This window comes from Choloepus didactylus, chromosome 1, assembly GCF_015220235.1.
Source record: "Choloepus didactylus isolate mChoDid1 chromosome 1, mChoDid1.pri, whole genome shotgun sequence".
Classification (NCBI taxonomy): Eukaryota; Metazoa; Chordata; class Mammalia; order Pilosa; family Megalonychidae; genus Choloepus; species Choloepus didactylus.
The window spans coordinates 176,710,907-177,864,339 of NC_051307.1; the positions used below are offsets into that span (position 1 = coordinate 176,710,907).

Sequence of the window (1,153,433 nt, forward strand, 5' to 3'; positions counted from 1 at the left end):
CTAAAATCAGAAATGAAAAGGGTGACATTACTAATGATCCCACTGAAATAAAAAGGGCTGTAAGAGGATAATATGAACAACTGTACAACAGCAAACTGGATAATCTAGAAGAAATGGACAAATTCCTAGAAATACACAAAGTACCTACATTGTCTCAAGAAGATGTGGACTATCTCAACAAACCAATAACTACTAAAGAGATAGAATTAGTTTTAATAATGAAAAAAAAAAAAAAAACTTTCAACAAAGAAAAGCCGAGAAGCAGATGGCTTCACAGGGGAATTTTACCAAACATTCCAAGAATTAACTTCATTCCTGTTCCAAATTTCCACAAAATTGAAGATGAAGGAACACTCCCTATTCATTCTATAAGGCTAATGTCATCCTCATAGCAAAGCCAGATAAAAATAGCCACAAGAAAAGAAAATTACAGAAAATATCTCTTATGAATAGAGGTGCAGAAATCCTCAACAAAATACTATCAGACTGAATCCAAGAGCACACTAAAAGAATTATACACTATGATCAAGTGGTATTTATCCCAGGTATGCAAGGGATCAATTAATATAATGCAACACATAACAGAATGAAGGAAAACCACCACTTGGTGCAGAAAAGGCATTTGACAAACTCCAATATCCTTCTTCTTTTTTTCTTTTTTGTAATTCTATTTTTTAACAGTAGTTGAATTTGTTACAGTTGATGAAAGATTATTAAAGTAGTACTATTACTATTGTCTATAGTTTATATAGTGGTACTTTTTTCCCATATTCCCAACCTATTATTAGGATTATTTTTTTTCATGCATGTCTGTATTTTATTACTCCTCTACCCATACACTGGATAAAGAGGGTGTCAGTCACAAGGTATTTACAATCACATGGTCAGTTGATAAAAGCTATGTAGTTATACAAACATTATCAAAGATCAAGGCTACCAGATTACAGTTCATTAATTTCAGGTATTTCCTTCAGGTTATTCTGATACACTAGGAACTAAAATGAATTATCTCTATAATGAGTCAGTAGTCATAATCATTTGTCAAATCCTAATTTCTCACTTACATCTTCTCCCTCGCATTTGATCTTTCTCTCAATCTTCAGGGATATCTGGGCAATGACCATTTTAAGTTCTTTGTGCTGGAAAGGGGTGTCAACCTTATGAGGTAGAGGAACGGAACTGGTTGATGTTCTTGGAGAGACTGGTACGTGTGAGTTTCAGGGTTTAACTGGCATAGGAACAATCTGGAAGCCTTATGTTTCTGAAAAAATAAACTTTCTAAGGAATACATTTATAGAGTCTTAGAGCCCAGGGTATTCTTTAGGGTTTTCAGGAATACTGTTGGTTGGGCCTTGGCACACTGTGGCAATTTGTAATATCTGGTTGAAGCTTGCATAAGAGTAACCTCCAGAATGACCTCTTGACTCCATTTGAAATCTCTCAGCCTCCAACTCATTTCCCCTTTTGGTCAAGAAGGCTTTCTCAATTCCATGATATCAGGGCCAGGCTCATCCATGGGAATCATGTCTAACATTGCCAGGGAGACTTACATCCCTGGGAGTCATGTCCCATGTAGGGGGTGATTCAGTGAGTTTATTTGCAGAGTTGACTTAGAGAGAGAGGCCACATCTGAGCAACAAAAAAAGTTCTCTGGGGGTGACTTTTAGGCATAATTATAAGTAGGCTTAGCTTCGCCATTACAGAAATAAGTTTCATAAAAGCCAGCCTCAAGATCAAGAGCTTGGCTTATTCCACTGAGAGTCCCTGGTGCTTGAGAGAATATCAGGAATTCCCCAGGTGGGGAAGTTCAGTGGTTCCACATGTTTTACTTCAGTCCCTCATGGGGACTTTCCATCATCTTTCTTGATAAAAGAACTTAAAAAACTAGAATAGAGGGAAAGTTCCTCAATAAAATAAAGGGCATATATGAAAAACCTACTGCTAATGTCATACTCAATGGTGAAAGAGTGAAAGCCTTCCCTCTAAGATCTGGAACAAAGCAAGGATACCCATTGTCACCACTGTTATTCAACATTGTACTGGAAGTTCTTGCCAGAGAAATTCTACCACAAAAAGAAAAAAATAAGCATACAAATTAGAAAGCAGAAAGTAAAACTTGGTCTATTTGCAGATGGCATTATCCTCTATGCAGAAATTCTTGGAAAATCCTCAACACATCTCCTAGAGCTAATAAATTCAGTAAAGTGGTGGGGTACAACATTAACACCCCCAAATCCATAGTGTTTCGGTACACTAGCAATGAACAATTGGAAGAAGAAACCAAGAAAAAAAGCCTTTTACAATAGCATTTAAAAGAATCAACTGTCTAGGATAGATGTAAAGCACTTGTACACATAAAACTATAAAACATTGCTAAAAGAAATCAAAGGCCTAAATAAGTGGAAAGACATTCTGAGTTCATGGATTGGAAGGCTAAATATTAAGATGGTAGTTCTACTCAAAGTGATCTACAGATTCAACACAATCCCAATTAAAATTCCAGCACTCTTCTTTGAAGAAATGAGAAAGCCAAACATCAAATTTATGTGGTAGAGTAAGGGGCCCCAAATAGATTAAGCCATCTTGAAAAAGAAGAACGAAGTTGGAAGACTTTACATTTCCCAATATTAAAACTATCACAAAGCCATGGTAATCAAAGCAGCATTGTACTGGAACAAGGACAGACATATAGACAAATGGAATTGAATTGAGAGCTCATAAATCAACCCTCACATTTATGGCCAACTGATTTTTGACAAGGGGACAATGTCCTCTCAATTGGGAAAGAATTGTCTCTTTAACAAATGGTACTTGGAAAACTGAATCTCCTTTTGAATGAAGGTGGCCTCCTACCTCACACCTTATATAAACATCAACTCAAAATGGATCAAAGACCTAAATATAAGAGCCAGAACTGTAAAACTCCTAGAAGAAAATGTAGAGAAGTATCTTCAGGACCTTTTGTTAGCAATAGTTTGTTAGATTTTATAACCAAAACACAAACAACAAAAGGAAAATAGATAAATAGGACCTCATCAAAAGTAAAAACTTTTACGCCTCAAAGAACTTTGTCATAAAAGCAAAACAAAAACCTACACAATGGGAGACAATATTTGGAAACCATGTATCTGAGAAGGGTTTAATATCCAGTATGTATAAAGAAATCCTTCAACTCGACCTCAAAAAGACAAACAAACCAATTGAAAAACAGGCAAAAGACTTGAATAAACATTTCTCCAAAGATATATAAATGACCATAAAGCACATGAAAATATGTGCAACATCACCAGCCATTAGGGTAATGCAAGTCAAAACCACAAGGAGATATCATTTCACACCCTCTAAAATGGCTACTACTAAAAACAAAACAGAAAACAACATGTTGGAGAAGATGTGAAGAAATAAGAACACTCATTCATTGCTGATGGGAATATTAAATGCAGCCGCTGTGGAAGACAGTTTGGCAGTTCCTCAGAAAGTTAAATATAGAATTACCGTTTGATCCAGCAATCCCATTTCTATGTATTTACCCAAAGAGAGTGAAAACACGGTTGCAAATGATACTTGTACACCAATGTTTATAGCAAAGTTATTTACAATAGCCAAAAGGTGCAAACAACTCAAATGTCCATGTTCAAATGAATGGAACAAAATATGGTGCATACATACAATGGAATATTATAGAGTTATAAGAAAAAATGAAGTTATGAGACATGCTGCAACATGGAAGAACTTTGAAAACATCATACTCTGTGAGATAAGCAAGACATATAAGACAAAAGGTATATGATATCACTTATAAGAGTTGACTAGAAATAGCAAATTTGCAGAGAAAGAAAGTAAATTAGAGATAGCTGCACGAACGGAGAATGAGAATAGAGGAGAAGGGAGAGGTTTTTTAAAACTCTGAGAAAAAATAAGATAATCCAGGTAAAACATTTAGCCCAGTGTTTATCATTTGGTATATGATAAACATAAGCAATTATTGGTAGGGAAAAAAAGAGTGAAGGGCAAGTGAGGCCATTTGAGAAGTCCCAGTCTCTTGGTGTCTCTTGTGTTTTATTTCCATGCAAGCAAAGGATCCAGCTATAGTTTAAGTCACAGGAGAAGCAGTATCAATTATGGCAACTGTAAACAGCCATTTTGGATCCCCTTTGTGTTAGAGTGATACCCCCATACTGTTCCCACCTGTCCTCATGGAGTTATACCCAGTCTGGGGTGTCTTCCATGACTCCTAGTGACAGGCAATCTATTTGTCATAGTTATTGTTATTTGAGAGTGGAATGTCCAAACTGCCTTAGGGGAGAAAAAAAACTTGCTCAAGGAAAGTGAAAAAGAGAATAATAAAATGCCAAATTGACTATAATAGGGATTTCAGAAATAGAAAAAAGAAATAAAGATGGGAAAATAAATGAAAAAATAATTATTGAAAATTTTCAAAAATTAAAAACATATTCTTCTCCTGGGTGATTTCATCTAATTTTTTTTTGTCTGTATATTCCAGTCATAGGCTGATGCTTCACAGCCTGGTCTCTTCTCTAAATTCCAAATTTGGATATTTGGATTCTATTTCATGTCTGTACTTATTTTTCTAAAAGGCATCTTGAACTTTGGCATGTCCCAGAATCAAACATACCACAAACCTGCAAATGGAAACTTCGTCCTTCCAATTCCTCAGGGAAAACAAAATAAAAAACATATAAAAACCTCTTTATTTTTTATGCCATGTCTTATCCACCAACAAATGCTATTGGCCCTAAATTCCAATAATCATTGGCATACCAGGTTTTGACATCCAGAGTGAATTTCTTTTTTATCATCCTCTCGTCTATATGACAAAATTGTTTTTGGTAATAATGATGAAGTAAAAAAAAAATGATGATAAAGACCATAAAAGAAATGCCACAGTGATTTTTTTCTTTCATTGAACATCATATATATATATATATATACACACATATATATATATACACACACACACATATATATATATATACACACACAGAAAGAAACATTACAAGAATGAAATAAACATTACATTATAAAAAAATGTAATGGATCAATATGACTTAATTATACAATTTTTCATAAAAAAAGAAAAGGACTAATACATTATTTGTCTCATTAATGAATTGCCTAACTGCTCTGATTTTGAACATCAATGTCTGCAAATTTGTCAATGTCTTCCACAAAGTTTTTCTTCTTCACATATTCAGGTTTAAGAGAGAGTTGAGCCTGAGCCAGATTTGCCAATATTCTTTCATAGTTGATTAAAGAGTACTTTTTTTATAAATTTTAATTTCAAAAGTACTCCTTTACATGAATTAATCATATACAAATAGTCACAAAAGTATTAAAGACAAAAATCCTATTTCACAATGAAACCCGGAAAGTTTAAACACAAAAAGTCCAAGTGATCACATCAAATGACAGAATTGAACTAGTTCAAGTTCTGTTTCTTTAGCTTTAAAATCACTGTGCCATTTTCTATTTTGAATCTGCTGGAGACAAGAAGTGACCCTTTAGTGAGCACAAGCCATTCACTTTTACCAACTTTTTCTCAAAACCAATGCAGGCAGTGAGTCCATGTGTGTCAAAGGCCAACTGTGTAACTGGCAGTTCTCTGAAAAACTTCCTTCTTGCATACAAGATTTATTAAAGGATAAGAAATTTTACAATATGCTAATTTGAAGTTCACACATGTTATTAAAACTCAACAGCAACTACAGCAATTATTTAAAACATAGACTAAAAAGATTTTCTTTGGGAGGAGTAGTTTATCACTGATATTGTTTGGAATTGCTGACTCATAATGACAATAAAAAGCAGATGACTTTTAGTCAGAGTTAATGTTTTTTAGTATTTTTCATACCATATCCTGCTTTACTGTCTGTACCTGGAGTAGATGGCTTCTTCTGCACTGCTCTTGGGATGCAAGTAAAAATTGTAACTAGAATTCAAATTTTCACCACCCCTACTATGACCAACTTAGTCCAGCATTTCTTACCTGGATTGTTGCAACTGCTTCATAACTTCATTAATGGACTTCCTTATTAATCCATTTACCCCTACCCCATCTATTCTTAACATAGTGGCTAGAGCGATCTTTTAAATGTAAGTTGGATAAGTCACCCCTCTACTCAAAACTCTCAAATGGCATTCTTTCTCATTCAGAGTAAAACCCAATGAAAACACACGCCACAGACTAGGAGCAAATATTTGCAAATCATGTATCTGGAAAAGGACTTGAATCCAACACATATAAAGGGGTCTCAAAATTTAATCATAAGACTATAAACATCCCAGTAAAAAATAGGCCAAAGGCTTCAACAGACATTTCATGAAAGAAAATATACAGATGTCAAATAAGCACAAAAAAATGACATTGTTTGTTATTAAAGAAATGCAAATTAAACCTACAATGTGATCCCACTGCACAACTATTAGAATCTGGGTGATAGAGCCGGTGTTAGTGAGGATATGGAGTTACTGGCTCTCTCACGTACTGCTGGTGGAATTGTAAACTGGTTCAACAACTTTGGAAAATAGTTTGTCAGTTTCTTAAAAAGTTAAACATATACGTAACATATGATCCAGGCATTCAACTCCTAGGTATTTTTCTAAGAGAAGTGAAAACGTATGTCCCTACAAAGACTTCTATATGATTGTTCACAACAGCTTTATTTGTAAGAGCCAAAAACTGAAAACAAATCAAATGTCTATCAAGAAGTGAATGGAAAAACAAATTGTAGTTGATTTGCAGAGTGAAATAAAAAGGAATCAACTATTAAAACACATAATATCTATGAATCTCAAAATAATTACCCTTAGTGAAAGAAGCCAGTCCAGAGAGAGAGAGAGAGAACATACTGTATTATTCTATTTATATAAAATTCTGGAAAATGCAAACTAATCTATAGGGACAGAAAACCAATCAGTAGTTAACTAAGGATGTGGCAGGGCTCCCATGTGGAGCCTCTCCTTCTTTCCCCCAGGTACAGCCCCTGCTACCACCACTGCTACTTCTGCTGCTTCTGCCATTGCTGCCAGTCGTCTGGCCCAGCTGACCTGTGGGACTCCTGCAGCACCCCAGACTTCCCCAAGCATGTCCTTGCATGCCAGGTAAACTGCTGTGTGTTTGCTGTCCATATGGGCCTGAACTCACAGATGCATGGGGTTATTTCTGGACCACAACCATAAGCCTGTACTGCTGTAGGTGTATCTCCTCTGCTCCAGGGTATGCTCCATTGTCCCATCTGAATTCACCTACAAAACTCAAGATCAAAGATAAAATCATTAAGAATTTCATGATCTCAACAGCAGAGCATTAAATCAAGCATGGGGCCCTCTCAATGCAGGACAATCTGAGACTACAAAAGTTGCATACCCAAGAAGCCAGCCTGGATTGCAAGTTATATGAGGAAAATAAACTCTTGTGGGAAATGCACTCTTGTGGGAAAAATAAATTATTGCACATATCATGGAGAGGGTCTGGCACTATTTAGTCAGATGCATATATTCAACAGTCCAACAATTCCACTCTGTGTATGTATTCTAGAAAATGTCTTCTCCAGGCCCATAAGGGGACACGTATGAGTATGTTTATTGAAACAGTGCATGCAGTAGTAGAGAACAGGAAGAAAGTGAAGCATCTACCACCAAGAAATGGATGGATGGATGGATGGATGGATGGATGGATGGATGGATGGATGGATAAAATGTGGTAGAGGCCCGCTATTGAGCAATTAGAAGTAATGAATTAGATCAGTGGTTCTCAACCCTGTCTGCTCACCTGGGAAACTTTAAAATTCTTAATAAGTAGGCCCAGGTGCCCAGAAATTGTGAATTAATTGGTTTAGGATGGGTATCTGTATATTTAAAAGCTCCCTGGGTTATTTCAGAATTGAAGACCACCTAGTTAGATGGACATACAGCAACATAAATATAGCTTTAAAAAGTTAAAGTATTTCTTTAAAAATAAGAGTGTATGCAAATTAAGGGCACATATGTACACAAAATAGCACTGTATGTTTTTCTAGAAAACATGTATATCCAAAAACATGCATTAATTTGAGGAGAGTGGTTGTCATAGAGGAGTGGAATATTCTAATGGGGTTATGAGTATCAAAAGGGGAGTAAATAAGAATGTGGTTTTATCCTAATTGATGATGATGCGTTTTATTCTCCGAACCTAGGCCTTAAATATGACAATAGTTACTAAGGACTGGACACTCTTCCAAGTGCTTTAATTGTATTATTTCATTTAATCTTCACAATGACTCTCTGTGGAGGTAGGTACTATTATTATCTCTATTTTGCAGATGAGGATATTGAAGTCTAGAGGGCTTAAAAGATTCATGCAAGATCACATTGCCAAGTGGTAGGGCTGTGTTTTGACCCTAGGCAGAGGGTGCTAGAGCTCTGCTTTTAGCTGCCATCATATACTTTTGCTTCCTCAACAAAGGTAAAGAAAAAAACCCAAAACTAAAAAACTGAAAAAGCAAAGAGATACAGAAAGTCAGAGACAAACATTGACATAGAGAAAGCAGGGAAGAAAGAGAGACAGAGAAACAGACTGAGGCTGAGGGTCTAACTAACAGCCAGTTAAAGCAATTTCTGATCCTAACTTAGTATTGGCACTAGTTATAAGGTGATCACTAAAAGCAGAGCATTTCTCAGTATTTCCACTATCAAGTAGTGGAAGTCTTGGGCAAACCTAGGTTAAGAAGTTAGCAACCCAAAGGTGAAGGTTGAAAAATGTGTTTAAGACAAAAGAAAAATTACAAGAAAATGGCAATAAAACAAGCATAAAATTATGTGTTTGAAAGACCAAAAATCTCCCTAGAATTTGTGAAGACAGAAGAGGCAGGAAGCAGACTCCTTTGAAGAATACTGCAGTGATGATGTGTCCTTTTCAGTGCATTGTATAAGGAAATACCTGAGGTCAATATGTCTTATTACTAGTGATGTTTACCTTGATCACTGGCATTGAAGTGCTATCTGCTGGATTTCTCCACTGTCAAGTTACTGTATTTCACTTTGTCATTAACAGCTTTTCTGGGGGAGGTACTTTGAGAGTACAGAAATATCCTGTTTCTCCTCAAAGGTTCATCAGTGGATCTTGTCTATAACCCTATAACAATTATTATTACTGTGGTGTTCTAATGGTAATTTTCTATTTTCCTCATTCCTCCTACATTCATTATTGGTAATCTTCTGTAAGGAATCTTTCACTGAGTGATATTAGCGGCAGGTTTTATGTAGATGCCCTTTTTATTCCTAGTTTACTGAATGTTTTTAGCCTGAATGAATGTTGGATTTTGTCAAATGCTGTTTCTGTATCTATTGAGGTAATCATTCGTATTTCTGTCTTTAGTCTTATTTTTTTTTTCTTGTTCTTTTTGGCTCTAGCCAAGGTCTGAAAACTTTATTTTAATTTGAACTTTAAATAACTTTTCTCGTATTATTCGACAGCAATTGTTTCAAGAGATGGGTTGCTCTTTCCTGGTAATCTTCTCTTAGTATACTTAAACCAGTGTGTTTCACAAAGAACTGGCAAAAATACATTGATTTTTGTATTTTGACTGGCACTGCATTAATCTAGAGTATAACAAGTCTAGCGATAGATGTACAAGTGTCTTCTTTGCTCACTAACGCCTGCATTGTCAGAGCAAATAAGTGCAGTTATGGCACATATGTGAACACAGGACAGGATTAGCAATCTTATAGTATGGCAAATGATAGAAAATAATACAAGGAAAAAGGATTAGTTCCTATGTGACTTCTCAGAATTGCTTGTTTTGTAAGACAACATAACACTTGTAAAGACAGGAGGCTCTCAGTCTCTGTTTTCTCCACTGCATATTTACTTTCCAAAACTATTTTTTTTTACCTTCCCATGAAATAATTATTCATGTTACATTTCCTGGGGCATAGCTAATTCTTTCCTTTACTTGGTTCATTTTTTTCTTAAATCTTCTTTATGTAGACTTATTTGTGGTTGAGACCTATATATTCAGATGCTTAAAAATCCTTCAGCAAGGATTTTGTGTTTTGTATGTAGATTTATTGTTCCTCTCTTTAAATAAAACACATGAAAATATTTTGGACATATTTAAGCAAGAAGTAGTTTTTTTTTTTTTTTTTTAAACGAACAGTGTCAGTTTTCTTCAAGTTCTTTCATTGATACCTCACAATTAACTAATATAGGAATGGAATCTTAAGTGAAAAGGCCATTCTTGATATCATTAAGAACATTTGTGGAGAGGCGGGGCAAGATGGCAGACTGGTGAGCTGTATGTTTTAGTTACTCCTCCAGGAAAGTAGGTAAAAAGCCAGGAACTGCGTGGACTGGACACCACAGAGCAATCTGTCTTTGGGCATACTTCATACAACACTCATGAAAACGTGGAACTGCTGAGATCAGCGAAATCTGTAAGTTTTTGCGGCCAGGGGACCCGCGCCCCTCCCTGCCAGGCTCAGTCCCGGGGGAGGAGGGGCTGTCAGCTCCAGGAAGGAGAAGGGAGAATTGCAGTGGCTGCTCTTATGGGAAACTCATTCTACTGATTCAAACTCCAACCATAGATAGACTGAGACCAGACACCAGAGACTCTGAGAGCAGCCAGCCCAGCAGAGAGGAGACAGGCATAGAAAAAAAACAACACGAAAAACTCCAAAATAAAAGCAGAGGATTTTTGGAGTTCTGGTGAACACAGAAAGGGGAAGGGCGGAGATCAGGCCTTGAGGCGCATATGCAAATCCCGAAGCAAGGCTGATCTCTCTGCCCTGTGCACCTTTCCTTAATGGCCCTGGTTGCTTTGTCTATTAGCATTTAAATAACCCATTAGATCTCTGAGGAGGGCCGTTTTTTTTTTTTTTTTTTTTTTTTTTTTTAAATCCTTTTTGCTTTTTCTAAAACAATTACTCTAAGAAGCTCAATACAGAAAGCTTCAAAGAATTGAAATTTGGGCACGTCAAGTCAAGAGCAGAACTAAGAGAGCTCTGAGACAAAAGGCAATAATCCAGTGGCTGAGAAAATTCACTAAACAACACAACTTCCCAAGAAAAGGGGGGTGTCCGCTCACAGCCACCATCCTGGTGGACAGGAAACACTCCTGCCCATCGCCAGCCCCATAGCCCAGAGCTGCCCCAGACAACCCAGTGCAACGGAAGTGCTTCAAATAACAGGCACACACCACAAAACTGGGCGTGGACATTAGCCTTCCCTGCAACCTCAGCTGAATGTCCCAGAGCTGGGAAGGGGGAGCAGTGTGAATTAACAGAGCCCCATTCAGCCATCATTTGAGCAGACTAGAAGCCTCCCAACACAGCCCAGCAGCCCAGAACTGCCCTGGGGGGACGGCACTCACCTGTGACATAGCACAGTCATCCCTCAACAGAGGACCCGGGGTGCACAGCCTGGAAGAGGGGCCCACTTGCAAGTCTCAGGAGCCATACGCCAATACCAAAGACTTGTGGGTCAGTGGCAGAGACAAACTGTGGCAGGACTGAACTGAAGGATTAGACTATTGCAGTAGCTTTAAAACTCTAGGATCATCAGGGAGATTTGACTGTTAGGGCCACCCCCCCTCCCCGACTGCCCAGAAACACGCCCCACATACAGGGCAGGCAACACCAACTACACACGCAAGCTTGGGACACCAATTGGGCCCCACAAGACTCACTCCCCCACTCACCAAAAAGGCTAAGCAGGGGAGATCTGGCTTGTGGAGAACAGGTGGCTCGTGGACGCCACCTGCTGGTTAGTTAGAGAAAGTGTACTCCACGAAGCTGTAGATCTGATAAATTAGAGATAAGGACTTCAACTGGTCTACAAACCCTAAAAGAACCCTATCAAGTTCAGCAAATGCCACGAGGCCAAAAACAACAGAAAATTATAAAGCATATGAAAAAACCAGATGATATGGATAACCCAAGCCCAAGCACCCAAATCAAAAGACCAGAAGAGACACACCTAGAGCAGCTACTCAAAGAACTAAAGATGAACAATGAGACCATAGTACGGGATATGAAGGAAATCAAGAAGACCCTAGAAGAGCATAAAGAAGACATTGCAAGACTAAATAAAAAAATGGATGATCTTATGGAAATTAAAGAAACTGTTGACCAAATTAAAAAGATTCTGGACACTCATAGTACAAGACTAGAGGAAGTTGAACAACGAATCAGTGACCTGGAAGATGACAGAATGGAAAATGAAAGCATAAAAGAAAGAATGGGGAAAAAAATTGAAAAACTCGAAATGGACCTCAGGGATATGATAGATAATATGAAACGTCCGAATATAAGACTCATTGGTGTCCCAGAAGGGGAAGAAAAGGGTAAAGGTCTAGGAAGAGTATTCAAAGAAATTGTTGGGGAAAACTTCCCAAATCTTCTAAACAACATAAATACACAAATCATAAATGCTCAGCGAACTCCAAATAGAATAAATCCAAATAAACCCACTCCGAGACATATACTGATCACACTGTCAAACATAGAAGAGAAGGAGCAAGTTCTGAAAGCAGCAAGAGAAAAGCAATTCACCACATACAAAGGAAACAGCATAAGACTAAGTAGTGACTACTCAGCAGCCACCATGGAGGCGAAAAGGCAGTGGCACGATATATTTAAAATTCTGAGTGAGAGGAATTTCCAGCCAAGAATACTTTATCCAGCAAAGCTCTCCTTCAAATTTGAGGGAGAGCTTAAATTTTTCACAGACAAAGAAATGCTGAGAGAATTTGCTAACAAGAGACCTGCCCTACTGGAGATACTAAAGGGAGCCCTACAGACAGAAAAACAAAGACAGGACAGAGAGACTTGGAGAAAGGTTCAGTACTAAAGAGATTCGGTATGGGTACAATAAAGGATATTAATAGAGAGAGGGAAAAATATGGCAAACATAATCCAAAGGATAAGATGGCCGATTCAAGAAATGCCTTCACGGTTTTAACGTTGAATGTAAATGGATTAAACTCCCCAATTAAAAGATATAGATTCGCAGAATGGATCAAAAAAAATGAACCATCAATATGTTGCATACAAGAGACTCATCTTAGACACAGGGACACAAAGAAACTGAAAGTGAAAGGATGGAAAAAAATATTTCATGCAAGCTACAGCCAAAAGAAAGCAGGTGTAGCAATATTAATCTCAGAAAAAATAGACTTCAAATGCAGGGATGTTTTGAGAGACAAAGAAGGCCACTACATACTAATAAAAGGGGCAATTCAGCAAGAAGAAATAACAATCGTAAATGTCTATGCACCCAATCAAGGTGCCACAAAATACATGAGAGAAACATTGGCAAAACTAAAGGAAGCAATTGATGTTTCCACAATAATTGTGGGAGACTTCAACACATCACTCTCTCCTATAGATAGATCAACCAGACAGAAGACCAATAAGGAAATTGAAAACCTAAACAATCTGATAAATGAATTAGATTTAACAGACATCTACAGGACATTACATCCCAAATCACCAGGATACACATACTTTTCTAGTGCTCACGGAACTTTCTCCAGAATAGATCATATGCTGGGACATAAAACAAGCCTCAATAAATTTAAAAAGATTGAAATTATTCAAAGCACATTCTCTGACCACAATGGAATACAATTAGAAGTCAATAACCATCAGAGACTTAGAAAATTCACAAATACCTGGAGGTTAAACAACACACTCCTAAACAATCAGTGGGTTAAAGAAGAAATAGCAAGAGAAATTGCTAAATATATAGAGACGAATGAAAATGAGAACACAACATACCAAAACCTATGGGATGCAGCAAAAGCAGTGCTAAGGGGGAAATTTATAGCACTAAACGCATATATTAAAAAGGAAGAAAGAGCCAAAATCAAAGAACTAATGGATCAACTGAAGAAGCTAGAAAATGAACAGCAAACCAATCCTAAACCAAGTACAAGAAAAGAAATAACAAGGATTAAAGCAGAAATAAATGACATAGAGAACAAAAAAACAATAGAAAGGATAAATATCACCAAAAGTTGGTTCTTTGAGAAGATCAACAAGATTGACAAGCCCCTAGCTAGACTGACAAAATCAAAAAGAGAGAAGACCCATATAAACAAAATAATGAATGAAAAAGGTGACATAACTGCAGATCCTGAAGAAATTAAAAAAATTATAAGAGGATATTATGAACAACTGTATGGCAGCAAACTGGATAATGTAGAAGAAATGGACAATTTCCTGGAAACATATGAACAACCTAGACTGACCAGAGAAGAAATAGAAGACCTCAACCAACCCATCACAAGCAAAGAGATCCAATCAGTCATCAAAAATCTTCCCACAAATAAATGCCCAGGGCCAGATGGCTTCACAGGGGAATTCTACCAAACTTTCCAGAAAGAACTGACACCAATCTTACTCAAACTCTTTCAAAACATTGAAAAAAATGGAACACTACCTAACTCATTTTATGAAGCTAACATCAATCTAATACCAAAACCAGGCAAAGATGCTACAAAAAAGGAAAACTACCGGCCAATCTCCCTAATGAATATAGATGCAAAAATCCTCAACAAAATACTTGCAAATCGAATCCAAAGACACATTAAAAAAATCATACACCATGACCAAGTGGGGTTCATTCCAGGCATGCAAGGATGGTTCAACATAAGAAAAACAATCAATGTATTACAACACATTAAAAACTCGAAAGGGAAAAATCAATTGATCATCTCAATAGATGCTGAAAAAGCATTTGACAAAATCCAACATCCCTTTTTGATAAAAACACTTCAAAAGGTAGGAATTGAAGGAAACTTCCTCAACATGATAAAGAGCATATATGAAAAACCCACAGCCAGCATAGTACTCAATGGTGAGAGACTGAAAGCCTTCCCTCTAAGATCAGGAACAAGACAAGGATGCCCGCTGTCACCACTGTTATTCAACATTGTGCTGGAAGTGCTAGCCAGGGCAATCCGGCAAGACAAAGAAATAAAAGGCATCCAAATTGGAAAAGAAGAAGTAAAACTGTCATTGTTTGCAGATGATATGATCTTATATCTAGAAAACCCTGAGAAATCAACGATACACCTACTAGAGCTAATAAACAAATTTAGCAAAGTAGCGGGATACAAGATTAATGCACATAAGTCAGTAATGTTTCTATATGCTAGAAATGAACAAACTGAAGAGACACTCAAGAAAAAGATACCATTTTCAATAGCAACTAAAAAAATCAAGTACCTAGGAATAAACTTAACCAAAGATGTAAAAGACCTATACAAAGAAAACTACATAACTCTACTAAAAGAAATAGAAGGGGACCTTAAAAGATGGAAAAATATTCCATGTTCATGGATAGGAAGGCTAAATGTCATTAAGATGTCAATTCTACCCAAACTCATCTACAGATTCAATGCAATCCCAATCAAAATTCCAACAACCTACTTTGCAGACTTGGAAAAGCTAGTTATCAAATTTATTTGGAAAGGGAAGATGCCTCGAATTGCTAAAGACACTCTAAAAAAGAAAAACGAAGTGGGAGGACTTACACTCCCTGACTTTGAAGCTTATTATAAAGCCACAGTTGCCAAAACAGCATGGTACTGGCACAAAGATAGACATATAGATCAATGGAATCGAATTGAGAATTCAGAGATAGACCCTCAGATCTATGGCCGACTGATCTTTGATAAGGCCCCTAAAGTCACCGAACTGAGCCATAATGGTCTTTTCAACAAATGGGGCTGGGAGAGTTGGATATCCATATCCAAAAGAATGAAAGAGGACCCCTACCTCACCCCCTACACAAAAATTAACTCAAAATGGACCAAAGATCTCAATATAAAAGAAAGTACCATAAAACTCCTAGAAGATAATGTAGGAAAACATCTTCAAGACCTTGTATTAGGAGGCCACTTCCTAGACTTTACACCCAAAGCACAAGCAACAAAAGAGAAAATAGATAAATGGGAACTCCTCAAGCTTAGAAGTTTCTGCACCTCAAAGGAGTAAAAAAAAAAAAAAGGTAAAGAGGCAGCCAACTCAATGGGAAAAAATTTTTGGAAACCATGTATCTGACAAAAGACTGATATCTTGCATATACAAAGAAATCCTACAACTCAATGACAATAGTACAGACAGCCCAATTATAAAATGGGCAAAAGATATGAAAAGACAGTTCTCTGAAGAGGAAATACAAATGGCCAAGAAACACATGAAAAAATGTTCAGCTTCACTAGCTATTAGAGAGATGCAAATTAAGACCACAATGAGATACCATCTAACACCGGTTAGAATGGCTGCCATTAAACAAACAGGAAACTACAAATGCTGGAGGGGATGTGGAGAAATTGGAACTCTTATTCATTGTTGGTGGGACTGTATAATGGTTCAGCCACTCTGGAAGTCAGTCTGGCAGTTCCTTAGAAAACTAGATATAGAGCTACCATTCGATCCAGCGATTGCACTTCTCGGTATATACCCGGAAGATCGGAAAGCAGTGACACGAACAGATATCTGCACGCCAATGTTCATAGCAGCATTATTCACAATTGCCAAGAGATGGAAACAACCCAAATGTCCTTCAACAGATGAGTGGATAAATAAAATGTGGTATATACACACGATGGAATACTACGCGGCAGTAAGAAGGAACGATCTGGTGAAACATATGACAACATGGATGAACCTTGAAGACATAATGCTGAGCGAAATAAGCCAGGCACAAAAAGAGAAATATTATATGCTACCACTAATGTGAACTTTGAAAAATGTAAAACAAATGGTTTATAATGTAGAATGTAGGGGAACTAGCAGTAGAGAGCAATTAAGGAAGGGGGAACAATAATCCAAGAAGAACAGATAAGCTATTTAACATTCTGGGGATGCCCAGAAATGACTATGGTCTGTTAATTTCTGATGGATGTAGTAGGAACAAGTTCACTGAAATGTTGCTATATTATGTAACTTTCTTGGGGTAAATTAGGAACATGTTGGAAGTTAAGCAGTTATCTTAGGTTAGTTGTCTTTTTCTTACTCCCTTGCTATGGTCTCTTTGAAATGTTTTTTTATTGTATGTTTGTTTTCGTTTTAACTTTTTTTTTCATACAGTTGATTTGAAAAAAGAAGGGAAAGTTAAAAAAAAAAAAAAAAAAGAAAAGAAAAAAGACAAACAAGGAAAAAAAAAAAAAAAAAGATGTAGTGCCCCCTTGAGGAGCCTGTGGAGAATGGAGGGGTATTCGCCTACCCCACCTCCATGGTTGCTAACATGACCACAGACATAGGGGACTGGTGGTTTGATGGGTTGAGCCCTCTACCATAAGTTTTACCCTTGGGAAGACGGCTGCTGCAAAGGAGAGGCTAGGCCTCCCTGTATTTGTGCCTAAGAGTCTCCTCCTGAATGCCTCTTTGTTGCTCAGATGTGGCCCTCTCTCTCTGGCTAAGCCAACTTGAAAGGTGAAATCACTGCCCTCCCCCCTACGTGGGATCAGACACCCAGGGAAGTGAATCTCCCTGGCAACGTGGAATATGACTCCCGGGGAGGAATGTAGACCCGGCATCGTGGGATGGAGAACATCTTCTTGACCAAAAGGGGGATGTGAAAGGAAATGAAATAAGCTTCAGTGGCAGAGAGATTCCAAAACGAGCCGAGAGATCACTCTGGTGGGCACTCTTACGCACACTTTAGACAACCTTTTTTACGTTCTAAAGAATTGGGGTAGCTGGTGGTGGATACCTGAAACTATTAAACTACAACCCAGAACCCATGAATCTCGAAGACAGTTGTATAAAAATGTAGCTTATGAGGGGTGACAGTGGGATTGGGAATGCCATAAGGACCAAACTCCACTTTGTCTAGTTTATGGATGGATGTGTAGAAAAGTAGGGGAAGCAAACAAACAGACAAAGGTACCTAGTGTTCTTTTTTACTTCAATTGCTCTTTTTCACTCTAATTATTATTCTTGTTATTTTTGTGTGTGTGCTAATGAAGGTGTCAGGGATTGATTTAGGTGATGAATGTACAACTATGTAATGGTACTGTAAACAATCGAAAGTACAATTTGTTTTGTATGACTGCGTGGTATGTGAATATATCTCAATAAAATGATGATTAAAAAAAAAAAAAAAAAAAAGAACATTTGTGATTCATGAAAGGAGGTCAAAATACCAACATAAACAGGACTTTGGAAGAAGTTGATTCCAGTGCTCATGGATGACGTTGAGGGGTTCAAGACTTCAGTGGAAGAAGTAAATGCAGATCTCCTTGTGGCCTTCCAAAATAGGTAGTGCTCACCTATGTGGAAACTACAGCAAAACTAACACCAAGTGCTGGAATCTCAGATGTGCAATTGGTAAGTGTTCATGTTCTAGTGAACATGGGCTTGTTCTGGAACAAACACTAAAACAATTCGAATAAAGTCTGCTGGTCATCTCAGTGACGTGAGGAATCCCAGGCAGTTCTGGAGGTCAGAAATCCAAAATGGGTCTCACTGGGCTAAAATCAAAGTATTGACAGGGCTGTATTCCTTTCTGGAGGCTCTAGGGGAGAATCCATTCCCTTGCCTTTTCCATCTTCTAGAGGCTGCCTGCATTTCTGTGTTCTCAGACCTCTTTCATTTTCATTTATGGATCTTGAAGTCAAGCTGCTTCACTCTGAGACTGTCTTACCTCCCTCGTGCACTTATAAGTACCCTTGTAATTACATTGGACCCACCTGGAGAATCCAGAATACTCTCCCATCTTTAGTCCTTTAATATGATGAATTACCTTGATTGATTTTTGAAAGTTGAAGCAGCCTTGTATTCATGGGATAAACCCATTTGTTTGTCATACAGTCTTCTTATATATTATTGGATTTGCTTTTCTAATTGTTGAGGACATTTGTATCGTTATTCATGAGGGACAGTGGTCTTTAGTTTTCTTTTCTTGAAATGTGTTTCTCTAGTTTTGACGTTAGGGTAATTCTGGCTTCATTAAGATGTGTTTAGAAGTGTTTCCTCCTCTTGTATATTCTGTAAGAGGTTTTCGTAGAATTGGTATCATTTCTTTCTTAAAGTTTTGTTAGAATTCACCAGTGAAATCAACTGAGCCTAGAGTTTTCTTTGTTGACAAGTATGGTGATTTGGAACTGCACCCAAAGAAAAACGTGTACTCCAGAAAAACATGTTCTTAAACTTAATCCATTCCTGTGGCTGTGAATCCCTTGTAAGTAGGACTTTTTGATGAGCTTACATTACTTCAGTGAAGGTATGGCCCAGGATGGGTTTTAATTCTACTACTGGAGTCCTTTTTGTTACCAGAGCTCCATTCTATGCTCACTGTCTCATTGCAAGAAAGAATTCAAGGATGAGACAAGCAGGTATAAGCAAGTATGAACAGTTTATTGAAGAGAGAAAGAAAGTACACAATCAGGCAGTTAGCACAGGTGTGCTTGAGAGATGCACACATGTTGTTTGGCACATGGGTTTTTTAACAGATTAAACAAAGGAGATGGGGTTTGTTTGAGATGTTGGTACATTGTGATTGGTGAGTAAGCATTCAAATTAAATATTGTAAGTAGGCTATTGTGATTGGTGTTTTATACATTCTTATGATTGGTTAGTAAACATGTAAATTAAGGTTTGTAAGTAAGCTATTGCAATAAAATAAAGCTATTGCAATAAAAATAAATTTGAATAAGAATTCAAATTAAGGATTGTGAACGGGTTATTGTGATTTGTCCATGCTGTGTGGTTAAACAATATATCCTGTTTTGCTCAAACTTTGGTTTCAGGAGTCTGACTGTTCTCACCAGATGCTCCCTCTCCCCATCCCAGTCCCTGCACCAAGTCCAAAGATTCCTCAGAGCTTGCAAATACTTTTTCTGTCTAATCTGCTTCAGTTTATAAGCAGAATGAAATTCAGACAGAGAGAAAGCCACAGAGGGAGCTACCAGAAGCTGAAAATCAATGAAACCTAGAAGAGAAAGGAAACACCAGAAGAGGCTTCCAAGGGCCTTGCAATGTGACAAGCTAAGGATCAAGGATCACTAGCAGCCAGCGAATGCCATACAGTCTTTGGGGATATAGCATTGCCTTGATGATACATTGATTTGGAAATTTTCCTGGCTTCAAAACCACAATCTAATAAATTCTCATGGTTTGAGCCAACCCATTGCATTGTATTTGTTTGAGCAGCTAAGGAAACTAAAACTACACGATTTAAATTATGAATTTAATTGTTTTATAGATCCTGGATGCTCCAGTTATCTATTTATTTCTTCAGCAAGTATTGCCACTTTGTATCTTTCAAGGAATTGATTCATTTACTCTAAGTTTTTGAATGTATGGGCATACAGATGTTTGTAGTATTCCCTTATTATTCTTTTAATAACCATGTGGAGTATGTAAGATATCCTATCTTTCATTTCTGATATTAACACTGTGTTTTTTTCTCTTTGTAGACTGGCTAAAGCTTTGTAAATTTTACTGGTTATTTTTAAACAATCAGTTTTTAGTTTTATTGAGTTTCTCTATTACTTTCTAGCTTCAATTTCACTGATTTATGCTCTTATCTTTATTATTTCCATCCTTCTGCTTGATTTAGGTTTAATTTGATCTTCTTTTTCCAGTCTTTTAAAGAGGAAGTTTAGATAACTTTTCTGATGTAAGCATTTCATGCTAAAAAATTACCTCTAAGCATTGCTTTAACTAAATCCAACACATTCTGATATGTTTAATTTTTATTTTCATTGAATTCAAAATATTTTTTCCATGAAGTGTCCTATTTGACTGAAGTGTTATTAAAAACTGTCTTTGTTAAATTTACAAATATTGGGGGATTTCTAGATATATTCTATTATTAATTTATAGTTTAATTCCATTATTATCCAAGAATTTAATTTTTTATGATTTATATTCTTTTTCAGTTTGTTAAGGCCTGTTTTATAATACAGAATGTGGTCTGTCTTGGTGAATGTTCCATGTACGCTTGAAAAGAATATATATATATTGCTGTGGTTGGCTAGAGTGTTCTATAAGAATCAGTTAGGTCAAGTGGGTTTGTAGTGTTGTTCATCTCTTCTATATGCCTACTGATTTTCTGTCTTCTTGTTCCAACAATTACTGAGAGAGGAGTGTTGACATTTTCAGTTATTATTGTGGATGTGTGGATTTCTCCTTCAAATCCAGCAATTTTTGCTTTATGTATTGAAGTTCTGTCATTAGGAGCATATTTATGTAGGATTGTTATGTTTTATGGAAAACTGACCTCTTTATCATACTGTAATGTTTATCTTTATTCTTGATGATCTTCCTTATTCTAGAGTCTGATATTAATTTAGCCACTCCAGTTTTCTTTTCCCGTTCTTTTATTATCTATATCTTTACACTTAGAGGGGATTCCTTACAGAGAGTATGCAGTTGGATCTTACATTTTTTTACCCTATCTGAAAATCTCTGTCATTTAATTTGTATGTTTAGTTTATTCATAGTTAATATAATCATTGACATGATTGGCTTAAAATCTATCATCTTGATAGCTATTATTGATTTGTTCCATCTATTCTTTGCTTATTATTATTATCTGTTTTTCTACCTTCTCTTTTTAATTGAGAATTTTTCATTATTCTATTTTATCTCAATTCTTAACTTGTTATTTATAACTCTTTTACAATTTTTGTAGTGTTTATTGTAGGGATTACAATACAGATTAATCAGAGCCCACCTTTAAATACTGTTATACTAGTTAATGTTTAATTTGCGGACCTTAAAATGGTATATTCCCAATTCTTCACTCCCAAACTTTGTGTTATTGATGTCATACATTTTACTTAGTCTTTGCTATAAATACAAAATACATTGCTACCATTTTTTGCTCTAAACAATGAGTTACTTTTAGAGTCATTAAAAATAAGAAAAAAAAATGAATTCTATTTTATTTCATTTATTCAATTTCCAGTGATACTCATTTCTTTATGCAAATTCAAGTTTCTAGTTGTTATCATATTCCTTTTGCCAGAAGACCTTCCTTAAATCATTTTCCTTAGTGTAGGGTTAGTGTTGAATAGTATAGGTTTTCTGGCAATAAATTCTCTCAGTTTTTGTTTGTCTGAGAAAGTATTTCTCTTTTCATATTTTATTTTGAAACATACTTCACTGGATATAGATTCTGGGTAGAATTTTTCATTGTTCATGTCTTTCCATTATATTCTGGCTTGCACAGTTTCTGGCCAGAAATTGGCTCTCATTCTCATCTGTGTTCTGGAATGAGTAATGTCTTTTGTCTCTTGTCTCTGGCTGCCTTCAAGATTTTATCTTTGTCTTTTGTGTTGTGCAGTTTGACTATAATATGCTTGTGTGGTTTTCTTTTTTTTTAATACTGTCTTGGTTGTGTTCTCTAATCTTCTTTGATCTGTAATTAATGTCTGTAATTAATTTTCATTAAGTCTAAGACATCACTTTTTTAAATACTTATTTTACCCCATTTTCTCTCTCTGATCCTTGTTTGACTGCTGGACTGTTTGATGTCATCCCCCAGCTCTTGGATGTTCTATTCTGTGCTTTTATCACACTCTCTTTCTGTTTCAGTAGGATAATTTCTAATGACTTCTCTCTCACTTTACTGTCAAGTCTCATTATGATCCTGTTGAAGGAATTTTTCATCTTTTTTTACTGTTTTTTCATTTCTAACTTTTCAATTCTATTATTTCTTATAATTTCCATCTCTCTTCTTAAGTTGCCCATTTGATCATTCATGTTTTCCTCCTTTTCCATTAGAACCTTTAACATATTCATCATTGTTTTTCTAAATTACCTCTCAGTTGCAACACCAGTGTCAAATCTGAATTTTGTTCTGTTGATTGCTTTGTCTCTTGGCAGTGCACAGTTTTGTATTGCCTTTTCATATGCCTCATAATTTTTTGTTGAAAAGAGGATATCTTTGTGTCTGAGGTAAACAGATTTTATTTCTGCAAAAGAGCCTGCATTTCCTTCTGGTAGGCCTTCAATTTGCGAGTTTAAGTTAATCCAGCCAGGAGTTGAGGTATATTTCAGATTTGTTGTTACAGTGGCTATCCTTTTCTCCGCAGGCTTCAAATTCCTCTGATAATAACTTGTGTTTTGGGTTGGGGCTGGTTTGCCAAAAGGTTTTCTTTAATGTCTGCTCAGCCCTCAGTTTTAGGCATTCCCTTTGCTCTTGACTCAGAGAGTGTCTCTCTCCATACTCTTGCAATTCTCCCAGAAGTATTCTATTGTTACTTTTTACATTATACCTGTTAACCTGATGTTCTAGTTCAGCCACGGTCTTAAAAAGGCACTGAATCCCTGGGTCCTCAGTTGACCTTCTCAATGGCCCTTTCCATATCCTCAGCTGTAGTCCTAGGTCCTGAATATACTCCTGATCTTCCCCTAAGGATAGAGGGTTGTATTTTCTATTTCATTCCCAGGCTACAATGGATTTTCAGCAATGTCTTAATGGTGAGTGTTGGTTGTCCATCACTGCATAGATTAAGTAAATCCATGTGGGAGATGGGGAAGAAGATCCAATTATACTTTCTGCTCCTCCCACAGGCGTCTCCCAGGCCTGCACTGTGATGGATGCTTTCTCAGGACTCTTACCAATCTTTGTGTGTGTGAGAGAGAGACAGAGCCTCATTGAGTCTGTGGAGGAACAATGGCAAAGTTTGAGAACATCTGTATTTCTGCATCTTCTAGGGCTCCCTGCCATTCCCTACTTGGCTTCCATCAATTTGTTAACTATTTTAGGTGAATTCTTCTTACCAGTGTCCAGCTGTGTCTGTCCCAGTAAGGAAGTACTCACTCTCACCTCTCCTTTCACGCATCTGTCTCTCCCTAGGTTTCAGTCAGAAGGTTATCTAGCAATTTTGGCTTTCTGGTGGATTCACGAGAAGTTATGAACTTGCAGTTTGTTTGTTTGTTTTTATTGTTATTCAAATACTGGAAGCATAGTTTCTGGACTCCTTTGAAACAATTTCTAAAATTAGGTTTAGTTTTGGATAGATAGCATTCTGAACTGTTGGAGAACTAGAACCTACAAAGACAAGAATAGGGCTACATGACTTCCAGGGTTGTAAATCTCCCTGGCAATGCAGAATATGACTCCTGGGGATGAATGTGGACCCAGCATCATGGGACTGAGAGTATCTTCTTGACCAAAAGGGGGATGCAAAATGAGACGAAATAGTTTCAGTGGCTGAGAGATTCCAAATGGAGTCGAGAGGTCACTCTGGTGGACATTCTTATGCACTATACAGATAACACCTCTTAGGTTTTAATGTATTGGAATGGCTAGAAGCAAATACCTGAAACTACCAAACTCCAACCCAGCAGTCTGGACTCCTGAAGACAATTATATAATAATGTAGATTACAGGGGGTGACAGTGTGATTGTGAAGACCTTGTGGATCACACCCCCTTTATCTAGTGTATGGATGAGTAGAAAAATGGGGATAAAAACTAAAGGACAAATGGGGTGGGATGGGGAGATGATTTGGGTGTTCTTTTTTCACTTTTATTTTTTATTCTTGTTCTGGTTCTTTCTGATGTAAGGAAAATATTCAGAGATAGATTGTGGTGATGAACGCATAACTATGTTATCATACTGTGGACAGTGGATTGTATACCATGGATGATTGTATGGTGTGTGAATGTATTTCAATAAAACTGAATTTAATTAAGAAAAATTATGTATGAATTCTAAAGGATAACAATGACATAAACCTGTAATTTAGAGAAAAAAAAAAAAAAAGAATAGGGCTACAGCTTTGACTCCTAAAAAAGTAATAAGGTTCTTCCATGGGCCACGGATCTTCCTTTGCCCTCTAAACATAAAGGTTATAAGATATGTTCTAATGTACCATGGAGGAAAAGAGGAATAAGCAAGGCCAATTACTTTTATTTAGCATAGGAAATCAGAGAAAAAGTCCTTATAAAAATGAATCCCTATGTTTATGTAATAAGATGTGAAATGTTCAACTGTCACCATTTTTGCCTTGTACCCACCATTCTTTACATTTTCCTTGGATGATCTGATCACACCAAAATCATTACTGAGGGGTTTAAAATTTCCTAAGATTTCACAGGGGAGAAGGAGAAAGTTTATATTGCATGTTACAATTACATATTCTTCACAAATCCTATTAGGCATCTATCTTTCATAGCCCTTTCTTCTTTCCTGCATTTTCTTCAAACAATTTTTTAGGGTATCCCCTATTAGTCAGAGCATTTCTGCTCTGCTCCCATATGTGTGGGTTCCATTCAGCACAGTGCTCAACAAACAAAATGTCCCTTCCTTATAAGGAACTCCTTCCCAATTCTCAGAATACATTTTGTTGCCTTTTGGATCTTTCCTCAACTTTAATTTGCTTAAAAAAGGATCTTTTTCAAATACACATGGTATCCTTCCTGAAAGGAATTCTGGGAAACAGTTTTCTGTATTGTTTTATAGGTACATGCCAAGAAACAGGGAATTCAGAAGAAAGAAAATTGGTCTCTTTTATTCTTGCATGGTTTCTGGCTTACACAAATGAATTAGAGGCTCAGTATCAGCTATTGGGAATATAATAATCTCATCTATGCATATGTGAAAGTTTGATGAGTGCCACTGATTCATCCAATAAATGTGGCACCTGACAAATGGGATAACCAAGTTTAAAATTTGTCCTCATTGGCATCATCATAGGGTATTATTTGCCAGAATAAACTTTCATATCAATACAGGCTCTTGCCCCTTCCCACCTTCTCTCAGTCATTTGGAGGACTGGAGTTTCTTTGTAAAAGTCTGTTGTGCTCTTTAGAAGAAAAATATTACAAAAATGAAAGGTAAAGGGGAGGCAGGGCAAGGTGGTGGCATAGGGAGGTGTGGAATTTAGTTAGTCCCCCAGAAAACTAGCAAATAGCCAGGAACAACTAGTAAATAATCTGGAACAAGTATTCAGGGACTTCTGTGACTGGACATCATATGCCAGTCTGGAAAGGGTGGAATGGCTGAGATTGCAGCATGGAACTGTAATTAAAGCTCCCCAAACTGCAGAGTTCATGGCCCTCCCCCTTTGGCAAGGCAGGCTGAGTTGGAACACTTCTTGTGGAAGAAAGAAGCAGGCTATTAGGAGTGAAGGAAAGTAACCCAAGGAAGCTTCAACTGCAGTTTTAATTAACAAATTTGGACTGAATACAAGCTACAAGCACAGATAAAACCTGGAGCAAGCATGAAAGGAACCCAGAGGTTTCTCCCAGCAGAGAGGAGGCAGGGCTGATAGTAAATAAAATACATAAATAAAAACAGAGGATTTTGGAGTCAGCTGAGCTCAGAATACTGGAAAATGGCTGTATCCCAATAAAAGGGGCACAGAGGACAAGGTACCAACTCTGGTTCTTGACTGGTGACCTGGAGGGCTGGAGACTGGCTCTGAAAAGGGGAATGCTTTCTTTTTTCCTTTTTTTCTCTAATTCTCAGTAGCTCATTTAGAGAAAGCTTCAGGCATTTTCAGTTGCTAGCACTGACCCAGGCAAGGGTGGAGTTCAAATAGAGAATCAAAGGAAAACCTCAAATGTAGGAGATAATTCCCTAAAGGGCTTATCTTCCTTAAGAAAAGGGAGGTCAGGGACCAGCTCAACTGGCAGCCGTCCCTCAGAGAACTAAGACTCCAGGGCCTGGGTGTGGGGGAGACAGAAACAGCTTACGCTTGGCTTCTGACACCCTCGGTACCTGACTGGGACAAGGTCCACTGAGAATTAAAGGTACAACACCTCTTTATCATAGCGGGGAGCTGCAGGCTGACAAACAACACCTGCTGGGCAGGATAGGAAAAGCACAAAGTCTTTTCCTGTGTCTGACAATCTTCTTGGACTCACCCTCAGGAAACCTGATACTGATTACAACCTCTTCCTGAGACCTGGGCCCATCTGGTCTGGGAAAATCTGATTGGGGTAACCAAGGAAACCAGATGCCTAAACAATAAAAAATTATGAATCACACTAGGAAAAATGAAGATATGGCTCAGTCAAAGGAACAAACTTACACTTCAAATGAGATACAGGAGTTGAAACAACCAACTGAAGATCTTCAAACAAATACACTAAATCAATTCAAAAATCAAATCAATGAGTTTAGGGAAGATATGGCAAAGGAGATGAAAGATATAAAGAAGACATTGAGCAAACATAAGGAAGATCTTGAAAATTTGAGAAAAGAATTGGCAGAACTTATGGTAATGAAGGGCACAATAGAAGAGACAAAAAATACAATGGAAACATAGAAAAGCAGATTTGAAGAGACAGAAGAAAGAATTCATGAACTAGAGGTCAGGACATCTGAAATCCTGCACATAAAAGAAGAGATAGGGAGAAGAATGGAAAAATATGAGCAGGGTCTCAGGGAATTGAATAACAACATGAAGTGCACAAATATACATGTCATTGGTGTTCCAGAAGGAGACGAGAAGGGAAAAGGGGCAGAAACAATAATGGAGGAAATAATCACTGAAAATTTCCCATCTCTTATGAAAGACATAAAATTACAGAACCAAGGAGATACTTAGTAATCAGATTATCAACTGTCAAAGACAAAGAGAGAATTCTGAAAGCAGCAAGAGAAAAGCAATCCATCACATACAAAGGAAGCTCAATAATACTATTACAGATTTCTCAGTAGAAACCACGGAGGCAACAAGGCAGTGATATGATATATTTAAGATATTGAAAGAGAAAAACTGCCAGGCAAGAATTCTATATCTGGCAAAACTGTCCTTCAAAAATGAGGGTGAGTTTAAAATATTTTCAGACAACAGACAGAGAGAGTTTGTGAACAAGAGACCTACTCTACAAGAAATACTAAAGGGAGCACTACAGACAGATAGGAAAAGACAGGAGAGAGAGGTTTGGAGAAAAGTGTAGAAATGAAGACTATAAGTAAGGGTAAAAAGGGGGGGGGGTGATAAAAATAAAATATGACATATAAAATCCAGAAGACAAAATGGTAGACAGTAGACATTACGTTGAGTGAAATTAGCCAGAAACAAAGGATTGATACTGTATGGTCTCACTAATATGAATTAAAATTAATGAGTAAATCTGAGAGTTGAGAACACAGGTTATCAGGAAATAGAGGTTAGAGATCAGCATTTGATGCTGAAGGAGTACAGTATGTTAAGCAGTATTGATGTATAGATCCAGAAATGCAATAGATCGCATAATACTGTGTGATGCTTATACAATATTGTAAGTACCCTGAACAAGAAATACTAAAGGGAGCACTACAGTTGAAAGAGGAAGGGTAGGGGCATGTTTGACACCAGAAGAAAAGATAGAAGATAATAACTGGGATTGTGTAACTTAGCAAAACCTAGAGTGGTCAATGATGGCAATTAAATGTACAAACATAAGAATGTTTTTAAAAGAGGGAGGACAAATGAATGTCAACATTGCAAGGTATTGAAAACTGGATGGTATAGGGGAAAAATACAATCAATGCAAACGAGAGTCTATAGCTAATGGTAACATTGTAAGATGCTTCCACTGATTGTAACAAAGGCAATATACCAAAGCTAAATGACTATAAGAGGGGGATATAAGGCAGTGATAGGGATTCTGCGTGTTGTTATCTGACTTTTTCATTGCAGTTTATTTTATTTCTATTTTTCTTCTATCTTTTATATTTTTCTTCTTTTTTCTCTTCTTTTCCTCTTTCTTTGTTGAAGAAATGGAAATGTCTTCATATAGAGTGTGGTGGTGAATGCATAATTATGTGATTTTACCAGGAATGGTGGTGAATGCATAATTATGTGATTTTACCAGGAATCGCTGATTGTTTATACTTAGGATGGGTTGTATGGTATGTGAATAAAACTGTTTAAAAATAAATAGAGGGATAAAAGTGCTGGAGAAAATGTGAAGAGAGAGATGTACCTATTCAATGTTGGTAGGGAAGTAGATGGTACAGCCCAGCTGGAGGGCAGTGTGGTGATTCCACAGGAAGCTAACTATGGGGTTGCCACATGGTTCTGCAACCCCATTTCTGGTATATACTTGGAAGAACTGAGAGCAGGGACATTAGTGTACATTGAACACTGGTGTTTATGGCAGCAGAATTTATGATTTGCAATGGATAAAGGTGACCTAAGGGTACATCAGCTTATAAACAGATTGGTGAACTGTGGCATATACAAACAATGGAATACTGAGTGGTGGCAAGAAGAAATGAAGGTATGCAACTAGGTGCAACTAGGTGAGTGGACTTGAGGACAGTATATTGAGTGAAATAAGCCAGAATTAAAAAGACAAACATTATAATGCCTCACTAATATGGACTAACTAAAATGTGCAAACTCAGAGAATTGAATCTGAGAGCATAGGTTATTAGGGGAAGGCTTATGATAAGAGTTCCTAGGTTGAAAGCTCTTCCAGCAGCCACATCTATTCATGAGTTGTAATGTTTATCTCTAAATTCTGTGATGCAGAGCTGTTTGTGTGTAACTTGGTCAGTCCCTGGAACTTTGGTATCTGTGTAATATGTGAGACTCAGAGTCAGAGTTGGGCAGTTATGAATGTCAGCATTACCCCATACAGCAAATGTTAAAGAAGCTGAAAAAGAGATCAGACTGATTAGGATCACATTGATTAGGACTAAGGTAAACCAGACTAAAGGGAGAAGGATGATACTGACTGTGTTTTAAAACCACAACTTCTGTGTGAGACTAAAGGAAGAGATGTTTATTTGGTGCAAAATCTATATTTTCTGTAGCATGCTATATAACTGAACTTGTATGGTCAGTTTATTCAAACACCATAATTACATGGAACCTTGAATAGGGCGTGAGATCTGGTTGGTTTGTACAGCTTAGCGTGAAACCCCAATACATCCCAGAGTAATTTGGGCAAAGAATAAGAAGTATTTGCAGACTCCCCTTGAGGGCCTGGGGAAAAATGTAGTAATATTAAACTTCCCAACCTGGGGAATTTCTGATATTCTCGCAAGTATTGGGAACTACCATTGCAGTAGGCCAAGCCTTTGATCTTGGGGCTTGCCCTTATGAAGTTTGTTACTGCAAAGGAAAGGCTAAGTGTACTTACAATTGTGCCTAGGAGTCATCCCCAGAGAACCTCTTTTGCTGCTCAGATGTGGCCTGTCTCTCTTTAAGCCCACTCCTCAGGTAAACTCACTGCCCCCCTCCACATGGGACATGACTCCCATGAGTGTAAATCTCCCTGGCAAAGTGGGACATAATTCCCAGGGATGAGCCTGGACCCAGCATCATGGGATTGAGAAAGACTTCTTGACCAAAAAGGGGAAGAGAAATGAAACAAAATAAATTTCCAGTGGATGAGAGATTTCAAATGGAGTCGAAAGGTCACTCTGGAGGGCATTCGTGTGTGCTATATAGATATCCCTTTTTAGTTTTCAGTGTATTAGAATAGCTAGAAGGAAATACCTGAAACTGTTGAACTGCAATCCAGTATCCTTGATTCTTGAAGAGGATCATATTTTGTAGTTTATATAATGTGACTGTGATTGTGAAAACACTGTGGCTCGCACTCCCTTTATCCAATGTATGGACAGATAAGTAGACAAAAGGGGGATAAAAAGTAAATAAATAATGGGGGGGGGAGTATGAGATGTTTTGGATGTTTTTACTTTTATTTTTATTTTTATTCTTATTTTTATTGTTAATTTTTGGAGTAATGAAAATGTTAAAAAAATGATTGTGGTGATAAAGTCACAACTATATGATGATACTGTGAACAATTGAGTGTACACTTTGGATGACTGTACAGTGTATGAACATATCTCAATAAAATCGCATTAAAAATGCAAGGTAAAAATAGCTTAGTAAAAGGCAACAACTGAAATTCAAGGTTTAACAACCTTTCTTCCTCTAACATCCTGTAAAAGATATAGCACTGCATCACTGACCCAATAACATACCCCAAAGCATGTGAATCTTTTAAAGATGATTTTGGGATAAAAGAAAGTCATTGTGCATCATCACTTGGGATTGTTGGTATTTTAAAGATCATCAGAAAAGCATCTTCCTGACATAGAACATCAATGGCAACCTCTTGGTATATGAGCAGATGATGATATGTTGTTAAAAGCATTGTGTGGAAAGTGGAAATAAGAATGTTTGTCATCAAATATTTCTGTGGCAAGTACAAATAGAAAAGATAAAGTTCATAGTATTTATTCCTCTATCTCCAAGTATATATGGACATTCCTATCAGAGCTTCATGTTTATAGATGTCTATCCTGTCAAGATATAACTACCTTGAGTGGAGTTTTTAACCATTGGTAAGGTAAATCTTACCAATCATCAGTGACAATAATAAAATATACTTCTGGCATTGGTATGACAAATAAAAAAGTTTTAATTCATAAAATAAAGTAACCACATGGTATCACATATAATTGTATATTCCATTTTAAATTTAAAACTTTGTAAGTTCTGTTTAACAAATAATATCATTCATTTCTCCAGATGCAGTTAGGATGGAACAGGAAGGTTGTGAGATCTCACATCCCACAAGGGTCATCTGAGCAAATTAAAATTGTGCCTTGCCTCTGTGATGCACAATTCCCCAAAGTGTAAATCATTTAGCCCCTCTGTATTAAATAATATTGTTTGTAATATGAAGCATTTAGATTGAGTTCTGATTGCTAAGGATGTTTCCAGTTCTGAAAACTCAGCAGTTCAATTAGAATCTAAAATATTGTTAAATATCTGGTTATTTAGTATTAGGTACCAAAATATTTTATATTTTCCTTTATATTTCATTATTTTTCCCTCTTTTTTTAAATTAAATTCAGTTTTATTGAAATACATTCACACACCATACAATCATCCATGATATACAATCCACTGTCCACAGTATGATAACATAGTTATGCGTTCATCACCACAATCTATCTCTGAACATTTTCCTTACATCAGAAAGAACCAGAACAAGAATAAAAAATAAAAGTGAAAAAAAACACCCAAATCATCCCCCCATCCCACCCCATTTGTCCTTTAGTTTTTATCCCCATTCCTCCACTCATCCATAAACTAGATAAAGGGGGTGTGATCCACAAGGTCTTCACAATCACACTGTCACCCCTTGTAATCTACATTATTATATAATTGTCTTCAGGAGTCCAGACTGCTGGGTTGGAGTTTGGTAGTTTCAGGTATTTACTTTTAGCTATTCCAATACATTAAAGCCTAAGAGGTGTCATCTATATAGTGCATAAGAATGTCCACCAGAGTGACCTCTCAACTCCATTTGGAATCTCTCAGCCACTGAAACTATTTCGTCTCATTTTGCATCCCCCTTTTGGTCAAGAAGATACTCTCAGTCCCACGATGCCGGGTCCACATTCATCCCCGGGAGTCATACTCTGCATTGCCAGGGAGATTTACACCCCTGGGAGTCGGGTCCCACGTAGGGGGGAGGGCAGCGAGTTCACCTGTCGAGATGGATCAGTTAGAGAGAGGGCCACATCTGAGCAACAAAGAGGTACTCAGGGGGAGACTCTTAGACACCATTACGTACAACTTTAGACTCTCCTTTGTGGTAATGAGCTTCATAAGAGCAAGTCCCATGCTCAAGGGCTCAGCACATCAAACCGCCAGTCCCAATGTTTGTGACAACATACGCTAGGGGATCAGCATCTCAAAGTTTAGAGATAGGCCTTACAATTCAGGGATAGAGTTAACTGCTGTAAGAGCTTACAATCTAGGGACTATTATAATTATTGTGTCCACGTTAGGCTATGTTCTAAGATTCAATTCTGAGTTTACACATTGTAGTTAGTCCATATTGGTGAGGCATCATCCCTCTCACCATGTTTTCTCCAACACTTTAACTCCTATATATATAGTTTCCTACAATTTTATAGAGTTATATTCACATACCATACATTTATCCACAGTGTACAATCAGTTGTTCATGGTATCATCATAAAGTTGTACATTTATCACCACAATCAGCATTTGAACATACTGATTACTACAAGAAAAATTGTTTTTTTTTTTTTTAGCAATAAGAAAAAATGATAAAAAGAAAAATAACATGTCATACAATACAACATACTACTAAGGACAGCAAATAACACCACTACCAAGAATCCCATATTACTCCCCTATATCCCCTTCTCATATATATTTAGCATTAGCGTATTGCCTTTGTTACGTTTAATGGAGGTATATTACAATGTTACTGTTGACCATAGACTCCAGTTTGCTTTGATTATGTTTTTTCCTGAATACCATCCCTTTTTCAAATTTCTACATGGTTGACATTCATTTGCTTTCCCACATGCAAAAACATTTTTATATTTGTATATTTAGTAACAGTCATTGGCCACTCCAGTTTTTGCCACGTTATACAGTCCCAGTCTTTATCATCTATCTTTACCTCTGGTGTCATACATTCTCCTATCCCACCTTTCAGCTTTACTCACAGACATCTTTGTTCAGTATACTTACAATACCGTGCTACCATCACACAGTATTATGCTATCTATTTCTGGATCTATGCAATCAATCCTAAACATTCTGTAGTCCTTCAGCATCGAGTGGCTGATCTCTGCCCTCTTTCTATCTCCTGGTCGCCTGTGTTGTCAGCTTTTAACTCCCAAAGTTTGTTCATTAATGTCTGCTCATATTAGTGAGACCATACAGAATCTGTCCTTTTGTTTCTGGCTAACTTCACTCAACATAATGTCCTCAAGGTTCATCCACATTATTACATGATCCATGTCTTTGTTCTGTCTTACAGCTGCATAATATTCCATCATGTGTATATACCACAGTTTGTTTATCCACTCGTCCTTTGATGGACATTTGGGCTGTTTCCATCTCTTTGCAATTGTGAATAATGCTGTAATAAACATTGGTTTACAAATGTCTGTTTGTGTCTTAAGTTTCAGTTCCTCTGAGTATATACCCAGCAATGGAATAGCTGGGTCATATGGCAAATCTATATTTAGCTTCCTGAGGAACCTCCATACTGTCTTCCAGAGTGGTTGCACCATTCTACATTCCCACCAACAATGAATAAGTGTGCCTCTTTCTCCACATCCTCTCCAGCACTTGTCATTTTCTGTTTTTTGGATAATGGCCATTCTGGTAGGTGTGAGATGATATCTCATTGTGGTTTTGATTTGCATTTCCTTGATAGCCAGTAAAGTTGAGCATTTTTTCATATGCTTTTGAGCCATTTGTATTTCCTCTTCAGAAAAATGTCTTTTCATGTCTTTTGCCCATTTTTCAATTGGATTGTTTGTCCTTCTGTTATTGAGATGCAGGATTCCTTTATATATTCGGGATATTAAACCCTTACCTGATATGTGGTTTCCAAATATCATCTCCCATTGTGTAGGTTGCCTTTTGACTTTTCTGACAAAGTCCTTTGATGTACAAAAGTGTTTAATTTTGAGGAGATCCCATTTGTCTATTTGTTCTTTGGTTGCTCGTGCCTTGGCTGTGAGGTCTAAGAAACCACCTCCTTTCACAAGATCTTTAAGACATTGCCCTACATTTTCTTCTAAGAGTTTTATGGTCTTGGTGCTAATGTTTAGGTCTTTGATCCACTTTGAGTTAATTTTGGTATAAGGTGTGAGATGGACATCCTCTTTCATTCTTTTGGAAATGGATATCCAGTTCTCCAAACACCATTTATTGAACAGGCTGCTCTTTCCCAGTTGCTTCGGCTTCACTGCCTTATCAAAGATCAGTTGTCCATAGATGTGAGGGTCTACTTCTGAACACTCAATTCGATTCCATTCATCAGTATATCTGTCCTTATGCCAGTAGCATGCTGTTTTGAGCACTGTAGCTTTGTAATATGCTTCAAAGTCAGGTAGTGTGAGACCTCCCACTTCACTCCTCTTTCTCAAGACATTTTTGGCTATTCGGGGCACCTTGCCCTTCCAAATAAATTTAGTTATTGGTTTTTCTATTTCTGTAAAGTAAGTTGTTGGGATTTGAATTGGTATTGCATTGAATCTGTAAATCAGTTTAGGTAAAATTGCCATCTTAACTATATTTAGTCTTCCAATCCATGAGCATGGTATGTTCTTCCATTTTTTCAGGTCTTGTTCAATTTCTTTTAGCAGTTTCTTATAGTTTTCTATGTAAAGGTCTTTTGTGTCCTTGGTTAAGTTTATTCCTAAATACTTGATTCTTTTGGTTGTTACTGTAAATGGGATTTTTTTCTTGATTTCCTCTTCTTGTTGCACATTACTTGTGTATAGGAACACTACAGATTTTTGCGTGTTGATCTTGTAGCCTGCTACTTTGCTGTATTCATTGACTAGTTCTAGTAGCTTTGCTGTAGATTTTTCTGGATTTCCTACATATAGAATCATGTCATCTGCAAATAGTGAAAGTTTTACTTCTTCCTCTCCAATTTGGATGCTTTTTATTTCTTCTTCTTGCCTAATTGCTCTAGCTAGAACTTCCAGTGCAATGTTGAATAGCAATGATGATAGTGGGCATCCCTGTCTTGTTCCTGATCTTAGAGGAAAAGCTTTCAGTCTCTCCCCATTGAGTGTGATGTTAGCTGTGGGTTTTTCATATATTGCCTTTATCATATTGAAAAAGTTCCCTTCTATTCCTATCCTTTGAAGTGTTTTCATCAGGAAAGGATGTTGAATTTTGTCAAATGCCTTTTCTGCATCAATCGAGATGATCATGTGGTTCTTCTGCTTTGATTTATTGATGTGGTGTATTACATTAATTGATTTTCTTGTGTTGAACCAGCCTTGCATACCTGGAATAAATCCCACCTGGTCGTGGTGTATAATTCTTTTAATGTGCTGCTGGATTCGATTTGCGAGTATTTTGTTGAGGATTTTTGCGTCTATATTCATTAAAGAAATTGGGCTATAATTTACTTTTTTTGTAGTATCTTTGCCTGGTTTTGGTGTTCAGGTGATGATGGCTTCATAGAAAGAGTTAGGTAGCTTTCCCTCTTCTTCAATTTTTTTGAAGAGATTGAGCAGGATTGGTACTAATTCGTTCTTGAATGCTTGGTAGAATTCACATGTGAAACCATCTGGTCCTGGGCTTTTCCTTTTTGGGAGCTTTTTGATGACTGACTCAATCTCTTTACTTGTGATTGGTTTGTTGAGGTCATCTCTTTCTTCTTGACTTAATGTTGGTTGTTTATGCTTTTCTAGGAAGTTGTCCATTTCATCTAAATTGTCTAGTTTATTAGCATATAGTTGCTCATAGTATCTTCTCATTATCTCCTTAATTTCTGCAGGGTCGGTAGTTATATTTCCTTTCCCATTTCTGATTGCATTTATTTGTTATTTTTCCCTCTTGATAACTATCCTGTAAACATAGGTTGTGAAACTGACTCAGGTAGTTAGGGTCTTGGGAGAAAACATGTAGCACACCCAAAAAGTTAATTGAAGAGAGTTAAATGAGGGGAATATTTAGAGGGGCTAAGGGAATAAAAGAGGAATGATCAAGCACCCAGCATTAATCCATTGCTATCCCAAGGCCTGTAGGCATTAGGATAAGAACGAAGTATTATAGGAACTTTGAGAAAGCTCTGAAGTGTGAAAGAGAATGAGAATGGGGTAGGGGAATAAATACTCCAACTTCTGTCTCACCTACTCTTCACCTTGGTAGAACCCAGACTGAAGCCACAGGGCTTGGGAACCTGAGTGATACAGTCCAGAGATCAACCTCTGCTGGGCACAGAACAGAACAGAGAATGGTGGGAAACAGATGTGAGGGAGAGAGCAAATGAATGAATAAACATATTATCCACATATAAATATGATCGCATGATTGTGTGTTTGTGTGTGAATGCTTATGAGTGTGTGTGTGTGTGTGTGTGTGTGTGTGTGTGTGAGGTCATTCTCTTTGATGACTCTGGGGACTTTGACTTCAACATCTCCAGCAGTCATTTGCTCTGCCTCACTCTGCCACCACTCCCAGAGTCATGCATAAGAACCAGTCATCATCAATAATGACCCTACTTCTTGTATTCCAATTTCAAGCGTTCTATATTTCCAATCTGTATGCTCCAATAGACTTTCTACAAGAGTTCTTTGGCCTCATTAAGACCTCTTTGGATGTCACCACTTTACCACTCCCTCCATGTTCATTTTCTTCTTCATTTTCCTTACATTCCATGGTTTTCATTATAATCACTTCTTTGCAAACACCCTCAACTCTTTGGTCCCCTCTCCCTTTGTTGCACTTACCTGATAAAACCCCAACCCTGAGTGAACCCAAGCTTCCCCATTCCTCACATCTACACTGACTCATCTGAACACTGCTGGAAAAAATACTAGACATATGACCTAAACTTCAAAAAGTCTCTCAAAAATTTCCTGATAATCCTACTAGGTTTCTCTAGTGAATTTTTTACTCCGCAATCATGAAGAATTCTTTATTTGAAATTTTATGATGGTAACAATAGGGCATGTTGAAAGTGACAGATGCCAAGTTTGGAAAAAGAACAATGTGTCTTCTATTATTTACATGTCATGGTATCCAAACAAGTGTTCATACGACCCTCTGGAATTCTGATATTAATTTTCCTGTTTTTCTTATTAAGGTCTGTTGAAAACTCTTAGGGATATTCCAAGATATCTCTTCCATTCCTCCCATACCGTCTCTTCATACGATGATATAAGCCATGTCATATTTCTTTGAAAAACTAGAAACAATTGACAAAATTTCATTATCTTCCAACCATCAATCTATGCACTTGCCTATACACTATACACACTACACTACACATCTACACACTATACCCATGTTCTCTGTTTTTCACTCCAGAAATGGCAAAAGAGTTGCTACTCTCATCAGAGGCCAGCCCCTCCTCCTATGCTTCTTTTTCAGAAGATACCCTCTCATATCACATTGTCCAGAACTGGGCTCATGCCAATCTGCAGACCAGGGGAGGGAAAAACTTCTCTGAAATCAAGCCTTCTCTGCCTAATTCCTGAACATAAATGAGTGTTTGGTTAGTAAAGATGAAGGAGATGGGAATGACTTATGTGAACAAACATATGATGAGATTAGACAATTTCTGAAATAAATTGTCTAAAGTATAATTCGTTACTTCTGGGACATACACACATATCCACCCTCATATTCAAACTGGCAGTGTCCAAGTTTTGATAGTTTATAATACCTGTAAAAGAGAGTTATAAGGATTAGGAATTTGGAGGGATCATTACAGTAAAAACTTATGAGCACCCACTTTTTGTCTTAGGTGCTATAGGAGATAAGGAAAATTTCTTTCATAGTTAGAATTTGACTCTAGAGGAAAATCTCTAAAGGTGATCTTAGAGTTTATGAATCTAAATACTACTTGCGTCTCTTTTTTCTTCCTTCAAAATGTGTGAAATTAATTTACTGATAAATACTATTGATTTTTAATGAAGTTTCAGTAGTTAATTTAAAGTAGAAAATAGACATATATACAAAAGCTCCATATTGAACCTCCCTGAATTAGTGTGCTAATTGTTGTTGCCTGTTGTTGCTAACATCTGAACATTTGCCATGAAGTTAGTTTTTATTTTACCTACTTATTGTAATATTAAGATTGTAAAATACTTTGTTAAAATTATTGATACCTAGAGAAGATAGCAGAGTCTCCTTGAATATCAGTGGAAGGAATTGCATATTCATTTTTTACTGGCAAGTGAATTCCCACTGGTGCCAGTCTTGCCTAGACATCTCCAATGCCGTACCACCTGTTATCAAATTAAGGGTAAGTCTAAAGCAAATGCTAATTTCCTAAAAGTTACCTCAGGTAAGAGGAACAGATCAGGTAAAAATTCATTACTTGTTTTGAATTCTCCCAATAAATGAATATCAAATAAATGTTGCTTTTTCTCTTGGCAAAGATTTGTAACCCATAATTACATTGATACATGTGCTATGTCAGTGGCAGCAGTGAAATTCATAGTATTTTTACGTGAAATGCACTGTTTTATTGCATTAATTCACATTTAATGTGTACACAGTAATAACCATAAAGTATGATAACCAAAGTTATATATTTTCTTCAGAACCTTCATTTAAAGAGCTTTCAAAAGAGTCTCAGGAAATTAAAATATCAGTCAGTTTACCTGCAGGATATAGAGCAAAAAGGAGAAAGCAGTATAATATCTTTTACAAGCCAACTGTTCCCTCCACATAATGTCCTTACTACTGGCTGGTAAAATACAATAGTCATAACCCTGTACATATTTTTAAACTATGGTACACAAAACAAAGGTTTCTGAAGTGAACGAAAATATACCTCTGTCAGTAAAATTGCATTACTCACATGATTACAAGCAGGAGGGTTGAAAGCAAGAGCCAGCAGTGAAGGTGGGAAATCCCAAATCCCTTTTGCTACTAATGGGCCACAGAAAGATGATGGCCATAAAGGCAAGAAGTCTCATATAAGAGGTAGTAGAGGCCCAGGGGATGTTGAGAAATAACAAATGAGCAGGTACCTAGAAAACTGAACAAGAATGAAAGATCTTGGTCATATTGAGGGCTGAAAAAATAAAACAACACAGCAGGATATAATGTTCTAAAATCTGTGAAAGAGGGAAATCAAGTAATGGCCAATTTAAACTTGGTGAACACAAAAAGGATCTAGAAATACAGGAGGCTGCCAGTATCTTTTAAAAAAAATCTAGTATTTGAATATTCTTCCTGCCCACTACTTTGCCCTAGTATTCATACAAAAGTCAGATGCTCCAAATTAAGGCTACTTCAAGACTTGAATACCATGCAATCATTAGGAAGGCTCTTGGGACAACTCCAGCACCTACTGATCCTTCCCTTACTTGAAATCTTATTGCTTTCACATCAGTTTTACAGTTTGTTCATTAATTCATTCTCTCATTCCTTCAATATTTATGAGCAATTTCCATGGACTAAACACAATTTTAGTTTATCACTGATCCATGCTCTAATTAGACATATGTGACAGTATTGTGTCTACAAGTGGATATTTTTGCCCTTGCTTAAACTCACTTTTAAAAATGCATCATAGAAACACGTTGTTTTAAAAAAATTAACCAAAAATAAAGGCATAACACAAAGAGTAAAGCCTCTTTCCTCACCACAACCCTAGTCTCCTTCACCAAAATCACCATTTATTATTTTCTAGAGTATTCATTTCAAAAAACAGAATACACATATTGATTAATATATGGTTTTCTAAAAAATATATTAAAAAATCTAAAGAAATGAGATCTATAAACACATATACATACATGTATACACACATAAATATACAATTCTGTGCACTGTATTTTTCTCTTGGCTTTCTATTTTGGAAGTTTATTGACATTGGAACATACAGCAGACATCGTGAATTGGTCTTCACCATCAAGCCCATTGCCTTGCCTTCCTGGGTTCACAGCTGGACTACGTTTCCCAGACACCCAAGCAGTTAGGTGTGGCCAACTGAGTGAGTTCTAGCCAGGAGAATGGGGGTAAAAGCAGAAGTGATGAGTGCTGCTTCTGGATCTGGTTCATAAAAACACCCAAGCATGATCCTCTCTTCGTTTCCTATCTGTCTGTTGGATGTTTGTGTCTAAGGTGACCAATGAAGCCACATTTTGAGGATGGCAGAACCTTCATCAACCTGGGCTGATGCACATCCCTTGAGCTCCTGCCCCTGCCACTTATCAGAGCACCCACATTGGGGTAGAACATGAGTAAGAAGTCAATTTTATTTTGTTAAGACACAGAAATTCTAGGATCATTACCAGCAGTTATTGTTATCACATACCTAAACACATATGCAGAGATAACTAATTGTTTTTAATAACTGAGGAGTATATAATTCATGATTTGCAAGAAACATTATCTAGTTAGGCTATCCCTTATTGATAGACATTTAAATTGATATTGGTTTTTGCTATTAATCATACTATGAACCATCTTGTATATTTCTCTTCATGTACACTTATGAGTATCTCTGTAGGGTAAAATCCTAGCAGAACAGTGGAACAAAGATACACACATTAAAAAATCTTTGGCACTTTGGGAGCCATGTCAACTTCTCCTTCAAAATATTTGTACTAATTGTGATTCCTCCAAAAGTATGTGAGCATACCTCGTTCACATTTTCATGAACTCCAGATTTTATAAAATTGTTAATTTTTTTCCAATTTGGTAGGTGAAAAATATATTTCATTGTTTCGATTTGCATTTTTAAAATTTTGAGTGACATTGTACGTCTTCTTAAATGGTTTAAGCAGTTTTTGCATGGTTAAAGATATTTATAGTTTGCAGTACTTACCACAGCCATATAAACTGTTATCTTCTGCATTTTATGGAAGAGGAGATAGGGCTGAAGGGAGTTAAATGGCTTGCCAAGGTCAAATAACTAATAAGAGGCAGAACTTGGCTTCAACCTAGATATCCACTGTGAGATCCTGCACTTTTTCCAGAATTCACTAACTTTTATGTGTGTTTTTTTCTGTGAACACCCACTGTATTGCTAAACCAAAAGTTCCCAATATAATCATCTATTTATCAATTATCAATTAATATTTAATTAATTGATATATTATAATAAAATATAATTCCTCCACAGACAAATGTTACTTACTACTAAGTAAAATGGCTTCCAAAAGGCCATTCTTTACAGGCACTTGCAGAAGATTTTTAAAAATATAACCTCTTTTAAGAAATGCCTGGCATTGAGATCTAAGTAAATTTCTAATAGTAGTCACTTGTTGATTACAGATTGTATTAGTCGATGTTCTCCAGAGACACAGAACCAACAGGAAATATTTATATATAATATTATATTTGATATGTATTACAGACTGACCATGGTTGCTGGCAAGTACAAATTTTGTAGGGCTGGCCACAAGCTGGAAACAGATAATGGTGAAGTTGAGTTCCCCTGGGGAAGGCTTTCTGATTTCTGAAATCCCCAGTTCTGGCTTTTAAGAATCCAGCTGATTGGATGAGGAAATTTGCCACATTGCTGAGGGCAATCTTATATTGGTTGTAGATACAATCAGTCATAGATGCAATAAACTAATTATAGATGTAAATCCATCTATGAAATACCCTCACAGTAACAATCAGGCTAGTGCTTGCTTGACTAAACAACTGGACCCCATAACCTAGCTAAGCTCACACATGAAGTTAACTGCCGCACAGATGTTGTAAAACTTGAACGAACCAGTGAAATCTATTTCAATCATTCATATGCCTTATGGAAACACACTTTTTGCGCTAGGTGATATGCTAGGTGATGGGGTACAATGAAGAACAGGTAAACTCCTGCCCAGGAATAGTTTGCAGTTTCCTGGAGAAAATTTTGAAGGAAAAATAAATAAAATACAACCCAGAAGTCCTTTTCTATAGTTACCCATGGAGTACCAGGGAATACCAAGTAAGAAGTCACTATTTGCTTTGGGATTTCTGGGAGCAGCTTCATCTAAGAGCTGACATTTGATCTGGCTGTTGGCAGATGGGTAATTTTCCTGGTTTCTTAGTTTGGGGGCTGCTATGGCAAATATCACAGAATGGGTTGACTGAAACAACAGGAATGTGTTGTCTCATGGTTTTGGAAGCTCGAAGTCCATCATCAGGTATTTCCAGATCATGCTTTCTCCCAGAAGCTATAGTGTCCTGGTGGTTATATTGCCAGAAGTCATTGGGTTTCCTTGGCTTGCGTCTTTGCCTGTAGTTCATGATGATCTGCTTCATGATTCTGGTGCCCTCTGGTTTCTTGCTTCTACTAACTGACTGACTGTGCTGAATTTCCTCTGCCGATAAGGACTCCAGTCATATGGATTAGGCCCACCCACCCCAATTCAATTTGGGTCTTCTAAATAGACCTTTGAAGATGCTATTCAAAAATAAGTCTACTACACCCACAGGACCAAGTTTAGGACTTGAACATGTCTTTGTGGGTGACATGATTCAATCTACCACACTTGGCAGAGGAAACTTTAGATGCTTTGCTAAAAATCAAGATGCAGTTTTGATAATTAGTAATCATCTGTATCAGTCAAAATGTCCTGAGGCACATGAAGCTAAATATAATATTGCATCAGTGATAGAAAACATTTAGATGCCAGCATTTAGAATTTAGTAGGTGACAGAGTTTCCTATTTATTGTTGTATCTCCAGTGTCTATAGGTACAAGGGACTCAGTAAATATTTGTTGACTTGAATTAAATTGAATTGAATGGGTTCCTGGGATACATATACACTATTCCTGGGAATAACTAGAACTTAGAGTGGTTAAGAAGTGCCATGTCATTAGTTATATCTGATGATAAAATAGAATCATTTGAGAAGGAAAAAAAAATGAATAGCAAGGATGACATCAGATCCTTCCAGTGGCACTTGTTCTTTTTAGTGGCTCTCAGTAGGTAAAGCAGAAGTTGCTTATGGTAAAGGATAGCTGTTCGTTAAAAATTTATGCCTCCTTCCCTCTCCCCAAGATGTAAAGTTGTCAGAGGAAAATGACTCCCCAGCCAGGGACTATATATCCCAGGCTCCTTTGCATCTAGGAGGGACCACATGGCTAGTTCTTACCAATGGAATGTGAATGGAAGTGATGTGCATCACCGCTGGTGCCTCTTCCACTTATGTACACATACATCCAATTTCCAACTGCTAGCACCTGCATTTCTTTTCCTGAGGACTTTCTTTGATATCCACGGTTTGTTTTGCCCACTCACACAGGCAGATTGGAAGTACCTGAGACTTGACACCCCCCAGAAACTGCTCTAAATAAATGATTGACATGATAGAGAAAAAACACAATTTCTCTCATCTCTCAATTGGAATAACTCTGAACATGTTTCACAGAATTTACCAAACAGGATAAAGCTCTGGTGGCCCTGAGTAACTTGATGGATTATGTGTCTGTTATTAGTTGCCTTTCCTTCTCTGTTATACTTCCCAACTCACTCCCCCAACTGCCACTGGAATCCCTGACTCACAGTCTACTCTGGACAATACAAGCTAAGACAATAAAATTTCCACCTAGAGCCATGTTCCTTTCTCTTGTTTTACTCTCTTGATTTGTTGGAGAACAACCTCTAGTTGTTTTCCAAAAAGGAGCCATAGAAGGAAAAATTTCTAAGTCTTGTATATCAAAAATACCTTTTAAGCTGGATTTACAGTTTCTACCTCTGACACTAGAATTACAGTTTCTATCTTTACACCAGATTTACAGTTTAGCTATATGCATAAAATTATGTATTGGAAATTATTTCCTCTTCAACTTTCAAATGCATTACTCAACTGTTTTCCAGCTTCCAAGGTTGCTCCTGAAAAGTTCAATGTCATTATAATCCTTGATCTATTGTATGTGATATATTCTCTCTCTGGAAGATTTTAAAAATCATCTCCTTATATTGGGTTTCCTGAAATTTGATGATTATGTGCCTTGGTGTCATTTACATGATTGTTTCATGATTCATTGATCTGTACAATCAAGGAACTCTTGCAACCTAAAAACTAATGTCCTTCAGATCTGAAAATTTTTCTTATATTATTTGTTTGTAATTTCTTCCCCTTTGTTTCTTGTTCTCTTTCCCTGAAACTCATTATCTGGATATTTGAACTCTTGATTGGTCTAAAATTTCCCGTATTTTTTTACTTTCATATCTTTTTTTGTTACATTTTATGGAATAATTCTTCAAAACTATTTTCCAAACTTTCTATTATTTTAGTTTAAATATGTTATCATATGTTTGATTTAAAAATCTGCCATTATAATAAAAAGTTATGGAATTATAACATCTAACAAATATTGTTTTAGGAGAAGATTAGCGGGGTAAAATGGCAAAATGTAGTTTCAGCTTACACATCTCCTATGGTCAAAGATTCGGTAGTCCTGCTACTTATCTTTCCCACCTCATCCCCAATAAAGCCCAATAAAATGGTTACTGTCAATAATAATGGTACCCATCAGTGTTTAGATAGGAAGATAGAAATCACTCTAGGTATTTCAATCAGAAGAACTTTAACAAAGGGAATTGTTTTCAAAAGTGTTGAAGGGTTTGGGGATCAGGAAGTTCAAGGAAAAGAGATGTTATTGAGAGATTAGTACCTGAAAGCCACTATACCTCCAGATTGGAGGACTCCGTGGTGTTTGATGTAACCCATAAGGGTTGTGCTTCTGAGGTTGCTTGAGTGTCATTAGCAGCACAGCTGTAATCAAGACCACCACAACTGTTGCTTTGTAGGAGTCAGGAGTCTATATGCCCTGACAGGATCCTTGAAGCCCATAGACTTGCTGGGCTTCTAGAGCTGACAGTTTGTTTCTGTGGCTCCAGCTGCCATAACCATGACTTTAATGCAACACCTGGCAGTCACCTACAGTTTCTTGCCATTGCCATGACTGCTATGGCTGCTGCAATCAGAGCCAATAATCCTATGTTTCTGAGGCTTTTAGGAGTCTGCTGCTGCTACTTCCAGAGCCAGATACAAAGAAAGGAAAAAATGGCATATTTTTTCTCCTGTTTTTAATCTCCTACCAATTTCTACCATTGGTTAGCAGAAGCTAGCTAGAAACTAGCTGACAAGGGAGTCTGGGTCATACTGCTTTCAGGTAGGAAGGTTGGGAATGAAGCTGAGCAACAAAAGGCAAATGACCAACATCCACATTTCTTGAGCACTAAAAAGATACCAGGACTATACCTTCACTATCTCATTTAATCTTCACAACAACCATTGAAAATAGGTACTGTTATTATCCAAATTTTATAGATGAAGAAACAGTTGGAGAAGTAAAGAAGCTTACCTAAATTTATTTAGCTAAGAAGATGAAAGACCCAGAACTCTAACTCAGGTCAGTCTGATACTGTCTTGAGCTCTTAACCAATTTGCTTTCTGCAAATCTTCAGTGAACTATTCTTCATTCCTCCCAGGTACCCTTGGAAGTATATTCTTTCTCTGGCTTGGTGATCACTACTGGTCTTCTCCCCTCTGGCCAAAGGAAAGTCCATTCTGCTTTTTATGACCAGCCCTTTCACAGAGGTTTCCAACGGTAGGGCTGTTGTCCTAAGTGACCCAGCAATCTTCTTGACACTTGGTACTCAAAGCCCCAAAATGACCCTGGTGACTCAAAGTGTGGTGTGGGTTTAACCGCATCATTGGCATCACCTGGAAGCTTGTTCAAAAAGCTGAATCTCAGGCTTCAACTCTGATCTCCTGAATTAAAATTTGCATTTAATCAAGAGCTCCGGGTAATCCTATGCTTCTTAGAGTTTGAGAAATGCTGTCTATACCACATCCCTCTCCTTCCCAAAAGATACACCCTTTCTGTGAGGGGCATGAGATGATGGGATAGGAGTCTTAGTCTCAACACTGTCCTCGTATTCATTGCTCCCTGGTAACTCCTGCCTTGACCGTTAGATTTGTTCATAGTGCCAGATTTTTTTCTTCACTCTTGCTGGTTTTCTTTCAGGGCCCTCATTGTCTCTCTCTTCCATCTGGCATGTTTAGTGAACCTCATTCCATAAGATGTGTCTGACTCCAAGTATGAACTGCTCCAAGGTCTGTCCTACAAGGCTCCAGACTTGGTATGGATTGATCCAGGACTCCAGAAATCTGTTTCTCTATGTCTGGAAATTCCATAATAGAAGTGAATCAAGTCCCACCTCCAGCATTCTAAAATAGTAGGAAGCTTTCTTTAGCCTGCTCACATTAGAACACACAAGCTATTCCCCTTACCGGCTCCAAATTCTCATTCTAATTGTGTTATTCATTCCCTAAAGAAGGTAAACAGATGTTTGTATGCTAGCAAGTAATGAGAAATGAGAAAATATGTCCCCAACAGCTTTTATTCTTTCATATTTCTTACTCTTTTCACATGTAATGCCAATCCCTCAAGCCCTGCCTGCCCCTCCACCATGGGTGACGAAATTATTGCATTCTACTTGTGTGATAAACTTCACTAGGTTTCTGAGAGCTGTTGACAAAATTCAGACATCTAGGTAGCATGATATGAAACATTCAGGGAAACAATAGTCATATTTCCAAGCATTCATCGATGTTTATTTTGCTTCTGAAACAGTGCCTTAATTTTAGTTGGAGTTTATTGCTCACCCTTGTTCTCAGTTGATTAAATTTGCTTGTGGTTGCCTGCAAGATTATATTGACATATACTCATCTTTACAATTTAATAGCAATGTTGTTTGCAGGGTATTAGCTGGTACAATAAGACAAATTGAAAAAGTGAACGCACCACACGGTATAGATCTGATTCGTCTTTCTCCCCATCTCCTTGCTTATTTAATTTGGCCGTAATTGGGAACTAAATGAAAAGGGTGACATTTGGTTTCAGTAAGATAACTCTATTACTTGTGATTATGGGTTCATATTTTTCAAAGCAAACACAATAAAAGTGAAGATAAAAGTTAGTGGTATAATTTGTAGTGCCACTATATTTTATGAGTTAATTGTTTTAGGGTGCCTTATGACTGGTACAGATTAAAACAATATGAAGGGAAAGTATGTTTCCTTTAATGATCTATTTCTGGTTAAATGTAATTGATTCTTTTAAAATCTGGACATTTCTGAGGAGTAGGAAGTATATGAGATGTAGCATACAGCATGAGAAAGGATGATTTGCTGAACAATTCTGATTTAATTTACATTATATAGTAGATGAGTCTACAATGACCATTACTTGGTCATTGATAAATAATCTTTGTAAGGTTGCAAGAAAGAAACAAAACCAAATTACCTTTAGTAGAATCAAATAAAAATTTTGACTCTTTTTTATGGTCCTGTACTCACTTCGAGTCACAGTGCTTCCAAGGTTAGGTTGCATATTAGGCCTTGGGGAGAACCCGGATATTAGCTCAGCAACACTAAGTCGTCACTCCTTTCTCTTTGCTCTCCTAGTATGTAGACGTCCACAAAAGGTATACCAGTGAGGGGCTCTCTTCTATTCAGGGAACAATGAATCCATTTCCCTCCAAGTAGAAGAACTTTAAAAATTTGATTAAAAAAGAGCTCCCATTTGGGTTCTGCATGTATCATCTGAATCTAAACACAATGTAAGTTCCACGAGGGAAGAGACTTCTGTCTGTTTCATTCACTGCTATAGTCTCAGTGCCATGACCATTGATTGGTTATGATGGGTACTCAGTAAACATCTGTGGGAGTAATGAATAAGATAGAGCAATAGTTATATCAATGCTGTTGGCTTAAAGACAAGGGTTAGGATGTATGAGGTAACCTCAGTAAATTGGAGAATGTGTGCTCTGGCTGTTCTAATCTAGGATGAAGAACATTTATAATTTCCTGACTTGTAGGTGCATGGAGAGGATTATTTATTTGCTGCTTTTCAGTACTACAGAATTAGAAAATACTGTACTCAGTTGAATTCTGCCTAATTAGTGCTTATTGGATTTGCTAAGTTCTTGGGGGTGTAGAGAAATACAAGACCCTCGTGCTGCCCTTAAGGAGAATTTAATCATGTCATTACTCTGATATATATACCCCTATTTGTCAGTCTTTCCTCAGTTCTCTCTCATGGAGCCAGAACAAGTTGGGTAAGAGCACAATCCTGATAGCTTGTGTGTGGTGTGGGTGTTGCAGGGGAAGGCAAGGGGAAACAGGTCCTGGGGCTGAATCAAATAGTTTTCCCTGTTATAGTAATTGCCAAAACAGTGCCTGGCAATATGATTCATCTGTCTGAATATTGAGCAAAAAAAAAAAAAAAAAAAAGGGAAATCAAGCTTCAGATTAATAGCTGGGAGGTCCGAAGAAGGGCAGACACAATTACTAGAAACGGTGCAAGGATAGTGGCTGGAAGTAAGGTTTTTAACAGAGGGTGTGAGCTGATATTTAGGGACAAGGGTACTGTTTAAAGTTTCCACACATGGTTGGTGGTCACTATTCACTTCTCATACATTTAGAATTTGGGTTCCACACCCATCAATCCGAATAAACTGTTCTCCCAAAGTTTTCCAATGACTTTCATAATGCAATGAACATTTTCTTTTTTGTGCACAAGGCCCTTATTTCAAAAAACTTCTCCAGATTGCCTCCTGGATGTCTCTCTGGCACTACATAATGATTATATCTAAGATGTCAGCCAACTTTTCTTTGCTCAAAAATTAATTCTTGGGCTTCCAGGAAAAGGGGATTAATTGAGAAAGTGCTTTTGCCTCCTATCCCTTCATATTAAAATTATAGTAAAGTATAAAACCAGAGTAAACCCGCAAGAGCAAAAAGAATGGGAGATATAGTTGACTAAAAAAAAAAAGCATGCATTAGTTTCTGTAATTTAAAAGCAGGTGGAATAATGACAACAAATGAAACAGAGTGGAGGAAGCCACAATCTAAAACTCACACTGAGGAGTCCAAAGTGACAGAAAGGACAACTTGCCCAGCAGAATCCTTAGAGGATTCACTATAAAGAGCAGAAGTAAGATAGGTACTTAAGGAGAGGGAAACATTTGAAAGTTTGAACAGGCAACCCCCTAAGTCCCTTTACAACTTCCAGAGGTACAGCAAAATTACTGCCAGGGCAAAAATTCAGAGAAATATTTTCTTAAAAAAACAAACAAACAAACAAAAACTATATGACTTAAGTATGAGCAATGAGTGGTTTACCTTAGATTAAAGCTTTTCCTACTCTAGCATTTGGAATAGGCACCAGAGTAATTATAGATTGCTCCCTTACCTACTTCTGAGAAGCTTGCCTTGGACAAGTCTGCACAGGTCCCAGAGCCACCAGCCAGGCCTCCAATTCCATCACTCATAGCTATGACTGGATTCTCATGGAGCAGTAAATGTTTGAGGAAAAACAGTGTCATGGAAGAGAAAAGATCAGAGGCAACAAACTGACAAACTGACCTCATAAAATCTTTTTATAATTCTAGTTACTATTTTCAAAGAAGGTTTAACAAAACAGGGCATCCATAAAACAATGGAATGATTTTAAGAAGTCAAAAAACAAGAGCTTGTTTTTTATATATAATATAATATATAATACATATATATTATGTATTCTATGTTATATATTAAAAAACAAAAATAAAGACTTTTTAAAAAATTAAAATTCAATGGTAATTTTAGAAGACAGACTATCCATGAAAATAGCTATCCATATGAAACTCGACCCCTACTTGCTACCATATACCACAATCAACACCAGATGGGATTAAAGATTTTCCCTAAAGATGTTCCTATCTATGTAATCTATAGGTATGTATACACACACACACACATAAACACACATCTTTTACTTTACCCAAATTATTTCATACTATATAAATTTTGTGGCCCTTGCCTTTTTTTTTTACTTAAAAATATAGTTTTACAATCTTTTCATGTTAAGATATATTGATGAACCACATTCTTTTCAATATTGAATAGTACTCCATTGTTCAATGTGTCATACTTTATTTACCTAGGACTTTATAGAGGCACCTTTCTGTTGCTTTCAGTGTTTGGTGTTACAAACAATGTTTCAATGAACATCTTTGCGTATGGATAACAGTGAGCTTTTTAACAGTATATTCCCAGCTGTAGAATCGCTGGGTCAGAGGCTCTGTGCATTTTTGACTTGTACAGCATTGTTATACTGCCATTCAGAAAGACTGCACCAATTTAAAATATCAGTGCAAGAGACTGGGTTTCCTCAATCTTGTGCCTATCACTAACCTTTACTTTTTGCCAATCCAGTGAGTGTAATATGATCTCATGGTTTTGATTTGTATTTCTTTATGAGTGAAAAAATGCACTTTTAAAAGTTTCACTTGTAATTTTTCTATAAATAGTCTGTGTATTTTGCTCATTTGCTTATTGAATCACTTATTTTTTATTCACTTGATGTAACTCTAAAAATTGAGAAAATACAACATTGAACTATACTATTGTGATAAATATTTTCTCTAGTTTGCCCTGTGTCTTTTTTTGTCAACTTTATTGAGGGATAATTTACAAACAACAAACCATATCCTTTTAAATACAAACTTTGATGAGTTTGACAACTATATGCACTCATAAACCACTGCCATAATTGAGATACAGAACATTTTTACTATGCTTAAAAATACTCTTGTACCTCTTTGCCGACCATCCCTTCTCTACCCTCAGCTCCAGGCAACCATTAATTTTATTTTTGACACTATAATTTTCATTTTCTAGAAATTTATACAATGGAATCTTAGAAAGTGTACTCTTTTATATCTAGATTCTTTCTCTCAGCATAATGATTTTGACATTCATAAATGCTGTTTGACAAAAAGTTAGTTCATCTCTTTTAGAGCTGAGCGGTATTCCATCATATGGATATACGGCATTTGTTTATTCATTTACCTGTTGATGGACATCCAGGTTCCTTCTAGTTTTTGATTATTGTGTATACATACACTATGAACATTTGTATGTAAGTTCTGTGTGGCCATGTTTATGCCTGTCTTGGGTAAATAACTAGGAGTGAAATGGCTGCGCTGTTAGGCAGGCTCATGTTTAACTTTATGACAAACTGCCAAACTCTTTTCCAAAAAAGGTTGTACCATTTTACATTCCCACCAGCAGAATTTTAGTTGCTTCATATTTTAGCCAACACTTGGCATTATCAGTCTTTATAATCTTAGCTATTCTAATAGATAGAAATCATATTGTGGTTTAAATGAGCCTTTCCTTGATGATTATTTATGTTGAGCATCATTTTATGTGCTTAGTGACTGTTCATATATCTTCTCTTATAAAATATTCAAATTTTTTGCCTGTTTATTTGATTATTTGTCTTGTTTTTATTGAGTTGTAAGAGTTCTTCATATATTCAGAATATAAGACTTGTCAGATTGCAAATATCACATTATATATTATATAATATATATTATGTACTAGTATGAAAATATAAATGTATAATGTGTAATATATATCCTATATAATACATTATATCTTGCATATTATATTGTATATTGAAATATAAATATATATATATAATATGTATAACCTCTTGTTTTCCAGTCTATGACTTGTGTTTTCATTTTCTTGTTGGTATCTGTGATGGTTAGGTTCATGTGTCAACTTGGCCAGATGATAGTACCCAGCTGTCTGGTCAAGCAAACACTGGCCTAACAATTGCTGCGAGGACGTTTGTGGCTGGTTAATAAACCAACAGGCTGGTTTATTAAATTGTCAGTCAGTTGGCTGCAGCTGTGACTGATGACTCACCAAAGGGTGTGTCTTCCACAATGAGAGAATGCAATTGGCTGGATTTAATCCAATTAATCAGTTGAAGACTTATAAGCAAGACAGATAGAGGACCTTCACTTCTTTGGCTGCCCAGCTAAGCATTTCCTGAGGAGTTTGTCGAAGTTACCGGTTCATTTCCTGAGGAGTTCATTGGACATCTTCCTTGGAGTTGACAGTTTGCTGACTGCCCTACAGAATTTGGACTCGTGTATACCCACAGTTGTGTGAGTCACTTTTATAAATTTTATAGTCATAATACCTCTCATTGATTCTGTTTCCCTAGAGAACCCTAACTAATACAGTATCTTTGAAGAGCAAAATTGAAGTTCAGTGATTCCTTCCTCAGTCATCTCTTTTCTGTTGTAAAGTGCTTCTAATAGTTTTCTATTTCAGATATTGTATTTTCCAGTTCTAGAATTTCCATTTGTTTTTTGCCTGATATTTACTTGTTTCTCTCTGCTACAATTTCCTGTCTGCTCATTCATTATGATATTTCCCTTTAACATCAATAAGTACAGTTATTTAGCTGTTTTGAAGTACTTACCTAGTATTTCCAACATCTGGTTCAAATTTGGGGTTTTCCTCTTTTGGTTGTATTTTCTCTTGAGAATGGAGTACATTTTCTTGCTTCTGTATATTTTGAATGATTTTGGATTATATCTTGGACATTATGACTATTATTTTAATGACTCTGAATTTTGTTATATTCTTCCAAAGAAAGTTGATTTTTTTTTTTTTAGGGATCATTTAACTTGGTTAGAATCAAACTGAAAACTCTGTGTTGCTTATGATGGGTAGCAGATCAAATCTCAGCTCAGTTCTTGTAGCCTTGGCTGCAATCTGAATTCAGTCTTTCCTACATAGATACAATTTAGGTATCAGCCAGAAACTTGGGCAGAGCTTATATTCAGAATTTGAGGCTTTTTACTCTGACTTTCTTCTCTGTATGATTTCCTCCTCCCTTTTTGATAACAATTGTTTCCCCAGATTCCTTCCCCTTTGGGAAAGGAAGATGGTGGGTTTTCTACCAGTTTTAGCTGCCTCATGTCATAACTCAACTCTAGCCTGTTCTCAGACTAAATCTTTATAAATGGAAACTTCATCCCATTCCAGGTCCTTCTTCCAAGTTTCAATCCTCCTCCAAAATCTGCTGTTCCTTTCACTCTCCAGAGGCTGCAGATAGTTGATTTGGATTTTGTGCAGAGGTTATGTTTGTTATGTGCAGGCAAATCAATCTCATGGAAACTTGCATAAGAGCTTGAGTCCCCTGATTATCTTGCATAGATGAAGAGTATAAAATACAGAAGCTCATTGTTACCTATGTGTGGGTGACTCCAACGTCCAAATTATCCACTATGTAAAGAAGCCCCTCCTGGTAGCAGATCATTTAACAGTACTTTAGTGAAGAGTGTAAAGAGTTAGTTGCTAGGTAGATAATCTCACTTCTCACCAGAATAGAGCATTTAGGACTGTCTGAGTTATAGCGCTATCTGCTGGTAGCTTTGTTTTATTGCTGATGACAACCAATGGCCATTGGTGATGGGCTTCTTTGTATCTTTCATTCATAAATAAATAATCATATAGTCACACATAGCATGAGTTTGCACCTTTAGAGACCTCTTCAAGGATCATTTACATAATTTTATTTTTAAAAAGTTATATAATACAGCAAGCTGCATCTGTCTTCCTTAGCAAGTAAAACTTGTCTACAGAACTTGCCCCTTTGATCATGGCACAGAAGGAGAGCTGATCAAAGCGTGGTCCGTCATTTGCTGGTAAGGCTCTGAATGAAATCCTGGAAGATCTAAAGAGAGAGTGTGGGAAACAGGTGTTTGATGAAAGATGCCCCACAAGAGACATGCCTATATTTTCCTACTCTAAGAAGCAAAATGTAATTCATTGGCAAGACAGTTACTTATCAATAACAGAAGATGTTTCACAGTTTCAAAATAGATGCTAAAGTGTCCAGTATATTTTGGTAGTAAAAGAATTGATGGTGTTAGCCTCGCCTTCTCAGCAGCTAGTGAAACTGTCTTTTGTGTGTTTAATGGAAACAAGATTCCATCCATGCGAAAAAGACCTGCTAACATTCTTAGCTATCTGCCCTTTCCTTAGTACCCATCTTCTCTTGCTTGTTCCTACCCAGTCTTTCCAATAATGTTATTACTATGGTGTTGAGATGGAAAGTTTCATTCTTGTGTCTCTGCATTTGGCCTGTGCTAATGGTATTCATTGCATGTGGTGAGAGAACCTGGGATCCAAATAGCTCTGGCACTCCCTTGGCATTCTAAGAAAACTTGCCACCACATTTCAATCTGCCCAGCACCATGTGTTAAACCAAAATACCTTTCATGCTGCTACATTATTTATTGACAAAAGAAGTGCAATTAGTAGGTTTTAATATAAATAGGCTCAGGGATTCAGAGACAAATACCAACATAAAAAATTTTTAATCAGAACTTCTTACATCTTCCGTATGCAAGAAGGACACACACAAACTCTGTATAATTTCATCTCTTCAATAATTAAAGGCATGCTTTGAAATAAGTTTTAAGAATCCTGTCTCAAAATAAAAGCTCTGAGGGGTTCCTGACCTATTTAAGATATGGTGGTATGAAAAGGAAGAGAACAGTGCTGTCATTTGGCTATAACTGAGAGATGGACTTTACTTTGATTCTCTCCTTCAAGAAATGAGCTGCAATAAGAACATGGTGTTTAAATGTAGCAGAATATTTATGTGTGCAGAACAAAAAAGATGTATAATAGGATGGCTTAATATTTTCACTAAGAATCTTTAAGCTGTATTTAAGATACTCATTTGCTTTCTGTATCTTTCCTAAATGCTGTATTCATCATGCTATAGTGCTCATCATGCTATAGTGCTCAAGAATGTTAGTGGCTCAATAAGGTCTAGATAAAATATCTCAACTCTAAAATCTGGCCTGCCACAAATTGCCTCAGTAGCCTTTCTGCATGTCCTTCCCTTACTATCCCTGCATCAACCTTCCTGTTGGTTACATGGCCTATATACTCCCATCTGGACAGATCATGCCCAGTTCTGCCCCTGAGTCCACATCCAGGACTTCTCTATCATTTTCTTAGTGAATCTAACTCCCATGAGCTGCAGAATGAAGCTTTGCAGTCAAATACACTAGGTTTGATACTGACTAGCATCTCCAGGCATAGGAACTTGGGCAAGTTACTTAACTTGGCCAGACATTAAATTTCTCATCTGTAAGATGGAAATAATAGTGATCAATAATGCCCACTGAGATCATGCATATACAATAGGCCAGCAAAGGGTCCAGCACACAGTGTAATAAACCCTACTTTGCCTTTTCAGTATATTCCTTTGGGTTTAAAACAGTTTCCACCTTAGCTGTGTTTATATTCAACCCCCACTCTCACTTCAGTCCCTGTCAATTTCTCCACCTCTTCTGTCTTGGGGCAGTTCTTATCTGGTACCTTTATTTCCTTTTTAATTTTGTTTTAAATCTTGGGCTCTATTAAATGACAAAAAACATGAACACACACGTCTTTTGGCAAACAAGACTTGACACATAGTAGTGCTCCATAAATATTTGTGTGGCTGCTGCTGCTGTAGGAAGGCAGTCACTCATACCTCTGTGGTGACAGTGACTCCACTGGTAGGTTATGTTTGTTCCTGAAAAGTGGCAGTAAAGAGTCATGGCTAAGGGCACACACTCTAGACCTATTCCACCAGGATTAAAATCTCAGCTCTGCAATTCCCTAGCTGCATGACCTTTGACTAGTTACTTCACCTTTTTGCTTCAGGATGCCCATAATAATTATCTATTTCATAGAATTGTTAGAAGGGTTAAATGAATTAAAACACAGAAAGAACTCAGACAAGTAGCTGGTAAAAACAAACTACTCTATATGCATTGGCTATTGCTAATACATATTTTTAGCGTTTTCAGTTCTTACCCTCAAGTATTTTGAGAGCTCCTGAGGGCAGAGATGTATATTTGTATTGATCTTACCATTTCATGAGTACTAAATGAAATAACAAATACCATAAGGTAGATCTTGTACAATGCCTGGAGCACTGTAAAAGCTCTATAATAGCTAGCTTCCTGCCCTTTACCTTACCTACCATACCTAGTAGTTCTAGCAAATGCACATAGGGCATTTTTTGAAGGAATAAATGAATATTGATTTTTTCCTATATGCCAAGGAACATCGTTAAATATAGAGAGTATTATAATTCAAAAACTGCCTTTCATTCCATAGAAATCTACTTTGGTGAAATTATGTCATCTTCATTTTATTACTAACATCATTTAATATACCCTGACTGCCCTAAGCTTCTTGACGCTATATTTTGGTCTGGAGCCCTGAGTCATAGGGCACTGTTTGAATCTGACCTTGCCTTAATTTTCTTTTAGCTTCATCTCCATTTCCTTTCTGTTTTCTCTTTTTCTTTCCTTCTGTCTACAGCAGACTTGAATTCACATTTAAATCATTGAACTGTCACTAAATGGCAAAATAGCTTTCCTTTACAAAAGGCTTGCTAGAATTGTCCTCAGCTGCTTCCATCTGCAACATTTCAACTTTTCACTGGTGAAGCTGTAAAATCAGTACAGAGGGGAAAAAACTATCATCCTTCATGTCTTTGATATTGAAGTCATCGCCAGTTTGACATGGGTAATATAAAGTAGGCCCCTGAATAAATCTGGAGGGTGATGATGTATAGGGTGACTAAAATCCAAACTGTTAGGTTGACTCCATAATCTTTTATGTCAGCAAGAGTAAAGAAAGGCAGTGGGTATGACTCAACTACCAAGGGTTGGGTTTAAACCTTTGATTTACTACTTGCAAAGTATATAATTAAGGTCAAGTATTAAACTTCTTAGCTTCTGTTGATATATCTGTGAAATGGGCATAATAATTGTTCCTATTGCATAAGGTTGTTGTGGGAATTAACCAAGATTATATGCATTTATAATGTCTATAAAGCACTTAATACATTAACTGTGACATGGTAGGTGGTATACAAATGAAAGTTCTTATTGTTATGATTAAACAATACCATAGTAAGGAATTCATTCCAGTGCAATGGATTTTTAGATAGGCTCTGGCTTAGGTTAAATTCCTAGGTTAAATCTGAGGTGGATATTTGCATGCAGAAAGTTTATTAGAGAATGCCCAAGGGATCCATACTTATAGGGGAGGAAGGAGGTAGGATTCAACAAGGTGATGCAGTCTCAACAAAGACTTCAGCTCATCTCACGGGAAGTTCTGGAGTTCAGTGTTGTCTCCACTGATGAAAGGGGATTGGGCCTTTGTACCCTTCAGGGACCAGTATTTACTGTGGGCTGCCCCAGGGAGGGGACTACTCTTGGGCAAGGTGTTTCTCTACTGCTGAGGGCAAGTCTCAGAGACAGATTGAGCTGAGAGATTTCAGGCACCAAAACTCCCAGCAGCTGGGGAAATGAGGGTCACATCCTGAAGAGGGATTGGACGGAGGACTACAGTGTCCAATATAGGTACCTAACTATAAATATGCAACAGTTGTTTATGGCATATTATTTATATTGTCTTACTTTTCCTGGACAGTATGTTCTTGGTGGGTAAGTGTTATGATTATCTGACTGTCTGAAACATAGGAGATCTCAAAAAGTATGTGTTAAATATAATGGAATTGCTTATAAAAACTACCTTTTTAAAAATATATATTCTTACCTCCATTTAAGGATTAGAAAGTCTACCCTCAGATATGCAGAAGTTACTGATATTTTCATTCTGTAGTGCCACTTTTTTCTTTATAATTGAACTAGACCAGTAATTACAGAGAGCAAAACAGTGCTCTAAAACCACTTATTTGGGTATATTATGGAAAAAGATAAGCTATAAATCTTCCCAATTTATTATCAAATTTGGTAACTGAATCCCATTTGTAATATTGTTTGCTAAGATCTCTATCTTGTTGATGAATAGTTGGAAAGGCAGACAAATAATAATGTGATATCATAAAATGTTAATTGAATAATCTAGGAAGTGTATTTATAGTACATCAGTATGCCATTCTTTCATCTTCTGCAATGTTTGAAAATTTTCATAATAGAATTCGGTGGGGGGGAATTCCTATCTTCGTTAAGTTGGCTATGTGTTTAGGAAAATACTGGGCTACTATAGTCCTTAAGTGAAATAAGGGATAGCTTGCATGAGTCAAACATTTTGATATAGGGAAAGGCTATAAGGAATTAAGGACATCTCCAGTTGAACAAACAAATAATCTTATTTTCTATTAGTTGCTCCTTTTTGAGGCAATAGATGAAGGGGCATCTTTTAACAGTAAGATATATATAATGGAATGAGACAGTGAAAGACAGTGTCTCTTTGTTTAGAATAAGAATCACAAGATTGAATAAAGATCTGTAAGATGGGTCAAAGATAATTGGCCTTAGCTATCTCATTTTACATGTGAGGAAACAAATCTGTGAGTTGAAGCAACTTGTTCAAAATTTCCTAACTAGTTAGTGTAAGAGTGGGACTTTATTTTTTTCCAGAAACACTCCTACCTCCTGATTCCCTTAACACACATGCAATGATCATACTGTCACAAACTATGTTATATTCTTTATTTGCGGCAGTAGCAGAGATTATGGGGAGCTATGTCAGGTTTTCCCTTACTGAATATTTCGTTTCCTGACCTTCCATTATTTCTTAAATTACTTAAATGTTTTCTAGGAATACAAAGCCTGACATAAATATTTGTTGAGTGAGTTAGTCCATGAGTATGTGAATGATTGAATGAACAATTATGCTTAATTTGTTACCACATTAACTAATGAGTCATATAGAAATGTTTTGATAAGGCAGAGGGAAAGAAATTAGGATATGGTGGAAGCTTGGAGTTCTGCTGGATAGAAATAGGTAATGGAAGGCTTTGAGAAGTGTGGGTGGTAATGGTGGGCCTAGGGCAAGGATGAGAGAAAGTTACAGGGCTGGTGGGGCCAAAGGTAAGGGGAAGGACTTCATCTGCTTATTTTCCAGAAATCTCGCCGTGCCCCAGAATGTTCATTGAGAGTGCATGGGAGAATGGTAGGTATCTTTTGGGCACTTGTGGTGGAGAAATATCTGACTTTCTCATAGCCAGAATTTGTCATAAAGACAAACTCTAGAATAGGTTGCTTTCCTTCACCCTTTCTACTCTAACATCCAAGTGGTCTGCTTGTTTTATGTTTTTATTTTTGTCTCTGCCATTGTCTGGGATTAATGACCTTCAAACTTGTTTTCAGCTGTGGAGTCCTTTGTTCACATGACATCTTACTTGGAAGCCTAACACATAAAAGATACAGTTGTGGTGGTTCTTCTTGGGGTACAACAAGTTGGGGTTCAGGGGCCCAAATTATGCCCCTTCTTGAAGAACTCTAAGGAACCCATGGACTCAAAGAGCATGGTTTGAAAGGCAGTGTCTTTGAAAATACAGACCACATTGTGGTCATCTTAGAACAGTAGAGAAGCAACTACAGTGTGATTTCTTTATAGAACCTTGTGTTCTGTGAATATAAAAATGTTTTCTGCTGGGATTCCATCCTGTTCTTTCAGAATAGGTCAGATGTAACTGATAAACTTGAATTGGTTCATTTCCTACCACAATGAGACCAAACTGATATTGAAAAAATATTTTCAAATATGCCCCATTTTGTGCTTTCATGTAGGTGTAAGCATTCCCTAGTTAACAGGGCAGAAGAGCATCTTTTATACCCTTCTCAGATTACTGACTTCAGGTCTCATTTCTGCCTTTTCAGAGGTAGCTGTTAAGGTTATTATTTTCTATGTATGAGTTCTGCCAGAAATTTCAGATGATGCGAGATCAGATAGGTGCCCTTCTCAACCAGGTCTCTTTACAGTTCAAAACCTATATCCTTTTGAAAATATGTAGATATAGTAATGCAGATATACTGATTTTTTTTTTTTTTTTTTTTTTTGCCATATATGGGTATGAGAAATTCCCTCCCTCTTTTATTATATTTTAACTCTTTCCCACAACTTCAAGAAAACTTATGTGGACAAGAAGATTAAACATTGACTATAACTCTTCCTTAATATTCATCCTTCAAAAATCACTTACTCCAAGTAATAGAAAGTTCTTTCTTTTACTTTTATTGTCTTTGCGACTGACAGATTCTTGGTGAAGTAGATCAATTGCTCATTTAATATTTGTAGAATTGAATTATTGATGAGATATCTGCTGCATGCTTGGTATTACTGAGTTGTTCACCTCACTCTTGATCACAGTGCCAAGTTCTGGGTTGTGTATACATCAAGGAGAGTAATGTTGCAAAAATTTCTCATGTTCTTAAAGGTTAGCTGTGTCAGTTCAGAAGTAATTTTAAGAAGATTTTTTTCATCTCTAACATAAGAACTGTTTTATTGGTGGTAGATTCATTTCAAGACTTTGTAATAGAAGTATGTTACTACTATTTGAAATACACTTGGAAAAGGAAGCAACTTAATGAGCAGTTACACCTTAAGCCCAGAGAAAGTAATGGAGAATGGAAATCCATGGTTATATAAGATGGAAAATCTAACTATGCTTGAGATATTGGATTGAAACATAATATATGAGGTCTAAATCTTATGAAAACTGCTAGTACAGTGCTAGCTAAAGATTATATAATATGATATAGAGCTATATTTGACATAAGTTTGCCAAATTATATTTGGCAATTAATTTTTTGTTTTGTGAACCTTTTCAAATTTGCTGCTGTCATATATTGTGGATATTTATTGTTTTTGGAATGCCTAATAGCCAAACCCCTGGTTTTACACAAATCAAAATCATAAAATGTTTATTTCATTGTTTGCAATTTTAACGAAAATGTAAACAAAGATGTCTTACTACTCCCTCACCAAAGGGTAGATCCATGAACAAAATATGATAATTCAGCCTCCCTTTACTTCAATTTTTACCAGGGTGATACAAAATCAGAATAAAATGTTTGGCTAGTTTGTTGTGATGCAATCCTCTGCAAAACCTGCACCACCATGTTGACAAAGCCACATTGCTTATTCTACATGTTTTTCTCTCTTGGACTTCCATAAAGGATTTTAATTAAAGAAAAGGTACTTTTGCAAAAATAAAATATAAAACCACTTTCACTGATGGCTTTTATAATATATATGAACAATATAAAAGCATCATAATCCCAATCTCTGTTTATGTTATTCTAGAAGTCAGATATTTGCTTGACAATGGACCTACCATTGGCCCTTTTTAAAAAACAGTTGTACTTTATATGGCTTTAAAAATCCCAAACTGGATTTATGCACTAGCAAAACTTGCCATTTGCAAGCAAGCAAATCTATCCTGAAATGCATATGTTTCTGGATATGCATATACATACACACATGCACATATACATATATGTCTTTATTTGTTAACAGTCTGCAGAGATTTATGACCTTTTTTCTTTTTTTTTCCTTACCTTCTGGATTTTATGATTTGAATTTTTGTAGTTTTCTTCCATGCAATTCAAAGTAAACTCCAAAATTGATACTTTTGCTATACCTCTGTATTGTATTTAATGACTATTCTAGAGACAGTTCTCATTACAATCTACATTAATATTACACTGCTTTGCATAAAATGTGTAAACTTTGCAACAGTATAGTTTCACCTATTTCTGTCCTTTGTGATATTATGTATGTGCATGTGTGTATATAACATTTACATACAATATAAGGCCCCAAATTCTGTTATACTTTGCTTTAAATATGTCTTTTACAAAAATCAAGAGAATAGGTGCATTGTCTTTTATATTTGCTGACATATTTAATGTTTTTGCTCTTTATTTCCTTTCCGTTGATCTGATTTTCCATTTGGTATATTCCTTCAGCATATAGAAGTAATTAGAGCTTCTTTCAGCACTTTCTATAGCATAGGTCTGCTGCCGATGAATACTTTCAGTTTCTATTTATCAGAAGATTTCTTTATTTAACCTTTTCTTTTGAATATTATTTTTACTGGATATAGAATTCTATTCTTTCAGCAATTTAAAGATTCCTTCCATTGTCTTATGTATTCCATTGTTTCAGATGACAAGTAAACTGTCATGAAACTTTGTTCCCCTGTATGTAATGTGTCTTTATTTTTTTATTGCTTTCAAGATTTCCTCCTTATTTTTTGTTTTCATCAGTTTGGTTAAGATGTACCTAAGTGTGGTTTTCTTTGTATTTATCCTATTTAGTGTTCCCTAAGCTTCTCAACTCTGTAAATTAATGTTTCTCACTAAATTCAGGAAAATATTGGCCATTATTCCTCAAATATTATTTAATACTTCATTCTCTGTTCTCTCTCTCCTTCCCTCTCCCTCTTCTCTCCCCTCCTCCATTCTCCTCTCCTCTCCTCTCCTTTCCTCTTCTGTCTTCTCCTTCTAAGATTCCAACCACATATATGTTATACCTTTTGATATTTTGCACAGGTCCTTGAAATGCTGTTTATTTTTTCAATCTTCTATTCTCTGTGTTCTTCAAATTGAACAATTTCATATTTATCTGTCCTTCAGTTCAATGACAATTTTGTATGTTGTCAAACTGTGATTACAGCTATCAAGTGAATTTTTTTATTTCAAACATTATACTTTTCAGTTGTAGAATTTCCATTTGGAACTTATTTACGGTTACCATTTTTACTCTTATATATTCCATATTTTCATTCATTATGATAATATTGTCCTTTAAACTATCTATATAAGCTTCTTTAAAGTCCTTGTCTACTAATTCCAACATCTGGTTCATTTAGTATATTGATTTCTGCAGACGTTTTTCTCTCAACTTGACTCTTATTTTTCTGTTTTTGTTTTCTTTTAAAATACGTCTACTAGGAGGCAGGGCAAGATGGCGGCGTGGTGAGGAGCAGAATTTCATCTCTCCCCTAGAGCAGCTGGCAATTACCCAAGAACTATATGAAACAGTGTTTTCGGGGTCTCCAGTAACCAGTCACACATTGGACACAAGTTTGGAATTGGAGGAAAAGCTGAGATCGCAGCGAACATTGTAAGTTCCCCGGACCAGGGGTCTGGCGCCCCTCCCCACCCAGACCTCACAGACTGTCTTGCTGCCAGCTCCCTGAAAGGGGGGAAAAAAAAAACCCAAAAACAGCAATCTGCTGAGGGCAAGAAGGGAGGCTCAAACCAGCCTCAACTGCAGAATTAATTAACAAATTAATTAACTAACTTTGGGAGCTGAGGTGCTAAAGAAGGGCTGGCCTCCAAGAAGTGGGGGCACGTAAAAGCAGGCACCCATTCCCAGACTCCATTTTTTTTTCCCTTACATTTTGTCGCTTCTGGCTTCTCACTGATCCCTTATCTTTTTGCATTTCAATAGCCCCCGGCAGGGGTGGAACTGAAGCGGTTGGAGAGTAATTATCAGACAATAGCCCAAAGCATATCTTTAAATGCTCTATTCTGACACTGACAAAACTTCCAGGCTGGGGAAAGACCTTTAAAAGAGACTCTTTTTTTTTTTTCCTTTTTTCTTTTTCTTGATTTCTTTTCTACTTTTTTTTTGTTTTTTTAAATCTAAAAGTAATTTATGTGGTTATTTTCTATCGGAAAGCCTAGGTTGAGGGACTAGGCTGGGTTTGAGGGGAGACAGAGTACCCACAGTGTCTTTGAATTCCGTATTCACTACTGAAGGCCTCCAGCCCCGTCTTTAATTGGCAACTCAGGCTGACCAAGGAATCTACCTGGAGAGGCCCCAAAGAGGAGAGAGGAGAAGGGAATAGTGCCTCTGAGAGACAACTGGAGTTCTGAGGATTGGGAGAGTGGAGGGAGGCCCAGCTCAACTGGCAGTCCTCCTTCTGGGAATTCAGACCCCAGGGGCTGGAATTCAGATTCTGGCTTCAGTCAGCCATGCCCCTGACAGGATCAGAGTCACCAGGAGAACTAAAGGCTCCACACCTCCTTACACCGGTGGGGGAGCTGCGGGCTGGCCAGCGCCACCTGCTGGACAGGAGAGGAAAAGCACCAATTCTAAAGGCCTCATAGGAGGGTCTCATTCTCAGGAAAACTCCATACCCTCCCAATGAGACCTGGCCCTCACTAGACTGGGAAAAGCTGACTAGGGTCGACCATATCTGAGGAGACCCACTCACAAAAAGGTTACATAGAGGCAGAGCAAGAAACAGAAAAAACAAGAGGGGAAAAATTCTGATCAACTAAATAGAACCTAAGTTAGAGGTCTAGAATAAGTTGAACTGAATAACAGAGGCCAGAAAACAAAGCCAACCAACAAGAAAACCACTAGGTGAAAGACAGAAAACAAGCTCCAAAATAAACTAATCAAGAGAATCAGATGCCTAGACAACTTAAGATAACAAGCCATACCAGGAAACATGAAAACATGGACCAGCCAAAGGAACAAACTAATAGCTCAGCTGAGACACAGGAGTGGAGGCAACTAATGCTAAATAAATTTGATGAAATGAAGGAAGATATAGCAAAAGAGCTGAAGGATATAAAGAACACACTGGCTGACCATAAAGAAGAATTCACAAACTTAAAAAAACAAATGGCAGAACTCATGGGAATGAAGGCCACAATGGAAGAGATGAAAAACACAATGGAGGGACACAACAGTAGATTTGAACAGACAGAAGAAAGGATCAGTGAACTGGAAGACAGGTCATTCGAACTCATACACACAAAAGAACAGATGGTGAAAAAAATGGAAAAATATGAGCAGGGTCTTAGGGAGCTGAGTGACAACATGAAGTGACAACATGAAACGCACAAATATATGTGTTATGGGTATCCCAGAAGGAGAAGAGAGGGGAAAAGGGGCAGAAAGAGTAATAGAAGACATATTCACTGAAAATTTCCCAACTCTTATAAAAGACAGAAAATTAGAGATTCAAGAAGTACAATGTACCCCAAATAGAATAGATCCCAATAGACCTACTCCAAGACACTTACTGGTCAGATTGTCCAATGTCAAAGACAAAGAGAGGATTCTGAAAGCAGCAAGAGAAAAGCGATCCATCACATACAAGGGAAGGTCAATAAAACTATGTACAGATTTCTCTGCAGAAACCATGGAGGCAAGAAGACAGTGGCATGATATATTTAAGATACTGAAAGAGAAAAACTGCCAACCAAGAATTCTATATCCAGCAAAACTTTCCTTCAAAAATGAGGGAGAGATTAAAACATTTTCAGACAAACAGACACTAAGAGAGTTTGTGAATAAGAGACCGGCACTACAAGAAATACTAAAGGGAGTGCTACAGGCTGATAGGAAAAGACAGGAGAGAGAGAGCTGGAGAAGAGTGCAGAAATGAAGATTATCAGGAAAGGTAAAAGGAGAGGAAAAAGTAAGATATGACATATAAATTCCAAAAAACAAAATGGTAGTAGAAAGTACTGCCCTTACAGTAATAACACTAAATGTAAATGGATTAAACTCCCCAATAAAAAGACACAGACTGGCAGAATGGATTAAAAAACAGGACCCATCTATATGCTGTCTACAAGAAACTCACTTTAGACACAAGGACAAACACAGACTGAAAGTGAAAGGTTGTAAAAAGATATTTCATGCAAACAACAACCAGAAAAAAGCGGGAGTAGCTATGTTAATATCAGACAAGTTAGACTTCAAAAGCGAAACAATTAAAAGAGACAAAGAAGGACACTATATATTAATAAAAGGGTCAATTCATCAAGAAAACATAAGAGTCATAAATATTTATGCACTAAACCAGAATGCCCCAAAATTCATGAGGCAAACACTGCGATCACTGAAAGGAGAAATAGATACCTCTACAATAATAGTTGGAGACTTCAATACACCACTCTCATCAATGGATAGAACATCCAGACAGAGGATCACTAAAGAAACAGAGATGTTGAATTTTATGATAAATGAACTAGACTTGACAGACGTTTATAGAACACTACATCCAACAACAGCAGGATACACATTTTTCTCAAGTGCTCATGGAACATTCTCTAGGATAGACCACATGTTGGGTCACAAAGCAAGTCTCAACAAATTTAAAAATATTGATATTATACAAAACACTTTCTCAGACCACAATGGAATGAAGTTGGAAATAAATAAAAGGCAGAAGGTCATAAAATTCACAAACATATGGAGGCTAAACAACACCCTCTTAGAAAACCAGTGGGTAAAGGAAGAAATTACAAGAGAAATTAGTAAATACCTCAAGGCAAATGACAATGAAAACACAACTTATCAAAACTTATAGGATGCAGCAAAGGCGGTGCTGAGAGGGAAATTTATTGCCCTAAATGCCTATATTAAAAGAGAAGAGAGAGCAAAAATTGAAGAGTTAACTGCTCACCTGGAGCAATTAGAGAAAGAACAGCAAAATAACCTCAAAGCAAGCAGAAGGGAAGAAATAACAAAGATTAGAGCAGAAATAAATGCAATTGAGAACAGGAAAACAATAGAGAGAATCAACAAAACCAGAAGTTGGTTCTTTGAGAAAATCAATAAAATCGATGGACCACTGGCTAGTCTAACAAAAAAAGGAGAAAGCAGATGCAAGTAAATGCAATCAGAAACGGGAAAGGAAATATAACTACCGACCCTGCAGAAATTAAGGAGATAATGAGAAGATACTATGAGCAACTATATGCTAATAAACTAGACAACTTAGATGAAATGGACAACTTCCTAGAAAAGCACAAACAACCAACATTAACTCAAGAAGAAATAGATGACCACAACAAACCAATCACAAGTAAAGAGATTGAGTCAGTCATCAAAAAGCTCCCAAAAAGGAAAAGCCCAGGACCAGATGGTTTCACATGTGAATTCTACCAAGCATTCAAGAACAAATTAGTACCAATCCTGCTCAATCTCTTCAAAAAAATTGAAGAAGAGGGAAAGCTACCTAACTCTTTCTATGAAGCCATCATCACCCGAATACCAAAAACAGGCAAAGATACTACAAAAAAAGTAAATTATAGACCAATTTCTTTAATGAATATAGACGCAAAAATCCTCAACAAAATACTCGCAAATCGAATCCAGCAGCACATTAAAAGAATTATACACCATGACCAGGTGGGATTTATTCCAGGTATGCAAGGCTGGTTCAACACAAGAAAATCAATTAATGTAATACACCACATCAATAAATCAAAGCAGAAGAACCACATGATCATCTCGATTGATGCAGAAAAGGCATTTGACAAAATTCAACATCCTTTCCTGATGAAAACACTTCAAAGGATAGGAATAGAAGGGAACTTTTTCAATATGATAAAGGCAATATATGAAAAACCCACAGCTAACATCACACTCAATGGGGAGAGACTGAAAGCTTTTCCTCTAAGATCAGGAACAAGACAGGGATGCCCACTATCACCATTGCTATTCAACATTGCGCTGGAAGTTCTAGCTAGAGCAGTTAGGCAAAAAGAAGAAATAAAAGGCATCCAAATTGGAGAGAAAGAAGTAAAACTTTCACTATTTGCAGATGACATGATTCTATATGTAGGAAATCCAGAAAAATCTACAGCAAAGCTACTAGAACTAGTCAATGAATACAGCAAAGTAGCAGGCTACAAGATCAACACGCAAAAATCTGTAGTGTTCCTATACACAAGTAATGTGCAACAAGAGGAGGAAATCAAGAAAAAAATCCCATTTACAATAGCAACTAAAAGAATCAAGTATTTAGGAATAAACTTAACCAAGGACACAAAAGACCTTTACATAGAAAACTATAAGATACTGCTAAAAGAAATTGAACAAGACCTGAAAAAATGGAAGAACATACCATGTTCATGGATTGGAAGACTAAATATAGTTAAGATAGCAATTTTACCTAAACTGATTTACAGATTCAATGCAATACCAATTCAAATCCCAACAACTTACTTTACAGAAATAGAAAAACCAATAACTAAATTTATTTGGAAGGGTAAGGTGCCTGGAATAGCCAAAAATGTCTTGAGAAAGAGGAGTGAAGTGGGAGGTCTCACACTACCTGACTCTGAAGCATATTACAAAGCTACAGTGCTCAAAACAGCATGCTACTGGCATAAGGACAGATATACTGATGAATGGAATCGAATTGAGTGTTCAGAAGTAGATCCTCACATCCATGGACAACTGATCTTTGATAAGGCAGTGAAGCCGAAGCAACTGGGAAAGAGCAGCCTGTTCAATAAATGGTGTTTGGAGAACTGGATATCCATTTCCAAAAGAATGAAAGAGGATGTCCATCTCACACCTTATACCAAAATTAACTGAAAGTGGATCAAAGACCTAAACATTAGCACCAAGACCATAAAACTCTTAGAAGAAAATGTAGGGCAATGTCTTAAAGATCTTGTGAAAGGAGGTGGTTTCTTAGACCTCACACCCAAGGCACGAGCAACCAAAGAACAAATAGACAAATGGGATCTCCTCAAAATTAAACACTTTTGTACATCAAAGGACTTCATCAGAAAAGTAAAAAGGCAACCTACACAATGGGAGATGATATTTGGAAACCACATATCAGGTAAGAGTTTAATATCCCGAATATATAAAGGAATCATGCATCTCAATAACAGAAAGACAAACAATCCAATTAAAAAATGGGCAAAAGACATGAACAGACATTTTTCTGAAGAGGAAATGCAAATGGCTCAAAAGCATATGAAAAAATGCTCAACTTTACTGGCTATTAAGGAAATGCAAATCAAAACCACAATGAGATATCATCTCACACCTACCAGAATGGCCATTATCCAAAAAACAGAAAATGACAAGTGCTGGAGAGGATGTGGAGAAAGAGGCACACTTATTCATTGTTGGTTGGAATGTAGAATGGTGCAACCACTCTGGAAGACAGTATGGAGGTTCCTCAGGAAGCTAAATATAGATTTGCCATATGACCCAGCTATTCCATTGCTGGGTATATACTCAGAGGAACTGAAACTTAAGACACAAACAGACATTTGTAAACCAATGTTTATTGCAGCATTATTCACAATTGCCAAGAGATGGAAACAGCCCAAATGTCCATCAAAGGACGAGTGGATAAACAAATTGTGGTATATACACATGATGGAATATTATGCAGCTGTAAGACAGAACAAAGACATGGATCATGTAATAATGTGGATGAACCTTGAGGACATTATGTTGAGTGAAGTTAGCCAGAAACAAAAGGACAGATTCTGTATGGTCTCACTAATATGAACAGACATTAATGAACAAACTTTGGGAGTTAAAAGCTGACAACACAGGCGACCAGGAGATAGAAAGAGGGCAGAGATCAGCCACTCGATGCTGAAGGACTACAGAATGTTTAGGATTGATTGCATAGATCCAGAAATAGATAGCATAATACTGTGTGATGGTAGCACGGTATTGTAAGTATACTGAACAAAGATGTCTGTGAGTAAAGCTGAAAGAGGTGGGATAGGAGAATGTATGACACCAGAGGTAAAGATAGATGATAAAGACTGGGACTGTATAACATGGCAAAAACTGGAGTAGCCAATGACTGTTACTAAATATACAAATATAAAAATGTTTTTGCATATGGGAAACCAAATGAATGTCAACCATGTAGAAAGTTGAAAAAGGGATGGTATTCAGGAAAAAACATGATCAAAGCAAACTGGAGTCTATGGTCAACAGTAACATTGTAATATACCTGCGTTAAATGTAACAAAGGCAATATGCCAATGCTAAATGTATATGAAAAGGGGATATAGGGGAATAATATGGGATTCTTGGTAGTGGTGTTATTTGCTCTCCTTAGTAGTATATTGTATTGTATGACATGTTATTTTTCTTTTTATCATTTTTTCTTATTGCTAAAAAAAAAAAAAACAATTTTTCTTGTAGTAATCAGTATGTTCAAGTGCTGATTGTGGTGATAAATGTACAACTTTATGATGATACCATGAACAAGTGATTGTACACTGTGGATAAATGTATGGTATGTGAACATAACTGTATAAAATTGTAGGAAAATATATATATAGGAGATAAAAGTGTTGGAGAAAACATGGTGAGAGGGATGATGCCTCACCAATATGGACTAACTACAATGTGTAAACTCAGAATTGAATCTTAGAACATAGCCTAACGTGGACACAATAATTGTAATAGTCCCTAGATTGTAAGCTCTTATAGCAGTTAACTCTATCCCTGAATTGTAAGGCCTATCTCTAAACTTTGAGATGCTGATCCTCTAGTGTATGTTGTCACAAACATTGGGACTGGCGGTTTGATGTGCTGAGCCCTCGAGCATGGGACTTGCCCTTATGAAGCTCATTACCACAAAGGAGAGTCTAAAGTTGTATGTAATGGTGCCTCAGAGTCTCCCCCTGAGTACCTCTTTGTTGCTCAGATGTGGCCCTCTCTCTCTCTAACTGAGCCATCTCGACAGGTGAACTCGCTGCCCTCCCCCCTACCTGGGACCCGACTCCCAGGGGTGTAAATCTGCCTGGCAACTCAAAGTATGACTCCCAGGGATGAATGTGGACCCGGCATCGTGGAACTGAGAGTATCTTCTTGACCAAAAGGGGGATGCAAAATGAGACGAAATGGTTTCAGTGGCTGAGAGATTCCAAATGGAGTCGAGAGGTCACTCTGGTGGACGTTCTTATGCACTATATAGATAACACCTCTCAGGCTTTAATGTATTGGAATAGCTAGAAGTAAATACCTGAAACTACCAAACTCCAACCCAGCAGTCTGGACTCCTGAAGACAATTATATAATAATGTAGATTACAAGGGGTGACAGTGTGATTGTGAAGACCTTGTGGATCACACCCCCTTTATCTAGTGTATGGATGAGTAGAAAAATGGGGATAAAAACTAAAGGACAAATGGGGTGGGATGGGGGGATGATTTGGGTGTTTTTTTTCACTTTTATTTTTTATTCTTGTTCTGGTTCTTTCTGATGTAAGGAAAATGTTCAGAGATAGATTGTGGTGATGAACGCATAACTATGTTATCATACTGTGGACAGTGGATTGTATATCATGGATGATTGTATGGTGTGTGAATGTATTTCAATAAAACTGAATTAAAAAAAATACGTCTACTAACATTTGGTTTCACGCTGAACATTGATAGATTATAGGAAATATGGATTATGTGATTTTCCTTTAAACAATGTTGACTTTTTTATGGCTGACATTTAAGTCAGTGGGGGATACATTTGTCCCAGTCAGGCTTGGATCTATTCTTTATTAGAACTGGTATATTTAGTTTTTAAATTAATCCTAGGACATTCCTTTACTTTAGAGCATATGCTTACTCCTAAGATATCATCTTTTGAAATCTCAGCTGAATGATGAGTGAGGTCTCCTCACTTTGCCTGGGCTGGAACTCCAATGTACTCCAGCTCTACCTGCCTTCTGATATTATTGTTCAGCACTCAGTTCTGAAGAAACAATTTTTGTAGGTCCTATGAAGTGTTCTCTGCTAAATGCAGCATAGTCCTTGGCCAAAAACCCATAGTCAACCACCACACTTACTTCTGGGTCCCCCTTCTGCACAGCAGCCTCTTCTCAGGTAACATGTCTTGAAAGTTCCAGATGTCTCAGCAGACTGTTACTTCCTCTTCAGATCAGTGGGGCCACCAATCCTCTTAGCTCTATTTTCCTGCCATTGAAAGTTGAGGTGATTGGGGGCGATCGTGGGACTCACTTTTATATTTATCTTCTTCCAAGGATCACAGTCTTGTCCAGACTATTGTTCAATTTCTGGAAACAATGACCTCATATTTTTTTTTTCCAATTTACTTGTTTTTGGTGAGAGAGCAAGTCTGGTACCAGTAGGTTACCCTGTCATGCTTAAAGGTTGAAGTCAATTTCAAACAGATACTTTAATCCAGTTTACCCTCATAATAGTAAAATCAGATACCATGTTAGAATGTTTTAAATAGGCCTTCCAAAGAAACAAACAAAATCCCAATAGCCCCCAATACACAAAAAAATAAAGAACTCATTCAGACTTTTTATATAGCATGGATTAAATTTATTTCAGTAAAAATAGATAAATCTACTTTTGCTTCACGATTTGTTAAATGTTAACATTGTGGATATATACACATACAAAGATGGAACCATTTGATGGTATCTCCATATACTTCTATCATATTTATGTACTATATTAAGCATTGTTTCTTGCATTGTCAATATCTTTCTATAGGGAAGAAAAACTCAATTATTTTGATATTTCAGCAAATCACCCTGTATAGGCTAAAAATTATGTCTAATTCAGGTAGAGATTGTTGTTTCTTAAAGACAGAGTTCAACTTAACCAAACCAATTTCCACTAGAACCTTTACTCTCAGTGGAAAGAAACTCAATAAATGACTTTGCCATTAAGTTTTCTGTATTTTTATAATATAGTAACAATCTACTGAAAATTTAAACCTATACTAAAATGACAGAATATGGTATCCTAGGTATTATAACTAAAATTTAAGTTAGATCATCACTTAAAGGGGTTTTAAAATTATTTATATTTTGTAGATTGTAACTAAGAAGTTGCCATTGATTCATCTTCCAGACACAGACACATTAATGAATTTAAGTGTATTAATTTTCCCTCTAGCATTTAAAATTTATTGTTGGCTTGTTTTGGCACTAAGAAGTTAAAAGGGGTTTAAGGTCCAAGTGAAATGGTTTTTAAGTGCATTGGGAATGATGAGTTATATTCATTTTAACATCACCAAGTCCTTTTAAAAGCTCCATATTGTCAGTGACAAAGTTTTTAAGTCAGAATTTTCTTTGATAAATGCCTCACTGCCTCAAACATAGAAAAGACTAGAACAGGTATTTCACAAACAAGGAAGTGCCTTAGTCCAATAAACTTATGAATAGTACAATATTTAAAATATCCTCATTAATAATCAGGGAATTGAAAAATAAGGCCACATTGAGGTACCATTACTTGCTCTATAAGTAGGGGGAGAAAAGGTTGGCAATACCAAATTTTGGCAAGTATATTGAGCAACAGAAACTGTCACACACTGCTTTTAGGAGTAAAAATTAGTACAATCACTTTGGAAAAGAACTGGGCATTTTTTAGTTGACTGTATACATACCCTAGCAAATCCACTCAAAGTATATACCCTTGAAAAAGTGGTACATATTGACATCAGGATAAATATACAAGAACAGTCATAGCAGCATTATTTGTAATAGGCAACAAATAGAAAAACTTCAATATCTATCCATAGTGTAATGTATAAGGAAATTGTGTTATATTCATACGGTAGAATACTGCACTAAAAAGTAATCAAAATGAATTAACTGCAACTACTCAAAACAACATGGATGGGTCTTACAAACATTGAGTGAAAGAAAGCAGATATAAAGTAATACATATTCTATATTTACAATCATATAAAATTCAAGAGTCAAATCAAACTACATTGTTTAGGTATGCATGCATAGGTGGGAAAATTATAGAGAAATGCAAAATGTGATTATTATAGAAGTTAGGAGAGTGGTTATCATCAAGGAACAGGACAAGGGTATCTGAGCGGTGTTTACGTAGTGCTTCCTTTATGACAATTCATTATGCCTTATATTAATATTTTTTCCATTTTATGTAAATATGTTATATTTCATAATAAAATTTTAAAATTATATCCAGAAGATTCAATATAAATTATTAGAAGCAAAGGAAAACTAAGAAAATGGATAAAATAGCATTAAAAATTAAATTGTAATGCTTTTGATCTACAAGTAGAATACAAACTAACTGAAAATAATTGAAATAATAACTTATCCTACATTTTAAAACAAGAAATCTGGAGGTAAGATGGATCCAAGTTAGATTACTATAGAGGCCCAACAACACCATCATTGACTTAAACCAATTTTGTTTCTCCCAGTGTAGTGCTTGGACTCCCACCTCCCCTGAAGTACATAGTTTTGGAAAAGATACAGATAACTGAAGAAAATCAAGGTGCTATTAGAGAAAGCTGAATCTACAAATTTAAAAATATAGAAAATTTCCCTGAAAATCTTGAGCCTTGGGATAAAAGCACCCTTAGAGTATTAGTCAACATTACCAAAAATAACCCAGGCCCAAGCATGTCCTGATATACTATTCCAATTTAAAGAATAAAGAAAATCAGTACAAGAATCATAGCAGGCAAAGACCACATTACCAAAGAGGAAACACAATCAGGTTCTGTCACATTCCCAATGCTAGAAAAAGAGGGGGGGATGTCTACAGAGTTTCAAAGGGAAGTACTCTTTGTTTCTAATCACACGTATTTCCTGGTATGCCATTTTTTATGGTTAAGGCCAACAAAAAGATGCAGTCAGTCATGCATGGAGTAGTAAATATCACCCTAAGAACCTCGCTGAAAACAAACAAAAAATGCTTGAAAAGAATGTTCCTGGTTTCCTTGTCATGAAAGAATAAATCAAACAAAAACTTCATGAACTGAGAAGGAATTGTAATAAAATGACATTGAATTGTGAAACTTAACATTTACTCAGTACTTTACTTATAAGGATATTTTTGTATTAAATAAGAAAATACACATAAAATACTTAGCATATTTGCTGTTCCTGGAAACAAGGGAGTGACTAAATATTAGTTATTTTAATAATTGTTGTTAATCTAATTTTTAAAATAAGCTTTACTTTTTTAGAACAGTTTTAGTTTTACAGAAAAACTGTGAATATAGTACAAAGAGTTCCCATAAACCCTGCATCCAGTTTCCCCTATTATTAGCGCATTATATTAATATGGTACATTTGTTATAATTAATGAACCAGTATTTATACATTATTGTTAAATAAGGACATTGTTTATTCTAATTTCCTTCATTTTTATCTAACGTTTTTTCTGTGCTAGGATCCCATCCAGGATACCACATTACATTTATTTGTCATGTGTCCTTAGGCTCCTCTTGACTGTGATAATTTTGCATACTTTCCTTGTTTTTGATGAGCTTAGCAGTTTTGAGAAGTTCTGGTCAGATACTTGGTACAGTCTCTTGAAACCGGAATTTGGCTTGTGGTTTTCATGATTAGACTGGGTTTTTGGGAGGAAAACCACAGAAGTAAAGTGCCATCCTCATTACATCATATCGAGGGCTATCAATGTGACATATCACTGTTGATGTTAACCTGACCACCTGGCTGAAGTAGTGTTTGTCAGGTTCTTCACTGCAGAGTTACTATTTTTCCTGCTTTCCATGCTGCAGTCTTTAGAAAGAAGGTAGGCATAGCCCACCATTAAGGAGATAGTTATGCTCTACCTCCTTGAGGCCAGAGTATCTGCATAAATTATTTGGAATTCTGTTGTATGGGAGATTTGTCTCTTTATCCCCATGATTTATTTACTTATATCTGTGTGGACTCAAGGATATTTATTTTATACTTTGGGTAATAATCCAATAATACTTTGTTTTGTTGCTCAAATTTTTCCAGGTTTGGCCATTGGGAGCTCTTTCAGTTAGCTCCTGTGTCCATTTGACAACCTCCTATCCTAGTGGGGTTTTCCTTTTTCTATTTTTTCTTTCCTTTCTTTCTCTCCTTCCTTCCTTCCTTCCTTCCTTCCTTCCTTCCTTCCTTCCTTCCTTCCTTCCTTTCTTCTTTCTAGCACTTCCTTACTCTTTGTCACTACAAGATGTTCAGGATCATTTTGTGTATTTCCTACCCCAGTCCCAGAATTAGACAATTCTCCAAGGGACCTTGGTTCCTTTTATTGTAGAATGATATTAGGAACCAATATCTGGTGCTAGGTGTGCTCACTGCAGCTGGTGTATCTGCTTCTAGGCCCTCTCAGCTGACAGACCAAGAAAATACATATATGCACACTAACACGTGTATATACTTATCTATAAGTATTTCTGTATGTAACCATCTGTACCTACATTAAAGATGAGTTCATACTGATGTCTCCAAGTCTAATCCATGAACACATGGATTGCTCTAGCCTCTTCCTTCCCCTTGCTTATTTGTAAATTCTCACTGCAACAGTGAGAAACTTAGCTCCCACCATCTGTGATCCATTTAACTAATCTTTGGGTTTCTGTGTACATGTATAGCAGTATCAGAATTGTTAGCCCTTATCCGATTAACAGATTTTAAAATTTGATACAAATGTTAAATATACTTGGTTGAGCAGGTACCAAATTCAAAAAGTAATGACAATATATATCTGCATCTCACATTTCTATAATTTTTTTTGGTTTTAATTGGGATACTTTGGGGGTAATAAAGTATACAACTATCTCTCACAGGTAGTGTAATAGAGATGTCTAATTCCTGATAAATATAATGAAATATAGGTTAAAATGTAATGTAAAGATGCATAATAAAAGTTGGTTGAATAATTTCCAAATCACTAGATTAAAAGAGAAGAAAAATACTTGATCTCTTTAGTGAAGAATAGGAACTAAAAAAGTTAAAACAATATTTAAATTTTAAAACTCTTTTGTACCAAATTAATAAGTATAATTTTAATTAAAAGAGCCAAAGTATTATTTTTTGGTAATTTACAACTATAATTTTAAAGTTCATTTAAGAGAAAACCTCATTATAACAGTAAATGTAAGAGTTTAGGGATATGCCCATTGTGAAGAATTACTGCTTTCATCTATATAAGAATTATACACTCTGGGATTATGACCCTAAATCAAGTGAACAGGGAGGGCTGTATTTTGTTAATCTTGTTTGTATGTTTGATAAAAGCTGCTAGTACACAGGAGCACTCAGTGAATGTTGAATTGATGATGGTCTTCCTTCACTTCTAATTTAAGCAAAGGTACGTGATTTAATCATAGCCTGCATGTAAAATCCAGGGACTGTTGTTGTGGATACACAGATTGCAAATAATATATATTTTAGAGTCACTGCAGATTGTTGATGGAATCTTATCCCCTTTTAAAACCCAAATAGAAAATCTTTATATCTTACAAGTGATTATTGACATTAAAAAGGAATTTACTACTGGGGCCCATTAACTTAGTGAATTACTGAATACTTCACAAAGAAATTTGATTGGGTTGCAAGCAGACATCTGAGAGGCTGAGGAGGAGAAAGGGAAAAGAGTTACTTAACATTGAAGCATTAGGATTTGAATATTGACTTTTAAAATAGACATTAAAACACCTCTGTAATTGTAATAGAAATCACACAAGTTGCGTAAAATTTGTAGTAATTTAATAGATGTGAATATTTTCAGATACCTCTTTTTGTGTTAACTGAAGCTGATGTAACTTCAGACATTTCTTTAAAGTTAAAAAGAATAGAAATAAAATTTTTGTGTACTAAATCTTTGGATGTTTTATATGTACGCAAACACGCAGATTTAATTTTAATATAATGCAACATCTGCAATTTGGGAAATAATCACTATGTTTTTAAATTTTGCTTTATTTATACATATGGCATATGAGTTTACATTAGAAAATTTGTATTATATCTTAGTTTTGTTGGTTTGTAAAATATCTTGAATTTTAACTTTCAGCATATTCTGGAGTTTTTTCTCAATCTGTTTATAGATTTCATTAAATATTAATAAGCACTCAGATCTTCTCAATGTACCTGATTTTTTGAATTATATCTGATTAAATTCCAAATATTCTTTTCTCAAAAATTATAGCTTTATCATCTCCAAACTCCTACTTCCATCATCTTTGTGTTTGTTGCTCCCTCTGACCAAACATGCTACTCAAAGAGTGGTGCCTGGACCAGCAACAGCAGAATCACCTGGGTTCTTGCTAGAAATGAAAAGGATTGGAATCCACCCTAGCTAGCAATACTGTCACAGACACCACTGGGGGTGCAGCCTAGGAGTCTGTCTTTTAACAAGCCTTCCAGGTGATTCTGATGCATGATAAAATTTGAGAAGCACTGGCTAGAAAACTTTTTCCCTGCCTTTTTGTGTATCTGGCTCTTTTCTGAACTTTAGGTATCAACATAGATGTCACCTTCTCAGAGACCATCCCTGACCACCTCATCTAAAGTAGGCCATCCCAAATGATCTCTTTTTGTCTGTTTTTTATTTTCAAATAATTTCAGCTTTTCAGAAAAGCTGAAGTATTACAAAAATTCACATACACACCCAGATTCTCCAATAGTTTATAGTTCATTTTACCATAATTGTATATCATTTTATATATGTGTATATATATAACCATTTGAGAGTAATTTGTGCACATAATCCTCCTTTATCTCTAAATAATTAAATATTCAGCATGTATTTACTAAAAACAAGGGCATTCACTTTAATGACCACAGCACTACTATCAAAATCAAGAAATTAACATTGATACAATACTACTATTTAATCAACAGGTCTTATTATTTTGTTACTTGTCCAAATAATTTCCTATAAAGCAAAGAGAAAAGGTCTAGTCCAAATAGAAACAGGATCACACATTGTATTTAATTTTCATGTCCTTTTAGTCTTCTAATGAACACTTCCTCAGTCTTTTTTCATCTTTCATGACTTTGAGACACAGGCTGGTTATTTTGTACAAAGTCCTCACTTTGGGCTTATCTGATATTTCCTTGTGACTAGAACAAATGATGCATTTTATGGCAAGAATAAAATTATGCAAAAGTGATGGTGTAGCCTTCTCAGTGCTTCACATCAGGGGGGACATCATATCTATTTGGCCAATTACTGCGGAAGTTAACCTTGATCACTTGGTAAAGGTGGTATCTTAATTACAAATGGAAAATAATGATACCTTAAATCTTTTTTCCTTTGTAATTAATGAGTAATTGCAGTTCAATACTCTGAGACTATGTATGTAGATTTTATATTCCTCATCAAACTTTCACCCACTTGTTTGATACACCATTGATGATTCTTGCCTGAATCAATTATTACTACAGTGCTTGTGATAATGGTGATTTTCTAATTCCATCTTTCCTTCTACACTTATTATTTGACATTCTGCTGAAGGTAATAACTTTTCTGTCTCCTCCATTGGTTTGTTTATTCATTTATTTATTTAAATCCACACAGACTCATGGAGCCCTATTATATTCAATGGGTTATAATTCATTGTTCATCACTATTTAGTTTGATGCTTACATTTTCCTGGATTTCACAAACTGACTTTGTATCCTTTGGATGCATACTCATTTTTCTTTGATACTTTCTGGCAAAGATGGTCTAGGCTTAGCTTGTCCTTTTCCTGTCTCAGCCCTGGAATCAGCCATTTCTCCAAGGCTATAGGTATGCTCATTGCTACAGGGAACAAAGCTATAAGTATGGGTCTGTGTGTGTGTGTGAGTCCTTGTATACCTCTGCATAGTGTGTGTGTGTGTGTGTATATATATATATATGATTATAATATGATTATATCTATCTTTCTATTAAGAGTAATCATTATAAAGGACAGTCTGAATAATTTTATTTACTTACTTGTTTGTCTGTGCACACTAGAATATGAGCTGTTTTCTGCTTTCCCCAGAGCAGAAAATAGTGTCTGGCATAGAGAAATAAATATTTAGACAAATAAAATTTTGTTTTTTTATGTAAATGAATGTAAAAGTAAACTTTTGAAGAATAAGCTATCACCTATTGGCCAGTTTCATCATTTTGTATGCATAATGACATTTTTCTAAAATATGTACTTACAAACAGTTATTGAAAAAGGGTTACCTATTTTGAGGATCACCCAAGCACACTGTATTTCCCCCTTTTCCTCTGTTCATGCCTCATTTGCTCCTTCCTTGCTGGTTTGATTCCTCCTCTGAGAATGAACAGGGAGGAGAAGCTGATGAAACTGCTTTTGAAACTCCTTCACGGGCAGCGCCAGCCAACTCTCTATTGGTGAGGGGGTTGAAAACTCATAACTTAAATCAGGTTTTTAGGCTATAAATATATTTCAATTATCTCCATAGCCACTGTCCCATGGATAATTGAGCCTGCGGAGTATGTTCTGGGATAGAACAAAAAAGAAACTGTAATTCAAAAAATGATTATTGAGCACTTACATGTATAACACCATTCCAGAATACATTGGTAAATTAATTGCACATTTTAATTACAGCTGTATGTTTTTCTCTAGGGAAGACATAACCATAGAACCAGGAAAGGCAAACTTTATGCAAAGACCCACTTACACATAAGCATCACATTCACCAGTAGAGTAAATAATGGGATGGTCATCAAAAACAGACAGGTGCAGTGGGTCCTGGAGGACCCAGGATTGTTTAAGACACAGAAGGACTTGAGATAAGTGTCAATGCATTATAATATCAGCTTTTTCCTTTCAACCTTATAGCAACTCTGAGGAACTTGCTGTGCAACCTCACAGAAGTTGTTTCGCCTTTCTGGGCCTCAGCCTTCTCATTTATCCAAGTGAAAGAGTTTAACTATTTTGCAGTTATCCAAATGTGGTTCAGGGATGCTCATGGCATTTCAGGGGGTCCACGAAGTCGAAACTGTTTTCTTAATAATGCAAATATGTTGTTTGCCTTTTTTACTCTCATTTTCTCATGAGTGCACAGTGGTGATTTCCTGAGGCTGCATGATGTGTGATATTGCAACAGTTTGAATGTAGAAGCAGATACAAGGACCCAGCTATCTTCTTTTTAACCAGACATTAAAGAGTTTTGCAAAAAAAAAAAAAAAAAAAAAGTAAAAAAAAAAAAAAAAGTCTTATCACTATTTGGGTGGGTGGGGGGTTAGAAACTATAATTTCTATAAAAATATATTATTTAATGTTAACATGTACTGGCTTTGTTATTGTCATTTTAAGATGAACTAGTAACTAAATACTTAAAACATTTCAGTTTTTATTCCTAATACAGAAAATATTGATAAACATAACCAGTAGTGTGCTGACTTGCACTGGCTTCTAAGAACTTATTATGCATACTTCTTCCCAATTCTGCATTCAGTGATATCACATTGTTGGTTTGAGGCTGGCCATGGTGGGAATGTTTGCAGTTTGGAAATTGGCTGGCAAATATTTATCAACCTATCACTAGAAAACTAGATATAACTCACATAAACAAAACTCTCTGGGGTCCTCAATAATTTTTGAGATTGTAAAGGACCCTGAAAAGTTTCAGAAAGATTGAACTACACTATTTGCTTTCTGATGTCTTTTTCTGCTCTGACAGTGTATGAATTGTTGAGTAGTCAGGAAATTTACGTTTGTCACATTAAATAAGTTGCTGAGGGCTGGATTGAGTGTGTTCATTTCAACATTCATGTCATAGATTTTAAATCCCTTATTTTTCCAAATTATCAACAAGTAGATTGGAACTGAGGTGAGAGACACCAGAGAGAACATGAACTTTCTCTCAGAGGCCTAGTTATAGCAGCATAGGTGCCTGGTGTCCCCCAGGAATTTGCAGAGCAGTGATGAATAGTCACATAATGGGATGAGAAGTGTGACCCTAAAACTGCCTGTTTTTGTCGAGGTCACTCCATCTGGAATTGCCACCAACATGGTTTCTTCATAAAAAGTGGCAACTTGTTCTCAGCACCAGTAACATTACTATTTTATGTAATGAAAAAGGAGCATTGTTCTCAAGAGAACCAGACCATTAAAGAACCCAAAACAGTTTAGTTTCCCCTACACACTTCCATTAGTGCTATGACAGACAGGACTAGAAATCTAGCACCACAGGGATTAATCTGATGAGAGATAAAGTCAGGAGGGAAAAGACAGAGAAGGAAAGAATGGGGAAATAAAGTAAAGGTGGGAAGAAAGCAAGGGAAGGAAGGAGTGACAGAAAGGGAGGCAGGAAGAAAAAAACAGAACATTAACTGCTACTCGGGACTTTGGGGTTAATCAAAATGTAAATTGGCAAGAGATGGCACAGTGAAGAGGAGGCCAATGGTGGCAGAGCTCCATTGTTACCCAACCATGTGTCAAGGGTAGGTGTCTCAGGTGAGGTTCCCCAGGAGCAGTACCTGAATATGGAGTCGTGTGCAAGTGATGTGTTAAGGACATGCTCCCAGGAGAAACCAGCAGGGAAGAGGAGGGGAGCAGAATAGGAAGTAGAGGAAACCAAGCAAGGATCCAAACTCAGGCAAAAATCCCACAGCAAGTAGGGTTTGGCCTGCTCCTTCAGGGAAGCTCTGTGGTTTAAGTGGTCCTAACCTGAGGGAAGAGAACTAGGCATTCTTATTCCCTTGTTGGGCAACTGTTGGCTAACAGTCTCCCAGGTGAAATAAACTTTTTCACACGTTGGGAGGCTCTAGTAACCTGAAGTCAGCCCTTCGAAGAAGAGTCAAGTGAACTAGCGGCTGAAAGCATCGAAACCCAGAAAGCTGGGGGAGATGGGGTGTTGTTGAAAAATAGTAAAAAGGAATTGAGAATGTCTGAGATGAGCACTGACTTTGTTGGCTTTAATATGTGAGTTTCTCATTGTGGGCATCAGGCATAAGCTGACTAGCTGAAACCCCAAGAAAAGAGGCTAAGCACTGAGGGACAGTATCATGGCAGCAAGTAGCTTTGGTATGTACCATGGGGTGGGGTAGGGGTGGTGTTGAGGGGGCTTGGCAAGGGTCAAACCATTCCAGGGAGCTAACTGGTCTGTGGGCAGACACCTCAGTGACCTCAGGACATTGTCACTTAAGAGAATCTGCATTTGGATACTTGGCACAAAAATATACAGGCAACCAGCCCATCTTAGTCAGAGAAGCCATGGCAACCCACTCAAGGGCAGTTACATAAAGACAATTTGCCCTTCTTTCTCTCTTCTCTTCCCAGGCCCTAAGACCAGAAGAGAAGGGAGTTGTGCCTTGAAAATGGAAGGGAAAGAGTTATTATAGGGCTAAACTTTGCTTCTCCTTGGATCCTGGGAAGTAGAATAAGAAGAGGAACAAGAATAGTCTGTGGCCCCCTACCCAATTAAGTCTCCTTAGATCTGGCCTGTGATCAGAGAAAGAGAGCTTTGAATTGGATATGAAACTGGAACTTTAAACTTGATGGATTTTTAATAGCTTACAGTGATCCAGAAGTCATGGAATCTGCTCAAGGTCATGATAAGGGGTCTTCTAGCTGGCAGAGAAGAGAGATTTGATAATACATTTGAGACCAGTGGTTTGAGAAAAATTAAATATTTTCAAGTTTGCACTTCAGTTTGTACAACAAATTGGTTATACTTGGAATTATTTACTCCTTTTGGATACCTCCCATGATGTGTCCTCAAGTAACTCCCCCTACCTCAGGTAAGCCTCTACAGCAGTGTTTACTGGGATGGTTGTGGCCTGGCGAGGCTCATCCACTGCCCGAGGACACGTTCTGCCCTGCCATCATGCACCTGGAAATACTGCAAATATTAGCAACACAAGACAGAGGGGAAAAAACTATAATGTAACTGTATGTGGTAAAACACTATGAATAAACCTAATTATTTTGCTCTATTTTAAGGAAAAGCATGAGCTTAGAAATATGCATTTCCTCTCCTCATATAATTTCCTTTAAAAATATATATTTAAACATTTCATTTTTATTAAGGAAGAATGTTTGTCCCTGGTTATAAGCACATTGTTCAACACTGGGAAATTGTTAGGACCATCAGTTGTAAACTGATTCTGATGATGATCTGAAGCTGGGGGATCTGGTTTTATGGACATTGCCGTTTTGTCACTATGCAGATGGCAGGAGCTCACTGTTTCCACCAGGGTTTGGAGTGCTCTGTGAAGTTCCAGCTAGGCATTCCAGTTCAATTCTGTATCTCTTCCTCTTTCCTGTCCAGCATTTCCTAACCTGCCTTCCAGTCAGATTCTATGCCCAAACCTTACTTGCTCCATTTTCCACTTGGCCCACAAGTCGAAGATAAGATACAGAGCATATCCTGTGCTGAAACAGTGTGTGATAAATATGATTCATTACACAGTGTACATCAATATCAGGCCAGGGTAGAAAATACACAGTATAATGAATGGCCTCCGGTTTGAGATTCAAGAAAGTATAGTCATTCCATGGAAGGTTTTCAGTGGCATCATCAATCACAGAAGTAAAAGTAGAGTGGTTTGTGGTATTACTAGAATGCCATAAACTTAGGCAGTTTTCCCTTCCTGCCTCATTCCCCCCACCAACCCTCACTTCCTTTTCTTAATGGTGGTAAAATCAAATGGCTGCCTGTCAGTAACTCACAGTTACCAATTTCCCCTATTGATGTTGCTTTTTAGGGTATCAATTGGTGTCATATTATTGTCCTAAAGTTTTTCCAAGAATAATGTAATATAGGTTGCCAGACTTATTAACTGACCCAAGCTATTTTAGACTTCAACATCACAGAAGGGACTTAGCTACCAATCCCCCAAAGATTAGGATTTCTTTGAACAAATAATACAGTCTAATTCAAACTGCCTACTTGAAAAAAAGAGACTTCTTTCCTGTATTTCAAACTATTTCTTAAAGGTTCAGTTTTCAGGAAATTAATATGGTGATGAGGAATAATGTGAATCTACTCAGACAATCAATATTTATAGAGGGTGTAATATGGGTCTAATAAAATGACTCATGGAACTTTGTAAATGTAAATAGTCTTGCCTTGTTGTATTCAACTAGATTGAATAGTTTGTTTGAAAGAACAATTTTGAGCTACATACAACACAAGTAAGCTCAAATTTTTCATTTGCAACTGAGCAATACAAAATTCATTCCAGGAAACATTTATTGAGTGCCAACTATGTACAATAAGCCAGGAGTTCAAAAATAAATCTTTCCCTTAAAAACTTCAAGCATATTTTCCTTGATATAAAATAGCATAAAAAATAATAGAAGGTAAGGGAAGACAGCTGATAAAATCATCATCCTAATGGCAATCCCTTTATTTCAACTTTTTGTTCATACTTCTTCATATCAGAGTATAATGTAATCTTTATTCATCATTGTAAGCATTTCTCTATGGTACTAAATAATATTCAATATGTTGCAGTGGTTAAGAGCACAACTTGCCCAGCTGCTACATTTGCAAAAATAGACAAGCTGATCCTAAAATTAATATGGAAGTGCAAGGGATCCAGAATAGCCAAAACAACCTTGAAAAATAAGAACAAAGAGAACTCAAACGTCCTGATTTTAAAATTTATTAAAAACTACCATAATCAAGACAGTGTAGTACTGGCATAAAGATAGACATATAGATCAATGGAATATATTAGACAGTCCATAAATTAAACCTTACATTTATGGCCAATTTATTTTTTATAACAATATCAAGACCATTCAATGGGGAAAAATAGTCTAGTCAACAAATGGTACTTGGACATATACAAAAGAATGAACTTAAACCCTTACCTCATACCATATATAAAAATGAACTCAAAATAGATCAAAGACCTAAATGTAGAAGCTAAAACCATAAAACTCTTGGAAAAAACTGCTGCTGTAAGTATTTGTGACCTTGGATTAGGCACTTTTTTTAAGATATGGGACCAAAAGCAAAAATAACAAAAAATAAACAGATAATATGAACTTCATCAAAGTTAAAAACTTCTAGCATGTAAGGACACTATAAAAAATTCAAATACAACCACTGAACTTCATCAAAGTTAAAAACTTCTAGCATGTAAGGACACTATAAAAAATTCAAATACAACCACTGAATGTGAGCACATATTTGCAAATCATATATCTGATGAGGGACTTATTTCCAAAAGATACAAATAACTTACAATTCAAAAATAAGAAGACAAATAATTCAATTAAAAATTGGCCAAAGATTTTAACAGACACCTGTGCAAAGAAGATAAGCCAATAAGCACATGAAAGATGCTCAAAATCATTAGTCATCAGAAAAATGCAAACCAAAACCACATTGAGATACCACTTCACAACCATAAGATGGCTATAAACAAAAGTATGAACAATATCAAGTGTTGCTGAGAATGAAGAGAAATTGGAACCCACATACATCACTAGTGGAGCTGTAAAATAGTGCAGGTGCTTTGGAAAACAGTTTTGCAGTTCCTCAAAAAGCCAATCATAGAGTTACCAAATGACTCAGAGATTCCATTCCTAGGTGTATACCTAAAAGAATTGAAAACAGATATCCATGCAAAAAGAATTGTACATGAATGTTAACAGAACAATTATTCATAATAGCCAAAAGGTGGAAACAACCTAAATGTCCATCAACTGATAACGGAAATAAAAGATATTTTGATACAATGGAATAATAGTCATCCATAAAAAGGAATGAGAGAACTTCCAGGAAAGTTCACAGAATATGGCACTTCAGGACTCACTGCTCCTCTCAAACAGCTAGTGGACAGGCAGGAACTGTCTGAAACAACTCTTCTGGGGCTCCAGAGGCCAGGGAGCACTTTACAGCATCCAAGGAAGAGTGGGAGGAAGAGGCTGAGAAAGTGCAGTAAAGAACTGTGAGTAGCTTGCTTTGTGATGATTGCTGATGCCCATTCCCCATTCTTGAGGTGGGCTGCCTTGGGATCCAGTCCCTGGCTGGCTGCTATGGATGGAGAGGGACTTGGAAGTCCTCTTCCCCCAAAATGGGGGAGCACAGCCAAGAACTGATAATGACTTTTGATTAGCAAATTTGAATAGTTGGGTCCCAGCTCTGAGCTGCTATTTCAGTCCACCAGGACAGGGACAGCCACGACCATTGTTTCAAACCCACCCTTGAGTATCAAAGAAGAGCCTTAACACAAAGCCAATCAACAATAAAACCCTGGATGGATTGTATGGTATGTGAATATATCCCAATAAAGCTGCTTTAGAAAACACAATGAGATACCAGCTAATACCCACTTGAATGGCTATTATCAAAAACAAAACCATGGAAAATAACAAGTGCCAGTTATTGCAGAGAAATAAGAAGCATAATACATTGTTGGTGGGAATATAGAATGGTGTAGCCACTGTAGAAAACAGTTTGACAGTTCCTCAAGAAGTTAAACATAGAGCTACCACATGACCCAGTATCCCACTTCTAACCATATACCCCAAAGAACTGGAATCAGAAACTCAAACATATATATGTTACATATATGTTAAGACAAAAAATAAATACATATTTGAACACCAGTATTCACAGCAACATTATTCATGATAGCCAAAAGGTGGAAACAAACCACTTGCTCATCAACAGATGAATGAATAAATAAAATGTGGTATACACAGTCAATGGAATATTATTCAACCCTAAAAAGGAATGATATTCTGACACATGCTACTTCATGCATGAGCCTTGAGGACATAATGCTGAATGAAATAAGTCAAACACAAAGGGATAGATATTGTATGACATAGCTGAATATGCAAGTTCAGAGAGACAGAAAGTAGACCACAGGGTTCCAGTGGGGAGGAATAATGGGGAGTTAATGCATAATGGGTGCAAAGTTTCTGTTTTGGGTGAAGGGAAAGTTCTGGTAATTGATGGTGGTGAGAGTAGCACAACATTGTGAATGCGATCCATCCCACTGAATTGTATGCTTGGCAGTGGTTAAGATGAGAAAGTTCATGTTTATATTTATTTCCACAATTAAAAAAAATCATCAATGAATGCTAATCCTAAACAGAATATTTGCAGGTGTGAAAGTATTACTCTACAAGATACTAATTATAAGGGGGAAAAAGTAATTTTCTAGAGGATAAACTTGCTAAGTTTGGTGGTAATATGTTATGCAGCAAATGATAACTAATAGAGTTAATTTTTAAAATTGTGTTTGGACAATTTTCTATATATTTATTTTTTGTCTTAACATATATGTAACACAAAATTTTCCATTTTGCCATTCTTAAGTGTACAGTGGCATTAGTTACTTTTATGATGTTGTTCTACGTCAATACTTTCCATTACTAAAACATTTTTATCACCTAAAACAGAGAGACTCTACCCTTTAAGCATAACTCCCCATCCTTCCACCCCCATTCCTTGGTAACCTCTAATCTACTTTCTGTCTCTAAGAATTTGCTTATTCCAGAGATTTATAAGTGGAATAATACAATATTTGTTCTTTGGTTTCAAGCTTATTTCACTCAGCACAATGTTTTCAAGGTTCATCAATGTTGTAGCATGTATCAGAACTCATTTCTCTTACGCCCGAATAGTAGTCTGTTGTATGGATATACCAAACTTTGTTTATCCTTTCATCTGTTGGTGGACATTTGGGTTGTTTCCACCTTTTGGCTATTTTTAATGCTGCTATGAACACTGCTTTACAAGTATCTACTGAGTCACTGCTTTCTATTCTTTTGGGTATATACCTAAGATTGGAAACGCCAAGTCATATGATAATTCTATGTTTAACTCTTTGAGGAACCACTAAACTGTTTTACACAGTGGCTGAACCATTTTATATTACCACCAGCAATGCATGAGGGTTCCAATTTCTCCACATCCTTGCCTGCATTTATATTCCATTTTTAAATTAAGGCCATCCTAGTGGGTGTTAGGTCACTGTGATTTTGATTTGCATTTCCCTAATGACTAATGATAGTTAACATCTTTTCCTGTGTCCGTTGATAATTTGTCTTTGGAAAAATGTCTGTTCAAATATCCTTTACCCATTTGTTAAATTGGTTTGTTTGTCTTTTGATTATTAAGCTGTGGGAATTCCTTATATATTCTAGACATGAAACTCTTATCAGGTATGTAATTTCCAGATATTTTCCTGTTATGGAGGTTGTCTTTTCACTTTCTTGGTATTGTCCTGTGTTGTATAAAAATCTTTAACTTTTATGAGGTCCAATTTATCTATTTTTTCTTTTGTTGTTCATTTGTATGGTGTCATCTTTAAGATTCCGTTGCCTAATACAAGGCCCTAAATATTTTCCCCTATTTTTCTTCTAGGACTTTTATGCTTTAGGTTCTTTTATTTTGAGGTTTCATTTTATATTGTTTGAAGTAGGGGTCCAATTTCTTTCTTTTGCATGTGAACATCCAATTTTCCTAGCACCATTTTTTTGAAGAAATTGATGTTGACTGTTATTGACTTTAAAGGGCCAACTAATTCCAAATCCGGAGAAATACTTAAAAAGATCTTTAAGAATGTAAAACAATCCTTGGAATTTGGTAGTTTTCTAAGTAAAATAGTAATGCAACTATATTGGATCATGGAGGTTTTACTATTTACTCTGTTTCTATCTGTCCTTTTGAAAAGTATATGGAGGTAGTTTATAATGAAATCTATAGAGTTAGTTCAATAATTACTGTTAAAATAGAAATAGAACATCAAAAATATGAAAAAGTGCATAATGAAAAAATTGTTGTGGTTATTAAAACACAAAGTTAGTTTTAATTTCCCCAACAGGCCCTAGAGGGAAACATTCCCATTATCTGAAAGAAGCATAAACTGTTAAAGAAATACAAATATTTTCCTGGTACTAAACTCTAAAAGCAGTTTATCACGGGGTCTTAAAGAAGAATATTGAGAATTTTGTGAACAGTGTTTTAGATAATAGTATTTATGGCTATTGAAGAAGCACCTTTTTTCTGGTTATCCTTGTATTAACTCTCCATAACAACAGAGGGCATCATATTTAAAGAGACTTTAGTGAAAGTAATAGCTTTGGAGAACTTGATTAATGTAATCAGTTATATAGCTAAAGGCAATCTTTTGTGATTCAAAGATAGAACATAAAAGTACTTATAATTGTGCCTGTATAGCAGGTCCCTTATCTATCTTCCCTGGTCACCACAATTCTCAGCTAGAATCTTGATGGGAGCTACAGTGTTTCAATTCATTGCCAAAGGACTGAAGGACTCTATTTTGTGTTTGTTGGTAGATTGTAGACTTGCACTCATCTTTGCATCCCTAGCACCTGGCCTAGTACCTGGCACATAATGCTTGCTCAACAAATGTTGCTTTGCCACAGAATACAAAGAAAAAATCTTCTCAGGTGATAATTGTTTATGAAACTTGAGAAACAGAATCAAGTTTCTGGCTTGGGATGGAAGGCAATCACAACTCCACAAAGAAGGGGACTTTGGGATGGGGTTGGGGGTGGGGTAGCACCTGCTGACCAATTTAAGACTTCCCAGAAGGCACCTTCAGGCTCCTGTGTGGGTGCTTTCCCAATAGCCTATCATGATCAACTGGTTCAGAGTCAGCAGAGACAGTTCCCAGTGCCTTTTTGTGTCCTTTCTGAATGGAGACCCAGTCAGGGCCTGAATCAGGGCTCTTCCTGAAATGTCACAGGACATAAATAGCTATTGCAGATTCTTTACTCTCAGATCCAAAGCAGTTTTACTGCTTATTTTTTGGTCCTGTAATTATATTGGCATACTTAGGATCTTCTCTCCTAAGTTGGAGTCTGTCTCCTGGCATCTCCACTTGGATGTCCCTCAAGCATCTCAAATTTGTCCTGCCCAAAACTAAATTCATCTTGTTGCTCCCTCAGCCTACCTGTCTCTGCCTTCTCCCTATATGGACAATCCAGTCACTCAAGCCTGATCTTTGGGAATTGTCCGTGTCTTCTACATCTTCTTCATTACATCTTGTTGATTTTGCTTCTTAATTGACTCTTGAATTGATCCCTTCTGTCTCTCCCCATGAACACTGTCTATTTTGCCTGCATTTCTGCATTCTTGTGATAACCAATATCCCTGTATCTGGCCTTGTCCATTTTCTAATCCATCTTCTGCTCTTTTCTTGAAAAGCTCTCCCTAAAATAGAAATGGAAACATGTCACATTCCTGCTCAAACTCCCACAGTGGCTCCTCATAGTCTTCAAATTCAAATTCTTCAAAAACTTATGTTTACTTTGGGATTTCATGTCCAACCACTTGTCAAATCTCATAAATCCTCTCAATCCTCTTCCCTCCATCTATAGTGAACCCCTTGTAGTTCCCCAGTCTTGCCAGATGCTGTCACTCCACCATGCCCTTGTACACACTGTGCTGTCTGTGTAGAGTTCTCCCTCTCACCAAACCAGCCCCAACTTGTCTAATGGCACTCACCTTGGCTGTGTATCGGGTTAAAACACTGGGAAACTTCAAATAATATTCACAACTGATTAATTTTAATGCACAACTAGATGCAAGATCCACTGTACAGAAAGACTCAGGTCAGAAGCCTACCTTTTGGGAGCCTACTCTGCCCCTTCTGTTCTCCCACACCACCCTGCCCAAGGTACTATCTTCTGTGAGCTAAAAATAGGGCAGGGGCTCTGTGTTCCCACCACCCAACCAAATACTTGACCCACTGACAGGACTGAACACATCTTTGTCCAAAGAATGAATAATAAAACCAAACTTTTTTTTTTTTTTTTTGCAGAAGACAGTTTTAAGAAAATGCCAAGTTGACCTCAAAATGCAATGAATATAGAATTCTGAATTCTAAATATAGAATTGCTGAGTATAAGAAGGCTGTACTTCTCTCTCTCCAGGATTCCCATCATTATACATAGTAGGAAAATTGTTTATTCAAAACAAACCCAAGCAAGTTACAAGAGTGCATTTGAGATGTATCGGGTTGAATTATAACAAATCTCCTCAGGTTTGCCATTAGAAATAATGATAATGGAAATCATTTTCTATTTGGTTAGTTCAAAGAAGGACATTTTCAGCTTCCGTCCTTTGGTAAATCCAGCTTTCCAAAAAGTGCAGTAGGACAAAAAGGGGCTCGGGGCTAGGGAGCGCTACAAATAAAATGATAAGGAGAGTGAATGGCTGGCATTTATTTGATTTTTAGTCTGAGCCAGGTGATGCCTCAGGAAGTTGAAACAAGAAACCTGGATAACAACTGCATAATTACAATGGCTAAGTTGGCAGGGGATGGTTCCCTCTGTCTCTGATACATAGCATTTATGAATGAAAGTGCTCAGCATCCCAGTGGCTCTCCTTTTGAACTGGCTCATCCATTACTGGGATAATGATTTTCCGTCTGGGCAACAGCAAAGCCAAAGGCCTATTACACAGGCACATAAAGTTAAAAAGACATTATGAATAAAACGTTGGTGCATGCTGGCTTTTGCCAACTCTTCTCCAGACAAGATTGCCTGGTGCCGACACGTGTTTATTACACTTAATAATGTTTACATAATTCTTCCTTGAGCTCATTAGAGCTGTCAGATCAGAAGCAAATGTGTTCCCCTCTCTGTTTATCTCTAAAGACTTCGCAGTCAATAAAATAAGATGAATGACATCCAGGGCACAGACAACCTACTCTCCGGCTTTGCAAACACTGCCAAGTTAAACCCTCCGCAAGGGTGGGCTCCTGGGTTTCGGGGCTCACAGGGTGTGAATCTGATCAGTCCCTTAATTCTCGAGCTCTGCTTTGATGTGCTTGGAATTACTCTTAGAACTTGTTAAGATATATGTTACAGACCCCATCCCCGGAGATTCTTATTCACATCTGGAGTAGGGCCCAGGATGTTGCATTTCTAACAGGCTCCCGGATGATGCTGATGTTGTAGGTGCCTGCATCATACTTAGAGTAGCCCTATTCTAGAGGTCATTTCCAATTATGTCGTTTGTTGGATGGTACCAATTGGCAATATAGGGCATCCTGCCCTGTGCGATGCCACGACGGTGGCAGCGACGGTGGCTGCAGCATTGCGAGCGGTAGCAGCCACAGCAGTAGCAGCTGTAGCTCCCTGGGAAACCCCACTCGGTCGGCGGTGCTCCGCGCGGTTGCAGCCAGCGTGGAGAGGCGGAGCCTGGAGTCCGGGGGCGGGGCCTGGCGCCCGGGGGCGGAGCGCAGCGAGCCGGGTTCCCGCTGTCTGCTCTCGGCAGCCGCTGCAGGGGCTGAGGGCACAGCCAGCGGGCGGCGCGCGGCGGACTCCCAGGCAGTCGGCCGAAAGGTAAAGCCAGGAGAGCGCGCCGGCGGGTTTCCCTGCCTGGCGTCTGCTATCCGAACCTTGGAGTGTCTCCGGCGCCCAAAACTGCGTCCGGGCGCCCGGGGCATTTGCAGTGCATCCCGGGACCTGCTACTGAGTGGGGATTTTGTGTGTGCCGAGGCGGTGCCCGGAACGGGGTGGGGAGGGTTGGGTCTGCAGTGGGAGCCAGCAGCCGGTCCCGGGACATCGAGACTCAGAGACAACTTTGCGCAGTGATCCTCCCCCAAGTTCCCTTTATTGCTATTGTCTTAGAACCTCTCGTCTGACATCCCCCCCCTGCCCGCCCCTGGACTCCAGCTTTGTTCTCATCAGACCCAAACCGCAGTCCCTAAGGGCATGAACCCGGGAGTTGCTGGCAAGTTGCACCTGCCGGTTGGATCCGCCCGGGTTCCCTTCGCATCCATTGGAGCTGGGCATAGCGAGACCTCAGCACTCACTGGGGCAGGGTTCCTCATTCCCGTTCCCTCCTTAGCTCGGGGCTTAGGTGTGGGACCTCCGGGATGCGCGTGCTTTGGGACCCGAGGCAAGGTGAGAAAAAGTTTGGAACCTTGGCTGGGGCTGGGGAGCACGCAGCGCAGGGGCTGCACAAGGAAGGAGTTGGAGAGAGTGCCCGGCGCTTGGCAGCAGCCAGGGGGACCGGGGCAGAGACGGAACCTGGAGGCTGAGGCTCCAAGTCCGGGTTTTCAGCAGAGATGCCGTTGCTTATAGCGTGCGCTCGTTGTCAGGGAAAAGGCTGTGTGATTGCAGAGAAGATGGGAGAAAAAAGAGAGGCATTAAGGATATATGAATTTTAGCGTACTGTGTGTACTTTTTTCCCCTCTCTCTTTCTCATCAGATATTTTGAAAAGCAAGGGATGCATTGTACCAGAACTCCCCAAGATGTGTGTGTGTGGGGGGGGTAGGGATAAGTTTTATCCAACACAAGAGCTGGCTTTCAAAGCGAACAGGTGACAGGAAGACTTCTCCGTTTGTGTGTGTGTGAGTCCGTGTGCGTGTGTGCGCGCGCGCGCGCAGTGGTGAGGATGCTCCTGGTTCTGTACCGCCCGCGGTGCCTCCACCCCTGTCCAGCCTGGGGCTGTCAGGCGACAGGCAAAGCGTTGGTCGCGGAGTTGAGAGGACAAAAGGGTGCACTTGGACGACGCTCCGAGGGCGAGGCGGCTGCTGCTGTGTGAGGGTGGGGAGAAATGGGGAGTTCTTTCCGTGGCAGTTAGAGAGAGAATACTGCGAAGAGAGGGATAAAGGTAAGGGCGGGAGAAAGACAGGTGAGGCTGAGCAGAGAAGAAACAGAACTGGAGGAAGAGACCCGAGATTTAAAAGCATCTTGTCTGACAGGCTGTAGAATTATGTCAATTTAAAAACAAAACAAAACAAACAAAAAGATGTCAGACCAAAAAAACAAAACAAACAAAAAACCCAGAAGGTGAAATGTTAGAGGATGAGGGCACAAGTTTGTTTATTTAGTAAAGATATTTTAGGACGTGTTGTTAAAATAAATCTGAAATCCTCTCCGAAGTTCATTGCTGGTTTTAAGTAATCTCCTTGACTCCTCTTTACAGCCCCTACTCCGGAAGTACCTTTGACTATCAGAAAGAAGTAAAAGGCATATATACACAAATAAAAATGCAGCTAAAATGAAGTTTAAATGAAGCTTTGAGCAGGATTAAATGGCTTGTGTAACTGCTGAACGTTGCTAAAGTACTGTCGGGGCTATAAAATAGCCAGACAAAAATACAGGAAAAAAATAATTGTAACAGGAAAATGAAGGCTTTACAAGAACTTCAGTAATGAGCACATAACAATTGATGGTATGATGCAGTAATTATTTTCGTATTTACGCCATTAACGATTGTAATTTAACGTTAATGTCTTGGTATTTTATTCCTTCTCATTTGCAGACAAAAGCACATCTGAGACACCATCAGGGAGTAATTTGGTAATATAAAGTCATGAATAGAAAACACTAAACCATGCTCAGAACTCCGACAACATAAAGCGTGGAACAAAATAACCTCATTTGCTGTTTATTATCTGTCTTTATAATTCTGTTTACCATCATTTGCATAAACGAACAGCTAAATTGTATAGTACATCCCTTTTTGGAGAAAAATACTTGATGCTTATAGAGATATTGGGGGAAAACTAGTAGGTGATACAGTAAGCATGAAGAAGATAAATAAAAACAACCCAAACTTTAGGGGATTAGAAATCATCTGCAAATAATCAGAATGCAAATTCAACTTACTTTAGAAATCCTTATTTATTTAACTTGGTTCAAGTTAAATAAATGTGCAGACTCAAAACTTCTTTTTCAGCTAATCTTAACCAAACCAAACCAAACCAAAGTTCTTTATCTTTCATCATGAAGTAATTTTGTTAAATTGGAAAGCATTTTTTTTTGCTATTCAAACTTTCAAGAGGTAAATACTCTTGAAATCAAGAAGGAAGGAATATATTGGAGGCAGCTTAAATCAAAATTATTTCAGTAGAAACTTAAGTTGTTAATATTTTAAAACAAATATTAAACATTAGACTCCACACATTTTAAACCTATTATGCATTATTTTAATCTTAAGATCTTTGTCAAAATTGCCTTATTCATATGATAAAGGGAACGATTAATAACTGTATTAAAAGGACTCTGAAGTAATATGCAAGCAAAACAGCTGAGCAAAATGTGTGCTGGTTGGGAGGGATCAGTCAATCACATGAATGGTTTTAAAAATCCATTTATTAATACCAGACACATGAAATACCACAATGATTGAATGCACCTTTTTCTTTCCATACAAATATGCTTCTCTCATGTGTAAATGTGTGATGAAATCAGTATTACCTGAGAATGGATTCCATGTGGGAATAAGGACTTCATATGTATTTTAAATGCCTAGCAAAAAAGAATGTGACAAGTAAGCGATTCATTACAGTGGAGACTGGAGACTGTATAAGACTGGATCAAGTTCTTCCAGTTTGCTGGTTACAAACTTAGAAAATGCATGGTTAAAGAAAGAACGTTTTGAGTACAAGTTTAATTACTATATTCACCCTTAAAAAAATTCACTACTTTGTCATCACTTTTAAATTCCAAATGTATCAAAGGCTGTCTGATTTCTCTATATTTCTATTGTTCTTTGTACCATTGTTCTGTAGAAACATTCTATAGTTTTCTTTGTTTTAAATGCCAAAATCTGATTTTAGGTTGATTCATTCATTTATTCATTTCTTGCAACATGGGTTTATTAAGTGCCCATTATTAACTGCCAGACATCGCAGTAGGTGCTTGGGATTCAGGGATGCACTTAGAAAGTGAGGGAGACAGTTATGTGAATAAATAAATTCAATAAAATGTATTAAGTGCCAGTCTATCCTAGGGCTTTGGAGTGAGAGAGAGACTGGGTTCAATTTTGGCTGTGCTTCTTATTGTAACTGTGGGAACTTGATCAAGTTACTTAATAAGCCTCAGTTTTCTCATCTGGTTAATGGGGGAAAATAATACCTCTTTAGTTCACAAAGTTGTTGTGGAAATTACATGTCAATATTTTTTAAGGCCTTTCATCTTGAAAACAAACTCTGGATCCCATACTTCTCAGCACTCCCCACCTCATTTTTCTGCTTCCTGACATCGACACATTTCTGGAGAGGCTAGTATCTCTATGCTATCTACATGTCTTCTCTCTTTTACTATCCATTCTACTCCAGTATGGCTTCTGCCTCCATCATTTACTGAAGCGACTTCTGTTGAGATCAGTAGTGACAGCTGTGTGGTCAGATCCAGTGAACTGCATTCTTACTCAACTTCTTAGAGCATTGGCAATAGTTGACTAGTCCATTTTCTTTCATGGACTCTCCTCTCTTAACAGCAGTGACTTTGGGAGTTTCTATGACACTACACTTCCCTAGTTTTCCTCCTTCATTACCTAGTCTCTAGATAAAAGCTGGATTATTCCAACTTTAGAGCTCTATCTCGGGCCCTCTTTATATCTCTCCATCTCCCCCCCCTTCAGTAATTTCATCTATTCTCATGGTTCTAAATCTTATCTATACAATGACTCTTAGCTTCAGAATCATTATCCAACTGTCAACTTGATTTTTCCTCTTGGATGTTACACAAGTGTCTCCATTTCCTTACTTCCAAAATTGAAGTCTGCATTATCACTACCATCTACCTCCTAAAATTATTCTCCTTTCAGTCTTTTTCATTCTGGGAAATGGTACCATCTTACACACAATTACTTAATCCAGAAACATAGATTTATTCCTTTACCTTAGACATACAGTATTTCTTAATTCTTCTTTATGTACTTTGTGTTGAGGGTGGATGCTTACCTGAATCTTTTCTGATTGGCCAGTACTCTGATGGATTGGCCTGATCTGATGGATTTGTGTGTAAATTATTACCACAATTTAAAGGTAAACTGACTTTCTATATTTTACATATTATGTGAAATAAGTTTCATACAATTTAACATCAGGAGATTGCACACCAATAAAGAAAGGGCTTCTACCTTACAGAGTATTCCACTATTTAATACTAAGTGAATGGATACCTCATAAGGGAGAAGTCCTTTTTGGGAGGAGAAATATGTTTGATGGACTATACACCAAAGAAACAGATTATGGAATTTCAGTTGTCAACTGTTTACCAATTTTGGCATAATATGACTGCTTTTAATTTTAAGAATATGAAGTCAGATAAAGTTCTAGCACTTAAAAATGGTGATTTAAGTAATCATAATCTTGAATGGTCTTTTTTTCCTCTTGGCCAACTGTCTTAGTTTCCTAGGGCTGCCACAACAAAGCACCACAACCGAGGTGGCTTAAAACAATGGAAATGCAGAGTTTTAGAGACTGTAAGCCTGGAATCAGGTTGCCAGCAAGGCCATGCTTCCTTTGGAGAATCTGTTCCATGACTCTCTCATGGCTTCTGATGGCTTGGCGGTGATCCATCTGTCTGATTGTCAGTGTTCAAATTTCCTACTCTTATAAGGACTTTGGTCATATTTGATTAACAGCCCATCTTATTCTAGTATGACCTTATTTAAACTTGCATAATTCCAAATAAGTTCATATTCTGAGGTACTGGGAAGTAGAGCTTCAACCTATCTTTTTGTGGGACAAAAATACCAACAGTGTACATTTAATCAAAGTCCTAATCTAGAAATATATGTGAGACTCAGTATCAAGCATGTTAAATGTTGGTATACAGATTTTTTTTTGACACAGTGGGAAATGAAAGCAAAATAATTTGAGTGAAATGTATCATCGTTGTCAACTCCAGAATTGTGTTTGCTGTACCAGGCTTCCCCTCTTTCACTAGGAAACCAGTGTTCTTAGCAAAATGGGCATTCTTGAGAACACTTTACTTTGTCTGCTCTGTATTTGTGAAGCATAAGATCTTACCTCAAAAAGGCAGCAATGACATCAGTGTAACCAAGTAAACAAGACTCAAGTGATCTCTTGATGATGTCATTGGAACTCAGAGATCAAGAAAAGTCTGTTTTGATTTTCTAGAAATAGAGGCATTTTTTGTTAAAAAAAAAAAAAGGCATAGGAATGCAGGGGGGATTTTTTCAATTGCAAACGTGCTTCATATTCTCTGTTAGCAATTCAGAGCTAGTCCTGGCTTTTACCTTTGGATTGCCATTGGGCTGTAGACCCAGTCTCCTTGTAATTTTCTTATCTCCTTTTCTTTTTCTCCTTTCCTTCTTCTTCTTCTTCCACTATTTAATTCTTTCTTTATTCTTCATTTTCTCCTCATGTTCCTTTTCTTTTTCCCCTTATCTTTTTTATTGTCTTTCATCATCATCCCTATATAAGTAAAAACAAACAAAATGGAAAGATCTATAGGGGCTTTTGTCTTAGCGGTTTCCACTAAAATAGGATTTTATCTACCACATTGCCTCTGCCTTTTGTGAACTTTGCATTCATCACTTTGAACTCCTTTTAAGAAGCTTAAAATTTGTGCCTCAGCTTTCCCTATGTCAGCAAATACACTTTTAAGAGGTGGAAGAAAAGGAATTGGTAAAATTGCATTGTGCATCTATCTTACATACCCTAGCATGACAATTTCCAATAAGTAGTCTTTACCACCACATGATATAAAGGTAGCAAGGCAGGCAGATAACAACTCCCTGGTCACAGGTATCCATTGAAATGTCCATATCCAATCTCACAGTGAGGATGACAAGGATGACAATGGTTTAAATGATGATAACTAATACTTAATTGAATGTCTGCTATGTGCCAGGCTTTGTGCCAAATGCTTGATACATGTTATTTCAGGCACTCCTCACTCCTGGAAGGCTCACAGTATAGATGAGGAATAGGCTGAACAACCATCAATGACTTGAGCAAATGTTACAGCACTAATAAGAATGGGAGTGGTAACTCAGATCTTTGTAACTGCTGTGCTCTATACTATAGTAGAGCACCTCCTCAGCAACACCTAGATTCTGTATCTATAAATATATTCAGGGTAATGGTGAGCTGCAGGGATGCCCTGAAGCCATAGTATTTTCTTTAATAGAAGCAGACCTCAAAGAGATGGTAGGTGGGTAGGGTGGCATTCATTGGCCTTGTAGGCTCAAGTTGTACAAGAGGTCAGTAGAGTAGATCTTAAGGTCAGATCCTTCATTTTAAAGCATGGTAAAGGCATGCTATTGTACTCTGTCCCTCCAATGTGGTTACTGGGAAGCCTAAAAACTAGTGGTCTCTTCAGTTTAGGCTTTGGAAGCATCTCGAGTGGCTCCCCAGCATTGCTCTTCTTTGCCTCTTAAGATAATGTACTTTTTACATTTTTGGATAAACATTCTAAAATTTGTCTTTTGTGAGAGTGAATGGTATAGAACATTGGTTTAAGTAGAGGAAAAATAAGATGGTATTGTGTAGGTGAAATGAGCCTTGTCCTGGAAGTGAACAAAATGGAATTTCCTCCTTTGTATACCGAGGCAATTTTAATTAGGTAGACTCTGATTTTTTGCAGTTCCAATGCCCCAAGAGCCTATGCATGGGAAGGGACTAGGTGAGAAAGAGAGGACAGCTGGCAGTCGTTGCTGAGTATCTTCCCAATGGCTTCCAAAATGGATCCTGTTTTCGAAAGAAGAATCTAGTTTGAATAAACAAGAGCATGGGCAGTCAAAAAACATGACTGTATTCCAGTGGCTTCCTGATTGGTGAACCTGTATCCACCCTTTCCTTAAAAAAAATAAATAGACTGTTCTTATTAAAATGTTAACCAGAACATATCATTTACCCTCCCAGGATCTTCCAGTGACCTTCCCTCTCACTCTTACTAAAGGCCTAAGACTTTACAATGGCCTATGAGGCTCTTTAAAATCTGGCCTCCTGTTACCTCTCTGACCAAATCCACTGGCCTAATTTGCTTAATGAACGAATGAATGAATTCCTCCTGAGTGAGCCTGGGAATATCCAAGGTGCTCAACAGTGTTTGTTGAATAAATAAAGAAGAGGAGGACTTAATGCTTTAGAGGAGATTTTGATGGAAACTTTGGAGAACTTAGGGTTAGAAACAAAAGGTATACAAACAATTTAGTGAGTGAATGAATGAAAATAAAAGCAGTATGTCATTATTGCTGGATGCTTACTTAGAATTTTCATTATTCATTTATTCATTCCAAAATATTGAGTATCTACTATGTACCAGATACAATTCAAAGGCCAGATGTCTATCAGTAAACAAGAAGGCAAAGTCACTGACCTCTTTGGGCTGACATTCTATTAGGAGACATGCATTCGAATAAAGTAGGCAAATAATGCTCTTCAGGTTTACACTAGCAAAAGGGATAAGGATCAAGTGTGATGAATTATCTACTGAATTTGAAGGAGTGTGAAGGAACAATTTGCATCATTCAAGCACAGATCCAGACCTTCACAAAATTCCATTTGACTTTAGAAATAGGGAAAATGTCCTTTTAAAATGCATATTGAGTTAAAAGAAAGATTTTGTTTACAATATAACAAAGTACACAAAGAGGCTCAGAAAAGTTATTCCAGAAATTAAGTTTGAGGGTCAAAGTTTTTGTGAATGTCTCCAACCATGTGGGAGCATGGGAGATGTAATGGTCACCATACATCCTATGAAGGAAACCTCAGCATGAAGTTGGGAGTAAGCCACCTTTAACTGCGTGTCCTATACCCTTCTGGTATTAAACACTAAGAAATATAATCATCTCTTCATCTCGTGCTGCAAATGCTGCAGGCTACAGAGATGAGTACAATTTAAAGAGCTTTGTATTGAGTGAATGCATAGTCTTGCCCTCCTTAAGATTTTTCCACTAGGGAAATAAGGCTTACTTTCAAAATTTTATTTCAAAAACAAAGAAACACAGTATGACAATGGCAGGTCCTAAATTGATGGCCTTAGTGAATATATGCTGCATTTAATTTTAAAACAGCATTAAATGCTTCACTTATACAAATGCAAGTGCAGTATTCTTTAATAATTTCATAAAGAAATCATGTATAGGGTAGATAGCTTTTCTTGCCTCACACTTCAATACATTCAATGTAGTATAATTAAAACAGACAATGCTAAAAAATTTAAATTGAATAATTACTGTTACTATGTGATTTACATATTACTTAATTTCTTTTCTCGGTACTGATTTTGGCCCATTTATTTTCTGGTTTGTGTTAATTTGTTATGGCAGTGATAGAAAACTAATACAGGATCCAGATCAATATGATTGGCTTAAAAACAAATGATTAATGGAAAAGCCATATCAACAAAGAAACAATAACTGGATGAAGCATAGGGAGCTTCTCTAAGATGGCTCTCTAGGGTCACTAGTGATGATGGGACCTGTATTCGTTCTCTTTTGCTGCAGTAACATGTTAACCTGAACTCATTGGCTTAAAACATCACAAAGTTATCTCACAGTTTCCATAGATCAGAAGTCCAGGCAGGATTGGTTAAGTGTGAGACCTGTGTAAGGTCTCACAGGGCCAAAAATTAAAGTGTCAGTCAGCCTGGGCTTTTATCTGGAGGTTCTCGGGAAGAATTTCCTTCCATTCAAGTTGTTGGCAGAATTGAGTTCCATGTGTTTGTAGGGCTGAGATCCCCGTTTCTTTATTGGGGCTCAGCTGGGGGTTGTTCTTCGCTTCCAGATGTTGCCTACATTCCTTGGCTCATAGCCTCTTCCATCTCCACAGCCTGCAGTGGCAGATGAGTCCTTCCTGTGCTTTGAATCTCTCTGACTTTCTCTTTTCTGCATCTGCTTTACCTCCAGTCACAGAAAGTTCTCTGCTTTTAAGGGTTCATGTGATTAGATTGGGCCCACCTGGATAATACAGACTAATCTAGGGTAATCATCCTATTTTAAGGTCAACAGATTAGTAACCTTAATTACATCTGCAAATTCACAGGAGTAATACCAGAGGGTGAGAGGTTATGGTGGTCAAAATTTTGCCTGTCACAGGGTGCATGAGGTCAACCTCTGAGAATATACTTATCAACTGGAACAAATCAAAGGACCTGACAACTATATTAATCAGAAAGCTATAAACTTTTTGCTAAGGAGGAAGTGGCAGTCGTTTAGTACATCCTGTAAGAAAGTCACATTAGATTAAAAACACCTACAGGATTAAACACAACAACAACAAAACAATCAATTACTGTGTTTTGAAAAAGTGGCCTCAAAAAGTAAGCTTAAACACACAAAAATGCTTTCAGGTGTCAGGAATCCAGGAGGAGGCAGGCTGGATGAGAGGTAAGAGGGAGCCCTATGGATGAAGAGCACAGACCCTGAGAGAGGGCAGTCCCAGCTCAGTGCGAGACATGCTTTGCTCTGGAGCAATTTCAGCCCCATAATGACAATTGTCTGAATTTAAACTAGGGTAGAAATCTGGAAATATATATATATATTTGCATATGAAATCTCCAGATTTTTTTTTAATGTCAACTAAATCAGAAGTTTTAATGTGAGAACCAAAACCTAATATACTGGGGGGACTAAATTTAGCTTGTGCACTGCCAGTTAGTAATTTATGATTTTAGTCATACAAGGAAAGAGAGTGAGTAAAAAAAAAAAAAAATCACTGTGGTAGAAATACTCAATCTAGGAGTTGGCATTGACAAAAATATTAAATTGCTCCGATATTTGAGATATAGAAGTTTTTGGTTTCAGCTTCCAGATGCAATGGCGGGACTTTAGTAACAAAGCAAAGCAAAGCAAAACAAAACAAAAACAAGGAAGATAAACAACTCTATAATGCTGTTTCCCAAGTGTTTAAACTTAAATTAGTGTCTAGAAACCCACTTTTTCTTGGTTTATACTCTTCAGGTTTACACTAGCAAAGGGGATGAGGATAGAGTGTGATGAATTATCTACTGAATTTGAAGGCGTGTGAAGGAACAGTTTGCAGCATTCAAGCACAGATCCAGACCTTCACAAAATTCCATTTGAGTTTAGAGATCGGGAAAATGTCCTTTTAAAATGCATATTGAGTTAAAAGAAAGCTTTTGTTTATAATATAACAAAGTACACAAAGAGGCTCAGAAAATTTATTCCAGAAATTAAGTTTGAGGTTCAAAGTTTTTGTGAATGTCTCTAACCATGTGGTAACATGGGAGACGTAATGGTTGGAACACAGATTTATGAGTCAAATAATCTGATATTGAGTAGAGGCTCTGCCACTCCACACCAGAAGTGTGTCCTTGGCAAGATTATTTCACTTCTATGAGGCTCAGATTCCTCACCTGCAAAATGGGATAATTAGCATCTAACTCAGAGTTTGTTGTGTCCATTAAGTGGAATGCTGCCTTTAAGGTACTTGGCTATTACTGCTACTATTCTTACTGTAATGTGCTTCCAGATCTGGGCACCCTGAATTTTATCAACTAGCATCACTTCTCATGTTGTGGATTTACTGCTTAGAATAGGATTAGTATTATTTGTCCCTCATTAAGTAAACAGTGAGGACATAAAGGCATGGGGCAGTTAGAATCCAAACGCCGCCGTTGCCTTAATCACTTCTGTGGCCCGCTGCTCTATCAGTTGAGGTGAATGGAAGTTTCCTCTTTCTCAGAAATTCCTGTCCTGGAACATTGCTCTGGTTTCATAGCATTGCTTTTGGACTTGATGCCTGAGGATCTGGATACAAGTACTGCTTTTACAACATTCCAGTCATATGATTATGGATAATTCATACCATTTCTCTGAGCTTTAGAGTCGCTTTGTATGACATAGAAAGTCAAGTGTTCTAACTCACCATGGGCTTGAAAGGATTACTTGAGCAAAGTATTTAAATAACTTTAATGGACTTGGAATCTAGATGGCTAGTATTTGCTACTGCCTCTACTGGGCCATTTTCTTTCATCTGGCGCAAATAAGAGGAAAGAAAAAGGTGAAGATGATCTGGAGTACAAATATCAAAATGACACCTAGCACAGCCACTACTGAATAATTAAATAAATATTTGCTGAGCATCTCTTCTGTTCCAGCCACTGTTCTAGGTGTGGGGAATGAAAACAAAGTCAAACAAACAAACACAAGTGCCTGAAACAGTCATGCTCTAGTTAGGAAGACGAGCTCTGTAATACACCGTGTTATATATGCACTAATGCAGGTTATTGCAAAATATTTTGGAGAGAATGGGGCAGTGGTACATTGGGGGGGAGATTTCTGGAAAACATCATAAATAAGCTGTCATTAAAATATTTTTGGTTTGAAATCAATACTCAGGAGCTGCTCTAAAAGACAAAAACAATCGACGAAACAAAACTGACTGTTTCCCATTTTCTTCTTGAGCTTCAGTTATTATATACGATTTCAAAAATTCCACGGAAGTTTACCTGTTTTTTTTTCCCCCACCTAACATGATGTCTCTAAAAATATTACATAAGATTTCAAGCTACAATTAGAAAAAGATAAAGGAATTACCTGGAATAATCCTAGTGATAACAGTACTCATAAAAAAGGAAATCACAAACCCTTGTCGTCAGCACACAGAGATGAGATTGTGTTCAGCACTGCTGCCTGGGTGAGGGTTGCTCTAAACCTCTCAAATGACATTGTGAATCAGCCAGTCCTTGTTTAATTTAGGATATTCCAGAAGGTGTCTTGCAGTTTTGATGTCTTTAAAATACCACGTATAGTAAGGTCATGCTGAGAGCTAGATTTCAAAGAAAAAAACTTAAACCAAATTTACATTAAACTCTTACATCAAAATTGAAAGCTATTCTACCCATCTGACATTTTGCATGAAAAAAAAAATTAGACCAAAAGAAGACAGGCTCATTACATTAATTTTAATCCTAATAGTCTTTTTAAAGCAGTGCCTCTAATGTAACAACTAATAAAGTGGTTTATTATTAATGAAAGTTAGCAAACATTTCACAATTATAAACTGGAGATGTCTGCTCATTAATGATAATGGATGTGCAATAGGTTTAGAAAGTATAGGTAAACAAACTTTTGAAATTATTATTTCAAAATCAGCACAATACTTATTAATGCATATATTTTGTGAATTGTATAGTCTGTCTTTCATATCATTATATGGAGCTAACAAAATTATTTATGAAAGAACCTACTGAGAAATGACCTTTTTTTATTTTTAATAATCAGAAGACAGAAAATATACTACTGGACCCAACCCCCCCAACTTTTTAAATTGATATAGTCTATTTTTGTGTTCCAAAGACCTAATAATGCATTAAGAATTCTCCGTAATTGTTGGTTAAATTTTCTATTGAGCAACATTCTTGAGAGTAAGAGAACAACATAGGGAAGGAAAAGATTGAGAACTGCCCAAGACTTGCTATAGTTGTGGAAATAAGCAAATCATGGGAAATAATTCCAGTTTTCATTTTTAGTTCTTATCAAAGATTCATTGTATTTTGATATAAAACATGGAAACTATCCCATTATAAATTCAAAGCTATAGTTAGATCAGCATATTAAAAACTACTTTGGAATGGAATTATTTTATCATTTTGAATTCTTTATTTCCCTTATAGAATAATAAATGCCAATTGGGCTGCAAATTATAGAGGATTATCATCTTTCCTTAAAGGGTGAGTAATATGAATATTATTTTGTGAGGAATTTGATTTGGGGGTTTAGGGAGTGATCTTATTAGCACAAGACTCCCTTGGATGCTAATCTCAAAGCTATGGGATATATATTAAATCCTTTCCTATTTATATTCTTTGGCATGCCATTATTCATTGTTATTGTGGAGATTTTGTTAAGTGATAGTCCTCTTGAGAAATCATGGGTGCTTTTTTGAGGTCACAATTTCCTCTGAGCTTAAATAGTGGGCCATACATCCTCTCTTCAGTAAAGAACGTGCTCTATACCCATTTTCGCTAACACGTTCTTTATTTGTAAGGTTTCTGACACTCCTTTCTTCCGAGAACTTAAGAGTGATATATTGCTCTTTACTTTGTGAAGTAAAATTGATTAGAGGAAACAATAACATAATTCTTTAACCACGAAGCTCAATATATTTTGAATACTTGTCTGGGATGCCATAGTGATCGCCACACGTCCGTTCTCCGGAGACTGCTGGGCTGTGTCAGAGGCCTCCTGGTAAACAGCCTTCACAGTATTTCTTCTGACAGTGGAAGGAATTTCACCTTTGGCCTTTATTATTTGTTTTTTTTCTGACATGACAAAAATCCGTCACTTTTTAGATGTTCATATCTGTTCATTGCTGTCAGGCCATTGCCAGGAGGCAAAATGCAACTAATTTGATATTTTTTTTTCAACATCCACTGAGGGTTTTAATGATAAACCTGATTTAAAAACTTGGATTAATCAAAATGAGCAATGCTGCTGAGTAGAGAATTACGTCTTAGGTTTTGCTGAGTTTCATGGGCCACTTGATGGCAACTCACTCCCACTTCTGAATCTGTGACCTTTAAAAAAGTCTGTCTCAGACAGCAGGCCACCTAACTGTGTGAGGGAGCAGCTTAGGAGAGTGGGAAAATCATGGACTTTAAAACAGAGGAGGACAGCTGCAAATCTTACCTTTATTACTTATTCAGCTCTGGGAATTTGGGAGTTATTTCATCACTCTGAATTTAAGTTTTATTACCTATAAAAGAGATGTAGCAGCACCTACCTGTGAGAATTGGTTGCATTTACATAGACAAAGTACCTGGGACATTGTAGGCCTGTTATAAAGTAAGTTCCATAGTCTCATTCCACTCACTGGCACATGTAGATTTAAACAAATATATACCTCCTACCTGTCCACACAACACCGAATGAGGATATCAGATCAGCATGAATATTAGATAAGCCTGTGCTACTGTAAATATGGTCCTCAGCTGGGCAGCATCAGCATCACCTGGAGCTTGTTAGAAATTCAGACTCTTGGGCCCAACCCCAGACCTACTGAATCAGAATCTGCAGTTTAACAAGGTCTCCAGGTGATTTGTGTGCACAGCAAAGTTTGAGAAGCGCTGAGATAGACCACGGCATTTCTCTCATAACAAGGTCTCTCAGTTGTGCCTTTGGTTGTTCATTCCTTCCCTCCATTCACCTGTTGTTTTGATGATGTTTGGAGGGGCAAGTTAATACACTCTCACTTCCACACAACATCAATGGAACAGCACCCAGCATTGGGCCTGGCACAAGTAGACCCCCAATAAATGTTTATTGAGTGAAATAAAACTGCCAGCAATCAGACAAGCAGACACCCCATCTGTTCTGCAGACACACAGCAGCCCAAGAAGAAGGGCCTGGAGAGAGATGAATGTACTTGGGGCCTTTGCCAGGAGGCATTACCCCTGCCCAGTGGGAAGGAGGAGCTTGTTCACTGCTGTTCTTGCCAGGAGATCTTCTGGGGTTCTCAAAGCCTATCAAATGTGTGCATCCAGAACAAAGAAGGGGAGCTTCCTGCTTGGCAGGGCTGGTGTCACAATGCTTTGGGAGCAGTTTCCATTTTGTGATACTTTTTCTTGCTCATGTGGGACAAAGGAGTAGGTAAAATGGCATTTTCCCACATCTGTGGCTAACTGGGCTATGTCTCAAAAATTCTATATATGCTATAGAGGAAAACTGGGCAGCAGATATTATCCAGAAAAAGATGCAATGGCTAGAGATACCTTGTTGCCTTGGGGAGGGTGAGATACAGGAAACTGTAGACTCTTGAAGGTTTGGAAGTGAATTGTATGGCATGATTTTTGGCAAATCAAATATGGCACTTCTTTAATCTGTAAAACTGTGATAAAAATATTAAAATTGTATCAACCTCTACTTAGGCTATGTTTCAGAGTTTATTTCAGTGAAGTCAAGACCAATGGTCCTTGGATCCCTCCTAGATCCATCACCACCCTTGAGATCTGGAGTCTGCCAGATCTCTTCTCCCCAAGGCCAGATTTGGCAAAATTGTTAAGCCAGCAAGACTTCTTTTTGGTGCCATTTCACCTCTCTTTCTGACTCTGCCTTAGTCTTAGAAATCTGGTGAACCCAGAATGGGCAAAGTCTTCCTTTCAGCAAACTCCTCGTCCATCCTTACTGGAAAATGCCTTTTCCTCTTCTATTCAGCAGTCAAAACTCACATTTACTCAGCGTGGCCAATCCCAGATAGGAGTTAGGAGAAAAAAGAAAACAAAACAAAGCAGATTAGCACACATAAAACTGTAAAATCTCCCCTAACCCTACCACAGGATAACACAGATGGAATTTTTATAAGCAGGAATTTCCAACAATGGCAGTGACATGTTTAAAATAGCATAGAGTAGATTTTTGGATGAAGGGGCCATTGATCAACAGTTTAGATAACACTAGCTGCTGTAACAAACAAATCTCCACATTTTAAAGGCTTAATAAAATTATATTTTATAAAATATTTAGATAACAGTTTACTAAAGGTATACTTGGACTGGAGAGGAACAGTGTGTGAGAAGTATTGTTCCATGGAGTCATCCAGGGACCCAGGCTGACAATGGCTCTGCCACCTTCAGTGTGTGGCTTCCTAGGTCACTCTGAGTATCAGCATCCAGTTGGGTGTCTCATCCAGAGAGAGAGGATCAGGTATGGGAGGTTTCTGTAGGCAAGAGCTGGAGGAGGTTACACTTGACTTCTGAGCACATCCTGTTGTCTGGAACTGAATCACATGGCCGTGCCTGACTGCAAAGGAGCTGTGTGCCAGGAAGAAGAGGGAACAGGCTTGGTGACCACCCATGTCACTGCTGAACTCCACGTACATGTAGAACACCCCTGTTCCTTTTCTCTCTTTCTCCTACAACTTCCTGGGGAGGAATGACATTCCCTCCCCTCTCTGAGTCAGTTCTCTACAGCAGAAATCCCCTTTCCACCCACTTGGAGCACGAGAATAGAATCTTGGCATACTGTATTCTAACAGTTGCCAACAATTAATCCAGACTCAATTCCTGTGTTTCACAAAGATGTAAGTATTAATAAGTTATTTTGGGTGATTATTTTCTCTTTGATCATTGCCTTTGCCCTGTGCTTTTACAGTTTAGATAGTGCAGGACAGACTTTGACAGGCCTTCTGTGAGAGGCAGAGTGGTCATTATCCCATTACCATAGGAGGACTATGAGATGCAGAGAGGGTAAAGGACATATTCTGTCTGGTGCAACAGGGTTCTTGCTGCATGCAACACCCTTTCCATTATCACAAATTAAAAAAGAATATAGAATTTTCTGGAAAGAAAAGGTAAGGCATGGTGATTTAAAAAAAAAAAAAAAAAGATGGTTTACGTCTTTTTTATTAGTACCTAGCTCTGGAATCTGCTTGCTGGGTGATCTTGGGCAAGTTAATTAGCCACTCTGTGTCTCCAACTTCCTTATCTATAAAATGGGACTCATGAGAGTAGCTATACCTCCTCTGGGTTGCTGTGTGGACTAAATAATAAATATTGAGTGCTTAAAACAATATCTGGCACATAACAGGTGATTTGTGAATATTAGCTACTACCTTTCTTTTCTTTTCTTTTCTTTTTTTTTTCCCAGGAGAATTGAAGTCAAGTTCAGGGAATCCAAGAAGAAATAATAGGAGGCTTAGCCTTTTGTTACTGGCAGAAGTGAAGTGGAGGTAGAAAATGTGACTGTAGCATTGTCTATTTGCAGAAAGGGATTTGCTGATTTTTAGTAAGCTAATCAGGTGGGAATCAAAACTTACTGTAAGTCATAGACCACGGATGCTGTCCCTCATTCAGAAAGCAGAACTGTGCAAAGGGGAGGATTTACAGATGTGTCTGCCCAGCACAAGGTGCTGACTGTGTCCAGATGTCCTTAGTGGAGTGTGGTGGCTTCCCCTGAGTGGCTACTCCTCTAGAGAGAAAAGAAAATCATAGGTTCCTTGAGCCAGTGCAAATGCTCCTTCATTGTCAATGATAGATGTTTCTATTCTTGACGTTGAAGTTAAGTCATTTTATTCATTCTGACCAATGTATTTGTGCAGCCATGAGGAAATGAATTTTCTAAGGTTAAAGTAAAAAAACAAACAACAAAACAAAACATAAGAAAAAAGAGGCAATCTGCATTTATATACAGGATACAGATTTAGCTCCATTCCTTTAACAGTGTCACCTATATCAGTGCTTCTCAAATTTTAGTATGCAAGCAAATCACCTGGGGATCTTATTAAAATGCACATTCTGACTAGGGAGGTCTGAGGTGGGGCTGGAGAGCCTACATCTCTGACAAGCTACCACATGATGTGGAAGCTGCTGGTAGAGGATTACCTTGGAGTAGCAGAATGCTACCTTGCTTTGTTGTTGGGGTTTTGGGTTTTTTTGCACAAGAGGACTTGGAATGAAAGCAGTATTTGCTGGCCCATCTACCCAAAATGGGGAAACTGAGACCCTCTAGAACAGAGTTTCTCAAAATGTAGTTCGATATCAGCATCCCTTCCCCATCATCTGTGAACTTCTTAGAAATGCAAATTCTCAGGCCCCACCCTAGACCTGCAGAATTAGTTATTCTGGGCTAGAGGCCCAGAAACCTGTGTTTTAACAAGCCTTGCAGATGATTCTGATGCAGCCAGTTTGAGAACTGGTTTGAGAATTCTCCAGCAGCTGACACTGGCTTAGAAAGTTCTGGTAGTAAATAACGGTCATATAGAATGGCTGTAGCCCCTGAAGATTATCTCCTGGTCTCTTCCTGATCAGTTTCAAAATGGATTCCTTGGGCTGTCCTGGAGTGGAAGGATTGGGTGTGGAAGAAGACTGTTCTCTGAATTCTTACTTTTAAAATGGAATCCTTCCACCCTTGTGCTGCTTTCCTTACATGCAGAGTACACAAACCAAATGCAACTCCAAAATAAAGTCCGGGATATTGTTTCAGGGTGCAGTGATCCTTAAGAGGTTGTGAATCTCAAGTCTTCCCATTGAGAATTTCTTTTGTTTGTGAATTTGGGATAATAAACAGGGTGACCAACTATCCAGGTTTGCCTGAGACTGAGAAGTTTCCCATGATACCGGATTTTTCAGGGCTAACATCAAGCCCTGGGAGGTAGGGCATCCTAAACATAGGCCATTTGCTTCTCCAGTGTTAAAGTGTGAATCATCAGGGGATCTTATTAAAATGCAACTCTGATTAATAAGTCTAGATTAATAAGTCTAGTTGGAGCTGGAGGCTCTGCATTTCCGACAAGCCCACAGGCCATGCTATGCTGGTGGTATGTGGACCACACGTTGAGTAGCAAGGCAGTATATAACCCTTGAGATGCACAGATGGCCTATGTGCAGATAGGCAAGGGGTGCCTCATAAACACTTAAAATGTAGATGTGCTGCTTGGCCTTGCTAAGCTCAGAGAGCATTTTAAGGCCACCCCAAGCATTTAGGAATGTGGGTTTTGCCTTCATATATATCATAGCAACAAATCCCTGTTTCCCTGGCTTGTAAATCTTTAACCCATCAAATCCAAATACTCTGTTTTTAAAAAACAGTGTCCTTATAAGGACAGGTAAATTGCTGTTTAGCCACTAATACACAATTCTTAAGTCTGTTGGCTCCTCTGTTCCCTTGTTTGGGCTGAGCATCTGCAAATATAGATGGCTGTAAGCCTCTGTAATGTGTGTACTTATCGTTTCTGGCCTTGTCTCTGCCTCATGAATGGCCCTTTTTTCGCTTCGTTTACAGATGTGGTCGACCACAAGGTCTTTTGCTGTTTGCACTTCTGATTTTCAGCATCATGCGTTTCACTTTATCCATATCCCCCTTTTACTAATTGCAGCACAGCAGCACATTCTCTATCCCATCTGTTTCCATGATTGATTGTCTTTTTTTTTTTTTTTTAATCATCATTTTATTGAGATACATTCACATACCACGCAGTCATACAAAACAAATTGTACTTTCGATTGTTTACAGTACCATTACATAGTTGTACATTCATCACCTAAATCAATCCCTGACACCTTCATTAGCACACACACAAAAATAACAAGAATAATAATTAGAGTGAAAAAGAGCAATTGAAGTAAAAAAGAACACTAGGTACCTTTGTCTGTTTGTTTGCTTCCCCTACTTTTCTACACATCGATCCATAAACTAGACAAAGTGGAGTTTGGTCCTTATGGCATTCCCAATCCCACTGTCACCCCTCATAAGCTACATTTTTATACAACTGTCTTCGAGATTCATGGGTTCTGGGTTGTAGTTTAATAGTTTCAGGTATCCACCACCAGCTACCCCAATTCTTTAGAACCTAAAAAAGGTTGTCTAAAGTGTGCGTAAGAGTGCCCACCAGAGTGATCTCTCGGCTCGTTTTGGAATCTCTCTGCCACTGAAGCTTATTTCATTTCCTTTCACATCCCCCTTTTGGTCAAGAAGATGTTCTCCATCCCACGATGCCGGGTCTACATTCCTCCCCGGGAGTCATATTCCACGTTGCCAGGGAGATTCACTTCCCTGGGTGTCTGATCCCACGTAGGGGGGAGGGCAGTGATTTCACCTTTCAAGTTGGCTTAGCCAGAGAGAGAGGGCCACATCTGAGCAACAAAGAGGCATTCAGGAGGAGACTCTTAGGCACAAATACAGGGAGGCCTAGCCTCTCCTTTGAGCAACCGTCTTCCCAAGGGTAAAACTTATGGTAGAGGGCTCAACCCATCAAACCACCAGTCCCCTATGTCTGTGGTCATGTTAGCAACCATGGAGGTGGGGTAGGCGAATACCCCTGCATTCTCCACAGGCTCCTCAAGGGGGCACTACATCGTTTTTTTTTTTGTTTTTTTTTTTTTTCCTTGTTTGTCTTTTTTCTTTTTTTTTTTTTTTAACTTTCCCTTCTTTTTTCAAATCAACTGTATGAAAAAAAAAGTTAAAAAGAAAACAAACATACAATAAAAGAACATTTCAAAGAGACCATAGCAAGGGAGTAAGAAAAAGACAACTAACCTAAGATAACTGCTTAACTTCCAACATGTTCCTACTTTACCCCAAGAAAGTTACATACTATAGCAACATTTCAGTGAACTTGTTCCCACTACATCCATCAGAAATTAACAGACCATAGTCATTTCTGGGCATCCCCAGAACGTTAAATAGCCTATCTGTTCTTCTTGGATTATTGTTCCCCCTTCCTTAATTGCTCTCTACTGCTAGTTCCCCTACATTCTACATTATAAACCATTTGTTTTACATTTTTCAAAGTTCACATTAGTGGTAGCATATAATATTTCTCTTTTTGTGCCTGGCTTATTTCGCTCAGCATTATGTCTTCAAGGTTCATCCATGTTGTCATATGTTTCACCAGATCGTTCCTTCTTACTGCCGCGTAGTATTCCATCGTGTGTATATACCACATTTTATTTGTCCACTCATCTGTTGATGGACATTTGGGTTGTTTCCATCTCTTGGCAATTGTGAATAATGCTGCTATGAACATTGGCGTGCAGATATCTGTTCGTGTCACTGCTTTCCGATCTTCCGGGTATATCCCGAGAAGTGCAATCGCTGGATCGAATGGTAGCTCTATCTCTAGTTTTCTAAGGAACTGCCAGACTGACTTCCAGAGTGGCTGAACCATTATACAGTCCCACCAACAATGAATAAGAGTTCCAATTTCTCCACATCCCCTCCAGCATTTGTAGTTTCCTGTTTGTTTAATGGCAGCCATTCTAACCGGTGTTAGATGGTATCTCATTGTGGTCTTAATTTGCATCTCTCTAATAGCTAGTGAAGCTGAACATTTTTTCATGTGTTTCTTGGCCATTTGTATTTCCTCTTCAGAGAACTGTCTTTTCATATCTTTTGCCCATTTTATAATTGGGCTGTCTGTACTATTGTCATTGAGTTGTAGGATTTCTTTGTATATGCAAGATATCAGTCTTTTGTCAGATACATGGTTTCCAAAAATTTTTTCCCATTGAGTTGGCTGCCTCTTTACCTTTTTGAGAAATTCCTTTGAGGTGCAGAAACTTCTAAGCTTGAGGAGTTCCCATTTATCTATTTTCTCTTTTGTTGCTTGTGCTTTGGGTGTAAAGTCTAGGAAGTGGCCTCCTAATACAAGGTCTTGAAGATGTTTTCCTACATTATCTTCTAGGAGTTTAATGGTACTTTCTTTTATATTGAGATCTTTGGTCCATTTTGAGTTAATTTTTGTGTAGGGGGTGAGGTAGGGGTCCTCTTTCATTCTTTTGGATATGGATATCCAACTCTCCCAGCCCCATTTGTTGAAAAGACCATTATGGCTCAGTTCGGTGACTTTGGGGGCCTTATCAAAGATCAGTCGGCCATAGATCTGAGGGTCTATCTCTGAATTCTCAATTCGATTCCATTGATCTATATGTCTATCTTTGTGCCAGTACCATGCTGTCTTGGCAACTGTGGCTTTATAATAAGCTTCAAAGTCAGGGAGTGTAAGTCCTCCCACTTCGTTTTTCTTTTTTAAAGTGTCTTTAGCAATTCGAGGCATCTTCCCTTTCCAAATAAATTTGATAACTAGCTTTTCCAAGTCTGCAAAGTAGGTTGTTGGAATTTTGATTGGGATTGCATTGAATCTGTAGATGAGTTTGGGTAGAATTGACATCTTAATGACATTTAGCCTTCCTATCCATGAACATGGAATATTTTTCCATCTTTTAAGGTCCCCTTCTATTTCTTTTAGTAGAGTTATGTAGTTTTCTTTGTATAGGTCTTTTACATCTTTGGTTAAGTTTATTCCTAGGTACTTGATTTTTTTAGTTGCTATTGAAAATGGTATCTTTTTCTTGAGTGTCTCTTCAGTTTGTTCATTTCTAGCATATAGAAACATTACTGACTTATGTGCATTAATCTTGTATCCCGCTACTTTGCTAAATTTGTTTATTAGCTCTAGTAGGTGTATCGTTGATTTCTCAGGGTTTTCTAGATATAAGATCATATCATCTGCAAACAATGACAGTTTTACTTCTTCTTTTCCAATTTGGATGCCTTTTATTTCTTTGTCTTGCCGGATTGCCCTGGCTAGCACTTCCAGCACAATGTTGAATAACAGTGGTGACAGCGGGCATCCTTGTCTTGTTCCTGATCTTAGAGGGAAGGCTTTCAGTCTCTCACCATTGAGTACTATGCTGGCTGTGGGTTTTTCATATATGCTCTTTATCATGTTGAGGAAGTTTCCTTCAATTCCTACCTTTTGAAGTGTTTTTATCAAAAACGGATGTTGGATTTTGTCAAATGCTTTTTCAGCATCTATTGAGATGATCAATTGATTTTTCCCTTTCGAGTTTTTAATGTGTTGTAATACATTGATTGTTTTTCTTATGTTGAACCATCCTTGCATGCCTGGAATGAACCCCACTTGGTCATGGTGTATGATTTTTTAATGTGTCTTTGGATTCGATTTGCAAGTATTTTGTTGAGGATTTTTGCATCTATATTCATTAGGGAGATTGGCCGGTAGTTTTCCTTTTTTGTAGCATCTTTGCCTGGTTTTGGTATTAGATTGATGTTAGCTTCATAAAATGAATTAGGTAGTGTTCCATTTTTTTCACTGTTTTGAAAGAGTTTGAGTAAGATTGGTGTCAGTTCTTTCTGGAAAGTTTGGTAGAATTCCCCTGTGAAGCCATCTGGCCCTGGGCATTTATTTGTGGGAAGATTTTTGATGACTGATTGGATCTCTTTGCTTGTGATGGGTTGGTTGAGGTCTTCTATTTCTTCTCTGGTCAGTCTAGGTTGTTCATATGTTTCCAGGAAATTGTCCATTTCTTCTACATTATCCAGTTTGCTGCCATACAGTTGTTCATAATATCCTCTTATAATTTTTTTAATTTCTTCAGGATCTGCAGTTATGTCACCTTTTTCATTCATTATTTTGTTTATATGGGTCTTCTCTCTTTTTGATTTTGTCAGTCTAGCTAGGGGCTTGTCAATCTTGTTGATCTTCTCAAAGAACCAACTTTTGGTGATATTTATCCTTTCTATTGTTTTTTTGTTCTCTATGTCATTTATTTCTGCTTTAATCCTTGTTATTTCTTTTCTTGTACTTGGTTTAGGATTGGTTTGCTGTTCATTTTCTAGCTTCTTCAGTTGATCCATTAGTTCTTTGATTTTGGCTCTTTCTTCCTTTTTAATATATGCGTTTAGTGCTATAAATTTCCCCCTTAGCACTGCTTTTGCTGCATCCCATAGGTTTTGGTATGTTGTGTTCTCATTTTCATTCGTCTCTATATATTTAGCAATTTCTCTTGCTATTTCTTCTTTAACCCACTGATTGTTTAGGAGTGTGTTGTTTAACCTCCAGGTATTTGTGAATTTTCTAAGTCTCTGATGGTTATTGACTTCTAATTGTATTCCATTGTGGTCAGAGAATGTGCTTTGAATAATTTCAATCTTTTTAAATTTATTGAGGCTTGTTTTATGTCCCAGCATATGATCTATTCTGGAGAAAGTTCCGTGAGCACTAGAAAAGTATGTGTATCCTGTTGATTTGGGATGTAATGTCCTGTAGATGTCTGTTAAATCTAATTCATTTATCAGATTGTTTAGGTTTTCAATTTCCTTATTGGTCTTCTGTCTGGTTGATCTATCTATAGGAGAGAGTGATGTGTTGAAGTCTCCCACAATTATTGTGGAAACATCAATTGCTTCCTTTAGTTTTGCCAATGTTTCTCTCATGTATTTTGTGGCACCTTGATTGGGTGCATAGACATTTACGATTGTTATTTCTTCTTGCTGAATTGCCCCTTTTATTAGTATGTAGTGGCCTTCTTTGTCTCTCAAAACATCCCTGCATTTGAAGTCTATTTTATCTGAGATTAATATTGCTACACCTGCTTTCTTTTGGCTGTAGCTTGCATGAAATATTTTTTTCCATCCTTTCACTTTCAGTTTCTTTGTGTCCCTGTGTCTAAGATGAGTCTCTTGTATGCAACATATTGATGGTTCATTTTTTTTGATCCATTCTGCGAATCTATATCTTTTAATTGGGGAGTTTAATCCATTTACATTCAACGTTAAAACCGTGAAGGCATTTCTTGAATCGGCCATCTTATCCTTTGGATTATGTTTGCCATATTTTTCCCTCTCTCTATTAATATCCTTTATTGTACCCATACCGAATCTCTTTAGTACTGAACCTTTCTCCAAGTCTCTCTGTCCTGTCTTTGTTTCTCTGTCTGTAGGGCTCCCTTTAGTATCTCCAGTAGGGCAGGTCTCTTGTTAGCAAATTCTCTCAGCATTTCTTTGTCTGTGAAAAATTTAAGCTCTCCCTCAAATTTGAAGGAGAGCTTTGCTGGATAAAGTATTCTTGGCTGGAAATTCCTCTCACTCAGAATTTTAAATATAACGTGCCACTGCCTTCTCGCCTCCATGGTGGCTGCTGAGTAGTCACTACTTAGTCTTATGCTGTTTCCTTTGTATGTGGTGAATTGCTTTTCTCTTGCTGCTTTCAGAACTTGCTCCTTCTCTTCTATGTTTGACAGTGTGATCAGTATATGTCTCGGAGTGGGTTTTTTTGGATTTATTCTATTTGGAGTTCGCTGAGCATTTATGATTTGTGTATTTATGTTGTTTAGAAGATTTGGGAAGTTTTCCCCAACAATTTCTTTGAATACTCTTCCTAGACCTTTACCCTTTTCTTCCCCTTCTGGGACACCAATGAGTCTTATATTCGGACGTTTCATATTATCTATCATATCCCTGAGGTCCATTTCGAGTTTTTCAATTTTTTTCCCCATTCTTTCTTTTATGCTTTCATTTTCCATTCTGTCATCTTCCAGGTCACTGATTCGTTGTTCAACTTCCTCTAGTCTTGTACTATGAGTGTCCAGAATCTTTTTAATTTGGTCAACAGTTTCTTTAATTTCCATAAGATCATCCATTTTTTTATTTAGTCTTGCAATGTCTTCTTTATGCTCTTCTAGGGTCTTCTTGATTTCCTTCATATCCCATACTAGGGTCTCATTGTTCATCTTTAGTTCTTTGAGTAGCTGCTCTAGGTGTGTCTCTTCTGGTCTTTTGATTTGGGTGCTTGGGCTTGGGTTATCCATATCGTCTGGTTTTTTCATATGCTTTATAATTTTCTGTTGTTTTTGGCCTCGTGGCATTTGCTGACCTTGATAGGGTTCTTTTAGGGTTTGTAGACCAGTTGAAGTCCTTATCTCTAATTTATCAGATCTACAGCTTCGTGGAGTACACTTTCTCTAACTAACCAGCAGGTGGCGTCCACGAGCCACCTGTTCTCCACAAGCCAGATCTCCCCTGCTTAGCCTTTTTGGTGAGTGGGGGAGTGAGTCTTGTGGGGCCCAATTGGTGTCCCAAGCTTGCGTGTGTATTTGGTGTTGCCTGCCCTGTATGTGGGGCGTGTTTCTGGGCAGTCGGGGAGGGGGGGTGGCCCTAACAATCAAATCTCCCTGATGATCCTAGAGTTTTAAAGCTACTGCAATAGTCTAATCCTTCAGTTCAGTCCTGCCACAGTTTGTCTCTGCCACTGACCCACAAGTCTTTGGTATTGGCGTATGGCTCCTGAGACTTGCAAGTGGGCCCCTCTTCCAGGCTGTGCACCCCGGGTCCTCTGTTGAGGGATGACTGTGCTATGTCGCAGGTGAGTGCCGTCCCCCCAGGGCAGTTCTGGGCTGCTGGGCTGTGTTGGGAGGCTCCCAGTCTGCTCAAATGATGGCTGAATGGGGCTCTGTTAATTCACACTGCTCCCCCTTCCCAGCTCTGGGCCATTCAGCTGAGGTTGCAGGGAAGGCTAATGTCCACGCCCAGTTTTGTGGTGTGTGCCTGTTATTTGAAGCACTTCCGTCACACTGGGTTGTCTGGGGCAGCTCTGGGCTATGGGGCTGGCGATGGGCAGGAGTGTTTCCTGTCCACCAGGATGGTGGCTGTGAGCGGACACCCCCCTTTTCTTGGGAAGTTGTGTTGTTTAGTGAATTTTCTCAGCCACTGGATTATTGCCTTTTGTCTCAGAGCTCTCTTAGTTCTGCTCTTGACTTGACGTGCCCAAATTTCAATTCTTTGAAGCTTTCTGTATTGAGCTTCTTAGAGTAATTGTTTTAGAAAAAGCAAAAAGGATTTAAAAAAAAATAAAAAAATAAAAAAAAAACGGCCCTCCTCAGAGATCTAATGGGTTATTGAAATGCTAATAGACAAAGCAACCAGGGCCATTAAGGAAAAGTGCCCAGGGCAGAGAGATCAGCCTTGCTTCGGGATTTGCATATGCGCCTCAAGGCCTGATCTCCGCCCTTCCCCTTTCTATGTTCACCAGAACTCCAAAAATCCTCTGCTTTTATTTTGGAGTTTTTCGTGTTGTTTTTTTTCTATGCCTGTCTCCTCTCTGCTGGGCTGGCTGCTCTCAGAGTCTCTGGTGTCTGGCCTCAGTCTATCTATGGTTGGAGTTTGAATCAGTAGAATGAGTTTCCGGTAAGAGCAGCCACTGCAATTCTCCCTTCTCCTTCCTGGAGCTGACAGCCCCTCCTCCCCCGGGACTGAGCCTGGCAGGGAGGGGCGCGGGTCCCCTGGCCGCAAAAACTTACAGATTTCGCTGATCTCAGCAGTTCCACGTTTTCATGAGTGTTGTATGAAGTATGCCCAAAGACAGATTGCTCTGTGGTGTCCAGTCCACGCAGTTCCTGGCTTTTTACCTACTTTCCTGGAGGAGTAACTAAAACATACAGCTCACCAGTCTGCCATCTTGCCCCGCCTCCCATGATTGATTGTCTTTTACTTTAGGGTGTCCTAGAGGGTAACCTTTCAGATCATCATAAAGTGTGTTTGAATCTAGGTGTGCCTTTCTACACCTCATGGCCACATAAGGCACAAGAAATAATTTGGTATGTGTTATGTAATTTCTCCTACACCCACTCTGTATGGACTTGCACTGAGCTTTGGTATATTGTGACATCTGCATCAGTCGCCTCATGCCGTAAATCACCCTTTGTGGCTACATCCCTTATCTGTTCATGGCAAATTGAGAGTGGCTGTGCTGGTGGTAGAATTTAGTAAGGGCCCTCAAGAAGCTGGTGGTCATAGGAGTTTCTGATAATGTGCAAAGTCTTTTGATGTATATTGTTATATATTGTTATATAATCGGTTTATCATTTGATAGCTGCTTCTGCTTACTCTGCCAAAGTACAACTCACTCGATATTCTAAAACCAAACAGGGCAACAGAAATTCATTAGCCAACCACCTGCATCAAATAGGTCAAAAATGAATCCAAAAGGGAATGAAGACACCCATTCTAAAATTTGGAGCATTTCAAGTCAGCATTCAGGGAAACTCTAAGGGAGACAGGAGCTTGGGTTTGAGAGAACAGGATGTCCTTCTTAATGACAAAGTACAGAACATATGGAGTCATGATGGGTAGTGGGAGAGTAGAACGGTCACGTCATTGTAGCTAGAAAAGGGATGAGTGAAAGATTTCGAGCTGGAGTAGTTCCACCCAGTACCTTATGCCACTACCCTGCCAGCAGCTTATTTGTAATGGAATATAAGCCAGACAAAACATCAATACTCCTCAATCATGGGCGGGACACCAGAAGCTGGCAGTAAATGTTTTCTGAGCACTCAAACATGAACAGCAGTTGTCAGAAACACATCTTTAGATGGTGGCAAATGATTCATTCAGTATGGTTAGTAAAAGCCATTCAGCAATTTCATTGCCATGAAGGGTGTTTCATTTGAGTTTTTATTGTCATAAATATCTTGCTAGTTAAATCCTGAATCAACTACAACTGTGGGATTTGACATTTGTGAGAAAATTTTGAGATGAAATTGTTTACTAGAACTTCAGTGTAGATTCTTCAATGGAAAATCTACAGTTATTTGAGACAGTTGGATTTCTTGTTTGTTTAGTCTTCTTTTTAGTGACATCAGCATAAGTTTTGGCCATGATTAATAAGATGAAGCCCATGCTTATATTTCAAATGTGTCTTTACTTATGCATGAATAAATTTTTGCGTTTAAGTTCTGTGTCACAACATCTGGCATTGAATTGAGATACTGCCTCAGGTGAGCTGGGATTCCATGGGCAAATTTTTAACCTTTCTGAGCCTTATTTCTTCGTTTGTAAACTTTGGATGATATAGCATTAAGGAAGGGATAATGGTAACATATTTAAAACTATTACACAGATTAGGTCATCAGTAAATGTTAGCCATATTTTTCATGGTGCAAATTCAAAAGCAGTATTTCAGCATTAAAAGTGACCTATGTATAGCTACAATCAAAGATAGTCAATAGCAGCTGTTGGCAAGGATGTGGAGAAGTTGGAACCTGCATACATAGCTGGTGGGAATGTAAAATGGTTCAGCCACTTTGGGAAATACTTTGGTGTCATCTTAAAATGTTAAAAACATAAAATTAGCATATGACCCAGGAATTCTACTCTTGGGAAACCACCCAAAAGAGATGAAAATATGTCTACATAAAGACTTGTATACAAATGTTCATAGCAGCATTATTCATAATAGCCAAAAAGTGGGGGGAAATGGTGAATGGATAAACAAATTATAACATATCAAAACAATAGAATACTATTTGGCAATAAAATGGAACAAAGTACTGATATATGCTACAACCTGGATGAACCTTAGAAACATTTTGCTAAGTTAAGAAGCCAGACACAAAAGACCACATATTGTATGCTTCCATTTATATGGAATGCCCAGAAAAGCAAATCTATAGAGACAGAAAGTCTCTGTAGTGATTGACTGGTGCTGCTGGTGGAAATAGGGAGTGCCTGCAGATGGGCCAAGAAGTTTCTTACTGGGGTGATAGAAATATTATAAAATTAGATGGTGGTGATGGTTGCAGAACTGTGTAAATTTACTAAGTCATTAAAAATGAAAATTGTACACTTAAAACTGGTGAATTTATGTATGTAAATTATACCCCAGTAAAGGCGTTTTTTAAAAAAGAGTAAACTATGTTCATTGTTTAAGATTTTGATCATTTCTGTGTAGATTCTCACTGTTGTAAGATGAAGACAAACAGTGAAATATTTTTTCCCCAGCTTTCTGAAATGTGTTGGATTTTCTGAGCTATCATATATGCTTCAGCTTTCTGAATTCAGTGGAGCAGTCTTTGGTTTTAGGACAACAACTTAACCTGAAACTAATAGCCCGCAGGCACCAGCAGAGGATACTAACATCTGAAAACAATAGAAAGTCCAGTCAGTAAATGCAAATCGATAACACCAGCTGATGATTCCGCATGAGTAAAAAGAGATTTGTAAGATGGAGTGTCTTCGCTTTAGCCATTAAACTTCTCATTCAGCAGTTCTTCATTAAATGCCTTCTTAAACAGGGCAACTGAATCTAAGGTATCAGACATGTTTGAAGTATGGAGATCAACCACTTCATTACTGGCCTTCGGCACAGGATAAAAGGAACTGAATTTAATATTCCCCCAGAAAATGATGTAAGGAGAGGTAATTGGCAGCACCTGGAAGATACCATCTCAAGGAGAATGACCGCTGGAGACGGTTATGGAAGCACAAGTACATTCACATCACACCAATTCTCTGTGCTAAGATGCTATGGACTTCACTCAAGAATCAGACTTAGGAAACAAGTATGTGTTATTTCTCTGGGCTTACTTTTTGAAATGGAAATTGTGTGATAGATGATTGTAAGACCATGTACTTCCATTGTGTGTAAATAGAAATGCAGGGACTTGAATTGGACAGTCGGTTGCTTTTGCACAGACCTGGACCGTGGGGATGTGATCTGAGTGTCCCCCTGACAGACTGTTAGGCAGTCTGGGCTAACACGTGAACTCGCCTCAGACTTCTTTGGTTGATAGTAAATGACCTGAGGGGTCAATAGGAATAGAAGCTTCCTCAAAGTTGCTGCCAAAACAACAAATTACAAAAAAACCCACAAACGAAGAACAACAAACATAAATAACTCTCTTGTTTCTCAGCATGTAATAAAGATCATTGGCATCAAAATCGCTTGTGTGTGTTAGAGGTGGAGGTTATTAAAGTATCAGAAACTTGAGTAACTATGCTGTGCCACTTTCTGATGCTGAGAAGGCGGCAGTGGGTAAAGGAGACCCAGATTCCTGCTTCAAGAATTCTTGGGGATTCCCAACTCATGAGGTGTTCTGTATTTTTCATGACATTTTGTCCACATGCTTTTAATATAATTGTAATAAAGAGTAAATCATTTTTCTGTAATAGTGTTTCATTTTCCTATAAAAGTTTCAGGGCTGTCCCTAAAAAAACGATATAAAAATAAATGTAGTGCATAGTGAATGATTATCATGAAACAATATGTTGTGACAAGAGTATATATTTCAGTAATGTGTGAAAATGCCTCTCTACCTGATGAAGACTTTTGATAATGGAAGACATTAAATAAATGCCAAATAAAAATGATTTTAAAACTTGAAAGAAAAAATAAAACCATTCATTCGACTGCAGTAGTTCTCAAAGTGTGGGCCTTGGACCAGTAGTATTTCCTTCACTTGGGAACTTGCTACAAATGTAAACCCTCAGGCCCCACACCGGACCTAATGAATCAGAAACTCTGGGGTGGGGGCCACCAATATGGGTTTTCACAAGCCTTCTAGGTAATGATGCATGATAGTGTTTGAGAAGCATTATTCTAGGGCAGAGTTTCTCAATCTTGGCACTTTTGACATTAGACACTAAATAATTCTTTGTTGTGGAGGGCAGCCCTGTCCACTGTAGGATGTTTAGCAGCATCTCTGGCCTCTACTCATTAGATAGAAATAGAACCCTCTACCTAAGTATGTCTCCTGATATTGCCAAATGTCCCTTTTTGGAAGCAAAAATCATCCGCAAATGAGAACCACTGCTTTAGGGCAAGGGATTCAAATTCGTCTGCTGACCAGCATGATTAGCATCCCTTGAATCAAATCTTTGGAGGTGAGAACCAGGAATCCATATATTAAAAAACCCTCCTAGTTATGCTGATGCTGCTAAATTTTGAGAACAAGTGTCCTAGTGGGAGAGACAGAAAAACACATGTATATACATGTGTGCACAAACATGCATGTAAATTATGTGAGAGAGTGATTAGTGTATAGCAGAGAAGATTTGTAAGATGCAATGCCTTCACTTTATCTATTAAACTTCACATTTTTGAAAAGATAGGGAAGATAGAGTAGGGGACATGGTGTTCAGGGGAGAGTTGTCATTTCAAATAATGTGGTCATGGAAGTTCTCACTGTCTTATCAAAGCCTGAAGGGCGAGAAGGAGTTAGTCAGGAGATAACCAGAGGACAAATGCTCCAGGCACAGGGAGGCATAAAGGCAAACGTCTGAGGCAGGGATATATGTGCCGCACCCAAAGGACAGGAAGGAAGGCAGAGTGTCAGAGTAGAGAGATCCAGAGGGAAAGCAGTGCAGATGAGGTCGCGGAAATAATGAATGAACTTAGTTGGTGACTTGACTTTCACAGGTACTAGCTCTGTGTCTTTGAGTATATTCTGTGGTCCTTTGAACCTCAGCTTACTCTTCTGTGAAATGGGATTGATACCTGTCCTTTGTAGGTCTGCTCTGAGAAATAAGATGCTTAAATGGTGATAAACTGAGTATATTATTTATATTTCAGAATTTGCAGTGCTTAGCATATTACATTGCTCAGAGTACTTAACCAGTAAATACATGTATTATGAAATAAACAAAGAAAAATTTAGGCCTAACATCAAGAATCTCTGTGATAGAAACAGGGTGTCTACTTAACAAGTTCCCCGGGTGATTCTTGAGTATGCACAATATTTGGGGAATCATCATCTTCTCATATATTTGTATCTTGGCCCCACTAAATGATTTGAAATGCTCCCGCAGTGGAATTTTCCAGTTGTGAAAATTAACACATGAGTTTCTAAGGCCTTCCCAGGGATAGGCCACATTTCACATCTACGTTTATACTGAGGGGCTTTTAACTTCTCGTTGAGCCTTTCTGGATTGCATGTTCAGGGCTTCTCAGGGTGAGCTAATTCCTTTATGGTTTGCTCAAGCCAGTCAAGGATATTAGGAAATACAAATGTTTCCTGATCCACTGTGTGAAAAAGTAAGTCTGAGGTAGACATGGTGTTATAGACGCCATCATGTCCCTGAGGTTTGTAGAAGTCATCCAAGGCCCAAGAGTCCTTCTACCTAAATATCTGTTTTCTTTTGCTTTTCATGGACTCATCTCTCTCTGATGAGTTAACCTGTGTTATTATGCTTTGGTAATTTAGCATGATGACCTTAAACTCTGTAGCCTCTTCCCTCCTAAAGGCTCCCCGTGTTGGGGGCCATATTCAGTCCTTAAAAACAAACCATTCTTCAACATGTTACTCTGGCTATTTTGCTCAACCTTATTTGCCTTTGGGAACTTCAAAGATTAAATCTTACCCAGTCTGAAAGCTGCAGTGGTTGAAATGCTACGCTTTTCTGCCTTAATTTTCCCCCTGTAAGTCCAGGAGGTTAGACATGGTCGGGGCAACACTTAAGGAGTCTGAATCTTGAGAAAGCAATTGGATTAGTTGTTTTGAATCTCCCTTCTTTTCACATTGAGATGATGTGGAGGGGGTGTCTAGATGCGCTTTAAATTGATTTATTTGGTAGGAAAATACACCAAAGCTGAAGAGAAAATGCCTTCTCATTATTCGGTTGTTAAACTACAACAGATAGTTTATGATGGGGGTTAAGAGTGGAAGTGAAAGCACCCAAACAGTTGTTGTTCATTTAATTCATTGATATATTATAATTGTTATAAATTAACTAATCAGTAGGATTCATATACAAGCAATTTAAGGACGTTAAAAAATAAAGTATGTTTCAATTTCTCTTATCATGAGTGGACTATCATTACTTTTAATAATTTCTCACTGCCTGCCAATGCAACATTTAAATATAACACCTTGCATTTCACAGATTGGAGAACTGAGCCCTAAAGGTATTTGTGTCTATAACAAAATGTCTGTGAGAATTTTTATCAACCTGGACTAAGCACAATCCACTCACCAAATTTTTTCTCCAACTGCTGGTCCCAGCAAGTAGCAGTTTGATTTAGAAAGTTACTCCTTTGGTTGTTAAATAAAATACAGAGCACCTAGTTAAACTTTAATTTCAGAAAAACAACAAATAAAATTTTAGTATAACTATGTCCCAAATATTGCATGGATATATTTAAACTGAAAATTTTATTTGTTGTTATCTGAAATTCAAATTCAACTGGGTGTCTTGTGTATTTCTTTGTTAAATCTGGCCATCTTAGTTGCTCCTCTTTGGACTAATGCTCTTGGACTTCAGGAATATCCACTTGCCATCCTTAAACTTCAATGTAAGAGACTCTCTGAGGTGAGTTATTTAGCCTCTCTGCCAGAAAGAAATTAAGAAAGCCTAATTATGTTCTCCTAATAAAAGACTGTTTTTTGAACAAGAGCCAGGGTTAGAAGCTGTCATCATATATCCCTAACTAAGTTGGCTGAGGCAATAATTAGGGGTATTTCTGAATACACACCAGGACTTATTTTATCATTTTAAAAATGAAGAAACCACTGAGATCACAATACTTCTCCTTTTCTTTTAAATCTTCATGGTTCTGGATTGTGGAAGAACTGCTATTCAATCTACTTTTAAATTGCTGTTGGGTCAAAGGTCCATCCAAGCGGGGTGTGTGCCGTTATGGCTAACACTTGTCACCTGTTTGAATTCCTTTGCGTGCTAAAGCACCTGAGATCACAGCTGAGCCCAGTTATCATAAAGCTCAGTATAAAGAGGCCTGCGCCCATCACGTGATTTTGTCCCTTTAGATGGTTACAGCTTCAGGGGCGATGTTCCCATATTCTTTTAGAGTTAGCAAGGGAGCTTGGTGGTCTCTCCTCATTTTGAGAAGAATAAAAATGTCACTTTATAAAAAGGAGGTATTAGGAAGAAGCAGACAAAGACTCCGAAAAATCAAGTCTACTTTAATTACTTTACCTGCATAAGGCTGCTAAATGAAGATAATTACTATTTCAGGAGGCTGAACATCACAGTAAAGAGGCTGTCACCCATCCTTCTCATCTAGAGGACTTTTCTCAGGATCTACAGACAAGAGGTATGTTCAGACTTGGAACTTTTCAAAGCCGTTAATGCTCTTATTGGAAGCTATGTGGAGCAGTTTTCTATGTGATCAGCTCTATCTGGTTTCTGGGATATTTTATTTTATTCCAGTTAATCCCTTTGATCCATAACAACAGCTTTTTTTCGGAAGGAATTCAGAGGAGATTTCATGTTGATGTCCTGCTATATTTTGAAGCGAGGTGGTTCTGGGGGCTTGACAGTTTGGTTGCTGCTTAAGGCTTTTCTACTGTGAAAGGGGTGGGGGTGGAATTTTTGTCTTAAAGCTATGTGATGAAACTTGAATTTTTTATTACAACTTTCATGCAGTTGTAATAAATGGTTAAATATTTGGTTGCCTTTAATTTCCATGTTGTTGTACTCACCTGAAAGTGAAACAATCTTCAGTTCTTTGGCTTTACAGGATTTTGTTCCCAAACCACGGTGTTCTACAGCAATTCGAAGTGTGCTAATGTTTCTGGTTTGTCATGTCTCACAAAATCCTAAATTCAACCAATATAATAGTATGTTTTGCTAAATCATTAAGGTTTCCAGGATGAAGTATGGCAAAGATGTTAAAAGTTGGAAACGGACACTATATATTTTATGTTGGGGATGGGGGAGTTGGAAGTTTAGGTCAGGGGTCTGCCAAGTAATAGCCAGATAGTAAACATCTTAAGCTTTGTGGGCCACAAGTTCCCCTCACAAGTTCTCTGTTCTGCCACAGTCACAGTAAAACAGCCATAGACAACATGTAAATAAGTGAGTGTGGCTGTGTTAACTTATGGACATTGTAATTTGAATTCCATGTTGTCTTCCTATGTTGCAAAATATTTTTTTCTTTTGATGTTTTTTATTTTTCTGCAGCTCAAATACTGGGGATAAAATGAAAAAATCAGGTGGCCAGCTAGATTTGACCCACAGGTTGCAGTGGGTAGACCAGTGCTTTGGATCCATTAACAAGGCAGATTCTCCCTGGAACCTCCTTGTAGTTTGTACTCACTGACTACCTTATGCTTGTGTGGTGGTAATGCTTTCCCAAAAGAACTGGTTCTTTTTCCGGGAGATCAATGTCTCCTAGGGTCAGGCCTCATAACTTCAGCTGTTTCAGAGAAGGAGTATTGTCAAATACTGAAGACACCTGGGACATCCTGGGTGTTTATTCTGTTTGATCTAGGGAGGAGCCTGTACCTTTTGTAGCTGGGTCATTCTGTCTTCCCAGTTAGTAGCCTTCTACCCCCTTCTGCTCTCTGCCAGCCTTCTTTTAGCTCCCAACCAGTTGCAGGATGTGAGGGAATTGTCTTGGCAGCTGCATTTCAACAGATCATATAGCAGATTTCCTTATATTTGGTTTTGTTGCTTTTCTGTGATTAAACGGTTTCATTTCAAACATTTGCAAAGATTGTTTGAACACAGGTATGCGTTGATGTAGGCAAGTCTAAGCATAAGAAAATAGCAGATTCATGCCACCCTGCCCGTACACACCTGAATAAATGAATAAATGAATGAATAAATAGAGGGTATTTAACCTTTTGAAAAACATAATCCTTTATAAATAAAACAATTACAAGTAATCCTTAAATCATATTCCCTTAAGTTCACTGCAGGCTTTCTCTAAATAACATACTCCCCAAATAGGTTAAAAATTAGAAACTTAAAAGTTAAAGGTGTAATAAGTTACTTGTCAGCTAATAATGTGCTGTGTGACCTTAGACAAGTTGCTTCACCTTTCTGTCCTGAGTTGCTTCATTTAGTAAAATGAGGAACTTTAGCTACATGAACTCAAAAGGCTTCTTGTCTACTCATGATTTAGGTTGTATAGTAGAGTGTAGAGAGGTGCTAGGTCTTTAGAAATCATAAATGGAAGAGTAAGTCGTCCTTACTCTGATATTAGGGGTGTGTATAGGGGGAAATGGAGCAGAGGCAATAGAAACTGGGCATTACTTCCCCCTCACTCCTTAGCCCATGGTTGGGAGAGATTGGTGAGGTTGGATTTGAAAGCAGAGGTGATTGGATTATGTAGACCTCACTGCTGTCTGTGGATAGAAATCTCATAGTTAAACTTATACATTTGGCAAATATTTATCTCATATCCTCTTTAATATAGAGAAGCAGTTCTCAAATGTTTTAGTGTAAAGTGTCTCTTGTACTCTTGTCATTTAGTAACTCAAAGAACTCTTATATATGTGGGTTATATCTCTCAATATTTACCACATTAGAAATTAAAACTGAGGAATGAAAAAAATTCTTATTGCTTTATTTAATAATGTATTTCATGCTAACATCTTTTTCAAAAATAACTTTTCCAAAATAAAACAATTAATGAAAAACACAGCATTTTTTCACATTTTTGTAAGACTTTTTAATGTCTAGCTTAATAGACAGCTAGATTCTTCTATCTGCTGCTGCATTCAAGCTGTTGTGGTATCACGTCACGCAGCTTCTAGAAAACTCCACTGTATACTTCTGAAAGAATGAGAGAGAAAAAGATAGATAATATCTTAGTAGCATTAGGAAAATAGTTTTGCCTTCAGGGATGGCTCACCAGGCATCACTGAGGTTTGACAGCAGTAACCCAAGAATAAGGAATTTGTGGTTCCTTCAGTATAACTTGATCACTTGCCCTATTGACCATACACAAACTTTTCACTTTAATTTCCCCTTTGATAAAATTGTAGCCTAAAGAGGAAGGAAAATATTGTTGTCAACTGAATGCCTTTAAAAATGCAAGTTAACATTGTTAAATTAGCACCATGACGTTGTGTATGAAATAGGCTGCTCTTCACAATTTAAAATGGTATGGCTGAAAACGTGATTTAAAAAAAAAAAACATTTGTTCTGACCCATGTTGCCAAAAGGGCTTGGGTTTTGTTTGTTTTTGCACTCTGGTTATAGATTTGTATTTAGCTATTTATAGGATTCCACCCCATCAGTCATCAAGCATTTGACTGCTACTAAAGACTGGCATGATAACAAATATAATGCAGAGAATTACAGTTGTACAGCTTCTCAGATGAGGAAATATGTCCAGAGAGGTTAAGTGAATTGCCCAAGATGACCCATCTAGTTATCTGTACTTCCGAGTTAGGAAGTACAGAACTTGAGGTAGAAATCGGATCTCCTCTTTATACCACTCTATTTCCCTGGTGCTTGCCCTCAGGCAGCTCAGTCTCAAACTGGATATGATTATGAACTGAACTGGAGAGTACAGAACCTTAGGGTGGCCATTCAGATGTAGAGAATTTGTGATCCTGGAGTCACCTGAAAGAAATACTGGGACTTCAGTGGGATTGAGGCCAACTTTGAAGTACAGAGTTTGGATGTAAACAAGGACAGAAAGAATCATCAAAGTGGAAGGAATATCTTTGGGAAGGGCACAGGCACAAGGTTGGCCAGGAGGGAGAATAGACTCATTATCGTGGAGGGTATCTGAAGGAACAAGGAGAGAAGAGGCTGGCTGAAGGGTGAGGACAGTAATACCCTCTCTGAATTTGTGGGATATTTATCTAACTTAGGCTGCAGATATATGGCTTGCAAACAGAGCTATACTAACAGGGATTGAAAAGGATTCCACCCAAGATTTCAATCATTTAACTTCGTGGATGAACACACCGAGCTAACCAGACACAGATGCTTTGTTTATAACCGGAGGAATTCATGTGAGCTCAGTGATGACACTTCCCTGTCTATAAAATGCTTATAGTTATACAGTGATACTGTGTGAGGCACTTGGAATCTCTATCTTGAGAGGCAGTTCTTAAATGTAATGGTTTAATGGTCATTTAGCATGATGGGCCTTCGGAGTGTAATAGCATTTGCCTGCCAGTTAAAATGAACACTTCTCCATGGGAAGTCAAAGATCATGTCAGCGTAACCTGGATTAGGTGAAGGAGAACATCCAGAAGCAAATGCCAAAATCTAGAAACAAGAGCCTATGCCAGAGTATTATAGGGAACAAAACCTGTCATATGCCTAGACTGTGCATAAATCCACTGTAATTAGAGCACAACACAAATTCTAACTAATTAGGGGTAAATACACAGTGGTTGAAGACTTTTTTTTTTATTTAAGAATTGCTGCTTTATTATGTTCTTCACTTTTCTCATGTCCCCAGTCCTTCTTTGTTGATAAAATTGATGTTATCGTAAATGCAGCTGAACTTCTTCCCCACCCTAAAACTTCTGTGTCTCCATTCCTGCTGGCGTGTGGGGGGAAAGGGGGAGGGAGGTGTGCCTGCTCATGTTCAAGGCTAGTTCCTTCCATCTCCCCAGCCATCCCAGGCTATTTGTACCTCCCTTTCCCAATTCCTCAGGACCTCAATTCCCTTAATTAACCCTCTCTTTGTCCTCTATCTACAATTTCTCTCTGTTCATGAATTTTTCCCCTAAGCTTAGAAACTTCTTCTCCCACTTTCTTCTTCTTTTACTACCCTTACTTTGAACTTGTTTCATCCCATACTTAGCTGTAAGTACACACACAGTCACCAGCAAGGTCCTTGTTGCAGGTGTGGTCCCACTGCTCAATCCTTTTAATACCGCAGGTGCTGGATCTGCTCAGGTCCACATTCTCTCCTCTTGAACATCCGCATGCCATCATCTCCCTGACTCTTCTTTCCTGCTGTCTTCTCTTCCTTTGTGAAGGGTATTGGTGATCCTCTGGATTCCACCTGAGATCATCTTCCTTGCTCATGTTCCATATGCTATGTGGACAATGTTTAAAAACATTTTTAAAAAATGAGCATTCTGCTCTTTTTCAAATCCACAACTTCAGCCATTTCTTTTTGTCAAGCTCCAGAACGAGATATGCAACTGAAAATTGCTCATTACTCCCTCAAACTCATCATCTCAAACCTGAACTTAGTTTTCTTTTCAACCTTTTTCCTTCTTGATTGCCAGTCTCAGGTGCTGGCATCAGCATCCTAGAACAGGGGTCTGCAAACAGTGGCCAGTTGGCTAAATCCAGGCTGCAGATAGCTTTGTGGATGTGGATGTATGGCATATGTTGGAACACAGCCACACCTTTTTGTGTTGTGAAAAAGACCATGTGACCAGCAAAGCCTGAAATATTTCCCTTGTCCCTTTATGAAAAAAGTTTGCCTACCCCTATACCAGGGAATCAAAATCACTTGGAAAGCTTGTGAAAACACTTATTGCTGGGTCCTATCGCTAGAGTTTCTGGTTCAGTATCTAAACAATACTTGTTCAGGAACCACACTTTGAAAAGATTGAAAGAACAGTGTTTCTGAATCATTGTCATTCATTTCTATTTCCAGATTTGAGGTAGAGAGTTGAATCTCTACTATCGCATCTATCCTGTCCAGTGTTGCTAGGAGGATTTTTCATAAATACACTTCTATCCTATTATATAAGTTCCCAAGGTCTTCCTCTTACCTACAGATGTATTTTAGCAGCTTAAATAAGTTAATAGAATAAAAGAAAAATGACAGAGACCACAATAGTAAGCACTGTGAGCATGAGCTGCATATTTTTATTTGAGAAGATAATTTATTTAATAAGCTGTTTTTATGTTATGACAAAAACTTCACAGCATTAGCTCACTGAATCTTCACAGCTCCTTGTGGTAGGAAATTCAACCCCATTTTTTAGATGAGCAAACTGAGGTTCAATAACAATGCCACACAGAAAGAAGATAGTAGAATCATAATTTGAACCCAAGCAGTCTGGCTCCAGAGCCTATCCTATATTGAGTCTCTCATAACCACTCCCCCATCCCCATGCTGAGTTTGTAACTTGTTCTGGTGTTACCTTAACATGTGCAAATGTAGACCTAAATATATTCTCCTAAGCTAATAGTTCCAATGCAACTATAAAACCAAACCAAAGTGAATATAAACACAATTCTAATAAATTGTAAGTTAACATTAAATTGAAATAACATGTTATGCTGCTTTACTGAATATTAAATTGTGTTTTGCATCATGGATTGGTATCAGTTTGTTACTGTGATGTTCTTGTGAGCTGGACCTAACTGTGCAGACTGCGGCATGTTATATCTGTTATTAGGTTTCTCTCTTCAAACACCTGTGAAGCCTTCAGTTCTGCAGCATAATATGCCATTTGGCCTGACTATGCCATAGAAATAACAAGTTGACCTGTTTCTCCCTCATTAACCTGTCTCTAGATAATACAGTTTGTCATATTGCCCACACAAAGGGAAAATGCTGGTCTTGAATCCCACAGAGACACTGGATTTTACGGTGGTTGGCCTAAGACTCCATTGGCCCCAGGATGAAATCCAATTTTTAGGCTTGGCATTCAGGCCTCTTAAAGCCTGGTCTCTGCCCACCTTTCCCCATTTCATCCCCTACCATTTTCTGTTGTACTTTATATTTCATCAGTACTAAACTGTTGGCAATTATAAATACTCACAGAACTGTTTCATTCCACTAGGACTTTGCATGTGCTTTTCCTCTGAATGACTTCTCTGAGTCCTTAAAGCCACCTCTTGAATCCACTCTCTCAACTTCTCTTCATTCTTTAAAATCCTGCTTTGGCAGGGATATCTCGTAAATGAGCAAAGTGACATTTATCCAGTGAAAAAGCTAATGACACTGTAATGCAAGGAAAGGTCCTTCTGGATTGCCTCCTATCATGTACCATGGTTCAAGATGAATTCCACAGTGCCAACAAGCATGCATAGTTTAAGAAATAGGCTTTATAGAAAAGGGAAAATTTACAAAGTCAGGTGCTTCTGGGTCATAGTTACCTGCTAACCTCAGCATGTAGATTTGTGTTCATTCCAAAAGGGGAGAATTATTCCCCTCTTGCTTTTCAGCGGACGAATAATCAGACCAGCTTGACCCCAGGCAGATTGTATTTTGGAGTAGCTACTATTTATAGAGTGATCTTGGAAAGCCAGCTGCCCAGCACCTGGACACCTCAAAGCCCGTGAGAGGCTGCAGATCCCATCCCCACCCCCCAGCCTTGTTGAGGGATGGTATGCCATTTGGTCCCGTGGGAATCTGAGTTTGGGTGCAGGCCCCTTCCCTGGCAGAAAGGGGAGATAGGTCAATACCCAGGCAACTCAGAATTAGACCTCAGGATTGTTTTCAGATAGTCTTGCTCACTCTGCTCTTAAGTTTTCCAGTCCTGCCAGATCTTCGGTGGTGAATTAATTTAAAAAATCAACTTTGGATATCCTCTTTAAAAAAACCCACAAAAATAGCAAAAGGGAACAGGTAGAAGCTTGGGAAATTTCCGTTGTCTGCCATTGAAATCAGTATCGCCAGGCAAATTTCCAAAGCGAGTGCCAGAAAACGATTCACCATTGAGATAAAAGTACTCAATGTGAGATAAAAGGTGCCCATAGGAGTGATTTAGGATTGGAGGTAACTAACTCATCGCTACTGAGGAAAAATGCTATTCCATATCTCTGGATGGGTTGCAAAGAGAGAATAAGGATTGGTATCTATGAGCTGTAAGAACTATCCAATTAATTTTGCTGGGGCCATGTTGCCACTCAACAGAAATTCAGTTTTAATGCTGATTCAATAAAACAGTATGAAATTCATGTGTTACATGTGGGTGTTAGTCTCTTAAAATATATCCAGATGATGTTGTCTACAGAAAACCTAGGTTTTTGAGATTAAAGTAATTCTTTCAACACACAGCAAGAATAGAATATGCTTCATAAACACATTTATAACAAATGATAACAAACTTAACCAGTGTTTAATCCATTTATATGGCTGATAAGGCTTTTAAAAGTGAACCATTTTCAAAATACTTCATATGTTAGCTCCATTTGTGGTAACTTTCCTTTTTTTTTTTTTCTGTAAAGCAAGAAATCAACACTTTTCATATCTCCCTTTTGTCCAAGAAACTGAATAATTTATAATGAATTCATAATAATTCATAATGAATCATTCATTTATGTAGGACATTTTAAATGTCTTACATTGAATGTGTAATTAAAATAGCTAATTGCAATTAGTTTACATATGTCAGATTTTTAGAATAGTTTGTTGTTTATAAATCTGGTCAACTTTGGCATTTGTGTGCAGTATTTTGATATATTGGAGAAAGTTCTCTTAGGTGAAATCAGTACATTTTTTTGAGTTGTTAATATGACTCTTACACAAGTATAAAATTAAACCAACTCAAATCATGTTTCATGATCCTTAGAAAACTAATTCATTAAACTTACGTCTTAATGAATTAGGATATGCTCATATTAATTTGTCTTCCTCATAGAATCATACTGTAAACTGACAATTCTGTAAGCAGTGACATGTTTCCTGTCACTAAATATTCTTTGAAAATGTGATTTTTAAAAATGTCTGCATAATATTGCACCAAGTGGATGGATTGTATCATATATGTAAACCATTCATTCTCTTTTGTTAGACACTAAAATATTTCTAATTTTTGCAGTTGATAAATAGTAAACATAATTTTAAATGTATATATCTGGATTATTCCTTTAAGATGACTTTCTAGAAATGGAATCACTAGATTACAAGGTCATAAAAGGAGTTTTATTCATATTGACAAAATATTTTTCCGATAAGGTACACCAATCTACATTGCTCTCTGTAGTATATGAAACTGCTCATTTTACTGCTCCTTGGCTAGTATAAAATATTATCATTTTAAAAAATCTTAAGTCACTTTTTGCCTACTGTGAAATTTTACATTTTATCATTTGTGTGCATTTCTGATTTCTATATTTGGTTCCATAGATGCTATCTGTTGATTCATGCAGAGTTGCTGAATATACTAATTACTGTAACATTATAACAAGCTTTAATAATTGGGAGGGTTAATATCTCTCAATTCTATGTTGCTGGTGTTTTCTGAACTTTCTTGGCTAGTCACACTTGCTTGGTTTTTTTCCTCCTATGAACATTCAAATCAAATTTGAATTACAGTTTTTGTTCAGAGAGAATTGCCGTCTCAATATTGAATTTTTCTAACCAAGAATAGATTGATGACTTATCTCTATGGATCGCTGTTTCTATCTTCATCTCTTAAGTCTGGTGACTTTACCAACTTATGTCCTAGTGTTGATTATTTATTCTATTTCATTTCCCACCCCCTCCCACCAGCACAAAATTCAGGAGAGTGCTAATAATTCCCTTGTTTTCCTTATGATTTTATAATTGGTATGCTTTCTTAAACAATATATTGTGTATGAATATACCGATTGTTTTATACTCAACACTTTGTATTGCTAGACTTCATTTTTTCCATCCTTGGTCAGTGTGGAAAAATAGATCACTGTGATTTTAGTTGGCATTTGCCTAATTTAGCAGTGAGGTTGTATATCTTTTCATAGTCAATGAAGATATGTGCTTCATCTTCTATGAAATACCTGTGATGTTTTTCTATTGATGTCTAGAAGGTTTTTTATGTATCCTGGATTCTAAGTCCTTGTTAATTATGTTTTTCCAATCTACCCCCAGTTTGGAGAATTTCTTTTCACTATCTTTATATCTTTTGATGGACAGTTTATTTTAATGTATTCAAATTTATCTTTATGACCCATCCCAAGGAAATAAAATAGTCTTTTCTATTTTCTTATAGTATCTTAAAATTTTGCCTTTCAAATTTTCTTTCATTCATTTGGAATTGATTTTTGTGACTGATCCATTACAAAAGGGATACAATTTTCTCCTAATATGGAAACCAATTTTTCCAGTATCATTTATTTTATATTTTATCCTTATGTCATTGACAAATATGTTTTCTGTCAAATCAAGTTTCTAAATGTGCATGTGTTTCTGGACTCTTAGTTCTATGCTGTTATTTGTTTACTGTATACCAAATCCTCTCTGTCTAATTACTGTTCCTTGTACTAAGGCTTGAATTCTGATAGTAAACCCTCTGCTTTGTAGTTCTTCAGGAATCTTTTGTATTATCTTTTTCTTTGCTTTCCTAATAATTTTAGGAATCAGCTTGTCAAGTTCCATGAAACCCTATAGGGATTTTGATTGGAATAGTTTTATCTATATGGATCAATCTAGGCAGGCATGATATATTTGCAATACTGAGTCTATTGATCCAAGAATATAGTATTTCTCTCTATATATTGGACTTATTGTATTTCAAAAATGTATATTCTTCTATATGACAGTTATATAAATTTTGCTTGGCTTATTCTAGATACATGATTTTTATTCACATTGTAAATGACAGCCTTTTAAAAAACATTCTCTGCTTATTCATAGCACATGAATACAGTTATTTTTGTATTCAGAAAACTTCAGAAAGTTATACGAATTTTTAATTTGTAGCTTCTTTGGGATCATATTTGTTTCTTGTTCTCTTTAATTTTTTAAAAAAATCATTTTTCTCTGTGTTTGTGTGTGTGTGTGTGTTTTACAGGGTGGAGGAAGGGTTGCTGGGGAGGACAGTGCATCTCACCACACTAATTAAAGCCCTAGTATGTGTTTTGTTAATAGAACTTGGGATGGTGACCAACCCTATCTTGTTCATAATTTTTAAGGGAGTATTTTAACCAGTTTGTTTGGTGTTTGCTGAAATTTTTGTATAGTAACTCTTTATTAGGTTAAGGAAATTCACTTATAGTCCTCATTTTCTAAGAATTTTTATTTATGGTAGTTTTTTAAATAAATGTCTTTTTTTTTTTTTTTTTTTTTTTTTTAAATTTACGTTGAATCCAGTGGTCAGTTCTCACTTCTCATTTTATTTCATAGCTTATCAGCCTGTGACAAAGTCAGTCACTCCCTCTTCTTTGAAACACTTATTTCACTTGGAACACTTTTGACCAGATGTCTAGGGCTAATGCCCTCAACTCTTTGAAGTCTTGGCTGAAATCTCACCACCTCAGTAATGACTACTCTAACTGCCCTATTAAATACTTCAAACTATGTACCCATGCGTACCCCTCACTTCACCCTGTACTCTAATTTTGATTTACACTTCTTGACTCTTCTTTTCTGCAAAAACTGTTTTCTAGCACTCTATATCAGGGGTTGGCAACATCTCTGAGACACGATAGCAACAATTTTCAGCCTGTGGATCTTACCGTATGGCACAACTACACAGTTATGGCATTGTAGCATGAAAGAAGCCATAGGCTATGTAAATTTAGAGTAAAGTTCAGCAAGCACTGCTTTGTGGGCCAGATCCCACCTGTCACCTGTTTCTGTAAAGTTTTTATTCTTTTTAATCTCCCTACTCCTAGTTGTGTGTTCTATTATTCTAAATATAATTAATTCCTTCTTTCATTTTCTTAACTATTTTTGCCAGAGATTTTACTATTTAAATAGTTTATCCAAAAAACCAAACAAATCTTGTTGATTCTCTCTTCTTATTCTTTGAAATTGGTTGAGACTTGCTTTATGAACCTGTTTTACAGTTTTCCATGTTTACCTGTGCTTTGTTGTAACAATGTTCGTTAAACCAAACTTACTAGTTTTGTTCTTTGTAACTGATTCTTTTCTTCATCTGCTAATCTAGATGCTGAGAGATTAGTTAGTCTTCCAGAATGATGTATTTTTTTTCATATAGTTGTTTTAATGTCCTTCAAGTATTTTGAAGTTATGCTAACAGGTATAGATCAATTGACAACTTGTATATTATCCTAGTGAATTAACTCTCACCATTTTCCTGTGGTTCCCATTATTGCTAACAGTGCTTACCGTGAAGTCTATTAATATAGTCTTATAGATCATTTTGATTGGATTTTGACTACTTTTTCTATTTCTTGATTTCTTTCCATGTTTTTTTCACCCTTTTTAGGTGTTTTTGGTGTGTAAATGTCATAACTGGAACTTTTTTTTTATATTTTGTCAGTCTTTTCTTAAAATCTAGTACATTTATTTTTATAACTATTTAAATTTCTATTTTATATTGTCAATTAGTCTTGACATTGCTGTTTCTTTTATCTTTTGTTTTCTCTTTTTTTTAATTATTTCCCTCATATTTTTTAATACACTGTACGATATATATTCATTCCCCTCCTTCTAGAAATGAACAGTTTTACCCAACTAATCAAAATGTAAAGTAAATCAAAATCTTTATCTCCTCTCAAATAATATGTGGAACTTAGAATGCATTAGCAGGGATTAAACCCTTTTTGAATTTATATGCTTTTGTTATGAGACATTAGTGCTCTACTAATTTTTCTAATCCCACACATTGAGTATTATTTCTTTTTTTAAGATTCTCTTACTTGTAAGTCCTTCTTCATTCCTCTCAGACTTCCTTTTGGAATCATTTTTCTTCTTGAAGTACCTTGTTTTACAGATTTTAGCAAAGCCAGCATTAATTACTCCAGTTGGTTTTGTATCTAGGAACTTTTTTCTATGTTTAGGATCAGTCCATCCAGAGATGAGCAAACCACTGATTATTGTCCAGGTTTAGGCTGTCTGTAAGTGTGGTGGTATGCGTAGTAACTCAATGCTGGCTCTGGGCTCAGACTTCCTAGGAGAGCATGGTAATCATATGATTGTAGGTGAGTTCCATATGTACTTTGAGCCTCAGATGCTTTGTCTGTAAAGTAGTACTGAGCCATAGGTTTGTGAGATTTGAATAAGTTAATGCATGCAAAGCCTTGGATAAAGTAAGCATTCAGATGGAATGTATTTATATCTGTATCTTTTATTACTTTTAGATTTTTTTGGTCTATGTTAAATTATTACTGATTTACAGGAAAGTTGCAAAGCTATTTCAGAGTCCCCATGTATTGTTACCTAGCTTACCCTGATGTTAATATCATACATAACCTTAGTGTAATTATCAAAACCAAGAAAATAACTTTGACAAATTACTGTTAACTAAATTAAAGAATGTATAAAATTTTACCAGTTTTTCCATAATGTATTTTTTTCCAGCATATAATCCAAGATCCCACATTACATTATGTTGCCATGTCTTACTCTCCTCCAATCAGTGACAGTTCTTCAATCTTCCCTTGTCCTTCAGGACACTGACCCTTTTAAAACAAGTCAATTATTTTTTAGAATAGATGTCCCTCAATTTGAGTCTGATTTCTTCTGATTCATTTGAAGTTATACATTTCTGATAAGAGTACCACAGAAGCGTTCTTGGTCTCTTTTTAGTAGGGGTCCATGATGTCAGTATTATGGCTCATGACTGACGTTAACCTTGATGATTTTGGTTGAGGTGGTGTATGCTGGGTTTCTCCACTGTAAAGCCACAATTTTCCCTTTGTGATTAACAAGTATCTTGGAGAGGAGATACTTTGCAGCAATGCGAATGTTCTGTTTCTCCTCAAGCTTTCAACCACGAATTTTGGCATCTATTATTGGATCTTGCCTGAAACAATTATTACCGTAGTGTTTGTTTAATGGTGACTTTCTATCTCCCTAATGTCATCTATATTTGCTAATTCATATTCCTCCATAAGGAAAAGCTGTTCATTTTCCCCCACTCATTTATTTAATTCAATTTTTATTATGAGTTATACTCCAATAAAATTAAGTTAAAACAATATGAAAGGAGTGAACCATGGTCAGTCAGGTAGCTCAGTCTCATAAAGCACATCACCTTCAGTCAAATCTGAAATGTCTGAGTATGTCAACTTATTACATAGCAAGTATTTAACATTTTAATTTAACATGTAGTATACTGGGAACAGGTCCTGATAATTCTGAACTAAATTTTCTCTTCTCAATTTCATGTTGTATAAACCAAAATCATATGTTGCAATTTTATAAGTATGGTGTCTTAAATACCCACAATATACTCATTGCTCGAAAATTTTTAGCTTTGGTAAACAACTTGCCATTTTGTAGTATACCAAAACATAGCAGTTTTTCTCATGAGTAAAAGCACAATACCAATTAGAAAAAGGAATTTAGAATGTGGCATTTTATTAAGTATTTATTACTATAGATAGATGTAAGAATTATAATGTACAATCTCTTTCCCAGGAATAAGCATGTTCAGACATAAAATTTACATAAATTTACCATAAAATAGTAAGTAGCAAGAGAAAAATAATCTATTAACCCTGGGGCTATCTTGAATATTAATAAGAATATTAGGACTGATTGAAATGACAATATATGTATCTACTTAAATGTAAATGCATTTCTTCCATTATATGTATTTCCTCTAACATTTATTAGCAGGGCCCTAATTTGGAATAATAGTTAATTTAATGGTTATATATACTATATAAAAGTAATACCTATATAATTATTGAAAACTATGTGTTTCTATTAAAATAGAAGCATTTCTTAGCTGCACAGTGATTCTTACATAACCCCTTTCTTTACCACTTAAATATACTCCTGTAAAAAGAAGATAAATACAGTAAATGCTGAAAGTTGATTCATTTCCTTATGGAATTGGTCATAATTTTATGACTGTGATCTTTTTTTTTCCATAACTCTTACTATTTTTCTGAAAATTCACATTGGTCTTTCTAAAACTCGAAAAAGACTTTGGAATAGAAGGCACCCAGAAACTTTAAAACTAAGTGCTGGCATGGCGAAAATGGAGGATTTATGGGAAATCTATAAAAGAAGCAGTTATGATGATTTCACCCACCTCAGTAAAATCCAGAAGGTTCATTTGTGAAGTGGTTGAACTAACAAGACTAAAACCCTCCTCAAGGCAGGGTGTTTCAGTGAAAACCTGCGTACAAAAGAGGGAAACATCCAAGTTAGTTCTTCCACTGCTCTGAGAATGGCAGCAGGTGGCTTGTGTCCCTCAGGAGGGAGACTGGGGGCCTCCTTTTGGATATGGAAATAAAGACCTATAGGTATGACAACTGATGGCCTGTTAACAAAATAACCCAGAGATCACTCCACAAGCTATTCTACCTGTCCATAAGCCCCCAACATGCATTTGGGCTCTACAATCACCTTTTTTTATAATTCAGTTTTATTGAGCTATATCACATACCATACAGTCATCCACAGTGTACAACAAATTGTTCACAGTACTATCATATAGTTGTGCATCATCACCACAATTTTTGAATGTTTTCATTACTACCCCAAAAAAAGAATAAAAATTAAAAAAACACCCAAAACACCCATTCCCTCATCCCCTACCCCTATTATTCATTTACTTTTTGTCCCCATTTTTCTACTCATCTGTCCATACACTGGAAAACCTCATAAGCCACAAGGTTTTCATAATCACACGGTCACACTGTGTAAGCTACATAGTTATACAGTCATCTTCAAGAATCAAGGCTTGAAGTTCAACAATTTGGGTTTCAGTTCAACAGTTTCAGGTATTTCCTTCTAGCTATTCCAATATACTAAAAACTAAAAATGTGAATCTATATAGCAGATAAAATAACCTCCAGAATGCCCTCTTGACTCCATTTGAAAGGTGTTATTTGCAATCACCTTTTAAGGAATATTATCAGATTTTCTTTCCATTTACTTAATTTTTGAAATATCATTTGTTGTGTGTTTTTACAACTTTGAGAATGCTTTAAGGTAGATTTTCTCAGTGTTGGCACTATTGACATTTTGGGCTGGACAATTTGTTGTGGGAGCCGTCCCATGTATTGTGGGGTGTTTAGCAGCAGCCCTGGCCTCTACTCTCTAGATGCCAGTAGCAACCCCCCACCCCCTCCAATTCTGGTAACCAAAAATATCTCCAGACAGTGCCAAATGTTCCCGGGGTTGGGGGGCCTCATGGAGAGCAGAATCACCCTGGGTGAGAACAACTGTGGTGAGGTGAGCTGCATGGGCCATTTGCTGAGGAGCCCCTGGTGTCAGAGCCTTGTGGTTCTCTTGGGCCCACCATGTTGACAGAGGAAGACCGTGTAATCTCACATCTGTAGGATTGTGACCAGGTTGGAAATAGTTTTTCATTTGATAATTCTTTAAATGTATTATTCTTATGGCTTCCTCATCTTGCAAAATCTCATTTACTTTTCATTTTTAAAAACATAACTTATTTTATGTTGTATGTCGACAATTGTTTATCCTACAATTTTAGTATCTGGTCATTGTGAGTCTGATATCCACAGGCTCTCATTCCTGAGGCTTTTTTTTTTCTTTTGTGTTCCATGGTTTTTGGACAATGGATTTATGATTTTGGAGTTTTATCTGTGGTAATGTTTGAAGCCTGGGTCAAAGTTCTGGGTATCTCCAGAAAGAACCTTCTTCCCTTTGCTGGGAGGACCACCAATGAAGAGCCATTTTAAACTGAATTCTGACTATAAGGGTTTAGGATCACCTTGATAGGGGATAATTGATTCTATAAACATGTTTCAGGTTCTGCTTGGACTGATTTCTCCCTCGAGAGGTTTTCTCTTTCACATATTACCAAGATTCAAGAGAGATGAGTTTGTTGCAGACCGCAGGGTTAGTGGGTGAGTTCCATTTTTAGTTTGCAGTTACACTTAATTGTGGATTTTGGGGTGCCATTGTTCGTTCAGGCAGTTTTCTCCTCTTTGAATTCTTATCTTGGAAAGCTCTTGAGCTTGTCTCCTGCGTTCTTTACCCCACAAAGCTGTGACTACTGAAGCGCAAGGGCACCTAACACAGTAAATGCTTTTAAGACAAAAACTGGACAGGGTGCTTCACTTACCTCTGTGTTACAGCTTTATAATTTTTGTGCTCTTAATATTCCTGGATTTCTTGGCAGTTAATGAATCCTTAATTTTATAAAATTTTATCTAGAATTTTTAGTTCTCAATGCAAGACATTCATGGATGCTAGTGTGCCATGCCACCCAAAATTTAAACTCCATTGGCATTTTACCCTTTAAAAGGAGCAGCTATAAGCCACCAGACATTTGAGGAATGATTATAACACATGAGACAATGACCAAAAGAAACAGATAGAAAAAAAGGATCTTTGAAAAAACAAAGGTAATGTAGGAAGAAGAGGAAACCAGTGGGTGAGTGGGGGGAATCTGTAGTCAGTATCTTTGGGTGATAAAAGAAGATAATTACTCTATGAAATAATCATATGGGGCTACAAACATGAAATTTTCAAAGTTTAAAAAACAATGTTTAGAAATTAAAAATTTAATTATATAAATGAAAGAATTAAAAAGAAATTATTTCTAGGAGTATGAGTCTCCCTGGCAATGTGGGACATGCCTCCCAGGGATGAGCCTGGCCCTGACATTGTGGGATTGAGAATGCCTTCTTGACCAAAAATGGGAAAATAAATGAAACAAAATAAGGTTTCAGTGGCTAAGAGATTTCAAATAGTTGAGAGGTCATTCTGGAGATTACTCCATGCAAGTCAGTTGTTGCAAATTGCCACAGTTTGCCAACCCCCAAACAACAGTATTCCTGAAAACTCTCAAGAATACACTGGGCTCTATTCAAGACTCTATAGAAGTTTAACTTAGTAAGTTATTTTTTTCAGAAACTTAAGGTCACCAGATTGTTCCTATGCCAGATAAGCCTTGAAACACAGAGGTACCAGTCTTGCCAAGAACAAAAACCAGTTTCATTCCTCTATCCAGTAAGGTTGACACTCCTTTCCAGCAAGAAGTTAAAATGGTCACTGCCCAAATATCCCTGAAGATTGAGAAAAAGATCAAAGGAGGGAGGAGGTATAACTGAGAAATTAGGATTTAACAAATGATTATGAATACTGACTCATTATATAGATATTTCTTTTTAGTTTCTAGTGTATTCAAATAGTCAGAAGGAAATACCTGAAAATTTTAAACTGTAACCCAGTAGGCTTCATCTTTGATAATGATTATATAACAATATAGCTTTTATTGTGTGACCATCATTATAAAAACCTTGTGACTGGCACTCCCTATCCAGAGTATGGATAGATGAGTAATAAAATAAAGACCCATATAATAATAATAATAATAATAATAATAATAATAATAATAATAGGTTGGGAATATGGGGAAAAATACCCCTGTGTAAACTATGGACAATATCTATAGTACAACTTTAATAATCCTTCATTAATTATAACAAATGTAACTACTGTTAACACTTCTTTTTGTAATTCTTTTTTTTAATCATCAATTGTAACAAATTTTCTACACCAATGCAAGTGTTGGTGGTGGGGTGATATATGGGAATCCTATATTTTATGCATGACTGTTCTGTAAACCCACAACTTCTCTAATAAAAAATTCTTTTAATTAAAAAAATAGAAATATGGAAGATAGTTTAAGATATGCTTCATTAAGAAGTAGAAATAGGTAAAGAGAAAATAGGTGAAAAATTAAACTCAAGATTCTCAAAGTAGGGTGCAAGGACTACTGAGAGATCTTAATATCCTTGAAGGGGTTTCTTGAGGCCTCTCCTTTTCTACCCACATGTGAGAGGCTGGATTTTCTTTATAGACACTAACCAAAACAGCATATCCTAACAAATGCAGAAGCGGATATGAGAATTCCATTTTCTTTTAAATCAGACATTAGAGACCTTAAAAACGTAAAATGATGCCACTCTCCTCACTAATTTTATTGTTTGGGAAAAAGTTATGTTTCATAAAAATATATTAAATATTTTAAAAATTCTGTTAACTTTTAGTATGATATCTATAAATATAACCCCACAGAACTTTTTTGGATCCTCAATTTTAAGAATGAAAAGAAATTCTGAAATCAAAAGTTTGATAACTGCTGAATTAAGCAATTAGACTAGGGGAGTTCAACATCTGGAAAATAAGACTTGAAAAGATAAAATGGATGAAGAGGAATTTATTAAAGAAATAATTCAAAGAACTTCCTGAGGGTCATGTACAAGAGTTTCCAGATTGAATGGACTCATGCAATCTTAGCAAAATGGATTAATGTGAACACATATGGCATTTCATTTCAAAACCCTGGGGGACAAGAAGAAATCCTGAACATTTTCATAAAGAAAAACAAATGAATTCCATAAAAATGAGAATCATAATGGCATTGATATTTTCAGGAGCAAAGCTGTAAGCCAAAAGACAACGGAACAGTAACTTAAGTTCTGAAGGAAAATGAGGGGCCAGCACAAGAAAATCAGAGGGAGAGCAAAATGATGGCTGGCAGCAGGCATGAGGTCCAACTGTGCAGAGTCTAGGCAAAAAGTGTTTCAGGAGATATAGCTCTAGAGAAAAGATGAAATGATCAGTTATCTGAGTTTTTTTTTTTTTTAATGCGTTGCACTTTGGCAGAGTTTATGGATGAATTGGTGCTATTAAAAATTAAAAAACAGACTCAGTTTTTGGATCTAAGGAGAACAGTTTTATGAAAAGAGAAATGCATTCATATACCACATGGCTCAGCTCTAAATATATATATATATAGTGCATTACTAATGAAAACACTGAGTACTGATTAAACAAAAATTCAACTAATATATTTTGAGAATGATGAGAGAGTTGTATGTATGGTGGATAGTAGGTAGAATGGCAGGCAGGAGTTTAAAGAACTAAATCATCTTCTTCCATGGTAGGAAGTTAGTATGTGATATTCAGAATTAAACTCAAAAGCAATATAATTTTTAGAAAGAAATATGGAGGGAAAGAGAAGAAATAACTATAGGAGTTGAAAGTGTATAACTTTTATTGTAATCTATGGGGAAATAACCATATCCATTTCAACTTAGGTATTTTCTTAGCACAACTTTACACCCCAAACTTAATACTGGTAGAGAAGAACAGAGTTGCCTACATTTTCCCAGAGTTCCACTACTCCAACAGTCAAGTCTGTCTAGAAGGTCTAACCCAGTCATTTCTCAGTCAACTTCCTTCATGATGGCAGAATGGCCATTTTGTTCACTCTCCTTCCCATTGCCATGAAACCAACTCCAGATTAATTAAAAAAAACAAAACAAACAAACAAACAAACAAAAAAAACAAAAAAAAACCTTGGAGTTTAAAAAAAAATCCCCTTATTCAAGCCAGTCAAATGAATCTGGGTATTTTAACTGCAACTGAAGTCATTTTAATTCATATTTTTCCAAAATCAAGTTGCATTTAATAGTCCTGTTTGTCTTCTAATAATTAAATCCCTTTATATTATATAGTTGGAGTCCTTCATTATTCAGGAGTGGGAGACAGAAATTTATTTGGGCATATTTGAAGCCAGGTTTTCAACTCTAGTAATGTGGTATTTTTAAACCAGTAAAGGAACTCTTTTAAAGTCAAAGGAATGGTGGTCTGTGCAGTAAACAAACTTAAATACTGTAAGAGTGAAGGAATCAAGGAAAAGGGCAAGATGGGAACACTATTGTTTTGACATTCTAATTATAAATACATTAGACTTGGTACAAAAAAATCATCAAACCATCAGTCTTGGCGATGTTTAAGTTAATTCACTTTTTGAAGTTCAATAATTCATCTGTGAAGTGTCAGCAGCTGGGTCTTGTTAATGGTAAGCCTTTCATTCCTGTTAAATCAATTGTAAATAATAGAACCCCTCAGAGAAAAATGATGAAATAAGCATTGATTTCCAAATTGGGTGTCAGATACAGAGCATGAATAAAACACATTGCAAGCAAACAAGTACCTAATATACTCTGATCATTGAAATAGTAATCAGAGGAAAAGAGTCAATGATTTTTGTGTAAGTTACTAGTCTTTTAACATTTCATTTGTATCTATATATCGTCATATCAAATTTCTCATTGTTGGTCCTGTGTGACTTTTTAAATTCCATTATCTTCACCAGAAAAAACAGGTTACTGTTTAGTTTTGTATAACATTAGATTCACTTCCGCCTTATAAATAGGTACAAGCCTCTGGTCACATAGTGTCCTGGCTGCCTGACACCAAAGATTTTGTTATATTTAATATGATACAATCATCATTTACAACAAGTCACATAAAACACTGCAGAAAAATGTAACACCTCTAATAAAACTTTTAAGGAAAATAAAGCTCTCTAGCAGTTGTCCATAAAAGTGCTTTATGCCTACAGACTCCATTGAATGTTAATACCAGTGTCTCGTGAATACCACATAAGGAGTCTAAACTGAAAGGGAAATGCATCTGTGAAACCGTGTGTTGATTTTCTGGCAAAGGAGGTTGAAAGGGCAATGCCATTATTATGCATTGGACTGAAATATGAAAGCAATGAAGGACTCTATGCTTGCATTTTGTGAAGGTCTAGTTTGAGGGAAAGTATATGAATTTTTAAAGTAATATGTGGGACAGGGGTGGAAACTCTGAGGGCTCAACTTTCAAAGCTTCTCAAAGTTATATAGCACATGTTTTTTTTTTCCCCAGGTGGTTTCTAAGGATAAAACAGCAGTGACATATTGATGATAGATGTTACCTTGATTTTGTCTAAGTGCTGTTTCCTCAAATTTCAAATTGCATTCTGTCTTAGTCCATTGTGCTTTCCTTTTTCTTATTTCTAGATTTCATAAAACCTCTTAAGTTCTTCAAATACCATTTTAACCATTACCAAGTGATTAAATATCTTTTTGACCTCAATAACCGGCTAATTAACTCTGTGTAGGAATTCCATTATGAAGAGTAGACAGACTCTTAATGGTCACTGCAAAAATAGTCAGAAATAGAAGCTCTTACAAGAAAGAAACCATGACCTAAATACAAGGTGCAAAGTGACTGCCCAATGTAAAACAACATAGTTATAGATACAGGGACATGAGGTCTGGCATAATTTGCCTGCACCCACACAGATACCAACTACTGCATATTCAAAAGAAGATAATCAGGGAGGGGAAAGAACTTGAAATTATCACAGGTGACAAATATTTGAAGGACCTGAAAGATTTTAGCCTGAAAATAGGTAAGATTCTACCAGCTAGGCAAGATCTGTTCTATTAGGATGGCCGTATAATTTATTCAGATGGGGACACCTTTGAGAGTAAAAGGGATGAGAGTAATGATTAGGTTGGGACACACAGCATACACAGGAACTGCACTGGGCAAACAGGATGTGTGGTCGTCTTTGTTTTAAAAAGAGGCATTTCACCGCTAGCCTCAAGGAGTTCAAGTATGATCAGTGATCCATAGCTATAAAAAGAAGATGGCAATATAAGAAAGATTTCTAACGAACTGTTGAGTGGCTGAAATAGAATGCCTTTGGGAATTTGGGAATTTCCGGTTGGTCAATGGAGTAACTCAAATGGAGGTTGGGGTGCCATTTGGCAAGTATTGTAGTGGGAATCTGAGCATTGGAAATATGGTTGAACCAAATAAGTTTTAATGTTGTTGCAGGCTTAGGGGATCTGTTTAGGTTCTAAATTTTAAATGAAGAAATTTCATGGAGAGCTTCAAGTTCTAAATTAAGTTGTTTTGGGAGCTAGTCACAGATCTGATGTCTGTGTAGCTCTAAATCACTGATATCAGAATGACGCTAAATTTCGTATCAAGAACGATCTGAGCAAAAACCTTAGGATCCTAATTCTGAGTAGCAGGAACCAGTATTATGACTGCAGAGCTAGGACTGGAATTATGTAAGACACAAAATTGAGGTATAGATTAGAGACGTTGGGACAAAAGAAAATTCTCTTTGAAGCAGTCTGCAATCCCATAGAATGCCCTTCTGTATTTCTGGTAAGTGCGATTGACCTTTAATATATCGTATAATAGCCTGTCTGCAATTGTCTACATTGAAGTTGCATCACATGTGCATTTAATCTAAGCAATTTGAGCTATGTGCATATGTATTAAGTAGTTCTATAAAATTGTGCTCTGCATTTGTATGCATTCTATATGAACTATTATCTTACATTGCACTTTATAGGGTCATTCAGAGAGTTTTCAAGGGTAATTTTGTCTTTGAATTTAGCCTTATTTTCTGACTTAGGTCAGAAGGTACAACCACACAGTGCTTCTGACTTCTACCTGTCCAACAACTCCTTTCTTCCAAGCCAGCTTAAGGCCCATGTTCTCTACAAAACCTTCCCTGATAGCTGTGGTTAATTAAGACTGTCCCAACCCTCTCTTGAGGTCTGGTGGTACTTGTCTGTCTGTGCAGCATATTTTGGCACTTACACTTAACTTTATTCTCTAGTTGTACCTCTGGTATGTCTGACTTATCTAACTAGACTGCAAGCCCCTTGGTGGAAGAGTCTGGGTCATTGATCTCCTTGGATCCTCCAAGAGTATTGTACAGATAATACACACTCCACAGATTATTCAGTTGAGCTGGGTTCAACTCATCTTTTTTTGAAAAGTGGGCCTTGGAGGAGAGGAAGCCTCATGATGCCTTCAACCCCAAGTGAAAGTATCTAAGGTTGACATTGCTCTTAAGGCAGCCTGATAACCTGTAGAAAGGCTAAAGTCACCTATAACAAGCATTGAACAAATGAGACATTCTATTTGTTAAATCTCTTTTAGGCCACTGTCCTATATTAAGCTTTCAGTGTCCATGGATACTGTGCCGGTTTGGATATATTATGTCCTCCAGAAAAGCCATATTCTTTAATGCAATCTTGTGGGTGCAGACTGATTAGTCTGTTGATTAGGTAGAACCTCTGAATTATTTCCATGGAGGTGTGGACCCTGCCCATTCAAAGTGGGTCTTGATTAGTTCACTGGACTACTTAAGAGAACTCCAGAGCTGACAGACACTTAGAGATGCTTAGAGTTGGGGACAGAGGATGTCTGGAGATGTTAAGCTAAGGGATGAAACCCAGAGTTTGCCCTGGAGAAGCTAAGAGAGGACCCCCAGATACTTAGAGAGAAAAGCCCTGGGAGAAAGAAGCAAGGACACACAGGAGCTGAGAGAGAGGAGCTAAGACAGAAGACCACAGACATTTTGGAGAAAGCCATTTTGAAACACAGCCTGGGAGCAAAGGACGAGCAGATGTCAGCCATGTGCCTTCCCAGCTGACAGAGGTGGTCTGGATGCCATCAGCCATCTTGTTGATGCCTTAGTTTGGACACTTTTATGGCCTTGGAAATGTAAATGTGTAACCTAATAAATCCCCTTTATAAAGGACAATCCTTTTCTGGTATTTTGTATAATGGCAACATTAGCAAACTGGAACAGGTACAGACTTTGTGCCCATGGAAAGCTTTGAATTGTTTTTTTTTTGTTTTGTTTTTTGTTTTTTAATTTTTTATTTATTGAGATTATTCACATACCATACAATTATCCAAAGATCCAAAGTTTGCAATCAGTTGCCCCCGGTACCATCATACAGCTGTGCATCCATCATCACAATTAATTTTTTTTTCAATTTTTAGAACATTTTCATTACTCCAGAAAAGAAATGAATTAAAAAAAGGAAATTCAAATCCTACCATACCCCTAACCATCCGCCCTCCATTGTTGACTCATAGTATTGGTATTGTACATTTGTTACTGTTGATGAAAGAACATTAAAATACTACTAACTGTAGTTAGTTTGCAGTAAGTATATTTTTTTCCTATATGCCCCTCTATTTTCTTTTAAAGCTTCAGAATAGTATTTAATTTTCAGATATTTATAGTCATCTTATTTGATATCACAAAATAGTGGCCATGTTATAAATTTTACAGATGAGGATAATGTTGCACTATTCTCACCATACACAGGTTGCAGAATAAATCTGAATACAGATCAATACTTCCCCTTCTTCCTCCTTTGTATATTTACAAACATGCCTACACATAACACTTGCTATTCAAATTATTTTTATATGAACCAAGGAACTAAATGCATTGAGATAATTTTGTTTTGTTTATAAGAATTCTCACTGTAAACTATACATGCTTAGGAATCAGAGAGTAAGTAGATTTTTATTTTTTTGCCAACCCTCTATCTGAACTCAGAAGCTAAAATGGTTCAGTATTTTCCATTAACTATGCAATAAATAGCAAATCTTGGGTCCACAATTAATGTTCTTTTGTTTCAGTGTATGAAATAGAAGTTAATAACTGCCACTTAAATTTAGTGGTTCAATGACTACAATAACAGATGTCTCTCCATATATAAATAGACATTTTCACCCACTGCTCCCTATATGCCTTTGCTCTATATATCCCATGCCTAGCTCCAGACAATGGCATCTAATTTACTCCAACCAATAAAGCATAATTGAGAATACACATTTTTCAATGCTCTCAAAAAGTATGAGAGTATTCCTTTGGATTTTCAAAAGAAGTCTATGTTTTCAGACTTAAATTTAATAGTTTTTAATTATTCTTAGTCTAATTCCTGTTTTATCAATTAGGAAACTAAGAGTCATCTTTACAAGTTAAGTGAGATGACCACATTTGCAATCAGCAAGTCAGAAAAGTGAGGCAAGTATCTTCATCTTTTGACTTCTAGTGTTTCAGAAGGAATGCCATACCATAAACCTGACTTATACATTTGAAATAGAGTGAAAGAAACGGTAGCATGGAATAAGATGTGATACCAAGTATGTTTTCTCCTTCATAATGTCACCATTCTGCAATGTCTGTTTATTACTCTCTGAAATACAGAATTAAAAATAATTTAATATAGGGTTGTGTCTTATGACTATGATGATAATAAAGGCAAACTTATATTCAGTGGTCAGTATATGGCTTAAAAAATGCATCTTCATCTAATATTATGGAACCTTTCTCCATCTCTCTCTCTCCTTTCTTTGTTTTTCTGTCAGTAGGGCTCCCTTTAGTATCTCAAGTAGGGCAGGTCTTTTATTAGCAAAATCTCTCAGCATCTGTTTGTCTGTGAAAAATTTAAGCTCTCCCTCAAATTTGAAGGAGAGTTTTGCGGGATAAAGAATTCTTGGTTGGCAATTTTTCTCTCTCAGAATTTTAAATATGTCATGCCACTGCCTTCTCGCCTCCATGGTGTCTGCTTAGTAGTCACTACTTAAGTCTTGTGTTTTTTTCCTTTTGTATGTGGTGAATTGCTTTACTCTTGCTGCTTTCAGAACTTGCTCATTCTCTTCAGTCTTAGTCTGATCAGAATATGTCTTGGGGTGGGTTTATTTGGATTTATTCTATTTGGAGTTCTCTGGGCATTTATGCTTTGTGTATTTATGTTGTGGAAGGTTTGGGAAATTTTCTCCAACAATTTCTTTGAATACCCTTTCTAGACCTTTACCCTTCTCTTCCCCTTCTGGGACACCAATGAGTCTTATATTTGCACATTTAATATTATCTATCATATCCCTGAGGTCCATTTTGATTTTTTCAATTTTTTTCCCCATTTTTTCATTTTCCATTTTGTCCTGCTCCAGGTTGCTGATTCATTGTTCAGCTTCCTCTAGTCGTGTACTATGAGTATCCAGAATCTTTTTAATTTGGTCGACAGTTTCTTGTATTTCCATAAGAGCATCTATTTTTTTATTTACTCTTGCAATTTCTTCTTTATGCTCTTCTAGGCTCTTCATGTCCTTTATATCCTGTGCTATGCTATTCTTCATGTTCTTTATTATATCCTGTGACATGCTCTCGTTGTTTGACTTTAGTTCTTTGATTAATTGCTCCAAGTCCTGTGTCTCCTCTGATCTTTTGATTTGGGTGTTTGGGTTATCGATATCATCTGGTTTTTTCACATGCTTTAAAATTTTCTGTTGTTTTTGGCCTCTTGGCATTTGCTTAACTTGATAGGGTTCTTTTAGGATATGTAGTATTATTCAAAGACTAATCTCTAATTTGTCAGATCTAAAGCTTGATGGTGTACACTTTAACTAACCAGCAGGTGGCATCTGCGAGCCACCTAATCCCCTCAAGCCAGTTCTCCCTAACTTTGTCTTTATGGTGTATGGTGGTCTGATTCTTGTGGGGTCCAATTGGTGCACCAGTTTTACGTATGTAGTTGGTGCTGTCTGCCCCGAATGTGGGGTGTGTGTGTGAGCTGTGAGCTGTTAGGGAGCGAGGGCGGCTTTAACAATCAAATCTCCCGGGTGTTCCTGAAGATTTAAGGCTGTTGCAAGAGTCTAAACCTTCATTTCAGTCTTGCTACAGATTGTCTCTGCTGCAGACCCACAAGTCCTTGGTATTGGCGTATGGTCCCTGGGATTTCCGAGTGGGTCCCTCTTCCAATCCATGCTCTTCTAGGGCCTCTGCTGAGGGAAGGCTGTGCTATGTCACAAGTGCACGCTGACCCTCAAGGGAAGTTCTTGGTCACCAGGCCATGTAGGGGCATTCCCAGCCTGCTGAAAGGATGGCTGAATTGGGCGTTAATTTCCCTTTTTGCACTGCTCTGGCTTCCTAGCTCCAGGACAATTAGCTGCAGGTGTGCAAAAGGCTGTTGTTCATGCCAGATATTGTGGCGTATGTGTGCATTGCTGGAAACACTTCCCATTGCACTGGGTTTTTTGGCACTTTCCATTGCAGTGGGTTTTCTGGGCTGTGGAGGGGTGCTGGGAAGGAGTGTTCCCAGCCTGCCGGGAAGATGGCTGTAAGGGGCGTTTTTTTTTTTCCCCTTTTGGCTAACCTCTGCCTTCCTAGCTCTGAGACCATTAGCAATGGGTGCGTGAAAGGCTATCGTCCACACCAGATATTGAGGTGTACTCACAGGTTGTGAAGATGCCATTCCTGCCACGCTTCCCTGTGTGGTTTTCACTGCCATATCCGCAGCCGCTTTTGGGTTTGTATGAAAGAACTAGTCCAACTCCAAATGCCAACCCATGGTTTCCCCACACCGCAGTGTGGCTGCCGGATATTCAGCGGCTTACTCACTCGTTTCAGAACGCAGACTCCGGGTTTCACCAAGTGCATGGACCCTGTGGATTTAGCAGACCTTGTCCAGCTGGTGCATCGCTGGAACTGGTGTTCTGGGTCACTTTCTGGCTTTTATCTAGTATTTTTCACAGAGGTGTTTTTTTGCCCTGTCTCTCCTAACTGTCGTCTTCTGGAAGTCCTGAATTGTTTTTTAAACTTTCTCCCTGTGGGAGTTTTGTTTATAAACTGGATGACTTCAAAGTTATGGATTCATATTTGAGAGTTGTTTTGATTATAATACAGTATTAAAAGTTTGAAAAGTATTTCTCAGCTAAGAACCATAGAATTCTACTTTTCTACTCATTCCAGCTTTTTTTTAAATCAATGCCACAGAGGTGTGGAAGTTAGTTATTCTGAACACCTGCAAATTCAGGTTTTGTAAGTAAGGGCTATCAGTTACAAAATAGTCTGTGAATAACGGGCTTGAAAAAGGACAAAGTCACATTTCTTCTGTTAACTGGTATGCATGGGAAAAGGTAGTGCATAGAGAAAATGTTCAGGGGGAAGAAAAACAAAAATGCAATGGAAAAGATTTTTTACAAGTTACAATTTCAATGAAAGATTTATATCTAATACATTGGAAGGTAAATTTTGACTGAGAGCAAATTATTGTAGCACATCTCCATTGTATATTAATTTTGAGCAGTGCTGGTGAATGGAAACATTGAGACTCACTCCCCTGAGTTCCATTGCTCCTTAAACGTTAGGGTAGTAAGTGCCCCTTCTTTGCAGCTTAGCATTATTTTACGATAAAATAATATCATGGTTGTGCTTAAGTTAATATTTATTAAATGGTTAATAAATATTTTAAGAGACACAGACCAACTGAGCAGATAGTTTTCACTTGTGGTAATGAAAGAATAAGATCTGTAGTCCAGCTTCTTGAATCATATTCAACCTGCACATCTGCTCCTGCTAGAAACAATGCTCAATATTATGGTTGGCTGTTCATTGTGACCTTGAGGCTTATATTACCTTTTCCTTTCAATCTTTACCTTGTAATGGACCTGGCTGCTGACCACTTGGGAGGAGGGCATTGTTTATTTTTTTATTAGAGAAGTTATAGGTTTACAGAAAAATCATTCATAAAATAAAGAGTTCCCATATACCACCCTATTAGCACCTGCAATTGTGGTGGTACATTTGCTACAATTCATGAAAGAGCATTTTTATAATTGTACTAGTAACTATATTCCATTGTTTACAATAGGATTCACTGTGTTGTACAATCCTGTTTATTTTTATTCTAGCAACATGTATATAACATTCAAGTATATAATTCAGTGCTGTTAATTACATTCATAATGTTGTGCTACCCTCACCAGAGGAGGACATTATTGACTCTCAGTAACTCTACCAGGTTTTGGTTTTGCCAGCAGTGGTTTGACTGTGGCAATTGCCTTCTTGATACTGGAGGAGGAAGTTGACAGCCTTGGGCAAAGAGGGCACTGCAGCGGCGATTGAGGCAACGTGTTTCCCTGTGTCTTTTTTCTGGATCCTGTCCCACTCATGCGGTTGACTAGCTGTCCCATCGGCATCCTTTGAAGCCTGACATGCAGGCACATACTGGATACTCTTACAAGGATGTAACTCTTGGTTAGTGATTAAACTACCATGGGTCTTCATTTATGGGGCTAAGAAACCCATCCTTGTTGCATGGAGATGCTGGAGTAGCAGATATGACATTTTCCCACACATCCTGAAACCTGAAAGATGGACTGTTTCTACAAAGAATGTCAAATTATTTTTTAAAGAATAATGATAGTGATAATAGCAAACACTTATGTAATTTTGTTTAATGTTATGCAAATATATATATTGATTTTAAAAAAAAAAATTTGAACAAAAACCCAGTGAGAGAGTTACTGTTTTTGTCCCTTATTTTAAAGATAAGCCTTTATTCTTAACAACCATGAATGATGGCTAAAAACCAGGGCCCTGCCATCAGCCAAAGTTAGCTTAAATCCTAACAATGTGGCACTTTTTTTCCCCTCCATCTGTAAAATGAAAATAATAGGCTTAGCTCTATAAAGTTGTTTTGAGAACTACTATATTCCTAGCATATATTAAGTGCTCAGTAAAATGTAAGCTTAGTATTCTTTTTAACAATGGAAATAGGACTGTCAGTTGGGCATAAAATGGCCTAGTGTATATTTTGTATTTTATTGGCATACATGAGAAAGGGACTGTAGAATGAGATAAGAAAAGTGCCCATATTCTTAGAATGTGTATTTAATCTGCTCTGTAGGGTTGCTATAGCAGGAATGTGTCCTGCTGTAGCAGGAATGTGTACAAAAGGAAACTTCTGTACACAGTTTCCTTCATTTTTAGCAAGTTCACCTCACTTTACAGCTGACAGTCCTGGATCTTATTTAACTGGAAAATAGCAACTGTCAGACTAATTTCCTCTTGATAATCTTGTGAATTTCCTTTCCTAATTGGATAATGGAATTATTGAGAACTTTGCAAATAAAAAATGGGACGATCTGCCGAGGGCAGGAAGTGATAGCAATGGGTGACACTCCATGAGGACTCACTGCTCACAGCTCAACCCACAAAAGTGTGGATTCATCAAATCCCTGGAACTGCCACCTCTTTCCTTTTGTTTTTACTTCCTTTCACTGCTGATTGTGTGTATTACCATGAATCATAATCCTCACATCTTTTAGGAATTTTGCCTTCCTTTACTAATTCATCCTATGGCAGCTAAATTTCACTAATAAGGGAGTCAACTTAAATCTGGGTTTTTAACTAGTGAACTAACACAGAAAAAATCTTGACTTTTGGAAAAATGTTTTAGCAACTACTACTTACTGCAGTGTTTACACTTTTTATTACCTTATGTTCATTAAAAGGAAGAAAATCAGCTCAGGAAATAGCTGGAGCAAATCTTTATTACTTCCAAGGAAAGTTTTTACATTGATGAAATTATATGGTACAACTTGTTGCCAATTTTGGTGCTTCTGAAATCGTCATAACAAACATTTGCTTAGAAATAGTTTTAAGTTTCAAGTTTAACTATAGTATCTGGGTTCTCTCTTAATGTTTCTCTTTCTCTCTTTCTTTCTGTGTGCTTGTGTGATTAGTTACCTCATAGCTTTGAAATACGTGTTTTTAATTTTATCTACAGTGAGGACAAAAACTCTAATTTTTAGAGTTTAAATTAAAAAAAAAATTGGTCCAAGGTACTGAAAGTCTCTGGAAATAGAAAAGTTTCATGTTAAGAGCTGTTGAGAATTTTGGCAGACCATTCAAAGAAGTTACCTTCAGGCTGAGAATAGGATGGAAAAATATCTCAACTCGAGAGTTTCTTGGATCACCATGAAAGAAAACCTTGATAATGAATGTTTGTGTAGCACATTCATTATTATAATGGGATCACCAGTACACACAGTAATTACTTTTATAACAACTCTCTGTTGCTGGATGAAAATGGTGAAGAACTAGGGTAAGCTTGGTGTGACTTGGTGTACTGCTATTTGTGTTAACAAGGATGTACTCTTTTTTTTTCATTCTTTTCCTAGAGTTTCTTTATCGTTTTCCCATCATCTCAAAGCACTAGTCTTTGTGTAACAGTTACTGGCTGGTGCTGTTTGCAGTGCTTCAGTGAGAACTGAGGTGACTCTTCCCAGTTGGTGCTGAGCCTCACTCTCCATGTGTTTCTGACTTGTAGAATCTCTGACCATAGTTGGTGTTGAAGTTCCTTAGCCCAGGAAACGCATGGCCCGCTTTCATGATGAACAACTGTCAGGCTCTCTGAGAATTTGGACTTGTATTTCTTGGGCAGCACCATGGAGAAATATGACTTTTACCTTATTTCCAATTGACTGAAACCTTGATGTGTTGGTCCCCAGAGGATATAGGGAAACCTGGTCAAATAGCAAACCTGAAAGATCTAAGGAAAATGTAGCCTCACACCATTTCTTGAAAAGAGACATTTCTCTTCTCTTTTCCTGGGCCAGTGGTTGTTGGAGTAGGTGCCTCCTGAACTGCCTTGGCAGTACCACATGTCATATAAGTGGGGGCTCGAGTTAGACCGATGTTGTGTGAATTCAAGTTTATTTACCAGCTGTGTGACCTTGGGCAAATTACTTAATCCTATTAGGCTTCAGTTTCCTCATCTGAAGAATGAGGGTAACAAGGGTATTATTGGATGGGCATCCTTCAACAACTTCAGTAAACTGTGGCACAACATTGTAAGTAAAATAGCACTGAAGGTTAAATGCATGTGGAAAGCTCAGTGCATTTAAATCTGTGTGGAAAATTGTGATAACAGCTTATAAAATTTGATTTTAAGAAAATGTCCTGAACATAAAAAATAATTCTACCAAGAATTGTAAGTTTAAGTTTCCATATTATCCCATGATACTTTACATTTGAAGTCCCTATTGGCACACATTTCTGTCTCTCAATTACATTGCCCTCATTGCTGCCCTGTGTGTGATTCATGCTAGAGGTGGTGTATGGAGTCTAGAGCCCAGGCCACCTGCATTAGGATTCTGGCTGTTCCACTTATGGATGTTACCTTGGGCAAGTTTCTTAACCTTGCTGTGCCTCAGTTTTCCCATCTCCTAAATGGGAAGAATAACCACAGCTCCCTTATAGTTGGTTGTAAGCACGAGATACTGTTCTAAGGTTGGTTGTAAGGACTATGACATCTTGTTCTAAGTGCACTATGTGCATTTCTCAGCATATAGTTAACATCTAGTAAATGTTAGCTGCTACTTACTGACCCTCATCCATGTTAGTATATTTTGTTAGTGCTTAATAAACATTTGCCTCATCAGAATTTCTCTCTATGGTTAAATAAAATATCGACACTGATAGTGACGGTGGGTGGGGTGGCAAACACAAACAGGCATAGGGGATAGATACTAAACAAAAACTGAATCATTTTCCAGCCTGTGAGAAGTGGGGAGACCCTGGGGAATAAAGTGGTCAAACATTTCAGAATAGGTAAGACGAGGGAGAATTGAAGACAGGGCTTCTAGCCTGTTGAGCTATACAGGATGCCCAGAACACTCACCTCCCAGGCTGCCAACAGCCCAGGGCATCACCCTGAGGTTCAGCTTTCCTGAGACCTCCTTGACCTGGAGCTGTGCCCATAGAAGGAGGTGAGAGAGTGGCTGATAGTTTGCCAGAGGGAATTGCTGGAGCTTGGGGAGTAGAGGGCGGCTCATGAGAGTGACCCCAGGCCCAGTGGCAGCCCAGTGAGACATGTGGGGCTGGCCAAGGTGAGAGAGTTAGCCCTTGAGGCCTTGCAAGGGAGATGGCAGGTTAAGCTATCCCTCTACCTCGGTACAGAACGTTACAGAAGCCGGGTAGATGAGGACATGGCCTTTAAGGATCCTGGCCCTTTCTCCTTGGCAGGAGATAGAAAGTGACGTGCCATCTCTGATACCTTGAATGCCATCGTAGGGAAAAGAGGAATGGGTGTGGCCTTCTGTCCCCCAGGCACCTGACACTCTCTGGGAGAAAACAGTTTGGGGTGAGGCTGAGGGCTGGCTGAGAGATGGCAGAATTTTATCCAAGGGAGTCGAGTTCTACCACCAAGGATTAGTCAAAGCTTAGTCTAACTGGTGGTTTAAGTGGCTCAATTATTTCCCTCCACCAACAAGGCAGAGAGGTCTTATAGAGGAGGGTAGATTCTTGAGAGACAAAATAAGAGATTTTCTCAACAATTTCAAACTTACACTGTGGACTAAATTCTGCAACCTTAGTCCATAGACAAAATATGGTTTTTGTAAATGTCTATGAGCATTTTATGGGGAGAATATCCATAACACATTCATTTCCTTCTTAAAAGGGCATGTGGGGGGCAGGGCAAGATGGTGGATTGGTGAGGTGTATGTTTTAGTTACTCCTCCAGGAAAGTAGGTGGAAAGCCAGGAACTGCGTGGACTGGACACCGCAGAGCAATCTGACTTTGGGCATACTTCATACAACACTCATGAACACGTCGAACTGCTGAGATCAGCGAAATCTGTAAGTTTTTGCGGCCAGGGGACCCACGCCCGTCCCTGCTAGGCTCAGTCCCGTGGGTGGAGGGGCCATCAGCGCCGGGAAGGAGGAGGGAGAACTGCAGTGGCAGCTCTTATCGGAAACTCATTCTGCTGATCCAAACTCCAACCATAGATAGACTGAGATCAGACACCAGAGAATCTGAGAGCAGCCAGCCCAGCAGAGAGGAGATAGGGATAGCAAAAAAACAGCAAGACAAACTCAAAAATAAAAGCGGATGCTGTTTGGAGTTCTGGTGAACATAGAAAGGGGAAGGGCAGAGCTCAGGCCCGCAGGCTCATTTGGAAAACCCAAAGAAAAACTGATCTCTCTGCCCCTTGGATCTTTCCTTAATAGCCCTAATTGCTTTGTCTCTTAGCATTTCAATAATGCATTAGATCTGCCGGGAGGGCGCTTTTTTTTTCTTTTTTTTTTTTTTAATCTTTTTTTCATTTTCTAACACAATTACTCTAGGAAGCCCAATACAGAAAGCCTCAAAGACTTGCAATTTGGGCACGTCAAGACAAGAGCAGAACTGAGAGCTCTGAAACAAAAGGCAATAATCCAGTGGCTGAGAAAATTCACTAAACACCACAACTTCCCAAGAAAAGGGGGGCATCCTCTCACAGCCATCATCCTGGTGGACAGGAAACACTCCTGCCTGTCACCGGCCCCATAGCCCAGAGCTGCCCCAGACAACCAAATGTGGTGGAAGTGCTTACAATAACACGCATACATCACAAAATTGGGCGGGGACATTAGCCTTCTCTGCACCCTCAGCTGGTTGTCCCAGACTTGGGAAGGTGGAGCAGTGGGAATTAACAAGCTCCATTCAGACATCATTTCAGCAGACTGGGAGCCTCCCTACACAGACCAGCAGCCCAGAACCACCCTGGGGGGACGGCACTCACCTGTGACATAGCACAGTCACCCCTCAACAGAGGACCAGGGGTGCAAGGCCTGGAAGAGGGACCCAATCACAAGTCTCAGGGGCCACACTCCAATACCAAGGACTTGTGAGTCAGTGGCAGAGTCAAACTGTGGCAGGACTGAACTGAAGGATTAGACTATTGCAGCAGCTTTAAAACTCCGGGAACACCAGGGAGATTTGGTTGTTAGAGCCGCCCCCCTCCCTGACCACCCAGACACACGCCCCTTATACAGGGCGGGCAGCACCAACTACACACGCAAGCTTGGTACACCAACTGGACCCCACAAGACTTACTCCCCCACTCACCACAGAGGCAAAGCGGAGGAGAACTGGCTTGAGGGGAACAGGTGGCTTGCAGATGCCACCTGCTGGTTAGGCACTGAAAGTGTACTCCATGAAGCTGTAGACCTGACAAATTAGAGATAAGGATTTCAATTGATCTACAAATCCTAAAAGAACCCTACCAAGTTAAGCAAATGTCAAGAGGCCACAAACAACAGACAATTTTAAAGCACATGAAAAAACCAGACGATATGGATAACCCAAGCCCAAGCACCCAAATCAAAAGATCAGAAGAAATACAGTAATTAGAGCAACTAATTAGAGACCTAAAGATGAACAATGAGACCATGGCACGGGATATAAAGGACATCAAGAAGAGCATGGAAAAGGATATAAAGGACATCAAGAAGACCCTAGAAGAGCATAAAGAAGACATTGCAAGACTAAATAAAAAAATAGATGATCTTATGGAAATTAAAGAAACTGTTGACCAAATTAAGAAGATTCTGGATACTCATAGTACAAGACTAGAGGAAGTTGAACAATGAATCAGTGACCTGGAAGATGACAGAATGGAAAATGAAAGCACAAAAGAAAGAATGGGGAAAAAAATTGAAAAAATCGAAATGGACCTCAGGGATATGATAGCTAATATAAAATGTCCAAATATAAGACTCATTGGTGTTCCAGAAGGGGAAGGAAAGGGTAAAGGTCTAGGAAGAGTGTTCAAAGAAATTGTTGGGGAAAATTTCCCAAATCTTCTAAACACCATAAATACACAAATCATAAATGCCCAGCGAATTCCAAGTAGAATAAATCCAAATAAACCCACTCTAAGACATATTCTGATCACACTGTCAAATACGGAAGAGAAGGGGCAAGTTCTGAAAGCAACAAGAGAAAAGCAATTCACCACATACAAAGGAAACAGCATAAGACTAAGTAGTGACTACTCAGCAGCCACCATGGAGGTGAGAAGGCAGTGGCACAACATATTTAAAATTCTGAGTGAGAAAAATTTCCAGCCAAGAATACTTTATCCAGTAAAGCTCTCCTTCAAATTTGAGGGAGAGCTTAAATTTTTCACAGACAAACAAATGCTGAGAGAATTTGCTAACAAGAGACCTGCCCTACTGGAGATACTAAAGGGAGCCCTACCAACAGAGAAACAAAGAAAGGACAGAGAGACATGGAGAAAGGTTCAGTACTAAAGAGATTCGGTATGGGTACATTAAAGGATATTAATAGAGAGAGAGAAAAATACGTACGACAAACATAAACCAAAGGATAGGATGGCTGATTCAAGAAATGCCTTCACGGTTATAATGTTGAATGTAAATGGATTAAACTCCCCAATTAAAAGCTATAGATTTGTAGAATGGATCAAAAGAAATGAACCATCAATATGCTACATACAAGAGACTCATCTTAGACACGGGGACACAAAGAAACTGAAAGTGAAAGGATGGAAAAAAATATTTCATGCAAGCTACAGCCAAAAGAAAGCAGGTGTAGCAATATTAATCTCAGATAAAATAGACTTTAAATGCAGGGATGTTTTGAGAGACAAAGAAGGTCACTACATACTAATAAAAGGGGCAATTCAACAAGAAGAAATAACAATCATAAATGTTTATGCAACCAATCAAGGTGCCACAGAATACATGAGAGAAACACTGGCAAAACTAAAGGAAGCAATTGATGTTTCCACAATAATTGTGGGAGACTTCAACACATCACTCTCTCCTATAGATAGATCAACCAGACAGAAGACCAATCAGGAAACTGAAAACCTAAACAATCTGATAAATGAATTGGATTTAACAGACATATATAGAACATTACATCCCAAATCACCAGGATACACATACTTCTCTAGTGCTCATGGGACTTTCTCCAGAATAGATCATATGCTGGGACATAAAACAAGGCTCAATAAATTTAAAAAGATTGAAATTATTCAAAGCACATTCTCTGACCACAATGGAATACAATTAGTAGCCAATAACCATCAGAGACTTAGAAATTTCACAAATACCTGGAGATTAAACAACACACTCCTAAACAGTCAGTGGGTTAAAGAAGAAATAGCAAGAGAAATTGCTAAATACACAGAGACAAATGAAAATGAGAACACAACATACCAAAACCTATGGGATGCAGCAAAAGCAGTACTGAGGGGGAAATTTATAGCACTAAACACATGTATTAAAAAGGAACAAAGAGCCAAAATCAAAGAACTAATGGAACAACTGAAAAAGCTAGAAAACGAACAGCAAACCAATCCTAAACCAAGTAGAAAAAAAGAAATAACAAGGATTAAAGCAGAAATAAATGACATAGAGAACAACAACAACAAAAAACAATAGAGAGGATAAATACCACCAAAAGTTGGTTCTTTGAGAAGATCAACAAGATTGAAAAGCCCCTAGCTAGACTGACAAAATCATAAAGAGAGAAGACCCATATAAACAAAATAATGAATGAGAAAGGTGACGTTACTGCAGATCCCGAGGAAATTAAAAAAATTATAAGAGGATACTATGAACAAGTGTATGACAACAAACTGGATAATGTAGAGGAAATGGACAATTTCCTGGAAACATATGAACAACCTTGACTAACCAGAAAAGAAACAGAAGACCTCAACCAACCAATCACAATCAGAGAGATCCAATCAGTCATCAAAAAGCTTCCCACAAATAAATGCCCAGGGCCAGATGGCTTCACAGGGGAATTCTACCAAACTTTCCAGAAAGAACTGATACCAATCTTACTCAAACTCTTTCTAAACATTGAAGAAAATGGAACACTACCTAACTCATTTAATGAAGCTAACATCAATCTAATACCAAAACCAGGCAAAGATGCTACAAAAAAGGAAAACTACCGACCAATCTCCCTAATGAATATAGATGCAAAAATCCTCAACAAAATACTTGCAAATCAAGTACCTAGGAATAAACTTAACCAAAGATGTAAAAGACCTATACAAAGAAAACTACATAATTCTATTAAAAGAAATAGAAGGGGACCTTAAAAGTTGGAAAAATATTCCATGTTCATGGATAAGAAGGCTAAATGTCATTAAGATGTCAATTCTACCCAAACTCATCTACAGATTCAATGCAATCCCAATCAAAATTCCAACAACGTACTTTGCAGACTTGGAAAAGCTAGTTATCAAATTTATTTGGAAAGGGAAGATGCCTCGAATTGCTAAAGACACTCTAAAAAAGAAAAACCAAGTGGGAGGATTTACACTCCCTGACTTTGAAGCTTATTGTAAAGCCACAGTTGTCAAAACAGCATGGTACTGGCACAAAGATAGACATATAGATCAATGGAATCGAATTGAGAATTTGGAGATAGACCGCCAGATCTATGGCTGACTGATCTTTGATAAGGCCCCCCAAGTCACTGAACTGAGTCATAATGGTCTATTCAACAAATGGGGCTGGGAGAGTTGAATATCCATATCCAAAAGAATGAAAGAGGACCCCTACCTCACACCCTACACAAAAATTAACTCAAAATGGACGAAAGATCTCAATATAAAAGAAAGCACCCTAAAACTCCTAGAAGATAATGTAGGAAAACATCTTCAAGACCTTGTATTCGGTGGCCACTTCCTAGACTTTACACCCAAAGCACAAGCAACAAAAGAAAAAATAGATAAATGGGAATTCCTCAAGCTTAGAAGTTTCTGTACCTCAGAGGAATTTCTCAAAAAGGTAAAGAGGCAGCCAACTCAATGGGAAAAAATTTTTGGAAACCATGTATCTGAGAAAAGACTGATATCTTGCATATATAAAGAAATCCTGGAACTCAATGACGATAGTACAGACAGCCCAATTATAAAATGGGCAAAAGATATGAAAAGACAGTTCTCTGAAGAGGAAATACAAATGGCCAAGAAACACATGAAAAAATGTTCAGCTTCACTAGCTATTAGAGAGATGTAAATTAAGACCACAGTGAGATACCATCTCACACCAATTAGAATGGCTGCCATTAAACAAACAGGAAACTACAAATGCTGGAGGGGATGTGGAGAAATTGGAACTCCTATTCATTGTTGGTGGGACTGTATAGTGGTTCAGCCACTCTGGAAGTCAGTCTGGCAGTTCCTTAGAAAACTAGATATAGAGATACCCTTCAATCCAGCGATTGCACTTCTCGGTATATACTCGGAAGATCAGAGAGCAGTGACACGAACAGATATCTGCACACCAATGTTCATAGCAGTGTTATTCACAATTGCCAAGAGATGGAAACAACCCAAATGTCCTTCAACAGATGAGTGGATAAATAAAATGTGGTATATACACACGATGGAATACTACACGGCAGTAAGAAGGAACGATGTTGTGAAACATATGACAACATGGATGAACCTTGAAGACATAATGCTGAGCGAAATAAGCCAGGCACAAAAAGAGAAATATTATATGCTACCACTAATGTGAACTTTGAAAAATGTAAAACAAATGGTTTATAATGTAGAATGTGGGGGAACTAGCAATAGAGAGCAATTAAGGAAGGGGGAACAATAATCCAAGAAGAACAGATAAGCTATCATGGGTAAATTTAATGTTCTGGGGATGCCCAGAAATGACTATGGTCTGTTAATTTCTGGGGGGTATAGTAGGAACAAGTTCACAGAAATGTTGCCATATTAGGTTACTTTCTTGGGGTAGAGTAAGAACATGTTGGAAGTAAAGTAGTTAGGTTAGTTGTCTTTTTCTTACTCCCTTGTTATGGTCTCTTTGAAATGTTCCTTTATTGTATGTTTTTTTTTTTAATCTTTTTTAATTTTTTTTAATTTTTTATACAGTTGATTTAGAAAAGAAAAAAAAGTTTAAAAAAAAAAAAGGAAAAAATATGCAGAGCCCCCTTGAGGAGCTGGTGGAGAATGCAGGGGTATTGGCCTACCCCACCTCCATGGTTGCTAACATGCCCACAGACATAGGGGACTGGTGGTTTGATGGGTTGAGCTCTCTACCACGGAATTTGCCCTTGGGAAGACGGTTGCTGCAAAGGAGAGGCTAGGCCTCTCTATAATTGTGCCTAAGAGCCTCCTCCCGAATGCCTCTTTGTTGCTCAGATGTGGCCCTCTCTCTCTACCTAAGCCAACTTGAAAGGTGAAATCACTGCCCTCCCCCCTACGTGGGATCAGACACCCAGGGGAGTGAATCTCCCTGGCAATGTGGAATATGACTCCCGGGGAGGAATGTAGACCTGGCATCGTGGGATGGAGAACATCTTCTTGACCAAAAGAGGGATGTGAAAGGAAATGAAATAAGCTTCAGTGGCAGAGAGATTCCAAAAGGAGCCGAGAGGTCACTCTGGTGGGCACTCTTATGCACAATATAGACAACCCTTTTTAGGTTCTAAAGAATTGGGGTAGCTGGTGGTGGATACCTGAAACTATCAAGCTACATCCCAGAACCCATGAATCTTGAAGACAATTGTATTAAAATGTGGCTTATGAGAGGGGACAGTGGGATTGGCGGGGCCATAGGGATCACACTCCCCTTTGTCTAGTTTGTGGATGGATAAGTGGAAAGGTGGGGGAAGGAAACAAACAAACAAACAAACAGACAAGGGCGCCCAGTGTTCTTTTTTACTTTAGTTGCTCTTTTTCACTTTAATTATTATTCTGGTTATTTTTGTGTGTGTGGTAATGAGGGTGTCGGGGATTGATTTTGGTAATGAATGTACAACTATGTAATGGTACTGTGAACAATCAGATGTATGATTTGTTTTGTATGACTGCATGGTATGTGAATATATCTCAATAAAATGAATTTAAAAAAAAAAAAAAAGGGCACGTAACCCCCCAAACCAAAGTACTTGAAATTACGATTTTGTCAGACTAACAAAATTTCTAGGAGTGATTTCTTATGTATAAATACATAAAAGGGCCAGTCATTACATCCATATTTTTTTCAGCATGTATTCCTGATTAACTCATGCAGTTAAAGAAATATGAAAGTCACACACCCAAAGCACAATGTTAAATTTGGTTGATGATGCGACTTAACGTGCAGACAGTTGATGGAGATCTGAAGCAGTGGGTAGTTACCAGCCTCTTGGCTGCCTCTCTGGAATATGATGATATAAGTAAATTTTTGGCAATTGCTTTACATTGAGGATGGAGTTCTGAGTTTTCAGAGTGGCCACATTCAGAGTAGCTGACTAAAGAGGAATCCCTGTGTGTCCCGTAGCAAACAAGTACACCACCAGGGTGACATTCCGTTGTAAAGGGCCAGAGGCCTGCCCATATCTCCTTAGAGAGATACTTTGAACAAGCTTCAATAATGATGGGACACCTGCTTAGTGAAAGCTTTACAGAGTTTTCTCAGCAAAAGCGTGGGATTAATTCACACCTGAACCATGTTGGGACACTGAGTTACCAATTTGCTGTCTTGACCTTGACAAACATTGGAGTGATTCCTGAGAAGACCTCTCTTTTAAGGTGGATCATATTTACATTTGGTAGTTCATATTTGTTAGGTAGACACAAGGTCAAAATGGATGAAAGGAACATTTAGAATGGATTATCTAATATTCGTTTAAATATTGAGACATTATTCATAGCTTTAATTTTTTAATTGCCCACTCTGGGAAATGCACTATGGGACACAGAGATGAATAAGATGTGTCTCCTGACCTCAAAGGGTTTACTCTAGTGAAATAAAAATACCTGCATATGTAAAATTGTTTTTATGCATGTAATAATATGCATTTTCCTGGAAGAACATTTATAGTACTTTGATTTGCTTTTCAAACAAGTCAGTGACTCCAAAGGTTAAGAACAACTGTAGTTTTAATCTACTTAATGCAAGTTGCACTTTTCAGTGGTAATTATTCAGGATGTTCTGTGCCTTAGCCAGTCTACTTTTGGCAAGTGATGATAAAATCATCAGTAAGAAGAATTCAATTATTCAGCATATTTGTAGAGTAGCCACAATAAATCAAGAATATGTTAGATGCCAGAGAAACAAAGATAAGAAAAATATAGTTCTTGCCCTCAGGGAAGCCAGCATAATAGGAGCAAAACAATATGTTACAAGATATGGTGGATGTTTGAGCTAAGTGTGCAAAATAAAAGAGTCTGGGGAAGTATCTCAAAGGAAGTGTCATTTAAATTGGGTTGGAAAACATGTACGAAGAGGCTTGTTTTCCTCTTTGCTTTCTCCAGGGAGATATATTTAATTTATCAACTTGTTTTACTGAGTTATGCAAGATGAAACCAATCCTATAGGACTTAAATCCTCTTTCGGACATTTTGGAAAGTAAAGCTAACTATTGAATAACAAGTGTCGTGTTAAGTGCTTTTAAGAATTATTTGACTTAACCATTTAAAAGGTGAATATTATCTCCATTTATTCAGATGAAGAAACTAAAACTCAGAATTCTGTGGCTTGTTTAATATCACACAGCTAATTCATTAAGAAGATTAAAAGTAAATTTGACCCATCTATTAGATTGCAGGCAGCTCCCAGTTAGATTTGGGATCGTGTTGTTCAAAAGCCACTTCTTGTCTATCCTGAGCTCTGGATTAATCTTTCTCATATTTTGGCTGCCTCAGAATCGCCTGGAGGGCTTGTTAAAACAGACTGCTGAGTCTTATGCCCAGAGTTTCTCATTCACTATGTCTGGAGTGGAGCCCTAGAATTTGGGTCTGCAGACCATACTTCAAGAACCAGTGATCAAGATTAAAGAAGGCTTATGTAAGTGTTAATGTTTGAAATGCAGTCATGGATCAATGCCAAACTTTCACTGTTTTCCTCTTTTCATGTACTAATCATCTGTATCCCATTTGCTTCTTATAATTTGGGCTTTTCAAAAGGGATGGGAAGCACACTGCACACACCATTTCCCTCTTGCTTTTCCCGTTATTTCCCTAAAGCTTGCTAGAATAGTCTAGGGAGTTTTGTTTGGATGACTGATAAACTTGGAAGGGGGAAGTATATACTCCTGCAATGGAAGAACGGGCTTCTCTTCTATATATTTCATACCAAAACTTGATCTTTTATGGAAACGGACGTAGAAAAATAATGCATTCATATTCTGGACTTGCCTAGAAGTTAACCATTCACATCCAGTCACTGGCCAGGCTTCTAAGAAAATAATATATCTCAATTTGTCTGAATGGGAAGCCATTGTCTGTAAGTTTAGCCCTTAGAAAATGGCTGGAAGTCAGAAGCTGTCTGAATTGGCATCCCTGAAGTCTGTCTCTGACACTTATGTCTAAATTAGACTGCTGCTAATTAAATAAACGTGTAAAGCCAGCACCATGCCCTGTCTCTCCTCTTTCATAAAGCAAGGCATTGCCATTCTGGGTAGTTGCCTGTATCCATCATTTTATAATTTCTAACCTTAGGCAGAGCTGTTTAACTCAATTAAACATGACCAAAGTGAACTTTGCTGATAAACCTTTAAGATAAATACATGGAGAGAGATGCTTGGGGTGATTTCTGCAACTCAAGTTATGACTATTAATTTTGGGCACTTTGTGTAGTTCTCAATCATGACATTTTTCAAAGGAAATTTCTTCTGTCTGTATTATGCTTTTGTAAAGGGAAGATTTAAACACCTCTCCCATCTCTAATTTTAATACAAGTTTCATCACAGTGATGTGCTCAAGTTTCTTATTCCTTGCAAATGACATATAGAACTTAACTACAAAATTATTTAGTTCAGTATTGTTGGGTACAAAATGAATACTTGATTAAAATTGTAACTTTATGCATTTGTTCATTCTTTTGCTGGGTCTTCTATTGCTTTTATTTAATGCAATCTTAGACCAGCAGTGACCTTCATCCAGAGACCCCCAAAATATGTTCCATAGAACACAGTGTTCTGAGAGATGTTGAGTTTTTCCTTAAAGAAATTATTCGGTCAATTAGGATGATTATCTGATTATAGTAACTAAAAAATAACTCTATGTATAGAAAAAATACCATTGGAAGGCACTATGCCCTAATCTTAGCAATATTTTGTTTTTGTAAGGGTTTGGGATAAGAGCTTTTCTTCTACTTTTCAATTTTCTATAATAATTCTAGGGCACAGGTTTCTTTTTCTGACCAGTCCTATCTTCCAGAAATTCCTCCTTTCCCTATACTAGTCCCATAAACCCCTACTATGGTGGCTGATGTTAGCTTTCTGCTCCTATATTTTTTGTCCTCATTGTTGCAAATTGGCTGCTGCCATGCCATGCCCTACAATTGCATTCCAGGCAGGGAGAGCAAGGGGAAGTGTGGAAAATCTACTTTGCTGGAGAGTTGTGATTTTATTCAGAATGAGGGACTCTTCCCAGCAAAATTCCATTTATAACTCATTGGCCAGAACTATGTTTGATGGCAAGGCAACCTCTTGCTTTTGAAGGTGGGTTGGGAAATCAAGTATTTAGCATTCCAGTGTCTACCACAGCACACTGGTTTTCAGAGCATGATCTCCAGATCAGCAGCATTGGCACCACCTACAAATTTAGAAAAGCAAATTCTTAGGCCCATCATTTGACCTTCTGTCAGGACCAGCTATTTAATTTGTGGGGTCCAGTACAAAGTGAAAATGTGGATCCCCTTATATAAAAAAGTATTAGAAGTTAAGATTACAAAAGCAGAGCATTAAACCAAGCACAGGACCCTTCTAAGCATGGGTTCCCATGTGACTCCAAATGTTACACACCCATGAAGGTGGTCCTACCTTATGTACCAGAAAGAATAATGAGCCCTCCATGCATTCCAAGGTGTGCTCTGGTTCAAGAACCTCAGAAGTAGATTTGGCAGCCTAGAATAGGTACTTACTTCCCAGACCCTCCAGCTTCTTCAGAAATCTGCTGGGCTGTTTGTAGAAAGGTTCAGAATCACTGCACAATCATGTGAAGGTCAGAACATTGTGTGATTTTCTTTGCCATTGCTGAAAAGCTTCTTTTGACATCTGTTTCTCCTCCTCACTGGGGGTGGAAGCCCAGTGGGATATGGGCAGCACCCGGAGGAGCTTCTGCGGCCAACAGCTGTGGCCAAGGATAGATTCCAGACTAATAAGCTGGGTAGTGTTATTCTTCTGATGAATGGTTGTTTATGGGGGGTAGGGGGGAGAATTGCAGATGAGCCTTCAATGAAACTGAAATTAAAGTCATTTATCCCAGATCATTTGGAAATATCCACTCCCTTCTTAAAGAAGGAAAATATAATAAAGCTCCCTCATAAAGATATAAAATATTTAACATGTGACTTCTGCTTTGTACCAGCATCACCTCTTAATGGTCCCATTATTTTGTTATGTTTAACTCCAGTGAAAAATTTAGGAGGAAGGATGGGCAAATGTTTAAACCAAATCAGGATTTTTCTCCTGAAATCTGTGATTACATCATTGGCACATTTATATTGTAAGACATTTTTACGATATAAGCACTTTTTCATTTGGACAGCAACCATAATAAATTGAAATAAGATTCAGTCTTGATTGATGTTGTAAGTGTCATGTATAGGGCAAGTCCCATCTATTAAGTGTGGTTTGCCAGGGCAGCAATAATAGTAGCATTTGAATGTTTTTCTTATTAAGGAGAAAAATGGCCAGTAACCATCAGTTGGTGGACTCCAAGGACTATGGTAAATGGAAAATGCCTGCTGCATGTGGAAGTCATTCGCTGGCTTCAGGACAAAGGTGGTCAGAAGCCTGCAAGAATGTTTTTTCCTTTTTAAAAATTAGGATAAACTATTATAGTTTGTGGAATGAAAGAGAGAGGCTGATTACAACATAATGGAGTGTACCATATTCATCTCTTTGAAATATGACCTCATCCGGCCTTTTCCATTTTACAATCGATTCCCTCATTCCCTTAATGAACCTTTGCATTCATGAGTCTTCCTTGGAAGTATGCACATGAAGTATTGCTGGAGCAAAGAATAATTGTCTGCCAAGTAAGTAAGAACAAAGTGCTTCTCTTGTCGTTCAGTTCAATAACATTAGAAACTGTTAATACATCATGTTGGGCACTGTATTGTTTTGCTTAATAATTATCAAATTTGCCAAAGCTTGCTGTAAAAACTGTTTCTTGAAAACTGGCACAACAGAGTCATTTGCCTGTATCTCTGAAGATGGGATGATGGGATTGATGTAAATGCATTTAAGCACAATTTTAGTTCTTAAAAATATTGCTAAGCATGTCTAATTTGAGCGAAGTAGCACATTTCAGTTTAAGCAGCAATACCGTGAAAGAGGAAATTGAGGGTTGTAACAGAAAGGAATATGAAACTAATAAAATAATTCCTGGGTTTTTGAATAATAACTCATATATTTTGGAATGCATATAAACAAGGTTCATTTATTTGACATTAGAAAACAATATTGTAAATGGCACATAACCCAACCAAACTTAAAATATATTCAAGTTCCATCTTTTGATTTCTTCCTCCTCTATCTTCCTGACTGGTAGAAAGTTAACCATGCTCTGTTACATATGCTACTTGGGTATACTACTGTTGATGTGAATTGGACAATATTCTTGGTATGAATTGATAGCAAATGGCATTAAAGGAAAAGAACAGGATCTAACTGTGACTGTACCTGTCAGCCACATAACAATTTCTAAGACTATTGATGGTCTTTCCTGGATAGTTGAATTAAGCCCAATAGTATTTTGGGTGGATGCAAACCATTGAAAGTAACGATTTTCTAAAATAAAATAAAAAGAGGAGGTAAATAATGGGCATTAACATGGGGATCCCTATCTGAAAGGAGACTGATAGAACAAAACCAAATCTATGGGGCTTATACAAATTAAAATGTAAGCATATTTTTACCAAAGCCCATGGCAACCAAATCTTAAACATATATGAATTACACTCAGATTTTATGATAGCGAATAAGGTTCTATATACTAGTCCAGCATGCCCTTTAGTTCCCTTTTCTCCATCTAAAGTTACCCTTTTTGTGATGCCCAGTTCACCTTCCTTCAAGGACCTTCTGACTGATGGGAAGGGAGAAATTGTTCTCCAAGTTCTCACTTTCCTGAACAGCTCTTTTAAACTATAGTCACTAGGCCTTTATGTATAGCAGATATTTTATTGAGCATTCACCACACCAGGTGCTAATATGTCTTCATCTAACCCTCTAACCATCATATGAGTTTGATACTGTTAGCTGTTTCACAGATAACTGAGATTCAGGTGGTTTAGTGGCTTGGACAAGTTTCTATAGCTGAGAATTAGCAGGCCTAGAATTTGAACACAGGTTGATCTGTCCCCAGAGACAAGACCATGGTGAGCAATGCATCTAAAACACATTTCCTTGTACTCGTCAGATTGTTATGAATGTGGAGTGCCTCTCTGCCTACCCTATAAACTGGAAGGTAAACCTTCTGAAGGTAGGTAAAAGGGCAGAAGGTAAACCAATGGGATGAGATAAGAGTGAGTTTTCAGTGAATTGACTTTTAGAGCCTCACACCCTCCCTCAGTTGAGCCTATTTCTCACTTTTCTTCCCCTTTTCAAAAGAAAGTTCCATCTTTCTCCCTTCCATTTGCTGTTGTGGCTCATTGGTAGGGCTTTAGGGTTGAGACATATCCTGTTATGGGGAACATGAGATGATAGAAATGGGTCATTTGGCCTGTGATGGGAATGTCTGGGTTTAGACGTATTATAGGGTGAACTCAGGAAGATGAGGACTGGTCACTGACCTCCCCTTTCCGTCTCCTGACATGTCAAAGAACGGTCAGCTCTGGTTGGTCACCCTCTACTCTCTCCCAGAAACAGAGAATGAGATGGTCATCATAGAGATGTTTGACAGGTTTGTTTGCAATGAGAAATGAAGGTGTACCTTTTCCAGTAAAGTAAGTTTAATTTGGCTGATTGGTTTGATAATGGGGATTGGCTTTGCCTTTGCCAATCCAGTTATATGGTAGATTTTTTTACATAAGGTACATGCACTAAATCGGTAGCTTATAGTTTTTAACAATAACATGGAGTACATGATAACATGAAAGCATATGATCATTTTTTTATTTAGTAAAAGCTGATTTAAGTTAATACTTTTTCCAAGCTTCTCAAAGTATACTAAGATAAATAATTGTACCACTAAGCAGAAGAGTTATCAGGCATAATTAATAGTAATTAGTTAAGTTTTTAAAAAGCCTTTTTGGGTCCCAAAGTTTATAGAAAAACCTAAGAAAAAGCTTCATCACGAAAATGAATTTCTAATACAATTTCTCACTATGTTTAATAGTTATCTTTTTTATACTTAATTTTTAAAATTGGGTAATAGTAATGGTAACATAAGGATAATTTTGTCCAGAAGTTTTTTGTTCTTACAGACTTCTGGTCACAGAAAATAAAATTAAAAAAAAAACAAAAAAAAAACAAAAGACTGTGCCTTGTGGTGGCAGAGAATTAGGTTGAGATCATAAGCATAAAAATACACTAAGACTAAATTCTGCATTGAGTAGAGGAAGGGAAATTCTAGTAAAAGGAGAACAAGTAACAAAGTGAAACTTTCAGTGATTAATATGGGTACAAAGTCCCTCTAGTATTTAGTCTATTGGTACATTTAAAAGTAACATGTTTCATTGTATTTACATTTATAAAATTTAAAATCACAATATATTTGTATTTACTATGATCTTTATAATTACAAATATATTTTATATTCCTGACTATTTAAATTTATTCTAAAAACTTTTGGATGTCAACTTAATATGCAAGGGTGATACATGGTTTTTCAGAGTGTTTTTTTAGGGTTTATGTGAAAAGACATTTGGAAGACAGCTGCCCCATACTTCTTTGATCTCTTCCAATTCCCAGCACAGGTGTCTGCAGGTCACCTGTAGTAGCACAGTAACTGCTGGTCCAGTGACTGAGAACATGTGTAAAATACTTTTTCATGTAAATAATATATATCTCTGAAAGTGTTCAAGTGATCTGACATATGTACTTCATCTTTCTTCAAAAATCCCTAGAAACCTTTGGACGGGTGGTGTAATAGGTGTTTTATAGAAGGGCAACTGAGGCCCAGAAATGCTCTACTTGACCAGAGTGACTTACCCTGTGACTGAGCTCAGGACTAAAAGCAGTGACTCAAATTCTTCAACTCCATCTCCAGGAGAAAAAAAGTTTGGCTTTAAAACAATGGAATAAAGGAAGAAAATTGCTTTAAAGTAATTTTTTTTTTTAAAAAAGGCATAGGTTATGTAACCATAAAAATTATCCAGAAGGACAAGTGCTTGAAAAAAGTTTCAATAAATTAATAAAGCATTGGAGATGTGACTGTTTTGAGACCATTTTATAGAAATTCTTTACCTTTAGGATCTTGATATTCAAGTGGAATGTGTCATACCTCTGGTAAATTTTGAGGTCAGGGTCAGTAAAGGGAGCATATTCTGAGAAACATCAATATTTTGGACCCAGTAACACAGGGGAACTTAAGTATATTCACCATACAGTTTTAAATGAAACTTTGAACTTAATTTGAAACAATAATTTACCACTAAATGTAAAATAGTTTCAATGAGAACTCTTATTTCTAACTTTAGTTACCAAAGCCACAAGTCCTAAAAGAAACATTCTGAAGGAATGCTACCACTCTGTAATTTGTTTTTACAGGTCATACATGAAGTCCGATTATAAAGTTTTGGCATTGGCTTCCACCTGTGTCTTATGGGATTTGTCTTTTTCCTTAAGGTGGAGGAAAATTGGATATTGATTCCCAAAAACATAGTTGGAGTCATTGCTCTGGACTTTACTAACCAAATCGGTTAGTAAGCAAGTTCTTGAACTTCCAGCTGCCTTTACTCATCTCTAAAATGGGGAAGATAATATTGACCTCCTAAGACCCTTTTGAGGATTCAGTGATAGAATGTGTGTATGTTAGTCTGAGTCCTCTGAGGAGCAGATGCTGAGATGGGATTAAATATTTAAGGATTTTATTAGGTGAAATATCTATGAAAGAAATGGGGAAGGAGCCAGGAAAGGCCAGGAGATCCAACAGACTGATGATGCAAGACTGATCCCAAGTGAAGGAGAGAGGGATGAATGGCTGGGAGAAGTGTCCCAGACCTTTCTACAGTTTAAGGAAAGTTTGGAAAGACTATTGGGGAATCCTGAAGCTGAAGTCCCCAGTTAGAAGTTCCTGTGTCTCCCAGAAGTGGGCAGGCTGTAGCATCCTTGTAGCACTGAGTCTCAGAGCAGCCTGTAAGAAGTCTGACCCTGGCGTAATTGCAAGGGGGCATTTCAGAGCCCAGCAACAGGGCCTTTGGACAATTATGCTCCCTATAGTCAAAGGTCTGGAGGTATGTTCTTGTGGCTGCCACAATAGATAGAGATATCTGGCGTGGAACTCTTGTCTCCATTTTAATTTGCCTTTTATGCTTTTGGGGCCATGGCTTGTTTTTCTGTGACTTTAGTTTAGCCAAATTATTTTCTTATACCATATTTCCTTTTGTTTCATTAAAAAAAAAAAATAACTGAAGCTCTTACAAGAGGGCTAACAGCGAAGGGTGAATCCACAGCTTATTCATTTCACAGTTGCTAGAGTGAAAAGCCATTTCTTGTTTACACTGGGCCATTGGGGATTCCTGGTTTGGTGGTTTCAGAGCTTTTAGAATCATAGTAAATTAGAGTATTCTGAAATAAAAATGCAACTATACGTCCTTATTTTTTCATATCATCTTAAGGCTAAATCCACCCTTTTTTAGGATGACTTGAAAATGCCCCTGCTTATTTTAAGCCTCTGACCACATCTGTTGTATTCTGCTCCAGTGAGACTAGGATGATACTCAGTATTGATGAGCTGGCTCACTCCCATCCACAACCTCCTCCTCCCTGGGCATGGCCAATGAGACACTGGGGGCGATTACTGGATGGGACTTTTGGGCATGCTTTCTCTTTCCTGATTTAAAAAAAAAAAAAAAAAGTCTCTCCTGGCAAGCATTTTGTCCCTTCCTCCTCTTTTCTTCTTTCTACCTGCAGCACAGGCTTGGAGTCTGGAGATACAACAGCCATCTTGAGTGAGGCAACAAGGATGAGCACCAATACCACATAGTAAGGATGGTAAATCATAAACATAGTTAGAGCCTGGGTCCCCAGAAGCATCACAGAGCAACTGCATCAGCCATGGGTTCCTCTCCTCAGACTTCTTTAGGTGATTTAAGGGGTTATGTTAAGAGGACTAAAAGAATTCACATGAAGCTCGGTGCATAGAAGAAACATTCAGTGTCATTGTTGTATCAGGTTAAGTGAAAGAAGAGAACAAGGCCATTTTGGGTAGGGTGAAGTAAAGAGGCAAAGACAGTGAAATAACAATATCCAGTAGGAGCATATAAGGCTGGCATAGAGATGTAGACTTGGCTGATGAATGAATGAATGACTCCAACATTTATGGAGCGCCCACCATGTGACAGGTACGGTACTTGGCACTGGTATGTTAATGGTAGTTGGGACCAGGAGAAGAGGGCTAGGGATAAAGACGCCTGGAAACACCAGAATATCTAAGAGCTAGCACATTCGTTCCTAAAGTTTAGAATCAGAATCATCTGAAGGGCTTGTTAAAAAATGTTTCCTGGGACCCACCCCAGAGATTCTGATGCATTGGGTCTGAGATAAGGTCTAAAGTTCTGCATTTCTCACAAGTCCCTAGGTGATGCTGATGCTGCAGGTCCAGGGACTCATTTTTCATAGTGCTGGATTAGAAGAGAGACTAGGCCATAACAAGACTAAGAGGGAAGCGCTGAAAGGATACGGGAAGAAGCCAAGGAAAACTAAAGTTTTAAAAAGGAAGCAATAACTCTTAAATGCTGCTGAAAGGTAAAATTAAATATCTCAAAGATCTCTTGTATTTAGTAAAATGGGCAAGAGAAGCTGAGCAGATGCGTGATTAGTAGGACTCCATGAATGCGAGCAGTAAGAATATGGGATGGCAGGTGTAGTCAATATAAGAAATTTGCTTCTGTCCTGAACATAAAGAGCTTTTGAACACTTTTTCCCAAGGTTTTGAGGGTATATGAGTTGTAAATGAAAAAGGGTTGTATGGATAGATGTTGGGTAAACACTGGCTGAAGGGAAGCTCTTTGTTTTTGGCAGATCTTCTCTGTGCCATTAATGTGCAAATGAACTTTGTGCATTGTGGATAAAGGAATTCAGAAGCAATGTTTCCCAAAATTATTTGACAATGAAATACTTTCCTGAATGACTTTCTTAGGGACAGACGGTTCAAAGAGCACCCTTTGGAAATGGTCCCTCTGCAATCCTAAACTTGACCAGGATTTGGGGGATCACCAGGTGCATCTCATATCTTTTATAGACCTCTAAGCATAGCTTTGGATTTGAGCAGTGTCCCGTGCTTGAATCTATGACTATGCCTAAGTCAAAGTTACCACCCTTGCTAGGTATGCAGCATTATAACACATCCCAAGCTTTTGGATAATGGACAGTGAAGGAAAATGTACTGATTCTTTTTGGTTTCCTGGAGGTTTACTTGGATTTTTATTGTCAGAGTGATTGATTTAAGGCTCTTTCTCCCTTAATTCTATTTATAAAAAGTCTACTACAGTTAAAGATAATCTTTGCACAACATACAATAGCTGTGTATTTCAGTGTTACTTTTTTGCAAACACCTATTTTCTTTAAAATATGTAGCAGTAGAATCTATACTAGAAGACAAGATTGCAGTCACCAGATGCTCTGTACATTGAAAGCCAATACACCCACAGCTTCAGTCAAGAAAAATCAATGAAGCAAAAACCTTAACAGTGTGGATCTGCTCATTGATAAGACTAATGCATGCAGCTTAGTTCAACAAACTGAACAAAATTCAGCTGCTTTGGTTGGGAAATGTTTTCTTGCAGAGCAGAAACAAGGTCAAGTTGAGGGCCTTAGTGGGAGGAGGATACACTGATTGGATAAACATAAAGCCTTTTCTGGCTCTAAGATTTTATAATTCCAAGTAAGCAGTTTTATGTTTGGGGGCTGACATTAAAATTAATCCACATTGTACAGAAGATCTAAGGAAAAGCAAAAGGAAATGTATTGACCTGTACCGGCCCTTCATGAAGTAACCCCATCTTACCTTTCTTGTCCTGTGGTCCGTCAATGTTAATGTATCTACCTTACTCACTATTATTTGAGTACAGCTTAACATTTCTGTGCCTTGACTCGCACTTTCTGCCTTCTCCCACCTTCAACTCACCAGGTACCACCCATCCATCATGGTCTGGCTTGAATCTAATTTTTACATGAAGTGTTCATTTGCTTAGTATTCCAGCAGAAAAGAATACTATTAATATTAGGAACTATTATTTGCACAATGCATTAACAACGTCAGCATAGTTTTACAAAAATTATCCTTTTTACTGTTCATGATAACCCTGGGAGGCAAGTTGTTATCATGTTGACCTGTTTGTGAGAGAGAGCATCAAGAAGCCTGAAGTTAAAAGTCAAGTTGTAGATCAGAATCCAACACAGGATTTCATGCTATGAATTTTTTTTTTTTTTTTACTATAGGAAAAATTGTGTTTTTTTTTAGCAATAAAAAAATGATAAAAAGAAAAATAATGTCATACAGTACAATATACTAGTAAGGACAGCAAATGACACCACTACCAGGAATCCCATATTCCTCCCCTATATCCCCCTCTCATATACATTTAGCATTGGCATATTGCCTTTGTTACATTTAATGGAGGTATATTACAATGTTACTGTTGACCATAGACTCCAGTTTGCTTTGATTATGTTTTTTCCTGAATACCATCCCCTTTTCAACTTTCTACATGGTTGACATTCATTTGGTTTCCCACATGCAAAAACATTTTTATATTTGTATATTTAGTAACAGTCATTGGCCACTCCAGTTTTTGCCACGTTATACAGTCCCAGTCTTTATCATCTATCTTTACCTCTGGTGTCATACATTTTCCTATCCCACCTCTTTCAGCTTTACTCACAGACATCTTTGTTCAGTGTACTTACAATACCGTGCTACCATCACACAGTATTATGCTATCTATTTCTGGATCTATGCAATCAATCCTAAACATTCTGTAGTCCTTCAGCATCAAATAGCTGATCTCTGCCCTCTTTCTATCTCCTGGTTGCCTGTGTTGTCAGCTTTTAACTCCCAAAGTTTGTTCATTAATGTCTGTTCATATTAGTGGGACCATACAGAATCTGTCCTTTTGTTTCTGGCTAACTTCTCTCAACATAATGTCCTCAAGGTTCATCCACATTATTACATGATCCATGTCTTTGCTCTGTCTTATAGCTGCATAATATTCCATCATGTGTATATACCATAGTTTGTTTATCCACTCGTCCTTTGATGGACATTTGGGCTGTTTCCATCTCTTAGCAATTGTGAATAATGCTGCAATAAATATCGGTTTACAAATGTCTGTGTCTTAAGTTTCAGTTCCTCTGAGTATATACCTAGCAATGGAATAGCTGGGTCATATGGCAAATCTATATTTAGCTTCCTGAGGAACCTCCATACTGTCTTCCAGAGTGGTTGCACCATTCTACAATCCCACCAACAATGAATAAGTGTGCCTCTTTCTCCACATCCTCTCCAGCACTTGTCATTTTCTGTTTTTTGGATAATGGTCATTCTGGTAGGTGTGAGATGATATCTCATTGTGGTTTTGATTTACATTTCCATAATAGCTAGTGAAGTTGAGCATTTTTTCATATGCTTTTGAGCCATTAGTATTTCCTCTTCAGAAAAATATTCATGTCTTTTGCCCATTTTTTAATTGGATTGTTTGTCTTTCTGTTATTGAGATGTAGGATTCCTTTATATATTCGGGATATTAAACCCTTATCTGATATGTGGTTTCCAAATATCATCTCCCATTGTGTAGGTTGCCTTTTTACTTTTCTAAAAGTCCTTTGATGTACGAAAGTGTTTAATTTTGAGGAGATCCCATTTGTCTATTTGTTCTTTGGTTGCTGGTGCCTTGGGTGTGAGGTCTAAGAAACCACCTCCTTTCTCAAGATCTTTAAGATATTGCCCTACATTTTCTTCTAAGAGTTTTATGGTCTTGGTGCTAATGTTTAGGTCTTTGATACACTTTGAGTTAATTTTGGTGTAAGGTGTGAGATGGACATCCTCTTTCATTCTTTTGGAAATGGATATCCAGTTCTCCAAACACCATTTATTGAACAGGCTGCTCTTTCCCAGTTGCTTCGGCTTCACTGCCTTATCAAAGATCAGTTGTCTGTAGATGCGAGGGTCTACTTCTGAACACTCAATTCGATTCCATTGATCAGTATATCTGTCCTTATGCCAGTACCATGCTGTTTTGAGCACTGTAGCTTTGTAATATGCTTCAAAGTCAGGTAGTGTGAGACCTCCCACTTCATTCCTCTTTCTCAAGATATTTTTGGCTATTTGGGGCACCTTACCCTTCCAAATAAATTTAGTTATTGGTTTTTCTATTTCTGTAAAGTAAGTTGTTGGGATTTGAATTGGTATTGCATTGAATCTGTAAATCAGTTTAGGTAAAATTGCTATCTTAACTATATTTAGTCTTCCAATCCATGAACATGGTATGTTCTTCCATTTTTTTCAGGTCTTGTTCAATTTCTTTTTGCAGTTTCTTATAGTTTTCTATGTAAAGGTCTTTCGTGTCCTTGGTTAAGTTCATGCTATGAATTTTACACTCTATTTTCTAATACTTCCTTGCTGAACTCCTGGGGCACTTATTCTTTTATTCAGGAAATACTTATGGAGTACCTACTGTATTCTGCTATCATATGTATCTGTAAATTAGCACGTGTATAACTGTAAATAGGAAAGTCATGTCAGTAAAACTTGGGCTCATCTTGTTTTCTTCCAACACATTTTATCTATGAAAGTTCACTAGCAAAGGTGAATGCAGCAAGCTGTGAGGGGATAGTCATGTACATGGTGCCCATATACCCATTTCTTCCTTATGACTCAGTTTGACTATGTGCTTTTCTTATAAGCATTTATTACACAATTCTCCCTTGACTTTTTGCATTTTTACACTGCCTCCAAGACTTGGCAATGTTAACTTTTTCTTACACCTACTTCTGTCGAACCACCCCATTTTTTTTTTTTATTTTCAATAAGTTAAGGTCTTTATATATATGTGTGTATGTGTGTATGTATATGTATATTTTCTTTATTTAGGGAGTCATGTTTTTTAGCTGTGCCAGTATTTTTTATTAGGATTGTTATTTTTGTTTGTGTTCTGGTCACAAGGTATGTATGTTTCAAGTGTCTGCTCTGACCTACTTTTATCCTAATCTCTCATTTTTAATGTGAAATTTTGCAGGGCATATGTTATTTAATAATGTATATATTGCATGTTAGCAGGAGGGCCTATATTTGAGTAACAAATGAACATGTGTGTGCTTGTGTCTGAATGTATTCTCCACAGTAAAGTATCTAAATTCCATTTATCTTTCCCTGAAATACTTGTGTCACAAAGATAAAATAAAATCTTCTTTTAGTTGTAACAGCTGGGGATTATGAAAAAGCTATGTGTACTTTACAATTTCCTTTAATTCTCATAGCAACTATATGAAGTCTGGGTCTTTCTCTCTCCACCTAGTCCAATCCCCCTGATACCATGTCTGTTTTGTTTTGTTTTTCACTCCAAACTCTCTAATGGACCTCTTTAGCAGAAACCCATTCAAAGAGAAGTAAACACAAGAATAACTGGATGACATGCAATGATAAATATAATTAAAATGAATATAAACTTTGCAATTTTTCTATGCTTACAAGGGAGGGTTATGCTAAAAGAATGCTAACTGCTGTCACAGATAAACCTAGCCGATTTCCAAATCTTAGAAGCTTAATGTAATACAGTTTGTCACTCACCTAAGAATCCAACTTGGGTGCTCCAGGTCTAGCTGTGCTTTTCCAAGCTTTACCTCATTTTGCGACTCTATAATTTTCATGAATGGGTTTCAGACTGCCCTGGGGGTGTTGTCACCTTTACAGCCAACCAGAAACAGAAAAGACCGTGGAGGTTGGGAGGGAGGCTTCTATATGGAGACCCACAAATGACACACAAAACTTCTGTGTCATTGCACCAGCTAGAACTCAGTCACTTGACCTTTCCCAGCCACAAGGGAAGCTGGGAAATGGAGTCTATGTGCCTAAAAGGAAAAGGAATTGGGTTTTGTGAACAGCTAGCCATTTTACACCACAAGGGTAGACATAAGTTCTTTAACAACTCAAGCTTTCTGTCTAAAATTATTGTTTCCAGTAGAAAAAATTCTTCTTTAGCAAGCTGTGATAAATTTTATGACTCTCTATTTCATTTTATAGCACCATTGCTCCGTTCCTTCTAAATCGCCTTATTGCATTTCATTATGGGCACTAATGATGAATTAAGTTGGACTAGTTAATGATTAAAACTATTTCTAGGATAAAACCATCCTTTCTTGTGGAGGAAATCTATCGGGCTTTGTTCAGAGCTATAACACTAAGTATAAGAGAATTAGGATTCATAAGAAATGAGTAATCAGACTTCTCAAGAAATGACATTGACAAGATTGTTTAGTTTTGTCTGATTACAAAAAAAAAAAAAAACCTGTATAAAAACAGAAAGAGGAACTTCTTACCAAGGTAACATAAAAATGCGTGGTGCAAACTTAATTACTTTGGGGATTCTAAATCCCAGAATGAACTGACATGTTTCAAAGAAAACTCGAGAAACAACAATTTCAGACATATATTTGGAGAAAGATGATGGAATTATAGCTGTTATTGTTTGGGATTGCGCATAAGTATTGTCTTATTCAACCAAAGCAGGGTTAGGAAGTTTTTATTTTTATCTGCTTCTGCTATTAACTGGTGTGTTTGTGTTCTCCAGAGAAAGAGAATCAACAGGGTATGGCTAAAAGGCTTAGAACTCTGCTGTTGTAAGAGGATTTGAATTTTAAGATTAGTCATATGCTGTGTTTTCACCAATTTAAAGAAGTTCAAGCCACTAGGTCCAGAAGATGACATCTCAAAATGCTCTAAAAACAAAAACAAAAACCCACACATGGGACCAACCATTTTTACTAATACTTACTCATGTACGTATTTACCAAAAAGAATGCCTTTTCTGTGCCTCATGCTGTGCATAAATATCGTAATGGGTAAGAGGAAAGTTGCTAGAAATCTGAGATTTGGGGAAATGAGGAAGGGAGGAAACAAGTAGTGTTGGGTGTGTTATGGAATATTTTTATGCTTGCTTTTGTTCTATAAAAGGGGGATTAACATACTTATTTCTTAATAGTATTACAAAAAATTAAATACGTGGAAAATCCTTAGTATGGTGCCCGGTATAAAATCTCAATAAATCATTGTAGTTATTTGGTGCCATTAAAAATGTGAAGTTCTTTCACAAGATGAATTAAACTTATGGCCCTGTGTGTGTGGGGGGCTGGAGGATAGAAATCAGTGGATCTGGAATATATGGAGATACAGTTCAGTGTAACAGAATTTTAAAATAATTACAGAAATGATAAAAATACCACCAAGGTGCTGGACAATGAACTCCCATCACTGGGAGTATTTAAACAGAAAAAAGTCTACCATTTCCCATGGGGAAGAGAGTATCTTTCTATATGGTTGAATTCAGTTGCCTCTGACATTCCTTCTGAAGTTACTTTTCCACGACTGTCTGCAATAACTACCCTACAGATAAGGTAGATAGAAATAACTTAAATCAGATGATGGTTTTGGGGGATGTCTTTGTATGGGAGGGGTTGTGGTGGAAGGTTTTTGTAAGAAAACCGTGTTTTCCAAAGAGTAACATTACATTTCTCAACTCCAGAAAGAGATTAGAAGATAATCAGGAAAAGTATTGCATGCTTGTGTGTCTTCTTTTAAGAAAACTTGACCAGTGAATACCCAAATTGACAATACGCATATGAAGTAGTGATTCTTTGCTTAACAGAAGGATTCTCCCAGTGGGTTTACTTCAATTAACAGACAGCTCTGTTAGAGACACAAGTATATGAAGTTTCCTATATATATATTTTTTTAAATCAGATCATCATAGTATTATGAATCCATAAATACAGCCAGCCTATGTTTTTGTCTCTTAACCCAAGGACAGATTGAAAAAAAATGCATCTTCAGAAAGGATTTTTGCATTAATTTCTTTCTAGAACACACAGGATTGGAAATTAAATAATATGTCAGAAAATATTGTTTACAAAAAGTGGTTTCCTACTGTGTCTGTCACAATTAACTGACAACAATATGCCAGGAATATCTTCCATCAAAATGAAGCCACATATTTTCAAGTATAGTGATGTATGCATCTGAGTCTATTCAATAGTCAACATAAAACTAAATCTGTCATGGACACTGGCTTTTATAGTCCCATATTTAAAACTTATTTGGGAAAAGAAGTGCTGAGATTAATTTTAAAGATAGGGGTCAATAATTACATTTTGATAAATATACCTAAAAGCAATATAAGATAACATTGGGTTTCAGATATAAAACAGTACTTTATCATTACCACCTCACATTCTGGTTTGCTAACTATGTCTTAAAAATAGAAGAATTTATTTTAAGAATTAAGCTCTAATTCTAAAGCCAACATTTCTGCCTCTGTTGTGCATTGGAAATGAGCAAATATGCTAAGTCAGCAAAATGCATCCCCAGGGAGACGGGCAGGGCCAAGATGGTGACAACCATGCATGGTCTCATGAGTTCCATGAGCCTAGTTTTGCAATGCAAGAAAGAGAGGGTGTCTAAAATGCTGTCACCCCAAGTTATACACCCATCCCCTCTATGTCCCCAAACCATATTGCTCCAGGATCTGAAGCCCAAAATGCTTAAATAATTTTTCTGACATCCTTAGTTACACAGAAAGGACCCATTCAGGCTTGGGTCTCTTGACCAGTATCTTTTTTTCCAGGGTTTTTCTGTGGTATCGCAATGAAGGGAAGGTCATAGGTCCCTGGGATGCTGCCACTTATTGAAGCTTGAAAACTTTTGAAGGTGGGAGATGCTGCACGATTCTTGAGGGCAGGTCCACATAGGTGTTTTCTCAGGGCTCATCCTGCTCAGAGGAAGAGGCAGGTGGAGTCTCTGGATTTGACATATAGCCCCTCCTGCCAATTATGTGTAAGCATACAGTGGTCAGAATGATGTGGTAATCCCAGTACTAACATACATTCCACTAACCTGTCTTCGCCATATGCATGGTTACAAGTATACCTCTCTGTATTCTTTTTCTATGACATTTAAATTTATTTTCCTGCTTACTAAAGTGGATATGATACCTTTGCTTTGTATGGTAGACTCAGCTATCCTGTGACCCTGTGTAGCACTATGGAGATGCAAATTGCTTGGCTTTAGAAAACTGATTTGAAAGATAGAAATGGCTGTGTATTTGGGGGTGGGTGTGTGTGTGTGTGGCATTTCTGAAGCACTCATGATGGTTTTAGATGGGAGATGCTAAAATTTTAGTAAACAAAGATGGGCTGTTTTCAAAGAGACTTTTAAAATGCTCTAGATCCACTCTCTGGTAAGGATGTGATGTGAGCTAAATATGTAATTCACATTTTTCTAGTAGTCACTTTCAGAAAAGTAAAAACATGGTTGAAATGAATTTTAGTAGCTTTATTTGTTAGCATACCCATCCTTGGTGGACTCACCAAAAAGCATTCTTCTGAAGTTGCTAATATTTTTTCCTGGATCTGTATAAATATAGGTCATTCATTAAACTGAATGATCAGCCTGTAGAGAGACCATCTCAGTGGAAGGAATGGAATTTCTGAAGCCAGAAAGTGATGTTATGAGGACCAAGCTGGAGAAGGAAGCCATCACTTATCAAGAGAGAGAAGGGCGGAACAGGACACGTTCAGAGGAGGAGGAGGAGGGAGGGAGGGATGGGGGCAGCAGCATACAACGCCTGACCAGGGGGCTCAACACTTCAGAAGGATAAAGCAGAAGCTTTACAGAGGTTTGTTGACTCTGATAGATGGAGAACTAATAAAAGCAAGGCCTGTCCATATTAAAATATTAGTTTACTTCTGTGTGATCTCTGTATCTGAGCTTAAAAAATGAGGGGGTACTTTCATATATAGCAGTAGGACAGTGAAAAGAAGGCCTTTTTAATGATATGTAGGGTGGAATAGCTTTCTCCTCCACTCCAGTCACAAGTGCAAAGAAGAAGAGGAGAAAGCTGGAAAGAACCTTATTTATAACCAACCTTGCTTCTGTTCTACACCCATAGAAAGGTAATAGGAGAGCAAGACGAATATAATCCCAGTCCTCTTGACTGGTGATGTTTTATTCTAGTGATTTCTCCGGCATCTTAGTGTCCTTAAAGCTGCTGATGAGTGGGTCCTGCTTTCTGTTTGCAAAAATGGAAGCCTGGCTTGGTTAAACTACCCACTCCTGCTTGGCACATTGTAGAGCTATTCTTTTACCCTCTGTGGCACTCATGATGTGTGATGTTCTTGTGTTTTCTGTATGTTTGAAAGTTTCTATAATGAAGCCTTGGGAGAAAACAAAATTTTGTAAACTCTGCTACTTCTGTGGGAACAAATTACTTTAGATTCTTTACTATACCTCAAACAAAAATTAATTCAAAATAGATTATAGCTCTAAGAGTTAAAACTACAAAACTTTTAGGAAAAAAAATAGAAAATTTTTATGATGGGTTAGGGAAAGAAGTTTTAGATATGACACTAAAAGCACAATGCAGAGAAGAAAAAATATCACAATTAAACTTTTGCACTTCAATAAACAATGTTAAGAAAGAGGCAATTCACAGACAGGGAGAAAATGTTTGCAAATCACATATCTGATAATGGACTTGTATCCAGAATATATGAAATGCCTTACAACTCAAGGCAACTCAAAAAATGGGCAAAAGATTTGACAACATACTTGGTCAAAATGATCAATTGGTTAGTCATTACAGAAATGTAAATTAAAAGCACAATCCACTTCACACCGACTAGAATGGTTATAATAAGAAGACAAAGCAAGTGTTGGTGAGGATGTGGAGAATCTGGAACTCTCATAGGTTGCTTGTGGGAGTTTAAAGTGGTATACAGTTACTTTGAAAAACAATCTGACAAATTTCTAGAAAGTTGAATATAAATCTACCATGCAACCCTGCAAGTCTATTCCTAGTATGCTATGGAAGAGAAATGAGAACAATTGACCACAAAAGATTTGAAAATGAATGTTAGCGTAGCATTATTCATAATTACAAAATGTAAGCAACCCATGACAGTCTGTCAGTTGGTGAATGGCTAAATAAACTGTGGCATATCCATATGCTAGAATATTATTCAGCAATGAAAAAGGGATGAATACATGCTATGACCTGATTGAACGACAAACATTTTGCTGAGTGAAAGGATCCAGCTGCCAAAAGACAATGTCTTGAAAGCCTTCATTTATGTGAAATATCTAGAGGAGGCAAACCTGCAGAGACAAGGAGGTAAACAATTGCCTGGTACTGGTGGAGTATATAGGGATTGACTGCAAACAGGCAGGAAGGATCTTGGGGCTATGGCAAAGTGGATTGTGGTGGTAGATGTACAATTTAAGTTTACTAAAATCATTGAGTTGAGCAGTTACAACAGGTAAATGTTACAGTATGTTAACTATCAATAAAGCTGTTAAAAATAGTATATGACATTTAAAGACTGAAAATTAAAAAAAAAATGGATTCTCTTTCATTATGTAGTAGAATTTTGTGGTTAAGAGAATGAGCTCTGGTATGCAATTCTTACTGTGTGACTTCCGGAAGTTACTTAACATTTCTGATTTATTTCACTCTTCTGTAAAACTGGAATGAATAGTAGTATCTACTTCAAAATATGAAAATTAAAGGAGATCAAAGGTACTTAGCACAGGATTCAACACTCTGAGAGGTTAATAAATATCACCTCTTATTACTATTATGTGGGGGGATTGGCCATAATTTCATTGTTTCTTTTGGGCTCAAGATCTTGACCCTGAATAAATGTTTGTTCCCAAGATTTGACACTGGGATGTATAGATCTCTTTGCTAAAAGAGCTTAGAATAGTATGCTCTTCTAATTCCTTATCTGACTTCTAATTTTACTCATCTCCCTCTTGTCTATGGTGCCTTTCATTTCTTACTAGAGTTTTCAAAGGTCTGAATCTGTCAGCTTTCTATTTCTCCTGCTCATTTGCAGCTTCCCGTGGTGCAGCTTAACTCCATGAACAGTTTCAATACAATTATGTTTAACAGGAGTCCAAAATGACTAAATGAGGGTCTTAAGTCTTTGCTCGTAAAGTAAAATGCATGGGTTTTTATACAGCCGTTTTGTGATACCAATATGCTTATTTTTCTGGCCTGTGGTAATATTATTTCTGGTTGACTTAAATTGAGAGGTAATCCCCAGCTAATAAAAATTCGGTATTTGTTACTCTTTTCTTTCTCTGGAATGGGAGGAGGGGGAGTCTCCAATTTCTGTCTTCAGAAGTTGGGAGAATGCCTGTCATACAAACTGAAAGACTGAATTTAAGACTATTTGAAAATAAAAAGCAATTTTATTACTTCTCAATAACACTAACAATGTGAGCTAGCTGTTAACCAAGTGTTTTTATGAAGGGGTCCTGCTGGGACCTCTTTTAATTTGGCAATTAGCACAATTTAAATACAAATAAAGACTGTTCTGGAGTCCTTAAAATACCTATCCCTCACCCCCACTCTATTAGGGTCAACATCCGAAAGAAATCTTGTTAATCCTATTAATTTATGGAACAAATATTTCTTTAATACACAGTGGAAAGATAATGTTAACAACCAGTCCAAAAAGGGTAATCACAGATTTAAAATTGGATAATTCAATTTAAATACTGTATCATGTAGTCTTTCCCATAACTATTTTCACCTCTAATTTTCCAGGTCCTACCTAAACATTCCAGTTTCAGCTGTTAATTTCAGGAGGCCATGAAACCTAGTTTAAATTTGGAGGCTAAAATAGTCTCCAGTCCCTCTTTTTCAGATAAAGAACTAAGGTGATGGTGACATGACCTTGCCCAAGGTATCATAGTTGATTGGCAGCTGCCCTGGACTGAAACTTATTTTCCCTCACTCTCGATTCCATTTCATGCCTAATACATTGTATTGAGTTCTGTTTCTGGTTATGCCGTGATCCATTTCCATTCTGTCTTCAGCTCTATGAGTCATAAACTTCTCCAAAGAGCCAACTTCATGCCCATGGTATAGCTTTTATGAAAGGAAGCATCAGTTCTGCTCACATTGGTCAATCATCTTTTAACTAAGGGCCGCATCTTTTAACTAGGAGCATCCTTAAGAAGAAGCAGAGTGAGATAGCCCTGCTTATGTAATATGGTTTTAGTGGAAAATCAAAGTCCCTTTTGTTCCTAATTAGTTCTTTTAAATAGCCTTCCATAGCATCTCCTTCCTTCCTACTGGCCTGTAATTCCCTATATTATTTTCATGCTTTTAGGTCAAGGCTTCCCAGTGCAGATGCCCATAAGACCCAAGCAGGTCAAAACATGTCAAACTGGTACCTGATTGGTCTATAGGGGCAGTCACTACTCAGCTCCGATTAATTGCTACCAGCACTGCTAGATCTTCTTATTTTTGAAAAGAAATGGGAAGTCCAAGTTCCTATGTAGAATCTCCCTATCAGTGAATGCTGGAAGATAATTCAGTTTTTTTTAAACACTGGGTAGTCCAAGCAATTAATGAATATAGCCCCATTAGCTATCAGTTTGTGACTTTAATTTAGGTTCATTATTGTTGGAAAGAACTCTGTGCCTAAAAGAGAATAAGACTCACATGATTGTGGAGGAGAAAATAATTTATTCACAATCTTGCAAGAACGGACGCACAGCCAAAAAACATGGCAGGCATGCCGAACAATAGAACATAGCAATATTTATACCCTAAGTCTAACATGCAAGTCCCTCCCCTGTTTCTCCATTGGCTGGATACTCCAGAGGATACAGCCTATCTGAGAGAGAGCTAACTAGCCCGTCTTTGGGATTTTAAATTGTACAGCCTATCTGAGAGAGCTCATCCAGTTTAAATTTCCCGCCGAGAGTTCCTACTTTTGTTTATACCGCCTATTAGCTAGTGCCAATTCTAGGCTGACGTCAGGGGCCCTTTCTTTCCCTTTAACCACAGAGCCCGTTTGAGCCAGTCTTGTCTAGTTTCCGTTTTCCCTACTCCACGTTGCCTTTATGTGAAAGCTAAACTTAATCCTTTCTTACAATTATTACTTCATTCCAAAGGTATATATTGAAATCCTGTTGTGTATCTGACACTGTTACATGCTTTTATTCTGAAGTCAATGGAAAGCCAACTTAAAATTGTTGATTTTTCCGCATTGTAACTTATCTCTGAATTACTCTGCTCCCAGAGCTGAAGTTACTGGAAGATTCTACCATTCTTCCCTTTTTCTTCCAGCCTCACATAAGGTTAGCCCTGGCCCAGACTCCAGAGCCCATTTTGTCTTTGGTTAGGTTAAAATGAAGCATTCCTGTATGTTATTTAGGGGACCTTGTGTTAACACAACCCACCTCTGGTCCTGCGGAGGATGTGCCCTGCTTTCAGCAGTGTGCTTTCCACCTTGTTCTTCAGCTCAACTTTGGTTCCTTCCTCCTCCTCACTCCAACACCCAGTCAGTGAAGAGGTCCCCGCAGCTCCCCTGTATAACTCTCTGGACCCCTCATCTCCTCCTTCCAAATGATCTACTCCAGACCTCATCAACTGTGTCTGGAGAACTGTTAGTCTGCTGGCCATCACCTCCTCCATTCCTCCTCACACTATCACCACCCTGATCTCTGAGATACACTGACAGATATTTTTAAAAATAATTTAAGAGCAAACTGTTACAGTTTGATTTTGTGTTAACAAACCTTGCCTTTTCCTGATACTGAGATTTATTGAAAAGTTTCTGGGCCTAGACCAGGAAGTAAAAATCACAGGAATACAACTAATTTGCTTAGAATAATCTGAAATTAGAAATCAGTGCAACAATTTTTCGATGATGCAACACTTCGAAGTAACAGTACATTTCAGATGTCCTGATTCTAGGATTCAGTGATTTAACATTCATGGGTTTGCTGGCTTGGAGAGTCTCAGATTTCAAGCAGCCTGCTGTTACCTGTTCAACATTTTCTTTTTTCACAGACTGTAACAGGCAGTCCTGCCCTGTGGTATTTACCCTGTGGTTTTCAGGAGATGACAGTTGAATTCCTGGTTCTGCACACTATGATCCTGTGAACTAAGCAAGTTAATTTCTCTAAGGGGCCATTTCCTCATCTGTAACATGAGGACACATCACTCTCCTTATACAGGAAAGTGTTTTATAAAAACACTTCTAGTGTAAAACGTTAAGAAAATAGCCTCTAGAGTTCAAGAACCTCAGTTCAAGTCCTGCTTCTGCCACTGCTGTTTGTGTAAACTTGGGCAAGCCTGTGGAATGAGCATAAAAATGATTAGAAGAGATAATGTTTGGAACATGCTTAGCACAGTACCTCTGTATGAGGGAAGATGATGCTGATGATGTTGGTGACGAGTGTTTACCTCTGACTGTATCCCTCATCTGCAGGGAGCAGATAATAATGAAAGCTAACTGATGCTTTTCCAGGTACTGTGCTGAACACATTAAATGATTAAATCCTCACAATAATCCGTGCCATGGTTATTTGTAGGTAGACTTTTATTATTCCCGTTTTACAGATGAGGAAACTGAGTTTAACAGAAGTGTCCAAGCTCACACATGGGAAAGCCAGGACACATGACCAAGGAGTCTAACTTCTAACCCACTCTCTTCACCAGTAAATTTTACAGCCTCACACAGGTGGTGCAAAGAAGAGATGTGTAGAAAGTGAGTCAGTTTAAAGGTGGATCAGGGGAAAGGAGAGTTATGGTAGGCAGGTAGAAATTTGAGTCTGAAACACAGAGCGCTGAGTTTCAGAATGGCAAGACCAAGGGCTGAGTGCTACAGCTGGTGGCTTTCAGCTCTGCTGGGAAATCTTTCTCAGAAATGTGCATGTGGGGGGCGTGTATCAGGGTTGTAGATCCTTATGGTCTCCATGGTCAGCTTGGCCAGGGAAAATCAAACCCTGGGACACCTGGAGAAGACTCATTTTACCAGAAAAATAATTGAATAATTTAAAATTAGAAAACATAACTCACAAAGAGACTATATCCTTTCTTTGTTCTTGGATTCTTTGTTTATATGCCACCGACTTCTAAAATGATGACTTGCTGCAGGTTACAACAAAAGATACACAAACAATAGAAATGTTCAGGCAAGGGTAAAAGGTCAAGAGCCTTGGTATTTGAGCTGTTCATTTAGCACATTATTTTCCCAGTTTGGAAATCTGCAAAACTGAACTAAGATCAGAAGGGTACTTCATAATATATAGGTTAATTCTAGCAATATACCTAAAGCGCTTAGCAAACCTCTTCGTATTTCACTATAATGGCCCAGCTTAATTTGTCATCTTTTTTTCCCCTCCTTTTAAAGCATTGCTGAGACTTTAAGATACTCATTGTGAATTAATTTGGGATTTGGCATAATAACATTAATCATACTAAAAGAACTCATTTGACAGTAATGCAGTATAATTAGTGATGTACTAAATCCATTGAGATCTACCAATAATTATAGAATCGTTATTTTAAAACCTTATATAGACATTCCTTTTTTTCTTTTTTTCTCCTCCTGTTCTCAATCTGCAGCATGTAAAGGGAAAGTTTCAGTTCTGTCAATTTGCTTTTTGAGATATTTGGCAAAGGTATCAAGAATAAACCCTATTAGACTTTGTGCTAACCTTAGAGGACTTTTGCTTAGGGCAGGGTGTAAGAATTGCCTTGACGAGTACTATTTAATCCCGAAGACAGCTGTTTAAATCATGTGGCATTATGGTGAAGGCTTGGGAAAATAAATGGAATTGCGCAGACCTAGAGTTAAATAGCCTGCAAAGCTTAAAGAAGGGTAAAATATGACAGAATGCCTAGAAATTCCTATTCCTAGATTGTGGTGAGTGTTTAGTCTTTCTTAAAATACCAACAGTCTATTTGCAGTGGGAGGAGGTGAGAAGAAGGTGGTTTCTGTAGTTGTGGATTTTAGAAATCTCAACAGAATGAGATTTTAGAAATCAGTGGGTCCAGGTGTATCATTTTACATAGTAACTGAGGCCCATTGAGGTTTGATGGCTTGTCCAAGTGCAAAATCTGGTGACCTGGCTGTGTCTGCACTCCAGTCTTCTCAGTCTTACTGTCATCTGCTCTCCTTTTTCATGCGGGAGTTCAGAAGCAGCTCTTCTCCACGGGGTTCCTAAGGAGAATTAGGCCCCAATGTTCTAAGGCATCCCTTCCATTTACAATGGTACTAACTACATACCTTCTTTGAGAAAAGACTCACTCAAATTATTTTCTACATTCTGTGGCTAAGATGAGGAAGCACAGTTGAGAAAAGCTTGTGCTCGAGAACAGGACAGTTCAATGGGACTTTCTGCCATAATGGAAATTTTCTTTATCTGTGTTGTTCCATATGGTAGCAACTGCTCCATATGGCTACTGAGCACTAGAAATGTGGCTAGTGCCGTGGAGGAAGTGCTTTTTTTTTTTTAAGTTTTGTTGAACTTTACTTACTTTCAATTCATTTTAATTTTATTTTAGAGACACATGTAACTAGTAAATACCATATTGGACAACACAGCTCTACATGTTTTACCAAGTCAATACACAGAGCCATAAAATAATTGTTTGTTGCCACTGATGTTACACTTTTGTATTTAAATGTGTCTGAACTTCTTAGTCCCATGCCTCTATTTTGCAAGCAGTGTATCATTGTGGTTTACAGTGCATGATCTCCAGGATCTGGGTTCAAAACCCAGTTCTCCCAGCTGCGTGTGAACTCAGGCAGTGCTTTAGCTTCTTGCAGAGTAAAAATGCTTAGCCTATAGGAATGAGGTGAAGAGTAATGGAGTTGATAGACAACTGATGAGAACAGTACCCTGCCCTTACGAAATGCTGCATGCTTGGGGGTGGACCACTACTCCTTGATTTCAGTGACTCAGATATGGCATTCAAGTGTATAAGAAAAGAAAAGCAGCACTTAATTGTTCTGAGTAGCTATATACTGAGGAGGGGGAGGGACAGTGAGAGCAGTCCGCTCAGTGACAAGGAGTATTTTATCACTGAAATTGTTTAGAATTGCTGGAGCACGGAGATAATAAAAAGGCAGATGGATTTTTAGTCAGTTTTTTTTTAAATCATTTTAAAATTCTCTACAGAAAATGCAACCCCTTATTAACTGTAACTGGGGATGAAAGCTACCACTCCTCCTCCCCCACCAATATGCTTTTGGCACAGATGACACAGATGAATATATGGTAAGAAAGGTCTGATCTTGTCATTTTCACTTTTCTCTTCACAGCTCTCTGATATGCATTAATTAGTGAAACAAAGCAAAAATATCCCTGGAACAGCGTTACACTGTACCTGGCAAACCCAAGCACTCAAGCATTTACTAAAAAACTGCATGACTCTCATCTCTCATTTATTTTTGTTTTTTTTGTTTTTGCTTTAATTGTAAAATACTCATAAAATACAGAAAATGACAGACTTCATTTACCCACAACTAGATTTAAAGCGATGTTCATGTGACGCCATATTTGTCTTAGATGTCTCTTTTGAAAGAAATCTCATGATGGTATATAGTTTTGAAAGCCTCCCTTCACTCTTTCTAGAAGACAGCAGGTTATTGATAGAAAGGTCTCTGTCTTGACATTTTCATGTTCAAATCTTTCTGTAGCAAATTATTGCTTACAAAATAAATTTTATTCTAAAAGAGAGCATTTGGATTCCTCTATAGTGCTATCCGAATTTTCCTTTCTCCGCTTTCTTTTCCACCAACCACAGGAGTATTCAAGGAACTTATCTCTTAAACAGCTTGCATTTATACCAACATGTGTTTTTAATTTTACGATGATTTGTCCTTCAAAGTTAATGTCTACTGTCTCACTTCAAACTAGGGACACAAATGGTGCTAACTATAGTATGAAGCACTCAGTAAGGTGATCTGAGAACACTTCCTTGCAAAGTGAATTTATTGTTGGATAACTCACGAGCTTTTGGCAATTACAGAAAATATATAGTTTTTAGCATATTTTAAAACTTCATTTTCTTAATCTCCTTTCATTTGTAGTACAATGGGAGATTAATAATATTGGGTCTTGTTTAAGAAAAGAGCATGAGGCAAAAGTATTGGGATATTAGTATGTTAAAAATTAGGGGAGAGGAAGATGATAGTAAGGTTGAGCCAGATTGCAGTGGAGATCATATGAAACTGAACCTACATTTAGGATATGGGGTACTCTGAGTGGGTGGGAATTGAGTGGTGTTTCACAGCAACTAATTTATTCTCAATAATTTGCTGTCTTCTGTGGTATTTGAATACAAATGGCAAAGACCTTTCTTTCAAATGCATGTTCAACTGGAGAGATCTCCCTGATCCACAAGTGTCTGAATTAAGAAATGGAACAGTTGTCTATGAATGGTGCTGAAATATCACAGGAAATGTAGGCAAGTCTCCAAGACTTGGTGACTTAACTGGATATGGCTATCAAAGTAGAAGGATGAATTAGTGATGCCTTTGTGGTGTTTGAGACCAAGTAAGAAAATGAAGGTGCCAAGAAAAGGCAAGAAGATTTAGAATTAATTTGTAGTAAGAATGAGGAGTTTGGTTTTGGATATATCAGAATTGAGGTGACAACAGGGTAGACATATACAAATACATAGTAAGCTCTTAGAAACCAAAGCCCTTGGGTGTTACGGTCTAGGCTGCTATAAGAACAGATTATACTGTTCAAATATTTGTATTGTTACATCAGGATAAATTACCCAAATGAGCCTTAATATGATACTCCCATCACTACCTTGTTTTCAAACCAAACTGATGAGGCTTTGTTTGCTTGACTTAAGAAGTTAAGTGGAAAGGCCAAGCCCAATGTTTTCTTGCCATAACTCAGCTGAACTTCCAAACAATAGCTATTGAGGGTTGACTCCATTAATTTACAAAGTACACACCAGACTCTTAACGATGAAGAATAATGGATTCCTGTCATCCTCCCCTCATGACTAACTCAGCAGAGTAGCTCAGTCCAGCAATGTTGGTAGCCTTACCTTCCTCATCCTTAAACTGTACTTTTCTTGCAGAACCTTTTTTGTCTCTGTGGTACCAAATCACATATGTAGTCCACTGATTGTGATGTTTTACTAAACTCTTGGGTTTGCACAGAAAAAATTAAAACCTGGAAATTTCCAAGAAGGGACTTAATTATTAAACTTATCACTGTGTAAAAATGGCTTACTATTTTCTGAAATACTCAGTTCTGAGTCCCCCAGGTAAATGTGTTTTCTATTGTTCCCAAAAGGATAATTTAAAAAACAAATTAGATACACGTAGTGGACCTGTCTTTTTAGGAAGCAATCTTGAAATTTACATGGTTTCTTCACAACAATGAAATATTATTACTTCAATTTTTGTCTTTGATTAGGGATGTATTGGGGTTGAAAGTTCTATGTGACATCGTTCATTTATCAGATATCAAACACTGGGTGTCTGCAGTAGTTCTGATAAGCACTGAAGATATTTGGCCACAGCCCAGGAACATGTGAAGACACCTGTAGCTTTCAAGAGTTCTGTAAACAAGAACCTTTCACACCCTGAACACATACGAAGAAATATTGTGAACCTCAATTGATCTGTACATTATGATATAGACTCACCAATCTCTATTATTATTTTATCAGCATACTAATCTTGTTAAGGTGTATTTTTAAAGAGTATATCCCTGAAGCTGAATTTAGTGTGCATTCAAATGAATGGGTGTGCGTGAATGCTAGAAATTTTGCACGTGCTCTTTACATACTAATGTCGGCTGATGGTAAATAAGAAAATTTTCTGTGCTCTGCAGCAAAAGTGACAAACATATATCGACACACTGTTTCCTATAATGTAGGGTTATTCCCAAACCAGGTCCTAATCTTTCTTCTACAAAGTGATTGCTTTATTGATGGATCTAACAGGGAAAGCAGAGACCCAAGGGATTATAAATGTTTTTAAACAAGAGCATTGTAAGTCAAAGGTATTCTTTGTTGAGAATAGAAAATCAATTTGCAAAAGCAAAACTTACTTCATAATAGAAATATAAGGTATAGGTGGGTTTATGCCACTGAAAGTCAGTGGATAATGAAGAATCCATGTCAGGTTTGAATATTCTCATTGCTTATACAGTGTCATCAATAAAGAGTTAATTAATCCCTTATAAAAGAATCTCTGGTCTCAGTAGACTGGATTTGAAGGATCAAATGCTTTGAGCATTTGTAGTCTGTATCAAAATATGACCTGTCAAATAGCTATACCTTACAACTTTCGGTATATCATCAAATATAAAGATAAAAAGACCAGAGTGCAATACATGATCTTTAATTCTTGAAATGTTTTTGGACATAAAAGAATCTTTCTCAATGTTAAAAGACTTTTCTTTAAACTAAGGGATTGTTCCTTCTTTTCATATAGCCTCAATGGTTTTTAATTTAGACTCAGTCTCTGGAAGTTCTTGTTTTGTGGTTGTGGTTTTTCAGCTCTAAATTTCTCAGCAAAAAATGCTGCTGACTCTCTGCTTAGGCTTTTCAAGGTTTTCTAGGAGCCTAGGAAGGTCTACATGTCCCTGCATAGACAGATACTGATGGTTAATTTACATCCTCAGACACTAAAACCTCACTTGGATTCTCTTAAATTATAGGAACATTTTCCTTCCTTTTAGATTTTCTTACTTCTTGACCAGATGCAGTGATTCTAAATATCTAAATTCTAGCTATATCCTAAATAAAGCAAATTATTTTGCATTAGTAATTCCTATAAATTGGGTTAGTTGGGTTAGTATCCAGATACAGCAAACCTTAAAACAGTAAAGAAAGTAAGAAATCAAATAGAAATTCATTTATTATATGAAACTTTATAGGAATTTTTCTGGAAGTTACTTTTAGTTTCACTTCCATGATGGTTTTACTCCAAAACACTGCAAAATATGTGGATACTTCTGAAAACTATTCTTTATTTGTTGCAAATGATGAAATATGTATTTTAAAAACTTTTTCATGTATTATTTAATTTAAAATGTACTTATTTTATAAATTTTGGAAAATACAGAAAATCACAAAGATAATAAATTTATTAAGATTATTATCACCCAGAAATGATTGATGTTAATATTTTGGTGTTTTCTCCTAATCTCTATTACATTTATTGAAATACCCATTTTGTTTTGAAAAGGAGCTTTAGAAAAGATGTGATGTAAAATCATTGATTTAAATATTTCCCCCAATATTATCCTCCGTAATATCCTTTTAAATAATATATTTGATTTAATTAACAACCAAGTTTATAAAGAAAAAAAAAGTATTTTCAAATATTTCAGCAGAAAATAGAGAACAACAGGTTACTGATGGGACCCCTTAGGAAATGAACCCAAGTGCTCTCCTTACTTAACATTTTAATAAATGATTTGAAAGTTAGAGTGTGAAGTAAAATCTCTGCATTCGCACATTACACTGGCTATTCCTATAGATAAATTATAGGATGATCTTACCATTCTCTGAGAGTAAGCAGAGAAGTGACTGATGATTTTCAATAAAAATGCTTTTTACGGGAAAAATGTCCTGAGCTGTAGTTTATAAGAAGATGGTTTTGGAGCTATCATCTGTGAATGAGCAAAGAGGAGTGGGTTTATTTTGCTACCTGAAAATGATTCTAAGCAAAAAAGAAAAAAAAAAGCCAACAAATCATTGATCATACGTTTGTTCCACAAATAATTGCGTTCCCTTACATCATTATAAACACTATGCTAGATTCTGATTATGTAGGGTTAAATTCACATACATACACAGTAATTTGTGGCTCATTTGTTGCAGCTAAATTGCTAAACTCTTAACTCCTCTCTCTCTTTATACCATCTCTAGGATCTTCTCCCTAGCGCTTTGGGAAAGAGCTTCCAAACTTAAACTTTATAAATTTCCTTCCTTGCTGGAAAACCTGAGGCAATTCACACTAAATGCCAATCCACACCTTTGACCACCTTTGATTTCCACCTTAAACAGGATATCCCAATTTTTGAAGCCTGCTTGAAAGAACATTTTATTGACATTTTGACCTATTAAAACACCATGTTCTCTGATCAGAAAGAAGTGATGGGCCTCAGCGTGTGGCCCTTTTTTCTAGCATTGTCACAGTCACTTCCTGGATCTATGTGGGAAGGAGGCGGGGAGAAGCAGGAGAAAAAGGGCAAGAAATTCCTGGTAGTGTCTCAAAGTCACAATCCTTAAAACTGGCCTAGGTCTTTCTTCCATTTTTAACTTACCGGATCAGGGGCCTGGAAAGATCTGTCACTGATAGAGTAGTGTTCATTTGCATAATGTCTTCTACCTGCTAGCATCATTTTAAGTAGCTAATACATATATTACTTTAATCCTTTTAGTGGATATTAAATTCATATTAATTAGCAGCTCAAAAGACGTCAGAGTTAAATGGATATTTTTAATATCTTTCTCCCTGTCAGTACATACATATGTATAAATTTATATGTACACATGTATCTATTTGTTGAATACTCTTGTAATTTTTCAGTAACCCCAATGTCTTCTAAATATTTATCATAGGTTAGTGGTTCAGATTTGTCTAATTTGATGTTATTAACAGTTTTTTAAAATGGGGCAAATGGCATTGTAGTCAACAAGTTATTCAGAGAGGACTGTATAGAGAGGGATTTTGATAAGAAGCCAGGAAAATACTATTTATTAATTAAGAAGGAACTATCCATTGGGATTGAATCATAATTGTTATGCTGGTTAAGAAAACTTAACACTGACAGAATTCATGGAAGTGCTAATCTCTTTTCCATTTTTATTTCTCTCCCTGCATAATTAATGATTATGGAAGAGAGGAAGCCCATATAATTTATTTACCAATAAAATATCCTTAAATGAGGGAACTGACTGATTCATTTAGATAGGCCAGAGAAATCTGTTCTTTCAAGAAATTTAAATAAAATGTGACTCAGATTTTGTGACATTTCAATTTGTGGCTCTTATGTCATAAATGAGAAAAAAAAATGCTAGGAAGAAGGAAGAAACATAACTGAATAGGAAAACAACTTGAGGTTATTCCCTCTATAGGAATCTATTAAAATAAAAAAGAAGAGGTAAAATATGCAAATCCTGCAAAATATTCTTTCAAATAACTGCATCTTTTCAGCTTCTTAAATGAGAAGCTAAGATTTTGATTTGAAGAAAAAGATCAATGGAAATCATTTTTCATGATACATTTTCTTGACACACCTTCATGAAAAAAATGAATGCTTGAAACATAAAACTATTAGGAAAAATATTTTACATCTTTTACATTGTTTTTCTAAGCCTATTTAAAATTTTTTCCTGAGTGTTGTTTTTGAATACTGATAAGGAATTCTTCAAGAAGCCAAATGAAATAAAATTGTTTCAAATTTGCAGGTGTTCGACTCACATCTTTTGCAGTTCAGTCTGGTTAAATTAGTTTATTTTAAGCAGAGTTTTGCCTTTTCAAGTCCTGATCTCTTCCAGTGGACTGATGGTTAGAACAGATCCAGAGTGTACACTAACATGCATCTGTATTGAGCTCTTCAAGCGCAGAAATTACTAGGACCCTTCAGAGAAACAAATGCTCTAGAAGGCCAGAAACCTAATGCTTTATAAAATGGAAACTATCAGTTTTTAAATAATTTACTCGAGAAATAGACAAAAATCAATAAATATATTTTTCTTGATCACTTTCCCCACCATTCCTTTATCTTTGTGTTGTAGTGTGTGCTAAGATGTTAATGCAGTGGAGAAGAGAGCAACAGATGCAGCCTCGACTGTTTTAAAGACCATACAAAAAAATGTTGTATTGGCATCATAAACTCAAGTACATGTAAAAATGTATGTGCATTTGTACTCCTTTGTATTTGCTGATAAGGTAATAAACTACATGTATTCACTAATAAGAGAATAGAAACTTTCTTAATATCCTTGGAACTTGAGCAAACGTTTTGTTAAGCAGACTTCCCACAGCTTCTCAATGAAGTTCCCTTTGAAGAGCATAATGATAAATAATGGAGCTTTTTCAATTGTTATTTTGCCAAAAGGTATTGTCTGAGTTTTTGTGTTCATCGTGACTTGTGAAATTCAGCTGTGTCCTTGGGACTAACTAGCCAGAGGAGGGAAAAAGGCAAAGCCATTCCATTGTAGCACTTTCTAGAGTGAAAACGCAAATGCCAGGCTTTTATAGTTGTTAATCTGATAACATCTTGCCTACCATTCCAACTGAGGGGTGGAAAAGTTACCGGCACATCTCTGGCTGAGTCAACATAGCCCAGAGATAATTTTGCAGGCCTTTCTGGTAAGAATAGCCCTTTTTTGCATGTGTTGTTTGTATGAGTTTGAAGATTTAAATTGCTTTTGTCTTTCTTAGTTACATATTTGCTGAGGGATCTATACCATGCACTATGAATTTCTTTTGTTAAATTGGATTTGGTCTTAGTCTCTAAGTTATATCTGAATAAGTCCCCAAGTCTCTGTTGATAGCAATTTCTGTCCTTTTGTCGTCTTACGTGTGAAACTAATAATTTCGTACTGCTTATGTTACAGCTATAGTTAGTTTCAATAAAAGTTTTCATTGCTTTCATAATCAAAATATGAATATTTTTCCTGCCATAAATAGTTATATCAATTTTAATGTAAAGGAAGAAAGTGTCTAGTTGTTTTCCTATATTGTGACCAAACACCATTTCATTTCCAAGTTTTTTATGGAGGAATTTGCTGCACTGGAAAAAATTTGAGTGAGTTATCATAAAGCATAAAATGAATTTAGAGACTATGAATGATGAATAAGATTTATCAAGCAGCAAAAAGCAAATTGGTGCATTTAAAAGTTAATGGTATTTTGGAGTACCGAATTACAGTGGGGATATGACAGAAATATTTTTGCAATTCCAAAAAGCACCCTAAAGACTTGAAGTGTTTAACGAGCCATAACATGTGGTATTATAATATTGGTTTACTTTCCTTTTGGACTATGATTGCATTAACGTATGTTTTTCAGAGGTAGGTATTTTTGAAAGGCAGCTTCTTATTAATGTTTTGTCATTTTCTTCATAAAGCTCAGTAATGGGCTGTAGCTGGATAATTTAATGCGTAAGGCACTTTCATACTCTATTGCAGGTTTTAAACAGAAATTGAATTCCATTGTTAAATTTAGGTAAAGAACAAAGGCATTATGTCATTGTATATGTATACATAACACTGAGTTCCAGTAATTACAAAAAAAATGTCTTCTTTTCCATCTCTGGTATGCCATATGTGTATGACCACAAAGCAAACATAAACCATCAGGACTCAAAACAAAACAAAAACTATGGCATTATAGGAATGCCTGATAACCTTTCTTATTTAAGCTGTTATTTCATTCCTCAACTTTCTTTTCAATCACTTCCACCCTTACTCCTACAGTAGTCTGTTATGATTTCATAGCAGAAGTGAATTTAATTTTAAAAATCTGTTTTTAATGTTCTCAAACATTCACACTCCTAATACTATAGGCAGATATTGGCAAACTAGGTTTGTGCTGACTTTTCACAATTCTGAGAATGTGGAATGCACTGCCATATGTTAGAGCAAGACGACTTATGATGGGAAATCGGTGGAGAGTTTTCAAGGAGGCCTGGCAGAATGAGGGAATCTTGTTACGATTCAAGAATAGGGTTGTTTGTTTTCACTTTCTTACTTGATTACTCTAATCCAGCATAATCCTAACTGAATTGCAGTAACGTGGCAGTCTGCTGGCTTATTTTTATTGTAGCTCCGTTGGCAGAGAGCTGTGTCCCATTGTTCATTGTTCCTAGTCAATTTTAATCTTTTCTTACTTTAACTACTGACGAATTGGCAAAGAATAGGTGAATTTTTGTTTCAGGATATGTTAGAATATATGAATTGAAAAAAAAAAAAATTCAAGGGATCTGTATGTATGCTGGGACTTACACATATTTGGAGACAGTGTGGTAGTTGAAGAGCCAAATGTACCTTCTCAGAAAAGCCTCTTAGACTGTCAGAATTTTATTCTAGAGATGCTCCTCTAAATTTGTTCTCATATTGTAAGTTGTATTACCCTGCTTATATTTGTATGGGATATGCCATGGGTTCAAATGCTTTGTAGGTAGCATTATATTTTTGAGAGGTATGATGGCGATTATTTCTGAGTTTCTCTTTATTTTACAAGGTAGTAATTGGGTAAGGAGGTTTTCTGAATTTTATGTGTTGGAACCTGAGGTCACAAAATGAAAATGTCCCACAATTATAATCTGTAATGCAATGTCATGCCTTCCCAGAATACCCAACTTCCGATAATCTTTGTTTAAAAGTCACAGAATAGTATAGAAGACTGAAATCCAGAAAGGTGTTTCACACATTAGCTTAACCAAGAATCTTAACAGAGGCAGCTAACAATCAGCCTGAATGACTAACTTAATTTTCTGCTTTTCCTTAATCAGAATTCTGATGGAGGTATTAATTAGCAATAAAGCACCGTGAGGAAGAAGGAAAGAAAATGAGCATAGATAATCCACAAACTATATATAATCATCCCTGAGTAATCAAAAGTTAACTGTCATTAACATGATATTTGCTTTTAAAGCCAGGCAGAAAATTATAATTTTTGGCATTAACCTAATCTTTAGTTATAGCACAGTACCATTCTTTCTTTGGCTTAGTTCAGATATCTATAAATTATATTAGTCTAGGGCTTTTGTGTCATTTCCTTTCTTTTTCCATGATTTATATAGTCAGAATACTGACCTATAATTAAGTGTACTTGAATGGTCGCTTGTTAATTAAATGCTGTGGAGTGTGGAGTGTGTGCTTTGCCAAAATTCCAATGGAGCAGGCCATTCCTGGGTTAAATATCTATGAGAAGCCTGGATAAGTCTTCAGTACTGACCATATATGGCTACTGAAGCTGTCATGAGAGGTAAAATAAATCTTTGACCATTGTCTACAATTTAAGACTATCACTTCAAAAAAGTGACTGTCTCATTTGAAGTATGTTCCAGTTTTTAACAATTGTTAAAACAGATATTCATTCCTTTCTCTCTTTATTTTTGCCCTTTCATCTGTCCTCATAACAAATCTCCATTCTGAGCCAGAAGCAGTCAGTTGCCGCTCAGTTTGCTTCAATATATATTCACCTGTGTGTGGTGCAGTAAGCTGAAGGAGCCTAGCCTTGTGCCAGAACCTACCCTTGCTCCAAGGTTAGCTCTGTCCTACTTTATCCCATGTCCATGCAACTCAAGATCCCAAGGCAATTCTTAGGACCTGGACCAACTAAAGATGAAGCAAGTAGCAGAGGGTGGAGGAAGGGAAAGGCCTTCATTTCTCTTAGTTTGACTTAGCAAAGGAAACTCTAGAACTGTTCAGAGGCTGCAACAAAACATTTAATCAGGCCATTTCTCATTGCAATTGGAGCATAAGTGTGGTGGCTTGGAGCTGTATGTACCCTGGAAGAACATGTTCTTAAACTTAATCCATTCATGTTGGTATGAACCCACTGTAAGTAGGATCTTTTGATGAGGTTACTTCAGTTAAGGTGTGGCCTACCTTGATTAGAATAGGTCTTAATCCTTTTACTGAAGTCCTTTAAAGCAGAATGAAATTCAGACAGACAGAAAGAAAGCCACAGAGGGAGCAGCCAGAAACTGAAATCAGTGAAACTAGGAAGATAAGAGAGAGGCCAGAAGAGGCCATCGTGTGCCTTGCCATGTGACAAGGACCAAGGATTACTGGCTGCCAGCCCCAGAATGCCATAGTCTTCAGGGAGAAAGCATTGTCTTGGTGATGCCTTGATTTGGCCTTTTTTCCTCAGCTGTGATCCATTAAATTCCCATTGTTTAAGCCATCCCTCTGCAGAGTATTTGCTTGAGCAGCCAAGGAAATGAAAACAATATACAGCAGAGTACACATGCTGGCAGCAGGGTGAGGGGAGTTGGGCACACAGATGTTTTACTTGGCATGCAGTATGTTTTTAAGATATGACCTAACATTTTAAAAATTAAGAGATTTCAACCCCAAATCCAGATTTATGGCTTGTTTTCAAAAATTAGAAAATTGGTAACACTGAGTTTGTATTTTTCAAAATAGACCTGAGTAGACTGGACATGAAAATGGCAGCCACATTTATAGATGATACGTTTGATTGATTATGTTATTGTCTGTATAAGTTTGCATTCTAATCCCCAAACACCCACATACCTGCATAACAAATGGCTTTTAGGTTGTTGGTGATGACTTTTTGGAGGAAGAGATGGAGAAGTAGAGGTGATCAAAGTTAACCTTGGCTAGGCCAAGATTAAGATGAGGGTAGGAGAGTGGCAAGACAGCCTTCCACATATTTAGTTAAGGCACACAAAACAGACATTTTTGTAGGTCAAAAACAATCAAATATCAGCAATTTTATATTTACAATCTTCCATCTTTTAAAAATATTCACTACAGCACTAGAGTTTTCATAGCTTAATGGCATTTGTTAAAGAACTGTGTTTTCCATTTAGACCTTTAGGTTCTCAGTGTTCCATACTCCCCCTTTAAGGAACAGCTATCCCTTTCATTACCCTATAGATATATTTTTTATTTCCAGCCTAGGAGATATTCTCTTTCTTCTTAATTTAAAAGTAAAGTAATAATTTACAGACAGACTCACTGCTTTATGATGCTTAGCTTTAGCAACTCCAAACACAGAAAGACTAATATATAAGTAAATATATATATTTAATAGAGGTGACAAAGGCAAACTGCATTAAATTGTCCTTTCAAATTCAGTGTCTTATTCTCTTTTATAATATAATAAAGAACCAGTTCTCTTCTTTTGCCATAGAAAATATATGTATGGTCAGAGAAGAGACAAACTCTTGCTGAATATTCTAATTGAAAAGAGTTTCTTCAGTCGATTTTGATCACCACTATTTGCATTTTTCAAGCCCATATGCAGCACTTCTTGGTTTCAGGTTAACTGTCCTGGTCATGATACTTTAACTTTAATTCTTCTATGAAAACCATCACAGCTGGTAACAAGCCTGTTCTTAGCAAAACTAGCAAAATTATATTCCTCTAGGCTCCCCTTCTTCCAGTACTGTAAGTTAATTTAACATGAACACTTACGCATACCAGACAAATACTTCCATGTAGTCATACATGAATACGTGGGTTCTGACTGAATAATACACACACAGAGGAATGAGTTACCCAACACAATCTAACATGCAAATGACGTGACATTTGACTCTGTGTGTTTCATCATAAGCCAATGCCTTTCATTTTATGTAAATTTTATGATTCTCATAAAAATAATGTTCTCACGGATTTAAGCAACTTTATTGTGTAAATGAGCTTTGGGGATAAGTATATAGAATCAAAATGAGCTCTGAACCCCTTCACTGTTTACTTCCGTAGAAAAGAAACATTGTTAGCTGTAATCTAAACACATCTCCTTTAAGTGGTTGTGGTGGTCTTTGCAATCAAAGGTGTGGTACAAATTTCATTTTTGAAAATGGAGTTTCACTTGACAGGTTCATGCCAAATAGTTCCTTCTATCCAACCGTGGAAATAACGGGAGCAGCTCAGTAGGTGGGAATTTTTTCATTGGCTCAAAAAAGTCTCAGGACTGAGATACAAGTCTGTGTTGTTGACAGTGTGGAGAAGAGGTTCAATGTGGAAAAGGAGGAGCTATGTCTGTTTAAAGATCTAATTAATCCCATCTCCTTTGGCTTTTAATAATAGGAGATGGGGAATAGGAATGTTTTCATACCATTTTAGTTTTGACAATAATCATGCATGTGAACTGCCTGGCTAAGCAAAAACTCGAATTTCCTCTCTATCTGTATTCCTTTCCTGTTTTTTCCTTCTCTTGCATTCCTATGGCAATACCCTACAGGGCACCCTTCTTTTGTTGGACCAAATTGAGTTTCAATCTGTGAGTATTCTCTGAATATCCAGCCAATCTAACCTTCAGCATGCTGGAGCTGAGGCCTGGATCATATATTTTCAGTCGGCTGCTCAACAAGGGTGGGATATGGGTAAATCATCCTCTGGAGTTAATGGGTTTTGGGTCTCATTCATACCCTCACTGACCTTGTGAACTTGGAAAAGTCAGTTAACTTCTTCGAGTGTCATGTTTTCTCATTTTATATGTTCTTTTTGAGAAAACCAGGAATTTAAGAAGAACATGAGGGTGAGGGCCAAGGCCTTGATGAGACACCCAGAGAGATGAACTTGGCCAAGGGACTTTTAGGAGCAGGGCAAGCTGACATTAAATTTTAAATTGCCTAGCTCCCATGCTGTAAAAGAATCCTGTTGCATTACTACCAACTTGCCAGGAAAATATTATTTTTATCAATGACACATTAGAATGGGAATGAGTGAAGGAAAAGGGTTCCACTTTTTAACTAATGGCAGGCAGAGATAAAAATGGCCATAAAGCATAGGATATTGGATGGATAGGGAAAGTCAGCAGAACAGAAAGTTAAACTAAGCAGTTGTTAGGGGAAATGGAGCCTGTCTGGCATTGTTGGAGATCCTGGACTAATAACTTTGGATTGCCAACTTTTTATTATGTCAAGGATATTTTTAAAAAGCACCAAGCTTTCCTAAAAGAAAGGGCATTTTAATGCAAAAAAGTAAGAAATAATCAAAAAAGACAGTCATTTAAATAGAATAAATATAAATTTATGAAAAATTCATCATATTGTCGTTATCTTTGCCTCATTTTGCCATGGACTGTTGAATAATTTATTCACAGAATTATTCAAGCATTTGAGAATTTTGAACCCAGATTTAAGCTCCTTCTTTTAAAGCTAGGGAGATGGATATCTACATGATGTAGCTTGCCCAATTTATATGGTTGGAAGACCAAAAACTTGAAGTTACATTCCACGTTTTGAATTTACAGTTCTCTTCCTCATCAAACCACCTCTTGAGAACAAAGTGTGGCTAATCAGGATCACAGGCTAAAGAATTTAGACTTTTTTTTTTTCCTAAAGGGAAGAAGTTTCCACAGCACAAGAATGATTTGGCCATATTGATGTGGAAGCTTTCTTGGGATTTTTGGTCCCATCTTCTCATTTTCCAGATGTTTTCATTTAGGTTTTGAAGAGTTCAGTGATTTGTCCAAGGTCATACAGCTATTTCATGGTAAAACTTAGATTGAACCCAGGTTTCATGGGATTCCCTGTTCAGCCAGACATTCAACCAGGTAATATTTGAACACCCATATGCCAGTCATTGCATTAGGCACTGGGAATATAGTAAACCAAACAGATATGCAGCTATGTTCATAATTGTTGGAACTGGGAAGATACCATCCAGAAAGCAACAGTTATAGAAGTATCAAACCTTAATTTTGAAGTAGACCTTAAGGTTTATTCACTCTAATTTGGAATTGAGATAATGAGGCCCTAATCTAAAGAGGTAGTTTGGGATGAACAGACATATTTGAGTCATCCTGGTGATAAGAATCAACAAAACTTGAGGGCTAATTAACCATGATGGCTGAAAAATATAGGCACCAAAGATAAACAGAGGCTTAAAAACTAGGAAGACTAGCATAGTGATTAAAAGTCTGGAGTCTGGAGTTTAAGTCCTAGCTCTGCCATTGCTACCTGCTTAACCTTAGTCATATCATGCGATCTCAAATTACTCTTCTGTGAAATCAAGATTTCAATTTGCAGAATTTTGTAAGGATTGTGTGGTATATTTGTTGAATGTGTAACACATTGCCTGGCACATAGTAAGCTCTCAATAGGTTTTGCTCTCAAGAACATTAGCAGCATGGATTTAATGAGAAAAAATGGGTCGTGTTTGTTTAGGAAATTTCTCTATTAACTCACAGATCCAGTTTTGAATCTAAGTCTCTAGAACCTGGATCCATTCTTCATGTGGTTTCCTCAGGCTATCTTGAAGTCTTTAATTATTTAAAAAAAATGTTTTAAGGAAATGATGGTATTTGAGCTATCAAGATTTTGGGAAGGCCAAAACCTGGAACAAAGATTCAATAAGACATAAAGTGGGTGACCTAGGGGAAGTGGTCACTGTGGATTCCATGGTGTAGGACAGGAACTTGGTGAGTAATGCCAGAGGGGTTTCTTAATGTAGATACCCAAATTGGACCACTCAAGGAAGAAATCTTTTGGAGTAATCTTAGTAGTTAGCACTAATTTGTAATATACTTCTGAGTTTGGGGAGAGAAAAATAGTAACCAAAAGCATCACATAAAACAAACTTCTATTTCCTTTTATTGCACTTGGTGAAGGTTATTAAGAATGTAATTCTTTCTGCTTGCTATGTGATTAGCAGCCAAACCTTTTGGGGGTAAATTTCCATTGCTGTGCTCTTGTTATCGTAAATGGAATTTGCATGCCTAATTCTCTTCCCTCCATATTGAATCCATACCCCTTTAGGTCTAACAGCATGCTAAAAATGATTCCAAATCTCCAGTGTTGATTGTGGGACATATGTTAGCACTAATTATATAAACGAGACTTGGTGGAAATGTGACATGCTAAGCATTCCGAGCTTAAGGAATTATCTAAATGAATTCTAGCTTGAGTTAGTACTAGCAGAGGCAAGGAAATGCGAGCGCAGGTTTTGAGCAGATGTTAACAGGTCTGCATGGCTCTTTATTGTCTTTATTTGTCTAGCTATAAGGACTGCTGATGGAACATTGTGTCAGAATATTTTAAGGTGCTATTTTCCTGAAAATTGCATTTTGTACCTACAGATGGATCCATTTTCTGCATAAGCAGAGAGGAATGACAGAGAATCCAAGGTTAGAATCTGCAGTCTTGCTGTGCTTTTGGAAGCATAGGATTTAGCGGGGTCAACTGTTGTGGTCACTATGGCATGGAGGCTGGAGACTCCTAGAGGGACATTGCATTTCTGTACCGAATATTCCTAAATTGTAGTTTTCAAAATGAAAGTGAGAGGTGGAAAGAATAGTTCCCATTCAAAGCAAAGGTGATTTGGCAATATTGTGAATATCTGATGTTTTCTTTATATGTATGACAATTAAGGAAAATAGTATCTAGGTATATATTGATTGAAGTGACCAGGGGAACTTCAGGAATGTAAGTCTTATCAAGATGGAACACCAGCTCACTCCCTTTTTCCTGGATATTATGAAGTCCTCTACCTGTCAGTGGTCATCTGTTTCAGAGTTTATGGCAGACCTAACTTCCATCCCGGTTTCTCTCACTCACAGGTTTCTTGAAGTTCAGTTGGTATGTTGTTTTCAAAAAGTGATGAGAAATCAGTTAATTGGTAATGAACTACCAATTCATATGCATATGTTAAGCATCTCTAGCACAGCATTTATATCCTCTGTCCTGCCTTCTCATATGTTCTTCGAGGACTTTGATCCTTTTGAAAAGGACATAAACTCCACCTTTTATTTCTGAGTTCTCAGCAAACAGTTCAGTGCTTGGCACACAATAAATGTTTCCTGCTTGAATTGTTGTTGAAATCACAGAAGTAGTCAACGTTTACTGAGGACTTGCTGTGTACTAAATACTTGATTACCAGTGTCTCAGTTAATCCTTACCTCTTGTTGCGCTGATGGGAAAACTTCAGGTTAGGAAGATTAAGCAATTCACCTAAATTAATGCAGAAAGAAGTGAAAGAGCTGGGATTTGAATGTAGGGATGTATGACCTGTGCCCTTCCCTTGGTCATATAGGTTATAGATTGGCTTTTGACACTTCCATGTTAAGATAATTGTCATCGAATCTACATATATGTTTGAGAATTGAGGAGTTTCCTCGGGTGAGTTGTTTCACAATTTTTTAAAAAAATTGCAGTGGTAATCTAAGTAGAATGAATGTGAGTGTATTTTTGATCATCTGGGTGACCATATTGTGGTGATGTTTACTATCACATTAGTGCCAGCTACTTTAATTGTAGATCTTTATTCAGGGAGAAACAGAGGCAGACTAAATATGGAGATAATAATGTGCTCATACCAGTGAAGATTCAGTGATATTAAGGGTGTTGGAATGGTTAAAATAGAGACCCAGAGTGGAAAAAATTCATTTATACAGGCACAGAGCATTGGTAATGTGACAACCCCACAGAAACTATGCCATTTCAGTGGGGCCATGTTCGTGTGGAGAACAGTGGCATAGTTTCAATAAACCAATATTAGCCATTATCTCAAAGATGTGTGGTTAATTTTATTGTTTTCTACTCTTACGGACTTGTTTAATTTTCTTTGTAAATTTTTTTGATATTATGGCTGTAGAACACTTTAGACATTAAGTTTACAATTTCATGTTTGTACATATTTATGTAAAAAAAAAAACTTGGTAAGATTGGGAAGGGAATTCTAAGGGTTTCTTTTTTTTTTTTTTTTTTTGCCCCTGCTTCAAAGGGCCATTCTTTGAAGACACTCATATATAAGCCTTTGGACATCATATGATTCCCAGAGATTGAACTAAAACTAGATCAGGATGATAACATGGTATGCCTGTGTGTGTGTGTGTTCATATGTATGAGCAAATGCCTACTTGCTTCTGTGGAACATAGGTGGTGGCAGTGGGAGGTTTTGGGGTGGTTGAATGGCATCTCCTGGGGGCTACTTATTTAGATCTTGATTTCTGCAACAATTCATGAATCAATTTTCCTCTCCCATATGATTCTTTCTCTGGGTATACTGTCTATCCAATTACTGTTGTACCAAATACACACAGCTATATTGAACCAGTATATTTCCAGAATCTTACTCTTGGTGATCCTCTCTTGCCAGGAATTGAAAGGGAATTCCTTTGGCACACTTGGTCATTGCAATATCTTAATATGCTGGCCTCCAGCTATCAGGGAGAAAACCTGAACGTAGTTGTATTTCTTGTTCTCCTAGACACCTTATATAACTCCCTATGGCATTACTGCTGTTTGAAGTCAATGAGGCATCCATGGAGCTTAGGGATGGCAGGCAACGAGGCCATTTTTTAGTAGTTAATGTTCTATTTTTGTTTGACACTAATTCATCCGTGGATCTTTTATCTCCCACTAGTTCTCTTTAGAACTCACAGACTCTACATGTCTCAAGGCACCCTGAGAACCTTATAATGTATTCCGTAAGCATGACTGAAGAAATTCAGGTGGTTGTGTAGTTAATGGATACCCAATAGAAGATATTTTCCAGAGTTGAATGTTAGTTTTACTAAAACTTAGCTAGTTAACAGTGGTAATTACATAATCAAATCTATTGTCTTTAGAAACTAAGAAGGATGGGGATTTAGAGGTAATCAGCACATAGTGAAGCATGCTATTCTTTCTTTGCAGAATGTTTTGCAAATGTGGTTATTACCAAGTTATTGCTAAAATAAACATGTGTTTCTACTATAGTGTATTCTTGGAAAAACCTGGAGCTGTGAAAGATGATATATTACTAATCCCAAAGCTCATGAGAAAGATAGTTAGACCACTCAAAATACATGCAACTTTGTAATTGCAGCATGAATAAGACTAATTAGAAATAACCGGTAGAGTTGAAAAGACATGCTCAGTCCCTCAAAGAAGTGCTATATGTGGGACCATACCTAAAAGGTTAAAAAAAAAAAGTGTAAAAGTAACTTGATGGCAGAATTGAGGCTGCTAAGTTATGGAGATAAGAATAAATGGGGAGAAGAACCACTTAAGTCTTTCCAAGACAAGGCATGTGGCCAAATTGAGCCAACAGGAGGACAATGGATTGTGTATATTACAACATTCCTCCTCAGCTTTCTGAATTAGGGTATTTTGTGTTTAACTGCTATTAGTTACTGTAAAATATTAACATACTGGGAAAAGTCGTGTTTGAAGCTACATAACCTCCTCCTTAAGCTGACATCATTTCTCTATTTACCAATCCCATAGTGCTAATTCGTGTTACAGATATATATTTTGTGGCACAACAGCCACAATAGTTTATCAAGCTATTGGAAAGATAATTCATGTAATTGAATCTTGGACATTTTATGTGTGAAGAGGTGTGTTGTTTCATTTTGAGAAATAGAACATGTGTAAATCATAAAGCCACACTAAAAGAGCCTTAGGCTATGAGCCAACGTCTCCTCTACTCCCTGGAAACATATACATCCTTATTTATGGTGCAGTAGAGGATGCATTTTTTATGGCTGCAAGGAAGGCATGCATAAACAGATGACCTTCAGTGATTGTGGTTTGTGGCAAAGATGCTCCATGCAGTCTATTAGGGTTAGAGTAGAATGGTTGGCTTCATTACTATAATAAAGCATGTACTTAGCCATAGCATACACAGAAGCTGGAAGTAAGTTAAGACTATTAGGGAGACCATGTTCTGAAGTCAAACCTGGTATCAAGTCCCAGCACTGCCATTTAGTGACTCTGTATGACTCTGACTCAATTATCTAAACTCATTTTCCTTTTCAAACCTATAACATATACCTCGGTAAGGTGGTTATTGGGATTGAGACAAAGTTGTAAGTTGTGCTCAATAGTGTTACCTGCCCCCCCCCCCAAATGTGGCTATGTAAAGAACATACATGTAAAGGTCATTGAATTCCCTCTTTGCTACATTCAGAACAACATGTATCCACTTGATAATTTTCCTTTGCCATAATCCAAACACCCTCAAGCCTCTTTCTGATCAACACTGAAGCCCAGTTCACCTGGAAAGTTATGCTTAGATTACTGAGGCAGCCAAAAGGGTCTTTAAGTAGGTAGCACTTGAAGTCTAGATTGGCTCACTGGAGTAGGACCCAAATGTAGAAGTAGATCCCTCTGCTCATAGTGACAAGAAGTCCAGGTAGAAGACAGTCAGGGACATACAGAAAGGGAGAGAAACAGATGTGACCAATATTCTGGGTTCAAATCTTGACTTCTCCATTTACCAGCTTGATGACACTGGTTTTTTTCATCTGAGCAATTTAGAAAGTAAGACCACACAGGGTATGGATGAAAAGAAGTTGAGAAGATGTTTGTTCCCATTTTCTCTGTTGGATTCCTTTTTCTTAGGCTAGAAAAACCCCTATGGCTTTTATTTCTATTAATCAAGACTGAAAAGATTTAAGAGGGGGAAAAATTCTCATTCTGTAATTCAGCGTTATTTAATGTCTCATGCATATAACACATATAATCACTTTTCCTACCTATTACCAATGGGAAACCTCTGCCTTAGTTGTCATCACTTATGCAGGACAAGTTCAAGGGATATGCCTGATGTTTCTGAAGTGTGGGGCCCTTCCGAGCTCAGGTTACCACTTGGTCCATGTCATCTACCAATTGAGAAAACTTCCCTCTCTTCTTCCTCCCTGTCTTTTAGAACCATAGCTTTCCAATGTCAGAGCAAAAGTTGTAATTTCCTCTGTAGAAGGAGAGTGAGCCTGTTCCCTTCTAGTGACCTCAGACAGTGGAGTGTTAGTCCACTGAGAAGATACAGCTGTGATTCTCCCCAGGCTGTGTTGTAGATGGTGCCACCAAAGGGAAAAGTCTTACAAAAACACACTTCTCCTGGTCATAGCTGATGTGGTCACTCCGAGAAACTCCTCTGGGATATGGAAGAAGTATAATTCTCCTCCTGCAGAGCAGGGGTTGTGAAAAGATGGACCCCTGATTCAGCTACTCGGAAGAGAGTACACAGTGAGATTAGGATCAAACTGGATGAAAGACCAATTGTCTAAATAACATTATAGCAATTTAAAGTTTATAAGGTGACTTCACTTATATTTTTATGATCTCCATGAGGACACATGCTATGTTAGAAAATTAAAACCGAAATGTAACTATTAAATTGTGAAGTAAGAATATATACTTCTTGAATTCTTTGGTTCAATTTAAAATTTATTTAAATCTGTCGTTGTAAGCATCCCTGGGATTTCCCTCGGCAGAGCATTGCACTAGAGTGTCTGTGTTGGAATAAAGAACTCTACGATTCCAAAAGCTAGTTTATAAATTGCATGCTTTCTGAAAGGACACAAGATTAATTTGATTTGTTCCTTTAATTTTTCCTCTAATGTCCCACAACCGGGTAGGAAACACTAGCCTAGGTTGGTACCAGGTGTAGGAAACAGGCACAAGGTACACCAGCCATCCATATTTTCATACCTTTGGAATCCACCCAAGATCAGATGGAAGAGTGAAGGGGCAGATTGCAGCAGTTGCAACAATGTGGAACAAAAATATTGTGCCATTGAAATGCTAATGTGGGTGAGCGTCACGTTGTAAAATGCACATTGTTAGAAGGCAAGCCTAACCACTTGAATCACATAGACTGATTTTTATGGGAGGCCTCTTATTTTATTCTTTAGATATTTCATTTTCATTTTGTGTTTTCTTTGGAATTAATAGAGCCTCTTAAAAACTGCTCTCTATAAATTTTCTCTCCTACGTATGTCTTGAAACAGTTTCATTTCTTCATTTAAAACATTACAGCCATTTCAAAATGCCCTATTTTGTATTTAATTTCACCATCTCATATAAAATACATGTTCTTCACATAATTATGTAAAAATGGGTTTGCAAATGCCCTAGAGATCCATATGATGGGCACATTATAGGATTCTAAGTAATAATAATCTCCTGTTTACATGAGACCTGATTTTCATGCTAGTTTTTATACTTTAATGTATCCGGAATGTAGCTTTGCTCAAATACGCTAGTTTATTCATGTCCATGAAATGCATCTGAAATATCACAGATTAGTTTGCCTGGCAGAATGTGGTGCTAAATGTGATGTTTTAGAGGTGAACATAATGGAACCAGAGATGGGAACCATTGTCAGCCTATTTGCTATGAACAGAGCTAAACAAAGCCCAGCAGGGTTACTGGAAAACCTAAGCATAGACAGGAGAGGGGGAAGCAGGGAAATAAAGAAAAAATTGAAAAAGGAAGTAGGAGATTAGGCAAGAAGAAGAGAAATGAAAAGGCATAATATAAATGAGAGCCTGAGCACCCATAGGCAATTAACACAAAGGGAGCACAGTGTAGAGCAGTGGTTTCCAAGGTGTGGCCCCTGGACCAGCAGCATCAGAGTCACTTGGGAGCTTGTTAGAAATGCAAAGTCTCAGGCCCCCACCCCAGACCCAATGAATCAGGAACTCTGACTTGGAGCCCAAGAATCTGTGTCTAACAACCCTCTGGGTGATTCTGAAGCACGCTCAAGTTTGAGAACTACAAATAGACTGGAGGATTTAGCTTCAATCCAGTGTGTTGAATGCTTCGAAGATGCTTTGGGTTCGCATTAGAGAGACACGAAGCCTGATTGTGGGGTTAGGGAGAGTCAGATCTGAAGGACAAGTAGGCGAAGAACAGCTAGGAGAGAAAGATGAAAAGAGTTGTTCCCTCTGGAGCAAATGTTTTGAAAGCAAATAACACCTTTTCAGTGATTTTTTTTTTAAAGTAACATTTGACATGACTGAATTAAAACAGTCATTAAAGGAACTGTGTGAAAGGAATGGAGATAAGCGTGACCAACAGTGGGGTTTATGTGCTCACGATCACCACTGGGTGATGGATATCTGAAAGATATCCTGGTGTGTCCTTGCCTGAGCTCCAGTCCATGGGGTTAGAATTAGGCCACATCTCTAAGGTGGCAACGAGGAAGTTCCAGACAGAAGACAGCCCATGCAGAGGAGAAGCATGGAGCTTTGGGAAACTCTGGAATTGATGCATCTAGAGTATAGAATGGTGGGGAGACCGTGGCCAAAGTCAAAGCTGTGTGAGCAATGCTGAGTCAGGTTGCCTCCTAGAACATTGGGCACCCATGGAGGAGTTTTTCAATCCTGGGAGTAATGTGACCAGGGTCTTGTGAGACTCATAGGGGCAAAATAAAATCCTTGCTGGAGAAGTATAGAGAGATTAGTGCTACAGACTGTCAATGACAGAGGTTTGGGACATTTGGTAAATGGGGTCCATAATTTCTTATGGTCTCCTGCTAGGTACCTTTTGTGGAGCTGTGGGCCCATCTCTGATATACTTGCTCTGGAACACGCAACTTTGATCTGGTCCAAAAGGTCTTTTTGACAGATATTTGAGAGAATTAAAATCATATTTTGAATGAGAAACTGATGCTCACTGTCCATACCCCCTACCCACAAAAATTCAGAAGATGAAAAGGGAAAGATGTGGTTCCTTAGGTTGTCCAGTCCTCTTTTTCATGAACATGAAAATATTCAAGATAATTTTTATCAGTTAACTTTATCAGTAAAGCAAAGAGGGGTTTGTCTTACCTTTGCATTCTCATGGGAAAAAGTTTATGCAAATTTAGATTATAGGAAACATGGTCATATTCTGTTGCTGTATGCAATGCATTGTGATTAACCCTGTACTTAGGAGTAATTATCAAAATATTTTGTCAGTTCAGCTAGTTGCAAATGAGTAATTCATCCTTGTTGATAAAAGGACAAGGAAAGTGGTTTAAATTTAAACAAATGATTAGGAAGTTATATTCTAAAAAAAAAAAATTCTTTTTTATTAATTGAATGGGTTTTTTTCCACCTTTCAGAATTAAAGGCACATATGTTCTCTTGGATTTTTAAGCTTATCTTTGTCCCTCTCTAGGTAGTATTTCCTAGGTTTTCCTTTCCTAAAACATTCTATTCTCTACCAGCCCCCATTCCTAACCACTTATTACCACTTAGTGGAAATTTGTGGAGTTCAAATGGCCTCTCCTTAAGTTCCATGAGGGTAAGACTGTATCCTCCTGGCTCACCCTTCATCTTCTAGACTCTAGCATGGTTTTTGGTACAGAAGGTGTTCAATAAACATATATGAAGCCAATTAATTGCTACTGAAGACTGCTCTGTGTATCTGCATTTTGAAGCTGTTCTCTCTCTGATTATCTCCTGTTTCTTCGTTTCCTCCTCCTTGTCTCCCTGACTGTCTCATTAGAAAGACATTAGACCCAGTCTTCAATTTCTTTAAATTGTCTATGTAACACATCAAATCATGTTAAAAGGTAAAAAGCCCCATAATAAAACTAATTTTATTTTGCATTAGGAGCTGCATAATTTAGGGACATAATGTAGCTCACAATACACGTTAATTATGAAAGAATAGTTATATAGTATATCCTATTGAAATTACTGATTGTGACCAAAAAATCTTTTTGATATGTAGTATCAAATGGAGTCCATTTAGCCGTAGTACCTTCCAGGGAGAAGCTAATAGAAAGCGTGAGCTGGGGTTTGAGGGCATTTAGATGCATGCAGATAAAAGGGTTCATGGGCAGGATTTCATGAAATTTGAATGTGAAGTGGTATTATGCATCTCTTTCATTTAAATAACCTAAAATGAGTAATTCACTCCCTGGAACATTTGATAGAAATCCTTGGAAGTTTGCCAGCAGGCACGGTGGGGGGAAGAAATTCACATTCAAAAGGTGATGAGAAAAAAAAGAAAATTAGAAAGTAAAAACCTGAAAAAGCATCCTATACCTGATTTATTTTCTAAAATAAATTTAAACATTTGATAACAATTGCTTTAAGGGGCCAGGGCCTTGCTTTGCACCCCCAGGCAATGCAGTCTTCTTGAGACATTACGTTTGAAACACCAGTGCATTTAAGAGGGGCCCAAGAACACTTTCTTTGCATTGTGTTCACCTTGGGCGACAGATCCCATGAACTCGAAGCTTGCTTCTGGAGTGTCAAAACACCCACGTGCTTAGTGATCGTTGCCATAGAGATAACTGGATGATAGATAGCTAGATGATAGATAGATGCTGAATAGATAGTAGGTAAATGATCTCATATGTCAGAAAAGGCCTTTGTGCTTAGGAAATTACAGATTTTTTTTTCAAAAACAATTCCTCTGTCAAAATCAAAAATAGAACTCTTTGCTTTACACCCACTCTATATGCATTCCCCTACTCTTCCAAACCTTTTTTCTTATTATCACATTTATGATGTGTTACGCCCATTCAATTGCTACTTAACTTCTTGTCTAGGAGATTAACTTTCTTTAAAGGGGTGAATATACTAATAATGCTAGGGGTTGGGGAGAGGGTAGACCAGATGACCGTTAAGGTTACTTTGTTACAATAAAAAACAAGTTAATTCATTCTTATTTTTTCCTTCTTTCTTAGGCCTTAGAGATCAGTTTTTTCCCTTTTTCTTCCTTACATTTTAGTTATGTTTCTCCCTTTCTTTCTTCTTCTTTTTCTATCCATTCCTCCTCATGTTCCTCTGTTTCCCTCTGATTTTCTTGCCTCTCTGTTTCTGTTCTTCTTATGAATACCTCTGTGATTTTTTTCTAATTCCATAAATTTTAATACTCATGTAGGATTGAATCCACTTAATTCTTAAAGTGACAAATTTCAGCATATACATAAAATGATAGTAAGATAGGACCTTGAAAAGCCCACCTTAAAATTTGGCATGTGCTTGCTGGCCTATATCACAGAATGGACTTTTTTAAAATAAGTGGATAAAAATGAGGACTCAGTCCCATAATTTCCTCTGCAGTATAACCTCTGACAGCTTGCAAAATAAGATCCCATTTTATGTGCCATTAAACAAAGGAGTCCTGCATTGTATTAAAAAGCTAGAGGAATGGGAAGTCAAGGCTTGAAATGTACAGGATTCCTATTTGGGACATGGGAATGTTTTGGTAATGGATGGTGATGGTAGCACAACATTTTGAATGTAATTAACTTCACTGAATATATATATTATATATATATATCTGAATGTGGTTAAAACGGGAAATGTTAGGTTGTATATGGTAACAAAATAAATTTTTTAAAAATCCATGGAACTGTCCTACACAGTGAACCCTAAGTTAAACCTGGGAGTACAGTTAATAGTACAATTATAAAAATATGCTTTCTTCAATTGTAACAAATGTTCCACACCAGTGCAAGGTGTTAATAATAGAGTGATATATGGGAATCCTGTATCTTATTATTTTATATGTGATTGTTCTATAAACCCACAACTTTTCTAATAAAAAGAAAGCCAGGTGAAATCATGAAGAAATCAGAAGTTGAATGTACTCCTTGAGCAGTTGTAGAAAAGCATAGAACTAATTCAATCCCCTGATTTTATAGATATAAGAAATTGATGTACAGAGAGTTTGTGACTTCCTCAAAGTTTGATAGCAATGATAATTCCAAGAAAGGTTATGACTTGCTCAAGTGACTTTTCCAGTCTGTCCCATTACAGAAAGGTGGGAGAGAGGGAGGAAGGAAATATAATAGGGAGTCATTAATGCAGATTTAGTGGAATTCTGGGCCATTCCCAAGTTGAGAGGAAAGTGGAGAAGGGAAATATTTTTAGGATAAAGGAGAGAGACTCAAGTTTATTCTGAGGAGGAAGACAAAGATAACTAGAAACTTCTTTGTACCTTGGTTTTCTCAGTTGTCAAATGATATCTTTGTCATAAGGTCATAGTTATGATGAAATGAGAATTATTTAGAAAGGTTAATATATATACTAAGCACTCAACAAATAGTAACTATTGTTGCTTTGGATTTGTGACTGAACTTTCTTTTCAGACATCCTTGAATTAATAATAGTGAACATAATCTATTAAAGGTCTGGGGTTATTGTAAATATGTGGAAGGTTATCAAAGTGCAAATGGAGTCTACCTGGATTTTAGGCCAGAATCTGAACCCTGGACTTAGGCTGTTTGCTTTGTCGTTGTAGTTTCAGCCACACTCTGTGGTCTGCAGCTGTACCATGGGAAGGTAATTTACGGACACAATGACTGTTTGACAGAAATGATTAATAGATGAAACCAAGGGATTTGCCACATGCAGGAAAACACCTCTAATTTGGTCTCAATTCTGATGAAGCCTGATATATTGGATCTTTATAACACTGTAGTGACTGTGATCATAGGTCACCCATAGACTTAGGAAGCGGTCTTCATTCTGAGTCCCCAGGAGACACTGCCAGGTGAATATTTGTGTGCAGGGACGTTTTGGAGATCAACACCTGTAAGAGAGTGAGGAAAGCTGGATTTGCAGAAGGAGGAGTTTATCACAGTTGTGACAAAGGTGTCAGCCAATCCTTGGCAAGTTATAGAGCTGGGATAGTTCTTTTGAAGTGTCAAAAAAGTGAGGTTAAAAAGGCTGGGTCTTAAACAAAGTACTTGTCTTCTGCTGATGGCAATTGCCACAGAGAGCCTCCGCTGAGAGCCATCAGCAGCCGACATTCCAGGCAGGAAGAGTGTGTCACTTTTCAAGAGGGCTATAGACAGAACATCATTGAATCTACTAAAAACCCAAGCTGTCTTCTAAATTTTTCAGAGCAGATTAGAGAATATTGGTTTGTTGTTCTAAGGTAATAGGAATCCTGGGAGGAGGACTAAGGCCCTTAGAATCCAAAGAAAAATATTTGTCATTTCCTAAGAACGCTAAAACCAGACTTCCTTCAAGTTTTAACGAAAATCATTATTTCATAAATCTCCCTCAGGAAACTAACTGGAACTTTTGGTTGAAGGTTCCACAGAGCAGTCAGTCTGTGAAACTGGGGAGAAGATACCAAATAGTCTCCATGTTTGCTCCAGCCTTCTATTGGCAGAGTGACCAAATGGCAAAGAAAGGTGTAAAGTGTACGCAACCAGAATTGTAAAGAAGATAAGACTGGTTGTAAGTAAAGATTATGTCTAATCATGGAATGTGTGAAAGCAAGGTTGTTATCCAGATAATTTGGGTCTTAAAACTAATCTCTTATCTTGATCATAGTTTCAAGTAAAGTTGTTCATTGATGGTTAGGTTTCCCAAACAGTTTACTCAATTTGGGGCCTCATTTTGTATGCCTGAATTCAAGACCACTTGCTCTAATGTTCTTCCTCTAGATCAAGCCAGTTTTCTCACATATTCACTGAGAGATTTTGCTCCCTTAATGGTTCTTTATATTAAGCCTAGTCTCCATTGTTTTATGTTCCCTGTTTCTGCATCAGTTGGATGGATTTAGCCCAACTCATTCATCCATTGCTTGAGCAAAGTCAAGTTAAGGTAAAGTCTTTGGTATGGATGAGTTAAAGCATGTATAAACTAATGTGTAGAGTACTAAAGATAATTTGGATAATTCAGCCTTAATCCTGCTCTTGAGACCAACTATTTTTATCAGGAATGTTAATCATAATCAGCACTTTTCCCCCTGTGTGACGCTTTGCTTAATAGCCACTCTTTTAGAAAACTATACTAAAATGACTGAAACAGAGCTAAGCTCTTCCACTGCTCCCCATCTGTTCACCTGCTTCTGCACTCTGCCTAGCAGTAAATATTTGTTGAAGCCATTATTAAATTTCATTTCTCATAAAATAGCACCATTTTCATTAAGTTGCCAAAGACAGAAATCTGAGAGTCATCTTTAATTTATTTCTTTCTCGTATCTGTACATGTAATACATCACAAAAATCTGACCATCTGTCTTATAAGTATCTCCTCAAAATAACATATCTGTGTTTTCCTCACAACTTCTGCTTTCACTGTTATATTTTGGACTCGATTGTCTCTTACCAAAATGGTTACAGTTATAGGAAATCCCTATACTTAGATTACCCACTTCCACCCACCTTCCATACAACCAACATAAGAATGATCTCAGACAAACCCTTCAGTGTTTCCCTTTTGACTCCTCAGGATACATTTTAGATCCCTGTGAATGTCAAAGAAGGCTTTTCACTATCTGACCCTTACCTGCCTCATTAGGCTTTTCTCACTCTCCTAGACTCCATGTTCCATTCACCCCAAACTATTTCCTATGTTTTCCCTTGCCATTTTCAACTCCTAGTCCAGTCCTTCATCCTGAGGCCAACTGTTCATGGCCCAAGACTCAGCTTATGCATCACCTCCTCCATGAAGTGCTCCCCCGCTGCCCCTGCACACAACCCCCTGCCCTGCCAGATGGCTTGCCTAATGAGTACTCTCATATCTGTTAAAACATTCCAGTTGTACAAGAAATATAGTGATCTATACATATCTGTCTCCCCATATAGAAAGTGAATAATCTGCAGGGAAGAAATTCCTTTTCTCTGTGTTTATGTTGCCTAGAATAGGGTTTGCACTTAATAGATGTTGAGAAAATATTACCAATTTAGCTTTTGAGTGGAAGAGAATGAAATACAGAATGGTTTTAGCTCTGTAAAGACAGAGAACTTTGACTTTTTATTGTGATGATATTAATTCCTAGGTCAAATGAAACAAGATGAAGAAAAGTGTTATTTTCTGATCAGCTTATTTGTAAGTGTTTTGAGTTCTCATAGCTATGGAATAGTGTAATTTCTCTCTTCTATGCTCTGTAGAAAGAATAATCCATCAAAAGAATTCTATATTTGGTTGATTTTAGAATTTAATATAATTTACTAATTTACTCTCTGGATGATTTGGTTAGATCTATTTTACCACAAATCTTTATAGTTGCTGTTTCAAGTTGAATCTGGTTGTATGATAATGCCCCTCAAGATGGCTCGGATGAAGACTTATTGTAGGTGTGCATATGGAGACTAAGGATGGGAGGCAGGGTGCCAAGAATAGAAGCCGCTGTGAATTGCAGCCCCAGGGACTAATGCAGAAGAGAATGGTTCTAGACACAAGGCAGCTCTGGGAATCTTTCAGGCTATGCCATTAACATGACTCGGGTCTGTGGCCAGCCAGTCAATGGATTGGCTGCCCTTGGTGAGGTATCCATCCAAAGTCCAGTCAGCTGTCATTGGGAAGGTCCAGTCACACAGTACAGAATGTGGCTGGAGTAGGGCAGAGTATACCCTCTTAGAAAACAGTGGGTAGGTCCAAAAAAATGATTCATTTCTACAGGATAGTCACAGTAGTCTTCATTCCTATTATATAATATTTACACTATACACATATAACAAATGTGAATAACGAATAACCCCAAGGTAATAGTGAAATGTAATAAATAATTAACAAGTGATAAGTTTTAAGTATTTATTTATTTATTTCTGTTTTTAAAATAAGTTAATTATAAGTTTATTTAATATTCATTAATGCCTGTGTTTAGTAACTGGCTAACAATTTCCTGAAAATTTAACAACCCGCTCTTGCAAGCCAGGACAAGCCACTCGAGCATACCACTGACGGGCCTCCAGAGCCCTAACTCATTAGCTTTTAATAATCAGATTTTGGAACTCTAGTGTTTACAATAAAGTGTTTCAGGTAAGCTTTCAGGTGTGGTGCTTATTAAAAATACAGCAGGGTGTGAGGCTGTCTCCCTCCCCCAGCAAGTCAGAAGATTTCTTCAGTCATTGTGGAGCACTCGCAGAATTTTAGAGTTAATGGTTTACTCAGAACTCATTCTCCTTATATGCCCTCTAATAAAGGCAAGCATAAAACTGCTCTTTCTGTTCTTAATTAGTCATTTGGTTTCCAGACTTCTGTCAAAGCAACCATAAAGGCAATTTAATTAAACAAAAAACACAGTCATTAAAATTCTCTTACACCCTGGTTTTAGAAATACATGCTGCTATCTTTAGTTTTTGTTTTTTGTCTTTTTTTTCCTTTTTCACTGGTTGGGAGTTTTTCTCTGGTTTCTTCTTAACTTACCATAGGCAGTGCTGGTTTGCATTACACAATGAGGAGTAAATCTCCTCGAAGTTGCTATTCTCTGAAACACTCAACATGTGCTTCACTGAATGGAACATGTAAAGTCTAGGAGTTCATAAAATTTTGGAATTTGCTAATAAGATGTTTCTTGATGCCTGATGGGATGAGGTCTTTGGTCATGTAGCCACTTCAGTTGTGGACTTGCACTGGGATTTTCATTTGAGAATTATCATGTCTGTTCCAGGATCGCTTAAAGTCAAACATGTGTCTGGAATAAAAGCAAACAAACAAACAACTTGGATAATTTGACAGTAAGATCTTTTCTTCATGCTGGCCAAAAAAAAATGAGAGGTTAGAAGCAAGGAACAATGGGCATGAGACAGGATTGGGGGTGCGGACAATGTACCCACTATGTTCTAAGCCCTTTATTTTTATTCATCTTATTTAATCCCCACAAGAACCCTATAAAATCAGTATTATCTTTATTTTTACAGTTGAGGAAATGGGTGTTCAGAGAAGTTAGGACACTAACTTATGATCTCAGAGATGGTAATTGGATTTAGGGTTTAGGTTCAGGTCTATATGACACCAAAACAGTGACCAATCTTCAAAAGAAATCGTGCAAACACCAAACTATCAGCAAATCACAGCAAGAGAAGCGATGGAACTGAGCATGCGGAGAAATTCTTGTCAACTTGTTTATGCAGCTTGTTTTTCTTTCCATTTCCACTGAATTTGAACACCACCTGATAGTTACAATAGGATTATGTTTTCTTATTTTGAGGAAAAAGCTCATTTAGTACCTAAATTTGAGATTTTAGGGCATGTGTCTTTGAATTTCAGGAGATTGCTTTCCAAATTGCCCACCTAATATGGAAATTGACAAATTCCAGGAATACATCCATGTAGCAAAATATGCTAAATTAAGCTATGCATCCCAGTGACTTTTATATATATTGAGATGTGTTCTTAGGAAAAGTATTTTGATTTCCTGAAAAAAAAAGACAAAAAAAAAAAAACCCTCACTGAAAAGGTTTGCTCCCTATGATGAGCCCCTTTCTTTTCTGTTAATTAGATGCCCTCACACTCTGAGTGCATGTGTGCAGGTACATGCACCTGCTTTACATGCATACACAGGTTGCAGGGGGTAGAGCAAAGCAGAGGTGGTGTTGGCAGGAGACACTGTGGGAAATGGAAACTTTTGGAAGCCTTTGGATATTCTAAAATGAAATGTGCAGCTTATTGCTCCTGATTAAAACAAAACCAAAATAAATTGCTGTGGATAGAATTACTTAATGTCTGACAATCTAACTATAACCACAGATTGTGTAAAAGAATAGAATAGAAATAGGTCTTTGAATTTTCTGTTGACTTTGGTGTGTCCCTTAACACTCTTCATTTCTATGTATTTTGGGGTTATTAGTCTAAAACTTGCATCAGTCAGACTCTATTTCCCATTTTAATAAAACCTGGAACAAAATATTACATACTTTTTAGCAGAATACTGACATAAGTGTAGAGAATGTTTGGTGGGATCAGGAACAGTGACTAGGAGAGGAAGAATAGTAAGAGGTCTGGTATGAAATTAGGGGGCTTGGTTTGAAATCTTAACAGTAACCAGCAGTAGAGCCTAGGAGTGGGGTGGGGAGGGGGTTAAATTTAGTTAATGAATATTTCTCATTAAAACTATCAAATGAGAGAAGGCTTGGGAAAACATTTTCGAACACTGTAAAGCACCATTCTGTCATTATAAACTACTATTATAATTATTATTAATAAATAGGAACCTAGAATTTGATTGCAAATTGTAGTTGGGGCACCAAGGAATTTTCTGTTCATTTCAATTCAATCATAAATATTTATTGCACATCTACGGTGCCAGGCACCCTGCTGGGGCAGTTATATAATAGCTCTAATTTTCCCATTTCTAGACCAACAACAAATGTGCAAATATTGCACAATAAATAACTGGAAATGACATATTCACATTGTCACTGAAATCTTTGTAACAAGACTAATGGCTTCATCACTTGGCTTTGTGCGCATTAACTGATGATGAAATTGATAAATCACACTACAACTGGCCATTTTCAGCATCTGAGAGGATTTGTAAAAGCAGAATTTTTTTAGATCAAGTGATCCTCTCCTGGTAATGGTAATAACTCTTGATTTCTGTGGGATGAACCATTTGAGACCCTTCAGGTCATTCAGAGAGATGATTCAGTGAACTGAGTTCTGAAGCTGATCGAGGTGTCTTGGAATGGAGGAAATGAAGGATCAACTCATATACAGGGTTCCTGGGCTGGCCAAGAAACTGGGGCTCTGAGTGGCCATTTGATCTCCAGCGAAGCATATGACTGAAAAGAGAATTGTGCACATGTGTACTTGCAAAAATAGTTGTAGCAGACTTTGTGTTCCCTATACAATGTCTTTTAAAGTATATCCTTAATCAGGATTTTTCAGTGTCGGCCCTATTGATATTTTGGGCCCGATACTTCTTTGTTGTGGGAGGCTGTGCTGTGGATTGTGGGATATTTAGCAACATGCCTGACCTCTTCCTGCTAGATGCCACTAGCGCCCCCTAGTCATCACAACCAAAAATGTCTCCGGATGTTGCTGAAGGTCTCCTGGGGACAAAATCAACCCAGGTTGAGAACCGCTGCCTTGGGTAGTAGCTCAACAATATAAATGCTATCTATCTTGTGTCAGGCACTCTTCTAAATTCTTTACATGTGTAAATTCATTTAATCCTCACTGCTCCCTTATAAGGTGGATTCTGTTATTCACATTTTTTAGATGAGGAGTTGATACACAGAGAGGTTAAATAACTTACTAAGGCCACCTAATATAATTACGTTCAGTCTGGCTACAGAACCTTATCCCTTACTTTTTTGTTCTTCATAAGTGATTTGTGCCTACTAACGAACAATGTGTTTTAATACCCTACAAACTTCTCTCGATTCCTTAAGAAAAAAATTTTTTGCTGCTGTTTTTGTTTTTTTTTTTTGTTTTTTTTTTTTTTTTACAAAACAGAAAAAAGGAAGTTGCGTCTTGTTCCACAGGGCATGGTGGCTCTCCTCTTCACTGTTTGAAATGTCGTAAGCCCTGGGCAAGTTCCTTTGCAGCATCAAGCAAAGGAGGCCGTTAATATAAATGCCAGAGAACTAATTAAGGAGGTTCTCACAGGGGCGAGACACTGGGGACCCATCTATTTTCGTTCTTGGTCGGCGGTGTTATAGCCAAAGCATTAGGGCCTAATGGCTTCCCCTCCGTGTTGTCATGCTCATGGCTTCTTGATCTAGTTTGCCTTCCTGTGCTTGCTTTGGCCTCACTTTAGCCTTCCTCGAGGAAGATATTATTTTCCATTACATTATGATTATTATTTGCCTAATGAACCAAATTCAGGAAGCATAATAACTTTTAGGACTAAACCCGCCAAATCTTGAAAAATATATTTGCTTTGGAGAATTCAAGAAACCTGGCTAAAGCTCACCAGTCGGTCACAGAGACAAGGAACATTTCCTAAACACAAAGTGGAGAAGAACTAGAAAGCATGGACAGAGGTCTTGACCCTCTGAGTACAGTCCACATCTCTCGGTCATATAAATGCACCTCAGAAAAAAATGTCTAACAAAATTAGGAACCTGGAACAAGTGACTCTTCCCTTCGAAAAACTACTTATTTAGGTTCAACCAATAATTAATCTTTGAAAGAAATTTCAAGGCTATGTCCAATTGTGATTTTGAAAAATTCTTTACCTTCCTTTTAAAAAAGTATTTTTTGGGAATTCTAGTGGATTGCCTTCTATAAAATCTTGACCAGCAGAGGGCTTCCATACCTGATAAATGATGCCTAAACAGAAAAGAACAAAAGGGACAGAGAAAATTTCCCAGTATTTTGTTGTTGTTTTCCTTTCTCCTTTTTTTTTTTTTTAATTCTCCAGTTTTTGATTTTCAAATTCCTTCAAGTTGAGTTTTTGATCCCCCACCCCACCCTCACATGCTCTATGGGGTATAGTCAGCCCCATTTAGTTTATAAAAAGTAAGGTTAGAATTGTAACGTTTTCTGTCTATTTGGTTAAATAAAGGCTATTCTTAGAGCAATTGATATTCTATAGGAATTAACAAATCAAATAGATTCAAGGGAATCTGTTCATTACTAACTCCCATTAAGAGAGAAATATCCTCTTTTTCTGATACATGACATAAAGTATTAGCTTCGGAATACTGTTAGTATGTGCTTCAAGCAACTGTTCTTTGATGCCTAAGAAAAATTCTTTTATCAGACCACCATATCCTGATTTTATATTCCAACCCTTTGTAACATATCAGAAAACTTTAGGTTCTGTAAGCACACACATGACTGGTAAGAGTTGGAACATAATTATTCTGAACGTGTAAAAGGAAGTACACTGAGTCAGTGTATGGATGTGTTGATGCTCATGCATGCCTTGCCCACAAGTTTTCTTTCCTGTGTTTTACTTCTTAAGAGCCAGACACTTTGGTGAAACTGGAGGTGACCATTAATCTTTTGAAATCCTCAGTGCAAATGTATGAGTTGGAGATGGCCAGAGGAGACTCTAGCAATCTGTCTGCCACACGTCCTGTACACCCTCACTGAAATTCTCCAAAAACAGCGCCCTCCCATTGTGGTCTCCTTCAGGGGAATTCTCTAATAGCAGGTGCTTTGTCTGCCCTTAGCTTGGTTGGGGAATATTTGTGGGCAGGCGCTTTAGGGTCTTTCATGTAGGTGGATGTTCATTTGTACTGCTATCTCTTATGAGCTTTTTATAGTTATTGGAAATACTGACAACTAAAAATAATGTGAAAGTGAGTTGCTTTTGAGTCTAAGGACAGAATTTGAACCAAATTCTGGCTTTGTAGCAACTGTGTCCTTCTTTTTATGTTGCCTGCTAGGAATTCCAGAGCCTTGTTTACTAGGCTCGCCACCAGCAAGGGTACAGGATCTCACAGTATTAACATGTGTGCTCCCCTCATTTTGTTCCACTTATTTTCTTTTAATGAATACATTTTTGGGGGGTATTTTATATTCCTCTGAGTACCCATGAACATATAAAAACAAATATATAGAAATCCTAAATCCTGGAGTAGAATCTTCTGTGGAATAACTTGAATAAAAAAATATTTCTGGCCTGGTTCAGTTTCGTTAAAGTGTACGAGTTGTGAGACTTATTCAGAAAGATTAAAAAACAAAACAAAACAAAACAAACAAACAAACAACAGCTAACATGATACCTCTATCTTTGAAGACTTTCTTTGTTATTTTAGAATCTTGTTAAATTATATTTTTGGCACTGACCTTTAGCATTTTTAATACTTAATTATAGAGGCATTCCAAAGTGGAAAGTGGACATATATCTATTATTGGAATTTAGGGAAATCAGTAGGAGAGAGAGAAGTTGTTGTACATCAGCCAGGAGTAAGATTGAAGACTGGGGTGGAGAGCTGGAGGAAAGTAGTACCTAAGCACATAGGAGAAATAGATTTGGAAAATGGAAGAAGAAGGGTAGGTGTTGGACTAAGACTTGGGAATTCCTTTTCATATTGTCTCTTTCTGTGTCTTATACGATATCAACAGGTGGCTTGCATTTTTAACCAACCCCTCTATCTTATTTCCCTGGTGATATTTCATGGTTTCCACACCTCAGTGTGTGTTTTTCTTAGCGTACTCCTTGGTCTGATTAAGTACAGGAAAGTCAAAGGTCGCTCCCACCATCATCTGTGTCTGACTTTGGTTATGCTCCACTCTCCCTGTCTCTGAAGGCCCTAACAAGAAGCAGAGCAGTGAAGATATTGGGCAGATGTCTAACAGAATGAGAAGAGTCTAAAGTAATGGCCTCATCACTTTATAGACAACAACAAAATTCAGGCTCTATTTTTACTTCTTTGATTATTAGTATAAATTCTTAAAATAATCTGTAGATAATCCAAGTTCAGGGATTACATTAATGTACATTAATAATACCCTGCACCTTCCAATTACCTTGAATGATGTACTCCTTTCTGAATTCACCCTATACTTTTAAGATTCCATACTTTGCTCATTCTGGAAGGCTGTCTATCATGGATATTACAAACCAGCTGCATATATTAAAAATTCAATCTGTTGATGCTTCATTTTCTTTGGGTAATTTTTAAAAATTTGAGTTAGTTATGCATACTTCAAAAGCAAATGGTTTTATTTAGAATTATGGATTTCAAGATTATATTGAAAAATCAGATCCGGCAACTCTGGGCCCATGTTGCTCCATAGTCGTGGCCAGAGCTGTGTGGTGGCTGCATCCTTTGACAGGGTATAACTTTCTAGTTGGTCAAAGTTGCCTCAACTCCAATTTACTTTTCTTTCCCTTGGCTAGATTCATACCCTTAAAGTACCTGTCTGTCTCCTGTAAAGTTTGAATTTACAACCCAGGAGTAGAGCTCTGCTGATCCCTCAAGTCTTCTTGGGTTGCCCAAGCCTCTCTGTTTCCCTTGGCAAGTTGTTAGGGTAGCTGTTTCTTTCTTCTTTGAATTGTAAGTAGTTGCTTTGTAAATTTCTGTTCTCAACTCAGATGGACAGCTTTTAAAGGCAGAATCCAGTGCCTTCCCACATTATCTCTGCACCAAGTGTTGTGTTTCTCCCACATACACTATTTTTGCCTGGATAGAGAATGAATTAGTTGAGTGATAGTAAGAGCCTAGGAATGAGTTATTACCCTATCACAGGCCTTTATGGTCTCGTCTGCAGTCATGTAATTAAGAACACATTCAGTTTGCTTTATAGCGCTATCAAAGTTTCCAAAATGAATAAAATAGCTTCATCATTAATAATTTGGATTCATCATCTTTGACTGAAAGGGATCCCACACTAGTGACTGCAAATATTATTTTAAGCAGTTTAATGGATTACCGAGCGAGTAACTAATGGATTAACAGGTCAAATAAATTAATGGATAAATTGATGTGAACATGTGGTTGAACGACTTTCCAATTGTAATCGTAACTGTAAAAAGCAGCCACCCTGAGGGGGAATTAAACAGTAGCAACAAACACTATTATCATTAGAGTTTCCGGAAGCAAGTATAGCAGGCAGGATGTTTTCTAATGAAACTGTAAAACAATTATAATAGCTCTTTGGAGCTTTGGTGGCTTTTTTTGTTTGGCTTGGTTTTTTTCCTAGTGTATCCAAAGGAAGAAGCTGTGTTTAGAGTGTCTGCCAGTTAAAGATTCACAATTATTATAAATAGTTATCTACTCAGGGGGGTCACAAATGGACAACAAAGTAGACAGTTAAACATGTGCTACATAAATATGCGTAAATCCAATACCATCTGACACGTTGTCCAACCTGACTTTCTATGCCTACCACATAAATCAGTTTAAAAGGGTTCCTTGAGACTGTGTTGCCTGGAATGACTGGGTGAAAGAGCTTCTTCACCTTTTGTTAAGACTATAGTTCTCATGTTCCCCATGACAGAAATAACATACTTTACTGCTTGGGGGGGGTGGGTTGTCAATTAACTTTGCCACATAATAAACCACCTTACTACTTAGTGGCTTAAAATAACAACTGCCTATTTAGCTCATAATTCTACCTGACAGTTCTTCTGGGCTGGGTTGAGTTTTGGATGATTTTGGCTGGACTCCCTCATGCTTCTGTGGTCTATTCACAAGTCCACGGGGGCTGACTAGTCCCGATGGCATTACTCATGAGTCTGCTGTTCGGCGGGCTGTTACCTGGACAGCGGGAGTAAATGGACTACACGCTGTCCATCCTCCAGCAGGGCTAGCCTGGGCTTGTTCACATGATGACTACCGGAGTTCTAAGAGCAGCAAGAGAGGGAAAGCCCCAGCATGCAAACGCATTTGTAGACTCTGCTTCACAATTGCTTTTGAACTATTGGCCAAAGCAAGTCACATGGCTAAGCCCAGAGTCAGTGTGGGAGTGGACTCCCCAAGGACATGGATACAAGGAGGTATGAGCAAATGAGAGAGGTTGTTTTTCTGATAAGCTATGGTATGTATTCTTTCAGGTTCATATCAAATCACATTTATTGAATACCTCCTATGTGCTGTGCACTTTTCTGGGTAATTTCACATACGTTTGGTCATCCTATTTTTTTTTTAAATAAGGCTTCTTATAATTAATAGCTGCTTAAGCATGAAGAAGGAAAAATTGTAACTTGTAATTCTGATACAATATTTATACTGATTAATTTGTAAAATAATGTGTGAGTGATCTTTTGAAGTTTTATGATTATATATGCATACATGCAAGTATGAAAGTATTTGCGTTTGTCACATTATGTTTTTATGTTTCTCTCACCCTCGGTTTTCTCATCTGTAAGAAGAATATAATAGAAGTACCAACACCCAAGAGCTGTTATGAAAACCATGCCCAACACATAGTAGAGTCTCTCCAAATATTACCTGTGAGGGATGATGTGGTCCAGTAGTGGTGCCTGCTGCTACTGCCACTGTTGCTATTGTTAAATAGAAGTAATAATGTCAGTGACAGCATTTTTCCCAGAAGTCAGATTTTGATCATACAGGAGCCACCAATCCACTGATCAGACTAGCCATTGTTTTCCTGTAACTTGCCACCTTTCAGATGTTAGAATCAATCTCTGCATCATTTTGTATAAGGTTTCCCTGACTCTCTTTTATTTATGTGCTATATCATTTCAACATACCAGAGCTCAGATACTCATTACACCTCTCTAGATACATCAGATTGCCAACTAATTTTGTTTTAAGAAGAGAGAAAGTGGGTTGAATTTCAATTACTGTTTCCTCACTAAGGCTTCTATATAATGCCCAATGACTGTGATGAGGCATGAAGTTCTGCTTCAGAGCTTTGGATAATAGATGTGGAGAAGATGTTTCCTTGGAGAAAGATGTGTCCATTTAGAGCCTTACATTTTCATTGTTAACTATAGTTTTAGCTATGCGTTTCCTTTCAAGCCAAACCCTAGATGTAGCTGAAGATCTTTGTCAACTACACAAAACTCAAAGCTGTCAGTAAAACCGTATGTTGGGCAGGATATTATACACTATGACCTCATTTGAAAGGAAAAAATAAAGCTATCACCTGGAACAGGAATCAGCAAACTTTTTTTGAAAAGGACCAGATTGTAAATATTTTAGGTTTTTCCGTCCATAAGGTCTCAGTTGTATAACTACTCAACTTTACTTTTGTAGCAAAAGCAGCCATAGACAATAGTAAATGAATGGGTGTGGCTGTCTTCCAGTAAAACTTTATTTACCCAAACAACAGCGAGCCAGATTTGACCTGTGGGCTAGCTTGCTGTCCCATGATCTATAAGGAATTCTGAATCTTCTTAGCAATGAGCAGAGAGAAAAGAGCATCTATTATCTAAGAAAGCTTCAGATGTAAGTAAAATTCTTTATGGTGGTGCAAAGTAAAACTACCATCAGTGTTCCAGACTTCCTTCTGTAGCGTGATGCCATCCGTAAACACTTAAGAGAACCAAACAAGATGATGTTTCTGTGTTCTTTATGATTCCATTTTTGTGTGGTCTCTAGGTGTACTTTATTTTCAGAGATGGATGTGGATAATGGGCTTTTGAATTCACAGACCAGTAAATTAAAAAAATGTTAGACCAACACTGGGTTTCCAATTAAAATAATTCTCATAAACAAACACACATGCACACTGTCTGCCACCACCTACTCCAGCATCTATAAGAAAGGCATTTTGTTTTAGTAACCAGAGTAGAGAGAACTTAAAGGATAGCCCTTTGAATTGGATAAGTAGAGCATAGTATAAAATATTATCTATATTTTCTTTATTCCTCATGAATAATTTGTCATGGATCCATTCTACACTTCATACACTTTTATTTCAGAACCTTCTGAATTAAAGCCTACTGCTTTCCTTTCTCTGTTTACTGAGTCAGCTCTCTCCTTTCAGACATGCGTGAGATTTACCCTTCTCTTTTCAACTGCTAGTTGCTTATTTAATGATTCTGATGGAATCTTATTAAAAATCCTATGAGCTAGGTATTTATTAAACCATAATAATAAATGAGGAGCCCCAGAGGAATTTCCTCAACTTCACCTAACTAATCACAGTTTAAGGTGGGGTTTGAACCCACACCTCTGACTCCAGGCTTGTTTCTCTTGCTACTGTCGCCCTTGTTCCCCCACAGCCCACAGCTGTGATGTGACTCTCAGTGTGCAGTTCAGCTTGAAACTGGGCACTTTGGCTGCTGAAACTGTCGGAGCTGTCAGTGCCATTGTTCTAGTGCTCCACTGTCCCCTCTCTGCTCATGTCAATCCAGTACGCCTGGATATCATTTCAAACATGGTAACAATAATCAGAACCTTACTGATAAGGTCATATAAAATAACATCACTACTAAGATTTATCGAGGGCTTATGAAACACTGAGTACTATGCCAGTTTTCTCCGTGCATTGTCATTTATTCTTCACAACATATCTAAGAGGTGCATGTGATTATGATTCTTATTGGACCCTCAGCTATTTTCTTACTTGGGCATATCATTTGTATTCTAGCCTGATGTTATTTGCAAAATAATGTGAGAAAAGCTAAATCTTGCATATTGTTAGCATTCGGGGTGATAATCATCCTTGAAAGTTTTGAACACAGATATAACCCTAGCAGTGGAGTTAGGATAATATTAGTGGTTTAAAGTAGAAATATACCAATACCAGTACTTCTTCATATATCTAATGTCATGGGATATTTCCTGCAAGTGATATATCTAGACAATTGAATCTTACTCTTTAAGTGCTAAAACTTAAACATACTTTTTTAAAAGTGCCATTTTAGAAGGTTGTCTTTCTAGGCAGGTATTAATGAAGGAGGGGCCACCCGATCAAGGCAGTGCCTTCAACTTCCTGAGGAAGTAACAATATTTTTAATCAATTTTTTAATCTGTATACTGTACTTGGTAAGGGCTGATTATTTGGTGTATGAAATACATGTCTTTATCCTATACTCTTCATATAGTTAGTGTATCAAAGGAAATTTGGTGATCCCATGTCAAGCAATGAAGTATTCTTAATACTATGAGTAAGTATTAACTTTTATAATCCTGTTTTTTGAAAAGTCCGTTTGTAGGGTAATTGTTTGTAGAGTAGCTATTCCATTCTTTAATATTTTTCACATACCACCTCCTTGGTCCCAGCCTTAGGAATGCCACAGCATATTTGGAATAAATTGACCTGACTTGGCATAGGCCTCTGAAGGAAGGCTGAAGAAAATTTCCTTATATTATTCACTATCATTTCTATGAAATAATAGTGTCCCCTTCCAGTAAAGTCTCCATGGAGTCTTTTGAACAAGTATGTGATATCAAGAATGAAATACTGGAAATTACAAATGTAAAGCTTATAATGAAGCTTTCTCAGCCAAAGAAAGAGGTAAAAGGAACACTTTCTCAAAATCATTGAAAGTTTTAAAGAGGAAGAAAGCTTTGAGAAGTCTTTAGAGATGTCTGAAGCTTTGTTTACACTCTAGTCAGCACTGTCCAATAGAATTTTATACAATGATGAAAATGTTCTGTAATGTTTGTTTAGCATCTAGAGCTGCACTGCCCAATATGGTAGCTGATAGCCATCTATGGCTATTGAATAGCCACTTGGAATATGGCCCCTATTACTGAAGATCTGAATTTTAAACTTTAGTTAATGAATTGAATTGAAATGAATTACCAAGATCAATTGAATCAAGGATGAACTCATACCCCATTCATAATGAATAGTATAGGGATTTTGTGTTAGGATTCATATCATGACTATCAGCTGGATTACCAAACTTAACAACCTGGCTCTCATGGTGAGAAGTAGATAGATTGGAGGTTTCAATTCCATTCACTTACTTGTTCAATGAATGATGGTTGCTGCTATCATAATTATTATATTATTACTGCAATTAATATTATTTGTTCAAGAAAAATTTTTGATGACCTACTACAAGCCAGGCACTGTTCTTGGATGTGTAACAGTGAAGAAACCTGACAAAATTCCTATCTTTATGGAGCTTACATTCTAGTGAATTTGTATTGGATTAAATAATTGTTAAATAATTAATCAGAGTTGGAATTAACTCATAGTATACTGAGATGTGCAAGGAGAATGTATATGTTTAATTGTTTGTAATTTGATTCTTTGTGCCCTGCCTGCTGCCGTTCCCCATCATACAGGATGGGGGAATGAAAAACTTAAATACTTAATTTGGTTCTAATGAGTAATTTTGTCTGAATCCAATGTAATAATTTAACCAGATTTTTTTTGTGTGTGTGTGGGAAAGTGGGGTGGTATAACATAAACTCAGCTTCTTCGGGTAAAAATGCTGAGCTCTTGTGTTTTTGCCTTCTTGCTTCTAAATTTTCTTAGATGGTGTTGGGGGTCTGGAGGATAAGTGTGGCTAATGTGACCTTGAGACAGTGAGGAGAACTAGAGAGTCTTGGCTCTGCCTTCAGCATCCCTGTGCTGCTCCCTGTGTCCTTGCCAACCTCTGCTGCAGGAGCCTTTTCACAGCGTGCCCTGCTGGCATGTGTGATCAGATGACAGCTGCAGCTGGTGGGGCTTGTGGCACGGGGTTCCTCTCAGCTTGATCAGGGACCCAGTTGCTCTTTCTGGTTGGCTGGTTGGCTCCACCACAGTCTTCCCTGGTTCCACAACCGCCCTGAGATCTGGCTGTGACTTTGGCCCAGCTGGGCTCCCTAGCAGCTCTCTGTCACAGGTTGACTTTGCCCTCCTCACTGTCTGACCTTCCAGCCTAATCCTTAGTCAGATTACCTGTTATTTCCTACATCCCATTTCCAAGTATGTGGGAGTTTCAGGCTCCCATCCAAACCACCGGGGAATGAAGGCTGGTTTGGGAAAGCTAAACTCAGGCATTCCTTCAGCCGACCACATGGTTTTGCCCCATTCGCTTTGATGTGGTCATTCTCCGAGGGGTGGGGGTGAGATGGGGTGGCCTAGGAGGCCATTTCTTTCTGAGTCCTCAATGGGGAGCTGGTTCCCTTCCTCTTTGGCTTTCTTTTCTACTTATATAATACTTTCTTCTCTGGGCAGAAAAAAATGAGAGATCAGAGCACAAATATCTGAACCCCTCCCTTTTCTCCTCTGCCCTTGATTCCTTGGAGTATTTTTTTTTTTTTTTTCTTTAAACTCTCTCTTTCTGCCTATTCCCAACTTCTCCTTAGTGGTTCTTAGTAATAATTACACCATCCCTGGGGGAATTTTATAAATGTGTAGGGTATTTAGGGGTTAGAGTGTCATATGATTGGGGGACTATATAAGCAGGCTTTATTTCCAAGGATGCTGGACATTCTATAAAGCATGAGAGTCTCATCCTGCAACAAATAACTCTGTGTCTCCATGACTTTCAAATGCCCTTTCATAAACTGGCATAGTTAAAAAGATTGAAGTTATTGAGCCTATATTGTAACTCCTTTTTACATATAAACGCACAGCATTTCTGTACAGTTTTAACATTCACTGAATTTTCCAAGAATGTAAACACCAAAAGAGTGTATTTTATTTTGTTGGTAAATTTATATTCATCACTGATAGCAATGCCACTCCTGATATTTCAGCTGCCAATAAAACACACATATGTAGTTAGCATTTGTAGCTGTCACATTCCTGATTATATTGCATATAGGCATACGCATCTGCTAACCTCATTATGTGTTCTAGTGGAGTTATATTTGGAAATGCACATACAACTTTGTTTATAACTTTGCTTTTGTTTCTCCTTAATCCTACTGTTACTGATTTTTTTTAAGTGATGCTTTTAGGTAGGTTATATTTTCTATGAATTTCATTTCAGGATATTTTATAAATATTATAAAAAGGGGATCTTTGGTCTTTCCTATTTCCCCTCCATGACCTCAGCCCCATGCCTAAACCATAATGCCTGATAGAACGTGATTAGCTTATCAAGTATGAGGAGGGTGTGAAGTCTCTATATTAAAATAGCTCAATTCCAATACTTCCTAAATCTTAAGATATAAGGAACATGGTAGATAATTCCAAACAGGATAAATATAAATATTAAAAAAATATATAGTCAATGCAATGAATTAAACCATTTTTTTATGCAAACCAGCGATTCTGAATAATTTCTATTTACTTTCCATTTTTTTTTATGATTTCACTAATTATAATTTAGGCTGTGATGATTGTTCTTCCACTACCCCATTTGTATCATTACAGATAAATAAAATTATTTGGGAAAGCAATTTAGCTATAAGATCCAAAGTCATTGCAGTGTGCATTCCTATTGATCTGGTAATGCTTTTCTGAAAATTTAAGCCAAGCCAAGCAAAAGGGAAGAAATAAACCAAACAAATGAAGGTATTCATTGCAATGTAAAAGCAACTTTAATGACAAAGAACAGATGGGATTGTTAATAAATATCAAGCAATCACAATATGGAAACAAACAAAACAATTACATATGCACTATAAAATCTGTAACTCTCCATTCACTCATTTCTTCATTTATTCAACTAATATGTATTTAGCACATACTCATGCCAAAAACTGTATTAGGTGCTGGGAATGTAAGGACGGATAGGAAAAAAGGAAAATTGTTCGGGATTGTGGGGTTTCCTAAATTCATTTCTGGCTCAGTGAAAATGTAAATTCAAAAATCAATAGCCTGTAATCAGTTCCTAATATAAACTCTGCTGCTAACGACCTTGGTGTAGCTGGGCAAGTCATTTCTCTCTTCTGATGCTCAGTTTTCTTTTCTGTAAAGTGGGGAGTTTGACTTTCAGAATTCAGAGATGTCATCTCATTCAGCAATTCTGCAAATGCCTTAAATATATATTTGATTTTTTCTTCATCATCATATCTTAAACTTGCTGTCCTGGCCAGTGAATCACCAATTCTGCTAGCATGGAAATGCTGAGGGGTTGTTTCGAAATACTTGTGGTTAGTTTGCCTTTCACTTCATGCTCTTTTACTTGTTCATATTCTAACTTAGCAGTTACCTTGTGTTGCATGTTGTAATCATAAGAATTTCCCTTCCTCACCACAAACTATGAATGGGGGCCTTGAGATAGCACAGGAGTATCTTGAAACTTAAGCGTAGCAATGGGACCTGTGCTGTGTTTGCATCACTGCCCTGAAATTTTGCTTGTGCTTATTTTTGACAAGCCTGTTTCCCAATTGAATAGTGTGTTTGGGTTAAGCTAAGGGAACAATTTATGTGACTTTTCTGTTAAACCCGAAAGGAATACACACACACACACACACACACACACACACACACATACACACATCTTTGGTACAATAGGTTACTTAATGGATAATTTTACCCAAAGCAATTTTACCTTGTGAATTTACTTATAAGTTTTCCTTTTGGGGGAAAGAAAACAAGGAACGTGAGTCAAAAAGTCCAAAATACATGCTAAGAGCCCTTTGGCAGGAACCTCCAGAAGGGTAAAATATCAAGAAATAGATGTTTGTCTTTTTGACAAAGGGAAACGTGGGCCTTTTGTTTCCAGAAATTTTATTTTTCCCGTTTTATGAGCCATGCCTTTCTGGACAGCTCTACTCTTTTGTAATTCACACAGCAGCTACAACAGCTGTGTTAATTAAATAGATATGTCACAGCGCGGAGGACGGTGCCTGCTCCACGTTGGCAGCCATGGGCCTCCACGCATGGCAGTATCCTGCTGCAGTCACAGCCGCAGACCAACAGGAAGCACAGGGCAAAACTGCAGAGAAAAAAATAATAAACTCAGAGCAGAGACTTAGCGCTCATCTGTGCTTGTGTCCATATTAAAAATACCATAAAATATTTATGGGATTAAATATGAACACAGTTTCTCCCTGGCCTTGGAATATTTGAATATAATTCTAAGAACCATGGGTAAGATCACCGAGAGCGGTGACAAGCTGTTTTTAAGTGCTAGACTATAAATTGCTTGATTCTGAACACTAGGTAGTACAGTTCATTTACTCAGGAAATATTTATTGAATGTCTGTGTGTTCCAGCCCTGCATTAGGGGCTGGAATTAAAATTATACAGAACCTGTTCAATTCCAATAAGTATATCCATTGTAATAAAAATGCAAAATATATATGTGCGCATATAACTATTCAATGTTACTAACAAAATTCCCAACTTTGATCTCTTCTATAAGAGAGAAAATCTTCAAGAGAAAATCTGGCTAATGCAGATATATATCAGTGATCAAGAATATGAAAATTATTTTAGGAATATACAAATCTCAGTTCTGCAGTAAATTCTTGCCAGAATTTTACTTTTACCTAAATTAGCCTTGGCTGTTTGTTGATTGCTTTGGGATTAATGTCCAAATGGGTTCTGTGGTTTCAGTTAAAGAAATATTAATAGTAGTTAATGTTGTGTCACTGAAATTTAATTTGTCTTCTCTGGATTCTACTTGCATAATGCTATTTTTTTGTTCTAATTGATTCATAAAGATCATTAAACAAGAGAATAAAAACAATTTGTAGTTAATTTCTGGAGATTGCAGCGTGTGTGTTTTATGGTTCAGATAACAGATGTTATTTCGGAAAAGCTAAGCACTACTGTAACTTCACTGGAAATCAGCGTGGTGATTCACATTGTAGGGCTCCCGTCATCTCCGCATAGCTGCACTGTGAACTCCTGTCCCTTTGCAGAAACAGAGGAAAAGCAAGCCTCAACAGTTTTTTTTCTCGCTGGTGGGGCTCTATGCTACAGCTCAGCTGAAGAAACCAAGAGCAGCTTACCAAAACTTCAACCTAAGATCATTCAGAATTCAACTGTGGTCATATTTCCATTTTCAGAAATCTGAAACTCATTCAGAAAAATGCAGTTTTGAAAACAAAACATCTCCATTATAAGTTCTAATTAAACCACCGAACTTTTTAGCACTAAAATTCTTACGAACCTTCAAGAAGTTACTTGTCTAAATCTTTAGGCAGTGAGAAAAACATATATTCTTAGCACAAAGTTGGGAGGAACTTATTCATTAAAGAAAATAAACCTTTAACAATCTGCTATTTCTGTTGTGCTGCAGCCTGTATCTCAAAATCAACATCTGTTACTTTGGTTCCTCTCCCCCATTTTTTATTAAAACATTTCAAGGTAGAGACTCATACCAACTAAAGCATCCAGAAGGGTCAACAGGATGGAAGTGTAACAGGAAAGTAGTTTAGCGGTTGTGAAAAGAAGAGCAGCCAAGAAGAAGAAATGATGCAGTATGAAAAATGATGACCCTAAAGTGGCAGACGGAATCTTTTATCTTAAATAAGTACTGCAAAGGTGGGGGGCGTGTCAGAGAAAGGAGGAGAGAGTTCCTCTGATGTCAAGATCTTATACTATTCACTTGCCTTGGGGCAATGTAAGAAATATATTCCATTTTTATAAGACAAGAGACACATCCCTCCTGAGGGAACGTATTACACAGCTAACGGCTAGGATTTGAGAGAAAAGATATATGGAAAGATTATTTAGGTCTACATCCTGGTAGAAAATGGAAAAGAAATTCCAAATTTGACTCCATAGACATTTTTCTCCCACGGGTCCATGGCCTCTAAGCCCAGGCTGGCCTGGCCTGTACAGGGGGGCCCGCTTGAGCCTCACAGGCCCTCCCCCATACTTGACTGCTGCTCAGAGAAGGGCTTGGCTCCTGGCCCAGTAAGAGGGGCTCTGAGCATTTGCTCACACCCCTCTGTGGCCCTTCCACCCATGCCTCAGCTTCTACTTCTGAAAAAAAAGTAAATATTTGAAAACTTGAGTAGCTTTGCTAGCCCCAGGCACTGACAGAGTCCCTGCCTTAGAAGTCAAGCCTTGGAGGAGGAGTGAGGAAGTGGGTCTGAGGAGGCCATCTGGGTACAGAGAAGGGAGAGTGCTGTGACCCGCAGACCAGGGAGGCTGCAGAGCCACTTTGTGACCCACTTGCCAAATTGGAAAAAACCCCTCGAGATAATGCAGAAAGCATTGCCTGGTAGGGAACCAACCAGAGCCCCATGAACTTCCCAAGATGGTGTCCTCCCTCCGGCCTTGCAGCTACACCAGCTGTTGTATAATCCTGTGACTGGTGAAACCACTTGGAGTTGTTACTTGTGGCAGGTATAGTGGGAGCAAAGGCCCATGGGAGACTGGACCCTTGTGTGGCTTTGAACGTTTTTATTATGATAATTCAAGCATATGCAAAAACTACAGAAAATAGTATAATCAGCCCAGCTTCAAAAACCAATGCTTTCCATGGAAACAGCAAGCAGACTGGTGGTTGTCATGGGCTGGGCTGGGGAATGGGGAGTGACTGTTTAATGGGCTCCATAGTCTTTTAAATTAGTAAGTTGGAGAATGAGGTCATGGATTTGAGTTTCAGGGACACTGTGCTCTTTCAGCCCCCTATCTGAGCCCCCTTCTCCCCCAAAATAGGTATAGACACAAAGGCCACTCATGCATACACACAATAATAAAACGTAGTATAAATAACACAAAGGAGAATATAATCCTAGGCTTCTCTCCTGCCATTTATTTAAAGACCTTTTGCTCCATTTGTCCCTAATTATCACCCTTGTTTATAATTGGAACATTCTACAGTAATTACCAGAGAATGTTTAAAATTGTCTTCACTTTGAAAGGAGCACATGGTTGAAACACTAGATGTAATTGTCCCAAATGAAACCCTTGGCTAAGACATTTTGAACATGATTCTATCTCTGGATCACTTATGTCATACTTTCCTTGGTTACCATGTATTATTTGTATGATGCTATATTTTTAAAATATGATTCTTAAAAAGTTATGTGTTTACTTTTTTGGGCTGATTGAACCTAACTCCAAAGCTGTTCTTTGAATTAAGGACGCTAGAGTAGGTAGGGTTGTAGAGGCCCTCAATGGATTACTCTCTTTCCAGAAAGTTCAAAAACGCAAATTTGCTAGGTCATGTTGGTTTTTTTTCCTTGTTCCTGATTTTTATAATTATAAAATATTTCAAATATGCTGAAATATATCATGGAAAACTTAACATCATGTTCCTATTTACCAAACTTACTAAATGTTAATTAAAATTAAAATTAAAAACTAGGACTCAGGCAAGATGAAGGCATAGAGAGGAGTGGAAGCTAAGTAGTCCCCCTGGAACAACTACAAAAAACCAGAAACAACTAGTAAATAATCCAGAATAACTGTGGGGGGACAAACAAGACCATCCACTCATCATACACCAACCTGAATTGGGAGGAATGCCCGAGAACACAGCATAAAATCTGTAAGTAAAACCTGCAGAACCAAGTCGTGAAACCCCCTCCCCCATAGCCCGAGCTGCAAAGCCTCGTGGTGCCAGAGAGAAGCTCTCTCCCAGCAAGCAAATACAGCTCAGCTTAGCTCCAACTGGGGTTTTAAGTAGCAAGTGTGAACTGCTCACTACAGGTACGCATCCCCAAAAAACAGAGGCTTTGGGTGACGACTGACCTGGGAGAGCCGGAGGGTCACCTTGGACTGGGTCTGAAGGGGACTATCTGTTTCTTTTTTGGCTCAGTGGAGAAAGCCCCAGTCGTTTTCAGTTTCCAGGGCTGTGACTCTGGGAATGCTAATGACCTCCACCTGAGGGGTCTGTCTTCTCTAGGAGGAAAGGGGTGGGGCCCTTTCCATTCAGAACCAGACCCCAGAGCCTGGGGGAACACGGCCACACCTCCTCACACCAGTCAAGAATTATAGGCTAACAGGCATCACCTGCTGGGCAGAAACGCATAGTGACCCGAGGCATCAAAGGATGGAGCAATTTTCTAAGACACACCCACAGGGAAACCAGATACTGAATATTTCTTCCCTCTGGGACCTGAGCCTGTTCTGTTCTGGGAAAACCTGATTTGGATAACCAAGGAAACCATGCCTAGACAACAGAATATTACAACCTACACTAAGTAAAACAAAGTTATGGCCCAGTCAAAGGAACAAACATACACTTCAACTGGGATACAGGAATTTAAACAACTAATGCTAAATCAATTCAAAAAGTTAAGAGAAGATATTGCAAAAGAGATAGAGGCTGTAAAGGAAGCACTGGGCATGTATACAGCAGAAATCAAAAGTTCAAAAATTAAAAACTAATACCATGTATAGTTGAAGATCTGTCCAATCCCATTTCCTTCCTTTGCTCCCCAGGTAGGTAATCACAACTCTGAAGTTGGCAAGTATACAACCTTCTCATGTGTTTATAATTTTACAATTCATGGTTGTTTCCTTAAACAATACATGGTTTTAGTTCTTCAGTTTTGAAATTTTACCTAAATACTATCACCCTATGCTGTCCTTTTACGTTTGGTCTGTTTAATTCTGTACCAGTACCATCATATCTTAATTATTAGTGCTTTAATATTACATCTTGCCCTTTGATTAGTTTAGTACCACCTCATTATTACTTCTCTTCAAAATTTTACTCATTCTTGACCCTTTTCTCTTCTATATGAATTACAACTTAATTTGACAACTTAATTTGATTTTTTTAAATTTGGAGTTATGTACTTGGTAGTATCAAGTGATTGTTAGCTGTAGGATTAATTCTCAATTTAACATTATATAATAATTCTCCATTATTGTAATTTTACAATTTATCCATTCCCCTATGGATGGCCACCTACATCTCCATTATTTTGAAATTGTAATTCTGCGGTAAATGTCCTTGTACTTATCTTTTGAACAATTGTTACTGGGCTGAAAGTCAAAATATTTAACAATCTGTACCGCATGAGCACCAAACACCAGCCATGCACACCCGGTACAGCTATATCAGTGTGTGCCAGCTGAATAGCCATGTGTTTTGGAATTCTTGTCAAGTAAACATTTACAAATAGGAGTATTTTGAGTCATAGAAAAACACATCTTCTCTATTAGATTTTGCTCTCCGATATTGTAGTATCAGTCTCATCCTCAACAGTAATGTAGTAAAGTTCCCATTTCTCTAAATCTTCACCAACACTTGCTATTACAGGATATTTTATTGTTTGCTTAGCTGATTGGTTTGAAATATTTCTCTTTGATGTTTTATATTTTGCTGATTTTCACTGAGGTTGAACATTCTTTCAGATGTTTATTAGCCATTCAGTAATTCCCATCTGTGAATTACTTATTCATGTTCTTTGCTCTTTTTATTATTGTGTTGAATACTAGTCCTTTATGAATTATATGCAAAGCAAATAGAATTGTTCAGTCCACAACTTAATTTTCAACTTTTCTTATGTTGCCTATTGTCATATATAAGTTTTACATTTTAATGTAGCTGAATTTATCAATTTTTTAAATTATAGTTTATCATTTTTGTCTTGGTTAAAAATGTTAATCCAACAACATAAATGTATTCAGTCATACTTTTTGCTGAAATTTTAAGGTTGTTTGTTGAACTATAAGTTTAACACATCTGGAATATTTAAATATGTTATAGAAAAGATATGATTGTTATCTTTCTGTATTTCTATCACATGCTAATTTAAATACATATATACGTCTGTTCTGTTCCCTGTATTCTGATCCATTTGGTCTGTTTAACTCTGTACCAGTACCATTGTATCTTAATTATTAATGCTTTAATATTGCATCTTGCCCTTTGATTAGTTTAGTACCACCTCATTATTACTTCTCTTCAAAATTTTACTCATTCTTGGCCCTTTATTCTTCTATATGAATTTCAACTTAATTTGACAAGTTTCCGAAGAATCTTTGATGGAATTTTGATTTAGAACTGCATTGAATTGTAGACTAACTTCAGACAAATTGCCATCTTTAAATACTGAGCCCTTCAATCCATAAACATAGTGTATCTCCCTGTTTATTTAGGATTTTTTAATATCATTCAACAAAGTTTTATAATTTGCTCTATAAAGGTCTTGGGCATTTTTTGTGTATTCCTGAATACGTTATGGCTTTTGTTCCTATTGTGAATAAGGTTGTTTTAAAAAGTACATTTTCTAATAGGCAGTTTCTACTGTATATGATTGTTATTGCTTGTTTGTTGGTCTCATATCCAGCAGTCTTGCTGAGACATTAATTCTAATAGTCTGCAGTTTTTCTTGAAGTTAGTAATGGCATTTCAAGTCTTTCTTTTTAATCTTTGTTCCTTTTATTTTTTCTTGTACTGCAGAACAGTACAGTACTGAATAGAATGTTAATCATCAGCATCTTTGTACATTTTTCTGATTTAAAGAGAATTTTACTGATGTTTCACCGTTAAGTACAAGCTATGTTATAGGTTTAGGAAACTTATTACTACTAGTTTGATAAAAGTTTTAGATGGCTATGGGTATCAAATTTTGTCAAAAAAGATGCTTTTTATGCGTCTACCGAGTCAAACTTAGTTTTCCTTTCTTTTTTTTTTTTTTTTTTTTTTTCCTTTAACCTCTTTAAATGTGGCCCACAAACCACTTACTCAGCCTTCTCCCTTTTCCCTGGTCAGATTCTGACAGTCCTTGCTGATCTGCCTCTGACACGTGGTCACCCCCATGCCCAGAATGTGCTTCAATACTTCATGGCTAACTCTACAAGTGGACCTTCCTTACCCCGCTCAGGCTCCACCACTCTGTGCAATATCATCTCTTCCTGGGTACCGCCTTGGGCTCTCCCTCTTTACCCAGGCTGTGCCCTGTGTGAACACCTTGTCACCCCCCTAGAGCACTGACACCTGGCCAGGGTTGCCTTGTCTCCCTCCTCCACCACCACCCACCTCCAGGGTGGATGCTTACCTTGGGCTGGCCCACTGCAGGATTACTTTTTGTTTAGAAAGGGAAGAGGAAGAATCACTAATAGATTGTTCAATAGTAAACCATCCTGGTATTTTTGGATAAAAATTGTACTCGATGTTTTTTAAATATGTAGGGTGTTTGCATCTATGTATATAAATAAGGTTGGCATATAGTTTTCCTGTATTGCCTACCCCTCACCTGTTTTTGATATTAAGATTATTATAGAATTGTAGAAAGTGTTGGGGGGTTTGCTTTCCTTTCTATCTTCTTAAACAGCTTGCCTAATATACAGGTTACTATCAATTACTAGCTATCTGTAAGTAACAGAGAGGCTGGTTCTCTTGGCTCTACAACCAAGTAAGGTCTGGTGGAATTTCTGTTGTGACAGATTTTTTTTTTTTTAAACCACTGATCTGTTTTATATTTAACAATCTATTTGAGATTTTAGTTTCTTTTGAGTCAATTTTTGGTAATTATTTTTTATTAGAGCACTTGTAGGTTTACAGAAAAATGCAGACAGTAGTGAGTTCCTTGTGCTAGTACCACACTGTTTTGAGCTTTGTAATAAGTTTTAAATCAGGAAGTAAGAGAACTCCAGTTTCATTCTTCCTTTTCAAGATTTTTTGGTTATTCAGGGACCCTTACCCTTCTACATAAATTTGACAACTGGCCTTTCTTTTCCACTTCAGCAAAGAGGGCTGTTGGAATTTTGATTGTGATTGCATTGAATCTGCAAATTGCTTCGTGTAGAACTGACGTCTTTTCAATATTTGGTCTCCCAATCCATGAACATGAAATATCCTTCCATTTATTTAGGTCTTCTTTAATTTCTTTCAGCAATGTTTTGTAGTTTTCTGTATACAAGTCCTTTATATCCTTTGTTAAATTTATTCCTAGATATTTGATTCCTTTCAGATGGAATTGTTTTCTTGATTTCCTCTTAGATTGTTTATTTTTAGTGTGTAGAAACTGTTGATATTTGCATGTTGATCTTTTCAAATACTGTTTTCAATCTACTTATGATTTTTAAAATTCTCTATTGGAGTTATGTTATTTCTCCTTTTTTTTAATCCCTGATATCCTTATTGATGTCTTTTCCTTTTCCTTTATAAATTGCTATTTCATTGTATTTTTAAAATATTTTTTTTTGGTTTTGATCCTCACTTTTGTTTTTATTCATTTCTCTATTTTATTAATTTCAAATTGTCTTTATTTCCTTGCATCTACTTTCCTTGAGTTTATTCTGTTATTTTTTTTCCTAAATTTGTGAGTTGACAAATGATTTAATTGATTTTCAGTGCGTATTTCTATTCTACAAATTTAAAGCTGCACATTTACCTTTCAATATTCCACAAATTATGAGATGTAGTATTTTCACTGTTATTCAGGTCTTAAAAATATGAAAATTATGACTTAACCAGTATAAGATATTCTTTGCTCCATGCAATTTAACTATATTTTAATATGCTGAAATATAGGGACTTTTTGCTCTCTTTTTATTGTTTATTTCTAATGACATTTCATTTCTAACCTTTTTAAATTGATTGCTACATTCATTGGACTAGGTGCTATTGATTTATGGGTATTTGTGGGAACTTGCTTTGTAGCCTGTTCAACATGAATTTTAAAGCATTCTGTGGACACTTGTAAAAATTTATATTTAATAATTATTGGGTACAGTGTTTCACATATATGTTCTTGGGGAGTGAATCATGTCCCCCTACAAAAGGCATGTTCAGGTCTCAACCCCTGGTCCTGTGGGTGTGAACCCATATGGAAATAGGACCTTTGAAGAAGTTGTTAGTCAAGGTGTGCCCAGACTGAATGAGGGTGAGTCTTAATCCAATATGGCCAAAGTCTTCATAAGCAAAGGAAATTGGACATGGAAAAAGAAACCACAGGGAGCAGCCAGAAGCTGGAAGTCAACAGAACTTAGCAAAGAAAGGAGATACTGCTGCCATGTACATTGCTATATGATGGAAGAGCCAAGAAACCCCAAGGTGCTGGCCCAGCCAGAAGATGCCGAACACAGGAGGAAGGAATCCTTCTAGCCTCTGAAATAGTGAGCTGATATTTTCTCATTGTTTAAGCCAACCCATTGTATGTATTTATGGAAACTAAAACATAGCATTATCTCCAACTTGTCAATTGTGAATCTATATTAATAAATGCATGGTTCTAAATAATTTTAAACTTACTGGGGAACTATTCCTCTCATCATCATGTAATGATCTTCTGTATCTTTAATATTTTTAATGCCCCAGTGTACTTTGTTCAACATCAGTATAGTTACCTAAATATGTTTTTTGTTTTCATAAGCCTTTTAAATCTTAGAGGGTCACTTCTTTTCAAATCTGCTGTTCCAGTTTGCTAATGCCGCTGCTATGCAAAATACCAAAAATGGATTGACTTTTATAAAGGGGGTTTATTTGGTTACAAAGTATAGTCCTAATGCCATAAAAGTGTCCAAACAAAGGCATTGGCAATAGGCTACCTTCACTGAAAAACACTGACGGTGTCTGGAAAACTGATGGGGAAGGCACAGGCACGTGACTGGTGTCTGCTCTGGGGTTCTGGTTTCAAATATGGCTTTCTCCCAGGACGTTCCTCTCTAGGCATCTGGGGGTGTTCTCTTAGTTTCTCCCAGGCAAACTCTGGGCTAGCAAAAGTCTGCTTCCAATGGCTGTCTCCAATATGTCTCTTGGCTACAGCACTGAGCTCCTTCTGTGTGAGCTCTTACAGGGCTCCAGTAAACTTGTCAAGACCCACACTGAATGGGCAGGCCACATCTCCATGGAAATAATCAGAGTTATCACCTACAATTAGGTGGGTCACATCTCCGTGGAAGCAACCTAATCCAAAGGTTCCAACCTAATCAAGACTAAATATATGTGCCCCCACAAGATTGCATTAAAAAACATGGCTTTTTCTTGGGGACATAATATATCCAAACTGGCATATCTGCATATTATTTTTTCTTAGTTAAACATGGTTTTCAATTTTCATTTTAGCATTTCAAGAATTATAAGCATACTTACAGGCTGTCATAGGTTATTTTAGTTCATTGGGTGCTAATTGTCTCTTGGTTGCCCTCAAATGACTCTCTCTCATGGTGATTAATTTCCTTTTATTTGCAATAATTGGTCAAGTATTTGGAGTCCTTTGCATCCTGGGTTTTGTTTTATTCTGCTGGGGACCCAGGGATTTGAATTGGTTAGTGTGAGATCACATGCTATGTGTATCATTTATGTGGCACAGGTATGATGTTTTTATTTTTCATGGAAAACATTTTGTCACCCACTGAGATCCTCTGATTTGACAGAAGCCTTCTTGACACTTACCAAATGGAGTTTTTATACTATTCTTTTTTGGGTTCAGGAGAGTATTTGAAGACCCAAACTTAATGAAGGTAACTGTCTTAATGGGCCTTAAACCATGTGCTCTGCCCTTGCCTTTTATCCTGAGAACTTAAGTCTAGTTCAGAAGTCCTCATGTTTTTATAATCTGCTAGAGATCACCAATTTAGGTCTACATTCCTTCTTCATTTATGTCTTCTAGGGTTTTCCCTTTTGATCCTTCTTAGAAGCTCAACTAGGTATGAAAATTTTCCATTATATTTTGACCAGAACATATATATATTTTAACAGGGGAATTATTAGTCCAGTACATCACGATGCTAGAATTTTTGTGATATTTCTTATAATGCTTGCAAAATATTTTCATAATGTTTCTAAAATCTTGATTGTTTATCAATTTCATGTCATATCCTTAAAAAGTAACATTTATGTATCCTTACTATGTTTTAGATATCCTACTAGGAACTTCCATGTGTCTAATTGTAGTGTATTGTAAAGGTCACCTGTGAAGTATTTCACTACCCTACAAGTTAGAGAACTTGGATTCAAAGATATAAAACAACTTGTGCAAGACCCCCGAGTCCTAACTAGCCCAACTGCAATGGAATTGTGTCAGTCTAACTCAAGCTTCTTTAGATCTTCCTTTTCCTTTATATTGATAAACAGACTCTACTTTCATTTGTAATGATATATTGAGAGATTAAAGTACATATTTGACAAATGGTCATTTCATGATGTAAAATCAGATGTCTTGCCATATTGTGTAACACATACTGCTAGCCACATTTTAAAAACTAACTTTATATAGCATGCATAAATATCTCCAAAATATTTTCTGCCTGACACTTTTGTGTAAAAGTGCTCAATTCCCATGAGACATCAGATGCAGCTCGTGTGCATGCTAAGTTTTGCGAGGATGCATCAAGAAACCTTTGGGACACCAGTGAAAGCAGCTTCCTGTTGCTTATAGCCCACGTCCCATAGGCATTGTGTGATGAGGCGGATCCAATTAAGGAAACAAACCCTATAGATGCGTATATTTGTACGTCTGCTTAAACTTGTTTAAACTTAGTGGTTGATCACATCATGTAATTAGGCACAGGTAGAGTAGAGAGAAGCTTGGTTGTCTCTTGGACTGTTGTGGTTAAATTAAGGTCTAATATGAAAAGGGCAAATTGAGGCTGCTATCACTCAGGATTTCTTTGGTTGTATGTATTAAATGCAACCTAGACTTGCTTAACCACAAAGGACTTTATTATCTCCTGTTGCTAAGATCTCTAAGGGGGTAGACTGGACTTCAGTCATGGCAGTATCCCACTCTCTGTTGTGTCAGTTTTGATTTCAGAGACAGTCTCTCCACATATAGCAAAAGTGGCCCCAGACAGCTCCAGGATACAGCATTGGATCCAAGGGGGTGGGTGGAAGAGAGATATCATTCCTTCCCACACACAAAATGACACATTATTCTAAGAAAATATTTTGACCAGCTCTGCTGAGATCATGAACTCACTCTTGAGATCTGTAACTAGGAGGAAGGGGGCACATTGACTAGTCAGGGTTACATACCCAGTTAGGCTTCAATCACCACAATGAAAGACATGCAATTTTTAAAAGGAAAGAAGGTGTTACATTTCCAGAAGAGAAACAGGATGCTGAGCAGTCAGAACAACAGATGACCACTGCAAAATTTCTACTTACACATGGTTGCAATGATTTAGGGATTCTGGTAGTTCCATAAATTTAAGATACTGGTGCTGTCCTTACTTGTTTAATGCAGATTTTATTCCATCCCCATCTATCTCAGTATAAATTAATATAAGTATTTCTTAACCTTGTAAATATAGAAAGAAGAGAGGCAAGTAGAACAATACCATGGCCTCTACCAAAATATCTTTATGTACCCAATTAATTATATGCCACAGTCATTTTGACTCAATTCTCTTATTTGCGAAGAGTGAGCCTTTTTTTTTTCCTCATTTTCTTTCATTTGGATTTTTTTTTTTTTTCCCCCAATAGAAGTCTTAAGTACTACATTGGCCACCAGGGCTGATTTTTTTTTAAACAAATTAGCCTTGGCTTTTTAATTTTAATCTTTTGTTTTTTACCTGGTAAATGCAATTTGTTCTATAGCCATGGTCTGTAAGAAACATCTGTTAATTGTGTATATGTGTTGCAAATGAGTACATAGAACATCATCATATATGTGCATAAATGATGCTTTTCTCATGTGTCTCTAGAGGCCTGACTCTAAAAATGTACCCTCTGAGAAAAGTTGGGAGCATATATATATATATATATATATACACACACACACATATATACATATCTACACACACACACACATATATATATTTTAAATATCTATACACCATTTTCTTCCCAATTACAACTTGTGACTGGGGGAAATGAATCTCTCCCTCAGCACCTTTATCCAGCTAACTAACATTCCTTGCCCGTATAGGTCCACAGATGCCACTGCTCCGCGCTGGAAGCCCCCGCCGAAGCCGCAGTTCCCTTCCTTGTGCTTCCCCTCCACCCTTTTTTTTTTTCAAATTTTAATTTTCACATCCCATACAATTATCCAAAGATCCAAAGTGTACAATCAGTTGCCTCCAGTACCCTCATACAGCTGTGCATCCATCACCACAATTAATTTTTGTTCAATTTTTAGAAACTTTTCATTACTCCAGACAAGAAATAAAGACAAAGAAGCGAAAAGAAAAAAGAGAAAAATCCTCCCATACCCCTAACCAACCCCCCTCCATTGTTGACTCGTAGTATTGGTATAGTACATTTGTTACTGTTTATGGAAGAATGTTGAAATATTACTGACAGCAGTATATAGTTTGCAACAGGTATATATTTTTTCCCTGTTTGTCCCTCTATTATTAACTTCTAGTTGTATTGTCATACATTTGTTCTGGTTCATGGAAGAGATTTCTAATATTTGTACAGTTAATAAGCCCCCCCCCCTTTATTTTAAGATGGTTTTGTTCACATGCCATACATTCCATCCTAAGTAAACAATCAATGGTTCCCTGTATAGTCACATATTTATGTGTTCACCACCCTCACCACTATCTATATAAGGGCATCTACATTTCTTCCACAAAGTAGGAGGAAGAGTCAAAGAAGGTAGAGAGGCAAAAGAAAAAGAAAAAAGAATTAGGAAAACAAAACAAAACAAAACAAAACAAAACAAACATGACAGCTAGGAAGCAACAAAAGCAAAGATAACCTTATATCAGAGTAGAATAGAGTCTGACAACACCACCAATGTCAAGTGTCTCACACCCCTCCCCTATCCCCCCCTCTTATCTGCATTTACCTTGGTATATCACCTTTGTTACATTAAAGGAAGCATAATATGATTCTGTTAGTTACAGTCTCTAGTTCATGTTGATTGCATCCCTCCCCCGATGCCTCCCCATTTTTAACACCTCGCAAGGTTGATATTTGCTTGATCTCCCTCGTGAAAGAACGTATTTGTATGTTTTATCACAATTGTTGAACACTCTAGATTTCACCAAGTTACACAGTCCCAGTCTTTATCTTTCCTCCTTTCTTCTGGTGTCTTACATGCTCCCAACCTTCCTCTCTCAACCATATTCATAGTTATTTTTGTTCAGTGTACTTACATTGCTGTGCTACCATCTCCCAAAATTGTGTTCCAAACATCTCACTCCTGTCTTCTCCTATCAGTATGTAGTGCTCCCTTTAGTACTTAGTATTTCCTGTAGGGCGGGTGTCTTGTTCACAAAGTCTCTCATTGTCTGTTTGTTGGGAAATATTTTAAGCTTTCCCTCATATTTGAAGGACAGTTTTGCCAGATATAGGATTCGTAATTGGTGGTTTTTCTCTTTCAGTATCTTAAATGTATCACACCAATTCCTTCTTGCCTCCATGGTTTCTGCTGAGAGATCCGCACATAGTCTTATTAAGCTTCCTTTGTATGTGATGGATTGCTTTTCTCTTGCTGCTTTCTGAGTTCTCTCTTTGTCTTTGACATTTGATAATCTGGTTACTAAGTGTCTTGGCATAGGCCTATTCAGATCTGTTCTGTTTGGAGTACGCTGCGCTTCTTGGATCTGTAATTTTATGTCTTTCTATAAGAGATGGGAAATTTTCATTGATTATTTCCTTTATTATTGCTTCTGCCCCTTTTCTCTTCTCTTCTCCTTCTGGGACACCAGTGATAGTACATTCTTATATTTTGTTTCGTCCTTAAGTTCCTGGAGACGTTGTTCATATTTTTCCATTCTTTTCTCCATCTGCTCCTTTGCGTGTAGGCTTTCAGGTGTTTTGTTCTCCTGTTCCTGAATGTTTTCTTCTGTGTCCTGAGATCTGCTGTTGTGTTTCCATTGTGTCTTTCATCTCTTGTTCTATGCCTTTCATTTCCATTGATTCTGCCAGTTGTTTTTTTGAACTTTTGATTTCTGCCTTGTGTATGCTCAGTATTTTCTTTATAGCGTTTATCTCTTTTGCCATATCTTCTCTAAACTTTTTGAATTGATTTAGCATTAGTTTAAATTCCTGTATCTCAGTTGAAGTGTAAGTTTGTTCCTTTGACTGGGCTGTAACTTTGTTTTTCTTAGTGCAGGTTGTAGTTTTCTGTTGTCTAGGCATCTGGCCTCCTAGGCCACCCCAATCATATTTTCCCAGACAAAGACAAGCTCAGGTCACAGAAGGAGGAAATATTCAATATCCGATTTTCCTGATGGTGCACCTTAGAGGATTGACACACCCTGTGCTTTTCTGCCCAGCAGGTGGCACCTGTCAGCCTGTCACGGGCTGGTGTAGGGGGGTGTGGCCCGCGGCTCTCCTTCCCCAGGCTCTGGGGTCTGGTTCTGAATGTAAGGCAGGTAGTAGAGCTGGGCCCCTCCTCTTTCCTCTTTGGAAACTATGCCCCCTAGAGAGAGGTCATTTGCATATAAATAGATTCTTTGTTTCTCTGACTCTGCTACCTCCACCTTTGTCTGGGTCAGAGTGCCGTTATTTTAAGATGACTGAGGCTTTTGTTACTGCAAAGCACTGCGAGCTGAAAACAGCTGAGGCTTTCTCCACTGAGCCACCCAGGTTGACAGAGAGAGAAAGGGACAGAAAGCTCCCAGATTCACTCATCGGCCAGAGATAGCACCCAATCCTCTGGGCTCCCCATCCAAAGACAGATATGTCCTCTGACTCTCCCAAGGTCAGTCGTCACCAAAAGCCTCTGTCTGCTTGTTGGGGATTTGCTGTCTGTATTGAGCAGTTAACATTAAAACCCCAGGTGGAGCTGGGCTGAGGTATATTCGCTTGTTAGGAGAGTTCAGCTCTCTAGCACTGTGAGACTTCCATGAGGGAGGGCACTTGGCTCTTGGCACATGTCCACAGTTTTTACTTACAGATTTTATGCTGCAATCTCAGGCATTCCTCCCAATTCAGGTTGGCGTATGATGAGTGGACAGTCACGTTTGTCTCCCCGCAGTTATTCCAGGTTATTTACTAGTTTTTCAGTCGTTTATGAATTGTTCCAGGAGGGGTAACTAGCTTCCACTCCTCTCTAAGCTGCATCTTAGCCCCTCTCCTGGAAGCATAATTTTTCCTTAAAAATACAGCAGCAAAAATTCTACTCTTACAGATGCTGCAGAGTTTACACTAGCTTACAAAAGTAATAGAAGTGCTGCATATTATATATACATATATTCATTGAAAGTATTTAGAAAGATTAACTTGTGATTTCTTTCAGCAGTGAGAGACTGTCCCAGTATGTGTAGATTACACAAATATTTGGCTACTTTGGACAAAACTATACTTGATTTTGAAATGAACAGAATTTGGAAGAGAGGTCCCACCAAATCATGGACTTTAAGTCATTAAAAAGTAGATATTTGCAAACAACTCTTAATTTCTCAGTGACAGTGCCATTAATGGTTTGACTAATACTGAGGAATTTGTGAAAATTGGAAGGGTGAATAGGGGCAAATTAATCATCTTAAGTAGATGAAACAGTTTTTCTACTAACATTACTAAAAATAAATAAAGGCAAATCTTAGTGTTTCTAACCAAATTGCACAACACCAAACTAGCTGTGGTGTTTATTTCTAAAGAAAAGCAGTTTCCAGTCACTAGAAATATTTAGTAGTGGCCCTGATCAAGAATGTCAAGGCATTCCACCTAGAATTCTAGTTTGTCCAAAGGAACAAATGACTTTCTTAAGAGGTTTTGATACATCCCCAGACCACTCAGCAGAATAGTAATGTGGTTATTTTTCATCTTTATTCCCCTCAACTGTCCCCTCTCCCTCAAGAAATAAAAAAGATGGGCAGGTCAGGGGATGGGAGAGATCTGTCTTACACATTGAAGTTGGCAAGTGCTTTAATGATTGACTGACTGTGAGCTCTGACCTCCTTGGAGTTAAACAGAAAGCTCAACTAATAGCCATGTGGCTCCACTTATATTCTTCCATGCTTGTTGTTCCTCCACTGTTCAACTGAAAAGAAATCACTCAAAATGGTGTGTCTGATTTGAGAAATGTTGATAAATATTGCTCCATCTCATCTCTGCTGAATACAATTAATTTGGACAATTCTTTTTTTAAATCTCAAATTCCTTTTATACCTATAGCTATTTTGATCACACAGAGTGTTCACTGGGTCCTGTTACTACTATATACAGGATTCATGATGCAGTGAAAACTCCCCTAAAGTCTGTAGGGGAGGCTGGCAGGCAGGAAACTGAGAGAAGAATTGATGCTATAGTCTTGAGGCAGAATTTCCTCTTCTTTGGGAAACTTCTGGCTTTTGCTCTTAAGGCCTTCAACTGGTTGAATAAGGCCCACCCATATTATCAAGGATAATCTCATTTACTTAAAGTCAACTGATTGTAGATGCTAATCTCATCTACAAAATACCTTCACAGCACCGTCTAGACTAGTGTTTGACCAAACAACAGAACACCAGAGCCTGGCCAATGTGGCATATAAAATTACCATCTTGTATGACTGTATTCATCCAACAATTTATTGGGTGCACTCTCTGTGACAGTCATTGTGCCAACAGGGTCTGAAGACACTGAGAACAGGCATAGTTTCTACTTTAAGCAAGCACCTTGACTGCATTGGGAGACAAATGTGATAGTTAATGTCTCAATATGAAATGTAGCACCTTGCATACAACTATTCTTATTTTGGAAATACTTACACACTTCTTTCCCAGTACTTAGAGGAGTACCTGGCACCAAGGAGGCAGCCATAGAAGAATGAATGAATCAACTGTTGGCAATCATACAGCCATACGTTGAGCATCATCTAGACCAAAATGCTTTGTAGAGTTTAATTCACTAGGTCTACAATGTCTCTCTCTTATTTTAATTTTATATGAAAAATTACCTTTCTTCAGAATATAAAGCTTACTGTAGAAAATTGGCTACTTAAAAAAAAAAGTATGAAGAAATATAAAGTCATCTAAATCTGTGGCATATTTCCTGTTTTGCTATGATACATATATAGCTTGCATGTATATATACAATAGAAATTAAATATGTACATAAATACATATATATCTATACATGTAATTTATGCTTATATGTATATATTATGTGTATGTGTATGTATGTATACACAGAATCATATATACACATACGCTTATTCAGAGAAAGAGGGTTATACCATATATATAGTTTGTATTCTGCCTTTTCATTTTGCATCCTAGCTCCAAAATTTACCAGTTTACCACTAGACAAGTAAGTTAACATCTTAATGTGTGTTTTGCCATCTGTAATATGGGAATAATAAGAATATCTGATTCATAGTTGTTCAAGAGTTCAATTGAGTTATACATATAATGCTTAGGAAAGTGCCAGGTGCCTGGTTAGTACTATGTAAATACTTGCTATGATTATACTTATGATCACTTCACACTGATAAAAGATCCTACAGACATACACTTATTGTTTGTGTAATGTCATTTGAATAGGTGTGATATGATGTAGCTGTTCTTCAGTTGTTGGAAAGTCAATCATTTCTGATTTGTCTATATGATATATAATGCTGCAGTGGTCATCCTTGATCTCACCCTTCATCCTTGCTCAGCTTTGATCTTTCTTTGTTTAATGCTATGCTTGAACTGTTCTTCTAAGAATAAAAACTATAAATGCGAGGATAAACTAAGATGGCGGCTAGGAGAGACAGGGCAAAAAAAACACTTCTGCGAAAAATACTAGATAGAGGCCAGAAAGTGACCCAGAACACCAGTTCCAGTGATGCACCAGCTGGACAAGTTCTGCTAAATCCACAGGGCCCATGCACTTGGTAAAACCGGGAGTCTGCATTCTGAAATGAGTGAGTAATTCGGCTGAATGTCCCGCAGCCACACTGCAGTGTGGGGAAATGGTGGGTTGGTGTTTGGAGGAGGACTAGTTCTTTTTTTAAAAAAAAAACCCAAAGCAGCTGTAGATACAGCAGCGAGAACCACACAGTGAAGCGCAGCAGGAAAGGGCTGTGCGAACACCTCAGTATCTGGCGTGGAAGATAGCCTTTCACACACCCACTGCTAGTTGTCTCAGAGCGAGGAGGGCAGAGGAGAGCCAAAAGGGGAAAAAAACCACGTCCCTTGCAGCCATCTTCCTGGCGGGCTGGGAATGCTCCTGCCCGGCGCTGGAGCCACAGCCCAGAGCCACGCCAAGGGACCCAGTGTGATGGAAAGTATTTCTGGCAACACTATGCACATGCCACAGTATTGGGCATGGGCAATAGCCTTTTGTGCACCTACAGCTAATTGTCACGGAGCTGGGAACGCAGAACCATGTGAAAAGGGGGAAGTTAACACGCCCCATTCAGCCATCCTTACAGCAGGCTGGGAATACCCCTGCATGGCCTGGCAGCCCAGGGCTTCCCTTGAGGAACGGTGCACAATTGTGACATAGCACAGCCTTCTCTCAGCAAAGGCCCTAGAAGGGCATGGCTAGGGACAGGAACATACCTGGAAAACCCGGGGACCCTATGCCAATACCAAGGACTTGTGGGTCAGTGGCAGAGACAATCTGCGGCGAGACTGAAATGAAGGTTTAGACTCTTGCAACAGCCTTAAATCTCCTGAACACCTGGGAGGTTTGATTATTAAAGCTGCCCTCCCTCCCTAACCGCTCAGACATACGCCCCACATTCAGGGCAGACAGCACTGACAACACACACAAACTTGGTGCACCAATTGGACCCCACAAGAACCAGACCCCCACACACCACAAAGACAAAGTTGGGGAGAACTGACGTAAGGGGAATAGGTGACTCGCAGATGCCATCTGCAGGTTAGTTAGAGAAGGTGTACGCCACCAAGCTGTATATCTGACAAATTAGAGATTGGTGTCTGAATAATCCTTCATATCCTAAAAGAACCCTATCAAATAAAGCAAATGCCAAGAGCCCAAAAACAACAGAAAATTTTAAAGCATATGAAACAAACAGACGATATGGATAACCCAAACACCCAAATCAAAAGATCAGAGGAGACACAGTGCTTTGAGCAATTAAAGAACTAAATACAAACAATGAGAGCATGGCACAGGATATAAAGGACATGAAGAAGAGCATGGCACAAGATATAAAGGACATGAAGAAGACCCTAGAAGAGCATAAAGAAGAAATTGCAAGAGTAAATAAAAAAAATAGATGATCTTATGGAAATGACAGAAACTGTTGACCAAATTAAAAGTACTCTGGATATTCATGGTGCAAGACTGGAGGAAGCTGAACAATGACTCAGCGACCTCAAGAACCACAGAACAGAAAATGAAAGAGCAGAGGAAGGAATGGGGAAAAAAATTGAGGAAATCAAAATGGATCTTGAGGATATGATGGATGGGGTAAAATGTCCAAATATAGGACTCGTTGGTGTCCCAGAGGGGGAGGAGAGGGGTAAAGGTCTAGAAAGAGTATTTGAAGAGATTGTTGGGGAGAACTTCCCAAGCCTTCTGCGCAATATAAATGCACAAGGCATGGATGCCCAGCAAACTCCAAATGGAATAAATCCAAGTGGACCCACTCCAGGACATGTTCTGGTCAGACTGTCGAGTGCTGAGGAGAGGGAGTGAGTTCTGAGGGCAGCGGGAGGGAAGTGGTTCACCGCATGCAAGGGAAACGGCATAAGACTGAGTGGTGGCTGCTCAGTGGCCACTGTGGGGGCGAGAGGGCAGTGGCATGACATATTTGAAGTTCTGGGAGGGGGAAGTTTCTACTGAGAATACTTTATCCAGCAAAGCTCTCCTTCAAATTTGGGGGACAGCTTAAATTTTTCACAGACGGACAAATGCTGAGGGATTTTGCTAATGGGAGACTTGCCCTGCTTTGGATACTGGGGGGATCCCTACTGATGGAGGGGCAAGGAAGGGAGAGAAAGATGTAGAGAAATTTAATAGACATATAGGGAACATTACATCCCAAATCACCAGGATACACATTCTTCGCTAGTGGTCACGGAACTTTCTCCAGAATAGACCATAAGCTGGGACATAAAATAAGCTTCAATAAATTTTAAAAAAATTGAAATTATTCAAAGCACATTCTCTGACCACAATGGAATACAAATAGAAGTCAATAATCATCAGAGACAGAAAATTCACAAACACCTGGAGGTTAAAAATGAGGGGGAGATGAAAACATTCCCGGATAATCAAAGCTGAGGGACTTCATCACCAGTAGATCAGTCCTATAACAAATGCTAAAGGACATTGAGCAGGCTGAAAGGAAGGGACACTAAATAATTGACTGAAACCACATGAAGAAATAAAGATTTCCAGTAAAGATCACATGGTAAATATAAATACCAATACTAGTGTATTTTTGATTTGTAACTCCACTGTTTACTTCCTACAGGATCTAAAATACATAAAGTGTAATGATAAATTAGTGGTTTTGGACTCAATGTAAAATATGTAATTTTTGACAAGAATTACATAAAGGTGGGGGAATGGAGGAGTATAGGAACATAGTTTATGTGTCCTATTGAAGTTAAGTTGGTATCAAAGAAAACAAAATTGTTATAGACTTAAGACATTAAATTTAAGCCCCACGGTAAACACAAAGAAAGTATCAGAGAATATGATCATAGAGATGAAAAGTAGAGTATGGGTTACGAGAAGTGGGGGAAGGGGCAACGGGGAGTTTATAAGAAATGAGTGTAGGGTTTCTGTTTGGGGTGAAGGGAAATTTCTAGTAATGGATGGTAGGAAAGTGATGGCATTGCAACATTGTGAATGTGATTAATCCCACTAAATGGAATGCTTGGGAGGGGTTGGAATGGGAAGATTTATGCTGTATGTATGTTTCCACAATTGAAAAAAAAGACAGTCTAAATAGATAATGACAATTAAATGCCACAGATGATCTTGAATGAGATCTAAGAATAGAGGAGAAAAGGCTCAAAAGGACACAATTGGGACATAAGGAAAAAATGAAATATAGAATGTAAGCTTTATATCAATGTTAAATTTCTTGAACTTCTTAACTACAGTTAATGTGATTACATAAATGAATATTCTTGTTCATAGGAAATGTATATGTGAATTATATTATTTGTTCAAGGATGTGTGCAGCTGGCTCTCATATGTTCAGAAAACAGAACAATATATGATGGATGATAGGGAGGGAGGGAGGAAGGGAAAGAAAGAAATGGTAGAGTGGCAAAATATTAAAGTTGGTAGATCAGGGTATCAGTGGAGGGGGTTGGGGTATGCTGGAGTTCTGTGTATGTGGTTTGTATTATTTTTGCAACTGTTACTGTAAGTTTGAATTTATTTCAAAATAAAAATTAAAAAACTATAATACAAAACAAAACAAAATATGCTATTAAAGTGAGAATCATTAGGAGTAATTGCATTGGGGTTTCATTTGGGAAAGAAAGGATAATGATCATGAGTTGCATTCAGACCAGCTTGGTAGAAACACTCAGCATGACAGAGTAGACCTGAGACCAAATTCAAATTAGTAATATAGCACAGAAATTACAAAATGGAGTCTATTATTCAATAATAGTAATAATAAACACTGGTAATGATGAGATGGGCTTCTCTCTTCTCTACTTTTAACAGGTCTATATTAGCACTGGTTTATACTTTCATCAGTTCTATAGATATTTCTTGTATTGTGACAGAAATGGTCTAGCTAAATATTTTATTGGGTACATCTACCAGCCTCATTAACATGTCCAACGTTTATTTGATACCTTTGTGTATTAGGTACTCATAGAAGCAGTAGATGAAGAAAACGACCCTGCCTTCAAAGGACTCAAAATTGGTTACAAAAAAATATGATCTGTACTAGAATAAGGGTAATTAGTAAACAAAGTTGTCTGGGGTTAGGGTTAGGAAACCACTCCTTGCCTCTGGGAGATGTGGAACGATAGGTAGATTAGAAGCCACAGGAAGTCTCATGAAAGTTTACTTCCATTTTGACCAATGAGCTCTATACCCTTGGAACCCATTTACTTTGTAGATTGGTGTGGTTTGGGAGCAGCATCAGGCTCCCTTCTGGCCATATCATTAACCTGAGAGAACAGGTTATCCTCATCCCAGCACGGAGTTCAGGCATGGCAGCATAGAATAGACTTTGCGGTGGCAACAGATCAACCTCAAATCTCAGTGGATGAGCCAAGGAAAAGTTGATTTCTTTTTCACACACAGCCCAATGCTAGTTCTTCCATGTGGAGCTTCAGGGATCCAAGTTTCCTCTATCTTATGAGGCCACTATTTCATCAACAAGGGAAGGGAAAACATGAAGATTGCATGGGATGTTTCTAAGGCCAGGCCCAAGATGACTGCACCATTTATAGCCACATCTTATTCACCAGAATGCAGTCACTTGGCCCCAACCTAATAGCAGGTAACCCTAGGAAATATATTTTTCCTATGTGCCCAAGAAGACAAATATAAAATGTGGTTTGTTAATACCATTATTGTCACTTCTACAGCATGCTATTCAGATGCCCATGACACTATCCAGCCTCTGCCTACTCCCAGAGCTACCCTTTCACAAATTTTGAGATGTGAGACAACTTAAAAGTATAAGTAGCAGTTTCATGATATGTATTACATGCGAAAGTCAACTAAGTGGGTTTTTTTTTGGGTGGGGTTTTAAAACATAATCCTAGCTGTCATTGTGATAGAACAATTCTGTATAATCAACTAATTTGAACTTTAATTCGTCATTCCTCTTCTGCAGCTTTTCCTAGTCAGCCAGTTAAAATTGTTCTGCTAGTCATTCAGGCTGAAATCTTAGAATTATCCTTTATTCCTTTGTTTTTCTCATCCCACATCAAATCTATAGGCAAATTCTGCTGGTCCTACTTTCATAATATGTTCAGCATCCAACTACTTCTCACTGCCTGTAACACTACCCATTTAATCCAGATCACAAGGTCTTCTGGATTCCTGCAATAACTTCCTAACTAGTCTCCCCAGTTTTCTGGGATTAGGGAGTAGGAAATCCCTGCCTGTATGAGTTATATTGATGTATAACAAGTTATCCCGAAAATTAGTGCTTTAAAACCATAAACACGATTTCACTGCTTCTGTGAGTCAGAACTTGGGAGGTGCTTAGGTGGTAGGCTCTGCCTCAGGGTTTCTCATGAGGTCACATTTAGCCTGCCAGCCAGGGCTGAAAGTTACCTGGGGCTGAAGGATGGGCTTACAAGCTGATTGATATATGTGGCTGCCCAGTTAGTGCTGGCTCTGAGCAGAAATTTCCTTGCTACATAGGCCTCTCTATAGGGCTGTGCAGGTGTCTACATGACACTGTGGCTGGCTTCCCCCAGAGCCAGTTATCCAAGAGAAGGCAAGATGGATGCTACAATGTCTTTTATGACCTAACCTTGGAAGTCACACCTTTCACCTCCATAATATCCAGGTGGTCATACAGGTCAGCCTGATTCCATGTGGGAGGGGACTCTTCAAGAGAATGAATGCCCAGAGGTGAGCATCACTGGGGGCCCTCTTGGAGGCTGGCTTCTATTTGCTTGTTCTATTCTCTCCAAGGCAGCCAGAGCAGTCTTTTTAATGTTTAAATCAGATTGTATCATTCCTTTGCTAAGAATGTTCTAATGTTTTCCCATTTCAGTCAGCATAAAGCTAAAGTTCTAGAAGGTCTTATATTATATAGCTCATGACTACCTCTTACCTCCTCTGCTCTTTCTCCCTTTCTCATGCATTCCAGCCACACTGGCTTCCTTGTTCCCAGGAGCAAAGACAAGTCCTACTTCAGGGCGTCTGCACTTGAGTTTCTTTTGCCTGAAATGGTCTCCCACCAGCACCCAAAATGTTTACACCCTCATTTCATTTCAGTCTCTACTCGAACATCATATTATCAGAAAGTTCTTTCCTGAAGACCTTATGAAATAGTCTCCCTCTAGCCTACTCTATCCCTTTGCCTTACTTCATTTGTCTTCATAGAACTTAGAAAAACTGATATTTTATATCTTCATTTATTTAGCTCCTTAAACTCAATCAAGCTTTATGAAAGCAGAGATTTGGACTATTTTGTTCTTATTATCAGTACTTGTAATTATGCCTGGTATATTGTAATTCAAACCAAAAGAAATTACCATATCATTCACCTTATAGTAGGAGATAAATAGACATATAACAGATAAAGTCTTGACTTCAAGCTTTCAAATAAGGAAAAACGTTTTTCACTGAATAACTATGGAACTCCAAATTCTTTAATAGTGGTGGTGTTTTTTGTTTTTAACAAAACAAAACCAGAAACATCACTCCACCTATTTGGCATTCCCTTCTGGTGTCTAGTTTGGGAAGACTGGGCTGTAGTTTGGATGATTGGAAACGGCATCTTTGGTGGTAGATTTTATGCCTTGTTCTAATTTGTAAAAATGATGAGACGGAGACAGGTAATCACAAAAATTGATTCAACATTTGTTTTTTTCTGGTTTAATCAAGACCTATTGCAAAACTCCTTAGAAATTAATCCTGAGCAATGAGGTAAAAAATAATAGGTTTTGAACTTGGATTTGTTTCTCCACTCTATGTTCCTCTAGTTGTGATCCCTATTACCTTAAATGCAGATATTACACCTTGGAGTCCTGTTTTGAGTTTTGCTTTCTCAAGTACTTTTTTGATACACAATTTCACTAAATATTAGCAGATGAATTTTTTCAACAAAACCAAATTTTTCTATCTCCTAGAACTGGTTTTATGTAGAAGGGAAAGGTCAGTGATTAACTGTTCTCCAATATAATATTTAGTAATAACCCATAGTATTTATATAGTCCTTTTGATTTTTAGTGTCTTCTGAATAAGAATGGTTATGAATGTTGCAAAGACTCCCAAAAGCAGCTATGACTTTCAACCCTGAGTTTGATTTAGACTTCAGACTTTTAGCATCTGTCAGATCCAAAAGATGAAACATGAATGCAATGATGCTCAAGAAACTGGCAATAAAACAAAAGGGTACAGGGCCTGAATCTTCTGATTAATACATATCGGAAGGTAAAGAAAATTGCAATGTTTGCCCTTTGATCTTGCCCAAGTTAGTGGAAGTCACTGAGAGGGACTTAATTGATAAAGGATGCTATGTTAAATGTAGAGCTTAATGCTGGTGACCAAAATCACATTGGCAGTTTTTAGAAAGCAGTGTGTGAATTTGTTAGGGAAAAAAAAAAAATAGAAGAAAAATTTAAAAGCTCCAGTGAATACTGGCTTAGTAACCCCAAGTACCTACTGTACAATAAATGATTCTCAGAAGTCATATTTCTGTTTTGGTTAAAGCTCAGAGATGCTTTATCTTTATTTCTGATTCTAACACTTCAAGCTCTATGGTGTTCTGCAGTCCACAGACTCTGGGTCTTTGTGGTGGAGACTGCTCTGGGCTTGGGGTTAGATGATAATTTTGATTCCATACCCTGCCGTACTGCCACAGTGTGACCGTGGGCAAATTCTGTAAACTTTTTGAGTGTTGAAGCTCTGTTGAGCATTCTGTGCCTAGTGTACAATGTTGCTGTGGGTGTGTTAAAATAAGATAGTGTCTGTGTAAGGCTTTAGCGCAGCTTTTTTTGGCAAATGAAGTTCTGTATATTCTAATGTTAATTGAATTTTGAACCTCTAGTATACCTACTTGTATTTCTCGCTCTTGTAGTAAATAATCTATACAGAGATACATTTTCCCACAGGCTGAAATATGGCTCCTAAAATTGCTGTATTTGGCCAGTACAGAGTTTTGTTAAAATGTGAATTTGAATGCGTTTGGGCAGACCATTCAACAGTTTTCAACAGACTCTGTGACTCCCTGTAATTTTGTATCCTTTGGTTGAAGCCCACCTTGTGCCTCCCCCCGACCTTACTTATTCCCTCCTGCCCACAGCTCATCACTGCTCTGGCTTGTATGGCCACAGAGGCAGTCGCCTGCTTTGCTGCAGGAGCTTTGCCTCTCAAAACCTAATGGTCTTAATAGCTCTGAACTATTAAAAGGTATTATTATGAGCTTTTGAACTATTAAACTATAAAGTGCCCAAAGGCACTGCTTAGGAGTCTTTGAATGCCTTGAAGGGAGAATTCGTGCAGAATGTTGGGCTCAGCTCAGTGAGGTCCCTTCTCGGTCCCACATGTCCTCGATGCCTTGGCACTTCTGCACATACCTCTGCCTTGAAACAGAGGTTTAGTGTCATCATCATCATCAATTTATCCAGCTTTTCTAGACCTTGTCAGCAAAAAATTCTGCTCTAAATTTGTTTTACATCAGTCTTCCATTTCCAGAAGAAGCCCTCCCTATCTTTTTAACCCTGTCTGATTCACATGTTTATTACCAGCACCCCCGATTTAATGTAGCCAATGGTGAACAGCGGCCTTCCTCATTTATATGCTTCACAAATTCTTATTTGTCAATTCCAGGTTTTCATTATGTAGTACTTATACTAGGAAATTATATTACAATAGAATCCTAAATGTAGCAAGTAGAATCCTCCCTACTGGTTTTAATTTCTTATTTCTAAGAATTTTGAGTTTCCTAAGAATGAAAAGCAATGAAATGAAATCTCTTTACCCAAAGAAGCATTGTGGCCTGTTAAGTCCTTGGTCAGGAGACCAGATTTAGGCCATGCCGCAACTAGCTGGGATCTTTGAGCAAAACTCTTAATATCTGGTATTTGGCTGATTACAAAATATCTCTAAAATTCTAGGACTCTTGAGAAAAAAAGAGACTGTGGGCATGGGGGTGAGAAATAGACTGATAGAAGTTAATCATCTATTTGAGTCCATAATTTCATGGCTTAGTTAATGGAGCAATTTTCTCTTTAAAAATACCATGCATTTCATTTATTTACATTGAAAATATTCCTAATTAACCACATCTACAAACCTACTTAAAGCGGTCCTGATCTTAAGTCTCTCTCCTGTTACCCTTCAATCCTGCTCACAAATTAAATGGTTAATTGTTATCAGCATAAAAATTCAAATTCTGAGGCTCTAGAAGGCCCCTCTAACTTCAGATATTTGTTGCAAGATCCTTGGTTTCAAGTCATCTCCTTAGAAATGGAAGTCTCTTAATGGGCAGGAGGGAGGCCCCACTTACATTTTCCCTTGGTTCATCGCTGGGAACGCCCTAGAACTGTTTGGTTTGCCACAGATTGAGTCTCCAAGAAATTCCTGCCCCAACTCCACCACGGCTGACCTTTCTTCACCATGCTGTCTTGCTGGCTCCTGGAATTGTGATTTGGGATAAACCTTCTTCCATAAGGGTTAGAAAGGGGTTGGGAAATACGCTAGTTTCTCTTTTTCTGTCTGGAAGAGGTCAGAGTGGAATGACTGTGGTGTCAGGGTTAGGGGAAGCAGTGGAAGGGAGACAAACAGGAAGGAAGGGATAATTTAACTGAACCCAAATTGAACCTTTAAGCAGTTCAGTTCAGGGACAGAGCTGACGTCAAAGCTGTTTCTTATTTTATAAGAGCCAGGCTGTCTCATTCAAGTAGGCCTTCTTACCTTTTGCTAGACCAAAATGCTGGGCCATGACCCTTTGGCTGATTGTTTTTTATAACCTTAATTCAGGTAAAGGTTTTCCTAGTGTAACTAATCTTTCTTTCTCTTGGAAGAGAGGGTTTCAGTATTTTTTATACTAAGGAGCAAAGTACAGAGGCGATAAAGAATAATTTTACTTCTTTACTCCAACAGATTCCGTATCTTAAAAAAGAGCCTCTCCCCCATGATTCCATGCTTTCTTCAAACTTCAGTTAAAAATTCCTCTCTGCCCAGTTGAAACTAATGCAATTAAGAGAATAAAAAAAATTAAATCAGATTTAAGTAATTGCCATGACAGTCAATATTATAAGGTATGTATGTACAAGGTAAAAAAAAAAAAAAAGTCTGTATAATTTTAATGTACAGTGAACCCTGTAAGTATGTCAGTCTTGGAAAGTGTGACCTTTTACTTTGCATGCAGAATTTAATTGGATTATTTAATATTTCCACCAATTTAAATTTATGTCCATGACTATGCTTGATACCTTCATTTGGAAGCAACAAACTACTGTAGAGATTCAGGTTCAGCTAATATTTATTTGAGAATCTTTTATATTGTTTTCCTGGGGTAGATGATATGTGTTTTCTTATTTTAACCCCATAGCATCCTTGTGAGGAAGGATTTATTACAGTCTATTTTTTTTTTTTTTTTTTTTTGAAGAACAAAGTGATGCTTGGGGAAGTTTTGTGATTTGCCCAGAATTACCCAGCTCTAACAGGTGGTCAAGCTAGAATTTGAACCCATATAAATTGCCTAACATTCAATGCATATTGTGCTGAAAATGTCCTTTCTTTATAAAAGAGGCAGGATGTTAGAGACGATGCTGCAAATATGGAATGTGCAATTGGCTATTTATTTAACAAATATTTGTTGGGCACATGTACCAGTTTATTCTAAGTTCTGGGGCCATAGCAGTAAACATATCCAAGTTCTTGCCCTCAAGGAGTTTATATTCTAGCTGATTAAGCTGGCAAGGTGACCTAGAACCTGCCTATGGAAAAGTTTGGGTAACATTTAGGGGTGGCCAACCCTGTAGGCTTTGAAAGTGACGTGCATCTGAGAATACTTAAGAAATTAGTTGAAGTTATTACAGAACCTAGTATTTATCTTTGGGGCAGTAATAATCATTGCTATGCCTATCCATTCAAAAGAAAAAGTTTTGTGTTAGAAACTATGGGCTTCTTAGTTCAGCTTCCATACCTGAGAAAAACTAGATATATTTCATTAAGCAAACAAATTGAGCAAAAATCAAGTGGACTTTGGAATGCATGGATCTGATCAGATCAATCTAATGACCTTCTGCAAAGAAGGAGAAATCTCTTAGAGCAGAAGGGAGCAGTATACCCTACCCTGCACACATACCTTGCATCCCATTGATCAGGGTGTTGATTTTTATCTTACCCAAAACAGTCATTTGGAAACTCGAAAATAGGCTTTTTATGTCACTGGTTTTTAAATTTCTCTGATCTACCTCTTCTTTTAGGGCTTGAAAGCCTTCCTACCTAGCTTACTCCAGATCTTGACTGAAAAACAGCACATTGGAGTAGATGGGGTTATCTTGCATTGAATGAGAAATAAATAAGTGATGCTTGTTAATTTATTAATAGCGACAAGAAAATTCTTAACTATTGCCAGTAACGGGAGCAGGGACATTATTTTATCCAAGCCCCCAGATAATCAAAATGACAAGCTAGAGCCTTTTCTCTTGTAGTGGCTTATGGATCATATTTTGAGGACCAAAAACCACTGTTGGAAATCATGCTATCTAGAGAATGAAAAAGACCAAGTGCTCACTAGAACACTTTGTTTTTTGTGTTTTTTTTTTTTTTTTGATAGCAACTCACGTGACAAAGAGCGCTTGCACATTAACTTAGCATGCAACATCAGTGAGTATAATGGATAGTAGCCTATGAAATTAATTAAAATAAGATCAGAAAAGTTGATGTCGTTCATGAAGGCTGGATAATTGCTGAAAGGAGAAAGTCAAACTGCACTGATAGGAGGTAAGATGGCATAGTTTGATATAAGCAGTGCTTTAAACAGTGATATGGGAAAATGTAGACACTAAATTAACTGAGTCAGCTCAAAGCCCATTTATTGTTGGAGAAATTCATCCTGCTTTTTTTGTATGTGTCCATTAAGGTCATGGAGTTCTCATTCCATTCATTTCTTTACTCCAGGCAGCTTTATACCCCATAACTCTGAAGAGATCATGCTTTGTTTGCCCAATCGTTAATACTCAGAAGACTGGCACTTTACCTGAAAGGTGATGATGACAAGGACCAGCCTAGCTTAGGGTGGAAATGTGGACATCTACTTATGGCTTGCATCTGTTCCTGTCACCCTGTTCCACTAGACATGGGCTTCCGTCTTGTTCCCCTGAGCCGTGTAGGAGAAGTTTCCTACCTAGCCTTCTGCCTTTACCTTTCCACCATGTCACAGCCTCTTAAGTTATATTCCTGACACCTAAGGAAGCCACATCTCCCTCCTCCTAAGATAATGTGATGTCCCCTATCAGAATCAAGTCTGCATGCTTGTTATTATGGCCAAAACCACATGCTGCTGCTAAATCGATTATATTTTTCACTGTTCCCCAAAGATGCCTGTATATTCATGCCTATACGCCTTTACTCTTGCCACGTCCTCTGCTCAGAAAATCCTTTCTCCATTGTTCACCTCTGACACTTCTTCAAGGCCCAATTCCTGTGACATCCAACCATGAACACTTCTCTAATTTTTCTTTGGTCAGATTTAACTACTCGTTGCTTCACCCTCACAAAATATTGCTTATGGTTCTCCTTAATATTTGAGTCATTCTGTCTTTTATTGTTGTCTTTCTAACCTTAGTTGTCTCTCCATTCTTCCTTTCTCAATATGACTACCAAGAGCAAAGCTTTGTATCCCGTTTATATTTTCCCCAATGCCTAGCATGCATGATGCCTTTTAATAATAGTAACTCCATTCATGTTCCTTGAATTAAATCAAGTTAACCTGTATCTGTTCCATTACTGTTTGATTCCTTCATTCAACAAATATCTATTAAATACCTACTATGTACCCGACACTGCTCTAGATGCTAGGGATACAGAAGTGAATAAAACAGACAAAAATCTCTGGCTTCATGGAAATCATATTCTAGGGGAGGAGGACAAACAATAAACAGAATAAATAAGTTATATGGTATCAGATAGTGACAGTGCTTTGGGAAGAAAATAAAGCAGATAAGTGGAAAGTTGGGGAGAGGTTGCAGGTTTTTAAATGAAATAGTCATTGAAGGCTTCATTTAGAAGGTGACATTTGAACAAAAACCTGAAGGAGCTGAGGGAGTGGGTCATGTATGTATGTATATATGTGTATGTGTATATGTAAATATATAATAAATATATATTTGATATTTTTTGTTCAAATTAAAAAAAAAATCACAGTAAATCTGAAGTTGAGGACTTTTTCATCCAGTTGTAGCTACATTTAGTTACTATCAGATTATAAAGGACACGTGGAATCATCTTGTCCTGCCTTCTGTTCCTCCATTTTATAGGTGAGGAAACTGAGGCTCAAAGAAGTCATGTACAATATTTTTTATTTGGCCTTAGAGTGCCCAAGGAAATCTTAGAAATATGCTGAAAATCCAGTTGAATGTTAAGATCTAGGTCACACATCCTTCATCTACTTATTTAGCAAACTCTTATCTCATTCCTACTTGTCGATTACTGCTCAAGACACTGGAAATAATGTAAAAGAAACCAGGGTGTCCTTGGTGGAACTTATAATTCACATAGAAACAAGGGTATCTAAGGCAAAAGAAAGGCAACTGTGTGTGTTCAAGTTGAGGGCATAATCACTAAGGCTTGGAGTCAGTCTGAGTCTAGACGCATACCCTAGAGAAAAGAGGCACTATTTTGTTTGGGAGAAGGTCCTAAAGCAAAGGACGCCAGGAGGCTACGATACCAATAGAGAAGGAGTGGGCAGGACTGACATCACCCAAGCCAGATTGGAAATCCCACACCGAGAAATAGTGACAATACTTCCAACTCAACGGATACACCTAATGTCAGTAGGAAAATAGTAATTAAGCTTCACTTAGTTTCAAACTTGGACTGAGGAAATGTCTCCATCCTCTGCTCTGAAAGGAAAGGGAAAGGATTAAATTCACCCTGTTAAACATTGAGGTGTTTCAATGGCATCTTGATGAACATGTTAAATTCTCCAAGCTGATATTAATATCCTAAAATATCACTTATTTTTAAAACATTTTGTTTCTTATTGATAAAGTGTTTGGTAAGTCTAACTGATAAGCAAAATCATCTAGGCAGGGTTTAAAAACAGTTATTTCTTGGTTCCACATACAGATGTTTTGATTCAGGTCTCAGTTAGGGTGACACAATCAGTTTTAACAAACTCCACACAAATTCACATAATCAGACAAGTTCGAAACCCCTGTTGTGGAGGGCTCGGGTGTTTCACAGGACAGCTTGCTGCTCACTTATAGATGTTGGAAACCTGAATTATGTAATGATTTCAATTTTAACTATCTTAATACACACACAAAAGGCCTGAAAAAGAAAATGGCCTGTATCATTGCTTCTGTAGGTTGGCATATTTTGACTTCATAATTAGTGAGCGTCTAAAGGTTAGGTTATTTGAGGTGATTTAGATTTCTTTCCCTCTAGGTATTAGGAAAAATGAAACCCTTCACTGATTCTAGGGAAAAGTAATCTACACAAAGTGATAGATGTACATAGTCCATGCTCATAAAACTGAATAATAATTTGATTAGCGAGTGGTCTTTATTATAAATAAACATTTTAGTGGGAACATTTGAAAAAATGGGAATAATGCCAATTCCATACATCAAATAATTGATTGTAAAGTGCCTAGTACAGTTTCCAGCACACAGTTAGGACACTTCAATAAAAATAATAGCTGCGATTATTATGAAAGAATCTCCTTGATTTCTTCTCAGGCTGAGACCTGATTGGACCAGACACACAAAATAACTGGTGTAAATGGAGGAAGGGTAGACAGGTGGCATGTGAATTATTTCATCTGGCACAGGCCCACTCTACTACTGTAGATGTCATCAGTTCAGCTCTAGCCCTAAGGACTATACCTGAATCCACACAGACCCAGGTGTGGGCTGCAGACAGTAACACCTCGAGGAAACTGCCAAATGGTCACATTAGGTCTGGAGTCCCTTCAGGGTGTAAGAACAACTTTGGGATAAAGACCAAAGTTTAGTTCTGCTTAAGAATCTCAGAATAATCTCTGATGCTTGGATCAATCTGGGAACCACACTTATCTCCTCAAAATGGCCTAGAAGAAAGATGTGTTCGGTCCTTTGTGGTTCCTGTAACCTAGCTGGCACCCTCCTGGGCCATGTCTGCTGTCCTCCCCTAGGTCTCCAACACGCTCTTTTGCTTTTCTGAATTCATGCAGAACTGTTACCCTGACCTGTCTCTTGTTCCACTTCCCTGCCTATTCTTGACCATCTCAGCTTCTGACTTTGTGATTAGTTTTCATATTCTCATCATTGGCCTCCCATGAAGATCCTCAGGCTTGGTACTGTTTCATGGGCCCTGACTCTGACTTGGCCCCTAACCTTCATTCACCCTCATCCTGTTGATGCTATCAGAAGCAGTTCTAGGTCAACAAACGCTCATCCAGTTCTAGCCTAGGATAATCGAGGGAAAGAGAACTAGCAGCCTGAAAGTAGCCTTGTTAAATGGCAATGATAGAGAAGTAAGGACTGAATTAGAGGAGGACCTGAATGCTGTTCAAACAAATAGCTTTCTCTATCACTTCAGGGCTTTAAGCTGGAGTGAGGGAACTGGACTTGTCTTCCTCTCTACTCTACCAGCCTTTATCGCTCAGCATTGTTTCAATCACACATAACAGGAACACAATCAGAACTGGCTTAAACAAGAAAAGTAATCATTTGAGTCACATAATCAAGAAGTCCACGGTAGAATTAGCTTCAGGTATGGCTGGATTGAAGTGCTTAAATATTTCAGAGCTTTGTCCAGCTTTCTCCCTCTCAGTTCTGGGTTGGCTCCATTCTCAGACAAGGTGGCAGTTAGCAACTCTAGACTTGTATTCCACCTCCTTATCAATTCAAAGAGAAACAGAACACTTCTTTCCTGGTTGTTGTCTAATCTTAGGTCTTCGTGTGGTAGAATTTTGTTCCTCCAAAAACAGCCTCCAATTCTACATGCTCCTTTGCCATAAACCTTTGTGTCCCTGCTCCTATCTAGAGGTGGTGTCTGTTTCCCCTCCTCTCAAACCTGGACTGGTCTTTTGTTTGCCTTAACAATAGAATGTGGCCCAGAGTACTTCTGCCCACATGGGTCTTAAGAAGCTTTTTGCTTTAATTTTCTTTCTATCCTGAACCTCCATTTAAAGAAATCCAGGCTATGTGGAAAGAAAGACCATGTGGAGAGACAGATCTCATGGAAGAGAACTGAAGTTTCCTGACTAACTGGGGAATCAGCCCCAGTCATATGAGGAAGGCTATTTTGATCTTCCGGTCAAGCTCCCCACCCCCCACCAGCATGCAGCTGAATGAGTGAGTCTGGTATTGCCACATGTAACAGAGATGGTACAGCCCTCCCTGAATGCCTGACCCACAGAATCATGGGCAATAAAATGGTTGTTATTTTAAGCTACTAAATTGTAAGATAGTGTGTTACCCAGCAGTACAGAACTGGAACATCTTGGACCCAGTCCTACAGGACTTGGACTGAGAGTAGGGGCTGGGTGGCCCCAAGAGAAGTTGGATGTCATCATAGCAATGATTATGCAGACAGAACCCTCAGATGTCCCTTCCCCCGTCTACTTTGGTTATATTTCCCTAACTCTGTACTCCTGTTTCTATTTGCCTTTATAAGGGCCACCAGAAAATAAGACCATTCCTACTTGCATTTCCTTAAGAGTGTGCCACATTCAAGAAAAGAGCATTCTTTATCTACACAAAGATTTGAAGTGATTATTGCAGAATCTTTCCACATTTTGTGTTCTGTTCTGAAAAAATCTGGCTTTGAGAGAGTGTATATAGGAAGATGGTTTCGTATACACAGCATCCTGAAGAATTGAAGTTTTGCAGCAAATAAATATATAACAATGTGATTTCACTTCAAAAATACCCGTAATGCTGACCATAGTAAGTTACATTAAATCATAAAGCACAGGAGGAAAAGAAAAATGATTATAGCTTGAGATCCACTAAATACAAAGAATTTAGCATACATTATTTTTTTAGTTCAATTTAAATTTCTTTCCACTGTTTCATGGAGAGATGTGAGAAATACTCCATACTTTGCAGAAACCAAATCTTTCATGGGGAGAGAATATTATTCTTATAACTTGTTAAAACTGTGAAGTAGACGGAAACTTTTTGTCTTCAGAGTACAAGGGCTGGTTGACACGTATTTGTGTAAGAGATGTTTTTTCACCTTGAATAAAGTATAAAGGGAAATTCCTTAACAGGAACTGTCAGTAATTCCAAGTTGATATGCAAAATTATTTACTGTAATGTTTAGATAGTCTCAAAAAATTGAACCTGCTTCCCATAGCCTTCCTCTTGATGCAATCTAAAAATCTCTAGAAGCTGTTTATTGCTCTTCATGCTGTTAGTTATTCCAAGGAAAGAGGCTGTTTTCTCTGTTTCTTGTTATGGATGAAATAGATTTAGTGCTTTTAGACTATAGTCACTTGGATATGAACTGCTGGGCATTTTAAGAAGTTAATGGACCAACACATGGAGTGACAACAAACAGGTGACTGTAATAGCTAGAGCCTTTTGTTTCAAAATACTGACCAGGTCTAAGCACTTTGACTCCGCAAGCCATATGGTGTTGACTCCTCCCGCCATAGCACAGCTGATCCCAGTGGATTACTTTGATTTTTGCTTTATTTCTGTTTATAGATTGAACAATGTGTTATATAATCATGAGGAAAATATTGACTTCTTCCATGATCTCCTTTTGTAGTCTTCAGCTCTTTGGATAAAAAATGGGTGTCTGCTGTTTGTTGACTGAATCGATAAATGGAGAAGTGTTTGGAGTTGGGCAAGGGGAAATTCAGTCTAGGTGAGACAGGAGTTACCCCCAAAATTGTTACAAACTATTTAGGCAACATGTAGAGCACAACCTATAAATTTGAACATGAAAGAAATTAAGCAGGTCTGGGATTAGATATTTCACAGATATTTGTATTGGTACACATAAGCCTCTCATACTAACTCATGTCCAGAGGAAAACTGAATGATTCGGGATGGAGCAGGGTTTCTCAACCTCAGTACTATTGATGTTTTTGACTGTATAATTCTTTGTAATGGGAGGCTTCCCTGGGGATTATAGGATGCTTAGCAGCATCCTCGGACTCTACCCATTAGATGTCAGAAGCTCCTTCTCCCTAATTGTGACATCCTAAAATGTCTCCAAACATTGAGAAACGTCTTCTGGAACAGGGGGAGAGATGGATCATGTTGAGAATTACTGGGTTGGGACATTCATAGATACCATATTTATGGTTTTTAATTCAATGCCACAAAATACTTTCTTGGAACATCAATAAAAATTTTCATTTGTTATACGAGGACAAGTTCAGAAAAAAGCCACTTAGTGTAGTAGGCACAATTGTCATACTGAAAACTTAGGTGTGCCAGAAATAAAACCTTAATTTTTGGGAAATCAACTTAATTTCTATTGTGATTCCCTCCAGCCTCATTTTGCTACAGTGGTAAAAATTTAATCATGGTCAATGTAGTATTTCTTTTCTCCAGGTATGTCAAACCCTTTACAGACCCAGGGTCCAAGAATCAGGGAGTTTGGCATCATCTGCCTTTTCTGGTAACTTCTGAGATGTCAATAATCCCACCTGGACCTCATCCATTGATCTGTGTTGGTCACTTCTAAATCATTCCCCTCCCCTATCCTCAAGTCTCCTTGAGACCTGGCTGCTCTATCTGCTACTTCTGTACTATTCTTGTACACAAGGAAGCCCACCTGAGAGGTAGGAACTTCTATGAGTTTGTTAAACAATTAGGAATGCTAGAGTAAAAGTGAGTGTTACTGAAGATGGCCACATTTTGGGGTCATTTTCACCTTGCTGGAACCTTCTGTTTGAAGAAGGACTAGCACCACTCTCTATATGACTTTTGCCAATGTTGGGCTGTGGGTTGTTTTCACTTTGTATTCAGTTTCCATAGCAAGCATTTTCAGTAAGTTACTATCTCTACTCTCCTGAATGCTGCCAAGTTTAGTTATCTCCAGGTTTGATCCATATGAATTCTTGCACCCCAAATTTATCTTCCCCTCCCACCTCCCCTCCCTTTCAACATTTAATGTCCTAAATTATCTGTTAGAATCCTATTCTGTGCCACTCTCACTCCTCATGATGGCATTTACAAGTAATTAAATATTGACAATAGCTAGCCAGATACTTAAATGTTATTTACATTATCTCATTCACTCCCCTAATATCTATGGGTTCCAAGGAGCATCCTGAGAACAAGCATTCCAAGAGACCAAGGCAGAAGTTGCAAGGCTTCTTCTCACCTAGCCTTAGAAGTCATGGGATCATATCCATTGCATTGTATTGGTTAGAAGTCAGTCACTAAAGCCAGCCCAAGTTCAGGGGAAAGGGAATTAAACTCTGCTTCTTGATGGAGGTGTGTCAGGGTCACATCACAAAACAGCATGTGAGATGGGAGATAACTGTTGCAGTCATCATTGGAAAATAGAATTTGTCATGTCCATGTTTGGATGTTATCACTGTCATTAACCAATCGACTGTTCTTTCCCTTTAAGAATCTGAACACCAGATCTCTAAAATGAGAGTTGAACTCCATTATGACTAATTTCTCTCCTGGCTTTCAATCAAAAGTTCTGCTTGTTTCCACATAGACCCCACATAACCCAGGCCATGTCTTCCCAAAGTTTAAACAACTTGTTCATCATGTTTAAAAATATGATGAAAAAAGAAATACTGCAATTTTATTGTATCTGCCATAAAAGTTAATTCAGATAAAAAATTTAAAAGGATTCTGAAGGTCAGGGCTTATCTGAAACATATTTTATATAATATTCTAAGAAAGCAGTATATCTAATAACTTTCTGGGTTAGATCAAATACCTTTGTGTTTAAAGATGAATATCTATCTGTATGATAGGAGATAAGGAAGAAGCTGGAAAACAGCTTGTTAATACTGTGTAAAATATAAGCCATTTCTTTTAAGGTAAAATAAGAGGCACTTTTATAAGTACTACTAAACTTAATGCATGTGAATCAGGGTCAGTTATTTCCTTTCTAAATGGAAGATCATGAAGAATAGTATCAACTCTTAACAGGTAGGTAGACTGGAAATTTTAGAAGCCCTGTTTTTCAGTGTTCAGCTGGATGGATGGCATAGTTAGTACAACCACAGAGCATAGAAAATACACAGAGTCTAGTCAGATCGTATTTCTTGAAACTATAGACCGTCTTAAGTAATTAACTGCATAAAGTGTTATTAAAAATATATAAAGTGTAATTTTTCTTCCCCCTCTGGTATCTCACAAACTGGAATCAAAGTTGCCATAGGCTGGAATCAAATATGGCAACCAGTGGGAAGAAAGACAAGTCAGTTTAGAAGGGTAATTTTAGGAAATTACAAAGAATTTTAGTATCTTGGCCATATGTCTTAAAGCCTTAATGATTGGAGGGCATCTCTTTGCTGTCACTAATGATAGGCAATTGCTGAACAACTGTTATACTTTGAAACTTTGGATGCTTGAGCAAAAGACATTCATTTAAAATGCTGAGGTGATGATATCCCATGGAGTTGGAAAAGCTATTGCACGTGAAGTCAGAAAATCTAGGACATTTAGCTTTCAGTCTGAGACTCAGTGCCCTGTTCAGGCTGAAGTTTGCTAATATATAAAACTCATGATTCTGAGTTCTAGCCCCCTTTTATTGTCTTACAAATTCTCTAGGCGAGTGATTTGACAAGACTTTTGTAAGCACTAGCATTGGGAACACATTTAAAAACTGTTTCATTTCAGAAAATTTTCTCCTTGCCATCCTAGCTATAGAGTTTATACGACAGACCTATTTAAAAGCCTAGGGACTCCAGATTACACATGTTCACATTTTTGATTAGCTTAAAAGTATGGTCTGGTTAAACCATGAATAGAAGGAAAAACAGAACTTGTTCAAATATGGAGCTAGTTTTAAAGTTAAATGGTTTCAATCAAGGGGAAATCTTGGGAAATTGCCTTTCATTGTAGCCATGTAGTTCTCACATCATACCTCATCTGAACATTTCACTAAAGCTGTCCACTGAGCTTTACTAGGCAGAGAGAATTTTATGCCTAGTATTGTCAAATATGATTTTCTTAAAATTCCCTTAAAATGATGAATCAAATTTAGAACTGCATTTGACTATAATAGAAATTCGAGAAATCAAAATAAGGCAAAAAGCCTGCAGCTTGTCATGTGTAAACATGTTACAGAAAGAAGCATGATATGGTATAGGAAGGGCAGCAGAGAGGAAAATAAGCCATCCAGTTGTGTCTTGAATGGGAAGGGGAGTGGCATATGAAATCTAGTTTGTATATATTAAGGTGCCAGTGGTGCCAAATTGCCTTCATTTTTTCTTCATAGGTTTATAACCTTCTAAAAATAATTCTTTGTAGCTCAAAGTTCAGAAAGCTCTAATTTGCATTAATACATGATGTGCTGTGAATGTGAATATTAGAGCTTTTTATCTTCACCTCTCAGAGGGAAGCATAGACAATAAGCAAACCTTGTAACTCCCTAAAAGACAGACAGGTAGGGCGCTCATTTCCATTCCCTTTTGCTGCAGGGGGAGGAAGGAGGAAGGAGGAGGCTGAGGTACAGCACAATTATTCTCTTGCTTCTTAGGAAGGTACCTGAAGAGCAAGCACTCAAAGAGATTGGCAGGATGTTTGAGAATCAGTATTACCCAACTCAGCTATGGTCTGAGCTTCATTTGGTGCTGGGTTTTATGAGGTCTTCCGTGGGAGAACCTTTTGCTCCAAAGTCAGACGGGCAGGACTCAAGAGTTAGAATCTGGAGATTAAAGAGACTCAGGTCACTGTGGACTTGGAGAAAGCGACCCTAGAGGAGATGTCCACCCAGTCAGCCCAACACTCACGGGCTTAACTCTGGGGAAATGTTGTTCTTGCATAACTGTCTCACTGACCAGTAGCCAATACCACAGTGTGTGTAACCTTTCACAAACCACTGAAGATAAGTTGGGGATATTACCCAAACAAGCCCTCAGAGTAAAAGTTATAGATTTATACGTGAGTCTTGATAAACATCTCATGTATCAGACAGGCTCAATCACTTTATTTTGAACAACTAAGAATTCTGTTTAGAGAAGACAGGTTAGTCTAAATGTGCTCCAGTAAAACTAGTTTTGAATGCCTATAGAGGTCATATGAAAAGAATTGCTCTTTTAAAAAGAAGCAAAGAAACTTAACATGGTGTTGGGTGTCATTGAATACAAGGTTTTTGAAGATCACTTTCAAAAGTAATATACTGCAAGTGCTTATTTTGTGGAGATCACAAATACATATAGGATGAATAACCCAGTCACATCTCCTGAAGTTTTGTGAATGAGTGCTTGAGACTTGATTTAAATTTTCCAGTGGCATCATTTTACATGGATTCAAAAAGGGTAGTATCCCAAATGTAAATAAAATGATGTATTCTGGAAAATTCTTAGATAAACTGTGGTTCTCTTGACTAAAAGCACTGATGCAAAAGATGCATGTGTAGAGTTTCAGTAACATTGTTTGACATAGGAGGAGAAGTATTTCTGAATGTTGTATATTATAATTTTACATCCTAAAATATGGAATCAAATATCCTAAATCTTTATTTAATCATTTAATCTCCATCCCTGAAAGTTTCTCTTTTAACGTCAGTCAAGGATTTTTTTCTGCTATTACCTCATTGAGAAAGTTGAAGATTGTCTTATTTAAATTTGGTCATGCATGACCTTATCATTTAGAAGTCATAGTTTATACCTTTTCCTCTAATTAGATCAAAATTTCCCTAAGATCTCTGATTATAAGTGAGCTAAGGACCTACCTCCCACCATGTGTAAATTCACCAGAACAACCAGACACTAATAAGGACTTGGCTCATGAGGTGGTGAATAAAGAGGAGCAGAAGCATGGTCTTGTAGGGCTGTAGTCTGAAGATTTTAGGACTGGGTTTATATGCTTAGATTATTATAACCAGAATGGGAGAAATAATATGTAATGATTCATCCTTAGTGTTTTGTTCACTTGAGGGTATTGTAACTGGCAAGGTACTTAATCCAATTTAATGTGCATGCAATTTTCCATTCATTCAACAAAAAGAACCACTAAGAAATTGAAGATGTATAGTGTTTCAAATACTATACTAGGTGTAGAAAAACAGAGAGTCATAAGTCATTCATTGTCTTCCATGCCAGGCACTCCTCCCTCACCAAATATGTGCTGGTCTCACAAAAGGAGTCCTAGCACATAGGTCCGTGGCTCGCCAGTTTCATGCTTTGGATTTCTGAAGCAGGGTTGCATAACCAAATAATGAGAGACATTTTACTCTAGTGCATTCCTGTCTTTATGCACTTTATATTTATCAAATATTTGATAAATGTTGGTTTAGACACTGGGGCTATAATGATTCTTAACTGAGATTCCTGACCTTATGAAATTTTCAGTCTAGACTCTAGAGAATAACAGAGGCTTGATCAAGTAATGACACAAATCAACTGTAAATCCTAACCATGACAAGTGGTACAGAGTATAGGGATTTGTTACCGCCAGAACCTAGAGAATTTTTAAAATTTTAACTTAAGTATATATAAATGTAGAAAAGTGAACAAATCATAAATGTACACATCAGTGAATTTTTAAAAAGAAACAGAGCATGGCCAGAACCTCAGGTGCCTTACTCATACCACCTTCCAGTTATTACTACTTACTCTCACCCCAAGGGTCACCGAAATCCTGCCTTCTAAAGCCATGGATTATTTTTTCTATTTGTGAACTTTACATAAAGTGAATCTCAAAGCTTGCTTTTTTTATTGTATCAGCCTCTGGTTAATCAAGAAGCCAATTTTATAATTTCCAAGCAGTTGAGTAGGAGATTGATTAATTGACTACTGCAATTAAAAACAATGGGCTCCCTTGTCTTTTCATTTACTGAGGCTGAGATGAAGGTTAGCCTTGCCTTTTTATTGATTACATGAAGATCTAGAATGAATAGCTCAGTATGTCTTTATGAGCACTCATAGAATATACTGATGCAACCAAGGTTAGCTTCAACATAAAGGAAATCAAGATGATATGTCCTTCTGACAAAGGAAACATATCCTTTCTGGGTATAAATCAAAAGTAGATTTGCAGTTTCTCAAAGTCTGTAGGCTCTGGTTCACTACTTTAGGGACTTAGGATGAGTCTGTGCCACTGTGATTAGTCGTGAGAGTATGAAACATAAATGTGGCATATAGATGTCTATATAAGGAAGAGCTATAAAAGGATAGAGTGGAAGTTCTTTATGTGAGGTTATCTAGTGAAACTGTGAAAGATCATAACAGCTATCTAAGCAGTCATTAAAATGACAACATAATGATCTAGAGAAATTAATTTAGAGTAAATTACAAAGTAATATGTGCAGAAATCTCCCTTGATATGGCTGTATTGGGGAATGAATAGAGGATATATGAGTGTGTATGTGCATGTGTGTTATCCTGGACTGAAGTTTACTGTGTTATTAGGACAATTCACTGCTCTCTCCAGACAGTGGTTTCTGCATCTGTGAAATAAAGTCATTGACTTTAGATAATCCTTAAGGACTGTCAAGTTCTAATAACTGAGTTTCCCATTATTAGTCTGCATAATAATAGGCTCTCCAATGAGCACTCCATAAAAGCCTAATCCCTGACTCTCAATTTGGAAAATTGGGAAGATTTTTTAAAAATGTAGAAAATATGTAAAAAGATATAGATTTTTCTTTGCAGCTCTGGGAAAACCTAGATAGTTCTACTTTGCTAGTCAGAGTTTGAAAGGATTGTATGATTTGGTTGATAGCCCCAAAGTGCAATGATTTGGTTGCTATTACACATTGACTAGTAGTCAATAAAACCATGAGAGAATACTTTGAAAATATTTCTGAATGTGAAGTACTCTAACACTGAGACTATGGAGAGGCAGTTGTGTTGTACTTTTTAATCCATATAAACTGATATGATTAAAAGTAATACATTAGAGGGTCATTGTAGAGATCATCATGAACATTAATTAAGCAACAGATTTTGCCTTTGAGATCAATTTCTATTTATCTTCTCTGCAGATAAGAAAAGAAGCCTAGGATAAGGTTCCTATCAATAAACTAACCTAAAATTGTCCCTAAATACTAGAAGTAAGCTAACTTATAGACCAGAAAGCCATTAGACAGTGATTTTAGCTGCAGCAAGATAAGCACTTAAATGAAATCTTGAAATTAAAAAGAAATACATATATTGGTTAAAGAGAACCATGTCTACCAAGAAAGTTCTAAGCATTCATATGAATAAAAACTTGATATTCCTCCTTTGATGTTGTCCTTCTGAAATACAGTAATTAAGGCATTTCATCCACATAGCAGTTCCAAGATGAACTTTAAGTGCAATTTAATTGTATTCAGATAATAGCAAATGCTCGTGGTAGTTGCCAGCAAATTATTTCATTAATAACTTTGCTACCAATTGATTTTGGGTCTCAGAGTCATTCTCCTTTTGCTTGTCTGCAAATATGAAGTAGTGTCTGTATCATATGAAGTTTAACCCTGTAGGGCTGTGCTGATCCCTGATGGAACCTATCTTTCTGGGCTTGCTCTCTTGCCTCTAGAAGATTCATTCTCTTTCTTTGTACAAATATGACTGGTTGGCAAGTTGTGGAGCCAGCTAGGAGAGTCAGAGCTGGAGTCCAGTGTTTCAGGGGTTACTCACACCAATGTACCTGGGGGTGGGTGGGGTGGGGGGAGCCTGGAGCAAGTACTCCATCTGTAGGATGTAGCTGCCAAGAGAAACACAGTCATGGTTTTGCCAGATTTTTACTTTTTTCAAAGAAACCAGAATCTTAAGGTTCTTAGGGCAATTTCTTAATTTTTAAATGTTGCTAGCTAATTTAAATGGCAAACAACTAGTGTTTGAATAAACAAAATTGTCAATGAATCATATGTATGCCAAAGCTTCAGAATCATGAACTTATTGTCTTCTGAGAATAAGAAATCTGAAGGAGGATCCTAAGTAAAGCCTACATGGTCAAATTCTATTAGATTGAGCCATTGGAAATTATCATTTTTATAGGTTAAAAAAATGGTCAAATAACAGCAATTTCTTATGATTCAACAGCTTAATAGTTGGCAATTCCAAAATATTGAAACCCATAGTCTGCATTGTCAGAACCAATGTGCAAGTTAAATAAAAGAGAAGAAAAGCACAATGAGAGTTTTAAGTTCTTATGAGTATCCCCACTCAGAAATTTGTTAAAAGCTTTTTACCCTTTTCTTGGACACTTGTAATTTTGCAGGATGGGGGTGAAAGTGAGTTACAAAACCTAGAAGCCAAGAATTACCTTAAGGACATACGTGCTGGGAGGTCCAAATGCAGTGGTAAACAGCTCTCCAAAGAAAGAAATCCTCATTTTTTTGCATGTGTCAATTTCTTTGGTGTAAATACTCCCATTGTGACTGATATCAGGCTACCAACATGAAGTCACTGAATGTAGACTTGGGAAGAAATCTGTAGCAGCACACAATTACATAGCATTTCCATCATACAGATGTAAAAAATCTCAAGGGCATAAATAATAGTAAAATATAGTGAAATAATTAGAAGGAAATGAACTTTTATTTTTTATTCTTTGTTTTCATGTAATTTATTTTATTGTAAATTTATAGTTTTTTTTATTTTTAATAATGCTGTGTTTAACAACCAGCCAGTACTATTCCTGAAAATTTCACAACAGGCTGTCAAGAGCTAGTATAAGCCGGCTCTAGCACAACACTGAGTTGCATAGCCCTTAAGTAGAATTCTGTCTTTAGGGAGGGAAAAATAGGGGAGTTTACACTGAAATTATAAAGGAGGCGTGTACTCAACAGAGTGACTGAGAGGATATGGGAGAAAATAAGCAGGAAGAATCCAGCATGAATGAAGGAGAGCAGAAATGGGGAAGTTTGGAAAGGGGAGCTAGTATTGATGAGGCAGTAAATTAGAAGGACCTGACGGGAAGAGTGAGTCCTGGGTTGAGGTGACCTGAATTCCTCTCCTAGTTCCACCCAAGCAAGCTGGTGATTTGGACAAAACAGCCTCTCTGAGCCTCCTCTCTAAAATATGCCCTTCTCCATATGATTTCTCAGGAGCTTTTCAACTCTAAAATCCTGGGATCCTTTCACTTACTATATAAACCCTTTTCATTTCTTTGTCTCTGCAAGCAAGTTTAAATAAATTCTTAATTGAGGCATGTGTTTGTCTCTTACATACAATACAGTCACCCCAGAAAATGTACGTTATGGAAAGAAAAAAATGCACAATTCTTTCTAATAGCAAGATCATAAGAGACTTTTATCAAAACTGTTTTTTTTTTCCTTATGACCCATGGAAGCAATTATAAGTAACCCATTTCTGTGTACATCTGGCATAGAAGAAGGGGTATATGAAATAAATCAGAAATGCAGGAAACCCAGAGGGACTCTACCTTCAGTTCAGTAGTTAAGCCTGAGTGTATACTTTATGATTTGACTACATCACAGCAGGGGAACTCATTGCTGTACTCTTAAAAAGGTCATTTAAAAGAAAAATGGAGGTTTCATACACTCAAGACCCTCTCTAAAAAACAGAGCTCTTCATTGGCTCATGGATTTTTCAAACTGTTCTGCAAATGTGCCCTCGTAACTATTTCAAAACTGTTTTGTAAATAACTCCATGTTAACCACAAGCCAAAATTATCAGCTTATGATGTGTTGCTCACCTCCACTCACTTCATTTTGTCATTTGAGCCTTACTATAGCATTTCTCAAAATGTGATCACTGGACCAGCAGTATCAGTATTATCTGGAAAATCATTAGAAATGCAATTTCTCAGTCCCCACCACACACCTACTGAATGAGAACCTCTGAGGATGGAGTGCAGCAATTTGTATTTTAACAAGCCCCCCTGGTGCCTGATGTGAGCTAAATGATGGGACGTTCTGCTATAGAAAACTGGAAGTAGTCAAACTTTCTCTCATGTTTTTCATCTTTCAGGCCAGTGGTTCTTAAAGTGGAGTCCCTGTGTCAGCAGTGCCAGCATCACTGGGGAACTTGCTAGAAAATCAAATTCCTGGGCCTGACCCCTGACCTAGACTATCAAAAATTCTGAAAGTGGGGTCCAGAGAAAATGAAAGTTATTAAAAAATATATAAGATAAAGTAATGGAGTTGGGTAGCTCCATCGATATCGAGAAGAGGACAGACAGCCTTAGGATGGCAAAAAAACAGTTTTGCAGACAGAGTAGACTTAGAAGAGAGAGACGAAGGATGAAAAAGAATGACTCCGTTTCAAAAATGGTAGGATAAAAGGCTGTTGTGTAGAGGCAAGCTAGTTAAAGAAGACAGCCATGTATGCAGAAGTAAAAAGTGTGGGCTGTGTTACCACATCCTGACTATATTATCCCCTGTTTTCTACCCTGGCCCCCACTTTGTCTTTCAGCCTCAACCACCTGCTCATAGAGGCCTGGAAGTTGGGGCCAAGGGCAGGAAGGATACTCCTTCCCCATCGCTAACCCAGGAGAGCCCAGACATGTTCCCATGAATGTCCTAGGGTCGGGGTTATTCCACCTTCTCCAAATAAAGCACCTAGAAAGGCACATCCTAGCAGAGATCTCCTAGCAAAATCCTGGCTGCAAGTAGAGCAGTCTAACTTCACATTAGGACCTTCTTTAATAAAACCTTGAGTTGGTTTGAGCACGGATAGTTTCCATATAATAAAGAGGGCATTTTGCAGAAGAGGAAATTGTCTTAGAGAAGTCTTCCCCTTCCTCTCAAAGCTAAGACTAGAATCTAACCCTTCTGACCTCCAGGGCTTTTCCCACTAATATCCTCCCATTTCTCATAAAACCATAGGTCAATGTGAGGGAATCCAAGAGTCAAATGTCTTTTTTTCCCTCTTCTTTGAAAGTAGGAGCCACTAACTTAAAAAAAAAAAAAAAAAAGCCTCCAAGGATGAGAAATAGACCAAACACATTGGTCCTGTGCATTTGGCTCAACTCCATTTGCGTAACTGCTTAAAACTAGTGACCTGGGAATAAATTCCAAGTGGAAAGTATTTCCAAGTTCAGTCTATGGATAAATGGCCCAAGGGAGTCTTTACTTTGGTCTTCATTGATGAACCTTCTTGGCTTTTTAAAATGTTTGTCCAGTGGGGAGTTTCCTTTTCTCCATATGATTGTGACCCATTTCTCAACCACTTCACAGGCACCCTAAAGCACCATTTAGCACTTCAGGATACCTTGTGTATTAAAGATAATCCTCTGAGAGAGCTGGGTTCATAAACCAGTGAATAAGTCACGTGTGATGCTGCAGTGCTGCTTCTCATCTCAGGAATGGGCAATGAGGGTCATGTTACTATTTCATCCAAATGGGAAAAGGAAATTAACGTGGGGACAGAGCAGAAGTCAGAAATCCTTTAGTTGCATTTAGCTGCCACGGAATACTGGGTACAAGAACCCACACCAGAGTGGAAATATCGGCTTGAAGATGTATGGGGCAGGGTTCAGTGAATTTGGGGACATGTGGAATAGAGTGTCAGGTGAAACGAATCACATCCTTTAGCTATAGTGCATTTGAAAAATGCTTTATTCCTCGAGGAGACAGATAGCTCATGCCATCAAACTGAGGTTTCAGGGCTGAGAATGAAGTCATGCAGAGTGATCAAGTAGATTGTATTACTGGTCAATACCTTTTCTATTATTATGTTACTGGAAAATGATTATTACCTTCTGCTTGGAGCCTGGGCAAGATTGAGAAAGATTGAGAAAGAGGAAAAATATTATATTGTTCAGCTTGTTTTTTATACTCTGCCCCTACACATGTTAAAGTCAGCCATGCTAGCCGAAGATTACTTTGTATTTTTAAAATCATCACCCTTGAGTAATTTCTTCTGTCTTCCTTTTTTACAATTGTTAAGCAAGGCTGTGAATGTGATACTGGAATTTATAGTCAAAGCAAGAATGTTGAACATATCAATGTATAACATTGTTTCATTAATTTGGTTTCAGTTAAAAATGTTACATTCATCTCCTTCATTTGCATTGACATCAAAGATATTTAACATTTTTTGAGTGAGGAGAATAGTCCTAAAGTTTAATTTAGTGCACGTGTTTTTTTTTTTAAATTAGATTCTTTCCTCCTCCTGTAAACTATTGAAATAAATAAATTGGAGTCTACAAAAGTTCACCTTTTGCAGTGTCGTAATACCAAAAGGAACATTCAGTGTTTTGCCATATAACTTTGAGGAAGCCCTGAAACTTTCTGGAGAAAACTGTCAAGAATATCAGGCCCTGCTGAAGAGATGACTTTTGCTTGTGTCATTGTCCAGGGCTTTCTTGAATCTTGAATTTATAAAATGTCTGGTGTGTTTCCTGTAACTCTAAATTTGAGTGCCTCTAGAGCAAGTGCCCTGGGGTAGTATTTTTCCTAGCTTGTCCTCTGCATTTTAGATATTCATATATATGTTGGTTAACTAAAAAACAAATCTACTCTGCCCCCTTTAACTGGAATATGCCTCAGAAAATCAGTCTCTTGAATATTCTGATCCCGAGGTTTTTGTCCTGGAGGCTTCCTCCCAACCACCTTCTATGGTAGGAATCTATACTCTTTGTTTTGGTGAGCTACAGCAGGGTTTCTTTCTTAACTTCGGTGCTATTGACATTAGGGGAGGGAAAAATTGTTACAGAGGGCCGTCCTGTGCACTGTAGCATGTTTAGCATCATCCCTGGTCTTTGCTCACTAGGTGCCAGGAACCGCTCACCCATCCACTGTTGTGACAACAAAATGTGTCCAGATATTGCCAAATGTCCCCTGGCAGGGAAAATTTCCCCCCAGCCGCCACCACCGGGTTGAGAACCACTGGGCTAGTGCAATGCTTCTGGGCCCTCATTTTATGAAACTGTCAGGAAACAGATACATGGGGCCAGGCCCTGAGCTATGTTAGTTGCCCTCCTCCTAGCCAATAAGGTTTCCCTACAAATTCCCAAGTGAAGAAAGCTGGTTGTTTTAATGAGAAGACATTATAAGTTTCCTCCCCCTTATTTACCCCTTACCCATGTTACAATATGAACATTTTGCTGATATTTGGGTTAAGAAATTTGAGTAATAAGTGTAGGGAAAAGATATTATGGCAAAGAGAATACAGCGAAAACTGAGTAGGTTCTTTCTTGCTCACCTACTCTGTTTACTTCCAACTCTCCTTTTATCCAATAGACTTTCTCCCACTGCCCTCACTAGGTAGCTAGCGATTAGGGCAGTGTACCAGGGAAGGGACTGTCTGCGGCCGCACTGAAGAATTTTTTTTTTATTCTTACCACCTTATGAAGTGAGACCAACTGAAAAGGGAAGTTGAAAATAATTCCATCTCTTCATATATTTGTCCCAAGCTTTTACTCTAGTTTTAGGGATTAATGTCAGTGGTAAGAAAAATAAATAAATAAATAAATAAAAATAAACAGAAAACCTAGATCTGACCTGAATAGAATCTGTATCAGGAAAAATACAATAAGAAAATTAATAAATTTGACATTTTTAACCCTTTATTGTTATAGTTACTAATTTGTTATTCCTGGCAGATTTTCTCTTGGTTTACGCCATTAGAAAAATTTTTTTCCCTCTAAACATCCACACCCATCTATTAACCCAGTAATCAAGACATAATGTAACAATTAAGCTAACAAATCATTTCCAAAGAAAAATTATTAATAAAGCCACAATTTATAAATTTACTAATTGTTTTACTCTGCCACTGCCACTAGCCAATGTTGGTGACAGTAGTCACCACTGAAACTGTATTGTAAAAGACATCTGCAATCAGTGAACAATCTTAATTAACCCATGGTCTGCATAATGGAGCCTGCCTTTCTGCAACTTCCACTTACCTAGGACAAGAATGGTAAAACAAAGACAGTAAAAGCTAATGTCCCTATGGGCTATGAAAATTAGCAACAGCACTTTTTTTCCCAAAGTCAGTTCCAGTCATTAGTTGAATTGCTACATAAATGCTAATGCTAAGTATCCCTGTTTGGTTTGTGAAGTTAATTCCATCCCAGGATGAGACTGGCTTATTGATTATGTGGATTTGAAGCGAAGCAGAGATGAGAACTTCATACACTATTGCATATTCAAAAGCAAGCTCACTTTAAACAGTGCTTATATGTCATTATTTCCCTATCAGATTTCAGAGGTCAAAAAGTCTGATAATACACAGCCATTGGTCAGGATATATGGGCAAAGGTACTTTGACACACTCCTGATGGAAATGTAAATTGGTAGAATATATATATGAAGGGCCTTTCAGCAGAGAACAGGAAGGTGGGATGTGGGGACAAGAATTAAAACCAAACCCACCCTTTGTTCTAGCAGCTTCATGTTTGAGAATTTATCTTGCAAATATACTTGCAGACGTTTGCAAAGCTGTAAGTACAAGGTTGTCTGGGGTAGCACCATTTATAATCATAAAAATGGAAACAATTCAACTGTCAGTCCATAGGGAGATACCTAATACAATTAATATAATATTTTGCAGTCCACAGGCACCCAAAGAAACCTGTTAAGTTGAATTGAGTATTCACTCATCACATATCAGTTTAAACCATTCTTTCTACTCATTTACTCAAATAATTATTAAAGGTCTTCTGGGTGCTTGGCATTCACCTAATGTTTTGCTACTAATAAAATTTGTGCTTTTGTTTTTAAAATAGGGGGGTGATTTGCTGTTGCAGATCTTATTAATGCTTCTATTTCCTTTATTCAGTATTTGAGCCTATGCTATACTCCTATACTATGTAGGAGGCCCTGGAGCCTCAGAAGGGAGCAAAGGAGTCCTGGCCTCCCAGGAACTTGCAGGCAAGAGGGGTAGACACAAGTAGAGCAGCAATCACAGATCTTGTGAAAAAGGTAGCTGTATCAGTCAGGGTTCAGTCAGGGAAGCAGAGCTCACTGTGACTCATGGGATAGGAATTTATTATAGGAATTAGACCCTACTTAGTTGTGGGATGATCTGGGAAGGGAATGTCTGAAAAGGAGAGATGATTAATCAGGAAAACACCATGGTCTCCACCACTTTGAATTGTCCTTTGACATAAAACTTGAATGTTCCTTGCCATGAGGCATTCAGCTGTGATATATTTTTTTCTTAAAGCAATTAAATATTGATCATGATAGTGATAATATTAATTATGAAGCAGCTACAGTTTATTTAACCCTTATTATGTGCCAGGCACTATGCTCAGTGCTTAACATATATTTTAATTTAATTTTTTCAACCTTACAAGGTAACCATTGTTACCATCTTAGGGATGAAAAACTGAGATTAGAGGAGGTAGGAACTTCCTTGAATTATATCACAAGAATGTGATGCAGCCAGCATTTGAATAATTTGAGAATGTACATTGGTAAACAATATGTTCTGTGTTGTATTTGCTGCCCCTAAGCATGTATCTGCATAGGAAATGGCAAACTTTTTCCATAAAGGATCAGATAGTCAATATTTTTATTGTTATGGGCCATATCGTCTCTGTTGCAGTGACTTAATGCTGCCTCAGTAGCATGAAAGCTGCTTTCATGTAAATGAATGTAAATCAATGTGTGCTCTGTTTTAACAAAACTTTATTTACAAAAACAGTGTCTGGATTTGGTCTGTGGAATGCAGTTTTCCAACTGGGTCTACACTGAGAGCCTGTGAGCCACAGTGACTGCAACAACAGTGTTCAGTAACTGAATGGTGAACTGCCCTGGAGAGCGATGGATGGTGTTACATGATCCTTCGTAATGCAGGTTGAACCAAAAGAAATTGCTGTTTGTGAATATGGGCAATTTTGTATAGTTCAACCCACAAATAATACCAACCTGTGGATGCAAGTTGACTGGTATTTATTTGTGAGTTCCATCTTATTTCTGGTTCCAGTTGACTTGTTGCTGGCTCCTTTTGTGTTTCAAACACTTGACAGCCCAGCAAGGAGGACAAAAGAAAGGAATGAACACTCACTATGAAACAAGAGCAGCATCCTTGCAGCAGTTGCTTGAGATAGAGATCATTAATTCCCTCTACTGTGGAGGGAACTGAGATTCAAAGACCTTATGAAATATGTACAACATCTCACTTCTAAGCAGTAGATGAGGTAGAATTTGAAGCCACATATTCATAACCCCAAAGCCCAAGCTCTTTCCATTTTACCATGTAAATATGTGGAGAGCCTATTCCAAATTCACTTATATTAGGTATATCCCTGAAAAGAAACAAGTGGACCAGAAAGTCATCTTTCTAATTAAATGTTCATTCAACACTATTTATTGTGGACATACTATGTCTTAGACACTGGGAATGGGATGTGGAGTAAGGTAGAAACATAAGCCTACGTGAAGATGACATCCCAGTGGAAAGAGACAACAAAGGTGACAAAACCCAACAGCCAGCCACTTGGATCTCAGGCTCTCTGCTCACACCAGAACCTGAGTGTGTTGCCAAAAACATGAATTGTCTCTGTGTAGAGGGCCACTTTGGAGAGCAATAGAATTGCTGGGATGTTGAAGAGACATCACTACAAAGCCATGCAGCCAGTTAACTCCCAAGTGGGCTTGTTTGTGTTCAGGGTGAGGCATGGGGATCTGGCCAGATTCTTTGGGCTTCTTCAACATCTTGTCCAAGAGTTACATTCTTCTGTCTTATACAACTGAGTTTTGTCTTCTAACCTGTGGCACTTTCAAGGTCATGTTTGAGGGGTGTCAGGTGTGCTTGGTGAGGATGGGATTTACAAAAGTTTGTGTGTGTCATGGTTTCCCCACCTTTCAAAATTACTGCTGGCTTTAAAAGAGTCAAGAAATCAAACTTGCATGAACTCTTCAACACCTCTCCAAATTCAACAAAACTGACATTTATAGCTTTGTTGAAGCGGAGACATGGCATTTGGCTTCAGATTGTTTGGACTGTAGAGTGTCAGTATAAATAGCTTTGATTGACTTTTGTATCGTGCACATCTGGAAGCAATTTATGGCATTCCAGCTAGATTAAAGCATGTTTTAAAGGAATTTTACCATCTCTTTTTTTTTTTTTTTTTTTTTGCTGGCCATGGTGAATAAGGTTTCAAAGAAGGCTTAGCTGCTGTTCTTAATGTAGTCTGTGGTGAAGTCAAATTCAGGGCAAATGTGGGGTGGGGGTGGGAGGGTGTAGGGAGGAGGGAGGTTTGTTTTGCCAAAAGAGCTAAACACAGAAGTGACTTTTCCTCGACTGTTTTGTTCACACTGAAAGGAGAGAGAAAACCTCAGACACCAGGAAGCTGCTATCACCATACAGAAACCATGAACTAAGTCATTTTTAAAGAGGTGAATGGGTTGACCTAAGAGAGGTGAAAGAGCGAAGTATGTGTCACTTGGCTCAACTACCAGAAGTGCTGGGAGGAAGCATGAACATTGCTTTTATCTATTAAATATATACTGTGGCATTCTTTAGCAATTATTTATTGAGCACGTACTATGGGCTAGACAAAAGAGAGTGAGAGCAGAGAAGAAGACAGAATTGCTGCCCTCGTGAAGCTTATATTCTAGTGAAGAAGACAGACATTTCATAGCTAATTACCCTACACATTATTTAATTACTATTGTGATTAAAATTGCAAAATAGAGTTTTCCGAGTACCTGTGGACCTGACTTAATGGGAAGGATCAGGGAAGGCTTCCTGGAAGATGTGAAATTTGACTTGGGGAAATTACCTTTCCCCAAGACTGGGGAAGGGTGGTTCTTAACCTGGGAAAAGGAATCAGAGAGAGAAGGAATAACACTAAAGGCAGTAGGGAATGACATTTCAAACCCTCAGAGATCTTAAGGAGGAACCTTGCAAGGTGGATATTATCTCATATAGATGTGGGGAAATTGAGGTTTGTCATATGCCTCTCCAGTGTCACTCAACTAGTAGCTGTCACCCCCACTTTAAGGCATAACCTACCTTAAAAGCTGCCTAGCCCTTTAGCAGTGATGGTCTGCATAGCTGAAGGCAGTCACATTCCATCTCTGGGGTCAGTTTCCTCAGTTTTGCGGTAAGGGAATTTGGTCGTTAATCTGTGAGTTGAACCACCTAGGAAGAAATGAAGTTGTGTGTAATGTGTAAATCTTAATATATATTGAATGCAATGGGAACATTGTTGTTCAAGACACTTAAAGATGAAAATTCCCTGGTGGACAAACTGGGAGGAACAGTGAAGTCCCTGGGGGAAGAGAAGATACCCTTGAGGTTCTCTAATTTAAATACAAAAATGAAAGATCCATTATTAAATCTGACTCACACTTGGAGAGACCAACCCTACCACACTGTTACGGCTACAATTTATAGGTCATTGTGGCCCTTCTTTTTCTTTTTGTTGCTGAAGAAAAGTGATGAAGTGGTGCCAAGAAAGTGGCAAATTGCCCTAAAAATCACATAAAAGTGCAATTTAGCGCATACAGTTCTGCTGAAGAAAACCACCTTTGTTTCATTATTAGCTTCCCAGGGATTTCTTTCCTTGGTTGGCATTTAAGTGTGGAAACTTGTCCTTTTTTTTTCTTAACATAATGAGACAGTTCTTACGTTTTAAGAACAATATAAAAAAGCAAGAAGAGTGATTGATACATTACTTGAGATTTATTAACCACCAACTGGAGCCTTATTGCCAACCTCTGGGTATGATTTGGAAAGACAAGGAGGCATAAACCTCTGTTGTTTTAAGTAAAAATAGAAAGAAATCTAATCTCTGAGACCATACGATGAAAAATGTTCTACTGGGGATTTGCTTTGCCTTTTTCCCCCCTAATTCAGGTTTGGGCTTTGACCTGTAGACAAAGGAACAGCTACTTTGCTTAAAAGGCTTAGAACTAATGGAAAGGTAAACTCTAAAGTTATTTGTTGACATAATTTCTGACAGTATTTTCCCAGCTTCTGTTTCAGTTCTCTTTCTACTTGTCTGTACAGGCTTGACAAAAATACATCAAAATAAAGCTGTGCTAATGTGATCACATATCATGTTTCATGAACTCTGCATTTGAGTAGAGGAATGCATGCAAGAAAAAGCAGGGTGAGGCAGGGAAGAAACAAGAAGCTTAGAATGTTGAGTCCCCGTTGTCGTAGCAGGAAATGGTTGAAGTTGAGACCAAACTTTAGTGGGAAATGAGCTGTGAATATGACAGAGGGGAGGCAGATAGTAAAGACTTTTTATTCTGATGGTGAAAAATGTGTTGTTCTGTGTAGGCCTGACCAGAGGGAGTTTGCAATTCAAATGATGCATCCATTCATTAATTTATTCTTTTGTTTAGCAATTCTTAAATGCCTTCAATGTGCCAAGAATTAAATGAGGTAATGGGGACACAATAGAGAAGGAGACAGATATGATCTTATGGCTTAGTTTATAAAGGAACATGGACTTTAAATATCTAATCACACAGTGGGTTACATGGTTATAATTATATTAAGTACTAAGATTTATGGAAGCTGAGAAACCTCATGGGGATGAAGATTGTCATGTGAAATTATTAGAAATTGAGACCTAGAGAATAAAAAGACGTTTCATTTTCATCCTTCATCATGGTTATTTGAAGGTAGAACGTTGAGCCCTGTAGATGATTTTTGTCTTCCTGAGTCCTGTCACTATGGGACATTACCCAGTCACAAGAAAATGTCAAGTGCGGACACAGGGAGGTCTTTGGAAAGAGGTGAGGAAAGTGGAGAATCACTGTAGGCTGTTGCATTTTGCAGAAAATTAGATGTGGCCCATGGGCAACTGAACTATACGTCACCCTGAGTATTAGTTGGGTGAAAGACAAACTGGTCTTATAGATCAAGATAGAAAGTGAAGGAGAGGCAATTGTACTGACAGAGTTTTACTTGGCTCAAAAGAGAAAGACATGTTAATTGGAGAAAGTCAACTTGATGCCGACATCCTTCTGATATCCTGAAGGTGAGCCCAGCTGGCCAGGCCTGGGGCATTTATGCTTATGTGGGTTGCAGCTACATTTTTATTTTCTGGTCTGAGGTGATGGTGTAGAAATGATGGCAAAACAATTCTGTCAACAGAGACAAAGTGAATTGGAAAGTGGAGCTCTTTGGGGAGCAAAGTATTGAATTTGGATGCTTCTGAGACGTGATACTCAGTTCTCCACTTGGTCTTTTTTTTAAAATATAGTCAATGGAGCCGCCATTCTTTCAACAGACTTGTCTCAGGTTTGGGTTAAGGTGAAGCCAATGGAAATACTTCATGGTTTGTAGGAGGATGCAATTCTTTACTGTGTTTTCCTTTACATCATGTCTGGCCAGATGAGCTGAAACGTCATTGACATAAAATTTGCAACCACTCTTTGGAGAATATCTTTTGAGGTTACAAGACATTTTTCCTGGCCATTATCTCACTAGATAATCACAACAGTCCTAGGAGGTGGGCAGGTTGCGGAGTCCAAAGTTTGTCTGGTGCCCCTTATACCGGGATTAAGTTCTAAGAGAGCTCATCATTAGAATATGAGCTCTTTAAGGACAAGAATTTTGGTCTGTTTGTTCATTATGTATCACCAGCACCCAGAACACTACCTACCGTGTAGTAGCCAATGAATAGATATGTGTTGAATGTATTGAATTATTAAAATTGTGTTACAATTTTTTCTTGCCTCTCAGAGGTTAAAAAGGGATGGGGTGGTGGCTGCTGGGATAATTGGATGATCTGTATTGTCTTCTGATGTTTTAAAAAATTATGTTTAAACCTGAGATCAAGTTCTGGCTATAACTAATGGCCTACAAGACCTGGGAGATATCAGTTACCCAATCCTGTAAAATGAAGTGTCCAACTGGATGATTCTAAATCTCTTCCAGCTTTAACTTTCTATCCTGGATTAATTTTTCAACTGATAAATTTTCTCCCAGTTTTCTTTTTTTGTTTTCTTCTTCAAGGTTGCCGTTTTAGCGTTTAAATCTTTGAAGCCACCATTAAGAAATTTCGCTTGGAAAGTTTGTGGACCCAGTTTGCTGGATCTGTTTCACAGATTAATTTTTTAATCTTTGCCTCCTATTCCTTATAACTTGCCACAAACCCTTAAAGGGGTAAAAAGACAATAGTAAGCACAGTCCAGAGGGAGGACATTTAAAAAAAAAAAAAAGATTTTTGCCTTATCTTTCTACAAAGTGTAGGAGTTCAAAGTTTGTGAACTCATGTGTGGCTCTCAAGCTAAAGAGTTTTTAAGTCCTTGGTACTCTCCTCAACTCCAAATTCCTCTTTTAGATTATAAAGTTCTTGAGGGTCGAAACTGTCCCTTATACATTAGGTTCTGCATCCCCAATTAATATAAAATAATAAAAATAAATATCTGTTAAATGAATAATTGTATGAGTCAGGGTGGCGTTGGAACTGCCACAGAAACCCAGGAATTAATGAACAAAGGTGCTAAGTGAGGTAGAGATGATGCTAATTCAGCATTTAGTGAACAGGGGAGTGTAAAATAGTGACATTCTGGAGCTGTCTGAAGTAATGATGCAATTAAAGCTTGAAATTTACAAATCAGCCCCACTCCTGTTTCTGGGCCATGCCTATAAAGTCGAGAAGTCAAGACTTACGTGGGTAATAAGATGGAGAGTGGAAGAGACTGTGGTAAAGTGGTTCAACCCCATCCAAAGTGGGAAACTAAATGCCACTGTGTTCCTCCTGATTATGGCCAATATGGAAACATTGTCAGTCCTTCCAATTTTTCTTTAAGGATGGATATCTAGTTGCTTATGTAAAATGTGATTTTAAATATTTGTCACTATTCCTAAGATTTTCAAAACACATTGTGGTTAAACACACTTTTTTTTGATAATTGAATCATTTTATAGAAATTTTTATTTTAGTTATGAAAATGTCACGAGTACCAAATTTTAAATGTTATTAAAATTTAGCAGCTGGTAACTATCATTACTTTAAAATGTTATAAAATCTAAGATAAAACACAAAGCCATTAAATTATTTCTCCCCACTGGAGAATATAGCTTCTCAAAATTAAAATTTACTTAAAACCTACTTAAGATCTTCTATATCAAAAGAAAGGTTGTCAAATCTAAGACCATTTCTGAGAATGGTCTTAGAAAATAAAATATTAAGGTAAGCACTGGAAAAGCCTTAAAGAGTTTCATTTCTATTAAAACAACACATGTAACTATTTTATCCAAACATATTATGTCCTATTTTATTAATTATCTATCATTGTATGAAAAATTTTCCCCAAAACTCCGCAGCTTAAAACAACAAACATTTATCATCTCATGCAGTTTATTGATGTCTGGGCTCAGGGAGCAGATTCACTGAGTGGTTTTGATTAGGGTCCGTGAGGTCTGTGGTAGACCGAATCGCATACCCCAAAAAGATGTCCGTAATCTTAATCTGCGTCTCTGTAAACAGGACCTGTGAAGATGTATCCTCAGTTAAAGGGAGGACTCATTTGGGAAGAGGATCTTCTAAGATTCCATTTAGGTGTGGCCAAACTGAATCAGTGTCAGCTTTAATCCATATTACTGGAAGCCTTACAACAAGAAGCCAGAAATCAGAGAGGGCCAATGGGAGAACCAAGAAGTCAGAGAAAACCACACAGGGGTAGACTGAAAACATCACCACGGGGCAGAGGATGCCAAGTCCAGAACACTACAGACTTTGGGGAGAAAGCAGTGTCTTGCTGACCCCCTGATTTTGACCTGCTGCCTTCAATATCATGAGACAATCAGTGCTTGCTGTTGAGACCAGCCCATTGTGTGGTATCTGTCCTGGCTGCCTGGCAAATCGAGACAAGGTTGTGGCCAGATGTTGGAAGGTCTGATTCATCTGAGGGCTTGACTGAGGCTGGGAGGTCTGCTTTGTAAATGGCTCACCCTCGAGGCTGTTGTCAGGAGACCCTGGTCCCTGCCATGCCGGCATCTCCATGGGGCAGCTGATGACAAGATGCTGGCATGCCCGAGAGCAAACAATCCGAGACAAAGAGAGAAGCTGCAGTGTCTTTTATACCCTAATTTTGGAAATAACATACTGTCACTTTCCATATTCTATTCATCACACAGACCAACCCTGTTAGACCGTAGGAAGGTACGTATAAGGATGTGACCAGGAGGGGGAGCACTGGGGACTGGATTGGGAGCTTGTCTTCCACACTCTCGACCTTTCTCTTTTCTTCCAGCCTGGGATGTTGTTGTGATGCCCTGTGGTACAGCAGTCATCTTGTTAAACACACTTTTGCAAGCTCTACTTTACGTGAAAAGTAAAGTCTACTAATGGATCTACTTCTTTAAGAGAGATGAAGCAACAGTATCTAGTTATTTTATTGATGTTCTTGAAGGCATTAGGAATATAACAAAAGTTCTGTCAAGAATGAAGAGAGGCTGAGTAACTACTAACTGCTCTCTTGCTCATATACCACAGAATACCATCAATGTTTTAACACCCAGTAATTTTTTGGCTCCACACCCGTTTGCTCTGCAGAGGGCCTCAGTCCCTGCTCATGTTCCTTGGCCTGTTGATCTGGGCCCTTATTATGTGAAGCCACCACTTCATGCTCAGACCAGAGAAATGACGTTAAATTGATATCTGGCCAGGCCAAAGGGTAAAGGTCGAAACTGACTGTGTTCTAAAACTTCTACTTCCATATGAGACCAAGGGAAGAGATATCTATTGGGTACAGGATCTAAATTTTCTAAACGGTACAACTCTACAGTCGGTTTGTTCAAACACCACAATTGCATGGAACTTTGAATAGGAAGTGAGATATGGTAGGTTAGTATAGGCTGGAGTGAAATAGTGACACTTCCCAGTGTAATTTGGGCAGATAAAAAAAAATATATATATATATATGTGTGTGTGTGTGTGTGTGTATATGTATGTATATATATATTGACAGCCTCCCCCTCCCCAGCCCCGAGGATCTGGGGGAAGGTGCGAAAGTGTTGGACTTCCTCACCTGGACTGGTGTTGATGTTGTCACAAACATTGGGACTGGCGGTTTGATGTGCTGAGCCCTCGATCATGGGACGTGCCCTTATGAAGCTCGTTACTGCAAAGGAGAGGCTAAACTTGCATATAATTGTGCCTGAGTACCTCTTTGTTGCTCAGATGTGGCCCTCTCTCTCTCTAACTGAGCCACCTCGACAGGTGAACTCTCTGCTCTCCCTCCCTACGTGGGACCCAACTCCCAGGGGTGTAAATCTCCCTGACAACGCAGGATATGACTTCCGGGGATGAATCTGGACCCGGCATTGTGGGACTGAGAGTATCTTCTTGACCAAAAGGGGGATGCAAAATGAGATGAAATAGTTTCGGTGGCTGAGAGATTCCAAATGGAGTCAAGAGGTCACTCTGGTGTACATTCTTATGCACTATATAGATAACACCTCTTAGGTTTTAATGTATTGGAATAGCTAGAAGCAAATACCTGAAACTACCAAACTCCGACCCAGCAGTCTGGACTCCTGAAGACAATTATATAATAATGTAGATTACAAGGGGTGACAGTGTGATTGTGAAGACCTTGTGGATCACACTCCCTTTATCTAGTGTATGGATGAGTGGAGGAATGGGGATAAAAACTAAAGGACAAATGGGGTGGGATGGGGGGATGATTTGGGTGTTCTTTTTTCACTTTTATTTTTTATTCTTGTTCTGGTTCTTTCTGATGTAAGCAAAATGTTCAGAGATAGATTGTGGTGATGAACGCATAACTATGTTATCATACTGTGGACAGTTGATTGTATACCATGGATGATTGTATGGTGTGTGGATGTATTTCAATAAAACTCAATTTAATTAAAAAAATAAAAAACTAAAAAAAATTGATATCTGGACATCTGATTGGATGTAGAAGCTTGATTTGGAAATGACACTATGGAGACCTCTGGTTTGTGTCACTTGACAGACACCAAAACATGAATTTTCTCCTTTCAGATGTCAAGGTTTCATTGCTCTGTGTAGTCACAGCTTCAGATGTCCCTCATCTGATACCTGTCCTCACAAAAGAAAATGTTGAAAAACATAAAAGCAGTTTTGTGACTTGGACGCACGTGTGATGTGCTGTGGAGGTTGGGGAGTGGTCATCAGAGACAGATGGCACTGTGTGTGGTCAACAAAGGCTCCCATGGTTCTCATCCTAGGACCTGATCATTCTCTTGTCTTTTGTTTTGTTGTATGCTTTTCACTCACCAAAGCCACGTTTTGACAAATACTTATTTTAGCATTATTTACATTCGTTTCTTTCTTTAATGTTGAATTCACAAGCTGTACTTTGATGAAACAATTATTTAGCAGTCTCATGAAAGGTGTATCTGGTCATCCTTAACGGGGTCATTTATACACTGGCCACATAAAATTTGCATTCTTCTACCAGAGACTCAGTTATAAATGGTAATAAATATACCGGCAACAGCCCAAGCACACTTCAGAGGCTTGTAACCTGAGAATGGTCAGAATAGAAGTAAAATGTGATGTGTTTTTAAATATATATAAACACTGAAAGAAGGAAAATCTCTTTCAACAGGATTTGGAAGCAAATAAAAAAAGAGGTGTGTGGGGGGAATCGGAGTGATGTATTAATAGATTCAAAAAGAGAATGTCTTTATACAGAAAGAAAGCTTATTCCCACCATGGAGTTCAGGGAGAGGGAAGGAAAAGTAGGCGTTACAGATATTTCCTTTTTAAAAAATACTATTTATAATTACATCAAGATGATTTCTGTCTGAATAGCATATTAGACTTTATAACTGAAGGCAGCCTTGAACTTTTTGTATGCTCCTTAAGATGCAAGAGAGATTCGCCGTGGGTTAGAAAAGTGTAGGAAACCTCAAGACTCTGGTGGGGGATTAGACATATGCAATGAAAGGCATATTCTATGAATATTGGTGAGAATTAATAGCACTTTATTTTGTGGCTCGTTGAGGAAGCGTGTGGTTGACACTGTTCAGAAGTACTTCTCAGTGGTTTTAATGGGAACCGTGTGTGTGGACACATTTGGAGCCCAAGTTGTCTCGACTGGGAACTGATGCTCTGCAGACCTCTCAGGCTTTCCCATTTCTTTTTTAATTAGAGTTTCAGTCCAACAAAATCCTTTAAAGTAAATGAAAATGAATCAACAGAAGGTAAACAAGTTCAGGGAAGAATTTTAAGCAGCAAAACCCTTTCAGTCAATTCTTAATAGACTCTGTCCTCTTCTTTCAGCAAACTTCTCTGTTAGATGCTCTCACAGCACCCTCTACTTCAGCTTCAAGGACTAATGACAGCTGCAATTTTAGACGTATGGGTGATTCTTAGATTAATATCTTATTCCCAAATTGGGCAAAACACAGGAGAAATTGGCTGCGTGTCAACCGTTGTGTCAGGCAGGAACCATGTCTGGGTCTGCCCACTGTTGTATCCTCAGGGCCCACCACTTACCAAACATATGTAGACCCTTCATTTGTGTTTATTAAAGTTATTGAAAGAAGACAGGAACATAGGAAAGCAGCCTACTTTTAAATATTCTAGGACTCCAAATCATCACCGAGTCTTCCTTTATCTGTCCCTGCTGGAGTCATCAGAGCCTGGAATGGGTATGTCAAGGTTCCAAGTGGCCAGCACATGCCTGGTTTAAAATAAATTCTCAAAATATATTTAGAGAATTGAATGAATCCTGTCTCTATTGTTCCCTGTTAATAGTATCTGGAAAATAGTTTGTCCTCAATAACTTTTGTAGATTGAATGAACAGTATATTGAAGTAAGGTTCTTTCTAATATACTGAAATATCCCACAACTATGTAAAAATTCTTCCTAGCAACATTGGGACTTGCAGGAAGTGATCGTTAAAGGACTGTATAAGGCCAATCCTGGAATCTTCAAGCCATTCCTTCCTCCCCCCAACAACAGGCCTATCTTTCTTCATCCATCTCCATTTTTTCTAATAAATGTCCCATTTGCTTTTGATAGTTAACAGCTTAAAGGGGAGTCATCAACCTTACAATCAGAGTCATCCTCCAGGCATTTTAGTTCTAATTGAAGGAATGGACTGTGAGCAGGGACTTTGGAAATACAAATTTCAAAATTCTGCAGTCTCACTTGGTGACACCAGGAGGTTTGAGAGGAGAAGGAGATGTCAGGTCTGTTTCTAAAAAGTCACTGGTCTAAAAGCTAAATAAGAGGTGCAGTACCTCCATGAAAACAAACAGCTTTCCTAGCTGTTGATGGAGAGAGAGAGATGGCATTTATAGATGAGACAGCGAGCTTTCTAACTTCCCTCTCCCTTTCTTCTCTTCCCTAATCGACCAAGTTGAGGAAGACTGGGGTGTGAGATCAAGGTAGGTTTTGATGCAGGAGGCTCTTCTAAGGGAAGATTGCAAAGTAACTGTTGGTTTCTGAGAAATTTAAATTAACGGGAAGCCTGTTGGCTCTCTTCCCAATATTCAAAGTCAGAGCTGACCCCCTCCAGGGGAGTGTGCTACTTCTGTGTGTTTATTGTTTGGGGCCTCTGTTTGTGTTAACTGGCAAAATGACTTCAGGGTTGCTACTTCTACAGAGTGTGATTTGGTTTATGTAACCAGAAGAATCAGACTTGACTGAAAGTTTTTTCTGATTTATTTTCTCCAAATCCTATGACTTTTTTTTTTTTTTTTTTTTTTTAATGTGAGCTGTGAATCTCTGGGATACAAAATTCATTGTCATGAACTAGATTCAATAATTACTTCCGTAAATTACAAGCATATTGAGTTCAACAGTACTAGCAAAGCTTCAGAAGTTCTTTAGGTTCAATATTTTTATTAGCTCTAAAATAAAATTTAATGTAGCCCTTTTCTTAAAATATTTTAATGGATATGAACTGTAGAAAACAGCTCTAAATACAGCTGAATTATGAATAGTGACTTAGTATTTTATTATACACTGGAAAATGGCTTGATCAGATTTAATATCGATTAGGCCCAGCTGTTCAATATCTTGAATAAATATGTTTTCCTTTATTAGAAATCTAGCATACCCAGGGCATAGGCCAGTATGTTGGCACTGTAAATCATGTGGTCTGCCCAGCCCTGTAGTCTCTAGGCCAGAAAGAGGCTTTCTTAAACCCACAAGGGGAAGACCTTGGGCTAGGTGAGAAATTAAGGGAAGAGGAAGGTTGGAAGAGGCATGAAGAGAAGGCTGTTGTGCCTGTTGGTTTCTGAGCATCCCTTAGAAAATCTCCTAGGGTAGGCTGATATCCTCAAAGATTTGCATGACTTTCTTGCATGTCTCTTTGAGAAATGTAGAAAAGAATCAAAATAGGCAGTCCCCTAAATAATTCCGTAAATGAATAAAGACTGGGCACCTATAGGTCAATCAGAGACTTATTCTAGAACATATTGGAGACTTCAGTATTCTGGAAGGCAGTGCTCTCCAAGACAGGTACACTGGTCTTCTGTTGAGGTATGGAAAAATATTATAACTTATCTTTGTATATTGACTTTATCAAAAAATTAATTAAACTTTGCTAATGTCTAATATATGGGTCAACCATAGCAAATACATGTAATTTATAAGTAAAAATGTCACGTATGCTTACAGTTGTTTTTTTTTTTTAAATACCTGATGAGATATGAATTCAACCAAGACTGTTCTGGCTTAGAAACACTTATTTCCTAGAACACAGCAGGGAGAGTCTGCCTCATTAACTTATTCCATGCCTGGGGTCTTACAGTTTTTCTTCACATTTTTTGTGGTATATTATTGGGCCATCCTTGTCACTGAGAGCTCCAGTGCATTATGTGGCAAATGATAATATTATCCTAAATTCTCCTCCATTTACAAAAACTTCTGAGGAATTTCAGGCTTGAGCTTTACAGATTACTGAAAAGAACCCGGGAGTTATTGCTATCCATTGGGTAATTAGGCAGTTCCAAGGAAAATAATAAAACTATTTTGTGCCTGAGAGATTAGAATGGCACACAGTGACTCATATTAGTCAGCTGAGTAATTATGTAATTACAAAAGAAGGGGAAGAAAACCCTTCAGATTGTTTTTCCTAAGAGGCCCTTTTGGAAGTGTTCCAGCCCATCAGGTACTTACATAATTGGGTCGGGGGGCAATCCATAAGGAAAGGCTGGGGGGAGTCGTTGAAAAAGACGTTTATGTGAAAGAACCTGGTGGATAAAGAAAAATGAGCTTTTAAAAGATTCACTGCAGCCACCACACCTCCTATGTAGGACACTAGCATTCCTTTAGGAACATGTTGCTTCTTAGGAACTTGAGTCATGTGTACATCAGTAAAGTACAATGAAGGGCTGTGCCTGTTTTGGAATACTTACCACTACTTACTAAGCCTGCTATGTTGTGTGCTCTCTTCCAGTCACTCAGTATGGTGTGTCTTGCTGTGTTTTCCGTAACTTTAGAGACGAGTAAACTGACAGACAGCAAGTATTTGAACCTAGGTCCTTGGTCCTTCTGATTTCAGCACCTGCATTCCTCCCACTGCCCCATGCTGACCACCAGAGTTTCTGGACTGAAATGTGCAATTGTTTTGCTTGAATAGATTAGGAGTATAATTTCTCATTTCCTCCCTTTACAAAGTGATAAGCACTGGATTGAAATGGTTAATTTGGAGATTTGAGTCATCTAAATTACAGATCTGGATTTTCTGCATGGTTGTTCTGAATATCTGTGGCTTTCAGAATGCTTTTGTACAAAGCAAACTCTCCCACACCATGTCCTGATATATAATATCCCAATAAAATGCATCCAACTTTTTCATGTTTACACATATGGTATAGGTAGAATATTAATATTTTGAAGGAACATATTGTTATAATGAAGGGTTCGTTGTAAGGTTTTGCATCATACATATTCACTCACAGTGTTTAATATGTTTATAATTGTGTTTACATTTTTGGGGCATTCTGTAAGTGTTGATTAATCTTTGTGATAGCAGAAAACTAGTGGATTCTCTGGCTTAAGACACTCTCAGCAATCTTAACTCTTCATCTGATTGTTGTGCTTCATTTAACCATGCTTATTGGTTTGAGGAGGAATAAGTTGCGGTGTTTTGTTATAAGTCTCATAGAACTAATTAACTTAATACTAATAATGCTTAGATAAAGATTAAAAGAAAAATTAAAGGTGTTAAAATTAAAAAGAAGAAAATTCCAAATCTATACCAAAGCAAATTTTTCCTGTAAAACCAAATCACTTCAACTGAAGGGTAATAGGACATAATGTTAATTTTTCTGAAATCATAAGCTTTTAGAGAAGTAAAACTTAATTTAAAAATATGCTAGCTCATGGGTCTCATCTTTGAGATTAAACTTTGTGTAAAATGTTGACCATCTCATAATGACTTATAACAAAACACCGCAATCCCATACTCCATCATTTTCCAGTACTGATTCCTGTTCCCCTGAGGCAACTGTTTTTTACTTTAAAGCAACTTTCTTTTATTCCATTTCTAATATTTTAAACAACTTGGTCACATTGTTTTTTATTCAATCTTTGTATATCCTTTACTGACATCCAATTATAGAAAAAAGATTTAACTCTTTCATGTCACATTCTTGTGCTCAGTTCCTCACCCCATTTTCCAATATAGTTATATCACAATTTTTATTTAATCAACATTTAATATTTACACATGTGATTATGCAAACATTGCTCACATATGATGTAATATACTATGATTGCATTTCTCTCTGTTACATCAATTGGCTTGATTCACATTATTGACTACACACTCCTCTTCAACTCATCCCATAATTTAGTGATTTAATTCTTTCTGGTCTGCTACATTATCCATATGCTTTCCCACTACTAATATTTTGATGACATTTTTATCTGTGGTTATCTATTCTCCCATTCTCTTTAACCTGTGGATATATGCCTTTGGTGAGGATATAGAAATAAATGCATGTCTTCCATATGCCATGTTTAACAAAAGTGGAATAAAGCTTTCTATGTGGGGCCACAAAAAAAGGAGTAAGTGAAAATGTCTAATTATTGCAGAGGAAAAACAAGTGTTGAGATGGAGCAGAGTTTAAACCCCTTGTCTGGGGTATTAAGAAATAAGGATAAAATACTTGTATGGAGGAGGGATAGACAGGTGTAATTGCCATTGTGAACATTCTATTTGTTCATGTGGGAGAGAGGGAGTGATTGCAGCAGTAAGACAAATCTTGACCTAGAATTACAGGGAAAAAAAAAAGGTAGCTTGGAAGAACTGCCTAAGGACGCTTCACTCCTAAAAACCAAAGTACAGTCCAGCCTCTTTGAATCTGAAGTGTATAAAAATATGAGAAGAAAGATAATAAGTCTTTGAATTGCTCAGTAAAGAAAAAGGTTTTATTGTTAATCAGAGCTATGCTCAGTCACTTACCTATTTAAAAATAAGACCGCACTTTCAATTCAATTGATGTTAAGATACTGTTATTAATTCATTAGGAACTGTGAGTTCTCATAGAACAGATACATCAAGGAAGTTAGAGTTCAGAAAATAGGATGAGACATAATGAAGGGTAAATTAACATAAGTACTGAGAGAAAGAAAAAGAACAAGTAGAAGAGAATGCGAGCTAGCTAAGAATTTATACAGATTATAAAACAATCTTTATGCCTAAAGGAGGTAACATCTAGAATTGGCTTTGAAAGAGAGATTTTTCAGGCAAAAAGTTGTGAGAAATGGATTCCATGTAAAGAGACAGAATGTACCATATATGACAGAATGGCAGGAAGGGCTTGGTTCGCTTGGGGGGGGCAACCAACAGTGAACCTGGGCAAGGATCTTCAGGCCAATATTTTGAAAGGGTTGGCTAGCAGGCTAATGAAATAAATTGATGCCAGAACGCAGAGGGCTTTTGTTAGGGTTTTAGAAGCACCAACCATATTCCTTCATCCTTAGGTTCTGAACCTCTTGACTTATAGAAATAGGCATCAGATGCAGGCTACATAACCAGCAGAATTACATAAAGCAAGCTTGGGGAATGTACTTTGGAACAGGAGCTAAGTCAGGCTTCTAAAACTTTCACCCACTTGAATGCAATGGGGCACGTTGACAATCATAAGACTCTACAGCTTCTGCATCCAAGAGGGTTGATTTGGCAGAGGAAAGGACACTAGGGATGTCTCATAGCAGGCTACTTCCCAAGAAACCAGGCCAGTGCTCAGCTATGTTCTGTATACACAGTGATCTCATCTCAGTCTTACCAATGCTAGGCAGAAAATGAGTCTTCTGTCGAACACAGCTGTCTTCTGAAATGTGGAATGGATGTGAAATCCCTTCTACAGAGAATAAATGCCTCCCCTGGCAGCCTTAACTGTTGGTTGGAGAATTTGTTTGGAGCTCACTGACTCAAGGAGACCCTCTACTAACTTTAGAGTAGAATGTGAGGGTAGAGCTACCCTTTAGGAAGAACATTCAGGCAGCTATAGGTAAAATGGATTAGAACAGGATAGAAATAGAGAAAGAGACATTGGTATGCTAAGATAGTAGGAGAAGAAATAAGGGGGAGGTAAATCTAAAGCAGCAGTTGACAGTGAGTATGGAGAGATGGGACAGATATGACTGATGTGAGAGAAGGGGTAGAAAAGCATACATGAGGACAGTTGGAAAAGGAGAACAGACTCAAAGGTCACTGATTCAAATTTGGGTAATGACACTAAGGGTGACTCCATTTGCAGAAATGGGGAAGTTATTAAAAGTAGAAATTGAGAAGAAAATGACTTGTTTGTGGACATGATGAATTTTCTGAGGTATCAAAGGTCTAACCACAGGAAAATGTCCAAGAGAATGTTAGAAATGAGGCTCTAACCTCAGAAAGAGCATCAAAACTAAGAGAGATGAGATAAGGAGCTTGCATGGGAATTTAAATCACTAAGTATACTGTTTAGTTAAGCTAACACGCCCCCAAAAAAATAATGAAAGAAGTGATACTCTAAAAAATGTAAATCAATGTATCATCATTGACTGACCCTTTCAGTAGCTCAGATACCATTACTAAACCTTGATGATGAAGACTTCAATTAATTGAGGTAAACCACTTATTGTGCCTGTCTTCTCATGAGTAAAATGAGGATGTAGTATCTACCCCAAAGGGTTGTGAGAATTAGGTGACTTAATATTTATATAAAGTGGTTATAACAGTGCCTGTGATGTGTTAAGTCCAATAAAAGTGTGGTGGCTCTATTGTGTTTTTGTTTTGCTGCTGTTGTCACTCATAGGATGACTGTATCTTACTGATCTTTGTGTTCCTCGCCACGTTTATCATTGAGCTTGGCATAGAGCAGGTTCTCAGTGAGTGTTTACAAAGCATAATCACCTGTTGGCAATGGCATTGGGTTGAGAGTCATTAACTCCACTTTTCTACTGGTTCTTGGACCTGTGGCAACTTGCCAGACATTACAAAGCTAATAAGTAGAAAGTTAATATTTAAGGACAGGTTATAATTTCAAATTCAATGCTCTTTCTCACAAAAGCTAGTTTATCCCCCAAATTGCACTAACTTAACAAAAAAAAATGTTTTGTCACCAATACTATATGTCTGGTGCTTATTATACACGCTCAAGGACTCAAGCTAATGAAGGCTGCATCTCATCATATGCTTCCACGATCACTGAAGGAGGAAAAAGGAAAGGGGCATCCACACACATTTCACTGGCCAAAGCCAATTCCCATATCTATACCTAACCTAAGTTGGACAGAGGAAGTAGAATTGTATCTTATATACTGAGGAGAGGGGCACCAGAATGTTTCTGAAAGCCCTAATTATCATCAAAATACATGACAGAGCTGGTATGCAAACTGTCTGCCTAATTCCAGAACCTCCTCTTTTGACCATCACAAGTGAAGTGCTTCCCAGATTACATTATAGTCTCATTAAAATTAAATTTGGAGTTACAAAGAGGTACAGTTTATGGATTTAGCAAATAAAACTTAAAAATACAGTATACCCAGTTAAATTTGAATTTCAGATGAATAAATTCTTCTAGTATAACTATATCCCATGTTGTCTGGCAACAGAGGAGCCTTATAAATCTAGGGTGCAAATATCTTAACTCTTTTTGGATGGACAACTGTAGAACCATTATGTTTTGGGAAAAAGTGGAAATTGGTTAGATTATAGTTGCAAGTAGTTTTCTAAAGGTCAGCTCCTACAGGGAGTTCCTCCTTGGAAATATAAAGTTGATTGCAAAGTAAAAATTATATTCTCTCTTACCTTTACAGAAAAGCATCCTTCCCTCACACCATCTAGAATATATATAGATGAGTTTCTTTTGTGCACGATAGGAGAAAAGAAGCTAGGAGTCATAAAGACTGGACCACAGGTAAGATGAAAAAAAGAGGGCAGGGCTCTGAGATGCTGAGAGAGATGACTAACTGTGTAATAGCAATGAGATTATCCTCCTTCTAGGTTACCCAGACTCAAATTTTATTATCATTTTCAATATTTATAGTTTGGGACATTCCCTCTTAATTGGTATGTGAGTTCAGAGAAGAATATTGAAAGTATTAAAACTGGGAAATAGCCTTAATAAGGAAAGAAAAAAGAACTGGAGTAGGCTGGAGAGAGAGATAATAGTGTTTTAGCAAAGGAAGGTACATTTAACCCAGAAAACAGCAGTGCCTCTGGGGCACAGGGAGCATGGCTTATGGCAGAATTTGATTTTAGCGAAGTTTCCTGTCACTAGATGCCAGACCATGATGGCGATAGACCTAATGGGTGAACAATATGGAAGTCTCCTTCCCTCCTCCACACATACACTTAAGAAATTAAAGACTAGATTAGATAGCACAGTTTTGGCCTTGTTTCTTGACATTCTCTCAGTTGTAGGGAAAGACACCAAACCTATCAAAACTCTTTCCAACTCTGTGAAACTATGATAAGTTGTGAAATGAAATTCAATCCTTTCATACAATCATGTTGAGGGTCTTGTTTTTTAAGAAAAGTTGCTACAACTTCTCTTCCTTGTATCATGCATGGTTACTTGCCTGCCTTTCCTCTACACAAGATTGTAAGCTTTCCGGGGAGTAATTATCAGGTTTTATTTATATTTGCCTTGTCATTGATCCAAATGCAGTTTGCTGAGCATATTCTCAGTAAACGTTTTCTGAATGAATTTAGTTGGATCGTCCACAGCTGTCCATCTGACCCAAAAGCAGAGCATTGTGCTGGCGTTCTAGGTGGGAGCTGGGTTAAGAGAAGTTAAACGTCCTTTTCTCTTGGAACACATGATCTGTGGAGGGAAACAATTATAACAGTCTTGCAAATGGCTTGCAAACAGTTAAAGAAGTCTGGTGCCAATGAAATACAGCCCACATCTTCCATAGATGTTGATGGAGTGCCCGATAGGTTAGTGGGCTTGGAAGTTGCCTTGTTTTGGATGTTAGGTAAAAACATTCAAGCTCTCCAGGGTATCTAAATCAAATAGGGCATGGGAGCAAGTTTAGGATTTTGGCAGTAAGGCCAGACAAATACGAGGGAATTAGTATGGCTACTGTCTGTCTCTCTCACACTGGCCTTAAAACATGATCTTGAATACAGTGGTCTATGAAGTGCCCAACTTAAAATTGTCTTTTTTAAAAAAATTTTGGTTATATATAATATAAAATTTGCCCTTTTATCCATTTTTAAGTTTACAGTTCAGTGGCATTACTTTTACAATGTTGTGCTACCAGTACCACCTTCTGTTACTAAATCCTTTCATCACCTAAAACAGAAACTCTACCCATTAAGCAATAATTTCTCATTTACCCAAGTTTTGGAATGGAAAACTCATGAAATCACAGGGCGCCATCATCCTGTTCATTCCACACAGATGTGCCTGGTTCAAGTCATTACCTTGCCTTTGTGGAGTTCCCAGTCTTTTAGGGGCTGGATAGGGGACCCACATGGACACACTTTCATTACAACTTGATGAGGGTTAGAATCAATGAATAAACAGGTTCAGAGGTGAGTTAGTGAAACCTGTGCTGGAAGAACTGCAAGTAGTTTGTATGACTAAACATAGATTCACAGACAAGCCACTCATATCCCAAACACTCATTCAATTAATCCATTGGTTTATTTATTCATTCAACCATTTTAAGGCAATGAACATAGCTAAACGCTATGAAAAATATATACATGAATGGCTTGTGATTCCTAACCTCGAGAAGGTGATTGTCTAGTAAGGGAGAGGCACGTGAGTAACTCTGAACCAATGTAAGTAGATGAACTATAGGAGAAAGCACTGTGATGGGAGCCCAGTGCAGAGCTGCATGCTTTCTTAGCTGGGGAGATTTGCAGAGGCACTGGGGAGGTGGTCATCTTTGATATGAATCATGGGCTCACTTAGTTGTGTATTTGGATATTTGGGAAGAAGGCTACTTTATGCAGAGAGCACAGGATGAATAAAGGCATGGAGGCTGGAAATCTCAATCGTATGCAAACAACTTTCTCCCATTGATATCCCCTGAGGTGGAGGGGACAGGGAGGGGATAACAGCTGGAGAAATCGGGGAAGCAGGGAGACTTTAGATGCCAAAAAAGATGTAGCAAAAAGGCTAGGGGCATGGAGAGCTAACCGTGTCTACTTAGCTGTTTTGCCAAAGGCCAACCCTACTTAGGAATCTGAAAAGAAAACTCGTATTATATATGTGCTACCCCCAGCAATATACTGGAGGCAGAGGGGAATGGAGAATTATTGAGCTGGTTCAAAGTAATCTCGATTATTGAAAATGAATAAAATTGAATTCCACTTCCTACAGAGAGTCATTTATTGAAAGACAAAAGCAATTAATATTGAAAATAAAATAATTGTGAACTTCTGAACTAAATTACCATGCAGATATGATATACTGTCTCATCAGTCTTTAAATACTTCATGTGTTAGAAAATTGTAACACCGGTCTCTGAACCAGATCTTCCCCATGATCAGCATTCATTCTTTCTGCTTTTGTCAGAAAGCAGTTCTCGAGAGTAACCAATTAAAGGCAAAGTTTTAGAAATATTGCTCCAAATTAAAAATATACAACTATGTTGAGGTTTGTGATTTGAGCTTGTAATTGACCCCGCCATTTGGTAAATTAAAAAGAATAAAGCTGACTTTGTAAGGTGTTACATAATTCATTGATAACAACTGGAAGTTTTGCATAGTATTACAAATTTGGCATTGCCATGGAATATCTGTTGCCAAGTACTTGCATACATTTGAGGAATAATTCCACTGTAAAGATCAAGCATCCTTGTGTAATAGATTTATGAACTGAAGGACCTTAGAATTGAAAATTAGTAGACAGAGATGGTACATAAAGTCTAACGCACACAAGTCCCATCTTGCGTTATTTTGTTTCATGGGAACACTATGGGGTTACTGGAATTCGTCACCCATTATCCTTACCCCTTTCCACTTTGGGAAGCTAGCCGTCTTAAGTAGGTTTTCCCAGAAATGGAACCAGGATGAGGATTTGGGATAAGAATTGGGGAGGGGTGAGACTGGAAAGGGAAGGAGGCCAATAAAGAAATGGTATCAACCAAAGTCCCATGGAGAGTAATTTTGGCTTAGTCCTGCCAGAGAGCTCTGAGATCAGAACCCAGTAGTCATGCTAACCAGGGGTGAGGAAGCTGGGGTATTTATACCCCTATGCCCAGTAATCCTCCTGCAGAGTCACTGGTGATGGCCAGGCAGATAACATCAGTGTGAGGGCTTCCCCATGGCTGGTGTGAGGCAGCATGGAAGAGTGGAGCCTATAGAAAGCTGGAGAGAGATCCCATCTAAAAACATTGAAATCCAATATTTTGAAAGTATAGGCAGATGAAACAAAATGTATTTGTGGGCTGAATTTGGCCTGTAGCCTACCAGTTTGCACAACTGTATGTCTAAAGTAAATTACTTCAATATGTGTATATATATGTTTTGAACATTGCTAGGAAACGTTCCAGAACACAGAAAGCAGATAAAGGAGTAGAATGCTTGAATCTGCCCACAGGTTCCTGTCACCTGTTTAAATTTTGAACTTTTCCTCCGAACAATAGACCCCCTTAGAAGCACAGTGACATTGTAATGAAATCTTCAGTATATATCCAATACCTGTTGATTTGTTTAATATTTGTAGATATCTCAAGGTAGACAATTTGAACCTTTATTTTGACTGAGAATTTGCCCTCAGTAGTTTGGAAGGATAGAATTCTTTTAATTTTGCAGCAGACTGTAATTTTGTTTGTCTTTTAAAGACAAAATAAAATACTGTACTGGTGCCATCCTTCCTTTGCCCCTCCCCAGACTCCTGAAGGACCAACAACCCATTGAAGTCTGTATAAATTGATTAAATGTAGTAGCAATTACTAAAGTAAACCATACCATTAATGTACGAGACCTTTGTTAGACTTTCATAAAATTGTATTTTGTGGTGGCACTCTCCAAGGTTTATTCCATGAACAAGGACATTATTGGGGTGTCTGCCATGATTCATCAGTGATGATCAGACAGATCATTGAGAGAGTTAGCTTCTAACCTTGAAGCTTATGGACTGATCTGAATTGTCCCGCTGCTGTCTTTGAGCATTATAAGTGTTTCTGCAGGAAACTTCTGTGCTTGTTGCATTCAACATGCAAACCACGTTCTGTTGGCAGTTATAAACCAGTAGGGAATAAACACTTGAGTGGTCTTTTGCAATAAGCATACTTGTATAGCCATTTTGTCATACTGTAAAATATTCCATCATTAAAGGACTTACAGTTATCGTTACAATTTTTCTAAATGTATTTAAGAATCCGTGTTTTAGTTTTCTAAGCTCCTTAAAGCAAATACCATGAAATGGTTCAACTTAAACAATGGGAATTTATTTATTTATGGTTAGAGTCCAGGAAAATGTCAAAATCAAGGCATCATCAGGGCAATTCTTTCTTCCCAAAGACCTGTATTCATTCCATTTATAAAGGACTCCAGTAAAAGGATTAAGACCCCTCCTGAATGAGGTGGGTCACACCTTAACTGAAGTAGGCTCATCAAAAGGTCCCACTTACAATGAGTTTACAAACAGGAATGGATTAAATTTAAGAACATGTTTTTCTGAGGTACAGTTTCAAACCACCACAATTGTAGTTGGGTTTTGGTAGTCTATCTACTTAAAATTTAAAATTTAAAACAAAAATCCTTAAAAAAATTGAATATTATAAAATCCTAATCCCTTAAAAAAGTCATAAGCAAAAATAGGTATAAAAATAAAGTACTGATTAACCTAGATTGGCTTCCCTCACTGACTGAATTTGCCAGATAATTGAGTAACTTTCCACTTCACTTTTTCCTTTGAAGACTTGGCCTAGGAAAGGCTTCCTCATTCATGGACTCTGTGGAATAAGAGAAGCTTCAAAGGAAGAACGAGGGGGACTTCTATTTCAGTTTCCTGACCTTTCAATTATATTTGTGCTTGCTTTCATATTTCAAAGATATGATGAACTTTTATTCATTCAGACTTACTGGAGGAAGGCTAGTCCAAATAACCAAGAAAGCTAAACTATTAATTATTTCCTAAGAAATGGAATATATTTTATTATGGATGGTGTATTCAGAGCTTGACCAATAAAGTCTTCTAAGATAGCTCTTAGAGAAATTAAATTATTGCCTATTTAAGAATGATTTATATAGATTTGTTTAAAAATAGACTACCTACACTATTAGTTTGCTTGGAAAAATCTATCTTTATAGGTGATACAAAGATATACTTCTGAACAGTATTAGCATTATATTTCATTTTTTCCTGAATTAAGCTATCTTTTCTCTTGGCACTGCTCACACCATTGGTTAATCATGCGCTTTCACTTAGCACAGGTTGTAGAGATTGGCTTTAGAAACTACACTTCCCGGCCATCAACTTTCTCCTAAATGGCAATGGGGTGCCATTTGGTTAATTATATTTGGAGTTCAAAGTTTTGATTATGGCTGATTTATCAGATGTAGTCTTTTAAAGGCATCAAATTAAATAATGGGAATATAAGTTAAGAAGATTAACTTTCATAAATCATCAAGATTGATGGTCTTTTTTTTTCATAAATATACCAGAAGAATATATATCGGGCTTTGCTTGTTTTTGGTTGGGTTACGTATGCTACCAATGGTTAATTGGAACATTTTGGCAACTTTGGGTCATTATAAATTACCGGAACTTACCAATTTAAAGACTTTTGATGTTAAGATATTATAAACCTTTAGTGTTTTGTTCCTTCTATTTCCGTTGAAAAAAAAAATTGAGATCTGTGCTAAGCAAACCAATTAGATATGATCACTGTCCTCAGGAGCTTACAGTTGAGTAGGTTGGAACATCAAAACCAAGTAAAAATGAAAACAAACACAATTATTACAGGTTAAAGAACAAGCAAAAAAGCTTGGAAATGAAAGACACAGTGTCCTAAGACAAAGAATAAGAAGGATAAGAGGGAGAAGATTATTTTATTCCCTTATTTTCTTTATTGCTAATTACCACTCATTTCAATTTTCTTCTGCACAAATAAAAGGCTACCAATTCATTATACAGCAGATCCAAATTATTTACTTTGATTCAGTTAAAAGGATATTTTTCCTGAACTAGTGTATTGAAATGACTGATTATAAATAGGTATAATAATCTAGACATTTAAAAAGAACTTTTCGACTATGATGTACATCTCCTAAATAATTCTTATGATAATATAATGCGATCAATGTAAAAAATTTGGAAATTACAAGGAGGGTTTAAAAAAAAGTTTACCCATGATTGTATCACAAGGAGATAACCAGTGTTTACGTGTTGGCATGTATTCTTCCAGTCACTTTCTGATGCGTGTATAGATAGTATGTGTGCATTCTTACAAAAATAGAATCCTGTACATACTATTTCACAGCCATTTCAGTTTTGAGAATGAGGATTTTCCCATGATACATACATTATTTTATAATTTTAATGTCTATATAGGACTTCATTACATGGCTGCATCTCAGTTGTGTATATTTATGTTGTGTCCAGTTCTTCACTTTATAATTATTACTTTGATCTCTCTTTTTTCTTAATTTAATTATTTCCTTTGGGCATACTCCTAGAAATGGAATTGCTTGGGTAAACTTCCACTACTTTCAAGGCTTTGGATATATGATTAAAAATATCCCCATGAAAGACCATACCCATAACAATCTATACTTCACTACAAAGAAGGATGAATATTCTCTCCCTACCTCACTATTACTAGATACTCATTTTGATTTTTAACTTTTGTAATTTCAGCAGACACAAAATGATTAGAAAATCAATGTATATGCTTTATATTTTGTGTAAATTTTGAATTTTTATTTAATTCTGTAAGATTTATAAAGTTAATTGCAAAATAAAATGAGAATCAAAATCAAGTTTAGAAAAAAATAGGGATTTCTAGGTTATGATCATTTTGAACACAAAGGTCAAGGTTATTCTCTTTGGGAAAGCAAGCCAACAAATTACAAATGAGAACATAAGGAACAGAATAGGAACAAAAAGAAAAAATCCTGTTTAAAGAAAAAAAACACTGAAAATCAGAGTGGAGAATTTTGTTCTCAGTAATCATTTTTTTGTAATCTCTGATGGGAAATTTATTTTTAGGTTAAATTTTGGAAATAGGGTGGCATCTTAGAATACCCGTATCTAATTTTTTGAAAAATATTATACTGTAACAATCTGAGAAGAGTAAGTTGTCTATGAGGACTACATTCTAAAAGAAATAATAAATAGAAAATTTTAAATTGTGGGCTTATCTGGAAACATTTTTCCCTACAACTGGTTGCTATCGAAATTAAATGATACTAAGAAATTTGAGGGTCTGTACTACATATGGTGACAAAAAATGTTAAAATTAAAAGGAATTTAAAAGACCATCTAACCCAGCTCCTCATTTTACAGATGAAACAGTGTACTGCAGAGATGAAGTGACTTGTCCAAGGACTCATATCTGGTGAGTAAAGATATGTCAAAATCTCCTACAATTTAATTCCCCAAATATAGGTACAGTTTGACATATAAACTTTGGAAGATTTTCTCTTTTTTTAATCTACAAAGAAGCAAATGTTTACTTTTTTTCCAAAAATAGAATTATGCTATATGTAAGAATTGCTCTGCAAATCGTTCTTTACATATATCTTGGAAAGAAATACTGAAATAGAGCAGTGATCAGCAAACTATTTCTGAAAAGGGCCAGATAAATATTTTAGGCTTTGTGGACCGTATGGTCACTGACACAGCTACTCAGCAATGCAAAGCAGCCACTGACAATTTGAAAACAATATGTATGTCTGTGTTCTGGTAAATCTTTATTTATAAAAACAGGCAGCAGGCCACATTTGTCCCATGGGTTGTAGTTTGCCAGCCCCTGGAATAAACAAGGGAAAAAAAAATATTTTAGAAAATGATGAGGCTTTAGAAGGCAACATGCTGTGTATCCTGGGTGTAGACGGCAGGGAACTGGTTTTGAGTTTCCATTGTTTGCTGTGGCCTTGGATAAGGTAGGTAACCTCAAGAGTAAAGTTCAGGGTTATTTTAAGAATTAAATGAAATAATTTAGGCATTTCATCTCTTAGAAGGTAAGAAAATTCTCTTTTACTTGTGATGGGAGTAAAAGCAGAATTTTTGTACTTGCATAAATGAACCATTTGGGCAAGGAAGAAATAGCCAATTTACTGTTTTCTCCACAAGTCAAAAACGTGTATTGCATAGATCCCCTTAAAAGTCATGTTTTCAAATTGTTGGCAAAGCATGTGTAGACATGACTATACCAGAATAATACTGAGATTTCCTGAGCAAGGATTAACATGCTTTGTATGGAACTTTTGCAATACAGGAAGCATTATAGTTTAATCCATGTGATTTAAGAAGATGGAAGATTTTGAGACGGGAAATATAATTATAGTGAAAATAAAATTTCATTTACCCATCATTTCCTTCTTTATTCATTATTTTTTATTGGGAAGACATGTACAAGAAATAGAAAAGAAAAACACATTAAAGTGTAGGAGGAAAAAATAAGGAATTAATGTAATGCTGCTTAACTATAAATTTCTCATATTATAATCACATTTTTGTTTAATCTTCAAGTGAACCTATTGGGTAAGTTCAATTGGCTATTTTACAACAGAATTTCTGTAGCAGTTCCAAATTGCTTTATTGCATTTTCTAATTCATTTGAATTTAATGTATTTTTTTATGACTTGGTAACTTTGTTTTCTTCTCTGCTTGGTGTAGTTATACATTCAGTTGAATGTTTTAAGATTTGAACACAGTTTCCTTTTTTTAAACTTTTTATTCAGAGCTAGCTTCTTCTATCCAAATTTAAATATAAACTGGAATAATTTTATTAATGCATTGTTGCAGTCTTAACACCAATATATTCATTCTGTTAATTTTATATTCTGGAGAACAAAGAATTTTATACTAGTTCAATATAACTAATAATGATGATGTCATGCAGTTTAGAGTAAAATAAGTTAAGCTATCCCAATTGATATAAAGTTATGTGTGAGAATATGGACCTGAATATAATCAAGCTACTTTTAAAACTAACTTGCCCAACTTGATATCATAGCATATTTTTAATAAAAATTAAGTCATTAAAACACTTTGGTACTAGTTTAGGGATGCAAAAAGAGATCAAGGTGGAACAGAATAGAGTTTAGAAAGAAATCTAAATATAGGGACATAATGAAGGATAGAGTGGCATTCACCTTAATAGGGAAATAATTGCAGATCATTTTTGTAAACAAAAGTGGAACATGTATAACAGACAAATCCGTGTGAGTAATATAAACGACTCCGTGAGAAAATGAGACAAATGATGTGAACTGGATATTCCTAGAAGAAATATCAATGGCCAATAAACAAATGAAAAAGTATTCAAATGTACTAATATTTAAATACATAAAAGTAAGTGTACTTCGTGCTTTAGACTATATTTTGCCTCTTAGACTGAGAAAATGTAAGCTCGATAACATCCAGTATTGGTGAGGCCATAAGGGAATCTGTACTTTAATACATTGTGGGTGAAAGTGTGAAGTAAAACAACTTTTCTTGGAGTATAATTTGGCCACTATCTATTAAAATTTCAATTACAGACATTCTGTAGACATTGCTACCTCGCTTTTCAGAAAACAGCCTATGAAATTACCCAAGTTCATAAGATATATGTTCAAGAAGTTCACTGTGCTTTGTTTGTATTAGAAAAATATAAAATAGAGGACTGATAAATCATGTTACTTCCATATAATGATATCTGTAATTTTTATTAAAATGACATAAATCTATGCCAAGTGACTGATAAATATGTCCATGGTAAGTGAGGAATACAAGGTATATTAATGGCATGATTGTGTTTTTGTTAAAACAAAACAAAACAAACAAACAAAAAGCTACAGTTTTAAGAATGTTTATCTCAGGGCATGGAGTTGTAGTAGTAAATGGGTTACCCATTTTATTCTTTATAATTTGTAATATGTGTTCCATTTAGAAGTGGTTTTTATTTTTTTTTTATATTTTTCAATTAAAATAATTAAACACAAACATGGGAAAATTAAAAGTGGAACAATAGAAATCATGGACACAGAGGTCTATTTTATTCATGTGCTACCTGACTGCAAAATTATGTTTTGATATATGGCATCAAAAGTCAGTTTTCATTTAAAAATGCCCTTCTCCAAGTAATTCCACTCATAGATGTATTATATCCAAGAAAAATTAAAGCATACATTCATGCAAAAGTTATACACAAATGCTCATAGTAGCATTATTTATAATGTTCAAGAAGTGGAAACAACCCAAATATCCATCAAATGGTGAATGGATAAACAAAATATGGCATATCTGTAAAATTGAATATTATTTGGCAATAAAAAGGAATGCATATAATGAAAACATTACACTAATGAAAAGAAGCCAGTCATAAAAGAACATGCATCGTATGATTCCATGTATATGAAGTGCCCAGAACAGGCAGGTCTGTAGACACAGAAAGTAGATCAGTGGGTGCCTAGGCCTGGGGAAGGGCAGGGAGGAATGGGCATGACTGCTAAAGGCATCGGTATGGGGGCATTAAAATGTTCTAAAATGCTATCACGGTGATGGCTGCATAACTGAATATGCTGAAATCATTTAATTCTATACTTTAAATCAGTAAGTTTTATGGTATGTGAATTATATCTCAACATGGATGTTTTAAAACATCTTCAAAACTAGGAATGATGAGGAAACTTTAGGCAACTCATAGAGTCCATGAAACTTTACTTTGGATTTTCAGATAACCCCAAGAGCTGTATAAATTAGTATAACTGCTGAGATCCCTTCTTAGATGTAAGGGATGTTAAAGGTTATCTGTGCTTCAGTAGCCTGCAGTTGAATCTGAAAATAGAGGTATTTTCCTAGCAAATGGGCTCTATGATCCCAGTGGTATAAGTGATGGTTTAAATCATATTAAATTCAATACTGAGAAAATTACTTTATTCCCCTTCAAATTCTCTTTCAAAACTTCTGATTCTCTTGAAGAAAGCCTCTTTGGTGGTGGTCCACCTTCAGTAGCTCTTTTGACAGAAGGAGACTGGTCCTTGGAATCAGGGCCTTCTGCAGGCCACACCGTTTAACCAGGACTCAATTACATTGTTTAGTTTCCATCCTTTTTATTTTCACTATTTACATTCTCTTTGTTGTAACTGAGGCTGGTTTGCCATTTATGTGAGTATAGAAGTTATAAAATATTGGAGTTCAAAGTGGTCTGTAGACCGTTTAGTTCAAGCCACTTCTGTCACAGATGAAGAAACACGGACCCAGGAGGTTAGGGCCTCGTGCAGTGTCACTGTGGATCACATTTTCACATTCCACAGTTTCAGCTAAGAGGAGCATCAGCAATTCTTCTTACTCTACCTCACTAAGAAGAGGTCTCTGAGGCTGTGGTTTAGGGTGAACAGAACCAGAATTAATAACACCTCTATAACTTGGTGAGACTCAATTAGGGAAGACTCTGATTTCCCAATGCCAAATTACAATAATCTACCCATTTCTGGTTGTACTTGGGTATCCTTGAACTTTTATGGCCAGAGACAGCCATAGAGCTAGAGATAGGGAATTTTAAAAGGGTGGGGTGTCAGGGGTGGGAGAGGGTGGTAGAGTCAAGGTTGCCTTTTTGTAAATGCCAAAGCTAATTTCAATGATTGCCAAGTCATATAACGATAACCAAGATTAAAGCAGGCAGGCATCCACTTAGGATATGAGAGCTGGAATTTTATATTTCATTATAAGATTGCCATCTCAACAAAATTGTAATATGTTGGCAGCAGATTTCCATTTTTTCTCTTTCTGTTGAAATATTATCTCATAAATATACTTTGATACAAAAGAGATCTCTCAGTTTCATGAGAGCTCTATTTTATTCTTATGCTGACTTATCCCCAAAATATCTTTTTGATGTACAGCTTCAATATTCTTGCCAATGTCCATGACATCAGCAATCAAAAACAGCATTCTTTTAGTGTCTTTTTTTCCCCTGCGTACATTTGTTGGTTATCCAAAAAAGGATTTCTGCTTACTGCATATAGTAATATCAAGAAATGTTTATGGCTCAAGTAGTTAATTATTCCAGGGGAGGGTGGTGGGGAAAAATTAACACCGTTCGTTATATATTAGCACAGCATTTACTAGAATGAAGTATTGTTTTCCCAAATTATATTTTAGGAAATTGATTTTCTGAGACCATATAGCTAGAAAGTGGCAGTGCTCTGCTTGGCTCTCTCCCATCACACTCACAGCTCCACAGAGTGACGGCCAGATCACTTCCATGTGGCTCAGCCTTCCAGGTCCGAGAGGTGTTCGTTCATGATGCTGTTAGTTACAAAGACAACAATCAAATATCATGATCAATGAGACCCATTTAGTTGATAATCACAAGGAAAAACAAACTCATTAATTCCACTTGATTTTCAGTACCATTTTAGAAATTTTTTTTAAGTTTTTTTTTAAGTTTCTGGAGCCACTGCTACATGATTGTGAGGACTTTTTGTTACTTAAGTTATTAAAACCCCTTACAAAGAAGTTGAGATTAGCCTGGTTAGTATATAATTCCTTTCTACATCAAATAGTGCTTTAGTGAAATCCTAGCTCTCTTCAATATTGGTTTTAAATAACTAGCTACCAGGTTAATAACTATGCTTTTCCTCTAGGTAGGTCATTTAAAAAGAAAGCTGAATGTATTTTGATATTCAAAGAATGATGTTAAACTACTGCAGTAAGACAAAGGAATTTTCAAAATACGCAAGCAGTGCTAGCTAGAAATAGTGCTGGTAGAGTTATACTGATTCAAACACCAAGGATTTTCATTACAAGTGCCACAGACTCTGGTAAAGTTTTCTGTGGCTATACTCATGATACTCTAGTAACCTTGCTGGAGACATGAACAAGAACGTGACTTTTCTACCCAAAGTGAGACCAGAATTTATAGCTACTCTTTCTGTCTCTCTGGGGAGAGACTAAATCCTTGAAGTAAATGTACAGTTGGGTGATACTTGGTACCATATCTGAGAGTCTGGGATGTGAACATCCTGTACTAACCCAGCTCCCGTGGGCCAAACATGGTAGTGATGTCAGAGGGCTGGTGTGTGGATGGGGGCAGTGGGTACCGTCGGCACTGACCCCAAAGGAGAAGGAAGCCACTGTTACTGGATGTGGCTTTAACACTTCTGTGGCCTTTGACGTTCCTCTGTAGAGCCACTCTCTTTTTTACACATAATGGAAGACAATGGTACTGCTTTCCTACATGATCCATTAACTGGTGCAGAGATTTGTCTTTTTCCAAGCTGAATGCAAAGGAGGGGAATTTGGACAGTGCCGGCAGGTAGAACAGATTTTTTTTTTTTTCCGGAATTACGCAAGGTTCCCTTATTACTGTGCTAAGGAAGCTGCTGCCTTCTTTTCTTTTCCTCTTTTTTTTTTTAATGGGAGAGAAGTAATTTTTCCTGTTGTTTTCCAAGGCTGTTAGATAATAAACAAATGCCTTTGATAAAACATGCCTTCAATTTCTTCAGTGTACTAATTCATTTTTCATTTGCATAAGGAGTTGTTTGTTCTGCGGTCTTGAGTTGGTTGACTAGGATGTCAGGGTCTGGTATTCATCAGTGACAACTGTGGACTGAGTTAAAACCCAGCAGAGCATATTTTACTGTCAAACTCATTATCCATAAAAACTTTTTTGCTTTTACTACTTGAAAAATCAAAAGTGGCAGGACATTTGAGTTCATAATTTCTATTTGTCCTGTTCCTCACCAAAAGTTGCTGAGATTCAAAGGCAATTGGAACACCATAGTCTTTATTGAACTAAACTGTGTCCTAACTCCTGGAATTCCAACTCCTAGAATTCCTGCCAGTAGATAATTTTCTCTTTTTTCATTTCAGTACCCTGACTGGATATGCATGTGTGTGTATATTTACATTTTTCCCTCTTGCCCTATCTGTACATGAAGCAGACCTCAAAATGGCTTTAAAAAATTATTAAAGTGGTGAATATATATTGTAGAAAACTGATAGTACAAAAAAAATAAAAATTCTGTGTTAAACCCTATGTATACTCCTTTGTACTTAACTTATTTAAATTTCTCATGGTTAAGACTGAACAAGTTTTTCTATTAATTATTCCTCTTAGCTCACCTGTCTAGTCATATACTCATGGTACTGATACAGAAGTGACCCAGCAAACCAGTGCCCCAGCATGTGGGGTGATTCTGTGTGTGTTCCCCCCGGAGCCCCACCCCACTTCCACTCAGCAGCTGGGCAAACAGAGAACACCTACCGTTTGCCAGTACTGGTGTTGAACACTGAAGACACACAGCTGAGTAATGTACAACTCCAAACTCATGGCTATAGGTAGACACATGTTCATTGAGAAAGTCCTTCAGCAAGAATGTGGCTGACCCTGATTGGGAACCTGGTCGACGGACTCATTCTACAAGGGTTGTATAGGGAGAGGGCTGACCGGAAAGAGAATTTGAACATTCATGGTATGGTGGAGGTAACTGAAGGCAGAGGTTCGATGATACTGTCTAAGAATAGAGTATGGAGAAGAGAAGTGAATGCAGGATAAAACCTTGGAGAAGTCACAAAATTTAATAGGTAACAAAAGAAAATGAGCTTGCAAAAGAGGTTGACAAGAAATAGTTGGAGAAGTAGTTGGAAAACCAGAGAATGTGGTGCTTAGAAGGCACAAGAAGACAATGTTATAAGAAAAAGGAAGTGATCCATTGGGTCAAATGTTGTTTGTTACTTAGAAGGTGGGAAAGATATTCATTGAGTTTAGCAACATAAGTGTTATGGTGACACTGGCAGGAGCTATTTTCTGATATGATATAGGAAGGAAACCAGACAGGAGTGGACTCACAGCTGTTGGCAACATTTCTTTAGGCCTTTTATTATATTTTAATGTAATTATTTGATTTATAGTTCTAATTTTCCATTACTTAAAATGTTAGTTCCTTATGTACGTGGACTGTCTTATCATTGATATCCCTAGTTCAGTACCTATCCTATAAAAAAGCATCCAATAAATATTTGAACAATAAGTAAATCTTTCTCTGAAAACCTGCTTCACCTTCTGTGCTTGCATTGCTATTTCCAGCGTTGAAACTTCTGGCCTTTGATTCTTCCTTCTTTTTGCTTTTTGCATTTGATAGGCTATCAGGTTATTTCAGTTCTTCTTTGCAACATTTCTCTCCACCACAGTTTGTGGCTATTGACAAATTAACTAACTCCCCTTCCTTCAGGAAATTAAATCTTCAGTTAAGCATTAAAGTTCAGCATTCAGAAAACATTGGGTCTTCTCTCCCTCCCTTTCTCGCTCCCTCTCTCGCTGTATTCTTCTCCCTCTCCCCTTCTCTCTCAGTCTCCCTCCCTTCCCCTCCTTCTCTATCCCTTCCATACCCCACCCCTTCGTCCCTTCCTTCATTCCTCCCTTCCTCCCTCTCTCCCTCCCTTCCTTTTACCTCTTTCTAAAATTTCAAGTGCATGTTTGACACAGACATCTCAGTTAGTAGAACCTATACATTGCAGAAGTAAGGATCACTAATCACCACACTTGTCCCATTAAAAGATATTTGAAAGATGGTTTGAGGAGGAAAGGATAGATTTATATGGAAACTGAGAACAAAGTTTTGATCTGTTAGGATTCAAAGGATAAAATCTGAGGCATAATTATACTACATAAAAAGGCTGAAATTGCTGAATGATGAAGATTCCGTGAGTTGGCTGACTTCTAATTAACGACATCGAAGAAAATTAACATAAGTTATGAAATGGGATATTAGCTATTGCTTTCTTTGGCCCATCCACTGTGATGTTTTAATCCTCAGGCACCCCATTAACTGAAAGGACGTGACGGGGCTCACTGGTTATGTGCTGCAGTCCCTCAGCACAGCGCACGCTGCCTTGGCTGCTGAGGATGAATCTGATGGAGGCGAGCAGCGCCATCCGTAAGGAGACGTCATCCGTAATGCAGGCCCGCCTTTACCTTTTGTAATGCCCAGGGGAGGAGCGGCTTATCTTCAGGATGGCCAATTCTTTATGGTTATTATCAGAAATGAGCCTATCCGTCAGCCACATGAGACCTTTAAAGGGGCACCAGAGCCATAAACTTTATGAAAAAGGCTAGATATTGCATTCAGCCCTGAAGCAGATACACAATTACCCTAAACCCAGTTCAGGGTAAATCTTCTTTAAAAAAAAAAAAAAAAAAAAAAAAGAAAAAACCCTCACAAAGTTAAGACCCCCACAATCATCATGGTTTTAGAGCTAGGAGGCAAGAGATAGCAGTTGTCAGACAGACCTTTCCTCCTATAACTATGCAAAGAAAAAGAATAAGAAGGACAAAGGATAATGGAAGGAATGAGAGGAAAAAGGGACGAAAGAGAGAAAGGAAAGCAGGCAGTTAGGCTGGAGTGGGAAGGGGCAAAAAGGATGGGAGAGAGATTTTTTTTTTTTGGAGTCTGCAAATACTTGCCTGCTTATGAAATAAACTCATTGATATTGAGGGGACTTGAAAAATCCCACTGATTTATTCACTGTAGGCAGAAGTAAGAGAAAATCTCATTTTCATGAGCTTTCCGCCTATCACTCAGTCCCCTGGTGATGCTGAAAGTAAACCTTTTCTAAGGGCTTTCCCAGACAGTTTGACATTTTGCTGAATTAGCTGGCATATAATGTACCAAATTTATATGCTGCATCTTTCCACCCAAGCAAGGAATTATTTTGTATTGAATAGAGTTCTTAGGGCACCAAGAGAACTCTGGAAACTTGCTAGAGTGATCTCGCTTTTGAAATCCGCCTGTCTGGCCCCAAAATCCCCCGCTGTCTCACTGTCTACCTGTCTGGATAGAAAAGGTGAGGGTATTGTAAATCTCAGAGGTGTTGTAAGATGATACCCTATATACCATCCACTGAGACTCCCTCTTTGTATACCGTCATAATGTTTTATCTGGCATATTTCAAGGACATCTAAATAATTAGAAAAAGGGAGGGACTTAGATGAGTGAGCCATCATTTGCTGGGACATTATGACCCTGCAGTAGGAGATACTCTGGATGCAAGTTGAGTCACGAAATGAGCACTGCATTGTGGTGTGGCCTAAATGGGGGAAGCTCATCCAACCCAACTGATATGAAGGACTCAGTGAGGCCAAATTGCAAATACAGGTGATGGTTATCAGAAGTCCTAACTGAACTGACTTAAAGATGCTTTTCCAATTTAATTCAATGAGTACTTAACTAGAAATCATTGCTCTCAAAGACTGTGCTAGATGCTGTTTGAATTTTATAAGATGATGAGAATTAGATCCACACCCTCCAGGTACTCACAGGGGCCTGAATACAACATGTGTCCCACTATTAAAGATCTATCAAATGGAGAATGACATAAAACTTTTAATACTCATAATAGGCAAGGCACAGGGAATAGTGATCAATAATAAGAATGGCTTAACATTTATATAGCACACAAATATTTGCCAGGCATAATTCTATGAGCTTTTACATGCATTTAACCCTTACCAAGCCAAGTAAAGCCCTTTACTTATGGAGTTTACGTCTTTGAGGTTTGCATTTTTAATCCACATGAGCCTCAATCATTTCATCTGTGGAATGAGATGAAATGAACTCTGTGGTCATTTCCTACTGTAACATTCCTGATGAATTAGTTGTGTTGTCTCCATTGCTTTGTTGTCGTTGTTGAAGAGGATGCAGGCATCAGGAAGTGGTAGCATTTAAAACATAGCCAGGATGATTTCCCTTGTCCTGGGCTGCAGAGTTGACAGTTACCAGACTGAGTCCATGTTGTTTGTTCCAAGTGAAAGTGCCTTTGACAGAAATGATTGCAAAGTTAAGACACTAAAATTTAAGGATTAAGACTTTTGAATGTAAGCTCCACGCAAGATAGGATTTTCCTCTGTTCACTGCTATTCTGCATTGACTAAAATTTTAGCTGGTCCACCAGTAGGAGCTCAGATATTTATTGAATGAATGAATGATAGCAACTAGCAGGCAATTCAGTCACCAAAACCAAATCTTGCTAGGGAACTCATACCAGGGAAAATGGTAGACATTGCTGGCTTTGGGTAGTCCAAACAATATAATTTGGCTTTAAAATTTAAGATATAAATATGCTGTGAACTTTGCATACACTGATTTGAAACTTTGCTGAAAGAAAGCCACACTAGGAAGCCAAGCAATTTGCCTTTCCTGCCACACCCAAACTGACACTTAGATCCAAATGTCTTATCTGATCCTGAGCAGTTGGTCTGAGTACATGGCAGTTCTGCTTTAAACTATTTCTTGACAAAGGAGGAAAACATAAACAGGAAGCTGCTTTTCTGCAACTCTTGTCCTTTCACTTCCCGCCCATACCATAAGGTTACATCCCTTTTGGTGACAATATAATCAGTTGACTTGGGGGGTGGGGGTGGGGTGAGATAATGAATTATGGACGCTGACCTCCAACATGATTAAAAAGGTAAATATTACAATTGGAAAATACAGTTTTGTCCTCTTTTAAGATATTGGCATATGGAGGAAGGAAAAGAACTGAAAGAAGAAACTGGGATCTTACAGCATAGGAGAGCCATTTCTGAAATTCATCTTTTAGCCCAAAGTGAAGAAGAATGAAATAAGTGATGGAAATTTTGGTAGGTGGAAAAAAACCCAAAACTTCCCAAAGATGCTTGGTAGTCATCAGGCATTATGTCTAGAATACTTTTGGAATCTATTTTTAAGACAATGCTATCAGTGACATACACTATTTGAAAATACAGGTGGGTCGTGGACAGAAAAGCTCTTACCTTTGCTCTTTAAATGCTCTCATCTTGAACAATTCCTGTTTCTGTGGTTGCCTTCCTTGCTAAAAGGCTCTATAATGATAGCATCCAAAAGGTACTTTGTGGTTTTTCCTGTCTTTCCCAGTTGCTTCAAAATTTAGCAAACTAAGACATGTTTAATTTTTAAATTAAGAAACAATACTAAGTTCTTTTCAGTAACTAAGGCATGTTTATTCACAAAACTGGCCAGTATAGCACATCAGTCCAGAAAAATAAGCATGACATTTTAAAAATGGGGAATAAGAATCCTTTCTGGAGAGCCAGTAGCTTCCTTAGGAAGGCAATCAGCTGTGAAGGCTCAGTGCTGTTTGTCAGTAGAAGAGAGTTTGGTCTGGAACTGCAGGGGACAGCAGAATGGCCAGTCCATGGGGTGTGCGCTTAAAAAAGATACGAAACCTAAAATGAGAAGTGATGCCATCTGGAAGTAAAGATCCATTTCTGTGGAGCACTATGAACCCCTTTATAGTAATAACTATGTTTTATAATTTAAGAGCTTTATGGATTTTCAGATGTGAAGAATGGGATAAATACCATTTGGGAGGGTAAGCTGCTGATACAGGCACCTCCATATTGTGTCCTTGAAGTCCAGCTGGCATAGAAATTACTTCTAGATCAAGAGTGGGGGTTCATCTTATATTGACCTTTCTTTCCCCTGCTCTTGAATACCTCTGAAGGGAGCAGTAGGGACAACGAAATGATTAAATACCCCAGGACAAGAATTCCCAAATCAAATGTCTGCAAGAGCCAGGCTAGTAATGTATATGTCTGAAATGATTTGGGAGTAATATGAAGTGAATGTCAAAGCTCTAATGAACCAGAGAAAGCATGCCCAGTTTGAAGGGAGTAGCAGAACTGGCACTAGGTGAGAACGCAGGCACAGGGTTGCCAGACCTTGCTGACGTTTGTCTCCCTCTTCCATCCCCCTCTTTTAATGTGTGTGATAACTCAGTTTTAAAATGAGACTATCAGTTTGTGATCTCTAAATTAGGATGTTGTCCTAAGAGAATACTAGTTGTCCCTCAGAATGCTAGTTATGCAAGATAGTGAAAGCCATTCAAATGTTTCATGCCATCCCAGTTTGAGAAACACCGGGTTAAACAGAATTAATCAGATTTCTTTATTGCAGGGCATCTCATGACTTCTAAGATGTTATTTACAGTGTGAATCTCTAAAAGGAGGCTCATGGTATGAAAATTTCTCAAACTCATCTTGCCCTTGGACCTCCCACCCCCTTTTCTGTGGTTACTTCATCAAAGTACTTTGGAAGACTATGCAGTAATTAATGTGAGTGTAATTCCTGCAAGTGAAAATCCAAAGAGAACAGATGTTGAAAAATAAATATGATGGCTACAATAAGGATACTTAATAAGTGCCCTTGACAAGTTAAAAACCATGATTTCAGTGCACAGAATAGACACAGAAACAATTGTGATTTTTTTCTTCATCAGCTACCTTGCAAATTAGACATCGTCATTCACAGAGTGTTTGGATTTTCAAGTTTTAAATTGAGAGTGACCACATGTGGTCTAAGATAAGGTCGAACCTGTTCTATAAAATAATCTATGCCCCAATACATGACCAAGTCTTGACTTCTGGTATTCATTCATTCAAAGAATATTTCTGAAGCCCCTACTATGCACCAGGCAAAATGTCTGGTACTGATTAAATTACTGGTCTACTAATGCCCATTTTAACCTAAAATCAGTGATCAATTTAAAGTGTATGTCTCTAATTCATAATTTATCACAATGTATAACTACTAACATACAAAAAAGAAATGTTTCCATCCCCATAAGTTTTTTTTTTATGTTTTGTTAAAGAATAACTTGGTTCGCAGCCATTTACTGAGTCATAATATGACCTGACTTCATGGTTTTGCAGTTACCTCAGTGGCTACAGAGAGTGTTTGCTTCCTCATAGATGCTGTAAATCACAATTATAGGAGTATGTTCATTTTCTCCTGAACAGTTGCTAAACTGAAAATTAAGGATACTATTGCTATTCCCTGTTTACCTTTAGGAATTTTCTATTTCTCTATGCTGCTCTTCTTTGTCCTTCCCTCGATGCTCATTATGAGCATCCAAATGTTTATAACCTTTGAGGCTCACATCACATGCCATATCCTCTATGATGTCATCTCTGACCGTTTTAACCACAAGTAAATGCTTCACCCTTTGAATCCCCACCCCGTATCTGTAACTTCCTTATGACTGTTGTAAATTTCTCCCTTTAATATGAGATATGAATTCATTAATTTATTCAATAAATGCATATTGAGAGCCTACTGTGTGTATTCTATTACTGTCTGTTGGAGACAAAGCAGAGATTAAGTTAGATGTGACTCCTGCCAGCCTGACACTTATTGGCCTAGCATATATATGAGCATGACTTTTCTCGGCTTTGTCTCAGTGATAGGATCACTGAAGCCAGAATCCCATCTTTTATATATATAGTACAGTAGTACAGTGACTTAGATATATCTGCAAAATAATTTATAGTATAGTATACTATATGAATATGGTTTTCCCTATATTCTTCAGTCATGGGTTCCCAGTTCTATAATTTGATGATGCTTCAATGAAAAAGGTTCATTTTCCTGAAGATAATTTGTCAATTCCATTTTGAAAAAACTGTTGATTCCCTCTCTTTATTGCTCTAATTTCAATTCCATTTACAGGTCAACACTCCTCTGTGCTAAGCCATTGGGCACAGAGAATGTGTTACACAGTCTAAAATGCAGATGTGAGATTCTTCCACGAATTCAGCATGTGCTGGCCACTTGACAAGAAAATTACAACTCAATTAGTGTGTCTGTGTGTGTTTTGTCTTCAAGTTTGCTAAGCTTGTTTTCCCATGCAGATCCAGCTTTACTCTCCTATACTCATTCTCTGTTAATGAAAATTGTCCTTCAATCTGTTTATCCTTTAGCCAGAAAACTAGTTTCAGTGGCATCATTATGGTTACAGCCCACAGAAACCTTTTTCTGTGCAGTAATTTAGCTGTCAGTCTGAAAGTGGTAAAGCAGGAGAAAGATGGATGCTGAGCCTGGGGCATGCCTGAGCCAATACCCTGCATGTCCCTACTTGGATGTGCGCTTATTAAAGTAGATAGGAGAAATAGTTCCTCCAATTTCTCCTGGTCATTACTGAATTATAGCTAAGAAAAACTATGTTTTTACTGGAACTCTCCTAATTGCTAAGAATCCTCTTATCCATATAGAAGGCAAAGATGGAGAAGTAGTGAGCATCATACAGTGAGAGAATTGGAAAAGCAAATGACTAAGATATTTGATGTAGCATTGCCTTATACAATATTGCATCTGCAAACTATTTTGGAGTTATTTGTCAGGGAAGAGAAAATAAGACCTTGGGAGCTGTCTGTAGATGAGCTAGTATGCAAAACGATGATGATTTTAGGTGCATCAACTGACTGATGACTAAAGCAATCGATAAATTGATGAATTACCTTTGTTGGCACTTCAGTTTGTAGACCGATGATTTTTAAATTTGTTTTCACCATTAGCTATCTACCAGAGGGTGCTAGAAAATCCACAGCAGCCTCTGATCATCCAAATTTATTTTTTAAAATAATTAATTCTGACATAGTTTATTGCTTTGTAAACTTAATAAATTTTATTAGGATGAGTCAATCCATCCAAGGTTTTAAGCCCTCAGTTAAAGTAACAAAGCCCATGAATTGAGCTCAGTAGTATCTGCAAAGCAGTTCATTTTTTAATTTGAAGGCATTATATATGCTTTACAGCTATAATGACTATTACTACAATTCTGTATCTATTTTATATACAAATTTTCCACATTTAAATTTCTTCCCTTGAGCCCTCAAGTTGGCACCAATTTTCCCAAGCATGTTGTCCTTGGAATTTCTCTCTGCTAAGAGTCTTAGTGAATAAATGGCTCCACGCTCAAGTATGTTCGAAAACTTTATCCATGTATTCTAATTTTGAAGGATCTTGCTGTAAATTTGCATATTAAAGATTTTCAGAAGGTCTTGCAAAAATTATCAGTTTCTAAGTTTTTTTTTCACACACAGTGTTCCCAAAACTTACATAGCCACTGCAGTCTTTATTCAAATCAGACCACTTAAATGTAGAAGAGCAAGAGTTCCTCAACATATTTTGAGATACATGGAGTTACTTTATGAACCAAAGTGCTTCCTGTGAGGCAGAGGCAGAGATTCTAAGAGTGGGATTTCCAATAAAAATCTGATCTAATCTGATGGGAGCATCACCATAACTGTGAGGATATCAGTTCTCTTTGCTTTTCTCAGTCCTTAAGATCTTTGTTTAGGAAATGAGCAATTTATTTTGGGATCATTTGTCCTGTGTTATTTAAATGATCCAGCTCTACTTAGGGCTCAAGAACAAATGTGTTGGTGTTCCCAATATGATCAAACCCAATATTGGTAATCAACGTGCTTCTCAAATAGAATGTGTTTTCCTGTTTTCTTAAATTTTTCCTTAGAAACCAAATGAGTTGGAGCATTATTGTTCATAGTACTATTAATCAAGGTATATTTTACACACAGTGAAATGCAGAGATCTTGCCTATAGAGTTCCATGGGTTTTGGTACTTGAATACATCTATGGAAACCATTTTTTATCACGATATATTTCTGTCACTCTAGAAAGTCCCCTCATGTCTGTCCCCAAACATTCTCCATTCACTCCCAAATCAACTAGTGTTTTGATTTTTACAGTTATAGATTAATTTTCCCTCTATACACCCCAAAGTCAACCAGTGTTTTGATTTTTACAGTTATGGATTAATTTTCCCTGTTCTAAAATTTCATAAAAATGAGTCTGCCCTTTTATATCTACCTCAGTATGTTTTTCAGAATCATCCATATTGTTGTTGTGTTTCAATAGTTTGTTCCTTTTTACTGCTGAATAATATTCCACTGCATGAATACATCTCAATTTGGTTATCTCTTCTTCAGTAGATGGTTATTCCCAGTTTAGGATTTTAAGGTGGATCTGGTATCTGGGTGGGTGATATGTTGGAATTCTCTGTGTGGATTTTATATTATTTTGGCAATTGTCCTGTAAGTTTGAAATTATTTCAAAATAAAAATTTTTAAGTGGAAAAGAAAAGACTATGAACATTGTAATATAGAATTTGTAAATACGCCTTTTCGTTGATCTCCCTTAAATATCTAGGAGCTGAATTACTAGATCATAGAGCTGGTTTATAATTCACTTTATGTGAAATTTCCCAACAAAAGTTTTACAAAAGTGGTTTTACAATTTTATGATTACACCAGAAATGAATGAGAATTTGGTGGTTCCATGTTCTCACCAACATGCGATACTGTCGAGCTTTTTAAAATTTAAGCCATGTGGTTGGTATGAGGCAGTATCTCATTGTGTTCTTATTTGGAATATCCTTGACGAGGTTGACCATATTTTCATGTGCTTACTCATATTTCCTCCTTTATGAAACTTCTGTACAAGTCTATTGCCTATTTTTAATTACACAGTTTGACTTTTAAATTGAGACGCAGTGTTTTATTACATATTCTAGATAAAAATAATTTGTTAGATATGTATGTGTATCTATCTCTATTTGTATCTGTGAATCTATATTCATATTTATATCTACCAGCCAAATACTTTGTCTAAGTCCTTCTTATTCCTTTTTTAATTCTGTTTTTGATAAATATAAATTTTTATGTTTAATGAAGTCATGTTTATTAATTTTTTTCTTTAATGGTTAGTGCTTTCTGTAGTCTAAGAAATCTTTGTTTGCCTAAAGTTACAAAGAAATTCCCCTGTTATCTTCTAGAAACTGTGCTGTTTTATCTTTTACATTAAGTTCTTTTATTCACCTTTTAATTTTTTGTATGGTGTGAAGTTGGGATCTCAGTTCATTATTAAATATTCAGATATTCAGTTTTTCCAACACTATTTCTTGAATAGACTTTTCTTTCCCCATTGAATTATTTTGGATTTTAGTCAAAAATCAATCAACTGTCTAAGTGTGGTTCTGTTTCTGAATTTTTAATTCTTTTATTGATGTACCTGTCCATCTTTGTGACATATGGTCCTATTCCGTCTTCATGACCATTCTGTCTTCATTATTGTAACTTTATAGTAAAGCCAAGTAATATAAGTTCTCCAACTTTGTGTTTCTTTGGCATGTTTGTTTGGTTATTCTAGGTTCTTTGCATTTCCATATTAATTTTAGAATCAGCTTGTAAAGCTCTGGAATAAAGCCTGCTGGGATTTTTAATGGAATTGTGTTGAATCTGTATATCATTTTAGAAGAACTGACATCTTAACAATATTGAATCTTCCAATCCATGTACATCTCTGCATTTATTTAGATATTTTCAAATCTTCTCTCACAATATTTTACAATTTTAAGTGTACAGATCTTACAAATATTTTGTTAAATTCATCTGTAATGGTATTATATTTTTATTTCCATTTCCAATTGTTCATTCCTTATATTTGGAAATAAAATTGATTTTTGTATATTATGTCTTTTAAACTTGCTAAATTCACTTATAATTTTTGTATAGATCTCTTAGGATTTTCTATGTACACAAATCGTGCTTGTGTTGTCTATATATAAAGACCACTTGCCTCTTTTGTGTTTCTTATTTTTTTCTTGCTCTATTGTGCCAGCTAGAACCTCCAGTATAATGCTAAATACAGGTCCTGAAAGCAGACATTCTTGCCTTTTACCCAATCTTGGGGAAAGTGTTCAGTCATTTGCCATTAAGGAGTATGTTAACAGCTATTTAAAATAGACTCCATTCATCAGGTTATGAAAGTTCCCTCAAGTCCTAGTTTGGTGAGGGTTTCTATCAAAAAAATGTGTTGAATTTTAGCATGTTCTTTCTCTCTATCTACTGAGATGATAGTAATGTTTCTTAAGCTTATTTTAATGTGGGGAATTACATTGATTTTTTTTTTTTTAAGTATCACTAACCATTATTCTAGGATCAAACCAAATTAGTCAAGATGTATTATCCCTTTCTATGTTTCCGGATTCAATTTGCTGAAGTTTTGCTAAGAATTGTCAGGTCTATGTTCGTAGGGAATATTGCTCTGTAAATTTCTTTTCTTGTAATATCCTTGTTTGGTTTTCTTACAGGGTTATGCTTGCCTCGTATAATGATTATAAAGTGTTCCCTCCTCTTCTATTTCTTTAAAGAGTTTGTGTCGATTTGGTATTATTTCTTCCTGAAATACTAGGTATAATTTACTTGAAAGCTATCTAGACCTGGAATTTTGGGTGGGAAAGTTCTTAATTACAAATTCAATTTTTTTTTTGGCAGACATAGAACTATTCATATTTTTTTCTTTTTTCCTGTGTATGCCTTGGTAACCTGTGTCTTTCCAGTAATTTATCTATTTCATCAGTGTTGCTGGGTTTATTGGCATAAGTTACCATAATATTTTTTTAGTTTTCTTTTAATGTCTGCAAGGGTCTGGAGTGATACCCACTCCCGTTACGTTCCAATATTTATATTTCATTTCTCCTCCCTCCCTCCTTTTCCACCCTCTTTTCCTTCTCCCTCTCTCTCTTTACCCTCCCTGGCATTTAAAATTTATTCAAACTTTGTTTTATGGCCCACCATATAGTATTTCATGGTGAATGTTCCATGTGTTTTTGAAAAGAATACGTATTTCGTTGTTGTGGAGTGCTCTATAAATATCACTTAGATCAAATGATTTGGTAGTATTGTTCAAACTGTATCCATCCTCACTGATTTATGTTTACTTGTTCTTTTAAGTCTTGAAAGGGGAGTATTAAGACCTCCAAATATGACTGTGTATGTGTTTTTTCTCCCTTTAGATTTGCTATCGTCTGCTTCATTTATTTTGAAGCTCTATTATCAGATTCATACACATTTAGGCTTTTATGTGATCCTGATGAATATATTCTTCTCATTATGAATTACCTATCTCTATCTTTGCTAATAATCTTTGTCTTAAGGTATACTTTACTAATATTAATATATTCACTTCAGATTTCTTAAGACGACAGTACCCCTGGTGTACTTTTTTATTAGAGAATTTACAGGTTTAAAGAAAAATCTTGCAGAAAATACAGTTCCCATAACCCCATCACTACCTGTTGTTTTCATTATTAAAAATGCACATTATTGTAATGTTGCTATAATTAATGAAACAATATTATTATTGTAATAACTATAGTCTATAGTTTACATAGGATTCACTGTTAGTGTAGTCATTTTTTAAAAAAAATTTATTCTAGTAACATATATAAGACATAAAATTTCCCCTTCAAATGACATTCAAATACATAATAAAGTGGTGTTCATTACATTCACAATGTTGTGCTACCATCAGTACCATCCATTACAAAAACATTTCTGGCATCCCAAACAGAAACTCTGTATCGATTTAAGCATTAACTTCTCATTCCCTACCCCCACCCAGCCCCTGGTCACATGTTTTCTAGTTTCTATTTTATGAATTTGCTTACTTTAATTATTTCATGTCAGTGTGATCATATTTGTGCTTTTGTGTCTGGCTTATCTCAAACAACATAATATCTTTAAAGTTCATCCATGTCATGGCATATGTCAGAATTTCATTCCTTTTATCAATGAATAAAATTATGTTGTGTGTATATACCGCAAGTGTTTATCCATTCATCTGTTGATGAACACTGGGGTTGCTTCCATCACTTGGCAATTGTGAAAAATGCTGCTGTGAAAGTCAGTTTGAAAATATCTGTTTGACACCCTGCTTTTAATTTTAGGGGGTATATACCTAGAAGTGGGATTGCTGGGTCATTTATTAATTCTTTTTTTTTTTTAATATTCATTCTATTGAAATGTATTCACATACCACACAGTCACACAAAACAAATCATACATTTGATTGTTCACAGTACTATTACATAGTTGTACATTCATCACCAAAATCAATCCCTGACACCTTCATTACCACACACACAAAAATAAGAATAATAATAATTAAAGTGAAAAAGAGCAATTAAAGTAAAAAACACTGGGTGCCTTTGTCTGTTTGTTTCCTTCCCCCATTTTTCTACTCATCCATCCATAAACTAGACAAAGGGGAATGTGGTCCTTATGGCTTTCCCAATCCCATTGTCACCCCTCATTAGCTACATTTTTATACAATAGTCTTCACATATATTAATTCTATATTAACTTTTTGAGGATCCACCAAACTACTTTCTACAGCAGTTTTACTATTTTACATTCCCACCAACAGTGAATGAATATTGCTTTTCTTCCACATCTTCTCCAACACTTATTATTTTCCAGGTTTTTTGTTTTCAACAGTAGCCATTCTAGTGGTTGTGAAATGATAACTCATTGTGGTTTTGATTTGCATTTGCTTAATGATGTTGTACATCTTTTCATCTGTTTTTTTGGCTATTTGTATATCTTCTTTGGAGAATGTTTCTTCATGTCTTTCCCCATTTTTTAATTGTGTTTTCCTTTTTGTTGAGTTCTATAATTTCTTTACATGTCATGGATATTAAACCCTTATCAGTTATGTAGTTTACAAATATTCTCTCCCATCCTGTAGGTTGTCTTTTTACTTTCATGAAGTCCTTTGCACAAAAGCTTTTCATTTTGATGAAGTCCTATTTATCTGTTTTTTCTCATTTCTTGTGCTTTTGTTGTGCAAAGAAACCAATTGCCTAACACAATGTCTTCAAGATGCTTCCCTCTATTTCTTGCAGAAGTTTTATAGTTTTTGTTCTTATCTTTAGGTTTCTGATCCAATTTGAGCTCATTTATGTATATGGTGTGAGGTAAGGGACTGCCTTCATTCTTTTGCATGTGGCTCTTCAGCTTTCCAAGCACCATTTGTTCAAGAGGCTATTATTTCCCCATTGGACTCGGCACCTATGTCAAATATCAATTGGCCATAGATGTGAGGGTTTATTTCTGAACTCTCAATTTGATTTCATTATTCTATATGTCTGTTCTTGTGCCAATACCATGCTGTTTTGATTATTGTAGCTTTGTAATACATTTTTATATTGGGAAGTTTGAGTTCTCCAAATTTGTTCTTCTTTTTTAAGATGGTTTTGGCTCATCAGGGCCCCTTACTTTTCCAAGTAAATTTGATGATTGGCTTTTCCTGTAAGAATTTTTATTGGGATTGTGTTGAATCTGTAAATCACTTAGGATAAAATTGACATCTTAACAATATTTAGTCTTTTAATCCATGAACACATGTAGATTTATTTACATCATCTTTGATGTCTTTTAGCAATGTTTGGTGTTTTTCCATGTACAAGTCTTTTATAGCCTTAGTTCAGTTTATTCTTAAATATTTGAATCTTTTAGCTGTTATTGTAAGTAGATTTTTTAAAGTTTCATCTTCAGATGGTTCATTACTAATGTATACAAACACTACTGATTTTTGCATGTTGATCTTGTACCCCCCCCATTTGTTGAATTAATTTATTAGTTCTAGTAGCTTTGTCATGGATTGTTCAGGATTTTCTATATATAGGATCATATCATCTGCCAACAGGGGAAGTTTTGCTTCTTCCTTTCCAGTTTAGATAATTTTTATTTCTTTTTCTTGCCTAATTGCTCTAGCTAGAACTTTCAGTACAGTGTGGATAACAGTGGTGAGACTGAACATCGTTATGTTGTTCCAGATCTTAGAGGTAAGCCTCCAGCCTTTTATCATTGAGTTTGTTACCTGTGTCTTCCTCATGTATGCCCTTTATCATGTTGAGAAAGTTTCCTTCTATCCTAGTTTTCTCAGTGCTTTTATCAAGAAGCAGCATTAATTTTTTTTAAAAAAATGCTTTTTCTACATCAATTGAGATGATCATGTGTTTTTTTTTTTTATTTTGTGTTAATGTGATATATAATGTAAATTGATTTTCTTTGGTGAACCGTCCTTGCATACCTGGGATAAATCCCACTTGATCATGGTGTAAAATTCTTTTAATGTTCTATTGGATTTGGTTTGAAAGTATATTGTTGAATATTTTTTTCATCTATATAATGGATATTGGCCTGTAATTTTCTTTACTTGTGATACCTTTTCCAGCTTTGGTATTAGGGTGATGTTGGCCTCATGAAATGAGTTAGGAAGCATTCCCTCTTGTTCAATTTTTTCATTGTCAATCTAGCTAAAGATTTGTCAATTATATTGATCTTTTTAAAGAACCAAATTTTGTTTTGATGATTCTTCCTTTTGTTTCTATTTCATTTATCTCTGCTTACTCTTTATATCCTTCTTTCTGCTCATTTTGGGTCTAGTTGGCTCTTTTTTATGTAGACCCTCCAGTCATAACATTAGGTCTCTTTCTTCTCTTAGAATTTAAGCATTTAGAACTATAAATTTTCCTCTCATCACTGTCTTTGTTGCATCCCATAAGTTTGGAATGTTGTGTTTTCATTTTCTTTTGCCTTAACATGCTTACTAATTTCCCTTGTGATTCTTTCCTTGACCTATTGGTTATAGAAGAGTGTGTTGTTTAATTTCTACCTATTTGTGGATTTTCCAGTTCTCTCACAGTTAATGACTTCTAGATTCATTCCATTTTTCTCTGAGAAGATACATTGTATGATTTTAATTTTTAGAGATTTATTGTGACTTTTTTTGTGTGGTAACATATGATGTATCCTAGAGAATGACCCATATGAACTAGAGAAGACTGTGTATTCTGCTGCTGTTGGATGAAGTGTTCTATTTATGTCTGTTGAGTCTAGTTGTTTTTGAGTATCATTCAAGTCTTCTATTTCATTATTGGTCTTCTGTCTAGATGTTCTGTCTATTACTGAAAGTGGTATATGGAAATTACCTACTGTTAAGGTAGAACCATCTATTTCTTGCTTCAAATATGTCAATACTTCATATATTTTGGGTATGTGCAGTTGGTGCATATATATTTATTATTGTTATACATTCTTTTTGAATTACCTCTTTATCAGTGTATAGCAACTTTCTTTGTCCCTTTTAATAGTTTTTGACTTAAAGCCTATTTCATCTGATATTGGTATATGTGCCAATTTAGATGTATTGTGTCCTCAAAAATGCCATGTTCTTTTATACAATCTTGTGGGGCAAATGAATTAGTGTTGATTAGATTGGAATTCTTTGATTGTTTCCGTGGAGATGTGACTCAATCAACTGTGAGTGAAATGTTTGATTGGATAATTTCCATGGAGGTGTTAACCCACTCATTCAGGGTGTTAATTGGATCACTGTAGTTGTATAAAGGAGTTCACAGACAAGGAACTCAGAGCAACTGAGAGTGCATTTTGAAGAACAGCTGCAGCTAAGAGAGGACAAAACACCCCAAGTGCAACTTTGGAGAACGCCATTTTGAAATGTAACCTGAGAGCAAGCAGATGCCAGTCACGTGCCTTCCCAGCTAACAGAAGTTTTCCGGATGCCATTGGCCATCCTTCAGTGAAGGTATCCCCTTACCTTGGACACCTTATGGCCTTAAGACTGTAACTTTATAACCAAATAAACCCCTTTTATAAAAGCCAATCCATTTCTGGTATTTTGCTTAACAGTAGCATTAGCAAACTGGAACAGTATAGGTATCCCAGTTCCCTCTTGGTTACTATTTCCAAGCTACTTTTTTTTTTTATCCTTTCATTTTCAACCTACTTGTGCTTGAATTTAAGATGATTCTTTTCTTGGGTCCTGCTTTTTTATCCATTCTGCCAGTATCTTCCTTTTGACTGGAAAATTTAATCCATTTACATTTAATGCAACTACTAGTAATTCAGGAGTCTCTTCAGCCTTTTGTCTATTTTTTCATTGTAAATCTTATACCTTTCTTGTTCCTCAGTTTTTCCATTAATGCCTACCTTCATATTTATTTGATTTTTTGGGTAATGTACAATTTTGAGACCCTTCTCATTTATTTCTGTATATTTTTCAAATATTTTCTTTGTGGTTACTAAAGGGTTTGAATTTCACATCCTTAAACTTTAACAATCACATTTGATTTGATACCAATTTAACATCAGTAGCATACAGATATACTGTCCTATACCCCTCCATTCCTGCCTTTTTGTTGTACTAGTTACAAATTATATCTTTATACATTGTATGTTACAGATTTAGCATTATTTTTATACATTTGCATTTTAGAACCTGTTAGAAGTAAAAGGTGGAGTACATACCAAGAAATTTAATACAGAAGTATTGGCATTTATAATTACCCTTATGATCACCTTTACAGGATGACATTATTTCTTTATGCCACTTTGATCCACTGTCTAATGGCCTTTCCTTTCCATCTGAAGACTCCTTTTAGCATTGCTTGTAGAGCAAGTCTAATGGTGACAAACTTGCTCAGCTTTTGTTTAACTTAGTATGTTTTAATCTCTCCCTTGTTTTTGTTGTCGTGCCATATATAAAATTCTTGGTTGGCATTTTTTCTTTCAGTTCTTTAAATATTTCATCACTACCTTCTTGCCTCCATCAATTCAGATGAAAAATTTGTCCTTTCTGTCTTTTCTGAGCCTTTGTCTTATTCTGGGTGCATGCTCACTAATGGCCTTAGACATTCTCCTGTTTACAGGAATCTGAATATCCCTTCTACTCCCTATGACATAGACCCACCCCCACCCCTGGGTGTTCTATTTTAATTCTTAAAGCCAGTAATCCTTTGTCCAAGGTTGTTTTGACTTGTTTCTTACACTGCTTTAATAGCTGTCCACAAGCTTCTTCTGCCTGCAGGGGAAGTTCTGGGAGGGTGAACCAGAGAGGTGCATCCTGGTTCAGTCTTTTAGACTGCTATCCAGTAGGCTGGCACTGACATACAGGCACACCAGTATGCACCTAGTGGTTACTCTGCTCCTCTGTAACAGAGCCTGGAACCCACAATGGTAATACAGGCTGGGTATACACTGTGCTGTGGATGGGGGGGGGCAGTAGGGTCACAAAAAGCTTTTCCTGTCTTTTCTAAAGCACCTTTCTCTTGATTTGGTATACATGCAGTTATTGCAACCTTTTAAATGCTTTCATAGTTTTGGAAAGTTTTACTAGATGTTCAAAGATTCTGTGGGGGATGGTACCCTGGAAGATCTTATGCCACTTTCTTGGCCAATGGAAGTCCATGGCATATTTTTTACATCTTTTTCCTCTGTTAATTTATCTATGCATGCATATTTAAAATGTCACTTTAAAAAGAAATAGATACAGATCTTGCTTATTTTATAATCCCATAGGAAAAATTATTTCTTTTAATTAGCTATTTAGTCATTTACATTTAACTTAATTGGGTTTATGTAGTACCATCTCATGATTTATATTCTCTTTTGTCCCATTTGTTCTTTGTAATTATATTTCCTCCTTTCCTGTCTATTTTAAATTGCATATTATTTTATTATTCTGTTTTATCCCCTCTCTAGGCTTATTAGCACTACCTCTTTTTTTATAAATTTTATTGTAGGGATTATAATAAGTAACTTTAACTCATGCAACTCTACTTTGGATTAATGTTATGTCTTTCCAAGTATTATATTAAAAACCTTACAGCAATGCCTTTCTATTTACCCACTCCTGTCCTTTGTGTTACTTCTATCATATGTTTTGCTTGTACACATTTCATGAAGCTGAGAGCACATTGTTATTTCTGATTAAAAAATTGACTTTTAAGAAATTAAGAAACAAAAATATCTTTTATGTTTACCCATATATTCACAGTTTCTACTGTTCTTCATTTCCTCATGTAGATGCGAATTTCAATTTGATAGTTTTTTGTTTCAGCCTGAAGAACTTCCAATTACATTTATTGTATTATAGTTCTCCTGGTGCTTGAAGTCCTTATGCTTTTGTTAATATAAAAATGTCTTTATTTCACCTTCATTTTTAATATAGCTACTCCTGCTTTTTTCTGGTTATTGTTTGCATGAAATATCTTTTTCCAACCTTTCACTTTCAGTCTATGTTTGTCCTTGTGTCTAAAGTGAGTTTCTTGTAGACAGCATATAGATGGGTCCTGTTTTTTAATCCATTCTGCCAGTCTATGTCTTTTTATTGGGGAGTTTAATCCATTTACATTTAGTGTTATTAATGTAAGGGCAGTACTTTCTTCTACCATTTTGTTTTTTGGAATTTATATGTTATATCTTATTTTTTCCTCTCCTTTTACTTTTCTTGATAATCTTCATTTCTGCACTCTTCTCCAACTCTCTCTCTCCTGTCTTTTCCTATCAGCCTGTAGCACTCCCTTTAGTATTTCTTGTAGTGCCGGTCTCTTATTCACAAACTCTCTCAGTGTCTGTTTGTCTGAAAATGTTTTAATCTCTCCCTCATTTTTGAAGGAAAGTTTTGCTGGATATAGAATTCTTGGTTGGCAGTTTTTCTCTTTCAGTATCTTGAATATATCATGCCACTGTCTTCTTGCCTCCATGGTTTCTGCAGAGAAATCTGTACATAGTCTTATTGACCTTCCCTTGTATGTGATGGATCGCTTTTCTCTTGCTGCTTTCAGAATCCTCTCTTTGTCTTTGACATTGGACAATCTGACCAGTAAGTATCTTGGAGTAGGTCTGTTGGGATCTATTCTATTTGGGGTACGTTGTACTTCTTGAATCTCTAATTTTCTGTCTTTTATAAGAGTTGGGAAATTTTCAGTGAATATGCCTTCCATTACTCTTTCTGCCCCTTTTCCCCTCTCTTCTCCTTCTGGGATACCCATAACACGTATATTTGTGCATTTCATGTTGTCACTCAGCTCCCTAAGACCCTGCTTATATTTTTCCATTTTTTTCACCATCTGTTCTTTTGTGTGTATGAATTCGAATGACCTGTCTTTCAGTTCACTGATCCTTTCTTCTGCCTGTTCAAATCTACTGTTGTGTCCCTCCATTGTGTTTTCATCTCCTCCATTGTGGCCTTCATTCCCATGAGTTCTGCCATTTGTTTTTTTAAGTTTATGAATTCTTCTTTATGGTCAGCCAGTGTCTTCTTTATATCCTTCAGCTCTTTTGCTATATCTTCCTTCATTTCATCAAATTTATTTAGCATTAGTTGCCTCCACTCCTGTGTCTCAGCTGAGCTATTAGTTTGTTCCTTTGGCTGGTCCATGTTTTAATGTTTTCTGGTATGGCTTGTTATCTTAAGTTGTCTAGGCATCTGATTTTCTTGATTAGTTTATTTTGGAACTTGTTTTCTGTCTTTTACCTAGTGGTTTTCTTGGTTAGCTTTGTTCTCTGGCCTCTGTTATTCAGTTCAACTTATTCTAGACCTCTAACTTAGGTTCTATTTAGTTGATCAGAATTTTTCCCCTCTTGTTTTTTCTGTTTCTTGCTCTGCCTCTATGTAACCTTTTTGTGAGTGGGTTTCCTCAGATATGGTCGACCCTAGTCAGATTTTCCCAGTCTAGTGAGGCCCAGGTCTCATTGGGAGGGCATGGAGTTTTCCTGAGAATGAGACCCTCCTATGAGGCCTTTAGAATTGGTGCTTTTCCTCTCCTGTCCAGCAGGTGGCGCTGGCCAGCCCGCAGCTCCCCCACCGGTGTAAGGAGGTGTGGAGCCTTTAGTTCTCCTGGTGACTCTGATCCTGTCAGGGGCATGGCTGACTGAAGCCAGAATCTGAATTCCAGCCCCTGGGGTCTGAATTCCCAGAAGGAGGACTGCCAGTTGAGCTGGGCCTCCCTCCACTCTCCCAATCCTCAGAACTCCAGTTGTCTCTCAGGGGCACTATTCCCTTCTCCCCTTTCCTCTTTGGGGCCTCTCCAGGTAGATTCCTTGGTCAGCCTGAGTTGCCAATTAAAGATGGGGGTGGAGGCCTTCAGTAGTGAATACAGAATTCAAAGACACTGTGGGTACTCTGTCTCCCCTAAGCCCAGCCTAGTCCCCCAACCTGGACCCTCCGACAGAAAATAACCACATGTATTACTTTTAGATTAAAAAAAAAAAAAAAAAGTAGAAAAGAAATCAAGAAAAAGAAAAAAGGAAAAAAAAAAAAAAAAGAGTCTCTTTTAAAAGTCTTTCCCCAGCCTAGAAGTTTTGTCAGTGTCAGAATAGAGCATTTAAAGATATGCTTTGGGCTATTGTCTGATAATTACTCTCCAACCACTTCAGTTCTACCCCTGCTGGGGGCTATTGAAATGCAAAAAGATAAGGGATCAGTGAGAAGCCAGAAGGGACGAAATGTAGGGGAAAAAAAAATGGCTTTTTTGGAGTCTGGGAATGGGTGCCCGCTTTTACGTGCCCCCACTTCTCGGAGCCCAGCCCTTCTTTAGCACCCCAGCTCCCAAAGTTAGTTAATTAATTTGTTAATTAATTCTGCAGTTGAGGCTGGGTTGAGCCTCCCTTCTTGCCCTCAACAGATTGCTGTTTTTTGTTTTTTTTCCCCCCCTTTCAGGGAGCCGGCAGCAAGACAGTCTGTGAGGTCTGGGTGGGGAGGGGCGCCAGACCCCTGGTCCAGGGAACTTACAATGTTCGCTGCGATCTCAGCTTATCCTCCAATTCCAAACTTGTGTCCAATGTGTGGCTGGTTTCTGGAGACCCCAAAAACACTGTTTCATGTAGTTCTTGGGTAATTGCCAGCTGCTCTAGGGGAGAGACGAAATTCTGCTTCTCACCACTCCGCCATCTTGCCCCGCCTCTCACCTTCATTTTTGAAGAATATTTTTGTTGCCTATAGAATTCAAGTAGGAAGTGTAATGGTTAAGTTCATGTGTTAACTTGGCCAGGTGATGGTGCCCAAGTGTCTGGTCAAGCAAGCACTAGCCTAACCATTACTGCAAGCACATTTGTGTGTGGGTAATAAACCAGAAAGATGGTTTATTAAATCATCAGTCAATTGGCTGCATCTGTGACTGATTATATCAATGAAGGGTGTGTTTTCCACAATGAGAGAATGCAGTCAGCTGGATTTAATCCAATCAGTTGAAGACTTTTAAGTGAGACAGATAGAGGACTTTCACTTCTTCTTCAGCTAGCCAGTGAAGCATTTCCTGAGGAGTTCATTGAAAACATTCATCACAGTTCCTAGTTCACTGCCTGAGGAGTTCATCAACCACCTTCATTGGAGTTGCCAGTTTGCTGCCAGCCCTATGGAATTTGGACTCATGCATCCCCATAGTTTGTGTGAGACACTTTTATTAAATCTCATACTTAGATATCTCTTGTTGGTTCTGTTTCCCTAGGGAAACCTAACTAATACAACTTGGTACCAGGAGTGGCTCCTGAGAAACAGCATCTTAAAATTGGATTTTACAATTGGTTTTCTACTCTGATTAGATTCAAAGGCACTGTTGACTCCATTTCCAATAATCAAGATGGCACTGACAGCCCATGTCTTGAGTTGGCAAAGGAGACATGCAAAATATCACCATTTGATTCTCCTAATCATACTCTTATATGAAGCAGGGCTCTGGGTGATAGTGTTTTTGACACCTTAACAGAGCTTTGTAGAGTTAAGAGGTATAATGATGGTGGCTGGTTGCTCTTAGATACATTGGATAAAGTTATAAGAGAAAGGGACGAGCTAAAGGTTTCAAATTCAAAACTTAAATGCTGTATGACAGATGTAAAGGTTTCTATGTATGCCCTGAAAGAAAATCTTATTTCCTGTGGCCGCAGACTTGAGATTTCTGAAAACCAGACCCAGAGTCTTATTGTGCGAGTAGCAGATTTACAAGGTAAACTGAAATCTCAACCTCTCAGGGTGTCTGCTGTTAAAGTAAAGGCATTGAATGGGAAAGAATGGGATCCTGAAACTTGAGATGGGGACAATGGATTGATAATAATGGCAGGATACTGGAGCCCTGGATTCTGCTGAGTCTGTTAGATATACCTGTAGTAGTCTGTTCTGAGGAAACAGCCCACCTACCTCAAGTCTGCTGTGAGAAGACAGCTACCCAACCTCCAGCCTGCTTTGAGGAAACATCTTCCCAACCTCCTTTCTTCCCTGAGGAGCCTGCCATTCAACCTCCACCTAAAAAGATTAACCCTTCAGTGCCTGCTAAACCTATAATCACCTCCCCTGAGGAAGCAGCCCTCACACCTCTGTCTGGAGAGATTAATCTTATTTCATGAGATGAAACTGCCATGGAATGTCCTGAGGTAAATGGCTTGAGGGATACTTCTAATTCTTTTCATGACCCACACCCAGCACCAGTCTTTGCTTCAAGGCCTATAACTAAAGTCCCAACAGGCCCCGAAGGGTGAGGTACATAGTGTGACCCATGAGGAATTATGCTCTACTCCAAAAGAACTGTATGAGTTTTCCAATTTATATAGACAGAAATCAGGGGAGTATGTGTGGGAATGGTTATTAAGGGTGTGGGATAATGGTAGAAGGAATATAAAGTTGGAGCAGGCTGAATTTATTGACATGGACCCACTAAGCAGAGATTCTGCATTCAGTGTTGTAACTCAAGGGGTTAGAAAGGGTGTTAACAGTTTGTTGAGGTGGTTGGCTGAAATGTGGATCAAAAGATGGCTGACATTACCTGAGGTTGACATGCCAGAACTGCCCTGGTATAATGTAGAGGAGGGGATTCAAAGGCTTAGAGAGATTGGAATGTTAGAGTGGATTTATCATGGAAGACCTGCTCACATACCCCTGGAATGTCCAGAGGACACACCTTTTACCAGGACTGTGAGGAATAAATTTATGAGACTAGCACTATCATCCCTGAAGAGCTCTGTAGTCGCCCTTCTCTGTAGGTCAAATATTACTTTAGGAACTGCTGTCACTGAGCTGGAATCCTTAAAAACAATGGGGATAATCAGGTCCCAAGTTGGCAGAAGCCACATGGCACCAGTTAATCATCAAAGACTAGATGGGCATGGCTACCATAATGGAAAACAGGCTCAAGGCAGCAGTCAAAGTAGTCTGACTCATAGAGACTTATGGCAGTGGCTAGTAGATCATGGAGTACCTAGCAATAAAATAGATGGGGAGTATTTTGTTTTTGTTTTTATTTTTAATGTCATTACTTTAAAGATGTTCCATTGCCTTCTGGATTACATTGTTTCTGATAAACACAGCATTTATTCCTATAATTGTTTCCATGTATGCAATGTGTCTTTTTACCTCTGGCTGCTTTTAAGATTTTCTATTTATCCTTTGTTTTTAGTGTCTTTCATATGATTTGCTTTTGTGTTTATTCTGCTTGGGTTCATTAAGTGTCATGAATGTTGACACTTGGAAAGTATTTTAGAATAATATGAAAAATTAGTAACCATTTTTTATTTAAATATATTTCTTCTGTTCAGTCACTCCCTTCTCTCCTTCTGGGACTCCAATTACATGTATGATAAACCATTTTATATTTCCCATAGGCCACTTAGGCACTGTTCATTTTTTTATGTGTTTTATCTTCTCTGTGCTTCTTTTTAGATCATTTCTATTGACCTTTCTTCTAGATTGGTGATCTTTTCTTTTGCTATTTGTAATCCACTATTGATATGAACACTGAAGTTTTCATTTCAGACATTGTGCTTTTCAATTCTGCAATTTTCACTTGTTTTTGTTTGTTTTGTTTGTTTTTTAATAGTTTTCATTTCTCTGTTGTGATTCAATTTTCTTCACTCATAGGTATTTATTTTTATTAAATCATTGAACCTGTTTACAGTAACTTTTTTTATTCATTTTATTGAGATATATTCACATACCATGCAGACATACCAAACAAAGCATACATTCAATTGTTTACAGTACCATTATATAGTTGTGCATTCATCACCAAAATTAATCTTTGACATTTTCATCACCACACACACAAGAACAGTAAGAATAAAAATTAAACTGAAAAAGAACAATTAAAGCAAAAAAGAACACTGGGTGCCCCCCTCCCCTTTTTTTTACTTCCCCTATTTATTTTTCTACTCATCTATCCATAAACTACACAAAGGGGAGTGTGGGCCACATGGCTTTCCCAATCACATTGTCACCCCTCATAAGCTACCTTTTTATACAATCATCTTCAAGATTCATGGGTTCTGGGTTGTAGTTTGATAGTTTCAGGTATTTACTGCTAGCTATTCCAATTCATTAGAACCTAAAAAGGGTTGTCTATATTGTGCATAAGCGCTCACCAGAGTGACCTTCTGGCTCCTTTTGGAATCTCTCTGCCACTGAAGCTTATTTCATTTCCTCTCACATCCCTCTTTTGGTCAAGAAGATGTTCTCCATCCCATGATGCCAGGTCTAGATTCCTCCCTGGGAGTCATATTCAACATTGCCAGGGAGATTCACTCCCCTGGGTGTCAGATCCCACATAGGGGGGAGGGCAGTGATTTCACCTGCCAAGTTGGCTTAGATAGAGAGAGAGGGCCACATTTGAGCAACAAAGAGGCACTCAGGAGGAGACACTTAGGCACAGTTATAGGGAGGCCTAGCTTCTTCTTTGCAGCAACAGACTTCCTAAGGGCAAGTCCTGTGGTAGAGGGCTCAGCCCATCAAGCCACCAGTCCCCTATGTCTGTGAATACATCATCAGCCATCGAGGTGGGAAACCCAACACCCCTGCATTCTCCACCAGTCCTCAGGGAAGCTCTGCATATTTTTTTTAATTAACTCTTTTTCTTTTTTTAAATAAACTATATCAAAAAAATTTTTTAAAAACATAAGATAAAAAAAAATTTCAAACAAACAATAACAAGGGTGTAAGAAAAAGACAACTAACCTAAGATAACTACTTTCCTTCCAAACATGTTCCTACTCTACCCCAAGAAAATAACCTAATATAGCAACATTCCTGTGAACTTGTTCCTACCATACCCATCAGAAATTAACAGACCATAGTCATTCCTGGACATTCACAGAATGTTAAATTTATCCACAATAGCTTATCTGTTCTTGTTGGATTATCATTCCTCCTTCCTTAATTGCTCTCTATCACTAGTTCCCCTACATTCTACATTATAAACCACCTGTTTTACATTTTTCAATGTTCACATTAGTGGTAGCATATAATAGTTCTCTTCTTGCACCTGGCTTATTTCACTCAGCATTATGTCTTCAGGGTTCTTCCATGTTGTCATACGTTTCACAACATCATTCCTTCTTACAGCCACGTAGTATTCTATTGTTTGTGTATTTTATTTATCCACTCATCTGTTGAAGGACATTTGGATTGTTTCCATCTCTTGGCAATTGTGAGTAATGCTGCTATGAACATTGGCATGCAGATATCTGTTCATGTCACTGCTTTCAGATCTTCCGGGTATATGCCAAGAAGTGCAATCGCTGGATCAAAGGGTAACTCTATATCTAGTTTTCTAAGGAACTGCCAGACTAACTTCCAGAATGGCTGAACCATTATACAGTCCCACCAACAATGAATAAGAGTCCCAATTTCTCCACATCCTCTCCAGCATTTGTAGTATCCTGTTTGCTTAATGGCAGCCATTCTAATCGGTGTGAGATGGTATCTCACTGTGGTCTTAATTTGCATCTCTCTAATAGCTAATGAAGCTGAACATTTTTTCATGTGCTTCTTGGCCATTTGTATTTCCTCTTCAGAGAACTATCTTTTCATATCTTTTTCCCATTTTGTAATTGGGCCATCTGTACTATTGTCATTGAGTTGTAGGATTTCTTTATATATGCAAGATGTCAGTCTTTTGTCACATACATGGTTTCCAAAAAATTTTTCCCATTGAGTTGGCGACCTCTTCACCTTTTTGAGAAATTCCTTTGAGGTACAGAAACTTCTAAGCTTGAGGAGTTACCATTTATCTATTTTTTCTTTTGTTGCTTGTGCTTTGGGCGTAAAGTCTAGGAAGTGGCCGCCTAATACAAGGTCTTGGAGATGTTTCCCTACATTATCTTCTAGGAGTTTAATGGATTGTCTTTTATATTGAGATCTTTGATCCACTTTGAGTTATTTTTTTGTGTAGGGTGAGGGGTAGGGGTCCTCTTTCATTCTTTTGGATATGGATATCCAACTCTCCCAGCCCCATTTGATGAAAAGACTGTTATGTCCCAGTTCAGTGGCTTTGGGGGCCTTATCAAAGATCAGTTGGCTATGGATCTGGGTGTCTATCTGTGAATTCTCAATTCGATTCCATTGATCAATATATCTATCTTTGTGCCAGTACCATGCTGTTTTGACAGCTGTTTATAATAGGCTGCAAAGTCAGGGAGTGTACGTCCTCCCACTTCGTTTTTCTTTTTCAGAGTGTCTTTAGCAATTCAAGGCATCTTCCCTTTCCAAATAAATTTGATAACTATCTTTTCCGAGTCTGCAAAGTAGGTTGTTGGAATTTTGATTGGGATTGCATTGTATCTATAGATGAGTTTGGGTAGAATTGACATCTTAATGACATTTAGCCTTCCTATCCATGAACATGGAATATTTTTCCATCTTTTAAAGTCCCCTTCTATTTCTTTTAATAGAGTCATGTAGTTTTCTTTATATAGGTCTTTTACATCTTTGGTTAAGTTTATTCCTAGGTACTTGATTTTTTTAGTTGCTATTGAAAATGTTATCTTTTTCTTGAATGTCTCTTCAATTTGTTCATTTCTAGCATATAGAAACATTACTGACTTATGTACATTAACCTTGTATCCTGCTACTTTGCTAAATTTTTTTATTAGCTCTAGTAGATGTATCATCGATTTCTTGGGGTTTTCCAGATATAAGATCAGATCATCTGCAAACAATGACAGTTTTACTTCTTCCTTTCCAATTTGGATGCCTTTTATTTCTTTGTCTTGCCGGATTGTCCTGGCTAGCACTTCCAGCACAATGTTGAATAACAGTGGTGACAGCGGGCATCCTTGTCTTGTTACTGATCTTAGAGGAAAGGCTTTCAGTCTCTAACCATTGAGTACTATGCTGGCTGTGGGTTTTTCATATATGCTCTTTATCATATTGAGGAAATTTCCTTCAATTCCTACCTTTTGAAGTGTTTTCATCAAAAAGGGATGTTGGATTTTTTCAAATGCTTTTTCAGCTTCTATTGAGATGATCATTTGATTTTTCTTTTGATTTGTTAATGTGTTGTAATACATTGATGGATTTTCTTATGTTGAACCCTCCTTGCATGCCTGGGATGAACTCCACTTGGTCATGGTGTATGATATTTTTAATGTGTCTGTGGATTTGATTTGCAAGTATTTTGTTGAGAATTTCTGCATCTATATTCATTAGGGAGATAGGTCTCTAGTTTTCCTTTTTTGTAGCATCTTTGCCTCGTTTTGGTATTAGATTGATGTTAGCTTCATAAAATGAGTTAGGTAGTGTTCCATTTTCTTTGATATCTTGAAAGAGTTTAAGTAAGATTGGTGTTGGTTCTTTTTGGAAAGTTTGGTAGAATTCCCCTGTGAAGCCATCTGGCCCTGGGCATTTATTTGTGGGAAGCTTTTTGATGACTGATAGGATCTTTTTGCTTGTGATTGGTTGGTTGAGGTCTTCCGTATCTTCTCTGGTCAGTCTAGGTTGTTCATGTGTTTTCAGGAAATTGTCCATTTCCTCTACGTTATCCAGTTTGTTGGCATACAGTTGTTCATAGTATCCTCTTATTTTTTTTTTTAATTTCTTCAGAATCCGCAGTAATGTCACCTTTCTCATTCATTATTTTGTTTATATGGGTCTTCTCTCTTTTTGATTTTGTCAGTCTAGCTAGGGGCTTGTCAATCTTGTTGATCTTCTCAAAGAACCAACTTTTGGTGTTGTTTATTCTCTCTATTGTTTTTTTGTTCTCTATGTTATTTATTTCTGCTTTAATCCTTGTTATTTCTTTTCTTCTACTTGGTTTAGGATTGGTTTGCTGTTCATTTTCTAGCTTCTTCAGTTGATCCATTAGTTCTTTGATTTTGGCTCTTTCTTCCTTTTTAATATATGCGTTTAGTGCTATAAATTTCCCCCTCAGTACCACTTTTGCTGCATCCCATAGGTTTTGGTATGTTGTGTTCTCATTTTCATTTGTCTCTGTGTATTTAGCAATTTCTCTTGCTATTTCTTCTTTAACCCACTGATTGTTTAGGAGTGTGTTGTTTAACCTCCAGGTATTTGTGAATTCTCTAAGTCTCTGATGGTTATTGACTTCTAATTGTATTCCATTGTGGTCAGAGAATGTACTTTGAATAATTGCATTTTTTTTTTTAAGTTTGAGGCTTGTTTTATGTCCCAGCATATGATCTATTCTAAAGAAAGTTCTGTGAACACTAGAGAAGAATGTGTGTCCTGGTGATTTGAGATGTAGTGTTCTATATATGTCTGTTAAATCCAATTCATTTATCAGATTGTTTAGGTTTTCAATTTCCTTATTGGTCTTCTGTCTGGTTGATCTGTCTATAGGAGAGAGTGATGTGTTGAAGTCTCCCACAGTTATTGTGGAAACATCAATTGCTTCCTTTAGTTTTGCCAGTGTTTCTCTCATGTATTTTGTGACACCTTGATTGGGTGCATAGACATTTACGATTGTTGTTTCTTCTTGTTTAATTGCCCCTTTTATTAGTATATACTGGTCTTCTTTATCTCTCATAGCATCCTTGCATTTAAAGTCTATTTTATCTGAGATTAATGTTACTACTCCTGCTTTCTTTTGGCTGTAGCTTGCATGAAATATTTTTTCCATCCTTTCACTTTCAATTTTTTTGTATCTCTGCATCTAAGATGAGTCTCTTGTTTGCAACATATTGATGCTTCATTTTTTTTTATCCATTCTGCCAATCTATATCTTTTGATTGGGGACTTTAATCCATTTACATTCAACGTTATTACTGTGAAGGCATTTCTTGAGTCAGCCATCTTATCCTTTGGTTTATGTTTGTCAGATACGTTTTTTCCTCTCTCTCTTAATGTCCTTTAACGTACTCATACTGAATCTCTTTAGTACTGAACCTTTCTCCATCTCTCTTTCTCCTTTCTTTGTTTCTCTGTCGTTAGGGCTCCCTTTAGTATCTCAATTAGGGCAGGTCTCTTGTTAGCAAATTCTCTCAGCATTTGTTTGTCCATGAAAATTTTAAGCTCTCCCTCAAATTTGAAGGAGAGCTTTGCTGGATAAAGAATTCTTGGTTGGAAGTTTTTCTCTCTCAGAATTTTAAATATGTCATGCCACTGGTTTCTCGCCTCCATGGTGGTTGCTGAGTAGTCACTACTTAGTCTTATGCTGTTTCCTTTGTAAGTGGTGAATTGCTTTTCTCTTGCTGCTTTCAGAACTTGCTCCTTCTCTTCTGTATTTGACAGTCTGATCAGAATATGTCTCAGAGTGGGTTTATTTGAATTTATGCTATTTGGAGTTTGCTGGGCATTTATGATTTGTGTGTTTATGGTGTTTAGAAGATTTGAAAAGTTTTCTCCAACAACTTCTTCGAATACTCTTTCTAGACCTTTACCCTTTTCTTCCCCTTCTGGGACACCAATGAGTCTTATATTTGGACATTTTATATTATCTATCATATCCCTGAGGTTCATTTTGATTTTATTTTTTTCCCCATTCTTTCTTTTGTTCTTTCATTTTCCATTCTGTTGTCCTCCAGGTCACTGATTCGCTGTTCAGCTTCCTCTAGTCTTGTACTATGAGTATCCAGAATCTTTTTGATTTGGTCAGCAGTTTCTTTTATTTCCATAAGATCATCTATTTTTTTATTTACTCTTGCAATTTCTTCTTTATGCTCTTCTAGGGTCTTCTTCATGTCCTTTATATCCTGTGCCATGCTCTTCTTCATGTCCTTTATATCCTGTGCCATGTTCTCATTGTTCATCTTTAGTTCTTTGATTAATTGCTCTAAGTACTGTGTCTCCTCTGAACTTTTGATTTGGGTGTCTGGGTTTGAGTTATCCATATCATCTGGTTTTTTCATATGCTTTACAATTTTCTGTTGTTTTTGGCCTCTTGGCATTTGCTTAACTTGATAGGGTTCTTTTAGGATATGTAGTATTATTCAAAGACTAATCAGGCAGAAGCATTCCCAGCCCACCAGGAAGATAGCTGTAAGGGGATGCTCCCCGTTTCTTGGGAAGTTATGGTGTTCAGCAAGTTTTCTCAGCCCCTGGACTTATTGCTTTGTGTCTCAGAGCTCTCTTAGCTCTGCTCTTGTCTGGGCCCAAGTTGCAAGTCTTTGAGGCTTTCTGTAATGGGCTTCTTAGAGTAATTATTGTAGAAAAAGGGAAAAAGATAAAAAAGAAAAAAAAAGAAGGGCCCTCCTTGCAGATCTAATGAGCTATTGAAATGGTAAGAAATAAGGAGATTCGGGCCAGAACAATCAAGAAAGCAGAGAAACAGGCTCTTCAGACAAGGAAACTTGACTTCTGGATTTGCATATGGGCCTGACACTGTTTGAGCCCTGCCCTTCTCCATTCTATGTTCAACAGAACTCTAAAAAGTCTCTGTTTTTATTTCTGGGTTTTTTTTTTTTTTTTTTTTTTTTTTTTTTTGCTGTTTTTGCTGTTTTTGCTAGCCCTATCTCCTCTCTGCTGCGCTGACTGCTCCCGGATTCTCCGGTGTCTGGTCTCAGTCTATCTATGTTTGGAGTTTGGATCAGCAGCCTGAGATTTCAATAAGAGCCACAACTGCAGTTTTCCCTCCTCATTCCCAGCACCAACAGCCCCTCTTCCCACAGGTCTGAGCTTGGCAGGGAGGGGCATGGATCCCCTGGCTGCAAGAACTTAGAGATTTCACTGATCTCAGCTGTTCCACGCATTCATGAGTGTTGTATGAAGTATGTGCAAAGTAAAATTGCTCTCTGGTGTCCAGTCCATGCAGTTTCTGGCTTTTTACTACTGCTCTGGAGGCGTAACTAAAACCTACACCTCACCATTCGGCCATCTTGCCCCACCCCCCTATAGTAACTTTTAAAATGGTTGTCATCTTTGTGTTTCTGTATTCTGCATTTCCTGCTTTTATTATCTACTAATTTTTGAGTTTATACTGGAAATGGTGCATGCTATGTTTTTGAAAGTCTCAGTTATTTTTCAGGTTAGCTGTTAATTAACTGGAAGTTCACCTTGGTTTTACACTTTATTACAGCAAATATAAAGCAGCTCTTATTTTAGGGTTGTGTAATTGTACTCCTAAGCCAAGACCTTTATGGAGTTCCAGTTGGAAGCTCTCAGTATTCAACAAGGTCTGTCAACTTTGGTCAATTCTAGTACTCTGTGACCTTTGGAATCTTCACCATCTCTAAATACCCCTCTAGCTATTTATTCTCTGTTAGAACAAGCAGAATCACATCCACTGCTTGGATATCTTAGTATTTGCCTAAATACTCTAGGGAACTCCTATGAAGATTCTGAAGCTCGTTCTCTGTGCATCTCCCCCTCTTTTGTACCCTATTCCGCAAATTCCAGCCACCTCAGCAGCTCCTAACTACAGGCTCCTTTTTCTCTGCCCAAATGAACTGCTGCTCTTTGGTTGAGTTCCACTTCCCTGTGCCACAGTTTGGAAAGTTCTCCCAGGCAGGAACTCAACTTATTCACATATTTGGTTTCACTCAAGGAATGCCTGAAAACAGTTGTTTCATGTGTTTTGTCCAGATATTTACAGCCATGTAAACAGGTTAAATTTGATACCTGGTATCAGAAAGTGTGACAAAAAAATTTTTTTTTCTGTTAAATTTGTAATACAGTTGTAAAATTTTTTTTCCATGGTGATTTTAATTTTCTGTTTAGACTATGCTGGAAATGTGTTCAGATCATCAATATTAAGTTTGTTCTTTGCACATAATTAATTTTTCTATATACAACTGTTTGCAGATACTTTTATGACTAGCAAATTATTGCCATATTGGTGGAGGGGTCAACAAAACATTATTTTAGAAAGTGATGTATGAGGTGTTCTTTTGGGATTCATCAGAAAATGTAAGGGGATATTTTTCTATTACTTCTCTGGCTCTACTTATATTACTCTGGCACTTTTTTTCCTGCTTATATTATATCTGTTTTGTTTTTTTCCCACATTTGTATCCAGATTTATGGATATTATTTCTACTTTTTAATATGTATATTTATTCTAATATAAAATTTTAATAGATTTTTTAAGTCAGTTAATTTTGAATACAGTTATTAAAAGAGCATTTATTTGCCAACTTGTATATACCCCACATAAATCACTTTAATACCCTAAATAACTGATTATTGTAATAAAATGTTTATACAAAATACATGACAAACAAGAAAGCATGTGTCTATTGTACTTTCAACATAGCATTATAAAGCAGAGCTTTCAGTTCTTTCAGTTGGATAAACCATAGATTAATAGGATCCATTATTTTGAAGATGGGATAAAGCATGCATCATTCTAAAAACTGAATACCGAGAGGTAGTGATTATAGGTGTGCCATCTGAAATTCAGAAAAACTGGATTTTTTTTATCAATATGAGTTTATTCTTTGGTAAGCAATAGTATCTATTTAAAGTATGAGAATAATGTAGAATTTCTTTAGCAAATGTACCAAAGCTGTAGAAAATAAAATGATTAAGCTTCCTACCAGAAAGCATGAGCTAATCATTCTCAAATTACTTAACTTTCTTTGGGATTTTGATCTTTTTTTCTTTTTTAAATAAGGAGTCTACTTTAATCCATCATTTCATGGGATAACAAAAATCTGAATTAATCATTCCTCAAGGATATTCTAGATTTTTGTAAAGGGCATGTTTGGAGGGATCATTGGTTTAATTTTTGTTTTATTGCTCTTTCATATTTCTATCTTCTCTGCTGTCTTTCTTCATTCCCATATTTTCTTTGTTCTAGGCTCCCATTGTCTGCTCATTGCCAAATTTTCTTTCTAACTTTACCCACGCAGTTCATTTCCCTTTATTTTTTTCTGAACACAGAACAACAGGTAAACACTACCAGTAAAAAAGTCTGTCTTAATTAGGGATCCACTCCTTCCTAAATGCTGAAATAGGAAACACTTGGCTTCATCATTTTCTATCTTGCTTGTTCCTGACCCAGCCTCTCTATAATTGTCCATATTTTTTTCCAAGTACCTTTCCATGAGTTTCGTTATGACTAATCTAATGAAATCATCTAAGCTTAAAGTGTACCTGAAGTTCATTTGCATTGTTACTGCATTCAGTAGAGTAGGCCAGATTGCTGTGATAAATAGACCAAAATATGTAATGCTTAAACTTATGGTACATTTTCTAGGCTGGAGGCAGCCTTGAATCAGGCTCCTTCCATCTTGTGGCTCTGCTACTCCCTGGGTTATGATGGGTTACCACATCCAGGTCTATTGGTGGAAGAGGAAAGAGAACAATAAGGAGGCTCTCTTTTCCTGATGGCCCAGACCTGAAATGACCTGCATTATATTCACTCTCATTACTCTCTGGCTGTAAGATTATTGAATTCTAATTAGATTTAAAATATGCCCACCTTCTTGGTCCAGTTCCCATTAGAAGGACATGGAAGGTTCTATCGACAGAAAAGAGCAGTTCTGTCATCAAGACAAGGAAAGGTAGTTGGACAAGAGGACTTCAGGTGTTCAAAACATCTTAAAAGACTCTCCTTCCTTGTTTGTATATTGTATCGTTTGATTGGAATCTCATAACTGGCTGAGGTGTGAGGGTAATTGGGGGAAGTCAGTAAACTATTCTTAAGGAAAGCTGTGTTTACCTAATGAAGATTTTGAATCAAGTTTCTCTGATTTTTATTCCAATTGTTAGTTTAGGTGTAGTGGTTAAGATCATGAGCTTAGGAAGCCAGAATCCACCATATTTTGCTTGTGTAATGTCTTAACTATATAATCTTAGGCAACTTAGCCCCTTTATGCTACAGTTTCTTCTACCACAGAACAGGGGAGGATAATAGTAAATGCTTCATAGGTTTTTTACGAAGAATCAATGAGACAATACACCTAAATTGCTTTGAAAAATACCTGGCACATAGTAAATGCTCGATAAATGGTAGTTAAAATATTAATAACAATTGTTATTATTAGCATTATTATTCAATGTTTTACCCAAGTATGTACACATTTTACAGGTATGAGCAGTTTTGGGCTCTAAAAGAGAAAACTGTTGACAAATGTTAGACCTGAAAGATAAAAAAAAATCATTAGAAAACCTTACCATTTATTTAATTTCCTGCCTGCTGCTGCTTGCTTTGCCTTCTGATGGTATTTCCATTTGTTTTCACAAAAGTCAATATTTTCCTGTTTCCCCTTTTAAAATAGATTTTTATGTGGAGCATGTAAACAGTATTTGAAACAAGTGAAATGAAATTCTTCCAAGTGTAGGATCAAAATACATAGGAAGGTATGCGCCTGAAACCATAGTTTACAGTAAGATTGTAAAGGGTAGTTTGTTAGGAAAGAAATAAAAAATGAGAGTGGGAGGGAGGAAAGGGGATAGAGGGAGAGAGAATTAGAGACTTCACTATAGAGATCTAAGGCAAGGGGTCAAATTCAATGGAGAGAAACATTATTTAGCCAAACATTTTTGTGAAGCTCAAGGAAGAGCTTCATTTGGTTTCATATTAGCTTCTTCACACTTCTCCTTGCTGTTTTCTCAATCAGTCCTCCAGTGACTTGATATACCATATCTAATTCTTCATAAATCAGCTAAACTTTTGAGTGATATTGACAGTGGCTTTGCCAACTCCATTGTTTTCTGTCAAGAGTTTTATTCGGCTTCAAAACAATTTGCCGTGAGCACCCTTGTTTGCTTGCCACACTGGTCTTTGTTTGGGCTGAAAACTTTGATTTATAACTGTATGTAATTGATGGCTGTGGGGTAGGGGCCTATAGCTCATGCTCCTCCTCTTTTAATCTAGCTTTGCCTAGAAATCCATGTAGTGGAGCATTCTCAAGGGAACCAGTCTGGGAAATTTTCCATATACCCAATGGGAGGCCATTAATCATGGTGAGGAGTGTGTTTGTGAAAGCAAAGAAAACAAAAGTCAGACCACCTCAAGATGGCTTATCAAAAGAATAGATGTTAAACCTAATGTATTCATTGTGGGGCGTTTATAAAGAAACGCCGAGCTATTTGGTGAACCAGATATATTTGCTGCTCCAAAAGCAAAATTTGACATTAGTACTTCTAGTTATTAATACTGAAAAGCTGCTTCCAGAGTCCATGACAAGTCGCAAAGCTGTGGACTGGGGAACGGTTGAAAGCTCTTTTTAAATGGCACAAGTTTCTTTTTGCTAATAATGAGGAAAAAAAAAAAGAAGGAGGAGGAAAATACAGACTTTTTGGCAGCTTCACAATATAGCTTTTGGTACCTGTCATTCTAGTATTTGCTGAATTTGATGCCATGTTCTCTCCCTACTCTGTCCCCTTTAGGTTTTAATAATTCAAAAAAGAATCTGTGAAACTCTGAAGTGCTCATTTCTTTATGGTACAAAAATTGATACTAAATTTCTGAAAGTGATTAGAGACTCTTCTCAAGGTTTGGAAAGACTAGAATGAGACATTTAATTTTTTTTAATGTTCCTTGTGAAGATATAAGCCTTTACAAAAATTACCTTTCCAGTTAAAGATATTTCATTAAATGTCAATAGCCAATACAAAAATATATATAGATATTTTTCAAAGCAATTATAATTCCCAAATTCGAGTAAAGTATCACCAGATACAGTAGATTTTAAATAGATTGCTTATACAAATATTTTAGTGATTGAGAATCAGCAGGGATAAATAAAGGAAGTAACAAAGTAAATCAGAAAGAGTTATAAGAACTGATGGGGATTGGATCTTTTCCCATAAAAATATCTCAGATTTTGAGAAGAACTTTCTTGAAATGCTGCTTAATATTCATTCCCTCTATTTACAAGCAAATAGCTCTTACCATTGAAGGGACACCTAAAGTAGTCTGAAGCAAGAATGTTCTTGATCATTTTTTCATAAACCTATTGATATAGGGATTATTTAAAGTTATTTGTTTTATTTTGTATTGTTTTATCTCAGTGAGTTCCATAATAGCAAGCCTCTCCTTGGAAGAGAAGCCAAGAACATTTTCCTTTCATTTCCTCCTCTTTAAAGGAGTCTGAACTGATAGTTTCCATATGAATGATATTGAAGTCAAAATGGAAATAGTGCTTTTCATAGATTGTATTCCTAGTTAATGTAGAATCCTTTGAAATAAGGAGAAAGACAGTTCCCAGATGCTGGTACATTAGCAGGCAGAGACCCACTAAATGACAGAAGAATCAATGGGCCTTGGAGAACAATCCCTAAACATTGACCTGATGTGAGATGTAACTTCAATCCAGTTCTACTGATTTGACTCATCAGAAAAATATTCATTAACCAAATGACAGAAAGCAGTAATTAAAATCCATAGTTGATCATGAATGAAAACGCAAAATAACACAGACATTGGACATCTTTGAAGAATTAAAAATCCATTCCCTTGAAGGGGTTGAGAGAGAAGCTGTGAGGCCCTCTGGCTTATCTCTTCCCACCTTTATATGCCATCCAAAAGAACTTCACTCCTGATAAACCCCCACATAGAGATGGGAGATATGTACACTACTGTTTTTTAGCTCTTTGGGAAAAAATAAGTATTTGAGGAAAGATTCTAATATAGGATGTTTTTTAAGCCTCTCTGAACTTCTGTTATTTGCTTTTTGTCCTAACAGCTTTGCATTTCAAGACCCATATTTAACTTGTTTTGCACTAATGTTTAATCTTAAGAACTGTTTCATTACCTGTGTTCAATATGGGACTTACCTACCTTTTAAAAAATCCACTGTCATTTTAGTCACAATCCCCTATAATTATGATAAGTTAAAGCTATAGAACAAAATATCCCCTGGACATTTTCCAGTGAACACCTTTCTGTCGTCTGATGCTGTCATATATTGTGGATGTTGTTGCCTTGGGGTACAAGATTTTAGTAGACCTTTGGGTTACAGCCCCTTATTATAGACATAATGAATCCCCTCTCACTTCCTTATTTAAACAGTTCAGATTAGACACAAATATTATATCCGTGGCACTACGGAGATAAAAATTGCACACACACACCCCCCCCCACACACACACACAATAAAGTCTTAACTTTTTAACCATAATCAGAGAAGAATCTCAGAAACAGTCATATGCACTTAAGTGAATAATTGCTCTATGGTGTATCATAACAAGCATCTGTTCAAATCACACTCCATTTATCATGTGGGGGAAAGAGCTGGTTTCCCTCAAGAAATGTTTAAAATAATCCATGATCTCAAAAGTACTACATACATGATATTAAAATAAAATATGCTTATTGGCTGTGTTCCAGAAAAGCTCAACTAGGTTAAAGGACATAATGAACAGCCGTAGCTTCACATGCAATTATTTAATTGGAGAATAGATTTTTCTATCACTGTCCCTGGCAGTAGCAGCCATTTGATCCCGGAGCTTGGATTAAATGTTTGATCAGTGGTGCCTATTTAAGGATCTTTATGGAACAACAAGTCAGTCCCCTGGGCAAGCCCATGTCAACTGCAATAAAGAGATCTGTACAAGTGAGTAAGAGGCATTTTTTTGCAGGATGTACAGGAAGTTGAACACGTACTGGACTTTCTTGATGCTTTCTGATGTTTGGGGGTGTATTGGCTCCTGATGGTAAAGGTTGGAAGCTGAACTCAGTCTGTCCACAGGATTTGATGATTTCCTTAGGAAAGTGAATTCTCAAGTTACTGCACTCTTTCTAAGCACAGGTGAGTCTTTGGGGAGCAAGAAAAGTATAGAGAAGCTGTGATTTGCCTGTCTTTCCTAGGAAATAGTTGCTTCCAAATCAAACCTTGAATTGGACAGCCCGTAGTCCTGTCTTGCTTTATGCCTTCTACAAAACCCACCATCTGTTTCATATGGGGTAGATTTAAATTTTATAGACTTCACAATTAGGTTTTCATTTGGTTGGGTTTTTTCCTGCTTTCTCTCCAAGTGGTCATATTCATAAATGCATGCAGCTAACTATAACTAGAATATTTGTGGAGTGGGCACTAACAGGCATTTGTTACATTAAAGCAGTTGGATGCATTTAAAAGCCTTCTGAAAACTGAAGTCTGAACATCTGTATCAAAAACAGCAAAAAGTATAATCTATTATTGTTGCTACCAATAGTTATGTAAAAAGACTTAATCAGGGGTTTATTTTTCCCTCTGTGGTGCTGTGATCATATTGGTTTGGTTTGCATATTCTGCAAGTTATCTCAAACTTGATAGAAACACATCCTTCAACGTGGCTGAATTAGATGATGTGGGAGATTTATTTTCAGGATTTGGAGATGGCATTGGGGCATGCAGTATCACTCATATTAAGAAACCAGTTGCAGCACAATGTTGTTTTATGGACTTCTAGTATTTGGATAATTGAATGGCTATGCTGTGCCTCACTATAGCTTAAGAGGCATTTTTTTTGTGATTGGGAAAAACGTAGAAACAAGTGCTTTTACAAGCTGGGCTCTGGGAATCTGCTGACAAGGCACTAGGAGGGAGGTGGCAGTTCCCTGTCGGTTGCTTAGGAAAGTTCACAAAATCCTTCCCATCTGTTAAGTGAAAGAAAAAAGCATCCATCGAAAAGCTTGCAAACTATTGTGATGTTTGAGCTCTTTTGAGAACAGGATAGCAAAGCAAATACTTCAAAGGCCTTTTTCTTTAGTCACTTAGGGCTTTTCGTTTGTGTATTTTGTTTGCCAAAGATCTTTAAAAAAAGAAAAATGAGATTGTCTCTAAATAAAACATCTCTTTCCTACTAATTTGTAAGCAGGTATTTCTCCAGAATTTATAGACTACTGAAGCAAAAACTAATCGGTTCTAAATTTTAGTTTTTACAATTGGTTTTAAAGCCACTCTTCCCAATGTGCCAGTAAGGTATGGAATCTTCAGCTCTCTCCACATGCCACCAAAAACAGGCCGCTTCCTGGAAGTTGTAATCTTTGATTCACGTGGCATACTTGCTCTTTTTTTTTCCAGAAGAAAATAACAAGGTAGGACATTTTATAATTGTGCAGTTTTATGAATGCCTCCTTATTTACGATAAATATACCTCTGATGGGCTCTGTAAATGCTAATGGTTATCAAGGCAGTCTTCCAGAGAATGGATTCCCAGATAATAATGTCACCTGAACATGAGTTCCAGGTTTAAGGGAGGATATTTGGTACAAAGGTGATTTTTTCCTTGTGCCCTTATTCAGTATCTAATGTTAATTTTGGAGGTAGGGGGACAAGACAGAACCTACAACTCAGAACAACTAAGACATTTCGCATGGCATTATAGGGATATTGGAGAAAAGGGATTTTAAATTAAAATAATCTGACTGCCGTGTTCAACGAAATGGAATTCAGTGCTCACTTAGATCATAAACTTTTCTCACAATGGAACTGACTATGGATTAGTCTCATGTCATGGCCATTTCTTGCTCTGATAGAAATAGTAGGTTGAATCTTTCTGCTCACAGTGAACAGGTCACTCTTGATGATTTCTTGCTACCCTCTTAGCCAGCCAATCAGGTTTTAGTTCTTTCAGTTTTTAGTTATGTAATCCAACATTACTTAAAGTTCTAGTTCTTTACTGCTTTTATACAAGTATCTGGGTAGGGAGAGATTTTTTTTTCTTGTTTTTACCTTCATTTTTGGTGGTAAAAATTAGTAATACTTCTCAGGACCTCCTGTGAGCACAGAGCTTATAAATCACCCCTACAGTATTACGTAAACTAAAATATAGGACTCTTCATGTCTCCAGCATTGTGCTGAAATTGAAACATATTTAGAGTACCATCCTCTTCCTTGCTAATTTGTGATGAATCATCTATGCTTCCATTTATTTATCTAGCACCTACTGTGTGACTCTGGCGGGAATGTAGGGATATTTAGGACAGCACTTTTCAAATTTTAACATGCATTCAGATCACTCAGCATTCTCATTTAAATGTATACTCTGATGCAGGAGGTCTCTTTAGGGTGGGGTCTGAGATTCTTCCATCCTAAAAAGCACCCGAGTGATGTCAATGCTGCTGGAATATAGAACACCCTCTGTGAAGTTACAGCATGTCAGGTCATAGATGAACTTGCACACATGACTGTCCAACAGAAGACAAACGGGAGGGAGACATTTAGCTAACATCGATCACCTACTGTGTGCAAATCAGAGGCTCTGCTAACTGAAGATGGGATGGTCCCTGACCTTTAAGAAGCCCTTCATTTGGTGTGAGAGATGGGTATATAAACCCCTAATTGCTTTAGAGCATGACAAATAGAGCTTTAGGCCAAAGACAGCAGTGGCCCCTGGGAGGAAGCAGCTTTGCCTGGGTGGGTCAGGGAGGTATCACAGAAGGGGGTGTGCTTCAGCTGACTCTCGAAGTGTGAGTGAGAGGCTTCCAGGCTGATGAAGTTAAAAAGCACCTACCTGTTCAAAGATAAAGAGGCACAGTGTAGCATAGAGTGTTTGCAGAAACTCAAACACTGCCGGGGAAGAGGGTATACATTTGAGAGTATCAGGAAATGCAATTCATAATTATATTTTAAAAGTGTACCTGCCATATGCCAGTCATTTCATATTGATTAGTTGTAGCCTTACAACAAACCTGAAAGGGAGGTGGTATTGTTCCCATTTTGTAGATGAAGAAACAGGTTCCGCTTCTCTGAAGCTGGGCTGGGCTTCAAACAAAAATCCTTGTTACACCAAAGTCCTGGTTTTTGCCCCTCTGCCTAGCTTAGGGAAGTCAGCAGAAGCCAAATCACAAGCAGTTTTGTATATCATACTAAGAAGTTTAAACGATCTTATGTGCAGTGGGAAACCATGCAGGTTTTAAGCAGAGAGATGACATGGATTTTTGGAAGATTATTCTGGAAACTGTGTGAAGGGTAAATTACAGGGGGGCCTTCTGGAGGTAGATGAGAAATCAGTAAGTATTAAGCACCCAGAACTGTCAGCCTAAGCATGCTCTGGGAAAACATGAGCCTCATGAAACACACAGAGCTTAAATTCTGGTTGGGAAGGAGCATTTATATACACAAAACAAAACACAAAAACAAGACCTGAGTGACACACCAAGTTTAGACTAACAGCACAGTATATAGAGTGTCTGAGGAGCAAACTAGCTTGTAAATAGGGATTGTCTGCAGCTGGGAGGAAGGAAGATGGGGATAGGAAAGGAGGTGGAGGGGGGGCGGGGAGAAGGAGTCAGGGAGAAAGGGATGGTGGGACCCAGCAGTTGTGACAACCCTGTTGCTCAGCCACTGAGCTACTTAAACAGAGTTCAATCCTCATGCACCCACAACTGTCAATTGTCTGCATATAGAAAACCTATTTGATGTTGTTTTTCAGCCTTTCCATCACTAACATCATTAACCCCTGTTTGAAACTTTTCCTAATAGGATGCCTTCTCCCATATAAATAGATGGGGATCGTTTGTAGCATATATACATCATATATACCATAAGTCATTTAATGAGCACCTACTATGTCCTGGGCAGATAGCAGAATTGCTTTGGAGGAATCCCCTGAAGATTCCTCCCAATTGTAACGTTTTAATTTTCAAAGGAGGAAGCTGAAGCTCAGAGGGGGTAAATAACATGCTCCAGGTCACAGAGCTAGCAGGGCTCTCATCCAGGGCTTCTTGATGTCAAAGCCTTTGCATTTTTCCCTTGGCAGTGCTGCCTCCCTTGGTATATCTTACATCTCTAGACTGATTTTTTTAATTTTCGAAACCATTTTACTTGTTTGATTTGTTTTTCTTCCTATAGATGCTTGAGAGAATGGTAAGGGAATAGGCATCCAATTGGATAGATAAGAAAGACGGGGGAAATGAAGTGGTTGTCCCAAGGCCACAATTGGGCTAGTCTTCCCCTTTCTGGCCTCTGGTCTAATGCATTTTCCCTTTGGCCAAAAGCCTCATACCAAGGGTGGGTGGTCCCAAACTTGACTGCACATTGCAATCACCTGGAGATATTTGAAAACTTGTGACACCTGCCTTCAACCCCATAGACATTCTGATTTGCTTGGTATGGAGTGCAAGCTGGGCAATGGCATTTTCAAAGCTTGCCAGGGGATTCCGATAGGCTGCAGAGTTTGGGAACCGCTGCTATAGGTTTTGAGATAATAGCTTTGGGATTGAATTAGGGCAGTGGTTTTCTAAGTATTTTCCCTGGACCAGCAGTCTCAAAACCACCTGGGAAATTCCTAGAGATGCAAATTTTGGGGTTCCACCCAAGACCTACTGAATCAGAAATTCTGGGGGTGGAGCCTTAGCAATCTGTGTTTTCACAAGCTTTCCAAGTGGTTCTGATGCATGCCAACCCCCCAGGCCATACTTCCTCCCACCAGGTTTATGGTGTGGAACGTGGTGACCAGCTGTCTGCTATTTTTACTGAGGCCAGAGCACAGGAGAAATGTATTTAAACCCAAATGACAGTACAAGGCATTCAGATTTGTATTAAAAGATGGGTTTCCTGTGGGTGTAGGTTGCTAACTGCAGAAAAGAAAAACCGAGAGAGGATTTCGGAATCTTTCTGGGGGTGGGCAGAGTACTGCACCATCGAAAACATAAAAGGAAAAGGAAGAAATTGGTCTCTGGAGAAAAAAAGAAAGCAATAAGTATTTTCATCTGACTTCGTTTTAGTCATTTATGATCATTCCTTCCTGGACTTTGAAGTTGATAGTGATACCTTCTTAATTGGCACCATTTTTTTTCCTCCTGAAGATCTCAATGTTGAAATCTACACCTTCCAGATAGTTCTGTGCTTGCGGCCGAAAACAGGTCTTCACTGCCTGGGAAGCCAAAGACTGGTATGGATGGCAAAGTGACTTTTCCCCTCCTCTTTCCCATTACTAGGCTACTTAATTGGCATCATTTCCTTGCTACTGCAATTATTTTTTTCCAACATTATAATTTTAAGTAACTTAGTATGTTAGCCAATTTCCTTACTGCTCTTTTGCACGTGTTCATTCAAGATGGCTAGTTTTCATCATAACTTTCAAGTATTACCCACTAGATTTCACTAAGTAACTGCTTGAGTTATTTTTTTTTTTTTTTTTTTTTTTTTGGTCACCCTATTGCTATTCTTATGACAATGGTTTGTGAAAGAATTAAGAGTCTCGGATATTTGGAGGGGGAACGGTGTTAAAAAGACATAGTCATTCAAACTGAGAACTTGTAATGGGAAAGAGAAGGGAAATATTTAGGCAAGGTTAGAGACCTTTGGAGAGACTGTGGGAAGAGTTGGGTGAAATTATATCTAAATTTAATGCACACATTAAAACAAAAATCCAGCTTTGACATCAGTCATTAGTCACCAATTCTAAGATGCTTTATACATATTCAAAATAATCACCTATAATTTAATGAATTACAAGTTCTACCATTTTTTAACCGATAACTGACTTTGAGTTTTGATTTTGACATCATTTGGCACTTTCTATTCCCATCATATGGTGAGGAACCTCTGTTTAAAAATGTAGTGAAAACACTAAGGAACAGAGGCAAGAAAGTGTGGTGAAGAGGGAGATTAGCTGCTTTTACCTGGTCTGGGTGGATATGTTTCACCTCGGAGTATTTCAAGATGATTAATCCAGGAGCAGACCCTGCATGTTAATCATCTGTCAGCTGAGAAAAGAACACTCAGCAGGAGAATGGCTTGGAAAATATCAGCTAAGAAGTGATGTGGAATATGGTATACTGTTTCAAAGTACCTAAAACCTCTCCAAAAAGGTTTCTCCAGCTTGTCAGGGTGGAATATGTAGAAACAGACAAAACTTTATTGCTGGCAGTTGAGAACGAAAGTGATATGTCTTAGCATACACCTCAGTAGCCTGGCTTTATGAGTCGTTTCTTCTGGTTTTTATTTTTGTAGTAATTTAGCTGCAAGGGTACAAGTGATTTGGAAGGTAGAACAAAAACATACATCTGTAAAATTACCTCATGGAGGGCAGTGCAACAGAGTAGCGGTAGACTGCTGAACATTTCCCCAACCAAATTCCAACTCCAGTTGGGCTCACCTCCTCACTGCTGTCATATCTATAGGCTAAGTTTCATATCCATGTTTCAAGTCAAGCAGTTCCCTTCTAGGGAGTATACTTTTTGCCTCCCTTTATTCTCATCCAAATCTTATACTTACTTTAATACATGAATCCTGAGTATGTACTGTGTGCCAACTTGGGGCTAGTCTAGGGATTAAGAGAGAAAACAGTGATCCCTGCTTTTGAGTTCCTCCAGTCCGTTGGAGATTCAGTCATGAAACTAACTGGTACACAGTACCACATGATAAGTACTATTGGTTTTTGTTTGTTCATTCTTTTTTAATGCAGAAAAGTGCACACACAGTGCTGTGGGTTTTCACCAGGTGCAATGGGAGCACTATAGAAAGAACTACTGAGTGTGTCTGAGGAGACTGGGGAGAGGTTCCAGAAGATGTGAAGCTGGGGGTAACCCCTGAGGGGTGAATAGTAAGTTTCAGGTATGTAAAAGTAGGAAGGCATAGGGAGAGTGGGCATTGCAGCTCAGGAATTCTTCCAGACCACCTTCTCCAGAAATGTTTCCAGAAGTACTCCAGCTCTTAGTCTTCAACTTCTCTTAAACACAGCTAGTGACCCAAATTATAGCCTATAGCTTAGAAGTGAGACCTCTGACATGCTGAATTGTTAGTGATTGAGTTCTGTTTGTGTGTCTTTATTGACCAATTAGATAAAGTCAGGGATGTGTGGTGAATTAGAGCAATTCCCGCCTGTGTAACCTTGGGTAAAGTATTTCACGTAGATAAGTCTCAGTTTCTTCGTATATAAAGAATTGCTGAGAAAAATAAACCTAAATCAGGGCCAGCAAACTATGGCCCATGGGTCAAATCTGCCTTGTCACCTAATTTTATAAATAAAGTTTTATTGGAACACAGCCTTGCTCATTCATTTACATATTGTCTATGGCTGATTTTGTGCTGCGGTGGAAGAGTTGAGTAATTGTGACAGAGAACATCTGGCTGGCAAAGTCTAAAATATTTACTATCTGGCAAAAGCTTTTGACCCCTGACCTGTTCATTTAGCATGTATTTATTATTGTTAATCCTGAATAAATCATAGTTTCTCATGCCTGATTTATTATCCCCCTTCTAATCCCCCTCTCCACCAACCAATTTAGGCTTATTTTAAAAGAAAAAAAATTGTTTTCCTCTAAAATATTTACAATGCTATAACTTTGAGGCAGCCCTACTTTAATAGCCAGAATGTCGGCCCCATGTGATCAGGGGCTCAGGTCCATTTCTTGCTGCAGCCTCAGAGCTTGGCCATGTGCCTTAGAATGGAGAATCCATGAAAGAATAATTTGGGGTGAAGTGATTAACTTGTCATGACTGGAGGTGGTGGGCATAAAAGGAGAGACAGTGGTAGAACAGATAGGTACTTCCCAAACCCACTGGCTTAGGGACATCCTTTAAAGAAGGCAATACAGTTACCTGGCACCTCCAAGGGAAATAGTCCCCAGGCTTCTCACATTTTCTGCCTTCTTGACCAAAGTCCATGTCACCTGCCCATGCCTCAGTGGAGACATAAACCTATTGAGGACATCCATAGGTTTCTTACACAGCCCTGGGCAAAGGGGAGGGCTAGATTGCCAGGACAAGCTTTCAAAGGACAATGTTAATGTAATAGAATATGGACATTCTGAGTGAAGCATTTCATATATATTGTCTTAGAAAACACCCCCTTACTGAGGGAAAGTTCATCTGAAAAATACCAAGAATAAGATGCATATGTATCATTGAATCACATGATATCATCTTAGATATACTATTAGCATTTTTCCATTGCTGTCAATTTTTCTCTAACTTTTTCATGAGTATTTCCAAGATAAAAAAGCTTGCATTATGTAGTAGATGGTACCTAAACATTTGTGTAAAGGTTTTCTTGATGTAAGTCTGTCCATGGAAGACCATTGGCATCCTCCATTTTGGCCTTTGTGGATTTTTAGTTTCCCTGTGCTTAGTGATCATGGACAGATCTGAACATTTTCTGAACAGTATGCAGGAAACCTATGGGAGGACATTAGTTGCTGTTTAGTAAATGCTTCCCCCTATGGCTATCTTAGCCCCTTGGCCTTTGGTCTTTATTCAGTTAAAAACATCATTTCCTTGTTTTACCAGGCCTTTTCCTACTAAACAAAAACAATGTCTGATTTGTCATTTTTTCCATCAAAACATCTGGCTTTCTTTCTAAGGGATGATAAGTGACAGAAAGTGTTCATTCATTCTCTCATTCCTCCATGAAATGGTTACTGAACATTTACCATGTGCCAGTAAATATGACAATTGAAACAGAATATTTCTGTTTTTATGACACATTCTAGGGGATGTGGGTTAAACCAACACTAATTGAATAAATAGCAAGTAAAGCAAATAATTGATATGTGATATACAGAGAATTTAAATGCAAAAGCGCTTGCTTTATGCTTTACAATAAAATTATATTGTCTAGAATCTAGGTGACATTTAAGCTCAGCCTTGCAGAGATTAGGGAGAGAGTTTCTAGATAAAGGATTCAGCTAAAGGTGCACTTAGATATAAAAAGAAAGTGTTTGAAAGTGAATGGTTTAGGAAAAGCAAAGAAGACTTTAAACTCAGAATAACAAAATCTAGAGAGTAATTGGGCATCTTATTCTTAAGAGGAGTATAACCAACTAAATTGTTTTTCCTTTTGTGTTTTTCTACTGGACAGAAAAGGTAAGTTATTAAACATAGACAAGGAAGGTGACTTGACTATCTATACCATGTAATTTTAAAAGAGATTTAAATCTTGAATAAATTTACAGAGGTCCATGCAAATTATCATCCTATGATTACTGTTCCAATTAAACTAGAAGACTCCTATCATCACTCAGGGAGTCTTAGAGGGGGCAACACACAGGTCATTATATACCAAGATCTAGACCACTGCTTACATATGGGGGAAGGAAGAGGGGGAGTGGAGATACTTGGATAATTACACGCAGGTTGAGATTCAATTGCATTAATCAAAGGTTCCTGTTGTCTCTTAGCAGCGCACGCATAGCTGAAGCAGAGATCGTGCAATTAGATTAGAAAGGCAAAAACATAGTTAACTTGACTTACATAGGTTACATTTAAGGGACAGTTTGGAGATGATAATTGGATTTATATGGCAGAAAGTCGTATGTGGAATCCCATTATGTCATTTAGGAAGCTTCTTCTTAGCCTGGCAAGTCTTGGATCTGTCTTAAGGGTTAGTGGAGATCAAGTTTAACCAGAAGGTGGCTGGGGTCCTTGGTGGCTGGAAGCATCCCCACATGATACTTCTAGTCTCTAGAAAAGATGATCTTTGACGTATACTGTACATGAGCCTGTGAGAATCCCACAAACCTCCTGGGTACCGATAATAAGAGTAGACATGTATATGGGAAAGAAAAAAATAGTAAGCACATATAATGAAAGGTGAAATCCTCCTTCCCTTTTTCCTATCCCCAACCATAACCACTATCATTTTCCATTAAAAATATAAGTAAGGGAAAAGTTATATTGTCTAGAATATATGTATATCCTTTTAAATTTAAAATATATATAATATTGGTATAGATGCATTATTATATATACTGTTCTGCAAATTGCTTGTTTCACTTACAGATTTATCCTGGAGACTTTTCCATGTCAGTACATACAGATCTTTCTCATTTTTAGAAATGTCTGCATTGTATTACTTTGTATAAATATACCAAAATTTATTTAACCAGTTTTTTATTGATGAACTTTTAAATTATTATTATTATTTTTTTTTTTTTTGGCTATTATAGTCAATATGGCATATCCTTGGTGTGCCTTTTTTTTTTTCCCCACTCTTTCTATGGAATACTTTGCTGTGGGATTGCTGGGTCAAAGGGTGTATGCATCTAAAATTTTCAAAGAATATTGCAGATTGTCTTTCAATAAGTTTGGACCAATATATATTTTTACCAATAGTGGATGAGAGTCCCTGCTTCCCAATATCCTCTTCCACCCTGGTACTTTCAAATTTTATATTTCGGCTGCACTATTAAGTGAAAACCTGTGTCTCTTTGTTTTGATTTGCATATCCAAGTAATTCAGATTAAAGGGTAAACACTCAGAAGACATGGAGTTTGAGAGAAAGGTCTGTCATAAGCCCCTTACAGATTTAGAGTTCTTTAACCTCTTGGGGCCAGACATACTTCAAAATGATTCCAATTTTGGGAAGATAATAATAGGTGCAGATGTCATAAATTAGTAACACTCCTAACCCAGTCTGGGCCAGCACTCCCTAATCAAGCACAGTAATATTTCTGCAACAAAATGTAGAAATGTCTTCACAAAGTGGGCTAAGTAAAGATGGTAAGTAGCATCAAATCATTTCAAGAAGATTTTGGGGCAGGAGCACTTTGCACTGTTGGCCAGTGGTCAGCTTCATTGCTGGTCAAAACGATTTAAGGAGATCTTCTAGGGACAGAATATTTCAAAAAGTATATCAAAAGTGAGGTACACCATTATAAGTAATGGGAAGCTAACCTGGCTGTTTCTCACAATTCCATCATTGAATGCTATGCCTCCTTTTTCATGACTAAAGATGACTTAAATGAGTCAAATGTAAGCATCTTGCATTAGGCAGAAATAGGGAAAGACCTTGTTCTCTTGATGACTTTTAGTCATTGCTAAAGCCCTGCCATCTTCAGCAGGATTTTAAGAAACATGTTAATTCAATAACAGTTGGATTAGCAGAAATCATAAAAGATTTATCCCCAGGAGAAAGAAAGCCATGCTTGAGCAAGGAGAAGGCATCTGGAAGCATTACAGAACTTCTCTCAGTTAATCCTCACATTGACCCTTTCCAGAGATGAATTAACTTGTTGGCACTCAGCTCAATGAATTGAACTATTTATACAAGGTACTATGCAAGCACTGCTATTATGAAGCAAATCACATCCACTTTATAAGTACCATGCACCATGTTCTTTTCTTCCTCATGGGGGACAGCAGATCTGAAATTTGAACCCAAAGTAGTCTAGCTTAGCCTTTTCCACGATACCTGCCTCTTTGCTTTGGATAAGCTTGATCTGGTCAATAAGATTTTTCTTGTGAGTTTATTCTGATTGCTTGGAAATGACTGTGTAATGAATTGTATTGGCAAAGATTTTGAAGCTGCATCTAGGTACGGTGGTAGATTAGCAGTGTATTCCAAAGGTACAGGCAGGGGTGGTATGAGGGCAAATGTGCCATACATTTCTGTCCTTGGCCCGGGTCATCTTTGAGATCCTTTACTCTCTCAGGATCCTGTAAAATTCACATTCATTCAAAATGCTTCAAAAAAGTTTTACTTTTTCAACATCCTTAGTCAGCAAGGAAATGCAAATTAAAAACGTTATCATACCACACGTACAACTGAATGACCTGACCAAAATGAAAACGACAAACAGTGTCAAGTTTTGGCAAGGTCAGGAAGCAACCAGATCTCCCATACATTGCTGGTGGGAGGATGAATTGGTCCAACTACCTTGAAAGACTGTCAGGATCTACAAAAGCTGAACATGCACATAACTTATGACCCAGCAAATCCACTCCTAGTTATAAATCTAACAAAAAACACTAATGTATGTTCATTAAAAGATGGTACTATTCTTAACCCCACACTGGAAAACATCCAAATGCCCATCAATATTAAAATAGACAAATAAATTAGGGTATATCCACACAGTAGAATATTATACACTGATGAGAATGAACAGAGTACAACCATGTACAGTATAGGGATGAATCTCATATATATAATGCAGTCTCCCAATAGTGCATGCTGTTAGATTCCAGTGTGTGTGTGTGTATATAGATCAGAATATGTATATACACACACACACACACATGCAAAACTAACCTCCTGTGTTAGAAGTGAAGGGAGTGGCTCTACCCTGGGGAAGTGGGGATGATGACTGCAAGGAAGATTTCTGGTTTGCTGGTTGTGTTCTATTTCTTAATCTGGATAGTGGTTATACACGGGTGTTCAGTTTGTGAAAACTGATTGAGTTGTACACTTCCAATTGTATGTGTAATTTAATAAAAAAATTGAAGACATTAAAATATTCTTAATGGATGTTGGAAAAGAGTCACTCTGATTCAAGCATTTGCTTATTCTGAAGATAAAATATTTTCATAATCATATTATTTTCAGTGTTAGGGAATTTTTATTTTGGCTCCCTGCAGTTTATACCACATACAAATATCCTGAGTCCCCACAGAGATTCTTTACTTGGCTGGACTTTATTCCTCCCTTACCTAATGAGCTTTAGGATGTGTATCCAGGCTTCTCTGAGACCTACTGTAAAAGAAAAAAAAAAATAAAAAATAAAAACATAGTAAAACAAGTGCTTTGATAGCACTTTTAAAAAATTCGTAACAGGTATAAAAAGAGTGACAACTGTTTAGGGTATACATGTGCAAAAAAAAAAAAAAAAAGATCTGTGGTGCCATAAAGGGCATCAGTCATATGTTTTGCTAAGTAAGACTACACGGCTTCTAATGTAATAGTCATAGGTCTTTCATTGGCCTTAATCTTGTGCATAATGGATTTCAGCTGTTTATAGACCTCAGTGCCTGTGGAGGGAGGGATTGGAAGAATATGAGCACCAATTTTGCACTTTCTTGAAATTTCCTTGGTATGTCAGTAGAAGAAGCTTCCCATTTCTGGTGGTGTTTTTACTAGTCAGTCTCCTTTTTTCATAGGCTCCCTGGTCTAAATCATAAATGTTTATTTGGTGATATGAGCATTGCTGCTATAAAGAAGATCATACCCACTTTATAACATCAATATCATGAACAGGTATTGTCTTTTCTGTGCATTATCAATTTTAATACAAGAAGAAAATTAAAACATGCATTTCCCAAGTATAGAAATCAAATGTAATCTAAATGCAACCTCCAGGTCAATTGCAATGCAATATTTGGTGGTATGGCTATTACTAATCCCAGCAGGAAAGCAACACAAATAAGTTATACAGTTCACTGTATATGCCCCAGAATGACAGCTGTGGAAAGACAACCAACAAATACAGACTGTGAGCCTAGACAACTTGAGAGAATGGACTCTTTTATGTTTCAACCCAATTCATGTCAGCAGAAGAGGCTGTTTGTAAATTATTTTCCATAAAATGGGAATGCATTTTAAAAAGGTGGCTATTTCAACATCCTACATTTTATAAAATCTAAGCCCATCTCAGTTCCTAGAGGATTTATAATCATGATGTTTAAAAGGGGTGGTTTCTCTGATAAATAAATTCCAAGTAATGTCCCATGATTTAGAAATTTGCTGTTCCATACTAGTAAATTTTCCAGCTATATAAAGCATATCCCTTAGGCAGCAGGATTCTTTTTTTTTTTTTTTTTTTTTTTACATGACCATGTCAGTTAGAAAATATTCACAGGCATTTTGTGACATTTTCCTGCTTTCTTAAACAGAACTTAAGGAAGATAATGTAACTTTTTGAAAATGTAGTCATCATTATAAGCATCAACTATTGAACAGAACAATTATACTGGGATTCCCTCAAAGGCTGTGAGAGTTGGTGGGGCCACGGCCCTCCTCCAAATGGCCCCAGATTGCATTTCTTCTTCTTAACGCGGTGTGTTTTCCTTCTGCCTCTTTCTTTGCCATCAGGCTATCAGCTGTCAGTTCTTGTTTTGACCAAAAATCTAATTTACAGATGAATCTTTTTCTGTGTTTTCTGATTTTCTTTTTTTGTCTTATTTGAACTGTAAGAACACCTAACTAGGCTCATCTGTACAACGTACAAAGTATAGAGACGTTCTAATGATGACCTTGCAAGGTCTTTCAAAAATAAATACATGTAATATCCTTAGGCTAGTTCCTAAAACTTTAGAGAGAGCTTAATAAATATTGCATGCTATTATTAGTTTAGTATACCTATTAATGTAATTACTAAAATTCACATGGTTAAATAAAGCAGTGGAAACAAATACACTCAAACATGAAATGGATCAGTCATAATAGAAGTTTACTTCTTCCATACACAACAGCCCAGAGTAAGTATTAACAGTGTGCGGCAGGTGGTTTTCCTTCACTTGGTGACTCAGGTAGCACGGCTTCTTCCAACTGGAGTCACCTTCATCCGCTAGAACCCTGATGTCATCTGCATCCACCCAGAAGAAGGGGAAAGCTATGAAGCAAGCAGGGGAGGTTTCATGTACCAATAAGGAAATGCCACCCATCATTCCCACTGGCAATCCTACTGGCTAGGGATCCTGGTAAGTCTAATCTAATTCAGTGCCCAGGGAGAATGGATTTTGGTGCACAGATACTCTCTGCTTTCAATGTGCTTTTGTATATGGATTTTGTGAAATTTATTTTGACAGTTCTGAAGCCTTTTTATTTCTTCCCTGTAGTTTTCACTATGTCCAAAGAGTAAAAGTTTTAAATTAAAGCTACTTATCAGTTAACTTTAAAATATGTCTCTACAATTAAGCCCCCTTTTAAACATACCATGTTAAACCATTACTTAAAAATTAACCTTCCCATGTCAGAGCAATATTTCTGAATCTCTGTATTTATGCAAATTTCCTCTACCACTTTCCAAGTGGGCCACTCCATTCAAAATAAATCCTGATATGGAAACAGTGTGATGTTGAACAAGGAGCTTTGGCTTTGGAGTCAGTAAGATACAGATTCTGTTCCTGCATTGCTATGCATCATTGGTAGGATATCAGCCATGACAGCTTTTTGAAATTGCCACTTCTTAAGTAAAAAGGGGACAATAAAAGCTCTGAAAAGTATTATTTTAATAATTTAATTGAATGATTTAATTAGAATTAATTAAGAATTATTTATAATTAAAAATTAGTTGGTGTTGCCCGCCCTGTATATGGGGCGTGTTTCTGGGCAGTCAGGGAGGGGGGGTGGCTCTAACAATCAAATCTCCCTGGTGATCCTAGAGTTTTAAAGCTGCTGCAATAGTCTAATCCTTCAGTTCAGTCCTGCCACAGTTTGTCCCTGCCACTGACCCACAAGTCCTTGGTATTGGCGTATGGCTCCTGAGACTTGTGAGTGGGCCCCTCTTCCAGTCTGTGCACCCCCTGGTCCTCTGTTGAGGGATGACTCTGCTATGTCACAGGTGAGTGCCGTCCCCCCAGGGTGGTTCTGGGCTGCTGGGCTGTGTAGGGAGGCTCCCAGTCTGCTGAAATGATGGCTGAATGGGACTTTGTTAATTCACACTGCTCCACCTTCCCAACTCTGGGACAATCAGCTGAGGTTTCAGGGAAGGCTAATGTCCACGCCCAGTTTTGTGGTGTGTGCCTGTTATTTGAAGCCCTTCCGTCACACTGGGTTGTCTGGGGCAGCTCTGGGCTATGGGGCTGGCGATGGGCAGGAGTGTTTCCTGTCCACCAGGATGATGGCTGTGAGCGGACACCCCCCTTTTCTTGGGAAGTTGTGCTGTTTAGTGAATTTTCTCAGCCACTGGATTATTGCCTTTTGTCTCAGAGCTCTCTCAGTTCTGCTCTTGTCTTGACCTGCCCAAATTGCAAGTCTTTGAAGCTTTCTGTATTGGGCTTCTTAGAGTAATTGTTTTAGAAAAAGAAAAAAGGATTAAAAAAAAAAAAAAAAAAAAAAAAAAAAAGGGCCCTCCTCAGAGATCTAATGGGTTATTGAAATGCTAAGAGACAAAGCAATTAGGGCCATTAAGGAAAGGTCCACAGGGCAGAGAGATCAGCTTTTCTTTGGGATTTGCATATGAGCCTCAGGGCCTGAGCTCTGCCCTTCCCCTTTCTATGTTCACCAGAACTCCAAAAATCCTCCGCTCTTATTTTGGAGTTTTTCGTGTTGTTTTTTCTATGCCTGTCTCCTCTCTGCTGGGCTGGCTGCTCTCAGATTCTCTGGTGTCTGGTCTCAGTCTATCTATGGTTGGAGTTTGGATCAGTAGAATGAGTTTCCGATAAGGGCTGCCACTGCAGTTCTCCCTTCTCCTTCCCGGAGCTGACAGCCCCTCCTCCCACGGGACTGAGCCTGGCAGAGAGGGGAGCGGGTCCCCTGGCCACAAAAACTTACAGATTTCGCTGATCTCAGCAGTTCCACGTTTTCATGAGTGTTGTATGAAGTATGCCCAAAGTCAGATTGCTCTGTGGTATCCAGTCCACGCAGTTCCTGGCTTTCTACCTACTTTCCTGGAGGAGTAACTAAAACATACAGCTCACCAGTCCGCCATCTTGCCCCGCCTCATTGTATATGACTCCCAGGGAGGAATGTAGACCTGGCATCGTGGGATGGAGAACATCTTCTTGACCAAAAGGGGGATATGAAAGGAAATGAAATAAGCTTCAGTGGCAGAGAGATTCCAAAAAGAGCCGAGAGGTCACTCTGGTGGGCACTCTTATGCACAATTTAGACAACCCTTTTTAGGTTCTAAAGAATTGGGGTAGTTGGTGGTGGATACCTGAAACTATCACACTACAACCCAGAACCCATGAATCTCGAAGACAATTGTATAAAAATGTAGCTTATGAGGGTGACAATGGGATTGGGAAAGCCATAAGGACCACACTCCACTTTGTCTAGTTTATGGACGGATGAGTAGAAAAATAGGGGAAGGAAACAAACAAACAAACAGACAAAGGTACCCAGTGTTCTTTTGTACTTCAATTGCTCTTTTTCACTTTAATTATTATTCTTGTTATTTTTGTGTGTGTGCTAATGAAGGTGTCAGGGATTGATTTCGGTGATGAATGTACAACTATGTAATGATACTGTGAACAATCGAATGTACGATTTGTTTTGTATGACTGTGTGGTATGTGAATATATCTCAATAAAATGAAGATAAAAAAAGAAAAAAAATTAATTGAAATTAAATTAATACCTTGTTCAGTGTTTGGATTATAAACATTCAAATGGAAACTGTAGATACATAGCAGTATAATATTAAAATAATGTATCTATATTTAATGAATATATATGTAAATAATATAGGTAATGATGTTTCTGTGCGTACAGATATGATTGAAGATGTTAACTGACATCCTTTGCATTCTTAGTTATGACACCTGATAGGGGAGGGTCCTTGTGATTCTCTGCTTTGTTTCCTGTATAGCATAAGACATTTGAAGTATGATCAAAGCGTCTTCAGAAAAGCCACGGCATGTGGAATTATGACCCAGAGGTCAAACTCAAATGTGGTAATAGGGAATGGTAGAACTGTGGTTGATTGCAAAGCATATGCGCAGTACAAAAATACTAAAATATTTTTTTTTAAACAATCACCTGAAAAAGAACGTGTACCTGAAAGTTGAATCAGTCAATTAAGACTTTATCTCTCAGATTCAAGTGCACCCTCCTATCTGTGCTTTGTCATGGGTATATGGACTCTCTAAGCCACCTTTTGTCATTTCCAGCTGCCTCCCTGTTTTGCTTTGCCAATAGGGGGCACAAGAGGTGAATATGAGACAGGAAAAGGAAGAAGCAGCAGGTTTGCTGCGTTTCCTGTGAGCATCAGTTCATCCACACCTCTTCACTCCGGCAGCAATGGTTTGTTTCAATAGCAGTGGTTGATTCCAATTTGTACTTTTCCAACACTCCCACAACCAGCTTCATGGACCCAGCTCCTACCAGCTGGAGTCTTCTCCCAAGAGGTTGGGAATGAGCCCCACAGGGTCCGTCTTTTAAGCTCCTAAATTGTAACAATTCCAATCTCTTCCCTTTATTTACCCAGCCTATGAGTGGGAGGTGCTTCCTACAGTTATCACCTTATAAAACTTTACTGCTCTCTTTTTGCCTTTTCAGTTCTCCAATATTGGTTAATGATTCTTGACATTAAATTCCCTCTGTTAAAATGCCTGGTGTTGTTTCTGTCTTCTGACTGATTCAGAAATTGGTACCAGAAGCGGCCCCAGGAATAAAACCCCTAACAATATGACATGTGGACGACTATGCTTATAAATTGCCAATTTACCATGTCAAGGCTTCATATTTGTCGGTGTGTCTTTATGGCTATGTGATTGCTCTGGTTGTTAGCTTAAAAAAAATGTAAAACTGGCATATTTATAGCATTTCATCTTTTTCAAAGGGCATGTATATGTGTATCTCATTTAATCTTTGCTTCATGTCTCTGAGGAACTTTACAAATGAGGAATCTCAAACTCTGTGATGCTAGAAATCAAAGTTAGTAAGTGAAAAAACCAAGACCTTAAAGTCAAATCTTTTAATTTGATGCTTTTTCTACTACACCACAACTACCTTTCAGAAATGTTTTAGAAGTACCAATTGTTTCATTTGGTTTTAAATATCAGGACTTCACCCAATGAGAGTATAAAGCGCCTGTTGATAGAGTAAAAGGGAAAAAACCCAATATATTTGCTTAATTTTTCATAATAACAACTTCAGAAGACTATAGTTATGCTGTATTCTGAAAAGAAATAATTTTTGGCTTTTTCCATTTTAAAAGAAATTAATTTCAAAATTTGGGGCAAAAGAAGTATGTTGTGTATTGTGACTTAGTTTAAGCTGATCAGGGATTAGTAATAAGAATCTATTCTTAATTACCCGACTCAAATAGAATAATCTCAGCATTGCCCCAGGTATCAAAATATCTCATCCTCATTTCTCAGGAAACAATGTAAAGCATTATGTGAAAGACACATAAAACTCCAAATTTAAGTTTGCTTTGACACAGGGTATACTTTTATAAGTGTGTATGGATGGTGTACACTTTTATGAGTTTGACAGAAAGGAGAACAGTGGGAATGGAGAGAGATTTCTAGCATCTTGGCTCTCTTTCCAGCCTCTCAAGTCTAAGTCTTGGCAGGATTATTTTCATACCAGTTAAATACTTATCCGGCCATGGCAGCAAGGAAGTCCAGAATCCATATCAAATCCATCTTGTTTTTTCAGATGCAAATAATCAATCTCAATACTGTTTTTGATTTAATTTACTGAGATGTGTATTTTTAAAGACACTTTTGGAGGAAAACTTAGTGGCATAATTTTAGGAAGTGCTTAGATTACATTTAAGTCAAAACTACATTTAATTTCAGGAGTTAATTACCAGCACCTATTCTTAAGCTCCCTACCATTTTGACCACTATTAGTAAGTCTCTGTTTTAACCCCTGAGAATACTGTTGACACCTATAGTGGTTTTTTGTTGTGCAGTTGGAAATACTCTCTCTCTAGTGGCCAAACTGCTTTTTTTTCATCATCTCTAAAATACTAACCCTTTCATGAAGTCTTCTTGGATTGACCGGAAGAAAACTGACAATTCTATTATGTATATTGCAGTTTCATTTAAGTCCCCTAATCGAATTTATCTCAATTTCCACCAAATTATATGTTCATTATCCTTCCTTCTTAATCCTAGAACAACAACTAGAACAAATTAAACCTGAATTTGGATGTGATTTGAAGGCATACATAAGCTTTTTTCTGCTATTCTGCTTCTGGAATGGCACATATACACCAACACTGAGGTTTCTGACATAGATTACCAACTCCTAGGGGCACAGGAGCCTGTATTTCCCTTTACAATGAACCTGCCACCCCCAGATACTAGGCAGCTATTCAGTATTTCAATAAAAGGGAGAACAGGCTCCTGTAGGAGTTAAATGTTGCTTGGACATAGGAGACCTTAAACCAAAACCGGCAAGTGAGACCAGATTGAAGATGTTGACATAGTCCTCAACCAGAGGGAGGTCATCCTTCCAGTCCACCCCGCTCTGGGGAGAGGCACCACCAAAGAAGAGGGACCAATATGGCGGGTCTTGCTGCTCCTGTTGTGGACTGCAGTCCAGTGGCATCCAAGTCACCTGCAGCTTGTTAAAAACAGAGCGTCCCAGGCCTTAATTTATACCTACTGAATCAAACTCTGCAATTTCAAACTCCCCAGGTGATTTGTATACACTACAGAGTTTGAAAAGAACTGATACAGAAGATAACATTGGCATAGAAGCACTTTAAGGATATTTATAGTTTTCTAGTATCAGCATCAGGTAACTGCCATATTTAACATAATCCACTTGAATGTATTACGCTACAGTGTTAACAAAATTTCTCTAAGATGCGTTGACTCTTCATCTAAATTTAGATATAAAAATAGAGAAACGTCCTTATATACCAGTTTTCCAAACTGTGTCAAAGGGTTTTAAATAATATTTTCTTATAAAAACTGATTTAACTAACCCTGGTATATAGGAAATTAATACTTAATATTCTATTTCTTAGGCAAAGTCAGCTCAGCCTAACAGTATAAAAAATTGTATGAACTGTAAAGTTTTCAGTGTTCTTTCTTAGATACATCTTTTTTTCTTAATGTTAGTGTGTTATTATTTTTACCAGTAAATAAATGCTCTTGTGGTGTTCTTGATATGGAGATCTTCAGCATCACTGAGAGCCAGTTTGTTTTCATGCGATTTTGTCCTTACAGTTTATTTTTAAAAGCATTATATTAAAAAGTGATCTGTCATTTGATTTATTTTTGTTCTGATCTTTTCCTTCTTGTTCTCATTTGTCACTGATAATTTCCTTGCTTTTGCCCCTTTGTGTCTGTATTATCTGAACTGACACAGTCTGGTACCAATTGTTTCAATTAGCAATTAGCTGCTTTTCTGCATTCTCTTCAGGAATTCTTTTTGGCCTTGGACATTCTGTTCCCGTTTTCTCTTGGGAGTGGGACTGATAAGAAAATTAAATTACTGCTGGATACAATACTTTTCAATGGCACTGTACGTTTCCTAAAAGTCTAATTTTTTCACATCAAGCTTATTTTGATAATCCTAAAACCAAACCTTTCTTAACAATAAATGTACAGTGGAAATAGTTTGGGTTTATTTGTTTTCTTATTTGAGGAAGGAAGTAGTCCTCCAAATAGAAGACCTAATAAAAAGAGAACTACTTTATTTGGTTAAAAGAGAACAGTTTGTAAGATTATTCTTTGCTATACAAATTCCTGGTAATAATTCAGCTGCCACTTAATTTTCCAATGTTTTACTTTGGTTAAATCCTGGTAATCTCCACCGAGTACTAGTTCCAAGTCCTTAGAATCCTAAGGAGACTGCCAGCCAGGGTTTCGCAGACAGTTTTGCTGCCCAGCTGGGATGCAGGCACTGGGTTTAGGAAAGTTCTTGAATTAAAGAATGATAGCTGAAAAGCAAGCCAAAAATTTCCCTTGGCAACAAGCATTGGCCACTAAGGCAGGAAGAAGGAACCCTGAGTGGAGAACAGCAAGAGTTGGTTGCATTGGCAACACCCTTTTTTCCCTCTCGGAAGGCCAAGAACCTGTGTATAAGGGGCCTTCTGTGGGAGCTGATTAGGATGGTCTAGTCTGTGCTCCTAGAAATGATTGCTATCATTTCTAGATTCTATGTTTGACGCAGCTTGTGAATTGAGCTGAAAGATTTGAGAGAGAACTTTGAAGACAGCATATAAAAAGTATTTTGTCAACCCACACACCCAATTAACTAGTTTATTTCTTGGGTGTTTCAGAAGAATGCAGGTTGTATCATCTTTACTACTTGTTTAAGGTGGCCAAGACAATGATGTGTTTAAGCCAGTTGTGTTTCAAGTCTATTTGATTCCGCCAAATACCCCATCCCTCTTTTCTATGGAGCCAAAAGGAGGAGGAAGTTTTACTCTTCTGAAAATTCTGCCTCCTCTGAATCAGCACTTCTTGCACTAAAATTCCTTTTACCAAGGACGAACCATGTGCTTAAACCAGCCAGTTGGGATAGTTGTGGCTTTGGGTTGATTATTCTACCCCTGAGCTGCTGCAACTGCAATAGTTTTCACTAGTTTGTAAATGCGCTGAAAGTATCCTTGAGTTAAAATATTTGGTGTAATAGACGTAAAAAGTGATCAAGCCCACCCTGTCTGGATTTTACTTTGTATTCTGGGGTAAATGTGTAATATATTTCACTGAGTCTAAGATGTACTTTCTTCCCCACATTTTAGTATCTCTAAAATCTAAATCAGAGTGCTGCTTAGAGTTTATAGGTGCTTGCAAGTATTGTTGTTGGTGGTAGTTACATAGTTGCCATTCTCTGCTTGCATGAACATGGTTCTTATTCCTAGTGACATGATAAGAGGGATTGTAAACTTCTTGACATTTAAGACAATCATTTTGGGACGATTTCAGGAAGGAATGTTATGTCGCTACCTGCACATCTTCCATTGAAACCTTCTGGAAAGATCATGAGAACTTGCCAAATGGTGGTTGGCAGCTTAGAGACAATAGTGGAACACTCTTAAAAAGAAGCTCTGCCACCATTGCTCTTGATGTCAGGGAGGATGATATTGTGCAGAAAAACAATGAATGAAAAAGACCAAGTTGAAATGATTTAGAAGAGTTGAACTCAAAGTGCAAAGAAGTTTTAGGAGTATCTTTGCTCAGATATTCCTTCTTATGCATGAGAGCGATAAGTGCTAAAAATCTATGCATACCTTAGTTTGAAAGAGCCCTTTTGAGAAGAGTAAAATAAAAATAAGTGATAAAAAGCATTCTGTACCCATTTTGTTTCTTAGTAGTACATGGGTAACAGTGTACTTTAACATTAATGACATTTTAAATTCTGTAAAATTCAGTTTTTACAAAGGGGCAGATAATTAAGTAGATGAGTGTGTGTGCATGTGCGTGTAAGAGCTGGCTATTTGGGCTGAACCTACATGCAGAAGTCATCATTTCTAATTATGCTTAGTATTCTTCAGCTTTTTATTTTTGAAGATAATCTTTATTTCTCTTTAATGAGGGCATGGTGATTCTCTCCTACAGAGATAATTTTGAGACATGATTCTTGATGCTTTGTCCATAATAGCCTGTACCTCTCTCCACCCATGCATTTGAGAATTTACTTGCTGTGCTAGTTCAGTTTTTCTCAATTGCAATTAACTGAAGCCACTATAGAAAAGAGCACAGGCCACCTTACAGAACCTAGGGATGAGGATGCTGCCCAGTCTCAGAAATCAAGTTCTATAGCAAACCAGGAGTCCCCTCTCCATTTGCAAGTAACCGAGAGTTTTAAGTAGTTTGGGAATGCTTTAGAAGCATTCTTGAGTTGAAATGTTCTTTATAGCAGTGTTAAAGATAATCCAGCCCATTTTGTCTGTATTTTATGGTGGTCTTGACCTAAGTGATCCCCATATATATGAAATAGGAAAAATATCAGAGTTTAGGAACAAAGCAAGAATAGAACATTGTTCAAGAAGTAAAGTAAGTGAAGTCATGGTACCTGTTGGTCCATCTTAGGTCTACATATATACTTTGATCCCAAGAACAGGAGTCTGTGATACTGTCTTGCCTTGAAGTATATGTAGAAAAGGTAATAATAACTTATTATAAGGAAAAAATGGAAGATAGTGATGCCATGAATAGGTTCCATTGTACTGGCTGGGCAAGAAGATAGGGTCTACCATTGACTTTAGGAAATAAAGGGTATTTCTAAATTACTTGATAATTATCTCTCTTCTCTGTTTTCTCTCTCACAGACAACCATAGCCTTCCTTTAAATCTAAATAAATGGAAGTATCCTCTGATAAGAGGAAAGATCTCTGAAGATTAGCTGTCTTTTATTGCTGAGTTACCCTGGGTAAATCAGACTAGGAATTGTAGGCTTGTGTGACATCTCTTCTCTATTTTAAAAATGAAAAAATTAGAAAATAGAAAAGAAGTGAGCCAATATAGTGTTTTTTTAGCATAAAAATAAATAGCAACTTTATAGTGTATTTCATCAAATCTGTAGGTTCACAAAAGATTTACCAAACAGAAATTGATGTATTGGCCTTTCCTTCTTTCCAATGCTTTAATGGTGATTTATTTAATTCATTCATTCTGTCAATCAACCAGTACTGAGTGGGTATAATGTGCCAGGCACTGGGGATCAAGCAGTAGACAGGACATAAGCATTCTCTGTCCTATAGTTTATCAAGGAAAACAGACTGTCCAATAAGTAATTACAATCAAATGCAAGATGCTGTAATTACTAAATAATAACTATTCCCAGAGGCAGGTAACAGGAATGTATAACCAAATCTAAGAGGCCAGGAAAGCCTCCCAAATGAAGGAAATTGGAAGGTGAAATCAAGAACTGAATGAGGGTCAGCCAGGGGTGTGGAGTAAGTGTTCCAGGTAAAATGACTAGCATTTGAAAACGTCCAGAGAAGGGGTGGGGGGAGCACTTCTAATTATGCCTAGTATTCTTCAGTTCTTCATTATTGAAGACAATCTTTATTTCTCTTTAATGAGAGGCATAGTGAGGCAGTAAAGGGTGTTCCATGGGCTATGTCATAGAGTACTCATCCCTGATTTTCCAGGGCCTTGTAAATCTCCCTGGGAATTTAGATCATATTCTAAGGCTAAAGGGAAACCAGTGTACGGTTTCCAGCATGGCTTCAGCTCAGAGAATGGGTTGGAGTGTGGGGTGGGTTTGACATGAGGGAGTAAGACCAGTTAAGTTATTGCAGAGGCCTGGGAGAGAGATGCTGATGGCCTGGACAAGGGTAATGCAGTGGAGAGAGAAGTGGATGAATTGGAAACAGAATCGACTGTGGCATGAGAGAAAAGGAAGAGTCAAGGATGGCTTTCAGGGTTTTAGTGGGAGCAACTGTATTATTGGTGGAGCCAGTCACTGGGGAAAAAAGACATTAATTGCTTATTTCCACCCTACTTTTTTCTAAAACTCTTATTAAAAGGTGTTACTAAAATTGTTCAGCACAGAAAGAGAAAATGAAATAAATAGGTGGAGACAGAGGAAAGAAAAAATTATGATTGGAGGATGAGATAGTCAGTTTAACCTCCCCATTAGAGAATGGTGACACATTTAACTCTGAGCTTTTCAGCAGCCCAAGAGAGTAGGCAAACTTGATTCATAGTGTTCATAAGTGAAATGAAACCAGTTGCTTTGAGAAGCCCCATTCTGCCTGATATTGAGACCAAAGAGAAATTTCTCCAATAAGATCATGAACAACATCTTTGTCATAAACACGGCTATAACTTTCATCAGCTCTTTCCTGTAAGGTCCCTCAGTATGGACCAGTGAACCTCCAAGGCAAAATGAATTGAAAATCAGTCTGTGAAAGAAGAGAGTGTTTCCATCAGATTTAAACTGACGTGGTCCAGATTGGTATCTTTCTGATGGTTGGTCATCAATCCTGATAGGGAACATGGATTATCTTGTTCTTGCCTTGGGCCTGTGAGGTCTCTGGACCTGTATTAAAAAACAAACTTGAAACATGCACATTCAGTGTATTTTTTGAACATCAAAATAGGGAAAAAACCAATGATTCTGAGGAAAAGATGTAACTTTAAGGGAATCCTCCATAAATACATTTTCTCTCAGTCAAGTTTTGGAAAGATATTGCTGGATCAATAATGAGTTCAAGGTTATGTTCCTTGAAAAGTGCATGGAAGACTGCTACTCCTTTTGTCAGTAAGTTCTAAAGCATGCATTTTTTTTCAGCCAAGTTAGGGGTAGAATTAATATCCTCTTGTGGGAGTGGGGTGCTTGGCAATGAGATATGTCTCAGTAGACAGATACCTGATTTTGCTTAGCAGTGAGTCATTGGAGTAATCCGTGAAGCACATGATCCTCCCCAGAAAGTGATTTTGGGTCCATTATAGCACAGATAAATGGGAAATGAAGGTCCCATAGTTCCCTGTCGTAAGCCATAACTTTAGTCTTTATTTCAGAAAAATTTTAAAGCATCTGTAACCAAATGCCCACTTTGGTCATAAAAATAAATAAATAAATAAAAACTCAGTAAATAAAGCATCCAGAAAACATAGGGCCTTGAGCAGTGTCATTCCCAGAGTAGGATGAAAAAAAAATGTTTTCAAGTTTCCATTTACATTCTTACCAATAACCCTGGTTGTTTAAGCCTAGAAACAATAAATCTGTATTATTGTTTAGTTTTTAAACAAGGTAGGAACACGGGTAGTTCTAGAATGCTGTATTATTATGGTTAGGTTTCAATTTGCCAGCTCAAGTAGTAGATTGCTAGCAAAACCTTGGGTTTGAACTTATTTGAACAAGGGTTGTGATTCTGCTTAAAATGGTCATTTACTGACAGCAAGGGAGGGTTGGGGGACTGTGGTGAGGAGAATATGATTTTAAATAGGATTTCCTGGATTTGAATCCCTGCTCTTCCATTTGACCTTGGCAAATTATTTAACTTTTTGTGCCACAGTTTCCTCAGCTATAAAATGAATTCAGTAATAGTATATACCACATAGGTATATTATAAGGATTAACAAAAGTATTTATATAAAATATCTTAGGAAAGTTTTGGGTACAGAAAATGCTCAGTAAATGCTGGGTGCTCTTACTGTTCCTAGTTCAACTACATACTCTGGCTCAATCCATCCATTTCGCAAACGCAGGCTGCAGGACCCAAGGCAGGCCAAACAAATGGGTGTAACTCAATCCCAACTGAGCTCCACTAGTGGGAAAGTAATCACAAGAACATATGCTCTCCTGCCAATAGAGAGGAGGTTATTTTATATATGAAGAACTGCTCATTCACTCAGCTATAGAAAATGCTTACAATAAACCTTCAGATGGATTTTCTAGAAGGACTTAAGACGCTTATTAGCTGGTGCCTATATTTTATCATTGAGAAGTAAATGAGCATTTATGTTTTTTAAAAAAAGAATCTGATAAGTAGGTTAAATTAAATGAGATAACGTGAGACTGTAGGCAATCTGAATGCAGAACCAGGGCCAAAGGAAAGGAGAAATGATGGTATAATTAGCATAGAGCTACAAGCTGCAATTTCAGGCCCTTCAATTACAAAGTTCCTTAATCCAAGTAACTGCTATGTCTACTCTGGGTGTGCAGGAAAGGAGTAAAACATGAATGAGTGCAAGGAAAGTGAAGGATTTGTGGTCTGAAATCATCCAGCAATTCTTAATACCTGTATCAGGGGATGCAAACCTAAATGATAACAGGAACTAGACATGTAACAGAATGAAGGAAGCTGGACAGTTATAAGATGGATGATAAATGGCAACTGACACTGAGACTCGGTGTTGGAGAGAAAATAGAGAGTGGTAGAAAATGGTAGTATACATGCTCCCTAGGATGAGCCTGGACCCAGCATTGAGGGACTGAGAAAGCCTTCTTGACCAAAAGGGGGAAGAGAAATGAAACAAAATAAAGTTTCAGTGGCTGAGATATTAAATTCAGAGTTGAGAGGTCATTCTGGAGGTTATTCTTATGCATTATATAGATATCCCCCTTAGTTTTTAGTGTAATAGGATACCTAGAAGAAAATACCTGAAACTGTTGAACTGCAATCCAGCATCCTTGATTCTTGAAGACAATCTTATAACTAGGTAACTTATATGGTGTGACTGTGTGATTGTGAAAACCTTGTGGCTCGCACTCCCTTTATCCAGTGTATGGACAGATGAGTAGAAAAAAGGGGGACAAAAAGTAAATGAAGAATAGAGGGGATGGGGGATGGGATGTTTTGGGTGTTCTTGTATTTTATTCTTGTTTTTTTTTTTTTTTGGAGTAATGAAAATGTTCAAAAATTGTGTGAATGCACAACTATATAATAGTACTGTGAACAATTGATTGTACACTGTATATGATTTTAGTTTATGTGAATATATCTCAAAACTGAATTTAAAAAATTATTTATATATATATATAAATATATATAATATATATAAAAATATATATATATAATATATACTAAAATAAGTATATATTTATATATGTATATATATAATATATATATATATATATATGTATATATATATATACATATATAAATATATACTAAAATAAGTATATATATCCAGGGTGATTGCTGCCTGCATTCAATGGACTATACCATTAGGAAAGGTGGGCCCAGAATAACTGTGTCTTCCAAGTTGTCAAGAAAAGCAGAAAATAGTGTTTTTTTTTAATTTGAATATCTCTGTATTTAAATATTAACAACCAATTTTAAGACGCTGTGTGGGTCAACACTGTAAGTTAAAGAAAACTTGTGTACCCAACTGATCGTGATTTCTTGAACATGTAGTCCATGCATGTCGCATTGCATGTGAATTATATCCTGCTAACTAAAGCCCTTTCCAAAAATTTTCAGTCAGAAAATGGATCCTATTGTTTGGATATCCTACAGAATTTTGGAAAAGGATTTATGGGAATACAGAATATTCTATGGAGATAAATGACCCAAGGAGACTTGAGGAGTACTGTGGGGCTTATTGTCTTCAAGATTTAGATCAAGGTTCAGCTAATTATTGCTTTGGGGCCAAATCTGGCCTGTAGCCAGTTATTGAAATGCAGCCACACCCATTCATTTACATCTTGCCTATGGAGGCTTTCCCACTATAGGGGCAGAATTGAGTAGTTGCTACAGGGACCCTATGGCCCACGGTCTAAAACATTTACTGACCATTTATAGAAAAAGTTGGCGAACCCCTGATCTGCATAAAAACATCAACCAAAAATGATTATATAATTTTAAAAGTGCTGTAACAGAAGAATGTACATATAAAAGCATGCACATATATTATAAAATGCTGGGAGAGCCTGAAGGAGGGATCATTACTTCTGGGAGGCAGAGAGGAAGGCTACACTGAAAAGGTAATATTAAGTCTTGAAGGACAGGGAAGCGTTCTCCAAATAGAGAAGGGAAGAAATATATTTCAAGGATGACATGTTTGGATCACAGCTAATGATTTAAGCTTATGGAGGAGAGGAGGCAAAAGAGGGCTGAAAGACTCCCAGGAATAAATCATGGAAGCAAGAAAGAACATTGCTCATCTCTCTTTCAGCTCTCAGAATCTCCAGGTCCATATTTAAGTTTATTTAAAGAATACCTTCTTTGACTTAAATTTTTTTTTTTTTTTTTTTTTTTTTTTTTTTTTTTTTTTTTTTTGGCTTTTATAAAAGGGTGTTTATTTGGTTACACAGTTACAGTCTTAAGGCCATAAAGTGTCCAAAGTAACACATCAGCAATCAGGTGCCTTCACTGGAGGATGGCCAATGGTGTCCGGAAAATCTCTGTTAGCTGGGAAGGCACATGGCGGGCATCTACTCCAACGTTATGGTTTCAAAATGGCTTTCTCCCAGGACGTTCCTCTCTAGGCTGCAGTTCCTCAAAAATGTCACTCCTAGTTGCACTTGGGATATTTGTCCTCTCTCAGCTTCTCTGGAGCAAGAGTCTGCTTTCAACGGCCATTTTCAAACTGTCTCTCATCTGCAGCTCCTGTGTTTTCTTCAAAGTGTCCCTCTTGGCTGTAGCAAGCTTACTCCTTCTGTCTGATCTTATATAGCATGCCAGCAATTTAATTCAGACCCACCCAATAGGTGGGCCAACACCACCATGGAAATTATCCAATCAGAGTCATCATCCACAGTTGGGTGGAGCACATCTCCATGGAAACACTCAAAGAATTTCAATCTAATTAACACTGATAGGTCTGCCCACACAAGATTACATCAAAGATAATGGCATTTGGGGGACATAATACATTCAAACTGGCACATTCTACCCCCTTGACCCCAAAATGACATTATCTTTCCATATACAAAATACATTCATCCCACAATATCACAGAAACTTAAATCATTTCAGTAACAATAGTTAAGTACAAAATTCCATCAAAATCAATTACAGGTGTGGTCAGTCCTAAGGCATAATTTTCCTTTAGCTGTGGATCTGTGAACTTAGAACAAGTTATGTGCTTCCAGTATACAAAGGAGAGACATTCATTGGATAAACATCCCATTGCCATAAGGAGAAAGAGTAAGGAAAACAGGGTTAACAGAACCAAAACAGTTCCTAAAACCCGCAAGACAAACTCCATTAGATTTCAGAGTCTGAGAGTCATTTACAGAATGATGTTGCATCCTTGGGGCTTAAGAGAGCAGGAGTTTAACCCTTCCTAAGGACCTTTGCGACAGCCCTTTCCTCTCCAAACTCTTGGGTGAGTGTTCCAACATATCCACACACTGGGGAGACCACCTTCTCACCCCACCCTCCTCAAACATCGGGGCAGCACCCGGATTCCCTTCCATCTCCGGGGCACATGTTCAACCCCTTCAGAACAGTGGGGTGGCAGCCAGGCTCTCCCCAATTCCCTGGGAATGTGCTCCACCCTTTTTGGGGCTTGGGGTGGCAGAACACTTCCTGAACATCGAGGCGGAAGACCCGCCCTCAACTTCTGGGGCAAACTCACCCTTTCCATGCCTGTGGGCCACTCTGCTCTCCCAGCCTGAGACCTCTTGACTCCAGACCTCAACTTCCATGGCTCTGTCTTTGAACAAATTTTTCCTTCAATTTGTTCTTTGTCTGTCTTCTCCAGTCCAGACTGGCAACGGCTCTGTCTATAAAGATCTCACAAAAATTCTGTTGGCTTCGCATGAAGCACACAGGGGTCAAAGCCATCAGACAATAGGACTTCCCACAAATCCTTTCTGCTTAACTCCTTTTTCAATCTTGGCTTGTACTGAAATGGTTGCTGGGTTCCATGTTTGGTTACATATTCACATTGGGCTGTAGCTTCTGGGATTCTGCCCCCTGGAAGCTCATAATTTTCCAAGCCATCAGCTTCTGGTTTCTTTGAACCCAAGAGTTCAATTCTAAGTTTTCCTCTGTCCTGTTGCATTTTACTATAAACTGCAAGGAGAAGCCACGGTACATCCTCCACACGTAGTCTGGAGATCTCCTCAGCTAAGAATTCCATGTTGTCGCTTTCAAATTCTTCCTTCCATCTGACACCAGGACTCAATTTTGCCAAATTCTCTGCCTCTTTAAAACAAGGATCACCTTTCTTCCAGTTTACAACAACATATTCATCATTTCTGTGCAAGGCCTCATCAGAAGTATCTTTAGAGTCCATATTTCCAAACAGTCTCTTCAAAGCAGTTTAGGCCTTTTCTGTCAAGCTCCTCACAATTCTTCCAGAATCTTCCCCTTATCAATTTAAAAAGCCATTCCAACATGTTTGGTATTTGCAAATTCAGCAGCAAAAACATCTCACTTCTGTGGTACCAAAATCTGTTCTAGTTTGCTAATGCTGCCGGAATGCAAAACACCAGCGATGGACTGGCTTTTATAAAAAGGGATTTATTTGGTTACACAGTTACAGTCTTAAGGCCATAAAGTATCCAAGGTAACACATCAACAGTCAGGTACCTTCACTGGAGGAAGGCCATGGTGTCTGGAAAACCTCTGTTAGCTGGGAAGGAACGTGGCTGGCGTCTGCTCCGAAGTTATGGTTTCAAAACAGCTTTCTCCCAGGACGTTCCTCTCTAGGCTGAAATTCCTCAAAAATGTCACTCTTAGTTGCACTTGGGATATCTGTCCTCTCTCAGCTTCTCCGGAGCAAGAGTCTGCTTTCAACGGCCATTTTCAAACTGTCTCTCATCTGCAGCTCCTGTGCTTTCTTCAAAGTGTCCCTCTTGGCTGTAGCAAGCTCACTCCTTCTGTCTGATCTTATATAGTGTGCCAGTAATTTAATTCAGACCCACCAAATGGGCGGGCCAACACCTCCATGGAAATTATCCGGCATCATCATCCACAGTTGGGTGGGGCACATCTCCATGGAAACACTCAAAGAATTTCAATCTAATTAACACTGATAGATCTGCCCGCACAAGATTACATCAAAGATAATGGTGTTTGGGGGAACATAATACATTCAAACTGGCACAACATATGATAGAATACTATGCAGCAGCAAGAAGGAACAAGGTCCTGAAACATGACAACATGGATAAACCCCGAAGACACACGCCGAGCGAAACAAGCCATACACAAAAGGAGAGACACTGTACTTTACCACCAATGTGAACCACTTGAACAATGCAAAACAAGTGTCTTATAATATTGAATAGAGGGGACATAGAGATACACAGAAGTTAAGTGAAGGGGGAATGATAACCTAATATATACAGACATGATAATGAGGGTGAACTTAAAGGTATGGGAACGGACAGGGGTGATGAATGTTCGCTAATGGGATTATAAGTATCAGGGCTGCTTTGAAAGCAAACATGATCGAAAGTGGCTATTTAAAGGCATGTATCCCACAGATTAGCACAACAAATATAAATAAGTGTTTACATGATATAATTCTAAAGTATGACACTGGTACAAAGAGTTAACAACAGAGTGGTATATGGAAAAACTACCTATTACATATTATAGACAATATTTAACAGGAATACCTTACCAGTGCTACGCTAATACTAGGGATGAATAATTAGGGGCTGATAAAAGCTTTGGAATGTTTTGTGTTTTGATAATTGTTTAAAACTGAGAGTGATGACGACTGTACAACTAAGTGAAATTAATGTGGGATACTGATTGTTTATCTTTGAGAGAATATATGCTATGTGAAATTAGGAACCCCCTACTTAGTAAGTCAAGCCCTTGATCTTGAAGCTTGCTCTTGTGAAAATTATGGCTATAAAAGGCAGGCTAAGCCTTCCTATGAATATGCCTAAGAGGCACCTCCAGGGATCCTCTTTTATTGCTCAGATGTGGCCTTTCTCTCTCTAAACCCAACCCAGCAAATAAAATCATTAACCTACCCCGTATGTGGAACATGACTCCCAGTGGAGTGACTCTCTTTGGTGATGTGGGACACAACTCCCAGGAATGAGCTTGGCCCTGGCATCAAGGGATTGAAAATGCCTTCTTGACCAAAAGACGGAAGTGAAAGTTAACAAAATAAGGTTACTGTGGCTAAGAGATTTCAGATAGAGTCTAGAGGCTATCCTGGAGGTTACTCTTACGCAAGCTTCAGCTTATGCAAGCTCCCAAATGGCCACAGTATACCAACAATAGTCCTGAAATACCTAGGTCTGTATCTGAGACTCCATAAAAGTTTTTCTCAATAAGTATATTTTTCAGAAACTTAAATCCACCAGAGTGTTCCTAAACCAGTCAAGTCCTTATACCCAGAGGCAACTGCCTCTTTAAGAACATCAACTTACACAGCCCCTTTCCCCATAATGTTGACACCCCTTTTCAATATGAACAAGTTAGGGTGGTCACTGCCTAGACACCCCTGAAGATCGAGCAAGTGATTAAACAAGAGGAAGGGGTAGCAACAGACAAGCCAGGATTTAACAAAGGATTACGAATACTGAATCTTTCTATAAATATTTTTTTTAGATGCTAGGGTATTAGAATAGCTAGAAGGAATTAACTGAAAAGGTAGAACTGTAACCCATAAATTTCTTTGAAATTTGCTCTATAGCTACTCATTAAATTGTACTTTGGAAGTTATCACCTTTCTGTACATATCTTATATTTCACAATTAAGAAAGAACTGAAACAGAGGAAATGTATCCCATAACATTTTTTGAAATTACCTGTATAACCACTTGTTAAATCATACTTTGAAAGTTATCTCTTTTCTGTATATATGTTATATATCACAATAAGAAAATAACTGAAATTGTGGAACTGTAACCCATAATATTCTTTGAAATTTGCTCTCTAACTCCTTGTTAAAACATACTTTGAAAGTTATCACAGTTCTGTATATATGTTAAATTTCACAATAAAAAATGTATTTAAAAAAAAAGGATGCCCAAAGAAGTCCAATTGATAAGGAGAAAAATATCATTCAAACAACAGATGGTAGTCTGGTGGGCTGTCCCTCTGTCCACAGGGTTCCTGCAGCAACTCTCCCCCTGAAACGGTGATAATTTCCTCCTTGTGGAAATCAATGAGATCTGTGAGCGTTGCATGGCGATTGGGGTCCACTCCCAGGAAGCTGTAAAAATCCCCCGAGGCATCCACAAGAAAGTGCTTGAACCCCTTCTGCAGGCGGTAGGAGAGGGTGTAACCCCAGATTTTATCACTGACCCGGACAAGAAATGCTCCCTCAGTCATGTTCTCGAGGAGATCTTCTGCATCTTCTCGGCTAATAATTCCATGGAACCAGGAGGCATTGGATTTGGTGTTCCTCTCGAAGCCGGCTCGGCGAGGCAGCTGCTCCTCCTTAAACCAGCGGACTATGACTTCTCTGGAGACCGGATGCAGTGGGCGCTCCCAAGCCCTCGGAGGATGAGCGAGCGGTCCTGGGGCCGGCCCCACGGCTGACGCAGCTGGCTCGGACAGGGCGGTTTCCCGACTCCCAGCCGAGGACGCGCTGCCTGGGGCTCTCCGGAGGGACCCGCAGGAGACTCCGGGGAGAGAGGGGCCCCAGTCCACTGCGGGTTCCACTGCCAGATCCACGCCGCTGCAGGGAACGCGCGCGCCACGCGCAGAGTGGAGCGGGGCTTTGCGCCCGCCCTCTGCCAATCCTTGACTTAAATTTATAGTTGAAAAATAATAAAACATAACACAGCTAATCAATGTGTAAATAACCCACTAAAGATGGGCAAAGAACATGGTCCATAAGAAAAATGTTTATTCATACTAATCTAATACTTTTTCTCAGGTGATGATGTTGAAACAGTGAACATTTGATTTTTGACTTAGTGCATTTTAGAACCGAATTTGTCATTGTGATGTGGATTTCTTCCTAAGAATAGTTTATAAAGAGTAAAATTTGAGTATTCCAGATGGAGAGGTACTATATATTTTATATTTATTGTAATACCAGTATTAACCTATACATAGTAGGTGCTTAGTAAATATTTTCTGAATTCTGAGACAAGCTATTCAAAATAACTCATGTATTCAATCTCTACTCCTTATTCAATATTTTCGTTTAAGAATTATCATTTGATAAGGAGACTAGGAATGATAGCACCAAAGATATTTGGAGGCCATTTGGAGGTTCATTCATCACGCGCTTTGGAGGGTAACATCCAGAGTATCTACCGTGCTCTACCTCATGCATCTTAAGCCCTAAGAAAGGATAGAAAGTGTTATAGGCACACCCATACCATATTCTGATCCAGCATGACATTTTCTTATGTTTCTTTGAAGTCCGATCAAAGAGTTTAGTTCAGGTATTAGTTAGGATAATGCTAATTGTTGCAACAAGGAAACCCCAAATGCAAATAAGCTAGATCAGTTTCAACATTAGCTCACACTACAGTCCTTTGGATGATGTTATGTCATTTTGAAGCTAGTTTTTCCACAATTTCTGTGATGATGAAAGCAAGTACTGTGCAAAAATGTGAACAGGAAATGGGGATGGTAGTGTTTGAGAAGTTGTGCATGTTCAATGGATCACAAATCTCATTAGTATATCATTATGGTTATTTAAAGATAAAAAATATTTCTCTCTCAATTTCTGTGTATTATTTTTCCAAAGGATACTAACTTTTGGACATAAATATTTAAGTTTTGGGGAACTAGCTTCTTTTTAAAGTCATTATCAAATATTTCTTTTGGCCTAAGGGTGCTGTGAGAAAATGACTCAGACATAAAGTTACCAGGAACTGAGAGAATTTGGGAACCTCTGCCCTGGGGCATTCTTGTTTGTAGGATGCATGGTGTGCCCATGCTCAGGCTTACAGGAAGACAGTGTAAAGTTCCAGAGAGGCAGGCCCACTCTCTTGGAGGGCCCCTCCTAGTCCCCTCATATCACATTGTTCATGTTCTATTGGTGGATCTTAGTCCAGTGGTCATAAGTAATGGCAAGAGAGCCTGGGAAATGTTATGTAGCTGGCTGATCATGTACCAAGCAACAAGTCTAGTACTACAAAAGATGGGAGAGTAGATTTTGGTTGACAGATAAGCCTCTGCTACAGTCCACCCCTCTAGCCACCAAATTTCCTTGAATACTCTCCTTCACACATATAGAATGCTCTCTCTTTCCTCAAAGGAAGTGAGCAAAATTCCCCATCCACTTACTACATCAAGCTCAAATCCAGTATCTCTGATGACACTTAGTCACTTCCATCAGGGCTGGAGGTGGCTTCTTATAATCTAGGCATCTGTATTATAAAAGACAAGTTCACTACCCTCCCATCCCCCAACACACACCTGATACACACATAAAAAAACACCTGATATGTAAATGGAGCATATAACTGAATTAAAAACTGCAATTCAGATAAAAGAAGGGGTCCATGGCAATAACAGAATTCTCCTACACAAATACTTTGACCTGGCAGTGTGGTGGTTTTCCAGTTATGTAAGAGGCACCCAGTTGCTAGAATCTCTTCATTCCTTTCTATCTGTTTGTAAACTAGGAACTTCTCACCTGAGCTCATCTCTTTCATATAATATCTTTCAAAAAGCAACAAGGAACAGCCAATTATATTAGTATTATGGTTTTTAAAACAACTGCTCTTATACTACAAGTCTTAGTGTTTATAAATCCATCTATTCAACAATGACCTGGAAGATTTAGCTTTTTTCTTCTCTCTCAATTACCATCTATAATGTTGATTTAGTTTTAAGTCTGCTTCTTCACATAACTATAGGAGAGGCTCACTTCCTGTGGCTTTCTCTAGAAGCTTCCAAAAAACCTATAGCAAGTATCTCGTATCTTATTGGCCAGAATATGTCATCCTAAACCAATCACTGCCAAGGATAACTTTTGAATAGATATACACACCTCTTTAGTAGAGGTAAATTTTTCAGATCATGTTAGCAAAACTCAGTCAGGGAGGATTGAAATGGAGAAGTCCACTGAAATGCCTACCACAAATGAGACCTAAGAGAGTTGGAGAGTCCTGGCACAGTGAACTGAGCTAAATAACCTTTCAAAGTCTCCTCCAAGCCCCAGAAGTCTTGTGATTTAGCAATGAAATTTGTGGAAGGCTAGAGAATAAAAATAAATATAATTAACCTTTCATTTTTTTTATTCTGAATGAATTTTTTCATCAATATAAAAATTTTTTAGATCATTATACTAGGATCCTTCTGATAATCTTGGCAAGTAAGTATATGAAAGTTGAATGGAAGACAAACTTTATTTTGCTGCCCATTTGTAACATTATCAGTTAATGTGACCTTTGGTTATTTTAAAGGCTGTGGGTAGTGCCCTTTATTTACTTTTTATTGCCTTGTTTACTTTTATAATGAAAAAGCACATTTAGCAAAATAATAGATATTTATCCTGTACTGGAAATTTAAGGAATGTACATGATAGTCTTCACATCGTTTAAAAGATCTGGGGATTTAAATTGACTATTTAAAATTTTTCCCCTTAGAAACAAACTGACAGTTTCAGAAAATTTCCTAAGTGTTTTTCCAAATTTCTGTCTTGTGCTGTGCAAACCTTCTAAACATATCCGCTGAAATGCAGCTTCAAGGTTTGTTCCTGGAGACAAGTTTAGCTTGAGGAACCTGCTTTCCTTTGCATTTGATTTATCTTCTTTATTTGTGGCATGTTGGCCTTACTTGCCTCATATCTGTTGTCAGTATAAATGCAGCTGTGCTATAGTCCACATGTAAATTGGATACCATTCCATTGCCTCATCTTTATCTTACAGAGTTTCTAGATAGGTAGGTCTTTTGGGAATTCTTCTTTGAAATATATCATTTATTTGGTTATTATCATAAAAGACAAATTATATCAATGAGAAATTTTGTACTAATAACTAACATGTTAGACTGAATTGTTTAACTTTTAGTAACTGAAGAAAATCCTTAATTGTGTGAAATCATCTAGTTTATTACTGGCTTCCGCATATAGATTTAAATGATGAAAACCAGAAACTAAAGCAATAAAACGTTTCTAATTTTCCATGATTATTGAAAAGACAGCTTATCTTTAGGGTTAAAGGTCTCAAAAAAAAAAAAAAAAAACAAAGAAAACCCTCAAAAGCAAAAATAAGACATCATCCTCATCTTTGGGCTCCTTGACACAAATACACTCTACCCAGACACACACACAGTGTTGCTAAGTGAATGAACACATGAATAACAAATCCATAGAAAGATGAGGCTTTATCAGGGCATCAGGAATAAGGAGGAGGTATCCAGTGGAGCTGAGAAAAGATTTTGGCAGGCTTTAAAAATAGACTTACGTATTTATTCAACAGGTATTTTTGTTTGCCTGAGAGGGTACTCCACCAGGCAGCTTATACTCATTGGAGAGCAGATCAGACCAGCCTGTTCTCATGAGTACCGGGCTGATGGGGGAGAACAGAGCACAAGCAAGTAAAGATACAAAAAAATAAAATTGCAAGGTATAGTGAGTGCTATGGAAGGAAAGTACTAGCTTATATGAGAAAGAATAATGAAGGCAAAAATCAGCTTTGGCTTGGGTGATCAGGAAAGGCCTCTCTGAGGAGAGGACATTTAAGCAGTATTTCTAGATTCGTGTATTGAAAAACAAGGGAAAAAGAAGACATGATAAATTTAATGCACCAGAAATAGGAGTAAAGCTTGATAGTTGTGAGTGTTTTAAATTTTAGGGAAAGTTATTCCTTTTGGCTCTGAAATCGACAGTGTGGGAACCTCTTGATCAGCAATTTGAGTAGCTCTATATGCACATAATTCAAAAACTCCTACTTACTATAGGTGTTCAATAAATACTTGTTGACTTGAATTGAACTGTGAGTTTCTCCAAACTTTGATTAATAACCCTCATACAAGCCAACACAGTGATATCAGCACCACTGCTCTGGAAAACATCTTGATTTAGACTTTAAACAGATGGCTTTTGCATTCAGATTTTTAGGTGACTACTCCAGGAATGAATCCCAAATTTGGGGGGAAGTGCCCTTCTCAGCAAGGTTCCCCTGAACTCAAGTAAGACATGAGCTACATATAAATGGTTCCAATCTCAAGAGATTCACTGCTGGTTGAAAATGAAGTCAAGTACACAGATTTTTATTATAATTTTTTGCTGCTCTGGTGTATGTGATATATTGAAGTACTGACTTCCTTGCCTTTTTTTCATTAAAAACATCATAAAACATTTAGGGGCCTGTGCAGAAATTGCCGTGACCTCTATTTATAATTGAAGAAAGTAATGTTTCCTTTAAAATATTACTGGAGAGCAGTATTCCTGACCACAAGATCCTGCAGCTTGCTAACCAGATTTGTGCAGATTTCCATTCTCTTGTGTGCAATTACTAAACTGATGACAGGGAGTCAGACCACTGGAAAGGGGAAGAAGTCTGGGAACCGAGGTAATTTGAAGCAAGCTTACAGAAGCTAGGTTTATTGTTTTGTTTTAGTGTTTGTTGTGATTGTCAGTCCAGAGAAAGCAACCTCTTTTTGCTAAGGCCACTATATAAACATGGTGCCTTTGTATATTTCTCAAAACAAAAGATGTGGTCTCCAATCATTTGGGAGCTCTCTTTTCCCTGCATCTCAAACCTTAGTGTGCACACGAATTACCTAGGAATCTTGTGACAGTACAGATTCTGATTCAGTGGGTGTGTAGTGGAAATGGAGATTCTTCATTCCCAACCAGGTGACACAGTGCTGCTGATCCCCAGGCCACACTGAGTGTGGTAAACTACATTACTGGTCAACAGAACACTAACTTTTTTTACTACTTGGGTAGTTTTCTTCATGTCCTGGGACAGTTTCTTTTGGATAATCTGCTCTTACCTTACCAGGATCTCTCAATTGAGTTACTCAGCAGTTGCTTCTTTCCGCTGAGAATTAGTCCTAAAGGCAATTAAAAGGCAAGAAACACCTTTAGTCATCGTCGATCATTCCCTCGCCCTCACACACCCATGCAGTGCATCAGCAAGATCTGTCAGCTGTTACTTCAAAGTACACCCCATATCCATCCTGTTCTCTCTGTCTCCACCATCGCCACTCTAGTCAGCAACACCATCCTCTCTCAACTTGGCTCTGAAAGACTCTGCTAATTCATCTCCCTGCCTCCACTCTTGCCCCAGAGCAGCTTTCATCTTTGAGGAGTAAAAATCAAACCATGTGTCTGCCTGCTTAAAATCCTCCAGTAGCTTCCCATGTACTCAGATTAAAACCCAAACCCATGACCAGGGCTTTCAAGGGCTCTGTGATCTGGCCCTGCAAACCTTCTCAGGCCCCTCTCCCACTACACCTTTGCTTCAGTCCTGACTTCTGTCTACTCATTGAACAACATACTAACCTCCTTCCTGCCTCAGAGTTTTTCACTGGCTCTTCTCTCGGGATAGAAGTTTCTTTCTATGGCTCTTTGCAGCACTAGTGCCTTCTCATCCTTCAGGTCACCTCCTCCGAGGGGCAACCCCTCAAGGCTTTGTTTTAAAGCTATATTTCATCTGCCTGCTTTATTTTCCTTTTCAGCCTTTATCACCTCCTAAAGTTACCTTTTTTATAGCTCTGTTTACTTGTTTGTTTTCTTGCTCCCCAATACCATATTAGAATATAGGCTCCATGAGGAACCTACCATTTAGTTGGTGGGTCGGGACTGGAAGTGGGGGACAAGGGTGGGGAGAACAGAGGAAGGGAAGAGGGGATGGAGGGAGAGAGGGAGGGAAGAAGGAAGGAAGGAAGGAAGATAATTCAGTCACATTTGATCAAAATGTGTCCCATTTTTCAATACAAGACTGACTGCTACTAGAAATATCCTTCTAGGGAAGACAGATACAAAATTACCATGTATAATTTAAAGGCTTAAAAATAATTTAATTTCTTATAAAGAGTTCGTTTCCGAGCTGTTTTAGTAACATCATTAACTTTTATTTCCAGAAACTCAAATGAGTTGAAAAAAGGCACCATTTGGGGAAATTTACATAAGAATGACACTCTTAATGAAGTTTCTCCACTATGGATGATGGCTTTGTGCTGATAGGGTTTTGGTACTGCTGTGTGGGGACAGAGAGCAAACTTTTGCTAAATGGTCAACTAAGGCTGGTGTGCCCTGTGGTCGTGGGGCAGAGTGAAGTGTTCTGGCCCAGCCCAAGACCAAGGGGAATAGAAATTCCCCCAGAGCAATTCAGTGCGGTGTAAAGAATGTGTACTTTTGGAGTCTACCACCTCTGTGAAAGTACCTGAACCTTTTGGAGCCTCCTTAATCTCACCCGTAACATGAAAATAAGAATCTATTGTGGAGAAGGTTTGGTATTACTTATGTAAAGTTACCTAGGCTTATATTTCTGGGGGTATGAGGGACTGCAAAATTTGTGGAGGCAGGCCTTACTTTGCATTCCATGAAAATGACTGAAGCACCGACTCAGGGACATAATCTTACTTGGAATATGATATGGATGGTGTCCTCTAGAGCTATGCAAGAGGACAGGTCTTGGTGAACTGGATATCCAGAACAGTCCTCCCAATGAAAGTGATTAAATATGTTGGTTAAGTTCACAAGTAAATTACTGATGAAAGAATAAGACACTTGAGGGAATTTAGGAAAGATATTGAAAAAATATATATCGTGACATCATGAACATGGCGACCTAAACAGCTACTGAAAACTCTTCTCCAGAGATTCAACAAGAAAAAAGACAATTCTGAATTGTTTGAAACTCTGAAAGAGGATATAGACTGGAGAAGGACCCTGCAGATGCCGCATTGAAGAAAGAGAAGAAGTATCAGAACTGGAAATGTCCTCATGTAGATAATGGTGGTGAATGCCAAACTATGTTACTATACAGAGAACCTTTGATTATTTGCTTAGGAGGGAATGTATCGTGTGTGAATAAAACCGTCTAAAAAATAAACAGAGGGATACAAGTGCTGGAGAAAATGTGGAAAAAAGGATGTACCTAATCACCATTGGTGGGGAAGTAGAATGGTGCAGCCCATCTGGAGGGCAGTGTGGTGGTTCCACAGGAAACTAAGCATGGGGTTGCCATATGGTCCTGCAACCCTGTTATTGGGTATATACTTGGAAGACCTGAAGGGAAGTACACTAATGGACATTTGCACAGTGGGGTGTATGGTGGCAGTATTCACAATCTGCCATGCATGGAGGTGGTCTAAGGGTATATCAACTGATGAACGGAATGGCGAACTGTGAAATATACATAGAATGGAATCTTGAGCTGCTACAAGAAGAATGAAGTTGTGAGGTATGCAACTAGGTGAATGGACACTGAGGACAGCATGTTGAGTGAAATAAACATGAAATGAAAAGACAAACATTATAATGCCTCACTGATGTGGGCTGACTATGATGTGCAAACTCTTTGAGAATTGAATCTGAGAGCATGGGTTATCAGGGGAAGGCTTATTGTAAAGGTTCCTAGATTGTAAGCTCTTGTGGCAGTTACATCTATCCCTGAGTTGTAATGGCTATTTCTAAATTCTGAGATGCTGAGCTCTTTGTGTATAACTTGGTCAGTCCCTGGAACTTTGGGTGTCTGTGAGACACCTGAGACTCAGAGCCAGAGTCCAGCAGCTATGCATGTCAGCATTACCCCATACAGCAAATGTTAAAGAATCTAAAAAAGAGATCAGACTTCAATTAGAGATATGAACAAACTGGACTTGGTTAGAACTAATGTAAATCACACTAAAGGGTAAAGGATGATACTGACGGTGTTTTAAAACTTCAACTTCTTTGTGAGACAAAGGAAGAGACGTTTATGAGGTGCAAAATCTATATTGTTTGTAACTGCTATATAATTTAACTCATATGGTCAGTTTATTCAAACACCATAATTACATGGAACTTTTGAATAGGGAGTGAAACCTGGTTGGTTTGTACAGATTACTGTGAAGCCCCGATACATTCCAGAGTTATTTGAGCAGAGGATAAAAATGTATTTGCAATACCCCCTTGAGGGACTGGGGGGAAATGTGGAAATATTAAACTTACCCACCTGGGAAGTTACTGATATTCTCACAATCATTGGGGACTACCAATTTAGAAGGCCAAGCCCTCAATCTTGGGGCTTGCCCTTATGAAGTTTGTTACTGCAAAGAAGAGGCTAAGCCTGTTTAAAATTGTGCCTGAGAGTCACTCCCAGGGAACCTCTTTTGTTGCTCATATGTGGCCTCTCTCTCTAAGCCAACCCTGCGGATAAACTCACTGCCCTCCCTCCCTACATGCGACATGACTCCCAGGGGTATAAATCTCCTTGGCAACGTGGGACATGACTCGTGGGGATGAGCCTAGCCCTGGCATCGTGGGATTGAAAATGCCTTCTTGGGCCAAAGGAGGGAAGAGAAATGAAACAAGATAAAGTTTCAGTGGCTGAGAGATCTCAAATAGAGTTGAGAGGTCATTCTGGAGGTTATTCTTATGCTTTATATAGATGTCATGTTCTAGTTTTTAGTTTATTAGAATAGCTAGAAGGAAATACCTGAAACTGTTGAGCTGTCATCCAGTAGCCTTTGTTCTTAAAGACAATTGTGTAACTATATAGCTTACACTGTGTGACCACGTGCTAGTGAAAACCTTGTAGTTCCCTCTCCCTTTATCCAGTGTGTGTACAGATGAGTAGAGAAATGAGGACAAAAAGTAAATGAATAATAGGGAGGGATAGGGGGTATGGGATGCTTTGAGTGTGCTTTTTTACCTTAATTTTTTTCTTAATCTTTTTTTTGTGATAATGAAAATGTTCAAAAATTGATTGTGGTGATGAATGCACGACTATATGATGGTACTGGGAACAACTGAATGTACACTGTGATGATTGTATGGTATGTAAATATATCTCCATAAAATTTAATTAAAAAATATATAGCAAATTTAAAATTGAAATAATTAAATTTAAAAACTCAATTGGTTACCCAAATTAAAAATTAAAAAATATATAAACAAAAATGACTCAATGGGTGAGGTAATCAGCAGACTAAAACCTGCTGAAGCGAGAATTATTTGGCTGGAAGCCAAATCTGAAGTTACCTAATTAGCCAAGAGAGGTAAAATAATGGAATATACAAAAGAGAAATTAAAAAGTATGAAGAATAGGGTCAGGAAATCCAACATTAGTTCTAATGAGGAAAAGTCAATATTTGAAAAACGAGTGTTTGACCCATTGCCGAAATGCAACATTAGAATTTTGTGTTTTGGTAAATAAGTTTTGTCTTTGGTATTGTGTTCGATGAGTTTCTTACTGTTTTCTGGTTTAGGTAATAAACCATTAAAGAAGCAGAGAAGTTTAGTGGAAAGGTATTACACTAATTATTAAATATTTTCAATCAAATTTTTCTTTGTATAAATATCAGCAACTGTAGTTTCTATTTTTGAGTTTTCATACAAAGATGAATTTTTCTTTACTTGTCAATATTTGTATATTTTATAGCATTAATTATAGTGTATCTTTTTGGTGGTGGTGGTGGTGGGAGGGGTGGCTTCAGGTTTCCTGAGCTTACATATTTATGCTCCAGGCTTTGTTTTAAATAAATGTAACAGACAGGTTTAGAATCAGATTATGTAGATCCAATTTGTGTTAAAATAACCAAGCTCAACATCAGCTTGTAATAGATGCAATAATCCTAGCCTTTTCATTTAAATTTCATCTCATTTTAAACCTTCAATTTGTCCAGGATATAGACCAGAAAATATTTAATTGTAAAGTTAGCAGAAAAGACCAGAACTATGACTAATTTCTGGCATATAAGAAATACCTGTCAAATAATAGAACTAATGACCAGTGTAAATTAAATTTCAAATTTTATGAAGATTGATTAAATTTTTTTAGAAAACAAGACATGTTATTACATCTCCAATTAAGCCTTAGCATTTAAAGAAAAATAAGGAGAGATGTGGGCATTTTCCTTTTTTGCTCAAAATCAACACTGAGCATTGTCACTTTGTTTAGTTACCGTTATAAGTGTCTTGACTTCCTTGCAATAAGTTCTAAGAGACCACAGTCCTTTCTCGTTCTTATTACCTCCCACAATCCTGTCCTTACATATAGTAAATGCTTGATATGTCAATTTTGAATTGTTTATGTGAAATCACCTTCTGTGTCTTCTGAAAAGTGAGCTTAAAGTCACTCGAGATCTTAGGATATGCGCAGAAATCAAACCCCAAAGTTACACAAGGTGAGGTACCTGCAGAATGAGCCAAGTTTGGAGAAAAGTTCACAAGCTCACAGTCAAGGACAACAAGACCCAGTTAAACCTGCTGCCTTCCCCCGAGCTCCTGATCACTTTGTGTTTAGCTTGAGTCATTCACTCTTTAACATCAAGTTCTTCAGTGAGTTGGCTCTTTCTGCAGATACTGCACTAAAAATAATGGACTTTGGAAAATAATCTTGGCACAGCCGTGTTGCTTTTTAAACATTTTTGATCAGATGTAGGGTTTTACAGGTCATATTGTTTGTGAAATGCCTTTTCTGTACATTTGTATCATGGCTGTGTTTATGTTGCATGTCTAATTAGCTTCAACATACCAGATGAACTGTTTAAACCCGTCTGGCATGCTGTAATTTTTCAAAGCTCCTCATCGGCTAAGAAAAATATATTTGCAGTGGTTTTAGATTTCAGGAATCAAAAGTCTATGACAGATCATATTCACCATAGAAAATATTTCAACAAAGGTAGGGAATAAAATCATTTGCCAGGCTGGCCAGTGGGAAAGGAGACAAGGCCCAAATCTCTTTTACAATTCTAATTTGAGAATTAGTGCCAAGATCAATAGTTCTTTGCCCTTCCCACTCCCAGCCCCTCCTGAAAATTAAGGGAAGTGAAATACTAAGCTGAGAAGCTTCTCGCCATTACCAGCACTAGATATATTTGCAGCAGAGAAAGGCAGAGGAAATTGGCTCTTGGGAGAAAGAATAGGAAATGGGAATAGGGGTGCAAAAGATGATTGTTATAGAAGAGGAAAGGTTGTGATCCAGAAGTAAAAACGCAGGCATCTGAAGGTTGTGGCTCTACCAAGAGCCAAATTCTCACCTGCTACACATTCCTCCATTTTGACATATCCTACCATATTGATACTCAATTTCAAAAAGTCTTATAAGTGGAAGGGACTTTAGCGATGATTTAATCCCACTTTCTCTTCTTCTCTAACTCCTTGGGAAAGGCTGAAGTCTCTTCTTCAACCTGTCCTTAAAGCCGGGTAGTAAATCTTTTCTGTACCACGGTGCTCATGGCCATGAGAGGCAGCATCTGTGTTGATTAATGGCACTTGTTACTACTCTGATTACAAACAATAGTGTATTTGTGTAGAGGTTTACCATTTCCTGTTTTCAGGAGTATTATTGTGTTTGAACAATAATGTCTGGTAGGAAATTTTAGACCCAACTTGACAATTAAGAAACTAAGCCTTCAAAAATGTTACAATTCCCATATTAACACATATAATAATAGCTGGAGCTAACATGCATAGAGACCTTATTATGTCATAGGTGGTGTGCAAAGATGCCTTATTCTTAATCATTACACACACACACACACACACAAATTGATGGTAGGTGCTTTTATATTCTCATTTAAAAGATGAGGAAGTTAAAATGCAGGGATGTGAAGGAATTCATCCAAAGATTCACAGGTAATAAAAAGTAGAAGATCCAGGACTTATACCAGGTTTGCTTGACTTGTGTTCTAAACCACTATTTTCCTGTATTTCATCAAATCTAAGATGATATCACTTGTAATATATGCCATTATTTTATGTACCGCTAAGAAAAATACTGCAAATAAAAACTATAGCACAATACTTGCTTATCACTTAATTTTTTTTTATTTTTAACTTATTGAAATGGTATTTTTAGACTTAATTTAGGCAGATTTTTAACATATATCACTCTTAACCATATGTAAAAGAGAACATATATGCAAAATAAATTAAGATGTTCCTAAGCTTCTCTACATTCAATGAATGTGATTCTTATCAATTACTTTTCAACTCAGAATCACTGATGGTTTTCCCATGAGTATCAGTTATCCTTTGTGTCACAGAGAACATCGTATGATACATCATACCTTTAAAGAGTGCTCCTCTATTTTTTCAGGATGTTTCTGCAAGCCCCTGGTATCCACTCTGCAGGTTTTGCAGTACATGCACTGGTAATGACAACCAAGTCACAGCAGCACCATGGAGGACAGGAATTGTAAGCAGAGATATTAAAAAGGGAACAAATATGTGGTTTAGAATCAATGAATTGTGGTTTACTACCTCCTTGTTTGAGGCAAAGCTGGGAATAAAACTTCAGCCTCTATCTTGTCTCCTATGTTATCTAGAAAATCCTCTGTATTCATAAAAGACAGCCTTTCTTTTTTAACATATACCCATTTTTTAAGATTTTGCTTTCTGCAACTACACATAATCTACTTACTCCTTTAATATGCAACAAACTTTTAAGAATTCAAAGAGAAGCATAGAGAAGATAAAATAGTTGTTAGCAGAGTTGAATAAACACAAACACACACATACACTTCCAAGTAAAAAAGTTAATCAGCAGTGATGCAAATAAAATGTGTGTGAATGGGGGAAGGAGGGTAACTAGTAGAAAGTTTATTCATACTGCATTAGAACATTTTAGAAAAATGAGTATAAAATGTCATAAATATGTTGATCCAGCTGTGAAGTTAATTAAATATTACAGTCCTGGTTGAAGAAAAACAAAAGCTGAGATTTCCTGGGGAGTACTGTTTTTGAAAAAAAAAGAAAAAGATATTTTCCATGATTAAATAAAACATTCCTTTCTTGAAACAATTCCTGTCAATCCTGCCTTTCTACTCCTATTTTTATATTTTTTGCCTATTTGCAAAGGCAGAGGAGTAAATGAGTTACCTGGCATTTTGTTAACCAAATCTCTTGATTAACTAATGCTTCATAGATCCTTAATTTAATAAAAACTGTTGTGCATAATGAAAATCAGGAGATCTTGCAGTAGTAATGAAGAACTGTTTTGGGAGCCAATGAAGAAATAATTAAATGATGTTTGGTAGAGTTTTGGAATTGTGTATTATAAAATTTAACTGGTCAAAAATTCAAAAGCTCATAAATGGCACATTAGATATAACAGATTGAAGTTCTAGAGCCAGCCCACCTGGATTTCAGTCCAGATTGTGTTGCTCATTAGCTGTGTTACTTGGATTAGTTCCCTGCCTTTTCTGTGCTTTTGTTCCTCACCTGCAAAATAATGATGATCAATGTATCTTCCTAACAGGATTGTTGGGAAATGAAATGAACTGATACATTTAAAATGTGGACATATAATAATCTCTCAAAGGTGTTTGCTAGTATGATAATGTGATAAGATGATATGTGTTTACTTTCTGTTAACTAAAATATTTTATTTCCCTGAAAATATGATTTTCCATTCTTCCCAGTAATAGAATGTTCTTCTTTAGGGGCAAAGAAAATGGCTATGGGTCCCATACTGGATTAGGAGAGAGTGGTTTTTTTTGTATTGGATTTGTTTTTTATTTTCCCTAGTCATTAATTATGTCCATTATAAAAGAATCAGAATTTAGTGAGGGATGGATTCATCCTTAATCGTCACTGTCTCTCCCTGAGTCTGAATCATGAAAACACCATCACATCAAAACCCTGCTTGCTGTTACACTTCTTTGCCCCCCAAAAGTGGATTTTTGTTCTCTGCTCCAAAGTTACAGATGCTATATGAAGGTTAAACTCTGTTTTATGAGATCATTGCTTAAAAATAAAAGTGAAAAAATTGGAACAGACATGATAAAGGTCCTGCATAGTCCATCTATTTTTCTTTTTTCCTTTTTTTTTTTTTTTTTTCAGTCAAAGTTTACATGTTTCCCCAAATCTTCCAAAGCAACACCATCCAGCAAAGCTTTCAGTGGTGGTGGTGATGTTTTCTACAACATCTGATACAGAAGCCATATATGGCTACTGAGCACTGGAGATACAGCTAGTGCTGCTGGGGAGGTGCATTTTAAGTTTTATTTAATTTTAATTTAAGCAGAAATGTATGGCTAGTGACTATCATTGGATGACACAGTTCTAAAGCTGCCTTCTTCATATCATTTCTATTTTCTTGGGAATCATGGGGATAACCTTACTTATCCAAACATCTGATTTTTAGGAAATAAACGCTTTCATCCTTTAGCTGAAAAACCAGAGGTAAGTAGGAAAGCCTCAAAATGTCAAAAACAAACCCTGTGCTTCGAATGGTTCTTGATGATGTAAAAGTGTTGTACTCAACAGGATAGGTTGAGCCACGCTGGGACTCTCATCTAAGCATGCGGGTGAAATAAGACAGTCGGGAAAGCCTGAAATGCATTGATGTCAGTACAAAGATTTAGTTAGGTGGTGGAAAGAAAAGAGTAAAGACTTTTTAAAAAGCAAATATTGTACTTTGTCACTTTTTGAGACAAGCAGAACATGAAGCATAAATAAAAAAATAAAATAAAATACAGAAAGTAGACAGTAGGACTATAAGAACCTATCAGTCTGGAGGCATTAACCAAGGGGAAAAGCTCAGTTCAGTCTTCAGCGTGTTGCAGTTTCATGATCAGCATTCATAATGTTGAAAATGATTCATCAAGGAAAAGCTTAAATTTACTTTGAAAAATTCCTTTTGTAAAGAGAGTAAAGTTTAAATTTTTAAACATTTTGCAAAAGATATTTAAATCAGGGAAGTCTTGGCATTTGAAAAGATAAGCAGCATTCATATGTGGGACCACTCCTTATCTGATCTGACCCAACTTTCTTGGGTTCAGCAGCTTTCATTTCTGACTTTTCCTATAATATATGCAGTCAAAAACCCCAGAATAGAAAGCATATATTTGGCACCCTGTTCCCTCAGCATGCCAGGGAACAGACTGAACCCTTGACAGACATAGATATTGATAGGAAGCTTTATCCTAACTGCTTGTTGAAGATGCCATTGAAGACAGAATGTGCAGGTTAAACTGCGTGATTAGTACATAGCAAAAGCTAGGCATTGGACACGTATGGATAAACCGTTTGCTTGTCTTTATTTATGCTTTTATTTTTTAAAATGTCCTTTCATCCAAGAGATGGTTCTATAAAAATTCATATAATCATCCCTATTTTAATAGGTTTATGGCTTATTGTAAAAACTTTGCTTGGTTTTTACATTAATGAGGATAACAATTTTATATTTCAGTAAACAGAACCCATAGAGCATGTTGGATTGTTTTGTTTTATGAATAAGAGCATTTCTAGATAACTAGATGACTAACTTCATGAAAATATAATGCATGACCAGTTAAATGTTGATGGAAATGGCCATAGAAAACATAATAGAAGAACCAGCACAAAGCCGAATGTAATGTGTGCCATATACTTCTAATTAATGATATACAAAAATAGGCAGTGTGCTAAACTGATAAGGAAAGATGGTTTAATAGATGGGGTGCAACTGGATTTAAATATTGAAGAATGGGGAGAGTTTACAGAGGAAGAGAGAGGGCTTTGGAAGAAATATCGTCGGCTCAGAAGTTGTATTTGGGTAACATTTGGTGAGAGATTGGTGGTGTCCGTAGCAGATAATTCAATAAGGAAGTAGAGGGATACAAATTTGCAGAGTTAGATTAAGCCAAGATTTTTAATGGCATCAAATGCTGGGCAGACTAATTGGAACTTGAGAACACAAAAGAGTTAATGATTTGATTGTACCTAAATGGTTGAAAAAAGAAAAAAGTGTTAAGGAACAGCAGGCAGAATTTCAAACTGTTTGTGTAATCACTGAGGTGCTCAAGCATTTTCAGATACGAAGATACATCAATCTCAGGCTATTTAACGTAGACCAAAGCCCTATTATTGTCTTCTGACGCTGAATATTTCTACCATTTTAAAAGCTTTTTCCTCTCTGATTGAATTGTATTTAGAAGACCCATCTTACACAGCCAAAGAAAACAACTTTAAGAACTTGAAATTTAAGGAATGAACTGGAGTGCTTATAATTTCTCATTTCTCATATAGGGCATAGCCTGATATTGTAAGATATGGTTTCTGTTTCAACAGTAAAATGAGTTTTCATTAAAGGGTGTGATTTCTGTCTCTTCCTTAGCTTTAAAAAGATTGATAATGTTTAAATTCAGTAATACTGGTCCATGTATACAGTGGTTTTTGTTTTTGTTTATATATATACATATATGTATAGCTATTCACTTTGGTCAGGGATGAAGGGAAAAGGAGTTTGGGCTTCAGTGGAAACTTTTCTTATTTTCCATGTGGATATTGAAGTCTGAAAAGCTTTATAAATTATAAACACATTCTTATTGAATTTAACTGTGATTCTCTATTTCCACTGGAAATTAATATCTTAGAGCAAGATTTACCAGACCTGTGAGTACCTCTTAGATGCAGCTTTATTTATTGCCGTGAAAATGTCTATGTAATAAGAAGCCTTATACTCATGTTGAGATCCCACTGTCATTTGACAAAGAATGTTGGCCAAAGAGTCCTCCCTTCCAGTTCCCAATTACGCCTGCCTTATTAGCCCTCAGTCATGACTGGGAGGCGGAACCGTTTTGTGAAACTGGAAGGCAAGGGTTAGTTGGGTTTAAAAGAAGCTTGTGCTTTTGAAAGATAGCAGAATAGCACTAGAATAGCACTCTGTCGGAAGGAGCCATTGTCTACACAGCAGAAAAGGTACTCAAAGCATCCTTTTTACCTAAGATCAAATTTGAGATCTCATTCAGGGAATGCATGGCCAGGCAACTGAAGAGATAAAAGACTCTTACAAGTCAAGAAGGCTTTGTTTTGACTTCAGATGATATACCTTGGGGTTATTGGGAATTCCAGTCTTCAGGGACCAACAAGCCTGCCTTTCAAGAAATTCCCCAACATCTGGCATGGCCCAAGTCAGGAGGTGATTGGAACTGTTGGGGCATACTCAAATTACAGTTGTGCAACGATGAAAGCAGACATATCCGTGAAGAACTTATTAAAGTTAGCTGTTTATATCTTGCCCAGAGGCTATGATACCTCCTTTTAAAAGCAGCACCATAATTGAGAAACAAAACAAAACAAAACAGGCCAAAAGAAAATGCTGCCGGTTTCTGTGATGAACATTGGTTCAAACTGGGCTACTCCTTATATCCTTCCCCTTGGTTTTTGTACCAGGATAATGCAAAACAGACCAATATTCAACTTACATTTACTGCTTAATGTTACTACTTAAGCTTTAAACTGAGCGTTGTAATTAGCAATGTGAATCCTTATTCTTGATAGATTTAACATGATTGGACATTTCAAAAGCAGTATTAGTTTCTGAGAAAAGAAAATAAAGGTAAATATTCAAGATTATTTTGCATTTATTACAGTTATTTTCAATTATCTGTAGAGATTGTCAACATAATGTTTCTTCATAGCTAATTACTTTTAATTGTGGCCAATATAAGCAAAACAATTGAACCATTAGTTTCAACCTTAATTTGATTAAATTAGTATTAGAGTTAACATGAATTCTATATTCAAAAAATTTGTCTCTTTTCTCATATGGTTCTTTAAGAGACGTTTCGAAAACACTGTAGGACCAAATTCATTGTACTAGCAGTTGATAAATGTTCTCAAAAGATCTTTGCCTTTCTCTGAATAACTTTTGACACTGACAAATATACACTCTACCAGTATGTGAATTCAATAAACTAGCTGTGTAACGATGGTACAAATAGAATCAACACTAGGTTCCTTTGGCTTGTTTGTAGCTTAACTTCAGATCTCTAGTGGTTTTGGTAGAAGCACCTGACCTGTTTGTACTGACCCAATTCACTCACTTCTAGGTGGGATGATCTGCCAATTTCAGAGGCTCTTTGGAGGGGCAGCATCCATTGAAATCCTGTCACCCATTTTCTAGAAGTAGCCAAAAGCCTTAGGACAGAGACAGATTTAGATATTCAAATGGAGAGAGTAAAGGGGCTGTCATTTCAGTCCTGTGGCTATAAATCCTTTCCACCATTTCCTAATTTAGGTATCCTCCTGTTTACTCATGAATATCTTCTTTTATTTTAATTAGTACTTTAAGAAATAAATCATATCCTCCTAGTACTTGAGAAATTCTAGGGTGAGCTTATTTTAAAAAGATATAAATCAGTTCAATAGATCCAGATTCTTATAAATTGAAGTGACTTTTATGATAAATAAAGTATGTTCCTCACCTTCCAAAGACAACATAATGGCATGAAAATTGGGTGAGTTTGACATATGTGGGTCAGGGATGGGAGGGTTTTAGACTGGGCATTGGAAATACTAACACCACTAATGATGTCTCTGTATAGAATGCTCTTACAGCCTCACTGTGCCAAGTGTGGTTGGAGGACCAGCCGCATCAGCATCACCTGGGAGCTCATTACACATGCAGAGACTCAGGCCCCACCCCAACACTACTGCTTCTGCATTTTTATTAAGACCCCCATGTGGCTGGCATGCCCATTTTAGCTCATGTATCCCTCACAATAATACTGTGAGTACGAGCTATGGTCTCTGTACTACCCCTTCCACTAGAACTCTCTTCCAAGGCAGGACCACTGGTACTATTTTTTTTTTTAAATATTCGATCGACCGCATGTGTCAGAGCATGGCCATTTGCCACCATCACTAGCTTTGGTGGAATGGTAACTTTGTGTTAATAGGCAGCTGGTAGATATTTCAGCCTTCTGAGGAGGGAATACAGCCTCCCAGAAAACCTACAGGAATCAAGAGCCAGGTGTAAGAGCAAATAGGCCACAGTCCAGAGCTGTCAGGTTGTGCTTTACCTCACGACCTGTGGTCAAGACAAGTCAGGAAAAGGGGTCACTAAGGAATTGGGGCAGCTTAGTAAACAAAACCAGAGCCCTCTCCATGTGCTGGGCCTTTGTTAGAGGAGTGGACCCAACCTCAGAGGTAATGATACATATGTGAAATAGACATGTTTTTTTTTTAAAAGGGTCATGTCACTAGTGTGAATCTCCTGGACTGTTTCTGAAAGAAAAATTGAATGTGGCGGCAGGTGGAAAAGTTGAGCTCTTAGGTGAGCGGCATTTATTCTAAGTAGAACTTAGCCTGGAGTGTCCACTGATATCAGGTAAATCATCTCTTGCCAATGAATTATTTGCCCATTTTGCCATTCTGGAGTCTGTACTTAGAAACATTCTTCCAGCTCACCTTGTAGCCTCTTAGAGGTTATAATTTAGCTAGCAGCTGCTAACACACTAAGTCAAGTTGAAAAAGACAGCTACTAAGCTTCTCTAACAGTGTAGGATGCAGAAGGAAAGCAAACTGCTGTGGAATTAGAAAAATTAGATTTCCTGTACTTCCCAACTAGATTTACCATTTGTCTGCCTTTTTTGTGAAAGCATTTCTAAAACTCATGTAGTGTGTAAGTTAAGCTGTGTAATTAATTTTTTGTCTAGTTTTTAGTTTTAGATTGAGGTTCCCCTCACCTAATCTGTCATAATCCAGAATCCAGGGGAAGACATCCCAAAAAGGTATGTTACATAAGCATTGGTTGGAAAAGGACTACATGGTCATTTGGCCATCCTAGATAGAGCACTATATTCGTTGGCCCTGATCCTTAACCAGGGGTGCCAAAAAATGCCTTGTTAGTTCTCTAGACTTCATCGTTGCTCCATGACAATGAACCCAAGGGTCCTAGTAGTGCCCCGCTTTCATATGTGGAAGGAGGAATGAGTATGTGCACTTTGGAAACAGACTGCCTGGGTTCAAGTATTACACTGGTCCCTGGAATTATGTGACTTTACATAACTTCCCTGGGGCCTCAATTTCCTGATCTACAAAAAATGGGACTAATGGTGATTTCCACATAGGGCTGTTTTGCCTGTTAAGTGAGATACTGCTCGCAAGGTGCATTGTCTCAGTCTGGCACTGTGGATAAAAAGTTAACCCAGTATGCGAAGCCCAGCAGTCAATCTAGGACTTTTCATTTCCTGTCCCTCCAGCTTCGAATGGGAGAAACCCTATCAAAGACGTTCATCTCATTACTTTGCTGTAGGTAACATTCCCAAAACATAATTTTTTATTGTGGGAACAAATTTGCCTACCTCTGAAAGCCATCAACATCAATACATATATTCAGCAAAATTTGTTGAGCAACTAATTAGGCAAATTTTCTAGCCTCAAGGATTGTACATTCTTGCAGGGGGTGATTTTTTTAAAATTCAATTTTATTGAGACATATTCACATACCATTCAGTTATCCATGGTGTACAATCAGTTGTTCACAATGCCACTATATAGTTGTGCAATCATCACCACAATCAACTTTTGAACATTTTCATTACCATGCACAAAAAAGGATAGAATAAAAGTTAAAGTAAAAAAGAACACCCCAAACATCCCATACCCCTATCTCTCCCTATTCATTTACTTTTTGTCCTCATTTTTGTATTCATCTGTCCATACACAGTATAAAGATAGTGTGAGCCACAAGGTTTTCACAGTCACATGGTCACACAATGTAAGCTATATAGTTATACAATCATCTTCAAGAATAAAGACTACTGTGTTACAGTTCAACAGTTTCAGGTATTTCCTTCTAGCTATTCCAATACTCTAAAAGCTAAACCTCCAGAATGACCTCGCGACTCTATTTGAGATCTCTCAGCCACTGAAAATTTATTTTGTTTCGTTTCTCTTCCTCCTTTTGGTCCAAAAAAGCTTTCTCAATCCCACGATGCCAGAGCCAAGGTCACCCCCACGAGTCATGTCCCATGTTGCAAGGGAGATTTACACCCCTGGGAGTCATGTCCCATATGGGGGGAGGGCAGTGAGTTTACCTTGCAGGGGGTGATTTAACATATGTATCTGATAACTTATACAAAGTAGAATATTTATGGCAAGTGTCATAAAAATGGTACCAACCCAGTACAGCATAGATTCAGAATCAGTAAAAGAGATTTCTTTAAGAAAGTGCTAATTGAACTAGGATTCAGAAATGGGGAAGCATGGTTGTGATGGTTTGAGGCTGTTTGTATACCAGAAAATATCATGTTCTTTTAATCCATTCTGTGGGTGTAGTCCTATTGTGGGCAGGACTTTTTGATTAGGTTATTTCAGTTGATTCATGCCCAGGGTAGGTCTTACTGGAGAGAAGCTGAGAGAGGAAGCCACTGAAGCCAGAAACTGAAAGCAATGAAACCAGGGAGAGAAGGATCAGCAGACATCACCATGTGCCTTGCTTATCTGACAGAGAAGCCCAGGCTCGCCAGTTGCAGGTCTTTGGAGAGAAGGCATCATCCCATTGATGCCTTAAGTTGGACATTTTCATGGCCCTGGAACTGTAAATTTGTAAATTAATAAATCCCCATTGTAAAAACCAACCCATTTCTGGTATACTGCATTCCATCAACTTTAGCAAACTAAAACAGATTTTGGTACTGAGAAGAGGGGTGCTGAGATTGCAAATACCAAAAATGCTGGAATGGCTTTATAAATAGGTAAGGGAAAGATTCTGGAAGAATTGTGAGATGCTTGATGGGAAAAGCCCAGATTGCTTTGAAGAAACTGTTGGTAGAAATATGGATGCTAAAGGTACTTCCTATGAGGCCTCCGAAAGAAATGATGAATGTGGCATTGCCAACTGGAGGAAAGGTGACCCTTGTTTTAGGGTGGCAGAAATTTAGCAAAATTGAGTCCTGAGGTCAGATGGAAGGCAGAATTTGAAATTGACAAGCTTGGATATTTAGCTGAGGTGATTTCCAAACTAAATGTGGAAAGTGCAACATGGCTTCTCCTTGCAGTTTATAGTAAAATGCAAGAGGAAAGGAATAAGCTGAGAACTTAACACTTGGGTACAAAGAAACCAGAAATTGATAGGAAAATTCTGAGCTTCCAGAAAGTGAGTTCCCAGGGGATAGTGCCCCATGTGGGGATCTAACTGAGCATGGAACTAGTCAGCCATTTCAGTATGAATCAGGATTGGAAATTCAGTTATCCAGAGAGGATTTATGGAAAGTCCTATTGTCTGACAGTTGGGACCCCTGTATACTTCAGAGTTCTGTATGAATGGAAATACAGCCATCCTGGACTAAAAGAGACAAAAAAGGGACAGAGTGAAGGAAAAATGACTTCAAAGGCAGAACCTTGGGAGCTGAATTCTGGAGCAGAGACATCAACTTGGACCGAGAGAGTGGATCCATCCATGTATGTGGAAAGAATGAGTTTTCTCTGGAGCTTTCAGAGAGCGGGTCTTTCATTCAGTTGTTCCTGGAAGAGTGTTAACACCCCAGTGTTCTCAGATGCCTGGGGGATTGCAGAGAGAATGGCAACCACTCCACTGTCTAAGGGGGTTGATCCTGTGCCCCAGAGATTGGGAGGAGTCTGGCTACCACTCCACTCTTCTAAGGGGTTTTAGCCTGTGCCCTGGAGGCAGAGTTTGGCCACCACACCATTCTTCTGAGGGGATTGAGTCTGTGCCCAGGAGATCATGGAGAGTCTGGTGCTAACCCAATGCTTGATGAGGGTGGAGCCTAGAGTTCGACCATCTCCCCAGTGCTTGGAGATGTTGGAGCCCTTACCCAGTATTTGGATAGAACATGGCCACTGCACAAGCCCTTGGAAAGGGTAGGGCTGCTACTCTATCAAGCTCCGAGGAAAAAAATGTCTTTCCATAGATGACTCTCAGACTTTGAAATCTAATGAAGTAGATCCTGAAATATAATGAAGTAATTAAACAGGTTTTTGGAACTCTTTGAGACTGGTGACCCTGTTTTGTTTCCAGTTTCTCCCTAGGGCAATGGGAATGTGTATCCGATGACTGCCCCTCCATTGTATATTGGAAGCAGATAACTTGTTCCAAGTTTCACAGGTCCACACCTGGAGGGGAACTTTGCCCCAGGTCAGACTACATCTGTATCTGATTTTGATTAGACTTTATATTTACTATTGTTAGTGAAATGATTTAAACCTTTTGATTTATCGTGATGGAATGAATGTATTTTGCATACGGAAAGAACATGTCTTTTGGATCCAGAGGGTGGAGTGTGATGGTTTGAAGCTGTACATACCACAGAAAATATCATGTTCTTTTAATCCATTCCCATGGGTATAGACCTATTGTGGGCAAGACCTTTTGATTAGGTTATTTCAGTTGATGCATACCCCAGGGAGTCTTAATCCTCTTGCTGGCATCCTATATAAGAGGATAAAAGACAGAAAAAAAGACCTAGAGAAGATGAGAGAGGAAGCCACTGAAGCCAGAAACTGAAAGCAATGAAATCTGAGAGAGAAGGACCAACAGACGTCACCATATGTCTTACTTTCTGACAGAGGAGCCCAGGTTTGCCAGTAGCCAGTCTTCCAGGAGGAAGGTATCATCCTATTGATGCCTTAATTTGGACATTTTCATGGTCTTGGAACTGTAAACTTGTAAATTAATGAATCCCCACTGTAAAAGCCAGCCCACCCATTTCTGGTGTATTGCATTTTGTCAGCTGTAGCAAACTTAAAACAGTGTTCCAGATGAAAGAAATGAAGCAGGCTAGGGTAAAGAGGTAGGAAAGACAAGAATGCTGTTTGGAAACTATCTAGTGACCCAAGTTTGGTTTTTCCATTTCCTGAGAGCAACTTGACTTGGAAAGGGAGATACCAAATATAAAGCAAGACTTGAGTATATCCTTGGAAGAGGGGGCAGCCTCTGCTTTGTTTCTTTGTTTCTCTGATGCTCTGTTGTGCTCTGAGAAATGATACCCAAGTCTTGGGACATCCCTTTCCCTCTCCCTTTAGCCTCCATCATTGTCCAGACTTTCTGGATTATACATCAGCTCTGAAGTTTTGAGTCCCTGAGTATTTCTCTACACCCATGACTTCACTTGGAAACCACCCAGATGGGTGACAGCTTCTCCCTTGGATTGTAGAAAAGAGTTTGCCACTCTCCAGGTGAAGAGAGGCCAACAGTCCTTTCCTGGAATTCAGGGAAGGAGAAGTACTGTAGAAGAAGTTCTAGAGTGGGGCTAAGGATAGGTACTGCAAGGGAGATGATTCCAAAATGCATGATGGTGATGAGAAGGTCAGCAACAAATCAAGAGACTAAAGTTCTCTAAGTAAGAATTCAGATTAAATCTACATAGCCCAACATTTAAAAACAACAACAACAAAAAATACTGGCACTGGGATGTAGCAAGGCCCAAAAGAAAAGTTTGATTGACTTAATTCTATACTCTTCAGAAAATACCTGGATACCTGGCATAGTTAACAGACTTGTGTTAACTGACATTAACATTAGGTACACCTAGCGCAGCTCTCCCATTGGTGCGAAATGTCTCTTGTACAATGGGGAGTAATAGAGTTAGATGCAGTAACAGAGCTAGAATGCAATATGAAAAGGAATTCAGGCACCTTAAGGCTACACATGGGCCAATGACCAATAAATGAAGCTGGTGGAGTTTTTGGTGAGTCAGTCTGACTTACAAGCTCTGTCGACCCTTCGCTTACCTTACCTGATTAGCATTTTGGCATATGGTGTACCTACCTTACACAAAAATTTGGAATACACATTGATAAAAGCAACACACAACTTTTGTCCCTGTACCCAAGATGATGTGTGCTCTATTGTTAGTGGCAGATGATCCAGAAAGCTATGCCTAGGGCCCTTTTGTGGACTAGGTTATCTCAGCATATTATTTATTTGTTTTGATTGCTTTATTGGATCCCTGTAAAGCAAAATATTGACCATAAAACAACTATTTTTGTCTTACACGCTCCTGCATGGTCTTTGTTCCTCTGCATTTAATGACCACGTGTTCTTCCCTCCCAGCTGCCTTTTGTGGGCCGTGTACAATCTCCCTGACAAAGAGCCAGAGTAAATGGCTATTCCAGAATAATGTCTGTAATCTTTACCAGCAAACTGTCCTGCTGACCCTGTGGAAAACTAGAAACATATTGAATATATCATGGAACAAATTATGGGTGTGAGCTTAATGCAGCCAAGGAAGTGATCATAATGCCACAAGTCTAGGAGCCTTGAGTGATTCTTGAAAACTTCAGCTTATCGAGTTAGTCATATTGAACATTGTAAATTTCGAAAAAAGAAAAAGAAATTGTACAGTTCAGCACTCACCATTTTTCAAGCTTGATAAAAGAATGAATCTTTTTCAGTCTAACTGCTCCAGTGGACATTATGCACAAGGGAAAAGACAAGTGCTGGTTTATATGGTTCAGACATCTGTCTGTCCTTTGGACATACCACTGGCTAGGAAATTGGAAGAATATTGATCTTTTTTACAGCTTGACACAATTCATGCTTATGACTCATACTGATTAAATGAAAATATGTATATAGGTCCTGAAGTCAATCTGCATTCAAATCTTGGCCTTGACTCTTCCTAGCTCTGTGAAGGGTAGATGAGCTACTTGATCTCTCAGATATTTGTTTTCCATGTTGGTGAGGAAAGGATTAAAGAATTTATAGATGCAAAGCACTTGAACTAGTCTTGTATATAATTAGTGCTTACTGTGGCAATTATTTGTTAACTACCCCTGATCCAGATGTTCATGTACTTCAGGGGTTGGTGAACGTTTTCTATAAAGGGCTGGATAGTAACTATTTTGGCTTTTGTGGGCCGTATACAATCTCTGTTGCAACTGCACTCAACTCAGACATTTTAGGGTGGAAAGCAGTCATAGACAATATGAAAAGGAATAGGTGTGGCTGTGTTCCAATAAAACTTTATTTACAAAAACAGGCTAGAGAATTACGCATGCAGCCCATACTTTCCCTGAATTCATTTGGCTGCCCCAGCTCTTTCCCTGAGCTGTGCTGTGCTATATATGGACTCGTGCCAGAGCCCCTTGCCTTTGACCAAGTGCAACTACTGTCAGTTGTTGCCTCCATAGTAGACTTGCCAGAGACATCTTTAAAAATAATGATGTCTGAGCTGTGTGCTCTGATATTTTGATTGAGGGTGGGACTCTAATGTGCATCGACGTTGAGAACCACTGGTGTAAGAAACAAAACAGAGTCCTAGACCTCTGTCCTGCAAATTCTGATTCAGTTCTGGCTAGGGTCTTAGAAATCTGTATTTTTAACATTCCAGATGATTCTTTTCTGAAGGCACATTTTGGGAAACTTGCACTCCTTTCTCCATTCTTCATTCTCTCCATTAAGTATTACCTGTCCATCAGGCTCTTCCCAATATCTATGCTAGGAGACCCCTACTAGTCAAAGGAGTTACTTCCGGAGTAGAAATTTTGAGGATTTTTCCAGTCCAGAGGATATGGTTACCATGTGATGTAGATTTTCCTGGTTGGTTGAGTTGGAGTATTATGTCTCATTTTTGTTCCAGTTTTGAATTTATGAAAAATGGTTACTATATCTACTGAGGAGACGGTTTGGAGCAAGAAAGACTTTCTGATACTTTTTGTGTATAGAGGATAAACAGAAATTACACAAATTCTGACATTTATAAATGGTAGTAACTGTAGGCTGGTGTAAGGCATACTCGGGGATTCTATAAGTGACAAAGGAAGGCACCAGAAAGCACAGTTCATATGAAATGAGTGTTATTTGGTTAGCTCTTAGTTCATATGGAATGAGCACTGTTTGATTAGCTCTTGTCTCTCATCCAAAGTTTAAAAAAATGATAAAGGGAATGTAGGTGGGACTTGCCTTAGGCTTTGAAGTTTTCTTTCTTGTACCATAGAAATAAAGAAGATAATATGTTGAAATCTGGTACCAAAATAATGTGACATTAACGGTCTGAAACAAAATGCTCTTCTGTGGTCAGTACGTTGGTAGACAGATGCTGCTGATTGTCAACACCCATATCAACCATCTTCTCCCATATCGCCTTTCACTAAAGAGTCTAGAAAAGCTACTCACTTTCTCGGCTTCCTGGGCCATCAGAGCTGACCATTTGACACAGTTATGGCCAATCAGACTTCAGCAGAAGTCTGTAGAGTCCTTTCAAGAAAGCTTGGTTTTCTTAGAAAAAGTATAGATAACCTTCTATACCTTTTTTGCTTCTTCCTGCCTTGAATATTGAGACTCTCTGTGGTCACAAGGTGCAAAGCTAACATAGTAATAAAGGTAGAATGAAGACAGAGAAATCCTGGGTCACTGATGATTTCGTTGAGCCACTACTCCTTTTCCATCCTGCCTTGTCTCCAGAATGTTGTTTATGTGATGCAAACATTTTTGTTGCTTAAGCCACTCAGAAATTGTTATTTGCAGCCAAAAGAATTCCTAACTGAGGTATGTCAGCAACATCTTTCTCTAATAGAAGGGACAGTGATTATCTGACATTAACACCCTAATATATTGATACAGGACTTCTGAATGAGCCAGCCAGGAGTGTCCTTTACTGACAGGTTAAAAAGCACAAACTCTTCAATCCACTGGCCAGAGGCAGGACTGTTTCCATTAACAGTGGATAGAAATTTTCAAAGAAAATTAGATGACTAACATGGTAAGGTGCTTTACAAAAATCATTTTTAAATGCTTTTACAAACAATAGCTTTGTGTTACAAAATCACTGGATTGGTGGATTCAGTAAAAGTGATGCCTTTGGATTAGTGAGAGATGATTCTTCCTAAGATTTTTATGGATCTCTGTACTGGATCTTTTAGTTTGATTTGCAGGGACCATTACTAAAATATTTACAGAGGTAGTCACTAATTACTAAATAATCACTAAGTGTATTACTCAGTTTTATCAGAGAAACAGAACTGACAGGATGGATATGGATATATAGATTGAGAGATTTATTATAAGAATTGGCTCAAACAGCAGTGGGGATTGGCAAGTCCAAACTCCATAGGTCAAGATACAAGCTGGAAACTCCGATGAAAGTGAAGTTGTATTCCCAAGAGAAGCTGGCTGGCTGAAGAAAAAGCAGACATTCTTTCTGGCTTCTGAAATCCTCAGATCCTGCTTTAAGACCTCCAGCTGTTTGGATGAGGAGGCTCCCCTCATTGCTGAGGGGAAGCTACTTTGTTGATTGTAGATGCAATCAGCCAAAGATACAATCAACTGTCTATAGATGCAAATCCTTCTGCGAAATACCCTCACAGTAACAAGTAGGCCAGTGCTTGCTTGACCAAACAACTGGACTCCATAACCTGGCCAAGTTGACACATGAAAGTAACCATCACGCTATGGTTATTCCTTTATGGAAGCAGCTGGTGTAGTGGAAAATGCAGATTCAGACACTGCTCAAAAATTTCTGCCTTTAGGATTTTAAGCATATTATTCTGTGCCTCAGTTTCCTCACGTGTAAAGTATAGATAATAATCCATTGCCTCCCAGTGTTACCAAAAGGATCAACAAAATTGTGTATGGTGCCTGGTGAGTGTTGCCAAATATTTCCTTTTCCCTTTTAAAGTCACAGCTTTTAGAGGTCTACCCTTGCATACTCAGTCTGAAATTAAGACTGTGAGTGTCTTCCTTCCCCCTTCTTTTTGCATTTTATCTCCCTCCTCTCAGCTCACTTCAAGCATTCATCTCTGTGCCTGGCCTGTCTTCCCAGCCTCAGGGCAGTAGAAAGAGAAAAGATAAGAGTAAAGAATTAGTTTTACTCCTATACACTAATGAAAAGGAATGGAAGCCATCTAGCAAAATGCCCATCCCATTACCTTTCACTGAACTTCATCTAGCACTTGAGCAGAAAAGAAAAATTACTTACCACCTGTATACATTTGGAAGAGGGGAGGGAGGATGATTTTAGTCTGGAAAATACATACAGTGGAGTTACAGGAGATCTTCCACCAGAATAAGTTCTAAAATCCATAAAGAAAAAAAAAATTGAATATATTCAAAATTACCCTAGAAGATCGTTTCACTCATAAAGAGGACCGTTCACGTATGGTTTGACATCTACAATCCCTTGCAGTAATATACTTATGTAAATATATAACCTGTATAATAATTATAATATAAAGCTCACATATGCCAAACACAGTTTTGCCAGAAAATGTGATCATGGGCAAGTTACTTAACTTCTCTGAAGCATTTCTGTTATCATTTCTGTTATCTGATGTTCACCCCACCGTGAGACCTGCACAGGGAAAGAGGCTAACTGAAGATACTCCACATTCAAGTCTTCTGTGGCATGCCAAGGCTGGAACACAAACTCCATAGTGGAAAGACAGAATGACCCCTGGTACTTACATTGCTGTTTTACTGTCTCCCACCCACCTCTCACAGACCATACAGTTTAACTGTGCATCAGTTAAATGCTTGTACGATGAAGCAATCTCTCCCTCCCTCCTCCTTCCCTCCCTCCTCCCTCTCTGTTAAATGTTTGTCATTCTTTGGCTTACAACTGTCATGACTCTTGGAAAGAATAGGTTAGCAGAAGAATGATATTTATAAACTTATTCTTAACAAAATTTTAAATACTATGCCCATATTATGAACATCAGAACAATTCCAAAGAATCTCACACTTTAGCCCTGAAAAATCAAGTGCTTACCCTGAAAAATTAGAGCAAGTGCTCAAAAAGGAGACTGGATTGTCTGGGAAGCAGAAGAGCAAGTCCACAGCTGGTTCAGGAAAAAGAGGGGCTCCTCCCAGCCCCCGTTCCCGGAACACCCCCGCTGCAGCCCCCAGCCTCCAGCAGGCACTACTCAGCCTGCTCTCCAGATCCTCAAGTCAGTGACAATGGCCAGTTCCTTGGTTTCTCATATTTCAGGTGTTGTATGTTGGGAGGGGATCACGTACACATTCCTGGAACATTCAGAATGACAGGTGCAAAAAGGTTCTTGTCTATCCTGATTTGTGATAAACTACAGACAAATAGGAAGTTTTCTCCTTTGCTCTCCTAAGAAATGCTGTCCATTATCTTAGAGAACCGTTGCTGGTTATACATGAGTGCACTGGTTTTCCATTCAAAATACCTTTAAAAAAATTCTATGAGACCAGGAAAAGAACTCGGCCTTTCAGGGGAGTGGAGCTGTGTTTTGTGAAGATAATCAGAAATGCTCTATGTCAAGAAAGAACAAAGCCTTCTAATAATTTAAGAGTAACACAACATCCAAGACCTGATGGTGGCTCTAAGAAAGATACCAAGACAGCTGCCTAAATGTGTACAAGTAATATATAAATATCTACTACCCAAGAGGAATTCCCTATTGGAAAAAAAAAGAAAGAAAGAAAGGAAAAAGGAAAAATGCTCATATGTGGTATGCCTTGGGTGAGGACAGGACTGACCTACATAATAATGTTCCATTACAAACTGAGCAGTTGGCTCGGTGGCTATATGTCTCTACTCAGATCTCCTTTTAGTAGATTGGCCTGGAAAAACCATTTTGTGTTCTGTCTTTTATGGTGATACAGCTGGTCACACAGCCCATTTTGCCCCGTGGCTTCCAATTTGGCAGGCACTAAATGCAGGTGCCGCGTGTCTGCATTGAAGCACTGCATTTGGTTAGAGGGGGAGAGGATGGTTGCTGCCTGGAACTGTTTAGAGATACAGTTTGAAGGGAGTATTTTTGTTCTACATAATTATTTGGTTTTGCTGACTGTCTTTGCATTTTCCTGAGGAGCATACAAGAATACCTTTAGCACTGAGCCTGTTTTGGGAATTTTTTCTACCTTTAGTCATTCACAAAGGAAAAAGCCACCTTATACCAAGGCTTGTATAAGTTTCACTTCCCCAAAAAGAAATCCTCGAACATCTTGTAATACTTTTCCTTTAAGAGCATTGTTTCTTTCTCTCCAGATGCCTTCATCTCTTTGATACATAAGGGTACACTAAGTTGAATCTATAAACAGAACCCACTAATTAAGAGTAATTGCATAGGAGATTGGTACAGACGATTCAGCATTATATGCGTGTTCTTCTCAGATCTCCATTAGCTGCTAATAAGATACTACAGATGTGCCAGTCTGTTTCCTGTTTCCGTCTATTGTACCTTTATTGTCATATATGGACCAATCGGATGGGTGGAACAATAAGTGGATGTCCTTTTGCTCCCTGAACATGTCTCAAAGGAATGTTTGTTATTAGATTGCTTTTTCTGTTTAGTTTCACATCAGTATGTTAATATAGAAAACATAACACTGAGAAAGTTTTTTTTTTTTGTTCCTTTTCTTTTTTTAACCTCTGCTATGGTAACCAGTTTATTGTTTAATTAAATCTTTTTGTATAGATTTTTTTTTAAAAGTACATAATGCAAGTATGCATGCACAGTGTGAGTGGAGTGACAGTATTCCTCCTGTTCTCTTGAAAAAGTTTCCATCTAAATGTTTTAAGTACTTCAAAATTCAGCATGAATATCATGTTGCTATATTTGACTGATTTACACTTGAGGCTTGGTAAAAAGCCTATGAATTATTCATTCCCAAGTGATTCTATAAGCCAGAACACCAGAAATCATATCCCCCATTGAAGTTTATAAAGTAAAATAGTTTAAATACTCTCTAGACATGTGTGGATGTCTGTAAAGTTAGTTTTCTCTCTCATTTTGAATAGCCGTGATTTAAACTCATTTACCTTTTTATCTTAAGATAGCTTAGCTAAAATCTTACCTTTTTTGCCCACTAAACCTGTTTAACATATTTTTAAGTTGCTACACATATTATTGTAACGTAGATGAATAATTAGTACCTTTTGTTGGTCTTAAGTCCAGAGATGTTTTGTTTTGTTACAAGGATGGAACAACCAGGGGAAAATAATCACTGACTTTGTCTTTTCCTGTTTATTTATATGGGAAATAAAAGGAGAAGTGAACTACAGTTTATTAGAAAGAGTTAAGCACTACACCTAGGGAAGAAATTAAAGATGTTGTTCCATGAAATTATATGTTTACACATAGGCACAAACACGCAATAATAACAGTCAGCCTGGTCCATTAAAACTATTAGTGGTATTTAAAGTCCTTGCAGAGTCCCTATGTTCTCGAGTCCACAAATGTGAGTCTTGGCAGCCTAATTCTTATGGGAGTATATTAATTTAAAATGCTACTTAGAGCAATAATGCTTTGACCTACATGCTCATCAGAATTCATAAACTAAACAAGGACAGATGAGGTCACCAGTAGGATGACACTTCACAAGAAAATCCAAAGCTTCTAAAAATACATGGGCTGCAGTGGTAGGTAGGAGCTGCCTCTATATGTTATTTCCAGTGAAACCACACAAGCCCTTTGAGAGAAGAGGAGGAGTGAAATTCCTTAGGGAAAAGTACAAAGGGAAGAATTTCAAATCTATTGATGATGTCATATATTATTACTTTCACCAAATTCTTTGTTGCTTGTTCAACATTCATAATCCAAACAGTCCAAGTAATAGAGATGGGTTGGGGGTGGGGGTTGAGGCTGGGGGCTGGAGATTACAGTAGAAGAGAGGTGTCCTGAATTCTGTCCTTCATCAGGAAACATGCAAATTGTACACACATACATGCACATGCAGAAGTGTTTTGTGCATATCATTCCTAGATGTTTAAGAAGTGATTTCCAAATCAGGATAGTCATCAAAATATCACTAGGATGTTATCTGTCTGCTGGAATGTGGCTCAAAATGTCATTCCCCACTGAAAACATGCAAAGATAATTTCTTCATTGTGTTATCAGTATAAAGTACCCTGACTCAAATCCATTTGTGTGACGTTTGCTGTTACCAAAGGACTGTTCAGAATCTGACAATTCAGTGGCATTGGAGTTGGCAAATCAGGCCTTGAGTTTTTGTGAACATTGGGTCAATATAGAACAGTAGTAAAACTATTTAGCTATAATTAAACAATGTGAATATTGTCTGATTTGTTTTAGTAAATACCTTGCTATTGTAGTGGTTAAGAATCTTCTATATTTCAAGACTTCGAAACATGTAAATAAATTGCCTGCATTGGTCCAGACACTAGCCTAGGCACCTTGGATACAGCCGTGCATGTGCCAACAAGGATCTCTGTCCCCATGGAGCTTTGGGTCTGGTGCATGACCCAGCAAACTCCAGTGTTCATGTCTGCTCAAAATATTTTTATTGTGTTCTGAAACGTATAGACCTTTTAGGGGGTGGAGGAAAGGAGTAGTCTTAATGGAAATCAAAATACGTACTAATGTTAAATTTGAAATTACCCTTAGTAGAAGCAACATGTGAAATCTGAGCTGTTTCCCTCATTTTGCTCCTGGTAATTCACTGTAGAGGATTTGTCCTAAAGGAAAGCTCAAAATGTAGCTATTTGTTAAATTGTTTTTTGAGGAGGAAGCTATGTTCATGAGAGACAAAGAGTAATTCAGGTATTAGAGTAATTTAGGGAGAAAAAAAAACCCAACAGTCTACCTGGGATAAAAGTCATGATTTTGCCTGGATGATCCCAGGTTGTTTGTCTGCCTAATCTTAACTATAATGACTTTTCCAGAGCCAGGAAAAGGATAAGGCAAGAGAGATACTCACCTCAGGCCAAAAATTTAAGGGGGAGCCAAAAAGCTCTGTAATCAAGATACTACTGAAATGCCAAATTATTAAATATCAAAATGAATACCCAAAATTCCATAATGAATAGTATCAAAATTTTAAATAAGGACAAGATCAGTATTGTCACCCTCTGTTCTTTTTTACTTTAACTCAGAGTCATCTTTCTCTAAACTTCCAAAGCATTCCTCATCTCCCAACAGGTTTCATTATGGGTTCTGGTCGTTTGCATCCATCTCCTTTGAACCACATGGACAGTGTTTTGCTGTTAGTTAGGGACAAGGCCTTGCCCATTTTGATATTCTTGATTTTGCTTAACATTGGTGTGTTGTACATAGCAGCTGTTCAATAAGTGCTTATTAAATAAAACAGGCAAATTAAAGCTCAGAACCTGTTGACATTTACTGAGATGTCTGAAGGCCATTGTCTCTAAAGAGGTATGTTAAAGACTTCAGAGAATTCATGCATTCGAAACTTTACCTCTGACTGCTTTTCATTTTTAGTACAGCCATTCTAAATTACTCTGTTCTATGATCATGATGATTTTTAAGGAACCAGCTATGTTTCAGATGTACAATTAGAGATACCTTTTTTTTTTCTTTTTCTATAGGATTTTGACATGTTTTAACATCAACTTGTACTAATAATCACCTCTATTAATATACTTCACAGGCACTTCAAGGTAACTCATCCAAAACTGTGTTCTTCCTTCCTTGAAATCCGTTGCTTTTTTTTACTATTCCCTATCTTGATGAAGGGTACCATCATCTTTGTAATTTCTAAAACCAGAATTTCATGAGTGAGCCTTGATTCCTTTGCATGGGAATCCAACCTAGGCCTTTTTCTGTCTCTGCTATCTCAATAATATCCTTTGGATTCATCATAACCATGGAGCACTCTCAGGTCTCTGTGCTGGACCACTGCAATATTCTGTCTGGTTGCCCAATCTGTAACCAGAAGTCTTTGTCACCTTCCATTGCATCACTCTCTACAAGCTGCCAAAGTGGCCTTTGTAAAATGCAATCTGATAGTGCCACTCCCCTACTTCAAACATGCCACTAGCTTACCAGTTATTTTCTTTAGGAGAAAAGACCAGTCTCCATAACAAGGCATGCAAAGTCCTTCTTCATCTAGTTCATTCCTCTTACTACTCCCTAGCTGATCCCCTGCATTTTCTCTGTTCCGTATAGAAGACCCTCCCTGCAACTCAGATATCACCCTTCTCCCACTGGCCCTTTATTGACTTTTCATGCTTTTTTAGTACCAGGTACTGCCTTCATCTGAGCATGGAGTAAAGTCTAATGTAATGGGTTGCCTTTACCCTACTAGGCTGTGAGCTATTGGGGTCGGGGGAAGGAGCTGTGATTTTGTCCTTTATTTTTGTATCCTCAACATTCAACATAAGACCTAATGTGTAGTAGTCATTCAGTATACTTGTTGAGTGAATGAAACTTGCCCAACTCATTCAGTCACTTGTTAAATTATATTATTCTGTCATCCATCCTCCAACCTATACATTCCCATTGCCAACCTCTAGGTTTCTATCACTCAGTTTTCTCTATATGTCTTATATTCTATCTAAACTTGACTCTTCCTACTTCCCAAATATATCTGTCCTCCTTTGTCTCTGCCTGCTGAAGTCCTTCATCTATCTTTCAGTATTCATCATCTATGCTCTGTTCCTACAAATGCAAGTGAGACTTTCCTTCTTTGAACATTTCTCTCTCATCCCATACCAAAGTGCATACAGTTTATTTGCACTACATAATGCCATAATTTGTGTAATTGTTACCAGTTTGTGGGCAGAGGTTGTTCCACCTTCACTCTGTTCCCCTAAGATCTAACTCCGTGCTTTGGTCATAGAAGGGGCTCAGAATTCAATTGGAAATGAACAGAATTGAATAAGCTATCCATTTATGAAATAATTTGCTTTAGAGTTGTTAGAATTAAATGTCTGCTCCAGTAGCAATATTATTCTAGCTCACTAATATCATTTGATCCACTGTAGAGCTGGTTAATTAAGTAGGTGGATTAAAAATATAATCTGCTGGGGGAAGCATGTTTTGGCTGAGACCCTACACTTGGGGGGAAAAAAAAAAAGATGTTATGATCACTCAACTATAATTCCTCCTGCTTTCCACCCGATATAGCAATAGGCCTCTTTCCACATGACTGTTGATGGTTGGTTTAGGAATACAGGGCCATATACTTGTGTGCCAGATGTGCTCTGGCCTGTGTGCTACCCCAGCCCATCTGCAAAGCATACCCCATGCTGCTTCCTTTCTTTAGGAAAGGGGCATTGGTCCCCAGCCTTCTTACAACATGATAGGTTCCCTGGTGCTTGCCTGTTTTCCTTAACTTAAAACCCCCTTCATTGAATTTCAATGTCTTGGATGACCTTTGTTAACACAGGAGGTCTTATTCCATTTGCTTTTGTGTGTTTGATTTTTGCCCGGTGCTTTTTTGACCTGTATCACTGCTTGGAAATGTGCTATTTGGTTTTCTGTAGCCAAACCAGCCACATCAGCATCAATAGTAGTTAATAGCTGATCAAATCCTCAGAATTTCCGTGCGGTGCCTGAAGAGTGTCATCTGATATTGAAAGTAGCTTTTGCAGGAATGAATGGGATTCCATAACGAATGGGTCTGCATTGATGGGCACTGGGGACAGGATAGCTTTGTAATCTTCTTTGTTTCTGTGAGAATGCCTACGCGACTGAATCCAGCCTATTTCTATGCCAATGTGCTAATAGTTGTGGAATCTCATTCATCTCAATGAAGGCCAGTTAGCTCTGGAATCCCATCTGTTTCAGTGGATGCAGTAAAATGTCTTGGAAATGTGACCATTCATTCACATCACCATTGAGAGCTTTCTTGCTATTAATTTCCCTTCACTTTAAGCACCTCCAATCACACAATCTCTTGCAGCAATTACAAAACAAATGGTGTTTGGGATTTTCATTTTTTTATTTCATTTTTATTTTTTCAGTGCTTGTCTATAAAGAGTCAACTAAGCAGTTGTATTAAAAAATATATGTATATGCACAGAGTCCCATGGAGATGCTTTCACCCCTACAACAGATTCAAAAAATGCCTCAGCCAGATTTTTTGAGTTTCTCTTAGGATAAGATGCCCAAGGCATGTTTTGGCCCAGAGGAATTTTTAGCTGAATTTTTTTTCCTCCTGAAAAATAGAGTTTAAGCAACAGAGAAACAGACTGAGTCTTAACTATAACAGGGCAAAGGGCTGCTGTCTCTTGCAGATTGCTGGAATGACACAATAGTTAAGAATGTGGCAGACCTTCCTGGCGCTGAACTGTTAGGGCCAGGTCTGACTAGAGATTGTAGCAGGCACTTGTAAAACTGCCATCAGTGGGAAATAAAGACCATTTTCATCTGTGTGTCATTTCCTTAAGAAATTTCCTAAATAAATATTTAAGTCTAGAAATTTTACTTTTAAAAAAGAATATTCATGTATACATGTATGCATTTAAGCATACGTCTGATTTATTAAAAATTAGTGTTTTGTTCTGTTTCCCGCTAGGTGAGAGCATGAATTGGCTTAATCAAACATGCTTAAAGTATGAGCCATTTTCATGGACTCAACAATATTAATAATAACTAATACTTTAAGTCTTAACTAGCACTTACATAGCATTTCCTAGATGCCAGGCACAAATCGAAGAACTTTGTATATATTAACATTTAATTCTCATCACAAACTTGTGTACTATGTACTATCACCCCCATTTTATAAAACAGAATGAATTATATGAATTGTATGAATTATATGAATTAAGACTTCATTCTTGGCCTCTAACAGTAGCTTTATTGTAATTGCTTGTTACCGAGAATAAAATCTACCTCTATTTGCAAGATGTGACTTCAGAAAGCAATGTGACTAAAACTTTCATTCAGACACATCAGTACAGATACAGCAGACTATTGTTTATCCAGAATGTCTGTAAGTTGACACATTCTGTATTCTGATGACTTTTCTAAAATTTGGATATCTTGCCTTTAGAAGAATGTAACAACTGATAAATGGCATTTTACCCCATAAAATTATATTTACACAACTAAAACTAAATACTTTAGGCATGATTTCCTGCCCAAACACAGAAACTGAGAAACCTTACCAGCCAAACTGTCATGATAATGCTTCTACATTTCTTCACAAATTTCCAGTCTCTTATCTTTATCCTGGGAACTGGGCTACCATAATTTCATCTGGAAGATCATGCCATCACCTTAACACTACCAGCAAACCCAAATCATGCTTCAGTTATTAAAATGATGTGATTATTAAAATGGTATTAATTCCATGGCTTGAATTCTCACTACATTACAATCCCTTATAAACAAACTCTCCTAAGCATTCAAATAAGTGCTGTTGGTTTCAAAGATGAACCCTGGAGAAGCCTAGACTTATTTCAATGGTGTTAGGAATGATCAAACTATCTTTAACATTCCTCTTCTTTTTAATTGCCTTGTAGCAAACATTAGTTTATTTGGGAAGATGGAAACTGTTCATCCTTGGGGACAGATTTGCTTTAAAAAAATTGTAGAAGAAAGTCCTGTCAATTGAGACCAGGGAGATTGAAGTGCAAATATAAAGTCATGAAGTGATTATTTTTTGTATGTATTACATACAATTGAATATATTGAATTTATTAGTCAATCTAATTATAATAACAACAACAAAAAAAAACCCAGATCACAGTGGGTTAACACAATAGAGGTTTATTTCTCACTAATGTCATCATCCATTGCAGGTCAGTAGAGAGGTCTGCTCCACACAGCCATTCCGGGACCCAGCCTCCTTCCATGTAATGGTTCTGCTGTCTCCTAGGTCCTCAGAGTTCTGTACTGGACCCTTTGCATCTAGTCAGAAATCGAGGGAAGAAAGATAGCGTGGAGGATTCAACAGAGGGGTTTAGGGAGCCAGGCCCCGAGATGGTACACATCACCTCCACCCACAGTCCACTGGCCAGAATTCAGTCTTATGGTCCCTCCTAATTGCAGGGGACGTTGGGCAATATTGTTTGGCTGTGTGAAAGGAAGAAAAGGAAATGGGATTTGGGGAGAACATAGTAATGCCGCTGCTGCAATACCTCTAGTAATTCTCCCAAAATTTATTCCCGGAGTGTCTTGAGTAGTAGCAACCTAGGAATGTGTTGTTGAGCCACTTACTATGACTGCCTTGAGAGAGATGCCATTTGGAAATACATTCTTGCCGATTTCTTATATTGGTTTTATGTTCTATCCGCATTGTATATGTAGTTCCTTTCAGATGAGGTAAGCAAAGCAGTTCCTAGATTTGTCTCCTTTGATCTGCCAGTCATCCTTTAGGGATCTTTCTCAAAATCAGCTGAAAAGCAGAGAAGGGATCCATCCATCGAGGGATTGCAGACCATACAACAAAAATGGCAACCTTGGGGAGAAGACAGCATTGAGCTGACTTCAAAAGAAAACAAACCATTCTCTAATCTAGAGGACCAATTCTAATGTGCCAGTGAGGTTAAACTTTTAATTTTTCTTCTAGGTACTTTCGTTTTCTGTTTGGGTTTTGTTTCCCCCAAAGAAAATAAGAGGAGATATTTTAGATACATCTTTATTTGGGAGAAAGGGGTCACCCTTTCTTGTTCCTATCCCCAAGTCTCTTGAGAACCAAAAATAGACTAATTAAGACAGTAAGGAAATTCTTAAGTACAAAAAATTTGAAAAGTCACTCAAATTTGCTATTTTTTTTTTCAGACTTTCTATAAACACGTACTGCGTGCATGGACCCTCTTCGTCTTTCAAGTGCCTCTATCTCCTAATTATTTCAGATTAAAAAGCTCTATCATATAGATTTAGACTCTGGCAGTTTTCAAGAAGACTCTTGAGGCTGCAGATAAATAAATGACCGTGCATTATTTCCACCTGACTTAGGAGAAATGCAAAAAGCACTTTGTGAGGAATGTTTGTACATTCCCAATGAAGTTATCGTACTCATACCTCTCCTCTTGACTTTTCTTTGACTCCTTTCCTCTTCTTAAGCTCACAACTTCTGTAGAATTGACATTATTTGGCTTCATGTCTGTCTCAGGTTTGTAGGAAATTTTACTAGCCAGTAATGAGTGTCTCCCAGTTGTCCCACCTACCAGCAATGCACATCCCCACCCCCCTCAGCAAGAGGAAAAAAAAAATTCCGTTTGTGCAAAATAGGCTGCTCACTCCAGAGTAAACAAGATGTCAGTGTTTGTAGTTTGTGTGCTCAACTACGTCCTTGAAGGCTCAGAGTGGGCTTGTATATTAGTGTTCCATTGCTGTTGTAACAAATTGCCACAAATTTAGGGCTTAAAGTAACACCACTTTATCCTCTTATAGATCTAGAGGACAGAGTCTGAATCACTTTCAGTAGGCTAAAATCAAGGTGTTGGCAGGGCTAGTTTCTTCTAGGCTATGGGGGAGAATCTGTTTCCTGGCCTTTTCCAGCTTCTAATGGTCTCTGTATTCCTTGGTTTGAAGTCCTGTCCTTCATTTTCAAAGTGTATCACTCTAATTTCAGCTTCTGTTATCACAGTGCCTCTTCTGTAGTCAAACCTCCCTCTTATAAAGACTCTTGTAATTACATTTAGGACCCTCCAGGATAATCTCCCCATTTTAAGATTGTAACTTAATCACATTTACAGAGTCATTTCTGCCATCTAAGATAACATTCACAGGTTCTAGGAATTAGGACTTGGACAACTTTGGGGAAACTTATCACAGCTGGCTCAGGACACCTGTTCAACTGAGGCTGAGTTTCAAATCCTACTCACATTAGTGTAGGACAAAACCAACGTGACTTCGGCTTCTCCAGATTGTCATTTTTTTCTCCATTGGCTCACAGATTTACAACTCTCATCATTTGAATTTGGTCTTCCATCCTTTTGTTTTCTCGTCTTTCCTAGTATATATCCTTTTGTGTAGTTCTTTCCAGAGCTAGTTTTGTGTGTTTACATACCAAGGTTACTTACTTTTTCAAAATATTGAATATGTTTTAGGTAGCAAATGCAAGTTTTACCAACAAAATATGTTCCTGGGAAAATAGAAATAACTAAGAGCATTAATAATACTGAATTTTAGATAATTTAGAAGAGGCAAGGAGGGAAAGAAGAACAGCCCCTGAAGATAAGTGGGAAATAGGAGTGCAGGGGGCCTGTAAATGGTAAAAACCCAGACCTGTTCCTGGCAGAGCCCTTGGGAGGTGCCCTTCCATCAGAAAATAGCAGCATGGTACCCTTGGGGAAGTTAGATTCTGTGCCCAGGGCACAGAGGCAAAAACAGCCGACTTCTAGGCCAATCTGGGCTTAGACTGTGGCATAGAAAAGCAGAACGTGTGTGGACAAAAGCCTGGAGAGCCCACCACCAATGGCTTATTTTTGGTGCCTATTTGTTTTTAATTATTATATATAATTCACATGGCATGAAACTCATACTTTAAAGTGTACACTTTAGTGGCTTTTAGTATATTCACAGAGTTGTGCCACCATCACCACTCTCTAATTCCAGAACATTTCCATCACCCTAAAAAGAATCCCCATACCCATTAGCAGTCAACACCATGCCATCACCCCCAGCCCCTGCCAACCTGCATTTCATATAAGTGGGATCATATAATATGTGGCCTTTTGTATCTGGCTTCTTTCACTTGGCATAATATTTTCAAAGTTCATCCATGTTGTATCAGGTATCGGTACTTCATTCCTTTCTATGGCTGAATAATATTCCAGTGCATGAATACATCACATTGTGTTTATCCATTCAGTTAATGGACATTTGGGTTGTTTCCATGTTTTGCTATTATAAATGATTATACTATCAATATTTGAGTACAAGTTTTTGTCTGGACATTTGTTTTCCATTCTCTTGGATATATTCCTAGGAGTGGAATTGCTAAGTCAAATAGTCTAACTCTATGTTTAGCCTTCTGAGGAACTGCCAGACTGTTTTCCAAAGCAGTGTACCATTTTACATTCCCACCAGCAATGTATGAGCGTTTCAGTTTTTCTACATTCCTGTCAGCCCTTGTGATTCTTTTTAAATTATAGCCCGCCTCAGTGTTTTGCACTGTTTAACACCACAGATCCTTGGCATGATCCTTAAGGGGTGAGAAGCACCAGTAACAGTAGACTGAATTTACATTATCTGGCAGAATAGGGATTTAGCATCCAATCTAAATTTGATTTAAAGAAAATAAATAAATGAGGCATTTGTTCCACACCTAAAAAAAAAAGCATTTCTTTATTTGGTCTTCCCTTCCCTCTGTAGTATCATAATTCTGAAACTTTCCAGCCTTTTTTCACATAATGGTATATGCAGAAAATAATAGTTGCACGGTCCATGGTGATAACCAAAGGACTCTGCTTAGGGATGGAAATATTGAGTCAGGGACCCTGTCCCACAACCTCCATCTTCAGGCCCTACCCAGCCACTAGAGTGTGAGGGAATAAAATTCACAGGTATACATTTAACCTACCTAAGGCATGCCAACTGGAAAGTTCTATTCTAGTAATTATAGCTATGATAATTCTTTTGACCTCTGGAATTCAAGGAAGTGGGGAATGAAAAGAACATGGGACAGAAGAAGACTGAGATACTAACAATAAGAGTTGTTCTCAAGAGAGCTAACAATGTGATACACAGTGTCCAAAATAGGCACTGATCCCTCTCTAGGAGGCCCTAGTATGATAGAGGGAGTGTGGGCCACTACAGGAGATTACAGGCAGAGGTGGCCGTTACAGGTAGATCAGGGTCATGTAGTGATAGCTCTAAATTGCCTGTCCAGATTAACATTGGCACTCAGTTGGCACATGGCAGCATGGGGGATAAGGTCCAGCTGTTGAGAGGGCATCCAGGAAGAACTATTTGGAGTATCCTTACCTCAGCCAAAAGGTGGGAGAGTTTTTCATATGACAGAGTTCCCATCTGAACTTGGAAACTAATAGGAATAAGGGTATCCACATCTCACCCATAGCACATTGGATTCTATGCAGCAAGAATAATTCTAGACCTCACCTGCCATCACAAGAAGTTTCAAAAATGTCCTTAACCTGGTCCAGGTAGGTGGGGAGATCAACATTAGTGCCAGGACCTGAGTAGATCTGAGTGAACATGGGTAACCTATGTGTGCAGCATCCAGCCCTTCTGTAGTAGCGCCAACAGTCCCAATTCCTCATTAAGTGGAAGCCAAGTGTTCCCGTTTGCTAAAGCTGCTGAAATGCAATATACCAGAAATGGATTGGCTTTTATAAAGGGGATTGATTAGATTATAAAATTACAGTTCTAAGGCCATAAAAATGTCCAAACTAAGGCATCAACAAGAGGATACCTTCACTGAAGAAAGGCCAATGGTGTCCGAAACACTTCTGTCAGCTGGGAAGTCATGTGGCTGGCATCTGCTGGTTCTTTGCTCCTGTTTTCATACTTTCCATATTAAATCATAAACTGCAAGGGTCAAGGGACTGCAAATGTCTCTTTCTTTAGCTCTTTTCTAGTACTGTAACATTCATAAATGGACACTTACACATTCCATTTGATACCAGTACATTAGGCTTAATTTCAGCATGCAAGCTGACATTCCATCGGTGGTCTATAACTTTACACAATCGACTGAAGACTGGTCACTTTACCCTTCTAAAGGGGACAGTTGAGTCTTGTAAGGTTCTTCTGGGATTTAAGACCTAGAGGTAAAATTTTGGTATTTGTTATAAAACAGAAAGAAGTAAGGGAAAAATATGAACCAGTTTGAACCATTGAAAACTCAGGCTTCACAAAACCTGGAATGCTTTTCTTCACACTAAAGCCCGGCTTAGAAGTTCAGTTGGAGCTATTGTGACTCATTTTCTCTTGATTTCTATCAGTGACCTTGGTTTTATGTTCCACTCTGTCTTGTGCCTCTTGCCTCTTGTTCATTTGTGATTTACCTTGCCTCAAAGCTTCTACAAAATTACATCTTTGTGTATCCTTCCATCTCTATGCCAGTCTTCTATTTGTCTTCCTTGGTGTGTTGGACATTCAAAATCAAGGCTCTAATAGAATAGGTAGGTCACCATCTAATATAGAGACTGCCGTTAGGCAGAGTTCTTCCTCAAGGCCATCTCATAGGCCACTGACCAGCCTGTAGATGACTGACTTTGCCTAGAGAACCAAACTGTAGTCCATTCATTCTGGTTAGCTTGGGTGGATTTCATGGTACAAAGCATGAAACCTTTACACAAGGAGTTACCTGCTACCACTTTTCTCAAAAATGAGCAATGGTATCAGAAGACATTTGGTCCAATATATTCTCTATATGTTATGTTTTGGAACTATATAAAAAGAACTTAGGTGAAAACTGATCTTCAGAGGTCAGTGAAATGCTAGCATATGTAATGACTTTGAGTTGTGTTGACTCCCTGAAAATCCATATTTTACCTTACTGCTCTTATAGTTTATGAAACTAAAATCTTAGAGCTAATGTATGTATATTTCCACCTGTTATTTTCTGAAAGACATATTTTCATTTTGTGTTTCTTTAACAGATGGAATCTTATAAAAATGGCCTAAAAAAGAATATAGGGACACTTACGTATACCCTTTTAAAATTAAGAATTAAAATGTCAAATGATCTCCTCTTCATGCATAGGAAACAAATCAGATTTCACCCTCCACTCAGCAATCTAAGAGACTCCTTTGACTGTATTATCCCTTCTAAATTACTCTTCTATCTCCTTCATTTCCAAATTAAAGGGAGGAAAAAAAATCACTTTTTAGCCAAATTTAAGTCTCTTATTGTGGCTTACCCTCGGTTTAACTTGAACATAATTATGTCAGCAATATTTATGATGAAGATGCTGAATTATAGGAAAGGCTGCAAAACTACCAGCACGCAAAACTGACTTCCAGATAGCCATGTTTCTTTTCTGTCAAGAACAGCAGCAAAAGCAACTGATTTGTGCTGAGCCTGGCATTTTTTTCTGAAAACAGGTATTTGGCTGAATGCATTTGAGAATTTTTAAGTGGCACTTTCTGGAGCCAATGCCTTAAATAGGTAGGCTTGAGCTAAAATACATTGGAAAAGGAGGCAGTAGGCAGGTAGTGTCTATTGAAACAAAGATTTCCCCACAACAAATCCTAAATCAGCCAAGGAAATACAGGAGGATTTTTTTTTGTGCTCCATCACAACACATTTTAAAAGTCTGTCTTGTTCACTTTGGCCTGTTTTTTATGTTAGATATATCAGCCATGGTGCCATTAAATTGCAGTATGAGGAAATGAATACAGCATTTTCTCCAACATTCTTGACCGTTTTGTTGCTTGAATTATATTCAAAGGTAGCACAGTGTAAAATTAACACTTCTCTCCGCATTGAAGTGTTTGGCTCCCATGCCTTAAGGCAGACTCTTTTCTAACATGAGTCCTCTACATCAGAGTCTTCAAGAAAGTACATAGCAAATCATCAATGCATTAAATAGCTGTTCTAATTATCCAGCATACCTGCAGTGCATGGCTAAGGCAGGTCAAATACCATTTTTATTTAACTTATTTATTTGTAGAAAGTTTTTGGTAGAATCCCATGGCTTGTCCATGATAGCAGTCAAATCTCATTTTTTGTTCAATTCCAGATTGGGGCCATTACTGTGTGTCTCTTGCCACTGGGGGATAACAATTTAGACATTGATTGAATTAGCCTTATCTCACCTGGGATCTTCATTGAAACCTTTCCTTGTAGTTAATCTTTAATTTCCATTTCATAGAAGAAATTTAGAGCTGGGATCTTGATTGAAACATTTCCTTGTAGTTAATCTTTAATTTCCATTTCATAGAAGAAATTCAGAGCTGAAAAGAAATTTAGAGCTAAATCAGTCTAGATTTCTCAAAATTATTTTATCACAGATCACTTTTTAAATTTAATGAACGTCCAGTGAAATATGATGGATTAAAGACATGCATTTTTCCCTTTTCCCTCCCAAATACTAAGTTAAAAAAAAAAAAAAGAATTTCACACAAAGGATCAGAAATCAAATATTGGACCTCTCCAAAGTGATGTATGAAACTTGAAAAAAATGATGCACCATTTTGAAACTTCTGAGAAAAAAATATTTTCAATCAACAATTTTATACCTAGCCAAACTATCAAACAAGTATGGGGGTAGCATAAAAATCTTTTAACAGACGCAAAGTTACAAAAATTTTACTTCCCATGTAACATTTCTCAGAAAGCTATGAAAAGGCCAAAAAAAATGAGAAAATAAATCGAGAAAAGAAAAAGACATGAGATCCATAAAATAGGGTTCTAAAACAGAGAAAGGTGATAATAGAAAGCCCCAGTTTGAAATCTATGCAAGAAGCTAGGAAAGCAGCCAATCAGCCCTGAAGCAGGAGAGATATCTTCAAGTCAATAGTGGAACTTATATGACATGTCTGACCAATGGACAGGAGATTTACAGCTCTGCCAGAGAGTTTGGAAAAGAAATATTCATAGTTGCAAAGAAAACTAATTGTATTATGTAAACAAAGCAATTATGAACTCCAGGAAAGAAAACCAAAACTTTAACAAGAAAGAGCCATGAACAGTCTATTATATGGCTCAGCTATAGCAATATTTATCTAGTCATAGCAATGTAAACACAGATTTCCATTTTTTAAGTTGTGGTGAAGTTATGTTAATATTAAGAGAAGAAAGATAGTCTTGTATATGTGGGCAATAGCCTAAGAGAGCTAACTCATTTACAGTCAAAACCAATAAAAATAATAAAGAAAATTCTACAAAATTATGAAAAATAGTTTTTTAAAAACTATTGGTATTTTTAAATAGTATTGTTATATTATAATTTTAAAAACTATTTAAAATAGTTTTTAAGTACTATATAGAAATAGAGATATAAATAACAGGAAAAAAAAAACAAGCAGTTAAAATAGTTTTAAGTAATTTCCTCTAGGTAGTGAGGCTTAGGAATGAGGAAGGGTGGAGCAAGAGATTGCTGTTTTTCTGTGTTAATGTAGTGCAGGGGTCAACAAACCATGACTTGTTGGCAAATTTGGCGGGCTGTTTATTGTTCCATTGGAAAACAGCCATGCCCATTCATTTATGCATTATCTATGACTGTTTTTGTACCATGAGCCATTGCTACAAGAGTTGAGTAGTTGCTACAGAAACTGTGTGGCCCACAATCTAAAATATTCATTTTTTGGAACTTTACAGAAAAAGCTTGCCAACCTCATGTCAAGATCAGTGGTTCTCAAACTGTAGCATGCATCAGAATCCCCTGGAAGGCCTGTTCATTTCTGATTCAGTAGGAAGGTCTGGAATGGGGCCTGACATTTGCTTTTCAAGCAAGTTTTCAGGTGATGCTAATGCTGCTGGTCTGGTGAGAACCACCGATCTAGAGAAAGTATTTGACTTTTTCTAAAATACGTCTTTTGAATATTCAGAAGTATAAGCTTGGGAGAACATGTGCAAATTTGGGCTGCAAAAAGTACCACAAGAACCATATTGGTGAATTAAATGTGACAAGAAATTATTAAAATTTTATTTTTAACTTTATAACAGAAAAAGAGGAATAAAAAAGTTATTAATAATTTATTAATAATAAAATATCACAGATGTAGTCATAAAAGTTAAGATTTATTAAGATCATTGAGAACCCTGCCACTCAATGGGCATATTATCATCCCATGGTTAGTGAATAGATTTATCGTGCTACTTGCTATCATTCTCCACTGTGGCATCCTATTTAACAAAGGCAGAATATTGTGTAATGACATCAACCATGCATGTGGTTATTTTGTCCTTTCTTCTAAAATATTTTCAGCGTTTTTTTCTTTGCCAAGGAACATTTAGTATCTTCTTGTAAAACACTACTTTTCCGGACAACAGTTTTGGAAACTCGGCCCTTTTTACAGATGATGAAACTGTACCCAAGGACTCTCATGGGTAGAAAGCTGTAGAACCAAGACCTCCTGACCCAGTCCCCACTTCCTTCTCCTCTTTCCATCCCAGCTCCTGTTTTCTTTGCCTCCAGTGGTGAAAGATCCAACCCCAGTGAACTCAAACTCAAATTAGGCATGAAGAAAAAAAGAACGCTATTACCAGTGATCATATTTTTTTCTAAAATCCTGAAACAAAGGAAATTCTTTGCTTCCAGGAATAGCTCTAATCAGTCACATATGTGGACATAGACCCAGTTACTGTTCAGACAGTTTTCCACCAACACAACAGGATTTTCCCTGACACGTTGACTTTTTTTTCCTTTTAGCTATTATCAGTGTAAGTAGTTTTGTTTGTTTGTTTGTTTGTTTGTTTTAAAGATCCCAGGCATGATACCAGAGTTTTCAACAAGGCTGGCAAGATGCTGAAAATCTGCAGTGTTTGAAAGCAAAAAGGAAAGAAGGATTATTGAGGGTAGAAATGGTCCTAGTTGGTAAAAGCAAACAAACAGCCTTAAAAATCCAAGAATTGTGCCCTGCGGGGGTGGATTTACTGAACTGTCAGCTCCACCAGTTAATGAGGTAGTTTGTCTAATGGAGATAGGAAGGACCATTTATAACAATGCTGGGCTTTGTGTGTGATTTAACAATCAAATTGAGTGGAAATGCAGCAAATACTAAATGGCATTGTTTATTTTCTAATTAATTTGCTGTAAGCTACAAAAATAAAAGTATTAAATACATTCGATGGCCTGTGATTTTTAGAAGAGAAAGCACTGAAAGCATTTACCTCTGTGATAAAATGAATGCATGGTCTGTTTACTGTCTTTTAATCAAGAAAACATATTGTGATCTGAAAGTTTGAAAGGAGTGTTGATATTTTTGGTGGGTCATCATTTTTGGAGTTAGTGTGTTATATAAGCCAAGCCGGGAATGAATGTAGTCTCCTTTGAAAAGTTCACCAGAGTTCTAGGGAAACTGGGACCATATGGACTCACTGTTGACAATGTTCATTTTTAATATTAATAGGCTGGGAACCCAGGGCCCTGAGTGAGGACAGATGCTCAGATCACAACTGCTCATGGAGTTTTTTCTCTGGAACGTACAGCTAGGACATCACAGGCACTCAATATATAAGCATAGCAGGGTGGAGGGGGAAAGAACGAGAGTGCTGGCACCAGCCAAACCTGGGTTCGAATCCTAGCTTAGCCACAGGCTGACTGTGACATGAGGGCAAGTCGTTTAAACTCACCTGTAAAATAAAGATGATAATAACTACCTCATAGGACTATTGTAAGGGCTAGAGCTGGTGTTTACATGAAGAGCCTGACACATGGTAAGCAATAAATGCAAAGCATTATTGATTAGTACATTTTAGGGTTTGTAATAACCAAACAGGTTCATTTCAAAAACTGAGAAATCAATAAGCCTTATTGGATCTTTGTTCTCAACTTTGCCCAGATTCCACCTTTTCTCCTTTACTTCCATGACATAAGTTTTGGTCTGAGTTCTCTTTCCTAATACCGTGATATGGTCTCCCCTTAGTAGAAAAGTATGTACCATGGCAATGAAGAATTCATATAAAATATTCCACTAACCTTTGATAGCTCTGACTCTGACTTACCTTTCATTAGGTTATATTTTTTTCCTACAGTTATATTTATATTACTGAGTATGTCATTCCAAATGGCTGCAGTAAAATTCTAAGTTGTTTGTAAAAAAACACGTAAAATTTTGGAAGCACATAGGTTAAGACACCATCGAACAACTGATTTCTCTAAAGAAAGCAAGAAACAAATTTTTCATCTATCCTCCCTTCCTTCCTTTCATTCAGCAAATAATTGATTTAGCATTGAATGCCTATCGGGTACCAATAGAAACTTGAAACATAGCTGTTAACAAAACAGAAAAATTCTGCTATCATTGTAGTTACCTTCTAATGGGGGAAACAGAAGAAAACAAACACTCCCATAAATAATGTATCCAGTGGTTCAAGTGTCATGGAGAAAAAATTAAGCAGGGCAAGTAATATAGGGAGTGACAGTGGGAGTGAGGGGTTTTGCTATTTAATATAGGATAGTCAGGGCAATTTTGAAATTATGTAGAAGTTTTCATTCTATATTAGAATGTGAGAATTTAAGATAATCAAGTTTTTTTGAGGTAAAGAGTAGAGAGAACAAACTGGAAATTAGTAGATCTGGATTGATATTAGAGATTTTTTTGCATAATAACTAGATAAAATGGAAAATATTATTGACATGCAATATATATATCTCTTTTTGTTGTTGTTCTTACAGGATTAGCCTCTCTGGAATTTGACAGCGATAGCATCTCCCCAGCCTTAAATTGAGAAGCTAAACAAAAAAAGTCATCCTTCCTGTAATCAGCAAATCAGCATCGAAAAATGGGGGATAGAGAAGCCAGCCTGGGAAGAAGCCAGACCGTGTGTGAATAGTCTTGCCTCTGGCCCAGCAGGCAGTGCAGCCTCAACTTCTGCCCTGCATTTACCTCCCCTATGTTGGATCGCAGCCTGGAGTAATGCCTGCCTGCCCCAGAGCAACTTTTCTTCTGTGAGACCTGAAACATGACCACCAGTAGCCATGCATGTCCCGTCCCCACAGTGAATGGACACATGACTCATTATCCGGCGGCACCCTACCCGCTACTCTTCCCACCTGTCATCGGAGGACTTTCCCTGCCTCCCCTCCACGGCCTTCATGGCCACCCTCCCCTGAGTGGGTGCAGCACCCCATCACCCGCAAGTAAGTGCCACTGGAACTGGCTCTCTTTTTCTCTTGGTTGATGCACTTAATGGACTGGGAAAAAAAGATGGATGGTGTCCAGGGTGGGTTCTCAATTTGTTGGGAAGTTGGATTCTTTTTTCTAGACACTTACCTTTAGTTCTGTGGGCTAAAGTACAAGTTGAAACCAGGTAAATGGTGAAATTTTAGACAGTGGGTCATTTAAAGCCACTTTGATATTTTGTGCTGTTTCATAAAATGCAGATACAGAAAGAGATCAGCAGATGTGGCCAATATACCTCAAGGAATTGGCCAGTTGATAAATAATATGAGCAGTCGATCAGGAGACCATGCCATAAGAATTACCAGTTATAATCCTGGAGTTAAAATCAATTTTGGTTTTGGGGTCTCCTTTACATCTTTTACTCATTTCCTATGTAAAGGAGCTATCTGCAATTGTTCTCAACTTTCCAGAGTCCTTTGCTACAAATTCATATCACATCTGGTCTTTATTTTTTCGTGTTTTTGACCACTTTTGACTGTGTGCTAAGCTGCTTCTTCCTCAGATTTTCCCTAAAATGCTAGGTATAAAGTAGTATAAAAGAAAAGAAGCCAATGTTAGTAGTTCTTCAAGACTCATGTGACTTACTCTCTGAAAGTATCCATATCATGGGATAAAAGTTCTATGGTAGCCAGTGATCAATTCCATCTTATAGAAACAATTTCCGATTAGGCAACTGGAGGTGAAAAGGCATATTGTGAATGCATTCACAGCATTTCCTCCAAATTCTTCCTGGCTCATGGCTCAACAGGAGCGCTTCAGAGCTCTTCCTGATAGTTTTTCATATTCTGCTACTCTTTAAGGTGTCCTCCAAATACTTGCTTGGTACTTAGAAGTTTTTCTTTCGAAGTATTGCTTTAATTTTTTTTTTTTTTTTTTTTTGTATTGTGTTCTTTGTGCCATAACTTCTCCCTCCTACTATGTCCTTAGTTCACTGGGAGCAGGGAACCTGTGTCACCTAACTAGGATCCCTCAGCTCCTGGCACAATGCCTTCAAAATAGTGACGGAAGGAAGGACAGGCAGACAGACTTGCACTGCAGGGATGCTGATTGCAATCACAGTATTATCATGCATGACAAATAGTGGCTTCTTTTCCTTCTTGGAATGACAGGATTATAATTCTTCTCTTTTGTGTTTTGGATTTCTGACCACTGTGTGTAGTCAATGAAGTTTTACTGAATTGCTGGTAACACTCTCCGCTGCTTCTGAAGTTCAAATGGAAATTACATGCAGCAGAAATGATTTCTCGGTTATTGGGAGAGGCAAAGGGCCCTGTACTTGAAATATCTTGCCGACCCAGGTGCCAATTCAAGCCATGTCCACCCACTGTGGAAATGGTATAATGAAGTTACATTCATCTAATGGGTATGGGGATCTGATTAGATGATTATCAAAGCCATTAAATGTCGTCTGAGAGACTCCGTCAAATTCTATTGCTCACACATCCTGGTGGCCATCATATTCTCCAAGCTTCTTTTCTTTTGGTCTGAAGTATATTTTATAGATGTAGCCAAGGAGTCAAGTCATGAGTAGGATTCCAATCCTGGATGGTTTTGTAGATTGCAAATTCTTAGAGAACCTGCAGACCCTGGGTGCCCACCAGCAATTGCCATCAAGTTTGCAGTTTAAAGAATAAATGAAGGCTTTCTTAGCTATTGTTTGTAAAAAAAAATGCAAGGCATAGTGAATGGAGGAGTGGGTGAAATCTTTTATGCCAGATCAGCATCTCAAACAGGCTCTCAATATACAAATCCTTCACCTCGCTGCTTGCAGATATTTTTAGGTCTAAGAACTCTATAGAGCAGGTACTAGCAAACTATGGGCCATGGGCCAAATCCAGTCTGTCACCTCTTTTTGTAAATAAAGTTTTATGGGAACACAGCCACACACGTTTGTTTACATATTCTCTATGGCTGCCTTTGTGCTACGATAGAGTTGAGTAATTGTGACGGGGAGCTCACAAATCCTAAAGTATTTACTATCCGGCCCTTTACAGAGAAAGGTTGCTGACCCCTGCTATTGACATAATAGCCTTGGGATAGGAGTTAAGTCATCTCCTAAATCTAATCCAGGCTTTGTCTCTAGCCTGTGATGTTAGCTCTTCTAATTTCTCCCCCAATCCAAGTCATGGTAGCTCAGCATGGCCCCTGAATGAACTGGGCTACATCACATCTAAGGGTCCTTTCACCTCTAAAATGCAAGGCTGTTCTTTTCATCTCACAGTTACTAATAAAGCACAAGATGCAGTCACTACTGGGTTGAATCACATGCAATTGCTGTTTTTTCAGTATAAAAATTGGTCAAATGTTGGCAATTTCATATGATTCAACTTTTAGAAGGAGAGGATTTGAAATTCAAAAAGGGTAAATAACTGCAGCTCTTTTCTGAGGGTCTGGGGGGAAGGGATGATGAGTAACTGCACATTGAAAGTGGCTGGAGAAGGGGCAGGAAAAAGATACAGAAACTTCAGGCTGGAAACTCCAAAGTTGGATGACTTCATACCCTGGCTAATAACTCGTTTTATTATTTCTTGCCTATAGTCAAAGCATATGAAAGCTGCTCAGATGAAAATCATTAAAGGAAGCCGCTGTTAATGTGTGGGCTATTAGTTGGCCCTTGGAGAGGGTGTTGTCTTTCTTAGAGCCTATGGTTAGACCTTGATAGAAGGTTATGGTATTAAAAGTGATGTACAGATGGTCTCTTGGCTAAAAGTAAATTTAAATTACATTCATGTAGAGATTAGGAAGGTGGCTGAATTCTGTATAGCACCAATAACTAGCAGAACATGTACTTGGTTGGGAAAACTTGCTAATCTGGAATAAAAAAGGGAACAAGCATATTGTTTGGGAATGACTTCATAAGAAGATTGGTGTACTTGAACTACACATTTGTTGCTGTTTCTTTCACAGTCTGCACATGTCTGAATTCTTCAGCTCAGACAGAAAGGATAAATTCTACCCTTGTAAAAAGATTCTGTCAGCACTATGTAATTGTAAAGGTTCAAGAACCTTTTACCTCTTAAGTTAGTGAGAGCAATTTTCATAGCAACTACTGATGTAACCCCAAATCCTAACGTTTCCCTCCATTTACTTCTGAATCTCTGGTCCTTCTGCTCTCCTAGACAAGAACCTGGACTCTGTAAATTTAACCTGGGTGTTAATGCCTATAATACACGTTCCTCTAGTCCCACATATAAAGATGTCCTTGACCCTACAACTAATTTACAGGTGACCTTAGACAAGTCACTTAACCTCTCTGAATGTCAGTTTCAAATCTTTTTATGGATGAAAGTGAGATATAAATTAGAAACAAAACTTGTACTATAAGGGAGTATACTAGGAAAATCTCCAAGGTCTTTTCAACTCTAACAAGCAATGATTCTGTATAGTATAACTCATATTTTTGCTGGTCTCCATGTCATTGTCATGCAATTAAAGAAATGAGAAAACCACCTTTCCTTGGTTTGTCCCAGTGGTGAACTCTGCTCTTCTCCAGCATGGGGAACTTGGCTATTTGTATGACCATTTGTAACAAATCACAATTCAGAGCGAAAGGAAGTCTGCGCTCTAGAACATTCTACTCTAAAGAAAAAGATTTATCTGCGGGAGTGAAGTAAATTTCAATACATCTTCTTTCTATGCATGCCCTTGTCTTTGCACTCAGACTTAATTTTGACAGCATGGAGTCTCAGTAAGCTTAGAAGATAGAAAACATGAGAAAAGGGGGAGTTAAAATAAACAATAAGAAATACTACCATGTATTGAGCAGGCACCTCTTGGACTATCCACTGGGTATTTTATGTATTTTGTTTTAATCTTTTTAAAATAACCTCCTAACATCACTACCAGGCCATTAGCAATGATCCCATTTTACAGATGAAGACCATAAAGTTTAGAAAGGGTGAAGAGCTTACACAAGGTTATACAGCTAGTTAAAGTTGGGGCCAAATTCCAAACCCACATCTTGGAGGCTCAAAGGTCATGTCTTTCCCTGAGTGTTGGACAACAAGGCCAGTTCAACCCCTTGGATTATTCCACAGATTTGCCATGATTATCTCTTTCCTATGATGCTTCAAATTATTCTTGGGGGTAAGAGACACTTAAATTACCTCACCATCTTCAGTTTCACCAACTACTGTGGAAGCAGCTATCACTTTTTAGCAAAATGGGGCATTTAGGGCAGACCATATAATCAGGTAGCCTCTGTAGATGCCTCTGTTCAGCTTTAGCCTCTCAGCAGAGCGCTTCTTAACCTCCACTTGAGAATGGCTTCCAAGGGGAGGAGAGCCCAGTACTCTATGCCAGGAACACTCCACAGTTGATGTTCCAGGGCTCTTTGTGAAAGTTGGACAACTGTCCGTCTATCTCTCTTTATGTTCCTTTCATGGCTGCCTGTTCTGTTTTATTGCTGCACCATGTGCTTTTTTATAGGTTGTTGTAAGCTAGAAAATATTGTTAAGCATTTTGGCTTCGGAGCATTTCTCTAAATGATCTCAGTTTAACTCCAGCATCTTAAAATGAGAGTTCTTTTCCCTTGCTTCTTTAGTGATCAGAAAGTACTATAACATCAAAATCACAAAATAGGGTATTCGCTTAAAAAATCCCAACCTTCTGGAAAGACAGACTGTGCAGTCTCAGAATTACCATGACAGGACATAAAATGACTCTTCTTTCTATTTCTTGTCTTAAACTAAGAGGAGCCTTGCTACCCAGCCTGTCTAGGCAGGGTGTGTGGCCAGATTGGAATTCTTTATTGCTTGTTAAGGACAATTGGCCCAGAGGTGTGGATCCTGTTTTAAATACACACAGATTGATCACAACTGAAACCAACTCATCAGTGCCTTTTATCCACCACTCTTTGTTCTGTATTCTTGTCTTCTTTCTATTGTGAGTTATGTTTATCCTTAAACTTACTCAGTGACCTCATTGGACAGGGATCACATCTAATATTAAAATGTCCAGGGCCTAGTATGTTGCTAGTATTGAGTGAATGTCAGACTTGATAGTATAGTCCATATCTATGTATCGTTACTTTTTTAAGCTAAATGAAAATGAGGTTAAAAAAGTATAAAAGAAACTTCGTGGTAATTTAAGTAGACTCTATTATAACTATTTGTTCTTTTGTCGCCCTTTGGTTATTGGGTATTTCTGAGGCTTGGGGATGTCAAAGGCTTTGTTTGAAAAATAAAACAGAGTTTACATTTTTGACATGATGGAACTATTTTAGTGGTCTTACATAGGTCTAGAGCCACATGTGCATTAGGTAAGAGTCCATTCCTCAAAGATAGACAGGTATTGATGACTTTAGTGCCCCACTTCCCCATAAGTAAAGGAGGCTCTGTGTCATCTTTTACTCTCTCTACAATTTTCCCAGACTCTAGGTACAACATTTCATCTTTGCAATAGTTTTAATGAGGAGCTGGTCTCATTCTGTTTGTTGAACTTTACCCATAAAGTGATCAAGAATATGTGAACATGAATTAGAAACAAAAAGATTATTGTTCAATTTCATCAAGTTATCTACAATGCCCAAAGGACAAGCTCAACCGTGGAAGTGTGCTCTAGCCCAGAAATAGCCTTTAATTCACAAAGACAGTCATAAAAACTGCGATGGGTTTACCTCCAAGTTACTCTTGCCAGTGATTTTTCCTAGGGAAAACATGTTTGGAAGAATATATACAAAGAAGGACCAAGGGTGGATAAGAAAAAGAGAGAGTGATTATCTAATGGAATTCTAATATGAGCTCTAAACAAAGATATTCTGGTTCTATTTATTAGATAAATTAAACAGAGACATTTAAAGAGATAACTTTTGACCTTTTGAAAATTGAAGCTTGGAAAATTAGAATTACCACAAAAGCTCTGAGCTAGCTGTGGTGGTATGAGTTATGAGGCCTCTCATGCTTTCCAAATTTCTGTCTTAATGCATCATTCTATAGTTCCTATACATTTCACATGAGTTATTTTGGTCCTAAGGACAAAAGACCCATTCAGATGACCCTGAGTGACTGGAAGTTAGACTCCATACGGGAGGACTTGAGCAGGTGGACTTGCCACCAGGTGGCTTCCCTCTGAGCCAGCTTCAGGATGTAGCTCAGGATGTACCACAGAAGCTCTCGCAATATATGCCCTATCAATAAAGCACTACAACTCCCTTTTCTGCCTTTGCTTCTGTTTTTCTACTTCTGTTCCTGCTAGGAGCTGGAGTGATTCTTGTTAATTTGAACTGGAGAGAGAGAGGAAATATCTAACTGACCTTGTTATTTGAACTCCATGCCACCTCCAAGAACTTGAGGCCTCTAGACCAACCAGTTGTCGGGTGGTAGCTCTCTTGTATTTTTTAATTTGCTATGTGAGTAAGTACTGAAGATAGTTACATTTATTGAGGATGTTTCATATGTACATAAAACATAAATATCTGGAGATATCTGCATATCTCCACTATCTGACTGGAAAAGGGAAATAGAAAAACTAAGACCCGGGTAAACAACTTTCTTAAGGTCATTCAGACAGAAATGGTGGGATAGGGTTTGAATTCCCCTCACCTGACTCCAAAGCCAGTCTTTCCACAACTCCTTGTTTGCTGTGGGTATAGAGAGAATGCAAAGATTTTTAAACCCTTAATGTGTCTTCAAGGAACGTGTACCTCTATTGGGGAGCCATAATCACCTAAAATCATTTAGATCTAAAACCCTACTTGCTCTTTGCCCCCAAAGACCTAGATTTTGTAAAGTTTATAATATTCCGCTTACCCTGGCAGAATAATAATATCCTCCCCTGGACACCCACTGTGCATTGTTCATGCGCATGGTGTGCTTTAACTTACGATGCATATTTATTTTGCCATCTTTAATTGTTTTCATGGTTTTCCATTTTGGGATTATCAAGCAGGTGTTACAAAATATGTTATTAAAAGAAGTGTTGGGTCCAGAGAATTTAGGATCATGGGAATGAATAAATTAATGTGTGAATATATGAATTAATTAATGAAGCATAATAGCGCCAAGTAAGTTGTCTGGAGAACAAATACTCTAGCTGTTAATAGGAGATGATGAGAGTTTGTAAGTGGAATGGACAGGGAAAGATTACAAAACCAAATCAACTATGATGCTAGGTGTCAGGCTGGACAAATCCAGGCAGAAGACCGATGGGAAGTAACAAAGTTCTTTCAATTTCCCCTCTAGGACGGCATGTGAAGTTAGGAAGGCACCAACCAGCCCCTGCCTCCATTTCTTGATGTGTCACCAATGTCCCTACAGGGGACAGAAGGGGAATCAGTGGTATTACTATTCGTCAGTTCACTTGACCTGTATTTATTTATTTAATGCCTGTGTGCTAGGTATTACATCAGGCACCTCTGAGCCTCCTTGAGGGCTTGCTGGTGGATCTACCAGAGTGATTGGTTCTTTCCTGTGTTTCATGTCAGATTCTGCCTCCAATGAGATGTCACATCAGGCTTTATCAGGAAAAAAGTATGGGACTATAACTTACCACCTTTGAGGAAGGAAAACTTATGCAAAAAAATATGTATTTTTATCCACCTATGGAAATATCTCCTGATTTGGCTGCTTTCTTATAATTTTATCACCATGACGATATTTCCTACTTTATGTGATTCCTTTGGCTTGAACTAATGAATAGCGTTTGCGGAAACTTTTTTTCCTTCATAGCAAATCACTTAAGGATTCTGGGCCTAACTAATCCCTTCCCTGGTTCACTTTCACCCTTCCTGAAGTGGGTTCCTGAGGCCACTTTTTGTGTTTTGTGTAATAAGATGAATGAAGTTTTAATAAAATGCAAGTGTATTGTTTTACCACTTTTCAATGAGAATATATATTGCTAATATAATGTTGAGATATGTTACCAAATGCCCACAAGCTTCGTAAATGTTTAGACAAATAAAAATCTTAGGGCATTTTGTTAGCAAGAAGAGTGCTTATCTGTGGCCCTGTGAGAACTGATGACAGCAACAGCTTATTTAGCAGTTATTCATGATAAATCACATGTGGTGCTGTGACAGGTGCTTTCCAGAGTATTGCCACTAACCTCTAGGAGTTTGTAGTCTAACACAAAAGAACTAATTAGGAAAGATTCATCTAGTTGAACCAAAAATGATTTGCAGATAATGGAGGAGGGGGCAGGTGGTTGGAAATGAGGCAAGAGAGGTTGCTATTTCCAAACCAAACCTATGTCTCTGGGTCCTTGAAACAAGGTTTTTGTTTGTTTGTTTGTTTTTTGTTTTTTTTTTTTTTCATCTTCTCTGTGCTTCAGCTTCCTCACTTGTGAACGAAGGATAATGATGGTACCCTCAAAGTGTTATTGTAAGATTTTCATTAATTGGTACATGTAAATTACTTATAACAGTGCTTGAAACAGAACTCAATAAATAGTAGTAATCACTATTATTATCCTTGCCCTATAATCTGAATCTGTCCACTCAAAAGCAAAAACCTTTGTTGTCACAAGCTCATCACCCCATCAATTGTTCATTCTAGCAATAGCTTCCAAAATGCAAAGTTCTTTCTTCATGCACATGTATTTTCCATTTAAAAAAAAAAAATTATATTAGCATATGGAAGTTTATACTTCACAGAGTTTGTATTCTGCCAAGATCTTGCTTTAAATTTCAAAATTCTCTAGAGAGTGATCTTGAATTTGGATTTTGGAAATGATCTTTTTTTCAGAAGTAACTGTGGTCTGCTGGATAATGTTGTGTTTATCACAAGGATCCACATCCAAGAAATATGCATGGATTTGAGGTTATCTTTCACAGCTAAGTTTTTTTCAGAGCCAGAGACCTAATCAAAGGCTGAACCCTCCTCTTTTCCTAGGGCCTATGGGGTTTGCAGGTCACTTTGTCTTTATAAACAGACTCTAATCATTATTTAATTTCAGTGATGCTGATAATAATGTATATTTCTCAAATATAATGGTTTTGCTTCTCTTGATACCAAGCTACTGTAATGTTAATTGCTTGATAGCTATGAAGTTGGCCAATTCAAAAAAAGATACCTGAAGAAAAAAAAATTAATGCTGACAATTCACACAACTAAATAATGTTTTAATGATAAGCACATGGTTAAAAGTAAAGCTGCCCTTAAGAATATTTAGTAAATCTTTTGTCAGAATAACTTGGTACAGTATTTGAGAAAACAGCCATTTCCATGAGTCCTGATGAAAATCTCACATGAAGTGACTGTCACAGGACTAGGGGCCCTTCCCTGGCCTCCTACAGACAACTTCACTCTTTGTCTTCTCCTTCTTCTTCCACAAGAAATCTTGTTCCCAAACTCAAGCCAGATAAATCAGAGGAAGCATGTACCACTATTGATATTATTTTCTTCAATTCTGAATCCCCAAATAGGTTTAAATCTGGGTTTTTAGTGCAGGATAGTAGAGTGGGGGGGGGGTAGAGTAGGAGGGGAGAGGGAGAGATGTGTGTATGTAAGAGTTAGGCTGCAAAGGTGAAATTTATTTAGTATTTGCCACAATTATTCGATTTCCTACTTTGAGGGAAAAAAAAATGGAGACATATATCTAGTACTGGGCAAGCAGAAATATGCTATAAAATAATGGGAAAAGCCCAAGCCTTTATGCCAGGAATCCCAGCACTCCACTGGAAACATCTTCCTCTTCCTTAGCCTCATTTATTTCATGTGCAGACTGTGGTGGATAACAGGAAACACTCTCTTGTTGTTGGTAGATTCAAGTTAAGTAATCTATGAGAAGTATATACATTTTAGGTACAAATTAACTTTTAGGGTGTAGAAGTTCTAATATTTAAATCCAGTTGTGGAAACATATCAGTAATATATATCTTGTTATTATGGCAGAATAAACACACTGTAGTGTAGTATCCTTGAGCAACAAACTGTGTCTCATTCACTGCAATATTCAGATTTCTCAATCCGTAATACAATATCTGGTGCTTAATGGTCAATGAAGATTTGACAAGAAGGATAGATGGATAAATGCATGCAAATGTGCATCAGTGACGATGTGATATTTGGATATTGTTTATTGGCACTTAACCAGTCCCATCATCCTCTGTGCTGTCCTGTCTGTCATAGGGGATACAAGTCTTGGAAACACATTTCCCAAATTCTCTTTCCAAAAGCACTCTGGTTAAGGTTTAGGTGCTGACAAAAGATGCATTTGCATGAGATATTAGAATTAGAAGCCATTCTTCCTCCAGCAAGACGGCAGAGCTGCTACATGGGCTTTGAAAGATGTGAGCATTTGCATTGACCTTCTGAATTCCACCACCAGTCAATAGGCTGAGGTTTCTGAGATGCTGTAATATGTGGTTGAATAAAGTAAAGCAGGTATATAGTTTTATCTCATTACAAACAAATTTGCAGTATTTTTCAAGTCAAACTTACTCTTTGTTAGAATAAAATTCAGTTACTCTTTCAGTAATTCCATTCAGCCTGTATTGATTTGGTAGACAGCAAAATATCCTTTTCATCCACTTTAATTATATATTATAGTCTGATCAGGTGTTTTTTACCCTCAAGGAAAAGCTCATTTATCTACATTATTCAGTTGTAAATAAATTAACTCAATATTCAATTAAATCAACATTCAAATAGTTTTTTCTCTTTGAGAATAATGGTAGAAAAAAAATTTTTTAAGATACATTTTTCTAAATTGTTGAGAGTCAGGTTTTCCTAATCTCTGGGTTCTCCAAAATATCCTAAACTGATTTTCCCCTATAACCTAAAGACATCTAAAGTAGCATAGACTCTGGGTTTGGAAAAAGCTGATAAAGACAGGTATCATAGTTTGAGAGGATGTTAAATGGCCATTCTTATCCCCTGGTTTCCAGGTGTCTGATACCCCTCTGTCCAGCCTGGAACTTGTTTGCCACAGTATTCAGGGTGTTCCATCTATCAAGCAAATTTCTTATGTTCTAACTCTACTATCCCTTTCCATACTCATTGCTGAAACTCTTTTGAGACTCTGATCTCAGTTATTAGTTAAGAGGAAAGTCTTTTGTATTAGTCAGTTTTTTACTGCAGTAGTGCTACATAACAAACAACCCCAAGATCACAATATCTCAGAACAACAAACATTTATTTCTCACTCATGCATTTATATGTTGCCAATCAGAATAGCTATGCTTTAAGCTTTGGTTGAGCTTCAGGTCTGCTTCATGTATCTTTTATTCTAGGACTAGAAGCTACCCAGAAAGTGCTTATCTCATGGAAACAAGGAAATGTGCAAGAGGCCAAGGAACATCCTACAGGTGCACTTAAAGCCCCTAGTCACATCATGTCCACTCATTCCATTGACAAAAGCAAGTTACATGACCAAGTAAAACATCACTGAGGCAAGATATGTACTCCACCTATATCACTGGGATGCACTGCAAAGTCACATGGCAGAGGTTGTGGGTATATAATCCTATTAAAGGGTAGGATTGAAAAATTGGAAACAATATCCAAAATACCTCATTTTTAAAAACTATAAAAATTACAAACTGGAAAATATAATTCCTGTGGCAAATAATAGCAACGTCCTATTTTTGTCCTATAATGCTATGGAAAACTAGGTACTCTATTGGACCCTTCCCCAACAAAAGAACTAGGCTACAGATAAAATACACTCTTTGATGCATTGCTTGACTGGTGATAGAGAAAGAACTACACCTAAATAAAATGAAAAGGAACCATGATCTAAAAAACTATAATAACGAAAGAAACTTAACTTACATAAGAAACCTGAGAACAACTCTCAGTGGGAAGACTGTGACTGAAATAATTCCCTTTGGGTGAGTGGTTAGGATGAGGCACTAGACTTGGATATTCTCACTGAGCAAGGACCAGTGAAGAAGGCTGAAATATTTCCTGGTTGATAGTAACTCCTGGCTTCCAATTATAAGAGATGAAAATTTTCCCTGGAAGAGAACAATCCCCATTTAGATCCACAGGATCCTTACAGTTTAAGATGCCGCCAAAGGGCTCTCACAATCAAAGATCACATCTCCAAGCACAAAAGGAAATACACACCATGAGAGGCATCCGAGACAACAAACAACTAATTTAGACAAACAAGGGCTGCAGAATCTGATAGAGTATGACACATAGTATAGAATAGGTATTTATTAAATACTGAAGAAAATAAAGATGAGATTGGTAAACCTACAACTTCTCTGATAAAGAAAAAATTATTTAAAGAAATAAAGATGAGCAAGAGACAATCAAGTATAAATTGAGGCAAAAATATAATAAGTAATATTAACATTGTTACCCCCTCCAAAATAAAACCTTCATTCCCAAGATAGATTAAAGGAGTGGAGGGGAAGCATAGAAAAAGTGGAAAAAAGTAGAAATCAGAAAGTCAAATCACTTCCTGGTATATTGATAAACATAAACAAAATGCTATCAGTATGAAAGTGGATAGTTTTATTACTATTAGACAAAATTGACTTTAAAAGTATTAGGCATAGAATCAATACATAATGCTAAAAGATTCAAATCATCTGAAAAATGTAGCAATTCTAAATTTATACACATGTAACAAAACTAGCTCAAAATATATGAAGCAAATTAATCTGCAGGGAGAAATTAACTAATCCAGCATAATACTGGGGGTCTTAAACGTAGCTTTCTCAATTATTGATAGGTGAAGTGATGAAGCCTGATTTAAGGGCATATATAGATTTCTACTCCAAATAATAATAAAAATCACAAGCATCAGTGGAACATTTACAAAAATTAACCCAATGATCAACCAAAAAGGAAAGCTTGAAAATTAATATCATCATGCATACCAAATTCTCTGAACATGCAATTACTTTAAAAGCCAACAAAAATATGAGTTTAAAAATATACATTTGAAATTGACTCCTTCTAACTAACTCATAGGAGAAAAGAAATCCCAATAGACATTAAATAATGTATAAAACTAAGTGATAATAAAAAGGTTAAATTCCAAAACTTAGGGATCCAGATAATCAGACACTGGAGAAAATATATAGACCTTAGATGGTCATTTTATTTAAAATAAACAAACAACAAACAAACAAACAAAAAATAACTTTAAAAGAAGAGAAAAGCTAAGCAAAAGAATTTAACTTAAAAAAATAAATCCCCAAAACACTTGGAAGCAGAAATAATAAATAAAAAACATAAAATTAAAAATAGATCAATAAATCCAAAATTTGTTTATTGGAAAGACAAAATATTTAAAAAAAAAAAAGCTTTGCTGTAATGAGTGAGTGATTAGAGGGGCGAGAAAGAGCACAAATAAACCCTGAATTATTCAGAAAGAAAAGTGGGAATAAACTACATGTACTGAGGGTTTGTCCCAGGAACACAACGGACGTGTGATAGTGAAAAATCTGGAGATATAATTTACCATGTCATCTGATTAAAGGAAAAAAAAGTTGTCAGATTCAGAAAATGTGTGTGATTTATGTCAATACCCATTGACGATGTTAAAATTTAAAAACCTTTTAGCAAACTAGAAATAGAAACGTCCCAATCTAAAATGTGTCTACTAAAAAACCTACAGTGAACTTAATTTTTAGTGAAATATTAGAAGCATTTCCTTTAAAGTCAATCACAAGACATAGATGCCCTCTATTACTACTTCTATTTAACCATTAGCCTAGAATCCCCATTAGTGGCATAAAACAAGAAATTGAAAATGACAGCATAAAAACTGGCAAGAAAGAAATAAACTATTACTTAGAGATGATAGGATTGTCTACATAGAAAATTCAGAATGATTCGCAAATAAATTATTCAGGAAAAAGGTTTCATGCTGGATGTAAAACCAATATACATCATTCATTTGCATGTCTATTATCCAGAAAAATATTTAACATGAAATGTTTTAGATAATACCATTTACGATAGTAAAAACTGTTCTTAGATACCTAGGAATAGAACTAACAAAAGATATCCCAGAGCTATTGAGAGAAAAATACGTAAAAATTCCTTTAAAAGTACAGGAGGTGAAAAGCCTTTATTTGATTTTATTAGGAAGTCAATTCTCCCTAATTGATCTAGAGAGTCAATGTAATTTCAATAAAACTCAGAGTTTTAAATGGAGTTTGACAAGCTGATTCTAAAATGTATTTGGAAGAACAAAGAGCTAAGAATAGTCAAGACATTCTAAGAGCAAGAATGAGGGTGGAGTTGGAGTGGAAGTGCTTGCTGTAATAAATAAAACACCAGTAATAAATAAAATAATTGTATTGCTATAAAGATAGACAAATAGAAAAATGGAACATAGTTCCAAATAGTCACATGCAAATATGGTCACTCAATGTATGACAGAGATGGTACTGCAGGGAATCCTTTCTAGAGAAAGCAAGGAATGTTCGGCAAATGTTAGGACAATCCACCTTTGAAAAAAAAATGAAATAGGTCTGTCTCACATCATACATAACACCCATTCCTTTAATCCATGTTTTAAGGATTCAAATGTTAAAGGTGAAAAATTTTAAACAAAAAAAATTGGTAGTTATCTTTATGAAGCGTAAAAACTCATTAAACAAGGCTCAAAAACCAATAATCACAAAAGAAAACTTGATAAATTTGACATTCAAATTAAAAATAAGACTTTCCATTCATTAAAAAGACCCTAAAGAGTGAAAATATCTCAAAGCAGATATGTGTAACATATCTGTGTAACAACTGACAAAAACTGGTGGCCGGAATAGAAAAGACTCCTACAAATCAGAAAATAAAAGAGAACCCAAATCAAAAACAGACAGAAGACTTCATTTCACCAAAAAGGAATTGGAATGACTCATATTAACTTTACATTAGTAATTGAGAAAATGAAATCAATACCACCATACAATGCTATTTTATATCCATTAAAGTAGCAAAACTTTGGAAGTGTAGTGACACCACCAACTATCAGAATGGATATAGATCAAAAGACACTCTGAGATATGTTGCTGGTGAGAACATAAATCGGTCATTTTAAAAATGACTTAGCTACTATAAAATTGAATATTCGGATTCCTACGAGCAAGTGATTTGACTAGACAAATTTTTTAATATGAATACCAGGATTCATGTTTAAGAATGTTCATAGTAGCACTATACAATTTTTGCAATTGTAAAATAATTGGATACCATCCAGATGTCTATAAGCAGATAAGTACAAAGATAAAGGCTGACATATTCACTACTTGAGTATTATGTATCAGTGAAAATGATGTTACAGGCTATAGCATGTATGCATCATAGATACATGCTGAGTAACAATGCAAATTCTTTAAAACTACAGTACTATTCTTAGTTAAAAAAAAAAAAAAAAGGTAACACAGATGTTCAAGACAGCATTATTCACTTGGGATGGAGCAACCCGAGTGTCTGTCAGCCAAATGATAATAAACAAATGCACTATATACATACAGTGTAATGTTATTCAGCCATGTAAAGGAATGAAGTCTGATACATGTAACAATGTGGATGAACCTTGAAGACATCATGTGGGGTAAAAGAAGCTGGACACAAAAGAACAAATACTCTGTGCTCTCACCCAGATAATAATTAGAATAAGCAAATTCATACAAGTTACCAAGGACCACTGTGGGAGTAAGGAATGAGGAGTTAATGTTTCATTGGTACAGACATTTTATTTGGGGTGATGGAAAAGTTTTGGTAACGGACAGTGGTGATGGTAGCCCAGCATTTTGAACGTAATTAACACCACTGAGTTACATATTTGAATGTGGTTTAAAGGGGTATATTTTAGGTAGTATATATGTTACTAGAATAAAAATTTTTAAACAAGGGCTGTACAATGCAAGCAGTGAACACTAATGTAAACTAAAGACTATAGTTCATAGTGTAATTATAATAATATTGCTTCATCAGTTATAATAAAGTAGACACACTAATGCAAAGTGTTAATAATAGGGAAAGCTGTGAGGGATGGGGGCATATATGGGAATTCTGCATTTTCTGCATGATTTTTCTGTAAACCTACAACTTCCCTAGTTAAAAAAAAAAATTAAAAAGGCTAATGACCAATAAAAATATTTTTTAACTTTCAATCGTAAAAGTAATTCTGCAAATGCAAATTTTAAAAGATATGCAAATTGAAATTTTGTTTCTTATGAGAGGGAAAAGATTTGAAAGAATGATAATTCAGGTTATAGAGAAATGAACACTTACATACAGCCTTGTTAGTGAGAATGAAAATTGATATGTCCTTTCTATGGAACGATTTTGCAGTGAGTAACAAGGGCCGTAAAATATTCATACCTATGCCTTTACATTTTCATTCCTAGGAATTTATTCTTAAGAAATAAATGTTTTAGTGAGCTTGAGAGCATATGGATCTTAGCATAGCTTCTTGATAACTAAGAACAAACAAAAAGCTAGAGACAACCTTTTGGCTAATAAAAAGTGATTGGTTAAAAATATATAGAGACAATGAAATCATAGGAAGCCATTTAAAAGGTTGATGGAGGAATGAATATATTGACATGGAAAAGGTACAATGAGAAAAACAAGTTACAGAATAGTATACTCAATATTGTTTATTTTTAAAATACATATTGTCTGTGTGTTTGGGTTTGTGATACAGTCTAGGAGAATGATAACTGTTTATTTCTGGGCTGCCGGCTTATCTGTGATTTTGTTGTGATTGTTGGTCTTTATTCAAGGGCTATGGCTTATCTTGTTCAACATTGTTATCCTTTCTGCATAGTGCTTGTCGTAGAGTAGGTGCTCACTAAAAATTGTATGGCTAAATGAATTAAATCATATCCTGTGGAATTAATTAAAATAAGAGAAATCTTTCATTAAGCTAATGCAGTTGTATTCAACTGAAACAAAGATCTTACCTAAATCAGGATCATTGTCCTTCAAGAGCTAAGTGTCTCACTAAAGGTATTCATGTCTGATTCCATTTCTAAGTAATTAGCCCTGCAGGGTAACTTTGCATTTTGAAGTAGTAAGTTCAAGCATAGATGCTGGCTCTCCTGTAGCAGAATTTCCTAGGAGATATTTTGGAGTAGGAAAATTATTCTATTAGCTTCATCAAAACTTATACCATGTTAGAATCCCTCTACTCCGTTCATGCCTAAGGCCTTTTCTGTTTTAATAGACTCCAGATAGATTACAAATGTTATCATTACTTTTGATAATAATCACAATTACCACAAACTATATACATTATCTCATTTATTTTTACAAGTGTGAGGTATTTCTTGATGTAGTTTAAATATGTATATAATAGGATACACATATCCCCTATTTTATTCCAAAAATAAAAGATTTTAAGATAACTTAAAAAAATTATATGCACAACTTTTTAAAGATGTACATGAGTTCATTTGGGGAAAGAGAAAGTAACTATGGGAAAAATGGAATAAAACCAATGTCAAGCCAGTGCATAACATGCATCTCATAAGGTAGAGAGTAACTGTTGCTTGAAGAGGACCCACATAGTTATATGGTTGATAGGGTTCATGAAACGAAGTCAGCCAGCTGGCCAGGGAAAGCACAGATGACTATATCGTGAACCACATCCCAATTCAATTTCTACAGTAAATGTGCCTCTGTTTAAGTGTGTTTAGTTTTTAATAGCAACCCTCAATATAGGCCAAATTAATCACTCCAAAGATTGGGCAGTGAGAGCAAGTCCCTCTGGGGGTCAAAAATAATGTCTTCAGGTACATAGCTCTCTAACAGAGAACTTAAACCAAAAACAGAGTTATCAAGAGAAATAAGTGGTCTTCATAGACTTTGGGTGATTTTCCATAAATATTACTTTTCTAAACCAAGGATTGTGTAAGCATTGAGAAGCCCTGCATTTAAGGTTATTCTCCGTGGCCAAGGTTCACCCTACCCCTGGGCAGTACCCAGGAAAAAAAACAAACATAGAACAATTTTCCCTCATAGAACAATTTTTAATCGGCTCCAACAGACAAGATAATGGAAAATGTAGACGAGCATGTTTAAAAAGCATAGACCTTGGAATCAGAATACCTTTGATTTGTGCTGAGGCAGTGACTCGGAGAGGTCACCTCATCTCTCATTTTCCTCTTGGAGTTACTATACACATTTCATCTTTTTCACAGTAGGGCCAACTTTAAGAATGAATGAAAGAATGCAAAGGAAGTACTTTGCACAAACCCTCTATAGGCTCAAATTGTCCCTTAGCATGAAGGTTTGACTGGGAGGAAGGGATTGGGAGAAGAGAAGGAATATAAGGAACTTGAAGATAAAGTAGAAATGGAAAATCATAGTCTGCGGACCAAAGAATCTTTCTCATGGATGGAATACTACCTCAACAAAAGCAAATGGAATTAATTATCTTTGGAATAGTTACTGAGCCATTCCCCTTGGCTCCCCTGCCAACCCAGATGTGTACGTTCAACCAAAACACCTGTGGGAGAAGATGTTCTAGTGTTTCCAAATGATAATGCCTTCTTTTGCATGGTCATTAAGATACTGATATGTGCAACAATGTTTTTGGGTTTTGTTTTTGTTTTTTTAATTTGGGGGGAAATATGAAGTATTTCCTAATCTTATTGTGGGTCTTGCATTACAGAGCACAGCAGGAGATGTTTAACTGGCAACTTCTGTCTGAGGTCACAATGTGCCACATTTTTTCATGGAAAGCTTCAACTACTCAACTAAAGAATGCGTTTCTTTAACAGGCAAATGAAAAAGAGATTGCTGGGTGATTCCTTGAGGTATGCTTAATTAATTCCAATCTATTAATGATGGCAGTTTTCTAGTTTCAAATGATAAATGGCAGCTCCTTCTAAAAGGCATCTTAAAGAGAAAGGACCTCCTCCCCACCCCTGGAGTTTTTTTCTTTGTCCTTGACCACTTCTGTCACTTGCTGCTCAGAATGAGCTCATATCGGTGATATTCATAAATGATTTACAAAAGTAATTCCTGTCTAATCACTTGGGACTTGGAGTTTTTATGGTGTTGCCAGATGTGCCATCAAAAAAGATCATCCACTTCACAAACGTGTTAAATCAAGTCAGAGTCAATTAATTTTCTGAACTGAGTTAGGGGCCTCACCCATCTTCTTCTTCCTCTTCCACCTCATATTCCAGCATGTAGATGACAAAAGGAACTCTGTATATGAGACCCTATCACAACTTGCATATTTCTCTCTTGTGTTAAGAGGCTATTTTAATCCAATGAAGGGGTAGAGGGGAAACCTTGAAAAGCCACAGACGATAATATTTCTCATATAGACTCTGTCACTTCCAATACTAGATGACAACATTGCATGCATGTTCTGGCTTGCATGTTGGATAACACTCTCCCCGTGTGGATAAAAGTTCCTCATCAGAATTCATCTTTACTTCCTCAGGGCCTACACAACATAGGCGCTATTTCTCCAATAAAGAATTTTGTTTATTCCACCTAATAATGTGGTCAGTGGTTTAAATAATTATCCCTTTCATGAAATTGTCTGTTACTTGAGGGCAAGTATTACATTATTCAACTTCATGTAGGATGATACATTTCATCCAGCAGATTCTTAACTAATTTTTTTGAATGAACGAAAGAATCCAAGAATGGATGATTATGAATTTTCATTCCAAAGCATATGGGTGAATAAATTAAAAGATCCATATTGAGCTTTTAAACCACTTTGCTGGATTGCCTTACAGTAACTAAGCTGGCCAAAATGCATTGGGGGAGGACATTAAGTTTATACCATCTACAGAAGGACTTGATGTGGCACCTCCCAAACCAGGAATTTTATGTTCCTAAATTACACTCCCTTATTGGAGATAGAAACATCTATAATCCAGTGTAACAAGGCACAATAATGTGCTTTGATGATAAATTAAATCTTTAGGAGAAAGGTTCCCCATGTTCTCTCTGATTACCTAGTCAAGGAATCCTGTGAATTTGCTGATGTGTACGTTTTCCTTTAATGTAAAGCAGGCAGAGAAGGGGGATGGATGCAGAAAGGAGTCTCTTCAGGGCAAGAGACTGAGTGTTGACATAATACTGAATCGCAGCAGCTATTCTGGAAGTGCTTATTTAAACAGTTTTACAGAAGTGTAACATTGACAGAGAGCTTCAAATGTTCAGAATCTAATATTTACATGATTTGTCATCTTTGGATGTTATAGGACACAAAGACAGTGTTTTTGTTAAATGGCTTTGTAAACACCAGACTACGTATCAGAAACCTTTTTGGTATGATTCTTAAGTCCAGCTGAACAATGTCTCATATTTAAATAATTTATAGATCAAACAGAGTAAAGCAGTGTAGCCTCTTGGGGACCCTCAGAAGCTAATGACTCTCCAGATTTCCTGCTACACTTTTGAAAGATTTTAATTTGTAAAAATCAATGTAATTTTTTTAAAACCTTTAATCATAAGTGTGTGCAGTTAGCTATGTTTTCAGAGACTGAATGTATAATAAAGATAGTTGGATACTGGCTATTACAACTTAGATTACTTAGGATATCCTAGCCTGCAAGTTACCTTCATCATGGATTTATTGAATACAAATAGCTCATAAATATCCCAATATTTAAGATACCAGAATGTAGGAATGAGGAATTTATCTAAAATATAACTCCTGAAAATTAAACTATTTTTCCTCATTTTTATTTTAGTCATGGTGCATATGTATACATAAATTTATATGATTGTAATCATAGATCAAAGACAATTTTTCAATATGATATCTTTTTTATTTACTATTATAAATACAAGCTCATTGTCATGTTGGATGTTGCTCATTTATTCCACAGCACCCTCCTTATGAGTCAACATGAGGAAATACCTTTTCTGATCTCTACAGCAGAAATAACCATGTTTTATCTTATGGTATCAGAGGCTCATTTGACTGATCACATCTCCCTTTTTGGAGAATGGATCCTAGAAGGTTTAGAGTTACATTTGTAGTCTACTTTAAATGCTAGAATTATGATGAGCATTTTGTATACTAACTTTGCTCCATGCATCACATTTTCTTTACTTCATACCATTGTATTTTCTTCAACCAATTTTCTTTGTTCTTGTGTGTACGTTATAAAAGCACTTAAAATCCTTTTTGTTCTTGTGTGTGTGTTATATAAGCACTTAAAATCCTTTTTGGAAGAAAAAATTTCTTTTACTATAGTAATATGTTCCTTATAATTATGATTTTAATATCTGTATGATATTCTAGGAAGTAGATAAACCATAATATGCCTATTTAGCATTTAGGTTGTTTCCATTTTTTTCTACTGGTACAGATAGTAATAGAAGAAATGACTTTTATATCCAACTGTTGTTCTGTGTTTTTCCCTCCCATTCTCTTGAATGAAATGACTAGCTCAATGACTTTACACCAATCCAATTTTTTCCCTTTTTGAAGGCAGGAAGAAGGGTTAATCCATGGTTAATCCATAGTTACAGGTAGACTAAAGGATATAATTATTACTGAAAATTTAATTCTTTTAGGAACTATATGAAGAAAATTGAAACCTCATGCTCCAGTGATCAGTGACTATATCACTCCTCTGCAGTTAGATCAAAATGAGTCTGGGCCTCAAAAGTCTGGAAGCAATTTAAATAGCCTCACCGACTGATGAAAGAGAAATGATTAGAAAAAATAAGATACATCTATTCAATAAAATAATACATAGACCCTAAAACTGAACTTTTAAAGTGCTGATAGAAAGAGTTACAATTTTGTTAGAAAGAACCTATCATGCTATTTCATAATTTAGCATTTAATTACTGCTTCTTTGCCAGTCTGTGTTTTCTACCAGTGGTGTAATTGTTCCCCAGAAAGCATTCAAAACACATAAGGGATTTTGGTTTGTTGTTAAAACTGGAGGCTGCCACTGGCAATTATTAGGCAGTAACTAAGGATGCTCAGCATCTGCACAACATAAGAGACTTGTACCTCACCCCACCCCACCTCAAATATTGTCCTGCTCAAAATGCCAGTAGCCCCCATTGAGAAACACTGATGTCTTTAGACCTGGTCTTATTGACCCAAGGAAGCAGGTTCTTGTCAAGGAGACTGGTCCATTGCAGAAAACACTTACTGAGCACCTTCTGTTTGCCAGGTACACTTCTAGGATATTTACGAGTAAATGAAAACCAGAGCTGGTCCTTCACGGAGCTTACATTCTGGGAAAAGGTTCTTAATAAATGTTGCTTTAGGCCATGTAGGTGAAAAAAAACCAAGGTAAAAAGTTCTATTGGCTATATAACCAAACAAATCTGCAAAAGGAAACTCTGGCTTGTGACCAGGGCTTCAAGTGGTAGCTAACATTCCAAGCAAGGGAGAAGCATTTCATCACTTCTTCTTTTAACCCCTTTCTAACTTGACCTTTTTTGGCTTAGCAGTGTGTATCCCTTTCCTACTGATCTCAGCTTTCTTTCAGCCCCTTTATTTTGCATTCTTCCTAATCCAAAGAAAATTAATTTCTCATGGAACTGAAACAAACCTCTCTTGTGTATTTAGACGTTCTCAAAGATTGTTCCAGTGTAAAAAGAAGTCTTTAAAAAATTAATTTTAAAGCAAAAAATAAATGTTTCCATTGGAGCAAAAAGATAGGAACAACATTAAAACAGTAAGCCTCTTAAAAGTTCAGAAATCACTTCTCTGAGAAAGATCTGTTTCATTGTACCCATGATCTGATTGTGCTTTTTATTGTTTTATATGTTTCAATTAACTCGATTGTAATTGCTTGTCAGCATCTCATTCTAAGCAATAAATTTGTCATAAAAAAGAGTAGAAATTATCAAATTTCATTGTTCTTCATTTCAGTGTTTGTTCCCCTTATCTGTTCCTGTTATGTTGGAATGTATTCCTCTGCAAGCAGCAGTTGTGAAATGTTTTATAGAGAGATGTTTTAAGAATCTCCTTTCTAATTTTCATTGGTTGTATATGTAGAATATTGCTTTTGAGAGTAAGAAAGAAAATGATCAGATGGGAAAGGGAAAGGGGAAATGGAGGGGACTATATAAGTCTGTGCAATGTGTTCATTTTATACATTTATATGGCATATATATACACACATATATATATGCACACACATATATATACACACAAACAGTATATGTTTATACTGAGCTCCAAAATATGTAGTAATACATATTTTAAATTATGTATATGATTAACCAATTAGTGAAATGGTTACTTAGCTGCACAGTTTAAATTAAAATATGTGTGTATTAAGATTACAATGTGAGGTGGTGTTGACATCAGTGAACTCTTCTATTGAGTTGTTATGATGGTTGATCTTGTCTGGGCCCCTGTGAACATTTGGTGTTGCTGTCTATCTGCTTCCCATCAAAGCATACTCCAAGGATTGTGTGGAAAATGACACTATTTTATACTAAATAGTGAATGACTGATATGGCTTACTATTTCTCCTGAATATTATATTTTAACAGAATAGAAATATAAGTTTTTAAACAAAATGATTAAAATGTGACTATAAAAGTGGGTGTTTGGGAGAAACTAAGATGGCGGCTAGATGAGACAGGGCAAAAAAGCACCTCCACGAAAAGCACTAGATAAAAACCAGAAAGTGACCCAGAATACTGGTTACAGCGATGCGCCAGCTGGACGAGGTCTGCTAGTATCACAGGGGCTGTATACTTGGTGAAACTGGGAGTCTGCATTCTGAAACGAGTGAGTAAGCTGGCTGGAAGACCTGCAGCCACATGGCATTGTGGGGAAGCCAGGGCTTGGCATTTGGAGACCAACTGGCTCTTTTAAAAAAAAAAAAAAAAGGAAAAACCCAGGAGCGGCTGCAGTTGCGGGAGTGGGAACCATGTAGTAAAACACAGCAAAAGTGGGTTGGGCCAGCCTCTCAGTGTCTGGCCTGGAGGATAGTCCACTGCAGATACCCTCGGGGCCGGGGGAAAGGAGGGGAGAGCCAGAAGCTGAAAGAAACTCCGCAGCTAGCAGCTGACTCCCCGGAGGGATGGATAAACTCCTGCCTGGGGCCATGCCCACAGCCCAGAGCCCCGCCAGTTGTCCCGGAGCTGGGAAGGAGGAACTGTGCTAGAAGGCGGGGTTGAGACGCCCTGTTCAGCCATCTTTGCAACAGGCTGAGAGTGCCCCTGCACAGCCCAGCGGCCCGCGGCTTCCCTTGAGGGAAGGTGCACACTTGTGACGTAGCACGCATTCCCTCGGCAGAGCTCCTGGAGGATTGCGGCTAGGAGGGGGGACCCACTCGGAGAACCCAGGGACACTATGCCAAGTCCAGTGGTTTGTGGGACAGCGAAATGAAATGAAGGCTTAGACTCTTGCGGCGGCTTTGAATTTCTGGGAACCTGGGGGATTTAAATATTAAAGCTGCCCTTCCTCCCTGGCCACCTGTACACATGCCCCGCATTCAGGGCGGATGGCTCCAGCAACACACCCAAACTGAGTCCTCCAACTGAACCCCACAAGAATCATTTCCCCACACACCATGGGAACAAGGTTGAGAACTGACTTGAGGGATATAGGTGACTCACAGACTCCATCTGCTAGTTAGTTAGAGAAAGTGTACGTCACCAAACTGTGTTTCTAAAAAATTAGACTGGCATCTTTTTTTTGCAACTTGAAAGAACCCTATCAAGCAAAGCAAATGCCAAGAGGCCAAAAACAACAGAAAATATTAATGCATATGATAAAACCAGACAATATGGAGAATCCAACTCCAAACACACAAATCAGAAGAGATTCAGTACTTGTTAATCAAAGAACTACAATCAAGGAATGAAAACATGGCAAAGGATTTAAAGGACATCAAGAAGACCATGGCCCAGGATATAAGCGACATAAAGAAGACCCTAGAAGAGCATAAAGAAGACATTGCAAGAGTAAATAAAAAAAATAGAAGATCTTATGGAAATAAAAGAAACTGTTGGCCAAATTAAAAAGACTCTGGATATTCCCAATACAAGATTAGAGGAAGTTGAACAATGTCTCAGAGTCCTAGAAGTCCACAGAACAGAAAATGAAAGAACAAAAGAAAGAATGGGGAGAAAAATAAAAAAAAAATCAAAATGGATCTCAGGGATACAATAAATAAAATAAAACGTCCAAACTTAAGACTCATTGGTGTCCCAGAAGGAGAAGAGAAGGGTAAAGGTCTAGAAAGAGTATTCAAAGAAATTGTTGGGGAAAACTTCCCCAACCTTCTACACAATATAAATACACAAAGCATAAATGCCCAGTGAACTCCAAATAGAATAAATCCAAATAAACCACTCCGAAACATATTCTGATCAGACTCTCAAATACTGAAGAGAAGGAGCAAGTTCTGAAAGCAACAAGAGAAAAGCAATTCACCACAAAGGAGACAACACAAGACTAAGTTGTGACTACTCAGCGGCCACCATGAAGGCGAGAAGGCAGTGACATGACATATTTAAAATTCTGAGAGAGAAAAATTTCCAACCAAGAATACTTTATCCAGCAAAACTCTCCTTCAAATTTGAGGGAGAGCTTAAATTTTTCACAAACAAATGCTGAGAGACTTTGCCAATAAAAGACCTGCCCTACTTCAGATTCTAAAGGGAGCCCTACCAACAGAGAAACAAAGAAAGGAAAAAGAGATATAGAGAATTTTAACAGACATATATGGTACCTTACATCCCAAATCACCAGGACACTCATTTTTCTCTAGTGATCACAGATCTTTCTCCAGAAGGAACCATAAGCTGGGACATAAAACAAGCCTCAAGAAATTAAAAAAAAAAAAAAAAATTGAATATACTCAAAGCACATTCTCCAACCACAATTGAATACAAATAGAAGTCAATAATTTTTGAACTGACTCCACTGTTTACTTCCTACATGATATAAAATACACAAACTCTAATGACAAATCAGTGGTTTTGAACTCAACGTAAAATATGTAATTTTAGACAACTATATAAAGGTGGGGGAATGGAGGAGTATAGGAACATAGTTTATGTGTCCTATTGAAAAGGTGGTATCAAAGAAAAACAAGATTGTTATGGATTTAAGAGGTTAATTTTAAGCCCCACAATAAACACAAAGAAATTATCAGAGAATATAACCATAGAGATGAAAAGTAGAGTATGGGTTAAGAGAAATGAGGGAAGGGGCAATGGGGAGTTAATAAATGAGTGTAGGGTTGCTGTTTGAGGAGAAGGGAAATTTCTAGTAATGGATGGTGGGAAAGAGCATTACAACATTCTAAATGTGATTAATCCCACTAATGGAAGGCTAAGAAGGGGGTGGAATGGGAAGATTTAGGCTGTATATATGTTTCTACAATTGAAAAAAAAAAAAAAGACAGTCTAAATAGATGACAATTGAATGCCAAGGATGAACCTGGATGGGATTGGAGGATGGAGGACAGGAGGCTCAAAGGAACACAGTTGAGACATAAGGAAAAGGAAATATGGAATGTAAGCTTTGTATCATTGTTGTATCTCTTGTACTTTGTAGCTGCGCTTAATGGGATTGCATAAAAGAATGTTCTTATTCGTGGGAAGTGTATATGTGAATTATAGTGTTTGTTCAAGGGTGTGTGCAGCTAGCTCTCATATGTTCAGAAGACAGAGCAATAGATGATGGATGATAGGGAGGGAGGAAGGGAGGGAGGGAAAGAAATAGCGATTTGACAGCATGTTAAAGTTGGTGGATTAGGCTATCGGGGGAGGGGGGTCAGGGTATGATGGAATTCTGTGTATGGGGTTAGTATTGTTTTTGCAACTTTTCCTATAACTTTGAATTTATTTCAAAATAAAAAAAAAAAATGGGTGTTTGGCTTGAGTCAAGAAAAAGAATATTTCTTGGTAAAGAAGGGCTTTAGAGTAGCACTGAAATCACATCACACAAATAGTTGCCATTCTCCCTGTAGGTTTTGACATAAGAATTTCGCTTCCAAAGAGATTCATTTTCAGATATTTATCTCTTGGGAGCCTGCTAATTCATCATCAATGTAGGTCTTATATTTCCTATCAGATCACTTAAAAGATACCTCATATATATATTCAATCTCTGACATAATAATTTGTAATATCACTTTCTTTTGGTTACTCATGAGCTAAGGAAATAGATTTTTAAAGTCATTGAACTTGGTTGGTATATTTCAGTTATACTATGCTTTTATGTACTATTTCTTAATAAGATTCAAGAATTCAAAATAAGTACCTGTGATATTTGCTCAGCTATCCCCAATATCATATTCAACTTCTGAATTTATCCCTGACAATCCATCACCTTTCATTCCTGTTATTGATCTCTCCCTCAGTAGTGAATACCCAAGCATTTTCTCAGCACCTGATAAAGTTCAACAAATTTAAAATGTTTTTTATGGAACAAAGGTGTGCTGAAAATTTAACTCAATAGTGAATTTCAGTTCAGTAGATTGTATTTGAGCACTGACTTACTGTGAAATTATAGCTGAAATCCCAGAATGAAAATAAGGGGCATTAAGATTACTGTTAAATATTCTGTGTATCTTTAATCACATACTTAAAGGAAAAAACCATAATGTTTTGATAAAACATTGGTACTGACAGAATATCAAAATAAAAGCATCTTGCCTAAAACACCCAAAGTGATATATATTTGAAGTGGGTACAATCTATTAATTTCCTAAATCAGTGTTTGTAGCTTTATTTTAAAAATATATTAGTGAACTAATGCAATTAAGGCTGTTTGGGGGTTTTTGTGGGTGTATTTGCTCTGTTCTCCTGTTTGCTTCAAGTCATTTAAAAACTCATTATTGTGATCAGCATCTATCCATAGAGTGGGATAGAATACTGAACTTAGAATAAGTTGCAAATTTTCTTACACCAATAGATCAAGATTTCTGCACAGTACCTGCCTTTAACAGGGGCTTTCTATTCTATTATTATTATTAGAGAACTTTGGATTTACAGAAAATTCACACATACATTACAGGGTTCCCAGACATCACCCTATTATCAACAGCTTCCATTGGTGTGGTACGTTTGTTACAATTGATGAAAGCACATTTTTATGATTTTACTATTAATTATAATCCATGGTTTAACTTAGGGTTTATGGTTTGTGATGTACAATTCCATGAACTTTTTAAAATTTTACTATTCCAGTAACATATATACAATCTAAAATTTCCCCATTTAACCATATTCAAATAACAACCTGGTACTGTTAATTCACAATGTTGTGCTACCATCACCACCGTCCATTACCGACATTTCCAACATCCTAAATAGAAACTCTGTACATTTTAAACATTAACTCCCTATTCCCTACCTCCACCCTATCCCCTGGTAACCTTTATTCTAGATTCTGACTCTATGAGTTTATTCTAATTATTTCATGTCAGTGATATATAATATCTGTCCTTTGTGTCTGGCTTATTTCATTCAATATGATATCTTCAAGATTTATCCATGTTGTCCCATGTATCAGAACTCAGTTTCTTCTTATGGCTGAATAATACCCCATTGTGTGTATATACCATATTTTGGTTATCCATTCATCAGTCAGTGATTATTTGGGTTGCTTCTATCATTTGGCAATTGTGAATAATGCTGCTGTGAACATCAGTGGGAAAATATCTGTTCCAGTCTCTGCTTTCAGTTCTTTGGGGTATATACCTAGAAGTGGGATTGCCAGGTCATATGGTACTTTCTATATTTAACTTTCTGAGGAATTGCCAAACTGTCTTCCACAGCATCTGCACCATTTTACACTCCCACCAGCAATAAATGAGTGTTCCTACATCCTCCCCAACAATTGTTAACTTTCCATTTTTTTAATAGTAGACATCCTAATGGGTGTGAAAAGGTTTCTCATTGTGGTTTTGATTTGCATTTCTCTGATGGCTGATGATGTTGAGCATATCTTTGTGTGCTTTTTGGCCATTTAAACATCTTCTCTGGAGAAGTATCCATTCAAATCTTTCAGGCAGTTTTTATTGGGTTATTTGTCTTTTTCTTATTGACTTACACTATTTCCTTATATATTTTGGATATTAAACCCTTATCAGATATAAGATTTCCAAATATTTTCTCCCATTGTGTAGGTTGTCATTTTACTTTCATGATAAAGTCCTTTGATGTACAAAATTTTTAATTTAGATGAGGTCCCATTTATCTATTTTTTCCTCTGTTGCTTGTGCTTTGAGCATAAAGTCTAAGAAACCACTGGCTAACACAAAGTGCTGAAGATGCTTCCCTAGATTTTCATCTAGGAGGTTTTTAATTATTATTATTTAAATTTAATTAGAGCTCTGATACTTATAATCCCATTAACTTATAACTACCATCTAAGGGTTTTATAGTTCTGGTTCATATATTAAGGTTTTTGATCCATGTTGAGTTTATTTCTGTATATAGTGTGAGGTAGGGGTCCAGCTTCATTCTTGTGCATATATAGCAATCCAATTTTCCCATCACCATTTTTTGAAGACTATTCTTTCCCAATTGAGTGGTCTTTGTCACCTTGTCAAAAATCAGCTGACATAAATGTGAGGGTTGATTTCTGAACTCTCAGTTTGATTCTCTTGGTCTGTATGTCTGTCCTTGTTTTCAGTACCATGATGTTTTGATTGCTTTGACTTTTTAATCAGTTTTAAGATTGGGGAGTGTGAGTCATCAACTTCGTTCTTCTTTGTCAAGACGGCTTTGGCTATTGGGGCCACTTACCCTTCCACATAAATTTGATGATTGGCTTTTCTATTTCTGCAAAGAAAGTTGTTGGAATTTTGGTTGGGAATGCATTGAATCTATAATTACTTTGGTAGAATTGATATCTTAATGATATTTAGTCTTCCAATCCATGAACACAGAATATCCTTCCATTTATTTAGGTCATCTCTGATTTCTTTTAGCAATGTTTTATAATTTTCTGTGTACAAGTCTTTTACATCCTTGGTTAGATTTATTCCTAGATATTTGACTCTTTTAGTTACTATTTTAAATGGAATTTTTTCTTAATTTTTTTCTTCTGACCATTCATTGCTAGTGTATAGAAACATTACTGATTTTGGGGTGTTGATCATGTACCTTGCCACATTGCTGAATTCATTTATTAGCTCTAGAAACTTTGTTGTATATTTTTAAGGATTTTCTGCATATAGGATCATGTAATCTGCCAATAGGGAAATTTTTACTCTTCCTTTCCATTTTGGATGCCTTTCATTTTTTTTTCTTGCTGAATTGCTCTAGCTGGACCTTTCAGTACAATGTTGAAAAACAGTGGTGATTGTAGGCATCTTTATCTTTTTCTTGATCTTAGAAGGAAGGCTTTTAGTCTTTCACCATTGAGTGTGATGATAGCTGTGGGTTTTTCATATATGTCCTTTATCATATTGAGGAAGTTTCCTTCTATTCTTAGTTTTCTAAGTGTTTTTATCAAGAATGGGTGCTGGATTTTGTCAAATGCCTTTTCTGCATCAATTGAGATGACATGTTTTTTTACCCCTTCATTCTGTTTATGTGGTATATTACATTAATTGATTTCTTTATGTTGAACCACTCTTATGGATAAATTCCACTTGAGCATGAGTACATAATTATTTTAACATGCTATTGGATTCAGTTTGCTAGCATTTTGTTGAGGATTTTGCTTCTATATGCGTAAGAGTTATTAATCTGTAATTTTCTTTTCTTGTGGTATCTGGCTTTGGTATCAAGACTATGTTGACCTCATAGAATGAATTAGAGAGTGTTCCCTCCTGTTCAATTTTTTGGAAGAGTTTGGGCAGGATTGGTGATAAATCTTCTTGGAAAGTTTGGTAAAATTCCCCTGTGAAGCCATCATGTCCTGGGCTTATCTTTCTTGGGAGATTTCTTTTTTCATGGATTCAATTTGTTTACTAATTATTAATTTGTTGAGATCTTCTGTTTTTATCTTGAGTCAGTGTGGTAGTTGGTGTGTTTCTAGAAATTTTTCGATTTCATCTAAGTTATCTAATTTGTGTACAGTTGTTCATAGTATCCTCTTATACTCCTTTTTATTTCTGTGGGGTCACTAATAATGTCGCCATGTTCATTTCTGATTTTCATTATTTATATCTTTGCCCTTTTTCTTTGTAAGTCTAGCCTAAACATTTATCAGTTTTATTTGATCTTTTCAAAGAACCAACCTTTGGTTTTGTTGATTCTACCTATAATTTTTTTTATTATCTACTTCATTTATCTCCACTATACTCTTTATTTCCTTCCTTTTGCTCACTATGGGTTAGTTTGCTCTTTTTTTAGTTCTTCCAGTTTTGAGGTTAGCTCTCTGATTGAAATCTTTCTTCTTAATTAATGTAAGCATTTAGAACTCTAAATTTTCCTCTCAGCACTACCTTTATTGCATCACATAAGTTTGGACATGTTTTGTTTTCATTTTCATTCACCTCAAGATATTTCCTAATTTCCCTTGTGATTTCCTCATTTACCTGTTGGCTGTTTAAGAGTACTCTGTTTAATTTCCACATATTTGTGAATTTCCATTTCTTCCTCTGTCATTAATTTCTAGTTTCATTCCATTGTGGTCAGGGAAGAAACAGCGTATGATTTCAATATTTTTTTATTTATTGAGAATTCTTTTTGACCTAAGATATGGTCTATCCGGGACTATGATTCATGTACACTAGAGAAGAATGTCTATTCTGTTTTTTTTGGGTGTAGTGTTCTATATATATCTGTTATGTCTAGTTGGTTTGGAGTATTATTCAAGTCTTGTATTTCTTTATTGATCTTCTAGATGTAGTATCATTTTGGAAGTGGTGTATTAGCATCTCCTACTATTCATGTAGTTTTGTCTATTTTCCCCTTCAAATCTGTCAATATTTACTTCATATATTTGGGGGCTCTGCTGTTAGGTGCATATATTTTATAATTGTGATGTCTTCTTATTGAATTGACCCCTTTATCAGTTTATAATGACCTCACAACTGTCTATTTTATCATGTATTTTGTCAGATATTGGTATAGCTGCTCCTTCTCTCCTTTTGTTGCTAGTTGCATGGTATATATTTTTCCATCCTTTCTCTTTTAACCTACTTATATCTTTGAACAAAAGGTACATCTCTTGTAAACAGCATATAATTGGGTCATGCTTTTTTTTTTTTTTTAACTTGTTGTGCCCATCTCTGCATTTTGACTGAGGAGTTTAATGCATTTACATTTGAAGTAACTACTGATAATTCAGGATATTCTTCTGTCATTTTGCTGCTTAGTCTTTGTAAGTGTTCTACCTTTGTGTCCCTCAATTCTTCCATTAATGTCTACAGGCCTACTGCAAAGATAATGCGGGTTCAGTTCCAGACCACCACAGCAAAGTGAATAGCACGATAAACCGAGTCACATGAATTTTTTTGTTTCCCAGTGCATATAAAAGTTATGTTTATACTATTCTGTAGTCTATTCAGTGTGCAATAGCAGTATGTCTAATAAAACAATGTACATACCTTAATTAAAAATACTTTATTGCTAAAAACTGCTCTCTGAGCCAGCGAGTAGTCTTTTTGCTGGTGGAGGGTCTTGCCTTCATGTTGATGTCTGCTGACTTGTCAGGGTAGTGGTTTCTGAAGGTTGAAGTGGCTGTGGCAATTTCTTAAAATAAGACAACAATGAAGTTTGCTGCCATCGATGGACTCTTCCTTTCACAAAAGATTTCTCTATAACATGTAATGCTGTTTGATAGCATTTTGCCCAGAGAAGAACTGCTTTCGAAATTGGAATCAATATTTTCAAACTTTGTATGGCTTTATCAACTAAGTTTATGTAATATTCTAAATCCTTTGTTGTCATTGCAACAATGTTCACAGCATCTCCACCAGGAGTAGATTCCATCTCAAGAAAATACTTTCTCTGCTCATCCATAAGAAGCAACTCTTCATCCTTTAAAGTTTAATCATGAGATTGCAGCAATTCATTTACATCTTCAGGCTCTACTTCTAATTCCAGTTTTCTTGCTTCCACATCTGCAGTTACTGTCTCCACTAAAGTTTTGAACCCCTCAAAGTCATCCATGAAAGTTGGAATCAACTTCCTCAAAACTTCTCTTGACGAAGATATTTTGACCTTCTCCTATAAATCACAAATGTAATTAGGGCATCTAGAATGGTGAATCCTTTCCACAAGGTTTTCAGTTTACTTGGCCCATATCCATCAGAGCATTGGTATCTATGGCAGCTATAACCTTACAAAATGTATTTCTTAAATAATATGACTTGAAAGCTAAAATGACTACTTGATCTGTGGGCTGCAGAATGGACATTGTGTTAGCAGGCATGAAAACAACATTAAACTCATTGTATATCTCCATCAGAACTCTTGGGTAACCAGGCAACATTGTCAATGAGCAGTAATATCTTGAAAGGAATCTTTTTTTCTGAGCAGTAGGTCTCAACAGTGGACTTAAAATATTCAGTAAACCACGTTTTAAACAGATGTGCTGTTATACAGTCTCTTATTCCATTTATAGAGCATAGGTAGAGTAGATTTAGCATAATTTTTAAGGGCCCTGGGATTTTTGTAATGGTAAATGAGAGTTGGCTTCAAGTTAAAGTCACCAGCTGCATTATTCCCTAACAAGAGAGTCAGCCTGTCCTTTGAAGCTTTCAAGCCAGCCACTGACTTCTTCTCTCTAGTCATGGAAGTTCCAGATGACATCTTCTTCCAATTGAAGACTGTTACATCTACACTGAAAATATGTTTTTTAGTGGAAACACCTTCATCAACCATCTTAGCTAGATCTTCTGGATAACTTGCTGTAGCTTCTACATCAGCACTTGGCTATTCACCGTGCACTATTATGTTATGGAGACACTTTCCTTAAACCTCATGAACCAACCTCTGCTAGCTTCAGACTTTTCTTCTGCAGCTTCCTCACCCCTCTCAGTCTTCATAGAATTGAAGAGAGTTAGGACCTTGCTCCATGTCAGGCTTTGGCTTATGGGAATGTGCAGTCTGTTTTGATCTTCTATCCAGACGACTAAAACTTTTCCCATATCAACAATAAGGCTGTTTCACATCCTTATCATTCGTGTGTTCACTGGAGTAGCACTTTTAATTTCATTCACAAACTTTTCCTTTGCATTCACAATGTGGCTATCTGTTTGGCTCAAGAGGCCTAGCTTTCGGTATATTTCAGTTTTTGACATGCCTTCCTCACTAAGCTTAATCATTTCTAACTTTGATTTAAAGTGAGAGATGTGCAACTCTTCCTTTCAGTTGAACACTTAGAGGCCATCGAAGGGTTATTAACTGGACTAATTTCAATATTGTGTCTCAAGGAATAGGGAGGCCTAAGGAGAGGGAGAGAGACGGGGAACAGCTGGTTGTTGACTCAGTCAGAACAAACACAACATTTATCAATTAAATTAGCAATTTTATATAGGTGCAGCTTGTAAAACCCCAAAACAATTACAATGGTAACATCAAAGATCATTGATCATAGATCGCCCTAGCAGGTATAATAATAATGAAAAAGTTTGAAATATTGAGAGAATTACCAAACTGTGACACAGACACGGTGTGAGCACATGCCGTTGGAAAAATAGTGCTTGACACAGGGTTGCCACAAACCTTCCACTTGTAAAAAATGCAATATCTGCAAAGCACAATAAAGTGAAGCACAATAAAATGAGGTATGCGGATACTTTCATACTTATTTGATTTTTTTATTGTACCATATTGAGTCTAAGGAAGGCATTCTTTAACTTTGCTATTATTATATCACCCAAGGGGAGCTATTCCAGGCCTGAAAAAAAATTAGCATTCCAGATGCACCTGTCAGTTTCTTAGTTTGGTTCCCTCAGAAACAGACCCTGAGACCAAGATTCAAAGATTAGGAGATGCATGGAACTATGACAGGGGAAGGAGAAAACAGGGAAGAGAAAGAGGTCATTAAAATGTGTGTACTATGCAAACAACTGGTGCTTAATCCCATAGAAGAGCTCTGGGAGATAGTGTAGTATGAGCATCTTGGAATTATCCCACCAGCTGCAAGGAGCTGGGGTATTTATCCACTGACTCACCACTATAGGTTCTGGGGGAGGGAAGGATGTTAATTCCCCCAGCACTGGCTGCTGCTACACGCATGGGCTGAGTGGACTTGGGTGGCCACAGACCCCCCCGCCCCCAGGAAAAAGACGCAGGTGCTGGCAGTTGGGATGCACTTATAGGATCAGTGCCGAGGGGTATGAGCCAGTTTCCTAAAGTGACAGCGACCATGGTGTTATGATAGTTATCTGATCAATGGCCACTGAGTCTTTTGATCATCAGAGAGGTATTGACAGTGCCATTTCCCTGTGAGATATGAAGATTTTAACTTGCCAAAAATATTTTAAAAACAGACTAGATAGCACCTACCCTCAGAGGCCTTTTCTAGTATATCTAATTGCCCAAATATCTATACAATATGGATGTAGTATATAACTAGATGTTTGCCCAGCTCCAATTTACCAGCACTGGAAATATTCCGTCTCAGATGTTGCCCCTCCCTGGTTCTATTTGCCTACAGCATAAAACCTCACTCTAGGATTTAAATTGCTAGTCCTTTTTCTTTATTAAGTTGATATTTTAAGCCTTCTCCAAGCAAAATTTCTAATTCTACAGAGGATATCTCTATTGCTCACTCAACTTTCTACTCCAAAATCATTCCGGTCACATTTTGATATTCAGGTAAAAATATAAATTTCTAATACATTAAGAAGGAGATTTTGCTGGTTGGTCAAGGAAGAATAGTGGGCTCATTTGCCTAGGGATATGGTTCCAGCTCAGATCTACTACATGTGTTTTCCATTTGCACCTTAACTGACGAAATCTCTAGAGTTCAGCTCATATTCTCACCTATCCACTCTAGATCATTTTCTCTAAGCTCCACATTTGCTTGAGAAACCATTTAATGATATTCAGATACAGCACAATAGCTCAATGAGACATGCTGGGATGCAGTTTAGAGGGAGGTATCCCAGAAGTATCTGTATTATTCTTTCTGGAAAAGAATATGGTAGGGTGAGTACTGCCACAGTGCTAAAGCCACCTGACAGCTTCCAGAATATTCTCCAAACCCAGGCTCTACTTTGCCCCCACTCATATTTACCACTCGTACTTGGACAAATGGCTACCCTGAGTGCGGGAATCAGTTGTTAGTGCTATTGCGGTGGTCGGTTGCAGGCACGTGGCATGGGAGAAGGCTAGCACCCAGAGCTACTCAACTGTGGTAAAATGGATTATGATGCGTTTCATTAAAGGAAGGAACTTTGCAAGATTCCCTCTGACACCTTTCTTTTTTGTGGTTTTTTACTTCTTGCTGAATAAGGTGATGGATCATTCTTAGAATCATAGAATCATGAGGTCAAAACAGGAATGATACTTAGAAATAAATGATCAAATTAAATGCCCTTATCCTAAAGATGAGGAAATGGAGACAGGGGTCACATGCTTTGCCAGAAGAAGCACACCAGATCTGGGACATGAACTCATGTCTCCTCTTTCCTGCTTCAATGTTCTTGTTATATATTCTGAATATAATAGGGAAGGTACACTATCAAATCCTTAGAAGAGACAACCTGTCATTTTTGATAAATGATTACTATTAAAATTTAAAAACAAAACAAAAATAAATGAATAAAAATACCAGTATTTCCTCCCCTCCTGCTTCAGTTTTCTATATTATTTAAACCTTGCGATAAATCACATCATTTATTTGCTTTATTTGTCTCTCTTCCCTGACCAGAACAAAAGCTCCAAAAGGGAGAGGAATTTTGTCTGTTGTATTCACCGACTTATCCCAAGCACTTAGAATAGCATCTGACAAGGAGTGCTCAGTAAATATTTGTTGAATGAATGAATGAATGCAGTCAAGACTCTTCTTAGGAAGAGCATATTTTATTGTTTTGAATTAAACCCTAAGGATCCATGTTTCTTCAGCAGAAGCTGATTTTCTTTTATTCTGATATTCCAAAAAGTTAAATTATTAGAATAAATTCCCTTTGGAGATAATGATTCATCAAAAGACTCATTCACTTGTTAAGCAGTAAAATGGAGATTGCTCAACTTTATTCCAGTGATACCATTGGATTTCTTCTACTGATGACTTTTCAGGCTGAATTGCTCTCATTTCACATTTTTTATGTATTTAAAAACTATACCATTAAAGGCATAATTAGAGGCACCTTCCCCTAATCTAGAATGTAGCTTTGGCCTAAATGTCAATGTCACTCTCTGTTGAAATGCAACACTATTTCCCTCCCATTCTTTTTATTTATTATGTATTTTTTTTTCCTAAAAAAGAGAAACAAAATATTCCACTGAGCTATAGATTTGGTGCAGCCCTCCAACCTTACTTTATCTTCTTTTCCTCATTTGTTTTATAGAAGAAATTATTTCCTTGTTTACATAAAACAGTGGGATCCCCTAGCAGCTGCCAACTCCCCAAGCTGCTGAACTTGTACCTTCTCTTCACCCAGCATGGAAAGATGATCTGGACAAGGGCCCTGGGAAGTTCCCCTCTACTTCATTATCCTTAAAGTTCATGAAAAGGTCTTTCCTCTTATCAAGGAACTCTTCACTTAGTAAGGTGAATACATAAGCAGCTAAGTATCCTGGGCTCAATCTAATGTTTGAAAACAAGCATGAATCATGCCTCTCTACTTTAAGTTAAAAGAGAAACATAGAGCTGAAGACGTGTTACCTGTTGTCACTGTTATCCTGACAAGTGGCCACAAATATATGTTAATCCGCAGACCAGTTTAGTCGGGAACTCAGCTTTGCATTTCTGCGTGTCCCAACAACTTGACCCCTTCATCGATCACTGCAGCTCTGTTTTGCAGGAGACAGAATCAGATTATTTCAGCAAAAGATCTCCGGAAACCAGAGCAAGTTACTAATTTCTCCCCCTCATTCTTTGGGGATTACTATTACTTCTTCTAACTTCTCTTTTGGAAGCATGAGCACCTTTTTAGGTTAAAGTCACAGGGTCATTTCTTGGGTGGATGTTGAAGATGCTTTGAAGTTTTTTCCTCTTTCATAGATGCATATATGGATGTGGTGAGATCCTCTAGTCATGTGGGTTAGGAGGAGACTATACTTCAGGTCCCTCAGTCACAACTAACTCAAAGTTATGTCAAAGTCAGTTTTTTTTACAGGGCTGTGGATAAACCACAGGGTGGCTTTGTGAGAAGAGAAAAGTGAAACCTCCTGGAGAAGGTAGACCCACAGATAAATGGCCTGGAGAGAGGATTTCAGCCCTGCCACCCCCATCCTTGGCTGGCCCCCCTCAGCTGGGGGTATAATTGTGCAGAATGGACTTAGACTTTTACTTCTCTCCCTTGCCCTGGTCCTCCCCTGCCCTCCCCACCATATCACTTTGAAAATCTAAGGGGAAAACACTGATTTTTCTGACTTGCAATGCAGTCTTATTCAAAGCAAACTAAAGAGACACTGAAAACAACATCCCCTTCCTTATGTTGGAAGAAAGTTGGTAGGTCTGCAGGATGCCAACTGGACCTTAGCCACCCTGTTTGGTGACTTAGAAAAATATTGCTGGGAAGTTCTCATCTGCCATCTCCATACATTCAATTTAATGTCAAAGTTAAAAATCAAAAACTGTGTATAAGTGAAAGTATATTTGATAGTCCCATTTATTAACATGTTACAGAGCCTACAGTACCCTGCTTAATTCACCCACAAGTTCCTCTCCGATATCTTTTACCAACATTTTCCTCAAGGGCTGGTTTTGCTTTCTGGTGTTGAGATTTCAGAATAGGCTCTTTAAATTCTCAGGTTATGAGTTTGGACCAGATAACAACAGAATTACTTGCTTCAGATAAGGTTTGTGGGGTAGAAAGGCTGGGAGTGATCCTGCATAACAGTCTACATTGCCTTAGTTGATTCTAGAGAACTGTCCTTACTAGCTAGCTCATACCCACCCCAACACACCCAGCATAGTGCTAGGCAGATGGAATAAAAAAAATGCATAGGTTAGTAAAATTATGTGGACCAATGGTGAGCAAAATATGGCACAGGCCAAATCCTGTCCACAGACTGTTTGTATAAAGAAAGTTTTACTGGCCTACAGCCATGCCAAATTCATTTATGTGTTGTCTTTGTCTGCTTTCTCCCTGCAAGGTTGTGAAAAGACTTCATCCAGCCCACAAAGCCTGAAATTTTTACTATGTGGTCTTTATAGAAAAAGTTTGCTGACTCTTGCTCTAGACCCATTACCTAAAAGTCCATTCAATAAATACTATTTTTAATATTGATATGCTTTTGATTTCTGGCCCAGATACTAATTGACTGTGTAACTGCAGCTAATTTACCCTTCTGTGCCTCAGTTTCCTCATCTTGCTAAAATGGACATAACCTCATTACCCACCATTTAAAATTACAAGGATAAATTTAGAACATAAATGTAAAGCACTCAGAACCATGCCTGGGTCATATTAAGCCTTCAGTAAGTGTCAGCTCTTAGTCATCAGATCAATTGATTTCATTGGTCCTGAGGATATGGTCCTGTTACCAGCCACCAATTCATGTTCAAGACACTTGAGTATTTTGTTTTCTTTAGAGTGGCAGAAACATGAGGTAGGACAGGATCCTATAAGCTGTCTGAAGACAGGTGTGTGGAGCAGAGGAGAAAAATTTAAAAGACTTATTTTTGGTGAGTATGGATTTGAGCCATGGATCTGATAAAGCATATACTCTGAACCTACATCATCACAGCACCTTTATTACCAAAGCTTTGGAAGACATAGTACCCTGTATATAGTATATTTTGCAATTTGTAGAAACATTATGGTCTCATAGAAATTTATTAATAATAATCAGTAAAACAAAAGAAACCATATAAAATTTTCCCATAGCATGAAGGGTCCAAGCACAGAGCAGCTGCCTGGTTCATCTGTGGTTCAAATATGAAATCTGAAATCTAAATGTGAGTTTTGTCATGTTAAACCAGGGGTCAGCAAACTTTCTCTATAAAGGGTGAAATAGTAAATATTTTTCAAAGGCTTTGAGTGTCATAAATTCTCTCAACTCTGTTGTAGCACAAAAACGGTCATAAAGAATATGTACATGAATGGGCACGGCTGTGTTCCAATAAAACTTTATTTACAAAAACAGGCAGCAGGCCAAATTTGGCTCACAGGCCAGAATTTGCAGACCCATGATTTTAAAAATTTAAAATTATTTTTCTTTCTCTTCTCTCCCCAACACTCTTCCATTTTCATGTATACAGCCTTGTTTCCCCACTTAAAATATTCCCATTTGGCAGGAACATAAGGTCTATCTGAAGGAAAAGAAATATGTTGTGCTAATTTTCAGTTTATTTTATCAAGTGTTTTTGTGTAGTTGGCTTGGATGCAGTATGTCATTTAAACTTGGAAAAACTGCATGAGTAACTAAGCTCAATGCAGAAATTAATTTAATAATATACAGTGTTTATGCTCAATTGAGCATCAATAATTCCAAAATCTTGCTATTTTTAAAAATATTGCCTATGTTATTTAAAGCAATCTGTGTCTTGTTAAGTGTGGAATAGTGTGCTACCCAGAACTTGTTACTAAATCATCATATCATCTATCAAATTACATCTTAGTCTGGTGCTATTTCCATGAATGTGCCAATTATCTTATTTCCTGCTTTTTATGAGCATGAAGGAAAAAACATAAAAAACACCTCTGCTTATTAGCCTGAAGTATATATCCCTATGAACTGAGAGACTAAAGCAATTTAACTAAGGAAACCTCAGGTAAAGTGATGAACAATAAAACCTTAATTACCAGAGGACATTTACTTGGGAACCAAACTAGGGCACAGAAGACAGTAAAGTATGTCCTGTGTTTCATGGACATTGACTAATGCTCCTGTCATTTACTCATAAGAGAACCTCGCAGCTTTCCTCAGAGTCCATGTGGTTTTAATTTAAATACAATTCTTTACCATTTATCCTTGCTCACTGCAGTTTTTTTTTAACTTTTTAGTGAAGCATGATATACATACAGAAACATACTTACATTGTAAGAATATAATTCAATGAATTCACCTGTGTGACTGATACCCAGGTCAGAAAGAGAACTTACTGGCACCCCAGATCCCTTATTTTCCCCTTCTATCACAACCCACAGAGGTAACCACTGTCCTAACTCTTGATAGCTTGGATTCATTTGGCCTGTTCGTGTACTTTGCTAATGGAATCCCACAGGCTGTACTCTCTTGTATCTGGCTTCTTTCACTCAACGTTGTATTTGTGAGATTTATATTGTGGCAGGGTAGCTATAACTTGTTCTTTTTCACTTCTGTATGGTATTCTATTATTTGACTATACTATATTTTACCCTTTCTGTTGTTGATAGGCTTGGGGGGAGTTTCTTGTTTTAGACCATTGCAAATATGGTTCCTATGAGATTGGTAGCACATGTTTTTTGATCATTTGTGTACATTTCCATTGCATATATATCTGGAAGTGAAATTGCTGAGTTATGGGGCATGCATATGTTCAGATTGTATAGCTTTTGCCAAATGTTTTCCAGAGCCCACAGCAGTTGTTTTTTTTTTCCTTTTTTTTTTTATTAGAATGGCTGAAGGTTTACAGAAAAATCATGCAGAAAGTACAGTTTCCATATCTCCTAACCCTTCTACCCCATGCACACATAGGTAAAGGAAGTGCTCCTAGAGAGATTAACGTGAGATGAGCAAAGGAGCTATGTTGGTGCATTTCCCACCAGTAAGGGAGGCTGAGCTAATGGGGAGCACTTTGCTAGTTTTGAAGAATACAAGTGCTTTTAATATGCATTTCAACTACATGGGTGAAGACGATATAGTGGGTATTAGGGAATTGGTGACATTTTTTTATTTAAAATAATGTATAAGTATGAAGTTAAAGATAAATACAATAAAATATGAACATTTGTGTGTGTATGTCTATACATATTTTTCACATTGAGTTCATGTAACTGCAGAAGAAATTTCCCTACTGTAAGAATCCCAACTATTTTTGGAAAATGTTATAAAATGCCCCATAATGGTCTTCTGGGGCTGACACAAGTTACATGGTGTCTCACAGAAAACACCTCTGTGATTCCCAAGGAATTATAAGATGCAAAGATTCCATTTTTTAAGCTGTGTCTACAGGATTGGTTCTTTCTGACCATCATTTCTAAATTTCACAGTAACCCTGACAGGATAACATTGTTGTTCCCATTTTATATGAGAAGAAACTGAGGCTAAGTCACTTTTCCGTTGTCATGTAACAGACCCTTTCTTTTTCAGTTATCTCACTCCTTACTCGGGGAGGATTCACAGAGGTTCTGAGGATTGATGTAAACCACATACTATAGTAATACAAATGAGTGGGGAGGAAGGGAATGATGGCTAGAATACATATGCACTGAATACCAAGTGGGAAACGCACAAGGAGAAAACCTGTAAAATGGGACTGACGATTTCGTCCAAGTCAGTAAAGAAGCCAGCCAGCGGTTCTCAATCTGTCTGCACCTAGCTGGGCCCCGGCTCCGCCACCCGAGTTTCTGTTTCTTTTGGTTTAGGATGAAGCTTTGAGAGCATATTACTTCCAGCGTGTCCCAGGTGATTCTCTGAAGCAGGGTTGACAGCAACAGATTTAGATTAAATGCCTTTGTGGTCTGAACAATTACATATAAATCATGAATGTGATTTATTAATTTTTTTATAATGAAAGCATATATGGGAAAGGGCTTGAAAACCAACTGTTCTGTATATGGCACTTTAGTGAAAGATAAACAGAGAAGAATATAAATTATGAAAGTGGTCCAATACCTTGTCCAGCTATAGTACTGAGTGTTCAGACCTATGACTAGAGACCTGAGAGAGACAGAGAGACAGACAGAGTGCTCGATGTTATCATTCCACACAAGACAAGAAGATTTGGGGATTGAGGTGCAGGAGGAAGTAAGGGCCACCCTTGGGAAGAAGTGCCTGAGGGACTTGATGGGACTGACAGGGCATGTTGAAGCTACTGAGGGAGAGTCTTCCTTCTGCAGTGGCCAAGTCAGCTTTCCTAGTGGGTGGTCCTTCATGGTCCCTCCAGCCTCCAGTGTATGGAAAGGAAACTTGGAGTGATGGGAGGCCAGTGGTATATAAAGGCAGGAAAATAAGAGGTGGCCTGAGTGTCAGAGTTGGCAGAACCGGGACTACTCCCAGAAGGTTCTGTAAATGGAGCTTCCCTGTGACTTAAATTGTAGTTATTGGCATGTTTTGGTATCAGACTCTAGTATTTTATAAAATAAGCTAAAATTGACAATTTATAAGGAGACAGGACCATAAGATTTTCATTTTACATAAGCCAGGGTTTAAAAGGAATTCTCCTCAAATGCATTTCACTGTCAAAGACATGGCCGAACTCTTTCAGAGTCCTAAACTACTACTTAAAAGTCTATGGTTAAAGTAGATCACAGAGCAGTCATTTCGTGTGTGTGTGTGTGTGTGACAGAGAGAGAGAGAGAGAGAGAGAGAGAGCCTACTTTTAACACAAAAGTATAACTTAGTTATTAAAGGTGAATCCCATTGTTACCACCCATGGAAGGAGCTAGACTTTGCTAATACATCCTTCTCACCTCTGAGAGGAACCACTATACCTTTTTTCTAATTGCATCCTTCCCTCCTTCCTTCCTTATTTGTTTCTCCCTCCCTCCCTTCCCCTCCTCTCTCCCTTCCCCTCCTCTCTCCTTCTTTCCCTTTCTTTCTTTGTCCAATGAAAGTTTAAAGAGAATCCACTGCCACTGTACTGTGCTCAATAGTTAGGATTCAGGCCTTAAATAAAGTCTAGTCTTTGTCCTCAGGGAGCTCTTAGTCTACAAAGGCAGACCCTTAACGTGATAGGTATTAATTGTAAATTAAAGTTATCCTGACTTTTATGGTAATCAATTTTTTTTCATTTTATCACTCAAGTACTAAATATACAGTATTTCTATGTATAATGCAAATCTGTTAATTAGATTTGCCTTTTTAAATTGTTTAATATCATTCAGGTCTCCTTTAATCTTTAGTTTTACCCCTTTATCTCTTTTTTTTTTTACCCCATTGAAATTTATTTGTTGAAGAAACCGGGGCATCTTTCTGTGTAGTTTCTGTCAGCTGGAATTTGCTGATTGTATTCCTATAGTGTAGTTTAACATTTTACCTTGCCCTCTATGTTTCCTGCAAATTGATAGTTGGATTTAGAAGCTTAATTGGACTCAGAATTCATTGTTTTGTGGGAAACTGCCTCTTAGGTGATGATGTGTTCTCCATTATATTTGTGATAAATTGTACTTGTGATTTGTAATCTCTCTTAGGAGATATTGCCATGGCTGCACAATGGCCAAAATTATGTGTGTACAGTTGTTACCTCAGGAATAATGGGGAGAGAAATAAGGGGGCCTGAAAATTTCCACACCCTGACCCTCCATTCTGATCCATGGATATCATATGGCCAAGGGGTAGAAGATGGCAGTGGGGAGAAAGTCCAGGTCTCAGAGCTGCTGACAAGGGACCTGGGTTTGAATCCTGACTCTGTCACTTACTAGCTGTGTGACCTTGCATATGTCCCTAAACTTCCCTGAGACTCCCTTTCCGTGTCTACAAAGTGATAACTTTTGCATTACTTCCATTTTCTTAATAGAGAATGCGCACAAAGCTCCCAGCATGGTGCCCAACACATAGTAGGTGGTCAATACAAGTTTCTTCCCTTTTTCACCTACCCCACAGCAAAGCTCTGAGGACACACACCGAGTCCTAGAAGCACTGAGTTCTAGGCCCCAGCCAGAGGCAAGCTTACCCCCTTTTAACATGGGGTGAGAATGAGAGATGGAAGGGTTTTTAAAATGGGGTCATCCATTGGGCAACACATTGTTCAAAGATTTAAGCCTATAAATGAATGTTGTTCTCTTCTTTCATCCCTCCACTCTTTTTTTTAATCCAAAGGAAGTTTTCATTGTTACAATTTACTAAAGTTTATTTTCAATCCCCTTGTTTTCTGAAGAAAGTTAACTGGTATTTTCTAGAAGACTTTTATTATAACACAAACCAGTGTCTCCAACCTTTGAAAAGAATCCCCTTAGCTACAGCACCACAGGCCATGCAGGGGGCCATAGACACCCCCACTTTTATCTAGTTTGAAGGACTCCTGCTTCCAGGAAGGGCAGTTTTTGTTGGCTCCATTTCAGAAATTCTGCCTTAGAGTCGTCAGCCTTGTACCGCACAGCATGTGGGCGCAGATGCACACACATGAACACACACACCCCACCACCACACACATTGCTTTGTTGTTTTCCTTCTGGATCCCTGTAAATATTCAGAGTACTGTTTCATATTTTCCAAAGTTTTTCCTTTTCACTTGTGGTAGTGTCATGATAAAATATGAACACACCTAGAAATTCACATTTATTTTCAGAGAAAAAGAAACTCTCTTCTCCGGGAAAGCTGTGGCTGAAACTAGATGCAGGTAAGCAGATCCCAACCTGCGGTACACCAAGTCTGGATGGCCTCTACCTACCCAGTAGAAGAGAAGGATTCTGGGGCATTCTGCCATAGTAACATAAGACTTTATATACATTTAGATGTGTTTTGTTTTTTCCCCATAAAAGAAGTGTGAAGTCATTTGCTCTACCATACATAGCAACAGGGTCTGATCATACCTATGCAAATGCTTTCATGTGCACTATAGTCTATGATCCTTACCATTGTCCTATGAGGAAGGCTAAGGAGATGCTTCTATTCCTATTTTATAAAATAGAAAACTGAGGCTCAGAGAGGTAATTAAGGGTGGCAGAGCTGCCAGAGCCGAGACCAATACTCAGCTCCTCTTACTCCCCATCTAGCGGTCTTTGTACTACCCCACCCTGTGTCTCTGCTTATCTCAGGGCACTGTGAGTTGTTACCTTCACACCCACCTTGCTTCCCTGAAGAGATGGCTTGTAATCTCTGCACTTGAATCTCATCACAATCTCACTCCAGTCATCCCATCACAAAGGAGTCCATTCATTCAACTCTAAGTATTTATTCAGCACCTTCAACGAGCCACACTATGGCTAGCACTTGTAGCGAAATAACACCAAAGATGAAAGATTTTATATATATATTTATATACATATATATATATGATATAGTACAATAATAAATATATAATTACATCTGAAGCTTCCTATTAAAATAAAATTTTAATGGTCTTCTCTCTTAAAAAGAAATTGATAAAGGAATTGCCTTAAGTTAAAAAAAATTGTATATCCATACATCATCTTAGAGCAAAGAATAAAGAAGTCTTAAGCCTCCTTCTTCTGATTTTTTTGGGTGCTATTTTAAAAAAGGAGAGCATGTAGGAGAAAACTGGGGAATAAGCATTGAACAGCTTGGAGTTGTTCTTGAACCTGAGCCATTTCAGGTCCTTGCAATCTGAAGTAGCACTGTTGTATTTTTTTGGCTCTAAAATCAACAATTTGCTTTATAAAACCCAATGTTCTGTTATTGCCAAGAGAAGGTTGTGCAGAGGGCTCTGTCCCTCCATTGCCCTCAGTCTGCAGACTGTCCTCACCCCGCTCCCCATGCCCAACCTCATTTTGTAAGAGTCTTCAAAAAAAAAAAAAATCATGTGTTCACTGTTTTTGTTTTCAAAGTTGGGACTTTCTGGACAATTGTGTTAGATCATGAAGCACAACTACAAGACTTTGGGAATTTCCTTTAGATTTGTCAAACCGCTATACTCCTAAATGGTTTTGAAATGTAGGTACCTACATACTCACCTTGACAACTCCATGAAGATTTTAAATTCATACAAAAAGAGTCAAGTGTGATCCTTTAAATGGGGAAAAATAATCTGGGGGCAAAAATAGAAATTAGGTAATATGGCACACATACCTTATTTAAAAACAATTATTACTATGCTCAGAGTAAGACACTTGTGAAATATACATTGAATTCATTTTATTCTAAAGACAATTATGGGAGAGGGATATAAGATTATCTAAAAAAATTCATCTATATCATCTTGCATAACAAGGAATCCTACTATTTAACATGTTTCATAAAACCTTCACATGCAGCCATTGACTAAATATTGTAATTGAGCTGCCTTGGATACCTTCACTATAACTCTTAACCAGTCAGTTTGACAGCTGTGTTTCCCTAACTGCATGGTTCAGCAGAGACCAACTAATAGACAATTTCCTTCTGTTTAGAAAACAGAACAATTTTTCTGCATGTAAGAATCCATCTTGCTATAGCTTAGCTATTGTGTTTTTACCCAATATTTAACAGTTATTGAGAGTCATTTGATTAGTAATGTGATCTTTTGGAGAAAGCATCATACAAAGGAAAGAGAATTAACGAATCTTGTTAGAAGACTCAGGTTCAAATGCTAACTCAACCACTTACTCATGTGATATTGGGATGTCATCTGTTAAGTGGAGATGGTCATTCTTGGTCTAGCTATCTAATGGGGTCATTGATGCAGGTCAAATGAGATGAATAAATAGCACTTGCAGAAGTGTAAAGGAGTTGATAATGTAAGACATTATTATTCTTTTGGTTTTGTTTGTAAGAACCCCCAACACACACCCAGTACACACACAACAGCTTTGCAAATCTACTCTTTTTTTTCAGTTGTAATTTATGCTCCCCTTATTTCCAACAAATTATTTGAAATGGCTTATGATACTAGACACAGATTTAATAAAACCAATAAAACAAAGATGTATGGGGAAAAAAGCCAAGTAATGAAGAGAAGAGAAATTAGGAAGAATTACTAAGGTTGAATATAAAGTTTCCTAAGCTTCCTACCATTAAGGCAAAAGGGAAAACATACTTTTTGCATGGTTTTCCCAGTCTAATCAAGAAAACCCTTTTTGTTTGCACTGTTAGTTCATAATTGAGTGCTATTAAGTTAGCTTTCTATCGTATTTAAAATAGGTTTTATAAATTTTACCAAATACTTTTTAAGACATCAGGGTCTTAGTTATTAAAATGCTTCATTTAGGAAAGTATTGCTGCTGCATGTAAGACTAATTCTTTGTGACTTAGTCTTACACAAACCTATTTTGGAATACTGTTAAATAAAAACCACCTTTCCAGTGCTGTGTCCACACTTTGAATGGAAACTGTCCTTAGAATAAGCACATGTGTTTTCATAATGTCTCTATATTGCAGGAATACACACGTATGTCTGCCACATCTGTATTTGTACAATCCAGAAACAACTCTAGATGTGAGGTGTGAGTGATAACTCTAATTTCTTCTTGCATTCTCTGAATGATACCTGGACCCCAGGAAGTGACATTAAGAAATAGAAAAATAAATTAGATTATTTCAAATTTCAAATATACATTTGGGTTCAAGTTGAGGAGGAACATTCACACTTTAGACTTATCAAGTTTTAGAGGCTGCATTAGTCATTGAATAGAGCACTGTTTTACAACCACATAGGTGTAAGTTCATGTCCTAGCTTTGGTATTTATGGATGGCCTTAAGAAGGTTGCTTGATTATACCTGAGCTTTAGTTTCTTCATCTGCAAAATGCAACCAGCAAATCCACCTTGCAGCGTTACTCTTACTATTAGAGATAACTGGCATATAGTTGGCAATTAACAAATGACACTTGTTGCAGGCCCACTTATCTGCTATTCCAAATTCTAAAATGTTCTGAAATGCAAAGTATATTTCATAACTCATTGGACAACAAAATCTGATCTTGGGCTCTTTGGGCAACATAACTTGGCCTGAACTGATATGAGGCTATATATAGTCTTTTGACTATTAATTGGAACTTTAAAATAATTGTTTCACTGCAAGACTATTTATGTGTTTGATTATGGGAGTGCCGTCCCAGACCCTGCTGCAGATTGTGCATAATAAATGAAATAATGTACTAAATTACCTTTCTTAACTTTGAAAAATTCTGAATTCAACAAATTTATCTGGTTCCAGTGGTTTTGAATGAGGAATTGATGACCTATTTTAGCAATAGGGTTGGAAAATTCCTTAACTTTCATTTTGTCAGAACATGTACTGAAAACGGAAATCCCTTCTACTGGATCTATGATTCACAGTAACCCTTCTCCAGACTCTTTGCTTTTTGTGATTTTCTTGTTTGGGTGAGGCTGACAGTTTGCTAGCAGCCTGGTCCCCTAAACTAATGATTAGAAAGTTCTTCCTTACACTGAACTGAAATCTGCCTCCCTGTAAATTCTATTTGTCCCTGTTCTGCCAGTTTGAGACAACAGAGTATAGGCCTGCTCCCTCTTCCAAGTGACTGCCCCTCAAATATTTGAAGGATGTTACTACCTGCTTCCTTAAGCCTTCTCTTACTCAAGCAAAACAATCCCACTTCCTACAGTCAGTCTTTATGTGACACATTTCCAGCCCTCTTCTAAGAATTCTTTATTTTGTCAATTTTCCCCTTAACATGTGTTATCTAGAATTTAAAATATTGTGGTTTTTTTCCTTTAAAAAATCTGATCCCAACCATTCATGATAAAAATCATCATCTTCAGCCCCAAACAATATCTTGGTAGGCACTGAAGTTTTGTATGGTGGATGACTCAGACCCAACTTAAATTCTGAGGCATCCCTTTTGTAGAAGTTAGGCAAGTTATATAACATCTCAGACCCTCAATGTCCTTATCTGTACAGTGGGAATAATGCTAGCTTCGTGTGTTGCTATAAGGATTAAGATAACACATGAAAAGTGCCATGTCTAGTACATTGCCTGACACAAAGTAGGTAACTAATAAATAGTAATGATTGTTAGAAGTTTAAGAAATCATCCTTCCCTTCATCATCTTTTTTTTTTTTTATGCTTTTAGACCAGTACAAGTACTTTCAAAATTCCATACTAGCCTAAGACATTGGTGGGTTTGTTTTTAGGTCTAATCTACCTGAAAGTATTCTGTCATGTTAAGATACAACTTGTGTAATAAGCAATTTCTGCCAGTCTTAAAAGTAAGTCACAGTACACCCTCCCCATCTCATTGGAATCAAGTGTAGCTTCCAGGACAACTTGACTGACACAAGCACTCAAACCTGAATCTTTTAGATGCACACAGAAAGTTCTACATTGAAAATGTATTTGTTTTTCAGCCTAGGAACCAAATGAATTCCAGGCTGCCTTGCTTCCCAATTTGAGGCTGTGCATCCTGGTTGAATGCCTACAAGTGTGCAGAGTAGGGCTATAAATCATATTTTGATCAGTGCCAAAAACTTGGTGCCAGAGAACATCTTGACATTACTATCAGTGGATGTTGTATCCTGTAATTAAGCGAAATCGGTTTGTAGACGAGTTCTTTTAAAGACAGGGCTCTCCTTTCGTGGGAGCATAATCGGAATGAGCTATTGCTCTCATTAAGTTACTTGGCAATACATCACCCATGTGACCTGTCTTTCTAATGATGCATTAGTGTAATTCATCAACAGGGTGAATCCCACTAATAAGGTGTTACTCCAGAGGCAGAGCTATCCAGTGCAGAAAGCATCCAGGGGCAGATGTATGATGAAGGGCCCAGGTGGCTCTATGTAATGGATTTCCTCCCCACCTCCTTCATACTGTATGCAGTTTAGCTGTTTTGAAGCCATCTAAATCAATGCCCAACTGTCCCCAGATTCTTCTAATTTACCTTTCTGACTAATCCCTGATTCCTTTACTTGTCAAGAAATATCTGACTTTCATGTAGTTGGTTCTTTCCTGAAAAGTTATACTTTGAGAAAACTCAATTTCACAGCTGTCAAAGTCAAAGTACCTATAGATTTCTTTATAATTTGTGTCCTATGTGATTCTAAAATGGATTAATAAAAAAAAAAAGAGATTCATACAATGATGCCACTCCAGTAAAAAAGAAAATAGGAGATAATTATACTAAAAACCAAGCCTACTATATTTAGTGAAATTGAGTATTATCTTTATCTCTGAGCTTTCTGGCAGCAAAATCAAAGGGATGATTGATTGAAAGGATAAAAACCATTTTGTTTGGAAATTTACTTTCTAATATTAAATTCTAAGAAGGATTTTTGATTTGGATCCTTACTTAAAGGACTTTGAAGAATTTAATGGACTTGGCCTTCAGAGGCAAAGTTAATGAAAATGCAGTAATGTTCTTCAAATAGCAAATTTTTATTCTAAATATTTGATAAATCTAAGGTTTATTGTAATTAAGATGTTATTAATTTAAGGCATCTTCTGTTAACAGCAAAGCTAATGTGGTTCGTCTTTATAACCTACTTTTTTTTTTTAAATTCAGTTTTATTGAGATATAGTCACATACCATACAGTCATCCACGGTTTACAATCATCTGTCAGAGTACCATCATAGAGTTGTGCATTCATCACCCCAATCTATTTTGAACATTTTCCTTATACCAGAAAGAATAAGAATAAAAAATAAAAATAAAAAAGAACACCCAAATCATCCCCTCCATCCCACCCTATTTTTCATTTACTTTTTGTCCCCATTTTTCTACTCATCCATCCATACACTGGATAAAGGGAGTACAATCCACAAGGTTTTCACAATTACACTGTCACTCCTTGTAATCTACATTGTATAACTTACTTTTGAAGTAGAGTTAGGAAAACTTAAAGAATGAATAGAACTATTTCTTTCAACTGTTTTTCTCTAGTATCACTTCTGTCCTCTGAACTTGTTTCAGAGGAATAATTTATTTTTCCAGCTTCATTGAGGTTTAATTTACAAACAATAAAATACAGCCTTTGTAATTATACATTTTGATATCACCACCACAACTGAGATATTGAACCATTCCAGTAACACCAAAAAGTTCCCTCATGCCCATTTACAGTTGATCCTATCCTCCTACTGCTAGCCCTTGGCAACTACTGATCTCCTACCTCTCACTATAGTTTTGCCTTTTCTAGAATTTCATATAGATAGGATCATGCAGAGTGTAGTCTTTGGGATCTGACTTCTTTCACTTAGCATCCATATTGTTGTAAAGATTAATATTTTGCTCCTTTTTATTGCTGAGTAGTATTTCATCAAGATTTATTTTTATGAGAAAATAAGCTTAGAGGATATTAAGGGTAGTTGGTAGAAGCAATATCCATATGAATTTGATAACAAGAATTGAGATAGCAATTTGTATTCTTGCCTGAATGGAGAACAAATGCCTTATTTTCCAATGCACTTTTTACTACTTTATAGAGACAAGCTTAAAAGCTGAGTGGTGGCAGGAACTATATGCTCTAACTTGCCATTGTATCTCCAATATCTAGCCTAGGGTCTGCACTCACTAGGTGTTTTATAAATCTTCTTTGAATGAGTGAATGGAGACATTCATAGATGCTCATCAACCACGTATAATTAGTCATGTGTACAGTGAGCAATCCTTCAAAATAAGGAACAGTGAAATATAAAGAGAAAGTTTACGTTAGTTAACACTTAAAGAGCACTTATAGAAGTGCTTGTAAAGTGACTTGGGGACTCATCACACATTTCATGTAATTACCTATTTTCAGCTCTATCACCTGTGCATTTTTAAAACCTTTTGGAACCACTGTATTCTATCTTGAATTCCCAGCTTTGGGCTAACCACTTTAGTATATTTACTATGCACTGTCCTTTTATCAGCCCTAAAAGTATTTCTAAATATTTAGTAATTTCTGAATTATGCTCTCTTTTCAGTTCCAAGAGCTTTTCTAAACATAGAAAAATATAACCAAGGAATGGCATACTTGGAAATAGAATCCTGTAGAATGTCGACACTTGAAGATGGTTTTGTCTAACGTCCTCTTTACAGAAGAAGAAACTGAACTCTTAAAATGCGCTGCCTCAAATCACACAACATTTAGTGGGAAATTTTGTGCAACTGAAGACAAATTTGTAAATATCCTATTAATCCAATAAGGAAGCAGTCAGAATTAAACTGAAAGCAAATGGGAAATCTCTTAGTTTGTTTAATTGTTCATGTCCAAACTTTACTTGGGGAAAATTGAGAGTGTGCATTCTGTCGTATTGAGTGATAGAACATGCCAGGGGAAAAAAAATAACTTTTACAAGTAATGACAACATAGCTTGAATTAGAATACTTGTCAAGTCAAGAAAAATAGATAAATAAAAGGCAGCCAAATTTTCCATGGAATCAGACCAGGCCCCAATTCAACCGGACACCTCAGTGATGTCCAGTTATGTGCCTTGAACTCAACCTTTGTTTGGTCTTTAAGATGAATTCTCTTTGCAACATCACTAAGTATTCCACAAATTAAATTCTCAGGTGGAATTAAAGTTCTTCAAAAATCTTAATAGATTCAGCTTGTGTTATATACCATATCTACGCAGCTTAGCATTCACAGAATTTGAATTCAGCAGATACAGTATCTTCAGAAGCAGCCCTCTAAAGCACTCTAAATTTCAAAGATCTTATGAGCCATTAAGATTAATTAAGTTAATATACCATAACAGAAATGTTGAAGTCTCTCATAATAAGGTATAGAATATCATGGTTTGTCTTTTAAAAGATTTATATGGAATTTTATCTTATACTGTTAAGTTAAATGTGAGGAGAAATGATTTGCCATAAGATTTTTTAAAAAATAGCATGTTTTCCTTGTTCACCTATATAATCAGTAGAGTTACAAATATCTACAATTAGATTTCGTGGTTACTCTATCAAATGAGGTACTTATATTATCTAAGTTTATTTTAGTAGGTATTCTAAGAGCCTTTATTCAAGAAACAGTGGAGCTAGAATATAATTAAAAGCAGTGAACTTGCTCTGACTTCTGGATTATTTGGTTTTACCCCCAAATAGTCCCCCTTGCAATATTTCTGTTAGAGAAAAGTACTATAGGCAATCCTCTTTGAAAGGAAACAAAATTCAGCTTTAAAATGAATTTCTCAAGCATTTTATAGAGTCCTCTACTTAAATTTTCGTGTTTTATCAGAATAAAACCTGTAAACCTGCCAATCCTTGTGTGTTAACATAATCTATACTACATATGTGACAGGTGAACAAGTACAATATCAGCTGAGGGACATGAATTTGATTTTACATTAAACGTGGTGTAGAGCAGGTCGGCTGCTGACAGAGTTTCTAGTGGGTACTCAGTCAAAACTAGCGTCTCCCTTGACTTTTCTGGCAAGTCCTCCCAGGCCCAACGTACCTCCCTGTCAGGCTGCTCTGTGAATCAAGCACACAGAGACACACTAGAAACAGCTTGGGATGTGACAGGCTCAGGAGGGCTGAATGTGGGGATTTTGGAAGTATCCAGATTTATCTGTGATTGCTCTTCAGGAAGATGTCACTCTGGTCTTTCTCACAATTCAGAACATGCCATGCTGGAAGAGAACAGCTATATGATCCCCCATGACATTTAACCTTAGCCTGATCATTGCTGATTGATGGATTTAGGTGTTTGCTTTCCTTAATGACCCCAGATACTCGACTTTCAAGCTTTCATCTCTTATTCCAGAAGCTGATGGTTAGACACTGTAATATGGCTTAAGGAGAGTCACAGTACTGGAATAATATGTCTGCAATTTAAAAGATGGTCATTTGATGGACTCATGGTCTCACTAATGAAGTAATTAGATTTGCTGAAATATTTTAAAAAATAAAGAAATGAGAGAAATCAATACAAGTCTGAGTATTTTACCTTGAATTAAAGCAAACAAAGGAAATGTCTTTGGGAGAATAAGTTATGCAATAAAATAACTCATATCATTAGCTTGACATGTTGGCTAAGCAGGGAGTCTACAATATTTATATGTTCAAAAGGTGAATGTACTTGATATTTACCTTAGTTTATGATCATAAAATACTACAGAAACTTCATACTGTTCATTAGGTGTTAAAAGGCCCCTGTTCATGCCAATTGTCTCCCCCAAAGTTCGCAATTTGGCTCATGCTTCATATATACTTTTGCAACTGCCCCCCACCCCCACCCACCCCCACTTCAGATAAAGCAGATATGCTCCATGGTGGTACATAGTGATACATTTAGAAAGTAACGTGCTATGGAAGATAAAGAAAGTGGCTCCGTCATATTTCTTCCCATTCCCCCAACAATCATATTTTGTTTTATTAGATTTATGTTGATAAAATTTATAACAGTTACATTGTCCATTATCATCATGATTCTCATAGCAGTTTATCCTTAACTTCCCTCTAAATTTAGATGGGATCACTTCTCACTGACAGCCTCTTTGCTTTATAGTTTCACTTTCTTGAATTGTATATCTTCATTCATTAATGGGCCAGATTCCATCATCAACTAGTTTTTTCCAAGTATTCACTTTTTTTTTTTAGAATGGCTTTCTTTGTCTTTAACAGTCACTGAAACCTGGATCTATTAGCTTTATTTTCCCTCAGAAATCAATAGACATTCCCCCAGTGTCTTCTGTGAGTGCATGTTGCCATCAGGAAGTTTAATGCCAGCCTGATTTTTATCTTTTGTAGGTGATTTCCTACTTTTTGTCTCAATGCCTCCGATTATTTTTCTCTGTCTCTGTAGTTCAAAAATTTCACCAGAATTTTTACTAGAACTGATGATGCTGTAAACATTTTTTATGAAAAACAAAATGCTGTGCTATTTGAATTTGTAGATTCAGGTCTTTTCCTTAGGAAATTTTTCTTCTTACGTCTTTAAGGTTTTGGTCTTTTGTTTTTTGTTTTGTTCCCCCTTGGTTTCACTTGGTTTCCAGTTCTCTAGTTCAGGGATACTTACTATCTCTACTCTGTTTGCCGTATCTTGTATTGCTATCATTGATTGTTATTTTTCTTATGTACTTATATTATTTTCTCATGCTTTTCCTCCATGCCATTGCCTCTGTTTTTAGCAATATCCATTCTACTTCTAGCTGCTTCTAATGTGGTTTCCTTTCCTTTAATAATGATTTTGTTGTTATCTTCAGTTTCTTTTGCTCACATGGTGAACTCGCCTTTCATCTCTGTCTCATCTCTTCTTTCATCTCTTGTACAGATTCTTTGATATCCCCTTCAGCCACCAAAGATTCCATGTTCTCTTCAGTTTTTTTATGACTATAGAGGAGTATTTGTTGTCTTCTTCATTTCCAATCCCCTGAAATGTATTGACTGCTGTTCTTGTTCCTTTTTTTTTTTACTTTTTTTGGTGGGGAGCAGGGAAGTGGAATGGTAACCATGTGCAGGCACCATGTTGGATCCTTGTTGTTTACATGGCTTCTGTGTGTGGCTTTCTGTTTGTACGTCAGTGGTATAAACAAATGCATGCACATGGGAAGCATTTGAAAATAGCAAGGATGCTCTCTCACTAATGTTCCCTGTGCTTTAGAAGAATATTTTTTGTCTTGGTAAACAACTCCCTAAAGCAGATGCTGGGATGGTGCATAGTGAAGTTTTCTCACCACCTGGAAATTTGTTTCTTTTCATTTTTCCTCTTGTGCCTTTTCTGTACCTCTTCTCCAGTAAGTGCCTTAGGAGTTCCAAGGAACCAGAACTCTGCAGGGACATTTTCTCTGATGTTCTGGCCACTGAACTTGGTCCTCACTCTTCTAAGTAAAGGACTACTGTCTGGGACCCTAAGAAGTCTCTAACTCACCTTCGCAAAGATCTGTATCCTGCTAGAGAAGACTGAAAAGGTTTATTGGCATTTATTTTTTGCCTCAATTTGGAGCAAATGTCATTGTCTTTGGAAAACTATCATCATAGTCCGTGATTTTTGGTTATAGCTATTCTTTGAATTAATTGTAGATTACAATTTTCTATCCTATTTTTTATTCCTGTTTTCATTTCCATGAATTTCAGGAAAGAGAATATACATACCTTCACTTTATCATCTTTTAATGTACGAGATTCATGTGACTTTTTGTAGGTGTACAAAAATACAAAGATTCCTAAATTGAATTTAATAAAAAAAATTTGAGTCCTCTCAAATCAGTGGTTTAAAATTAAAGTTTTCCATAAATTACCACCATTTGTAATGACTGTTTACAAATTGGTATCTTTTACTGATTTTTGCCCACTTTAATACGGAAGTGAGCATTCCACCCCAATAATCACCAGCTGTCTTGTGCAGTTTTAAAGAGATGTGTGGACCTTTTGGTACTTTTTCCCTATCAAATATAATGTGATGGTATTGTATAGTGATGAAAGTAAATTTTATGTTTTAAATGCGTGTGCCCCCCCCCCCCTTTAAAGCAATAGCCTTTTCCCCAGCAGTCATTGTTAGAAAGCATTAAATTGAGCATTCAAGATTAATTCCCTGGCAGGTCAAAAGGAGAACAGCATGTAGCCAATCCTACCTCAGCGTTCCTTCTTAATAGCTTCGGCACAGTGTGAAAGAGTAAACAGTTGTGACAAGAGATGTAATGGATGAGTTAGGAGTGACGGGTCACCCCAACTGAAGCTCATCCTCTCTTTAAGTATACTCTGTAATGAAGTATACTATAGATTTGAGATCATCAAAGACTTATATTGTAAACCATATTTCTGAAGTGGGGAAAGATCTTGAGTAAATATATTATGAATGATGGTGCCTCATGACACCAAAGAAATAAAAATAAATATTGAATGAAGTATGGTTATCCTGAAATTTAACCTACCAGCCAGGAATCCCTGGTATTAATAAGATAAGATACCTTTCTCTCTTCTCTTTTCCCACCCCTGTGCTCCCCTGTACACATAAAAAACAAAACAAAACAAAACCTTATTCTCTAAGTGGCTTTATTTCCTAATAATTTCTTGGGAAAGAGTAATTTTATAATTATTAAGGACAGTAAGTTTCATGGCATATTTTTTCCCCCTAAACTCAACATATTTTGTGCCTTTTCACACACTGGGAAGAAGAATATAAATACAAAAGAAATAGGTTAGTGATCAAGCTGTCCTTCCTAATTTCATAGGCTTATTAATAAAAATGGGGCACTTGTCCCACTCCTTCTAGTTCCCAAATCTCAGGGAGATAGAATGACAAAATGTTAGATATCTAAATAATTTCCTATTATCCAACATAAATTTTTATTCAACCCTGCATGAGCTATTTCAAAAAAAGTTAAATTGGCCCAGTTGGCTTGTATTTGCCTAGTGGTCACTTTCTAACAATAATTATTATTATAGGTATGTTTACTTAGCACTTACTATATTCTAGACACACTGATAGGCATTTTGCATACATCATCCAGTTCAATCTTCCCACATAGGAAGTATTCTTTCTTCAGCTTACGAGTAGCCGAGCTTTGCCCAAGGTCAAACAGCCTGTATGGAAACCACCATCTTCCTGACTCCAGGGACCCAAATCCTGTCCAGAATGATAGACATGGGCCATGTGCAGCTATTGAGCATTTGAATGTGGCTACTGTGACTGAAGAACTGAATTTTTCATTTAATTTTTAATTTAAATAGCCATGTGGGGCTAGTGGCTATTTAAGTTGAAGACCAACACAGATATAGTCGGTCTTCTATAAGATTTCCATTTTCTCAAATAATCACTGATAGCATTAATAGCTTGGCTTCTCAAGAATAACTACCCAAAAGGTCTTGTTAGCCACATTTTTATCCATCTTAATATGTGGGTAAGTATTCTGCTCCAGTAATCTCTGACCATATGGCATAGTGGCAACGACATTTCAAGGTCTTAGGGCACTGACTGCTTTCTAACAGAGAGTATTGCTCAGCAGTGAGGAAGTGATCTACAAAGATTTCTGGGTTTGACTTCAGATCTGCTGAAGAGGACCAGTAGTTAAAGGGATCTTACTTTTGGTGCATCTAAATAGGGAGGAACAGTGTGGTTTTAAGCTAAATAACTAAAGGTACGTTCAAAACTCGTGTGTTTTCCTAAAAAAGGTAGGCATTGCTTTGCTGCCCTGTGCCTTGATGACTTGATGTCTTGTAGTTTAATGTTCCAGAAGTGTTGAGTTCCTAATTTCAAATGTGTCTTTGGCATAACCCTTAAAGTGTTAACAGCAAAGTGTAAACGCTCTCGGTTATGGGTGCGAAAGATCTTTTTGTTTATATGTTTGTTTGTTTTAAAGAGAGGGTATTCTCAGAACTAGTAATAAAAATTTTTAACGCAAATTATTTATTTTGATAAGATTTTCTTATTTTCATAAGACTTTAGGTATAAGGAAGTTATAGAGATATCTTAGTTCTCATTCAGTGTAATGCTGCATAACAAATTACACTGACTTCAATGGCTCAAAAAAATAAAATCATTTATCATCGTATAATTTGTTTGAATCAGGAATCTGGGAACAGTTTAACTGGATGGTTCTGGATCAGAGTCTCTCCGGAGACCATAATCAAGGTGCTGGCCAAGGTTATAGCAGCCTGAGGCTTGACTGGGTCTGGAGGCTTCACTTCCAGCTCACTCATGTGACTGTTAGCAGGGAGTTTCAGTTCCCCACTACCTGGGCTCTCCTCACAGCTGATCATGGCATGGCTTCCCCAAGAGCGAGTGATCCCAGCTGGAAGCAGCAGTTTTGTGACCTAATCTCTCTCTTGAATCACTCTCTTGAATTCTATCGGTCACACAGACCAACCCTGGTACGATTTGGGAGGGGATTACAACAAGAGTGTGCACATAAGGAAATAGGGACAATTAGGGGCCATCTTGGAGGCCAATGACCCACATCCAGTATCCTCATATTACTGAGACGTTAGTTGTAGTTTATGAAAGCTGATATATTTGTATCAGTTCATATTTTATTAATTAATCCAAAAATAGTTATAGCAAACTGGAATCATAGTACTATTACATAGAAAGGTAGAGTTAAATACTAAACTAAATAACATACTTCAAATGAATACAATGTCTTTTGCCTTCATTACCAAAAATGATTTTTACAATAAAATTCATACTTTTTGGTAAACAGGTCTATGAGTTTTGACAAACACATAGAATTAGATCACCACCACCACAATAAAGATACAGAACAGTTCCATCACATTAAAAAAAAAAAAGAAAAAAAAAGAAAAAAACCCTGGAGTTTTGTTTTTTCCAGAATGTTTTTTTTTAAATGGAACCGTGTACTATGTAGTTTGGCTTATTTCACTTAGCCTAATGAATTTGAGATTCATCCATGCTGTTGCTTGCATCAAAAGTTCATTCTTTTAAATGGCTGAGTAGTATTCCATTGTATTAGTTAATCCATTTGCTATAAAAAGGACATGTACCATCTCTGTGTTTGTCCTTTCATCAATATCAAACTGTGTTGATTGCTGTAGCTTTATTATAAGTCCTGAAATCAGATATTTTGATTGCTCCAATTTTGTTCTTCTTTTCCAAAATTGTTTTGGATACTTTAGTTCCTTGGACTTCTCATTTGGACTTTTGATATAAGTATTAAAATCAACTTATCAGGGTCTAAAAACAGGCCTGTTCAGATTTTGAATGGGATTCTGTTTAATCAATATATCAATTTGGGGAAAATTGGCATCTTGATAATATCAAGATTTACCATCCATGACTATTATCTGTCTTTCCATTTATTTAGGTCTTCTTTGGTTTCTTTTACTAATTTAGTAATTTTCGGCATACAGATCCTGTCCATATATATTTAGATTTATATCTAAGAACTTTTCAATGGAACTTTTCAATGGAATTGTAAATGCTAGTTTTAAAATTTTGATTTGCAAAAATTTGATTTGACCAGCAATTTGTGTATTACTGGTATACAGAAATACAACTGATTTTTTTTTTTAATATTTATCTTGTATACTGTGATCATGTTAAACTCACTTTTTAGTTCTAGAAGGTTTTTTTTGGGGGGGGGGGTTGGGATTTTCTATGTAGACTATTATCTCCTATGTGAATAGGCATAGTTTTATTTCTTCTCTTATTTTTATTTATTTTACTTGTTTTGTTACACTGGCTAGGACAACTAAAACAATGTTGAATAAGAGTAGTGAGAGCAGACTTTCTTGTCTTGTTCCCAGTATTGGTGAAAAAGCATTCAGTTTTTCACCCTAGAACATAATGTAGGCTGAAAGGTTTTTGTAGCTGCCTTTTATCAAGTTAAGATAGTTATTTTTATTCCTGGTTTACTGAGAGTTTTTACCACAGATGGATGTTGAATTGTGTCAAGTGTTTTTGTATCTGTTGAGAGGATCACATGGTTTTTCCCCATTAATCTGTTAATACCAGGATTGAATTAATTGATTTTTAAATGTTGTGACAGCCTTGTGTTCCTGAAATAAATCCCGGTTTGTTGTGATGGTTTATTCTCTTTACATTTTTCTGAATTCATTTTACTAATATTTGGTTTGAGGATTTTGAAGTCTGTCCAAGAGGGATATTGGTCTGTAGTTTTCTTGTCTTCTTTAATGTCTTTTTCTGGTTTTGCTATCACAGTAATGCTGGCAGCATAAAATAAGTTGGGAAGTATTATTTCCTCTTCTGTTTTTTGAAAGAGATTGTGTTCAATTGGTGTCGTTTCTTATTAAATATTTGCTAAAATTCACCAGGGAAACCATCTGGGTTTAGTGTTTTCTTTGTTGGAAGGTTTTTAGCTTTGAATTCAATTTCTTTAATATATATAGAACTATTCAGTTATATATTTCTTCTTGGATGAGTTTTGGTAGTTTATATCACTAAAAGAATTGGTCCATTTTATCTATGTTATCAAATTTAGTGTCTATAGGGTCTGTAGTGATATTCCCCCCTTTCATTCTAAATTTTTGTAATTTGTGTCTCTTCTCATTTTTATTGCTCTGTCTGACTAGATGTTTATCCATTTTACTGATCTTTTCAAAGAACTAGCTTTTGTGTTTAAGTTTTTCTATAGATTTTATGATTTCAGTTTCATTCTTTTCTGCTCTTATCTTTAGTATTTCTTTATTTGGGTATGTTCCAAGCATGCTTGGCTTTAGAGGTAAGCCCAGGACATGTGTGAGATCACATACAGAAATAGAGGATCCCTTTCTCCAGTGCTCTCCTCTTTGGGATTTCACACACTTTAACCCCAGAAAGATCCCTTTTTCTCATTCCTCTGGCCAAAAGAAAAAAAAAAAAAAATTTCTCCTTCTAAACTGTTGTTCATTTCTAAGTGGCTACATTCACCCTTGGGATGAAGTACTAAGAGAAACAATTACAGGGATTCCCCTCACACTCTTCAGACCTCAGGGACCCATTTTTCTAGTTCCTCTGGCCAGAGAGACAGGTTTTTTTCTCTTGGAGTTTTAGGTAACCATGCCACTATTGCTGTCCTTCTCTCCTATCCCCAAACCCCCGTTTTAGGTTCCTAGGCTGCTCAAGCAAATATCATGAAATGGGTTGGGTTAAACAATCAGACTTTATTCACTCATGGTGTGAGGCTTGGAAAGAGTCCAAATGAAGGCTTCATCAAGATGATGCTTTCTCCCCAAAGACTGTGGCATTCTGGGGCTGGCTGCCAGCAATCCTGGGTCCTTAGTTTGTCACATGACAAGGTATATGGCAGCATATTTTGGTCTCTCCCTTCTCTTCCAGGTTCCTTGAATTTCAGCTTCTTTCTTCCTGTGGCTTTCTGTCTGTGTTTGAATTTAATTCCATTTGTAAAGAACTCCAGGAATAGGATAAAACCTGTCCTGATTGGGCTGGACCACATCTTAACTGAAGGAACCACATCACAAGGTCCTACTTACAATGGTCTCATACCCATAGGAATGTATTTTATTTAAGAACATGTTTTTCTGGGGTACACACAGTTTCCAACCACCATACTCCCAAATAGTACAGCTCCATGACTAGAACTATCCTCAGAACCAGGCTGGGAGAGAAAAAAGAAAGGGGGGGGGGGGGTAGGTATTTCCCCTGCAACTTCCTGGTCCTCTGGCCACAAAAAGGGGTTTCTTGAAGTTTTTGCTGGCCATACTCACTGCATAGTTGTGCAACTTGGGCTGCTAGGCTACCCTCAGTAACCTGGGAAACTAAGCAGTACTGGTCATTCTTCAAATTTTGACTTTCCTCACGACTGGCCTGAAACTGTTTACATTTCAGAGTTCTCAGATGTCTTTTTGTATTTTTTTTCTGGGCTCTTTATTTGTAATAAGTAGGAAAGATAGTCTCCAGTGACTGTACTCCATCTTGGGCTGCTACTGCAGTTCTTGACATCAGATTTTATAAAAAAAATTTTACTCAGAAGTCTAGAGAAGCTTCTGAAAGTTGGGCTTAGAGTCACAGTAGATTCAAAAAATGATATTTAAAGTGAGATAGGATACTCAACTATTTTAAAAAGCATCTTTCTCTTCACCAGAAAGAGAATGGTATTCCAGCTAAAGTGAAGGGTGTTCACTCTTCATTATGGATGAATTTCAATTGCCTCTTTCCTCTGTGTCTGTAATAGTCATCATGCTTTTTACTCACTCAAATCACAGACAAACATTACATTGATGTAATAAGCAAGTCTGGTGTTTCATGTGGTTAACCACTTTTCTATTACTTATTACAGTCCTTGAATGAGGTTACAAGGTAATAAGGCAGAGTGAAGAAACACACACACACACACACACACAAACACATGCTGTAGAAACACTTTGTTATAAAAACCTTTCTTTGACTGTTACTCACTTTTTTATTTGTGCATTAAAATATAAATCTCATGATTTTTTCCCACAGTACTTGTATCTGTGAATAAACGTTGCCAAATTTTACTCTAAATAGTTATTCAAATACCCGAGACTTTCATTACCTCTGTTTTTTATATTAAAATCAACTCTGAAATCATATAAATCAAACATCTCTAGATACTTTATAAGACCTTCAACTCCAAGTCTACATAATCTGAAGAAAAAGAGTACATGTGAATTCTGTGTGATCTTATTTTAAACTCTATCTTGGCATTTCTAGATATTCTCTTTGCATATTCCTCAGAAATATCATTCATACTTCTCAGTATTTGTGATGTCCTTATTTCATTGTACAAATGAAGGATTTTATATCTCTGTGCCCTGCTACATTCATAAATGTTAATTGTGTCAAGAACAATGCTAATTGCTAGAATTAGAGTTATATGAACAGAGGCAATGATGACTGTAGTAGATAGAGGGACACCCCCACCTAATTTTACTCGTCAACAGCATTTAATATCCAGATAATTCCAAAGACAATGATATCCTGTTGATTCTTACCTCAAACTAACACATGGATATTTTCTTGCTTTCCATTTCTGTGGCCAAATATCCATTCTATTGACCTCTAAAGACTGAGATGACCTCTTCTAAAAAGTCTTGAACCCTTGAAACAAAAACCATGAACAATATATAAATGGCAGTTATCTTACTAATAAAAAAAGAAAGGAAAGAAGGAACGGGTGGAGGAGCAGATGGAGGAGGGAAGGATGGAGGAAGGAAAGGGATGAAAAATAAGGAAGGGAAAGGAAGAAGAAGAAAAAAGAAAAGGAGCATTCATTTTCCCCCTTCACCATGCGTTTTTAATACATATGAACTGCTGGTGTTCAAACTATTACTATTTATATATGCATGGGTAATAGAGAAAATAAATACTGAAACTTACATCAGCATTCTTCTGCCCTTGCTTTAGTGATCTAACAGTGCATATCCCATTTGGTGTTAGGGGATGTAGGAAAAGAAAGCAGAATTCTTCCTCCCTCAGTACTTTTTCATAAAGAGTGTTAGAACCATTTTTTGAATTTAGATATATTGTTGTTCTTTATCTGGAAGATGCTGCATCAGTTCACATGGTTTATACACTTTTCTAAGATTATAGCTTTCATTTAAAACCCCAAAGATTTTTAGGAATAACATTATTCTGATAATTGTCTGCCCTCTTATCCTTCTATTTCTCTATCTAACTCTAAACAGTGGTTATGGGTCTTTCAATATTGAGCCAATCAGACTGTGAACTTCCCACATTTGCTATTCTTCTGTACTTTTGGTATTGCTTGAAAAAGACTGTCTTATGCTATTATCATAATTACCATCCTTCCATTTAATAAAGTTCTCCTTTTATCTGAAAAGATTTCCTTTAGTAGTTAAAAGCTTTCATGCATTAATATCTCACAACAGAGGGATTCCATATAGAACAATAATTCAGTATACTTTGGGAAATCCATTTTGAAATGTGGTTATTAAAGAACTAAAATGATCTCATAATAAGTTGGCCCCATTTATTACATGGTGCCTCAGTATGACTTCCCAAAACAGCATTATAGAATGGCTTTAAAGTAACCTGCATATTATTTTAATAAATATTCTGTTTCTTTTCCTTATCTGGTCACTTTTGTCATTTATTCTCCTCTTTACACTTCAACATTCCAAATATCATTTGGCATTTTACTGTATCTTACAGGAGAATGAAAACCATAAATTTTTATTAAACAGTTCTTAGTTTTACATAGCCTAGTAATTTTTGTTTAAAATCTTCCTCCAAAAATACTGTGATGTACAAACTTTTGGTCAGTGACCCAGATACTCTTTTTTTATTATTTTAAATAGCAGCTCTATTGAGATATAATTCACATACCATAAAATTTGCACTTTTAAAGTGTACAATTCATGGATTTTAGTATATTCACAGGGTTGTGCAACCCTTACCACTCTAATTCCAGAACATATTCATCATCCCCCCCTGTAAAACCCCATGTCTATTAGCAGTCACTCCCCATACCACCTCCCCTCATCCTCAGGCAATGCTAGTCTACTTTCTGGCTCTCTAAATTTTCCTATTCTGGCTTCTTTCACACAACATGATGTCTTCAAGGTTCATCTATGTTGCATCGTGAATCAGTACTTTGTCTCTTTCTATAATTGAATAACACTTCATTATATGACTATATCACTTTTTATTTATCCGTTCATCAGTTGGTGGACATTTGTGTTGTTTCCCTGTTTGGACTACCATGAATAATGCTTCTATGAATATCTGCATACAAGTGTTTGTCTGGACATATGTTTTCAATTCTCCTGGGTATATATTTAGTAGTAGAAATGCTGAGTCATATGGTAACTCTATGTTCAAGTTTTTGATGGACTGCTAAACTATTTTCCAAAGCAGCTGTACAGTTTTTCATTCCCACTAGTAATGAAAGAAGGTTACAGTTTCTCCACATCCTCACCAACATTAATTGCTATGTAACTTTTTGATTACAGCCATCCTACTACATGTGAAGTTGTTTCTCATTGTGGTTTTAATTTGAATTTCTCTAATGAAATATAGGTGTTAAGCCCACCTTTTCATGTGTTTATTGGCCATTTGTGTATCTTCTGTGCAGAAATGTCTATTGAAATACTCTGCCAGTTTTTGAAGTGGGCCATTTGTCTTTTGTTGTTGAATTATTAGAGTTCTTTATATATTTTTGGTACAAGTCCCTTATAAAAATATGATTTGCATATATTTTCTCCCATTCTGTGGATTGTCTTCACTTCTTGATAGTGTCCTTTGAAGCACAAAAGTTTTAATTTTGTTGAAATCCAAATTATCTATTTTTTTTTTCTTTTTTGGGCATATTCTTTTGGTGTCATATCTAATAAGCTGTTGCCTAATCCAAGGTCATGAAGATTTACACCTGTGTTTTCTTCTCAGAGTCTTCTTCTTTTAGTGCTTACATTTAGGTCTCTAATCTATTTTTAGTTAATTTTTGTATATGGTGTAAGGAGTCTACCTTCATTGCTTTGCATGTGGATTTTCAGTTGTTCCAGTACCATTTGTTGAAAAGACTGTTCTTTCCCCACTGAATTGTTTTGGCACTTTTATGAAAAGTCAATTGTCTATAAATGTAAGGATTTATTTGTGGATTCTCACTTCTATTCCCATGACCTATATGTCTTTACTCATGCCAGTACCACACTGGCTTGATCACTACAGATTTGTGGCAAGTTTTAAATAAGGACGTGTGACTCCTCTTTGTTCTTCTTCAAAATTGTTTTGCTCTTCTGGGTCCTTTGCATTTCCATGTTAATTTTAGGATCAGCTTGCCAACTTCTGCAAAAAAAACAAATCATCTGGGATTTTGATAGGGATTGTATTAAATCTGTAAATGAATTTGGGAAATATTGCTATTTTAACAATATTGTCTTCCAATCCACGAACATGGGATGTCTTTCCATTTATTTAGGTCTTCTTTGATGCACTTCAGTGATGTTCTGTAGTTTCCATTATATAAGTCTTTCACTTCTTTTGTAAAATTTATTTCTAAGTTTTTTTTCTTTTTGATGCTATTGTAAATGGGATTGCTTTCTTAATTTCATTTTCATAGTGTTCATTGCCAGTGTACAGAAATACAACTGATTTTCTGTACATTGATTTTGCATTCTGAAATCTTGCTGAAATCACTGACTTCTAATTTTTTTGTTTTTTTTTTTTTTCTTTTTGTGAGGAAGCTCTTTCAATCTATTTATATTTGAACCTTACTCTTCTCCAAGAGAAGAGTGACATCTCATGTGAGTTATAAGAGTTCAACACACAAAGCATGAGCCAGCATTTACCATCTTTCTTTTGGATCTTCTGTACTCTGGCACAGTGAGCTCCCATTTTGCCTTCTAGTCGGCTTCCAGACTCCATTTGGCAAGCCCACCTAGGCAGAGCCATGAAGAAGAAGAGAGGAATATGCCTTCTGTTCTTCTTTTTATCAGGTACTCAGCCTGTTACTGGTCATCTAAGTAAAGCTGAGCTCTTCTCATAGGAGAGATCAAAGCCAAGGTCATGTATGGGAGGTGGAATGTAGGATGTCCCATTATCCCATCTGCCTCATCTCTAATCTGCCTTCTAGTACTGTCAAAGAGTCATGTAAAGCTGCTAGTACAATCCCTATTTGATATTTCAGTATTCTCTTTGATCTCTGCAGTTGGAACCTAGAAGAAGGAGGGTTGAGTCTTAAAACTATTAACTATTACCAGACATTTGCCTGTCTTAAAAGTATAGCTCTCCATAGCCAGAATTGACAAGGAAGTTTTGCTGCTTCAGGAAATCCCATCAACTTGGCTTAACTTTCTTTTGACCCACTTAGAGATTCCAAGTTGTGTCTGGCTGTTCCTTTATCCCAAATGGCCTAGAAGACTTATTAAGGTTTAATTCAAAGAAAATAGTAAATGGGCCAGTTAATAGGTTTTCTAGAGCAGTGTGCCACTTTATATACTGGGAATGGCCCCAAATAATATTTATGTATTCTCTAGATGGAAATGTACTAAATATTCAAAGAGTAGTAGAGGAGAAGAATAGAGGGGAAGAAAATAGCTAGAGAAATAAGTCAGGAAAGAGGAGAATTTTTTCTTTTCTAGAAGAAATACATCAGGTCACATATACACAGGAAAACAGTTAAAGCTTATAGTCCACCACAAGAGAGGATCATTATTCACTTGTATATAGGTTGCCAATTGACCAGACGGCCATGAATATTATCGTATTTGAAGGGTACTAGAAGACCTTTCTCCTTCTTCAAATTGATTTTATTTTGGAACCACATGATTAGCTTAAGACAATATCTCTAGATAATCCCTAATAAGCAAAAACATATTACCTGAAAGGACCAGCAGGTTGGTGGCAAACTGAGTCCTAAAGAAATGGGAACATTTTAATGGAAAATGTAGTTAGTATATGAAGGGTTCATTTAAGGTGTGTCCCAGTATTTGGCTACAAAGTTAGGGGTAGGTCACCTTCTGAAACTGAAAAATCAACACATAATAGATGAGCTTAAAAAGTGCAGACCAAACAGCCCGAGAAAAGAGCTGTAAAGTTTATGCTAGAATAGTGTGTCTCAAGGAAGATATGGGAGAATTATATGACATAAAATGCCAACCATTCAGTTGTGATTTAGTTGGTTGGTACTATATCACAGGACATGTTATGACTTTCAGAAAAGGGAGATAATATTAAAAATGTATCAGTGTCTCTTGAGCTTTATGCAAAGAAGAGCGAGAGATGTATACTGGTATGGATCACCAAAGACATGCATTTACTGAAGAAGAGAGATTTCATCAGGAACCTCTACAGCCTGGATGGTAGACTTCAGAAATATGTCCTCTATTCTTTGATTTCTCTGGTACCCTATACTTGGAAACAGTTCCTTGGAGAACAGGATTTTACATCTCTGGACCAGTAGCTTTTCTATTTAATTTAGTAAAGGACATCTGTATTAGGAAGCAGTTTCTTGTGAGTTTGGTGACATGAACTTACCACCTTAAGCCTGATCATCTCTGAATAAACTAATTACATTCTGAGTCTGCATCTGCAAATCTAAGAAATCTGTCAAGGATTATGGAGATCATAAGGCAGTGCCGTCATTTGAGGCCCTACATTATTAGCCAGGTGAATTTTCCTTCTTTTCCTTAAATGCATCACCTTAAAGGGGAGTATTGAAAAGGTGTTTAAAATGTTTAAAATCAAGGCATGGCCGGCCTTAAGGTGTGTGTGGGAGTGGAGAGGGTATGGGATGACTTGGGTGGCCAGAGAAGAACATCATAAAAGTATTTGGCACCTAATCTGGGCATAGGTGGGAGAATACGAGAAAGTGAGATAGAATGAAGCAGAAGAATATGTTATGGTGTTTGGAGAGATATAAAACTGGCTTTCACTCTGGATTCTGCCACTAACTAGCTTTGTAAACTTGGGCAGCTTGCATATTTCTATTATGCTTGGTATTCTTGTCTATAAATTGGTCATATTAATCATTACTTCAGTTGGATTCCATGGGAATTATACAACTTATAAGGGACATACAGTATAATGCCAGACACGTTGTACATTCTCACCATTAGCATACTTCTAGTTCTTGTGTAGTCCAATCTAGGGCTGACGTCAATATTGGTCAAGAGTCAAATTTGTTGACAAGTTTAAATTTGCATTTGGCTTTGGGGGTAACACCCATACATTTCTATCACCAGAAGGGAGTGCCTGGTAAGTTCTGTTGTACAACTTTCCCCCACCTCATACACAGAGCATATCAAGACAAATACACATTTTCTCAGGGGATCAGGGCCTGGGCATAATTTAACCTGGGGTTAGACAGAAGGTGGGTCCTTAGATCTACAGCCATCTCAGCGGTGGCTAGTGGTGAGTGATTAGAGATCATCCTTTGTGATGAAAACAATTTCCCTCACACGTTGAACATCATTATGAATTCTTCATGGCGCTGTTATTATCTGCTTTGTGTCAGTTTTGTGAATTTCCTCCCCTGCCTTTCCCATCCCTCAGAAAGGGTACAATTACAAATTCACAAAACAATTGAACTTCGAGTTTGAAGCAACATTTCACCCTTGGCAACCAGAATCTTTCATCATTATGAACCTTGTAAGTGAAAATAAAAGATAATACTTTATCTTGATGAATAAGAGTCAGCACTTGCCATGTGGGGCTCTCATCAAGCTGATAATATGGGTGAAAAAGCTATAATTTTAGTTTCTGGTTGCAAGGAGACTTTACATCATACTAGAGTGGCTATGTGCCATATGGTTCTATTTATTCATTAGTTTAGCCATTAAAGACCAAAGACAACTGGAACCTGATCTTGTTAAATGTATAACTTTGGGGGGAAAATGGTTAAAAAATGATAACTTTTATGACTTTGGTGTAGGAAAGTAAAAATCACTGTAGGTGTGTATCTGTGTGCGTATATTTGTAAAAACATATATAACGTTCATTTCACACAGATTTACTGGTTTTTCAGTGGCATTTTTAAAAGGCAAATGCTTTCTTCTAAACTTGGATGTATTTGTGACTAACTCTTTATCATGTAAACGTCTCTGTGTTTGTAAATATATCAATGTGGAAATGGTGTTCTCGGTTGAACAGCTCTCCAAGAGCTTAATTGCTTCTAACCAGTGTGTGAAAATGTGTGCATTTAAACATCAACCCATGTTGTTGTTGTTCCTGGGAGTTATTTAATACGTTCATTGAGCACCTTTTGTTCATTTGTCACTCCACTGCGCTAGAAGCAAAAATGCTAATATTCTGTAGAAAAGCTGTGGTCCCTTCTTGCCATCAAGGAAATCCCAATCTACTTGGGAGAAATCAACAAAACATATATATGTGCATAACAACATCGTCTCCTAAAATGCAAGGACAACAATTAGGGAAGCATATTTGATGATTCAGAAGGAATTGACTAAAGAAGGATATAAAGTCATGGCCCCTCTAAGGGTGTTCATGTTGTCTTAAATTCTTAAGGAAAGAAACAAGCCCCTGGTACATGCAAGAAACTTATAATCAGACACATAACCATGACTTCAGAGTTTTTAAATATATGAGCAAATAAAAGTAGAAATTCATGGCCAACAACTAAAAGACAGTCTTCTCAAAAAAAGGATAGAAGGGTGTCAGAAATGAAATTCTGACTATGTAATCAGTGGAGATGACAAGAAAAAGGAGACTCAAGAATCCAGTTTAGCTGTTATTGGGGTTCTGTTTTGAACCCAGATACAAAATGGAGCATGTTAAAATATGGGAAAATATCAGAATATCCAAAGATGAAGATAAAATATGTCACAAACAACCTGGTCTTCAGAGGACTTGGGTGTCTTATTTACCAAGTTCTGTCTTAGCCCTGTCTCACCAAACATCATTATCAAGAACGTGGAAGAGAATATTGACTTATCATGCTTGCCTATGATGTTATAAAACTAGAAAGACTACTGCAAAAGCTCTCAGCTTTTTCTCAGGGAAAATGGACCAAATCTGACCAAGGGAAATGTAAATCAATCAATGTAAAGTTATATACTCACATTCAAAAAACATCTGCCCCTAAATAGAATAGGAAATGAGCTTTCCAGCAGCACACATGGTGGTTAACAGTAAGTTCAGCATGACTCAATAATGTGGTATGTCTGCTTGGTAACTTAATTTGATGCTTGCATATAGATCAAAGATCCTGCTGGCGAACCACACTTGAAATTGTGTGTTCCATTGTGGGTACCACATTTTAATGTTGACCAACCAGAATATGTCCAGCACAGAGGAGTGAGATAGGACTGAAAATGGGATTGCAAACTACTTCACAGGTAAACACATATGAAGAGAGCACTTTGCTGGGGAAGAAGTGGCATTCATGGAGATTAAATACCTGTCTTCGGAGTCTGGAAGGGCTGTCATGTGAAAAAGGGATTATGCTTGAATTATGTTACTAGGAGAGTAGAGCCAGAGCAGAAGGATAGGAATAGAGTAGAGTAGATTTTGGCTGAATATTGAGAAGACCTTTGTAACATCTGAAATTGTCCAAATATGGTGTTGCTTTCATCAGGAAATAATGTTCTCTCTCATTAAAGATATTTAAGGTGATTGCCTCCTCTCTAAGTCCCTTCAAGTCCTTAATCTGCCAGCTGTCCCCACTCCCTCTCAGGCTCTGTTTGCCCTTCCTATTTCACAGGAGTCCTCCCAGACAGCTTTCCATACAACTCCTCTTCCATCCCATCTACCTCCATCTTTCCCAGGGCCCCCCATTTCTTTCTAAACCTTCCAGCTCCCCTCTACTCTCTAGTCCCTTGCAATACCTATAGTCTCCCCATGACTTCATAGGGGAATGTTAACCAGAATGGGGACCGTTGGGAGGTTTGCTGGATAAGGTTCTTCTGATAACCTGTCAGAGCAAAAGTTAAAAATTAGCCATCACTTTGAATTCTGAGTATTTGTGATTCTTAGCCAAGGGAGTACCAGTCCTGAATGAGATGTTTGGACATAGTTTTTCCGGTTTACCATGGTGATTGGGAGTGCTTCTGGCATTTAGTGAACAGAGATCAGGGATAAAAACATATAGCGGTATGAGAAACAGCCCAACAAAGAAACATCCCATTCAAAATGACAGTAATGCTCTTCCCAGGAAGCACTAATAGACCAAAGCAGAATATGTTAATTTCGTGATCTTACCTCTTCTCTTCCTATATTTATTATTCAACCAGTCCAATATATAGATGTAAAGAACAGCAAATCCATTGTAAGAGACATCTTGCTTCCACCAATAATTAATGTTCCTTTTCCATAACACAGAGTTTTTGCTGGGAAGTGTTGCTCAGCCAGAGACTACATTTCCCAGTACCCCTTGCATTTCTCAGTTCTGGCCAATGAAATGTGGGCAAAGGTATCATACATCCCTTGACTTGATGAATAAAATTCTTCTGCACAGTCCTACACTCCGTATTCCCTTTTCTGCTAGCTGGATGTCAGTGTCCAAGGCAACCTAGGAAAGCACATATTGCAGATGACAGAGAAACCTTTAGCTTAGGTTCCTGAATGTCTGCCTGGAGTAGAGCATTGGTTCGTCTCCTCCCAACCACTTACTGAACTTGACATGAGTGAAAAATAAACTTCCATTGTGCTAAACCACCAAGATCTTAGGTTTATCAGTTAGAGCAGCTAGCATCATCTTAACTAATCAATACACTTTTTGAATAAATGCTTCCAGATTGACTTCTGCACAGAATTAAAGATGTTAAAGCTTTTCCAATTTTTTTTCTTTTTAAGAAAAACTCATTTTATTTTATGATTGAACCAAAGCTATCTCCTTTCTCAGTAGAGTAAAGCTCTTGATCTCTGTCATTGCTTTCCAAATAAGTCAAGGGGTTGGAGCCACTTTCCTGGGGAGGTCTAGGGAAGCTTTTCTTTCTCAGGCTTTGTCTCTCAGTTTTATGTGGGGACCAGTGAGTGTGGAGCCAGCTTCTTAGCCTGCTTTTTTTTCTCTCCTGCTCAGTTTGTTTTTGGAACTTTTTTATCCTTTCTCCTTCCCCCGTGGTATGAGTTTGTGTGTGGCTGGTTTTCTTGGGCACGAGGCCCAGATGAGTTTCAGTTTTGTTTATTGTTTATACGGACTCTGTTCTGAGATCAACCTCTGATACTCAGTGGGCAATGTTCCCTGGAAAAGGGGACCCTGATTGCATTTCTTTAAGTCCAATTTGAAGACAGTGAGTGCACGAACACTCATGGAGAAGAAACCTGCAGTATTTTGTGTAGAATAAGAAATACATGGATATGTGTTTTGGGATCTCCATGTTCTGTCTTAACCAATAAAGAATTCATAAGCTAAAAGAGGACTCTCCCAAATTATACTGGCCTGCCATTTATCCAGAAAGCAAACAACCAAAAAGTTCAATTATCTGGGATTTGTGCACACTCTCTTTTAGTAAGAGAAAAAAGTAACAAGCCTCCAAAGTACAAAACTGAATCTCCCACAGTTCCATAGGAGACAGTGCCCTGTCCCCCAGGCTCCCAATCAAAAGCCCAGGAGGCCAGATTCAAGGGTAAGGACAAACTAGAATTGAACCAAGTTTTTAAAGACTGCAACCCATTCCATTGAAGCTTAAACCTTGACTGAATTGGGTCAGCCCCTCACCCTATCTGCCTAACAGAGGAAAGGGGAAAACTTCTCTTGTAAGAGATATCACTTGAAGCTTCCTTCATTCAGTTACACTAGTATTGACTAGCTTCAATTTGCCAGCCAGATCATTCAGTCTGATCTTACCAGTTCCCTGGGGCTGGCTGACTTTGAGCAAGTTGGTTGACCTTGCTAATTCTCAATTACTTTATCTGTCTAATTAGGTTGATGGCAGAACCTACTCATTGGTTTATGTATGGTAAGAATTAACTGAGATAGGCCATGAGACAGCATAGCTTAGTGGTTAAGAACATGGCCTCTAGAGAGTCTTGGCTCTTAAGGTAAGTTACCTAACCTGTCTGTGTTTCTGTTTCTTCATTTAGAAAATGTGACTAACAATAGTATCTACCTCATGGGGTTGTGTAGGAATTAAATAAGTTAAAACTTGTGAAGGAACCAGAGTAGTTCCTGGTAGGAAGCAGGTACTATATATGTGTTGGTTAAATAAATCATAGTACCTGATTCATGATGAATGCTAAAGAAGGGGTAGTTGCTATTGTCATTATTATTATTACCATATGGTGATGAAAATCATGACCATATACCAGCAGCAGCAACATCCAGTTCTTATCTTTCTGGTCCCTGCTGCATTTGACCCTATGGATCCCTCCCTTCTTGAAATTCCCTATGCCCTTAGCATCTAAGACCACATACTTGCTAGTTTTTCAGGCTGTTTCCTGCTCCTTCCTCCACCATCTTTTTCAGAATCTTTCTTTTCTGCAGCAGCCTTTCCATGCTGCTCTTCCCCAGGGTCCTATCTTAGCCCACTCTTCTTCTTACACTTAAATAATTCCATCCAGTCCTGCCATTCAAATTATCTCCACTATGCTGATGGCAACTCCCTGTTCTTGATGTCAAATCCATCTCAACAGTCCAGACTCCCATAAGTTCCAGTTGCACCTATTTACCCATCAGCTATGTGTTTCTTTGTACCTGGTCATCCCAGAACATGCAAAAGGAAACTCATCATCTTCCACCTAAATAAACTCCTCCTCCTCCATTCTGAGTTTCATTTGAGGGTACATCCAATTCCTTGGCTGCTCATGCTAGGAATGTAGAGCTTATTCTTGATTCCACCTTCACTGTCAGACCTCACATCCAAGCCATAATAATGCCTGCCAATTTTGCCATCCAGTATTTCCCAAATTTGGTACTTCTCTCTCTTCTGACTCCCATTGCTCTTATTAAGATAACTTCATCTCACATCTCGACTCCTTATGTGGTCTCCTTTCTCTTGGCTTGCCCTTTTCAAATCCCTACTTCATCGTGGTACCTCACTGATGTTTCCAAAATACAAAGCTGACTTTATTCCCTGGATTAAATCTCCTCTGAGACTCCTTTCATTTACGTGATGAAAACCAAACTTTCTATTATGGCAAGCTCTTTATGACCAAACCTCTGAATACAGCCTTACTCTCAATGATTCCACTCCTCAAAATTTGTCTGGATCAAGGGAACTGTCACCTCTTAGACTATATCCATGCTGGACCCTCTGCACAAAATTCCCTCATTATAAATAACTACTATACATCCTCTAATACTCTTCTCATCATGACCCCTCCCAGAAGCTGCTCTAGTCCCTCTCCTCTCCTTTTCTGCCTGCAAATTGGGATCTGTCTGTATTAGTTTTCTATAACTGCTCTAAAAAATTACCAACAACTTAGTGTCAAAAAAACAGCACAAACTTTTTACTTCACAGTTTTGTAGGTCAGTGCAATATGAATCTCACTGGGCTAAATTCAAAGTGTTGGCATGGTTCATTCATTTCTATAGACTATGGGAAAGGATCCATCCCTTGTCTTTTCCAGTTTCTAGAGGCTACCCACATTCCTTGGCTCCCCCTTCTTCCATCTTCAAAGCCAGCAATGGCCAGTCAAATATTCCTCACCTTGCATTACTCTGAGCTTCTCTTCCGCCTCCCCTCTTCCACTTTTAAGGACAAGTGTAATAACTTTGGGTCCACCCATATAATCCAGAATAATCTCCCTTTCTTGAGGACAGATGATTAGCAACCTTAATTCCCCTTTGCCATGTAACATAAGATATTCATAGGTTCTGGGAATTAAGACACACATCTTTGGAAGAGCCTTTATTCTGCCTATCGCAATGTCCCTTTGCATGTTCCCCATAAAACTTTTTTGTCTCTTTCATTCTACATAATAAATATTGTCATGAGAATTTGTGTATTGGTTGGTCTCCCTGACTTAGTTTTGATTTTCTTAAAGTCTTATTAATTTTTTAATCCATATATTAAGAGCAAAAAGCAGACACTCGGTAAATGGTGTCTGAAAGAATGTAGATAAAATTCAAATACCTTGTGACAATCTAGAATCCTTCTAACTACCAGTGCCAAAGACGATTAACCTGTGCCCAGGGATTAGAGTTCACACATGTTAATAATTCCATTTCTATGAAAATGAGTCATCCATTACATGATATTAATAATATAAATTGTATTACTCTTATTGTTATAACTAACATTTATTTTTTCTTATTATATGACAGACATTGTTCTTAGTGTTTTTCATGTGTTAATTCACTGAGCTTTATAAAAATCCTCTGGTGTAGCTACAATTATCCTTGCACTTTTTACAAATGTGGAAACTGAGGCATGAAAGAAAGAATAGTTTACCCAGCTTAGTATGCAGCACCTCAGCGTTAACCATGCTATTCTGCCAACCCAAACAATCCCTTCTGTGGCTAGTCTAGGTAGATGGGGGGTCACCATAGTTAATTTGGAATTTTGTTTATTCCTCGTGAAACTCAATAGCCTTTAGCCTCATGGGTTTAAGAAAAGAACTGACTGAATTAGCTGGCTCCATCTGAGATTTTCAACCAGCCAACTTCTAAGACACATAGACCAAGGGCCTCAAGTGTAAAAATGAGCTGTGTATTATCTTTCAAAGCCTCCTTGGTCTTGGGGAAAATCCTTGGGCCTAACTGTGAGTACACACATGATCTTTTTGTCAGTTTGATGAGAGTCAGTCCCAGGGGAAGGCCGGCATGCCAGGGTGGAGAGATGGAGGGAACAGCACATAAAGTCCGTGGCTGCTTACAGCATCTGCCTTTGATGCTGTCTCTGGGGGACACACTGATCGCATCCTCTCAGTCAACAAATTCTATGTCTTCCCAGCAGTTCTGAAGGGGGAGAGCCCTTTAAGGCATTTTGTACTGACAAGCGTATTTCTCTTAGCACGGTAGAATGTAATAGAAGCCATCAAAGGCAAGGGATATTAGGAGGTTGTTTTGCACGATGGCAACAGAATTCATAAGTTTTCAGGTGATTCGCTCACTTACATCCGTTCAATTAGAGGCGGGGTAAACTAATAATATGTATTTGTTAGTTTGGGTACTATTTTTTTTTTTTAGAGGTTGATTCTGTTTTGTTACAGACAACTTTGTTTAGCAAGGTAATGATATCTTTCACTGCATCCGAAGCTCTTGCTAAACTGTAACCTGGTCCATTTGTAATCTGAAGAAGTGGGGGAAGAAAGCGTGGATGACATTAAGAGGATATCATCATCCCAGTGTGCCTTCAAGAACCCTGAGGTGAAAGGGAAACTGTTTTTCCTCCACTCTATAGACATGGTGGGCAAGAGCCAATATTTTATTTTCTTCTGTGGGGGAAAGGCTGAAGCACAACTTCTTGCCAAAAGCTTGGACCCTGGTGTGTGAATTCTGTGAATTCAGTCTTTCCCTCGGTAGTCTGTGGTGGGTGTCTTTGAAGAATCTGGGAGAACCAACTGAATAACTTCTTCTGATTAACTGATTCTTTATTATTTTGAAGACAGATTTACATATTGTTTTATTTTAGCATGAGCCCCTGTAAGTGTCTTTACCTTCGCAAAATAGAAAGCTAGCATATGTTTGTCAATTTTTTAATTAAACATTATAAAAACCTATAATTATGATAGAAATTGGTGTTCCATTGTTCTCCCACCCACAAGAACACTGCTAATAATTTGGGGTACATGCAGACCTTTTTTCCTTCTGCCTGTGGTGTGTCTATGCCCTTTTTTTGGTTGTTTGTTTAATGAAACTAGAATCAATGGGGACATTCTTTTCTGTAATGGTACCCAGCAGAGTGTTTTTACTCTTTGGATATATATGGATCTGTCCCCTTTCATAATAGCTCTGTAGTATTCTATGGTTACAGTGTGAGTCTTCCTGTTGTATCCAGTTTTTTTCTATCTGAAGGAAAAATCAAAAGAGCACACTTTATATATCTTTGCAAATTTGTGTAATTATTTTCATAGATTAAATTCCTCAGAGTTAGAATTTTGAGATACAAGGGTATTCTCATTTTTTATGTTGATTAAAAAAAAATGCCCTTCAAAAAGAGTTGTATCAATTATCAAGAATTTTCCCGCTTTCTCACTATTTCCTAATGATGCTGTAACAAAACACTGCGAACTTGGTGGCTTAAACAATACACATTTATCTTGTACTTATGGAGTTCTAAAGTTCAAAAGGTGTCTCCCTGGGCTAAAACCAAGGTATCAGCAGGGCTGTTTTCCTTTTGGAACATCTAAGGAAAGATTCCATTTCCTTGCCATTTCCAGATTCTAGAGGTCACCACATCTCTTGTCTTGGAGCACTATTCCTCCATCTTCAAAGCCAGCAATGCCACGCCAAGTCCTTCTCAGGCTACCATCTACCTGGTCCTTCTGATTCCTCTTCCTCCTTTAAGGACACTTATAATTACACTGAGCCCACTTGGGTAATCCACGATGGTCTCTATATATTAAGGTTAGCACTTGCACCCTTAATTCCCCTTTGCCATGTAAGCTAACATACCCACAGGTTCTGGGGATTAGAACATAGGCACCTTTGGAGGCTTTCTGCCTACCACACTCACTGACACTGGGTTCTGTGTCTTCTGAATCTAAGTGAAAATGTTTATATTACTTCTCATTTATTAAAAGTTGATTATAATGGGATTGTGCATTCTTTCATAAATTTATTGTCCTTTTTTGATGAATGGATTGTTCATACCTTTTGCCCTTATCTCTACTGACTTGATTCTTTTTTATTTATTGGAGTTTTTAGTATATTAAGGATATTGATTATATGTGTGTCACATATGTTGTAAGTAATTTTCCCTATTCCACATTCTTTAGGATTATTTATGATCTCTGTACTGAAGTTTTCAAAATTTTTGCAACCACATTCCTTGCTCATTTCCTTCTGGCTTCGGTGTCATATCTTTGAACATAAAATATCACCAACTTGGGAATATTTAGCCATCATAAAGTTGCCTATAGGTCAATCTTCCCCCTCTTTAAATGTCCTATGATTCTGATTCCTTCCTTAAAGCTCTTTAGTACATAAATATGCAAGAAAACCTCCTACAACTTGTTTGCTACAATAGAGTCTTCAGCCAGCCAAAGTGGATTGTGCTGAGTGTCCTATCTTCAAAAAGTTCTCAAGCTGGAGGCCTGATTTGACTTTGATTTAACATTTATTAAGCACCTGCATTTTACTCTTCCTTTGTTTACAGAGTACTTAATATTAGTTTTGAGGATCTTTGTGCATTAGGCATTATAGAGCACAGTAGACAATGGAAAGCCTTTAATTGTTAAAGAAGGGAAGGGCCCCCTCTTAGAGCCCAAAGAACCATCAGCTCCACGCTGGCCCTTAGCAAGTCCTTCTTCCTCCTCAAGCTACCCCTGCTAATTCCCTTCTCCAGAGGTCCTTCTTGACTCTGTTTTTAATCTCTTGTTCAGTTTAAAATGTTACTGACTCTTTCACCTACTTCCTTTTTTATCTATCTTCAATTCTTTACCCTTGATCGGTATCCTCTTGTTTTAAGTGTATCAAGGTATGTATTTGAAAGTGATGTTATAGTTTAGAAATCTACAGAAGAACCCTTCCATCCCCATATTTGACTGAGGTTGTTTCTATTCTGTAGCAAATGTGATAGGCTCTTTTTGGTGAGAGATTTTTAATGTTTTGGTATTATTCTGAAATACAAACTAATTTACATTGTTACACTTTGAGAGTTATCTGGGTGGTGTTCATTTTATTTTAGTTGAAGGGCTATAATTTATTGTTTCTGCAATATTTCGTTAAATATAAAATAAAAATCAGAAATCATATATAATAATGCATAGAGGAGATGGGGCAAGATGGCGGATTGGTGAGCTGTATGTTTTAGTTACTCCTCCAGGGAAGCAGGTAGACAGCCAGGAACTGCATGGACTGAACACCACAGAGCAATCTGACTTTGGGCATACTTTATACAACACTCATGAAAACGTGGAACTGCTGAGATCAGCGAAATCTGTAAGTTTTTGCAGCCAGGGGACCCACACCCCTCCCTGCCAGGCTCAGTCCTGTGGGAGGAGGGGCTGTCAGCTCCAGGAAGGAGAAGGGAGAACTGCAGTGGCAGCCCTTATCGGAAACTCATTCTACTGATCCAAACTCCAACCATAGATAGACTGAGACCAGACACCAGAGAATCTGAGAGCAGCCAGCCCAGCAGAGAGGAGACAGGCATAGAAAAAAACAGCACGAAAAACTCCAAAATTAAAAGTGGAGGATTTTTGGAGTTCTGGTGAACATAGAAAGGGGAAGGGCAGAGCTCAGGCCCTGAGGCTCATATGCAAATCCCGAAGAAAAGCTGATCTCTCTGCCCTGTGGACCTTTCCTTAATGGCCCTAATTGCTTTGCCTCTTAGCATTTCAATAACCCATTAGATCTCTGAGGAGGGCCCTTGTTTTTTTTAATCCTTTTTTCTTTTTCTAAAACAATTACTCTAAGAAGCCCAATACAGAAAGCTTCAAAGACTTGCAATTTGGGCAGGTTAAGACAAGAGCAGAACTAAGAGAGCTCTGAGACAAAATGCAATAATCCAGTGGCTGAGAAAATTCACGAAACACCACAACTTCCCAAGAAAAGGGGAGTGTCTGCTTACAGCCATCATCCTGGTGGACAGGAAACACTCCTGCCCATCGCCAGCCCCATAGCCCAGAGCTTCCCCAGACAACCCAGTGTGATGTAAGTGCTTCAAATAACAGGCACACACCACAAAACTGGGCGTGGACATTAGCCTTCCCTGCCACCTCAGTTGATTGTCCCAGAGTTGGGAAGGTGGAGCAGTGTGAATTAACAAAGCCCCATTCAGCCATCATTTGAGCAGACTGGGAGCCTCCCTACACAGCCGAGGAGCCCAGAACCGCCCTGGGGGGACGGCACTCACCTGTGACATAGCACAGTCATCCCTCAACAGAGGACCAAGGGGGGCACAGCCTGGAAGAGGGACCCACTCGCAAGTCTCAGGAGCCATATGCCAATACCAAGGACTTGTGGGTCAGTGGCAGAGACAAACTGTGGCAGGACTGAACTGAAGGATTAGACTATTGCAGCAGCTTTAAAACTCCAGGATCACCAGGGAGATTTGATTGTTAGAGCCACCCCCCCTCCCTGACGGCCCAGAAACACACCCCATATACAGGGCGGACAACGCCAACTACACACACAAGCTTGGTACACCAATTGGACCCCACAAAACTCACTCCCCCACTCACCACAAAGGCAAAGCAGGGGAGAACTGGCTTGTGGAGAACAGGTGGCTCGTGGACACCACCTGCTGGTTAGTTAGAGAAAGTGTACTCCAGAAAGCTGTAGATCTGATAAATTAGAGATAAGGACTTCAATTGGTCTACAAATCTTAAAAGAACCCTAACAAGTTAAGCAAATGCCTAGAGGCCAAAAACAACAGAAAAGTATAAAGCATATGAAAAAACCAGACGATATGGATAACCCAAGCCCAAGCACCAAATCAAAAGATGAGAAGAGACACAGCACCTGGAGCAGCTACTCAAAGAACTAAAGATGAACAATGAGACCATAGTACGGGATACAAAGGATATCAAGAAGACCCTAGAAGAGCATAAAGAAGACATTGCAAGACTAAATAAAAAAATATATGATCTTATGGAAATTAAAGAAACTTGACCAAATTAAAAAGATTCTGGACACTCATAGTACAAGACTAGAGGAAGCTGAACAACGAATCAGTGACCTGGAAGATGACAGAATGGAAAATGAAAGCATAAAAGAAAGAATGGGGAAAAAATTTGAAAAAATCGAAACGGACCTCAGGGATATGATAGATAATATAAAACGTCTGAATATAAGACTCATTGGTGTTCCAGAAGGGGAAGAAAAGGGTAAAGGTCTAGGAAGAGTATTCGAAGAAATTGTTGGGGAAAACTTCCCAAATCTTCTAAACAACATAAATACACAAATCATAAATGCTCAGCGAACTCCAAATAGAATAAATCCAAATAAACCACTCCGAGACATATTCTGATCACACCGTCAAACACAGAAGAGAAGGAGCAAGTTCTGAAAGCAGCAAGAGAAAAGCAATTCACCACACACAAAGGAAACAGCATAAGACTAAGTAGTGACTACTCAGCAGCCACCCTGGAGGCGAGAAGGCAGTGGCACAATATATTTAAAATTCTGAGTGAGAAAAATTTCCAGCCAACGATACTTTATCCAGCAAAGCTCTCCTTCAAATTTGAGGGAGAGCTTAAATTTTTCACAGACAAACAAATGCTGAGAGAATTTGCTAACAAGAGACCTGCCCTACTGGAGATACTAAAGGGAGCCCTACAGACAGAGAAACAAAGAAAGGACAGAGAGACTTGGAGAAAGGTTCATTACTAAAGAGATTTGGTATGGGTACAATAAAGGATATTAATAGAGAGAGGGGAAAAATATATATGACAAGCATAAACCAAAGGAAGATGGCTGATTCAAGAAATGCCTTCACGGTTATAACGTTGAATGTAAATGGATTAAACTCCCCAATTAAAAGACATATATTCACAGAATGGATCAGAAAAAATGAACCATCAATATGTTGCATACAAGAGACTCATCTTAGACACAGGGACACAAAAAAATTGAAAGTGAAAGGATGGAAAAAAATATTTCACGCAAGCTACAGCCAAAAGAAAGCAGGTGTAGCAATATTAATCTCAGATAAAATAGACTTTAAATGCAGGGATGTTTTGAGAGACAAAGAAGGCCACTACATACTAATAAAAGGGGCAATTCAACAAGAAGAAATGGCAATCATAAATGTTTATGCACCCAATCAAGGTGCCACAAAATACATGAGAGAAACACTGGCAAACTAAAGGAAGCAATTGATGTTTCCACAATAATTGTGGGAGACTTCAACACATCACTCTCTCCTATAGATAGATCAACCAGACAGAAGACCAATAAGGAAATTGAAAACCTAAACAATCTGATAAATGAATTAGATTTAACAGACATATACAGAACATTACATCCCAAATCACCAGGATACACATACTTTTCTAGTGCTCACGGAACTTTCTCCAGACTAGATCACATGCTGGGACATAAAACAAGCCTCAATAAATTTAAAAAGATTGAAATTATTCAAAGCACATTCTCTGACCACAGTGGAATACAATTAGAAGTCAATAACCATCAGAGACTTAGAAAATTCACAAATACCTGGAGGTTAAACAACACACTGCTAAACAATCAGTGGGTTAAAGAAGAAATAGCAAGAGAAATTGCTAAATATATAGAGACGAATGAAAATGATAACAACATACCAAAACCTATGGGATGCAGCAAAAGCAGTACTGAGGGGGAAATTTATAGCACTAAATGCAGATATTAAAAAGGAAGAAAGAGGCAAAATCAAAGAACTAATGGATCAACTGAAGAAGCTAGAAAATGAACAGCAAACCAATCCTAAACCAAGTAGAAGAAAAGAAATAACAAGGATTAAAGCAGAAATAAATGACATAGAGAACAAAAAAAACAATAGAGAGGATAAATATCACCAAAAGTTGGTTCTTTGAGAAGATCAACAAGATTGACAAGCCCCTAACTAGTCTGACAAAATCAAAAAGAGAGAAGACCCATATAAACAAAATAATGAATAAAAAAAGGTGACATAACCGCAGATCCTGAAGAAATTAAAAAAATTATAAGAGGATACTATGAACAACTGTATGGCAACAAACTGGATAATGTAGAGGAAATGGACAATTTCCTGGAAACATATGAACAACCTAGACTGACCAGAGAAGAAACAGAAGACCTCAATCAACCAATCGCAAGCAAAGAGATCCAATCAGTCATCAAAAAGCTTCCCACAAATAAATGCCCAGGGCCAGATGGCTTCACAGGGGAATTCTACCAAACTTTCCAGAAAGAACTGACACCAATCTTACTTAAACTCGTTCAAAACATCAAAGAAAATGGAACACTAACTAACTTATTTTATGAAGCTAACATCAATCTAATGCCGAAACCAGGCAAAGACGCTACAAAAAAGGAAAACTACCGGCCAATCTCCCTAATGAATATAGATGCAAAAATCCTCAACAAAATACTTGCAAATCGAATCCAAAGACACATTAAAAAAATCATACACCATGACCAAGTGGGGTTCATTCCAGGCATGCAAGCATGGTTCAACGTAAGAAAATCAATCAATGTATTACAACACATTAAAAATTCGAAAGGAAAAAATCAAATGATCATCTCAATAGATGCTGAAAAAGCATTTGACAAAATCCAACATCCGTTTTTGATAAAAACACTTCAAAAGGTAGGAATTGAAGGAAATTCCTCAATATGATAAAGAGCATATATGAAAAACCCACAGCCAGCATAGTACTCAATGGTGAGAGACTGAAAGCCTTCCCTCTAAGATCAGGAACAAGACAAGGATTCCCGCTATCACCACTGTTATTCAACATTGTGGTGGAAGTGCTAGCCAGGGCAATCCGGCAAGACAAAGGAATAAAAGGCATCCAAATTGGAAAAGAAGAAGTAAAACTGTCATTGTTTGCAGATGATATGATCTTTTATCTGGAAAACCCTGAGAAATCGACGATACAGCTACTAGAGCTAATAAACAAATTTAGCAAAGTAGCAGGATACAAGATTAATGCACATAAGTCAGTAATGTTTCTATATGCTAGAAATGAACAAACTGAAGAGACACTCAAGAAAAAGATACCATTTTCAATAGCAACTATAAAAATCAAGTACCTAGGAATAAACTTAACCAAAGATGTAAAAGACCTATACAAAGAAAACTACATAACTCTACTAAAAGAAATAGAAGGGGATCTTAAAAGATGGAAAAATATTCCATGTTCATGGATAGGAAGGCTAAATGTCATTAAGATGTCAATTCTACCCAAACTCATCTACAGATTCAATGCAATCCCAATCAAAATTCCAACAACCTACTTTGCAGACTTGGAAAAGCTAGTTATCAAATTTATTTGGAAAGGGAAGATGCCTCAAATTGCTAAAGACACACTAAAAAAGAAAAATGAAGTGGGAGGGCTTACACTCCCCGACTTTGAAGCTTATTATAAAGCCACAGTTGTCAAAACAGCATGGTACTGGCACAAAGATAGACATATAGATCAATGGAATCGAATTGAGAATTCAGAGATAGACCCTCAGATCTATGGCCAACTGATCTTTGATAAGGCCCCCAAAGTCACTGAACTGAGTCATAATGGTCTTTTCAACAAATGGGGCTGGGAGACTTGGATATCCATATCCAAAAGAATGAAAGAGGACCCCTACCTCACACCCTACACAAAAATTAACTCAAAATGGACCAAAGATCTCAATATAAAAGAAAGTACCATAAAACTCCTAGAAGATATTGTAGGAAAACATCTTCAAGACCTTGTATTAGGTGGCCACTTCCTAGACTTTACACCCAAAGCACAAACAACAAAAGAAAAAATAGATAAATGGGAACTCCTCAAGCTTAGAAGTTTCTGCACGTCAAAGGAATTTCTCAAAAAGGTAAAGAGGCAGCCAACTCAATGGGAAAAAATTTTTGGAAACCATGTATCTGACAAAAGACTGATATCTTGCATATATAAAGAAATCCTACAACTCAATGACAGTAGTACAGACAGCCCAATTATAAAATGGGCAAAAGATATGAAAAGACAGTTCTCTGAAGAGGAAATACAAATGGCCAAGAAACACATGAAAAAATGTTCAGCTTCACTAGCTATTAGAGAGATGCAAATTAAGACCACAATGAGATACCATCTAACACCAATTAGAATGGCTGCCATTAAACAAACAGGAAACTACAAATGCTGGAGAGGATGTGGAGAAATTGGAACTCTTATTCATTGTTGGTGGGACTGTATAATGGTTCAGCCACTCTGGAAGTCAGTCTGGCAGTTCCTTAGAAAACTAGATATAGAGTTACCATTCGATCCAGCGATTGCACTTCTTGGTATATACCCGGAAGACCGGAAAGCAGTGACACGAACAGATATCTGCACGCCAATGTTCATAGCAGCATTATTCACAATTGCCAAGAGATGGAAAGAACCCAAATGTCCTTCAACAGCTGAATGGATAAATAAAATGTGGTATATACACACAATGGAATACTACACAGCAGTAAGAAGGAACGATGTTGTGAAACATATAACAACATAGATGAACCTTGAAGACATAATGCTGAGCGAAATAAGCCAGGCACAAAAAGAGAAATATTATATGCTACCACTAATGTGAACTTTGAAAAATGTAAAACAAATGGTTTATAATGTGGAATGTAGGGGAACTAGCAATAGAGAGCAATTAAGGAAGGGGGAACAATAATCCAAGAAGAACAGATAAGCTATTTAACGTTCTGGGGATGCCCAGGAATGACTATGGTCTGTTAATTTCTGATGGATGTAGTAGGAACAAGTTCACAGAAATGTTGCTATAATTGGTAACTTTCTTGGGGTAAAGTAGGAACAGGTTGGAAGTAAAGCAGTTATCTTAGGTTAGTTGTCTTTTTCTTACTCCCTTGTTATGGTCTCTTTGAAATGTTCTTTTATTGTTTTTTTTTTTTTTTTTTTTTTTCATACAGTTGATTTAAAAAGAAGAAAAGAAAGACAAGGAAAAAAATATGTAGAGCCCCCTTGAGGAGCCAATGGAGAATGCAGGGGTATTGGCCTACCCCACCTCAATGGTTGCTAACATGACCACAGACATAGGGGACTGGTGGTTTGATGGATTGAGCCATCTACCACGGAATTCGCCCTTGGGAAGACTGTTGCTGCAAAGGAGAGGCTAGGCCTCTCTATAATTGTGCCTAAGAGCCTCCTCCCGAATGCCTCTTTGTTGCTCAGATATGGCCCTCTCTCTCTAGCTAAGCCAACTTGAAAGGTGAAATCACTGCCCTCCCCCCTACGTGGGATCAGACACCCAGGGGAGTGAATCTCCCTGACAACTTGGAATATGACTCCCAGGGAGGAATGTAGACCCGGCATCATGGGATGGAGAACATCTTCTTGACCAAAAGGGGGATGTGAAAGGAAATGAAATAAGCTTCAGTGGCAGAGAGATTCCAAAACGAGCAGAGAGGTCACTCTGGTGGGCACTCTTACGCACAATTTAGACAACCCTTTTTAGGTTCTAAAGAATTGGGGTAGCTGGTGGTGGATACCTGAAACTATTAAACTACAACCCAGAACCCATGAATCTCGAAGACAGTTGCATAAAAATGTAGCTTATGAGGGGTGACAATGGGATTGGGAATGCCATAAGGACCAAACTCCGCTTTGTCTAGTTTATGGATGGATGTGTAGAAAAGTAGGGGAAGGAAACAAACAGAGAAAGGTACCCAGTGTTCTTTTTTACTTCAATTGCTCTTTTTCACTCTAATTATTATTCTTGTTATTTTTGTGTGTGGGCTAATGAAGGTGTCAGGGATTGATTTAGGTGATGAATGTACAACTATGTAATGGTACTGTAAACAATCGAAAGTACAATTTGTTTTGTATGACTGCGTGGTATGTGAATATATCTTTTTAATTTTGATAATTTCTCAAATTTCTGTCAAATGCCTGGGGAAAGGTTGTATTTTTCTTAAAATATGAGTTGTTCCAGTGCCAAATTTCATAGAACATATAATTGAATAGTAGATTTTTAAAGAAATGTTTACAATTTGAAAGAAAAAAAAAAAAAGTACTTGACCTCACAGTCTAACATCATACCCCTTCCTCTTTTAGAATATCTCAACTGTAGACTTTTTTTCCTCTTCTCTATTAAGGAGACTTGGGTGACCATAATAGGTTTTTAAAAGAGTGGATAGATCCATTATCCATATAAAAGAATGTACCAGTTTGGGTGTATTATGTCCCCCAAAACGCCATGTTCTTTGATGCAATCTTGGTTGGAATCCTTTGATTGAGTGTTTCCATGGAGATATGACTCAGTCAGCTGTAGGCAAGAACTTTGATTGGATAATTTCCATGGAGGTTTTACCCCACCCATTCAGGGTGGTTCTTAATTGAATCACTGGAATCCTATAAAAAAATTTCATAGACAGAAGGAGGTGTGGCAGCCAAGAGAGACATTTTGAAGATGGTTGTTGAAAGTAGACTTTAGCAACTCCAGAATTTGCTTGAGAGAAACTCAGAGAATACCCCCAGATGCCTAGAGAGAAACGTCCTGGGAGAAAGCCTTTTTGAAACACAACCTGGGAACAAAGGAAGAAGATGCCAGCCATGTGCCTTCCCAGACAACAGAGGTGTTCCAGTCATTCTTCTGTGAAGGTACCCTATTGTTGATGCCTTAGCTTGGACACTTATGGCCTTAAGACTGTAACTTTGTAGCCAAATAAACCTCGTTTATAAAAGCCAATCCCTTTCTGGTGTTTTGCGTAACGTCAGCGTTAGCAAACCAGAACAAAGAATCTTAACTTACATTTGGGCTCATGCACGTGTAGGTAAACGCACATGGTATCTTCAATCCAGGCTAAGAAATGCTTTACCCTCTGGATACTTATGTCTTGTCCATAGCACTTCGGATTCACAGAACTAGAATAATAATTGAGACGCCATGTATTCTTCAAAAGCAGATCCATGCTTCTGTATTATTTCCCAATTTAGATCTTAAGCCCACATGGCTCACTGCAATTTGATAAATTCTGTTACCATGGAGAGTTCAAGGCACAGCAGAGCTAATGAATTTCAGCCCCTATTTCACTTGGTTGTATTCACCCTTCCTTCTTTGTTGTAATACAAACATTCCTGGGAGGCTCCTGCCTCAGGGACTTTGAACTGGTTGCTCCCTTTTTCTGAGATGTTCTTCCCACATTGTTCATTTTCTCATTTTATTCCAGTCTCTGCTCAAATATCATATCTTAATAGAGGCCTTCCCAGACAGGCCTATGTATACTATCTGCCCCTCCCCACCCAATAGAACTTTCTCCTCTTACCCTACTTTACTCTTATTCCTAGGCCCAACCACTTCTTGATAAATAATATTTAGTCAATTATGTGTTCACTACCTGTCATATTCCCATGCCGCCCATGATAGCAGGGCTTCAGCTGTTGTTATCTCCAGAAGCTGGAATACTACCTAGCATATGATAGATACTCAATAAAAATTTGAAGAGTAAATGGATGACGTATGAATATTATCATCTATTAATATATAAGAACGCTGAATACCAAAAATAATTAGATTTAACATTTTACCTTCTAGTAAACCATCAAGTCTAGACAGTATGATATTACAGAATATAATTTGTCAGGTATACACCAAAATATAACAACTTTAGGGTATTAAATAATAGCAAATGAATAGCCATATTGCTGGCTCACTTCGGAAGCATACAGAATAGTCAGGGCATGAATCTCCTTATTGTTCCTCTAATACATGTGTCTCATAAGGTTCACCAGTGGATCATTGAATGGCAACCATCATTGAGAGGTAGTTGAAAGCAAGGACTTTGGAGTCGAACTGCCTGGGTTCAAATCCCACTTCTTCCAATTTCTAGCCATGTGTCCCTGGACAAGTTAGTAAAATGGTGGTACTTAAAAGGCTTATTTAATAGAGTAGGTGTGACAATCCGATGAGTTAATACATGTGCACTGTTTAGCACAGGTGCCTGGAAATGTCTAGTGTTCAGTCATGTTAGTTGTGATATAATGATATAAATAGCAGTACAGTAATAATAACAATATGTACCCACAATTAACTTTTTAAGGACCTTATGACTTTGTTGTTAGATCCCAAAACTTTTTAAACAAAAATTTATACGCACTCATTGACATGAAGAATGTTATGTTTGAAGCAAATGGAATGTGTACATATTGGCTCAAATCCACAATAACCTTAAAAGGAAGGGTTATATGCAGGACTTACTGTGGAAGGAATTAGGTGTAACCCCATACTAATAATTAACAACTGGATAATATTTTTTCAGCTTACAAAGCACATTAACCTACATTATAAGTATGAAGTTCTCACAATCCCCTGTGTGGTTATGTTATTCTATTCCTATTGTGCAGATGAGGGAAATGAATCTCAGAAAAGTTAAGTGACATGGTACCCAAGGTTACATTACTGGTAAGTGTGAATTCAGGACTTGAGTCCCAGGCTTCAAGCAGCCACTCTCCTCTGTCACACCATAAATGAATCACCCATTCCACCTTCCTGTAAAATACAAATAACACTCATATCACAGCTGGCAGAGAGATCATGGGTCTCTTGTAACCTTTGGTTTTACAATAGTAAAGTGAGTTTGGTCTGAGGTATTATAGCCACCAAGCATGAGAAATATGGCATAGCTTTGTTCCCTTGATTTTTATTAGTGGTAAATCAAGAATCATTGTCAAGTATTTAAAATGAGATACAATAGAAAGCTAGAGATGGCAACAGATTTGCATATCCATGGGCATGATATGGTTGTTCATATGGAGAATAATTTTCTGACCAAGAATAGCAAAGTGTTGGAATTTCGTATAGGGTAAGCATCCCAGCACACCAAGAATCTCATCTTAAATTCAGGACCTAAAAGAGAGTGTCTATTTCTTGAACTAAAAGAAGTGTCCAGAAAAGTTTTGGCCAAGGGTCTCTGCATCAGGAGGACTTGGTACTCTTTGTGTTTCTTAGTTGATATTGGCATACAACTAACTTGCTTTTGGAAAAGTTTCCATGGAAAAGTGGTCATTAGATGAAACAATAGCTCTGTCATCCCTGCAACATGTCTCTCTTACTTATATCCCAGGAAGGCAGTTGCTCTGAGACATCTGATATTCCTAAAACTCATCATCATCATATACTTTAATATTCCAAGGCAAGAGTTTTCTTGTTCAATTCAGTAATCTTATTTATAAAGGAAAACCAAAACACAAAAGAACTTTTAAAAAATTAATGTTATCTAGGCCTTTATTGACACAAACCATCTGGTGAGATTTTGTTTTACATCCAACCTGGCTGAGTAAGCTAATGACATGCATATAATGAGTGGGCAGGTTAAATTTAAAATATATTTCTTTACCATCTGCAAATTCTATGTGTCCTACCTGGTAGTAACAGTTCTAAGATGCCTTGTACTGTCCAATACAGTGGCCACAAATCACACATGGCTATTAAATTTAAATATAAAATCATTAAAATTAAATGAAATTTAAAATTCAGCTTCTTAGTCATTCTTGCAACATTTTGAGTGCTTAATAGTCATTTGTGGCTAGATTCCAAATTAATTGCTCTAGTTTCTGGCCAAGAATTTTTCAGAAATTCCCCTGGATATTTGATATGCAGCTAGGATTGAGAACCACTGCCCTAAAGCCAATTCCTAGAAACTCAAGTAATTTTATTCTAAAGCATCTCAGCCTCTAGGTCAACCACAGATAGTAATTCCTATGAGAGCACTGAACAGGGATTGAAGAGACTCAGGTTTGATTTCCAGACTTCCACTGACCAGTTGTATGACCTTGGATAAATAACTATCCCATCTGATCATCTACTTGTCAAATAAGAGGATTGGTCTTTTCTCATGCCCAAATTCTATCAGTCTAAGAAATACCAGTTCCTACTCAAGCTAAGCAAATATATCTCTTCATATCCAATTGTGGGAAGAAATCTTTTATCTTTTGACATCCATATATTTCATTTGCATTTTACATCCCCTATAAGCTGATGGCGTGTAAGCCTCAAATAGTCTTGAACTTACTAAAATAGCCCCCAGCCTGCTCAGGATATCTGGGGAATTGGTCGATTGTAAATAGTTCCATACTAGGTTTAGAATCCAGCCGAATATTTAGGTGGCTTTTGTGTGGACACAGAAGTGTGGGATTAAGTGTAGAATGGTCACGGATGTTGGCTTATCTAACAAAGGATTCTAACTGGCCTCAGCTACTGTGCATGATAAGCTCATGTTTCTTTTTGTATCCCAACTCTTTCCAGCTGCTCACTGGGACAATCATTTCATTTCTCTCTCCAGGAGTTTTTACAACTAGCCTCTAAAATCATCACCCAGTGGGCACTAAGGAGAAAGTTGTATTTATCATGGCATTCTAATCTGACTATGACTTGAGTTTCTTCCTCTTGCCTTTTGCCAAAGCCAGCTGGCTTCCTCCGAGGCAGCTGCATACATCTCCAAATGGGCCCATGGCTCATGGTGCTGTTAGAAGTGACATGTCCCTGCTCAGCCCGCCAGAGACAGTGATGGGATACCACCTTTCAAGGTGACAGTGTGTGTGACAGCAGGCAGAGGGGAAAGAGAGCTCACTGGCAAAGATAAGGAATGTGATATAATTCAGTCTATATGTTTCATCACTGAAACTGCTTATGGTTTCAGATTGCCCATGAATCAACCTGTAAGTGCCTTAGAATAGGAAAGCAGTTGCTAGCCGGCACTTGACTCCGCTATAACAAATATTTCACCTCCTCAGTGTCTGCCACTCTCTCTTATCATCCACCACCAAGTGTCTTTGGAATGCCCAGGCATCCTGCTTTTAGAACGATCCCTTTCAAGCACCTTCAGGATGAGGCTGCAGCCCTACATGGTGTCCAGGCCTGTGTAGCCGTGCTCCTGTGGATCCTCCCAGCCTGCCAGCTCCTCCATCTTCACCCTGTGTTCACCAGTCAAGCTGTTCTAGGCAACCTACGCCTGCCCAGAGAAGTTTCTCTCGGTTTTGCTCATATTGATTCATTGGCCCAGAGCTGCCCAGCATAAATATACTCTGAGCCATATCTGTAATTTAAAGTTTTCTAGTTGCCACATTTTAAAAAGGTGAAAAGAAATGGTGAAATTAATTTCAACATATTTCATCCAAGCCAACATACTCAAAATATTATCATTTTAACATGTAGCCAATATAAAAATTAATGAAAGAGTTTGCAATCCCTTTTTGATACTTAAAGCCTTCAAAATTCATTGTGGATTTTACACTTAAAGCACATGTCAATTTGAGCTAGACACATTTTAAATGTTTAGTAGCCACATATGGCTCATGGCTACAGGCTACTATATTGGATAGCTCAGCTCTAGCCCCTTCCCACTGTCGTCACCAGGCTTATCACAACTCCCCTTGTATGACATAGCTCAGGTGCCATTTTTATAGAAACACCTCTGACCTCACCTTTCAGCCCTCCATTGTTCAGTGGTTCTCAAATTTTGATGCACATGAGAGTCACCTGTGAGTTTTTAGAAAGCCTAAAGATCAGACCTCACTCCAGACTTATTAGATGCAAATCTAATTGGAACTCAGTCTTTAATTTTGGGTGTTTTTTCCCCCAAGTTCCCAAGGGATTGCGATGTGCAATCAAGGTTGGGAACCACTCTAGACTGAATCAGTCACTCATTTATTCAACAAAATCTATATTAGTTGAGCACAATCTGGGTGAGATAGAAGGCTGGGGAGGAGAGAGAAAATAAAGACCTCATTTGCCAGATGATCATCATACTATAAAGAAAAATAAAGCAGGGAAGGGAGCAGAGAATGACTGTGTAGTGGAGCTGCCTCTTTATATGGGGCAATCAAGGAGAGCCTCTGTCCTAGTTTGCTAATGCTGCAGAATGCAAAACACCAGAGATGGACTGGCTTTTATAAAAAGGGGGTTTATTTGGCTATACAGTTACAGTCTTAAGGCCATAAAGTGTCCAAGGTAACACATCAGTAATCAGGTACCTTCACTGGAGGATGGCAAATGGCGTCCGGAAAATCTCTGTTAGCTGGGAAGGCACGTGGCTGGCGTCTGCTCCAAATTTCTGGTTTCAAAATGGCTTTCTCCCAGGACATTCCTCTCTAGCAAGCTTGCTCTTCTTCAAAACATCACTCACAGCTGCACTCAGTTTAGTCTCTTTGAGTCAGCATGTTTTATATAGCTCCACTGATCAAGGCCCACCCCCGAATGGGCGGGGCCACACCTCCATGGGAACATCTCATCAAAATTATCATTACCCACAGCTGGGTGGGGCACATTCCAAGCAAATCTCTGCCCCACAAGACCACAAAGATAATGGCATTTGGGGGACACAATACATTCAAACCGGCACAGCCTCTCTTAAGTAAAGAGATTTGCTAGAGGTTGACAGGAAAAGGAGAAAGGAAGAAAGAAAAAGAATGAATGGATAATTGAATAAAAGAAAAAAAGAGTAGGTAAAGGCTGTCTCTTCAAGACTGAGTTGGGGAAATTAGGACAAATTCCTGCAGCCTGGCTTCCTGGAAAGGGAACTGAGGCAAATCCCATGTGCATTTGCTATAATAATACTGTAAAACAACTCCCAAATCTCAGTGGTGTCTGACAACAAACATTTTACCTGTGGTTTGGGCTCTGCAAGACAGCTGGAATCAGTTAGTCTTGACTCAGGCTGCTGGTTGATTTGAATTTGCTCCTCAGATCTCCTTGTTCTGGGACCAGCAGCTGTCTCATTTCATATTCTTATGATGATGATGTTAGAAGTATAGGAGGGGGGTGACAGGAAAGAGGCAAAGCCGCTTAAGACTTAGGCTTGGGACTGCTGCCCTGTCACTTCTACCCACATTCCATTGTTCTAGGCAAGCTGTGTGACCAGGCCCTTTAGGAGTGGTGTGGGGAACCAACCCACAGTGAACCAGGGCAAGGGTAGGGAGGGAAGGAATGGTAGGAGCAAATGATACACTCTTTACGCTGTGTAAGATTTATTAGCTGGTCACATTTTGCTTGGAAGCTTGAAAATGTTTTTTGGGTTTGTAGTTGTTTTTGTTTTTAGTAAGTCCTGAAGGCTTTTTAGGCCCCGTATCCTTTTGTGCTCCTCCATTGTGCTATCTGAGGCCCCTCCCCACTTCTCCATCATACCACATTGTAACCATAGGCTCTGTCTTTGCAGCACTCCCTAAGAACTGCCTAAGTCCTAACTTACTCAGTTCTGTATTCTTAGCAAATGGCTCACTGCCTAAAACATCTAGAAAGCCCCTCTTATACTGTCTAAAGCAAGGGACCTTTTTCTCTGCCCCCTTTCCTAACATGTACCACTTCAGAATCATATATCATTCATCAATAAATGATATTCAATATCTATCTACCCTATAGCCTAGAAGCCCCCATGAGAGCAGGAACTAAACCCCATCTTATTCATGGGCAATTCCCTAATGCCAAGCTTGGTGACTAGCACACCGTAGGCCCTCTTTTTTTTTAATTGAATAGAAATATCTTAGAACAGGCAGCAGGTTTAGAGCCATATAAAGGGGTCCTGTATGAAGCTAAGACATTCCTAGGTCACTACCCTCTCTGAGGCTTAGTTTCCCCTTCTGTAAAATGAGGTTTCTAACAGGAGGTTTACATCATGGGAATAGTGTAAGGATTAAGTGAGATAATCCATATAAAGTCCTGAAAACATGTACATCATAAAAACTCAATAAATAAATAGGTAATCTGTGGAATGGGAGCCTAGGAAACTAAGATGAAGTGAAATATATTGGAAGGAATTTTGTTAGGCTCATTCCACAGCCTCATTTGCCCTCTCTTAGTGTTTCTGTTTGCTAAAGCTGCTGAAATGCAATATTCCAGAAACGGGTTGGCTCTTACAATCAGGATTTATTAGTTTACACATTTAACCATTCTAAGACCATGAAAATATCCCAGTTAAGGCATCAGCAGGATGATACCTTCTCCGAAGAAAGGCTGCTGGCATCCAGGGTTCCTGTGGCAGATAGCAAGGCACATGGCTGGTGTCTGCTGGTCCTTCACTCCCTGGTTTTCATTGCTTTCAGCTCCTGGTTCCAGTGGTCTCTTCTCTGAGCTTCTGTGGGTCCTCTCTTCACATCTCTGGGGCTTTTCTCTCTAAGCTTTCTCAGCTTTTTCTCTCTTTTATCCTTTCATAAAGGTCTCCAGTACCAGGATTAAGACCCATCTTGAATGGGGTGGGTCACATCTCAATTGAAATAATCTACTGAAAAAAGCTCACCGACAGTAGGTCTGCACCCACAGGAATGGATTCAAAGAACATGGCCTTTACTGAGGTACATCACAGCTTCAAACCAGCACACTTAGGGAACTGGGCAAAGAAACTCCCAGCCTATTAACTGCTATTTATAAGAGTTGGGAAAGAAAAGGAGTTGGGAAGAGAAGGAATCAGAACATAAGACAAAAAAAACAGCATTGCCCTCTAATTTCAAAGCATGGTCATGAAAATGAGAGGCCTGAAAGCTTAGCATTGGAAGGACCTAGAGAAAAACAAAGTCAGTTCAAAATCCATTTGTAGGCACCCAGAAGAGAGCGTTATCCTTGGTCATAAATCCAATGGCTACATGGAGATCAAGTTTTGTCAGAAAAATCTCCTCTCTTCCTGACTGTTTGACAGGTCTGAGGATCAGGGAAACTTAATAGAGTGTATCTTGACTGCTCTCAGCATGACAGACCCATTGATAAACTGGAAACTCATGCCCTAGATCCAGCAATGGTCATCTTTTCTTTTTGGTAAGAAGGTTGGATGGGAAAGAAATGGAGAGAGAAAAAGAATGAATGGATAGATAAATGGAGAATTGAATGGTTGAAAGAAATAGGGAGTAGATAAAGGGTGTCTCTCTTCAAGGATGAAGATGATGATGATAATAATACTAATAGCAAACCTATATCAGCATGTTGCCAGGTAAGGCAACAAACTTTTATAACTTGGCTAACTACTTGCCCAAGGAGCAGAGCAGAAGCCCAGAGCTGTAAGGCATAATACAGACACCATCTGAGGTGGCGCTCATAAGGAACAATTCCAGGCAGGTTTCAAAGAATGGACAATCTGCATCGTAGAGGCCGGTGTAGGTGGAATACAGGCAGACGGGGGCCAGTTCCACAGCCTGGCATAGCAACCTAGGGCCTGGGGTCCCGGGCCACCTCAGGCACCCAAAACCATCCTAATCTGCTCTGAGAGCCCCAGTGGGTCACTATTAAGAGGAGCTTCTCATTTGAAGCATAAGTGAAGGAAAAAGATACACATAAAAGCTGTGGATCAGAAACTAGAAGGGGAGTCCCTTCCCAGGTGGTTTTTATCCACATCCCAAAGAGCAGCGATTCTCAAATGACAGTGTACAAATCAAACAGGAACTAGCCTGGGCAGACTGTTTCACAGGTTAGAGTAAAATGAGAAGAGTAAAACTGATATACAGATGGTGATATTTTCATAAAGTTAATTTATGCAATGTAAAAGACTATACGGTTCTCCTACTTCTCAGTGCTATTGTGTCCTTTCTTAAAAAGTTTAGATTGTGATAATATATGGGAGTTGCTCATTTGTTTATTTTTTTTTTAATGTCTCTACTTAGCAAAACAGAAGTTGACCTTCCTGTGAGAATCCTTCTGCCTTTTTTATGTCAACTTTTTATCGAGGTATAACATGTAAGTCTACAGCTATTTTTTACAAAGTGAACATGCTCATATAACCAAAATCTAAGTCAAGAAACTGATCATGCCTTGTAGCCCAAGAGCACTCTCATGTCCCTCCAGTCACTCCCCTGCCCCAAACCTAACCACTCTCTGACTTCTGAGCCTGTCTGTGCACTTGACATAAATGGAATTGTACAGTATATTCTCCTTTGTGTCTGCCTTCATTCACTAAATATTCGGTTTGAGAGATTCATCCCTGTTGCAGATAGTTTAGCTTGGTTCACTCTCACTGCTACAAAGGCTCAGTGTGTGTTTATTCATCCTACAGAGGATGGGCATTTGGGTTGTTTCCAGTTTGGGGCCATCATGAACATTGCAGCCGCAAGTACTAGTGTTTGTGTCTTTTGGGCCACGTGTGTAATGCATTGCTGTGGGGTTACCACACCAAGCTTCTGTTGCTAAAACTGGGAAATGAAATCAATGTTATCAACCTCACGGGTTTGTTATAAAGATTAAATGAGATAATATACTTGAAACTTTTGTGAACTTTAAATGTGACCCGAATATGTATAAGTTGTCCTTTTCAGGAACACCTTCTACCATTTCACTCTCTCCATCTAAAATTCCAATGTCTTTTTTGAAACATTCTCTCACCACTCTCAGGCCTTCCAAACTCATAATAGTCCATAGTGTCTACAACAGTGGTTCTCAACTCTAGGCCAAGGAACACAGGTACCCCAGTGAATCTGCACAGGCACGTTATTAAATATCTGCTGTTATGTAGATTTTATTTCTATTATACCTGAAAATCCATTAGGTGAGAACAGCCTCTATCAGATGCTGAACAGGTCATCTAAATGGGTAGAAACCAAGATACAGATTACTGCAGGTAAGAGGAAAGAGGTATAGCTACATATCAGCCCAGCAACACAAGGAGTTTGTGTACTTACCAGATTATGTGATAACTTGGCCTTGTGAGTGTATAAAAGAACATAGTTGGGGCAGTAGGCATTCTGTTCAATTGGAAATATTTCTAAAGAGAGATCACATATGAGAGCTAAGAATGCTTTTGTAGATTTGGGGTGATATTGAGGTACATGGCTGTGGTTTCATTGTTAGTGATTCCCAACTTGTTTCACATTTAGATTCTTTAGTACCTCCAGTTTTGAAGCAAACATTTTTAGCATCTGAACCTAAACAGATAGTGCACCATGGGAATGCACTTATAACCAATTATTGGATGTTATTTTTTCACACAGTGAGCATGGCAACACTGTGCACTTGTATAGGACTTGGTGGTTTCCATAACCCTTCCATCCAGGAAATGAGGCAAGGAATAGAATGTTTATATCCCCCTACTTAACATGAAACTGAAGCTCAAGCAGATCACATGTCTGGTCCAGAGACACAAAGTTATTAAGTAGTAAAACCAAGACTGAAACTTGGGTCTTCAGCCTTCCAACTTCCTTGTACTACCACACAACTTCCATCCATTGCCCCAGCAGTACTGTAAATGCTCAGAAAGCAGAGGGTACCCCTTATCCAGAGCTCTATTTCTCTTTTTTGCACCTACTCCTGCATCTTAAACACAGTAGATGTTCAATGTAGTTGGCATAGAACTGGTTTTTTAAAAAGCTGATTGCAATTTAAATAAGTTGCTCTAGAATTCAGAACTGCTTGTAAGGGAAAGAAGGGCACTCTTAATTAAGAAGTGATCTTACAGACCTTGTGGATCACACCCCCTTTATCTAGTGTATGGATGAGTGGAGGAATGGGGATAAAAACTAAAGGACAAATGGGGTGGGATGGAGGGATGATTTGGGTGTTCTTTTTTCACTTTTATTTTTTATTCTTGTTCTGGTTCTTTCTGATGTAAGGAAAATGTTCAGAGATAGATTGTGGTGATGAACGCATAACTATGTTATCATACTGTGGACAGTGGATTGTATATCATGGATGATTGTATGGTGTGTGAATGTATTTCAATAAAACTGAATTTAATAAAAAAAAAAAAAAAAAAGAAGTGATCTTACAGAGCTTTTTGATTGTGCATGGAGAGCTCAGAGCAAATCTAGAGAGGAGACTATTGTTGATTTAAAAAAAAAAAAAAAAAAAAAAAAAAAAAAAAGTTATGTCCTGACAGCTTGGGAGGAAGGTCAGGACCAAAAGGGAAGAGATGGAGAGAAGGCTATGGTGGCCTGAGAAATACAGTGGATGGCCAGAGCCAATTAGGAAATGTGGCCAGTGAGCAATTCCCTATGGTGAGGATGGTTGAGCATTAGTGATATCTGATATTAACTTTTAGGCATTTCCTATTCCGTGTGTGCTGTCATGACCCTCTGGAGGATTCTGCCTCAAACTTCAGTGACTCTTTGGGAAATGAAGGAAGAAGAATTAGGTCAGTCTTTGGTCTAAAGTGGGTGGACAAGTTTTCCAGAAGGCAAGACAGGAAGAGGGGGTTGACAGAGTCAAGATCAGGATTGCTAAGTGGAAATAACCTCAAAAACATAAACCTCCTTAGGGAAATACTCAGATATTAGGAAGATCACAACACTTCCCACAGAACATAGGGTACTGGGGGTTCAAATAATTTTGTTTGGATGTTGTAAAAAGCAGTACCCCATAAAGATGAAAGAATTGAAGACATGGAGATTATGCCAATATTTATTGAATAATTCAAATGAGGTTCCAGGCACCTCAATCTTTTAAAAATTTACAATATATTTTTATATTGTTTTCACCTTCTGTTTTATTCTTGCAGTTATTCCTTACTCTTATTCTACTAAGAAATGACTCATTTTGACATTCTTTTTTTGCTTGCTTGATCAACCAAGGACATGTGCAAAGCCAGTATCCTAGTGTTGTAGGACCTGGGTCTCAGTCTCAAGGTGTGTGTGTAAGGGAAGGAATAAGCAGGGTCACAAAAAGAAGGAAGATCACTTACCAGCATAAGGACAAACTTGTTTACTCTTAAATATATTTTTTTCCAGAGTCAGCAAAAGCCAGAGCCATCGTGCCTATGAAACTGCATTTGCATTTATAGTACAAATAAGAAAAATGAATTCTAGCTGGAGAATGTCCTTAAAGAGATTATAAATCCACTCCCTTGACTGTGCAGTGCCGGGCAGTATTTTGATTGGTATATGAGGATGTGTGTTGCACTTGAAAGTTAAGGCAAGTGAGAAATTTGGGAAAGGAGCCAGCAGGAACATTTTACCACAGGAACAATTTAGTAACAAAAAGCAGTCTCTTCTATTGAAAACTGCTTATACCTTGCTAACTTTGTAGACATTTATTCCACAATGGATTTTGGCTTATGGTGGGTTAATGATTAGATACTCTTTGTGTATAGTTCAAGTGAAGGCCACTAGCAATGACTTCACTTTGGCTGGGGTTTCCCTGTAATCCATTTAGCAAATTAAAGAGATTACTTTGATTGGTGCCATTATCTCCTATTCTCTTGCGGGTGAACCACTTAACCTGTGCTTAATTGAAAGAGATAGAGAGGGTACAGTAACAAATACAATCAAAAGGAAGGGGCAATAGGATCTGTAGGCCAAACAAATGATCGGCACTGGGCTAACAATAGCAGATTAGAGGTGAGATCAATTAATTAGAAGCTATTGTAGGCATTGGGTGGTTGCCAAGCTTTCTAATAGCCTAAGCCATCATGCCTCTCTGTTTAGGAGGATTTTAATGACTCGGAGTTGATGTGGTTATTTCAATAATTACTTATTTTTATAATTACTTCATTAGAATACTAAATGTATTACCCCACAAAGCCCAAGGAGGAGGATCTTTATCCCCCTACACATCCAGCCATATTGGAGGCTACATCCTGCTCCAGAGAAGTCTCTTGTTTAGGAGAGGCTGTGGCTTGGAAATAGCTTGCTCGTGCTGTGTTAATCAGATATTAAGTGCCTGCTCTGCAAGGCCCTGTGCTAGGTGTTCAGAGTATAAGATAAATGAGGCCCTGTCTTTGGGGAGATGCAAACACCAAAGCCTAATTTCAATGCAATTTGATAAGTATTTAGGATAAAATTGTGTGAAGGGTGTGCATTGGTCACAGTTTAATAGAGGAAAGAGAGACCATTCAAGTTGTTTCAAGCAGAAAGAGATTTAATATAGGGAATTAGGCACCAGATGTGGCCCTCAAAACCTGATGCACCTCACATTCTACTACCTATTCCCTCCTTTTCCCCACTTCCTCCACCCTGGCCTGGCTGTTCCCTGAGCTCCCCAGTTATGCACTCTCTGAAGGGCCTTTGCACAGACTATTCTTTCTGTCTGGAATGGTCTTCCCTCAGATTTCCACATACCTAACTCCCTCTCTGCTCAAAACTCACCTTCGCAGCAAGGCTCACCCCAACTGCCAGTTTACAATCACTACTCACCCTCACTTCCAGCATGTCCCACCCCCAACACCACTTTACTTTTTCTGTTTCCATAGCACTTAATAATTTTAACACGTAATATTGTTTATTCCCCCAACACACCCTGCTTCACAGGGCAGGAAATGTGTCTCTTGTTCACTGATGAGTCCCAAAAGCCTAAAACAGTGCCTGGAATATAGAAAGTTCTTGATAAACATTTGCTGAATGAATTGGGATCTTATAAAATCACTGGAAAAGCTGGTAGAGCAGAAACCAGGGCACTGCTCCCTAGAGTTACAGGGTGGAGGTACACCACCACAGCTGCTACCCATAGGTGAGGAGACTCCTATGATAGACAACCAATGTACCATCATGACACTTGCCACAGCACCTACTTGTTCATGCCTCTGGGAACTCCCCTGTCAGCCTTCACTGCCACATTGTCACAGAAAGAGGGCTTCTGCTTCACTTCTACCTTCCAAGGCTCACATAAGAGAATCTGGGAAACATAGTCTTTACATTTTTGACCGTTCCTAATGAAATGAGGGCAAAATGGAGGCTAGGAGAGCCTAACTGCAAAGGAACCAGGGAAGTGTAATTTTTAGCTTTCCATCTGCCTCAAATAGAAAGAAGGCGAAATGGAAGCAGAGGGAGCCAATCCAATTATCTTCCACAGGACGTTATGGGAATATGAAGGAGAGACACTGTTTCCCCACTTTGCAGATAAGCAACCTAAAGCTCAGCATGGCTATATAATTTACTTTAGGTCTCAACAAGCAAGCTACCATGCCAGTTCCACCCAGCCAGGTCTCCTGAGTCTGAAGCCCTTATTTTACCCCACATCATCTCTGTTAGCTGCTCACAACATAAGGTTAATAAGGCCAAAATCAGAGGTTTAAGTCCGCCAAAAGGCTTTGCCCTTTTCTAGAACTATGGCAACTTTTACTGACCTGGACCCAACAAGAAAGCATAGCTGGACCAGTGAAACTAATCAGTGGTCCTAGAATAGCAACTCAAAGCATGGATCTTTTTTGTGGCAGGTGGTCTTTGCCATCATACCCAGTCCTCTTAGGTTGAAGGACATTAAATGATTTCCCTCCCCATTTTGGGCCTTGACCCAAGTGGAAATTCTTTGGTTCCTCTGTATCTCAACACTGATGCCACATCTATCTGACAGAAGGCCACGTAATTGCTGAAATTAAAGACTAATACCTGACACCTGAGATGTGGCTCGGCAGGGTCTGTGAATATTTATTTAATGGAAATGGAGTATGGATGACCTTGCTGGGTCAGGCTGACTGTTTCTCTCCCTGACACACCTTAGAAAGAAACAGAAATTTTAAGTTGCAGATCAATAAGGTCATCTTCTGTGGGTCTGCTGTACTGAGCAGCATTATTCCGTCATCAGGAATAGTGAGCAGCAGGTCGAAAGGTCAGTTTGTGAATGGCGCCATGTTAGGGCCTAGTCAAACAGGATTCAGGCCAGGGTCTCGAAGTCACTTATGTTTGGGCACCTGTGTGAATGTAGCAGGCAACCATCTGCTATGGCTCCCAATGAGCCCTGCCTCCTGGTATTCACTCCCTTTTGTGATCTTCTTCCCTTGTGTGTGTAGGCTGGACCTAGTGACTCACTTCTAACAAACAGAATATGGGAAAATGTTGGGACATCAATTCCAAGATTAGGTTATAAAATACTGTCACTTCTGTCTTGCTTGCATTCTCTTTTGCTGGCAATGTCTCTCTCTCTGCCTTGCCTTCTCGTCTTGCTTGTTTTGATGAAGCCAGCTGCCATGTTGGAAAGGCCCAAGTGGCAAGGCACTAAGGCAGCCCCTGGCTGACAGTGAGCAAGAAGCTGAGGTCCTCTATCCAACAACCATCCAGGAATTGAATCCTGCCACCAACAGTGTGGGTGAGCTTGCTACGTATCCTTCCCCAGTCTTACTTTGAGAAGAGAATAGCTCTAACAGACACCTTGATGGAAACCTGTGAGAGAACCTGAAGCTATAACCAGATGCCTGACCTACAGACACTGTGAGATAATAAATGTTGTTGTTTTAAGCCACTAAATTTTGAATAACTTGTTATGCAGCAATAGAGAAATAATATAACGAGGGAAGCAGCTTTCCGACGTAAAATTCAGTGCTCCATAAATCCATGTAAAATGAACAGTAGAGGAAGATCCCAAGATGCTCAGTAAGCCATTCGGATGTGTGTTTAGGATTATTGAAGTCAAAACCTTGACTCTTATTGAATAGCAATTAAGTGTTCCAAGTGTCCTTATAACAGCTGTGTCAGATAGGTACCTCAGTTTTTATTCATGTGTTCATTCATGTATTTACTCATTCATTCCCTCATTTATTCAAGAAATTTTGAGTGTCTGTGCCTCCCCAGGTACTATATTAGATGTTGGAGGATATGGTCCCCACATGGAGATTCTAGGTTAATAGGCAAGAGCGGCGTTACATCAGTGATCCCAACTGTGAGTATATAACTAAAACCTGAGATGAGCTTACTGAAGTAAAAGAATAGTCCTAACAAAGGAGCTTGACCCATATTGGTGTGGAGGTCAGGGGAAACTTCCCTGAGGAAGCTTTGAGGAAGTGAATGTGAACGAATAACTCGGTGCACTGAGAAAGGAGAGGCATTCCAGGCAGAGGGTATAGTATGTAAAGGGGAAGGCCCACAGGAGAGGATGGGGGAGAGCTGAGGTTGGCCATGAAGGTGGGAGCCAGGCCATGCAGGGGTTCGTAGGATGTCCGAACAGTAAGCCACTTAAGGCAGCAGCAGGTGGTGACATGAGCAGATTTGCACTTTGGAAAGGTCACTCTGCTACAGTGTGGAGAAGTAGTTGAAGGGAACGTGAGTCAATCCTGGAGGACCAATAAAGATGTTCTTGCAGTAACCCAGGTGAGAGGCAGAAGGCTAGGGAAAGGTGAACATTTAGAGAAAGACTGATCAGGTGGAAGAGACAATACCAGGTGATGAGTTGGAAGTAATTCAGAGGAGGTGGTGTGACTTTCCCTATCTTACAGATGAGGCATTAAAGCTTAGAAGGGTGACACGTTGCCCAAAGTCAATGGCAGAGCCGAAGAAGAGAGCATGATTATAGATAATAAATTCCACCTTAGACCACTTAGTGAGAGACTTAGCTTTCTCCTTCTCTGTCTCCATCCCTAACCCACCAATTTACACATACAAATATACACACACATGCTCACACAGGTGCAGCAACACACACACACATTTGTGTGCATGTGCAATACACATACACCCAATCCAAATTCAAAAAATTAGAATGCCCTAGTGATTTTTTCTGCACTCCCTTTGTTACCCATCTGTCTCTCTTAGGAACCATTTGCTGGCTATCCCCACCCCATTTGATAAATCGTTAACTCTTGATTCTTCTTTCAGAGTCTCTCTTGAATTTATTTCCTTCCTTCCATCTACTGCCCAGTACTCCACGACTTTTACAGCCAGCTTCTCATGTTTCTCCTCCTCTCTTACCTTTTTCTCCAAAGCGTTTGAAAAATATGGCTACATTGATTTTCTTCAACCACTTCTTTCATTGTAACATACCCTGTTCAACAACATCAGACGCTGCCCGCTACCTACAGTTTAAACCACCCCCCCTTACGCTGTCAATTTGGTCCTCCAGATACCACTCTCTAATTATTCTTTTTTATGCCTCTCAGTTCCTCCAAATTGGCTTACTCTTTACCTACTCCTAACTGGCCATTTATTATTTTCATAGTACCTGAGAATTAGCAAATTCTTTCAAATGTATCAGTCTAATGTTGACAACAATCCTGCAAGGTTGGTATTTTTGCATTTCATGGACAAGTAAATGGAAACTAAAAGAGATTGTCACACACAGTGGATGGCAACTACTCTCCTACTTATTCAATACTTCTCTGTAAATCCGTCTTTGTTTTACTCCAATGTATTTATTTTTCAAGAAACTTTATGTATCACTACCGTAAATGGAGGAAATAACTATCTCGTGGGCTTTAAAGAAGATAACCTTTCAACTAGCTGCAATTGTCTGTGGTCTTTTTGTTAAAGGGAAATTAGAGAGGTGGCAGACACTTTGCAACAATGAAGATTTTCTCTGGCTGAACTGAGAAGCATTGGAAGAGACAATTTGTTTCTCACTGTGTAACTTAGTTTTGTCTTTTGTATTGTGTCCCATATAAGTTAATTCACATTCCACCAGTGGTGCGTGCCTCACATACTGGGGGGAATTACATTGTTAAGCTCCAGATCATCTTGAACAAAGTTCACTGACCAAGGTGCTCTTCTGTAGGCTCTGGTGTTCTCCTCATTCCAGCAGACACTAAATTCATCCTTTTTCCACCTGAAATTCATTTCTGACATGGCTTTGTTTCTCCCGTGTACTCTGTATTCCAAACCACATTTCTTCCTAGGTTTCTATTTGTGAGAAAGAGAAAGAAGCTAAATTTTTGGAATAAGCAATTCCTTCCCAGGGAGTCCCAAGGCTGCACTCATATCAAAGCTAAATAACCTCTCATTCTAAGGGATGTTGGTCCCTCAGGCCAAGGCTGAGGTCATTAGCAGGGCAGGAGAGGGAAGTGTGGATGGTAACTGCTTCCATCCATCCTGGTGCACACACACATAGACACCCTCAGTCTCCCTTACTGTCAGGCCAGCGGCCTTCCCCAGCATCAAAAGACACATCACAGATCCCAACTCCTTTTGTACAGGTTCAAAGAAATCAAAGGATCTCCCTCTGTCGACTGATGAAATGCATGGAACATCCCGTAAAGTGGAAAGTATTCTACATAAACATAATGTTTTACGTATGTTTCACTATTCGGTCTCTTTTGAAGACTAAATTCAGGATGGATACAGATAGACATCCTGAGAAATGATTGCAGTTTGTGATAGGAATGTTTCTCTTCCATTCGTTGTCAGCCATATCCACATAGATTTTGATAAAAGCAGGTTGACTGCAATCCTAAAATTTCAGGCAGTGGCTGTAGGATCACACTTAGACATTCAGTGTGAGTTAAAAAGGGAGACAGAAATTTTTCACCATTGAAATCTCTACAAAGCTGTTGGGTTTTTAAAAATAAAAATTCCTATTTAATAAAAATTAAATATCTAGTGGGTCCATAACACTTAAAAATTTCAAGTTCAGCATTAAAAGCAAGGGTCAAGCATAGCATGATGTCTTCAAAGAAATTCAATCTGCCAGTACTATGCAGCAGTAGCAGAGAATTGTCCAGTGTGGGTAACAGGCTATACTGCATTTCGTAGTCAATTCTGTTTGTACTGGATACTCAGCCTGGAGAGAAAGTTGGGAAATGGGGAAGACATATTCTGAATATAAAAATAAATAAATAAACAATCAAATAAATAGCAGCAAAAGATCTAGAGAAGCTTTGGAACTGAGTTCAAAATCAGAGTATAGCAGTTGATTACTTCTCCCTCCTTTCCCTCAACCCCATTAGTGTCAGACTGGTGGTGGGAATTACCCTAAGACTTCTGGAGCTAATCAAAGCAGAGAGGCCATGGCCAACATGTTATATTACTTTGGTCTGAGTCTTTTGGGCAAAACTCTGTGATTTTGCTGCCCCTTGAAATCAAATCCTAGCTCCGCTATCCAAATAACACATGATCCCAGGAAATGACTCAGCTCAATTTGCATGTGTGAGAAACAACCCTAGGTGGGGTCCATTTGGTGAGTGATTACTCGGCCACAGACAACCTCTTAAAGGAGAGAGCCCTTTCATCATCCTTTCTCCACTTGAGATGCTTCCATTCCTGATCATCAGCAGAACTCTCTATGAAGGAAACAACAAAAGAGAGGATTGAAGACAGGTCACCCCAGAGCCGCCATCTTCAAAATGAATTTACTATCCTTTGGAGTTAATTCTCTCTGATTCCTGGTCCAAGTCCCCTTCTCTTCTTCTTCTCTCCTAAAGATTGAAAACCCTACTTTTCATTGTTCCTGCAGAAATGTGAGATTCTGGTCTCCCACCTATTACCTTGTCCTCCCTTTGAAGCAGGTTTCCCATCCAAAGGCCATTTTCCAACAGGCAGAGAACCAGAACCCTTTATTATTATCCCACCCATTGTATTTCACCTATATTTGGAGGTCTTAACTTCTGAAAGGATAATCCCAAGAGCCAAAGATGATGTTAACTCAGGTATGTCCTACCGCTGAGGAAGTGGGACAGTTGCTTTAACCAGGAAGCCTTTATACAAGTACTGGGTCAGAGCACAGGTTTGAAGCCAAAGTTGAATTCAAACATTAGCTCCGTCGCCAATAAGCTGTGGTACCCTGGTTGGGTTCCTTATTGTTTCTGACCCTATTTTCCTCATTTGCAAAAATGATAAATAATACCTCCCTCACAGGGATGCTGTGAAGTTGAAATGAGATGTTGAAATGTGTGTAAAGCACCATGAGTGATGCTGGACACTTGAGAAATGCTCGATGAAGATAGCTCTATTAACAACAGCCATCAAAGAGCCAGAGAATCCAGCTTCCCATTACTGCCATCTGCCTCTCGACAGCAAGGAGTTCCCTTTTCCTGGCCAGTTTTGTCTGGGATATCTTTACTGTGTAGTTGTATATGTTGCCTGATGAAACAGCCGCAAGGAGGTTTGCATCAACAGGATGGCATGCCATCATTTATTAAACTTCAGCAAAAAAAGGTCCTGTTCTCCATAACTCACACCCATTTGAAGTAATTCCACTTGACTTCATTAAGCTTGAAGAATTGCACTTTTCCTTCACCCCTTTCTTCCTCATACTTACTTAGCCTTTACAACTCATAAGATAATTGCTCTATTAACAAATGTTTATAGCACAATAAAAGAGTGGGAGGGAGGAAAAGGAATTTTTTTTTTTTTGTCTGTCTGGGCCATTCCCTTCAGTTTCTTGGAAGTATTGGACAGCAATGGAATAAACCATAAATAATTTTTGGAACTAAACCAAAGGATTCATTTTTTAGCCACTGGCAAACAGTTCATAGCAAAACAATCTGAGAACTTGTGAGGAATGAGGCTACCAATAATTCCTTGTGGCTGAAAGGATGCCACCACATCTCTGAGCTGTGAAGAAATCCTAGCTTTACTGGAAACCAGGAAGAGGCTCTGGCAGGTACTGGTAGAGCCTGTGGAAATCCGCATTGAGTGCTGGGGTCAGGGGATTTAAGGGAGCCTTCTGGAGAATGCTCTCCTTTCTTCATACTGAGGAAGTCTTGGGCTCTTCAAATTGGAATCCCTTGTAACTATGTTAAGGGACACATATAACATACCCTCAACTGGGGAAGAAGATTCCCTCATGGTCTTCCCCAAAATATTCAGAAGGCTTCACAAGGAGAATCCCTGTCACTAGGGATAACAAGGTTTGGGAGTCAGAGGTAACAGCTCATGCAGTTCGCCTTCTTGAAGTGATCGGTCTTTACCAGTTGACAATGGGTCTCTTGGGCTGTCTTGACCTCTTTCTAGGTGTTGCTCTCTTTGTAAGGGCCTTTGACAGTGAAAAGTATTTTAGCTTTCTCTTCACTCCTCTGCTTCTCCCCATCACTCCCCGTCTCTTACTCTCCCTCAGAACATAAACTTTGATTTGTCTTTGACCCAGTGATAATGTTTTCCTTGTGAATTATATGTGAAATTACCCCATCATCAATGTCCAAGCCTTCTCTTCACCTCTGACCCTGGAATTTTCTACAGTTTGCGCGTATGATAGGGGAATAATAGCAAGCATATTAGCAAAGATATAGTTTCTGCTCTACCACAGATCACCTTTGTTATGCTGGGAAAATCTGTTCTCTTTCTGGAGTACCTCAATTTCCTTTTCTTAAAAACATAAGATTGAGGCAAAATTATCTTTAAGGTCCCTTCTGGCATTAACATTCAAAGATTCTCATCTATCTGTTCAATAAGAACATACACAAATACACATAAAGATCCACAAGTATAATTTATATAGATATAGATAGATATAGATATAATTTCCCCTCAGGTCATGAAGGCTGAGCTCATTCTTGAAGATCAGTTTTCACTCCCACATTAAATATTGCGTATCCTGTAAAATAATTTAAGCGATAAGCCGCACTCACAGAAACCAGTCATTAATGGCACCAAATAGTACAATGAACTTTTTTTTATACTTGGGTTTTTAAAGGCTGTAAAAATGCTCGCCCTAAATCTTGGCTATAATAAGTCATAATTTAAGAGATATGTGTAAAAATGCTTGAGCCAAATTTTTTTAACACGCATAGCTTGTTTGCACACAGCCTTTTACCCATGGCCGCCATTCGGCCTCTGAGGATAACTAAGAAAAACCTCTAAGATTGTTAGAGAAGCTTCACCTGCCAGTCTGAGCTGCAGGATCTCTATAGCAACCAAACATAAATCAAGGAAATGGCCCCTTTTGTAAGTTGGTTAATAGGCACAACATGCTTCTTTAGAAAATCCAACCATTCTTTCAATAGACTTTGATTGAAAGTCAGCCTTTTCTTCAGACACATTCACATTCACATCTAGTAGCAGCTTGTATGGCTGTCCACGGGCTAATTTATTACCCTTTAAAGATCGGGCAAAGAAAAAATGGCTCTCAGAACAATGTTTACATTCAGAGGCATAAGCACAGAGCCACAAAAGAGCATCCTTTTGTTCTGAACTTGGAATATTAATCTTTAACCTAGGACTTTGACTTCCCCCCTCTGATGGGGTTTCTCAGATCCTCTCCTCTTATTAAAAATTTACCAATTTAATCCAACTTTGTTTCTAATACATGGGAAGTGGGGGGCAGTAAGTCTTCCCATTGTTTGCCAAACCTTGATAGAGATTAATTGTTTCTCAAACTACCCACCCTCTGCTAGAATACTCTGCTTCAGGGATTGCTGATGAAGGGAGTTGGCCCTCTTGTCCCCAGGAAGAGAATTTGGCTAATTCACAAAAACACAAGGGATACTCCTTAACTCTCTTAAAGCAGTGAGGTACGACCGTCAGCTGGTGAGGCGGCCCCCTCCCATCTCACCAAAATGTAATTTGGAAATGTAATCAAGAAATACCCTGCATTGAGCAAATTGTCCCAAATGTCACACAGGAAAGGGGAGTGGAGGCACACTCTGAGCCCTTCCTTTCACATCACTAAGTGAATGGTACACTTTCTTTCAAGGGGGAGCCAAACACTATACCCTGTCTTCCTTTGAGGTAGGGAGTAGAGATGGGGAACAAGCCTATAGAAAAAAAAAAAACTTTTTGGTTTTTGTTTATTCAAAATTATGAGATGAAAAAGTGCTTCTAAAACAAGAAAGAGCTCATGTTCTCTGAGGCTTCATAGCAAAGATGGAGTTGGACAAGGGAAGATTTATATCAATGCCTCCCTCTTTAGCTTTAAGTTCTCAGAAATCAGAGTCTTCAGAAACCAGACTCTTCAGCAGCTCATTTCCTTTGATATGGTCAGCTATCCCCACTGGCAAAAGGGGAATAGAGGGCCCTTGGCTGGTTTCAAAATGCACGTGTTTCAACGTGCCCTTTATTTTCATTGTAACACTGTTTGACGAGCTAAAAGTCGTCTCGCCCTATTCAAAGCTGGTCACTTAGAAATAGCTTTTGCCTCAGCATTAGCCTGAAAATATCTTTGGGGTCTGTGAAACTGAAAGCCTTCGCCAAAATGTAATGCAAAATAAATGCACCGTGTCAGAGATCCCCTCAAGAGCAAAGGAGATCCTGGACCCTCAGGAGAGGGGCATGAGCTCTCTCTTCTTGGGCCCAGGATCCCATGGAGCCAAAAGGTCAGCTGTCCTAGTTATTTATATTCTGGCTCTTTGGTCTCACAACCAGACCAAACACTTTACAGATAGTTTTCACCACATGCCTCTGTGTTCTGGCACATCCTGGAGAGGCAGTACAGTTTGGTAGTTTAAAACATGGGCAAAGCCATGAATTATCTTCATTCAGACTCCAGCTCTGCCGTCTTGAACAAGTGACTTCACCTGTCTGTGCTCAGTTTCCTCATCTGTAGATAGAGTGATAAGAGTACCTACTATACAAAGTTGTTGAGAAGATTCACTGTGTTATGATGAACCACTTAGAACAGTGCCTGGTACATCCTGAGTCCTCAAATGTTAGTTATTCCCATCATTGATGCTTTTGTTGTAGCCAATACTGTTATATTATTGGTGTTGTTGATTAAGGGAACAATACATACACCTAATACACAGCTTATTTTCCAGGTTTACATAGTGTTTTGCACAACACTGAACAAAAAGAAAAGAATTTCCCAAATTAATTCATTACGAAAATCCAGAGATAGGAAGCAGCTGTATCTATAACTCATCCCATTTTACTTGCCTGCATCATATTTCAAGGGATTGTTTCAGGCTTAGGAGTCCTGACTAAGGTGCTGTGTGAGTGTGCAAGTGTACATGTGTGAGGGTGTGCAGTCACAAAGGGTCACAATCTAGTTGCACTTCTGCAATACGAGCAGGGAAGGCTGAGGCTCAATTTCACACAAGCCATGGCCAGAAGTGGCTAATTGTCCTCACACTGCTCATTTTTCTATTGGCTTTGTTCCTTTCAATAAGCCTCCTCAGCCTCCGTCCCAAGGATCAAGGAGACAATAACCTCAAAGGACTTAGGGAGGGAATGTGGAGGGAGTTCACCAAAAGATTCACCAAGGGAAATGCAGCTGTTTCCCAGTAAAGAGCCCACATCTGTAAGAATTTCATGAACAAATTGGAACTATCCAAAATGATTAATGGACTTAAATTGAAGGGAACTGAGAAAAAAAAAAAAATGTTTATTTTGTCATTAGTTAAGAATTAAATTTATCAACATTCACTCTATCAACATGTTCTAATATGAAAGGTTAGAGTTTTGAGAAATACACTGAACCCAAGGAACTTAACTCCCCTACTTATGTGGCCTTAGACAAGTTACTCAGCCTACAAAGCCTCAGTTTCCTTTTCTATACAATGGAAATAAGACACCCCAAGGCTGATATTCAGCCCATGCTGTCCTGATGTTAAATCTTTTGACAATCACTATTGCCCGTGCAGGGTTGTTGAAAAATGTTAAATACAATGCCAAGTATGTGGTATGTGCTCAAGAAATAGTATTGGTTGTTATTATTTCTGAATAGGTTACTAATTTACATATAAGGCACTACAGAAAGATGACAGTGAATACAGTTCTGGCCTTGAATTCACTGGATGTTGTCAGTCCACATCCAATAAAGAGAAATAGACACCATTCCAGGTATTTCAAATGGAGGGAATTTAATACAGGTAATTGGATATACAGGTAATGGAAGAGCTAAAAGAGGAAACTGAGGGAAGTGGGGCAGCCCAGACATTAGCTGCAGCAGGAAGCTGTTACTACCCCTAAGACTGAAGGGACAATGGGAAGAGATGGTAACAGTAGAACCTAAGATTGGGGGCATACAAGGGAGCTAGAAGTCACCTGAGGCAGAGTGCAAGAGGGAGAGATGCCACCTGAGGCAGAGGGAGAGGCACAGATGCCCTGACTTCTCCTGTCTTCTGTCCTCCAGCCTTCTGCCAGTGCTTCCTATAGGTGGAAACTTTCTGGAAGCCAGTTGGCAATTTATTTATTCTTTCTCAGTCTTTCTCCTCATGATCTTGTAGAAACAGAAGAAAAAATCACAGGCTTTAATATTTGCTCTCAGATTCCTTCCCTATCCTTCTGTTCTACTCTTTATCACAAGATGCCATGGATGTGTGTAGGTATCAGTACCCCAGTCGACCCTGCACTAGTACCTTATAGTCCTGTACTATAACCTTGTGGGATAACAGAAAATATTTGTATGTGTTTTCCTCTACAGACCATCTTCATCTGTTCATTTTCTCAAAAAGACTATTTATACCCCAATTGGTCGACTTCTGTGTTACCATTTACCATGAAGCTCTCTTGTGCTAAAAAGGCTATATAGTGTAGTTAAGTGCAAGAATCTTGAATATCTGGGTTCAAATCCTGGCTGTGCCACTTATCTGCTATGTGTTGTAGGGCAATTTAGCCTTTCTCTTCCTCTGTTTCCTCATCTGTAAAATGGGATTAAAGATAGTCCCAACCTTGTGACATGTTTTTTTTTTTTAATCTGCCTAATGATTCAATGCTAGATTCTCTTAACTATTAACCAAAAATTTTCCCAAGTGCTGCCTAAAGTTCTCCCATGTCAGTGGCCTGCTTTTATTGCCATGATAGAATGAAAAATGAGACTTCTTTTTGCCTCAGTCTTGGCTGAGGTACTGATATGCTACATATCAGATACCAACCTGCATACGAGGCAGATCTGTTGAGAACAAATTCCACAGCTCTTCAACCCCATCACCACAGGCGCTCCAAGGAGATTACAAAAGTGTCAGAAGGGGAGATGAGGATATGTGGAAAATTTATTTGGAGAAAGGGGAACTTTACCTCATGTAACAAAGGTGTTTCTCAAAAGTTTGTCTTGTTAACCAACCCACTAAATGTTCATGACTTTCTGTATCAGGGACTTAGGGTCCAGTTGCTCTGACTGTCTGAGAAAAGTATTTGCAAGGATGCTTAATCCTAAGTTATAGAATAAACCCAGAGTGGCAAAACTTGAGGTGGGCCTTGAAGGGAAAAATCTTAGAAAAGACTCAGAAGACCAAAAATGTTCCAGAAACAAAGAAAAAAATCTCTCACTCATTGTAGAAAATCCAAAGGGCAAGGATGCCAATGGTGTTCCAGAAAGATTCTTTCTGTCCCAAAGGAGCAGGGGATTAGCATTTTGCTGAAAATTCTGGCTTAAGGAAAATTGGAGTCGCCGTGTCCAACGGGAAAATGAATCTGAGAAGTAACCACCACTTTCTAGCCCTGGAACCTTTGGCAAATTTTGTTCTTGTGCCTCTGCTTAATCATCTATGAAATATTTATTTTAATTGTGCCTACTGCTTGAGGTTGATGTGAGGTTAAAATGAATTCATACTTAAAAGTGCTTAGCATGGTACCTGGCAAGTAGTAAACACTCAAAAAATCTTGGTTGAATTATTTTAATTATTTGGTGGTAAAGGTCTGATAAATTCCTTAAGCAAGGGAAGAATGGGGATGGTCTGGAACCCTGGAAAGCAGAGCTAAGTAAAAAATCTCATTCTACCTGGAAGAGTGGACTTATTTCCTGTCCACATAGATTTACTGTTTCATTCAGTGGCTCTCCGGCGAGGCCTCAAACCTGATCCATGAACCGGTCCATGGCAGCACCCCTGGTTATAATTTGGAAGCTGCTATACTTCTGTTTTCTTGTGTGAATCTATAATATATTTAAGTGACTCTGACATTGCGTAAAGAGTCCATTTTCAGCAGTGCTTTACTTCCCAGATGCTCTGGAGTGGATGTCTTAGAGGGGCAAGGAACTGTGCCTTAGATACCAAGAGGCTCAAGAGGCTTTTTATCTGTCTAGTCAGTGGACCAAGATGGTTCCTGGAGAAGTTGCATTTTGCATAAAATTCCATTCCCTGTATGTCTGTGTTTAGAGAAACAGTTAAAGGGACTCTAAAATGGGTCATGATCGAGGCCCTTGACCCGGCGTCTGTGGGCTCTAGGGGTTCCATGGACTCTGTGACAGGAGGCAAAATGGATGTATCCACGCCACTGTACATCTTTCCTAAGAGACACGTCATTGCTTTCTTCATATTCTCAGACGGTTAAAAACTAACTGGCTTAGGATAAAATTGGGAAACTAAGGTCTATATTTCCCACCAACAGCATAATCAGACCCATGACTGAACCATCGACTATTAGAAAAAGGAGGTTAAAATCAACTCATTTAGCCCCACAGCCTTCCCAGCCCCCACCTCAGATGTCCTATAGTTGAGAAAACTGAGGTCCCAGAAGCCACTTTTCTTCTTCCCAACGTACAGCTTACTGTCCATTTTATTTTGGATTTAGATTGGTCGAAGGCTTTCTTGCCTTCATCAAGATGAAATAAAATATGAACTCTTAAGAATCATGGTTTGTTTTCCTGTAATCTGAAACAGCTTTTATCAAAATTCTAATTCACTAGGAGAAGATAATCATGTGCAGGAAAAAGCAAATCTTAGTGGGTTTTTTTTTCTTCCCTTTAAGATATCAGGAGTATAAAGTATTATTTTTTCCTCTTGTTTTCTCCCCTATAAAAAGCAAGAGTTGATCCAATTTCCCTCCCCCCCCCCTTCCCTCCCACCCTCATCCTCCAGTCTATTCTGTCATGCATGGGATTAATTAGACCAGACAAATCACTGTAAGAACATTTTATCTTTATCCAGGAGGTTGTTTTCAGATTTTTTTTAATGTCATCCTAGCATTTCCACTTTTTTAGTGGCTTTTTGTAATGATGGATGGGATCAACTGCTTTTAATGCCTGGTGAAGCAAGTAAGAACTGTGTTCACTTTTGGATATGTGTGTACATATGAGAAACATTAATTTTTAATTTACTCTGTTTACCTTGAGAAACTGCCAGTGAATGATTCAGATATTCCACAGAAAGGGACTTTTCTTTCATAATATAGGATAAGGGACAGCTAAGCATGTGCTCTTTCTTCAAAGCAGAGTTTTGGAGTGGGGGAGATAGCATTTATTTGTGCAGCTTACAAAAGGACTACTTTGACTATATAAACACTCATATAATTTTATTAAGATTTGCTACCAAATCTTTTCATCTAGTATATGCTTAAAAAATAGGCTTAGATACAGTGATAAAAAGCCAGCGTGGGCTGTTCCTATGTTCCATTAATTCAACAATTCATAGTGTTTAAGAATCAAACCCCAGGGCAGTGACTTGCATGGCAGTGAGTTGGGCTGGCCTCTGATTTCTCATCCCAGGTATAACAGTAACATTGGGGATCCCAGCAGTTCTCTTCCCCTGACTTGGACTTGGTGCCCCAGGAGGCCAGATTCATGGGGTCTGCTGAATCCAAGGAGGAACAGAACTTTCCAGCTTCCTTAGGAAGGCTTAGGAGGGAAAAGTAGGGCATTCCAAAGGGCTTGCCAATAACTGTGCTATGTGCAACCTGGTTCTGGGATCTGAGACCCCTTCATTGCTCTCCAAATTGCCCAGGGCTTTACTTGGACTCAGGAAGTCAGTGGTGATTCCAAATGCTAGGAGAGAAGTGGAGCATCTGAGCAATTCACTGCTGTTGCTGCCATATATTGGCTCGTGTCAAGGCCGCCATGTGTGTTTGTGCTGATGTTGCACATTGTGCACTATATGTGTCTAAAGGGATACCATTCACATCAGAGATACCACAGATTTGTGCAGTTAAAACGGTTTTCTGTCAGATGGCATGAGAGTGACTTCTTGTCACTTTACAAAATCATTGCAATTGGTCATGTGAGAACTGCTGTATTATTAGTACTGCTACTATTTTTATAATTAATAGCTAACATTTAGTGAGCATTTATAGGGGAATGGTGGTTAATTGCTTTTGATCTCTCCCCTTAGGACAGAGGCTCTTAATCTAAATTCAGAGGATCCTTGAGGTTGGATAGGAAAAAAAATACCTCTTCATTAATTACTTACTCCAACTGAAATGGGATTATGAAGGAGGCAACAAACCACAGTATTACTAGAAACGCCTGTGATTTTTTTCCATATCATATTTAAATTTTTGCAATACCTCAAAAATATTGTTTATGCTTATCACTATTTCAAAATTATGCTAATTATTAAGACCTACTGCTAATAGGTTATTTAATGAGTTAAGAACATCTGTTACTATATCACAAATTTTTAATGGTTTGATAACTGTTAATAAAATTGGTTTCTTTGTAATTCTATATATTTTATTTTATGAAACATTATTCTGAGAATAGATCCATATGTCTCACCCATCAACTAAAGGGGTCTGTAGCACCAAAAAATGTATAAAATTGTTAAGAGACTCTACTATAAGATGTTAAAGACTAGGAGATAGTCATTCCTTTATCTCTCCTCTTAAAGAGTCATTTACACGACTTGACTGACTGTGGAAAAGTCATAATAATTGTAGGAATCTACCTGAACAGTTTGTCTTTTATGCCTAATTGCCATGAAGTATAATTATGGCAGTGCATAGCATTACATGTGTCAAATTGATTTTTAGTTCATTGGATTTGATTTCAATACCGAATTCTGTTCATTTAAGCATAGTTTCATAGTTTGTGTCCTAGTAAGATACGGTTGAGGAGTAGAAGATATCACATGAAATAACTTGAGAACCACTGCTCCAAATGTAACCTGTTCCAGTATTGCTGCAGCAGTGTGTCTGATAAACACTCTCTTATATGACAAAAGATGACAGTGTTTTCTACAAAGTGTCCTGGCATCATAATTCGTTCAACACAAACACATACTCCTCAGTGTAGAAAAATGATTAAGATGCTGCGAAAAGTGGTACAACTTCTAGATTGTGCTTTTGTGGAAGAAGGAGAGCAAATACGTGCTGAACATTACTGAGTTTTCCCAGTGCACGTGGTAGAAACCCAGTCTCCCCACAGCTCCTAGTCCACAGCTCTCCAGATCTGAGCATTAACAGAGATGACCTAGTCTCTGAATCATTAATTCCAAATTCTAGAAGAAAGAATATGACTGTCCAAGTCTGATGTTCTCCTTATCCGTTCAGGAAGCTAAGGGTACAAAGGTCTGACAGTACAGACAGGCCTGCTGGGAGCCCCTGTGGGAGGAAGGCAGCTCTCTGAGAAGGAAGGGAACCAGTTGTTCTGTAATGGTCACAAAAGCCTCCAAAAGGAGGGGCCATCATGTTACTCAGGGAAGCCAGGACTACATGTATCTCTGCCCAGGAGGGTTGACAGTACATCCCTTTGGTGGCCCTGACTAGCCCAGAACACTGAGCAGGAAAGACCAGGCCAGGAGTCCTTATCATTTCAGATTTATATCCAGGGAATTTAAGGTCACCTTTTATGTGACTGACTCTGGGCTAGGCAACTTGTACATAGATTGTCTCATTTAATCCCCAGATTTCCCTGGGCCACACCAGCCGATGTTTCTCTGGTGCTAGTCTCATTTGTGGAATTCCTTTTTGAGTGTCTAGCCTTTTCCTTTCAAGTCTCCTCTAACTATTTTTGAGTGTCCCTAACCCCTGACCCCTTATTACACTTCCTAGCATCTGAAGTTGGTGTTTCCCATGTGCTTTCCAGCTTCACCCATGTGGGTCATTTTCCTTTGCTCCTGCTTGACCCCCTTGAATGATGGTAGCTATTGCGCCTCTGCTGTTTCTAGGGCTGCTTGCAATTGCTTCCCACCAAGGCCAGAAGTGCCAGTATTGTGCCAAGGATACTTTTTCTGAGCTGATGTAGGTGCCACCTCCCCATGTGGTTGAAGCCTTTGGTAAGGGGGGCGGTCACCACCAGAGCTTCAGATAGCAGGTGTAGGAGCACAGGGCTCTTTGTACTGTTCATCAGGCCCAGGACCTTAAGATGACTGATAGGCTAGAATCCTAAATGTTCTGAAGCTGTGCGGGATTTCCAATTCAAGATAGTAGATAGAACACAAGAAAAATCAACTCCTAACTCGCTGCCACAGAAAAACTCAGAAATAAGAAATGTAATTAATAAATACATAACTACACAACAGAACAAGAAGAGGGTCTATTGTCCATTAACTAGAAATGGAGGAAGCAGATGGGACATGATGGATATAAGCAGCAGGTGGTCATGACTGTGCCTCTTGCACAGAGTGGGGTTTTTTTCTTTCCTTTAAGATATCAGGATTATCAAGTATTATTTTATAGTAACTCTGCACCTCCAGTAACAGCCTGAGGCCAACAGTGCCACAAGGCCCCTGCAGCAAGGGCCACGCAGCCCAGGACACACAAGGGAGAATCCACCTGTAGAAGATGAACACATAACTGAGAATCCCCAAGTCTTTGAGTGATACAAAACCCATGGAAAGGAAACTAAAGGCTCAGCAAATGGAATAACTAATACTAAATGAATTAAAATGTTTGAATTATCTAAAAAGGCCTGTAAAACAAATACATTCAATATCCTCAGAGAGCCAAAGAAGGGGATCACATCACTAAAATAAGAACAGGATGGTATGGGGGGGAAGAAGAAGAGTTGAGAAAAAAATAATTCTAGATCTTAGAAATGAAAAAAAATGTTATTTTTAAAGTTAAAAACTCAACATAGAAGCTGAATAGCATACTGGACTCAAATGAAGAATAAATCCTTGAGCTGGAAGATAATGAGAGAGAAAGTATAAAAGAAAAGTTAAGGGATCTGGAGGGTAGATCCAGAATGCCCAGCATTCATTGAATAAATGGAACAAAAAGAAAAACTAGAGCATGAAAAAGAAAAGAAACAGTGGCCATGATTTTTTAGGACTAGATCTCAGAATAAGTTGCACAAATGCCAAGCTGAATAGATAAAAGTAAGTCATAACCACAACAGGATACCACTTCAGACACACTAAGATGGCTAAAATCAAAAAGGCAGACAATAATAAGTGATAACAAAGATGTGGGTTTCTTTTTGGGGGTGATGAAATGAAAATGTTCTGGCATTAGATAGTGGTTTTTCACAATTTTTCCTGTGAAAAACCACTGAATTGTACACTTTAAAATAGTGAATTTTGTTTTATGTGAATTGTACCTCAATTAAGTTATTACTTAAAAAAGAAAAAAAGTGAGTTCTCATCAAAGCTGGGCTGTGCCCCCAGGGCAGTCCTCTTCCCCCAGCCCCACACACCCACTCCACACTTTTGTGGTGTGGATGTTAAAGTATTGTTCTCCATTTGTCACAGAATTTGTTTATGTGTCTGAGAGAAAGAGGCAAAGAGCTTTTTCGGTCTTTTTCTTTATATTCCAGTTTCTCAATTTTGGAGGGGGCTGGACTACAAGGTAGTCTGAACAGGTTGGATATCCTCCTTAGAAAAGCTCCAACTCTCGATGGGCCCTCTGACTCATTCCCTAGAGTTCTTTCCCAGGAGACTCCTTGGTCCTTTGACAAACAGCCTCTTGGCAAACACAGCTGTTCCAGCCCCAAAGCCTATTGCACTCAAGAAGAAGTTTGAGAAGTATCATTATCTCCACTTGCAGATGAGAAAACCTAGGCTCAGAGAGATTGTGACCTAAGAAGTAAAGAAAACTGATACTGATTTTATCCTCAGAAGTTCGCCCAGCCCCTTTCATCTGATTCTTTAAGTGCTTTTAACAATGAACTCTTGTTGATGAAATTTGTCACAAGCCTTTCTGTTCAGTAATGACCACAATTAAGCTAGAACATATTCGATGAAGGCAAAGCTGAGCTTCCATTAATTTTTTTGAGGCTTCCCAAAGTATAAGTAAAAACAAAAGGCCGTGACTGAATGAATGCTGAAATGAAGACCCGTGTCCTCATGATTTGTGCATTCTCTGCCCCCTCCTCTCTCATCCTCCATGATCATCAGTTGAGCAGATACCACCAGTCGGCACCTACCACACTATTGGAACCTCATCAGGTAAAAATGATTTCTTTTCTGCCTGATGGTTGTTCATTATCTCTCTTCCCCCCACAAATAGTTTGTTTAGATGCTCAGATTTCCTTCTTTGAGAAACTAAGATACAATAACATACCACAATCACTGGCAAAATTGCAGTAGAGATGCTTTTGAGCCATTAGGGCCAGAGCCAACTTGGCTTTTTTTTTTTTTTTTTAATTTTGTTTAGTTTGGTTTTGTTACTTAATTGCAAACTTCAGAATCCAGGGTTCAAGGATGGAAGTGTGACTGGGAGTGGTCCACAGGTTTAACAAGGCTTGTGAATACTGCCATGTCATACATCACTACAATCCTGAGGCTTGGTGATACCAGGCTGTGATGGTTTGAAGCTGTAGGGACCCCATAAAAGATCCCTTTCTTAAAGCTAATCCATTCCTGTGGGTGTAGACCTATTATGGGTGGGACCTTTTGATTAGGTTATTACAGTAGAGGCATGCCCCAGGTGGGTCTTAATCCTCTTGCTGGAGTCTTTATTAGAGATGAAATTCTGAGAAAATAGAGAAAAGACAGAGAAGCTGAGAGAGAAAAGCCAGAGAATCTAAGAGAGAAAGAGACACAGAAGCAGAGAGAAACCACAGAAGCAGAAAAGAAGCCACTGAAGCCAGAGGCTGGAAGCAATGAAACCCAGGAGAGAAGGGAGAGACCAGCAGACATGGCCACGTGCCATGAGGATTGCCAGCAGCCGGTCTTCAGGGAGAAAGCATTGTCTTGATGATGCCTTCATTTGGACAGTTTCACAGCCTCGGAACTGTAAACTTGTAAGTTAATAAATCCCCGTTGCAAAAGCCAACCCATTTCTGGTATATTGCATTCTGTCAGCTTTAACAAACCAAAACACAGGCTATGAAAAAGAACACAGAACAACTGGAAAGCTACAGACAAATCGAAAAGACTTGGAATCCTGGAGCTCCTCCTAGGTCCATCTCATCACCATAAATACTTAGAGACATGGCAGAAGAAGCAGTTAACCTCCACCTGGCCTCAGTAATTTGGGAAAATGCCCACCTTTCCTTTGCTAACCTTAAAAATAAAATACCCTTAAAATAAGCAGAATACACTCAAACTCTGGTGCCCATTAGAATGATCCAGAGGGATTTAAAAAATTCAGATGCCCAGACCCCTGCCCAGGTCAGTTGAATCAAGATTTATTTCTGGGGGCAGAAACCAGGACATCACTATTTGTCCCCCCCTTAGGTGTTATGTTTTCCTTTTTGATATATATAGAGACACATGAATATGAATGTATATATATTTAGTAGAGAAGTATGTTTACAGAAAAATAATGCACAAAATACAGAGTTCCCCATATATGCCACTCCCATTATTAACATTTGCATTAATGTACCTTTATTACAACTGATGAAAGAATATTATTATATTTGTACTATTAACTATAGTCCATAGTTTATATTACGGGTCGCTATTTGTGTTGTACAGTCTAGAGATTGTGTTTCTTCATTTGTATTCTAGTAACATATATGCAACCTAAAATATCCCCTTTTAACTACATTCAAATATAAAATCCATTGCTATTAATTACATTCACAGTGTTGTGCTACAACCATCCATTACCAAAACTTTTCCATCACCCCAAACAGAAATTCTGTAACAATAAAGCATTAATTCCTTATTTCCTATCCCCACCCAGGCCTCTGGTAAACTCTTTCCTAGTGTCTGATGCAAAGAAGTTACTTATTCTAATTAATTCATATCAGTGACATCATATGATATTGTTGCTTTGTGTCTGGCTAATTTCACTCAACTTGATGTCTTTAGGGTTCATCTATGTCATCACAGGTGTCAGAACTTCATTCCTTCTTTTGACTGAATATTACTGCATTATATGTATATACCACATTTTGTTTATCCATTCATTAGTGGATGGCCACTTGCGTTGCTTCCATCTTTTGGCAATTGTGAATAATGTTGCAAGAAACATTGGCGTGAACTTGCTTTCAGTTCTTTTGGATGTATAACTAAAAATGGGATTGCTGGATCATATGGTCATTCTATGCTTTACTATCTGAGGAACCATCAAACAGTTTTCCAAGACAACTGCACTATTTTACATTCCCACCAAAAATGAATGCGCGTTCCTAGTTCTCATTCTCCCCAAATACATGTAATATTCTGTTTTTGTAGAAGCAGCCATTCTAGTGAGTGTGAAGTGGTATCTCATTGTAATTTTGACTTGCATATCCCTAATGGCTGAAGATGTTGAGCACCTTTTCACATGTTTTTGGCCATTTTCTCTTTGGAGAAATATCTATTCAAGTTTGTGTCCATTTTTTAATCAGGTTTTTTGTCTTTTGTCATTGAATTGTACAATTTCCTTATCTATTCTGCATATTAAACACTTATTGGATATATGGTTTCCAAATATTTTCTCCCATTATGTAGGTTATCTTTTTACATTCAAAATGAAATCCTTTGATGCACAAGAGTTTTTAATTTTTATGAAGCCCAATTTATCTATTTTGTCTTTTGTTGCTGTGCTATCAATATAAAGTCTGAAAAAACAATTGCCTTACACAAGGTCCTGAAGATGCTGCCCTATGTTTTCTTCTAGGAGTTTTATAAGTTTAGTTCTTATATTTAGGCCTTTGATCCATTTGGAATTAATTTATGTATATGGTGTTAGGTAGTAGTACACCCAACATCATTGTCTAAAGAGACTACTCTTTCCCCTATTGAGGGGATTTGGCACCCTTGTTGAAAGTAAATTGGTCTAGAAATGAAGGTTTATTTCTGAACTCTCAACTCAATTGCATTGGTCTATATGTCTGTCCTTGTTCCAGTACCATACACCTTTAACTAAGTTAATAATTATTAAAACCAGCAAATGTGAATTTTCTAACCTTGTTCTTTTTCAAGATAGTTTAGGCTATTTGAGGATCTCTTACCCTCCCAAATAAATTGAATGATTGGCTTTTACTCTTCTGCAGAGAGGGCTGCTAGAATTTTCACTGGGACTGCATTGAATTGAGACGTTGCTTTGCATATAATTGGCATCATAATATTTAGTCTTCAAATCTATGAACATGGACTGTCCTTCCATTATTTACATCTTCTTTGCTTTCTTTGAATGATGTTTTGTAGTTTTCTATGTATAAGTCCTTTACCTCTTTGGTTAGATTTGTTTATAGTTATTTGATTTTTTTCATTACTATTATGAATGGAAATTTTTCTTGATTTCTCTTCCAATTTTTCATTGCTTGTGTATATAAAACACTGCAGGTTTTGGGTGTTCGTTTTATATCCCACCAGTTTGCTGAATTCATTTTTTAGCTCTAGGATCTTTGTTCTGGATTTTTCAGAATTTTCCATAAATAAGATCATGTCATCTGGAAAAAGAACAAGTTATACTTCTTCCTTTCCAATTTGGATGTCTTTTATTTCTTTTTCCTACCTAATTACTCTAGCTGGATCTTCCAGTACAATGTTGAAAAATTGTGGTGACAGTGGGCATCTTTGTATCTTTTCTGATCTCAGAGGGAAAGCTTTCAGTCTTTCACCATTGAGTATGACGATAGCTGTGGGTTTTTCTTATGTGCCCCTTATCATTTTGAGGATGTTTCTTTCTATTCCTGGTTTCCTAAGTATTTTTATCAAGAAATGGTGGTGAAGTTTGTCAAATGCCTCTGTGTAAATTGAGATTGTCATTTATTTTTTTCCTTTGTTCCATTAATTGATTTTCTTATGCTGAACCACCACGGTATACCTGAGATAAATCCCATTTGATAATGTTATATAATTCTTTTAATGTTCTGCTGGATTCAGTTTGCTAGTATTTCGTTGAGGATTTTTCATCTACATACATCTGAGAAATTGGTCTGTAATTTTCTTTTCTTGTAGTACCTTTATCTGTCTTTGGTATTAGTGTGACATTGGACTTATAGAATGAGTTAGGAAGTGTTGCTGCCTCTTCAAATTTTTTTTTTTTTTTTTTTGAAGAGTTTAGCAGGATTGAGGTATGTTCTTGGAGTGTTTAGTAAAATTCACAAAGAAAACCATCTGGTCCTGGGCTTTCTTTTTTGGCAGGATTCAATTACTAATGAAACTCTTTACTTGTTATTAGTCTGTTGAGATATTCTTTTTTTTTTTTTTTTTTTGAGTCCATGGAGATAGTTTGTCTGTTTCTGGTATTTTGTCCATTTCACATGAATTATCTAATTTGTTGATGTATATAGTTGTCCCTAGTATCCTGAAATCCTTATTTCTGTGGAGTCACTAATAATGTGCCCTGTTTCATTTCTGACTTTAGTTAATTGCATCTTCTCTCTTTTTTTCTTTGTCAAATTCTAGCTAAAATTGTCTATTTTATTTTTCTTATCGAAGAACCAACTTTTGGTTTTGTTGATTCTATTATTTTTTTAATAATCTATTTCATTTATCTCCACTTGAATCTTTGTTTTTTTCCCTCCTTTTGCTCACTATTTGTTTAGTTTGCTCTTCTTTTTCTAGTTCTTCCAGTTTTGAGGTTAGGTCTCTGATTTGAAATCTTTCTTCTTTTTTAATGTAAGCATTTAGAGCTGTGAATTTCTCTCTCGGCACTGCCTTTCCTGCATCCCATAAGTTTTGGTATGTTTTGTTTTCATTTTCATTCACTTTCCTAATTTCTGTTGTGATTTATTTGACACATTGGTTGTTTAACAGTACATTCTTGGACAGACTTTTGGGGAAGATTGCAGAGTAGAAAGCTGCAGGACTTAGTCCCTCCAGCAAAACGGCTATTAAACAGGCAGGAACTGACTGAAACAACTGGTCTGGGGTTCCAGACAACAGAAGAACACTGTACAGCATCCAAGGAAGAGTGGGAGGAAGAATCTGATAAACTACAGTAAAGAAGAGTGAGTTTCTTTCTCCACATAGCAGCTGTTGGCATCCATTCCCCACACTCTACAGTGGACTGTCTTGTGATCAGTCCCTGGCTACCTCCCAGGTGGCAGAAAGGGACATAAACATCCTCTTCCCCAATAACAGAGGTGGGCATGGCTGATCACTGATCACAGTTTTTGATCAGCAAATTTTGATTTCTGGGTCCTGCCTCTGAGTTACTAATTAAATCCAACCCACACAAAGAGAGTAGCAACCATTGTTTCCAATCCCATCCCCGGCAGGGGCATAGGCACTGCAGTTTTAAAGACACAGCACTTCCTCAGGGCTAAGGGGAACAATTAGCTGTAGGGGGGGCTGTATTTGCTGGGCAAGCCAGGAAAGCACAGACTTGGAGGGACCATCAAAGAGGTTTTGGTGTCCTTCTTTATCCCCTTCCCAGAGCACTTTGGATCTAGACTGTGCCCCCTTCATGGGTCCCTGACCCTGTTTTGGTGGAAAATACTGCCATGGGAAAGTCCTCTCCAGGGTGACCTGCCTCCCAGAATTTGCCCTTCAGGCAAAATAAGCTAGATACAATGGAAGGAGAGTAAAAACTATAGTGGCAAAAAAATATAATAATAATAACAACCACAGATCAGAACAAGATCCTGGAGAAGGAACAGAGGAAAGGAACTTTCTCCTGGAGGTGAAACAATCGCACAAAAAGTGCAGTCTTAAAATTTTTACTGCATATACAGGGCAAAAATCAGATGAAGAGGTTAAAAATCTGATTAGTTAAATATGGGCTATTCTAAAGTCATATTTCTAAAGTCAAAGAAGAGCTTTAACACAAAGTCAATCAATAATATAACCACAGGCAAGAGAGAGAAACTGTTCTTCAGAGTAAACACATCAAGATAATCAGATGCCAAGATATCAGCAAAAAATTACAAGCCATATTAAGAATCAGGAAGATATGTTACAGTCAGGGGATCAAATTAAAACTTCAGGTGAGACATAGAATTTGGAACAACTAATCAAAGATGTTCAAACAAATCTCCTAAATCAATTCAAGGAAGGGAATGAAAATATGGCTAAAGCAATAAAAGATATTAAGGAGGCATTGTGTGAGAATAAAGAAGAATTTGAAAGTATATGAAGAAACATAGCAAAAATTATGGAGATGAAAGACAAAATAGACAAGATTAAAAATATAGTAGAGCCATAGAACAGGAGATTTGAACAGGCAGAAGAAAGAATCAGTGAACTAGAAGGCAGAACAATCAAAATCTTACAGACAGAAGAACAGATAGAGAAAAGAATGAGAAAAAAATTGAGCAGAGTCTCAGGGATTTAAATGACAGCACAAAGTACACGAGTATACATGTCATGGTTATCCCAGAAGGATAAGAGAAGGAAAAGGGAACAGAAAGAATATTTAAGGAAATAATGGCTGTAAATTTCCCAACTCTTAAGAAAGACATAAATATACATGTCCAAGAAGCACAACATACTCCAAACAGAATAAACCCTAATAGACCCTACACATACTGATCAGAATGTCAAATGTCAAAGTTAAAGAGAGAATTGTGAAAGCAGCAAAAGAAAAGCAACTTGTCATATACAAGGCATTTGCATTAAAACTAAGTGCTGATTTCTCATCAAAAACAATGGAAAGGAGTAAGCAGTGGTGTGATATATATAAGGTAATGAAAGAAAAAAAAAAAAAAAAAAAAAAACCCCAGCCAAAACTTATTTATCCAGAAAAATTGTCCTTCAAAATTGATGGAGAGTTTAAAATATTCACAGATAAATAGAAACTAAGAGAGTTCATCAACAAGAGACCTGCCCTATAAGAAATACTAAAGGGAGTTCTGCAGGCTGAAAGGAAAAGACAGGAAAGAATGGCTTGGAATAGTGTGAAGAAATAAAAATTATCAGTAATGGTAACTAAAAGAGTAAAAAGACACACAGACACACACACAAAAGATATGATGTATAAAAACCAAAAGATAAAATGCTGAAGTAAATAATACCTTTATGGTAATAGGATTAAATATTAACAGATTAAACTCCCCAACCAAAAGGCACAGATTGATAGAATAGATTTAAACAAATATGATCCAACTATATGCTGCTTACAAGAAACTTGCCTTAGACCAAAAGACACAAATAAGTTGAAAGAGAAAGTTTGGAAAAAGATATTCCACACAAATAGTAACCAAAACAGAGCTGGGGTAACCACACTAATATTTGGTAAAAATAGACTTTAAATGCAAAACTCATAAGAAAAAAAGGGCACTATATATCAATAAAAGGGGCAGTCTACCAAGAAGAACTAATAATCGTTAACGTTTATGCACCTAACCGGGGTATCCCAAAATACACAAGGCAAAAGTGAAGGGAAAAATATACATCTCTACAATAATAGTTGGAGATTTCAATACACAACTCTCATCAATAGATAGAACATCCAGACAGTGGATCAATAAAGAAACATAGAACATGAATAATATGATAAATTAAGTAGACCTAACAGACATATACAAAACATTGCACTCCCAAACAGAAGGACAAACATTGCACTCCCAAACAGAAGGACATACATTCTTCTCAAGTGCCCATGGATCATTCTCCAGGATAGACCACATGTTGGGTCACAAAACAAGTCTGAATAAATTTTAGAAGATTGAAGTGATACAAAGCATTGTCTCTGACCATAATGGAATGAAGCTGGAAATCAATAACAGGCAGAGAATTAGAGAATCTACAAATATATGGAAATTATACAACACACTTTTAAACAATCAATTGCAAGGAAAATCGGTAAATATCTCAAGACAAATGAAAATGAAAACACAATGTATCAATGCTTTGGGGATGTAGTGAAGGCAGTTGTTCCAGTCTGCTAATGCTGCCATTATGCAAAATACCAGAAATGGACTGGCTTTTATAAGGGAAGTTTATTTGGCTACAAATTTACAGTTCTATGGCCATAAAAGTGTCCAAACTAAGGCATCAACAAGATGATGCCTTCACTGAAGAATGGTCAGTGGCATCCAGAACACCTCTGTCAGCTGGAAAGGCACATGGCTGGTGTCTGCTCATCCTGGGTTGTGCTTCAGCAATTTTGTCAGCTCCTGTGAATCCTTAGCTTAGTATCTCCAAGTATCCTTCTGTTTGCAACTCCAAGCATCTCTCCAAAAATCTCTTTCAGCTGCTCTTGGGGCATTTTGTCCTCTCTTAGCTTCTCTGGAGCAAACTCTTGGCTAGCATCTCAAAGCGTAAACAAGTGTCTGGGTCTCCTGGCTTAGCATATCCCAGGGCATTTTTGTCTCTCTGCTCTCTGTGTGAGCTCCCTTTAAAGGACTCCAGTAAACTAATCAAGACCTACCCTGAATGGGTAGACTCAAATCTCCATGGAAATATTCAATCAAGAGGTCACACCTTAATCAAAAAAACTAATCAATCTGCCCCCACAAGATTGCATTAAAGAATATGGCTTTTTCTGGGGGAAATAATATATACAAACCAGCATAGAAGTACTGTAAGGGAAATCAATATCCTTAAATTCTTACATCAAGAAAGAAGAAAGACCTAAAAACAAAGACCTAACTGCATACCTGAGGAACTAGAAAAAGAACAGCAAACTAATCCCAGAGCAAGCAGAAAGAAAGAAATAATAAAGATTACAGCAGAAATAAATGAAATTGAGAATAAGAAAACAATAGAATTAACAAAAACAAAAGTTGGTTCTTTGAGAAGATCAAGAAAATTGTCAAACAATTAGCTAGACTGATGAAGAAAAAAAGAGAAAAGATGCAAACAAATAAAATCAGAAAGAGATAGGGGACATTACTACTGACCCCCACAAAAATAAAAGGGGTCATAGGAGGGTACTATGAACAACTGTATGCTAACAAATTAGACAACTTAGATGAAATGGAGAAATTCATAGAAACACATGAACAACCTACACTTACTCAAGAAGAAATAGAAGACCTCAACAGACCAATTAAAAGTAAAGAGATTGAATCAGTCATCAAAAACCTCCCAACAAAGAAAATCCCAGAGCCAGATGGTTTCATAAGTGAATTCTACCAGTAATTCCAGGCAGAATTAACATCAGTCTTCCTGAAACTCTTCCAAAAATCGAACTGGAGGGAAGGCTACCTAACTGATTCTGTGAGGTCAACATCATCCTAATACCAAAGCTGGATAAAAATACTACAAGAAAAGAAAATTACAGACCAATTTCTCTAATGAATGTAGATGAAAAAGTCCTCAATAAAATTCTTAGAAATCAAATCCAAAAGTATGTTAAAAGAATTATACACCATGATCAGGTGGGTTTTATCTGAGGTATGCAAGGGTGGTTCAACACAACAAAATCAATTAATGTAATACACCACATTTACAAGTTGAAAGGGAAAAACCACATGATCATTTCAATTGATGGAGAAAAGGCATTTGACAAAATCTAGCATCCTTTCTTGATAAAAACACTTAGAAAATAGGAATATATGGAAACTTCTTCAACATTATAAAGGGCATAAATGAAAAACCCACAGCTAATATCCTACTCAATGGTGAAAGACTGAAAACTTTCCCTCTAAGATCTGGAACAAGACAAGGATGCCCACTGTCACCACTGTTATTCAACATTGTGCTAGAAGTTCTTGCCAGAGAAAGTAAGCAAGAAAAAGAAATAAACGGCATCCAAATTAGAAAGAAAGTAGTCATCTGCAAATAATGAAAATTTAACATGATCATATATATGGAAAGTCCAAAAAATCTATAGCCATGCCACTAGAGCTAATAAGTGAGTTCAGCAATGTGCAAAAATCAGTTGTGTTTCCATATGCTAGTAATGAGCAATATGAGGAGGAAATTGAGAAGCAAAAATCCATTTACAATAGCAACTAAAAGAATTAAATATCTAGGAATAAATTTGACCAAGGAGGTAAAGGAGTTGTACACATAAAACTACAAAACATCGCTAAAAGAAATCAAAGAAGACCTAAATGAAAGGAAGGAAATTCCATGTTCACAGAATGAAGACTGAAGGTCATTAAGATATCAATTATACCCAAATTGACTTACAGATTCAACACAATCCCAATCAAAATTCCAACAACCTATTTTGCAGAAATGGAAAAGTCAATTATCAAATTTATTTGGATGGGAAAGGGGGCCCAGAATAGCCATAAACATATTGAAAAAGAAGAACAAAAGTGGAGTACTCAAATTCTTGACTTTAAAGCATATTACAAGGCCTTGGTGGTCAAAACAGCATAGTAATTGCATAAAGATAGATATATTGACCAATGGAATGGCCTTGAGAGTTCAGAAATAGACCCTCACATCTATGGTCAATTGATATTCGACAAGGCTGCCAGGTCCACTCAACTAGGACAGAATAATCTCTTCAACAAATGGTGCTGGGAGAACAGGATATCCATATGCAAGAGAATGAAAGAGGACCCCTATTTCACAACTCATACAAAAACTAACTCAAAATAGATCAAAGACCTAAATATAAAAGCCAGGACCATAAAAGTCCTAGAAGAAAATTTAAGAAAGCACCTTCAAGATCTTGTGGTTGGTATGGTTTCTAATACTTTACAACCAAAGCACAAGCAATGAAAGAAAAAATAGATAAATGGGGCCTCCTCAAAATTAAAAACTTTTGTGCATTAAAAGAGTTTGTCATGAGAGTGAAAAGACAACCTACTCAGTGTGAGAAAATATTTGGAAGCGACATATCCGATAAGGATTCAATATCCAGTATACATAAAGAAATCTTGCAACTCAACAATAAAAGGACAAACAACTGAATTTAAAAATGAGCAAAAGACTTGAATAGACATTTCTCCAAAGAAGATATACAAGTGGCTAAAAAAGCACATGAAAAGATAATCAGCCTCACTAGCTATTAGGGAAATGTCAATCAAAACCACAATGAGATATCATTTCACACCTACTAGAATGGCTACTATTAAAAAATAGAATATTACAAGAGAATGTGGAGAAATAGGAACACTCATTCATTGCTATTGGGAATGTAAAATGGTGCAGCCACTGAAGTAGACAGTTGTGAGTGAGTTCCTCAGGAAGCTAAGTATAAAATAACCATGTGATCTGGCAATCCTGCTACTACACATATAACCAAAAGAATTGAGAGCAGGGACTTAAACAGATATTTGCACACCGATGTTCATAGTGGCATTGTTCACAATCGTCAAAACATGGAAGCAACCCAATTGTCCATCAACTGATGAATAAACAAATGTGATATATACATATGATGGAATATTATTCAGCTATAAAAAGCAATGAAGTCCTGATGCATGCAACAACATATATGAACCTTGAGGACATTGTGTTGAATGAAATAAGCCAGACCCAAAAGAACAGATATTGTATGATCTCACTGATATGAAGTAATATTCATAAGGAAACTCATAGCATTGGAATGTGGAATATAGGTTACCATGGGAAACTACAGAATGAAGAGCTGATGCTTAATTTGTACAGAATATCTACTTAGGTTGATGTAAAGATTTGGGAATGGATGATGGTCATGGTTGGAGATTAATGTGAGTGTAATTAACAGCACTGAGATATGTATGTGAATGTGGCTGAAAGGGGAAGTTTTGGGTCATATATGTTACTAGAATGAAAGTGAGAAGATAAAATATGGGACGGTTTAACACAGTGAACCCTGTTGTGGATGATGGAATGGGTTTAACAGTACAATTATAAGAATGTTCTTCCATGAACTAAACAAACGTACATCACCACTAATACAAGGCGTTAATATTAAGGTAGTATATGAGGAAAAATACATCTAAGGTAAAATATTTAAAAAATGCTGGGAGAGGAGGGTAGAATTGGAAGATATAGAGTGTTTGAAATTATCAGAGCTTTTAAAATAAAATTAAACATTACTAAATAAAAGAAAGCTGAGAGTTGTAAAAAAAAAAAAAAAAAAGTACGGCTTAATGATTTCTCACAAATGTAATTGTAATTGCCAGTGTAATTAACCACCCAAATCAAGAAATGAGCATTATCAGTACCCAAAGAAACCACCCTCCTAATTGATGCACTCTTTCTCTTCTCCCAAAAAAGATAACCATTCTGACTTGCATGGTTTTATTTCCTTGCTTTCCTTTATACTTTTACCATCTAAGCATGTGTGGTAGACTATATATAAAATGTACCCCTACAAAGGCATGTTCTTTATCTCAGTCCACATTTTTGTAGGTGTGAACTCATTGGTAAATAGGACCCTTTGAAAATATATTATCAGTTAAGTTATGGCTTCGTTGTAGACTCTTAGAACATCCTGTTTAGGTGTGGCCCAATTGAATCATGGTGGTCCTTACTCTCTATTACTGGAGTCTTTTATAAGCATGAGAAATTTGGATACAGTCAGAATAGGCCACACAGGGCAGCCAGAAGCCAGAAATCAGTAGAAACCAGAAGAGCAGACAAAGAGGGAGAGATCACCATGTGACAGAGACAGAGATGCAAACCCAGGAGCCCCGAGGATTGTGGCAAGCCAGCACTAAAACAGTACAGACTTTGCAGAAAGTCTTACCAGTTCCTTGATGTTGAATTCTAGCCTTTGAAACTATAAGACAATTTCTTGTTTAAGCCAAAATAAAAAGAGTGCATTGTTTAATTTCCACATATTTGTGAATTTTCCTTCTCTCCTTCTGTTGCTGATTTGCAACTTCATTCCATTGTGATCAGAGAAGATACATTATATAATTTCAATATTTTTGAATGTATAGAGATTTGTTTTGTAACCTAACATATGGTCTATCCTGAAGAATGATCCATGTACACTTGGGAAGAATATGTTTTCTGTTGGTTGATGTGTTCTATATATGTCTCTTAGGTCTAATTGGCTATAGTGTGATTCGTCTTCTATTTCCTTATTGATCTTCTCTCTATTATTGAAAGTGGTTTATTGGAGTCCCTTACTATTAATGTAAAACCCTGTATTACTCCCTTCAAATCTGTCAATATTTCCTTCATGTATGTTGGGGTTCTGCCATTGGGTGCATATATATTTTCAATTTTTATGTCTAATGTTGAATTGACCTAATTTATCAGTGTATAGTGACTGTCATTGTCTTTCATAGCACTTCTTGACTTAAGGTATGTTTTATTTGGTATTATTATAGCTACTCCAGCTCCCTTTTGGGTCTATTGGCATGGTATATATTTTTTCAACCTTTCACTTTCAACCTACTTTGAATTTAAGTTTAGTCTTGAATACAGCATATAGTTGGGTAATACTTTTTTTCCATTCTGCCAATCTCTGCCTTTTGACTGCAGAGTTTAATACATTTTCTTTTTGTATCATTCTATGATCTCATTTATATGAAATACCTATAATAAGCAAGCATCATAGAAACAGATAATAGATTACATGTTACCAGCAGCCATGGCAGCAAAAAGGCAGAGGGGAGTGGAGAGAGTGGGGAAGGGGGAGTTATTGCTTCATGGGTGCAGAGTTTCTGTTTGAGGTGATGAAAAAGTTGAGGTAATGGATGTTAATGATGATAGCACAATATTGCAAATAGAATTAATGCCAATGAATTATGTACTTGAAAGTGGTTAAAATGAAAATTGAGTTGACTATTTAGTACTACAAATAAAAAAAAAATACATATATGTATGTATGTATGTATGTATGTGTATATATATATATATATAGTAAATAACCATTCTATGTCCCACTTCAATTCTCTCTTTCTCTTCCCAAGAGATAACTAGTGTTATCTGTTTCTTGAGCATCTTTGAACAGAAATTTTAGACATAAGCAGGTCTCTGAATTTGTGTCCTTTCCCCATATAAATGGTCGCACAAGCTACATACAGAAGATAACTCTTTGGGAGACTTCTTGAGTTAGCATACATTCTCTCCATCTTTATTGCAATTATTCAATCCATTGTTGAAGAGTACAGGTCTGTTGCTTTGTAGAATGTCACTCAATTTTGCTTGTCTGGTGTTTTCTTGTGATTAAATTAAGCATGAGCACTTTTGTCAGTAATACCACAGAAGGGATATTGTGTCTTTCTTAGATGTGTCATTTCGGGAGGCACTGCAAGTCGGTCTGTATTATGTTGGTAAAGTGAATTTTGTGTACTTGGTTAAGGTAGAGTCCATCAGGTTTCTCCATTGCAAATTTACCAGTGTTCATTTGTAATTAATAAGTAATCTGTGTGTAGATTCTTTGAGACAATATATACCTTGTTCTTCATAAAACATTCGCTTTGAGATTTTTACATATACTGATTATTTTTGCCTGAATCAATTATTACTGTGATGATTATGAAATAATGATATATATTCATTTTATTTTCACTGTCCTCAAGCTCTGCTGAACTCTAGATCCAGGCTGGGTCAGAAGCGAGAGCACTGTGGAGTGCCTCTTGGACCTGTCTCTGCCTCCTGAAGTCTTGCTTACCATTTTCAGAATGTTCAACTTGCAGTCTCAGAGGAAGGGTGCCTTCCCAGGAAGAGTGAGAAAGATTTGGGGCTCAGGATGATGACATCAGATACACTGAACTAGTTTCTGTGCCCCCTCATTCTGGTTCCAGAGAAACAAAACAGTGCTAGTGAATTTGGTGATAATTTTTGTTACTTTTATGCCTTGAACTCTCTCATCTCAGAGATTTTGTCCCTTGTCTTGTATTTGTTCTAAGATCTAATCAGGTTCTCTTTTTATCTGAACATGTAATCTAGATCTTTGGTTTTGAAACCGAATTTGGACTCTTGACTCTGGAATCCCAATTTCTTTAGCAACTCATTCTCTGGATTCACTCCCAGGGTAAGGGCTGCTCTTGAGTGCCTTGATGAGAGTTCGTAATTGTGAAGAGGTGTAGGAGGTACAGCACCATCTGACTTCTCTATCTTGAATCTCTGCAGGGGGATCTTGCCTGTTGACTTGGCTTGATTCTAAGACCTGCTCGGGTTCTGTTCTTCTCTGGAATGAGTGTCAAGCTCTTTGATTCTGAAACCAAATCTGGATTCTAGAGTCTTCGGTGTTAATTTCTAAAGCAAGTTTTTGTTTGGTAGCATAACCTGGGTAAGGTTTTTGGCTGAAAGTGTCAGTGAGGATTTTCAACTGGTCTGCTGTGAATTTGGTGTGAATGCAGCTTTGATATGTAGCAATCACGTTGTTTGCGGAGTTGTTCTTGGTCATGTTGAAAGAGATTCCTGGTTGTCCAAGCATGTGACAAGGAGTCTCATTGACTTTTTTTTTTTTTTTAATCATTTTATTGAGATATATTCACATACCATGCAGTCATACAAAACAAATCGTACTTTCGATTGTTCACAGTACCATTACATAGTTGTACATTCATCACCTAAATCAATCCCTGACACCTTCATTAGCACACACACAAAAATAACAAGAATAATAATTAGAGTGAAAAAGAGCAATTGAAGTAAAAAAGAACACTGGGTACCTTTGTCTGTTTGTTTCCTTCCCCTATTTTTCTACTCATCCATCCATAAACTAGACAAAGTGGAGTGTGGTCCTTATGGCTTTCCCAATCCCATTGTCACCCCTCATAAGCTACATTTTTATACATCTGTCTTCGAGATTCATGGGTTCTGGGTTGTAGTTTGATAGTTTCAGGTATCCACCACCAGCTACCCCAATTCTTTCGAACCTAAAAAGGGTTGTCTAAAGTGTGCGTAAGAGTGCCCACCAGAGTGACCTCTCGGCTCGTTTTGGAATCTCTCTGCCACTGAAGCTTATTTCATTTCCTTTCACATCCCCCTTTTGGTCAAGAAGATGTTCTCCGTCCCACGATGCCGGGTCTACATTCCTCCCCGGGAGTCATATTCCACGTTGCCAGGGAGATTCACTCCCCTGGGTGTCTGATCCCACGTAGGGGGGAGGGCAGTGATTTCACCTTTCAAGTTGGCTTAGCCAGAGAGAGAGGGCCACATCTGAGCAACAAAGAGGCATTCAGGAGGAGACTCTTAGGCACAAATCTAGGGAGGCCTAGCCTCTCCTTTGCAGCAACCGTCTTCCCAAGGGTAAAACTTATAGTAGAGGGCTCAACCCATCAAACCACCAGTCTCCTATGTCTGTGGTCATGTTAGCAACCATGGAGGTGGGGTAGGCGAATACCCCTGCATTCTCCACAGGCTCCTCAAGGGGGCGCTACATCATTTTTTTTTCCTTGTTTTTCTTTCTTTCTTTTTTTTTTTTTAACTTTCCCTTCTTTTTTAAATCAACTGTATGAAAAAAAAGTTAAAAAGAAAACAAACATACAATAAAAGAACATTTCAAAGAGACCATAACAAGGGAGTAAGAAAAAGACAACTAACCTAAGATAACTGCTTAACTTCCAACATGTTCCTACTTTACCCCAAGAAAGTTACATAATATAGCAACCTTTCTGTGAACTTGTTCCTACTATATCCATCAGAAATTAACAGACCATAGTCATTTCTGGGCATCCCCAGAACGTTAAAAAGCTTATCTCTTCTTCTTGGATTATTGTTCCCCCTTCCTTAATTACACTCTACTGCTAGTTCCCCTACATTCTACATTATAAACCATTTGTTTTACATTTTTCAAGGTTCACATTAGTGGTAGCATATAATATTTCTCTTTTTGTGCCTGGCTTATTTCACTCAGCATTATGTCTTCAAGGTTCATCCATGTTGTCATATGTTTCACGAGATCGTTCCTTCTTACTGACGCGTAGTATTCCATCGTGTGTATATACCACATTTTATTTATCCACTCATCTGTTGAAGGACATTTGGGTTGTTTCCATCTCTTGGCAATTGTGAATAATGCTGCTATGAACATTGGCGTGCAGATATCTGTTCGTGTCACTGCTTTCCGATCTTCCGGGTATATACCGAGAAGTGCAATCGCCGGATCGAATGGTAGCTCTGTATCTAGTTTTCTAAGGAACTGCCAGACTGACTTCCAGAGTGGCTGAACCATTATACAGTCCCACCAACAGTGAATAAGAGTTCCAATTTCTCCACATCCCCTCCAGCATTTGTAGTTTCCTGTTTGTTTAATGGCAGCCATTCTAACCGGTGTTAGATGGTATCTCATTGTGGTTTTAATTTGCATCTCTCTAATAGCTAGTGAAGCTGAACATTTTTTCATGTGTTTCTTGGCCATTTGTATTTCCTCTTCAGAGAACTGTCTTTTCATATCTTTTGCCCATTTTATAATTGGGCTGTCTGTACTATTGTCATTGAGTTGTAGGATTTCTTTGTATATGCAAGATATCAGTCTTTTGTCAGATACATGGTTTCCAAAAATTTTTTCCCATTGAGTTGGCTGCCTCTTTACCTTTTTGAGAAATTCCTTTGAGGTGCAGAAACTTCTAAGCTTGAGGAGTTCCCATTTATCTATTTTCTCTTTTGTTGCTTGTGCTTTGGGTGTAAAGTCTAGGAAGTGGCCGCCTAATACAAGGCCTTGAAGATGTTTTCCTACATTATCTTCTAGGAGTTTTATGGTATTTTCTTTTATATTGAGATCTTTGGTCCATTTTGAGTTAATTTTTGTGTAGGGGGTGAGGTAGGGGTCCTCTTTCATTCTTTTGGATATGGATATCCAACTCTCCCAGCCCCATTTGTTGAAAAGACCATTATGGCTCAGTTCGGTGACTTTGGGGGCCTTATCAAAGATCAGTCGGCCATAGATCTGAGGGTCTATCTCTGAATTCTCAATTCGATTCCATTGATCTATATGTCTATCTTTGTGCCAGTACCATGCTGTTTTGGCAACTGTGGCTTTATAATAAGCTTCAAAGTCAGGGAGTGTAAGTCCTCCCACTTCGTTTTTCTTTTTTAGAGTGTCTTTAGCAATTCAAGGCATCTTCCCTTTCCAAATAAATTTGATAACTAGCTTTTCCAAGTCTGCAAAGTAGGTTGTTGGAATTTTGATTGGGATTGCATTGAATCTGTAGATGAGTTTGGGTAGAATTGACATCTTAATGACATTTAGCCTTCCTGTCCATGAACATGGAATATTTTTCCATCTTTTAAGGTCCCCTTCTATTTCTTTTAGTAGAGTTATGTAGTTTTCTTTGTATAGGTCTTTTACATCTTTGGTTAAGTTTATTCCTAGGTACTTGATTTTTTTAGTTGCTATTGAAAATGGTATCTTTTTCTTGAGTGTCTCTTCAGTTTGTTCATTTCTAGCATATAGAAACATTACTGACTTATGTGCATTAATCTTGTATCCCGCTACTTTGCTAAATTTGTTTATTAGCTCTAGAAGCTGTATCGTCGATTTCTCAGGGTTTTCTAGATATAAGATCATATCGTCTGCAAACAATGACAGTTTTACTTCTTCTTTTCCAATTTGGATGCCTTTTATTTCTTTGTCTTGCCGGATTGCCCTGGCTAGCACTTCCAGCACAATGTTGAATAACAGTGGTGACAGCGGGCATCCTTGTCTTGTTCCTGATCTTAGAGGGAAGGCTTTCAGTCTCTCACCATTGAGTACTATGCTGGCTGTGGGTTTTTCATATATGCTCTTTATCATGTTGAGGAAGTTTCTTTCAATTCCTACCTTTTGAAGTGTTTTTATCAAAAACAGATGTTGGATTTTGTCAAATGCTTTTTCAGCATCTATTGAGATGATCAATTGATTTTTCCCTTTTGACTTGTTAATGTGTTGTAATACATTGACTGATTTTCTTATGTTGAACCATCCTTGCATGCCTGGAATGAACCCCACTTGGTCATGGTGTATGATTTTTTTAATGTGTCTTTGGATTCGAATTGCAAGTATTTTGTTGAGGATTTTTGCATCTATATTCATTAGGGAGATTGGCCGGTAGTTTTCCTTTTTTGTAGCATCTTTGCCTGGTTTTGGTATTAGATTGATGTTAGCTTCATAAAATGAGTTAGGTAGTGTTCCATTTTCTTCAATGTTTTGAAAGAGTTTGAGTAAGATTGGTGTCAGTTCTTTCTGGAAAGTTTGGTAGAATTCCCCTGTGAAGCCATCTGGCCCTGGGCATTTGTTTGTGGGAAGATTTTTGATGACTGATTGGATCTCTTTGCTTGTGATGGGTTGGTTGAGTTCTTCTATTTCTTCTCTGGTCAGTCTAGGTTGTTCATATGTTTCCAGGAAATTGTCCATTTCTTCTACATTGTCCAGTTTATTGCCATACAGTTGTTCATAATATCCTCTTATAATTTTTTTAATTTCTTCAGGATCTGCAGTTATGTCACCTTTTTCATTCACTATTTTGTTTATATGGGTCTTCTCTCTTTTTGATTTTGTCAGTCTAGCTAGGGGCTTGTCAATCTTGTTGATCTTCTCAAAGAACCAACTTTTGGTGATATTTATCCTCTCTATTGTTTTTTTGTTCTCTATGTCATTTATTTCTGCTTTAATCCTTGTTATTTCTTTTCTTCTACTTGGTTTAGGATTGGTTTGCTGTTCATTTTCTAGCTTCTTCAGTTGATCCATTAGTTCTTTGATTTTGGCTCTTTCTTCCTTTTTAATATATGCGTTTAGTGCTATAAATTTCCCCCTTAGCACTGCTTTTGCTGCATCCCATAGGTTTTGGTATGTTGTGTTCTCATTTTCGTTCGTCTCTATATATTTAGCAATTTTTCTTGCTATTTCTTCTTTAACCCACTGATTGTTTAGGAGTGTGTTGTTTAACCTCCAGGTATTTGTGAATTTTCTAAGTCTCTGATGGTTATTGACTTCTAATTGTATTCCATTGTGGTCAGAGAATGTGCTTTGAATAATTTCAATCTTTTTAAATTTATTGAGGCTTGTTTTATGTCCCAGCATATGATCTATTCTGGAGAAAGTTCCGTGAGCACTAGAAAAGTATGTGTATCCTGGTGATTTGGGATGTAATGTCCTGTATATGTCTGTTAAATCTAATTCATTTATCAGATTGTTTAGGTTTTCAATTTCCTTATTGGTCTTCTGTGGGGTTGATCTATCTATAGGAGAGAGTGATGTGTTGAAGTCTCCCACAATTATTGTGGAAACATCAATTGCTTCCTTTAGTTTTGCCAGTGTTTCTCTCATGTATTTTGTGGCACCTTGATTGGGTGCATAGACATTTATGATTGTTATTTCTTCTTGCTGAATTGCCCCTTTTATTAGTATGTAGTGGCCTTCTTTGTCTCTCAAAACATCCCTGCATTTGAAGTCTATTTTATCTGAGATTAATATTGCTACACCTGCTTTCTTTTGGCTGTAGCTTGCATGAAATATTTTTTTCCATCCTTTCACTTTCAGTTTCTTTGTGTCCCTGTGTCTAAGATGAGTCTCTTGTATGCAACATATTGATGGTTCATTTTTTTGATCCATTATGCGAATCTATATCTTTTAATTGGGGAGTTTAATCCATTTACGTTCAACGTTATAACCGTGAAGGCATTTCTTGAATCGGCCATCTTATCCTTTGGTTTATGTTTGCCATATTTTTCCCCTCTCTCTATTAATATCCTTTATTGTACCCATACCGAATCTCTTTAGTACTGAACCTTTCTCCAACTCTCTCTGTCCTGTCTTTGTTTCTCTGTCTGTAGGGCTCCCTTTACTATCTCCAGTAGGGCAGGTCTCTTGTTAGCAAATTCTCTCAGCATTTGTTTGTCTGTGAAAAATTTAAGCTCTCCCTCAAATTTGAAGGAGAGCTTTGCTGGATAAAGTATTCTTGGCTGGAAATTCCTCTCACTCAGAATTTTAAATATATCGTGCCACTGTCTTCTCGCCTCCATGGTGGCTGCTGAGTAGTCACTACTTAGTCTTATGCTGTTTCCTTTGTATGTGGTGAATTGCTTTTCTCTTGCTGCTTTCAGAACTTGCTCCTTCTCTTCTGTGTTTGACAGTGTGATCAGTATATGTCTTGGAGTGGGTTTTTTTGGATTTATTCTATTTGGAGTTCACTGAGCATTTATGATTTGTGTATTTATGTTGTTTAGAAGATTTGGGAAGTTTTCCCCAACAATTTCTTTGAATACTCTTCCTAGACCTTTACCCTTTTCTTCCCCTTCTGGGACACCAATGAGTCTTATATTTGGACGTTTCATATTATCTATCATATCCCTGAGGTCCATTTCGATTTTTTCAATTTTTTTCCCCATTCTTTCTTTTATGCTTTCATTTTCCATTCTGTCATCTTCCAGGTCACTGATTCGTTGTTCAACTTCCTCTAGTCTTGTACTATGAGTGTCCAGAATCTTTTTAATTTGGTCAACAGTTTCTTTAATTTCCATAAGATCATCCATTTTTTTATTTAGTCTTGCAATGTCTTCTTTATGCTCTTCTAGAGTCTTCTTGATTTCCTTCATATCCCGTACTATGGTCTCATTGTTCATCTTTAGTTCTTTGAGTAGCTGCTCTAGGTGCTGTGTCTCTTCTGGTCTTTTGATTTGGGTGCTTGGGCTTGGGTTATCCATATCGTCTGGTTTTTTCATATGCTTTATAATTTTCTGTTGTTTTTGGCCTCGTGGCATTTGCTGAACTTGATAGGGTTCTTTTAGGGTTTGTAGACCTATTGAAGTCCTTATCTCTAATTTATCAGATCTACAGCTTCGTGGAGTACACTTTCTCTAACTAACCAGCAGGTAGCGTCCACGAGCCACCTGTTCTCCACAAGCCAGTTCTCCCCTGCTTAGCCTTTTTGGTGAGTGGGGGAGTGAGTCTTGTGGGGCCCAATCGGTGTACCAAGCTTGCGTGTGTAGTTGGTGTTGCCTGCCCTGTATGTGGGTCGTGTTTCTGGACAGTCGGGGAGGGGGGGTGGCCCTAACAATCAAATCTCCCTGGTGATCCTAGAGTTTTAAAGCTGCTGCAATAGTCTAATCCTTCAGTTCAGTCCTGCCACAGTTTGTCTCTGCCACTGACCCACAAGTCCTTGGTATTGGCGTATGGCTCCTGAGACTTGCAAGTGGGCCCCTCTTCCAGGCTGTGCACCCCGGGTCCTCTGTTGAGGGATGACTGTGCTATGTCACAGGTGAGTGCCGTCCCCTCAGGGCAGTTCTGGGCTGCTGGGCTGTGTAGGGAGGCTCCCAGTCTGCTCAAATGATGGCTGAATGGGGCTTTGTTAATTCACACTGCTCCACCTTCCCAACTCTGGGACAATCAGCTGAGGTTGCAGGGAAGGCTAATGTCCACGCCCATTTTTGTGGTGTGTGCCTGTTATTTGAAGCCCTTCCGTCACACTGGGTTGTCTGGGGCAGCTCTGGGCTATGGGGCTGGAGATGGGCAGGAGTGTTTCCTGTCCACCAGGATGGTGGCTGTGAGCGGACACCCCCGTTTTCTTGGGAAGTTGTGGTGTTTAGTGAATTTTCTCAGCCACTGAATTATTGCCTTTTGTCTCAGAGCTCTCTTAGTTCTGCTCTTGACTTGACGTGCCCAAATTGAAAGTCTTTGAAGCTTTCTGTATTGGGCTTCTTAGAGTAATTGTTTTAGAAAAAGAAAAAAGGATTAAAAAAAAAAAAAAAAAAAAAGGCTCCTCCTCAGAGATCTAATGGGTTATTGAAATGCTAAGAGACAAAGCAACCAGGGCCATTAAGGAAAGGTCCACAGGGCAGAGAGATCGGCTTTTCTTTGGGATTTGCATATGTGCCTTAGGGCCTGAGCTCCGCCCTTCCCCTTTCTGTGTTCACCAGAACTCTAAAAATCCTCTGCTTTTATTTTGGAGTTTTTCGTGTTGTTTTTTTTCTATGCCTGTCTCCTCTCTGCTGGGCTGGCTGCTCACAGATTCTCTGGTGTCTGGTCTCAATCTATCTATGGTTGGAGTTTGGATCAGTAGAATGAGTTTCCGAGAAGGGCTGCCACTGCAGTTCTCCCTTCTCCTTCCCGGAGCTGACAGCCCCTCCTCCCACGGGACTGAGCCTGGCAGGGAGGGGCGCGGGTACCCTGGCCGCAAAAACTTACAGATTTCGCTGATCTCAGCAGTTCGACATTTTCATGAGTGTTGTATGAAGTATGCCCAAAGACAGATTGCTCTGTGGTGTCCAGTCCACGCAGTTCCTGGCTTTCTACCTACTTTCCTGGAGGAGTAACTAAAACATACAGCTCACCAGTCTGCCATCTTGCCCCGCCTCCCCTCATTGACTTTTATATCCTCAAGAAACCTTACAACCCTGGAATAAACTCTTCTTGGTTATGATAAATTATCCTTTTACTATGCTCCTGGATTTAGTTTGAGGATATTTTGTTTCGAAATTCTGTACCTCTGTTCATGAGTGATTACAGATGGAATTTTCTATTATTTTTCATTCTTATAATGTCATTTCAGGTATGGGTGTCAATGATAAATCCAAAAAATGAATTGGGATGCTTTCCCACTTTCTCTAATTTGTGAAATAGTTTAAGACTTGCTGGTTATTTCTCCCTTAAATGATTGGTAGAATTCATCAGCAATGTCATCTGTGAATTGAGTTTATTTTGGGGATAGTTTCTAAATTATAGATTCTTCATTTTCCTTAGGGGTTAAAAGGATACTTAGAATTTCTGTTTCTTACTGTGTCAGTTACAGGTTTTCATTTTTAGGAATTCTCACATTTCATCTAAATTTTCAAATGTATTAGTGTAAAGTTGTTCATAGTAGCTTCTAAAGATCATTTTATCTCAAGAACATCTGTAGTGGTGTCACCCTTTTCATTCTTGATGTTATTTATTCCTTCTTTTTTTCCTTACTCATTTTCAGCAAGATTTTAATAACTGTGTGTCTTTACTAAAAAACATTTCTGACTTTGCTGAGTGCCTGGCTAGTTAAAGTTGTTATACTTGCATTACTCTTCAATCCCAAAGATTTTGAAGTTCCATTATAATTATTTCTTTGACTGGTGGATTATTTAGCAATGTCTTTTTCTTAATTTTCAAGCATATGGAGATTGTCTGGCTATCTATTGGATACTGACTTCTAGCTTAACTGTACTAGTCAGGAAAAAGTACTCAGTATGGGGAAATAATCCATTTACTTTTAAAGTAACTGCTGATAATGCAGGATTTTTTTCTTCCATTTTTCTATTTGGACATTTTAATTTTTATATCCTTGTTATCCTTCAATTCTTCCTTAAATGCCTACTTCCATATTTATCTCAGTTTTTGTATTTTACAATTTTGAGTGCCTCGTCATTTCTTTCTGTATATATTTTCATATTTTCTTTCTAGTTACCATGGGGTTAAAATTTATTATCCTAAATTTATAACAAACATGTTTGATTTGATACCAACTTAACATAAGTAGCATATATACACACTGTCCCTATGCCCCTCTAACATACATCCTTTTGTTCTACTGGTTACAAACTTTATCTTTATACATTGTGTCTAACAACCATAGATTTATCATTATTTTTTATGCACTTGCATTTTAGAATCTGTAAGAGGTAAAAAGTGGTGTTACATACCAAAAAATACAATACAATTGTAATGGCATTTTTAATTATCTTACATCTTTATTTCTTTATGCTGCTTAAATCCATTATCTGGTGTCAATTCCTTTCAGTCTGATGAACTCCCTTTAGCATTGCCTATAGGGTAGATCTACTGGTGACAAACTCCCTCAGCATTTATCTGGGAATGACAGTCTTGTCAGACACAAAATTCTTAGCTAGCGATTGTTTTTTTCCAACACTTAAAGTATGTCAACCCATTGCCTTCTTGCTTCCATGGTTTCTGATAGGAAATCAGCCCTTAATCTTATTGAGACTTTTTTGTACATAAAATGTTGGTTTTTTCTTGCAGCTTTCAGAACTCTCTCTTTGTCCTTGGCATTTCAAAATTTGATTACTATGTGTCTGGGTGTGATTCTCTTCATATTTATCTTGGGATTTGTTGGACTTCTAGAATGTGCATATTCATGTCTTTCATTAAATCTGGGAAGTTTTCTACCATTATTTCTTAGACTTTTCTATCTGCCCCTTTCTTTCTTTTCCTTCTGGGATTCCCAAAATGCATATATTGGTATGCTTGCTGGTTTTCCACAGGTCTTGTAGGCTCTGTTTACTTTTTTTTTTTCATTCTTTTATCTTTCAGCTCCTTGGCCTGAATCATTTCAATTTTCTTGTCTTTGAGTTTACTGATTTTTTTTTCTGCCAGCTCCAATCTGCTGCTGAAACCCGCCAGGTGATTTTTCATTTCAGTTACTGTGGTCTTCAACCCCAGTATTTCTGTTTGGGTCCCTTATAAAATTTTTATCTCTTTATTGAGATTCTCATATTGATCATTCATTGTTTCCTGCTATCTTTTAGTTCTTTCTCTGTGTTTTCTTTTATATACTTGAACATTTTGAGGAGTATTTTGCTTGTCTTCTTCATTGATGGTTTCTGGATTTTTTCTTGTTCCTTTGATGGGCCAGTGTTTCCTGTATCTTTATTTGTCTTGTATTATTTTGTTGTACACTGTACATTTTAATATTTTAAGGTGTTAAATCTAGGATTTTTCCCTGAGCTGTCTGTTCCTTAAGTTTGTATCCAGTTAGTGACATGACAGAAATTTCTTTGAGTACCAAAAGCTAAAACAAGCAGACAAACCCAAAGGCCTTTCACCATCTTTGCAAATTGACTCTGCATTGGCTGGTGCTGTCCTTCAGAGCTTAGCCCTCCAGTCAAGATTGGCCTGAGGTGAATGTGAAATCCTCGGTCCTTTCCATCCTTTTTGAGACTGTGTATTTTCCTATGCTGGCTTGTGGTCTTAGGAATTCCCCTGTTTAAATGTTCCTCATAAAATAGACTTTCTCCCCCTCCTGGGTACTCTGTTTTTTTATTCAAAGCAGGTAATCTTTTGCCCCAGGCCACTTTGACTTGTTTCTCACATTGCTTTACTATCCACAAGCTGCTTCTGCCTGAAGGGCAAATTCAGGGAGGGCAAGTTTCCTGGTTTAGTTTTTCAGGCTGCCACTCAGTAGATTGGCACTGACACACAGGATCCACAGCATGTTGAGGAGGGTGTTGGGGAGGGGCCAGCAAGGGTACCACAAAGCTTCTCCTAACCATTTTTAAAGTTGTATTTTATTGATTCAGCACTCATCCAGTTACTTCAACCCTTTAACTGTTTTCCAGAGTTTTGAATAAAATGACTCTACTACTTTTTGCTAGTTGTTCAAAGATTCTGTGGGGGAACAGCACCCTGGAGCATCTTATGCTGCCATCTTGGTTGACCAAACCTTGATTTTTCCTGGCATTGCTATTTTTTAATGTCCTCAGGTAATTCCAATGTGCAGCCATGGTTCAAGAACCATTGCTTAGTGCAAATTTGCATCTTACTCAAGGCTTACATTTTGATATCCAAGGAGAAATTTGAGAATAGATATCCTTTAAATTGCCCATGAACTAGAGTATTTGTGGCTTTGTATCACAGCCCTGAACAGTTAATATAATTAATGCACTCAGAAATGTATAGCATATATTGAAGTGTACATATGCAAAATATAATTTTGCTTTATTAATTACAGAACAGAAAGCACACATTGAATTGAATTCAGGTTTTTCATATGCATAGAAGATGAGGTTCCACTGTCCCAATATAGTGGCTCAAGATAATATTGGTAGAAATGATTAATCTTTAAATTTTGGATGACCTGCTGTCGTTTTTAAGATCTGAGAGTTTTCATAACATATATCTGATAGAGACAAGTATTTTTACAAGTTTCCTGGGATTCACACAGTGAAGTGGCCTCTCATATGGTCAACAAAAGCCCTTATAGCTGAAATCAGAACCCAAGTGTCCAGACTCCCAGCCCATTACCAGACAGGATTAAGTCTGGCAGATAATCAAGGCCTTCCAAAACCCTACTGTACCTGACTATTAGAGCCTAAATTTGATTGCTTCCTAGTAAGGTTCCTTTATTCAATTTTGTTAGTCTCCTCTAGAATTAGATGTTCACTCATCTCCACATTCTTGCCCCAATTTTTCCTCCTGTTTAGAAAGCCCTTTAAATCCCCTCCATCTACCCAGTATCCCAAACCTATCCATTGTTAGGCCCAGCTCAAGCTCTACCTCTTGATGCATCTGCCATAACCATGGTGCTGGAATAGTGCTGTAGTGCCCTCTTACGTTGCATTGTATGATCTATTTCTTCAGTGTTCAGTTTTTCTCTCATCTTCATTCTTTCCAACTTCATCATCATCCTTGATCAATTCAGGTTGGTTGGCCCATCCTTGGAATCATCTTTGACACTTTTCCTCTGCCTTTCCCATTATCTAATCCTTCAGTGAGTCCTATGGGCTCTATCTTTAAGGTTGATCAGAATCTAACCACTGCTTACTGCCTCTGCCACCACCACCCTAGCCCAATCCACTGTTTCATCCCACCTCGATTATTCAAATAGCCACTTTTAAGTCTTCCTTCTTCAACTCTTGCCCTTACAGACTATTTTCCACACAACAGCCAAAGTGATGCTTTTAAATAGCAATTCCAGTCATTTAACTCCCGCATCTAAATCCTCCAATGACTCCCATGCCCCTTAGAATGAAATCCATAGCTCACCAGGCTCTCTCATGACACAATAGCAATTCAAGCTTTCTCCTTCTGGTTTTGCTATTAATATTAATAATGATAGCTAGCATTTAACAAGCACTTATTCTATACCAGGCACTGCTCTAACCCTTTTACATGTTCAAGGCTGTGGAACCATGTAGGTGGCATTTCAACTAGGAAATGGAAGTAGGCAGAGGTTAGGAGACTTCACAAGGTACACAGCCACTAAGTGGTAAGCCAGAATTTAAACCTAGCCCATGTTCTCAACCACTGTCCCACTAAGATGAGCTGAAGCCTGTACTCTCAGATCCTCATTTTAATTAAAAATATTTCATTAAGGAGCCCAGTACTCTATTTGTTCTCTGACATTTGCAAATTTATCAAAATGTGACTTTAAATGCAAAAGGAAAGGTTTTAAAGGAGTAAAAAAGAGAGAGAGAGAAAATCTGGAGCCTGCATTAATTAGGGAAGCCCACATACCTCAGAAGGCAATGCTCCAGAGCCAAACTGGAACCAAGAAATTTGTTTTAAAAATATGATATCTCCCAAGCTGAAGTTTACATCAAATATATGGTGCCATCACACCCGAACAGCAAAACCACAGTTTGCTTATTTAAAGGCTGTTTTAGGTTGGCTTGGCTGCTTTTCAGAGCTGCACCACAAGCAGTGGGCTGAAATTTCTGCACAAGGGTTGGAAAGTTATCTTGAAAACAGGAATTGTGGCCTCTGCCCAGAGGCTTTGTCCTTTAGGAAGGACCCAGACCCACCCCCCCACCCCACCCCACCCACATCAGGTAGCCCAGCCTGGCTATTGGCTTTTGTTATGGCCATACCTGTGCTAGCGTCTACCATGCTCTCTACCTCACGAGAGGGAGGAAGTTCTGTTTGATGAGTAGCAGAAAGAGCTTGTGCTCCTGTTGGAAAGACTAAGAAAGACTAACATGTCACCCAGTGGTATTAAAAATAACAGTGAGGGAGAAGGGTCTACAGAGGTGCTGTTGGTAGCATAACAAGAGTGGGGAATAAAGGCAAGCAATTGGTTGTTTGAAACATTTGAGTGGTTCAACCGGTCTGGTACCCACTTCTTCTATTTATTCTGCTACTTGCGAAAGACACCACACAACTTGCAGGGCAGGAGGCCTAACCAGAGCCTTGTAAGTATCTGGAGGAAACAGTTTAGAAGGCTTACACTGGTCTTTCCTCCACTGTATTATAAACAGTTGTTATCTGAAGCAACTGAGAACATCAGAGGGAAAGGCCCAGTTGCACACCAGGAAGCAGAGCACCCAGCTTTTTGGTGGAGGGGAGGGAGAGGGCATTGGGTTTCATTGATTTGGTCTCTGTGGCAGACCAGCTGTCCCCCAGGAAGGCCTGGTATTCCTGTCCTCTCCGTGAACCTGCCTGAAAGGGATACAGGAGTTATTGGGTAATCAGGACTTGTCAGCACCTCGGTTATGCAGGATGGTTCAATCCGATAATGTGAATGGAACCTGTAATAGTGCTGATGAAAAGCACTCCTGTTTCAAAAGGGCCTTGAATGATTTTTTGTTCATTTTCTGTTTACATGTAATGTGTTATTGATGTCATTACCCTATAATACAGCGGCTTGTTTCATAGAAAAACCAGGAATTATTCACTCTTTTAAAAAAAAAAAGACTAAGAAGAAGAAGAAAGAAGGAAAGAAAGAAACCCTGTTGCAAGAGGAAAATTGCATTCGAATGCTGCAACTGAAACATATTGATTTTCTGGCACCAGACTTTTTAGATTAAAAATGCCAATACTAAATTCTTTCATGACCTATAGTTCATATGAAGTTCGCATGTCATTTACTATTATTCTGGGGGGAAAAAAAGCTGAATCTTTAATGAAAACGTGGTTGGAAAGAATTCTGCCGTTTCCATAATTTGCATACCATTATAATAATGCCTGATTATCAGCTAAACATGCTGATAGAAGGGTGGGTTGAACATTTTTCTTATTTCAAATCAAAAGCCATTTGTCTATTTTAATTGCTTGTCTTGGCTTCATCCTTGGTGGGAGTCATAGGTGTGCACAGTTTCATTGTCCAGGCTTGCTAAGGTTGGTGCATTGAGCTCCCCATGCTAAGAAAGTCACATTCCTTCACGTTTTACTAATGCCAGAGAACTATGTCTGGTCTTACTGTAGTCCAGAAATCATCAATAGTACCAATTAATTATTCTTCCCAGTTAGTTAAGAATTAATAATATAGCCACATAGGTTCCTGGCATAGTCTTGATTCTATTACAAACCAGCTGCTAATCTCAAAGTCCCTCAGCCAATGCCGGAATGCCTCGATGACTTCTCTGGTTGCAGAGAAGCTATGAGCCAGGTTTGAAAGTCAAGCAAAAATATTTTTCCTAGAAACCCATTTCCTTTCACTATACTCTTCAGTGTTTTCAAGCCATCATCATAAATATTTATACTTTGTTCAGAGCTCTCTCTACTTCTTCCTAAACCAGGAACTCATTGGTATCCTTGTCTTTGGACAGAGTTAAATAGGTCCTATAACTTCTTGGCCCCAGGGTCCTTTTCACTCAAATGAGGATGAGGCTCTCAGAGGGTGTAGACTTCTTGGATAAGCAGCTTCTCCAACCCGAATCCTACTCGGTGTCTTTGGCAGGATTTGGCAAACTACAGTTCATGAACCAAATACAGCCAGCCATATGCTTTTGTAAATGAAGTTTTATCAGAACTCAGTCACACACATATGTTTATAGTCTATGGCTTTTTTTTGCACTACAGCAGCAGAGTTGAGTAGTTGTAAGAGAGACTTTTTACAGAAAATATTTTAAGTCCTCAAAGACTGAAATATTTCCTATCTGGCCTTTTACAGAAAAAGTTTCCCATCCCTAGTATATCATATCCCACTAAACCCTTCTCTGAAATTATGGTGTCCAACAGTAGGTGCAGCTGCTTTTCAGAACAGCACCATAAGCAGTGGGCACAAGAGTAGGTAAATATTACAGAATTTTAAATTATGGAATTTTTCAATGAAATTGAATCTTAGATATCATCTAGTCTTATTACCATCTGACTCATGTTTAATTACCCTCAATAACATCTCCAAGTACTGTATGAAGATCTTCGTTAACAGGGAAAGTACTAAATCCCAAAATCACAATTCTTTATTTTGACAAGTTCTTAGGAAATTCTTCCTTATATGAAGTAAAAATCTATCTCTTTATGTTCTTTCCATTGGTCATACTCCAGGCATACAGGCCAAATATGAACCCTTTTCAACAACATCACCTTCAAGTATTAAAAATTACTGTTGTTTTCTTCAAGTCAGCTATCCCAATTGTCTGTCTTTGTTCTCTTATAGTAGAGTATTGAGTCTTTTACCACCTCATTCACATTCTTCTGGATGCATTAACCTGTCACCGGGAACTAATGCAATATTCCAGGTGTTTGTCTACCAGCAGAGTTAGGCAGAACTGTCACCTCCATCATTCTAGAAACTATGTTTCTATTAATGTAACCTAAAATCCAGTTAGTCTTTGAGGAGGCCATATCTCGTTATTGATTCAAATTTTGCATGAAATCAATTAAAACACTTGTTTGATATGTAGAAAATTATCTTCCTGCTTTTCCTGTTTTTGTTGTTTTCTTTCCCTATCTTATCTGCCTGGAGTGTGCCCCCTCTTTTTACAGTGAAGCATGATTATTTAATATCTGGTAATTGCTTCTTAATTAGGAAGAAATAAAACAAATGTCTCTAATTTTTTAATCCTTTTCCCTATCCTTTTGTAGAGTGGCTTCTTCCATACTATTTACTTCTCTCCAATCTCTGTACCAACTTCAACAGAAGGTATAAGGCCTAAGAACAAAGACACTTCATGGAATTCACAAATGCTGTTCTACATGATTTCTGACTCTCTTCCTTTTGACAGCATGATAGGATTGCCCTTGCTAGTTCCCTGTGTTTGGATGGGGTCTTTGATTAAATATAGCCAATGAATTGAGTGAAATGATGTGTGTTGCTTCCAGGCTGAGCATTTAACTGCCAGTTCAGAATTCTCCAAAACTTTTTCCCCTGGTGACTGGCAGCATTCAGGATGGTGGTTCTTTCATCACCCCAGGACTCAGAGTGAGAGTACATGGAGCAGACTCCCCTATCCCCCCCACCAGCTAACTCATGGTGGGCATTGAACGTGAATGAGAAGTAATCCTTTTATTTGTAAGTGGCTGAGATTTGAGGGTTGTTTGCTTTTGCAACACAGCCCAACCTATCTGACTAACAGATTTTTTAGACATTTGTTCAGTTAACGTTAGACAAGTATTTGCTTAGTACCTACTATGAGGAAAGCACATGAACCACCTCAGTGAACTAAACAAAAATCTCTGCTTTTGTGAAAATAGAGGATTCGGACATTTAATGTGAAGGCCACATCAGGTCTGAACCTCTTCAAATATAACGTGACAGACAGACTGCAAGATGTCCAGCCTGAATGTCTTCAGCTGTGTGATTATCAGTGAATCCATTAGAGAGAGTGCAGGTGGGGAGTTGGAGTGCCAGGGTTTAAGTGCTAGTTTTACCACTTACCTACTATATGTCTTAGGGCTGACCACTTTACTTGTCTGGGCAACCATCTCCTTTACTCCTTTCCATTCATGCTTAAGTCCATTCTATACCTTTGGTGCCAATGGTTGTATAGCCTCTGCTTGAATGCCCTCAGAAACAGGATGCTCACCACTTCCTGAGGCAACATTTTATTCCAGGCATCTGTTTTGCTGGAATGTTTTCCTCTGGAAGCCTGGAGATAAAGCCAATTATTCCTTGTGGTAGAACCCCAAGAATGTATATGTTATCAATTTTTGACTGAGTTCCTATTCTGTGCCCAACACTGCCTTGGACTAGATACTCTGGAGATTAGAGGAGTATAAGCCGTGGTCCTAATATTAAAGTCCAGCTTGATAACACTGACACTTAGCAGAGCATATAGTGCTAAACTGTGGGTCAGTTGAGGGAAAAGGGAAGGTTAGTGGGGGGTGGGGTAATCAAGAAAGGCTTCATGGAGGGCTTACACTTGTGCCATGCTTGAAGGATGGGTAGATTCCAAGTTGGGGGAGAGTATAAGGGAGAGAGAGAACAGACAGAGAAAACACCCTGAGGGAAGGCAAAGGGAGGCTGAATGTGATGTATCTGTGAAAACAGAATGGAGGCCCACTTGCAAGAACAGAGAAGGGGAGTGAGGACCAGTTTCTGACCAGCCCGGTGTGGAGAGTTATTTCAAGTGTTTGCTGATACAGATTTTGAAGTGGATAAAATCCCAACCATCTGTGCAATCTGAGTATGCAGTGGAAGATAATTTCATTTCCTTTTGGGTCAAAAAAGGCCTCCCATAGCTCTTTTTTAAAAAGCTTTGCAGATCTGAGCCTTTTCCTGATGTCATAGATTGTCCCTGTTAATTTATAGTTTTTATTTAATTAACAGAAGCTACAGCATCGTATATTGAGATGTGCCCTTAGAGACAGCCCTCGTGTTGCTGGCACATTTTGCCAAGTCAGTACATACTGGTCACCTGGGGGCTTCCACCAGGTGAGCAGAGTCACGATTAAGACTGTCTTTGTACTGTTTCACGACTTTCAGAGGGGACATACGGAAAAGAGTACTCTTGCCAAATGAGTTCCATTCTTCATATAAAAGGAATGGGTCTATTTTGTCTTTCCATAAGAATGGCTTTCCCCAGGGTACATCTGGTGCATCAACAGTTCAAATTCATGAAACAAACTCTCAAAGAACGCCAGGAATGACAGTGAGTGGATATGGATGCACACACTTCAGCTGCCCCTGCTGTGCCTCTCAGTTGACCTCCCAAGTAATTCCATCTCCCCATTCGAATGGAGGTCTCCAAGAAAAATGCAAGTTAAGCCAAACACTCATTAATATTGTACTTGGTTTGGGGGTTAAAAGAAAAAAGGAAAAGAAAAGAAAAAAAAGAGAATATGTGAAAAAAATAAATGCCGCATTCAAAATGTGAGTGAGGTGGGGCAGATGGGTTGTTTCCTGCCGTGGTAAGGGAAGTAGTTAATGAACTTACTGAATCAGAGGCAAACATTGTTGAAATGCCAAGGAGGACAGGGTAGAATCAGAGACGGAAGAAATATTAATGTGTTATTTTCTATAAATGGAGAGAAAGAATTTCGGCTGATTACCTTTCTGAAAATTAAGGTTATCATTAACAATAATATACTGACTTTTCTGTAGGTCATGATAGTTTTCAAAGCACGTTCACATCCATTATTTCATCTGATTCCCACAACAACCCTGGGAGGAAGGAAAAGTGGATGATTTTTATTTAATCTTCATTTTACAAATGAGGAAGTAAGATTTCAAGAAATTAAAGGACTCACTCACTCAGCCAGTAAGCAGTGAAGTCAGGACTGAAAACCCAGAGTTTCTAACTCTGGTTCTGGTGAAGTACAGAGGGAAAACAAAGCCCAGGAGTTGTTTATAAAATACAACCCATTTAAGAGAAGAGGCATGACAATGTAATTTAGTGGGCAAGGGCTCACTCTGGAGCAGAAATTGCAAAGAGAAGCCTGAGGTCATAATCTAGCAGCAGACAAACTTGCACAATTATGGCCTAAGCAATATTTGCAAAGGTTTTTTCAAGTTTAAAAATTGAATAAATAAGTCAGGACTTTTCACAAAAAAATCTAGATTTCTGTCCTCTCTTGAAAAATCAGCATATCAGTCCCCACTGATTAAGCTTCCATTTCTGTTTCCATTCTATAAAACGGGGATGATGATGGTGGTACTATAATGGATATTCAGAATATTTTTGCTGCTTTTATCTTTCAACATTCTTCCTTTCTTTGGGAGTCCACATCTTATGGGGAGAGAAAACCCTATAAAAGCCTGAAACGTGTTTTCTCAGACTCCTTTTCATCTAGGGCACAGAGGAATGACCAAAATTCTCAGTCAGCTGTGGATACACCAGACATAGATTTGAGAGCAAGTGGCCCCAAAGAGCACACATATATGGTTCATTTTGGCAAGAGCTGAATGAAGTTTCTGGGGGCAGCCATGGCAGTTGTGTCAGTGGTATTATCTAGAGTCCATTGCCAGTACGTTGGTAGTGCAAACTATGATGCGTGTGCCCAGAGTGAGAAGCCTCTGGGAGGCTTCCCCATCCATGGGTGTGATTTGGGATATTATCACTGTCTCTGCAGGCTGCAAACCTGGTTCTCTGGCACTCGCAGGGAATCTGTGAGCCCCACAATGTCCTTAGTGCTTGTCTTTGCCTGTGGGCTCTCAGATCCGTTCCCCACCCTTCTCCTACTCTGAGCCAGACAAAGTGACCCCTGTAAAATATATTTCCTAAGCTCCTATGTCAGCAGGTTTGTAGAGCCTGAAACTTGTACAATATGGGGGGCATTCTTTAATAAAAGTAACACAAAATTTTAAGTATAAAATTATGTACAAGAGAATATTTGTATGAGAGAAATCAAAATAAATTAATATTTTTTAATTTTACTTGGAATGAAAAAATTAGATCAAATTAAAAGTAGAAAAGATGAAAAATAATATATATTTTTGAGGTAACTGCTTGAGATATCTTTACTGTACTTTTTTCCTAGAATTGTCTGCATACACCTGGACACCCTCTTCCTATAACAATAATATTCTATAGAAAAATAGAAATATAATTGTCTTTCCTTGGTATGTTGATTAAAATTTGCTTTTTTTCATTTTTATTATTATGGTAACACAAAATTTGCCATTCAAACTATGGTTTAAGTAAACAATTCAGTGGGCATTAATTACTTTCACCATGTTGTACAACCATAACCACCATCTATTACCAAAAATTTTCAGCACCCCAAGCTGAAACTCTGCACCCATTAAGGAATAACTCCCTATTCCTTCTTTCCCCTAGCCCCTGACAACCTCTAATCTACTTTCTATGAATTTGTCCATTCTAGATATATTTCATGTAAGTGGAGTCTTACAATATGTGTCTTTTTCTGTATGGCTTATTTCATTCAACAGAATGTACTCAAGGTTCATCCATGATGTTGCATGTATCAAAACTTCTTTCATTTTTATGGCTGAATAATATGCCATTGCATGTATATACCACATTTTGTTTATCCATTCATCTGCTGATGAACACTTTGCTTGTTTCCACATTTTGGTGCTTTGAAAATATTGCTGCTATGAAGAAATTTAATTTTTTTATTATTGGCAATTTAGAAAAGTTTCAGCTTTTAACTCATTGTTAATGTTATAAAGATTTTTGAATCATTGCCAATTGTGGGAAAACCTCTATCAAGTTGCTTTCATATAAAAGCTGGAAGGATTCAAAGTAGTTTAAATTACTTACAGATGACCGACTAGTTTGTCTTCAGTGTCTTTATATTAAGACATTCCAAGTGAATGCCAAGTGAATTGGTTGTGTATTACTGTAAGTCATTCAGACATCGAGGCAGCTAGTAATAACTCTACACAGAAATAACTGTGAACTCCGTATATATTTCCCACTGGACCTTGACTAAATGGATCCCCAACTCAATTTCCCCTACTCAGCCCTTAAATATACCCAGGTCTTTCTGTGCCACCTAATTCATGGGGAAATGTGATAGAGGAGAAGTCACAGTAAAACAAGATAGCAGTCATAACCATCTGAGTTAAAATACTTTACATTTTTTTTCAAATTTCATACAAAATATGACCATGTAAACAAGTTTTCTAAGGTCCTGACCAGGGCCTTGGGAGGGGTCTGCAAAGGTGAGAGGCCCTGAAGCTTGACCTCTCTACCTTACCTCTCAATCCACTTCTTCCAACCTGGTTCCACCAAAGGGATGCACTGGCAGGAGAGTGGAGGGCTCTTAGGCTTTGGTAACACCATCTCTTCCATTTGTCCCTCCAGCCCTAGGACTGGTTGTGCCTTCTTGCCCTTGTTTGTCTCTGTCACCACCTCATTCAGTTTTCAGCTCTTCCAAAACACTTGAAACCAATTGCTGTATTAAGTTCATTCTATTGGATTACCTAGATTGCAGTCATTTTCCTAACTGGACCCTGATCCATATTGTTTTTCCACTTAAAGAAACATGCTCAGAAATGTTTGTATATTTCTGAATTTGGGTCTAATAATTCTGTAGAGATAGATGACTGTTATCTTTACTATCTTATAACCTTTTTATTATCTTTATCTTTTTATATGTGGCACCTAGTTGAACCCACAAGTTAATCTGAGATTTTATATACATATGTATGTGTGTGTGTGTGCATATATATATATATTCCATCATTGATATATATGTGTGTGTGTATATATATATATATTCCATCATTGGCATACCACACAATAGGTAATGTAGTATATTAGAGGAAAGCCTTAATTTTGGGTGATCCCCCTACATGCAAAAAATACGATACATGTAATAGGGTCAAATTATAAAAAGTTTTAGAAAGATGCAAAGTGGTGTCTAAATATTTTAAGCCAAAGAATCTAGATGGATAAGAACTAAGAACACAAAATGAAATTTTATTGCATTTGGAAAATCATGCCTGGAGAAATAATTTATAATTCAGATATATCAGTATTTGCTGCTGAAAGAGGAGTATAACAGTGATAAATAACAAATTTGGTATTAGCACTGTAATCAGATGATGACAGTCTTTCAATAGTATAAATTATACTGCACTCCAATGGGTGCACAGGAAATTTGGTACTAGTAATATGAGTAGATGGTAAAAAGAGAAGACAAAGCAGAGGACTAACAATGTATGACAAATATGACACAGATTTTCTGTATCTTTATTTTTTGTCTTTTTTTTAATCTTGGAAACATTTTTGTAAATGGGAAAGATTATGATAAGGGACATTAAAAATGATCCAAAATAATAAAATTTGAGAATGGACCCTAGAAACTATCCTGTTAACTCCCTCATTTTACAGATGAAGGAATGAGTACTAGAGGAAATAAGAAATTCATGTTAAGTCACTTAGGCAAACAAGGTTCTCTCTTTCACCTGTCTGAATAGAACTCAGAATTTGATTTATGTATGAATTTACAATTCTATAAATGCTGATAGGGAAAAATTATAACCAACTATAAGTATTTGATGATTATAATTGCTGTAAAAGAACACAATATGTTTTCCTAGATAGAAGGAATTATGTAATTTTTGAAAATATCTTGTGACAAGGGTAGTTTACCTGTCTTGTTATTCATTGTATTGTTAATGTCACCTTTTGTCAGGCACAGAGAAGCCATTAAATAGATGTTGGATATCATTAGATGAATCACTGGTTGAAGAGTGGTTGGTTGGTTAGTTGGTTGGATGAATGGGTGGGTGGATGTGTGGATGGACGGATAGAGGGACGGAGTTAAGGAGGAAGGATGGAAGGAAAGAAGGAGGGAGGCAAGGAGGAAGGGAGGGAGGGAGGGGAAAGAAGTACAGATGGGTAGGTAAATGGACAGGTGAGTGATTTTCAAGGCCAAAATTTAATCTGTCCCCCAAGTTCCTGAGGAAATATCTACTACTTTTTCAATTCTGGGCCATGCTATCTCAGATTAAGCACAGCAATGAACATACTTTTTAATAATCCTGAACAGCAAAGACTTCATATTAAGTAATTCAAAAAGTCTAGTCTCATTTTCATGATCAATAGACTTGAGATTGCCAAGAGAGATACCCAGAAGTGGAAATAGCATGGATAGTAATTGCTTACCTAAAATTACAAACAAGACCTAACTATCCATGACTAAGTGGAGAGAGAGAAAATTCATGACAAATTTGAATTATAGAATTTGACTTTATTGCTTTTAGATACCTATAGGAAATAGAACTAGGCTAATAAAATATTATCTGGAAGAGATCATATGGGGAAACTATTTTCATTAATTAATAAGAATATATAATTATCATCATAATTATAAGTAAAAGGTTTCCTTCTACAAACTTAAGGAAGATTTTAAACAGTTTCTTGGTATAACATTCTTCCAGCACCTCTGTTATGTTATTAATAAGATATGCAAAACTTTTTCTTCATACTTCCCAGCCTCTGTCTGAATTTTTATAAATTTGGAATTAGTCTGAATTTATAACGTTTTCCAGTTCATCACTATAGTTGACAACAACAAGCATCCCACTGAATAGTAACTAGAGATCTTGAGCATGAGTTATTTAGAAAGAAAAGTTTCAACTGAGCATGCTTTGTCCAACAAGGATTGTCTGTCTCACCAGCCAATTGTGTAGTTATCAATTATGTACATTTTAAACTAATGAACAGAAAATTGGAGGAAGGTTTGCCATTCCTTTCCTCTTTTTCATGTGTAGCTGAGTTCAGTTACCGTCAGCACATAATTCCATTCTGAGTTCACAGCCATCATGATAGCTAGTGCAGGTTTAGGTTAAGCATATTTTATCCATAAATTGCTATATTTGGTTCTCGAGTTATTATTGCAGTTCCTTGGGGTACATTTAAATCCACCTTATTGTAATAGATTATGGAATATAGTGGCTAATGTGTCTAATGTAAAATAAATGACTATAATGATTTATGATGCGACACTTCAATTTTATTGAACATAAGGATCATTGTACTAAAATGGATGGTGTATTGCTGGTTTAGCATAAAATACTGAATAACATATTCAAGAAAATGAATGGCTCGGCCAGTTCATAATATTCTGCCCCTTCAGCTGAGAGGTCTTTAATAAGCAAGTGTGTCATTACACTTGAAAATGTATGTATAGGCAATCCATTATCTAGAACGATGACAGGGATCTGCTCAAGTGCTTATTAAAGAAGGGACTCTCTAGGAGAAAATGCAGAGTTCTTTGGTCCTCCTGAAAGACTGATTTCCAACAACCATGCAGCAATTGTACCCAGGCTTAGTGGAATTGTAACTAGCCCCCACATTTAAAAATTATCACCTTAAGACTCTCTCATGACCCGTAAGAAGGAGGGGAATTTCAGGAAGATTTTGATTTTTCTTTTCAGCGTTGGCCTGAGGCGATATCCTTAATGTACTTTTCTCTATGTGTCCATTTGCCAATCCTTTATTTTAACTCTTGCAGTGACCAGCCTATATAGGAACTCATGCTACATCTTTCTGAAATCCGTGTCTGTGTTTGACTACTAATTATAAGGTTGATTTAAGAGGACCTGTTTTATCATTTAATTCTTATTAACTATGATATTAAAGATGGTTTTCAGTAACATATTGGGCCAATCTGGGTTCTCAGACCTAGGTAGGAGATGAAAGGAAATTCTTCTATGACAGAGAGTGTGTTGAAATTAATGGTGAAGTTCTCCTCCAAAATGTGGAAAGACATGAGGAATAAGGAAATTGGCATGAGTTTTTTTCTGATCCTCTCATTCTTACTCATCATGCTATCACAGTTCCCATGACCCTCCTGTGGTACAGTTCGATAGCACAGAAAACTCCCCCTAATAACTAAATCCTCATGAGATTATCTTAAGGGCATCCATCTCCTCCCCTGGAAAGATATCCATTTTTCCTCTTGTGGAGTGGCTGTGATGAAAAGGGGTAAGCGAGTCTGAGTATTTTGGACCTAACTGTTGCGTTATGCGTAGGACTGTCGTAAACTCCACTACCCATAATCCTCCTGAACGTGTTCTGAGTATTTGCCCATTCTCCATCTTCAGCCCAGGCACACTCATCTGACCAAACAAAATTGAGAAGCTGTCAAATACCACACAAGCCCTTGACTAGGAAACATTTCTTCAAGGCCTATGAATGCAATTCAGTGTGATCCCAGGCCCGCATAGCAGTTGTGATTGCCTTCTCCTCAATAGCAGATTTCACCACTACCTGAAAAGATGTGGGTCATGATGAGAAAGTAATCTGATGACAAAATGAACACATTGTTCATGGAGTTAAGGAGTTTTAAAAATAATGTTTTACAAATAACGTTTACAGTGAATTTCAGATGTATTTTTTCAGGATAAGCTCTTGTGCCTTTTTTTTTTTTTTTTTGTATTATTATTGTTTTGAGAAGGTGACATAGCCTGGAACTATTCACTGCAGAAAGTAACTACAGATGTCTTGATATCCTAACTTAATTTGGCCAGAACTTTGGGTGGTCAGGGGCTTATTATGAATCAATCTATTTTTGGAATGGTGTGAACATTTTCTCTGTAATCAGTAACTAAAAAGGCAAAGCAATAGGGCCCCTCTTTTTGCTAATGGGAATGTTACATGTGGATTTCTTGATATATCAGTCTACAAAAAAACAAGGCGAAAGCTACTGACTCTAAAAGGTGCCTCAGTCTCTACAACCCACCCACCCCCAACTCCTAAACATTACAGTTCCTTTCCATGAAAATGCTATGCCTTCATAAACATTGTCAGAATGCTTTTGAAAGAATGTTAGGGTGTTTTCTTTTTTCCTCATACCTTTATTATTCTCCCTCAAAATACTGTAATATATTACAATGTCAGACTCTTACCATTGCATTATAAGATCCTGTTTTCTTTGCGTTAGTGCTCTTACACCGGCTTCAGATTTGAATCCCTGTCTAATCATCACTGGAACTGATCCACAGTATTATGACTACAGAAAAGAAGCTTGCCAAAGCCAAAACACACCATCGAAACTTTGGCAAATGAGGGGCCTTTTTGCTCTGACTCCATTCTCAATTAATCATCCTCTCAAAATTCCCAGCATCTTTTCCCTTATGCCATTCCCCCATACTGTGACACCCCATCCCCTCAATATCTTTGTGTCTAAATTGTTCAGTGTCAAATATCTGCTTCAATCCTTCTAAATTCTTGTGTCTTAGTTCTAGCACCAAAGTAATATTTAGAATCCTGGCTTCACTTTATATGAGTCTATGGGTAGAATTACTGATGTTAAAACATCTCTCAAAAGAGTGCTAAAAGGGCTTTTTCGGAAAACTAGGATTTACATGCATTTTTTTTTAACCAGAGAGATGATTTGGCTTCTTTCTCATTGAAGTCATTCAGCTACTTCTTTCTTCAGTCTGGAAGCATATGGTAAGATCCTAGGTAAAGCCTCAATGTTCATCACTTAATCCCTTTAAAGAGCAGAGGCTTATACCTGGAAAATTTTGAGTATTCATCCAACAGTGATATTTGAAAGTGTTTTTTCTCTATACCCTCCTCAAATTATAATCTGTATAAACCCATTAAGGGAGTTTTGAGTTTCTCATTGGGAGCACTGTTTATCTGAGCATTTTAGCCCATGTGTGGAAATCTGCCCAGGTTTGACAGACCTTTCAGTATGGGCACCATAAACCCAGACTCAGTTTGGAAGGCATCAGGGCTGTCCAAGTGCAATTATCCCTGAGTTAAACAGAACAAATGTGCCATTAGAAGTTGTGTGTGACACATTTAGACTTGAGAAACTTGACTAAAATGACTGAAACATATCGGGAAAAGCCTTGGACATTTATTTGGACAGAGACTTGTTGTTATCTGCTTGCTCCAAACCAGAGGTAACTGAACATTTATATTTTAAACTGTCTTTTTCATTGAACAAAATCTTAAAATGTCTAGAGATAAACTTAACAGACACCAAATGAAGAAAAAGTTTAAATTGTACTGTCAGCCATTTATCTATCCTGAATAAATGCAAAGATAACTTGTTCTTGGGTAGAAGGACTCCATGTTGTAAGTTGGTAACTTCTCCCCCAGAATGAGTTATGAATTCAATGTGATGCCCTCTAAAATTATACACACACACACACACACACACACACACACACACAAAATGTATGTATGTTTGGGGAATCTGTGGAGCACGGCAGTTGGAGAATAGATACCAAGATGATATAATGATTCTTAAGTTCATCTGGAAAAACAAAACTGTGATAATAGTTAAAGGAAAAATTTGTAAGGGAGAACTGGCCTCTCCATATGATCAAATGCATTATAAAACAATAGTAATTTAAAAAGTAAGTTATTTTTATGGCAGTAACAAGATCAATGGCACAGCATTTCTTCTAGTAGTGGTCCCAAATTCATACGGAAATTCAGTATGAGAGGTGGCAATTCAAATGAGAAGCGGAAAGATGTACTATTTGATAAATATTGGGCAAAATAAACTGTGGATAAACTATAAAGGGATAAATTATTGTATTTGAAAAAAGTTCATACCACAGAGTTCTGAAAGATATCAATATTTAAGCTAAAGCATGGAAGACCTTTCTAAGAGTGACATGAAATGAAGGAGCTATAAAGTAAAATATTTGTTCACAAAACAAAATTAATTTTTCATTAAAAGTCAAAAGGCAAACAACAGGCTAGTGTAAAATCTTTGCAACACTTATTTCAAAGGTCTGATTTTCTTATTGAGCAAACTAAATTCATTTGTATATGAAATATACATATATACATAGACAAACACACATATGTAAATACACATATACCATTTTAATTTCCCCAAATGGACCCTTAATATTTATATGGTCCATATATGTGCAAAAGTTATCTCAGGATATACACCAAAGTTTTTACCATGACTTTGAGCCAATCTTTTACTTTATATTTCAGTAATCTTATTTTTATGATAGTATAAGTGTGTATTATTTTTCATGAACTAGAACTAAAACCTGTCTTGACACTGTATTTAACTTTAAATGACCTATAAATTAGTGGTTCTTAGTCTCTTGGGGACGAAGACTCCTTTAAGAATCATATAAAATCTGTGGCCCTATCTCTTGACAAGTGCACATAAGTACAGATACCTAAAACACTGTAGGAATTATGAATCCCTGCTCTAAATAGTTCCTCTAAAGTGAGTTAGTCCCAGCTCCTTATTGCTGTTTTACAAACCACCCCCAATTAGTGGCTTAAAACAAGAATCATGTTATGGCTCATGATTCTATGGATCAGAAATTCAGGCAAGACTCATCAAATACAGCTTGTCTCTGTTTTGTGCAGGGGTGGCTGCACTCTACTGGGTCTGGAGGAACCAAGAGGACCTCTCTTAGATATCTGGGGCCATGGTCCTGTCTGCCAGCTGGGGCGATGCAGTGCTTCTCCATGTGGTCTCTCTCCAGCACAACACTGTAAATTTACTTCCATGGGGACTTAGGGCCAAAATGGATGCCACACGATATCTCAAGGCCCAGGCCTGGCAGTCACACAGCATCACTTCCTCCACATTCTGTTGGTCAAATCGAGTCACAGCGCCAGTCCAGATTCAAGATGAGGAAATAGACTCACGTTGGAGGAATGGGAAGGTCACATTGCAGAAGGGCACATTGGATGGGAGGGATTGCTTTGGCCATCTTTGGAAACAATCTACAACGTGTGTACCTCTCAGAAAATGTGCCACTTTTAGCCAAGAGATGGAATTTTCCATCTGTGACCTAACACGCATGCTCAAAAAAAATCATAATGTAGGAGTGACCATAAACTGTAATAGTAATCTCAATTTAAATACCCTTGGATTACTTTTGCAACTTATACAAAATTTCCTCAAATAAGAACTATGACCATGTACATGGAATGGGAAAGTAGATGCCATATATTTGGCTTATATATTGTATTTCATCCAGTTTGATATAAAATATTTTGTCCATAACTTAGAAAGCTATCGTAGGAAACACTTCTGAAAGTGTGTGCTGCCCTATATAATGAAGGATCATGCATTTTACTGTAGACTTCCATGCCCACACCAAAAGAGAGAGCTTGAACAAAAACACAGACCGTGGCTTTAAAATGGATTAATACGTTAAGATTTAGAAAGTAAACAGGGTTTATGATCCTGAAGCACAAGGCAACTTCCAGTCAAATAAAGCAAATGTAACCACAAGTTTGTCTCTTTTCTGAGACACCATTTAGATACTTGTACCTCACTCTTAAATGAGAACAGACAACCAGGGACTACCAAACATATGAGGAAAGCCTCTGATAAAAAATAGAAAACAAAAGTAAACAAAACTGGAACCTAAATGAAGCAAAGATAATAAAAGAAACAGAAGAAAATGATAAAAACTATATTCTCATTTAAATTAGAAGGTATGTATAATAAAGAGTGGGAAAACTAGAAAGAAGAAACAAGAAAGAGTTCTTGGAAATAAAGATAAAATTGCTGGTATAAAATAAGATAGCCACAGATTTTCCTGTTGTTTTAGTTTTAGCTTAACTTAGAGATCAACAGAGCCCAGGTAATCTATTTAATCCATGCAAGAGAATGTGAAATTGGGTTTGTATCCCCTATTATCACCCACTTTAAAGATATATGAGAAAAGATGAGGGGACATAGAGGGAAGCCAGTAGTGAGAGTTTCTTTGGAGAGAGTAATCAATTGTTCTTCATTGCTCATCTCCCCTTGGGGAAAAGAAGAGGAGAGCACAAGTTGAATTTTAGAGAAACACTCCAAGATGTTGACATATGTGCCCCCAAATTTGGGGGGACAGAATGATTGTTATTTAACTCCACCTGAAAAAGTGGGAGTTGGGGAGGGAGGCTGTGTGGCATTGCCACTGACAGTAGAACAAGGAGCAGGGGCTACAGGGGGGGCATGCTGCATCTCACTGAGTGTGGAAAATGTAGAAAGAAGCAGGACTGAGTCATCTTGAAAGGGTCCCCCAGAAAGGCAAAGTGTTCCCAATCATCTGTCAAGAGAGTTATCAAATTAAAACTATTTTTAATACCTGGGACAAAGCAGAATCTCATTCAAGGTGGTGGGGGAGTGGGGATTCAAAATAGCACGGTTGGCAGGCTATGGTATTAAAAATATAAACAAACAAGTGACATTTGTGGTTTTGTAATCTTTCAGCATACCCTCAGTGGCTTTCCTGGCCCCCCTATTCTCAGCCCCTGGAGACTTTCCTGAAACTCCAAGACAATCTGGAAAGTCACATTTCACATCCTCTTACGGATATGAAAACACTTAATAGATAGGCTGGATAACAATGTCAAGAAGCTCTCAGATAATATGGAATAAAAAGACAAAGGGATTGTATGATGAGAGGAGGAAAAAGAGAGATTTAGATCAATACAGAGGGTATAATATTGGGTGATTAGGAATGGGATAAAGAGATGAAATGAATGGAAAGAAATTATAAATAAATAAAAAAAAATTTCCAAGAACTGAGGCAATAAATTTCTAGACTGTAAGGATACAATAAATGCTTATATAGAGTAAATGAAAGATCAATAGATAAAGGATTCACAACAAGGAACATTATTGTAACTGATATAAGAAGGTTCAGGAAGCATCCAAAAAGGGAAAATGAAGTCACACTCAAAGTAATTAGAATCAGAAACACATTCATCTTTTTAACAGCATCATTGGGAGAGAGAAAGACAAAAAAGCAAAGTTTTTATTTTTATGAGAGAGAATGACTTTCCACCTAGGATTCTATACCTGGCTAAACTTTTATTCAAGTGTGAACATGGAATAAAGACATCTCCAGATATTCAAGATCTCAGAATATTTATCTCCCATGTATTCCTTCCTAATATGATCCTGGAGGATTTGCTTCAGCCAAATGAGTCAGTTAACTATGAAATACAAAGACACAGGATCCAAGAAACAAAACATCCAACACAGGAAATCAGAAATGTAAATCAATATCTAGATGATGGGAAAGGAAAAGTCTTAAATGACAACTGTACCACAGGTCTAGAGAGGAACTAATTCAGATTGCAATGATAGAATGGAGGACTCTGGGAGGAAGTTCTCCAAGAAACAAAGAAGGAATATATATCTATAGATATAGATATAGATAATGGAAATGATATTATATTGGTCTATTTGACTATTGGAGAATAGTGCTGATAATGGGGCATTTGAAAGAAAAATTAAGGATAGGTACATAGAGAACTAAACAAATTTAAAAGAGAAACAATTATTAACTGCCAGAAAAATAAACATTTATATAAGAGATGAAACACTCATAGTATACTACTTGGCTCTGCAGTAAATTTTTTAAAAAGTATTTATAATGTAAAGCTGAATGTCAAATTAATAAAATATTTATTAGAAACTATAATTATTCCTAATATATAATTAGAAATATATATTCATGAAGTGGGACAAGAAGAAGGATGGTATAAGAGAGCTAGATCTTTGTTCCCAAAAAGGATATTAGAAAATATAAAATTTGCTACATCAAGAAATAGCAATCTAAGAGATTATTTGGCAATATGGGGATCAAAAGAAATTGCTAAAATAGATTTTGGTGATTGCCTCTGAAAAAGTGGAACGGGGAAGAGAGAAAAGCAGGAATACAGGGCATTGGGAGAGGACTGTTGCTTTTTTAAAATTGTCTTTTATTACAATTTTATTTTTCAACTATGTATGTACAGTTATCCTCTCTACATCATGGGGGTAGGGGCGTAGCACCCCCGTGATCTGGAAAATCCATGTAAAAATTTTTTTCAGGGTGTCAGGAAACTCCTTACCTGCCTCTTGATCAGTAGATGCCGTCTCTCCTGTTACTTTTACGTTGCCATACACTAAACCTTCGTTAAAATTTTTCAAACCAGGCTTTGCTGGCCAGAAAATCCATAGAGGTAGACTCGTCACCCTCATTGTGCCTTAGGGAATCATATAACAACTTAGCCTTTTCTCATGTGATGCTGGAGTCTACTGGAATGCTTTTTTTGTAACAATCCTGCACCCAAAACAATGTTGCACTTTCTACAGGAGAGAGATGTGGATCTCATGTTTATGCAAATGCTTTGTTGGTAGTTGGTATAGCTGCAGCAGGGGTTTTCTGGATTTCCTTCTCTTTTTTCTTGTTACGCGTTAAGGTCAACTCATTACCACCAAAATGGCAGCCAACTGCAGCAGCCATTTTGCCTGAAGGAAGCATATCTAACAATTCTACTTTTTCCTTGAAGTTCATCCCTTTCCTCTGTTTCTTGGTAGCACTTTCTGAAGCACTAGGAACCCTACCATTGGGACCCATGATTTTAATAGTGCTTATTGTTTTTAAATGACACAAGATATGAGAAACTCAAGGTGCAACGATCACTGTGAGATCACTGCAAGAGGTCACATGAGAGATTGCCATAAACACACTTCACATCCCCAAACCAATACATAGAACCACAATTGTTTTACTACAAATTTAATTTTAAGAAAAAAAAATTGTATAGCTGTTCATTTATGTTATTAAATAGTAAAATACATACTGTACAGGCAATGTTATACATTAAGAGTACACACATTTTAATGCATTTGTGAGTTACTAAACTTTTAAAGATATCTTTACATTTCTGGCCTTTAGGTGTCATCTGCTAACTTTGCATGTTGTCTGTGGCCTCCACAAAACTTCCAAAAAATTCCCATTTAATTTCTTATGCTGACCTGCCATATATCGAAACCATGATAGGAAGAGTCGCAATGTGGAAGGGATAATTGTCTATCACTTTAACAAAAAAAAAAATTAAAAGAAAACAAAAACATATTTGTAAAAACACTCTCCAACATGGCTTGATTCTAACATTTCAAATCAATTTAAGCCAACATTATTTATTGATCACCTTCTATTCTCAAATCAATGAGTTATGGAGGATGTAAAGACAGCCGTGTCCTTTGTGAGCATTGCTTAGGAAGGAGAAAGGCAGGGGCATGGAGTAGTAAAGAGCATGTGCTCTGCAGTCAGTCAAACATAGGTATGAGTTCCAGCCTCCACCCATGTTGGCTGGCTGACTCTGGGTAAATGACACAACTTCTCTGCATCTCCATTTCTTTTCAAGCATAATATAGGAATGGTAAAAGGGCAGACATATCTTGTAGGTTTTTTGGAAGGATTAAATGAATGGATGCATATCCAGTGCTTCAGTGCCTAGCACATACCATGTGTTCAGTAAGAAGCAGCTATTACTGTATTTAAGTTAACAAAAACATGCACCATGAAATGCCAAATGCAATGCTAGAAGTCCATCCAAAATGCTTAGGAAGCAGATCCCAAGGAATTTTAAATAATTATTCCCTGATAAAAGATAACTGTTAGTTACAGGGCCCTGATGATGAACTGAAACTTTGCAGAAGCAATCCACAATTTGACAGACTTTCGAAGCATGTCAGTGTGCATTTTCTTTGCTTCTGTCTCCTGCATTGTACATGTCAGGCCAGGTTTGGCACTTAATTACCTTCTCTAGGCTCCACTGGTTCCATCCATGCAACTACCTCTTAAAGATTCTGCCCTAACATAATTGCTAACAGCATTCACCCCATCTTCTGGCTGTCAACTGAAAGGCCACCTTGAGTTCATTTCCTGTGAGGGGCCCTGCTGGAGACCAGATAACCCAGCCAAATAGCCAGAATCCCAAATGTTTATTTTTTGCAAGGGCAAACAAGCAAACACTGAGCTTCTGCCACTGATGGCCTCTAATACATTCTCTTCTATATTCCTTTCCTGAACTGATATTTTATCAACTATGTGACCAGGGACCAGTCCACAGGAAAGCACAGTATACAGCGTGAAGCATCCAAATATAGACATTTTGTTGGAATATGTAATAATAAAGTCACAAATAAGCTAGAAAAGTCTAACTAGTAAACAATAATTTATTTGGATATTATTTAGCCAGTAAAACAGAGTTTTTAAAAACATGCTATGGTCTTAAGAGGGAAAAAGGAAAGAAAATTATGTTTTCCACATGATCCCATTTACGTAAGAAAAGAAAAAAGACAACTGGTTGGGAATAAACCACATGGTTGAGGGGGGTCATTCTGGGTTCAGAGATTATGAATAGCTTTTTATTTTCTTCCTTACTTTTTTTTTTCCTCTTTTCTGCATTTTGGTTTTGATATCGGAAGTCTATTATTTTATCAGTGTATATATAATTTAAAAATAAGTAGTTTATCTCAAGATAAATAAAACAATTGAATTTAATTCCACAAATACTTGTACCTACTATTTTCTAATATTATGTTAGGCACTTTTAGAATTCAGAGCAGTTTGCTAATGAACTGTATTTTACTCATTTAGAATTTCGTGTAACTTATTGCTATTTTTCCTCATTAGATTTTAAACATCTTGTAGGCAAGAACCAAGTGTTAGATTTCTGTAACACAAGCACCTGGCCTAGTTCCTAGTTTCTGACATTAAGTGCTTATAAATATCCCAGCTCTGGTGGGAAAGGGTGGTTCCTCTCTGCTTACCGACAATGACTCACCCCATCAGGAACATTTGGGCAATTATGGCCACCTCTTTCATTATCCAGAACTCCACTGAACTGTTCCTAAGTTTAGTGCCAATTACCTAAAGGTTAATGTGGCCAACCAGTGCTGGAAAGATTGGGGTTTTTCCAAGAAATGGTCTGTGGCTCATTATGTTCAGGATGAGAGGGCATGATTGACGCACTAGAACTGCTCATTTGAGAGACCCAGAGTATCCCGCAGTGTTCCTCTCAGAGTCATATCGTGCCCTGTGAGGCTCAGGGGAGGAAGTCCAAATGACAAGCAAGCAAATGAAGCCGGGCAGAGTGCTTGCTTTCATTCAGTAACTATTTGCACATCACCACGGATGCATTGATGACCAAACCCCTGCCCTCGTGAAAATTACATTCTAATAGTGTGAGACTTTGTTAGGTCCCAGTGGAATGAAATGGGATGACATTGAAAAGTGAGTATGGGTGAAAAGAGCAAGCTTGGGCCTGTGTGCTAAATCCAAAGAGCCAGACATTAGAAATGCATATTTTTGCTCTCTTTTATGAGTGGATATGTCCACCACTAACACCACCATCCCATTCCCTAGCCACCCAGCTACCCCCCAAAAAATATTAGAGTATATACGCTATAGAATAGCATGTGAAATCATGGCTGCTATCAACAACAATAAAGAGGTTTGGGTTTTTTTGTTTTTTTGTGGGTTTTTTTTTTTTTTTTTTTGAGGAAAATGATTCTCCAATTCAGATTCCTAATCGCCACCACTATAGCTAATTTAGAAAGCATTTAGTTTTTTAGGGAGAACTTGCAGCACTTGTTTGAAAAGTCCCCTCAATTTGACTGAAGACTTCATCTTGAGGGGCTTTAGCAAGTGTTACATTTAGCCTTATCCCCTACCTCGGTCAGTCCATTCTGAATACACTGGATTATTTGATGTCACTTAAACACACCAAAATCATTCCCACCTCAAGGCTCTTGTTCTCTCTGCCTGGAATTTTCTTCCTCCAAATCTTTCAGGTTTCTCTCTCACATAGTTCAGCTCCTTGTTCAGCTGTCACCTCTTTACAAAGGCCTTTCTGACTACCCTATCTAACACATCCCCACCCACCTCTAGCCCTTACCCTGCTTTGCTTTTCTTTAAAGTACTTGCTATTACCTGAAATTATAAGTAAATATTTGTTTGTTTATTCCCTGGAATGTGGGTAACATGACTGTAGGTTCCTTGTTTTTCCTGTTACTTTCCACATCCCCAGAGCCTAGAAGAGTGGATGATATAGAGTGGGCACTTGGTGAATGAAAAAGTGAATAAATTTAATTGATGTAAATTTTGTTGGGGAGAATAATTGAAAGTTCAAAAAAATCAGATCTAAAATATGTAGGTTACCTCTACGACTATTTGACACTATATCTTTTAAGGATCCATAGGCTTTAGAATGAAATCACCCATTATTGGGCATCCGAGTACGTGCACACACACACACAATTAAGCAAAGCACTAAAATGTAAGGGTCATCTTGGGCCCTTGAGCTACACTTTGGTCACGCAGGTAGTATAACCCATCATTTCCAAATCCTGGTGAACTTTTAGTTTCAGCCTCTTTTGCAGTAGGCAACCCTTGGGAGAGCTAGCGATAACTTCTAGAGGCTGTGTTTACCAAGGAGATGCTCCGATCTGAAAGTTCTCTGGCTATTGTCACACCATTTGTTTTTCATGATTGGAATGTTTGGCACTATTTGAGAGTGGGCTGGTGTCTAAACTGAATGGCTGAAGAGAAGCATAGAGACATTTTCTATACACCTTTGTGGAAAGGTGGCTGGGGACTATATATACTGAATTCCCAGCTGTCAATTATTGATGGCTTTGACTGGAATCATTTACACTCTCCAATTACTTTGACATGTGGCCAAAAGGCAGCTGCCAACCTGCTTGGTTCTTCACCTGCCTCTTATACATAGAAAAATTCAAAGAGAAAGATTCAACTAAACAAAGTCACCCTTAGTTTCTGCGGATTTCTGGAAGACTTTGGATAACCTGATTATTCATATAAGGCTGGAAGAATGAATAAATGAATGGATACATGAATGATTTATCCTCTTATGAATATTTATTCATTTCTTCATTTACTTTCCTCCAGGAAAGTTAAGCTGATATTCAGAAGTTTTCCCAATACAGTTCTGTTGGTTATTATAATATTGAAATGCTTGTATCATTTAAGGAAATAGCCACTACCATGAGCTTCCACCACGAGAGTCACCTGGGTCTTTCCACAGGGCCCCCTAACCAGACCTTCCCCAGACAACCACTAAAAGTTTATTGTCTGGCACAGCACATGGCCTTTGCACACAGGTCTCCAAGAGAATGGCTAAGGTCTGTTCCAATAGCAGTGCCTTTTGTCTTCTGTACAATAACGATTTTGAATATCACCAGGCCTGAGACTGTAATAGCAATAAAACTTTCATTTTAAGGTTCATTGTCCTTTACTTGATAACAAATCCAAGCATAGTTTAACAGTGATGGAATTCACATAATATGAAAATATTAAACTATTTCGAAGCACCCTAAGGGGGAAGGCTCCTATAATCTTATTCTGTTGCCTTGTCCCACCAAAAAAATCCTCACACCTTCTGCTTAATTTGAGAGAATTTCCAGAGAAAGGACTGTCTGGTTTTAACACACACATCTATAAACTCACAGGAATTTCTTCTCTCCATTTCCGTATTGCAACCCTGGCTGGTCTATATGAGTCCATGGTATTCCATTCCCAGGCTCCATAGCATTGCACTTTAAGAGAAGGTTTGATGACTGAGTCCAACTAATAATATATATTGCAATGCTTGGCAACCTGTTCATTTTCTGGGAAAGAGGTATATCTTTGATAGTTTCCACTTAACACTGATCAAGTCTTGCATATTTCTGGCCATATTTTCTGTGTTGTGATTTATACAATTTCTCAGAAATAAATTAGTAAGAAACCCCTGTGGAGATGGCCAGGAGCTTGAGGCATGCAGGAAGTACTACTGACTGTGGGCATTTGAAAATAAGAATTTCAGCCTATGAGCTATTGGCCAGGAATGTATAAACCGAGAGAGAACACTCAGGACAAATGTCATTGATGTGAAAGTACGGAGACCTGCTGACATTTTTCTTCCTCAGAAGACTGAGAAGCATTGGTGCTGATCTATTCAATCATTATCCTGGACTGATTCCAAAGGATTCAAGGAAAAGAGAAAGGGTGACTTTTTTGTACTACTGTATTTACCTCTTCTCACTGTATTAGTGATTTTAGTTCCTGTAGGGAACCCCCTGGTGAATTGCTTTCATCTCCATGGGATAAAGTTCAATTTCCCAATTGTTCGACTACTTGATTTAACCATCCTTTCATTCTGACCCTGTTTTCTTCAAAAGGTCAATTCTGTTCATTAATTTACAAGTGATGAGCCACCACCATCAGACTCCTTTTATAGAAAAGGACCTAGAAATTCATGTTCGTATCAGTCCTTATACCTCTGGTTTTATTTTACAAGCAGCCTGGATGAATGAATCAATATGTGGTTCTATCCAAAATAAAACATCACTTAGAAAGCAAGAGAAACCTCAACCTCCCCCCCACCTCCTTAAAGTGTCTTGCTCTAAAAAAGCAAGAAAGGAACGAATTACCTTCCCTTCAGTTTTCCTGACCTGGACAGTTGACTTGCCTCAACAGATAACCAACAGGAGAGATCATTTTAGGGCAAAATTCCATCTGGGGGAAGAGAAGAAAGAATAAGGAATTAGCTTGAAAGTCTAGCCAGGAATTTATGGGTGGGAGGCAATCTCACTTTGGGAAAGCTATTAACAAAGCTTAAAGCAAATGAAAACCAAGGCTCACTTTATTCAGCAAATAATTAGAAAGAGTCAAACCTAGTGGAATTACCACTTCAGTTGCAGGTTGTCTGAGTGAGTACAGAATCATTTCATTAATCATTTAATATCAGAACTATCATCAATCAAAATCATCTGCTGAGATTTTCTCTATCATATTGTAGGTGCTGCGCTGTGAATTAAATAGGCATTACCCTTGCCTCTCAAGGGTCTGAAATCTGTTTTCATTTGAAAGGACGTTCAAATAGCAGAAAATAAGTGACTGAAAAGCAAAAGCTTCCCTATACAACTCATTCAATATTGTACCTGAGTGAGCAGAACGGTGTGTTCTTGGAAGCCCCAGGGCTTCCCTTATTCATCTTTATGCACTAGCATCTAGGGCAGACCCTGGCAAAAACAGGAGAGGTCAAAATATAGCAATTAGTACACAGGGTATCTGTCCATAAAGTTCAGAAGCACAGGTGTTTGTGCATAATGTCAGCAAGGAGATCTTCAGTCTGAGAAAAAGTGAAATAACATTATCTGTGCTTCCAGATTCACAGCACCCTGTAGTTTGTGAAATAGTGCATAGGAAAACATCATGGGATTTTATTTATTCAGGATGGGAACTAGAGGGAATTTGCCACCTATTTTCCATTTATTCAGCAAAGACTTCTTAGAAGTGGATTTTTAAAGCTATTTGAATGAAGGGAGAGGGCTTAAAAATGTACCAAGGGAAGAGGTTGGGATGAAAGATGAACACCAAATAATGACCTCTCTCTGTTCATGTGGTTGAGTCTCCTATTTGTCATTTAAGTCTTTTTTTTTTTTTTTTAAATTCATTGCTCCTCAACTGGGGACACTTTTGCCCCCCAAAGGGATATTTGTCAATGTGTAGAGCCATTTTGAGTTGTCACATCTGGGAGGGTAGTTCTTACCGGCATCTAGTTGGTAGAGGTCAGGGATGCCACTAAACATCCTGCAATGCACTCTAGAGTTCTCCACAACACATAATTATCTGACCCAAAATATTATTATTTCCAAGATTGAGAAAACCTGGTTTAAATTTATCTTCAAGGAACTTTCCCCAACTTACTTCAAATTATGCTAATTTCCTGAAATTGCCTCGTCACACTTAGTACTTCTCCTCCATAGCATATATCATGATTATAATTAAATACATTATATTTGTCTCTTCCACTAAAACCAAGCTCCAGAGGAGAAGCTGCATAGCACCTATCAAAATGCCTGGCACACAGTAGGCCTTCAATAAATTTGTTGAATACATGAATCAACAAATGACTAATACTATAAAGTAGATGAAATAGATACATTGTTAAGTAGATCTGTAGTGTCGCTAATCAATGGCAGTTTATCAGATGGTCTTAGAGTTCTTCTCTAATTCAGTTCCAGAAAGTGATAAGTTCATCTGTGGTGTGAAGGGAATGTACAACTCATACTCAAATTCTTCTCTGTATAGGCTTTTAATTCATAGAATTATGTAGTATTTCAGCATTTTAGCTTTTTTGTCGGTAATCGAACTTGGATACCAATCATGAGAAAAAAAATCTTTGGGAACGGCAATGACTCTTCATTGGTTGCCACAATATCCGTGCAAGCTCACTTTCCCATCCTCTCTTGCAGTCATGTGAACCACTCCAGACAATGGGATAAAAAGGAGGTCTGCTGAGACAGAGGCTCTGGAAAATCCTTTGCTTTCCAAATAAAAGGGAAAGGCAAAAGAGGCACCATCCTTCTTCCTTTCTTCTTGTTGGAACCAGCAGCAGCAAGTCCCCTTTACTCAGAGTGATTATTAAATGAGAAAACTAGCCCATCTTTGTTTAAGCCACTATAGTTAGGTTTTCTCTTACCTGAAGCGAAATACATTTCTACTGGTATAGTTTTCTACTTTGGCGGCTATTCTTTCTCCATGGTCTTTTTGATAACACAAAGGCAGAAACAGAGATAGTAACTAGGATGGCTTGGCCTAGTCCTAAATCTCATCTGAAGCACACAAGGTAAATAAAAAAACCCAAGGTAGTAGAGGGTAAGAATTGAAGAATTAATGATGGAGTCCAGTGCTACTTTGTGATGACTACAACAAAGACAGATGCCAGAGTTCATTAGTTAAGAGGAAAAAAAATAAGGCATGATCCCATGTGTATCTGGCTGACTTTCCATTTAAATTTTGCAGACACTTTTTTGTTTGTTTGTTTTTGGTAATGAGGGGTTAGTCAGAAGATTAGAATTCAGATGCAGATTCAAAGGTCCTGCATGGAAGGAAGGACCTTACATGAAGTAGCTACCCTGCAAACTTTTCTGGATAGAGACTGCAGAGCACTTCTGCCTCCTCTGCTCCTTTCTCATTCTTCTCTGCAAAACCGTGAGAAGCTAGGAGATGAAAGTCATGTCTTTTTGCTCTCAGCCATGCCGATAGACCATTCTCAGTCAATATTTTCCTGCAGTTTTCTTCTCCTTGGACTTTAACGTGCATAGCTGTAGAAAAGAAGAGGCATAATTAAAGTCTGGAAGAGGAGATTAATTTTACTTCCTTCCCTCATCTCTGCTTTTATACCACAAGCCCTAGTTCCTATATTTTGAATAGAAGAGAACATGGAGCCCTGTTAGGGAAAATCCTCAAGAAAAAACCTTATTCAAGAAAAAAGAATATTTTGAAAAGGAAAAGGATAATGTATTAGAGAATGTATGCTTCTCAGAACCCAGTTCTTTAGTTTGGGAAATACTGGGTTAAACAATTACTGCCTTTGATATGCTAATATATCTTTCCAACAGAGGTATGTGGTTTGCTACACTTCAAAAACCTATTTAACTGTGTAATCCAAAAGGGTTCCAGGACAAAGTCACAGGGTAATGTTTATCCAATCATTTGCTCACTTGTGACAAAGTTTGGGAACTGCTGTTTTGGATCATAAGGGTTAGAATGAGGAAAATAAAGCGACATGCAGAAAGAAAAGACTTTTATAAGGATAGGAGAAGGCAGTTGAGAAAAATGGGAAATTTAAGGAGACAGACAGACACAAAAGTTATGAGAAGAAAGTTCAGTTTCATGCTTGCCATGACAGTCTCTAAATATGTGACTTCACACAGAGACCAATGAAAGCACGTTAGCAGAAACTTTAAAGCTAAAAATCAGGAGTCTACCAGTGTATTCCAGAAACTTCCTCTGACTGACTTGGCTCACCTTTCTGCTCTATAACTGATTGCCCCAGGAATAATGGAGTATTAAAACCCTTCATTTCTTCTTTCACAAAATCATATTTGGAATGAGTTAGAAGCTCAAGTCGATGGAATTTTTGAGTTATTTCAAGGGCAGAGTCACATAACATAAATGAAAAGACTTGGTATTTTGTAAAAGAAAAAAAAGTTAAGTTTATTAATTTTTGTCTGGGGCCTTGAGAATCTTGGTGAAATTTTCATACTAAAGATGAAGAGGAATTAATTTCTAAGTAATGTTTAGGTCAGAAAGTTTCTTTAAGCAGTTGGGTTAATTAACAAAGAAATGGAACAACTTGTCCAGTGCATCTACCACACCCTGACAGGGTGTGTGTAGTAATCACTGTGTTAACATAGTTGAGTCAGGATTGGGCCCACCATTCCTGTTTCAGAAGTGTTGAGTTTGATATCTGGTTGACAACTTTTAAAATTCAAATAAACAAGCACATGGTTTTCCTTTTGACTGAATTTGAAAGCTCTAAAATGGGAACCCTAAAGCCATAAACATTTACACAGCTTGGCAAGCTCCTCATTATGTAAATACTTTGTGAAAACAACTTTGGTCCATGAAGTATTAATGCTATTTGATAAAAATCAGTTTTTGTTTGGTATGTCTTTTGAAGCTAATGTAACTCCTGGTCATTCTATATGGCTATAAAAGCTTTTTGGAATCAAATCCTAATCCCAGCATGTTTTTCTTGTTCATTTAAACCTTTTATATACATGTGGGAGCCAGAGAGAGTGGAAAGCTTTTAGGGTTTAAGCTTAAATTGTTTGTCATTCTAATACATACTTTCTATAAAGTATTTGGCATGTTTGTGTTTGTAAGTTAAAATATACATTTGTGTTCTTAAGCATTGTCTTTCTCTTTTTTCCCGTTTCTGCCCGTTTGTTTTGTTTATACATATAGACCATCTTAAATGGGAGAGGATATAAGCTGAAGTTTGGATTGCTTGATTTACCACCTTGTAAAGAATATATGTGGGTGTTGATTCGCTTGGTTAGCCCCTAACTTATGCTCACAAAGAGAAGAGTTCTTCAATCCAGACTCAATTATTTTATTAACACCTCCAGGAACAAAAAAAAAAAAAAGCCTAAACAAACAGAACTCACTAAAGCTGTTTGTCCAGTGCTTTAGGAATCAAATTTAACCTCTGGAGTGATTTTTTGGTTTTGTCATTAAAAAGAAGCAATAGAGGCTACTGAGCAGAAATTCATGCACTTTATTTTTCTCCTTTGGATATTATTTCCAATAGCCATAATATTGGCAGACAGGTTTGAACTACATGAAATTCATCAAAGGACTAAATTTAAATGGACAGGGAAAGCTAAAAAGATTTTTCCATCCTGCAAAGCAGATGATTGAAGCAAATAAGTATTTATTTCTCAAAAAGATGGGACAGATTATTTGGGAATAATCGTTGAAAATTTGCGTACAATCTTAGGATGTGTGAAATGAACAGTGTTGGTTAGCTTTTGCTGCATAAGGAACACCTCCAGAACTTTGTGGCTTAAAATAACAACCATTTAATTAGCTCATGATTCTCCAGGTCTGCAGTTTGGGGTGGTCTCAGATGAGTGGTTCTTCTGATCTGGGCAGAGTGTGACTTGATCTTAGCTGGACTCACTCATGCATCTGTGGTCAGCCAGTGGGCTAGCTGTGGACTGGCTAATCTAGAATAGTCAAGGCGGGAATGGCTGGGGCCGTTCTCTCCCTGTGGTCCCTCAGCCTAGTCTTATTCAGATAAAACATCCATATCTTTGCCATTTATATTTAATCTGTTCATGACTCTAAATTCCTGTTGCAATTTCCTTAATCCAGATCATGTTAGAGCATCCCCAGGACACTGTCCTCTCTCCTGGATGCCTGGATTTTCTTGAGAACAGGAGTTGAGAGAAAGCCAACGTATCCTCTGACTTATTTTTAATAAATGTTAAGGTTATTTTATTTGTATTGTTTATGGGCATCAGCCTCAGATGCTTTCAGGAAGGAGCCACAGTTCAAACAAAACTAAGTAGTTAATTAATTAATTAATTAATTAGATGGTCAATTGATAAAAAAAATGGTGACTAAATAGATTAGTATTTTAATCAAATTTACTGTTCTTTATTTCTGCTCCCCATTTCTTATGTGTCTCTGATAAGTTAAGCAGTCCCTGGTAACTTTGTCCTTAGAAACTTCATCTTGTGGCTAACATGGGGCATCACTTATGAGCGCTGCAGCCACTGCAGAGTCTGCCCTACATGTCCCTCACCAATTAATCAGGAAGCTCAAAGTGACTGACTGCAGCCTCCATCAACACAGGATATTTTGACACAGTTGTTTGAACAAGGCTGAGGTCCCCCTCCAAGGCTCGCTGGCATTTGGGAAGGAGACATGCCCAAGGGTCAGGGTTTGAAAGCAGCCACTCATCTCTCATCACACAGTAAATATTCAAATGGTGTATTGGGTCATTTACCCTGTCCCAGGCCCCAGAACGGAGACAATAATAAGCAAATTGATGCTAGCTCTGCTTTTATGGTGATCTCATCTAGTTAGGGAAAGAATTAATTGTTCATTAGTAATCTTCCAAATAGATCATTACAAGCTATAACGAGTGTTGTAAAGGGAAAATATTAGGAATATAGATTTGAGGAAAGGGAAGGTTGAAAGTTGCAGTTGTTGAGAATGAAGGAGCATGTTGACTAGGAAAGCTTACCAGATTACCAGATGTTAAGACTGATTTCCATTAAGCTGCCTGGTTCCCATTATCTCAGCCCTTGGTCAGGCTTAGCTCACTAGATATAAAGCCTAAGAAATTAGATAATTGGATATGATCAGGATTGAATCCCATGCCAGTTTTAAGGATTTATTTTTAATGAAGAAGGGAATCAGTGTGACATTGTGGGAGAGTCAATACAATGACACTTGTGTTTATTAACTCCAGGCATTCACTCAGGTTCATTCATTGCCTGTAAGAAGGCAAATCCCACTAACCAGCACTAGTTATATCATTGGAGTACTTCAATAGAACCAGTAGTACCTTAGAAGAGTCTTCTCAGGAAACTTCTACCTTCTTTAGCCTCACTGTCACCTAGTCTAGATTCCTTGGGGCCACTGCTGGCTCTGTCTTAATAGATTCCATGCTAGCTCTTTGATTTACTCAAATCTCCAATCCCATATGGCCCACCTGTATCTTCCACCATTATCTTCATAGGCTTCAGGGGCTAAAAAGCCACATTTAGGCAGTCACTCACCCGATAGCAATGGACAATGGGATCAGACAGATGTTCCAGAGTTTGAATCTTACCCCAGGATTTTTCATAAATGTATATGACTTCTCTGAACCTCAGTTTCCTCATCTTTAAAATAAGGTTGATCAAGTACATATCTGATATTGATGTTGTAAAAGCTAAATCACTTACATATAAGATATCTTAAATCATACATGTCTGCAAACGTGTCTTTGTAGCAAATTCTGATTTTATGGCATTGGTTTTATAAACTTTAACCATTTTGAGTATTTAATATTTATATAGCACATACAGGTATCCATGCACTGTATTTCTCACATTGTTTCTAATTGTTTTCTACTCACCTTGGACAAAAACTCAACTTGGCTATACAATCTCCCGAACTCACTGTGCAGGTGCTACCAAGGAATTAGATTTAAAAGAGCACTGTGGAGTATATCAGCTGTCTCCAAAAATTTTAATTGATATCCTGTCAACAAAAGGTATTTAAGACTGGGTCCACAAGTATGTACAGGAAATATTCAAATTTGCACCTGACTAATATATATTTATATTATCAAATCACAAAAATATTTTAAATTTCATTTTATTAAACAAAATTTTATTTTGGTACTCACTCAAATATTATTTTCAATCATATCTATAGTGGGAGCAATGTGATTCGAGGCAGATTGTAAAAGCCTCAGCTCTGCCCATTTTCTTGTCTTGGGCTTGGTGGCTTCTCTGTAGGAATTCTTTTAAGCCACTTGGCCATTTGAGACAGATTAGTGAAATCAAAACTAGATAATATAGTTTGTAAATCACACAATGGGGCAAAAGTAAGGAGCAATAGTTTACAATAAGCTAAAAGTGAATAAACAAGTAGATATAACAATCTCAAATCCTTTGGGCTATGGAAATTGCATATCATGTATGACTCAAGATGAATGAATCAGATGATAACAGGAGAGTCAACCACATTTACATTCTAGTAAAGTTAATGCTTTTCTCTTTTTTAGATTAAAAATAAATATAAATAGAAGCTCTAATTTTTTCTTCCCGGATTTCAATAGATTAATGGTTCTCAAACTTGAGCTTGTATCAAAATCAGCAGGAGGGCTTGTTAAAACACAGATTGCTGAGCCCGATCCCCAGCGTTTCTGAATCATTGGGTTTAGGTTGAGGCCCAAGAATTTGCATTTCTACCCAGTTCCCAGGTGATGCAGATGTGGCTGGTCAGAAGACCATCCTTTGAGAACCACGGCAGTAGCCCATGTTGAAGACCTCTTGAGTTTCCACCTCTCTCAGGCCTTTGAGAGAGAGAGGCCACAAATCTAGTTGAGATCAGGGCCATCAAGAAGAGATGTCCTCTCATATCCTGGTTTATTGTCTGTTCACCTCCTAAAGTTTCCTCCCTACCCCACCCCAGTCCACATCACGCACTGCCCCTCCTGGGAAAGGAGGCGGAAAGGGCCCCAAGGACAAGGGAAGGATGGCACATCCTCTTCATGAGTGCAACTGACAGTTTTCACTACCTGGTTGAATTCATGGCCTCAGCATGTTTCCCAAGGGTGAATTAATTGCTTTGCTTTTCCTTTTCCTTTGCATTAAGCCATGCAGATTTGTCCCCTCTGTTTGGACAAGACCTTGCTGCCAGCACTTTGCGAGATGGCCAGTAAGTGGCTGCTGTATGCGGGTGATAGTGTTGTCAGGAATTCCAGGGCAGGGTATTGTCGCTCTAGTTGGGAAATGCTCACTGGGGTCAATTCTAGTTCAACTTCCTACCTACAGAATTATGACAGGACGTAAGTTTGGCCTGCATGAGATGAATAGGTCAGCAGAAATGTATTCTTGTCTTCCTAAGAGCAGACATCTCTATTTTTAAGCCTTAAGTCAGAACACATTTTTTTCCCCTATTTCAGACCTAGCAATTCATGTTCTCAAATGAGATATTTTTAAATCAAAGGCACAAACAAGAAACCAACAAAAATCTAAACCAAAAAACAATTTTCCAAGCCAAAGCTGCACATAAAATTTTATTATATAAGTTCAGCATCCGAAATTGAAAGTCATTGTTTTGGTTAAGTTTTGATGAGTGGCTTAAAGCAACCACCATTTTATGTGCTCATGATTCTGTGTTGTGGGCAGTGCTCAGTGAGGACAGCTTGTCTGTGCTCTGTGTGGCATTAGCTAGGGCAGCTTGACTGGGGTAGGACCATCTACTTCACTCACATTAGCCCATGAGGCAGAAGTGACAAGTTGGTGCTGGGGCTATAGACTTGGGCCTTGGATCTCCTCTTTTCATTGTGACTTCTCTGCATGGCTACATTGGACCTCTCACAGGGTTGGTCTCAGGGTAGTAGGACTTCTTACAAGGTACCTGGCTTCATTCAGCTTGCAAAAGCAGGAACTACCAGGATTTCTTAAAGCTTCAGCCTCAGTCTGGCATAGTGTTGGATACATCACATTCTGTTGGGTAAAATGAGTCACGGGGCCAGCCCATAGGGCTCACAGGGAGGGTCCATGTAAGGGCATGTATGTCAGGAGGTGCAGGTCATTAGGGCTCACCAAAATGGCCATCTCCCATGGTCACTGATGACCTTGGATGTTCTACTCCCTGCTGTTCTGGGGATTTTACAATCCATCTGACAGGCCAGATCAGCATGAACAGAGGCAGGATGTTTGTCTTAGGGTGGGCATCAGTGCTTCCCAGAGAGGGAAATGGGGCTTTAACTTTAAGAAAGTTGTCACAATCCAAGGATATGTATCTTCTAAAAGATTGTCTCCGCTGAACTTCCTGCTTAGCACTCTTCTAGTGACTCCCTCTCCCCCTATGCTGCTGTCTTTTTTCCTTCATAGCACTCACCATTGCTGAGCACATTATTAAGTAGCTGTGTAATTGGTTATTGTCTCTCCACCCTCACTAGAACATCAAACCCCTGGGAGAAGGCCCTCTCTTTTTTGCACTCTGCTGTATGTCCAGCAGCGAGAACAGTGCCTGGCACATAGAAGGCTCTGCATAAGTATTTATTGAGTGAACGAACATATAAATTTCACATTTGAAAATATGCCCATGAGGCAGAATGTGACAACTCCAAAATAAGCTGCTATGATCCAGGGGCCACGGCTGGGGTTTGCGTTCCTCCCTTATGGGGCCTGGGGCCACACCCCCACGCTGTGCATGGAATGTACCCTCTGCTTGTTCCCATGGTGTCTTTGTTCTGAGGTGTCAGTGGACATCAATCATGGGCTTAGAGGGTTTTTTTGTGGAGCCTCCAGCTCCTTTATTTGGCCAATTAGGCTTTGTGCTCCCGTTTCCAAACAGAGAGGTGGGGGAAACATGAACCTGGCTTTATCTAATACCTTAGTTTTAAGGAACAAGCCTCTGGTGCAACGCTGTATTATTTCCAATAAAACTTGGATATCCTCATCCTTGCTAAAACTGGTTAGTGAGCATTAGCTATTCATTCCTAAAAAGAAGCTTAACCAGATAGTTTTTCATCATGTTCTGCCTTTCACTGAGTTGTGGGGAGGGGCACTTTCTTCCTTTCTTCCTTCTTTTCTCACTCTTTTTCTTTCTTTCTTTCTTCTCTCTTTTTTCTTTCTACCAATCTATCTTTAGTTCTTTCTTTGTTTTTTTCTCTCTAGCATTCCCTTGAAAACTTGGTATTATTAGACTTCTTGTTCGTGCTCATCCTTTTGTCCATTTGCTCTTTTGATTGTTTATCGATCACAGAAAACAAATCCGATTTCCTTAATGAATTTTATGTACTTGCATCTGATTTGGTTACAGGTCACCTATATCTGTCTTTCGGTGGGCCTCTCATTTGAATGCTTATTGTGTAAGGAGTCTTTATCTGAAACCAGTTCACCCTGGCTCTGTACAAAGTAGTCCTCAGGGCTGTGGTTTGCTACCACTTTACAAGCCCCAGCCTCATTTGTGTGTTTTCATCCGAGGTTAAGAAATTGCTTTGAGAAAACAGGTTAAACGTTTCTATTGGGTTGTGTCCTTGTTATTTTCCTCGGTGTCCTTTTGTCTGCTCTGGCCTCCCTCAACCCCTCCCCCCTCAGCCCATCACATCTCTGTGTTACTAGAGCATGGCTCCTCCACCCACCCGAGCCTCTGCTCAAGCTGGTTGCAGAAGAGTGGCATCTGGCTAAGAGTGTTCTTCGAAAGCACTAATGTGAGTGTTGTTTCTGATTACTATGACCTTAACTAACTTCTTCAAACATGCTAGGGCTGCGTATCAGAGTTTTCTGAGGCATTTCTGACTCTAGAGTTGCTAGAATATAACTTGTGCTTGAAGTCCAAAAAAGAGATCAGAGATGCCCTGTGAAGTTGGTGCCCTCTATGCAAATGCCCTCTCCCCATCACCACTTACCCAGAAACAGCTGTGCATTGGAGAATTTGGAATTCTGCATTGAGGTGGTCCCGGTGAGCCCCTGAAAGCAAACCAAGGCAAGGCCACAGTTATGGTAGGATCTTAGCAAAAGAGAGATTGTGAGCCCCAGTCGCCTTTGGAATCTCCCAGCTGCCTTTCCTTCTCTATTTGCTGGATCCCCATCCTTTCTAATGTAAACTTGTGCTCTGGCTCTTCAAAACTAGGAGGGGAGAACAATCCCAAATTCTCTTAGGTTTTGCAAGTTTTGAGGCCTCTGATAAAGGAAGTGTACCAAAAGCTAGTTTAAAACCACTTATTATGCATCTTCTCACCTCACTTTTGCAATCAAGGTAGTCTTTGGCATTGCTCGTGTCTAATTTTTGCAGGTTTAGCCTGCCCCAATTTTAAGGAACTTAACATTCTCCTTATTGTCTTTTCCTTTTCTCTCCGTTTGTCTGGTTCCATGTCAGTAACTAATTAGTTTATTATTTGTTTCTCTCGAAACTGGCCCATTGAATGACAGCAGGACAAAATTATCAGGCAGCTCTGTGCAGCACTTGGTACAGTTTGTCAAACCCTCATCTTCCATGATTTACAGCATTCATTTCAGGAATGTATAATCACTCATTACTTTCCAGCTCCCTGGTGAGCTGTGTGTATAGTGGGAAGAACATTAGATTAGGAGTTGGAAAGACTTGAATTCTAGATGTGGATCTGCAATATATGAAGTAGTACCTTTGGACAGTCAGTTTCCCTAAGAGTTGGTTTTCTCATCTGTATAATAGGAGTAATATGATGACTCTGCCTTTTATAGAGTCACTGAACAACCATATGAGAAGGCAAAACTTTCATCTATCTGCAGAGCAAATGCTAACTGTGCATCTATTATGCACAAAATAATATGTGAGGCACTTAGGATACAGAAATAAAGTGAGCTGCCTATCTGCCTTTTGGAGAGATCATCATCATCATAACTGTCCACATAGCTGCTTTTAAAAGTTCAGGCCTATGAGAGCATGGTGCCTACAATTTGGCTTTTGGTTGTCACACTTGTTTCTTTGGTGGGTAGTGATGTAGTGATATCAGCAGGCAGGAAACCCATCTCTGAATCCCCACAACACTTTATTGGCACTTCTGGGCAGAATCTGTGCTGAATCAACTACATGTCATCATACCATAGAGTCTGCTACCCAGTAGGAAACTTGCTTGAATTAATTCATGAATAAATTATGAATGAGTGGCTCAATCACGAAATTTTACCCTGGACAATCTAAATTTCCTTCCTATACTTGACAGTATTAATGTGCATTCCTGTGGAGGTCTTATCCTTTTCCTGTTTTATATAATTCCATTTAATTTTCACTAGAAACAGTTTTTCTCTTAACTTGAAAACCTTATGTCCTTTGGGGAAAAAATTGCTGCTGAGATTTTTCATCTTATCTCAAGTAGATTCAGTAATGTTTGTGAAAAAGCTAGCTGGACATTTCCGTACTTCCTGCCCCTAAATTTCCTTCTTTGGCCAGGTGATTATGGGGAGATTAGAGAGTTGTTGGGGTTTTAGGCCCAGTGGTCTCTGACCCAGTTGAAACAATGTGCTGTGACTGAGTTGTTCTGTACTATCATTTTAAACTGTGGCATTCCAGTAGAGCCTGAAAACATAGCATGGTTTATAAAGGGAGTTAAGAGGTTTTTGATCCCCCTGAAGAAAATGCAATGTATTACAACCATATGCCCATGTATTTTTTTTGGGGGGTGGGGTGGGGGGACTTCCATTGTTTTCAGCAGATTCTCAAAGGGATCCAGGACCCTCCTCCCACAAAAAGAGACTAAGAGTGATTGATTCAAAGCCTCTGGTCCATTTGGAGAATGGGATTTCTTATAACTAACTTATTTTCCTCTTCCCAGAACTGCCATGTAGCAGTAATAAAAATGTAACCCTCCAAACTGCCTGGCAGTAGCCTCCAAATTAGACTTGTCTAGCGTGTGACTCACGGAACTTTCCCATGCTTTTGCATTCAATAATCAGGAAAATCCCATATAATGTTTTCATGCTCCTGAAGACAGTAATAAGGAAAATCCTCAAGGAGACTGTGGTTTTAAAGGATGCTAAATCAGGTTTTGATTATGTATACCCATAGTATATTTTTCTTCTCTGGAATTTCCTCTTGGGGGTGGTCTGTTCTTCTCATTTCCAAAACTTATATCAACATCCACTTGGACCCAGAAGTATAAGCTACTCATTTATTTTATTTTATTTTATTTTATTTTAGACAAAGGAGAAAAAGAACTATCATAGGTCGTGGAAAACTTTCCCGTGGTAGAAGCAAAGCAGATTGTCATATTCCTCATCATATGTTGTCAAACTGGGAAAAGAATATGCTAGTTTCCCGCCAGCACCTGCTTTTCAGCCACTCATTGTAAACCCAACTATGCACTCAGGTTCCCTATTCTGAGTTAAAAGCCCCAATTATTTTGTCTTGTCTTTGTTAGGTTTGATTTATTGGTTACAGAGCTGGACACGCTTCGGGTACATGGAGGTGATAATACGTAACCAACAGCTGGTGCTGTGCTGCTGCTCAACTGTCCGCGAACCCTCCCTAGGATTATTGAGTTTCATGAAGTGGGAAAAGTAGGAGTTTGAACCACACAAATCCCTTTGCAATGTCGTCTTTTCATTTATTACCAGCATAGCATAGAGGCCAGGAGCACACACTCAGGACTCACTGTCTGGGTTTGAATCCCGGCTCTGCCACTTAAGAGTAGTGCAACTTTGGTTAAGTTATAGACCTAGAGACTAGAGATACTAATACTACTTATCTCATAAGGTATAAAAGAGAATTAAATGAGCTAATAATTGTGGCATTCTTAGAATATAGTGTCTGGCATGTGCAAGATACTACAGAAGTATTTTTTAAATAAATCTGATAACAGAGTGTAAAGTCACGGATTTAGATTGGTACATCCAGTCCAGGTCAAGCTTGAGTAGCCTGATTAACTGCCATCATTGGGACTAGCTGATTTCTTTTTTTTTTTTTCCTTTTTTTCTTAATCTTTTCCATCCATCTCTTCTGAGGGCATGGTTTTCCTTGGCTGGCCTCCCCACGCTCTAAGGACTTTTAGATCTGAGATAATCTGATGGAATCCCTGTATTTTAACCTCTTTGTCACATAAGGCACTTCAATCAAAGCCACTTAGCCTCTTCTTGATACCAGCTTCTTTAGCTGGAGGGTTTGTTGTTAGTTTTTTTTGTTTGTTTTTCCTCTCCCTGTGGTTGACTTCCACTCCAAACCATTGAGCCTGATCTGGCTTTTTTTTTTTTTTTTTTTTTTCTTTTTTAATTGTTGTTACCTCACAGTGTCCCCAAATCAGTTTTGAGAAGGGCCTTATAAATCATATAAGGTTTATAATTGACTATATTCTCTGTTTTGAAATGAGAGGAAAAAGCATGACATTGCAAACACAAAATTTTTCAAAACCTCATAATTAGCTAAAGTAGTTTTAATTAAGAATTACAAGATTCAGTTTAGTCATGCAAATTGTATCTTAAGTCTCATGAAATACACTTGAGCCAGAACACAGAGATTAGGTCTCTTTTACTTGTGATTAGCTCTCTTTTTATGGAGTGCATCTATAATAAACTTAGGTATTATTAGTTCAAAAAAATGTTAAACACAGGAACTCAAAAAGATTCTTTTTAACCCTTACATAGAAAGCACTTAATATCATTCATAGAATCTCCTTTTCTTTAAAAAATAATCTCTTTTGTAAGTTAGTCGAAAGAAGGTGTGGTAAAGATTATTACTGTCTGCAAGACCTGTTTCTTACTGGTATTTATTAGGATCACATTTAGTTTTGAGCAGAATAAACTGATTTCTTTAAGTATATCTCCAAGAATGTTACTGATTTAACAGAGTCATTCTTAATTTTTCAAAAAAGAAGTATTTATGGAATTTTAGAATCTTCTAGTCCGGTTTCTTTATCTTTCGGATGAGAAACTTGAGACCCACAGAGATAACTAAAGAGCATACAAGTTAGTGAGAGCACTGTAAAAGGGCTAATTTTTCAAGCAGACTACAGGAATGGAAGAAAAAAATGTTTAAAGTTTGCTTTTGAACATTTTTCCTCAGTTTTATTTATAGGATGTATTTTTAGTGTTTTAAAAATAGGACATTAAAGAAAAAATTGGTTTATAGTAGTTTACATGAAAGAGAAAAAGAAAACAGAGTTTGAACTTTATGGCAAATGTTCATGAGTAATAAGAAAATAAATTAAAAATGTTACTTTCAATCTACCTACAATTCTTGGCAACAGAAATGTGACCGTCTAATGGAGAGGAACTTAAAAAGATGTTTCAATGCAACTTAACCAATGTATTTTGAAGGCAAAATGAGATACAAGGTTGGATAGTACACAATTCTTGTCCTCAAGGACTATATTGTCCAGTAAAGAGGGTAAGAATACTATATAGACAACTATGGTAAAATAAAATAAAATAAAATAAAATTTTTCATTAGGGAGATGCAAGAAAAATGTTGTAGGGGATCAAAGGAGGGATGTAGGCTGGAGGTTCAGTCTGATGGCATGCCATACTATCTATATATTATGGCTCCCAAATATATCTCCAGCTGAACTTTCCCTGGAACTCCTGACTTGTACATACATCTGTCAGCTACACATTTCCACTTGTATATCTAGCTTGGCATATCCAAAGCCGAACTCCCAGTCTTGCTGCAAAATACCTGTTCCACACACAGCCTTCCCCATCTCAGTTAATGGTAACTTCATCCTTCCAATTGCTCAGGCTATAAAACTTGATATCATCTGTGCCTCCTTTCTTTCTCTCCCGCACCAAATATGATCCATGAGGAAATCCTATTGGTTCTACCTTCAGTATACATCCAGAACCTCTTCACTCCTACCACCCTGAACCAACCATCACTGTTTCTTACTTCGATTTTTTGAAGTGACCTACTAGCTGCTCCAATTGGCCTCCAATATTTCCATACCCTACAGTCTTTTCACAACACAACACAGATCACATCATTTCAATTGTTATTCAGAATCCTCTTATGATTCCCCACCCATTTTGCTCAAAGTGTTACACCTGTACCACCCCCAGCCTCATCTCCTGCTACTCAGTCCTTCCCTGACTTGGCCTACTTGCTGTTCTTATTAAATGCCAGGCAGACTGCCATCTCACTGCCTTTCCCCCTTACTCGGGATGCTTTTCTCTCAGATATCCACATGGTTCAGTCCTTATCCTCCTTCAACTCTTTGCTCGAATGTCATGTTCACAATGGGCCTATCCTGACCATTCTATTTAAAATTTCAGTTCCTCCTCCAACACTTCTCATTTTCCTTGTAGGGTCTATTTTTTTCCATAGCACTTATCTTTTAGATTACCATAAAATTTGTTTATTCATTTATATGTTTTTTATGTGGTTTGTGTATACATCCCTCTGATAGAATGTCATTTCCAAGAGGACAGATCTTTATTTTTTTCACTGTTGTATCTCAAGAGCCTGAAACAATGCCCTGCACATGGTAGATACTCAAGAAACGGTGGTTGATAAATGAATAAGGGGACTCATGAAGGAATTGGGGTCATTCGGAAAAAAAGAGAAGGTGATTATATTTTTAAACATCCTTGGATCACAGACCCCTTTGAAAGTCTGATGAGTCCTGTGGACTCCTTCCTAGAAGGGGGTCTCAGAGTAACCAAACTTGTTATTTGGTGGCTCTAATGCAACTGTTACAACAAATAAGTGAAAGCAGCTGGGATTTTATGACCTAACCTCAGAAATCACATGGCAACACTTCTGCCATGCTGAAGCAGACACAACCCTGCCTCCGTTCAAGGAGAACATAGACACCCACTCACCACCCCCACCCTCTATGGTAGAAATAGTGTCAAAGAATAGTGTGGCCATTTTTTTTTAAAACACCACACTATGGAGGTGGACAGGCATGATGGCATCATAGAGAGGTGTGGAATTTAGTTAGTCCTCTAGAGCAACTAGTAAATAGCCAGGAACAACTAGTAAATAGTCTGGAACAACTGTTGGGGGACATCCATGACTGGACACACATCGTACACCAGCCTGGAATGGGTGGAATGGCTCAGATCGCAGCATAGAACAGTAAGTAAAACTCCCCAAACTGCAGAGCTGGCAACCCTCCCCTAACAGCATGGCAGGCTAACTTGAAAAACTTCACTGTGGGAAAAAGAAGCAGGCTACCTGGAGTGAGGGAAAGTAACTCAACTGTTCTAGTTTGCTAATGCTGCCAGAATGCAAACACCAGAAATGGATTGGCCTCTATAAAGAGGGTTTATTTGGTTACACAGTTACAGTCTTAAGGCCATAAAGTGTCCAAGATAACACATCAACAATCAGGTACCTTCACTGGATGATGGCCAATGGTGTCCGGAAAACCTCTGTTAGCTGGGAAGGCATGTGGCTGATGTCTGCTCCAAAGTTCTAGTTTCAAAATGGCTTTCTACCAGGACATTCCTCTCTAGGCTGCAGTTCCTCAAAAATGTTGCTCTTGGGGTGTTTCTCCTCTCTTAGCTTCTCCAGAGCAAAAGTCTGCTTTCAATGGTCGTCTTCAAACTGTCTCTCATCTGCAGCTACTCTCTCAGCTTCTGTGCATTCTTCAAAGTGTCCCTCTTGCTGTAGCAAGCTTGCTCCTTCTGTCTGAGCTTATATAGTACTCTAGTAAACTAATCAAGGCCCATGCTGAATGGGCGGGGCCACACCTCTATGGAAATTATCCAATGAAAGATCTCGCCCACAGTTGAGTGATCACATCTCTACAGAAACATCCAATCAAAAGTCTCCATCCCAATCAACACCAATACTTTCCTGCCCACACAAGACTGCATCAAAGATATAGGCATTTGAGGGAACATAATACATCCAAACCAGCACATCAACCAAGCTCCAACTGCAGTTTTAATTAACAAATTTGTACTACTGAATATATTCTACAAGCACAGATAAACCCCGAGCAAGCAGAAGAGGAACCCTGAGGTCTCTCCCAGCAGAGACAAGGTGGGGCTTCTGGGAAAAATTAATAAATAAAAACAGAGGCTTTTGGAGATGGCTGAGCTCAGAATATGGGAAAATGGCTGTGTCCCAATAAAGGGGGCACAGAGAACTGGGTACCAACACTGGTTGACTGGTGACACTGGGGGGCTGGGGACTGGCTCTGAAAAGGGGCTTTCTTTTTCCTTATTTTTCTTCCATTCTAAATAGCTCAATAGAGAAAGCCTAAGGCATTTTCAGTTGTCAGTGCTGACCCCAGCAAGGGTAGAGTTAAGAGAGTCAGAGAGACAAAGGGGGGCTTCAAGTATAGGAGATAACTCCCTAAAGGGTGTATCTTCCCTAGGAAAAGGGGGGGGGGGGCACAGCTCAAGAGCTGCCCTCCCTCAGAGAATTCAGACCCCAGGGCCTAGGGGTGAGAAAAGCAGAAACAACTTAATCTTGGCTTCTGATGCCCTCAGCCCCTGGCCAGGACAGGGTCCACTGAGAATTAAATGCACTTCACCTCTTAACACCAGTGGGGAGGTCTGGGCTGACACGTACCACCTGCTGCACAGGATAGGAAAAGCACAGAGTCTAGAGTCCTCACAGAAAAGTCTGACAACCTGCTGGGTCTCATCCTCAGGGAAACTTGATTCTGATAACACCTTCCAATACCCGGGCCCATCTGGTCTGGGAAAATCTGATTGGGGTAATCAAGAAAACCATATGCCTAGACAACAAAAAATTATGAGTCACATTAGGAAAAATGAAGATATGGCCCACTCAAAGGAACAAACTTACATTTCAAATGAGATACAGGAGTTGAGACAACTAATTAAAGATCTTCAAACAAATATGCTAAATCAATTCAAAAATCAATCAACATTTGGAAGGAAGATATGGCAAAAGAGACGGATGTAAAGAAGACATTGGGCAACCATAAAGAAGAACTCAAAAGTTTGAATAAACAATTGAGAGAACTTATGGGAATGAAAGGCACAATAAAAGAGATGAAAAACACAATGGAGACATAAAACAGCAGATTTGAAAAGGCAGAAGAAAGGATTCATGAATTGAAGGACAAGACATCTGAAATGCTACACACAGAAGAACAGATACAGAAAAGAAGGGAAAAATATGAGCAGCATCTCAGGGAATTGAATGACAACATGAAGCAGATGAATGTATATGTAATGGGTGTCCCAGGAGGAGGAGAAGGGAAAAGGGGCAGAAACAATAATGGAGGAAATAATCACTGAAAATTTCCCATCTTTTATGAAAGACATAACAGATCCAAGAAGTGCAGTGTACCCTAAACAGAATAGATCTGAGTAGACCAATTCCAAGAAACTTCATAATCAGATTATTGAATGTCAAAGACAAAGAGAATTCTGAAAGCAGCAAGAGAAAAGTGATCCATCACTACAAGGGAAGCTCAATAAGACTGTGTGGATTTCTCAGTAGAAACCATGGAGATGAGAAGGCAGTGATATGATATATTTAAGATACTGAAACCCAGGAAAACTGTCCTTCAAAAATGAGGGAGAATTTAAAATATTCTGAGACAAATAGACATTGAGAGAGTTTGTGAACAAGATACCCACTCTACAGGAAATACTAAAGTGAGCACTACAGGCAGATAGGAAAAGACATGAGAAGAGGTTTGGAGCACAATATTGGATGATGGTAGCACAATAATGTAACTACACTGAACAAAGATGACTGTGAAAGAGGAAGATTAGGGGCATGTAAGACACCAGAAGGAAAGAGAAAAGATAAAGACGGACTGTATAACTTAGTGAAACCTAGAGTGGTCAACAATTGTGATTACATGTACAAATATAAAAATTTGTTTATGTGAGAGAGAACAAATGAATGTCAACTTTGCAAGGTGTTAAAAATGGAGTGGTATTGTGGAAAAATACAATCAATGCAAACTAGAGTCTATAGTTAACAGGAACATTGTAATAAGCATCCATTAATTGTAACAAAGGCAATATAAGAGAGGATATAATGGAGGGGTATGGGATTCTTGGAGTTGGTGGTGTTGTCTGATTTTTTTATTGTATTTTATTTTAATTTCATTTTTTTCTTTTGATTTTAAGTTGTCTTTTTTTCTTTTTTCTTTTTCTTTTTTTCTTTTTTCACTTCTTCCTCTTTTTTGTGGAAGAAATGGAAATGTCCTCATATGGATGGTGTTGGTGAATGCCTAACTATGTGATTATACAGGGAACCATTGACTGTTTAATTAGTACGGAATGTATCATGTGTGAATAAAACCATCTAAAAAATAAACAGAGGGATACAAGTGCTGGAGAAAATGTGGATAAAGGGATGTACCTAATCACCGTTGGTGGGGAAGTAGAATGATGCAGGCCATCTGGAGGGCAGTGTGGTGATTCCACAGGAAGCTAAGCATGGAGTTGCCATATGGTTCTGCAACTCAGTTATTCTGTATACACTGGGAAGAACTGAAAAGAGTGACATAAATGAACATTTTCAAAGTGGGGTTTATGGTGTCAGTATTCATGATTTGCAGTAGATGGAGGTGGCCTAAGGGTACATTGACTGATGAATAGTATGGCGAACTGTGGTGTATATATACAATGGAATATTGAGCTGCTATAAGAAGGAGTGAAGTTGTGAGGTGAACGGACATTGAGGAGCATATGTTGAGTGAAATAAACTGGAAAGGAAAAGACAAACATTATAATGCCTCAATAACATGTACTAACTATAATGTACAAACTCTGAGAATTGAATCTGAGAGCATAGGTTATCAGGGGAAGGCTTACTGTAAAGTTTCCTAGATTGTAAGCTCTTATGGCAGTTACGTCTATTCCTGAGTTGTATTGGCTAGTTCTAAATTCTGAGATGCTGAGCTCTTTGTGTATAATCTGGTTGGCCCCTGGAACTTTGGGTATCTGTATGACACTTGAGACTTGGAGCCAGAGTCCGGCAACTATGAATGTCAGCATTACCCCATACAGGAAATGTTAAAGAGTCAGAAAAAGGAAATCAGACTTCAATTAGAGATATGAATGAGATGGACTTGGTTAGGACTAAGTTAGATCAGACTAAGGGGCAAAGGACGATATTGATGTTGATTTTAAAACTTCAACTCCTGTGTGAGACCAAGGGAAGAGATGTTTCTTAGGTGCAAAATCTGTATTTTTTGTCACACAGTATATAATTTAATTTGTATGGTCAGTTTATTCAAACAACATAATTACATGGAACATTGAATGGGAAGGGAAATCTGGTTGGTTTGTACAGGTTAGTGTGAAGTCCCAATACATCCCAGAGTATTTTGGGCAGAGAATAAAAATATATTTGCAAAGCCCCTTGATGGACTAGGGGAAAAATGTTGAAATATTAATTTTCCCCACCTGGGGAATTAATGATATTCTCACAAGCATTGGGGGCTACCAATTTAGAAGGCCGAAACCCTGATCTTAGGGCTTGCCCTTATGAAGTTTGTTACTGCAAAGGAGAGGCTAAGCCTACTAAAAATTGTGCCTAAGAGTCACTCCCAGTGAACCTCTTTTGTTGCTCAGATGTGGCCTCTCTCTCTAAGTCAACCCGGCAAGTAAACTCACTGCCAACCCCCTCCCCCTAATGTGGGACACGACTCCCAGGGGTCTAAATCTCCCTGGCAATGGGAGACATGACTCATGGAGATGAGCTTGGCCCTGGCATCATGGGCTTGAGAAAGCCTTCTTGGACCAAAAGGGGGAAGAGAAATGAAACAAAATAAAGTTTCAGTGGCTGAGAGATAGCAAATAGAGTTGAGAGGTCATTCTTGAGCTGAATCCTATGTATTATACAGCTATCTCTTTTTAGTTTTTAGTGTATTGGAATAGCTAGAAGGAAATACCTGAAACTGTTGAACTGCAACCCAGTAGCCTTTATTCTTGAAGATGATTGTGTAACTTTATAGCTTATCCTGTGTGACCTTGCGATTGTGAAAACTTGATGGCTCCCACTCCCTTTATCTAGTATATGGACAGATGAATAGAAAAATGAGGACAAAAAGTAAATGAATAATAGGGAGAGATGAGGGGTATGGAATGTTTTGGGTTTTATTTTTTTTGCTTTAACTTTTATTCTCATTCTTTTTTGTGTGTGGTAATGAAAATGTTCAAAAGTTGATTGTGGTGATATTCCAGTTTGCTAATGCTGCCAGATTGCAAAATACCAGAAATGGACTGACTTTTATAAAGGGGATTTATCTGGTTATACAGTTACAGTCTTAAGACCATAAAGTGTCCAAGGTAACATATCAACAATTGGCTACCTTCGCTGGAGGATGGCCAGTGGCGTCCGGAAAACCTCTGTTAGCTGGGAAGGCTCTTGGCTGACATCTGCTCCAAGTTCTGGTTTCAAAATGGCTTTCTCCCAGGACATTCCTCTTTAGGCCACAGCTCCTCTTCAAAATGTCACTCTCAGTTGCTCTAGGGGCGTTTGTCCTCCCTTAGCTTCGCTGGAGCAAGAGTCTGCTTTCAACAGCCGTCTTCAAACTGTCTCTCATCTGCAGCTCCTCTCTTAGCTCCTGTGCATTCTTCAAAGTGTCCCTCTTGGCTATAGCAAGCTCACTCCTTCTGTCTGAGCTTATATAGTGCTCTAGTGAACTAATCAAGGCCCATGCTGAATGGGTGGGGCCACAGGCCCATGGAAATTATCTAATCAGAGTTATTCACCTACAGTTGGGTGGGTCGCATCTCCATGGAAATGCTCAATCAAAAAATCACAATCTAATCAACACTAATAGGCCTGCCCACACAAGATTGCATCAAAGAATATGGCTTTTTCTGGGGAACATAATATATACAAATCCACACAGGTGATGAATGCACAACTATATAATGGCACTGTGAACAATTGACTGTACACTGTGAATGACTGTATGGTAGGTGAATATGTCAGAGGAAAATTGAATTTAAGGAAAAAAACAAACAAAACACCACACTATGACATGTACAAGCATCATTATAGAGGGTGTAGAACAGATAATTTGCTACTGATTTTTTCCCTGTAGGTGTGAAATATACAACTAGAGCCATTTATTTAATGGCTTTGATGTATCAAGGACTGTGCTAGGGCCTTCGCAACCGTTTTTTGTAATTATTTGTTACAGACTTGTAATGCGTGTATTGTTATTTCTATTTTAAAAATGTGGAAAGTGTAGCTCAAAGTGATTAAGAAGCTTTCTACATTTGCAAGGCTAACAAGTAGTGGAGACAGGATTTGAACCTATGTCTGATTAATTCCCAATCCAATACTCTCCCCAATATAATATTATGCCTTGACTTCCACCTCTCAATATTATTTTTTAGGAAGATAATATATGAGTAAATATTATAAAATAATACCCACATGAAAATTTAATCAAGTGCTAATAGTGTGAAACAAATGATAAGATTAACAGAAACTTTTGTTTTAAAGGACTTTAGCATCTATGTAGATAGCACTGATGTTCTCAGAAAACTGCCGGAACCAGACCTTGAAAAATGGGGGGAGGAGAAGGTGCAGGGGCAGGGTGGAGAGTTTGACAGCTAAATATAAATGAGATCATTTACAGGGCACAATTATATTATATATAGTTCATGGCTCATAAACACCACTCTCAGAAAAGTTTATCTTTGGAAGGGGATTGTTCTTATTAATCTACCTTAAAAATTATTATATTGCCTACACATGTCGGGTCTCTGGGATTGCAGATCAACTCTCTGTGGACAGAATGAAAGCGTTCTTTCCAGGGTCTTGAGTGAGCGAATTTCTAAATATTATCCTCATGATTGGAATAGTTCATGGACCGCTCCATACCTCATGAAATAAGCAGATGACTCCCAGAATGGTAAACATATGGTCAGTCCTTTATTACAGCAAAATCCTCAGGGTTGTAGCAAAAGAAATAAATTTGGATTGAGGGAGGAGAAAGAGAGGATTGCGCTTAAGAAGGCGCCTGTCCTGTACCCTCTTTTTGTCAGCCAAGAGTTCATGTGCCGTCATTTTCTTCTTGTCAATCTAAATATGTCAAAATAGGGTTCTGAATATCTTCTCTCCACTATCTCCTCAGTTTAGAATAACTACTAGGAAAAGCAAAAGATAGACATACTTACCAATGTTTATTGAAAAATTGGTAATTTTTCAATTTCAGCAGAGAGCACCATTTTGAAAAGCGATTAGTTCTGAGATATGACAGCATTTGAGCCTTCCCTTTTGATGCCCAAATAAATGGCATCAGCCACACTTTGTTGCAAGAATCTTCTCCCCATTTTCTAGTCCTCACCATTACCTCCTCCCCATGAAATAGCAAAGGGGAGCACAGGAAAGAACACATCTTCACTTGCAAGAGAGATTTCTGCTACTGCAGGCTTTGGTAGAGTACCTACCTCAGGACTGAGCATGTAGTAGGGCCTCAATAAATGTTGGTGGAATTACATAAACCCCCAAAACCACCTGAAATTAAGATTTTAAAGGAGAACTTTAGAAGAATCAAAGTAGCAGTGAATCACCCCTACATTGGATCTTGCTCTGAGGCTTGTAGGCAATCAAGTTCTCCCTGCTCTTGGTGAAATAAGACAAGAAAATCTCTTTATTAACCTAAATTTTTTAAAAACCTAAGTTTCCTCAAGTTGAAAACTTCCTTTTATTTTGAGACTGTCCTTTACTGCCTATATTGGGGAGAGGGGGTCAATATATTTCCTTTTATTAAATGGTGACAGCAATAAATAGTTTTTATTTTTTAATGTCTTAACTTGGCAAAATGAAAAGTTGGTGATGGGAATTGAATCCTGTAGTCAATGAAAGACATGGTCAAATCTTAATCCATGATCCTGTGTTATAAACCCATTTGCAAATAGGGCCTTTTGAAGCTGTTATTAGTTAAGGTGTAGCCAGATTGAGTCAGGGTAGGTCTTAATCAGTATGACCGGAGGCCTTACAAAGAGAGGAGATTCAGATACAGTCAGGCAGTAGAAGCCAGAAGTCAGAGGAAACAAGAAGAGCACACACAAGGAGAGAGAGAGTGCCTTGCCAACATTTTGATTTTGAACTCCTAGCCACAATATTATCAGACAATAAATTCTTGATGTTTAAGCCACCCCATTTTGTAGTATTTGTCATAGCAGCTCTAGCAAACTAAGACAGTTGGCAAACTATAGAAAACCACAAATTTGTTTCTTGGTTTGATGTTTTAATCATTCCATGCAATATGAAGTCTGGGAACTTTCAAAGTAGGCAATTGAGAGTTTTTCTCTTACAGTTTAGAGAAACTAAAGAATTCTTCTAACAGTACAATAGGCAGTGAAGTTGGTAATAAAGAACTCTACCATTTATTTTGAGAGAAAAAAACGGTAATTATCATTTGTATCTGTTATAATTATATGTATTATGTATACAGCATTTACACACAAGCAGATAAGTTCAAAGATATTCACTCTAATACATTATTTAAATACATATACACACAAACAACTCATGCTTTCATTTGGCCAAAGAGCAAGAATATATATGCACACAAATGCAAGAGGTGGTAATCTGCTTATAGGGAATTGGATTTGTTTTCATTGAAAACTCACGTCACAGGCATTCCTGGTTCTGCTTTGCATCTGAGTTGCTGACAAACAGACCTGGCCTTGATAGATGACTTCATTATCCCTTCCTAATTAAAAGCAGATTTCCAGGTGTGTGCATTACATTTTAAATGAAATCTGCCTAATGTTCCCTAGTGCTGGCCAAGGGGTCAGGCAGTGGGATCCTTCACTCCATTTTTGTCCCTTGACTTTATTCCTTACCTGTGAATTCTAGCAGATGACCTGGACCGCTGAGTAATTTCTCACTGAAGAATCAACGGCCCACACCCACTACTGTGGGAAGACAACTAAGGAAGCTGAGCCATGTCATTGTTAATTGCTCTTGAAAAAGTCCTACTTATTTTTACAAAATTACGTATTTAAAATACCGGTGGCATTTTATGTGCAAAATTCTTGAAACTCTCAAATGTTATTGTTCTCAATTTGAGAGGTGATTCTAGAACAGAGTTTCTGTTTTTTAATTGCATAGCCGTATATTAACCTATTCTGATTTTGATAAGCATCTACATGGTAATCTTAAAGAACTGAAAAATAGGGTATAGAGTGTTGAGGCTCTGTTTTCATTAACTCAGCGATCAATGAGCCCTTCTTTTGTTCGAGAGACTGTTAGGCACTGGGCATGCAAAGAGTAATGGGGCATTAATCCTGCCCAGCAGCAGCTCACATCTGGAAGGTGGGGAACCTGAAGTTGAGGCTGAAAAATCAGGCAGAGGACAAATCCAGGAAAGTCTTGAAGGACCTGCTGAAGAACTAGGAGTGTATTGTGTAGGTGCTGTTTTGACAAGCCTAAGCAGGGTGGTAATATCAGATTTGATTTCTTAGAAGATGGTGCTGGCAGCTCAAGCTGAAGGTTTCTCAAAGACCACACATGTTTCTCAGTTGTTTATAAGAGCAAAGCCCTTTGCACACTTTCTGACTTGCTGCTTATCAAATTAATGAATAAATGAATTTTCAAGCAAGTCAGTAAATTTTGCATTACAAACATTTAGAGATGAGGAGAGTACTTGGCCTATAGGAAATGCTCCATAAGTGTTCCTGAACGAATATGAGCCCTGGTGCAAAAAATTATTCTTTCATATAGGTATCACTTATTAGGCCACTCAAAAACATGCAAACCCAGTGAACTCATACTTTACAAACATGAAGTTAATTTATTCAACAAATATTTATAGAACATTCACTATGGATTTGCAAATAAGGGGTGAAAATTCTTCCAAGTCTCATGAGCTAACAACCAATACATAAACAATATGTATACCAGAAAATATCAGAGTAATTTATGCAAATAGAAAATAAAATAGTGTGGTAAATTGAATTATACCTCCCAAAAATCACACATTCTTAATCTTAACCTGCATGCCTGTGGGTGTGAACACATTGTAAATAGGACCCTTTTGAAGATGTTATTTTTAACGTGTGGGCAACTGAATCAGGATGGGTCTTAATCCAGATTATGGGAGGCCTTATAAAGAGAAGAAATCAGAAGTCAGAGAAAGCCACAGGGAGGAGCCAGAAACTGGTTTTTAGCGGAAACCAGAAGAGCAGATACAAGGGGAGAGGAGGTCATGTGACAGGAGGGAGCGATGGTGCCAGGGAACCCCAGTGATTGTGGCAAGCCAGCACCAGAACACTACAGACTTTGAGGAGAAAACATTGCCTTGCTGACACTTTGATTTTGGAATTCTAGCTTTCTAATAAATTCCTAATAAATTCCACCTAATCTTAGTTCCCAACTAGGCAAACTAAGACCAGGTGGAGTGAAACAAAGTGTACGGAGGAGTCTTTGGGGTTGGGTGATCAGGAAAGACCTCACTAAGGAAGTAGGATTTGACATTGAGCCTTGGGAAAGTCTACGTGATGGGCATTGCAGACTCATAGTGACTGCCTACACCTGGTGGAACAAGCCTGGCCTGTTGCAGAGCCAGTGAGGAAGGGAAACAGAGTATCTTAGTTTCCTAGTTGCTAAAATAAATATTATACAATGGGTTGGTTTAACAAGAGGAGCTTATTGGCTCATCAGTTCAAAGACTAGGAGTCTTGCTTCCTCCTGGATTCAGTATCTTCTGGCTAGCCAACATTTTTTGGAGTTTCTTGGCCTTTCCTTCACATGGCAATGCACGTGGCAGCAGCATGTCCTTTCTCTTCTGGGTTCTATTGACTTCCAGCTTCTGGCAGCTCCCATAGCTTCTCCTACTGTGCCCAACTTCCTTTGCTTATACGGACTTCAGTAGCATTCGATTAAGGCCCACTCTCCTTCAGTGTGGGCACACCTTAACTAATAGCATCTTCAAAGGTCCTGTTTACTTATGGGTTCATGCCCACAGGCCTTAGGACCTGATTAAGTCCCCCACACATGGGTTTGCTGTGAGTTCCAAGAAACATATTGGGGCTATGTCATTTAAGACCTTGTAGTCCATAGTAAAATGTTTGAATTTTAAATATAAACATGCCACTGAATGACTTTAAAAAGGAGTATGACATGATCTGATTTATGTTTAAATCAGGGTTTCTCAACTTTGGAACTATTGACATTTTGGTCCAGATAATTTCTTAGTGTGTGTGTGGGGGGGGGGGGGGCTGTTTAATACAGTCCCTGGCTTCTACCCAGTAGATTCCAGACCCCAACTGTGACAACCAAAAGTATCTCCAACATATTGCCAAATGTCCCCTGGGAGGCAAAAATCTACCTTCAGTTGAGAACCACTGACTTAAATAAATCACTCTCTGGCAACTGTGTAGAGAAATGTTATAGGGAAGGTAGTAGTAGACACCAGAAGACCAATTAGAAGGCTTGTAATATGGCCCAGGCCAGAGAGGATGGAGGTTTCTAATTTCAGAGAGAGAGAAATGGAAAGATATGGGATACATTTTAGAGGTAGAGTTGTAGGATTTACCCATAGATTGGAAATGAGGATGTAAAAGAAAGAAAAGAATGAAAGGTGACTTTGGCCTGAGAAATTTGGTGAATAGTAGTATCTTAAGATCTGTATTTTTGGGTATTCTCTGATGATTGAAAGGGAACTGTAAACTCCTTTCTCTTACCATGACAGGGGGGAGTGGACCACATAATCTCTCACAGTCCCTTCTAACTTTGGTGAGTCAATGATTTTATGGTATACCCATCAGGGACTTGGACTATCTCCCGATAGAGAAGCCGTTTTCCTTTGTCTTCATTTGATGTTCAGCCATAGGTGATAGGGTATTAAAAGGCTGGAAAAGAATGAACCAGAAGTCAGAGTAGCTCACAGGTAAGAAGTTAGAGCAATGTCTGGCTATATAGAGTACTTGGTAGGGAAACCATCGCTTATTGAATTTAAAAAAAAAAAGTTGAGGGAGTCTTATGATTATAATATGTCCTCAAGTAGGTTTCAATAGTTCAAGCCACTGACAAAGTCAAGTCCAAATTGGAATCTTACTTAGCCTCCAGAGGGCCAAGCAGAAGTTCAGCAGGGTGAATGTCAAGATTAGCAGGGCTGGGTGAGCATAGCTGGGTGCAGAAAGCAGGTACTGTGGTCACCTGCTAGAGAGCACAGTCGGGCAGGCGGGTACATCCAGGCCCTCTGCCAGGAAACCGTGGGAAACACCACACTGAGCAGTTTTAACCCTGACTTTGGCTCATATGCCTAGGAAAGAATTACAGGGCCACATCCAAAAAAACACCAAGGAAAGATTCCAACATTATTTTATGTTTCTTTTTTTTTCCTGGGTACCTTTTCTGAAACTGACTACCTTCTATTTTGTGCAAGAAGCACTGGTTTTCTTTTAGGCTGAGAGTAGCCTTTACTGAAAATTTAAAGCAGTGAGAAATAAACCTGTTTGTCAACAAACGATGAAAAGTTATTACTACATGGTGCTAGACACCAAAACAGTCTTAGAGGAGATCTGCCAGGGAGAAAATAATGCCTAGAAAATTATCCTCCATATTCCACCTCTGAAAAGTCATTATCTTCAACAAGACAATGTATTTAGGACCCTAGGTGTAGTAGTGACCCAAAACCTTCTCAATGATGATGTATTTCTACCACCCTGTCCATGGCACTAAGTGACTTCATAATGATGATCTATTTTGTGTCCGGCAAACAGTGGGTGTGGTAGGCAACATCACAGCTATCAATCCTTAATGGTGAAGGTTCCCCATATAAGGTGGTATTCTTTTAATACGGGTGGTTACCACCTTATTAGGGAGCTCTGTGGTAATATGGTGATAGTTGAGTCAGGTAAGGTGATCCATTAGTTTGTAGTCTTTAGGTCCTGTGACTAATTGTTGAAATCAAAGACATCCTCCTTGGATGGATAAAGGGACTAAATGGGGCTAATAAGTATCAGCTGAGTAATGGAAACATTTATTTCAAGCAAACTCAGATTCTTTTTGGACCTATATTTCTTTACCTGACAGTTTAATAGATGATCACCACCTACTGGGTGATAGAGAAGCCACACAATCCCTTCTAGCTCTAAATTTTCTTACAATGTATAAACATATGAATGTTTGCTGGACACATGGGCCATGATCAGAACTGAGGTCTTTCTTCTGCTCAGCTGTGATAATTTAGCCACACTATTTCTTTGAGTGGGACTCTGAAGCCAGGCTCGCTGAGTTCAAGTCCCCACCTAGCATTTACTAGCTATGATATCTTGAAGGAAGTTATTTTACCTCTCTGTGGTTCAATTTCCTCATCTGTGAAATGGGGATAATGTTTCACCTGCCTCTTCAGGATTAATGAGGAGTAAATGCATTAATCCATGAAGAGCCCTTAGAACCATGGTTGGCCCATAGGGAGTATCCTGAGAATGTTAGCTTGTGGTGTATTATATTTTATTGCAAGTCTGATGTTGTATTGCACTGTTTAGTAAGAAAAACTCGAAAACAAATGATTATTATTTCCTTGTATAACATCAGCTACATAAAATGGTATTTTGCCCACGCCACATTGCATGTTACCACACCCCCACCCACCACAATGCTGCCTCCCCATAAGCCCCATACCAGCTGCCTAGAAGAATGCCTCATGCCCAACGCATAGTGGGGAGTCCATTAACGCTTATGGAATGCATGTCGTCCAATAGGACACAATTCCAAACTGTCTCAAAATGTTATCCTTTACTAGTAAAGAGTGCACTAAAAGAAGAAGCAGTTTCTGTCTCTGTAATTGCCAGTCCTTACAGTCCTAGATGCAACCTTATCTTTAAGACACCTTGTGATCCTCCTTGCTCTGCGAAACCAAAGTCCTTCTGGGAGGGTCAACAATACACATGCTGTTCCTGAGTAGTAGAATTTTTTATTTGGAAACAGACTTTTGCTGACACGTGTGAAAACGTGCACCTACCCATACAATTCCCCATTGCCTTGACAGCTGTGGATAGCCAGGAAACCGCACTATTTCTTTACAGTTGGCATTAACGGACACTTGAACTTTTCTCCTCAGGTCTACCTGTTTCTAATGGCGTGAGATTGTCCCAATGATTGTTTGGCCCATTCCATCTGTTTGGGTTTCCCACACCCCTGGTAGAAGCAATTCCAACACTAATAGAGCAGTTGTGCAAATCTGAACTTCTGTTTACTTCAGGAGGGAAAGATAACTACCAGGGTGTCCTCGGTGAGGCATGGGTCCTTTTCCGACCCCTCATGGTCCCCAGAGCCCACCAGTAATCCTTGTGTAAAATGTAGCTTTGATGGGACCTGGGTGGGCTTGCTTCACATTAATGAAGTATGCCTTGTTTTTCTTCTGTGTAATCTTTCTTCAAACCATTATGTTAGTTCTTTTTTTTTTTTTTTTTCCTGTGCTGCTTGAGAAACACTGAGTAAGTGATTAATAACCCATCTTGGTTTTGCTTTTTCTCTCACTGGCTTGTAGAGAAATAATGTGACCTACAGATGTTTGGACTAAGTAGTATATTGTGTTAATGACAGATTCCGTTCAGACATGCCCCACACAATTGAGCTTATCAGCAGTAAAAGAACAGGTATTCCTGGACTTTGTTTAACCATCCTGTCTTTTCTTTTCTTGTTAGACTAAATACCAACCAGATTGAGAATAGGACTCGGCAAAACAATGTTCAAAGCTATGTATTGCTTTTATCCCTTACAAAGCAGACAGTGAAAAACATGCAGATAAGCATATGCGAAAGTCCTGTTGACGGTCCTATGAGAAAGGGAGCACCCTTACAGTTAGGCATGGCCCTGTGCCGGGGAGATATTTCTATGTAGAAACTGCTTTTTTGTTTTTACTTAAATTAATGCAATAGGAAATAAGTTCTTCTTAAGCAAATAAAAATTACCAACCAGAGTTAATTAAATCATCTTTTATAGTATATAATTTCGTTTAAGATGGGTAATTAGTCATAACCAAAAATCTCTGGGCTGGTTTATATAACAATTTAGTTGGGATTGTAGATTACAGGAAAAGGGAGGATACACAATTTCCAGATTGGGTCATGTTCCCTAGATAAGAAAATTCAAAGAAGGCTAGAATTACCCATGAGAGGAATATGGATAAAATTTAGAACTCACATTTTAGAGCTAGTGGATACACTTGAGTCATTTGACCCAACACCCCATTTTTCAACTGGGGAAAATGAGATACAGAGAATGCAGTCACATGGTCAAAGTCACATGGTTCACCAACAGCTGAGTAATAACCAAATCCATTTTTTTATCTGAGTCCTGAATTTTTCCCACATTGCAAAAAAATTTTTCCTAATCACAATTTTTTTTAATTCAAAAATATTTGTTAAGTGCATACTATAGGCAAGGCCCCAAGTGTGGCAATTTGGCTGAGAAAACTAGAGTTCATAACGTTAACATCAAGGTTATGATTTTCATCTGCAGGAGAAAGACAGCTGCAACTCATTTGATCTTAACAATGACAATTAAAATGAACCTAACTTGAAATTGCAAAATCACCACATTGCATTAGCACGGGACTCCAACAGGCATGTGCAAGGGCACTTTGCAGATGGCTTGCAGAGGCTTGGTTTATGTAGGCACTTCACAGAACAGATGGAACCCATGGCGCCCCAAGGTAACTGTGGATTTACAGCACCACGGTCACAAGCCAGAGAGTCTCTCTGGTACCTGATGGAGTAGCTGAAGCAAGGTGATGCTTCTGACTGTCAGTCACTGGCAGAGAAGTTCCTAAAGATTTCTTTAAGGAAATTTCATCCCTAATGGTACCAGTGGCTTCCCCCTCTACCCCTGCCAAAGCATCATTAGTGGGTGAATGCTCCATTTTCTGTAAACTTTATAAAGGGTAAAGAAGCATCACCCCAAAGGCTAAAAGTTTAAGAGGGAAACCAGCATAGTCTGCTATTGTCATAAAACTCAATATAAATCATTTTTATTTTTCCTCCAACTCTTGTGTTTAATATGTATAGTAAACACCCCCCCCCAGTTGATCTTTTTCACTAAATGTTTTAAGGGCTTGAGAGTAGAAAATTTAACTGAAATACACATAAACCTGAGTGTCAGGAAGACTCTGCTGTTAGGTAACTTCAGGGTTTTTTAGCCTATATAATACTGATAAGAACGTGTGTATTGGTTCCTCATAAGGTAGCATTTCAGCATCTCATAAAGAAGCTATCAGAGAAGACAGCAGCTTGGGAGGAAAAACCCACACATAATATCAAACAAAAGAGATCAATGAAACGAATGCCGGAGCTATTACAGTGAATGTAGAATATCCTCTGGATGATGGCATCGTCCCTAATTATTTAAGATCGCTTGTAAAATTGATTTTATGTAAACACAACAACGCTCAGCAATAGCCAGCTCCTTGCAGGCAACATAAGTTGCTGGGAATTTATTGACCTGTCGTTCACATGTGTTACTTTACTACCACTTAATGGTCTGTTTAGATAGTCTTGGTGTGTACAAACTCCTCACCATCAGCTCCAAGCACCACACATTGACAGGTAGCTGCCACGGAGATAAAATAAGAGACCCCATGCCAGAGCCTACAGGAAAAAGGAGACATTCATTATTTTCTAATCAAATGCAGGGTTTTCCTCAGGAGCTGGAGTGGGAGGTGAGGAATCCATATCCTTCTACTTTCTACTATTTCTTGACCACAATAAGCATAGAAAAATGCAGGACTCAGACCTGGCTCCAGTTTCAACTCTTATTAGCTATGTAACTGTGGTTATGTCCGTGCACATCTCTTTGTGTCAGATTGAGCAGCTGCAAAACAAGAAAAATAATTCAATTCCTGCCAAGTTGCTGAATATCTTGGGAAAAGTTAAGGACAGAATGGGTATAAAGTGCCATGCAAATGTATGATTAAACACACGTGCACACACACAGTTCAGTCAATGCTGTTAGCAAGCTGACTTGGGAAATACAAACAGCTATATTCTGCCTTGGAGGTGCCTTGAGAGACAAAAGGAGTAAGGCACAGTCGTTATTTTCAAGGAGCAGATAGTCTAATAGAGGAGATACCACGTCATGGATTGTGAGACACTTGCTTATTGTACCATCTCTGAAATTAGAATCCCTATAACTGATGGTTTATCATAGCTTAATAAGCAGAATTTTTTTTTCCTTTCTTAGTGGTACATAATATGATGGTACCTCTTTCTTGCAACCAGTGGTGTTGTAGACTCAATGAAATAAAGTGATAGGGCCTCTCAGAAAATTCTCCTCTGGGAATAAGGAGAGCAGAGGGAAGAGGAATATGGATCTTTGAAGGATAGATTCTGAAAGACTATGTAGAAAATGTAACTTTGTAAGTTGCATGGCTGGAAAATTCATGTGGGACTGGATAGGAACTAGTGATGGGGGGGCAAGTTAATAAATTTTCCAAGCCTATCACATTAAAATCCAAGAACTCCCCCATGGCATTAAAATAGAAATGTAGCAAAAAGAAGATGACAAGTAATGGGAAGGGGTTGGAATAAAAGGGGATGCCGCCCTCTTCATCCACCATCCTTTGCCCCATTTGCTGGAACAACCAACTTCTAGAGAAGTTTCACAGAGTGACGGGATCCTCACGTGCAGGACTCCGGCCATTGGGCTAGAGCTGACATCATCCGTACATTCCCCTACTCTGTACCCCTTGGGTGAACCCAGCTCTTAATCTGAAACAGAATGTTCAGAGTCTCAGGCCCTGGGACTTGCCTCTGAAGCGACCTCAACTCGATCTCAGGGCAGAGCAAAGAGCCTTAACGCAGGGCAGGTTTAGTTTTACACAGGCCTCTGCTTTCAGGAATGCAGTTATGTGGCCATTTTCCTGACCTGGCCCTTGTCATAATGAATCCTTCCTTCCCGTTGAATTATTTCCCCCTTTCCTCTGAAAGATTTATCCCGCATGCCAACCTTTAGTGAAACTTCTTTTGCTCAAGAAAAAATAAACAATCAAGCAATCAGGACTTGAGTGGTCAGAGTTGAGACAAAACCAAATGGTGTTTCTGTGCTTTAAAAACACACAAAATATTTTCAAGATGAAGAGGAATGTTGATATAGCAGAAATGTCCAGTTATGATAACTAGAGTTCAAAATCCAATTAATGGCATCTTTTGTTTCCCTCTTTCTACTAATTTCTCCTCCTCCTTGTTCCCTCAATTATCTCCTTTGACCAGCTTTTCTCTTAGATTTTGGACTTCTATTTTTTCAGGGTGACGTTTCCCCACAGTTTAAGTTTCCTATCATGCATGTTTAGATTTTAGGTTTTTTTCTTCTGTAGAATCCTGTTTCCCATGTTTTACCTACCTTGACCTTTCATCTGGTTATTTTTATCCTTCCTATTGCTTTATTGTTTTCTCTTTCATGTTTATTATTTCTCTTTCTTCATTCAGGTTTCTTTTTCTCTACTTGTCAAGTCTTTCTAAATCCCCTGTAAAGTAATAATTATCAAATCAGGGATACTCCCAAAATGATGGTGTATGTGGGCAAATGAGAAATCATGGTCTGTTATAGTTACTAGGTATTAAAAATAAACTTGACCAAGGCTAACATCAGAAGGCCTCAGGGTTGTTTCAGCATCACATTTAGGGGATTCTCCAATGGAGTACTGTCTTAAAGGAATGTTGCCATTTGCCCAGGATAAGCATAAATTTGGGAGAGAGAGTAGGGTTGGAGGGGAGATGCAGTATATCTAGTGGAAAAAGCATCTGGTGCCAGGCTTCCTACTGTTCACTTTAGCTTTGTAACATTGGCAAAGTTACTTCTCTGAACCACATTTGTAAAATAGAGATGACAGTATAAATTAATATATTTAGGCACTTAGACCAATATCTGTAACGTATTAAGAGCTATGCAAAAGTTAACTATTATCACCGTTTGTTCAAGTTACTCAACTTGATATCTAACATAAGAAAATGGAATTTTCTGAGAAATACACTTCTCTTTGCATGTGTCCATCTGGGATCAAGTTTGAGAAGGCCCTAAAATAGTGGTTCTCAAAATTGATCCTTGAACCCCCAGCCTCAGCATCACTTAGGAACATGTTAGAATTTTCTCAGGCCCATGACCCAAACCAGACCAACAGAATCAGTAACTCTTTAGGGTGGGGCCCAGCAACCTGTTTCCACAAGCCCTGCAAGTGATCCTGGTGATGTTAAAGTCTGAGAATCTCTGCCCTGTGGTGGATATTCTCTTTACTCTAATGGTAAATTTTCAGAATATGGAATACATCCACATCCATCTCATCCCCTCTACCACCAGCAACGTGGCAAGCTTGTGTGTGGTCCATAGTCATGACCTTTGGAGCAACTCGAATAGGGAGCAAACTATAGTGCAAGACAACCACATTCCAACTGAGGAACATTAGAAGCATATCTTTCTTTGGCCTGCAGTGGTGAATGGCTTGTTTCTTTGGGTACAAAGTATATGATCCAAAAGCATATGGAACACAGCGGGCAAAGACAGATCAAAAGAAAGAAATGTCCTCCATTCTCACGGAATAGGTAAGCAAGACTAGATGTCCTCACATACACATAAAAATCAGTGCCTTTCATGTGTCAAAACTGTCAGGTCAACTGTCAATAAATGTATAGTGACCTCTGTTTAATATTTCTAAGTTGTCCCCTTTGGGTTTTGTTTGGAAACTTTTGAACTTAATACTATTTAGGGAAAACACTATATTCTCCTTTAGGAGTTCCTTGGTGGTTGGAGATGGCCCCTTTCAGAAATTTGGATGGGCAGCTTCATCCATGGTTATAACCCCCCCCATGTGGCATTGCCTATGTCCTGACCAGCACTGGGTGACCCACGAGAATCTTGGAAGCTCTTCTTTATTGAATATGTGGGATGGTCACATACAACTCTCTAAATAAATTGCATTAAGAAGGCACAATGACATTTGCTGCTCAGAGGTTACAACTTTCACCCATAGGTAAAGATCCTGTTTAAGAGTGTCTAAAGTAAAGGCTCATTGTCCCCAGCTATAATCCTAGAGTACTAATTCCTGAATGCATGCTACTTCTGCAGTCACTCTGCAACTATAAATTCCATGTGTTTGGTCAGGATATCACACCTTTATATTCACTTAACCAGACAGATTCATTTGGTTCTCATCATTGTATGGATGCAGAAAGTGAGCTTCAGAGAGGTTGTAAGACAAAAGACACAAAACTAGTTGTAGAACCAAGAGTTCACGTCTTCTGAATCTTAATCTGGGGCACTTTCTATCCACCACAAGGCTTTTCTCTGCCAGCCCACAACATGGGATGGAGTGTAGATCCTCAGCATGGAAAGAATGTGGATCCTTGGCGGGGTGGCCCCTTTTTTAATATAAGAAATGAAAAGGTGATTTGGTTCCTAGAGCAGTCCCTATATTCATAGCCTCTGCTACCCCTGCTTTAAATCTCAGTGTTTTCTCAAAGCCTTCAAGTTGGTAGAAGTAGGAGCTTGGCAATGCTGAAGAGGATGACCACCATCAGTATACAGTAATGCTGTCCAATAGAACTTTCTGTGTTGGCAATATTCTATGTCTGTGCTATCCAATGAGACAGCCATTAGCTGAGGAACTCAATTTTTAATTTTATTTAATTTTATTTTATTTAAATTTCATTTTAAACTGCCATACATGGCTAGTGGCTACCGTATTGGATAGCACAGGTATATGAAATCGGCTTTAGTTGGGTATTAGTAGTTCAGGAGATCTATAACATTTCTACTTGGGAGAGGGAAACAAAACGAAAATACAATTTAACCTTTTTTCTTTCCAAACAAATAAACAAATGTATTCTCCTCAAGTATCCAGCATGGCTGCTTAGAATAATCTGGAATTCATGTGCACTGCCACAGAGCCTCCCTCCCATTACTGACTGGTAAACCCTTTTTCCATTTGTTATCTGAAAAAGCAGTACGGTGGCTGTATCTCTTTCTGAGAGCAGGCTCTATTTACTGTTGTTATTTCCTATTAACCAAGAGAGTGGGGTAAGAGCCAGTGTATGGACTAACAATGGAAGAGTCATCCTCTGTGTTAGGCAGATGCCTTGTATTAAGACTTGCAGACTGGACTCTCAATTCCTGCCTCCGTAGTTTTTTGACAGGGTATTAGAAATTGGGGCAGGGACATGTACTTCAGCTTGTTAAAATTTTTCTTTAAGGCATCAGAACCCTAGCTCTGTAATCATGCCAACACATAGGATTGACTCCCATTTCTCTGGGCTAAGGCTGATGTCTTTTCTCTGTTGGGAGTTTACAGTGGCAGGAGATGGGCTGATATGTAATATATTTGGCACTACTGAGTTACAGTTTATTTCCACCATCTCCGTATTCTCAAGAAAAGAACAATTTTAGAAAAGTCCAGCCTGCTTTAGAAAACTAGCTAGCCAAATTCTATTCACTCAGAAAACTTAAAAGAGAAAAAGAAGTAAATTGTTTTCCTGATTAAGTGCATTTCTTTCTTGTTTCAGCATGCTGATAAAAAGTTTTTGTAGATGCAGTTGTTCCAGATTATTACTTACTAGATAGCATCTACAATCAATTTTGCCTTAAATGCATCCTTCACTTTTACTGTAAGGTCATATATTGAATAGTACCACATGCCTCAATAGATACTTCGAGGCAGAATAAAACATACATCCCTCACTCCTATTTCTGTTTTCCTTCTTAACATGTACTTCCCTAAGTACTTCATATACCTGATATTCTTGTCACACACGTCTATTGGATGTTCCCAAGATGTGCAGTGCCTGCTCTTATACCAGATTCAGACTACTCCCTTTGTCTGGAGTGCCCTTTCCTGACTTCTTCTATTGCCAGGGGTCAGCAGAAAGAGAATCAGGCACCATACATTTATTCATTTACTGAGTTCACGAGTATGGAGCACCTGTACCAGATGTCACCCACTAGCAAGGCATTGGTGATGAAAAGGTTCCTGTGCCCAAACCAGGCTCTGCCAACTTCTAGCTGTGTAACTTTGAGCAATCGACTTAAAAAACCACTTGTGGAAAATCACAAGAATGCTATGTCCTTCCTGGATTCCCTGTAGGGGAATAAGAAACCCCTCTAAACTTTGTCGAATGGCAGGCATGTAGTTAAGTACTCAGAAGTTGTTCCCTTTCCCATTAAAGTTGTGCTTAACTCCCACCTATCCAGGGTCACTTCCCGAGTTTACCTAGTTGGAATTCATTCCCCCTTACCCCCCACAACTTGCCCTAGTGTGTTGTTTGAACTAAAATAGCACATATTTCTTTCTGTTTCATACTAGTTACTTATGTGAACCCCTGCCCACCCCACCCCACCCCCCAACTAGATTTCTAGTTCTTGGAGGAGAACAGCCACCTGACCAAAATGGGTTGGCCTCAGCCAACCTGCTGCTTCATGAAAAATAAATGCTTATTGTGGTTTGCCACTGAGATTTTGTGGTTGGTTGTTTTGCAGGAGTAGGTGACCTGCATGCCTGCCCCTGCCTCCACCTGGCCCTGTCCTCCTCCATCCCCCTTCCCTGTACCTGCGGCCTTTAAATGTGATCTGAATGGGGCCTGCAATTTATATTTTCCCAAAACCATGGCAGACAATTTATATTTTCCCTGTCTAGGGCAGTTACATGACCCAAAAAAGGGCCAGTCAGAATTCTTCTCTAGATCTTTCACATTGGAACCAAAGAACTGTGAGCCTAAGCACACCAGGTGGACATGGTTCTGCCCTCCTGGTGAGAGGTAGAGGAGAGAGACTGAGACAGACAGAGGCAGGGAGCAAAAGCAGATGGTTCCATCGAGACCAGTGTTCAAGGCCATGCTGCCAAATCCAGGGGTTCTGGGAGGGCCCCGTTTCTGCCTTCCTGGAGTTTGACTGTTCAACACATTCTTCAGTTTTCTGAGCTGCCCCAAATATCCTTTTTACTGTAAGCTAATTCAAGTTGGTTTTCTGCCTCTTGCAACCCTGAAAAATCGAGAGACAAAAAAATGAACAGGCAAGACAGTGTGATAAGGCTATACTAGAAGCCCTATACCCTGGGGAGTCTGAGAAGGCCTCTTGGGGAAAGGCACAATTAATCTGAAACTTGAAGGATGCGTAGGCATTGGCCAGAAAAAGAGAATGAGAGGGGAAGGAGGGGGAATAGCCTACCATAGACTTAGAAGGTGCAGGGTCATGGTGAGAAATGAGTCTGGAAAGGTTGACAAGGGCCAGCGTGAGGGGCCTGGTGAGTCAACCTACAGAGTTGGGGCTTTTCCGATGGCAGGAGGCAGCCATCGAAGGATTTTAAGCAGTGCAGTAGCCATTGAGAAGACTTGTTTCCTCTGGCTGAGGGGTAGAGATGTATTTAGAGCAGTCAGGAATGGAAGTCAGAAGACAAGTTAGGAGGCTGTTAAAGGAATCCAGGCATGTGATGAAAGCATCAGGTAGAGGCCTTAGGCTTTAAAATAGGGCTGACTTCTAAGAGTCAGTCTGCAGTATTTGTCTGTTGAATTGAAAATTGGGGAATTGAAGCCGTTGTCTTGAAGCTCCCTTTGTGTGAGGGGAGCTGTGCCTCCCATTTGTCATTATAAGGAACTGCACTTTGATGAGGTGATGATTGGCCACTTTCTCCATGTTTCTCCTCCTAGGAGACTCTTCCGAACCTGTGCAGCCCAGGGCGTCACCACCCTCGGGCCCCCGACACCTTCTCATTGTTCAAGATGTGTCGGGTGTTACATTTAACCTGAATAAAATGATTCTCATCTACTTACCTAGCAGCTGTCAAAGCCTGAAATTTCATTCTGTAGGCGTTAAGCAATTTTCTCCCCATAAATGTGGCTTCATCTCTAGTTTATCTGCCAGCGTTAGTGAACAGAGGTGCTATATTCGTTCTTCCTTTCTCTTTCAAGCAACAATTAAAGACCAATTCTGCCCTGAGTACAAATGCATCTGTTAGCGATTGTCACTCTTGAGTCATGTGTTGGAGAGGCTTGATAGGTTTGCTGGAAGACTGTCAGATGAAGAAATGGCTGGGTGAGAGTCACCGGAAACCCAACAGAAGAAACAGTGGCTTTTTGGAGCTAGCAGAGAAAAATAGTTCTTAATCCTAGGCACACAAGTGGACACTGGCTTTGGGAGAACGCAGGATCCAGCTGTTTATTGAGGAAAATGAATTTTACCCAATTTGCCTGTATTCCAATAACACCCATAGATGGAAAATCTATTGGCTGGATTGTATTCCAAGAAAACCATTGAAGTGGGGGAAGGGGTGGGGAAGAGGATATGAAGCAAGAAGGAAAAAACAATCAGCTTCTGGATTGTGTAGGCAATCTTTCCTTCTTTTTATTTATTTATTTTCTTTTGGCTGTTATTCTTTCCTTTACAGTAGCTTCCAAGCATGCCTCTACATGCCTTTATGTAGCAGAAACAAGGTGGCCCAAGCCACCTGTGCCAGCCAGTCTGCTGGGCCAGTCAAGAGGGCCTGGCTTTGAAATCCTGTCTCAGCGGGCCCCTGTGAGTATAAAGTGGCTGACCATCAGGTCCTCTTCCCCATCTCTTTAGGTCTTTTGACCACACACTTAATGAGGTCTCACTTCAGCAATGCCTTTGTTAGATCCCAAATGATGTTCCCACCCTCCCGACAAAGCAGCTTTTGTGTCTTATGTCAAAATAATCACCAAAAATGATGGCAAGGCTCAGAAATATGTCTACTTCATCCTTAGGGGATATAAAAAGAGAGTGTTAAATGTTTAATCTGGATTGATGAGTTTGCAGAAACTATTGGATAAAATGAAAACTTTCTTAGAGGAATAAATCAGCGGGAAGATTCCTCCCACTCCACCCTCTGCCCCACCCCATCCGCCATCCCCTGTTGACTTTGGATTTAGTTAATGATTTCAGCCCTGAGAACATAAGGCTAGGTGGAAGTTAAAGAAATGTGGAAAGGCCACATTAACCTCTAAATTTCAAAAATACGTTCAACTTTGACAATGAAATACTATAACTAACCTGAACTGTTTCAGAAAGATTTAATTTTTTGCTGATGGTTCAAAAGTATCGCAGAAAAGCTGAATCCTAATTATTACATACAGCATTGCATAAATTTCTTCCTAATTAAAAAGCCTCTAAATTCTAAATAATCAATTTAAGAAGGCATATGGTTTTGAAAAATTAGGCATTTAATTTCTAAAGATTTATTAGTAATTTGTTCCATAGCTAATTAATTATGGTTATAATACTATCGCAGTCATAGTAGAGATTGATGTAAAGATATGATTGCAAATTTATTTTGATATGTCTCCTTTAATATCAGAACATTACAATATATCTAGTTTTCCAGCCCCTTCTTAATTATACTTGAAAGCATTAGTTTAATGAAAGATAAAAGGGCTTGATAAGTGTACCATCAGAATTTATTTGAAAAGCTATTTTCAACATGAAACAAACAAATTGTTTTTTGCCTCGGCAAAATGAAATTTGTAGTTGGTAATAAATTAGCAGGCAGAAATGCCTTAAAATTAAATAGTATTTGATACAGATTTTCCCATTAACCATTGTGACAATTCATGGAGAGCTTGGCATGAGAAAGCAGTTAAACTGTACAAGGGAAGCCTGCTGACAAAAATGAATAGAACTCAACATAAACAATGATAGCGTTGTAAATAGTCACAAACGCATGGGGTGGGTGGGGGAGGTTTTCTCTACTTCCTTTGTCGTGCGAATTTCCAGGCATTAAAAAAAAAAAGATCTAGAAACTGTTTTAAATATTACCAGCTTTTTCTTTGAAGTTGCAGAAGGTTTTTGATTTAGTTGTAGAAAATGCCACTGATCTGTTTTGTTGAATAGGGATATGTTACCCTTGTAAATAAACAGGGTGAAGGGGGAGCTGGGGACACAAAATCTTATCGCTGGTTGCAAGAAGAAAGGGAAAAAAAGAGGGTGGAAGCAGCTTTGTAGAATGTGCGGCGGGGGGAGGTGGTGAGATGAGCTCAGAGGGCAGCATGATGAATTTTGGTCGGGAAACAGATACATTTCCACATGGAGGGCCTCTAGAAATGGTTCCTGGGGAGGCGGCAGAATTTCTCTTTGCCTGGGCAACTTGTTGGGTCACTGGCTGCTCGGTCTTCTGTACTTTCCATGGAAACAAGTTTGGATTTTTTTGTGTTGCTGGTTCTTGAGTGATCTGCTGGGCTTGGATTGCTTTTGCAACCGCTGTGGCTATTAACTGACAAGGTCCATTTCGTCTCAAGTTCCTTCTGCTAATTTGTCCACAGCAATTTGAGAGACTTCTGTCACTGACAAGCTGTGTGACTTTCAGCAAGTCACTAAACATCTCTAAGTCTGTTTCCTCATACGTGGATGGGAGCCAGGAATAGAACCGGCTTCTTGGGGGTGTGAGGATAAAATGCAGTGTGATGCATGCTAGCTAGCACTCTGCTTTGCACATAAGCAGCACTCAATAACTGACTATCATAGCACCTAGAGGACAGAATCAGGGCAGAGGCCTGGGTGTCTGGGATATGGGGAGGGCTGGGCATTTGTTTCCATTCATTCTACAGACATTTACTGAACATCCACTCTGTTTCTATTGCAGTGCTTACTTGCTGTGGACACAAATAAATATGTGTGGGCATCAGCCCTCTCAGAAGTCACAGTCTCATAGAAAAGGCAATTGTGTATACACAAATAATTGCAATGTTATAGTAGTTATATTTGAGGTACATGAAAGCAGAAGGGAGAAGGAGACCATTCTCTTTTAGAAAGCCTGAAAAGATCTGAAAGAGAGAATAGTAAATATTTGAGTCTTAAAAGTCAAGACAAACCAGGTCAGAACAAGTACTGAAGCAGATAGTCAATTAGCAAGACTAAAGATTCCAGTAGTACAAGTTTTAAATCTGTGGGGAAAATCTGCTCCAAATAGAATAACCAAATCCATATCCTATCATATTTATCAAGTTTGGGCTTCACAATAATAAAAGTCATCACCCAAGAAAAAATAATATAGCTTAAGAAATAACTTTCCTGGGGTATTTATTACCCATGCTCTAAGTTTTCAACAGACTTCCTTTAGTCAATAATGTTTATTTGGCTCTTATTATGGTAAACCCTATGTGAATATATAGTTTGACTTTTCCTAGTATTTCAGTAAAACATGGTGATAATTTTATCTTAGATTATCTCTCTGTACTTTGCATGAAAAAAATATTGAATTTTTTCAAAGAATATTTATAGACTATGTATTCTGTCCCAGGCATGTGTATATATTTGTCCAGTCATCAGGTTCCACATTGTCATAACATTTGCTATGTTCATGATCAGGGATTAGAAATAACTGTTTGACTTTGGGTAATTATTGAGCCTTAGTGGGCCTCATTTTTCTTATCTATAAAATAAGTCCATGTAAAATCCTGTGATTTGCAAGAAGTAGGTGGGCTCTTTTATTAGGAAAAACATAATTTCCTTTTATAAGTTTCAAGAACTGATATTTAACCCTTAACTGAAGGCTATAACCTTTCATATAAACTTGTACTAAAATTCAAGCTGATGCTAAGGTAAATTATTTGGGTGAAAGTTCCCCTAACTTTGGATTTTGGATATCATACAATTTGACATGTAATTTGTTCTCATTCTACCCCCTCTCAATATATGTGTTGAGTACTAGTTCCTGCTCCAAAAAAGGCGAAGTTCTGAGTTTGAGAGGTAGTCTGAAGGGATGTGGCCAGGCACCCTCCCTCTCCACCCCCACTCTAAGAGTTTAAATAATTGAGGTAGGCTCCTGAACTCCAGGCAGTGATTTCACGGCTGGTCCATCACCACTACCTGCAGGAGGCAGGTAACCATGCATATTCTATGACATAACTCTCACTAGCATCGATGAGAGTTACACTACTACACCAAGGGGAGAGAAAGGCCACAATAAGGCTTTTAAAAAGCTGCTTAATATATAAGCTTTCACAAAGATAGACGGTATCACTAAGAAAAAACAAGAAAAAACGTTCCCAAATTTACAAGATATTAATCATATTTTGAAATATTACTGGCATATGTCTTGGAAAACACAACACAGTTGCCATATTTCCAATGGGAAAGATGACAGTTTTTACGTCGAGCTGTGCTGATAATTCCAGATCCTCTTCTTTCCTCCTGTATGGGATAAACCACAGAAGTAGATTAGGCAATCAGGTGAGTTCCAGAAGCTTAAGTTTTAAAATGGAATATGTAAATTCTGCCATAATCCATTACAAAGATATCCCAAAATTTCATTAAGCAACTGCATACATATGTACATATATATGCATATTTGCTATAATGTTACAAAATAATCTATAGTGAAATATTTTGTTTAAATATACAAAATGTAAAACTGTTATAAAATTATATATATGTAATTTTAAATGGACTTATAAAAAGGAAAGTTTATGAAAATAGTTAGCTGATTTCCACTTATACTTCTCCATTTCTGATTTTTAAATATGGCATAATAAATAAAATGCATAGGTCACTAGATTTCAAAGCCTTTTCACATTCATTATGCTTGCCTTCCCGACTCTGAAGTGGGTAGGACACATGCGATTATCCCCACTTTACAGATAAGGAATGTGAAGTTAATGTCTTTCCCAAAGTCCCCCAAATTATACATAGCAAAAGCAAGATGTCACCACTATTCTTTTGATTGCCAATTCAGGACTCTTTTCACTATACCATACTGGCTTTGGGACATAAGATCGTTTACAGATGATAGATACACAGACTTGATCCAGGAAGACATGGGTTTCTTGTTCTAGCTTCATGTAGCACTGTGATGTTCCACTGAGAAATATGTTTTTTTGGACTTGCTGACCTTTGGTAATGCTCTTTCTTTTCTTCTGACTTCAATTAAAATTTGAATAATGATAGCAGATACTTTGGGTTTCTCCTCTCTCTTTTTCCCTTCCCAAAAGTTTCTTGATTTCATTCAGAGCTGCAATGTGTCCATTAAAATAGTCTATTTCCCAGACTCTTTGCAGCTAGGGGCAGCCATGTGACCCAATCCAAGCTACCTAGATGTAAAGAGAAGTCACCAGATGGGGCTTCTGGGAAAGCTATTTATAAGGGAACAAAATTGGTTGGCTTTATTCTTTATCTTAGTCTTCCTCTTCTTCCTGCCTGAAATATAGATGCAATGCTGAGGAGGTAGCTGCCATCTTGCAGGCATGAGGATGAAGGCTACATATTTGGATAGGAAAATATAAAGTTAGAAAGAGCCTGGATCTCTGATGGCATTGTGGATTCACTGTAGAAGTCTTGATATGCCTACCTCCAGACTTTCTATGCAGGGAATACATAGGCCCCTAGCTTGTTAAGCCACTGTAGCCACTGTAATGAAACTCAATCCTCAGTGATAGAAAAAAACAAACTAAAAATGGGAAGAAGAAAAATGTTAAATGGACCCAGAAGAAATCCAAGGTTTTTCTTCCAGGCAGAGACTGTCGCATATGATCAGCAATATCCCATCAACTAACCACCTCTGGCTGGGGTCCACCACCAGAGATGCCTTGAAGTCAGGGTTCTCAGCTGATAACTCCAGAGAAGCATGCCTTATTTTTGGGTTTTTGTAACTGCACCACTCTGTGCCTCTGTTTCTTTATCTGTAGAATGGGGATAATAATAAAATTCCTACCACTGAGGACTATTTTCAAGATTTAATGAGATAATACATGTTATATGCTTTGAATAATAAACACCTCCTATTTTTACCTTGATCTAGAGCAAGAGAGGTAATTATTGATTTTGCAAGGGAAAGAAGAACTAACATCAAGAGTTACAGTCCCAGAAATTCTCCTCTTTCCATAGACAGGACCCTGTAAAGAGGGTCACCTTTTTCTCACCATACTTTTCCTGAAAAAAAGATACTGGGAGTATGAGAATTTTCCCAGGGAGTAATCATGCTGAAAAAAATAATAATAAACCAATAATATTTATCAGGCAATTTGGAGGTTACAGCATAAGTATCAAATCTAGTTCCTCTCTTCAAGGAACTTGCAATCTAGTGGGAGAGGGGAGGTGTAGGAGTAGCAGGTAAAGAACAGCGTATTAAACAGTTCCAGCATTGTGACATGTTGCTCTGTGAGATGTTGATAATAAGTAGCACAAAGTTTCAGAGAGTAGAGATCTCAATATCTGCCGAGTCTCTCAGCAAAGGTTTGTTGGGGTCTTGAACTAAATGTTAAAAATGAGCAAAGAATAATAATGGAATGGAGTCAAATATACCTCAGAAGAGGCCTGCTAGGATGTGAATACCCCCAGAGTAGGGATATCATCTTATTCATTTGAAAACCCCAATACACATACAGTTCCTGTAACACAGAATGAATTTTCCCAATTTGAGTTTTTATAGTTTCTGCCTCTGGAATTTTGCTTTGCAAAAACACAGTTATTCAACATTTTCACTACTGGCTCTGATAAAGTAGCTTGTAGCAGACCAATGCTCATAGCAAGAATAACTAGAAAAGCCAGATAAAATTAAAATGAATATCTGAGGACATCAGAAATCTGTCAAGGTATCCAAGACTTGAGGGACCAAGACATCTGAGAGAAGGAAGGCCCAGAGAAGTAAGCCCAATGTGCACCACTTTTCCCCCTTGGGCATTTTCTGATTCCTGGTTGCATAAGGCAAGATGTTAAAGAAGCCAAGCAAAAAAGCTGCTTAAAAAGCAGAGTGGAGTTTTCAAAATTGTATGGTGCTGGAAAGACAAAGATTGAAATTCAGGAGGAAAGGCCCTAGTAAATACCCCAGGTTCCTGTTGCCCCTGGAAGGCAACACCTTAGGAGCAGGTGAACCCAAGATAGACCCAGGCTGAAAAAGGTGGAACTCATCTTCTGGTCAGCTGAGCCCCTGAATAATTTGAGGTAAACTTCCCCCTACTGTGAATGTCTAGATATACCTTCAGAGAGGGAACTCCTCCCGGAAGGAAGATAATATCCTGGGTATCTCAAATTTTTCATATACAATGTCCAGCATTCAAACTACTAAGAAACAGGACCAAAAAGAAACAGATAATAGAAGCAGGCCCACAGCTGATCCAGATAAGATAAACATGGATCAAGATAAACTTATCTTGAAAATAACTGTTTTTAGCATATTCGAGAAATTAATGGCAAAAACTGAGAATTTCACCAGAAAACTGGAATTTATTTTAAAAGAATCAAATAGAATTTCTGGAACTGAAAAAATAACTGAAATGGAGAGCTCAGTAATTGGGTGTCACAGTAGGCTGGACACAGCTGGAGAGAGGATTAGTGAACTGTAGAGGGAAAGTATTCAGACTGAAGCACAGAGAGCTAAAGGGATGGAAAATACAGAAAAGAGCAGAGAGACATATGGGACCTATTCAGAAGTTTTAACATATATTTGAACTCTTAGAAGGGGAGGAGAGAGAAATGGGACAGAAGCAATTTTTTAAAGAGAAAAAGGTCATGAATTTTCCAAAACTGAGGAAAGACATCACTACAAGTTCAAGAACATAATTTGAACCCTGAGCTGAATAAAACCCAATTACCCAAAGCCAGCTTTATCCAACACCATTGATTTGTTCATGGCTTAGAAGCAAAACCATGTGAAGCCACTTTAGTTCATGTGACTTGGGTGGGAGAATGGGATATTAATGTTAAATTTGACCTCAATTTCATCTTTTAACCAGAGTACATCTAGGCAGACCAGGCTAGGATAACTTTATAACTGGCATAACTTTATAATCAAAACACAAATAAAAACTTCAGTTCTGTGATTTTTTTTTAATTTGCTCTGAAGTGAGAAGAGACTGCATCCCAAACTAAATTACCGTCCTAATAACTTTTCAACTTCTTAAGATCAATTGTGATATTTTCCTGGAAAATCTTGTCTTCTTTGACATTTGAATGCTGGTTTTTAGCACTGTTATTTCCATTTCTTTTTCTTTTATGAAATCAGCCATCATCTTTCATTAAAGGGGGCGGGGGGGGGGCAAGTTTTAGAAAACTGTGAATTCCTTTTTCTTCTAAAAGGTGTGTTTTTCCAGAAGCTATAGTTGCAGTACAAAGCCTTCCTAATAACTTTTACTGATTATTTCAGGACTTCTTTTTTTCCTGGATAGAATCCACCTGGAGCATATCAAAGGCTGCTAAAAGTCAAGGAGTAGCCCAGTATTGGACTGTGCAAACTCTGTTTAGATATTGCTTATATGTCAACAGCTTGCTTCTGATTTGAGAAAAGCAGAGAAGAGTGATATTTGTCAACATGTCATTGGCTTCTCAGGTGCTTTACACTTTTTTCCAGCAATCTTTGTTACTTCATTCTTTCCAGGGGGTGGGGTCCTTCTGACAGTCTTGGCAAAGCCCTGATGGTGTCCTTCCACATTTACAAGGTATTGGCTGCACTCTGTTTAACATTCCGATAGGATTAGCTTAGCTGCCCTGGACTGTTGTGTAGCCAGCAGCTACACACAGACTCCCTGGTAGAAGGATGACTTGCTAAAGCTTATCCTCCTTTAGGTCCCTGGAACCACCGTGTTTTTTTCTGAGCGTTCCTGCTCTCTGGACCAAAGGAAGATCTTATGACTGACTTAATATCCTCCATTTGTAAGAAGTATATGGTTCTAAGGAAAGGAAGGGAAGCGTAAATATTTCTCAACATTCTCTCCACTTTGTTCCTCTAGCAGACATTTTTATTTTATTTTATTTTATTTTATTTTATTTTATTTTGTTTTATTTTGTTTTATTTATTTATTTGCGCTCCTACTATTTGCAAGGTCCCCAGGATGAAAGGTTGGAGGTGGAATGGAAGAAGGGAGACTATGGTAAGTAAGGCATGGGGTCTGAGTTTCACAGGTTGCCCACAAAAAGAAAAGCCCTCTCTGGTGGAAGATGAATTTATTTTGCAGTTATAAAAAACAAGTGAAGTTTTTCAGAGTTTCTGTCCTAGACAATCACTCCTCATTCCTCTTCCATCCAGTCATGCATTGATTCTCAAAGAACATGTTTTCTTACTACATTTTTTTCAGGAATCTTAATAGGTCTCATGTCCATTTATTCTATCTTATTTCTTCCTGTGGCAAAGAAAATTGATTCTATGGAGACCCGAGAAAATAACACCAGGAATATAGGCCTAAATCCCCTAAGGCACACTGAACATTTGGCTAAATGGCATTTTCAGGTCTGAGAGGTGAGCCTAGCTCATTTCTTTTCCTACTCCCTGACTCCTGAACCCTGTACCCTGTGGGGCTAAGGACTATGTTTTAGCCATCTCTTGCTCCCCAGAGACCTGAGCAGAGACCTGGCATCTAGTGGGAGCTTATGAAAGTCATTAAAAGTTTTTTTGTTGTTGTTTTTAATTTGAGCCACAAGATTGATAAGTAATTTACTATGTCAATGATCCAAGACAAAATGGCAGCCATAATGTGCTCTCAAGCACGTTACTAGCATTGCATATGACAGGAACTGATTTTAATGTTGTGGGAATACAAATTGACCCGAGAGAGAACTCATGCTCTTACTAGCTTACTATTAGTCTGGAGAACTGTGACATGTGCAGAAATATTCTTAGTACAAGGCACTGTAGAATGGGGCCAGGAGGGGCATTAGAGCTCTAGAGCTTGTAGGTTGTAACAGACCAATGCTCCCAGCAAGAATAAATAGAAAAGCCAGAAAAAATTAAAATAAATATCTGTTTGAGGACATCAGAAATCTGTCAAGGTGTCTAAGATGGGGGGTGGGGCAAAAGCTAGAGCTTTACTGTCCAAAAGTTTGCTAATAGCCACATGTGGCTATTACAATTTAAATTTAGATTAAATAAAATGAAATTTAAAATGTAAAATTCTATTCCTCGGTTAAACAAGCTGCATTTTAAGTGTTCAACAGTCACATGTAGCTAATGGCTACAGGATTGTAGAGTACAGATGTATTTCCATCATTGAGGAAAGTTCTATTGGACACCACTACTCCAGAAGTTCAGAGAGATAAGAAAGCACTTCTGTTAGATTGGTCTAGGAGGTTTCATGGCACATGAGGCATAAGAGCCAGCCCTTGGTAGAGGGGCAGGATATTGATGAGAAAGGGGAATGACCTTCCAGAGGTATGGCATAAGCCAAGGGACCTGTTGAAGCATGTTTGGTATTAGCATTAGTAGCAATAGTGCAGTGGTCATTCTCCTGAGTCTATTCTATCTCTTCCTCCTTTGGTTGGCTCCTACCTCCTAATCATGAGTACTATCCTTGGTCCTCCCACTTTTTTCTCAGTACCCTCTTTTTTATGTGATTCCATCCATTTCCATGACCCTAACCTTTATAAACATGCACTGGCATCCTTCCATATCCTGGGCTGACCACGTTCAGTCACAGATGGACATAACCATCTCCAGAACTTCTTTGAGGGTTCCAATAAGGGATCTCAGTGAGTCAGAGGAGTGGTCCTCCTTTACATGGGAAGGGTACTGGCTCTGAGGAAGCACATAGCCTTCATCAATAATGAAGGGAGAAAGGGGCCACCTTGCAGCTAGATCAGCCCCAGCAGTGAGCAGGGTGACAGACATCCCAGCCACCACTATCACACTAGTAGCCCATGCTCAGATGTTTTGCATTGCCTCGAGTCAGAGTATGAAGACTGAACTTGCCTTCAAGCCAAGGCATCTCAATGGCTGTCAGTCATCCCCACTACCTGCTCTCTGCCCCCATTTTGATACCTCTCAGCAGGCTTTGCCTCCCTTCTCTGCCTTTCACATGGAGTGACTTACCAAGTCCTGTAGGTTTTTCTGGAGTACACTGTCTTTCACGACTATCTTTTTTCCCATTTCTACCACCCACAATTTTTTTGACAGTTATTGAATGACCTCCACCACAATCTTTTCAGCATATGTTTGCCCGATTCATCATATGTGTCTTCTCAAAATGCCTCTAGTGATATCTCCATGCCTGTGAGAAAAGAGACCCAACTCCTTAAGTCCAAATTTGAGAGGTGTTCCGTGGCAGAATATATCTTTCTAATAAATGCTGCAGGCCTCTCTGAAGACAAACAAATGGACTTACTAGGCAATGTGGTGGTCATAGAACACAGTCTAGAGTAAAACACACTTGAATTCAAATTCTGGTTTGTCCAATACTCACTGCGATTTGGAACACATTACCTAACTGAGCCTTGGTTTCCTCAGCTATAATATGGGAAGGATAATACCTTGGATATTGCTGGAGAGATACTTCATAATATATAAAAGGTTACTTGCTTGGCATATGATAAGTTCTTAGTTAAAGGCACAATTATCATCATCATCACTGACTCTACTTTGGATATCCTCTTTCTGAACATTTGAGCATATATTCTACCTGCTAGCAGTGACTTCTCCCTTTTTACACCAATCTTAGTTCCATTCTTCAAGATTCATTTCTTTTTATGTTTGTATGTGTGCATGCACGCACAAACACTCTGTAGCAAATATTGTCAGAATCCCATTCATATGCTTTCACCCTCACCTCTACACACCAAAGGCTGCCTACTATGAACTCTTGGAATTTTTGCTGAAGACTTTTTTTCCTGGCCAGGAGAGCATCCTTGGCTCTCATGCAGTATCAAAAGTGTTGGAAAAGTAAAACTCCCAGAAGCAACCCTCAACAAGGACAGAGGAGGAAGTTCTATGCCTTCGGGAGAGTAACTCTGAAGTGCCTTTTACACTGTCTCCTAAGATCCCCAGAAGGACTGAGCACCACTTTCCCACAGTAGTAACTTCTTACTACTTTCATTGGCCTCTTCTCACTTCCCCACTTCTCTATTAGTGCTTCTGGGGATCCCTCATATAAACTACTTTCACTCAAAGCCTTGTCTCAGTGTCTGCTTCTGGGGAAACCCAACTGAAACACACACATAACATATGTTATATTTCATCAACTACACTGATCAGGCACAGTCTCTCTTTTACTACTTGACTCTCTATAACACTTTATAGCATGGGCTACAAGCAACTGGCAGTCACTCTGTTTGTGCTGTCCGCCAGTTGCAACTGGGATGTTGGAGCTATGGTTCATGCAGTGCCTCCAGTGCTACCAGAAGTTCCTTTTTCATTAAAGAATTGTTAAGAGAAGATTTGTCTGGCTCCAGACAGCAAGCTAAGCAAGCAGTGACAGAATAAATGCCACCATGCTGTTTAAACACAACAACAACAAAAGCTATGGTGCTATTAAATTCTCAATTATGAGAGTGTAAGGCAGCATGTTTTTTGCAGTTCTAATTGATGACTTGGGACTCTCTGGCCACAGTGGCCCTAGGCCCATTGTCATGAATGCTCTATTCCTTGGGTTTCTTCCTCTGCTACCAGAGAAAAATATGTAACTCATGAATATCTTTCACTGACATGGCAAAAATTTTTCTCCATTTTTGTTTTCTTGTTTTCCCAAGAAACCCCACAACTCACTTTCCTCTTGTCATTGAGCATCTGCTAGTGAAGACTCTGTGACCCTTCTTTCCCCTCATCAGCTTATATACCATATGCCATTATCTGTTGTGGTTGCAAATTTTTCTGGTTGACAGTTGCCACAAACTTTTGCATGTCTGGAACACATTCATCATAGGCTCATTAAAATTTGTGTTAACTCTGCAGCACCATGAAGCATAAGGACCTTCTCTGATCCACTGGAACCTTCAAGGTTCATAGAAAATATGAATTCCCAAAACTTAATACCTTTTAAGTTAACTGTCCCTTTTAACATTGGTCATTAGACCCTCTAATATAGGACTGTGCATGAAATTTTTGAAGATTTTAAAGCATTAGAAGGACATGCAGAGTATAAAATTTTGCTTTCTATATTGCAAAAGGTCTTTGTGGTGGTACCCCCTCTAATAACATACAGAGTTTAAAGTAGCCAACAGAACTTAGGGTCCATGTCCAAGCCAGCTAACTAATTAATTTCCCTGTGTCTATGCTCCAGAAATTTCACACTTTTCATGCCACCATAGATAGTGAATGTACTTTAATGCCCATATACATTTGGGAGGCTTACTTTCAAATCCTAAGAATTCCTCATGTTCTTTAACATGGAGTTGCAGGAGCAATGGAAACTTTGCTAATTTGGGTCCTGAACAAATTCTAAAAGAGACATGTATTACATCAGAAACTTTCCCATTGCTTCAGAACTTAATCACTTTTTCATGTTTGAGCACCATTTACAACAATCTCGTTCTTGTTTTGGTCCATTCTGTTAACCAATTATCCTTCCATCATTCTCTCTTGATGAGAATTTGTACTCTGGCCAAAACACATTATAAGGATCCCTCAGTCCTGAAAATGACTGATAGTAGAGTAACTGAGTGTAGGTTTATCCTGTCACTCGCGATAGGCTGCCCTTCGCAGAGCTCTAGTGTGTTCATTTAGCAGGAATTTACAAGCTAAGTTACAACCAAGTAGGCCTAGGCTGCCTCCTATGAATGTCCATTGCCTGGCTAATTAAATGGTGCTTTACAGGTGCTGTCCTTAAACAGTTTCACAAATGTGTCTCATGTTTTCTCTCAAGCCAGCAGCAGAATAAATGTGGGGAACATATTGCCCCATCCTCTAGCTCTCATCCAAGCGAGGGGGTTCTTTTTATCCTGGAACTCAACTGATATCATCTGACTTGATTAAGAATATTATAGTTACTTCTTTTCTTCATTCCTTGTCAATTTTGGAGCAGCGAACTAGCTGAGCCTACTGGCATCTGTATTACCCTTGTAGGCTTGGGACTTTTTGTTTATTTATTTACTTACATAGTTTGCTTTATTTGCTTTATGGCCCCTGGAGTCTTATTAGAGTAATCCTAGAAAAAATTTAGGGTGAGCAGAAATTTGATAACAGTGATTCTTCGGATCCCCTTACCTGTGCTGGAGCTAGCTTGTTTATGTTCACAGAACTGATCTCTTCTGGCATCTCTATCTCTATTAAGTCAGGGTTCTCCAGAACAACTGAACCAACAGGATATATATAAATGTTAAGAAATTTATTATAGGAATTGGCTCACATGGCTTGGAAATTGGCAAGCCCTAATTCCTCAGGGCAGGCTACAAGTTGGGATCTCCGGTGAAGGTGACAGTGAATTCTACAGGATATGCTGGTAGCCAAGTTGACACATGAAATTAACCACCACACCACCCAACTCTACCTTCAGTGTCATCACATTAGTTGATTCTTGAAATTGGCCATGGCCAGAGTATTTATACAATGGAAATCAGGAAACACTATAAATCACCCCCCCCACCTCCTATGCAGGAGATTAATACTAAAAGTACACCACTAGGCAAAGGTCAGCCTATATTTGGCATAAGAGGTCAATCCCTCACAAAAGCATCTGAAAATTTTTCAGAAGAATTGGAGCTACTTTTCTAAATCAATAGGTCCCAGCCCTGTGAGACTGAATACCTTCTTTGTATATTAAATATTTTGGAACACAACCTATACCATTCTGAATTTGCTACTTAAGCAAAACTTTTTAAAAATCAGAGTAATATTCCAATAACGTAAAGGAAAATGAAAGAAAAGTAATTTATACTGAAATCATTTATAAGGTAATATATAAATGCTTGGGCATGAATACACTGTACTACATGATGAAGGAGCCAGATGCTTATATCTTTAGACTGAAATAGTATGAAAGCAGCAGCCATAGTGCAGACTGAGAGAAGTGAGGTTTTGTAGAATGAGAAAGTGACTTTCTGAAATAATGAACACCTCTTGTTACATTCTGTACAAAACAAGGTATACTCTTCCCTCAGTTCACCAGGCAAATCCAGCTCAGAAGATCCAGTGCATGTTAAACCATACCAAAAAAAAAAAAAAAAGTGCACATTTGTAAGAAGGAATTAGGTTCTAGGCTCAAATAATTATGAAAGATTATCTACCTGCATGAATGACCTACATTTTAAATTTGTGTGGGACATTATGCAGAACAACTAACATCTCTGACACCACCCACTAAATGTCAATAGTGCCCCCAGTCAAAGAGGCAACCACAAATATCTTCAAAAGTCTCCCAAAGCACCCTAGGAAGTAGTGCCCTAGTTGAGAACCGGTACGCTAAATCAAGGTCAAAGAATCTGCCCTTGAGGGCTTTGGGTTGGTTTAGAACTATTATGCCCCAGAAAATCATGTTCTTAAAGCTAATCCATTCCTGTGGGTGTGGACCCATTGTAAGTAGTATCTTTTGATAAAGTTAGTTCAGTTAAGGCGGGGCCTCTTACTGGAGTCCTTTATAAGAGAATGGAGTTCAGACAGACAGAGAAAGCCAGGGGAGCAAGAAATTGAAAGCAACAAAACCCAGAAGAGAAAGGAGAAACCAGCAGACTCTGCCATGTGCCTTGCCTTGTGGCAGAGGAGCCCAACATCGCTGGCAGCTGGTCTTCAGGAAGAATGAATCGTCTTGATCATGCTTTGTCTTTATTTGGACATTTTCACGGCCTCAAAACTGTAAGCTTGTAAGCGAAATAAATTCCCTTTGTTAAAAGCCAACACATTTCATGGTATCTGCTTTGAGCAGCTTAACAAACTAAAACAGGTTTTGGCATCAGAAGAGTGGTGTTGCTATTGCAATGGCCAAAAATGTTTTAAAAGGCTTAGTAATTGGTTAATGAGAAGAGGCTGGAAGAATTGTGAGGCGCTTGAGAGAAAAGGCCTAGATTGCTTTGAAGAGACTATTGGTAGAAATACGGGCGCTAAAGGTACTCCTGATGCAGCCTTAGACAGGAATGATGGATGTGTCATTGCAAACTGGAAGAAAAGTGATCCTTGTTTTAAAGTGGCAGAGAACTTGGCAAAATTGAGTCCTGATGTCAGATGCGATGTGATGAGCTTGGACATTTGAGAAGATTTCCAAACTAAACGTGGGAAGTGCAGCCTGATTTCTCCTAGCAGCTTATAGTAAAATGTGAGAGGAAAGGGATAAGCTGAGAACTGAACTCCTGGGCACAAAGAAACCAGAAATTGATGGTTTGGAAAATTCTGAGCTTCTGGAAAAGGAGTCCCCAGAGAATTGTGCTCCATGTAGGGGTTTAACTGAACATGGAAACAGTCAGCCATTTCAGTGCAAGTCAGGACTGGAAATGCAGTTTTCCAGAAAGGATTTGTGGCAAGTTCTTTTGTCTGATGGTAGGGACCCCTCTGTATTACATGCTAAACTGATTAAGTTTTTTTCAAGATTTATATGAACAGAACAACTGGCAGCCTGTATTAAAAGGGACAGAAAAGGGACAGATTGAAGGGAAAATCACTTTGAGGGCAGGGCTGTGGAAGCTGAGGCATGGACCGAAGACATCTTCTCAGGCCAAGAGAGCAGGCCCACCCGTATGTGTGGAAAGGTGAGTATGTCCCAATTTTTAGAGAGGGTGGGCCTTCTGCCCCATTGCTCAGGAAGAGTGTCACCACCTCAGTTTTCTCAGATGCCTGGGGATTGCAGAGAGCTTGGCCACCAACCCAGTACTTGGCAAGGATGGAGCCTAGAGTTCAGCCACCACCCAGTGCTTGAAGATGTTGGAGCCTTCACCCCAGTGTTTGGGGAGAGCACGTCTGCTGTGTAAGCACTTGGAAAGGGTGGGGCTGCTGCTGTATCAGGACTGGAAGACAAAACATGGTTCCATAGGTGACTCTCAGACCTTGAAATCTAATGGAATATGCCCTACAGGGTTTTGGAATTGTTTATGACCTGTGAACCCCTGTTTTCCTTCCAATTTCTCCCTATAGAAATAGGAATGTTTATCCTATGACTGTCCCTTCATTGTATATTGGAAGCAGATGACTTATTTTCTAAGTTTCACAGTCAGAACAGATCACAACTATAACTGATTTCAGTTAGACTTTGTACTTAGCATTGTTACTGAAATGACTTAAGGCATGTGGGATATTGTGATGGAATGACTATATTTTGCATATGGAAAGAACATGTCTTTTTGGGATCCAAAAGGTGGAGTGTGGTGATTTAGAACATATGTACCCCAGAAAATCATATTCTTAAAGCTAATCCATTCCTGTGTGTGTGTATCCATTGTAAGTAGGATCTTTTGATAAGGTTGGTTCAGTTAAGGCAAGACTTGGCGGGGGGGGGGGGGGGTCTTAATCCTCTCACTGGAGACCTTTATGAAAGAATGAAATTCAGGCAAAGAGGGAAAGCCAAGGAAGCAAGAAGCTGAAAGCAACAAAACCTGGAAGAGAAGGGAGAGACCAGCAGATGCTGCCACACGCTGAAGAGTCTAGAATCGCCAGCAGCCAGTCTTCAAGAAGAACATTGTCTCAATGATGCCTTGATTTGGACATTTTCACGGCCTAAACCTGTGAGCTTGTAAGTTAATAATTTCTTCTTGTTAAAAGTCAGCACAGTTCATGGTATCTACTTTAACCAGCTTAGCAAACTAAAACAGGCTTTGTCTTGATAGGTTGGTATGAAAAAGGAGACTGTATTGGCTGCAAGGATGGTGATCTCTGGACATCCAGAGAGGAGGTCTGAAGCTACTCAAACTTTCTGAGTCTAAAAGGTGCAGGAATATATTTGGGGGAGACAATAGGAGCCCTGAGGAAATGGGAATAGTTCAGGGAAAAGTTTCCTCTCCAGCAGGGGCAGTGCAGCAGCCTGCCTAAGAGCTGGGAAGGCTGGGTGAGGAGGAGCTTGGGACAGGAGATAATGGGGAATTGGAGATTACAGTGCAATTGCCAATCCTACTTCTAAAAAGTCTTTCATCCAGGCATTGTAGGTGTTGTGAGGAAGAGTCATGATCAAGCATTTCAGAGGTGGGTACTCCCTTGAAATGAGTCTGCAAATTATCTAATAGCTCTTGGTTTTAAGTGTGATAGCATTTCTTTCCAATATTGTGGCCAAGGTGCTTCTTGGTGGGGAAGTGATAGCAGACAGTTATCCAGAGGAAAAGGGATATTTTATTTTCCTTTCTCCTTTGTCCCTCATTCTCTTCCTCCCCCTGCAATTAATTTCTCAGGTGTTTATTTAAAAGATAAAAATTATATCTTAATATATTGAGGTGTTGGTGTTTTTCATTAGATATTGATATCAACAAGGGGCCTGATTACATACATGCTGACATGAAGTTTCATCACAATGCTCTTGGTACTTAGGTTAAATATTTAAAACTAGTTCTATAGTGACTCCTATCCTCCTCACCAGCACCACCTTCAGTACTTGACCTGCTTGTGTTGAGGGCTCCTTAAAGTCTCAAGATTGTTGACTGGAGTAGTTGTTCTCAAACTTTTTCAGTACATCCACTCTCTATTTTTTTCAAGTAAACACTTTTATTAAAGCGTAACATACATAGAAGTACACAAATCAGCAGTGTGCAGTTTGGTAGATTTTATTCCCCATGAACAAATACACTAATTTAACCAGCACCCAGATCAAGGAACAGAACATAACCACAATACCAAAAGTCCTGTGTATCTCCTTCTAGTCATTAAGTGTCCTAACTTCTAACAGCATGAATTAATTAGTACTCTTATTGAACTTTCTCTAAATAGAAAGTACTTTTATGTGTATGTCTGGCTTCTTTTACTTAACATTATTCTGTGACATTTGTTTGCACTGTTGCGTGCAGTTGTTCATTTGTTCTCATCCCTGGATAGGATTCTGTTGTATGAATATAGCACAATGTATTTATCCATTCATTAGAGTATTTGGTAGTTTTCAATCTGGGGCTATTATAACAAATGCTGCTGTGACCATGTTTTGTACATGTCTTATACATGATCATATTTATGCCTTTCTACTGGATATGTATATAGCAATGGAATTACCAAGTCACAGGGTTTAAGGCATGTTTAGATTTCAGTATATATGCCAAATGGTTTTCTGGGATAGTTGTACAAATTTACATTCCCACTGGCAATGGATGAAAATTCGGATTTCCTCACGTCTTCACCAACCCCTTGTTATCATTGTTTTTTGTTGTTGTTATTTGTTGTGTTTTGTTTTGTTTTGTTTTGTTGTAGCCATGCTGGTGGTTGTATAGTGGTAAAGCATTGTGATCTTAAATTTAATTTCTCATATAACTAATGAAGTTGACCACCTTTGCAACCAAGATTGGTTAGTATTCAGTTGTAACACACCAACATGGGCAGCATTTATTCTCAATGGCTAGTGTCTATACCATACTGATTGTTAAATATTCAGTTAAATACTGTTTTCTATAACAACTTTGTTAAGGGACACTTGACATACAATAAACTGAACAAATTTAAAATGTGAAATTTGATCATTTTTAACATATGTAAACACTTGAGAAACCATCATCACAATCAAGATGATGTACATATCCATCAGCCCAGAAGTTTCTTAAAATAGTTTTGTAATCTTTCCCTTTCCTCTCTATTACCCCAACCCCCATCCTAAAGCAACCACTGACTTGTTTTCTGCTATTATATGTTAGTTTGTATCTCCTTGAATTTTGCATAAATGGAACCATACTCTATAAACTATTTTGCATCTAGATTATTTCACTCAGCATAATTATTTTGAGACTCATCTATATTGCAGCATGTATCACTACTTCATTCCTTTTTATTACCAAGCAGTATTTTGTTTTATGGATATAGAACAGTTTGTTCATTAACTCATCTGTTGATGGATAATTGAGTTGTTTCCAGTTATTGGCTATTACAAATAAAGCTGCTATGGACATCTGTGTACAAACCATCACTACTGTGCTGGTTTGGATGTATTATGTCCCCCAAAATGCCGTGTTCTTTAATGAAATCTTGTGGGGGCCGACGTATTAGTGTTGATTATGTTGGAATCTTTGGATTAAGGTGTTTCCATGGAGATGTGACCCACTCAATTGTGGGTAATACCTTTGATTAGATTATTTCCATGGAGGTGTGGCCCCACCCATTCAGCGTGAGTCTTGATTAGTTCATTGGAGCCCTAAAAATGCTTACAAACAGAAAAATCAGGGAGCAGCTGCAGCTTAGAGATACATTTTGAAGATGGCCGTTGAAGGCTGACGCTGACGTTTTGGAGAACACCATTTTGAAATGCAACCTGGGAGCAAGCAGATGCCAGCTATGTGCCTTCCGAGCTAACAGGTTTTAAGGATGCCAATGGCCTTTCTCCAGTGAAGGTGCTCTCTTGTTGATGCCTTACCTTGGACACCTTATGGCCTTAAGACTGTAACTTTGTAACCAAACAAACCCCCTTTATAAAAGCCAATCCATTTCTGGTGTTTTGCAGAATGGCAGCATTAGAAAACCAGAACAGCTACTATCTCTCTTAGGTAAATACATAGGAGGGGAATGGCTGGATCATTGATTAGGTGCATATTTAACTTTTTAAGAAATTTCCAAACTTTTTTCAGAGTGTTTGTATGATTTTACATTACCACCAGTACTATATGAAAGTTTCAGTTTCTGCACATTCACAACAACACAGTTAGTGTTTTTAATTTTAGTGATTCAAATAGGTATATAATGGTATCTCATCTTTTTGACTTGTATTTCCCTAATGACTGATGATATTGAAAATCTTTTCATGTGTTATTTTTGATACATGTTATCTTTGGTGATGTTTGTGTTCAAGTCACTCACCTTTTGTGTTTAGTGTTATGTTATTATTGAGTTTTGAAATTTCATTATGTGTTCTGGATACAAACCCTTTATCAGGTGCATTTCAAAGCTTTTCTTCTCAGTTATTATCATAGTCTTTTCTTTTTTTTATATAAGAAATTTTATTTTGAGATAAATTCAAACTTACAGGAACATTTGCAAAAACAGTACAAACCCCATACATAGAACTCCAGCATACCCCGACCTCCCTCCCCCAATACCCCGATCCACTACCTTTAACATGCTATCACACCACCATTCGTTTCTTTCTTTCCCTCCCTCCCTCCCTCTCTCCCTCTCTATCATCCATCATCTATTGCTCTGTCTTCTGAACATATGAGAGCAAGCTGTACACATCCTTGAAAAAACAATATAATTCACATATACATTTCCCATGAACAAGAACATTCTTTTATGCAATCCATTAAATGCAGCTAAGAAGTTCAAGAAATTCAACCTCGATACAAAGCTTACATTCTATATTTCCTTTTTTTGTTTTTTTTCCTTTATGTCCCATCTGTGTCCCTTTGAGCCTCCTCTCCTCCATCCTCAGATTCCATCCAGGATCATCCTTGGCATTTAATTGTCATCTATTTAGACTTTTTTTTTTTTTCAATTGTGGAAACATATATATAGCCTAAATCTTCCCATTCCACCCCCTCCCTAGCATTCCATTAGTGGGATTAATCACATTTAGAATGTTGCAATGGTATCGCCTTCCCACCATCCATTTCTAGAAGTTTCCCTTCACCCCAAACAGAAACCCTACACTCATTTCTTAACTCTCCATTGCCCCTTCCCCCACTTCTCTGAACCCCTACTCTACTTTTTATCTCTATGGTCATATTCTCTGATACTTTCTTTGTGTTTACCATGGAGCTTAAATTTAACATCTAAAGTCTATAACAATCTTGTTTTTCTTTGATACCAACTGTTCTGGTTTGCTAATGCTGCTGGAATGCAAAATACCAGAGATGGATGGGCTTTTATAAAAGGGGGTTTATTTGGTTACACAGTTACAGTCTTAAGGCCATAAAGTGTCCAAGGTAACAAGTCAGCAATCGGGTACCTTCACTAGGAGGATGGCCAATGGTGTCCGGAAAACCTCTGTTAGCTGGGAAGGCACGTGGCTGGCGTCTGCTCCAAAGTTCTGGTTTCAAAATGGCTTTCTCCCAGGATGCTCTTCTCTAGGCTGTAGTTTCTCAAAAATGTCACTCTTAGTTGTTCTTGGAGTGTTTTTCATCTCTTAGCTTCTCTGGAGCAAAAGTCTGCTTTTGACAGCCATCCTCCAACTGTCTCTCATCTGCAGCTCCTGTGCATTCTTCAAAGAGTCCCTCTTGGCTATGTCAAGCTGGCTCCTTCTGTCTGAGCTTGTATACTGCTCCAGTAATCAAGACCCACTCTGAATGGGTGGGGCCACGCCTCCATGGAAATTATCTCATCAGAGTTATCACCTACAATTGGGTGTGTCACATCTCCATGAAAATACTCAAAGGATTCCAATCTAATCAGCACTAAAACATCTGCCCCACAAGATTGCATCAAAGTACATGGCTTTTTCTGGGGGACATAATACCTTCAAACTAGCACACCAACTTAACTTCAATATGACACATAAACTATGTTCCTATACTCCTCCATTCCCCCACTTTTATATAGTTCTTGTCACAAATTACGTATTTTACATTGAGTCCAAAACCACTGATTTATCATTATAGTTTATGTGTTTTAGATCCTGTAGGAAGTAAATAGTGGAGTTATAAATCAAAAATACAGTAGTATTGGTATTTATATTTACCATGTGATCTTTAGTGGTACCCTTTATTTCTTCATGTAGTTTCAGTCAATTGTTTAGTGTCCCTTCCTTTCAGCCTGCTCAACTCCCTTTAGCATTTCTTAAAGGACTGATCTACTGGTGGTGAAGTCCCTCAGCTTTTTTCTCTGTCTGTAGGGCTCCCTTTAGTATCTGAAGTAGGGCAGGTCTTTTATTAGCAAAATCTCTCAGCATTTGTTTGTCTGTGAAAAATTTAAGTTCTCCCTCAAATTTGAAGGAGAGTTTTGCTGGATAAAGTATTCTTGGTTGGAAATTTTTCTCTCTCAGAGTTTTAAATATGTCATGCCACTGCCTTCTCGCCTCTATGGTGTCCGCTGAGTAGTCACTACTTAGTCTTATGTTGTTTCCTTTGTATGTGGTGAATTGCTTTTCTCTTGCTGCTTTCAGAACTTGCTCCTTCTCTTCAGTATTTGACAGTCTGATCAGAATATGTCTCGGAGTGAGTTTATTTGGATTTATTCTATTTGGAGTTTGCTGGGCATTTATGCTTTGTGTATTTATATTGTGTAGAAGGTTTGGAAAGTTTTCCCCAACAATTTCTTTGAATACTCTTTCTAGACCTTTTCCCTTCTCTTCCCCTTCTGGGACACCAATGAGTCTTAAATTTGGATGTTTTATATTATCTATCATATCCCTGAGATCCATTTCAATTTTTTTTTTATTTTTTTCCCCATTCTTTCTTTTGTTCTTTCATTTTCTGTTCTCTGGTCCTCAAGGAGGCTGAGTTGTTGTTCAAATTCCTCTAATCTTGTTTTATGAGTATCCAGCGTCTTTTTAATTTGGCCAACAGTTTCTTTTATTTCCATAAGAGCTTCTATTTTTTTATTAACTCTTGCAATTTCTTCTTTATGCTCTTCTAGGGTCTTCTTTATGTCCTTTATATCCTGTGCCATGCACTTCTTGATGTCCTTTATATCCTGAGCCATGCTCTTGTTGCCTGTCTGTAATTCTTTGATTAATTGTGCCAAGTACTGTGTGTCTTCTGATCTTTTGATTTGGGTGTTTTGGTTTGGGTTCTCCATATCGTCTGGTTTTATCATATGCTTTAAGATTTTTTTGTTGTTTTTGACCTCTTGGCATTTGCTTTACTTGATCCCTAATTTGACAGAACTGCAGCTTGGTGGCGTACACTTTCTCTAACTAACCAGCAGATGGCATCCATGAATCACCTATTCCCCTCAAGTCAGTTCTCCCCCACTTTGTCTTTGTGGTGTGTAGGGGTCTGATTCTTGTGGGGTCCAATTGGTGCACCAGGTTTGGGTGTGTTGCTAGTGTTGTCCGCCCTGAATGTGAGACATGTGTCTGGGTGGTTAGGCAGGCAGGGCAGCTTTAATAATCAAACCTCCCAGGTGTCCCCAGAGATTTAAGGATGTTGCAGGAGCCTAAGCCTTCATTTCAGTCTTTCCACTGATTGTCTCTGTCACTGACCCACAAGTCCTTGGTATTCGCGTAGGGTCCCTGGGATTTCCAAGCGGTTCCCCCTTCCCAGCTGTGTTCTTCCAGGACCTCTGCTGAGGGAGGGCTGTGCCACATCACTAGTGTGTGCTGGCCTGCCAGGGAAGCCCTGGGTCGCTGGGCCATGCAGGGGTGCTCCCAGCCCGCTTCAAAGATGGTTGAATAGGACGCGTTAACTTCCCCCTTTTTGCACAGCTCCGCCCTCCCAGCTCCAGGACAATCAGCTGTGGGTGTGTTAAAGGCCACTGTCCATGGCCGATATTGTGGCTTGTGTGTAGTGCTGCAGGAAAGATTCTCCGTCACACTGGGTTTCTTGGCATGGCTCTGGGCTGTGGATCTGGACCCGGGCAGGAGCGTCCCCTGCCCGCTGGGGAGATGGCTGCAAAGAATGCAGTTTTTTCTCCTTTTGGCTCCCCTCTGCTCCCCTGGTCTCGAGACAATCAGCAGCAGGTGTGGGAAAGGGTATCCTCCACGCCAGACACCGAGGTGTTAGCCCAGCCCGCTCCTGCCATGCTTCACTGCGCTGATCTCCCCGTCATATCTGCAGCCACTCCCGGGCTTTTTTTTTTTTAAAGGACTAGTCCATCTCCAAATGCCAGCCCACCGTTTCCCCGCACCACAGCACGGCCGCAGGACTTTCAGCTGACTCACTCACTCGTTTCAGAATGCAGGCTCCTGGTTTCACCAAATGCACATTCCCTGTGGATTTAGCAGACCTTGTCCAGCTGGTGCGTCGCTGGAAGTGGTGTTCCAGGTCACTTTCTGGTTTTTATCTAGTATTTTTCATGGAGGTGTTTTTTTGCCCTGTCTCACCTAGCTGCCATCGTAGGTTCTCTCTATCATAGTCTTTTAAAGAACAAAGCTTTTAATTCTGACAAAGTAGAAGTTATCAATTTATTTTCCATGTGCCATAATTTTTCTGTCGTAGCTAAAAAACCTTTGTCAAATCCAAGGTTACAAGGTTTTCTTTTTTTTTTAAGTTTTATAGTTTTATGTTTTACATTTAGGCCCAGTTAGGCCATGATCCATTGAGAGTTAATTTTTTTTTTATATATGGTGAGAAGTATGGATCAATGTTTTGTTTTTAAATAGATATCTAATTATTTTGGCACCGTTTTTTTTTTAAAGACTATCCTTTCTCTACTGAGTTGTCTTTGAACCTGTGTCAAAAAATAGGATGAATCTTACAGAGCAGAAAGCAGAATTGAGAGGAAAAAAAGAAAATGAAACACTTGCTGATGCTGTTGAGTCACTGGATCAAATAAGCCCTGGGGCTCACCCTATCTCCAGACTTTCCATTTTTTTAAAGTCAATTAATTCTCTTATTATTTAAACCAAAAAAATTTAGTTATCCATGTATAAGTGGGTCTATTTCTGGACTCTTTTTACTGTTCCATTGATCTATTTTCTACCTTTGTGTCAAACCCATGCTATCTTTATTGTAGCTTTAAGTAAGTCTTGAAATTGGGTAATGTTAGTTTTCCAATATTATTCTTCTTTTTCAAAATTGTACTGTTTTAGTTCCCTTTACTTCCATATGCATTTTAGAATTAGTCTGTCAATTTCTAAAAGAAAGCATGCTAAGATTTTTGACTGGGAGTATGCTGAATCTATAGATCAATTTTGGGATCTATCTAGATAATCTTAAAAATATTGAGTTTTCTGATCCATTTCTTTCCATTATATTATTATTTCTCTTCATTAATTTCTCTCATAAATGTTTTATAGTTTTCAGAGATCAGGCTCTTTCACATCTTTTGTCAGACTTATCACAAATATTTCATATTTTTGATGCTATATTAAATCACATTTTTATTTCAATCTCCAATTGTTCTTTGTTAGCACATAGATATACAATTGATTTTTATATATTGATTCTGCAACCTGCTAAACTTGTTTCTTAGTTTTAGTAGCTATTTTGTAGATTCCATCAGATTTTCCACATAATCAGTCAATTTTGACATCTGAAAATAAAGATGGTTTTATCACTTTCTTTCAAATCTGAACACTTTTTATTTCTTTTTCTTGTCTAATTGCACTGACTAGAATCTCCAGTAAAATGGTGAATAGAAATGGTTAGAGCTGACATCCTTGTTTATGTCCTCATCTCAGAGTGAAAGAATTTAATCTTCCTATACTAAGTATGATGCTATCTGCCCTTGATTAGGATGAGAACATTACCTTTTATTTCTATTGTGCTGAGACAGTTTATTAGAAATGAACAGTGGATTTTGTCAAATGCTTTTTATATGTCTACTAAGATGATCACGTTTTTTATTTATTGGTTTGTTAATGTGAATTACATTGATTGCTTTTCAAATTTTAAAACAACCTTTCATTCTTGGGATAAACTCACTTTCTCATTATGTATTATTTTAATATATTGTTGGATTTGAAGAGCTAAAATTTTGTCTGGAATTATTACATCCATGTTCATGAAAAAATTGGTGTGTAGCTTTCTTAAAATATTATTGTCTAGTTGTTGTATCTGGGTAATTCTTGCTTCAAAGGATGAATTGGAAGTATTTACTCCTCTTCAATTTTCTGAAAGGATTTACATAGACTTGGTGACATTTCTTCCTTAAGTATTTAGTAGAATTAATCATGGAAACATCTGGGCCTGTAGTTTTCCTTGGTGGAAGACTTTTAACTGCAAATTTGGTATCTGTAATATCAAACTATCTATTTCTTCTTGTGTGAGCTTTGGTAGTGTGTCTTTTAAGGAATTGGTCTATTTTATCTAAGTTGTTGAATGTATGTGTAATGTTCATAATATTATCTTTTTATCTTTTTAATACCTGTAGAATCTGTAAATATTTCCCTTCTCTCATTCCTGATGTTGGTAACTTTGTGTCTTCTCTCTTTTTCTCCTTATCAGTTTAGCTGAACATTTATCAATTGTTCCAGTTTGCTAATTTTGCTGTTAGGCAGAACACCAGAAATGGATTGGATTTTATAAAGCAGGGGTGGGAGGGGGATGATATTTGGTACAAATTTACAGTCCTAAGGCCATAAATGCATCCAAACTAAGGCATCAACAAGAGGATACCTTCACTGAGAAACGGCTGATGGCATCTGGAACACCTCTGTCAGCTGGGAAGTCACGTGGCTGGCATCTACTGGTCCTTTGCTCTGGGTTGTGTTTCAAAATAGCTTTCTCCAAAATGTCTCTGGGCTTTTGTCTTAGCTCCTCTCTCACAGTTCCTGTGCATCCTTGCTCCTTTCTCCCAGGACATTTCTCTCTAACTTCTGGGGGTCCTTTCTTAGCTTCTCCAGGGCAAACTCTAGGCTTCATCTCTTAGCTTAGCATCTCCAAATATCCTTCTGTCTGCATCTCCAAGCATCTCTAAGTGTCAGCAAACATCTGGGTCTGTGTCGGCTCTTAGCTTCTCTCTTATATATGCCAGCGAACTAATCAAGAACCACCCTGAATGGGCAGGGTCCATACCTTCATGGAAATAATCTAATCAAAAGTGTCACCCCCAGTTGGGTGAGTCACAGATCCATGAAAACACTCAATAGAAGGGTTCTACCCAATCAAAAAACTAATAAATCTGCCCCCACAAGATTGCATTAAATAACATGGCTTTTTGGGGGACATAATATATCCAAACCAGCACATCAGTTGTTAAAATTTTCTCAAAAAACAGCTTTTCATTTCACTGATTTTCTCTTTTTTTGTTTTGTTTTGTTTTGTTTTGTTTTCTATTTCTTTAAAATCTGCTTTGAAATTTATTGTTTCCTTTCATCTGCTTACATTGTATTTAATCTGCTTCCCTTTTTCTAATTTCTTAAGATAGAAGCCGAGGTCATTTGAGGCCTTTTTTCTTTTATAATACAGGCTTTTGGTGCTATACATTTTCCTCCAAATACTTTTATAGCAGTATCCTACAAACTCTTATGTTGCTTTAACTTTCATTCAGTTAGAAATAATTTCAAATTTACCTTTTAATTTCTACTTTGGCCCATAAGTTATTTAGAAAAATGTTATTTGGTTTCCAAGAGTTGGGGAATTTTCCCTTTCTTTCACTGATTCCTAATTTAATTCCATGTGGTTAGAAAATATACTTTGTATGACTTCAAAAGTTTTAAATGTATTCAGATTTGTTTTATGGCCCAGAATATGGTCAATCCTGATAAACATTCTGTGTCCACTTGAAGAGAATGAGTATTTTGTTGTTGTTTGGTGGAGTGTTCTAGGAATGTCAGTTAGGTTTACTTGGTTGATAAAATTGTTCAAATTTTCTAAATCCTTACTAATTTTGTGTCTACTTGTTCTATCATTTATTGAGAAGGGATATTGCAATATCCAACTGTAAATCTGAATTTGTCTATTTCCCCTTGCAGTTCTCTCATTTCTGATTCAAGTATTTTGATGCTCTGTTGTTAGCTTCATAAGCATTTAGGATATTTATGTCCTTTTGGTGGATTGACAACTTTATCTTTATGAAATGGCATTCTTTAACCTAGTCAGTTTTCTTTGCCCTTAAATCTAATTTGTCTGATATTAATATAGTGACTCCAAATTTATTTTATTCTGGCTCTTTTTGACTAGTGTTAATATGGTATATCTTTTTCCATGCTTTTATTTTTAACTTATTTATGTCTTAACACTTAAAGTTCTTTTCTTATAGCCAATACATAATTGAGTCTTGTTTTTTTATCCAGTCTGACAATCTCTGCCTTTTAATTTTGGTGTTTTTTGGCCATTTACATTTAATTTGGTTATTGATACATTTAGATTTAAGGGTTTCATCTTGCTGTTTGTTTTCTGTTTGTTGAATCTGGGTTCCTGTTTTCTTCCTTTTTTATGAATTAGTATTTTTTTAAATTCTATTTTATCTCCTTGCTCAGTTATTTGCTATAGCTTTTTATTTTATTTCAGTAATTGCTTTAGGGTTACAGTTTAAATCTTTAATTTATCACAGTCAACTTTCTAGTGATATTATTCTACTTCTTGTATCATCTTAGAAATTTACACTTGTTTGCCTTCATTTTCTCCTCCTCTTGACTTTTTTGCTATTATTGTTATACATTTTACTTATACATATGTTTAAAATCCAACAATATATTGTTACTGTTTTTTGTTTATACAGTCAAATATCTTTTAAAGAGTTTCAATAATTAGAAAAACATTTTATATTTTTCCATACTCTTCATTCCTTTGTAGATCCAGGGATGGAAAACTGCAGCTACGTCTTTTTCTGAAGAAAGTTTATTTAAATACAGTTATGCCATTTTTCTGTGACTGCTTTCACACTGCTACAGGACTAGCAGAGATAGTGAAGACTGTGAGCCTTAAATGTTTACTCTCTAGCCCTTTAAGAAAATATTTGCTGACTTCTATAGATTCATACTTCTTTCTAACTGGTGTAATTTTCTTTTTGCCTGAAAGTCTTCCTTTAACAAATTTTTTAATGTGGATCTGCTAGTGATGAATTCAGCCTTTTTATGGCTGAAAAATCTTTATTTTGTCTTTGCTTCTCTCAGGTACAGAATTCTAGGTCAATGACTTTTTTTTCCTTTCAGTACTTTAAAAACAGCACACTACTGTCTTCTCACTTGCATTGTTCAAGAGGAGAAAGCTGCTGTTATGTTTGTTCCTCTGTACCTAATGCTTTTTCTTTTTTTTTCCTGACTCCTTTTTAAATGTTCTCTTCATCATGGTTTTGAGCAATTTTATTATGATGTGCCTTGGTATAGTTTCTTCAGGTCCCTTGTACTTGAGATTTATTGAGCTTCTTGGATCTGCAGGTTTAGTTTTCATCAAATTTGTAACATTTTGAGTCATTATTCCTTCAGCTATGTTTCTGTCCTGATCCTTTCTCTTAGGGAATTCTATCACTTCCGTTATATATATTAGGCCACTAGAAGTTGTCTCACAGCTCACCAGTTATCTTTTCATATTTTTAAAAATCCTTTTTTATTCTTTGTCTTACATTGCTATGTCTTTAAATTCTCTAATCTTTTCTTCTGCAGTGTATATATAATGTGTCATTAATCCCATCCAGTCTATCTTTCCTCTGAGGCATTGTAGTTCACATCTCTTTTTTTGTGTTTCAAGTCTCTACTCTTTGAACATATAGAATAAAGTTACAGTAATTGTTTTAATGTCCTTGTTTGCTAATTCTGACATCTGTGTCAGTTCTGGATTGATTTCACCTGGTTGATTATTTTCCTCATTATGGGTCAAGCTGTCTTCTCTGTATGCCTGGTAGCTAAACATTATGAATATTGCCTTGTTTGGTACTGGACATTTTTGAATTTCTATAAATATTCTTGAGTTTTGCTTTGGGATTACTTGGACATAGTTTGATCCTTATAGGTCTTGCTATCATGATTTCTTTGGCATGTCTGGAGCAGCAGTCACTCAAGGGCTAATTATTCCTCTCCACAGAGGCAAGACCTTCCCAAGTACACTTACCCAGTGCTCCATGGATTATAAGTTTGTGTAGCCTGGCTGGTGGGAATAGGCGCTGTTCCTGGTCTGGTTTGACAGCTGTTTCAGTTTGCTAAAGTTGCTAAAATGCAGTACATTAGAAATGAACTGGCTTTTAACAATAGGGATTTATTAACTTATAAATTTATAGTTCTGAGGTCATGAAAATTGTCCAAATTAAGACATCAAGAGGAGGACATCTTCTCTGAAGAAAGGCTGCTGGCATCCAGGGTTCCTCTGTCATATGAGAAGGCACATGGCTGGCATCTGCTGGTCCTTTGCCCCCAGATCTCATTGCTTTCAGCTTCTGGTTCCACTGGCCTCCTTTCTGAGCATCTATGTGTTCTCTTGTAACATCTCTGGGGTGTTTCTCTCTCTAAGCTCTCTTGAAGTGTCTCTGCCTTTTGTCCTCTCATAAAGGGCTCCAGTAAAGTCTCACCTTGAATTGGGTGGGTCACATCTCAAGTGAAACAACCTAATCAAAAGTCCCACCCACAATAGGTCTGCCCCCACAAGGATGGGTTAAAAGAACATGGCCTTTTCTGGGGTCCATCACAGCTTCAAATCAGCACAAGGGCTGGGCACTGTGCCCTTTATTCCTTTCAGATGATGCTTTTTCCTAGCCTCATGTGGTTCTCTCATGTACCTACACTAATCAGTACTCTATAGATACTTGAGGGGACCCTCTTCAGATCTCCAGTCTTCACTCTGTGCAGGTCTCTCCTCTTTGGTTCTCTGTCTTGCAAACTCTAGCTGCCTTTGTCTCCCGAGTTTTGCAGCTCTGTCTCCTTAACTCTCATGGAATACACCAGCATGAAGACTCTCTCAAGGCAGTAAACTGGAGCAATTGAAAAACCTACTGTTTAGTTTCTGTCTGGTTTGTCTGTTGGTTTTTGTTGTTTCAGACAAGATGATAATTGGCTGGAAGTGGAAATCTTCAGTAATGTTATGTTGAGTAGTCCCCCGATATCACAAGCAACATCTAGCTACAAGGGAGGCTGAAAAATGTGGTCTGTATCTGGATAGCTAAGTGCTCAGCTAAAATAACCTATCATAAAAGAAGGGGATAATGGATATGGAGGGTGGGGTACGGTAGAATTAGCAGTTTGCCACAGAGTTTATAAAAAGTAACAATTTTTTGTCTCTTGTTACCAAATGTCTGAATAGTGATGTCTAACATTACATAGTACTTTAGAGATGTTTGTTTTGTTTTTGTTTTTTAAAACAGTTTTATTCATACACCACACAATCCATCCAAAGCATACACACCATCAGTGGCTCTTGATATAATAACTGAGTTGTGCATTCATCATCATAATCAACATACTTTAGAGTTTTATAAAGATCTTTCTCATACATTACTTCATTTAGTTCTTCCACAACATCTTCTTTTGTGGTTCACATTATCATTTGAAGTAGACATTTTCTTCATTTACAAATGAGAAGACCAAGAAGACTCGGGAGACTATGAGATTAAGGCTTTGGGTTCCGCCACTTCCACTCCCAGCAACTTATCTTTCTTTACACTTAATCCTCCAAATGTTCTCCTGTGCTTTGTTCACCAAATGGAATATTCCATCCGAGAAAAGGGTCTGACATTTCAGTGTGTAGAGTAAACACCTGTGGACCGTAGTTAAAATGCAGGTGATGAGACCCCACCCTAGGGATTTTCATCAGGTAGCCCCGGGTGTGAAGCTGAAGAATCACACCTTTGGAATCATTGCAGTGGATATTAGATTATATCATTGCATTTTGCTTAAACAGAGAGGGGAGCTATTTGATATTGTGGTCCACTCCTTCCCTCTCCCATCTTGCCATGATTATGTGTTACCTTAAATTTTGGAAATGTTACCTTCTGAAATATCTTTGCTAATCTCTTTTGCAACATCTCTAACTCAAAAACAAACAAGCAAGCAATGACAAAATGCCAAAAACTAATACTGGAATCCACCACAGTGTCTTCTCAAAGAGAAGCATTCAAATCCCTTGGTTGACGTAGTAGGTGTTGAGGGTATGACTTTACACCTACAGATTGAAAGGAGAGAGAACAACTATTTTTTCATCAAAAATATTTATATCATGATGACATTATGTGTATGCTTGTACGCATCTGTATAACGTTTTGTCTGCAGAGCATTGTTTCGCCAACAGAAATTTCATGGGATTTCTATTTGGCTTTGTCACCCACACAATTCCCACTCAATCACATTGGGCTTTTTTAGTTGCCTTTTTCTCTGTTCAGACACCAGGGTGACTTTAAACTCCCGTCCCGTCCCAACCACTACTTTTTACTTTCCTTTCCCTATAGAATCGGATAAAATTCCCTTGGACATTTAGCTTTGTTTTAGAGTCTGAAACTTTTGTGTTGCCAATAGAACTCGGCCTCATTCACATTTCAAATCCTAGGATGCTCTTAGAGACCAGTGTTAGATCTGAGGGGCTCCCCAACCGCTATCTAAGTTATCAAACCTGTTTAACTGAAATCCCAGTGGCAATTGCCTTTGATATTATTTCTGCCAGCACATCTCATCAGAAATCCCTTTCAAACCTGCTTTTTCTAATTGTTCAGGGATTCTAGAGAGAGACGCAAGTATCACCTGAGAAATTCCACTTCCTTCCCTCTCCAAACTCTATATATTGTCTGCCAAAATGTCATTCTTTGCCTGATCACCTTTGGGGGTTAGGTCATGGGTGAATGGGATAAAGGATGGATAGATAGATAGATGGATGGGTAGTTGGTTGGATAGTTGGATGAGTACATGGGCGGATAGACAAGTAGCTAGGTGGACGGATCAGTGGCCAGGTGGGTAAGTAGAAAGGTGAATGGATTATTATATGGGTAAATGGATAGGTGGGTGGATGGGGTGCATGGGTAGATAAATACATACATACATATATACATACATACAAATAAGATAGATAATGCAAGTCTTCTGTCTTGTGTAATGGCCATGCCATTTAATTACTTATAATTGGCCTTATGTTCTTAAGGCTAAACTCCATCTCTGCAGAAAGCAGCAAGTCATTTAATATATTTCCTGCATCTTACAGGAGCAACAGGGTGGGGCTTGCCAAATACTTCATTGCCATTCTGATTCAGTGCCTACAGTTTATATAAACATGCTTCACGGCAGTGGTTCTTAACAAGGCATATGCTTCAAAATCTCTTGGGGGAACCTGCTTAATCCCATATTTCTGGGTTCTCACAGTCTGACATGTGCATACTCTGGTTGAAAGATTCTGCTGCTCTGGTAGAAGATTCTCTGTACCTGGTAGTAGTAATATTTGAGCGGTGTGTTCCTGACTTCTTTACTTTCTCCCTATGGATAGCTGACATTTTTTTTTTTAATATTCATTTTATTGAGATATATTCACATACCACGCTGTCATACAAAACAAATCATACATTCGACTGTTCACAGTACCATTACATAGTTGTACATTCATCACCAAGATCAATTCCTGACACCCTCATTACCACACACATAAAAATAACCAGAATAATAATTAAAGTGAAAAAGAGCAACTAAAGTAAAAAAGAACACTGGGCACCCTTGTCTGTTTGTCTGTTTGTTTCCTTCCCCCCCTTTCCACTCATCCATCCACAAACTAGACAAAGGGGAGTGTGATCCCCATGGCCCCCCCCAATCCCACTGTCCCCCCCTCATAAGCCACATTTTTATACAATTGTCTTCAAGATTCATGGGTTCTGGGTTGTAGTTTGATAGTTCCAGCTACCCCAATTCATTAGAACCTAAAAAGGGTTGTCTAAATTGTGCATAAGAGTGCCCACCAGAGTGACCTCTCGGCTTCTTTTGGAATCTCTCCGCCACTGAAGCTTATTTCATTTCCTTTCACATCCCCCTTTTGGTCAAGAAGATGTTCTCCATCCCACGATGCCGTGTCTACATTCCTCCCCGGGAGTCATATTCCATGTTGCCAGGGAGATTCACTCCCCTGGGTGTCTGATCCCACGTAGGGGGGAGGGCAGTGATTTCACCTCTTAATTTGGCTTAGCTAGAGAGAGAGGGCCACATCTGAGCAAGAGGCATTCAGGAGGAGGCTCTTAGGCACAATTATAGGGAGGCCTAGCCTCTCCTTTGCAGGATAGCTGACATTTTAAAACTAATTTTTATATGTCAGGCAATGTTCTAAGTGCTTTTTACTTATATTACCTCATTTAATCTTTACCACAACCCTTTAATGTAGATGTCAATCCATGAATATCTCCATTTAACAGATGAGGTAATTAAGGCACATAGAGGTTAAGTAACTTTCCCAGAGTCACACAGCTAGTAAGAGGTGATGCTGGTGTTCAGTCAGGCAAGGTCCAGAGTCCCTGCACCCACCTATCACGTACTCTCTAATCAACAAACTGACCACTTAGAGCACCACAGTCCAATAGAATTTTCTGTGATGACTGAAATGTTCTATATCTGTGCTATCCAATTCAGTAGCCACTAACCACATGTGACTTTCAAGCACGTGAAATGAGGCTAGGGCAACTGAGAAATTAAGTTTTTAATTGTATTTAATTTTAGTTAATCTAAACAGCACAGTTTTAGAGCCAACTAATAGCCTCTGCTTATATACATGATTTTTTTAAAAATGAAGCACTGAATAAGGAATTAAGGTAGGCGTCTAGGTTATATTCATTATATTAACATGAAATATTTGCAAAGCACTCTCAGAAACCTTTGCTTCTAGCCATTCTTTGGATCTAGCCATTCTTCAAAGCATACTGCCAAATAAGAGGTACATCTAACCTTAGCTCAGCAAAACAAGACAGGAAAAAATATGTATAAAGATACAGGAAAGTTATGAGGAAGTTGTAGCCCAGAGGTACCATTGGCATTTATTTGCAGGAGTCACTGTTATATTTTCCTTTGTCCAAATACTGCTGTCATATATTAGAATCAACATCATGCTAGTGAGAAAGAGAGAGAGAGAGAGGGTGATGGAAACAGTTGGCCTTAAAGCAAGGTCTGGTAGTGAAGAAGGAAAAGAAAAGGGACATCTGGGCACATTTTGAAGGCCGAGATGCTGTCCTACACCTTTTCTTGTAAAAGGATGTGTCAAAGATAAACTGAGGCAAATTACATTTTTATCAAAGCTTATTTGGGTAACAAACAATTCAAGAATGGGGTACTACCATACTGATAAGGAGCTCCAGCACCAAGGGAGTGGAAAGGGGGTGCTTTTATAGGCCAGTTGTGGAAACAAATGAGGAAATGTTCTGATTGGCTGATGTTCAGTTTCCATTTTTCATAGGGGGTTCTTACAAAGTGGGGAGCCCATATACATTGGTTAGTGTGCTATGTCCATTCTGATAAGCTCTCTCTCCTGGACCAAAATTGGTTTATCACCAGGTATTGCTTATTTGCAATTCTGCAGAATATATTCCATTGTTTCATTTTTCAGAGAGCCCCTGCAGGTCAACTGTTTTCGTTTTCCAGAAAATCCTTTCTCAGAAAGGGGTCCTTCCTGGCAACGTCCAAGGCAGCCTGCCATTTTATTTTACTTAACAGATGTGAAAAGAGTGAAGTTGGAAAGGGGGAAATTATGAATCAAGTAAGAAGGAAAGATGATTTTGGATGAAGTAATATAATAAAAGAAACGTAGTATTTTTCATGTGTCATAGAGGTTAAAACTTGGTAAAACTTTTTAAAGAGAAGGAAATTAAACTGTTAACAAATCCCAAACATATATGGCTGCTTTTTTATAGATATAAATAGACTATGTAGAATTTAGTGAAATTGTTAAATTCTTAGTTTAGAACAGGGTAACTACAGCCCACGGGCCAAATTCAGTCCACTATTGGTTTTTTTTTTTTTAATTTATTATTATTTTTTTTTAATCATCATTTTATTGAGATATATTCACATACCACGCAGTCATACAAAACAAATCGTACTTTCGATTGTTTACAGTACCATTACATAGTTGTACATTCATCACCTAAATCAATCCCTGACACCTTCATTAGCACACACACAAAAATAACAAGAATAATAATTAGAGTGAAAAAGAGCAATTGAAGTAAAAAAGAACACTGGGTACCTTTGTCTGTTTGTTTCCTTCCCCTATTTTTCTACTCATCCATCCATAAACTAGACAAAGTGGAGTGTGGTCCTTATGGCTTTCCCAAACCCATTGACACCCCTCATAAGCTACATTTTTATACAACTGTCTTCAAGATTCATGGGTTCTGGGTTGTAGTTTGATAGTTTCAGGTATCCACCACCAGCTACCCCAATTCTTTAGAACCTAAAAAGGGTTGTCTAAAGTGTGCGTAAGAGTGCCCACCAGAGTGACCTCTCGGCTTGTTTTGGAATCTCTTTGCCACTGAAGCTTATTTCATTTCCTTTCACATCCCCCTTTTGGTCAAGAAGATGTTCTCCGTCCCACGATGCCGGGTCTACATTCCTCCCCGGGAGTCATATTCCACGTTGCCAGGGAGATTCACTCCCCTGGGTGTCTGATCCCACGTAGGGGGGAGGGCAGTGATTTCACCTTTCAAGTTGGCTTAGCCAGAGAGAGAGGGCCACATCTGAGCAACAAAGAGGCATTCAGGAGGAGACTCTTAGGCACAAATCTAGGGAGGCCTAGCCTCTCCTTTGCAGCAACCGTCTTCCCAAGGGTAAAACTTATGGTAGAGGGCTCAACCCATCAAACCACCAGTCCCCTATGTCTGTGGTCATGTTAGCAACCATGGAGGTGGGGTAGGCGAATACCCCTGCATTCTCCACAGGCTCCTCAAGGGGGCACTACATCATTTTTTTTTCCTTGTTTTTCTTTCTTTCTTTCTTTTTTTTTTAAACAAATCGTACTTTCGATTGTTTACAGTACCATTACATAGTTGTACATTCATCACCTAAATCAATCCCTGACATCTTCATTAGCACACACACAAAAATAACAAGAATAATAATTAGAGTGAAAAAGAGCAATTGAAGTAAAAAAGAACACTGGGTACCTTTGTCTGTTTGTTTCCTTCCCCTATTTTTCTACTCATCCATCCATAAACTAGACAAAGTGGAGTGTGGTCCTTATGGCTTTCCCAATCCCATTATCACCCCTTATAAGCTACATTTTTATACATCTGTCTTCGAGATTCATGGGTTCTGGGTTGTAGTTTGATAGTTTCAGGTATCCACCACCAGCTACCCCAATTCTTTAGAACCTAAAAAGGGTTGTCTAAAGTGTGCGTAAGAGTGCCCACCAGAGTGACCTCTCGGCTCGTTTTGGAATCTCTCTGCCACTGAAGCTTATTTCATTTCCTTTCACATCCCCCTTTTGGTCAAGAAGATGTTCTCCATCCCACGATGCCGTGTCTACAACTATTGGTTTTTGTAAATAAAGTTTTAAATACAGCCATGCCCATTCATTTTTTTATATGGTCTATAACTCTTTTATACACAACAGTACAGTTGAGTAGTTGCAACAGAGACCATATGGCTTGCAAAGTCCATAATATTTACCATGACCCTTTACAGAAAAAGTTTACTGACCTCTGATTTAGAACAAAGGGAGCTATGTATCAGCACAACTATATTGGAGTACAATTTTTTATAGCCATCAAAATTTAAAATGCATATAATCTTTGACCTGGCAATACTCCTACTAGGATTTAATCCAGCAGATATATTGGTACACATACCCTTTGGGCCTCTTGTAATACCGAAAAACTGGAAGCAACCTAAATGACCACCAGTTGGGCACTGGTTAACTGAGTTATGGTGCATTGATGTAAAAAGATTCTATTCATTTGTGTGCATGTGTGTTTGTGTTTTAATGAGAAAGATCTATACGTACTATTCTTATGCAAGGATGTTCCAGAAATATTACTAAGTAAAAAATGTTGCAGCATGTATATTATAAGATTACATTTGTGTAAAAGCAGCAAACAATCCTCCTAAAAAGATATGCAGATATTTGCCCAGCACCTGTAACAGTGTCTGGCCTATGGTAGGTACTCCATAATTGATGAGTTAATACATAGAGAACTTTTACATATACATGTATACATTTTTACTTTACATCTTTGAGACTAGGCTCTCTGAATTTTATGAGTATGTATTTTATGAGTAGGCATTACTTTTTTTAAAAAAATTATTGTGCTAACACATGTACAACATAAAATTTCCCATTTTAACCATTTTTAAGTGTACAATTCAGTGGTGCTAATTATAGATTTACAATGTTGTGCTACCATTACCACCAACCCATTATCAAAACTTTTCCATCCTCCCAAAAGGAAATTCGGCACCAATTAAGAATTAGCTGCCAATTACTCAACCCCAGCCCTGCCTCTGGTAACCTGTAATCTAGTGACTATGCATTACTTTTTAAAATATATAAATTATAAAAGGGGAGGGGGGCGTAAGGAAATAGCTAAAGAGGGCTTCCCTAAACTGAGGTTGAGATTTTATCAGCTGTGCCATTAGGCTTAGAAATGGTCGGAAGCTTATTGCTCAGTCCTGAGGCATTCGGGGGGAGACATACTTAAGATTCGAGTTGGGACCTACAGAAACTGTTGGGCTTAAAGAGTTGTCTTAGTGAGTTATGTACAGCAGAAAACATAGAAGCGCGAAAGAAAACAACTCAAGTGTGAAAAGGAAGAGAAGCATCTTGTCCTAGAGGAACAATGTTTGCAAGTAAAGTGTGGGAAGACTTCAGAGAGGAAATCCGAAAGAAGCAGAGAATAGGAGAGAAAAGAACCAAATGAAGGACAAAGTGGCCAAGATTCAAGGAGGAGAGAGAGATTAGAGGAAGAACAAATGTTTCTTGGGGTTCTGCGAAGCCCCAGCCTCTACACTGATGCCTTGAGCCACCTTCCAAGTTCAAATTTGAAAAGTGTTTTTTCTTTTCTGGTATAAGATCTACGAACATCAACAGTCTGTTGCATTAGCAGGTGTTCACATCGAAGAGCCAGAAGCAAAGTTTCCATGCCTTGAATAGTGTTAGAACTTTTCCCAGCTACTGACAGAAACATCTCTGCCTCACATCAGCACTTGCCTTGGGCTGGGCAAAACATCCCTGTCTTCGCTTTTCTTCTGAAATACACACATCACTCAGAACAAGCCATTTATTTTTCTGTCAGAACAGTGGTAAGAAGGGTTTATGTGGGATTAACTGTAAACAAAACAAAACAAAAAAACATGAAAGTGGTAGGCGTGTCTTTTTAAAATGATCAGTGCTCACCTCCCTGCACCCCTCCTCTGTGTGTGTCTACTTTGCACGCCTTGTGCCTGGGTCAGATACGTCTGCATCTGTGAGAACCTTTTTATTTAGACATCACAAGGCATTTGACCAATTTTGAACACGACCAGCTGCAATGCTGTTGTACACTGACGCCTGCTCTTTCTTCACAAAACTCTCTACTTCAAACATGTTTGCAAAGCATGATTCATGGTGTTTCTTTCTGGATTGTCCAGTGGGTAATTGCTGTACAAAAACCAGAGAAACAGATGTAGACCCTGAACCCTGGCTATAAATTTTTGTTTTATGATTATGGGTTTCAAATGCGCTGTGTCACACTGACAAATATACAGTTTCTCTGAAACAAAGTGTATTTCACTCTCAAACTTTTGCTTTTTTTGTTGTTTATGGTTAAACATACTTTTATTAGAGTTTCTATTATCATTGATCAAACAAAAAAAAATAGAGGAGATGACACATATCAGAATGTTATTTTATGCTGAACCAAGAAAGAGGATATTTCTTTCAACATTTTGTCTAATATTTAAAGCAGTGTCAATAACTTAATTTCCTTGTCAAAAAATTAACTAGGCCATTTTCCTAATTCTACCATATTCATTAACCTTTCTAGTACATGGACACATACTTAAAGAATTGTGGCTTATTCAAAGGTCTTTCCTTAATTTCACTTAAGATAAGAATTTGGAGAAAGAATCAAGTTTTTAAGAATTGTAAGGATTAGATTTGCTGCTTGAAGTAATGATAGGTAACAGGTGGCTAAATTGTGGGGTTGCTTTAATAAATTAATACTTGGATTAAGTAATAGCTCTAACAATTGCTATCAGCTTAATTAATTCATAGTGAGAAATGATGAATTGAATAGTGAAAATCGTTGCATTAAAAGAAACCCATAATATTCTATTCACAAGGATTTAAATAGTGATCATTCATTTCAAGGCCCAAGTTTTTCTCTACCATTCAGAGAACTCTAAGGTGATTAAAAATTTTAAATACTCTTTTACAAAAAAAGAAAACACCAAGTATCCCAACCCCTACATCAGACACACACACATTGTGTACCACACAATGACACAGTATTGGGGGAAGAAATTTGGGAGCAGTTAGTCTACCATCATAGATGAGGCTGATTCTCTAGCCCAACACAATGAGAGTGAACAGAATTTGAGGGATGCCCATTCTCATCTTTCTTCCCTGTGGGAAGACCAGTGCCTTCTTACTCATTGGAAAGATCTTCAGCAGGAGAAGCCATGACTCCCCATTGTAACAGATACCTGTACCACACACCTGTCAGTGGTGTCTTGTTTCTCATCTCCAACTTAAGTTCCTCCTGCTGTATTTTAACTATAGCTGCTTCCTCTCTAACAAGTTTCTATCCACCTCCATTACAGAGTGCAAAATGAGCCCAGTTTCCAAGGAACCCTGAGGACCTTAAATAAGCATTTGGAGCTGTTAGTCTCTTGGACCAAGTAGAAAGTGGCACATAATGTGGTGCTTTGTGTATCTTTACAACTATCTTAATGACAGTGTGTTAAATGTTTTGTAAATTCCTCTGAGCTCCCTTGCTAAAAATGTGTGTTTTCTTTGTAGTTAAAGGGTTTCTCATAATAAGGGTTTGTTACAAAATAATGGCCATATTAAAAAAGAGAGAAAGAGAATCACATATTTTCAGCAAAATCTCACTCCTTTATCACCCTGGACTTTTCAATGAATTGAGCTTGCTGGGCTTAAAATTGTTTTAATGTACCTTCATAAAAGGATCTTTGACTTAGTAAGTGTGTGTGATGCATACTTTTCATGTTACACCATGAGTGCCACTTAGCAACTCCGCTAGACAGAACAGAGTTTCAGCATTGGATGGGGTGCCCCCTGACAGGCTTTTAAAAGGCCTGGATGCCAATGCACATTCCAACATAATCCACAAAAAGGAGAGAGGAGCAGCATGCTTCCCTGCAAGGGACAAGGAGGCTCTCTCTCCCTTCCCACCTTGTTTTGTGGGAGAATTGTACATAAATACTAGAGAGGCAGGAGAGGTAGTAGGGTGTTTTAATTCCTCCCTAGAGTTTCCTTTCTTTGATGTACATTGCATCCTTTAAGCAAGTTGTGCAAAATGGCTGCAGGGTGGACTGGCTCTCCCTTTTAAAGCTCTCTGTCTGCCTGAGTTTATTTGTAAATACTGCACCTGTCCTCCTTAGTGTTTTCAGGCTGACTAAGGAGCTTCTCCTCCCTAGGTTGGGTTAGTGTGGGAGGAATTTTTTTTTTTAAGTCATTTACTCTTAAAATTATTCTATTCTAATACATTGCCAGGATTGGGTTAGAGGCTGGAATTTGATGGCTATTTGGTGAAAACTAACCCTTGGAAATATAAAGTCCTTACTTATACTTAACCAGTTTTCAAAATAGGTGTTCATGTGTTGTGTGATGAGCAGGAGCAACCACATGGCTATTTGGTATGTACGGATGTGGGAACTGCGAAGTAATTTTAGTATTGGGGAGCTAGATTCTAGTGGTGATTTTGAACTGTGTGACCTCAGGCAGGTCTCAGTCTCCCTGAACTTCTATTTTCCCAGGTGAAAAATAAGAGGATGAGTCATAGCTAACATTTCTTCCAGGAAGTATACCGAACAATATACAGGCATTATTTCTTTTTGTCCTCACAGCAACCCACTGAGGTGAGTAGTCTATCCTCATTTTGCAGATGAGAAAACAGACCAAGAGAGGTTAAATAGTTGCCCCAGATCACAGAGCTGGTAACCAGTTGGGCTGGAATTAGAATCCTATTCAGTTTGACTCCCAAAGCCATGCTCTTGACCACTCTATTATGTTTTCTCAGATAGGAACTAAAATCCTATATATCTCTGTATGTGTATCTACTCCATATGCTGTATCATAGACTTGACAGATTTTTAAGAGTAAATGAATCCAGAAAGCTGGGTAACTTCAAGTGTAAATGCAACCCCTTCAACCAGGGCTTGCAAGAGGGATAAAGAGCAAAAAGCTATCAAATGGAAAGTTTCTCAACTCAAGGCTTCCCCGGGGGTAGCTGTTCTCTGTTCTACAGTTTAGGGCTTGCATCTGCTTTTTCAGGAGTGGAAAAATACATAAGTTACAAGGAATTTAACAGACAGAGAGGCGCACAGAGGAATTTAAAGGGTGGGCTGAAGGCGAGGGGGTGGGCGGGAGGCATGCGAGCAAGGGGAGAACACTCGCTTCCAAGCTAAGCCGCGGCAAATAAAAAGGCGTAAAGGGAGAGAAGTTGGCGCTCAACGTGAGTCAGGAGCAGCGTCCTGGCTCCTCCCCTAGCTCGTTTTAAAAACACTTCTTGTATTGTTTTTAAGGTGAGAAATGGGAATGAGCGAGCCGACTTCTGCACTCACTGCCTGCTTCTCTGGCTGTCTGCTTTTGCAGGGCTGCTGGGAGTTTTTAAGCTCTGTGAGAATCCTGGGAGTTGGTGATGTCAGACTAGTTGGGTCATTTGAAGGTTAGCAGCCCGGGAAGGGTTCACCGAAAGTTCACTCGCATATATTAGGCAATTCAATCTTTCATTCCGTGTGACAGAAGTAGTAGGAAGTGAGCTGTTCAGAGGCAGGAGGGTCTATTCTTTGCCAAAGGGGGGACCAGAATTCCCCCATCCGAGCTGTTTGAGGACCGGGATGCCGAGGACACGAGCGATCCAGGCAGGGTTTGTCTGGGCACCGTCGGGGTAGGATCCGGAACGCATTCGGAAGGCTTTTTGCAGGCATTTGCTTGGAAGGAGAACTTGGGATCTTTCTGGGAACCCCCCGCCCCGGCTGGATTGGCCGACCAAGCCTGGAAAATGGTAAATGATCATTTGGATCAATTACAGGCTTTTAGCTGGCTTGTCTGTCATAATTCATGATTCGGGGCTGGGAAAAAGACCAACAGCCTACGTGCCAAAAAAGGGGCAGAGTTTGATGGAGTTGGGTGGACTTTTCTATGCCATTTGCCTCCGCACCTAGAGGATAAGCACTTTTGCAGACATTCGGTGCAGGGGAGATCATGTTTGACTGTATGGATGTTCTGTCAGTGAGTCCTGGGCAAATCCTGGATTTCTACACTGCGAGTCCGTCTTCCTGCATGCTCCAGGAGAAAGCTCTCAAAGCATGCTTCAGTGGATTGACCCAAACCGAGTGGCAACATCGGCACACTGCTCAATGTAGGTTTATTTTTTCCCTTCTTATACCAAGAAAAAAAATTAATTGTCTCTCTTGCATGCAATAAAGACATTGGAAATAAACTGCATTGGTAGCAAGACAAAGGGTTTAATGATTTAATGCTGCAGGGGTGTGATATGCTGGCGTGCATATTGATTCCCTCTGCTGAAAATTTCCTGTTACATGTTTTCTTCCCAAACAACCCCTCCCCCACCTTTGCTTTTCTATTTACCAACCTTACAGTCTTTTGAAAACAATTTTAAAAATATGCAGAGGGGGGGAAAAAGTAGAGGGTGACCACAGGACTTTGAAACATTCTTCAAGTAGGGCAATTTGACAACAGTGTGCAGTTTTCACTAAGATGTCTGCAGAGGGGAATTTAACTTTACTGTTCTTTGGCTTCGCTGTTAGCTGTATATTTTTACCACCCCCCCTTGTGTATTTCAACAGCCCAAAGTAATTAAAATATGACATCTTCCTTGCAAGGAATTTAGCCTAATTAAGGTGGCTGCTGCTCCTGAAGTTCATAAACCACCAGTTAAAGCAGCTGCCCTCAATGTTTTCCTTACTGAGGAAAGGCAATATTTCTTAGCATTGACCCTGCTGCCACCTTTCCAAGTCACTTTGTTGCTCTAAGAAGTTGCTGTTTTGCTAGAAAACTACTGGCAATGAACACCCCTTGGGCTGAGCCATCCATTATTTCCATATCTTGCGATTCGGACGTGAACCTAGGCTTCGGTTGAAGGAAAGGAAATATAAGTGTGGTAGCCCAGTTTTTTAAAAAAATATTGACTATTTGGTTATCTGATGCTGACACAGTGCCGAGGCATGCATCTGGTCAACAGTAGTCTGGCCGCAGGCTTGAGAAATGACCAGAAGTCCCAGAAAATCCCACCTTCGGGTGGCTGGAGTGGGAGCCTGCAGGATGCTTCGCTGCCCTGACAGTGATTTAGATAAATGGCTCAGCTATCTATCAAAATGTTTTTAGTACTTTATTTGACAATTCATTGGAGCATTAGCCTGAAAATGACATTTTAAATCTTTGTTTTCAAAGAGGTCAAAGTTTAACTGGAAAAAATTGAGTTTTCCTAATAACTGGGTGGCTTATCTAAAGAGAAAGAAGAAAAAGGAGAGTGGGAACAATGATAAGATTTAAATTGCCCTCTCTGAAACTTTTTCTTAAGAATAAAGGCTTGCTTCTTGGGTCAGGAAAGCAACAGGTTTGCAGCTGAAAAATCAATAACCTTTTGATGTCAACAGTTTGGCTGGCTGATTTAACATTTCATAGAGCAAAAGTAGGGCAAAAAGATTATTGTTTCAGTAGGCATCTTAATCTTCAGCTGCTCCCCAAATGCTTTTTCTTTCCTACTGCCTATTTTCTTTCCGGAAAACTCAAAGAAACTGAGTGTTACAAAATAATTTTCCATCCCACGAACAGATCTTTTAGATCTGTAGCAATTAAAACAGCATGAAACAAGGTTATTTGAAATACCAGTGAACTGGGGCTCTCCGAAACTTTTTCTTGTAAGAGAAAGTTCTAATGGAGCATAATTTTTAGCAGAAAGAAAAAAAAAATGATCAGGATCCTGGCGGAAAGTTTAATAAATCTAATAGAGCTTTTTTTTTTTTTTTTTAAAGCTGTAGACATCCCCCCTTTTGTAATTAACCCTCCAAACATGCCTATTAAGTTGTAGGAGCGGGGCGGGGGGGTGGAGGGGGGACTTTGTTTGTTCTTGGACAAGTTAAACAAGGGATTTGCCTTATCTAGGGAGAAAGAGTGGTGAATGTGTCATTCGCCTAGGGCTAGCCGATAAGAAAGAAGTGTTGATAACAGCAAAGTTCAGCTAATCAAAGAAACTTGCATTAGAAAAAGTAAATAAAGGCATTTGACAAAGAGATTTCAGAAATTCCAGTGTCTTATTTTTGTAAGCAGGGCAATTAGTGCTTATTGTGGTCAATTTCCACATCCAAACTTTAGGTTAAGTGAATAAAATGTAAATATTGTTTGTGCCCCTGCGGAGTTGCTTTATCCTCCATAAACCACTTTATGACTGGTCACTTTAGTTGTTCAAGGATTAAATTTTTAAGCATAACTGAAAACTTAAAAAAAAAATTCTAACACATATCTGCCACGCAGTCTGGTTCAGGTTGGCATAGCTGGTGAAATAAAAGCACATCAGGGCTACCTTTGCATGAGAAGTAAGAACATAAAAGCCACAACCTTTTCTATTTTTTATAATAGATATTTTGACGAGAAGCAGATCTGTTTATGTTCTTAACATAGAGGAAACGGTGGGCAAGGAGAAAAAAAAAAGTACTAAATTCCAACCAAAACTATTTTCTGCTTTGAGATCCTACTTATTTTTTATGGGTTGTGTTTGTGTGTGTGTGTTTATGAAGTAATTAGTGCAAAACCTTTGAACATAGAACACATCAGACGCTTTTCTGAAAGGTGTTAGAATAGTCTCTTTATTTCCTTTTTAATTTTAAAAACAGAAAAATGACATGCTAGCCAGCTGCTGGTTGGAGTAGGGCCTATGAATTGCTTGTTATAAAATTCAAAGTCAGGATTAGAGGGCTACTAAGGGAATGTGGTATAAATAATACTGATTTAAGACTGCCCCTGGAAGGCATCAGCGTCACCAAGTTTTTCTATTCAGATGCCTCCCGGATTATCCTGGTTTTAGGCTGCTCCAGATGTTTTTGGCATTAATTGCTCAGTGGGTATAGGATAAATCCTAATATTTTGGGGGCCTAAACATAGTTGCTCTTGGTGAAACCATGAGTGTGTCAATTTCTTGGCCCTCTTCCCTGTCTTCTCCCTACTTAACACATCAAAATAAAAAAGAAAACAGTATTTTCCTTTCGAAATAGGATTTGGCCCATTAATGGGAAGAAATCATCTATTTTAAAAACACACAGTAGTGTTGCGAACATAAGTCCCCTTCTCAAATCAGTGGGACCCAAATTTTAAGTACTAAAGAGTATCTAAATCCTCTCCTAGTGAGATATAAATTGGGGTCAAAGTGGCAAAATCAAAGATACCCTCTGAAAGAGAGACTAAATAAAGACTGACAGTCACCATATGAATTGAATGGGGTTTTGAATAAATATTTCTGTGAAAAGGCTCAATTGTTTTTCTAAAGTAGGACATAATTTTCTGCTTCTCAGCCACATGACCGTGGTAACTAATACCATCAGAAAGCAGAGACAAGAAGGGACTTTTGCTCAAACCTCAGAGGGCACAAGGCAGGGTCGTTTAAAAACAAGCGGAAGATTAGCAGAGTTTACTTTCCCTGTGAAAAAGAGAAATACTGAAATATTGTCGCTATCCAGATAAATTGATGTTTGTCAGGTAATTACTGATGTGCAGCTTAGAAGAAAAAAATATGAGTTTAAATTTTATCGCTAGGAAAAATGTGAATTCAGAACGGTAGGAGAGGCATAAATCTGTTCACTTAAACTTAAGTTATGGAATTGATTTGGAAACTGTACTTATAGTTTGATCTGCCATCCCAAAATGTAAAGCCATTGCATTGAATCAGACCTTTCTTTCTTAATAGATAAATGACCAGAATGGCAATTTCTGATAGGGTAGCTGACATGAATCAGAAGTTTTCTTCTCGTTTCTGGGAGCCTCTGACCATATATTAACCGGTCAGTATTGTTATTAACTTTTCTTTAAAGGATAAGAGTAAAGGAAATTCTTCTGGATATCGTATGCTTATAATTTACCTTCAACATGTTAAGCCCCCGAGATGACTGAAAAGGAAAGAACACCTTTTTGTTTTGTCCTTTATACATTCCACAAGCATCATTAAATTATATCTCAGAACGGAAATACATGATAAATTATAAAGATTATAAATTAAGCGCTCAAGAAATTTATAATCTTTATAATCAAATTTTTTAAAAATTACAATTTTTTAATTAGGAAGTTACCCTCTGGGAAGAAGATGGAGATGTAAAACCAAGAGGCAAAATATGAACTTTTTCAAGTGGCACAGGACTTGAAAATAAAAACAATAAATGCAGTGCTCGTTTTAGAATACCTTAAAATATTCTGTGCAGTTTGAGTTACATGGAAGGGCCAATACATTTATCCCAAAATGACATTTTTATACTTTAAATGTTCTGATATAAATTCAGTTAACTATCAATTAAAAAGATTATTTCAGAAATGGGAATTTTTGATGAAAATTAATCAGAAAAAATCTTGGCTAAAAACCTTTCTGAAAGATATTAGTGTAAAATCTCCCTTTCAAATTATAGGGAAGTTATGGCAATTACATGTCTCTGATTTTCTAGAATAACCCACTTTTAAATATACTGCCACAGTTCCCACATAAATCATTGAAATATACCAGATATTTCAAAATTACAACATCTCCCTGGCTGCCCTTTGAACCCAGGAGTGGCACAGAAAGTCTCTGCCTGGATTCTATGGTCAATAGAACTACAGCGCTCACAGCTTAATTTTTTCATTATGATTTAGGATCGCCTTGTGCTTTGGGGTCATCTTCTGAATATGAATTCTTTTTGTAGCAAATTATAGATCTGTAAATAGAAGTCATCCCCTGCCAAAAACGATTGGATTTTTTGATTCCAGCACTTGTGTGTGTGCAGGGTTGGCGTGGTGGTGGTGAGGGTGGGGGTGGTGGTGGTGGTAGAATTAAATTGAATAATGAACAAATCTGTATTAGCTCTTTGCCAACTTCTTAAGAAGTTGGGAGTTGGGGGCAATGAGGGGAGGAGGGTGCAGTTAACTCAGGTTTCTGATTTATCAGTATCCTGTCTGTAAGCGGCTTGGCCTAAGTACCCCTTGTTAAATAGGAGATGAGATAACCTACCCCATCTGTAAGATCTAATAACACCATCTCATCAGTCAATATGTTGCCCTGAATTCTCTTTCAATCCCAGCTTCCTTCCTTAAGAAGTATGATTGTCATCTCATCCCACCACCAACCCCTTTTAAATGAATGAAAAATAAAGTTGCCAAAGTTCTCTCTACCTAGGAAGGGAGTAGAGAGAGAGTCTGGAGGCATTTTATTATTTCTTTTGATTTGTCAGTGCCCCTTAGGTGGGAATTCAAACAGGCAATGGAAATGCTGACTTGCTTTTTCTCTGGCCCTGTAGGGTGGGGAGCTGAAAGGGGGCCAGTCAGTAAGATAAGACTCTTGGCCCCCTGTATGATAAGGCGAGGATAACAGGAACTGACATCAGCGAGGCAACCCAGCCTGGCTGAGCATTTCCTCTAATTGGGGCATATGGATTCCTGGAGTATCCAGGCCCTCCACAGCAGCTGATGGGGTAAACCAGCTCAGGGGAGGGGAGACAGAGCTAATTCAAACAGGGGTGGTGGTGGGTGACAATCTCCACAAAGGAGATTTCTCTAAAGAGAATAAAGAATAACTTGGGGGTGATAGAGTGATTTTCATAAAAGCGGATTCTGAGATTATAATTGCAATTTTACATTGTCATATAATAAGTATTTGTTTCCCAGCTGTCAACAATTTCTTTCTGATGTCTCGTAAGACAGTCTGTCCAGCAACACTGAATATTCCATGAACCCTGCCAACTCTCTGTGTATAACAAAATGTGAGGGGATTCACATTGTCGGAGTTAATCCCTGGAACTCCTATTTACTTTTATAAATACAAAGTTCCCACCCCCATCTGCATCATATGACAACATTGTTAAAGCCATTTCACTTTGCCACCAGTCCTGAAACCGCCTAGTGGTTTTTCCTGACCTCTTTCCAGCCTTTTTTTTTTTTTTTCCTCTTAAACTCTGATTGCTTGCCTTGGGACCTATCTTCGATTTGGGTTTTGGAGAAGGAGAAATTCAAATGAAAGGGTACTATTTTATTTTTAAAATGTACAGCTTCTCCTCGGTCCACTCCTATTTTAAAGGTAGCTTTTTATTTTTTAAGGTTTTTTTTTTTTAATTGAACGAGCAGTTACTCTCCTAATTTGACACAGATTTGGTTGAATGTTTGTATTTTGTTATTCATCAATTAGTGTTCTCCACAGATAAAAATTTTTCCAAATCAGAAACAAGAAATTAGCTGAATTCAAAATACTGTGGTAGAAATGCTGCAGATAAGACCAGTGAAGATGAGTGTATCAATTAACTGGAAAAAGAAGATTTGGATCACATTTATCCCAATTTTTCTCCGATTTCCAGAGCAAATAAAGACCTCTTATAATAACGCCCCTTCTCAAACGCATTAAAGCTTTCACAGCTATGATACCTTTGTCTCGTCATCAAAGTCCATAATTATAAAAAGGCTGATGATCTGAAGACCGTTTCAGCTCCAAAAGATTTTTTAGGGTCTGGTCTATTGGAAAGCTTGGGGGTATAATTATCTAAAATGGAAATGGAGGCAAGAGAAATTTAGTGCCTGATGTTTTAATTTAGCTCAGTACTGCCATGTGTTATTGAAGAGAATTCTTAAAGGCAAACATAATTATTTCATTATGGTCCTCAGAACGCTTTCATTGGCTTTAATGACAAGAAGCTGTATAAAAAGGCATACATTTTAATTAGTCCTTCTTATATTTACATCAGATAAATAACAAATAATTGATGAAAAACAAGTCTTTGGAATGGATGGTTTCACATAGTGTGCTGGTTGCAGTTAAATGATGAAACATTTCTCTGTTGCTTTGCATTTTAATTATCCAGACATTACAGTAGTGGTGCCGTGAAGCTAAAATACCATTGTTGCCATTTTATTACGAAAAATCACAATTAATGCCTATGAATCAGAAGCTGAAAAAGGTAGAAGCCCATTTCTGAGGATATAAATTGCCAGTTCCATTAATTTTACTACATTTGTTAACACTGAGTTTGATCACTTTTATCTTCTATGCTTCATCTCTTTGGATTAAGGCTATCAGGAGTTTCGCTTGTGTTTTTATGGCTGCATCTTCTCCTGAACACCTTTCTTTCTCTCTTGTTGCCTGTTTCAAAGACTTGCATGCAAGTGCCTTGCCAAATGTGCACTGGAAGTTCCGAGAGATTTTTTCCATGTTAGAGGCCCGCTTTACCTGTGATTTTATATGAAAACCCATTTCACATGATTCATCCGTTTTGGTGTACAGAACACTAATTGTTATTATTGATTTTAAATTCCGTGACCATTACAAGTAACCCAGATGACTGGCAGATAAAGGGTAATAATCCATGGAGTTCTGGAACTGTTTCATGTTTGTCTGGAGTACTTTATGTGATCAATATTAACTGCCCCATTGAAACTAACTGCTGTATCAAATAACAGTCAATCAAATGAATGTGCTTAGAGATTATTTATTGAAAGCTTTAATTGTTCACTGGGGCCCTGCTTATCAGAGGAAACAATAGGAACTAGAGATGGGATGAACAGGTTTGGATTTGTGGGGGAAGTTGGAGGATGCAGATGAATAGAGCGTCTCTCAGTTACTTGGGAAAGCGTTTCCAGAAACCCATGTTGGGCTTGTAGTGGGCAGGAGTTGCAAATACTCTTGCACAAGTTATCACATCACCTGACATGAAGGCCTCACTCTATAGAGACAAAAGCATAATAATTTTCTTGCCCTCAGATCAGAGACTGTGAAAAGCTGTCAGACTATAGGAGTCTTACTGCTGCTTCTCCCCACTTCTCCCACATACATTAATTACCCTTACGTGCAGCTCTCCACCTCTATCTCCTCACTCCCCTCCCCCCAACCCCGAATCAGGCCTGTTGCCTGAGATAACGGAAATTTCCTGAATTAACACAGGATCAATTTCTACATCTATAAAATGGCAAAAACAACATCTGCATTGCAGGATTTGTGGAAAGGATTGGAGATCATGTAAATTAAGATTCTAGTCTTGACTTGAAAACATAGTTCCTAGGAAGGTAGACCTTCTGCTCTGATTTTAGCAAGATACATGTAGCTTATGTGCCTTTACTAATAGCGAACAGTGATTTTTCAGTCAGTATGTCTTTTCCTCAGTGAAATGGTTTCTCTGTTTCTCAAAACGGAGGTGACAATCCTTCCCATTTGTCACAGGCTGGGTAGTACAATAGTCCTGATTTGAGGGCATCCATTTACCAAACCCTTGATATAGTTTAAATGATTGACTGTTACAAGTGAGTGTTGTCACCTTCAAAGCTGTCACAATACACTTTGCCCAAAGGTGCTGTCATTGGTGCAATACATTTTTGGAGCTCGTGATGGCTTCCATCGTGCAGCGTTACAATCCACAAACGGCTCTTGGGTGTCTGCCGTGGCCCAGGGTCTTTGATGTGTGTGTGGGAGACACCAAGGGGATCCAGCTCTCTCCCTGCTCCCTGCACTCAAAATCTAATGGGAACAACTTGTGTGCACAAGTCATTGTGACACTATTCCTTACAACACAAACACAAAAGTCTCATTAGGACTTTGAACTTGAGTTTGATTATGGAAATAAATAAAAAAAATAAAAAACACTGAGAACCATACTGGTGCATAAGATGATCAAGAAAGTTATACATTTTTGTCGTAATGGAGCAGTAATGAGGGTTTTCTGTGTAAAAGCCTTGTAGGTAACGTCTAAAAGTAGTTCACAAAAACGAGTTTTAAACTTGTCTTGAGCAATGAAATAAGCACATACCTTCCAAACTTGCTTCTTGAAGAGTCTCATGGATATTTCTGGAGTGTTTGCTGATTAATTATGTTCTTTGGGGGTTTGATCTTAATAGATAAGATTTTTAAAAACTATATTATTTGATGGTTGGGTCTGTGATTTATGGCTGTGTAACAAACCACCCCAAAACCTCGTGGCTTAAAAAAATCTTACTCTGTGGAATAACTGGGCTCAACTGGACAAATGTGTTCCACGTGATGTCAGTTGGGGCTGCGTCATCCAGGGGTCAAATTGGACTAGAAGTCCACGCCAGCTCACTCACTGGTTGTTGGCTGGGAGTTCAGGTGGATTGTGGACCACAGTACCTACGTGTGGCCTCTCCAAGTGGCATATGCTACTCAGAGCAGCTAGGTTCTGAGAGCGTCCCAAGAGTGAGCGTTCCAGGAAGCGGGAAGCAGAAGCTTCCAGTCTTCTTAAAGGCTAAATCTAGAACTGGCATAGAGTCCTTTTCACCTTATTCTATTTGTTAAGCAGTTACAGGACCAACCCAGATTCAAGGAAGGAGATGCAAACTCAGCCTCTCGGTGGGGGCAGTGACAAGGAATGTGTAGCCGTCTTTAACCCTCCATAAAATCGTAGCTTATATGTCCTATAATAAGGAAGGAAGTATTGTCTTCTGAAAGAGACTAAAATGAAGAACTGTTGTGGGGTTTTATGTTTGTTTTGTGGCTGGTTAAATGTTTAACAAAATTCTACTCTGACTGTCCATACATTATTATCAGTTAATCCTCACAAAAAACCCTATGAGGAAGATATTATCCTCATTTTACAGATGAGGAAATTGAGCCTCAGAGAAGGTGAGTACATAGACTGAAGTCACATAGATAGTAAGTAGTAGACCTGGGTTTTAAATCCCAGGTAGGCCTTGTCTCTGAACTCCACATGCAGTTGTTCACGTCGGGGTCCTCATCTTCAACAATTTGCTCTCTTACCTCTTTTAGCTGAGTAAAGAATTACTGAAAAAAAAATTTTTTTTTTTTTTGTGAGTGTGAATTTTGGATATTTATATTAAAATTGCCTTTTTAACCATTTTAAAGTATAGAATTCAGTGGCCTTAATTAAATTTTCGATTGTGTGCTACCATCACCTGAACACTTTTTTATGCTCCAGTAATACCCAGAAAGGACTATGGAGTGTTTTGGTTTAGGGGAAAGAGGGAAAAGAAAGAGGTAAAGAATTGTAACTCACACGGTTTCCTCAGATTAAATCATATCTGTAATATAAACCATAGCCTTTTAAATTGTCAAACTAGGAAACCATTTACTCCTTTGCCCTTTCGATTTTATATCCTGTTTGCTATTGAAGTCTGCACTGGCCTAGTCACTGCTGCAGCTCACAGGGGTTGGGTATCAGAATTAGCCTTGTATTTACTGAGAACCACAAGAAGAGCCACTTAGAGAAGGCTCTTATTTCAGTGATTTCAAGTTTATTGTAAATTCAATATATTGTTCTGAAGTTTGGATTTTTATCTGCCACGTTCTGCCTGTTTCTTTTGTTTGAAAGCTAATTGTTGTTGAATTCTGTACTTTGAGTAAATGGAGACAGTTAGATGAATTGAAGTGATTTGCCAGAGGTGACATGGTGGGCTCTAGCTGGAAGCAAATTTCAGTCTACAAGATGCTGAAGGGCACTATGGTGAAACAGTGTGGGGCAGGGCAGGCTCACGTGGACAGGCCCCTCTTCCTGTGTGCCTCATCTGTGAGGACTTGAGATCCCAGTAAAATGGATCCATAACGCTTATGTTGCAAGCTCATAATAGGCTTAAGTAAGGATGTGCATTTTAAGAACCTGACCCATAATACTCAGTAAATAGATGTTTTCCTAATACTTTATTCTGAAAATATTTTTAAATATAGAAAAAATGAAGGAATTTTACAAGGAACACTTGGAAACTCAGTACCATGTCTCCCACTGAAGTCACTTGATTTGCTCCTTTATTTCTACCCATTTCTCCTTTTGTGTGTGGGGGGCGGGTAGAGGGGTGGTTTATTGATTGGGTTTTCTTACTTGACTGAGAAATCTTTGAGCTCAGGTATTGTGTGTTTTATCTGTGTTCCCAGTAGCATAGTACTTGGTCAGCACTCAGTAAGCTGTGGTTGAATCAGTGCATATGTTCACGTGTAGCAGCCTTTCATATATTCGATATTAGTGCTCTCCAGTAGAATTGCTGCAACGATGGAAATGATCTATAATTCTGTGCTGTCCAGTACAGCACTGCTAGCCACACGTGGCTCCTAAGCACTTGAAATGTGGCTAATACATCTGAGAAACTGACTTTTTAATTTAATTTAATTTTAATTAATTTAACTTTCAAGACCTACATGTGGCTAGTAGCTACTGCACTGGACAATACAGCTCAATATGCTTCTACTGTAATTATTTTTTCAATATTTGTTCATTCTCTTTGTTTATCTCCCTTTTCCCTGCAGTCTTTACTCTTTTCTCCTAATGCTGTTAATGAGCTCTAATTATCCTTTTATGTAGACAGTAAATAGACTGCAGGAAAATATATACAGAATACTATAAAGTGGTGATTTCAGTCATTGCCTAATTCATTTTCCTTTTGGGTAGAACTGTTTTTCCTGGGGCCTGGCAACTACTTTGCACTTTGCTAACACTTAACTTTGCAGAGCTAAGCCAAGATTTTCACTGAATCCCATTGGGCTGGACTTCTGTTATGTTCCTTGTAGCAGTTGTATTATGGTAACGTCTGATTTCTGTTTCTGTGTTCCCTACCTGCTTGGTTTGCAAATGGACACAGTATCTTCCAATATTTTCAAAAGTCTTTCAATTCAGTTTAAACATGTTGACAGACTTCAGGGAGGCAGAGAGGAACAGGCCGTACTCTATGAAGCCCCAGTTTGTGTTCTAGAAATGCCTTGCTCTCTCTCTCCCATGAGTGTCTTCTCCCACTTGCATATGTGTGCTCTGCTTTGTAACCCAGTGCCTGGTACCCAGTCATTGCTCAGAAGACATGCTGAGTTTTGAACTTGAAATTCAGAATATCTCAAGGTAGTCTGCTTTTGTTTACTTATGTATTTTCAGGTCACTCAAAACACCGGAAGTGAGCTTGAGGAGCCTGTCAAAAACTTTTGGAGGTTCAAGTTGGCTATTATGGCAACCCTTGCAAATGTGTGTGTAAGGAAACCTGGTGAAAATATTATGAGAATGGCATATTTCCTTGGGTTTCTGGTACTCCCTTTGGTATCACGGGAAGAGATTTTCTGACATTATTTCCTGTTAACCAGGAAATCACTACTCCTTATTTTTGTCCATTCCTAGAACTGGTATAAAGAGAGAAAATAAAAATAAAACCAAAGCAAACAATCAAAATTTTGAACCAAGGCTTGCTTTTTTTTGCCCCCCGAATGGTTTCAAGCTATGATTGCTTTTTATGAAAACAAAACAAATCACCATCATAATTAATATTTATTAAGTGCTTATTAAGTGCCAAATGCTTAAAACACCTTATGTCTTCTAATCCCCACAGCATCCTGAAGAGACATGCACTGTTATTACCCCCATTTTACAGATGAGGATTCCAGGGCACAGAGAGGTTCAACCACCCATCCCAAATCACAGTTAGTAGGAGAAAGCGAGTCACAAGTTCCCAACTCAGCTTTGCATAATGTGTTTTCCTTCTCTTTGCCAACTATACAAAGTAAGTTCTTATTTTCTTTGTGGGGAGAGATGACGGAGAAGGTTGGAAGCTTCAGAACCCACATAATAATACAAGGTTTCCCAAGTGAAAGCTGGACACAATACATTTTTAATAAAATGGGCAGTTACTCTAATTGCTGGGCCCCTACTGTTCAGTTCCTTTTTATGTCCTAATTCATTAAATTATGTGCACACACAGACTTATTATTTACAGATGTATGCACTTTTAACAGGCTCATATGAAACAGATGTTTCATGAAAGGTAACAGAGAGCGAGTGATGTAAACCCTGCTTTAGTGGGTATCAAGTGAGTATTATGGCCCATTACCTGTAGGTCATTGCTATTATTTTGAGTTGCAATGTCCAGTGTGGGGAGGAGAATTCAATCTGTTCCCTGGAGGAACAAATAAAAATACAACAACCCTATAAGCAGACATCTGCATCTCAAAATGAAAGAGAGTGTGTGCAAGTGATAGGCAGGTGGTGTTCACACGTGGGCTCAAATGGATGTGAGTAAGCTTTATAAGCTATTTGAGAAAAAAAGAACCATTGCATTGCAGTCGATCTTGTTTTTTAAGAGCCTTATTCTATGATATTTTGATTGGTACAGTCTTTGAATTCACAGGTAAGCAATTATCATACTCCTTTTTACCTAGAATTTTTTAATCATTATTTTTAGATGGAATTTTTCAGTTGCTCTTGTAACTAGGAGGAATGTATGCATAGTTTAGGACAGTGAATGTGAAATCAAATAACTGTCTATTATATTCTGTAAGAGTGGAGATGGGCCCTGTTCACAGGTTCTTGATGACTCGACAATAAAAAATCTTCTAGTAATAAATATAGACTAATTTTGGTGATCAATTGCTATGTAAGAGCTCAACCCAAAACTTCATGGCTTAAAACAACAATTATTGATTAATTATTAGTTATTATTATTAACTTGAATTTATCAGTCAAAGTTCTGTTTTACTTGGGTGTCTTTCATGTGATTGTAGTGAGGTTGCCATGGGGCTAGAGCCATCTGAAGTCTTGACTAGGCTGGACATCCAAGAGGCTTCTCTATTTACATGTCCAGTACCTCAGTTAAGATTGCTGGAACTGCGGGAGGGTGTCTGAGCATCTCTCTCTCCACATAGCCTTCTCTTTTGGCTTCGGCTTTGTTATAAATTGGTGATCTTTGGTTAGTTGCACTCTTTACATGGCAGCTGACTTTCTTCAGAATAAGCATCCCAAGAAACCCAGGAGGCTTTTTATGACTTAGCCTCAGATGGCTTTACTCCTGCCACATTCCGTTGGCAAAAAGCAAATCACAGGAGTGCCCCAGATTCAAGGGGAAGGACCTACATAGTATTGTGTATCTGGGAGGTGTGGTTCATCAAGCATGCCATCTTCACAGACCAGCTACCCAGCTAACTAACTGTAGAAATAAATCCTAACCTCTTTTTCCAACAAGGTAACATGGCCCAATAAAAGCAGTCATGACCAGGTCATTCACCACATTGCCACAGACGGTTTGGCATATGCCAATGGACAGTTATTTCCATACTTCTTCAGAATATAGGGGAGTAACAATAATCACCCCTCAAAGCCCGCAATTTATTGTTGATGGATTGTCAGACTTCTCTAAACAAACAAACAGAAAAAACTGGAGCAAAAAGATGGCTGAAACTGTGTCACTTTGCACATTGAAAGCTGGAAACTGTCACAACTGAAATATAAAATGGAACATGAAATATTAAATGGCATATCAGGTTTATTGCATAGATGACCATGAGAGTGCATTTTATTTTGTCTTCTGGAGCTCTAAAATATCCATGTAATGGATTAAGGTATTAAAACTCCTGTATTCTGCCTGGCTCTAAGCCAGGGAACAAGGCATGATAAATAATCCCAATAGACGGAATATGTAGGAAGGAATTTTAAAATGTGTTTATGTTAGACATACTGACCTCCCTAATAAAAATGTATACATGAGGTTTGCTTTGAAGAAAATGTGTAGTCCTTACAACACTCTATAGTGTTGGTATATTTAAAATATTTCCCACATCTCTGTTGACATATGGGCATCATACTCTATTACTCTGGAAGCAAGGGAAAGCACAGATTTTCTAATAACACATGCATTTACTATAAAAGGGAGGCAGTTTAATTTCTTTTATCTTACCTCCTCTGTCAACAAACTGGGCCAAATCTGGCCTCTGGTCCACTTTTGTTAATAAAGTTTTATTGGAACATAGACACATCTATTAATTTACATCTTGTTTATGGCTGCTTTCCTGCTACAAAGGTAGAGTTGAGTAGCTGTGACAGAGACCATGTGGGTCACAAAGCCTAAAATATATACTATCTGGCCTTTTACAGAAAACGTTTACTGAACCTGACTTAAAACATTAAAAAATTAATAGGACTATTTTAAATAGAAATGAGGGCTTTCTTTTTCATTTGTAACAATCTTGTATCTGGATTCAGGAGCCCAGTTGTGGATCTAGCCATTTTTTAACCCTGTGACCTTGACCAGGTCATTTAACTTCTCTAAGCTTCAGTTTCCTGATGTGAATACTAGAGATTAAGATACTGGTAATGATAATGGCTCCTGCTCTTCACACTTTTGTCACCAGGAAGCAAGTGAAGTGTTGTGAGTGCAAACACATTTCAAATCATGTACCACCATTTAATGTGTGTTGCTGGTAGATTCTGCTGAATTGGCAGACACTATCATCATTTATTTGATGCCACATATAAAGATTTCTGTGAGGACTTCATTCTTTTCACTTGTTGATTTTTTTTTCCCCAGCCAACCTTTATTAAGCGCCTGCTTTGTCCCAGCACACTCTAAAGCCCTGGTTATTTAAAGGCAAGGCTGGTAATATGACACACCATGAAAGCCCCAGGCACCCTTCATATACTTCCTCTGGCTTGGACCATTTTTGCTGTCTTATATTTTTAGGTGTCTATTTGCGTGGGCAGAGAACAGTGTCTTCTTACTTCTTTATAACCCAGCATTTAGCACAGTGCCTGGCCCCTGCTAGGTGTTCAGTCAATATTTGTCATCAGCTGGGTGATGTTGACTGATAATCACAGCCCTGTCCTGCCATCCCCCAGCCCCCAATTACACATCCATCTGAAGCTTTGGGACCTTGGGTTTTGAGCAGCTATCCAGGGCTCTCAAATGAGAGAGGTATTTAAAGAAACTGTTTCTTAGTTGCTGGGCAGATGGATTGGGGCTTGGCCAGGAAAACCCAGGAGGAGAGGGCAGTGGCAGTGCTTCAGATGCAATGCTTTTGAGGCTGGGAAGGAAGGGATAGTTGACAGAGTATAAGTTTTAGAGAAAAAGATGACAGGACTTGCTTTACTCACATTAATTTGTAGGGAATCTCTTAGGTATGTCAGGAGGGACAAACCTATTTTGAGAGGGAAGATGAGTTCTACATTAGGCTGTTTTCTCTATAATTGGGGGACTAGTGTAGACGAAAGAGCAGAGAAAACTTCCAAATGGAAGTGAAGGTCAGCAAATCAATACTCGAGACCAATGGGTTGGAGAAAAACGGGAAGGTGAGTAACACTGGGTTCATCAGCACAAGGATCACCATTGATATGGTAATTATAACTGTGCTTACATAAGCTTCTGTGCACCAGGCACTGTCCCAAGTGTTTTATGCTGATTTATCATTTAATACTCACAATGGTCCAATGAGAGAGGTACTATTGTTTTACACAAGCAGAAACTGAGGCTCAGAGAGGTTCTGTAATTTGGCCTAAGTCTCACAGCTGGTAAGTGGCAGAGTTAGGATTTGAACCCAGGCAGGCCAACTCCAGAGTTTGGGCTACATGCCTCAAACAACTTGTGTATAAAGGTGGTCAAGTTCCCTGAAGGAGGGACTATTTAAAGGGGATCTTAGCCTTGGAAGTTACCCATATTTGGGATGTTGGTGGAAATTTCTTTGAATGATTTTTTTCTATACTTTCCTTAGCAATTTTTTTATGAAATCAAATGAAAGCAATTTGAAACTACCCCAAGGCATATTGAGAAATCACTGATATGAAAGGAAAAAAAAAATCAATGAATAATAGCATAGCATTTCTATCAACTGAACAATTCCGTATAGAAATATAAGAATCTTTTCAAATAAAATATCACCACTTGTCTCCTTGAACTGTTTAATGCTCAGTGTCAGCAAAACAAAATCATCATATTAATCAGCTAGAAGGTACAGTAAGGATGTTCGGTCTTCCTGATTCTAGTCATTCTTCCCACCCACCTCAGTCCTCTTGGGAAGAGAGTAATTCAGCTCCTCATTTGGAGCAGTCAGGTTCTGGAGACAATGACAGAAGAGCTATTGCACAGCTTCAGAATTCTGCATATTGGTTTCGTTCTTGTGCCAGATAAACTTTGGTTAAGGGAGTGTATGTGGCCCACTGGTGAGGGAGGGAGAGCCAGTGTAGGGGGTAGGGGGCGAGTCCTCCCCTGCTCCCCTCCTCCTCTCCCAGCAGAGCTCCGAAGCTGCAAGCCGTTGGGCCACATTTGACCTGAGCTGTCGCTCCTGTCAGTGTTCAATCACACGCCCTTGGACCACCGCCAAGGGCTTTTGGAACCTTGGTCTTAGCTGCTGCCATTCTCCCTGCTGGGGGTTGGTTTCTCAGCAGGGAAGATGCAGGAGGGGTTAGTGGGTGTGTTTGTGTGTGCCTTCTAAATCCTGTGTTTACTTGTGGGGGACTTTCCTACTTTACTGCTCTGACTGGAAATTAAAAAGGGCATTATTTCTGTCCCCTCTGCTTCTTTCTTTTTAGTTTTCCATTTTCACTTTGGTCCTTATGTTGGGATAACTCTGTGTGTCTGTCTTGCTGTCTGTCTGACTTACACATACTCTATATTCCCCAAAATTTGTTGCCAAGGACAGCCACTTGCCCAAGAAGTTCTAGGTCTTCACAGGAGAGGATGTCATTGTCTTCTCTAAACATCTGGGTCAGACCCGTTCTCTAGAACTCAAGACTATTTGCACTAAAATCCCTTCTCATTATTTAGCAACTGTATTGCCTTGCGCAAGTTTCCTAACCCTGTGCCTCCTTTTTCCCACCTCTAAAATAGGGATACTAAAAGTAGTTATCTCATAGAATCATAGTGGGGATGAAATGAATTAATGTGTGTAAAATGCTTATATTTTCTAATAGTTCATAGAGGCTAGTTCATAGTACATGCTCAATAAATGCTAGTTATTAGTGTTGTAATATTATTTGACTAGATTTTAGAGACGTTTCTGCCATCGTCTATGGTAACAATGTTAGTCACATTGTAAAGATATCAACTTACCTGCCTTTTCCATAATACTCTAATAATAAAATGTTAGTTATTATTTTTATATGTTTTTATATGGTTTTATAGCTTCCAAAGCATAAACCCTGCAATGTAGTCAGCATGTTTGCCACCTCCGTTTTTCAAATTAGGAAATTAAGGATCAGGATAATTAAGTGACTGCTAGTAAGAGGCAGAATTAGGAACTGAATTTATGCATTCTGCCCTCTAGGAATTGTGCAATTTCCACTTCTCCAAAGCCAGAGGATGTTATTTTCTTTGATACCCCCACTCCTTTGTCCCAGGTCTCCCCACAAGTAGCATCCTACCATAGATCTGGGTTTCTCAACCTCAGTACTCTGTCTGATTTGGGATGGATAATTCTTTGGGGGTGGGGGTGGGGCTGTCCTGTGTATTGTGGGATGTTTAGCAGCATGCCTGGCCTCTACCCAGTAGATGCCGTAGACCTTCCCTCAACTATGACAACCAAAAATGTCTCCAGACATTGCCAGATGTTCCTTGGGGGCAAAATCGCTGCTGGTTAAGAGCCTCTGCTTTAGATTATGGGAGGTGGAAGGGGCTTTCATTTATTGAGCACTTATTCGCCAGGCATGTTGCAAACATGATCTCCCTTTCACCAACAGGAATTTTAGGATTATCCCCATTCTCAGGAAGGAGACACTAAGGCTCAGAGAAAATTCTGTGATCATCCAAGTCCACCTAGCAGTAAAGCCCATGCACTTCCCATCAGGTCCTACATACCGTTTTATGCAGGTTCACAGCAGTTTCTTTTTGTAACCAAGAAAATTCACACAGTGAGAATTAAGTTAGTTTCAAAGTTATTTTGAGGTGGCTAATATGAATCTATAACTGTAAAAACAAACAAACAAAACCACCCCAAACAGCAAAAACTTCTTTGCAACAGCTTGGAGCCATGTAAGAAGAACATTATTTTGTTGAGAAAGAAGGGCTTGCCTAAATTCTGATGTAATTGGCACTTGAAGAACTTTCTCAGATCTCAGAGGAGTGGCAAAGTTCCCATGTGTAAAATCATAATTTCCTGAAATATTCCAAAAAGAATTGTCCCATTAGTTTTCTGAAAGGCTGGTACCAACATGGTTTTCAAATATATTCATAGTATATAAGCAAAAATTACATATCTAAGATGGTATACATTTTAATGCTGCTGTTTTAATCCACTTGGTGTGCAGGAAATTTGAGCAGATAAAAGAATATCATTTATTAGAGTGGTTATTTTTATTTTTTATTTTTTATTTGTTTTAAATTGTGGGGCTCCTGATTAGAAACAGAGTATGGAACTGAATTATACCATGTTGAGATAAATTCTTCAGGAGACTTTAATATTGCAGCGCAATTAGCTTCATCTACACATGACTCCTGAGGCCTGTTCCAGCATTTGTTCACTTAATGCAGTTCCCTTTCTGATGCCTCATGGTTCAGATCATTAATAAGTAGTTAGATGTGTCGGCCTCCTAAGTGATTTTAAGGGAGGATTTATTTGAACCCTGTCATAAGCTATCTTAGTATGTCCTAGAAAATAGTGATATAAAGCATCGTCTGTTAATAACGTCACATGAAACAACCTATGAGATAATTTTGGAGTATGTTCCTTGAAGCAAGAAAGCATATTATAAAAATGGAATGTAGGTGTTGAATGTGTCACGGTCCCTTATGAAAATATGACAGCACTTCTCATGGTAAAAGTCAGTCCCAGGAATAATTTCTACTGCTGGCCCTGAGCCCAGGCTGGTGTAGCTAAAATACATAGTGATTAGTGGATCCCTGGCCTTACTCTCTTTCTCTTTTTTTCCCCCACTCTCTTTTTTAAGGCTCAAACCATCTTGTCAAATGTAAGCATATGTTCAATAAAATCATTGTTTGCAAGATTTTTAAAAAAGGTAGTCACACATTTCTCCAGTTCTTAAACTTTAATGAATAGGCCTGACCGGACCATACCCAGTGACTTTTCTTTCCAAGGAAATAAATGAGGGAAACAGAAAATGAGAAGCTAAAAAACCGAGTGTTTTAGTGAAATAATAGTAATTACATTTTAAACCATTTGAACTCTCTTTAGTAAAAGTTGAAAGCATGGTTGTGTTTTTAAATTTCCTTATTCGAAGGTGCAGAAATTCCTCCTCCCTCCCGTGGTTTTAGGGAGAACTAAGTCAATGAGTTAAACACTTAGCCCACTGTCTGGCACATAGTAAGTGCTCAGTATAAAGTAGATACTTTTAGTTCAGGCTGTTCCAGTGCAGCTTTGAACCCACTGCCAACTAAAGTCTGCTAATATTCCATGGGAGAGAATGAAAACTTATGGTTTGTGGTGAACACAAACACACGCAGCCTGAAGGTCTTAAAGCATTAAGTATTCAACATTAAATACTCAATTAAAGCAGGATATTTAGTGAGGACCCATGCAAAGGGAAGCTGACAGAGTTCACTGCCAAATTAACTCAAATTGATTCTGGGGAGGTTGGGACAGTAACAATTCATTTTTATGTCAGTATGTGTCAAGCCTTAAAGTGCATAGGAATCGTTTGGGGATTTTGTTAAAATGAATATTCTGAGTCAGCACTTTACCAACTTCCCAGGTGATGCTGATGCAGCTAGTCCTCCACCACCCTTCAGGAAGCATAAATTTAGATCAGTGGGTCCCAAACTTTGGCTTGCCTCAGTGTCCTGGAGGACTCCTTAAAATACAGAAGCCTGGGTTCCACCCCCAGAGATTCAGGCATTCTGAAGTGGGGCCTGAGATTCTGGATTTGTAATAAGTTCCCATGTGATCTTATGCTGCTGGTCTAGGGACTGCACTTGGAGAAGCAGGCTTTATTTCAGAACCGGAAGATCAGTCTTCCCCCACTCCTCCTTTTGTTCCATGCCTGTGCTCTGCACCTGTTGTGTGTGTGGCCAGAATAGCAGGGATTCTCATAACCCAGCTCTAGCCCTCGGCCAGGATCCCGGGTGACCCGGGCAAGCACACACTTCTTCAGGGTCACGGGCAGGTTACTGAGTCAAGACTGCCAAAGCCCCACGATGATGTTTTCCTTCCCTGCTCCCTCCCTCTCCCCTGCCTGCCCCAAACCGGGGACTAATCTTTGTGCTGCTTAATAATAACAAAGCCAGCAGCAGAGTGAGGCGACACCATTTCAAAGCAGAGTTTTTCTTGTTTGGCAATTACCTAATTTCAGAATGCGATTCACAGATTTGCAAAACCCATGTGTGTGGAAACAAACCGCTTTTCCGGAAAGATAATTAAAAGCAGACCCCCTCATGCAGAGGCGACATGAAAATTAAATGCACATCAGTATGGAGTTGTTCGCCCCCGCCCCCCCCCCAAACGTTTGGAGGCATGTGAATTACATTTTAATAAAATGTCTACACAGGCTTTCGTGTGCGCACGCGCACGCAGTGGAGAATCTGGTTCTAATTACTTGTACTTTGGTTGAACTTTGGCGTTTCCTTTGACTTTCCTCCTAATGTATGTGAGCTGTGGGCCTTGCAATCCTGCAGTGAATCCACAGAAAAAGGGGGAAAAAAATCCAGACCGGCTCTCTTTGGTGCCAACAAAAATGAAGCCCAACTGAATGTTTTGACCAAATGCAACACTCGGCTCTTCCCCCTTAATTAGCTGAAATTGCTCCCTCCCACCAGGGACCCAAAGCTCTGGGCTCAAAATCCCCCCGGGGCCATGCAGGAAATGCCTTTTGCTTTACAACTCCTTTTTCTTTTAAGGCTCAGCTGCCCAGAGAGTACATTAAAATACTGTCTTAATCATCGAAGGTTCTAGTAAAAGGACAGGGCTTTCATAACGCATGATTCCTACTCTCCTCTAATCAGGCCCAACATAAAATCCTGGAATCTGTCAACATGTTTTAGCCAGCAGTAAATTAGCTCCCACAAAGAAAAAAAGTATACTGGGCGCTCTTGCTCTTAAAAATGTTATCTGCTACTTAATCTAACCTTTAGAAAAATGCCAAGCATGTTAGGAATTGTGAAGGGAGCTATTGTTGGAGATTTTCTGTATGTTTAAATGACACTCAGGTGTGTTGTAACAACAAGGACATTCATACTGTGTTTTCTCAGGTGAGTTAAGTTCTTAAGTGTCAATTCCTTTTAACAGGCAGCAGCATTAATTTTTCTTTTCCTTTTTTTTTTTCTTTTCTGTGGCAGGGATAAGAATTACCCCCAGAGTTGTGGTTGTGGCAGTACTTAAGAAAACTCTGTCATGTCAGCGGGAGCGTTGGTATTCTATTTTGTGTCATCCAAGTCTGTGGAGATTTTGGTTTGCTTTGATTTTGTTTTTATTTTGTCTGCAATCAAGCTCTGAGTTTGAAGTTACTTAGAGCAGGCCTTCTCAAATGCAGACCGCGGACTGGTGAGGTCGCCGATTGCCAGTCCACAAAGAGATAAATGCAGAAATTGAGAGCAAGTGTTTAGGAATGTTTTTAGCAATTTGACTGAGTCATCTATGCCTGTCAAAATCTAATTTTAAAAAGAAGTTGGGGCTCATGTTTTGGACTTTTTTTTTTGTAATTCCTTTTATCTAGAGATTCATTTTTATTGAATTTGATCAATCCATGAGGGATTAGAAAAAAGAAAGAAAGAAGTGGTGCTTCGTCATAGAGTCTGAAAATTTGCCCCCGCCCCAGGATTCTGCTGCTGGTCGGGACAATGCTTTAAGTAGCACAGATTTAAAGGCAGAGTCGCTGTCTAATTGTCCTACAAAGATGAGGTTTCTCGCTTTGTTTTCCTGTGGTAGTCAGTCTCTACGTTGTGGGGATGGAGAAGTTTAAAATATGAGCTGGAAGCTTCCATCGGTACAGATGTGTTTCCTCTCTTGTTTTTCCTAAGGTTCGCGTCTCCTCTGGCAGGTGCCCAGCCCAGAGAAGCCCCCTGAGCCCTCTAGTGCTGACGCTGCCCTGGGCAGGGAACCACAGAGCCCAGATCCATCTTGCCTGAGTAGCAGAAGTTCCTCTGACTTGGCCATTCCCTGACAAAGCAAGGCAGCCCATCTGGTTAGCAGTCTGGATGCCACATTGGAGGCTGCTGCTGGGTGGGGGTTGTAATAACCAAACAGTACTGAATAAGTCCATAAGCAAAGCAAGGAAATAAATAAAAGGAAGCAAAAAGCAGATCCAAATTATTCTTCAAAACCTGCTCCCCACAACTGAAATTGCACCAGGATGACTGGAGTGTGGTTGTTTTATTGAATGACACAAGCCTCTTTTCCCCTTGGGAAGTCTAAAAACTGCTTTTTTGGCCTGCCTGAGATCGCTGAATGAGCTAATACTGAACACATTGTCTGCTGAGCCCGCAGAGTTTTCAGGCAAAAATTTTATCATTCTGTAGACTGATTGTGCTTGCCTGGAATAAGGAACAAAATGTTTGAGGCATCTCAAGGGCATTTGATTAATCTAACTCTAATTTAAAGGGTCTAATAGATTATTGATTTAGGCAGGGTGACAGTGAACAGGTCAATGACCAGACACTCTGTACCTACTTAAAATACCAAAAAATGACCAGCGAAAGGGGAGCCACGGGCTTCACCCTTTCTTTTTTTCCTATTGTCTTTATTACAGGGGAGGGCAAAAGGAGGAGGAGCTCTAATAAACTTTCCCAAAGGGGATAAGTATATTTTTGCTACATTATCAAAAAGACAAGAGATTGCATTAAAGTCCATATCTGCTTTTATATTGTTGATACATCCTGGTTGTAATCCTAGAACTTATCTTGGTGTGTCTGCTTGAGGCCGGCTTTGGTGATCTGATTATACTTCTGATATTTTCTTTTCTTTCTATTTTTCTCCCTTGCATTATTCTCAGTGTTATGGGCCACAGAGAGGAAAGAAAGGACCATAGTATATCAATATATTGATGGTGACATTTGAATATATAATCAAATATGTAATTCTTTACCACCAGAGAGAACATTTTTCTAAGTTGGTTATTTCTTGTCATACATCAGACTTTTCAGTTTATGTCTGTGTGGTTTTCATTTATGGCCTTTGTAGGGTTCAAATTAAAGCACAAGAGAAAGAGCTAATTCATTCTTCAAAACGCAGCCCAGTCACCTCCACAGGGAAGCATCCTGTGATTTCTCCCGGGCCAAATAAGAGCCGTAGCTCTCTCTTTCATTATATTTTATCAGTGTAAAATATGCAGCAATTTGGATTCACCTGGGAATATTTTTTAAAAAAAGAACACTGATGCCTGGCTTCCAGCTACAGATTTTCTGACACAGTGGATCTGGGATATAACTTGGGCATCAGGAGGTTTCAAAGCTCCCCAGGTGATTGTAATGTGCAGCTGCTTTGGGGAACCATTGTAAGGATCACATTCGTTGGTTTACTCCCTATTAGTCCAAACGAGTCAAGGCAAAGGGACTGTTGAAGGCACTGTCCACAACACATAACGCAGTGCTTGGCGTGTTAATGGCACTCAGTGAAATAAACGATTGGACACATGAACAGTCAGAAGCAGTTGTACTAACATGGGAAAGTTCACAGCAGAACTGGTGAAATCACCATAGCCTTAACAGAAGTCCAGGGCCCCACTACTGATTGTATGCATTTAGAACATTTTCATTCATAGCAACTTCGGGAATCACTCATTTGTTACAAATGATCCTCATCCATAGAAAAAGTCTTTTATCAACCTCTGTTTAATGGTGTGGGAGTTCTGAGCTCCTACAAGGCCTCCGCTTTTTTATGTCTTACCTCAAGTTTCTTGGATATTACATTGTCCAAAATTCTGTTTGTTTTCTTTGGGAGGATGAAATGCTGGACTCCTTTTCACTGCATGTATTTGACGTGGCATATTTATGAAAATTACCACTCACTTTTGAAATTCAGGCCTTAGCTTTGACAGCTGAATCCAGCCCTAACAGAATTCTATTTACAACTTTCTTAGACAAGCCAGATTAGCTGCTCTATACCAGCGAGGAGAACCTTGAAAAACACACATATCCCCACGTTGCTTCTCTGAAAAATACAATGCAGTAACAATAATGGTGGTGATGACAGGGCTCCCACCAAATTTCTGAAACACACAGGCAGATGTAGAGGCACACAAAACCAATCCAAAAGATTTGAAGGCATGCAGGGAAAGGTTCACTTATGTTGAAATTAGGAATGTAAATTAGCACGGTCTTCCAGAAGTTAATTTATCAACATGAATTAAAAATTAACCACCCTCTAATATTTAAATGACCATACCCTATGAACTAATACTTACACTTCTGAGAATTTATCCTAAGGAAATAGTCAGAATTGTGCTGAGATTACAAACAGGTTCATCATAGTGGAATGTTTTGCAAGAAAAATATTTATTGACAAGGAAATGAATTCATAGTAAAAGTGAGACAGTCCCAAACAGAATCTGCAGTATAATTCCACTTGGGTAAACAAACAAACCAAAAACATTTAAATGCACAGAAACAAAGTCTGGAAGGATATAAACTAAAATGATAACAGTGGTTTTCTCTGAGTGAAAGGGTTTATGGATGATTTTTTTATTGAGATATATTCACATAACATACAGTCCTTCTGGATGATTTTTTATGTGTTCATTTTCTTGGAGTTTTACCAGAGCAATGTTGTTTTGTCATTTTAACAAGTCATGATTTCCTGTTCATGTCATTGTTACTCCTTTGCTGTAAATGAAGCTGATTAGCCAAGTGTGGGAGAATGCTTTCACATTTACAGCTTGCTAGCAGATAAGCTTTCATGACATCTCAGACGCCAACTCTTCTATAGAACTTTTCCCACCACTGTCCCAAGCTGTCCATAGTAAGGACTTCATGTTTGCCACAAGAAATAATGCACCTGAGATTGGTGTCTTTATCTTGGACACCTTGGTTCCAACCAGTAAAGACTGTGATAGATTTCTCTGCTAGAACTTGTACTACGCTAATGAATTCATTCCAAGATTCTCCTGAATTATGAAAATACTATAATTCTAGTTGATTTTATTCCAAAGAGATAATTAATTATGTCTTTAAGGAAGCAAATGAGTTTAAGAAAGCTATTTGGTTTCTAATTTTATAATTTAACAACTTAGAGGGGCACTTAGTACTTGGAATGAGGAAGAAAAATGAACAAGGACAAAAGGATGTCTTCCAGGCCAGGAAAACAGTTGTAAGCAATGCAGGTTAAGTTTCTAGTGGTGAGGAGAGAGGTAGAATATAAAATTTTACAAATAAACTTTCCTAAATTTAAAGCTAGTGTTTTACAACTATATGATGGGACTGTGAACAGTTGATTGTACACCATGGATGATTGTATGGTATGTAAATATATATCAATAAAACTGAATTAAAAAAAAAAAAAGATAACTAAATGATCACAGATAACTCTCCCTCTCTCAGAGCCCAGTGGAAATACTCCACAAAACAGCACTGGAAATAAAGACAAATGTTGGCCACACACACACACACACACACACACACAGCCAGTGTTTTACAGAAAATAACACAAAATAATGGGATAGAGAGTGACCAGAGTGGGAAGAGGCGTTTTAATTAGAGAAGCCATCTCTGAGGAAGCAACATTTGCTCTGAGATCTAAGAAATGAGAAGGAACCAGACTTGAAGACTTAAGTAAAGACTTTTCCAGGCAGGGGAAATGGTCAGTTCAGTAGCATGAAATTGGGAAAAGAGTTTCTCCCAAGAGACAGATTAAGATCCAGTTGTTGAGGACTCAGTGAATGAGGGCAATCATCAAAGGCAACAATGTTGGTAAGAGATGCAGGGCTTTACTAGTTGACCATAGTAAGGAGTTTGACTTTGATCTAATTGACAATTATTGGAAAGCTTTGGGCAGGCAAATGAGGGGTCTTGATTTCAACTTTTGAAGCAATTATCCTGGCTGCTTGATTGATGAATGGACTCTTGGAAGACTATTGCAATGCAGAGGGTATTGCAATAGTTGAGGTGAGAACGATGGTGGACTAGATTGGTGCGTGGTAGCAGGATTGTGAGACGAGGAGGGATTAACAATATCTTTAGGGGGGCAGAGTTGATCTGACTTGCTAAAAGTTTGGCTACAGGATATTCCAGTCAGTAGAGTATCTCATCTGTAAGGTTACAAGCAGTGGCTCAACTGAAAGTTTTATGTTCTAGGAAATATGTTGTGTACCGCTCAGTGATTTGCAGACTGAAAGATTCTGGGTCATTATTTGACAATTTCTAATGACCTTTCCCATTGCCACCCCCCCACCCCACCCCCACTTTTTTTTTTTTTGCATTCTTTGCTGAGAGGAATAAGGCTAGTTCTTGCTTTGACATTGAACATATACCTGGAGGATAGGTGTGGGAGAACACTTAGAGATTGAGTTCTGTAAATTCCCATTTCCCGTGTGATTTTGGTGGTTAGTTAACAAAATGGGGTTATGCTTTTTTAAATTGAGAATAAAGAGCCACATGACTTAGAAGTGCACTTCACCACTCTGTGCCATCATTAGGTCTGACCCAGTGCTTCTCAAACATTAATTGTACATTCACCCACCTGGGAGATCTTGCCAAAATGCAGATTCTGATTCCATGGCCTGGGCTGGGACCTGGTACTATGTTTTCTGATGAGCTTGGAGATGCTGCTGCTGCTGCTGTGTGAGAGCCAGTCTTTGAGTAGCAAGATCGTACTATTATTGTTACTAATGAAGACCAGTTATGGCCATTTTCTTCTTTTTGGGCATTTTCTTCTTTTTTCCTAAGAAAGTTTACTTTTGGTTAAATGGGCAGTGGGGTCAAACAAGTCATTTCAGGGTCTCTGAACAGAAGCAGGGGAAACAGAAGTATAAAGAGCCTGGGGTTGGCAGAGTGAAAATCTGAATTTGTGTCCTGGCCCTGAGTCTGCCCTGTGTGAGCTTGGATTAGTCACTGCACTCCTCTGAGTTTCTGTTTCTCATGAGGGTAAAATGGTTCAAACATCATAGACCTCCCAGTGCTATGGTGAACTTCCAATGAAAGAGACATGTGAGATTGCTTTGTGAATCTAGAGCACCGTGTAAATGTCTACTGCTGTGATGACATGGCAACTGTCATTATTGGCCTATCCCTGCTAGTGTTATTGCTGAATTTGAGATATAGAATTTCACGCTGAAGGAAAAGAAATGAACCTAAACACATTTTCTCTTTGTTTTTCTCTTTCTCTGTCTCCCCCGTCTCCTTTGTAGCAATTGAAACACAAAGTACCAGCTCTGAGGAACTCGTCCCAAGCCCTCCGTCTCCACTTCCTCCCCCTCGCGTTTACAAACCCTGCTTCGTCTGCCAGGACAAATCATCGGGGTATCACTATGGGGTCAGCGCCTGCGAGGGGTGTAAGGTGAGTACCATGCCTCAGTGCCCAGTGAGCTCTCCTTCTTGATGTCCTCTCTGGAGGTAGCCTACCCAGCTCCAAAAAGGGCTGCTTTGGTATCTGTCACTTCACCTCTGGTCAATGTGGTGGGATGGGTTGTACTTCATGGTTTGCATTTTTTCCTTATATCTCTTCAGTTTAAAATTCAGAAACTTTTGAAAATGACTGATTGGGGCCACCTGTTCTAGCCCCAGCCTCTGCTTCCCCCTTCACAACAGTTCTTTTCAGGTAATGAGAATCTTTTGAAGGAGTTCTGAAAGGCATCATCCTGTTTCTCTTTAGAACATGCCGTCTGGTGTCTTTGTAGTTTTATTTTATTTTTAAATATGACCGACAGTCCACTGAATCAACTTGCGGAGATTCCAAGGTTGAAATTGGGATTTATCTCCTGGCTGTTTTCTCAGCCCTGTGGCCTTTGAATTACAGTTTGATTTTCAGCCTGTAGGGACTTGCTACTGTATGTGTGTCATAAATTCAGGGGAGTTGGATTTAAAATTCCAGCCTTCAAAGTACTGGAGGCTGAACATGTGTCAGAGACTATATGGCTGCTTTGAATCAAGTTAGACAATTGTTATCTAGTCCAATTGGCTTAATTGAGTGCAAGAGGTTTTTTTGTTTTTTTAAAGAGAAAAAAGAAAGAATGACTTAATAGGTGAATTCAACTCATCAATAGGAAATTTCTCAAAGGAACTATGGCTGTCCTGAGTCAGCCCTTCCCTAGATATACAATTTCTTTAAACTCTCTCTGGATGGTTGTTGAGATCTGTTGTTTGTACAACTAAATAGCATGATTCATTTGTAATTGTTCATATGTTGGAGTAATATTACAGGTGCTTCCATAATATTTTGTATTTGACCTATCAGCATTAGCACTTATTGTTACTGTAGGTATTAGCTGCTGTTGTGTAATAAACCATCCTAAAACTTAAAATGACAACTTTTTACTTAGCTTACAATTCTGTGGGTCATCAGTTTAGGCCAGGCTCATCTGGGTGGTTCATGGGTCTTACATGGTAGACCACCGTGTGCCTGTGGTCAGATGCAGCTTAGCTGGTTGGTTTGCTTCTGGGGGTTTCTGACTGTTGTTGGGGAACTTCAGGTCTCCTCCATGTGGTCTCGTGTGCTTACTGGGCTGGCCCTGGCTAATTCTCAAAGGCAGGGTTCCAGAAGAGAAAACAGAAGCATATGAGAACTCCTGAGGCCCAGGCTCAGACATAACTCACTGTCACCCCTGTCACATTCTGTTGGCCAAAAAAAGTCACAAGACCAATCCAGACTCAGGAGATAGGAACATAAACTCAACTACTTTATAGGAGTGCAAAGTTAAATTACAAGGGGAGTGGATAAGGAGAGAGGAAATTTGGGGACATTTTTGCATTCAGTCATCCACATTGCCTGTATTATTGCCTGTGAACTCAAAGTGGGTACAGTCACTAGCTCTATTGCCCAGCAACTCACAGAGTCTGGCATATAGGGGGTGCTTAAAGATGGTTGAATAAATGCATAAATGTCATTCAGCCCTCAAAGTGGTTATATGAATTTTCTCTTCTTTCAAGTCATTTGAATTAACATGTGTATTATTTTACAGAGTAAGGACAGCTTTGGGAAATTCATTAGAGACTTAGTAACATCTCTGCCTTTGGGATTACATTGGTTGTTTTAAAGGCTTTGCAAAAAGTCCTTTCTTCCAATAACTTCAGATATAATAGTCAGAAAAGTTTCCAAGGCAACCAATTGGCAGCTGGATAAAAGCAAAATGCTTGTGCATCTAACTATAGTTTTATTATTGGTAATCCCCAGTTGAACCTGCTTAATTTATCTTGGGATTTGGGAAGGCTTCAACAGAATACCAGTTCACTCTGTCCATTTGTTGTACAATATATAAATAAATCATTTTCTAATGCTGATTTGAGAGTCAAAGGAAAAGATTCTCTTTTATTTCAGAAAACTTTTAAGTCTTCTCAATGTCCAGAAATTTTAATGAAGTGTGCTATTACTCAGCTTACCTGCTTTGATGATGTCCTGGGGAAAGCAGTTATCCAGCATGTCTCCTCTTGTGGCAGACGCCAGGAACTCGACATATTAAGCTGTTTCACAATCTGTACAGTACAAACTGTTTTAATCGGCTCTTAGTCAGCTAATTCCTTGACCTCTTGTGTCAGTTTAGGATTCTGACTCTTTAGGAAAAACCCCAACGAAAACAAAACCCATCCCAGCACAAACAACTTTGATAAACTCAGCTAAGCTTCCTGGAGTCATATTATCATACATCTTTTTAACTGAGATATAAACCCATTAAGGTCAGATGAGTGTGCTAGCTATTTGCCTACTTTGATAATTTTTGAATCGAGGGTGGGGCTCAACACATGGCCTCCCTGTCCCCCTGGTTGTTGAGAAGGGCTGCTCAGCTTTTTGGCTTGCTGGCAAAATACAGTGATAAAATTCACAGAACTGGAAAATATGAGAAGATGAAAGTAAAATGCAACAGCTAAAGGAAGAGAAATGGAATTTTAAAACAAATATAATTTTTTCATTTTTAAAAGTTTCTAATACAATGCAGAATTTTTTCGTATTAAAAAAAATAGAAAATTTAAATAACCATAGTTCTACCCTGAGAGAGAACTCCTGTTTAAACTTATTTTTTCTCTGAATATATATGAATGTTATTTGTGTGTGTGTGTGTGTGTGTGTGTGTTTTATAAAAATAGGATTGTATGCTGGACACTGGTTTTAACCTGCTTTTTAAATTTAATGATCTGTCATGACCAAAATTTAAACAAATGCGTAATTTCTATGGTTGTGCCATTAACATAGTGGTTTATGGTTATATCATAATATATTTAACTAATCTACTGTTTTTGGACAATTAAGGTGTTTCTTACTTTTTCTCTATTATAAATAATACTTTAATGTATACCCTTTAGTTATATCTTTGATAATTTTGATAATTTCTTTAGGATAAATCATTAGAAGAGGACTTTCTTGGTCAAAGACTGTATATATTTTTAAGGCTTTTAATACATATTGCCAAAATGTCCTCTAGAAAGGGTATATCAATTTAAGGGTATATCTGATAGTCTAAAAATTTAATCTTATCTATTAGGAATTTCTTCCTTATGCTATTGAGGTAATGAATCAAGAAGCACCTTCTCTTGTGGAATTCTGCCAATATTTAATTCGATTGGCCACGGTGGGCCCCACACATGACACGATTTTGTGCTTCTGGCAGATGCTCCTGGGCCCTTGGAGACCTGGAAGGGCTGGAGATCAAAGGTCACTTCTCTGGGCTGGAAGCTGTGGTTTTAAAGCAGGACTCCCAAACAGAACCCTGTGTGTGTGTCTGTGTGTGTACAATTTTTTTTTTTTTTCCAAGAAGTAGTGCCTATGGTGACTCCTGCCAGTCATGACCAGCATGACGTTATTGACTATTGTTTTGGGAAAAGAGTCATCTATCTTCCTAGGGACTGGGTGGAAGTCTCAGCCTCTGCCGGCAGCCATAAGAGGGTGGTCAGAATTACATGAGAAAGTTGGAGTCCACTGCTGAGAATGGCCAGTGGCTTCACCTTGACAGCCTAACCACTAGACCCACCCTAGGGATGCCCTGTTTGGAGAATTTCCAGTTGAGGATGGCCATTTTTGCAGGGGACAGAGAGTACATAAAATGGAAAGTACAGTGTGGTTAGCCAAGAAGGTTTAACAATATAAAGTAATAAAGCTGACTGTCTTGTATCTTGAGAAATCAGTTCATTGCTCATTGCCATAATCTATACCAATTTTGGATAATTTCAGGCTCAAAATATTTTACGTTTCCCTTTCTGTAGCATTTTAATTCTCTGTGCCTCTGTGTTTTATTCTGGAAAATGGAGATAATAATACCAGCTACCTCATAATGTTGTGAGAATAAAATGAGTCCCTATATATAAAGCATATAGAACGGTACTTGGCACATGGTAAGTGGTATATATGTTTAGTTATTGTTAGTATCGTTAGTAATTTATTATAATGACTTTCACGTACAATGATGTTACAGCAGTTATAATTTCAGTACTCATCTTTGTGATATTCTTTCAGCAGTTTGCCATTTCTTTACATGAAAATAAACATTGCCTCTTTCCTTCAAAACTCAGGTCAAGACTCAACCTGCCTTGAGAACCACTTCTGATTATTCTAGTGCAGGAGGCAGCAAATTGTTTCTGTAAAGAACCAGTTAGTAAATATTTTAGGCTTTGCAGGCCAAACAATCATTGTCACAACTACTCAACTCCGCCATTGTAGCATGAAGGGAGCTATAGATAATATGTAAACAATTGAGCATAGCTATGTGCTGATAAAACTTTATCTACCAAGGCAGATAGTGGGCCAGATTTGGCCCATGGAGTATAGAGATGAGTCCTGCCCTAGCGCATGGCGATATGTCCCTTCTCAGAATTTCTAGACTCAGAAACTGGTGGCCCAAAGCCATCACGGCAAAGGTGGTAGGCCAGCCCGTTTTGGTGGAGTGTGGGCCTGGGACTGCTGCTGTTCTCTCCCTCCCCACTGCTAAGAGTTGTTGATGGCCGCCTGTCCTGTGTTCCATGGCTAGGGAACCTCAAGACTCTTCCTGCCCTGTCATTCCTCCACCCCCTCATTCACACTCAGTTCTACTTCTTTGTTATCCAAAGTCAGAAAAATTAGCAGTCTCCCTATAGAGGGAGCTACTTCCGGAAATACCTGGTATCCCACTTTGGAAAGGTTTGTGCCATGTATTCTATGAGCTGCTGTTTCAGTTAGCTTTTCCTCCTTAACAAATCACCACAATGTTTAGTGACTTATAACAATATTTGTGCGTTATCTGTTACAATTCTTGGCTGGTCTTTTTGTCTGGGCTGGCTCAGCCTGGCCCGGATGATCCAGGGTGGCCTCACTCACATGACTGGCTGGGATGAGTGGATCCTCTTTCCATGTTCTCATCGTCCGTGAGGATAGCTGGCCTTGTTCACCTGGTGGTGGAAGAGTTCCCTTCAGTAGGAGAGGGCAGTCCCCAGTGTTCAAGGGCCTGTCAGCCTCTGCTTGCATCACGTTTAGTAGTGTCCCATTGGCCAAGCAAGTTACATGGCCAAGACCATATTCTGTGGGTAGAGAAAATAGACTCCACCTCTTAAGGGGAAAAGTGGCAAAGTCACACTGCAAAAGGAGATGAGTCCATTAGAGCTGACTTTTAATTCTATACTGTCTTCTATTATTCCCTAGTTTCATGGGTAGGTTATTCTGACAACTGGATCCACCCATTCAGTCATCCTTTAACATGTATTTGTTGAACACCTACTAAGTTTCAGGGCCTGTGCCAGGTGCTGGAGATACAATGGTGAACAAGACAGACAAGGTCCCTGCCTTCTGAGAACTAACTGTCTGGAACAAGGGGCAGCCAAAAAACGAGTTAATAATTCAAAGTTGGAAGGAAATGAACTGAATGCTGTGATACAAAATAATTGAGTGGGATCTGATTTGCTAGGGGTCAGCTGAGATCTCCCGGCTGAGGAGGAGGAGCCAGCTGTGTGTGTATAGCATTTCAGGTTGGAAAACAAACACTTGGATTCTTTGGCCGTTTTGTTTCTACCTCATCTTACCATGTCTGTTAACTTCTGTAGGCTTGAGCAAATCCGCAAATTGAAATCGAATTCACAAGTTTGAACCTAAGCCAAAGCCAAATACAAATATAAAAACAATGAACCCAATAGTTGCACCGATTTCCTGTTGGGGAGGCTCTTGTGGAGTGGGAGTCCCTGGTGTTTGCAGATGCAGGTGTGGAGTAGGAAGAAGAAGAAAACTGCCCTTGTGGGGTGTCTGCTCCACACCAGGCATTTGGAAATTGTATATTCACGTTTCACTGAATTCTCACACCAGCCCTGCAGGGTAGGCTCTCATGACCCCCATTTTATGGATGAAGAAACTACAGTTCAGACAGCTTAAGAAACTTGACCAAGGTCACACAACCGGCCTTTTCCAGAACTGGGTTTGGAATCCTATGCCTGATAAAAAACACCCCAGTGCCTCAAGCACACTAAAACAGAAGGTAGAAAGTCAGAGTGTATTATGGTCTAGATTGGGGGTTTCTCATTTTTGGGATTTCCTGGGCCAAAAATTTAAAACAAAAATCAGGCAAGGCATTGAAAAAAAAAAACAAACAAAAAAAAACTATTGTTGCGATCATTTCACTCAAAGGAATGACATATTTACAACAAATAGTAAAAGGAGGAAGAGCTTAGAAGGCAGTCTTTTCCAAGAAGGGACAGTCAAAAACGAGCACGGTCGAAATGCTGTTTTGTCTTTGTTCTCCCTGCTTTGCCATGGCCTGGTGGAAACTTCCCATCCATAAGCCAGCATTTGGTAGCCCCAGCCCTGCACACACCACAGAAGCCCCCGGGGAGGCCGGGTGCTGCCAGTGTGGCGGCCTCTCCAAGGACTCCGAGGAGACATTGGGTGAAGTCACATCTTCTCCTGAAGGCAGCCTTTGAGAGTTTAAACCCCCTTAGTCCCTCAGGGAAGGGAGGCCCTCAGCTCTGTGACAGTGTTTGGCTGCTGGATGGTTTTTTCCCTGGCAGACAGCAAATAGAGTGTTCAAGTCACAGAAGAGTTTGGCAGTCAGGAAGATGGATGTTTGCACTTAATTTTAGAACTTCTATTAAATACTACAAATGTGCTTAGTGATTTTATTTGACCAAGGCCATTAAAAACTACATTTAAACAAAAAAATTGGCGTGGATAAACATCGACATTATGATCTGTTTGGAGAACATTCTTGGCTTTGCCTACCCTGATAGTTGCTTCTGTTAAGGGTTGGCTGCAGTTTTGAGCCCCCAAAACAATGTAGCATACTAAAGATAATAACAAAAAAAGACCATGTCTGCATGCTGTAATAGCTAATACTCTGAATTAGGAAGCCTGCCATCAAGTTCATTATTAGAGTCTTTGAACCATACAGAGTAGTTTCATTTATAGAGCAAAGGCACTGTTTTCCATGGTTATAATTGGCCAAAATAGAGAATGTTTTATTCACTCATTCATCAGACATTTATCAGCACCTTCTATAAGCTAAGCTCTGGGATATAGAAAATAAAGATTTTTTGTGTGTATTTTGCTCACAGTTGTGTCCTAATGCTTAGAAAGTACATAGAATAGTGCCTGTCAAATAATAAGTACATAATAAATATTTGTTTAATGAATGAATGAATGAATGGGCAAGGAAATAGTACAGCGTGCCATGTACTCCAACACTTAGGGGTGTTGGGGTGATACAGAGAAGGGACCCCAATCCCTCTTACATGTTCAGGGAAGGCTTTATAGACTAGACAAATTTATAGATGTGAAAGCATTTTTCAGATGAGGAAGGGGAGAGAGGAGTATTCCAGGCAAAGTTGAAGGTGGGACAGGAGGGGGAGGGAATTTAGAATAAAACAGCCTATGAATTATGTGGAAAAATGGAAATTACCATTTATTTTGCATATCTCTAGGCAGGCAACTAGGGATCAGGAAAGCACTAAAGTAGTTCAAAAGGACTCATTAAATATGATTTCCTCACCAGAGCCTTCTCTGGAGCCCCCAGATTAGGTCTCCCTCTTTTTAACTTTCAGTTGTTCTCCTTTGTAGCACTTAGCACAACTGTAATTAATTTATATTATTTGTGGAGTCATTTGTTTAAATCAGTCTCCTCCATTAGACTAAACTTCAGGGGGACTACAGCTAGTCTCTCTTGTCACAGCTTTATTACCAATGCCTGTATTACTAATAATTAATACAGTAATAAATGAGGTCTAATGTGGTAATACACATAGAATAATTTTATACATTCTATTTAAATTTATAATGAATTGCATCCAATTATGTAGGCTTTATGTTGATACAGTTATGTAAACTTTTAGGAAGTTTTATAAACAGGAAAATTCCTATGATGGCCAAAGTCCAGATCATTTTTTTAGTGATTTCTGCTCTCTACCTCAGAGTAACTCTTCACTGCAAAAAGTATGTTCTCTTGGATATTGTCTTTAAGCAAACTCGTAAGGACTAGTCACTGGAATAATAAACTCAAGAATACTGTGGGCCTTCAGTCCTTTAAGAAAATAAGAATCTCAACATGTAGAATATACTTCCATATTTAGAAACGTTGAGGTAACTGAAATCACATTCTAGCTTTTCCTAGTAACAGTTCTTAAAGAAGAAAACATTTATTTATTCTCTTGGACAGAAATCTGTTTCATGTTTGCTAATACTGTTGTTATGCGTTACGCAAAATACCAGAAATGGATTGGCTTTTATAAAGGGGGTTTATGTGGTTACAAATTTACTGTCTGAAGGCCATGAAAATGTCCCAATTAAGGCGTCAACATGAGTATACCTTCACTGAAGGAAGGCCAGTGGTGTCCGGAAAACCTCTGTTAGCTGGGAAGGCATGTGGTTGGTGTCTGTTGATCCCGGGTTGTGTTCCAGCTCCTCTCTCAGCTCCTGTGCATTCTTCAAATGTTGCTCTTGGGGCATTTTGTCCTCTTTTAGCTTCTCTGGAGCAACCTCTGGGCTAACATCTGTCTGCTTTCAATGGCCATCTCCAAAACATCTCTCTCAGTTGTTCTCCAAAATGTCACTCACAGCTGTTCTGCTTCTGTCTGTGAACTCTTTTATAGGACTCTAATGTTTTAATTGAGACCCACCCTGAATGGGTAGGGTAACATCTTCATGGAAATTAGCTAATCAAAGGTCTTGCCTACAGTAGATTGAGTCACATCTCCCAGGAAACAAAGGATTCCAACCTAATCAACACTAAAATATCTGCCCCCACAAGATTGCATTAAAGAACATGACATTTTGGGGGACATAATATATCCAAACCAGCATAGCAGATTTGTTTTAAATTGGGAAGTCATTTTGGATTGGAAAAGCAGGAAAATCTTTTTTATCTTCTTTCTGTTCTATCAATAAACAGGAGGCAGAAAGTGAATTCTGAATTAGCCTGTAACCTTGCTTTTTAAAAATTTTTTTTCCCATGAAGACCTGGGTGCAATAGTGATTTAATTTGGGAATTGTAAGTGATTTATACAATTTTTAATGGTTTAAAAGTTCAGAAATGCTTATTTAAGTGGTTAAAAGTTCAGAAATATTTGTTAAAAAAAATGGGCAAACTTAACTAAACTTACAAAGAAAAAAGAGAGGGCACAAATAACTAAAATCAGAAATGAAAGGGGAGGGGCATCACTACTGACCTCACAGAAATAAAAAGGATTATAAGAGAATACTCTGAACAACTGACACCAGTAAATTAGATATCCTAGATGAAATGGACAAATTCCTAGAGAAACGCACTGTTTTGGTTTGCTAAAGTTGCTGAAATGCAAAATACCAGAAATGGATTGGCTTTTACAGTAGGGGATTATTAGTTCACAAATTTATAGTTCTAAGGCCATGAAAATGTCCAAATTAAGACATCAAGAGCTAGATACCTTTTCTGAGGAAAAGGCCAATGGCGTCAGGAACCCTCTGTCAGCTAGGAAGTCACATGGCTGGCATCCACTGGTCCTTACTCCTGGGTTGCGTAGCTTTCAGCTTCTTATTCCAGTGGTTTTCTCCATAAGCATCTATGAGTTCTCACTTAGCTTCTCTGGGGCAAACTCTGGGCTTCATCTCTTAGCTTAGCATCTCCAAATGTCTGTGTCTCTGTGTGATGGTAGGTTCATGTGTCAACTTGGCCAGGTGATGGTGTCCAGGTGTCTGGCCAAGCAAGCACTGGCCTAACTGTTACTGCAAGGACATTTGTGGCTGCAGCTGTGACTGATGATATCAACGAAGAGCATGTCTTCCACAATGAGAGGATGCAGTCAGCTGGATTTAATCCAATCAGTTGAAGACTTTTAAGCGAGACAGATAGAGGACCTTCATTTCTTCTTCGGCTGCCCAGTGAAGCGTTTCCTGAGGAGTTCATCGAAGTTGCTGGTTCATTTCCTGAGGAGTTCATCGAACACTTTCATCGAAGTTGCCAGTTTGCTGCCTGAGGAGTTCATCGAACACCTTCATTGGAGTTGCCAGTCTGCTACTTGCCCTACAGAATTTGGACTCATGCATACCCACAATTGCGTGAGACATTTTATAAATTTTATATTTATAGATATCTCTTGTTGATTCTGTTTCACTAGAGAACTCTAACTAATACTTTGTGTTAGCTCTCTTAAGGACTCCAGTAAACCAATTAAGATCCACCTCGAATGGGGTGTCACATCTCCATGGAAACAACCTAATCAAAAAATACCACCTACAATAGGTCTGCCCCCACAAGACTGCATTAAAAGAACATAGACTTTTATGGAGTACATAACAAATTCAAACCAACATACACACAAACTTCCTACACTAACTCAAGAAGAAATAGAAAATCTTAACAGACAAATAATAAGTAAAGAGATTGGGTCAGTCATGAAATACTTCCTAACAATGTAAAGCCCAGGAGTAGATGGCTTTACTGGTGAGTTTTTGCAAATATTCCGAGTAGAATTAACACCAATCTTGCTCAAACTTTTCCAAAAACTTGAAGTGGAGGGAACTCTCCCTAACTCATTTTATAAGGCCAACATCACCCTAATACCAAAGCCAAATACCACAAGAAAAGAAAATTGTAGACCAACACCTCTTATGCATATAGATGCAAAATTCCTCTACAAAAATACAAGTAAACCAAATCCAATAGCACGCTAAAGGGATTATATTCCATGACAAAGTGGGATTTACCTCAGATATGCAAGAGTGATTCAACATTAGAAAATCAATTAATGTAATACACCACATTAATAGAATGAAGGAGAAAAGCACAAGATCACATCAATTGACAAAGAAAAATATTTGACAAACTCCAGCACACCTTCTTGATAAAAATACTTAGAAAACTAGGAATAGAAGGAAACTTCCTCAATTTGATAAGGGGCATATATGAAAACCCCTCAGCTAATATACTCACTGGTAAAAGACAGAAAACTTTCCCTCTAAGGTCAGGAACAAGACAAGTATGGCCACTCTTACCACTGTTATTCAACATTGTACTGGTAGTTCTGGCCACAGCAATTAGGCAAGAAAATGAAATTTAAGAGGCAATCAAATTGGAAAGGAAGAAGTATAACTTTCCCTGTCTGTGGATGGCATGATCTTAAACAGAGAAAATCCTGGAGAATCCACAACAAAGTTACTATAGCTAATAAATGAAAGTCAGCAAAATGGCAGCATACAAAGTCAACTTGCAAAAATCAATACTGTTTCTCTGTGCTATTAATGAGCAATCTGAAGAGGAGATCAAGAAAAGAAAATCCATTCACAGCAGCAACTAAAAGAATCAAATATCTGGGAATGAATTTATCCCAGGATGTAAAGCAGTTGTACCTGAAAAACTACAAAGCTACTCAAAGAAAACCTAAATGAATGAAAGGACATTCCTCATTCATAGATTGGAAGACTATTGTTAAAATGTCAGTTCTACCTGAAGTGATTTACAGATTCAATAATCAAAATTCCAATGGCCGCCTTTGCCGAAATGGAAAAGCCAATCATCAAATTTACATGGAAGGAGTAGGGGCCCTGAATCGTGAAAATGATCTTGAAAGAGAAGAATGAAGTTGGAGGACTTACACTTCCTGATTTTAAAACATATTACAAAACTACAGTAATCAAAACAGCATGGTACTGGCACAAGGACAGGGATATAGAACAATGGAATAAAACTGAGAGTTCAACTGAGACAGGGGTGCCAATTTTCCTCAATGGGAAAAGAATAATCTCTTCAAGAGGTGGTGCTGAGAAACCTAGATGTCCATGTGCAAAGGAATAAAGGTAGACCCCTACCTCACATCATATGTAAAAATTAAGTCAAACCTGTAAAACTTCTAGAAGAAAACATAGGGAAGCATCCTCAGAATCTTGTGTTTGGGAATGGTTTCTTAGATTTATACCAAATAAAAGAGCAATAAGAGAAAAAAATAGATAAATGGGTATTCATTAAAATTAAAAACTTTTGTATATCAAAGTAAAAAAGACATCCTACAGAATGGGAAAAAATATTTGGAAACCACATATCTGATATGTGTAAAGAACTCCTACAACTCAACAATAAAAGGGCAAACAACCCAGTTAAAAATAGACAAAGTTCTTGCATAGACATTTCTCCAAAGAAGAGAGATAAACAGCTAAAAGCCATATGAAAAGATGCTAACTATTATTAGCCATTAGGGAAATGGAAATCAAAACCACAATGAGTTACCATTTTATACCCACTAGAATGGCAACTATTTAAAAAATAAAAACAATAGAAAATTACAAGTGTTGGAGAGGATAGGAGAAATTAGAACATTCAATCATTGTTGGTGGGAATGCAAAAAGTTGTGATTGCTGTAGCAAACACCTTGGTGGTTCCACAGAAAGTTAAGTATGGAATTACCATTTGATCCGTCAATCCCATTTCAAGGTAGATAACTCAAAACAAACGAAAGCAGGGACTGGACCAACTATTTGCACAGTGATATTCATAGAGGCATTATTCAAAATTGCCAAAAGACAGAAGCTACCCAAGGTTGCTTCACATGATTGGCTATCCATTAACACATGATTGGATAAACAAAATGTGATATATTCATATAATGGAATATTATTCAGCCATAAAAAGAAATGATGTTCTGATATATGAGGCAACATGGATAACCTTGAAGACTTTATTTTGAGTGAAATACTCAGAGCACAATAGGACAAATATTGTATGATTTAGTTGTTATGAAATAATTAGAATAAGCAAGTTTATAGAGTCAGAAACTAGAATCAAGTTTTCTGGGAATGGGTTGGGTGGGTGGGGTGGTTGGAGACTGGTAGTTAATGCTTATTTGGTACAGAATTTCTGTTTGGGGTGATGGAAGTTTTTGGTAATGAGTGGTTGTGATGGTAGCACAAGATTGTGAATATAATTAACACTGCTGAGTTATATATTTGAATGTGGTTAAAGGGGAAAATTTAAGTTGTATATATTTTACTAAAATAAAAATTTCAGGTTAAAAAAAAAAGAAAAAGCCTGGGATGGTGTACATCATTGGCCATAACTGGTCACATGACCAATTCCAGCTGCACAGGAGTCTGGGAGATGTAATCTAGCCACGTGTCTACATGTAAACCTATTACTATCAAAAGAAATAGTGGATTGGTGGAGAACTAACAGTTTCTGCCATAGGCTTTTTATTTGATCTCATAACACCTGGGGAAGTAGATTGAATAGGTTTTATCCCCTTCTTTTCACAGATGTGGAAACTAGGAGTTTACAAGGCCAAGTTCTACCATCCTTGACCTTGATTCGTAGTATGATTGTGTTGCTGAAATGGCTACTGTGGAAATCTCCTTGGATACATTTTTACACTTACTTTTTCCCTGAATCTTAACAAACTATCTTTTCAAAGCCTGTGACTCTAAACATTTCCATATTCCTAGTATCATCTGTTTTGACATTTTGAGATTGTGAAAGCCTTACTAGGTATTGTTATACCTTTATCAGGGGTTAGATTCTAACATCAGCCCACAAGGCAAAAATCACATGTAACCAAAATGATCTCTGAAAATCCCTTTGGAAAGCAAACTGTTGGAGACTGCCATATGTCTCTCATTAATATCTACAAAGCTAGTTCTTCCTCCATCTTTGGAAATAGAATTGCTGTTCCCTTAGAGGAGTACCCAATGAAATATTTGTTTTCTATTTTCATGTTATGCTAAAAATATGAATCCTTAAGCACGAGCATAATATTAGCGCAACTCAACACTAATGGCATGGAAATCACGTATCCTTCTAGATATTTCCTTGTTACTAAGTTTCTCCTACCATAATAGTTTCTTTGGGATTGGAATTTCTCTTGTGCCCTTTATAAACTGTATCTTTTCTCCTCCTCCTCCTCCTCCTCCTTCTTCTTCTCCTTCTCTTTCTTCTTCTTCTTCTTCTTCTTATTCTCCCCCTCCCCCTCCTCCCCGTCCTCCCCCCTCCCACTCCTCCCCCTCCTCCCCCTCTTCCCCCTCTTCTCCCTCTTCCCGTTCCTCCTCCTCCTCCTCCTCCTCCTCTTCTTCTTCTTCTTTCTTCTTCTTCGATTCAGTATTTTTCTGCCTCAGAAAGAAAAGTAGATGTGGCATATGGAAAAGCATTGCCAGAATGGGACATATTATTTTCTATGGACCCTAGAACTCATCCCTGGAAAAATCTAGAGAGGGGAATAAAAATCTGTGCACATCTTCTGTCTGTACAGAGCCAGCATTGTCCGGGGTGAAGGGCAAATGCTGGGGTTCTGGCAGCCATGCCCCATTAGAGCCTTGTCCCTTGTTCCATACTGAAAAGATGACATTCCTTTGCCTGCAACGTCCTGCCCAGATTTCTGGCACCAGTTCTGTGGCCAGCACTGTTGCCTGGGGCATTTTTGTTTGGGTTAGTTTTGTTTTATTTCAAAAGCAGCAGAGTGCAGGCTGTGTAAGTGTACAAGGTAGAGCTGTTTTTATAGAGCTTGTCTTCGAACTTGTCAGTACAGCAAGGTGGCCTGTCTGCCAGGATGTCTGCTTCCTATTCACTAGTGTCAAATTGCAAGGCGGCATATTCCATAAATTTAACTTATTAACTTGTTGTTGTGTTTCTGAGGCAGCCCTTGGGTTTTAACATGGGCCCCCTTCTCCCTCTCAAGACTTTATGTAATGCTTCATTTGTAACAGAGATTAGTGGATTTGCAAAGTAAATATTCCAGTAAGATAAAGTGAAATATTCAGTGACCCTCTCATTTCTGCCACTATGGAGGCTTTTTTGATGCCCAGAAAAAAAAAATCTTTTATACTGGTTGAATCTCTGAACTGGAGAGTGTTCTATGAGTCTTAAGATAATAAGCAGTAAAAACTCTGATATCATTCAGCGAGAGGGAGGATACTTTGGTTTTATAAAGGAAATCATGGTTAAACAAATTTGGAGAAACTAAAATGATCAAACAGCGTTAGTTCCCCTCTGTGCTTTTGAATCTGAAAATAGTAGCATTCTAAGTGCACAACACCACCATTCATATGGGACTGGAAACTCCCCCAAATCATGAAAATTATCCTTATTAATCAAACCCAGCAGGAATCATGTGACTGTTCCTCAGGGAAATGAGAATTTAGTTTGGATCTCACTTCTATATACAGTACTCAAATTGTGGAGGAGCTATGCAATATCTAGGTGGGCATACTTTTAGCCAAGAAATACTTTGAAAGCTACTGCCCTAATCTGTACTGTTTCTCTTTAATATAAATAATTAGTTTCAGAATAATAGAATTTCTTTTTAGGGGAACACATTTTTGATATTTAGATAGTTTCCAGAGGCATGTCTTTATGCATCAAATGTTCCTTCAACTGGCTGGGCCTCTAATCTACCAAATTTATAATCCCAGTACTCCATAAGCTATCTTTTGATGGCATCTATTCCATTTGAATATACAATATGTCATATTTATATTTCATCAAAACCATTATGCTAAAATGCTTGAGTACCTTTTCGTATATTTGTTGTGTTGAATTGTGATAGAAAAGGTATGAGAGTTGTCAGTCCAATGTCAGAAATTATGGGAGAAGGTGTCGGAAGTTAAGTGATTTCTCTAATTTGGAATCATGGGTGCTCTTTCTTTGATTAGGTGCCAGATGAAGTTAGTGGCTTATTCACAGGAGCTTTGTTGTAGGAAAAATATGCTTCTTTAAGCACTTAGAAAGACCCAGGAAAGTATAGAAGTATGCATGTTTAAGTACTGGAAAGTCTTATGAAAAGCAGGTGGGAACTAAGGCGAGCTGAGAAACATGGGTTCCCTCCTCCCATCTTGCTGTACTATGGGGCAGGCACTTACTGAGTTAAATGGCAGGTGGGCATTTAGCTGCCACCCATCTCAGCTGCTGTGAGTGAGCTTTTGCTTCATAGGTAACTGAGAAAAATGAAATTCACCTAGGGTGTACATAATGTGTGTGGCTGCAGAGAGCGAAAAAAGCAAATCAGAAAATCCAAGTGAGACCTGGCTCTGCCAGCTGATCTCCCAGAGAGGTAGTGTTGGATTCAGGCCCCCTGCCTTTCCCTGGCTTATGTCAGATCATGTGATTATCATCTTATCAACTCTAGGCCACTGAGAGAATTTTGTTTTTACTAAATCTGATGTGAGATGCTCTAGTCCCTGCATTTCCAGTGTGCTCCCTGCCAAGACAGTTATTTATTCCTTTTTGGGAGAGCTATTTCTGTGCATGGTCAGGGTGCTGAACTCCCATTGACATCGACAGAAATTCTCTTTGGCCCCAGCTTGGAAGTTGTCTATGGGCCTTTAATTACACCCTCTGGCAAAGGAGAAAGAGCACTTGAAACATGCATAAATTTCTGTACATATTTCCAAGGCTGGGCTGCTTAAAAAAATGCTGTATGCCTTTCTTCTTTTTTTCTTCTTTGAACTTGGACATGAATTTTTGCAAAGTACAGCATGTCAAGGGAAGGGCAATGAGAAAATATGCAGGGGTATTTTTAAAAATACTTAAAAATTACTCAATGAATCCATCATGGTGAGTTCATTGGTTTTAGTGTGGTGCACTGTGTTATGAAATGGGAGGTGTTTTTATTATATTTTGAGTGTTTTTTTTTCCCAAAAATATCAATCTGGTTTTGCATTGGGGTATTATGCAATCCATCCCCATCTCTAACCATGAATTTTATTTTCCTTTATTGCATTTCAACTAAAATTAAAACTCCAAAAGCTATTTATTATTTTGTTCATATTTAAAATTTAAACACAATACCAAGTGAAATATGCTGAATTTTTGTGCAAGTTCTTATAAGTGCATATGAATAAGTACATACAATGAATTTTTAAAGTACTGAATTTCCTGGCTTTTAAGGAGATCCATAGAATAATGGAATTGGTTTTGGTGGCTTTTAATTGTTACTTGGTTAGGCGGAGTTCTGAGATCCTAGGAAGTCTTCAAATCTCTACTTGGTGCAAACATTTCATCATTTGCCAAGCTTCGGTTATCTATTGCAAAGGATTATCATAGATAATAGAAACCGCAGGTAACACTAATTCCACTGTATGTTTTAACAACTCCCTTACTGTATGTTTTTAATAACAGCTCATGGAAGTGAAACAGACTAATTTGACTTTCTTGCCCATTTGTTTGGTTTGGGTGTTACCAGAGTGCAGTGAAAGGGAGCAAGAAAGGAACCTGAGTGAGCCACTGACTGACCATTCCCCCTGAGTAAGGAAAGGTTGGTCGTATTCATTTGGGAGAGAGATTTGTAAACCTCACAGCAGACTCAATTGTAGTGAGATGGAATATTGCAGTGGTGTACTTCCTGCTTTTCCTATGTTGTTTTGCATCCTTGAAGTCGAATGATTTTCATTGGATTGGGAATTGGGTGGGGAGGGTTCGGGTCTTGACTCCACCACTTTCTTGGACAAACCACTGAAATCCAGTTTCACTTTTTGTAGAATGAGGATAAAAACATCTGAGCATCAGAATTATTTTGAGAAATAAGTAATGCAGATATACTCAGGATCTCTTTAGTAATATATGCACTTATCTAGCCCTTACTATGTGCCAGACAACATTTCAGCTCATTTCATCCTCACAACAACCCTAAGAGGTTGATACTATTACTGCCCTGTTTTCAAGGGTGGCGTAGTTCCTGGATAATGGTGTGCTCCCAATATACTCCCCTTTTCCTTTTTGAACAAGAGTCTCCATCTGTGATGTCAGCCAGGTTGGTTTCAAATGGTAACTGAGATCCCTTTTATATTTAGCCATCTCTGATACCTTATTCTTTGAAAATATGGCAAGGATGCATTTGGCCATGCTTCATATAATTCAAAAGGCAAAAGTCACTACCTATTCAATCTATTTAATTGAGTTTAGGGTAAAACAATGCCTGATAATTTTCTGAAAAAATGAGCCCATTGGGAAGTTGTATTTACTTTTTTCTTATTGAAGTTAGTTTTACTATTGGAGTTGAGAATTCAGGTGCCTGGAAGGAATGGCCAGGCACATGGATGAATGATTTAGTCTGATTTGGCACAATAAGGGAGTGGTGGGGAGTTTGGCAAAGAGAGTAGCTGTATTCTAATTATTTTGACCCTGTATCAGTGGAGCTCAAACCTTAGTATTGATCAGAATCACCTGGAGAGCTTGTTAAAGCATAGCTTGCTGGTTCCCACCCCCAGAATTTCACATTCAGTGGGTCTGGGATGGAGCCTGGGAATTGTTTTTCTAAGCTACAAGGGAATGTGGGGTGCACTTTGTGAAGCACGCCCCTGTGAGAATATGTGACCAGTATTGCCAGGTTTTCCAGTTACTTCAAGAGAAGCCTTCTATTACTCGAGGACTATGGCTTTTTCAGTGTCTTTTCTGATTCTCCAGACATTTCACTGCCAAGATCAGACAGTGATTAGGCAAGAAAGTGTTGGGCAAGAACATCAAATCAGTCTCCTGCGATTGAAATCTCCTACTTTTAAAATGTTGGCAACTAATTTAAACGTTTTTAGAAGACTGCCGGCCACCACTGTCTGAGCCAAAATAAACGTGTCTGTTGGCTCAGCTCAGCTTGCAGTTTAGCAGTTCACAACCTCTGCTTTAGATGCTAGAAAGATACAACGAATGAGAATAAAAGAATGGAGTCTTCTAAACTTGTTTTCGTCATAAAAATATTACGGAAAACTCTAGCAGAATGAGAGGAAAGCAAGACCAAAAGCCCACAGCCAGAAGACACAGCAAGAAAGCATGGCATGTACCTTTTTTCCATAATCTGAAAGGAGTATCCATAAACTATTAAATTTAAGACTGTTCTCTTGGGCCATAAGGGGCAGTCACCCATCAGCTAGTGACAGGCATGGCTTGTGTGAATGGCCCAGTGAGGCAGTGCTTCTTCTCATCCTCACCATACTGTACCTTGGTGCCTCCACAGCCTTTTCTCCTCTCAGCTCCACCCACATCCAACCTTTCTTGAGTCTCCTTATGCTTCATTTCATCTTCACTTGCACCTTTTGCCACTTCCGTTTGTGCTATGAAACTTCTATCTACCTTTAAATGTAGACTAGTATTAATCAAAATAATAGGTAACATTTTTTTGAGCACTTATGCTGTGCAGGTGCTATTGGAGGCTCTTAACATGTATTAGTTCATTCCATTGTTCATTTAATCAGTTCATTTAATCGTTCTAATTCTATAAGATAGAAAATGTTACTGTCTCCACCCATTTTAAAGATGAAGAAACAGAGAGGTTTTGTGACTTGTCTGAGATCACACAGCTAAGAAGAGACTGAGATGGCATTTGAACCCAGACCATCTGGCAGCAGGACCCACGCCCACAACCACTAGACAGCCTCTACAGTATGGCTGCCAATCCCTCACCTTTCCTGCGGGACTTAGACAGAGTGGGGAGGCTGAGCACATAGCAGCCCATGGAGTCATTTCTACTTTCCTTCCATCTCTGAGTGAGTATCCAACTCCTCAAGCCTTTATCTCAGTAAAAATGTGATTGCACACAATATGCAGGCTGAGACCAGGAGTGCTGCTCTCTGAGATGTTTGGACTTGCCTGATGGGGTTCATGCAGGATTTATTTGATCAAAAGCTTTACTTGAGTTGAGCTGTTAATGATGATCATTTTGGTCAATAGCAGAGCATGTGGCAGAGCATTTAGGACCCTCTAGACCAACACTGCCCAGTAGAAATCTAATGTGAGCCACAAATGCAAATAACTATGCAGTTTAAAATTTTCTAGCAGCCACATTAGGAAAAAAAAAAAGAAACATGTGAAATGAATTAACAATGTTTTATTAAACTCAATATTCGAAATATTATCATTTCAACAATTCATGTAAAACACAACTAATGAGATATTTTACATCTCTCTCTCTCTTTTTTTTTTTTCCATACTGTGGCCATTTGGGATATCTAGTTGAAGCTTGCATAGGAATAATCTCCAGGACAGCCTCTCGACTATTTGAAATCTCTTAGCCACTGAAACCTTATTTTGTTGCCTTTCTTGTCCCCATTTTGGTCCAAAAGGCATTCTCAACCATTCGATGCCAGGATCAGGCTCATTTCCAGAATCCGTGTCCCACATCACCAGGGAGACTCACTCACCTGGGGGGTTCTGTCGCACGTCAGGGGGGAAGGTGAAGGATTTATTTGCAGAGTTGGGCTTAGAGAGAGAAAGTCCACATTTGAGCAACAAAAGATGTTCTCTGGAGGTGACTCCTAGGCATAATTATAAGTGGGCTTAGCCCCCCCTTTACAACCATAAGTTTCACAAGAGCAAGCCTCAAGATCACGGGCTTGACTAGTAAAGCAGAGGGTTCCTAATTTCACATAGCATATGTTATGTCCAAGGTAAACAATGACAATCTCACATTAATTTTTCATACTAAGTCTTTAAAATTGGAAGGGTATTTACACTCCCCAAATGTTTCAGTTTGGATCAGTTCTCATTTCAAGTGCTCACTAGCCATGTATGCCTAGTGTCTACTATATAAGACCCTACAGCACTAGACCAAAGAGGTGTGGGAGTTACACACAGAGCAGGCAACACAATGAGAAAGACTTGAAATGTCTAGTGTAAATGGGGGAGGAACACAAGGCAGAAGAGATTCAAGAAAGCATCTGGATACCGTTGTTTTAAAGAAGTGATTTTGGAGGAAGATAATGGGAAACTTTGGGGAAATTTTGCTAATTGGCGAAAAGTTGAAAAAAAAAAAAAAATATATATATATATATATATGCCCTTTCCTGATTTATTTAGTTAAGTTAACTTTTCTTTGGAGCTAGGAAAAGGATTGCACATACCGCAGTCACAGATGTCAAATCATAATGAGAAAGAACTTTGGAAAGAATTATTTGAAGTCCAGAGTTATTGCATATGAGTGGCTTAAGCTTCCTGACCCCTAGACAGACCCTTTTCAGTTTTCTAGACCAGAAGGATATAATACGTTTTAAAATTGTATTTTTTTTGTACTGGAAAAAAGAAATGTGTGCCTTTAGCTCTCTTAGAGCCTGGGAGTTGGATGGTGCAAATAAAACATTAGCTTTCTGGCCTGGTTTTGGAAGCACACACATGAAAAAGGACAGAGGAAAGAGCAAGGGAGACCGGAGAATGTATGAATAAAACTTCTCTGGATGCATAATGTCAGCAGCACAAACTGTTTTCATTCTCCCTGTTAGTTAATGGCTAATCTAGAGATTGTACTGCCGTTTGTTGATAGAGCACAGTTTAAAATATTTTATCATTAATGTGACAGGGAGTTGGATAAAGAAAATGAAGCGTGATTATAAAATGCTAATTATCATTCTCAAGTGCGTATTGGGCACACGCGAATATTTGCAGCATAATTTGCTTTATTTATTATTTTTTGGTTATAAATGTTAATTCAGTTGCAGAATTAACAGAGGTATGTTGGCAGATGGTATGTTGGCAATTTACAGAGCCATAAAGTTATTTGGAAATCCTAATACTTTTAACCAAAATGCTCCGTTAATGATGGATAAGCTAAATAAAAAAGCCCCTGCTCTTTAGAGTTAAATACATTAATTGGCAAGTAGGCTACAGGGATTTCCAGATCTGGGCTTGCTGTGTTAACTCTTTAAAGGAGAAGAGGGAATAGGAATTTTCTGAATGGGAATTTTCTTTGTGAGAAGGGGCTGGGAAGAAAGAGGTCTCTTTTTCTTGCCATGCTCCTAGTGTTTCTTTGAGGCTGAGATTTTCTTCATCTTCTGGTCCATAGCAGTATGAAGCTACGTTTTCCCCCCTGTATTATATAAACCATTTCAGGGACGATAATGTGAATAATTAGGCATATGCATACATGCTGGGTGGGGGGTGAGGTGAGGGCTGGGGAAGGCAGATAGATGGTTTCTCAATCCTCATTGATTACCTGAAAATCTGTGTATTTTTTTTCGACTGAAGGCTTGAGTCCTACCTGCCACCTGTTTTTGTAAGGCCTGTGAACTATGAATTTTTTTTATATTTTTAAATGGTTGAAAAACTTTTCAAAAAAAGGAATAATACTTCACAATATAAGAATTATATGAAATTCAAATTTTGATGGCCACAAATAAAATTTTATTGGAAGGCAGCCACGCTTATTCATATAGTATCATCTACAGCTGTTTTTGCCCTGTAGTGCAGCGTTGAGAAGTGGGCAGAGACTAGATGGTCCACACAGCCTAAAATATTTGCTCTCTGGTCCTTTGCAGAAGTTTGCTAACCCCTGACTTAGACTACCTAAGGTATAGCTTACAAATGAAAGCCTTTAATTACTGTTAATTATTATTATTTACTATTAATTAGTACACAATTTATGGAACCATAAGAAATTTGGGGGACAAGTAAGTTCAAAAACACAACTCTTCAGTTTTTGAAGGCAGTGAAGGAGATTATTATAAATGTAATTCTTAGCCTCCTTCTTTTGTGGTGATATTGATAATTAAAAGTAGTGATATGACTATGTAAATAATTTTGTACTTTGCACACATGCAGTATGAAGAAAACATTCTCCTTGCCCCTAAAATATGGATAAAAATAAAGATTTTCTTCTTTTACTGTCAAATTAAAAACATAAACTAAACCGTGTTCCCAGATTGTTCTATTTGTTTTGACAATTAGGAATCTTGCATGGAAGCACAGCAATCCCAGGAAATATGGCTACTTTATATAACTCGTTTGGAAAAGTGTCATTCTTTAGTAAGAAATACTGTGCTTAATTAATTCTTGCTCCTAGGAGGTCAATGCGGGGCACTCATTATGGCCTTAATTGGTGGTATAAATCCTGAGACCCCGGAGGAAAAACACATTGAGTGGTTGGTGGTCTCTGGCCTTTTGGGTGAGTGTGCACCGGTGCCAACCATCTAGAAGAGTGACAGTTTATGGCTTTGATGGCTTCAGGTCTGGCCACATTGATATTAGGTTTAAAGGCCAATGTGCAATAAGAAAAGAAATGCAATGACTTGTCCCGGTGTTTTGCATTAAACAGTGTGAGACAATCCAGTACCTTCTGACTTGGAAAAATGTGTTTCTGTGAACTCCGGTTTTTCGTATTAAATTATATTCATTACACGGCCCATCTGGAGTCTCCTGCCAGGCCAAAAGTCATCTTACAGACATTAGCAAAAGGAAGTTAAATGTAATTTTTTTTAATTGTATGCTTTTCATTTCCATTTATTATTTTTTTCTTTTATTGGAGAAACCAGATGGAAAGGAAGGCAGGATCCTCTCCCTCACTCTGGCTCCCTTCAGGAGCAGAGGCAGAATGTTCCTGGCTGCCGCTCCCCTCTTTGGCTTGAGGTGATGATGGGGCTGTCTAGATTCTGGGGAAAATTGCTGGAAAAGGTCAGGAGTTCAATTTGAAGCTCAAACCGGATTGAGGTGGTAGGGTTTGGGGAGTAAAAATAGTGTGGTGGCTTTCACTGAGTTTCACTGAAGCGGGTTGCCACAAATTACATATGACAGCATGAAAATGAAACTCACAAAAACCACATCTTATGCAGTTCATATTTGTGTCCCTGGTATGGACTTGGTTTTTATTTTGCTGCGATTGTCCTTTTGCCGGATTTTGACTCAGTGTGAAAAAGACCCACATTTGAGAGACTTTTGGCTTTCTTCAGCTGTTTGCATCTTACCAAACCAACCATTTCCTACAAAAGATACAGAAGTAAGGTTCACAGTGGAGCCGTGATGAACGTATGTTCCCTTGTTCAGACATATGGGAATCCGAAACATCGGTATCAGAAGGAACATCGAGATCATGTAAAACCTGTGAAACAGAGCTGCCAGAAGAGTCAACCGTTTGCCCAAGGTCCCAAAGCCAGTTAAAGGCAGGGCGTAAACCAGCCCACCGCCCTTTGGACTTCCACTGAGATGCGATTTCTGTTTAACCATCCTACCGCCCTGCTCATCTGTATGAACAAATATTTACTGAAAGCCAGGGACTGTTTGGGGGCCCGAGGACACAAAGGCTAAAAAATTGTGACATCTTCTACTTAATAAACTCCATCAGAACGATTGTACAATCATTATCTGTATACACCCTACCACTCATCTGTCAATTCCCCCAAATGAATTCTTGAGTTGCTGTGTTTGGAAGGGATATTTTAAGTTCAGATGATGGCAAGATACTTCTTGGCAACTTATTGCCACTTGCAGTATAATTGTGCATTTCTTGGTGAGTGTCTCGGGGAAAAAAGGAAGAAGGGGAAGTAGGGCTCATTTTGAATTTCTAGTAATGAGTCCTTTTACTCTCTGTACAATTTTGTCAGGTTCAAATCACAGATTAATAATTTTATTACCTAAATATATTTTTATTACTCTAGATATTTTCTGCAGATTAAGACAAGATCGTCAACCAAACCTAGAGATGAATCGCATTTGATTGTTGCTTTACAACACGCCTGAGATTTGGACGGGGGAGAGAGGAGGAATGCAAGTCGAGATCCCCTTGTCACAGACACACAACGACTTCCTTTGTGCCTGAGAAGGGCCTGGTGTCCTTGATTCAGAAGGCTGAGATCTTTAAGGAATCTGGCCCTGTCCTAACCTCATTCACATTTGACACGGCAGTAGACACACATTACCAAAGTAAACAGCAACTCCAGGTTTTTCTCTCCTTTGCAGTGTGTTAAAGTTACGTCCACTAAATGGGTTATGTTGGCTTTAAATAATAGACCCCATAGCTTCCTGTTCCTCAGAGTGTGATGTGGTTTCACATACCACTCTCCACTTTCAACAAAGCAGATAAGGTATCAACACAATTAAAAGTGAAAAATAATCTGTCTGCTTTGCTGGTAGTGAATGCTTACAGAACACACACTGATACAATAGATTTTAAATAATTTATCTCCGGCCCTTTTTTTTTTTCAATCTGTAAATGAGGACACCTAATGTGGAATGGCCAGCAAGATACTCTGTCCTTCCCCCATTAAGATAACAAGACGAGGGGCAATGATTCAGATCGGTATATTTTTTGGAGCACAGCATGGATAAAAATTAAAAATTAAAAGAGATGATGCTCTGGAATACTTTGGATAAGCAAGTTCATAAAAGCCATTTGGAAACCTGAAATTACAAATTAATTCAGAATCTCCTTCTGCGTGGCTCCTGAAAGCCTTTTCCGTTTTCTTGGCAGGATTAAAGCATCATTCTTGTGTCACTGCCTGGTGTTTTCACAGGGTCTGCTCTAATGTTCGCTCAGGTATAAAGCTCAGTCCTAGTGTGTCTCTTGCAGCCGTGTTTGGTCTGAACCAAGTAAACCTCAGGTGATGCTGAAAACAAATAGGAATGAATAAATGATGCATTATGCCCTGCCTCTACCTACACGTTAAATCTCAAATTACCAGGATAATGTGATTCACAGCTTATTTGCTAGCCCTGAGGGACGTTTGGTCCAATCTTTGGGGATTTATCCAGCTGCCACAACTCCCATTGTCGTTAAAGGGAATTATCCCCACAAATCCCCGAAGTCTAGGGACAGTGCTGCCCTAAAGAAACAAAACTGCTAAGTTGTTTACAGAAGGTTGTTGAGTCCTTTGGTGCTTAAATGTAGCCTGATCGTGATTTATGGGAGTCTGGCTATTTTTCCTACACCTGCCCGTGGACATCTCCTAATTACTCATTTGAGAAAACTCTGGATAAAAATATCAATCCCAAAAACGTGTGTGTTCCAAGGAAGAAGGCCAGCCATGTCCAAGGAAATTTTCAGGCCTGTTTGATCTAGGGAAAATAGTTCCCAAATTCAGTGCACAGGCAGATGCAGAAGAGAAACTGAAATGCTTCCAGATGAGTTCAAGATAAACACACCCTCCTAAGTTATCTTCTTTGTCCTTCTGGAGGAAATTAGAAGGGTAAATGAACTTTCATGGAATGGTCATCTGAAGAGAGTGAAAATAGGGTGCGCCCCTCTCCCCGAAAGCTCCCAGGTGAGTTTCCTGGCCCCGGGGACAAAAACTGACACCCCGTCTCTTGGAGTGTGTTGTCACATCAGGGGCCACTGTCAGTTAGCAGGTCCATCCTGGGCAGCAGAGAGCTTTGTGAAGCCAGATGGGAAATAGCCACTGAGGAGAAAAACATAATTTTGGTACAGGAAATAGAAGAAGAACAGTACAGCTTTCCACTCAAGATATATGTTTCTTCTGTCTAAAGCCAGCAATTTTAGAAATTGAAGCTAAGAGTTTAAAAATAAGGGCTCTGTCAGGGAAAATAAACCAGGTCCCCCGACATCCATTAGGCTGCCTTTAATTGAAAACTGGAGAACAATCTAACTAATTGGCAGGTACTTCTTTTATTACTGGGACTATTTTTCCTCCTCTCACCAGAGTAATCAAAGGGCTGTTTCTCTTTTTATCAGACTAAGTCAAGTATGAAATATAAAAGTAGAGAAGTAACACTTAAAAAATATTTATATGTATTCTGCCAAAATTTTCTTCTTGCAAAATAGGTTAAGAGAGCACCAAAGTTAAGGTGCTCAAAACAGGAGCAACTCTAGGAGTGTATTTTTATAGAGTCTGGTGCTTAGGTGGATAACATGCTAATTGCAGCCAAGTCTATGTTGTTTAAAAGAACTTTACCTTTTGCATTGGGGACCTATTTGATTTCAAATCTTGGCACTGTGCTGACAGAATATGGCTACTTTAATTCTAAAGATCAAGAAAGTAGAGCCTGTGGGTGAAATTTGAGCCTATGTCTTCCTAATTTAGAATAAGAAAGAAAGGAGGTGGGATAACTCATGAAGTTATTATTACTGCCTGAATTTATGATATTACGGTTTACTATTTAAAATGTAACTTCCTTTTTCCTTGTTCTTATACTTAAAGAATGTTGGTGGTTGTCATATTTGTTGAATTTGGATTTCTTTGCTTATCTTTCTCTTCCTCCCTTTCTACATGGAATATCCATATGATATTTAAAAAGCAAAATAACTTGGAACACATTATGTTTTCATTATAAAGCTACACATGTTCTATAACAAAGACGATTAAGATTCATCTGCATTCTTGCTTGCACAGGACCCAGGTTTGAGGAAGAAGAGATGACAGTTGCAGCATCCTTGAGAGTGAGTGTTACAACAGGGGTGTGCAGGTAGTGCAGGATTCAGGGGTGCCTGAGCCCCCCAGGAGGGTAGAATCTTGGTGCATGCTCAGGCATGAGACAGAGGCCCAGGTGGCGGAAGGACTTGAGCCATAAGGAACAGCACCTGCAAAGGCACAGAGGTAGGAGAGAATATTCTAGGTTTGGAGTGCCGCAAATAAACGTGACTCAACAAAGGGCACATGCAGCTTTGAGGGCACTAAACCTGTTTGTTCTGAGGTGTGGATGTGGGATAATGCTCCACATCAGGTACTAGCCTGCAGTCCCCATGACGTTTCCATACAAGGGCAGAATCCATTTTGGGAGCTGGAGCTTAAGCCATATTTTCTCAATAAACTGTGAGTGAGATTTTTACACTGTCAGAGCACAGTGCCTGTGGTGAGGAGAAGCAGAAGGCTACATCCAATAAATCCCCATTATTTTCCAGTTGTCAGACTCGTGAAGGCTTTAATGTAAATGCCTGACCAGCTTCCCTTCTCCTCCCCCCACATCCTCTATCAGCTCTTCCTTTTCACTTCAGTTTTTTAGGACATAACCACATATAAAATAAAAGAGAAAAAACCCAGTAAGGAGGGTCCCGTGTGACCCTGAAAATCAAGTTTACTTGGAATAAGTACACCACATTGGAAACAAGCAATTTTTTTCTTTACTAATTTGGGTCCTTCTTAACATCTTAAAACAATGTAAGAACTTCATAATTATTGGTGTCTCTGAAAGGCCTTTGAATGATGTGATATGCACAGTTGTCATGGTGATATCACTGTCATCAATCACTGTGTTATGATAGGGCTAAGTCCTGGCTTTGTTGACGGTGAAATGTTGCATACCATACTTCTAAAAGAGTCTTTAAAATTCATGCCCTTCCTCAAAGAGTTTACACACATTTGAGCATGTTTTGGCTCTCTCTCCTTCTGCTTACCTTTTTTTTTTTTCCTCTTCAGTGCAGATGAGGATCTTTAATTTAGGTCCAGATGAGATTTAGTAATTAATGAACAAAGCAGCTGGAGTCTGCTAACTCTCAGGCTGTAGCTGAGGAACTATTTTGGTTCATTTTCTCAGTAAAATAATTGAGAATTAAACAACCTAAAATGCACTGGCTTCTTGCCCTGTTATATTTAGAGTAATCCTGATAATAAATTGGTAACTATGGGTTTCACTGTGGAAGGGCACAAAATAACTGACCCAAGTAATCTAGAAAACAGATGTCTTTACTTGGTTTAAAGTAAATTCTCAAGACCAGATTTAAAGAAAGCTATGTGGAGCCCAGTGAAATCTTCCATTTTAGAGTTTTCTCCTGTCATATAGTTTTTCTCCCTACCATCTCGCTGAATTCAAACTCTGAGAAGAGGGGAAATGGTCCCCAAGATTTACTATTTATCATATTTAACCTGCTGCCCAGAAATTCTTTGGATAGCCAATTAATCTTCCAAACTCATATTTTTCACCTTCCTTTTTCCCTTTATTTCTTTGGCTCCTTAGCAGGGATCCAAGACTCCTAAGAGATTTGTGAATGAGCTTCTGGGGACCTCCAGAAATTGTGTGTCAGTATATATGCTATTTGGGAAGAAATTTCATCCAATTCTGAAAAATGTCTTTGCACCCTCCCTACCTTCTGCCCCCAACGTCCCTTATCCATTTGAGAAATAAAGCATGGTAGTAGATCATAAAATAGCTCCTGACTGGTTTTCCTTTTTGTGTCTTGCTGGGATGGTGGACTTGCTCAGAGGCATCTCAAGGGAATCCTAAGGGGAAAGGGTATAATCTGGGTGGACATGCTAAATTCTGTCTGATCCACAGTCTTAAAACTTACCTTCAGGTCAACCAGAGGAAAAGAATACTCAAGTCTGCTATGTCCTCACAAATGATGGGAACTTTTGCTGTAGTATCCTAGAGTCAGGATTGGCTACGTAATTTGCAGAGGCCAGTGCAAAATGAAAATGTGTGGCCTCATTCAAAAATAGAGAGCAGAGCAGTGAACCAAGCAAGGGGCCCTTCCTAGCTCCCTGGGCTTTGTGTGACAGCACAGGGTGCACATCCCTGAAGTCACCTGTGTGTGGAGCAGACTTCTTTACCTTTTGAAAACAGCAGTGTTTACTTGTCTTATGAAATGCTCTCCACCCAAATTTTGTTTTGAGGTTATTGGACAAAATACTTGATGAATTGTCCGCCCATCCATTACAATAGGGTTATGATAATTGGTCTGACTTGGATAAAAGTGGGTCAATTTTAGAAATTATTACTTTATCCAAGTCATGTTTGGAAATATAAAAAGACTTTTTTTCTTTCTTTCCCTAAATTAAAACACGTTCCATGCAACCGATTAATCTCTGCTTACTGTTGGTTTCTAGTTTATGTGACCAAGTGCATTTCTCCCCTGGATCATGTTCCTCTGAAATAAAGAATGTCGTGAACCGAGTGCATTGGCTCTGTGCCCTTTGTGAGACGTCGCAGACCTTGATCTCTGAGGTTGTGAGTTCAGGTTCTCAGTTAAGAACATGGGACACCTTTTCACTGGTATTCTCAGCAAGTTTTAATTAATTGTGGATTAAAAGGATTGAGAGCTGTGGCCTCTGGGTCTGACAGGGGTTGAGCTCTCAGAGGCACACCTGACAAAGTCCAGGGAGACGCCGTAACCATACTCTTCCGGAAAGATTAGTTCCTACAGACTCTGTTTTTGCCAAATCTGTAATCACTGTCTTCTTTTAAGCCCTCTTTCTAGGCACCTCCCCAAAATATAGGCTTGCCTTTTTTAACCTAAGCAACAGTTAGTGTGCCAAGGAATCTTCTGGCCCACAGGAATTGAAGGAAGACAGGCCTAACATTCACGGGCAGTTTCCAAGCAAAAGGTTGGAAGAGATGCCTTCCGAGTTAGCGGGCAAGAGGCACTGGGAAATGATATGTGAAATGAAATAATTGGACAAGCCATGGCTTTCACTGCTGTCATCCATCCTACTAAATTCCCAACTCTGGGACCCTGTCTTGGCTGGGATTTTCTTTCTTTCTTTTTTTTTTCCAACTGTACCCCTTGGGACAACTCGGCTTTCTTGTTTGGAGTCTGAGTTTTGTGTGGCTTTCCTTTCGTGGCTCCCAGCTTGGCCCCCTCCCTAACTTGACTTGTTCCGTGTTCTTTGCGTTGCAGTCACACACACCCTCCCTGCTTAGGAGGAAACTCTGTTGGTCATCAAAATACTAGGCTGTTTTTTTTACTTTCTCCCTCCCTCTCACCCATTGTATTTCAGTGGGGTGAAAAGGTCTTCTCTTTTCTCTTTCTCCCCCCAGATCTCGCTATTTATAAATTTCCAACATTGTCACGCATAGACTTCCACTCGCTGGGGAGGGTGTTTTTTGTTTGTTTAAGGCAACGTGTTTCCTGGTCTGAAAACCACGTTTCCCAGTGTAGCCGTGATGGGATTATTCCGTGCTCACCTCCTACTGGCAGAATCTTTGATTCTGGCTGGAAATGGGATTTTGGCAGCTCTGCACATGCCTGGGGTCGCAGTTCACTGTGCTCCAGCCTTGCTAGATGGGGGAATAACTACCTAGGGCAGTCATCTGTTACCTTTATTTTTAATTGTGGTGAAATTCATATCACATAAAATTAACCATTTTAAAGTGAACAGTTCAGTGGCATTTAGTGCATTCACACTGTTGTTCAACCACCACCTCTATCTAGTTCCAAAACATTTTCATCATCCCAGAATAAAACCCCATACCCACTAGGCAGTCACTCTTCATTCCCCCCACAACCCCTGCCTCTACCCCTTGGCAATCTGCTTCTGTCTCTATGGTGTTACCTGTTCTGGACATTTCATAGAAATGGAATCATATAATATGTGATGTTTTGTGTCAAGCTTCTTTCACTTTGCGTTTTTCTAAGGGTCATCCATGTTATAGCATGTGTCAGTACTTCATTCTTTTTTTTTTTTTTGACTCTTACTTTAGTAACATATGTACAACTCGGAGTTCCCATTTTAATAACTTTCAGGTATACAATTCAGAAGTATTAATTACATTCAGAATATTGTGCTACCGTCATCGATACCCATTCCCTCAACTTTTTTGTCACCTCCAGCAGAAACTGTACACCCAATAAGCAGTAGCTTCCCCTTCCCCTTCCCATACACCCTCCCTACCTCCACTACCCCTGGTATCCTATCACCTGCTTCTTCTAGGCATTTCATATAAGCAAGATCATACAATGTTTGTCTTTTTGTGTCTAGCTTATTTCATTAAAATGATGTCTTCAAGGTTCATCCATGTTGTGGGATGCATCAAAACTTCATTCTTTTTTATGACTGAATAATATTCCATCACATATATACATCACCCATTGTTTGTCTATTCACCCATTGATGGACATTTGGATTTGGTTACCTTTGATGTGAGGTTACCTTTGATGTGAGGTTAGGTTCATTTTCTTTTAATGAACAAAGAAAAGTGACTAAGTAATGCACCTCACTTTCTTTCCTTTTCTTCCCCTTTGCAAAGAGGAATTACCCCTTTGAACTTCACATGAGATGGAAATTAACTATGCTATAGCCCAATGCAAATAGATGGGATTCCCACACTGTTTCCAGATGTGAATTTCTCCTGACCCAATGCTTTTTGTATGACTAAATATGGTGTCACATTGCCTAAAAAGAAAGAAAAAAGTATTTTACTTAGTGCCTTTCTTCAAAGGTTCTTGATGCATTCCACACGTTAAACATGGTGTAAATGGCTTCCATTTAAAACATCACAGTTTGAATTCTTACATGCAACTTTATGATTAAACATAATTCAACAAATTGCACTGTTATTTTAAAAAAGTAAAGCTTCTTGGTCTATACCCTGCCCAGACACAAGGGCAGGCTCAGGGTTTTATATGTTTGTATTGATGCCCAGTGCTCAATATCTGCTTTTACTATGTGTTAAATGAATGCATGATGAAATCAGTGATGCACAGCTCCCTGAATAATCTTCACAGAATATAATTCTGACCCTCGCACTCTGCTGCACAGAAGAGTGTTATGCCTCCTATTAAATGTCAAATAGCTTGTAAACTCCTTGGAGTGGCCTTCAAGACCTTCTTCAATCTGAACATCAACCTGCTTTTCAAACTGTGTCGTTCACCAACCCCACCCCTATCAGTCATGTCTCTTCCAGCCAGGACTTCTGGCCCTTCCCTAAATTTCCTCACCTCTTCCTGATCTCTTCTGCTTGCCCATGATGTTGCCCTTGGGGGAGAGTCTGCCATTCAAAGCCTACACTTTCTTCAGAGCTGGGATCATACCCATTCCCTTCTACCTCCTTTAAATTCCCATGTTCTTCATTTACTCAACAAATATTTTTTGTGTGCCTTCTATGTCCCAGGTACCATTCTGGGCGCTTTTCACTGTTTGCCTCCATTAATGTTCTCATCACATGGCTTAGTCACATCATCTACTATAGAGTGTTCCCTTGACTTATCGTTCCTGGTAGATTGAAAAAGGGCAGGGACCACACTATCTTTATCTTTGTGTGCCCCGAGAGTGCCCACCAAATCCACCCCAGTTAGTTGGCATTGAATGAATGAATCAACAAGCGAATGAATGCATGGGTAATTACAGAGATGACCTTTGGAATCGTGAGGTTGTCCTTTCTCAGTAGCCTATTTTGTTCAAGGATTCAGAACAATGTTCTATCCTTTTTTGGGAATCTGGAATTTAAACACAAAATGTACGTTGGAAATTGTCCAGAAGAAAGTATTGAGAAAGGGGGTAAGTCAAAACAATAGCTACCATTCATTGGCACTTACTATGTGCCAGGCATTGTATTAAACACTTTGCATGTCTTTCCTAATCAGATACACACAGTAATCCCCTGAAGCATGTACTGTTATTATCCCCATTTTACAGATGAGGAAATTGAGGCCTTGCTATAACTCATCCAAAGTTATGCAGATAGTAACAGGCAGAGAGAGAGTTCAAATTCACATGTGTCTGACTAAAGCCTAATTCTTAACCACTAGGGCAGTATCTACACCCTCCTCCACCAATCATTGTGTGTGGGGGGTGGGGGGTGGAGGGTGGAAAATAGTATGTGTGATAACATTTGAACACTGGAAGTTGAGGCTGGATCCATGTATGGAAAAAAACTACAAGATTTAGAGAAATGATTTGAGAGTATTAGAGGAGAGAGGGTAGCCCAACTTAATCCATATTAAAATATGTAGAAGGAACAGAGATGAGCCATTTTTTCCACATCCCTTATAGATTTGAGATTTAAGACTAGTCTATCAAGGAAATTATTAATTTTTAGGTCTTTAGGTACAAGTGAATATTTAGGCATAGGAGAGAGTTATATTTCCTTTTGATTCAGGATTGTTCTGCACTGTAGGTAATAAGGGATGAATTAAAGCAATGTTGCCCCACAATCTGGGTAGGGTATGGGTTTTCCATGATTATTACTAAGACATGAACCTAATGCTTCTAATGCACATGCAGCCTTCTCTGCATGTGAATTTTTTTTTTTTTTTTTGCATCTTTGTGGACTTCAGTTCTTTGATAGCAAGAGTAGAAGAGTATGAAGTGAGATGGGTTGAAAACTTCATGATTCAGAAACACTTTATTCCCTTTGTGATTCAGAATTATCTTCTTGATCCAGTAACTAGATTGTTAATTGTGTTACTGGTCTTGACTATCACAAACAACAGAAGTCATGATTAAGCAATAGAAGCCATGATTGACTAACCTGATTACAACCCAAATCGGGGGTCTTCTACAAACTTCAGAGAAATCTGGTTGCTTACCTTCTTTAGTACAGATAATATCATCCTCAAGGAATACATTTAATATTGAGGAATATTTTATGGACTTAAGGTATAATAAATCCACAACTATCTCCCTGGCTCTGGTGTTTATAGCTGAGGTCTTCATCATTCATTCATTCAATCAACAATTATATATTGACTGTTCTGTCTCATGTTCTTCTCTGAAGACAGGAGATCCCTGAGGATATTTATCTGGTACCATTTGAGTAAGCGTTGAAATTCTGAAATACTTTCCTACTAGTTGGTAAATAGCCATTTTCTTGGTCCACCCCCCACCCCCACCCTCCATCTCCCTGCCCCATCCAAGTGCCACTGTCCTAATCCCAGGGAAGCCACGTTGGGTTCACCCTAAGGTACACCTGGCCCCCACCAACCTGCTGCTCCAGTCCCTGGGCATCAGCCTCTAGCCCCCCTCTTCTCCTCTGTCAGGGAGGTCTGGATCCTAACAAGAAGACAGCTTGCTGGGTGGTGGCCCTGTGGCACTCTAATGGGGAAGTCACAATGTCTGGGGCTGTGACCACTGGCCAGAGGCTGGCATGCCCCTGTGTTGCCCAGGCAACCTCTGAAGTGGAAAGTTTAATATTTTGAATAACATCCTTGAATAGGTGTAATATAGAAGGAAAGAGCAAACTACTGAGATTGTGTAGAAGATGAAATATTCATTTGTATTTGGATCAGTCAGAGAAGTCTTTTCTAGATGAGGTCATGAAAGTCTTGAAGATTGCATAGAAGTTTCCTGGATTTACGAGGGGAAAAGGATATTCTGGGAAAAGAAAGAGTAAAATTGTGATATCATCAGCCCAAGACTTGGTGTCAGATAACCAGGCCTTAAGGTTTACAGCCACAAGCCCTTGGGCCAGTTACTGGAGCATTCTAGCTTCAAGTTTGTGTTTGTGTAATTCCAGCCATAGATTCTTGAGGTCCCTCACAGAGGTGTCGTATTGGCACAATTCTAAGATAAACTTAAGGCCATCTGAAAACCTTCTTGTTCCTGTCCTTTAAGCCCCAGGCTGGTCCCAGGAAGTGGCCATTCTTGCCCATGCAGGCGGGGGCTGTCGTTCCCTAGTCTTCAAACACCTGTGTCCTCCTTGGCCATTTTCTTTGACCATGGAAACCCTCTCATCTTCATTCTCAAGCCATCCCAACTCATCACTCCTTGGCATCCTGACACACTTGGAATCCCAGAAATTTACAACTGGAAAAGACCTTGGAAATAAGTTGTCCAGGCTCTCATTTAGCCCCATAGTTGTTGTGACCTGCCCAAGCCACGCAGTGGTCCTGAGGCTGCAGCCCGGCCCTCTCAGCTCCCAGTCCAGGAATATTTCTCTACTACATCCTACCTCCTTTCTCCCCTCAACTTGATCCTCCCTTGGAACCAGATCCTTCCTCTTCACATGCTCAGCTTTTCCATCCTTTACCCCCCAGACCTATTCCCACCCCATCCAATGGCTTCAAGAACTCTCACACCTGAACTTAGCACTTCTAAAGCCCATATATATATATATATGGCAAGGTTTTGATCATAGTTTTGTTTCCCAAAGTATGGGGCTCCTAATTTTAGGTGAGACAGGTTCATAGCTTTAAATCACATTGAATCACTTATTGAGAAACTTTTCTCTGAATTCCTTTAAGAGAAAGTTTCAAGTCAGTGCTGAGATGCCTCTAATGCTTGCTAAGCTCCCTTTTTAGCAAAGAGTGAGCAGGCCTTTAGCAGATCCTGTATCCAGTTAGAGCAAAATAACCTCTGATTATTGTACTGCTTTACTTTCATTTTATTTACTTCATGAGTGTCTTCTGATACTGACACAGTTAATGCCAGTTTTCCAATTAACATAAAGATGAAAAATTTCATCTTTAAGTATTATAAGTATTGTTAAAATAAAAGGAGGCAACCTTCATAAAAATAGTAGATAAATACAGTTCAGGGGGGAAGTGGATATGGCCAAACTCACACACACATGGTCCTTAAAACAGTGTTCTACAAGGGAGCAAGGTTTATATAACAATTCATATCGACGGGGCAGAAGAAGTATTTGTAGAATGCAAACCTCTCTCTGGCCTGGGAGGGCATTTCTGTTTACCCAACCCATGTATGAAAATACCTCACAGCATATATTTTAGTCAGCAAATATTCTACCATGGTAGAAATGATTTACTGAAACTTAGACCTTCTCCTGAAATCCAGCCAAAAATCTGATTTGGAAAACCAAGAAGTCCTATTTAGTTTCTGCTGTCATTGTTACTGAACCACCCTGACTGAATAATTAGTAACATATAAAGTTCTTTCATTCTCTCTTCTTCTTTCATTTGAGCATCATGAGATTGTTTTTCTCTCTTCCACAGTCACTCACTACGAATTTGCTGAACTGAAATTCAGCTTTTAATAAATGGAGGAGGTCACCTTTGTCCATGCCTCACTTTCTTCACACATGCCAAAAAGACTGTATCTTCCATCCAGTCAGGTGTTTCTTGGCAGGAGAGCAGTGGAAGTTTCTGTAAATTGAGTTTGTACATCTGACTGCCAAAAGTGTCCTGTAGATATTTTTTGCAGGGAAAGATGTGTTTTGAGGTGACCACTGTACACAGATCCTTTTAGAGTTTCAAAATATTTGTAACATATTATTTTAGATTGTGAGCGTATATGTAGCTCCAGAGCTACAAAAATAAACTGTGTTTTCTTGGAAAATGCTTATGTCTAGGATAGGTGACAGGAGTTGCAACCTTACACAAGATTTCCAGACATTCACCATTGAACCATGTCAGTAAAAATATGTTTATTTAGACATTAAGATCCTAGGGTGCCCACATAAATATCCTAAACAATATGCGTTACAAAAGCTTTCTTTGTTAATGTGCTTTAGTTTTGAATCTTTTTAGTTCTGGCTCCTGGAGTGTTAATGCATTATAGGGAAAGGGGAACTCAGATGTCAAGTCTTATTTTCTGTTCAATACATTTGGTAATGTATTTCTCACATTTAAGAGAGTTGTTTCTAATGTAGGTAAAATTCACATCACAATTCATAAGCTCCTTGCTTTTAATAGCTATATCACTGTGAGGTCCTTTACTGTTGGGCAATTAGGAGATAGAAAAGACAGCAGGTGTATCCTTCACTAGCTATTCATTCATCTTTATACTCAAAAAGCATCACTTGATTATCCATTGTCCGTAAAGTAGAATGGTAGAAATGAGGAGTTCAAAGAGAAAGTCAGGAACCCCAATGCTTGAGGAGCTTAAAGTCTGCGTTTCTTTCATCAGTGTTTCACAAAAATCATGATCAATTGCTTCTTTTGTAAAAATAAAATTTTCAATAAAGTTAGAAAACCTCTCATTCAAATATGCAGTAAGCACATGTCAAAGATTTATTTAACCCATAAATGAGGGAAACAGTAGGATGAAAAAGCTGGTTCAAAGGAGGATATATAAGAAAAATAATCTAGGTAGGTAGAGGAGAGAAAAATAGATAGACGGATATGGTAAAAGGAAAAAACACTGGTATAAGATTGCAAAGTTACTTACAAAATTGGTTAATGTTCTACAGGGCAATAAAACAATAAGCTTTGGGTTATGTTTTCTACTGGATAGAAATCCTAGTAACTTACCAGTCTGCTACAGTCTTTACAGACTGGGTCTAATCAATGGTACAAGGCAAGTCGAAGTTACTTTTCCCTGGAACATCAGATGACTCTTAGGTGGACTTCTCAGTCAGTGCTGTAGGACAGCACTGCCCAAAAGAACTTTCTACAATGATGAAAATATTATATAAATATCTGTGCTGTCCAATATGGTAGCCAGTAGCCATGTGTGGCTACCCAGAACTTAAAATATGACTAGTGCAACAGAGGAACCAAATTTTTTATTTTATTTAATCATATTTAAATTTTGATTTAAATAGCCACGTGTGACTAGTGGCTGCCATATGGTACAGGACAACCATTAAATTTTTCTACCTTGTTTCTAATTTTGGATAATTTTTTCTTAACACTTCGTAAATTAAATCCTATTTTAAATAATGTAACAGAAGCTAAATATGTAAGAGAACTCAGAAAAGACTGCTTTGAAAGGACCTAATTCTTTCATGAAGCAAATAATTTATTTTGCAAATGCAAAGCCTCATATGCAGTTTCTTGATAGTGGGCTGCCTTGAAATCTTTCTGGCCAGCAAGGGAACTGATAATGAAGCTAAGCCTATTTGTAGGGAACCCAATTCTGCATTATGGTTTCCAAGTGAATCTTCTTGGTATTAATTTTCCCTTAGTGGGATAGTAATGACCATGTCAAGTTTTGATTAAAAAGGTCTTTCTGGTTGGCAACAAAGGGAGGGCCGACCGTTAATATGTCACAGGGGTTAAAATAAGTTAACTTTTCTGCTGCCAACATTTTGTTACTCAAAAAGAGCAATCGATGTGTTGATAAGGCTGGCTTTGATTTCTCACGAAACTCAATTGCTTTACTTAGTTTCCTCATCTTCTTGCTTGCTTGCAGGGTTTTTTCCGCAGAAGTATTCAGAAGAACATGATTTACACTTGTCACCGAGATAAGAACTGTGTTATTAATAAAGTCACCAGGAATCGATGCCAGTATTGTCGACTCCAGAAGTGCTTTGAAGTGGGAATGTCCAAAGAATGTAAGTGGCGTCTCAAAGACATTTTTTTCCTATTTGCCTTATCTATAAATATGATTTGCTCCACTTCCAACATCAAATTGTGGAGGACATCATGTGGAATTCAAACATGACACTAATGATACATAGTCAAGGGTAGGTGTCAACAGAGATGACACAAAAATAGAATAACTGTGCAGATTTTCAGATGAAATTTGGCAGTTGGTCAAAAGGCGGGAGTTGGGTGTCATGGATGGCAGATTGGTATTCCAGGGCTGGTACCAACTTACAGTGTGTGCTTAAGCATGTCACACAGCTGGTCAGATCTCCATTTCCTCATCTTCACAATGGGAAGAAGGATTTTGCCCCTATAAGTGAGGATAAAATGAGAGGAGAGGCTTGAATGTTAACATCAGTAGCAATCTGCTGTTCTTTGGCGGGGAGTGGGGCGCGGAAGGACCAGTAACTTTTGTTGTGGAAGAACATTTAGGAAATGGGGCCTTGGTCTTTTTCCAAACTTGACTTAGCCTTTCTCCTTTGAGCTGTCCCCTCTTCCAAACAGTAATCAATTTCTTAATGCAAAGGAAAGTATTTTAATATATTAGAAATTGGTTGGTGGTGCACAGACATCTGAGAATAGAGATTTTAAATGTATATGATTTAATACAGAGTATATACACCAGAAAAAATTTCATTGCTTGTATTATCTCTTTGGTGCTTTCTAATGTAGGGAACCACAAAGTGGTAGGTAAGTGGCTTGGCTCGGGCAGGCCTGAGAAAGACATAGGGGTGTGTGACGGGCGTAGATTTCTGCTTCCTCATTCATTCCATCACTTGGGGGTGCGGTGAAGGCCCACTGGGTGTGAGGCACTGGGCTTGGTGCTGTGTGAGGATTCTGAAGCTACGTGAGAACTGATGCTGCCCTCCAAGCGTGTGGGATGGAAGCCAGGCACCCAACCATGATCCTACAACGGGGCTGGAAGGATTATGTTACAAGTCAAGGGTTCCTAGGCTTTGGAAATAGGAATCATGGCCATGGGGGAAAGCCTGACTGAAGAGGGTGAGCCCCTGTCACCAAGCAGCATTACTGTGAGGGTCTCAGCTGGGAGACTGGCCCTCTACCGAGAGCTGCTATGCAGAGATTGTGGTGGATATTTTTTGGTAGCTTCCTCAGCATCCATCCCAAACTTTCACCTTTCCTAACTGTACCCAGATTTTAGTTCACTTTTTCCTTTCGGGGTTCTGACTTAAGGAAAAATTTCAGGGTTGGTATCAACTCAGCTGACTCAGGCCAGTCAGCATATCCCATGCGCCGACCACAGTCATTGGTCTGAGGCATGGACATGTAACCCAGGCTGCTCCAACAAGAGTGACGTTAAGACTTGCTTAGGACACTGAAACAGAAATGTCCTCCCTTCCAATGCATGTGAACAAGGAGGCAAGTAGCCCCAAGTGCCGCTGGCAGCTGTTCTCCAGCCCTGAGGGAAGTCTCCTGGAGGGTAAAGCAGTCTCTGTGGATTGAAGAGTGGACAGACAGACAGACAGAAATTTGGCCCTTAATGGCATTGCTGAGTTCCTGATGTCTCTGGCTGCAGATCATTTAGCTCCATTTGCCAAGGAGTACCGTTTAAGGAAGTTTGATTTGGAGTAACTGTTCATATTTAGAGTCCTGAGGAACAAGAATGAATGGGGCCATCAGCAGAGAGGCATCCTGCCTGTGCCATCCTTCTCTAGAGGGTCGTCTTCCTCTGGGTGCTCTGTCTGCAGATGATGGTCACTTGACCACATTTCATCCCACTGAACTTTAGAGCTGTTGAACTATTCGAAATCACTGAATGTGGAGATATGAAGCCAATACTCAGTTCAGGCCCCAAATCCTACCATTGAAGAGAAAAGCATGATGTTGACCCGGGTGAGCCAAATTATTTATATGTGTAAGTGAGAACCACAGGATGATCACCTAATGCCTCATTCTTGGTCTGACGTTCCATAGGCATGGATGTCATGCTGCATTTCTGTGGGAGAATTTCAGTTCAGGGTGAAATGATAAACGAGTAAGCCAGATGTGGACTCTAGGAAAATCAGTACTTTTGCATTTATTTTGCGTGGGCTGGAGACCCATTTCCTGCTTACATTACTTAAAACCCATATCCTGCTGCTCTGGAAAAACTGGCAGCTTGGTTGGCAATTAAAAAAAATAACGTTTACACCCACAGGAAAACTCTCGTCTCAACCCTCAAGGAACGTATCACCTTAATTAGAAAATGGGACCACTGTGTCCAAGTATACAAAAATAAATATATTTTTGTTAGAAGGAAATTGGAGGGGAAGAAATAAACCTTTGGAGGGTAGGGATTGAGAGTCTAGTTGAGTATTTCTAAAGTTGAAACAGAAGGAAGCAGGAAAATATGAGAATCAGTAACCAATTATACCATAGTATATGCAAGTGAAACAAACCCAAGAAAAATAGATACTTGTGGAACACTAGAACTGAAAAGGGATCTTAGAGATTGATTTCACTCACCTCTCTCATTTGACATACAAGTACACTAGGACCCAGAAAGATGAAACGTTTTTCCCAGCAATCCGCAACTGGCTAAAGGTAGAACCAAGACAGCAATTCAAGTCTGACCTCTCTTCTTGCAATGCTTTCTCTGTATGATGAGATTAATAAGATTCACATGAGTTTCAAGTATCAGTTCCCTTCATAGGGCACATCAATTCATTTGTATTTGTCAGAACTCTTTTGATGCAAATGACAGAAACTCACCTCAAATTCATTTATACTGTGAAGAAGAAGAAAAAATATAAAACTGGAGGACAAAAAAAAACACCCCACATTCGTATTACAGAAATAATAATAGCTAATGACAGGGTGTTTTCTAGGTCAGGCACTGCACTAACCACTTTAATGCTTTCTCATTAGATCCTCGCAACAATTCTATGACATAAGTTAGTTATGGTCCCCTCCCCCCTTTTTTGGTAAATACAGAAGCTGAGGCACAGAGAGGTTAATTAACCTATTCAAGGTAACACATCTAAATAAGGGGCAGCACTGGGATTTGGACTCAAGTAGTTTGATTGCAAAGTCTGTACTTAAACTGCAGTATATATTGTATCCTATAAAAAGCAGGTTTTAAAAATCTGAGTTCTCATAACTTTTCCACACTGTTTTATTGCCAGTGGTTAATAAAACAATAATCATGTCCCTTGCTCTATATTAAAGATGTACTCCCTAGAAAATCATGTACAAATTTAATTTTTATAGATCAGATTTTATTTTAATGGTATCTGGATGGTATCTGGAGACTTATTAGAAAAAAATCCTTTAGCATGGCCCACTAGAAAAACTTGATTATTTCTTCATTCTTACAATTTCCAAGGGATTTATAGAACCAGGGGAGCCCTTTTGCAGAAGAATAGCTATCTGTCAGACCATGGAATTTGAAAATGGTCACGACAAGTGAAAAAAGTTGATTTTCAGCAGCATTCTAAACATGGTACAAAATTTATAAAGAAGTTGGGAAAGAGGGAAAGGAAGCAAAATGACAAAGTTGAGTGATGAGCTTCTGCTTGTGAGGTGGGAGGCTTGTAACATTGGCAGTAAAGGAAGGTATGTGACGAAACCTTAAAATAAAAATGAGATACAAAAAAAAAAGAAAAAATAAATGACGACATGAAATTGGTGATGGTGTTAAGAGATGTTCAGATAAGGGAGGGAGAAGGTTTAAGAGGATGCTGTTTAGAGACTGTAGGAATAAGGTGCTGGAAAGCTGGAGTTGCAGAAATTCAAATAAATAGTTTAAATCATTAAGCCAGGAGTCAGCAAACTTTTTCTAAATGGGCCAGGTAGAAAACACTTTTGGCTTTGAGGGCTACCCGATTTCTGTCACAATTACTCAGCTCTGGCATTGTGGCACAAAAGCAGTCCCTTATGTAATAAGCCAATGGGTGTGGTTGTGTTCCAGCAAACCTTTATTTACCAAAACAGGCGAGGGGCTGGATTTGGCACACAGGCCATAGTTTGTCCACTTCTGCTTTAAGTAGCTCTCCCAGAGGCCGAGTTTGTCACTTAGGGCCGCTTTGAGATCTCATCCCAGACCTCCTCCCACTCTCATATACTCATCTCCCAGCAGTAGAAACCCCAACTACCAGCCGTGCTGACCCACACCTCCCATGAGCCTCACACCTCCGTGTTTCTTCACAGGCTGATTCCTGGAATTGGGCGTCCACCTCTTCTTCAGGCGAATGCCAGTAGCCTGATTAAATGACACCTTCCCTTTGAAGTCTGCCCTGAATGCGACCACAAACTCTAGTCAGAGTTATTGATTCCTCCCCCCGTGTTCCCATAATGCTTTGCAGATACCCCCTTGAACCACACGCCTATTGTATTTTAGGGTAATTCTTCACGCACCAGTGAATCTCCCTGGCTTGATCATAAACTCCTAAAAAGCAAGCATCATGTCTTCGTCACATTTAGCCCTAGAACCTAGCATGCTGCTTTGCTTGCTGATGTTAAATTGGCCCAGTGGTTAAATACGGCCATTTAAAGGAAGCGAACCAAACCTAGCATCTCCTTGGCTTTACTTTCTGAAAATACGTCAGGCACAAAACAATTCTGGGTGTGCATCTACTCAGATCTTTGTCATTCGCTCACCTGCTGTGGTCCCAGAACAAGTTATTCAGCTTCGCTGGGGTTGTGTTTTCTACCTGAACAATAGGAACATTAGGATTGACTAACAACCCAGGCATGATGTGAGAACTGACGCTTTTAATCCTGTTTAGACAACAGTGTTTCCGCAAACTGCTTCCTGCTTCCAGCTCACTCCCCTAAAAGACATCAGATCTTCTAGTGCATTTGCCAGGAAAAAAAAAAAAGGTTGAGCTGAGCAGGCATCTTGAGTATTTGTGAGGGCCAAAGTACTGGTTAAGGTGGAGGCCCTGCAGGCCCAAGAAGGCTGAAATCGGTGGACAAGGGATGGGGTCTGGACTCATCTTTGCCAAACCTCGGTTCTTAAGAGCTCACTGATGAAAGGAGAAATCCTGGTGGATGGGCTAGAACTTGGGGTCGTGGGGTCAAAAGGACAATGGAGACAAGAATTAGGCCCGAGTCAAGACCCAAGAGCTGGATGAAGGCAGAGCAGAGGCCCCTGCTTGCTGCTAATGGGTCACCACGTTCTCACGGGCCCCTGGCCACCGAGACTGGGTGCCCCCGTTTGTAACAAAAACAGCCCTTCTCAGTCTGGAAACCACTGGCTGTTAACTCACCAAGGGAACCACTTTGCATTGTTCTTTAAGCTGTTGTTTATGTGGACTGTGCTTTTGAGTGATAGGCACAACCTGCCTTTGATTTTGTTTGAGGTGCCGTTGAGCATTTATTTCACAGCATTTTTTTCCTATGACAGTTTCATAAGTGTATTTGCAGCATAGAGCAATTGAATAATCTGATTTTAAGGGTCTCTAAGCCCTCCTTGATACCTTTTCATTTGGGATATATTGGGCTTAGAGAAAGCTTTTTATAAAGTCTCTAAATTCCGATTTATACTTTTGTCATGAACGTCCCCATGGGTGGACTAGATGGAATGAATGTGCCTTGGATGGATACTTAGACACTTCTACAGGAGGATTTTGTTTGTGTTTTTCTGAGTTTCTCTCATTTCCCCTTTAGTGTTAAACTCAAATTAAAACAAATCTTTTGGATTAAAGGCACTTAACCTCAGTTAAAATCACTTTTGTTGGTGCCCAGATTATATTGATGTGCTCATTGGTTCTACTGCTGGATTTTACTGGCTTCATAACAAGGAAATTCATATAGCAGGTTGCCCCGTGTGCTCGGGAAATTACATAAAAATCATCATCAGGGCACTTAATGTCTTTCTAATTTTAGTTTATTTCTTCATTTGTTCCTGTGCTCCATCCTCGCCTGTTACTGTGTTTCAGTGGTTCCTTGTGATCATTTTGTCTCTGCAGCAGGAATCCCCAACCTTTTCCTTTTACCCACCGCACACAAACCCCCCAAAATCCCCCTAACAGTCAACAAAAGGCACAGACTTCTTAGTTTCACGTCTAAGAATATCATAGAAGCTGGAAAATAAAAGCCTGCTGTTCCTTTCCATTTGCCACATGTTACTGTTTTCCTGCATCTGTCCCGGAACTAAAAAAAAAAACAAATTCCGCTTGGGCACCAGCAGCCCAGTGAAGTCAGTGCCACCGTGGGACTCAAAGCCCATGAACACTCAGACTGCAAAGGAAGTATTAAAATTCCTTCAGCTTTACTAACACGTTTCTCCCCCACAGCCTGGCTTCTGGAAAGGGGACACTCAGCACATTCTCACCTTAGAAAAGTGAGAAATTTCCATAACACAACAGGACAGATCAGGGGAAGGAACAAAGGACTTTGAAGGTTCAAATCCGGCCCCACCTTCTAGCTGTCTCATCTTGGGGCAGGATGTGTAACTTTGCTTCAAGTGGACTGAGCTAATTTGCAAAATGAGTATTATCATGTCAACCTTGCAGAATTGTTTTGTGCATTGGTCCTAGTTAAGTGTCATGCATTCAGCACCATGCTTGGCACACAGTAGGTGCAAAATAAATGATAGCTGTTCTCTCAGATTCTTACTCTGGTAGTGACACATGTTCTCTTTTGTGCTGCTGTTGCTGCTGCCTCAGCTGTTTTTGTTATATAACTACAGCCGTGATCCTACATCAGGAGAAGAGTGAAGGGTGGAGGCTCTATTCATTTTGAATTCTTTATAATGCCACAGTGTAGATTTACAACCCCAAAAATTATGTCACAACACTAAAAACAAAGTTCGCAAGCATAGCTTCTAAAATAAATATCCACCTTCCTCTGCTCCTGTAAACTGTGAGGCAAATGGTTCATTTGCCTGGAGATGCTGGGGCATGTGAATCAGAGAATGGGAGGGGATTCTGGTATCACAGAGTTCAGTTCCACGGGGAAACTGAACTGGGGTGTTAGAAAAGACCCCCAGCCCCTTCCTGCGTCGGTCAGCTCAAAGCAAGGCCAGCGGGGTCTCCCAGACGGTGCCACACCGAAGCCGAATGCCATGCCGAAGCCGAATGCCAAGTAGGCAAAGTCCCACCTCCCTCCCAGCAGCCTCCTTTCTCCTCTCATTTAGCACCTTCTATCTTTCCTCATGCTTTATTTGAGACTCAGTGGTCTGCCTTACCTCTGGATCCATCACCTCCCTTCTCCCAGCCAAATCTTGCCCACCCTTTGGTCTGCTTTTGCAGTCAGCCATCTAAGAGGAAAGCTGGAGAGTACATCAATGACGATATAATAGTCGATGCTCACAAAGTGCTTTCCCAACAGCATATCCTTCAAAGACGCAGGTCATTCCATGCAGCAGGTGGGACAGGAATAGCACCCTGGTTCTCAGTTTCCTGCAATTCAGAGAGGTTAACATATCTGCCTTCAAGTCACACTGCAGGCTGAAACAATGGATCTTAATTCCAAGTCTCAGTATCCTTTCAACTATACTTTGCTTTTCTAATAAGGTCTTGCATGTATTTAATGCTACAAAGTTTCAGTGTCTCCATCTGTAGTTACTCTCAAATCAAATATTGTATTGTTTACATACATGATTTTGATTTTGTATATGTACTAGTTTAATGAAGAGTTTCCCCAAGTGCAAACTCTGCACACAGTGTTATGAAATATAGGGTTAGGGAGTATTGAAATTGGTCTGGAATAATATGAGATCAGGTAGCAATAAAGGTGTTCCCTTTTCACTATTCATTCAGTCTTTCCATGAGATAATCTCAGTTTGATGCTAGTACATCCTTAATTAACACCTGTGTATCCTTTGCAAATCTCTCCTTTTAGCAGAGAGAAGACAGGTTAACTACCTACCTAGGGCTGAAGTATGCAGTTGAATTTATTTCAGGGGTCTGCACACTTTTTTTTAAATGGCCAGATAGTAAATATTTTAGACTTTGGGGGCTACTCTGAGTCTGTTACAACATCAGTTCTGCCATTTTAGCGTGAGAACTACAGGAATAAGCATGGCTTTGTTCCAGTAGACTTTATTTACAAAGGCCTGCAACCAACCTGCAGACCTTGTTTACTTTTACCCTTGCCTTCAATTTAAGGCAAATAACAATGCTATTCCTTTTACAGTAGTAATATAAATTTCTCTTTAAAATTTATTTACGAAGAAAAAATAATTTAGATCAAAATGATAAGAGTATAGTGGCTTGTGAATATGAGAAAAGTTGTGGAGGTAGTACAGGAAAGACTGAAGTTTGAGTCTTATGTGGTCAGGTGTTCCTGTATCTTAACAGAGAAACAGAATCTGGAGCCAGAGTCTGGGATCCCCACCCACAAGTGGGTAGATCTGTCATGGGAGGCATTCAAGCACCCAGGTGAACTCGTGGAGGGAATATGAGGGGCAGGGAATACCCTCAGCTTGCACTCTTTATGCCACCCCTGAAGAGGGGCAGTACAGTGCAGTCAGTTAAAGCACAGGCTGAACACCAGCCTCGGTTCAAATCCTGGCTCCACCACTTAATTAGTTCTCAGTGACCTTGGGCAGGTTGCTTAACATCTCTGTGCCTCAGTTTCCTCATCTATAACATGGAGATAACATAGTACCTACCTCATGTAGCTTTTGTGAGGAATAAATGAAGTAATATATAACAGGAGCTAAAAACACTACTTAGGGAAGTGTTAGCTATTGTTACTACCCCTTCTACTATGATAATGACCCATGCTGACCTCTAAAATATATCCTATTTGATTATTAGTATGGTCCTTAGTGACTATACAGAGTGGCTGTGATGGTTGGGTTCATGTGTCAACTTGGCCAGGTGATGGTATCCAGCCGTCTGTTCAAGCAAGTACTGGCCTAACTGTTGCTGCAAGGACATTTGTGGCTGGTTAATAAACCAACAGGCTGGTTTATTAAATCATCAGTTAATTGGCTGAAGCTGTGACTGATGACTCAACAAAGGGTGTGTCTTCCATAATGAGAGAATGCAATTGGCTGGATTTAATCCAATCAATCAGTTGAAGACTTTTAAACAAGACAGATAGAGGACCTTCACTTCTTCTTTGGCTGCCCAGCAAAGCGTTTCCTGAGGAGTTCGTCGAAGTTGCCAGTTCGTTTCCTGAGGAGTTCATCAAACATCTTCATTGGCGTTGCCAGTTTGCTGACTGCCCTATGGAATTTGGACTCGTGCATACCCACGGTTGCGTGAGTCACTTTTATAAATCTTAAATTCATAGATGTCTCTCATTGATTCTGTTTCCCTAGAGAACCCTAACTAATTCAGAGGCAAACATGCCTTCCAGTCCTTCCAGCCAAGTGGTCCATTTAAAAGCAAGAGATAGGCTTAAATTTGCAGCTTGTCCTTTGGGGTTCAGGCCTACATCCCCAAAGCAAAGTGAAGGATAGATGTAGCCAGATATAAAGTGTTGGCTCTGGGTCAAATGAGCCTGTGCTGGGATTCAGGGCCTTTCACCACTTACACAGTCAGCTCTACGCGGATCAGCATGGGCACAGGCCTGCACAGCTGTCCCAGCCTGCTCCAGCCAGCCAGGGGAATCATTTCTTGCCATGCTCCCCAAAGTGCCCTGTGCACCAGCTGCCACGCATCCCTCAGAATGCCCATCATGTGATGTGAGCTCACACCTCAGGGCTTGTCTGCTGTCCCCTCTGCCTGCAGCTCCCTTCCCCGCTTCCCCTCCCTTCTCACTCTTCCTTCAAGCTGCCTTCCTCCCACACACAGGCACAGGAAACCTCTCTAAGAGGAGGAGTATGTGTGGGTCACTCTCTCCTCTCTACAGTGTGATGTGTTGGTGGCACCTCTGTTGGGGCAACTTTCAGAGTCATAGTTATTTTGGGGATCAGGAGATATGTGTGTGTCTGAGTGTGTGAGTGAAAGAAAGAGCCAGAGAACACTAGTGAGCTCCCTGCACTGAGTCCTTTTGGAATAGCTTGTTCATAGTCAAGTGGTACTTGAGTCATGGAGTTGATGAATTAGGAGCTTTAGTCTCATCTTCCTAAGAGTTAGAGATTTCAAGCACATGAAATTAAAAATGAAACGGAAGTTCAAGAAGTCTTCAGGTCCCACTGATATAATGAGTCCATTTTTAACTTTTCCATTTTGCCTCCTTCCCTACTTTATATCTTGTGAGTAATAGTGTGTTACCCCTTTCATGACAGGAAGACCCGACATTGTTTGTTCCATGGTGGATACAGCCAGATGAAACTTGTAAATAAGTCTTATCGAAGAAGGTCTGCCTTCCTCTTATAACCATGTGCACAGGCACACACTCACACACACGCAGTATTTCATCAAATCTTAATTTGTTAGAGTACGCAATTATTTTATATACCTTCCTTTTAGTAGAAGAAACCACCACTGATTAAAATACCACACACCAAGGATTGTAAGACAGGTGGCAACTTCAGAGAGGGAGAGAAGAAAGGAGAGCGGGAGAAACCAGATATCAGCACTGAAAGAAAAAGGAAGTGCTTCACATTGTAGGCAGAAAATATTCTATGTTTTCATGCTGAACTATTTTTCATTCTGCTTTAAATAGACATTGATAAAACCTGAGTGCCCAAAGACAATCCTGAGCAGAGTTGGCTGAATAAATATGCAAGTGCTTCTAAAATAGCTAGCAGAGAGCCCTTTGTTTGGAAACAAATGTCTCTGTGAAAATAGCAACCTGAAATTCTCCCGCAGTCCTTGTATTCTGGGGCGATGAACATGGCCCTTTAAGTACCTTCTCCCAGTGACAGCAGTTCTCTGGAGGGTGGCTCCCTAAATTGCTCAATAAATCCGTGCAGAGTGCAGTTTGGAATTCACTCTTCTTGGAGTGGCATCGTGCACTTGAAACCCGTCTCTTCTCTCTCTGCCATTGCAAAATATTAGTTACTGCAGTCAGGTTATTTTTCTCATTCTTCCTTTAAAGCTGGAAAACAAAGAGTTGAGCAATTACCCAATGAACTAGATTAACGGAGACGGGTATCTTTTCAGTATGCAAACCAAGGAAAGCAAATACCCTATTTCTTCAAGAGAAGTAATGTTTGTGTCCTAAATACACATTTGATTGTCCCAACACTTCATTTTACCAGCCTAAAATACCTCCCTGATTTTTTGGATTCCTGATCTATTTTCAGAATGATTTGAGGACGGGAACATTATGTATCGATGAGGAAGAATGCAAGTCCCCATTATTCTTTGCTTGTTTTATTTTTTTGGCTTTATAACATCACTTGTTCTGACTTCTAAATGGCATTTTGATTCAGCAGCATTGTTTCAATCTTAAAATAGAACTAAGGAATTTCACTGGCTTTTCAAATTGGAGCCACTTAGAAGCCAGTCATGATATGTCCCTTCCAAAGGGAAGATAAAAGTTGCTGCTAGTCAGCTCTGTCGACTCAGGGGGATTAATGACTGGATTAGAATCAAGTGCAAAATGTAATGAGTGAAGAAGTCCCACTTTGTGTCCTGGAAGTGAAGGGACAAAGTGCTCGAGCAGTTTTAAACTGGATGGAAACTTGGCAGTGGCGCCCTTGGAATTTTGAGAGCTAAGAAACCTGAAAATATGCAGGCTCCAATTGTACTCCAATCCTTTCCCCCTGTGGAAGTGGCCCCACTGGAGACAGCCTTCCCCACATTCCCCATGGCGATAATGGGCTACAGGCCTGAAGAATGCCAAGTCCCACTTCGTTTTTGAAAATAGTGCATTCCACTTGGCTTTGGGTTCCTAAATAATAGAATTATGTCCATCAAATTGAAATGTGGTGCTTTTACCCCATGAGAATGGCTGATAGTAAAAGGACTGACAATAACTAGTATTGGTGAGATACGAAACAACTGGAACTTTCATACATGGCTGCTGGGAGTATAAATTGAGCCAAAAGCTGGGAAAACTGTTTGGCAGTATCTCCTAAAGCTAAACGTACCTATATGAGTGTGACCCAGTAATTTTATTTCTGGATACATACTCAAGAGAAGTGAGCTTGTAGGCCCACCAAAAGACACGTACAAGAATGTTCACAGACACTTTATTCGTAATAGCCCAAACGTGGAAACGACCCATATGCCCATAAGCAGCAGAAAGTGAATAAATTGTGATAGACTCATAGAATGGAATATGCTTAGCAATAAAAAGTGTTAACTACTGATAAATGCAACGGCACAGGTGAATCTCGCAAGCATAATGTTGAGTGAAAGAACTCAGAATAAAAGAAAACATTTGATATGATTCTGTTTACATAAAGTTAAAAAAATCCAGCACACCTAATCTACACGATAGATAGGAAGGGGGCATTGACTGGGAAGGGGCACATAGCGGCTTTCAGGGGTACTGGATGTTTCTAACCTGACCTGTGTAGTGATGGCACAGATGTATACATACCATGTATATAAGGTAATCCTCAGTGGAAAAGAAGAAGAAAGATGGAAATGTGGTAGTAGTGTCGGAGAGTGCTATGGGATGGCTATTCTTCCTGTGCATGGAGAAACTGTGTTACCACCAAGTATGATATCCTTTAGTTAAAAGAATCTTCTTCCTTTTTAAGACATGAAAATTCCTCAGGAAGTGTTTTGAGCTCTCTGCATTTTGTCTTTTCCTCTTATTTTAGACCCTTTTCATTTGCAACTTTGAATGCCTAAGGAACACCAAAGATGAGATATTATTCATAATTTACTCTGAATTCTCTGAAGATGGTTATGCAATACCCTTAATCGCATCAACTCCCCTAATGAACTTTTCCCTTTGGTGCCATGCACAGCAAATTAATCGCCATGGATCCATTCACGGCTTGTGTTTCGGAAAACCATTTCAGCCATCAACTAAACAGCTATAAAAAAGATAATATAAGAAATGTTATTTTTAAAATAAATTCTTTTCAGATACATAAGATAATCAAAATAGGGTTTATGGACCTGGGTGGACTCTAGTTTAATAATTAGTTGTCTAACATCTTTTTCCGTAATTAAAAAAAATCAAAGCAAGATGTCTTTTAATTCCAATTCATTGAAGTCAATTGGACTTTATATTAACAAGTGATCAAATTGGGACTGATTTATGAAAGTTAGCAAAAAGATTTGGCAGGTTGGCTAGACAACCTACTTTTTTATTTTTTTTTTATTTTTTTTACAGACATCAGGGTAATTTCTCTGTGGGATTGTTCACATTGACAGAAAAAGTTCTGTATTTATAAAAAGACCATTTTCATTTCCCTGTCCTTTTTGTTAAAAAGAAGAAAGCACTTAATATATATTGACAGCAGAAAAAAGAACAGTAGAAATAGCAAATCTTTTCCTAATGCCAGTTGGTAGGATATGAACAATTTATCTACTATCTGATATTTAGACATAAAGACATAAGACTCTTGGTTTGGTGGAATGATATATTAAAAAGTTGATTCAGAATGTGGAATATCATTTTGAACCTATCAAAAGTAGTAGAAGTCGATTATCTTTGCAAAAAGGTGAATATAAGTAAACATCAAGGCTTAATGTATATATTTTATACTGGCCATGCCATCCACAAAGAATGCCTGGGAGCTTATCAAAGTATTGTTTAGAAAACCATGTGATTACAACTCAACAATGAAAAGACAAATAACCCAATTGAAAAAATGGTCAAAGGATTTGAATAGACATTTCCCCAAAGAAGATATTCAAATGGCCAATAAGCATGTGAGAAGATGCTCAACATCATCGCCATCAGGGAAATGCAAATCAAAACCACAATGAGATGCAAGTTCATACTCTCCAAGATGGCCGTAATCAAAAAGATGGATAACTGTTGATGAGGATGTGGAGAAATTGGAACCCTCATTCAATGCTGGTGGGAATGTAAAAGGGCACTATCACTTTGGAAAACAATCTGTTGGTTCCTCAAAAGTTAAACAGAGCAACCATATGACCCAGTGTTTCAGTTTCATGGCTAATAAAGCAAATGCCATGCAATGGGCTGATTTAAGCAACAGAAATGTATTAGCTCATGGTTTTGAGGCTCGGGGAAGTCCAAAATCAAGGTGTCATCAAGGCAATGCTTTCACCTAGAAGACTGCTGGGGCTGACTGATGGCGATCCTTGGTCTTTGGCCTTTCTGTCACGTGGGAATGTACGTGGTGGCCTCTCCTGGCTTCTCGGGTTCCATAGTTCCAACTTCTCTCAGCTCCCTGTGGCTTTCTCTCTCTCTGACCTTCCCTAAGTTCTTCAGTAAGAGGATTAAGACCCTTCCTGATTCAGCTGGGCCACACCTTAACTGAAGTAACCTCATCAAAAAGTTCTACTAACAAAGGTTTGCACCTGCAGGAATGGATCAAGTTTAAGAGCATGTTTTTCTGGAATACATAACTCTAAGCCACCACACCCAGCAATCCACTTTTAGGTATCTATCCAAAAGATTGGAAAACATATGTCCACACAAAAACTTGCACATGAACATTCTTAGCAGCATGATTCATGATAGTCAAAAAGCAGAAGCAACACAAATGTCCATAAATTGATGAATGGACAAATAAAATGTATATTCATACAATGGAGTATTATTTATTCATAAAAAGGAATGAAGTAATTATAAATGCCACAGTTTGGATGACCTTGAAAAAATTATGCTAAGTGAAAGAATCCAGACACAAAAGACAGCACAGTGTATATGAAATGTCCAGAACAGGCCAATCCATAGAGAAAGTTCATGAGTCATTGCCAGGGACTGGGGAAGGGAGAGATGAGGAATGACTCCTAATGGGATTTCTTTTGGAGGATATGAAAATGTTCTGGAATTAGATAGTGGTGAGGATTTCACAGCTTTGTGAATTTACTAAAAAAACAATGAATCACATGCTTTAAAAGGGTGAATTTTATAGTATATGAATTATATCCCCCCCAAAAAAGCCAAATTAAAAAAATAATAAAATAGGTTAATTGACTCAGGAGAAAATAAGAAAATAAGCCTGGGAGTCAGATTAGAACACAGAGGTGTATATAGGCTGGATAAGAACCTATTTTGTTCTGGTGTTCCTGGTAGTCAGAGCAAAAAGGAGACAAGGCCAGTTCTAAGATTCTAGGAAGGAGTCCAGATGGTGAAACAGCTTAATTGTTCAGAAGTATCTCAGATTTTCCAGATACCAAGGTCTGAGATGAATGACTCCCATGAGTCTTCACAACAAGAGTATTCAGGGTGTCCTTGTCATTTTCCATTACTCTTCCATAGGATACCCCGCCATGTAGTTAAGCCTCATGTGTTTTCCAAATTGGAGTAGGAAGGGCTGAGAAAAGCAAGGCAATCGTTATAACCCTGGGCCTCAAAGAAATAACTATGGACATGAAATTGAAGAGCATATGATAAAGACAGCTTCTTCAAAACAAGAATTGGCTTTCCTTTTCATTCCATTTAAAATTTTGTAATTCAAAAAACTCTCTTCTCAAATAATGCCTTTCTGGGGATCTTCTAATCTCCATTTGATTTTTCTGTTTAAAGGAAACATCATATGCATTTTTAAAAACATTTTTCTGCATGGAACTTGTGTACAGTTTTAAAAGTTTTGTTAACACTCAGGCAAGATGGCGGCATAGAGAGGAGTGGAAGCTAAGTAGTTCCCCTGGAACAACTGCAAAAAACCAGAAACAACTAGTAAATAATCCAGAATAACTGCAGGGGGACAAATGAGACCATCCATTCATCATACACCAACCTGAATTGGGAGGAATGCCCGAGAACACAGCATAAAATCTGTAAGTAAAACCTGCGGAACCAGGTCGGGAGACCCCCTCCCCCATAGCCCGAGCTGCGGAGCCGCGTGGTGCCAGAGAGAAAATCTCTCCCAGCAAGCGAATACAGCTCAGCTGAGCTCCAACTGGGGTTTTAAGTAGCGAGTGTGAACTGCTCACTACAGGTACGCAGCCCCAAAAAACAGACAGAGGCTTTGGGTGACGACTGACCTGGGAGAGCAGGAGGGTCGCCTTGGACCAGGTCTGAAGGGGACTATCTGTTTCTTTTTTGGCTCAGTGGAGAAAGCCCCAGTCATTTTCAGTTTCCAGGGCTGTGACTCCGGGAAGGGTGGAGACACCACAAGCAGAGAGAGAGACCATTGAAATGCTAATGACCTCCACCTGGGGGGTCTGTCTTCTCTAGGAGGAAAGGGGTGGGGCCCTTTCAATTCAGAACCAGACCCCAGAGCCTGAGGAAACACGGCCATACCTCCTCACACCAGTCAAGAATTATAGGCTAACAGGCATCACCTGCTGGGCAGAAAAGCACAGTGACCTGAGGCATCAAAGGGTGGAGCAATTTTCTAAGACACACCCTCAGGGAAACCAGATACTGAATATTTCTTCTCTCTGGGACCTGAGCCTGTTCTGGTCTGGGAAAACCTGATTTGGATAACCGAGGAAACCATGCCTAGACAACAGAAAATTACAACCTACACTAAGAAAAACAAAGTTATGGCCCAGTCAAAGGAACAAATGTACACTTCAACTGAGATACAGGAATTTAAACAACTAAGGCTAAATCAATTCAAAAAGTTTAGAGAAGATATTGCAAAAGAGATAGAGGCTGTAAAGGAAGCACTGGACATGTATACGGCAGAAATCAAAAGTTCAAAAAACCTACTAGTAGAATCTATGGAAATGAAAGGCACAACACAAGAGATGAAGGACACAATGGAAACATACAACAGCAGATCTCAAGAGGCAGAAGAAAACACTCAGGAACTGGAGAACAAAACACCTGAAAGCCTACACGCAAAGGAGCAGATGGAGAAAAGAATGAAAAAATATGAGCAACGTCTCCGGGAACTCAAGGATGAAACAAAGTACAATAATGTACGTATCATTGGTGTCCCAGAAGGAGAAGAGAAGGGAAAGGGGGCAGAAGCAATAATAGAGGAAATAATTAATGAAAATTTCCCATCTCTTATGAAAGATATGAAATTACAGATCCAAGAAGCGCAGCGTACTCCAAACAGAAGAGATATGAATAGGCCTACGCCAAGACACTTAATAATCAGATTATCAAATGTCAAAGACAAAGAGAGAATCCTGAAAGCAGCAAGAGAAAAGCAATCCATTACATACAAAGGAAGCTTAATAAGACTATGTGCGGATCTCTCAGCAGAAACCATGGAGGCAAGAAGGAAGTGGTGTGATATATTTAAGATACTGAAAGAGAAAAACCACCAACCAAGAATCCTGTATCCAGCAAAGCTGTCCTTCAAATATGAGGGAGAGCTCAAAATATTTTCTGACAAACAGACAATGAGAGACTTTGTGAACAAGACGCCTGCCCTACAGGAAATACTAAAGGGAGCACTACAGGGTGATAGAAGACAGGGGTGCATGGTTTGGAACACAATTTTGGGAGATGGTAGCACAACAATGTAAGTACACTGAACAAAGATAACTATGAATACGGTTGAGAGAGGAAGGTGGGGAGCATGTGAGACACCACAAGAAAGGAGGAAAGATAATGACTGGGACTGTGTAACTTGGTGAAATCTAGAGTATTCAACAATTGTGATAAAATGTACAAATATGTTCTTTTACGAGGGAGAGCAAGCAAATGTCAACCTTGCAAGGTGTTAAAAATGGGGAGGCATTGGGGGAGAGATGCAATCAGCATAAACTAGAGACTGTAACTAATAGAATCATTGTATTATGCTTCCTTTAATGTAACAAAGGTGATATACCAAGGTGAATGCAGATAAGAGGGGGGGATAGGGGAGGCATGTTAGACACTTGACATTGGTGGTATTGTCTGATTCTTTATTCTACTTTGATTTAAGGTTATTTTTCCTTTTGCTGCTTCCTAGCTGTCATTTTTTTGTTTCCTCTTTCTTTTGCCTCTCTACCTTCTTTGACTCTCCCTCCTGCCTTGTGGAAGAAATGTAGATGCTCTTGCTTAGTATGAGCAGAATGTTCAATTAGGATGAACTTAAATGTTTGGAAATGAACAGGGGTGTTGGTAGCAAGATGTGAGAATAACTAACAGTGCCGAATGGTGTGTGAATAAGGTGGAAAGGGGAAGCTCAGAGTCATATATGTCACCAGAAGGAAAGTTGGAGGTCAAAAGATGGAAATGTATAAAACTGAATCCTGTGGTGAGCAATGTCCATGATCAATTGTACAAATACTAGAAATCACTTCATGAACCAGAACAAATGTATGACAATACAATTAGAAGTTAATAATAGAGGGGCATATAGGGAAGAACTATGTACCTATTACAAACTATATACTACAGTTAGTAGTATTTCAACATTTTTTCATAAACAGTAACAAACGTACTATATCAATACTAGGAGTCAACAATTGAGGCGGGTTGGTTAGGGATGGGGAGGTTTAGAGTTTCCTTTTCTTTTTTTCTTTTTTCATCTTTCACTTTATTTCTTGTCTGGAGTAATGAAAAGTTTCTAAAAGTTGAACAAAAATTAAGTGTGATGGATGCACAGCTGTATGAGGGTACCCGGGGGCAAGTGATTGTACACTTTGGATCTTTGGATAATTGTGTGGTATCTGAACAATCTCAATAAAAATGAAAAAAAAAAGTTTTGATAACAGATATATATATATCTATACAACAAGTATATATATATATATACTTGTTTTAACCACCTTTCAAATCAAGATGTTAGAAAGAGGCACATGGGACCCTGTGGGGTTGGAATGTTCCATATTTTGATTCAGGTGGTGGTATACACTTATGGTGGATTATATAAGGTAAACTGTTTTAGTGTCTATTACATGGTTAGTTTGCCTGTTGAACTTTATATACATGGAACCACATAGTTTGTGTTCTTTTGTGCCTGACTTTCATCCATCCTTATGTCTGTAAGATTCTTCCATATTGTTGCATGTATCAGTAGTTTATTCCTTCTGCTGAGTAGTATTCCATTGTATGGATTCTCTTTAATGGACATTTGGGTTGTTTCCGGTTTGGGGCTAGCTAGCGATTATTAATAAAGCTACCGTGAAAATCCTTGTGCATGCTTTTTGGTGGACACTTGGGTATGTACACCTGAGTGGAATTACTGGGCCCTGGGATACAGGTATATTTAATTTTATAAGAAACAGCCAGTTTTCCAAGGTAGTTATACATTTTACATTCCATCAGTATGTATGAGAATTCTAGAGTTCCGGTTGCTCCATGTCTTTGCCAACTCTTGATATTTGTGTTTTTAATGTTAGATATTCTGCTGTGAAGTGGTATCTCATTTTGGTTTAGGTTTACATTTTACTTATCATTAATGATGTTGAATTTCTTTTTTTTTTTAAAGTATATAATCCAATAGTTTCTAAAAATTCACGGACTTGCTCAGCCACCACCCCTGTATCTTTTTAGTACATTTTCATCACCCCGAAAAAGAAACTCCATACCCATTAGCAGTCACTATCCATTCCTCCTTCTCCACCAATCCTAGGTGCATTTCTTTTTAACTTAACAAAAATGTGATATGTTTTAAAATTAGTATAAAACAAAACTAGGCACAGTTTGATCACATATTTCTAAAAATACTGTTTGGAAAATATAGCTCAAAATATTAAAAGCTATTATTTTCTTTTATGAGTGTTTGTTTTCTAGGCTGTTCAAGCAAACACCATGAAATGGGTCAGGTTAAACAATGGTAATATATTCGCTCACCGTTTGAGGCTGAGAAAAAGTTCAAAGCACAATGTTATCAAGGCGTCACCAAGGCAGTGCTGTCTTCCCGAAGCCTGTGGTGTTCGGGGGCTGACTTCTGGCCATCTTTGGTCCTGAGCTTCTCTGTCACATGGCAATGCACATGGTGGACTCTCTTGGCCTCTCCGTTCTCTTTTGGGTCCCACTGAATTTTAGCTTCTGGCTGCTCCCGGTGGCTTTCTAGCTCTTTGTCTGAATGTCATTCTCTTACAAAGGACTCCAGTAATAGGATTAAGACCCATACTGATTGAGGTAGACCACACCTTAACTAAAGTAGTCTCTGTCAAAAGGTCCTACTTATTATGGGTTCACAGCCACTCAGTGGATTCACTTTCAGAACATATTTTTCTGAGATACATGTAGTTCCAAACAACCACAAGGAGCTTATCTATATTTTTGTTTTTGTTGGTTGTATGGCGAAGAAAAGACAAAAAGTTATTTTTTTTAGAAAAGAGGTTAACTATTACATTAAACTGGGGTACAACTTCAGTTTTCCTACTTTTGTAACACTTTAGTATAAATAAAGTGGGTATTGACAATTTTCTTGATAGAAGTAGTTGAGAAAGTAGATGCCAGTACTGCTTTGCGGTTGTTTGTTTTTTTCCCAGCAAGGATCAAATCCATTCCTATATGTTTAGTTATCTTGATATCTGAGGATAATATCTATATTTATTACAGTTTAATAGAACATTAACCAGGGGTCAGCAAACTTCAGCACATGGCTGATTCTGGCTTGCCACCTTTGTCAATAAAATAAAATATTACTGTAATACAGCCCAGCCATTCATTTACATATCGTCTGCAGTTGCTTGGGCACTATAACAGCAAAACTGAGTGTTGAACCAGAGACCATATGACACACAAGCCTAAAATATTTACTTTCTCTCGGGCCCTTTACAGAAAAGTTTGCCAACTTCTGCCACAATCCATCCACTCTCTAAATGTTCTGTTGAATTCAAACACTAGTTATGAGAGTTTAGTTGCATGCCAAACTTATGTGCAGTTTCTGACTGCAGACTTCATTTCTATCCAATGCATATAAATCACTCAGTGATTACGTGCCTTACAATCATATCTTGACAATTCAATAGGGATTTCAACTCTGGACTGAAAATATATAAACTGATACCCTCCCAGTCCTACTCTCACATCCTGTCTTTTAAATGCAGAAAAAAATGAGTTTTTCCTGGACAGAAATGCAGCTAAGCCATGCCACTTTTTAAAACACACATAGATGAGCACATAACCATCCAACTAACTCTTTTGAGATTTAAAAAAAAAAGTCATGTCTATGGATAAATGAGCTTGATTTTCTTGCATAGAAATTAGCTCTGAAGACAGTTCTAGAAAAGGAAAGTGGAAAAGCATTTGAGCAGTGATAGCAGAGTTGGAACTGGTAATGTCTCAGGATGACTTCATGACTTCTCTTTATCCAAATGGTCTCATGTTACATAAAGCCTCACTAGTTAATAATAATAATAATTATATATATAGTGAAATGCTTTCATATTTACATCCAGTTTATGACAAACATATTACCCTTCACTAATGCTTTGAAAAACCATTAAAGAGACACGTAAAACAAATATACCTAAATAAACTTGCATGGTGTGCCAGCTTATTTTAAAGATGGACTGCAAGGCAGAAGAACTGCCACTGCCTCTGTTTTGTCATCTGTGATAGGAAAATAGTGATTCTTAGGGAGTTTGTGTGAGCAAAATGGTAGGTATATAAAAAAAACACAAAAAAACATGAAAAATGCTATGATATAGTAAAATGCTTTAGAAACAGAACATATAATTGTGGTTAATTTTCTTAGCCTGAAGGCTGCAGATGAACCTTTGTCTGGGACATCCCTGTCAGCAAAGAGGATAGGGCATTAATTTTCTCCTGAAATCCACAGCACCCAAGACTTCCTATCTGGACAATGCAGTGCCCACCTCCCACAGAGTAATGTGCTCTGTGCATATTTTTCTCTCAGTAGAACTTTCCTGGCCTACTTAGATGTCAAACTTTGCTCATCTAAAAGCTATAACCATCTTTCTTCAAGTTTCCTCCTGGATCTAATTATATGAAAAGGAGGGTACTCCAAACATCTCTTCACTTCCAAACCCATCACAGGCATCCTTGTTTCAAGGGTGAATCATCATGTGAACTTTGCTGCAGCAGGGAGCTGACAGCTTCTTCTTGGGTTATTCCTGGTGCCTCTGACAGTTTCTAGGATGTCTAAAAAAACAATGAGAAATGAGAATGCTCTGGGGGTTTGGTTCTGCTGCACTGTAATTCATTAATAAATGGAAAAGAGATCCGTGCAATAGGCATGAATGTACTTTCCTTAGTCTAATGTAAAAGCAGCCTTTTGAAAAGCACCACACTGAGAAACTGAGGTGAGACCTCATCTTAGCCATGCCCCTAGCTAGCGGGGTGACCGTGGGCACGTCACTTCACCTCTCTGGGTATTGCCTGTCTGTAAAACAAGAGCGTTGAGGCAAAAGATTGGTAGGATTCCTTCCAGGCATTCCATCATCTGAGACAATAAACTGTAACATCCCTTTAATTAGAGAGGGTAAAACCTCTTCATTGAAAATCGTATTTGCTTCCAGGACACAATTACAGTGAAACCTAATTCATACTGTGCTCTGCTCCTAATAATGGAGACGGAGACTTGTTAAGTGGTTTTGGAACATAATGATGTGCCAAGATTGACTTCTTTCATTGCTTTTTCTTCATATATCACCTTTTTACATGGGGATCTCTGAACATTTCTGTCATGGCATGCTATAAAAGAGTGTCACCATTTTAGAGATGAAATACCTGAGACTCAGAGGTTAATTACCTCATCCAAGAAAATATATTAAACAAAATGCTTCAACCAGAAGTATGCTTGGTATGGAGATCATAAAAGAAAAGTTATAATTCTGCACTTTATATTTTCTAGGGGATCTAGCATGAATATGTAGATTTAAAAATCCATCAGAAGATGTGTAATTGCTCTATTCCATGCCATTAGAGTATAGCTGGTAATGGAGAGTGTCTAAACAACCCCTCAGTAGGCACAGGGTTATAATTGTACATTTTACAATTATACACAATTATACATTTTATGAGTAGGTGACAATACACCCATCGCCACTACCCCAAGTCTCAAGCAAAGACCACTCATCCTGGGCTTTCCATCGTTAACATAAAGGTCTTTATTTAATAGTAGGGTTTTCTTTATAATCCCATGGACATATGTTTGCCAGGGAAAGGTGATAGGAAAAGATTAAATCACTCCTGGATACTTCAGAGGAAATACGTGTTGGCCTCTTCTTTGAGGGCACATTTGGAGGAGGGAGGAAAGGAGTAAGAAAGTTTGAGGGCACCTTGGTGGTAGGAGCAAAGTGAGAGAAAACTGGGAAGGTTTAGTCCAGAATCAACCATGGCACAGAATTCCAGTCTGGAACACAGCCCAGGCTAAGTGAGAGGTTGGTGGGTCTTGTGAGAACTCTTGGCATCTCCATTCCTGAGATGCCCTTGCCCTGCCCTCCTGGACCACACCTGGAGCAGAACCTGTGGCATATTTGGGGATTATGGAATATAGCCCTCGATTCTTGGGTCAGGGCTTTGTCCACAGAGCTAGAGAGCTATAGACTGGCTGATCTCCAAGTTCCCATCCAGTGCATGTTCCCCAGTAGACACTGGATGAAGAACAAATGAGCACATGATTAGAATCTAATTCAAATGTTCTACAATTTTATGGGACTCTAGAAAGTTCTCTCAATTATTGAGCTCAGATTTTACACATCGGAATGTTTGATTTGGTGACAAGCTCTTCTAAAAAATGTAGTGCTCGGTGCAGGGAGGGATCAAAATAAACTTGTGCGCAAGTGCTGAGAATATCACTAGTTTCCAATAAGTTCTACCAATGTAATCAGAGCCTTTATCACTTTACATATAAGAAATTGAGGGATATCTGACCAGGCACATAGTTCTCTTGTTTCTACTTGATTTCTGACTTCTGGGGGTGTAAACAAACTCTTATAATTAAGGAAGAACTTTTTTCAGAAACAGGGGGGTGAGCTCTGTTTAAAGGAGGTGAGGGTAAAATTTTTGAAAAGTGAATGATCCTTTTATAACATGAATATCACCTCCAGATAGTTTGGACTTGCCAAGTATCTTGTAAGGCAAACAAGGGTGATTTACTGAAATTCCTATTTAAAGACCTAGCAATATAAAGTTTATAGAACTAAAATGATTTGGCTAATGTCAATGGCTTATAATTGCTTGTGCCAGAAATAGAAACTGATTCTGAGGGGAGGGACTTTATTACCACAACAGTCTGCTCTTTAGAGAGCATTTTCTCCAGCCGAGCTAAATCAATTAAAAATTAGGAGCATCTGAAAATCAGGGACCATTTTTACCCCACGCATGCTATGCGATTCCCTCAAAAAATTATTAACAAATGCTTTTTTTAAAGTAATAGCTTACCTGTAACTCCCCCATTTATATAAAGAATCAGCCCTCACTCACACTTTCAGAATTAAAATAACCATAAAACTTTTACAGTGTTCTTATAAACTCTTTTTCTCCTGTGCAGGGCCTATTAATAACATTGTATAATTTTGAAAATAGTCCATTTTTAGCAACAGATGGAAGAAAATCTTTCATTTGCACTCTCATATAAAGTACAATTTGAAAACCATCTCTTGAAAAGTTGTAGCATTACATCCTATGGGCAATGCCTAAGGCTGGTGCGCATTTAATTTTCTGTGGGGTTTCACAGCTGTGCCCTCAATACAAGATAGGTTGCTCATTGCAGCAGGAGAGAACTTGTTTAAAAAGCAAAGGGAATTCTTGAAGTACGTAAAAAGCATTTTGAAGTCAGAACTAAACACTGCCTTTCCCTCCACACAATGTGTGGCTGACGCAAATGTGCTTTCCGAGAATTTAGAGCTTGGGTACTCACCTGACATCAGAAAGACAGGTATCCAAATCATGGTGGCCTACTTTTGTTACCATGGCACCCAGAATAAACCTTCATTTTAAACTAACTCCTGGAAAATCAGAAGAACAACAAAAAAAGTGCATTAGTATTTATAAGGTTTCTTTAGTCAAAATGTTGGCCAGAAAAATAAGTTCAAAGGATAATTTAATTAAAACTCTTTCCCAGCAGAAATTAAGGTTAGATTTGAAAAGTACCAGCAACCTGCCCCTGCTGTCACCACCATCTTCACCATCTTGGTCAGAATAAGGACAAGGCACTTAAGTAATTTCGTATAAATCTCTTTTGTCTCATAAAGGAAAGGACTAAAACCATAGACTAACAAACACCTTCAAAAGAAGTCCTTTCTTCCCCACCTCTTGGTCTGTACATTTTGAAAAGATTTGCTTTTATGGCTGTGGAAATAAAATTGAAAATGACACCTTATCTGGAAATTTTTCAATTTTCAATTTGTTTTACAGCCTCATAAAGTGTTCTGACAAAGCTCCTCAAAAAGTGCACACACTCAAGGTGGTAAATGAATGGACAGAAAAAAAGTGGAGCACTCAAAGATCTTGTCTATCACCAAAAAAAAAAAAAAATTCCCAAGAATCTGGGGTGTCTTGCACATCTTGGGGTAAAACACCCAATATTGACTCAAAGGCAAAAACAAGATAAAATTGAATTTGGGTGTCATTTTGAGGGAAGGGCAGAGGACAGAAGGGGAGAAAGAGAGAATGGGGAAGGAGTGGACAGAGGATGCGGGAGGACCACAGGTAGATGCTTATATGACACAAACTGAGCCTGTCCCCCTCTCCACAGGAGCAAGCTCCTTGATGTGGGGCATTTTCCTTGTAGACCCACCCAGCAAACACAGTGTCTGGCCTGTGCCTTCATGAGGTCACTCAGTTATTCACATATTTCCTGAGTATTCACCGTTTACTCTTTCAACACCACTTTTTTTTATTGTGCCTGCTATATGCCAGATGCTGTTCTAGGAACTGAGAATTCCATGTGGAAGAAAGAATTCTGATGTCATGGAGCTTATATTTGGGGGTACAGAAAAGGTAGACAAGTATAAATAATAAGACATTTTACGTGATCTATTAGGTGGTCATCACTACTCAGAACTGTGTTGTCCAGTGCTGTAGCCACTAGCCACATGCAACTATTGAGCACTTGAAATATATAAAAAAATATATAAAGCAGTTAGGTAAGGGGCAGAGCATTATGGGGCGGATGGGAGCCACTTTCTGAGGGGTGGTCAGGGAACGTCTGTCTAGCAAGGTGACATTTGGGCAGGGACCTAAATGGAGGAGGGAGGGAGCCAGGCAGGTATCATGGAGGAGCTCCAGGCAGAGGAGACGCAGGTGCCAGCTCTGTGCTCTGAGCTGGAGGTTGAGTGATAAACGGAACAGACACCATCGTGGTCCTTGCTCTTTCAGTTTTCATTCTGCAGGGAAGGTGGATGGAGAAATATATATATAGTTCAATTTGAGAAGTGTATGGAGAAAACAGGCAGGAACTATGATAGAAAATAAGCATGGGGGTGGATTTCAGACTGACTGGTGAGGGAAGGCCTCAGCAAGGTGTGAGGTCTCTGCAAATGAGGGCATTACTGGCAGTGAGAAGAGTAAGTGAGAGGCCCTGAGGCTGGGAAAAAAACCTGTAATCCTCTGGGAGAGGAAATGAAAGAAGACTCCCTGGGGCTGGGGCGTGGGAGTGAGGGCAGAAATGGGGTAAGGTGCTCTTGGCAAGGGCGTCAGAGGCTGGTGGGCAGTATCTCATATGTAACCCACTTGAAGGAGTTAGATTTTTTTTATTTCCAGTGCAATGTGGCACCATTGATAACCAAGAAATGTTGAGTAACATGATCACATTTGCGTTTTAAAATTATTGATTGCTCCGTCTTTTGTATGGAGAATGGGCTGGAAAGCAGCTGGGACTGCAAGTGATGCAGAGACCAGTTGAGAGTTCCAGGCTAGAGATGATGACGGTGCTAAGTAAAATAAAATGGCCGCCTGCCCTGGGTGTTGCTGGGAGGGACCCCTTTCTGAGAAAGGCTTTTCCAGAAGACAAGAACAATTGACCTGTAGGGACTGTCCCAGGTGGTGGAACACAGGCTACAGAAATGCAGATAAGCAACACCTGCTGATAAAACAGTTTCGGTCCAGTAGGGATAGTTTATCAAAGTGGACAAGCACAGTTTACTAATCAAGGTGTAACTGCTCCCCATTTTGTAAGACTCCTCCCCCCATGTAAAATGGAAACTTAATGTCAGCCAATCATAACATTTCCTCATTTCCTTTCACGTTTGCCCTATATGAGCTCCTCCATTTACACTCCCTCAGCAGAGCTCCTTTCTACCTTCCGAGTGGGATGCTGCCCAATTTATGAATTGTTCAATAAAGCTGTGAGATCCTAAAGTGCATGAAAAGATTTTTTTTAACAGTGTCTTGGACTAAGGTCGTAGCAGTGAAGATAAAGAAGTGAAAATTAGATAAAATTAAATTTAAAATAGAGGTGGATGGATTTAGAGAAATAAGTTGGAGATAGAACCAACATGACATACACATAGACGGCACACAGGAAATGTTGGCTGGACTGGGTAGATACAATGGGTGGATGGATGGATGGTTGTTTGTTCTTTCTTCTTCAGTGCAATTCCAGCAGGCTAGTCTCAGTGACCTTTAAAGACCACAGGGTGATATCTACATTGGTGTTTAGACTTGTTAAAGAAGTATAAAACAAGACGTTAATTTTGGAAGTTCTGTTCGAGCAGTTTAAGAGTCATGAATCGGGCAGCATCCAAACTGCACATGGAAAGGAGTTCCACCGAGAGTGGAAAGGGGGAGCTTATATAAGGCACATGCTAACTAAAGTGAGGAAATGTTCTGATTAGCAGATGCTGAGTTTCCATTTTACATTGGTGGGGGGGGGCGTGTCTTACACAATTGGGGAGCAGATATTCGTTGATCAGTATAAGTATGCTATGCTTGTCCATTCTGAAAAGCTGTCTCTACTGCATTGAAACTGGTTTATCACCAGGTGTTGCTTATCTGCAGTTCTGTATGGTGCATTCCATTGTTATATATTCTCAGAAATGCCTATCAGATAAATTGTTTTTGTCTTCTGGAAAATCTTTCTCAGAAAGGGGTCCTTCCTGACAATGACCAATGCAGGTGGCCATTTTATTTTACTTAACAGTTCCTCCTTTTGGTGATTTTCCCAACAATCTCATTGGGAGCTTGACCAAAACACTTCAGCCACCACCATCAAGTAGGTTTAGTCAGTCATTTTATTCCCTTTCATTTTTCATGTTTGTTTCCTTTCTTGATTGCAGTGAGGTATGTTGAGTGGCTGTTCAATTACATTTAAGACCCTTGGAGTGGGGTTACTTAATTTAGTGGATTATAAGTACATCGTCTTTCTGAGACAGGATGTATATATATTTTTACTTTTTGTCTCAGTCCTCTAGAGACAGTCCCATTTCTCTCATTTTCCTTTTGATCAGCTATCTTAAGAGCAACCACCTGTTTGAGGGTGACAAGGAATTTAAACAGATTCTTTTCACACAGTTTGTACAAGAAAAATGTAAACTGATAATCACAGTTAAAAGCATACGTCCAATGCACACAAGTTATCCTCATATTTCTTTAAACCAAGAACCTGGGTCAGGAATAGGACTGCCCATTGAAACATTTGAGCCTGATTGATTTCATAAAACACCTTCACTTGGCCCTTTAGAATATTTAGGTGATTTATCCCTGTGCCAGACTCACTAATATAAAAGCAACATTGTTCATTGTGCCTGGGCAGTCAGGGCATCTAGAGCCCATCTATTTTGCAAGACCACTGATGCTAAGCTGTCAGCTTGTAAGGCCTGAAGAGCATTGAAAGTGGTGATAAAGCTCTGTTTCATAAACTTAGATATATGTATAACTCCTTGTTCCAGGTTATATTTTCCTAGGAAAGGTATAATGGTGAGCATGAAAGAGTGTATTACAGTTGGTCAAGGGATTGGGGGTTGTTCCAGTTTGGTGAGCTGTTAGGCAAAATACAGAAATGGATTGGCTTTTATAAAGATGATTTATTAAGTTACACATTTACAATTCTAAAGCCTTTATAAAAGTGTCCAAACTAAGGCATCAACAAGAGGATACCTTCACTGAAGAAAGGCTGATGGTGTCTGGAACACCTTTGTCAGCTGGGAAGGCACAAGGCTGGTGTCTTCTGGTCCTTTGCTCCTGGGTTGTGTTTCAAAATGGCTTTCTTCAAAATGGCTCTGGGCTTTTGTCTTAGCTCCTCTCTTTCAGAACCTCTGCATCATTGCTTCTTTCTCCCAGGATGTTTCTCACTAAGCATCTGGGGTCCTCTCTTAGCTTCCCCAGGGCAGACTCTGGCCTTCATCTCTTAGCTTCTCTTTATCTCTAAATGTCCTTCTGTCCGCATCTCAAAGCATTTCTAAGCATCAGCAAATGTCTTTGTCAGCTCCTGAGTTCTCTTAAGTAATCCAGTGAGCTAATCAAGACCCACCCTGAATGGGTGGGGTCCACACCTCCAATGGAAATTATTTAATCAAAGGTATCATCCACAGTAGTGTTAGTCACATCTCCCTGGAAACAATCAAGAGGTTCCACCCAACAAGATTGGATTAAGAGATCATGACTTTTATGGGGGACATAATATATCCAAACTGACACAGGGGTGTTATCCATCTTTTGTTGGTTTGAAGCCTGGTATCCAAAAGGTCCTAAATTAGCTTTCTGGCAGTCATTTAGAGTAGAAAATATATGCAAGATCACAGGAGCTAGTCCAATTTACAGGCAGGTAACAAACCTGCAGTTATTTGCACTTTACAAAGGGGATACAAAATAGCTCAGACAATGAACAAGAGCAGAATCTGATAACATGCGAGTGCACTATAGATTCCTATAGAAACACATTTCTCTCTACAGTTACTCTCCTTCTGATCAAAAATAACCCCAAGAAAGATTATTCCTGATCATAAAATAGACTGATTTCATTAGATTTAGCCTGATTATTTACAAAGGTTTAGCAAGAATGGGGATTTACCATGTAGACCTTTTTAACTTTGCTTTACTAGTAGTTTTCATAAGGAACCTCAAGTTAGACGTTTTAAAGCCTGTGAAAGCTAGGAACCCAAGTCAAGAACTTGACACCAGATTTCACCGGCATTACCTGCAGATTTGGGTGAATTACTCTTTCTTGAAGTCCTCAAAGTATCATATGGTTCCTATGCCTGCCAGAAAGAGACCTTCCTTACTCACCTGTAAGGCTGGGAACCCTGGAACCAGGTACCAGACCAGTTTTTCCAAGAGAATTTTGTAAGCATTGGTTCCATAAATATACATTGGCTCCATAAACATAAAAACCTTAGGTCCTTAAAAGTCTCTGGTCATGTCTGATTAAATGAGCATCATTCTCAAACATGACATTCCAGTCAAAACCTTGGTTATATAATCAGTGTCTCCAATTATGCCCTCTTAACAAGCATACTTATTGGACAGATACTTACTGAACCCATGCAAATTGCAAATGATTATTTTGCCTTAAAAATAAAAATGTTCAATAAGAGTTTCCAAATTCTGGAAGGGTCAGGCAGGGAGAAAAAGGTGTATGTTTTATGAATTATAGACAGGTTAAGGGAAAGAGTAGGGGATTCCTTGTATCTAGAAAACAGCACATTAGAAATTTGCAATAATGCAAACAAAACCTATAATCATCCTTTATCAGTTCATTCAGTCCTAGGTAATTAATCCTTATTTTGCTCAGTCTTGTGTTAGCAATCTCATGAATCCATCAGCTTCTTCACTAGAAAATGGAGATCTTGATTCAGTCCAGTGTTATGGTCTCAAAGTTCTATACGAAATGTCATTAGAAGCCTGTGCCCCAGAGTACCTGGCAAAGTCCTTTCCATGGGTTTCTGAGATAATCTTTTTTGTCAAAGACTAAGCGCTCTGGCCTGCGGCTGATTGCAAGTGTTTTCAGGGGAGCATCAGAATAAAAGTTACCTGTAGATGTCAAAAGACTTCTAATGGCCATGGTTAACTTATTGCCGTTTTATGAAAGTGAATAATCGATGAGAGTTCATTAAACATTATTTAAGAACACCTGGCATCATGACCAGTAACACTACTATTGTCTCATATCAGGCAGATCAGTGTAGGACATCTTATGGAGAGTGAGGACATTTGTAAATCCCTAGAAACTTTATTTAGTTTCTCAAATATGTGTATTAATAACATTTTTGCCCCATACAAATTTAACCAACAGATTAGAAAATCCTTTTTAATTTGGCAACACTTCCCATTCAACTCATTATATTTCAAATAAATCTAATTGTTTCTAGCACATCTCTTTGACAGGGTGACAAAACAAATCTTTGTGGTTTTATCAAGGGCCCTCTGGAAATTCCCAAAGATGGTTTGAGATCAAGAAGATGTCATTTTGGGTTTGGTTTAGGGAAGGCAAAATGTGAAAGTTGTCAGGTTTGAGCGTTTTGTTAAATAGGATCATGGGCCACTGTGAAACAATACTAGTTCCCTATTTAACCAAAGTGACAGTAAAAGGGTCTAAAAGTAAATAGAGGGGTTAACATTACTAGGGGACAGATGGGGGACTTAGTTGTTTCAAAAGTGAGAAGAATTGTTCCCCAAAACAATAAAGGATGATAAAGCACAGGAGATTATTCTGATAAGATACAAAATCTTTGCCGCCTAGGTAGATTACTCAGATGGGTAAGAAAAACCTTTTATGTCTCCTACTATAAAGCAGACCAATAATCCAGAAAATTTTGTCATTTTAACAGAGAGAAAACCAAATCCCAGTTTTGCATGAAGATACTGTCAAACATCTTATAAACCTATCAAATCTTAGCCAACCTTGACCACGACAAATAAAATTTCTTTTCTGCAAATCTTTCACAACTTTCCATATCTATTCAGGCTTTATCCTACACATGCCGGTCTCTCGTTCTGCAGCACCCACTCAGTTTTCTTTAGGACAAAACTTCTCTCTTTCTCCTTAACAAAAATGCATCCTGCATACCCTACATATTTGTTACCCAAAAGATCTTGGAAACTGTCTTCAAACCGATATCCTACAAAACACAATTTTTATTTAAATAGTTTGTCATAATAATAACTCAATTTGGTTAAAAACAAATTTACATTTTTCATCATAATAAATAACTATTAGGTATAATGCTAGCTTATTTGGTCAGTAAACCTGTATAAATTCAGGGAGAACCAAGTAGTGTAAGAATATATGCTTGTATTGTACTTCATACAGATAAGTTAGAAGACATAGCTGTTTTAATTTAACAATATTAAACTGGTCTTGTTCACCAAAGGTTTACCTAAATTAGGTGAACTTGAATTTTTAAAAAAGCATTTGGGTTTGGTTCTATGAATGCTCTTTTTTTTTCATTGGAACTCTTAGAAGTTTGGTTTCCTTACTTTCTGGGACTTTAGGATTATTAATTTATATATAAGCACCTGTTTATCTTTAAGCCAATTGAAAGAGCTCCTTTAAAGAGTTTTATAATTTAATTTGGTTATACCATCAAGAGGTGGGAAAAGATCATGCTTCAAACATACAGACAGACACAAATTGAGAGCTTAGAGCTTCAATTTAAAATTTTCAGCCACAAGTCAGACAAAAACCCAGAAACACAAGAAAACATAGAAATACAAGACTCACTAGTTTATATATAAAAGAGCTGGCTTTCTGTCCTTGCCCCACTCTTATTATTTTTATCAGAATTTTGTTTTTGTCAGACAGGACAAGTTGAGGTAAATTGCTTAACCCGAGGGCTAAAGCTTTTCTGTCGATACTTGCAGAGGAGACTTTAAAGAATTTTTTTTGTTTTTGTTTTTGTTTTTTGGCCTGGATGTGTAATCTTACAGAAGCTTTATCCTATTTTTGGGCCTATTTCACCCTCAGAGTTATTGTAGAAAGGGGATCCTGTAGATCCCTTTCTAGGTCAGTCCAATCAGCTTTTGCCTTCTAGGATTTAGCATCTGAAGTTCTGACTGACACGTGTACAAGCTGATTTAGGTCATGCAACCTGGAATCATATGCATCCAAAAGAACTCTAAATTCCTCTATGAATAATTTTGCCTCTGACTTCCATCTTTGACCATGGGTTCAAGGTAGTGGTGCTTGGAATGCCAGAGCCTGTGGAAAGACTAACCTTGAAGGGCATTTATCTAGTTTCTTTTTCTTCCTCCATCCTCAAAGTAAAAGGGCAAATGAAGAAGAGGATTAGTAGATTCAGAGTAATTAAGAGAAGGGGCTGAAGGCACAGTGGATGTCAAGTCCGTTTGTCTACAGTCCTTGTTGGTTGTGTCAGCCCCTCGTTTCTTATGTTTTTTTTTTTGTATTGTCTATTTTAAGGAGTCTTTTAAAAAGCCTATTTTGGAATCACTAATTCTTTTTGATGCCTCCATATACCAATCTAAATCTGTATCCCATTGCTTTTGAGAGATGTGGGATCCCTTATTTTCCAAATATCTTCTGGGAAAAACTGCATCTTAACTAAAACTCCCCCATTGTGGTCACTGCAATTTTAAATTATCCTTCTTAAAGACTGACCACCTCCTGCCTTAAAAAAAAAAAAAAAAAAAAAAGAGACGAGTTTAGGGTCCATAGTTTTTAAACATGTACACAGCTGGCAACCCAACAAGGGCAACCCTGGATTCTGAAAAATGAACTCATGTTACTTACTCAAGTTTGTAAGTGTTTATGGTTGATCCCCAGAATTCATCTGTACTCGAACTGGACCCTTCGCCAGATTCCCAGGCCTGATTTATCCAGATTCTAACCAGACCCAGACTTTGGCACTGCTCCAACAAAGTTGTAAGTCAGTACAGTTAACAGAGCTCAGATCCTAGAGGAGTTACCCACCAACCTCCAGGCACCACAGAGAACAGAGCGCACAAAGGGCTCAGCGGATACCTTCTACCTGTTCTTCTCACTGCCTCTCAGGGCCATTGGGGGGTCTCCTTTGGATCCCACTTCTGAAACCAAAACTGTTAAAAATATTAGACAAGATATTAATTATAGTGCCTTTATTTGAACAGTTTACAATTCATGAATCAGGCAGCATCGAAATCACATGTGGAAAGGAGCTCCACCAAGGGGGTGAAAAGGGGAAGCTTATACAAGGCAAACACTGAAGCAAGCAAGGAAATGTTCTGATTGACTGATGTTAAGTTTCCATTTCACGTACAGGATCTTACAAAGTGGGAAGCAGATATACACAGATTAGTGTGCTATGCTTGTCCATTCTGATAAGCTGTCTCTACTGGACTGAAACTGGTTTATCACCAGGTGTTGCTTATCTGCACTTCTATAGGGTGCACTCCATTGTTCAATTTTCTCCAAAAGGCCCTGCAGGTCAATTGTTTTTGTGTGCTGGGAAATCCTTTCCCTGAAAGGGCTCCCTCCTAGCAATGCCCAATGCGGGAATCCATTTTATTTTATTTAACAGAGTGATCCCCTTCCTCGGGTGGGTCCCTCGTCTCCCATGGTTCCTCACTTACCGATTTTAGTGATGGAGGTCTGCAAGTGAGGGTATTAGATTATGCACCAGTGATATTGTCAGAAGACTTTATTTGTGCTCAGGTGTGTGTGTGTGTGCATGTGTATCTGTAATTACCACTTTGACCAGAGCCAGCAGTGGGAGTGATTGGGTTCCTCAGAACAGTGTTTCTCAAATGTATTCTGCACAGAAATCATCTAGGGATCTTAGTAAAATGCAGATTCTGATTTAGCAGGTCTAGGGTGGAACCTGAGAATGTACATTCGTAGCAAGCTTCCAAGTGATGCTGATTATGCTGACTTCAGACCACACTTTGAGGATCACTGTTTTAGAGCAGTGATCAGCTAAGGGCTAGATAGTGAATATCTTTGGCTTTGCAGGCCACGAGTTGTGTGTCACAAATATGCAACTGTCGGTAGAGTGTGAAAGCAGCTATAGTGTGCCAGTTTGGATGTATTATGTCCTCCAAAATGCCATCTTCTTTAATGAAATCTTATGGGGGCAGACGTATTAGTATTGATTAGGTTGGAATCTTTGGACTGGGTTGTTTCCATGGAGATGTGACCTATCGAACTGTGGGTGATAACACTGAATGTATTATTTCCATGGAGGTGTGGCCCTGCCCATTCAGCATGGTCTTAATTAAATCACTGGAGTCCTTTAAAAATGCTGGCACAGACCCAGAAGCTAGCTGGCTTAACTCAGACGTGCTTGGAGTTGTGGACCCCTGACACTGGCTGCAGCTAAAAGAGACATTTGGAGACTGCCATTTTGAAATGCAACCTGGGAGCAAGCAGACGCCAGCCACGTGCCTTCTCAGCTAACAGAGGTTTCCAGAATGCTGTCGGCCATTCTCCAGTGAAGGTACCCTATTGTTGATGCCTTACATTGGATGCCTAATGGCCTTAATAAAGGGGGTTTATTGGAACCAAATAAACCCCCTTTATAAAAGCCGATCCATTTCTGGTATTATGCATAATGGCAGCATTAGCCAACCAGAACTCATAGCCACTATGTAAATGAATGGGTGTGACTGTGTTCCAATAAAACTTTACTTATAAAAACAGGTAGCTGGCTCGGGCTGTGGTTTGCTGACCCTTGCATTAAGAGTGGTAGTCAAGGGATAGAAAGCATTTATTAAAGATAGAGACAGTGTTAAAAATGAGAGTGAGAGGGGAACAAAAGAGGTAAGAAAATGAGAAAAGATGGAAGAAGGGAATAAAGGGAAAGGGGTCAAGGAGAGCGAAAAAGAAAAGATGGGAAGAAAGGGGTAAGTACCAATTAACAAAAAGAAACCTTGTAATTTAGAGAACATGCTCATGAGCACTCCAAAAAAGTCCAGTCTCTTCTATGCGTGAGGGCTTAGCTTCTGGCAGCCTGAGGGAATGGGTGCATGTGGAGTTGGTGAGAGAGGAGGTGAGTGTGGAGGGTGGCTGTGGGTGTCTCCAGGTAACTGGCTGAAGCAGCTGCTGGAGGTGGGCATCACCTGCCTGCCATGAGCTACCATGACAGACAGCCGAACAAAGCAGAGCATGCTGAAAGCACCCCCAACACGTCCCATTCCCCTCCCAGTCTTCCTCAGCTCCATGCACCTGCCCACCCACAGCCTCTGGGGACAGCCAGGGAAGAACGCCATAGAAATCAGAATAAAGTCAAAAGAGCTTTCCTTGCAAAATTATTTTCCCATTGAGTTTCTTTCCCATTTAGTTATTGCCATATGCGGTGACAGTAATTTGTCATTAAAGAACAGGTACAGTGACAAAATTTGACTAGGGTTTTAACACAAACTGCTTCTTCTACAAAGCAGAGAAGAAGGGGACAACACTTCCTGTCAGGTCACGCGCACTCTTTGCTTTATGAGCTCTTGAATCACAAATTGTTTAATGTAGTACTTGTCATTTCTCAATATCTGATTTCATGATCCCAGGCACTCCTGGGCACCTCAGTTCCAGATTTTTGTGTCCAGCATCCTCAGGTCACAAAAAGGAAGTGGAGAGCCAACTTTTGGGGGAGTTTGCACTGGGCCAGGTGTAGAGTAGTTTTATAGACTACCTCAGCTAACACTTGGGACTGTTTTATAAGGTTGCTGCCATTGTGCCCCTTCTATAGATAAGGAACCTAAATCTCGGAGAAGGCAGGTCACTTGCTTGAGGCTACCATGCCGGTCAGTGACAAGAATGATTTCTTCTCTGACCCAGCAGTGCAGTTGAGAACCTCCAATCTCTACCTTAATTAGCCAGCTTCCAAATTCTGGTTTGCTGCAGTAATTATGGGATCAAAATTTTGTACCTCAGCCCTAAACATTCATTGTTCTAGCATCACTCGTTAGTGAAGCAAAGGCTCCAAAGATTCCCTGCAAGTCAACTGCAGATCTAAACCGAGGGCCAAGCCCTTGCCTGTGACTTGATTTCCTCTTCGAGGAGACCTAGCTGGAAGACTTTCTGACTAAGAACACCGAAAACACCACTTGTGAAAGGTCATTGTATTTTTGAAGTAAACCAGTTCCTTCTAGGAAAGAGGCCCATGGTAGCTGGGCTTTGACGTTGGTCCGCTGTGGGTTCAATTCCAGTTCCAAAATGTCTGTGAACTGGAGCTTTCTGAAGTACAAAATGGTGCTAAGCCACTTCAAGAGTGGATTGCAAAAGGATTAGGTTGCCCATAAAGCAATTCCCAGAACAGGATAAGTTTACCTTACACAGGGTAAGTATAACAAAGGACAACTATTATACTCTTATATCTTGAGGCAAGGATTTTTTTGAGATTTTTGATTAAGTAGGTGTCTTGGCATTCACCTAACAAACTTAAATGTGATTATTTCTCCCTTGGTGAGTAAAAATTAACTGTAGGTGATTATCTTTGCCGCTACAGAACTTAAGGGAAAAAACAAACAAACAAACTCTATAAACCTCAAAAGGAAGGCCTTTTTTTCCAGATTTCTTGCTGTTTGTTTCTTTACCACAGTCTCTCCTAGTCAAAGCATAATGAACACTCTTTTGCTCCAGCAGGAAGGCCCCTCACAAAGCCAGGCGCTCCACAAACTCAGCCAGCTGCCTTAGGAAAATGCTTGCCAACAACTGATGTTTGACTAATTGGTAATGTCTGGGGAGCTGGCATGGGGAGAAAAGAAAGTAAAGAGGCTGGTGAAATGTTGAGGGAGAAAGAAAGAAAGACTAGGAGCCAAGCATTGAAATCTTGGAGAAAGAGCTTGGCCAACATGACGGTCAAGGAAGTTTGTCAAATTGTTTTGAAGTGGTCAATTAAACCCCTGAAGGACAGCATGCTCAGGTTTCTGGCATTAGCTCTAATGGTGTTGGGATGCAGGAGACTGAGGAGTGGTCAGGCGTTAACACGAGCTAGAAGGGACTTTCCTTTCAAGATGGAGCTTCTCAGACCAGGGAAATGGTAATTACCATTTATGTTACCTGGATATAGAGCCAGAAAAGCAGCACATGTAATTAATATGTACTGCTTCATCAGTTTGGGAGAACAAATAAGGACTTAAAAAAAAAAATGTTCAAATTAATGTGACCCTGGTTCCCCATTTTGGCACTTTAAGAGTCACAATGGCTTTCTTCTCTCCTCAGTCCAAAAGAGGGGTAGCCCTGTGGAGCTAAGTCTCAGGTGCACCCTCTTGAGTCTGGAGAATGCCACAGCATCCTAGGTGCTGGGAACTCCATGCAAAATTGGCCTCAGACCCAGTCACAACATTTTAGTGGCAGAGAACTAGGAGTGGTGGGGTCTGCAGGAATTCCAGCATCAGCCACATGGTGTATCTGGAACCAGCCCTTCTCTGGTGTTGAGCTGAGGTATGCCACCCACCCACCCACCCAGATGTTACAGTGGTGGATCTGGGAGGTCTCCTTTCCTGCCATGTGATTCACTATTGGGTACCTCCATCCATTAGATATGATCCAATAATGTGGAAGCTTAAAGCATTTTCTTTCTCTTTCCCTTTCCTCCTCCTCCCATGAAGAGGTGCCCTTGTCTCCAGGGGCTCTCATATTCCCCATGTGTTATGGGTTGAATTGTGTCCTCCAAAAACCACATCTTCAAGTCCTAATCCCCATTCCTGTGCATATGACCTTATCTGGAAATAGGGTCTTTGAAGATATTGTTAGTTAAGATGAGGCCAGTCTGGGCTAGGGTGGCGCCTTATCCAATACAACTAGTGTCCTTATAAGAAGGGGGAATTGGACAGAGCGACACAAGGGAGAAGCCTGTGATGACTGAGGCCGAGATCGAAGTCCAAGGATTGCTGGCCAACACCAGAAGCCAAGAGAAAGCCATGGAACAGATTCTCCCTAACAGGTTTCAGAAGGAGTGTGCCCTGCTGATATATCTTAATTTCAGACTTCTAGCTTCCAGGACTGCGCGACAATCCATTTCTGTTGTAATTCATCCAGTTTGTGGTACTTTGTTATAGCAGCCCTAGGAAACCAAGGTTGGAGTTGGATGGGGAGTTCTATTTCTCTTTTATTTGCATATCTCCAGTGGCTCCCCTGACAGAGAATCACCTAATGTGTCCACCTCCAGAAGTGGTCAGCAAATTTTAAAATGCATCTTCTCTCCTTAAAATAGAAATGTAAATAATCCCTCCCTGGGAAGCCTTCCATGGATCTGATCCAATCTCTTTGAGTTCAGATTTTCTCTCTCACACATTCTTTAGCTATGTCACCCTCATATTCTCTATTGCTCAGACTTATCCTCTCCAAATGCTTAAATACCTGGTTCTCTGCCTTGGTGGTCCTTCCATGCCCTCTGCTCAGCCAATTCGGCCCTTGACTTATGCTCAGCTTGATTACACATCATAATCTACAAGTGCTTTGGAACTTCTCTCAAACCTGCTGAAGCAATGTGACTCTAAAGGAAGAGCTCCTCTGTCTCACCAGGAAGTAAAGTTTGCTATTATGGCAACATCTAAAAGATGCAAAAGGTAACATGAATACAGTTCAGAAAATGATTCAGTCCACAGCACTGTAAACCCCGAACTAGACTTGCAACATGCTCCTCAGCTCTTCCACTTAAGTTCCCCATCTTCATGAATGGCAGCAACAGCTGTAGAGTAACCTTAAGAATCATGCTCAACTTCCACCCCACCCCCCCCCCACCTGCCCTCTAATCAATCACCAAGGCCTGTCCTTGATGTCCCTTGAACCCTTCCACTACCTGCCAGCACCGTGGTCATCCCTCTGGCCCCAGACATCATTTTCTGTTCCCAGAACTCATGGCCACACTGCTGCCTGGAGCTGCCTGTCTCCTCGCTTCTACCAATCCATAAACAAAATGGCCTAATGTGTCCACTTCCACAAGTGGGCTGGCAATGTTTAAAAGGCAACTTTTTACCTTAAAATAGAAACAAAGACCCACCTCACTAGGAATCCTTTAATGAATCTGATTCAGTTGTTTTAATTAGAATTTTCAATCTTTCACTTGTTGCTCAGTCATATTTTCTCTTGATCCAAGTGGTTGTTCTGAAGCAAAAAAATCCAGTTGTGCCCTTCTCCTGCTTAAAGTAATTCAGTGGGACAATGGGATGAGGAGTAATTGGAATATTGTTCACAGCTTGTTGGAGCCTGAATGGATGCAATGGCTTTGAAAAACAGTAAACAATGTAGCATTATTTGGCAAAGTGGAAGATGCATATATGTGGTGACCCAGCAGTACACTCCTAGGTATATATGTGTGTATACATACACACACAAACATCCTAGAAAAACGTGTACAAGAATGCTCATAGCAACATTATTCAAAATAGCAAAATGCTGGAACAACTCAAATTTCAACAGCAATACAATGCATAAACAAATTCAAACAATGGGATACTATGGAACAATGAAATTGTAGTTAAGAGCACTGATAAAACTTGGAACATATGATTGAGCAAGTCACAGAAAAATATGCAAGTATGTTTACATTTATATAAAGTTCCAAAAAAACCGCAAAACTAAACAAATCTATTCTTTATGGATAGAAATGTAGTAACATCAAAAAGGAAATCAAGGTAATGATGAACAAAAAAAATATAGGATAGAGTTACTTCTGAGGAATTAGGAAAGGGTGGAATGGGGAGGACATCATTCAGGGGGACTTGAAAGGAAGACAATATATTTTATCTTAAAAGTATGTGACAATAATATAAGTGCAATTGACAATGCTGAGTATGAGTACGGTTGAAAGGGGCAGTCTAGGACCATGTATGTCACTAGAAGGAAAGCTAGAGGTTAGAAAATGGGACCGTGTAACATAGCGAAACCTGTTGTGGATGATGACTGTGCTTAATTGTGCAAATATAAGGAAGTTTTTATGTAAACTAGAACAAATGAATGTCACTATTACAAGATGTTAATAATAGAGTAATATGGGAAAATACCAGTAATGCGAACTAAGGACTATAGCTAACAGTAACACTGTAATATTCTTTCATCAGATGTAACAAAGATACTAGACCAAAGCTAAGCATAAATGATGGGGGGTGGGGGTTGGGGGGTGGGACATGTGATTTTTTTATTTTTCAGAAGCAGTGAGAATGTTCTCAAATGTATTGTGGTGTTGAATGCATAACTATGTGATTATACCAAGAGCCACTGATTGTAAAAAAAAAAAAAAAAAGAAAGAAAGAAAGAAAGAAAAGAAAAAAGTATGTGACAGAATTTCAGGGAGTTATGGAGGTATTCTGTATGTTGATTATGGTCTATGGTCTATATGTTGATTATGGTGGCGGTTACATAACTGTATGCGTTTGTCCAAACTCATAGAGGTATACACCAAAAGGGATACTAATTAGAGTAAGTGAATCATAGCTCAATTAAAATAAAACTTGTTAAAGAAAAGTTTATGATAGAAGTCAGGCATGTTCATTATATTGTGATTATATCGTATATATAATTTATAAATTTTTTTTTTTGTATCTGCTCAATCTATTTTTAAAAGTACATTTTTAAACCCCTCAATGGTGAGAGGCGGGGCAAGATGGCAGACTGGTGAGCTGTATGTTTTAGTTACTCCTCCAGGAAAGTAGGTAAAAAGCCAGGAACTGCGTGGACTGGACAACACAGAGCAATCTGTCTTTGGGCATACTTCATACAACACTCATGAAAACGTGGAACTGCTGAGATCAGCGAAATCTGTAAGTTTTTGCGGCCAGGGGACCCGCGCCCCTCCCTGCCAGGCTCAGTCCCGGGGGAGGAGGGGCTGTCAGCTCCAGGAAGGAGAAGGGAGAATTGCAGTGGCTGCTCTTATGGGAAACTCATTCTACTGATTCAAACTCCAACCATAGATAGACTGAGACCAGACACCAGAGACTCTGAGAGCAGCCAGCCCAGCAGAGAGGAGACAGGCATAGAAAAAAAACAACACGTAAAACTCCAAAATAAAAGCAGAGGATTTTTGGAGTTCTGGTGAACACAGAAAGGGGAAGGGCGGAGATCAGGCCTTGAGGCGCATATGCAAATCCCGAAGCAAGGCTGATCTCTCTGCCCTGTGCACCTTTCCTTAATGGCCCTGGTTGCTTTGTCTATTAGCATTTCAATAACCCATTAGATCTCTGAGGAGGGCCGTTTTTTTTTTTGTTTTTTTTTTTTTTTTTAAATCCTTTTTGCTTTTTCTAAAACAATTACTCTAAGAAGCTCAATACAGAAAGCTTCAAAGAATTGAAATTTGGGCACGTCAAGTCAAGAGCAGAACTAAGAGAGCTCTGAGACAAAAGGCAATAATCCAGTGGCTGAGAAAATTCACTAAACAACACAACTTCCCAAGAAAAGGGGGGTGTCCGCTCACAGCCACCATCCTGGTGGACAGGAAACACTCCTGCCCATCGCCAGCCCCATAGCCCAGAGCTGCCCCAGACAACCCAGTGTGACGGAAGTGCTTCAAATAACAGGCACCCACCACAAAACTGGGCGTGGACATTAGCCTTCCCTGCAACCTCAGCTGAATGTCCCAGAGCTGGGAAGGGGGAGCAGTGTGAATTAACAGAGCCCCATTCAGCCATCATTTGAGCAGACTGGGAGCCTCCCAACACAGCCCAGCAGCCCAGAACTGCCCTGGGGGGACGGCACTCACCTGTGACATAGCACAGTCATCCCTCAACAGAGGACCCGGGGTGCACAGCCTGGAAGAGGGGCCCACTTGCAAGTCTCAGGAGCCATACGCCAATACCAAAGACTTGTGGGTCAGTGGCAGAGACAAACTGTGGCAGGACTGAACTGAAGGATTAGACTATTGCAGTAGCTTTAAAACTCTAGGATCATCAGGGAGATTTGACTGTTAGGGCCACCCCCCCTCCCCGACTGCCCAGAAACACGCCCCACATACAGGGCAGGCAACACCAACTACACACGCAAGCTTGGTACACCAATTGGGCCCCACAAGACTCACTCCCCCACTCACCAAAAAGGCTAAGCAGGGGAGATCTGGCTTGTGGAGAACAGGTGGCTCGTGGACGCCACCTGCTGGTTAGTTAGAGAAAGTGTACTCCACGAAGCTGTAGATCTGATAAATTAGAGATAAGGACTTCAACTGGTCTACAAACCCTAAAAGAACCCTATCAAGTTCAGCAAATGCCACGAGGCCAAAAACAACAGAAAATTATAAAGCATATGAAAAAACCAGACGATATGGATAACCCAAGCCCAAGCACCCAAATCAAAAGACCAGAAGAGACACACCTAGAGCAGCTACTCAAAGAACTAAAGATGAACAATGAGACCATAGTACGGGATATGAAGGAAATCAAGAAGACCCTAGAAGAGCATAAAGAAGACATTGCAAGACTAAATAAAAAAAATGGATGATCTTATGGAAATTAAAGAAACTGTTGACCAAATTAAAAAGATTCTGGACACTCATAGTACAAGACTAGAGGAAGTTGAACAACGAATCAGTGACCTGGAAGATGACAGAATGGAAAATGAAAGCATAAAAGAAAGAATGGGGAAAAAAATTGAAAAACTCGAAATGGACCTCAGGGATATGATAGATAATATGAAACGTCCGAATATAAGACTCATTGGTGTCCCAGAAGGGGAAGAAAAGGGTAAAGGTCTAGGAAGAGTATTCAAAGAAATTGTTGGGGAAAACTTCCCAAATCTTCTAAACAACATAAATACACAAATCATAAATGCTCAGCGAACTCCAAATAGAATAAATCCAAAAAAACCCACTCCGAGACATATACTGATCACACTGTCAAACATAGAAGAGAAGGAGCAAGTTCTGAAAGCAGCAAGAGAAAAGCAATTCACCACATACAAAGGAAACAGCATAAGACTAAGTAGTGACTACTCAGCAGCCACCATGGAGGCGAGAAGGCAGTGGCACGATATATTTAAAATTCTGAGTGAGAGGAATTTCCAGCCAAGAATACTTTATCCAGCAAAGCTCTCCTTCAAATTTGAGGGAGAGCTTAAATTTTTCACAGACAAAGAAATGCTGAGAGAATTTGCTAACAAGAGACCTGCCCTACTGGAGATACTAAAGGGAGCCCTACAGACAGAGAAACAAAGACAGGACAGAGAGACTTGGAGAAAGGTTCAGTACTAAAGAGATTCGGTATGGGTACAATAAAGGATATTAATAGAGAGAGGGAAAAATATGGCAAACATAATCCAAAGGATAAGATGGCCGATTCAAGAAATGCCTTCACGGTTTTAACGTTGAATGTAAATGGATTAAACTCCCCAATTAAAAGATATAGATTCGCAGAATGGATCAAAAAAAATGAACTATCAATATGTTGCATACAAGAGACTCATCTTAGACACAGGGACACAAAGAAACTGAAAGTGAAAGGATGGAAAAAAATATTTCATGCAAGCTACAGCCAAAAGAAAGCAGGTGTAGCAATATTAATCTCAGATAAAATAGACTTCAAATGCAGGGATGTTTTGAGAGACAAAGAAGGCCACTACATACTAATAAAAGGGGCAATTCAGCAAGAAGAAATAACAATCGTAAATGTCTATGCACCCAATCAAGGTGCCACAAAATACATGAGAGAAACATTGGCAAAACTAAAGGAAGCAATTGATGTTTCCACAATAATTGTGGGAGACTTCAACACATCACTCTCTCCTATAGATAGATCAACCAGACAGAAGACCAATAAGGAAATTGAAAACCTAAACAATCTGATAAATGAATTAGATTTAACAGACATCTACAGGACATTACATCCCAAATCACCAGGATACACATACTTTTCTAGTGCTCACGGAACTTTCTCCAGAATAGATCATATGCTGGGACATAAAACAAGCCTCAATAAATTTAAAAAGATTGAAATTATTCAAAGCACATTCTCTGACCACAATGGAATACAATTAGAAGTCAATAACCATCAGAGACTTAGAAAATTCACAAATACCTGGAGGTTAAACAACACACTCCTAAACAATCAGTGGGTTAAAGAAGAAATAGCAAGAGAAATTGCTAAATATATAGAGACGAATGAAAATGAGAACACAACATACCAAAACCTATGGGATGCAGCAAAAGCAGTGCTAAGGGGGAAATTTATAGCACTAAACGCATATATTAAAAAGGAAGAAAGAGCCAAAATCAAAGAACTAATGGATCAACTGAAGAAGCTAGAAAATGAACAGCAAACCAATCCTAAACCAAGTACAAGAAAAGAAATAACAAGGATTAAAGCAGAAATAAATGACATAGAGAACAAAAAAACAATAGAAAGGATAAATATCACCAAAAGTTGGTTCTTTGAGAAGATCAACAAGATTGACAAGCCCCTAGCTAGACTGACAAAATCAAAAAGAGAGAAGACCCATATAAACAAAATAATGAATGAAAAAGGTGACATAACTGCAGATCCTGAAGAAATTAAAAAAATTATAAGAGGATATTATGAACAACTGTATGGCAACAAACTGGATAATGTAGAAGAAATGGACAATTTCCTGGAAACATATGAACAACCTAGACTGACCAGAGAAGAAATAGAAGACCTCAACCAACCCATCACAAGCAAAGAGATCCAATCAGTCATCAAAAATCTTCCCACAAATAAATACCCAGGGCCAGATGGCTTCACAGGGGAATTCTACCAAACTTTCCAGAAAGAACTGACACCAATCTTACTCAAACTCTTTCAAAACATTGAAAAAAATGGAACACTACCTAACTCATTTTATGAAGCTAACATCAATCTAATACCAAAACCAGGCAAAGATGCTACAAAAAAGGAAAACTACCGGCCAATCTCCCTAATGAATATAGATGCAAAAATCCTCAACAAAATACTTGCAAATCGAATCCAAAGACACATTAAAAAAATCATACACCATGACCAATTGGGGTTCATTCCAGGCATGCAAGGATGGTTCAACATAAGAAAAACAATCAATGTATTACAACACATTAAAAACTCGAAAGGGAAAAATCAATTGATCATCTCAATAGATGCTGAAAAAGCATTTGACAAAATCCAACATCCCTTTTTGATAAAAACACTTCAAAAGGTAGGAATTGAAGGAAACTTCCTCAACATGATAAAGAGCATATATGAAAAACCCACAGCCAGCATAGTACTCAATGGTGAGAGACTGAAAGCCTTCCCTCTAAGATCAGGAACAAGACAAGGATGCCCGCTGTCACCACTGTTATTCAACATTGTGCTGGAAGTGCTAGCCAGGGCAATCCGGCAAGACAAAGAAATAAAAGGCATCCAAATTGGAAAAGAAGAAGTAAAACTGTCATTGTTTGCAGATGATATGATCTTATATCTAGAAAACCCTGAGAAATCAACGATACACCTACTAGAGCTAATAAACAAATTTAGCAAAGTAGCGGGATACAAGATTAATGCACATAAGTCAGTAATGTTTCTATATGCTAGAAATGAACAAACTGAAGAGACACTCAAGAAAAAGATACCATTTCAATAGCAACTAAAAAAATCAAGTACCTAGGAATAAACTTAACCAAAGATGTAAAAGACCTATACAAAGAAAACTACATAACTCTACTAAAAGAAATAGAAGGGGACCTTAAAAGATGGAAAAATATTCCATGTTCATGGATAGGAAGGCTAAATGTCATTAAGATGTCAATTCTACCCAAACTCATCTACAGATTCAATGCAATCCCAATCAAAATTCCAACAACCTACTTTGCAGACTTGGAAAAGCTAGTTATCAAATTTATTTGGAAAGGGAAGATGCCTCGAATTGCTAAAGACACTCTAAAAAAGAAAAACGAAGTGGGAGGACTTACACTCCCTGACTTTGAAGCTTATTATAAAGCCACAGTTGCCAAAACAGCATGGTACTGGCACAAAGATAGACATATAGATCAATGGAATCGAATTGAGAATTCAGAGATAGACCCTCAGATCTATGGCCGACTGATCTTTGATAAGGCCCCTAAAGTCACCGAACTGAGCCATAATGGTCTTTTCAACAAATGGGGCTGGGAGAGTTGGATATCCATATCCAAAAGAATGAAAGAGGACCCCTACCTCACCCCCTACACAAAAATTAACTCAAAATGGACCAAAGATCTCAATATAAAAGAAAGTACCATAAAACTCCTAGAAGATAATGTAGGAAAACATCTTCAAGACCTTGTATTAGGAGGCCACTTCCTAGACTTTACACCCAAAGCACAAGCAACAAAAGAGAAAATAGATAAATGGGAACTCCTCAAGCTTAGAAGTTTCTGCACCTCAAAGGAATTTCTCAAAAAGGTAAAGAGGCAGCCAACTCAATGGGAAAAAAATTTTGGAAACCATGTATCTGACAAAAGACTGATATCTTGCATATACAAAGAAATCGTACAACTCAATGACAATAGTACAGACAGCCCAATTATAAAATGGGCAAAAGATATGAAAAGACAGTTCTCTGAAGAGGAAATACAAATGGCCAAGAAACACATGAAAAAATGTTCAGCTTCACTAGCTATTAGAGAGATGCAAATTAAGACCACAATGAGATACCATCTAACACCGGTTAGAATGGCTGCCATTAAACAAACAGGAAACTACAAATGCTGGAGGGGATGTGGAGAAATTGGAACTCTTATTCATTGTTGGTGGGACTGTATAATGGTTCAGCCACTCTGGAAGTCAGTCTGGCAGTTCCTTAGAAAACTAGATATAGAGCTACCATTCGATCCAGCGATTGCACTTCTCGGTATATACCCGGAAGATCGGAAAGCAGTGACACGAACAGATATCTGCACGCCAATGTTCATAGCAGCATTATTCACAATTGCCAAGAGATGGAAACAACCCAAATGTCCTTCAACAGATGAGTGGATAAATAAAATGTGGTATATACACACGATGGAATACTACGCGGCAGTAAGAAGGAACGATCTGGTGAAACATATGACAACATGGATGAACCTTGAAGACATAATGCTGAGCGAAATAAGCCAGGCACAAAAAGAGAAATATTATATGCTACCACTAATGTGAACTTTGAAAAATGTAAAACAAATGGTTTATAATGTAGAATGTAGGGGAACTAGCAGTAGAGAGCAATTAAGGAAGGGGGAACAATAATCCAAGAAGAACAGATAAGCTATTTAACGTTCTGGGGATGCCCAGAAATGACTATGGTCTGTTAATTTCTGATGGATGTAGTAGGAACAAGTTCACTGAAATGTTGCTATATTATGTAACTTTCTTGGGGTAAAGTAGGAACATGTTGGAAGTTAAGCAGTTATCTTAGGTTAGTTGTCTTTTTCTTACTCCCTTGCTATGGTCTCTTTGAAATGTTTTTTTATTGTATGTTTGTTTTCTTTTTAACTTTTTTTTTCATACAGTTGATTTGAAAAAAGAAGGGAAAGTTAAAAAAAAAAAAAAAGAAAAGAAAAAAGACAAACAAGGAAAAAAAAAAAAAAAAAAGATGTGCCCCCTTGAGGAGCCTGTGGAGAATGCAGGGGTATTCGCCTACCCCACCTCCATGGTTGCTAACATGACCACAGACATAGGGGACTGGTGGTTTGATGGGTTGAGCCCTCTACCATAAGTTTTTCCCTTGGGAAGACGGCTGCTGCAAAGGAGAGGCTAGGCCTCCCTGTATTTGTGCCTAAGAGTCTCCTCCTGAATGCCTCTTTGTTGCTCAGATGTGGCCCTCTCTCTCTGGCTAAGCCAACTTGAAAGGTGAAATCACTGCCCTCCCCCCTACGTGGGATCAGACACCCAGGGAAGTGAATCTCCCTGGCAACGTGGAATATGACTCCCGGGGAGGAATGTAGACCCGGCATCGTGGGATGGAGAACATCTTCTTGACCAAAAGGGGGATGTGAAAGGAAATGAAATAAGCTTCAGTGGCAGAGAGATTCCAAAACGAGCCGAGAGATCACTCTGGTGGGCACTCTTACGCACACTTTAGACAACCTTTTTTAGGTTCTAAAGAATTGGGGTAGCTGGTGGTGGATACCTGAAACTATTAAACTACAACCCAGAACCCATGAATCTCGAAGACAGTTGTATAAAAATGTAGCTTATGAGGGGTGACAGTGGGATTGGGAATGCCATAAGGACCAAACTCCACTTTGTCTAGTTTATGGATGGATGTGTAGAAAAGTAGGGGAAGCAAACAAACAGACAAAGGTACCCAGTGTTCTTTTTTACTTCAATTGCTCTTTTTCACTCTAATTATTATTCTTGTTATTTTTGTGTGTGTGCTAATGAAGGTGTCAGGGATTGATTTAGGTGATGAATGTACAACTATGTAATGGTACTGTAAACAATCGAAAGTACAATTTGTTTTGTATGACTGCGTGGTATGTGAATATATCTCAATAAAATGATGATTAAAAAAAAATAATAAAAAAAAAAAAATAAACCCCTCAATGGCTCATCATTTTCCTCAGGTTAAAGTTAAACTCTGTTAATATGGCCAGTGGTACACTTTGTGTTCCCCCTGCTTACCTCTTCCATCTTTCTCCTCTCCCGTCCTGGTTCAACCCATGGATGTACTCTTGGCTTCCTCTCATAGTACTGAACATGCTGAAACTATAATTGTCTGAAATGGGTCTCGGTGAGCTAAAATCAAGGTGTTGCAGGCCTGTGTTCCTTTCTGGAGGCCCTTGTCTTTTCCAGCCTCCAAGGGCTGCCTACTATATTCCTTGACTGGTGGCCCCTTCCTCCACTTCACTTCCTGGAGAGACAGGGAGCTCTTCCCTCAGTCATGCTAATTGAGCAGGTTTGAGAGATGTTTCAAAGCACTTGTAGACTTTCTGATGTGTAATCAAGCTGAGCATAGGTCAGGAGCAGAGCTGGGTGGACAGAGTGTCTGGAAAAACAATCAAGGCAGAGAACAGGTATTTAAGCATTTGGAGAAGACAAGTCTGAGCAATATGAGAAGCAGATCCTGAGACAAGGATTTGGCTGCACGTGGGCTTTTTTCTTTTTTTTTTTCAGGTTGGGGCTGGATAATCCCAGGAAATAGTAGTAGGGAAGTAGAAGGAAACAGGGAGAGAAACAACCAATGCAGAATGTTATCAAGGTAGTTACCTAGTTACCATATGTTCAACTAGAACTTAACGGAGGGAACTCTGGTTGTCAGTGTAGAGTATAAGCCTCAGAGTTATCCCCAGACAAGCATCCGTTATTGGTTGAGGGCTGCTATTGGGGGAACTTAATTCCCTGGCATTTTTGGCCAGCTCCACATATGGACCTTGTGAACTCCAGGACCAAAGAAAGCCCTCAGGCATGGAGATGCAAGTGTTGGCATTTGGACACCAGGACAAAATACTCTGAAAAAGTCAAGGCCAAGAGGATTTATATATATGGGGGTGGAGGGGGTGGGGGGGACAACAATGCCTATTACAGCTTGCATTGGAATTTAGAAATGCACGTGTAGTAATTGAATGGGACCCTTTAATGATAAGTGAGGGGCTTTCTATTTTTTGAAATATTCTCTGGACTGCCTTGCAGGAAAGTCCCCACCCTGTACCCACTTCAACCAGAGGCATTCTGGTTTTCTTTTTTCTCTATTGATAGATTTTGTTTGAGAAGAAGAAAAGGTCCAGATACATAACAAAAAAAAAAAAAAAAAGAGAAAGAGAAAGAAAACCATTTTCATGGTATACAAATTATAAAAAATCTGTGTCAGCAACCTTTTCTGCCAGGTAAGAATTTGAAAAACAGGATGACCTTACTAGTCAAGGGGGGAAAAGAGGAACTCAAATTTAGTTCCCTTCAGGGTCTTTGCAGAAGGGGCAAGAACAGAAATCTGAATTCAGTCTTGTTGGTAAAAGTAATCATTCTGCCCCCTGAAATGTATAAAGCAACATCATTTAGGAGCTTCAGATCTACTCATTTCAAACCAGGCTGGGAGGTAGGAGTGGGGAGGGGAGATTTTGCACTGTTCAGTTTTAATGAAATGTTTAAGGCTGAAATAATGGTTCTCTGCAGCTCTTGACATGATTTATTCTATTTTGTGTCAATTTGCTGAAGTGGCATTCCACTGAGGGAGGACTGCAAAGGGCTCTCACTGAGTCACGGATTGTAATTTACATCCAGAAAGTCTACACATTCCATAATTATGGTGTGCTATGAATTAGTAGAGTAATATTGAATATCTCTAAACCCCTTATTATGGCTTCTCACTTGAAATATGTTTTCAATATACATTTATTCAGCAGTGCTTAAACATGGCAAGTCATAAACACATGCTTTTTAAATCATGTGGCTACATTTTCTTCCTGCTTAAATGTAAGATCAGATGTTACTAACGAGTAGGGAAAGAGAGAGCATGCACAGGAAGCTATTCAAAAACAAATAGCTTTTTTTATTATTATTATTTTCAAAGAAATATCTCCTGTATATGATAGTTTCACCAAAAAGAAAGAGGAAAGATTATTTTAGAGGTCTTTGGTAGTTTTAATGTTGATAATTTATTTTATTTTTATAGCACTTTGCCTCCCAAGAGCCATGTATATTTAAAAATCTGCCATAGATTATGTGAAAATGTTTGACCAACTGATTTGGTTAGCAAATGCTCTCTGGCTCAGATCCAGGAAGAGGAGCTTAGGATCCAGCTCTCAGATTATCGAGAACATGGTCCAAATGGCTGGAGCCCCACAGAGGCTTCCTATAACTGTATCCAAAGTGAGAATTTACCTTCATTCTCCATGAGATTGGCCTAGGCACTCAGCCACAAGATGAGGGAATTCCTCCCTGAGAGTGTAATTAGATGTTTTGGAAAGAGAGGTATTGCTTTCTGTGATATTTCAATTTCCCTGTACAGGCTAGCCTTGGCATGTCTAGCGCTCCTGAACCTACCTATTTCTGAGTTCTACACTTGCAATTTTGGTGTGCTGACACCAGGTGGCAGGCAGTATTGAGGTCATGCCATGCTGTCTGATATACGTGGCCAGGGTTCCCTTTCACGCAGCTAATGAGTCAAAGGGTAAAAAAAGAATCAAGAGAATTCCTTATGAGAAAATAATACTTGCTAAATATACTACAGAGGCTGCCTCCACTTTTAAATCTAAAGCATTCATTATAAAGGTCATGTCAGTGCATACTAACAAAAAGATCTATTTTAATAAATATATCAAAAATAATTTTATAGTGTTTTGTAGGGAGAAACATTATTTTGTTTATGTTCACATGATATGCCCTATGCCAAAATCTCATAAGGTATTATAAGTTTTGAATATGTGGTTACATTTTACTAACCCTGATAAAATATGAAATTCCATAGATAAATGTATCAATATCAGGAAATGCTGCAGTTTAGCAGGATTATAGTAGTTCTAACATAAACCTACAGCATTAAGGTAACGAGTCAAATTCAGTTTCTGAGTTGCATGGTTTGGAGCTTGTTATTTCACAAGAGGATAGCATTGTCAATTATTTTGTATCTTGGGGTATTCCATGGGTAATACCAGCACATGGAATGCAGGATAATATTTGGATATTTTTTATTGGTGGGGAGGGAGAGGGAGGATTTTATCTTAAAGGCTAGCAAATAAATACTTTACTGTACAATGCTATGTCTAGGTTTCTTCTTTTTTGCTTTCGTTCTGTTCAATAGTTGGCAGAAATCATAAAATGATCTGATAGAAGGAGCAGAAAGTAAACCCTAGGGTTTGTTAGATAGTCCTAAATGAATGAAGCAACTCAATTATAAAATTTAAGTTAAAAGCAAGGACTATCTGTATAAATATGTTATTAAGTTATATAATTGAAAGCATAATTTAAAGAAATGGGAGCTCCTGGGCAAAATTAAATAACTTACTCCCTAACTCTTTAATGCTTCTGAATTAATCTTGTGGTAGTGGCACTGATTCTGTCTGAAACTTTCAGTGTTCTGGGGCGTCTCAGAGTTCCTCCATGGAAAAAGAGTTAAATCCTTGCTCGTGTCTTCCATTTATCCCAATTTATGAAATGCTTTTAAGATACATCCACTTGAAGAAACTCCAAGATTATATTTGGCTCAGTTCAGCTCCAACTTCTCCTAGTATTAAGGATTCGATTTATTCTTTCATAATCTATTATCAAAAAAGGAGAATGTTAAGAGTATGGACTTGGAATCCTTCCATGTGAATTTGAAACCCACCTTTACCATTTGCTGGTTGTAAGACCTTGAGAAAATAATGAAGAGAATTTGTAAAATTAGACTAATAATAATACCTACATCAAAGGTAGAGAAGTTTAAATGGGAACCTATATGTAGTGCCTAGGCAGTACCTAAGGTGTAGAGTAAATTCTCAACTCAATACTTATTTATTATTATTATTACTATTATTATATTAATGGGTCTTCAGTAACCTTTTCTGATATACTCAGGGTTCTTAAACTTTTTAATTACATGGTAGAAGCCCAGGTATTTGTTTTACAAATACTATCAGAATATTATATGTGCTTTTCCTACTTTTCTTGCTTTTCCTGTTTCCATCAAGTACCTGGACATGACCAGTGACTCAGCAGTTTTCCTGACCCTCCCTGGCACAGTATTTGCTAAACACAACTGTTTGTATTACGGACATTTTCCTTGACAGCGGCCATATCTCTTTTTGGAGAAAACTTTGTAAAACACATTTACCACATTCCAAGTTTGTATTTTGTTTTATGTGGAGTCCTTACATGTTGGCTTTAGGATTAGCTCCTAGTAATTGATCATCTTCAAAAGAGCAGACTAATGCCTGGCCGCCAGTATTCTGAAAATCTTGAGGCGCTTCCTGCTTCTGTTGATGGGATGGGGAATTGGAGATGCCTAGTTAGCTTCTGCAAAAACTCCTCGTTCGGCAGGACCCCCCTGTGTGACTCTGAAGCCCAAACCATAGTCTGTGTTGCCAACAATGTGAATGGGAGTGGTTGTGGGAGAAACAAAATAAGGGCAGATTGGATTTGTCATATTAGTGATATGGGGGAAGGAGGTGAAAGCACTCAGATTTACATTTCACAGGAGAAGCAGCACAAATTCAGGGTTGGTTTCAATTCAGCCATTAGCCCGACCAGCTAAATGTTCTGTTGGTTCCTGGGGCCTTGGGTCAGTAGTTGTTTCTCTTTTTTTGTTTTCTCTACCATGAGTGTTGATTAGTTCTGTACTGAGAATCTCTTGGTTGGGGTCAGTCATCACTTGCTTGGGGAGATGTCAGAGAGAGCAGTGGTGTCTGGTGTTTGGGGGACCAACCTAGCTGTAGATTCCATCTCCACCACCTACAGCTATGTGAGCTCAGGCAAATAGCATAACTTCTCTATGCCTCCATATCCTTATCTCAAACACAGAGAGAATATGAGTCCCTACTTCACTAAGTTTCTGTGCAAATAGAATGAGTTAATACATGGAAGTGCTTGCAAGAATGCTGGACACAGAGGAAGCCATCCATAAATGGTAGCCAAGGTGAGGAGAAAGATGTTGAAGATGATGACAGTGATACCAGGGATGCCCTCACCTGCCACTGCACAAAACCGTTTCACCATTTAAAAACCCTTCAGTGGAACCCAAGTGTTATGGTTGATGGGGACACAAAATAGCATCTAATCTCATTATAAGGACAAGAAGGTAAATGAAGCAAAGAAAGGCTAAGTGGTTTTCCTAAAGCCACACAGTTAGTTAGGGACATAGCCAGGTTTAGAGACCCTAGTCTGCAGAATTCCGATCTAGTGCTAATGACATTTGCCGTGCTAATGACATTTGCCATGCTAACTTCCCACCAGAATAAGGTACTTTGAAGTATAAATGCCTGAAAATACTTAGGAGGTTCAATTTCTTTGATGCTTAAATCAAAATTATATTGTGTCCATTCATTTCAACCCCACAGCCAGCTTTATGGCAAAGCCCATGAAGGGGGGTGGGGAGAGAAGACAAAGTGGAATTGAGACATTTGGTGGAAGGAAAAATGTTCCAAGACAGAGAACACCTCAGAAGATGTGGTACAATGCTAGGTAAGACTTGTGATTTAAAAACAAAACAAAACAAAATTTTTTATCTCTGGGCTTAGGTAGATAAGGGGGAGTTTAGTTTGGTATAGCTAGAAAAATTAAACTGCAATTGAAAAATAAAATGCAGATAATGTTACTGTTTTTAGCAAATGCAGCTGGGTATTTCTGTAAGAAATATTGCAGAAATAAGGGGTGAAGTTTGTGAGGTAAGCGGTGAAGTGTTCCTTGTAGGAGTTTATGAGCTACTGGAAGAGAGAGAGTTACCAAGAAACAGAAACTTTGGAGCCCTGGAAACAAGAAGTTTGGGGAATTTTCCAGGGAAATTTGAATTGAGAAAGAAAAGAAACCCAAGTTGTGCTACACAAGATGGTAGATCTAGTTGAGAAAAGTTGAGTAAGAGACTGAACTCCCAGAACCAGGAGAAAAGCTAGTCAAGACTTCCTCTGAGAGAACCAAAATCAAAAAACCTAACTCTGGGGGTCTCTCTCTACAGGTTCTTGTGGAGAGACCTCCAGTTAGAGGCTGGAAGGGGTGGCTTGGAACTGAATCAAGAAAAGACCCCAACTCCACAGCAATGCAGGGAGTCAAAGGAGTGGTTTGTTTAGTAGAAGGAAAGGGAGGTTGGTCGGGAGAGGCTTGCTGACAGAAAAGCAGCTGAAAACAAGAAGCATCTGGAAAGGGCCATTTAATGCTTTAAACTCATGCCAAGCTAACTGAGTAATGTGTGCTTATGTTCTTATAAATTATTTCAACTGTATATAGTCCTTCCCCTGAGATTGCCTTACCCTGCAGTTCAAGATTGGTTTTATTGGAATAGGCTCTGAGTGTGCTATATTGTGTGTGTGTGTGTGTGGACCGTTTGTTAATTATTGTCCGCATTCATGGTAATATGCATTGTCTCATCCAGTTTTCACAGTTGATTTTTTAATGCAGTCAGTATTATAATTCCCATTTTGCAAGGAAGATACTGAGGCTCTTGCAGGACTGCTTGCTTATTTGCTAACACAACATTGCCATATCCTGATGATGCTTGTTGAATAAGAGGAAAGCATTTATGAGTGTGTATTTTTGAGTTCCTTTATAAGAAGGATCTCTTCTATTGGCCTGACTCTGACATGTGAAATCAGTGAATTACAAAACCCTTCCTTAGAACCTGGAACAGACTCACAAAGTGGAAGATGGAAGTTTTAACTATGATCAAAATGAAGAGTCTTGCTCTTCTTCACACAGAAATTTCCTCCAACCCTGATCTCCCACCACAATGTTCCCCTCACTAACTGCTCCCAAGGTCTCAGCCTGCCTATTTTGTTTCTGCACGGAAGTCAGAAAATCTAGGTCAGTTTATCCAAGTAGAAAGTGTTATTTTATTGAGTGAGTTAACTCTGTGAGAACTGCTGCCTCTTTGCTTTATAGAAACAAAGTCCCTTGTGTCCAAGGCATTTTCTCTGGAAGTTTACAAAGGCCTCTAAGTAATCACTTAGACTTAAAATCAACAATGAAAACCATTTTTTCTTTCGTCTTCTTCTTTTTTTTAGAAATGATGTTTCCTGGTAACAAGTGTCTGTCCTTTTGACTGTTTTGTCAGGCGCTAAATCAATTCAGTCCTTCTGACTATGAAAGAACTTTAAGACAATCCTAATGCCAGTTTGTCAACGTCCAGAAAGATCAGAATCCACCTGACAGAATGGGGGGCTTAAATCCATTTCATAATTACAGAGTCTCATGATTATTCCCACAATTTGACCTAGTAAATATCATGCAGTGGAAACTGGTTTTTAAAAAATGAAGGGGAACTTTAGTTGCTAAAACATCATTTTGAATTCCACTATCTTCTCATCAGGGTTCTAGATGTCTTAAAATTGTGATTTCATAAAACAAAGTCTTTATATTACAGCAGTGCCATGTATAATACTTCTCAGTATTTTGGAACAGAGTGGTCCATGGACTGAAGCCAGTTATAAACTTCTGTTACCAAACCCGACGAGATAGGTACAGAAGTGGAAAATAAGTTTTCAGAAACTTTTAATAATGGCTGCAACATTCAAGTCACATTTCCTTTTTCTAGTAATTCATCTTTATTGTATTTTATATATGTATTAGTTTTATGATGGATTAAAGATGAAAAACAAACAAAAAAACCTGGTCCTTCCCCACAGAGAGTTTGAGAAAAGCTGTTGTATAGCACACATCGTCTCACTCAATGCTGCATGCAGCTTCATGAGGAAGATAGAGCTTGTGCTTTAAATCCCATTTTAAAGATAAATAAATGCAGGCTCAGAGAGGAAAAAGCAGCTGGGCTGTCACATGCATGACGTCACAGATATGTTAGAGCAAGTCCATCTTCAAATATTCTTGCCTAAGCTGTTTTAAAGGAGGTGTCTCTGTGTAAATTTAAACTTGAATGATGTATGGACAGATAACCTTTAATGGCATTTGAGTTCTCCTAACTCAGAAAACCATTGGGGCCCTGACAGATTGGCCAATTCTCTGTGCTTTCCAAAGCAGTTGAGAGATCCTAACTGCACAGAAGATTAAGGTTTGAAAGAGACCCCAGGGAGCCACGAGCTCTCCTGGCATTGACCTGTACAGTGGCCAGCCCATGAACCACGGAAGGCATGTGCTAGAGTAGACAGCATTCTGTTGTTGGGCGGCAGGGACGGCTAGAAGGTCCTTCCTCGTGCCCATCCCAACCCTACCTCTCTAACTCCCACCTGTTGGCCATAGGTCTGCTGCTCAAGATACTGAGGGTAAGCCCCTGTATTTGGTCCTGCATTGGGCCCCTCTGAATCTTCTTCCTCCATACCAAACAAAACATCCCTAGTTTTTTTTAACTGTTCCTTGTGTGTTACGGCTTCAAGAATGCCCACCTTACCATCTCACCATCCCGGTCACACACTCTGCATTCTCTTTAGTCAATGTCCATCATAAAATCGCTGAGTCTTCCTAAAACTGAACCTGGTATTCTAGAAGTGGTCTGTCCACAATATAGCAAAATGACAATCTCCCTTAATCCACTCACTGTATTTCTCATAATGCAATCTATTTTGCAGCCACATCACACTGATGCCTTGTAATCAGAAAAAAAGTCTGTCTTTTAAATATGGATATCTTTATTGACTGATCAGTTTATTAATTGATTGACTGATTCCTTCCTTCATCCACCATCCAGCCAAGCATCCAACCAGCCAGCAGTGGAATTATGCCATAGCTGCTTCATGATTTTAATCCTATATGATATCTTGAGAAGAAACAATGTTCAGTGGAAGGAAAGCAATGTAGGCCTTTTAGTCTTCTCAGTTAATTTGATCCAGAGTCTCAGTGTCTGGGTAGGCACCAGGTCTTTGTTCACACCTCTGGAAATCATTATCCAATTAACTAAATCCCAACTAACTGAACTCTCCAGAATCTGAGTTTATTAGGGAGCTCTCTGGTACACACTTCATTTTTTCAGCTGCCTCAGCATCGCTGTCTTCTCTTTTAGAATTGGTGATGAAGTAGGTCTCTCTGCTGTGACCTTTTTAGAATCTGTTTCCCTGATGTCCAGAATATGTGTCTGGTTTTGCCCAGCGTTCTGGCCTTGGATGGCATGGTCGCCATGTCCCAGACCAACACCAGGCAATCCTGTGGGTTTCCTCAGGGGCTGAGGATGGAGGAAGTAGGAGGGAGATCATTAGTGTGCTGGTTTAGATGTATTATGTCCCCCAAAATGACATGTTCTTTGATGCAATCTTGTGTGGGCAGACATTATTGGTGTTAATTAGGTTGGAACCTCTTGAATTGAGTGTTTCCATGGAGATGTGACACAACCAACTGTGAGTGAGACAAAGTTTGATTGGATAATTCCATGGAGGTGTTACCCCGCCCATTCAGGGTGGGTGTTAATTGGCTCACTGGAGTCCTATGAAGGAATTCTTAGACAGAGGGACTCAGAGCAACTGAGAGTGACATTTTGGAGAGAAGCTGCAGCCTAGAGGAGAACGTCCTGAGAGAAAGCCATTTTGAAACCAGAACTCCAGAGTATACGCCAGCTGCGTGCCTTCCCAGCTAACAGGTTTTCTGGATGCTATCAGCCATCGTCCAGTGAAGGTACCCTGTGTTGATGCCTTACCTTGGACACTTAATGGCCTTAAGACTGTAACTTTGTAACCAAATAAACCACCTTTATAAAAGCCCATCCAACTCTAGTATTTTGCATTAGGGCAGCATTAGCAAACCAGAACAATTAGCAATATTGTTTCACATGTTATAATGAGCATTATGGTTTCCTTAATCAAGTAATGATAGGAAAAATTAAAGAGAAAACAGAGAAATCCCCTTACTTCCTTGTTGACTGAAGTTAAGTCCATTGTGGAATCCTCCTCCTTAAAGATTGCCTGACCTATCCAGGAGCCACTCATTTCTTAACTCCTTGCATTCTGACCTCCACCCTAACCACTCTACAGAGAAAGAGAGGAAAAAAAAATGTTTTTCCCCAGTTTACTATAGACCTAAATCTGGGGTTAACAAACTACAACCCATGGGTCAAATCTAGCCAGCCATCTGTTTTTGTAAATAAAGCTTTGTTGGAACAAAGCCATATCCATTGTATCCATTTACTTATGCAGATTGCCTATGGCTGCCTTTACAGTGGCAGAGTTGAGTAGTTGTGACAGAGACTGTGTGGCTTGGAAAGCCTGAATAGTTACTGCCTGGCCCTTTGACAGGAAACAGTTTTCTGACTCCTGCTGTAGATTAATAAAGCCATTGACTTAGCTACTCCTGGATCCCTTCTCATCCTCCTCAGCCCCTTGACTGCCTCTGGCCCTCCCTGACCCCATTTTTCCTTGACAGTTCCTTCCCTCACTCCTGTGAGGCCAAATCTTCATGGTGCTCTCCCTCTCTCTGACTACTCATTTTTCTGTCTCCCTTTCCGACCCTTACTCCACCTTTACATGGAGGCATCCCCCAAAGTTTGGTCCCTGCCCCCCTTATTTCTTTTTCACATCAGTCTCATTCATGTTCCTAATTCCACTATCATCTTCCTTTTAGGTGAATCCCACCCCCGCCTCAAAATACATATTTAATCTCTGTTGCAAAGCCCAGACCTGCTTTCCCATCTGCATGGCGTGCACCTTCACAATGACAAATGGGCCCCATTCTAGCCCAGGGCGTAGAACAGTGTTCTAGAGCCCACCTGCCAGGGGTCAAATCTTGCTTCCCCCAGTCTCGGCTGTTAGGTCTTGGGCAAATTGCTTAACCTCTCAGTGCCTTTGTTTTCCTTTTTTTCTTTCTTCTTTGTCGTCGTCTTTTATTTTTGGTTTGTTTGTTTCATTTTGTTTTCTGGATTATACTCTTTTTACTGCAGGTGCCAGGATTTATATTAATCACATTTCTTTGTTGATAGCACATTTTCAAGATTGACCCACACAAGGCCCTTCTTCTGTTGTGTATTCATGTATATATATTTGTTTATTCTTTCACTTCTATCCCCACTCTTATTCCTCCCCCTCCACTGACAACCTTTTATTTGTATGTTTCTTTGAAGAATGTGCACTGTTTTGTAAGCACGTGATTTTAATTTACCTTCATGGTACTCGATGTTTCTAATTCTGTTTATCTCAGTTTGCTGGAGCTGCTGTCACAGATGCCACAAACCGGTTTTGGCTTAACAACAGGAATTTGTCTGCTCATGTTTTTGAGGCTAGAAAAAGTTCAAAATCAAGATTTCAGCAAGGCTTGCTTTCTCCTGGAGTCTGTAGCATTCTGGTGCTGGCTGCCAGCAATCCTTGGGTTCCTTGGCTTCCATCACTGCCTCCTGTCACGTGGCAGGTCCTCTCCTTGTGTCTGCTCTTCCAATTTCCACTGACTTCAGCTTCTTCCTATGGCCTTTTCTATCTTCTGGCAGCTTCCACTTTCTTCTACGGCCTCCAGTATTAGGGATAAGACCCACCCTGATTCAACCTGATTAGTTGGGCCACACCTTAACTAAAAATAACATTTTTAAGAGGTCCTATTTACAATGGGTTCACACCCACAGAAATGCAGATTAAGATTAAGAACATGTCTGTATTAGAGTACATAATTTAACCTACCACTTTTCACTTGCCACTGTGATTCACAAGCTCCACCTTGTTGATTTGTGTCCACCATATCCATTGTTTCTAAGTGCAGCAGAGGACTCCATAGTGCACCTCAGTCATCTTGTCTCCCTGGGTTGCTTGAAGAATTAAAGGAGTTAATCATAGAACAGTGCCTGGCAGGCAGTGAGTGCTCAGTGACTGCCAGTTCATGGTGGTAGTGGGCATAGTATCTGACCCCTCAAACCTACTACTTTCAAGATGTCTCTAATTCTGTCAGTAGAACCTCCAAGCCAGCTCTCTTGCTGGCAGTGATTTTGAAGGTCTTGTTGATTCTCCTCCTTGTTACATTTGTTGCCTCTCTCTTTCTCTTTCATTTCCTCTGCCTCAAGCCCAGCACAGACCCTCATCAGGGCCATCATAGTGGCCTCCTAGCTTATGTCTCCCTCCCCCATCCCTTAGAAACATTATTCACTGCACATGTATCATCTGAATAGAGGGCTCTGAATTATATGATTGTTTTCATAAACCTTCAGTGCTTCCCATTTCACAGTGAATCAAAATGTTCAAAGCCTGACCTAGTGTCCTCCTCAGTTCCCCATAAGGCCTTTGTAGATATTTTTTTCTCAATCTCAAAACATAAGCCTTGTGGTATAGTGTTATACTGTATACTAGTCCACACTCTCTTAACTGCGTATTAAAGGGTTAAACATCAACACAAAAGGGAATGGGTTGTTTCTCATAGCTGAAAAGCCCAGAGCTAACTAGCTTCAGATATAGCTGGATCCAGGTGCTCAAGTATCATCCCCACCGTTTTTGGACTCATCTTTCCTAAGGGTTAGCATGGTGGTCCCTGGAAGCTAAGAGTAGCAATCTTGGTGGAAAGGGGAGCATCTCCTTCCCCATAGTTTCAGTGAATGATCCAAGGCGAGCTCTCATTGGGCCACCTTGTATCACATACTCATCTCTGAATCAGTCGCTGTGGTCTGGGGCATGGAATGCACTGACTGGTCGGGCTTAAGGCCTGTGTCCTTCATCTAAGAGGAAGAATAAGAATGAACCCCACAAAACCACTCAACCTGAGAGTGGGAGAGAAATGGAAACCCAAAGGAAATTGGGGTGATAGGACTAAAAGGAGTGGAGATGCTGGCCACAGGTTTCCCCTATACCACCATTCTGGGGTGTCTGTCGTGCCCACCATGACTCAAGCCTGCCTTCCTTTCTGTGCCTTCCCTGCAGTGCCTTCCCCTCTTCCCTTGTGCACTTTGAAATCTAACCCTGCCCTCAAGGCCAGGCCCAAATGCCACTTTCTCTTTGAAGTTTGGTTTGAGTGCCTGAATCTTCAAGTGATCATGTCTTCTCAACTGTCCTTAGAATGTGTGCTAATCTTGTCACAGTCATTTGTATACATGGCTTATACCTCTTGCTGTATTATAAACTCCGGGAAGGAAGCCCTGGAGGACACCTTATCTGATGCTTGTTTTTGTTTTTGTGTTTTAAACTGATTCTCCTAGCAGAAATCTGGAGAGTTGAAGTTCTCCATCTCCTCACAGCTTGCCACAAAGTCAGTTTTGCAATCTGTAATGGAAAGAGCCCCGTCCACATCTGGATGGTGTGGAGTGGTCACCTCAGCAGTGCTTCCCCGTTAGAACACCAGCTCTGTGAGGGCATAGATTTTTGTCTGTTTTGTTCATTGCTATATCCCCAGCACCTGCAACAGTGGCTGGCATATGAATCTTCTCCTTCTGCATGAAAGTTTGATCAGACTTCTTCCTTTCGCATGACCTCGCAGAAAAGTCCTTTTTGGACTTCACAGATGAACATGTGGATCCCAGTACAAGTCAAAAGAGGTGAGTTTAACTTAGAACCATGAACATTTCCTCTTTGACAACAAAGACCCAGGGTCTTTAGGGAACTGCTTTCCACTTCATTGGCTCCAGCACTCAACCTTTTATTCTTACATCTTATGGCTATGTGTATGATGTAATGGTGCTTCTGTAAATCTCCTTCTATTCACCTCCTAACTTGATCCGGCTTCCTGGACCACACAAAGGAGAATAGCCAAGGTCTGGTAAGGGGTCATGAGAAGACAGTGGAACAAAGTAGGACTTTACAAATCTACCCTCTTGCCCTTTCCTCCACAGACTCTTGGCACCCCTGGACCACCACCATGTTGCTAGATAAGGACTCTGCCATTCATTTTGTGGACAGTGACTTTTTTTCTCATGGCATAGCTGACTTAGATTATGTTTGTCAAGTAAAATACCTGAAGAAGAAAGAAAAGGGAGGGAATGAAGGGGGGAGGGAAGGAAAAGGAAAGCTAAATATAACTTAAGCATTTTATTATTAAGGTCAAGTTTGGCAAAGAAGTTTAATTTTGTGTGCTAATGCTGATCAGTTAGAAATGGTTGCTTGGCTCCCCTTAGATCACTGTGTTGAGAAGGATTCTGAGGCCACATTCAGATCCCATGAGAAGAACAAGTGTGATCAAATAGTAATGCCTGCCATGGGTGTGAAAGAAGTGGGATTGTGGTACAGGCTGTATTTTGCCATCCCACATTTAGACTATTAATACAATATCTATAACTTGTAAAAAATGACCATATGTGTGAAACCTCAGGCTCTCTGCCTCTGCTGACACCATGTTTCTTTTGCTGAGTTTTTGGAGCCTTCTGCCTCCTCCTCTAAACCATCATTGTTGAATCTTGTGTCCATGTAACAAAAAAGCCTTTTGCTGCAGAAGCTGAGAATTTTTGTTACGGCCAAATTTAACTCTTTATAGGTAATCTTTAATAATTAATTTGTATTCATTTAACATGCAAACATAAAATACTAAAACAAGGAGTTTTGTGTTGGGATCTATGAAAGAGAAGGCAGTTCTCTAGAGACTCACTGGCTTGGCTGATGTGGAGTGAGGCCTTGATGCTTTCAAGCTAGACAATCTGCTTTTGACATGGACTGAACCCAAATGTTTTCCTGTGAAGTCAAAATAAGGCTTTCCTGGTGATATTTTTTGACTCTCTGCAAGGTGACACAAAAGGTAAACTCTCATCCAGACTCAGCCAGATTCATCATTCATTCATTCATTCATTCAATCCACAGATATTTCTTTTATACTTATGTGCCAGGCTGTGTTCTAGGCACTGAGGATACAGCAAGAGACAAAACACACAAAATATCCCTGCCCTAGTAGAGATGACATTCTAATGGGAAGAGGCAGCCAATAAACAGATAAATAGATACATAGTAAGTTAATTAGTGATAAGTGCGAAAGAGGAAAGGGAAAAAGTAAATGTTGTACAGCCATTGGAAGGTGAGTGTTTATGATTTTTGAGAGGGGCCAAGGAAGGCCTCACTAGGAAGGTGATATTTGAATAAAGACCTGGAGGTGAGGGAGCAAGCCGTATAGACAGCTAAAAGAAGGGATTTCCAGGTATGGGAAACCACAAGTGCAAAGGTCTTGAGATGGAGACATGCCAAATGTAGTCAAGACATTGGAGACCAGTGTTGCTGGAGCAAAGCGAGGCAAAGGAGTGTGGGAGGAGATGAAGTCAGAGAGGTAACAAGAGGACAGAAGAAACCAAAGATGCAGTCAGAAGCATTATATTTCTGTTGCTGAGCCTGGAAAAAGCAGATTATATAATCTTGGCACTCTCTGTCCTCTGATTAGGAACTTACCCAGTCTTTAGGGATGCGATATACATTATCATTGAGAGAAAATTGAGGACTTGGTTCTTGATAGGCCAAATGCCTATGCTCCATGTATATGGAGTTTGAGAATGATAATAAAAAACAAAAGCTTCCTTTATAATGATATTCCTTACCCACATTCTATTTGCATTTAAAGCCAAGAGTTCTGCTGAGTTCTTCCGTATCTCTTTCACCTTGACTATTTCTCTAGTTTTCTTTTTTCTCCAGAATTTTCTGTGGGTGTATCTTAGCTAGGCCTATTTGGTTCTAAGCAACAGAAACCTACTTAGTCAACTTCAGCAAAAGAGAATTGATTGGAAACTGAGTGGAAGCTCTCACAGTGGGCTGGAGGCTCAAGAACCAGGTTTGGAAAAGATCAGAACCAAATGACTGGAAGGCTGGGAGGAAGGCCACCTAATGGACAGTTCAACCAAAATGCCACCACTAGGGAATGAATGCCAATCACTGATTTCATCTTCTCAGTTCTCAGTCCCAGGAGAGAGTGCCTCATTTGCAGAGCCTGGGACCTGCACCCCTGATTGTACAGGGGAAAGACAACAATTGGGCCTCCTCATCTTTAGTAATAATGATTGGGGAAAGTTCCTGGACTTTCCATCCTGTCAAGATTATACCCAATGGGGAAGAGGTGATTTCCTCAAAGGAAATTAGGGTGATGGTAAGGAGGGGAAATAGATGCCAAGAACTCTGCCACCACCAGAGTTGTCTGCTGTATACCACAGGGTGTTATCAAGTCTCAATATTTCTTCTGCAATATTAATAAAAGCTGTTTAGCTCAAGGTGGATCTTGGTTCCACTAAGAATGGCTTAGGAAAGCTGAAATTTGGCCAAATTACAAAATTCTGTGCAATGAAGTTTTGTAGCTCTGCAAATGCTTCTGAAAAAGCCAGTGTCCCCTTGCATTCACCTAGGCCCTTGTACAAAAGGCGTTCCCCCAAGTATCTGCAAATATGTGTAACAGCAATTGCAACTGCCATTTATTGAGTAGGGTTTACTAAGGGCCCTACTAAGTAGTTTACATCCCTTTACCTGCATAATCCTTATAACAACTCGTGAAATATGTACCCTTGTCCCCATTTACAGATGAGGAATCAGAAGCAAGTAAAGCTAAGCAGCTTGCTCACATAATTAGTGGTGGTGGTGAGATTCTAAGACAAATCTGTCTGATTCCTAATCCTGTGCTAATTACTCACTAATTCAAGATTACAACGTTTGTATTTACCACTGGTTTTCAACTAGGGGCAATTTTATTCCTCAAGGAACATTGACAATTTATGAAGGCATTGTTGGTTGTTACAGCTTGGAAAGAGGCTACTGACTTCTAGTGAGTAGACTCCAGAGATGCTGCTAAATATCCTACAATGCACAGGATAGTCCCTCACAACAGAGAATTGTACAGCCCATGCCAGTCATGACAAGGTTGAGAAACCCTGGTATATACACACACATACACAAGGTATGCAACCACATAAAGTATCCATTGTGCTTTGGTATCTGAACATGCAAATGACCTCGCTTTTAGAGGATGAGACTCAATGTGAGTAGAAATTGGCTGCTAATATTTTCTTAACTATGAGTTGCAGAAAGAAGTCTTTTGAAAAATACCCCCAGTTTCTATTCTCCCCTGACACACATCCTCCCAAGAGGAAAAACAGTTCAAGTGAGTCTACTGAGGCAGTAAAACTGATTAAACCCTGTGCTTCAGGATGGGTCCCCGAGAGTGCCTCGTAACTCTTCATGGAGGGGCAGCCTGGCAAATTCACTCCCTCTGGGTGGGCAGCCGTTTGCAAAGCAAGGCGGAAGTTGGCCAAAGGGGTCACAGTTGTACAGTAATCAGATTATGTTGCTATATCCGACCATTGGCCATCTGTGGCCCAATGGAGACCTATTAAGCCAGAAGCATTGAGCTAAGTGAGATGGACGATAGCAATGTTCCTTGGAAGGGCAGATTTACCAAAGAGACAGTATAATAGCCCTTCCAACCGGGGTTAGCAGATGAGCTATTCTGAGAGGAGCAGAGCTGTCTGCTCCCCGCAAAGGTGAGTGAGATTGGAAATGCTAAGTAATGTCCTTCCATAGCCTGCTTTCCACGATCTGCAAAGAAGGGCAAGAACCAAGCCTGTGGCAGACAGACCCAAACTCAACACCAGAAAAAGATGGTGATTTGGCCATGTATTTTAAAATCCTTTGTAATCCCCTTCCTGGAAGCTATTTTAAAGAAATAATCAGAAATATGTGCAGCGATGATTTTCAGAGAAGTTCACTGCAGCATAATTTATATTAGCATCAAACAGATAATAACATAGAGGACTAACAAAGAACAGTTATTTAAATTAATTCACAGCCATAGGAAGAAACATTCTACTGCCACTGAAAACAATTTTTTTTTTCAAACGCTATTTAATGACATGGAGAAATATCCACAATGTTAGATTGAAATGCAGCAAGAGATCAGAAGATTTTGAATATTATATGATCTATTATGAAAAATACACAAATGTATAGACAAAAAGAACAATAAAATAGATCAAAATAGTCACAGGGCTTATTTTTGGAACAGGGATTAGGTATGATTTCTGCTTTCTTTGCAACTGGTCAGTACATTCCAAATTGTCTGCAATGAGCTTATATGGCTATTTTTTAAAAGATACTTTTAATTTTCTTTCAAAAGAAAGTAACTTTTCTCGGGCACTAAGAAGGTTCTCATACTGTAAGGTGACTCTAGGAAACTAGTACCCAAAGCTTAGTTGAGCAGCTGTTCTTACTGAAAACCAACTGCTACCTGAAAGATTACGTAAGTTAGTTCATCTCTTGCCTTAAGCCCGGCCACACTAATGCCAGTTTAGTTGAATGCCAGAGAAAGCTCTTACTCCTCCACCTGCTGGTAAATTGCATCACTGCCTGCCTGGAATTTGGAGAACAGATGAAATTAGTTGTCTGATCCATTTGACATGATCATCCCCAAAGTGCTGCTCTAGCAAATACATGTTGCAGGCAATGCCTCTTAGGGATTGCTGCCTTCCCCCAAGCATTTCCAACTGCCTTGCTTTTTGGCCTTTCTCTGGAATATTTAGATGTTTGTCCTAAACTGAGGACAGCTTTCCAAGCAATAGTCTATGACAGAAATCTAGGTTTTCATCATTATATTAAGTTTACCTAAGCTGTTGCTTTCAAGAAATTCGATGTAAGAGATAGAGGGATTTTGTTCTCTCTCTAGCTAGCATACCTTGCACTTTTCCTTTTAAGAAACAAGGCAGTGATTGGCTCTACTAAACCATAGTACTTTGGTCTCCTCTGCTTTGTACCTCGCACCTCTCGCCTCTCAAAAGGCTTGAGGCAGTCTCTGAGCTGCTGTGATTTTCCTTTGGGTCCTTCTCTCCCCAGCCAGAAGCGCAACAAGAACCTGGGTTGAGATTGTTTAACATGGTGTGACTGGAGTGGACTGTTCTCCCCAGGCACAGCCAGCGATCACATGTTCACATGCTCTTCCCCCTCACTCCCCCAGCCCCCTGTGCGTGCAGTGGGTATGGTTCTTGGTAGCTGCCAATGATGAAGAAGCAGGCAGCCTCAGGATCAGGGTTTTCCAGATCAGACAGAGCACATCCCTCCCACCTGCCTCCCCACAGCAGCTCCTCCATTGGTAGCTGTGTCTCTCCTCCCTCCGAGCATGCAGCTCCCTCACCCAGAGGCTTCATTAACAACTGAGAGTTGCTGAGGACATACCAGGCACCAGGCTCTTTTCTGGGTGCTGGTGATAGCATGTGCACCATTCCTAAACTTCCTGCCTTCTCAGAGCTTACAATCTAGTGCTGGGAGAAAGGCAATGGGAAGTCCAAACAGTGATAAATGCTAAGGAGAAAAATAAGACCAGGAAGAGGCGTGTCAGAAGTGGAAGCTACAAGTTTTGGTAAGGTAGCCAGCGAAGGCTTCACTAAGAAGGTGAGTGTTTTAGTTTGCTGATGCTGCCAGACTGTAAAATACCAGAAACGGATCGGCTTTTATAAAAGGGGGTTTATTTGGTTACAAAGTTACAGTCTTAAGGCCATAAGTGTCCAAGGTAAGACATCAACAATCAGGTACCTTCACTGGAGGATGGCCGATGGCATCTGGAAAACCTCTGTTAGCTGGGAAGGCATGTGGCTGGTGTCTGCTCCAAAGTTCTGGTTTCAAAATGGCTTTCTCCCAGGACATTCCTCTCTAGGCTTCAGCTTCTCTCCAAAATGTCACTCTCAGTTGCTCTTGGGGCACTTGCCTTCTCTTAGCTTCTCCAGAGCAAGAGTCTGCTTTCAAAGGCCGTCTCCAAAATGTCTCTGTAAACTGCAGCTCCTCTCTCAGCTCCTGTGCATTCTTCAAAGTGTCCCTCTTGGCTGTAGCAAGCTCGCTCCTTCTGTCTGAGCTTATATAGTGCTCCAGTAAACTAATCAAGGCCCATGCTGAATGGGTGGGGCCACACCTCCATGGAAACTATCCGATCAGAGTCATCACCCACAGTTGGGTGGGTCACATCTCCATGGAAACACTCAAATTACAATCTAATCAACACTGATGCGTCTGCCCACACAAGGTTACGTCAAAGATAACGGCATTTTGGGGGACATAATACATTCAAAGCAGCACAGTGAGTAAAGACTTGAGAGAAGTGTTGAAGGAGGTGGGGAGAGAGCCATGGGGCTTTCTGGAAGAAGAGCGCATGGGCAGAGGGAACAGCCAGGGCAGAAGGCTCTGAGGCGGGAGGCACCTGGTACACCTGAAGACCATCGAGGAGGGAAATGAACACGTGGGCACAGGGCAGGAGCTGCAGCTAGAGAGGCTGCAGGGAGACATCCAATTCACAAAGGGGACGTAGGACTTTGGAAAGACTTTGGTTTTTACTTCAAGTGAAATCGGAAGCTGTCGAGCATTTTGGCGGAAGAGTAACATGATCTGACTTGGGTTTTAATGCAATCTAGTGTTGCAAATAGACTGTAGGTGAGGTAAGGGCAGAAGCAGAGAAAGCTGTGAGGAGGCTACAGGACTCAACCAGGTAAGAGATGGTGGTACTCTGTGCCAGGAGGGAGCAGCGAGGTGGCAGGAAGGCCTCCAGGAAGCACAGCCTTCCCCTTCCCTCATGCATTAAAATCTGGTTGAGTAGTACACGTAGAGAGAAAAGCTACTTTCTTTTGAAATAGGAAAAAAAAAATAGTACCTTTTAAAATATATGATAATGGCAACATAGCCCCACTGCAGACAATTTGGACAGTACTGAAATTTGTAAAGAAAATATAAAATCACAACTAACTTCATAAATAAATCCATAACATACATATATTCAAATTTTTCTGACCTCACTTTTAAGTATTTCCCTATGTCATTAAATAGTCTTTGAAAAGATTGTTTTTCTTTCATGATATATAGTCCTATTTTATTTTTAATTTTTATTCTAGTAATTATGCAAACTAAAATTTCCCCTTTTAACCAAAAACATATAATTCAGTGGTGTAAATTATATTCACAATGTTGTGCCGTCATCACACCATCCATTACCAAAACATTTCCATCACCCCAAACAGAAACTCTGTATCCATTAAGAATTAATTTCCCATTTGCAGTCCCCTCTCCGGCCCTTGGTGACCCCATATTCTGGTTTCTGACTATGAGTTTGCTTATTCTAATTATTTCACATCAATGAGATCATACAATATTTGGCCTTTTGTGTCTGGCTTCTTTCACTCAACATGATGTCTTCAAGGTGCATCTATGTTGTCACATATATCAGAACTTCATTCCTTTTAAATGCTGAAAAATATTCCATTGTGTGTATATACCACGTTTTGTTCATCCATTCAACAGTTGACGGACACTTGGATTGCTTCCATCTTTTGGCAATTGTGAATAATGCTGCTATGAACATTAGTGTGCAAATGTCTGTTTGAGTCCCTGTATTCAGTTCTTTGTGGAATATACCTAGAAGTAGGACTGCTGGGTCAAATGGTCACTCTGTAATTAACTTTCCGTGGAACTGTCAAACTGGTTCCCACAGTGGCTGCACCATTTTACATTTCCGCCAACAATGAACAAGTGTTCCTGTTTTTCCATATCCTCTCCAATACTTACTTTCCATTTTTCTAAATGCAATTTTATTGAGTTATAGTCACACACCATTCAATCCATCCAAATTATATAATCAGTGGTTCACAGGATCATCACATAGTTGGGCATTCATCATCACGATCAATTTTAGAAAAGAAAAAAAAAATCCCTTACCCCTTATCTTCCCCTATTATTGACCCCTAGCATTGGTGTGGCACATTCATTACTCTTGATGAAAGAATATTAAAATATTACTGTTAACTGTAGTTCATAGTTTGCAATAGTTTAATTTTTTCTATCTACCACTCTATTATTAACTCCTTGTAATAGTGATATACTTTTGTTATAATTCATGAAAGAACTTTTTTATATTTTTCCTGTTAATTACAGTCACCATCCACCACATTGTTTACTGTGTTAAACAGTCTCATGTTTTAACCTCCAGCTTTCCTTGCACTGACATACATGACTCTAAACTTCCCCTTTCAACCAGAATCACCCACATAATTCAATGCTGTTAATTACACTCACCATAATGTGCTACCATCACCTCCATCCATTTCCAAACATTTAAATTCAATCTAGTTAAAAATTCTGCCCATATTAAGCATCCACTCCCCATCCTCTAGCCTCATTTTATCTCCTGGTAACCTATATTCTAGATTTTATCTCTATAAGTTTGCATATTATAATTAGTTCCGATTAATGAGATCATACAATATTTGTCCTTTTGTGTCTGGCTTATTTCACTCAGCATGTTGTCTTCAAGGTTCATGCATGTTGCCATATGCATCAGAACTTCATTCCTTTTTTACAGCCAAATAATATTCCATTGTGTTTATATACCACATTTTGTTTATCCATTCATCAGTTGATGGCACTTGGGTTGCTTCTATCTTTTGGCAATTGTGAATAATGCTGCTGTGAACATTGGTGTGCAAATGTCTGTTCATATCACTGCTTTCAGTTCTTCTGGTTATGTACCTAGTGGCAGGATTGCCGAGTCATAAGGCAACTCTGTACTTAGCTTTCTGAGGAACTACTAAACCATCTTCTCACAGTGGCTATACCATTTTACATTCCCCACAGCAGTAAATAAGTGTTCCTATTTCTGTACATCCTCTCCAACACTTGTAGTTTCCTGTTTGTTTAATAGTGGCCATTCTAGTAGGTGTGGGAAAAGATTGTTTTTTATAACACCATATCATCCTAAGAATGTGAATTCATTTCTTGGAGGACATGGCTTACAAGTGCAGCCCTGATGGGCTTTCTGAAACTTTACTCTTGAATCAGATGAGTTTACCCATCCCATCACAGGCAGTGTTGTATCCCAGGATAGACTCCAGCTCCTCACAACTTCCCACATCCTGGAAAGCTGGCTGGTGGACCCTTTCCTGCAGGGAGGCAGGTGTGAAGAAGGCTCCAAAGGCCTTGAACCCAGAATTCTAAATGCTTTCTCCCTGACACGCCAAGACAAGACCCTGTTCCTTCACTGGGGGATGACAAAGAGAAGAAGGGAGAGGCCAGAAGTGTCACCATAGTGGAAGACCCACACATGAAAACCCAAGGCTGGGGAAGCAGAGGAGCCTTCCTACCACTGAGGATTCAGTGGGATAACAAATGTCAAGTATTTTGTTGCAGAAAATACTCAATAAATGTCATCTCCCCCCCCCCCCACCATTGCCATAGAAACACCAAAATCTCAAAAAGTGCATGGTCACATGTGCAATCTAACAGGGCAGCCTGAATCACTGGACATCATCCCTACTTGTCCCAACCTAGTGAATCCACTATGGAATGCAGTACAGGTAAATGAATTTCCCTTGTATATAACATTTCATTTGCTATTCTTCTTACCTTGTGCTCTTTTCTATATACTCACAGAAAAAGAGCAATGGTCCTTCAAGTTGGCTGGTCTCTTGGTGACCTCAGATGGGATCCAATAATTGTTTGTTGATGGATGGATGGGAGGGAGGAAGGAAGGAAGGAAGGAAGAAAGGAAGGAAGGAAGGAAAGGTGGGTGGAGTGAAGGAAGGAAAGAAGGAAGCATGGAGAGTTGATAGATGGAAGCAAGGAAAGGTAAATTAATAGAAAGTTGTATCATTTTTTCTTTCTCTGAAAAGATGTGAGAAGAATAATGATCTTATGTAAGCCAATGTCTTTTCTCAGGTGAAATAAAAACCCAATATAAAAATACCTCATTTCTGTTGGGAGCAAGTGAAGAGCACATTATCATCTAAGCAGAATATTTCATTTGTTTGAATGGGGGGAGGGAAGATGGTTGATTTTCTAGCTTGAGTGATGCAAATCTCCACACACCCCCCACCATGAAATATATTGTTATTACTGTGATTCATTTGGCTTTTGTAAAAGTGGTCTATGGTTTGTGTGCAGTGGATGAAGTAATTGGAGTGAGTGCCTCTCCCTAGAGACAGAATCAATCACTGTTGTAGGAGATGGTGACATTTTAGAAAGAAATTCTGAAGACTATGTCATGCTTAAAAAATTAGATTTAAACACACTGGCTCCAGATTGATTTTTATTACACTCAAATGGATACCCTGATTGATTATCAGTCTTACAAATGTTTAGCACATTTCTCACTTCTCTAATAATCAGAATAATCTAATTTTCAATGTCATTTAATGTACTCTATTCAAGGTTATAATAGATCATATTTCTAATAAAACACAGCAATTATGTAATGAATAAAACAAGAGGACCAGTGTTCAAATTCACTTGATTTTAAGGCAGTACCAAGGGAAGATCTTAGATAAGCCCATTCCTTTAAATGCATTAAGACCTTCTAAGTCTTTGACATCATCATCTAGGATGCTGTTGTTTTTTCCTGTTGGTGATCTGAATGGAGTTTTTCCAGAAGACTTGACCAAAAAGAAAAGAACAGAATTCTTGAGGGGGAACAGCAAGGTTTGATTCCTTTTACTATAATACTATTTGTGCACCTGGAGAAAAGTGACAGGTTGCCAGGTTTTTTATTGAGTTTCTCTAGTAATTGCTGCTTTCTCCCCATTTTGGTATACATCTCCTGGAGAAATGCCATATTTTATTTCTACATATCTGTTGTAGGAACAGCTGACATTATGGATGTTTCAGAAAAAGCCATGGGGTGTCCAATTTTGAGAAGGTTTGACTATATATTTAGAGCATATTACCTACCTGATTGTGTTTATTTTGTTTTTCTCAAGAGGCTTGACTCACTTTTGTGGCTTCTAAACAACTCCGGTCTTGTCAAAATCTGGGTTAGTAGTTATGAATTCCTCTATTATGGTGTTCTGCTCAGTTTGATGGTCTGACATTTATGAAATGGTATCAAAACCTGGTGACCCTACAAGCAGTAGCACTTAAAGGAATTTCCCCTTTATGCTTTGCTCCTTGGTGAGTGAAGGACATCCAGGAGCAGCGGGTGGGACAAAGGCTGAAGAACTATCAGGAATCAGGGCCCTTAGAGACTGCAGGCAGGGGCCTCATTCCCAATTCCCACTCCCTAAGCTGGTCCTAGACATGAGCTTGGCAGGATGGTGGCTTCACTGCATGGAGGTCCCAGAAGATCCTGACAGAAGTGAATGATAGGTCAGTACAAGCAAGATGCCATTTAGCAGAGATGAATATCAAGTTCTAATTTCATACTCAGCCAAGTCACTAGTGGAAGTTTGGTATGGAGAAGACCAGAGATGAGGATCTGATGAGCAGAAGCTTGTCATGAACCAACTCTGGGTAGTGGTCAAGGCAACCAAGACTGAGAGAGGCCACGTAAATTGCCCAAATTCACACAACTGATAAACTGCAGAACTGAGATTTTAATCCAGTTATCTCTCCTCTTCCTTGTGCAATCTGTGCCTTGACTGAGACTCTCCATGGACTGATTCTAGATGATCTGAGTTCTTCCAACTGTAGAATTCTGTAGAGCCCTCTTCATTTCCTTCTGCTTGGAAACACTGCAAATATAAGAAGGGGATGCTTTCTTATAATACCCAAAATAAAATGAGGTAATTCTGGCAACACTTGCTGCTTAAATAAATGTGAGGACCTCTTTGCAGTTGAAGTACTTAAATAAAAGTGCTGTGTGTGTATGTATTAGAAGGTTGAAAAGGAGATGGCCTATAGAAATAAATGTGTGAAGGTTTTAGGGCAGAGTCTTAGCAGGGTAGAGAGGATGGGAAGGAGAGGTTTTGGCTGATCCCCTTGTAGTAAGGATATCAGGTTACCTGTGAGGTTCACAGAAAGGTACTTGGGGCTAGCAAAGGAGAATGAGTAAGGATACAGCTGTGGAACCAGACATCCCGTTTTAGTGTTAGCAGGACTGCTTTTACTTTTACTTTTTAGTTGTATTATATTGTGTTTTCCTACCTTTCCCAGTTGAGCGGGTGTCTGAAAAGCTTCATTCAAAGAGAAAATGGATGTGAGAAATTGTGGGTAGACTCAGCAGACTTTGTTATCCAATAGCTACATTGGAGGAGGAGGAAAGGATGGACCCTACCTCTCCCGTGTGGGGCTCAGGCTCCTGGATGGAGTGTGGTACCAGTTGCTGAGACAGTAACACAGGAGGGAATCAGGTCTGTGGGATTGCTGACAAGTCCCTTTCGGGAGAGTTCAATATGAGGGGCCAAATAATGTCTAGTGGGCAGTTGGATGCATACAACTGATGGTTAGAAGAAAGGTCTGGGCTAGAGAAGAATCTTCTACATATACATCCTTGATGGTGGAAGCTTTGGATATGAATCCGTAATACATGGAGAGGGTGAGAAGAGGGCTGGGGACACTCCTAGAGACAGGGAAGACTTTAAATGGGCTCCCACATCAGCCTTATGGAGATCCCAGAATTTAGGTGTCTCAAGTTGGTATTTCTTAGCTTTTGCAATCAAACCCTCAATGTCTTTTTTCATAAATCTGGGAATTAGTATTAGTTCTCTTAGAGGGCAATCCCAGCCTATGCCCATCAGCATTCTTCTTTTTGAAGTTTGTTTGCACAAGGCACTTTTTAAATAACTGTTTCAATAGTCTTAACTATTTTTTAAAAATCGGAAGGCATTCTGAAAGGATCCTGTAGTCCTCTGACTTTTTCCTGTTTTTAAGTAAATATGAATACGAGCAACAACCCAGGGATGAGACGGGAAAGCTGATAATCATACTTGATTAAGGGACCCTCTGTAGTTGAGTTGCGTGGTAGCCAGAATAGTCCACATGATTGAAAATAGTAGTTCCTGGAGCTGGCCAACCATTGTGCAATTTCCTGAATTCAGTGAAAAGATTATGGGGTAAGTGGGAGAACAGGCTGGCAATGAGAGAAAGTCCAGTGAAATTGAAGATAAAAATATTATTTTAGAGTCTAACATTCCTTAACAGCTTAAATTCTGGCAACCCTTAATGAGTGCAAAGTTAGGCCACATGTTTCTCAAGAAAGGAAAATGGTTGGGTTGGCTGTGGGGGGTGGTTGAGGGCAGGGGGCTGGTTGGGGGAAGGGGCTGTCAGCTCTTGTTGAAAGTGACTTGGTTCTTAAGTGAAAGGGTCTTGATAAAGGGGAAAAGGATCATCATCATGTAATGAGCAGTTAAGGCATCTTGACCTCCCAGCCTTTGTGCCTGACACTTCCTGCAGGCTCTGCTTTGAATACCTCAAGGTCAAGTGGGCTCCCACACCATATTGCAATTTGGTTTCTCCTTTCAGGTTTTTAGATGGCCAGTTCTCACCCTTGATCTGTCTCCCTACTAAAACCTACATGCAGGAGGTAACCTTCATCCCTCTAAAATGAAGCAAAGGTGTGACAAAAAGTTATGAAAAGAAGAATTTTGAAATATTTACAGATGAAAGCATTCAATGTGTAGGATGTGCCTCAAAATAATCTTGGGTTGGGGATGGGGGTAAGTGTGTGGGAGTAGAGAGTAAACAAGAATGGCCATGGGTTGATCATTGAAATTGGGCATTCATTATACCCTTCTCTCTACTTCAGGTATGGTTGCAATTTTCCATAATATATATGTTTGAATATGAACACATATTCCTGTGGTTAGGACCTGAAAAATTAGCAGCATACCCTTTTGAAGCTTTAAAATGGAAACCAGAAAGCTTACTAAGAAGATGTGCTAAGTAGAGGTCACTTGGTGAATTTTATGAAACACATGAAAACAGTGCTTAACTATTTAAAATTTTAATTCTAGGGAGACTAGAATCAATGCCAAATTTTGCATTTTTTTTTTTCTTGGAAGAATTGAGTAAATAAAATGGTACTGTTTGGGTTGCTGTTGGTGGCATCTGCTGGCTATCTGGGCTCTTACTGACCTTTTGTTGGATGGGAGCCTTCCTTCTAGGAGGCGGCGCTGCCCCAAGCACCCAGGTGTGCCATTCAGCATCACCTGAGGAACGATCAGTGAGACAGTAGATAACCTCCCCTTAGAAAATCCCCAGAATCTTTATATCTTTAACTCTTCATCTCTGTGTGGATTAGGCTCTGAGTGGCTACCTTCAAACAGGGCAGCAGGTAATGCAGTGACTTTGGAGCAACTTCAAACCCTTATGAAACAAGAATAAGAATTTTAGAACTCTCCCCACCTACCCCCAAAATAATCTGAGGTATTGCTTCATTGGAATTTGGAAAAACAGATAGGCTACATTCATATCTTATGTGTCAGTGCCCTTTCCCCTTAACAACGTCTGCCCTCAAAAGGTGTTTGGCACACGTTTGTTAAATGCATTTTATGTTTTGTCACCTGGGAGGTTTGGAGGCCAAACTTTATTACAGTATCTTGTGAGAACTAAAGCATCCCTCAGGTCTCGTGAACACCTCTCAAATACCACAATCGCAGGTCCCCGAATCTCTTTATGTTGCCAAGATGTCTGATCATGCTTTTCCTCTCAGCCTAGAATGTTCTTTGCTCACCTCCCACATCCTGCCACCACCCTCTCCACTTCAGCTTAAATGATCCTTCCCCTGGGAAGATTTTCTCTGACCGCTTTTCCCCTGTCTTCCCCACATTTGGCATAATGTCTCATGTCTACACTACACTGTTCCGAGCCCTGTTCTCTGGCTGTAAATGTAAATGTGTGTGGCCAGGTGAGCAATGTCTGCATCTACCTCTACACCAGGAGTTGGGAAATACTGCAGCCATGGGTAGGGCAGAGGAAGGGGAATTTCTCAGGAGAAAGTGTGGGTGGGTGAGAGGGTTGTTGTTGGGCAGATAAAAACAATTATCTACTATATTGCCTGATAACAGAAATAAAATGAGAAAACAGGACATGGAGGGTAGGCATTAATCATTTTCTTTTTTGTTAAATTTACTTTCTTCCATGACTTGTATTTATTGAACACATAACCTCTTAACAATCAAGGACAGTTTTTAGAACAGGGCCCACAGCTTGTTTTGGTAAGTAAAGTTCGATTGGAACGCAGCTATGCTCTTTCATTTACCTAATAGTCTATGGCTGCCTTTATGCCACAACAGCAGGGTTGAGTAGTTATAACAGAGACCATAAGGCCCCCAAAGCCTAAAATATTTACTAGCTGGTCCTTTATGGAAAAAGTTTGCCAACCCCTGGCCTAGACTGTCATTCTGTGAGCAACTGCATCTGCCTCGTTCCCCGATACATGTCCAACGGCTGCACAATACTGGGTACAGTGCAGGTTCCCTATAATTATTTGCATAAAATCATTGAATGCATAAATGAGTATATTAACAAATAGCTGCTCTAGCATACGTTTTCAATTTATGAGAAACTCTTTCCCCCAATGTACACAATACTGTCTCCTCCCAGGTATCTGCGTTAATCACTCCAGCAGCTTGTTCCTTTCTCGTCTCAAACATCTCACCAGAGAGACCCTCCTGCCTGCCCTATATAAAGCAACACCCCCTGTCAACCTCTCTCTCCCTCCCCTGCTTTATTTTTCTTCGTAACACTCATCATTACCTGACATTATATTATATACATATTTGGTTTTTGTTTGCCTTCCCCAAGAAGAACGTAAACTTCCGGAAGCTGGGAGCATTGCTTTATTCACTGTTACATCCCCAGCACTTACTGGCTTGTAGTGGGCTCTCAGTAAATATTTTTAAATTAATGATCACTTTTTGAATTGATTGCCTGCAGCCAGGACTTCACTGCATGTACTGCAGTTATTTCCTGTCCGTGAGCGGTCTTCCCACTGGATCCGAAACTCTGTCTTGAACCAATTTTACACCCCAGGGTATCGATAGTAAATAGGTGGTCACGAGGATGACAGAATTCTTCTGCAGTGCTTTCTGCTGTAGAAACTACCTTTCCTCTCTCCCCTGAGTCCTAAAGGCTGTCTCTACCTTTAAAGTCTTTAACAGATGTCTTTTTTTCCTTAAACTTTTTATTTTGAAATAATTTCAAAGTTATAGGACACTTGCAAAAATAATATAAAGCCCATATAGAGCACTCCATCTCCTCGATACCCAAATCCACCAATTTTAACATTTTGCCACATTTGCCATATCATTCTATCTATCCTTTTATCAATCCATCTCTCTCATCTCTCTGTCTCTGTCTCTGTGTATATATATATAAAAATAATAAATATTTTCTAAACATTTGAGAATAGGTTGTCTAGATCATCCTTCTTGAACACATAATACTTCCATGTACATTGCCTAAGAACAATGATATTCACTTTTGAAACCACTTTAGATATAGTGGTTTCAAGTTCAAGCAATTTAACATTGATATAAAGCTTATAGACTATGTTCCAGTTTTTTCATATGCCCCAATAATGTTCTTTTGAGCCTTTTCTCCTTCATTTAGCAGATGTCTTTTTTATTAAGAGGGTCTGGGTGTGGGTGTTAGAGACAGGGAAAAGGAAGGACAAAAGGAAGTAAATTGTGCAGCTCTGGCAGGAACGTTTTGTGTGTTAGTACTTGGACTTCTCAGGTTTTTTGACCTCTTAGCTGAAGCTTTCCCAGGAATAGAAACTTGGTTCTCTGTTAATGTCAAATATCCAAATATGTGGCTGTGAACTATGCAGAGAATGGTGAAGATGGCTTTATTTCTTTTCTAAATGACTCTCCAGAGAAATAAATACCTGAGAATTAAAGTTCTGTAGGCCAGAAAGAGGGTTTTTGTGAACTAAAGAGGATTCTGCAATCCTTCACAGATGAGGGTAATTTGGGATGATCTATTTATATTGAGAAACTGATAAGTCCTCTCTGGGGAAGGCTAAGTTGGCTGCAATTCTGGCCGACACTTCACATGCTGAGATTGACTTGGGGGCCGCGGCTCACTTTGGTTTCATTTTTTAACATTTTCCTTTAGAAGTCGTGTGGCCTGAGTGCGACCCCTCAATAGCATTTAGGGCAGCCAAGACAAAGTAGAAAAATTCCTTAATTATACTTCTCTTTGCATTCTTGTTATTAATACTAATCTTTTCTTAAAAAAAGAAAAGAAAAGAAAAGAAAATGTTTCCAGAATTTTTTAGAGAGCAGAATATATCTTTGGAATTCGCTAGAACTGGGTTCGAATTCTGACACTATAGCTTACTGGCTGTGTAACTTACCTGGAGTAGGTTCCTTTACCTTCCCTCTGCCTCAGTTTCCTTGTGCAAATTGGGGAATAATGGTACCACCCACCACATAGGGTTGCTGTGAGAATTAAATGAGGTAACATAGGTTAAACATTTAGCACAGCACAGAGGAGAGACCCACACCCTCTACTCTCTCCCAGGAGGGGAGGGGTTGGTGATGGCCGTGGTATTTCTTGTTAATGCCAGACTGGTGCTTAAGGATGAGAGAGATGTAAGAGAAGTTGGGATCACACACAGCAGCCCTGATTAGAGAAATTGGTCTGGGACAGTGGAATATTTTGAGTCTGAATTTCCACAATGGGTTGGAATTTCTCCCATCTTTGCATTTCAAAACCAGGGACAAGGAGCAGTCAATATTTTCTCACAGTAATCCTTGTAGAAAATTCCTGATGTCCAAGGTAAGGTAATAAATAATATGGATCCACCTTTTGAATTTACATAGGGCATGTTCCTACGACAGTGTGCTGTTTGGGAGTCTTCAGAGTATTGTTGAAAGAAATTTCCTTTGCGTGTTCTTTGCTTACCCATTAGAATTTCCTGGCTCTCCCTACCATGTGCACATAACACACACCACGCACACAAACACACACCAGATTTCCCTGAAAGCAGGGACTTCCTCTTTTGATTCCTGTCGCAGCCTCCATGCCTAGATCCGTGCCTGGCACACAGTTGCAGCTCAGAAATTCTTAGTAGAATGAGTAAATAAAAATCAAGTTCCAAATTGCTGAGTCTATTACACATTAAGTAATGTCAATTCCTAGAAGTCAAGAGCTGGAAGAAACAAAACCCAGAGGGGCTAAGGGTTTGCCATCACTTTCCATGGCTGTCATTCCCATCACTTGCAGACTTGTCCCAGGACTCTGTCTCCATCCAGTCCTTTCTCCTGAGCCTGAGACCAGAAAGCCAGCTGCATATAGCACACACTGGACAGCTCTATTGGATGGCATGTGGGCTCCTGGATTTCCATACATCCTGCTTCTCCTTCTTTGTTCCCTCACCATTGTCCAAGCAGGAAACCAGGTTGTCACCATGGCCCCTCCCCACGATCACTGCCTAGATGACACAGTCATCTTCTCTCACCTAGGATTTCTGCCAGCCACCTCAGGGATCTCTCCAACCCCAGGCACTTCTTCACCATGAGCAAAGAGACCGTTCTAAAATGCAGCTCTGATAATATCACTACCACCGAAACCCCAAGTGAACTTTAAACCTAAGTTTCCTTGGCAAGATTCACAAGATCATATGAACTAGGGTCCAGCCTCCGTCTCTGAGCTGTGAACCTCAGCCGTATTCCTTGCAGACCTTCAAAACTGCCTGCAGTCTGCTGCTTCCCTCTGGGCCTTCAAACTTGCTCTGTCTTCTGCCTGGGAAACATTCCCATCTTCCCGCTTTCGGAGAGATAAAGCCTCTACGTTAGACGTAGACAGCTCTAAAATGAATGCACCTTCCAAGGTCTCACTGTTCCACACTGACCTTCCAGTGAGGCCTCTCCAATGAGCAATTTCAAAGCCTCTGGGAAATTCATACAGCCTTTTCATGTTTGTAAACACAGGTGGTTTTACTGACCTCTCTCACAGGTTTATAGATTATAGAAAAGCAAGTTTGCAAGTGTCTGGACTCGTTTATTTTCTAGGTTGAATTTTGAAGGATTTTCCTTGGCCTCCTCTTAACCTCCCCTCCCTCCATAGTCTGGCTTCTGTCCTGTTTGCTCTACTGTAAGTGTTTTCTTGAAAGTCATCATTTTCTCCATTGCCAAAACCAGTGAACTTTGCTCCTTCATTCTCCCTGACTGTCGGCTGAATTGAACACTTTATCAGGCTTCTTCTCCTTCATTTTTCCCCCCACTGGCTTGTTTGGTTTTTTATTATCTCAGTTTTCCTGCCCACTACTCATCTGCTTCCTGCACTGTATTCTTTTCCCTTTATGACCAATTATTGACAGCTCCCAATGATCAGCTCTGGAGCCCCTTCTGTTTTTTATTATTTTTCATTGCTGTTGTTTTTTGCTTTCACCTTACATTGTTCATCCCTTCTCATGACTTCAGAAGTTATCTCTAAGGTTTTGACTCATACATAATCTAACTGAAGAACTATTCTCTCACCAAATCTACAGTGGAGTGTTTTTTCTCTTACAACCTTCTGGAATTGCTATCTGTATTTCTGACTCACCTCCTCTCAAACCAAACTCATCCATTTTCTTGCCAAAATTGAATTCCCAATTTTATTCTATGTCATGGTACCACCATTAGCCCAGTATGGGAATCTTATTGTTACCTCTAACTCTTCTTCCTCATCCCCCACGTTCAACGTGTTATAAATCCAGTGGATTTTTCTTTGTGTCTTCCTACACATCTGTCCTTCTCCCATTACACCTATATCTTATCTTTCTTCCTACAAATTCCTAATCTCTACTTTCTCCTCCAGTCATACCAACAGCCACCCCACTCTCCTTCAAACATAATTCAACAATTCCTGGAAGTATTTCCTCATACACCCCCTCATCCAGAATGTTTTCCCCTTCCTTTTCTACCTCCCAAATGAGACCCATCTTTTAAAGGCCATCCCAAAGGTAACTTCTGTCATGTAGCCATGTTGTTTCCAAGCCCCATTCATTAAAAACAAACATTTTTGTAGCATTCGTATGAAGCAGACACTGTGCTAGGCACTGAGAAGAATAAGTAAGATCTCTCCTGTGTTGCTTTTCATAACCCCACAGGACAAACCATCAGCTCCCTCAGCTGTTGACTAAGTACCATCCCATAGCCTGTGCCTTAGGTGCACTGATGGCCTTTTGTTTGATTGTATATTTATATTGCTTGAATGAATGAATGAATATATCCCTTATTCATTGTTTATCCCAGCTCATTGCATGGTGGTTATTTGTTTAGGTGACTGTCTCTTTTACTAAAATGCAAGTCTTTTGAAATGAGACTCTCTCACTCTTGTTTTTTTAGCATCTAACATAATACCAGGCTTAGTGTCAAGTATGCACTACCTATTTTAAGAGCTGAAGAAATAAATGGATAGATGGAAGGATGAACAGATAGACTGATGGATAGATGTACAGATGGACAGGTGAATGGACAGATGAATGGATAAAAGGATACATAGAAGTACATATGAATGGATGGGTGGATGGACAGGTCAATGGATGAAAAGATGGATGGATGGATGGACGGATGGACGGACAGATGGACGGACAAGTGAATTTATGAAAAGATGGTCAGGTGGATTTATGAACAAATAGGTGGATGAATGTCCAGACAAATGGGCTAGATAAATGGACAGATGGATGGATGGATAGATGACTTATTAGATGGATAGATGGAAAGACGGATGGATGGATGAAAAACTTGTGGTTAAAAGAGAATTCAGGAGTCATCACCCCACCCATTGTAAGAATTTCTTCTATAATATCCTTGAGAGCTAAGCTAATTTTCAGAAACACAAACATTGAATTTAAATTTGTCCATAGAATTGTGGGAAGATGGCAGAGTAGAGATCTCCAGGAATCAGTCCCTCCACCAGAACACTATTATAATGGCCGGAACTGCCTGAATCAACTGTTTCAAAATCTAAAGTTTAGTAGAACACTGTCTAGCATCCAGGGAAGAGTGGAAGAAACTGGTAAATTATGATAAATACCAGTAAATTGTTCTCTAAGCATGGCAGTTACCATCGCCCATCCCCAACTCGCACAGTAGGCAGCAGTGGGGTATGACCCCTGATGTAGCCTGCTGGTACCAGACAGGGACATAAAAATCCACCCCCCCCCCAGGAGCCTGGCTCTGAGGGTGGCCATTGTTCTGACCCACCCCAGTCAAAAGTGACAGAGGAGACTCAAAGAAGCACACTCCCACAGAACGGCAGAGGACAGTTAAAGGGACACATTTGCTGGGCAGGGAACAAGTCAAGAAAGAGCAGCTTTGGGGAACCATGGAAGAAGTGCCTGGTGCCCTTCCTGGCACCTCTCCATCCCCTCCCCAGGGCACTTTGGAGCCAGCTGGTGCTCCCTTTGTGGGCCCCTGGCCTTGTTCCAGCTGGGAAGGACTGATTTGGGTAATGCCTCTCCAGCATGCCTCCCCCTCACAAAATTTGGCCTCCAGGCAAAAGCAGTGGTTGCAGACAAGGAACGCAGTGTAGATGACCTGGGGCAAAGACTTACCTTCCTTAATCCTGCAGTGGCACACAGGAGAGGGAGAAAGTCTGTTTCCTGGGATATTCAAACTCCTCTAAACAGGGAACTCCTAAGGCCACCAGCAAGCACAAGCTCAGGACAGGACACAGGCCCAGGAAAGAAAGGGAGGACCCTGCCCTTTGCATTTGCCTTGTGCTGACCTTCCTGATAGTAAAGGGCTGAACTCTGATGGAGTGCACCAGCCAACACAAAGCCAATTTGCAAAGATGGTGACAGGCGTTTTTGCTTAGGTTCACTTGGTTTTGTTAGCTCCTGACACTGGAGAAAATCTCTGTCATATCACCGGCTGGTTACAAACTCCAGAAACAGACATCTCAGGGACTAAATCTCAGAGTTAACATTTTAAAATATTAAAGTGAAAAGTGTGCAACGAAAGATTAACAGATAATGAATCAGGAAATGATAGCCTATCCAAAAGGTAGAGGATAAAAATCCAGAAAACATCAATAAGACCAGACTGTGAACATTCTGGACAAAGACTTGAAATAAATATTCTTCAATATGCTCAAGGAGATGAAGGAAGATACAGAGAAAGAACTAAAGGATATCAGGAAAACAAAGAATGAACAGTATGAGAATCTCAATAAAGAGATAGAAATTTTAAAAAGGAACCAAACAGAATTGCTGCAGTTGAAAACTATAATATCTGAAATAAAAAATTCCCAAGAGGGTTTCAACAGCAGACTGGAACTGGGAGAAGAAAGAATCAGCAAACACAAAGAAAAGACAATTGAAATGTGTCAGACTAAGGAACCAGAAAGAAGAAAGAATTATAAAAAGAAAAATTAGCCTAAGAGATCTCCAAGACACCATCAAGCCTACCAATATATGCATTATGGGAGTCCCAAAAGGAGAAGAAGAGAAGGGGGCAGAAGGAATATTCAAAGAAATAATGACAGAGAACTTTCCAAACTTAACAAAAGACTTGAATATGCACATAAAAGAAGCCCAAAGAACATAAAACAGGATAAACCAGAAGCAAAATAAGCCCTATGACCTAAGGATCAAACTGTTGAATGCAAAAGATATGGAGAAAGTTCTGAAAGCTACAAAACAAAAGCAACATGTTACATACAAGGGAGTCCCAATTACAATGAGTGCTGATTTCTCATCAGAAACCATGGAGACAAGAAGGCAGTTGTTTGAAATACTTAAAGTGCTGAAAGAAAACAACTGTCAACCAAGAATTTCATATCCAATGAGACTTTCTTTCAAAAATGAGGAAAAAATTAAGACAGTCCCAGAAAAACAAAGGCTGAGGGACTTTACTGCCACTAGACATCCTTATAAGCAACACTAAAGGGAATTTTTCAGACTGAAACGAAATGACACTAGGCAGTGGTTCACAGTGGCATCAAGAAATAAAGGCTACTAGTAACAATAATCATTTGTGTAGTTATAAATGCCAGTACTATTGTATTGTATTTTTGGGTATGTAACTCCACTTTTTACTTCCTACAGGTGCTAAAAAGCAAATGAATAAAAACTTAATGGTAAATCTATGGTTTGGGACATACAGTATACAAAGAAATAATTTGTAACAAGTCCAAAAAATTAGGGGGATGGAGGGGCATAGGAACAATGTTAGTGTATGCTTTTGAGGTCAAGTCGGTATCAAATCAAATATGATTGTTATATATTTAGGATGTTGAATGTTAACCCCTTGGTAAAATCAAGGAAAGTAAAAGAAAAATGTATCCAGACAGAAAATAGAAGACATTCAATATGTTATAGTAGAAAAATCAAATAAATATGAAAGTAGGCATTAATGGAAGAATTGAAGGTCGAAAAGGATATGAATTACAAAGACAAATTAGCAAAATGGAGAAAAATTGCTGCATTATCAGTAGTTACTTTAAATGTAAATGGAATAAACGCTCCAGTCAAAAGGCAGAGATTGGAAAAATGGGTAAAAAAACTGTGACCCAACTATATGCTGTTTAGAAAAGACTCACCTTAAATTCAAAGACATAAGTAGGTTGAAAGTAAAAGGATGAAAAAAATATATACCATGAAAGTAATAACCAAAAGAGAGCTGGAGTAGCTATATTAACATCAGATAAAATGGACTTTAAGTCAAAAACTGTTATAAGAGACAAAGATGGTCATTACATACTGATAAAGGGGTCAATTCAACAAGAAGGTATAACAATTATAAATATATATGCACCCACTAGCAAAGCCCCAAAATATATGAAGCAAATACTGACAGATTTGTAGGGAGAAGTAGAGAGTTTTGTGTTCATCAAAGGAGACTTTAATACAGCAGTTTCAATAATGGATAGCACATCTAGACAGAAGACCAATAAGGAAATATGATACTTGAATGACACCCTAAACCAACTGGACCTAATAGACATATATAGAACACTTCATCCAAGAACAACAGAATACACATTCTTCTCATGTGCACATGGATCACTCTCAAGGATAGATTATATCTTAGGTCACAAAATAAGTTTCAGTAAATTAAAAAAATATTGAAATAATATGGTGTATCTTCTCTGACCACAATGCAATAAAACTAGAAATTAATAACAGAGGGAGAAATGGAAAATTCACAAATATGTGAATTAAACAGCATTCTCTTAATAGGTGAAAGAGAAAATCACAAGGGAAATATCTTGAAGCAAATGAAAATGAAAAATATAACATACCAAAACTTAATGGATTCAGCAAAGGCAGTGCTGAGAGGGATCTTTATAGTTTCTAAATGCTTACATTACAAAAGAAGGAGGATTTCAAATAAGAGACCTAACCTCAAAATTGGGAGAACTAGAAAAATTAGAGTAAACTAAACCCAAAGTGAGCAGAAGGAAGAAAATAATGAAGACTAGAGTAGAGGTAAATGAAGTAGAGAATAAAAGAAAATAGAATAAAAAAACAAAAGATTGTTCTTTGAAAAGATCAATAAAATTGACAAAACTTTAGTTGGACTGATGAACAAAAAAAGAGAGAGAGAGAATGGACAGAAATAACTAAATGAAAAAGAGGACATTACTACTAACCCCACTGAAATAAAAGGACTAGAAAATGACACCATGAACAACTGCATTCCAACACAATAGATGACATAGATGAAATGAACAAATTCCTAGAAAAAAACTACCTACATTGACTCAAGAAGAAATAGAAGATCTTAACAAACCAATAACTAGTAAAGAGACTGAATCAGTTATCAATAACCTCCCAATAAAGAAAAGCCCAGGACTAGATGGCTTTGCAGAGGAATTTTACCAAACATTCCAAGAAGACTTAACACCAGTACTGCTCAGAGTCTTCCAAAAAATTGAAGAGGAGGGGATACTCTCTAATTCATTCTATGAGGACAACATCATCCTAATAACAAAACCAGAAAAAGATACCACAAAACAAGAAAAGTACAGACCAATATCTCTTATGAATATAGATGCAAAAATCCTCAACAAAATACTAGCAAACAAAATCCAGCAGCACATTAAAAGAATTATACACATGGTCAGGTAGGATTTATCCCAGGTATGCCAGGGTGGTTCAACTCAAGAAAATCAATTAATGTAATGCACCATATTAAAAGAATGAAGGGTAAAAAACATATGATCGTCTCAATTGACACAGAAAAGGCATTTGACAAAATCCAGCACCCTTTCTTGATTAAAACACTTAGGAAAATAGGACTAGAAGAACACTTCTTCAACATGATAAGGTGTATATATGAAAAACCCACAGCTAACATCATAGTCAACAGTGAAAGACTGAAGTGTTTCCTTTTAAGGTCAGGAACAAAACAAGGATGCCCACTGTCACCACTGTTATTCAACATTGGGCAATATACTCTAGCCAGTGCAATTAAGGAAGAAAAAGAGGTAAAGGCATCAAAATAGGAAAATAAGAAGTAAAACTTTCCCTATTTGCAGATAACCTGGTCCTATATACAGAAAATTCTGAAAAATCCACAACAAAGGTCCTAGAGCTAATAAGTGAATTCAGCAAATTGGCAGAGTACAAGATCAACATCCGAAAGTCCATAGTGTTTCCATACACTAGTAATTACTAAGTGAAGAAGAAATCAAGCAAAAATTCTATTTGCAATAGCAACTAAAAGAATTAAATAGCTGGGAATAAATCTAACCAAAGTATGTAAAGGACTTGTACACAGAAAACTGCAAAACACTGCTAAAAGATATCAAAGAAGACCTAAACAAATGGAAAGACATTACATGTTTATGGATGGGAAGCTTAAATATTGTTGAGATGTCAGTTCTACCCCAAGCAATTTAAAGATTCAATGCAATCAAAATCCCAACGACCTTCTTCACAGAAATGGGAAAGCCAATCATCAAATCTATATGGAAGGGCAAGGGACCCCAAATAGCCAAAGCCCTCTTGAAAAAGAAGAAAGAAGTTGGAAGACTCACACTTACCGAACTTAAAACTTATTACAAAGCCACACTTATCAGAACAGCATGGTTCTGGCAAAGGACAGGAATGTAGACCAAGGGAGTTGAAATGAGAGTCCAGAAATCAACCTTCACATTTATGGCCAACTGATTTTTTTGTTGTTGTTGTTACAAAAAGCAAGAAGTTTTATTAACCATTTAGTGGACTTTAAAAATATTTCTAATAAGAGGTAAAGCAACTTTTTTAAAAAAACTGTAAAAGTAACATATCCACTACAGACAATTTGGAAACATAAAGGAAAAGGCATGTAGGATTTGCATAGGATTCCTATTTTTTTCTCATACATATAAGGGGTTATTACAATGCATATCTGTTTTTAAGGGTATTATTATAACATGAACTTTAACAGTTATATTAATAATAAAGAATATTTACTAACATTTACTGAAAACTTATATTCCTGGTAATGTAGGTAGCGTGTTACATGCATTACCTTTTCATCATTTAATCCTTATGAGGGCATAAAGGAAATTAATTTTTCTTCTCATTTTTTTTTTCATTTTTATTGAGATTATTCAGATACCATACAATTATCCAAAGATCCAAAGTGTACAATCACTTGCCCCTGGGTACCCTCATACAGCTGTGCATCCATCACACTTAATTTTTGTTCAATTTTTAGAACCTTTTCATTACTCCAGACAAGAAATAAAGTGAAAGATGAAAAAAAAAAAAAAAGAAAAGAAAAGGAAACTCTAATCCTCCTCTATCTCTAACCAACCCCCCTCAATTGTTGACTTGTAGTATTGATATAGTACATTTCTTACTGTTTATGAAAAAATGTTGAAATACTACTAACTGTAGTATATAGTTTGTAATAGGTATATAGTTCTTCCCTATATGCCCCTCTATTATTAACTTCTAATTGTATTGTCATACATTTGTTCTGGTTCATGGAAGTGATTTCTAGTATTTGTACAGTTGATCAAGGACATTGCCCACCATAGGATTCAGTTTTATACATTCCCATCTTTTGACCTCCAACTTTCCTTCTGGTAACATATATGACTCTGAGCTTCCCCTTTCCACCTCATTCACACACCATTCGGCGCTGTTAGTTATTCTCACATCTTGCTACCAACACCCCTGTTCATTTCCAAACATTTAAGTTCATCCTCATTGAACATTCTGCTCATACTAAGCAACCACTCCCCATTCTTAAGCCTCATCCTATATCTTGGTACCTTATATTTCATGTCTATGAGTTTACATATTATAATTAGTTCCTATCAGTGAGACCCTGCAATAATTGTCCTAATGTGTCTGGCTTATTTCACTCAGTATATTGCCCTCGAGGTTTTGTCATCAACCCATTTTTTTTTAATATGGTTTTGTTCACTCACCATACATTCCATCCCAAGTAAATAATTGAAGGTTTTCTGCATGGTCATACATTTATGTGTTCACCACCTTCACCATTATCTATATAAGAGCATCTACATTTCTTCCACAAGGCAGGAGGGAGAGTCAAAGAAGGTAGAGAGGCAAAAGAAAGAGGAAAAAAAAAAGACAGCTAGGAAGCAGCAAAAGGAAAAATAACCTTAAATCAAAGTAGAATAAAGAATCAGACAATACCACCAATGTCAAGTGTCTAACATGCCTCCCCTATCCCCCCCTCTTATCTGCATTCACCTTGGTATATCACCTTTGTTACATTAAAGGAAGCATAATACAATGATTCTATTAGTTACAGTCTCTAGTTTATGCTGATTGCATCCCTCCCCCAGTGCCTCCCCATTTTTAACACCTTGCAAGGTTGACATTTGCTTGTTCTCCCTCGTAAAAGAACATATTTGTACATTTTATCACAATTGTTGAATACTCTAGATTTCACCAAGTTACACAGTCTCAGTCTTTATCTTTCCTCCTTTCTTGTGGTGTCTCACATGCTCCCCACCTTCCTCTCTCAACCGTATTCATAGTTACCTTTGTTCAGTGTACTTACATTGTTGTGCTGCCATCTCCCCAAATTGTGTTCCAAACCACGTACTCCTGTCTTCTATCACCGTGTAGTGCTCTCTTTAGTATTTCCTGTAGGACAGGTGTCTTGTTCACAAAGTCACTCATTGTCTTTTCTCAGAAAATATTTTGAGCTCTCCCTCATATTTGAAGGACAGCTTTGCTGGATACAGGATTCTTGGTTGGCAGTTTTTCTCTTTCAGTTTCTTAAATATATTACACCACTTCCTTCTTGCCTCCATGGTTTCTGCTGAGAGATCTGCACATAGTCTTGTTAAGCTTCCTTTGTATGTAATGGATCGCTTTTCTCTTGCTGCTTTCAGGATTCTCTCTTTGTCTTTGACATTTGATAATCTGATTATTAAGTGTCTTGGCGTAGGTCTATTCATATCTCTTCTGTTTGGAGTATGCTGCGCTTCTTGAATCTGTAATTTTATGTCTTTCATAAGAGATGGGAAATTTTCATTAATTATTTCCTCTATTATTGCTTCTGCCCCCTTTCCCTTCTCTTCTCCTTCTGGGACACCAATGATACGTACATTATTGTACTTTGTTTCATCCTTGAGTTCCCAGAGACGTTGCTCATATTTTTTCATTCTTTTCTCCATCTGTTCCTTTGCGTGTAGGTTTTCAGGTGTTTTGTTCTCCAGTTCCTGAGTGTTTCCTTCTGCCTCTTGAGATCTGCTGTTGTATGTTTCCATTGTGTCTTTCATCTCTTGTGTTGTGCCTTTCATTTCCATAGATTCTACTAGTTGTTTTTTTGAACTTTTGATTTCTGCCGTATACATGTCCAGTGCTTCCTTTACAGCCTCTATCTCTTTTGCAATATCTTCTCTAAACTTTTTGATTTGATTTAGCATTAGTTGTTTAAATTCCTGTATCTCAGTTGAAGGGTACATTTATGCCTTTGACTGGGCCATAACTTTGTTTTTCTTAGTGTAGGTTGTAATTTTTTGTTGTCTAGGCATGGTTTCCTTGGTTATCCAAATCAGGTTTTCCCAGACCAGAACAGGCTCAGGTCCCAGAAGGAAGAAATATTCAGTATCTGGTTTCCCTGAAGGTGTGTCTTAGAAAATTGCTCCACCCTTTGATGCCTCGGGTCACTGTGCTTTTCTGCCCAGCAGGTGACGCCTGTTAGCCTATAATTCTTGACTGGTGTGAGGAGGTATGGCCGTGTTCCCCCAGGCTCTGGGGTCTGGTTCTGAATGGAAAGGGCCCCACCCCTTTCCTCCTAGAGAAGACAGACCCCTCAGGTGGAGGTCATTAGCATTTCAATGGTCTCTGTCTCTGCTTGTGCTGTCTCCACCCTTCCCGGAGTCACAGCCCTGGAAACTGAAAATGACTGGGGCTTTCTCCACTGAGCCAAAAAAGAAACAGATAGTCCCCTTCAGACCCAGTCCAAGGCGACCCTCCGGCTCTCCTAGGTCAGTCGTCACCCAAAGCCTCTGTCTGTTTTTTGGGGATGCGTACCTGTAGTGAGCAGTTCACACTCACTACTTAAAACCCCAGTTGGAGCTCAGCTGAGCTATATTCGCTTGCTGGGAGAGAGCTTCTCTCTGGCACCACGAGGCTTTGCAGCTCGGGCTATGGGGGAGGGGGTCCCACGACTTGGTTCCACAGGTTTTACTTACAGATTTTATGCTGTGTTCTCGGGCATTCCTCCCAATTCAGGTTGGTGTATGATGAGTGGATGGTCTCGTTTGTCCCCCTGCAGTTATTCTGGATTATTTACTAGTTGTTTCTGGTTTTTTGTAGTTGTTCCAGGGGGACTACTTAGCTTCCACTCTTCTTTATGCCACCATCTTGCCCCTCCGGCCAACTGATTTTTGACATGGTGGCAACAGCTACTCAATTTGGAAATAATATTATCTTTAACAAATAGTGCTGAGAAAAGTGGATCTCCATTTGCTAAAGAATGAATGTAGACCCCTACCTCACACCATATACAAAATTCAACTTAGAATGGATATCAAAGACCTAAATATGAGAGTCAGAACTATCACCTCCTAGAAGAAAATATAAGGAAGCCTTATCAGGACTTCATTTTAACAATGGTTACTTAGACTTTACACCCAAAGCATAAGCAATAAAAGGAAAAATAGATAAATGGGACCGCATCAAAATTAAAAATTTTTGTGCATCAAAGGACTTTATCATGAAAATAAAATAACAGCCTACACATTGGGAGAAAATATTTGGAAACCACTTTTCCTGAAAAGGATTTAATATCTAAAATATATAAAGAAAGTCCTCAACTCATCAACAAGAAGACAAAGAACCCAATTTAAAAATGAGCAAAAGACTTGTGTAGACATTTCTCCAAAGAAGATTTACAAATGTCCAAAAAGCACATGAAAAGATGTTCGACACCATTAGGGAAACACAAATCAAATCACAATGAGATACTATTCCACACCCACAAGAATGACTACTATTTTAAAAATGAAAAATTACAGATATTGGAGAAGATATGAAGAAACAGGAACACTCATTCATTGTTAGTGGCAATGTAAAATGGCACAGTCCCTGTGGAAGACAGTTTTGCATTTCCTCAGAAGGTTAAGTATAGAATTACCATATGACCCGGCAATCCCACTTCTAGGTATATAACCAAAGGAACTGAAAGCAGGCACGCAAACAAATATTTGCACACTGATGTTCATAGTGGCATTATTCACAATTGCCAAAAAATAGAAGCAACCAAAATGTCCATCAACCGATGAATAAATAAAATATGATATATATACAGAATGGAATATTATTCAGCCCTAAAAAGGATTGAAGTTCTGATACGTGTGATAATGTGGATGAACCTTGAAGACATCATGTTGAGTGAAGTAAGCCAAACACAAAGGACAAATGTGTGATCTCACTGATATGAAATAATTAGAATAAGCAAACTCATAGAGACAGAATCTAGAATATAAGTTACCAGGGGATAGGGTGGGAGTAGGGAATAGGGAGTTAAGGATTAAAATGTACAGAGTTTCTATTTGGGACGATGGAAAACTTTTGGTAATGGGTGATAGTGATAATAGTACAACATTGTGAACATAATTAACAGCACTGAATTATAGATTTGAATGTGGTTAAATGGGAAATATGAGGTTGAATATATGTTACTGGAATAAAATTTTTAAAAAAATTCAAGGAACTACACAGCACAAACAGTGAACCCTTAGTTAAACCATGGGCTATAGTTAATAGTACAATTATAAAAATGTGCTTTCACCAGTTGTAACAAATGCACCACACCAATTCAAGGTGTTAATAATAGAGTGGTGTATGGGAACCCTGTATTTTATGCATGAGTTTTCTGTAAACCCACTTCTCTAATTAAAAAAAAAAAAATTTATCCAGAATCAGTAGGAAAACAGGTTGTGGTTAATTGACTAATCATATCAATAATGGGCTCTCATATATCTCCTACATGGGTTACCAATTCTCTAAAAATTAAAATTAATATAATGCATTTAGAACACAAACTATACTGACCTAGATTTACTGTGGTAATTCTGAAGACCCTTAAACCTTAGTACTGCGGGGACCCCAGTGAAACTCATGTAGTTTCATGTAGGTTGTCATGAGTCATTCAAAATGCCATACAGTGAGGATTTGTCAATTAAACTAAATATACAGTATAAACACCCACATATCCACATGTAGATCATCTCGCTAATGATTCAGAGTTCTAAAATTTATTTGGCAATAGGCAGGAGCTTCTGTGCATTAACAGTGTGAATAGAGTATTTGGCAAACATCCAGCAAACTCTCAAGCCATCTGTTTATCTCTTACGGCCACCTCATTGATACATGACTCAGGCAGAAATTCATCAAACGCCATCAGTCGATATCTGAAAAAGTTGGATCCTAAGAAGATGAATGTGGTCACCTCTGTTTACTAGGCCAAGTTCAGATGGAAAGTCCTGCCATAAGAGATGGATCCACTGAAAGTTTAAAAACTGTCGTTTATCAACTCTCCATCTTCTTCCTGATCTCCAGTTACATGGTACCAGGCTGGAGCACTGGTCTTGCTTTGGATAAGAATTCTTGATCTTTTTCTTTTCTGTTGGAGACTCAATCATGTCGCCCGACAGAAGGCATGTTCTGTTCCCAAATCTTGTCCTGTTGGTGTGAACCAATCTGTAAATAGGACTTTTGAAGATGTTATGAGTTAGGTGTACCTAACGTGAATCAGGTTGGGCCTCAATCCAATATAGCTGAAGTCCTTATACAGAATTGGACACGGAAGGGGAAGCCACGGGAAGCAGCCAGAAGCTGAAAGTCAATGGGACCTGGAAGAGAAAGGAGAAAAAGTCGCCCTGTACATTGCCTTATGATGGAAAGGCCAAGGAATTCTAGAGATTGCCAGCAAGTCAAAAGATAATGATACTGGGAGGAAGCAAGCCTTTGCAATTGGGAGCCAATAAATTCCAATTGCTGAGGCAACCCATTGTATGGTATTTTTTTAGCAGCTCCAAAACTAAGGCACTCTTTGTATCCCTCCTTTTCTCCTTCCATCCCCTCCCCTCCCCTCCCCTTCTCTTCCTCCTCCCCTCTTCCCTCCCTTCCCTCCTTCCTTCCCCCCATCATTTCTTCCTACCTTCTTTCCTTAGCATTTCGCATTTCTCAAAGCAATCTGTATTTATTAAACCCTTATACTCTCTATTAAATATATGTACATTTAATTTCTTAAGAGAGAAACCGTGTTTTATTTACTCAGTCTCTTCAGTGACTACAAGACTCAATAAATGTTTGGTGGATAAATGAATTATTTATTTTAGTACACAATGTTGTAATCATTTATATATCTAAATATATATGAGCATCCTGTATGTGATAGAGACTAATGTCCTCATTTTTCAGATAATGATATTGAATCTCAGAGACATTAAGTGACTATCCTAAAGTTGCACAGTTAGTAAATGACAGAAGTAGAATGCAGGATTTTAGAATTTTACTCCAGTGTCCTTCCATTTGGCCAATATACTCTTCATGTTATTTAAGACACATGAGAACAGCTCCATAATTTCTATGTGTTGTAAAGTATGTGGCCAGGATCTTGAACCCTGAGTTGAAGGGAAGACACATGAGGGCAGGTTCAATATCAGCAAAATGAACTTCAGCTAAATATAACAGTTTCCTGCCCATGAAAATAGATTATGGAAGCAGATGCTGAACTCTTATCCTGGAGGCTTTTAAAAGCAGAGTAAATCAATTATGCAGTAGGTGTGTGAGTTTACTCCTGCATAAATAGCAGAGGGGCAGCGTCAGTGTCTTAAACTTACATTTTTAACCTTCAGGTTTATGCTACCAATACAAGCCTTCTCAGTCCTCATCTGTTGGATAGCTCTGTCACAAACATGAAGCCAAGGACATAGCTCTGCCTCCTGTTGACAGGATTTGGGTAAAGCCTCCATTGATGGTAGCCCCAGTGCTGCCGGAAGGAATGAAGCAAAGAAGTACTGTGAATTAAGAAGGAAAGATCTCCATTACTCATTGTCAAGCTCCTAATTCATTATGCAGGGATGTTTTATTTCCCCTTATCTCTGGAGCTGAACCTACAATAGTTCCTATAGTTCTTACGAGGCTCTTGTCCAAAGAAAAAGATTTGTCACTTATAATGGATCCTCTAAATTCTATATCCCTTGCTTTGCAAGGACGGCCACCAGAGTACGCCTGCCCAAAAGTAAAAGTAGCCACAGCAGAGCTGGTCACACCAGCCCAGACAGAGCAGGAAATCACAATTAGGAATTAGAAGACAAAGGGAACTCTATCCATCTTGAAGAGGTAAAATCTCAGTATCCAAAAGCCGCCAGTGAGAGGAAAATATCTGTAGAAATCTTGAGTTTTATTAGTGTAACAGCACTTTAAAAAGAAGGAAGTGTGTGGCATCTGAATATCTCTGAAATAAAAGTATTTCAGAGATTTTTAATAAGCACTGTGAATAATTTTAAGAAGCTACACTAGGATTGTTGACCCTCTTTCAATTCTCAGAATTCTACGTCCCAACTCTTTACCCCAAGATTTGCTTATCTAATATCCTTTTAAAATTCTGAAGTCTCCCTGCTTGCTCCCTGGCACCGTGAATGCTGGGTCATCCCCAGTGCTTTGCAGTTGGATGGGGCATTATGCCACCTTTTAAAGTCCTTACGCATTTGCTGCCTTGTTGCATGCTTGGCACAGCCCTGCAAGGCTGTGGTTTCACCTTCCATTTCACGAACCCTGAAATGGAGGCCCTGAGGAATCAGGACTTGATCCATTCAACAGACACTTGTGGGTGCCCTGCCCTCAGCCTGGTCCAAAAGACACATGGCTGCAGCCTCGTTCACTAACGTCTTGCGCTCCTCTATGCATTTATGTGCTCATACATTCAACTGGAGCTCATGAGGCGGTTTCTGTATTAGGAAAAAGATCCAGCCCCCACCTTGAAGGAGATTCTGACCTTGATGGGAGTCTTTACTCACCCCACCTCTACCCAACTTTACAAAGGGAACTGCTGTGTTAAATACTTGAGAACCTTCCCCGAAACCCTTACGTTAGAGGAAAAGTACATCTGTATTAGTAATAGCTCCACCTGCTTTCAATCCATGAGTTTCCATTTATATAATTAGTGCAGAAAATGATTTTAACCATATCAGTATGTTAGTTACAGGCCCTCCTAACTCAGGACAACCAGATAGTTTTGCTTGCCAACTGTGATCCATTATTCTTGCAGTTAGCAAGGAGCTGAAGACTCAAGATGCACAAATTCCAGACTTTAATTTTCAGGCAAGAATGAATAGATCATTATGCTCCCTTCACTAAACTTAATATAGGAACTTTATGACGAAAACACTGTCAATTGTATTTTCAGGGTCTTTTTCAATGTGAAGGAATTTGTAGTTGTTTTCTTATCCTTCTGAATCCAAGTGAAATCTGTGTCTTTTGCCAAATGTTTCCCGCATTAAATTTTTATTGCATGCGTGGAAATCAATATTCCAGATACATGCACAAGCACACACATTAAAATGAACATGACTTCATTTATTTCCATGATTAGACATTCAAATAAAAGTGCTGGGGTGTCTGTTTTCATATTCATAGGTCGAGATCTGTACATCAGAGGTATTTGTATAAGTGACACTTTTATTACATTCATTTCATTTGCAATATGATAGTGGATCATAAATATGTTACTTTTATGCCACCCAATCTGATTTGTAGCACTTAGCCCCTCACAAGGAGAACACTTGGTATTTTATGGCGTACCTTTCGTCCAAGAAGCGCTTTGCAAACATCGGGCCAGATTCTGCCAGGTGTGTAAATCACATCGGTGACCCTTTAGATGTCCTGCCTGCTTTATCAACCTCCTGGCTACTAGTGTAGGGGTGGAGGGTGGTTAGTGGCTCCCCTGAAGGCCCCGAGGTGATGAGGAGGACTTTACTTTCTGAAAGAAAGAGGTTCAGGTGTGCTCTGTGTTGCCATACACAAGCCGTGACAGCCAATGGAATTCCACCTTTATTCACCTGTTCACCTGGTCACTCACAAAACAGTTTTTGAGTCTCCACCATGGGCTGGGTGCTGTGCTAAGCCCTGGAATCACAGAGACAAGTACACTGTGGCCCTTGTTCCTCAGACATTCAAAGACTAGGAGGGAAGGGCCATGCGGAATGGTAATGTCTGTGTCAGGATAGGGACTCTGATGCAGGTGTGACAGTATGTGACTCTCTCCCACCTCGCTTTTCCTTCCCAGGAGTGGACTGTGCTGGAAAGCAGTTTGTCAATTCCCCAGGTCCTTCATGGGTAGATTGGGGCATACGCCAGCCCGTTGGAATCTGAGTGGAAGAAGAGACCGGCCATCAGATGCTACAGGCAGCCTTAGGGCTGAGCATCATTTTTGCACATCCCAGGCTTCAGGAGGAAAAGGCCACGGGCTCCCTGCCCACCCCTTGCCTTAACTCACCCTCCCCTTTCCCCAACATGAGCTTCCTGATCCTGGACACACATCCCCCAACACACACACACACACTCACTCCATAATACACAGAGTTCCCTGTAGCAACCTTCATAGCACTTATTGCACCTGGAATGAAGTGTGTGTGGGATAAGACACAGCAGAGCACCGTGGTTATGAGTGGGGCCTTAGAGCCACCTTTCCTGAGTTCAAATCCCTGCTCCATCATTTACAGGAGGCATGACCTTGGGCAGGTTCCTCACCTCCAGTTTTCTCACCTGCAAGATGGGCATAAGAATGATATCTGCCGTATAGGTCAATGTGATCTAATATGAATAAAGATCATATTACAATATGATCATATAGAATAGCAATTTAATATGACTAAAGGGCTTAGGCAAGTGCCTGATAGCTGCTATGATAGTTACAATTGATACTTTCAGTGTTATAATAAATAATACTCTAGTATATGAATCACAAGTCATAATAATAGTGATACCAGTATTCTTACCTTTATTCCTGTTACTACCAGTATATGAGTAATGTCCGTCTCCCACCATATGACAGCCCCAGGGCAGCAGGAACTGGCTGTGTTCACACCGTTTCATCCCCATAGCAGACAGCACACAGTGGCTCACTAAATATTTATTGAATGAAGGAAAAAATGAAGGAAGAACTGAGCCCACCTGCCCATTTCATGTCACCACCAGATGATGTCTTATATTCAAAAGCACCATTCGTCATGGCAAGTCTCCTGTCGCACTTACTGCCATGGACCCCATAAAAATTCTCGTAGGTCCTCCGTGTGGAGGTCCACCCACTTCCATGCTGAAGGGCCTGAAATTCTTCCTGTATAATTACTAACCTATCTCAGCCATTTCAGTAGACTGCACGTCCTCCATCCATCCCTGGGAGGGTGGCTCTGCTGTCCACGAATAGGCTCTGAGTGAACCGACTCCTCTGGGCGTGGCTGCAGCAGGTACGCAGTGGGCTCGGGCTTGTACCCAGATCTGCCACTACCGTGCCCTGCACCGGTGACCTAGAGGGGGGAGCCCCTGCCCGCCCTGCCCTGCCTCACTCCAGCAGCGGCCAACCACGAGGCCACAGTGCAGCCGACGTTTCCCAGGCCTGCGTAGCTGCCTGTGCACTGGGTCATCACCTTGATTCTGATGGCTTTTTGCAGCTATACACATGCCTGGCCCAAACGCTGTGTCTGCGTTCCACAGGAAGTTTAAAATTCTTGAGCAAAGCAGCTGCTGAGGCCACGTGTTGAGAAAACGTATCTATCGATGTATGAACCTTTATGTGAGTGGGGCATCATCACCGAGGGTTTGCAGCCTTTTGCAGTTGCACAGGACTTTCCCACATTCTCAGGAGCCCATTAGTCATAGGGACAGTGGTGATGGGTCTTTGCTTTGGGGGGGCAAGAGAGGTCTGGAAGGGAGAATCAGGTTACACACCAGGCCCCTGGCAATGAGTCAGCTCTGAAGTGTAATTCCCAAAGCACAGAAGATGTTGCTTTGGTTTGGCAGCTGTTATTTTGCAACTGGTGGGACTGTTACTGGACAACCCAGCCAAGCCCATCTCTCTTGGTGCCCAGCTGACCTCACCTTCAGGCTTCTTGGCTTGGTTCAGGTGCTCCCCCAGGATGGTAGCTCACAGGGGCGCCCACCCTCCTGGGCAACCCTCTGGAGCAGGATTTGTTCATTGGAGTCCCTGGTTTTCCAGAGGGACTTGGGTGAATGGGGTCAGTGTAGCAGAAAGTTTACAAGTACAGATACGGGTCTCACAGATCTACCTGGGTTTGGGATTATTGGGTGTGTGGTCCCTGCCTCTGCCCTCTGTGTTTTCCACTGAAATCCTGATACTGCTGCTTTCAAACAGGACAGCTTTGGGCCTTAGGCTCCTCAAGTCTGGAAGTGTGATTGTAATGTCCACCTCACCCAGGTGACTGTGGGGATTTAATGAGCTGGAATCTTACATTGCTGAAGGAATCTTACAATTTTGGCCCTTGTAAGCTATCAAATGACATTGGGGCTACAGCTCTGTCCTTGAGGGGTTATGGGCGCCATCTTGGTTTCTGGTTCTAGTTGGCACAGTTCTTAGTGTTTGGTGACTTGCAGCCTCCCTCGGGGCTCTGGTTGTGTGTGTGTGTGTGTGTGTGTGTGTGTGTATTAGATATAATTCGCCCAGCATAAAACTCATCATGTTAAAGTGTACGATTCTGTGGTTTTTAATAAATTCACAAGATCTTGCAACCATCACCACTAATTACAGAACATTTTCATCACCCCAGATTGAAGCTTTGTACCTATTAGCCATTGCCTTCTTTCCCCCTCTCCCCCGGTCCCTAGCAACAATTAATCTACTTTCTATTTCTATGGATTTGTCTATTCTGCCTATTTCTTATAAGTAGAATCATACAATATTTGTCCCTTTTGAGTCTGCCTTCTTCACTTAGCAAAATGTTTCTGAGGTTCATCCATGTTGTAGCATAATCAGTACTTCATTCCTTATTATGGCTGAAAAAATACTCCATTGTATGGCTATACTGCATTTTGTTTATCCATTCATCCACTGGTGGACAATGGGGTTTTTTCCACTTTGGGCTATTATGAATAATGCTGCTATGAATATTTATGAACAAGTTTTTGTATGAACATGTTTTCACTTCTCTTGGGTTTAGCCCTAGGAGTGCAATTGCTGGGTCATATGGTAGTTCTGTTTAATTTTTTGAGGAACTGCTGAATCGTTTTCCTTAGGACTCTGTCTTAGAATGACCCTTGTTGCAACGATTCAAATTTTGCATTAGCAGATGCAGAGAGAAAGGGCAATGGGTGGGGGCACTAACCAGCTCCAAGAGCTTATGGTGCTTGCACAAGCCATCAGGCTGTAGCCTTTCCACACAAACTCAGGCCCCATCCTTACAGAGAGCCGCCGGGTCTGCCCACGTCTACCGCCATATGCTACCCACTTCCTCCCTTTTCGTGCCTCCTTTGCTGACCTTATTTACAGTATCCTTGCTGCTTTACAACCTGCTACCCCTTACCCTGCATCCTACTGGGAAGGGTCTGGTTATGGAGGATCAATCTGTCCAGAAAAGAGTACATTTGAGGTTAAATTTTCCTCACACTATCTTTACCCACTGTCACTCATTTCACCGGAGATCTAGAAATGTTCTAAACCAAAGAACTGCGTCACTTCAGAGTCCCAGGGGAAGAAGATCATTTGGGGAGGTGTTCAGTGCAAACATGTCAACTTCCTTAGGAAGAACTGGGGGGTTCAAGTGAGGAAAGAACTTGCCAGCTGAGTGAACCTTGGCACGTTCCTTAGCTTTTCTGAGGCTCAGCTTCTTCATCTGTAAAATGGGTTTGAAACTGCCTGCCTGGTAAGGGGATTAAGTGAGATGCTGTGGACAAAATGACCAGTAGACCCAAGAACTGTTAATTCTCTTGCCCACTGCCCTCTGTCCTGGTCAGGAGTGGGGTGCCTTACAGACGGGTTTTTTGGTACCATTTGTCACCCTCTTTTCTTTCCTCTCTCCCTCCCTCACCACTCCCCTTTCATCCCTGTGACCTTTTATCTTCCTCCCCATGCTTTTGTTTTACTCTGCCCTCAGCTTCTGCCCCAAACAGGGCCTTGGGATACTCAAAGTGTAGCCCCAGGGAACTGCCGGTTCCTCAGAGTGCCCCATGTACTCAGGGAGGGTGGGTGCAAAAATCAGCTTCCAGGAGATCAAATGATGTCCTGGATCATGTGGAGCCGGACTCCCAGGTTACGGTGGGGCATACATGGCCAGGCCGCGGCCAGCCTGGGCAGCCCCTGGGTCCCCAGGGAATGTGACACCCAGGGAGGGGATCAGCATGGTCTGGTTTTCCCTGTCTGCCTCCCTGGCTTCGGTTTCCTTCCCCAGGAGATCCTGGCCAGAGCGCAGAGCTTTGAGTTACGCTGAGAGGGACTGGACGGGGCATGTGTCCTGGGCCCCGACTGTGCCAGCCCTGGACCTTGGCTGGGAGTATGCAGAGGCAAAGAGTCAGGAGGGGCGGCAGGACCGGGAGTCACGTGGCTGCTAATAAATGAGGGAGTAAAGGAATGAGAAGATGGTTTTCCCAGCTGAGGGTTTCCTGATGCATTCGTTATTATTTTTAAATAACTTTATAAAGAACAAAATAGTTCATGGTTGATGCAGAAAATTTAGGAAACAGGAAAAACAGACAAAACCATCCCTTCACCTCTAAGACAGACTTCTGCAAAAGTTCAATCAGTTAATTCAGAAAACAGAAAAAGCAAAGAACAAATGAAAATGATTAGGAATTATTAATTATCCTTCAGGAACCTAGTCTACCAGGCAAAAGGGGTTCCTTTGACATGTCCTCAGGCCATCCCCTCTGGAAGTGGGAAGAATGAATTTGGTTTTCTCCTTCTGTCGTCAATGAATCCAGTCCACCTAGAAAGTCCTCTGAAACCAAACACAGACCCTCAGCCTTCTGGCTGAGTCTAAGCTTCCCACGGGAATCCATTTGCTTGTGCTCACACAGAGGAGCAAACCTAGTTCTCTGCCCTGGTTCTTCTGGCTGCCAAATTCCTTTTCTTGGGAGGAGGTGTGTTTCTACCACCTTTTCTGGCTGTTCCCGTTCCAAGTGTCAGATGATTCCAAGGCAGGTTGGGATGGAAGCTCCCGCCTCAGGCAGCACAGGCCCAGCCATTATTGACTCCTGAATTGCCTTCTCTCTCATCTCCAGCTGTCAGAAATGACAGGAACAAGAAAAAGAAGGAGCCTTCGAAGCAGGAATGCACAGAAAGCTATGAAATGACAGCTGAGCTGGACGACCTCACAGAGAAGATCCGGAAAGCTCACCAGGAAACCTTCCCCTCGCTCTGCCAGCTGGGTAAATACACCACGGTAAGAGCCGCTTCTGTTCCGGCTGCAGGGAGCGCACACACAGGCCCACACGTGCACACACACACACACACACACACACACACACATACACTTTGCCCTGGGCCTGGCAGGATGTCTGCCCCGACTCAGCTCAGGACATGCATGTTGGCCGGGCAGAGCTGCCTGATGGCCACTGGTGGTCTTTGGACAGTCACTGAATAGGATGGTGTTCCTTCCGTGCAGTCATACATGTACACATTCACTCAAATATTCACTGAGCATCTATTATATGCCAGGCTGTGAGCTTGGCACTGACGACATGGATGATAAGACAGAGTGGCTGTTCTCAGGGCATATGGTCTGGTGGAGGAGACAAGTGAAAGCAGTGTCATGGTGGACAGTCACACAGAGCCCAGTGGGGACTCAGTGGAGGTGAGGGGGCATCTTTTAAAAACACCAATCTGTGGTATGATTCAACCAAGATCATTGGGGCCAGTGTCTGTCTTCAGTGAGAGGGTGTGCAAAACCCCAGAGCTGGGGCCTGGGGAAGTACAGGGTGGGTGGGTGGGTGGGTGCTCCCTTCTCCTCCCCAGTGCTCTGCTGGGAATGGCTCTAACTGAAGTTAGAAATAAAGAGATGGGGGAAGAGAAAGTGAGATCTAGCAGTAAGAGGCAGATGTTGGCTGGTCTAGGATGCACCTGTGGAGACATGATGAGGTTCTTTAATTTTTTAAGTGATTTTTGCATGTGTTATGTATATTCTCAATGTATGGGATGTAATAGCCACTCAAATATTTGATGAATGAATGAATGAATATTACTAGAATGTAGTTCTGGCCTCTTTAAATGGCATGTATTGCTTGCCTAACATGTTAGTAAATGTACTTTAAAAAAAAATACAAATATTGCAATATTTGCTGACTTGGTGACTGGCGTGCTAGAAAAAGAATGGTATAAAAGAGCAAGAAGAGATGAAATAGTGATGCCAGAAAGAAAAGAGAACAGTGAATAGTGGGGCTTTGAGCAATTCTTGGTCAGGCAGCTGGTGCTGCATTTAGAGTTATAAAATGGGATAGTGACCAGGAGCAGGACCAGAGGGTTTGCGGTGGAAAAAATCAGTGCTGGGACGTGCCACGGCAGCTTGTCGCAGCCCTGCTGAGGTCTGGGGCTCTGAGGTTGCACCGTTGGATGGCACCAGCTTCTGAAGGGCTGGCACTGGGGTTACGTGGTCAGGGACCCTGCATGAACCAAGGACATAGAGAGCAGGGCTTCTCCAACCTCAGTGTGCACACAGAGCACCAGGGGTGTCCTGTTAAAATGCAGCCTCTGATGCAGCAGGTCTGTGGTAGAACCTGAGACTCTGCATTTCTGATGAGCTCCCAGGAGATGCCGATGCTGCTGCTGCAGCCATCACACGCTGAAGAGCAGAGACCATGAACTGTACTTTGAGGAGTGAGGGCCAGGATGACCTTTGGGGCTCACCCAGGCCCTGGAGTGTCAGGGAGGAGGAGAGGCCCTGGTGTGCCCCCCAGGCTCTGGAGCTCCCAAACCAGCCTGTCAGGCCCAGGACGGTGTTTGACTCAGTGAATGAGCCCCTTTGAGCCTGGGGAGCACAGTCCTAGCCAGGCAGGGACCCAGAAGCAGAACAAGGCTGGAAAGCATAGGGAGCTTGTTGTTGTTGTTGTTGTTGTTGTTGCACCCATATTACAGACGAAAGGCAGAGAAAGGCTAAATAACTTTCCCCATTTCCCCATATCTGACCACCAGGCAATGGTAGGGGTGGGATTTGAACCTAAGCAGTCGTTTACAGAACAATAGTGAATAAATACAGGATTCCCATGTAGCACCCTATTATTAACACCTTGCATTGGTGTGGTACATTTGCTACAACTGATGAAAGCACATTGTTATAGTTGTTCTCTTATAACCCAGGAGATACAGCAGGCCCATGTGCCCAGAGGCAGCAGAGGGCAATGCCATGCACCAAGAGAAGGGTGCTGGACCCACACTCACACCGTTCAAACCCTGCTCTGCCACCCACCCACCATGTGACTGTGGGCAAATTACCTAACTTCTCTCAGCTGCATTTTTCCAGTCTGTCAGGTGGGGATACAATGAGATGTTTGGGAGGAGGAAATAAGTTCATGAAAAGCTTCCAGATTGGGACGTAGAAAATGTTTCCAGCAGTGCTGTGGCCAATTCCAGCACCTGCCACATTCACTTCCTGGCTGTGAACTGACTCCTGGAGACCTGGCTCCCTGCTAGGTGCAGCTGGTCGTACCGAGAAGTAAGGTGGTTAATAACCAGTGCCAAGGAGCACAGCATTTTATATTTTAGAAATTTGTTTTTATTTATATTTTAGAAATATTTGCTGATCTCCAACTACATACAGTGCTAAGAATCCAGGTGAGTGAGTCCTGTCCTAAGAGGTGGGGCCGTTCAGGCTGGGGCAGTGGGAATGTTCTCAAGGAAGAGATGAGAGAAAACAGGTCTCTGGAATGGTGGGGTTCTGTTGAGTTGAGAGTGAGTGGGAAGTGAGAATGAAAAAACCTTGCAGAGTCTTAAATGCCAACTGATGTTTGTATTTTAGTCTGTAAATAATGGAGAGAAATTGATGGTTTATAATCAGACTCTTTATCATCATCATCTTCTTCATTATCATTACAGCTAATATTTATCAAGCATTTACTGTGTACCAGGAACCATGCAAAGTGCTCTAATTAACTCTTTTACTCCTCAAATGGACTCTATGAGGGTGGGTATTGCACCCATATTATAGATGAGGACCCCAAGGCATAGAAAGGCTAAATAACTTTCCCCATGTCTGACCACCAGCAAGTGGTAGAGGTGGGATTTGAACCCAAACAGTCGGACTCCAGGGCAGCTCTTTTAACCACCTCACTTAACATAGAACATGTCAGGAGGGCGGCCGACAAGGTAGAACGGAAGCAGGAGCCACTGAAGACATCTAATTAGGATGTAGCCTTCTCCAGGTGTCAAAGAGTAAATCAAACTTTTAGCTCCAAAAAAAGATAAAGGAGAGCAATCCGTGGGGAAGGCTTCTTAGAAGAGAATTTTGAGCCAGGTCATGGGGTGAGAAACATTATATGAAACACCTGTGGTCATTTGCCGCTGTAGACAGGGGTCGCCTCCGCTCTTCCCCAGGTGGAGGTGTCTGAGTGTGGCCTAGTCGTTCCCTAGGGTTCAGGTGCTTGAATCCCCAGGCCCTGACCCTCCTGGTAACCAGGTGAACTGGTGCCCGCGCTGGCATGGAGGAGGGCGAGGCAGACACAGCCTGTAGCGTTGGTCTCCTTCAGAACCCATGCCTTGGAGTGGCCTGGACTCCTACAGGGCCTGGGACCAAAATGCCGCTCCAGACAGTCCTCACTCCATCAGTCAGCACAGCTCCTTCCCACACCGAAAGCCAGCCAGGGATTCTGGGTCAGCCTCACCAGAGCCTCTACCACCCTCTCTCCCCCACGTCCTCCCTCTGGATCCAGCAGCTTTTCCTTCTAGATTCTCCGTATGCCAGAGATTTTATTCCACTCCCTTGCAGGCCAGTGAGGCTGCCTGCCAAGCTGTCTTGAGGGGTGCAGGGGTTGCTGTCAGACCCTGCCCATATCCCCATGGCACACACTGCGAGCCCCTGACTCTGCTCGGAGGCTTCCTGCGGCTGCCGGGGCATGCTTGGCTCACACATGGGGCGATGACATCCCCGGGAGCAGTCCCCAGCCAGTGGTAAATAGACATTGCTGGATAAATACCCTAGATCCTTGCCCCTTTGGGTAGATAACTCTTAGGCATTTTCTAAACCATCCCCCAGGGTTCCCCAACAAGATCAAGCCCCAGGTGCCCTCAGTGATGATCTGATCGTCACGCCCCCCAACCCCTGCCTTCCCTTCCCATCTCCCTTCCCCGCTCCTCTTCCGTTGCTTCCTGGGATCTCCTCCCATATAAGCTATTTGCATTCAGATTCTACTCTCAGGGTCTGCTGATGGGCCTAAGGCAGAGGGGCTTCCCTGAGGGCCTCCAGGGGCCCTTCCCACACACCTTTCCTTGGGGGTGAGACCCCATCAGTCCTCAACCAGGACCTGTCCTCCCAAGCACTTCACGGAGACTTTTCTGTGCCTTTCTTTCAAGCAGGGAATATAGAAATTCAAGTTCCGTCTCCAGAGGGCGCCCCTAGCCCCGGGGCAGCCCCACCTCCCTGGAGACTCTCGCTGCTCATTCGCTGACTTGAGGCTGCTCGGATACAATCTCTCATCTGGCTTTTCTCTTCATTTCTATTACCTGTACCCAGACGAGATAGGTTCTTACTGTAAATGGCTTCACATCCTTTTGGAAGTAGGTGGGGGTATAAATAAATAACAGCAGCTATAAAACATCCCCTGCAAGCTTTAGTTCCTAGTCTAACGTTTTTTATAAAAAGCTTTTTTTAGATAGGTGGTTACTTCTACTGCAAGACAACTTCCTGCCGTCTTCCCCAGCCTGCTGTCCCTGTCGGGTGCCTTTGGAATAAGTGGGCAGAGAGGAATAAAAAAAATCAGCTAGCCACCCACCTCCAGATCTTTGACAGAGTAGTTCCTTTTTCTTTCCTAATTAGGGTGGATTTGGGACAAATGGTCAGGTCCCAGGAGGCAGCAGGAATGGGTGGGGGAGGCAGAAACCTGTGCACGTCACCCTCTGCCCCCCAGGCTTGAGCAAAACCCTCACTAGTAAGCTTCTGAGCTAGTCTCCTTGGAAAGGGTCCTAACCAGTGACCCACCTCATTTTTTTTTTTAAAAAGGTAGATTCCTTGTGGAAAGCAGGGAAGTGGCTAATTATAGATAAACTCTCCAAAATAGAATCAATAGGAAACATTCTGGCTTTGAGGATGTTTACTCTGCTTCCTTTGGTTGAACACTAGCAACTGCTTTATTTGGACTTTAGGGCCTGATAGATACAGGTTTAAATCTGGGCAGGGCTACTTAGGAGTTGTGTGGGCTTGGAAAATTCACATCATCTTTTCAAGCTCAGCTCCTTCATCTGTATACTGGGTATTGTAGTAGTGCCTCCCTCATGGGGTTGCTGGGAAGATTAAATGAGAAAACCATGTCAGAGCCCCGTGCCCAGTTTCTGGTACGGAGTGTCTGCAGAAGGGCCAGGCAGGTCTCCACATCTTGATCCTGTTACGAACGTCCTATCAGTGTTTTAGAGCCACCTGCCCATGTTCTGGAACACAAAAGTGGTGGGCAGGAAATGAGCAGTTTCCAGGAGCCCGGCTGTTTGCCGCGTCCCACTGCTCAGCTGTGCACGGCTGTTTATCAACCTGCAGGGCTGGACAGGACGTAAGCTGCCCTCCGAGGGGCTCGTGCATTTGAGCTATGGAGATTTAAGGAGCCCTTAATCTACTCAGAAAAATGACCACCAACAGAATCATTAAACCACTGAAATACTTTCCAGGAGACATGTGCTTTAGAAAAGGAAGGATATTGTGAGTGGTTACAGCCATTCAGGGTTGGCTTTCTTTTTAGACAATTAACACATGTGGTTGCCCAGAGACTGAGAACTTAAAACTCAGGGTGGGGGGTGGGAGGTGGGTAGGCCTCAGAAGAGAGGCGCAGCAGGTGGGGTGGAAGGCAAGGGGAGTGGCCAGGCCTGTGTTCTGGTCTCCACTCTGCCACCTCACGACCTTGATCCAGCCCTTTTCACCTTGACCTTTCTTCCATTAACCCTGCAAACACGTACTGTCTACCTACCGAGTACAGAACTGGAGTGTGTGGGCGTTTACCCTTCCATGCCTGCAGCTGTATTGTGAAGTCTAGCTGGAAATAAAATTTTGTCACAAGGTTTATGAGCATTTAGAAACCTCCGGCAGCAGACATAAGTCCTCAGCTTTTAAAGAAAAGTGTTCTCCAGGCTCTGTGCTAAGCACCCAGGATCTTACTGGGCGGTAGAAAAGGCGAATAATGTTCCCAGCAGAGGGAATAGCGTCAACATGGCCAGGAGTTTTGCAGAGAGGGTCTGGATGGAAGGCAAGAGCTAGAAGTCTGAGGAGACGGGTTGAGGGTAGCTTGCTGGGGGCTTTGTATGTTAGGATGAAGTATGTGGACATTGGCCACAGAGAGCCAAGGGGGATTTCTAGTCTGGAGGAGAAGCACTGCCATGAGCGGGGAGGGGAGACTCCTGGCTGCTTTGTCTCTGGCCAGAAGACTGACAGGCAAGCAGGACAGAGCTTTTTTTCTTTCTTGGAGGTCCCCCTGACATTCCAGAAGCCATCCATGGCTCCTCACAGCAGCTGGGACCACCTCAAAACTGCCATCTCAAAAATTGCCTTTGGGGCCTGATCTACACCTCCACCATACCCCTGCACTCCACCAAAGATCTGAATCTCCAAGGCCACCAGGGGGTGAAGGGGCTGCAGCTATCCAGAGGGGTCCCTATGGGTTCATATGTCAGCCCAGGAATCTTAGATGACCCCCTAAAACATGACCTTCATGAGATCCCTGCAGTGTTGGCCTTGCTCTTAGCCAGACTGCCAGGAAGCACTGGCAGGTCCTTACAGACCTGCCTGCCTGCCCCCTTCCCATTTCTCACTGCTCGGAGCCCTCTCTAGGCATGGGTTGAGCCATGCCTTGAAGTCAGTGCCAAATTACCACCCGGAGTACCAGGGTGGCTGCCAAGCCGCCTTCTCCCACCTGTCGAGGCATCCGGTTCTGAGGTGAATGCTGCACGTGTGTTCAGGAGCTTCTCTGCTGATCCTCCCACCGGCGGACATGCCCGAGTGGGTGTGTTCCGGAAGCCATGTTGTCACAGTGCCAAGATACATATTTGTTGACTAAAAGGAGCTGCTGGCCTGGCTCCTTAGTGATGCCAAGGATCTTTTAGCCACTTCATGGAAGCATGCAGAGTTTCCCACCAGGAGGGAGAGCAAAATGCAACAGGCTGTAGGGGACAGAAAGCCCAGGCCAGAAAGGGATGAGCCAAGCATGAGAAGGGGATGTGGTATCATGGTGCAGAGCTGCAGCCCGCCTGCCTGGGTGTGAAGCCTGGATCCTCCACTGAAGAGCTGTGGCATCTTGCACAAGTTTCTTAACTTCTCTGGGCCTCAGCCTCCTCTTCAGCCAAATTCCTTGGTAATAGTACCTACCTCACGGGGTGTTGTGAGAATTCAAGTGAGTTAGTAAATGTAGAGCACCTAGAACAGTACCTGCCACGAGTTAAGCCCTAAATAAGCGGCTGTTAAATAAGAAAACACATACAAAATGGAAAAAGTGGACTGTGAGTGACAGGAGCATTCTTCAAATAAAATTTGAAAGGACATCAGCCTCTCAGGGTGGTCAGAGAGCAAAGACTTCAGGCACCTGGGGGAACGGCAGATGGACCCCCATTCCCAGGGAACTGTAACTGTTTATAAGAAATTTTGTATTTCCTCCTTAGCTAAGAAAGACCAGCAGGCAGCCCTGGTTAAAACACTGTAGCATCCGGGAGCCCCCATAAATTGGATTTTGAAGACACTGGTGACTCCACCTCCATTTATGGGTCTTGTTCCGAAAGTAACACCAATCAGAAAAGCAGCACATTGTAGCAGAGACTCCAACCAGCAGGAGAGAGGGATCCATTTTATGTGGCAAAAACTGCCATTTAATTGGATTTCATAGTGGGGCTGGGCTTTGCTGCTGCTAAAGATGGCCCTGGGGGGCTGTGCAGCGGGCTCCTCCATATGGGCCGCTCCGGCTCTGCGTTCCTGAAGGCGGCTGGGGCTGCGCCTGACTCACTGCCTGGGAGTGACTGAGTCTACCTGCAGCCCCCTCAGCCCACTGCCCTCCTCCCGGCAGCTGAAGGAGGAAAGGAAGTTTGAGGGACAGGCCTGCCTCTTCCTCTTCTGCTCTTGCTTTCATTAGTGGGCCTCACACCGCCAGCAGGGACCCCCTCCTCACCATCCCGTTTTCTCACTCGCCTTCCCTCCCTTCCTCCTCTCCTGTTTTTCCTCCCTGCACTTCCAGGCAGGCTGCTGAAATTCCGTGCTTCCCTCAGTGCCCCTATAACCGCCTTCATTACCAACCAAAACAGGACAAAGCTCTGCATTTGCCGCAGCTGGAAGATAAAATATAAGCCGTTTTAAGCCTCATGCTTATGAATCCAGCAACCGGTATAATAAAACACCCAGTTATTTTGTGTTTTATTAACTGCCTCTTTCCTTCAGTTTGCATAATAGTGAGTTAGATTTACATGCCGTTAAGATGGCTGTGCATTATTTTTAATAGAAGGTGCTACAGACTCCCCTCTCTCAGCCCTGGCACATGATAAAGTAACCTCATACGATGCTGATGAAGATTTCATTCACACTTGCTGGGTCGGGGCAATGTCTTTTTTTCCAGATGGATACTCTATGGGAAAATGATTTCCTACTGTAAGCTCGCTCCCTGTCCTTCTCTTCCATGTCATCTTCCTACAAACTGAATAAACTGGCTATTAAATTTAATTACAGCCCAAATGGCCGCACATCTTGATCTTATGTTCCCCTGAGTGTACTGTATTCCACCAAGGTCCTTGAGGAGGAAATAAAATAAATCTGCAGGATGCACGCGTCCTTTCTGCGAGCCACGTTGCAGAAGGCAATGCGGGCCACCACATTTTTATGTCTTCTGTGGCATCCCTTTGGCTTAGAGTTTATGCAAACTTTTCTTTCTGGCTTTTCTTGCTGACTCTAAAAACAAGCATTGGTTTTATGGACTCCTGGGGACTCGTTTTAACTGAGGCGGGAAACTAAAGATTACTGTTTGAGATGCGTGGTACCTGTTACTGAACTATTCAAATTTGTCAGGGGGCCAAGCGGCCGGCCTGGGGAGCCTTGCCTGTCTGTGGATGACTCAGTTCTCCCTCTGGATGCAGCTGGCTTTAAGGCCTCATAAGCAGGCCCAGGCCACGGCCCAGGAGAAGCAGCTTCTCTGAGCCTCATCCTCAAATGACAGTTGTCCTGGGATCTTTACAACAAGCAAGGACTGGGGGAACTCCATTCACTCACTGATTCATTCAACAAACATTTGTTAAGCCCCTACTGTGCCCTAAGCACTATTCTAGAAACTGCTAAACAGCAATGAAAAATCAGACAAGAAACCCCCACATAAATAAGTAAATCACAGAGTGTGTTAGAAGGAAATTAGTACTATAAACATAGAGCAGGATGGGGAACTTCTGGAGGGCTGATGGTGGGAGAGTGTGACAATTTCCAACGGACTGGACAGGAGAGAGCTCAAAGAGAACGTGACATTTGACCAAAAGCTTGCAGGAATGAGGGAGTGAGGTAGGCAGATATCTCAGAAAGAGCCCTCCAGGTGAGGGAGCAGCCAGTACCGAGGCCCTGAGGCAGGAGCCTGCCTGGCTCGTGCAGAATGAGACAGGGATACAAGGAGACCCATGTGAGTGGACTGGAGTGAACAAGGAGGCGAGTGGGAGAAAACAAGGACAGGGTGGAGGGGCTGGATCTTGGAGGGCTTTGCGGACCCCTGAAGGACTTTGGCTTTGACTCTGCCCGAGATGAGAAAGCTGTGGAGATAGTGAGCGGCGGAGTGTCCTGATCTGACTTGTCTTGTTGCTTTGATGAGAACAGACTCTAGCGGGGCTGGAGTGGAACAAGGCAGAGCAGTGAGGAGTCCACTGCAGTAATCCAGGCAGGAGGTGATGGGCGCTTGCTGCAATCAGGAGGTCAGCCTTCTTTGTGTCTTGACGGTTCACGGAGAGGGGTGGGGATGGGGGATGATGTGAAACTCTCCCATCTAAAACCCCTGTAAGCCATAACCATGTTTTGTCATAATTCTTTCTGTGGTTGGTGATAGAAAGAAAGCTCAAAGAAGTAGAAGAAGTCCTGGTGTGGATGAGGCATGGCTGGACGTAGGGGGTTAAACAGTGTCTTCAAGACTGAGCCACTCTTCCCCTCCCCCCTCCATCTTTGGCTTAGCTTTTCTCTAAGTTGGCTTTATTTTTAGAGAGGTCTCCTGTCTGGTGGCCCTTGAAAGTTCTGCAACCCTTGCTGACAGAGGGCGTCTTGTTCCCAGTGGGTCCATCCAGAGGCCCAGAATGAGCCTCATTGGCTGCTGTGGGTCCCCTGCCCTTGCCTGAACCAATCACTGTGGGCCCAGAGAAGAGACCACTCTGATTGGCCAGACCAGAGTCAAGGGCCCTCCTGGCCAGCATGAGGGAGTTAGCCCTACCCACACCCCATGGGCGTAGGGGCAGGGCAATGCAGTTCCACAGATGACTCCAGAGGCGGAAGGGAGGTGCCTGTGACAGGGCTCCATGGCAGTTACCACAGAATGGGGTGGCTTAAACAACAGGAATTTATCATCGCACGATTTAAGAGGCTAGCAATCCAGCATCAAGGTATGGCCAGGACATGCTGTCTCCGGGGTCTGTGGTGTTCTGGTGCTGGCTTGCTGGCGTCCTTGGGGTTCCTTGGCTTGTGGATGCATCTCTGCCTCCGTCCTGTGGTGAGCTCTCCCTCTCCTTCTCTGGCTTCACCTAACTGACTGTGTCTGAATTTCCTGTGCTATGAAGGCTTTGGCCTTATAGATTAAAGCCCACCCTGATTCAATTTGGCTTCATGCAAATAGGATCTTCAGAGGCCCTTTGTACAAATGGGTTCACACTCACGGCCTGAGGGATTAGGACTTGAACATGTCTTTGTGGGGGACATGATTCAATCTACCACGGGAGGAGGGAAGACATAGATACTCCATGTCCATTCGGCTCCTTGCACATTAGAGATATGAGCCCTGGAGAGAGCAGTGACCAAGGCCAGAACGTTCCCTGCTTTGGAGATTACAGAAAGAAAAACCAAAACAAAATCAAGAACACTTTTTTGGGTATTCTGGCCAAAAATTGGGGCCGTCAGTAATCTCTGGCAAGTTCTTGGTGGTGTCCTATTGCCTGTCTATGCTATGAGCATCCTCTTTACCCCTCAAATGAGGAAAGACAAAATGAGGCTCATAATGGGCAACAGAGAGTGAGGACATTGCTGTCCATGTAACCTCTGCACAAAGGGCAACAAAGGAGAAGGCAGTCGTCTCGGTGGCCTGAGCACTCTGGCGGCACCACGGGTGGGTATGGGTGATGGGGGGAGGGTCCAACACTGATCCAACCCCCAGAACACACCACACACCATTTGCTTCCTTTCCTGTGACCCTGTTTAACCCTCACAGCAGCCTTTAGGGACAGGTTTTATATATCCCTGTTCACATAGGGGGAGATCGAGGCTTGTGGAGATGGTATCGCTTGCAGGAGATCACTCACACCCATGAGCCAAGTGGGAAATAGGCGAGGATTTGGGATCAGGGAGACATGGGATCCACTTCCAGCCCCTTTTTGGCAAGTTGCCTCACTTCTCTGAAATCAAGTTTTATCTTACAGTGAAGCCAATGTCCCTTCTTCTCTGAGTTGCTATGGGGGTTCAGCGGGGTGAGGAGTGCAAGTTTAGATGGGACCTGCCTTGGTAAGTCTCAATAAGCAGCAGACACTTTCCCTGCTCCATTGTAAGCTTGTTGAGGGTGGAGACTGGGTCCGGTGTGTCCAACTGTTTTGTTCCCAGCCCCTAGTTGTTTGGAGTTGGATCAAGAAATATGCATGGGAGGGAAGAAGGGAGGGGAATAAATGAGTAAATAAACAAATGTCTGAATGGATGGAGGAACTCAGTCATTAAGTGGCAAAGTTTTGGGCTGAAATCTAACCCTCTCATTACAGGGATGGGAGGAAGGGTTCCCTTCAAATTATTTTGTGACAATCAAAGGATAAGGGATCCTGCAGGAACTTGGGCCTTGGGGTCTAGAATGGAAGCACATGAGGGACTAGAAGGCTGGTCTCCCAGGGAGAGCATGGAGGGGGCAGCTGGAGCCCCTCTGCATAGCCCTCAGCTGGCTACTTCACCTTGATGCCCAGGTGTGGCCTTTGAACTGGTCCTGCCTCTGGTTAAGAGTTCTGGGCCCCCAGGCAGGACAAGGAGTGCCACATGGGGATACTCATGCTCATCTGATGCCACATACATGGCTGCCGCAACACTGAGAACCCATGGATGTTCTTAGGTCTTTCGCTGTTATTTTGTATTATTATGTTGTTGTTTTTGTTTTTAATTATCAGCAAATCACTTTTTTATTATGAAAAATTTCAAACATAATATGAGAGCAGAGAGAGTAGTACAATTAACCTCCGTAATCATTGCATGGCCAACAATTGGTGATCAATGCCTAGGGCTATTTGATTCATCAGGGTTATAGAGTAATGGATCTTCATTCTATCATTCCTTCTTCATTTATTAGCTGGAATATTTGCATAGCAGAAATTTCCCCTCATCTGTTACTCTATTACCCAGTGACCATGCTGCAAGTATAAGATTCTGGTTACTTTAAAAAGATGAATCCAGGCTAAAATTTGTCCAGCCCACCGGGGAGCTCCCAGGTCAAAGCTGAAGTGCCACAAGTAATAGGACATGTGTGAGTTCTCTGCCTACTTTGGGTTTAGAGACACTATCTGATGTGCTTTTTCTTCTTCTTAGAATTCCAGTGCTGACCATCGAGTCCGACTAGACCTGGGCCTCTGGGACAAATTCAGTGAACTGGCCACCAAGTGCATTATTAAAATTGTGGAGTTTGCTAAACGTCTGCCAGGTTTCACCGGCTTGACCATTGCAGACCAAATCACCCTGCTGAAGGCCGCCTGCCTGGACATCCTGGTATGTGCTTCTCAAAGAGCTTGGCGGGGAGGGGCCTGGGGAATTGAGGAGAGAGGAGTGGAAGGAAGGGGACTGAGATGCTTTCCAGATCTCCATAAGAGGCTTCTGGGTGCCTCCTTTGCACACTGAGTTCCGTCCTCTCTGCTTGAACCTCCAATTAATTGCCGGAAGCTCAGAGATGCCTAGAGTTAGACAGAACCTTCCTTCCATTTCCACCCAGTGTAGGAACCCCTTCTACGTGACCTTGGGGAAGGGGCCAGCCAGTCCTGATCACGCACCTTCAGCAAAGGGTTGCTCACTGCCTCCCAGAGCTGCCTTTTCTTATCTAAGCCAGGCCTGCTTATTACAGAGTTCATCTGGCTGGTGAGTGGCCCTCTTCCTCGCCGCTGCTCCTCTCACCCTGTGCCTGGAATCTCACAGAACGTTTTCAGCCCCTTCCATGGAACAGCCCTTTAGGTGTTTGAAAGGCCCATCAGGATTCTCCAGGCTAAGCCTGCCAGAGGTGGCTCCACTCTCATTGATCTCGCATCACTCCCATCCATTGCTGGGGAAAATCCCTTCACCTGTGTGCCTCAGGTTTCTCAACCCAGCAAAGGAGGATCCTGGATGTCTCTTCCCCACTGCCTCCACACACTGCAGCTTCCAGAGCCTTAGAAGGGATAAGGCACTGTCTGAACCCCTGCCCGCTGTGGGTCTCTGCTGGCTGCATGTCCACACTCTCTCTGATTGGGGCATGAGGCATGAGGGATGGTGGGCCCATTTTCTTGGGCAGGGAAGTAGCTCCCATTAGAGGTGGCAGAGATGTGTCCTACCTGGCAGACATGGGACGGGAAGCTGGCCCCCAGGGAGGCATCAGAAAATAGGGAGGTAAAGTTAGCTTTGGGAGTGTTTTAAAAGCATAGATTTTTCTTTTATTGTGTCTTTCATAGTTTAGAATATAAACTTATTGTGCAAAGCAAATACTCATTATAATTAAACTTTTTCTGACACACACACACACACACATACACATGCACACACATAATCCCTCTGATGGGCTGGTGGGCTGTGGAGAGTTCTGCAGGGAGGTGGGCTGTTTGTGTGCCCTTCCTTTTCCTCATGAGACTGTAGGAGGAGGGGTAGTGGTTATTCAGTAACCTACAGATGCCAGGGGGCCTGAGAGCCTATCTGGTGTTTTCTTTCTCATCAAGTCACAGGTTCTGGGGTGAACCCAGAACATTCAGAAAAACTTAAACATCTGAGCAACATCAGTCTATCAGACATCCACACCCTGTAGAGTTTGCAAAGCTCAGCTCAGCCGAGCCTCACACAACTCAGTCAGGCCAGGGATGGGGATTCAGCCCATTTTACAGACAAGGAGCTGGGGATAGGTGAGTCAGCCCAGTTGGAAAGCATGCGGGTGCTGGAGCCAAAACTCAAAACCCAAATCTGTTGACTCCAGAGTCGTGAGAGGAAATGTGGACATGAGTGCATGAGAAGCATAAACACGGGCCCTCGAGGATGGCAGAGATGGTAGAGGACAGGGCATGGGCCCTGGGGAGAGAGCCACCCAGACCTCCAGAGGTTAGAGAGGCACCGTGGGCACACCAATAATGATGATAGTAATATTAACTGTCAAAATAATTGATGACAGTTCCTGAGGCTTTTAAATGTTTTTCTCACAACTGCTTAGTAGAATTCTGCCTAAGGCTCAGATCATATCCACAATGTTAGTAGAGACTGGAGTTATTGCCACACAATAAGGGTGACACAAAGGCCCAGAGTGGCTGAGTGATCGGCCAGGTGACGCAGCAAGTCAATGCCTGCCCCAGGGAACAGTGGGGAATCCTGACTCCCCTGCTTCATGCAGCCACCCAGCGGGGCTCGGGGCCAGCACCCTTCCTGCTACTCGGGTGCTTACCTTGGCCCCCTGCCTCTCAATCCCCTTTTGTCCAGCTGCCGTATGGTGACACTTTATGATTCTCCCACCCCCAGCCCTTGGGGAAACGTATAGAGTGAAAGGGATGCTTTGAAATCTTCCAGGAAAGTGTCTTGTTTCTGCAAAGCTGTTTGCTCGATGGTCAGAGTGCAGTCAGCGCAAGATTTAGAACCCAGGTAAAGGTCCCGCTCCAGCCTCCAGCAGCTGTCTTCTCACATCTCCTGTTTACAAGCTGTTGCCCATATCAAACCCTGCAGTGTTCCTCAGATTTGATTCTGTGGATCCAAGAAGCAGCCCTTGGCCCTTTGCTGGTGTCGGCTACAATAGGGAGCTAATTCTGTGACCTTGGTCAAGTCACTTAACCTCCCTGAGCCTCAGTTTACCCATCCATAAAATAGGAATATAAATCAGCAATCAATAAATAAGGTATATACTTAAATAAGGGAGATTAAATATAGTAGTGGATAGAGACACCCGGTGTGCAGTGGGTGCTCAGTCAATGGTGTTGAAAGCAAGGTAGGGCTGGGTTGAGCCCACGTGGGCACTTTTACCTCTGGGGCAGGAGTCAGGAAACTTTCAGCTGTTCATTCTTGGAGGCCTCACAGGAGTAAAGGGTGGGGATTGGGATGCAGTGGAGGGGGAGAAACCCCTAGGAGGGGCGGTGCAAAGATCTCCAGTCATGTGAGATGAAGTAGAAGGAACACTTACTTGGCCCCCAGACAAGAGCTCATTTCCAAGAATTTGTAGCAAAGGGAGTTTAATCACAAGACCCTGAAAAATGCACAACTTCAAAGAGCATCTTTTGGATGAGAATGCCAACTGGCTGAGCTATTAAGAAATATCTTCTTATTTGAGCCATTGATGTATGGAGAGAATGTAATGGAAAAGACCAGAAGTACAGACAGACAGGCAGACACAAGCTGAGGTTATTCTCAACCCCTGGGAAGGGAAGTCGAGGCTGCCCTGAATGTCACCGCCCCTGGCTGAGTGCTGTCCAAGGCCAGTGGTCTCGTGCCCTGTCCGGACAGGGACAGGGCCATCTGTTACCAGGGGCCCACCCGCCAGGGCTGGCGCGGTGAGAGGAGACGTGGTGAGTTGTGTTGCAGGCTGCTGAGACTCTCAGGGAAGAGCTGACTGATAATCATGAGCTGGAAGCCCTGTTGGAACGGGTACCCAGGGGAAGGGGAGCCTGTCACCGGTCTCTCCCTGGCTCCCTGCCATGCCATGCTGTGCAGAAATTCCCCCTCCCAGCCCTGCTTGGGGGACAGTCGGTGGCACCATGTGGTCCCTTTGGTGTGGAGCCCCCAGCCAGCTGCCCTGGCAGGCCAGGGAGTAAGGCTTCTGAGACCCAACTTCGAGTCTCATAGTTTCCCACAGGGTGCAGGTCGCCAGAACGAGTCTGCAAAGATGGGCAAACTCTTCTGGACCACTGCAGGTGGAATCTTATATTCCTGTCGTTGCCCAGGAGTTGTAGCATCCTAGGCCTGTGTTCAGAGGAAGTGAGGGAGCCCCAAGAGTGGCCTGTGCACCCGAGCTCTGCCCTCATGTTTTCTTTCTTGATTAATCTTTTACCATCTATTTCCTGTTTCTTCCACCCCTCCCACTCAACTGCTCTTCTCCAGTGCAGTTAAACGGATCAAATCTCTCTTGACTTAAAAAAACCATAAAACAAACAACCCTTGAGGTTGTCTAATCCTCAGGTTTCTCTCCCCTCCTCCTTTTCCTCCCTTCCTCTGTGGTCCCTCACACCCTCTTCCCCTCCCTTGCTTCTTTCCTTTCTTCTACAAGTACTCATGGGGGACCTGCTGTGTGCCAGGCACTGTTGTAGGCTCTGAAGACATAGCCCTGAACAAAACAGACAAAGCCCATGCCTCATGGAGCTGACGTTCTCCTGGGGTGAGGGTGGGGACAGACAATAAGCAAACAGATTGGGCAGTGCCATAAGTGCTACAAAGGAAAAAGCAGGATCAAGGGATGGCAAGTGACTGGGGATGCCATGGTTGGGGAAATGACTGACTTGGAAGGCACCTGATGAAACAACAGAAAGTGCGGGAACAGGAGAAGGGGGACCTGGAGAGTGCAGTTCAAAGGCCCTGGGGCAGTGGGGTCCCTGGCATGTCTGGAGAACAGAGAGGTGATTAAGGTGACTGGAGAGGAGTGAGCTGGGGGGGAGGGGGCAGGAGGACATGAGATGAGAGAGGAAGTGGGGCGTGAGATCTGGTAGGGCCACGTGGATCTTCATTTTCAGTGTAAAATGAAGTCACTGGGTTTTGAGCACAGGTGTGCCAGCATCTGACTTCTATTCTAAAATGTTCATTCTGTCTTGTCATACAGAATTGAATAAATATTGAGTGGAGGAATGAATCTCATACATATTTACTGGGCACCTATTATGTGCCAGGCTCTGGGGTTATGACAGTGGAGAGAAGAGTTGAGTCACTGCCCTCCTGGATTTATGGTCTGGTTGGTCCTTCAACCCAGCCCAGGCCAGCTCCCAGTTTTACCACAGTACTTGCCTCCTCAAACCCTTCCTACTCAAACATGGCTCCATATTCATCTTGCTCCCCTTTTGATTTGCCCTGGTCATTGGTAGTACAGAAGCATAGGCTCTGAAGCCAGCCTGCCTGGGTTCAAAACCTGACTCTGCCACTTACTAGCTATGCAACCTTGGAAAATTACCTCACCTCTCTGAGCCTCTGTTTCCTCATTTTTAAAATAAAGGTGATAACAGAACCTTCCTTATAGGATTCCTTACAGAATGAAATGAGGTGGGATATAGGGCTGGGAACAGGGTGTGGCATATAGTAGGCCTCAATCACCTTAGGTATTGTTACTGTTATTGTTAAGCCTCGCCACATGCTACCAGCGGGTCCTATTATTATCTACATTTTACAGATGAGGCCCAGGTGGGAGCCAAGGACCTGAAGGATTTCCCCAAGGGAGTTTTCAGCCTTTGGAGAAAAGAGGGCAACCTTACCTTTTCCAAGTGGAGAAATTTGAGCAGTTTTCTGACGAGAAATGACTTGGTAGAGAGCTCTGTAAAATACCTATATTTTTTACAATGAAATCAAACCACATCGGGTATGGTGAGGAATAATTCATTCATGATTCAAAAGACAGGGTTTAAATATCAGGGAAAGCTGGGATGCCACTATGAGGGGTTGGTGCTGCCCCCCAGCCGCTGGGCCTCTGACCTCAGGAGGGGCAGCAAGAGTGCAGCACCCACCTGGAGCAGGGTGAGCGGCCACCGGCCCTGCGGCGTGGCCCCATCAAAGGGCCACATCTCACTGTCTCCGAGCTGGAACCTCAGAAGTGGGGCTGCAGTGCTGGTCTGCCCAACTCCAAGTGCAAGGGCTTTTCCCAGGGGATGCACAGGGCCTCCCCACGTCCTGCCACCACTGCCCTCTCTCCCCCGTGAAAACATTCCCATGCCAGGCACAGTAGCACCTTGCTGCTGGTGACGCAAAAGGGACTGCCTTGCCTGACCTCAGAATGTGAACTGTGGCCCCTGGGGTCCTGGGTCTACACAGCCACAGGAGCCCACCCCCACCCCCACCCCCAGCCAAGGGACTCAGTAGAGATGATGGCTGGGGAGGAGTGGGCTCTGGACTTGGAGCCCCACACCCCGCATAGAGGCTGCCGCATTGCCTCTGGCCACCTGTGTGATTGAGAGGAGGTCGACTCTGAGCCTCAGTTCACTTATCTGTGAGTGTGGAGCGATTACCTCAGACCCTGGGTTCAAATCCCAGCTCTGCTGCTTAGGAACTGCATGACCTTAAGGAAGCTACCTGAGGCTCCCTTTCCCCATCAGTGAAAGGGGTATGACAGTAGCTCCTCCCTAATAAGGCTGTGGGAGAATTACATGAGTTAATACATGTGACACACAGCACAGTACCTAGTACATAAGAAGTGCTCATTTAAATTAGCTCTCCTCATCCTCTACCTCCTCCTCAGCATCAGTTTCAATTAAGCCCAGATTGCCTTCATGTTCTGTTTAGTGCTGAGCAGCTAAGAATTAATGCAGCCATCATCGTGGTGCTCCAGGGCTGTGCTGCCCAATGCTGTGGTCCTTGGATGCCTGTGGCTTGCAATGTATGTGCTGTAAGGTAAACACTGGATTTCAAAGACTTGGTACTCAAAGTATAAACTATCTCCTTAAGGGGAGATCATATCTCAATCTGTGTGGTGGTTACACCAGTGTATAGTTAAGGAAACTGCATCAGCTATCCGCTTTGAGATTTGTGCACATCTTTTAATAATGATGTATTGCTCTGTTACAAATTACCCCAAAACTAAGTAGTTTAAAACAATACACATTACTGTTTCACACATAGTGTCTGGGGGTCAGGAATCTGGAAGTGACTTAGCTAGGTGGTTCTGGCTCAGGGTTTCTCATGAAGAGGCAGTCAAGACATCCAGCCAGGGCTGCGGTCATCAGAAGGCTTGACTGGCATTGGGCAATCTGCTTCCAAGGTGATTAGTGCTGTTTATTGATGGGAGGGCTCCATTCCTCGCTACGTGCATCTCCCTGTAGGGCTTCTTGAAGTGTCTTCATGATGTGTCAGCATGTCAGCAAGTGATCCCATAGAGAGCGAGTGAGGGGGAAGCTACAAAGCCTTTTTTGACCTAGTATCAGACGTCAGTCACTGTCCTTTCCACCATATTTGTTAAAAGTCACTCAAGGGCAGGAGAGAATTAAGCTCAGGTTCTCGAAGGGAGGGATGTCAAAGAATTTGTGGAGACTTTAAGCAACGAGACACATTATACCTTAATTTTAAAATTTAAAATAATTATATATTTCAAAAATAATAGAGGATAATGCAATAGAAGGTAATGGGTTTTAGGAAGTGTTTTCACTGTGGCATCTGAGAAGGTGATATCTGAGCCGGGATCTGAAGAAGGAACCAATTTCATCATGTTCAGGGGAAAAGCCTAGCAGGCAGAGGGAATAGCAAGTGCACATGCTTTGCAGCAGCAAGGAATTATTGGAAACTCAGAAAAGACCAACATGCTCGGAAGGTAGAGAGCAAGGGGGAAGAGGGAGCAGTTGAAGTTGATGAGGTAGGAGGAGGCCATGGAGGTCTCAAGAAGAAATTTGGATTTTATTCTAAAGATGACTAGAAGCCTTTGGAGAGATTTTAGTAAGGAAGAGCTCTCCTCTGATGACCATTTGTAAATATCGTGATCTGGCTGCTATGGATTGACCATAAAATGCGAAGGTGGCTTGGATGAGGGGGGTCATAGGGACGAGGGAATGTGAACAGGTCCCTGGCTCTGACTCGGGGGGGTCCCACATGCTCAGATTCATCTGGGGCTCCAGCTCAGGCAGTCTGTTCACAGAGGGAGCACAGAACTCACACTCCCACCAAAAGCAGTGTAAAGATACACAGTTGTCTTTGCTGAAGGCAGTTTGCCCTGAGGAGGACTGACTTTGATCATCAACAGGAGTTTTGTCTTGTCCTGCAGGGTCCTCCTTTCTTGAGTCAGCCTTGGCTGGGCTATTTTTACCCGTCTCGTGGGGACCACTTGCTGGGGTTTCCAGATAACATACCCTTCTTTCAAACAAAGGGCGTTTTAATTCTGGAGAAGAGCTTGGTGATTGCCACTGGCATTTGACTTCCGTGTGACAAAATGAAACTACTTGTTTTCTCTCCAGAGGGAGGACTGGCCAGAAGCTGTGCACACGATGCTTGTGACACACAGACCAGTCCTGTTTTGCAGCAGGGGCAGACGCTCCCCAGTATAAGAAGAAATTGAATATTCTTTCATTTCAGGCCGCACAGTCTTCCTCTGTGGATGTACCATTGATACTTAGTTTGGTTTGGTTTTGAACTTTCCCAGAAGAGAGGCAACAGGGCATTGCTTGGATACTTGGATCCAAATATTTTGAGGAGGAAAATCCTTCAGAATAGCTGGAAAGAGATGTTTGGACTTAGATTTCTAAGTGAGCTGTGTTGACTATTGCAGATGCTTAAATCCTGGTCTTTTGATCCTTCCCAACAAATCCCAAGATACTTTCATTCTTGCAGGGAACAGAATTGCATGCATTCGCATCTTGGTACCATGCTAAAGCTGCAAAGACTTATTTAGTACCTATCTGGCTCCAAATTAGAAACATGTATGGAGGTTGTGTACCTATAAATATTGAGCATACTAACAACTTGTACCATCATCATATGATAATTGGCCCACAAAACTCCCTGTGTAGGCAGAATTTAGTATTTCCTAATGTTTCTCCAAGTAGTTGAAGGAACATTAGGCTGCAGATTGGGAGACCTGTGTTCTAGGCTCTGGCACCATTGCTTGTGTGAACTTAGATACCACACTTCCTGTCTTGGGGTTTTCAGGGGAGTGTATGGGTTGCATTCAGTGACCTCTGGGTTCCCTTGCTGCTCTGACATTAGGAATGGCTTCATATCCCATCATCTACCAAGATGAAGTGTAATAGGTCATCCAGTCAGAAGCCCAGAGGAAATGGCTGGGCTGGCTCAGAGAGGTCCCTGGGCAAATATCTGAGAGGTGAAAGATAATGACACTCATCCAACGAAGTGGAATCATTGAGATGTTCTGATAACTGCTTGTACAAATTATCAGGTGCTTCTAGCTCGCTGTGCCTCTTGACTACACATTATGAACATTAAGAAGTTTGAGAATATATCCTGGTTTAGCTGTTTCAACTGTCCTTCCCCATATATATTTGTAGAACTTTCTATTTCCAGGCCATGGGCTATGAACTCATGTACACATGGTCAGCCACCATGAATAGCTAGCTGTGCAGGTTGAACACTTCACACAGGCACTCAGCCAAGAGAAAAGGTGGCTGATAGCCAAATCAATGCTGGACCAGAGGTCATCTAAACTTAGGCATTTGATTTAGATATTGGCATGGAAGGAAATGAAGTAGCTCTAGAGCAGTGTTGTTAAGGGCACAGTCTCAGAGATAGCCTGAATTCAAAGCATGACACTTAACTGTGTGACCTAGGACAAGCTATTTTGGTTTATTTTCCATCTGTAAAATAGGGTGATTGTAGTAACTAAGTCATGGGTTGATATGACAATTAAATAATACCTTAAAGTGCTTAACACAGTACCTGGCATGTAGTAGGTGATCAGTAAAGCATTAAATGTTATTATATGTTGGGAGTGAGTGTTGCCCAGCATTCACTCTTCTCTTCTCAGGGTTTTAACCAATAGGATATTGGAGATGGACGTTCTATTAACAGTGGACCTATACCCCTACCCTGCAGGGCATCCTGAGGCCTTCCTCCAAGTCTGCACCAGAGCCCTATGCTTACGAAAGGGACCGGCTCCAAGCCCGCTATCTCGGAAGTTCACAGTATACAAGGGCACTGGTTAATGTGGCCCAGTGGGCATGAGGCTCTTGCCCATCAAAACTGTCTGCCACATATCTTTGCCCCAAACTCCCAGTACTTCCTGACAAGATAAAGTATTTGGCAAAAGTTCTGGTTTTATGAGGCTTGGTGGGAATAAGGGGAGGGGGAGAAGGTTCCTGCCTCTTCCTCATGGGCCACTTCCCTATGCATATGGACAGGAAGAGCACAGACCTTCCTGACCATGTGTGTCTTCCTCTAGTTGAGACTAAGGTGGCCATCCATAAGGGATATCCAGCATCTGGACAAAACCCTTAGCTCCCTGAACCTATCACTGGGTTATTCACTTCTGTCAAGATGGTATTAATTTCTCTCTGAGGTTCAAGTAAATCTGGGTTTCTGAGTTGGAGGCTTTTTCAGCGGGGAAAGTCAAGTGTGGAAGAGATTATTGATACAGAAACATGGTTGTGGGTGCGTAGGTGCTCTGAAATGCACCAAGCTCCTTGCCAGCAGCACTATGGGATTAAATGAGGCATTGGGAACAGGAGATGGGGTTGTCTATATACAGAAGCAAGGCACTTTGGAATTTACTGAGCCCTGAGTGAGGTCCCCTGAGGCACTGTGCAGTGAGCAGGAGGCTCCCTTGGCAGTAGATATCGCAAGGTGGACAGCGCGGTTTGTATCAAGGGCATACAGGATGGAATCTGGAAGATGGTGGCAATGTAACTCACGCTTCTTGCCAGTAGAAATCCTGCCCATACTTCAGGGCTTGGTTAAAATGCCACCTCTTCTCCAAGAATATAGCCTTGATTTTATCCTGTTTTGGAGCTTTTCTTCTTCTGAATATCCTCCTAACACATTGCTGTTTCCACTCCTGGACTTTATATTATAGTTGTCCATGTAGCTGTGTGATCACAGGTGTCATGGAAGAGGGGGCCTAACTTGGATTTAAATCATTCAGCCACATGTTAACTGTGTGACACTGACACTTAACCTTGCTGAACTTCAGTTTCCTCATCTCTAAAATAAGAATGATAAAGTTCATTTGACCGAGTTTGAAAGATTAAGTATAGGACATGTATAACACTTGACTTAAACTAGGCATTTAATAAATGGTCTCTTTTTTTCTTTCTTTACTTTTTGTTTTTTACCAGACTGTTAGCTCTTCAGAGAAAAGAATAGAATCTTATTCATCTTTGTATCATGAGCACTTGGCACAGGGCCTGGGACATAAGTAGGTACTCAGTAAATGTTTATTTGAATTTAATGATGAGTAACTTTTAGCACAAACAGCTATTTCTCAAAGCTAATTGTGTCCTGTTTAATATTCTCTAAATAACTTTAGCCCCTGTGTTTTGACTTCTATAGTCTTTAATGAGAGAGCTGGAGAAGACATTCAACACCTGAAAGGGGAACAGAGTGCCCCGTGCTATGCAAGATATCCCTGGAAAGCTTCATTCATTACTGGCTAAATCTAATTGATGCTCTTAGGACAGACTGGCTTAAGTGTTCCACCAAAAATGAACTTTTTTCTTTCTTCCAGATTCTTAGAATTTGCACCAGGTATACCCCAGAACAAGACACCATGACTTTTTCAGATGGCCTTACCCTAAATCGAACTCAGATGCACAATGCTGGATTTGGTCCTCTGACTGACCTTGTGTTCACCTTTGCCAATCAGCTCCTGCCTTTGGAAATGGATGACACAGAAACAGGCCTTCTAAGTGCCATCTGCTTAATATGTGGAGGTACCAACTACCTAGAAAGCCCTCATGTGGTTCCATGAAAAAAAAAAAAAACTGCAGTTATGTAATTTATGGGAAATTCCTCATCTCCATTTTGGAGTTATTTTGCATGGGAAAAGACATGAGAATTAAGCCAGGCATGCATGCCTGGGGTTTCTTGTATTTTTCCATACTATTATAAATAAATTAAACAATGGTATTTGGCCTCCTTATGCACTGAAAGGAATGACAAAATACTATTTCTCCAGTTGCCACAAGATCAGATTATTGTCAAATAAGTGCCGTAGGGACATTTTAATGATGATCTGAGGGACCTGCAAGTGCTGTTTGCTAATTTAGTGGGAGTACAAGTCACTGGCTTATCCCCCTCAACCCTTGAAGGCCTGGGATAAAATATGGCTTTCTTCTTTGTAGTGACCTCTCCTGGATCACAGGAGGCTGAATCATAAGTGGTTAAAAAGTAATGGCTTTAATTAAAGAGTAGATTTCCTTGCTTTCATAAGAATCCTGGCCAAGGTTTATCATAATTCAGGCCAGTAGTGCCACCTCCTGGTCATGAGAGGTAATCCTCTTCTTCCACCAAAACCAGTAAGCCATCACAATGTGCTCTCAACCAAAGACTCATTTTCCAAGTGTGACTGCTTAAAGCAATTGCATATATCTTTAAATCATATAATCTCATTAATTCATAATCTACTAGGAACAAGGAAACAAGGAAGAAAGGTTATGGACAGAAGTCCTGTAGCCTGGAGAGTACATAACCCTTTCTGTCTTGATACTAATTGTTTAATACTTTATTCTTGGTATCTAGACCGCCAGGACCTTGAAGAACCAACAAAAGTAGATAAGCTGCAAGAACCATTGCTGGAAGCACTAAAAATTTATATCAGAAAAAGACGACCCAGCAAGCCTCACATGTTTCCAAAGATCTTAATGAAAATCACAGATCTCCGCAGCATCAGTGCTAAAGGTATGTTTTTAGAATCTGCACCATAATCATGAAATGGACTTGAAACCTTGACCAGGTTGTGTTGTTTTCTTTCAACCACCATATTTTAATTCAGGATGTTTGCTAACAGCTGCCTTTAAAAAAAAAAAAAAAAGTTTTGGAACTAATGTCTCATTAAAATCAAAAGGAACTAAACAGTACCCCTAACATGCATACAAAAAAATCCTCAAACCTTATCCTAATCAATGATCTCAAGAGATTGGGAGCTTTAAAATTCAGATGGCCAAGTGACAAGAAAAGCATAGTTTTCAAGGGAAAGCTTTATGTGACAGGCTTCTAAATTTTCTAGTTTTATACATTTCATTCCTGCTCACCACACATATGTAAACTTGACTCCAGTTTTTCCTGAGCATCCAAACTTCAAGAAAAATGATTAGTACTTTAGGTAATTGTTACTGGTTAAGTTTCTATCTCAAGCAATGTAACCAATGTGCTCTAATGTATAGGCAGATCTAATTCTGCACACCTCTAAGCAAAGGAATCCTCCCTTTCCTGAGAGATAATTCTTTCCTAGTGATTTTCAGTTTTTTTGGCAACTCAGACAATTACAGAAGCGCCTAGAGCCAGCTGAGTATTCATGTAGGGGTTTTCTATGTATAGAGAAAAGTCAGCAGCTATCCCTGGCACCAAATATGCTACTATTTGTCACTCTCCTTCCCCATTAACATACCCTGTCCCCAAAGACCTTGGTCAGACAAGGACTAAGCTCTACATTTCACGAAGTCCTCAAAAGCACAGTGAACTTGTCTGACAAGAAGTCTCAGTATTTGAGTTCCTTCTAAGAGGTTGTGCCGGTTTGAGTGTATTGTGTTCCCCAAATGCCATTATCTTTGTGGTCTTGTGTGGGGCAGGCGTTTTGGTGATGGTTGGATTTGCCTGGAATGTGCCCCACCCAGCTGTGGGCAATGATTCTGATGAGATGTTCCCATGGAGGCGTGGCTCCACCCATTCAGGGTGGGCCTTTATTGGTGGAGCTATATAAATGAGCTGACTCGGGGGGAGGAAAGGGAGTGCAGCTGTGAGTGATGTTTTGAAGAGAAGCAAGCTTGCTAGAGAGGAACGTCCTGAGAGAAAGCCATTTTGAAACCAGAACTTAGGAGCAGATGCCAGCCACGTGCCTTCCCAGCTAACAGAAGTTTTCCGGACGCCATTGGCCATCCTCCAGTGAAGGTACCCGATTACTGATGTGTTACCTTGGACACTTTATGGCCTTAAGACTGTAACTGTGTAGCTAAATAAACCCCTTTTTATAAAAGCCAACCCATCTCTGGTGTTTTGCATTCTGCAGCATTAGCAAACTAAAACAGATTTTGGTACCAGAGAAGTGGGGTGCTTTTTGCTGCTGAGTCTGCAAATACCAAACATGTTGGAATGGCTTTTTAAATGGATAAGGGGGAGTTTCTGGAAGAGTTGTGAGGAGATTGATAGAAAAGGCCAAAACTGCTTTAAAGAGACTGTTTGTGGAAATAAGCACTCTAAAGATACTTCTGATGAGGACTTGAGCAGAAATGATGAATGTGTTGTTGCAAACTGGAAGAAAGGTGATCCTTGTTTTAAAGTGGCACAGAATTTGGCAAAATCGAGTCCTGGTGTCAGATGGAAGGAAGAATCTGGAAGCAACAACCTGGAATACTTAGCTGAGGAGATCTCCAGACTATGTGTGGAGGACGTATCCTGGCTTCTCCTTGCAGCTTATAGTAAAATGCGAGCGGAGAGAGATAAACTTAGAACTGAACTCTTGGGTTCAAAGAAACCAGAGTCTGATGACTTGGAAAATTACGAGCTTCCAGAGGGTGGAATCCCAGAAGCTACAGCCCAACATGAGGATGTTAGCAAACATGGAACCCAGCTGCAATTTCAGTACAAGCCAAGATTGGAGATAGAATTATCCAGAAAGGATTTGTGGAAACTCTTATTGTCTGATGGCTTTGACCCCTGCATGCTTCATGCAAAGCCAACAGAATTTTTGCGAGATCTTTATAGACAGAGCCATTGCCGGTCTGGACTGGAGGAGACAGACAAGGAAAAAATTAAAGGAAAAATTTCTTCAAAGACAGAGCCATGGAGGTTGAGGTCTGGAGTCAAGAGGTTTAGGGCTGGGAGAGCGGAGCAGCCCACACGCATGGAAAGGGTGAGTTTGCCCTGGAGGTCGAGGGCGGGCTTTCCGCCTCGATGCTCTGGAAGAGTTTTGCCACCCGAGGTCCCAAAGAGGGTGGAGCACATTTCCAGGGAATTGGGGAGAGCCTGGCTGCCACCCCACTGTTCTGAAGGGGTTGAGCGTGTGCCCCGGAGATGGAAAGGAATCCGGGAGCTGCCCCAATGTTTGAGGAGGGTGGGGCCAAGAAGGTGGTCTCCCCAATGTGTGGATATGTTGGAGCACTCACCCAAGCATTTGGAGAGAAAACGGCTGCCACAAAGGCACTTAGGAAGTGTTAGACTCCCGCTCTCTCAAGCCCCAAGGATGCAACATTGTTCTGTAAATGACTCTCAGACTTTGAAATCTAATGGAGTTTGTCCTGCGGGTTTTAGGAACTGTTTTGCTCCTGTTAACCCTGTTCTCCTTACTGTTTCTCCTTATGGCAATGGAAATGTTTATCCTATGAATGTCTGTCCTTTGTATATTGGGAGCACATAACTTGTTCTAAGTTCACAGATCCAAAGCTAGAAAGAATTATGTCTTAGAACTGACCAAGCCTAAACTGATTTTGATGGGATTTTGTACTTAACTTTTGTTACTGAAATGATTTAAGTTTTTGTGATATTGTGATGGAATGAATATATTTTGTATTTGGAAAGATAATGTCATTTTGGGGTCCAGGGGGTGGAATGTGCTGGTTTGAGTGTATTGTGTTCCCCAAATGCCATTATCTTTGTGGTCTTGTGTGGGGCAGGCATTTTGGTGATGGTTGGATTTGCCTGGAATGTGCCCCACCCAGCTGTGGGCAATGATTCTGATGAGATGTTCCCATGGAGGCGTGGCTCCACCCATTCAGGGTGGGCCTTTATTGGTGGAGCTATATAAATGAGCTGACTCGGGGGGAGGAAAGGGAGTGCAGCTGTGAGTGATGTTTTGAAGAGAAGCAAGCTTGCTAGAGAGGAACGTCCTGAGAGAAAGCCATTTTGAAACCAGAACTTAGGAGCAGATGCCAGCCACGTGCCTTCCCAGCTAACAGAAGTTTTCCGGACGCCATTGGCCATCCTCCAGTGAAGGTACCCGATTACTGATGTGTTACCTTGGACACTTTATGGCCTTAAGACTGTAACTGTGTAGCTAAATAAACCCCTTTTTATAAAAGCCAACCCATCTCTGGTGTTTTGCATTCTGCAGCATTAGCAAACTAAAACAGAGGTCTCTCCAAGACTTTCTGCATTCATCCTTGGCATGGAATTAAGAGTAGAAACAAACAGCAATACCAGTGTTTAAGAGTATAATTATGATGTCTTTAATTTTTAAAAATAAGGCTGTTCAAATACTGCCATCCCCTGTATATAGCTAGACCAGTGCTAAGTAAAATAATTTACCACTTATGGAAATGTTCTATAATCTGCACTGTCCAATACTGTAGCCATGAGCCACATGTGGCTCTTTAGCAGTCAAGATGTGGCTAATGCAAACGAGGCACGGAATTTCTTTTTGCATTTAATTTAGCAATTTAAATGACCACATGTGGCTACCAGCTGCTGTACTGCACAATGCAGTGCTAGGTCAAGTTGTTGTTAATCACCGCAACACTTATTTCTCAAAAGTCAATTCCTTCATTCATAGGTAAGTAGTATCTTTTCAACTGTCTCATTTTCAAGCTATACTTATTTCTGGTCTTTTATTAGGAGCTTCTCTTCGTGAGTTATGTTAAGTAAGTAAATTCTCCTGTCCTTTCATGAAACTGATAAGAGGCATAGAGCTACCAAATTTAAACATGTCACCACATCTCTGCTGCTTTTATATGCAGTAAAAAGTGTTAATGTTGTGACAACAGAATAGCCTCTGGGAGGCATTGTTAGCATGATTTTCTGTTATCAAGAGGAACATTAGTATCCACTGTTGTGTCCTTAAAAGATGAGTGAAGTTCTATCAGATAGTAAAGAGACCCTTATCAACATACCTTGACTCTGAGCTGGTTAAGAATCCAATCTGATTCTGACTTTGTAATCTACTAACATGATTTTAGGGGGATGCAATTCCCATTCTAAATAATATTTATGTTTTTATTTATGACAGCTACAGTTGTAAGTGAATCCTTTTCAAAGATAAGAGCCACTCACTAACCATGCTGTATGATGCAATCCATTCATAAGCAAATCTGAGGAAACACCCTTGTTAAAAATGAAAGTGGGCCCAAGTCATCCAGCTTAACTCCTTAGCTTAACCAGATTTCTTTTATCTCTTTTTAAAAGGTGCAGAACGTGTAATTACCTTGAAAATGGAAATTCCTGGATCAATGCCACCTCTCATTCAGGAAATGCTGGAGAATTCTGAAGGACATGAACCCTTGACCCCAAGTTCAAGTGGGAATACAGCAGAGCACAGTCCCAGCATCTCACCCAGCTCAGTGGAGAACAGCGGTGTCAGTCAGTCACCACTGGTGCAATAAGACAATTTCTGGCTACTTCAAACATTCCCCCAGTACCTTCAGTTCCAGGATCTAAAATTCAAGAAAAACCATTTTTACTGCTGCTTAGTTTTTGAACTGAAAATATATTAACAAACACTCAAGAAGGACCAAGAAGTTTTCATATGTATCACTATCTACTCCTCACTGTCTAACTTACCTAGAAATACAAACTTTTTAAATTCTAAAAATCAGCCACTTCATGCAACGAGAAACTAGTTAAAAGCTTCTGTTTTCCTCTTTGAACACCCAAGATTGCATGACAAAGACCCAGTCAAAATGAGTTTCGGCCTGGTTAACTTTCTGAAGACTTTGTACATACAGATGTATGGCTCTGTTCTTTCTATACCATATGTTTGGTGCTTTCCTTTTGTCTTGCATACTCAAAATAACCAGGACATCAAAGTTATGAAGTAGACTACTGTACATGTCCAGCTAAGAAAGGTTCAAAATATATTGTCTACTTTCACAGAATAATCAAGGTAAGGAAATGGGACTATTGTACAGTATGACAAGATAAAGCTAAAGATGTTCTAATATTAGTTATTATGGAAGCTTGTTCTTGCTCTTTTTGATGCTCTCAAACTGCGTCTTTTAATTCATGTTGCCCAGTAAAAGTATAAAAATTTACTGCACTAGCAGAAGAGAATTCTGTATCAGTGTAACTGCCAGTTCAGTTAATCAAATGTCATTTGTTCAATTGTTAATGTCACTTTAAATTAAGTGGTTTATTACTTGTTTAATGACATAACTACACAGTTAAAAAAAAAAAAAGATATTACATTTTTTACAGTAATGATAGCCTCCAAGGCAGAAACACTTTTCAGTGTTAAAAGTTTTTGTTTACCTGTCCATAAGCCATTAGGGAAATTTCATGGGATAATTAGCAAGCTGGTCTACCACCTGTACCATGTAACTCTAGTGTCCTTCCTGAATCATGCCTGCTATTGGGATTTTTTTTTTTTTTCCAGCCTTCTTGATACCAAGAGGCTAGGCATTAATTCCCAAAGGCATCAGCAGAGAAGCTGCCTTCTTTGATCTGTTCAATCACTATGAAGCAGAGTGAAAACTGTAGTAGAGTGGTTAACAGATACAAGTGTCAGTTTCTTAGTTCTCATGTAAGCACTAGTGGAATTTGTTTTTTTTTTTTTGATATATTAGCAAGTCTGTGATATACTTTCACTAGCTCTGTTTGTACATTGAGATTGTTTAACAATGCTTTCTATGTTCATATACTGTTTACCTTTTTCCATGGAGTCTCCTGGCAAAGAATAAAATATATTTATTTTAAAGGTGTGTGTTGGAGCTTTTACTATAGTTTCATTATCAGTAAAGAGACATAGAACACAGTTCCATTTTTAATGTTTAAATTTCATTTCAAAAAGCAGGTCTGTAATCTGCAACCATGACAGTTAAAATCTGTGCTAATGCACGGCAGTCTAAAACAATTCGACAAGCCAATCAGACAGTACATGACATTTCAATGAGTAAAAAAGAGCATAAAACTGTATGTGTAAGAACAAAATGTTAAAAGGCCTACCACAATAAAAAACCATCAATTACATTATCACATTAAAATAAGCCAGATGTACAAAAGTCTGAGACAGAAAAGACAAAAGGACAACACAAGGTATTTGTTGAAAAATGTTTCTGTGCTCTTTGGGCACTTAATTAAACATTGCAAAATCAACATCTTCTTCTTCATCAGACTCTGCAAAATATTTAACTTCTTTTCTTGCCCTACCGGTCCGTGGCAGAGAAGGTGGTTCAGAAGTGAAGTCTGATGGGAAGATGTCCACATCTGAATCCTGATCAAAAGAGGTTTTCTTCGATTTCTAAACATTTTTAAAGTAGATTTAAGGCCCAAAGTTAAAAAATAGAGGGAAAAAAAAAAAGTTTACATTTCACATTTAGAAACTATTATAAACAATGGTGCTTTTAAAATCAGATTTTTCAATGCAAACTTAAGTGAAAGATTAGTTACCTAATCATTTTTTTTTAAGAAAAAGGGATTAATATTCTAATTTGCCACTTTGGTGAACTCACATCTGACTTCTAGCCTCAAAAATGTACTACCATTATTTCTAAACTTATATATTACCCATCAAGTATGCACAATGCTCAGATTGGTGAAAATTCAAGTTGTCCCTATTCACAAGTACGTATTAAGAATTCATGAGACTCTAAGATGACTCATACACAGGCTGTAGTGCATGCTGTGTTTATAAAAATGCAGAGAAAAATCAACAAGGTAGACCAGATACATAGGAGATGTGAGAATTAATATGGAGAGCAGCATAAACTATAACCATTTATGTTTATATTTTTTAAGTTTTAATGGGGGGAAAAGGACATCTGATGTTCGTTTACCTAAAAGACATAGTATACTTTTGGAGAATACTCATACTAACAGGGAAAATTAGCCATGGTCAAATGGGTTCAATTTAAAAAAAAAAAAAAAAAAAAAAAAGTACTCTTTCTTTAGTCTGAAAAACAATATTTCAAACAGGTACCATGTAACTACTACTGCTCAATGGATGAAATGGAATACTTTAAATGAACTGAATTATTTAATTTATACCACACTTTTTCCAAGAAATAGTCCTGACTACATGCATTTTTACTAGTATGATTCTTTAATCATATACAAGCCTCTTTTGGTAAGAGATGCTTGGTTTAAAAATGTTACAAGCCATTATAGTAATAAGCAAGCTAAGTCAGTTACAGAATATCATACAAAATCATACATTAAAAAGATGCTCCTGGTTACCTTGCTTGTTGTTGTTTTGGATGCTTTCCTCCCAGGGTTATAATCACCTTCATTTTCAGAGCCAGATGCTTTCCTTTTCTTTGCCCCTCGACCTTTACCTTAAATTGATACAAAGGGTCCCCCCAACCATGGTTAAGTGTAATATGAAAAGATAAATGCCAAAACATTATGCTCTACTTTTCTGGCATGCCCAATCAGTACTGCAATCCTTATCTCTTAATATGAATGCTGTAGGAACAATTTGGCAGAAACATTTCAATTCTGGGATTGACATGACTCAAGAATATTTCACAAATACATTTAAACTGGTGGGAAGGTCCTGGTGACAAATTTTAATGACCAAACCTCTGATACATAAAAGAAAACATTTGCATGTTGCACATCTGGTCTTAGAGCCAGAAAAATAAATCTTTTAGAAAAATGCTTCTTAAACTATGTGTGGTGAAAAAAAACCTTTTTAAAAATTTCCAACTTGTCACGGAATACTTTTAAAAATAATAAAAACATGAATTACTAGGAAAGTAATAACATGCTTAGATGTCACAGCAACACCAAATTATTACACAGGTTTAAATATTTTCTACTATTGATTCTTTACTTATCTCATCAGGGACTAGGAACAACCATTGGCCACAGATCTCACTTTCAGTAGCACAATCTTAAGAATCAAAACCCCAGTATTAACCACGAAATAATCTATTTGTCAAATCTATATTTTGTCTCAGACCTAGAGTAACCACATTCCTTTTTCTCATCTGCCTAACCTCTTATTTTCATCACTGAAGGAGGAAGGGGAAAAGGTAACATTTAAATGGTGATCAGATGTTCTCCATCCCACAATGGTGCCAGTGAAAGAAAATGGAACTAAATTGCCATTCTAAATCTTAAATTCCTTGAGAGCTATGGCTGACTAGATTGCACTAGTAAGAAAAGACAGCTTAAAGGATCTTGGGATATCACACTGAATCAAACGAATTAGTGAAATGGCATTTCTGGATTTATAAAGATTTCAAACCACGCATGCCATAAGTATTGACCTCCCTAGCCACTATGATTCTTTTCCACAACCCAATTCTCCCTGTTTCCATGTAGGTCTATAACTCCTTATCCCAATTACCCCTAAGAAATAAAATAAACACACTGATGATAATATCCTTCAGTTGGATAAAATGTTGAGCAGAGACCCTCACAGCATACATGTTTTTTAAGGCATCGTTAAGGGTTTTCCAGATTCTGGAGGCAAAGAGGGAGTGCCAGGGAGAAGAAGCAGACTGGTCGCATGGCCCTTATTACAGCTATTCCATTTCCTAGGAGCAAAAAGCTCTGGTCAGTGGGCCTAGTTCCAGTCTACTTCAATGAGTATCACATTTTAGCTAGTGTGGAGATGTAATCTGCCTTTTTAATTTAATAACTACTTCCAGTGAGTCTGCTGCAGGAGGTCTCTGAACCATTCTTAGGTATGCAAGTTGCTTACTTAACCTTGATTCCTTGATTTGTAAACAAAGTAACCAGACTAAATTGCTATACTTCCCATGGACTCTAATTCATCACTGATTCTTAGACACACTGCTTATTGAGGAGTAAAGGAATTCAAAATAAAATTGGTACCCAGCTTCTCTAAACTCAATGAACTAGGAAGGACTAAATCATTGCCATACTGCGTATGTTAGAAGGTTACACAAAAACAATACTCACCTTTTGGTGTTGCAGTCTTCTTTGGAATGCCAAATTCTGAATCTGAGTCAGAGTTTACAGTCTCTACTTTCTTCTGTTTGGGAGTTCTCTTGGGCTTAGGGATTGTATCTGAAGATGGTTTTCCTATAAAGTGAATTTCCATTTTATAGGTCAATGTAATATACTTACCATCAAATTAAGCTGAAGTGAGTAATATAACAATGGATTTTTTTCTTACTGCTGATATAAAAGAGGAGTCTTAAATAATGAAATGGTGTTCTGCTTGGTGCCAGGGTAAAGGCAAACAACTTCTCATAAAAGACAAAAACTTTTTTTAATTATGCATAATTTGCCTGTAGCAAAATTTAAGTGGGATATTTTAAACAAGGGCCATTAAAATGAATGAAGCAGTAACTTCAAAAGCAGTAGAAAACAGAGTATATTCATGGCTAAAAACTAGCAAATATGACACAATAATTATAACCAAAGTATAACCACATGCTCAGTTCTAACCTTTAAAATGTTTCAGAGGAAAAAACATTTTTATAGGTTCTTCTTTAGAGGAGGAGCTCTAGCTCTCACGGCAGTGGCAGCCACATATTTAGTGACTTTTCCTCCTTTGAGTCCTCCTGACTAGATCTACAAGAGCATATCCTAGCAGGAGCATGGCCTTGACATGACAGAGTGTCCCAGGATCATCTTCCCTCAGCAAGGTTTCCAGACTTGCAAAATTAGACGATACTTTCAACTCTATCAGGCATATATAGGTCAGATATCTGAATACTATGGCTGCCTTTTGTGTGTGTGTGTGTGTGTGTGTGTGTGTGTGTGTTGCTTCCATTTTTTTTTTTTTTTAAATTCAGTTTTATTGAAATATATTCACATACCATACAATCATCCATGGTATACAATCAACTGTTCACAGTATGATCATATAGTTACGCGTTCATCACCACAATCTATTTCTGAACATTTTCCTTACATCAGAATCAGAATAAGAATAAAAAATAAAAGTGAAAAAAAGAACACCCAAACCATCCCCCCCATCCCACCCTATTTGTCATTTAGTTTTTATCCCCATTTTTCTACACATCCATCCATACACTAGATAAAGGGGGTGTGATCCACAAGGTATTCACAATCACACTGTCACCCCTTGTAACCTACATTATTATATAATCGTCTTCAGGAGTCCAGACTGCTGGGTTGGAGTTTGGTAGTTTCAGGTATTTACTTCTAGCTATTCTAATACATTAAAACCTAAGAGGTGTTATCTATATAGTGCATAAGAATGTCCACCAGAGTAACCTTTCGACTCCATTTGAAATCTCTCAGCCACTGAAACTATTTCGTCTCATTTTGCATCCCCCTTTTGCTCAAGAAGATACTCTCAGTCCCACGATGCCGGGCCCAGATTCATCTCCGGGAGTCATATCCTGCCTTGCCAGGGAGATTTACATCCCTGGGAGTCAGGTCCCACGTAGTGGGGAGGGTAGTGAGTTCACCTGTCGAGGTGGCTCAGTTAGAGAGAGAGAGGGCCACATCTGAGCAACAAAGAGGTACTCAGGGGGAGACACCTAGGCACAATTATATGTAAGTTTGGCCTCTCCTTTGCAGTAACTAGCTTCATAAGGGCAAGTCCCATGATCGAGGGCTCAGCACATCAAACCGCCAGTCCCAATGTTTGTGACAATATCAACACCAGTCCAGGTGAGGAAGTCCAACACTTCTGCACCTTCCCCCAGCTCCTCGGGGCTGGGTAGGGGGGGAGGCTGTAAATATATTTTTTATTATCTGCCCAAATTACTTTGGGATGTGTCACTACTTCACTCTAGCCTATACTAACCTACCATATCTCACTTCCTATTCAAAGTTTATGGCTGCCTTTTTAACTACAAAATTTAACTTGTATAATGATTTATGTAATTTGAGGTAAACCCAACAGATCCCACAGAGGAACATGATGTATCCTCTCCTTTAAAAGAAATGACATTTTTGGGAGGCTGGAGGGCTTACTGTGAGGTCTTTAAAATTTAAAATTTAAAATTATACCACACAGGTAGTCACCTATTCAACTGACAAAAGGCCAGTTCAGCCACTACAGAAACAACCAAACAAGATAGGTGTTGTGATATTCTATCCTTTGAGTTAATGCTATATTCTAATTCATTAGGATAAATATGGGAAACAGTTTGATACATTCAAAATGATACAGCTGTCAAGTTTTCAGGGTGGTTATAAGATGTTCCTATGAAGACCACAAAAATAGATAATTTAAGGGAAATTATAGGCTCTGCCTCAGTTTGGGTTCCCCAGAAGCAGATACCCCTCCAATCTCAAAATAAGAATCAAATACAAGTATTTGAGATGTGAAGGAGAGTACAAAAATGAGACAATAAAGAGAGGGCAGCCGGTAACGTGTAAATTATCAAGCCAGTCATCGCTCTGAGAGCTTAATCCCCTTGGGGAATCTCTGGAAGCCAGAATAAAACACATATCCCAGTGTTAGCTCACCTCAGGGACAAGGGCACTGAGGTATTTATAGACCAGCTTCCCTCAATCACTGGTTAAAAGTGGCTGGGGGTGGGTGCATATTAATATTCCTGCACTGTAGCAAAGAGAAAGTCCTCAGGCAAAGGAATGTAGATGTTGACTGAGGTGAGTAAGGGCAATGGTCTGGAGGCAGGTTACTGAGTGTAACATCTAGAGAGGCTTTTGTAGTCAGTCGTTCACCAGGGTACTGATACGTTCAGAATAAGCAGAGGCTTTTTTGTTGCTGTTCTGCTACGTTCAATACATGTGTCTACAATGGTATTGTCTGTCATGGATTTTTTTTATTTATTTATTTATTTATTTATTTTTTCACATACCACGCAGTCATACACAACAAATCGTACTTTCGATTGTTTACAGTACCATTACATAGTTGTACATTCATCACCTAAATCAATCCCTGACACCTTCATTAGCACACACACAAAAATAACAAGAATAATAATTAGAGTGAAAAAGAGCAATTGAAGTAAAAAAGAACACTGGGTACCTTTGTCTGTTTGTTTCCTTCCCCTATTTTTCTACTCATCCATCCATAAACTAGACAAAGTGGAGTGTGGTCCTTATGGCTTTCCCAATCCCATTGTCATGGATTTTTAAGATCCTTGAAACAACAGCCCAAACTGCTTTTCACTTGCTATCTATCTTATACAGCACTCATCCCAATTGGCTGTCTTGTGTTTTTGTTTTGGCTTTTTTAAACAAAGTATTTACTTTCAAACACAAAGCACTAATACTGACTTTCTTCACAAAAGACCATAGTATGTGCCTTGGTACTAGTACCATATCCATGAATCAACTCGAGGAGCTTCATGATACTCTCAGACTATGGAAGAGAAAGAAGCTAAGTGGCTCACAAAGAAAAAGATGACCCCAATTGAACTGACCAATCCCTTCACATGAAGTGTTAAGGCATTTATCTACATAGATAACAGGGTCAGGCTACTAGCAACACAAAATTTTAAACCACTTTACAACCTAAAAACTACCAGGGAACTTTATTAGAAAGCTATCTTTAGACATCAATACATGCGATTATTTTATAATTATTGCAGCTTTCAAATGAGATCATAGAGACATTTTAATAATCACCTCACATGATAAGAAAATAAGAGGGATATATACATTCAAACTTTATAACTTTTACAGTAAAGTTTGAGTACAAATTTTTCAAATTATACAAAATTTCCTTTTATATCAACTATCTTTATATGGTTTATGCAATGCCTAACAAAATCAAACATAAGTACATACCTTTTTTAGCAGCTACTGTTTTACTTGGAACTTTATCTGTTTGTTTCAGACCAAATGATGGTGAAAAAATAGAAGCAGAATCTTCTTCATTACTGTCAAATTTAGCTGAATCTAAAAATTATAAAACATCTTTCATGAAAGACATTTTAAACAGGCCTCTTAATAGTTTAACTTTAATAGTTAAACTTTGATTCTTTTAACTGTTAAGTTCTCTTTAGCTAAAAAATTGATCTTATAAGTTTTAATTTTGTGATCATATAATCTACAATACACAAACAAATGAAAGTAAAAAATACATTGTTACATTTCAAAGCTATTAACTGTTGTAAAATAATATAGAAATGCATAGAATACTGAAAATTCTTAATAGATTAGATGCTGATCATTCAAAAGATTAATTCAAAAATAAATACTGATTATTTTAAAAATGAGATCTGAAAAAGCTTTCACTGCGATTATTTTAGTATGTTCACATCAGATGCTATTAACCATTTCAGGAGTATCAGTCATAATGTTCAACTCTAAAGGAGTAATAAGTATTCATATTTTTACATCAATTTTAAATCACTGAAGATTATTATTAAATGGCATGTAATTATCTTCAGTTTACTCCTGCCTTCAAATTAGTGGTATCTATCAATAAAACCAAAATTGTGACATTTAAAATGGTGACTTGAATGCAAGTGATATTTTTACACAACTGTTTTGATATATTCTGTAAAAATGCATCTCTATCTATAGAGAGAGAACATTACCAAATCTATATATGTATGCACATATGTATTAAGAAATGTAAGACAATTAGACACTAAAGTGCAACTGGACGGTTCTGATGTTAAAAATTCCACACATACTGCTATCTTATATAGCATTCATCCCAATTAGCTATGTTTTGTTTTTGTTTTTACTTTTTAAGTAAAGTGTTTTCAAGCACTAGTAATGACCACCCTCAAAAAAGACCATAGTATGTATCTTGATATTAACACCAGATTCATGAATCAACTCAAAGTGTTGAGTTGATTCCCATATGAAAATAGGAAATTAGAAAATATACATCCTGATTAAATTTGCTCCTTTGAAGGCTGTAGTCTTTCAGCTACTAAAATAAATCTGAATCTATATTGGTACCCTCAAAGCTTAAAAAAAACTGTCAAATATATATTTACATTGCCATAAAAATCAAATTTCAATCTTCCAAAATTTCTCTATTTCTTCTCTCATGAAAATGTTACACATATGCACACACATTCCATACACACACAGATTAGCACCTGCATGTTTACCTACATGCTTCCATAATACTATTTTAGTCAATCTGTTGGCAATCACCCCTGGAAAACAGAATAAAGCTTATTACCTTGATAAAATGTAAAAGAAAAGTATGTTCGCTACTTGTAAAAAATCCTGAAATTATTATCATGATCTAATGATTCATCCAATGTTTTCTCTCCTCCATTAAAACACAACAATAATATAATTTAAGTAGCCAGTGAAAAGACTAAATAAGCATACCATCTTCTGACTTCTGAGAGTATGAAGGAAATGAGAAGAGATTCTCAAAATCCTGGCTTTTTTTGTCATGCGAAGATTTTCTATTAGAAAGAAAAATAAGTGCCACAAAGAGGATATAATTTAAATACATGGTTTCAACCCCAATAAAGCAAATAAAGCAAATATTATCACCATAGATGGGAAAATACTTCTTTAAAAAATCAAAATCTGAAATGTTACATGTTAGTATTCATTCTCACCAGAGGTAAGAAAAATCAGTCAAGACCAAAGCTCAGAAAGAAACTTAAATTCTCCAATTCTAAAGATTTAGTGACTTTTCTCTAAACCAGGGGTGTCAAACTATGTCCCATGGGCCTGTCCTCTATTTTTGTAAAAAACATTTTATTGGAATACAGTTACATTCATTCATTATGATTTCATCCTACAATGGCAGAGCTGAGTAGTTTCAACAGAGATGGTATGGCCCACAAAGCCTCAATATTTGCTATCCAGCTCTTTACAGAAAAAGTCTGCCAACATTTTTGCTCGAAACTACAACAGCTATGGGAAAGCTAATAATAATTCATAAGATTTAGTCCCTCATGAGAAGGACGTTACCAACAATGATAATTTTTAGGGAGAAATCACATTGAGCTCTTTGACAAATGTCTACAGCAGCAAACTGCACCATACTACTGAATAACAGCTCCTTCATTTCTTACTCTGGAGTAGCTTTTGATTTGCCTGGTGAAAATGTATATTCATCTTTATCTAAGCCATCTGACGGAATAAACTCATCTTCTCCATCATTTGTTATGGGAGATGCTTTAACTTTCAATTCCTCTAAATCATTATTGTCATCATCATCATCGTCAGCATCATCATCCTCTTCTTCTGAGAAATCAAACGTGTACTTAGGTCTTTCAGCTAGGAGAAAAACCAAAACGAATGTCAAACTCAAATCTGAGTTTTATCCACATGAAATATTATTACTGATAGTGTTTTCTTTTAAATTTCTTTTAAATTTAAATTTATTTAAATTATCAAAATTATTTAATTTAAATTTATTTAAATTTTACATTTCTTTTAAATTTTAAACTTAAATATTCTAGCTATCTCTGAAAATACATAAGGAAAAAAAAGACAGGCATTTAGAGAATAAAAGTGGGCAATTTTGGCCTCAGTTATTTTGATACTATCATCTCTCTCATTCTTTCCAGGAGGCTATTCGGTAATGCAACATATGTTAGGAGAGCACAAATGGATGGGATGAAGTTGTTGCTTTTCATACTTAAATATTAGTCAAAAGTACTGAGGAGCGTAGATACTTTGGCCATGCCTCACATGGTCCCTACAAAAATGACTAGTAAGATTTCCCATTTATTTTATAATTCTTTAAAATAGTGCTCAACTTTCTCTTAACCTCTTACATAAGAACTTTTATCTTCTCTTCAGGGCTAGTTTTACTATGAAATAACAGACAATTTTCAGATGAATGAGAAAAAGCAGGAAAAAATATTAGTAAAATAACTTAATATGGTAAGGTACCAATTATGGGGAAAGACACATTGGTATAATGCAAATAAGTGTTGTAATTTCTAGCATGTATTACAGAATAAAATTAAAGTCATCTGGAACTTAGGTAATTTTACACTTCATGTTTGATGCATGTAAAAAGAATAAACAAAATTTTGAAACATTCTAATTAAAAAGTTAATTTGTCTATACTGTCTTATGCTATCCAGGCACATTAGGAAAAAAAAAAAATTCAATCATTAGGTGATTACAGAACCAAAGATTCAGGGCCTAACATATAATTAAAAATTTATCTCCCAGAGGCAAAACAACCATAATGTGATATTGCGCATTTTAGGTAAATTAGGACTTAAACTTTGAGAGCCACCTATAAAATTGGAAACTCATCAGTTTTTAATTTGCTTTGAAGACTTTAAGTTCAGCAATATTCAGACAGGACCAAAGCACATGTTTAACAGTAACATATAACAGCAAAAGGGGATTCAGCAGCCTAACTCAACCACTGAAATTATCTGAGAGCTGTGTGCATGCAGACTCCTAAAGTATGTCCAGATATGCTAGAAAACAATCTTTCTGTAAAGCAGACTTTTTTTGTCTCCATGCACTAAACCTTCTGAAATACTAATGGTTTAGTACTTTAGTTGACATTGGTAATACCAACAGTACCAACTTGTTTGAGTAATACTAATTTGGTCGAACTATAATACAAAATAAAATAAATATAAAATGTATCATATACCAGCTGCTCTCCTAAGCAAAGAATCCCTTGGAATAACCACAGGCTCTGTTTCTTCCAAGTCACTTTCTGACTTGGATTCATCATCTGACCAAGGATTTCGTTTCTTCACTTTCTTTGTGCTGGATTTTCCAGATGATGTAGGTGCTTTTCTCACCCTAGTACCTAAAAACAAAGATCAATAAGATATATTCAACATCACTATATCGTTACTACATATGAAACTGTTATAACATGAAAAGTTCATTATAAAAAAGTACATGTTGGTGGAAACTGAAGGCCTATTTATTTCACTTACTAGAAAAAAGCACAATCAAAAGAATCTAGTAACACCCTCAAAAAATAAGTTTTTCTCAGGAAAAAAAAAAATCTTTATAACAATTCCTCACCAGGCTCCTTTCTCTCCCTTTTGGGTTTGGGACCTTTATTTACAGGAGCTGATGGGGTCAATGCCTCTTCTCCTGTTACTTCTATTGGTGTTCCACTTAATTCTTCATCAAATTCTACTTTTATTACTGTGGTATCAAGATCACCCTACACATTAAAAAGAAAACCAAAATTAGTAAAAATTAAATTATCACCACATATCTTAGAAATGCATTTCTAGCTAATAGTTTCTTCCTATCAGATAAGTTCCAAAGAAAAAAAAAAGTGTGGTTCTACTGAGGTCCTAACAGAAGATTTTGATCAAACCATATTTTACTTTATTTCATTTATCTGTAACAAATGATATTGTTTACAACTGCAATGTCATGGTACTCTCAATGATAGCAGCTATTGAGAAGCAACCATAAGAAAGGGAGGCAGCTTTTAAATAGCAAAGGGACCTTTAGACCCATAACCAAGTACACTAAAAGGTACTTGCAAAATAAGTTCTTATAATTCAGGCCTCTAAATACTAGAAAACATCTTCAGATAATTGAAGAAAAATAAACAACACATCATCCACTGTCAGACCCAAGAAGACAAAGTCTCCTGACTCTAAGACTATTAAAAAAAAAAGAAAAAAGGCACAAGGACAAGTCATCACTATAGTAATAATTAATGTACAGAGAGGTATAGCAGTGGCCCAAGGGGAGAAATGAGCAAATCTGCCTAATCCAGGGTCAGGAAAGTCTTCATGGAGAAGGAGCTTTTCTGATTTGGTTTTAGAAGGGATCATGTAAGTACGCCAGGCGAGGGGAAGGAGAGAGGGAAGAGGATACCAGGCAGAAGGAACAGAGGCATGAAACAGCACATATGTTTACAGAGAACTGCAAAGGGTCTGGGAGGACTAAAGGAAAGCAAAGAGGGAAGAGTAGCCAGATAGGAGCACAGTGGGGCATGCAGAGACTAAACCACTGTGTACCAGGAGACTGTGTGTGGTCAGTGGGGAGCCACAGAAAGTTTTTAAACATCTGTGTGATATTTTTAGAACTTCACTCTGGTAGTAAAAGACAGGACTAGGAAGGACAAAGTGGAAGGGGACAGAAATCATGACTAGATGACTAGAGATGGGGAGAGTAAGAGGGCCCACTTTAAATTACCTCAGGAAAATTCTAAAATTCCAAAGCAGTGCCAATGGTGACAAAGACAAGGGGGTAGATTTTGGAATTAGTAGGCAGTCAATAGGATTTAATTACTGATTAAATAAGAAAACTTTCAGGTTTTTGGCTTATGTTACTGATGTTTTGACAGCGTCCCAACCGAGATAAGGCATGGAGGTGAAAGAACAGGTTTTGAAATTAGAAAAATGAGTCATTTCAGACATGCTGAGTTTGAGGGGCTTTAGGCATTTAGGTGGCTAAATGAACCTGGCACTCCTGAGAACATTATGGTTCAGGGATATGGATTTGGGAATAATCAGTGTGAGTGGAAGAAGCTCTGAGGGTAGGTGAGATTACCAGAGGAGACTCTAGAAGATGAAGAAAAGAGTGCTGAGAACTGAACCTAAGAAACACCAACTAAAAAGGAGTGAAGCCATTTTCCTGAGGAGAATGGCAAGTGTACAAGTGTAAATGAACCTATGTGTGGTGGGGTCAGGTAGGAAGAATTCTCCAAACTAACTCCAATTCTTAGGTAGACCATTTCCCAAGTTCTAATAAGACATTTCTGACTACCTATCGGGCATCTCTACCTATATATTTCCTGAGTTCTAAAGTCAACCTGTCCAGAAAAATTAGCCTCCCTCTTGCCTCTAAGGCCGTCATGCTTCCTCTTTCCTCAGATCTGAACATTCTTTCCAGTGTTTCCTTCTGGTTAACTCCTTCCCATCCTACTTGGGGATAGGTTAAGTGTCAAATTTTAAAAATCCTAAATAGTGCCCACTGGTACCAATTACAAAGATTAGCTGAATAATTTTTTCACTAAGAGTAAAAACAAATGAACAAATAGTAAAAGATGACAGCTTACTTTGAAAGCCTAAGAGACCCCTTTTCTCCATAAGACTTCCTTAAAAGGTCATGATATAGAACTAAAGTTTATATTTTAAGGTTGATATACTTTTTTTTTTTTTTGGTTCTATGATTTTAATTTAGGATACTACTGAATGGAATGTTTCTATCTCTCATTTTAAAAACTAAATCAAGTAAGTAACTCTTTACATATATGTGATCCTTGACCAATATATTTTCCTTCTATGGGTCAACTGCTCTCATAGAAAGAGTGATTTCCCATCACAATCTTAAAATATTAGAAATAAAGCATGGTTTAAGCACACAGTAAAATTAAAATACATATATACATTATTATGGAAGTGGAGTCCAATGAGCTAAAATAAGAGATGTGTCGTACCTTCTTCTTCTTTAGCAACTTTTTGCTGGCATCTGCCTTCATAGCAGTAATTTCAGGAACTATTCTTCTACCATAAGGTGAGGGCATTGTCTCTTCCAATTGAAGTTTCTTCACCTTTGGTTTGCCAACTTTACCTTTTATTGCTTTTCCAGCCATTCCAGCCAGAACATCTTCTCGTTCTTGTATTTCTACTTTCTGAGGTATAATTATAAGGGGCATGGGGGAGAGTAAACAACTCTTAAGAAAAGTATCACTACTGCATAAGAAACCGAAATTAATTTTACTCACTTGCTAAGGGATAAAGTTTTCATTTCAACTGATCTAACCCAACATAGAGAAAGGGAAAAAAAACAAATAATTCTAAGTCAGAAGACCTGTGTTATAGTCCCAATTCTAATTAGCTTCTCATTTTTAATACTGTACAAGGAATTAGAAACTACATGATCAATACGGTCTCTTCCAATTCTAGGATCCTATGCTATATTATGGAATCAAGACTACTGATGACCCGGTATCATCAGAATCCTTGCAAACAAAAGCAGCTCTGTTAATAAGTATGAAGTTATTCTTTTCTCTTGCTTGGCTATAATAGAAAATATGAAAAAAAATGGTTCATAAATGTAAATTAAAGTATGAAAAATTAAAAGAACCAATGTAGTTAAGTTGAACTCAAGAGGATCTATGTAACAACAAAAGACGATACACTCATGATTAATGTTAAAGATTCTTCATTTTATGAAATTATTACTTCAAATGATCAGCAGGATTCCAAAGATACAAGGGAAAAAGTCATCTCTATTAATCTCTTGAAAAGTATTTAAAGAGATCCTTGTACATAACAGCTTAATAGAAATAACATAAATGTTGAAATCAGGCAGACCTGGATTTCAATCTTGGCACTTCTACCTACTAGTTGTGCTTTCTTGAGAAGTAACAGTTATAATTTATTGAACATCTACTTATGCTAGGCTTTAAAAAAATTCTGTGACCTTCATTTTATGGATGAGGAAACTGGGGGCTCAGAGAGGATGAGTAACTGCTCTAACCCATAATGATATATGGTCTCTCTAAGCAAGTTAATCTCCCCAAGCTTCAAGATCCTCATCTGTATAACAAGTTAATAATAACCTCTCTCATTTAGGGTGGTCGTGGGGGTCACTCTGAAGATTACATAAAATGCAGTGCCAGCATACAGCAGACATTCAATTAATGGCATCAAAGTTTAAATGATACAGAGAGATGAAATTTAATTCTAAATCTTTTTAAGAAAAAAAAATATCTAGAATAAATATGTTGGATCTACTTTGCTAATTATCAAATAATTAAAGGTGATGAATTAAAAGAGCAGTATTATTCATTGGGATTGTTTTGGATGATGACTTTCAAATAGTGAGGAAAGTCAGAGGCACAACAATAAAAAGTTTCCCTGTCTAACTACAATGATATCAGTGATCAAAGTTAAAGCAATATTAGAATGTCATTAATGTTAACCAGGAACAATAATTTTTCCTTTTAATGTATGCTTTTAAAAATGTTTTTCATCTTCAACGAATGTTAATTTTTGAATGTATAATATAAGCTAGCAGAATAAAAATGCCTCAAAGTTTTAAAATCCTAATTCATGAACAATAGAAGAAAAGCATAAATCAAAGCACACCTGTATTGTTAGACTTGAAAGATCACTAAAAGAACCCAGCACTAAAAAACTCCAGACCCCTACTGGGCAACTAATATACCACACTTATTATTAAAAGTTCTGATTTTGACGTTAGCCATAGAAATAAAACTAGAGTGTTTGAATAATTAATCAATGAAACAACTAAAAAGTGAAAAAGAAAAGTGATATGTGAGTAACAATAAATAGATTACCTTTTGTCACTCAGAATCATATGATCATACTGCTACCATTATTTTAATATTTTAAGGGAGTTCATTGCTTAAAAACAAAGTGGGCAATTTTAGAAAAGGTTTACATTTTATATCTTTCTTCTACATTTTGTTCTTGTATGTCTGAAATTAGAATTCTACCTGGAGAAAACTAGGTTAAAACAAAAATATTGTAACTTCTCTGTTATAAGTCTAAAGAGACTATCATTCTACTCTTAAAATCGAAGTACCTATACTCAATAAGATATATATACATAATATGTTCTTACCACTTTGGGGGAAAACATTAAACTGAATCAAATTAGCTAATTTAGAAATAAGTTAAGAATTTTTAACTAATAGAATGTATTATTATTTAACTTGTTCTAAATTTCAGTTCCATAGGTTTTATTCTCAACTACACTAGAAATAACTTTTATTTTTAACATCATATAGCTATAAGCTTAATTCTAATATATCTTATAAACACGTCAATCCTCACAGAGTTAAAAGGTATTCTGAGATCATTTGATTAAAAAATAATTTTCATTCTCATTTCATAAATATAGTAATATCTCAAAGATATTTTAATATAGATTTAACCTACCTCTAGTTCTTCAACAAATGCTGCTAAATCTTCTTTCCAAAGATCTGAAGGAGATTTTCTCTTAAGATCATTGACCTCTCGCCCCTAAAATAAAATAGTAGTAGTACATTTTAAACATTCAATGTACAATAGATAAATCAAAATACTTGTTGGAAAAAGAAAACTAAGGATATGGGCAACACTGAAATAATTTCAAATTTTTTAACCCACAAATGTTCATACTTTTGAATCTCTCTGTTTAATCAGTTCTTCAACTTTTTCTTTAGTAAGAGACCACAGAGACATATTTAAAATATAATTAAAATCAGGGCCTGAAGGAGTTCCTGAATCAGAGGAACTATCGTCATGCTGGTTTTGTGTTTCATCCTCTTCTGCTGCCTGTAAAAAAATAATAAACTTTATATTAAAGTCCTGTATAGCATACAATCAATGTTGAATTTTATTGAATAGTGAATTAAATTCTACAAATGCTAAACTCTTAATGCTACATCTTCAGGGTAGAGGGGTTATTTTAGATTATCTGCAAGCTTATCTATAAAAATACATTTTTATAAAAAGCTACAATTTCCTAAAGATGCATAATAAAATCTTCAAAAGGAATGTTATATTCAGGCCCTATTTATCCAGGAATATGATGAAAAATTAAGTGCTTTGCCCAGTCAATAAGTCACAAATAAGCAAAAAAGAAATCTTATAAGGAATAAAATGGAACTAATGTTGTACCAATGCACCTTTGTCAGATTTTCACCTAGGTGAGTGAATGAGTAATTGGAAACCCCAAATAAAATATCCTATGAAGAGTGTTTTGCAGTTGTAATAAACATGCTAAGAGTACATTCACTCACTAAGGAAGAATTCTTAATAAAAATTCTCTAAAGCAAGAATACTCATGTGAAGACTCAAAGAAACACCACTAAAGAATTTAAGAGTTGGTGGGTCAGAGTAAGAACTGTCAGGCTATTCTAAAATTTTACTCATAAGGTCTTTTTTCATAAAAACAGCTGCAATAAAAATCTTCCTATGCCAATATTAAATTTCAAAATCCAAGGAATTTAACCAAAGTTATTATAGGTGACGATATCTCTAAAACTTTAAAAATAATAGCCATTAAATAAAAATGGTATCTAAGTTGCTTAAGGCACCCAGATAATTAAAAATAATTGAGTTAATCATGACAATCCATAAAACTAAAAGTCCACTTTCAGTAACCAAAAAGGAAAAAAAAAAAATTTTAACAATGTGTAAAGTGATGTATGTGTGAGTGCACACACATGAAAGTAAAGTTTATTTTAGAAGTAAAGGGATAAAAATTAAAACAGCAAAGCAAGATGCTTCGTTACATAAATAAAACTATAAATTCAAATAAGCAACATTAGCCAAACAAATAAGGAATACTGTGGTTGAGTCAACAGTTGATGAATAAGTACCTAACTAAATTATGACAAATATTTCTACAGTTTTTAAAAATCCTTCATGAAGTCGTGTGCTGGTACAGAATATTTAGGTGTTAGACTACCATTAAAATATTACTAGGGTATCGTATCTATTTGAAAAGTCTATTTGATCTAGGTTTTGATGACAACCAAAGTATTATTAACAAATGCTCTCTGAATATGTGTATCTATCATTATTTACAGGAGTATGACTTAAGACACTTTCAGAAATCAAGAACTATAAAAGTTTCAAGTTCTAATGACCCAATTTCATTATGTTTTTGAAAAAACCTTTATCTTCTAATTATCTACCTTGTAATTCTAACTCTCTTCTCCAACTATACAATAGGGCTAAGAGCAGTTCCTTTTGTTACCTGAACCCTCAAAGCATACACATGACCAAGATGCTTAAAAAATTTTTGATGGTGACAATGCAGTTAGATGAAACCAAGCACTAGGTTTTACCCCTGAAGTCTACCTCAACCAGAAGGGCAATCTCAAACCCTACATACCTTTATCTTTTAAAACTAAGCAAATTCAATAATTTAGCAGTTAATTTTTAAAAAAGACATTGTTTAAATCAGTAATGATGAAGAGTAAGTAGTGTATAAACCCTACTATTAGGGTTTTAAGAATACAATAAAACAAACTGTGAGGAAAACAAAGTGCTTGAATCATCCTAATTCTGAGTGATCCCCACCTTGTCCTACCGCATTTTCCTCAATTAAACAATGAATAAACCTATTATCTGAATATGTCATTGCTACAATATAATTTATTCTAATTTTATTCATTTTAATATATGGCATTCTATTGACTTCAAAATTGGAAAAAAAACTTAATGGAAACAAAAACAACAGTTCAATGTAATTGATGAAAAATGTGAAAACATTATGACTGAGAAATCACAACTCCAGGAAAATTCAAAGTTTCAGTTTAAATTATGTTGCATAACCATACCTGTACTTTCTAAAGATGCTAACTTTATAACTATCATATACATACAAAAGATCCAGTTAAATATCATTTCCAATTTCCTTCCTTTTCTACATTTGTGTTCTCAATCATAATGTTGTATTATCCTTTAAAATTTTCCTCTTAATTGTATACCACAGCAAAAAACTATTGACTTGAGGGCAATCTCAGAGTTTCTATCCATTTATTGAATTAACATTACTACTTTATGATCTGAAATGGGCAACTTAATTAATAAAAACGCCATAGTTTTCATCGGAAGTTCCAGGATTTAAATCTCTGCCAAATATCTAGGCAAAGGGCAAAGCGCATAATTGGTGCTCAATAAATACAATAATGAGCACTGTGCCTCTAGTCTTCTCATTGTAAACTGAAACCAGATTAAGTGGTGACCAGATGGCATATTGTGACCAAAAAAACTGAAGAATGTGAAATGACTTTAAATGCTACCAGTCTGGCTCTCAGATGGCATACATGCACTCACAAAAACCACCACCACAACTGACACCCTTTAATAGCCAAGTCAGAAAAAAGGCCAAGGAGACTGAGCTACCTTCTCACACCTGGAGTCATTTCTCCAGGCCCTGGTTGAATTGCACTGGCCAAGTGCTTTGTGGTGGGTATATACTGCAAATTCCTGTACTATATATCTGTTCTGTGGATAAACAGAAAATTTGAGTCTCCAAAGCAGACAACTCAGCACCTTTAGTAGCACTAAATTTAAAATTTAGAAGTTGGGTTTTTGTTTTGGAAGTTGCTTTTAAAACTTCTCTGAATATCTTTTTCTGCAAATGATTACCTTTTCTTGTGCTTCTTTCCAGGCTTTCACTGGGTCAGATTCATAACCTCTCTGGACTAACATTTGAATCAAATCTTTCTTTGACCTATTCTCTATGTGAGGGAAAAATAAAGTTAGGATCAAGAAAAGAGATTCAGTTTGTATTTGTTTATATTCTACTGAAAAAAAAAAATGTCTTCTATTAATAAAGGTTTTTTTTTTCCATTTTAACTAATGTTCAAATTTTTAAAGGTTGCATCTTACCTATAGTAATTTTCCCTTGTATCTTCTCTAAAATGAAACGAGCTTGATTGTTAAGCTTGGTAGATTCTGCCCCCAACATTCCCACAAGCCAGTCCTTACGTAAACCATAATAACTTAATCGTAAATCAAAGAATTCTTTCAGAATGTCTTGCACAGTTTCATACTTCTTCAGACATCCCATATGATCAAAGAGTACCTAAACCAAATACGAAGTTTTTATATTACATAAATCTGTATTGTTATTTTAACTTATATAACATCTATAAATGTATAAGAGAATTATAATACACTTATATGAGCACATACTACCTCCTAAAAGCCCTAAACAAAATCAAAAATATTAAGCACATTTCTGAAAACACTCCTTTAGTGACTATAAGAAATCAATAAACTCAAATTCTCAAAACCAATGACAATATTTAAAGTAGGGATAATTTTGAGAGATAAAAATAGATTCTTTTCAGATTCTCCCCTAGAGCCTCCAGAGGGAATAAGGACCCTACTGACACCTTGTTTTCAGCCCAGTGATACTGATTTTAGACTTCTGGCCTCCAGAACTGTGAGAAAAGAAATTTGTTATTTTAATCCCAAAATAATAATAATAATAATTCTTTAAAAATAGATTCTTCATTGTCTGCCCCTGAGTACCTCTTTGTTGCTAAGATGGGGCCCTCTCTCTCTAGCTAAGCCAACTCGGTAGGTGAACTCACTGCCCTCCCCCCTACGTGGGACCTGACTCCTGGAGTGTAAATCTCCCTGGCAATGAGGGATATGACTCCCAGGGATGAATCTGGACCTGGCATCATGGGATTGAGAACATTTTATAGACCAAAAAGGGGATGCAAAATGAAACAAAGTTTCACTGGCTGAGAGATTTCAAATGGAGTCTAGAGGTCACTCTGGTGGAAATTCTGACACACTATATAGATAACCCTTTTTAGGTTTTAAGGCATTGGAATAGCTAGAAGTAAATACCTGAAACTATCAAACTCCAGCCTAGTAGCCTTGACTCTTGCAGATGACTGTATAACAATGTAGCTTACAAGGGGTGACAATCATTGTGAAAGCCTAATGGATCACACTCCCTTCATCCAGTGTATGGATGGATGAGTAGAAAAATGGGGAAAAAACTAAATGAAAAAAAAGGATGGGATGGGGGGGGATGATTTGCGTCTTCTTTTTTACTTTTATTTTTTATTCTTATTCTTTCTGGTATAAGGAAAATGTTCAAAAATAGATTGGGATGATGAACACACAACTATATGACGGTACTATGAACAGTTGATTGTACATCATAGATGATTGTATGTATGTGAATATATCTCAATAAAACTGAATTTAATTAAAAAAAGATTCTTCATTAAAAGGGCTATAAAAACTTCCTATGAAAAATGTTTTTTTTTTTCAGAGTAAAAACATGTATATTCTATGTCTAAACTTTAAAATGTTAGATTTCAAGTTCTTTCTCCCTCATATAAGCAATGTATCTGCATTTGCCTCTTTTTTATTATTATAATTACTTCCTCAAATTTTTTGGAAATTTTACTTTTTCTCCTCCCATCAGCCTTTCTTGGCAGGTTATGGCACTTTTTCTCAACCACTGTGCAACTGGTAGATTTTTTTCTTTTATTCTTTTTAAACCTAAAAGCTGATATGGAATGGAACCTGGGTAATCATACACACTTGCTTTCTACCTTCCTCCCAATAATATATAAACACAAGCATGCAAGTTTAATAAAGCAGATTAGAGTTGTGAGATGGTAAGTACTCTATAGTTAATATACTAACAGACATGGGCATAAGGTACATGAAAATCCTGCAACAATCAGTCTCATCATTTTTAGACAGTGTGTGGGGGTATGTATGTCCTGTATGTTCAAGCCCAGATGTATAAACACAGAGTTGGAAATAAAAACAGTGGGCAATAGAGGAAAAGGAATGTATTGCTTTCTTCAGCAAATGCACAAAGACTTTTTTTATAAACCTGTCTATGACTAAAATCTCTAGCATGTTTCAGGGGTAAATGCATTCAGGCTTATTGTAGCTATTCCCATCATAAAGTCAGTTAAAACAATCCAATTTATGCCAGGCAAGAGAATTTAAATTAGTAGTAAATATAATAAATTACCATTGAATTACAAGTAAGAGTAGTTTGAAGTTTAAAAACTTTGTGCAATCCAGCAGCTTCTGCTTGTGCAAGCTTTTCTTCAGTCATTTTCACAACAAATTTCACAGTTGTATCAGTATGATATTCCTTATAATCAGAAATTAATGCTGGTGTTTTATCTGTTCCATTTAGCATAGGTTCTAAAACCTGTTCTTTGTATACCTATAAAATATTTAAAAATAATTATTTTCATGACACACTCTACTGCTTTCATACTACAAGTCATACATTCTATTAAAAATTCTCATCTTCAGTGGGAAAAAAAGGAAAGAAAACCACCATCTCTATCTCTCCTGTCCCTTCACTAAGGATACTATATTGGTGAGAGAGGGCATACAAGGCAATGGTCCTGCTGTCCTACTCCAAAGGACAAGCAAAAGGCTGACGGTAAGAGGATGGCATCAACTGGAACTGACAAGAGATGATATGCATGCTTTTACATTTGTAACAACTGATGCTTATTATAACATGAATTTATTGACCATATTAATAATGATTCAAAACAAAAGTCATCTACACCTTATACACCGTTCTACTTCTATTTAAGATAAATACAAAAATAGTATCCAAAAAAAGCACACACCTAGCTTAAATCATTCTACATAACTGAGATAAGTTTTTAAAAATGTTTTTAATTACTATCTGAAGAGTCAAAGCATAAATTCAATTGATTGGGCCAAAAACTTACAAAAGAATTTTTAAACACTAAACAGTTAGAATGGATGATGAAATCCACATTCTCCCCAGAAAGAACTGCTTTATTGCAATGCCCTCACATGCAGCTCACATACTAATACTAACCTGCGTCCAAGTTCGAACTGGAAGTTCTGTAATCTCTACTGTGTTTCTATCCACCACAAATATTTCACCACTGACTGCATATTGGTTTTGACCAAGTTCTTGGATCGTCCCTTTAAAGTTTTTGTAGTTTGGAAGCTGCAGAGAAAAATGAAAATAATTTAAAGCCCTGACTTCTCTGAGTGCCAGTATAACATTTGAATGCTTTCTTGTGGTGGTTTGAAGCTGTCATGTACCCCAGAAAAGGCCATGTTCTTTTAATCCTTTCTGTTGTGGGTGGGACCTTTTGATTAGGTTGTTTCAATTGAGATGTGACCCACCCAATTCAAGGTGGGTCTTAATCCTTTACTGGAGTCCTTTAGGAGGACAAAAGACAGAAAAGGCCCAGAGAGCTCAGAGAGAAACACCCAGAGAGAGCTGAGAGAGAAAAGTCCCACAGATGCTAAGAGAGTATACACAGAAACTGAAAGAGCCACTGAAGCCAGAACCTGAAAGCAATGAAACCTGCGAGTGAAGGACCAGCAGAAGCTGGCCATGTGCCTTGCTGTCTTATAAAGGAACCCCAGATGCCAGCAGCCTTTCTTCAGAGAAGATATCTTCGTGTTGATGCCTCAATTGGAACATTTTCATGACCTTAGAACTGTAAATAACCCATTTTTGGTATTTTGGTATGTTGCATTCTGGCAGCTTTAGCAAACCAGAACATTCCTTAATCTATGATCTACTGATAATGACAAATTAACATGACTGAAACTGAAGTCCTCATCCTTAATCTTCCCTCTCCAAATGATCACTCAATCTTGAATTCATTATTTCTATTAATATTATCTGAATATGCCCTAATCTCAAAACTTGATCATTTTTCCTAGTCTTCCTACAACATTAGTTTTTACAGGCTATTTGAGCATATCACATAAGACATTTCTTTTGCTATCCTGAGCAACTATTAATATCTTTTGTTACTTTAAACTTCAAGCCCTAATGTCTTATCTTAACACACATACATAAAATAGGCATTCAAGAGGCATGTATTTATCAACTACACTAAAATGTATGCAAAACTATTTCAACAGAAAGCTATAATCATCCCAAGTAGTTCCATACTTCTGTTAGAAATATTTTAAAGTAGTTAAAGCTTTTAAGGGAAAAAGACTATAAATCATAATCATAATATCTAAATTTTATTTTTAAAATACCAAAATGAAGGAAAGCTTGAATCAAAAGATACATCAACATGTTAACAATGTGTTTCTATACAATGAACCTAAAGTTTTTTTCCTCTGTGCCTGCTTATTCCTACAGTAAGCATTATCATTTTCATAATAAAAATATACTTTCATGTATATCATGATAAGGGAACATTTCCAAATCATTTATAATCATGTAGAAGGGGAAGGATACTTTTTTGAGAAGTTTCCTTGGAGGGAGGGGATTTGGGGAAGGAATCAAATATAGTGAATGATGTAAAAAAAGAGCAAAGACAAAATACATGGGAAATCATGAAGATACATACCATGTGTATTTAAGCATCCTTACAACTCTAATAAAGACTTGGCAGTTTAAGAACAAAAACATAAAGTTACATATAATTTGGTCATAAAATCATCTACGAAAGCCTGGAATATGGGGTATTTTTAAATTTCAATGAATAGTTCCTCTCCATAAACCTCCAGGCTCTTTCCAAAACCTGTATCATACCATACATACAGTTATCTATAACTATGCTGTAAAATGAAAATGATCCCATTACTTTTTTGAAATGACTGGACTTTGTAGATTACACATTATCATTTGTTAAACAATTAATATAAGCTGTAAATTTTAAATAATTACCATGGGATGAGGATCCAAGCCATCTAACATTCGTCTGACATTGTTCACGATTTCCCTAGCATCATAGTTGGGTAGTTTACACGCCCATCCGGTACCAATACCTTCTGCACCATTTACTAAAACCATGGGAATTATGGGAATATACCACTCAGGCTCTACGCGTTGATTATCATCATAAAGGAATTTAAGAAGGTTGTCATCCACAGCAGGAAAAAGCAGTCTTGCCAAAGAGCTAATGAAAGGCAAAAGAAGAACATGGAAAAATGTCATAGTTTTAGGAAATAAACTTTATGCACAAAGATGTTACCTTTCAAAAAATAATCTTTTAATAAGAAAGCATTTTTAAAATTTTCAATTGCATCTGTCCTCAGTACCCACTGCTTAATTCTATGTGCTTAACAATAAAATTCACCCAACCTCGTTACCAAATATATACTTCTCTCAGACAAAAGGGCAGAATAAAATAACCCTATTCTACTTACATACTTCCCTAAATTCTTAGTATTGATAAACAGCTTTTTAAGGATTTCCTATTGCTCTGAATAAGATAATCCTCAGCCTGAACAGCAAAGTCAGATCAGAAAATATCCTTACATTTGTTAGGACTGATTTCATCAATAATTCATAAGAACTGAAATCAACAGACTTCACTCTATTTGGAACATTCACCCTGAATAGAATAACTGGAATAATCCTATCTCTCCACAGCTACAAATATATCAAATATTTAGTTGATTCCAATAAAATTCAAACATTATACATTATATCTAAGAATATGGTTACCTTAACATTGTGAAAATATAACGAGGACTTGCAGCATCTTTGCCACCATGAAGCCGAGTTCCAAACTGACCAATAGGCTGAAGCAAGTTAATATTGTTACTTCCCACAAAGTTCTGAGCCAAATTCACAATAGTCATCATTAATGCTTGCTATAGAACAGAAACAGACAGAATAAAACACTAATATCCTAAATTTTCTATAACCATTCCCTAATTTTTATTAAAATTCAAACTCAATTCTTTTACATTTCCAAAGACCTTACAAAAAGGAAAATACTTTATTATGCTTAATTAACATTCTTCTTGCTCTAAGCCAATAAGTATAGTTTTCAACTGAGTCCTCTCTTAATACTCACTTCTCCATGATGATAAGCAGACATCTCAGCAACCGATCCAGCCAACTGGGCAACTTTTACTTCACGTTTATCATTTCTCTTAAAACAAGTAAATAGAACTTTTCGTTGGCCTGGTTTAAAGCCTATTTTGAAAAAAAAATGCAATCTTCTTTTAAAAATATTACTTTAAGATGTAGTTGTAATGATTCTTTTAGTTGTAGCAATGTTCTTTATATTCAGGAGAAAGAAACATAAATAGTTTGCTTTTTGAAAAATGACTAAAATTGTTACTTGAAGTTTTATAACAAAGTTAGTACATATAACAGAAGTGCAATTCTTAATGCTACACTAACAACTTTTTATACCTTCTCCAGCTATCTCAAAAGTGAGGCACCACAAAAGATGGAAGCAACCCAAGTGTCCACCAACCAGTAAACAGATAAACAAAATGTGATATATACATACGGTGGAAAATTATTCAGCTGTAAGAAGGAATGAAGTCCTGATGCAAGCAACAATACGGATGAAACCTGAGGACATTATGTTGAGTGAAATAAGCAGATACAAATGGTCAAATACTGTATGATCTCACTGATATGAACTAATTGTAATAAGCAAACTCACAGAATCTAGAATACAGGTTACCAGGGAATAGAACGGGACTAGAGAATGGAGAGATGAAACTTAATTTGTGCAGAATTTCTATTTAGGTTGATTGTAAATGTTTGGAAATGGATAGAGGTGATGGTAGCACATTATTGCAAGTGTAATTAACAGTATTGAATTATGTTTGTGAATATGAGTGAAAGGGGAAGTTTTGGGTCATGTATGTTACTAGAAGGAAAGTTAGAAGATGAAAATTGGGACTGTATAACACAGTGAACCCTGTTGCGGATGATGGACTGTAGTTAGTATAAATATAAAAATGTTCCTTCATGAATTATAACAAGTGTACATGTCTATTATAAGGTGTTAATAATAGGTGGTATATGGGGAAAAATACAATTAATGTAAACTATGATCTACAGGTAACAGTAATATTTTAAAATTCTTTCATTAATTTTAACAAAGGTACCACACTTATGCGAAGTTTCATCATTAGGAGGGTATACAGGAATGTTGTATTTTTTACATGACTTTTTGAAAACCTACATGTTCTCTAATTAAAAAAAAAATACAATAATTTTAAAAAACTATGCTAAGTGAAAGAAACCAGACACAAAGTACTATATATTGTGTGATTTCATTTACATAAAACATAAATATAAATTTATAGAGACAGAATTAGATTAATGCCTATGTAAGGCCGGGGAAGGATAGAGGAATTGAGATGAGACTGCTAAGGGGTATGGGATTTTTCTTTTTGGAATAATGAATCTGTTCTAAACTTGATTGGGGTGATGAATGCACAACACTGTGACTATACTAAAAGCCACTGATTTTATGTTTTGGATGGATTGTATGGAATGTGGATATATCTCAAGAAAACTGCTTTAAAAAAGGGGGGGAGGGGAAGCATCAACTGAAAGATGAACTTCTAGTCTTAAAAAACTGCACTTGGCTCCAAACTCCTTTCATAGGAGCCTCCAAACACTCGTATGACAAAAATGCCAGCTGTAAAGAAAGGACAAGCAAACCATCAATGACCCTGAAAGCTATTATTAGAGTAATCTAAATATGGAAAACCCTAATAAAGAAGAGGTATATTGTAGTTAAGAATGCAGACTTTAGAATCTCAATAATCTGGATACTATACTCAACCATGTGACTTTGAACAAATTACTAAACCAAAAAACCTCAGCATCCTCATCAGTATAATAGAAATAATTACCTTCCTAATAGGTTGATTATAAGGATTGCATGAGATAATGCAAGCAAAGCACTCTGCTTGCTTATTCTTCTTGCTCTAGGCCAGTAAGAATAGTCATACATGTTTCAATAAATGCTAACAATCATCACCATTGTGGGCCCAAAAGTAGAAACAAGAGCATCATAATATATGACCACTTTTCTTTAGAATTTTTTCATCTAACTGAGGAGGTGAAATTAACACAAGTAAAACAGGAGGCATGCAATAACTGGCATAGGAGTTCAGGCATCTGAGATCAATTTAGACTAGAATTATCAGGGACTGCATAGAAGGGATAAAGCTAGAACTTGATGAATGGGTATAGCCATTTCAGCAATTAGCTGAAAAACCAAGGACAGAAAAATCAACTAACTTACTAAAGTTATAACAGGAAAGAATGTAAATTCTAGATAGAGTTCTGCTCTAACTACTAAGGAGTGGTTTCTAAATATTTTTCTCAGTTAAATAATACCCCAGAGTCAGGTTTTAGATAATAAGGTACAAAGATGTTTTAAAAATTGGGTCTCTGATAAAGTCTCCCATTTTACTTTTAATTTAGAAGTTCACAGTTAACTTGGGGGTAAAAGGAATTGCCTTAAAGTTGATTTTCCTGAAAAACTTAAAGAGGATTTAAAGTTTCAAATTAAGGAATATTAAAGATTTCAATCCTGCCACAACATATCTCAAAAGCAACCTCAAAAAGGCTTTAAATTCTCCTAAGTCACTTCTTCATATGTTTTATAAGATTTCAAATAAGGATTTTAAAATTTATTATAAGGATGACTTAAAACACATGAAACTAAAATATACAATCATAGATAGATTTTTACACAAATGCTACTTACCATCAACAAGAGATGGTATAGATCTTTCATTGTCTGAATTTGAGAAGAGAATTAATTCCTTGTTGATGAAATCATTGTAAGTCAAATGTTTGGTTGCTGTGCCATATAAAAATTGCTAAAAGAAAAGTTATATAGTAACATTTTCAGTATTATTGCATGAATTTAGTTCCTTTCTCCTTCACCCAGATCACCACTCTATGACTAACCTCTGGTAAGCCATGTAACCTACGCTGTCTCCGATCTTCCATAAAATTTGTCAACCATTCTTTTCTGTCATCAATCTTCTTCTTACTGAATGCCTGAAAGATTTCAGATAATGGTTTCTCATGTTAAAAATAAAATGAATTTAAAATTTATAAAAGCAAATAATCAATTTTTATTTAAAATAAATAGAATTCTGGAAAATTAAGGTTTTTTCCAATATGTTTTTTTTTTTTAATCAAAAAATACCCTTAAACCAAGGACCAGTTAAAGAACTATGAGAGCAGAATATAATCGCGGGTTGGAGGCACTAAATTTCACTAGTCTGGGAACTGGAATTTCAAGAGACTTATTGTAGGAATTCAGAACTGGGAGGAAAGCTATGGAGGGTGAGGGGAATGGCTATGAGGAGAGATTTTAAAAATTTATTACCAAGGTAATGGCAGCATCATCTTCAGGACCAGCATATCTAAACAAGATGCGATGCCTTTCCATGTCAGCAAAATATTCCTTTGCTTCTTTAGCTGTACTGGTACCCAACCCTGCACAAATTTTAAAATAAAACTGCATCATGTACATCATGGCTATTTAAAACCATTATATGAAAAGCTGATGGGGAAATTTATAAGGTGGATCAGGCTAGCAACACCTGTGTCAATCCTGGTATAGAAAAAAAAAAGGACAACTCGATACTACATGCTTTCTGACATAATTACACAACATCACCTATGAAATGTTTTTGCCAACAAATCTAACCTAAATCTGATCAAACCTCTAATTTAACTACCAGTTAACTGAAAATACAGGAACAGATGAACATGTTACATATTCCACAAATACAATCAGCAAAATAAGCATGAAGGAAATGATACAGGACAAACAACCCAACTTTTTGAACAAATAAATTGCAAGGAAAAATATAAAAAGAATACCAATATATTAAGAAACTTAAGAGACTTATCAACCAAATGCTATGTATAAACCTTGTTTGGATCCTAACTCAAACTACTATAAACACTTATAATACAATCAGAGAAATTTCAACACTGACTGGATATTTGATGATACTAAGAAAAGTATGATAACAGTATTATGGACCTGGTTTGTTTTAAAATTCTTTTACAGATACACACTTAAGTATTAACAGATGAAATAATATGACATCTAGGAGTTATTTCAAACTAATGGGATGGTGATGAGAGAACTTAGATAAAACAAGAGCCCATGATATGATGATTGTTAAAGTACATGGAGGTAGGAAGGTTCATTATAGTGCTCTCTCTACTTTTATTAACTTTTCCAAAACAAGTTTTAAAAATCAGTAGATGTTTTTGAAGTCTAAAAGACACAGCTTTCAATGTACTTTTTCATAGTACTCATAAAATTTTTATCAGTAGTTAAATTCACATGATTTAAGTATTTTAAAATACAAACCTTTGTAGTATTTTATTTTCCAGGCTTTCTGGTTTTCTATATGTTTTTTCCATTCGTCAAATTCAGGAATACTGTAGAAGGAAAGTTCCTGCTTATTTTTGCTCGCCTTAAATTAATTAAAAAAAAAAATTAGTTTTTTGGCTAACCTTTAAGACAGCAGCATAAAAATATATTAATGTACATAGTACCTTTACAATAGGAGTAATAAACTCTTCAAGAAAACCATGCTTCAAAAGTGATGGCCAGTTGTGATGGATGAAATTAATAAGCAGGCCTTTTATATGAGAACCATCTTGGTCCTAAACAAATGTTAGGAAAGAAAAGTGCTGTAATGATATCATATTTCATAAAATCTTATAAAAACAAATTTGAAAATGCATAAATGCAGCAAGGAGGCAACATTCCATTCAAATTTTAGAACTGCATTTTATGAAACAATAGATATTCTTTAGATGATCATAGTGAAGAATTCTTAAAATGGAAACAAAGAATGCAGGTAGTGACAAACTGAAGCATTCTGTCATTACAAACTATATTAAAACTGTTTTATAGTTTACCCAGACTCACTAAAAGAATGATTTAAGGATGGAATTCTTAAAAGTTATAATGCTACTTCACTAGCTGATGGAAGGGGAAACCCCTGGAGTACAAGTGAATCCACAAGTCTTATCCTGACATTAAAATTGCAAAATTTATGTTTAAAACTAGTAGTGGCTCTTTTAGTCGAAGATTTTTTCTCTACAAATGCTTTTACTTAAAGTACATAAGAGATAAAGAGTTGGATGTATATGAAATTCTTATTTTTCAATTTTCTAATTCTTTCATGATTGCTACCATTTTACTATTTAACTCATTTTTGCATTCTAAATTATGCCATCCATATACAAATATTAACCATTATCCTATTGATGAAACTTTCTCATTGTAAATTGCATCTTTTCTTTCCTAGTCATAAGTAGACTTTACCTGCATAATACTACACAATGTTCTACTTTCTCATATTTATTGCATTTAAAAGTATTTTTAAATTACCTAATCAAAAAAGACTGTCACCAAATAAATTAGGTAACATAAAATGTGCTTCAACAAACAGGTCATTAAACAATGTTTTATATTCCCTTGATGTTTAATTATTTTCACTTATTCTATCTTGGAACATGTCTCATGAAACAAAGATCAAAAGAACAATCTAAAGATATGAGTTGTAAATATTTGGCAACTTTCAAACCAACCTGATCAGTCATAATCATAATTTTGCCATAGCGTAAAGTTTTCAGAGATTCTGCATCATCATAACTTTTCTTGTATTGTAGACCAACTATTTTAATAATATTGTTTATTTCTGCATTTTCCATGATCTATGTAAAAAGGAAAAACATTGAAAGTATTTTAAAGTGTTGAAATAACATGAAAACTGAGTCTGAATTTACATTAAAAATGTGTGGGGATATGTACCTGTTTATGAGAAGCTTCCCGCACATTAAGAATTTTACCCCTGAGTGGAAAGACTCCATATCTGTCTCGCCCAATCACACCTAGTCCCGACACAGCCAGCGATTTGGCAGAGTCTCCCTCTGTTAATATCAGTGTACAGTCCAGGGAATGTTTGCCACCTGAAAGAAGTTAAAAATTACATATACTATGAATTTCTCACTTTACCAAAGAGAAAAATGATACCCACAAAAGTTAATGATCACAATGATGATAGTGAAAGACTGTTAAGAGTCATCTTATATTAAGTTCAGTATAGTTCAAACATTTTATTTACTTTCTACCCCCTGAAAATTAGCAATATGTGTTATATATTGCCATTTCAGTAAAGCAAAATTACACTATGAACAAAAAATCATGTAGTCTATATGTGAAAAATGAAAATTTCCTGTAAGTGGATAAATAAAAATATTAAACAAATCAAATTATTTTTTTAAAAATTTGATTCTTACCAGCATCATTAGCATCATCCAGTTTGGGAATACCTTTGATTTTACTATATTTTACTGATGAACACTTCTTGTTCAGCTGAGTCTGAGCCTTAAATTTCACCCAGTTGAGGATGCTTTCTACAATGCCACAGTTAGAAGCCTAAAAATCAAAGAATAATGTTATATCAAAAGCCAGATGTCCATACATTTAGCTAAAATTTATAGGGATTAATGTGACACCTGATATCTTATAGTGTTCTAATATAAAACAATAATGATGATGATGATAGTAATAACACATGCTAGTAAATTTTACTCTAATTATAGTAAAACTAACTCAGGCAGCTATATACAACAACCTATTATACTGAAATATACACATGAAAAATGGCATCCTTACTGCATATGAGAAAAATTCTAATCTAATAAACTCCATGAGGAATATACATTGCTTTTGCTATGAGTTACTTTTGTTAAAAGTAACACAGTGAAAACTGATCCACCCATCAACTTACTAGCTGGGAAATTCTAGCAACTATCATTTCTGATTTCCTCAATATGTTAAGTAAGTCTTGAATTCACTATGACAAAAATATTAAAATGAAAGTAACAGAATAGATTTAAAAATTTATGAATACTCTTTGTTCTTTAAATAGCTAGAAATGAGGATTTCCACATTACATATTGTTTGTCATTCTGCAGTGAATCAGCATGTGGCAAGATATTAACCCAGAAGAAAAAAGAAGTCTCTCCAAGTCCAGGTTCTAACAGTTATTTAGTTTTCACTATTCTGGGTGCTTCGTATTTTAGGTCTATCAAATATTTTCCTGGAATGTTTGAGATATAAAGAAAAGAGGTGAACTTTGTTGCCAAATCTAAACTTACTCCACCTAAAAAGAAAAAGTCCATAAAATCTGAAATCAAATTGCCTCATCACAAGAGTAACTGTTATAAGGGCAGAAATTTGGGAAAGTATTCATATTGGGTAACTCAAGAGTTCATTATGATTAGATCCAAAAGTACTGTTTCTATAGACCTTAAGCTAGAACCTGAAAACCACCTTTTCTGGTTGTGTTTTTGTTTTGTCTGTGTGTGTGTGTGTGTGTGTGTGTGAGAGAGAGAAGGTACCTTTGAAATTCCAGTATTGGAATTCGACAAATGTTATCTCTACCTCACTTACACAAGCACTCCCCAACCAAACTATAAACTTCAAAAGGGATTGGGCTGTGATTTATTCATCTTTACATTCCCAGTGCCCAACCTATTTAAAGGCACACTACAGTACTTATTACATGTTTACTAATGGTGCCGCTGAGCAAGGGAACCAAGGCAAATCTTCAAATTATATGTAACAACCAGATGAACAAGAAGCTACTAGCAGTGGCAAGGCTTAGTTACAAATCTGAGATTTGTTTATTTTCTACTCTCACCTTGTTTCAGAATATTTAAAGCAGCCTAAATAAATAAGTGCGAAGTAAAACGAAATTGAAAGATATTACCATTTTGCATATATGTTATATTTCACAATAAGGAAATAACAAACTGTGGAACTGTAACTCATAACGTCTTTTGAAATTTGCTCTTTAACTACTTATTAAATTGTACTTGGAAAGTTATCACTTCTATGCATTTATGTTATATTCCACAATAAAAAATATGATTAAAAAATAATAAGTAGAAGTAAAATGAGTTGAAATGAGAGTAGAAAAGATAAAGCCAAGAGTAATGTAAGAACCTATACTTTTGTTAGAGGGAAATCTGAGTTTTACAATGTCCAATATAAGATAAAAACACAATTAAGTTTCATGATTCCCTACTGTGTAATTCTTAGAAGTATAATCCACTGGTTTATGAAACAGTAGAGTCTACCCTTAGAAGTTGTTCAGAATTAAGTGTATTAGTTTGTAGTACAAGCATACCTACACATACAGTTAGTATGATAAAAGAAACTAATCACAAAATAAATAAATCAAGAAAACTAGATAATCAGCTCTCAACAACACGCTGATATATAATACAAGTTTTACTCACTGCTTTAAAAAATTTTTCTGAGAGTTGGCATTTGGACCCAAAACTTTTGGGCTGCAAAGTCATATTTTCTTTAGTCTGAGAATCAAAAGTTGGATTTTCAATAAGGCAATTAATAAAAACCCATATATGGTTTTTTACCTGTTGAAAACATATAGAAAAAAAAAAAAGGTCAACATCAGAACATACATTATTTTGTAATTCAGCAGAATATATAAATCATCACTTACTTGAAATGGTTTCACTGACACCCCAGCTTTGTTCTTTTTCTTAACCACCTCTATCAGTTTACCGACAACTTGATCTACTACATAATCCACATGCCGTCCACCCTGAAAAGAGAAGAAAAAAATAAATCCAAAATTTTTAAATTAGTGTAGTAAAATACTTATATATTATTTTTTTCTAGAGGGAGCATCTAATCTTCACGACTTTGTGAAGTCAATATTATTAACCCTACTTTACAATGGAGTAACACAAAAATTTCAGAATGGCCAAGTCAGGATTTAAATAAGGTCTTTTTTACCACAGAGTCAATTAACCAACTATATATAAATCCACATAGTCAACTCCATATAACATAAAAACAGACCTTTTTTTTAAAAGACATGTAAAGCGTGAATGAAACACACCTGATTTGAACTCAGGAATTGTTGGAGCCACTGCTACAACCCAATATCTATTCTCTCATTTGACTCTATTAACAAACCCATATTTAATTGTTTTTAACTGACAGCATGACCAGTTGAAATGATTCACCAACCTAGACTTCCTTTCAGCTAGGGGTAGCCGCATGACCCAGTTGTAGCCAGTGAGATGTTATAACAGGTTGATTGGGTGGGGCTTCCAAGAAAGCTATTCTACTCCTGATAAAAAGGGAAAGATTCAGGCGGCATATCCATTTGCCCTTCCTCATTCTCTTTTCCTAGAGCTTAGAAATGAGGCATAGAGATGTAACAGGCATCTTGAGGGCATAAGAATGAAAGCCACATACTAAGGACAGCAGAACGGAAAGCCAGGAAGAGCACAGGTCCTTGATGGCATTGTAGAGGAACAGTACTAAGTCACTAAGACTGCCTTCTGCAATCCTCATGAAAGGAAAAATAAAATATTTACGTTTAAACTACTGTAGAGTAGGTTCCTATTACATGAAACAAAAATGCAATAGCTGACAGGATTTCTTTTAACTAGGGAAAGTGATACTTGATTACAAAAAACATGGAAAGCTAAAAAAAAAAAAAGGCAAGTTAAAACTTAAACAAGAGAGTAAGTGAAATATCACTGCTTTAGATTATTCTGGATATATCTTTGTATTGCCTAACCTTTGTTATGGTCAAAGGATAAAGAAATGTCTTTAGATGAGAAGAATTTCATCTGATTTTTTAATTTCCAAAGCCTACAGAAGTGTGTTCAAACTCCTTAAAATGACAGATAACATTTTCTACAATCTGACACCAAAAGGGACTTATACCCCATTATTTTCCTTCTACACCCTAAACTCAGGACACAGAGTAAGGCATTTATCATCATTCTAAATCTCATCATACACAAAATATATTCATCTATAAACAGTAATCATATAAACTCATTTATCAATAGATGTTTAAAGAAATTTTTAGGCACCTATTTCGTAGAAAATAAACTTTCATTTTTAAGTCAATTTTGATTTAACAAAAGCAGATTTCCTGGGTTTTGGGGAGGTTTCTTCTGGTTTTGTTGTTGTCGTCGCCATTGCTTTTATTTGGTTGTTTTTAATGAAGTATTATTCTACCACTGACCTGGCAACAAAGAATCAGTATACTTACTTTTGTAGTTGCAATACTATTAACAAAGCTGATTTGCTGAAATCCTTTTTCACTCAATGTGAGACAAACATCCCACCTTTCATTTGCAAGCTCATGAATAACTTTCAGGGCCACACCAGTTTCATCCAACTTGTCTTTTACATAAAGATCTACGTAACTTCGAAATCCGTTTACCTATTAAATTTAAAAAACAAAAACAACAACGAATCAATCTTACATTGGCAGCTCAACTAGGTGAATCTCGTATTTCTCAAACTTCAAGTACTTCTCATTCACATCTAAACCTTCCTGACTTTTCCCTACTCTACTCCTTGATCCCACCCTTTAAAAAGAAATTGATTTCCATGTGTACTTGAAAAAGGAAGGATATGAAAGAACAGCTGGACAGATAAATTATTGCAAAATCTTTCAAAATTTTAGGTTTTTAAAATGACAAAGTAGACTTCCAATTTCAGTTAGGACATGTAGAGAGCTGGGGGAAAAAGTTCCATCTTTACAACAAGAAAAAAAAAGCCAGTCAGACAGCAAATTAATGAGTTTTCATGAAATTGAGATGACAGGACAAATTGCCATCCTGAAGTCTGGAGAAGGAAAGGTATTTGAAACAGACGCAGAATCTGAGAATTTGCTCACCTGGGACAGAAGCTGCCTTATGTCATGTAAGTTAGTAGGAACAAACTAAAAATTGACTAATTGCTACAAGTCAAATGTGGACTAGTGTGAGTTATGTAAAACTCTTTGGAGCCACAGTTATTATGAGGTCCCTACTCTTTTGCAGGCTTTTCCTCCAAGAACCCCACCAGGTCCTCAAAGGGAAAAGGGGGAATTTGGAGAAAGCTTCCCCCATGATGCTAGCTGAGAAAGAGGAACAGTAGCCACTGGAAAAGCCATGCAGACCAATCTGCCTTACCAAAAGAACACTAAATTTGCAGGATGAAGGATATTGCTGGAGAACACTGGTGAAATACCATTGTAGCTAGAGTAAGGTAAGTTATCAGCCCCATCCTCCCTTATCTCTCATTAAGTTTAAAAAACCAGACTATTATGCAGGGTAGGTACATCTCATGGACATAGAGTGAAAACACCGGTGGATATCTGCTGCAGCTGGGGGAGATAATGGGAACAGGAGAATATATATACTGTGAAGGGGGAAAAAATCACTTATGAAGGCCAATGCCCTGAGCCACAAGCCCACTGTACATTCCAATGACTGAGACTTAATCAAATATTTGAGAACATCATCCCTATACACTACCACCTTGCTAGCAAGCCTTTGGTAATAACAGTGGGTTTCACCTGCTTCTGTGAAAAGGAGCATGAAGAGCACAACAGAAGGCCCAAAGAAGAGAGACAAAAACTTGGTCACTAGAAGAATTTGAAGTCTCTAGTGCCCATACCACAACAACAAACCTCAACACTAGTAAGTACACTAACAACAAACTTCAATCACAGCCCAATTCCTGTATAGATTAACATAAATCCCCATACTAAAAAACCTATTTGAGAAAGTTTCTACTGCCTTACACAACATGTTTGGTTTTCAACAAAAACTTACAAGGCATGCCAAAAGGAAAGGAAAACAGTCTGAAAAGACAGAACAATAATCAGAACCAGACTCAGATATGTCAGAGAAGTTGTAACTATCACACAGGGCGTAACTACAAATAATATGTTAAAGGCTCTAATGGAAAAGGTAGACAACATGCAACTTCAGCAGAAAGATGAACTATAAGAAGTAATCAAATGTAAATGTTAGAAATTAAAAACAGAGAGGCAGAAATGAAGAATGCCTTCAATAGGCTCATCAGTAGACTTCACACAGTGGAGGAAAGAATCAATGAATTCAAAGTTAGGTCAACAGATATTACACAAACTGAAACACAAAGAGGAAGAGAAATTAATAGAGCATCCAAGAGCTGTGGTACAATATTAAATGGTATAATATATCCATAACTGAAATACTAGAAGAAAAAGAAAGAAACAGGGCAAAAGACATATTTGAAGAACTAATGACCAAAAATTTTCCAAAATTAGTACAGATACCAAACCACATTCAAGAAGCTCAGAGAACCACCAAGCAGAATAAATACCAAAAACAAATTTAAAAACACCTATGCATATTGTGCTCAAATTGCAGAACACCAGAGTCAAAGAGAAAATCTTCAAAGTAGCTGGAGGGAAAAAAAATCCTTATCAACAGAGGAACAAGAATAAGAGTTACAGCAGACTTCAACTCAGAAACATGCAAGCAAGGAGACAATGGAATAACACCTTTAAAGTACTGAAAGAAAACAATTTTCAACCAGAGTTCTATATCCAGTGAAAATATTCTTCTAAAGTGGAGGAGAAATAGAGACTTTCTCAAGTAAACAAACAAACAAACAAACAAACAAAAAACTGAGGGAATTAACATTGTCAGTAGAGCTTCCCTACAAGAAATGGTAAAGGAAGATGTTTAGAGAGAAGGAATATGATTAAGGTCAGAAACAGTTCCACGCTAAGAAATAAGGAACATTGGAAATGCGATAAATGAATGTAAAATGGAATCTTTTTTTCATATTTTTAAATGAAATATGAAAAGACACTAATAAAATCATGGAAATTTTTATGAAATTTCAGAAAAGAAATTTTTATTCTCTAAAAGATAATTGACTGCTTAAGGCAGTAAAAATAACAATGTCATTAACTTTGGAAATATTTCTGCCATTATTTTTTCAAATATTTCTTCTGCCTCATTCTTTCTTTCTTCTCCTTCTGGTTTTTAGGCATATGTAAAAGTGAAACGTATGATGACAATAACACAAGAGATGAGAGGGAGGAACTGGGAATATACTGCTATAAGATGCTTTGACTACTTATAAAGCTATATAACATTATTTGAAGGTGGACTCACAGTTTACTAATGTATATTTTAAACCCTAGGGTGACAAAGAAAAATATTTTAAAAAAAAGGTATAAACAAATACAATCAATATAAACAGCTAGGAAGACGGTAAATTTTAATCCAAATATATCAAGAATCATCTTAAATGTGGATAGTCTAGATACACCAGTTAAAAGACAGTCTGTCAGATAAACAAGATCCAACTAAATGCTAATTGTAAAATGAAAAAGTATTAAACTATTTTAGAGATACTTACAGGCAATTTCTTTCCATTAAACATGACTTTGACCCCTCTGCATGAACCAGCCAAGTCATAGGCTCTTCTGGTCATGAGGGCCACAATATCCTTGTCAAGTTTTTCCATCTTAAATTTGGGTAGATCTGGTTGGAATGTTATGCATGTATAATCTTCACCATCAAAATGTTTAATTTTGGCTTCAGAAGTCTTCATCATATTATTCATCCATGTCTTTAAAAGAAAAATATTCAAATATTTCTATGATGTGTCTACACTTATAATACATAATTAGGACTCAACTTATGAAATTTACCACAACTATTTCTATTTTACAACCTCACAACAAACCAAACAAATCCTTGACACTGATAATATTAAAAACAATTTAAAGTTCTACCATTGTAACAACCTCATATTGAAAATAAGCAAAATAAACCTCACAACTTTATAAACTATCAGTAAAAGGCTTTCAAATTCTTCAACATGACTACATAAAATTTTACAAAAATAAACAGGCATGATGCTTTTCCTAACAAAATCATTTTAGCTCACTTAAAAATTTCAAACTATTTTCAAAGACCTGCAAGAATAAAATAAGCTAAAATTTTGAACTATGAATGTGAAGAGATGAATTTTTCAAACGTGCTAAGTGGTTGCCTTTCAAAAAGGCTGTGAAATTCAGTACATTTTCACTAATGTTTAAATCTACTAAGGGAAAAACCTGTTAAAATATTTTTGTTTTAAAAGAATGGGAGATTGATAGACTTATATAGAACTTCCAAGAATTCTTTAGTTTCTTCACTCTGATGACCTGCTTAATGGTTAAAAAACAAAATAAATGGTTATATGGGTGTCACTGCATTTTATCTAAGGTTCTATTATTTCAGCAAAGCAACAAAAACATGATTATCTGTTTAAAATGGCATATTTCTACCATACCTGCTTAAAACTATGTTTGTATTCTTTGCAAGCCGTTTCTACCGTAAACTTTGTACTGAAAATATTACAAAGTTTTGCACCATAACCATTGCGACCACCTGTAAGAACAATTAAATATAAAAGGCTTAATGGAAATGATTTTAAAGAACTTTACCTTACCTACCATATCGCAGGTCTATTGCAAAAACAGTTCCATCCATAAACATTCCATTTATTGTCTTATCAATCATCAAATGTATATTTCAAAAAGTATATTCAGACATTTCCATTTAAAGAAAAATACAATTAAGATTTAACATATAGAATAATTAATAGGCATTTTGTAGATTTATTGTCTTCATCACAATTTCAAAAAATTTAAGCTTGGCATTACCTATAATATAGTAAGTATATCTGAATATGAAATCTGAACATTCTATCAAAATCACTTTCCCATTACAAAATTTTATCTGAATCACTTCCCAGAGCCTTGGTTTTGAAAAGAAACTATCAACCCACTCAAGCAACATAAATAATGGGAAAATATTTGTTTTGGTCAAAGCACCTTCAACTCTATTTAAAGAATCTAGATTTTCAATACTGACTCTCTTAAGGTAAATGTTTTAAAAGTTATTTAATTAATACCAAAACGATTGGTCCTTATGTAATAACACATACAGACATACAAGAATCGTACCTGCCTTACTTTTATCAATACTCTAAATCAAAACTCCACCTGTCAGCCAGGTTAGAGTTCTAACAGTTCTACTATAAAAGCCAACATACTATTATATTTAAGCTTTTAAAATGTAACTGTCAGACTATTTTGTAAATAACATTTATATATGTTTTTTACAGGTGTTAAATCTGAATAGGACTTTCTCACAACAAAACTGCACAGGTTTCCTTTCTTATATTTTTATAAAGAAATAGTAAGGTAGAGATTTTACATTGAGAACAATATTTTTCAATCAAAATTCTTATCAACCATTTGGAATTTACCTGTAACTTTTTTCTCATCATCATCATAGTTACTGGATGTTAAAAGCTGTCCAAAAATTAAAGCAGGAACATAAACTTTCTCTACTTTGTGTTCTACTACTGGAATGCCTTTCCCATTATTCCAAATGCTTATAATGTTAGATTCACTGTAAATAAATAAGCAGAGTTCAGAGCTTAAAATGGTTTAAAAATACATTAATTAACTTCCATAAAAAGGAATCCAGCGTAAACCTGAATGATTATAAGACGTCAGCCATTATCAACTAGAAGTCAGTGTTCTTAAGATAAACTTTTAAGAAAACACTTGCTGATACACATTTCTATTCCTAAGTCATAACTCAAATTAGGATCACTAAAATCTGTGGGGTAATACTGCAAAATTTCTCTAGAAACTCTTTTCAACCTCCCAGAAAATAGAAAGGGTAGTAAAGCTTTACAGGGAGAAGTCAGCTATAGATCTAGATCTTTTCATATATATTAGCCATGATCTTCCTGCTTCATTCTACCAGTATCACCAGCAGTGAATCACAAGCTCTGCAGAGTTAGTGGCCATTGCCATTTTCATTTCCTATCTAACCACTGGAGCAGTATAGATGGAAAAGGGACACACAGCCTGGAATATGTTCCATTCTCAGCCTAAATGTTAGAGAGTTGTTTCTACCGTGGCAATCACTGTCATAAATTAATTAATGGCTTTAAAATAGGTAGGTAGATATTGCCTATTTCAGCTCTTTTAGGTTCATCACAAACCTATCAATTTTAGCACTGAATGGTATGGAGGCGAGTCTCCTACAACTAACAAATACTTGCCACAGGCAATATCCAGATGGAAAATTTCACCTATCCTATTGTTTTGAGTATTACATACCATGATACCTTTTCTCACTTAAGAGCTAAATTTGCAAAGAAACACGACTTCATAACCAGCACTAAGACTTGGCTTAAAAAGGTAAATAACTGCCATTTGCTAATTTGATTCACAATTATTCTTAGATATACTATCTCACTCACACACAAACCTTAATCTCTCAAGAGTTATTAGGAGTTACTACACTAAAAAATTAAGTTATGAAAAGCAAAGAGTAAGGATAAAATTAATTAAAAGCAAAAAAGTAAAAAAAAAAACAAAAAACTAAAATAATATATAACTTTTAAGTATATCCTCCTCCGTTCTCAAATCAGCAGCCAACTTTTCTTTCCCTCTCTCTCCAATATAGCTTCAATTCCCCTAGTCTGCTAGGCTCAAATTTTGATATCATTTTTGATTCATATCTGCTGATCATTCTCTACAGTCATTAGTCAAGTCTTATTAGTTTGTCCTATTACCTGCATTTCATATCAGTATCAGTCCTTTCTTCATTCCAAATGCTAGTATGAGTCTTGATAGACTAATATCACTTCCAAAATGGATTATCACAACAGTCTCCTTGCTAGCCACTCCTCTTAAATATATTCTACATAATGAGGATGGATTTAACACAGTTTTCATAACATCATTTTTTGGTCCAAATACAGTATTAGTTCCATGTTTCTATAAAAGCCAAGTTTAAAGTCCTCCACTACCTGTTCAAGGCCCATCACCCACATTCCTACTTATAACCAAATTTAGTACCACTAAATTGAATAATGCATCCTACTTTTCCCTTCAGCTCAGTTTTATAACTTGCCTTCCCCAACTCTTCCATTTCTTTGTTCGTTGGTCTTCCCCCTGCTTATAATTATAATGTCTTTTCTTTTCCCCTTTGTCTAACAAAATTATACCCAAATGTTGAGGGTCAGTTTATGACTTCAGTTCTCTGCTGAGTCTTACACCCAGCCTGTTACAGTGTTCCCCAACCCTACTTTGACTAAATTGAGACTTAAAAAAAAAAAAACAAAAAACATATTTCCTGGGGACCTCAATAATTAAGTTATCTCACTTCTGGGTAAACACTATGGAATATGCTTCACTTAAGCATGTAAGAGTTTAAAATTGCTTAATTTTCTTTCACTTGTGTATCCTATCTGCAGAGCTAAAACAGCATGCCTTAGAGAAAGGGCCATGTATTGCACTACTTTTTTATACTCCCAAGTAATTCCTAGCTTGGGCTTAAAACCTATGTTTTCAAGCATTTATTTTCTACAAGAAATTTCATGAAGCTTACAAACTAACAGAGAACCACTGTGACAGAAAAAAAGAAAAGCAGAGTGAAAAGTACAAATCTTAAACATCTCAGAACGACACAGAAGTCAATACATTCATGAGAAAACCTTAGAAATGTTTTAGCATATATGATACTATGATTAAGATAGGAATTTTATAAATTCATTATCATCAGCTTCAAAAAAATTAAGGTTTGATATGGCCTACATCCATTAAATCTATATGAGTGTGAAATCTGAACTTTCTATCAAAGTCACCCCTCTATTTAAAAATTTCAATTTATATCACTTCCCAGATATGGCATTTACTTTTGTAACCTCTAAGCAATAATTCAGAATTCTATAACCGTGTTCTTTCCTTCATCAATAATCTTCATAGAAATTTTAAGAATAAGATTATGGTTGAATAACCTACAAATAAAGTTTCAAAAATAACTGAAGCAAAAAAGAAACCTGGAAAACAATCTGAATATCCAATACAATACTCAACAACTGTAAAGAGGTTAAATAAATTATGGTACAATGACACATTAAAATACTTGGGAACAGTGAAAAAGAATCAAACCAATTTATCTAAGTAAAAAAGGAAGGCTATTGTAACATATTGAGTAAAAACAGAAATATATAAAACAGTATATTTATTATTATTACATTTGTTCAAAGAAGAAATGCATATGTATACTTATTTATATTTTAGAGGATTGTGTATTTTCTTTTAGTTATGGTTTTAAGATTGTCAACCCTAAATAAACAAGAATACCTAAGCTAGCGGAATAGTTAGAACTCTGGCTAATGTACATTTTATGTTTGTTTGTTTGTTTTTTAAACTGGATATATTCCAGCAATTAAGTTGCTTCAATATTAACCATTATGTTAAGTTAATGAGTTTTAAGCAACCCTGTGAGAATTTGCTCCAGATTCTCTAACATTCCAGAGAAGCTGTCCAGATTATGCATGGCATCCCTTGCTAATCCATTCCTATGTCTTTTACAAACATGGCTGTTGCTTTAAACTTTATTATCCCTGCATCACAGAGTACTATGCGAAAAGAAAGAATAAGAGTTAAGCTATGCTGTATATCCTATATATTTAACCCATCAACTATTAAAAGTTAAACTCTCCTTGCACAATAAAACATGCATGTGCACACATACACAAATTAAAAATCTGCTATACAAAAAAGTTAAAAATGAAACACACTGCAAAGGAGAGGCTAGGCCTCCCTGTATTTGTGCCTAAGAGTCTCCTCCAGAATGCCTCTTTGTTGCTCAGATGTGGCCCTCTCTCTCTGGCTAAGCCAACTTGAAAGGTGAAATCACTGCCCTCCCCCCTACGTGGGATCAGACACCCAGGGAAGTGAATCTCCCTGGCAACGTGGAATATGACTCCCGGGGAGGAATGTAGACCCGGCATCGTGGGATGGAGAACATCTTCTTGACCAAAAGGGGGATGTGAAAGGAAATGAAATAAGCTTCAGTGGCAGAGAGATTCCAAAACGAGCTGAGAGATCACTCTGGTGGGCACTCTTACGCACACTTTAGACAACCTTTTTTAGGTTCTAAAGAATTGGGGTAGCTGGTGGTGGATACCTGAAACTATTAAACTACAACCCAGAACCCATGAATCTCGAAGACAGTTGTATAAAAATGTAGCTTATGAGGGGTGACAGTGGGATTGGGAATGCCATAAGGACCAAACTCCACTTTGTCTAGTTTATGGATCGATGTGTAGAAAAGTAGGGGAAGCAAACAAACAGACAAAGGTACCTAGTGTTCTTTTTTACTTCAATTGCTCTTTTTCACTCTAATTATTATTCTTGTTATTTTTGTGTGTGTGCTAATGAAGGTGTCAGGGATTGATTTAGGTGATGAATGTACAACTATGTAATGGTACTGTAAACAATCGAAAGTACAATTTGTTTTGTATGACTGCGTGGTATGTGAATATATCTCAATAAAATGATGATTAAAAAAAAAAAAAAAAAAAAAAAAATGAAACACAAAGGATACCAAAAATGGACAGCAGAGAAAACTGGATCAATTTGGAAAAACAGCATAATAGCACATTTTCCCATTTGAATTCTGCTTAAAATGACTTCTTAAATAAGAAATAGCTTAAGCAAAAATAATTTCTGAAATTAAATTTGTATCAATAAAAGTAACATTTATCCTGTAGTATATGTAGTAAAGGAAAAAAAGGAATTATGGGAGGAAATTCACAAAAGACAAAATGTTATGGCTAAATTTCAGAAATAAGATATAAGGGTCAAAAATTTCTCACAAAATGCTTGCGTACTTACCATTTTAAAATATATATAAAATTCAACTGAAATCAGGAGAAAAACAATTTTCTCTCATCAATGATTTATAAAAAGAAAAATATAATAAAATAAGAAAGGAAAGGTAAAAAATATACTATATCTTGACCCTTTCTTCCTTTGAGTAGTTGACTGAATTTTTGTTTCATATTGAGATAGAGGAATTTTCTAGCAGAGGTAGTTTGAGGTAGAAATAAGAAAAAAGAAATTATCTGATTGCTGTTAAGATGCAAATAAATAGTTATAATTCTATCTCATTTTATCTACACAAAAATGTTTGCTGATTAAAAAGGGAGTTGGAGAACGGTAAAGGCATTAGATATAAAGAATTACTCTTTCTATAGTATTTGTAATAAACTGATAAGTAAAGTATGCCACCAAGAGCCATTATCCAATCTACAGAGCTATCATATAGTTCACTTCTTTCTCATTTTGTTATAAGGTGATTCTATATAAGCTTTCATTTTTAAGTTCAAATTGCTGGACTAATGTGGCCAGAACAAATAAGATAGAAGAGCCAAACAACCACAACATGTTCATCAAGAAGGCATTTAAGGAAAGCTGCTTCTTCTGTTAGTTTTCAATCAGAATCTTTAAATTCTGAATTTCAAAAATGCCTAAAAGGTATCAAACTTTCAATATCTATTACTCCTTATTAATTCTTCTAAAATATAATAAATTGTTGACGGTATTGTTTTTAACTGACAAGTTCCTAAATAAGGAAGAAAAGGAAACGTAAAGTAAAATTTCCTTATAACAATCTTAAACTTTTATTTAAGTTGTAAATGATGAATTCTGTGCATTTTACCATGTAAATTCTCAAAAATGTATTCATTATAGACAAGATCCCAAAAAGGGGGAGTAGAAGGAAGGAAAAAAAATAAAAATTTCAAGAATATAGTTATGTGGTAGCATTTTCATATAAAATACAGTTAACTTCATGGTAGAACCAAGGATAAATTATATTTTTATTAGACAATGAATCATAAACATGCCATCTGAAATAAGATTACTGACAAGAATATATTTGAATTGTTAAATGTTCATATTCATTAAAGAAAACTCCTAAAATCATGCTAAATTAACAAAATTATAAAGGGTAAATGTAATACTTTTCAAAAGGCATGCCTGAAAAAACAATATGAATGTAACAATTACACTTCTAATTTAAAACTATTATTATTTTTATTCCCCCCGCACCCCCCAAAAATCACTAGATATTAGATCTCACTAGAAATCTAATTAGCTAAACACCTGTTATATATTCTATAATATCAGCAGTTCCTAATTTATAAATGATGTTATAAATAATAGAAAAGTTCAAATGCCTGTCATGAAAAGTCAATTTAACCATAATATAACTTGAATAAGTACTAGAAATAACCCTCCACTCTGAGTCCCAAAGTAAAGGTAAGACAGAAAAGATGGGGTAATTACTCCAGAAACTACAACAGCATCAACAGCATCAAAGGAATAAAGAAAAAAATGGTCCCCAAGAGCTCGCATACCAAGTGGGGCAGTACTTTGAGGAAAAAGGTCATGAATGACCAAGTTCAGAAACAATAAGAGTATAGTGCTCTGGCTGAAAGAGGCAAAAATCACAAGGCTTCAAGCAACAAGAAAACTAAGGAGTACTAACCATATATATTATTCATTTGAGGAATATTCATAAGTTGGGAACTACCTGAAGAAAACAACTTAGCATAAATAATTAATCTTGAAATATACTTACGGATCAATAGAAACTTTAATACAGGTCATGTTCTTATCCCTCTGTTTATTGTCAGCTGCATTAACTACAAAATTAAATATTTCAATGAGTAATAAAATATACAATGTTATAAAAATAAAGAAATACATGGATACAAACACAAGTGCATCATTACTTAATAAAAACATCTACACGTGGTAATAGCTAATGAAAATAATTACTGCTAACTTCTAATACAAAACTTTATTTTCCAAATAGTATTCTTAAATTTTATATCACACCAAATTACTGTTATGTTTCCCACCACAACATGAGGAGGAAAAATGTCTTAGTGACACATAAAAGCAAATTAAATAAAACCAAACATCTGCATTTGACAACTCCCTAATGCAGGTCTAAAAAGTGGAAAAAAAATCTGATTTAACTGTTTTTTACTTTGGTAACAAATAAACACTTTGTCTTATCTCCTTCAGCTAACTAGTGGTTTTAATACAGATTGAGCTGAAACCAACCAATTATAAAAGCAAAGTCTTCAACACTCTTGGGAATCAAAATTCTAAATCCTATACACAATAACTGATAAAAACATTTTTTGCACTCACTAACCACTGCAAAAACAAAAAAAACTGAACATAAGCTAGCTGTCAAAATGTACTTCAGTCATAGAAGGAATACATTCCTGATAAATACTGTGTCAAAGTGTAAGTAGCCAGTTTTACTCTCCTATCCTTTTCCCCAAAGACCTAAGAAGTAGAAGCTATACCCAAAAGAGAACCTCAGAGATTGACACAAAGCCTACTGTCTGGGAAACTTCAATTAGCAGTGATGAAGTGGTAGAGCAGAGAATGTCTAGAAAATTAAAAACACTTTAGAAGTACAAGCATCCTCTAGGAATCAGTCATTCACGTCTCACTGTGATTTATTTAATCATGTGAGTTGGAGGGGACAGAGATATTTAGAACAGCGGTGGCTAGACTTGGCTACCTAATCAAATACCTGGTTTGGGGGTGATAAAAAACACAAATTTTCACATCTACCTCAGACTCACTGAATCGGCATGAATCAGCTCCTGTAATCTCTATTTTTAATTTGCCCCTGCCTCAGGTGACTAGAATACAAGTAACCCCCAGATGACTCTGCATACAGGGCCACAAACCAACTTTGGGATCATGGATAAAATAACATCACATTCATTTTACAGATTTACTGAAATAGAGCAACATGAAAATATTACCACTAGTGAAATAGATTTTCTGAAGTATATTTATATTCAGCATAAAAGCCAGCGATATGCCTTTAAAATCTGTACTTTTAAGTTCTGGCTTTATATATAAAGGGCCATTATACTGGCATCAATAAAAACAGATGCCTTAAATCTTAAGCAGGTACTCACCCAAAATTTCATCAAAGATCTTGTATAAACCTGGCACAAAGGTTACCTCTCTGCAATTCATTCCTAGGTCTTCATCATACACCCACATTAGCTGTATTGATATAAAAATGCAAAAACACTGTTTTACTCCATTAAGCACTTGACATCAATTTTTATATAGAATAAACTCACATTCTGTTGTTTATTCTATGTAAGTACTTATACCTTCGGGTAGAAAAAAATCTACTATTTGAGTTGCAGTCAACTTTACTGTATTCATATTGAATTTAAATAAACCTAAATTGAGAAATTGTTCATTCTGCATCATCTACATTCTTATTTGTACACATAAATCAGCTTTAATATAAGGCACCAAGAATCATGAGAAACAGTTTAAATAAAATAATGGAAAAATACAGAACTTATATTTACTTTATACTTTTACTTAATGCTTTATATTTTTCTATAATATAGGAAACATAGAGTAAAATAATATTAACACATAGGACTCTGGAGTCAAGAGAGACCTAGCTTTTAATCACACTTCTTACTACTTGAGAAATCTAGTAAGTTACCTAAGTTTCCCTAAGCGCCATTTTCCTTGTCTACAAAATGGAGAAAACAGTACCTACTTCCTATGATTGTTAGGATCAAATGAGACAATATATGTAACCTAAATCCATAGTAGGCACTGTTGTGTGTGTGTTTAAATTTAAGAAGGTGCTACCATTAAAATTTAAAGTAAACCACAGCATGAACTTAGGGACTTATAAAAAGTTCATAAGGCACCAATTCAATTTATCCCATTTTACCTTACCCTTTTTCTTCTAATATTATTTATCTCCAGAAGAAAATAAAAACATTTCTACCTCTCCTAAGTCTCTCCTCCTACACTGCTAGTAAAATAAAGACATGGAACTATGTACTTAGAAAGCATCTAACCACAAAAAATTTTGTCAAGATAGTAAAAAGTAAATATATACACACACACACACCCACACATCTAAGAATTTCAATAAATTTTAGCAAATAATTACCTGTGTCAATGGCTCCACTGAACCAATGTACGTATCAGGACGAAGGAGAATGTGTTCAAGTTGTGTCTTCTTCTGATACACTCTCTCAACAGACAATTTCTTTGAAGGGTCATTTTTGTTTATAGCTTCAAAATCTTCTTTTTTTGCAGCATTGTTCTGATCAAAAAGAGTCTAAAATTAACCAAAAAATCAAATTTAAATAACCTACCAAGGGGCAAACTAAAATGTATATGGACACATGGACATAGGTTTTCTTTTTAATAACAAATTATCTTTCAAGTTCACTGACTTTTTTTTTTAAGTCCAAAAGAGAACACAGGTCTATTTACTAACAGTCTAGTTCTTTTTATAATGTAGAATAAAGTTACAGTTTTGACTAAGCCCCAAAAGTGTAAGATACCAACTTAATTTTTGTAGTCCTCAAAACTTCCCATAGGATGTGAATTCTTGTCAGGTTATAAGACCACAATGAATGTGCCCACTGAACCTGACCAGCTACAGGGGTACCAAAAGCTTCCAGATGTAGGTTCCCTGCTATTAAGCTACTGAAGATTATAGTAAAGGATGGGGGGAAAGAAACCTACACAAAATGTTAACCTATGTAGTTAACATACACAGATATGGCTGGAAATACTAAGCATGGTTTATGAAATTTCAAATTTCAAATTTGCAGGTCATGCCAATAATCTCTTAGGCATCAGCTGTGCATGCCCTATTACTGACGCATCCTCTGACTTCAGCTTCTCTGCCAGTTTCAAGGAAGCAAATGTTGGTTAACCAAATTCTAACTATTCCTTCAGCAAATGAGGATCCCAAAGTGAAATTCTCAAGATCAGGAGATTACCCTGTCATCCTAATAGCAGCAGAGAACACACCTGTCTCCCTGGAATTCCCTAATGCTGAAAAATATGACATCCTACTAAAAGAAGGGTATTATGATGGCCTTTTTGTTCAGAATCAAAAAATAACTGCAATATAATACACAAGGAGAATTGAGATAGCTTCACAGGTCTTTGAACTTTAGTACAAATGAAAGAATCTTAAAACAAACAATAGAAGATAGAAAGATTCTGAGCATTTAAAAGCAGTATATCAGTTACAATTCAAGTCCTAGATATAAACATACCATCACCTTTAAAATTATGATTAAGCAAAACGTATGTCATCACATATTCTTTAAAGGTATGTTTAAAAATCAAATGCATGTTTTTTGCATTTGATTTTTTGTAGTTTAGATTATTAATTTAGTAATCTAAACTAAGACAACTATTGTAGCATACAAACCCTTTGGAAATTAAACATTAATTATAGTCTTGCGATGCTACAAATTTTACATAAAATAATGTCAAAACAAGAGTTTTATAAATACCTCATTTTACTATATTTTAAACCATATTCTTACATGTTCTTTCATTTGTAAAGTTAACCATTAACAATGCTCAGAGTCAATTCAAAATAGCTTTGGACAAAAAAAATAATAATTCTGTTTCATATGGTATTCATATACTATTTCTGCCAAGAGTTAAATGATGTTCTAGCTGGCCAGAAATATGAACAATATTTTAAAAAACATCAGATACTCTCCAAATTTCAAATCTTTTTCATTGCTTTTCATGTGATGATTTATAGAAACAAATCTAACAATGAAAACATAATTGCTTGAAAAAAATGGGTTTTTAGATTAGTTAAAATAAAGATCATAATGACTAAGATCATACTCTGAGAATGTCCTTAAAGATGACAGATGCCATGGAATCAGAGATGGATAACTTTCTACCATTGACTTAGAGCTTATTGACATAAAGGTTAGAGGTATATAATAATTGTGCTAGTAAATGCTTCTCTATCCTGAGCTACGCCTCTAAAACAAATCCCACCATAAACTAAATATTCTTTAGATTAGACTAGACCACAGGCTCACTTCTATCTAATTTGAACATCTGCATTTGGCCCTGATGCGACACACTAAAGTGGCATACAGGGATGGAAAATGGCGTAAAGCTTCTTTTCACTTATTTTTCAATAGTCTACAACTTTTCCCACACTGCTACCAATCCCCACATTTCCTCCTTAGCAAATGGATATAAGGGAACAAGAAAGTTTCATCTGAATCTGGTAGTTCTCTATCATGTTCAAAAAGTTGTCATTCTTGCAAAGATAATGTCTCAAAAATTAGAGCACGTGTAAAATGTAGTTTGCTTTGTCTAATTACTATTTGTAATTCTTGCTACAGAGAATATAAAAATATTAGAAAATAAATGTGACAATATATAAAATAAAATTTTTCAAGCAAAAATATTTTTTTCCTAAATATCCTATCATTACTTTTAAAGTAATGAAAAGTATTAAGGGATACCTATCATTTTGACCTCAAATGTTTTGAGGTCATTTGTAGATATTTCAAATCAACTCTGAATTACAATACTAAACATAATTTCTAAGACCTGACACAAACTTTCAAACCTGGATACTTACTGAGTAAATATTTTTAACTACCCATACCAAAAAATATGTGTTAATTATAACTTTCTATTGCTCTTTTATATAAAATTCATGTAAGTCGAAATAATCAAGTATTTTAAAATTATTTAGTAGCTTATTAAAACTATACTGTTTAATGAACAGTCATAATGAGTATATGTAAAATGAGCCCATTTTTGTCTGAAGAAAATTATACCCAAAATTCTCATGTATAAGAAAAATATGAAATATATATAATAAAATTAAATACATTTTAATAGAAATTCTGTGGAAAGTAGAAATATGGGTCATTTTTTGTTTGATATGCTTTCTAATTCTCTACAATGAACACATGCTAGTTATAAATTGGGAATATTTTAAAGGCTTATTAACTCATGTATGTGAAAACACAATTAAGCTAGAATAAAACTGAAGGTTTCTTTTTATGGAGAAACTTACTATTTCTGCAGCCCGCACTTCCTCACCAGAATCTAGGCAAAATGAAACTAAAATAAACAAGATTGGCAGCCTTAGCAGAGCAGAGAGTAGAAATTCATTTTGCAGCCAGATTTGTCTGTTACTTTCCCAATCTCAACCAACAATAGTTTGCACTGCTGCTGGCAGCAAACAGAAGATGTTCTCTCTCAAGATATCTATAAGCTTTTCTATCAGAAAGTTGTAATAATGGTCTCTTTCAGCTCCTGTTCATTAGCAGAAAGTTGCCCCTTGAGTAATGGCCAGACCACTGAAAATCAAAATATGAGGCTAAGGGCAAAGAAGGCAACTTCCCCCATTCTATGGGATGTTTCCATCCCCAGAGCAGGTATGAATGCAAACACCTTTGGCCTGAGAAGAAGCTAAATGATAAATCTGTTGGTCCCCTTCTCCCAAGGTGTTATCATCACTATCACCACATTAATATCACCCAAAAAGTCACCCTGGGTAGCTCTTCAGTTTTAACACTGTTGCTGACAATATTCAGAAAAGACATCAAGAAATTAGCCTGAACATATAAAACCCAGAAAAACACTTTCAATCCCACAGATATAAAAGGAAAATGATATATATTTGATACTTCTGGGCCAAGGGAATTATGCCAATTTTAGACCTTGAAAAAAGGGGTCTTTTGATTCAAAATAATGACTACCTTATTTTATTCTTATATAGTCATAGTACTCAGATATCATATATCTTCATAATTATACTCAGTATTCTATACTGAATAAAAATTAACAGTATGCCCTTCTAAAGTAATCAATTGCCAAGAGCATTATGAATAAATTTTCATTAAGATTTGATAACAATTAAAAAACTATGATTTAAGTTTACTGTAATTTACTTCACTGTCTTAACTTGTGTGGATAAATTATAAACTAATTATTTAGAGTGATAAATAATTCTAGCACCCAATTACACTATAATTTAAGAAATTAAGGTGACATTTTCATCCCCATATAAAACTAAAGCCAATGAAAATGCAAAATTATTACCATATTAAGAAAAATACCTCTGCATATCTAAAAGTTGTTTTAATCCTTTCCTTCATGGTTCACATATATGATGACGTTATAATGACTTTTCTAAAGTTCAAAATCTGGCTGCCAAATTAAACCATGTATTATTGGGGATTTTTTAAAAATAACAAAAACATCAAAATAAACATATAAAATAAAATCTATTTTAAAATATCAATCTATTTTAAAGCACTTTGCAATATCGCTAACTCCTAATAAAAGAATATAGATTTAATACTTATTGAAGAGTCAACTTTGATCAAAAACACTTTTATATCACCAGGAGAGAAAGAAAAACATCCCAATAAGACATTCTTATTTTTTAGAATGAGTATGTACCAAGATAATACTGTTTAAAAAATAAATAAATAAATAGATTCTTCCATCAACAGTTATCACCTGAGATATAGCAATTTGGGGCAATCATCCACAGTTCCTGTTTTTCTGTGAGAGAATGAATCTCTGCCAAAGAGAGGAAGGAGATTGTTTGCCAGTTGGTCCTAAAAAAAGAACTGAACCAGTCATTCACATAACCAGCACAGAAAGCCCTCTATCACCAAGCCAACCATAGTGGGACTGGGGCTGGCAGCCTAGCAACAAGCTTCTTCTTTTATATTGTATACAACCCCCTCAGACGTCACATCATCCTTTTGTAGTATCTCCTACCCTTCTTTTCTCCCTCAAGGCTGCCATCTTTTGATGTTCATTTTAACCATATTTCATCTATATAAAAATGGAAAGAAACTCCATTTATCTACCCACCATTAATGAAAACAAAACCCAACAATTTGTTTTCCATCTATGCTCCTCCAGAAATGCCTTCCCAAATCAAGGGACAAGGAGAGAGGTGAAAGATGAGGGATACTTAAGATAGCAATGAATGCTTAGATGCTCAATGTAAAAATAAAAATAAACTCACTTGACCTCTAAGAAAAAGGGAACAAAAATACTTACCACTGGATTAAAAGAAAAAGAGGAAGATATATGTGTGTTTATACATGTGTGCCCATTTGAGAGTATAGTATGTGCCAAGCACTATGGCAATATGAACATGGATATCCATACAGATATTCCATAAGAGCTCAATGAAGCATTGAGGAAACTGAGGCCTGAGAAGTTAGCTATTTTCCAAAACTAATAAAGCTAGTACTCAAAGAAGCTGAATTATGAAACCAGGTTATCTGATTTCAAAGCCCATTCTATTAGCCACTATACTATGCCAGATACACATATCTGAAAAGAAAATCCCTGAAACTCTGTAGCTCTTTATGAGAAAGTAAAAGAAAGGTTAGTAGAAAGAGATCCAGATAGGTTTATCCGAGAAAGTTTTTATCTTCTCACATCAGGGTGTAATAGATGAGTTGTTTTGTTTTTATTTTAATGTTTTTAAACTAGGAGGCTGTGTAACTGATGGTTAAGAATATAAGCCTGATTTAAATCCCTCCTTTGCCCTAACCATATGCCTAATAGCATGTTACCTAATCCCTAAACCCGTTCCCTTGTCTGCAAATGGAATAATACCTATTTCACCTTTTCTTTAAAATGGGATCTACTTATATTAAGATTTAAAAAAAAAATAGAAAAGAGGTTTATTTTTAAAGCATACTTAGTAAAATGCAACTGTTTGTTACCACCACCTGAGTATCTAACAAATCTCAAGCTACAGGTGATAACACACTTCTGTTCAGAAAAGTTAGCACAATTTTTAAAAGTGTTTTTAAATATCACTATTTTGTTTTTTAAGAATGTATCTAAAGAACATTGCTACCTTACCACTTGTGCCAATAATGAAAGCAGACTTTTCAGGAAGTTGGTATGTCAATTATCCAATTTGTTACCAATAACTGAGGTTTGATTAGGTGTCCAATTCTTTGCTAAACACTAAAAGGGATACAAACAAGTAAAATTTAGAGTTTCTGATTTCAGGAGTTTATCATATCTAATGGTTAAGACAAAATTATTATGCATAAATGTAGTGTTCAACATAATGATTAAATGTATTCTAGTATTTCCACAAATTTGGTTGATACAACGATTTAAACACGATGAAAGGAGACCAGAACAAAATAGGCTATTATGGTCTACTAATCAAAGCTTTACAAACTAAGATTTAATTCAAGAAACTCTGCCTCAGAGAAGCCTTTATAGCTACTGTCACTTTTAACTAGAAATAGTTTTGCCATACTTACATTTTTTACTTTTTTAAATTTAAAACAAAACAAAACAAAACAAAAAAACAACCTGGTTAAGATACTACAAATCAAATACAAACCAAATAAATTATTAAAGGAAGTTAATGTCCATCTTAAATCAATTTGCTCTATGGTTTTCAGATCCTTAAGGGTAAACTACATGCATCAGCAATATTAACAACACATGCTGGCATGTATCCCAGCAGAAGTTAGTACCAGCGATACATGGCATATTAACCCCGCTGCATACCCTCCCCCGGGGGAAAAGGGAAAGATATTAGAGACTAACTCCATTTTCATAGCTTCCTTTTATTCACAAGCAGGTGGCAACATAACACCAACTTCAATAAAGCAGGCAAAGTTATCCTACTTCTGAAATAGATGACTACTGCAATAAACCAGCAAATGCTTGTAAGGACAACATTTATTTGCTCCCACCGTGGCTAAAAGATATTTTTTGTAAAAGCAACTGTTATCTATTATTCCAAGAGTGTGCATTTTTTGAATGAACATTTATTAAGTCTAGCACTGTGCTACATTTATCACATTTAATTCTAAAAATAACCTTAATTTAGATAAGAAAACAGGCTGGGACAGGTTAGGTTTCTTACACAAAATTCCACTGACTATATGTGATAGAGACAGAATCTAAACTCATATCACTCTGAAATAAAAGTCCATGCCATAACCACTTCACCATATTATCTCCCATAAAATTAAACCAGCCTATAATCATTGATATATATTATGGGCATAAAATGCTTAAATAATCTGACACTATTAAAGTAAACATCAAATCTTCAAGTGGACTTGTAAGGGTAAACTATCGTTTTAATAAACTTCTAATTCATAAAAGAATACAATCTTTCATTAAAAGATTGTGATGTTTACTTACTTCCTTTATTATATTTCCCATATTCCATAATTAGTTTTATAACGGAGATACCATTTATGAATAAAGCCAAAATTTATCTTCTGATGTTTTAAAGGTAACTAAAGTCTGAAATGTCTACATTTTTAGTAATCTTTAATAATTCCAAAAAAATATGGAGACTTAGAGCTAAAAGTCTTCATTAAATCAAAATTATATTCTCCTTCCCTTGCCTTAGCAGACTATCCAAAATACCATCTTTTAATCTGCTAAAATAGACCCGTATACTTAACTTCTAGAATTTTTTTTTCATCTCAACCACAATCCTTGATTTTTCTATTAATAATTGGGTCTTTTTGCAAAGACCTGATTACATGAGAGAGAAATGTTTCCTGGTCCTCCAAGAAATAAAATGTATTCAACAGATCTTCTGAAAACAGAATTTTTAAAGCTCAACAGAAAATAAAATTTGCAGGGTGATACATCTTAAGTAATTTCTGCAAGGAACCAATCTTAATCATGGGAAACGAAAATACATCTCAGGTTCTAGTCTTAACCCTGAAAATTATAGAATTATAATCAGAAGTTATTTATAATACGAAATAGTCTAACACTTCATTATTGATACATATAAAATACACTTTTCTATCTTTCAAGAGATCCAGCCAAATTATAAATTCAATATACAAAGAATTTAAAGATAACTACAGTAGCCTGCAAGGCCATATGAAAAGCAATCATTAGTTTTAATACAAATTCTGACACTCATTTTTCTTCCAGGTAGTCAATGGTAACAGATACTCTTAAATAGAAAATAAATATTTTGCGATGTATTTAACTACTGATCTGTCATAGAGAAGATATTCAGAAATTTAAACTAATTTATTTTTCAAGAGTTTCATTATTTAATGAAGGATTCAAATACCAAGATAAAAAATAAGCATATACCTATTTCTTTTATCAATAAGCTCATTTTTGTTTCAAATGTGTTTTTCTGCTGTTGAATGAAACCCTCCACGTTTTGCTAAATTGTTTATGGAAATAAGTTTCCTATGGAGCATGAAAAAAAATGATCATGTAATTATCTATAAAGTTAAATAACAGTAAATTAAAACATTGCTATCAGACGTTAAAACCAACCAATTCAATTCTGAAGCAAACTGTTCACCATTGTAGAATAAAAGTTCCTCAAAGGACACTGATCAGGTATTAACACCTACAAATAGTGAATAAGAACTCACAGTATCAGCAGGCAGTCTAATACCATTTTCAGATTTCATTTTAATAACAAGGGTAAGGTGTCATTAATTTTAAAAATCATTCTTTCGATTTTATGCATCCTCCCTCCACCCTCACCCCTTCCATGTCCACACGGACTACTAATTTATTACCTAACTTATCTCTCCAGACTGTAATCTATTCATACTGCATTACTAGAGTAGTATCATTAACAAAATTCTCAGAGATTCAGTAAGAGCCTAGCAAGTAATCTTGCAAAGCGCCTTGGCACACAGACATAAATGGTTAACATGTTTTTCTACTATCAACACGTTTGTTTTTCTGCTTTTGTTTTTACAAGAACGGAAACTTGTCTGATACAGCGCAACCGCTACTCAGTTCACCTACACCTCACCCAAGCAAAGGGAAAATGAAGACAACTAACAAAAATGAGAATACGAAAATTTCCTCGAGATGGTTTAAAAATGAGGAGGGGGGGACGATCAAAAGTCCCTGAAAAAAATGTAACGCTTTTTTTTTTCCCCCTGAATACCCAGTCACTTGGCTGAGCTGGGTTTTTTGTGTAGGAAATGACTCGGGTCTGAACTCCACGCTTAGCACGTGAAATGCCAGTGAATTATCGATCTGCCGTGGGAATCGGATTCCTCCAGGTCTTCCTTTAACTACTCCTATTTCCCAGCAGGCCTGAGCGCCTCCAGGACTTAGCACATAGTCTCCTCTCCAGCACACTCCATTCAACCCCCACCCGGTTTCACCTGAGATGCTGACGCAGGTAAACGCTTCTTTTAATAATGCCATCCTGACAGAGGGATGATCTACGGTATATTAACTGCTGTGAAACAGCCATCCTGAATGCACTTTCATTCGAATGATACTTTCCGAATGGAAGTGTAAATTGCTCTGGACGTCTTCCCCGCCAAATCCATTCTTCTGCTGAGTATCAGAAATGGTTGCATTTAGAAGGCGCGCACGCGCACACACACACACACCCCTTTCTCCGGGTTTTTCTTAATTAAGTCACATTTAGAGAATGTGCTGACCCACACAGACACACGTGCACTTTCGCCATCCACATTATCCATTATCTCACGCCCGACTGCTCTGGAAGAGTCTAGGGGAGAAGAAAAAAAAGGACGAGGGGATTCTATGACATGTTCAGGGCTTGTCCCCCAAAGTTTCATGGCATATTATGTTCCCGCAGCCAAAGCCTCCATAGAGGTAAAGAGAAGAAAGAATAAAGAAAAGGGGCGGGGGTTCTGCTGGCAGAAGCCCGGCGCGGCGCCCGTTTGGGAGACGGGATTTCCCTCTCTTTCCCTTCCCCCCACCCGAGCCCCGTCGGCCCCACGGAATTCCACCCTCGCCGCCGCCCGCGAACAATGCAGCGGCCTGGACTCCTGCCCCGGGCAGCCCGTCACTCACCACCCAGGTCAGCGCCCCACTGCCGCCTCCGCCGGCTCCCACGCCACCGCCTCCAGACTTGGCCATGGCGGGTGCCTCCTGCTCACAGGCCCCGAGGCCGCTGCCGCCGCTCCCGCCTTCCTGAGGGCCGCCGGGCCCGGCTGCTCCGCACCGGCTGCTCGACTCGCAGCGCTCCTAGCCTCGCCGGCCCCAGCGCCCCATCGCCGAGACCCGGGGCAGACGCCGGGCCGAGCCCGCCAGGGAGGCCGCGCCGCCCGGCGCCCTCAAACTCGAGACGCGGTGGCCGCGTCGCCCGGGCCTAGCGCGGCCGTGGAGGAGGAAGGAGGAGAAGGAAGCCGGCGGCGGCTGAGCAGCAGCGCTGCCTCCTCGCTCGCTCGCGGGCGCCGCAGCAACCAGGACAGAGGTTCGGGGGGCACAAGCGGCGAGGGCAGCCAGCGAGCCCGGGGCGTTCGGACGTGGCGAGGACACAGAGGTGCCTTGTCCTTCCTCACACTCAGCGAAGACTAGCCGCTCGGGTCGCCGCAGTCGCCACAGCCGCTGCCTCAGAAATGGCCTTCGTCGACCGCGCTGCAGCCCCGACTTCCTCACATCCACACACCAAAAGGGACAATAAACAGAGCCGCCGCCACGGTCGCCTCCCTCTTGTCCGGCATAACACCGCACACACACATTCGCACACCCAGGAGGGAGGGAGGGTGCGGCGGCGGACCCCCCCGTCAGTCAGCGCCTCGCCACCCAATCGGGGCCTTGTCGCCACAGCCTCTCGACCAATCCCAAAATTCTAAGCCCCCGGAGGGGCGGGACCCGAGAGGGAAACGTCATTGCGGGTAGCAACCGAGTGGAAGAATTGGGGTTTTTTGTTTGTGTGTGTGTCTGTGGGTTTTCCGTTTTAGGGGGAGCAAGGGCTGCTGTCAGGGGTCATTTGAGGGCAGCAAAGGAAAAGGGTCGAATTGTACTCGGGTCAATTGTATTCAGCCGAGCGTGCTATTTACTCTAAGACCTGCCTGCGGAACAGAGGCATGTCTTTGCTTGGGGCGGCTGGGGTGGGGGTTTCGGGGGAGAGCCGGCAGAAGCCGAGGCTGTCCCAAAGGGAAAGTATTTTTAGCGAGCGGTTTTAAACCGCAGGCAGGAACGTTGTAGACCACGGGTGCAAGGAGGACCGCGTGACCCCGGCCTTTCCAAAGCCCCAAATGGACGGTGCTGTCAAAAAAAAATCCTCTGCTCAGACCCTCCGCTCCTCCAGCTCCTCTCCTCACCTCCAAAAGAGGATCCCATCAGTCGCAAGAAAACTACATTTAAAGAACTTAAATGATTAGGAACTCACTGAGAACATTCCAGGGAAAGAATGCAGTTAGGGTGGGTCTTCTGTATCAACTCTTGGTTGACCTCTCTTCTCTAAACAATGCAGAGATGGTCACTGTCACTTTTCTTTCGTAGTTGCCCAGAGCTGTACCAGCTACGATTAGGAGGGCACACTTTTTTTAAACTCCTTTCCAGTAGAATTTTCAAATACACACTAAGGAATATTTCCATTCACATTAAAGCTTTCTAAGAATGAGTCGCCCATAAAGTCACACCAGTCTTTGGCGGATGGAAGATGGCTTTACTTCATCTTGGTTTCAGTGTAATTCTATTCGAGAAGTATTTATTGGACGCATGCTCTGACATCCTGGGCCAGGCTCTGTGATGGGTTCAAAATAAAAACACGGCCCCAGATTTCAGGTAATTTATGATCTGACTGAAGAGAGAGACTTAAAAGGAGTTAACTGTCTCAAGGCAATAAATGAGTACTTGAGAGCATGTAGTGCCACCAAAATTTCTGACAAGCACTTTTTTAAAAAAAGGAATACAGTATTGTTGCTTGGTGGAAAGGTGTTTTTGTGAACTTCTCTTCCAACTGTTCATTTCCTCTCAAGGGAAAACAAAAATGTTTCAGGTCACATCTTTCAACTGCCTTCTGAGTCCAGAGGTAGGGAACTCAAACATGGAAATAATTTAAACGTATTTTTTCTTAATTACTTCTCTCGTGGCCATAAAATTTTAGTACATTGATGACTTTGGTTCAGACACTAGCACCTTTGTTTACCTTGAACTTGGGGTGCCAGCTTGAAAATCAGACAGACCAAGGTCTAATCTGGGCTCCGAACCTGACCAGCTAAGTAAACATGGGCTTACTAACTTCCCATGCAATTGGTTTCTTCCTCATTAAAATGAGTATTTTTACTCTTGTACTTACTGTGACTTTACATCTCCAAAGTACACAGATAGCTTATAATTTTGAAAATGGTGAATAACCTTAAAGATATGTTTTTTTCTGAAGATATATGCATTAAGTAGAAACATTTTTTAAACTTCAGTTTTCAAAGCTATTGAGCTTCAGAGTTTGAAATGAATAAAACAATATATTTAAAAGTCAGATAGGTTAGTTGATGAAAATAATACTTTTCATTTGCCTCATAGTTGAGACATTGTGGTATCCTTTAGCCTTCTTAGTATCAAGAAACCAAACAGTAAGTGTTACTAGTTTTATTCTTATGGAAAATACAAACTTACCTAAAAGAATCACAAATAAAAGGGTTATTGAGTTGCAGAGATTACATGATGAATGGGAGAAAGTATCTGGAACAAAAGTATTTCAGCTCCTAAAGAACTATTGGTCTTAACTGTGTGAGATAGACTTACCACAACTTTATGATAAAACTGATTGTAGTTCACTGAACACAGCTTTCCCTTCTGGGGTACTGTGAAGTAATTTTCATTTACAAAGTAATTGTAGCAATAATTGCCCCATTAACAAGCTTCTATGTCAGGTTTGTCTTGTTTGGGTAACTAACATTTAAACATTTAACATTTAAAAGACTTATTTCTACCCCACAGCAAGCACCAGACCAAATGAAAAATTATAGAAATCAGACAATTCTATACACTAAAAAATTAAAGGCCTTAAATCAAGCTTTCTGAGTTGTTTCCATGGGAGCTTATCCTAACTACTTTAGAATTTTTATTTTAGGCCTTATATTTACCTATTGTAACAATCAAAAATATTTATCAAATGTTTACTGTATATTAGGTACTCAGGACCTGGAGTTACAAAAAGGTGATAAAGATGTGTTCTTTGCCTTGAGCACACACCTTGCATTTTATATATATATAAATATATATATATATATAAAATTAGTCTTTTAGGTCAGAAAGCAATTTTATGTTTATTTGCTATTTAATAAGCAATTCACACCTGATAGAAGTCACACCTATCATTCATTGCACTTTAAATGCAGTAGGTAACAATCAATAAATAAGTTATCTAAGAAAATATTGCAAAATTATAAGTCTAGGTATCTGGCAAAGTTTCAACAGTTTGCACTGAAATCATGTATTGTTCCAACATTGAGATTTAGTTGGTGGGTGGGTAAGGGGATGACTAATCTTTAACCTATTGAACATCTAAAGAAGTTAATATTTTAATTCAAGATTCAGTGTCTGCAACTTTACCTCTCTCTTCCTCTCACTGTGTTAGTATTTATTGGACCTAAATATATAAAACATTGCTATGTTGAAAAGAGAAATTCACAATGTCTGTCCTACAGAAAACTCAATAAATGGTTGTCCAGATAATGACTGTTCTAGTTTGCTAATGCTGCCAGGATGCAAAACACCTGAAATGGATTGGCTTTTATAAAGAGGATTTATTTGGTTACAAAGTTACAGTCTTAAGGCCATAAAGTGTCCAAGGTAATGCATTAGCAATTGGGTACCTTCACTGGAGGATGGTGGATGGTGTCTGGAAAACCTTTGTTAGCTGGGAAGGCACGTGGCTGGCATCTCCTCCAAAGTTCTGGTTTCGAAATGGCTTTCTCCCAGGACATTCCTCTCTAGGCTGCAGTTCCTCAAAAATGTTTCTCTTAGTTGCACTTGGGACATTTGTACTCTCTCAGCTTCTCTGGAGCAAGAGTCTGCTTTCAACGGCCATTTTCAAACTGTCTCTCATCTGCAGCTCCTGTGCTTTCTTCAAAGTGTCCTTCTTGGCTGTGGCTCCGCTTCAAAACATCACTCTCAGCTGCACTGAGTTCCCTCTGCCTGTCAGCTCATTTATATGGCTCCACTGATCAAGGCACACCCAATGGGCAGGACAACACTCCATGGAAATTATCCAATTAGAGTTGTCACCCACAGCTGGGTGGGGTGCATTCCAAAGAAACACTCAAAGAATTACAATCTAATCAACACTGATTACATTTGCCTACACAAGATTATATCAAAGATAATGGCATTTGGGGGACACAATGTATTCAAACTGGCACAATGACTATTAAATGTTTTAAATGTATTTTAGTTTGTTATATATCTTTAGAAGTGATCTCAAGGTAGGAAAGAAAGTTACTGCCAGTGTAGCCTTTTTTTATTTCCAATAGAACAAATAGAATAGTATAATACATAGTAAATAGTATAGATTAATAGCTCTGATTTTTCATGACTTAATTGCCCCAAATATTTTGTAAGTATAGTTTTACTTATAAAAGGTACTTAACACCAAAAGTAACAAATGTATAAGTGTGATTGAAGACATCAGTGACAGCCACACTCCTGAGTATTACCACCACTAGGAAGACTGACAAAGGCTAACGCTCTTCAATTTTTACCTACAATAAATGAGGACTGTTTGTTTTGTTTGACTTCTGTGGTTTGCAGGAGTTCGTTTTGATTGGTTTTGGCCAAGTAAGCTATACTGATTCTCTGGTAACAACTCTAGTTACTGTATGGACCCTGAGACATTTTCATTTTTTTTTACATGATATAGAGCAGCAAGAATTCAGGGCATCCGGACTGATTCACTGAATTATATAATGTAGAGAATAAAATTACCATATGCCTTTTGAAGAAGCATCTTGTTCTAAGAAGACCCTGCTTTAGGGGATGTCAGATTCACTTAACCTTCAGAAAAGAAAAAAAAAAAAAGAAAAGAAAAGAAAAGAAAAAAATTACACCATCCTAGAATGTGCATTGCTAAGTTCTGGCTGAATTCAGTTACCCCATAGAATCATAAGGCTCAGACCTAAAGAAATGAGACAACGGGAGCTTTCCTAACTCAACTGTTTCCATTTCAAAAGAGCTAGGAACTCTAAAACCATATTCACTCAGTTGCTTTCATTTCTATGGTATATAAAAAAATTAGGGAGGGGGGAGAAGCAGGAACAGGTTGAAATATCCAAAACCATACCAATTAACAAAATAAAAATAAATTACTTTCAGTTTTAAAAAGTTAAGATATCATCCCAGATGTCTTACATAATTGATTTTGTCTATCAGCTTTCTTCTTTGAGAGTGCTGTCTGAATGTTGAAAGATCCAGAAGAAGGCCTCATAATGCTGACTTTTTAAGGAATATATTTCCCACTTAAAAGCTGTCTGGGAAAAGTAAAAGAACAAGACCAGCTATTCACTAAATAGTACACTACACATTGCTAGCCTAGAAAGTGCCTGGTACACAGTAGGCATTCAGTAAATAATTGTTCAAAGAATGAATCTGAGGGGTGCTAAGAAGCCCTTCCCAATAAAACATCTCATTCACTATCCACAATAGTGCTAAAACTTGGCCATTTAAGATTCATTCTTCTGGATCCTTAAGTCTTGTATTTTCAAGGGTTCCTGTTTGAATACGAGAGATGGTGAAGTACCTTAAACTTTATCAGTTAACAGATTATAAAGAATTGGTTAAACATTACTCAGGTTAGGTCTTTGGGAATGAGAAACAGTATGCTGTGAGAAGAGAAGGGAGAAGGGAGGTTATGGTACCATGCGAAAGAATTGTTTAAAAGGAGGAAGGGGTAGGAAAGGGAGGGGACACCCAAAGTGTTAGATTTTTTCATTAGTGTATCAGGGGTCAGGCCTAGTAAGGCAAATGGTTAGAAGAAAAATTTGACTCTGAATTTACTATAGTTATGCAAGAGAAACAAGTCATTATGATTTGTGGACCTTCCATAATTTAGAAAACTAGTAACACCTAAGTGCTTGTCCTAATTTTACTTTCTAAGGTTGGGAGAGGGGAGGAGGGAGGGTAATGAGAGAGGGAAGGGAAGGAGAGAGAGAAAGAACAATAGCATCCAATTATGGGAAATCGAGTAGGAAATTAAACCCATTCTGACTATGGAAGTAGATCAACTGTAGCCTTGCCAATGCTCTCACTTCATTTCATTAAGAAGGAAACCCCCACTTATGGAGAACCTAGTAATGTCCTAGTACCTGTCCTAGTAATGGACAGGACCTTCTCACACATTTGTTTAACTAACTTTCAACAACCCTAATAAGAGAGAGGTATTATTATCATTCTTATTTCATAGTCAAAGAAATTGAAAGTCATAGAGTCACAGAGCTGAGTAAGTGGTGGAACTGAAATTCAGACCCAAGTCTCACATAATCCAAACCACACCCTTTTGCCATGCTGCCAAATTGGCTAACATACTTGGCAATATAGTATATTTGGCAATGTGTTAGGAACTTGGCAATACTGAGGAATAATTTCTAGCTATTGGCTCTTAGTATAACCCTTTGGTTGTTAAATTTTATCACTGAACTACTTTGACAAGTACCTATTAATTTGTATGACTGACTAGAAGCTCTCTCTCAAACCAGCCTGAATCTGCTTGGTCTTCCCTTGTTACACTAAAGTTACTTTTTGGAGGACCAAGGTTATGTGACATCTTACCATCTAAATGATTTTTTTTAATAGATTTTATTTTTTAGAGTTTCAGATTTAAAGAAAAATTGTGCAGGAAGTACAAAAGTTCCCATATCTCCCTCTTCCCTAGCAATCCCCACACACAATTTTCTCTGTTATTAATAACTTGCATTAGTGTGTTACAATCGAGGAAACAATATTGGTACATTATTAACTACAATCCGTAATTTAAATTAGGGTTCAGTCATTGTGTTGTACAATTCTGTGGGTTTTGACAAATGCATAATGTCATGTATCCACCATCACAGTACCATATAGAATAGTTTCACTGCCCTAAAAATGCCATGTGCTCTACCTCTTCATCCCTCTCCCTCCACCCCTGGTGACCACTTATCTTTTTACTGTCTCTATAGTAAAGAATGTCATATATTCTGTCCAGAATGTCATATATTCTGTCAGGATCATATAGTATGTAACTTTTTCCAGACTGGCTTGTTTTGCTTAGCAACATGCATTTAAGTTTCCTCCAATTCTTTTTGTAGTTGATAGCTTATTTCTTTTTATAAGTTGAATAATGGTCCATTGTCTGAGTGTACCACAGCTTGTTTACCCATTCAGCTATTGGGTTGCTTCCAATCTTCAGTAATTATGAATAAAGCTGCTATAAATATTTGTGTGCAAGTTGTATGGACATACATTTTCAGTTTCTTTGGGTAAATAATTAGGAGCAGAATTGCTGGATCATATGGTAAGCCTATGTTTAGCTTTGTAAGACACTGCCAGACTGTCTTCCAAAGTGCGTTCTCACTAGCAGTGAATAAGAGTTCTTGTTGCTCCACATCTTTTCCAGTATTTAGTGTTGTCAGTGTTTTGGATTTTAACTGTTCTAATATGTGCCCATATGTTCTAGTTTGCTAATGCTGCCGTAATGCAAAACACCAGAGATGGATTGCCTTTTATAAAGGGGGGTTTATTTGGTTACACAGTTATAGTCTTAAGGCCATAAAGTGTCCAAGGTAACACATCAGCAATCGGGTACCCTCACTGGAGGATGGCCAATGGTGTCCAGAAAACCTCTGTTAGCTGGAAAGGCACGTGGCTGGCATCTGCTCCAAACTTCTGGTTTCAAAATGGCTTTCTCCCAGGATGTTCCTCTCTAGGCTGCAGTTCCTCAAAAATGTCACTCTTAGTTGCACTTGGGGTATCTGTCCTCTCTCAGCTTCTCCGGAGCAAGAGTCTGCTTTCAATGGCCGTCTTCAAGCCGTCTCTCATCTGCAGCTCCTGTGCTTTCTTCAAAGTATCCTTCTTGGCTGTAGCTCCTCTTGAAAACATCACTCACAGCTGCACTGAGTTCCCTCTGCCTGTCAGCTCATTTATATGGCTCCACTGATCAAGGCCCACCCTGAATGTGTGGGGCCACACCTCCATGGAAATATCTCATCAGAGTCATCACCTACAGTTGGGTGGGGCACACTTCCATGCAAACAACCTAATCCAAACATTCCAACTTAATCCCCACTAATATGTCTGCTCCACAAGATTGCATCAAAGAATATGGCTTTTTCTGGGGGACATAATACATTCAAACCAGCACACCATGTAAATGATTTTGCGTTCTCACCAGCAGTGAATAAGAGTTCTTGTTGCTCCACATCTTTTCCAGCATTTAGTGTTGTCAGTGTTTTGGATTTTAGCTGTTCTAATATGTGCCCATATAAATGATTTTAAACTTTATGATCCAAATCCACTGTCCTGGATATAGAAGAAACTCAAATAGCTAACTTTCAAACTCAGGGGGAAAATACAGAATTACCATGGGATTTGACTCTTGGAATTACATTTTGGATAACTTCAAATTCACAGTGGGAGATATTTAAAGCAGCATAAAACTTTCTCAGTGTTCAATCATATAGGGAAGACTTATTTGTGGATATCCCATCTATTATAAAGATTATTTGCTTTTTGTAATCTATATTTTGCGTTACATTTTTGCATCTCCCATTCAGTATTTTGCAAATAATGTTTCTCAGTACACTAGTTCCTAGAGGTATAAATAGCTATTTTAGAAATTATAAGTCTCAGAAACCATGCACATTATAGTATATTACCCATACTTAAGTGGTACATACAACATGTTAGCATTTTAGAGTCTCTGAGAAATCCTGTGGTAAACAAGTCAAATTTAGCCATGGAACTCTATTTTTAGGACTATCTACTAACATCCTTGGAACTTACTGTTTTAAAAAAATAGACTCTGGGAAATACCATTTTTATATCATTTTCATTATTAGAAAATGTTTATGTTATGATTTTAGAAATAACATAAATAAAAGCAAAGAGCAAAATGACTCAATTCTACCACTCAGGTAATTACTATTAGCATATCATTCCATTCCTTTCATAAATGCTCAAAATTATGTACTTGGATTTTGAAAAAGAGGAACAAAGAGTTCTAATACATTGTTAAAAATTAAAAGATGAGTGCAATTCTACCTGAATGGTCAAAATTTAAGACTGGCAATGTCAAGTATTGATGAGATTGTGGAACAGCTGGCACCCTCAGACACTACTGGTCACATGCAGCTTAGTAAAACCACTTTTGGAAAACTAGTAGTATCTATTAAAGCTAAACATTCACATATCCTGTGGTCCAGAAATTCCATGCCTAGGTATATACAAATAAAAATGCATTCTTCAATGCACCCAAGGACACACACAGGAATGTATATAGCAAAATTATTCATAGTTGCCCAAACTAGAACAAAGTCCAATTGACCAGTGACAGAATGGATAAACTGTATATGCATACAGTGGAATACTGTTAAGTACTAAGAATGAATGATCTACTGCTACACCTAACATGTATGAATCTAACAAACATAATGTTAAGCTGAAGAAACCACTCAGAAAAGACTACATATTATACACATTCACTTTACATAAAATTTAAAAACAGGTAAAAATAATTTATAATGTTAGAAGTCAGGATGTGGTTACCCATGGGAGGGAGATTCTGAACTTTTATATGTATGTGGAAACGTGCACACAGAAGAGAAGTCAATAATTAAAAGGATCATATAAACACTGCTTCATGAGTCGCTTTACATACTTTAACTGCATTTCTTGGAAATTTTTCCATGTCTGCACACAGATCTATCTCATTCTTTTAATGTCTGCACCATGATTTTACTATTTTAACACTATTGACATTTTGGACCAGACAATTCTTTAAAGGGCTCTCCTATGAGTTGTGGGATGTTTCCCAGCACTTCTAGCCTCTACCCACAAGAAGTCATCTCATAACCTCTCATTCCACACATTCTGACAACCAAAAATGTCTCCAGACATTTCCAAACAAACCCTGGGGAAAAAAATACCACCACCACCAGCATTATCACTACTGTTGAGAACCACTGGTATAGCAGGGTATTTATGCTACTACTTTCAACAATGAAAAAGAGATTCAGTGAATATCATGGTGGCATTTATTAAAAACCACATTTTACAGATAAGAAAACAGACTAAGATGTTTGATCTGCTTGAGTTTCTACAGCTGTAAGTAGTAAAGGTAAGATTTGAACCCAGTTCTGTCTCCTTCCAGAGCTTGTGATTTTAACCTCCTTTATAATACTGTGACAATTTTACCACCAAGTAGGTTTTTTTAGTGACCACTTTAAAGGGGATAATCAGAACAATGAATATCACTACTCATAGAGTGTAAAACACACCTGTATTAAAGAACTTCAGCTCTGACAGACACCCTTCAGCTTCTTCTGACACAGCTAGAAAATAAAAGTTAACTTTCTAAGAGTACCATTATAAATCCTTTAAACAGATAGCTAATATAGTGTCACTACAGTTAATATATTTAAATATGATGAAGTGGCCTGAGAGCTAATCTAGTTTATAGTGGTAATAAGCCCAAGGTCAGAGTTCTGGATCTTTACATGTGAGGCAACTTTGCTATCATCTTTGTTGTTAATGAGTACAGATGTGTACCAAGCTTCCATTGCTTACACCACCATCGTGCTAGTCTCTCACACTCCAGACTTCATACCGAAAGCTGAGCAGACACCTTGTAACCCCGCAGCACTGACAAAACAAATCGAGCCATACATGGAGAGTGAAATAAATTCAAAAGTAAGTAGCTACCTATACTGATTATTTACTATGTACTAGGTATTTAATAATAATTTCAATTATGTTGTGATTAATGGGGGGGGACACATAACATTATAATGTGGCAGGAGGTGGGGTACACGGGAAGGCTTTCCTAAGGAAATTATGTTGACATGAGCTCTGAGGGTGGAGTATGAATTAACATTGCAAGCCTCGCAATCTGAGTAAAACTCTGGGGCAGGAAGGAAAAAGGATCTGTTGAGGAAGTGAGAGAAGAAAACTGTGGCTGGAGAGAGGAAAGTCAAGGTCAGATAAAGCAGGGACTGGAGGGTCATTTTAGGGATTTTTATTTTTGGCCCTAAAAAAATTTAAAAAGTCAGTAGAAGGCCATTGAAGATTTTTTTAGCAGTGGAGTGTTGTGATTACATCGGGAGTTTCTTATTCTGTTTGCTCTAATATTCTTACTATTATCCTACTTTTACTCAAGAGAAAATCAGAGTCTTAGAAATTTATAATATATTGCCTACTAACAGATATTGTTTCCTTTCACCACCAGAAAAATAAAATAAAGTGGGTCCAGTTATTATTGTCTTTTATTAATAACTAATGGATCTTTCCCAATATTGTCCCTAAAATTTTTCCCTTACAAGGTATTACAGGTCCCAATATTGTCCCTAAAATTTTTCCCTTACGAGGTATTATAGGTCCTCATTTTAGTCAATGAACTGGAGACTTCAAAGCCTAATAGAAGATATGTTACTTTTGATTCTCTGTTTCCATTTTATTCTTTAATTTTCAAACCTGTAAAATGATATTATTCCCTTCTGATCAATAAGTTGAGGAATATGATGATTTATAAGATATTGCTATATCCTTCATAATGGAGTTCTAAGTACAAACAATTCCCAATGATTCCAATATTAAGTACGGACAACCACTATTTATGTGCTATCATTTAAAAATCTGTTTCCCTGAGCACATCACCCACAAATTCACTGCTTTCTTACATTACCAAAGGTAAAATAATCTCAGTAAGAGCCAAAACTCTCTGACAAGCACCAAGCACATAATGATGGTGTCACCTGATTATGGACACCTGATAATATAGAATATTAAAAGCCTAAAATGTTTTGTGATTACCTTGGCCATGAATTTCTCTCAGAAATGTATCATAATTCACAATTCTTAGTTTTTGTTTTTGTTTTTTTTAATTAAGCTATCTTCTACCGTCACTTTTTCACATTTTTTCTTGTTTGTTCAATTGTCTCTAGTAACTAATCTCAAATGGTATTTTTTCCAGGTTTTTTAAATTACCAGGCCTCAATTTTGTAGGTTTTATTTGTTAAATCATTCATTTCCAAGTATATTTCTCTGAGTCGCTAATTTCTTCTCTATAAAATGTAAGGGATTTAGATTAAATATTCCCTTCAAGCTAAGTATTTCTATATTTTTTTACTCTTCCCATTATACAAATGTAAAAATAATAATTTGAAAAGTTATCAATGTATTGCCTGGGCAAATGCAGAGACAACTTCACAACTTGTTTAGAGAACCTTCTTTTCTATAACTTGATACCAAACATATCATCTTTTGCCCACACTGTTCACTTTTGAAAGACAGAATATAGTCAGGATTCTTACAACAACACTGAATGAGAGCATCCATCGTTTACAAGCGAGGCTCAAAAATAAAATATTCTAGTTAAACAGCAAGGCTCAAAAATAAAATATTCTCTAGAGAGACATGTGACTGGATCCACTTGTGCATTGTTTGTGCATTGTTCTGGTGATGTCAAAAATGCCTTTGGGAAGAAGTAAAACTTTCCTATTTGCAAATGATATGATCCTATATACAGAAAATCTTGAAAAAATACACAAACAAAACTACTAAAAGCTAATAAATGAATTCAGCAGAGTGGCAGGGGACAAGATTAACACCTCAAAATCAGTAGTCTTTCTATACACAAGCAATGAACAATCAGAAGAAGAATCAAGAAAAAAATTCCATTCACAATAGCAATTACAAGAATCAAATATCCAGGAATAAATCTAACCAAGGATGTAAAGGACTTGTACACAGAAAACTACAAGACATTGATTAAAAAAAAAAAATCAAAGAAGACCTAAATAAATGGAAGTTTATTAAACCACGTTCATGGATTGGAAGACTAAATATTGTTAAGCTGTCAATACTACTTAATGCAATTTATAGATTCAATGCAATCCCAATCAAAATTCCATCAACCTTCTCTGCAGAAATGGAAAAGCCAATCATCAAATTTGTATGGAAAGGTAAGGGGTCCTGAATAGCTAAAGCCATCTTGAAAAAGAAGAATGAAGTGGAGGACTCACACTTCCCGATCTTAAAACTTACCACAAAGCCACAGTAATCAAAACAGCATGGTACTAGCACAAGGACAGACATATAAACCAAGGAAATTGAATTGAGAGCTCAGAAGTCAACCCTCACATTTGTGGCCAACTAATTATTTAATGCAATGTTATTGAGATATACTCACATACCATACAATCATCCAATGTGTACAATCAGTTGTTCACAGGATCATCATATAATTTTGCATTCATCACCACAATTTTTTTAACATTTTCATTACTCCAAGAAATAAAAATGAAAATAAGAATAAGAATAAAAATAAAACTATGAAAGAACACCCAAAATATCTCATACTCCCCCACCCCCCCATTATTCATTTACTTTTCACCCCCCTTTTTTCTACTCATCTGTCCATACACTGGATAAAGGGAGTGTGAGCCACAATGTTTTCACAATCACACAGTCACACCGCAGAAGTTATCTAGTTATACAATCATCTTCAAGAATCAAGGATACTGGATTGCAATTCAACAGTTTCAGGTATTTCCTTCTAGCTATTCCAATACACTAATAACTAAAAAGGGATATCTACAAAATGCATACAATCATCCAATGTGTACAATCAGTTGTTCACAGGATCAACCTGTGAACCTCCAGAATGACCTTCAGAATGACCTCTTTGACTCCATTTGAAATCTCTCAGCCACTGAAACTTTATTTTGTTTCATTTCTTTTCCCCCTTTTGGTCAAGAATGCTTCCTCAATCCCACAATTCCGGGTCCAGGCTCAACCCCAGGAGAGTTCTTTTGTGCTTTTATTTTTATTTTTATTCTTATTTTCATTTTTATTTCTTGGAGTTATGAAAATTTCAAAAAAATTGATTATGGTGATGAATGCACAACTATGTGATGATACTGTGAACAAATGATTGTATACTTTGGATGACTGTATGGTATATGAATATATCTCAATAAAATTGCATTAAAAAAAAAAAGATCATGGGTCTGGGAGATTATTACTTCACCTAATCTAAGTCATTTAATTTATCTTACTAGAGGGAAGAGCAGAGCCTTGAATTCCAAGAATGGAAATACCTTGGGGTTATGGCTGTTCAGGCTCTAAATGAGTTGACCATTAGTTTTGCTTCTCTTAAAGAGACATCTAGACTTTCCCTATTCATTAAAGGCTTCCACATAGACTGAATGAAACTTTATTAAACTGATGAGTCTTCATTTCTGAAGCTCCCTTGTTCTACCCCTTAACTGGTTTTATATGTCAAATTGTAATCCATCAGTTTAAAACAAGTCACAAAATCATTTGCTAATAAACTCAAATCATAGGAAGGTCAATGCTAAAAATCAATGCCATAGCCCACAGTAGCTTGCTATATTCTGTTTTCATGTCAGTAGATACATTTGTGGAATTGCTATCTGCAGTACAAAAAAAAAGTCTGGAGATTGTAATAATAGTCTTTACAGATTAGCAGCCACATTTTAAAGCTTTTAGTGTTGGTCCTGAATTCTACTGATATTTTCCATCTGTCTACTCTGTCTCTTTGTAATGAGCTATTGTCCTTTCCCTCCCACCCGGACTTCCCAGTATTAGAGCTAAAGCCAAGAAATCATAAAAAGTCCAAGATTGATGCTTTACTACCTACTCAAATCCCAGAAAGTAGGTGGTTTAGAATCAAATGAAGAAGTATAATGTAATTGTTTACCAGGTAAACACAATAAAACCATAAGTATTAGGAAATAATCATCTACTTAAAATATAATTTCATATCTCCTTACTGTCCCCATGACAAAGTTCCATAATTTCTTTAACTAGAAATACCTTTCAGTCCATATTTAGAAAGGACAGAAAAACTGCAAATACCACTGCTCCAGGTACCTTGCTGACTCACATTTACTTTAAGCTATACTCCAGAAAGTTGGTTTTGCCAGGACAGACTGTTCTTTCAAGAGAAGAGGAGGGAATGACTTAAAGGGGGAAAAAGACAGAAAGAAGAGTTGGAGGAACACTGGAAATAAACTTCTCCTGATTGCAGATTTTGCCTGGGGCAGCTTTGGTTGTAGTTGCAGAAGGGTGGAAACCTTTGAATCTACTCTGTTTAAGAAATGGTCTAAAACTGGCTACGAAATTCAGTCTCTGGTATTCCTTCAAATCAGACACAAATGTCCAGGGCCAGGTCTGAAGGACACAGGTGCGGTCGCAGTTGACTCGTCTGGGGCGGTGGGGGGGTGGCGGCCGGTTGCTAAATCCTAGGCTCTCAGGATTGCTCGGAGGGTACCGGCGGCGGGGGGCTCTTTCCCGGAGGCGAGGGCGAGGCGGGGGACTTGGCCAGGTCCCCGGCAGAGGCGTGCAAAGTATGGAGGGCGGCGAGAAAGGAACAGGTGGGACACGGTTCTTTTAGGGTGAAGAAACTAAGAGAGTTTATTAGGGGAGAGTACAAGCTTATATCGGGCGTTTAGAGGGCGGGGTAGCTGTAGGGGTTAAAGGCTTGGATTGGTTCTGAGAGGGCGCGGAGGTTGATTGAAAAGGGGCGAGAGTTGCTCCGGTAACGGTGTCTGGCAACAATGTATGCGCACTGGTGGTGATGGGAGTTGCACTGGCAACGGGGAGTGTCCGGGCAAGATAAGGGGGTGGGGAAAAGGCGGTTCCCTCCGGCAAGCCTCCCCTAACAGTGGTATTTTGGGTGAGGAAATGGGGCCTGCCTCCGGCCTCACTTTCCCAGGCCCGGGGGGCTGTGGAGGGCGCTGTCACCCGTACCCACTACCCTCCCCAGGGGTGGATCCGGTCCCCCGGCCCAGGCCCGCCAAGTTGAAGCACGTAATCAGTGTCCCGCATTTCCCCCTTCTTTTCAAATTGAAGGAAGAAGCTTACCGGAGAGGTCCGCTAAGGGATGAGGGAAGGGGGAGGCCGGGGAGGGGAAAAGGGTTTGACGGTGGCTCAGCGAGGCTGGAGCTCGGCGTTGGTGTGGCGCCCGGGCGCTCGACAGAGGCCTTGCTGCTTGCGGGATGGACGAGGGTGGGGGGTTTAAAGTTGGAGGTTCAGAGAAGCTGGAGCTCGAGGTTGGTGCGATGTTCAGGCGATCGAGAAGGGCCTCGCGGTCGGCGGGTTGACCGGTGGCGGTGAGGTCGCGGAGGGTTGGTTGTCATCTCGGAGTAGGGAGCGTCAGAGGTGGCGAGTCGCTGGTACTGGACTTGCACGAACGAGGAAAAATAGCATCCGTTTGTTTCCTTACAAGCTGGACAATTCTACGGATAATGCAGGGTCCTAAGGTGAGAGCTAGAATAATCATTAGTAGGGGGCCGAGGAGAGGGAGGAGGTAAGGGAGGAGGGGGGTAAAGATGTGGGACCAATAGCTGGTGGCTTCACGGTCTCTTTTGCGTTGTTCTAGTCCCTCTCGGACCTTCTTTAGGCTGTCCTCGGCGAGACCTGTGGAATTGGCATATACACAGCACTCTTCTCCTAGGGCGGCGCAGAGGCCTCCTTCTTTGAGGAGGAGAAGGTCGAGACCTCGGCGGTTTTGGAGCACGACCTCAGAGAGGGAATTGACAGAATTTTTAAGATGGGAAATAGCGTCTTGTAGGTGACGAATGTCCTCGTCTACAGCTGCCCGGAGGTGAGTTAGGGCGGTGCTTTGACTGGCTAATGCAGCGATTCCGGTGCCAGCGCCTGCAAGACCTAGGAGGGAGGCAATCGTGAGGGCGGTGATGGGCTCTCGCTTTTGCAGAGGAGCAGGGGCTGCAGTTCTTTCCAGGCGGAGGAAGAAGTCTTCCTCGCTGTGGTATAGGACCCTAGGGATGAGGACAATTAGGAGGCAAGTTTCATTAGTTGTATTGAGGGTTTGCACGTTAAGGCAGGGGGCAAGTCCTGTAGAGGAGCAGAGCCATTGGGAGGAGTTATGAGGAATGAGAAATTTTGCAGAGCTGCTGGGAGATGAGTAGTCGGCGCAAGCTGTGAGGTTGGGAGAGTTACTTGAGTGAGGGCGGATGCACTTTCCTGTAAAGGAGACTGAATGAAAGGTTAGGGGGACGGCAGAGGTATTCCAATTACATTCCGAGGGGCTGTTCTCCGTGTTTTCTGAAAAGGAGAGGTTGGAGGCAACTGGCTCATACAGGGGGGAGGAAGTGGAGAGGCAAAGCCAACAAGAGGAGGTAAGATTGGGGTTGGAGGAATTCACTGAGGTGAAGGCCGCTTGGATAAGGCCGAGGAGGGGAGAAGAGTAGCGAGAGGAGTAGCGAGAGGGGGGTAGAGGAGGTTGGGGTGGTGGGGTTGGCGATGCATTGTTTGCAGCTGAGGTGCGGCTGGTTGGAGCTGAGGTGCGGCTGGAGAGCTGTGGAAAAAGGGGGTTAATGACTTGGTTGGGACCTATGCTAGAGGGTATTTTTAATGCAGTATTTTGGCCTGGTTGGTTTGCAGCCTCTTTTTTTATGAGAATAAGTGATCCTGGGTCGGTTCCGTCCTTATAGATTCTGAAGCCCCAAGTTCGACCGGTTAACCAGGAAGGATTAGTGGGGAGTTGCACGGTAAGATTAAGGTGAGTGCAGGTACCTGTGGGTGGAAGGTGGGAACTGTCGTCCGTGCTGAAATAAACGGGCTCATCACGGGGTTTGCAGTTCCAGGGGGCCCAGCGTAGGGTAAGATAGTGATCAACGCTAGACGGCTTCCAACCAGTAGCTAGTGTCTCGCAGCCCCAATAGGCACAATAATATTGATTGGGGGCATTGCAATACGATTTTCCAGGGTTGGAGGCTGGGCACATATAATATTGGTGTTCATTACTGCCAACGGGAGGGTTGGGAAATAGATTAGAGGCGTTGACGAGAAAAGAAGGTTGCCCTGCTGTAACATGGGTTTGTATAACTGTGGAATCTTCCCACCGTGCCAAGGTCCATTTCCAAGGCTGGTGAGGGGAGTGGGGCTGGTAGACAGCCTGGGTAGAAGAGGCGAGAGCCAGCATGATCGTTAGAAGGGAAGCAATGCTCGGGTGGGGGTTATGGAGGTGTAGGGGGCTGGCTTTTGCCCGTCTATAGAGGCGTATAATTTCTCTGATTTCTTGTTTTTCCGGGGTTTCACTCGGACTGGGGTTCAGGCTCAGGTGTACTGTTGTCATCTGGTGCACCAGGTTGCGGAGACGACGGCGTTCTCGTCTCGTTAGACGCGTGGTTGCTGGTGGCGGGCCGGATTGCCCTTTCTGGGATCCAGATTGGTTGTGCTGCATCATCTGGGAAAACACAAGCAAACCCGCGCCCCTGGGCGAGGAGTGGGGAGGGACCCTTCCAGGCATTATTCTCTGGGTCCTTTCAGTAGACCATCGGGGCCTGGGTGGGCCTATATGAGGGCCCCCAATGTTTATGTAGGGGCGAAAGCCCTTCTTTGTTGAATGTGAGTAGATTAAGGTGAATAAGGGCTGCTATGATAAGGTCCCCTGGAGTTGCCTGGGGGAGCATTGCCCTTTCTTTTTCAATTTGTGTTTTTAAGCGGCGATGGACTGCTTCCACAATGGCTTGTCCCTGTGGATTATAAGGGATGCCTAAATGATGGGTGATGTTATATAACTGAAGAAAGGCCGCAAAGGAGGTACTGCGATAGGCAGGCCCATTGTCCGTTTTTGTGTCCCAGGGGACTCCCATGAAGAGAATTCCCTGTCTCAGGGCCTTGATACAGTGTTTGGCCGTTTCCCCGGTGAGGGGGACTGCATAACACATGGCCGAGAAGGTGTCAATCATTACATGTACATACTTGAGGCGCCCAAAGGACGGAACGTGAGTTACATCCATTTGCCATCTAGAATTGGGTTTTAGGCCTGGTGGGTTGACTCCCTGAGGTTGCAGGGGGCCAAGCGGCGCAAAGGGCGCACAAGTTGCACAATTGCGGACAAGATGTTTACAGGTGTCTAGGGGGAGGCCACATAAATGATGCAACGACGTAGCCGAAAAGTGAAATCTAGAATGCAATAACTTAGCCTGGTTAACAGCATCCCCCGGAGGGGCTGCCGTGTGAGTTAGCATAGCTTGGGTAGTCTGAGCTGAGACCGCTTGGTCTACTATACTATTGCCATTAGCTAAGGGCCCCGGAAGGCCTGAGTGACTACGAATATGGCTAATGAACCAAGGATCCTGTCGATGCTCCAGGATGCTTCTGAGGGTAGAAAGTGCTTTATCAATGGCCGAGTCCCCGGGGAAAAAGGTGGAAAATGCGAGGACTCGGCAGACCTGATAAGTGTAGAGGCTGTCAGTGAAAATGTTTACTGGGTGGTTGCAGTGGGCGTTTAGCGCGTATGACACTGCCAGAATTTCTCCCACTTGAACTGAATGAAGGTTGACATAGCTGAATAGGCGGGGTTTTGGGTGGCCTGGGGGATAAGAGAGGGAGGCGAAACGGGTCTTGGAGGCGTCAGTAAAGACGGTGGTGGCACCTGGGATGGGTGCAGAGGAGGGGAAAGGATGGAAGGGGCTGCGGAAGGGAAGCTTGGCGAGTCCCTGTAACAGCCGATGGCTAGGATAGTGGCAGCTGAATTCTCCCTGAAATCCTTCTAAGAGGATTTGCATGTCTGGGTTATCACGTATAAGTAGGCGGGTTTGGCCTGCGTCTAGGGGCCAAACAATTTTTTCTGGCAGCTCTCCGAATACATGAACAGCCAGGGTGACTAGATCTGAAGCTAGGCTGATCCAGAGCCGCACTGCGGGGCAAATTTTTCTAAGCCGGCTTTTAGCAGGGTGCACCCAAAATAGAGGGCCTTCCTGCCACAGGCAGCCCATGGGTGTGCCGGGCGTAGGAAGGATGAGTGCTATAAGATTGCCCTCTTTAGTGCTGAACCTGTTGAGACAGCAGGCGGCGAGTGCCTTGTTAATTGCGGCAATGGCTTCCTTTGCCTCCTGGGTGAGCTTAATGCGCCGGGAGATTGCTAGCGGCGGGGCTTCAGGGACACTCAGCAGCATAAAGAGTGGTTGGAGCTGCGCGGTGGTGATTGGCAACGCAGAGCGGAGCCAATTGATCTGGCCACAGAGCTGTTGAAGCTCAGTGATAGTGACCCGATCCGGTATGTCCAGCTGGGGAGCGGACGGGGCAATGGTTCTATTAATACTAAACCCTAAGAAGGCTAATGGTGGCACAATTTGAACTTTATCGGGCTGAACCGTAAGGCCGAGGTCAGCTAAATTAGTGGTGAGGTCTTTGAGGATTAGAGGAAGTGCCTCGGCGTCCTCAGAGGCCACCAAGATGTCATCCATGTAATGGATGAGCATGGCCCGCTTTCGCAGGGGGGCCACTGCGTGATTAACATACATTTGGCAGATGGCCGGACTGTTACGCATCCCTTGAGGGAGGACTTTCCATTGGTACCTGCTAGCTGCGCCCGCGTGATTGGGGACGGGGACTGTAAAGGCAAAGCGCGGGCGGTCTCGCTCATGTAGCGGGATGGAAAAGAAACAGTCTTTGATGTCAATGGTGGCTACATGATAGTGGGCCGGGATGGCTACCGGATGGGGGAGGCCAGGCTGCGGGGAACCCATCGGAAGAATATGCTTATTGATTTCCCGCAGATCATTGAGGAGCCTAAATTTCCCTGTGGCTTTTTTATGAATAACAAACACTGGCGAATTATAGGGACTAGTAGAAGGCTCTATGTGGCCAGCGTCCAATTGTTCTTGGACAAGGGCTTGGAGTGTTACTAATTTATGCGTGGGAAGGGGCCACTGTTCCACCCATATAGGTTCCTCAGTATCCCACTGCAGAGGAACGGGCGCTGGAGGTGTTAAACGAGCAGTGGCACACATTATTGGGGGGGCTGCGTGGTAAGCACTGCCCCAGAGGCGGCGAGGATGTCACGGCCCCATAAAATTTGGTCTATGGTGTGTAGAAATAACGGGCGGAAGGTGCCTGAGTGGCCCTCTTCATCCTCCCACTTAATGGGCCCTATGGCCTGAAGAGAGGTGGAGGTACCAGTGGCTCCCACTACCGAGGGACCATCGAGAACCATGCACATGGTGGCATACTGAGCGGGCATGCAAGAGACTTCTGCCCCTGAATCGAGCGTGCCCGTGTACCATTGCCCCCCTATTCTTAACTTACGAGTAGGCTTTTCTGGAGTGATAGGGACTGTCCAGAGAAGCGTTTTACTGCCGGCAAGGTGATGAGTTTTATTAGAACCGGCCGGCACGCTGCCTCTTAGGGGCGGGGCTGAGGCTTGCCCCGCTTGGAGTTTAAAGCTTGCTCAGTGCCTTGGTGCTGACTGCCGTCAGGGCACCAGGGATAGCAGAGGTTTTTTAAGCTATCCTTGCTAAGATCTCTGGGGCTGCTCTTGCAATCGCGCGCCCAGTGATAGCCACGCTGGCAGCGTGGGCAAGGAGTGGGAGGGGGGCGCCCATTGCGCTGCATGAAAGGCGGGCGGTTGACTTCTGCATTGGGGCACTCCTGGGCAAAATGGCCACTCTGCCCGCACTTAAAGCAACCTGTGGTGGCGGCTAAGGCGGCAGTGACAGTGCCAGAGACAGCCTGGGCTAGGGACGCGGCAGCTGGGTCAAAGGCGCTGCAGGCGAGTACCCAGTCATTTAGACTTTTTTCTCGCAAGGGGAGAATAGCTTGCTTACAAGGGGGATTGGCTCCCTCGAGAATGAGTTCTCGAGTGAGAGCCAGTTGGGCCTGGGGATCACTAACCTTCCTGGCGCAGGTTTCTTCAACCCTGGAGACAAAGGTGGCAAAAGGCTCATTTGGCTCCTGGAGGAGCTTGGTGAATTTGGTAGGCCAACAGGCGGAACAGTTGGCAAATGCTCGCAAGGTGATTACCCGAAGGATAGGCCAAAAGGTGGCAGGTACATTAATATAAGCAGATGCATTTATAAACGCTCCCGTGCCTAAGTAGGCTTCAGGGTGATGATAGACTCCAGTGGCTGCGTCTTGCTCACTTTGCTTAGCTGCTTCCGCCTGGAAGTGAGCACGCCAATCAACAAACTGGCCGGGGTTAAGAATGGAACGGGCAAGCGAGGCCCAGTCTTGGGGGAGGCAAAAGTCCATGGCGAGATCCTGCAGTATTTGGGAAGCGTATGGGCTACCTAACCCGTCCTCCTTGACGGCCCTGCGAAGCTGCTTGATAGTATCAGAGTCAATGGGATACCAGTCGTACGGTTTCTGTGGTGTGGGGGTAAGGTTAAGAGGAAAGCAGCGAAAAGCACGAGAGAAAGGAGGGCGCGCTTGCAGAGGGCTTGGCGCGGGAGTGGGGGTAGGGGGAACGTTGCCCCAAGGGTTGCCTTGAGGTGTAGAAGGCAGCCAGGGGTTGTTAGTCGGCAGGGTGGGAGGAGCGGCGGCAGCTGCCGGTAGCGGCTCCGAGGGGGAGCTCGCCGAAGGGGGAGGTGGAAGTGGGAGGCCCCAAGCGTCGCAAGACGGCGGCGCAGTGGGAGTGGCTAAGGCATAAGATGGTGGACTAGCTCCGCCCTGTGAAAGGGTGGGGTAAAGCGCTTGCGGTTTCCGGCCCAGCTTAGGGCTGACGTCATCGCCGGAGCACTTCCTCCCCTCGATGGAAGAAGAAGGAGGAGGAGGAAGTTCGCCATCTTGGCGAGGCTCAGTGTTATTTTGTTTTTTGGGAGTCACTTCGAGCGTGTTGTTAATTTGCTCGACTAAGGATTCTGTGTCCGAATCGTGGTCTACATTAGTATCGCTGTCTGAATCTGTTGGCTGGGTTGATAGGGCCTCCTTGGATTTAATGGGGCCTCGATCAGGGGGGAGGGAGCCTTGAAGGCAGGAGCGGACGGTTATTAAGGTGGGGAGCAAGCCGGGAGGGAAGCGCTTGCTCTCATGTTCCATGGTGTTGGTGACCCGATCAATAAGGCGATCATAAGTAACAGGGTCCCAAAGATGGCAAGTGGTGAGCCATGGGTTAAAGGGCAGCAGGAGGTCCCAGTATACTTGCAGCTGCCGGACAGACACTTTACAGCGATGTGTGTCTAGGAGACCCGCTAGAGCGCGAACTTGGGGTGCTTGTCGGGCAGATAGACGATTACCCATAGCGGAGGGAGAAAAGAAAAAGGGGGGTTGATTATTGAGTAAAGAAAATGAGGTAAATCGTGGCCGCGAGGCTGAAAGAGACGGTGAGAATAGAAGGCAGGACCCTCTAGTAGCGAGAGCAGTTTGGGGGGGCGGTTGCAAAGAGGCACACCGCGCTAAACAAAGAAACAAAGACACAGAGGACCACAGCAAAGTAATGGAGGGGAAGAGGGAAAGCTACTGGAGGAAGAGTGTTAGGAGGAATGGGGGGGACATAGGAAGAGAAGACGAAAGGTAGTCGGGGGTAAGAGTTAGGTTAATGCAGGAAAGGAAGAGCGGCCCGGGCGCGGAGCGGCGTGGGAGAGGCGGCTCCGGACGTGGAGCGGCGAGGGAGAGGCGGCTCCGCGGGGCGGCGAGGGAGAGGCGGCCCTTACTTTGCAGGCAAGGAGAAGGGGAGCTGGAGAGGCGTCCGGGCGAGCGGGTGGTTTTACTGGACCGCTGCGTGGAGAGGACTTTTAATTCCAGGGGCCCCACGTTGGGCGCCAGTTGCGGTCGCAGTTGACTCGTCTGGGGGGGGGGTGGCGGCCGGTTGCTAAATCCTAGGCTCTCAGGATTGCTCGGAGGGTACCGGCGGCGGGGGCTCTTTCCCGGAGGCGAGGGCGAGGCGGGGGACTTGGCCAGGTCCCCGGCAGAGGCGTGCAAAGTATGGAGGGCGGCGAGAAAGGAACAGGTGGGACACGGTTCTTTTAGGGTGAAGAAACTAAGAGAGTTTATTAGGGGAGAGTACAAGCTTATATCGGGCGTTTAGAGGGCGGGGTAGCTGTAGGGGTTAAAGGCTTGGATTGGTTCTGAGAGGGCACGGAGGTTGATTGAAAAGGGGCGAGAGTTGCTCCGGTAACGGTGTCTGGCAACAATGTATGCGCACTGGTGGTGATGGGAGTTGCACTGGCAACGGGGAGTGTCCGGGCAAGATAAGGGGGTGGGGAAAAGGCGGTTCCCTCCGGCAAGCCTCCCCTAACAGTGGTATTTTGGGTGAGGAAATGGGGCCTGCCTCCGGCCTCACTTTCCCAGGCCCGGGGGGCTGTGGAGGGCGCTGTCACCCGTACCCACTACCCTCCCCAGGGGTGGATCCGGTCCCCCGGCCCAGGCCCGCCAAGTTGAAGCACGTAATCAGTGTCCCGCACACAGGTAGCTCATGCAGCATGAAACTATAAATACTCTATTCCTTCTTTGGAGAACAAAGCTATTTTACATTTGAGTTATGTATATTCTCTGCTATGTATTTTATAAAGTGATAAAGGTATTAAGACCACTTTAAACTGATAAAACTAAAGTTCAGAGAAGTCATGAGACATGTCATTGTCACTCAGGTAATAACACAAGAGCCAGGATTCAAATATGGGTATGTCTGACTCCTCAGGCCATGCTCCTTTTTTTATTCTATACCTTCCTATCCTTAAAATTACCATGTGCTTATTCATCTAATAGCTCCTCTAGGTCCCATTTCTCCAGTCCTAAATATCCCACTCTTCCCATATAGAGTATCTGATGTAAACATTTAGGAAACCTTCATTTAGGACACTTAATCCAAAGAAAAAAATTCAAGAAAAGGTTGTAATTTTATGGCTGAATATAAGTATCACTTTCAAAAAGAACTATTTTCATTGGCACTTTGAGTGCATTTTACAACAAATATCATGACCAACATTAACATTCACTCTAGACAAAAAATTATAAAGTACCTTAACTTTGCCTTTCAAGTCCTCAGCCACATAAATACTGCATCCTATCACTTTTCAAGATAAGATCTGAAAGTCATTTGCATTCAGGTTTAACTACTTCAAAATAGTTGAAGGCTTTGCTTTTTATAGGATTTAAAGTTTCAAAGAACTGCTTGACTTTTCAGGTCCTTCTATATGTTTATGAGTATCATGAAGCTTTTGAAGGGAAACATATTAGCATTTTCCAAAATTATTTGACCGCAGAACACTTTTCTCTGCAGAGTAACTGAAGGAATGCATTTTGGGAAATGCTGGCTAACAGGCCACCTGCCAAGTTTCCCCTGTAACTACAGTAGTTGAGTTTTCCGCTGTACATCCCTAAGTAGTAAAAACAACCCAAAAATGAAATTAAGAAAACAATTCCATTTACAATAGCATAAAATTTACTTTGGAATAAACTTAACAAAAGAAGTATATACTTTATTATTCCAAATTACCTTTGGAATAAATTTAACAAAATGTATAGTCTGAAAACTACAAAACATTGTTGAAAGAAATTAAAGACCTAAATAAATGGAGGGACATCCCATGACATGAATCAGAACTCTTAATTTTGTTAGGATGGCAATATTCCCCAGACAGACGTACAGACTCAGGGCAATCTCTATCAAAATTCCAGCTGAATTCTTTGTAGAAATTGATGATCTGATTCTAAAATTCAAATGAAAACTCAAGGAACCCAGAATAGTCAAAAGAATCTTAAAATAGAAGAACACAGTTGGAAGACTCATACCTCCCAATTTCAATACTTACTACAAAGCAGCAGTAAGCAAGACAGTATTAGCCCAAGGACAGGCATATACATCAATGGAATAGAATTGAGAATCCAGAAAGAAACCTCCAAATTTATCTATCCTTGATTTCATAAGGTTGCCAAAATCATTCAATGAGGGAAAGAATAGTCTTTTCAACAAACGGTGCTGGGACAACTGGATAGTGACAAGCAAAAGAATAAAGTTGGACCCTTATCTCACACCATACACAAAAATAAACTCAAAATGTATCAAAGACCTAAATGTAAGAACCAAAACTATAAAACTCTTAGGAAAAAAAAAGAGTCATAAATCATTATGACTTTAGGTTTGGCCTTTAGTTTCTTAGATATGACACCCAAAATACAAGCAGCAAAAGAATAGATAAACACTAATTGACTATACATTGTGGATGACTGCAGGGTGTGTGACTATATCTCAATTAAACTGTATTTTAAAAAAAGTAAAAGAACAATGATGGGAGGAGGGGAATGGGATGTTTTGTGTTCTTTCTAATTTTAGTTTTTATTTTATTTTTTGGAGTAATGAAGATGTTCAAAGTTTGTGGTGATGAAAGCACAATTATATGATGATACTGTGAACAACTGATTGTATACTTTGTATGTTATATGTTTATATCTCAATAAAATTGCATTGAAAAGAATAGATAAACAAATTGGACTTCAAAATAAAAAAATTTTGTGCATTCAAGGACACTATTGAGATGGTAAAGTGATAATCCACAGAATGGGAGAAAATAGGTACAAATCATATTTGATAAGGGCTTGTATCCAGGATGTATAAGGAGCTCTTAGAACTCAATAATAAAAAGGTAAACTGCAGCCCAATCTTTAAGATGGGCAAATGATCTGAATAGAGATTTCCCCATAGAAGATATACAAATGGCCAATAAGCACAATAAAAGATACTCAACATCATTAGTATTAGGGAAATGCAAATAACAACCATAATGAGATGCTACTTCATACCCAGTAAAATGGCTAGAATCAAAAAGTCAGATAAGAACAAGTGTTGGTAAGGATGCGGAGAAATCAGAACCTCATACATTGCTGGTGCAGCCAGTTTGGAAAACAGTCTCACAGTTCTGCAAAAAGTTAATCATAGAATTACCATTTGAATCAGCAATTACACTGCTAGGTATCTAACCAAGAGAAATGAAAACATATGTCCACACAAAATACTTGTACGTGAATGTTCACAACAGCATTATTCATAATAACAAAAAGGTAGAGAGAACCCAAATGTCCATCAGTGAATGAATGGATAAACAAAATTGGTATAACCATGCTATGGAATATTATTCAACCATAAAAGGAATGAAGTGCTGATACATGTTACAACATGGATGAATCTTGAAAACATCATGCTAAGTGAAAGAAACCGGACACAAAAGGTCACAAATGATTCTATTTATATGGAAATAACCAGAATAAGCAACTATGTAGTCAGAAAGTAGATTAGTGGTTGCTTAAGCATGGGAATGATGGGAGGATTCGGGGTGATAGCTAAAGGGTATGAGGTTCCTTTCTGAGATGATGAAGTGTTCTAAAATTGATTGTGGTAATGGTTGCACAACTCTGTGAATATACTAAAAACCACTGAATTGTATACTTTAAATGGGTGAATTGCATGGTATTTGAAATAGATCAAAATAAAGCTGTTACAAAAAAAAAAAAAAAAAAAAAAAAAAAGCCCTGTAGCACAGCTACTAATAAAGTGATCAGTGAATTGGTGCCTTCCATGAACTGTTTGTTATTCTACCAGAATACAAAATTGAAGCAAGACTTGATATGGAAGTAGTGTGTTGATTATTCAGGCACAAGCTTCTTACCTTGTTTACTGCCTATTTTGAATAGGAGTAACATACAGCAGCTCACACACACAGAATGGTTTCAAGTGTCTTTGGTGACTGTGGCTTCTAACATTGAAGTGAAAAAGGCAAGTGATTCTGTAAGAGTGGCTACTCCAAAGTTGTTACATTGGCATGTGGATCATGGGGGGCTTGAAAGAAAGAGACCTCTTAGGGAAGTGCCAGAGTTAGTAGCATGGCTGGGGCATGGAGATTAGTCGTAGAGAGAGACTAGGAACAGACATATAAAGATAATGTGAGAGCTAAAAGGTAAACAAGAGAACAAGAGCTAGGCAACAATAACAATTTATTCAAATTTAGCATCTTTAAGCAGCATATGGGGAAAGTGCTGAAAGAATGTGGATGCTAAGATGCCACCCCCACTGCCCTGGTTGGGATATAGAAGAACCTGAGGTGAGGGGCAGGAAATGCAGAAACAAGCATCCCAGAGGATCCCAACGCAAGTAGTCCTTGAACCCCATGTTAGAACAGTGAATCAGAGAAAAAAGAAGAAAATTGATGCACACCATAGTATATGAATAATTTCTGGGATTTTATAGAGATGAATCCCTAGTAGTTAAAGGAGGAGTCTTAAAATTGAAGCCAAGTCAGTTTTTTAATGGAAAAAAAAAAAAAAAAAATCTGTGTTTAACCATTTTGCACTACGAGTTTTTGACTTACACTTACTCTAGTTGGAAGTCAGGGCTTTAAACAATTCTGTATTTTTAATTCAAACAGTAAAAACAGGATGTAGTAATAAAGGATTTTAGGTGTAGTAATAAAATTATGTAAAAAACTATAGCTTAAATAACTTTTAACTTTTCTCAATATAAAGTTGTAGAGCTGTACTTCATCAGTAATGTGTTGTAAAGTAATTTCAGTTATTCTAAATATTGGATTAGGATTTAAAGAGAGCTAGAAATTAGGGTTCACATTTAAAGAGAGCCTCAAACATAGGGAGGCTAGGTATTGAATAATCAACCAATCTACAAGTATTTATTGAACACCAACTACATAACCATCACTATATAGGCACCATGGAAAAAGACAAATTTAAAACATTGCCCTTGGCTCCAAGGATATTATAAATATGGGGACAAGGCATTTAATAATAAATGATAATCATTTATTCATTCACTAAACATTTACTGAGTTCCTACTAGGCTGAAGTTTGGTGAATATTAAAGAATAATTATTTTGTAATTGTATTACTCTTTATGGCTTTTTGTTTGTGTATTAGTCAAGGTTCTCTAGAGAAACAGAACTGATAGGGTGTGTGTGTGTGTGTGTGTGTGTGTGTGTGTGTGTACGTGCCCAAGGAGGGGGTGCGAGGGGCGGGGAGAGATTTATTTTAAGGAATTGGCTCACGTGATTGTTGGAGTTGGCAAGTCTGAAATCTATAGGGCAAGCAGGTAGGCTGCAAACTCAGGTAGGAGCTGATGTTAGTGTTTGCCCAAGCAACTGGGCATGATAGCATAGACAAGTTGACACACAAACTTAATCATCACAGTATGTCTGAAATATTTTACAGTAAATGACTTTTAAAGAGTTAATATAATTACTAAGTTTTAGCATTAGTAACTAAAGACTGCTAATATTATTAGTGATTTCAGGTTTTAGTAAAGAAATCTAGAATGCAAGGTATTAAGGATTAGTGCTAATTGGAAAATATGCCTTCAGTTGTTCCTAAAGCCAAAACATCTGGTAACTACTTTTTATTTGCAATCACTTATATTTAACTTGGCTTTCCAGGTGCTTTTATTTTGAATTCTTCATCTCATTCATTTTGGTACCTGATGACATACTACTTGGCCTTTTTTCATGAGTCTTTTACTCATGTCTACCTTGGTCTCTAAACAGAACCAAGGGAAGGGACCCTATCTTCCACCCTTTTGTATTCCTATCACATGGCACCAAGTCCTAAAGATTGTTAATGATGATCCATTCAAAGATAAAAGAACCATGTTGTAAGAACAGTGTAATTGGACGGGGGCAATACTTACACTATGGGCCCACCACATATTTCAGTGTTCTGTAAAGAGTTGTGTTTCTAAGAATGTGGGTGATGCTCAAAAAAGTAATAAAATTTGATATAATGGAATTAAACTGTTTTACTGAGAAGGATGAAGGCAATACATTTTTCTGATAAAGAATGATTAGATTTATGGATCAGTAAAGTTCACGTGCTTGCCCTGAAGAAAAGCATTCGAATACATTGATCAGACAAGTTCCTTGTGCAATATAGGACTATGTAAATGTTAATACCAAATTAAAATGTCTGTCCAGTAGAAATTTAAAATCTACAGCAAAATGATAGTTAAAAAATAGTACATTTCATTCAAATTAAAGACAAAAAATAAAATGCAGTTCAGTTCTTTAACTTTTGCGTGTTTGAGAAGTACCATAAACTGCATGTAGTATTTTTCCTTCTACATTATGTGTATGCCAATATTAGGAGATTAGCTGAATTTGTATCTCAGCCCCTAGAAACTACATCAATCATTTCTGATCTCTCTTGCCAAGTATATCTGACAATTCATACTACCTTCAGTTCTGTAAGCTCTCTATTTTCACCCTCTGAGATACTTGTATCTTCAAATACTCTATCATCATCAGACCAATAGCTCCTCATCTCAACTCTTCTTTCAACTATCTCAATTTTACTTCCCCTCTTTGCTTCTATTGAATGCATCTGGCCAAATTCCATCCCTGGCTCCAACTTTCCACAACTCCACTCTGACCTCCAAACTGCTGAGTGCTGCTGGGGAAAGGGCAAAAAGCACTTTGCTATTCATGGGCATCACCTGGGAACCTGTGGAACATGCAGAATCTTGGGCTCCACCCCAGGTTCACTGAATCAGAATCTGCATTTTAATATGATCCCTAAGTGATTCATGTGCACATTAAAGTTGGCAAGCATCAACAGAAAACAGTGGTGCTGCTACTAGAATCACGGCTTCCATCTCAAATGGCCTCAGCACTTACAGACACACTTTCCAGTCTCCCTAGGCAGCAGGCTCTCCTATTCCCCAGAGTTATGTTTTAAAACTTGCTCCTGTCTTTTGAAATTCACACATTACTTTTTCCCTCTTGTTAGCAAACAGCACTTGCCTATTCCTATAAGAAAAAAAAATAGAAGGCCTCAGTTAGAAAGACCTTCAATTGCTTTCCCACTGCTCAGCTATCATTACGATTTTACCTACCTCTGTGCCCACTCTTTTTCCCTCTCCTACAAAACAGAAAAGGAGGCTTTCCCACAGATTATGGTCACTTCTTATATACCCATGGGGAAATATGGGGAGAGAGAATTCCAGCAGGAAGGAACAGCAAATCCAAAAGCCCTGATGCAGGAGTGTGTTGGCATGTCCCAGAAACAGCAAGGAGACTTGCATGACTGGAGCAATGAGTGAAAGGGAGTCTGGGAAGGCAGCAGGGACCAGTTGTAGAGGGTCTAATAGGCTGTGTAAAGGACTTCACTTTTACACTTAGTGAAATGGGAGCCACTTGAGTTTTGAGCAGGGGAGTAACATGTTCTGACTTGATTTACAGTCACCCAAACCCCACCCTCCCCAACTGGCCCCTCCCTGTGTTCTCCAACTCAATGAAAGGCCCTTGCATCATCTTGGCCCTTATAATGCCCATTCTCTTTGTTACGGCGCACAGGCCCCAATACAATGTTCTGCTTTCAGATACATCACTAATCTGTATAAGGAGTCCTGGTTGCTAATAAAAAACATAATTTTTATTAATTTTCCAAATCCAAGGTGGTGGTTTGAAGCTGTACATACCCCAGAAAAACACATACCTAAACTTAACGCATTCCTGTGGGTGTGAACCCTTTGTAAGTAGGAACTTTGATGAGGTTACTTCAGTTAAGGGGTGGCTCACCTTAATCAGGATGGGTCTAAATCCCATTGCTGGGGTCCTTTATAAAAAGAATGAAATTCAAACAGAGAGAAAGTGAGAAGGAGTGGCCAGATCTGAACATCAATGGGACCTGGAAGAGAAGGGAGAGGCCAGGAAAGGCTGCCACGTGTCTCGCCAAGTGGCAGAGGAGCCCAGGCCCAAGGAGCATCGGCAGCCAGCCCGAGAATGCCAGTCTTTGGGAGGAAAGCATCACATCAATGATGCCATGATTTAGACTTTTTCTTAGCCTTAAAACTGTGAGCTAATAAACTCCCATTGTTTAAGCCAAACCATTGCATGGCATTTGCTTGAGTTAAATAGTAAAATATCCCAAAAGCACTAAAAGTACTCCAAATCTAAGCACTGTTTTTTTTTTTTTTTCAAAAGAAAATAACAAAACAGGAATTGTCTTTGAATCAAAATAACAGAGGTCTTAAAGTAAGAAAGTATAGTCTTCCTGTATTGTGAAAACATATTTACCACAGAGCAGTGAATATCCCGAGTGTTCTGTTAGAGGTCCTAAGGGACTCTGGCATAAAATAAAAAGCCCTCAATTAACAGAAGAGGAAACCGAGTCGGGAAAACGAAGTGACCAGTTCAAGTCACGCAACTGAAAAGAACATAAACTGTCTCCTGTCTCTGTGCTTCTTTCAATTTAACATATCCCCACAGAAAAGGCAAGCTTCAACAAGTACACCTTTATTTGTTTGACAATTTTTGTTCAAGAAATAAAAAAAAAAAAGTATTCTTTTTCAGAGAGAAAGGCAAGACTTGTTCATTGTGGAGGGGAGGGTGAGGTGTGCTAGGAGATGGGCAGAATTCTAAGCTGGGGGTGTAGCCAGGTCACACCATGAACCCAGTCCCACAACTTGAAGCCTGCTCAAATAGCTCAGCCCTTCAGGTTAGGTTTAATCATTCCTAATTCTAATTCTATTGCTTTTTCCTGACTGAAGCATATGATATTTCCTATCTATACCAATCCCAAAGGAAACCAATGGTCAGTTTTGTGATCACCTTTTCAAAAGGCATACATTTAGGATAATGTTTTAAAAGCAAAATACACAGTGAGAGGGATGGGGTGCAATGTACAGAAGCTTGAAGGAAATATGCATATTCCAGGAAAACTGGTTATTTAAGAAAACTTTAAAATTCCAGGGCCTTTAAAGAAAACAGCACATCCACGCATTATTTATTTAAATAACCCTCCTTACCCCAGGTTCATGTTTGACATCATTAATGACACCTCATAAATGAATGAATATGTCCCATCTTGAAACCCTAAACTTCTGAAACAATGACTTAGATCATGAAGTTACTGATGAAAGCATGAGACAATGCCAGCCTAAAACTCTCAGTGTATTAAGACTCTAATCAGATTTGGATAAGAGGAAAAAGCAAAAGACTCCAGGTTCTTGGCTTTTGATTGCATGGCTTTTTCCCCCCTGAATGATATTACGGTTTTGTGTATAGAGGAAGATGCAGATTTGAGGGAGAAGTAGATGAATCCCATCTAGAACATCTAAGTGAATGCCTCCACTAAATGGGAAGAGATGGCTCTGGAACTCAGGACATAGGTCTGGGCAGAGATAAAAGTTTTGGACTAGTATATGATGACTAGATGAAACTATGAAGGTAAATACTCTGGCCTAAAAAGGACACACAAAGTGGGATGCGGCTGCTTGACTGTGAGATTCTTGCAAATCACAGGTACCACAGGGACGAATGGAACAGGATGGGGACTGGTAGAGTGAGTGAGGCAGAAACTGAAATTCTAGGCTGAGTGGAAAAGGAAGCAAAGCCTCTCAAAGGTTGAGAGGCGTGGAGAAAAGGGAGAAGGTAAGGAATTGATTGTAGCTGTGACATGTCTTAGCTGTATAACCTAAGTCGGTCACTTAACCCCCTTCTCAAAATTTGCTCACCCCATATGCAATAACCCTGGGGTTCTATCCTGTGCCCTATGAGATATTAAGAGGAGGCCTCAAAACATTGACCCAAACAAGCCACTCAAAGAATGGAAATCAGGCCATTTGAGAAGAATGGGAGAAGGGAAGAAGAGTGGAGACATTCCAGAATATGGATAATACATCTACCTCCTCTTTGAAAAAAATGGGTTACATGCAAGAGTCCAAACTCATTGGACCCATCCGTAATCATCAAGATGCACAGTTTGTTTGTTTGTTTTATAGCACAAGTCTTGCACCAAACCTAGGAGTTGAAAGTTATGCATTTCTGGCAGCAGCAACAAGCAGAGAGGCCCCCTACTTCCATAAACTCCACATTCTTCTTCCAGCTGCATGCCAGACCAACAATAACCAAGCTATACTACTCCCTCAGGACATGCAGGAATGTGAAAATAGAACAGAACTGAAATCTATTACAATTCAAAACCATAGGAGTTTTTATGAGGCTAACAAAGGACATTAGAGAAACTAAGACTGACTGTAGCATAACCCCCAGTCTTTAAATTGCTTACAGGTTGAATTAAAGTGCTTGAGTTAATTAGAATTTCCTTTTTGGGGACAAGAACACAGTTCAACAAAGCTATTAGCTGTTTTGATATTGGAAGAGAAAAACCCAGTAATATATTATTCTTTGGCGGAAAGTAATAAAACCCATTCATGATCTGAATCCTTAAACCTCAAAACCTCAATTTATTTAATCATGGGCTCTATTCTTAAAATGCTGTGAGTGCTGCAAAATTTTTTTAAAAAAAGGTAAAGCCATACTTCCTGCTCTGAAAAACTGAAACATCTATCACTGATGTGTAATCCACATAGTATTACAGTCTTGTGCTGGAGCACTCCAAAAGTGACTGCAAAGGTTTTTTTCCCTCCCTCCTTCCCTCACTTTCTTTTTTTTCTTTCTTTTCCTTCCTTCCTTCCTTCCTCCCTTCCTCCCTCCCTCTTTCACTTTCTTTCTCTCTTGATCTCTTTAGCTTTTTAAAGATTTTAAAAACCTTTTAAAATAGAATGTCACTGAACTGTACAAAATGAGATGCATTAACTCCAAGTGTTTCAAGAGGCCTGTAGTTTATGCATCAGTGATCAACTTTTAGGCAATTAACAACAAAAATACCCAAAATCTGACTGAGGCAGACTTTCTGAGGAATCCCAGAACCACTCTGCCTTCGTGTAACAGGAAATCCCTCTGGTTCAGATCTTCCAGGACATGGGGGCTCTGATGGGGATAGGGGGAACCTGAGGCTCCTGCCCCAAGAGGCTTGTTGTTGAATGACATTGCAACTACTGAATGCCTTGTGATAGGCTCTGTTCTGCATTGCTCAGCTCTCCATACTTTCCTTGACCCAAGCAGAAAAGGAAGTTACAATCCCTGGAGAAGAATGCCTAGATTGTGTGTGTGATTGGGAAGAAGGGGTGGGCATGTATTAATTTTCATGTTCCCAGAACTGGCATATATTCAGCAAACTGTTCCAATAAAGGAAATGAACTAGATAACTCTACTCCCCACTTTGCTGTTAACTTATTGTGTGTGACTTCAGGCAAGTGTTTGAGCCTCAGTAATTTCATCTATAAAGTAAAGATAACTCCTGAGATGATGCCTGTGAACACATTAATGAATTCTTAAGCACATGAAGGGATGAACAATTACAATTGTCTGTTTTGCTTCTTCTCAAATATGGGCAGACAGTAAACTTTCAGTATCAAAAGCCAGTGCCGATGATTTTCTTCTAATCAAAAGGTTTCTTTTGCCTGCAAAAATACATAGTTTTCCCCATAAGCTACAGTAAAGCTAATTTCATTTTTAAATTGAAAGTATTTGGTCTGAAATGTCATTTTTTCTAAATTTAATCTTATGGGGTGGGGGGAGTCTTGCTCACCTTGGTTTTAAATAAGATGGAATTTCCAGACTGCTCCATAAAAATTCATTTTAATCCATAGCATAGTAATCTATATTCCTGCTCTTAATTCTAAATTCTGACAACTACAGCTACATTTACTCTTGCTAGTCCATTACTGTTATTAATTGAACACTTACTATTTCCCAAGCACAGTGTGTGACATTTTACATATAGGCTCTTTAATCTTCATAGCAACTCAATAAGGAAGATATTATTTCTTTTCTACACATGTAAAAAGAGGATCTGAAAGATTGAGAGAGACAACCCAGCTAAAAATAATAGAGCTAGGATTTGAACCAGGTCTGGGTAGCTCCAATGTCCTTGATCTTTCCACTATGTCAATGAACTGACTTCAAAACAGATTCATGAAACACAACCACCTGTAAACTGGAGCCTGAATTTATGAATATCAGAACTACTGATTTGTTTTCTAAAAAAATAACTCTTGTAATATGTATTTTCCAAATATCTCTATTGAGTAGGTCTCATTACTTTGTATAATGCTCTTCATTGTTTAGTACAAACCGAATCAAATCAACTATATACTCTCTATTTTGACATATTATTCTCTTAATAATACTAAAAATCTAAAACAAGCTAGAAATGGCCTCTGCAGAAGACTATGCTTTCTAAAAAAAAAAAACACTTCTTAAAAGATTTTAAAAATATAATCCCCACCCCCATCAGGCATACAAAAGAAGTTCCTGCATATTTTATCTATTATATCATAATTCTTGTTGATTTCCACTTCAGCAGGAAATCTTGTTTAGTTGCTGCTGTTGGGTCTTTGCAGATTCTGCTACAGGTGTTGTATTATGCTTAAGAATGAGTAACTTCTAGCATTATCACACTAACTGGAGGCAAAACTGTCAAGAAATATTTAGTAGAACTTGGCCTGAAGCCCTTTGAACATAACAATTACTCTCCAAAGTTCCAATCTACACAATAGCAATCTATAGTAGTAACATCATTCCTGCACATTGAGAGAACATTAAACTTAGTATATTGGCAAGAAGAGTCTACCACAGCTTAAAAGAGTTGTGTACATTTTTAAGTAATTTTGAAACATAGACTAACTTTCCACAATACTTCCTAGTCTGCTTGGAATATGGGCAATTTGAGACTCAGCCTACAACTAGAAAATGTAGAGTGGGCAATCAGAAGAGATAAAGGAGCTTCTAACTATGAATCAAAGAAATATGCATATTACAGTCAATTATTCAGGAGTTAATTATCCAGAATCATCCAATATTAGACAGAAACATTCAGATCTACTTCATTTCCCTCCTTTTCAGTGACTGATCAGCAGGCAGTACATCCTCCAGGGCTACTTATAAAAATTAAGTTGAGAGAAAAATGAGACTCTATCAGCTAATATTTAGGGCTCTAAACCCTTGCTTTGGTAAAGAATTACAGTACTGGTTATCACTTGGGGGAATGGAGGAGAGACAAGGCATCAGAATCACCCTAGGAACAGTTTCAATCAACATATGCTTACTGGTTTTGTTTGTGAACTTTGGTTATGTTCATTGTTCCTACACTATGGATGATTTTGAGCTGGGCTATGTGATTGATGTAACATTTTTATTAAATCTTGCTGAAAGTGAAATTATCATAATTTTTGGAAATCCTAAATGGGTGTGGGTAGGTAGGGGAGTGGAAAGAAAGCACTTCTACTCCAAATGCAAACATTTAGCATTTCATTTAAAACTTCTCTTCACTATAACAATGATTACATTTCACATGTTTAATGTATTCAACTGATTTACAAACATTTATGCAGTAGCCAAAAACCCTAATGTTACAATTCTGTTTAGTGATGGTCTTGCTCAGGAGCAGCTCACTGACAGATGATTGGCAGCTTGGCTGGCTCTAAAACTAAAATGAGGAGAAAAACTAAGCATATACACGAAAGTAGAAAATAATGAGACTGATTTTCAAGTGAAGATTATGGAAATCAGTATCTTTACCTTAAAGACACACATTGCAAACGATGCAAGTTTCAAAGAGGTACAAGTTAGATTGTGACTCCAAATTATTTCTCTAAGATAGAAGTGTACTTAAGCCTTAAATCTCTTTAACATATGTCAGTGTCAACAATCATTTTTAAATACCACAGAGCAGTTAACAGTGGTAAATTAAAATAACCGGAAAGAAGTATAGTACCATAATTATGAGTTCAAGTTTAGAGAAACACATATTTGAGCTAAAGCAAAGAGAAAACCTCACATTTTGGAAACCAGTGAGTTAGTCCATTGGGCATTCAATATTTCTTGAAAACCCACTTTCAGGAGTTGAACTAGGAGTTTTTCTTACAGGGAACAAAGGGGGAGTTTGAGCTAAGGACTGATCTGATGAAATGAATACTTTAGAAAGAGATGTAGAATATATTAGAAGAGGGAGATACCTGAGGCACAGAAACCAGTTAGGAAGGGTCAAGGGTTTGGATAATGTTGTGGGATTAGAAAGCAATGGGTGGAAGATAGAAATATTTTAAAGGAATAATCAACAAGAAGGACTTGACAAGGTTTCATGATGAATGGTAGCTTTATTGATAGAAATAGGAAAGATGGAAAAGGGAACCGCTGGAGATGAGATGTTAGATTTTGGTTAGTGTGGAATACCTTCAATTTAAATGGCTGCTGGGTCAACTTAATTTACCATAAGAAACCAAGGTATGTATAATTTCTTCCCAGTGGTGCCTAGTAAAATTTTATGCAGCCATGAGGCTGGATTTTGAAAAGGCAATTAATTATATTTTTACCTTCTGCTAATTAATACTAGTCAGGTATAATATCTATTGCAGGAAGCTGAAGTTTTAACTATGTCTCTGAAACCTTACTTTCTTCTACAATGTACATTGTCTACATCTTAATATACAAACAGCAAGAGATTCAAATTTTGCCCATGCTGGCAACTTTGGTGATTAGAGGTTATACCTGTCTGGCATAATGCTGAGTTAATTACAGCCTGCCATTATCTTTGAAACAGCCCACAGAGGCCAGTGTATTCAACTCAGTGTGGATTTCTGAATTCTAGGGATTGGAGCCTCCACACCTATGCTTTCATGTGAACAGGCTGCAGCTCCAGGACCACCAAGCCCATACTTCATCTTCAGGCTCCATTTTAATCTCTCTTCCTCTCTCTTCCAAATTACTGCCATTCTGTAATGCCAAGCATATCAGCTACAGATTACAGAAGTCCTTTCCAATTCTCATGATCTTCAATCTAATGTTATGTTATATGAGTATAAACAATAGATGCTTTAAAAAAAACAACAACCAAAAACCTGTGATATGTAAGTAGGTAACAAGCTGGAGAGCAGGAAATGGTATTTTCATGTTCTCTATGTTGAGACTAGTTAATAAATTTGAGATTCAAAGATGAAGAACATCTTGGTACCAATTACATGTGTACTACAAAATCTGGCTGATTTAATTTAAACTAGGGCCAATCAGAAATGTCTTTTTAAAACTTTTGCTTAAATATCTTCCCAGAAAATATTAGTCCTATGCTAAGGAGTAGAACATCTCTTTGAAGGCTGGGCTTGTATCACTATACTACTTGGCATAAAAGTAGGTTTTCAATAATGGCGAAAGGAGGAAGAGAGATTTTAAAAAGCCCCTTGGTGACAGTCACATGATTGGTGAAATCTCTAACTTATTACAGAACCAAGAATAGGTAACTGGGCTGAATCAATACCATCTCAGGACATTTTCTGGTTATTCTGATTTTTTTGAAATCCCTAACTTTGCTAAGAGTTGTTTTTCTTGTCATTTGCTTCTTTCTCTTAAAAACTTGGCATAAAAACCCATAAAATAAAACAAACTAATCAAACTACTAAAAATGTAATAACAAGAGATTGGTTTGCTCTAAATTACAATGCATCTATACAAATGATTACCATTCAGTCATGAAAAATAATGTAAAGCACTTTATGATTCGCAAACTCCTTTATGATAGGCTGTTAAGTGAAAAAGTATATAACATTATGTACAGTATAATTCTATGTGAAAAATAGATAAGTAAACTTAAAAATATATATCTACATTTACATAAAAACACACATCAAATTCTGGAAGCTACCAGTATCTGGCCCTCTAGGGAAAGGGAAATGGATAGGCTTCAAATCCCAGGGCAGACCCACCTGGACAGGTGCTGGGGGGGAGGGAGGTTCCAGGGCCAAGATCAGTCACAATGACCACTAGCATTTAATGAGTCCTATTGTGTCCATCCTATTGTGTCCAAGCATGTGCTTTGCATGTGCTAGTGCTTTGCATGAAGTATCTCTAATCCTCACCACATCCTTGAAAAGTTGGAATTATTTTCCCCACGAAACATACAATAAAACAGACTCAGAGAAGGAATTTGCTTAAAGCTATACAACTATTTAACAAAGTGGCTGCACTAGAGCTGACAAGATGTTACCGAGACCAAAGCAAGGGGTTGAGATGAAGAGATGCCTAAAAGCACCAAGTTTCACTGCAGCATTCCTCATAATCAAATGTTTAGCCCATTACCACCAGGCCGATGGCTGGTCTTCAACAGGCAGGGCATAATTAATATCACTGACACAACAGATGGGAGAACAAAGCATTTTGTATGGGGAAGTGTTGCATTGGGTTTATCCTGTTCCTGAGATTCAATGATGTGTGGGCAACCAGTATGAGAGAAAGGGAGATACTTGCAGCTAGCTCAAGGAATTGTGCAAAATCCACAGCTATCTAAGTTTTTCAATGTGTACAGTGAGAGATGGTAATAGAGGGTAGTGTGTCCTCCTTGTAACCATCATATATTAGGTAGAGGTGAGTGTAGACCAATTAAGAGCCATACTGAAATGCCAATCATTCATTCCGCTCTGAAGCTGGGCAGCTGGCTGGGTTCATTAGCTAAGTGAGTCAGTTTGGCTCATCAGCCTAATTTTGTGTCTTGACAAAATAATAATCAACTATTTTTCTTTTAGGAGTTTATCACTATTTAAAATATATAGCTTTTTAACACTATCTAAATGTGTGTGTGTTGTTTAGAATCCATGTCCCCATGTATAGTATAAATTCCTTGAGGACAGGAAATTTTTTCTGTTTTATTCATTACTGTATCCTTAGTTCCTAAAACAACTCCTGACACAGAGTGGGCTCTCATTATTTATTGAATGAGTGAATAAATTATGTCATGAACATCAAGATGGCTCACACAGAGTTGTTGACAAGCATGTTGCCACCATACAGACAGAGGATCAACTAGACTGGGTTTGAGAATGGCAGTGGGGTATTTTCATGAAAATGGACCTCAGGTGGCTAGAGACCTTGAATGCAGACATTCCTAAGAAGTCAAAAAGAGGTCCAACTGTGGGAGTCATCTATGTTTAGGTGATCATTGAAGCTTCTATAAGAAAAATAGTAAAATTAAAAAGAAGAGCCAAAACTTAGCTTTGGAAAAGGACCTCAGCTAAGCAGGAAGAACTGAAAGATGGGTAAAGATTGACCATGACAAAAAAAATTTCAAGAAAGATGTGGCATGTCCCACTAGGAGTCAAAGTGTACCAGTGATGATTTTAACTGTAGATTTTAATTTAAATAATACCAATGTTGATTTTAGTATTTATAAATAAATACTTGTTAAACTGATTAGAGTAGCAGAAAGCCAATACGCTGACAGATCCAATCAGAAAAGGAACCAGGTTGAGAGAGAAAGCAAGTCCCAGTGAGTGAAGGAGGATGAAAATATACCTATGGATCTGAGAGTACGTCTCAAAAACAAACAAGCGTTCCAATGTAGATCATTGATAACATTTCACAAGTATATACAAGAATCCACAACACACAGTGGGTGCAAAATATTTAGAATGTGTCCTGGAGCAAAACTGCTACACTACCTCCCACCCCACTCCCCAAAGAGCAGCACTTTCCCGGAGAGCCAGGGAATCAACCTTGGGTTCCTTTTATCTTTATTTTGTAGTTTATCACTTTATCCTTTTCTGCCACTTACTATGCCCTTCCTGGGTGCTGTGCAAGAGGTAGGGGGAACAACAAAAACAAAACAGGGAACAGTTCCTGCCATTCAGGGGCTTGCCATCTTCTTGTTTTTCAGTAAAATGGAGGAGTGAAAGATAAACTGCAATGAGTTAAAATTGAAATAGGATGCAAAGAAATGGACACAGTTAATCTAGACCACCATTTTTCTTTCTTTTTCCTTTCTCCCCCTCTCACTCTGGAGCTAACTTTGGTCTCCTCTAAACAAGTTGAGGTCAAACAAGACAACCAGAAAAAGCTGAAGCTACTCTTTTCATTTATAAAATTCAACAAATAAAAGCAGCCAAACACATAATGATGCAAGAGGAAATAACAAAACAAAAAGAACACACATTGGTAAAATCTAGGGAGAAATGAGAACAAGACAAGTTAGCAAAAGTAGAGACTTCCAAACGTTAGGCACTGGGCAAGGAATTGCTAATTGATGTGATTTTGGACCAGTTCCTTAACCTCTCTGACCTTCAATTTCCTAATCATAAAAATGAAAGCATTAGCTTAGGACAGTAGTTCTCAAATGTCTGTGTATATAAGAATCAGAGAGCTTATTAATAAATTCCCCAGCCTCAACATAAGAATTTTGACTCAAAATCTCCTGCATGAGGTCCACAGATCCGCATCTTAAACAAACCCCTCAAAAGATGACGATGCAGTCCCTGCTCTGGAAAACACTGCCTGAAAGATCTCGAACATCCTTTCCATGCTCATATCCTAGGTTCTGTGTGAGGCTTCACCATTTCAAAAGGGAAATAGCAGAAACAGTAAATACCAATTTTCTAATTTCCTTTCTTCCTGTTTCTATTTATGTATTCCCATTGTAATATGTTCTCAAATAGCTTAAAGTAGGAATTATTTCATAAATAGAAGCATGATTTAATCTGTATGCAATTCCTTCTGCAGTGAGTTAAATAAAATTATACTTTCATCAGAAAATGAGGTTTAAACACAACACTACATTCAAAAGAAGAAAAATAATTTCAGCTCACAAAATAAAATGAAAAGTTTCAGAAAACCATCATGATTTATGATTTATGATATGGATAGTTTGGTCTCGGAAACCACATCGAATTATTTCCATTCTCTTACCGAAAACATGTTTTAGGAGTTGTGATTATTTAATATGCACACATTAGGCATTCCTGCAGCTCCTGTGGGCACCCAGGGGCTGGCACTGAGGTATTCTACAGAGATGTGAAGGAGAGCAGGAAGTGAAGCACCCCAGCCCCCAGCTGGGTTCCCGCAGAACAGGAAACTTGTGATTCCACCGGGATATGGAAGAGAAGGTTCTCGGGTTTGGACTACATTTTTTGGGCAACTCCTCTGTCACTTGGCATTTTCAGGGCTAATAGTACTTTATTAATACAAAAATACCACATTCTCCCCAGGTGGCAGAGATGCATGACCTATTCAGAGCAAACACTACTTATCTTGAGAGATGATTTTAAATCCAGTTGAAATTACAGCCCTCATTTCCTTAACCATGAAGTTTCTGAAATTCAACTACTTCATGATTCATTTTACAAAGCTCTCCCACCATTGTTCTCCCTCAGCATTTAAACTACTTCAAATTTAAGTTTATAAGTCGTACAAGAGCTTTGATGGTTCCATATTTATGAAGTGAAGATCAAAGTCTCTCTTTGCTTTTTCAGTCTTTTACATCTGCGATGGATGACATAACATTTCAGATCACAGTCTTTCTTTCCATGAAGGAATTCAGCATGAGAATTCCTTAGTTTTAAGCATTTACTTCTCTCGAGGTCTAAATGTTCTCCAAATTACAAACATGCTGCCATCACACAAGGCATTTCATTCAGGGTTATATTTCAAGGAAACCAGAAATTTAACACACCATTCTTTATTGCCACCAGATACTGCTTTTTCTCTTTCCTCCCACAAAGTCCTTTGCCTATGAGACTGGTTTTAGTGTTTATAAAGAGGTAGAAGTCAAAGGTTATCTTACTAAATAGATTTTGTAGAGAGAGATTACTTTTTATTTGTTGGGGATTGTCCTGAGAAGTCTAATAAAATCACCGTAACTGCGCTGTTTTACTATTTCAGGTTTGTGGTAGAAAATGGAATGAGTGATGAAAAAGAATGTGCAGATGGAAAAGCTTCTTACCATTTTTTTCTGCATACAGAAAATCATATAGTTTCTTTAACAGCAATGCCCTCAGCTCTTATGCTCAAATAAATATCCTAAAAAAAGAATTTAAAAATTATTATTGAGCTTTTTTTCCCAAAGTTTGACGGTAGAAGCAGAAAATACTAGATTCCAAGAGACAAAATTATCTAAATAAAAGTACTTTTAATTCCTTCCAATGAAAACAGAGAAAATCACAGCAATAATTTTTAATATTATCAATTAGGTAAAATAGGCAAATTATGTAAAATAATGATATAATTTGTTATGAAGAAGCAAAGGGCTACATAATGGAGGACTATAAAGAACTATGGGAGGATGGTGGAGTAGGAAGTGCCAGGAACCGGTCCCCCCACCTGAACAACTATTGAACAGGAAGGAACTATTTGAATCAATTATTTCAAAATTCTGGAGTAGAGCAGAGCACTGTACAGCATCAAGAGAAGAGTGGAAGAGGCTGTAAATTATGGTAAAAACCAGCAGATTTTTCTCCTTGCATGGCAGTTACTGGTGCCTTTCCCCCTCCCTTGTGGCAGGCAGCAGTAGGGTCTGGAAAACAATGAATGAACAATGTGAGACTCTCAATAAACAGAAATAAATTTTAAAAAGGAACCAAACAGAACCACTGCAGTTAAGACAATAATAATTGAAATGAAAAATTCCCAGGAGGGTTTCAATAGCAGATTGGAGCTGGTAGAAGAAAGAATCAGTGAACTGAAAGACAAGAAAATCTAAATGAGTCAGGCTGAGGAGTAGAGGAAAAAGAGTTATAAAAAGCAAAAATAGCCTAAGAGACCTGTGGGACACCATCAAGCATACCAATATATGCATATAGAAGTCCCAGGAGAAGAAAGGAGAAAGGGATTGTATTTGTCAGGGCTCTCTAGGAAAACAGAACAAACAGGAGGTATCTATAAAATATTATGAAATCTTTATAAGAATTGTCTCATGTGACTGTAGGGGTGAGCAAGTCTAAATTCTGTAGGGCAGGCTGCAAGCTGGGCACTCCAATGAAGGTTTTCAATGAATTTCCCAGGAGATACTGGCTGGCTAAAGTAGAGATGGAAATTCTCTCTAGGGAATATATAGTTAATCTCTCTCATACGCAAACTACATCAGGGACTAGAAAAAGAGGGAAAGCCATCCTGCTAATTTTATGAGGCTAGTTAATCACTGATTCTAAAACCAAAAAAATACAATATAAGAAAAATATACTTACCACACTTACAAGTATAGGTGAAAAAATCCTAAATAAAATATTAGCAAACTGAATACAATTGCATATTCAAAAGGTAACCACATAAATTTTATTCTAGGAATGCAAGAATGGTTCAACATCAGAAAATCTATCAATGTAATAATCCACAACAATGACTAATGGAGAAAAACTATATAACAATCTTAATAGCTGCAGTAAAGTACTCAGTAAAATTCAATACCTATTCTTGGTAAAAACTCTTAACAAATTAGCAATATAAGAATTTTTAATTGGTGAAAGGGGATAGCAACATAGTACCTAAAGGTGAAGGTGAAATTTTAGAAGCAATACCAAAGCAGTAAGATAAGGAAAAAGCAAAGGGAGTGACATAACTGCTATTTGCAGATTGTATATTACTTATACAGGAAATCCAAGAGAAATTACAAAGTATTAAATCTAAATGGAATTAGCAAGGTTTCTGGATCAAAACAATATATAAAAATCAATACCACCTCTAAATACTAGTAAAACCTAACTAAAAAATATTATAGGAAGGAAAGAAACCACTCATGTTTATAACAAAAATTACCTGGTGACAGGGAATAAAACTTGTAAGATGTGGGCAAGAATTCAATGGAAAATGCCATTAATCTTCATTTAAATAGAAAGCTATATTATGTTTATAGATAGGAACACACTCACTATTGTAATGTCAATTGTCTCCAAGTTAACTCTTGAATTTAATGCAATTCAAATAAATATCCCAATAGTTTTTGACAAACTGATTTAAAAATTCATATGGCAGAGCAAAGGTCCAAGAATAGCCAAACCAATTTTGATAAAGAACAAGGAAGAGAACTTTCCCTACCAAGTGTAATTAATACTTGATTCAGGGACAGACAGACAAATCAATAAAACCAAACAAGAAGTACAAGATAGAATCCAAACATATATGGGATTCTGATTTATGACAGAATAATCAGTTGGGAAATACTGGGTTATTTAACAAATACTGCTGAAACAATTGGCTTTCTCCAAGGAAGGAAATAAAATTACGTAAGTCCATTGTACATAAAATTAAACTCTAGAGAATATTAAATCATGATGTCAACATTCTATAAAACTATAAGCAAGCTAATTAATCTCTGTGTCTCAGTTTCCTCATTTTGTAAAATAGGGATATCATTTTGTAAAATGGTAACTTCTTGCAGTTGGGGGGTTAAATGATTAACTGGGGAGGGTTGGGGGAGAACATTTTCAGATGGACTGAAGACTTGAATGTGTAAAACAAAACCTTAAAGGTATCAGAAGAAAATATAAAAGAATCTCTTTAAATAATCTGAGGTTCAGGAATGATCACAAAAATAAGAAATCACAAGTAAAAATTCTGATAATTTTAACATCAAAATGTTAATTTTTTGGCCTGACCAAAGATCCTTAATGGATTTAAAAGATAGGTCATTGTTGGGGATTGAATCATGTATCCCACAAAAAGCATGTTTGGGTCCCAATCCCTGGTCCTGTGGGTGTAGGACCTCTGAAGATGTTAAGGTGTGCCCAAACTGAACTGGTGGTGGTGGTGGGGGTGCATTTAATCCAATATAGTTGAAGTCCTTATAAGCAAAGGAAATTGGACACAGAAAGAGAAGCCACATGGAACAGCCAGAAGCTGATCGTCATCGCAACCTGGAAAAGAAAGGAAAAGATGCTGCCATGTGTATTCCCATGTAACAGAAAAGCCAACAAAACCCAAAGGCTGCCAGCCAGCCAGAGGATACTGACCCTGGGAGGAAACAAGCCTTCTAGCCTCTGAAACCATGAGCCAATAAATTCCTGCTATTAAGCCAACCCCTGGTACGGTATTTCTTTTAGCAGCTAAGAAAAACAGCCACATACTGGGAGAACAGAAATACATAATAGACCAAAGACTAGAGTCCAGAATACATAAAATCTCCTAAAAATCAGTAAGAAAAGGCCAAACAACCCAACAGAAAAGAGGGGGAAAGATCTGAACAGACAATCATAGAACAGGGAATCTAAATAATCAATAAACTGGAAAGGATACTCAAACTCACTAGTAATCAAGAAAATACAAAGAAAAGCAACAAAATACTATTCCACTCAGATCTTAATGGCAAAAACTATAAAGTTTAACAATACTGTATGTAGACCAGAATGTGGAGAATCAGAAATCTGAGTACATTGCCAGTTAGGACTGTATTCTTAAAAGAACAATTTGGCAATGTCTAGTAAATTGGAAAATGTACTTACCCTATGACCCATCAATTCTATTTCTAGGAATATATCCTAGGGAAATTCTGCAGTTATACATAGGGAAACACAAACAGTATTGTTTGTAATAATCATAATGCTTGTAATAAAATACTAAAAATAAACCAAATGTCCTTCAGAATGGTAAGGTATAAATAAATTGTGGTACTGTCAAATGATGAAATCTACACAGCAGTTAGGATGAGTTCTCAAGATCTCTATGTATCAACCCAGATACAGAAAATGACCAAAAAAAGCAATTACAGAACATTATGTGCCATGTCTACTATTTATGTAGATTAAAAACTATACAAATCATCACTATGTATTGTTAATATATGTATGTAGTTAAAGTAAAAGATCATTGAATATACTCCAAATTCCTGATTATAGCTGCCTTTGGAGAATATGGAAGAGGAATGGGACTGAAGGAGGATCCACAGGGGACTTCAGGTTCATCAGTAATGTTTTGTTTTTCATTAGAAATTGTTGAAGCAAAGAAAACAAAATGTTTATACATAACTTTTGAGTGGAGAGTCCACTGGTTTTTTGCTACACATTTCTTTGCACTTTTCTGTATTTAAAAAGTTCTTAAACTAAAACATAAATGGTATGGGAGATCTCGTGATTAAAGAAACTACAAATACTAATGACAATTCCTTTAAACTGAGAGTGTTATGGTGGGGTTCTGCAACCCTAAGGAATGTTTTAAGCATTATTTAGAAACTCTATTCTGCTCTGCAGAGCTAGTTCCACAAAACACAGTGGTAGGTATTTATAAAGCATTCTGAGAATTACTCATTTCAAAAATCCAAAGACAACTATAATAACTGAGTATATTTGCCTTATGGAAAACTGAAAGTCTCTGGGGAAAGACAGAAATTATCGAGAAAAGATATAAAAATTGCAAAGTCTCCTACATTTTGTATTTGATAACAGAAATGAGGCCTAAAATCTTAAGGAACTTGATGGATTCTAAGCTCCTGAAAATTCAAAGAAAACTTGCCTAAAAGCTATTCAACATGTTATATTATCCTTCTTTAAGCAACTTGAAGTAAAACACAATTACTCTACACTTGACTGAAATACACACAAATAATACATTCCTTTAGGGCAGAGACACAAACTCTGACATGTACAGGAAGGTAACTTTCACGAATAAAGTTACTGTAGGTAAAATTGAGTGAATGAATGAATGAAAACACCAATCCATTTAGTCTATCTTTGATTTTACAATCTTGATGGACATGGGAACAGAGGAAGAGTTCTCAGAGAACTATAATACACTCAATGGAATATTATGCAGCTGTAAAAAATGAGGAAGCACTTAAAATATCAAAATAGAATAGCTATATATATTATTAACTATAAAGTAAAAAGAGGCAAGAAGCAAAAGTGTCTGTAATATAGTGTCTATAGTGATGGAAAGGGGCAGAATGTGTGTAATGTGTATGTGCACACACACTTGCTTATATTTTAAAAAAGAAAAAAATAAACCCAAACTAATAAATACGATTACCCATGAGGGTGAGGTGGATGGAAAAATGGGATGGGGAAAAGGGAGAGAGACAGAGATGGAAGCAAGACTTCTGTGAATCTACCATGTGACACAGTTTTGACTTTGGAATTATGTAACTATCTTTTGTGAGAAAAAAATAAATTATAAAGCACAAAAAGAAAACAATTCCTGAAACTAATGAGCCTAAATGAATACTGAGCAAGGAGGGATGAGGTCTGAGAGTTTCCAACCTGTCTGCCTGCTCACTTAGGCATCCTTGGGTGAAGCAATGCCCACCATTTGTTCTGTTCCTGTAGTTAGGCCCCCAAACCAAGAGAGGGGCCTGATGAGGAAATACTCCAGGCCATCTACTTGTTATTATCAGCTTAGTACTTAATCATAAATATAGTGGACTAACAACATGAAAGAGAACCAAGAAGAACAACGTAATATGATCCAGGAGCAAACAGAGACAATTTAGTAACAAAAGGCCTCTTAAAGAGCTCTAATTAGTAATCTCATAAAGATAGAGAGGATATTACAATCATTAAACAAGAAGAAGCTGATATGAAGTATGAAGGAAAGCAATTATAAAGAGCTGGAAAACAAAAAAACCCCACCCAACAGAACAGGTAATAGAATATTATACAAACACACACAAAAACATATATATATACACATATATATTTTTTACATAGGAAATTTTAAAATGGCTGATGAGCACATGAATAAGTGTTTAATTACAAGTAATCAAGGAAATGTAAGTTAAAACTAGATACTTTTCACACATTGCTGTTTAGTAATCTAAAGGTGCATAACAAATCACTCCAACATAAGTTCTTAAAATAAAAGAATAATCATTTCTTATCTTTCATGTTTTCTGGGCATTAAGAAATCAGTAATAACTTGGCTGGGAAGTTCAGGCTTGGGGTATCTCATGGAGCTATAGTCACTGAAGGCTTGAGAGGTGCTGAAGGATCCATTTCCAAGATGGCTCACACACACAGATGGCAAGTTGGGGCTGGCCGTTGGAGGGAAGCCTCGGTTCTCTCACAGGACTGCTTGAGTGTCCTCATGACATGACGACTCCTCCAGAGCGAATGGTCCAAGAAAGCAAAGTCTTTTATGACCAAGCTTCAGAAGTAACACACTCTGACATTTGCCATATTACACTTGACACAGACCAACTCTAATTTAGTGTAGGAGGGATGACACAAAGGTGTGAATACCAGGAGGCAAGATCACCAGAGGCTGGCTACCATATTAAAATATTCTGTTTCGGCAAGAATGGGAGGAAACGAGTACCTTCACACACTATGGATGAGTGTGTCGATTGATATAACTCTTTGAGGGGGCAATTTGACAGCAACTAGAAAGCTTTAAAATGCACATATCTCTGCATATATTCCATGTGAAAGAAATAGGTATAAGGATGTTCACTGCAGCAGTGTCTGTAATTAACAACAAACAGAAACAAACTAAACATCTGTAAATAGGGAATGGATAAATTATGGAATTCTGTGGATCAATTCAAAAGAAAATGGCATATCTGACTGTCCATGGAAAGATCTCCAAGACAAAGCAGCAAAAGGATATATAGTACATTTCCATTTATATAAAAAGAAAAAAAAAACACATGAAAACTAATTTTGTCTGTGTGTATATATACGTATAAATATGAAAGCCCACAGGAAACCTCGGGAGGACACAAATGAATATTTGGGCAGTTATTTCTGGAAAGGTAGAGTGTAGGGAGTGCAGGCAACACTTCCACTTTAGACTAGAGTATTTTAGACTTTATAGTATTCTGTCTGGTTTGAATTTTTAACAAAAAATGGCCTTACGTTAATCAATAAACTACACATTTAAAAACAGTAAATAGGTTCTGAGTGACATTCCTTAGAGTAAAGAAATGAGCTTTAGTGGTTAGACTATTGTATCTATTTCTGCTTTGCAGAGGCCCTTTTAAGCTTGCTTATGGATTTCTAGTTGCTGCTACAGTTTTCTTGATCTTAGAACCAGTCCTTAGAAAATTGAGAGCAAGGTTTCAACTTTTATTTTCACTTTAGCGGAGTGAATAGGAAATGGATGTTATACATACAGGCATTAAAATTCTGGCACCCACTTAGCCTCTCAGTTTCATCATTTATAAAATGGGGACAAAACACAGTAACTACCATTCAATGCCATTAAGATCAAATGAGACACTTAGAGTGATCTATTAGATACTAAAAAACTGGCCACTATTAATTTGTGTCCATTCTAGCTATTAAATCTCTTATCAGAAATAAAGCATTGCTTTGGTTCAATCTTTAGGATGTGACCAAATATGTGCTAAATGGAATAAAACCAATCAAAACTTGTGTTGGTTTACTCTTGTCCCTAAGAATATTTAAGGAAGGAATGCCAACTAGACCAAAGCTTATGAGAGCATATTTTCTCAGACTATAAAATCAAAACACAATCTATTGTGTTATAGAGGAAAAATATCTTTAAAAATTTTTACACAAAAAGCTCAGAAAGAAACTAATACCAAAGCATCCATATCCAGAGTAATCCATCATCAAATTACAACACATTTATTCCCCAGAAAAGCTTAACTATAGTTAGAAAAAAACATTGGTCCTCATATCAAATGGTAACACCTCCTCAACTTGAACATTCCCATCAAAGTATCTATATTCATGAAACACACACACAGGTCTATGATTCTATAACCCAGTACCTTGGTAGAAGAAAAGACTGAGATGTATAAATGAATCTTGTCTATGTCACTAACTCATTAAATTGTATGGACAGACCATTTACTTTCTCTGGGCTTTGAGCTGCCTCAGTGAAAAGTGGGGACTCTGAGTTAAATAACCTCTAACAATCCTTCCTACCCCAAAAGTCCAGACAAAATGTTCTCTAGTCCTCCCTTAAGCTGGGGCACTTATTTTACTTGTTCATTCTGAGAATGTGAATTCCAGAAAAAGACTTACTTTTAAAACATGCTGTAACAAAAAGCAGACTACGGAGTTAATCATGATGAGATCTGACTTGAAACCAGTGTATACATCCTTAAACAATGAGCAGTATCAGCAGAAGCTAATCAATCAGAATTATGATTCAAAAACTTGGTGTAGTTATTCTCTCAAAGCTTTAGCATTCATTCTTAAGCCCACAGACTATATGGTTTTAAATAAGAAGATTCTACATGCTTGCTATATAAAGTGTGCCCTGAAATTAGTGCTGTTTTATGGAGGGCATCTGTATTGTCAGCCCTTTGCCTAATTAACTAGTTTACTGCAAATCTCTTGGCTAATCTGTCACTTAACTTTACACATTATAGAGAATTTTGCCCCATATCTTCTGTGTGATCTCAAACTTTTCCACACAATAATATAACTATTGAGACAAACTGGGCATCTCAGGGTTGAAACTACATTTAAGAAAAGTATGAGACTAAGTTTTCTTTTCACCAGTTCAGCCTTATAAAAACACAGAACATTTGAACTTCAATCACTTTTCTGCTTAAAGGTACAGTAAAAATCAGGATGTATCCTTTTCACAGACAAAGTTTATGTTTGGGTTCCCACATTTCTATTACCATCTTTTAAAACTACTTGCAGATCTCCAACTATCCACCTGATGGTCAAAAGACTCACTGTGTCAATATCAGACACCTCAAAACAGGTAAGCGGTGAGCCTCTCTCCAATTTTAAATATTTGGCCACTGCAGGATGCTATGATTAACACAGAGTAAGAGTTCAAAAAACTCTAATATTCAAGACAAATTTATAGCTTTAAATGCATCAACTACTTCTTTTGAAATATACTCTTTAGCAAGAAAGTGATCTGAAACTGAGTTTGACTACCATTATAGAACAAATACAAGATCTCTGTTTCAGAATCTTTCTACATATTTTACAACTCACTTAAAGACAGGGTGAGATTCTCTGCGAGCGTACTTTTCTTTCACGAAGAGTTGAAGACTCACTTGGTGGAACATCACAAAGACATTTTGAGGTCAGGAGCTATGTCTTTTTCATCATTGCTTCCTTCACAGCGCTATCAGAATGCTTTGCACATACAAGATTAATAACTGTTTGCTAGATTTAATTGAAGTTACATGGAACCCACATGAAAACTCTTAATATACTATATAAATATGATGTAATTACATAGTTTCAAAGTCAAGGATATATATTTTATTCAATGAGGTAGATAAAAATACAACTCAAAAGTAATGCATTTTCTCTGGTGTCCACATTCACAATGTATCTTTCAATTTATGAAATGTTAAATTCTTTCACCACTCATATCTATTGAAATGTTTTCAATGTTTAACACACTTATTAAAGATTTTTATTTAGCCAAAGTAACCACTAAAAAGAAGTAAGGCAAAATAATTTTATTTCTTAAATGCCTACATATTAAAAAAATTAAAATGTTCACACATCACTTAACTTATAAGATCTTATACTTTCACATTTATTAAAATTAAAAATATTAGGAAAATCTAATTCAACCACTTATGAAGAAATTAATGGCTGATCAGAAAATGTCAAATTACTATTACTAGCATCATGATTATTTCACCATAATCATGAATAACATTTAGTCATGAATGCCACCATTTTACTTTTAAAACTATACTTACAGGTTTTACATTAAAATCTCATATTTGGGCAATAAGACTTTACTCCTACTATTAAAATTATAGTCATATGGAGGGGAGATTTTAATTCACAATTTCTTTATGGTCCATAGCATAAAGATATATTTTCATAAGGGTTATATAATGGATAGCCAGCAAAAGAAATATGCTAGCATAGAGTAGTAAATTGCCAACAAAGCATGCACTGAATCAACAGACTACTTTAGACCATGCTAAGTACTTGATGATTGCGAGCATTTCTACAGTGTTCAGATTCTCAAAGGTCATTGAATTTTATAATTATCTCCAAACAATTTTCTTCATGGTCATTTAAGTTTTGTCTAAACAGCTGGGTATGTTGCCAAGCAACATCACCGTCTCCTTTGCTTAATTCTGCTTCCAAAATAACTTCAGTGACACCAGAAAAATCAGGATAGGAGCGAAGATTTTTATCTGTTGGAGGGAAAAAAATACATTTGCTTTTGGTAACTAGAGCGCATAAAGAGACAGTTTGGAATGCATTTTATATACCAGACTTACAGGTAAGAAATCAATCCCTAAAAAATAAATAAAAGTTCTTCTTTATGAGGAAATGTATCCTTTGAAACAAAGAAAGAAATTATCTTGCTCCTTGCATTTGTGTTTCACAACAAAGAAAATACATCAGCCTTTGCTAAGTAACTGTTTAAAAGGTTGTTTCAAACCCCACCTCTGTAAATAGTATATGCCCCAATCATCATTAATGCCCCTTACTACTTAAACATACACTATATATAACAGAATATACCTTCTGTTATAAAGAAGTTACATAGGTTTTATATTCAAACATTTTATGACTAACTCTTGGGTATAAAAAAGTCAGAGCTACATCTCAAATAAGTACAATTACTCTCTGCAGTGATAAATACACACTTCATGATTAATTCTCCACTCAAAATGCTTACCGCCATTCAGTTCTACTTGTGCTGTACCAGATCTCAGTTTCCACTGTATTGTTCCAGTCTGAAAGGTCTGACTACTTGTTCTAATGGAGATGCTATCTACTTTTAGACCAACTGACCCACACTCAAATTTCCAGGAAATATAAGCAGAGGATGACCCTGCTCTTCGGGCTAAATATACCTACAAAAAAGGGGGAGAAAAGGAATTGTTAGAAATAATGAAATAGTGTAGAAAACAAACATATTAAGGAAGCACATTGTCACAGTGGATTATGTACAAATGGTTGTTAAAAACCTAATTTTTTCCCAATGAAAAGACTCGTACATTAAAATCTGTCATTCAATTAGTAATGTTTCCTATAACATGTTTTGCTCTGGAATAAAGGTATTTATTTGATTGCAGGTGCCCCAATAATTGTAGTCCTAAAGGGCAGTATGCTAACCAAATTTTGGTAAATCACATTCTCTTTTAAATTATGAAGTGTGGCTATTTAAAATGAACCCTATAAGGAATTGTGATGTAAACAAAGAATCACTTAAAATGTAATTACTCCTTAATTTATTTTCTAAGTCTGGATTTTCATATTAGCTTTTCTAGAATGAGGCGGACCATATCCTCCAAATCAAGAAATTACATCAGCCTTTGCTAAGTAACTGATTAGAAGGTTGTTTCAAACCCCACTTCTGTAAACAGTATATGCCCCAATCATCATTAATGCCCCTTACCACTTAAACATACACTATTTAAGATATCCAAGTCCTTTACTAACTCCGTTTAGCTCATTCCCTCTCATAGTTTCATCAAAGCTCTTCAAGATGTTGACGTGAAAACAGACAACCATAGCTTTGGTCTTTTATAGGTAACTCCATTATTCATCCAGGCTCAAAACCCTAAGAATCTGATTCGTCACTCATTTATCCCCAATGTCCAAACTCCAACAATAATCCATGCATTTCTTTGAAATACATCTTGAATATACCCCTTTCTTCATTTATACTGCATTTACCACTATATCGTGACTTTGCATTCATGTTACTGCAATGCCTTACATTACTCAATTTTAATTGCTCTGATAAGATTATTTTTAAAATCCCATTTCCTTCATGTCCTTTGCCTGTTCTAGGCTGGACAGTAAGGAGCTAAGTCTTGCATTAAGTCTAAACTCTTAGATTTCAAGGTCCTTCATAATGTCATCCCATCTTGAACTTTCAATACTCCTATATCTAAACATAGCTATTTTATTTCAGGTTACTTGTCTGATCTAACTTAACCTAAGGACACAGGTCCTTAGTTCATAGGATGGTTTAAGAAATATTAAATATCTACATATGCATACATATCTTCAAGATAGACTTAATTATCATAGAAACATTTGATCTACTTGGAACACTCTTTAGCTCAAGGGCAAACAGTTGGCAGTACTATATAAAATTAACATTTGCCATGGAAATATCCTACTGTACACGTATTATTCTATCTTTAGTCATCAGGTAAAAAAACCAATTACTGCTAACATTTTAGTCATCCTTGGACTAGATATGTATAATCAACTGTTGTTGTTCTGAATGACAAACCTAGATGTATGGAACTGTCAATTGCTCCATTCAAGTTCAGGGCAACCTCACTATAATGTTCCCTGATGCTCACATGTTCCCACTGCATGGTCCTCTTAGAATCATTTGCAAGGAGAGGCTGGGAGCTCAGGACTGCACCAGTATTCCCTGGGAGCTGGTTAATTTCATCTATCTTAAACTACTGGGCATCTAACAATTATCTATAGTTTTATTCCTTCAAAGGTGTGGCTAGTAAAGGGGGTTATCTGGGAAAACTGAGCCAAACAGAGGGGATACTGGAAGAAAGGCTATTGGAAGGAACTAAAAGACTAAGGAAAAGTAATCCTAAAACAGAAATAGATACATTCAAATTCAGGTCTCAACATATACTTCTATATCTTGTGTATTTTCAGAGTTTAGCAAGTTCAAATGTTCCCAAAAGCATGGATTTAAAATTAAATAGGTTGAAGTCAAGTTAACTCCAAATTTCTAGCTTGCTCCAAGAATTGCCTTATTTATACCACATGGGTCCAGGTCAGAAGTATTTTACAGTGGTTTTAACTGTAACAGCATGTTTACAATAGCTGTTGAACAAGCCTAAGAGAATTGCTTGTTTTAAAACTTAAAATTTTCAGTCCTAAAGACTAACAAGTTAAAGGATATAAAGTTAAAGTTGAATTCTTAGATACTTGAAAAAAAATGTAAATATACTGTGAGCAAATAAAGGGTCTCATGAACTCAAGAAACAGCATATGGAGATAAAACAAATCTTCTTTACAGTGAAAATTCATGTCATCTTTCTCATATGATAAATTCTTCTGATTCAAAGAATCATTTTTAGAGGTGGTAGGAAGTTACTAAGACTATGTATACTCAATGTGGTAATCTAAAATGTACCAAAACAATAGGATTTATATAAATTTCCAGCTGTGGTCCTGTCTATGCATAACACCAACAGAACCAGTAATTGCAGTTTATTTAGGAGAGAAAAAGACTTCCTTAGCTCTTAACATTCAATTATTCAGTCTAGAGGGGGGGAAAACATTTTTATAACTATTGATTGTTCCTTGTATAGGGAATTCCTAACTTCCTGAGTTATCTGATAGACAAATTTTTGCTCAGTGGCTTTTTTTTTTTAACTCATAGGTTTAATTTACTACGTGCAGTTTTACAAACACAGCTTTGTAATTTGTGGGGCTACTAAGGGGTGAATGTTCCTACTCCACCTCAGCAGGAATGGTAGTTAAATCAGAAACCATGGAGTTTTTCTCCTGCAGACTGAATTCTACACCCCTTCTCCACACACCCCGACCCCCACCCCAGTGACCCCCCTCTTCCCTTTGTGGCATCTGTAAGCACATGCAGGCAACTCACAATGTGTGAGTGAGAACAAGACCATTGTGTGTATGGCTTAAGGTAAATTGTACCTTTTCACAATGTATATAAATAAAGCTTGCCCTTTGGGTTGTGGGTGTAACCACTATTTTCAGGACTGAGAACAATCTGCATGTCAGTTTCTTTATGTATTTCATGTTCTGCAAATTTTTGCTTAACGATGTTCTGATTACTACATGCCAGGCTGGGCTGCCTGCTGCTATGGTTTCCTGGCAGTTTGGTTTGCACTGCACTGTTTGAAGCTGTTCTTTAGTATGCTCTTAAAATTATTCTTTTGCTTAGGCTGCTAAGATTAACTCTAATTAAGTTCATCATACAGAGGCACCCCTGCAGTCAGTCATTCCTACAGATACCCAGCAGAACAGTTGTATTTCAAGGGGTTTTAATTCAATGCCAATAAACTGGCATTGCTCACAGATCTTATATTTGGTTTTTCCATCTTATTACTGAAATCAAACACGAATCCAATGTCAGTTTCCACTGTATTCAAGTCTTGCCATACTACATTTCTGATTTACTCCATTCTCAGTCTCTGGAATTACCTCTCTGGAACACCAGTGTGATCATGTCCCTCCCCTACCTGAACCTTTTCATGATTTCCTATTACATAAAAGGTAAAACCCAAACTTCTTTGCAAGATAATCAGAGTCCCTGGGGCCAGACACCTGTTCAACTCTGTAGTCTTATATACTCTAATTTACCCCTTATTCCTACTTATTCTTCCCTGGATATAACAGATTTTTCCCATTCCTGTGCTTTTGCAGATGCTATTCCTCATGTCCCATAACACCCTCTACCTCCACATACTGCTGCCACATTGAGATACTCTCCCTTCTCCCCACTCCTTCCAAACTCCATGCATATATTAATTCTTCTGAGAAGCCTTCTTAGCCTCAAGAAGAGTTAGTGGGTTTTCCTTCTGTCTTCCTTCCCTCAGTATCATATACAGACCCATATTCTTCCAGCACTTACCCCATTATTCTAAACAGTTGGTCCACATGTCTTTCTCCTACACTAGTCTATGTTCACCTTGAAGTTTGCCTGTTAATTCATGATTGCATTCTGAGTGCCAAACGTAATGTCTGCAAAGCACATTTGTTGAATGACTAAATGAATGGATTCTTAACACAATGCCATGCACCAAAAAGTAGTAAAATGGCTCTGGTGAAAGAGTGATAAAACGACTTGAAAATGAAAAGTATCTAAAAGCGTCCAAAGGACACATCTGAATGAAGGAACAATATATATGCCACTCTATATAGCTCTAGGGTGGTAGAGAACTTAAGCCATTTACATTCATCAAAACATGTTTTCATTCAACAGTCTTTACTGAACACATACTATGTACCAGGCACTATGCCAGATATATGAATGGTGAGAAAACAGAAATGAGTAGAAAAAGACAAGGTCCCTGCCCAGGGAATGTTTCTAATCAAGTGGGAGAGAGAGACAATTATCTATTCTCACAAATATCTGAACTAATGTCATGAAGGAATGGTGCTGGTACAATGAGTCTATAAAGGGAGAAATGAATCCAGTTAGCTGAGATTAGAGGGAGCGAAGCTTAAGACAAGTTTTCAGGATAAGGATGAGTTAATCAGACAAACAGGAGAGTAAGAGAGGTTATGTGGAGGGGGGGGAAGAAAACTGCAGCTGCAATGCAGACAGCAAGGGGTAGTGTAGCACAAGACAAGGCCAGAGAAGGCAGCAAGGGTCAGAAACTGAAGAGACTGGAGCAGTTCTTTACCCTAAGAGCACTCAGTAAGGACTGGGATGTTAAAAACAGTCTTCTGGCAACAGTATGGAGAACATCTTTGAAGGACCAGGGTGGTTCAGGGAGGCTAGTTAGAAAGCTATTAACGTCACTTTTATCGAGGTGTCATGTGCATCCCAAAAACTATGTTGGTCTTCTTGATTTACCTTCTCATAATCTTGTCAATTCAGACATCACTGAACGATACTCTTTGCTACATAGTAATATTCAGTAAATATCTGTGCCACTAGGAGGATACCTCTTTGAGAGGGTAAGAATCTGTTCTAAAAATCTGAGAGCAGGCTTCATGTGATCTGTCATACCAGGATTACTGAGATAAGGTGTGGTGGAAATCGGCTTCCTATTATTCAGTGGCGTCAGAGAATCCCTAGTTGGGGGCATGCTAGTACAGAACTAGAAATACTGATTTAGGTGCAAAAGAAGTTTTAATGACATTATTTTAACTTTTGAATTCTCTGTCTCTACACGTATAGTTAAGATTCTAGTATTTTTCTTCATTTTATACTATATATCATAGCTGGAAATACATTCGTTCAACTTTTACAAAAAGGTGCCCTTTGTAAAAGTATACCAAGGCATAAGCTTTTCTTGAGCAGGGGCCTGTTTTTTATTTAATGGCCTCCACAACTCTTTTACATTATTTAAATCTTTCTCATACAATACAGCCTCTGGGGCCACACTGTTCTATTTAGAGATCACAAAACATACCATGCACTCCATGCCTTTATTCCTGCTGTTCTCCTGACTGATGAACACCTACTCATCCTTCAGCGTCCAGCTCAAATGTCACCAGCTCTGTGGAGCTTTGCCCAACTCCCACAGCCAGAGCTAATTACTCCCTCCTCGATGTTTCCATAGCAATGTGTTGATATCCTTATTATAGCACTATGAATCGTGGTTAAGATGGCTGTTTATGCTTTGGTTTCCCCTGTTCGATAGTGAGAGCAGAACTCTGTCTTCATCTTTTTATCCACGTAGAGGAGAACAATGCCTGGCACAACAGGCACTCAGTAAATGTTCACTGATGAACAAATGAGTGAATAAGATAAAGACATATGCCATAGAGTAGACCTGTTTCTTAGCACAGCTTCTGAGCATATCATGATTTTTTCTATCATTACATTCTCCATTAAACACTGCTAGTTAGGAAGAAGGGCATGATGTTTCTTTATTTCAGCAAGTATAGACTGGTCCTTGGATGAATAACACTTATATCTTGCTTTCTCTTCAAAGGAATTTTTAGGATAAGGATAGTCTTCCAGAAGAAGTTCATTCTCTCCCATCAACTACACATCAATGCAGATACAAAATACTGAAGTTTTAAATTGTATCTCATTTTATTTTTAATGCTCTTCTACATCAAAAGAAGAAAACTGATAAATCTACAATTTACTAAGCCTATAAGTTCTTAGTTTAATATAAAAAGATACCCACTTTTGTTATTAGATAATAAATGCGATTTAAACTGGATATTTGTATGTTTAAGGACCAAGATAAGCTTTGGAACAAAACTTATGATTGATAAAAAAGAAAGCAAGGACCTATTATTTTTGTATTTCTTTTGTATTCTGATTAATGCTTAGCATGGTAACAATTATATATTATATGATCATAAACACTTGGAGCTGTTAATCTGTAATTCACTTTTTTATCTCTCCAATATGTCTGACACATGAACATCTTCCTTTCCCACTCATATATCTTGGCAAGTTAACTTTAAAAAATTCCTGTAAGTTAATTAACTCCTATGAAAATCTATTAATAATATGGTTAGATCTATTGTGGTCATTTGAATAGCCTTACCTTTATTTTTGGTGTGTGTCTAAGGGTTAGACTTTAGTTTAAAGGCAAAGCCTCTTACATGTTATAGTTATCATGTGACAACAGTGGGAAATTTGGTATAAGTAAACAACTATGGCCCTTGCCTCTACAGGAGAAAACCAATATTGCTGCCAATCATCCATATCCTTATGAAGTGAACGCTTGTTAGACTTTTAGCTTCTTGGGACTCTGGACTAAATCTATTTTACTTTCTAATATAATAGCTTGCATTTAGTAGGCAATCAACACATATTTGTAAAGGTGAATATAGTTTACATATTCATGCAAAGAAAAGTCACATGGGTTGAACATACACTTGATTATTTTTCCTTATGAAAGAATTAAATTTGGCTTCTTTGATGAAAATGAATACTTTCTTGGTATAAATGCAAGAATTTCTAGTGGAACTTTGATTACACATTGGAGGCAGGAGTTTTCTTGTACAAGTTGAAGGATTGCTAAAAATTTTGATATATCAGTTTTCACCTTATGGACAACTGAAAAATGAAGCTAAATTTGTTTAAACAAAGATAAAGGTTTTAAACATAGATTCATGCATCAAGTTACCATGTTCCAGTCTGTTTCAACTTTTCTGAATATGGATTCCATTTTCCACACACCATTCTCCCATCCAGAAATGTTTTGGTTGTTATTTGAAACTCGGACATAACGATCTTTCACAATATTATAATAAAGGTGCAGCTGTTTAGAAATCTTTTCATTTTCAGAAGGGATGAACAAGGTTTCTTTTCTCTTAAAAGAAAAGTAAAATTAGTTTTTCAATTATGGAAGATTTAAAAAAAAAAAAAGGAGGAACTGCTATATACATTGGTAAGCAACTCCTCCCTTAAAATATTATGACTAAAGAAATGCAAATTTTTTAATGGAAAAAGAAAAAATGGTACCATTGGAAAATTCTGAAAATATTTTATAGATTAAATATAATCAGTATGATGCTGACATAACATTGAACATTATTAGAGAGAAAATGGAATCATAAACTGCAGTTCTCTTAGATATTTGTTTTTTTTTGTTCAATCTGAATCCATGTATTTTTCTTTATTTTCACCACCACTACCATCTCTTACCTGTACTACTGCAATAGCCTTCTAAACTTGACTCTCAGCTTTCAACTCCTACCTCTCCTATCCATGCTCCCCATAGCAATGAAAGTAATTTTTAAAAATGTGAATAGTAGGTAAATGAGTTCCCACTATTCTTAAACTTCAATCTCTAACAAGGCTAACAGGGCACTATGTGATCTGTTTCCTGCCTACTTCTCACAAGATGTCATATTACTCATTGACTCTATGCACCCAGCATATCTCTTTTCATTTGGTGCCTCACATAGGCCCGGTTCTTCCTGCCTCAGGGCCTTGACACACGCTGTTTCTATGCTTGTAATGCTGTTCTTCCTGTTCTCCATATACTTGATTCTTTCTCACTCTTCAAGATTCAACCTAAAGCTATTGCATCAGAGTGGCCTTTCTTGATACCCTAAGCTTGATAACCTACCTGGGAAGTATAGCTTGAAACAATCTTCTGCATGTTTGAAATTACTACGAAAGTTCTTGTTTTACCTTAAAATTCCAGGCAAACTTTGCATTCTATTTCACAATGAATCCATGTGTGTTGTAATATAAAATAGTCCCCTATTTCCTGAAATCCCTGAGTGAATCTAAGGTTTGGGGAAGATGCTGTATTTATCTTGTGTCTTTGTGTGCCACTTACACAATGGCTCTTTCCTTTTGGACAAAGACCTAGTAGCCCAGTGTCAGAATCTTATATCTAATCCAGGATTACTTATATTTGCATTACTGACATATTGGGCCAGATAATTCTTTGTTGTAGAGAGCTGTCCTGTGCATTGCAGAGTGTTTACCACATACCAGGCCTCTATCCACTAGATGCCACTGGCATCCCCCCTCCCAGATGTGGCAACTAAGATGTCTCTGGACACTGCCAAATGTTACCTGGAGGAGAAAACTGTCCACCACTGAGAATCACTGCTCTAGATTGTGTCAACATCTTGCTGTAGTATTTACTAATCAATCAGGAGAGTAGGCAATGCTATTTTTAAAAAAAATCATGAACTAGGTATTAAACAATATGAAAATTTCAAATAACAAGAATCAATGAGCAGAATATAAAACATCTTAGAAACAGGAAACAAAAATATTTGTATGTAACACTGTCAGAATTTTAAAATAGTGACAATCAATTTATGAACAAAAAGATAATTCCCTAGTAGAACCTGTTAATATTGCTGCCAAAAAGATAAGGTAAAAAAAGTAGCTTAGTATTTTCAGAAATTGATTTTACAATTAGGAATTAGTAACTATACTTCAAAAAAAACAAACAAACAACAAAAAAAAAACAAGCAAGCACATGACAACCCTTCCTAATTCTTTTCATCTCCTTCTTTCTCAAAGAAATTTAACAGTAGTGACATAAACCAAATGGAAATAAAATTTCAAAGTAGCTTTATCTACCATTTTTCAAAAGTTTAATTACCAAAGACAAAGCAAATGTATGCCACTGAACAAAGCATTTATACAACTGAACAAAGCAATCTGGAGTAAGAATAGCATTAATATTTCACAAGATGTTTTCAATCTAAGATTAAGATGAAACTTTTCATTCTGAAAACGATACCACCAATATTTCCTTATTTTTCAGTGATTGCAAGGAATAGAGTTCTATAATTTTTTAGAATTGACAATTTTTCAATTTACTCTTAAAGCAAATAATCATTTCTAAAGGGGAATGTGATTTCTTTTTAAAGCCATGTCTCTAATATAGTCCCCAGTAAGAGAGAAATTTTAAAAATTTTCAGAAAGGAAAACAATCTGGGTATATGACCCAATTCATATTTTTAAAGTTTAATCAACTTACATGCATGCAAGAGGCAGCACCCTCATCCATACAAAGAAAAAGAAATGAAGAACTAAATAATAGCCATGTCTTAAATTGAACTCAGCTGTGAATTAAATCAGCTCTTTTTAACTGGCTTCATTTGGATTTATACTTGTGACTTGCACTGCATCAGCAGTTGGTTTGAATTATTTGTTCAATTTAGATTTTGTAATTCTATGGCTGAACAAACGCTTCCAACTGCCTTCTACAGATGATGGGATAAATTCAAAAGTAAACATAAAATTTATGGTGGAATAATTCCCATTTTTGGACATATTCTTTTACTAGAGAAATAAGTTGCAACAACAGCAAGTTTAGAAAACATATATTTAAAACTTTAATATGTTTGACATTAATCTGGGAGGCAGTATCTCCCTTTCAAGCATTTTTCATTACATACTTTCTTAGACATCTATACTAAATATTTTCTGGTGAGTCAACTTTAAGCTCCCTAAAGTCAAGAGACAGTATATTGTACTTTATTAATGTCCGTTACAGAACCTAGCACATAGCTTTTCACCTAGTCTTTAAGTACAAAGCTTAACTATATAAATTATATTACCATTGCTCATTATTTAATTTTGGGAGATTAATCAAGTAATAATAATTTAAGTGATAATGTAATAGCAATCACTCCAACAAAAATCATTCCTAGCCAGTAAGAGATGTATACAAGTATTTACATACATACATTTATTATCAGCTGAATTACCCAAATTTTATATTTTCCCCCACTTTATAAAGTTTTCATAAGGGGGAAAAAAAAAGGTAAAACAGGGCTCCTTTAATGTATTAAAATCTCATTTTAAAAGATTTGAAAAGGTATTTCATGAAAAAGAATAATCCAAAAGTTTAAAGAACAGATATTTAACTTCATTATTCACCAGCAAAATGAAAATTTTAAAATCACAATACACATCTACTACATAACACAAGAGTCGCTAAAATGAACAACAGAAAATACCAAGTATAAACAAAACTATGGAAGAATCCCATATAATGCTTTTGAGAGTGTAAACTGGCACAACCAGATTGGAAAATTGTTTGGCGATATTTACTAAAGCTGAACTTACTCATATTCTATGACCTAGCAATTCCATCCCTGGGTATACACTCAACAGAAATGCATACATTCATTCACTGAAAACATGTATATAAATGTTCAGAGCAGAAAAATTTGTAACAGCCAAAAACTAGAAACAAACCAAATGCCCACTGCCAGTGGACTGAACAGATTATGGTATATTGACACAATGGAATATTATATTGAAATGAGAAGAAAAACAAAATGAACATGCAACAACATGTATACATCTCAGTAACATCCTGTTGAGTGGAAAAGGCTGTACACAAAAGAACACATATTATATGATTCTGTTTATATAAAGCACACTAATGGGCAAAACTAATTTATCATGTTAGAAGCTAGAAAAATGGTTACTCTTAGGGGTGGATGGCAGGAACAGGAAGGGAACTCATCAAATTTTCTGGGATTCTGGTAATGTTCTACTTCTTATTCTGGTTGATGGCTACATAGGTACTCAATTTATGAAAATTCATTAAGCTGTACGCTTATGATTTGTGCATTTTTTTTTAATCTTCATTTTATTGAGATATATTCATATACCACGCAGTCATACAAAACAAATCGTACTTTTGATTGTTCACAGTACCATTACATAGTTGTACATTCATCACCCAAATCAATCCCTGACACCTTCATTAGCACACACACAAGAATAACAAGAATAATAATTAGAGTGTAAAAGAGCAATTGAAGTAAAAAAGAAGACTGGGTACCTTTGTCTGTTTGTTTCCTTCCCCTATTTTTCTACTCATCCATCCATAAACTAGACAAAGTGGAGTGTGGTCCTTATGGCTTTCCCAATCCCCTTGTCACCCCTCATAAGCTACATTTTGATACAACTGTCTTTGAGATTCATGGGTTCTGGGTTGTAGTTTGATAGTTTCAGGTATCCACCACCAGCTACCCCAATTCTTTAGAACCTAAAAAGGGTTGTCTAAAGTGTGCGTAAGAGTGCCCACCAGAGTGATCTCTCGGCTCCTTTTGGATTCTCTCTGCCACTGGAGCTTATTTCATTTCCTTTCACATCCCCCTTTTGGTCAAGAAGATGTTCTCCGTCCCACGATGCCAGGTCTACATTCCTCCCCGGGAGTCATATTCCACGTTGCCAGGGAGATTCACTCCCCTGGGTGTCTGATCCCGCGTAGGGGGGAGGGCAGTGATTTCACCTTTCAAGTTGGCTTAGCTAGAGAGACAGGGCCACATCTGAGCAACAAAGAGGCATTCGGGAGGAGGCTCTTAGGCACAACCATAGGGAGGCCTAGCCTCTCCTTTGCAGCAACCATCTTCCCAAGGGTAAAACCTGTGGTAGAGGGCTCAACCCATCAAACCACCAGTCCCCTATGTCTGTGGTCATGTTAGCAACCATGGAGGTGGGGTAGGCGAATACCCCTGCATTCTCCACAGGCTCCTCAAGGGGGCACTGCATCTTTTTTTTTTTTTTTTTTTAACTTTCCCTTCTTTTTTAAATCAACTGTATGAAAAAAAACTTAAAAAGAAAACAAACATACAATAAAAGAACATTTCAAAGAGACCATAACAAGGGAGTAAGAAAAAGACAACTAACCTAAGATAACTGCTTAACTTCCAACATGTTCCTACTTTACCCCAAGAAAGTTACCTAATATAGCAACATTTCTGTGAACTTGCTCCTACTATATCCATCAGAAATTAACAGACCATAGTCATTCCTGGGCATCCCCAGAACGTTAAATAGCTTATCTGTTCTTCTTGGATTACTGTTCCCCCTTCCTTAATTGCTCTCTATTGCTAGTTCCCCTACATTCTACATTATAAGCCATTTGTTTTACATTTTTCAAAGTTCACATTAGTGGTAGCATATAATATTTCTCTTTTTGTGTCTGGCTTATTTTGCTCAGCATTATGTCTTCAAGGTTCATCCATGTTGTCATATGTTTCACGAGATCGTTCCTTCTTACTGCCGCGTAGTATTCCATCGTGTGTATATACCACATTTTATTTATCCACTCATCTGTTGAAGGACATTTGGGTTGTTTCCATCTCTTGGCAATTGTGAATAATGCTGCTATGAACATTGGCGTGCAGATATCTGTTCGTGTCACTGCTTTCCGATCTTTTCCGGGTATATACCGAGAAGTGCAATCGCTGGATCGAATGGTAACTCTATATCTAGTTTTCTAAGGAACTGCCAGACTGACTTCCAGAGTGGCTGAACCATTATACAGTCCCACCAACAGTGAATAAGAGTTCCAATTTCTCCACATCCCCTCCAGCATTTGTAGTTTCCTGTTTGTTTAATGGCAGCCATTCTAATCGGTGTTAGATGGTATCTCATTGTGGTCTTAATCTGCATCTCTCTAATAGCTAGTGAAGCTGAACATTTTTTCATGTGTTTCTTGGCCATTTGTATTTCCTCTTCAGAGAACTGTCTTTTCATATCTTTTGCCCATTTTATAATTGGGCCAACTGTACTATTGTCATTGAGTTCTAGGATTTCTTTATATATGCAAGATATCAGTCTTTTGTCAGATACATGGTTTCCAAAAATTTTTTCCCATTGAGTTGGCTGCCTCTTTACCTTTTTGAGAGATTCCTTTGAGGTGCAGAAACTTCTAAGCTTGAGGAGTTCCCATTTATCTATTTTCTCTTTTGTTGCTTGTGCTTTGGGTGTAAAGTCTAGGAAGTGGCCGCCTAATACAAGGTCTTGAAGATGTTTTCCTACATTATCTTCTAGGAGTTTTATGGTACTTTCTTTTATATTCAGATCTTTGGTCCATTTTGAGTTAATTTTTGTGTAGGGGGTGAGGTAGGGGTCCTCTTTCATTCTTTTGGATATGGATATCCAACTCTCCCAGCCCCATTTGTTGAAAAGACCATTATGACTCAGTTCAGTGACTTTGGGGGCCTTATCAAAGATCAGTCGGCCATAGATCTGAGGGTCTATCTCCGAATTCTCAATTCGATTCCATTGATCTATATGTCCATCTTTGTGCCAGTACCATGCTGTTTTGGCAACTGTGGCTTTATAATAAGCTTCAAAGTCAGGGAGTGTAAGTCCTCCCACTTCGTTTTTCTTTTTTAGAGTGTCTTTAGCAATTCGAGGCATCTTCCCTTTCCAAATAAATTTGATAACTAGCTTTTCCAAGTCTGCAAAGTAGGTTGTTGGAATTTTGATTGGGATTGCATTGAATCTGTAGATGAGTTTGGGTAGAATTGACATCTTAATGACATTTAGTCTTCCTATCCATGAACATGGAATATTTTTCCATCTTTTAAGGTCCCCTTCTATTTCTTTTAGTAGAGTTATGTAGTTTTCTTTGTATAGGTCTTTTACATCTTTGGTTAAGTTTATTCCTAGGTACTTGATTTTTTTAGTTGCTATTGAAAATGGTATCTTTTTCTTGAGTGTCTCTTCAGTTTGTTCATTTCTAGCATATAGAAACATTACTGACTTATGTGCATTAACCTTGTATCCCGATACTTTGCTAAATTTGTTTATTAGCTCTAGTAGCTGTATCGTCGATTTCTCAGGGTTTTCTAGATACAAGATCATATCATCTGCAAACAATGACAGTTTTACTTCTTCTTTTCCAATTTGGATGCCTTTTATTTCTTTGTCTTGCCGGATTGCCCTGGCTAGCACTTCCAGCACAATGTTGAATAACAGTGGTGACAGTGGGCATCCTTGTCTTGTTCCTCATCTTAGAGGGAAGGCTTTCAGTCTCTCACCATTGAGTACTATGCTGGCTGTGGGTTTTTCATATATGCTCTTTATCATGTTGAGGAAGTTTCCTTCAATTCCTACCTTTTGAAGTGTTTTTATCAAAAATGGATGTTGGATTTTGTCAAATGCTTTTTCAGCATCTATTGAGATGATCAATTGATTTTTCCCTTTTGACTTGTTAATGTGTTGTAATACATTGACTGATTTTCTTATGTTGAACCATCCTTGCATGCCTGGAATAAACCCCACTTGGTCATGGTGTATGATTTTTTTAATGTGTCTTTGGATTCGATTTGCAAGTATTTTGTTGAGGATTTTTGCATCTATATTCATTAGGGAGATTGGCCGGTAGTTTTCCTTTTTTGTAACATCTTTGCCTGGTTTTGGTATTAGATTGATGTTAGCTTCATAAAATGAGTTAGGTAGTGTTCCATTTTCTTCAATGTTTTGAAAGAGTTTGAGTAAGATTGGTGTCAGTTCTTTCTGGAAAGTTTGGTAGAATTCCCCTGTGAAGCCATCTGGCCCTGGGCATTTATTTGTGGGAAGATTTTTGATGACTGATTGGATCTCTTTGCTTGTGATGGGTTGGTTGAGGTCTTCTATTTCTTCTCTGGTCAGTCTAGGTTGTTCATATGTTTCCAGGAAATTGTCCATTTCCTCTACATTATCCAGTTTGTTGCCATACAGTTGTTCATAGTATCCTCTTATAATTTTTTTAATTTCTTCCGGATCTGCAGTTATGTCACCTTTTTCATTCATTTTTTTGTTTATATGGGTCTTCTCTCTTTTTGATTTTGTCAGTCTAGCTAGGGGCTTGTCAATCTTGTTGATCTTCTCAAAGAACCAACTTTTGGTGATATTTATCCTCTCTATTGTTTTTTTGTTCTCTATGTCATTTGTTTCTGCTTTAATCCTTGTTATTTCTTTTCTTGTATTTGGTTTAGGATTGGTTTGCTGTTCATTTTCTAGCTTCTTCAGTTGATCCATTAGTTCTTTGATTTTGGCTCTTTCTTCCTTTTTAATATATGTGTTTAGTGCTATAAATTTCCCCCTTAGCACTGCTTTTGCTGCATCCCATAGGTTTTGGTATGTTGTGTTCTCATTTTCATTCGTCTCTATATATTTAGCAATTTCTCTTGCTATTTCTTCTTTAACCCACTGATTGTTTAGGAGTGTGTTGTTTAACCTCCAGGTATTTGTGAATTTTCTAAGTCTCTGATGGTTATTGACTTCTAATTGTATTCCATTGTGGTCAGAGAATGTGCTTTGAATAATTTCAATCTTTTTAAATTTATTGAGGCTTGTTTTATGTCCCAACATATGATCTATTCTGGAGAAAGTTCCATGAGCACTAGAAAAGTATGTGTATCCTGGTGATTTGGGATGTAATGTCCTGTATATGTCTGTTAAATCTAATTCATTTATCAGATTGTTTAGGTTTTCAATTTCCTTATTGGTCTTCTGTCTGGTTGATCTATCTATAGGAGAGAGTGATGTGTTGAAGTCTCCCACAATTATTGTGGAAACATCAATTGCTTCCTTTAGTTTCGCCAGTGTTTCTCTCATGTATTTTGTGGCACCTTGATTGGGTGCATAGACATTTACGATTGTTATTTCTTCTTGTTGAATTGGCCCTTTTATTAGTATGTAGTGGCCTTCTTTGTCTCTCAAAACATCCCTGCATTTGAAGTCTATTTTATCTGAGATTAATATTGCTACACCTGCTTTCTTTTGGCTGTAGCTTGCATGAAATATTTTTTTCCATCCTTTCACTTTCAGTTTCTTTGTGTCCCTGTGTCTAAGATGAGTCTCTTTTATGCAACATATTGATGGTTCATTTTTTTTGATCCATTCTGCGAATCTATATCTTTTAATTGGGGAGTTTAATCCATTTACATTCAAAGTTATAACCGTGAAGGCATTTCTTGAATCAGCCATCTTATCCTTTAGTTTATGTTTGTCATATTTTTCCCCTCTGTCTATTAATATCCTTTATTGTACCCATACCGAATCTCTTTAGTACTGAACCTTTCTCCAGGTCTCTCTGTCCTGTCTTTGTTTCTCTGTCTGTAGGGCTCCCTTGAGTATCTCCAGTAGGGCAGGTCTCTTGTTAGCAAATTCTCTCAGCATTTGTTTGTCTGTGAAAAATTTAAGCTCTCCCTCAAATTTGAAGGAGAGCTTTGCTGGATAAAGTATTCTTGGCTGGAAATTTTTCTCACTCAGCATTTTAAATATATCGTGCCACTGCCTTCTCGCCTCCATGGTGGCTGCTGAGTAGTCACTACTTAGCCTTATGCTGTTTCCTTTGTATGTGGTGAATTGCTTTTCTCTTGCTGCTTTCAGAACTTGCTCCTTCTCTTCTGTGTTTGATAGTGTGATCAGTATATGTCTCGGAGTGGGTTTATTTGGATTTATTCTATTTGGAGTTCGCTGAGCATTTATGATTTGTGTATTTATGTTGTTTAGAAGATTTGGGAAGTTTTCCCCAACAATTTCTTTGAATACCCTTCCTAGACCTTTACCCTTTTCTTCCCCTTCTGGGACACCAATGAGCCTTATATTTGGACGTTTCATATTATCTATCATATCCCTGAGGTCCATTTCGATTTTTTCAATTTTTTTCCCCATTCTTTCTTTTATGCTTTCATTTTCCATTCTCTCATCTTCCAGGTCACTGATTCGTTGTTCAACTTCCTCTAGTCTTGTACTATGAGTGTCCAGAATCTTTTTAATTTGGTCAACAGTTTCTTTAATTTCCATAAGATCATCCATTTTTTTATTTAGTCTTGCAATGTCTTCTTTATGCTATTCTAGGGTCTTCTTGATTTCCTTTATCTCCCGTACTATGGTCTCATTGTTCATCTTTAGTTCTTTGAGTAGCTGCTCTAGGTGCTGTGTCTCTTCTGGTCTTTTGATTTGGGTGCTTGGGCTTGGGTTATCCATATCGTCTGGTTTTTTCATATGCTTTATAATTTTCTGTTGTTTTTGGCCTCGTGGCATTTGCTGAACTTGATAGGGTTCTTTTAGGATTTGTAGACCAATTGAAGTCCTTATCTCTAATTTATCATATCTACAGCTTCGTGGAGTACACTTTCTCTAACTAACCAGCAGGTGGCGTCCACGAGTCACCTGTTCTCCACAAGCCAGTTCTCCCCTGCTTAGCCTTTTTGGTGAGTGGGGGAGTGAGTCTTGTGGGGTCCAACTGGTGTACCAAGCTTGCGTGTGTAGTTGGTGTTGCCTGCCCTGTATATGGGGCGTGTTTCTGGGCAGTCAGGGGGGGGGGGGTGTGGCTCTAACAATCAAATCTCCCTGGTGATCCTAGAGTTTTAAAGCTGCTGCAATAGTCTAATCCTTCAGTTCAGTCCTGCCACAGTTTGTCTCTGCCACTGACCCACAAGTCCTTGGTATTGGCGTATGTCTCCTGAGACTTGCAAGTGGGCCCCTCTTCCAGGCCGTGCACCCCGGGTCCTCTGTTGAGGGATGACTGTGCTATGTCACAGGTGAGTGCCGTCCCCCCAGGGCAGTTCTGGGCTGCTGGGCTGTGTAGGGAGGCTCCCAGTCTGCTGAAATGATGGCTGAATGGGGCTTTGTTAATTCACACTGCTCTACCTTCCCAACTCTGGGACAAGCAGCTGAGGTTGCAGGGAAGGCTAATGTCCACGCCCAGTTTTGTGGTGTGTGCCTGTTATTTGAAGCACTTCCGTCACACTGGGTTGTCTGGGGCAGTTCTGGGCTATGGGGCTGGCGATGGGCAGGAGTGTTTCCTGTCCACCAGGATGATGGCTGTGAGCAGACACCCCCCTTTTCTTGGGAAGTTGTGGTGTTTAGTGAATTTTCTCAGCCACTGGATTATTGCGTTTTGTCTCAGAGGTCTCCTAGTTCTGCTCTTGACTTGACCTGCCCAAATAGTAAGTCTTTGAAGCTTTCTGTATTGGTCTTCTTAGAGTAATTGTTTTAGAAAAAGAAAAAAGGATTAAAAAAAAACAAAAAACAAAAAACGGGCCCTCCTCAGAGATCTAATGGGTTATTGAAATGCTAAGAGACAAAGCAATTAGGGCCATTAAGGAAAGGTCCACAGGGCAGAGAGATCAGCTTTTCTTCGGGATTTGCATATGCGCCTCAGGGCCCTTCCCCTTTCTATGTTCACCAGAACTCCAAAAATCCTCCGCTTTTATTTTGGATGTTTTCGTGTTGTTTTTTTTCTATGCCTGTCTCCTCTCTGCTGGGCTGGCTGCTCTCAGATTCTCTGGTGTCTGGTCTCAGTCTATCTATGGTTGGATTTTGGATCAGTAGAATGAGTTTCCGATAAGGGCTGCCACTGCAGTTCTCCCTTCTCCTTCCTGGAGCTGACTTCCGGGACTGAGCCTGGCAGGGAGGGGCGCGGGTCCCCTGGCCGCAAAAACTTACAGATTTCGCTGATCTCAGCAGTTCCACGTTTTCATGAGTGTTGTATGAAGTATGCCCAAAGTCAGATTGCTCTGTGGTGTCCATTCCACGCAGTTCCTGGCTTTCTACCTACTTTCCTGGAGGAGTAACTAAAACATACAGCTCACCAGTCTGCCATCTTGCCCCGCCTCCCGATTTGTGCATTTTTTTGAATTTATTTCAGTAAAAGTTACACTACCCTAAAATTTAATATGAGTAAAAAACAGAAAAATCCCATTTAAAAATGCTTAATTCATGTATATGATTATATTATGTCAATCAATTATTGGTTTTCTTTAAATGTTTACATTTTTAAATAATTACTCTATAAAGTTAGCTGAAAGACCATGGTCAATGCATTTTTCCATATTCAAAGAGCACAGTACAGGAAGTAGGCAAGTGAAGAGATCATCATGGTATAATGAATTAAATACCTTGAGACCCATTTCACCTCGGGCTACTCTCCAAGCCACTGACCCAGATATTCTTCCACCAAGTTCTCCAGGTTTAGGGGTTTTGGGAGATATAAATTCAACAAGCTCCACAATTATCCTCTGAAGAAGTTCTTTTCTTCTGCTTTCTGACAAAGACAACTGCCTCTGTAATTCATGTTAAAATAAGTTGTTAAGATTAGAGGAATGCTGAAGTCCATCTCTAAGAAAGAATATACTTAAAACATTTGCATTTTAAGAAGATATTGAAAGAAGTGGCCAGCTTTATTTTCATAAGTACATTATTTGGAAAATTTTACACATTTTATGTTGAGGATCATTTAATACCTATTTTCAACTCTTTATGACCCCTACTGTCTTAGAAAAGCTAGGGAACTTCATTTGAATGCATCAGAAAGCTATCAAGGTAGCCAGAACTCGAGACACCAAGATCCCAAGAGAAAAAATTAATTCAGATGAGAGGCTGCATCTCTTTTCCCTTTGAGGCATTTGCCAATTCCTAAGTGGCATGAGGAAGAGAGGCTGAGAAGCCAATCGTAAAATAACAGCTAAGGTGCTGAAAAACAAAGCTGAATTTTTAGCAGAATCATGGTGCTAGGGAGAAAATAAACTGGAGTTAAAAGTCTGCCAAGGTGGGGCTCCATTAAATACTCCAGGTTTTCAGAGCTTCACCTTAGAAGTAAAGACAAATCCAAAACAGACTAAAACCTCACTTTGAATAACTTAGTCACTGAATGGATTAAGGAGAACTGCCTTCTAGTTGCCTGCCAGAAACAAAATTTGTTGTTTTTTTTAATTATGAAAAAACCCACACATACACGTAGCTAAAATTTCAATACTACCAAAGGGTATAAAATCAAAAGTAAACCTTTCATCTTAGCTCCCCAATTCCTCTTTTCAGAAGTAGCCACTGTTAATAATTTCTTGAGTCTTGTTTCAGAAAATTTCCATACATGTATTTGTATGTGTGTATACATATATACAGGCGTGTGTGTCATTATATTCAAGACAAAATTACTTTGATAAATAAGAGTCAGTCTTTACATCAAGTACTACTATAGTAAAATTTTGTTTCATTGAGCTTTGACAAGAAACATGACAAGTTAATTCAAAATAATATAAGTAAAACAATATTTTACTTGAGTCCTTAAATTTCCAATTAATGAAGACATTTAACATATTTAAATATTTTTGCTTGCAAAACAATGCTTCTACTTTAAGAATTTCAATGTGTTAAAAACTAGCTACACTTGATTATATTAAAACCTGAAATGTTCTCTCAAAAATGATAAAATCCCATCACATACCTGCTTATTAAGCCCATTAATAGTTTCCCGAAGTAATTCTTCTTTAACCTCAGTTCTTCTAGCAATTACCTCTTCGTGTTTACAAGAATATCGCCAAGTGACATCAACCACCTCAAATAAATCACAGTATATAAATAGTTTACAAGATTAAAACCATCAACGTTGATTTACTAAATACCTAGAAGGTATGTGACTCTTAAATGCAAATAAAAAATACTATCCTTTGTTTAAATTTTTAAAAACCATGAAAAAAAAAAAAGAAAATATGCTTTACACATTCATTTTCTAACAGGAATTCTTCCAAGAAAGACTGTGGTAAAAAGATGAAATTTTTAGAACATAAACTTTAAAAAACTTATCTACAAAGTTGATTTCACAAAATTCAACAAACAACTTTTCCCACATTTATTGTACTAAATTATGTTATAGAATATAGAGCAAATGATATTTCAAACTTTTTAAATTGGAGTAAAATATGCATGAGTACAAAGTGCACAATAGAAAAGGCTTAGCACATAGCGAACACACCCATGTAACCAGCACATTTACTGGAGATCTTTGTTTCTTCATTTGGCTTCAAGTCCATTCCTTTCAACCTGAAGAACTCCTTTCAGCATTTCTTATAGGGCAAGTCGCATGTTAACAAATCTCCTCAGTTTTTGTTTATCTGTGAATTTCTTAATTTCTTCCTTATTATTGAAGGACAGATTTGCCAGATACAAAAATTTTGTTCCACAGTGTTTTTCATTCAGCACTTGAAAGAAGTTCTCCACTGTCCTCTAGCCTCCATGGTTTCTGATGAGAAGACAACTGTTAATCTTATTGAGGTGTACATGATGAGCTGCTGCTCTCTTGAAGCTCTCATGATTCTCTTTGGTCTTTGGCTTTCAACAGTTTGAAAATAATGTGTCTTTGTGTGAATCTCTTTGAGTTTATCCTATTTGCAGTTCACTGAGCTTCTTGGATGTGTAGATTCATGTCTTTTGTCAAATTTCGGAAGTTTTTGGCAAATATTCTTTCTGTCCCTCTCTCTCTCTCTCTTTCTCTGTTTCCTTTTTCCTTCTGGGATTCCCAAAATGTGTATGTTGGTTTGCTTAATGGTATTCCCAGGTTCTTTAGACTCTGTTCACTTTTCTTCATTCCTTTTTCTTTATGCTCTTCAGACCGGATAACTTTCATTGTCCTGTACTCAAGTTTGCTGATTCTTCTGTCTGCTCAACACTGCTCTTGAATCCCTCAAATATATTTTTCATTTCAGCTACTATACTTTTCAGTTCCAGAATTCCTGTATGGTTTCTTTTTACAATTCTGTCTCCTTATTCAATTTATTCATATATCATTTTCCTGATTTCCTTTGTCCATGTTTTCCATTAGTTCTTTGGACATATTTAAGAAAGTTGTTTTAAAATCTTTGTCTAGCATATCCAATGTTAGGGCTTCCTCAGGGATGGAACAACTGATTTTTGACAAAGGTGCAAAGGCAATGAAATAAAGAAAGGATAATCTTTTCAACAAATGGTGCTAGAACAATTGGTTATCCATATGCAAAAACAAACAACAAAAAAAACTTCAAACCTCACCATGGACCATATACAAAAATTATTTAACTCAAAATGGATCACAGTCCTACATGAAAAACTAAATGTATAAAACTAGAAAACATAGTAGAAAATCTCTGCGACCTTGGGCTAGGCAAAGATTTCTTAGATTTGATAAAAGCACAATTCATAAAAGAACAAATTGCTAAACTGGACTTCACTGCAGTTAAATACTTTTCTTCAAAGTAACTGTTAAAAGAATGAAAAGACAAGCTGCAGACAAGAACAGAATCTTTGCAAAACATGTATCTGAAAAAACTTTTTATTAAAAATATATAGGAAACCCTTAAAACTTAAGAAAAAGAAAACCCAATTAGAAAAAATGGGCAAAAAAAGCACGTATGGATAGTAAATAAACATATAGAGGATGCTTAGCAGCATTCATCTAGGGAAATGCAAATGAAGGTAACAATGAGATACCACTATATACCTACAGGAATGGCTAAAAGTATAAAGTCTGGCAATAGTGTTAATAAGGATATGAGGAAACTAGAAAGTATCAGATACCTCAAGTGAGGTTATAAAATGGCATAATCACTTTGGAAAATAGTTGGCAGTTACTTAAAAAGCTAAACACATACCTACCTAATGATACAACCATTCCAATTCTAGGCATTTACTGAAGAGGAAAAAAAGCATATGTCTATACAAAGACTTTTACGCCTGAATGTTCAGAGCATCTCTGTTTGAAATTGTAAAAAACTAGAAACTACCCAAATGTCCATCAACAGGTAAATAAATAAACAAACTATAGTAAATACACTTAGAATGGAATAGCCTTCAGCAATTAAAAGGAAACAATTGATACATGTAAGCGCATGGATGAATCTCAAAATAATTATACTGAGTGAAAGAAATCAGATACTACCACCACCAAAACGAGTCTATATTGTTTGATTCCATTTATATAAAACTATAGAAATGCAAATTAATCCATAATGACAGAAAGCAGATCAGAGGTTGCCTAGGGATGGTTAAGAGGGAAGGATAATAAAGGGACACAAGGAAACTCTTATACTAGACATGTTCACAATCTTGATGGTGGTTATGATTTCATGGGTATATAAAAATGTCAAAACTTACTGCACTGTACCCTTTAAATATATGCAGCTTATTTTATGTTGGTTATACCTCCATAGAACTGTCCAAAAAATGAAATAAACAATTTTATAATGTTTTATGCAATTTTTTTGATGTCTTACCTCATCTTTAGAAAATGCAATGACATAGGAGAGCTTCTTGCCCCATCCTATTTCATAAAGGAGTGGTTTGTCACAGACATCTTCACATGCATCACAGTGCAGCCATCGCTGCTGAGAAGGAGAATAGACTTCTGTCCAGACATGGTCTATTCAAGCCAGACAAGAAAGTGATGGAAAAAAAAGTCAACAAAACTTAAGTGTACAAAAACAAAATGATATACAATAATTATATACATATTCCTAAGATTAGAATCACAAAATAATTTCTAATATTCTAAATTTTAGTTAATGCTGAAGGTTTTGTAGCACACAAGACTCTAGAACACTTGTATTTCATTAATTTCTCTGTCTCTGAAATTCTTGAAAATATACCCATCTTGTTCTTGGCAGTCCATTTTAGGCTTAATTAAAAATATTGTGTGCTGTGACTCCAAAGATGGTGAACACATTGAACAACATAAAAAAATATTGGGCTCCATTTGCCAATGTGAAGGAGTTAATGCCACTTTTGAAACTGCAGACTCTCTAACTTGAAGACTCAGAACCAGCAAGAGGTCTAACAGATAATCTCTGGTTATTGATGTTTATATTTGATTGCACGAGAACAATAACTACTAATTGAAGGCTTCAATTGATTCTGAAAAAACAATAGAAACACAAGTAAACCTTTAAGAATAAGGAAAACAATTTCCTAACAGGTAGATGACACATAAATCAGTTCTAAAAAAGGATAAACCACATCATGTGGTTTTTACCACATTATTTCTACATATTGAGATTTAAAGGTTACAAAATCTTTTATATTAATCCTTTCAAAAATAAAGATTTCTATAACACATTATTATACCCATTCTTATCAATATAGAAATAGCACTACTGGTAATGTTAATGAAAGAATATTTACAGTGCAAAGTAGTGGGCACAATGCTAGGAGTACTATAGGAATCTTGTGATCCCAACAAAAAAACCTGTGAAATTGGTGGATACTATTGTTGGTTGGTTGGTATTACTGTAATTTTACAGAAAGCAAATGGAAGCTCACACTGTCAAGGCTGGAAAGTAACAGACAAAAAATGGTGGGGCCAGAATGTAAACCCTACTCTGTCAGTCTGTAAAGCCCTACTTCTTTCTGCTGAAACCACATTTTGTACCTGTGTAATCCCAAACATAGCGAGCTTCAAATCCTAAAGCTCGGCAGCACAGTGTAAAACAATTGGCCCACTCGCCACATCGTCCACATCTTGTTTCCAAAAGTTTCTCAGGGTTATTATACCTGGTTAAAAAAAAAAAAACAAAAAACAAAAACTTTGATTCTTATCAAAATCAAGAATTTTAAAGAATTTGTATTACCTTTATGCTAACCAGTATTGATATTTAATTTCATTTCTTATTATTTTAATAAATATTGATGAAAGAACCAGAAGTATATGAGACACTGTGGTAGAATCTTTGGTGAAAAAATAAAGACAGTGGTTCTTCATTCAAGGAGTTTACAGTTCTAAGTGACTGCATTAACACAAATAATTTTAACATATGGCAGAATGGAATATAAATCATACAATAGGTCAGATTTAGTGTCACAGTAGAGTGCCTTGGAAGGAGAGCTTGTATTGGAACTGGGCCTTGAGGACAGATAAGATTTGGACAGGCAGAGATTGTCTAGGAAATCTATATTAAATATCTGCATTACTATAACCAATGGTATAATTAGTTTATTGTATTTAAAAGATAATTTTATCAAAATACTCAATAGAGATTTTAGCTTAGTTTAACTCAATTCTAGTTAAAATGTCATTTTTCTTTCTAATGATCACTTTGATTAAAATTTTATACTTTGAAAGTATTTAAAGGTGCTTGCTAACTTGGAAGTTGTTTTCTGAAATATGTTTGTAACATTCCTTTAATAAATTTCTTCAATTATAAAATCATTGTAACGCTAGAGAACATCAAATTTTGAATATTATAGTGAGAAGGATTTTGAGGTACAGCTAAGCTGGAAAAATGTCCCAGTTGAGCACAGATGTCAGCCATGTGTTTGAGAAAGGAAAACAGTTGCAAAATGTACCCCTCTGCAATTGAAAGTCTTAAGCAGATACTCCTGCTTAAGCTAAATTAAACCAATTTAGGATTTAAGTAACTAAGTAATTGAAAACAGTCACAAATTCACATTAGGGGGTAATAACAGCAGATTTTGAGCATCTTATGCCTCCATCTTCTAAATACTACTGGTGCCAGATCAAATGACCAGATTACCCTCTAATTAACACAGGCTCTAATTATACAAAGAACAACTAACATTAAAATAAACCCAAGATTAGAAAGGAAAAGAATAACACTTTATACAAATACCTATGTTAGCCTTTGCCACTATATTCTGCATTCCTTAGTTTATATCTAACTGCTTAGAAAGAGTTTATGAGGAAATGGATTTAAATTATATACACATTTAATTTTTTTATTAGAGAAGTTGTAGATTTATAGAAAAATGCAGAAAATAAAGAGTTATATACCCCCTCACCCACTCAGTTTTCCCCATTGTTAACATTTTGCATTAGTATGGAACTTTTGTTACAATTTATGAAACAATATTGCTATAATTATACAATTAACTATAGTCCATAGTTTGCATTAGGATCCATGTGTTTGCATTGCACAGTCCCATGGTTTTCAAAAAAATGTTTACTCTAGAAACGTATATACAACCTAAAATTTCTCCTTTTAATCACATTCAAATATGTAATTCCTTGGTGTTAATTACATTCACAATGTTGTGCTACCATCAGCACCACCCATTACCAAAACTTGTCCATCACTCCAAACACAAACTCTGTACCAATTAAGCATTAATTCCCCAATACCCACCCCCAAAATGGGCCCCTGGTAACCTGTGTTCTAGTTTCTGACTCTATGAATTTGCTTATTCTAATTATTTCATTATTAGTGAAACCACACAATATTTGTCCATTTGTGCCTGGTTTATTTTATTCAACATGATGTCTTCAAAGTTCATTCATGTTGTTGCGTATATCAGAACTTCATTCCTTTTTATGGCAGAATAATATGTATTTCATTGCATGTATACACCACATTTTGCTTATCCATTTATCTGTTGATGGATGCTTGGTTGCTTCCATCTTTGGGCAACTGTGAAAAATACTGCTATGAACACTGGTGTGCAAACAATCAGTTTGATTTCTTGCTTTCAATTCTTTGGAAGTGGGATTGATGGATCATTTGGTTATTCTATGCTTAACTTTCTGAGAAACTAACAAACTGTCTTCCACAGTAGCTGCACCATTTTACATTCCCACCAATAATGAATGTTTGTATTTCTCCACATACTTTCCAACACTTGTAATTTTCTGATTTTTAAATAGGAGCCATTCTAGTGGGTGTGAAATGGTATCTCATTGTGGTTTCAATTTGCATTTCCCTAATGGCTAATGATGTTGAGCATCTTTTCATGCATTTTGGCCACTTGTATATCTTCTTTGGAGAAATGTCCATCCAAGTCTTTTGTCCATTTTTAAATTGGGTTGTTTGTCTTCTTGTTGTTAAGTTGTAGGATTTAAAAAAATATATATGCTCTACATATCAAACCCTTATCATATATCTGACTTCCCAACATTTTCTTCCATATTGTAGGTTTTCCCTTTACTTTCATGATGAAGTCCTTTGATGCACAAAATTTTTAATATTGATGAAATCCCATTTATCTATCTTTTTCTTTCATTGCTTGTGCTTTTGTTGTAAAGTCTAAGAAACCATTGCCTAATATAAGGTCCTGAAGATGATTCCCTATGTTTCCTTCTAGGAGTTTTATAGTTTTGGTTCTTATATTTAGGTCTTTGATCCATTTTGAGTTAATTTTTGTATATTTTGTGAGATAGGGGTCTACCTTCATTTTTTTGCATATGTATATCCAGTTTTCCCAGTACCATTTGTTGAAGAGAGCATTCTTTTCCCATTGAAAGGACTTGGCACCCTTGCAAAATCAACTGGCCACAGATGTGAGGGTTTATTTCTGAACTCTCAATTCAATTCCAGTAGTCTATATGTCTGTCCTTGTGCCAGTACCATGTTGTTTTGATTAAAATAGCTTTGTAATAAGTTTTAAAGCCAGGAATGGCGAGAACCTTAATTTCATTCTACTTTTTCAGATGGTGTTGACTATTCAGGGCTCCTTACATATACCCCATATGACTTGATGATTGGCTTTCCCATTTCTGTAAGAAGGCTATTAAAATTTTGATTGGGAGAGTGTTGAATCTGTAAATCACTTTGGGTAGAACTGACATCATAATATTTAGTTTTTGAATCCATTAACAAGAAATGTCCTTCCATTTATTTAGGTCTTCTTTGATTTCTTTTAGCAATGCTTTGTAGGTTTCCATGTAGAAGTCTTTTACATCCTGGTTAAATTTATTCCTAGACATTTGATTCTTTTAGTTGCTATTGTAAATGGATTTTTTTCTTGATTTCCTCTTAAGATTGTTCATTACTAATGTATAGAAACACTGATTTTTGCATGTTGATCTTGTACCCCACCACTTTGCTGAATTAATTTATTAGTTCCAGTAGCTCTGTTGTGGATTTTTTTTTTTCAGGATTTTCTGTATATAGCATCATATCATCTGCAAATAGGGAAAGTTTCACTTCTTCCTTCCCAATTTGGATGCCTTTTATTTCTTTCTCTTGCCTAACTGCTCTAGCTAGAACTTCCAGTACAATGCTAAATAATAGTGGTGACTGTGTGCATCCTTATCTTTGTTCTCATCTTAAAAGGAAAGCTTTCAGTCTTTCACCATTGAGTATAATGCTAGCTGTGTTTTTCATATATACCGTTTATCATATTGAGGAAGTTACCTTCTATTCCTAGTATTCTAAGTGTTTTTATCAAGAAAGGGTGCTAGATTTTGTCAAATGCCTTTTCTACGTTAATTGAGATGGTCATGTGGTTTTCTTCCCTTCATTGTATTAATGCCATTTATTACATTAATTTTCTTATGTTGAACTACTGTTGTCTATGTGGGATAAATTCCACCTGATCATGGTGTACAATTCTGTTAATGTGCTGTTGGATCCAGTTTGCTAGAATTTTGTTGAGGAGTTTTGCAGCTATATTCATCAGGCATATTGGTCTGCAATTTTCTAATTTTCTTGGTCTGTAATTTTCTTTTTTTGTGATAAATTCATCTGGCTTTGGTATTAGAATATGTTGGATACGTAGAAATTCTTAGTAGGCAACTGGTTTCTTTCAGAACTTTAAATACCTTTTCCCACTATCTTCTTGTCTCCATGGTTTCTGATGAGAAATTAGCATTTCATCTTTTTGGGACTCCCTTGTACTTAACACATTGCTTTTCTCTAGCAGCTTTCAGAACTACCTCCTTGTCCATGGCATCTGACAGTCTGACTACTAAGTATATGTGCATGGTTCTCTTTGAGTATACCCTGTTAGGGGTTATTGGGATTACTGAATGTGCATTTTCATATCTTTCATTAAATTTGGGAAGCTTTTTGCCATTATTTCTCTGAATATTCCTTCGGCACCTGTTCTAGTTTGCTAACGCTGCCAGAATGCAGAACACCAGAAATGGATTGGCTTTTATAAAGGGGGTTTATTTGGTTACACAGTTACAGTCTTAATGCCATAAAGTGTCCAAGATAACACATCAAAAATTGGGTACCTTCACTGGAGGATGGCCAATGGCGTCTGGAAAACCTCTTGTTATCTGGGAAGGCACATGGCTGGCGTCTGCTCCACATTCTGGTTTCAAAATGGCTTTCTCTCAGGATATTCCTCTCAAGACCACATCTCCTCTTCAAAATGTCACTCTCAGTTGCTCTTGGGGTGTTTGTCCTCTCTTAGCTTCTTCAAAGCAAGAGTATGTTTCAACGGCCGTCTTCAAAATGTGTCTCATCTGCACTACTCTCTCAGCTTCTGTGCATTCTTCAAAGTGTCCCACTTGGCTGTAGCAAGCTCGCTCCTTCTGTCTGAGCTTATATAGTGCTCCAGTAAACTAATCAAGGCCCAGGTTGAATGGGCAGGGCCATACCTCCATGGAAATTATCCAAATAATCTCGCCCACAGTTAAGTGATCACATCTCCACAGAAACATCCAATCAAAAGTCTCCAACCCAATCAACACTAATACATTTTCTGCCCACACAAGACTGCATCAAAGATAATGGCATTTTGGGAGATATAATACATCCAAACCAGCACAGTGCCTTTCTTGTTTCTCCTTCTGGGAATCCGATAATGTGTATTGCTGGTCCGCTTGACGGTGTCCCCGCAGGTTTCTTAAGCCCCGTTCACTTTTTTTATTCATTTTTCTTTCTGCTTCTCAGCCTGAATCATTTCAATTGTTTCATCTTCAAGTTCACTGATTCTTTCTTCTACCATCTCCAACCTGCAGCTGAAACTGTGTAGGAAAATTTTTATTTGAATTATTGTGGTCTTCAAGTCCTGTATTTCTGTTTGGTTCCTTTTTAAAATTCCAAGCTTTTTAAAGAGATTCTCATATTGGTTCCTTCATCATTTTCCTGATATCCTCTAGTTCTTTTCTGTGTTTCCTTTATTGAGGATCGTATTTTTAGTCTTTGTCCAGTGTGTACAATGTCTAGTCTTTTTTGTGAACAGTTCTTGTTCCTCTGGATGGGCCATCACTTCCTGTTTCTTTGTTTTTTAATCTTCTGTTACACACTGTACATTTTAATATTTTAACATGTTAACTCTGGGATTTAATCCTTGAGCTGTCTGGTAAGTTTGTATCCAGATAGTGATATAATAGAGATTTCCATGGGTACCAGGAGCTAACAAAAACAAATAAACCAAAGCAAAAAACACCTTTCATAGTCTTTGCAAATTGGCTCTGCATTGGCTGGTGCTCTCCTTCAGAGTTTAGCCCTACTATTAAGAAGATCACCCCAAGGCAAAAGTAAAGTGCAGGGCCCCCTCCATCCTTTCTGATCCTGTCTTATACTGGGTTTATGCTCTCTCCTGGTCCTGGGAATTCTCTCATTTATAGGAATCAGAATGTTACCTCTACTTCCTAAGAAGTAGATTTGCACACCTCCCTAGTGTATATTGTACATCTTAAAGTAGGTAATCCTTTCCCCAGGATGTTCTGATTTAATTGTTTCTTATGCTGCTTTAGGTCTCTGGAAGCTGCTTCTGCCTCCAGGGCAAGTTCTGAGAGGGCAACCAGAGAAGACTGTCTCTCAGGCTGCCATGCAACAGATTGATGGATATATAGGCATCCTAGCATGCACACAGGGTTTACAGTGCTCCCTCTGGAACAGGGCCAAGGATCCACAGTGGGAGCACAGGGCAGCTTCATACAGTGCCTGAAGGGGGTGGGAGAGAGGCCATCCAGAGTGTCATGAGCTTCTGCTACTGTTTATAAAGCTATATTTTCCTGATTCAGCACCCACTCAGTTACTGAAACCCTTTAACTGTATTCTGGAGTTTTGATGAAAATGGCCCCATCAGTTTTTGCTACTTGTTCAAAGACTGTGTGGGGGAATGGCACCTTGGAGCATCTTATGCCACCATCTTGTTTAACAAGAAGCTTCTCTAAACTTATATTTTTTATCCTCAAATTTTGCAGTGTGTCTTTGCAAATGTATTTGAATAAAGAAAAAGATTGCACTGCTTTACCTGATTGTGACAAGTAAGATTCTGTCCATCCTGTATTTTGTATGTCCTAGGACTGATTACTAATTAGGGACAAAACTGAGTCCCCAAGCTCACCAAAATTAAGTATTAAAAAGCTTGGTATCTTTCCTTGCCTGATAATACAACTAAACTTTACAAGAAAATCTGTTAAGAGGCTTGTAAATTCAAGGACATATAAAGTTAATTGAAAAGGTCAAATTTTTTTGGTTTAAAAGTTAGAAATACAAGGATAGCTTAGGTTGTGCAGGAAGAAAATGCTTAATTACAACAATCTTTGGACTTCATATGAAAATAATATGATCATAACATACCATACCTTAACTTTTCATATTACCATCTGTTCTAGTTTCCTGGCTGCCCAAAAAAATACTATGCAATGGGTTGGCTTACAGTATGGGAATTTATTGGCTCATGGTTTTAAGGTTAGCAGAAGTCCAAAATCAACATGTCATCAAGGTGAAGCTTTCTACCAGAAGACTGTGGTGTTCTGGGGCTGGCTGCTGGCACTCCTTGATCCTTGCTTTTCTGCCACATGGCAATGCACATAGTGACCTCTCCTGGCTCTTTTCTCTTCCAGGTTCTCTTGTCTTTTAGATTCTGTATGTTCTCTCTGGCTTTCTCTCTGTTACTTTCTGTATAGGCCTACAGTAATAGGATTAAGACCCATCCTGATTCAGCTGGGCACATCTTAACTCAAGTAACCTCATCAAAAGGTCCTACTTCTAATCGGTTTATACCCACAGGAATGGTTAAGTTTAAGAACATGTTTTACTGAGGTACATAGCTCCAAACCACCACAGTTCACCCTCTGGATCACAAAAAGACATGTTCTTTCCACAAGCAAAATCATTCTATCACAACTTCTCAAAAGGCTTAAGTCATTTCAGAATCAACACTAAGTACAAAGTCTCATCAGAATTGGTTTGGGTGTGGTCTCTCCTGGGGCACAATTCCTCTGGCTGTGGACCTGTGGAACCTAGAAAATACGTTATCTATTTACAATTTATGATGGAGAGACAGATACTGAGTAAACATTTCCATTCCAGAAGGGAGAAATGGGAAGGAAAATGGGTCATGGGTTCCCCAAATCCTGAAACCCAGCAGGGCAAATGCCATTCAATTTCAAGGTAAAAAAGTCATCAATAGATCGATGTTTGTCCTCTGGGCCTGATGGAGAGGGAGCCCTACCCCTTTCAAGTGATTGTGCAGTGGTCATGTTCTCCCTGAACACTAGGGTGAAGGTTCCACTCTCCTCAAGCATTTGGATAGTGTTCAGGCTCTCCACAAGTTCCAGGACATGGGCCCCACTCTCTTTGAGCAAGATGGTGGCCAGGCTCTATATGAATGCTGGAGCACACAGCCTGCCCCCTCCAAGTACTGGGGCAGATGGCTTGCCCCTCCAAATGAAGGGGTGAACCTACCCTTTCTACAAACATGGGTGGGCCCACTCTCTTGGCCTGAGGAGATCTCTTCAGTCCAGACCTCAGCTTCCATGGTTCTGCTCTTGAAGATATTCTTCCTTTAATCTGTCTGTTCTCTGTCCCTTTCACAGTCCAGACTACTGTTAGTCCTGTTCATACAAATTTCAGAAATCCTTGTTGGCTTTGCATGTTCACAGGGGTCCAAACCATCAGACAATAAAATCTTCCGCAAATCTTTCTTGCATAGCTGCCTTTCTAATTTTCAATCCCGATTTCCACTGTAATGGCTGACTGGATTCATGTTCAGTTAAACCCTCACAAAGAGCCCCCAGGGACTCATTTTCCAGAAGCTCAGGGAGGTCCCTGATAGAGACGCTTCAGGCCCTGGTCTCAATAGCGCAGTATCTGGACAGGCTCAGAATTTTCCAAAAAATCAATTTCTGGTTTCTTTGTTCTTAAAGATTTCATTTCTCAGCTTTTCCCTTTCCTCTCTCATTTCACTATAAGCTTCAAGGAGAAACCAGGCTTCACCTTCTATACTTAGCTTGGAAATCTCTTCAGACAAATACCCAAGTGCAACACTTTCAAGTTCTGCCTTCCATCTGATATCAGAACTCAATTTTTCCAAGTTCTCTGCCACTTTAAAACAAAGTCTGCTTTTCCTCCAGTTTCCTGTAACACATTCATTCATCACGTTCTTCTAAGGTCTCACTGGAAGTATCTTTAGCATCCATATTTCTACCAACAGTCTCTTCAAAGCAATCTAGGCTTTTTCTATCAAGCACTTCACAATTCTTCTAGCTTCCACCCCTTACCCAACCTTACCCAATTTAAAGCTGTTTCCTTTTTTTTTTTTTTTTTGATATTTGCAATGGCAGCACCCCACTATTCTGGTACCAAAAACTGTTTTGGTTTCCAAGCTGCCAAAATCAATACCATGCTATGGTGTTGGCTTAAAGTATGGGAATTTATTGGCTCATGGTTTAAAGTACAAAATTAAGGCATCATCAAGGTGATGCTTTCTCCCAGACCATGGCATTCTGGAGCTGGCTTCTGACAATCCCTTGTCCTTGGCTTTTCTGTCACATGCATGATACACACGGTAACCTCTCCTGGCTTTTCCTTTCTCTTCTGGGTTCCACTGACTTTGCTACTCCCTCTGTGACTTTCCCCATAAGGCTTTCAGTAATAAGATTCAGACACCATTCTGATTCAGCTAGGCCACTTCTTAACTGAAATAACCCAACCAAAAGGTCCTACTTACAAGATCATCTGATTATTTTAAGCACAGCAGTTGAATTACTATCACAAATATTAGTATTATGAACATTATCAGTATTATGGTATCAGAAAGTTAAAATTATATATTAAAAGAACAATAAAGATTTACAGTATTACATGTGCTATGACCACACTCATTTGGCAGGAGCCAACAAATTTTTCCTGTAAAAAGACACACTAAATATTTTAGACTTTGTGGGTCATATGGTCAACTATTCAACTCTTCCATTGTATTATGAAAACTTCATATACAACACCTAAATAGACCATTGTGACTATGTTCCAATAAATATTTATTTACCAAAACAGGCAGCAGGCTGGATTTAGCCCACAGGCCATGGCTTGCTGACCCCTATTTCCAGAAGAATATCTTCCTAATACTTCAAATGAAAATAAAAGTTTTATTTAATAAAAAATCACTTCTAACCATTCCATTGGGAGATTAGTATTACTTTTATCATCCAGTGTGTACCCACCTTGGGAATCTATTGCTGAACTGGCATGCATCACAGTAATGATCTTCAACTCGTCTCGCACCCCACTTCAGCTCATCATCATTAGGGGATAATGCTTCACCTCTGGTTCTAGTCTGACCACCACATTTACTGCACGAAATGTTATTCACCCAGTGAAAAAATTCTTCCTTAAACCAATGCAAAAGTTCCAGCAAAAGAAAATCCTCGTCATTTATAATAGTACCTGAGAAATTAAAACAGAACCAAGTAACAGCTAAATCTGACAAAAACTAATAACCACTATTTTAGTAGCAACATACCCATGCATATTTTATTCCCAAAAATGCAGCTGAAATATTTGAAAACATAAGATTATCTAAAAGGTTTTTCCAAATAAGATGCAAGAATGAAGTAGCAGTATATTGTGAACCAGGTAGCAATACATGTGTAATTGTACAGTTAGAATGGCAGGGTGTCTATCACTTTGTATTATCTAACCTACATTATGCATTAACCTGTGAGCTGAACAGAACAACTTCTCAGGGCATTATGATTGGTTTAGAATTGAGCCTGAAGCACGTAGGAGGGTATGAATTCATTTAAAAATGACTATATTAAATTTACTGTAGGTATATAGACAAGTAAATATGAAACAATCACAAAATCACAGGCAGAAATCACAGAATAACAGATACTCTTTTAATCATCATCCTATTTTTTAATCAGTGCATAATTGTATGTTTATAATCCATCCATGGAAACTCACTCCAAAACACATAAAGTCACAACCATGTATACACTATATATAACAACACTAGCAAGTAAGGACAGATAATATTATATCCATTTTATTAAATAAAAAGATATCTCTTGACCTTATTCAAGGCTGTGCTTAGCTTTGGGAAAGGAGGAAAGGAGGGGTGAACAAGATCAAGAAAACACGTACAGGTGCTTTCAGCTCAATCTTTAATATTTTATCATTAAAAACAGTAATAAAACATATGAAAGAAATATAAGGTATAATATTAAGATCTAATAAAGTTTGTTGGTTACAGGTGTTTGATGTTTTACTCTAATCTTGTATTTATGTTTGAGATCTTTAAAAATAAAACTAGAAAAGAAAATAAATTTTACAACAAAACATAAAAGGATAAAAATAACAATATTCTAAAGATATTAATTCTCCACAAATTTTATGTAAGTGAATGCATTCCCAATTTAAATTACAATACAATTTTTCATAACATTTGACCAGCTAACAAATCTAACTAATTCATGTGGAAGAAAAGATGCACAAAATAACCAAGATAACTTTGAATAGGAATAATGAAGTAAATTTCTCCCCTACAGACATCAAAACACATTACAACATTCTATTAAAATCTTATGATATTGGTGAAGAAAAGACTAACAGATCAATGAAACAAAAGTCTTGAAAGACGGATGTCTAAGTCAGAGTATGGATTTAATAAAGTTAGCATTTCAAAACAATTCTAAGAGGATGGGCTGTTCAATAAATATCAGGACAAGCAGCTATCCAAATATGAAATCCTTACTGTGATGGTTAGGTTCATGTGACAACTTGGCCACATGACGGTGCCCAGATGTCTGGCCAAGCAAGCACTGGCCTGACCATTACTGCAAAGAAATTTGTGGCTGATTAAAACAGAAGGCTGTTTTATTAAGTCATCAGTCAACTGATTGCATCTGTGGCTGATTACATCAACCAAGGGAGTATCTTTCCGCAATGAGACAATTCAATCAGCTGGATTTAATCCAATCAGGTGAAGACTTTTAAGGGAGAAGAGAGGGAACTTCCACTTTTCCTTCAGTCAGCCAGCCTCTCCTGGGGATTCACTGAAGACCCTCATCAGAGTGCCAGCTCACAGCCTACCCTATGGAATTTCTCTTCTTCAGCTAGCCAGCCTCTCCTGGGGGGTTCATAGAAGACCTTCATCGGGGTTACCAGCTTGCTGCCTGTCCTATGGAATTTGGACTTGTGCATCCTGCCCTCTGGAATGTGGACTCATGCATCCCCACAGTTGCATGAGACACTTTTATAAAATCTTGTATTTCCAGAAATCTCCTGTTGATTCTGTTTCCCTAGAGAATCGTGACTAATACACTTCCTGTATTTCATTCATTAAAAAATATATATACAAAGATACACACACATACACACTTGGAAGGAATACTTTTAGCTAGTATCTTCCAGGGGAATATGTTAATGACTATTTGTAGGGAAGGCAAGACACAAATTGCAAAATCAAGAAATTTTACTTTGTCAAAATGTAAAACTTTTGAATTTGAAAAGATACACTAATCAAAATACAGTGAGGAACACTGGGAGAAAAAAAAAGTATAACACACTTAACAAAGAAAAGATAAATATCCAGACTATTTAATGAACTACAAACCAGTAAGAACGTTAACAAACCCATTGGAAAAATTCAGTAAGCACATAGAAGAAGTCCAAGAACTTTCTTAAGGGAAAACAAATACTCTTAGTTACTTCTGTACAAATTGTAAGGCAATTTAGAAAGATCCATTAAAACATGAAAGTGTCACAGATCCTTGAAACTTTTGGTATCTACCATGGAGAAACAGCTGCTCGTGTGTACCAGGAAAGTATGCTTTATAAGAATGTCTGCAGCAACAGTGTTTAGAATAGAAAAAAAAAAAAAACAAAAAAACAGTAAACCATCTCAATGTCCATCAACAGGGAACTGTATAAAAATAGTATGTGCATATTGTAGAACACTATGGAGAAGTTAAAAAGATTTTCAAAATAACTTAGTAAATGAAAAACACCAAGGAGTTGAATATATATGGGTTGATAACTTTTATGTTAACCCACACAATTTAAGCTATTCCTATAGATAACTATTTATGGGTATATATACATAAGAAGAAAAATGTAAAGAACATATCACATAATAATAGCTGTTACTTCTGCGAAGAGCAGAAATGACTGGTAGGCAGAGTTTAGCTTTTCTCGCATAATATGCAAGTTTTTCTACAAGATATTCATGAATTACTTACAATATTAAAAATGAATTTTAGTCTGTTACCATATACACAGAATAAAAATTAAAAAAAAAAACCATGGAATTGCACTATATAATCAGTGAACCCCAGTTAAACCATGGATTATAGTTAATACTACAATTATAAAAATGTGCTTTCATCAATTGTAATATATGTCCCACACCAACGCAAGGTGTTAATATTAGGGTGGTATAGGGGAATCCTGTATTTTATGCCTGATTGTTCTATAAACCCACACATTCTCTAATAAAGAAAAAAATGAATTTCGGAAATATAGCATTGCCACCATCCTCCTCAGTCTAGTCCCACAGAAGCCAGAGTGATCATTTTTAAAATGCAAGCAAATCACATTACTCAAAACCCTCCAATAGTCTGCCATGTCATTCAGAATAAAACTCAAAGGCCCTACTCTGGTTCTTTCAGCTGCCCCCTACCCTGTGGTAGGCTGGAAAATGGCCCCCCAAAAGATAGCCATGTCTTAATTCCTGAAACCTGTGAAGGTTATCCTAAATGGAAAAAAAAAAAAAAAAAATTTAAAAGGAGGGGTGGGTTTTTTGCAGATGTGATTAAATTAAGGATCTTAAAATGGGATTATCCTGGATTATCTGGGTGGGCCCTAAATGTAATCACTTTAATCTATGTAAGAGGGAGGCAGAGGGAGAGTTTACACACACAAAAAGAAAGGGATGCAAAGACAGAGCAGACAGAAATTTGAAGATGCTGGCCTTGAAGAATGGTGTGATATGGCCACAAGCCAAGGAATGTCAGAAGCCACCAGAAACTGGAAGAGACAAGGAACAGATTCTCCACCTAGAATCGCTGGAGGGAGTGTAGCCTTGCAAACACCTTGATTTTGGCCCAGTGATACAGATTTTGGACTTCTGGCCTATAGCCCTGTTAAAGAACAAATTTTTGTTGTTTTAAGCCACCAAGTGTGTGATAATTTGTTACTTCAGCTACAGGAAACATATACCCACTTATCTCTCTGATCTCAGAGCTCACCTTTTTCTGTCTCTTTAATTTTTCAACAGTAACCCTCCCTGCCATAAGTTGAACATGTCAAACTGACTCCCACCTCAAGGGGTCTTTGTGGTTGCTAATATCCTTTACTTGAAAGGGAGGTCATGGTTTATCAGAGAGACCTTTCCTGACAACCCTATACAAAACAGCATTCTTCCTAGTCACTCTCTATTCTATTAGCTTTGTTTGTACTCCTGGCACTTATCACTACCTGAAATACATATGTATGTACATATATACCTGATTTTTTTGGTTTGTTTCTCCCCAAGAAAGGGAGACTTTGTTTTTCTCACTACTTTAACACCTTGAGCTGTGCTTGCTAAACAGTAAGCCTCAGTAAATATTTCTGAATGAATGGAGGAATGAACAAACAAGGCTTAAAATATTACTTAGAATAATTACTTTTGCCAAATAGTCATAATCAAGATGGAAAAAGAAGAGAAAGGAAGATAGTGTACTTGACCTTCTGTGTCACATGTGTTCCAGGTAAAAATCAGCAAGTTTCCAGCTACAAATGTGAATATTCCAGAGTGAGGACCATCTGAAGGAGTCAGTGTTCATTGGTCAAGCAACATCCTTAGTTACAGCTCAGAGAAACGAAAATGGATTCCTGTTTGTACAGGACAGAAACTCAGAAATCTCACAGGTATGGAGTTGAAGGAAGGTTTGACTTAAATGCTAAATTCAGCGAAGATAACATTTAGAGCATGGAGCGCTTTGTGTGTGTGTGTGTGTGTGTGTGTGTGTGTGTGTGTGTGTGTGTAATACAATCAAGACTTCGAATTTATAAATTTAGCATGTTCAAAAATACCACATAAATATAAATAGATTTCTAGTAACTTTTCAGTGACAAAAATAACAAGCATAGGCCCTAACTCCACTCTATGAAAACCACTGATGTCAGCAAACAAAAGAGGAATTAAGAAGAAAACAAGTAAAAATATCAGTAGAGACTCATGCCTTAGGCACACACCATAGTTTTTCTTTCAAGACTCAATATTCTCAGTCTCTATACTCAATTTAGTAGGCCAACAAATAGTTTGTTTTCACTTTTCCAAAATGAAAAGTTCTTTCTCTTCTAAATAAGTATTTTACCAGTATCTGTAACACTCAATAATGAAAAACCTTCAGTCTTCCAGGCCATAGCTACCAAACTAAACTTCTTTGAGCCTTAACTATTTCTGGAAGTGCCTTAGTTGGCAGGGAGCTCCACTTTTGCTGCAAACCAGAACACTTTTCCCAGTTTATAGACTCTGAGTAAAAGTTCGTCTGGGAGGAAACAAGATTCCACTGCATAAAACAAATGAAAGAAAACCACTAACCTGGCCAGTAGAGGCTCTGTCATATTAATGCCAGATATTCACCAGGGCAGAGACTGCCAGCTGCCACAGAAGATCCATATGCCACTCCTGCCTTATTTACAGAATTCCAATTTATTTGGGATTGCAATACACAAGCTAAAAGACCACAGGTCTCAGCCTTCCTGGCAGCTACATGAGGCTAAATGACTGAGCTTTGTATGAGACTCTAAGAAACACTGCCTCAAAGGAACAGGCTTGACTTTTTAGAGGTATAACCTTTTGCTTGTCTCAGAAGTGCAACCTTTTTGCTTTTCTCCCTTTTAATTCCTGATGTCTGATCTGCAGATGTAATGGCTGGAGCTCTAGCAGCCATCTTGAACCAAGAGGTGACCTGGAGGACAGAAACAATGTATGGCAGAGTCAAAACACAGAAGGCATCTAGCTCTCTGATGATGTCTTAGAGCTCACCACTAGCATCAGACTGCCCACCTCCGTAACTTCTTACACGAAAAAATAAACCGTAAGTCACTGGGGTCAAGTTATTATTACTCCCAGCTCAACCTAACCCTAACTGATATACTCATTATGCCTACCATACCACTTATTTCACTATATGTTTTGTATTTCCTTCACTAGTTTATTTTTCTCCTTCCCATAACTTATTGTAGGTGATTCCTGAACAGGTCTATCCAATAGTACTTTCAGCAATGATAGAAATAATTCACATCTGTATCAACCAACAGGGTAATCACTAGCCATTTGCAGTTTCTGAGTACTTAATTAAATTTAAATATCCACATGTGGCTTGTGGAATCCTATTTTCTAGAACCTTTCAGTCCTTCTCTATACCCTTGTCTTTTACTCTTGACAATCTCATTTACTTACATGGCTTTACTTATCACCCTAAAGTGTATGTCGAGGTTTGACCTCTTAACCAAACTCCAGGCCTACATTTTCACCTGCAAGTGATGTCCTCAAATCACACTCTTCATTTCCCTTCAAAGCCTGTTCCTAATGACTCCTCTAATTTTCTAGTTGCTTGGATTCAAAATGAGGTGGTCCATCTCCCTTATGCATACATAACTCCTTATCACATCATCTGCACCCATCAACCACAAATACCATATATTCTATCACCCCAAGAATTCTCACGTCCATCTTCTCCCTTGAAGTCTCAGTACCCTTTTGGCCCTCTTCTTTTACAAATATATTCTATTACTATTAATTCTTCTCTCCTTGTATTCAAGATCTCGATTCTCCTTCATCTAAAAGCAACTTCTGGATTACCCTTCCTCAAATACAGTTTTGATGTCACTCACTTGCTTAAGGTTTCAATGGTTAACCCTGCTGAATTAAGAAATCAAAAACACTGACTTCCCTGGGAACTCCGACAAATAAATTTATATAACATTTCTGCTATATGTTCAATCATAGTAACAACGCAACATTAGCCTTATGGCTAAGATATGTGCTTCTTCTTAATTTCTTTGGTCCTTGTTTCCTTTCTTTTTTTACCCTATTTCAAAAAATTTATGGGATGTATTGTTTGTCTCTTTTTACCTCTAATTCTTTTTGGGAAAATCTCTTGTATATTTTACTATTTAAAAAGTATTATTTTTAAATAGTACGTCTCCAATCTATATCAAGAATATGGAAATGTAAACAGGAAGGCAGCTTGTTTCTAAACAAATAGTGTTATCCTTTTACAATGAACTTTGTACACCACTTTTATAAACTTATTCTACATTGTAAATATGAAAAAAGAAAAAGAAAAAGAAAAAGAAATGCAGTATACATTGCTCTGCCTGAAATTCAATGTCAGTAAATATATGCTCCTACTGCTGCTCCACAGGCATTCTATTCATAGCCAGCTGTATTACTCATTGTTCCCCAAATAGAGACTGTACTTTTCTGCCTCCACGCATGCTGTTCACTACACTTGAAAGAAAATCCCTGGCACCTGCCCTGTTAATGTCTTTTGACATCTCAGTTTATACACTGAATGCATCCTTCAACTGACCTTTAAACAAAAGCCCAACCTTGTGCTAATTTTCACAATACTCCACTACCAACAAGATGTGTTCTTTCCTTCCCCCTTTAAGTAAAAACCCATTATACTGCTTTCATATTTTATGTCTGTAGGATATAGGCACAAATCTTAAAAATGGTCCTCCTATGTGACAAGGTTATGAATGGTTTATTTTCTCCATACTTTCCAAGTTTTCTATGAAGAACTAATATTACCTTTAGAATGAGGAGAGGAAAAATGCTGGCGCAAATGTCAGTGGGGACAATCAGCGGACTTTATGGGGAAAGAGTCTTGGCTAATGGACTTCAAGGATTCTCGGTACACTGTCAACGCCATTCCTACTGTGAGGGCAGATGTGCAAGTGCATCAGGATGCCACACTACTCACGTAACTGATGCTCCTTTTTGTGGCTTCTATCTTCCTTGATCAATTTCCTGATTATTATTTGCCTAGAGAGAGAGAGAATGTGCTGGATACAAACATGAGTATTCTGTTCTATTTCTCACTGTAATGTATTCCTTTGGCAATATAACCTTTTAAAATTTGTGCTTCTTACATCTGCTGGACCCTGCTTCACACTCAGTTGTTTATGTATTTTAATTCTCTTCACTTGCTCAACTGCTGCGTAAGGTAGGGGCTATTTTATTCAACTGTGTCTCCCCTGCAGGGCCCAGCCCAATGACACACACAGAATGTGTTCAGTAAGTACCTGCTGAACAGGCACTGATGTAAGGCATCATATAAAGGAATACAATACTTTGAAGCTGGACAGGGTTTTAGTGATCACTTTTTTTGATAAGCCTCTTTTATTTCACAAATTAAAAAACTGTTAATCCAAGACAATGAACAACTATCTCAAGGTCATATAACACATCTGCAGCTGAATTAAGTCTAAGGCCCATGTTATCAGACACAAGGAAATGACACAGTATAATATTAAAATAAAGATGAAACCACCAAAATACAGGAGTAGCAAAATATCTAAATGACACAGGTAAATGATTAAATGGGTAAAAAAGGAAAAGACACACACAATTAACCCCTCAGAGGGACTTTCGGTATCCATGGCAACACACAAGAGCTTGGAAGTGGTTACTCCTGCCTTTACAACAACAAAAAGCTAAACAAACTGAAAAAAAATCAATGACTTTTCTTGGACCCATCAGAGAACTGAGGTTGCAGGGCAAATTGCCACCCAGAAATTTAGAGAGGTAGGCAAATGCAGAAAGTCTCAGTCAAATACAGAGAATCAAAGCCAAGTCCTGCTTATCTGGAACAGATGCCACTGGAGCCTAAACTGGTAGAAACATTTAAATGATGATTTTTTTCAAATTACTGGAGGATGAGTGGGCACTAGCCTGAAAGTGAGAAAAACAGTGTTAGCTGTCCCCCAGACTTCTGTGGGTTTTATCTCCAGGAACCCTACCAGGTCCCCATGGTAAAGAGCCAAGAAAGAGCTCTTCACGGCTTTTGCAGGAACAGCAAAAGTTTTGAAATATGCCCAGAGCAGTCTCCATAACAAACACCTACTCTCCAAGGAAAAAAACTTTGCCAGAGCCTTATCTGAACCAGGAGAAAGGTATTTCCCTGACTCTAACACCTCCTCAACATTTGTCTGACCTAGAGAGGGGAATAAAGCTAAGAATGACTTGTGAAGGTCTCAGGCCCACTAAAACATTCAGATTTAACCATAAGATCATAGAACACTTCTTTTTGTCTCTACCTCTATCACCATACCAACAAGGCTCCAGTATAACAGTGGATTACAGCTAAAAGAGCTACAAAACATAGACTATACCTGAGGAGGCATTCTTAAGGAAGCCCAAAGACAACAGGAAAGTCAAAAACAAATACATTTGATTGAAGCCTCTCACACAACAAACATAAAACATTAAACATAACCCAACTCCTAGCTAGATTAACATCATACCACACAAAAAAGGCCTATTTACCTCAGTTTCTTTTACCCAATACATCATGTGCAGCTTTCAACAAAAAATTACAAGGTAACAAAAAACACAATCTGAAGAGACAGAGCAAGCATCAGAATCAGACTCAGATATAGTACAGATGTTGGAATTATTAGACAGAAAATTTAAAATCACTATGATTAATATGTGAAGGGCTCCAATGGAAAAAGTAAACAACATAGAAGAAGAGACAGGTAATGTAAACAGATTGAAATTCTAAGAAAAATAAAAAGGAAATGCTAGAAATAAAAAAATACTGCAAAATAGAAATGAAGAATGCCTTCGATTGGCTCATTAGTAGATTGGACATGGCCAAAGAATCAGTGAGTTTGAAAGTAGGTCAATAGAACCGTCCTAAATTAAAATGCAAAGGAAAAAAAGAATGAAATAAATAGTACAGAACACCCAAGAACTATGGAATTTCAAAATGGAACAGGACATCTCAGAACTATGGGAAACTGAGGCACAGAGAAAAATGAAAGTAAAATAAGGCACATAATTGGAATGCCAGAAGGAGAAGAGAAAAGGGAATACCAGAAAGAAAAGAAAGAAGAAAAATTTGAAGCAATAATGGCTGAAAACTTTCCAAAATTAACGAGTCACCAAACCACAGATCCAGGAAGCTCAAAGAACATCAAGCAGGATAAATATAGAAACTACACCTAGGGATATCATATCCAAACTGCAAAAAAGCAAAGAAAAAATCCTGAATGAAGCCAGGGTTGGGGTGGAGGCTTATCTATAAAGGAATAAGGTTAGGAATTATAGCAGACTTGTCATCTGAAACCATGAAAACAGGAAGAGAGTGGAGTGAAATATTTAAAGTGTTGTTGAAAGGAAACACACACACACAGCAACCTGGAATTCTACATCCCAGTGAAATTATCCTTCAAGAGTGAAGGAGAAATAAAGACTTTCTCAGATCATAAAAAAACTGAGGTTTCATTGCCAGTAGATCTGCCCTGCAAGAAATATTAAAAGAGGTTCTTCAGAGATAAGGAAAAAGATATATTGGATCATGATAACTTGATATGATAACTTGGATTTATTCAGAAAAGGAATAAATGAAGGTAAAATAAAACTATTTGTTTATCTTATTCTTAATCTAAAAAAAAACTAACAGTGTATTGGGTGATTATAGCATATGTAGAAGTGAAATAAATAACAGCAATATCATAAGGATGGGAAGGAAGAATTGGTAATATTCTGTTCTAAGTTACCTGCACTACACATGAAGTGGTACAGTATTATTTGAAGGTGAACTTAAGTTAGTTAAAAAGGAATGTTACAAAGTTTAGAGCAAACACTAAAAAAAATTAAACTCCCCAGAAAATACAGTATTAAGAAATGACTTAAACAAAAAACAATTACAGAAAAAAGTCAACATAAAAATACTGTCATTGGAACAAATATAACAACCAAAATCCTAAGACAATTTATAACAATGACAATAAACAATTATTGGGTGATGAATGCAGCAGATATTGTTCTGAGCCGTTTACATGTGTTAACTCAATTATTTTTAAAATAATCAACCCTATTTTCAAATGAAGAAATTGAGGCACAGAGATTAAATTGCTTGCTCAGTGATGCACAGTAAGTGGTAGAGCTGAAATTATACCCAGGCAGTTGGCTTCAACGTCCACGCTCTTCATAAATAAATACAGTCTATTAACAAATTGATAAATGACCTTATTATATGGATTAATTCTGAATACAATTTCTGTCAGATTCACATTAAAAACACAGATTCACTAATAATGCCACCACATAGTACATGGACTAGAATGCTAAACCTAAAAAAAATCACACACCAAATGATTATTAAACTGCATGTACATATTCAGATACAAAAAGTTTAAAGAACATTTTTTAACAGATGTGTCCATAATGCATATGCAATAAAATTATACTATTATTATACTTCTTAATAATTCAAATAGAAACAGGTTAGATAATTGCAATGTAGATATTTTCCCTTTATTTAGCAAGGATGCATATTTAGCAATGAATGATTATGTAAAGCTACTACCTTTATCCAATTTTTTTGCTCTAGATAACTTTTCTTCTGATCTCCTTTTTAATTCTTGGACTGGAATACAACCCAATGCTTTCTCCTGGAGAGCAAGGTTCTCATAGGTTAGCACATGCTGAATGTTGGACTGAAGGATTTTTAGAATGGTTGAATTAGCAGTAGCCTAACAGAAAAAAAAAACCAAAAAACTGAAATCAGTTTCTATCTATATCTTACCAAAAAAATACAAACTTTATGTAATAAACAACAGATAAAGGGTAATGTATGAATTCACTGAAATACAGTATACCCCAAACCTTCACAATATTAGTATTAGGAGATAGCCACATCTGTGTCAGAATCTAAGATATATATACATATATTAACCTCTGTATTACTGAGTATATGTTTAAACAAGGATATGCTGAAATCTTAACCACAAGCTTGGATGAAGATTGTGCTCTGACTACAAGAACTATTAATATTATTATCTACAAGAATTATTACTCTGGTCAAAAGTTAAGTACGTAAGTAGGTAAGCATGTAATTGCAAGTAAACAAATAAGTGGAGTAGAATCTGGGATAAAAGAAGCAGGGATGAGTAAAATATAGAAAGCTAGTAAAACTTAAGTTTTGATTGTTATAAATAATATCTACAATTAGAAAGCAAAATCTCAAATTATTTAGTAAGGAAGGTGGCAGGGAAGGAAGAGAGGAAAAGTAATAGCTCTCTGAGGTTCCTGTCTAGTGGTAAGATGTTGATAGAAAATATGAAATTAAGTATTTGCATTAAAAACTTAAGGGCAATAATTACAAGACTAAAAAGAGGATATTCCACTTAACTCTCAGAGGGTAAATAAAGGAAAAAAGAAAACAAGCAATTAAAAAAAACCCAACAAAATGGAAGGAAAAGAAAAAAACAAGAATATATATAACAGAATAAGATGTCAGAAATAAATTCAAACATATTAGTAAACACAGTAAAAAAGAATGGGTTATAAGTGCTAATTAAGTAAGAGGTAGAGGTATTAGATTAAAAAAATAAAAACCATTATGAAATACCTTGCTTAGTGCAGGCACTGTATTAAACAATAAGAATGGGTACAAAAGACAGCTATGATCACTTACAGTCTATGGGGGTAAAGGAATTAAACAAATAACAACAGAATGACCACATTAATTTAACAAATATTTGTGTGTGCATGTGATAGATACTGGAAAAATAAGAGACCAAAATATACAAGGACATTATCCTCATAGAGCAAGTAGTCAGAGATAGAGAAACAACTACTGATATAACAATGTTCTTTTACTCAAATACTTACTGAAACTTTATTATTTGCTAAGCACTGGGGACATAATGATAAATGGAACAATTTATTCATAGGAGTAATAAAAGAAATATATAAGATAATATGAGACTGTACAACGGAGGGTCTGAACCTCGACTGGGAGGATGGGTGGGAAGGACTTTCCTGAAGAAACGATATTTGTAGTATAATATGAAGGATTAGAAGAAGCTAGTAAACAGGGAGGGGAATGGACCATTTCTGTCAGAAAGAATACCATGTAGATGGTTAGGGAGTCTGTGTGTAGGGCATATGCTTGGCATATTCTGAAGAATCAGAGAGACAGGGTGGCTAGAACATAGCTAAGGGGAAAATGCTGGCGAGATAAAGCTGAGGATAAAGGAGAGTTGGAAAGCAACAAGATAATTCTTGTCTCTTTCCAGGTAATGGGAGGCATTAAAGAGATACAAGTAAGGGAGTAAAACACACACACACACATGCACACACACACAGAGCTAAGGGGAAAATGGTGGGGAGATAAAGCTAAGGATGAAGGAGAGTTGGAAAGCAGCAAGATAATTCTTGTCTCTTTCCACAGTAATGGAAGCCATTAAAGAGATGTAAGTAAAGGAATAAAACATTCAGGTAATAATTTTCAGAATATCACTCTGGTTGTTGTGTGAAGAAAGCAGCAGAACTCCAAGAAAGCTGGTTGCTTGAACCAGGATGGTGATAGTAAAGACAGGAAAAGTGAATGGGTACTGCTTAGGAAGTAGTCATGGTAAATGACTGGATTATGGAGTCAGGGGCACTTAGAAAAGGAGAGAAATATGTTGGGAATGATCCATGGGTTCTGACAAGAGCAACTGGGTCGACTGAACCATTACAGTAGAAGAAAAACCAGGACAGTGTGATGCTAATGTCAAGAAAAGTTTCAAAGAGGAGGAAGTGATCAACTGAGCTAAAGACTACTGAATAGGCAAGTAAAAAAGAACTCAAAAAAGTCCATTACATTTAGCAATGTGGAGATCATAGTACTACTGTTAAAAGTGTAAATAATAGTGTAATAGTATTAATAAGGAAAACAAGTTGAAAGAGACTGGTGTCCCAGGTGGGCCATACGTATGAAAAGTGATGTGGGCAGAAAATATTAGAACTTCTATTTTTATTATTTTTTGTTCAAAAGATAAAACAATTAAATGATAATTATATTTAATATTTGGATTTACAGTAGCCCCCTCACTAGCTAAAGAAGCTACCCTGAGGATAGAGAGAAAGTGACACAAAATAGAGGGATTAATAGTCGCATGCTTGTTCCTACTTCTGCTGTCATGATGTTACACTTCTGCAGTTCAAATATGCCTGGGTAAGTGGATTTATAGATTATATGATGTAGCTTTACCTAAATAACCCTCAAACTGGCTAAAAAGGATTATAAAGAACCCTGAGCATTGAGGATAATACTAATAATTCCAGTACATGTAAACAAGAAGAAATGGCAGGATTAACATATGTTCTACTTTTTAAGTATGAATCCTTCAACAACTGTTTTGATATTGAAAAAGTCAGTAACAATTTACTGAGATTTGACAAAATTAGCTGCCCAAGTTTGAAATTATGAAGACTATTTAAAATATCAATATATGTCCACATTCATTAAATTATTCATTATTAAATATTTATTAATAATTTTTAAAATTAAGATATTTTTATTTGGCTTCTTTCATGATTTTTATAATATATACATTAGCATAGTAGTACATGATATAAATTCATAAACAAATAAATATAAATTTATTGAGAATATATGCTGAAAAATATTTTACTGATAGGGCACAAGATTAAGGAAGTACAGAGAACCACTACACAAGTACAGAGAAATAAAGATGAAATGATGAGTACAGATGACTCTTCATGAAACTTGCCTGTGAAGAGGAGGAAAAAAATAAAGCAGATGCAACATACAGGGATATTTTGTATGTTGGCTTGTTTCTAAGATAGGAAACCTTAGAGGATAGATTCTTGAATGTTAATCTGCTGTTAAAAATGCAGATTCCCAAGTTCCCTCCTCTCCACTTCGTGATTCAGCCGTCTGAAGTTAGGTTCAGAAATCTACATCTTCTGGTTATTTTGACGCCAGTGGTCCAACCTCAAATGAAACTTGCCTACAGCAAGGTTTAAATGCTGTTGGGAAGATCCCTAAGGAAAAAGGAGGTGGGCATAGTCAATTTGAGATCCCAAGATGGACAGAGCGGGAGGGATTCAGGAACAGAAGGACTGGCCTTTATTAAGAGGAGAAGCATTTCCTCCATTAAGAAGATATGGATGCAACAGATGAGTGCAGAAGCTTGAAGTAGATTTGGTGAGGAGAAATTCACAGATTTCTCAATGAAAAGGATATACCATTTACCAGAACTGATACAGAAATTTTTAAAAATGTAGTGTCTCCATTTATGTTATTTAAAAGAATGTTTATAAAAACAAGGCACTGACAGCAATAAACTGTTTGTTTGTTTAACACAGATTTTCATTTACTGAGAGGTTAAGAACTCATCCAGAGTATTTTTATTTTCAATTTAATTCTTTTCATTATGGAAATGACCTCATTCATTGGGTCATTTTAATAGCATTTGAACAATCTTGAACAATAAAGTTTCTTTTCTTGCCTTATTTTGTTACATATGCACTGGCACAACTGTAAAAAAAACTTAAGTCATAAAAATAGAAGATTGCTGATTGCAAGGCGATTACAGCAGCTGGGTTACCATATACTAATGCTATATAAAGAATCAGTTAATTGCTTGAGAGAGTAAAAGTTATTTGGAGTATAAATGGAAGGTTAAAATGCAAACTCTGTCTGTTTCATATCATAGAGGGTTCTTTTCCTTCACTAAACATACTTTCAATGATTTTGGTTTCTAATGTGTGATCTGTTTAAGACTAATAATAAGAAAAAAGTACAATGTCTATATTTTGTCAAATCAAATCATGCGATATAATCAGTAGAAGATGGATTAGCAGACTCACTTCTGTAGTTAAGATTCAAGGCTTCCCAAGCCCACAAGCCCTCTTTCTACCCTTATGTAACATTTTGCTTTTTTTTAACCTTTTGTCTTTTTGCATAATGTCTAATTTGGCTCTTAAATTTATTACTTGAATAAAAAAATTTTCTTATTAGATAAGTTGTGGGTTTACACAACAATGATGGATAAAATACAGGATTCCCATATACTACCCTAACAACAACATCTTGCACTGTTAAAATTGATGATAGCATGTTAAAATAAAATTGTACTATTTTTTTAACAGTAGTAGCCAGCATTTATTGAGAAATTCTATGCTCTCGGCCCTCTGTGAAGTAATTTACATGGATTACCTGATTTAAAACATGCAACACACAGGCCTATGAAATGTCCTATTTTAATAATTTTTTTAATTAGAGATGTTGTGGGTTTACAGAAGAGCCATGTAAAAATAAAGCATTCCCAATACCCCCCCCCATTGTTGATATTTTGCTTTTAGTGTGGTACCTTTGTATAATTGATGGAAAAATATTAAAATAGTACTATTAACTATAGTCCATAGTTTACATTAGGTGTATTTTCCCTGTACACCACCCTATTAATAACATCCGTATTAATGTTGTTCATTTGTTATAATTTATAAAAGAATATTCTTATATTTGTACTATAAACTATAGTCAATTGTCCACAATAGGATTCACTGTTACACAGTCCTATGTTTACCTTTCAGTTTTTATTCTAGTGACATAGATGACCTAAAGTTTCCCTTTTAGCCACATTCACCTATATAATTCAGTGTTGTTAATTACACTCACAATAATGTGCTATCATCACCACCACCCATTTCCAACACTTGACAATCAACCTAAATGGAAATTCTGTACAAAGTAAGCATCAATTCCCATTCTCTACCCTCAATCTATCCCCTGGTAACATATATTCTAGATTCTAACTCTATGAGTTTGCTTATCATAATCAGTGCATATCAGTGAGATCATATAGTATCTGTCCTTTTGTGTCTGGGTTATTTCACTCAGCATAAGGTCTTTAAGGTCCATCTATATTGTAGCATGCATCAGGACTTCATTCCTTTTTGTGGCTGAATAATATTCCATTACATGCATTTACCACATTTTGTTTATCCATTCATCAGTTGATGGGCACTAGGGTTGCTTCCATTTTTTTGGCAACTGTGGATAATGCAGCTGGGAATATCGGTGTGTAAATATCTGTTTGTGTCCCTGCTTTCGATTCCTGGGGGTATATACCTAGTAGTGGGACTGCCAGATCATTTGGTAATTCTATACTTAGCTTACTGAGGAACTGTCAAACCATCTTCCAAAGCAGCAACATGATTTTAAATTCCTACCAGCAATGAATGAGTGTTCCTATTTCTCTACATCCTCTCCAGCACTTAATATTTTCTGTTTTTTTTTTAACAGTAGCTATTCTAGTGGATATGAAATGATGTCTCATGGTTTTGATTTGCATTTCCCTAATAGCCAGTGATGCTGGGCATATTTTCATGTGCTTTTTAGCCATCTTTATATCCTCTTAAGAGAAATGTCTATTCAAGTATTTTGCCCACTTTTAATTGGGTTGTTTGTCTATTTATTGTTGAGTTGTAGGATTTCTTTACATATTCTGGATATTAAACCCTTATCAAATATGTGGTTTCCAAATATTTTCTGCCATTGAGTAGGTTGTCTTCTCACTTTTGTGACATAGCCTTTTGTTAAAAGCAATTTTATTGAGATATATTCACATACAATATGATCCATCCAAAGTATACAACCAGTGGCTCACAGTGTCATCATATAGTTGTGTATTCATCACCACAATCAAATTTAAAACATTCTCGCTATCCCCCCAAAATAATAAAAATAAAAAAATAAAAATAAAAGTAAAAAAGAATACCCAAAACACCCCATACCCCTTTTCCACCTCTATTATTTATATGTATTTTTGTCTTTATTTTATTACTCATCTGCCCATACACTGATTAAAGGGAGTGTCAGTCACAAGGTTTTCACAATCATACGGTCACATGATAAAAGCTATAAACAAGAATCATCAAGAATCAAGGCTACTGCATTACAATTCGACAGTTTCAGTTATTTCCTTCTAGCTATTCTAATACACTAGAAACTAAAAAGGGATTACTATATAATGCATAAGAATAACCTCCAGAATGGCCTCTTGACTCTATTTGAAATCTCTTAGCCACTGAAACTTTATTTTTTTTTTCATTTCTTTTCCCCATTTTGGTCAAGAAAGCATTCTGAATCCCATGATGCCAGGGCCAGATTTCTGGGAGTCATGTCCCATGTTGCCAGGGAGACTTACACCCCTGGGAGTCATGTTCCACATAGCAAGGAGGGTAGGGAGTAAGTTGGCGAGTTGGCTTAGAGATACAGGCCACATCTGAGCAACAAAAGAAGACTCTCTGGGGGTGACTCTTAGGCAAAGTTGTAAGTAGGCTTCTCTTTGCCATTGAAGAGATAAGTTTCATAAGGGCAAGCCTCTAGATCAAGGGGTTGGCTTATTAAATTGGGAGCCCCTATTGCTTAAGAGAATCGCAGTAATTCCCCATGTGGGGAAGTTTAATATTTCCACATTTTCCCCCTGTCCCTCAACAGGACTCTGCAAATACTTTTTTATTTTCTGCCCCAAATATTCTGGGATGTATTGCGGTATTACATTAGCCTATACAGAATAACAAGAACTCATTCCCTATTCTAGGTTCCAGTTAAATACATTCTTTAAATAAACTTAAATAATTTGACCAGACAGGTTAAATCAGATCATGTGCTGAAGAAAATACAATTTTTTTTAAATAAATAAATCTCTTTTTCTTTGGTCTCACACATAAGTTGGAGTTATAAAAAACAGTTAATATCATCCTTTATCCTGTATCCTAATTTACCTTAGTCCTAACCCAGTCCATTTCATTCATATCTCTAATTGTAGTCTGATCTCTTTTTCAGCTTCTGTAACAGTTGCTATAGAGTAATATTGACTAACAGAGCTGACAAACTCTAACTCTGAGTCTCAGGTGTCAACATATACCCAAATTTCCAGGGAACTACCAGGTTATACACAAAGAATACAGTGTCTCAGAATTTAGAAAGAACAGTTATAACTCAGGAATAGATGTGACTGCTGTAAGAGCTTCCCATCTAGGAACCTTTACAATAAGGCTTACTGAACACCCTGTACTCTGTAATCATTGATTGCCCAATCTCTGTCGCCATTCCATCCCCGGATAGCCTATACTCTCTAATTCAATTCTCAGCATTTGCTCATTAAACTTAGTTTATATTAGTGAGGCTTTACAATATTTGTCCTTTCATTTTTGGCTTACTTCACTCCACATAATGTGCTCAAGATTCATTCACCTAGTTGCATGCCTCATGACTTCAGTCCTTCTTGCAGCCGCTCAATATTCCATTGTACGTATACATCACAGTTCGCCCCTCCATTCATCCATCAATGTACCCTTAGGCCACCTCCATCCATTGCAAATCATGAATAGTGTCACCATAAACATCAGTGTGCAAAAGTCTATTTGTGTCCCTGTTTTCAGTTCTCCCAAATATACACCACACAACACAGTTGCAGGATCATATGGCAGCCCTACACCCAGTCCCCTATGGAACCACCACACTGTCCTCCAGATGGGCAGTACCATTTTACTTCCCTATCAACAGTGAATAGCTATATTCACTATAAATCTCTCCACATCTTCTCCAGCACTTGTATCTTTCTTTTTATTTTTTAAACAGTTTTATTCACACACCATACAATCCAACCTAGGTGATCCATCAATGGCCCCTGGTTTAATCACATAGTTATGCATTCACCACAACAATCAATATGAGAACATTTCCATTTCTTCCACAAGAAAAGAACAGGAAAAAAGATTAAAAATAAAGAATAATAAAAAAATAAAAAGTAGAGAAAACCACCACTAGAATCCCAAACCCCTCCATTGTAGCACCCTCTTAATATTTAGCTTTGGTACAGTGCCTTTGTTAAAATTAATGGAAGAACGTTACACTGTTACTGTTAACTATAGACCCTAGTTTGCATTGACTGCATTTTTTCCGTATACCATCCCATTTTCAACTCCTTGCAATGGTGACAAAATCTTTTTTTTTAAATAGTTTTATTGAGATTTATTCACATACCTTACAATCATCCACAGTGTACAATCAGCTATTCATGGTACCATCATGTAGTTGTGCATTCATCACCAGAATCAACTTTTGAACATTTTCCTTACTCCATAATAAATAAATAAATAAATAAAAGTAAAAAGGAGCACCCAAAACATTCCATCCCCACCAACCCACCCTATTTTTCATTTAGATTTTGTCCCCAGCTTTCTACTCATCTGTTCATTACTGGACAAAAGGAGTGTAAGCCAAGAGGTTTTCACAATCACAGTCACACCATGTAAGCTACACAGTTATGCAACTGTCTTCAAGAATCAAGGCTACTGGGTTACAGTTCGACAGTTTCAGGTATTTCCTTCTAGCTATTCCAATACACTAAAAAGTAGAGAGAGATATCTAGTGCATAAGAACGCCCTCCAGAGTGACCTCTCCATTTGAAATCTCTCAGCCACTGAAACTTTGTTTCATTTCACTTCCCCCTTTTGGTCAATATTTCCCACAATGTCAGGTACAGGCTCATCCCCAGAAATCATGTCCCACTTTGCCAGAGAGATTTCTATCCCTGGGGGTCATGTCCCACGTGGTGGGGAGGGCAGTGAGTTCACCTGCCACATGGGCTTAGAGACAGAGAGAGAGAGAGAGAGAGAGGGGGCCACATCTGAGCAACAAAGAAGTTCTCTGGGGGTGACTCCTAGGCAGAATTATAAGTGGGCTCAGCCTCTCCTTTGCAGCAACAAGCTTCACAAGGGCACGCCCCAAGATTGAGGGCTCATCCCACCAAATTGTTAGTCTTCAGTGTCTGTGAGAATATCAGTAATAACCAGGTGAGGAAATCCAACATTTCTGCATTTTTCCCCAGTTCCCCAGGGGGGCTCTGCAAATATATCCTCATTCTCCGCCCAAATTACTTTGGGATGTAATGGAATTTCACACTAACCTGTACAAACTTACCAGATCTCTCTCCTATTCAAAGTTCCATGTAATTATGGTGTTTGAATAAACTGACTGTACAAGTTAAATTATTTAGTGTGAGGCAGAAAATATAGATCCTGCACCAAATATTCATCTCTTCCCTTGGTCTCACACAGAAGTTGAAGTTTTAAAACACAGTCAATATTGGGTGACAAAGATTTTTGATGTACAAAAGATTTTAATTTTGATGAGCTTGTGCTTTGGGTGTAAAGTCTAAGAAATCACTGCCTAATACAAGATTCTGAAGATGCTTCCTTACATTTTCTTCCAGGAGTTTTATAGTACTGATTCTTATACTTAGGTCTTTGATCCATTTTGAGTTAATTTTAGTATAAGGTGTGAGATAATGGTCATCTTTCATTCTTTTGCACATGGATATCCAATCCTCCAAGCACCATTTGTTAAAGAAACTATTCTTTCCCTACTGAGTAGACTTGGCAGCCTCATCAAAAATCAGTTGGCCGCACTCTTTCTTTCTAGCTTAGCCAACTTGGTGAGTGAACTCACTGCCCTCCCCCCTACATGGGACCTGACTCTCAGGGGTGGAAATCTCCCTGGTAACACAGGATATGACTCCTGGAGATGAATCTGGACCCGACATCATGGGATTGAAAACATCTTCTTGACCAAAAGGGGGATGTGAAATGAAACGAAATAAAGTTTCACTGGCTGAGAGATTCCAAATTGAGTCAAGAAGTCACTCTGGTGGGCATTCTTATGCACTACATAGATAACCCTTTTTAGGTTTTAATGCATTTGAATAGCTAGAAGTAAATACCTGAAACTACCAAACTCCAAACCAGTAGTCTTGACTCTTGAAGACAACTGTAAAACAATGTAGCTTACAAGGGATGACAGCGTGATTGTGAAAGCCTTGTGGATCACACTCCCTTCATCCAGTGTATAGATGGATGAATAGAAAAATGGGGACAAAAAACTAAATGAAATGCCAGCACCATGATGTTTTGACCACTATAACTTTGCAATATGCTTTAAAGTCAGGAAGTGTAAATCTTCCAAATTCATGCTCCTTTTTCAAGATGTTTTTGGCTATTGCGGGCCCCTTACCCTTCCAAATAAATTTGATAATTGGCTTTTCCATTTCTGTAAAAGTAGGCTATTGTAATTTTGATTGGGAATGGCATTGAATCTGTAAATAATTTGGGGTAGATTTGATATCTTAACAATATTTAGTCTTCCTACTCACAAACATGGAATGTTCTACATATTTAGGTCATTTTTGATTTCTTTTAGTAATATTGTGTAGTTTTCTGTGTACTAGTCCTTTACATCCCTGGTTAAATTTATTCCTAATTATTTGATTCTTTTAGTTCTATTCCAAACGGAAATTTTTTTGTTGAATTCCTCCGCAGCTTGCTCATTACTGTTGTATAGATATACTATTGATTTTTGCATGTTCATCTTGTGCCCCCCTCAACACTTTGCTGAATTTATTAGCTTTAGTAGCTTTGTTGAGGATTTTTTGATACCTCCTATATATAGGACATTGTCATCTGCAAACAGTAAAAGTTTTACTTCTTCCTTTCCAATCTGGATGCCTTTTATTATTATTATTATTATTATTATTATTATTATTATTATCATTTTCTTGTCTGGCTACTCTGGCTAGAACTCCCAATACAATGCTGAATAACTGTGGTAACAGTGGGTATTCTTGTCTTGATCCAGATCTTAGAGGAAAAGCTTATAATCTTTCACCATTGAGTATGTTAGCTGTGGGTTTTTCCTATATGCCCTCTATCATGTTGAGGAAGTTTCCATCTATTCCTATTTTTCTAAGTGTTTTTATTAAGGATGCTGGATTTTGTCAAATGCCTTTCTACACCAATGGAGGTGATCATCTGATTTTTTTCTCTTCATTTCATTAATGTGGTGAATCACCTTATTTTCTTATGTTGAATCACCCTTGAACACCTTGGATAAAACCCACTTGATCATGGTGTGTACTTTTTTTAATGTGCTGTTGAATTTGATTTGCAAGTATTTTGTTGAAGGTTTTTGAAGCTACACTCATAAAGAGAAATTGGTCTGCAATTATTTTTTCTTGTAATATCTTTATCTGTCTTTGATATTAGGATGATGTTGGCCTCATAGAATGATTTAGGTAGTGTTCCCTCCTCTTCAAGTCTGTGGAAGCGTTTGAGTAGGATTAGTATTAATTCTTCTTGGTATGACTGGTAGAATTCACCTATGAAGCCATCTGGTCCTGGGCTTTTCTTTGTTGGTAAGTTTTTGATGACTGACTCAATCTCTTTACTTGTAATTGGACTGTAGAAGTCCTCTATTTCTTCTAGTCAGTGTAGGTTGGTCATGCATTTCTAGAAATTTGTCCATTTCATCTATGTTGTCTAATTTATTCCTATACAGTTGTTCATAGTATCCTTCTATAATCCTTTTTATTTCTGTAGGGTCAGTAGTAATGTCCCCCCTCTCATTTCTGGTTTTATTTATTTGCATCTTCTTTTTTCTTTGTGCATCTAGCTAAGGGTGTGTCAATTTTATTGATCTTTTCAGAGAACTAATTTTTGGTTTTGTTAATTTTATTGTTTTTTCATTCTCAATTTCATTTATTTCTGCTCTAATCTTTGTTATTTATTTCCTTCTGTTGTTGTATGCCTCTAGTGGATTTTAAATCTCTACTATTGTGCCTTTCTTCCTCATACTTTGTTATGATTCTTTTTATACTTTCAAACTCTTGTTTATGCTTACACATTGTATTCTTTTCTAAATGCAATTTTACTGAGCTATAATCACACAGCATACAATGATTCAAAGTGTATAATCAGTTGTTCACAGTATCGTCATATGTTTGTGCTTTCATCACCACAAACTTTGAACATTTCATTACTCCAAAAAATAAAATTAAAATTAAAAAGAATATACAAAACATCCCATTCCCTCTCCCCCCACTGTTCAATTATTTTTTAAAATACAGTTTAATTGCGATACAGTCACACACCCTACAGTCATCCACAGTGTACAATTATTCATAGCAGCATCATACAGTTGTGTGTTCATCACCAGAATCAATTTTTGAATCTTATCCTTACTCCAAAATAAAAAAGTAAAAAAGAACACTAAATCTTTTCATCCCCTCCATCCCACCCTATTCTCCATTTAATTTTTGTCCCCATTTTTCCACTCATCTGTCCATATATTGGATAAAGGAAGTGCGAGCCACAAGGTTTTCACAGTCACATAGTCACACTATGCAATCTACATAGTTTGTAATATCGTTTTCAAGAATCAAGGTCACTGGATTGCAGTTTGACAGCTTCAGGTATTTCCCTCTAGCCATTCCAACATACTAAAGACTAAAAGGTGATACCTATATAGCACACAGAAATACCATCCAGAGTGACCTCGCGACTCCATTTGAAATTTCTCAGCCACTGGAACCCTTTGCTTCATCTCTCTTCCCCCCTATTCATCAAGAAGATCCTCTCAATCCCACAGTGCTGGATCCAGGCTCATCTCTATGAGCCATTTCCCGCATTGCCAGGGGGATTCTCACTCCCGAGAGTCACATCCCACGCATGGAGGAGGGTAGTGGGCTTAGAGAGAGAGGGGGCCACATCTGAGCAACAGAGAGGCTCTCTGGGGTGGGGTAGGGATTCCTAGGCACAATTATAAGTGGGTTTAGCCTCTCCCTTGCAGCAACTAGCCTCAAAGGGGAGGGCCACCAGATCGATGGCTTGGCTCACTATATTGGCAGTCCTCAATGTTTGTGTGAAAATCAGCAATAGTCCAGGTGGGTAAGGCCAACACCTCCACATTTCTCCCCAGCTTCCTGGGGGGTTCCGCAAATACACTTATATTCTCTGTCCATATCACTCTGGGATGTGTCAGGATTTCAGCCCATCCTGTACAAACTCACCAAATCTCACTTCCCACTCATCGCTCCCTGCACCTATAGTGTTCAAACAAACTGATCATACAAGTTAGATTATCTAGTGTGCTATAGAAAAACAAAGACACCGCACCAGATAAAAATCTTCTCCCTTGGTCTCACACCTAAGTTGTAGTTTTAAAACCCAGTCAGTATCATCTTCTACCCTTGGGCCTGACCTGCCCTAGTCCTAACCAGAGCCTCTTCATTCGTATCTCTAATTAAAGTCTGAATTCTTTTTCAGCTCTTCCAATAGTCACCGTATGGGGCAATACTGACATTCATAGCTGCCAAGTTCTAGCTCCAAGTCTCATGTGTCAAACAGACACCCAAAGTTCCAGAGACCAACCAGGTAATACACAAGGAGTTCAGCACCTCAGGATTTAGAGACAACCACTACAACTCAGGAACAGATGTGACTGCTGTAAGAGCTTACAATCTAGAGACCATTACAATAAGCATTTCCCTGATAAGCTGTGCTCCAAGATTCAATTCTCAAAGTTTACACATCATTGTTCATCTATACCAGTGAAGCATTATAATGTTTGTCCTCTCGTTTCTAGCGTGCTTCACTCAAAATGCTGTACTCAAGATCCATTCACCTAGTTGCGTGCCTCACAGCCTAATTTCTTCCTGTAACCACTTAATTTTCTATGGTATGCATACACCACAGTTCACCATCCTGTTCATCAGTCAGTGTACTCTTAGGCCACCTCAGTCTACTGCAAATAGTGAAAACTTCCATGATATATACTGGTGCACAAATGTCCATTCGTGTTCCCTGCTCTCCAATCTTCCAAGTACATACCCCATACTGAGGGTGCAGGATGGAGTATGCAACCCCCATATACCTAACTTCTTGTGGGACCACCATACTGTCCTCCAGATAGGCTACACCACTCTACTTCCCCACCGAAAGTGAATACATACATCTCCCTCTCCAAGTTCTTTACAACACTTGTGTCTCTCTGCCTATTTTTTTCCCTGCAATTTTACAGGGACACATTCAAATACCACAGAATCATCCACAGTGCACAATCAAGTGTTTACAGTATCATCATATGGTTGTGCATTTGTCTTCACAGTTAGCACTTAACGTAGGTTCATTGCTCAAAAAAAAAAAAAAAAAAAGGATTGAAACGAAAGAATAAACAGGATAAAAGTAAAAGTAAAAATAAAATAAAATATGGCAATAAGGTCAGTCAACAACACCGCTACTAAGAATCCTGTACCCCTCCCTCCCAAACATTCAGCTTTGGTACATTGCCTCTGTCACATTTACTGGGAGCATACTACAATGTTATTGTTAACCTCAGACTCCAGTTGCATTGGTTATATTCTCTCCCTCAATACCCTCCCCTTTTCAATATCCTGCAAGGTTATCATTCATCTGTTCTCCCCCATGTAAAAACATTTTTACATTTGTGTATTTAGTCACCATCACTGACCACTCTAGGTTTCACCAAGCTATACAGTCCCAGTCTTTATCGTCCATCCTTCCCTCTGGTATCACACATGCGCTCAGCCCTCCTCCCTCAACCCCACTTACAGACATCCTTGGTTAATGCATCTACAATACTGTGCTACCATCACACAGCACTGAAATCTCCATTTCTGGATCTACATTCAATCCTGTTGAAGATTCTATAATCCTTCAGCATGAAGTGCCTGATCTCTAACAGCTTTCTATCTCCTGATGACCTGTGTTCTCAGTTTTAACTCTCAAAGTCTGTTCATTAATGTTAGTTCATATTAGTGAGACCATACAATATATGCCCTTTTGTTTCTGGCTAACTTCGCTCAACATAACAATCCTCAAGGTTCATCCATGTTATTATATGTTTTGTCTTTGTTCTGTCTTACAGCTGTGTAATATTCCATTGAGTATATATATCCCAGTTTGTTTATCCACTCGTTCATTGCTGGTCATCTGGGCTGTTTCCATCTCTTGGCAATCGTGAATAATGCCACTATAAACACTGGGTTACAAATGTTCATTCGTGTTTTAGCTTTCAGTTCCTTGGGGTATATACCTCATAATGGAATTGCTGGATCATATGGCAATTCTAAACTGGCTTCCTGAGGAACTGCTGCACTGTGTTCCACAGTGGCTACACCATTCTACATTCCCACCAACAGTGAATAAGTGTACTTCTTTCTCCACATCCTCTCCAGCACTTGAAATTTTCTGTTTTTTGGATAATGACCATTCTGGTAGGTGTGAGATATCTCACTGTGGTTTTGATTTGCATTTCCCTGATAGTCAGTGAAACTGAACATCTTGTCATATGTTTTCAAGCCATTTGTATTCCTCTTCAGAAAAGTGTCTTTTCATGTCTTTTGCACATTTTTTAATTGGGTTGTTTGTCTTTCTCTTGTTGAATTGTAGGTTTTGTATATATTCTGGATATTAAACCCTTATCCAATATGTGGTTTCCGAATATTGTTCCCCATTGTGTAAGCTGCCTTTTCACTTTTCTGACAAAGTCCTTTGATGTACGAAAGTGTTTAATTTTGAGATCCCATACATTGCCTTCTTAATATCCTTTAACTCTTTATCCATATTTTCCTTCATCTCCTTGAATTGATTTATGAGGTTTGTTTTAATTTCTTCAATTAGTTGTTCCAAATTCTGTGTCTCCTCTGAAGTTTTAATTTGTTCCCTTACTGAGCCATACCTTCCTGTTTCTTAGTGTGGCTTGCAATTTTTCGCTTATGTCTAGACATCTGACTATCTTGATGAGTTTACTATGAAGGTCAGTTTCTCTCTCCTGCCAAGGATTTTACTGTTGATTGGCTTCATGTTAAGGCTCTTCTTGGATGCTCAGTCCAACTTATTCTAGACCTTTATAAGTGCCCATGTTTAACTGATCAAATTTCTTCAGCTCTTCGTCCTTTGACTCTTGTACTGGGTATGTGGTATAACTTTTAAGACTGCACTATTTGTGCAATTGTTTCACCCCCAGGAGAAAGCTTCCTATTCTCTGTTCTTTCTTCTGGAATCTTGATCTGTTTATGCTTGTGTAGAATTTTCTCCCCAGCTCAATTATTTGTTTAAGTTCTCTCCCTCACTGTCCCCTTTCCCTTACACTTTTCAGTTCCCGGATCTGTCCTATCTCGCAGCAGTTCAGCTTAATCCCCTTCCACATTTTTCTTCTTTTTTTTTTCCTGTGAGGCTTTTTTTGCCTCCAGTTTCTTCCCTGTTAGGGCGTCTGCCTAGGGGAGCCAGTTGAGGACAATCCAGAAAGGTGAGTCACTCCAGAGAAGCCTGTTTTGAGTTTAGGTGGTCCAGCCAACAGAAACAGGATTCAGTGAGTACATCTTTTGGCAACAATTCTACTGTGGTCTTTCCTCCCTGCCTCAGGGGCCCTTTTGTATATAGCACTCTTCAGCAACTTGTGTTCTGCCCTTGTTCTCTGCAGAGCATGAAAAGTACCTGTGGCTGGATATGTGTGAGGTTCTAACTCTCTGCTTTGAGTGGCTCTATAGTCTGTGTCCATGGTAAGAGGGACCCAGGCTGATGCCTCTGAGTGACTCCCAAGCTGTGTGGGACTGAGTGAGGGGGAAGGGAATGAATTGGCAGGTCTGGGATGGTAATTTCCTACCTGATATTTTTCTTTTTCTCTGATTCAGTGTTTATGGAGTCCTACAGTCTTTACAGTCCTCCAGAGTTCTAAGCAAGTGGGATTAGTCCTTTTATTCACAGAATCTCTGGGTAGGTTTTTTCTGGGGATCTCTTACAATGCCATATCGATCAATATGAAGGCTTTTAAGTGTGACTGCAGAAGGGGATCTCATAGTTGCATCTGGAACCAATCTAAACACAAGCAATGGTCCAACATATAGAATTCTCAGGCAGAATGATTTCTGCTATTGCAACCAATTTTCCCCTTTTATCAGGACTGTCAACCAGTACAGCAGGCAAGAAATGACTACAAGATACAGAGCAGCCAGGTTTCACAGAGGCCCCAGGATAAGGGATGAGTTGACAGCCATCCTAAATTCTGTTCTTTGCTATTATGCACTGAATTGCACACAGGACCTAAAAGAGACCAAAATACAGGGCTCCATTCCACTCTTTCGTGCTCACCATCATACCTTCCCTGACTCCAATAGAGTCACACTCTTAGCCCACAATTGGGTAAGGAACTCCACTTCAAGCATCTTAAATGTAATTGAACAACCACCCATCAAACCACATGGCTGTCATGGCTCTCCACATCTGAGGAGGCAACCTGAGAGAGAGCTTGGCTTTAAACGCAACAATTCTACTTAATAATTCTAAATAAGAGCTTTAATCTTGTGACTTCAATAAACCCATTTCTTGCAAAAATAACTTTTTTTTTCTATTTATAAAGTTAACACATTGCAAAAAATGTTCAGGAAATGCTGAATGGTATAAATAATACGAAATCTACCATAATTTCACTACTCGGAGGAAATTATGGCTAAGATGTCCATATTTGGCTTTCCAGACCTTTTTAAAATGAATATATATATATATATATATGTATGTTTTCAATGAGAAAAATGGAAATATTTCAAATATAAACACAACATACTTTGTTTAATTTTATGGAGTTCTCAGTTTACTTTCCTTTCTATATAGTAATTCTCTTCAAGTCAAAGTAGACTACCTCATCATTTTTAATGTATGTTAAGTATGCTGATAAAAGGAAGTGTTGTAATTTAAGTAATTTCCTATTGAAGGACATGTAGATGTATTTTACCTTTAACAGTGATAGGTTCATAAACAAGAAACTGAACATTTAAATCTTACGTCCAAAAGGGGAGTTCTCCTCTCATAAAGATCACACACAGATCCAGACTGAGAGGTTGTGTTGTTTTTGGTTTACAGTGAGAACAGCTTATAAATATACTACCTTATTTTATTATTTATCATTATCATTCTAATGATACATTAGTTTTATAATTTCAATGAAATAATCTCAAATGATGATAATTCCTTTAAATAAAAACATATGTACCTACATACATGAATGGGCAGTAATTTCTAGATGGATGAAAGAGTTAATGAAAAGTCCTTAACAATTTCATACACATTTGAAAATAGTTCATGTGCTAAATAAAAGCATACATTTAAGACCAGCTGTGTAATAAATGCCAAATGCATATTGTAAGCAAATCATGCTTTAGAACAAAATCTTTTCAACTTAGATGAAGTTGTAAAATTGGAAACAATATTTCTAACATCCTATGGTTCTATGTCATTGTTGTTTCAAATTTGCTTTTGGATGGTAAAGGATATAAAATATATAAAAGGTTACCAGGATGTTATTTCCCTTAAAACATTCAGTATGAAGAGCCAGGAAATTTAAAAATTCAGTCATTAAAGAAATAGAAAACAAAACCATGAGAAACTACTTCACATCCACTAAAATGGCTATAATAAAAAAGACAATAAGTTGTATTGGTGAGGATACAGAGAAATTGGAACCCTAATATATTGCTGATGAGAATGTAGACCAGTACAGCAACTTTGGAAAACAGTTTGGCAGTTTCTTAAAACATTAAACTTCAACTTACCTTACAACCCAGATATTCCAATCCTAGAATCTACCCAAGAAAAATGAAAACATCTGTCCACACAAAGACTTGTATGTGAATGTTCATGGCAGCATTATTCATAAAAGGCAAAAATACTGGAAACAACTCTAATGTCCATGAACTGGTCAACAGATAAACAAAATGTGATGTATCTATACAAAGGAATACTACTCAACAATAAAAAGGAGTAAAATATTGCTATAACCTAAAATACAGATGAACTTCAAAAACATTATACAAAGTGAAAGAAGACATAAGCAAAATATTACATATTGGATAATTCCATTTACACAAAATGTTCAGAAAAGACAAATTTATAGAGATCAAAAGCAGACCAGTGGGGCTCGAATGGCATGAAACACAAACGAGTTTAAGGGAATTTTTTAAGGTATTGGAAATGCTCTAAAACTGTGTATTTGGTGATGGTTGTATACCTCTATAAATCCGCTAAAAATCAATGAATTGTACACTTAGAATGGCTGAATTTTATGGTATGTAAATTATACCTCACTAAAGTTGCATAAAAAATATCAATCAGAAATCCACACAACATAAACTAATAATATTGAATACTGATCAATTACATAAAAACTGATTTTTAACACAGACCAATTAGGTATAAACACTGTTGGCTTTCAACTATGACACAATCTGATTATTCCATTCTTCAGATCTCAACTTAGAGGATCAATGCCTCTGGGAAACTTTCTACGACATTGTCATGTCACAGCACAGTGTAACATAATTTCCTATTAATTTTTTTGAAGCCCCAACTAAGCTAAGTTCCATGAAGGGAACTTATTCACTATCATATCTCCAACATATAGCATAATGAATGAATGAACAAATAAAGAATTGATATAGACTCTACTTTGATCTCGGGAATGGTATTTCCTTTAAATCAGCAAACATTATGAAAACCAGATACAAGGCTAAAAAGCACTTATAGAGGAAAAAAAAGGCAGTATGCTTGAAGTCTTCAGCATATAGTGATTCTATATGCATTAAAAGAGAGATTAAAAGGAAAGGAAAATGGAACAGGTACATCTGAGTGGTCGGCAGAGAGCTCAGATGAGATGTAAGATAAGAGCTCAGATAAGAAACAAAGGAGATATGTGAATTTAACAAGGAAATAATTTAAAATAATTAAGAATCAAAGAAAGTGGAGAGACCATATGGTGACAGGACTGTACCTAGCATAACACACAGCTATTAGAAAAGTGCCCTATATATACCTGGTGACCAAAAAGTGTTTAATCAAATAGAATGAAGGCAAAGATATGAAGAAAATCACCTCAGGAGAGGTAAGGGCACTCTAGAAACCACTACGTTTAGGTAAACTGCTGTCATTCTGTTTAATGCTAAGACTCAGAATATAAAAATAAACTATACTGTAAAATACATGTTTTAGAAGAAACCAATGCTTATATTAGGGGATGTATTACAGGCAATTTTCTACTCTAAAATAGGAGCCCTTTTCTGTAAAGGACCAAGAGTAAATATTTTAGGCTTTGTGATTATCACACTGTGCTAACATTCTGATGTGATTTCCTAACAGCCAGGAAGGAGTTGGCTTTAACAATTACTCCTGTAGAGTCCACAAAGAGACAAAGAGATACCATATGGTACTGTGTCCTCAGTTAAATAGATTTAAGTTATTATTTAAAAGAGGAAATCACAAGCCTAATATTCCTTTGGGTACATGATTAAATTCTATAGATTGAACAGAACAGAAATCTGTCCAAAATAACTTTCTAACAACCACCACCAGCATTTATTATCAATATATTCCAATACCTTAAACCTTAAAGTTAAAGCTTTCTGGAAAATTTCAACATCAGTCCTTATCACCTTGTCTTATAGTTCTAAATTTTATGTGATACAGTGTTAAATCAAAAAGAACTGTAGTAGCTATAAACCTCACCGGTATTTAAAATTTATCTAGTTTATGTACAGGGTAAATGTTTCTTTAATCTCCCTGTCACTGTCTGACTTTCATCTATTTTAATTCTCAATTAGTATCCCCACTCAAAATGGACCAGAAAGGAGAAAGAAATTGTTATGTGCTGCACAACAGTAAGTAATGGTGATGAAAACATACATAAAATAATTTGTTAAAATCTGCATGTAAGTGATCCATGGATAATCGAGAGTTAGCTATTAAAACAAAGATTCATTCTAATTTCTCCCAACCCCATCAAGGAATAAAAAAAAATAAATTTTGCCTGTAGGACTAGATTATAGTTGATATAGGCTAGCCTATTAAGAGCCTACATCTTTGAGAAAGAAAAAGTTTATTTTCTTCTAAACTCTCAATTTGTTTGGCTATAGAATGACATTTTGTTTTTAGTGGAGTGTCTAGGGATTTCTTGGTGGTTGACAAGGTATTAAAGACCCTAAACTATATCTGAATTGCAAGGTTAGGAATAAAAAAAAAAAATTAAAAAAAAAAAAAATGGAAGGAGGGTAAAGATTGACAGAGAATGTGAATGTATTTGCTTAGCCAGAACACTAACTAGATACCACCTAGTCTAGGAAAGTGCTATTTTGTAAAACAAAATGTTTTCATGCATTATATGTATATGTGTGTGTGTATATACACACACACAGTTACAAATGTAAAACTAGTTAGTACTGTGCATTTTATACTGTTAAGCAACACAGAGATTCAACAGAAGATAAAGTAGGAAATCTTAAAAGATGTATTCTAAGTGAATACAAGAACTCATAAGTAAAGGTGCTAAAAAGCAAGAAAGATTTAAATGTGCTTCTGTATCCATATCAGTCTTAACTGCAAACCTGACGGAAGACCTCCAAGGTGGAATGCACATGCTCCAAGGGAGGTACACAAGAGAATCCACTGGAGTGCTACTTAGATTTATTTCACCCCTGTTCACATGATTGATGAATAAGGTACATTGCTACAGAAGTATATAATTTATAAATAAATAGACATTTGTTGGGATATGTACATAACACTTTTTTAATGATAAGATGTGCAATCAAAAAAGAATGGAAACAAACCATGCTCTAAGGAATGGAATGACTAAAGTTACTGTTCTTTCACATTAGAGGTAATTAGTCCCATTTATCTGACTTTGTGACAACTTTGTACTATTTGAAGCAAGCAGTTCAGATACTTTACAGAAAGAATTATTATTTCTAAGGGCAAAACTTTGAAGTATTTTACAGTTTACAAAGCTTTCACATATGCTATTTCATTTCATGTCCACAATTATTTTATATCATTATTATTTGATCCAAGAGTATCCAATAACATTTTTTCCGAAACATTCATAAACACTAGATGCTTTTGTTACTAATTATTACAAACACTAGCTGTGAACCTAAAGAAAGGGAAAATATTTTAAAGAATTAAAGGTTAACCTAAGTCAATTAAGGCACAAAGGAGTATGCTAGAAGAGTTAATCCCTCACACACACACATATAAAAAAAAGACTGGAAACCACTGGAGAAGAATCATATGAAAGGCCAATAACTCTTTTTCTCTCTCTCTTCTCCTGCCAGTCCTGACCACCTTTATTCTTTATTTTTCAAGGACATGCTTGGGTCCTTTCTAGTCTACACAAAGGAATGATTGCCAGTCATTTGCCTCACCATTACAGGAAGGCAACATTAAAGGCTCTGGAATTACTCATATGGGGAAGATTACAGGCAGATTTAATAAATGACCCAATATAAAGTTCTGCTACATGAAGGACAGTGACAAGCTGTTCTACCAAAATTAAAATAAGAGGATACTACAAATTACTATAGAAAAATCATGAAAATTTTTTAACAGTGAAAATTTAGAAGAATCTTTAAGGGCCTCTATCAGAAGGGGTTTTTGTAAACAGGATAATTTCCTACTAAATGGGATAATTTAGATGTACCAAGAAAGCTTTAAGACATCAGAAATTTGGCTTCAATTCTTCAGAAGTCTATAACTGTGTATATTAATGTTATGGATTGAATCATGTCCCCTACAAAGACATGTTCAAGTTCTAATCTTTAGTACTGTGGATATCAAGCCATTTGTAAATAGGATCTTCGAAGATCCTATTGAGATGATGCCGAACTGAATCAGAGTGGGCCTTAATCCAATATAACTGGAGTACTTATATGCAGAGGAAATCTGGACAGAGTAGCTGGAGACAGGAGACAGATGGTGAGAGAGACGGTTATGTGATGGAGATAGAGATGGAGTTTCAGATTGTGGGCAAGCCACCACCAGAATGTTAACAGATTTCAGAGAAAGTATGATCCCACTGAAATTTTGAATTTGGACTTCTAGCCTCCAAAATGTGAGGCAATAAATTACTATTGTTTAAGCCGACTAGTCTGTGGTACTTTGTTATGGCAGCCTGGCAAACTAAGTCAGCTAATAACTGAACTTCACTACTTTGCTAGCACTCACTACTAGCAAATTAATGCATTATTATTAATATTAAACAAAAAGCTTTTTTTTTTTTTTACTGAATTGAGGTGTTGATAATGATAGGCTGTTGGAATAATAATCTCTATGGTGGATGAAAGCATGTAAAAGTTAGATAAGAAGTGTCAATGCAGTAGAGGAAATCTAATCTGATGACCACACTCCTGTCCAGCAAGTTCATTACTTTGTTTTAGTTAAAAATATATACTAATTTGTGGAAATGACTTAAGTAACAAGGCATCAGATACATTTATAAATGATAAATTAAACAAAATTTAAGTTGCCTTAGAAGCAATAAGCAACAAGTTAAAATTTAAAAGTATAAATAAAATAAAGTTATTTTCCTCCCACTTTCATTACAAATTTGTCAATTTTTTAAGAAATAAGGAAGTTTTGATATGTTAGAATTATAAGTATCAAGAATAATTGGGGCAGAAATTCAGGAATAAATCAAAACATATGCTAAAGCTTTTACTGTTTCAACATTTTGAAAGGAACAGCTAAAGAAGATTAATTTTAACATTACCATTGGAGCAGAGAGTGGATGTGATGACTGCACTTGACTGTTTCTTAGGTGCTGGGTTAACCCACTAGGATTTGAAGACTGTGTTGTAGGAAGCTGGATACTGCTTGCAGGTTGTTGAGATAATTCTACTTTGTGGTTTTTATTTGATCCAACCAATCTGTTACTTCTCTCCATGGCAATCAGGTCACGAATTTTTTGCAGCTGCTCAACTGAAGCTTTTTTAGGAAAGATAAGATGTGTTTCTCCCTAGAATTTACAGAATTAGGAGAAATTTTAACCTTTGCTTTATACTAACATTTTAATCTATATATAAAAGCCAGTATTATAGAATGCATTACATTTTTTAATGGTTAAAAATAGGCAATTTTATGATACCACAATACACTTTTTATAAAAGAAAGCACAAAAGTTAACACACAGGGCTTCCTGTTCATTCCTGGGGTAGAAGCAGGAGTATGTGTGTGAATTTCTGAAACAAGGTGTTTTGAACTGTTTGGTAGAGAGGGGGATTGGAATAAAGTCACCCTGTAACCCTGGAATTGTGGCTTACGACAGCATTACTATCACCCTAAGTTAGGGGCGCAATTGTTGGGACCCAAGGCTGAATTAAGGACACCTTCAAGTCTCTTTGTTGTCCTGGTTTGTATTTCAATAATGCTGCTGTGACAAGCCCAATTACACTCTTTCTTCAGAGTACATGTGGACCTCAAAAGCACTAGAAGCATACCTTTTAGTAGGTGATCTTTACTGTCTTTTTCACAGGTCCCAGAAAGATTATCACTGTCTTTGTCTCTGGAAGGATCTTGGCTCTGTGTTTAGTTCAAATGAGAACCTGAGCTTTCTGCAAGTAAGTCAAAGCTTCCTCAGTGACTCCTCAGTGAGGATATTTTGTGAGCAAACCAACCATGACACTGGGATATAAGGGGCTTGGCTAATGCCCGCCACCATTTCCGTACCATAGGGGACTTTGCCTGCACCATTGGTGGAGGCCTGGGCGCCGAGGTGGTCAGAACGCATTACAGTTTAATAATCATTCTCTTTTCTTACCATTGTGGCACTCTTTTTATACAAAGATAAATATTGAGTATACATAAACCAGAAAATTAAGAAAATTTGTCTCCTTAGCATATAATGCTTGATCTATTTAATGTGGTTCAAAAGAGCTTTAGAAAAATACTTTGTATTTTAGGAATTATAAGTGAAAGTCTCACAAAAGTTGCAAAATTGCACATTCCTCTCTTCTCTGTAATAGTGTATGACAGCACTACTATTCTCTATGAAATAATGATATTCAAGATGTAATCATATAAAAAGGTCAGGGTTCATATAAAACCAACAACAAGTTATACCACAATTTCTGAATATTCTAAATTCAAGTCTTTAAAAAATAGCTACACAATTAGATGTCTGTGGTCTGGTCTCATTAATTTTTCCAAGATAACAAGAAGTACACCTGCTAGTGAATTTGAAACTATAGTTTGTGTGATGGTTAGGTTCATGTTGTCAACTTGGCCAGGTGATGGTGGCCAGGTATCTGGTAAAGCAAGCCTTGGCCTAACCATTACTGCAAAGACATATGTGGCTGGTTAAAAAACCAGAAGGCTGGTTTAATTATCAGTCAATTTACTGCCCCTGTGACTGATTACATCAATGAAGGGTGTGTCTTCCACAATGAGAGAATTCAATCTGCTGGATTTAATCCAATCAGTTGAAGACTTTATGGAGAAAGAGAGAGGACCCTTGCTTCTTCTTTGGCAAGCCAGCAAAGCATTTCCTGAGGAGTCCATCAAACACCTTCATCGAAGTTGCCTGCCCCAAGGACTTTGGACTCATGCATCCCCACAGTTGAGGAAGACACTTTTATAAAATCTTGTATTTACAGATATCTCTTGTTGGTTCTGTTTCCCTAGAGAACCTAATACATACAGCTTGGTACCAGGAAGCATTCTTGAGAAACAGAATCTTAAAATGGGCATTCACAACTGGTTTTCTACTCTGATTAGATTCAAAGGCACCAATGACTCCATTTCCAATAATCAAGATGGCACTGACAGTTCATGGTGTGAACTGGAAATGGAGGTACGCAAAATATCACCACTGATTCTCCTAATCATACTCTTGTATGAAGCAAGGCTCTGGGTGACAGTGTTTTTGACACCTTAACAGAGTTTTGTGGAGTTAAGAGGAATAATGATGTTGGCTAGTTGCTCCTAGATACACTGGATAAAGTTATAAGAGAAAGGGATGAGCTAAAAGCTTCAAATTTGAAACTTAAGCACTGTATGACAGATGTAAAGGTTTCTATGTGTGCTCTGAAAGAAAATCTTATTTCCTGTGGCCACAGACGTGAGATTTCTGAAAAAGAGACCTAGAGTCTCATTGTGTGAGTAGCAGATTTACTAATGTAAACTAAAATCTCAATCTAGCAGGGTGTCTGCTATTAAAGGCGTTGATTAGAAAAGAATGGGATCCTGAAACTTGGGATGGGGACATATGGATTGATAATAGTGGTAGTGAAGACACTAGAAGTCTGGATTCTGCTGAGTCTTTGCTAGATATACCTGTAATGGTCCGTTCTGAGGAAACAGCCTCCCCCCACCTCCCACCTCCAGTCAGCCCTGAGGAGACAGCTACCCAACCTCCAGCCTGCTTTGAGGAAACAGCTTCCCGACCTCCAGTCTGCCTTGAGGAGCCTGCCATCCAACCTCCACCTAAAGAGATTAACCCTTCAGTGCCTGCTAAACCTATATCAACTCCCCTGAGGAAGGAGCCCTCACCCCTCTGTCTAGAGAGATTAATCCTGTTTCACAAGATAAATTGCAATGGAATGTCCTGAGGTAACTGGCTTGAGGGATACTTCTAATTCTTTTCATGACCCACCTCCACTACCAATCTTTGCTTCAAGACTTATAACTAAAGTCCCAAAAGGCCCCAAAGGGTGAGGTACAAAGTGTGACCCATGAGGAAGTATGCTATACTCCAAAAGAACTGCGTGAGTTTTCCAATTTATATAGACAGAAATCAGGGGAATAAGTGTGGGAATGGATTTTAAGGGTGTAGGATAATGGTGGAAGGAATATAAAGTTGGATCAGGCTGAATTTATTGATATGGGCCCATTAAGCAGATTCTGCATTCAATGTTGTAGCTCAAAGGGTTAGAAAAGGCATTAACAGTTTGTTTGGGTGGTTGGCTGAAACATGGATCGAAAGGTGGCTGACATTACCTGAGGTTGAAATGACAGAACTGCCCTTGTATAATGTAGAGGAGGGGATTCAAAGGCTTAGAGAGATTGGAATGTTAGAGTGGATTTATCATGGAAGATCTGCCCACACACCCCTGGAATGTCCAGAAGACACACCTTTTACCAGGACTGTGAGGAATAAATTTGTGAGACTAGCTCCATCATCCCTGAAGAGCTCTGTAGTCACCCTTCTCTGTAGGTCACATGTAACTGTGGGAACTGCTGTCACTGAGCTGGAATCCTTAAACACAATGGGGATATCAAATCCTAAGTTTGCAGAAGCCATGTGGCAGCAGTTAATTGCCAAAGACAAGGTGGGCATGGCTACCATAATGGAAAAGCAGGCTCAAAGCAGTAAATTAACCTGACTTGCACAGACTTAGGGCATTGGCTAGCAGATCATGGAGTACCTAGAAGTAAAACAGATGGGCAGTCTACTAAATTCTTGTTTGATCTGTAGAAGCAGAAGAATTCTAGGTCAAGTGAACAAAAGTCTAAATTGAATTACAAAAAAAGAGAGTCACAGCCCCTTAATCAATTGCCAGACTTGAGACAGTTTACAGATCCAGAGCCCCTTGAATGAGGGGAAGGCTGGGTGCTGTTGGGGAAGGACCCTGTTACATTGCCAAAAATTTATACTGTTAACTTCCTCCCAGTCTTCCCCAGGGGAACCTATGGCCTTTTACCAGGTTAACTGTGCATTGGGGAAAAGGAAATGATCAGATATATCAAGGATTATTAGACACTGGTTCAGAAGTGACATTAATTCCAGGAGACCCAAAATGTCACTCTGGTCTACCAGTCAGAGTAGGGGCTAATAGAGGTCAGGTCATCAATGGAGCTTTAGCTCAGGTCCATCTCACAGTGGGTCCAGTGGGTCCCTGGCATCATTCTGTGGTTATTTCCCCAGTTTTGGAATGTATAATTGGAATAGACATACTCAGCAACTGGCAGAATCCTCACTTTGGCTCCTTGACTTATGGAGTGAGGGATATTATGGTAGGAAAGGCCAAGTGGAAGCCACTAGAACTGCCCCTGCTTAGCAAAATAGTAAACCAGAAGCAATACGAGATTCCTGGAGGGATTGCAGAGATTAATGCCACTCTTAAGGACTTGAAGGAAGCAGGGGTGGTGATTCCTACCACATCCCCATTCAACTCTATTTGGCCTGTGCAGAAAACAGATGTAGCTGCTGTTCCAGATGTGGCTGTCCTTACTTGAGCAAATCAGCACATCCCCTGGTGCCAGCTATTGATCTGGCAAATGCTTTTTTCTCAATAGGTATTAGTAAGGACCACCAGAAACAGTTTGCATTCAGCTGGCAAAGCCAGCAATATACCTTCATTGTGCTACCGCAGGGGTATCAACTCTCCAGCCCTATGTCATAATATTGCCCGCAGGGATCTTGATCGTTTCTCCCTTCCACAAGACATCACACTGGTACATTATACTGATGATATCATGTTGATGGACCTAGTGAGCAAGAAATAGTAACTACTCTAGATTTCTTGGTAAGGCATTTGTTGGTTAGAGGATGGGAGATAAATCCACTAAAAATACCTTCTACCTCAGTAAAATTTCTAGGTGTCCAGTGGTGTGGGGCATGTCAAGATATCCCTTGTAAGATAAAGGATAAGCTGTTGCATCTGGCCCTTCCTAAGACCAAAAAAGAGGCAAAATGCCCAGTTGGCCTCTTTGGATTTTGGAGACAACATACTCTTCATTTGGGCATGCTACTCCAGACCATTTATCGAGTGACCAGAAAAGCTTCTAGTTTTGAGTGGGGACTGGAACAAGATGAGGCTCTGCGACAGGTCCAGGCTGTTGTGCAAGCTGCTCTGCCACTTGAACCATATGATCCAGCTAATCCAATGGTGCTGGAAGTGTCAGTGGCAAACAGATGCTGTTTGGAGCCTCTGGCAAGCTCCCATAGAGAATCACAATGCAGGCCCTTAGGATATTTTTCCAAGATAACAAAAAGTACACACTGCTAGTGAATTTGAAACTATGGTTAACACAGTAATATAAAGGTGATTCAAATGAAACAAAACAAACAAACAAAAACCCAATTCTTTAAGTAGTGATTCATTTAATGAACACCCATAATACGATCAGGTGCTTTAAAATACAATAAACATTACTACACTCACAGTGTAAAAATAGTCAGTAAATTACAAAACCAAAAAAAAAAAAAAAAAGTGAAATGAAAATAAATTCAATCAAGTTTCAAAGGTGTTGTGAAGCAATAGTGGTAAAACAGTAAATTAGCCAACTGCAAATGAGGTAAATAGGTTGTTGCAATTTGCAGCAGACGGACTTTTAGATTGTGAGTATTTAAATTAAAATCCACAACTGAGAATGACCTTACTTTTCTGGAGATGGGAAACCTAAGTTAATCAACTGACAAAGACATTACTCAATAATGATGTAAAAATCAATTCCATATGGATCCTTTTTAAAAGGTAGAAGAGGCCAGGAAGCTCCACATATTATCCACGATAGCTGTAACAAAAACTACTACCATTTATTGTATTTTATGTATTCTAAGTACTGTGCTAAACATTTTACGCAGATTATTTCAAGTAATTATCATAACCACACTGAAAGGTAGGTATTACATTTATCTTCACTTTGTATATGTAGGTACTAAGGCAGGGAGAAGCCGAATAGCATACTTGATGCTACAGAACAATAGGCAGAGCAGGAATTCAAACTGCTATGACCTTAATCATCATGCTATAATTGACTCCCTCTTAGACTGAACAGATCAAAAACCAAAAGCTTACACAAATAGTTGGAAGGGACGAGCAAATAAAAACATCCCTACAATTTAAATGTCTATATACATGACAGTTGGCATAAATTGAAACTAATGACTCTTCCTCTAGTAGAAAAGAAGTACCTCACATTGATGATGAAGTCTAGGAAGGGAAATGAGCCATCTGGTTAAAAACCAACTATGTAGACAGACATTTGACCTCATACTGTTAGCAGAGCAGCAGTGAGAAAGACAGATGACACCAAGGACAGAGATGGAACAACAGCATGAAAGGTATGTGTCTCAGACCAAATTAGGACAGGACCCCTGTAAGACAGAGATTCTATTTATGCTTTGCTTCCTTCCCCTCCATCTCTTCAGGACCAGTCCTAAACATATGTATGATTATGACTAAAGTGTCTGTACAAAAACAAGCCTAGTTGACTACACTGCATTTTCATAAAAGGGCAAGTTATAGGAGGCGGCGCAAGATGGCGGAGTGGTGAGGAGCAGAATTTCGTCTCTCCCCTAGAGCAGCTGGCAATTACCCAAGAACTATCTGAAACAGTGTTTTCGGGGTCTCCAGTAACCAGTCACACACTGGACACAAGTTTGGAATTGGAGGAAAAGCTGAGATCGCAGCGAACATTCCCCCGGCAGGGGTGGAACTGAAGCGGTTGGAGAGTAATTATTAGACAATAGCCCAAAGCATATCTTTAAATGCTCTATTCTGACACTGACAAAACTTCCAGGCTGGGGAAAGACCTTTAAAAGAGACTCTTTTTTTTTTTTTTTTTTCCTTTATTCTTTTTCTTGATTTCTTTTCTACTTTTTTTTTTTTTTTTTTTAATCTAAAAGTAATATATGTGGTTATTTTCTATCAGAAAGCCCAGGTTGAGGGACTAGGCTGGGCTTGGGGGAGACAGAGTACCCACAGTGTCTCTGAATTCCGTATTCACTACTGAAGGCTTCCACCCCTGTCTTTAATTGGCAACTCAGGCTGACCAAGGAATCTACCTGGAGAGGCCCCAAAGAGGAGAGAGGAGAAGGGAATAGTGCCCCTGAGAGACAACTGGAGTTCTAAGGATTGGGAGAGTAGAGGGAGGTCCAGCTCAACTGGCAGTCCTCCTTCTGGGAATTCAGACCCCAGGGGCTGGAATTCAGATTCCGGCTTCAGTCAGCCACGCCCCTGACAGGATCAGAGTCACCAGGAGAACTAAAGTCTACATACCTCCTTACACTGGTGGGGGAGCTGCGGGCTGGCCAGCACCACCTGCTGGACAGGAGAGGAAAAGCACCAATTCTAAAGGCCTCATAGGAGGGTGTTATTCTCAGGAAAACTCCATACCCTCCCAATGAGACCTGGGCCTCACTAGACTGGGAAACTCTGACTAGGGTCGACCATATCTGAGGAGACCCACTCACAAAAAGGTTACATAGAGGCAGAGCAAGAAACAGAAAAACAAGAGGGGAAAAATTCTGATCAACTAAATAGAACCTAAGTTAGAGGTCTAGAATAAGTTGAACTGACTAACAGAGGCCAGAGAACACAGCCAACCAACAAGAAAACCACTAGGTAAAAGACAGAAAACAAGCTCCAAAATAAACTAATCAAGAAAATCAGATGCCTAGACAACTTAAGATAACAAGCCATACCAGGAAACACAAAAACATGGACCAGGCAAAGGAACAAACTAATAGCTCAGCTGAGACACAGGAGTGGAGGCAACTAATGCTAAATAAATTTGATGAAATGAAGGAAGATATAGCAAAAGAGCTGAAGGATATAAAGAAGACACTGGCCGACCATAAAGAAGAATTCATAAACTTAAAAATCAAATGGCAGAACTCATGGGAATGAAGGCCACAATGGAGGAGATGAAAAACAGAATGGAGGGACACAACAGTAGATTTGAACAGGCAGAAGAAAGGATCAGTGAACAGGAAGACAGGTCATTCAAATTCATACACACAAAAGAACAGATGGTGAAAAAAAATGGAAAAATATGAGCAGGGTCTTAGGGAGCTGAGTGACAACATGAAACGCACAAATATATGTGTTATGGGTATCCCAGAAGGAGAAGAGAGGGGAAAAGGGGCAGAAAGAGTAATAGAAGACATATTCACTGAAAATTTCCCAACTCTTATAAAAGACAGAAAATTAGAGATTCAAGAAGTACAATGTACCCCAAATAGAATAGATCCCAATAGACCTACTCCAAGACACTTACTGGTCAGATTGTCCAATGTCAAAGACAAAGAGAGGATTCTGAAAGCAGCAAGAGAAAAGCAATCCATCACATACAAGGGAAGGTCAATAAGACTATGTACAGATTTCTCTGCAGAAACCATGGAGGCAAGAAGACAGTGGCATGATATATTTAAGATACTGAAAGAGAAAAACTGCCAACCAAGAATTCTATATCCAGCAAAACTTTCCTTCAAAAATGAGGGAGAGATTAAAACATTTTCAGACAAACAGACACTGAGAGAGTTTGTGAATAAGAGACCAGCACTACAAGAAATACTAAAGGGAGTGCTACAGGCTGATAGGAAAAGACAGGAGAGAGAGAGTTGGAGAAGAGTGCAGAAATGAAGATTACCAGGAAAGGTAAAAGGAGAGGAAAAAATAAGATATGACATATAAATTCCAAAAAACAAAATGGTAGTAGAAAGTACTGCCCTTACAGTAATAACACTAAATGTAAATGGATTAAACTCCCCAATAAAAAGACACAGACTGGCAGAATGGATTAAAAAACAGGACCCATCTATATGCTGTCTACAAGAAACTCACTTTAGACACAAGGACAAACACAGACTGAAAGTGAAAGGTTGGAAAAAGATATTTCATGCAAACAACAACCAGAAAAAAGCGGGAGTAGCTATATTAATATCAGACAAGTCAGACTTCAAAAGCGAAACAATTAAAAGAGACAAAGAAGGACACTATATATTAATAAAAGGGTCAATTCATCAAGAAAACATAACAGTCATAAATATTTATGCACCAAACCAGAATGCCCCAAAATTCATGAGGCAAACACTGCGATCACTGAAAGGAGAAATAGATACCTCTACAATAATAGTTGGAGACTTCAATACACCACTCTCATCAACGGATAGAACATCTAGACAGAGGATCACTAAAGAAACAGAGATGTTGAATTGTATGATAAATGAACTAGACTTGACAGACATTTATAGAACACTACATCCAACAACAGCAGGATACACGTTTTTCTCAAGTGCTCATGGAACATTCTCTAGAATAGACCACATGTTGGGTCACAAAGCAAGTCTCAACAAATTTAAAAATATTGATATTATACAAAACACTTTCTCAGACCACAATGGAATGAAGTTGGAAATAAATAAAAGGCAGAAGGTCATAAAATTCACAAACATATGGAGGCTAAACAACACCCTCTTAGAAAACCAGTGGATAAAGGAAGAGATTACAATAGAAATTAGTAAATACCTTGAGGCAAATGACAATGAAAACACAACTTATCAAAACTTATGGGATGCAGCAAAGGCGGTGCTGAGAGGGAAATTTATTGCCCTAAATGCCTATATTAAAAGAGAAGAGAGAGCAAAAATTGAAGAGTTAACTGCTCACCTGGAGGAATTAGAGAAAGAACAGCAAACTAACCCCAAAGCAAGCAGAAGGGAAGAAATAACAAAGATTAGAGCAGAAATAAATGCAATTGAGAACAGGAAAACAATAGAGAGAATCAAGAAAACCAGAAGTTGGTTCTTTGAGAAAATCAATAAAATTGATGGACCACTGGCTAAGCTAACAAAAAAAAAGAGAGAGCAGATGCAAATAAATGCAATCAGAAATGGGAAAGGAAATATAACTACCGACCCTGCAGAAATTAAGGAGATAATGAGAAGATACTATGAGCAACTATATGCTAATAAACTAGACAACTTAGATGAAATGGACAACTTCCTAGAAAAGCATAAACAACCAACATTAACTCAAGAAGAAATAGATGACCTCAACAAACCAATCACAAGTAAAGAGATTGAGTCAGTCATCAAAAAGCTCCCAAAAAGGAAAAGCCCAGGACCAGATGGTTTCACATGTGAATTCTACCAAGCATTCAAGAACAAATTAGTACCAATCCTGCTCAATCTCTTCAAAAAAATTGAAGAAGAGGGAAAGCTACCTAACTCTTTCTATGAAGCCATCATCACCCTAATACCAAAACCAGGCAAAGATACTACAAAAAAAAGAAAATTATAGACCAGTTTCTTTAATGAATACAGACACAAAAATCCTCAACAAAATACTCACAAATCGAATCCAGGAGCACATTAAAAGAATTATACACCACGACCAGGTGGGATTTATTCCAGGTATGCAAGGCTGGTTCAACACAAGAAAATCAATTAATGTAATACACCACATCAATAAATCAAAGCAGAAGAACCACATGATCATCTCGATTGATGCAGAAAAGGCATTTGACAAAATTCAACATCCTTTCCTGATGAAAACACTTCAAAGGATAGGAATAGAAGGGAACTTTTTCAATATGATAAAGGCAATATATGAAAAACCCACAGCTAACATCACACTTAATGGGGAGAGACTGAAAGCTTTTCCTCTAAGATCAGGAACAAGACAGGGATGCCCACTATCACCATTGTTATTCAACATTGTTCTGGAAGTTCTAGCTAGAGCAATTAGGCAAGAAAAAGAAATAGAAGGCATCCAAATTGGAGAGGAAGAAGTAAAACTTTCACTATTTGCAGATGACATGATTCTATATGTAGGAAATCCAGAAAAATCTACAGCAAAGCTACTAGAACTAGTCAATGAATACAGCAAAGTAGCAGACTACAAGATCAACACGCAAAAAATCTGTAGTGTTCCTATACACAAGTAATGGGCAACAAGAGGAGGAAATCAAGAAAAAAATCCCATTTACAATACCAACCAAAAGAATCAAGTATTTAGGAATAAACTTAACCAAGGACACAAAAGACCTTTACATAGAAAACTATAAGAAACTGCTAAAAGAAATTGAACAAGACCTGAAAAAATGGAAGAACATACCATGTTCGTGGATTGGAAGACTAAATATAGTTAAGATGGCAATTTTACCTAAACTGATTTACAGATTCAATGCAATACCAGTTCAAATCCCAACAACTTACTTTACAGAAATAGAAAAACCAATAACTAAATTTATTTGGAAGGGTAAGGTGCCCTGAATAGCCAAAAATGTCTTGAGAAAGAGGAATGAAGTGGGAGGTCTCACACTACCTGACTGAAGCATATTACAAAACTACAGTGCTCAAAACAGCATGGTACTGGCATAAGGACAGATATACTGATCAATGGAATCGAATTGAGTGTTCAGAAGTAGACCCTCACATCTATGGACAACTGATCTTTGATAAGGCAGTGAAGCCGAAGCAACTGGGAAAGAGCAGCCTGTCCAATAAATGGTGTTTGGAGAACTGGATATCCATTTCCAAAAGAATGAAAGAGGATGTCCATCTCACACCTTATACCAAAATTAACTGAAAGTGGATCAAAGACCTAAACATTAGCACCAAGACCATAAAACTCTTAGAAGAAAATGTAGGGCAATATCTTAAAGATCTTGTGAAAGGAGGTGGTTTCTTAGACCTCACACCCAAGGCACGAGCAACCAAAGAACAAATAGACAAATGGGATCTCCTCAAAATTAAACATTTTTGTACATCAAAGGACTTTGTCAGAAAAGTAAAAAGGCAACCTACACAATGGGAGATGATATTTGGAAACCACATATAAGATAAGGGTTTAATATCCCGAATATATAAAGGAATCCTGCATCTCAATAACAGAAAGACAAACAATCCAATTAAAAAATGGGCAAAAGACATGAACAGACATTTTTCTGAAGAGGAAATACAAATGGCTCAAAAGCATATGAAAAAATGCTCAACTTCACTGGCTATGAAGGAAATGCAAATCAAAACCACAATGAGATATCATCTCACAACTACCAGAATGGCCATTATCCAAAAAACAGAAAATGACAAGTGCTGGAGAGGATGTGGAGAAAGAGGCACACTTATTCATTGTTGGTGGGAATGTAGAATGGTGCAACCACTCTGGAAGACAGTATGGAGGTTCCTCAGGAAGCTAAATATAGATTTGCCATATGACCCAGCTATTCCATTGCTGGGTATATACTCAGAGGAACTGAAACTTAAGACACAAACAGACATTTGTAAACCAATGTTTATTGCAGCATTATTCACAATTGCCAAGAGACGGAAACAGCCCAAATGTCCATCAAAGGACGAGTGGATAAACAAACTGTGGTATATACACATGATGGAATATTATGCAGCTGTAAGACAGAACAAAGACATGGATCATGTAATAACGTGGATGAACCTTGAGGACATTATGTTGAGTGAAGTTAGCCAGAAACAAAAGGACAGATTCTGTATGGTCTCGCTAATATGAACAGACATTAATGAACAAACTTTGGGAGTTAAAAGCTGACAACACAGGTGACCAGGAGATAGTAAGAGGGCAGAGATCAGCCATTTGATGCTGAAGGACTACAGAATGTTTAGGATTGATTGCATAGATCCAGAAATAGATAGCATAATACTGTGTGATGGTAGCACAGTATTGTAAGTACACTGAACAAAGATGTCTGTGAGTAAAGCTGAAAGAGGTGGGAAAGGAAAATGTATGACACCAGAGGTAAAGATAGATGATAAAGACTGGGACTGTATAATGTGGCAAAAACTGGAGTGGCCAATGACTGTTACTAAATATTCAAATATAAAAATGTTTTTGCATGTGGGAAAGCAAATGAATGTCAACCATGTAGAAATTTGAAAAAGGGATGGTATTCAGGAAAAAACATAATCAAAGCAAACTGGAGTCTATGGTCAACAGTAACATTGTAATATACCTCCATTAAATATAACAAAGGCAATATGCCAATGCTAAATGTATATGAGAGGGGGATATAGGGGAGTAATATGGGATTCTTGGTAGTGGTGTTATTTGCTGTCCTTAGTAGTATACTGTATTGTATGACATGTTATTTTTCTTTTTATTGTTTCTTCTTATTGCTAAAAAAACAAAAAAACAAAAAAACAATTTTTCTTATAGTAATCAGTATGTTCAAGTGCTGATTGTGGTGATAAATGTACAACTTTGTGGTGATACCATGAACAACTGATTGTACACCGTGGATAAATGTATGGTATGTGAATATAACTCTATAAAATTGTAGGAAAATATATATATAGGAGTAAAAGTGTTGGAGAAAACATGGTGAGAGGGATGATGCCTCACCAATATGGACTAACTACAATGTGTAAACTCGGAATTGAATCTTAGAACATAGCCTAACATGGACACAATAATTGTAATAGTCCCTAGATTGTAAGCTCTTACAGCAGTTAACTCTATCCCTGAATTGTAAGGCCTATCTCTAAACTCTGAGATGCTGATCCCCTAGCGTATACCTGATTGGTCTCTGGAACAATGCATATCTCTGAGACACCTGAAACTCAGAGCTAGAGCTTGGCAGATATGAATGTCAGTATTAGTGCATACAGCCACTGTCAAAAAAAAAAAAAAAAAAAAAGCTGAAAAAGAGCCCAGACTTCAATTAGTGATATGAATGAAGCAGGTCTGGTTAAGACCAGGGTAAGCCAGGCCAAAGGATAAAGGTTGAAACTGATTGTGTTTTAAAACTTCAACTTTCATATGAGACCAAGGGAATAGATATCTATTTGGTACAGGATCTAAATTTTCTAAACGGTACAACTCTACAGTCGATTTGTTCAAACACCACAATTGCATGGAACTTTGAACAGGAAGTGAGATACGGTAGATTAGTATAGGCTGGAGTGAAATAGTGACACAACCCAGAGTAATTTGGGCAGATAATAAAAAATATATTTACTGCCTCCCCCTCCTCAGCCCTGAGGATCTGGGGGAAGGTGTGGATGTGTTGGACATCATCACCTGGACTGGTGCTGATGTTGTCACAAACATTGGGACTGGCGGTTTGATGTGCTGAGCCCTTAAGCATGGGACTTGCCCTTATGAATACCACAAAGGAGAGTCTAAAGTTGTATGTAATGGTGCCTAAGAGTCTCCCCAAGTACCTCTTTGTTGCTCAGATGTGGCCCTCTCTCTAACTGAGCCATCTTGACAGGTGAACTCACTGCCCTCCCCACTACGTGGGACCTGACTCCCAGGGGTGTAAATCTTCCTGGCAACGCAGAGTATGACTCCCGGGGATGAATGTGGACCCAGCATCGTGGGACTGAGAGTATCTTCTTGACCAAAAGGGGGATGCAAAATGAGACGAAACAGTTTCAGTGGCTGAGAGATTCCAAATGGAGTCGAGAGGTCACTCTGGTGGACATTCTTATGCACTATATAGGTAACACCTCTTAGGCTTTAATGTATTGGAATAGCTAGAAGTAAATACCTGAAACTACCAAACTCCAATCCAGCAGTCTGGACTCCTGAAGACAATTATTATAATAATGTAGATTACAAGGGGTGACAGTGGATCACACCCACTTTATCTAGTGTATGGATGAGTGGAGGAATGGGGATAAAAACTAAAGGACAAACGGGGTGGGATGGGGGGATGATTTGGGTGTTCTTTTTTCACTTTTATTTTTTATTCTTGTTCTGGTTCTTTCTGATGTAAGGAAAATGTTCAGAGACAGATTGTGGTGATGAACGCATAACTATGTTATCATACTGTGGACAGTGGATTGTATATCCTGGATGATTGTATGGTGTGTGAATGTATTTCAATAAAACTGAATTTAATAAAAAAAAAATCAACTGAAAAGAAAAAAAAAAAAAAAAGGGCAAGTTATAGGTCTTAATGCCCCAGATACAGTAACATTTTAAGAAATCAACGAAAACCCTAGTATTTAACAATTTTGGTGGGACAATTCTCATTGCAAGATGTCTACAGACCTGGCCCCTGCCACTAAATACTAGTTAACATCTTAGTCACTGAGACAACCAAAAATGTCCTCACATATTTCCAATGTCCCACTCCTACTTGGGTGAAGAGGTGGGGGTAGGTAGAGGATAGGTATTGTTCCTGGTTGAGATCTACACCACTTAACTGTATGTAGGTCACATATCCATTTGGATCCCAATCTTCATCAACCTCCATCTCAGAAGTTGCATGGAAAAGAATGTAACTTAAAAGACAAGTGGGTCTAAAAATACCCAGGCTTTTACTATACAGTCAAATATTTCAGGGTAGGTCTTAAATTCATACTTCATCTCAAAAGTCCACCAAGTTTCCACTTGGTGGTAGTTTAGTTTCTGCTCCATCAGTTTCTCCTGCAACTTAGAAATTTTTTTTCAGACATGTCCTGAGGTGTAAACTCCAAATCCAGCCAGAAACTTTAAACACAATTTAGTCTTATCAAAACATGTTAATTTTTCTAAAATTGTGACTCCATTTGCTTCAAATACTTCTGCGATTTGGCTTGTTACTTGGTACTAGGTGGTCAACCACTGGGTTTGTCTAAGACTGAGGGGTTTTCTCAGATATGTGACTTTCAGTACTAAAACCAGGACAGTCCCAGGATGGTTGATCCTCCCAGCTGGCATTCAAGTATTTGCTGAATGAAAGACAAATCTGATTCCTTAAATCTGTGACACTTCAACAATGAGAAATGGGTACAGTCTCCAGAGGTCATTTACTCAATTTTCCTGTCCAATATGAGTCTCACATTGCATTTCCTTGGACAAAACCAGAAATCCTTGTTTCCTCCCTTTTTAAATTATCTATTTTTTAAATTACCTATTGTTCTAGTTTGCTAATGCTGCAGAATGCAAAACACCAGAGATAGACTGGCTTTTATAAAAAGGGGGTTTATTTGGCTATACAGTTACAGTCTTAAGGCCACAAAGTGTCCAAGGTAACACATCAGTAATCAGGTACCTTCACTGGAGGATGGCCAGTGGCATCTGGAAAACCTCTGTTAGCTGGAAAGGCACGTGGCTGGCGTCTGCTCCAAAGTTCCGGTTTCAAAATGGCTTTCTCCCAGGATGTTCCTCTCTAGCAAGCTTGCTCCTCTTCAAAACGTCACTCACAGCTGCACTCAGTTCCTTCTCTTTGAGTCAGCTCATTTATATGGCTCCACTGATCAAGGCCCACCCTGAATGGGTGGGGCCATGCCTCCATGGGAGTATCTCATCAGAGTCATCACCCACAGCTGGGTGGGGCACATTCCAAGCAAATCTCATCAGCACCAAAAACGTCTGCCCCACAAGGCTACATCAAAGATAATCGTGTTTGGGGGACACAATACATTCAAACTGGCACACCTATGTTCTCTATATGTGCAATCTATAAACTGATGATGCCATAATTTATACCTCTATCCTGACCGCTCCTTTTGAGTTGCAGATTCAAATATCCAACTGCATACTTGACTTCTCTACTTGAATATTTTAACAGAGTATCAATTATAGTTGTCCAAAGAGAATCAGTGATTTCTCCCCTGTAACCAAACCTGCTATTCTCCAAGACTACTTCATCTCAATTAATGGTATTCCTAGTCAATCAGCTGCTTAAATCAAAACCCAGAAGTCACCCCTGATTCATTCCTTTCCCTATATCTACATCCAATTTACCAGGAAATCTGTTGGCTCTGCTTCAAAAATAAATCCTGGTTCCACCTACTTCTCCCCATTTCCATTCCTATCAATCTTGACTTCAACAAATGTTTATTTAGTGCTTCAATGCACCAGCACTATTCCTCCAGGAGCTAACAACACAGGGAACAAAATAAACAAAAAGCCCTGTCTTCAGAGCTTATAAAAACCACTACCATTTCTCATTTAGACTAAAGTTTTCTAATTGTCTCCCTGCTTCATCCCTTGCCCCTAACCCACTAGATCTAGTATACTGCTTTACAACAACTGGAGTAATCTTAAAAAAAAATTCTTCCTTGCTTAAAGTCTTCCAAAGGCTTCTTATCTCAGAATAAAATCCAAGTCTTCACCACAGCCCTCAAAACCCCACATTTCCTGGCCTTTGCCTGCCCTACAACTACTTTCTGTGTCAAAACTACTCCTGCTAGAAGTCCTATGCACATGCTAATTCTTCTGCTTCAAATATTCTTACCTGAGAGCTTTGCATGGTTGGCTGCTTTTTGTCACACAGGTCCCAGCTCAAACGTCATCCCTGACCACTCATTCTACAGTAGGTGCCTGCCATTCCAGCTTATCTTTATTTTATTAGGGTCTTAATTTCTTTTTGTAGTCACCTTGCTTCTTTATTTACATGTCTCCTGTTTTTTTTTTTTTTTTTTTTTTTTGAAAAACAGATAACCTAAGATAACTATATTTCTGTGAACTTGTTCCTACCATACCCACCATAAATTAAAAAACCAAAGTCATTCCGGAGCGTTCCCAGAACATTAAATTTACCCACAATAACTTATCTCCTCTTATTAGATTATCTTTTCCCCTTCACAGTTGCTATCACTAGGTCCCCTACATTCTACAATATAAACCATTTATTTTACATTTTTCAGTGTTCACATTAGTGGTAACACATAGTATTTCTCTTTGTGCCTGGCTTATTTCGCTCAGCATTGTGTCTTGGAGGTTCATCCATGTTGTCATATGTTTCATGACATCTTTCCTTCTTACTGCCGTGTAGTATTCCATCATGTGAATATACTACATTTTATTTATCCACTCATCTATTGAAGGACATTTGGGTTGTATCCATCTCTTGGCAATTGTGAATAATGCTGGTATGAACACTGACATGCAGATATCTGCTCGAGTCACTGCTTTCAGATCTTCTGGGCACATACCAAGAAGAGCGATTGCTGGATCGAATGGTAACTCTATTATCTAGTTTTCTAAGGAACCACCAGACTTTCTTCCAGAGTGGCTGTACCATTGTACAGTCCCACCAACAATGGATAAGTTTCAGTTTCTCCACGTCCTCTCCAGCATTTTTAGTTTCCTGTGTCTTTAATGGCAGACATTCTAATTGGTGTGAGATGGTATCTCATTGGGGTCTTAATTTGCATCTCCCTAATAGCTAGTGAAGCTGAACATTTTTTTCATGTGTTTTTTGGCCATTTGTATTTCCTCTTCAGAGAACAGTCTTTTCATATCTTTTGCCCATTTTATAATTGGGCTATCTGTACTATTGTCATTGAGTTGTTGGATTTCCTTATATATGCAAGATACCAGTCTTTTGTCAGATACATGGTTTCCAAATATTTTTTCCCATTGAGTTGGCTGCCTCTTCACCTTTTGAAAAATTCCTTTGAGGTACCGAAGCTTTTAGGTTTGAGGAGTTCCCATCTATCTATTTTTCTTTTGTTGCTTGTGCTTTAGGTGTAAGGCCTAAGAAGTGACCTCCTAACACAAGGTCCTGAAGATGTTTCCCTACATTATCTTCTAGGAGTTTATGGTACTATCTCTTATGTTGAGGTCTTTAATCCATTTTGAGTTAATTTTTGTGTAGAGTGTGAGGTAGGGATTCTCTTTTATTCTTTTGGATATGGATATCCAGCTCTCCAAGTACCATTTGCTGAAAAGATTGTTATGTCCCAGTTAAGTGGTTTTGGGGGTCTTATTAAAGATCAGTTGACCATAGATCTGGGGGTTTATCTCTGAATTCTCAATTCTATTCCATTGATCAATATGTCTATCTTTGTGCCAGTACCATGCTGTTTTGACTACATGGCTTTATAATAAGATTCAAAGTCAAGGAGTGTAAGTCCTCCCATTCCGTTTTTCTTTTTTAGAATGTTTTTAGCAATTTGAGGCATCTTCCCCTTCCAGATAAATTTGATAACTAGTTTTCCAAGTCTGTGAAGAAGGTTGTTGAATTCTGATAGGGATTGCATTGACTCTGTAGATGAGTTTAAGTAGAATTGACATCTTAATGACATTTAGCCTTTCTATCCATGAGCATAGAATTTTTTCCATCTTTTTAGGTCCGTTTCTATTCCTTTTAGTAGAGTTACGTAGTTTTCTTTGTATAGGTCTTTTACATCTTTGGTTAAATTTATTCCTAGGTACTCGATTTTTTTAGTTGCTATTGAAAATAGTATCTTTTTCTTGAGTGTCTCTTCAGTTTGGTCATTTCTAGTGTATAGGAACATTACTGACTTATGTGCTTTAATCTTGTATCCTGCTACTTTGCTAAATTTGTTTATTAGCTCTAGTAGCTGTGTCGTCGATTTCTCAGGGTTTTCCAGATATAAGATCATATCATCCACAAATAATGACAGTTTTACTGCTTCCTTTCCAATTTGGATGCCTTTTATTTCTTTGTCTTATCAGATTGCCCTGGCTAGCACTTCCAGCACAATGCTAAATAACAGTGGTGACATCGGGCATCCTTGTCTCATTCCTGATCTCAAAAGGAAGGCTTTCAGTCTCTCACCATTGAATACTATGCTGGCTGTGGGTTTTTCATATATGCTCTTTATTATATTGAGGAAGTTTAATACTATGCTGGCTGTGGGTTTTTCATATATGCTCTTTATTATATTGAGGAAGTTTCTTTCAATTCATACCTTTTGAAGTGTTTTAATCAAGAAGGGATGTTGGATATTGTCGAACGCTTTTTCAGCATCTATTGAGATGATCATTTGATTTTTCCTCTTTGATTTGTTAATGTGTTGCAATACACTGATTGATTTTCTTATGTTGAACCATCCTTGCATGCCTGGAATGAATCCCACTTTGTTATGGTGTATGATTTTTTTTTAATGGGTCTTTGGATTCGATTTGCAAGTGTTATGTTGAGAAATTTTGCATCTATATTCATTAGGGAGATTGGCCTGTAGTTTTCCTTTCTTGTAGCATCTTTATCTGGTTTTGGTACTTGAGTGATGTTAGCTTCATAATACTTGTTAGGTAGTGTTCCATTTTCCTCAATGTTTTGAAAGAGTTTAAGCAAGATTGGTGTCAGTTCTTTTTTGGAAAGTTTGGTAGAATTCCCATGAAGCCATCTGGCCCTGGGCATTTATTTGTTGGAAGCTTTTTGATAACTGGTTGGATCTCTTTGTTTGTGATTGGTTGGTTGAGGTCTTCTATTTCCTCTCTGGTCAGTCTGGGTTGTTCACGTGTTTCCAGGAAATTGTCCATTTCCTCTACAATATTTTGTTTGTTGGCATATAGTTGTTCACAGTATCCTCTTATAATTTTTTTAATTTCTTTGGGATCTCCAGTAATGTCACCTCTCTCATTCATTATTTTGTTTATTTGGGTCGTCTCTCTTTTTTGATTCTGTCAGTCTAGCTAGGGGCTTGTCAATCTTGTTGATCTTCTTGAAGAACAAAATTTTGGTTTTATTTTCTCTATTTTTTTTTGTTCTCTATGTCATTTATTTCTGCTTTAATCCTTGTTATTTCTTTTCTTCTTCTTGGTTTAGGATTAGTTTGCTGTTTGTTTTCTAGCTTCTTCAGTTGCTCCATTAGTTCTTCAATTTTAGCTCTTTCTTCCTTTTTAATGTATGCATTTAGAGCTATAAATTTCCCCCTCATTACTGCTTTTGCTGCAATCCATAGGTTTTGATCTGTTTGTATTCTCATTTTCATTCGTCTCTATAAATTTAGCAATTTCCCTTGTTATTTTCTTTTTTAACCCACTCATTGTTTAGGCGTGTGTTGTTTAACCTCCAGGTATTTTTGAATTTTGTAGGTCTCTGATGGTTATTGACTTCTAATTGTATTCCACTGGGATCACAGAATGTGCTTTGAATAATTTCAATTTTTTTAAATTTGTTGAGGCTTGTTTTATGGCCCAGCATATGATCTATTCTGGAGAAAGTTACGTGAGCACTAGAGAAGAATGTGTACCCTGGTGATTTGGGATGTAATGTTCTATATATGTCTGTTAATTCAAATTCATTTATCAGATTATTTAGGTTTTCAATTTCCTTATTGGCCATCTGTCTGGTTGTTCTATCTACAGGAGAGAGTGATGTGTTGAAGTCTCCTACAATTACCGTGGAAACAATTGCTCCCTTTAATTTTGCCAATCTTTGTCTCATGTATTTTGGGGCACCTCGATTGGGTGCATAGACATTTATGATTGTTATTTCTTCTTGTTGAATTGTCCCTTTTATTAGTATACAGTGACCTTCTTTGTCTCTTATAACATCTTTGCATTTTAAGTCTATTTTATCTGAGACTAGCATTGCTACTCTTGCTTTCTTTTGGCTGTAGTTTGCATGAAATATTTTTCTCCATCCTTTCGCTTTCAATTTCTTTGTGTTTCTGTGTCTAAGATGAGTCTCTTGTAAGCAACATATTGATGGTTCATATTTTTTAATCCATTTTGCCAATTTGTATCTTTTAACTGGGGAGCTTAATCCATTCACATTCAATGTTATTACTGTGAAGTCATTTCTTGAATCAGCCATCCTATCATTTGGTTTATGTTTGTCAGATATATTTTTTCCCTCTCTCTCTTTATTTCCTTTAACATACCCTTACTAAATCTCTTTAGTTCTGAACTGTTCTCCATACCTCTCTCTCCTTTCTTTGTTTCTCTGCCAGTACGTCTCCTTTTAGTATCTCTTGTAGGGCACGTCTCTTGTTAGCAAATTCTCTCAGCATTTGTTTTTCTGTGAATATTTTAAGCTCTCCCTCAAACCTGAAGGAGAGCTTTGATGGATAAAGAATTCTTGGTTGGTAATTTTCTTTTTCAGAATTTTAAACATGTCATACCACTGCCTTCTTGCCACCATGGTGGCCACTGAGTAGTCACTGCTTAGTCTTATGATGTTTCCCTTGTATGTGGTGAATTGCTTCTCTCTTGCTGCTTTCAGAACTTGCTCCTTCTCTTCAGCATTTGACAATCTGATCAGAATATATCTTGGAGTGGGTTTATTTGGATTTATTCTGTTTGGAGTTCACTGGGCATCTATGACTTGTGTATTTATGCTGTTTAGAAGGTTTGGGAAGTTTCCCCAACAATTTCTTTGAATACTCTTCCTAGACCTTTACCCTTCTCTTCCCCTGTGGAACACCAATGATTCTTATATTTGTGCATTTTACATTGTTCATCATATCCCTGAGATCTATTTCAATTTTTTCCCCAATCTTTCTTTTGTTCTTTCATTCTCCATTCTGTCCTCTTTGAGCTCACTGATTTGCTGTTCAGCTTCCTCCACTCTAGTTCTGTGAGTATTCAGGATCTTTTAAATTTAATCAACAGTTTCTTTTATTTCCATAAGGTCATCTATTTTTTTAATTTACTCTTGCAAATTCTTCTTTATGCGCTTCTAGGGTCTTCTTCATGTCCTTTATATCCTGGGCCGTGATCTGGTTGTTTGTCATTAGTTCTTTGATTAATTGTTCCAAGTACTTTGTCTCCTCTGATCTTTGATTTGGGTGTTTGGTTTTTGGTTATCCATATCTTCTGTTTTTTTCATATGCTTTAAAACTTTCTGTTGTTTTTGGCCTTCTGGCATTTGCTTATCTTGATACAGTTCTTTTAGGATTTGTAGGCTCCTTTTGCACAATTATCTCTAATTTGTCAAGCTACAGCTTCGTGGCGTACACTTTCTCCAACTAACCAGCAGGTGGCATCCGCAAGCCACCTATTCCCCTCAGGCCAGTTCTCCCCAACTTTGTCTTTGTGGTGAGTGGGGGTCTGAATCTTGTGGCAGTCAAACTGGTGCACCAAATTTCCATGTGTAGTTGGTGCTGCCAGCTCTGAATGCAGGGGGTGTGCCTGAGTGGTTAAGAAGGGAGGGTGGCTTTAATAATCCAATCTCCCAGGTATTCCTGGAGACTTATAGCTGTTGTAGGAGTCCAAACTTTCGGTTCAGGCTCCCCACAGTCTTTCTCTGCCACGGCTCCACAAGTCCCTGGTATTGGTGTATGGACCCTGGGACTTCCGTGCGGTCCCGCTTCCAAGGGCCTCTGTGGATGGAAGACAGCGCAACGTCACAGGTGAGAGCAGTCCGCAAGCGAAGCGCCGGGCCGCTGCGTCACTCGGGCATTCCCAGCTCGCTGAAAAGATGGCTGTATGGGGCATGGCAATTTTTCACAGACCTCCCCCTTCCTAGCTCCGGGACAATCAGCTGCAGATGTGCAAAAGGCTATTGTTCATGTCAGCTGCTGCAGCATGTGTGCATTTTGCAGGAAGGACTTCCTGCTGCGCTGGATTGTGCAACTCTTGCTGCCAGATCTGCAGCTGCTTTTGGGTTTTTAGACAAATCCATTTCCAAACACTATCCCCCGATTTCTCCTTACCACACCGTGGCTGCTGGTTCCCTGGCAGGCTCACTCACTCATTTCAGAACACAGACTCCTGGTTTCACCAAGTGCACGGTCTCTGTGGATTTAGCAGAATTTGACAAGCCAGTGCATCACTAGAACTCATATTCTGGAGCACTTTCTGTCTTTTATCTAGTATTTTTCACGGAGACTTTTTTTGCCCTGTCCCTCCTAATCTGCCATCTCCCCCCCACCTCCTGTCTGTTTAACCTACAAGAATAAGAGCTCTTTGTGAGTTAGAATCTATATCTAGTTCACCATTGTATCCCCAGGGTATGGAACGATATCTGGGGAGAGAAGCAGAGAAGCAGGAAGGAACATGCACCCTGTAGTAGCTCAGCACAGCTCTCTATACAATTTCTATAGCATTGCTAATCCTGATGGCCACTGAGTACTAAGTCTCCATAAACTGCCTCAACTTCTTTCACTACCTCATAAATAGAAATTGTTAAGCATTTAAGTAAAATGGAATTGACAATTTTGAGAACTACTTGTATCATGTTCAAAATTAAACTAAATTGTGAAATAAATGCCATAGGATTCCAGAAGACAGAAACATCAATTTTTTCTTTTGATCTAAAAACAAAAACAGAACACCACTGAGACTCTCCTCTCTGGCCACAGAAGACAATCCTTCTGTGGCAACTGAACTCAGCCTTTTCATGTTTACTTGTGTGCCAGTTTGAATGTATTATGTCCCTCAAAACGCCATTATCTTTGATGCGATCTTGTGTGGGCAGACTATTAGTGTTGATTAGATTGTAATTCTTTGATTGAGTGTTTCCATGGAGATGTGACCCATCCAACTGTAGGTGATAACTCTGATTAGATAATTTCCACAGAGGTGTAGCCCTGCCCATTCAGCATGGGCCTTGATGAGTCTACTAGAGCACTATATAAGCTCAGACAGAAGGCGTGAGCTTACTACAGCCAAGAGGGACACTATGAAGAATGCATAGGAGCTTCAGCCAAAAGAGAAATGCAACCTAGGAGCAAACAGACACCAGCCACATACCTTCCGAGCTAACAGAGGTTTTCCAGACGCCAATGGCCATCCTTCAGTGAAGGTACCCTATTGTTGTTGCCTTATCTTGGACACTCTATGGCCTTAAGACCATAACTGTATAACCAAATAAAGCCCCTTTATAAAAGCCAATCCATTTTCTGGTATTTTGCATTCCAGCAGCATTAGCAAACCAGAACAACTTGAGATTCTTTTCATCTCTTACTGGCAACAGGTGGTTGGACCCTGTAAGTATTCATGAGTGCTCACAAATCAGGTTTTTCCTAATGAACCACATGTGGTCCTTGGGTTGCATGTGGATTTCCCATTCTAAAGGAATGAGACTTAATTTTCCCTTTAGGAGAGTTGTTATATTTTACAATAATTTTAAAGTATACTTACTATGACTTAATGCCCAACAGGTAAAGAAATAACTAGTTCCACAGACTCCCCAAATGACTGATTAATAAAAAAATACTACCCCATTCAGATAATTATCCATTGACACCATAATGACTGCTTTGTACATGAAGAAGCGAGAGGAAACACCTGAATATACTTACTTCTTCAAATCCCATTTCAAATAAACATTCAACAGCTCCTCTGACCGGCAAGAGTCTAGTAGAAAAAGCTGTGTTTCCAATCCGGATGGATCTATATTTTTCATCATTAGGGTTTCTGATTAAAAAGAAAAATTGATTGTGTTTGAAAATTTATATTTTTCAAAGTGTTTCTGCATTCATTTTCACACTTTATACTGGCTATATTCCTATAGGTAGCGTGCACTCCAACTTTACACAAAGAGGAATCTGAACTAGATTTTGGAAAAGTAGCTGGATTTTGTGATTCTTACCTCAATATATATTCTATTGCCACTTCACTATTTAATTTCACAACTGATATTATTAATGCTTCCATAAGGGAAATTGATGAGAGGTTTTCAATTCTGTGCTATTAAAACTGATACCTTTAGGAGTCTTTTAGGTTCATAAAAGAAAAAAATCTGTGTAAGCTGAAGACAAGGGAAGTTTTTTATGCTTTGTACCAGTAGATCCCCTTCATTTAGATGGTACCTGGTAAGGAGCATGTGGTTAATAAAAATTTGTGAAATGAATGAACAAAAGAAACTTAAGAAGCTAGAAAAAAAATGGATCATAGTCTCTTAAAGACTACTTCTGACAAACATGAACCTAGATAAACCTTTATAGTTACTGGATTTTCTTTCTTCTTCCCTAGATAAATTATTGTTTTTATTATAAGTTCTGCTTCAGCTTAAGTTATAGTTTTGACACAGCAAGTATGGTAATAAAATAAAACGAAGACATGAAGTTCTTTACCATGATTGACATTTTGAATTATATACCTAGAATGAGTAACCAGTACATTAAAATTTAAGCATTGATATGAAACTTTTAAAAGCTTTGATAATGCAGAAACTTTGTAAAAAAACATCAGAAAGAAAATAATATGTGATTAAGTTAATCACCATATTATACTTAAAAAGAACTTAGAACATAGTCTAGGATGATAAGTTTCATCTCTGATACCAACTGCCTTAAAATCATATTGACTCCAATAAGGACTAAATTAAGGATTCTGAAGCTGTGTTAGGGGCTCACAAAGAATATTGAGTCCATCTGCCCCGAGTATGGGATATGGAAGTGGTGTGGGGGCAGGGGGCAGGAAGATTACAATTGATTTGCCATCTTTGTCCTAATCATGTGTTTTCTAGATATTCTGATTAAAAAAAACAAAAACCAAAAATAAGTATGAAACAAATATGAAATTTGGAAAAACGTACATATTTCTTTTCCAAACAACCCCCTAATCATTTTTAAACCTCCCCCCCAATTTCAAAATTTATACAAGTTCATTATAGAATATTCAGAGACAAATGCTCTAAAACAGTGCTATTCAATGTCCACAGACTGGTGCTGATATGCAAACTCTTTGCTACCCATCCATGATTAAGTGCAGAAATTGAGTGGTCAGTATTTTTATTGTAATCTGACATTGCTGTAAAAATTTTATTTTATTTTACAGAAGTTATAGGTCCAAAAGGATTGGAAATTAAAAACAAAAACTACTCTTCACCACAGATAATTTGAGAAACACAGATAGTTGAGAAACACCAAAAAAATGTATCTCTATTCTTCTACTCTTTTATTCTGTGTATTAGATCAGGTTTTCTCAGCCTCACTACTGATATTTGGGCCTGGATAATTCTTTGTTGTGGGGGGCTGCTCTGTGTATTGGAGGATATTTAGCATCCCTGGCTTCTACCCACCAGATACCAGTAGCACCTGCCCACACAGTTGTGACCACCAAAAAATGTCTCTAGAGATGGCCAAAAGTCCTATTGATGGGGAGGAGGGCAGGGAGAGGAAGGGCAAAATTGTCTCTGATTGAGACCCACTCTTTTAGACATGTATTTTATAAAACTACGATCCAAGAGTTATTCAATCTGCATTTTTTTTCTCGTTAGTGATTTATTGTGAACCACAACTACAAAAGTATTCTTGATATCCTCTCCATTCTGTATCAATCATCCTATTTCTTTCTAGCCCTCTAATCAATATTCATTTTATAAATGAATATATATCTACATTGTCAAAAGGCATGTGTATATATATCACACAAATTATAAAGTATAAGGTAACATGTAAGATTATATTGTGTATCATATATTACATGTAATACGTGCATATAAATATATCTCTCACACAAACACCTTTTGATGTTTATCCTTATGTAATTTTACTGGTTTTCTCTTTTAAGAACTGTTTTCCTACACAATTCCATTTTCTTGTTAATATTCTTTTGCTTTACTATCCCCTTCAACGTTTACTTTTCAGTGTACTATTTTAGTGTATTCCTGTGTCATAAGTGGGTCTTTCTTACCACTCAAGCAAAAACATTAAACTATAAAGTAATCTTACATATATTTATCTAAGCTAGTTTAGATAAATGAGGTATCTTTTCATGATATTCAACACACTCTACAGGGTGATAAACATGTCAGTGACACTAGGATGATATATCCTACTGGTGCAAAAGTGCTTTAGCTATTTTAATAGATGTTTTCCCAATAGCTTCCAGATCTTTACATAATTGAAGACTTTCACTGGGCTTAATTTTCTAATTTTTAGATTCTTTACCTTTATTTCTTCAATACCATCTTCCTTTGATCTTTTGCCACTCTTTAAAATTTCTTATTATAAATTTATATTAGTTTTTCTGATACAAGTTGTTATTTTGATATATGGTATTTCAATTAAACTCTTGATGTAGCTTCTCTTCCATAGGCTTTGCATAACTGAGACTTTTCCCTTTAGTTTCTATTGAACTATTTTCTATCTTTTGACATTATCTCTGGACCTCATGTATCAATTATCTGGTTTTTTTTTTCACTAAAAGAATATTGTAAACAGTATCCAGCAATGATGTCACATCCAGTTTCCCAAATTCTATCTTTCTTTTATTAAACATTATTTTGAGCAGACCTGCCATAGATTGATGCCAAAAGTCGACCCCCAGAATCCTTAAAGGTTTAGAGAATTTAGCTGTAAGGCCATCAGACCTCAAACTTTATTGCACTCCATTTCCTGCCTTTAGAAAAGTGCTATAGAAGCACTTTCTTAATCTGTTGCTTTTCAGCATCATCCAAGTGTCCCCCCTATCCTTGAGCTTATTACCTCTCCTCACCCGGCAGGGTCTGAAGAGCCCCTATGAATGCCTTCATTTTTACTGGTCTTCCCCCATTAAATTCTCTCTGCAAACTTTTCTCAAATATTTGTTTGCTATAATTCTTAAGTGTGTTTTTTTCTATCTCTATTGTCCATTAGCTATTTCTGGAACTTATAATATTTATCTTGCCTGTTAGTAATTATTTTGAATCTTTGCTTGAGATTTTTTTTGATTGTTAGACCAAAGGTAGCATTTTCACGTGAAAATTTGGTGTGTATAGCAACAAATATCAAAGTTGAAAAAAAAACTGCTAATGAAATTCTCATGTCAGCACTTGACCTATAAAATATTATGTCAGACTCTGAAAGAGGAAAAGGGGGTATCAAGATGAAAAGACATTGTCCCTTATCTCTAACACTAGATTTCCTGAAACAACAAAAGGAACAGAAAAATTTGATTTTTCCACTCTCAAATTTCCACTAGCAAATCCATATTGTTGCATGGCTGGGGACCAAAAAGAGCTGTGGAGTTTTTCTGTTAAGAGTTAACAAGTCTCTGGACTTGGATAGGGAAAGAACCTAAACCTAACCCACCCCCACCCCTGAAGCCTAAGGAGTTTGAATTCTAATATGAGGGCAGGGGCACTATTATTTCAGACCAAACTGAAAAAGACAGTTTTTCATAACATCTCCAATTATGAGTTCCAAATTCCTAATTCCCTTTTAAATCAAACCTTTTACAGATCAGAAACATAAGCCATAGTAAAGACCATAGCATGAACTGACAGCATGCCAGGCCTCTTCCAGGAGCTTGGTATACATTTAGGAGGATTATGATGCCAAAAGTCATTGTTTGCATGCAAAAGATTTCCTTCCTTCAAACACCTTGATTTCAGCATTTTTAGTTTCATTGGATTGAAAGCAGAAATGAGTATTCATTACAAAATCAAGTTCCTTTTCTGAATAGTGGGGTTTAGTTTGGTGGTCTTCCAAGTGGGAGGCCCCAGCTGATGGGCTCTGGAGAACCCTGCCTCTTCAGTGCATTCAGGCAGTCTACTGGCATCCTTTGTTCTAAAGAGCCTGAAGGCCTCTCAGGGTCAAAAGGTGAATTGAGAAGGTGTCACAGAGGAGGAAGGCAGTCCCCTGACAGGTCACAATTGTATAACTATGAAGAGAGCACATGATGTATCCCTTACAGCATCTGGCACAAAATAAGGGTTCAATATATTTTCCCTTCAGTTTACCTTCAAAATCATTAAGCTATCTAAATGAACAATGTTACTGCCATGGATTAAAACACTGCACTTGTAAGTACTATCTCTAAATTTGGGTCACATGAAACCTATAACCCTGAAACTGAGAGGAATTCCTTTTTAGACTTCATACCAATGTACAGGTCACTTAGAAGAGCAAGTGCACAAGGGGCTTAGGGGGACAAAGAACCTAGATAAAGGAGGTGACCTGATAAATGAGGTAACACCTTTAAATTACCTGGCACATGGAACTCATTTAACTTGGTTCCATTTCCTCCCCCACCTACGAGGACCCTCCTTTAGACACAACACCATTTGATCTGAAGAGTTAAGGTAAGTAGTGATTTAAAATGAATAATCAAACTTGCCTCCCCCAATTCCCAAAGTCTCTAAGGTCCCTTACTGCTTTAGACATGTTCTTTTGCTCACAGAAGAATGAAACAAATTACTTGTATCCCAGGTGATTACCTACACTAATTCTTACTTATTTAAGAGGTCATATTGAAAAGCAGAATCCAGATATTGATATGAAAACTGTAACTTAACAGTAATGTGGTTAATAATGTTTCAGTCAACCAAAATAGGAAGGAAAAAGCATTAAGATTTCTTTTAGAAACCACCACTTCAGTATTTCGCTTTAGGATATTTACAAAATGTTGGGAAGAAAACAGTACTTTTCAGCGACTAACTTCGAATGAGCATGTGGACATTTAAGCCGCCCTGTTCCGTAAATGGACACGGTAGGAAGGAAACCGCAGCATTCAAGACAGTTAAACAATGAGGCGTGAGGCAGGTGTCTGGGGCTAGCCTTCCCACCCTCTTCCCCGCCCTGCCCTATCCCCGGGACTCCAATTCACTCGGGCGACATTAACTGCCAAGTCTCAAGTGCAAAGGAACTCACTCTTCTGGTGCGGGGGGGTGGAGTCGTCGAGTCTCTGGGCCAGCAGACGCCGGCGAGGCGCTGTGCCCAGGCCCGGGTTCTCCCGGGTGCCCCCAGATCCCCCTGGGCCTCGCCGCCCTCCACAGCCGCGCCGGCCGTCCCCAGACCTGGGCCGAGCAGGCGCCGTCCCCCGCCCGCCGGCTCGCCATGACGTGCCAGCCGGGCCCCGCACCTGAGGATGTTGTCTGCGTAGGTGAGCAACAGCTTGGAGGCCTCCAAAAATGTCTCCGGGGTGTTCTGGCAGAGCTCAGCCACAGCCGGGGACTGGGAGCCCGAGTTGCTGTCCAGCGCCGCCGCCGCCGCCATGCTTGAGCGCGCGCCGCGGCCCGCACTGAGCAGGCGCCTGGACACGCGGCGGCCTCTGCAGCCTGCCGGGAGGGGCGGGCTCGTGTTGTTGCTCAACTGGGATGGGCAGGGTGCCTAATCCGGAGGAGCGGGGCGGGGAGGGTGTATCGGTTGAGAGGGTCTGGGGACGTGTGGGCGGAGTGGGCTCATCCTAGGGGACGCGGGCGACCCGGTGCTGGCAGGTCCTTCGCAGAAACGCCGGTTCTTAGGCGCGCCAGGGCCGGCCTCAGTGATCCAGCCACCAGGGTGGGGAAATCCCCTAAATCTCCACCTCACTTTGCCCCTTCTTCCCAATAAAACACGGCCCCCTCCATGCAGATTGTCAGGCCCTCTTAGCCTCCTAGACAGATGCGGGTGAAAGGCCTTAGAGAGGAGAGACCAAAAGACAAACGTTCGAAAACAAACGCTAGGCTTTAAACTCTGCTGAGTTTCAGATATTTGGCTTCTTTTTAGAATTAGGCGAATGAGTGAAAATTCTTTACATAAATTCCAGCTCAAATGGTGTGATGCCTCTGTAAGGACATGCTTCAAACTGCTAGTTAAAGGGTTGTGGCAATTTATTGTGTGGTGACCAGCACACACACACACACACACACACACACACACACACACACACACACAGTAACAACAAACTAGAAAAGAATGGGGGGGGGAGCGGGGATTAAAAATATTAAAAATATCCACATAGTAAGGATAAGAATTATTTAGTGACATTTGATTTACGGATAGATCATATGACCAGTGCCCTTTATTTCTCTCAGAAGACGGATTCTTCACCTCTTTAATCCAGTGTCTGCTTCATCATGCCATTGAAAGTATACTTCCTTAATTGCAGAAATTCTTTTCCAAACCCCAACAAATACTTTTTCCTGACTTTATGTTTCTAAGATACTTGCCTAAGTCGCCTCTCTCAGTGTTCTTGATGCTTTATCTTCTGTTTGCTTTTAAGATTTGAACTTTTGTTTCATTAACTCTGAGCAAGACCTTGAGCTCTGCCATCCACTTCCATTTCCATTCATCTTTCAGATGTATATGAGAAGTTTTAAATAAATAGGTACCATTCTGGACCAGCTTCCAAGAATAATGTGTTTAATAGGTAGCATGTTGCTAGCTGCTGTAACTAAAATTTTCAGTCACTTAACACAGAAGCTTCTTTCTTGCTCACCTAACAGTTTAATGTTATTCAGGGACCCAGGCTTCTTCCATCCCTTAGAGCAGGAGTCAAAAAACATTTTCTGTAAGGGGGCAGGTAGTAAATATTTTAGGCTTTGTGGGATGTATGGTCTGTGGTGCAACTAATTTAACTCTGCATTGTAATCCCATAGATTATTTAAAATGAATGGATATGGTTGTCTTCCAATGAAACTCTATTTACAAAAACAGACAGCCTTCCTGATTTGATCTGCTGACTACAGCTTGCCAACTTCCGCCACAGAGCCTCCGAGTCTTCTGAGTTTAGTTTGTGGTTGGGCAAAAAGAAGGCATGTCTACTTCTTAACTACATGCGCCCAGAAACCATCTACTGCATTTTCTCTCCCATTTCATTGGCAAGAATGAGGCCCTAGGTAAATAAAAGGGGGACTGGGAAATGTAGTTCCTAGCTAGACACAACTCTGTATCTGAAAGGGGGAAGGGGAGAGTTATAGCGAGCTCTCTTTACCACAAACTATATTCCTTTTGAGTTCTTTTTTTCCATTAGAACATTTGTTTAATCTTTTTTCGTCAGTTTTTTTTTTTCTTTTTTTATTTATTCTTAAAATAATTATTTAAGATTGTAATATATTATAGAATGTTTTGTGATTTTTTTTTTTTTAAAAGCAATGGCACACTTTTTTTTCCAAACAGAATATGAGGAAAAAACCCAGTATTTACGAAACACCAAAGTGGAGGTGCTCTGGAGTTGAAGTAAGAGAGGGAGGGGCTGTCAACTCAGCCTTCCCCTTGACAGAGTTAACGGCCATATGGTACCTTTGTTAGAAATACTCAATCATAGTGTGAAAAACAATATCATAGCATTAATACTGAGGTTATATTGTAAAATCATATAAAATCATAGAAACGATTTCACGGGTTATTCAGTAAGTTGCTATTTGATCTATTGATAATCACCTGAAGTTTAAATTCTTCCAAACAACTCTTAACCAACTCTTCTCTTAAAGAATGTAAGTACACTACACTCTCTGTTGGATGCCACCATTTATGAAGCTATTGAGGGAATTTCTTATAATAAAGGATGTTGTCTGATTCTTTTCCCTGTCTGCTTATTTCTACTTAAGTTTGAAATATTTTCATTTTTCAGTTTCCTTTAGAAAAGTTGAAGATATTAAGCTACTCTTAATTTCTTTATACCTAACAGTGCTTCAAACAAACTAAAGGATGTTCTAGTATTAAATCAGCATTTAACTTCCTGTTCTTTCATTGATTTATTTTGCTTCAAAAGAATAAATTTTCTTTAGGATTCCAGTGTTATTAATCATCTTTAAAGTTGACACATGGTGGCACTATTCAAGAAAGAAAGAAAGAAAGAAAGAAAAGAAAGGAAGGAAGGAAGGAAGGAAGGAAGGAAGAAAAAAAGAAAGAAAGAGAACTCACTAAATTTTCCCCAGGGTCACATGTTCTCATAAAAAAAATACTGACCTTACCAAAGACCATCAGCAAGGAGAGGGGTTGAAACCTTTTAGGAACTGGTGTGGTGATTCATTATTGTGTGATTGTGTTAAGTTATTAACCAACAACTTTTTATTGAACGTCTTCTGTGTTCAAAGCAGTCTTAGATGACACGAGAGTTTTAACATAGTAGTGAAGACAAAACTAATTAATAGTATCTTACACGCAGATATCCCTTTAACTGACAAAATAAATGTTATTGTGAAGACAAAAAAAAGTCATTTGGTAAGAAGTGCCAAAACAGTGTGTGTATACTATAGTGCCAATGTAAGGATATGTGTTTATTCATTCATTGAATAATCCATTCATTCACCAAATATTTATAAAGTGAGTACTAAATACCAAGCACTGTATTTAGGGATACAGCAGAGGAGACAGACATGGTATCTGCTATCATGGACATCACTATGAGTTTCGAGCAGTGGTTAGACCAGCAAAATCAGCATCATCAGGGAATTTGTTAGAAAGACAATTCTTGGGTCCCATTCTGAAGCAATCCGTGTAGTAACAAGCCTGTCAGTAGATTTTGATGCATACTAAAGTTTGAGAACTACTGGTTTTAGAGGAAAGAAAATTTTACCATGGACTGAAGTTTCATGGAGGAAGAATTTGAACAGGGCCTTACTGTTGGAGGTTAAGGAGATGAGAATGAAAGGCCTTCCTAGCCATGGGAGAACCTGGCATGCTTAATCAGAGACAACGAAACAGCGACCTTTCCTTCTTGACATCTACATCTCTCCTCCTTGCCATTGCCTTAGTTCAGGACCTCATCATCTTCTGCCCAGTCTGTTACAATATTTTCTTAATCCTCATTCCTCCAATCCATCCTTCACACTACTGCAACAGAATATTCACCTAAAAAATTATTTTTCGTAGGTGCCTAGCATTTGGATGGACCACAAAATAAAGCACACATCTGATCATGTTATTCTCGTGGGAAAAGGTTTTCTATGGCTACTCCTTGCCCATACCCTCAATTTAAATGGTGCCAGGAGCTAGCCAGGTAACTTAGGTATGTGAAGTGGCCTTGTTCAAGACAAAAGTAGTGGACACTATGGCCAAGGGCCTGGGAGAGTTCACCATGCCCTTCCTAGAGGAATTTAAATTCAATAAAAGTATACTGCACTCTAAATTAGACTAGGACTAGCTAGCATATGATCTCTGGCCTACAGAATCAAATGCAAAGTCCTCAGTATGACACCCGAGGCTTTTTGTGATCCGGCCCTGTTTTACTCTCATGTCTTTTCTGTTGCTTTGTCTCACTCTGAAATCTGGCATTGGTCATACTGAACTACCGGCAGTTTGTGGAAGATACCATGATGCTTCATGCTTTCAGGCCTTTGTCCTATTCCTCCTGCCAGAGTGCCCTTTCCTGCCCAATTTGCCAGATAATCAGCTAGTCATTTTTAAGATAAAGCTCAAGAATCACTTCTTTGAAGCCTTTCCTGGCTTCACAGCTAGCATGACTTTGTTATCCCTTTGTGTCCTATTAAGACTTCTATTATAGCATCTGTTTCAGTGGTTTGCACTTACTGGTTTCCCTGCCTCCCTCTTCTAGATAGACTATGAACTTCTTGAGAAAAAGAAACATACCCTACTTATTTTTGGATCCAAGCTTCCAGCACATGGTAGGAGAAAAATAAAAATTTGTTTGAAGAAAAGAAAATACAAAGAAAAGGGGTCAATTAAGAGATTGTGAGATCAGTTTGCTCCATAGAAAGTTTATTTAATAGAGATTAGGAGCTATATCTGGAAAGATAGTTTTGAATTCAATTACAAAGAATTTAAGGCAAATCTAAACAGTCTGAACAGGAAGCTATGATATTTGGAGCCCTTTTGAAGATTTTGGTGCAAGAAAACAGCATAGCATTGTAGCAAGAAATACGGCAGTAAATCATATACAGCTATTAGAATATGATAAAATGTCCCACTCATTTTCAGACCAAAGGAAAGGAGGTTGGAAGTGGAAATAAAAATGAAATGAATTTTTCATCCTTTTTACTTTTTCTATGGGATTTTAATTGATTTGTCACTTGTCTAAGATGATTTTGTAATATTACCAAAGAAAAATGAAACAGTCACATTAAAAATGTATGTTTCATGTGAGTTTAGCTTTAAATAAAGGCAATATTGTAGGTCTTTACACACTATTATTTAAAAATATTGTACAGCAATGAAAAGCAGAGATAGCAAGTTTGTGTACTTTTCACTCATCAAGTTTCATTTATAAAATAACCACATGTGTTTGTTTTAATTTTTCTTAAAGTAACTCTATTGCTTTTGAATGAGGGCCCATCCTAGTAAGTGACTGAATAGAACTTGGATTAAGGATGACTCAGGTTAAGCTGGGTTTCCCTGAACTATTTTGAACAGAGTAGATTTCCAAACTCATTTAAATCCAGGACTGGCCCAGAAAAGCTAAGCTTGACCCAAATACTCTAGAGCTGGGAAAGAAGGCAGAGCATCACTCTTGTGCTTCAAGAGGCATTCCTAGAAAGAAACTTAAATATGGATAGGAGGTTCAGATGCAGATTCTGTGGCCAATCCTTAATCTAAACAAGAAAAAGACACAAAATAAAACCCACATCTGGGACAGCACATGTGCAACAGATGGTCAGTAAATACCACCTTGCAGATTTACTGCTTTTTAATAAATTCATGTTATATTATACCTTTAGATTCCCAGCCAGTTATGAGCAAATAAAGTTATTCAATTTTTCAGACACTTCGACATGTGTCTCCATTTTTTATTCTTGTCTCTGTTCTTGCCAGACATGGGTGTGATAGTTGCAGCACTGCCCCAAATCTGGCAACAATTTTTAAAAATTGTAAACAACTTTCTTATTACTGCAGAAGCATGATAAATTTAATATAGAAAAAATAGTAAATAAGACTTAAGCAAAAATGAGAGGGGAAAACAATGTCAACACAATATTTATATCCTTCTAGTCCTTTTAAGAAAAGTATCTCTTTTAATAAAATCGTATATACTGTTTCATAATTTGTGTCTTCCCACATTAATAAACATTTAAATATAGAATTATTTTTAACGACTGTTTAACCTTTTGGATGTGCCAAAAATACAAAACCAACTTCCTGATGTTGGCCATTTTGGTTAGTTCTTTATTTGCTATTATGAATAACGTCGGGTGGTACATTCTAGAGACTACAGTGATTACCTTAACCCTTTCCTAGGATTCCAGCAGAATTATAGGATGCTGTTCTCCCACAACATGGGAAAATCCCCCCGAAAATCCCTTTTGATTTCTGTATTGCAATGAGTCGCATGCCCTGATTATTCTGCAAAGCTAGTGTTTTTGCTAAGGCAACCCGGGCACTCGCAACCTCCTACAGTCCGACCTCTGCCGGGATGACGCGGACGAAGGGCAGTGGCCGAGGCTACCTAGGACGTGGCTCGCAAGTACGAGCGCGCATGTGCGTGCGTGCGTGCGTGCGCACGTGAGCGTCCTCTCTGGGGCCAGCGGCTGCGTGATCGGCGCGAGTCTTGGTGCATGCAAGTATCGCTGTTCGCGGCCTTCGTACCACTTCCCCTCCACCGCCGAAGGGCTGGAGGTTAGATCCGGGTAGGGGAGTTCGAGGACCCAGACCCAGTTTCTTTTCCTCTCTCAGCGCTGTCTTCCGGTGTGGAGCTGCTTGAGAGGCGGTGTAGGGAGTGGCCACGCCCCCTTCCTCCGCGTCCCTGGCTTTCGTGTTCCCCTAGGAGAAATCACCTAGTTCTAACTTCAGCTTTCACAGATGACTCAATTGGAGTTTAGAAGGGTGGAAAGACCAGTCACTCCCACCCCATTACGCCAGTCTCAGGCCTAGTCACAGAGTCGATTTTGAATTTAGCTTTCCCGACGTTCAGTGAATGTCGGGCTTTTGGTCCTGGGACGCCTGTTGGAAAGGCTGGTTAGCTCTTCCTGTCGATGATCAGTAAGGCCCATTTACTCCTACCTCAAATACTCCCTGAAATGTTTTCTGTTCCACAGACACCAAAAATGGTATTTAGAATAAGGTCTCAGTAATCCCGGAAAAAGGATACTTTCCAAAATCAGTATCTATCTAGGATTGCCTTTATATTTTTCATTGTATAATTCTGTTTTGATGAATTGAATGAATCATTAATTCACCTCTTTGAGAGTGTTTGAGGTTTCTTACAGTCTAAAAAAGAAGCCCAAACAGGAAGTTCGACAATAAAGTAAATTAAAATTACATAGTATTATATTCCCTGTGCTGATTAACAGCTAACACCAAGCACCGAAAAGTAAACCCATGTAGTGTTGCTTAGGCATTTAAGCTATTCAAACAGTACCTCCCTGGTGTGTTGTGGTCTGTTACAGGAATGTGTATCTGATCATCTGAATCAACTATGTTGTCACACTGCTTGCAAAATTTCCTAAAAATGACAAGCCCTCATCTTCTATATTCAAGATTATGCCAGCACCTAATAAAAAGGAAAAGGAGGTTTTTTGTAACTGTGCCAACATCCAGATTGCATAGGCGAGTTGTCATTACAGGTATTGGCTTAATCACTCCTCTTGGTGTTGGAACTCAACTGGTATGGGATCGTCTTATCCGTGGAGAGAGTGGAATTGTTTCACTGGTTGGTGAAGAGTACAAGAGTGTCCCTTGCAGTGTTGCTGCTTATGTGCCAAGAGGTTGTAATGAAGGTCAATTCAATGAACAACACTTTGTGTCCAAATCAGATATCAAGGCCATGTCTTCTCCCACCATCATGGCCATTGGGGCTGCAGAGTTAGCCATCAAAGATTCCAGCTGGTGTCCTCAGACAGAAGCTGATCAGGTGGCCACTGGTGTTGCAATTGGCATGGGAATGGTTCCTCTTGAAGTTATTTCTGAAACTGCTTTGGTATTTCAGACAAAAGGCTACAATAAAGTCAGTCCATTCTTCATCCCTAAGATTCTGGTCAATATGGCAGCAGGTCACGTCAGCATTCGGTATAAACTCAAGGGACCCAATCATGTTGTATCCACAGCCTGTACCACAGGAGCTCATGCTGTGGGAGACTCTTTTAGATTTATAGCCCATGGTGATGCCGATGTGATGGTGGCTGGAGGTACAGATTCTTGCATTAGCCCTTTATCTCTTGCTGGATTTTCCAGAGCACGGGCCCTGAGCATGAACTCAGATCCTAAGTTGGCATGTAGACCATTTCATCCAAAGAGAGATGGCTTTGTAATGGGAGAAGGTGCAGCTGTGCTCGTGCTGGAAGAACATGAACATGCTGTTCAAAGAGGGGCCCGGATATATGCAGAAATTTTGGGCTATGGACTCTCAGGTGATGCTGGTCACATAACTGCCCCGGATTCTGAAGGAGCAGGTGCCTTGAGGTAAAGATTGTGTGGCTGTTTCATTCAAAATATTTCTCCAATAAGAGAATTTATTGGGGTCCCAAATTAGGAAAAATTATAGTTATCTGGCCTTCTTGGTGTACAGTATCTATCTTTCCACTTTAGACTGAACAATATTTTTTAATTCTTTGCTTTAACATGTTTAAAATATTTGAAAACATTTGAATATCCTTACAAAAATTGGATTTTAGTCAGGTCAAGTAAAGTTGTGAAGAAGGCCATGTGTGTTCCTGTCAGTTTTTCATCCTCCACTTACCATAATCCTCCTCTTTGGCCCTTCATCAGACTTGATGAAGGTGAAGTCAACCCTTTATTCTAGGCATGTTTGTTCTTATCCTCTTTCCAACAGAGTTTTACTCTTATTAAATCAGTGCTTCTGAACCTGTAAGGTGCATACAAATCACCCAGAGATCTTATCAAAATGCACATTATGACTGTAAGTCCAGGCTGCTGCTGGTGGTGGTCTAAGAACCACACTGTGAGAAGCAAATTACTATGTAGAAGAGATAGGTAGTGAATTGAGTTAAAAAAAAAAAAGAAACCTGAAAATGGGTTAGCTAGCTAAAAGGTTAGCTCTCTCACATTATGTTATGTTATTAGATCATATTATGTTTTAGCCAGTTAAATTAGCCAGGAGTTGGCAAACTTTTTATGTAAAGGGACAAATAGTAAATATTTTTGGTTTCCAAAGACTGTCAGGACTAGTCAACGCTGCTGTTGTAGTGCAAAACAAGCTATAGACAATAGTATGAATGAATGAGCATGGTTATGTTCCAGTGAAGCTATTTACAAAAAGAGGTAGCTGGCCAGACCCACAATTTACCAACCCCTGAATTACGCTTTTGAATTTTAGTAAGTAGTTGCCAGTGCTAAAATGTCAAGCATAGCAACCAACTTGTTGAAGAAATATTTATGTTTAGGGAAACCTTTTAGCACACCTATTACCAAATATATTCAGCCTGGAGATCATGGACTAAAAAAGCAGGTGTTAGCATCCATAAGATTTTTAAGGTTTCCGGAGAAAATTTTGGTTTTGGATCTGTTTCTTTTTTTGGCTTGACTTTTTACTTCTTTAGAATTTATTTAGAATTCTTATAGCTGCAGTAAAGAGGATTTTGAAGTGTATATTTGAAACGCTGAACTAGCAGTGCAGAAGCTTTTAGATTATTGAGAAATATGCCAAGTTTCACATTTAAATGTGAAAGAAAGAATTAAAATGTAGCTATAAATTTCCACATTTTAAATCTACCTCACCCCATTCTAGGATTGAGTCAACATGGTTTTCCCCCAAGGGAAAAAGCCAGTTCAAATAAATGGAAGTATATTTGATTAGTCATTATAAAATTCATATTGTTGTGTGTTTATCTCATAGTGATGAATCAGTCCAGAATATTAGGTGTGACTCCTTACTCCCATGCAGAGACATTCTAACCCACATGGTAATCCAATATGGGGTTCTGTTACTAGAGCAAAGTGTTCTTTTCATGCAGTGTACTCGGATAACTATATTCCTTTCACATAACCCATATAGATAAAGAATGCTCTGTTAAAATTAAACTTAGCTCTGATAAATTAAGTGATTTTTCTTCTTTTATTAGATGTATGGTTGCTGCTATAAAAGATGCAGGCATTCACCATGAAGAGATATCCTATATCAACGCACATGCCACTTCCACACCTTTGGGAGATGCTGCTGAAAACAAAGCTATCAAACATCTTTTCAAAGACCATGCACCTGCCCTTGCAGTTTCTTCAACTAAGGGAGCCACGGGACATCTGCTAGGAGCTTCAGGGGCGGTCGAAGCAGCTTTTACTGCTCTGGCTTGTTATTATCGAAAACTACCACCTACTTTAAACCTGGATTGTACAGAACCAGAATTTGATCTCAATTATGTACCACTAAAGGCACAGGAATGGAAATCTGGGGAAAGATATATTGGACTTACCAATTCCTTTGGTTTTGGTGGTACTAATGCAACACTTTGTATTGCTGGTATGTAGGACAATTTATTTATAATTAAACATTGACTTTTTAAAATGGTATAAACAAATAAAATAGGTGAAAAAATAATGTGTTTATATAAATATATATGTATATGTATATCTCAATACTCAACAGCTTTATCAATGTTAGGCTTTCTCAACCATGCACTATTGACATTTTGAGTCAGATAATTCTTTTTTGTAGGAGTGGGAGCTACCTGTGCATGAAAGATGTTTGGTAGCATACGTGGTCTCTGTACAATAGATTCCAGTAACTTACCCTCTCCCCTCCTCAGTTGCGACAACCAAAAATGTGTCTAGATATTACATAATGTCCCATGACGGGTAAAATCAACTCTGATCTGTGTTTTCCTTGATCAGATTATAGGTACTGTAGGTTAAACAACTCTTTATATCATTTTATATGCTCTTGTCCCATTCACATTTATTGAGGAGCTCCTCTGTGCTAGGCAGTATACAGGGAAGGAATACAATATAACCGGAAGTTTTCGTAATTGATAAACATTCTTTGAGTATAGCTCTTCAACCAGTATTGATCTAACTACTCATACTATGATCTAGTTCTCTTTTCTTCATATTACCCATCCTGTTATTTAGTAAGTTAATGAAATTTACCTAAACTCCCAAGCAACGAGCTCTCTGAAAGAAAAAAAGTGAAATTAGTTTGGCATTTCTTATTCTTTTTGTATTTATGGTGGCACCTGGTGATTGAGAGATGAAAAGGTCTTTCTAACCCACAAGGTAATCCAACTTGGGGTTCTGTTACTAAAGCAAAGCATTCCACTTTGGGAAGTGGAACAAATTGTTGGTGACTCAAGCAGCATCCCCCTGGCTCACCTCTAACTTTACTGCAGCTGTGGTAGATAGATTTTGTGTGTGCTTCCAACATCCCATCTCATTCATCCTGCAGGCTGGAAGTTTTGGGAGTGGGAGGGGCAAGTCTCCCAGAGCCAATACTCAACCACCAAGGGATGGGACTTGGTGGATAAATGCTTCAGTCTCTCTCATAGGGCCATCAAGGTTCTACTAGCTCGACATCATCCCCTTTACTGGCCTTTCTTCCTAATGTTTCTTCCTATCCCTGATTTGAATCTTGCTCCCAGGAATCACCTCACACATAAACCACCTTGTATCAGCCTCTATTTTCAGGGGAACTCAACCTAAGAAAATTTGGGTTGTAATGGAGTTTATGTATCAAAAGGATAAGGTAAATAAGAGAATGGATGGATGTGTGCATTTCTGCCGAAGTGAATGGGGTTCCTAACATTTTAATAGGCCTGGACATAATTGCCTAATCACTGACCTTGACTATAGCAGTTTATCCCCTGTAAACCTAAGACTACATTTATGTGTTCACATAATTATAATCAACTTAATTCTCACTGACAGACAGACGTTTTTCAACTGAAATTTGTTGGATGCCTACTGGTTTTGTTCTGATCACCAACGATAAAGCTATGTATCAGAGAAAGTTCCCTAAAGCAAGCTGAGGCCATAAGGCGAATAGGTGTCTGCCAGATTAAGGAGGAAGGAAGGGAAAGAGAGAAGAGTACTACATCCAGGAGGCAGAGAATGTAGAAAGATCTGGAAGTTACAACATTGGTAACAAACCTAAATGCATATAGCTTGGGATGAGGGGAATTTAAGGAGATGAAGCCGGAAAATCTGATGCAGTTCAGATCACAGAGAACGCTACAAGTCTTGCTAAGGCATTAAGGGTAATGGTAAGCCATTTTAAGTTTGAAGTTGTGTAATGACTTGGGAATGTATCAACTTGGCTAGGCTGAGCTACATTTCCCAGAATTCCCTTTATTGTATGATTCTATGTGGGAGATTTGGATGGTGGAAATGAAGCAGCAGCTGTTTTACAGGTCATACATGTCGCTTTTGTGCTGGCTCACCTCGTTGCTGTGAGGCAGTGAGTGAGACTGCAACTTTTCCACCTTTACCTGGATCATCCTTCAGCTTCAATGACTCCTGGGCCAGGTGTGTGTTTAGCTCCATGATGATGAGGGCCCTCTATAACTAAGGTTAGAAGCAATAAGAATTGACGGATCCAGGTCATCCTTGTACTTGTGGCTTCCAGCTTGTAATTGGAATTTTATGTCCATCTTTCTTCCCAACTCCCTGCCCTATGGACTTCAAACTCCACCTTCAGAAGATTACAGATGAAAACAGCCTTCCAGAGATCATTTAACCAGCTCTTAAACTGCATAAGGTCAAATCCCTATTACAAATATCTATATCTATGTATCTACTTAGAACTGTATCTCCACATCCACATCTTGCTTGCCAGCTAGCTAGCTATCATCTATCTATCTTAGTGGTTCTGAACCTGACTGATACAGGTGAAGAAGAATGGGGATATTTGGGAATTAATTTCTTCTAGAAACATCACTCTAGCTACAGAGTTAAGACATGGATTCCAGGAATTGAGTCTGATCCTGGCATCGAGGGTTGAGAATGCCTTTTTGACCAAAAGGAGGAAAAGAAAAGCAACAAAATATGGTTCAGTGGCTAAGAGAATTCAGATAGAGTCAAGAGTCTGTCCTGGAAGTTACTCCTATGCAAGCTACAGTTAAATATGCCGAATGGCCACAGTATGATAAGTCCAAGTCAGCAGTAGTCCCGAAAACCCTGAAGAATACCCAGATCCCTATCTGAGACTCTATAAAAATTTAAAAATGAATAAATAAATAATCATGTTTCTTTGCTATTTTGGTAAGCTATATGTGCGGTTTGGATGCATTATGTCCCCCAAAATGTCATGTTCTTTGATGTAATCTTGTGGGGCAGATGTATTAGTATTGATTAGGTTGGAAACTTCTGATTGAGTGTTTCCATGGAGATGTGACCCACCCAACTGTGAATGACACTCTGATTAGGGTGTGACCTCTTGATTGAAAGTTTCCATGGAAATGTGGCCCTGCCCATTCAGGGTGGGTCTTGATTAGTTCGCTGGAGTCCTATAAAAAGAGCTCACAAACAGAGGGACCTCAATAACTAATAGTGACATTTTGGAGAGTTGCTGCAGCTGAGAGACATTTTGAAGACAGCTGTTGAAAGCTGACGCCATTTTGAAATGCAACCTGGGAGCAAGCAGACACCAGCCACGTGCCTTCCCAGCTAACAGGTTTTCCAGATGCCAATGGCCTTTCTCCATTAAAGGTACCCTATTGTTGATGCCTTACCTTGGACACTTTATGGCTTTAAGACTATAATTTTGTAACCAAATAAACCCCCTTTAGAAAAGCCAATTCATTTCAGATGTTTTGTAAAACAGCAGCATTAGCAAACCAGAACATTATACAAATAAATTTCCCTTAGGGACCTCCCAGGAAACCCAGCTGATCTGCAGGTTGCCTTCATCTTTCTAATTAGCAATCACCCTATTTTAATTCAGAGATGAAAATAAAAATATTCTCCTTCCTTGATCTAAAAAAGAATGGATTGGAGAGAAGCTGGCAGGGAATCATGTCAGGAGAGTATTGTAAAATCCAAGTAAGAGAAGATGGTAGCCTGGATGAAGCAGAATATTTTCACTAAAGTTGAAAATCATGTGTTTGTTTTTTCAATCAACTTTACTGAAGTATAATCTATATGCAATATGTACCCATTTTAAACATACAGATCAATGACTTTTTTGCAAATGTAGACACACACATGTGACCACCATCTTAATCAAAATACAAAAAATTTCCACCACCCCTGAAATTCCCTCCTGCTTCTGCAGTCAACCCCCTCATCCCCAGAAAATCATTGAACAGCTTTCTGTCACTATAGGTAAGATTTGCCTTTTCTAGAATCTGATGTAAATGGAGTCATATAGGATATACTCTTTCATGTTTAGCTTCTTTCACTCATGTTTTTGAGTGTATCATGATTTTTTCCTTTTTATTGCTTAGTAGTTTTTTTGGTTTGGTTTGTTTTTAAATCAATATAGATACACTTGACTTTTACTCTGTCACTAATCCCTACTTGGCTTATTTTATAGCTTTTTAAAACTTTATGTCACTATTATTTTTTAAGTGGATATGTATTGCCTTCTGAACAGAAAAGAAATAAACAAGAATTTAAATAATCTACTAGAACTGCAACACCTTCTAGGGCAAAGAAACATCCCCCCCCCCAATAACTATGTGGGAGTTTAATAAAGGACTTTAATTAAATATTTGTTACTGAGAATATTTAAAAAACTGTCAGGAATGTGAGGGTTTTCTGCAGTCTAGCTTCAAGAGTATATTGACCACCCCTCCCTCCACCCAGCCAGTGTCTTTACATTTAAGGGAGAAATAGAGAAGTTGAGATAATAATAATAATAATAAAAATAGTTAACTCTCATGTTAATTCAGGTCCTCTGAGTAGCAGATACCAAGACAGATTTACCTGTGTGGAAGATTTAAATGCCTGTGAAGGGTCAATGGAGGAGGGGGACAGGTGAAGACAGGAGGCCCTTCAGACTGCCACAAAAGCCTGACACCTATAAAGGGCAGGGGGAATGGGAATGAAAGAGGATTAGAAATGGAAGATCTCAGACTGCAGTGTCTTCTTAAGAATGTTTTGGCCAGGCTGATGTAAAGTTCTTGATCAGAAATGCCATTAAAGGACTTCTGCATCTCCCGGGAATGGGCCTGCATTAGTAACCCAACTGTGCTTGGTCACTGGCTGGGAGCTGCCTAGGCACAGCAGGAGATCTGAACTGTGTGTTTTTCATGACCTTTACAATCTATGCATTGCATTGTACAGATCTGTTTCGCCAAGTAGTTTCGGGGGATGCTCCTCCGCAGATTCTGTGGGCCTCTCCTGAAGGAAAGTGTAGGAGAGAGAAGTTAGTAGGACAAACATTACCTCCTGACACTGTAGTTGGTCTTGGGTCCATAACTAATTCTCAACCTATTCCAAATCCACTGTTCATTCTAAATTCCCCTCACCATTAGCTATCAGCCTGGCAGGCTTTGGTGGCTTACCTGGTGGTGTGACCCAAACCTTCATTCCTCATGGATCTGAGCCCTTGGCAATCATATCATACCTTTTCCGACAGGGGGTGTTGCATGTGTCATAGAACACAGGAACCAGGGAACAAGGGATTATCAGGGCACCCAATAGACCACCTAGACTACCACATATATTCCTTTCTGTGTCCATTGTGAAAAAGCAGCACCACCTTCTCTAGCTTATCAGGGTCAAATAACCAGTCAGTATGTTGAATTCTCTCCTTATCTGCCAGTTCCTGGGTATAGGGAATCCAAAGTGTCTTAATGACAGCTATAACTTGTGATTCAATGGAACATTTCTATGTCCTCTGGCAAGAGTGTGCACCCTTTGGGGACCAGGACTTCCAATGCTGCAGAGGCCAGAGTTGCAGGGACAGGAAGCACAAAGTACTCCTGTGGGTTATTGAAAGTGATGTAAAATGGGACCACTTCTGATCCCCACCCTGCCAATGCACACCCTTTGTTTCTGGATCCGTGTGTTCTTACCATTGGGGACTTAGCCCCATATAGAGGTCTCTGTTATAAGCATATACTCCATCCAGAGGATGATATCATGTTCATTCAGGGTATTCCCTCTGAATTGGTGATTCAGGTGTGTCTTTAGAGCACTGTTCCAGCCTCTCTAAGGCTGGCTGCTTCTGATGTGTAGTATGTGGTATGCATTACAATCCATGGAATCCGTAGTCATGGACCTACAACCCACATCTCCTTTGCTGTGAAGTAGGTTCCCTTCTCGGGAATTCTATGACTGTGGATCAGGCATTCCATAATCCTAAGATAGTAGTGATGACTAAGGCTCTGTGGGCAGGAAAGGGAAACCAACACCTGAAATAAGTGTCTATCCCCATGAGGATGAACCACAGGTACTTCCTTTTGTGATGGCTCAGACATTCAGAGGAAGCAGTAGTTAGAGCAAAGTTGATAAGTACAGGCAGCAGATGCTAAATTAGTCTTGGCAAGTGGGTGTCCATATTGTTGGGGCCATATGTAGCCTCCATTTCTGCCACTGTGGCCACTTCATTCATGTGCCCATCATGCAAGTCCCAGGGTGACCAATGACAAAGGCTGGCTAATGTCAATTGGCCAAGTCATGTTGTCTACTTGGTTGCTCATTGCCTCTACTGTGGTGGATACTTTCTGATGGATATTGAGATGTGATGCAAAAATCCTAACTCTCCATTCAACAACAAAAAGACAAACAACCCAATTAAAAAATGGCAAAAGGACTTGAACAGACATTTCTCCAAAGAAGATATACAAATGACCAATAAGCACATAAAAATATCCTCAACATCACTAGCCATTAGAGAAACGGAAATCAAAACCACAATGTGATACTACTTCATACTCACTAGAATGGTTACTATTTTTAAAAAGGAAAATAACAAAAGTTGGAGAGGATGTGGAGAAACAGGAACCCTCCTGCATTATTGGTAGGAATTTAAAATGGGGCAGCCACTGTGGAAAACAGTTTGGTGGCTCCTCACAAAGTTAAGTATAGAATGACCATCTCACCTGTCAATCCCACTTCTAGCTCTATACCTGAAAGAATTGAAAGTAGGGAATCAAACTGATATTTGCATACCAATATTCATAGCAGTATTATTCATAATTGCCAAAAAGATGGAAGCAACTCAAGTGTCCATCAGCAGATAAAGGGATAAACAAAACATGCTATATACATACAATGGAATATTAGTCTACAGTGAAAAGGAATGAAGCTATAATACATATGACTACATGGATGAACCTTGAAGCTATCACGTTGAGTAAAGTAAGCCAGACACAAAAGGACAACTATTCACTTGTATGAAATAAATAGCATATACAAATCTGTAATGTCAGAAATTAGAATACAGGTTACCAGGAGCAGGGGTGGGTGTGGAGATGGGGTGAGGAATAGGGAGTCAATGCTTAATTAGCACAGTTTCCCTTTGAGGGAATGGAAAAATTTTGGTAATGGATGGTGTTGATAGTAGCACAACATTGTAAATGTAATTAGTACCTCTGAATGGTATATTTGAAAGTGGTTAAAATGGGAAATTTTATGATGTATAGAGGTTACACAACAAAAATTTAAGGCAAAACAACCCATGTACCTGTACAACACAAAAAATGAACCATAATACAAACAATGGACTTTAGTTAATAATATAACTATAATAATGTTGGTTCTTCCATTGTAACAAATGTACTACACTAATAACAAAATGTTAATAATAGGGAAAACTGTTTGTATGAGAGGGCGTATATGGGATCTCGGTACTTTCTGCAGTATTTTTCTGTAAACCTACAACTTCTCTAAAAATTAATTGATTAAAAGTGTCCACATACACATTAAAAAAGCCCTTCACCCTCCCTGAAGTGTCCATATGTCCATCTACATGACTACTCCAGACCTCCTTATCTGTAATCTTCCAATCCTTTTCCTTCTAGACCCTGACTAGACAGCCAGGTCTTTGGCCACTGCCCAAGAATTTTTATATATTCTCACTTCTTGGACCACTTCTTTATACATAGTGGCATGACCATGTACACTGTTTGCAACTGTGCCCATTGCAAAGATTTTCTCTTCCCAATGTCTTTCAAGCTCACCCCTGAATGTGGCTATAATGCAGCTGCCATTCATTTTTAACTTGAACTGTGGCAAGATATATTTAGGAAGTAGAATCAGCAGGATTTGGTAACTGATTCCCTCCATTTTCCTCCCCAAATATCCTGCTGTCCTTTATTCCCTTACAATAGAAATTTTAAGGAGTAGGGATTTTTGTTGCTTCTTTCACTGCTGTAGTTCCTCATGCCTAGAATAGTACCTGGCACAAAGTAGGTGCTCAATAAACATTTGTTGAATGAATAAATGAATGAATCTTAGCATACTTCTCCACCAACCACCAAGTTGCTCAGGCCACAAGACTGTCACTGTGATTCTTCCCTTTTCCCCTTTCCAGAACCAACCTTTCAGCAATTCCTGTCAATTTTGCCACCAAAATATACCATGGATGGTCACTGCCCTTCATCTCAACCACCAGTGTCATCTCTCCTGAACTATTTGCAAGAGCATCCTTTTTGGTTTTCCTGCTTCTGCCCTCCATTGCTCCCAAATACAATTCATTCATTGTTCTTATTGCTGCCAGATGGGTCTCTTTACAATATAAATCAGATCATGTCCTTCCCTGCTGAAACTTTCCAATGGCTTCCCATTTGAGTTAGGATGAAATTCAAATACGGAGGTCTACGATGCCTTAACGTGGCCTGGTCCCTTCCCCATCTCCAACTCACCTCATACTGCTTGCATTCAAGCCATGATGGTCTTCTTTTCTATTCCTCAAATACATGAAGCTCATTCCTGCCGTTATATTTGTTCTTATGTTGGCCTGGAACACTATTTTTTATTTATGTCAAATTGGTTTCCTCTTGTCATTCAGATTTCAGCACAAATTCTTCTTGAGAGAGGACTTTCCTGTCGACCCAATCTAAAGTAATTCTCTTTCTTCCCTCCTAATTCCTCTCTGTCCATGAACCCTGTTTTATTTCTTTATGTTTCTTATTACTATCAGAAATTATCTGTAAGAATTGAAATTTCATGAAAAGAGAGATCTTATTGACCTTGTGAGCAAAAGTAGTATTTGCAGAACCCAGTACAGTGTAATACATATGTACACACATAAACACAAATCCCAACATAAACAGAAAAATTTTAGTTACCAAAGTAACAGAAAATATCTATTCTGTTACAGAAAGACAGTGAGGAGGAACAGTTCACCCATGGTTTTAGAAAACCAAGGGAGTTGTTGTTATTGTCAAGGATAAACATGGAAAGTCTTGATAGCCGTAATTAGTGAGAGCTGCAATGCTTTTTCTCTGTCTAGTTCACTTGGGACTCAGCTTTGATCTTTAGGACCAAACAGGAAAATGTCATAGTTATTAAATCTTGGTAATTTCTTTAGAATTGCTTTGCACAAGCAACACGTCTTGAATTATAGGAGAATAAGGATGTTGTCTTGAACAAAAATGCCTCTATCTCAGGGACGAGACATTTTTTTTTTCTGTAAAGGGCAAGATAGTAAATATTTTCAGATTTGCAGGCCATATGTCTCAGTTGCAACTTCTCATTCACCCTTGTAGTGCAAAAGCAGCCCCAGACAATGTATAAACAAATGGATGTTGCAGGATTTGGCCCATAGGGGGTCAGCGTTTGTCAATGGGCTGTAGTTTGACCATTCCTGCTCTGACTCTTCAAAGAAGCATGTTCTCCAAACCATTTAATCAACTAATTTTTCTCCATCAGTTAAGTATCCAGAAATTTTGCAGTATAAGATTAGAAAGTTAAATATCAATTCTGGAATAATAAAAATAACTACAATAACAGTAACTAATGTGTTTGTAGTGCTTATGTGCTAGGCGTTAAGTGCTATTCTTAATGTCATTTCCTTTAATCCTCACAAAAGCTGTATATAGCTTAGGTAATATTGCCATCTCCTTTTTACATATAAGAATCTGAAGCACTATTAGTGAGGTTGAAAACCTGGTCCAAAGCCACACAGCCAAAAAGTGGCAGAGTTGGGGCTCAAAAGTGTCATCTAAAGAGGAGGCTCCTGACTCCATGAGTATATGACCTTCCCGAAGAGCGAAGTTTTGCTCTCTACCAAGGGAAATCTTTAAGAAGAGCCAGAACGAACTCTTTTGGACCCTGTTCTGAGTTGGGAGAAGGAATGATGCAAATTTATTGAATTTCTTCTTTTATTTGCTTGGAAAAGAAGAAAGATGTGTCCTGTTCATTATTGCAAGTACTGACACATTAAATTAGAATATATAAACTTTGATAGCCAAACCCCAAACTGGAAATCAAAATGGTCTCTTTGTAAGTATACATACCATACTGTCTCCAGGGTTAATATACTCTGCATCTTTATTTGTAGATATTTTTCTTTTAATTCATCATAGTACCTTAAGGGAAGGACCCTTTAATTTTTAGGTAAAAACATTGATAGTGTATTTTTCATATTCCATCATATGGTATATGAAATATGCTCATATGTACTCACTTTTACAAATTAAGGCAGTGCAGAAGAATGTAATGAAGAGTCAAATTCAGCTCTTTCTTCATACCTCTCACCACTGGTCAATAACATTTTACAACCTCAATGTGTACTGATACATGTGCTGCCATTTTAGTTTAGTATAAGTTCAGCAAATAGTGCTTGAGAATTTCTTTTATCCTTTCACTGCTTAACCCTGGAATATCTAAGCTCTGTTGAAAGATGGCCTGATGGAGAATGACCCAATAAAAGATCTCCTTGCTTTCTAGAGTAGTTTGGTAAGCAGAGTGTGAGATTTGGACTCAGTAGACCTAGATTTAATCCACTGCCAATGGGCCTCAGTTTTGTCATCTGTAAATGGAATCAATAATATTTGAGGCTCAAATAAGGTTGATCAGTCCACTAAGAATAATACCCCGTACAAAGAGTGTTTATTGTATTAAGAGAGGAGCATGATTTTTTCTATATTAATTAATTATCCAGGCACTTGGTTGCTAAGTTCAGAAAATTCTATGAGTAGTGATATTATTATAATTATATAAGTATTATTATTATTTTAGTAGTGTCCTTGTGACCTATTATTAAACAGAGAAAAGTTTTCTTAGTCAAGGTTAAAAGCACCATCTCCAGACTTTAGGAATTGCCCCCAAAATAGCTGGTGTGAGGCATTGAAACATTAGCAAAGAAGATTATGAAATTCCTTCAGAAGAAATGAAAGGCTAGAAAACTGCTGCTTTCGGCAGGCGCAGGCCCACCCCTTCCTAGAAGCAGGGGGAATTAGATGACCTCTCAAGTTTCCTTCTAGACTGTGGTTTTGCTTTTTGATGTCCATTTAAAGATTATGCTAATACTGCTGATGTGAAATCCTTTGTTCACAAAGATGGTTGAAAGTACAGGCTCATAACATGAATCTATGCCTGTCTGATTAAAATTACATACTTGAGATTAATGGAGCTCAGATGCTCATGTTTTACACACCCTGGGGTCTTTTTTTTTTTTTTTTTTTTCTTTACTCAAGACAATTTTTAAAAGGTTGTATTTTGGAGAAAAGCAAGAGGGAGAAGGTTGATAAAAAATGCATTCGACTATAGAAGGATTTAGATTATTTTAAGGACTAAGCTCAGGTATAATGTTGCAGTTCAGAAAGATGGATGTATAATAATGTAGAGTGTGAAGATCCAGGAGGTAATTTCCCCCAGACAATATATTGCTGGAACAGCATATTACCTAGGAAAGAGTCTTTGCTAAAAAAAGATCAGAGAGAAAATTCTTCAGATTCATAAGCATCTCTTGTAAGTCACGTTTTGGGAAAATGGGCGCTGGAGCTGTTTGCCTGGGTTCAGATCTCAATTCTGCTACTTACAAGATGTGTGATGTTGAGCAGTTTATTTAACCTCTTTGCACCTCATGTTCCCCACCTGTAAAATGAGGATAGTCATAGTTCTTACTTCTTAGGGTTGTTGTGAAGATTAAATAAATTAATATAAGTAAAGCAACTGACATATAATAAATGTTCAATAATAGCAACTGATCCAAAAATCTCAAGTTGAGTGTAATTGTGTTTTATTTTGTTTTCCTTTTTTTTTTTTTTTACTTTTTGTTATGGAAACATGCAAACATATTCAAAAATAGAGAGACAAGTATAATGCACCCCCTTGTACTGATTAACAATTATTCATTTATGTGCAATCTTGTTTTAAATCTCATGCAACATATTATTTCACTCATAAATATTTCAGTATGCAGCTCTAAGAGGGGTGTCAGCCTACAAACTGTTTTGTAAATAAAGTTTTATGGAACACAGCCCCCTCACATTCATTTACTTACTGTATGTAGCTGCTTTTGCTATGCAATGGCAGAGTTGAGTAGTTGAGACAGAGACCACATTGCCCACAATCCTGAAATATTTACTATCTGATCCTTTACAAAAAAAATGTTTGCCAATGTCTGCTCTAAAAGATAATGAGTCTTGCTCTCTTCTCCCTTTCTTTAACATAACCACAATCCATTTTCACACCTAAAGACATTAACAATAATGAATTAATATCACCAAATATCCAATTGGTGTTCAAATTTTCCTAAATGCTTCATAAATGTGTGTGTATGTTTAAAGTGGATTTAGTGGACAGGCTCTAAATGAGAGAACTTATATTTGGATTATGTAGCTCTGCAGTCTTTTTCAATCTAAAGGAGTTACCTTTCCTCTGTTTTCCACTTGCAATTTATCTACTAAAGAGATGTGTTGTTTGTCTTGTAGTGTTTTCCACTACAGGTTTGCTTATTGCATGTCCATGGTGTCATTTAACATGTTCCTCTATCCCTTATATTTCCTTTAAACTGGTGGTTAGGCTTGGGGCTTGACTTGATCCATATTCATTGTTTTTGGTAAGTATACTTCATGGTAATATGAACCTCCACTGGACAGCACATAACAACTATCTTTTTGTGATGTTAGTAGATAGGCTGGGATTTATAAATAAAAATTCCATACAAAATCAGCAGTGGAAGATGCCACTTTGAACAGGGGAAAGTTTTGTCTACAACAATGCTGTGAAATTATCCAGATGTATCTTTAATGATTAGGGCATGGTGGGAGTAGACCTTCATTGTGGACAAACTGCTGATGTGTGCGCATTATAATTACCTTTAAAATATATCCAGAATCCATCCATTTATTGCCACCTCCCAAGTTCCTGCTATTCTGGTCCACACCACTGTGATCTCCCTCCGGTATTACCGCAAAAGCTCTTAACAGTTCTCTCTGCTTCTGCACTTGCTTCCCTACAACATATTCTCAACCAACCTAGTGACCAGAATGATCCTTTTAAAACCCAAGTCAGACCACATGACCCCTCTGCTTAAAAACCTCTTATTATCCCTGTATCATTCAGAATAAATATTGAAGTCCTTATAATGGCTCACAAGACCCTAAATAACCTGTCCCCTACTCCTCCTCACTGTACTCCATCCCCACTTGTCTCTGCAGATTCTTAAATATACCCATCATATCCCTCCTTGGGGCCTTTGCACTGGCTATATCCTTTACCTGGAATGCTCTTCCCCTAGACACCCACATGCCTAATTCTCTTACCTCCTTCAGGTCCTTGCTCAAATGTTACCTTCTTAAAAATTCCTATCCTGATCATTCTATTTAAATATTGCATTCTGTGCCCACTTCCACACTATTGATCACTCTTACCTTTATTTTTTAAATTTCCAAAGCATTAGTCACCTTCTAACATATCTAAAAATTTGCTCATTTATTGTGTATATGATTTATTTTCTTATTTATAATTATTATTATACTGTATTATTATAAATATTTCTTAGTTCTTATTTATTTATTGCATATGCTCCTGCCAGAATGTAAGTTTCCTTAGGAGAAAGTGTTAGGGATTGAATCATGTCCCCCTCAAAAGACATGTTCACGTCCTAAACCCCAGTCCTGTGGGTGTGAACCCACTTGTAAATAGGATCTCTGAAGATGTTATTATTAGTTAAGGCATGGATTCATTTGTGAATAGGATCTTTGAAGATCTTATTTAGAAAAGGCCAAATTGAATCAGGGTAGGCCTTACTCCATATGGTTGGAGTCCTTATAAGGAAAGGAACTTTAGACAGAAACACAGATGACCAAGGAAAAGTAGGGGCCAGAAGGACAAGCCATGTGATGGAGGCACAGATGCAAGCCAAGGGACACCAAGTATTGTGGCAAGCCAGCACCAGAATGCTACAGACTCTGGGAGAAAGCATGTCCTGTCTATTGGACTTCCACCCTCCAAAACCATGAGACAATGAATTATTTTAAGCCAACTCATTGTGTAGTATTTGTCATAGCAACCATGGCAAACTAAGACAGCAGGGTTCTTTGTTTTGTTCACTAAAGTATCCCATGTGCCTAAATCAATGTCTGGCAAATAGGAGGTGCTGATATATAGTTGTTGAATGAATGAACCCAATCACTTTTGCCTACAAAAATAACACAAACGCTTAAAGCAAAGGGCTTCTGGCTAACATAACCACTCCCAATTCTTTTTGCCTTTCTTTCAGTCTGTGTGCCAGGCACTGTGTTAAGTCTTTAACCATATATTGTCTCATTTAATCCTTGAAACACTCATTAGAAAGTAGGTGGTAGTATTACCTCCATTTATAGATGGGGAAACTCATGCCTAGAAAAGTTTAGCTCCTGCCAAGCCTATATAGCTAGCAAGATGCAGAAAGCCAGGACTGGAACTCAAATCCGTCTGACCCTAAAATTTCTGCTTTTTACCACTAAGCTCTCTCCCTTCTCCAGTGGGTTAAATTGCTCTAAGTTCGGTCACTTATTGTAATTTCTTCATTCATTCAACAAACATTTATTGAGCATTGACAATGTGCTAGGTCCTTAGGAAATGTCAGTGAACCAAACAAAGATCCTTGCCCTCGTTGAGCTTTAGTGAATATTCATTGATACTTCAGTGAAAAAAGTTTTTTCTGCTTAGGTTTACCCCTACTTTACAAACAAGGAAACTGAAGCTCAGGGTGATTTTGAGGTATCCTTAACATCAGTTAGTGCATTAATTTCCTAAACTGGGTGGCTTAAAACAATAGAAATATATTCTCTCACAGTTCTGGAGGCCAGAAATCTAAAATCAAGGTTTTGGGCAGAGCCGTGCTCCCTCTGGGGCTCTAGAGGAGAAGCTTCCTCGCCTCTTCCAGCTACTTGTGGTCCCACATGTTCCTGGGCTTCTGGCCGCATAACTCCGATCTCTGCCTCCAACTTCACAGCGTAGTCTTCTCCCTGTGTGTCTCCGTCTTCACATAGCATTCTCCTCTTGGTGTCTCTTCCTCTTCTTATAAGGACACCAGTTATATTGGATTAAGGGCCCACCCTACTCCAGCATGACCTCATCTTGAATAATTATCTCTGCAATGATCCTAATTCCAGATAAGGTCAAATTCTGAGGTACTGGGGATTTGGACTTCAACTTACATTTTTGGTGATGCAATTCAACCCATAACAGAGCTATGGCAGAGCTGGGATTTCTGATTCCAGATTTTTGCTCATGATACTATAGCAAACATCAGAGAGAAACATGGTGAGCTAAATGGGATGGTGGCAGTGTCTGGGCAACTGGGTAGGTAAGTGAAAAATTAGACAGGAAGATAAAGGGACTCTGAAAATCCTAATTTACCTATGAGTTTTCCTGGAGCTGGGTAACAGAAACATCTTGTGGAATAAGAGAAACAAGGGCAGTCAGGACCGTAGACCAATTAGACTAGGGAAGAGGTAAACTGGGAACCCTACTGAGTGGATTCACAGCTTGGAAGCATCAGGATTCCTTACTTCAGACTGATTTTTAGAGGGTACAGCCTCAGAGCCATCAGAGGAGTGTTAGAACTGGTGTTTGGTTTTTCACCTTACCTTGAATAGGAGGGCTGGACCTAGCTGAGCTCAAGTGACCACAGGTAAGTCCCCCACTCTGGTTTAGACCAGAAATGTCTAAAGAGCAAGGACTGTTAGTTTACATTCGGGCTTTGGATTCAGAAAAAGTTTGTTTAAATTCTAGCTCTGTCATTTCCTGCCCAAGTTATCTCAGCTCTTTGAGTCCTAGTTGTCTTATCTATAAGAAGGAGATAACAGTACTTACCTTGTAAGCATTCATTAATTCATTAAGCATTTATTGTACAAAGCACTATACATAACAAGTGTTGGGAATAATCTAATCTAATCTAATCTAATCTAATCTAATCTAATCTATATGGTTTACACATAGTAGTTGTTTAATAAATAGTAGTTATTATTATAACCAGTATGCATAAGTAAATCAGCAATATGTCTTTTGGACTAGTAGTAGTGCAAATATCACATAAATTGGCCTTGCAACCACTATTCAAGAGCCACCCAGCCAAGTAGTCATGTGGAACTTTATCTGGCAGGGGAAAAAATGGTTTTCCTCTGTAAATGGAAGTACCATGTCTCTCTGCAACTGCTGTGTGACTTCTGACAAACCTGGTCAGTCATATCCCAGGAGGAAATCAGCCTGGTTGCCCTGAATATCATTCTACTTCTTGGCAGTTGATGTGGATTTGCTAATATTTTGATCTGGTATAGAGTCAGTCAGTAGAAAATTAGAAATTTTAATGAAGATTCTCATTAACTGTTCCTCACAAGTAATGGACTATAATCTTACCCAATTCTTGGCAAAGCAATTTTCATTTCAATTCTCGCAAGTAATTATTATTTAGAGTTTATTTCACGTTGTATTTCTTGAATATTTGCAATTATTTTTTCCATTATTCTTTGCAAAAAAGCCCTTTGAGGTATCTCAGCATGTTAATCTCTATTTCACAGAAGGGGGAATATGTGACAGTTCTTGAGCAAACACTAATATATCCTGTTATGCTAACAAAAATAGCATAAAGATCTCCCCGAGTGAGTGGTCACAAACAGTACCTACTGTTATACAAGCAACACATTTACAGTAGAAAATATGCTCTTAGATCTATACTTATAATGGTCAGTGGATAAAAAAGACTCCCTTCATGGTTTCTCTCCAGAAAATTCATGCATTGAACAAACCTGGATTTAAAATGGTTATTCCATACCATCCTTGGTTTCCTGCATTCAGAATCTCTATTCTCCTCTTTTGTTATGTAACAAGCACACAATCTAGGTTGCATATAACTGTAAGTATTTGTTTCTGGTTCATGATCTGTTGGTTGGTTGGGATGGTTCTTCTCCATGCTGAAGAGGCAGTGGCTACCTGGGTTATGTTTTTCTCATGGCAAGGGCCTAAATGCAGTAGGATATATCTAATGCACAAGCACATTTTAAGCCTCTGCTGATGGCATGTCCCATTGGTCAAAGCAAGGTGCATAGTTTTTCCCAGTTTATGGGGCAGGGAAACTCACTCCACCTATCAGATTATAGCGAAAGTTTTGGATATATTATTTGAGGGGGTTAAGGGACAATAAAGTCCTGTAGACATAGGCAGAATCTTCTCCTTTTCCTCTTGCCTCATCCCTTCTCTGACTTGCCCTTTTGTGTGTAGCAGCATCTGCAAGACAGGATCATAGCTAAATAAAGTCTCAGCAAGAACATGATCCCCAAGGAAGATTCCCATGGTAGGTTGACGACTAAAACACTTTCTCTACCCTTGAGTTCAAGCCTTTTTCAATTTGACTTTAAAGGTCTTCTCCAGAAGAGGAAGGGTCCATTTCCCTGCCCTTTAAATCTGGGCTATCTGGTGACTTGCTTTGGCTAATAGAATGCAGCAGAGGAGATAGCATGTCAATTTTAATCCTTGACATCAAGACACATTGCATGGTTCTGCTCTCTGCCTGCTACCACCCCAATCATGAGAATAAGCCCAGGCTAGCTTGCTGGAAGACTAGAAAACCGTATAGAAGAGAGCTGAGACACCCTGGTTGTCTCTACTGAAGCCATCCCTGACCAGCCAGTCCATAGCCAACCTGCCATCTGATTTCAGATGGAAGAGTGAACCCAGATTAACAAACCCCCTGGTTGAACTATAGACACATGAGAAATGATAAATTACTATTGTTTTAAGCTACTAAGTTTTGGATAGTTAGGTAGGCAGAGACACTAACTCAAACACCCTGGAATGTGGCATGTTGGGCAACCCCGTACTATAGTATCACTTTCCCAGATCCTGCATATTCTTGGGGCAAGCTAGAGATGATGAATATTCCCTGATGCCTCACCTCATTCCCTAAACCTGCATCTCCACAGTTCATGAGTGTTTACTGGCTGAGGGATGCACAAACCCAATGACTTTTCCACAGTAAGTATGTAGCGTGGGTAGTCATTTCTTTAGGAAGATTATGTGATGCTAACTGATTTTGGAGAATGTGATTACTGATACAATAAAAAGGAAAGCAAAGCACACAGTGCTTTCTATTCAAGCTGTCAGATGCAACCCAATTTCTTGAACAATGGTGATTAACTTTAGCTGGGTAGAAAATCCATTTTCTTTGAGGACTCAGTGAACGTTAGAGAAATTTGTCAGTCACCATTGTTTGGAATTTTAGTCTCCATGTAGTAAGCACAATAATTTTACAATGACAGCTAATATATAGGAAAACCAATCTAAGCTAGAGAAAGCTATTTGGCATTATTGTGTGTTTCTGGAAATATGTGATAATGGAATTGAAATCAAATAAAACAGTAAGAAGCTTGATATCCAAGCTCTCTTTTTCCCCCCTATTTTATTTTGTCAGCAGTAAAATGCAATGTAAAAAGAGAAATGTAAAAAGATAAGTGTGGTGACTTACAGTTGAAAGCTTTAGGATTATCAAACACATTTAAGGGCAAGACCTTTGGAGTATGAGGAAAACATCATTTTATAAAAGTGTCAGGGGAATGGACCATTTTTGCAGCTAACCTTTTATTCCACTTTAAATTTTCTGTGCTTGAATGTTCTGCCCTCAATATTTTTCTGCTCATAGCTGAATTAATAGATTTCTTTCCCATTTGTTGGCATGTGTCACTAGTTTTTTTTTTATTGTATATTTTTATGGTGCACTGTTGTAGTTGAACTCTGGTGGTGGTGTAAATTAGTCTATCAAAGCAAGGGGGAGTATACTGCAAGTGAATCATGCATAAAGTAAGAGATATGACAGAATGTTTGGTACTACTTTCATAGTCACTGATAAACCTGTTGTTCTACTTTGAAAAAGCTTCTCAGTCACGGTGGTGGAATTATTTCCAAGGTTCCATTTACACTTCTCTGCCTCAGGCCCCTACTAGAGGGCAGGGCCGTTCTTCGTTGTGATACGAATGTCTAACATATATAAACATTGAATGAATGAATCATTCATGTTGGGATCGCAAGGCAGTCAGTTTCCAGCAAGCCTCTTTGTGGGGACAATGGGCGCATGAGGCACCCAGGCCTTCTTTGCATACTGACCCTTCTTGCAAGTTTCCTCAGTATCCAGCTTTTGGATAAAAGTATTTCATGTGATGTTTTGGAAATTTTTCCAAGCCCTGGTGCTTGACAGGGTCTTGGTCATGGAGTTACCTACCTTACATGATAATTTCTTTTCAAGTGACTTAAATATTTCTACAAGAATGTCAGTGCCAAGAGGGCAGGGATTTTTGTCTCTTTCGTTCATTGCTTTTTCTCCAGTATCTAAAACAGCACCTGGCACATAGTAGGTA

The 1,153,433-nt window shown here is 38.2% G+C and overlaps 5 protein-coding genes and 1 pseudogene across 16 annotated transcripts; 2 read left to right on the plus strand and 4 right to left on the minus strand.

Annotated features, from left to right (window-relative positions):
- The first annotated feature begins 127,227 nt into the window (after positions 1-127,227).
- RARB (retinoic acid receptor beta) lies at positions 127,228-911,094 on the plus strand. 3 transcript variants are annotated; one of them, XM_037845929.1, is made up of 10 exons: positions 127,228-127,301; positions 320,792-320,843; positions 451,276-451,740; positions 738,890-739,038; positions 777,478-777,619; positions 880,827-880,987; positions 893,492-893,668; positions 904,461-904,665; positions 905,474-905,632; positions 910,067-911,094. In XM_037845929.1, exons 3-10 carry the CDS (start codon positions 451,563-451,565, stop codon positions 910,261-910,263), a joined length of 1,368 nt encoding a protein of 455 aa, XP_037701857.1. In that variant the 5' UTR covers positions 127,228-127,301; positions 320,792-320,843; positions 451,276-451,562; the 3' UTR covers positions 910,264-911,094. The 3 variants fall into 3 exon arrangements, with proteins under 3 accessions (XP_037701857.1, XP_037701866.1, XP_037701876.1); XM_037845938.1 differs by lacking the exons at positions 127,228-127,301; positions 320,792-320,843; positions 451,276-451,740 and adding an exon at positions 710,337-711,093; XM_037845948.1 differs by lacking the exons at positions 127,228-127,301; positions 320,792-320,843; positions 451,276-451,740 and adding an exon at positions 710,581-710,736.
- On the minus strand, positions 400,621-401,373 carry LOC119526451 (SH2 domain-containing protein 4B-like). The gene has a single exon (XM_037825545.1). The coding sequence runs from the start codon at positions 401,371-401,373 to the stop codon at positions 400,651-400,653; it is 723 nt and encodes a 240-aa protein (XP_037681473.1). The 3' UTR covers positions 400,621-400,650.
- On the minus strand, positions 587,885-588,421 carry LOC119510081 (annotated as a pseudogene).
- A 294-nt stretch (positions 911,095-911,388) lies between the features above and the next one.
- On the minus strand, positions 911,389-970,439 carry TOP2B (DNA topoisomerase II beta). 4 transcript variants are annotated; one of them, XM_037845902.1, is made up of 37 exons: positions 969,642-969,878; positions 963,530-963,576; positions 960,611-960,766; positions 959,595-959,685; positions 958,223-958,286; positions 952,032-952,177; positions 951,051-951,148; positions 950,130-950,342; positions 946,990-947,163; positions 945,415-945,516; positions 945,188-945,325; positions 943,178-943,316; positions 942,690-942,847; positions 942,467-942,592; positions 941,423-941,533; positions 941,235-941,340; positions 940,233-940,342; positions 939,806-939,898; positions 939,600-939,714; positions 936,927-937,048; positions 936,572-936,720; positions 935,789-936,020; positions 933,959-934,093; positions 933,119-933,319; positions 930,991-931,186; positions 930,748-930,839; positions 927,763-927,918; positions 927,541-927,624; positions 925,068-925,262; positions 922,685-922,829; positions 922,299-922,460; positions 920,746-920,950; positions 920,045-920,124; positions 918,533-918,643; positions 914,747-914,869; positions 913,052-913,149; positions 911,389-912,116 (listed from the first exon to the last, which is right to left on the minus strand). In XM_037845902.1, the coding sequence occupies exons 1-37, from the start codon at positions 969,682-969,684 to the stop codon at positions 911,949-911,951; spliced, it is 4,884 nt and encodes a 1,627-aa protein (XP_037701830.1). In that variant the 5' UTR covers positions 969,685-969,878; the 3' UTR covers positions 911,389-911,948. The 4 variants fall into 4 exon arrangements, with proteins under 4 accessions (XP_037701830.1, XP_037701832.1, XP_037701845.1 ...); XM_037845904.1 differs by lacking the exon at positions 969,642-969,878 and adding an exon at positions 964,984-965,026 and having other exon boundaries at positions 960,611-960,781; XM_037845917.1 differs by lacking the exons at positions 963,530-963,576; positions 969,642-969,878 and adding an exon at positions 970,306-970,439.
- A 50,848-nt stretch (positions 970,440-1,021,287) lies between these two features.
- On the minus strand, positions 1,021,288-1,124,301 carry NGLY1 (N-glycanase 1). 4 transcript variants are annotated; one of them, XM_037845961.1, is made up of 12 exons: positions 1,124,018-1,124,175; positions 1,118,530-1,118,644; positions 1,093,663-1,093,908; positions 1,069,780-1,069,945; positions 1,058,401-1,058,623; positions 1,048,690-1,048,811; positions 1,047,539-1,047,684; positions 1,044,739-1,044,849; positions 1,043,414-1,043,578; positions 1,031,416-1,031,601; positions 1,024,308-1,024,485; positions 1,021,288-1,023,816 (listed from the first exon to the last, which is right to left on the minus strand). In XM_037845961.1, the coding sequence occupies exons 1-12, from the start codon at positions 1,124,149-1,124,151 to the stop codon at positions 1,023,641-1,023,643; spliced, it is 1,968 nt and encodes a 655-aa protein (XP_037701889.1). In that variant the 5' UTR covers positions 1,124,152-1,124,175; the 3' UTR covers positions 1,021,288-1,023,640. The 4 variants fall into 4 exon arrangements, with proteins under 4 accessions (XP_037701889.1, XP_037701916.1, XP_037701899.1 ...); XM_037845988.1 differs by lacking the exon at positions 1,024,308-1,024,485 and having other exon boundaries at positions 1,124,018-1,124,301; XM_037845971.1 differs by lacking the exon at positions 1,031,416-1,031,601 and having other exon boundaries at positions 1,124,018-1,124,211.
- Positions 1,124,302-1,130,296: 5,995 nt separating this feature from the next.
- OXSM (3-oxoacyl-ACP synthase, mitochondrial) lies at positions 1,130,297-1,134,712 on the plus strand. 4 transcript variants are annotated; one of them, XM_037846001.1, is made up of 3 exons: positions 1,130,297-1,130,430; positions 1,131,201-1,132,212; positions 1,133,832-1,134,711. In XM_037846001.1, the coding sequence occupies exons 2-3, from the start codon at positions 1,131,230-1,131,232 to the stop codon at positions 1,134,232-1,134,234; spliced, it is 1,386 nt and encodes a 461-aa protein (XP_037701929.1). In that variant the 5' UTR covers positions 1,130,297-1,130,430; positions 1,131,201-1,131,229; the 3' UTR covers positions 1,134,235-1,134,711. The 4 variants fall into 4 exon arrangements, with proteins under 4 accessions (XP_037701929.1, XP_037701935.1, XP_037701943.1 ...); XM_037846007.1 differs by having other exon boundaries at positions 1,130,300-1,130,441; positions 1,133,832-1,134,712; XM_037846015.1 differs by having other exon boundaries at positions 1,130,336-1,130,371; positions 1,133,832-1,134,712.
- The last annotated feature ends 18,721 nt before the right edge of the window (positions 1,134,713-1,153,433 follow it).

Excerpts from the sequence above, each read along its gene's own strand:
- NGLY1 (XM_037845961.1), bottom strand. The coding sequence starts at position 1,124,151 with ATGGCGGCGGCGGCGGCGCTGGACAGCAACTCGGGCTCCCAGTCCCCG. Across the intron at positions 1,118,645-1,124,017 it reads TACGCAGACAACATCCTCAG|AAACCCTAATGATGAAAAAT; the intron begins GTGCGGGGCCCG and ends CTTTTTAATCAG. Across the intron at positions 1,047,685-1,048,689 it reads CTATGTTTGGGATTACACAG|ACCATGTCTGGACAGAAGTC; the intron begins GTACAAAATGTG and ends TGGCTTGAATAG.
- LOC119526451 (XM_037825545.1), bottom strand. The coding sequence starts at position 401,373 with ATGTTTTATTATTTTTCAACTATAAATTTAAGTCAAGGATTGGCAGAG.
- TOP2B (XM_037845902.1), bottom strand. The coding sequence starts at position 969,684 with ATGGCATTATTAAAAGAAGCGTTTACCTGCGTCAGCATCTCAG. Across the intron at positions 963,577-969,641 it reads TACCTGCGTCAGCATCTCAG|TTTCATTTTGCCTAGATTCT; the intron begins GTGAAACCGGGT and ends TGTTTATTTTAG. Across the intron at positions 922,830-925,067 it reads AGTTGCTAAAGAAGAAGAAG|GGTGATCTTGATACCACAGT; the intron begins GTACGACACATC and ends TTTAATGTGTAG.
- RARB (XM_037845929.1), top strand. The coding sequence starts at position 451,563 with ATGACCACCAGTAGCCATGCATGTCCCGTCCCCACAGTGAATGGACAC. Across the intron at positions 893,669-904,460 it reads CCGCCTGCCTGGACATCCTG|ATTCTTAGAATTTGCACCAG; the intron begins GTATGTGCTTCT and ends TCTTTCTTCCAG. Across the intron at positions 904,666-905,473 it reads CATCTGCTTAATATGTGGAG|ACCGCCAGGACCTTGAAGAA; the intron begins GTACCAACTACC and ends CTTGGTATCTAG.
- OXSM (XM_037846001.1), top strand. The coding sequence starts at position 1,131,230 with ATGTTGTCACACTGCTTGCAAAATTTCCTAAAAATGACAAGCCCTCAT. Across the intron at positions 1,132,213-1,133,831 it reads GAAGGAGCAGGTGCCTTGAG|ATGTATGGTTGCTGCTATAA; the intron begins GTAAAGATTGTG and ends TTCTTTTATTAG.